The sequence below is a fragment of the Rhodnius prolixus genome, unplaced genomic scaffold (assembly GCF_049639745.1).
Source record: "Rhodnius prolixus isolate KJV_2025 unplaced genomic scaffold, Rpr scaffold_8, whole genome shotgun sequence".
NCBI classification, from domain to species: Eukaryota; Metazoa; Arthropoda; class Insecta; order Hemiptera; family Reduviidae; genus Rhodnius; species Rhodnius prolixus.
Window position 1 is genome coordinate 5,031,814 of NW_027411593.1, and position 1,153,433 is coordinate 6,185,246.

The following is a 1,153,433-nucleotide window of genomic DNA, read 5'->3' on the forward strand; positions in this document are numbered from 1 at the left end:
AATTATAACCAAATAATATTATGAACGAACTGGCCAGCATAAGGGTCTGTGACATCTAATAAATTCTAAAAAATGTGAAGGAAAAGTTAATGCAGCAAAATTACTTAAATTATATCAACTAAGCTTGAATGAAATGTTGGGTACTAGCTGATTTGTGTACCTTTTGGCGCTTAATCAACCCTTATACTTAACTTTTTAAACTGTAAGTTTTTGTTAAGGAGATATTTATAATGTTCGATAAAAATTCTATGTTGTAAAAAAATATCTCATTAGAATTTTGTAAAGATTTAAATAAAAAAGAGAAAGTTGTGTGTTTTCACACTTGAAGTTTAAAAAATGGAAACGTTCTTTAAGAAAAAAAAAAGAGCAAGGAGAAGAAGCAGAAGAATGACAAAGAAAGGAGGAAGCTGAAGTGGAGACAATAAATCGGAACAGATAAATCAGAAAACTCTTGGGAAGTCGTAGCGCCTAGAAATGTTATCACGAAGAACGTTGTACTGTTGCCGATGCTAAATGTATCGTAAAGACTCGACGATGTGACTGTGTAGGAGGAGCTGCTACAGAATCTGGTGAAGAGTGATACCGGCAGATGAACTGTTTTTCTCCTCATTTACCCGCGTACCATTGGGGGTGGATTACCCCTCTCTCTATTCCTTACCGCGTTCTGTCCACATCTTCATGTCCCATAATATTTACTACATTAAACATCAAATGGAAAAAAACCGTTCCCTATCCTAGAAAAGTACTTCAAGAGTTGCCACCTCCTTCTAGATGTCCTGTGATTTCTTTTCCACGCTGTTATTATCGCCCACAATTGTGTACAAACACTGTAATCGAAAAGGTTCACTTTGTCTTAGTGGTCGAATAAAATTTGTCCTGATTCTAATCCTGAATAATTTTTACTTTCCCTTACTAGTGAGAGGGAAGTAGAGTTATGAACCAAGCATCCCTACTTGTATCCCAGTCTAACATCATAAACACCATAATAAATCCTCTAAAACTCATAAGGCGATCTGAGAGGTAATTGATGTGTGGCAACTATTTGAGTTTAGCGAACCTACAGGTAAACTCCAGCTCAGAGGTTCCCAACCTTTTTGGGTCATGCTAAAATATATCGTTTGTCCTTAGACCTAAACATTTCTGTATAGCTATATCCAGTCGCTTAGCTTCCTTTAAGGCTTAAGGCTGAGACGACCCGTTTTTGTCAAGAAAAAGAAAACGTTGCTTTTAACTATTTTTTATAAGGCGCCACGGTAGGCGAGCGGTTAGAGGCAAGACCTGTAAAGCTATGTGGAAGTTATGTATTGTGGTACTGGGTTCGATTCCCCGGTCTAGGCCTTGGAGTTTATTTAATGGTTAATATGAGAAATTTATAGTAAAGTATGTTAGGCGGTTATAGGCTAGACCCACAATGCTAAGATGTATTGTTGGTCTAGTGGGTTCGATTCCCGGTCTAGGCTTTGGATTTTATTTAATGGTTAATATGAGAAATTTATAGTAAAGTATGTTTGCTAGTCGCCTCCGTCCACGACACCTATTAGCTGCCTGAAAACATAGGCGATTACTATAATTTACTATTTCTTATAAGTTTATTTCAGATTACAGTACCAACTTCTACGAATAAATGATGTCTGAACGTTTAAGAATTATAACTAAGGTTAGCACTTCTCGCGGCCTCCTGCATTTGCGCAGGTTTCCATTCTAGTTGTGATTACTGCTTTACAGTATTGAGAATGCGAAGGCTAGCCTATAGGAGTATAAGGCGTACTTTAAATACACTGTCCGATGTACAGGCTATCTTGGAAACGTTGTCATGCACGATGTTGTTCATATTGCAAGCTTTCAGCCATTTCAGCCCACGCCCTCAGCTTTCATTCATTGGATGGTACTTATCCAGGTGGACATCACCACAATCTTTGGCCCATAAAAATGGTACTGAATGTTGGTCTTTTTTTTGTGAACAGATGGACTGCTGTTAATATGATGAAATGGGGGTTGAAGTTGATCACCTGCTCGTGGTGCCCCCTGCATAATCTAAACGATCAACAGTGCACCAACCTGAGTGGATCAGTCCGTCTCAGGAAGTGGAGGTTCTAATTGTATCCTTGACGGTGCACAGGAAGAATGTAGAGGCCAAACAGAGACGTTAGGGGATTGTGGGTCAATCACCCACTAAGAATTTACTTTAGAAGAGACATTGCAAAATAGATAAGGGCAGCACTAATTAAGTATGCAAGAAACTTAATCATTCTAATCGAAAATGGGATGAGTATTTTCAAATTGCACACTGAATTCTAAAGTGAATTCTGACAGCAAGTACCAATCTATCCTTTTTTGCAGGACATTTTAGTACAAGTACACTATTACCGGCCCTTCTCTAATTTCTCGAATTGTTCATCTTTTATTTAACATTACACTTCCGTTTTTATTGTGATAACACAATGTCCTGGGTAAATCAACAGATTACGCTTAAATCTTTTTCATTTAGATGAACCAGTAAACAAAGAAAACGAACGAACAGGACTCAAGTATTTCATAAGATCATTCATTATCAGGAAAATAGATACACATTGGTTTGAAATGTTATGTTTTTAAGAGCTCCGATTTCTTTTCAGCTCAACGCAGAACGCTTTTGATTCTGGGACGAAAGCTTCTTCCGGAAAACCTTTTATTATAGTTAAACTACAGTGAGAGAACTCACTATTGCTGTAAGCTCTATAGTGAGAGGAAGTGGTTTGGCGTTCACACCTGATTCCCACCTTCCGCACTCACTGCTCTATTTCCTGTTAATATTAGTCATGAATATAAATATTACGACATTTTCATCACACATGTAGAACATCGAAAAGATAATCTTAGCTGTCTGACGGCATGCAACAATAAACACCCATGTAGGTGTGACTGACAGAATGACAGACGTCTTGGTGTCAACGAACAGGAGAGAGAGTAAGTCACAACTTTTTTGACACGATCAATACCATCTTACATTAAGGAGAAATGTATAAAGAAGATGTTTGTGTATAAAGTGTTCCGTAGAAACCAAGTTACTTCCTTCCGCTTGCTTTCTGAGTCGTGATATGTGTTCTTAATCGAATCAACTGGATATTTAATAAGATGTTTCAACTTTAGGACTGTTACTTCTTGATGAATATAAATAGACTTTGCTAAATTCTTAGTGAACTAGAATTCTTGGGTAATTTCTCAAAATATATAATTGTCAACTAAACTGCTTTGAAATCAGAAATTAAAAAAAAAAATTAAACTAAAAAAGGTACACAAATCAGCGTGTACCCAACACTTCATTCTTACTTCTGCTCGTAATTTCAGCCATTTAGAAACGAGTCGAAAAAGCTTATATTTTTTATTCAAATAATAAACAAATCATTTAAATAATTTTACTGAATTAACTTTTCATTAATATTGTTTAGAACTTAAATAGACCCTTATGCTGGCCATTTTCACCTTCAAAATATTAGTTCAGTGAAATGTAGCACCGTTTACAATACCTCTTCTCTCTAAAAACGCAAAGAGAATCACACTGCAAATACGTCACAGTTATAATATTTCCCTTGCCACTTCTTCTTCCTGACAAATTTTAAAAAATATAGCTAATAGGTAAACTTTAGTGATTTTTCGTTTGGCCTAAACTATGAGCCCTGATATCTCGATTCCTATTGTACGGAATTCAAAGTATTTTGGTACAATTGTAGACATTAACTATCTCCACAATGGAGAGAAGTATGATGATTGTAGATGCAATAGTACAGAAAATATAGCTAGATAAACCTTAGTGACTTTTCGTTTGGCCTAAACTTTGAGTCCTGATATCTCGATTTCTATTGTACGGAATTAAAAGTATTTTGGTACAATTGTAGACATTAACTATCTACACCATGGAGAAAAGTATGATGATTGTAGATGCAATAGTAGAGGAAATATAGCTAGATAAACTTTAGTGACTTTTCGTTTGGCCTAAACTTTGAGTCCTGATATCTCGATTTCTGTTGTACGGAATTAAAAGTATTTTGGCACAATTATAGACATTAACTATCTCCACAATGGAGAGAAGTATGATGATTGTAGATGCAATAGTACAGAAAATATAGCTAGATAAACCTTAGTGACTTTTCGTTTGGCCTAAACTTTGAGTCCTGATATCTCGATTTCTATTGTACGGAATTAAAAGTATTTTGGTACAATTGTAGACATTAACTATCTCCACAATGGAGAGAAGTATGATGATTGTAGATGCAATAGTACAGAAAATATAGCTAGATAAACCTTAGTGACTTTTCGTTTGGCCTAAACTTTGAGTCCTGATATCTCGATTTCTATTGTACGGAATTAAAAGTATTTTGGTACAATTATAGACATTAACTATCTCCACAATGGAGAGAAGTATGATGATTGTAGATGCAATAGTACAGAAAATATAGCTAGATAAACCTTAGTGACTTTTCGTTTGGCCTAAACTTTGAGTCCTGATATCTCGATTTCTATTGTACGGAATTAAAAGTATTTTGGTACAATTGTAGACATTAACTATCTCCACAATGGAGAGAAGTATGATGATTGTAGATGCAATAGTACAGAAAATATAGCTAGATAAACCTTAGTGACTTTTCGTTTGGCCTAAACTTTGAGTCCTGATATCTCGATTTCTGTTGTACGGAATTAAAAGTATTTTGGCACAATTATAGACATTAACTATCTCCACAATGGAGAGAAGTATGATGATTGTAGATGCAATAGTACAGAAAATATAGCTAGATAAACCTTAGTGACTTTTCGTTTGGCCTAAACTTTGAGTCCTGATATCTCGATTTCTATTGTACGGAATTAAAAGTATTTTGGTACAATTGTAGACATTAACTATCTCCACAATGGAGAGAAGTATGATGATTGTAGATGCAATAGTACAGAAAATATAGCTAGATAAACCTTAGTGACTTTTCGTTTGGCCTAAACTTTGAGTCCTGATATCTCGATTTCTATTGTACGGAATTAAAAGTATTTTGGTACAATTGTAGACATTAACTATCTCCACAATGGAGAGAAGTATGATGATTGTAGATGCAATAGTACAGAAAATATAGCTAGATAAACCTTAGTGACTTTTCGTTTGGCCTAAACTTTGAGTCCTGATATCTCGATTTCTATTGTACGGAATTAAAAGTATTTTGGTACAATTGTAGACATTAACTATCTCCACAATGGAGAGAAGTATGATGATTGTAGATGCAATAGTACAGAAAATATAGCTAGATAAACCTTAGTGACTTTTCGTTTGGCCTAAACTTTGAGTCCTGATATCTCGATTTCTATTGTACGGAATTAAAAGTATTTTGGTACAATTGTAGACATTAACTATCTCCACAATGGAGAGAAGTATGATGATTGTAGATGCAATAGTACAGAAAATATAGCTAGATAAACCTTAGTGACTTTTCGTTTGGCCTAAACTTTGAGTCCTGATATCTCGATTTCTGTTGTACGGAATTAAAAGTATTTTGGCACAATTATAGACATTAACTATCTCCACAATGGAGAGAAGTATGATGATTGTAGATGCAATAGTACAGAAAATATAGCTAGATAAACCTTAGTGACTTTTCGTTTGGCCTAAACTTTGAGTCCTGATATCTCGATTTCTATTGTACGGAATTAAAAGTATTTTGGTACAATTGTAGACATTAACTATCTCCACAATGGAGAGAAGTATGATGATTGTAGATGCAATAGTACAGAAAATATAGCTAGATAAACCTTAGTGACTTTTCGTTTGGCCTAAACTTTGAGTCCTGATATCTCGATTTCTGTTGTACGGAATTAAAAGTATTTTGGCACAATTATAGACATTAACTATCTCCACAATGGAGAGAAGTATGATGATTGTAGATGCAATAGTACAGAAAATATAGCTAGATAAACCTTAGTGACTTTTCGTTTGGCCTAAACTTTGAGTCCTGATATCTCGATTTCTCTTGTACGGAATACAAAGTATTTTGGTACAATTGTAGACATTAACTATCTCCACAATGGAGAGAAGTATGATGATTGTAGATGCAATAGTACAGAAAATATAGCTAGATAAACCTTAGTGACTTTTCGTTTGGCCTAAACTTTGAGCCCTGATATCTCGATTTCTATAGTGGGGAATTCAATGTATTTTAGCACAATTATAGACATTAACTAATAAAAATAATTTGTTGTCTATCATCTATAATTAATAGACTAGAAATAGGCAGCCGACATTAACTTTTATTTTTTATTTCTTTTAAAGTTTTAATACAAAAGAAATGCCGACCATTTTTATTACTTTCTTTTGTGAGGGTTTGAAATTCGATTCGGACCATGGAAAGAAAAAGCGGTTATATTTTGTCGGTCGTCAAAGTTTTGTCTTAGAGGATGTAGAATTATGGTGACAGTTATGTCTGTAAATGGAGGGCTGTCTGTGGCCAGGTTATAACCTACATTTTCTTTCTCAAGGGTCCCGAGGGAGAGAGAGAGATAATTATACCTGGCCTAAAGGGCCGCATCACTCTTCAACTTAATGTCACCATAAACACACATTAACTGTGACAACTTACTAATTATTTTTCACTGTCTTTCCAGCTGTTTTGAAAGAGATGTGCCGATGAAAGATGAGACGGTATAAAATCGTACGTGGCATCATTTAAAAATCTATTAATTATGGGAGTATCTTCTAAGTATCTTCTCGGTATCTTCCCAACTAATAATACTATTAACGTTTCTTTTTTTTGTTGTATCTATTGTTTTAAAAAAAAAATATATATTGGGAAGTTATCGTTTAAACATACCGGAAAATATACTTTTTCGGAAAGTTTAAAAATACTTCGTCACTGGAAAAAAACCGTACTTTGACGTCACCTGCAATGATAGTTATAGTCAGACTGACTGGTAACGTCTTTTATTAACGTCAAAACTATCTTCTTGCTTGCGATTATCCTAGAAAACCAAAAACCAAGGGTTAATCCAGCTAGCAACGTGGTGTAAGTATTGTGGAGTATTCACCAGGAATGGAATAAATGCCTTTTTTAGCAGAACCCATTTCCTGCTTTTTTCTTCAGCCGTTTCACTTTGATTTTAGCAGAACCCATTTCCTGCTTTTTTCTTCAGCCGTTTCACTTTGATTTTAGCAGAACCTATTTCCTGCTTTCTTCAGCTGTTTCACGTTGATTTCAGCAGAACCCATTTCCTGCTTTCTCCAGCCGTTTCACGTTGTTTTATAGAACCATTTTCCTGTCTCTTTACATTATTTTGTAAAACCCTTTCTGTTCGCTTAAACTTTTTTTTTTTAAGTAGAACTTTGCAGTATTTTCTATCCTCTAAAATCGGAAGTAGGTTAGCCACTTCTTGATGGCCGAGAGTAGATCCTAAACAACACAAATAACATACTATACAACACTCACTCTGCTACAGTAGTCAAACTTTAGCTCATCAACACATTTACAGATAGACAACTATATTCTGTGCTCGAAACCAACTCTTAAGGAAATCTAAATAGAACTTGATTTAGCTTTATATCCACTCCTCTCTTCGATCTACAATCTACATGATATGAAAATTTATACTTCCAATCTCCTGTGATACAAAATCCTGCCCGCTTCTAGTGACGAATTCTCTGGTTTTTATAAGTAAGTAAGTAAAGGCTTTACGTCACACTACCAAATTAAGTGTCATAGACGAAGTCGACTAGCAAACATACTTTACTGTCAATTTCTTTTATTAACCATTAAAATAAAATCTAAGGCCTAAGACAGACCGGGGGAATCGAACCCAGTACCACAATACAATATTAGTTTCGCAGGTCTTGCCTCTAACCGATCGGCTACCGTCTCTGGTCTTTAATAAATATTTCATTAAATGACGGCAAAATATTTGACTACGAAGAATATTTTATACATTATGCATAGCCCTTATTATCTCTAATAAGAGGGACATTTAACTGTTTATTAAATCGGCCATCGATTCCTTGTCGATAATTATTTCACAAGAACTTAATCAGCGTTTTTACGCTTTATTCCTACACTAATTTATCGATTTGAAGTGTACATATTATTGGGGTAGGGTTCGTAAATAAATATTCTCTTGGAACATATTTATTCTGAGTATATTATTAACTAAGTATACACATAGAACAAGTAAAGTATTTATTTACATATAGACAATGAATAAATATCATTCAATGGCTAAATATCGTACATTCTCTCATTTTTATTTTTACTTTTTTTAAATATTTTATACACATATATAATGTATCTTGTAAATTAGATTTCAAATTCGTAATTACAATTTAGTTTTACACATTTACAAATTAAAGATTTTTTTATTCCGATTTTTCGTTTATAACAGAATATTTACAATAATACGTCATCTTTATTTATTTACAATTTTTTATTTTGGTAACAATTGGAAAAATATATTGTGCAATCAAACACATCTTGTAAAAATCTATCATATTTTTGTTTTCAACTCTATTTAAATAATAATGGATTGATATCTGATTGATTGGGCTGGTTTTTAGTCTTTAAAAAAAAGTAGAATGAAGAGAAATGAAATATTTTAAAATCAATTGGTGAGCTTTAACAATTTGGTTAATTAAAAAATTAAAGTAATTAAGCTTAACACCCTGAAAAATAATGTTTCTCGCAGTGCGAAACTTAGGTATTCCTGAAAAAGTAAAGCATGAAAAGAAATGAGCTTAAAAGATGCTACAAGGCCGTATAATTGAAGTCCAAAATTGCCTCCAGGAAACAAAAGAAAATCATAACAAAAGAAGAAGCTTCCATTATCTAATTTGGTCAGGATTTAGGCTATAAGATCCATCAAAACCGTAAGGGATCATATTACAATTAGATATACTCCTTCTTACCTATGAATCAGAATTTCAATGGGAATCTGCAATAGTTTAAATAATTTAGAGCAGGGGTCGGCAACCCGCGGCTCGCGAGCCCCGCATGTGGCTCTTTTATCCAAATTTAGTGGCTCTTCAGCCTGCCCAAAATATATTGTATATTTCAATTTTATTGAAACGAAGGTAAATTCCATTTATTAAAGGTATTTTTCAAAAATAATTTTAAATATGATAGGTTCGAAATTGAATAGAATTAAACAATATCAAAATAAAGTACTCGATTTATATTGTAAGACTGCCGCCTTTTCATTCGTTAAGTTATTATTTATTTGTTTATTTACTTGTTGCAATATACAAAAATAAATATATAAAACATTTAAATGTTATTGAATATCATAAAATAATAATTTATGAATACAAATGATCTACAGAGTTTTGTATATTATTATCCTTGCGGCTCTTGGTAAGATTTATTAAAATTATTTAAGGAGAAATGGCTTTCTACTTAAAATAGGTTGCCGACCCCTTGTTTAGAGCGTTAGAAGTTGTTTATGTAAGTTTTTTGGTATTCTATTCCAATTAATTCCTTAGGAATAGCAAAGATTTTGAGGAAGAATAGAATAAGAAGTGTGAAAGAAAAAAAAAAAACTGAAAGTCAAGGATTCCTTACTTTTGGGAAAGAAAAAGGGAAAGAATAGAAAATAAGAAAGGCTTGGAGAACTAGCAACATCAAGGTTCGGGTAAGATTCATAGAAATAGTGAGGACATTTAGTAATTACGAAGTATTTGAGGATTTCCAAGAGAACTTAAACGTCCAACTTCAGTAAAATTCATACGTTTAGTCATTAAATCACGATGAATGTTCTTGCATCGATAAGTTCATATAAAATGGAGTTTTATTTGTGTAAATTTTGATTGCACTATACGTGGGTAAAATATGGCTTAATAATATTTACTTTTTTTAATCACAGACTTCTTCCTGTACATAGAAATAACACGAAAACTTAAATATTTACTTCGGAGCCCTTAAAAATAAATACAAAAATTTTGGAATCAATTGATTGCATTTGTGACTGGCAAAGAAATCATTATGCTAATACCAATTCGGTTTCGATGAATCAAGAGCCAAAATTTCAATTATTGAATTATCTTCTAGGGAATCATTTCCGTTGTAGAAAAACAAATTAATGAGAAGCAAAGGCTCGGATTGGAGCATGCATTAGTTGAAAAGTTCTTTTTGAAAAAAATATATAGACAACTTCTCTTCTTAATACGGCCTCCAGACATCGGATGTTCTTCTGGTTGAAGCCGCCTTCGGTGATGATTTAACTGGTGGACTATGTGGCATGGGTGGACCTATGGGAGCCCTAACTAAAGGTGGATACAGATGTGGATACAGCCAATGCGAAGGAGGCAGTAAAGGTGCCTGCAAGAGTAAGCTGAAGAATGCCGGATGGTGAAGACTTAACGACGGCGGTGGTTGATGATGTAGAGGCGGCAGTTGTGGCGGAGGTGGTGATATTGGTCTTGGAGGCGGTGACGGAGAGGTTGCTGGAGATGCGCTAGCTGACGCTGAAGAAGCTGGTCTACATTGGTCGGCTGTAGTTAGTAGTCCACCTCCGGAAGAACTGCTCGGACTTTTGTCGTCGGTGCCGGGTGCAGGTACCGTGACGGTTATAGGACCTAACGGCTCTCTGCAACCATCTGTAAATAAGTTTCATTTTAATTAACTTTTTTCTGCAAGTTTCTGCAGCATGTCGGAAGTTATAATGAAGTCAGCAATGATGGAAGAGGTTATCAAATCCTGACAAAAAAAGAATAAAGTGTAGACGATAAAAAACGACAAAACGCTTTGGCAATCAATAAATGCTCAAGTTATAAACAAGAGTAATATATCTTAGCCATTGAACAGGAGGAGCATTGTCCGAAAAAAATAAAAAGAAAAACTCACTATTTGGTTGAAGAAGACAAACTGGACAGTGGCCAGACACTGGAAAGGGAAGACTGCTGCAAGATAAATAAATCTGATCTTGTGTCTGAGGAGAGTAATGGCCAGTGTGGGAGTGATAAGATGGGAATATGGTGAGGCGCTAAACAGGAATGGGGTGCCGCCTTGGAGCGGGACACGCGTCAAGCAAACCCTAACATTGTTTCTTTCACGTCACAGGAGATCTTCATCTTTTTTTTAGATAACCGAGAAAAAATAAATAATTTTTTTGTGATGTAACATAATAAAGCATACAACTAAGTGCACAAAAAGAAAAAATTATCACACAGAAGAAGCACATTGTAGATTTCAAACTATCATAGTATGCTTACGTTAAACTTAATAGTAATGATTTGAAAACGGAATGAGAGCAATTCAAGTTGAACTTTATGGCCCAAAGCTCGCGTAAGCAGACAAAGAAATTAGGTTTTGTGAAGGTTTTAACTAAGTAATCGATCGGTCTACAATTTTATGAGAAAGAAGAGCATTGGTCTTTTAGTCTTTTATTTAAAAAAGACTGCGCTGCTACACGCAGTTAGGCTGGAAACATAGTGGAGCGGCGAGCAAAGCGGTGAAAACAAACACTCTCTATAGATAACATAGTTAGCGTTGCTCTATCTTCGCTTTGCTCTCCACTATGCGCGGTCCCATATGTTAACTTGTGTTTGATTTCGCCGCTTTGCTCTTCGCTATCATCGCCGCTTTGCTCGCCGCTCCACTATGTTTCCAGCCTTAGCCGACCTTGAAAGGAGGAAAATTGTTTGTACACACGAAGCAGACACGTCTTCGCTATGTGGATGGAGCACATTTTGGGTAAACATGAAGTTTTTGAAAGAGGCTGTTGATCTTTAACTGCTGTTGAAGAAGATTGGATGTGTGACAATACAATAGTTCTAATAGTTTACCAGCGTATTGGATAAGTTTGGTCTTCACAGCTGCTACCATGAAGAAGGCTACCAATCTCTTGATAAAAACCGGCAGCCTCCAGTAAGCGAAGAAGACTAACAAGAATTGGTACCCCTGTTCAATCTCCTGTTGTATAATAAAGGAATGTCAGCGCTGGATGCGTTTCCTCCACAAATCAGCAAAGACCTTAGAGGAGCATCTAGATTGGCTGAGATATACCACAAGAGGATATCCACATGTACATGATTTTTTTTATATTAATAACAAATCACTAGACAAAAAAAGTAAATTTAACTGATTAAATGGACATACCAGAATTATGTTGAACGCTATTGGAGAGTGCCAACAGTTGGGAATGATGTAGAGGCGGTGGAGGCGGTAAATAAGGGGGATAGCCAGTTCTGGTCCAGCCGCCTTCCCCCAGTTGTTGGGCCAATCCTGCAACACATAACAATTAACTGCAAATTACATTCGGATGTCGTCAGTTATACCAACTTGACTCAGTTATAAGAGATTATAAACATTCACTTCCTTTTGAATGAATCTTATGAATGGTTTCTTCTTTATGTTCGTTATTGTCAGCTGAAATGAAGTTTTTTAATTTGAGATTCGTTTCATAGATTTATTTTATGGTGGGCTACCTGAGACTATGAGAAAACCAATAGAATTATAGTACGAGTATTTGCAATAGATTTTTATCTAGCTGAAATGAGGTACTAGTAAACAAATAGAGAAAAGGTTAGGCGATAAAGTTGCTATAGATAAAAGACGACACTCTTTGGTGTTCGGATTAAGAAGAACAGTGGGTGGGAGAGTTCAGAAAAGGACGAACTTTAGAATAACATTTCACCCGCAGTAACAAGCAAAAAGCTAGGGAGCACTAGATAGAGAGAGACCAATAGTTTCATCAACCTCTTCCGTCATTTGTAAGGAAAGGGGGTTGGTTGTCGCCGAAAAAGTCAGGCCAACTTGGTAAGCGGGTGGTGTAAGTTAAGGGGCGTTTAAGAAAGGGTTGACCTTTCTTTATCTCAGCCAGAAAGAGACGGTAGTGGATGTGTTAATTAGCAGCCAACTGGGATAGAAGGAGTTCTGCATAGTAGAGCTGCCTGTTGTTTGTGTAGGAGACTGATTTTAAAGGGGATGCAGAGAATTATGGGCAGGGTGTTATACGTATTTGTCAGAGAGGAGAATATACAAAACAGAGCAAAAGTACGACCTTAGCTGTACACCAAATACCAAGGGAGCAAGGGACTGACTAGTAAACCTTTAGAACCCTTTCTTCACAAACTGCATCAAGTTTACAAAAGTTGAAACCTCTAACTAGTAGGTCTTTAATTCAAACGGCCATGGTTTGACTTGTAGAGATATTTAGACAATGAAAAAGTAAAAGTAATGCCTATTATTTCAGCCGGGCTTTACGTTCTTGTACCAAATTAGGGGTCGCAATCTTCAATGCAACTCTTCTAGGGAAAATAACCAAAAACCAAATCAGTGAAATCGCTGTTACTCCTATAGCACTCCCAGAAGGGCACCGCCAGGAACAGGCCCTACGTCCAGATTGGTCCTTCTCCCACCCAAAAGCATCAATCCTGTATATTGTAAAACTGGCGGAACCTAAACAGAAACGGGACTTTAAAGAAGTGCTTAACTTTACTCGAGCTTAGAAGAAGTTTCTTTGGAAAACAAAATTCAAGTAAAGGTATCGATGCACAGTATTTAGCGGATATGAACATTTTAAAGCATTTAAAATTTTGAACCATTATTGTTTTAAAAAAATAAGAAGAAGAAATCTGTAAAGAGGCACTTCCGGGCGGCCCATTTTTTCCAGATTTCGGATTTCGGATATAAATTTGATACTTGTTAAAAACTGAATGGATTCTAAGTCCATCTATTACACTGAAATGACAACTTCTCTCGCTCGTTAATCAAACTTTTCCGGAAACATTATTGAACTACGAGCTGTCGGTAATAAACCAAAAATCTTCGTCATAAAGGAAATCGTCGGGGCCGTTTTTTGTGAAAATTTGAAAACATGAAAACAATCGATTCAGTAAGACCAAAAACCATAAGATGGCGGCACCTTAGTGAAATAAATTTTACTGTTCATTATTTGCTGTGACTGAATCATAGTTTCAATAGGATGATAAAATTAATGCCTGTTTCAGTCATTATAAAATTTATTCTGCCGAGCTTTCGACCTAGGGACTAGGTCATCTTCAGGGCTAATTTACAATACAATACTGTTTTACATCATTAGAGGGTTGGTGTGTCTTCTGTCTTTTCTGTTCATGGACATGAAGTCATGGATGTCATGGCACTTTCCTTACATAGCACACAGAAAATCATCACACTTTCGATCTTTCCCAAACACAAAGATACTTAAAATCAGAAACCAACACACAAAAAAGGAAAGTGCTAGAAATGATATACATATCTAAGACAGAAAACAGTTTAAATTTCGAAACAGATACGAACAATTTAAACAACATATACGTAAACTTACTGCAAAATACTTGATAATTGGCAACACTGACTTCCACACAACCAAACACATATTACACACAGACCGATCACATTCAGTCCAGGAACAGACAAGACAGAAGACACACCAATGATGTAAAACAGTATATTGTAAATAGCCCTGAAGATGACCTAGTCTCTAGGTCGAAAGCTCGCGGCAAAATAAAGTTTATAATGACTGAAACTGGCAGTTATTTTTTCATATTGAAATAAATTTTCTCTAATTTTCCGTTTTACAGTTTTGGTGGCTACTTAGACACATAGAAAATTTAAACCAATAAAATACCTACTTTTAATACCAAAATACCACTTTTTGGTATTCGCTGGACCACAAAAACTGATATTTCCGGTAAAAAAAAAATCCACACAGTGTTGACAACTTCCTTTTTTCGATGAAATAAAAGTGTAAAGAAGGAAAAGGGACAGAGATACTTGACAATTGTGGAAGAGTAACAAAGATAGAACTAAACTTTTTTTTACAAAAAATTTAAAGAACTAAAAAAAAATTATTTTTTTTTCTTAAAGAAGGGGGAGGAAATCAAGAGGCGTTTGAGAGGAAATAGGGTGATGTGGAAGGGGCAATAAGAAGCCAATTTTAGGAAAATTGGCAAAGGAAGAATGTAATTAGTTTAGTGTTTGTACTATATAGGGAGCGTTGGGGTGTTTATTGTGTGTGGCGTCATATGGAGGTGCAATAAGAAGGGGCGAGCAAGAGATGCTTTGGAGGCGGCTTGTAAGTGGAGGCGGCATTATGACGTCACAGTGGGTGGGGATGCGGCAGCCCTCATTGGTCGTCCGCAACCCACACCGCACACCCCTTAACCCCTTCTTAACAACCCGCGTTCACCAGCCTAACATCCCCCTCCCTCCCTCTAAACCATCTTTATCTCTCTCCACTTCCCTTTTCTTCTACTCATCCTGAAGCCATTCCCTCTCACCCTACCTTCTCCTTTCTTTTTCCACCCCCCTTCTAACCCTAGTTCCACCAGGACGACCCATCTGTTCCTTCTTGTACACACGATTCTCCTTCAGCCTTTTTCTTCCTTTACTATTTCTTCTTCTTCTACTTCTTCTGCTTCTTCTTCTTCTAGGTTTTAACTTTGGGCGCTCACTATGTGGCTGTACAGTCAGCAACCAAGTATAGAGTTGTTCAATAAGAAAATTTGATTCCGGACGCCCTTATTCTCTTGGCCAGGTTTTGGGATTAGTTCAGGGGTTTTGTGTTACTGAGAATTCTCTTCTCCAGCTGACCCACCTCGGGTTGCTCCCTATATAGCTGGACCTTACACCTAACACTATTACAATCTCCGAACAGCCCTTAGCCCTTCCTTTGACACGTGTTTAAACTGAGTTATCCCTTAGGCTTTTCCACCATATTTCCCAAGTAACCCTCCCTATCTTCTATCTAATCTATTGTGTAATACTACAACTATTTAATTTCTAATCTAATTTAACTCACTCTGTATCGTCTTCAATAGACTGCTCAAGTTGGAAATCAATAACTCTAAGGGCGAATCTTAGCCAGGAAGTAGTTTAATTAGTTCAAACTATTGCCTATAAGTTGTTCACGATTAACACATCGATATCAAGGACTTTAAGCTCAAACTAATCGATAGAATTACCCTAAATGTTAGGTATTTCAAAAAATCGATTAAGTTTGAACTTAGTATTTCGTTTTAATATTATTAATTTTTAACTTTCAGGTTTTAGCCGAAATCATTCAGACTTCAACTACGCTTTTTTACCCGAAATTCCTCAAAAAGATTCGGGGCCGCAGGAAGTCTTTCCCGTTCTTTAACTGGATTTTAAGACACGTCCAACACCTGCCATAATTCTATTCAGTGCAGCCTCTTGACAGGGTTCTCGTACACAGGCCTTCATTCCCTTATTGATCTTCAACACTTTGCACTAACCATTTATTTTATTTTTTGACGGGTACACTTTTTCTGTGACCAAGAAAGAAGATCCTATTGTGCTGGTGCCAGATCTCAGACTACTCGCTCTATCAGAGGTACCCAAAATTAAGAAGTTAGTATTCTTCTAGGGAGACGATTCACCCTTCCAATTTTGATTAACCAGCTCTGCGTTTTTGTTTTTCATTTTTAAAAAAATGTACGATTCGAAGATATCATCAAATAGAGTAGATTTAAGTGGCTAAGGTACTAGCACTTCTTCAGGTATTTAATCGTCCTTGCGGTATAATCCAGCTTAACAACTTATCTCTTATCAATCGTAGATTAACAACTTAAATAGACTTAGTTGTTTTACTTGCACTTGAGTCATAGCTAAAAAGGAGCACCGTTTGGTACATTGTGTTGCAACTAAGCACAGTTTAGAAAGACTCCCATTTCTCCAAGTGGCACAATAGAAGAGCCTAGAATCCGCCTAGAGTTTGAGGGTTGATCGATCTGTTGCACAGAGAAGAGTAAAAGGCTAACCATTTCTGCCGTGCTCGGAGAAGACGAGTGTGAGACGGAGTGACTGAGCGACGTGCAAGTAAGGAGAGGTGGCGGCGGTCAGCCGGCAACTTAAATTGTACTGGTTGGCTTTACAACAGCATCCCCCACAGAGAATGGGGTTCTGTCTGAAATTCTATTTCAGCAAGTAAGCGGACGAAGCGGAGGAGGTTCAGACCGGTAGCTGTTGGTAATTTGTAGCCTAGCGGAAAGGGCTCATTAGTTGCTGTCGGTGGCACGTGGTGCGCCCTGATTACGAACTCTAAAGGAGGAGACACCCTCCTCACTGTACCCTGGGCACCCTCTCCTACTGGGTTCTAACCCACTCACTCAACTAGCACCGCCAACCTATTCACTTCCACACCCTTCTTCACATCCTGGACTGGGCCTTGGTCGACCTAACATAGCACCACCCTCTCTCTCTCTCTCTATTTCGTACACCTACTTTCTATACCTTCAGCTTTTAAAGCTTCGACCCCCCATACTGTCAAAGTTCACACTAGAAGCTTTACCTTTGCAAACTACCTACACTTTCTTCAAACAATTTCTATTCCCCCCACACAGTTAGTAGTACTCTGGTGGTGCCATTGGGGGAGCGACAACCATTTCGGGTTCATGTCAGGACTTGTTTAGGGACTGACTTCATCGTCTTGAGACTTCATAGCCAGTTTACTTGAAATGAGACTACTTATACACATGAATGGCCAGAGAGAAGGTCCTCAAGATTCTTACGAGCAAAGTTTACACAATGGACTTACTTAATGAGGTTTGGGGTTGTTCGCGTTGTTCGCCACCATTTTAGACGCCAAATTCTATTCTTCACCACAAAATTATTCAATAGTTTTGGGATAAAGTTTTTGAATTTACCATAAGTTTTACTTCTATTTTCCTTTCTACTACAACAAATGACGCAAAAAAAAAAGATAAGAATGATGGTCCGTGAATACTGCCAGTCACTAAACAGTGTTCTCTCGTTAAAGACAACATCACCGGAAAGTGAGCTCTAAGAAGTTCCTAGCTAGAGAAAATCACCCATTCCTTGGGATACTAACTCCCACTAAAAAACCTACTCAATTTCCCAGTTTTCAACGACTTCCTACTCTTTGATTCTGGTAACCGGAAGTGTTAAGTACTGAATTTTGGAGATTAAGTTTCCAGTGGAAATGCACGTTTCCGAGTTGGAGCGGATGTTGGAGATACCCGGTTCAAGTCCCGCGAGTAGCTACTTTTTATTTGTTTGAAAAATTGTTAATACTTCCGCACCCGTCTCCGCGACAACCAATTGGTAGTTCAACGTTAAGCCCTGTCTGGAAAAATTGACGATTACTTTACATGTTTTCGAAGACTTTTGAGTAAAAGTATTCCAAAATTTCTTTGTGTTAGGATACGGCATATCTCAAAAACTTGAGACTACGAGGTGTGGCTATTAAATAACGAGACTGTAGCTGTAAAACATTTGATTTCAAATTTATACATATTTAGTTATTATCACCTTCAATATACACCTCTCCCCTATCTCTACAACGCTCCATGCGAATTTACCATTGTTCGAAACCGTGCTGGAAGTCTTATTCTGTGAGCTCCCGTATGACGCGTGCCGCTTTTTATTTCACAGCTTCAACGGACTGAAATCTTGTTCCTTTTAATGCAGATTTGATTTTTGGGGAACAGATCTAAAGTCACATGGGGCCAGGTCAGGCGAATAAAGCGGATGGCCTAAAACTGGGATGTTGTACTTGGCTAGAAACGTCGTCTTGACAGACAATGCAGTGTGAGCTGGCGTGTTGTTTTGATGGAGAGAACCCATGACTTGTTCTTCCACCAATCGGGTCGTTTTTTTCCTTACTCTTTGGTCGTACTATCGCTTCCGGTGACAAGGCTTCTATCAAGGAAGTGTGACATCACTAGAATGATGTTCATCTTCTTTCTGAAATGGCCTAAACGATTTGCACTAAACTTCTTACATTTTCCTCACTAATTAAGGCCTGTCACTTTGGAATTCTTGGACTAGTGTAATATTAAACTGCTTAATACCCGGGATCTTGGCGTCTCTGCGGGTGTACCAGCCTAACAACATCAAGAACATCATTTATATTGGACACCCAAAACATTCACACAATATACGTACACAGGATAAGCAGAGCTAGTAGATGTGCGCAAGCGCTTGGGGTTTAGCAAACCCACAGGCAATCTCGAGCTCACCAACTTACGCACTGTACAGACCATTTTTATTGGACTAAGAGGATCTCAAAATGGATATTTCCGGGTAAAGCTCGTGATCGGAAATCTCATTAGAGAGGGAAGAGACGGAAGAAGGAAAAATAAACAAAACCTGAGCGTACCCAGGTGGCAGAGGGATAAAACGATTCCCTTGGTACCTTATTGATTGTACATTACCCCGTATAAAGTACTTCCAGCTTAAGAATCTTGCTTTTTGAAACAATTCGGGTATAGCGTATGACCAAGACCACCGACTGTTCTTCGCTTGTAGCAAAATTTCTGACTAATTAGAGAGAGTAGCACAAGAGAAAGTGTTTGTTGTGGACGATGGTGTGTAAATTGGTTGCACGTGGTAGAGAAACTGGTTGTCGGGTTAATGAATGTCTGCAGAAGGTTTGGGTAGATGAAGCTTATCGTCCCTCGCTATTGGCAATGTGGAAACGAAGCTTGGGGGGTATTCTCTGACACACTCACCCCCCTCGATAAGCGGATTTGGAGTATAATATCAGTAAAGCGTAAACAATTGTAAGCTTCTTCAATGAATACGGTCTCCCCTCTTAACCATTTCCACTTCTCAACAACTTCTCTTGGAACAAAAACTAATAATTTAGATAAATTATCAATAAAATTTAACCATCTCTTTATGATTGGTCAGAGATAATTAGTGCTAAGTACTTTTCTTAACTTGTGTAGAAAAGATTTTGTTTTGGAATGACTGAAAAAGCGGAAGGCCTGCGGACCCTAAAACGAATTTAAAGATAATTGGCTGATCGGAAGTGACACTGAATAGATTTTCATATAAAGTAAGGTAAAGTCATTGCCTATTTCTTCAGGCAGACTTTTCCTCCAACCATCACAAATTAGGTGCCGTGGACGGAGGCGACTAGCAAACATACTTTACTATAATTTTATTAACCATTAAATAAAATCCAAGGCCCAGAGACCGGGGAAATCGAATCCACTAAACCAACAATACATATTAGTATTGCGGGTCTAGTATCTTGACCGCTCGCCTGCCGTGGCGCCTAGATTTTCGGATATTTAAGCGATATTTTGGAAATTTATTCCAAGTTTTAAGTAAATTGAATTATGCAGGCCTCGTGGTAATAGGAAGTCGTGAGAGTGTTTCACTCTAGAGTTTTATAAGAATATTAGTGAGAAGAATAGCGAACTAAGGCAAGGGTTAAACGAGAGACGGGAGTCTAGGTATAGTTGTATGAACCATGGTATTCATAAATGGTACACGTATAGGAGGACTTAATGATGGACCAAAATTGCCACACATTTCCCTCCCCCCAAACTCAAAACCCCATAACAGCTGGTGGGGGGAGGGAAGGAAATTATGGTGTTGTTTTAACACTAAAGGTTAGAGAACAACGTATGAGTGTCCATCAACTGCAGGAACTTGCTGAATGACATAGTCATAGAGCGAGCTATGTGTAGATAAATAGAAGACGTAGAAGTACTAGGTTCTGTAGATATTATAGTGACGTTTCACTGTTGTGTTATTGTAGCAGACTGGCATACGCACTCTACTACGCGTAGGTCGACTCATTTATTCCCACACTTATCCTAATCCTCTTTCAAGCTAAACCTGTACCCCGTGCACAGCCCTGTGGAATTAACATCCTGCACTACTCCATCCCAGCATCCATTCTGCACCCTTTCCTCCCTTCACAGGTCCCTCCCTACACCGTGCAGACTGACGAAGCTACTGACACCCTCCGATTAATTATTATTCTCCTTAATGGAATTTTAACGACCCACCTTCCCAAAACGTTATCCTGCCCTTACCTTCGGAAACTGAGTGAAACACAAGAAGTACATAAGACGGTAGTGAGAGAGAGAGAGAGAGACAGACAGAGGATTAGCAAAACGCTTTGGAAGTTCGTTTGAAACTAAACAATGTTTTAAATAATAATCACAGGAGGGGACCAGATTTAAACTTGATGCGTTTAAGAGGTGCGCAGTGAACGGTTGTAGCCATATAGAAATCTTATTCTATTACGTAATAATTAATGCGTATTTAAATCTTTCTTTCTACTAAAAAGTTTGCTTCCGATATTTGCATTTCCGCTTTATTGACACGGATGACAGTAACATGATCTCAGAGCTTACCGTAAATTCCATGTTTAAATCGAATTCTATCAGTGAAAAATGTTCCAAACCAAAATTGTGATAGATTTAAGTGCAAATGAAACCCAATGGTGACTGTAAACTATCTGATGGGTCGCACTTCTGGTGCAATGACTCTCTTTCAATCACTAGAATGGTTATACATGTGTTCGCCCAATATACTGGAGGCTTTAGAGCCGGGGTTGTCAAACTGGTGGCCCCCGAGGTAATTTTTTGTGGCCCCACAATGTTCTGAAATTAAATGAAAATAGAAAAAAATTGTTTTGGAAAAAAATATCGCTGAGGGGGCATCAAGGCAATACCGTACACATAATTCCCTCCCTCGTTAAGCCTTTTAGCTACTGAAGGACCATATTGCCAAAGAGTAAGTGTGAAAGAGGGCGCAAGTAAGGAGAGGTGGGGATAAAGGAGCAAGAAACCCAGCACTTCTTAGGTATTCCTGTTACATTCGATATTCAGGGGCCGGGTAAGACACTTGTCCCTTCCCTGGGTGTCTCTCTTTTTAATGGTCCAGTCCAGTGGAGATCTGCGGGCGTGTATAAAACACGCTGACTCAGTTCCGGCGCGACGTTTGGTAGCGATATTTCAGCCACTCTCAAGTGGAATTCCAGAATGATTCGGGTTTTAAAAGACAAAAAAAAAAATGAAGTAGGAATTCCCAAAATATATTCTTACGTTCCCAGGTCTTTGAAGCCAGACATAGCAAAACTCGTACGTTTCGGGTAAAAAAAGAATCTTGCATGAAGCACCAATTGGCCCGTGTTTAACTAAGTTTGACACCTCTACTTTAGAGACTAGGCTGAACTTCACCCCTAAGTACCCAAATAAAGTTTCCTGGCAAAATGATTCATCTAATTAACGTTCTATCTATTTATCTGTTTGTGAGTGTTTACAGAATATTGTGACGTTGAGACACCGATGTTTCCCCCCCCCCGTCTTTAGTTGACGCAACGTCACAATATATTGAAAAACTTGAAAGTCACAGAAAGCACAAACTTGGTATTTCGTTGTTTTTGTCAAGGTTCCAGCCAATGACGGCCTACAGGAAGCGATTTTTCTTTCTCGTATCAGCATTCATTTGGTTTGTTAAAAAAAAGAAAAAAAAAGGGAAATGAACCCTGGATGATTAATCCAGAGAAACTATTAAGGACCATACTGCGAAATAGTAAGAGTAAAAGAGGATAAGATTAAGGGCAGAGAATGATAAAAGGGCAAGAAAGATACTTGGACCCCAAGTAAGGAGAGGTGGGGATAAAGGAGCAAGAAACCCAGCACTTCTTAGGTATTCCTGTTACATTCGATATTCAGGAGCCGGGTAAGACACTTATCCCTTCCATGGGTGTCGTCTCCCTTTTTAAAGAACACCATGCTCACAAAGCAGGGTGACGAGCTTGAATGTAAGGTACGTGCGTGACAGAGAGGGTGCTAGTGGCTAGGGTGGTGGGTCCTCTGATGGTCAGCATGCAAAGTAGGTCACAGAGCACTCTATTAGCATGAGTCTGAACTAACGGGTGTGTGATACCGATATGTAGATCGCTCTGATGGTTCATTACTGACCATTTTACCACTCTGAATTTAAATATCAAACAGTTAAAAATTTAATATTATTTAAATTTAAACAGTAATTTATATTAAATGCTAAGAGAAACGAATCTGCTGTTGAACTTACAATTATTATTTACTCCAAATATTTAAAATGATTGTATATAAACCTAAAGTACTCGGGTTTATTTAAATTTGTATATTTTTTTACTTTTAATCAAAGTGTTATCATCATTAATTTGAAGGGTTTTGAACCGATTTAATTCAGAATACAGATTCTACATCCTTGGTATAAACTCCACTTCCTCTAGCGATAACTTCTGTGGACTCATCTACACCACAATTTAAATTTCATGCGGGGCTTAACGTCTAACTACCAATTAGGTGTCGTGGACGGAGGCGACTAGCAAACATATTTGCTTTACTGTATATTTCTTTTATTAACCATTAAATAAAATCCAAGGCCTAAAGACCAGGAATCGAACCCAGTACCACAATGCATATTAGCTTTGCAGGTCTCGCCTCTAACCGCTCGGCTATAGTGGCGTCTTACAATTTAAATTTAAAAAAAGACAATTTGAAAAAGAAATTGTTAAAGATGAAGTTTTTCCATAAACTTTCTTATAAACACTAGATTTACTTCTTATCACTAATATTTTTAAGGAAGTTTTCGAAGGGGGATTGGGGGTAAGCTTTCCGGTGCTATGTCTGGTGAGGTGAAAATTGATCATGTCTCAAATTCCGGGTTTAAAAAGTATTTATGAGATGGAGAAAGATTTCTTTTTTTGTGTGTGTAAGCAGGAGATGAAGATTAAAATGGTGCTGATAGTTATCAAAAGGATGAAATCCCATCTGGATTTGGAAAGTTGGTTGGCGGGTTTAATATAATTACTGTGATAAAAGGAGGCAATCAGTGTAAGTAAAGAAAGGGTGGAATAAGAATGGCTTCAGAAGCAGATGCAGTGGCTGCGGCAAAACGGGAGATCGCCCAGGATGGTGGGAAGTTATAGGAGTAAGGTGACGTAAGACCGTTTAAACACAATGTAATCCAATTTGGACCTCCTTTTTCTTTGAATACAGACATGATTGCTGGTATTTTTTCCCAAGCTGTAACAACTCTAGTCGGGAGGAACCCTCGTCATACTTCCTGCATTAGGTGCAGGAGAGAGGAAACTTGGTAACAGCGGTGTGTGTCAATGATGAAGACGGAAAGGGAGATATTAGTCCCTTCCTCCCCCGTCCTTTCGTTTTGTGTCTATATCCCTTGCGGGGTTGATGTCGTATTCTGTGCCTTTCGGCAAGTATTAGGGGGAAGTGTTTTCCTTGAGGGAAGAGAAGCCAGGCGAGATGTGGGGAGCAGGGAGGGAGCTAAATTGACAAGGACACGTGAGAGGGTGTGACGACTATAGAGAGTAAGGAGCCCAAGCCCGAGTGTTGTTTCTGTCGGATAGACAAACAGTAGCAGGGTCTCCTGTCATGTTGTTGATGTTGTAACACCTTATTCGATTACCTTGTCGACGTTATCCAATAGCCTGGATATACTGCGCACAATAACTGACAGTGCGAGCACAAGGAACTTAGTTTTAGTTAAACTCGTGCATAATTCAGGGTAACTTCCTGTTTACACCTCTCACACGACTTCCTGTCCTAATTTTAATAATTACAATTAAAATTAAACAATTTTCTTCTAAAATAGTAACGTGTTTCCGGTCCAAGAAAAGCGGAATTATTTCTACTAGATTTGCTATTTCGAAGTATCTGTTTCGAGATACCCTGAGAACTACTTTACTTCTGGAATCCAGGAAACAATACTTTACGTTCTAGAGAACACAAAAGTGCGTTTTCCACCAAATCGCGATTAGTCTGATCTTTTTTGCGATCTAAATCGTGCAAATGATCCTCAACAAAATTGTTGATAAACCAGTTAAGGTTAAAATGGTCTCATCAGATTAGTTTAGCCCAGAGGTAGCCAAAGTGGTATATATAGACACCCAGGGGTCTATTTAACAAAAGTAGGGGTCGATCTGAGCCAGGTTGGTCGAAGGAAAAACAATTTCGAACCCAATATAGCGAATCTTGCAAAAAAAACACCAGGCACACACCCATCTCATTAATTAAGAAGCAATACTGTAGTTACTTTACTTATTATTTAATAAATATTAAGGTATTTAAACTTCAACATTAAGATATATTTCATAAAACTATTGTTACACAATGTAAAATTACTTTAATAAATGTTTAAAATCATAAAATAAATGTACAAACACAGTACCTATTAGATAGTTTTATTTTTAATTAACTGAAAATTACCTTTATGGGGGTCGATGGAGATTTCGAAAAATTATAAAGGGGGGGTCCATTATCGAAAAAAGTTTGGCGACCCCTGGTTTAGACTCTCTTTCAGTCTCTTAGATCACTTAGCATACTCCTCTACTCCGTATCCAGCACAGATATTTGTGGACTTTGCGGCAGTAGGCTCCCTTGTGAAGATGTGAAGATGAGCAGGAAGCATCAAGTTTAGTTAACATTCTGGTGGACTTACAGACAAAATTTTCACCACAATCTCATAACTTAATTTTTCAGGTGGGCCCTAACGTCCAACTACCCAAATTAGGTGTCGTGGACGGAGGCGACTAGCAAACATACTTTACTGTAAATTTCTGTTATTAACCATTAAATAAAAATCCATGGCCAAAGACCGGGAATCGAACCCAGTACCACAATACATATTAGCTTTGCAGGTCTCGCCTCTAACCGCTCGGCTACCGTAGCGTCCATAACTTAATATAATATAGTTAGAGAAAGAAATTAGTTTCATTTTTATTAAATAATTCTTCATTCAAACCGTCAATTCTATCGAGCGGAAAATTCTCAAAATAGATGGCCGACGACTGTACGCATCAAGCCGAATAGAACGAATGAATAACAAAATAAAACTTCCAAATATCCACAAAATACCAATTACGAAATAAAAACAGCATCCCTAGTTACCCTCTGCACTCTCATATGGAACAGATTTTGATAAGAGGAGATAAGCTGCTTACTGCTGTTACCCATAATGCTCTACACCGCTTCTGCACCACCAGTTCATTTCGTTATATCCCTTTTTTTTATCAATTTACCATCAGAGCGGCTTAAATTATTTTGGAAACATAAATCCCTCTTTATATGGAGGATGCATGTACAGTTTCTGCCATATTTATTATTGATAGAATTTGATTGTAATTGATTGATAGATGAATTGATAACCAATTGGCTGAAAAAAAAATCACTGTATTGTTAGTATTTTCATCTTCGATTCCATTATTTGCACCTTCTCATACTCCTGTAAGGGAAACTAAAGCATCACCTCGAATATCTGTCTTTCACCTTATCCTCTTCAAAGAAGCGAACTAGCCAATGCTTCTGGGATACCAGCAACCTCTACAGCATCCTAAAAGGACTGATTTTGCTGTGGCTGGTAGTGGTTATTAGCGTAGGACTGTCGCTAGTTCAAGACTGCGGGTAACTATCAAGATTTATAGTTGTAGGAAAAATGATAGCAGTGAAAATATGTGCTTTTCATCCACGTCACAGGAGCCAAATGGAAAAAAAAACCAATCGTTTCTGATGTCCAAATAGTTAATGGGTCTCAGCTACTAGCAAACCCATGGGCAATCTCTATCTCACATAGCTCTTCATCAGTCATACAATATCATACTCTGAGATGAGACCCATTTTATAGCAGGTGAGATCTCCAGTTTACTCCAGCGGAAGTGAATTCATTCTCAAGTCTTTGTTTTGGCCAATATTTTTCTCTTCCTCCTTAGAATTTCCTGTAGCTCACTCCGGTGAATCGAGAGAGGTGTTAATTTTCGGAGATGAACTTATTTTGGCATGAGTTGAAAAAAAATAAATACAGTTGTACCTCGGTTCTCGACCACAATTCGTTCCGGAAGTGCGGTCAAGCCCCAATTTGGTCGAGAACCAAAAAAATTTATCCCATAAAAAATAATGTAAACTATGTAGTTTATTTCGTTTCTAAGCCCCCAGAAATATTAGGCCGTTTTACTGGCCTAATTTTTATATTTTATGTGAAAACATGTATCTAAACAAGAAATAAGATCTAAAAGTAACGCAAGATATAAAAACAACTCGGCTCATCTCGGGTGTTCCGAGTTCCAAATGTTGGTTCGGATTTCAGGACAATATTTTCTCGAATTTCCTTGGTCGAATATCTATTTGTTCGAAAGTCAAGTCTTTCGAAAACCGAGGTACCACTGTATTTAAAAAATCATTCTATTTAATTATTTATTGAGGCGATTATGACAATCACTGTCAGTCGGAACGATTGCTGGGGCATAGTCTATAACAGGTCATCCACTTCTGCTACCCATTGTCGGCCTCTTTATTTTGAGCCACCCAATCGAGGATTCTCAGGGCCAAAAAAAATGATGAAAAACTTTTTTAAAAGTTCGTGTTATTATCAAAAATAGAAACCTCTTCTCAATTAAACAATAAACGTTTTACTATTTTATTAAAAAACTTTAAATTAAAAAAGTGGTAACTAACCTGATAATTTAAAAGGTAAGGAGTCTACTCGGTGTGGATCCAGTCCTGCTGGAAACGGAAACGGTCTTGGACCAAAATGGAACGGATGGAAAGATTGATGCCCTGAAACAGATATCAATAAACATGTCCTAATTAGCCCACAAACTATAACTGACTGAGTAACTTATAAATTATTAAGATCGAATTTAATTCTATTTTGCTTGCCTATTTAATAGGGTATGAGCTTTATTAAAAAATAGAAATATCTCTGGAAAATGATTTTATTAGAAAAACAAATTTTCCCTAGACTCTAGACAGAAGGCACCTTCTAGTTTTTATTATTTCTTTCAATTTTCAATATTCCATCGAGCCTCATTTATAATGACTCCTTATTTTCGTCCGATTTAGGTTTTTTAATAAATCATCATCAGATTCGTTCTGTAAACAATTCCTTATGGTTAAAGATCTCCCGTAAGATTTTGGCGCCCCTGCAGGTATCCCAGCCCTAACAATACGAACAACACTTAAAAGTGACATCTGAAAGAATCACGCAGGAAGTTGATAGGTTACATACAATCGTTAAGGGTTTAGCAAATCCAAAGACAAAGTCTTTGAGCTCATCACGCACACACTTGACAGATGCTTTCATTCTATGTGAAAACACGGTCTACATATGGAAGCTGTAATAGATCTTTCAGATTGCAGTAGTTGCGGTATTACTTATAATGCTATAAAATGATCAGGTAATGAATTTTATTTCCTTCTTTTAAATCTAGACGACTTTAATTCTGATATTCTACGAGGTGTGGCTATTAAATGACGAGGCTATTGCTGTAAAACATATAATTTTAAATTTATACGTATTTAGTTATTATCACCTTCAATAGACACCATACAACGCTCCTCGCGAATTTACCATTGTTCGAATCAGTGCTGGAAGTCTTTTTCTGTAAGCTCCTGCATGACGCGTGCCGCTTTTTCTTTCACAGCCATCAACGGTTACATATCGATATGTAATAATCAAATAAGTAGTTATCCACCCAACCTAATGTACAATAAATATCGATTGTGAAATTCACCCTAGCGGAATTTGAATTGTGGATATGAATTAATGATTAAAAAAATAAATAATTTATAATAATAATTAAAGATAGTATTAAATACTCACTAGTTTTCGACCTTGGTTCTCTAGGTCCATCTACGGTGACCTTGATTGCCTTGTTGTAGGTGGCGATTTGCGGCGGACAGGAGTTTACTATTATCGATAGTGTAAAACTTTTACCTGTGAACAAGCAAAAGAAATTAGTGAACTATTTGGTTCGCCTATCTACAATTTATAGGCACAATTAGGCTCTTAACGCATTAATAAAATTTGGGGATTTACTATCTCCGTATTGGTTGGTAACTTCCGAATCTTTTCCCCGTGTTGAGTCTGGAAATTCCCTTATCCAAGGGAGTCGTATCGTCATCAATGTTACTTTATCGTGTAAATATATCGGATTCCCTCTGGCGCATCAATATCTGTCATTATCGTCCAGAAAGCATTTTTCAGGGATTTGAATTTGTTACTTGTTTTATTGTTTGACGTGTTTCTAGCGGCAGCAGTAGGTTCCGACAAAAAGGAAGCGGAAATGTGCGCCTAATTTGACCAACCTAAATACTTTTTCATTTCCTGAAATAACCCATTTGACGTCGGCACCAGGCCTAAAACTATAGACTTGACAGAAGAAACTTCTTCCGGACTGCAGTAATGGCGTAAATATTCAGGAGCCAGTAACCATAAAAGACAAGTTTGGATGAAATTCTATGGGGAATAAAGTAACCATTTTTCAAATTATTGGTGCACTATCGATTTATAAATGCATCCACAAACGTTAGCGTTGAAAATGCTAGTACTTTATAATCTTTATTCAACCTCAAATTGTAGGTTCAACTGTGATAGGTTTTTCTTTAAATTAATAACCTTTACCTCATGATGAATTAGGTAGCATCCATTTTACGTCACCATTGAATCTCATTGTTGTCCGCTGAAAGTCATTCTGACTGTGAAATGTGCCAAGAGGGATTCCTTGCTTTTAGAAATCATATAAAACTTGGGCAGTTAAACTGTAACATCATTGTTGCCTGACAATGTTAATGTCTTTATGTAAATTGAGGCTATAAAAATTACAGTTGAAATATTTCCTCCTTAAAAAAAACTGTTTTCATAGTTTCTCTGTTTGAACGATCATTTTGAAGGAAGTGGTTGATATGAGGAGGTGATATCGTTGGAAGTAACATTATTGCAGCGATTATAACTTTTAAACTACAAATAATGCATTAATCAATAAAATTGGATGTCCTGTTATTGGTTATGCCACAAGTGGCAAGTTGAACTAGTATTTTCTGGCATCCAGCCCAATTAGCCAAAGATAGATATGTATGCGTATTATATGGAGATATGTATGAAGTGGGAATCTGCGAATGCATTATTTGTTAGTTATTTACATCTCAAGGTTGTGACCTTCTGGGTCTGTTTATTATTCAACTTTCCGGGCGCCACGGTAATCGAGCTGTTAAGAGACTAGACCCGCAAAGCTAAGATGTATTGCGGTACTAGTCTATATTCCTAATGGTTTATATGAGGAATTTACAGTAAAGTATAGTTAGCTAATCGTCACGATAGACGAGCGGTTAAGAGACTAGACCCGCAGAGCTAAAGATGTATTGCTGGTTTAGTGGGTTCTATTCCAGGTGTCCTAACATAGGTCTTGGATTTTATTTAATGGTTAATATGAGATATTTATAGTAAAGTATGTCAGGCGGTTATAGGCTAGACCCGCAATGCTAAGATGTATTGTTGGTTTAGTGGGTTTTATTCCAGGTGTCCTAACATAGGTCTTGGATTTTATTTAATGGTTAATATGAGATATTTATAGTAAAGTATGTTAGGCGGTTATAGACTAGACCCGCAAAGCTAAGATGATTTGTTGGTTTAGTGGGTTCGATTCCCTGTGTCTAGGCCTTGGATTTGATTTAATGGTTAATATGAGAATTATTTATTAGTAAAGTATGTTTGTTAGTCGCCTCCGTCCGCGACATCTAATTTATTAGGTAGTTGGACGTTAAGCCCCGCCGGAAAAATAGGCGATTACTCACTTACTTACTTATTCAACTTTCCGGATAAGAAGATTCCGGAATCAGACTAGCATTATCTCCAACAGAAATAGCTAATTGCAGACAATAGCGTGTTAAAGAGGAAGACACTTTAAAGTTTAAGAGAGGTGCTGCTAAGATTGCAAAACCACAGACTGCGCAATTACTCTTCTAAGATAACTCGTTTACAGAAAAGTAAGTACCATGTGCATAAAACGTGGAATCGTCACTTCTTGTTTACAGAAGACAGAAGTTTCAAGGTTTACAGAAGAGAGGATATGCTTGAAAAAGAAGAACAACTAAGGAGCTGGACATAGTGGCAGTAGTGAAGACTGAAAGACCGCGTTGGATGAGACATTTTGAGAGATGGAAGAAAAGAGAGGTACCCAAGAAGTTCTCAGAGTAAGAAGGCAGCTGCAGGATATGTAGGGAGAACTGAAGAAATTTTAGATGAGGAGATGCCAAGCCAAAAACCGCGTATGAGGAGACCAGTGCTCCCCTATAGTTTGTAAGAATATTAAGAGAAATGTCAGTTTTATTGATTCAATGACTGTTCGATGAGAAGATCGATATCTCACTATCGATCTGACTCATTACGGCTGAAGACCTTTTTTTTTGGACGTTGAGTTAGGATCAATGGTGAAAGCAGAGTCACCTTTCACACAGCATCTCTGATCATTAACTGATTTTCCAGCCGACCTGACTGTTTGCTCTCGATTATGCTACAGTAAACAGAGAGCAGAATGGTGACGCCAGTCTTGCAATTACTCCCGCCCCCATTCTAGGAGCGGCGGCTATAAGCACCTCCATACTGCCTTCAGTACACAGAGCAGTTCAGCGATGTTTGTGTTCAGTGGCTGATTGTCAACATGAGAGACTCGCCGGTTCCGACTCTTGTCCTACACTCTCGGATTCCCCAGCAGCCGACATTTACATAATTTGGATTAATATTCAAACCCTTTCTTTGTTTTTATTCCTGTTACGTCATAGAGCTACTCTCACTTCCAAGTACTAACTCGAGGGCTTCACTACTATTTGATTAACAAAAAAAAAAGCTTCAAAAAGTCCTACAAACATCGCCCTACCATTTCCTCTATTTCAACTTTAAAACTGTTTTTTTCACCACTTCCTTTTACCGCTGAAAAAAAAGGAGTTTCGTGATCCTGGAAAATTTGCAGAATTGAGTGGTCACCGGAAATACATGTTCTAAGATAAAATGGAAATAATTTTTTTTTTTTTAGCAACTTGCGAGTATGTGGCTGAACCTTGATATCCTGTTTTGGTCCAATTCTGGGACTAAGGTTTAGGCTAGCCCAGGGTTCGGCAACCCGCGGCTCTTTTATCCAAATTTTGTGGCTCTTCAGCCTGTCCAAAATAAATTGTATATTTCCATTTTATTGAAACAAATGAAAATTTCATTTATTAAAGTAAAGATATTTTTTCAAAAAGAATTTTAAATATGATAGGTTTGAAATTTAATAGAATTATATTAAAATACAGTACGTAAAATATATAGGACTGCTGCCATTTTCATTCAAATACAGGTTTAGTTATTATTTGTATTTGTTTATTTAATTTGCAATATGTAAAAATAAGTATATAAAACATTTAAATGTTAATGAATAACATAAAATTCACATTTGTGAATACAAATTATCTACAGAGTCTTTAACATTATCATCCTTGTGGCTCTTAGTAAGATTTATTAACATTATTTAAAGAGGAATGGCTCTCTACTTGAAATAGGTTGCCGACCCCTGGGCTAGCCGGGAAGTAATAGTAGCTTTCCCTTCAAGCTACTATTTTCTTCCTTCAAGTTCGTGACTTTAGAGCTGTCACTAGCTGGAGACTAGTATTTAGGGTTAGGTTTCTAATATAGGGATGGTTGTGGCTAAAATTGAGTGACTTCCCTTTGAGTAAGAAGCCGAGAGAGGGTTTTTATTTTTCTCCCACGAAAAAAGGTTCCAGAATTGTGAAGGAGAGGATTCTACACACCGGTTTTGTCAGGGAGTCGAGCGGAAGGTGCTCCGTAGAATCTATGGTCCTACACGCGATCGACCGTATTGGAGAAGTAGGAAAAATCAGGAATTGTACACTCTCTTCACGGATCCTGATATAGTAAAGGTAATAAAGCTTGGTAGACTGCTGCGATGGGCAGGACATATAGTTAGGATGAGTGAAGATGAGATTCCTAAGAAAATGCTGGAAGGAAACATGCAAGGAGATCCAGGAGGGTAGGTAGACCAAAGCTGCGCTGGGAGGATAGTGTGGCAAAGGATGCTGCATCTATGTTAGGATTCCGAAATTGCAGGACCCAGGCGGGCACGTCTTGAGGAGGCCAAGACTTTGCATGAGTGGTAGCGCCAGTCAAGAAGAAGAGAAGGTTTGTCAGGGAGTCAGTCCAACTCACCTTTGTCGCCAACAAGAGAACCTGTTTTTTGTTCCTGTTGAATTGGCCTCTTTTTACAATGGCGTGAACTTCCGCCTGGAAGCTTCTGTATCCTTTAATTCCATTGAACTGAACGAGAAATCCATAACCCACATAAAGACATATTCTTCATCTCAGCGCTGATTCCAGAGCACTACTTCCTCTTCGTACCCAGAATGGTCATGATGAGTAGATTATTTTTTTGTAATATTACTGCAGAGTACTTATCTAAAAGTGATTAACACTTTAACTTGAAAGAGTATTCTTGATGGTATTCAATCAATTAACATCATTCCCTAATTATGAATAATTAGTGTTTTCCCTAAAAAATAAGTTTTCCCGTTTTAATCCTGTTTAATTGATTGGCTAAGTTTTCGGACCCTTTCTCTAGGGTCCTTTTTTTTTAAACAGCCTAAATCATATCCCCCGTCTTTCGTTTAGAAAAAAAAAAGTGTACAACTTAGGGTGCAATGAAAAGAGTCTGTACGAAGCACACAATCATTAGCATGATAGAGTTCTTTTCAATGAGATAGTGGCCCCTCACCGGCCCCCCCCTGTTCTGGATCAAGACTTACCAAGGGGTTGTGGGGCCCCTTAACTTCTCCATATACTAAGTATCCCCTTTACTTCTTGGGCTAACATGTAATTGCTTGCTGTTACCCTCTTTATCAGTTTCTTTTTTTTACTTCTTCCTTCAACTTCTTTTTCTTCCCCTGTGTATATAAAAAAAAGAAAGGTTCCTCAGGCTAACCAATCCCGACCTTATAGAATGCCCAAGGGAAATAGAGATAGCCGAAGAAATGGATCTACTAAGTCTCCTGCACTCTTTTATACTGTCCATCAAGCCTGACCTTTACTGGGCCTGTTAAGTAAATCGTTTGGCTGTTTTGAATTCAGCAGAGTTCAGCTGTAAATTATTTTCTCCTTCTAAGTTGGTAACCTTCCTCTGTGTTCTGTAAACTTTATTTAGAACGGAAAACCCCTAAGAATTTCTCTTATCCTGATTATTACTATTCCAAATGAAAAATTGTCTGTGAGTATTGAATAGAATTGATAGTTAAATACCCTATCAGTAACAGCGCCACCACCAAATTTGGAAATTTATTTTCATTTATTTCCCTTCACCTCGCCTGGAACCCACATACTCGACTGAAACGACAATACGTGAACAGACGCTACAAGCTACTTACTAGACTACTTGACCGCAGATCCAAACTCGACTTGAATCACAAACTGACAATTTACAAAACACTGTTAAGACCCATATGGACATACGGAGCTGAAGTGTGGGGCTCAACCAAACCCTCGTAACTCCAAACGCACTGCAGACACTACAGTCAAAAATCCTACGGAAAATCCTGAATGCTCCATGCTACATTTCTAACCTTACAATACACACCGACCTTCACATCCCTTTTGTCACTGACCTAATAAAGTCTCGCTACCGCAAATTTCACAGCCTCCTAGCTCTCCATCCCAATCCTCTTGTCCAACAACTCTCCTCTCCTCACCTTCCCGACAATCCTGCTCGTCGTTTGAAGCGGAAGTGGCCTAGAGATCTATTGTGATTAAATCATTGTGAAAGAGTTTCACCAGTGGGTGATTGCTCTAACCATGACATTACGAGTGGACTGCACCAGTAAGATCAAATTTACCTGATGCAACAATTGTTGCAGTTGTAAATATACAAATAAAGTGAAAAAAAAAGAAAAAAAAAATTCATTTATAATAATCTTTAAAATGAAATAAACTTTAAATAAATTATAGAGAGGAACGAAAACACATATATAACTTATAACCTATTTTGTCAGATTTTAGGTCCAACTAATGATCAAGGAGTCTTGAACGGAAGAGGTTTGATGGCTCTCTTAGCTCTTGACTCCAAGGCCTAGATCGGGAATCGAACCCAGAACCACAATCAATCTTAGCGGTTGGCGCTCCATCTTCTAGGCTAACTTGGCGTAGATTTATGATCGTTTCAAATTTCTGAAATAGTTATTGGGCAAAAAAAAGGCGTATTTGATGTCACCAGAGTGTAAAATAAATGCATTAAATGAACCTATGCTTTTTATGCTTTGCCAAGTTGTCCAAGATATGTGATTAGGATCAAATTACCAAGAAGAGTTTCGTTGCAGCGTGCAATATGACTTCTACCTTCTATGAGGACATAGTTTACTATTCATTAAACGCCGTAGTGAGAAGTGGACTAGCCACTTCTTCAGGGATTTGGCCTCCCTGGCGGGTATCCCAGCCTAACAACACCTAGCACCCATAAACATTGACTCAATCCACATAGGGCTCCCAGAAGTTGTTAATATAACTACCTTGCAATCCTGTTGGTTTTCCGATTACGCCGATTGACTGCCTTTAATTACAAAACTTGGAAAACCGAGCATTTTCTGGAAAAATGGTATTTTAGCCAGGTTCCATGGATGGCTGGGGATGAATTGGGTATACTGAATGATTTCACTTCATCTGGTGTATTATCTAAAGCCTTTTTTTTTTTTGTAACACTGTTCCCGGAACATTCATTTTAGGGTACTTGTTAGGAAGGAGGATACTTCTAAGGGAATGGATATGATTTCCTGTAAAGTTCTATTTTAGTAAAAAGTACTGTCGTACCATTTAAATATTATTAAAAAAGTATTGTTTATATAGCTGACATTTCCAGCTAAACTTGACCAGAAGTTTTTCTCTAGGATATCTTGCACTTTGCTCGTTTTTCTCTAAAGTCCAGCTAAAGTCGCGCTTCCGCCTCCAAACCATCTTCGCTGAAAATAATCTGTTATAGGAGCTTGCTCAGTATGTAGTTACCGCTCTTCCTAGTTACATTTTAGATACATACCACCTATCTCTATTTGCTAATCTTTATAAATCGGAGAATGTCACACTTTCCGTACAAATCCATCTTTTCGATCGGGTTAATTTAAGAACCGCTTCTGTAAAGTACAGCATCTTAATTATTCTAAGGCATTAAGGGGAAAAAAGGTAAATTCTACTGTTTAAAGAAACTGGAAAAATTTAAAAGGGAAGAAGTGTACTGAATGGGCGAACTGCTCTGCTTTTGCAAAGAAAGGCATTTTTACGTTGATCTTCTGTGGTAGATGGAGTAGTGATCACAACCTTGGAAAAGGAAAATTGAGCGTTTAGCGGACAGCTTCCTTCAACAGTTAACTCCAGCACAAGCTGGAGCTACTTTTGGAAAATTCCCGTAATCTAGTTGAATTGAAAAAAATCACTGGGCAGCGCAATAACCTTCGAGTTGTTAACTTGCTAGAAAAGTGTATCGAGCGGCGTAATCCAGATAGCAGTGATCAGGAATCAAGTCGCGGCGAATCAGCAGCTCATTATGGTCAAAACGTGTTAAGTATCTCTTGGTTCTTCGACTGAGTTATGGAAGTATCCTGGTAGATATCTGACAAACTATTAATGTACGCACCCAAATAATTAGCTGAAATATAATTTCAGCAGCTTTCAATCATGAATTCCTGGTTTTTAGAAAAACCTAACCGAATACTCATCCGACAAAAAGGTAAAGCAAACCCACAAACCCTGAAATTGACCTAGCTGAACATTTACGAACGATGGAACTGGACTATTACGAGGGGCACTATTTATATTTTGAGCCTAATAAAAAAAAAACAGTAATTTGTCATTGAAAATGACTTTATTGTTTTTCAAAATAATCTCCTTTATGATCTGTACACTTCTGCATGCGTTCGAACCACTTGTCAAAGCATTTTTTCCATTCCGCTTGAGACATCTCCAAAACATGGTTTTTGAATGCATCAACGGCTTCTTCTGCCGACGAAAATCGTTGTCCACGTAATCTATTCTTGACGTTCGGAAACAAAAAAAAAGTCATTTGGTGCCAAATCAGGACTGTACGTGCGGATGACCCATTAATTCGATTTTTTGAGTGCTCAAATAGTCGGAAAGTTAGACACCACCCTGTCTGAACTGACTCTAAATCAGATGAACTTTAACTGAATTATGCAATAAAGTTTGCCGAAAGTATTCTTACAAAAAAAAAATTGACTAAAGGGTTTTAAAATTCAGCTGCTACCATTTCCTTCAAATTCGAAATTTAATTTTATTTATAAAATTTATATAAATAGTTTAAAGTAAAAATCGTTAGAGCAATCGTTCGAAAAAACAGAGTAGCAAAGAAATCCAAACCAACAAGAAATACCATCCCCAAAGAGGCAATTCTGAAAGAAAGGATTGTCCGAAAAAGAGAACGCTCACCTTCCCCAAGTTCCGATTAAGAGGACGAAACAGGAATCGAATTTGAAGAGCAAAGTGATGCCATTTTAGAAATCGATGAAACTGAATGTACAGGATATGGGGAAAGCTACAACAAGACCCGAAAAAAAAAGATTGGTTGGAATGCATAATATGCCGGAAGTGGTTCCACAAAAATTGCTCTTCTTTTGCATACGCTTGCCCAAAATTGTAGTAAAAGCGCATTTAAAAAGAAGAAGAATAAGTAAATATTAAGAAATCATTTATTGTTTCCAGTTTATTTTTACGTTTTACTAGTGCAATTTCATTTACAATATGTGGCCATCTCTCCCAAGTTACCCAACCCGGTGGGGATAGATGGCCAATTGCTAATTTTTTTTTTTGTAAGAATAAAAAAATGTTCCCTTAGCATGTTTTCAGAAATGTTTTCCTTATCTTTTGTTTGAGACCGTATGAGGTTTCCAAAAATAATAATAAATTAAGTCTAGCTCTAACCAAAATTTTGCAGGCACCCTCCAAATAAAATGGTGGCCATCTCACCCTACTTTACCCTATAATTACTTTTAGTTATGTGTTACTTCCGGTTTTCGGGCAATGTTCGATAAATTACCTAAACGTAATATGTATTCAGTTTGAGCTTCTTATAATTTTTGAATTTTGAGATATTTTTCTTTACAGCAGCTCGGGCTATTTTCAAAAATTACTTTTTCGAACTAGTGGGACCTCAAACGAAGTATTTTTTATAACGTAACAAAATTATACAGAAAATACGTCAAGATCTAGCAGAAAGATAAGGTATAAATTAGAAAAACAATAACTTAATCCTTTATATTCGATTATCAAAAGTGATTAAAGGCAGAAATATTTACTAGTAAAATGAAGATTAAACAGAAGTGAAAAAGAGAGTAAAGAATGGATGATGAATTGGTGTCTGAGCGATAATTAAAAATAACAAAAAAGAAGTGCTACAAAAGTACATTAATTATCAAAGAACCATGTAGGTTTTTGCGAGGGGGTTTTTACTAAAGGACAAAAAAAGGGCCGAGGATGCCCATTAAGTTATAACAAGCTCTTTTGGGGGGAAAAACTGCCATTCTTGTTAACTTTGGCGTGTGCTTTTTTTTTTGGGCGTGTGATTTTTTTCACAGACTGGGGAATTGGTAGATTGAGGAATTGGTTCAAGCCTTGTCTCCTCCAATTCACTGTTTAATTTAAATTGGCACTGAAAATGCAACAATAAAACAGACAAAGGAGTTGGATCTAACGTAGTGAAGTGAAATATCGGCTAACAATGGCTTTCATACACACACACGTCAGTCATTTTTGCTTCAAACACCCAATCAAGATATGATTACGTATTTCAGTAACTGAGGGTGCTATGCCCCAAAAACTCTTGGTTCCATCATCATCATTTTTGATTCTTCTAAAATTCATTCATCTTCACACCCTCTAATTCCCTTTCATCCCAATTTCTATGAGACTTCCTGACGGCTACTCCTCTACAAACACAACACTACTTCGTTCTTGTTTTTTTTAGATACACCCCCACTTGTTCAGCTGTTTGTATCTCTGTGATAACATTGTCATTTTATGAACACTTTTTTTTTCAATTTAGAATTGATTATTTTCTAAAATATTTTTTCCAATTTCAAATTTATGTTATGTTTCAAACAATAATGGCAAAAGCAATCGTCTTAGTAACAAAATTACGTACAGAAATATACACGTGAACGTCAAACTGATTGGTCTAAACTCATCTGGTTTTATTAGCTAGTCCATCTAGCAATCCATCAAATAATATTTGTATATTATTTTGATAAAATAAAAAAACCAATTTCCGGTTTTAATGGTACGTCTGTGCTTTTAAAATTTACGTCCTAAAGTATAGTTGGACTTTAGAACAGAATAAGTAAGGAATATCACGGACTTAACTTCCGTTAAGAAGAACAAATTTAGACGAAATCACTAGACTTGTTTTTCTTGGCTAACTTTATTACCTAATTGTGTTTGATCATCACCCTGAGAAACAGAAAATTTCAGATTTAATACGCATTAAATTTCGTTTAAAGTATGGCAGAATAATTTTCTTAATCAGATTGTTTCCGAGACAATTTTTGTAAAAGAATTTAAACCACATGTTTCTCTTTAAGTGATGAAATAATATCTATTCTCTTCCTAGGAGCTTCTTACAGACAACACTGTCCGGTGATGGTCTGTAACGAGAGAACACTGTCCGGAGGCCGGCAGTGCACTGAAAAAAAGCTCCGGGCGCCAATAACCTTAGATGTTGACGCGCCTTAATTCATTAATTAAAAAATATAAAAAAAATCTATGAATTGACTCGGTTATTTATAACTTAAGAAAAGAAATAACTTTTTTTATTACGATTGGAAAAAAAAAAATGGCGGGTGCCCGAGTTGTACGGCGCTTTTCCGGCGGTTTGTTGGGAAATTCGGCCGCAAGTTTTTATTGAGCGAAATAGTGGCAATACATTTGCGATGATGAGATTACTGGTAATCGATTCCAGAGTCGTAATCTTTTTCGTCATCAAGTTGACTTTTATACGTTATTATAAGTCCAACGGCAGCCGAGCGGTTAAGATACTAGACCCGCAAAGCTAAGATGTATTGTTGGTTAGTGGGTTCGATTCTCGGTCTAGACGCTTTGGATTTTATTTAATGTTTAATAAAAGTTTACAGTAAAGTGTTTCAGGCAGTTATAGACTAGACCCGCAATGCTAAGATGTGATGTTGGTTTAGTGGGTTCGATTCCCAATGTATGCCTTGGATTTTATTTAATGGTTAATATGAGAAATTTACAGTAAAGTATGTTAGGCGTTAAGAGACTAGACCCGCAAAGCTAAGATGTATTGTCGGTTAGTGGGTTCGATTCCCGGTCTAGACGCTTTGGATTTTATTTAATGTTTAATATGAGAAATTTACAGTAAAGTATGTTTGCTAGTCGCCTCCGTCCACGACACCCTAATTGGTAGTTGGACGTTAAGCCCCGCCTGAAAAAATAGACGATTATTTTACTTTACTTTTACTTTTTTATCAAGTCCGAACATGTTAATAAAAGGTAATGTGCCTAGAACGTAGTCTTCTTCGAAAATACTGATTTTGGTTGGCCGCTAACTAGACAAGATTTTCTTGAGAATTAGTGTTCGTCCAAGGAAAATGTTTCTGAAAGTGGTAAAACCTGCACCGGGTGTGGAATGATATTTCACAAGAGAAGTCTAAAGCCATATCGTCTAATCGTATTCGTCAGCAGTCGATGAAATAGCAAAAGAGATCTATCTATCATATCGAACCAAAAGATGTTACAAAGCAATGCAGCTGAACCGTTTGATCTCTTTTAACATGATAAAACTGTTACAGTAGCCGAAATTTCCGCTGGAGACAGTTTTTGAATTCTACATTGTTGTTGCATATCGTACAGCCTCCTGCAGTTCTAATCTCTACATTTTACGTTTGTTTTTTGTTTTTTTTTTAAACCTTTTCATGTTCATTCTTTAGTGCGCTTTGTTTATGTTTATATTTTGTATTCATTTACATTCTAAGGGTTAAACGGTGTCAAGAAGAATTTGAGTTAATTGAAATTCCTGATCAAGAAATAGTCTGGAGTCTAAAAACTCCTTGTAACGAATTGGAAAGCGCTTTTCATGGAATTTTTTTTTTTACTATTTACTTTCAAATATTGATCAACATTTTATGCGATACTTTGAAAGAATTAGGCGAGATTATGCGTTTAAATTGACTACCGTGAAAATGTTCAACTGGTCCTTCACCGTTGTCTAGTCGATTCTACCAAAAATTTGGGTCTCGGCACAATGGCAATTATTGTAGATAAAATCTTGCCGACAGGAAGTGCCTTCTTTATTGTAACTAATTATTATAATAGTTTTTTGGGGGGATTTCAGGAAAGCAACTCTCTCGATGTTGTCTCACAGCTGCGAAACTAATCACATTTTTCAACATGTTTATGTACATTTGACGTGCTTATTACATCAGATTTAGAACTTTTGTACCGAAACTTCATTTTTTATAAAGCAGTACTTGGGGAGAGTTAGGGACAGTCACTACTCTAATGTGCCGCCTCTACGTATTGTAACGTTTTATAATTTACTTATTTATAATTTTATCCAACTTTAAATAAGTTCGTATGTTCCCAAATTCGATGGGAATTGCGCCCCTAAAAGTGCGAATTCCATCGCGATTGCTTTATTTTAGTGAAATTTAAGTGAGGAATTAAATAAGAAGCAGAATATAGATACTTAGGGAGAATATAGGTACTAAATTCTTTTTTATGACTAGGAAGGGCTGAGGAACTGGCGCTTAAGGTAATTATAAAATAAGAACTCCTTAAATTACAAACTTACTGATCTATAATTGCCCTTAATTTATAGATGGTTCGTTGAAATAGAGTTCCATCCGGAATAATTCTATCAACTTCCTCCGAATTTTTCCGGAACGAAATAATGCGTTATGTGTTCTAAATTTAACTATCAATTAATCCGAAAGGGAAAATGCAGCAATTTGAAAGGTAAAAATGGCAAGTTAAGTCACATTTCCGGTAAATTTATTTTGACTTAACTTCTTTACCGTTTCGGTAGCGTAATCTTAAGTGAATCAATTAAGACTTTACAGCTTCCGGCTGAATTTTGCTTTACTATATTTCAATTATTACTGAAAAACTTGTTTTCTTATTATATGACGTATTTGAAAATCAATATAATAATTATAATAATCTCATTGCTCTGAAAAATAATTGAGTAATTACTCTGAACTTAATGCGTACTGTGGAAGCTGGGAGTTTATTAAAAAAAGTCAAAAATAGAACTTTTCAAGCTCACTTAGCTGGAGAATATTTTAGTAATTTTTTCACTTTGCTAGCAAGAGGAAGTATTGTTATCGTGCCAAAATTTGTAAATCAGTTTACACCGGAAGTGTACATTTTGATGAAAAAGGTCAAAATTTCTTATCCGGATGTACCTTTTAGCTAAAAGTATTTTTTTTGAGGGGGGGTTAGTTATTTTAGAGATTTTTTTCGAAAAATCCATTTTCTTTTTTACCTTACTACAGGTTGGAAAAGTATTGTTTGTTGGAAGTTTGTTTACATTTTATACAACTAGGAACTATCAACATTGTACAATATTATTCTTTGGAAAGATCTTTTTTTTTGAGAGTGTTCTGTCGTTCGTTCTGAAGTTGAGCTTTCCTCTAAAGTGAAAGTTTAGTGTTGAGCACAAATGGGGAAATAAAAGCTCTCGCAAGTTAGACTGGACAAGGACTTCAACGCATTACTATGAACAGTGAAAACCAATTTTGTTCGAGATTGTTTTCAATGAAAACTTAACTTTAAACTTTTGAGAATAAGGAAAAGTCGAGCGTATGTTTCTTATCGCTCATTTATCAAATACAAAAAAAAATGTATGAACATTTATCTGAGGCACTTTCGGAAGAGGTTGTCTGTTACTCACCACGGCCACTTCTTCCGACGAACCTGAGATCATTAAACTTGGCCACCTGATTCTTCATGATTGCCGTACAGTTCCTCAACTCCGCACAATAATTTTCATCATTACCGGCCCGAACAGTGACCACAGTACCGTCCATCACTTCTCCCAGAGCGACCACTTTAAAGCCGACCGGCAATGTCTTATTAGAACGCCAATGCGTTGGCAGGACGGTGCATACAACATGTGGACTTCCGGTGCGTACTAGTTCACCAGGATGTTCAGCCAGTAGTGATTCAATAGTTCGTTCGGCCAATAGTTCGGCTGTTAGATAGGCGTCCGTGGTTGTTACGGCGGCTGAAGATGGAGGCGGATGGGCTGCAGCGTGGTGACGTGAGGTCATACCTTCCACGTGCATCATGTGCTTCCCTTTCTCAGGGGTGGGGGGCCTTGAATTTTTTTTTTTTTAAGCGCGATTTCGAGTTTATATTCAATAATTATTACAAAAAAAAAAAAAATAGATTAGTTCGTGATAGAGACGGTAGGAGAACGGACCTGGCCACCGTCACATGGCCAAAGAACTGAGGGTAAAAAACGGTTTGTCGTCTGGTGTGGCGTTGTGGCGGGAGTTGGAGGCGGTAGTGGTGGCCCATATGGGCGAGGGGCGAACGGGAGGCCAGTTGTTGGGGGTGGCGTGGCGGTTTGGTTTTTCCCGCCGGCGGCAGAACGAATAGTGGGGGTTGGGCGGGGCCCCGCAACATGTTGTGCCCGGCCACAAGACGGGCCTTTCCGCGCTCCCTTCCATTGCCATAGTCACTCCGCCAACGGCCCATCGAAAGAAGCCGAGAAAAGACGACAAGAGGAGGTGGAGGTGGAGAAGGAGGAGACGCACGCGGCAATGTCTCTAAGAGTAAGTAGAAGGTTATATAAGAGGGCACACGGAGAGCAAAAGAAAAGCCAGGCGAAGAGCAAGCGAGAGAGTGAATATTCCCCGGCACACGCTTGCGCCTTGGCCCTCTGCTTGTCGGCGGAGAGAAAGAGCAGGCCCTAGATAATTAGGTGGAGGTTGCTAGACCACGGCTGAGGCTACGCCAACACCGCAGCGGTCTACCATAATTTCCTTAACCAACAAACCTCTGAATTTACCTCATTTAAATGCTGCTTCTTCAGTCACGCTACCACAATGCTCAACTTTAAACCGCCAATACTCTATCTCTTCGACTACTAATCGATTAACATATCACTTTCCCATATAGGTGTATGTTCCGGTTGTGTATGTCAGACCTTACCGAATCTATTTCAGATATAATTATTGTTCCCATTAAATATCATGATCTTAGCTTCGACGATCAAAATTTTCACGAATTCTCTCGCTCAAAGATCTAGTCATCCTTCTGTTATGGAAGCAGAAGAAGGTTAGTCTTAAAGGATGAAATTACTCCACCGTAGAACATCAGTTTTCTCATCTAATTAAGGTGGGTAATCCATCCTGGAATCCACTCCAATTCTGGATTTGTCCCCAAAAAAACAAAAACCTCATGTATAATAATAATACCTTTTTATTTTCGACCACTTGGAAACTAAAACCTTTTTTATGTCCGAAGGTTTGGTCAAAAAACAATAAAATTTTTGTTTACTTTGCCGAGGATATAAGTGCGTCAAAGCATGGAACTTTATTGGGAAGGAGCGGGTTAGGTAAGGTAGGAAAACTTCATACAGAGTAAATGCTCTGGGATAGGAGATTGGCTGAAAAGGGATATCTAGGTCACGATGTACCTGGTGAACAAAACTGGGATCTCAACATGTAGGGTTCAAAAGGTTTGGTTACGTTACATTAATATTGGGAAAATTTGGCATTATATTTGGAAAAAGGTATTGCAAATTTGTAGTTTGAAGTTAACTCCTGGGGTGAATTAACAACTGGCTGGGGTTGCCCTTTTTGTTGGAGGTGAAATAAGTTCTGATAGACAGAGGAGCAAGAATTATGTCCCATGTCTATTCTAATGGATGTAGGAATGTACACAGCATATTCTTTAGCGACTTTTGCGAAGAATGTCAGAGAATAGTTGACATTGTTTTAGAAAAGCCAAACTTAGAGGTATCGAACTGCAATATTAGTGGTCTGTATAAGAATGTCATGTATTGACTGTTCATAGGAGCTAAGTTCTTAGTTCTTGGAGAACTCATTCTGGGAGACTTTATTCCGCCAGTATTATTTTGACTTCATTCTTTTTCCAAGTCATCCATCCAATCTCAACAGTCCATCTTATATTTCCAACTCCTCAAGTTCCAAATCCTCGATCCATACCCGTAATACTATATCTCGTTCCTCTGATCACTACATTCCCTCACATCGTACTTCATCCTTCGACATATCCTTTTTAATACGCGCTACCTCTCTCTGGAACTCCTTACCTTCATCTATTCTACTCTTTAAATCCCTACTGTTCAATTATCTTCTTTCTATCCAGCTTCCTCCGAAATAATAATTGAATGCATTTATTTCCTTAATTTTAATTCTTATTTTTGTAAATACTTGCTTATTTTTTCTACACAAAAATCTAAAATACAGGCCAAACCATTAGGGTCTCCAATTGTACCTGTATTTATTCTAAGGGTTCAATAGTCCCAGGATAATAAATTTATTTTCTATTCTATATATCTCGGTGCAACCGTCATATTGGACTCAAGCTTCTGCTAACATCCCGGTATCTCGAATGTTCCTACTTCGGTTAAGTTTATAATTCGGTTTGATTCATACTTACATTATTCGTCTGAGTAGCTGAAACATTGTCTGTAGAGGCTCTTTAAATGACTGTATCAGAACTTATCTTCATAAACTAATTTTTACTTCAAGTGTCTTCACTAAAAAGTTTCCAAAATTTATCACTTTCGTTAAAGATCGACTTAACAAACAGAGCAATACTCAGTTAGAACTTGGTGAGCGATAGATGGCTTAATCGCCATCGTTTTGTCTTTTTGGTACCCTGCTACATGCTCTATTGATTTGTACTCATCGTATATAAAACCAGAAAATAAAGGGGTTAAAACTAAATGCCCAGAGAGGAAAGCGTTTGGGGGAAGAGGTAGCTGTTCAATGATGCAGATAGGGAGCGCTACGATTTTGGAGCCGGGCGTGATGTTTGAGCAAGCCCTAAACCCCTTCCATTCTAGAATAAAACACCACCGTGGGATGTGTTAATAGGGACACAAAAACCAGGCCGGTAAAACAAACACTGGCTGGTAACAACCAGAGAAGTTGATAAAAGTAGATGTCAACTGGCAATATTTATCAGCTGAGAGTAGGTTCTCATGTAACCTGGTGGAGAAAGAGCGCGCATTGCTGCAGTCGTTTCTATGTTTTTACATTCGTCCATTTTAATTGCATTATAGAAAAGGAAGTGTAGTGTGTTTTAAAAGTGTCACTGTGTTTGGGTATCAGTGCTCTGTTTGTGTATGGGGGGGGGGGGGCTTGTGATGGTTGGGCTGGCTATACTGTGCATGGAGGCGGCCATAAACTGCCCCCCGTGTGAGTCTGTAGGGTAGTCTGACATTCTCTGTTAAATATATTTACTAGTTGACTTACCGCTCATCAAACTTGGAAAACAGTAGTGTTACCTTTCCCAAATATAACTTCTGGCAGTCAACTTTCGGCTTTACAGGACTCACCGCCCAGCACATTAGTATTAAATAAAGACAATTGGTACAAAGAGGCATTCTTCTCGCCTCTTGATAAATTACAATTGTTAAGTTTTCATCTCTTTACACTTTAGTTCCTGTTACCCTATTAAGGAGGAGAAGTCATTGAATTTTCACCGGGAATATCCTATAGAGTTCCTTGAGCTAAAAAAAAAAAATAGTGTTTTTTTTTTTTACAAAAAGTTCTGAGTAGAGTCTCTCTAAAGTGTCATGTTTGTGTAATTTACGTTCCCAAGTCAAATACTGCTAAGGAGATGAGTAGCTTAAATCAAGTCTCAAGCTAATTCCTCTTCCAGAAATACTTCTTAACCTAATGCAATGTTTACTTTTTTAGATTTTCTCTAAACAGAACAGTGTTTGAGGAGGTTTTAGAATAGGCTTCTTTTAAGAGTTGCATTTCAATGCAATGGACAGTTTAAAAATAGTGGAATTTTGATAAGAATTACATATTACATTAAAAAAATTGAGTTATAACCTTGAGAATAGCAGCGAGAGAAAGTCAGGTGAGTGTTCTTTACATCAGATTTGGTTCCAGTTTACGTTTACTTATTAGTCTAAAGCTTTTTCTTCTAGTACTATTTTTTCAATTCTACCGACGATCCACCCTGTTTATTTATTACGTATTAGATTCAAGGCTCGACGGGATAGCTTGGATTTGAATCATTTTCATTGATCAGTCGTTTCAATAGAGAACTTTTATGCTTATGCTGGCTCTAAATAACTATCTCTTCACTCAGAAGTTTCGTCGAATGTAGTTTGGCCCTAACGTAGATGGCAGATTCCTAGGATTTTTACTAGTTTAGTCTCCATCACCCTTACGTGACAATACTGTTGTTTGAAATTACAAAAAAAAGTATAATTTTATGGTAATGATTGTTTTTTTTAAATAATGCGTTATCTTGCCCTGACTAATAAATTGTCCATAAAATTATAGTAACAAAAAAGTATCATTTCCTAATTATGTTTTTTTTTTTTAATAGTGCGTTTATGTTTGTTGTGATCAATCATTTTATTTTCTACATAAACCATCTTTCTATTAAAAAAATAAAATAGTTAATAATAATTTAACTCATATTCATCTGTAGCTTAATTTTATGTAAATGTCATGGTTGTTAGATCAATAAATAATTAAAACATTCTATTAATGATTCCCTGGTAATGAGATAATTAGAGCAGACATGTGGCAACTCTATTAAATGTGGTAGACCTCATCTTCAATTGGGTTAATTTACAACAGCTAATGATAATTAATACTGTTGTAGATTCAGGAACATCTGACACTAGCTCTCTATTTTCACACCTACTACACTTAGTTACTATATTCTCTTAACTTATTGTATGTTCTGTTCAACTACAGTTTTGAACCACAGAGTCTTTGGAAATGTTCTAAATTTCACACTTTTTCAGATTAAAAAATAAACTGAAATGTGAAAGAAATGAAAGATGATTCCATTTATTGTTTTGACAGATACAATAAATGTTGTGAAATACATGAACTGAAGTGTGATAATTGAACTATGAATGTTTTGGGTAAAATGGAAATAGGAGAGTGTGGTAATATTGGGTGTGTTTGTGTGAGCCGAGACATTGGCGGTGTTAGGGGAGCGGCTAATGAGGAACCCTATATATTATATGAAGTACTGACAAGTTTTGGGGCTATAGGCGCACATGACCTGTCAAGTGTAATTACCATCTCCTCAGTGTACTCTCACAACAGACAAAACTTTACAATGAAATTAATTCCAGCCTGCTTATGTGTTTGTGTGTGTGTGTGTGTAGCAGTTGGTGTAGAGTGCATCCAGCAGCATCTCCTTACTGCTTATATACTGAATGTTATATAAGTGCACCACCATTCTCCACTCTAAAGCATCTTCTTGATCTCTTCTTAGATGGTTTGCAGTGAGGGTGTAATACCCAACTTCTCTTCTCTAGCTTCCCTTGGGAACGCTACTCTCCTTCTCTTTAGCACTCCCATCCAGAGTCTTTACCACCAATTTTAATTATAGCCCTTAATTAAAACCGCTCTAAAAAATTATTACCACATCATTGTTTAATATAAGCGTGGGCGTCGTTGCTTGCTCAGCCATTCATTCTCACGTAATAATGGAAAATGGGAGTTGGGAAAATGAAACAAAACTGGTGTTTAGCAGTCATACGACTTTCTTTCCTCCAAATTTTCAAGGTTCTAAGAAGTTAAAACTTTTTCCCTTCAATTTTGGAACTTCTATTTAATGTTAATTGACTTTAAAAAACTTAACACGTTCACTGCAGTCGCACAATGCTTTTAATCTATTAATGCTATTCAGGTTATAAGACCGTCCATTACAATGAAATAGAATTTTTAAGGAAAAACTGATCCTACTTCTTGTGAAAGTGGTAAAGAAAAATATTTATATTTTTTCTAGAGGTTTGCCCTTACATTAAAGTATGTAACAGTAAAATGTTTGGTGACTTATTGAATGATTTCAAACTTATAATAATATGTCCACGTTATGTAGTAGAAAGGAAACGAATGTTTGACGACATATACAGGTATTTAGATGCACCATTTCGCTACGAAGACATAATATTCTCCAACAACATCTATATGCTTAAATCTATAGCAGAGCTAGCAATGAAATATGAATGTATTTAAAAGTTATAGCCGATTAGAATGAATGGAAGAAAAAGATTAGAGAAGGATTACGTGATTTTAATTTCGGTTAAGCTATAAGGATGGCAGGAATGTAGAGTACTGATCCATCCATTAGCTGTAGTTTATTTAAATAGTTGTATGTAGTAGAGGGAAGAATGTGTGAAGCGAATGTATTTATAAGTAAGAATGGAGAGTGAGTAATATTCTTGTGATAAGCACCTAGACGATGCTGGCTGTATTTCGTTTTTCTTCTTAAAGTAAAAAATAAGAAAAAGAAAAGTATAATAAACGCTTTGCCCTTAGTGAAAATGTTTAAAGAAAAAGCCATAGACCTACAAGTGACTATGATTAAACCAATTTTTAAGAAAATCTTACAGAATTTTTTTTAGAAATAATTTTAGTGGGAGCTGGCAAGGCAAACTTCTTGGAAAATGAATTTGAGAGTATCAAATGCAAAGATTGGGACATGATGCTGCGAATTATTTATTTTTAGGAAGTTTGAGAAAATAGAAAGCGCCCAGCATATTATATTCTTTTTATAAGCAAGTAATACATAAAAATATAAAGGAGAAATATTGATAAGAAGAATGTGATATCCCTTTTATCATTCAGTTGCATTAATCATTCAGCTTGGCCTACAAAAATGATGGTATTGAAATCTCAGATTCGGAACATTTGCTACCAAGTAAAGAGGGAAAAAAGGAGTCGAAGATGTAAAGCTATAGGGCTCCTGAATCTGTACATAATTCATAGCATGAAGAATATATATATATATATATATATATATATATATATATATATATATATATATATATACGGTACAGGTAGGGATGTAAAAGAGAAACATGCTGCTTGTAAAATGCATGGCAAGTCTTTTTATATTCCCCAAAGGGGCCTCCACATTGAGAGCGGCTCGCTGGCTGGTAGAGAGGGCAACTTAATGGTCAAAATATGGCTGGATATGGAAGTGAAAAAAAATGAGGGGGTTCCAGGAGCTGGAGGCGTGCAAAGATGATGGATTTATGTTGCGACGGTCAACACTTCCAAGATTGCTTCCCTTTTTTGTTTTGTTTATATCGCTGGATGTAATTCTGAAAAATACATTTCGGAATAGCTGCCCCTGATGTACTCATAAATATGAATTGGCGAGCCGAATACTCTATTGGTTAGTTGTTTGTCCATAGGTGTGTGTGTAGGACCAAGAAGCTTTGTTATTCTCTTTCTCTTACTGTAACAAACAAGAAGACGTGTCACTCCTTCAACATAATATTAGACCTAAAACGGTACATCACACTGTAACAGAAATTTAGAAAATAATGAATAACCACCTCCCATCCAGGAAATGATCCTTAATTCAATTTTTCTCGAAAACGCTTTAAATAAAAGTTGTGAGAAAGTTTAAGGGAAAATCCTTGGAACCGAGGAAGGATTATAGGGAAGCAAGCTGACGTAGAGCGTAGAAAAAGAAAGTAACAGCCAGCGGAAATAGAGATGATTATTGTGAAAAGTTAATGGACCACGATTACAAGATGACTATTGTGAGAATGCTTTAGGCAAAACACTTGACCAGTAAGAGAGAAGCAAAATCTCTGACGCACGTAAAATGTCGACTAAGGGTAGACAAAAAAAGAAGAAGAAGAAAGCAAAACAATTTGTCTGAACAAACAAGAGGGGTCTAAACGAAGAAAGAACGCCTCCGCCTTTTGCGGGCTGGGATGCTAAAATCTTTTGTCACCGCCGGTAGTAAGTACGAGCAAACATCACTCTTTGGGAAATGGTCGGAAGAACTAACACTGTCCACATAAAATATTTATACGAGGTATTCTGCTCCTTAAATTGTACAGTTGCCTGCCTTGCCTTGGAGTGTGTGTAGTTGCGTTATAAATATTGTAACAGTTTGCATCTGTTGGAACCACAGCTCTAGGATATGTTTTGAAAATGTATAATAAATCTTTTATTATAATATTACTCTTCATAAAATATCATGGCGGAACAAGTATTAAGAAATTCTTTCAGTACAATCTCATAGACCATATTATCTTAACTAAATGCTGTTTTTAGCCTACCTAATTACCACTTCTCTCACACTCATACCCTCATGTTCTCTTGCAGATTTTCATTCGGGATAAATGTTTTGTGATCTTTCGAACAGAAACATTTTTTACCAACTGATCTGTTCTTCATTATCAACGGCGTTTTAGAGAACACCAAAAAGATGTACCCACATAAAAACATTAAAATTGTAATTGATATTTCATTTTCACTAGTCCACCCACGTTGTTGAAGCATTCCGCTAAAAGAACAAAAAGCTCGTGAGTTTTACAAAATAAAATTGCTCACAATTCGTTCTGTGTTCTTTTTTACGTAACTTATTTGTAACGATTTACTGAAACGTTGGTGAGATGAAACAGAATTTGTATTTGAATATATTGATTGACCGCACACCTCAATATTCTCAAAATCGGCAATTTTTATGTGCCTTGTGGGAGATAATTAGTCGCCCACAGTAAATGTTTTGCCTAATTTCTCTACAAAATAATCCTAGGCAGCCGTAATGATGTCGTAAAAAAATAATGTAATTGTTAATTTAATGTACTTTGAAATCGACAATTAGGATCATCAATTATCTCATCAATATTATTATCTCAGCCAATTTTTATATTAGTAATTACATAATAATAATTATTATTACAATTAGTTCCTAATACTCCAGTTTCAACTTAAAACTGTTTCTTTTTCCAATACCAACAATTATTCTAGCGATTTCATTTCGATTTTAAACTCAAGACTTCATTGTTTAACTCTTGAATAACTAAAAATTGCTGCAAATTCTTGTCCAGTGATTTCCTTAGAAAGCCAATTATCTTTTATCGTTGCCACTTTTAGACATTCAATTTGGTATTCTGCATCAAAATTTGTATGTATTGAACGTCCCATTCCGTCGATCATCAGCAAATTCAGTTCTGGAGATAATTCGGCAAATTCATGATTAACGTATCTGTAAAATAAATAATTACGTTTTAAATTTTTATAAAAAAAAAAAAAAAATACTGTTCTCTTATTTACAGAATGATTTATTACTACTTTCTCTTAGCGGAAATGAGCAGAAAAACACGTTTTAGTACGAAAAATAGTTTTGATCAATTGGTCTGTGAATTCACGACTTTACATTGCACTTGCCCCTTCTTAACTTTATGAATTTCTTAAGCTGCAATTATTGCTGTTGCAGTAGTAAAAGAGACATCCTTTTATCCAGATGTAAAATTGAGAAAACGGAACAAGACAAGAGAAAGTCGTGTGATTATTGCACCCTCTGGCACTAAAAGCACTTTTCTAAATATAGAATATAAAATTACCTAAGATCTAAACAAGTCGAACACCTTGAATGTTTCGATATGAAAAGCTGATTGGTTTTGTAAGCATTACCTATTATAGGACAGATCTTAGATATTTCATCTAATATATATTTTACTTCATAAACTGTCACATCATTCAAAACGGGCTCTACATTGACACAAAGTACAACCTAAAAAAGGTTAAAGAATTGTTTGTTTAAATTATTATTATTGTTACAGTTATCAGAAAATACATATTACAATCATAGGACTATCCACATTTTCAATATTAGAACTATAGGTTTATACTCGTACTTACAATTAACACATAATACTTTTTTATAAATTGTGGAAAACAAAAAACAAACATTCCGAACATTACCTTGGTTCCCCTTTTAATCAATTCCCTAGCAAATGGAATTATACCAAGTATGAAATCAAATCCGCAATTATCTGGGAAGATTGCGGCAAATTTATGGGCTGGCTCATTCATCCTCTGCAGCCATAAATCTAAATCATCTTTCGGCCAAGGGCGTCCTAAAACAGAGAATTAAATTAGCCACTTTCTTATTTCTTGGAGACTCCATTAATATCTAGTGCCTAAAGTGGGATAGTTCATGTTATCTCTTCTAAACTAATTTTGAGGTGAAAATTTGTATTTGAGAGCCTCTGTGTAGCCTGACATTCGAGATTATTTCTTCCAGTACTCAAAAAATAGCTCAAAAAACAGTAGTCCATTTTCCAAGAGATTAAAGCAGTGTTTTCTCACCCTAATATAGAAATCATTTTAAGTTATCATAAGTGACAAGCATTTGTTTAAATTCTACATTGATTCAGCCATGATTGATTAATTAAAATAAATTTCTCTAAACTCGCTTCATACCTGAGAGCTTCTTAAGAGCCAATCTAAAATCTAAACTGTTTGCTAAAAATAACAAATTAATCTCTTTGGAGCCCCAATCAAACATATTTCCTGCCAACAGTGATTTCGCAATCTCAGTGTGTCGTTCATTGGTTGGTAAACCATCAAAATATGTTAACCATTTTGGTAGGTAATTCATAGCTGCTTTGATTTCATTTGTTTTGACCTGTTTAAAAAAAGACCGAGAAGAGAATAAGAAAAGAAAAAAGGTAATAATAAAATTATTCTGTGGGTTAGTGCTTAAAGGGTCAAAGTTTTCATTTTGTAGGTTTTTAAAAATCTACTTACAGCTGATTTTAAAGGGCCAAAATCTATTTCTTATTACGACATTACATCATTAATATTAAGGATCGATCAGTCTCACTTAAATGTTATGTAACATTTTACCAATGTATTTACGAGCCCTAGAGAGAGAGAGACAGATTCAAAAGTCTAGATGAAAGAAACGACCATTACACTCTTTAGCCTCAATTTCTTTTATCACCATAAAAATAAAATAAAAATGTTAAATATCCCAACAATCGACAATATTTTAGAAATACTAATTTAATCAAAAGGCATTTGGGGTTCACGGCATCTTAAGGAAGCATAAGCTTAGAAGATCTGAAAAGTTATTTTATAGTATTCCTAAGGAAAATCAAGATGAACGTCATGAAGATAACGGAAAAACAGATGAAGTAAAGAATGAATTTATCTGAAATAATCGCATAATATTTAATAATTGCAGACATGTTAAATAACGAGTACCTTTAAAAGATGCAAACTAATGAGGGATTCAAAAATGTTTTTAGTCAAAAAGGGCATATAAGTTAAGAAAAGTTCAACTGTCTTTTGTAAAGCGTGGTTCAAAAATAAATTAGTTTTCGTTTCTCAACATTCATTTATTACCAGATCATTACGAGACGTTCTAAACCAAGTATTGGTAACTTCCAGATACAATAGCTTAGGCAATATTCTGGCAACGAAAGCATGAATCATTTCTACTTCTTCTTACAAGCCAAAACTATTTAAACCCGTTTTAGCCTAATTTCTGTCAAATCCATATATTAATTAAGTTCATCGTATCCCTACGGTTTAATGCTAGTCTTTTAGAAAGAAAATAGGCCTTTAAACGAATAACATTTTCTCAAATTAAATTACCAAGTTAGTAAGCAAAATAAATCGCGGGGCCCTACTCTAGAGTCAATGTCTATAAAACTTATTGTTAGCCGTATTCCTAAACATAGAAATTTTTAACTTAGACCGTTTTATTGAAATTATTCGATTATGTTAATTACCTTATAACTTGAGTTAAATACACCAAATTCAAGCGACAGTTGGAATATTATATCTTGTATTATACCAAAAGAGAGTGGCCCGTAAGCGCTGAAATTAAAATTATTATTATAACACATTGAATGCCACAGATTAGTACACAACTATTTCGCATTAGTTGTGAGACATAGTAAGCAAGTACTTTCATGATTAAGTTTGAAGAGGTAATTTAAAAAATTTGGCACCAAACTGGAAGTGTAGTTTTCCAATTTTCTTTCAACTTATCAGTTTAAGTCTGCCCAGTTTGGAGCAGAAGGTATTTAAAGTAAGTTTATCGAATTTGCTCTTTCACTCGGTATGGGATTCCCACAGACGTAAAGTTGTTGGGTGTACTTTATAGCATAACTTAAAAACGTACAGAAGGAAGTGCATACGTTTTGTTCCGTTCAAGAACTAAACAGGTCATCAAAGTTTTGGTTAAAATCTACAATTTTAAGAGGAATTACGAATAGATTTCCACAGTTTTTACTTTCTCTTATTCTTAGAGTTCCCGTATAGAAAACTTAACGAGATTCTTTCAATCAGAAGTACCACTATTTCCTATTTCCTCTAAAAGGAGGCCAAAGATTTTTCTTTAAATTTAGTGCTTACACACAAGTAGATCTAAACTATTATTTGAAGCATTTTTTGAAGAACGAAATATTATTAAGGGCCCTTCGAGGGATTTTGTGGGATAATTCAGTGGGGAAAGCAGTTTTTAATTCAGGAGAAGTGGAGAAAGGCTTCCCTTTAAACTGTCATTTCAGTGCCAATGCATGGTAACTGTTACTGATACCAAACTGTTAATGAGTATTAAACATATTCCAGGAATTTCAAAGTTTAAAGAAAATGAGCAGATGCTTGAGATGGTGATAGAAAGTCGGAGTTTGTATCAGATTTATTCAGTTTTCCACGATTTCCCAGTGCTAAATGAAATCACTCCCTTCAAACCAAGATATCTGACATAATTCTAGAAGGAATATGTTTTCTTTCAACTGGTAACTTCCCAAGTCCTGAAAACCTGGCGATATGTGATTGGTTACATTCAATTGGATTTTACATAGATGTTACTTAAGGAACCTCTTATAAAAAAACAAATAATTTTCACTAAAATGAATTCATTATTACTGACACACAACATACTTACTAAGGATGCCTTCCGAGGAAGTTAAGTTTTTCTGTTAACAATTTACTAACAGCTGGATAAATCGTGGCCAACTTTCCAGTTGGATCTTTTTTTACTCTAGATTCAGCAGAAAACTTTACAGTATCTACAACACAATCCACCCAGTAATCCCTAGAAATATAACCAAGACATTTCATTAATATAAATCAAATTTAAATTTTAAAAAAGAAGGAGATAAATATTTGCACAAAAAAGAAAGCATTAATATACTTATAAATATGAAAAAAATAAGTGAATCTTTTATTACCTACCTTATTCTTTTGTTGCCGTATAAATCCTGAAAATAAGGGCGGTAGGGTTGTTTTAAGAGTGGAAATGGTACTAATTTACTGGACACACTGTCTAAAGCTAAATAAGATGTAATAAAGTTCTTTCTCTCGTCTTCATCTCCTTTTATTAATCCAGAACTGATGGAATAATTTTCCCACCAGGAGTTATCGAATCCTAGATTAAATAGATAATGAAATAGACTGCTGATTGGATTAAAACACATTGTGAAGTTGTTATTATTCTGAGCCCTAAGAAAGTACTGCTATGAAAGAGAATGAAATTAAAGTTCTTGTCAACAAACAGTGTCCTCTAGCATTCTGTAACATTAACTTAAAAAAAAGTGAAGTCACAGCTTCCCTAGAACCTCAATTAAATATGTAAATATTCTACGGGAAAAAGTTGCTAAACATAGTGGAGGAGCGTCCAGGGAGAGATTATCCTTGTCTGTCGGATTCCTTGTCAAACTGGCGTTTCTCTAAAGGGAAGGTTGTTTTGGCAAGGAGAGTGGGTTACCTTAACTGCCAGTTCTCCACTTTTTTAAGGTCTTGCCTACAAAATTTGGTCACCTGGGAATGTTGTAGGGAAAAGCGGCCTCCAGATGGTATCATCGAGGGTAAACAATAGATAAAATTTGGTTGAAGTGTGCAGAACAGTTTACCTCGTTAACAAAAGAAAAATGAGAAAGTTAGAGATTAGTTCTTGAAATTGTAAGCCAGTTCCAAAAGATTTTTCTTATTAAGCTGGAATACCGACAGGGGTACCCCTGGAAGTGGCTATTCTAAATACCATTCAGAAAGTTTCCTTAAAGATAATTTCTTGAGGAACTCTTTTAATTGGAAAATCTCTTGATTTTTTTTAGAACTAATAAAAGTAAAATTCAGTCTAATAATAAACATACCTAATGTAGAATTATCTTTTATAAGTGTCCCTATAGAAGTCGAAAGTCCATTATGCCTCATAAAATATACATTAATTTTATTTTCTGAAAACCTTTCGAAATATTTTACAAAAATATCCAAAAAGACATCATTGTTGAAGTATTCTCCTACGATAACCTTTAAAAAATTAAAATAAATATATAAATTTTGATAGTTTAAAATATGTTTATTTTACTTACTTTTTAAATATTTCTTTACCTTATAAATATTATGATTATTCGTTTGCAGTAAAATGAGATCGCACAAATTTTCTAGTAAAGACTGCAATAAGGATACAGCAAGATCCTCTTTATCTGTGATAGTGTTCTCTAGGAAATAATTGTAAGAGTAGCTAAATTATTTGATCATTGAATGAAGATAAGTTGAGTTAAGTAGATTTGTAATATTTAATGTAATATGTAATAAATATTGTAATTCATGCTGTACTTTATAGTTGGTAGCAAGAAATTTATCCTAATATTCTCCCTTAAGGTGATCATATCCGCACAAAATAAATTATTGCTAAAAATGAACGAACCTGTCTGATAAGTGTCCGTGTCTTCCACTCCTAATTCTTGCTTCGAGTCTTTCTTGTTAAATTTACTAGCGATTGCAAAGAATGATTCCAAGGTCTATTTATTTCGTTAAAAATGTGTTAATAACTTTAGGGCATGATTTTAAATATATATATATTTATACACATTACATCTTTTAAGTTTAAGAAAAAATCATTTACCTTTATGCCAAAAGAAACCCTAGCTATTTTTAATAAGAATTCACAATTAAAAGGCGCTTCATATACTTTTTCTGAAGTACACTTGCTGGAAACCTGTAAATTTGGAATTATTTCAGAGGAAATTTAAAAAATTGCGTAAAGTAACTGCCCAATAGGTTTTAAAAAGTTAATTTTTTTAAGTAAGTCAATTAATTGATTTATGTACCTTAATGAAGACGATTTTATAATTGATTATCACCAATAAAAATGGGTATATGTTGCCATCATTCGCTTCTGGGAATGTAAATAACTCGTTACTCTTATATTCAAAAACTTCGTTTAATATATTTTGTAATAAAAAGCAACTGCCTAGAGCAGTAGGAGTAAGCGTTGTATCTGTGAGGAGACTGCAAACAAAAAGTAAAATTATAGCTAGAGGCTAGAATAGTCGTAGCAAATAGCAATATTGTTAGTTACTTTTTCATTTCTTAAATTGTATGTTTGATGTGAAAGAAGTGGTTTCTTTTTTATAACTTATATCTTTCATATCTTAAGGATTAATGTAAGGAACATTGAAATTTTCTGAGCCTGCAGTCATTTACTTGACTTTCACTGCAATTCAAAGAAATTTTTAGGCTGTGTCCTCCAAAAAAACGACCTTCTTCTCGTTTCAAGCACTTGATATCTGTCCACTTCGTCACCTCTAGTATCTTCAGACACTGCTCCAGTTTCTTGGGTCAACTCACTTTCTTTTACTCATCATTTAATTTTTTCAGGCAAGCTGGCCAAGCTAACTAAAATTCTTCTCAAACTAAAGAGTTTCTGATTAATTATCGGACAATTTTTTTATTTTCCTGCTAATCTGCTGGCAGATAAATATATTGACAGGTTTGGGACACATCATTCTAAATAATTAAATTAAGTTGAGTGCCTCAATCCTTCAAAGGCCTGTTTAAAGTCTATGAATCTCTGTACTAAGCTCGTAGTCATAGCACTTCTTAGGGACAAGTCTCATGACGAAAATTTGGTCCGTAGCTTCTGTTATATGTATGGAAGCCACATTTGTGTTCGTTCTTACTTACTTATGAAGTCTTGACATCCAAACATAAACTGATTCTTAACAGAAAAACATAATTCCCACATTTCTCAAAAGTCATTTGTAAATTTAGTGCACCTATAAACACATATTTCCGTCGAAAACTTTATTTTGAAAATTTGATACGACCATATGAGCAACAAAAAATAGATTATTTAACGTAAAAAGTAGAAATACTTTGCTAGAAACATAATAGAAAAGTAGTTTTCTAGATAAGGTTATCTTGATTTTTGATGAGGACTATCACAATGCAAGAAAACCTTCTTGTTATATTCTGGAAAACTAACACCTGATTTGGTTAATGTTTTGATTTTCGTTTTGACAAGAATGTAGTAATTTCACTCAAGCAGTTAAGAGATTGTGCATAAATACGTAGCTTTTCATTCATTTACTACAGGTATTAAATTTATGGCAAAGATAAAGAATAGATAAAAGCATGTTAAGCAAACAAAGAATGGTTCATTACCTTACATGTAGTACTTCTTTAATTTGTTGTATATATTTGTCTAAATTATCTCCATGTACCGTCATTTTAACTTGTTTACATTTTAATTTGTCTTCGGTAATTTTTTTTAAAATTTCATTAATATTGTCTGTTTTACATTTCAGTGTGCTTATTCTTTCTTTGGAAATCAACTGAAAAGTTATTTCATTAGGTTGGGACATTTACAAATGAAAATGACGTTTATTAAGGATTTATTAAAAATTTGGACAGGACATTACTATTTAATAGACAAGAAACGATGATGGAGTAACAACGTCGGTAAAAGATGGTAAAATAGGCTTAAGAGGTTAATCAAAGGATCCTCGCTTGCATAATCTTACTACAGATTTACTGAAACACCGAAGTCGAGGAGCTCTTAAAAGCCAATTTGCTTTTTTTTGTTTACTTCTGAGAAGTGAGTTGTTAGTTTTATTTACTGAAATAACTTCCCTATTCCGTTCTACAGGATTGTATATCACGTACAGAGTGCAGTGAATTTTTCTTTACTTTGTTTAATCCCTATGTAAATCTTAAGCCCAGTTTCTTATATTCCCTTTCTCCATATTACCCTTTAATGAAACCCGTTCGCTCATGCATACATCCCATCTTTTTTTTTCGTTTTTTCCCTTCCAGTTTTTAGTATTTCCCAATTCTGGACCCAAACTTTCAATTCCTTCGGAATCCTTCTTGAAATTCCATTTTCCCGAAAAATGTCTACAAGGTCTACAAATACATAGTTTCTGATTTAAAAATTCTGAAAATTGTGGAAAACTGGGTAGAAATAATGGCGTTTGTAATCAGGATGGCATAGCAACCTACTTTTATCCAATGTAACTTTTGTTCCAAGTACCTTGGCACAGTCTTGGCCACAGAGGTAGCAGAAAATAGAAGAGTACAACACGTATTCTTATGAATCAAAAGGCAATTATATTCGGTAAACAAGAAAAAATAACATGGTTTCAAGCAACAACCTTTTTTCATTGAGGTAAGTTGTAAATTGATACTTACTTGATTAATCGATGCACATAATTAATTAAAATAAGATAACCAGGTCTTAGCGACTTAATTGTACTTACAGGTAAGTTTGAATTCTCGTTAAGTAAATCCAAATGTGACACAGAGTGAATAAAAGATACAGTAGAGCAAGGCCAGGCTAAACAAAGGAAAAACGTTAATCACGCATTAGATAAGAATAACAATTTTAATTATAAAGTTAGTGAAGTATATTAGTTCCTACAACCTACATAAATGAATGGCCAATTGAGATATGTTATTTATACAACCAAACACTGAGAAATTCTCCATATTCTCCATAGTTTAGGTATAGTAATGACGAAAAGGTAGATGTTACATGTAATTTAAATAATAGATTATTTTGTTTTCTTGATAAGATAAGCAGACAAAAAAAAATTAAGTTAATTATGCCTATCCAGACCTTGGAATCATAAATTTGAATTAGAATTGTAATGCATATACGGGACAAGAAGTATTGCTGCGATCTTGTCAAATTTCCTAAATTTTCACAGAAAATATTCTATTTGAGGCCCACTGAATCTCAAAAAAAGTTATTTTTAAAGAATGGTCTACGTTTGAACTACTTACATGCTGTAGTACTTAACTGTCCTACTTTCAAACAAGTAGAGCTGTAATTTTTATTTCAAGTATTTTGGTACGCTTTTCTTTTCAGATTAGATAGTGATTTGGAGCAAGAGGCTTTTTTCCGAAGTATCCTTTTCAGGTGTTAAGAGATCAGTGAGAATCAAATATGATGGAAAAATTCGGAATTTGAAGAAAATATATTAAGAGTTAGAAACTTGAGAATTGTTGTCAACAATTAGTTTTAATAACAAAGGTAAAAGGTATTTGTGTAGAAAATAATTTAAAACTGAACTTGGGCTTAATATGTACCCCAACATATTTTGTTTTTTAAAAAATGTCATATGTTATACTTAAAATTAGTACTGTTTCCTTTACATTTCAACGTAGTATGCGAATATTATTCGTAGTATTGTATCATGAATTTAGTTATAGGTTTCTCCGTTATTGCTTTTTCTACGTGATAATTTGCTATTTTTTTTTTCCATTCTTCTTCCAATATCTATCTATTCTACATCTATTAATTCTTAGTAAATTTAAAAATCATTATTTTCTTCTCTTTATTTTAGCTAGTTAATTGTATAGGTAGTGAAGTTTTGTAAAAGTCATTTTCAAAATTTGAACCGTATTTCGTTCTAGATTGAATGTATTCCTTATAAAATTGAAGACGTTCTCTTATTAATTATTTTCCGAAAATTCCGCTTTTATTTTGGCTTTAGCGTTTAACAGTTTCGCCATCTTGTATTGTATTTTACTAGCGATAGTATTATATTTAAGTATTTCTCAAATTAATTGGTACATCAATTGTATATAGATGTACAATTGTTTCTGATTTTTTGATGTTAATTGTTTCTGCAATAATTAGTGTATGCTGTGGCATAGCTTTCTTCATCTTCTATTATTTCTAAGTCATCTATTATGTACTGATTTCTTTTCTACTCTGCCTTGATTGGAAGGCATTGAATGGAATTATTCTAAGTTGTATCTTTGAGTTTGCACAGTCCACAATGTTTGAACTGAAGCGTCTGTGTCTTAAATGTGTTTTGATTCAGTGTTATGTTCTGAATTTATTTCCACAAAATTGCTGTACTATCTGTTATGAATTTTTCAGCGTTTCTGTCTTGTGGTAAGATTCTGTCTACGTTTTCTGTATTAATTCCACTAATTTATCAGTTTCTTCGTTCGCGAAGTTCTTTGCGAGAGATTACATCCACTTTATTTTCTTGACCTTTCTTGTACATACTTTAATATCATATTCTTTAAGTAAGTTTTAATCTCCAGCGCATTAGCTGACATATTTTTTATTAAAATTTTCAAAATGCTATTGCAATATGCTAAGAGATTGTGCTGTCATCTATACAATCAAACTGGAAACATTTAGTAAAAATAATTTTGAAAAAAAAAATTAGTTCTGGAACAATTTAACATTTAGATGACAAATGTTTCATTGGTTTTGTAAAGATAATTGTTTCACTGTTGACTGTTCTAAGATTAAGACTTAACAGTATTTCTAGATTAACTTAATTCTCATTCAATTAAATGGTAAACATTCGAACATTAAAAACAGAGACAATTTCATTTTTGTAAGAAAAAATCTTTTTCAATTATTTCAAAAATTTCATTTTTTTTCTCTTAGTTTATTCTTGTAACTTATAACTTAGTTTTCAAATGAATTGAAGTAAATAATTGACATGGACTGATTTGAAGATAGCCTTTTTGCAACCTTCTTGGGAAGGTTGACTTGTGAGAGGTATCGAATAGGTGCGGATAATTTTTCACATTTAAATTGAAAATATTAGTTATTTTTAAAAAGTGCAATGTCTAAAAGAAATAATGAAACAGGTGTTATCCATTCTTACGTTAATTTAAGTCATTTAGGTAAATGTTTTATAATTTATAAGAATGTTGTCAATTAGTTATATTTAGTAGAACCTGTACGGACTTGATTTTAATATTCTACATTGTTGATCAACATGAAAGTAATAATAATTGGAACTTATAGATTCTGACGTAAAGAATTTAATACTGGAAAGTGTTAAGGCAATGGACCATGCATATACTCCTTATAGCAACTTTAAAGTAGGCGCCGCTGTTCTATGCGGTTCAGGTAATGGCATTAAGATTTTTCTTTAGTAGAAATATGTAAATTTTAGTTATTTATTAAAACATGGATTTTCAAGAACTTTCAATTGAAAGAATGTGTAACCTTTTTAATCTTCTAAACTCTTCAAGCCCAGATTCAAAAAGTAGGTAATGCAATTTGCAATAGTTGGCAAATCAGAAAAACGTTAAGATACAGGTTTTCAAAGTATCTGCAATCTTTTCTCTTCAGTTGCTAAACATAAACATTCCCCTGTTTAAAGCAAAATACATAATAAGTTATAAAAACATAGATGCTAGTCCCTTCAAAGAATTGTAATAAATACTTGGACTGTATTAATAACAGTTCAAGTGAAGTGAAATAAACTGTTTTAAGAGCTAGTTTTTCAATACGAACTTATACCAGAATGCTGGGTAACCGTTGGTATCTGGTTTTAATCAAGCACCAGTCTTTTAATCCAAACTTAAACTTGAGTTTCACAAAAAAAAGAATCAAAATTTTGTGTTTATTCCAATCGTCATGTGTTTCAAGCAATTGCTAAGAACGTGCTGTAACCAGAAAAATAATATGATACTGAATTATAAAAATATATAAGTTTGAAATTTAGTTGCCTATATTTGGTTTTCTTTTTTTGTACAAACAAGTCATATAAATAGGAAACTTACACTTCTTTAACAATGTTCTTGAAAATAAAATAATTCTTGTGTTTGAATGTTTTGTGAAATTATTAAACGACTTCTCTTATCTAGAAACTTTCTGATTTTAGTGAAAAGTGGGTATTATGTCTTTGTATTTTCAAGGAATAAACATCTTCGGTGTGTTCTTCTGCAAAAGATGTGTAAGCTGTTGTTCTACGAAGTCTTAAGATAACAGTTGATGGTACCAAAAAAAAAGAACGAATAACAGTGATACTTGATGGAAATAGATGATTCTAGAGATAAGGATGAAAGCTAAAATTAGACTACTGTGTAGTAATTATGTATAATTTGATTACATGGAATTGGTAACACCGTTCAAAACCAACTGTAATACTCTGACGATTCGTCCATATTGAGTTTGGTTTACTCTTATGTTACATTTCTAAGTTATGGATCACACCCAATTGTAGGTCGCTTTGAGCTGTACCACTCAAAAACTTGATCGAAATGAAAGGCAAATAATATGTACGATTCGCCAAATAGATGTGATAATGTATATTTCAATTGGTAAAAAATAATTATTATTAAAGATTTTGTCTCTTAGACCACTCTCTTTTATGTGTGTAATGAGCTTCTCCTTTTACTTTAACATAATGGACTTTTTTTTGCAGGTACCATCTATTCTGGTTGTAATGTGGAAAACGCATCATTTGGCCTTTCAATATGTGCTGAAAGGACAACATTAGTGAAAGCGATCAGCTCTGGAGATAAGGATTTCAGAACGATAGCTGTTTGTGCAGAAGGAACAGGTGATCCGGCTACTCCGTGTGGGGCTTGTCGCCAGTTTATCGTAGAGTTTGCCACAAACAGGGACATCATTATATATCTTACAAATCCAAAAATGGATAGAATTAGACAGACGACAATCTATCAACTGTTACCTGATCATTTTGTGTTGAACAGTTGTTAAAAGAAGCTTCTTTTTTTTTTTTTTTTTATCCAATGCACAAGCAATTTTTGTTTTGGCTGAACCTTGAGAAGCCTCAATTTTTCGAATTTTGATTGTTCGATGTGTAAGGCCAGTGGCCATAATCAGTGGTGTGGGTTCTTGGTCATTTATTTATTTGATGTTTGTGGGATTTTTGTCCGAGAGTTAGATATTAGATAAATTTCAGCAAGTCTTTTTTTCTCTTTCCACCATTTTTAAGCAAAAATTATTTTATTCTTCCCGTCTTGTATTGTCTCATAAAAAGGCTATTTATTTGTAAGAAACGTCTCGTTTGATTTTGATGGCATTCTGTTTCTTTATTTGGTGTTAGTGATTGTTATGTTTGAAATAAAAAGCTGGTTTTAAACACTCATATTATTTATTGTCTTTGCTAAAACTTGAAAAATATCCAGAATTGGAATGTTGATAATTTAATTAAGTTTTATTAGATACGAACCCAGCTGATAAATACTCGTTCCTTTGTGCTTGGGTACAACTAAAAATGCAGCCACCATAAGTCGATCGTATCTCTGAGCCCCTGTGGAATTGCTTAATGGATTGGTCCAAAGAAAATAATCTTATTTCACAAGAACAAAAATGGAATTAGAAAATGATGGGGTTGCAGAATTGCTAAACTCACGTTAACATCATCAATTAACAGAATACAAAGAAGCTAAATGAACAAAAAAGGTATTCACTTTATATTTAATTATTTCCTATACCAAAACGTTAAAGCAGTCAAGGCACTCTTTGAATTTAAGCTATTGAAAATTCTCCTGCCATCTGGCACTAAATTTTAAACTCCAGCATACGGATTTCTCAACGCTCAGCCTCATTATTCCAGGGTTGTCTTAAATAACTTTTTCACAAAACTATAGAACAACAATATTCATTCTTTAATAGTACATGTAATTTAAATGCTACGTTAATAGTATGCTTGAAAATAAAGTAAAATTGAAACATTTGAAGTTTGAGAAGACTTGGACATGCTTTTATTACTTAACGAAATAAAAATAAGTGCAAACAATATACTGCCTATTAGTCATTGAAAAAATATAGTATATAGTTGTTTTGTTGCCAACAATATCTATCTCAACGTAGTCAATGAATTTCTTAAAATCTAATCATAAGGGGAGATAATGTGAAGGCCAGTATTTTATCTTAATTGAACTATTAAAGTGAGTACATTTGTACTAATTCATGTTGATTATATTCATAGGTATTCCAAAAAAGAAAGAGTATCCCCCAAGCTTTGTAGCACAAATTACGAGTATATATGTAATGATACAAATTAAATTGGCTTATTTCTTACATTTAATGCAAGGGGAAGAATGATTTCTTGGTTTTGTATTATTAGTTAAGTAATAGATGACACATCTTGAGACTTCTCAAACCTAATATTGAAAAACTTGAGTTGGTCTATAATTCCCAAAATACAAATATATTTATCTATAACTTTTGATAAACAAATAACATTTCTTATAAAAAAGAACTACTGTTTTCCAATGTTTCGATAAAAAGTCACCAAAGTCAAACCTGGAATGGTAAGTCTTAGCACACGCTTTGAGCGAGCGTTTTCTGGAGCTACAAATTAAAAAGAAAATCGTTTCTTCATATTTACAGATTACGATCTATCAGTAGTCTTAGTAGTATTCTTTAAATTATTTAAGTTTATAGACAGAATACTTAATAAAATACCTGTTAGGTGAAAGTGTGATTCTTGAAATATTAATTTACCATATAAACATAATTTAGATTAAATTTGATTGCCATATAGACGTAAATTAGCATTCAAATAATAATAATAATAGATATTTTACCAGCAAAGTTTACGTTATAACTATTTATTGATGGTATTTAACGGAAAGTTCGTTCATGAGTTTTATACTTGTTCAAAGTTCATTTTATTTTTAGCAAACAGTATTTATTGTAATATATTTAATAAACAATTTTGAGGATAAAAATAATGTGTGTATTCATTCATATTCATAAATATAAACTTTATTTATTACTATAAAAAAATGAAGAGTTTCAACACTAATAAATAAAAGTGATTAGTAGTTTGCACAAGTATAAAAGATAATGCAAAGATAAAAAAAAAAAAAAAACTAATTGTTTGTAACATTTCTTTAGATATTGTTTATCTATAAGTACACATGTAGTCCATTGAGAGATTTTAGTCTTACTGAATAGCCCTGATATAGAAACATACAAATGAACTGGAACCATAAACTAGTTTTCTTAAACATGTTCGGTATGTTAGTCTTATAAACTCAAGTTGAGTAATTTTTTTAACTAAAAACATTTCTTTACTATGCCTAACTAAATTCAAATTACTATTTTTAGGTAAAAATTGTTTCAATAAAATTTTATGGAATCGAGTATTGCATACAAGTGTATCGCTTATGGTTTTATGGACCGTAGTATGGGCCCTACTTCTACCTTATAATGTTCCAGAACATCTTATAAATCACAAGATTATGATACATATATGGCCTCTGAGATTTTATTTATTTTGTTTTTGGGCTGCGGTAAGATAAAAACTTATTTTATTTTTCTTTTAAACAAGTAGGATAGACATTTCATTGAAATGATCTTATTTTGGAAGCTGATATACGAGGTCTGATCAGAATGTTAGTTTATTTTATGATTGAAAATATACAGCATATACCCTAGGCGAACCGCCTATTCGAGATATGTTCTCCTTCAGAGTCTTTGGGAGGAAGGACACATCCCATTAACATCTGGTATCCTCCCTGGCTAACTCCCTGCCCACATCGCTAATAAAGTCCTTGTATTCCTTGTTTGCAACGTCATATGAAAATTATTGTAACTTAGAAAAAGATCTATTATTATTATTATTTATTTTATTTATTTATTTTTTTTAATTTTATAGGTAATACAATTTTTTTATTTTGGACTAAATTCTGCAATAGATGTAATAGAAATTTATGGAGAAAATTCACCTTATTATAAATTTAAACAAGCTCTACACAGTGTAGAAAGTTACCTTCTGTTTTCTTTGGTGTTTCCAGTATCATTGGTAATTACTGACTCGCATATTTTGTTTACTGCTATTATTATTTTCATTTATATGTTTAGATTTTTTTGTTAGATCTTAAAATAACGGATTGATATTCAAAGAAATGTCGCTTTATCTGTCGTCTGTTAAATAAAATTTCTGATCATGCATTTGCTTACTTTGGGAGGTCTTTCATTACATATTGTGTTACTAATTATTAATTGTTAACGTCTGTGGCGATTATAATGTCTTTTAAATGAAGCAAATTATAATTGCAGTCATTAGGATGAATCATAGCAGACAAAAAATTAAGTCTAGAGCAGGAAACATAAGTTTTGGACGTACCGTTCCAATAAGTTTCGAAGCACATTCATGGAGGATACAGCCTACGCTTTTTCTCATAAAGAACTCATGAACCTAATTTTCTCACAACCCAAAAAATCGTACGCGTGGTTGTTACCCAAACAACTCGAAAACGTTCAGGTAAAACTCCTCAACTAAAGATTCATAGCTTTGTAACATTTTGGACCCTTCAATTCTGTTCGGCGGACTAGAAAATACTTCCACTTTCCTAGTACTTTTTCTGTTCACATCCATGAGGATAAATTCTAATCAGCTATCCTGGTTCTTTAAATTCATAACAAAGATATGTTCATCAATATCAGGCCTTAGGCAATATAGAGGAGTAAGGCTATTAATTTCCCCATTTTCCAAATTATTTGTGAGACGTAGTCTAGAAATACCATTTCTGAAAGAAGATAGCTCTTCCAAGTTTCTAAGAGTCGTTTACCTTGAACGTTTTCAGGCTATCCTAGCAGGTCTGACAATCTAATATTTATTGGACACCTTTAAATTAAATGTTTCATGATCGTTCGTCCCAAATAACTGTAATCAACCATTCATTTATTGACAATTCCAAGTGATTTCGCTTTTCAGAATATTAAAACTAGAGCAGTCTGAGACTGATAGCAGTAGGTGTCACATCGAATTAGAAAAGATTGCTTTAGCTAGCTACTCTCCCTCACAATTAATGAAGAAATATTCAAATTTTACAGCAAGAATGCGTTCTTTTTTGGTCTTTCTACTTTTGGGACAGAGAACATTTCTATCCAATCGAATTTGATGAATTCATACCATCATTATTCAATCATGTACTGCATACATTTCCTTTTCCATTGTCCGTCGTATACATGTTGATGTCAAATCAAAAAGTACCCTCGCTGCGTGTAACACTACCTGGATTGTTAGTGTTTCAGGCAATATACGCTTATTTGTAAGTATTAAATGAAATTATTCATTCTATTATAAATGTATGTAGTACTTTATTCTTGGATTGGATAAAAAGTTATATTAAGAATAAATAATATTTTCTCTCTTTTTTGTTTTCAGTTTTATTGATTTAAGAATAACCAAAGGAATCTGGGTTTATGTTGTTTTTGATAAAATTGAATTAACAAATGAGATACTATTAAAAATAATTCTTGGTTTGGCATTTACAATGTCTGTTCCATTTCTTTTATTAGGTTACAAATTGAATCGCCTAAAGAATGGTTAGTGTTACAATTATTAATTAAGTGAATAACAATGTATTAATTACTTTGTTGCAAAGTGAGACGCAAATATTATTTGCAAGTGTAATGTAACGTTTTATCACTTACGAAATATTGGCCAGAATTAATTGAATTGATAAATTCCTTGCATGAGAAAATGGTATAACTGGAAAAAAATCACTCGACTAAATGAATTTATATTTACTTATTTAAGAGTTTTTCTCAAAATGTGTCATTTCCACGAATTTCCAAATCGTACTATCTATATTAATACTTAACAGGTGCGCATTAATGATCTTAGATGTTGTCCAGCTTTACTAGGGGGTAAAAAAAATCGAATCATTTAAGAATTACATGATACTAATGTGGCACAATAGGGAGAAACATTTGCTATTTGCCATGCAAATATCGATAGTATACAAATATCTATCGATAGTAATGGGTCAACGCGTTTTTTGAACAGTGCGGTTATTTCATTTTTGAGTTGTGGTAGACAAGATATACAGGTCAAAAAACGTGCTCACCACTCTTTGTACTCGGTGAACCTACCAAAAGACGGATATTTCTTGTGAATATTCAAAATAAAATATAAAAAAAATACGATTAAGCAAAATTGTGTGATAGAGTACTCCGCCAAATTTTGTATAAACTTGTAATTTTATGGAAAGCAACTAACTTCTCTTTGTATTTTATTTACAGTTTTAAAAAAACATCTAGCCACTGTTGTTTTTATTACTTCAAATTAATCATTAATCATGAATTAAATCGTATGAAGAATCCTCATGAATCTTCTTTGTGTTCGAACACATTAGACTGAGGTTAGTAACAATTTACAGACCAAATTTTATCCTTAAACAATTCATGGGAAAAGTTGATTCGAGCACAATTTCTTTATTTTTTTAGAAACGAATTTAAAATAATATTTAACCCAAATTATGTGATAATTATTTGTCTACCTCTTCTTTAATATTAGAAGGAAAAAAACATATCTGTAATAATAAATAATGTAAAAGAAATTAGCTAGTAGAAACGTATTTATGATTTGTAAGATTAGAAGGAAGATATCATACATATTTTTTCTGTACTATTAATTTCATATGAAAATAAAAATTAAAAAAATATGTACGATAGTTACTTTTTTGTTTATTTAAAATTTACAAATTGTGCAGACAGCATCTACTAGATCTAGAAAACAAAATTGTCATTGCTGCAATAATAGTAAAAAAATAAATAGTTTCAGATAAAATAATTTAAAAAATCAAACTAGTTACGTAAAAAAGTGATAATCAAGTGCACTTGTACTCGTCTGTATTGATATCCTTTAAACACAAACAAACATTTGAGTAAAAACAAATACTTTTTTTTTATTGAATAGATATAGATCTTAATTTATTTAATATACTCTCTTTCTAAATTTAAAACGGTGGTCATCATCTCGGTATTAATTTATTAATAACTCCATATAAAATAGTTAAAAATTTGTGTTCTCTGTCACTCCTTGTTAGATAATCGTGTCAAATAATTGTTTTAAAGTTTTTGCAACATTCAGTTATCAAAAATTTGAATTAGGTACTTATTATTTATTTGTTTTTCTTAAAATCCATTAACCCAGTGTAACTTCGGGAACCCCTTTTTTAAACTGTATGTCTTTTGAAAAGTCTATTTTTATTAATTTTGTTTTATATATTCTCAATAACAATTTCACGCAAAAAAGAAACCTACCCTATTGAGAGATTTGTAATTCTTATTGTCCTAAAGTTGAGTAAAGCTCCCGCTTGGAAATTCTGTCTTCAAATGTGGTTATTTAAAAATGAAAGGTATGTGTCATTTCAATAATTAAAACTCTTCAAGTTTCAATGTGTCTATCAAAGTGTGTGAAAAAGCAACTTAGACAGTCCTAACGTTTCGTGGGTGTTTTTTTTTTCTTCTTTAATTGTTATAAACCCGTAGGGGGAAGTGGACTAGCCACTTCTTCAGGGAACTTGGCGTCCCTGCGGGAATCCCAGCCTAACAACACGAACAACACTCTGATACCCATAACATTTTCACAGTACGCATAGAAATACAATACAATTAGGGCCGCTGCACAAGTTCTTGGCTGTATGTTTAGCTTATATAGGGAAACTCAGCATCACACAAGCTCTTTTAATCTTTGGCACTTTGAAACCCTAAGAAAACAACAGCTACCAAACACAGCTTAGCACAAAAAAAACCGATCTCGATTAATCTTTCTAGTAGCCCGAATTAATAAAACAATAATTAAGGTTAAGTTCTTCATCGTCCACTTGGATCAACTAACTATATTAGATGCTGAATTCTTCCTCATACTCTGACAAGATTTAATGAGATGAATTGTTGGTTTCTCCTTCAACTCACAAGCTCAACGAAACGGATTCTAGTATGAGTTCCTTTTGTGAAAGGTCACCTGTCCACAATCCATAAAGTTGCTTGATAGCAAGACTGACCAGCAACCAAACATATGTTAACATTCCACTCACACCAGTACCAGGTTTAGTTTAGTTTATTTATCTCTGATTCTGTGATATTAACCTACTATTTTACTGTTATTTTCAAAAGCTTGATAAAAAATAATATATTCAATATAATTTCTTCAAACTTTACTCGAGCCCTTAATGTTAATATATATTAAGAGAAAAGTAGCAACCGTATCTTTTTATTATTCCATGATACGGTACCTTGGTATAGAAAGAGACGACTAATTTAGTCAACTTATCTACGACCTTATTAGCCGAATCACCCCCACGACCTGACATCAAGTTTTAAAGAATATTCTTGGAAGACTACTTCAGTCATCTGTATAACACCTAAGATGCTACAACTCGTACAAGATCATTGGCCAGCAGATAATTGTTTTTTAGCTAATCATCTTTAAAACACAGAATCCAGTGTCCTTTTCAGACTGAAATGAAACCTATTTCTTCAAGGTAAGTTAACTAAATATGTAAACAAAAACGTAAATATAATAAATTAATATTTGTATTTATTTGATTGACATTTACAACATTAATATAAAAAAAAAGCGTACATGAAAATAGTATTTACATAAACTAACTAAATGTTTCATTTAAAAATTTTAAGCATTAATAAAAAGTTTATTGTATTTGGAAGACTCGAAGACTTATTCTGCCTTGCTTGTTTTAAATAATTTAAAAACATTCAATATTTTGGTGCACCAAGGCTTTACATAAATATTTTCTTAAATTTGCTGGCATGATACCTAAACAGGTAAATGAAATTCCCAGAATTTAGATCAATATTTGAGATTTGTGTATGTACAAAAAAAATAAATGCATTAAAAAAATATATATATCACAGCTTAATTAAAAATATATTTGATGTATTATCAGGAAATGAATAATAATTGTTTTGCAACGATGTACTGGACAAATTGAATGGCTGATTAACAAGGTTGTATACAACTTGATCAAAACCTGGAGGTTTGGTCAATACTTCTGGAGAAGATGTGCTCGTTTTGATTGGGTGATCTATTGCTGGTGGTACTAAGGTAGGCCTAGGATAATAGTTGCTTCCTGGCTGGATGTAAAACATTAAAAAAAAGCGTCATTTTTATTCTAAATTACAAAACAAATTTTTTGTCATGAACAAGTATTAAATTATGGATTACCTCTATTTCTTTCCAATACTGTAAATTTATATCTGGTATTTCCTGGCTTCTACACGATACCCTTTGATTTCTGCAAAAAAAAGTATGCATTAGTTCTTTTTTTATACTTAACAGTCAATCTCGTACTGCGTTTAACAAATGCTATATCCACTAACAATTTCAAAATTTTGGTAAATACTCTTTTGACAAATTTAATATTTTCCTATTGTTAATTTTGTTCAGTTTCAGGATTCTATCATCCCAAGTTGATTCATCACTTGGTTATAGAGAATTTGACTTGCACTCTTTTGTTTCTGTCGTACAATGGTTTTTAGTTATCTCACAGCTGAATCAGCAAGTGTTCATCATTACGACAGAAACGTAAATGATTTTTAAATTCTGATTGCATTAAGAGAACTTCGTATCAGTGTTACTATATAATATTGTTAGAATATCATACTCACGTATGATGATCAGGCATTAACATTGCCAAACGTTGAACTGTTAGAATATTATCCCCTGTATTGCAAAGCAGCCGAGCTAAGGTATACTTTCTTATTTCATTCAATTGCGCTGGAAATGTAAATTTTGAAGGTTCACAGAGATGATAAACACTTATAATTCTTTAAATTTTACAGCAAATAACTGCTTTTCATAAATGTTCAAAATTATTTATAAATTTACTCCTACTTTTGAAATTACATTTATATAGCAGTTTATGCTAACATTCATTTATCAAGTAGAAGGTTAAAACGTTACATTAAAGTGTACTTTTAAAAAAAATAACCTAGTTGTACGTACCTCTAGTAAATGAATTCCGAAATCCACCATTTTCATACCAAAATCGATCACCAATTTTAAGATTTTTAAAGGTTGACGCAATAATACAGGTAAACAATGGACCAATCATACTTCCTGGTGCAGGATCTTCTGAAACACCTGCCGACCACAAGTCAATATCTTCTGGATATCTAGATTTGCAAAGATTTCTTAGTAAGTGTCATAATATAAAAAAAAAAACAATGTAAAAATGAATATTTATTTACCTATAAATATTACGATACAAATTTATTGTAGAATTAGGTAACAGTTTCCATAGTTCATCCCAAGAGTAGACAGTCTCAAGACCACACCAATTTCTGTAGGCTAAATATCCAGGTAGGCCGTGTTCTCTTCCTCTTTGAATGTTAGTGGCTGCTAGATCTCTTCCAGAAGATTGGGATGGTTCTTCGAATAAATGATTTGTTACCTGATAAATTTAAAAGAAAAACACTTTAAATAAGTTAAAAATCATTATATATTTATACCATCTTCAATTAAAATAACAAATAAATTAAACTTCAAAATTTGTGGTTTACAAGGACTTTTTCTAATTCTTTGGTGAGCTATATTATTCAATTCTTTTACAGTTTTCTTTATTTAAATATTTTTTGCAAATTTACTATACAACATAAGGTGGTACAATTCAAGATGAATATATTCTGTATGCATCAACAGTTCCTATTTTTAATTTTTAACTATGATTTTCGGTAACTTTACACAAGCCAAATAGAACTCCAGTATTTTCAAGTATTTGATTGGAACAATTATCATTAAATGTTAGAGATTTCAAAAATCTTTAGATCGTAGGGCTTTCTCCTCTCTTAAATACACGATTCTAAACTACATTTTACCTCTTGCGTAATCGCACTGTCCATCCCTTGGGATAATTGATTAATCATTCCCAGTGTATAAGCATCCATTGTTCCAGGATTGTATAAATCATAAGGCTGTTGCAATACTTCACGTAAGCTTCTTGCACCTGCAAAGCCAAATTAGAGAATATAAGATGATTTTTTTTTAAAGGTTGTTATAAGATTTCCATATTTTAAGGTCAAGTTCAATCACTAAATCAAATTACTAGAAAAAAAAAGCAAGGAAACGGTCGAATCATTGCTGCAGGATTCGTGTTATTCTTACTAATAAACGACAGACACAATAACTACTCAAATCCAACTGGAAACTATTACTAAAAGGCCTACAGATGTGTAAGCACAATTTACAACACAATCATAGGTATTTGTTAGTTTACTTAAAAATCCATTTTTGGTTAACTTAAGAATAAGATTTAATTCGAAAAGCTATTCTGTACTTAAAATTAATATTTAAATATTTGCTATTACCTATAAGATGATGGGATGGACTTCTTTTTTCCATTTTATCTGGTAACAGAGAATGGCCAAATCTGTACGCCGCCATCGCAAAAGCGTAAGGAACCGTAGCGTCGACGTTTGGATTGTAATCGTAAGAAAAACCCTAGAAAGTTATTGGACATGTCAACATTTTCTTTTATTTTTATATGCACACTTTAATTACAGTTTATAGCGAATAACTATAAATAATTCAAAATAATTAATTGGTAAATTGGGTATTACAAACGTTTCTCCCAAAACGTGACTGCAAACTGAGATTATATTTGATAATAACATCTTCACCAAGTAGTTGAGGTAAGAATTCATTATAAGTGATATGCTGTACAATAGCTGCCATTATATTTCTTGTCTCCTACAAGAAATAATTGTATTTTTATAACTAAAATATCTCTCATTTTGATAAGGCACTTTAAAAATTTACTTGGAATGAATACGGTTTTAATACATTTTATTTTGTTCTCAAATTAAGACGATAACAAACTAGTTACTTAATTATAATTGTTTTAAAAACATCAAAAAAGTCAGCATTCTTCATTAGCTCTTCAAGACGGTAAACAACAACAACTAGGCTTTGAGAAGTTGACCGAACTTCTGCAACTGTTTAAAACTAAGGGAAGAGTACTTATATTTAGGCAAGCTGATCATCAGCCTTCTGCTCAGTGCAAATTTGTCTTAAAAATAAGGGCTTATACAGTATACATATATCATTAATTTGAATGTAACAATTATGTTATTAATTATATTTCTACAGGTTCACAAATCATTTTTCACTTTCCTTTTTAATTCATAGCACTGCTTATTTACAAATTTATTGGAATCTTTAAGAGCTTGCGCGGGAGTACATCAAACAAATCGCAGATTGTTTCTATTATTGCTAAGAAGACATTCTCAATGAAAGTTTTTTTACTTGCAAAAAAGTTAGAGGTATTTTGGTTAATAGATTTAAAGTTAGATTAATATTATTCACTTTTAGGTTAATTTTATTAAAAAATATTCAACAAAATTACTTGATATATAATCTCATCGTCCCATTTTTGATTGAGTCTTGTCAATTCTTTAGCAATTCTATTGTGTTCTCTGACAACCAATGTATGCAACACACCTAAACCAAGTTGTTCATTTACACGATTGTCACCTAAAAAATCAGTTTGTAAAAAAATCATAATAAAATTTAAAGTTTTTAATTTTAGTGAACTGAACTAATAAAAGAATTGAACTGAAAAATTTTACCTGCCAAAAAACAAAAGTCATCTGAATTAGCTCTGAAACAGCCATCGTCAGGTTGTACAGTTTTCAATGGTAAGAGTGGCTTCATCCTTTTATCATCAAAAGCAGGATAGGTTTTCAGCAGACCTCCTTGTAAAGTTCTTAATGAATCAGCCACTCTCATATTTGAGCCGTACATGAAACTGGCGTCAATGTAAGATGTTAGTCTATTTGTTTGAACACGGCTACCTGTGAATCATACGAAATAACTACTAAACAGTACTTTACAAATTAATTTTTCATATTTTATATTATAGCTGATAAAATTTTCAATGTTTAGAAAATAAGAGCGCTAAGATTGGATCTTCTGAACCTTACATTCAAGTCATCAAAGTTTACACCAACCTGAACAAAGGAAACTTTATGAATACATTAACACGCCTTACTACATTGTAAAAGCTTCGTGAGTTTCAAGGCTCTTACCCTAAAAATATTTGTATATAGCAGTAAACAATACATTTAATACAATAGATTTGCAAGGAAGTTGTTTGTAAACTAAAATTTCTTGTGATGTCGTCTCAGTTTAATGTAATTTACTTGTTAATTTTACCTATTCTTTATTAGTTTCCTAAAATATTATTATTATATTTTAAATTAAACAAAATATACAATTTCAATAAGTTAGTCCTGTAATAGTTATTTCATTGAAGAGTTCGAGAGAAAAAAGAGGTAAAAACAGTAAATAATAATAAACAGAGTATACTTTAATAAAAAAAAACAAAAAATTAGAGAAAATAAGTTTGAAAGTTCCTGTTACTTAACATGATCTAATTAAAAAGCAATTTTTTTACGATAGTTCCAAAATTTGCCATTAGAGAGCGTAGTTTACTGAATATTAATTATATGAAAATAATTAGTTCATAAAATGACCACCAGGTAACAGCACTTCCTGGACATGCAAATTATAGTTTCAAAATTAACCACTTGAGAGCGTCCTTTACAAGAATATTTCAAAAAAATAGTCCCAGAAAATGCCACCAGACAGCACTCCTAAACCTCTATGTCAACGAAAATAATTCTGTTCAGTACGACTTAAATGATGCTAGGGGGAAGATCGCTTTGTCGCTCGTCACTCCAAATACTTCGTCTAACATTGGAAGTATTTATATACACATGAACACTACATCAAATTAGTATCATTTAAGAGATGACAGCAATAAACTACATCCTATTGCAACATCTCAATCAAACATGATATTGAAAATTGTGAGAAACCATATATAAAATAAAAATAATTCATTCTTTTATGAGATGAAAGCAATAATACTACATTCTAGGGCCAAATCTCTAACATGAAATCATTGAATAATTGTGAGAAACCATACATATAATAAAAGTTTAATCGCCCCACCCTCCCACCCTGCGAATTTTACTTGGCTATATAGCCAGAATGTATTTTTGCACACTCAACAAGGAAAATGCATTTTTTCCTTTTTTCTCAACTGAAAACTATTTCTTTCAGCTCACTTCCGGTATCATTAATTAACACTTACCTAATGCCATCTAACTGCCATAATGACTTATTTAAAAAAAACATTGAGAAAGAGTAATTAAAAGAAACGAAAGAAAATTGAAAACAAATCAACTGTAGTTCATGCTGTCTCTTCCAGGAAGCGTTACAATCACTGTTTGTACTAACATTTTTTCAAAACCTTCTATTTAGGTTTTCCTTTTTATTTCTTCTTATTTTCTTTATTATTTTGAAAGAAGTAAAGTCTTAATTATTTAAGAGATCCAAAATATTTATTATTTTTGTTTTAATTTTAATTTGTTAGTATTAATTAAGTGATTAAAAGGTAAAATAAATATATTAATTCCTTTTTTATTAATTATTTATAAACTTTTTTTTAATAAATTAAAAAATTATATAAAATATTTAAAAACCTATTGAACTAAAAGTTTTATAAAACAAACTTACTAATTTCTTTATATTTCGTAATATTCATATACATACGTATCAAAGTATGAAACTGGCTTGTTTTAACTTTTTCTTATCGATGTGTATTAAGAGTTAAGTTTTGCATCGTGAATCTTAAAATGAATACATGAAAAATAAAAGAATACCTTTTTTAAACTACAGAAATCATTATTATTAGTTTTACTCCTTCAAGGTGTAGTACACCTTACATTCAAGATGCAGTAATTGTTTTAAGTGTGACAGTAGCACAATATTATGGGATTCTAGTGAATTCATAAAATGAATTATTGCTTCAGCCTTCAGTATAGAAAAAGCTTAATGATTTCTCTGCTAGATTATTTGATGTATTTACCTTATAAAGAAATAAAAATCAAATGTCCATTACATACCTTTATTTTCTTTCAAATTGACATTTTCTGTTTCAAATCAATTCTTTTTCAAATATGTGTAGAAATAGGTTCAGTTTAAAAAGAAATAATTCAGTAATTGAAAGAGAGATTTCATTTTACTGAAAATTTAAAGATATAAAAATTGAATGTTTGTATTTGTTCTAAAGCTTCATTTCTTATTTAAAAGTATGGGCTAAATTTAATATTTTTTCATTAAATTGTAGGTTAACAAAATATTGAAACGAGAATCCAAATTAATTACTATTTTTCTTTTCTTGCTTCATTAGATTCATTTAAATGAAAAGAGAGCGATGAACTATTTATATGGAAGTGATTCTAATAGGTAATTCTAGAAACTATTTCTATGAAGTTTTTCCTCGTAAATACGAGTACGTAATTTAACAATCTGGTGGAAGTGGAAGTCACGCCATACACACGTAAGTATGCAAGTAAACATTCTCTACCATGTTCAACTATTTAATAAATCAAAATCAAACTACATTTTATTGAAATTGCATGAAAAAAAGAAGAACATTAATTTGACTGCAAAAAATAAGATATTATCCTACCTCTTCTCAACAGCAAGTGAACTCACATCAAATAAATGTTTAATTTGATTAATTAAATGCTAATAAATTTTAAAGTTAAGAATAGAATTGTAGTAAATTTAGATTATTTGAACTGTTGGCTTTTTTTTAAAGAAAAAGATCTGTGTGCTAGGGAGTAATTTTGAATTGTTCTTGGGCCAATTAATAATGAATTTGAGAAGTTAAGAGTACAATAATTGTTAATGTTATTTATATCAATAAAAAGAGAAAGATGTTCGAATGCTAGAGTAGAGATTTGCATTATTCTTGCTGCAATAACAAAGCAAACAAAAATATTGGGTATAGAAATAATGTAGATGAACTAAAGTTCCAATAAATTTAAACTTTTTTTCATATAAATTTTATAAATAAAATGGTAACAAATTTATAAAATAGACTGTAATGCATCAAATAGGACGATCATTGCAATTGAACTATAAGTGTTAAATTTTAATTATTGGATCCCTTCTTTCTATTTATTTAAATGAAAAAGGATAAACTAATTCTGCAATGGTAAGAGCTGATAATATTGTATTGCTAGAGTTACCACAGTTTAGAAAAATAATCTGAGATTCTTGTTACTGTGACTGCCGGCCTCACTAGCCACATCTATCCTTTCGGATGTTCTTCTAGACGTTCTAGACGTGTATGGTGTGTGTATCAAGGTAGTATCCAGAAGATTAAGAACAGAAAAGGTTTCGATTTATTTATTTATTTTTTTTTTAGTACAAAAGGATTGAAAATAGGCACCATAAAATTTGAACGACAACATATTCAGTTAAACAAAACTTATTTTATAGTAAAATTAGATATAATGAATTTTGAATGGCTAAAAAGAATCAATTTCTAATAAAATAAAAAAATCAATTTCATTGGTTTTATAGTGCATCTCCTTTCATATACCCTGATTGTGATTGCATTACAATTTGTTGGGATACTTACTATTTATAAATTGCACATACTTTCAGACAGTGTTCCAAGATTAGTACAGAAATCTAAAGAAAATCAACATTGTTTTACCAAACAAACAATGCCAATCTCTCTATATATTTTTTCGAGCAAATATGCGAAAAAATAATTAAATAAAAAATAAAAGTTTTTCAAGGAATCTGAATTCAAAAATGACAAATATTATTATTATCATTATTTATTTCATAGCCTTTCATGTGAAAAGGTTGAAATTGGTTTTAGTGTTTTCAGTTTTGTGTTCAAACAGCGAGAAAACTCTAGGGAAGTCTGGGGTTTAAAAGTATATTTGTGAGCTCTCATTATGTACACTAAATATTTTCAATTCAAAGTTATGTGAAGAATATGGTATTTTAATAAAGAAACTTGTAAGAATTAGTTTTAAGTTATTATTTTAATTCAAGCAAAATCATTTTATTGTTTGAGTAATTAAGGTTTTGTGCACACAACAATTTTTCTTCAGAATACCTTTAATATAAAAGTAAGAGTTTACGCGAAAGAGAAATCTGAGAGACAAAAAAAGGTTTTAAGTGTTCTTTTACAGGATATTTAGTAAGTTATTTAACAGACATTAGGTGATGTAACGAGAAAAGCAGTTAAGAAAAGTCGTTAAAAAGTGCCATTGGTGAACACAACGTTGAATCTAATTCTATGATGGAGTGAAGAGTGTTACAGGACGAAGGGATGTATAGCCTGAAGCCCTTCCAACCATAATGTAAATAGTGACCTCTTTCAGAGGCATATTATATATATATATATATGCTGTTATTACTATGAGGTTAATCAAAGAAATTAAACTTACGTTTCTTGAGAACTTCTTTGTACATGCGGGGGGGTTATATCATTGAAAATGTGGTGGATAACATCTTAAGATTTTATCCACTAATGCTAAACAGCTGATTATATCCGTGGTAGCATGCGTGTTTATTGTGTCCCTTTCCGGTTCAGCATCAACAAAACAAGGATTAATCAGTCTGGTGTAGAGGTTTTTGAGTCAGCAAGTGTAGCGCGGACGGAATCATAAAAAGAGGTTGTATAATATATAAACATTTTCTGAAAATCTTATCTCTTTAATATATTACCAGTAAAAACTTAGATTTCAAAATTTTTGATAAAATATAATTCTATTTTCTCTTTTTTTTTTGAGTAGTATCTACAGAAGTAAATATGATACAAAAATCCTAATTTTGAATTCTTAGAAACATAAAGCATTGAATGGTCTTTGATTAATTAAACAAACCGAAAACCAAGGCTACAAACAGACTGTGACTAGCAGAGTTTGCCATTCTGAACAAAACTTATAACTGAGAGGTCCCACCAGAGTGGGCTAGAATGTTGTTGTTGTGTTTGGGGGTGGTATTTACCCGGTTGGAGGTGGCAACTTACCACCAACTACCACCCCCAGACGATACAACTCTCTAAACAAACATCCAGCTCTTGGACGTAACTACAAGCCTGATTAAATGTAAACAACAATCCCTTGGCTGTGGGGCCTGTGTTGTAAACAAACAACTTAGCTGTCCACGAATAGATGAGGATACTGTTGCTACTTTATCGTTCTTTAAAATAGATACACATAAGTATAATTGCATTTACAATTAGATATTGATATTACTATAAAATAAATAATAAATTTATAAAAAAATCAAGAGAAAAGTTGTTACCTGTTAAGTGAATGAACTTTTTTTCTAATATATAAATCATTAATTTACCTAGGGCTTGTACAATAGTTCCTCTTTTTGTTAATTAACAAGAAATACCTTTAAAGGGCTTTTAACCCTTTGTGGAGAAAAAAACTTGAGAAAATCTGAGTCTCACTTGTTTACCAAGTAGCAGGAGATCATAAGCCCATAAGGGTTTTTGTTTGTTGACTCAAGTGTGTAAACACGAATACTTCCTCTCTGGGCAAGTGGAACTTCCCTCGAGCTAAAAAGCTATCTGTAAAGAGCACTTTTGTTTAGAGGATACCACAGACAGTTGTTTACCAGGTGACAGGAGCCTAGCTGGCACCAAGAGGCACATTGTAAACCCAAAAGGAAAAGCTAATAATAGAACTGTTTACATAATAGCTTCTTGTTTGGGCGAGGGGTGACGGGAGTAAACAAAGGGTTTAATAACAATAATTCGGGTTCCTTCTAACTCAACAAACAAAATAAATAATAGGAATGGGATACATTTTTACTCGATTTCCATTCCCAAATACTGGAAAAGGGGGATATATGCCCTGAAAATAGAGGCCTAACCTGTTTACCACAGATCAGGAGCACAGTAACTTTGCAGAGCTATTAAGACAACAAAACTTGTTTACTCAGTAAACAAACCGATAGAGTTGTCCTGTTTACAAAGGTACAGGAGATCATGTAACTTTGGGAGTGTAACCAACAACATGTATACGTAATAGCAGAGCTGGAGAACCAATCCTTGTAACTTATTTTTGTTTATTTTCTCTTTCCACCTTCAACTCTTCAAACTCTTTGCTTAGAAAAATTGACATAAATAAAACAAAAAAATGTAGAAAGAAAGAAACGGAAGAAGAGTAAACAAGAGTTTTTTTTTTAGTCTCACTCTTAAAAGATGCATTTTAAGGAAAAATCCGCCTCGAGTTTGTTTACCAGATACCAGGCGAGTAATTCCATCAAGGAGTTGGTGAATGTTGTTAGAAACTCAAACCCTAATAAACACGATCAATGGTTTTTTAGCACATCTAATGCGCATGGCTTGCTCGCAACGTTTCTTAATACAATAGGGTTTTTAGAAAGAATGATTAACATCAGTAAATAGAATTTAAATAAATATTTAAAAGAATCTCAAAAAATAATAATAATAAACTTCTACAGAAGAAAGAATTAAAAACCAGCTGAGTTAAGTTTGAAGTTCTATCGGCTGTGAGGAAGGCTGTGCATAACCAGCTCCGTGGGTGGGCGGAGAACGCGCTACATTTGAACTTGCCGCAGGATTCAAGGCGCAGGACTAAGTCAATAAAACAATTTAAATTAAAACAATTCTTTTTTTGTGTGTGTTAATTTTCGTCAATTGGTTGTGCCATTAAAAAACAAAAAAACACAAAGAACGTCAAATGTTAATTTAAGCCATTCCTTTGTATGTGAAACCAACCCTATAATAACAGTTTAATGTCTTTGCTAGCCCCAAAGTACACTGGGCAAGCTCTCTTACAGCTCTATTTCAACAAGCAAGGCAGATTATTTACAACAGAATGGATCGTTTTCCTTTGAAAACGTTCCTGGCCATGACAGTCGAAGTCTACAGTTATTTCAGCCCTAATTTTTTTTTTTTTTTTTAAAAAAAAAAAACTTTAATGAGAATTTGAACCCGTTTTTCAAAATTAAAATTATTTAAATCAATAATTGCTGTAAGGAATTTTTGTGTTTTTTACCATTCCTCTTTACTCAATCTGAGGAGAAAAAAAGTAGATATTTAATGTTCAGTTCAAGTATGTAGATAGGTAAAACCGTAAAATAGGTCATCAAAAATGACCATTAGAGGAAATCCGATAACCTCATTTCCCGAGAAACCTAAAATAGTTTACACAATAAAAGTAATTTTCAAAAGCAAAACATATAACTACCAACATTAATATTTCGTTTAAAGAGCTTATTGCTATCTTAATGAGAAAAAATGAATAAAATAAAACCCTGGAAAAAAAATTTAAGAAATTTACAGTTTTACAAATGCCATTCACTTCACAAAAATTAGAAATTTTAGCAAATCATTTGCTACCCGTTATTACTATACAAGTGTAGACCTCTTAAGTACCAAGAAAATAGATACCCAAGTTATCTGGAGGACTTATAGGTCCGTTTCTACAATGAATGGCTAATAAACACAAAAATCACAATTTAAATTACACTTTTATTCTCACGGCTATTCTAAACTTAGCTCAATTCGAAGTATTCTCACGTAAAGAGATCCATATTTTTTTTTTTTCATCGAAAGAGGAAGGGGATGAAAATGGCGCACTACTTCCTCCCCTGGGGTATCCCACGACTCAGGAGGGAAAGACTTCGCTGATACCAACACTACAATCGAGTATTTCTACGGGCACAAACACACTCATGAGTGTACATATAGCCGGCTATGAATAATAATGTAAAGTCAGACATTAGACGGCGGTATAAAAGTGGGCCCGATAATTCCGCTATACGTCACTTTTATGAAGTTGCAGGAAGCGCTAGTATATGGTTAATGTATGTGTTACGTTGTGAGTGAATGTGTGGGAGATGCAGAGTAACCAGCCAACCAAATTCTGGCTCCCATTCTGCCAGCTCGGTATTGCAGCAATCATCTATCATTTTTAAGTCATTTTAACCGTTTACTTGCTTAAGGGTCTCTTCCGCAACACATACTCTATTATTTTTATCTACTAGGATGTGGTTTGTATAATAATGATAATAATAATAATAATAAATACTAAAAATGAAAATTTCTCAAAATATGGGTAGAAGTTTCTGAGCACGAAATGTGATTTTAATAAATGGTTTCTTTACTTTCATTTTTTTCAATTGAATAATTAATCACTAAAACTTCCCCACTGTTCAGCTTAACATTTAGCAAGGATGTAAGCTAAAGTTATCAAGTGACCTCAAGGAACCATAGATTCGGAAGTACATAACTGAAGCCACAATTTGTATCTGATAGATCAAGTTGATCTCGCAAGTCCAAATGTTTATCCGATGACTTTGACTTAAAAATGGAAATGACGTTTTTTTTTTTTTTGTCACAGGAGTGGTACCCAGGGACTTGGTCTTAGATACCAATGAATGATATATTAAAAGTATGAAAGCGAGCAACTTGGAGCCGAGCAGAGTGCTACTCAGGAAGTCTTTCCTGATAACAACTTGAATCAAATCGGGTTTAGCATCCGTGTACTTCAAACACATTCGAATTCCAATTAAGATTCGCCGCTATCGAAATCAACCAAAGCTAAATTAGGAACATGGTGCAAAGCGTTGGAAAATTTACATTTAATAAAAACCAGAGTACCAATACTTCTTTTCTGAGGTGCTTCTAGACAGATACCAGAAATTTAAAAAAAAAAAAATCTCAAAAGACAATCTTAGACTACAATGCAAAAGCTAAAGACAAGTACAGACTTTCATTAGTCGTTACAAACTAAGCAAAAAAGACAAAAGGACCCCGTCCTCACCTTTCTTTGCAAAAACAAAATATTTTTCAGTATTTCTATTTTACACTTATCACTATAAATAAGACTTAAAAAAGAATTTCTTGGAAATAAGAGGAAACAATGAATAACTCACATTACTTAATAAAAGGTTACATTCGAAAACTTAGAGAAAGAAAGAAATAACCTTTAAAAAAAAAGAAAACTAGAATTTAACCACTACTCCTTAATGTTAGCCGAACTGCATGAAATTTATAATACTTTAATAAGCAGCTAAAATCATAGTTTTTCTTTTAAAATACTGAATTCATAGAATACCAAGGTCATGAAGAAGATGCGTCAGGCAAAAATTAATTGAACAGCAATTTATGCTCAGAAATACGGACCTACTGAAAAAATACTTCCAACAATGTTGACATGAATAACAGAAAGAGATGGATGAAATAGAAAGAGAGAGCTGAAAACCCCTCCTTCATACAACTAATGAGCAGTTCAAAATTAGTTTTTTTTTATCTCGCTAAGGGGCATAGGTTGTTATTTTTTTAAAGAGGTAGGTATTAACAAAAAAACTTTGATGTCGGTAAAGCTCTAGGCTGCTAATCTTCTCTTAAGAGTCTGATTAAACTTGCAAAACGACCAACTTAATAAACCTACATAATAAAAGGAAATCGGACGATGGAATGAATAAATATATATAGATAACATTAAGTAAGTACACGGTCTAATACCTAGTAAGTAGTTTTCATTTACAGCAAAATCACTGTTTTGTATTTATTTTCTTTATACTCAAAAGAATAGTTTAAACACAAACTTAAATGGATCGAGTTATGTTCAGGATTTTTATAGCTTATTAAAACATTTAAACAATTTTTAACACAAACTAGATAGATTCGATAAAATAAATTAAATAGTACCTTTAAACAAAACAAGATGTGTTTTTATTATATACACTTCGTGGAATAGAATAAATCTATTTTTCTTTCATAACTATCTCTCCCATTTCAATCTTTTATACTGTAGAACAATGGTGGTTAATTATAAGGTAGGTTATTTATTCGAATGGTTGAACTTTCTCTTATTACGATAATTACAACTTCTGAGAATGCAAAACACATTTTAATCTGGAAAAAATAAAATAAACTTTTAAGAAATTTAATAATGAACCTACTTTTGTTTAAAATAATAAATCTATGTATCATATAACTTTAATAACACTAAACTATTTCATTTAATGAATTTAGGCAATACTTTTATTTAATTCTATTTTAAGATTAATATTTGCAACAAAAAGAAAAAAAAATAGTAATATTACTTGTGGTGAGTTTAGTAGTTCTGCAAGCTGTTAACAGAGTGCACTGCTATTTTCTAAAGCTCAATGGCTCACGTTTATTGCCCTAAATATTTCCAGTTTTACTTGCCAACACTTCTTTTACCAGTTAAATTAATAAAAAATGTATTCAGAATTAGAAGAAAAAAATCTAGAAAATAAATTATTTAATTAGATACAATAATTTATCACATAAATCAATATAAATAAAGGCCATGTAAGAAATTTTACGTATTTATCGGATTAGCTAGAGTGACAATGAATTAGCTTATTTATAAAAGTCGATTATTTTTTTTTATTATTATTAATTTATTCTGATAATTTATGTATTTCATAAAAACAACCAAGTTCAAATTCCACCTCCAATGATTTCTGAGGCAGTCTGATGTTTTAAATCTATACAACTATGCTGTATGGAGTTCCTTATTCTGAAACATTTTCCCTATACAAACTTTTTCCCTTCCTGGTACAGAAGTGCCAACTGGAAGGGACTTTGAATGTTTGGGATGTTCACTACTCCTAGTATTTATCGCAAATAACAGTATTAAAACTGTCCGGTAGGCAGTTGTATAAGGGTTGAACCGTCAAAAAGTATTTATAAATATAAAACTTAGATTTTCAAGTAGAGTTTAACACACTTCAAACCTTATGTCTTTAGCTGAGATTTATTTGTATGGGTATGTCGCATACTTTGCAGGAAATGCATATTTATGAGTCACTCCTAAGTTTTATAGTGCTTTTTCGAGGATCGGCTTCTACGGCTTGTCTTGAAACAGTTGAATCAAAGTATATACCTGATATACAACCATGACCTTGCCTCTCTTTCAAGGATAAAATTTTGAATTGCTTCCCTGAAATTTGTAAACCAATAATTTGCAGCATGTCAAAGCACAAAGCTGGTCATAACTCGATTAAACTCAGGTTACATACTGAAGAGTAATTGTCAAGTAATCATTATAGTGATCAAAGTGCAATAATCAATGCTATTGTGCTACTTATGTTCATAGTTCATTCAACTAAAAAAAACAAAAACCAAGGTCATTATTCATATAAATAAGATGCAAGACAATCACTTATTCATTCTCGTTACCAACTTATATTTTAAATCATTTATCTTGCGCTTAATTGGAACAAGATATTTTGTTGCAATTCCCTACATAAACCACGCTCATATAAAGAATTAATTAAAAAACATCAAAGTTTACCTTCAGATACAAGAATGAGATTGCTGGTGGAAGTCAAGAGCAGACCACACAGATCTGACCTTGTGAGAGAAACTTCCGTTCAGATCTATTTCAGCGACCTTCTGAGATTTATTAATTGTCATTTGAATTCTAAGCGTTCTCTGAAGCTATTAACTGTATTACAAATGTAAAGGTTTTTTTTTTCTTGAGCGCATCTAATGAATACTGTGGACAAGGTAAAATTACAATGGTGGGCCTTTAATAGCAGACTGAGGCCATTATATAATTTCGGATCCCAGGATCCTAAAAATGAGTTTCTGCGGGAAGAAATCGACAAAGAAGAAATAGAGGAGTTTTGGAATTCCGCGTTAGTTAATGGCGCATCGATTTAAAAAAAAAAAATATTCAAGAGACTTACTTTCTATTTCGAATAATTCAACATAAGAATCACGTTTGATTTCGTAGTCGCTTTCTCATTTTTTTTTGGAAATTGGTAGCACAAGCTTGCAAAACCAAACTACGGGTATATCAGTGACATCGGATCAAATCTTGGAAATTCTGAAAGACATGTTACCAAGGTTTGCAGTTTGCCGAATGTCTGCAGCAAAGAATGAATCTTCGTATTCACCTATTCTGAGTGATTTCTATTCTTTAGAAAGAATCTCCTTTTAGGCCTCGAACAAAGATATTCTGTCAAATCTCACCCGTTATTTGGTCCTCCTCTTTCTTTCTGCTACACATTGCAGGGCTATCCTGAATATCCTTCCGTTTTTAATCCTTTAAGCCTGTTCGTTCCTACTTTAGTTTTTATAGCTTCTACAGCCATCGGAAGATTTGTCCTTCATCTTCGTAATTTCTCTTCAGTTTCCACTTCTAAAGTCCTTTCTGTTTTTATTGCACATCTTCAGAAATGCATTTCTGTTAAAAATATATTCAGAAATTCATTAAGTACGTACTTTCACCAATCTCATCATCATCAACAATTACAGTAACGTCAGATCTCTAATACAAACCAGACAGTCTTCATGGTGGTAGAAGAAGTGCAATAAAGTAAAAGAAATCAAAAAAGCTTAGGGTTATTTGTAGAAATAGTTCATATGTGTTACCGTTTAGGTTAAGCATACCCATGGGCAAACTCACACTTACACATTATTCACTTCTGTATTCATGGCACGAACCTGAACCCAAAGGTATAACAATAGAATAGATCTTTTACGCTTTACTGGATTCAGCTTAGAAAGTAGCAATACTTCGTTGAAGTATATTCGAGAATAGGTAAATATAAAAGTCGGTAGTAAGTACATAAGAAAAATATAGCTATAAATATAACTTTCGGTACTGGCCCTTATGGACCTTCTTAGATGATCAATCAAGCGTTGATCTGTGGAAAATCACACCAAACAGGGATAAACGCAGCCATTTCCGTGGTCAATTTTTTTTATAAAAGGTTTTGGATTCAATTTAAACTAGGTAATTCATTGAAATCGGCACTTTCACTTCTACGGAGAAAAAAAGAAAAAATTTCAACTCGCCAAATAAAGCACGTTTTACTAATCTTAAGAGTGCGGAATAAAAAGCACGAAAATAAAAAAAATTAAACAAAAAAGTAAAGTAATTGCTTATTTTTTCAGGCTAAACCAATTCATAAAACAAATATAAAAAATTCAAATGTGGGCTTGAGATAAACTTTCGAAACAATAGAAACAAGGGAAGAAACTAAATTTAAAAGTAAGAAACGAATGGAACTTACGGATGTTAGCAAGAATACACGAAGATTTTCACATATTGACTCTCAGGTCTGTGCTAGTCCAATTTCTATTTAATCATTATTTTAAGTTTGGGAATTGAATAATACATTGAAAAATAGGGGCAAACACATTACCTGGTATTCACAGTATCCTATCCAAGTTTTAAAAAATATTCCTGATTCTGCTATAATAATGCTTCTTCTTTGAATTATAAATTAAATGTGGTAGAACATACATACGTATATTACATTACTAAATCAGAACACCAAAATTTGGGGTAAATCAAATAAATATATGTTTGATCCTTTTTAATTGACTAAACAACATTCTTCCCACTGGAAATAATAAATCTTGATGTATTCATTTCTTGAAATTATTGATAGACGTAAAGATGACGGAGAGGTTTGATTGTACAAGTTTGTACAGTTGTTGTTAATGTAATGTCAGGGGTGCCAACTTTTAATATTAAAGGTATAATTATTATTTAATTCTTAACTATGACTAATTTTTCCCCCGATTTACACATTTAGATTCTAGGTTTTTGAAGTTTCCATGTAAAATGACGTTTTTATGGAACACTGTGCAAGTATATAATTAAATTATTTTAAAATAAAACTGCTAAAAATACAGTCTAATAAACAAATAAGCTGGAGATATGAGTCTGAAAAAGATATCTAATGTGGACACTCACACGATTGCCTCTTCATTCCTCATGCTCATCAGAAAATGAGAAAAACTTACTCAATAAAGGAATAGTCATGTTGTTCACAAAAAAAAAAAAAAAATAAACACCATTTATCTCAAAACCGATACGCTAAGTGAAAACTCAATTTAGCATGATTGCGATACTTCATCTTTGTGAAAGTAATCCTAAAAAATTAAAACAATGAACTACCTAAAAAAAAGGTAACAAAATTAAAAATTAATTTTGTTTCAATCAAAAAAAAAAAAAGAAAAAGGATAAAATTTTGACAATAGAGATTAATCAGTGACATTCCCAGTTTTCTGTTGAAAGGTGAAAGTGTAATGAGTGGTTGGGGGATAGACTTGGGCTGATGCTGGCTTCTAAATCCTTGGCCGGGCTTGTCCAAAAGCATCTTTATTAAAAAAAAACAAAAAAACTTGGGTTTCAAGATTACCGGGGAAGATAAGGGGGGATGAAAACACCAGAGAAGGCGAGGGGACCTTCAGGAAGACACAATGCAAACATTTTCCCAAGGCGACAATAATCAAATTGCGCCCAATCAATGTCGCCTTCTACATTTTTCTTTATTTTTTTTCTTTTCTTTTCTTTATTGCAAACTAAATCAATGTGACTGTTCGTTTCTGCGTTATTGTTGTCGCGGCGATCCTCTCTCTCTCAGTTTTTTTTTTATTTCCCAATAAATTCCTTTCTGTCACAAAGCTAACCTCCATTCTTCTTCGGTCGGAGCCCCTCCGCCCAGTTAAAAGCCCAAGCACTTGAAGTCTGGTCCACAGCCAGTCATTAGTCTCTAGCTGTGCAAACTCCGCGCCCCCTACTACTTCTCTTAAAAATGACAGACGCTCTCTCATTAGTGCACGTGAGTTATAATTAAAAATGAAATCAATTTTGTTCTGTTTTAATTAACACTCCTCGCAGACTCGATTCTGACTCGACCCCACTCTATCTCTCGCTCGACCGTGCACAGATGTTCATCTCAAATCGGCCGTGTTAATCATTCACATCCTTGTAAAGAGAGAAAAAAATATAAGTCCTTCAGAGCTTTGGCTCCAACTGGACAGAGCTTACGCTACATTTTTTTCATGGCACATAATTTGTTCAACTCCCTGACAATTTTTGCTTTAGTTAAACGGGCGGGCTATGAGTCTTTCTGCCACTTGAACTTTCTCTGTCCCTTAATATGAGTAACAATTGTGATTGTTACGCTTCTGCTTTTCGTTTATTTCAATGCCATGACCCACTCTTTGAGCACTGCATTAAATTATCTGTCTGAATTAAATCAGTTTAATAATATATGTAAAATAGAACTAACTTTCTTTCTAGAGCTAGAGTAAAGAGGCCCTCAGAAGTAATCAGCACGTCTTGGCCGGATTATGTGCCAATAAAAACAAAGAAAGAAACGATGCCAAAAATATTTTCAGATAACACATTGCATTCTTAATCCAAATAATACTAAATGCTGTTCGGTGAGTCGTATGATAATGTTTAAGCTACAAAGTACTCTAAATTCTGGACGGATGTTTAGTCCGCAAAAGAAGTAAAAAAAAATATTTGCAACCTTTTTTTGATAAACGCCACAATGAGTGAGCACTATCTAATAGAAAATATCCTGCAATAACAACAATACTTACCAACACAAGTCCCTAAGAGTTGGTCTTTTTAGCCACTGATAAGAAGGCAATAAATTTAAAATTGTACAAACAACATTTAGAAAATAACATAATATTTTTCAATAGGATGAAAAAAATTTCCATTTCAGCCATTTATTTTGCCGAGCTTTCGACCTAGGGACTAGGTCATCTTCAGGGCTAGTTTAGAAAGTAATATTTTTACATTACAGGGTTGGTGTGTCTTCTGTCTTGTCTGTTCATGGACCCCTGAAGATGACCTAGTCCCTAGGTCGAAAGCTCGGCAAAATAAATGGCTGAAATGGCAATTATTTTTTCATACCTATTGAAACTATGAATCAGTCACCAAAAAGAATGAACAATAATATTTTTCATTATTTAGAGTAAAGTTTAACAGAAAGGTTAGTATATTAGGAGAAACAGTTAAAACAACGTGAGAAGATGTAGTCATCCAGTTTGGATGTAATCATGTGTGACCTCACAACCCTCTCCCACACAGCTTGATGCATATTAACAAGTTGAAAACTGGAATACCAATGGCGATGCGGCTCCCGTAGTACGCAATGGCTATGAAGGAAGTTAAGAAAGCCAGCAGCGGTTGACTTAGCTAGGTCAACTTTGGAGCGCACCGCTGCCATATTACACTTTATTGAAACTGGTAGCTCACTGGAGCTGAAAAACAATGGCTCTGACTTTTCTACATGAATGGAGACGCTTCTCCGGCTAAACTTATGGATTTATTCCTGCGATTTTTTTTTTTTGTTCTTTTTCTTTATTCCCAACCGCTGTGCACGTCTATTTCGCTGGCACTCTATTTGGCTGGCATCCCGGTGCGCAGCTTGGAGGTTGAACAATGGTAACGAGCAAATGGAAAACGAGGGAGGCAAGTAGAAGAAGCGAGAAAACGAGCTGTTCTGCAAAATAAATACTCAACTCAGTTATTTGCATGTCGGGAGCCCCCCTCCAGACGCCGCCCTCAGTAATCGTTTATTTATAACCTCAAACTTTTTCCCTCTTTTTTTTTTTAGGGTCTCAGTCGCGCGATTCGCTTTATCGACTGGAATACCCATCTAATTCTAAATATCTCCTTTTTGTGTCTCCCTTTCTGTAAATCTACTTACTGCGCCTCAACACTCATTCTTTACCATTGTTGTTTAGGAGAGGCGGTGGGCTTCTTGGTTTAACCCAGAGAATTTGGTGCCAATTAACAATGCTAATCTTGATTCTTGCCTTCTTTCCATAAAGTCAACTCGCATAAGATTTTCATGGCTAAAAACAAAAAGGTAGTAAGTTCTTAAGACTTCTTTCTTTCTCATAATTTATTTCTTACAAAAAGTAAATCCTTGCTAGCGCAGGAAAGAAAAAAAAAAAAAGAAAACCTCACGGGCGACAGATTTCCTAGCGGTGCTAATTTGGTTTCTTATTGGCCGCCTCATACTGAATGCTTAATGCCCTAGCTGCGCGAATGGATATAGGAGAGCGGCAGCAGCTGAGATATTCAAATGTCTATCGTGAACTGAACAGGAAATTAGCTGCTCTTGGCAAGATCTGCTCAGACTCTTCTGGTACACCTTCTCCAGTCTGGAGTGTTTGTGTGTGGAGGAATGGGTTCCCCAAAGGCAGAAGGCACGCGTCTATATCGTATCAATTGCACGTGCCTTGAGTTCAACTTATCTCTTTAATTTAATACTGAGTTACGGCCTGCCCCTCCCAACTCCCACCCATACTTGGAATATCTTCACTTTAACAGTATCTAACTTTTTTTAATTTTATTTTTTTACTTTCTTCATTGTCTTGTAACATCTATTTAAAATTGATGACTATTCATTCCTTTATTTTTTAAAGCAAATAAAATTCTGTTACTTTTTTTCAATCTTCTTTTATTTGTTTCACCGATTGGGTAGAATCTCTTTTATAAAATCATAGCGTCAATTCATTTTTACTGCACATCCTTGTTTTGTGTTCACATTGTACCGGTATGACTACGTCATGTTGCTTGTTCTTGGATCTTTGCTAAAAGTAATCCATCCTATGTCACCACGTCGTAGAAACCTCGTTGGGAACTTGTAAAATGTTTTCTTAAAAAAAGGAAGAACTCTTTAAATTGGTTTTTGCTGTTCATGTAAGGATAATCAGTTTTGGTTAAAACTTTTTGCACTGTTTACCGCTAATTGGGTTTCCTTCTGCAGGGCCACCTGCTAACCTGCTATCATTATTGTAATAAAGTTATTGCTTACGCTTAAAAATTATTCTTAAAAAAAAAATTATAAAAAAAAAGAAGAATAAAGTAGAACAATAAGAACTTACAGCCACAAATGGGAAGACAAGTCAACGAAACAGTTTCACAACTGAATGAATCTTTGTAAGCAATAGTATGACTCACATAATTATTGTGATTGACGATTTAAGTTCATCTAAAACAATAATGAGCACTAAAAGTTGTAGATGACTATAAAAACTTGTAAATGTAATTCTGTAATATTGAAGGCAAACCAGTAAACAACTTTCGTTTGATTTATTTTTTAAAAGTTAATTCATTTGCATCGATTAGAGATAGGATTGAAGCTATTTATTGGCACTCTTAAATCCTATTCAAAGTAATGACTAGGCAAGAAGTAATTTCATCACAATAGTAGCCAAAGTGCAACGTGAAAAGTCAAGTAAGTTATTTAGAAATATCTTTCACACTCGTTTTCATTGATATAAGTATATATTTTTTTGTTCCTCGTCACTTTCTATAAAAGTATTTGATCGAAATACCATTAACTGGATTTGGAAATTTACGGAGAGATTTTTGTTTTATTCAGGCTTTTGCGTAAAGCCCATCGCCATAGATTAGAGATGGAACACACTATCTTCTCCAACAGGAGAAGGGGGAACACATGTTTAGTCTCTACTCAAGGATAACTACAATTCAATACTACAACGATTTTGCAGTTGATGTCGTCGACTAATTTTTCCTGTCCTTCACGTCACGCCAATACGATATTATAGTTCGTTGAAGATGTAAAAGGAATATTAAATATTACTTCTTTTTTTTTTTTAGCATAAAACTTTCAAATTATTAAATCTTGACTCATATATTCTTAACTCTTTTTTTGATTTTACAACTCGTTAAAATATTTAAGTTCATCATATGTACTACACCTTTTTCCCAGCTTACTCCTTGATTAAGGAAAAGGCAAGTCTGTTTAATAAATTTTGTAGCATCTTAATTTACAAAATACAATTAATATTCAACTTAAAAAAAAAAACCTTATACTTAATATAAAAAATAATATTACTCGCAATCGTTATATAAAAACATGTAAGTCAGATATTATTCACGGATTCCCATGGGATTCGCGCTACAATCAGGGAGGCGTAGCCACTCTTCTATGATTATAAACTTAGGAGCTACGGCATGTGGTCGCTTCAAGCAAAGTGAAGCATTGTAGAGAGATGTTCTCGAAATTGATTGCTACGATTTTCTATTATCTTGATATTGCACTTCAGTTACACCTTCAACTTTATTGAGAAAACCTTTCCCCTTGAATAGCCATACGGCCAGGTGTTTGGTTGATCGTATCTCCAGTGTATTTCACTGTAATGTTAGGATTGACACCCATAGTAAATAGTAATAAGGATTAAATTCCAGATTCTAAAATTGAAGAAAATTGGCAAATGGAATAGATATTTTTGGTTTTTATGGTCCTTCAAGATGGACGTGTACAATGTTGAAGTCAACCACTTTTTGGTACAAAGTGTGAGTAAATTTTACTTCATATAAACTGGGGTAAGAGGAATTCTGGTGAGTGTTTACACCAGATATTCCCCCTCCCGAGTAACCATTAAAAGTATAAAGATTGTGGCGAGAAAGAACAATTCCAAAACCAATCTGACTGCTAAGCAACTTATAATTGTTTCCAACGACTTAATACAAAGACCACCATGGGTTTTAATTGGGTCTCTAGAGAATCCTAACCGCCGAATATATTCCAATACTGTTTTCTGGGTTTCAACTTAACATTAATATTACAAGGGTAATATGGTGGAGATAGTGGGGTTAGTGAGTGAGCAAGAGGAGAAGACAATCTCCATTTCGCTCACTCTTTTACTCATTCACTCGCCGCTAAAGAAAACAATGCTACAAATGGAAGAATGTAAATAGTGTAGAAATTAATTTGCCTGGTTGTTTAGGGAGAAAACCCACCCAGGGCAGCGTAGACGTAGAAGAAGAGGATGGCTGTTTACTTTTGGAAATGAAGTGGTCCCGCTGTTTCTGAACTGCAAGCCAGCAGTACACCCTCCATCGGGAAGGGCAGAGTAAAGTGACACAGCCCTTCTTCTTGGACCAGCTTATTAAACCAACAATATGTTACTGTTCTCAAAACGCTTCGTTATTTTTCTCTTCAGATATTATTGCTGACATTATTTATATATATACATACAAGAAGCACACCTAACTAATGCTTACTTTTCCGAAATTCTTTACTTTTAAAGAAAAACATTTAAAGTATAATTATGACTATTTTTTTTTTGTTTTTAAATTGAAAAAACAAACTTGAGTACTTCTTGTCAAAACACCGAATAACGGTCGAATAAAAGGCTTCGTTCGATAACGTTTCGACAAATATAATGTTATTACATGAAAAAATAAAGTGATAAGAAGAAAGATTATAAATTAAACAAGAGTTACAAAAAAACAAAAAATTAAATTAATGGCAAGATAGTAATAAAAAAAATAATCAAATATTTATATTAAATCATTTTTTTTTTTTAAATAATTTAAGGCGCATCAACATCTGAGGTCATTGCCACCCGGAGCTTTTTTCAGAGCACCGCCGCCCACCGGACAGTGTTCTCTTGTTACAGACAACACCGGACAATGAGCTGTAAGAAGCTCCTAGAAAGATAAAATCAAAGATCAACAAGCTGGATTCGAACCCGGGTTCTCCGCGTGTGAATCCAATACGCTAACCGCATAGCTAATCCCTTCCCTTATTTTTAGACCTAAAAAAAGATATTTCTGACAAAAATGTTGGCATTTATAACAACATTTTATTAAACAGAACCTCAATATTTTTAAAAGAATCTAGTTATAGAGACTTTAATTATTAAAAAATACTGAAAATAAATTAATACATAAAAGGAACTCGTGACAGACGATGGGTTTACTATAAATACGTAGCTTTTTAAAAGTATATTTTTTTGGTTAATTTCTGTATTAATTTGCATAGGTATATAATCTGATTTATACATTATAAATAGTAATCTACATCTGCTGGCTCTGTGTACTTTGCGAGGGTATGGGACCGGTTTTAGACCGCCAACAAGTTCTTAAAAATTGTGGCTGGTCCACTTCTCTCTGTGGGTTCTCATTAACATAAAATACATTATTTCTAACATTAGCTAAGAAATACTGCAATTCGGTTTCAGATCTCACAGTTTCAACCGTAAAACTATATTAAGAAAATCAGAAATGAAACGAAGACGATTCATTTTTACCAAGAATGGCGTGGAGAACAAAACAGTTATTAAAATATGAAATTGAAGACTAATAAGCGCTAATTACTTACCCAATTTACAGCCATATCTGACACCGTTCAATGATCTAGCGAAATGGATGCACCTCTTCTTGTAGGGATGTTGTGAGTAGAACGGGTCATCCTCAGGTATTTCTATTGGCAGACAGTTGGGATGACGTTCAGAGCTGCCGCAACAGTTGACATCTTTACGGGTAACTGGATCTGTAGAAAAATTTCATTTTTTATTAGTTAACATTTGATATGATACAGCTAGAAGTTAGGCTGGAAGGTCACTTGGCCAGTGGTTCTCTCACTTATATTATCGCGCACCCATGGGTACCACAGAGCAGTGTCTGTAACCAATAACTATAATTGTACACGTTGAGTCTTCGCATACTTTCTTGAGAAGCCCAAAAATGATGTTTAACAGCCGTTGTAAAAGTAAGTAAAGTAATTGCCTATTTTTTCAGGCAGGGCTTAACGTCCAACTACCAATTAGGTGTCGTGGCCGTAGGCGACTAGCAAACATACTTTACTGTAAATTTCTTTTATTAACCATTAAATAAAATCCAAGGCCTAAGACCGGGAATCAAACCCAGTCCTACAATACATATTAGCTTCGCAGGTCTCGCCTCTAACCGTTCGTTCGGCTACCGTGGCGTCTCTTAAGAACCGTTGTATTAATGGCATTATACAAAGCTAAATATGTCTAACATGTGAGGAAGTCCACTCCGAAGCAAATTAAGTCCGTTCTGTAAGAATCAATACTTATTAAAGATTTCTCCTAAATAACGATTCACTGAATATATAGAATTGACAGTAAAACTTTAATTAAATAGTATTAAATGAGTTATCATTTGAGTTCAAGCCAGAGGCGGCAATTTACACAAGACCATTATGCGGATGCGGTGTGCAGATTAAGACCCCTAATATTGGGAGCACCAAACACTGTTCTGGATTAAAGCAGAATGTGCCTCCATGGACGGGAGTGCTAAGGCTCTATTGTCTACTACATTATTTCCAGACCCTTCTCTCTGCTGCAACCCTTCTCATGCAACCTTAATATAAGTTATGGATTGAAAGTATATATTTTTTTTTATCGAACATTTAAATTTGTTTCTTTAATTGTTGCCTGTAGTTAGCTAGTAACTTCCGTAGTATCAGTTCCAGATTACTGCTAGCTAATTTCTATAGCAACCTCGTGTTTCTTGAACACGAAACCTTATCATGGATATCACTTAACCTGTTATGTATCTAAAAAATTTCACAAGAATTTCTCTTACAATGCTCAAAGTTCCAAATATTACATCTTCTCCGCAATGTTTAAAATATATTTAATTCTTACCAGATTAAACAGTTTATACAGATTATACATAAATAGCTATTTTCAGGTAAACTAATCCTCAGCTCTTATTAGGGAATGACTTAAAATAATTTTTTTTTTTTTAAATTATTAAATTTAAATCAAAGTTTCACACGGAACTTTTCATGAAGAAAATCCCAAACAAAATTAAAAAAATAATAACCTTAAGCAAAGCGAATTACTTTCGGTAATGAAGCAAATTCTTTAAACTTAGAAATTACAGACACATTACACAATTAACCTTCCCTAATTGTAAATTTGACTTAATCATAAACACGTGAAACCCCTCAAGGAAGTAGATAACAGCAGAAATTAGAATCTTGTTGAAGTATGCAAGTCAGGTTATGTTATCTATCTAACAAATGCCATGTTTGTTTACAAAAATGTTTTCAATAGCCTTAAACATGGATTCTTAAAATATTGTTTAAACTATTTATAACTTCTGAACACAAACAAATGACTAAATTAGGAAATAATTGTTTTACAGTTGCTTAATTGCTTTAAAGCTGAAGCCATCCATTCAGGACATACTAATATCGAACGCAATATTATACGCAAGCATATCGTGTACATCGGAGACCTTCTGTGCGAGAGAACACTACCCTGAGATTGGCAATGCATTATCTCCGTAAGCCAATTATACTAGTTATTACTATGTTAAGTTCAAAGCAAATCTTTGGAGTCATTTTCGAGTGTAGCACTAAAACGAGAAAAAATCTAAAAAGAGAAGTGGTACTCCCGAATTTGAGAGAACTGATCGTAGAGTTAAAGTAGATTCTCCGGGTGAGGTTTAATTAAATTATGTTTCATTTTCCGTCAATTTTTTGTTTTGCTTTGGAAATATTTTGTTTTCCCACAAACAGATCATTTTCTAAGAACCTCTTTCTCTGACCGAGGGGACCTTTTAACGGATATTTCGGGCGACTGCAGTACTTCCACTTACTGATAATAGTAAAAGAAAGTAAAAATATGATGTGAATTAATCCCACGTCGAAGTTAGGACAATATTAAGAGCTGCAGAATACTATTCTTCAACCAACGAGGAGGAACTACTCAACACTCCTTCAATATAAGTTACGTAACATACCAGTTCTGTAACAGATTGAGTTCACACTAATTAAAACTGTCCAGTAGGCCAGTTGTATAAGGAAAGATCACACAAAACTGCGTGAAAAAGCATGTATTTTACTGATGCTAATAAATAAAATTCACCGAAATGGCAATATTCAAGAAATCCGCCACGGGTTTTCTTCAATATCGAAATTTTAGCAAAGCAATGAATTCTTGTTCAACTTATATGTCCGTATTTTAAACAAGAAAGACACTTTAGAGAAGGGAACCCTCCACAACTCTCTTAAAATGCATTTTGCTATGGTGAAAATGTTTCATACAAAAGTTATAGATCTTGATAACTTTTGAGAAAATTACCAAAATTCGCTACTAATTCTGTTGAAACACATTAAAGAAAACCACCATATTAGGGGAAGAATTCAAGATTTTCTTGAAAATGATTCACTTTTTTTCTTTAACACATTAAGGCTTATTACTTTATTCGAAAGTTTACCCTGGAAAAACTCTGGAAACTCTATTTGAAGTATCACTTCAGAACAATTTAATATTTCATCTAAATAATAATATGAAAAAATAACTGCCAATTTCAGTCATATTTTGTTTTTTTATTATGCCGAGCTTTCGACCTAGGGATAGGTCATCTTCAGGGCTGATAGTCAATGTAATGTTTTATACCATTAAAGGTTGGTGTGTCTTCTGTCTTGTCTGCTCATTGACAGACAGTCGAAAGCTTGGCATAATAAAAAAAAAATACAAAATATGACTGAAATTGTCGGTTATTTTTTCATGCTATTGGAAAAATGAATCAGTTACGTAACTTATTTTAACAGGAGTGTTGACTAGTTCCTCGCTGGTTTCAATTCTAAAAAATTTGGGAATTTAGAATTGTAAAATAATGCAATAAGATAAAGTCGTGAGTGTTCACTTCAAATTTTTATTTTGCCTGACAACGAACATTAAAAATAAATTCCCAAACATGCCTAGAATAATGGAACGATTGTAAGTATCATGGGGATTTCTGCAGTTAGTGTGTTGAAGGATAAGGGAAGCGGCGATAAATGGTACACGTCTCTCTTCATTCATTCTAAAACTAGAATGAATGTAAATCTTACCAAATCTGAAAAGCTGATTCGCTGGGATTCGGAATTCCGAATTGAATATTACCGACATATCGGCAAGTTTAGCCAGAGAGATAATGGTAACAGATTTATGGGATGTTTAGGAGGAGAAGAAGAAGGGTTGCGGATAGGATCCAATTATTGGCTATGTCCCAAGGTAGTCACCGGCGTGCAAACTGGATAGGTATGAGGTATAAAAGGGGACGCAGGAAGTTGTCTCTTTGGTAAAACGTTACCTCACAGAATCTCACTCTGTCCAAGTAGACAAATGTGATTCGTCCCCCTGCTTAACTATATATCCTGTCTGCCTCAACTAACCCCCCATAAATAAACACTTACTACATCGTCTCTGCCTATCCCTGTTTCTGCTGACTAGTATTACTGTTAGTTTTCACTAGCCAATCTTCCAATGCCTCCTTCACCTATTATTTTTTCATGCATATTTCTTATTATATATTCCCCTCTTCTAATGACAGTTAGACTTAGCTATCGTGGAATAGGTTGCGTTTACAGCTTTTCAGCTGTACTAAAAACTTCCAACACATGTTTATTTTCTATAATTTTGGTAAGAGAAAGCATGGCAATCGTCGAGAAGTTTTTAAGTGGCACTTTGCTTAAGAAAATGGCTCCAGCGATTTGCTTCGAACTTGCTCTGCTAAGTTCACAACAATTTTTGTTTGTAACACTTTTATAGAAAAAATTAGTTTCTTCTAAAATAAAACTATATTTCTGAATGTTGCGGATTTAATGACTGTCCTTAGACAAAATTCAATGCCAGACACAAATAAGGATTTTTTTTTTAGGAAGGCAACAAACAACCTGTACAAGTGGAGAAGATCCACAATCCTTAAGCACAATATTAAGCCGCGGATACTTCCTGTCATCCTTATTTGCCTACTACAATCCTGGTACAATCATCTTTCTCTCTAAAAAAACAAAACCTTATGTAGAGTGCAAAGTGCGAACTCTGTAAGGAATAAGTAACAAAAAAAGTTGAAGATGAATAATCTATCTAATTAACATTAACCTTTTGTTTCAGCGGTGAGCGTCAAGTCATGATCAACAAGTTGTCCCCAGGATGCGAACATGAACGTAACCAGATGTTGATGTCTGATAGGTTTATGCCCATGTACAGTCGAAGATACCAGCCTTGCCAGAGGTAACGGGTATCCATTTTTACTAACTTTTGGCTCAGATATACCTGAAAAAATAAAATGCATTTATGAGATAAATTCTAGTTTAATACCGTATTACTTACAGTCTATATATAACTGAACCGCCCAGTGGTTCTAATAAATATGTAACTTACTGATTTTAACTATTCCTGCTAAAGAGTCATTAGTTTTATTCGAAATACTGATTGATTGACTGAGTTTTCTGAAGGAGTTGTCCCCCAGTTTTTTTCTGCAGTGCAAATTAATACACCAACCCTTTGGAGATGTATCACTTACTATAATGGACCTGTAGCTAAGGTTGCTAGCAAAAGTGACCAAGGTTGGACATGTGAGGAATTCATGGGAAGAATATAGTATAAGCAATCTCTCTATTTGAGAGATAAGAGGGATTTGGGAAAATTGGAAAGACTGTAACAGCAATTCAGGGACCTTCCAGGTAACCAGGAGATTTATACAAGTTGTATAATGCTTTGAATGCTTCTGGCGTCTGGTGTCAGATTACGCAATTGGTTGAGATCACCCCTTCCTTCAGTTCCTATCTATTTAACGAGTTAAGTTAGTCAACTTAAATAATACTGGTCAGTAACCTTGAAAAAACCTTGAATGACTTCGGGGATTTTTTTTGATGGGAAAAGAAAACTATCCCAGATAATTTGGTTAGATATAAGAAACTGGTGATGTAATCTGAAGATACCTTTCTTCCAAGGGCTAACGCAACCAGTTGAATAGATGGGAATGGAAGATAAGAACTTGAGAGATTGCCCAATCTGTGCCAGAAATATCTAAAACATATTACTAGTACTCGTACATGAAACCGTAGTTAAATTTGATCAAGGTACAGCAATTGAACTTTTCATATTTTACTGACGAAATGAAAGCAAAATAGAGTAAAAAGAGAGACTATGAACTTTGCTAGCTTGCATTCAGCCAAGCAAAGAGAGGGGGATACGGTCGGCGTGGCAAGCAAGCTGGCAGCCAAACTTAACAAAATGTCCCAGCAGCAGCAGCAGCGGCAGTACTATAATTGTCCTCTTAAGACAAACATAACTGTGGCGAGCAACAAGATTGTCCTCGGCTCCATGCTTACTCCAACTTCTTCATAATAGATGGAGAAAGTTCTCCAATAAGCACTACCACTACAACCTCTAGTGGTGTCGGTTCTACCCACCAATATTCTCAAACCACCGTTACACATTTAGAAATGGTCTACTTGAATAATTAAAGAAGAAAGAGGGAAAGCGTTTAACCCCTACCTCCGGGGCTGCTACTTCATACACAACCCCAATCACCTCTTGAAAAGTTTCATTGTGGCTGTACGCTCATTGAAGCCCCGGCTAAAGATGATATTAAATAAAGTACTCTGGAGAGAAGCGGCATTTAGGTTTAAACTAAGACGTAGCGCGATCTACTAATTTACTTAATTGAATTCGTAACAGATTTTATTAGAAATATTAAATAGCTAATGAGAAAACTGAAATTAACTTTAATTAGTTTATTGTGATATGAAACGCCAATCCAAGTTCATTTAGTTCAATTTTAGTTGGAGTACGAGGCAGAAGATAGAATTTTAAATTAAAATGAAATAAGTTTTCAGTTGCAGAGGTTGCTTAAACGTACAATTTTTGATTAAAACAAAACTGGAGTTTTTTGTCTGAAAAAATTAATTTTAGGGATAATTAGGGAGTTCAAGTAATTAGTTCAGGGGTTACTCGGATGGTTCCTTCAGAATGGTAGGCAGGTAGGAGTTCACTGAGCAGTATCTTGGTACTCTAGATTTGTGCATTTCTTTGCTGTATTTCGGATACACCGGTCTGAAACTCAACTGTAGAAGGTACTATACAAGGGATATTATATGTACATGCTGCGCAGAAGATACTAAATTCTTCTGTCTTCATTTCGAAATTCTGATTGCAACGCACCAGGTGACTGGAAGAAATAACTTCTAACAAAGAGAAACACCAAAGGTCCTTGGAATAGAGTCAGACGTGGCTCTACCCCGTTGACCAATAATAATGATAGAAAGGCAGCAGTAAACAGCGGTAAGGGTAAGTGGTGCATGTGTTCGCTCGAGATTTATATAGAATAGAATAAATACTTATTACAATAAATCTGTGGCTTAGTGCAAGAAGTGCCAATGTCAAAAAAAGGATTATGGGTGTACGTCCTCTTTGGTTTACCTGGAGGGGGCGGGGGAATATTGATGCTAAATTTTGACATTGGCACTAGTAAGTTTTAGTAACTCAGTTACTACTTTGAACTTGACTTCGCCACTCCTTGCAAGAAAAAGTTTGATGGCTAATATATCAAAACAGATTTTTTACTCATTTTTACCAAAATCTGTCATTGGAACTTCTTGCACTAAGCCACAGAAATATATACATAGAATAAATAATGAAGTTTAATATTCATTGAATTTTAACCTTCTTATCTAGTGAAGAAAAAGAAAAGTTAGGTGAGGAGGATTGGAATTCAGGGAAAAAAGGAGAGGAAAAACCTGCAGCTAGAGCTTGAGATTTATATATATATATATAAAAAAAATGATGTAGGTACTTAATGGTAATGTACAATATCTAAAAACAATTCTTTTGTTGTACACAGGAGAGCTTATAACGGACATTTTCTACGAAAGCTAGTTATGGCATCTTTGACTCGATCGCAATAACTTGTTCTCGAAGATATTTTTTAAAAAAAAGGCACAATATTTTGCAACGCAGTTACAATTCCGAATAAATTATTAGAGAAGTAAACTCTTGCACGCAGGAATGTCACCTTGGAGAAATGTCACTAGAACAGTCATTAATAAACTATTAGAAGCTGTTTATAAAAAACAATAATAGAAAGTACATGGCAGATGTTGATTTGTACTGAATCTATTTCTGATCCAGTTAAAGCAAGCAGCTGTTTAGAGAAGTAGAGTGGAGTTGATTTCCTGAAGATTCTGTAGAAGAGGTTTCTGTTGGTGGTAGGTAGCTAACCCCTTGGTATTTGACATGTACTTTTCTGCTCAGTAGATCCCTTGCGCCAGAAACTAACACAGCAGAGTTTCGACATTTTGATAGAGTTGTTGGCCAAAGAGGAAAGCGTAAAGAGTGGAAGAGTCCATTATTCAGCGTAATCCGGTCTGATACATGGCCAGTGTAGATATCCCACTAGATGGGTACGACGCCATTGCTACCCTCTCTGATTTAGCACACCTTATTCCTTCGACCCATATTAAAATACTCTTTTCTTACCACTCACCCTCCTGCTACATTGTCTACTTGGAGAGACCAACTTTTTTTCTACCTTTTTTTTTTTCAAACGATCCTGCTGCTTCTCTACCTCTCCATGGCCCTTACCAAACTTAGCGCGAGATCTCTTAGTGTTGGTCGGGAAATTTATTGTCATCACCTCCATATCTCATGGAAATATTCTTTTACTTGAAGACAATATCTCGCTAAGGGGTGAATTCCCACCCTAAGCCATACTCTCACCGCAACCTTCTTCTTGGAAAACTAAAGTAAAAGAGGTCTGCACCTTTTCAACCTGCTGTCAGCTTTCTAAAATTATTTAATATCTAAATCGTGTAAGAACAGGTCTTGATAGAATAAAGCCAAAGTTTATTTAATAACCAACAAAAAGGGTAACCATTATTATACAACAGAGATGACCCAAAATATTTTTCGAGAAAAAGAAACTAGCTCTCTTACCACTTCAGTATTGCGGTCGCCTAGTCTTCGAATTGGAGTATTCACGAGAATTACACGATTTAAGATCTCTCATGTCAAAAATGGGAAGTTTAGAAAAAAGTGTAGAGTTTGAACACACCTACCTCAAAAACGCTAAATCTTGGAAAGCTACAACTTTATATTTTGTTCTTCGAATCCCATGGAACTGACCGTAACTTAGCGATGAACAATTTTAACCGGAATTTAAAGGAACTGATACATGGCCAGTGTAGATATCCCACTAGATGGGTACGACGCCATTGCTACCCTCTCTGATTTAGATGCGTGATGATGTAATCTGAAGATGCCTTTCTTCCTAGGGCTAACGCAACTAGTAGAATAGATGAGAATAGAAGTTAAGAACTCGAGAGATTGCCTAATCTGTGCCAGAATTATCTAAAACATATTACTAGTACATGAAACCATAGTTAAATTTGATCAAGGTACAGCAATTGAACTTTTCATATTTTACTGACGAAATGAAAGCCAAATAGAGTAAAGAGAGAGACTATGAACTTTGCTAATTTTTTATGAACGCATTTTTTTTATTTTTGAGATTTTCCCGAAAACCGCTGCAGCAATTTCCTTTAAACTGAGAGTTTCCACGACTCAACCTAGCCAACTTAACAAACTCCTCTACGCTTCTCTTAATGAACTAATGACTGAAAGTTTCCAAGGTTATTTTGGTACATTTGGCACGCTAATTTACGCGTGCATTTATAGTTAATAGTTTTTCTAAATGAACTACTTATCCTAGGATTTTTGACTCTAATATTATTTGCCTGCTGTTTAAACTGCTTTTTTTACTGATTACCAGTAAAAAGTAAAACAATATCTGGAAAATGATAAGCAAATCTTTTGGACTAACTGGATAATAAATAAATCGGTGGAAATTGGCCAAGATTACAAAAAAAATATCACTTCTTGCATTAAAACAATGCACCTGCCAACTATGGGCATTCAGATAAGAACATCTATCCTATTCAGTAGATTCACTGACGATCTATCTATTCCCAAATCTAAAGAAATTTTTGGCAGGAAGAAGTTTCAATTGAAATGATTAGATTATTTTTGGAATAAGTGTCAAATCACATAATCGTAATATTTATACGACAGAACTGGTAAGCCAATAAAACTTGTTATCAAAGACAAGGTGATGGATTGTGAAAGAGAAGGAGAGAGACAGAGAGAGAGAGAGAGAGGTCAGAAACCAAAATTTTACGTCCAAGATTATGTAACAAAACTATAAAACATCAAAAACACCAGTTTATGTTATTTACGTACATTCATAAAATATGACAACCTTAAAACACACCTATTTTCCCTTTGGGCTCTAAGATAAAGGTTAATCTACACATCTAATCCTTAAGATAAGATTTTATTAGAGTGGAATATTTTTAATAACACCTTAAAAATAACTTAGTTGCTATTTTCAAGTAATCAAGCACAATAAAACATGACAATTTAACAACAGTCTGAAATTTGGTGAACACCTAAAGGCAATCAAATATAGCTTCCATTTAGGTTAAACCTGAATTATTTTTCTAAAAAAGAAAACATTGCTTGAATTTGTCTCTTATAACTTCCCATATTTCAACTTACTAATGCAGCTTTGAAAAAAATCATTTTAACCAACGAAATAATGACGCCAAAAAGTTCAAGAATTATATTAAAAACTACTGCTTTTCGCAGCCCCTTGTTCACTTGGGCAGTCTACCATCTTCTTTTTTGCTGTCAGAAAATTCATTCCTCAAAGACAGGCAAGCGGTTGACTAATTCTTTGCAGAATGATATGGCCAGGTGGAAGATGAAATCAGTCCTTACTGGATTATTATGCTATTTGTAAATGAAAGAGTGAGATCTAGACTTTAATTAAAAACGAATACTTTAATAGAATCTCCACCTTTCTTCGAAAACTCTCGAGTAAAGACGCTTATTGGGATACTATGATTATTCAAAAAGTGATTTTTTTTAAATATTACTCCAAAAACAGTTCAGTATGTACAGCTTCTTGTATTTCTGTAAAGAAAGTGAAAATATTATTTGGATTTCTCCAATGAAATAATCTTTTACGAGGAGTTTTCTCCACAATGAAGCATCTATCTCCTGAACTGCTAAGAACTAAGAACGGTATTCTATGACCATGTCTCAAGACAATACATGGAGTAGTCCGTTAAGAGTAATTTTACTAAAAAAAGAAAAAAAGTCAACAATCTCATCCAGTTAAAATAACCAAGCTTCCCTACGGCCTACAGGCATCCGAAATTCACTTGAACGAGTACAAAACGAGGAGCTCTCTACTAGTTTCATTTGGAAATTTTCCTCAAGGAATATCGTATGGTTCTGGCAAACTGTGAGGCCACCTTGATAAATCCACAAGCATTGATTGTGATATTTCTCAGAAAGATGGTTTTGATTTCAATTTTATACAATTTCGCTGTCATTAAAAGAAGAGTGACGTCACAGCTTTTCTAAAACATAAGTGAAATTAATGCTCCCACAAAACAAATATTCAATTCAAAGTTTTAGCTTAAAATAGGTTATGACCAAGTTCAAATGGAACCATTTTAACCAGGGCAATCAGGAAAACTCGAAGAATTTTTTTTTCAAAAGCCACGTGAGAAAATACAGGTTTTTTTTTAATGTTTCAAAAAATTTAAAAATCTGTTACTACCAGTGAATACTCAGCAAATTTGAAATGAATATAATATTCCCTACAATAAGAGTCATAGAAACAAAATAATTAGAAAAACAAAAAACAAAAATTACAACCCCAGTAAATCTTAAAACCAAAATAGTTGAAACTATTTTTTTTGTCTTTTTCGCCCTACTTTTGATTGGCTCTAGCAAATAGGTGGGCGTTGCTTACTTTTAGCTTTGTATTGATCAACAACCCAATTCTTCTCAGTGTAATGTTTGAATTAAATTGAAAATTTAATAAATGACGTTTCAAATTTGTTAAAATTTATTGATTCTCTTTTACTTCCAAATTAAAAATTCAAATTGAAGACAAAAATTTACAGAAAACAATAAAAATAATAATTATAAAATGTAAAACTCGACATCTGTCAAATGCTTAATGCAAATGTTAAAAAAATAGAAGAAAATTATACAATAAAGCCAATTGATAAACCGAGTAACTGGTTATATAAAAGTATTTGTAAAATTTGAATCATGGATTGTGGTTATTCAAGGTTGTATTTGTTTTCGTCAAAACTAGCTCGCTCTACTAGTTTTTGAAATAATTTTTATTCATTCTTTGTTCTTTCTTTTGATTTTAAAAAATACAGAATTCAACAAAATAGAAAATACATAAAATACGAGCTGATGAAACTGTTGAAAAAGAAACGCAACATAATTGGAATTAATGACGTAAAAACGGAATGAATTGAAGAAAGGTGTTAAAAGGTGTAACATGTTAGGCCGTAGAGCTCCAACGTTGAAGTCACTTGTTGTATAAACAAGTACACAACAAGTTGGTCCAGTCCCAGCATCCAACCTATAAACATCTCTCTCTACTCTTCCAACAATCATCTTTCAACAACTAGTAGTTTTGTTCAAGTAAAAGTAAATAAGACGCGTTCCCTAGGTCAATTTTAATTCTTACTTCCTCTCTTACGATATAAGCGCTGCTTCTTATAAGAGTTCTGCTCAACAAATTCGATTTTTGTATATTCACCATTTCAACAGGTTTTGAGGTGTACGAAAAATTGCAGTTTATGTCAGTATTTAATTTTAGTGAGTGAGAATCTGCCCAGTCTATGGAGTACGTGGACAATATACGAGTAAATTCTAAACTAAAAACCGCAGCAAGAATTTGAGGTTTGCCTAATAGGAATAGATTTAGAATTAGATTTATCTGGGATATGGATGTAAATGTAAATCCACTGCGAGCTGAAAGATGAATTGGGGCTCCGTTAAATTCAAGATTTTAGGTGTAAAGTTTGCTAGAGTTACCGTTTACAGAGCGAGCGAATGCCTTATGGGTTCGCTTATCCAAGCGCATATTTGCAAGCCTTAAGTTCATTGTGTACATGTTGGAGGTGCCTGTATTGAGAAAAGTTTAGGGTTTTATTCTGGAATAACCGCAGGGACGTCAAGCAATTCTTAGTGTTCTCAGTAGCAATTCTGAGGTTAATAGTATTCAAAATTATGTGGTTATTCCTTTTTTTTTACTTACACGGACACTTCCGTAACATATGGACGTAAGCCAAAGAAAATATATTGCTTCGTACTCAAGGAACCGCTGAGCATGTATTTCCAGTGGATATTCAGTTTGGAAAACCTGTCAGAGCTGCTTAATTCCTTCAAATCACGTCCCTTTACAGAGTGAGAGAAATTAAAAAAATTAGTTAAGAGCTATTTTCAGAAAACAATGTGAACAAGTTAAAACAATTCGAAAAGTTGTAAGGAAACGCTGCAACAATGAAAGCATATTGGATCTTGTTTGTTCAAGTATGCGCATAAATCCCAACAAGATGTTCCCCCAAAGAGTGCGGGGCACTGTGCGACCCGGATGGAGAAGAGGGTGAAGAAACCCGATTACAGGCCAAACTAATAGCCATACTTTCTCACTTCTAACCATGAATACAATTAGCGCCCATCTAAGAAAGTGGCTCGGGAGTAAAAATTGCCCCGTCGTTACCCCTTTATTATGTAAAAAAAAAATATTAATATCCTATCTTCCCCCAACAACGAGGCCATCCTCTTTTCTTAATTATCGAATACTAAGACGATATCAGGACCATATTGTAATTACTCAACCTCCCACTTCGGCAATTAAGTAATAAACATTTAGCTACTCCAACATCCCCAGCAGTTTCACTTTTATTACTTACTCTTTACTGAGTAAGTAATTTAGTAATCAAAAAACTTTTATCAGGAAATTGAGACGTCACTTACGTCAGTATCACTGAAAGGATGTGAAATTTTTGTCAACTGAGTAACATGTCTTGAGGTCTGAGTTTTGAAGAATACAAGCACTAAAAATTGGACTAAAAAAGCACGCTATTATTGTAAAATGCTCTAACCAAATTCTGCTAACTGCGTACATACCCAAATTTCTTTACATTCTGCAATAATGTCTCAGTTCTAGCCCCCTTTCCAATTGTGTCTTATTACATATTTTACAGTCATATTGGACAAATAGAAAATACAACAAAACTAAGCATACAGAATTGAAATTTTATTAAAGGTGGACGATTAGAACAAAAGGAATCTTAAGCTAAGTTTAAGTAAATGAACACAGTTGAAAGGTCAAAACAGACAATAAAATTTAAAAACTATTTACCCCCTAGTGGCTTTAAAGGTGTGTTGAGTATCTCTTAAGATAAGATTGGCTGTTTGAGAGCTTTATCAAACCTTTTGTTATTTTATTTTGAACTGTTGTACTTTAAAGATTACGAATTTTTTTAAAAAAAATTGATAAATAGAATGATCAACGGACGAAATGACAAAGAAAAATTAGCAGATAAGATTGTGTCTCAAGAAGAGCAAGGAAGCAAAAAGTAGGATTGAATTTTCTTTGACTTGCAAATCATATTGGTTGCGCGCCTGTTCTTTTTATACTCTGAATTTTGGGAGCTAAGAAGTGAGGCGGCTCTAAGGCAATTCAGATGTAGTTCGAGTGGTTTGCTACCATCATATACTGTTGTGGTACAATCACGTGACTGAAATAGTGTGGCCTACTGCAGTTGCCTTCTTAATTGAGTTTTATTTATATGGTTTTGTTTATTTATTTCAAGTGATTTTTGTGATCAAAACATCAACTATATATTTTCTTTGGTTTTTTGTAAAGACAGTCGTCGGTGTTGCATTTTATGGTTAGGTGTAGCAGTGTGAACTGCTAAAGATGTTTTCTGTTACGCATGTGCCTCTCATGTTGATTCGTTTTGTTTTTTTTTCCAAAGGCTGCGAAATGTGAGCAAGATGTGCGACTTGGATGGAGTTGCACTTTTATAATTTTTTGTATGTTAAGTTGGCCTGTTTATTTTTTGATTCTCGAACGCGCAGTCTTTCTTGGGTAGTAGGTGCCGTGATGAGTATATATCGGTTCCTAAAATATCTGTTTAACGAGATGAATTTTAGGCAAAGGATGGATGTTAGACGGAACATTCAGATGTAAGCCTGAGATGAAGTATAGAACGCCATCATTGTCTTCTATTTAATTCAAAACGAAGCACAGAGAACTCAAAAAGCTCTTGCTCAACACCCAAGTTGCGAAGCAGTTGTAAAAGTGGAGCCCCAGATATGCTTGTCAATAACCATGTTATTGGAAAAATACTTCAAACCTCACATTGAAACATATAAGAGAATGTAAACATAAATTTGTATGCAAATATATTTAAATATTTATTATAGTGCAATATAAGTGCGCAGTACTACTCTCATTCATTTTCTCCTGAATGAAATTTTTAGCATCCAAGAATGTTGCTTTTTTTTCAAGGTGAACTTATGACTACCATGGTCTATTAAATGTTCGACATTTTTATAATTTGAACGCAAATTTACTCTACGATAGAGGAAAAGCAATAAATTAACTGAGCGCAAAGAAGCTCAACGCAAATGAAAGTAGAGCAATTTTAATGAGTTAAAAAAAGGCGGATTTTCAAGTTTTATTATATTTATTATTCTTGGACTGCGCATGTTTACTGAAACTTGTACTTAAAGCTCCGATTATGTAATAGATTTCCTTTAAAAATAATTCCAATTCTGATTGCTCGAACTAATCGCCTTATTCAACAGCCGAAGGAAACGGGAAAATTTGGGCACTTAAAGAAGAACTATCTATGGTTTCAAAAATTCAAGAATAGAGGCACCACCTTGGAAAAGAAAGACTAGTTCACTAACATCTTCAGTGGTAAATTTAGATAATCTGGCCGAAGATGAGGAGTTCTACTTCACCAAAGCAAAGTACCTGTCATTTCTATCATCTGAACTAGGCCTCAATCGGCAATGGTAACACATAAAGCGTTTAGAAAGGGTCTTCACCAACCGATTCCAGCCCAAGCAGCGTGTTGTTTAGACAACCAAGGTCAATTTTTAAGAGGAACCAATCAGCTCAGGGTATTAAGAAAAACAAGATCAGTTAATAAGAATGTGTTTAGTTACCACGTCCTTTATATAACCCTTTTCTTTCTTCTTTGGCTTAAACGGGTAACCATTTCTTCTTGTAAATGTCAAAATTTCCTAAAACTTCAATAATTCATCAATTCAAAGGAAGTTTATAGCTGCAGTTCAAGAATTCTATGAATCTACACCCAAAGAATGGAATCGCAATAGCATCCAGTAGCTCGCCAAAAGATGGATAAGCATAAAACATAACGGGAAAGGTTTTGAGAAGAAACATTAACTTTATTATACACAACATTACAAAAAAAAGAAGTATTATTGAGATTGACATTTGATGCGTCAATTACATGCAAATGCTCGAATATTAAACCCTGTTGGTGATGTAATCTTCGGTTCACGGTTATTTCTGAACCAAAGTTATGTACATATATTCCAGGTGTACACATTAGAGGTGATTTTACTATCAGGAATAGACACAAAATAGATAATTCTTCAAATCTATTTGAAGCAAAAGAATAAAAGCTGTTGGCTTTCCACTCACATCTAAAAGTACAAAATGATGCAAAAAAAAAAGACAGTACCATAAGTTTGGAGAAAAGCCGGAGGGGCTGTTTTTCAGAGAATTCCAGCTAACTTGGAAATCCGTATCGGAACAGAAAGAAAAACTAAATTCGCAGCAACAATATAATCAAGCACTACAAATCCAAAACACTTCCACAAAGAAATTTTCATGAACTAATTTTTTATTAATATATTTTCATTTTGAAAAATGAACTAAAAGAAAACGGTCAGGAATCTGCAAGTATCATCTTTTAAGAGCAGACTGTAGATAGATCTTGAGGTCGCGGCAGTTCGGGCGTTACTATTTCAACTAACATACATTCATACATTTCTGTACCAAAAATTACTAGTGAATTTTCTTAATTTTCCTTTCGTTGTTTTGTTTTTAATATTAAGTTTTTTAAAAGGAAACTAAAATATAAAAAAATATTAAATAAAATTATTTAAGATTGCAACAGAGTTTAATAATTTTATAAGATAAATATGATATTTAAATTGCCATTAAAAATATAAAGTTTTAAAATTAGGAATTAAAAAATTCCATTTAAATTAATTTAAAAATTTTAAATTTTTCTCTAAAAAGAGATAACCATATGGAATTTTTTTTTCTTAAAAAATTAAAAAAAAATTTTTTAAAAAGTTAGATTTGTACTTACGATCAGCATACTCTGGTAAAAGGAGACGTTTGAAGGGTAGAGCGGACGCACCCCAGGAGGCGTTCTCCAGGTTGTTACATGTGGCATCGTGCCGTCTGTAACCCTCCTCTTGGCAGCGCTCTTTGCCGCGCAACGCATGCGCACAATACTTGCCGATCTCAGTGCGTGAAGTGTCCACCGATGTCAGCAGGATATCCGTCTGGGTGACATTCAAATAGAATCTGCGGTCGAAGAAAAAGAAACATATTTTATATAGTAAGAGAATTTGAAGAAGAGTTAAATGTCATTTGTAAAGAAAGGGAAACGAATATTTTTACATTTTTCGAGGTATCCATCGCCCCCTGGGTCCGCTTTTGTAATCCTCTGAGCCCGTAAAAGTGGTTGTTAGAAAATGGTCTAAAGGGACATGAAGGGAGTGTGTGTTTAAACAAAATATCTCAGAAAACCAAAGATTGCAGGATACGGAAACTTTATATTTAAATTCGGCCCAATCTGGGAAACCTAGCATCCAAAATCTCTCAATCGGAAGAAATAGATAACTCAAATTCAACTGATCTACAATGGTTACTGCAGATTTTGCTTTAATGAGGAACAGATTTAGCTCCACAATCTCTAGAAGGACTTAACAAGAGCAAGATTCCTCGAACTGGGCGTTGAACTAATGGGAGGCGATAGCCTTCTTGTGGACACTGAGATCTATCAAGGATATTTTAGTATCCACATTTTTGCCACAATGCTTCTCTAACTACATTCTGTACAAAATCTTTTGCGAACTTAATTTTTTTTTTTTTTTCAATTTAATAAACATCTGCATAATAAAAATAAAATAAACATGCCAGTAACGCAAAATTATTGCTTTAGAAGGTAATTGTATTAAAAACTATTTAAACCAAAAAGCTATCCCCAAATGCTACATATTTTAATTAACAATAACACAAACAAAGCTCAATTATGTACAAATTATGAATAATATTATCTTAGATATTCTATTACTGGACTGTTGGTGTTTACATTATAACGTAGTTTATAACTAGAACTAAATTAATGAGCTAAATACGGAGACAAAAGCCAGTCTATATGGTCTAACTACACAACCAATGAACCATTACATAATAATATCGTTGACTTCTCAATTACTTATCTCCAATTACTGTCTGACGTGGTTTGCTGGTTTGTATTATTTTTGTAACATTAACGGGCTTCAGCTGAAGGCCATTACAATTTTCAAACAATGCTTCTAATTAACAAAAAACATATTTCCTTTCAATTTCTAACTGATTGGGTTTTTAAAATATAAAATAATAATTTTAATAAAAGTTATTCGGGTGGTTATTCAGTTTTTATTTCGAGCAACAATGTATTCGCGGCAGAGAAAGGCAATGTATATTGGAAGCAATCCCCCTTCCCTCAAGAAAGGGGAGAGATTAGTTCAGTGGTAAGCGTATACTATCCTCACTGTTTAGTTACTGAAAGTAACAAATGACCAACTATCCTTAAATATAACAATGTAAAAAAAAAATTATGATTGTTAATAACAATAAGCCCTAAAGATGGCCTAGTCCTAAGGTCGAAAACTTGGCAATAAAATTTTAAAAAAATATGACTGAAATGGGCAATATTCTTTCTTCCTATTGAAATCAGTCACCAAAAATGATCAACAATACTCTATATTTATAAATAAAATTAAATCGCACTAACTCTTACAGTCATTTATGTTGAATAAACTTCGCAGCATTTAGACAAAAGAATGAAAGAAGATGAGAAGAACTAGAATGAAAAAATAAAAAGAAACAGCCTCTGTTTGGTGTTATCTTTATAGAGAACTCTTTCCATTACCGCAGAAGTAAGCTTCTAGCTGCTGAACAAGTTTATTGGGAGCCACTCGCCTTACTGAGGCATTACTTCAGCCTTTTCACTAGCCATTATAGATTGAAAAAAAAAAAAAAAACATGCATAGCATGAGCCTGAGGGCATAGGACAGCCTGTGCGTCCTATGTCAAGAAGACAAGCATAAGATGGTGCGGCACAATTTCTGACAATGTGAAGGGGCTAGTTTTCTGGGTCGAGCGCATTTTGGAGATGAAAAATCCACGCCTTCACAAATTGCCCAGGGAGTCCTTTACTCCTTCCTAAATCTAGTTAAACAGAAGGGAACTGGAAGTAATGCTCTAATGGTAACATTGTAAATAATTGTTAAAATGATACAGCTGGCAGATTCGTACGTGGCACTGTAATAGAACTTATGACAGAGTGTACTTTCTGCCAATGCTCAGAATCTCTAATCTGAATTTTGCTGGGAAAATGATTCAAATAAACGTTACTGATCATGGAGGTACGGGTGCGTTCAAATATTAAAGGAAATCACGCGAAAAAAAATACTGAAAAAACGATTTCCATAAAGAGGCCCTCACTATTTGAAATTAAATTAGATTAAATTAGATAGCATATTTGGATCAGACATAAGCGCTGTGACCCCGACCTTGTTCCAAATGGTTTCAACATGACAAAATGCACCATGCTAAACTCTATTAACTTTATCTTTAATTAATTATCATTGTTGTTAATAAATTAATGCTAATTTTGTAATTAATATCAATGTAGAGTAATTAACAGAAATATAATTTGGTCAGAAGAATGAATACAATTTCAATTGTATGACTCCAAATTATATATAATTTATATTAATAATAGTTAATTTATATAATATATTACCATTTATGATTATTCTTATTTTTATTAATTAATTAATTTCTTTTTACTGTCTCTTACTCTTATTCTTAAAACAAGAAAAAAAAGATATGTTACAATCTTGCAGTTTCTACATTTTTAATTTTCGTTGTACTCGTAATTATCCGTTTTGAAGTCCCGTGATATTTTACTTGAATTTTTCTTTTATACTTTTCTTGAAAAGTTCCTATTATGGCACATCTCAGGGAACAGTTGGGGTATGCTTTCTTGTAAGATAACATTTCAGAATGTTGAGTTATTACCTAATTAATTATGGAAGCTTGTAGAGAATATCTGCGTGGTTTAAAAGAAAACAAAAAATGACTGTGCTAAGTCGCAACAAAAGCACCTCCACACTGGATAACCTTGAAGGGATTTTTTTTTTTCCGTACGATGGGGAACTCACTTAAGTGCCTAACTCACTTAACGTGACAACTTGATATCGAAAACTTAACATGACTGTAGGAGAAAGTAAAAAAATAAGAAATTGTGCAGTTTAAAATTGTTTAAAAAAAAAAAACCTAAGGAGTATAAAAAAAGAGAAAGGATCCTGTCAAGAAAGGGTGACTAAGACTTTTTTTTTTACAGAAGGAAAATAAGTGAGTTATCCAGAGTTTGGTGGAGAAGAGTGAGGCACAGGAACACTGGCGAAGCAAGGAGGTCGGTAATCTCTCTCTATGTGAGTGTCCAGCGAGTAAAGGTAATGTTTTAGGTTTAGGACTATCCCTAAAGCGGAGGGTTGAAGGGCGATAAGGGCTGCTAATGGTTGACCACTAGCTAACCATCACTACCACCACCCCTGTCCTAGCCAGGCAGAGGACTCCCCAGTTTAGAGAGTTGCTGACTTGTGCGCTACCACTCTATCAAGATGCTATGTTACATGATGCTGTGTGCGCTCTCTGCTGGACCCCTGCCATCTGTTAACATCATCTCATTTCTTAACCTCTTATCACCTTTACAACCAACTGCCATTGTTATTAACAACTTTAATATCGTTATAGCAGCATATTACTATTATTTTTAAACTATGCCCTAAATAAAGTATAGAAGCTATTTTTCGTCTTGCTGAACGGTTTCATTGTCGTCTCCAAAGCAAGCGGGAATCCCTAAGGTTTGTGTTGCCAATAATACCCATCACTGATAAAAATCTCATTGAAGGGTGACACCTGGTGGCACCTAAACGAAATATCAAAATTTGTTAAAAACTGGATTTCTCTGGCTGTAAGATAATTGTATTGATCTTTCTGATTGCACACACAAGAACCTTGTGTAGTTTAGAAATTAAAATAGTAGTAACTTAGCACTCTAAAAGAGCTCTCTATGAGGAAGACGTTCACCGCATTAATAGATCTAGTTTCAGTTTGATTTAATAATTATAATAAGGAATAATATTCTTAAGATTCGAAGTTAATCTTTTTTAGCAGAATTTTTCAAGCCAACTTCAATTTTTCAAGTGCCAAGGTCGTTTTTTTTTTTTTAAAATAGTTTTTGAAGTAAACAATTTCTTGCGGTAAACAATATTTACGATTATTAGAAGTAATAAAACAATTCTACTAAAAGACATAAAAGAAATAATTCTTAATTAAAGATAAATAATAATAAAGAAATAACACAATTACGTTAAAACAATGTTAATTAATATCTCGCTTTAATTTACGGAGGCATTTTCAACTTTCTTTTATTTATTTATCTTTTTTTAAATAATCTATTTTCTCTTTTTTTTTTACTATTAACAAATTTTAATTAACCATCGCAAATATAAATCATATTTACATTGTAATTGAAATTCATTTGTTTTACTACAGTGTTTTACAATTTAAAAAGTTTGATTTCCTATTATGGTTTTATCATTAGAATAATCCCAATCTGCCTCTTATTGTCCTTAAACCCTCATAGTCCGGGCACCAAGTTTAGAAAGATTGTTGGGCTAGAGCCTTCTAGTTAATATTTCCAAGCAGTGGGTTTGGCTGTATAGTCATTTTTTTTCTCACGTAACATCTAATTTAAATAATAAATTAACCACTATGCACTTCTATATGTTTAAGTTAAATTACTAGGCATATTCCCTCCTGGTACATGCACATGGATTATAATAAAAACACGTACCAACTTACAACGCCTACAAATTATTATTAAAGGTACTAATCTTTTCATAATCAGGAGACTTGAATTAAAAAACATTTAATTATTCAGAACGTTATCATTAGGTAAAAGTATTCGAAGGTAGAATGTGAACGCAATCTATTGGATGAAAGGTGAGACATGCACACATGCACTGAAATTAGTCAATTATGAGACCATCATAGAATATTAAATATCAGATAACCACTAGTTACGTAACGCTTATGTAAAAAAAGAAAGAAAAAAAGAAGAGTTTCGACTGGACATCTTTAAAACTTTCTCTTACTTCTAGAAATTAAGAAAATATAATTAGTAAGGTATCCCTCTCCCTCCTAGAGCACCATTCCAATGCACTGGAGGGACTTATCTTTGTAACATTAATAACGATTGTTTCTTTACTAACATTTCTGAGTCCGAAGAAAATGTAGAGACTAAAAATTGCGATTTTTGTTTTGTTTTTTTGAAAATGGTTTCATTCGATTGTTCTTTAAAATTTGAATGGAGTCTATGTTTGTACACAAATTATCCATTTTTCCATTAAACTTTATTCAAGTCGCCTTCTAAGTAGGGGTGAATTTAAATGCTTTCTAAAGTACCTACTGTTCCTAGATAGTGTACTATTTTCTCTAACACCAGCATAAATATTCAAGTGCACTTTTTAAAGAAGGTATTTTTGAGATTTTTATCACTTTCTAGGTAATCGTCAAAGGGTTCAGGTGAACTCGGACGTAATATAATTGATTTTTAGTGGTTCCAGGGATCGATGAAATCACGCTTTATCAGTATCTATTACATCAACTTCAATCAATCAATTTTGTTCAAGCAAAAGTTCAAGAAAATTTTAATTAAGTAAATGGAACAAAAAAGAAGACCAATCTGCGTCTACTGGACGAAGTAATACGATAAGATTGGATCTGAACATATAGGGATGAGAAGTTTTTGTTTTTTTTAACCTGAGTAAGGAATATGGAAATGCAATTCTAGAAGCATTGTTTTTCATAAGGAATCCCCCCATGGTGAGGAGTAACATCTGGCCAGATGGCCGGACAATAAGGAAGTGATAAAGTGTTTTTCAGTTCCATGCTTTCTTCTTTATTCTTTGGACAAATCCAATTCCCTACAGTTTTGCTGAATTTACTTATATTCCATCGCCGTCCATTGCTCAACCTTTATAATGTTTTCCCCGAAGCTAATATTTGCTTTTTAATATTAGTTCACTACATTTTATATTCTCAGGTACTTTTTATACATGAATGAACGCTTTGAACTATCCAGGGTGTACTTTAATAACACACTCATGAGTTGCTGACAGTTAAATTAAGATTAACCTTTTGAACTTGATTCTATTTGTTACATCGTGATTTTTGAAGAGTAAAGGCTTTCAGTTCATTTTTCCCTTACACTATCACGAATTAAGAGTAAGAGTACGCCTACTTTTTTAGGCCGGCTTTAAAAATCCAACTACCAAATTAGGTGTCGTGGACTGAGGCAACTAGCAAACATACTTTACAACAAATTTCTCATATTAAATCATTAAATAAAATCCAAGGCCTAAGACCGGGGGAATCGAACCCATAAACCAACAATACATCTTAGCTTTGCTATTATTATTTCCAGTGAAAAACAAAAAAAAAATCTTAAAAATTCTCGACTGGAATACCTCTTTCTCAAGTCACTTAAGTTTTTCCAGATTACCGTAGTAAACATTTTTGCAACTGGCTTTCAAATATTTTAAGTGAATTAAATACATTGTTCAATAATTCCGAGTTCGTTGAAAATTCACAGAATTCTATCTTAAAAGGAAGTCTATGGGAATTAGAGTGAGAGAAAGACGGTGAAAATGTTTTACAACAAATTTTTTCGTCAATATCGTGCTAAAATGATCTAACCTCAAAATTGAAGAGAAATTACAACTTATGCCTATTCACTGAACTAGTAAATAATTTCACTGCAATTTTTTACATTCCCGTCCATTATACTCCGCATTCTAATGATGAACTTTAGAAATTCTAGTTCTGATTAACAATGGTATTTATTTAATTGAACGCAAAAAAAGCAACTAATAATCGTGAGAATGGGTTGCCAAAATTATTCCTTTTGTTTTTTCTTTTATTTAAAAAAAAGTCCTTTTTAGATAAGCGATTTTTTTTTACCTCACCAGAAAACTTCCTAATTTTTCCCACAACAAATACAAAAATATATTAAAAAATAAATATATCCGCATCATTCAAATTAGAAGAGGTGTTGTAATTTAACAATAAATTTTCAAAAACGCTGACATGTGGCACTAACAGTCTAATTGAGAACAGCAGAGTCGTGGTAGTTCCTAGTTTATTGAAAAGTATTTGACCGGAGCTTTTTTCTTTTTTCAGAGTGCATCGCCGGCTTCCGGACAGTGTTCTCTTATTACAGACAACACTGTCCATCATCGGAAGCTCCTAGGAGAAGAAAAACATCTAAGAGCCTGCAATTGAATTCAAATCCTGGATCTCTGGAGCGTGAGAATCCAGGACACTAATCACTTAGCTAAAACTCTCTCTAAAATGAATAAATATTCATATGTTTGACTCGATACGGCTTCAGATAATAAATTTGATAAGATAGCATACTTCCTCTTCAAAAATTTATAAAATTATAATTGACTCTAGTGATATGAATTGGTTTGTTTGAAAGAAATTGCAACCAGTCCTCTAAAAAAAACAAGGTCAGCTGATTGTGAGAACATTTACTGCTATTATTTTTATATATGCATATCTATATATGTATAATATCGACGGTGTGTTAAGGTATGTATGTTTTATCTAAGTAGTTTATTAGACAATGTTTAAACAAAAGAAACTTTCTCCAAATAAATAAAATAATTCTGCATTTCTTTTGTTTATATCCGTGCGAATTTTTACTCTCTTCCTTTATTAATCAACGTAATTTATTTATTTTACTTAGCATATTGTATTTATTAGTATCTTTCTCTTATCGTTCATAAAAAAAGTATGGTGCAAATTTTCGATTTTGACTTTGAACCGGAAATACTCTTTTTAAGTGTGAAAAATTATTTTTTACAAATTCTGTAGGTGTGTCTGTATGAATCCATTTTCAAATGCTCACCCGGGTGTTCGCTAGGGAGGAAAAAATAGGAACCGGCTGTCAGGGATAACTACTTTCAGGAAAAAAAACTCACAACTCCCTCAGAGTCTGGCCTGGTGGCCAGCCTTAGATTTTTCTCTTCCTAGGAGCGCCACTATAACTCCATGTATCGAGAATGGAGGCCGGCAATGCATTTAAAAGGCACTGGGAGCGTATGTTCTAAGTCGTCACCTCGGTTTAATCTAAAACAATCTGGAATGAACAACCAACCACAAGTTTTCCTGACCATAATCTTGGAGATTCTAACCCTACGAGTTTTAAAACCTTTCTTCCCTCCTCTGAACGCCTTAAAAATGTATTTCACACAATTATTCAAATAAAATTTATTGATATACATGTCTACAATGTACCTATAAATGCTAAATTACAGAAGATCAAGCGAAATATTGACGAAAACGTCTCAAAACTGATGCAATGAATTGAAATTTAAAAAGATAGCCTATCAATTCCGTCATCCAAGAAGTGCCCTTAACCAATTTTGCCCAGAACAATTAAATAAAAGTTGTAGATTTACTACAGAACAACACGAGTACAAAGTGCAAAGTAAATCGTTGCAGCCAGCGGACCTTAAAGCGGATACTTCCTCTTAAACCCAGTAAAACATATCTCTGACTTACTTCATCGTGACTCAACTCCATCTTGTTCCGGAATAGGCTTTAAATTTTAATTATAGCTTCTGCTCATTAAAATAATTTAATTATATCCAACAACTTAAAAAGATTAATTAAAAATTAAATTAAAAAACTTTTACTTCCTTAAAATGAAAGATAACTTTTGATTGATTGTAGATTAGGTATTTGTACGATCTGCATAGATAGGTTTTTGGCCCTCTTAGTCAGCAGTTTATTACTCATAAATAGCTTCATCATTGATTTATGCACGCAATATATGGTAGCTTCGTTTTGCGTATTAAATTTATTAACTGGTCAGTGGGTAAAGTAACAGAAGTGAACCGGCTGACCTCAATCTTCGGCAGCAATCAGCTTACATCACTCAGATAAGGAGATAATAATAATAATTAATTAATCATTCGTAAAGGTGTAATTTTAATTTCATAGCTTAATGTTTTCATTTTCTCACGTGATAAGCGCCGATTTTTGAGGGGTTCGACCCTTAGATTTTCCTTTCGCCCTCTTACAGCTAGCTTATTGTTCGGAAATGATGCAACAAAAGAACTCTAACCCTGTCTGAACGCCGGTATAAGAAGGCTCTGGACGTCAATTAAATTTTGATACAACTTTTATAATCTAGTCAAATGATACAGCGCAATTTAAATAAATTAAATTTTCTTATAACTTTTTTTATTTTTTTTAAATCTTTTATCGTAATTTACCACTGCAACAGTTGTTGCAACAAGCAAATATGGTAAAAGAAAAAAGAAATAAAAGAAAATCATGAATGGAGAAGGCACCCAGTGGTGCCACTCCAGTAACGTGCTTTGCTCTCACGATAAGAGAAGATCACGAGGCCATCTTCTCTTCAATCTCCTAATAAGATAGGCGTAATGTGGAGGAAGATAGGTATTCTATGAGAGGGTTAGGATGAGCTGCTGTAGAGGAATGAAATTTGAAGAAACGAGTGTTAGCAAGATCTGTAATGAAAGGGATTTTGAGGTCATTATGGATAGTGACAGTGACGTTAGGTACATAGAACGGAGCGTTTTCGAAGTATTTTTGACTGTAATGCCTGGAGGCGTAGTGAGTTGGAACGCTTAGTCGATCCCATATGACCAAATAGGTCGCAGTAACAGTAGTTCTTACAACTTAAATTTGTTCTACCAAAACAATAGTTTTTTTTATAATAACACATATTTACTAAGGAACAAAAACACTGTAGGAGGGAGCGTGACCTCACAGCTACCACAAAGGCAAATTTTCTTTGAGAACACGTTTCAAATCAAAATGACCCGACAGTTCACGTGGACACCCTTTGGCGGCAGCTTAGAAACTTACAGACAACTCTCTATTACCGCATTTTCGGTGGACTACTGTTCTTCCATCTCGTAATTTTGGAGAAAAAAAAATTAAAGTGAGAATTTAAAATAGATTATGTAACTTGGAGATATGTAATGTTAGCAGAACGGGCGTTTACTACATTACCTACAGCCCACCGTTGTGCGCTTGTGTATGTGTAAGTATGTACAGAATTAAAGCCCTTTGTTAAATGTTTAACAATCTAATTAATGAGCTCCTCTAACAGAGAATGAGCAATGTAAAGGTCCCTCCTCCTCCTGCAGCCTCCCTCAGAACAGATTACTCTTGCCAGAAATGGACGACCAACTGAGCGTGATATGCTGGTGGTATCTTTTACCATCATACGATACCATCTGCTACTTGTCTATATTAAAGAACCTAACTCCCCCACACCCTATCTTAGACTAAACTTTCCATTTTGTTTTTTTTTATTATGACTACTCATCAATTTCTATAATTTTTATCCATTGTTTTCTTCTATTTCTTTCTTTTAATATTCCTTTAAAAAAAGAGCGGAGACTCCCTCGCTTTCCCATTCCCTCAGTTCACCAACCTTTCCTCTATATATTTTTATTCTTTTGTTTCTTTTTCGCTTCAATCTATGATTAATTCTGGGTATAACCAGTTTTGTTTGCTAAAAGGTTACCCTCATTGTTTTAACTTCATAATAGAATTTAAAAATTTATTAAGAAAACTTGATTCATTTTTAATCGCCTTTTTAATGCCGCAAAGTACAGTTTGGTTTCTTTAAAAAAAATTTCATTACCTGAATTTTAAAAAATATGGGTGTGTTTCTCTTTTTGTTCGCTTGTTTGCTTTTTTTTCATTTCTTTCTTAATTACTCTCGCTATCGTTTTTTGATAAAACAGAAATATTAATATTTTTATGATTATTAGTTTTAAAATTTTTTATTTTAAACACCAAGAAGTGGTCAGAATAGGAAAAAAAAACTATGAACTGTCGCATGAAAAGTTAATTTCAAACTATAAATGACCACTTGAAAATCGATAAAAAAATAAAATATATACTCAGTAACATGAAACTTCTGCGCAGTCAATTTTCTTCTGGTTTAAACTTATAATCCTTATTAACATTTATCAAGTGATAAATCCTTCATTACACTGAAATGGCTAAGCCTTAAAGCCTTAAACTTAGGGATTACTCTTCTTTACTTTTACTCCGCATTGTAAGAGAAAGTTAGAAAAAATGAAAGAAAACTCAATTGAATGAAGTCGCATATTTTTGGTCTCGTCCCGCTTTTCTAAACTTAAATCTTAATTCGCATTTTCATTATATCGACTTTCCTTCCTACTTATTAGCGATAATTTTTTTTTATGATTTAAGGCGCGTCAACATCTATGGTTATTGGCGCCCGGAGCTTTTTTCAGTGCACTGCCGGCCTCCGGACAGTGTTCTCTCGTTACAGACAACACTGTCCATCACCGGACAGTGAGCTGTAAGAAGCTCCTAGGAAGAGAAAATCTAAGGGTCAGCAGCTGGATTCGAACCCGGGACCTCCGCGTGGGAGTCCAGTACTATTAGCGATAATGGTCATCATAATTATTATTACGCCCCACTAGATCGTGGTAAGCTCTCACCTCATCTACGATATCAAATATCGCTAATTACGGAATAAATGGAAAAAAAGGAAGCTAAACAATCTGTTACGATCAGGTTTTGAGAGTCCTTGAACACTAACGGCCAGTGTGATCAAAATTGGTAGTAGTATTTTTTAGAGACTAGTAACTATGCAGCGAACTATCACAAGAATATCAAAAATTACAAAAGATACCATTTACATGGATCTTTAAATAGAGGAAGCTAACTAAAAAAGCAACTATTGCTGGTATAAGTTCTTAAAAAATTACCTTTGTGCTAAAATGCGAGTAGTTTCTTGCAAAGCAAGGCCTAAATGTGCAACTGCTTGTTCGTCCTTCACTATGGCTGGACGCCGTAATCCAACTTTACGTTTAGCTCGGAAGAAAGCTGCTTCAATATCATTATACGTGATACAAGACGAAGGAGCTCTGTAAACAAATTATTATAATTTTTTTTTTTAACATTATATACGTGACTATGTAAGATTTTATAGCTTCACATTCGTAGAAATAAGTAATAAAATTATTGCTTAACAGCCAGCAGTTTAGTGACCTTTAACAACCTTTAAGAAGCCAACAAATTACTTATCAACTTAACACAATTACAACTTAACTTTTCTCAATGTTCACAAAGGATAATATATTTTTACCGATTTCGTAAAAACAGGAGCAACAAAAGTCACAAACAAACCCAACTGTTGTTTACATCTACAAACAGTCAAGAGTTAACTTAATTAAAAAATACAAACAGGTATTGGTAGAAGTAAAACTAACTTTGGGAGGTAACTTTAGCTATAAATTTAGAATGACAGTGTCTATTGGAAGAGCCAATAAGGTAAAGATGATTTAATTTATTATTATTATAGATTTATTTATATATTTAATGTCCCTTTTTTTATTATTTGAAAAATGGCTAACTCATATTTCTTTGAAATATGTTTCATATAAACGTTTTTGGATAATCATAAATTTTGACGTCCAAGGGATGGATCTACGCGCCTTACAGCTTTTGGATTGGAGAGCTAGTTACTTACAACCTATAAAGTAACGAGCGAAGTCTTTGCAGACAACTCCTGATGCAAAACTCTCCACTGGAGAATGCAAAATGGATAGGGGTGATATACCTCCTCAATTTCCTAAACTAATCTAATGTTCCTTAATAAGTGAGTAGTAAAACATGTGTGCTTTAAAGTAAAGTTCTTCCAGGGCGACAAAAAATGAAAGCGCATTTCGAACTTCTAGCGAGGAATTCATTCGAAAATCTGATCTTGCCGTACTTCCTCTTGAATGCAATAAAATTTAAAATTCATACGAGTCTCGTGGCACACGTTAAAATTATATAATTGACTGAACAAATTGAAATACTAACACTTTGATGGCCTTCAAACAGTTTTCAATGACAAGTGTTCAGTCAATAAATTCTATTAACTCAGAGGAGAAAAAACATTTTTATCTAAACTCACAATTATCTAAAATATTGTTTAAAAACACTGTTTTTTTTTTTTAACACGAAATAAATTAAACAATTGCCTTGGGCAAGTAAACTAGAAGGGTATTAGGCAACAGTACATCATTTTCAAAATCCATCACACTAACCGGTGTTGGGTCAAGTCCGAGTAAATGTGGTAAGTGGCCGAGAACCCAAGCCGTCTTTATGGCCTTATGCCTATTTTTAGGACACGATAGGTTCAGAAACATCTCTGGAGTGTCCCACGGCACGGTGGGGGACGACTTCTTTGCAGAATGTGAGTGGAACGGAGGAGGAACCCAGTCAGATTTGCTTACAGTCGCAAGATTGACCTTTGGCACTTGGAGACCAGAAGAGATATTACTAGAATTATATCGCTAGGATTGCTAGCAATAGATCTTTAGCTCTCTAGAAGCTTAAGAGATCATACGTCAAAAACGGTTAATAAGTTAAATCCCCTGAACCTCATAAACAGGAGACTTCTTCACCTATTAGAAATTATATTTACGGTCTTTTCCCTGACAATTCTCGAAAGCACATTTCTTAAAGTTGTCTTTAATGTAACCGGAAAAAAAGAAGGTTTTTACTTACATGTTTCCGGTTGCTTGGTAGAGTCGGAGTACACAAGAGTTTTCTTCATCAAGAACACGTGGAACTTCTGCATAAACGTATCGGCCTAGCAACAACGCCAACACCACCACACTGAAACTTAAACACCAAACCACATAAATCATCTCGTAAATATTGTTCAGAAAAAAAGTAATGATGTACTCTTTGGTGTGTGTGTGTATATATAAATGTACCATGTTAAAAAATAAAAAATCTATTGTTCCTTAAACTTAGAATCAGATAAAAAAAAGTACTTATGTATAACTGTCATTTTTTTGTATGGTCAGCATAACTCAAAACATTCCATGAAACTCAAAACTAAGAACTCAAACCCTTGTATAATTAGTGCAATATTCCAACTTAAGTTTCCTAACTAATAAATAAGTTGGATGCTTGGCTGTTGTATTATAATACGAACTGCTAAGTTACAAACAATGGCTGGCTAGAGCAAAAAAAAAAAAATTCCTTTAATCATCGACGTTAAGGACTCCCCTAGACTTAGGAACTTGTTTTTGGTGGTTGGAAGGATACTCAACATGGTTACCCAACTAAACTTCCGACTTGCCGGCCTCCACAAGCCAGTTTCTGAAAAAGGTAGTAATAGATGAAGATCGGCGTTTCCTATACAATGCTCTTTTACTATATTGCAGCCCACAATGTATTAAGGACTGGACCCTGAAGGAAGGCAAGGAATGTCAGAAGAAGGTTGAAAGAGCCTAACGAAAAATGAGTTCAAGCTAGTTTCTGAATGCTGAAGACGCTTCAGGATCGCTTTTCAACTTCTGTAAGATCATGGAGTTTAGGTGAGAAACTGGACCACACTAAAAACTATGTAAGAAGCTATGATTTGACAGTAACTTTTTAATTATGCGTCCAAGGAGGAAGACTTGAGTTATCATCTAAATTGGAAAGAGAATAGCAATGCAGCAAGATCTTTTTCACCTGATCAATCTCGATCAGAAGGCCCAAAAGTCACCTGAGGGCCGCGGAAGAATTTGGAGAGAGTAAACAAATGGAAGCCACAAAGCCACATACGACCTAGTTCCAGACTGGGAATGCTGCACATATTCCCAGCTCTAATTTGGTGGTTTTAGAAGAAATAAACCTTGTCCGAGAAAGCAATCACTAGTCTGAATTACAAAAACTTCTGCTCGGTTAACAACCAAAAAAAAAACAAAACAAAGAATATTATTAAGAATAAATAATTTACCATGTGGGACATACTTTCATTTAAAACAGCTTCCAATCTTAACGAACTTCAGCAAAGCCTGCAAAGAATTAATTTCTACTCCATAAGTCAATATCTTCATTAAAAATTTCACGGAACATTTGAAAAAATAAATAGCTGCTTTTGCAAAACGTTGAGAAACTATAATTTATATGATTTTTTTTGTCGCAATCACCTGCTATTCAAGGCCGATGTATTGCCATGTATATGACAATTATATATTTTCCGTTTTAAAGCCTAAGTGCTCACATATGTACGAGTATGTACATAATATTTTGTAAATACTATTGGTGATGGTCTCAATGGAACTTAAAACATGTATTGCAGCTGAAAACTGAATATCGCGACCCTACATCCTCTAAAGATAAAGTTAAGAAGTCCGTCCATGCTACCTAATTTAGTAATTACGATGTAGAGTACATCTTAAAAAATAGCCATCACTTTTCTTTTTCGTAAAAGAGTAAAACCTTTTAGTAAATGCTCTACACTTTTATGGACTTTAAGAACCATGAGTGGATGAAATATAGTTACAATTTATTCTGTCGCCTTTCTTCAATTAAAGACTACCGAAATGTATTTAACCTTAAGACAAATAGTTTTACTAAAGAGAAGTAGATACTGATCAATTCTAAAGATACATCATTTAAACACACCTATGCTACACTGCTGATGCAACAAAAAGACGATTCATATGTGCACGTATTCTAAACATTATTTCACACTTTATTCTTAGTTATGCTTATACTGGGGCTAGTTCTTATAAACATTCTGATTTAACTAGGCTAATCTAATTCGTCATATACGTAATCGAGTTTGCAATCTAAGATCTACTGTAAGAAAAAAAATACATTTAAACTCCTTCATAAGATGGGAATCTTACGGACCTCGAAGTCTCAATTATTACAAATATCGATTATTTGCCACAACTAAAACGATTTTCGGTAAACTTGGACAGTTCGTTAAATTTGATGTTCTTCAAATTACGAGTAGAATCATCCCTCAAAGGACTTGTTTTTATTAAAAATCTATTCTCTAATTATCATTTCATTTTGATGTAGATCTTTTAAATATATACCCTCTCATTTGCTGCGTAAAAAAATAAAATAAAATAAAAAACGAATCCTTCAGTAACTGGGAGAAACCCCACTAGACGGAAATACTCGTTTCTATGCAACTTTTTTGTTATATAGTTTAAACACGAACGTCTTTTACGTTTTCCCGAAAAATCACCTTTTTTAAAACTGTCAGATATTCATAAATTATCATTTTTTCCTAAACTAAATAAGATGCTCTCTAATAACGATCACGAACACTATACTTGTAGTAACCGGATACACAATGCTTCGAGGCCTGATGACGACATTTCAAGGACATACCTAGAAAAGATGATCTAATTGTATTCTTTTTAAGTTAATGATTATAGATTCAGATTTTAGAGTTCAATGAGAAAAATGTGGGTCATATTCAAAGAAAGGTTGTAGATTGTTCGAATTTGATATTTCAAGATAGGGATGAATGACTCTCTAGGGATTTGTCGAAAGTTCCATTTCAGTAATCCTCAGGATGGTATACCTTCAGGGACGACTGGAGTACTTGAATAATAGACTTCCTTTGACTACTTCCTTTGCGGAGATGTAGTGTTAACAATAATTAAATGCGATGCCAAAATTCTTAATTGGAACCATAACAGCTGGATGGTAGCTTTTTAAAGAACTTGAGATAGTTGATTTTCATGAAGAGGAACATGAACATTGCTCATTCTTCAGCAACAATTTTAAACTAGGATTTTATCGTGTACTAAACTGTTTTAATGATAAGGTCAAAATTCTAATATAAGTTTAAAGATTGAAGAAAATCTACTTAGAAACAGTGAAAATTACTGATTGATTAGTACACATTGGGCATAATTTAAATAGTTTTCTCAATGTTATTTAAAAGTTGTTTAAATCTTTTATTTTTTTACAAGGGCAGCATCACTAATTAGATTTCTATTACAAGGGATCTCACCTTCATCACGAGACATGGCCAGACAGAACTATACAAATTACTTTAGTTCGCCTATACTCCCACGCCAACTACTCAGCGTGCGCTTCATACTGCCACGAAGGACCTTCTCTCATTCATTCAATGAGTCATTTATTTCAAGAGAATCTATGAATTAAACCCCATTGTTGTTAAAAACAGTCACAAATATAAGAAACAAATTCACCTATTTCTATTCTCCAAGTTCTTACCTTTTAATTTTCTGCAAATATTCAATTTTTACTAAAAGTTGGTTGGTTCTAGTACATTCTAGATTCACAGCAATAATACGATAATCGGTGCAATGAATGTCTATTTGATAAGTCTCAAGGTAGTCTCTAATAAAATGTAAAATTACAGCTTTCGACAATTTTTCATGTTTGAACCCCTAAACCTGAAAGTGTGAAAATTTGCCCTAACTGTCTGTGATGAGAGAAAGTAAATTTGAACTTTATTAGTAATCCTAATCAGCAACTTTCTCCCCCAAAAGCGTTTCTTATCGAATTTCCCAAGGAAATTTTTAAAGCAAAGGGTGTACATACGTAGGTATGAAAGCATTCATCTAAATTTCAAGAAAAACCTTTGACATCAGTTTGGAAAACATTTCAAGATCTTTTATTTTTACAATGATAAAGTTGTTCTGAAGGTTTTTTTTTTTTACTGTTACAACAACCTATCGATATAAGGTTACTTTTTAATTGTTTCGGTTTGATTCTCTTGAATTTAATACATTTTGCCCTCATGAGTTTGGGTTCATAAATAATGGCACCAAATTAAAGCTAAAATACAAATATTATTTGGAAATATTCAAACTACTTAAAACAGAAATATTTTCAATTTATTATTGTAAATCATTATTAAAGCAAAAAAAATGTTACCGCATTAAATGTATTAAAAATAATAATTTCTTACTTACCAGAACATCTTGTGGCTAAAACAGATACGCTAAGACACGAAGAAAGAAACCTAGAAGAACTGCGCTGAACATTATTGCTGGTGATGCCCGAAGACCCCTACTTCAGTTGGCTGAAGTTGGTAAAGTTATCTTGGCTGGCGATGAAGAGAATCGATGGCAACATCCCCTACTCTGTGATCCCCACTATAACAGAAAGATCCATTCCCATTGCTCGTCCTTTCTATCATATTACTTTCCCTTCTTCACAGTTTACCCTAAATTCTCCTGACACCTTCTAACTATGCACTTAACATATTCTCCCACCGAACAAACACAAATACACATATTCATGCAATCGAATAATCTTATTTTAATTGCAAATTAGAAATTGCAATAAAATGAAATTATACGATTTGTTATTTATCATAAAGCATATATTTATTGCCGTTATTGCTGGCAACCATCACAACTCACCTTTACTCTTCATTTTCTCTTACGCCTAGTAACAGGAAGTTTTGCGATCGTGTCTAATTTTCATGATAAGGTATTTACCGGAAATAAGTATAAATTGAGAAAACGGATTAACTATATGGTTAGCGTATTGGATTCCCTCGCAGAGATCTCGGGTTCGAATTCAGCTTCAGGCCCTTAGATGTTCTCTTCTTAGGAGCTTCTTACAGCTCACCATCCGGTGATGACAGAATTATTTGTAACGAGACAACACTATGCACTGAAATAAGCACCAGGCGACAATTATCTCGGTTGTTGAAGCGCCCTAAAATAAAAAAATGCATATATAAATTGAAGGACTCGAATAAAAAATAAAGAACTGGTTTGTCTACTCACAAAAATTTGTCTTTCTCCAATATTACAAGTCTAAAGTATTTTCTAATCTAACATTTATATTATTGTAAATGTATTATTATTATATTATAAATTAATATACTGAGCTTGTTTATTTATCTAAGAATTGGTTAGCCTCTCTTAAATTAAAGCTGATAAGTAAACAGAACACGATCTACCACCTAACTGCGCCACCCTCAAATCTGGAATATATCTATCGTTTCCGAAACACCCAGAAACCATTTGCTCTGGAAAACACTAACAAAAAAGGTAGGGCTTATGAAAATGGCTAAGTAGCTTCTATTTTTGAACCCTCCATTCAGAGGGTTTTGACGACATTGTTTAACTTATAACCAGATCAATAACCAGTACGAAAGACGTCTGTATCCCCAAAGTCAACGCCTGAAATTCCTGTTATGAAAGACTAATTGGTGTAGTTTATAGATTTGAATTCAAGAACAGGAAACGACAAACAAATCCTAAGCTTCAATTAAAAATAATAAGTGATAAATAATTAACCTGTTAGAGAAAGAAGTAGTAATGTAAGCGTAAGGACTGGCCTATCCGGAAATGAAACTGTAGAATGAGAACACGCATTCAATAAACTACGAAGAGATCTTCACAAAGAGATTTGTACTAAAAGAAAAAGAAAAAAAAAAAAAAGAATTATCATACTATGTTTTTTTCGTTTTGAGGATGATGAGAGAGGATTCTATAATAAGACCCCCTTAAAAACTAGGACGTTAATGGTAAACAAGAGAAAACAGATATTTTTGATGAAAAATTCTAGCTATTTGAAGCGATCGCAATAATAATTCTTTCTAGGTGTAAAGAAAGAATAGGAAAACGTCAGAATATATACGTATTAACTGAGATCTGACTCTCTTTCAGGCTCTCAACTGATCTCACGTAAAATTAACTCACAATTCAGTACGCATTTACTAATGCGTTAAAGAAATACTTTAGTCAATGAATTCTTTGTAAATTTAAAAGTACGTCAACCCTAGAAACTTCGTTTATATCACCTGTAGTGCAACAATTTTAGTAATTTTTGAAGCCCACAATTTACTACACTAAAATTAACGACTGTTTTCATCCTTTAGAGAGGAAATTTATTTTTTAATTTATATCCTTTTAGGCTGTAATTGTCAATAACAGCTTAACAAAATCTAAAACTTCTCGAATGAAACAAAAATTTTGGTTACTTACTATTTTAAATTACTAGATAAAGCGCGAAAACACTTCTTAAATCTGGACCATGAGCACAAATATCTCAACAAAATGAAATATACCTATACAAAACGACTTCCTTGTAGCATACAACCAAAGTGAGGCAGAAATAAATATATACTCATTAAATAAATTCAATTAAAATACAAGTATGTTAATAAATTTCGCATGGACATAAGTTCTTTTAAACACTGGCTTGGCCACATAATGATATTATTGGATGATATTAACATCCAAAAGCAATATCAGATTCAATTTTTGGGCATCATTGGATGACAGTGAGTATCTGAATTTCTTATGGTATATTTTTAATAATGTTTAAGTATTTAAATATTTACATTTAGACAACCGACTGACATTTACTTAGGTTAATAAAAACCTGACTTTCGATATCTTGATGGTTAACGATTATTTCAAATAACCAATTCTTGATGAATGATAATATGAGCAATCATTGAAACCAACATAATTATGGGAACTTGACTGAGGGAATACCTAAGCACTTCCTGAACAGAAAGAACATTATTAGTAAGTTACTTACATTTTACTGTTGAAGGTCACGCCATTTTTATCAAATCATTTCAATTTTTTTTTGTAAACACTTTCTTTAAAATCATTTTTGTTTTTATTTCCCTGTCCGTTAATTGTTTACTAGATTATCAGTAGAAGATTTAACAATAAAACGGTAAAGTTGACCACCTATTGTAGGTAGATGACATTCACGGAAGATTACAGGAACTACTCGTCTGAAGGGATAGAGAAGTTCTTGATTTTAATTAATGATAGTGACGACACTACTGCAGGCAACCAATGATTATTCGCTTAGCAATTAAAAATTCCCTTGACTTTTATTTTTAACAAATTATTGCATTAGTTCAAATTTCAGATTTGATTTTATACATGCTTTAATACGAGTATATGCTGGGCCAGAAAAGTTTTTTTTGCAAATTGATCAATTTTTTGTTAGTATGTCAGCGCGTCCATGTAGTGTGATCAGCTTCTCTTAAAAAAAAAAAAAAAATACCAGAAGAATGAGATTATTTTGGCCTAGATGTTATTAGGGGTGGGGGACATCATTATCCTATAAGCAGCTAACTGGAAGTGCTCCTCTATATAAAGTGGATTTCTATTTGGTTTAGTTATTTTTTAAATAAGTTTGCTATAATAATAAAGACTCCTCCAATTATTTAAAAAATATTTTACGTTAATCATTTATGACGAGTTTTTAGTAGGGTCGAATAATACTTCTCCTAAGCGACAAATTACTGTTCGATTAGTACATGACTTGTCTAAATTGGTTTAAAAAAGAATGAACATCATACCAGAATATCAAATTTGAAGAAATAATTCGCCAAAATGGACAAGTAAAACGCTGCATACATTAAAGTATTTAATAGACTCGGTACATATGTACCTACATTAAGAAATTTAAAAATTAATTGCACGAAATTACTCTTAAGTGCTTTTAGAAAGGTATACGACTTACATATGTGAACTTTTACCAAGTCTTGTTTACTTTATCTTACTAGGTTAAGTATGTATATTGAAGAAGCATAACGCGGTTGTAGCACTCGCAACATTTTCTGGAAGGGCTCTGGAAGATCTGCTCTTTGAACTCATCTTTCACCGAAAAATGCTCTGCAGTAGAACATTGGTACGACTCTCTATTCTAAGGTGTCACCCTGGAGTAATTTACAGTTTTACAAACTGTATGCTAGTAAAAGGTAAATATTACCAAATTTCTTAGTTTATAAAAATGTAAAAGTTAGAATGTTGACAATTTCAGTAAGTGAATGTCATGAGAGTATTCGCCAGATTGTTAACAATAAAAACACTACATAGTTCCATTTAAACTAGTACTCAACTATATGGAACTATCACTCTGAATGTAACTCTTTTTTTTTGTTGAGCAATCTTCTTTAGTTGCTCTGGTAAAAGGGCTTGTTCGGAAGGTTTCCCGGTACAGTAATCTTGTAGAGGCAATTCTATTAAAATAGTTTCTAAAGCGAACTACTTTGTAGACAAAATTCATAGTTTGAAGAATTTCTAAGTTAGATCTTTGTGTGTTGCAACATAGTGAGTACGGTTTCACGCTAAATTTATATTTAATTCTTCACATTAAGTATATTAAATCTTTATCCAAGAAAGGTAACAAAAACGTTTTACTTCCACAGGAGTATTTTTTTAAATAACTTTATTGAAATATACAATTGCAGGAGTGATTGTTCCTGCAGCAAGTAAATGTAACTGATACAATAACAAGTGAGGAGTTACCACCCATTGGTGACTCTCCAAAGAATCATTGGCCTTCAACGCCAAGTAGGTCAGCATCATCTCACTCGGCGGATGGAGTTGCCTGGAAGTGTCAAAGATGAAAGCTGGTCACTAAGAGAATTAGGATAAGCGAAAAGGCGAACGTGAACTTAATTGTATCGCGTGGTGATAAAACCTTGAATGTAAGGTACTAAGATAGATTGAATAGTTCTGTTAGAAACGTAGTATGAGGGCATTTTTAATACGTCGCAGAATTTTCGGTTGTAGTGTTTGGAGTCGGTAGATATGTAGAATTGGTTGAGCCCACAATTGGAGTCCGTAAGTCCAAATATGTTTCAGTTACATGTTATATATAAGTAATTGTTGTTTAGAAGTCAAATCAGTTTTTGACAGTGATTGTTTATCAAGGAGTCTTGTCAGTAGGTAGTAGCGTTTTTGAGTTCTTGTCGTTTAAGACGTGTATGTTGGTTCCATGTCAAACGTTTGCCCATTATACATACATGTAGTCCTCAGGAATGATTGATTTGTAAAAAATACTAAATACTTTTTTTACGGATTTTGCCTCGTTCGTATTGAGTCTTATTATAAAATTTTGTTTTCAATATAAAAGATGGTTTATTGGATGAGAGGATATTATTAGGGAAGTTATCTATATATAAGGTACTAAAAAATGTCAAAATACAAATCATAAATTAAAATTAATTATATTATCATCTTCCAAGATACTTAATCAAAAGTATAAATAAAATTGATAAGATTTTTTTAAAATTATAATTAATTAAAATAAAATTTACCTTATCTTACTGGTTTACCAATATGTTTGCATTTTCAAGTCTTAATGCTGGCTAAAGTAAATTATGAAATTTTTTGTTAATCTTTCTGTTGATGAACATATTTTAAAATTATTTGTAAGTGAAAAAGATAAGTAGAGGCCTCAAATTTGTGTCTACAGAATCTCAGACTGCTTTTCGGTATAATCTATCTATTGTTGCGATATTCTCGCAGAAATTAGACAAACTTTTTCAGAAACTTGTCGATATTACGTCAACAGCAAAGCTTTGAATAAAATTGGCTGAGTCAGCTAATGAAAAAGAAATTTACATTATTCACTTTGATAGCCTCTTAAAGAGTACGAGCTCATGGAATTGTGGGCATATTAGTGCATTAAGTAGTTCGCTCCAACTTTTATCTAAAAATCAGTTTATAGAGCTGCAACTTCCTTCGTAATGTACAATTAATATTATCTGAAAAATGTTTTTCTTAAATTTGCATGGCTTTGGTGAAGCAAAAGAACCGAAAGTCATGACAAATCATTCAGGTAAATTTACTGTATTTTTTTTTTTTTTACAGGAGCTGTTTGAAATCTTTCATACGAACGGAAATGAAACTTTGAATAATTTTTGTACTGACATCATCATTAGAAGTTTTGGAATTCCCTCTTCGTTTTCAGGTAACTGCCTTTTTAAAAGATACGAATTTCTGATCATAGAAATGATGTTTGGATAAAATGTAACTTTAGGATCAGTTATGGTACGGCCATACGGCGGGAAGAGTGATGGTCTAAAATACTGATAGATTATGAGCTAAGAAAACAAGCGATGCCTTAACAAGTGAAGTGGATAACTCTGGAGTCGGACAGAGCATGGTTGGAACTGATGGGAAGTTCTGGGGGAAAAAAAAAATTCGTTTTGAAAAGAGGCAAAAATAATATTTTCCCCATGTTAAAAGAAGCTCTTATGATCCATTTTTGGAGATAGATAGGCTGCGTTAGGACTTCAAAGCATTACGCAAAAAATGAACTCTTCGGTATTCTAGACAATCGTTTCCATAAAAAGCCTCTTTTCGTCTTTTTGAAAAATCTCAGGCTAATTATGTATTCTTTTATAAATTGTAATGCAATATTGGAAATAAGTAGAACAGTTCCGAGTTTGTATCTGAGAGGTCATCAGATGACTGTTATGATGGACTAGCAAGATTAGAAACAGTAAGACAGCTCATGAAGTTAAAAGGCGCATTATAATAGTCCATTAACGAAAGAAAAGAGATTTAATCAAATTTTATATGTTATAGTGCTTATTAAGTGTACTACATCCATTTGAACATTTTTGTGTTAACAATAAAATATGTTTTAACTAAATCAGGAATTTAGTTTGCCAACAAAATTTAGTAATTCAATAATAATAATAATGCGTTTATTTAAATACTTATTTTACAAAATATAGAAAATTTTATTAACCTCCCAAACACTTGAGCATGGACATATTTAATTTTTTTTTCTTTCTTTTTTTTAACGCCGGGTGTTGTGATCTTTGTTCCATCTTCAACTTAAAATTATCTCATCTAAACTCTTCGTCTTTTACTTCTAATCTGGCTAGAACGGTTTGGTTTGAGCAGAGAGTTAAATGTTTTCGTCTATGTGGCGTTCCAGAAAAATTATATTTTTGCCGACATAGATCTCATTGCAATAGCCTGTACCATTTATCTGCAGAAACAAAGCGATTCTAACAGAGCAAGAAACTTTATCAACTTTTCTTCTAATTTCTTCTTCTTAATATGTCGCTCTTAGACGGTCTGTAACCTTCTTCAATCCATGCGAATCACTGATCCCATCAATGATTACTCAGTCGATAATTTCTGTCTCTTTCTAAAATTAGTAAAATTTTACAAAGCATTAGTTTAGCTTTTATCTTCAGAGAATTTGACATCTACGCTCGTATCAGCCTAACAACTGACCTCAATGACTATCACACATCGTTTCTATGAGAGCAAACTTCTATGTTTTGATGCTTTGACAAATTCATTCATGAAAAGTTACCATTCTGTAGTCAATGAATTAATCTAAATTTCATTAAACATTCTTGACTATAAGCGATCTACAATAATGTACTATTTGCATACTTTTAAACATCGCACTTTAAAAAAATTCCAATGTTCTACTTATCAAACCCCTTCTCCATCGTAAGTGTTTTAGCCATTTTCATTATCAGCTAGTTAAAGCTTATCGGGAATTAAAAGTACTGTATAAGACTGCAATCTTCTGAGAATGAAAACGGAATGTTTTGTATTTCTAATTAATATTTCCAACGCAATTAACTGAAACTCTTATTATTTAATGTACTGATTTTACTCGAGTTTTTCCAGGTTTTCCCGTAAAATTGGGATTTTCATTCAAAATCTTTGCTTGTTTGCAGCTTCCCTTGCAAACTATTCTTCTTAGCCCCCAATCTCTTTCCGTATTTCCTCATTTCTTGCCCAGTCCAATATAGTTTTTCTCATGAATTTTCTCCAGATCTCCAATTTAACCATTCTTACCTTTTACCTTGTTTTCTGGGTGACCATCTAGGTTTTGAAGAGGATTGAACGGTGAAATAATATATTTTCTGTTTAGTTTCTTTGGGGCTAGCTTATTAAAACTTAAAACTGAACGCAACATTGGTTCATCAGGACACAACTTAACTTAGGGCATTTTCCTAACCAGTCCAACCCGCTGTATACGTTATATCGTCGAAATTAATCCTCAATTTTCAGCTCATACATTTCTCCCAGGCTTCCATTTCATTCACTACAGACCCCAGCTTAATATAAAATACTTAACGAATCTCTTATCGTCATTAAAATGACTGTCCATAAGCACTTATCTTACTTCCTGCACCATGCGTTTCTCTTCTTTCTCATTGCATATTCGTGGACGAGTTGACGAAATTACTCTTACATGACTAGACAAACATTGTGTATTAAAAAGTCATAATATTAAACTTATATAGCCTAGATGGCCTAGGAAGATGAGTGATTTCATTCCTAGTGAGAGGAGAAGGAAAGGCAGGCAAACTTGGATGGAGGGAATAACCGAGGGAATGGCCTCTAGAGGCCTTCGGGAAGGGGAGTGGGAGGACAGGAAATCTTGGACTTTGGGCATTGGGGATGTGATTCCTTAGGAATTGTCTTTAACCCCTTAAAAAAAAATTAAACTTATAGATGCAAAAAATTTATTAAAAAAAAAAAAGTTTAATGAGTGCAGTGACTAGTAAAGTAAGCAAGATTGAAGAGTCAAAATTCGAACTTATTTCCACTTGTGCTATTTTAATTATCACACTTAAGGTAACTTATTTTCGTGAGAAAGTATGTATCTTAATCACTTATAATGCTTTCTGTTTTTAATTATTTACCAAAATATATATATATATATATATATATATATATATATATATATATTGATTTGGAAAGATAGACTAATGATCTTTTGATTTTCATAAATAAGACCATCATATTGATTAGAACTTCTTACAATTAACTCAGAACTACATTTCATTAACAATAAACGCAGGGAAATTGTATTTTTCGATTTCTTAATATAATTTCTTATAAATTCATTAATATTTGAATAGAATTCAAATGTGCTGCGACATAATTACTTGCATCACAAATGTTCATTAATATCATTTTTTTTTTAAATATTAAAATCTTAAAGTTTAAAAGTTGACTCCTCATTGCTAGTTCTTATGCAAGAGTTAAGCAGTCTGTTTAGGTTTAATTATGTTACATTTTAATTATTTACTTTTAGTTTTTATTGCATTGTATCCCTGATATATTAAATCTTTGTTTTAATCTAGTCACTTTTTTTAATTAGTAGCTTTTTACGTAATTTATATGAATGTTATTGATGTACCTCCGTAAAAACACTTTATAAAAAAGGATTACTGTAATCTTGGTCCATTAAATGATAATTTGCATGTTTTATGTAAGATGTGCATAAGATTCAGTGAATTAACAGTTAATTAATGTGAACTTTTCAGCATTAATGGTTCAACATTTTCTAATCGTTTTTATAAAGAATTAAAATTTAATAGCAAAATGAATATAGAAATTGGTACTATACTGCGAAATAGGGAATGCCGTGTAAAATGATTTATTAGCGATCTTTTTTGGATATGTAAATTTTTGGAAGGATGCTAGTTGAAATCCAATTTATTTGTCATAACACATTATTTTCTCTAGGTCAACTCAAGTAATGATGTAAAATAGAACTTATAAGAGTATCACAATTAAGAAATATTCAAAGAAATCGATTTTGAGAATTTATTTTGGTTCTAACAATGTACCTTCTTTTTCCGGCCACGGAAAGATTTTTTTTCTTTAGAGTCGGCAACTATTTGTAGAGTTGTTCATACTATTATGTCATTCCCATTCAGTTCTTTGTATAAAATGTTTCTATTCAGAGAAAATAGCTCTCTAGAGAATGTCTTCAACTAAAATTAGTTTTTTTCTCAATAACAAAAGTATTAACACTATTGAAAATCTCTGTTATTTAAATTATTACACATAAGATTACTATTACAACAATAATGGAAATAGAAATGAAATATTGATTGTTTTTTCGTACTAAGACATATTATTTTTGCGAGCTTAAAATTTCTGGCAGTTTTGAAACTAACAATTCGGTTCAGAGCTTTTCATTTGCGATACTGCTCGTGCAGGGCCAAAATCCGTTTCTTTCTAATATATCCTAAGCCTCTATTCTTCAAAGCCTTAAGCTTATGAATGTTCGCTTCTATCTTGTAACACTTTTTCTCGGCTTTCATTAGCAATAATCGCAGGGAAATTGTATTTTTTATTTTCTTAATATATAGTTCACCCAAGTTTAAATAGAATTCAGCCTCCTTCTTCCAATAGTTTCATCTAATAGCTTCTTTCTTCTAGTCTTTATCGTCCAGTCTGTTCAGTTCCCTAGCCGTTTCAATCTTCTTTCTTTTACCTTTCAGCCATCGTACAAATCTTTCACCAGAAGTGCATTGCATTTCCATTTATTTTCTTGAGCTCAAAAATCCTAAGCAGTATCTTCCTCATCGCAATTGTTTTTTGTAAGTAACGAGGTCTTATTAGCGTACATACCTAAAAGTCGGATGACTGTTCTATAAATCTAGAGCTTACTTTAAGTTGAGATGTTCTCTGATTGTAAAATACTTCCATGCGACATTTTCCATTCTTTCTTCAATCTTACTTTCGCTCCTCTCCTTTGTGTAAAGATAGGAACCGAAATATGTAAAACAGTTAACATGTTTTAAGGAATTACTACTATTACTATTTTATCCTTGCACTGAGCCCCACGTATTCTACTGTCATATAGAGAGACCTCTTAATTACAAACTCCTCAGAATATCTTCCTAGCACTTCTGAAGCCAAGTTGTTCAAACACATTAGCATAACTGCAATTTCTTTTTTGTACGCCATTGTTATCAAAATGTTTTGTTTTTGCTTTCGTTTCGTTGCATTTATATTACCATGCTCGACTACTTGTTTGTATGAGCTCAGCTTTAATAGCGAATTAATTTCTATGATAATCCAACAATAACATTTTTAAAAAAACTAATTAGAAATTTTACAATTGTCAAAAATAATCTTGTGCAACATTTACCAGCCAATTTGTTGATAAACGATCTTAAATTTAATTAATTTACGATACCCAATGCAATCGTGTATCTCTCTTTTATACAAAATTTATCCAGTGAAATTACCAATCAATTTAATGTTTCAATGGGGCCAATTTAATGATTTCAATACTTCCTAGCTCGTGCTCATTTTAATCAATTCATTTTATAGAGGGGACCAGAACATTTTGAAACTAACAGTTTAGTTTTTGCTTTTGAAGGGAAAAAATTATTAATTTTAATAATGCACTGCCAATAGAATTAGTAAATGGAGTTATATAGATGATATAATTGCTTTATCTATTTTGCACCATCTCCTAATCTAATGGAATAGTTTCTGCTTGTTAATGAGATGGAAAAGCTCTAAATCCAGTCTGAGGCAATAAAATCCTCACAATTTTTATTTAATTGGTATTAATAGGCTATTGCCTCTTTGTTCATAAAAGTAAAAACCAATTATAGTTTTTATATGACCTTTTAGAATGAATAAATACAAAACATGAATAACCGAAAAACTTGACGTTCCGGAATTCTACCTTTGCAACAGTTTTACAAGTTAGTTATAGTAAAAATTTAAAATACCTCGTCCTATTTTCTTGTTTAGGATAATAGTCAGTAATCCTCAAAAGTTTAATGCAACTTGAAAGCAGCATTGTTTTTACCTCAATTCCTGATTGCAAAAAAAAAAAAATTGTAAATTTCGGACCCTGAAGATCAGTTTTTATTTTTTAAAGCTACTACATAAGAGGAACAGACATAAATTGTTTAAAATATTACAGATGAGAGGCCTCTCTTTTAGAGATCTTTTAATTCATTACACATTAATTTTACTATGTATATCAGAATCGTATTTACAAACATTGCCTGATAATTACAAATGTGTCACCTCTTAAAATCGGTTCAGCAATTTTAAATATTTAAGATTGCTTTAGATTACATTCTTTATAAAATGCAACATATAGGAGAAAGAAGAAATTGCAACATGTTTTATTCATTAAATAAAATTTTATTTACTTGAATAAATAAAATAACAATTTAGCATCAAGCGTAAATTTTTCATTTCTAAATAAAATAAATATAGAAATAGAATATATTAAGTAATAACAGCCCTATACTTGAAAATATTCATGTTCCCTAAATTTTAAGAATTCTGGTTTGTCTAGTTCTTTACTAGCAATAGACACATCACTATTGATAGCAGAAATTAATTCATCCACTGATGGGAAATTCATTTCTGGTCGTAAATAATTTAGTACACAAACCTTCATTAAGGATCCATAAAATTCCCTTTCAAACTTATACAATATGTGTATCTCCATAGTTTTCACAGTGTTTTTATAAAACGGATTCCAACCGACACTCATTACCATTTTATGGACTTCTCCGTTCTCAATTTGTGCCCATCCATAATAAACTCCTGCTTCTAAATTGGTTGGTAGATTTTTCACTACATCTGCTGAATAGTTCGCCGTAGGTATTCCAAGATCCTTAGATCCTCTTCCAAAGCCTCTTGCAACCAAACCACTAACGAAAATTGGCAACGGAGATGTATGCATATTTAAGTAATTTAGTAACTAGAAAAATCTTAGCTGCACTTGAAGTGAAAATGTAGTACAATAGTTAAAAAATCTTACACATATCTTTTTTTAAGTAGAATATTTTGGTTTAAAATTTCCCTGAAAGGCAAGCGAATCACATATTTAAATAAGAATTCATATTTAAAGAATAATACATTCACCAACTCAATAATACTATGCCGTATTAGACTAATACCGTTTACCACAATGCAAATATGAAACTGAAAGCAAAACGCGTGAGCTACTAAACTGGCTTATACTTATACCAGCTGGCCGCTTCTCCCCTCCAGTAGATCTGTTCATTCTGTGACTAACACTAACCTCTGGAGGGAGGTTTCTGAAAATGTATTTTGATTTTGGTTTTTGATAAATTTAAAAAGTTGTTTACATTATTAATAGACCCGGTGTAGTGTTTTTAATTAGTGACATTTTAGTTTAATTAAAATATTGTGAAATGTATTCATAATGTCTGATGAAGTTACATTTATAAGTGTCATACCTGAGGTCTGTTTTAGTTTTAAAATCTGAAGGGAAAAAAATTTCCTTTATTGTTTTTAAAATAGATGGTGGGTTTAATTGTCAGCATTTACTACCAATCTATGCTAAAATACATTCTTAAAAACCACAGATAAGGGGAAAAAAGGCATTTCTTATGGCTACTTGTACGAGCTTCCTTGCGCAAGCTGATTTAGATAAACATTAGACTCGAAAATGGCAAGTTTCTAACTTCATTTATAATACATTCAATTAATAAAGATTTTTTTATTTGTTTTTACTTGCCACATTTTTTTTAGCTTCATTCGAACTTGGTTTGATGATGAATGGTGATTGTTAAGGAAATTAAAAGTATCTATTTATAAATTAATTGCCCAGAAAGAAATGCCATAAATGGACAATGAACCGTGGTTCAAATGTTTAAAATCAGCAATTTCCTCTAAAATGGTCAGTTACTTCAAAAGAGAAGTAAAATTCGAAATTTTAGTATAACATTTAATTTTTAAATAGCGAGTTAATTTAAATTTTAGCACAGTAGTGTTTTGTTTTTTGTTGGAACAATGTTCAGATTTTATAGTAAAAGTAGAATGAAATATTTAAATAACTTGCTGTTATTTACTTTATATTCCTATTGGAAAAAAATTACTTATTTTTATTAAAAGCTGCATTTAATAATTTTGTATTCTTTACAGATATATAGCTATGAGAGTGATACAGATCTTCCAAAATGTGAAGTTACTGCAGCTGCAAGAAGTGCTAAAAGCAAAGCCTGCAAAATTTGTGGCCGAGTTTTATCATCACCCTCTTCATATTATGTTCATCTGAAAAGTCATTCAAGTAATAAACCATATCATTGTGAACATTGCGATGCATCATTTTGCAGAAAGCCATATCTTGAGGCGCATCTACGTTCACATACTGGGGAAAGACCTTTTAAGTGTGAGATTTGTCATAAACACTTTAGTCAAAAAAGTAGTCTAAATACTCACAAAAGAATGCACACTGGAGAACTTCCATACGCGTGTGATGTTTGTGACAAACGATTTGCCGTGAAAAGTTATGTTATTTCTCACAGGTAAGTTACATTTTTTACTTGCAAAAAAATATTAAATACTAGTTCAAAATAGTTTGTAAGATATTACATGTATTATTTTATCTTTAGTGCCATAAAACTTAACACTACAATTTATCTTATTGTTTACTAACCTGAAAAACAAATAGAGAACCGAGAATAATAAATGCAGAACAATACAATGATGTTAGCATTTACGGTGTGAATTGAATTCAGATGCAATGAAAAAAAATCACTTTCGGATTATTAGGAATTAGTCAAAATTGCAAACTAATAATATTATATATGTATTTATATTGACTTTTATGATAGATTTTATTTATTGCTTGTTTTATCCCTGATGGCAGCAAAGAAAATCAGATATATTGTTATGTATATTGGCATATTGGCAAAATACTGTTACTTGCCTTCAATTGCCAAAATAATGTAGAAAACTCTTTTCCCTAGCTCAGGTCTTCTTTTAAGTACCTATCTGTGAGAGGGTCTTTCCTCTAAAGAACATAATGTTCCATCACTCACTATACTTCACTAAATTAATGACTCCCCAATCACTGTAAAGATAAGTGAAAATCCGAAACTGGTCAGAATTAATTAAGAATAACATGCATGCTGTTTTGCTTAAAATTAACCATACTCCATTCTCGTGTTTGAGAAGCACAGATTTCTACAGATTGGAAGCGATATCCTTGTGGCTTTCCCAATTCTTTATGTCACTTCTATTTTGTAGTCCAATAGTGATCTCTGTCACTTTAAGGTCTTGCTTTTTCTCTTTATTTATGAATCAATTTACCTTTTCCTTGGTGTGCCCAGGGAAAAGCATTATAACTTCCATTGTAATGGTTAGCTAGGACCAAAAAACTAAATTATCTTTAAAACAGTATATTAGTTAGACTTTTTCACAAAACCACAAATTTATTTCCCAGCTCCTGAAGAAATAACGTATCTTTTAACAACTGCCACACATAAATTTAATTTATCAGCAGTTGTTAAGCTGTCCAGTTATGTTAGTTTAACAAATATTTTTGATGAGGCATAAAAGTTTCTATTAAGTAAATTAATTCATTTTGAATTAATAATATACTTTTTGTTTGCTTTTTTCGCTTTCAGGTGGTGCCACATTGCAGACAATCCACTGTCATGCGACCAATGCGGTGAAAAATTCACAACAAAAGCCTTGTACTTGTATCATGTCCAATCGCACACATTAATGACTGGTTTTATATGCAGAATTTGTGGGAAATCTTTTAAACGTAGCAGCTATCTTCAGAGGCACAATTTTACTGTGCATAGAAGTTCTTCTTCTGGTAGTAGTCCTCAGACATACTCAAATTTATAGTCATGTGCCGAGTAAGAATTTTGTATTATAAAAATTTGTACACTTTGAATAGAAATTCTAATAAGCGTTTTTATTTTTATTTTTTTTTTTAGGTAAACTACAGCAACTTCAACAACAGCAACTTCAACAACAGCAGCAACAACATCAACAGCAACAGACTCAACAACAACTTACTGTACCACAGTGAAAGATTGTGCGTAAGAAATAACACGTATTTTTTTTCTTTCTTTCTTCCTTTCTTAAATTTATATCTTCTGCGCGTTTATGCTGCTGAGAAAAGAGACTTTTTTTTTATTGTTAAAAAAAATCTAATCATTAGTGTATTGAAAAAGACAGTTCCTAGCGAATATAGTTAGAACATGACATAATATTGACAACTATAATAATATCCCAGCTATTTAGAATTATAACCAGCAAAAAAAAAATACAATTTTTACACGCTTTCGCTAAAAAGTACTTAGTTGCCATTACAGATTATTTTTTCTTTGTAATTTTCGTGACTGATTTTTGAGAAAGTAGCAAGTTCTATTCGTATAATTTTTAACTTATTTTGATCTGACTTCTTTGTTGTTTTTCGCTAAGTTAATGAGCTAATTATTATTATTATTATTTTTAATAATGTTATTATTGTTTCGTTAGTTATTTTATTTATTTTGCTTTACATGTTTCAATTGAGCTTCACGAAAAAAAAAAAATCACCATCTTTAGTTCTTTTTTAAGAAACTTTGTGCACCCTCCTTCAAGTATTAACTGAAAGTGAATGTTTTAAATAACTGAATTTATTAAAGGATTTACTCACTTATTTGCCAATGATAAAAATCTATGAGATTATTATAAATCGTTTTCCTTTTTGGCAACCCTTCTTTTTTCCTTCTTTCTGTTTTCTTTCTCCCGATGAAGTGGTTCTAATGATTTTGGATGCCTTGAACGCTTGAATATTTTGCGGTTATAATTATTATTATTATTTTGCGGATTTCCCAAATAGTGATGTAATATCTCGAATCATTGAAGCAGATTTTTTAACCACTAAATTCTTTGGCGTCGTAGATCCCGTTTTTAATCGATTTATCCCTTGAAGTGTCGCATTTAAAATCTATTCTATGTATATCAGCTCACATTCCTTGTCTGTTTGTAAGAATACCTTTCAATTGGTCACTTTTTTGTCCATGAGACGTTAAACATTCTTAGCATGTCGACATTTCAAGGAACTCAATGCGCTGACAGAGCTTCTGTCTGGTTAACTTCAACTTCCATTCATCGTTTTTTACTGCATTACCAATTCTGTCACCATATTGGTTACTTTTAACCCAGCAATTAAAACAAAAGAAAATAAAAAGATAATCAGTATATCTATCGTTCGGGAAAACGAATTTTTGGCCTTGTCGATAGACAGCCCTTGCTTCTGAGAGGTTTTTATTCCATTCATTGACACATTAACTCGTACTGAAATTAGGCTGTTAGTCTGCAGATGTGTTACTTGTGTAGACAGGTGTCTATGAAGTTAAATGCATAAGTGTTGGCAGCGTAAAGTGCTGTAGAAAGACAGAGCAATGTTTGTTTATTGAAGTGATAGTTAGAAGTCGATGCTCTTGCTGGACAAGACATTATATGAGGTCTGAGCTCTTCTGCAAGATAGGCGACAGATTTCTCCAGAAGGAGTTCAGGAAGCAAAAAGAGAACTATACTGAAGCAAGTGAAGATTTTTCTTGTCAATTATAACTGAAACAGATGTGGTGCGTCATTGGTTTGAGTATAAATAAATAAGGTCAACTTGCTGATGGTGATTTCTTTGTGGGGTAGAAGAAGAAGATATCTAAAAAAACTGAACCTGGAAGGAGTCGGCATGTGAAAATATATTGGAGAGACCGAGGAGACTTCGAGTACCTTCTATCTGATTACGTTGCTTTGTCTTCTAACTTCCAACAAACAAGGATGATTTATCTGTTTGGGAAGTTGCCAGTTTTAGGGCAAGATAAAATCATCCATTTCTCAGATTTCCTAAATTGAAAGTAGTGCTATGAGTCATTCTGCCTGGTAACTGTAGGGAGTTTATGTTTGATCAAGAAAGATCTTAGGGCCTTTGTATCGACGCCTCCCAAGACGAGATGCTGTATGGCGGTGAACCAGAGACTGTCTAGGCAGGAAATTTAAGTTTTTCACACAGCTACCTGTGTAAGGCCTGTGATAGGTGCAGAATAAGTGTTGGAGGTAACAGTGTTTAAGGTTATTCCATGTTAAGGAGTGAAACCCGTAGGAAACCTGAAGAAATAGCTGGTGGATTCCCGCTTCTGAAAGGAAATGGTTATTGTTGCTGATTTGAAAACTTATTCCTTAGCGTTGAAAAAATTGCTATTATAGTCACGATGCTTAATTTGAGAACCATTTTATTCGATTTGTTAATTGAGGTTTATAAGTAGAATATTCTTATAGTACTTTCTTATTACTTGAGTAGTTTGGAGACTTGAGCTAGCAGATCCTAATTTTTCTTTAAAAGGGAAATAAAGTTTTTATTTATAGAAAAATTAAAAAAAATCTAGATGTCAATGGTTGAATCAACTCTTTAATTGCTAATTACTACATAATTTTTTCAAGAGGATGGTTATTGATATTTTTTCGCTTAGTTAATTCTGTAATATTTATGAAACCTTATATCAATTGATTCGATAATATTACGATAGTTAGAATCAAAAAACCTTTCAGTGTGTCTAAAAGAATTAGTAATAAAAGCCTCGTCCATTAAATGGTTGATATAGTCCGTGATTTTTATGCATTTAACAAACAGCCCCCAATCAGTTCCAAATTTTCGTGAATCTAATGTCTAGAATTTGAATTCTTGTAATTGATTATTAATTATTGAGAAGAAAATAAATAGATTTCACATTAGCATACCATTCATAAACGCACAAGAAGTTCTGAATTATTTTTGTTTAAAGGTTGCTTAGAAATTTTGAGCTATAATTTTATTAGTTAAAATCTGAATACATTTTTTTCTTTTAGAGACTAAACAATTTTAATTTAATGGGCATTATTACCTATTAGCATTCAATGGTCAAATATTTTTGAGCGTCAGTAAATATTTGACCTATTTCCACAAACTTTACTGTTTTTAGGTTTGTTAAGCATTTTAAATGTCTACATTCTGATATTAAGACGATTTTAACTTGTAGTTAAAAAATATTTTTAATTCTAAGGGTTGAAAGTTAGCAAAATCTTGAGGATGGAGCTATTTCGCGTTTTAAATAATTATAACTAATTCAAGTTGATTAGTAATGGTGTCAACATATTTTTAATGGCTCTCAATAAATCTCATTATTATTAAAGTACATATTTATATTTCAACCAATTTTTTTATTGCGCCCATTTGTTACAAACGAATTTAATTACTGAGGCAATTCAAAACACATTTTTTTAACACTATCTAAATTTGTCTCCGTTATCAATTTATTTTTCTTCACGGGTAGGAAAATGACAATAACCTCCCTATTAGACAAAGCTTTTAACTTTTGATTGATTCTTTGCCGCTAAAGTTGACGCTCCTGAACAACACTATAAATCATTCGGAGTTTATTCATTTCCATCTTAATAGAAAGAGATTGTTTTTCTTTATGAACATCAGCGTCACTATTGTTGATTTAGAGATGTTTTTGCTCATAAAATATTTATGAATGGCGGTGACCATAATTTATGTAAAATACTTTGAATTGAAGTCCTGTTCTGTTCACATGGATTGTCATTTGAATTTTATATTTTCTTTTTGAGTAAGGCTGTTAAGTTCTACGATCAACCACGCCATAGTCAAACCCTGGATGATTCTTATTAACCAACATTATTATCACCTTTATTTTAAAGAGACGACTAATAATGTTAGTCTGGTAAATCGAATCTGTACTCCTTACACTAAAACTTAGTTCATTCACTTCCCGATCAAGCTCAGTCTGCAAACAGATTAGGTTATTTTTGGCTAGAATCATCACTGTGGCAGCAAATAAGAAGGTTATTTTTATTCGCTGGGAATAGAAAAAGGAAATCTTACGCTTTTTTTTCTTTCTTACCGATTGGCGTAAAACTCCAATTAGTTGAGCATTGAATAATCATTTGCATTCATATCCCTATTATTTTCATATAATTTTGGTAGTTAGCTTACTTTTCCATGCGAAGTTGTACAAATTTATAATAATTTCCAGTATATGAATAAATTTTAGTGTTTTACACAATTTAATAGAAAAATTGTCATCGTTAAACGAAAAATCTAACTTCTCAAAAATATTTAGACTAATCTGAATTGATAAAAAAAAATAATATTTTTTCGTGTAAGGGTTTATTATGCAACTAAACATTTATTCATCTGAATTCATTTTAAGAATGGTTTTAAACCAATCGAATATATACGTTAGTATATCTCTTAACTTAATATCATTATAATAATTTTAAAATAAATTGTATGAATTACAAACACTCGGTATTCTTTAGTTTAGAACTTAAAATATTTTTGTAGATTTTTTTAATTTGTTGAAACAAGAAAGGTAAATGATTACGATAATTTTAACTTATTGTAGAAATAATTTATTTCTGTAGTTGTTTATTTTAATAATCCAAATTTGGAGAATGTAAAAAATTTAAAAAGTGGGCGGTTGCAATGAAGAAAATCTACTATAATAATTGATTTTAATTTCTGTAAATAAAGACATACTGAGTAATATTTCACTTACATGTTATATATACATGATATATAGTAGTTATTTAATAATAATGATGATGTTTAAACAAACAAACAAAAGAATAAGGGAACAGACAAAAATACATGATGGATATTATTGTATTATACTCCCATCAGGATGTCTTATCAAAATACTTTGGTTACTTAAGCTTTTTAAACAGTAAACTGATATACAAATCAACAAATTGTAATTATTTACATCATCATGATTAATAATAGTATACATCTAGTTTTTACAAGAAACACGTATTGTTAATTGTTATTTGATCAGTTAAGAGAAAAAAACAAAAATCGTTAAATTTTCTGATTCCTATAATTTTATGTAAATTTTATTTTATTGAATGAGGAATTTAGTTTATTAGTTAGGTTTAGGTTTTCCTATTTTCGATCATTTTCTTTAACTCATTCAAATTCGTATAGCTCAGAATTTTGATTATTTATTGACTTCTATTTTATTATGTATTATCTACATTACAAGATGTTCATCGTACACAGAGTCTAGCTTTTCACATCTACACTAAAGTCTTGCTAGTTATTTTTAAAAAAGTGTGGGTAGAAATAATATTATCAAGCGCCTGTCTCCTTGTGCCATATTTCTTGTCCTAGTAATTCCACTAATAAATTGTTAAGACAGATTGATTCAACAGATAAGGAGTAGCAGTTTAGAATAAAAATAAAATCATAGATGGATCCTGTTCTTTAGGTAACGCGTCCATAAGAAGCAAATTGTGCCGGCCCTTTCTAGGTCTAGAAGGAGAAACTTCATTTTTTTACATGGTAAGGTCTTATAATTGGTCTTTTTTCTATTATTATTCTCTTCAGGTCTAAATGTGGCAATGATCTCATATCACTAGTGATAGCGATGAATCGGACTGGTATTAAAGGTGGAAACCACTTAGTTCTTAGATTGTGGATTATTACCATCCTATTTGTTAGCTTTTCTCGAAGGGTGTGTTTTAGTGAGTCCACATCCTCTCATTCTTTTTGTTTGTTATTTTTATCGCAAGTCATACATTACCCAAAAGAAGCTGGGTGTATCAGCGAATCAGAGCCCAGCATGGAGGATAATTGCATTTGAGCTCCCTTTTCTGTTCAGTTAACCTTGTGACATTCATCATTCGGCACAGGTTATGTAACATCTGGGATATCAGGTGGTGCTACCCTCCTCTTCTTTGACTCTTCTCCTACCCTTGAACTTGTACAAACACAAAGCATATTATAAACTTTATTTTCCTCTTTTTGACAAGAAAATAAATCACTTTTCCCGTTGGAAAATATTGTAAACTTAGCATGTTTGATAATTTGTTTTATTTTGTTTTAGTTTTCTGAGTATATTTTCTCCTGTTTACTTCATTATTTAGATACGATGCAGGTCATCATCAAGCGTGCCTCATCTCTTTTTGAATTAGAATTCAGAGATTTTTGCACACGTTCAAGAAGTATGGATGTCCTAAAATTCATTTATTGCTTAAATATTTCTTGTTGAAAGACAAGTAAAGTATGATAAAAATTTTACCAACGTCTTGAGATAGAGAGCATACTTTTTGCGACACCTAGATACCTCCATTGTAAAAGCCAACTTCTTGATATTCTGGGAGCTGTTTTGTATGAATTTTTAACGAAAATTTTGACACTGAAAGATATTTGTATAGCTGGATAAACTGTGTAAAGAAAACAATGCACAAAAATGGTCTCAGAATTTTAAAACCGAGGAAAATCATAGTTTTTGATATTCTCTCGTGAACTCAGGCTTTGGGATTCAGAAAAAACTAGACTGAATTTAAAATAGGAGAAATTCTTTCTTTTGTCCGGTATTGTCGGTAATTCGGTATTTCCAAAATTCAGCTTTATGTACTAAAATCTATGGTTACATCCTTGTCGTTTGGGAGCGTTTCCCGGTAATCTTTTCCTTTTCTTTGCTTTTAGATCCTTAAAAACAAACTGTAGGTTAGTGTTCATTTTTTTTTTTAAGGAACTGTTTAGCACCTTCATTCCCGACTACTTATTTTATTTCTTATTAAATGTAATCCTAACAATTAAGGTAATCACTTTCCTTTTAATTCTTCTTATCACTTTATTGTTATAATTCTACGAAGATCCTTGTGAATAATAAAAGTCTGAAAGTTAAATTCTGTAATTATATTATAAATTATTTCTTATCATATAATTATTGCTTATAATTTTATTGTATATACCATTTTATGTACTTCCTTTTTCGTTTTATTACTTGCTAATGAAATTTATGACAAAAATTGTGTTCTCTAACTCCTTTTTATTATTATTTTTTTTTTTTTGATCAGCTCTTAAAAATTGAAACTCTCAAAAACATAGTTGGAGAACAGAAATCCTTAGGTCCATTATTGTATCTGTCATGTAGTTAATATTTTTAATATGTGCAATTCTAAGTTTACAATTTTTCTGATATTTTTGTTTATTTAATTTTATTATTATTATTATTTTAAATGATACGAACCTTTCAATCATGAAATTTGTTAAAAAATCGTGTATTATCTTTTAGTGTCTTTGAGATTTTTTTTTTTTTAAAGATGAACAATTTTATAGTATCACTTAAATTTTGTCTGCTTGTTTTTTTGTTTCCATTTAAGTTTAAAAACTAATATTTAGGAGAAAAATGTTAGATTTATTTTATTTTTATCTCTCCTATCTCTCCTGTGCTGTAGTACAACAAATATCTATTTAAATAAGCCCTAATTTATAGAGATTATTTTTTTTTTCTTTTTAGTTTTTACTTCCAAAATAACTTTGCATGCATTAGAAAATTTGCCTTTCTAATATCTGGTGAGTATCGAAAGAGTAAACATTTGTATTGACAATATTCTCAAAAATAATCGTAATTCATTTATCTCTGGGGTAGGAGAAGCGCGGAATTTCTTAATTATCACATAATATTGCTTTAACAAGTTGCTTTAAATTTCATTATATATGTTATGTATGATTTATTTGGTAAAAAGACATGTGTCGCTTGTTGTTTTATCCACAAGTACGTTTAGTTTCATGTGCTGTTAAGTACTGAGTTTGAATTTCAATTTTATCCTCAGCTTTGTGTTAATTTCATCGTAAAATGGCTCTAGTTCACCTGAACTCCAAAAGTGATTTAGGAAGATATTGGAATAGTTTGTAAAACTGTCTCGAAACCTTCCCAGCATTACAAAATGATCCCTAAGCAAAAAATATTCTTCTTTTAGTTTCATACTTGGCCTTCTTTGTTACTCCCAATAGTAAGTTACAAGAACGGCAGCGGTGATGCATGTCCACGCGCAATATAAGTAACTACAGTCTAAGTAAAGCGGTTATTAAAAAAAAATACCAATTTTGGTGATGAAATAATAAAATGTCTGCCCACATTGCTTCCAAAAATAGATTGTTAGCGAATATAAGGTGAATATAAGAGATAAATAAAATTTTCAATAAAATGATGACAAATATCATTAATTGTGATGTTAAGCTTAAAAAAAAAAAAACACTTAAATCAATTAAAAAGTTGTTTATAGTGAAGATGTTAAACCTGTGTGGATTTGAAACATTTTGAAAAAAGTATAAGAGATTTGGGACTGCAACTGTGATTGCTTGTTTAACCTGTCGGTTATTTGAAGAGCAATCGTCCTGTTCAATTTAAATACCAATAGTAACTTCTTTTCCTTCTTCTTCAGCTACGATATCGCTTGGGGAATAAAAATAAGCGAAGAAGGTAAAGGTCAAATCATGATGATTGTAAACGATTGTATATAAGGGATTAATTAAAATTTTTACAACTTAAAATCCATTTGTGTCTTTAATTTGGAGAGCATGAGTAAAATAAGATCTTTGAAGTAAGAATGATAATTAATGGTAATCTATAATTTGGCAGAGTTAAATGAAAAAAATACGTGAAAGATTTTAACTAATATCTCCTCAAATAATCAAGGTGTTTCTTTTTTCTACCCCAGTGTCTGTATAGATTACTAGTGACGCCCCAGGTAATTACCATTTTTTCAAAATCCTAGACTTTTTACGATACCAAACCAGAATCTGATGATCTCTGTATAAAAAATAATAAGTATATTATACATTAAAAAAATATATTAACAGAATATTTTATAAAATATAATTAGCTAGCAATTTTTTGCTTTTTACAACTGTAATAATATGAGTTTATCAAAGTAGATTTAGGTCAGTATCGTTGTGCATGTGTTCATTAGCAACCAACTTCAATAAAAATTAAAAGAAAGTTATATATTTTATGATATCTTTTCTTTTTGTTAATTTAGCTGTGATGATATTATATCGATATGTGCAAGAAAATTAAAAAAAAAAGTACATCTTTCCAAGAGATTCATATAATCTTACAAAAATAATAATAATATGAGTTTTAAAGTGTGGCAATATAATCTTTTTATTTAAAATATTTATGACAAAAAAAACTTTTTTGTTCTTTATATTTATTTCTATAATAATTAAATTGAAGAATTTCATGTATATATTAAAAAAAAGATTTTTAAGAAATGTTTTTTTTTAATTTTAACCATTTGTACTTTCTCTTAGTGCGGGAATAGATTGGAAATCTTTGGAGGCCAGAAAGTTCATTGTAATAGAGTTTGATGTAATAGACCTGATGTCTTTATTTTTGTTGTTGCTGTTTTTATCCTCACTACATTTGGTATGTTAAAGACTCAACGTATAATGTTCCTTGTAAAATGTATTTCATTTTGCGGAACTATGAAGCTTGAATTACTAATTAAATATTTTAAATAAATGTCCTAAGACTTGGTTTCAGTCAAGAGCGAATCGGTTTGTGTGTGGCTGAAGCTTGGTTACATTGGATTTCAAAAGCATCAGAGAGAAAATGAAGAGAGTCTCCAGGTAAAACGAATTAGACTAGATTTAACGAAGGGTCTACTCTTCCTGAATAGGCAATTTTTTGCGTGTTGATATTTCGTTGGGTGGTTTAAAATTATACAGGGATTAGGCGAAAGGTTGTACTACTACCTTCAAAAATTGCCTAACAAAATTTAGTACCTTCAAACTCTTCTAGATTAAGCCTCTTTTACTAGAATGACTTAATTGGCTTCATTTACTAAGGAGAGCTTCGAGCTGGGTCCCTTAGTTGAGTGATTTAACCTCATTTTTTTTGCATAAGTGATGTGTAATTTACAAAAGAATATTTTATTTCGTAAATCAACCAGTGTTAGTAATGAATTGGATGAATCAAAGGTGCAATGCGTCCTCTTTTTTATTTGAGGAGGAAAGAGGCTAGCAATTCATTCATTTATGAAGATTGAGCGAAAAAATGAAAATCGGCTTTGGCTAATAATTGATTTTTTAGAGTTATTCTAACTGTTACATACTTGAATAATTATGTATAATATGAAGAGAATGAGAAAACTTCTGTAGCCACAGGAAGTTGAAATAATTCAAACAAGGAGTTTTTTTATTTATTATTTTTGTTATAGGATTCAATGTATAAAAGCAGTAGTTTTTCTTGCTAACTTACTAAACGTTGTCGGCCAAATTAAAATTTTACAATAAAAGTGTTTAGTTATTCCTTTTAAGAAAATAATAATCATTACGTTTAATTCTGTTGTAAACTTAGGTTCTTATACATAATCATTGTATTTATTGTAATACGTGCAAAAGGTATGAATAATACACTAATTTAACATGTGTGAGTAATAATAGAAACCTAAAATAAAAAAAAACTTTTTATTAATTGAAAGGCACGTTTTTAATTTTTTTTTTTTTTTGACATAAAAGTCCTGCCATTTAATTACTAAGAAATTAATAAAATTGGTAAATAATCGACAGAATCTATCGAAGTTTTAAATCGATAAATTCCTGTCAGCTGAATATTTTGTCATCAACGCGATCTCCATTCTTATTTTGATCAGTCCATTAATGGTAGTATATATTTGTTTGAAGTTGAGTAAAACACTCAAAAGCAGATATTTTATTACTTTAGGCTTGGATTATTGTTAAATTCCATGTTTCATCCGATTATGGATATTAGGTCAGTGTTTAACCGAATTACTCATTAATATATCCATAAAAAAGATGTTTGATCTGAAATATTTTCATCTGAAAAGCCATTCAAGTAATAGACCATATCACTGCGAACATTGCGATGCTGCCTTTTGCCGAAAGCCGTACCTGGATGTCCATTTGCGGTCGCACACAGGGGAGAGGCCATTTCAGTGCGAGGTCTGTCATAAACACTTTAGTCAGAAAAGTAGTTTAAATACACACAAAAGAATACACACTGGAGAATTGCCATACGCGTGTGACGTTTGTGACAAACGATTTTCTGTGAAAAGTTATCTTGTTTCTCACAGGTAAGTTAATTTTTTATATTGCTGTTATTTAAATATTTAACTTTAAGGATTAACGCTATTTGTTCGTAATATCTGAAGAAGTAATTTTATTCATTGTAAGGCTGCTTGGTGAACTCAAAAGATTTAATAAAGATTAATTTATAGGAGCAAAATAGTTCTTGTAGGTTGGTAAAGAGGCAGCCCATAAATTAATAAAATAAAAAATAGTATAAATTTTGCTGGATTGGTCGAGAAAATCATCTTTCAGGAAAAAGGGAGTGCCTGATAGAAAATTATTTGATGCTCGTTTTTCACATTTTATTAGATAGACAAAGTTTACATTAAATAAGAATTATTTTTTACGACAAAACAGTAGTAAATTTGACGTATGATGGTCAGAGATTATCAGAAAGTTATTATTTAGGTGTTTTAACGTAACAATATAGATTAGATCAGAATATGACGGAGGTCCCTATTCTTTGGAAAGCAAAAAGAGGATTATTACGCCTCCCTATGTAATTATAACCGGGACTGCCAGGAGGTGTGCCATTTATCTAGTCAAGAAGAGAGAGGGCTGGTAGTATGTATTTAAAAAGGGCGCTTTTCCTTATTACTATTAGTTTCAGTGGTTTCTATCTGTTACTAGTGATTGATTTATCAATTAAATAAGAGAATCAGTCAGTTCGTTATAGAAGCAAAAGTCAAATTCTCGACATCAAACTAAATCATCCTCTGACTTATGTATATAAATACAATATATAGTTTTGATAAATTCAATCTCTGAAGATGGAATTGATATTTACTTATCAGGTGAATCCGATAAATCAACTGATAATGATGGGGGGGGGGGGGAGCCGATCGGAAATGGGAAAATATGCTTGCTGGAAGAAATTAACTGTATCCATTTAAAAACTCTTAATAACATAATTATTGTTATTTAATTCAAATGTCCTTTATTTGTGTAACGGCAATGTATTTCCTTTTTTAACAATCACAATTATATAATCCGAAAAGGTTGCATATCCTTATTTGTAGTCAATGACTAGTTTTTACAAAAGTGGAAAGTGAAAAGGGCATCAGCTTTCATAATTTAAATTAAATCAATCCAAATAAAAGTTGTAAAACATTAGAAGAAAAAACAAAATCCTTGTACTGGAAAAAAGTTGTAGTCTAAGCTTAACTCCAGTTGCGAGACAAAAAGAATAAGCAGGCATTTTCAAAGGAAAATTTCTGAAGTTGATAGTTTTATTTATAATTAAGTTCTTGATAAAGAACAATTTGTACAAAATTTATTCTGTTTAACTTGTCACAAACTTCTCACATATTTTATTCAACTTCTTTCAGATGGAGCCATATCGCAGATAATCCATTGTCATGCAAGGAATGTGGTGAAACGTTCACTACAAAATCTTTATATTTGTGCCATGTACAGTCGCATACACTCTTAAATGGTTTTATATGCAGAATTTGTGGAAAATCTTTTAAACGAAGCGGCTACCTCCAGAGGCACTATTACACAGCTCATAGAAATTCCTCTGGTAGTAGTCCACAGCATCTTCTTACTTATTCAAATACAAAGTCTACGACGAGTAAGAATTTTGCTTATGATTATAGTTCTCGTTAATTATCAAAGAAAACAAAATTTAGAGTGAGAGGAAAAAGGATGCTACTAAAAGTTCTCTTCATCTATGTTTTTGTTTATTAGGTTGTTTACAACAACAGCAACAACTACTTCAACATCAACACAATATCCGTCAGTGAGACGTCGTGTATCAATTATATTGGCTTAAGCATATAAATGTCTTTTTGTTAATTGTTTTTATCTTGTACTGCGATTCCAGAGCAAAAAAAAAAACTTACTTTACTCATTAGTGTGTATAAAAAAAGAGGACAGTTCCTAATGAAGAATAGACTTTAAAAAACTGTATTTCTTCCTGGCTGTCAGCAATATTATTTAGCTTTTTCTAGAGACAAACAAATGCCATTTTTTATTTCTTTTTAAAATAGTATACGACTGATTGTTGAGAAATTGGCATTCTCTTTCTTTTAAATCCTTCATTTATATCTACTTTATTTTGTAAATAAATTAAATAATCAATTACAGTTTTATTAATGGCTTATATGATTAGGTTAGTTAATATTTATTTCGCTTTTGCTTCAAAGTGTTCGGATGCTACTACCTGGTTTCTCTAACTGTCGTTTTGAGTAATATTTTTTCAGGTCTTTTAAGTATTTGAGGTTTAATTTCGCAAAGTAGTGATTGGAATGCAATCAGACAGGATTGTTTCAACCGATTTCCTCTTCTTCTTGTCTACACGGGGATTGAATTCACATACTTTGTGACGAGGCTTCTACAAGAGGCGTCTAATTAATTAGGTTGATTGAAAAGAAAGGGTGTGTAAAACTCTTATTCAAAACTCTGAGGTCCTTAATTGTAAAAAACCCTTAATAATTAGTTGCTAGGGACAAAACCTAGTTTGCTTGAAAAGTGAATCGGTTTAACTTCTATTTGAAAATGTAGAAGTGGGTGCTCGCAAGTCTTATGTCTATAAATACTTTTTATAAATGGTGCGTACAGACTACGAAATAAATTGCAAAAGAACTTTGCAAAGGATGAAGGGAAAGTTGGGAATGTTAGCATTATTTATCCAAGGGACATTGGGTCCCTTAATTATATTTAAGCGGAAAGTACACAAAAAATTATCTTTCTTCAATTTAAAAAATCTGATCAATTTATTCATCTGATCACGACTTGATCTTGCCGCAATTTATTTAATTAAATTTCATTGATTTTGGAATTTATATAAAAAAAATAAATTGTTGATTTCAATAGTACATATTTCATTATAATAAAATGATACTTGAAGAAAGCCTGACGTCATTTAGATTTAAGAAGTAGTATTTTAATAAAGTCGAATTGATTGCAGACTTCAATGATGTCTGTTTTAGGCGTCTATAAAGTTTATGATGAATATATGAATGTATATATGTGTGTGTATGTGTTTGTGACGAGTAGTTTGTCTATGGATACACCAAACCCAACTACTATCGGAGATATCAGTACAGAGTTTGGGTTAGCCCACGGGATCAGCATGAAGAAATGACATGTCTCGCCTCTTAAGATTATTCAAGTCTTTGTCTCATCTTAAATTCAAATAAGATTAAAAAAAAAACACATCGTATTGTTTCACTCACTTCACTTAATTTATTTCAGGAAGCAAAAATCTTGAGTCAATCATAATCATGTTGAAGGAAAAAAATTACTTATTCATTCATTCACTTAAAATAGATATTTCTGAAAATGTATTAGATAATTTAAAAAATTACTCAGAAAATTGAATAGTCTGTTTGCTCACAATTATTTATTCTTTTTATTTATTTTTTACTGATAGTTTTTGTTTGGCATGTTCACTTTTTTAATTAACAATTATTCTGTAAATGAAGGTCTCTTTGTTAATTCAACAAAAATGGTCAACATTTTAGCCTTCAATGGAAATCTTGTATTATTTATTTTTTAATGATTTAAGGCGCGTCAACATCTAAGGTTATTGGCGCCCGGATCTTTTTCAGTGCACTGCCGGCCTCCGGACAGTGTTCTCTCGTTACAGACAACACTGTCCATCACCGGACAGTGAGCTGTAAGAAGCTCCTAGGAAGAGAAAATCTAAGGGTCAGCAGCTGGATTCGAACCCGGGACCTCCGGGGAGTTCAGTATGCTAACCTCATAGCTAATAAATCTTGTATTATTTAGAGAATAGTTTTTTTTTTCTTTTTTCTCTACCAACATTGAATAAATATGTTTTCCACTAGTGTAGTGAAACTTGCACCCTGTGAATTCGGAAACTCTCTGTTGTTCACAAAGAATTGCTACTCATTTGAAGCCTTCAGCACTTCTGTGTCCATAATTACTCATTATTATTATAAAGTAATCAACTTTATGTAGATCATGTTCACTTTTGTAAAAGAGACAGGTGATCAGCTATTTCTAATGTGATCAAATTATTAGATCTTTGCTCGAATTTTGTAGAGTTACGTCCCTTTAAAATAAAATTAAAAAAGAGTAGTTTTAAAAAAAATCAATAAAATTAGTAAAAATTTTATATCATCTTTAAAATTAAATTTATTTTTTTATTATATTTAAATTTATCAAGATTGCAATGTACAATTTTAAATTATTTTATTTAATAAGTAAAGTTTTATTTATTGCCAATACAATTCATGTATTGATAATTTTATTTTATTTTTATTTTTTAATTAAACTGAGATTGTCTTAACATAGTACATCTAGGCTAAAGGCTTATGTATTAATCTATAATATAATCGCAGAAAATAAAGAAACATTAATATTCAATTTGTTTAAATTTATGTATTATTGAGAATGTGATGAAATGATAGCACTCCCTGAACTGTAACTTACTCACTTTCTGAGAGGAAACAAAATCAAGGATTAAATAATCCTTGTAATTTGTACTTGGACTCGTTCACTGGTGGTCTAACTCCAAGCATTTAAAATTTCCAGTCATTTGATTGAAGAACATGTACCCTTATTTACAATAAAGGATCGTGTATCTGTAAAAGCTCGATAGGGCCTCTCCGGAGCCAAGCGTCTGTCGTCTCATTGCCACATTACAAACGTCCAGATACTCAAGTCTTTTTTTCCGCTTTCAATTCTCATCACGAGTCTCCCAGCAAGCCTTGAGAATAGCATTATACCTAATATCCTGTTTGGCTGCCTGGCTGAGCGAGGAGATGATGACCCGGGAATTAATTAAGAAGTAAGGATTCAAAGTGGTGAGAAAAACTAAGTAAATATAAAGGGTAATGAAATCAAATCTTTTAATGCAGAAAAAGAAGAAAGAAAATAATTTATGTTTAGTAAGTAAGCAATCATTCCAAAAAAAAAAAGCAAAGTTGAATAATGCTTTGACGAAAGTGTTTTACTTTAATTTAAACTTTCTTTGAACAGATATTGAACTTTCTACAAATTTTCGTTTTGTGTAAAAGTGGACACTATATCTGATTCAGAGGAGCCAAAAACGTACATTTCGGTTAATAAACCCCAAGTCTGTGCGATTTCAATATTCCTCTTTTGAGCGGGTAAAGAAAAATATCGATTTAAATTTGGTGGAAACAATCGATGTTGCAATCGATAATTCCTTAGCTGTATATTTTGTCACCATCTCTGCTTTACCCTTATCTTAATCAGTGGATATATGCAATAACCAAGAATTTCGGTGTGGGTTGAACCGTTCTAGTCTATGTTAATAATTTGTGAAATGGATTACTTGTTTATTTACAAGTTACAACGTATTTTGGATTTTAAGTTTGGGTTTCATCCAATTAATCTTTAGTTTTACCGAAATATATTGATGTTTGAATCGTAACCTATGGGAAATGTATTCCACATCTGTGCACATTATTATCTTATCTACTTAACTTCCTTGCTAGAAAGAGAGATGTGATATGTTAACAATTTTTAATTTTACATCGAAGATAACGAGACCCCTAAATTAGTGATGGGGTTTAACTTTATATTATGTGTTGGTGTATTACCATTCATTTTGCAATTAGTACAATGCCAGCTTCAATTTGGCTCGTCATTAAGTACATTATGCCCACAGTTATCAAATAAAGTTTGGATTGGTTATGCACCTAAAGGAAACAAAGAAGCTGGAACGTACACAGTGGCAAAGAAAATTACTGATCTTAAAACTTGCGTTACAGATTGTTGTAGAGACATTCACTGTAATGTTATTTTTATGTACAATACTACTTGCTACAAGGTATTTTAGTGTGTAATTTGTTAAAATGTATCTTATTTGTGCTCTTAGGAAAGTATATATTGATTTTTTTCAATTTTTCATTTAGATAGAATGTTATAGCAATGATTTATGTGAACCAGTTGAAAGACTTGAACCAAAATTTGGAAATAATGTACGAATGGTCTCAGTGAGGCCCATCCAAATAACACCATCATTTAATTGGGAATTACCGGATATTAATAATAGGTGAGCTAACTTCATTAATATTATTTCTATGTTGTATATTTTCTTTACATATATTACATACATATTTAAAATTTATTTAATAGTATGTATATACTTGTTTAGAATTCATGAGCACAAAATAAACGCTTTAATTTTAGGAATTTGCAGATAGTGTTATTTTTATTTATTTTTCACGGCATTTTTTTATGATAGTTTTAAATCTATTTAGTAAGTTTGGGATCAATTTATTCATTATTTTTCTGTAGACATAAAATAGTTTGACATTTATTTGCAGTGACGATCTTGCCATGGCTGGATCTGAAGTAGAAAACGTCAAAACTTGTGAACTCAACGAAGATTGTAGCATAAATGAAATTTGTCAAATATCATTTGGCGAACCTGGTGTATGTAAATGTCGAGCAGGATATAAACGCAATTCAGATAATTTATGCGAACCCATAAATGGTAAATGTGCAATATTTTTTTTACACATGTGATCCACTTTTTCATTTTTCTTTATCCTTAAATATTATTGATAATTAAAATATTTCTAACGTGCTTTTTATTCTATCTTTACAGTCTCTACAAACATGTTAATGTTTTCAAACGAATATTCAATTGTATAAAGTTTTGAAGGATTATGATCCTTACCACACAAGTCCGTTTCAAAGAAGCAACAATTTAAATTTGTATCTTAATTTGTAAATCTGTTTTAGAAAAAGAAATGATTTAATTAAAAATTAAACGAATTACGATTAGGACCATAATTAAAACTGCCACGTTAATAATTACCTGATAAGATATTAAAAATCAAAACAAATCACGGAACTATTAACCAACCACTGTTATGCAGTAATAAACTAAATTACATTTCTCGCCTCTACTTTAAGGGATTCTAAGAGCACTGCTACGTTACCGGTGGAAATAATAACTGGATGCGATTTTACTTAATGTTTCTTGAGTTTTTCGGAATTCGCAGCTATTTCTTTTTGAAATTATTTCAATTGCACTCTTATGCAATCACTTTTATTTGAAAAATGTTTCGAAAAGAACACTTAATAAAATTATTATATATTTTTTAAATATTGAAAATGGCTGATTAACTTAAAGTGCACTTTTTGTTTTAATTTTTTAGGAAACTCAAGTGGATCGCAGTTGATAACCAACCTACGTCCCAATAATTATTTTTCTACGCAGGCTTCGCTTCCTTCTTTCAGACCTAAGGTTGGTACAAAACCTTAAAAATAATAAATATTTAATAATCCACTTGTGGTTTTGGGGTCTAGCTTTTTCCTAAAATGCCAATCTTTGAGTTAAGTACAGTCTCATCTTCGATGTAATACTAATAAAAATTAAAAGTCAGAAAATTCCAATATAAAAGCAATCTGTTATCGATTTTACTTTTTATTTTAGCGTTTTATCGTTTGTGTGTTTTGTTTTATCCTAGATATGAAATAATTTTTTTTTTGTTTGTTTTACCAGACTTTTAACGTAGGAAGAGGAGATGTTTCAAGCCCTAGTCCTCCTAAAAAAATTCTAGTCGAAGTGATATCGAAACAAATCCGTCTTCCAGACAACGAAGTTGAGCTCATAGCGTCTACTATCCCAGCCGATATTTCTGGTATTAATAAATTCAATCTAAAAACACATTTGCATTGTTATTTTTTAGCGTACTTTGTATTGTTTAAATAAATTATTTGTTGAACGACTTTTTAGAAAAGAAACGTTACAGCTACAAGTGGACTCCTTTGTCACAGCCAGAAGGAAGTAGTGGAACCGTTAGTGAAAATCAAGGAGGTACATTAAAATTGAGTCATTTGACTGAAGGATTATACACTTTTAAAGTAACTGTTTCAGCTCCCGGCGAATTCGGTGAAACTGAAGCGAATGTTACTGTTTTACCACGTAAGATTTTCGATTTTTACATATATTTTTTTATTTTAAAACTAATGACAGCTTAAAATTTATTTATCACACCCTCGATAAATGTTTAGAAAAAAGGGAAAACAAACCTCCTCAAGCAATAGTACTACCTTCTCATCAGATTGTAAAACTACCAAACTCTTTAGCAGTCTTGGACGCATCATCTAGTAAAGATGATGCTGGAATAACTAAGTTTCATTGGGAATTGCAACAGGGTCCACTTGGCTATCAACCAAATCTTTCAGATTCCCAAACTTTACAGTTGAAAGATTTAAAGAAGCCAGGCAATTATTCCTTTAGGTGATTATAAAGTGTTCATATGTTCATAATACTCACATTTTTCTTTCATTACAGTAAAAATTATTTTTTTTATTTTATTTTTTTAATTATAGAATGACGGTGACCGATACCGATGGAGCTACCAATTCAACAGTTGCCAATATAACTGTATCTCAAGTGCCTGATTATCCACCAGAAGCGAACGCTGGTTCTTCTATAGTACTTTATTTACCAAGAAATAATGTTACACTGAATGGAAATTTAAGTTCTGATGATAAAGGCATTGTTTCTTGGGAATGGACTAAAAGCCCTAGTGACAGTGACAAAGCCGTTGATATGCAGGTCAGGATATTAAAAAAAAACAAAAACTACATAGCATTCATGAACTGGTGACAGACTAGCCACTTCTTCAGAGATCTTGAGATCCTTTATTGGCCATGCTGCCCATAACTATAACACATCCCTAACACTTGACCCCTATCTCTGGAGAACCTGGTAATTAACCAGTTATTGAAGGAAAATGTATCCCCAGATATAATTTTCTGTATAGTTTAACTAGAAATAGTCTTTCTGAATATTTAGGGAGGGCTTTGAAAGGGACGGGTTAATGCCCATCAGGCAATGGTGTATCTCTGAAGACGGCTCACACTTCTTGTGATAAAATTTCCTTTAAAATAACTTGTGTTTTACATAGAAATTGTAATGGGCATGAGTGATTGAGAGAGTATGATAATGATTAGTTTACCTGTGGGTACGATAGTTTAAATCAGTTTTGAGTGTGTTGTTTTGTTGTAACACCCGCGAAAATGCCAAGAATCTTGAAGAAATGGATAGTCCACTTCTATAACCTGAACCCATGCAAGTGGAGTTTTTTTTTTATATAGGAAAATATAAGTTAAAATTAAAAATAAAATAAATAACCGATTGATTAATTACAGAATACACATACACCTTATGTCCAGCTGTCACATTTAGAAGAAGGAATGTATACGTTCGTTTTGAAAGTAACCGATGATTCCGGCCAGTCGTCAAGTAGTGATGTCCATGTTTTCGTAAAACCTCCTACGAACAAACCTCCTTCAGGTATTTAGATCTTCAATCTCAACAGGACACAAAACTATGTTATTCATTATGAATACAGTCCCATTGTAAGAATTAATTTTTTTTTTTTTAGCTAATGCTGGTTCAAATATTACAATTGCACTGCCACAAACTTATATTTTACTTAATGGTTCACAGAGTTCAGATGACATTAGTATCGACAAATGGGATTGGGAGTGCGTAAGGTAAAGCTTGTGTGTGGTTTTTACAGCCTGTCAGAATTCTGAATTTCTTAGTAAGTTTGCTCCAATCTTTCCTGTTCATTTCTTTGAGCTTCCGTATCTTATCCCGAACCTGTTCCACTTTTACTAACCCTCTTCGATAAATTCTTTCTTAGGATTATTATTGAAGACATTGCTACACAGAACTTAACACTAATGTATTGATTTTATAAATGTATGTTTAAGAAGTTTTTTATTATTATTATTGTGTATATTTCACTTTAGAAGGAAAAAACAAACTATTGGAATATTAAAGATTTACTTCTTCTTGTGGGTAATATATTTTAAAACGCAAAATAAATAGGGAAGGGTTTACAGTACTAGATTCACTTTTGGAGATTCCGGTTTTGAATCCAGCTGCCGGCCCTTATATTTTTCTTGCTAGAAGCTTTCGGTGTTGGATAGTGTGTCTCTGTTTGCCGAAGGTGCACTAGAAAAGACTCCGGGCAAATGATCGCAGATTTTGACGCCCTTAAATTAAAAAAAAAATAATAATAATAAATACTGCCGCAGTCTGTGGAAGGTTGTAATCAACAAAGTTAGTTGCTTTTTGTGTGTAAAGCCAGACTTTGTGTTTGTTTCAGTGGGCCTAGAAAAGTTGTATTTCTAAACAGTAACACTTCTGTGGCTAATGCTACTGGTTTAACTAAGGGGGAATATCTATTTAAGCTGACCGTTACCGACGGAGATGAGAATTCTGCTTCGGACACTGTTGCTGTAACCGTGACACAGAGTGAGTTAAATACTCAGTATTTTTTGAAAATGATTATAGCAGATTAAAGATATTTCTTCAAATGGGTTGAAAAGCTTTTTCCTAAATGCAATTTCTCCTTAGATATCAACTTTCTTGACATTGCTTCGACTTTTATTAAAATTTATAGAGTTTTTAAATTTGTTATCATATGTTTTAAGATAAAAATCAACGTCCAAAAGCCAACGCTGGTGGAGATCAAACTTTAACACTTCCTGTTGGAGTATTAATTGTAAACGGTTCCCTTTCTACTGATGATCTGGGCATATCTAGATGGCAATGGACAAGAGAGCTAACGAGCCTTGCCATGGGCACAATCATTGATCATTCAGATACTTCACCTGTTCTCATGGTCAGTATTTTTTAATTAAGTTATTTTTTTTTGAAGAGATTTTTCATGAAAATTAAATTTGTGGATTCTCCAAGGAGGTTTTCTTAAATTTTTCCATTGAAGGGAACTAACATTTGTATAAGTTCGAAATTCAAGAATCGAGTAAGAGAAAGTTATGAGAATATTCTCACTAGATTTATTTAAAAATCTGATTCTTTTTAAATAAAAATATAAAACAAAATTACAAGATTCAAGGAAATGTAGATTATCCTCTTTTTTGTTAAGGTAACAAATGTGGTGGCTGGAAAATACGAGTTCAGATTAAGAGTTACTGATGATCAAGGTGAATGGGATGAGGACAAAGTATCGATCATTTTAAAGCAAGGTAAAATAAGAGCGATTATTTGACTATTGATATATGTTGTATGCCTCGTAAACAATTTAAAAGTTAGTAGTCATTTACTTAAACTTCTTTATTTAAATTTGGGTTCCCTGTGTTGGATTGAGGTGAAGAAAAATTTGTTTCTAAAATGTCCGTTAGTTAAAGCTTCAGTGGCAATTTATTCGTTGAAAGTGCAACTTAATCTACGAATTTAGCAAAGCAGTATATATATTTTCTAGAAGAACATATTGTAAAGAAAGGTTTATTTTAAATTGTGTAGTGGGCGGACATAGTAAGGAAATATTGTTTGTATTGTAATCCACAATTTAACATAATCCTGGCCTATTATTTACCATTGTGCAATAGAAGAAATGTTATTAAGTGTTCAATAAATTCAATAATTTTATGTATTGTCCTTTCAGATAGTGAACTTCTGAACCTTGTGGAACTCACGCTAAATATAGATGTTGGTAAACTTACACAAGCTCAACGTGATTCTGTACTTCTGAAATTGGGCATGCTGTTAAGGGATGCTTCACAGCTTGTTGTACGAGACCTAAGATCAGATAATAGTGGTCGAGCTAAGTTAGTTTTCTATGTAACTAGTCCTTCTGGTTCAGTGCCAGGGCCTCAAGTAGTTACCACGTTGAAACATAAGCTAGCACAGGATTCATTTTTACTTCAGATGTCTGTGGTAGATATTAGAACTACAGTCTGTCAAAATAACTGTTCAGGTAATTAGATATTTATTTTATTAAGTAAACCAAAAATCTTTAAAATTATTCACTCATCTTTACAAGTTATCAAGAAAGTTCTCTTACTAGCAAAAACACATAGTCCTCGCTTGAATTATGACAAAATTATTTTTATAAATGGGTAACCATTGTAATTAATTTCAAAACGAAATTTAAATATACATAAAAAATAGAATTAAGTAAAAGAAAAAGCTTTACGTTTTTAAATTTGTTTAAATCATGGTTCTGTTATTATTTAAAGAAGGTTTTATTCTTTTACAGATATAGTTAGATTAGATTACAGAGCCGTGACGTGTATTTCAAATTAATATGTAAATATTGAAACAAAAGTCTTGGTCATAATAAGTTTCTTTTCATTTTCCTAGGACATGGAGTATGTGACCAAGAAACAAGAGTGTGTTACTGTGAATCATTTTGGATGCCTGATTTATTTAAGAAATACATGGGTGACGGTGACTCGAACTGCGGTAAATATTCTAATTTATTTATTTAAAACTGATTTTGAATGCTTAAAAAAATATACAAAAATTGAAGTCCTTTTTAATTGAAGTATGAAATGGAGTATGAATCGTATGCAGAAGCCTGTGATGTAAATCCATTATTACGTAGGTTTGTTTTAGTTTTAAATTCATCGACGTTCACGTTATAAGACCTTCCTTATCTGAAATTTTGAAATATCTTAATTTGTATTTATTCTCCATGAGTAAATGTTGTTACAGAGTAGCACACAGTTGGTGGCAATTTTTGTTAGTGTGTTGACCAGGTAACACAGATCAATGAACCAATTTTAATTAAATTCTAATTTTAAATTAGCCCATACTCTTGTTCAACATGTTGCAGGAGTTCAGATAAAACAGACTTTACAAAATACCTTCATGATATTATCATACTTTTAAAGTATCTAGAATCTGCGAAACTTTTTTTCTCCTGAATATATTTATGCCAACCCCCCCCCCCAAATCTATTGCGATAAAAAGAGACTGAGCAATGATTTTTTGAACGCCATAAAATACAATTTGTTTTTGTTTAATCTACTTAATCAATTGCTTAATTACTAACATTGTTATCATTATTTTAAGGTTGGAGCATTTTATATGTAACTATTGCATTATTAAGTTTGACTGTAATCGTCGGAAGTGCAATATGGGGCCTGGTTTGTCTGTTTTCAAGATTATGCAGGTGGCGACACACATCCAATGATAAAACTAAATATGCCCTTCTTGAGAGTACTGAACAAATACGACGTAAGAGTTTTATTTTTATGCTTTTTTTTTTTAGGTTTTGTGTCGTTAATTTTCATTTTTTTTTTTTCAAATTAATTTAATTAACAAACTAGAATGATATCTTCAGCGTAACGAACTTTAAAATTAAGATTAACTCGATTAATCTTGTTTGAAGTTCTCTTAAAAGAACATTAATCAGCTCCTTAATAGACTTTTAATAAAATGAGTAGATTAATTTGGTCGTAATCAAGGAATTAATCATTATAAATCATTGCAAAACTAATTTAATCATAATTTTAAGATATTCTTTGATAAAAAGCGAAGTTGTATTAGCAATTTTTAAGCAATGAAGATCGTATTAAGGGATTTTTTTTAAAAAAAACTGCTTATTGCAATTACTTCTAAACCTAAATCACAATCATAAGTAAAGTCAATAGGCCTAAAGAAATGTTTTTAGACAGCTTTACGGTCAACTTCATTTGCATTAAGGGGCCATGGAAAGAAGCGGATAATTTTACTAATTCATATATTAATACGTATTTTATAATTTCAGGATTCATTATTATGTATTATGTTCATTTTGCTTCGTGTTTGTATATATTCATGTGCTTAGCTTGACTGCAAATACTGTTCTTTCGTTTCCACAATAAGTCAATCACCTGTAAAAACATTTTTTTTATTTTGTTTATTTAAAAATAAATATGGTAACAAACCTACAATCATTTAATTGCGATAAAAACATTCTTATTATTCTTTAAAACTCATTCAGAAAACATGAACATTATTTTTTTATTTTTTCATATGTTTTCGCAAGGTTTGATCCAGCCTAATATTTAGCATAGTTGCTTTGATTTTTTTGTTTCTCTTCTATTCTTTTTTTTTCAAAATACCCGAGTTTTCATTTTCAGTAAGTGTCGCTTATTCTTCACGGAATTACTTTAATTTTTCTTTTGTCTCTTTTTTGTACTCGTGAACTCAGAATAAAATTATAAATGTATTTAAAGCAAAATAATGAAGTTGTAATTGCAATCAGTTATGTATTTTTTGGTAAGATTTTTATTTATTTTTTTTTTATTTATTGCACTGAAAAATGGCGATAGAGTCAGTCGTTTGTGGAAAGCATGAGACTCCATCTGGAGGTGTCATCGAAAAGTATCTATTCTCATCCATAAATTTGAAATCTTACAGCAGATTTCCAAAATATTCTAACATTTTTCCTCCCCTCCATTGCATAAAAATAAGAAGTAGCCAAGCTTCTTCGCACAAGATGGTTTTTAAAAAATCTAAATGCGGTATTTAGTGTAAATTTACAAAACTTTGTGAAGAGCAACAATGAAATGTGGGCAGATGTTTTTAGTTTCCCGATGTGGGTAAATATTCCAAAGATAACTTCATCTGTATTTGTATGTTAAGTCTATATTTATTAATCCGAAATGGCATTGAAATTAAAGTCACTTTGAAATGGCACTTTCTTAGCCTACATACCTCCCTCTTCAAGAAGGTACTCCATTATTGGATTTTCAGAAAACAAAAACAAAAAATGATTCAAATGTATGATCTAGATGTATATGTTCCACGTCTTATATTCATTTAATCTAGAATTAAGACATAGAATTTTGATATGTTTTATCTTCTCTTTTTTGTTGTGTGGAATTGAGACATGAACTCTTACCAAAAAAAATCATAGCATTTGAAATATAGAGCTATAAAAGTATGTTGTAAATATCTTGAGTGACAAAGTGATAATCGAAGAATTAGAAGAGAGAATAAGAATGCAGAAATAATTAAATACAATAAAGAAAAGAAAACTACTAGTGTAACTTGGTCACTCAATGAGAGGTAAAAAGGGCGAATTATTACAACCGATTATGCAAAGTAGAATACAAAGAAGGCACAGTACTGGCAGAAGACGTCGTTAATGGTTAAGGAATCTTCGAGACTGGTTTCGTGTCGGCATCAAATCTTAATTTCTAGCCGCTGCGGACCAAGTAAAAATAGCCATGATGTTAGTCAACCTCCGGCAACATTGAGTTGAAAAATAAGAAAATTTAATTAAAAGATATTTTAAAAAAAGTTAAAAATTCCCTTGTGAGGTTTATTGAAAACTGCTAATTCTTTTTAAGCTATTTTGATAGCTAAGAGAAGCTCGGACCTCAGGGTGGTGCTCAAAAGAAATACTGAGTTTGAGCTTCCTATAGATTTTTTAGCTAGTGTTTTCGATAATACACAGATACAGACGGTTTTCAAGTTTAGGATCCTCGAAATCACACATATATAATTTTAGCCGTCAAAACATGCTTATTACTTAAATCTGGCTGCTTTTAGATTTTCATATATTATCTGTGAAGGGTTTATCAAGTTTGGATGGAGAATTCGATTTCAGTTGACACTTTCAATTTCACACTCTGCACCAAACTGACTGTTTAAGAAACTTTCTATTAATGTTAATAAATTATGTAAAACGAAACCAATGAAACAAAAAAATTCTCTAAACAGCCAGTCAGTGTGGTGTTTGACTGAAGATTAACTGTAAGAAGTTATCCTACTTGTGTATATTGGTCTCATATTTTCACTTACCTGTACTGTCCAATTAATTATGGCTTCTAATTTTCAAATTATTTAGGTAGCAGGGCGAATTAAGAAAATGGCCTGCTTTCACTGTCGAATTACAACAATTTCAAATTATTGTTACATTAAATTCTGTTGATTGATTTATTGGTCTTATAAAATAGTAATAATTACTTTATTGGTGTTGGATAAGACGGGATTTTTATGGTTCAATTAGTCTTTAAATAAATTTTACAAACACGGTGTGGTTAAAAGTAACTCAAATTTTCTCAAACCATTGAAGATGAGTTATATTGAGTTAAATGAGTTACATTTGGTGAAGAGATACGAGAAAAAAAAAACATATAAAATTACTTGTTTTTAGCAGATGAGAGAAAGAGAAAAAGGTTTCGCAAAAAATCCAGGGCGAATCACGCGCAATCACAAGGTAAGAAGTTGGAAAGTTTAATTTATTGTTCACAAACTTTGAGACAGAAAAACAAAATCATTTTTAGTTTTTTCAAATCGTATGTTTATTTTAATTTTGTGTTTGTTTGTTTTTCAAATTAATAATATTCGATGTTAAGTGTTTAACTGAAAATCTTTTTATTAAACAGAAACTTAAAATATATAAATTTTGAGCACTCTAAATTCTTTTGTTGTGCTTCATTAGTGAAAGCAGGCATCGAAATTTTCTCACTAAAAGCAACGATTTAATTGGTTTAAATGTGTTGCTTCATTAATAATAACATTGCTTTTTTTTTTCCTTTTCAAGATTAGGTACTCTCACTTAACGACGTGAATTAGTCTCAGAATTAATTACTCAATAGTAAAGTAAGTTGGTGAACAGATTGAGCTCCTTCTCGTTTCCTTATAAGATTAAAAGATCATTTGGCTTCGCAACATTACTACATAGAAAGATTTCTGTTTTTTTTTTGTACCTTTTAATTAAAAACACGACTATAACTTCTTCATTTCAGACCTTTCTGTGTCTACCTCTTTGCCCCTTAAAGTGGGTTGATGTTTTTGATTTGTTATACAATGTTAACCAAAAATGTTATTGCTAATGTTTACTTTTATGTTGTAGCTTATGGACCAGAAATACAATTTTGTTATCTAATTAATATTAAAATGTTTAATTAACTCTATGTCAAAACCCATAACGTAATCTTGGACGAGTTTTTGGAAACATTCCACTCATGTACTGTGTCTCCGACTCTATGAGCCGCCAGTTTACGTTTGAGTTGTCACCTGTTATTCTAAGAAGATTAAATCGTCTTAAACTTCCCAACCCTTATGGTAGCTTCGTCGCTGGTTCAAACACTCAGGGTTCTCATCTAAGCTAATTTTGTGTAAATGCTTTTTTTTTTTCTAGCCCGAAAGCATTCTAAATAACTGAGTCTTTCCTCTCTAATTTAAAAAGGAAAGACTCCTATCACTTCCACACAACAGTTGTATCCGGGCGTCCTAATCTTATTTTAATGTGAGCATTAATAAAAATTTGTTTGTCTCCTCAAAAGCTTTTCCACACAAATTTTTCGGCAAGCTATATCTTCTGCTGCCAAGACAAGCTGTATTTTCTTCCCCAAAGATAGTTTTATAGAGAATTATATAAAATATTCATTTCGCCAACCAATGATTATTTGAAACAATACCTTTATTGATAGTCTTTTTTTTAAAGTCGTTAAGTTTAAAATGCATGTTGTCAAGTGAGAAGTACCTAACTCTTAATTAATTAATGTTACTTCAAGCTATCACTGAATGATTTACTTTCGCAATTCTATTTGTCAGAAGCTCTGAATTAGCAATTTACCTGAGCAGCTTGAAATATATTTTGTGCTTTATTTAATCATCCCTGATTATATTATATTAGTTTATTTCCTTTTTCTTTCTTTTTTTTGTGGTGCTTCATTTAATATTTTATTGTACGTTAGCTAAACTGAAATTAGAAAATATGCGTTTTCGTGAAGATATATGCCATCTTAAAAAAGAAAGATGCCTGTTTTAAGATTCTTTAAATTTTCATTTTATTCTGATGGGTAAGCTATAAACTCTCCTAATCTCGCATACTTACTAGCATTTACGTCAAATAAAGCACCATAATTAAGTAAATTATGCGAGCTCATGCAAAATTTAGTTTACACATTTTATTTCTTTTACTGCTGAATGTAACAATAATAGTGTTTCCTAATTTTTAAATCTTCAACGATAAGTTATTCGCTTCTTTGTTTAAATTTTCAATTGTACTCGCATTTTTGAATTAATTTGAATCGAACCTAAAAAAAACTTAATTAAACGTGTAGGAGAAGAAATTTAAACGAACATTAGTGAATTTCAATAATGTCTCTAGAAATGGAATGTATACAATTTTTGGCTGTTTCGAATGCTTTGTTGGTTTCTTAGAAATAATATTTCACTTCGATATTATTAATAATTTATTAATATCTTATTATTATCTTATTTAGAGATAATTTTAATATTCTCACTTAAGTGTGCATTTGACTGAATGTTTTTCTATTGGTGTGTCCTGTACTTATTGGCACTAGTAGCGCAAACTCTTCCTTAGAATTTGTTTAATTTTTGTGAGTGTTTTTTATTAACACTCATGGCCCTATTTATTTTGTTTTCCGTATTTTTTATTATGTGTTTAAAAAGCAATAAATTATTAGATCGTAATTTTTACATGTAACATTATTATTTATTGGCTAGATTTGCATTCTGTCGTGGATTAGCTGCTTCTTCAGGAATCTTGGGCATATTTTCTTCACGGTGTAAGACAGTTTCCTAGGCCTAATTAAGTCTACCTAATTGCTTACCCTTCTCCAATTTTTCGATTTCTCGAAAACCTAAAGCAACCCAGCTTCCTGACTAGACCAAAAATTATTCATTAATTAAAATTATTAAAAGAGATGTTTTGTCTCGTCTTACTCATCTAGGCTCTCTTACTCCTTTGGTCAAGGTCTACACTTCAAAGCTATTGGTTGCGACAGGTATGGTTATATTAGGTGATACTTCTCCCAGATTTTTGTGTTCCTAATTTTCAGAAAACATAAAGCTCTTCATTCTCATCAGGTCCAAGAATATACATCTCCGACTAGGTAAAGATATTTAAGAAAAGCATCCACTTTTAAACATCTTCTTCAGATCAGTTCCTGTGGTATCTGCATGGTACTTGCAGATTCGTTTCTAATACCTTCTCACGACATCTAATTCTCTGCACGTAGTAGTAATCTGTCATCAATGTAACGTAGAAAAAAAAAGTAAATACGAACTTATGGTCTTAGTAAAACTGATGCATCGTTGAACTAAAAAACAAAGCATTCTAAATAGATCAAGTTTACACGATAGAATTGTATTTGTCATTTAACTCTCTTCACATTTGCTAAAATTTTTCTTGTCGCAACCTCTTTTCGTAAAATAATTTTTAATCTTGCTACAACTATTTTTTAACTATTAAATTTGTTTATTTAATTTTTTTTCAGTGCCTATGGATAAAGTAATACTATCGGACAGTGATACAGATTCTGATGTACTCTTTGAAAACAGACATGGTAAAACTAATGGAACAAAAAGTTCACGAAATGGTTATAAATCCGATAGACGAATTAAAACTTGATTGGTACTATTTTGGAATGTTTTAAAATATTGGATAGTTTAAATTTCAAAGATGGAGATTATAAAATTAAACGAACAATGTGGATTAATTCCAAAATTTTCAATTTGTTTTGAACTAGAAAAAAAAAAAAAGTTTTCGAAAGAATAATCGAAAAAAAAAACGAATACATGTTATTTCATTTGTTAATGACAAGCAAACAACTTAAATTTGTGGTCTCTTTCATAAATTTTCTTCTTATTTAGTGTTTTAAATGAGTATACTTCTTTATCGATAAAATTCAAATCCAATTTTTACATAGATTTATGTAAAAAGTAGGATGGATAAACACTATTAGATTAATAATTTGTACATTCCTCCTTTTTTTTATTCATTCCTAATACTTTTCTAATATTAGAAGCTTCACTTTTTGTACTTAAAGGAAAAACTTGAAAAGTTTAACCTGCAACTCTTCTTTGGTGCAAAAAATTGGTGTCTTTTAAAAGGAATATAGTATTGTCTAAAAAATTTATTTATTTTCTAGTCAAATTATTGTTTTATACTTTTTATTTTTGATTTATTAAAAAAAATAATAATACCTAAGTCCCCTTTTTAATGTTAAATTTATGAATGTGATTAAAAATGTATTAAAAATTTGAGTTACCAATATAATTTATTTAAAAAAAAAGGAAATTATTCACGTTCTTAGATTAAAGAATTTTGGTTTCTTATATTATAGATTTACATATAAAATAATTCTATTAAAGCAGTGTATTATAAACTATTATTACAAACAGTATAAAATCTTGAAAGAATATTAAAAAATACAATAACCTTTGCAAAGCAAGTACAATACTATTATTTTCTTTTCGAGTATTTTCTTAATTAGAAATATGCCGACAGTAAGTAAATATTTAAGATACTAAGTGAAATAGCATTGCACAAAAATGTCTCATAATAAAAAGGATGTATTTGAATTTAATTTAAATGCAAAATTTGTATAATGAAGACAAATGAAATTATATGATTATTGATTGAAACAATTTTACAGAAAAAATGTAACAGAACAAAAATATCATGAACAAAAAATATGTGTCAATATATTATAGTTTATTTATCTAAGATTTGTCTTCTTCCTACACACGTGATAAGAAAAATTCCACCTTCTCATCCATACGATACATCTGCGTTTCAGAGCGGTCAAATTCACATGATTGTGTTCGGCAACCGACAAAAACGAAAGATCGTTCTGATGTGTGATTTGCTACTTACAATCTTTAATATCATCAGTTGATTAGCAGTAATAGTTGTAGGTGATAAAAAAGTAAGTGTAAGTGAAACTCTCTTGTTAAATCAAACATCTCTGATCTGAAGATATGTAGATCAAATTCCGTAAATAGACGTTAACACAAAAAATAAATTAAAAAAAAAAAAAAAAACGCGTGCTATGTCGGATAAGATCAATGTCTTATTTATTTAGATCTTATTCTGCACTATTTTTGTTTATGAAGTTTTAGATTCTTCTTTCATTCTCGTCGGCAACTTGTTTAATTTTCCAGATTTCAATTACGCTATTCCAAACTTTACTTTCAAAGCTTTCATTTAAGCATGCTTTTGGATTGTTATGAAGAGAGTAGAATCAAAAATTCCGGATTCAAGAGTTGTGTTCGCCTCCTGATAGGAAGCAACCCTAAATGGGAAAACAAGAAAGAAAAAGAGGTAAATTCATTAAATTAAAACTTTTTTATTCAACTTTCTTGTACAAATTTTTTTTCACATTAATAATTACGTCTGGGTGGCAAAAAGCGTTTATTAAATCTTTAACTGTTACTGTCTTAGTATCTGGAACTTTAAACTCTTTCGGATTTTTACATTTTCTTAAGTTCTTGACAATATTATGCAATGAATCTGTAGGTATTGTGAAATCCTTTAAATACTCGATATTAATCACTTCATTTTTGTTTTCTAACTTCAACTTTTTCACTTTTTCAACACACCATGAAAGTTCATCAATATTTTGATTGATTTTGAAATCTATCAGGTCTCTCTGAAACAATCAATACATCTTTAAAGGTTTTTTTTTTTGTATATAGTGATATGTACATACTCGAATCTTAATACAAAAGAAACCGGACCTCATTTGGATTTAAAATTTTATTAACATCTGTGCCGTCCAGCTCTTTTACTACTGATGAGACGAAAAATTTCACTAAACTTTCATCAACTCTGCTTTCAGTGTCTGACTCCTACTAAAATTTTTAGTTAGTACTTCACGTTAAAACAAATAATAAAAAACATTAAAAACAATAAGTTGCGGCTTATGCTCATTATATACCAGTTTATAAATTAATTACATACCACTGGTATCCATGTATTGACGCTAATTGCAGAAGTAACATTTTCCACATAATGCCACCAATGCTTTGGAACATAGAGTATGTCTCCAGGTTGTAGAATGACGCATCGTGCATTCTTAATGTCTAGAATTGAATTATTAAAAAAGCAACTGTATTGATAAAAATGATCGAGCATTGCTTAATGTAGTGGTGAGCAAAATATGACTTTACGAATACTCCAGCCCAGAAACTAAAATACCGAAGATATGTACCTTTTTTTCTCCCCATGGAAACTTCTCTTTAAGAAGTTCTAGGGAAATTATGAGGTGGGCTTCTCTCTAGGGTGAATTTCGTGTGCTACTGGTTTTACTAACTATATAACTTGGTGAGAGAAATAAAAACCAACAATGAGAAGATGTTAAAACCTTAAGCAAATTGATCAATTCCGATGAGATGGCCTTAAAAATTGTCGAATGGGTGCCCAAGGAAAGAAGAAAGAAGTGAGGGGTAAATCAGAGCTGGAAATGTACGACGATGTGTAAAAGCCAGTGGCTGAAAGGTTAGAAGGAACTAGAATGATGAATGACAGAAAGTACTCTTGTCTGAAAACCTTAAAACAACTATTAGAGAGAGAGAAAAATAGTCCAATGTAAAATATTTAAATCTGATACCTGGGAAGGGATGGCAGGTGCATGCGAAATTGATATCACTGTAAACACTGGATTCCTCGTATGGTACTCTAGTGGGTGATAAACTGTTAGATTCTAGAGGATCAAACAGTAACCACACTTTCCTATGCTAGAAAAAAAAATCATTATCTTCCAAAACTTAATAAAAATAGAATTATTTAAAAATAAATTAAAACTACTGACTTTCCATACAGCTGAGCTACAATATTACACCCGTAGGAATCAAAGTGGCATGGAGTATGTGCACCTTCCGTTCCAATCCATAACGTGGAATCTTCTGCACCCCTTTCTGGAAATCCGACACAGCTCCAGTTGATGTCCTTATGAAATTCACAGTGCAAACAGTAGCTATCTTTATTACATACAATTCCATAAAATTAATACAATAATACAATTACATAAAAAATTAATGGCAGAGAAAGTTTTAATGTCCTAACTTAGATCCTTAAAGGTTGGTCAGAAAGCCTTCCTAATCTTAATCTGTCCTATCCTCCAGCTCTATATGCTTAATTAAACTTGAGTGGGAACTGATTAACAAAGGGATAAGATATTCATATCCGAAAAGCCCTGACAATTCAGAGTCAGTTGATATACTTACACAATTATTAATATAACTTAAAATTCTCGGGATAAATATATAATTTACTTATTCCAAGTTTCAGTTACAACCTTCGTAACAGTATTGAAGCAAATGCATTATTAAAAGTATTAATTCATTTTTCGAGTGACTTCTAATTATCGAGTACTGGCCTTGTTAGGAAGTTAAGAGTAACTTGTTGAATTACATCTGTCTTGAACTTTTACTCTACTGACTAAGAAGCAGCTTTTTTTCTAAGTATATAATTCACGCATCAGGTTTTGTGAAGGAACGATTTTATTTCTTCAACAATCTTCACCAATGCAAATAATAAATGAATGAGAATAATTACCTTAAAAACTTCGCTAAACCATGTTGATAGGTGTTTATAGTCAAAATATAACCATGTATTATCAATTTCGAAAGATTTATTGAAATTTTCAAAAAATTCTGACACTGTCAAAGAACTGGTCTCACAATTTGTTTCCCAGATTGGTTCCTACACAAATAGAAGTGTTTTGTACAACCAATCTACAAAATTAAAAATAAATTACGGGTATCTACTCATGTTTCACTTATTAATAAAACTCACTTCTGAACATTTGTTACAACCTTTCCTAAATGGATATTTGTCATTCGATTCTCCTAAAGTTTTCTTCCATTCTTCAATTGACCAACTTTTACATTCCCAATCAAGTAAATTTGTAAAAACTAATGGCACTTTGGAAGACAAAATTTCATGAGTTTTAAACATTTGTGCGAAGATAACACTTTAAATGAAAATTTTAAAATTCTGGAACAAAAGTAAATTAATAATAATCTTCCCACAATATAGTAATAAAAAATAAATGCTGGAAAAGCCACGAATGGGATGAATGAATTCTTTAATGAAGTAATTAAGAGTTTTGATCAATAACACAAAACATAGCCTTTCATTTCTAAAGAAAAACCCTGAATGTAACCTTAAAAGAACTTAATTGATTTAAATTTTGTAATTTTAGAAAAATTAAAACTGGAATAATTTTTTGAAGAAGTTAATTTTGGTACAAAAAAAATATTAAAAGATCATTTTTCAAAAACTATTTTTACTTCGAGAGAGTCGGAATTCTATTAGTTAATCTGGTTATGCATCCAGTAAAAAGATCAAGTCCCAATTTTATAAAGTAAGCAATGTTAATTTTAAAGTAATACCCTTAATTAAAATGGTAGAAAATTTTAACTATAAATGTTATTTTATAAAAGATCCCCAGATTTTAAACTGAGGAAAATAAGTAAGTTATTAGTTTTAATTCCTTAAATTTTCATTATATATATGTACAAATATATTCCTACGTTCAAGATTTTGGTGCCAGCATTTGGTCTTCGCTTACGTTTTTGGATCGGCATTCGGCCAAAAAATAGAATGATTAACACAAAAATGTGTATATTTCAAAAGAGGAATCTTTTGTATAGCTTAGCAAAATTAAAAGTTTTACTTTATGGCAAATAGGGTATTTTACGGATTATTAGAAGGGGATATAATTGAATGCGAAAGAACCATCTTACATCTAATCTTATCTAATTAATATTAGTATTTGATACCGTAATTCACATCGATCATGAAACGAGAGAAAATGAACGTTTGAAGAAAATTTATAATTGTAACAGAAAATCTTTTGAGTGTCTAATTTTTTTATTTCATATTTTGTAAGCAGAGTCAATAGACTATTTCAAACTGGTGGGAATGATATATATTTCTATTTTCTTTAATTTATCTCAAACATTATTTTTGATTTTTTTCAACATTTTGCTTATAACTGGAAATCGGAAGAAGTAAGAAAATTCCTTTTTATTGGACGAGTTGAAAGCTTTAAAAAAAATAAGTGGATTGTCTTGTTTTTTTAAAAAGACAAAATTAGAGACCAACGTGGTGTAACGGCCTAAATAACGCATAATGCTACTACAAAAAAAAAAAAAAAATTATTTTATCCTGAAAGGCGCACTCTACTTCCGCCGGTCGAAATGAGTGGTCTTGTATGTTCATTGAGCCGCCATTCTCATTCTCTCTTTGGCATCAGTTGCCGGCCTTCCGTTGGATATAATTTTGTGTCATCTTTGCGGTTGAATTACTCGAAAAAAATGAGTTTACCGAGAGTTTATTTTGATATGGAAGCTGATGGGCATAAAGTAGGAAGAATTGTAATGGAGGTAAGCGATTAAAATGTAGATTATAAATTACTCTTTAGTTACAACATGGCTTGATATTGGTTAGTTGTGAACTCGTTGCATGCTCTAAAGGTTACATATATTTCGGTAAAACAGGTTCAAAACATTGGGTTTAAAAGAGTTGTTGTGAAGAAATCTTGTTAAAGTAAAGACGTGAACAATTTTAATCATAAAAGTTAACCCGCACCTATAACGTACATAGGTTATTTTTTTGGGGTAATTCCATTGATAATTTTAATCTTTTGGATTATTGTTAATTATTACAAAAATAGCTTTTTAAAAATAATTTCTAATAAATTTTATTAATTTGTGAATATACGTGCAATTATATCTTGAAACGTTAAAATAGTATCTAGCGCTATTACTTAATTACTTCTCCTTTCCTGTTAGGAAAAGTACCTCACTTGTAAATTGCCAATCATCTTGGATCTTTTATTTTAAGGTTGTTTTTTTTTACAAGGGTAAATGTTTTAAATCAATCCTAATGTAGCTTGCATATTTTTTAATTTCATTTTTAGTTACTCATTAATAAAAAGAATAAAATCCTATTTAATGTGAATCTTAAAAGATTTTTACTTTAGAAATTATTGACGCCAAGTAAATTACAAATATATTCGCGTTGCATATTTTTATTTTCCAACAAAGAAGAAAAATTTTAATGGAAATTAAATTTTCATTTTTCTTGTAATGATTTTTTGTTTTTCTCTTCTTGATAAATTTTCATTTTGCTTTTGGAATTATTTTATTGTTTGCCCTTGAGTTGGTAAAATTATCATCATAAATTTTTTAAGTATAATTGATTTTTTGTATTAATTTTCTTGCCTTTTTTTTCCCCCTTAATTATTTATTCAGTAGAACTATCGACTTACGAGGGGTTATTGTACGTTTTGATAACCCAAATATCGTAGGATATTGTGACTTTTATAAACTGAGCTAAAACAAGGCTGTTAGCCTTGTAACCTAAATTTGTGGACACTGCTTTCAAATTCAAATTATAAGTTATAAGCTAATATTTTACTAGTGTGAGCCATTGTGTAGTATGTAATAGCGTTTGGTGTGAAGTGAGCCTGAATCGTATCAGCGACGGGTAGAATGCACTCAAAATATTTATGTAATTTTATTAAACATATACTTGGCAAAAATTAAACACCGCTCTTTTTGTTTAAATTAGTAATATATTTATTTTACAATTTCTAATAGACTTACGCGCTTTTTCTCATTCAGAATGTTAATAGGTACTTCTCTGATTATACATGAAAATAAATGATGAAAAACTTCTTTTTTTTTTTTTTTGAACTTATGTATTCTCCTGATTACAAGCCATTTTGTACGGTTTATCAGTTCTAATATTATCTTGTTTTTTTTTAATTGAATTTTTACTGACAAATTTATTTTTTCAGTTGCGGAATGACGTTGTACCCCGAACTGCTGAAAACTTCAGAGCATTGTGCACTGGTGAAAAAGGTTTCGGTTACAAAGGCTCAACATTTCACCGAGTAATCCCAAATTTCATGTGCCAAGGTGGTGATTTCACCAAACATAACGGCACTGGCGGCAAGTCTATCTATGGTGTTAAATTTGAGGATGAGAATTTCAATTTAAAACACACTGGACCCGGTTGGTTTTTTTTTATTATTATTATAGAATTTGAATAATTGATTTAAATCTTAGGACATAAAATTCTTTAAAAATTAGCTTTATCACAAATTTTAATTGATCACCCTCCAATGTTATAAAACTAAAAGTTAATTTTTGAAACTCATTGTTGAGAAACTTTCAAATGACGCTTTTTTTTTTTTGGAAATTTCTAAGCACTTATTTTACCAAAAACTTACCATCATTAATATTATACAGACGAGAGGCTCGACAATGTTTAGAACAATTCTTCACTTGATGCCGTCCGATTATCTCACCTATAATTCCTTTTAAATTAGTTTCTTTTTGAATCAGATTAACAGTATCAGATTAGTTTTTGTTCACTATATGGGTATAAGTTATCTAGATTTCTGAATTTTTTGAGACTCGATAGCACAAAGTCTGTATCCTTTACCACAGATTATTTACAGTCTGTGGGTGAGATTAGAAAATGGGTTTACATTTTTCACAATACCATTATTGTTCCTTTATTTAGTGTATTAATTTGCAGGAATATTGTCGATGGCGAACGCTGGACCTAATTCCAATGGCAGCCAGTTCTTCATCACCACTGTTAAGACCAGCTGGCTTGACAATAGACACGTAGTTTTTGGAGCCGTTGTTGAGGGGATGGAGGTAGTGAAAAAGCTTGAGTCATACGGATCTCAGAGCGGCAAGACATCGAAAAACATTGTTGTGGCCGATAGTGGTCAACTCTAAATAATGTGATCCCGAGAGAGTTGAATTTTTCCATTTTATTAAATTGAATTATAAAGAAAAGAAAAGCATTTACTTAGCATAAATTTACTAAAAAATTCAGCATACACAGAATTTAGGAAGATATCTCTTTCTTCAGCTCAATTAATTTTTGTTCTGTTTTTTGTTCTGTTTTGTATCCATTCCAATTTAGCTAACCCTTCTCATGGTAAACATAATTCTATGATTAACCATGTAAGCATTTATATAAAATACATTAAAAACAAATTAATTGTGAATGTTAGAATCAACATTTTTAGTTTAGCATAGCTCTTTTGTTAAAATAATACTTGTATCCAAAATGATAATTAAACATAAATAGAATATGCTGGAATTAATTATGATTTTTAAGTTTGCAGATATTAATTAGCTAAACAAATAAAAAATAATAACAAATATTATAATTGAATATTGATTTCCAATTAAAAATATATATATAATTTTAATATCGATTTATTCGAAATTATTATCTTTCCTTTTTTTGACGTTTGTTTATTTAAATTATTTTTTTGTTTTTTAATTTAAAGAATCCGAAGCATTCATAATGTTAATCATGTTTCCCCTCATCCCATTGTGATATCCCCTCATCTGAATATTGAAGTATATTTTTATTACAGTTACAAGTGATTAACTAGAGAAATATAGGCAAACTAAATAAAGTGACTGAAGAATTTGATGAGATCTAAGAATAGATTTCCTTAACAAAAACTTTCAGCTTAAAAAGTTAAATATAAGAGTTGATGAAATCGGTAAACGGATACACAAGTGTAAGATAAATTCAACGGAAAAATAAAGATCTTGTTTGAAGGCCAAAGCTAAGATGAACATTAAGGGAAGCCGCCTTCGTTTAGAAAATTTAAGGTAAAATACAGCAGAAAAATGTCAAATTGGGTTTCTACTTTTCCTGCCCCTATTATCTAGTTTTAATCAAGTAGGTAAGATGTACACACGGGTTAGCCGTCTATTGGAAAATGTAAAGTACAACGGAAAAAATACCGTATTTAGTGTTCCAGTTGGTCTAGATTTCTATTTCTTTTATCTCAGTTATCTAGCTTTAAGGCCAAGGCTGAAATATACATAAGGGGGAGCCGTCTTTTGGAAAATATAAGTTAAAGGATAACGGAAAAACACCGTATTGGGCTCCAATTTGTCTAGTTTTTACTTCTTTGTTCTTAAGGCTAAACCTAAGGTGCAAATAAAGGGGATCCGTCTTTAAGAAAGTGAGAGGTAAAATGCAACAATCAATCAATCAATATTTATTTATTGTATTCAGCTACAGCTGGTTACAAGAGTAGTGTTTATAATATATGTATGTATGTATTTCAGAGAGAAATAGCAAAAATAATAACATAATTCAGATCCATATCTTTATAGCTCATACTATAACACATTACAAATATTACTCAGTTACTCTTATTTTAAAAGACAAATTTGTGGAGTACATAATAGTAATAATTACCAGTGTCGGTCATTAATTACAAATCATGCCTCATCCATTTATTCATTCACATGCTGGTCTCTTAAAGTGAGTATGCCAGAAAATATGTTATATATTTTATAAACATCTTGTGTACTTTGTCTCGATAAAATTATTCTTATTTTTTCACAGTTAGGACCGGTCAATGGAATGGAAAGTTGCTTATTATTTACATTGTATTTAGGGCACTGCAGTAGTAGATGCACTACATCCTCTGGGGCATCAAGTTCACAAGCAGGGCATTTTCGATCACTGAAAATTACTACGCTATTTTCCTTCATTGAAAATTTCATTATGTGTTTTCCGGCCAGCCTTATTTGAGCAAACAAGCGAATTACCCTAAATGAGAGATCTTTTAATAAAAAATATGGTTGAGGGCCCTCATTCAACATTCCGCTACTATAAAACAGGCTGAGGCCAGACTGCGAGAGAAGTTGCAGGTCATTCTCCCTTAAATGGGATTCTGCCACCTTGACAATTGATAAGATTTTGTTCTTTGTCAAAGACTCCAGACAGTTTAGGTCTATGAGTTGGGAACAACCCGTGATATTAAAGAGCTCCGCGGCCTGAGTTACCCAATTATATTTTACTTCACAATTAGCGCGGTTGTGAATTTCTAATAATTTCTTAAAACATATTTTTGGCAGTCTTGTGTTATCCATCATTTTCAGACGTCTCAACCACAGTAGAACTGCCTTCAGCACATCTCTTGCCATCGAATAATTTCCTGTTTCCAGCCTAACAGCAAAAGCCGGCGTCGAGCGGACAAACCCTAACAGTCTTTTAAAATATGTTGCCTGGACTCTATTTAAATTTTGAATATAGCGCAGACTCCACACCGAGGCGCAGTACATAGTACGCTTCTCACTAAGGATTCATATATTCTAGAGTGAGCTTCCCATGATTGCATTTTACATTTGCACAAAAGTGATAATGTAGAATTTACGGCCATGTTAGTTTTGTTTGTCATATAATTTGATGCCTGCGCGAATAAAGAGGAGCTCGCAAGTGGGATACCAAGATAGACGTACTGATTTACACATTCGATTTCCTGCCCCTCGTACCAAAACTTTCTCCTTACGCGGCGACCAGAGCTTTTACAAACCTTCAAAATGGTAAAATGCAACAAAAAAATTACGAATAGAGAACCAGTTACTCTAGATTTCTACTCGTTTTATCTCTGTTATCTTGGTTTAGGTCCAAAGAGTGAGACTAAATTTCCAAAAATGTAGAAAGTCAGTCCATTGGAAGTGTCACATTTACCGAATAGGTTTTACAGTATTTTTATATTAAGTCAAATATTGCTCTTTCTGAACGACTGTTTGCGGATGTTGCTTTTTTATTCGGAATGTGGAAAATGGTCGAATCTTTCATTCATTCAGTCTTTCATCCTTCGACATTCTTTACAAAGATTTGATAATTTTTAACTTTCCAATTCATTACCGTCTTAGTCATCGTGAACCTCGACCCCTTTAAAAAAATCTTATCTTCTTTTGCGGTTTCCGAATATATTATCGAACCTAGAGTGATAGGCCAGAGGAATTATTGTCTAAGATAGATAGATTGACTGCGGGAGACATGTTCATTAAAGAAACAAAACCGCTATAAATTATACGAAATTATAAATACGAGTTAATAAAGATGAAGTCAGTTATTGTTAAAATGGCTTTGAAGGCTTAGGCCTCTTAGCTTTTGAATCTTACTTCTTGCAGAAAAACTCTATTTTCTGTATCAATTATCTATCCTGATTCAAACAATTTTTCAGGACAGGAAAAAATTCATTCAAAACCCTGCGTAGCCATATTAATTTGAATTGTTTAAATTTGGCTCTATTAGCACACTATCGATATTACGAGTTTATTCTCAATTATTTTTTCGATTATTCTAGGCAGTTCATCATCTACGTTGGATTATAGAAAGGATTTATTTTTAATGTTTAAAATGAAATATGATAAAAGCAGTTGTGTATTTTTTTAAGTAAGTAAATGGCGAATTTTGATTTAGTATGCCAGTAATTTCATTATCAACATGGTTTCATCACTGTGTTATTTATTTTAAGGTTAAAGGTAAACCCACTGCCTGAGCTCGGTATTAGTCTGTGTAGGAACTTTGGTCAGCAATAACCAGATTTAAACACGTATCAAAAAATTTTAATGTATATTTTGTTTTTTCTCTCGATAGTTTTTCTATTTTGGCCGTAGTTAAATTATTTTATTATAGTGAGGGAATCGTTTTCAACGAAATGGAAGCCGTGGTATGTGAAAGTTTTAAGTAGTAATTTTCTTTTAATATTATTTGTTAGTCGTTCAGTTAATTTTTGGTTAATTCGTTTTTAATTAATGATGCTGCACAAAGCGATCTTCTCTTCAAGGCTTTTCATCAATAAGTGTTTAATAAATATTATATAAACTTCTTTTATTTAATTAAGTGATTTCGTAAGAAAATATTCATTATGTGATTGCTGTATGCACTATGTACTAGATCATTCAAGTAATTTTTTACTAGATTTGTTTTTTTTTTAAATAATTTGATTTTTTATTTCTATTTTATTGTAATTTATATTATTTCGTTATTGCAGGAATCTGAATTGTGATTAGTGACAATGAAACCAAAGTGTCAACTCATGTCTTTAATTTCCATATTTTCAAATTGGGTATGTTCATTAAATTATTTTGCTGTTCGAAAAGTGAATTATTTTTGAAACAAAGCAAAGTTAAATATTGTGTTTAAATGGCAGTCTTGTTTTTTGTTTGTTTTTGTTGAAAATAACTAGATTTTTGTTGTGTTTTGTAAATGTGTTATAAAATTATCATTTAAAGTGAACACTGTCATAAACCAATGACACAAAGTGCAAATCTGGAAATACATCAACATTTCGGAAAAAACGTTTGCAACAGCCCATCCAACATGTTTTGTCATTTCTACTGGGTAAGAGTTTATTTATCATTTTATATTTTGTTTACGAAATTTCGCATTTGATAGAATTTAAAAGTGCAACACAACCTAAGTGAAGAATAGTTTTCAACTTAATTATGATTGTTGATACATCGTAGAATTATTACAAAAATATTCTCAAATGGAAGATTTGCTTAAGAGTTATGTTGTAAGTAAGAAAGAAAGGGTGGTAAATGTCTTCGTCATCGAAAATAAACTGGGTTTTCTTTTATTTTTTTAAAGAAATTAGCTGACGTTCGGTTAGCAATTCTATAATTTTTCCTCAATTCGCTGAGCAAGCAGTAGTTTTAATAAGTAATTTTTATTTGGTGAAACTTTTGTTTATCAAAGATAAATTACCTCAAATGAGTTTGAAAGGAATTAGTGTAAACTATTCCTATTTTTGATAGAAACACTGATAGTTGTTTAGGAGTAGAACAAAAGTTTTTTTAATTGTATTATTTATTAATTCATCAGGAGTTCGTTTATCTCTTTCCAGGTTGAATTTCTCGTTAGTTTTATTTGCCTTTTCTGATTACGCAGTAAGTTTTCTTCTTCATTCATCTACTAATTGGAGTTCCAAGATCCAAAACGAATTGTCAGTGAAGCTTGGAGCACCCTGACTCTCCGGGGCTTATTCGCACCCCATTACACTCTAATTATCACCTCATCTCGTAGTTCAATTAGCCCTAGTTCGGCTTTCGTAGTCTACGTAGAAATTATTGCTCGTTCATTTCTTACATTGAAGAATGACTACCTAGGTATTCAACAACGCAACTTTTTTTAAGGTTCTTAAAGAATTGTTGGAAGTGACTTCGGCACCAAGAATTCTAATTGAATCGGACTGTACGTACTGAAGAATAGAAGAAGTTTACTTAGAATCTTCAAATTTCAGCACAGTATTACTGTTTGATACTATTTATTACGCAGAGATAATCGATTATGTTTTCAATGATTTGAATATTCCCAAAAAGTCGATAAAAACAAACTTCTTAGGCTGAGAAAGGCTCAGATTGTGTTGAGAATAGCCTAGAGTCTGATTGGTTTTTCTGAATATCGGAATATTGTGCACCGAATATTGCTTTTCAGCCCATCGGATTATGATCTCCTTAATAATTAATTTTCAGATACTCCTGGCTTAAACCTCTTTTCTTCATTACTTCACTTATAGCTTTTTGATCTCATCTTAGATTTTCGAACCTTTCTTCTATCATCTGGACAGTTCTCTTATAATTTTTTATTTCTCGTTCCTTCTCATGATGTTCTAATCAGTTTTCATATCACCTCGGCCACCCGTTTTGTAATAGATAAAGCAATATTATGTTCCTAGTGCTTTTACCTTCACTGCGGCTAATATAGGTGTGTATTGTTCTACTGTTGCAGATGAGATCTCTCATCCAATTAGCACTCTCTTCAGTCAGATATCTTAGAATCATTATTTACTTTGTACGAGTAATGCAGGAAATTTTATAGGAATTCTCGATTATCTTTAAACATTTTATGTATACAGTAATATCTCTTGGCCAAAAAGGGTTTAAAGGAAATAATTTAATGAAAATGTTTAGTTTCCTGAGTTTCTTTTATTACTATTATTTTGATACATCTTTCAATAAAGTTTATTTTAGGTTTGTTGAGGGAGGAGATACTTTGAATTCACTCTAAAGTGTCATTTGAGTAATAAATTTTACTGCTTAACTAGTTGTACTATATTAAAGTAAAATAAGTTGCTTCGATTTGAGGTTTAAAGGAAGTCGCTAGACCGGAAGTTTCTATTTATTAATACAAATTTAAAAGGAAATTCTGAGAACTAGTTGGATATCAAATTTGTCTCGTATTTTATAATATTGAACCTTTATTGAAGCGAACTAATAGCAAATGAGAATTATGGTAAGAGGAATACGTAGATGAATGTTCACGTCAGACTTTTTATTTAACAAATAGTTTGTAATAAGCCATTGTACTTTTATTTTCAATGCTTCTTACAAAGCAGGAATTATGATTGATCTACCACCTCCTTAGTTAACCTTTCTAAGCTAGAAGTTATTCTTGCCATTGTCCAACAGTAGCTGGTGGCATTGTGATATCATTTATCATTCTTGTTTAAAATCGAAATTAGTACTCCTATGATTCAGCTAGGGCGATAAACTCACTACCATGGCCTGTTTCAATATATATAAATATTCCTAAACCTTATTATCAATTGGACTAATTCTTGCACGCCCTTTAGAAAAATTAATTATTTCTTGACCTTCTTTGACAGGAAAACAATTAAATTATTTGTTCCTTCAGCCCCATTTATTCCCATGGGATTTGAAAGCGGTCATAATCCCTTAACCGAGATTACCAGTTTACTGGTTTTTTTCTCACTTTTTTTTTTTGAAATTTTTTCTATAAATTTCCTTGAATTTTTCCAGACAGATATTCGATTCTGGGTTCTTTTGGGGAAAAAATGTAATTTTTACTTATTCAGCCCATTTACTTGTTTTCTTTAAAATACTTTACCGAAATGGATTATTTATCTAAGAATATTAAAAGCGCATTTTATTTTATAGTTGAATAAATACTTAAAAACAAAAAAGAATTTTTTTTTTGCAAAAGGTTATCTGTGAATGTTTTATAACCTAAAAAAAAAGTAATAACTAACTTAAGTGAGCATTTTTATGGCTCGCCCATTATTTCTAGCCAGATAAAACAAATTTTAAAGCGGAGTTTGTAAAAAGAAAATAAATAAGTAATATTTAATTAATAAATAAATATTATTAAACCTACAAGTTGAACGTCAACACTTTTTCTATTCAGAGACATTTTGATCAAAATCAGACAATTTTTCTTTTCTTTTTTTTAATAAAACACACAAAATGCGGATTTAGAATACCTTGAAACGGTCCCTAAATAGGATACAGATATAGCACATTTAAAAGGAATGTTAAATAAATATCATGTAATGCAATAACGAAACAAGAGGGGAATGAGAATCATTGAGTTGAGATTTCTATTGAAATGGGCCAAAATTCATGCCGGCAAAAGTTCAAACGTAGTACAAAAGTCACATATTTAAGTAATTGAAAGCATGTGCACGTTTCTGGGTCAAATAGAATTTACATGGCAACATGGCCACAAATAATATTATCAAATCGATGTTTTTAGAGTATTGTTGCTGGTTATAAAAGAATGGTCACGCCATTAACTCATTAGACGTGTAATATAAATAATATCCATGTTTGTATGTGTACTGATAATTTTTAAAAATTGTTGAAGTAGTTGGAAAATTAGCTGGAACAAAGAGGTTTTTTATATTCTGATAGAGAAGGCACAGGGTATACTTTCCTATCTTTAATAATAGGAAGAAGTATGGCGATTGCTTGAAATTTTGGATACCCCAGACTGTATTTAGGTGATTCGATTCCTAAGTCAGAAGAAGTTGTTTTTAGTTTATGTGACCAGTCATGTAGCTGAAATAAGGAAAATCACCGCTTTTTCAATCTTCATATTTTAAAACTTTGTTAGAGTACTTCCATGGACCGAAAAGGCTGTTGTGGCAAACGATTTGTTGTCCTTATTATTACGAATGTCTGGCCACCGTGACGACAAAGGTCTTCTTCTTTTTTTTGGGCAAATTCTAATCATAATTTCCAAGCAACTAAACTGATCAATAGGTTGTAATCAGAATTAAGGTATCCCTCGTCTTATGAATCTCTACAGTATAAATAAACATTGCAACTAGCTGCCCCTGAAAGACTGTGACTAGTCATCCTAGATGTGCCAAACTTCGGAAAACCCTGTACACTCTTCCATGCCATCCTCTTTTGTCTTAAAAAGAATGCCATCAGAGACACCAGACACTGGCTTTCCTCCATCTTTCAGGCATCTACGTCCGCGGAATAGTACTATACAAGGATTACCCAAACTGGTTTTATACTACCGAAGGACTGCTGTAAATCGGAACCGCTTCCAGGTCTCTTTACATAGCTTTTGATGATCTTCTCTTTGCGCAATGGTTGGGAACTTGTCACTTCTTGGGTGTTCCGTCAACTTGACGGAAAGTTCCCGATTAAAATTCTTTAACCAACATACCAGAATACCTCTGTATACTTAGTAGTTTCTGGATGCTCACAATGAATGTCCTACCACATTTATTTGAATCTTTTCAAAAAAGATTGATTTTTTTTTTTTATGGTATCATGCTAGAACAATGTATGATTTTATCAGATACATTTTTATCATTAAAATCGATTAACGGAAGTGCTTCCACGCAAAATAGCCATCCGGTTTTTTATTATAATTAGAAGTAACTTTTAGTTGAAACATTTTTTCGCGGAAAATGGCGGGTGTGAGGAATTTTGGGGAGGCATAGGAACCCTAAATTTGTGGCTTTGTGGTGCCGGGGTCCTTTTGTGTGGCGGTTAGTCTTTGATTGCACTTATCTGAATGTAATTTACCTTTTTCTATCTTTTTAGGTTATTTAAGTACAAGAACTTTAGTAAAATACTTAAAGTTAGATTTATTTTAAAATTTTGCCGATAGAATTTTAATCTAGTATAAAATTTCAGCTTATCATAAATTTTGCTAATTTCATTAAAGACCTTGGCATAAATTCTTATTTACCTTTGCCTTCTATTTAATTTACCTTCAAGGTGAATCAATTATTAATAAAAAATGGTTGCAGTTGTAAAGTTTTGTTTATGTTTACAAAGATAAGATAAATGATTAATTTGTAATTACAACAATGAGATCGATTTGTTTTTTTTTTATTTGCTCACGAAAGAACTAAATGAGAGTATTCCATTTTCTGGGCTGATGGACGATCTATGTCAGGAGAGGCCATCCCCGTCTCCTGCGACCTCCATTATCATTACACCTAGCAGCTCCCATGTCCACTCCACCAAGGGGGTCATTCTGTTCCGTTCTCTTTCCGCCTCTCTTGTAACAGTTCTTGTGTTCGTGTCCCGCCAGCTCCATATTGCACGCTATTTTTCATTTATCTAATACATAAACTTTACTTCTCCCTCCCTGACTTCTCTCTAACACAACTCATCCTCCTTTCTACTGTATAACAAGGTTGACCTGCTAATAAATTTGCTTTGGCCGGCAAGGTGTACACACAGATCAGGTCAACTTCATTAATTAAGAGGTAAAACAAAAGTACAGTCCAGTCCATAAAGTTCTTCATTTCTACCCGCCACTTAAATTTCTTTTTCCATCCATGGCTTTCGGCAAGCGTTTTCTTTTAAAGGCTTTCTCCAGTTTCGAGTATGTATCATCCGTTGGGAAATTTTCGAATTTAGGACGTTTGGGGCAAAATAAAAAAAAAAAAATTGTCAAAAGCATACAGGGTATATTTAACGGACCCGTATTTCATTCTATAGATTAGTACTTGAAGGTAGAACAATTGAAATGGTTGTCACGGGTGACATGAATTGATTTTGTTTCCCCCGATTTTATCCCAAAACTTCGAATGTCATAAACATGATATAAATTGAATACTTAGAAAGGAAGAGAAATTTCATTGGTTTATATATTTGACTTCCTCTTTTGCGAGGAAGTTCTGTAGTTTATACCGGAAATTTCTGATTTGAAGTCACCTGAGTTCGAAAGAAAAAATAGTTTTTACATAATTTTGTGTGTATCTATTTCTGTTAGTTAAAAAAATCTCAACTTTGTTCAGTCAGCAAGTATTAGTCTGTGTGATGGAAACCATCAGTGAAGTTGAAATCTTTAGCAAAAATCGACTCTACCTCTGACAATGGATGAAAGCCCGAAACCGGTTAATAGAGATACAGTAAACATGAGTGCTGCTATAAATAAAGTAGGAAAAAAAAAAAAATTTGTCTACCGGAACCTATTATTTGCTTCCACGTTCCCAACCACTACTACACCAATCTCTGTGTTCCTGTATCAGTATTTTTATGCTAATTAGGAGCAATTGCACTGTTTAATTACCTTCCTGGACGCATTTATTGGTGATTAAATGTTGATGAAGGCTAGTTATTTGTTAAGCGTTTGACCTTAGTTTATTTTTAAACTTTCATGATTTCCTGTTAGGCTTGAAGAGGAGGACGTAACCAGGCTCAAACAGGGAATCTAGATGATCTGCGTTTACTTCCAGACTGAAAAAATCTATTGCACCATGTATGTTGCACCATGATTCCGGTTCTTTTGATTGCAGTCATCAGCGGCCTTGAGAATGCAATTCTTTTCTACGCATTTTTTTTTTTTTTTTACACAAACTCTAAAATTTTCACGACACCTCATTAGGGTAAGGAAAATATTGTGGTCATGTTAAACTTATTTAAATTCGAGTTTTCTCATTTTGAGGTTCTTTGAGGTCCCCCCCAAAATGAGCTTATTTCCCCCCAAAATTGGCCTCTAATCCCCACCCCTGTCGCTTTTGCTATTTACATGCATATTTACGAGGGTCGTTTGAAAAGTCCGTGCAAAAATAAAAACTACTTAATTTTTTGGGGTAAACCTTTTTTATTTTTCAACATAGTCTCCTTTTAGGCTTATACACTTCGTCCAACGCTGCTCTAGTTTGTTGATCCCTTCCGAATAATAGGATTTGTCCAAGTCTGAAAAATAGCCATTCGTTTCTGCAATCACCTCCTCGTTTGAATAAAATCTTTTTCCCGCCAGCCATTTCTTCATATTGGGGAACAAAATAGTAGTCCGAGGGAGCCAAGTCTGGAGAATAGGGGGGGATGTGAAACGAGTTGGAACCCTATTTCCATTAATTTTGCGACCACAACTGCTGAGGTGTGAGCTGGTGCGTTGTCGTGATGGAAAAGGACTTTTTTGTGGGCCAATCGTGGGCGTTTTTCCTGCAGCTCGGTTTTCAAATGGTCCAATAACGATGAATAATATGCACCTGTAATAGTTTTACCCTTTTCCAGATAGTCGATCAGGATTATTCCTTGCGAATCCCAAAAGACAGTCTCCATAATCTTTTCGGCCGAAGGAACGGTCTTCGCCTTTCTTGGCGCAGATTCCCCCTTGGTAACCAATTGTTTAGATTGTTCTTTGGTCTCAGGAGTGTAGTGATGTATCCATGTTTCATCCACAGTGAAGGAAAGACGCTTAAAGTCCTGCGGATTCTTCTGGAACAGCTGCAAACCGTCCTTGCAACACTTCACACGATTTCGTTTTTGGTCAAGCGTGAGCAATCGCGGCACCCATCTTGCGGATAGCTTTGTCATGTCCAAATGTTGATGCAAAATATTATGTACCCGTTCATTCGAGATGCCCACAGCACTAGCAATCTCACGCACCTTCACACTCTGTCATCCATCACCATATCATGGATTTTATCAATGATTTCTGGAGTAGTAACCTCAACAGGGCGTCCAGAACGTTCAGCGTCACTTGTGCCCATATGGCCACTCCGAAAATTTTGAAACCTCTTATAAACTGTTCTAATCGAAGGTGCAGAGTCACTATAATGTTTATCAAGCTTCTGTTTAGTCTCCTGAGGCGTTTTGCCTTTCATAAAGTAGTGTTTAATCAACACACGAAATTCTTTTCGTCCATTTTTTGAAAATCACTCGACTTCCTCGATTCAAACGAATGCCAAACACAAAGAAATAGACCGATCTGGCTGAAACTTGGTGTGTGTGTTCTCCCAAGAGATGCTACTAACTAAACATAACCTCGATACGCGCCAGTAGTGCTATGTCTCTGACTTTGCACGGACTTTTCAAACGACCCTCGTATGTGTGTCTTGTAATGCAAAAATTACAAAAATAATAATAAATATAAAGTCGCAGGAAATGAAAATTTGATTTGAAATCAAATCAGTGGTTTTGTCGCCATTCAACTCGACAATAAAATCAGCAAACCGGAAGTACCACTAGACTGAATCGATTTTTACGTTTTTTGAGATTTTCTTGAATTTCCTTTTTCTCTAAAGTGCTATGTCAGTATAATATTTCGACTTCAGATTTTTTTTTTTGTAGAAAATAAACACCTTCCCCTCATTGCAATAATTGTTCTGTTATTTCCGGCAGATAGTGTCTACCAACATACATCATATCCGCAGTAAAAGAATAATGAACAGGGGGATCAGGAGAACTATTACCGGATAATTTCATTACCACATAACAAATTTTTAGTTCGTTTTATTTGTATTTCTATTATTACGTTTTTGTTTGCATTATTTACATAGTGGTCTATTTTTAGGTCAGTTAATTTTTCTCTTTGTCTAATACAATATTGTTTATCTCTTATCGAACCATAATGGCCAACAAATAACGGAAAGCTATCAAATAGAATTTCAAATCAACTAGGTAATTACTACTCTCTAAATACAGACGTACGCCACACAATCTTGGTCTAAGTACTGGTCTGCTTACTGGCGCAGTAGGCTGGCTGTTTGTTGGTATAAATAAGAATAGTGTTAATACAAAAGAGGCATAGATTGGTAGTAATTTACCTGTCCAATTGAGCATTCGTCCTATTTCCGCGCGGTCACCTACATTGACGATTTCCCCATTCGTTTAATCACTCTCCCCCTCTCTGTCCCTCTCAATCAATCAATTTAAGTTCTCTGTTATTTTTTAATTATATTAACTTTTGAAGTTCTCTTAATCAAGTAAACCTTTTTCTTCAAACCTTCAATTTTTGGAACATTTTTAATTCTGCCCAATATTAATACCAAAGATTAGCTGCTGACCCTTAGATTTGGTCTCTTTCCCAGTAGCTTCTTATAGCCCACTATTCGGTGATTCATTCTGTACTGTGTACGAAAGAACATTGTTCACAGGCCGGCCGCAATACACTGAAAAAAAAGCTTCAGGCGCCAATGACCTAAGATTTTCACGCGCCCTAAATTAAAAACAAATAATAATACGTATTATACCAGGCAAGGTGTGACACTGTTATTTTCGTTTTATACGGTAGACTGGAGGGCCACAGGTTTGGGAAGGAAAAAAAAATAACTGTAAAGTAGATTTCAACAGCTGTTAAACGCAACTAAAATTAGTTAAACGCCACTCCTAAAGAATATTTGGCTTGTGTGTATTTCACATCAGATATTAAATGTAAATTTTAAAGTAAAATTAAAAAAAAAAAAAAAATTGTAATCAAAGGACTAAACCAAGAATATGAATAAAAATGTTATTGAATGGTCGCCAAAATTGCCTTTCTAACTGCGAGAATGTAGAATCCTAACACGTAAAATGTTGAAATGATATAAGTCTGAGACTTGCTTTAGTACTTAAGAAATATTGAAAACGAAAAACAGTGAAGACCATAAACTTGATAAAATACGTTCAAATTTCAAACCTTTGTATCCCTATTGCTAATGGTCAGATTTAAATGAACTCTTTACCAAATTGTAGGGAAAAGAAAGACCAATAACTGGTATAAATCCCCATGGCTTTAGTAGCAATAGTTAATATGATATAGAAGGTTAAAATTTCAAAGATTTCAGTTTCGACGTTTTTAAATCGTCGAATTTCAATCCTTTGTATCTCCTTTCATAATGGTCAGTTTTTAATGAACTCTTTACCGAATTGTAGGGAAAAGAAAGGACTATAACTGGTATAAATGCCATGTTTTAGTAACAATATTTAATATGATATAGAAGGTTAAAATTTCGAAGTTTTCAGTTTCGACGTTTTTAAATCGTCGAATTTCAATCCTTTGTATCTCCTTTCATAATGGTCAGTTTTTAATGAACTCTTTACCGAATTGTAGGGAAAAGAAAGGACTATAACTGGTATAAATGCCATGGTTTTAGTAGCAATAGTTAATATGATATAGAAGGTTAAAATTTCGATGTTTTCCGTTTCGACGTTATCAAATCGTCGAATTTCAAACCATTGTATCTCTTTTCGTAATGGTGAGATTTTAAGGAATTCTTTTCTGAATTGTAAGGAAAAAAAAGACCTATAACTGGTATAAATCCTATGGTTTTACTAGCAATAGTTAATATGATATAGAAGGTTAAAATTTCGAAGTTTTCAGTTTGGACGTTTTCAAATCATCGAATTTCAAACTTTTGTATCTCTTTCCATAATGGTCAGTTTTTAATGAATTCTTGACCGAATTATAGGGAAAAGAATGCACTATAGCTGGTATAAATGCCATGGTTTTTGTAGCAATAGTTGTTATGATATAGCAGGTTAAAATTTCGACGTTTTCAGTTTCGACGTTTTTAAATCGTCGAATTTCAATCCTTTGTATCTCCTTTCGTAATGGTGAGATTTTAATGAATTCTTTACTGAATTGTAGGGAAAAGAAAGCACTATAACTGGTATAAATGCCATGGTTTTAGTAGCAATAGTTAATATGATATAGAAGGTTAAAATTTCGATGTTTTCCGTTTCGACGTTATCAAATCGTCGAATTTCAAACCATTGTATCTCTTTTCGTAATGGTGAGATTTTAAGGAATTCTTTTCTGAATTGTAAGGAAAAAAAAGACCTATAACTGGTATAAATCCTATGGTTTTACTAGCAATAGTTAATATGATATAGAAGGTTAAAATTTCGAAGTTTTCAGTTTGGACGTTTTCAAATCATCGAATTTCAAACTTTTGTATCTCTTTCAATAATGGTCAGTTTTTAATGAATTCTTGACCGAATTATAGGGAAAAGAATGCACTATAGCTGGTATAAATGCCATGGTTTTTGTAGCAATAGTTGTTATGATATAGCAGGTTAAAATTTCGACGTTTTCAGTTTCGACGTTTTTAAATCGTCGAATTTCAATCCTTTGTATCTCCTTTCGTAATGGTGAGATTTTAATGAATTCTTTACTGAATTGTAGGGAAAAGAAAGCACTATAACTGGTATAAATGCCATGGTTTTAGTAGCAATAGTTAATATGATATAGAAGGTTAAAATTTCGATGTTTTCCGTTTCGACGTTATCAAATCGTCGAATTTCAAACCATTGTATCTCTTTTCGTAATGGTGAGATTTTAAGGAATTCTTTTCTGAATTGTAAGGAAAAAAAAGACCTATAACTGGTATAAATCCTATGGTTTTACTAGCAATAGTTAATATGATATAGAAGGTTAAAATTTCGAAGTTTTCAGTTTGGACGTTTTCAAATCATCGAATTTCAAACTTTTGTATCTCTTTCCATAATGGTCAGTTTTTAATGAATTCTTGACCGAATTATAGGGAAAAGAATGCACTATAGCTGGTATAAATGCCATGGTTTTTGTAGCAATAGTTGTTATGATATAGCAGGTTAAAATTTCGACGTTTTCAGTTTCACCGTTTTCAAATCGTCGAATTTCAATCGTTTGTATCTCTTTTCGAAATGGTCAGTTTTTAATGAACTCTTTACCAAATTGTTGGGAAAAGAAAGCACTATAACTGGTATAAAAGCCATGGTTTTAGTAGCAATAGTTAATATGATATAGAAGGTTAAAATTTCGAAGTTTTCAGTTTGGACCTTATCAAATCAACGAATTTCAAACCTTTGTATCTCTTTTCGTAATGGTGAGATTTTAATGAATTCTTTACTGAATTGTAGGGAAAAGAAATTACTATAACAGGTATAAATGCTATGGTTTTAGTAGCAATAGTTAATATGATATAGAAGGTTAAAATTTCGAAGTTTTCAGTTTGGACGTTATCAAATCAACGAATTTCAAACCTTTGTATCTCTTTTCGTAATGGTGAGGTTTTAAGGAATTCTTTACTGAATTGTAGGGAAAGGAAAGCACTATAACAAGTATAAATGCCATGGTTTTAGTAGCAATAGTTAATATGATATAGAAGGTTAAAATTTCAAATTTTTCAGTTTCGACGTTTTTAAATCGTTGAATTTCAATCCTTTGTATCTCCTTTCATAATGGTCAGTTTTTAATGAACTCTTTACCGAATTGTAGGGAAAAGAAAGCACTATAACTGGTATAAATGCCATAGTTTTAGTAGTAATAGTTAATATGATATAGAAGGTTAAAATTTAGAAGTTTTCAGTTTGGACGTTATCAGATCGTCGAATTTCAAACCTTTGTATCTCTTTTCGTAATGGTGAGATTTTAATGAATTCTTTACTGAATTGTAGGGAAAAGAAAGCACTATAACTAGTATAAATGACATGGTTTTAGTAGCAATAGTTAATATGAGATAGAAGGTTAAAATTTCGAAGTTTTCAGTTTGGACGTTGTCAAATCGTCGAATTTCAAACCTTTGTATCTTTTTTCGTAATGGTGAGATTTTAATGAAAGCTTTACTGAATCGTAGGGAAAAGAAAGCACTATAACTGGAATAAATGACATGGTTTTAGTAGCAATAGTTAATATGATATAGAAGGTTAAATTTTCGAAGTTTTCAGTTTCAACGTTTTCAAATCGTCGAATTTCAATCGTTTGTATCTCTTTTCGAAATGGTCAGTTTTTAATGAACTCTTTACCAAATTGTTGGGAAAAGAAAGCACTATAACTGGTATAAATGCCATGGTTTTAGTAGCAATAGTTAATATGATATAGAAGGTTAAAATTTTGAAGTTTTCAGTTTGGACGTTATCAAATCAACGAATTTTAAACCTTTGTATCTCTTTTCGTAATGGTGAGATTTTAATGAATTCTTTACTGAATTGTAGGGAAAAGAAATTACTATAACAGGTATAAATGCCATGGTTTTAGTAGCAATAGTTAATATGATATAGAAGGTTAAAATTTCGAAGTTTTCAGTTTGGACGTTATCAAATCAACGAATTTCAAACTTTTGTATCTCTTTTCGTAATGGTGAGATTTTAATGAATTCTTTACTGAATTGTAGGGAAAAGAAATTACTATAACTGGAATAAATGACATGGTTTTAGTAGCAATAGTTAATATGATATAGAAGGTTAAAATTTCGATGTTTTCCGATTCGACGTTATCAAATCGTCGAATTTCAAACCATTGTATCTCTTTTCGTAATGGTGAGGTTTTAAGGAATTCTTTACTGAATTGTAGGGAAAGAAAGGCACTATAACAGGTATAAATGCCATGGTTTTAGTAGCAATAGTTAATATGATATAGAAGGTTAAAATTTCGAAGTTTTCAGTTTGGACGTTATCAAATCAACGAATTTCAAACCTTTGTATCTCTTTTCGTAATGGTGAGATTTTAATGAATTCTTTACTGAATTGTAGGGAAAAGAAATTACTATAACAGGTATAAATGCCATGGTTTTAGTAGCAATAGTTAATATGATATAGAAGGTTGAAATTTTGAAGTTTTCAGTTTGGACGTTATCAAATCAACGAATTTCAAACCTTTGTATCTCTTTTCGTAATGGTGAGATTTTAATGAATTCTTTACTGAATTGTAGGGAAAAGAAATTACTATAACAGGTATAAATGCCATGGTTTTAGTAGCAATAGTTAATATGATATAGAAGGTTAAAATTTCGAAGTTTTCAGTTTGGACGTTATCAAATCAACGAATTTCAAACCTTTGTATCTCTTTTCGTAATGGTGAGGTTTTAAGGAATTCTTTACTGAATTGTAGGGAAAGAAAGGCACTATAACAGGTATAAATGCCATGGTTTTAGTAGCAATAGTTAATATGATATAGAAGGTTAAAATTTCGAAGTTTTCAGTTTGGACGTTATCAAATCAACGAATTTCAAACCTTTGTATCTCTTTTCGTAATGGTGAGATTTTAATGAATTCTTTACTGAATTGTAGGGAAAAGAAATTACTATAACAGGTATAAATGCCATGGTTTTAGTAGCAATAGTTAATATGATATAGAAGGTTGAAATTTTGAAGTTTTCAGTTTGGACGTTATCAAATCAACGAATTTCAAACCTTTGTATCTCTTTTCGTAATGGTGAGATTTTAATGAATTCTTTACTGAATTGTAGGGAAAAGAAATTACTATAACAGGTATAAATCCCATGGTTTTAGTAGCAATAGTTAATATGATATAGAAGGTTAAAATTTCGAAGTTTTCAGTTTGGACGTTATCAAATCAACGAATTTCAAACCATTGTATCTCTTTTCGTAATGGTGAGGTTTTAAGGAATTCTTTACTGAATTGTAGGGAAAGGAAAGCACTATAACAGGTATAAATGCCATGGTTTTAGTAGCAATAGTTAATATGATATAGAAGGTTGAAATTTTGAAGTTTTCAGTTTGGACGTTATCAAATCAACGAATTTCAAACCTTTGTATCTCTTTTCGTAATGGTGAGATTTTAATGAATTCTTTACTGAATTGTAGGGAAAAGAAATTACTATAACAGGTATAAATGCCATGGTTTTAGTAGCAATAGTTAATATGATATAGAAGGTTGAAATTTTGAAGTTTTCAGTTTGGACGTTATCAAATCAACGAATTTCAAACCTTTGTATCTCTTTTCGTAATGGTGAGATTTTAATGAATTCTTTACTGAATTGTAGGGAAAAGAAATTACTATAACAGGTATAAATCCCATGGTTTTAGTAGCAATAGTTAATATGATATAGAAGGTTAAAATTTCGAAGTTTTCAGTTTGGACGTTATCAAATCAACGAATTTCAAACCATTGTATCTCTTTTCGTAATGGTGAGGTTTTAAGGAATTCTTTACTGAATTGTAGGGAAAGAAAGGCACTATAACAGGTATAAATGCCATGGTTTTAGTAGCAATAGTTAATATGATATACAAGGTTAAAATTTCGAAGTTTTCAGTTTGGACGTTATCAAATCAACGAATTTCAAACCTTTGTATCTCTTTTCGTAATGGTGAGGTTTTAAGGAATTCTTTACTGAATTGTAGGGAAAGAAAGGCACTATAACAGGTATAAATGCCATGGTTTTAGTAGCAATAGTTAATATGATATAGAAGGTTAAAATTTCGAAGTTTTCAGTTTGGACGTTATCAAATCAACGAATTTCAAACCTTTGTATCTCTTTTCGTAATGGTGAGATTTTAATGAATTCTTTACTGAATTGTAGGGAAAAGAAATTACTATAACAGGTATAAATGCCATGGTTTTAGTAGCAATAGTTAATATGATATAGAAGGTTGAAATTTTGAAGTTTTCAGTTTGGACGTTATCAAATCAACGAATTTCAAACCTTTGTATCTCTTTTCGTAATGGTGAGATTTTAATGAATTCTTTACTGAATTGTAGGGAAAAGAAATTACTATAACAGGTATAAATGCCATGGTTTTAGTAGCAATAGTTAATATGATATAGAAGGTTAAAATTTCGAAGTTTTCAGTTTGGACGTTATCAAATCAACGAATTTCAAACCATTGTATCTCTTTTCGTAATGGTGAGGTTTTAAGGAATTCTTTACTGAATTGTAGGGAAAGGAAAGCACTATAACAGGTATAAATGCCATGGTTTTAGTAGCAATAGTTAATATGATATAGAAGGTTGAAATTTTGAAGTTTTCAGTTTGGACGTTATCAAATCAACGAATTTCAAACCTTTGTATCTCTTTTCGTAATGGTGAGATTTTAATGAATTCTTTACTGAATTGTAGGGAAAAGAAATTACTATAACAGGTATAAATGCCATGGTTTTAGTAGCAATAGTTAATATGATATAGAAGGTTGAAATTTCGAAGTTTTCAGTTTCGACGTTATCAAATCTCAGAAAGTTTTTTTTGTATCTCTCTTTGTATTTTTTAGATTTCAATGAATTCTTAACCGATTTGTAGTGACAAGTTAGCACTATAACTGGTATAAATTGCATGGGTTTAGCAGCATTAGTTAATGTGATGAAGAAGGTTGAATTTGGCGGGTTTTCGAATTCTTTCAAATTTCAATGAACTTTTATTGTTTAAGTTTTTTTTAAGATGATATTAATGAGATAGAACTTTGAGATTAGCAATAACAGAAAGCCATCTGATTGGTTGCATCAGATTGTTTTCATTTTTTTTTTAATAAAAACATAAACAAAATGATGAAGAAAATTGTAATTGGCCGAAGTCAGCAAACTTGTAACCAACCAGCGGTTCTATATCATTAATTTAAAGAGTTACCTCTTAAATATTTTACCGTCAATACTTCAATTTCCTGCATGGTATTGAACTCGGATTGGTTCATATAATATTAACTAGCAAAATAGATACTTTGTAAGTACTATTTTTAGTATTTATAGCCGGAAATAGTACTCAATCCAAGTCCAGGTAACACGTGAACTATATTATAAATATATAAAGTCCGAAGTATAATCTCAGCTATAAAATATTGATTGATATGTGGGGGACAGTGAACTCTAACGTGTTATTGAAGAAATTATGAACACGCTGACCGTTGTTTCTATTTTTTAATGGATTTTTTTTTAAACATTCTCAATAATTCTACGGCATTCTATTATGGTTTAGGGTTACGTGTGTTTCGCTCACATTCCGAGGTTATTGAAATTAGCGTGACCGGCATTTAGAATTTCAAGAATATATATTTCCGTTTTCCGCGATGTTCTCGGCAAGCACTTTTGATGATTTCTTATTTTTCTTTACTTTATTTAATAATTACCAATGACTATATAAATACAAAGAATAAGCAAATATGCGTGATGTAGATATATGCAGGGTGCGTGAAGAGAAGAAGGAGAGTAGCTACACAGTTAGTCGCATTTTTTAGAGGATATCGATGATGATGATAGTGATTTTTAGACTGGAAGGAAGTCTTTTGGGGCCATTGACGATTCTGTCGGCGAAGAGAATTTTGAGGAATGTCAGATGAAGCGAGAGGCAGTATGAGAGGATTGGAGCATGTAGAAAGAGCAGTATGGAACTTTTGATATTTCCCCTTGCCGAGTTGGTATACGAATGGGGGATGTTGAGGTCGTTGTGAAGAGTAAGGTTAGTCACCGTAGAAAGGAGCGTCAGCTATCTGTCGGAGGAGTTTCGATTGAATGAAATGTCTTGTACAGTCCGTATGTTTGTAGGTTTGGCTGAACTCCAACAGCTCTAGTCCGTAAGTCCACATAGGTTTGAGGATAGTATTATCCTCAATTATTGAGTACTGTGGATCGCAATGTGGAGCTATGTCCAAGTACTTGGCAGAGAACTTCGTTGTGTCGCTAATTTCAAGAAAATTTAAAAGTATTAAGCACTCACATAAAGCGCTGAAACTTCGGTTTCCATTTTTTTTTTCTTTTTTTGCTTTTTTATATTCTCTTACTAGCTGAAGAAAGTTTATCATTTCCGTTTTATTTCCAACTTTAACCGGAAGTATTCGTTTTGAATGGTGAAACGCGAAAATGTGTGTTTTTTTTAATAAATTGTGCGTGTGTATATAAAATTTTCCAAAAACGAAAAGTCGCAGAGAGGGAGATGAAACTATACAACCCAACCGGAAATGATTTCGTAATGGAAATTCTTTTTGTGCTAATTAAGTTCAGAAGTCTATAATGATTTCCTTGGTTATTTAGAGCAGTGTTTTTTAAAAATGTTGATATAAAAAAAAAAGAAGATTTGTTCACCGAGTGTCCGGGTAGAAAGATGGAATTAATATCACCGAGAAATATGCAGAATATTACAATAGAAGTGTGTATTGAAGTGATAGCATTTTGTGTGCCACATAATCGAGAGAGCACAATATTGTGAACGTTATTGTTTGAGATGAATGCTACATCGTAGTTAGTGAGGCTGTTTAGACGACACTTGCCAAGCTAGTGTTTCTGATTAGGTTTGCTGCTATAGTTATGACGTCGAACTTACCTTGCCATTTCCGTCACTCTTCTTCATATCAAGAGGAAATCAAATTCTTGGAGTATTTTAGTGTTGGCTATTTCTACTTGTTCTCATCTTTGTTAGAAGATAGTATTGCAATAGAGCTTCATTTTGAGCTTTAACCCTTTTTTTTTTTAGAAGTGGGGGGGTTTCACCTGAAAATGTGATTTTCCTGTTCTCTTACTAGTGAGAGAAAGACATGCTGCGATCGTGCTAAACTTTCTTTATTCAGTTTTCAACCGTGATATCTCCTGAATTCAAAAAGCGTGCTTTTCTAAGTAAGTAATCAGTGCCGTGAGTATGTCTGTGAAAGCTTAAGCTTTAACATGTCGCGAATAAAGAGCTCCAATATTATATTTCGGTTGCCTATCACCGGAAGTACCCGCTATCAGAATTTTGGTTTTCAAGAATTTTCTCGGCTAAAGATTTCCTTTATAAGAATAATACAGTGGCACCTAATATAGATCTAAAACTTTTATTTAAAACATTTTTTTCGGCAGAAAATTCAGTGAAAATCACATTTGTGTCGTAACGTACCATTTGATTATAATGTATAGTTCTACCACTTATATAACCTTAAACAGAATTAACTCTATTTCTAAAATTCCGATTTTTTTTTTTTTGGCACCATTTTACTGATTAGGTTTTCTCCTTATTTGAGTACGGCGCCCTGAGGCTATTTTCCAAAATACAATACTCCCGGGGGGGGGGGGGCTCCAAACGAAAATTTACCGTGAACATTTGAAATAATAAATTTGATTCTACAAAAATTGAAATAAAATTATCTAAACTAATTGTTATAGCCTAGTTATGTTCAGTGTCATGAAGTAAATAAATTAACCCATTTTTGACTGTTTAATTAACTTGATATTATTTTTTACTTACATAATTACAGTAAATAATCTAATTACTGATAGATAACCATTATAATATAACGACGACAATATCATATCGCAGTTGACAAGAACCAGTCAACTATACATTAATTAACGCAACAGAAATTTACATATGTAAATTTGCCTTTATTGTAACCAATGTTTGCCTTACTTTGGAATTTGGTTAAGAATGTTTTAATTCGTAGCTCATGTTGGTTGAAATAAATTTGTTTCCGGTTAAAATGTTTAAAAAGAATTGATTACTACAGTCGTAGAAAATGGTCAATTTCATAATTTAGGTTCCATCAGAACCTCGTAACTGGTTGCCAGATTTTTACGGAGCATGCGCAGTGAGGTTTTCCAACAGAATTCAAACTGATTTCTAATTTTCATGTTCGCTTGTACTAAGTTGAAATTGAATTGTGTGTTCGATCAGGGTTGTCAGGGAACTGAACCATTGTACCATCAGTTTGGGGGCGTGCGCAGTGAATCTGAATCAAAATTCAAATTGATTCCAAACCAGTACTTGAATCCTGTTCATAAGCACTAAATATCACGAACCTATGATCAAGAATTAATACATTAAAAAAAAAAAATATTTACTAGCCATGATAGTCTACACGCAATACAGAGATGTATTGCGTGTAAGGGTACGTTCACAACGGAGCTGTGAGCATAGATGATAGCGGAGATGATAGCAGTGATGCATCAGCGCTTATAGAATAACCTAGTACATTCTTATGTGAGCGTGCACAACGAAGCTGCGACTAGTGACTCATACTCGCTGCTATAAACGAGCATAGATGATAGAATTGAATTTTTCATTTTTCTGCTAGCTGAACTCCAGTATCGGAGCTTCAAAATGGAGGTAGAAAAATTAATTAGTGCTGTCTTTACTCATTATTTTTGGTTATTATTTTATTATTTACTTTTAAACAATATTTTGTTTTTTAAATCGTGCTTACATTTATTTTTATGTGTATTTATTTGTTTTTCCTCAATATAACCTTACCTCAGAGTTATCACTAGTTTTTCTTCTATAGTTATAGGATTTCCATGACAATTTTTCCTACGTTTACTTAATTTTGACCATATTTTTTCTAAAATTTAGTTAAATGTGGTTGGACCCATCCTCACATATTCAAAAAAACGATCCGGATAATTTCTAAGTTCCTTATATAAATAGTGAAATTCGCCCAAAGTACTTCGTTTTTTATTTATGGGATGTACATGATATTTTCTAAAGCGTTTTTTCTTTAAAATATTCCATTTTGTTGCTGGTGAACATAAAAACTCTTCTTCACTACTCGACATGTTGCATGTATCACAGCTCCGTTGTGCACACTAATCAGCGATTATATTTTACTCTATCAGTTATCATCTCTGCTATCATCTATACTCACAGCTCCGTTGTAAACGTACCCTAAGGCGTTCAAATAGAAGGGCAGTTTTCATTGGTCACATTGTCATGAATTCAGTCATCTGATATGTTGAATTGGATAGAATAAGATCGATTCTTCCCCGTGATCATAAGAACATGTTGTAACATGTCTTAATTTTAGAAATCATGTCTTACATACTATTTAAAGATTTTTTTTTTGTTTTGTTAAAAGATACTTTCAGTTATACTAGCCCTATTTCTGAAGAGAAGCTGCGACATGTGGTGTGTATAAGTTGTGTTAGATTCACCTTAAAGATGGATATTATTTGCAAGTCTTGTGACATCATTCACACCACGATGAAGATGACAAAGCGAATGACCGAGCAAAGAGTGGGGGGGATAATGTTTTGGCATTTAACTTGTGATCTATTTGAGAACAAGTGGATGTTGTCGTGGAGCCAGGAAGCGTTAGTCTCTTGTCAACAATTTTTCAATAAAGATCCCCTAAAGTAGTAATAATTTTCATAAAGTAATTGTTTGAAAATTCATTTTATACTTCTTCCTTGAAAATTCATCCACCAAAATGATGATCCACCTTTTACATTTTTTAAAATCCATTTTTCTGGAAAAAAAGAGAAGATTTTAAGTTGGTTTTAGATCCTGAATAATTTGTGACTTAGATCTAAAGGGTTATATCCTTCCTTGTAGAACTGGAGTGCAATAGCGTTCTCCCTTAATATGTGGAAGGAACCGTCTATAATACCCCCACCAATTCATAGCCTACTCTATCATAGCAATATAAACTATCATAGCAATAGTTGCAGTGAAAGAAAGTTGCGGGACTGTTCAAATTAGTATTTCTAAATCAAATACAAGTCTAAGCCGATAAGAAGTTCCGCTAAGAAGTAAAACCACTTCCGTTTCAGAAAATGTTTGGTTTCCTGTTTCCTTTTCGTAGCGAGGCGAGGGATATGTTATCTTTTACGCAAGTACTTTTTACATTATTTGTGTGTATATAGTATATTATACATAGTTTTAAACAATTGCTAGTTGATCTCACTGATTTTATTAAACCTTAAAAAAACAATGAATAGTGCAATTAGAAAACATTATATTTTATTGCAGAGAATTTTTGTAAAGACATTATATAGGTATGCTCTTTTTTTCTATATAACTTAATTGTGCAAGATATGGTCAATTTGCGGAAGTGTTGTGTTCAGAAATTTGTTAGGCATCCGTTTCTAAATTTATGCTTTACATTTGCATCTTTTTGTCTGCTGGGACAAAACCTTTAGAAACGCCAATTAATTTGGTATCTATGAACCAATCGTATCAATGTAATCAATTAGACTTACTTAGACAGTTCGTTAGCTAATATTGTGAAACATCTTGCTTTTTGGCACAATTAATAGAAACAGTTTCATTAATTACCTATTAATGCCACTAATTATGGTAACAAATTTTATTTAAGAGAAAAAAAGACACAAAAAAAATGATCAGTAAGCAGCATGGCGTTGACGTCATAGTTGCCATAGAAACCAGTTGCTGATGGCAGATGTACAACTCTATTTGCTCACCATGAAGGATGTTTAGATGAAGCCGTATCCATTAATGCAATAGTGTTTAACATTAGCCCTTTAAGTTTTTATTTTGATTAGCGTATCCTGGGATATCATATATTTCTATTTTATGATTCCTTCTTGTGCTTAAAATCCATAAGTTACAATTTATCAAGACTATGAAGTTTAGGGAAAGAATTATTTTTTTTTAAAAAAAAGGGGGCAATATTTGTCTTCGAGGAACTGTGAAAGAATGGAGCAGTGAATCTCTCTCTGGCATCAAGGGAACACGCGATTGGGTTGTTCAGAATGTGTCAACAACCTCTAGCCGAGAGCCTTAAGTGTCTAGGACAAAGACATGGTGCTAAGGAGCATAATATGAACGAATTTCACCTCCCACTAACAAGGGGGAAATTGAAAAATCTAAAATGATGGAGGCAGGAAAATGATTTGAAAGTCCGGAAGAGCAAATCCCCGTACATTTACTCGTAGGGCATTTCTCGGAAAAATTAGGTTGCAGATTCTGTAGGGAGATGATGGAGATTCGAAGCAGTCTTTAGTTTAAAATCTTTCACTCGCTCTGAATCTAGCCAATAAATTAAGATAATTAATATCAACTATGATCTAATATAATCTGATTCATACCCCCCCTCAGTGAGCAATAAAATATTATTTATAGATTGCATAATGAAGTTAATAAAAATAAACTTAAAAGGATAATTAAAAAGTTAATTACTAAAATTATCATAAATATCTTATACATTTTTTCTCATACTCCGATTATTTATTTATCTTAAGATTTAATTTCAACAAAAGTAAACAAAAAATAAATTCAGTAATAAGTCAGGTGACATGGTAGGGCCCACCCAATTGATATCTAAAATTTCACTTTCCACTGTTAAGATATTTTGCCACACACATACACACGTACTACTTGCAAAATCAACATTTTCATACGCAAGAATTTTTCCAAACCGATATTTACGTGTGAAAAATCTGTACCTAAAATTTGACACGAACGAAATGAATCGCTGTTCGACCTTTTTTTAGGTCAATGTGTGGTATTGCTATAAAATATTATTTTTTCAAAACTCACATCCTTTTTTTGAATTGAATTGTAGATGACGTCATGCTTGAGTAGTCATCACTGAAAAAAAAAAATGAAATATATAATGCATAATTTTTAAATTACACTTATTTAATATCAAAAAATTTAATAAAATCTTTGTTGATAAAGATACAATGAAATATACATAAGTATGTAAAAAGACAATTGTCAAAAAAGTTCGCTTGTCCACATTGTGTAGAACCAATATTTTATCTGCCAGCTAATGACATCTATTGGTGCCTTTTGCAACTAATCGAACAGCTGGCCTCGATTTTCGATTTGTGCTGGTCGCATTTCTATTATAACCTTTATGTTTAATTTATTTCTCAATCGTATTTAATTTTTAGAAAATATTTTTTCTTTAGTCGCTGAAAAATAGACCCATTAATGTAATAAATTTCAGTTTTTTAACGTTTTTATTATTATTTTTTTATTTTACACTTACGGAATGGATTGTTCTCGATTTTTTGATATTTTTTCTAAAATTGTTCCTAGAACACATTACATAAGAACAAGAACATTTTTTGAAAAAGCCGTTTTTGCTCATTTTCAGCATCTTTTTTCTCGAAACCTTTTAGATCTGAGTTGTTGCAAAAAAAAATTACAGTTATAAAGGAAGGCTTGCCCAATAATTTAAAGAAAATTTGGGAATTTTATCTTTTATAGAAAAATAGAAAAAAATTGTCAAAGTTGGGTGTTTTTCAACGTTACGCTTTTTCGTGCAGTTTTTGATGGTCAACCCTTATACAACTGTCCTACCGGACAGTTTTAATATACGGAATTTATTCCATGCATTGCTGCAAATTTAAACTGTTTTTTTAAACTATTCGTATATAATAAAAAACTTCAAAGCTTGTTGGGAATAATTATATGGATAAATTAATTTAATTTACTTAAAACATTGCTTATAGAAAAGTGAAAGAATTTAAATGCTATTTGCTAGCAGTGATTGATTGGAGAAGATTGTGCAATATATTAAGTTTGACTAAGGCATTGATTTATAAGAATTTGTTCTATTGATGCCCATTGATTTTTTTTTCTTACTTTCTATCCAAACAATTCCCGTTGTCGTTGACCTCATCGATTTGCTAAAACTATTTGTTACGACAATTGTGTTTTTCACTAGTTACGCAATCATTAATATTTGGTATAATAAATAATATTACTAGAAGCAGTTGTATGAAATATAATTTTGTTTTTATTATATACGTTCTTGTCCAAATATATATTTGTGTCAAATCATCCAGATCATTTTTTTTGGAGATAAATGCATTCACTTACTCTGTGGATGTATCCGGAAAAGAAAATTTTGACTTTTCACGTGGGGGGGAGGACTTTTCACGTTTCAAAAACGTGGAGAAGAAATCTCCCTCTCTACATAGGTTTTTTTTTTTTTTTCAACGGTATCAGTGCTTACACTATTAACCAATCAACAACTAACTGTACGAGGGTCGTTTGAAAAGTCCGTGCAAAGTCAGAGAGATAGCACTACTGGCGCGAATCGAGGTTATGTTTAGTTAGTAGCATCTCTTGGAAGAACACACATCAAGTTTCAGCCAGATCGGTCTATTTCTTTATGTTTGGCATTCGTTTGAATCGAGGAAGTCGAGTGATTTTCAAAAAAATGGACGAAAAAGAATTTCGTGTGTTGATTAAACACTACTTTATGAAAGGCAAAACGCCTGAGGAGACTAAAGAGAAGCTTGATAAACATTATGGTGACTCTGCACCTTCGATTAGAACAGTTTATAAGTGGTTTCAAAATTTTCGGAGTGGCCATATGGGCAGCAAGTGACGCTGAACGTTCTGGACGCCCTGTTGAGGTTACTACTCCAGAAATCATTGATAAAATCCATGATATGGTGATGGATGACAGAAGAGTGGAAGGTGCGTGAGATTGCTAGTGCTGTGGGCATCTCGAATGAACGGGTACATAATATTTTGCATCAACATTTGGGCCATGACAAAGCTATCCGCAAGATGGGTGCCGCGATTGCTCACGCTTGACCAAAAACGAAATCGTGTGAAGTGTTGCAAGGACGGTTTGCAGCTGTTCCAGAAGAATCCACAGGACTTTAAGCGTCTTTCCTTCACTGTGGATGAAACATGGATACATCACTACACTCCTGAGACCAAAGAACAATCTAAACAATGGGTTACCAAGGGGGAATCCGCGCCAAAAAAGGCGAAGACCGTTCCTTCGGCCGGAAAGATTATGGCGACTGTCTTTTGGGATTCGCAAGGAATAATCCTCATCGACTATCTGGAAAAGGGTAAAACTATTACAGGTGCATATTATTCATCGTTATTGGACCGTTTGAAAACCGAGCTGCAAGAAAAACGCCTACGATTGGCCCACAAAAAAGTCCTTTTCCATCACGACAACGCACCAGCTCACACCTCAGCAGTTGTGGTCGCATAATTAATGGAAATAGGGTTCCAACTCGTTTCACATCCCCCCCTATTCTCCAGACTTGGCTCCCTCGGACTACTATTTGTTCCCCAATATGAAGAAATGGCTGGCGGGAAAAAGATTTTATTCAAACGAGGAGGTGATTGCAGAAACGAATGGCTATTTTTCAGACTTGGACAAATCCTATTATTCGGAAGGGATCAACAAACTAGAGCAGCGTTGGACGAAGTGTATAAGCCTAAAAGGAGACTATGTTGAAAAATAAAAAAGGTATACCCCAAAAAATTAAGTAGTTTTTATTTTTGCACGGACTTTTCAAAAGACCCTCGTATGTGTGTTTAGCAATAACTGGCTGATAGGTTTTTAAACATTGTATTGTTTAATAAATTCTACCAAAGAAGAATACACATAGACATTATTTGAGAATATTATCTCCTTAAAATAGAGGGGAACAGTGCAATATCTTGTGATCTCATTAAGAAACTTTTCCCTTTCTTTACTATAATTAGGGCAAACCATAACTACGTGTTCAAAATCCTCCGTTTCATTACATCTCCTACACAGAGGAGAGGCCAATTTACCTATTCTAAACAAATATGACCTACAAATACCATGGTTTGCTCGCATTCTATTTATTATGGTAACAATTCTTTTACCAAAATAACCATCTTTAAACCATACTTTATGGTTAACCTGTGGTACCATTGTTTTATAAAAAGCCCTTATCCGAATTTTCAAATTTACACTGCCATTTTTCCATGATTTTTCTTTTAACCCAGCCCATTTAAATCTGATGGCGGAAGAGGGATCGCTAAGTACTCACCAGAACTACTGGCCTCCTTAGCAAGTAAATCTACTGTTTCATTATTACTAATACCACAGTGAGCTTTGCACCAACCAAACTTAATATTCTTTCCTTGATTTTTCAGATTTAAAAGAGCTTCGGCAATGTTAATTATTAAATGATTGGCTGATGCCAACTTCCAATGATACAGGGCATTTAAGGCGCTTCTACTATCACTAAATATGGTGATATCTGTGGCATCCAAAGTATAAGAGTATACCATAGCCTGATACATACATAGAAGGTTGTACCAGTGAATGGAGATGACTCATAATTGAGTTGTATTACTTAATAAATTAGATTAATTGAATAGTAGGTGACGTCATGCTTGTGTCGTCATCACTGAAAAAAGAAATTAAATATATAATCCTAAATTTTTAAATTTAAATTAATTATTCTCTCATAAATTAATAATGTTGAAAAAAATATATTGTAAATTAATCTTTTTTTTCCTTAATGTAACTTTGATACTAAAGTTATCAATAAATAAAACAGATGTCGAAAGATAATTAAAAAAAACATGTGATGTCATTGGGGGGAAGATTCGTTCATTTGAACGGGTTGGCATAGTGCCGGGTCTAGTTCATTGGGCATGCGTACTTCTTCAAACTTGGTTTATTCCCTTTTCAGTAGGTTAGCAATCCTCCTTTCTTCTGCACTGTGCCCGAGCCCTTTATTTTCAATTTATAATATATATTATATATCTCTGTATTAATCGGAACTGAAGATAAATATAAAAAAACAAAAATAGTTTTTTTCATTTAACATTTTTTTTTTGTTGGATAAAGTAACTTTGTAAGGAAGCGGAAGAGGTAATAAATACTACGTTTAGAAAAATAAAACAAAAAACCAAAATCCGGTATCAAGTGAAGTGTATTTTTCCCGGGTGTTTTCTTTTAAATTTGCGTAATAAATAATTAAAAAATAACTTCGTTTTATAATTTTTAAAAAAAAAAAAAAACTAAAATCTTTGTTTACATCGACAAAAAAGATACTAGCCCTGAACTAACCAGAACACGCCCTTTTAACTATATTTCTTTGTTTTAAGGCACCTAAATATTGCACGCGCTTTCTTTAAACTCCATTCTTTTTATATATATATTTATATACTTTGCATGACCAAATAATTATCTTTTTAACATTTAAAAGTACATTAAAAAACATTCGAATCTAAGGGACCACAAAAATTAATACAAAGATAATAAATAATAAATAAAAAAGTTAAGTTTTATTTGCTGTGTGTGATTTAAAATAATTTTTTGACTGTGATAAAGAATTTATCTTTTGTTTTTTGGTATTAAAAGTTTAAAAATAAATAATTAATAAATTTATTTTAGTAAAATTACAAATAAAAGGCTTTTCTTATGCGTGTTACTTTATGCTTAAGCATTTATTATTAAGAAAAAAAAAAACAATAGTCTTGTTATTAGTATTTTTATAATAAAACGTTTGGGCCTAAATTTATTAATTGAAGTCTGCTTTAAAACAAAACAAAAACAATAATAACAATAAATAATTATAAAGAATAATAAATAAAATAGAAAAAGTTAATTAATTTAAACAAAGAGTGACGTCTTGGTTATTAATTAATTTTTCTCTTGCTAGTTTGACTCTAAAAGTTTTAATATTAATTTTTTAATAAATAAATTATACCTGTTGAATTTGAAACAATTATTTTGCTGTATTATTAAAAAAGATTCTCTCTAATATAACTTATAATAAAAGATAAGAAAATACTTAAAGATAAGAAGTTTTAATATAAATTCAATTTAAAAAAAAAAAAATAAAATAAATATATATAATAAACTCTTTTAACTTCTTGTTACGCTGAGACCCCCATTTATTAAGACGTTCAGACTGTCTCGATATACACAAGATATAGCATTGTTTCGATTTCTAAGCAACAGTCTGGAATGTATTAGCTATGTACCGAGGAGTCTAGCCGATATGCGTTTACAATTAATTGTCGTGGAAACTGGTGAAAAATGGAGACGTGCCCTTTTAAGGTAAGTGTTAATTATTTGTTGTTAGTATCGATAATACTTTTCAATTATTTGGTGATCTCAATTTTGGCGGTGGTGTATTTTTAATTTTTTTTTTTTTTTGTGGTGATAGAATCGATTAAACTGTCTCGATTCATATTTTTATTTTGAACAAAGGCAACTTTTTGCGTAAATTTTTCATTTATAAAGAATAATGAACCCAATTTAAGTTGTCATTATTTAAATAATCTTTAATTTAATAATTTCATGCAGATTATATTGTTAAAAATCTCGTTCTTCGTAAATTTTTGCTTCATTTTGCCTTTTCAATCTCTAGTTCGTTCTTTGTTTGTGCCTTTTATCCTATCCTAATGTTTCTCCAATTTAGCATATTGACGTTAAGTCTGTGTTTAAGAGTGATTAATTTGGTACAAAGGGCAGAATGCTGGATGAGATTTGTAAGCATGGTATGGTGGACAGGTTGGTCCATTCCATTCATGGGAGTCTTGTTGCGCGTCCATGCGTGGGCGTAGCCGCCTATCATTGACTTGGTCGTCGTCTACTGGTGACGTCAACTAGATCGATAGTATCACTCTCGCTGGTTTTTTCTCCGCTCGCCTATCGCCGCGTTATAGCGGTCGATAGAATAATCACGTCAAATTTTTGGACTTTTAACTTTCTTACTTAATGCCGTCTGAGTACATGTACATATATTGAAGGAATGTACGATGAAGGCACGTGGAGGTTTTAAGTGGATAAGTACTAACATATCGTTGGTACTACCAAGGTTACTACTTTCTCAATTTGGGTACCACTCCACCTAAGTAACTTCTACGATCATCAATATAACCACGATTATATCTCAAACTCCGTCTGCGCGAGGTGAAGACGTTTATATTATCCCTCCCAGGCGCCTCTAACCGGAAGGCTCAATCCAGAAATCTTCTATGGATAGCATTTCATATTCTTTTGGCTTTTTTGATTGGCAGTTAGAAAAGACTTAGCCTAGGGCACCTTAAATCAAAATAGTTGCTCACATAAATCGATCCTTGGATTGGAGAGCACCCAGATGAATGGTGTATGTTGTGTGTTTTGAAGGTTGTAGGGTGAAGTAGAGAAATGGTGAATGTATGGTTGAACTGGGTTATTCACAGATATTCACAATGACGTAACTGTTTTTGTATAACAAAAAATAGAAAGTTGTCAAGACATAGATGTATAGATGATGATTTGTGACAAAAGATGACAAACACATCGCTGATAAGCAGTGGCTGTTTATCTACTGTATAGAATTTATTATCGCAGAATTATCTCTGCTCGTTACCGTTTTATGGCTATTTAAATTTCACAATTTTCTGTGGTTAATTAATTTTTATAATTTACTTATCAATTCAAATCGTATTAGCTATATGAGCGCACGTGATCATGCAAAGCAAGTGCGCTTACCTTGGTAATAATTTACTAATAAGTAATTACTTATTCTCTAAAATAAGTTTATAAAATGATCTCGCAGAAGTCGCTTTCGCAATCTTAGGGACAGTGATGATGTTATTTTACGTTTCTTTTATTTATTAGACTATTTGATGCTTTCAAGTATATTTTAGATCAGCTGTTTGCTTGGACACGAGCGGATTATTTATTTCAAAAAAATAAAGTAACTAAAATACGCTTTAAAATAATAAATAAGCTTTGGAATAATCAATTTAATTATTATAAGGAGGCTAGCGATTTATAGTTGTTGAAGTTAGAACTACAAATGACTGAACTAAGTGGCTACGAATCAGGATTACAATTATTAGTATTATGCGGATTGGCTAGATCTTATTCTGTATGGAATACCTTAGAAAAGCCTATCGATTTTCTTCAGTTTTAGGTTAGGTTAGGTTATGTTATTTCTTATTCCTTACTCCTTACTCGATGAACTTGAAAAACAAAAAAAACAAAACAATTTTATAAATTGTTTTAAAGGAGTTCAAATGGATTTTATTATAACTGTATAAACAGTAATCACAATAATAATGATGAAACTATTGGTGACATTTATTGTGTGACAAACAAATGATTAATATCATATCGTGAGTAATCGATAAAGTATGTTCAATTGGATTGTTATTTATATTGATTTTAATTAGTTATTCCTTCACAATATTCACGTTCATCGTATGGAATATTTCTGTATAGTAGCAATAAAAAATTATAATAATAATATATACTTCGGCTATAAATTCAAAATTTTACACTTAAGCGAAATATTAAATTTGAACTTAACACGATTTTTCGTTTTTGAATAGTTACGGCGGAAACATACGAGAGTGAAAGATCGATTTGTAAAACCAATTTTATTCGATTCAGAAGACCTTAAATCGGACACTTCCGGTTAAGTCTCTGAATAGAAAATCTACACGTTTACCTTTTCCTTTGTGTAGTGTAACAGAAAGTAATTTTTGTGTAATATTAAACATCGCATTATAGTAAAACAGTAAATTTGCTGTAAGTTAGCCTAGTAATTATCCACTAATAAGTAAATATTTACTTCAGAAAAACATTTTTGTAAAGTCACTTATCTTAAATCAGCAAAACTTCCCATTATAACCTAAAAATGTCCAGCTCTCACACAGTGAACTTTGTACACTTTATTATTGCGGTATAACAAGATAAGATTTGTGTGTGTGTGTCTGTGTGTGAATTTGTGAGTATTAGTTAAAATTGAAATCATTGAATAAACAAAATAATTCGTCATTTGTGTATATATACTCAAGATGGGGGAATAATTTAAATTCATTTCCTAGAAAACATTTTAGAAAGTCTAAAATTTGTATTGGGAAATTGTCAGTGGCAGTGTAATAGGAAATGCTCATTTAGGAAGGTTATGGCGTCAGAGGAAGAAGATCAGTGCACCATTGAAACTAAGACCAACGGAAGCTGTAAAGGTGCTTAAGGTTAACTTACCACTCGGGAAATACTGTAGACGCTTTTATCAACTTAGAAACGTTATTTATTAGCGACAATGAACATAAGAAAAGATTTATCGATAAGTTAAGGCGAATCTACGTGATTTTTGGGATTAAGCCCAAAAGCTGAGGAATAAGTTGCTCTTCAAAAAGTACTAAAGATGGTCTAAACAGAACAAGCTAGGATCTTGTACCAAAACTCGAGTTTTGGTTAGACTAACTGAATAGTCTGGTGTATTATGGGCGTAAAGATGCACGAACTTAACCAATTAAACGTGGAATTTAGTTTAAAAAAAAAAAAAAAAAAAAAAAAAAAAAAAAAAAAAAAAACCTTCACAGTTGACGACAATGACGTAGTATACACGTGTCGAACGCAGGGCAAAAACAACCAAAAGTTTACAATGGTCGTAATAGTCACTGTGCAAGCGACTTTTTCTGCAATCTCTCTGGGAGGGCTTGAGATTACCACGAGCATTCTGTGCTCTTTCAAAAATCTTGCACCGCTTCACTGCTATGCATTGCCTCTAGTTAACTAGAGATGGGCAAGAGCTTTGCACGAGGAAGAAAAGAGCTTTTTGAATTCTGTGTAAAATGAAATCATGCTCGAACTCGGAGGTCTGAGAACCTCTATCTAAGGTATAAAAACGGGCATTGCACAAGGGTTTGTGAGCTTCTATTTGTGTGCGTAATTCCCCAATCTCTAATGCGGAGATTTTATTTATAATGGCAATTTTATATTTTTCACGACGAGTATATACGTCGAACGCACCGTAACAGAGATTTGGTTTGACGTGGAAAATAAGTAGTTTGGCAGAATATTAAATAAAATCCGACGCCTAGACCGGAAATGGGACATAGGACCGCAATACATCCTCGCCTCGCCCTCCAACCGCATGGCTAGCATGATGTCTTACTTCTTCGTATCCAGAGGAAGCTCAAAAACAGACATTTCCTTCTGAAGAACTCTACGTGATGAACTGTAGTTTCTACTTTCCAGTTAGTTCCCATAATTTATGGGACTCCCACACTTGCCCATGGTTCATTGGGAAAATTGTAGGGCCACAGAATGGTGACGTCACCACTGCACTGCGCTGTGCTTTACATTAAGTTGGGCTTAACTTTTCACCAAAATATATTCGTAAGTAAATAGAAAAGATTTATTTATTTATTTCTGGCAGCTGATATTGTATTCCTTATTTTCCAGATTTTTCTTTAGAACACTTTCTTCAATACTTGGAGTGTTTCCAAATTAAATAAAACTAGGTCATCTGTTAATGGAAACCCACGGCGGACAAAATGAGGGCAATACACGCAATAAAGCGCACAGTTATTTATTTATTAATGAGGGAAGGTGGTGGGGGAGGTGAAGCCCTTTAATGGCGAATGAGCCTTTTTCCCTAACTAAATAGTATGAAAGTCGGTCACTAGCGATAACATGCATTTTAATCATGGAACTTGTGTTGTTTATATTGCTATCTAGCAGGCCTTGGTATTGGCGGCAACGTGCTCTTAGATTGGCGCCGTTCTTTTTTATCGATATCTCTCTCAATCTAAGAATCGATAAGGTGGCAGTTTTTTTTCTTTTAAACTTTTTTAATTTAACTTATTTCGCGTAAAAAAAAAAAAGATAAAGAAAAAGGAAATATGAGAATTATGCAGAGTTTTGGTTGCCACCGGAAGTATCCATTTCAAGTTAACCTGAATACGAAAAAGGATTTTTTTTTACAAATTGTTGCGTATGCTATGTGTACTCAAAAGTTAAGGTGGCACTACTGCACACGACCTAAATCGTCCAGCCGGAACAACCACTTTTTAAAAAAAAAAAAAGTTTAGTTTTTTAAGGTTTTCTCAAAAACGGCAGCGATTTTCTTTAAAGTTCTTGCCCTGATTGCGCATTATATTTCAATTAAGTTTCACTTCTAGGCGAGTGAGTTATTGCCATTCTTTTATAGTCCCATTTTCGATGTAATGTACAAATGTTTTCGTTTTTTTCTAAAAAAATAATAATAATTAGTCTCAGCTATTTAATCCTTCGTAGAGTTTTCCAATACAATCACGATCTCTATGTAAATCCAATTTTAACATTTTCCCCTAACTTCCGCTAAGCGATGCCTTACGTCAATTAGCTTCCGTTTCATTGGTGTCTCAATCATCAAGATGCGGGATGTATGACGTAGAATAGCTATTCTTCCGGTAGATCGCTTTTGAACAAAATGTTATTGCCGTATTCCATGGTACTACTACTTATGCGTCACTTCTACTACTCGATGGAGTTAGACTGCAAATAGTCTGTATAATACGTACAGTCGACTCTCGATAAATCAAAATCCAAGGGACTACAAGAAAAATTCGAATTATCGAGACTTCAAATTATCAAGTAGTTTAATTATCAAGAAGGGGGGAAAAAAATCGAATTATTAAGAGTTTTTATTATGTATATATGTATAATATATTGAAAATACGTATGAGCTTACCTAAGTTGTAGACATATATAGCCTCAAGTAAAAAAGTAAAAATAATGAAAACGTCAAAAAAGAACAAAAAATTACATATGTATTAACATTTCAATAAATAATAATATACAATAATAAATATACATATGTACCTAATTTAAAAAATGAACAGTTTTTTGTTACAATGTGGCTTGACTTAGTCAAGTGGCTTAAAATTGTAGAAAGCGTTGATGGTGGAATATTGAAAGTTTTGGCGATATCTTCTTTTTTTCGAACCATTTTTCACGGCCGCGATAATTTTTTCTTTGTCGGACACAGTAAGGGAGACGTACTTCCCCTTCGTGACAAACTAAGAAAGAGAATTGGAAAGTTAAACTGGGCTGAAACGAAGAAAACATTACGCAGGAAATGAACAATGATCGGAAAATGAGAAGTAAACATTACTAGGGAAAATTCGAATTATAAAGAGGGGAAGCGGCCTCGTTCGAATTATAGAGCCTTCTCTCCCTGTTGTTAAGGGAAAAGGATTTCGAGTTATCAAGCGAATCGAAATACACTGAACTTTTTCGATTTACCGAAGTTAGCAGCTGTAGAGTTTGAATTATCGAAAAATTCGAATTATCGAGAGTCGACTGTAATAATAATAACTAGAGTTGTATGGAAGGGATTAGCTATGCGGTTAGCGTACTGGACTCCCACGCGGAGATCCCGGGTTTGAATCCAGCTGCTGACCCTTAGATTTTCTCTTTTTAGGAGCTTCTTACAATTGGACAGTGTTGTCTGTAACGAGAGAACACTGTCCGGAGGCCGGCAGGGCTCTGAAAGAAAACTGCGGGCGCCAATAACCTTAGATGTTTACGCGCCTTAAATCATTTAAAACAAAAAAATGAGTTAGAGTAAGTAGTACGCGCTCGCGTAAAATTTTTAGATATCGTACGTCATATCCTCTTAGATAAGGCCTTATCAAGTATAGCTAAAATTTTTGCTGTTCTATTAGTTATATACGTTATATCCGATTAGTTATATTTGTGGTGTCAAAATTTACTGATATGTATCTTAAAACAGAAGTAGTTCCTTCTAAAAAAAAAATCAGGGCATCAATAAAATCTTTAAACATATTTGGTTGCTATTTCTAGAAGGCTGTGTAAAAAAAATAAGAAAATTGCAGAGAAATTATGAGGTAAAAAAAGAAAATAATAAATTGCCAATTTTATTCGTTCTATTTTCTATCTTGTTTGCTCTGGATTGCACGGCTGGTGTAATGGCGGAGGCGGGGGGGGGGGGGGTAGTTGCAGTAGGTCACATTGCAAAGGTCGCCATGACGTCATCGTTTTATTGAATCACGCAGCGCTAACCTTTTGCAGTTTTTTGGTTAGCTTACGACGTCACCAAGTCTCTTAGACTTCATTAGTTTGTGAGATAGTTTGAACTTGGCCTATTTCCCGTTTTTTGAAAGTCCCGCTTGTCCTTCCTGTTAATGGAATAAAAAAAAAACAACTTTTTCAAGCTTGGAGTTTTTACTGATTTTTAGTAATTCTTGTTCTATATTCCATGCTCTATAAATCGTAACAGGCCACTTAAATCTACTTACATCCTGCCATGTGTAGCAGACAAATTCAGATGGTAGGAACACTAGAAGGAACTACCTTCACAGAATCCATTGTCCTCGGAAATGCTGCGACCATCTTCTCCGTGGATATACGTATAAAGAGAGAGCTACCTGCTGGATTTTTTATATTTTTGTGAAAAAAACATATTGAGCAGTTAGCTCAGTAAGTAAAGTAATTGCCTATTTTTTTCTGGCGGGGCCTTAACGTCCAACTACCAAATTAGGTGTCGTGGACGGAGGTGACTAGCAAACATACTTTTACTGTAAATTTCTTTTATTAACCATTAAATAAAATTCAAGGCCTAGACCCCGGGAATCGAACCCACTAACCAACAATACACATCTTAGCTTTGCGGGTCTAGTCTCTTAACCGCTCGGCTATAGTGGCGCCAACCTTCTAATTCAGTTAGCTCAATATTTCTTTTGGGCAAAGTTTTGGTTCTAAATGTGCCAGCCCGTACCATTCAAAAAGAAAATTTACTTTCCTTCAGTTTTTTGCGCGATTTTTTTTTTTGGAAATGTACTCCAATATTGTTATTCTTTAATCTTCACTGACAGAAGAACGTCCTACCAATTTTTCTTTGAACAAACTTTCAATTATCTGACAACATTAAAATTTTAAGTAACCCTTATCTAATCTAAAAGTATTCTTAAGTACCAATTCAGAAGAGCAGATCATTTTAAGATTTTATGACTCTTCTAGAGTAGATAAATAAGTTGGTGATATTTAAATATTTAGTCACGAGTTTGAGACATTTCCCCCTCCAGATATAATTTGATATTTGACCTTAGATTGAGTCAGAATGATTTACCAGTAAACTATTCAGTTATCTTTTATTATTTTTTGAAATAGTTATTTTTATTACTTTTTTACGTAATTAGTTGATTATCTAAAATGTTATTGCCTCTGTTAGTGATAAGATATAAGATCCATTATTTTTTCATAAATAACAGTTCAGTCTAGTAGGTTATATAGTTCAGTTTGGCTGTACTTTTAAACAGTTAAACAGTTTTAACTAAGGATTTATATACACTATAAAAATTCAATTTAACCAACCATGCTAATTAAAAATGGTGATTCTTTATTCAACTATAAAAGGTAATTTATTTTATAAAAGTAAAAAAAGTAATTAAGGTGCTGGAAACGAACTGACAGACTGTTGAAATAAAGTAATGGCCCATTTTTTTCAGACGGGTCTTAACCACCAATTAGGTGCCAATAAAGGAGGAACAAGCATTAACAAATTTTTTCTAACGATTAAAAAGTGGGATTCGAACTGGGGAGCCTCGACTTACATATCCACGCCTCTCAACTACCAACTAACACCATCTCTGACTGATAGATAAATTCGCAAATCTATTTCAAAAACAGTAAAAAGAAAAAGTATCTTTAGTGTTCAGCGGAACTTTTCTTTTGGAGCGCCTTTGCGGATATTACCCATGCTTACGAAGAGGAACAGGATGTAATAATGACGATCATTCTCAATGAAAACTACGCGTTTATAAGGCGGTCTCTTTCTTTATTACTCGAGCGCGCTGCTCAAAAAGTATTCTCTCTCTCTCTCTCTCTCTCTCTGCTAGGAGTCTGCTAGATGTTTGGGAGTGACCATTTCGAATACACTGTCCTGGAATAATCATGTCAGTGATATTTCAAACGGTATTTATAAGTCACTGTACCAGCTAAGACTCCACAAAGACTTGCTACCTGTACCGCTCCGTAGACAGCTGGTCAGTACACTGATATTCCCTTATTTGGATTATTGCTGCCTAGTGTATGCTGATTTGACTGCGGAACTCAACTTAAAGCTAAAACGATCACTAAACTCATGTGTCCGTTTTATATTAAATGTGCGAAAAGACGAACATATAACAGCACATTACCATGAGTTGGGGTGGCTTAATGTTGAGTTCCGCAGGAAATATTTTAAGGGCAATTTTCTGTACCAGTTGTTTAGGACGCAGACTCCACGATATCTGTTTGACATGTTTACTGCTAAGGGTGTACTGGACTTACGGACTACAAGGACTGTCCACACCAGACTGTACATACCAACTTACAGGACTGCTACCTATCAGAACTCTTTTTTCGTCACTTCCTGTAGACTGTGGAACGACCTACCAACGGACCTTACGAACAGGAAAACAATTTTTAATTTCAGATTTTTATTTTATGACTATTTATTACAGGAATTTAGGAGGAAATAGTTTATTTATTTATTCTAGCTGTGAAAGTTATTTATAATTTTTTCTTATTAGTTTATATTTATTGTAAATAATTTTTTGCGAACAGCTGTTTGGATTTTATTATTTTAACCGAGAGTTTTTTTGAGTTTATTATGTAAATTTTATTTATTTTTGTTGCCCTTAAGGGACCTGAGTCCCAGGGCACAATAAACGTATCTTTCTTTCTTTCTTTCTTTCTCTCTCTTTATTGTAGACCGCGAAGTCGAAAAATTATTCAAACATTATAAAAAGGAATAATAATACCTGATACAAAAAAATGATGTTAAGCAAACTTAAAAAGAGAAATCTCTTTATTGCTGTTGAGCCAAGACCAATTACGTCAATTTGACGTTTACTTAAGATATGAATATTTTATAGCAGAAAAATTTAAAACGAACGAATAGGCTCGTTCTAAAAACTAAAAAATCAAACTTCATGCAACGCAAAGAGCAAATAAAATCTGCAAGAAGAGTACAGTTTGTTGTAGAACTATCGGTAACTATTTAGATCGTTCTAGTGTTCGTTTCCTCCTCTCTCTCTCACACTCTTCCTGCCATATTTTTTAAAAGATCTGGAAGGAAACTAAAAAAGAAGTCGATTACTTTGCTTTGAAACCTTTTTTTTTTTGTTTTCCAGGAAAAATCGATTTTAGAGAGTGTTCCGGGAAAACTTTGTTTCATCACACTTCCTGTAGAACAGTACCATCCGGTTACAATGAACATATGTAATATTGAAGACAAACAATTTTTTTTCTTTTTAGTTTTTTATAGTTTTAGAGAGAACAATTACACAAATTGTTGCAGTGAAAGTCAGATTAGGATTTACACTTTGTTTTTGATGTCGGTGTTTAGAATTACATCACTGTACTATACAATTTACAATTTTCTCATTAACAAAACTATTGCTTGATTATAGATTATTATTTCGTAGAAGATAGTTTAATAAAATACAATATTTTAGATTGGTGGTTGATAGGTCCGATCAGAAATCAAGGTTGAGGGCACATTATCATATCTAAATATTTATGTTATCTTAAATTAGACAGAAGAGACTATTAATTTCACTATATGTATCAATAACGAAAAGGAATAACTATTAGATATACTGTATGAATCAATAAAAGACCGTCAATAGACTATAAATAGAAATTAGATCTTAAGATTGAGCACATTTTTCTGTAGAACAATAAGATCAATTTCTCACCAAGATTTTGTGTTTACTAAGTAGAGTTATACCTCCTTCAATTCAGTCAGCAAGTGTAATGCGATGAGATGGTAACGTAAGTGAAGTCGAAATCTCTTCCACCTTAATTGACTCTGCTGATGGATGAATGTCCAAAAACTGGATACAGGGTTACAACATACATGCGTGCCACAATGGATAAGATGTTTTACAGAAATATATATATATATATATATATATATATATATATATATTCTTTTATGACAAAATGCTTCCTTCTTGCAAAGATTCCTTCCGTGGTGAGGCATTCTCCTACATCCGGTTCTCATGATCTTAGTTTTTTGATCGCGATGCAGGCTGATTTTCGGAGTACTTAAGTAGATTTTATTTGCAATAATTATACAAATGATGGGTAGAAAAATTGAATAATCATTCTTTTTTAAATTGCACATTCCAAGGTTAATGATTAACCAATTTGACTATTTACTTGATTGCATAAGATGTACTTCTCTTATTTTCCCCTTTCTAGAAAAAATAGCACAAAATAAAATACAAAACTTTTAAAATCATCATATTATTTTATGCTTGTAGTTGATTTGCATACTTAGCTACCTCTGGCGACAAATACTTGTTTTGTAAACATGTAGTAACTTTTCGTATTATAGTTATTTTATACTAATCTCTAACCTTCATTCATTCTTGTAAAAAAAAGCTCTTATATAAGCTTTCTCATTGCTTGTAGTAATTAGCAAACAATTGTTGATGAAGCAATCATACTCAGCAATCAATGCTGATTTATTCAAAGTATCCTTTAGAGAGGGAGGCCTAACCCTAAATTCTTCCTGAGAACTGCATTAAAATGAACAAACAATAAGGCACTTTCCGGTAGAGGATTTCAGTTACAGGTGGACACACAAACACACACAAGTTTGTTTGTTTCGTATTCAGTAGATCTTCCTTAAAAACGGATATTAACTGTAACCTGACTGCAAAACCTTAATTTATACTCATACCTAAAGTTTTTTTTTTTAATTTATTTTGTAATTTACCATCTGTATACATCGTATACAATAAGTAAATATGGAGAGAGTGATGAACTGGTGCGGGAGGAGAGCAGGAGGAGAGAAACTACCCAGCGGTTGCGCTCTCTATAGGAGAGAGGAGAATGTGAGTAGGAGAGAGTGATGAACTGGTGCGGGAGGAGAGCAGGAGGAGAGAAGCTACCCAGCGGTAGCACTCTCTATAGGAGAGAGGAGAATGTGAGGAGGAGAGAGTAATGAACTGGTGCGGGAGGAGAGCAGGAGGAGAGAAACTACCAAGCAGTAGCACTCTCTATAGGAGATAGGGGAATGTGAAGAGGAGAATATGAGGAGGAGAGAGTGATGAACTGGTGCGGGAGGAGAGCAGGAGGAGAGAAGCTACCCAGCGTTAGCACTCTCTATAGGAGAGAGGAGAATGTGAGGAGGAGAGAGTGATGAACTGGTGCGGGAGGAGAGCAGGAGGAGAGAAACTACCCAGCGGTAGCGCTCTCTATATGAGAGAGGAGAATGTGAGGAGGAGAGAGTAATGAACTGGTGCGGGAGGAGAGCAGGAGGAGAGAAACTACCAAGCAGTAGCACTCTCTATAGGAGATAGGGGAATGTGAAGAGGAGAATATGAGGAGGAGAGAGTGATGAACTGGTGCGGGAGGAGAGCAGGAGGAGAGAAGCTACCCAGCGGTAGCGCTCTCTATAGGAGAGAGGAGAATGTGAGGAGGAGAGAGTAATGAACTGGTGCGGGAGGAGAGCAGGAGGAGAGAAACTACCAAGCAGTAGCACTCTCTATAGGAGATAGGGGAATGTGAAGAGGAGAATATGAGGAGGAGAGAGTGATGAACTGGTGCGGGAGGAGAGCAGGAGGAGAGAAGCTACCCAGCGTTAGCACTCTCTATAGGAGAGAGGAGAATGTGAGTAGGAGAGAGTGATGAACTGGTGCGGGAGGAGAGCAGGAGGAGAGAAGCTACCAGCGGTAGCACTCTCTATACGAGAGAGGAGAATGTGAGGAGGAGAGAGAGATGAACTGGTGCGGGAGGAGAGAAGCTACCCAGCGGTAGCACTCTCTATAGGAGAGAGGAGAATACGAGGAGGAGAGAGGAGAATAATAGCGTTTAGTTCTTCAGGCAGTAAGGAAGTCGCGGGGCCACTGTCGATTTAGTCGGCGAGGAGTATTAGGGATGTCAGAGGAAGCGAGAGACAGTACAAGAGGATTAGAGCTAGTCGAGAGAGTAGTGTGGAACTTTTGGTATTTAGTCTTGGCGAGTTGGCCTATGAAGGGAATGTTGAGGTTGTGAAGAGTGAGGTTAGTCACCGTAGAAAGGAGCATCATCTATCTGTCGGAGGAGTTTTGACTGAAATGTCCTGTACTGTCCGTAGGTTTGTAGGTTTGGCTGAACCCCCAACAGCTCTAGTCCGTAAGTCCCACCGTAGGTTTGAGGATAGTGTTGTATATTAAGCGTTTGAGTTTTAAGGGTAATTTGGAGCGTCGTCCCAAGTAGTCTGTAAAGCAGTTTCACACGTTTCGTCATTGCTTGTCTTTTAAGTCTAGTGTGTGGGTTCTACGTAAGTCGTTTGTCTAGCCCAAGGTAGCGCACCAAATCATACCTAAATTTAAATACCTAAAAACTATTGTTAAAGAACTATTTGAACCGGTTATTTATTTATTTTTTTTTTAGCTAAAAGTTTATCAAACATTCTCCTCTAAGTAACTAATCTAGTTATACATCAGTAGAGTTCGCTTTAATAGATTTCTCTCTGCAGATCACAGCATCTTTTCTTTTTTTTTTTTGTTAGTTGTTTGGCTGTTTTGTGTTTATAAATACCTTCTTTGCAGCTGACTGTTGGCCAATCTCCATGATATGCGTAGCTTCTATCTCATTTAGAAACTAGTAAACAGGAAAATTATTTTTCAACCAACTCTTCTACACATTTATGACATCATTACTTCTGTCTAGCTAAATTTGTACGTCCGGTCAAAATAAAATATAGTAATGCTCTTCTTATTTATTTTTATTTGTTTTATTTCCGTCAACTTACATTTTAATTGGTTGTATTTCTATTTCAAACTAATTAATTTTAGTTTTTATAATTATATTTTAAAGATTTGCTTTATGATTACTGCTAATATTTTATTATTGCTATTTTTCATTCAATTGAACAATGTTGTTTTTATTGAACAAACAGACAAACAACATTATGGATGGACTTCAGATAATGTTTGTCAATATTGATGACTTGTGTAATTACTTCTACGTTTTTACGCATGGTTCAAGGTTTAAGGTGGGTTCTTTAAAAAAATATTCTTTGGCAAATATTCATCTTTTGACATTTTAATAATTGCAAACGTCCGGATGACTAACTATTGCCAATTTTTTTACATTTTCAATATTTGAAATATCAATTTTTCGAGGCCCTGTAAGTCGAAAAAGTTTCATTTTTCTGATTGCCCTCTCTCTCACTCTCTCTGCATTTTTCCATCACATCTAGACAAAAAAAAAAAGCAGATGATAAACATTAGTTATTTCGCGTAATTGCCAGTAGATGTTGAAGGTGTTGGTCAAATTCAGTCACCGGAAGAAGTACCTGTTTCTAGTAATGATCCTTTCAATTTTATCATTTTTCTAGAAAACTTAGTTTTTTTTTTGTGGGGGGAGCAGTTCTTTGAGATTTATAAATCCTTACATTGCCAAATAATGTTGGTGTCAAAGGTCGTATTGTGACCTTACAAGGTGTATTGTAACTCCTGGTGGTGCCTGGTGGGTTAAACTGTTTACCTGTACGATGTTCCCTTTCAAAACTAAGTTATCTGAGAAATTTTAGAACCTAAACGGATTTAATGGAGATTAAATCCTCCTCCAACACCAGTTAGCTTTCCCCTGGCATCTTGAATGGTTGAGGAATGCAGACAGGAGGTGTATCCCCCAGACTTCTTTATCTTAGGGAAACGTTCCAATTTTCAGCTTCTTCAGCTGTCTTATCTATTAATCGGCAGTATCCTATAAGGAAACCCTAGTCAGCATGCGAAGCCTATTGTTAGTCACTCCAAGGTACGCCTTAAAACTTTTCTTATTATAGTAATAGTAATTGCGCAGACAGGACTTCGCCTGCCCTAGTCCTAGGGTGATTAGGCGTGGTTCTGCAGATCTCCACTCCTCATTTCGCCTAAGAGGTCAGATTCGAGAGACAGGTACATATTCAGACCAATTTTTAAGACCCTCTCTTTTTCTTTTTTCTTTTTTTGGTATTTCCGGGGATTGAATCTGATGTTTCCGGAGTAAATTTGATTTCGAAAATTACACACGAGCGCAGTCCCACCTCTTTAGATAGAAATAGAAAGATAGATAGCGCTACGAGACGGTGTAAATCTATTCAAGTCAATCTTCAAGCTAGAAATCCCTGCCACCTATAGTTTAGTATAATGTAATTTATTTAGTTACAGAAAGTAAAAGTAAAAATGATTTCATAACTAAAACATCTCCATTAAATTATCTGCAGAGATTAAATGGCACCTTTAGACTTCTAGTTAATTACGTGTAAGACCTAGAGGCGTAGAGGCCGTACGACTTGCTAGAGTGGGAGGATCCGTTACGTAACAGGTGGACAGACTAGTGGATGAGTCGGCACTGAGGAAGTAACGCTGGCTCATTCATTGAGCTCGACCGGACGGCGGACCGACCGCTTCTTATATCGTGATCACACGGATCCACACCTAGCCATCTGTATAAGAATACTTTGCATAAAAGCATAACTTCTAATGCTAAGCGGGGTCTGTTATCTTCGTGAAACAGTATGTGAATTGTCCAGTAAAATGCAACTATTGCTTAACTAAAGACATTTATGTAATGGGCTAATTCCTTAAGAAAGTCTATTGTTTTCGTTCTCGGTATCTTCTAATGGAACTTCTCATAAGATTCGTTTTCATAAAATTGCAACGTAGATTATGTAGCAATTTAAAAAAAATGAAATCCTAAATGGGTATTTGTGGTCGCGAAATTCGTGTATTTTCTCTGAACTCTTCATTTGGTCGACTCCAATTAAAATCTTGATTTCCAACGGCTCTCTAAGTCAGTTGTCCTAAAGAATACCCGAAACAGGGTGTAAAATCAGATGAAAAAACATGATCCCTTATCGCGCTACACCGCAGTTCCTTATTCTGTAAGGGAGACTTCTCTGAAGAGTTATGAGATTGAGGAGTAGTGTTTACTCTGATGTAGAGAAGGTTGATCACAAAAGATCCCTCAGGAAATTGCAGAATTCCATTTATTGCGAACCTTATCGACTTCTTCTTTGGGAATCTCTTACGTCACAAGGGAAGACGCCACACTAAAGACACGAACAGTGACTTATACGGACATCCCTAACGGAGAAAACAATGAATGTTGATACGCTCATAGGGAATATTAAACGTGTGTAAACCCTATGTGTTTGGACAGACAAACTTTTAGCTCATTCTCTCTCTCTCTCTCTCTCTCTCTCTCTCTCTCTCTCTTGAGAGCTAATCTGTGAGCAAACACTGTCACTTAAGGGAGCCACAGCGGATCTTTACGTCCCCGTGCATTTGGCTTTATAGCCTAGCCACGTCATCTCCAAATTTAAATTATATATTTTTTTTTTGAGCTATGAATTTTGAGAATAAATATTCTCGAATGTTTCTAAGGTCCCTCAACCAGCCAAATTTTTCATTTCGAAACACACTTTTCCGTACCTTATTTATTAATTTTTTCCATCCCAGACTGGAGCAGAAAAATTACGCACCAAAACAAGAGTTAAATAACAAAAAAATAAAATAAAGAAAAGGAGTCTGGTTAAAAGTTATGTTTATCTCTTCAAGGCTGCACCACAAGGACAATTATTTTCGTTAAAACAAGTAACTTGTTATTTCAAATGTTGGTATGACTGGAAATTGGCTTTAATTTATTGTTTTGTACATATTTTTGTTTTCCATTTACTTACTTACGTAAGAACTACTTGAGTGAAGTTAAGCTTATACAGGAAATTAGTGTTATAGATCCTCTTTGAATACGTATTAATATTCTGGTGTGAAATACGCCCAGGGTTTTCTCTTACTACAATTTTTACAATTGTAAGAGTGCAAACTCTCTTAAACCAAACTTAAGAATGTTGCCCAGAAGTGTCCAATACTTGGGGTTTATAATTTCCATATTATCCGGCCATTACATTGTTCAAATTGTAAAAAATGCAGAAAATAGGTCCGCAGTGCTGGATAGTAACATATCTATGCTTTTATTCGTCGTAACACGCATATTTATTGTCCACTTACTGGTTTCCGGACTTTCATCAGATAAGTTTAAGAGATTTTAACTTCAGTATGTTCCATCTTGCACTAGTTTTCAAAATCTGTTCAGTTGCAAAAGTTTTCAGAATCAAACTTTTGCCCTTTGTATTATTCAAACATTTCTTTTATTATGAGCTCAATTTATTCACAATATTCAGAGCTTCCGATTAAAGTTCAGAAAATCTGATACCATTATTATCATCTCATTATCAAAACGCAATTATAAAGGCAGTGGAATAAGGCCACCATTGGAGTTACTGATTGTAACCAGCAAATTACCTCTTCTCACGTATGGTTGTATTTTTGCTGTGGAAGAGACATCCGTTAGTTACAGTAAAACTGGTGTTCTTGCCTATATCCCACTTTCAATTAACTCCTATACGATTACTCATAGAAGAAGTCTTGTGAGTAACTTATTATTATTTTAGACGTTGAACGCTGAAATTAGTAGCTGACGAGAAGGGCAGAAACAGTGCTGTTTTTTGCAGCCCTTTAGTTTTGTAGCTTGGTTCGTGTTATTGTTTTAACTGGGCCACAGCGTGAATGTCCCCCACCTCTAATCAAGAGTATAGTCTTTTGTACAGAAGTTTACTTTTTTATTTTCTTCAACGTTCTATTTTCTTCTCTCTTTTATATTTTGTCGTCACGAATGTAGAGTGCGACTGATCGATTTTCTACGATAGTAGAAAGTAACAGCCGGTCAAATCGCGGGAGTGCAGAAAACACATTGGTGAATGTAAGTGAGACAGTGGTTTGGTTAAAAGAGGAAAGAACTAGAGATTAGTCTTCTTGTTTGGCATGCAGATCTAAGGCCGTATCTCAGCACAATCTTCCTCTTCTTCTTCTTCATTAGGTTTCTTCTTTTGGCTACATTTCCAAGCCAGGCTATTTCGGTAGAATATCTTTCTCAGGAATCTCTTTCAGGAGATATTAAAAAAAAAAAATCCATTAATCTGTGTCCGGCACAAAGTAACAGTCTATAATATTCCTTGTTTTATTCGTCTTCTTTATTAAAATCTCTCTGCTCAAAGCGAAAATATTAATTTCTATTAGGAGCCCATAGTGATGTTATTATAAGTTTTATTAAAAATAAGTCGCCAAAATTACCCTTTTTTTACTGAATCAAGTTTTGACATTTTCTCCAAAATAATTCTTACGATTTTCTTTAAAGTTGTTTAACTGATAGCGCCCAGAGAGGCAAGTTTATTAACCTGTCTTTAAACGATTTAAAACAAACTGGTAGGTTCAAGATGTAAGTGTTGAGAGTTAGGGTTATCTATTGGGTAGGTTAGGCCCACTAGTGGTCTAGGTCTAAATGCCTTAGGGCACGCTATAACTCATGGCACTCAAACAAATCTACAACTTTAGTTTGGAACATTTATTCCCGGAAAATTTAAACAATTCTGTAATAGACTTCCCAATACAGTGTCCGTTTTTAGTGCCACATACGGTTGTGTCTATCACCTCTATACATACTGTTATGGATTTTTCAACTTTTTTTAAAGGTTTTGAGTTTGAGGTTAGTAAATTTTATACACAGAGATCTATAATTTTTCTATGAAAGTTCGTTTTGGGCCTGTCAATTGGAAGGTATTGATAAAGTGTTCCCTGTAAAGGTCCAGTATTGGCCGTTATTCAGCTGTGTTTATAATTTTACTAATATATGGTGTAGTTGCAAAAATTATTGGATTTATGAAAACGTAAACCTTAAGATAATCGTCTGAATATTCACTGTAGATGTTGTTTTCTTTTTGTAAATGACGTGTCCGTAATTTTTATACATTGGGTAATAATTATGTGGAACTGTGTCAATGAATGAATGAACTATAGATTCTAGGAGGTGAAAGGGAGCAATCTTAGAATCATTGATGTAGTGCTATGAGTTCATATAGCAAAAGTCTTACGGATGAGTCATGCTACAAAATTATATCTATACACATCATTAATTTATTTATATATAACCAAAACATAACCTACACACATCTACACATTGGGGCGCAAACGTTACGTTACGTAAGCAGCAAAGCCGGTCTTTGAAATTCTTCCAGTGGTTTTGTGTGTTTGTTTCTTTGTGTGATACATAGAGTGGGGTAGTGTTGTTTAGCCTTTCTACCGGTTGCTACGTCACCTGTGGTGGGAGCAAAACTGCCTATGGCTCGATCAGTTGACTTCGCAACCCCTGTTTCGTTCGCCCAGTCAGTTGTTAGAGTATCGTGTCTGTTAGTGAATCTAAAAATCATCACCAGCTGTCTGGTTAAAGTTTGTTTCTAGTTTCGTTTATTTAAACCAATCAACTGTGATACAATATTGTGGCTGTTCGTATAAATTGTAATTCTGTGAAAGAAGAAAAATTGCAATAGTGATTTCGAGTATGTTCACAAGTGTTAAAAGTATACAAAAAAAAAAACTCTTTTCTAGATATGTTTGAATTTAATAAGACATAATTTCATAAATCCGATGACCAACAATGACTGTGCCAGATCAGATAAGCGTGTAAGTTGTAATTACCTTAATTTGATGGAATTATATACAAAAACTTGCTTTTACTGCAAGTTTGCAAAAACCTTGTTTTAGTGATCTACCTGGTAGATCAAAAATAAAAAAATAATAAAGGAAGTCATTGTGAACTAAACACTAGGTTTTACGCCAAAACTTGGTGGTTGGTTAAAGTGCACTGGTAAATATCATCCCCAATTTTAACCTACTAGACTGTTACTCGTAATAACTTTGTTTAATTGTTATACATATTTATGTTGTGTTTTTATTTATTATTATTTCAAATAATAGTAATAAGTAAGGTTTGAACATCCAAGCGAATTTCTTTGACTACAGTTCTCAAGGTTCGTACTTAAAAATTTTCTTCTAATTCCGAATACTTAAATCTACTTCTTATAATATATGTAGTCTGACCGAACTACTGAAAGTAACTTTACACAAAATTCTACCTACTGAACCTCTCCCGGATAAATGACTTATTCATATTGAATTTTTCTAGAAAAATGATTCACCATGTATTTATGGTGAAATCTCTGATTTAGAAAAACATATTTTCGGATCAGAGAGCCTTTATCAGTGAATACTTTCAAATTACAGTGATAGATTTCTAAATTACCAGACCAATTAACCTATCATATTCCAATTGGAATTTGAAAATTTATCTACCTTAAACCATTTTCTTGTAAGTTGTAATTCCCATATTAAACAGTGCTAGAAATCAGTAGGCACTGAAATTGCAGTTTAAAGAGATGCCAGGTCTATAATCTTCATCAAAAAATCCTGCTTAAACTGTATGTTACCCGAAGAAATTTCATAAATGAAAGTACTATTTGTTTTTTATGTCATTATTTGTTAATATTACAGAAAATAATATTTTTTGTATTCACATGCGACTTGACTTTTTTGAAGTTTGTTTAATAAAGAAGTACTTTTGGTTGAATGATTTCAAGCGGTTACTCCATGTACAACATCTAATCGATTATTTACTTCCTCCAGTGGGTGATCCAAATCTCATTCTCTCTCTAGACCGATTTATAAAAAGTACACATAGTTGTGTTTGAATGTTCTAAACAAAACGTTACTTCCGTATAAAGCACATTTTTGAAAATTTACCAAGAGCAGAACATATCCGCTTCCTGCAGCAAGAGAAAACGAAGAGCCAGGAAATTCAAATCTGATATTCCTTTAGGGCAGGCCAATTTCCCTTTCAGTTTTGCAACCGTAGCTAGCACATTATGTAAACAATTTTTCAGTTTCCGTTCATGTTCTCTGGCATTTCTGGAACTATCTTTTTTTCTCTTGTATCCTAGTAATCATGTTACTTTACATGATTCGAGTTAAATTTTGTTATCAACAAAGATCTCCATTAGCTGGAAGATTTTTTCCTCTTATTGCTGCAAAATGAAGCATTCGTACAGGCAAATGTTTGAAACTTAAGTTTTCACACCAAATATGTGCAATTTAGTTTCCAAAATACCTAAAATATTACTTTTTTTGAGGGGGGAGCATAATTTTATGTATGAAGTAAAAAAATTTATGTTGCATGTTGCCTTAGAAGAGAATCAAGTCTGCCCTGGCAAAGTCTCCTTAGCGGTTATATTCTACAAGTTAAAACATTTAGCCGATTGTGAAGTATAAGGTACAGCAAACGTTCATGTAATCTCTCTTTAGCAATTTACATGCAACTTCGATTTTTCAATTACCTTCGTAAATAGGACAAATAGTTTTTATCAGCCTGCGTACTTACTATGGATTACATCATTGTATCTCAGAAATCAATTCAACTGTAATGGAATTTATATGAAAGTTAATGCTTTTTAAATTACATTGGTAACTTTTACTTTTATTTTTTCAATTAATTATTATGGGTTTCCTTTATTCACGGTCTTACTTTACAATCTATTTTTTCTGTAAAAATTAAATAAATGGTCCCAGTATTTCTTGAATTATAATGAGTTTCGTAGAAAATGGGAGAGATCTCTTAACGGTTGGGTGATTATTTGACGTCGTTATCTAATGCACTTAAGAGCTGCGGAGGCTTGCTAAAGCCAAAAGTGAATAGAATGGAACATGGGGGTAGTTGTGCACGATAAGGATTTTTTTTTTTAACTAGTGATATCACCTCCATTCACTTGCGATATCATCTCTGCCCTCAAATGCAAACCAGAGGTTGCAATGTGTGGCTGAATTGTTCTTGGGACATCCGCACCAAGAGTCATTCAGCGTTCTTTACTCGAAAAGGTTGACCTTCAAAGTCCTTTGCAGTCTGTGTTAAGGTCTAGCGTATCTCTAATCTAATTGTGTTTTACCTTGTAATTTTTTTTTTCGGCTTGCTTGTATTTCTAACTAAAGATGGCGATTTACTGTATTGCTAGAGCCCAATGTTCGGAAATACTTTCTCTAGGTTCACACGGTACAAGGTTTCTTTTTGGACAAAATTACCCAGTGTAAGTAAGTGAAAATATGAAGATGTTAAGCTAGGAAAATCTTAGGACTTCATTCCATCAGAATCCCTTTGAAGAAATAGCTAGTGAAGTTATGCTTCATGTAGACATTTTTGACCAAGAAAATCATTTAAACTACAAAATAGAAAAAATGAAAAATAACAACTGTATTTAATAAGCGTGAATATATGTGAAAGAAAACAATTGAAAATAGTACATTATCAACTTTGATAAACAAATACAACAAAAGAGTTCACAATAGAAATAGCTATATTCAAAGTAAAGTGAAATAAAATATGAAGAAAAAAATAGTTGATAACTTCATTTCATCGATAAAGTTGTAAAAACAACTATAGTTAAAAACTTTCCTTACAGAATACTTGAGTGTTTATCTACAAACACTGTTTTAGTTTTCTTTATTTTAATTGTGCCCAAAGTGGGGTAGCATTTTCAGCTTTTTGACGCCTTGCTGTCCAGTCTAATTCCAAAAATCTTGGATCATCGAACAGGTTACAGATGATTAATACGAATTTTTATGTATTATAATGCATTTAATAATTATTGCCAATGTAAACGCATTCAACTATCTTGGCTGTAAGTTAGTGAATGCTAACTGCTTGTATAGTAAGGTTATCACCAGATGTAATGATGCTCCTGCGATCTTCAAGCCCTATAATAACCCTCTCTCCAATTCAAGATATCATCTTTGGATTTCAGAATCTGAAAGGGTTCTAGGGAGAATCTTTTTCCAGCTCCTGATAACTTAGCAGATTAGTTAGGAGCTGCATTGGTGTTCCCTCCTATTTAACGTGTACCAGAACTGCAACAAGCGGAGTACGATCTACTGAGGGAAAGTGTGTTGCTGTTTTTGCGCCAGTTATGTCGCTTCTATTATTCATACCTAATTGCTATCACTCCATCACTACCAGTCCTGTTTGCTGAGCGTCTAACTTTTATATTTGAAATTGTATGTCCGGTGTTAGATGGTGGCACTGCTTATATAATAAACTTATTACCTTTAATTGACAATTTTTTTAAGGGCATATTTTTGTTTTAATTGTGGGATATATGGGTAAAGGCCATCCGTTTACGGTGAACCAGACACATTCTCCTAGTATGGCTAGCCTGCACTACTTAGCTTTAAGGTCTGCTGACCTTTACTTGAATTCCATCAAAGAAAATTTGTCCTTAAATTGTAATTGTTGCAGTCAGGCAAAGGCGTGAGAATATTTCACTCCCGTTTTGGTTTTCTCAGAGAAAGATAGAAAAAATAATTAAATAAGTTTATTTTCCGTTTTTTTATGACGGCATCTTAATGTTAGGAAGGAGACATTCAGACAGGTGTTTCTAATTTGGGTAAATTTGAAGGTCCAGTTTGCGTGAGACTGTGTCAGACTGCGTCCTTGGGTGTTTCAACATGGACTGGTCTCTCATTCCAGATGGCATGACATAATCCTAGTCGGCTTAAACGGTTTTGTTTTTTATTTAATTTTTTTAACCAATGGTTTGAAGATATACAATTATTCCAGAAACATTGTTAATGGCTGTCCTCGTTTTTGTATCACACTCCAACCAATTGCTTTAGTTTAATTTTATTTATGTCTTCAGTCTAAGTGGATCTGCCAGACATACTGTAAACTTGTAATTCTCAATTAGAAGTGACAGATGTTGCCGACTCTCTATCATAAACGTTTACAAATTAATATTGCCTGTACATCTTCTTAATTTCCCCATTTCAGGTTTAAAACACATTTCAAGTTGCCTTAAGATGAAGAACTGAATGGAGGCACCAGATAGGACCTGGTTTCGAGTTGGCTCTTGGAAATAAGCTTAGAGTGAACTAGTTCAGAGATTTTAAACTCAAAAACCTCTTGGAATTCAATCTACATTTTATTTCAGGCTGAAATCCTCGCTTTAAAACCAGCGTTGAGAAAAAAAAAACCTAAAGGAAAAATCATTTTAAGTATTTTTGATCAACCAGGCTGACGGAAAGCATTGGCAGTTTTAACAACTATTTCATTTCTTGCCTTGCAGAGCACAGGAAGTCCTTTGAGCTGCTTTGCTGGTGCAATGATAGATTTGGAAGCCTCTTCTAAGGTGGTTAGGTTGAATGATTAGCCAAGAGCCATCTTACAAATTGTCTGCAGGAGTAGAAGGAAAACGGCTTCTCACTTCTTTCTTGATTGCATGGCAACCGCGAACTAAACTACTATGTTTCATGATATACTTCTTTTTTTTTATTGTTTTTATATAAATAATATTTTGACATTTACAAGATCTCTTTACAACCACAAGTCTAAATAACGAGAACATTATATAACTAGTTGATTCGTATTAAAATCATTTTGGATGTTACATTCCACATTCAAATAGGAAAAATATTGAAGTTCGCCATCTTCTACTTATTTATTTATTTGGACAGCCTGTTATTCACTTGTTTGGTAATTATCTTTACATTCAAGGACAAATTTAAGTGACTATCACTTTGTGCAATCGTTACTCTCAAGAATGTTCATGTTTTTCTGTTAGTGTTGTCTAGAGTTAGTCGCAAGTTTATATCCTTTCCTATCAGCTGTAAAGTCTGATTGGGATTAATTCTATTAGTATGGCATATTTAATTTTTACCTAAGCTTGCCATTAATCTGGACAATAATTGTAGGTATTAGACTTTACCCTGTCTTTTCATTAAAGTAACAAGCTCCTACATGCTTACTTTAATCTGAATTCAGGACTAGCGACTCATAAAAGATGACCTGATATGATTCAAATTTACTAGTGCTCTTAACTTAACTCTTCTTTATGCCTTTGGTTGCCAACGAAATCATTCTTCAGGAATGATTAGCTTGGGTTTGCCTTGTGACCTACAAAACTACAGCATATTCTTTCACTCACATCCTACTGCCCATATCCAGTATTTTTAAGTGCAATAAGTAATATTTTGTGCAAAAACTTTCCTAGAATATGTAAGTGTAAAATCATTAATCACATCTCATAACCAATCAAAACTGAAGATCCTTTAAGAACTAAGAAATTATTTATTTTGCGTTGGCCAAGTTATGGACAACGTTCACCTGTGCTGTGTCAGCCAAGATAATGCACCTGTTGAAAGATATTTGGCGCAAAAATAATGAGATATTGTCTGCAGTTAATTATAATGAATGAGCTATGACATTTGTACTATACTGACTTCTAAGGCTGTATGGCTTTTCACGGTATTTAATGCATCGTTTGGCTGTCATACATTTAGTGTTTGCTTGTCAGGCTTTTAGCAGTTCAAAGAACTAGCCGATGTTGTGAGGCATTCTTCTTCAAGGTTGGTCCTTTATTGTCGTCATGTTTGTTCAAACTTAAGACTCGAATTAGTCATGGATAATAGTACATGCGAGCATGTTAATCAAAAATGTTGGGAAGTGACTCTATACTGTTGGTACACTTCTACCGACTTCCTTAAGTTATGCCATTCTTATATTCAGGACACCAAAAGCAACTTACCGGCACTTTTATGAGGGTATTTCGATAGCATAGTTGTATTAAAGAACCGTTACTGCTTCATATAGTCGGTTTCGTTGTTTCTCATTCTTATATACGTCCAACTAACTGTTTCTGTTTTAAACTTTCATAAATTCCTAAAAGTCACTATTCGTTATGATCGATTACAATTTATTATAAATGGAAGAATGATTATTGCCAATTTCTGTCATAATTATTGCATTTCATTTTTTGCCAAGCTTTCGAACTAAGGACCAGGACATCTCTAGAACTTATACACATTAACAATTGTTATTTGTTTCACAATGTGAGTGTTTGCGTGTGATGTTGGAGCGTCTTTGGTCCTAACTGTTTAGGTACTCTAAGCAGGCCTGAACAGTAAGAAGTTGTAGAAAGTTGAAAAATGGCATTCCATTTTGGTAAGGTTACCAAATATCTCGGATTAGTGTAGTTTTAGACTCTATGTTCTGGCTCCAACAAGGATTCCGTTTTGAATGAAATGTTCCGGATTTTCAGAACGTTTGACCACTATAATTGTTCCTATTATATAAAATTATTCAAATATTTGGTTTTCAATAATCGCACCTATTTCAAATATTGCGCATTCATTTGGTATGCTAATCTTGAATCATCATTTCATTTATAGTTTCTAATTATTATTCAATTCTGTTTGTCTGTTTGTAGCAATTAGTAGTTTATTCAGTTAGTTTATAACAAATGTTTTCTACTGTCCAGGATGGTGCTAGACGCAAAGAGCAGTGTGGGCCATAACGACTACGGTAGTATAGGCGTAGCGGGTGGAGGGGGAGCCGGCGAGGTGAGCTGTCGAGCTGGCGCAGGTGACGGACAAGCCGCTCCAGTGGTCATGACGCAAAACGATTTGTACCAGAGGCAACCATTACTGCCCTCATGGCCGGCCGATAAGGAGGATGGTGGTGAAAGTGGCCAGGCGGTCACCTGTCTTTATGGTGACGAAGAGGAAGAAGAAGATGACGATAGAGAAGGCAATGGTTTGAAAAGAAATCTAGCAAATGGCAATCCAGTTATTGCCATTGATATGCCTAGGCCTGTCAGGGATGATAAATTCCCTAAAGAAAAATGGAAAACATTTATTGGTTAGTTTCCATTTTGTTTTACTTTATTTTAAGTAAGGTGTCTATGAGGTCATTTCATTCGGACAGTGAAACAGGAGGTTCCAAGAAGGCAAAATTAGCCACCTGATAGTTAATAAAGGTAACATGCTCCTTTAATCTCTTCCTTCCGGATTCCATCCTTACAACAAAATTAGGAGTGCTACGATTAAGCTAGAGCATTCTTTTACCTGGCAGGATTCTATGGTGTCCAAATAGCGAACTGACCAAATAGGAGCAGCATACAAACAAAGTATTGAGTACAATACAATCATACAGTTTCAAACGAGCACCCCAGGAATGTAGCTTAGTGTTCGCAAAGAGTTTGAAAACTGCACCACATGCAGCACTTGTCTTATCACTAGAGGCTTTCCTCGATTCTTCCAAGAACAATCCAGATTTAGATAAAACAACTCACCAATATCTATAGCTTTTAACCACCTGGAGAGGTCAATGTTATAAAAAAAAATGCATATTTTTTAGTCCTGCCCTCTCGCTAAACAGTATTAACTTCTAAATCGTTTGAAGAACAATATTTCTGCAATAAATTAATTGTTTTACTGTGTCGCGTTTGCTATCACCAGGTCATCCGCCTAGAACAAGTTTTCAACCTCTGATATACCATCAATATTCGCAACAAATTCGATAGCCTTTCAAACCATTTGTTTGATTTTTTTTCAAAAGAAAAAGTATTTTCTTTAAAATTTGCTGTAATATTTGTAATTTGATTTTAACACTATTTACTGAAAACTTTTTTGTTTTGTCTTTTTCAGCATTCATAATATTAACGGTGAATTTCATTCTTACAACCGCATCTCTTGCGTTAGTACACGAACGCGTTCCAGATAAGGATAAATACCCTCCCCTGCCAGACATTATATTGGACAATATACCTACATATCCCAGTGCACTGGATGTTTCGGAGATAATCATCATGATTTCGACCAATGTAACTTTCCTAGTCATAGTACTGCATAAACACAGGTATTTAGCATAATATTATTAGCTTTATTATGAAAATAGTTGTTTAATGGATTATCAATGGATTCATGTATTGGAATTGAGGTAACTACAGCGAAAGTTACATCAAAATCACCTATGGATTCATTATAAATAGTAATATCTGATTTCTATGGACTTCTCCGAATATTTATGCATTTATAATGCAAGTAAGATGCAGCTCTCTAGTGTGGGGTTTTACTTGTTTGAGCAGAGATGATTCTGAAGAGGGGTTGTAGACATTTAAACATTTTTCCTATTCGGGATTTTTTTTTATGTTGCACAAGTCCAGTTCACCATCTTTGGATACCTTACAAGTTATTGTAAATATATACTTGTTATACACGAGAAGTTATTAATTATTCTGTATAGAGAATGGACATCCGTAGTAAAGAAAGTGTTCCTCAAGTCTAACCTACTGCTCTGGTACGATATAAGAAAATGCATTTTCAGGTATGGCCTGTATCTAGAGATGTATATTATAACGCGATCCTTCTAAAGTTAGACTTAACAGTTTCGAAAAGTTACTGTAATATTCGTAGATCTTGAAAGTCCTTTCGGATGATAATACTCTTACCTTGTAGAGTGCATTTGTGCAAAGTTAAAAGAAATCTTTGAATTTTGGAACAGATTTCGAAAAAAAATTAGGTATCTTGCAAGAACAATGGAAACTAAAATACAATTGTACATCTAGAACTCATTTGATAAAAACGTTTATATGATTAGTTTATCTAATTTGTGGTATGTGTTCATTATTTTCTAGATTTATAGTGTTTCGAAGGGTGTTCCTAATGGTATCAGTTCTCTACTTCATGAGATCTATCACGATGTACGTGACAGTACTGCCAGTGTCCAGTACTACTTATTACTGTTCGCCTAAAGCAAATTCTACCAGTTTTGTTATCGTAGCAAAAAGGGTCTTCCAACTAATGTCAGGCTTTGGACTTTCAATTAATGGCAAACACACATACTGTGGTGACTTCATCTACAGCGGACATACTGTCGTCCTAGTCATGTGTTACCTCATCATTAACGAATGTAAGTACTATCTCTTCCTGTTTCTTATTCTATATGATTGTACATTAGACTAATATAAATGAAATCCTTTAAAAAAAATTAATAATATTGAAGAAATTAAAAATATAATGATGATTATTACATTACAGATTCGCCGAAAAGATTAATAATGCTGCATTGGGGTTCTTTGTTATTATCAACGTTAGGAATTTTATTAGTATTGTTGGCCAGAGGGCACTATACAGTTGATGTGTTAATAGCATACTACGTAACTACCAGAACATTCTGGATATATCATACATTAGCTAATCACAAAAAGTTGAAGGTATGGCTTTTTTAAAAATTATTTCTAGTAATATTTGTATAGAAACTGACTCATGCCTTTCGCAAACAGTTCATTCTCAGGAAGAAAAGTATTGTTTTGATTGAAGACATTAGTCAGTCATTCGCTACCGCAAAAACTTAGCATTAATAAAACATTTTTCTGGGTAAAGTTAAACGAGAGTCCTAACTCATTCTAGGATTTTGTAACCTTTCTTGTTGCATCGACTACATCATTCTATTAAGTTATTGTGTTTAGAAAATTTGTACAGGAAAAACATGATCTTTATTGAAATACTGATTGATACACGCTTACGATTGGATTGGCGTAAGATTAGTTATAAAAGTAGAAATACGTAGTGAAGTCTCAAGTGGGTAGTGGCCGAAACCTCCCATCAATTGTGGGAAATGCAAGGAGTAGTGTTCCAAAGTAATTTTTAATCAGAAACATTGCAAGTATAGTGTATTCCTTGGTAAAGAACGCATCTTTTAATTCATATAGTGTTTTTAGTTTCCCTTAAAGTTTCTATAAGAGAGTATGATGACAAAATACTCGAATCTAAGCACAAATAGTGATCCGAACAGTGTACTAGTTGGATCGCAAGGACTTGGTTAGTTTTAGAACACTGACTCTACCAGTTAGGATTTGATTGAGCGGAATGAGGGGCATGGGGAGCGAAGCCCCTCCATGATTATGTAAGAGTAAAAAGTAAAAGAAAGTGTCAGATTGATCACCTACGCAGCCGAGTATATCTTTAGCTTGTAGACCTCGAGATTAACGAGTCGTGGGATCGATCTAGGCTTCATTGACAGTAGATTTTACCGAAATAGACAGTGATATTATTCTAATCTAATTTATAACAACGAATTATGAAAATAAGCACAATATTTCTATAATTATTTAGATATTGATTTCTTTTCAGCAAGCAACCGCTGACAACACTCTTTCAAGAATCTGGTGGTTCAAGATATTTTGCTATTTTGAAGGCAATGTCGGCGGTCCAATTCCCAGACTATACAATTGGCCTTTACCTTGGCCCAGGAGGTTATTAGCTAAACATCCAAACCGGGATAGTTAGTACATACAATTCTTCTACTGGCTAACCGTCAGTGGGGCACATCCGGATATACCTTCCTCGACCACAGCTGGTACTGTAGATGGTCCATGTCAAAGGCTGCCGCCATCTCACCATATACGGCAGTTATAATTATTATTTGATGAATTTTTAAATAAAAGGACTACTCGGTAATGTAGCGCTAACTAAGTGAGATAGTAGTTTTGTTATTACTATAAAACATCATTTAATTCATAGTTTTCCTCTCTATGATAAAGCAGGCCTTCCTTTAAAAAAAATTAAATTTGTATTGTTTTAAAAAAAATGAATAAAAAATAAAAACGTGCGAAATTAAAAATAGTATATTGTAACATAGTTTTATTAAGAAATTTAAAAAAATATATATAAAATTGAAAATATTTATATAGAAAAATATAACAAATATCTATATTTTGTACATTTTGTTTTGTGGGAGCGGGCGCTAGGTAAAATGATATTAGGTTTGAAAAAATAGTTAAATTTTATTTTTAACATTTTGTGTACATATTGAAGCCATAGTTTTGTGTAATTATCGCTACAGAAAAGGGACAATTTTCTAAGCGTGAAGAAGAAGCATTTCGTATTATTAATATTATTATTAAAACTCACCATTTATACATCTAAAATATATATACATCCATTCATATATATATATATTTATGTATATATGTTGCCGCTAAAGTAAACAGTAGATTTTGTAACCCTAGCAAAAGAGACAAAATAAGGAATTTGTACATACATAATCTGAGAGGTAATGATTTTTTTGTTGTAATCTGTTTTTTAAATTAGATTTGCGCGTGTGTATTTTAGTGAATGAAAACAAAAATGGTGTATAGGCAGTTTTTATTTACGTTTATTCGTGCGCACAAATATATTGTATATATAAATGTATGAAATGGGTAATATAATAATTATGATTGGAAGGAATTTATGTTTTAGAAGAAGGGGAAAAAAATTTATTTACGAAAGGTTTTGTTCCAAAAAGCAGTTTCTAAAATTAGTTGCTGGCTGATGATTTGTAATCAATATCGCGTTTCGTGATTGGTATTGTAGATATCAAGAACTCCTCATTTAGCTTGAATTTCTGTACATCTCAAATGGATGGTAAGCTTGTAACTCGTTTTTTTTGTCTGTTAAATTGACTGTGACGCCGCAGTAGCTAAGCGAATATATTCACGTACAATTATCAATGCTGCGATGAATTGTGAGATATTTAGGGTTCTATTGTTGGTCTTTCGATTTGTTTTTATTTCAATATTGTTTGTTTAGTAAATTAGAAGACTTTTGGTTTTTCAGTATTATAAGTCAGTATATAAGATACTTGTACGTTTCAAAGTATTTTCTTTTATTCACTAATTAGTTTCAGTGGTGTTTCCATTTCTCGCAAGGCAGTCTTCTTTCCAAAAACATTCAAAACCATCGAAGGAATCAATGATGTCAAATCGCCATCTTTCTGCTTTGTTTTAAATTATGGGAACTATAACAAATCGCGCATGGAAACCAGGACTGCGAAATTGTAAGACTTAAGGAGAATCATCAGCTGATTTTTTTTTATCTCGGAAACAGATTTATTAATTGTGGCGGGTGCGTTGTTGTATTGCCGAAATGAAGAATAAATACTTTGCTTCTAGTTAATGCAAGTGTAATATTAGTTATTTTTCAATGTTTTCTGAACGTAGATGTTAACAGTTAAAGTCAAAAGTCATTTTCTGATTTATTGTCTTCGACTTTTGAGTATAACGTAGAGCATCAGGTCATGTTTTCTTAGTTTAAAGTAAATTTTCAATTTGCATCGTAGCTTCCTCCAAAAATCGCTGGGAGTACTGTACCAGCCTTCAGTTTAAGAAACCTCAGCCATCAAGTAGTAATTCTTGAATTTTGAAATTTTGTTTTAAACGCTTCTTTCATGCATTTTTTCTTTGTCTATCATCTCTTGTACAGTTCGAATAAAAATTTAAAAATAAAATAAAATAAGTATTGAAAAAAATATCATATTTGTATGGACGAGCGGTCAAGATAAAACGAAGCATAGCTAATCTTGATACATCTCATCAATTCCAAATTTTTTAAATTAAAGTATGTAAAAGCAGAAGTACGCGACGTACATTGGTTGAATCATCAATTGCAAGGAATCACTAATAGTCTAGGCCAGTGGTCGGCAAAGAGCCAAATATCAACATAATAACGATTCAAATTTCTCTTTTGAGAGCCAAATTTTTTAAATTTAAACTATATAGGTAAGTACATTGTTATTAACTTAATTAGGGTGCTCTTAAGATGGCCTTTGCTAAATACTAGTACTTCCGTATACGTACTTCCTCATAGATTCGCTTGAAGCCTCTTCCTATGTACACTCCACATGCGTCTTGTATACTTGTTTCGTCTATCTTCTTTCGTTCCATCATCTCTATATGTCCAAACCATCTCAACATACCTTTCTCTATCCTCGGCACTAAATATATCTTCTTTCACTCTACAGCCTCCTTAAAATTAACTCATGAAACTACCTAAAGTTTTAAGTCTTTAAACTGTAGGTACGTTAAATAAAACTTGATATCTTACTTAAAACGATATTATTTATTAAATTAAAATTTTAAGTATTTCGTGGCAGAGTCACACTCAAGAGAGCGGTTTGCCGACCACTGGCCTAGGCGTTATTTGAGGAATGACTACAATATGAAATCCGAGGGCAATCAGTCTATTTTTACACTAGTTTTAGAACGTTATGCTTATACTTCGAATTATCACAGTTTCAGCATTAAGGCTTTGTTGGAACGAAACCAAAAAGAAAACAAATCAATTTAAAAAAAAGTTCTGAATGATTAATTTTTTGCTTTTGTATAAGTGAGTATTGTAAGAGTTGGCTGTGATATAATTGGCATTTACCTGTAATATTTTTTTTTTCTTTATTTTTTTATTACAGGGTAATTAACAAAAAAAATGTATGTGTATATCCACTTTTTTTAACATTTGTTAATTTTGAGAAGTCCTCTGTATTATTATTATTTTTTTTTTTTTTAATTTCAATGCTTTTTAATTAAAAATTTATAAAATTCGAATCAATTTATCCAATTTTTGTGTGTTTTATTTAATACATTGCACCCTTTTAGTACTGCAGCTCGTTTGTTCCGGATATACAATATCCTTATCTTTTCAGAATAAGTTAATTTTCTACTTCTATTCTTTACTGCAGCTTTAAAATTGTAAGATGTGTAAACAAAAACTACTTTCTCTATTCTTGAAGTTCTAACTTATATCTTTTTCTCTTCTAATTAGAATTTCAAAAAATCAGACTTAAGTCTTATTAACATTATCCACATTGTAAAACTGCAAGTTACACTGAATAGATTGATTCAATTGAAACTATGCACTTTCTCAATCTCAGGATGAAAATTATTCAGATAAGTTATTGATTTAATTGTGGTAATTCCACTTATGGAATTTTGAAATTTATGATCACAAGTATACCTTCTCTATAGGTAGTATAAATGGCCAGAAGCCGAACGTAATATTAAAATGGTAAGTATAAGAAAGTCAAGTGAAAAGGAAAACAAGGATATTGAAAGTAAAACTTAATACTATTTTAATGAATCCTTTTTTAAAAACATTAAGAGTGGTTGTTAAGAAGGCAGAAATAAATGGAAAATTAACTTAATTTTTTTTAAGATAAGGAAGTTATCGCTGAGTTTGAACGCGAACTCTCCCTCATTTTTTTTAAGGATTTCCATTGTCCATTAATATTCAGATATGCGAGAGGAATTTGAAAATTCATATAGGGAATAAGTAAACATTTTTGGCATTCAATCTTTTTTCTACAATTATTTTATAGATACATATGTTTTGCCACTGTTTTGTGATTATTAATTTAAAAACGTAAGGAAATAATAACATGAATGAAAAGAAATATTTTTGTGATATTTACACCTTCCAATGATCTTTTGTTTAGATAAAAAAAAAATAAAAAAGTGTTCCTTGATTCACCCAATTGAATAAAAAGAAATCAATATGAAATATAGTAAATAGAATTAACTATTAATTTTACTTTTCGAAGATGAAGAAGTTGTATATTGTCTCAATTTTTGAATTTATTTTTTATTTTTTGAAGTAATTCAAAATAAAGGATATTTTTTTTTACATGCGTATTTAGCGGTAACATGTAACAAAGTGCATTTTTTTTTTTCTCCACTAGTTCATAAATTTATATATATAAAACTTAATTTAATTTTTGAAGTAATTGTGTAAATAAAAAAGGGATGTGGAGAAAAAATATTTATAGATTTTTCATGATATGTATTCTAATATTCTAGGTTTATAACACAAAAAAAGCTGTACATGCTTCCTTATAAAAAAAAAAAAAATGCTTTGTAAATTTAAAACAAAACCAAAATTAAATATACCTGTCGATGTTAATCAACTTAAATGCTACGGTTTTAAATATTAGAACTAAATATTTTTTTTATAAACCTCTTTCTTTTCATATATAAGTTTGCATTTCATTTAGTCAAATGAAATTTCTTAAAAGATTATCTTTCAAGTTGAAATTTTGTGTATAAGGCTGAAATTTTGATTTCTATTTATTGTACAGCTAGCAAATAAGGTTTTTATTGTTCAGCAACGTTCAGTCGCTCGGTTAAAATGATATAAAGCTGACAATGTGAACATTCACACGATTTTCTCTTACAAAATTTCTCACCTTCCATCTCTTGTTTGTTGTTTTATTTTAGTTTTTCTACTTGTTTCTGTGTATACTTTACGATTTACTTTCAGTAAGTGTAAACTAAATGTAAACAGTAAACATCCAGCTTCTAAAGTAGATATGTAACAAATGTCAACATTTTAAGAGCAATTCGTGTGAGTTTTCAGAATGAAATTTGTTAGTTTTTGTTAAGAGAATATCTTGTAAACGTGTAGAGTTTTCAGTATTGAACATTCATCGTTGCAAAAAATCGATTTTAATCCACTGACACATTTTTTTCTTCCTCTCTCTCTTTCGCACTGCCTGGCAGAAAATTTCAAAAACAAAAAAAAAAATCGCTAAAAGCTGTTTTTAGTTTTACATGATTTTTGTTTTCAAAAATCAATAATTTTCTTTAAACAACGTACACTATAAAATACGTGTTTTTTTTTATTTGAGACATTTCTTCTGTTTATTATAATCGAGTAACCATTTAGCAAGTGCAGTGCAGGTTATAAACATAAGAGAAATCGATACTCTACACCAAACTGATTAATCTGATAATGTTTGAATGTCCGAAACTCGGTTAGGGTTTATAATAAACATGCGTGCTGCGTCTAAAAAAAAAAAAAAAACAGCTGTATGATCCATCACTAAGGACTTACCACATTTTAAATATAATTTGAAATAATTGGCGATTTTCGTTTTTGACTTGTGTTGATCACACGCTTACCGACAGAAACAGATTTTAAGCACTTACAATTTGTAAGCACTAATTTGAGGGGGTCCTCTAAATCTATATATCCGGCAAAAATCTGCCCGATACAATACTTCCTCATTCTCAGTAAGAGAAATTATTAATTGATGTAAGAGAAAGTGTCATTTGAGTGATTAATACCAGATGTTTTGTTTAGATTGTTTTGAAAGCGTAGCACAATTATATCAAAAAATGTTGGCTACTATTTTCTTTATTTTCGGTAAACCATTGAATTCAGTCTTTCTTTTTTTCTTTTTTCTTTTTTTTGCTAATAGAATTTTTCTTTTAATAAAACATTGTAACAAGTACAAAGAAGAACAAACAAAATTCATAGAACAAAAGAAATACTTCAATGAAGTGAAACAAAAAGAAGAGAAATTAAAAAAGTTTCTGTGATGTATTCCCATAGTAGTTTAGTTTTTTAGAAACGTAAACAAAAATTTTACACTTAATGCCTTCCTTTAATTTAAAAAAATAGCCATTTTTTAAAAATGTACAGGTTTTTTTTTTTTAAGGCATAGATCAAATTATTATGAAATGCCCAAACTCTTCGGGCTATTAAAAATTTTGTTATTATATTCGTAAGAAAATTTGTGTGTATACATTTTTACATAAATGTATTTACCTCCTTGTATTATTATTACGCAGACTATTTGTAATATATTTTTTTAAAAAATAACTTTGTTAAATTCTTCCTTGCCATTTATTAAAAAAAATAAATAAATAAAATAAAGTTAAACAAATTCCATAATTTAATAAAATGTTGAAAAAATGTAGTTTTGTAAAAAAATTCATATCCGATTTAATTGTTTTTAGTTTTTTCTTTTAGATTTTTTAATTAGTATGTCGTAAAAAATCGAAAAACAAAAAATATAGAAAGAAAAGGTAGCGAATGCAGGCAGGGTAGTATTTTTGTTGAATTAAATATTTATTAAATTTTTCTAAATATATATATATTAATTAAAAACAAGAAAGGAATTAATTTAGTAATTTTAAATTGAAATCCTCCCATTAATGTTGAATTGTATTAAATTACGGTTCCTTGAGAGCTTGGAGGCATATATTTTGTTCTAAATTAATTCCATTGTAACAATAAGTAATATTTTAATTCATTGTTTTAAGTGCGAAACATTTGGTAAATTAGAGCAAAACTAATTGCAATTTTTTTTATTTATTTACTCAAGAATATTGAGAAAAGGGTTCCTTTTTCACGGCGTACTGACGAGAGTAACATCTAAAAAAAGTGTGTAAATGTTATTCGTAATTTTTTCCTTTCTTTCTAGATTTGGGTACACTGATGCTTCGTTGAACAAAGCCTTTCGATGTTCACCTTTGTTGCTGAACAACATTCCTAAGACCTCTTCGTGATAGGCCAAATCTCGAGGGTAAGAAGAAAGCAACGTGCTAAGCAAAGAAATGATAAATCTCTCTTTTTCATCTCAATTTTTAATTAGTAGCACCAAAACACTTTTTCATTTATATCTTTAGTTAATTTTCGCAGCAAAACTTGTAAACTCACTGAAGTATTTTATTATCTTTACTTATTAGCATGATACGTCTTATTGTTATCTTGGAGTTCGTTTACAAGCGAATGCAGTCCGTTTTTTTTCTATTACCCTGTCGCCAAACTTCGGCTTCATATATACGATGCATCCTCCTAAGCCAAAGCTACTAATTAATATCCAAGAACTAAATTAAACAAAAGCTTGTTTCTTATTTTAACATTCTTCAGTATTTACTTTTTCTAATCTTTCAACAAACTATATTTTGAAATTACAGTTTTCATTTATCTCAAGCTTTTCAAGCTTCAATTTGCTTTTGTACATCCTTACTAGTTGATTTAACAAGTTGTGCAGAGAAATTTTTACTTTCATTTTCTAAGTTTTTCCACTATTTGTGGAGGAGGTTATTAATACGTTGTTAAGTGGTAAAATAGAAATGGGTTTTTGTTAACAATATCAGTATGACGAGGTATTAAGGTCTGAGAAGTATTTTTGCTCTTAATTTTCTGGTGTTAATGTAATGGTATTAGATTAGAGTAAAAAGAATACTGATTAGCTCATTGATCAAATATACCTATTTAGTTTAGACTTGACTTAATTATCAGTTTTGCTAAGAAAAACCAAACGAAAACTAACGTTTTGGTAAAGCCTGAGGTCTTGTTTTTTTTTGCTTCCAGAACTTGAAAATAGTAAAATAACCCATCTCAAGCAAGTTTTTACAACAAGGTTTATTTGTTTATTAATTTCTCGCCATTTAGCCTGCAATTACTGTAAAATAGTTGTAACAAGTTAGAATCAATAAATACTTGGGCTACTACTTGTGATACTCACCTCCTACCTGTTTCTGGATTGATTATTCTTTAAAATATCTTATAAATGAGATTGGAACCCGTGTATCATATTGTATGTCTGCTTTCCAATTATTAATAATTTCATTTTTGTACTAAGGTCTTCCTGACAGTTTTGAATAAAGCCAGAAACTGATAATAAGAATCATATTATGATTCAGTTCGTTTTGCTGACAATCGTCCGTTGATGCTTTAAAATTAGCTTCATCTTAAGTGGTTGTTTCAGTAAAGCCCTTAACTTCAGCTAAAGGTTGGTGTAGTTTCAGAACTTTGTGTTATTTTTTTGCAGTTCTAAAGTTTTACATCCTCAAGTCTGTTTATTGAGAGATGGAGTTTAGCTTCGTGTCAAATTATTTTAATGTGCAAATGTATTTTACTTTCTATAGGTTGGTATGTAAGTTTCATTTCCAAAAGTTATTGATCAAGATAGGTTTTCCTTTAAAGTTCCATTTCCGGAAGAAACGGTCGGGAGTATCACTTGCATAAGTAAGTAAAATATTTTTTTCCAGTCGAGGCTTAACGTCCAACACCAATTAGGTTTATGAACAGATATCATTTGCATAATAATAAGGTTAAGGTAAATGATAAAATTCATAGTTAAAGAATTCAAGAGAGTTCGAGCTAGGCCATAAATAGGGATTACCTAAAATGCTTATTCATTCTAATTTTTTTTTTATTTATTTTTTTTATGAATAATGAGTTTGGGGAGTTCTGGCAAGATACGAGAGGTCTTTACAAAATAATACTATTTCAGTTAAATTCCAGCTTTCATCGTTCGAAACTACATATTCGTTAGGATTCGGAGGGTGAATTCGTTTTTCCCTTAAAACAGGAAAATTTAAGTGACCAGTGTACAGTTTTTTTATTTCGTTTAAAGTTGCCTTCATCGCCTCTTAAAGACCTCATTAATGTTTTTTTTTTTTTTTTTAAGCAAAGAAAAAATGAAGTATTTTAAACGTTTTTAACTATTCTTTTGTTCAGTTGCTTACCATTAAGCGCTCTTGTAACATTTAAGAACTGGAATGTGCTAAAAGGTCCACCTTTCTCAAAATTCAGATAAAATAAAATAAGCGTCTAAAATTACTTTATTGTAAATTTTATTTATGTAAGTACTTATATGAATTCACTTATTTAAAATTAATGAATGAATTATCTTGAACAAAAATCGGTTTTGATGATGCATCTCACGCTACGGAAAAAATTATTACAATGTGTGAATAGGATAACAACATAGAAATTTGTAATAATTCCATTAAGTTATTTATTATTATTATTATTAATATTTTTAATACATCGTCCTGAAGGATTACTATGCTTTTACAAAATATTATTTGGCTTTTTAGAGATTAATTTGTTTACAAGAACAAATAACTAGAATACAACTTTTTAAAAATATAAATATATGTACTACAAGGTAGTATGCTTCTCTAAAGATGGTTGAATGTTTTTATAGTTAGGTGGTTGATTTTTAAGGAAAATAAATCAAGTTAAAAAAGAAAATAATACTAAATAAATGAAATGTGCCTATATTTTTTTAATAAAGACGAATCTCAGTAAAAAAAAAAAAAAAAAAAAAAAAAAATAGTAACATGCCTATTTTGTAAAGCTTCTGTTCGTGCAAAGTTGTTTGTTTAATAAGCTTAATTTTTGTGTAAATTCTTTCTTCCGTTTATTATTTTTCTGTTTTCAAGTTTATTACAAGTGTTATAATAGTATTATTATTACTATTATTTTGTTTTTGTATAGAACAGCATTATAATATATGTAGTAAAAACAAAAAAAAATATGTTTTTATTATAAGAAAAAGATAAAATAAACAAATATATTTATTTTCCTTTTCTTTTATTATTCTTTAAAATGTGCAAAGTAATTTTATCTTTTATATCAGTTGCTGCTTTAGGGAGTTAACTGCTGTCCGATAATGGCCACTACTTTGATCTAACGGAATAACTCATCCGGAAGCAGCAGTTTGGTGAAGTAAAAGTGTTCTATTCATGGAATTGTTTATTCTTTTAGCGTTCAAAATTTAATCAAACTATTGCAATGAAAGAAGTAATACTCGTATAAGCATAAAATAATTAAACTGGCCACTTCAGAAAATTAACAGAAATACATAATGTCATTCAATGATTTATGCAATTTATCCCAAGTGACAGTTTTAGGTAATTCGACTGGACCAGCTAGAGTTGATGGAGCAGCTATCAGTGTAAGAAAGATAGTTCTTTTTGGAAAGGTGGAGGCTCATTTTTTTCAGGTAGTTATTGAGAACGTGGAGTTAAAAATTCTATAATTTGGTTACTATTATAATATTTGGCAATATCCTAACATCGAACTAGGATGAAACTAGTAATTGTGATCGATCTAGGACCGGAAAATAGCTAGCGAACTTCAGTCTTGACCACTAAAAAATTATTTAAATTTCACAAGGGTCTACTCAATAGTTTACATTAATAGAAGTATATTACTTTATGTAATTATAGTAATACTAAGGATATTAATGTTACTGCATCATTAGTACAAATTGGAACTCGAAATAAAATGAAAATTTAGATTTTATTACTTTTGTTTTCTAGCAAGAGAGTTTACTAATGAATGTAAGCAAGCTTATTGTTTTTATTCGGCATGGTGTTGACATTTTTTTTTTTAAGCTGCTTGAAAAGGGGCCATAAGTAACGAAGTTGTGGCTCTGAATTTTCTTTCAATTAGAACAGAAGAAACTACAGAAAAGAAAGATAGCCTATAATATTCAATAAGTCTCCGACTGATTTATTAAGACCTTTAAAGAAATAGAAATTCAAATTATTTTTACTTTCCTAAGATTGCTGCTCTGTGCAATAGAGAGCACTACTAAAAACCCACAAATGTAATAATGACGTATAATAGAAAAGTCAATGAGTTTTTTAGGGGGACACGAAAGGTTCATCGTAAAGCTTATGATTTCAGTGCATAATTGGATTTCATATTAAAGCTAAGGATTTCAGTGTATAATTGTTTAACTATTATTGAAGGGCGATTTTCTCTAGTTATAGCTACCAAGGTAGCATAATACAAGTATTATATACCGATTTAAGTAGAAGTTATCGAAAGAGTTGCAATATCGATAGATAAAGGTAATGCTAGTAGTTATGCTTTCAGGTTATGTATTTGTTCAGTAGAAGCGGCTTTGCATTAGGCGTTTAGTTAAAGTTGACGAGCTTGTTTTTGTATTTACATTAATTTTGTGCCTAAGTGGACTAAACAAACTTCAAAATGCCGCGTATAATGATTAAAGGAGGTGTTTGGAGAAACACAGAAGTAAGTAAAGTGTAATTAATGTTGTGTATTTTAAAAGTTAGATATGATTATAAATTTTTTTTTTTTTAGGATGAAATACTCAAAGCTGCAGTTATGAAATATGGAAAAAATCAATGGTCTCGTATTGCATCTTTACTACATAGGAAGTCAGCGAAACAGTGTAAAGCTCGTTGGTTTGAATGGCTGGATCCAAGCATTAAGAAAACAGAGTGGAGCAGAGAAGAAGATGAAAAACTGCTTCATTTGGCCAAATTGATGCCTACTCAATGGCGGACCATAGCGCCAATTATTGGAAGAACTGCTGCACAATGTTTAGAAAGATACGAATATCTTTTGTAAGATATTTTTTTTTTACAAAATTATGTTTTAAAGTAAAATAATCGCCTATTTTCTCAGGCGGGGCTTAACGTCCAACTACCAATTAGGTGTCAAATTGTGTTGTATTAAAGACTATATAACTTGTAACGATCGTGAAATTGTCTTTCAGGGATCAAGCTCAGAAGAAAGAGGAAGGAGAAGATGGTGCTGATGATCCTAGAAAATTGAAACCTGGAGAAATAGATCCCAATCCAGAAACCAAACCGGCTCGTCCAGACCCTAAAGATATGGATGAGGATGGTAAACTATTTTAATAATTTTTAATTTTTCCTCCAGTTATAAGAGGATTGGCGATGTTTGTATGAACTTTTTAGAATATGAATACGTGGTTAAGTTGGTAAATACTAGCCATTGGACAAATTATAATTATTTAAAGGAGTCTTGAATAGTGCAGGATCTGAGCTCAAGTAGGGGCTCATGCCTTGTCCTCCTCAAAGAAATGAAACAGACTCTGGAGGTCACCAAAGCTCCCACAATAGAAAATATAACCCAAATATCATCTTTTAGGTATGGTACCAATCATGGTACGTATTTAGGGGCCTAGATCTGTTTAATTTAATGCGATGTATTGTAAAGCCTTTAGGATGCTAATTTGACTTAAAAAAAATTAAATCAGTATATTCGCTTCAAAGTTATCAGTCTTGGTTATCAGTCAGAGTTTTTCGTTATAATGTAGGAAATTCTTTTCTTTTTTTAAAGCTTTTGCTCGCTTCTTCGCTCTAGATATTGATCAACCAAAGCCTCAAAGATAAGCCCGTGGCACAGCCACGGAACCCACTTTGTATTATGGTGACGACTTATACCGTTAATGAAGACATTCTGGGAAATTGTTTGAATATCTTTGAGCAGCACGGATTGAAGTCCCATTTGATATGATTGTGCCAGTAATTAGATATTTTTTCAATTTGTTATAAATAAGTAAAGCTTCTGAAATGAACTAAATATGATGCTGAGAGACTTACGTAGCTTCTTTCATTATTATTTAAGAGCTGGAAATGTTGTCTGAAGCGAGAGCTCGATTAGCCAACACCCAAGGAAAGAAAGCTAAAAGAAAAGCAAGGGAGAAACAGTTGGAAGAAGCTAGGAGACTTGCTGCATTACAGGTATGTAAATATTTATATTTTCATACGAACACAAATAGCATCTATTCAAATTTAGGGTGCAAGTTTTGTCTTTTCCTGTATCCTATAGGTTGTATGGCGCCCCAGTTACGTTTTTCCTTTGTTAGAAAAGACAGGTCTTTTGGTTAATGCTTGCAACTGCCTTACATTTTACAAGAAGGATCTAGAATACACGCTGGGCTGCGATGTGCATTGAGACAAGTTACAAAACTGGAACTAAAATATTCTAGCGATTGTATCTTCTATTTTTTCTTGTAGAGTATTCAGAGATTTTGGGAAATTAGGTGGGAATTAGATAGGTGGGCCAAATTTGGCAGCCTCTTCCCTTTATTTATCCTGTTGGTGTGTTTGTTGGCACAGGTCTAGCTTCAAAGCTAGGATTCATTTGGCCCTTAACTAGGTTTAAGGTGATATCTCTACACAAGGACAGAGACATAACTTCTCTATTGTTAACTTTGTGAACCGGAAGAGGAAACCCAACCCCTATTTATCTCATATTTTATTTTATACGCTTTGTTACCTTCCGGAACAACTTGATGATGTTATTGCACTTTGGTTTTTTCTCTCTTTATATTTTGTTTTGTTCTAGACTCAAATCTACTCAGTAAAATTGATAATAGGTTTTGTTTTTTACTTTCTCTTACTGTACTTGTTTATTTTCAGAAACGCCGGGAGCTTCGGGCAGCTGGAATTGAATTTGCAGCAAAGCAGAAAAGAAAGCGTGGAATTGATTACAACGCTGAAATACCATTTGAAAAGAAACCGGCTTCTGGCTTTTATGATACCAGCAATGAAGTAATCGATCCACATACGCCAAATTTTAGCAGATTAAGACAGCAGAATCTAGATGGAGAACTTAGAAGCGAGAAAGAAGAGGTTTCTGCACTATTTTATTTTATTACTTTGTTTTTGGATTACTTAACGATTTGTATTAATAAAAATGATTTCCTTATGTTTGGCAATAAATCTAGAGGGAAAGGAAAAAAGATAAGCAGAAAATTAAACAACGAAAGGAGAATGATATGCCCTTAGCTATGTTGCAAAATCAAGAACCAGTGAAGAAAAGAAGTAAATTGGTTCTTCCAGCTCCACAAATTTCTGACCAGGTATTATAAATAATATATGAGATGGTTTCTTACAATGTTAAAAATTAATTTAAATCATGAATTGTTCCATTACTGGAGATTCCTCTAAAGGAGTTACATGAATTCTATTGTATACGAGGTGTGGCTATTAAATAACGAGACTGATGCTGCTACAGAAGAACTATGCATGCGCCAAATCATAACGACCTACAGCTGAGCAGTGTAAAGCCTTCTCTTTCGATTGCAGCGTCTCACGTGTTTTTTTAGAGAAATCTGTCTGACCGGAACCGTCGTTTGTGTAAACGTTTTGCCAAAAGCAGGATAAGTTGTTGTTGTAGAATAACGAATTTTACTAACACCAATTTAAAATTCATAATCGTTATAAAATTAAAATATTTTCAGTTGTTACAGTTTCTAAAATGAAATTGTAAATATTCGGAATCTTTGGGTAGCAATAATAATAATAATAAAATACTTGAGTTTATTCAGTCCAAATTATATTTATAAATAACATTAAACCTAATTTACTAAATAAATGCCGTTTGCGAGTTGAGATTGAAGTTATAATTATATTTTTTATTATGAAAGGAATTACAACAAGTAGTAAAACTTGGCCGAGCTAGCTACGCAGCTCGGGAAGCCGTGACAGAAGGTAATGAGTCTGCCGCAGATACACTTCTCAATGATTACGCCCTCGCCACGCCTAATCCTGCAACCACTCCCAGGACTCCAGCACCCACAACGGACAGGATACTCCAGGTAATATAGTGAAAGGCTTCCTGGAAAAAATAATATTATATTTGATTATTTGATAACATCTTATTTTTAAGGAGTTGAAATTGATGCCTCTCAGGAATCAAAATTTTTCAGTATTTCCTGCTGGTCCATTCTTATCATTTAAACTATGTTCCGCTAAACACTTATTCTGTTACAGAACACTTCTTTTTTTCCTTTGGAATTCATTTATGACCAAATCCTCTCATGTCCAACTTTTCAACTACTTCAACTATATCCTTCATTTTTTCCTTTATGTTATTACTATTTGAAACCCTCTTAATTGCTTTAATGTGCAATGTTCTCCAATAATCTTTTGGCCCTCTCAGCAATTCACTCTCTTTTTTTTCTTTGCCACTGCCCATGTCTCACTTGCTTCAAGCAGATTACTTTCTTTCTTCGAAGAAATCCCCCTTTTTTTAAATTGCCCATTTCTCTCCCTAAACTGTCGGTTTAACATCCTCCGCTAGAAGCTATATAGAAATTAAATAATCCTGGACTCAAGGAATTTTGTGGCCTTCTTCAAAGATTAAACTATTGATTCCATAAATATTGTATCACAAGGTATTGTCTTTTGATATTTATTTCAATTTCTATGTTGCTCAAACAATTTCAACAACTCGTCTTCTATTTCTTATTCTAAAAGTATTTTAAACATAAAAAAAAGTGTTTTATAAGTAGTTTTATAAACAAAAGTGTTTTTAAAAGAATACAGTTTATAGTTTTTGGTGATTGAATCATCGATTCAAAAGGAAGAAAAATTATTGCCATTTTCAGTCATGATTTTGTTTTTTAGTTTTTACCTTGTTTTCGACCTAGGGACTTAGTCATCTTCAGGGCTTACAGTATTAATAATTATAATCTTTTAAGTGTGAGTGTTAACTTAAAGGTTGGTTGGTTAGTACTTTTGAGGTACTAAGTAAAATTATGACTGAAAACGGCAATAATCTATCTTCCTACGTATTTGATTAGAGAATCTGCCACAAAGATGAACAGAACTCTACAAAATTACAACTTTAATTATAACTTTATTTCCTCCATAGTTCAATAATTCCATATTTAATTTGTTGTTTATTTTAAATGTAAGGAAGCACAAAATATGATGGCCTTAAGTCATGTGGATACACCCCTTAAAGGTGGCCTAAATACTCCACTTTACAATCCGGATTTCAGTCTCCATCCACAAAAAGAAGATATCACCACTCCTAATACTGTGCTCACAACGCCGTTTTCGAATCGAACTCAGGAAGGTAATTTTGCTGAATACTTCTGTTAATAATTTGAAGTGATTTACAGTTATTGTGTACTAATTTAAAAAAAAAAAAATTGAGTCTAAGTCACCAAGAAAATTAATATTCACTATAAAATAATTATTATGAATCCAACATTTTTGGACATTATTTGATTTTGTATGAGGGTGTGTGGGGGTTCCGTACTTTTATGCTGGTTCGTTAGGCGTTATTACAGGTTGATAAGCCAGGCTCCAGATTGTAACTGTTACATTAAGGATTCAATTTAGCGAGGAATCGGTCCAGAACAAAAAAAGAGTCCAGTACGCTAACCGCACAGCTAATCCCTTTCCTTTTTTATTATTATTATTTTTATTATTATTATTATTTTGAAAATGGGCCCTAGGTTTTTCTATAAACTCTATATATTCATTAGTTACGCACAAATCATAGCTTTTTCTACTGTGATTTATCTACTTAAATTCGTGTTAGGGTAGTTCTTGGGAAGGTTGGCTTCTCAGTAAGGTCACTTTTCAAAATATGTGTGGTAACGAATTGTATTATGATTTTAATAGGATTTGCATCCATTGACAAGAGATTGATTTCTCTTTTTGGTGTAAACAATTTGACTTTAACTTATGTTTCTGTCATCCACGGCACTAAACTAATGAAACAATCTCGGCTGATAGATGGAAATACGGAAACAGTCGAGTAAAATCAGTGACATGTTTTCATCGTTGGAGTAAAAAAGTTTACGATTTAATATTTTATGTTATAATCAAAACAAACTGTTCTAAGAATGAAATCTATTTTGCGTATACAACAAGCTCTTATTTCGTATTAATATGTTGAACATTTAGTTCTAATTAGCATAATTTTCAAGTATATCATTCACTAAACTTCTGTACTCAAAACTAAGGTATTCTGCTCTTTGTATCCCAACATAGATTCTTTTTTTCTAATATTAGAAGCTAATGGTTACTTTTCAGGAAGGACGCCTGGTTTTCAGACTCCTCGAGACGGAAAGCAATCCTTAAACACACCAGTAAGAGACAAACTGAATATCAATCCTGAAGATTCAGTGCCCATAGGAACAGCGGATACACCTGTAGCAAATAATTTTCATAGCCAGGTAATGGATTTTTCATGGCTAATCTGCGCGAATAGAAGGCAGTAATAATAATGATAAAAGAAAATGATTTTTCTCTTTATATCTGAAATATAACGATTTACGATAAATTTTTAAAATCGGATTTTAAGTTGGAAATTGTTTTGAGATCTAATAAAGCGTGAGTGCAAAAAAAAGTAGTATATAGAAAACATGTGAAGATTCTAGTTCAAAAATGAAGATCGTTAAAGCTCCAAAACAAAGTTTTGTTTGTTTATCTCTAGAGAGGATCTGATGTAATAGCGATCAAAATCGCAGAATGATAAGTACTTTACTACATAGATTAGTTCATTTTTCGGCGATTTGCTGGGAAACAGCTCCCAAGGACAGTGTTGGATGTAAGGGGTAACTGTGTTACCCTTTAAAAATAAACGTGTGGATTTATGTTTTACAAAAAATTAATATTAATTAAATGGTTTTTGCAAAAAACAAAATCGAGTTAAAAAAAAATGGTATCTCGGAGTTTCCTTTTTTGTCCATTTTTCCTCGTTTATCTCAAAAACTAATTGAGCTTTTAAAACTAATAAACTGAAACTCGTGCAGGGACTTACAACTTTCTATATTCTATTTTATGAAAATTTATTTAAAGGAGGATTCTCAATTTCAGGGAAACTCTACGGATTTTCCCTCTTTGTATTGTAAATGTAAATTAAATACTAAATAATTGCTGAAAACCCCGGAGAATTTTGTAACTTACAACTGTGAAAGAGTGAGAGGAAGTCTTTTGAGTGTTTCACACCTGATTATATTATTATTTAGTTTTTTTTTATTTAAAACAATTTCCAGCAAATGAAAGAACACTTAAGAACTGGTCTTCGATCGTTGCCTCGGCCAAGAAACGATTATGAAATAGTAGTACCAGAGGAAGATACTGGCACTGGTGCCATTGAAGAGAGTCAAACAGCTGCTGTGGATTCCGCCAGCAAAGTTGAGGATCAAGCCGATGTGGATTCCAGAAATTTGGCTATAATACAGCAGCAAAGTTAGCGAATTTTATTTTTGTAATTTGTTTTTAAACTTTGGTTTTAATATAAAAAAACTTTATTGATTTTTGAAACTGATGTCTTTAGGAGAAAAGGAACTTCGAAGTAGGTCGCAAGTGATACAGAGGAACTTTCCAAGACCTTTAGATATTAACATAGTCTTGAGGCCAGCCAATACTGATCCTCCACTCACGGATCTACAGAAAGTATATATGTTTTCTTCTTTTGTCGAAAGATTTTTCCAAGCTTAAGGAAAAAATATATTAATCCAAATAATTAATTTCTAATGCCCAGGCAGAAGAGCTGATTAAGCAGGAAATGATCACTATGTTACATTATGATGCACTACAAAATGGAGATCCTCCAGCGGCCAATAGGAAAACCCCGTCGAATTTGCAGGCACAACATTTGGCTTATTTAGAACAGCACCCGTATGAAACGTATTCCGAAGAAGAAATAAAAAAAGTAAATATTCTTCTTTTCTTGTTATTAAACAAGACAATTTTACTCTATTTCTTTTTGCACATATATATTTTTTTTTTGCAATAAGCAGATAAACCATATAAAGTACTATCTTCACTATACTTTATTTAGATATAAGTAATTTTAGTTTTTACGCCAGACCTCTTCGTACTTTATTTTTTAAAAACATTTTTAAACATGAAATTAAAAATTTTAAACTTAGAAATGTAAGTCTTTTGCAAATTTAATCTCACATAGTGATTACACAAATTAAATGCAAAAAGTAACAGAATACACATAACCAGAAAGTTCAAATTAACAGTAAACGTAATGAAGTTAGTTTTATCCGGTTTATTGGCTGGCAGTGCTTTATGGAAATTAAAAACCTTGACAAGCTGGTATAAGAAATATAAAAAATAAGTAGGTCTGAATAGGGCTGGCTTATCAGACGAACGCACTAAAAGAAGAAACGCAATATGTGCTATTTCTACATAATAAATATAGTAGTTTATCCACTTATGGCTTTATAATAAGAAAAGTTAAGTATGACATGTAAAAAAACACAGTATGTGACATATTTGTGACATTTAAAAACAAATGTTTGACGATGTTATCTTTCAGCCAATATTTAAGTATTATTTGACTTTCTTCAACTGGGAGATTAAAACCGCCCATGTTGTATTTGCTAATCAACCACGTACTTTTTTAATTATTTTTATCTTGTCTTAGCTTGTAAGTTATACTATAAATTATATTTTAAAACTGTGAGGTAACTTCATAAACAAAAAGCGCAATGAAAAACTGGTAGAAGCGTAATATTTAAAAAAAACATTCAACGTTAACGATTTATATATTAATTTCTTTTTATTTTTAAGGCAAAAGAAGTTCTAAAAGCAGAAATGGAAGTTGTGAAAGTGGGAATGAATCATGGTGAACTTTCTTTAGATACTTTTACTCAAGTTTGGGAGGAGTGTTTGGCGCAGGTAAATATAATAAAATAATAACTAACATAATAGCAGATATTTAACTTACAAGATTTACAATATTGCAAGAGCAAGTGAATTCAAATTTTATTTCTTTATATCCACGTTGAGGCACTTCCTCTTGACATTAACATAAGTCATGTTTCTGTACTTTCTTTTTCCTTTTCTATAACTTTAAATATAATAACAGAGCGGTAACGCATTTGTGGTGTAGAGTAAGCAAATGTCTGTATTCATTATGATATTTGATTTTTTAATCTTGGCAGCGCTGTTGCATAAGTTCATAACTGCTGGAAATGTTTAAAGAATTTACGCCACTTATGTACATACTAAAGAGCAGATTTGGAAGCGCTTAACCCCTTTGCACTTATTCCACCCAAAGACGCGCAGCAACAGACAAGGCAAACCCCAGCAGGCTTAGTTGAACTGTGCGATAACCATTTCCATACTAGCTATTTACTGTTTTTAATATTTTGCCTATAGGATTAATACATTCACTCAGTAAATCTTGTCAAGGAGTATCTGACAAGAAGGGAAAGGTGTGTCCTCTTATAGTTGGAAAACCAATGGCTATTTGCCTCTCCTAAATAGCCCAGGTGTGAACCTGTTGTTCCAGAAAAACAAATGAAATGAAGCAAATTGTTGTATCTTTATTATAAACATCCTTACTACAATGAATTTCCTGACTACTTATTTTCTGACAAATTTCAACTGAACTTTTAGCCTAGTGGTACTTCTTGAATGTAGTTTTACAATAAAAATCTCGGAAATTAAGTTGAAAGAAGCTAATACATGTACATGGTTCAGTTTAAAAAAAAGAAATAATAATAATATAATTCTAGGTGTTATACTTGCCAACTCAAAATAGATATACCAGAGCTAATTTGGCCAGCAAAAAGGATCGTCTTGAGGCTATAGAAAAAAGGTTAGAACAAAATAGACAGCATATGACTAGAGAAGCAAAACGAGCAGCCAAGATGGAGCATAAGATTAAAATTATCACTGGTGGTTATCAGGTATGATTGGAACTATTTAAATATCTAGAACAATGGTTTTCAAAATGTGTTCTTTGAAAGAAACGGTAGTCATAAGAACAATAAATACTTAGATGTATTAAAATGTTCATGTTATACTAAAATGTCTTAAGCAAAAACTAGTACATTGCAGTTTAGAGGAGTATCGGTCATCTAAATCACTTTATGATCGAGGGTGTCACTTGAATAAATATCGCTTTCTAGCAATATTAGGTTTATCAAATTTGTTGCAAGCCGAATGAAAAAAAAATAACAATGAATAAATCAGCATGTAGTGCTGCTAGCCTACATATAGAAAGAAGAAATAATACCGCATTCTTTGGATTGTAATTAAAAATTAGTAAAATTTCCGTCAAAGGATTTCTGTTGAAGGGAATACTCTGCTGTTAAAAAAAATTGTATGATTACACTTAAAATAGATTTTTTTTTTGCTATTAATCAATAAAATTATCAAAGGCTAAAAACTGGAATTTTTTTTAGCGGTATCGTCTGTCACGAGTATAAATTTGTTTACAATGAATCTTTAAATCTAATGACAATAATACAAAAGTAACAGGTTCTTATAACTTGCAACTTGTTTTATTTTCTTCTTGATCACTCTTCAGCACATCAATAGATAGTACATTACATTTTGGTATGTTCCACAAAAAAAAAAGAAGTGAAATCTGTTTCATAAAGATTGAGAACTACTGACCTAGAGTATAACTCTAATATTTATAAAAGCTTCCGAGATAATGTCAAATTAACTACTTTACAGTCAAGAGCGCAAGCTTTAGTAAAACAGCTTCAAGATGTTGTCGATCAGATTGATCAAGCACACATAGAATTATCTACATTTCAAGTTTTAAAACAACAAGAAGAAAGTGCAATTCCCAGAAGAATTGAGGTAAGAGTGTATATTCTAAATTGCATCTAATTCACCCTCTCAATAAACAAACAAAAAAAAAAGTTGCTATTGCAAGATTAATTTAAAAACTTTCTTCAGCATTCCTAGAAATAAGTCGTTTGCGATGAAAAGCCTTATAGGGATAGTTGAATCCTCAAAAAAGAGTTTTTGGTTCGGCGCCTCCTTACAGTAGTGCCAATAACTGGTCAAGTGTGGGACTTTAGTTACCTACCGGAGGTTATCTATGGCTTGACTTCAGTTTGAATCGCGTTGAGTAGGTTCAAATCTGGTGTGAGCGCATCTTTGTTATTTTGAACTTTATTTTAAATTATTGTTGTATTCGTCTGTTGTGAACTATTCAAGTCTGTCTAATTTAACCACCATCCCGTCATCCTTCAGACACATTAGACTTCTCAACCAATTTAAGGTTTGTAATCTGAATAAATTATCTTAGACCAAGTTCTTTTTTTTGTGTTTATATCTATGTTTAATCTATTCTGCCTGAATATCTTAAAAATTTTACAATAGTCTGCCCAAGGCGATTAAAGCAAATATATATGTTTTCTATTTTGTAGAGTATATTTTGACTACATGGGTAAATTTATTTTTACTTCATTTGTCTGACTTGGGCATTAAAACTTTATTTAAAGCCTTTGATTAGATTCCTTATAATTTGGAATAATCTAAGTTTGACTGTCCTAAAATTAAAATTGTTTTTGTCTGAATTATTTTATAATTGCCTTATTGTAAAAGTTCTTTGAAGTTCACTATCCTGAAATTGAACTCCAACATCGGCCCTTTCTCTTTTTAAATTTTTAATAAACTTTTGTTTTTCTTTACTTTCCCACCTAAATTATTGAGGTGTAATTGGTCCCATAATTGTCTAACATCTAACACAATCTCGGGACAATTTAAAATAAAGAGACGGTGAAAGAATAAAAAAAAAAAGTATGAAAACGTATTATGATTGTTGCTAAAGTTGAGTAGTATTAAACAGGTAAAGAAGCAAACTTGGTTTTATCCGACGTAGCACGCGTGTTTATTATTGTAGCATCATTGACCGGTTTCAGACTTTCAATCATCATCATATGTAGATTAATCAGTTTTTCACTTGTGTTTCTGTCTCATTTCACTCGCTTTGATACGATTACATCAAGCTATAAGGTTACAAACTATATTTTTTTCATCGTCTGAATACAATTTTTGCATTTGCCTTTTCTTTTTTTCTCGTTTAATATTCCTTGGAACTTTATCTTCTCAGTAATAAAAAAAATTATTTCACGCGATACAATTCTCACTAAGTCAGCACGATAATAAGGCGCATAGTTGATAATAAAGGGCAACATTGCTTGAGTATGGCAGGAATTTCAGTTCTATCCGCCTTTGTTGACTTTGAATTTGAACACTTGTTTCACTCTTTTTTTTTTTAATTTTTTTGGTGCATCGACTGCCTTGGTCATTAGCTCCTTTATTCTTCTATGTTGAAAAATAGTAATACAATGAATAAATTATGTATACGAACAACTTATTAAGTTCGTTATTTTTATATTTATTTATTCATATTTGAGTAGTAGTTTTTATTTGTCAGTCTTGAGAAATAAATAAATTACCCCTTTTTATTACTGTCCGCTGTAATAAGAAGTAAGAACGGTAATAAATTAAAAAGTAGTACGAAGAAAGTAAAGCTAATTTGCCTTCGCCACAAATATTGTAAACCAGTGGTTTACTTTATTAAGTTTAATTTTAGATACGTTTGCCAATGCACAAGATCTATTGTGCATATTGAAAGAAGTGACAAAACAATAACTTGTTACTGATTGCTTCATTATTATTATTATTATTTCTGCTATAAACATTTTAAAAGTATTTTCATTGCAGGCGATAACAGATGAAGTCAACAGACAGAAAGAAAGAGAAAAATTATTGCAACGAAGATACAGCCAGTTACAAATGATCACACAGATATAATTTAATGTTTGTGTAAATTAAATACTTTATAAAAAATTAAAAACGCAAATATTTCCGAAATTCTATCTATTTGTTCCTCAACTTTGTTGTTTTTTAATTTTTTTTATTTAATGTGAACATAAAATCAACAATCAAGATATGTGTTACAATATTAAAGGAAGAATATTGGGAGTCTGTTCACTTTTGCACAAAACTAGAGGAGATTTTCTCAATTTTCTATTAATTTTGCAATGGTAATTTGGAATGTAGGCTACTTGGTGTGAATGAACAATACTCCTGTCTTAGTTATTAAAAGCATGAAGGAGAACATCGCAGACATATTGCAGATTACTTATCAAAAAAATTTCTAGATCAACCGAATAAATAAAATGTAGTATAAGGCTAAGAAAGCTTCTTTGAAGAAATCCAATCTGGGCCACTTGTAGATCCTATAATGCATTGACTGCAGAATCATTCATTCTTAATTAATTTAATTATATACTTGAAAATTGGTTCATAAATTTCGTAAAGTTTCCATTTTATAAAAATTGAAGTGTTTCTGCTGCGGATAGAAATGTAAGTATTACAAATATGCAAACAGAAAGCCATTCACAAAGCTTGAAAATACCAGCATATTGCATGTTCTATGCTGGTCAAAAGTTTTCCTTTAAAGTTTTCATTAATTTACGCATTTTTTAAATGATTAGAATCGCATATTCATTCATATTTTTTTAGACTATAATTTTTTCGCAGTGAAAATGCAACAATGTCCGTGTTTTAAACTTAAATTCGCGCTCCTCCCTCGTATAAAATACATTTCCAACTTCTCAGTTCTAAAATATTACTCGCACAGAATTTAAAAAAATATATATATTTCCTTTTAACATGCACTAGATTTCAATTATTTTAATTCATAATTTTTACAAATGTTTGACAATTCGTTAATATTTTGGATAACAGAACGTAACCTCCCTTACTCAGCCTGCTCAGTTAGTAAGCGTGCGGCCCGGGGAGAGCATTGAAGTCCAAATCCCTACCCCACTCTGGTACTCTGGTTATTCTACCTCTGAGATGGTTGTAAGACCGAAACCGATAAGGGGTATAATAAAAATACGTCCTACTACGGACAAAATTATAAATATTACGCACTGCGGACGTAACCTCATTTTCATAAGACTAAAAAGTTCTTAAGCCTTTACGAAGATCTATAAAAAGTAAGGTTCGAGAAGTGTTAGTTCTATATCGAAGTGAAGTAACGAAAACCACAAGACAAGATTCTAAGACGAGGAAGATGAGTACGATAATCTTAATTCGCTTGTAGAACGAGTTAGACCTGAACATGACATTGACTATTTGTATTACATTAACAGTATAAATCAACAGATATAGATTTAATAAAAAGGAACCTTATTTAATGATATTAAGTAACCTATGTACGTATTACATACAATTGTTTATGTATTTTTTGGAGAATCGTTTCATGTTTTTGTTATTGTTCTACGTATAATGTAGCCAGTGTAAGAAAAAATAACAAGATTACAGGACTGATAAGAAATCACTAGCTCTGTATTTCGCAGGTAATGGTTTTTTACTATTTCGTAACAAGAATGAGGAGGGTAGTAGTGCCTACAGCAGGAGTAGAATGAGAAGTACTTTCTGGAGCAAGTGTGTGAACAAGACCTTTCCTTTTATAGCGGCTTCATAAGGTATTTTGCTTATCTTTGTCAACTTGCCATTTAATTTTCCCCATTACTTCAGTATCTACCAAGCACTCGATACAGTTCAATTATTTTTTTTTACCCATAATAATTACAAGGTATTACGATCAAGTAAAATGTTATTCTGTTTTCAATAAATGTTTTTACGAATCATCTTCTGTGATGAAAATAAATAATGGAAAATCCAAATTTTGATATTTAGTTTAATGGCCCCTTTTGGCGAAAATCTGTCAATCTAACTACAAATTTACTGAATCAGATTTTTCGTATTTTCTCTTGAACAGAATTTACGATTTCCTGTAAACAAAGTACTTTCATTATATTATTATGGACTAGACTCTGTTATGTGCATATCTAGACTCTAGAGAATGTATTGAAATATTACTCTTGAAAAATTGATAAAACTAAAAAATCTCTGTAATAAATAAAAGACTGTCATAGCAGCTCCTAGTTGACAGAAATCATGGAGTACTTACTACCTTTCCAAATGTCAACGAATTCACTCTCCCCAATCAAAAATCTTTAGGGAAATAGTAAATGCTCTTCGGTTCGCATTGATCTTACCATTCATAATGACCTCAAAATCATTTATCCTCTATCTAGCGAAATCCTTTCTTTGCAAAATTATTGATATGTGCACATCATTGTTTTAGTTTAATTACAGTCAAATTTATTTAATTTTATGAATAATAATTCATCAGTAGTTATAGATATTAAATGCATTTCTTTAGATTTAATGAATTAAATGAAATAATTTTGAACAAAGTTGAATTGAAAAATCGTTTATTTTGGTTGATAAACTTAATAAACTAATGATTTAAATTTATGGCAGAGTGTAACTTGACTAAAACAAATTTAGTACAACGTTAAATTGCAACGAAGGAGTAATTCATGTTAAAATAATTTAATGTTTGACAATGCTACGAATACGTTCTAAAAGATCTAATTGATCTGTTTAAAAGATTTAAACTAAAATTTCAGCATTCATGTTTTATATATTTCTTAAAGTTTTGAAAGATACAAATTTATCTTAAACAAATGGTTGCGTTTTAATTTGCAGTATCATTGAATAGAATGCTTTTTAATTAACGATTAAATCTATAAACTGTTTATTTCATTGAATATTTTCAGATTGAAAACAGCCAATACTGTGAGCCAATGACTGCAAAACTGTCCATTAACCAAAGTGGAAATGAAAAAGACGTTGAGAGAACATCGATCAAATGAGTATGTACAAACAACTTTGTTATGAATCAATTCCTTAAAAAATGTATTATTTAGGTGTAATGTGCATGTTTATGTCACAATCTTATTAATTATATGCATTATTTAGTAGGAGAATAAAAAAAATCTTTTAATTTAAAAAATATATATATTTATTTCATTCCTATTTTTTGTTACATAAACTTAGTATTTGACTTTCTATGATAAGAAATTATACATACATAATTTAATAAAATACAAAAAGAAGTGCTAAAAAACGTTTAAAACTAACGGAGAAAGTTAATGAAACAAAGAAATTTGAGTAAAAACGAAACAAAAACAATTAGGCACAAAAACGATTAATATATAAAACAGAAACTAAAAAGAAAACAAGTAATAAGCCTTTTAATAAGAATTTAGTCTATGAAATTCGTTTGCCCACACTTCACAGAACACTTGCGTCATTCGCTTCCACTCCGTTCTGTCTCTAGCTACCCTAGGCCAGGTCGCTCCACCGCAAATCTTTATCATTTCTCGATCCCAGTCCGTAGTTGGACGTCCTCTTCCTCTTTTCCACATCCTAGGAGTCCACTCTATCAGCATCTTCGCCCACCTTACCTCTCCTCTTATAATGTGACCTGCCCATTTCCACTTCCTTCTCGCCACTCTCTCGATTATGTCTGTCATTTCCGTTATGCTTCTAACCCAAATATTCCTTTTCCGATCCCTCTTTGTTATGCCCAGCATATACCTTTCCATTGCTCGAACAGTTATTCTCAATTTATTCATTGTTCTTGCATCTAAGGTCCAGGCTTCACAGCCATATGTTATTACGGGCAATACCAGTTTTTCCCAAAGCTTAACTTTTAGTTTAACATCCGCTTGGGATTTGAAGAAGTGTTTAAGGCCACACATTTTTTTCCAACCTAGAATGCATCTTCTGGATATTTCAGGAAACTGACCTTCTGAACTTATCTTGTGACCGAGATATACAACATTTTCAACTCTCTTTATCTGGATGTTATCCACAACCAGATCTTCCGGTGGACAGCCAAAAGTGATGAGTTGGGTTTTGGACGGGTTTACAGTCAAACCAATAAGTTTACATTGGTACCTAAGAGAGAATAATGAAGCTAATATTCAACAAAAATAAGGAAACTTTAAGTGCAAAATTGATTGAAAAACGAGTAAGTTCTTAATCTTACATAAAATTGCATGTGCATGGCTGGAACACCTCCAAGTTCACTGGTTTTATCTACTCAATGTTTCTGTGCAATATAAAGTATAAATGATAAATCCCTTTCCCTGCTTTTTACTCTTCATTTTGCTCCCCTTACTCTACAGTCTTTAAGTTTAATTATTTCTTATTTCACAGAAAAATTAAGATGTTTAAAACAATTTTCTCCCCATAGGTATTTGATAAATTATCAGATTATGCCATTAAAATTATGGTACTTTTCCGTTAGCCGGGCGCAAGGGAAAAACAGTTTTGGGTAAAACTGTTTTCTTTACAATTCATTAATATTTGTTTATAGTTGAACTTGTTTTGCTTACTATTAATTAATATTTGTTTATAGTTGAACCTTTTTGACTTTTATTCCGTTGACTTGACTCGCGTTTGGTTCACAATTGGCGGCATTTGCGCCCGGCTAACGGAAAAGTACCAAAATTATATATAAAAGAGATAATATGTTCGGTTTGTCTTATATATGCTCAAGGGAAGTGTGCTAAATTACTTTTGTCCTGGCTTTACATTATGTAATACCAACCTGTAACATAATGTTAATTATGAGTTTGATTATGAAGCTTACTCAGGTTAAATCTCTTTTACAACATTTCAACTTCTATGTGATAAATATATCTTCAAAATTGGTTATTCTGTTACAACGTTAATTGTTTATTTCGAAGTCGTGGGTCCCATATAGTGGACTGTTTTAGAGGCTATGCCTCAACTTCATCTTATGTTTCAATATCAAAATTGCATTACAAAATAAAAGTTATGTGTTTTAAAATGTAGTATGTTTTTTTCTCCATCCAGTGCCTTTGCTCAAGGACCTTTTCTGCCCTTCGCTGGCTACTCTTCATCATGGTCCTTTTCATCCAGCAGCACTCCTACATAAGTTGAGGTAATTCACATCTAATTTCTACATTTCGTTCATGAAACAAATCAGAAAATCTTCGAAGGTACCCTGTTAATTTGTAGAATTCTACTTCAGGTAGTCTTAACTATTATTTATTGCATGTAATTTGAGATAATTCGCAACTATTTCTACATTCCATTAAATAAATCAATGATGAAATCTCCATACTTACCATGTTACATTATGGAACTGATCTTCATATAATCGATATCCATTATTGATTACTTCTAAAGCATTTTAACATCAATTAAACCTTTATTCCGATAAATTAAATATTTTCCTTTGAATCTGAATAAAAAGTTGTTATTTTGTGCAATAGATAGTTTAAATTAGATTTTCCCAGTTAGTTGCAGAATGGTTTAATTTGTTATAAACAGAATTAACTAAGGTTTTGTTTGTAAAATGCTACCGTAATGAATGAAATTCAAATCATTTACTAAGGTTTTAATACTTTCAGCCCTTGGCCGACTCGCAGCCCAGTAGCTGAGACATAATCTAAAATGATTACTTTTGAGGGAATTTCTTTTAACGCTGCAGCACTTCTGTAAATAAGAGGTGATTTCCATCCATGGTCTATTCCTGCAATATCCAAATAAGGAAATCTACCTACCACTCTGTGGTGTTATCTCCCAGGTAATCTTATCCATTAACTTGAGCATTTTTACATGATTAAACCTTTTTGTTCATATATTCCTGTAGAATCGGAATGAGTATAGTAAAGATTCTGTGTTCAAGAAAGTTTTAATTTGATTGGAAAATTGAAAGGTACAAGAACAAAAAATGACGGTGTTTATTTAAAAAATGTTTATTTCACTTAAAAGAGTACAGAAAACTGCTATTTTGAAAATGAATTAAATTCATATAATTACTAACACTCAGTTTTACTTTCTTGCGTTTTCTTTCTAAAAGATTGATCTATTTTTATTTTAACGGATAAAAAATTAACATTGATTTTCAAGGAAGTTGAGTTTGATTTGTAGGGCGATTCAGTAGACGAACAGTCTATCTCATTGTATAATGTTATTTTTCAGAGTTGAAACAGGCGAACTTGGAGTGCTTCCTGCCAAAGAGGTTCATCGAATTAAGCCAAAATGAAAAAGACGTTGGAAAACATCTATCCAATTGCAACTCTCCCAATTATTTTATTACTTAATCAATTATTTGTAAAAAAAATATATTTGAAGTTTGAAAATGTTATGTAAATTTCAATTTTGTTATGTAGGTAATTTTAAGAATCATTACTTAAAAGATGTAATTGAATTTAATGTTTTTGTAATACGAAAGAAAAAAAATGTATAATTGGTAGCAAAATAAAGAATTATCTATAAATTATTAAAAATGTCATTATGTATTTTCTCTTTTCCCGTAGTCTTGTTATTTTCATTATATTTGCAAAGTTACAACTGAAAACAAAGTTAAAAAAAACTAAAAATGATAAGAGGCAAATAAAGTAATGTAAAACTAAAAATTCCGTTTACATTAAACGGAATAATATAAATAAATTAATAGTAGTACGAAAAAATGGCGTCAGAGAGCGTTAAAAAGAAGAAAAAGTAAAAAAAGTTGAAAAAATTGCATCAGTAAGACGTAAAACAAAAAAAAGGAAATTTAGTTCACATACTAGCCACCAGGTTGCAGCACTTACTGGACTTGTTTACTAGGTAAACAAACTTTAGTTTACATATTTGCCACCAGGTAGCAGCACTTACTGGACTTGTATACTATGTAAACAAAATTTAGTTCACATGTTTGCCACCAGGTTAAACTGTTTATATACAACTGTCAAACAAGATGTCTCCTCAGTACGACTACAGAGTCGTACTCGTGAGGAGGGGGCTATGTCGCTCGTCGCTCCAAAAATATGTAATCTAGTCAAAACACCTCTCTCCACATAAACAATCTTGATGATATGTTCTTGGGTTAATAGTTAGGGAGATGTGTTCACCTCGACGGTCGGAAGGCGAATGTTCGCCCCACCCGGCCCGGCCCCCGCGGCGAACTTTCTTATATACCCTCTAGATGGCGTCATATCACCATGACAACGGGCTCCCCCCCTACTATTAGTTCCACCAGCTGTCACTAGATCGCTCGTGCTGTCTCTTTTACCTCTCGTAGCCTTCCTTGCACACTCTCTAGACTTTGGCAGCCATTGTTGTAACCTTGCTAACTTCTTACACACTCTCTAGACTTTGGAAGCCATTGTTGTAACCATGCTATCTTCTTACACACTCTCTAGACTTTGGCAGCCATTGTTGTAACCTTGCTATCTTCTTACACACTCTCTAGACTTTGGCAGCCATTGTAACCTTACTATCTTCTTACACACTCTCTAGACTTTGGCAGCCATTGTAACCTTACTATCTTCTTACACACTCTCTAGACTTTGGCAGCCATTGTAACCTTACTATCTTCTTACACACTCTCTAGACTTCGGCGGCCATTGTTGTAACCTTGCTTAATGCTTCTTACACACTCTCACGACTCTGGCAGCCATTTTTAACCTTTTTTTTATATTTTCTTTTAATTTTTACGCAATTTTTTCATTTTTCATATTACTGAGAGATTAAAAGGGAAAATAAATACAATATTGTTATAGTTAAATCGTTTATTATTTATTAATTATTAATACATTTTTTTACAATAAATTTTTATAAAATCTTTACAATTTAAAATCTTCACCATGCTGGCGACTATCAAAACATATATAGGATCACTTTACACCCACTTTAAACCACATTGGCGACTCACAAGACTTATACAGGACCTTTTTAAACTCACATTTAACCATGTTGGTGACTCTCAAGACTTATACTGGACCTCCTTAAACTGACATTTAACCATGTTGGTGACTCTCAAGACTTATACAGGACCTCCTTTCACTCACATTTAACCATGTAGGTGACTCACAAGACTTACTAAGAACTTCCTTACACACACTTTTAACTAAGTTGGTGACTCGCAAGACTTATATAAAACCACTTTACACCCACTTTTAACCAAGTTGGTGACTCACAAGATTTATAAAGCACCACCTTACAATCATATTTATCTTATTTTTTACCATGTAACTTGTACCCTATTTGTTAATTTTGTCAATATATATATTTTAAAAAATTAGAAATATTTTATCATTCAAAGCGAAAACCTCGAAAAATAAATATGTAAACTTAGCAAAGGTTCCACTTTTTGTTTTTTTGTATTTTTTAAATTCTAAAGGAACAGGTGTGCTTGGAACGTAGAATACTTTTTTGTTTTTTTTGTATATATAGATTGACAAAAGTAAACAAATTAATAAATAGGTTACATGTGAAGCGGTAAAAAAATAAGCTAACAGCGAGTGTAAGATAGTCCTGTATAAGTCTAGTAAGACGCAAACAGGGTTAAATATGAGTGTAAGTTAAACCTATACATATAAGTCTAGTGAGTTTCTAATGTGAATGTAAGATAAACCTGTATATGTTTAGTGAGTCGTCAACATTCTTAAAGGTGTGTGTAAATTGTTCAATATAAGCCTAGTGAGTCGTCAACTTGGTTAAATTTGAATGTAAAATTGTTCTAAACAGGGTGAACCAGTAAGTATTGTCCATAGACCTACTGTGTGTAGTACATCTAAAGTGGAGTTCAATGATGAACAGTGGAAAATATGAAGTTGGCCAATATGTCATTGAACTCCACTTTAGATGTACTACACACAGTAGGTCTATGGACAATACTTACTGGTTCACTCTGTATAGGCCTAGTGAGTCGTCAACATGGTTAAATGTGAGTGTAAAATATCAATTAACACATTAAATGGAAAAATCTTTTTTTGAAGACTTTTTATTCAGCAAAAAAAATTACTCCTTTTTTTAACATGCAATTTTTAATTTTGATAAAAACATGCATATTACATTAATAATTACATACCATTTTTAATAGATTCCTAACCAAATTAAATCCTATATACTAAATATGAGAATATTCACACTGGATTGATGTTTTACGTCTTTTTCACTGGGGCTTCCATTGATGAACAGTTTTGCAGGCAGTACTCTGGAATCACCAATACTTAATCCTGAAAATTAACATTATTTATTGTAATTCAAATAATTTAAATGTATACTGAGTTTTACCTAGTATTAAGCACGAGAAAAACATTATAACAATTATAAATTAAATAAACACCATGATTAATCTAAAGAATTGATTTTTTTTTAAAAAACCTAAATCTTTTATATGTTTGTCACTAATTTAGTCGTGAATCGCGATTACGTTTTACTAAACTCTAAACTTGACTACAATACTGACAATTTTCTTATTATAGAAATGAAATTTGCAAATAACAGCTTAAAATATTAAAAAACAATGCGGTCTGAAAATAGATAGGTAGAAATGAAGTGGTGAAAATAGGTAGAAATTTGACACTAAGGATACGCTACACCGAATAAGTTGCCCCATTAACTAAAGTACGTCACATATGTAAAAGATCGATTAAAAGCCTACACAATCTAATAACTTAAACAAACTTCAAAAATAACATTCATAACTTAGTTTAGTCGATGCACTAATGAGCTACACTAACGAATTCTGAGAATGTTGAGAGCATTCACGAATTTTCGTCACATTACGTAGTGAAATTTTCTTTAAATATAAAACTTTTCCTTAAACATAATAATGAAGAAATTCTTCAATACTATACATCTAAAGTAAGAGCTTCATCAAAACAATAAAATAAAATCGGGAAAAAAGTATTTCGCTAGACAGAGAATAAAAGAATTTGAGGTCATTATGATCAATGCGAACCGTATGAAAATCTTTTTCCTAAAGATTTTTGATTAGGAAGAGCAAATTCGTTGACAATTGGAAAGGTAGTACTACACGATTTCTGTCAGATGTCACAAAGTGCAGATTTTTTGTATCAACAAACATATATTCAATTTTCTTTTGTTAAAAAGTTTAATTTAGTAAAAAATTATTGAATAAAGACTTCAGAAGTTGCATGCGACTGTATTATATTTGATATAGAATTTTTCATTAAAATTAAAACAAACATGATTGAAAATAACTATTTAATAATTATTTTAAGTTTCTCTGTCAGGTTTAAATGTTTTTTAGCAATTCTTTTTGTATTCTATTGATTTATAAGTATATTTTTTGTATTTTATTGATTTATATATATTAAGATATGAAGTCTATGTAAAAACAAAATAGGTATGCAAATAATTTTTTTTTTTCAAATTAAAGATTTTTTTTATTTTCCTGCTAAATTATATTTCTTATTTTTACTTTAACTCAAAAAATCATTTAGCAAGATTGTGACATAAACATGCACATTACACCTAAATAATACATTTTTTAAGGAATTGATTCATAACAAAGTTGTTTGTACATACTCATTTGATTGATGTTTTCTCAACGTCTTTTTCATTTCCACTTTGGTTGATGGACAGTTTTGCAGTTATTGGCTCACAGTATTGGATGTTTTCAATCTGAAAATCATTATTCAATGAAATAAACAGTTTATAGATTTAATCGTTAATTAAAAAGCATTCTATTCAAAGATACTGCAAATTAAAATGCAACCATTTGTTTAAGATAAATTTGTATCGTTCAAAAATTTAAGTAATATATATATAGATAGATAGATAGATAGATAATATATATAAGATCTGAACGCTGAAATTTTAGTTTAAATCTTTTAACCAGATCAATCTTTTAGAACGTATTCGAAGCGTTGTCAAACATTAAATTATTTCAACATGAATTACTCCTTCGTTGCAATTTAACTGTAATACTAAACTTGTTTAAGTCAAGTTACACTCTGCCATAAATTTAAATCATTAGTTTATTAAGTTTATCAACCAAAATAAACGATTTTTCAAATTCAACTTTGTTCAAAATTATTTCATTTAATTCATTAAATCTAAAGAAATGCATTTAATATCTATAACTACTGATGAATTATTATTCATAAAATTAAATAAATGTGACTGTAATTAAACTAAAACAATGATATGCACATAACAATAATTTTGCAAAGAAAGGATTTCGCTAGATAGAGGATAAAAGATTTTGAGGTCATTATGAATGGTAAGATCAATGCGAACCGAAGAGCATTTACTATTTCCCTAAAGATTTTTGATTGGGGAAAGTGAATTCGTTGACATTTGGAAAGGTAGTAAGTACTCCATGATTTCTGTCAACTAGGAGCTGCTATGACAGTCTTTTATTTATTACAGAGAATTTTTAGTTTTATCAATTTTTCAAGAGTAATATTTCAATACATTCTCTAGAGTCTAGATATGCACATAACAACAGTCTAGACCATAATAATATAATGAAAGTACTTTGTTTACAGGAAATCGTAAATTCTGTTCAAGAGAAAATACGAAAAATCAGATTCAGTAAATTTGTAGTTAGATTGACAGATTTTCGCCAAAAGGCACCATCATTAAACTAAATATCAAAATTTGAATTTTCCATTATTGATTTTCATCTCCCACGAAAATTCGTAAAAACATTTATCGAAAACTAATATTTTCGTTGAAAACAAAATAACATTCTACTTGATCGTAATACCTTGTAATTATTATGGGTAAGAAAAAATAATTGAATTGTATCGAGTGCTTGGTGGATATTAAAGTAAAGGTGAAAAATTAAAGAGAAAATTGACAAAGATAAGCAAAATACCTTATGAAGCCGATATAAAAGGAAAGGTCTTGTTCACACACTTGCTCCAGAAAGTACTTCTCATTCTACTCCTGCTGTAGGCACTACTACCCTCTTCATTCTTGTTACGAAATAGTAAAAAACCATTACCTGCGAAATACAGAGCTAGTAACTTCTTATCAGTCCTCTCATCTTGTTATTTTTTCGTACACTGGCTGTATTATACGTAGAACAATAATAACAAAAACATGAAACGATTCTCCAAAAAATACATAAACAATTGTAGGTAATACGTACATAGGTTACTTAATATCATTAAATAAGGTTCCTTTTTATTAAATCTATATCTGTTGATTTAATGACTCCTGTTATACTGTTAATGTAATATATCGTAAGTAGTCAATGACAAGTGCAGGTCTAACTCATTCTACAAGCGAATTAAGCTTATCGTACTCATCTTCCAAGTCTTAGAATCTTGACTTGTGGTTTTCGTTACTTCACTTCGATGTAGAACTAACACTTCTCGAACCTTACTTTTTATAGACCTTCGTAAAGCCTTAAGAACTTTTAAGTCTTATAAAAATAAGGTTACGTCCGCAATGCGTAATAATATTGTAATTTTAGTAGGACGTAGTTTTATTATACCCCTTACCGGTTTCGGTCTTTCAACCATCTCAGTGGTAGAATAACCAGATTAAGATAGGGACTTTCGTTGCTCTCCCCAGGCCGCACGCTTGCTAACTGAGTAGGCTGAATAAGGGAGGTTACGTTATGTTATCCAAAATATTAACGAGTTGCCAAACATTTGTAAAAATTATGAATTAAAATAATTGAAAACTAGTGCATGTTAAAAGGAATTTTTTGTTTTTAATTCTGTGCGAGTAATATTTTAGAACTGAGAAGTTGGAAATGTATTTTATACGAGGGAGGCGCGAGAATTTAAATTTAAAATATCGACATTGTTGCATTTTCACTGCGAAATAATTATGTTCATTTAAATAAAATATGAACGAATTATGAATGAAATATGAGTGCTAAGTAAAATATGTATGAATATGCTATTTTAATCATTTAAAAAATGCGTAAATTAATGAAAACTTTAGACCAGCATAGAACATGCAATATGCTGGTATATTCAAGCTTTGTGAACGGCTTTCTGTTTGCATATTTGTAATACTTACATTTCTATCTGCAGCAGAAACACTTCAGTTTTTATAAAATGGAAACTTTATGAAATTTATGAACTAATTTTTAAGTATATAATTAAATTATTTGAGGATGAACTAGAATACTCATGTTTCCGTATAAGGCAGTTATAAGAACAATGGTAGATTGTAATTCGCTAGGTCAATCTATTTCGAGAAACAAAAAAGAAAAACCATTGGAAAAAGAGGATCTTTTCATATAACTTTACAAAAATGATGCTGCTCCTGGATTTAATATTTAACACTAAAGCCAATGCTAGATTGTACTAATTAGGTCGATCCATTTTGAAACACAAGAAATAAAAACCTATTGAAATAGGAGAAAATTGTTTCCTAATTTCACTGGAAGACTGCTGTATCAGTATTTGATGGTTAATATTATTGCCAATGCTAGATGATACATGTTGGGTATATATATTTTGAAAAACCAGAAGAAAAAAAATATTAGAGAACGTGGACCTTACTTCTAATTTCACCCGAATACTGCTGTTTCAGTATTGATAGTTAATATTAAGTGAAATATGTAAATATAAGGTCAGTCGATTATAAAAAAAATAGAAGTAAAAACCATTGGAAGAAGTAGACCTTTTCACCAAACTGTATAGAAATGATGCTGCTCCTGTGTTTATTAGTTAATATTAAGGCTAATGCTAGAATGTGCATATTGTGCCGATCTATTTTGAAAAACAAGAAGTAAAAACTGTTGGAAAAGGTGGAATATTTCTCCTAATTGCACTAGAATACTTATGTTTCCTTTTCGACAGTTAATTTTAAGACCAAGGTTAGATTATGTAAGCTAGGTCAATCAATTCTGAAAAAGAAGAAAGAAAAACCATTGGAAAAAGTGGATCACCAGTCTTCCTGGGGACTATTTCTCCTATATCCAATGGTATTTACTTCTTGTGTTATGAAATTGATCGACCCAATCTGTACAATCTAGCATTAGCCTTAATTAACTATTAAATACAGGAGCAGCATCATTCATGTAGCATTGGCTTATTATTAACTATTAAATACAGGAGCAGCATCATTCATGTAGCATTGGCTTATTAAGTAAAGTAAAGTAGTAAAGTAATCGCCTATTTTTTCAGGCGGGCTTAACGTCCAACTACCATTTACCAGGTGTCGTGGACGGAGGCGAATAGCAAACGTACTTTACTATTTCTCATTTAACCATTAAATAAAATCCAAGGCCAAGACCGGGAATCGAACCCAGTACCACAATGCATATTAGTTTTGCAGGTCTCGCCTCTTAACCCGCTCGGCTACCGTGGCGCCTCATTGGCTTATTATTAACTATCGAATACAGTAATCGCAGCATCCCAGTGAAATAGGGATAAAAGTTCAATTTTTCCAATTGTTTTCACTTTCTTTTTTTCAAAAATGCTAGACTTTACAATTACAATCTAGCATTGGTCTCAATACTATTAAATAAGCAAAAATTAGACAACAATTTTGACTTTTTCTATAGCTTTTTACCTCTTACTTTTAAAAAAAGATCGTACCTACATGTAAATTTTACCATTGGCCTTAATAGTGACTATCATATAGAAAAAAGGAATGTTCGGGTGAAAGAAGAAGACTATTTCCACTTTTTCCAATGGTTTTTACTTCTTAATTTTCAAAACAGATCGACCCAACAAATACAATTTAGAATTGCCTTTAGTATTAACTATCAAATGCAGAAACAGCAGCATTACAGTGTAATTAAGTGACTATTTCCACTTTTTCCAATGGTTTTAGGTTAAATTAGGAACCTAGAAAAAAAAAAATATATATATATATAATAATTGATTATGTATTCATAAAAATTAAATAAATGTGACTGCAATAAAGCAAAGCATTAATATAAAAGTTTAAATCATTTTTAAAAAAATCTAACCCTTTCTTTCAAAGAAAATGAAATATATTTTCTAAAAACATACTTATTATTTATCAAAAAGATTACTCTGATTGAACAATAAAACAAACAACATGCTACTAATATTCTAATGTTTTGCTTTAAACAGAGTAGAAATAGTTCTGTGATCGAAAAATATAACAGAATTTCAATCAAATTAAAACCTTCTTTCAATTAAATTAAAACTTTTTTTCAGCTTCAAAGATAAAAATTTATATGAAAAATGTTTTAGTTTATGTAGTATTACTCTGAACGTAGTAAATAATAGATAAGAATAATTGAAGTGCAGTTCCACAGTTAGAGAATCTAGTTTAGTTTATTATCAAAATAAAATGTATGCGAATTACCTCATATATTATTATACCTATTCAATCCTAAGTTAACAACAATATTCAATATTGTAAAATTATTAATTATATAGTTTGTATTGTAGCAACAATGCCTCAACGAATAAACGAATTAAACTTGACCAAGAATTGTAATAATTTCTCCTTGAAAAGTAAGTCTTTTTCAAACAATTAAACCATTTCTCATTCAATAACTCATTACACATGGGTTATAATAGCAGAAGACAACACGCCCTATCTGCCTATTTGAGATACTTGACTTAATTGTTGCAAAAAGATCAGTTTTGAAGAAGTAAAAAGACCAATGACATTATTAAAACTTTCCGGTAGGGCAGTTGTATAATTAAAATTCTTTATTCAAACTTCTTCATTCTGAATGTGTAATCTGTGCAGCATACACACTTTTTTTTAAAAAAAACTTAAATGTAAGTTTATGTACCTACCTTCTACATAGTTTGAATTTAGGCAAATCATTGGATAAAATGTCATCAACCCAGCCATTTGTTTGAATTGAACTAGTTCAGAATTACCATTAGAATGTCGAAAGAACGCTGAGAACAAAAATAAAAATATATAAATTATTATTTATACAATTGCTTTTATTGTAATTTACAAATATTTAGTAAAAAAATCAATTTTCAATAAGTTGGAATTGAAAACTACTGGTGTGAACCTTGCAAAATCCAAGGTCCATAATTCTAGGGCGTTATCAACCTTTACATAATTTAAATTTCATGGAGATTACTCCATGTGAATAATTAGTGGAAGTTAAAAATTCTCAAATACATAATCGTAATTAGCAATTTACTTTTACAGTAATAAAGACGACCAAAACATTATTAACTAGTTACGAACTAAATCTACCTACTTATGACCGTTGAAACATTTTTCAACTTTTTAAAATTACATGCGTACACTTAAAATGCATCTACTATCAACTGTCTTGGAAACATGTAAATTTCATGTAATAGTCAAAAGTACATGTTCATGCTACCTAGCGGTAATCAATGGAACTAGTTCCTATGTAATTACATCTTCCTAGTTCAAGCTATTGCCGCTAGATAGCATTGACGACCTACGTCTATTTTTTTTCATTTCTAATTTTTAAAGTAAGAACAGAATGAAGAGAATTTCTAATAAGGTTGCCCAATTTCTTTAATTTAAATATATAGACTTCAATTTCTGATTTATTCTTTGATTTAAATAGAGCAAATACCAAAATAATATTTTAATGCAATAAATTTCACTCTTCACAAGCTACGTATAATGGAACCAACAATTCTTATAAAACTATTTTAATAATATGTATTGGTACAACAAGCGAGGAAAATTCTTAATAAATATCCGTAAGACATGTCGATATTTCACTATTTACAAGTAACGTAACTAAAATTTCCATAAGTAAATCAATAAAAACTTACGATTTTTATAAGTTGAAGATGTGGAGTAAAATGTTGTCAACAAATCTAATGTTGTTCCTCAGCCAAGCTAATCCATTGTATCAATCAATCAACAGTCAAGACTTCAATCTTCAACTTGATAAGAAAGTATTACGATGTTATCCAAACAATCCTAAATTGATTTTAAACTGGAAACACAAGTTTTCAGAGTTCTTGAATTAAGACTGAGAATTCTGGATTAAGTATTCTTATGGATAAGTCTTGCACTGGTTGTAAATTTTCGTGTTTTTTTACGACTTCACTAACTCGATACTAACTAGCACTGTTTTTTGTTTAAATAAGCAGGATATATTAGCGCTCTGCGAATTTACTAGATACATTTTGCACCCTTACAAGAGCCCACATTACGCCTCTTGCAACTCGAAAGTATTAGCCTTAGTATGCGGCAGGTTTCTGATAGGTTCTACAACAGCTGGATACTTTCAAGGACATCTAAATCTTCCTTGTATAATGGAATGGCAATTAGTTGGCATTTAAATTAAGTGAATAACATAAATAAAATAATGAATAATAATCAAATAAAATAAATAAATACATACATAATCAACAAAAATTGAATAATCAATCAGAATAAATTAAAAAAAGTGTCTTTCTTTCAAGATTTGATTTTTTGTTATGGATATTTTTTTTGTAAATAGTAATAATGGATTCTGTTCTGATAGTATTTTTATAAAATTATAGTAATAATGATAATGAATAAAGTTTTTCAAGCGATAGTTATTCTGCTGTATTATTTTTTTAATTTTGTAACCCTCAACTCCTGGCCTGGAGGAAATGTTCTCATGAGGCATATATATAAATGTTTATATAGCCAGATTTCCTCATCTTCAAAGTTAGGGGTTGGTCCAAGATAGCTCTGAAGAGATCGAATAAAACTTTCGATATAGAGTAGTCACCAAAAATAACTGTTTGAATAAGTCATAGGAAATTCCTACATAGGAGATTTCTTCCTTTAAATGCTGCAAATCTCAATTTTTTTAGAAGTAATAATCAAAAGTAGAAACATACAAGGAACAATTACACGTTTACTTTAAAAAAAAAAAAATCACATAAGTTGAATGCTAGTCTACTTTATAGATACTATACTATACAGATACTATATGAAGTGTGACGTTAGTAACGTTAGGCTTGATCAGTTGCAAACCCTAACAAGCTCTTCCTTCCATCATATTGCGCAAGATAATCTAGGTAATTCTGAAAATGAGGGGAAAACTGCTAATTAATAGGAAATAATTTTTGGTTTAGTAACAGTAGTTTTCACTACTTCCTGGATCTAGCTAAAACTGTCAAATTGTAATTCAGATGAACTCTGAATTACTCTGTTCTATAAAAAGCATCACTTCTTAAACGTTTCTCGATCGCGACCCCTTTTTAAAGTAAAAATTTCTTGCCGACCTCTTAATATCCTAACCACCTAATGATTAGGCTATAAGTGTAGGCTCCCCCCTCCCGTGGGGTCGCGACCCATAGTTTAAAAAGATGCACACTGTATTAAAACGTTTAATAAGTTCCTGCACCGGTTTGTTTACCTCGTTTACAGCTCTCCAACAACAATCTTACTAGGCTGTAATATTTGCGGCTATTAGTATACTTACTATTATTATAGTTTATTATACAGTACTATTATTATAGTTTATTATACAGTACTATTATTATAGTTTTAAAGCTATTACGTTGCTGTAAAATAATAAAATGAAATGAATTATTTTTATTTAATAATTATCTTCTATTTACTTATTTCCTGCTCGTTCGAGGAAGTTTTTACAACAAATGAATAAAAGTTTTTGTAAAACTTCGTCTGATTGTTGAAGTTAACATTGAGGATGTTATGGGTCTCACAGGAGAAAGTAAACAGATAAAAGTTAATAATATGGGAGATCAGTCCACTTCTGGGACTTCATTCGTAAGGTTCTCCCAATGTATAGTTGGAACTAGAGAATAAATAGAGAAGTCTAGTTAGTGCAGTACGAATCTTTTCGGATAATCAAGCTGCTGTCTAAGACTTTGAAAACCAGAGTGTTTACCAAACCTATTGAAGGAATATACAAGAAGACTTAATGAACTAGAACTGGAATCAAGAGTAAAGAAAAGGCTAATAAATTGGCGAACGTGGGTTGTTCTCAATCCTTCGTTCATCTACAGCCTAATGTTGTCCATCTATTGGGTTGCCTGAAACTTAGAATAGAATTACAAGAAATGGAGCTAGCTTGAATCTTGAGACAATCGAAAAGTTTTTTGGGTAGTATCTTTACAACAATCAGGAAGTTGCCAAGGCGATATATAAATTGAGAAGCTGAATGCCAAATATACTGCGATCTAAAAGACATAGTGGCTCTGTGTCACTATATGTAAACATTTTTATTGTTTTTAGTGTTCAATGAGTAGTTTGAGGTGAGTGGCGGTGAGCTAGTGTTTGACTGATTTTCTTTAATCAGAGTAAACTCATCATGAACTTGCTGATTGAATCATTTTTTCCAGAAAAAATCAATTAATCAATTAGAAATCAATTAAGGTGGAAGAGAGTCAGAGAATGTGTGGGTGTTGCAGGAGAGAGAGAGAGAGAGATTGAGCGAAAGGTGGGTATACCTTCCTCTCAAGGTTACTTCAATGTGATTTATAGCTTTTAAAACTACAATTTTAGTAAATATAAAATTATTAAGAATTAACAAGTTTCTGAAATTTGAATAATAATGATATATGACAGAACTTGAGAACTGTTGGGACAGGATATCATTATATTGTCAAAAATGACTGATAACGTACGTCAACTTCTTGGGTCATTGGTGTCCGATGCTTTTTTTCCAGCGAACAGCCTTTCTTCTAGACCGTGTTCTCTTGTAAAGACAATACTATCCATCCACGGGTAGTAAGCTGCAAGAAGCACCTAGGAAGACCCTAACAGCCATAACTTATACTGAACTCAGTACCTAACTATGCACTTATAATATTGTGCTTTGTTTTGATAACAAGTTTTAGCTTATCTATAGTTTTTAGAGGAATCTAAAATAGATCATTAATGGTATGTAATGATTAGACATTTTTATTTTGTTAACGATAAAAAGAATATAGATTACAACTGATCTGTGCGCCCAAGAACAAATCACTCGTCAAAAAGAAATCAAACTTATTACGGTCAACAAGAAGAATGAGGTGTAACGCAATTGCTTTAGACGATCTCGACTATTACTATTAGTTTTCTAATGTCCTTCGCAAACAACCTAGTACATAGTGTCAGTGTTCCTGGATTTATCAATACGGAATTAAACAGATCAGTTCACCAACTATCTTTACGGATATAACTCATATTTATTAACAACAACAGTCAATAAACAAACAAGCATGAAAACAGCAGTAACATTCCATGAATTTTAATAGTACCACAATAAGATTGTGGTGTGAAATAGTAGAGATAATAAGAAAATGTAGATATATAATACTTGCATATTATGTTGAGGCGAGATTATCAACAGTTCCTTTTGCCAGTTACAGCAGATCTTGTGATCAGCCAACAGTAAATAATTACCTTCTAAACCTGAGTAAGAGAGAGGAAGTTACGACCACCTTGCGGTCTATCTGTAAAAACCTCCAATTCATTAATCGATTTTACGCGTATTGATGTGGAAATTTCTTTTTACTAAACAAGCAATTTATATTACATATTTTATGCGCTACATTCAAGTCATGTTCTTTACTTTTGAATTCATAACTATACTTAATGGAGGTTTATTATTTAACAAGAGTTTATATTTCCGATGTCTAGTTATAAAATTATAATTTGTTATACAGTTTTTTTAAAAGCTTAGCCACTAAGTTTTTAAATGAACCGGAAATATTATAAACGCGGTTCAACCGTAAAGTATAATAATTCAAAACAGGAGAGTCATCTCCCTACAGTATATTGCACAACAATCTGTATCCTCGTATTCTTATGCAGATTCACAACTAACCGATCTGATACATTAGCACAGAAAAATTAATTAATAGCACTTATGTAACAGGAATTTAGATAGACTTTACTTCAGATTTACGGTTCAACCATTGTTATTAAGAAAAGTTAGCTTAAGACACTATTACCTTGAATATCTACCTACTGTGGCACCCACAAACCCTCCAGTCCTGTTTGATTAGTCTTAGAATAGAGATTAGACTAAAGTATGAACCCTGACACACAAATCACTGCCTCCTATTCAGGCTTACCTCTGTTCACGCCATTTTCAGCTTCGGCCTGTGTTTCTTTAACCTTACAATAAATAGCCGGTAAGAATCTTAAGATCATCCGAATAGCCACCCGACTTTTTGTGGTAATGCCACAGGAAGTTAACCAACTTTTATTGCCTGTTTTCTGATGTTCGCTCTCACTGTACTTGGTGACCTCTTCTTGCACCCATTCTTTGATGATGAAATAGCAAGCACAAAAGCTTGCCTGTTTTAAGGAGCGTTAAATTGGCTGCTATTCGTACATTTACGAATCTGAAGAAAATTCCTCATACGAAAGTACAAATTTACTAAATCAATCTTTTTACTTTTGGAGATTTTTCAAAAATGGCTCCTTCGAGTCCTTCGTTCTCCTAAGTTTCTTACAAACATTCGTGTATGGCTATTCGGTAGAGCAGGCCACCCACTAAAATGTAACTTCACAACTTACTTTAAATTCTTAAGATGTCACTAAGAAATATTTATTTTTTTTGGATCCTACAATTTGAAAATTGTAATAAAAGACATTTGTATATGCTCATTTAAAATTTGTATATGTAAATTTGTTTAATTATTATTAAAAATAAAATGTCAGAAAAATAGATATTGTTTTTTTAACTCACCCTAATTCTTCTGACGGAATACGATGCCGTCAGTAATGAACTAGTTTATTAAATGAAGTATTATCCTTCATAAAACTTTTCCAATGTTATTATTTTAGCAGTTGCATTCTGCAAGAAATTTTGAAGATTGAAGCGGTCTATACCTGCATCACAAAGCGCCTTTGTCAGAGAATCGGCTCTCTAAACCCCCTAAAAGGATAAAATAATATAAAAGAAATTTAGGATAAGTATAATTTCAAAATGGAAATCATGTAGACAACACAATTATTCAGAATTAATTTATAGATAACAAATTTACCAGTGTGATAATCTGAACAGTTTATTTAAAAATAAATATCACCTAAAAATTAATTTCACTCTCCAATAGCTCTTCCAATTTGAATGAGTGTGCCAAATTCTTTAAAACTTGACTTTCTTTGTCTATTCGCTTATCAACTCAAGTAACTCTAAATAGAAATTCTTTTAAAAAAGAATAAACTACTTTCATTTAAATACATTTAAATAAATAATTGTCCAGAATCCAAGGAGAATAATTACTTTTATTTCACTTTTACAAACCTCTTTCTCTAGATGATTCATGTTAAGACAAGTGCCTGTGTGTTGGTGCATGTTTGGACAAAATTGTGTCGTATGCGGACAAAATAACTAAAACAAAAAAAAATCACGATGCTCAAATTAGTATTCTAATTGGTTTACTGCTGGAACTACGTAATTTCGAAGGTTTCTGTCAATCAGATGGGCAACTTCACTATTAAACAGTCTTGCTATTTTCTCTTACTCTTCGAATGAGCAGTTTTTTTATTGATTTATTTCTCCTCTCAGAGAAGTATACGTTTCGAGGAACCCTTATCAGGAAGGGGCATTAAATTGTCTCTGTTCAGCTTCCTGTGCAGGGCTTCAAGAATGAAGCTTTTTTTCTAGAGGATCTAAAGGAGCTCATTGCACTTTGCATTACCACCAATCTCTCCTTCAGAATACCTTAAGAAGCAATTTCTTTAGGAATAGTTTAATTAAATGTTCTAGATCTAATGGTGTTCATTGAGCACAGAAAGTTTAAAGAAAACCTTTGTAGCCAATTTCGAGAAAATACTAAAAAAAACTAAATCGGATCCCAATTGGAACCGTTTTGAAATACCAAATTTGTGAAAACACTTTTCCGGACCAAAAAGGACTTCAAAGCGGATATTTGAGGTTAAAACTCAAAATAAAAAATACGCAAAGATCACAATATTTTTCTTTTTGTACTTTTTTTTGGACTGCCAATTTTGTTTTTAAGAAACCAACTTATTTATTACTCACATTAGTAATCACTAAATTTTCAATCAATATGTATAATAATAAACGTTTTCTGATTTAGATTTTGAATTTTCTAGTAAGAAAAAAAAAAAAAAAATCTCTTTTGTTGTAAAAGACAGTTGTCTTGATCTCAAAATCCGATTTGTTTACAAATACAGTAGACCTAAAAATTTAAAATTTGTCACGACCGCAATTCTACCTCTTACAAGTAGTAAGAGAAAGTTATAGCGTTATAAAAACTAAAAGGAAGGTAAACTATACTTTCCAATGTGTAGGCTGCATCACCTGTGGCAAGTCCCCTCCAGAAGCGTCAGGTGTGTCAAAAAGAGGGGAGTCCAAGAATGAAATTCTCCTATATGGATAGCCTGATGTCAGTGGTCATCGAACGTTTCTTACAGAGCGATCATGCTTGCGGTGGTGAGTACTATAGCATTATCTGTAAATATAATCAAGATTTGAATTGTGTTAACAAGTGACAGTGCAAATTTAAATTTCTTACTTCTTACGAAGAATTTGTATCTACTTTGTAAATAGCGAATCAAAATTATTTAAATAACATTCTTTAACTAAATTGGTGATGAACTAAAGTTTGCCTATGGTTGCAAGTAAATCCACAGTAATGGTTGTGACTAAGAAACCTAAGATTCAAGGAAGGTTTTACTGTGAGTGTCCCAGGGAAGGTAGTGTAAGGGCGCTTCATTTCGTTAGTTGAACGAAAACTGAAGAAGTGGCTAGTCCACTTTTGTTTACAGTAAAGGCACTTTGCTCTTTGAGGAACTTTCTCTAATGATAGAGAAATTGCTCAATTTTGTCTAGTTCCGCTCTCTAATGCGTGTTAGAGTTTACATTCTTCTGTCTGCACCTTATGGAAGGGCTATAAAGCCAAACCTACTGTATCCTGTAAGATCTATACTAGTTCCCTTTGTCGTCGGTCGAAGTGAGAAGGTTGAAGGAAGCGCTGAACAAGTTCCTTCGTAACCTATGTATCCACTAAAATCCTTACGGTGTGTATGTGAACTTTTTCCAAAGAAAAGTCAATTTAAGTGGTTCCAGCATTTGGAAGAGTGTCAGACTTTATGATTAGAAAAAAGTGGATTAGTACTTACTTCAAGAATCTTGGGTATCCCAGCGGGCATTACAGCCTAATAACACACAATACCGAAACTCAAACACTCACTTAATATTTCAAGTGTTACAAGGGCGTATATTGTACCCTGCGATTTCAGCCTATAACCGTCCGATGCCATCTTATCAGCGTTTAGAAAGCGCTAATCACTAAGAACTCCAATGAAAACATTTGAACGCAACACTTTCTTTCACAAGTAAGAAGAAGAAGAGAGAGTAAAAGAACATAACATTTACGCTGTAATAAAAATGATGAATGAAGTGGTCTAGTGCCATTTAACTTTACATGACATAAAAACACTCCATGCATAACCTTTTGAACATAACAGCGATAAATGAACCTAACAGTAACTTTCTTTTAAACACAACGCACTCATTCAATGTTTATGGTACTAACTATGTTTATACATATATAATAAAAAATTATATAAAATAATAAAAATCACTTTCAGTCACTCTCATTTCTTAGCTCCATAAGCTCTTCATTTCTTCATAAGCTCCATTGATTAAGTCACTTTCTTGAAACTCTAATTTCTTTTTTTTTCCGCACGCTTAAGTACTAAACTCTACATATGTGCTCGTCTTCTGGACTCAAGAAATATCAAATTATCTGGCATAAATTCTCGAACTACTTTCTTTTGCAACATACATTAAGTGATCATTCTTTTTTCAACATAAAATACGTACATATATAGTGGGAGTCACGATAACCAAAGGTTAGACATGCATAATGTAGGTTGCGAAAAATACGAAGTAAACTTTAATTTTATCCACATCGAATTTTCTAACAAAAAATATTTCTGAAAGTTTTTTTTAAAATAACTTAATTTTATAAAATGGGTAAGAGATCCGATTTCTTAGGTAATTTCTTCAAGTGCAGAAATGAATATGCAAGGCAAAAGAACAATTTATCGACATAACTTATTTATCATTACTTGTTCGTTATCTTACTTGTACTGTAAAGTTTTGGATGACTCTTCAAAGCGAATATCTACGATTATAGGAACAGGCTATACATTCATTTGCTACTAAGTATTAAAAATTAGTTATAAAAACCAAAAGCTGATTAAGACTAAATCCAAAAGATGAAATGAGACTAAAATTATCGAATATTTTCCATAGAATGAAAAAATGGCTGATGAAGATCGTGATTTTTTTTTTTTTCTAAGTGGGGCGCGCCTGATTAAGTTATTGCACTACTGGGTTACAGAACCAGACTTCAAAATTAAGATATATTGTGTTTCTAGGTATACCCCCTGGTGTTGGCCTAGAATTTTTAGATAAGAATGCTAGCTATATGCATCCGCGTACGAAAACTAGGTAGTTGGATGTAAAAACGGTTTCTTAATAGATAGTTTTCATTTTAATTTTTTAACTGATAAAGTGATTATAAATGAATGATCTTGAATGGAAAGATGACCTCAATGGAATCTGCTGGTTGGGCAGCACCAGCTTTTATTTATCTCACAACGGTAAGCGGTTCAAATCTAAATCGAAACTACAATCAATAAAGGTCCCATCTGAACATTTTGATCAAAATTTCTTACTATAATTTAACACAACTAATTAAAATTGGAGTAAGAGAAATTCTTGACAGTATTATTATCTGTTGTTTTTAAAAATATTTTATTAAATAAAACAATTTTTTTTTTGAAATGCAATTAGGACAAGTTACCAGTTAGCGTTGTACGCTAATTGAATAGTTTCTTTAAACAATATTCAACTTTCGTTTCGAACGTCGAACTTTCCATGAAGTGGTTACAGAATGGTCAATTTCAATCAAGATCGAATTTACAGTTTTTATAAAAGTTCTGTAAAATTGTTGCTAGTCAAACATCCAAATAACTTTTTTAAAGTACCTGATAGATTTAACTGTTTAATGAATAAACCAGGTCACTTTAAGACCCTATTTTGCGTTCTAAATATTGTTTGATCGTGGGTGGAGAGTTTCACAGAAACTGCACTCTTTTGCTGGTTGCGTAGGCGTACAGGTATTTACGTAGTTTTCGTACTTTCCCCTCATCTGGTAAATATGTACTATAAATATCTTAAGAGAAGAATACTAAGAGCTTTGCAATCAACTGTTTAGGTATGGATAGAGATTTTGGGCCAAATCTGACTACCAAACTATAACTTTGATATTTTCTTTGTGTTAAATTTTTGCCAATTAGTTTTCATTCTGAGAAAACTTACAAGTTTTGAGATTTCGTGAATGGGAAAAATTGAGACAGTGTTGTGTGAACCATATATCTCAAATAATTGCATCATCTCGTTTAAAATTTTGGTTGAAATCCGTTTTTCCTTAATTGTGTAGTCAGTAAATTTTTGTTTTTCTGAACCTTGATCACTTTCTTGAGTTTCACACTTACCCAATAAGACTTTGAGGATCTTTGCATAATTCGGCCATCCTCCTTCAATAAAGTATTGCACGATCACTTTAATTTCATCTCCACTGCGGAACTCCATGATGGCGCAGATCTTCCTAACATCTTGGAGCCACCTTAATACTCCTTCACCGGTCTCGTTCTTTATCTATCCTACAGCAGTGCCAAGCAATCAATTAACACAAGATTTATTTATTTTCCATTTTCAGAAAGTTCACTTATATGTTTTCACCACATTTGAAATGCTAGCAGATGAGATTTAAAAAAGAAAAAAAAAAAGAGGTTCACTTTCTTTATTCAAACCATTACTTCTGAGTTCAATGATATCGCTGCATGTTCAATATAATATTACAATAACTGTTTAATACTAGTGTGCTAGAAACTCGACTATTAACACAGAATTGTGAAGAAATAGAAATTTAAAGGAAGAAATTAATTCTCATAACAATGTAACAATTTAAATCAATAAATTTATCAATTTAAATCAATCGATTTTAAATCAATTTAACTAAGTTGCATCCTTTTTAAATGCTAGAAAGTTTATGGAAACTGTCTAGTAAATATTATCTTCTGTATTTTTTTCTTTTTTATGAAGAAGTGGGCCAACTTCTTCAGGGAACTTCTGGCGGCACAATGGGTATCCCAGCCTGACTACACCAACAACACCCTATAAACACTGCAACACTGCAGACGGGTGTAACTTCTTGGATAACGAATACTCACTAACACTAGCTCATCATATTTCTTCCTCATTATCTCCCTATTTTTTACCCATTCATTTATATTTTCCCTTTAAAGATGCCTACAATCGACACTTAAGGGAACCATAAAAGATCTTTTTGCAGGGGAATCGGTTTTAGAGATACTCCCTCTACAATATACATTTACGTGGTGCCCAAATTTAAATTAGAATAATTTAAATATTTGCAGAATGAGTAAGAGGAAATTTTCTAAGATTATTTCAAATTAGAATTTAAAAAGAATGCAGTAATCTTTACCTTCCACACAGAGTCACGCGTGTTATTTAAAATAATTACTTAACATGTTTATGACTCTCAAGAAATAAATTCAACTGCCTAATTTAACCTTCAGTTTTAAGAGTTCTGACCTAACACATGCCAAACATTTCTTTATAAAAATATTTTTATTTAGTTCATTATAACTGTTTAGAATTTTCTGGCAGCACATTGGGTATCCCAAACTAAATACACAAACAACACCCCTATACGTAGGGCCTGCAGAGATAGTTGTCGGGTGTATTTAGTCCCGTCTGTGTTAATAAATGTTGTAGTCTTGACTGCAGTATTGTTAATTACAAAGTTTATTACTATATCATCATTATGTCTTGATGAGTAAGAGGGCCGCGGCGATGAGCGCAGAAGGGTCTGGGCGAGAGCCCGCCTGGAACCGTCGCTGGTGCAGATCTTGGTGGTAGTAGCAAATATGTCTAATCTCAGAGAAAGTAGAGATTAATTGAAAACAAAAATATTTTTGAGAACGCCAGACGAGCGTAGAAATGGTGTTCTCCTCTTACAAATCAGAGCGAACTGGGGTGAATATTTACAATCTATCACATATATTAAATACGTGAAGCCATGAGGGATATCACTTTCTTTTACGAAATCTTTTTGGGTCACCAGGTCTTAGCATGTTCCAGCAGACTGGCACCTACGCGTCCATCTATTATTATTTTGACTACTCTAGTATTTATTATTTTAAAACAAAACTAATTCTTTTCTTTGAGATTATCACATTTCTGTTTCTCTTTTATTACACGAAGCAAATTTATATTTGTTTTTTTTAACTCACCTTTAAAATCTTGTCTACTTTGATTCAATTCTTATAATTAACCATTTCAAATAGTTCTATTATTATCCGTTGTTTTGAACTGAAACATTCCTTTTTCACTCTTGCACCAACCAGGAACAGCGCCTTGAAATGTAACCTAAGATGATTCAGACAATTGCCAAAAATAAATTCGATCCGCTTCGCGAATATCACCTGTAATAGAAAGATAGAAAGCCATAGAACCAAAGTTATGCAAAAGTTTTGGATTGAATTAGTTCAGATTAGGTACGAGGCTATAAACTTACATTTACCGCGACCCATCTATTAAGTTTTGTTTTTCTTATAAGCCCACGAATTGTAAACCGGTTTTTTCTTAATAAGCTTCTAGCTGTCTAGAACATAAACTATTTTGGCCAAGTTGTAAGTAAAATAGTAGTCCCCTAGTTGAACATTAACGACAAAGGGAATCTTATAGGTGGATAGTTTTACGGATTACTTCATCATCCTTTTTGCCTAATTCGAACATTACACTAAAACTTTCTTTTTGTCATGCTTCGAATACTAAAATAACAGAGAAATACTGTACATGTTTGGCGCGCAGAAAAACTGTTACTTTTCTCATGGAAGGTTTCATTTTTTCTGCCTTATTGTTTGACGTAGAGATAACAGCTGGACAAAAAAAATAACTTTTCATTATGTTGCAAAAACGAAAAAAATCGATATAAATATGCAAAAGAGTAGAACCTATTGTTTAAATAATTTAAATCTGATAAATTAATTGACGAATACTATCTGCACATCGATTCACTTTCATTCTAGAAAGGATAATTGAAATTCTCTTTGAAAGAAATAAAATCTCTCTTCACTGAAAACAGCAACTCTTGCCAAAAAAAACAAGTTACTAAGCACAAAAGTTGAATGAATAAAATTCTATTTACTTTTACAATAGAATTACTTTCTCCTCAAATATATGATCTAGAAAATATTTAAATTCAAGGCATATAATAATAAAAGAACTTAATAAAATTCTTCAATGAGTCGAACTTTAGAATTAAAAACAGAATAAACTTCTGTGAATGTTAACAAAATAATAATTAAAATAATTTCAATAAAATAAAATACGAATTTAAAAAAGTACAATGAATTATTTATCAGTAATAATAAATTATTATTGATAAATAGTATTGATAACATCATGGTTTTTAATTTGAAATAAAACATTACGTTTTAAGATCAAGATAAAGTGTGTGTATATAATATATATATATTTTCAGAATTAGTTTAACATATATCAAAGCGTTCTTGAAATCAGATTTCACTTGTTTCTTTCTAGCTGACTAGATAAAAAAGAACGGGTCTGTCGCCGACTTAGAAAGTGAAGAGTTGACACTCGGTATCTTCAGCAAAACATTTTATTGTTTTGCATTAAAAAAAAAAAAAAAAAAAAGTCTAAAAGTATAAGTATTCTTTACGTACTGGCCAAAAGATACAATTTTAATGAGAGGAAATTTCTAATGGTCCAATGATTTAGTACAAAAAATAATGAAAATGAAAATTCCAACACTTTCTCTTACTTCAACGTTCTATAGAAAAAGTTTAATGTGTTATGAGTGAAGATTATACTTTCAGTTCTAGCATGTTATGAAAGAATTTTAAAATGAAAATAAATAAATTATTTATAATTGTTGAGAAATCTCCTATAAGGTACATGATGGTAAAGTACCATGATCAACACGAAGCATATCAGCACAATTTCTACGGAACTTTCTGGAGAAAATGAATTTTCATCAAAAATATTTCCATGCATTTGCCCAAGAATTAGGCCAAGCTATAATAAAAGATCTAGTTCTCAAAGGCCGTCCCTTAAACTATTTCTAGTGCGTGGTTTAAGAGGAGAAGTTCTCTCCCACAAAATGATCAAAATTAATTATTCTGAAAAGATATTTCTAAAATAAGTGCAGATTGTAGAATAACTGATCGGTTACTACCGAAAAGCATAAGGTTCCTGCAGGATATTTTAATGTAACAAGTAATTAAAATTTTTGTAGATGAGATATAGGTGAATAGAACAGGAATTGTTTTCAAGCAGGTTTTACTTCAGTAAAATCATTTGTTTATTGACATCGTACGACATCAGGATGATAAGGGAGCAGATTGAATCATATAGTAGCTTCTAGAATGTGAATAATAAGAAAAGAGAGTGTCGATTCTAAGTAACGTTCACGAAAGTGACTGTTTAAAATCACCACAAACCCATCATACAGATAAATAGCTTCTAGTACGGGAATAAAGCAGAGAATTAGTGCAGGAGAGTGAAATGAACGCTTAAATATGTGGAATACGTTTCAGGATGGGCTAAAAAAAAATCTTGGAAATAAATATGCTAAGAAGGAGAACAAAAACAGGCTTGCAGGAAAAAATTTTATTTATCACAGTTTTTTTGGGCAAAGAAGCTAATGGAGGTTCATTTGGGAAAACGTTCAGAAATTATGAAAGTCCTTGAACTATTCTAATCGCCGCTATGACTATTCAACGTTTATATTTTGCTCAATTATAGAGACCAAACAGTCTATAATTGGACTAAATTTTATAGGTATCAGAACATTGAAAATCGAGAAAATGCAACTCAAAATTGAAAGTAATAGAACTTAGATATTTATATAATATAAAGTTAGAAGCAGTCTACAATAAAAATAAAATGTATGAACAAAGATAGAATTACATAAAAAACATAATAAAATTAGCCTAATGAGAATGTGTCCAAAAAAACGAACTTAAAAAAAAGGATAAGTCAAATTTAATAGATTTTGATAGATATCTTAGTTGCTACTAATGAAATTTTTTTATTGATTGGATCAATTACTTCTTTTACATTTTGTGCTACTTCAACAAAAAAATAAAATAAAAAGGAATGTGTTAAGCAAAGCGGTATTTTGAGCCAGTGAGATCATTTTCAGGTCCATTTTTCCAGCTATCCCTAAATTTGAGATTAAAATGCACTAAATGCAAGTAGGCTGAATCAATTTTTATAAAATCAAAAGGAATACCTAAACGTCACTAATTGGTTTGAATTATTTTTTTTTTTTTGCGCACCAGTTATTTTAACGATGTAATTATTTTGTAATGTATATTCATTAAATGAACTAAACCAAGCAGCATTGTAAATTTAGAAATTTCAGATTAAAACTTTCCCTTTTCTTAAAGAAATGTTTAACTAATAAATCAGCTTAAATGTCATCTGTAAACATTTAAGACAATTATTGGGCGGAAGAAAAAAAACGACCAACTTCAACAATATGAAAACTTACAAAAACAATTAGACCTGCGTGGTTGTACGATTGGGATCCACTGAAATAAATAGGCTCCAAAGAAAAAAACCAAAGGCTTAATTTATAAGCCTACTTTCGGACGTATAAAACGTTAAGAATTAGCTAGGATTTTTATTCAAACCTTACACTGCAACATAACATATAAACAGTGTACATAAAAGAGCCACAATAAATCCATTGGGTCAGAAGTGGCGTACGCCTTTCAAGGCCGCCCTACTAGAATCTAATCTTACATAACATATAAGTACTATTTATAACCGGCACAATCAAATCAAGATAAGAACATGTCAGATTACAATAATCCTAATTTCTAATCCAAGCACACTAAATCACAATAACTAGACAATCCATTGGAAAGTAGCAGTTTTTCCGTCAGCAGCATATTGTCGATCAATAGCATGCTTTGTGGCTCTCTTAAGCACATCCTCTCCAAAAAACTGAAGAATATAAACCTCTGAAATGACCGCTTTGCTGTCAGTGAACAGCACAAACCTCCTTCCAGGTTTTTTTTCTTGGGTATTTTGTAGTGCAACTTGCAAATCTTAATCTTTTCTTTTAGGTAGCTTAATGGGAAATTGATATGACTTTTCAAAAACGTTTTTCTATGATATTTCCTGCCACTAGTACATAATATAGCCTTCTAAGATTTAAAGCAATTAAGCATTTAGTAAACATTTCAAGTTTGAAGGAATCAATTAATTAAAATTGATTAATAATTATTAATTTGCAGTAAGAGAAAGCTTATGAAATTTCACAGCATTTTTGTTTTGACACTTGAGCTTTAAACCAATTTTACTAAAAAAGATTTATAAACAGAAAAAGCGTTTAAAAAAAGTGGGTTAAAGTGCAGCGTAGATCGAGATAAACACGAGATTAACGGTTCATGAAGTGTTTGGAAGTGCACACGACAGACCAGTCGGATCTAATACAAACTTTCTCTTTCTCCTTGACCTTGCTTCAAGGCTGTTCAACTAACATGCACACTTTATATTTATTTACTTTCTTCTTCTTCGTCGTCTTCTTTTGTGTCCAATCTTCTTTCACCCATTATCCTTTGATACGATACACTACCTTTAACTAATTCGTTGGGAAATTATACTTAACTGAAGAAAAAAAAAAAAACATAGAAAGTATGTTCTGTCTAATGTGTTGCTTAGATCTAAATATAACTTAATGAACATAATTATTTACAACAGAATATTTTTTTTATGACGTTCTGCTTTTTTTTTTTTGTTAACCATAATGGTTTCCGAACTCCGTTCGAAGATCATGATGTCTTTTTGAACAATGTGTGTCAGAACGTTGCAGAGAATGAATGTAAACTTACACTTGCAAGGCGCCTTATTAAAATGTTAACATGAAATTGATCATTGATTACAACTGACTTGAGGTTGATGGACTAACAAGAAAAACAATGTATTCAGCCTAAAATTCTCTCTTACTGGTTAGTGAAGGAGAAAAAACTTAGTCTACTTACATATTTCTGAAGTTTTTGCACTGTAAAGACTGGAAAACACCATCGTCTCTAAAATAAAACAGATCCGAAGATAGCAAAAACCTTAAACTACCACAGGATGTACATCCACACTTAATAATGAGTGATAAATTTAAACGTTCACTACTTACACACTGTTTATTTGAAATATATTGTATTTTGTAAAGCAGAAACAGCCCTGTTAAAAGTGTCTTTTATTATTATTATTATTTTTTGCGAGAACCAAGATCTTTCCCCCACTAGTAATTCTAGCGATATGATCTCATCTGGGATCAAAGGTATTATACCTCAAGTTAGCGATTGTAACATGTTCAACCAGGTTGTGGAAGGCCGCTCAAAGCTCCAACAGAAAACGCCTCGAAGTTACTTAGTTCCCCACACTTCCCTGTGGAGATGCTTTCTGAATCTAATGAGCTTTATAAAGAGGCTGTTCGTAGATAAAAATGGATGTCCACAGTTCTGGGTTTAGTCGTGCGTTCTTTAAAGCCATTACTTTTTTCTCCCTCTAAAATTTGAAATATCCTTAAAAAACAATGTACCAGAAAATATTTTTCAAATACAAATCAATAGTCCTGACTTATTTAATTAATTAGTGTGGATTATCTAAACAGAAAATTGAGGAAAACTTTCAAAAATAAATTTTGAATAACATTGCTTTGGAGTCTACTGTGATATGAAATTTCGAATCAGAACTTCCTGCTGATTTTTAGTTTCATTTTCAATTATTTTGACATGTACAGGGGGGAAAAAATCATCAATATTAAATTCTTTGTCAAAAACACGTTATAACTCTTTCCTAAGTTTTTTTTTTAACAGCAAAACTAGAGAAAGCTCTACTAAAAGATATGTATATCTCCCAAATAGGGGCTTTCTGTCATACCAGCTCAGGAAGTGTAGCTTTCCTTAAACGGACAATAGTAGCTCTCAATCACATTTAACTGTCAAACACTTCTTATATCCTATATATTAAAAAACAAACTTCACTTTCTCAAATACAGAAACCGGTTGTATTCGTTTTGAATAAATGCAGTAAGACTAGATTATGTACTCTTACAGCAAAAAAAAAATGAAGGCGGAAGATTCAAGTTTTTTTAATTATTTAATTTTTTGATTAATGATTTTCTACTGAAATATGAAAGTGAGTAAGTAAAAAGATGATCTATATAAATGAAAATGAAATTAATAGAAAGTGTCATTGCCAAATTATGTCTTTTAAAAGCTGCTTACAGAAGTAATGCTGACATTTTCAAGTGCATCAACTCTCCATTTCTTTAGATAAACAAGAGAATGAGTTTCTAATTACCATTTTTTTAAATATATAATTATACTGTATTAAATAATAATTTTAAAATGATTAAAATATTTAGTGCAATATTATTTATTTCTGTGTTTCAGAAACTATTTCTAGTGATTTGTTTGACAAGAGGAAGGGCTTATGAAATCCTTCACAGGGCGAACAAGATACGATTTCCAACTGAGTCTACACCATTAACCCAACAAGTATTTACAGATTTTTTTAAAAAAATTAATCTATGTTTAATTGTCATTTAATGAGGCTGGAGCATCTTCAAGGCCGTCTTGTGACGAAGGTCCCTAATCGGGTGAAAAAAATCTATTTATATTGCTAAGAGCAGGCAATCTTAAAAACTATTTCCAGTTTCATCCTTAGAAATACAGTAGAAATGTGAAATTTTTGCGGTTATTGAATCTTAAAACTTCCGACAGTACAGTTAAAATTGCTTAGGAAAACTAACATGTAAATTCATGATATTGTATTACGAATAGAAGATATGTTCATTTCCTCAAAATTACCGTATATTGTGTAATCTTTTGGGGGAATAATTGCTACTTCTTACCATTAAAGTCTTGAGGAGCTTCCGATCATAGCTCTGCAGCCAAAATACTTAAATAGACCATGTCCCAGATTTTAATTAATTATTTCACCAATTTGAAAAACATAAATTTCTTCAACTTCATTATACCTGGTGAAACGAGAAATTCTATATCAAAACTATCCGGGCAGGACAGTTGTATAAGGGTTGATCGTCAAAAAGTGCACGGAAAAGCGTAACGTTGAAAAACATCCAACTTTGACCATTTTTTTCTCTTTTTCTATAAAAGATAAAATTCCCAAATTTTCTTTGTAATGTAGGGCAAATCCTCCTTTATAACTGTAATTTTTTTGCAACAACATAGATTAAATAGTTATATTACAGCTACTTAAATGAATTATGAACATACAATTTTATGTTTTAATATCTATATTACTTTTCAAATGTAATATCTGATATTAACCGACATGCCGATGCTTTTTTTTTTTTTCTTTTTTTTTATGCAACAAAATTGATTTTACAGATTTATACTGTGGGGCCTCCAAATCTGTATGAGGCAGAAAGTCAAGCAGTACCAATTGTAATTAAAGGAATGAAAAATGTGCCATATGTACTACATCAGGTATATCTTTCAAAATACATTTAATACAGATATGTAATTGGTTTCACCGGAAATGGTCTTAAGCCAAGGATTACAAAAAATGACGGCTGGAGGAAGATTATTCACTCAGGTGAATGGTTATCTCTTTCCCAGTCATAACTGAATTTAGTCTAACTGTGGTATTATTTGTTTACAGGTCCCAATAGCCAATATTCCATATCCTGTGGAGCTCGGAACTAAAGGATTCAACGATGGTATGATGCCATATTATCAACCACTGATCAGAGAAGATGGAGAATTTCATCATACAGTACCACCGCCCATTAGAATTCCAGTGTATACACAAAAAACTGTGACAATCACTAAACCAAAACAACAAATGACCATGCAGAATGTGCAGCACAAATCTCAAAGATATCCAGAAAGGTAATACTTGTAAAAATTTCGAAAGGGAGGGAAAACAAAACAAACAGAAGGCAGCAACCTCGGATTATCAATCAGATTTGGGTCCTATTCCCAAAGCTCTGCAGCCAAAATACTTATAGACCATGTCCCTGAATACAATAGGCAATGATCCTCACCATGATCCTGTACAAGGTCCAGGACTCCATCACTAGACGGCTTGTGATATGATTCTTGTCGTTTGCCTTGTCTATAGAACCTAATGGAATGAACTTCTCTGTCGTTTGTAGGACCTAAGTAACAATCTTCTCTAGCCCGAAAGCTCCATGGTATTACTGGGAGCCTTTTCACAGAAAGCTAAGTTTTCTTCAGATCTGGGCAGCTCTTCTGGTGAGTTAGAGTCCAACTATCCGCACACGTAGGCGGCCTAAGATCTTATAATTTCTTAGACATAGTGCTCTTGCTGACTAAAGATTGCTAAACTTTTTTCAAGTTAAGAATTTTTGGATTATGGAAAAATTATTCCTCAATCAAACTGGACGATTTTCTCCTGCAAAAGTAATTTTACTTCAAAATCAAAATGAAGTAATACCTGGATTAAAAAAACATTTCTTTCAACAAAGGCGTATACCAAAAACAGGTGATGTTAGCTGGAGAATATAAGATTATTATTAATAAATTAGAGTATTCTCAGTTAATAATTGTAACTGCGAATATTCTAAAACTGTTAATGATATAATACTCTTAGAGCCAGCATCATTTGTTTCAATAGGCTACACTCTTTTTTCTTTATTTTATGTTTAATGTTAGACCTAGAATCACTTTAAATGTACGTACACAATGTTGCGTTATACCGCCCAAAAATTGATTGTTTTCTTCAATAAATACACCAATAACTTTAAGATTTCATTTTCTTTCCTTCTTCTCTATTAACTAAGAAATTTAAATCATTCTAATAACTGATAATACCTGTTTTTTAAAATTTCAGAGTGAGAATATCTGCACAGAAGTACACACCGAATCAGCAAATTAAAACAAGACCCGTTTACAGCCCACAGTCTGCACCAAGTCAAGCTCACCCGAACAAAGAGCTGAAACATCACATCCCAACTGTTCCCGTTTATAAATATCCATTGGTTTTACAATCTTCACCACAAAACACTCACTACAGTGAATATCCAGAAAATAATTTCGATGAAGAAATCTACAGAAGGCCAGTCATAAAAAAGGTGCGCATTAATCAGAATTCAGCATCCGTGCCACAGTATAGTGAAGAATACGGAGATTCTGAAGAAAAAGTACCTGAATGGAAATTGAAACCAAACGGTGGAGCAGTACGAGATACTAGTCATGAAAGTAACACACATTATTACAAGAAACAAAAGTTACAACGGCCTGAACAAGAAGATAGTAAGTACTATGATGAAGATACTGACGGCTCTTTTAGTTATGAAGATCAATTTAAAGAGGTGCCACCAAATTTCAACAGATACAACAAACATTACTCGCCTGTAAAGTCAAATGCTGGTGTTCACAACAAACCAAAACATGAATTGAAGAAAACTAGAGAACCAATCCATGAAAATTTAAAACAATATCATTACCAATCTAAGCCAACGTCTGTAGAGTTTTTCAGCTCCAAAGATATAACTGATACATTTCCTTTTATAAGTAAAGAAGAAAATCATAAACATTCTCTTCAATATAACACTCAAAGCACTAAAAAAGCACAAGAATTTACTAGTCCAAAGATAATTAGTGGTTCTGAATGGATTCCAATCAACGCTCCTGAAGGTGCACTACCAGCCAAATCGTACGATATACCTGCTCCTGACTTGTCAAGAGGCCACCCACAATGGTCCAACAGCCAGGAAGTTAGTTTAGAACTTGACGATATATCCACAAGAGATCAAAGACTGGGAAACGTTGTGTATGGAGGTAGGAAACAGCAGCGTACAGGTGTAGTTTCAGCTAGTGTTATGGTAAAACAGTAGAAGAAAATTTTTTTTATTAAAATTCAATTAAAAGCTTTAAACACGCAAAAAAAATTTTGTAAGAAATCATTATAAATTATTTTGTAAATATATATTTCAAATAAATAATTGTAATTTACATTAAATAGTTGAAATGAATGTTAACATAAATTATTTAAAATATTTAAGTAAATGTAAATATAAATAAAACAATTGAGGTAAAATTGATCTCTACGTATTAAAAGATCAATTACATTTTTGTAAATATATAAAAATCACAACCGTTTGTAAGCGTAAACAAATTTAATAAATATAAAATTTCAACGTATCCATTACCTTCTCTAACAATCATTTAACCTCTTTTTTCTGGCTCCACATATTTAAAATCGATATAATCGAATACATCCTTCTCTGATGAAACAGGTAAAGGTTTGCCAGGTACACCTTTAAATAAGAAAAGAAATAATAATAATAATAATTATTAAAATTGAGGCAATTATTATTTTTAGTGTTTCAGGATATAAAGTTGGATATCAAAAATTGTCGTAACGATTATACTTCCATTAACTGCTATAGAAAGGAAAGCAATTACTGCGAACATATCAAATGAAAACAAATACCACATATGGATCTTTGAAAAAAAAATATTGCTCAAGTAAAATCGCTTAATTCTAACAAAGATGCCTGCTCCTAAAACTGTCCTAGTACCGTCTACTAGTTCCATTCATGTACCATGAAGATACTGACAGGAGTGGACCATGATTTAGAACAGGAGTACCTCTCTTATATTCCAATATAAGAGTTAGTTTTTCTAGTTTATTTCATAAACGAGTTCGATTGTAGCTACAGCTAGTGAAAAATTCCAGAGAAACGGGCGTTCATCGATACTGGTTGGCCAGACTCTCTAGATGTATATCAATTTCTTTGTACAATTCAGTATGTGTCAGCTCTCCCAGATAAAAGCATATCTCTTCCATTTCTCTAGAAAATCGGTTCTATATCGCCTTCAGCTCGAAAGCTAATAATAGGGTAAAAATTATGTCTGAAATCTGTTAATATTCGTCCTTATCGTGGATCCTGTGTAGCTCTTCAAGGCTGATTTTGGATGCTGTAACCCATAAATATGTGCCATATTCACGTTTGTGTTCCTAACATAAGCCTTGTAGGCAGTCCCAGAAGATTCTGAGAAGCTCCCCATTTAGAAACTCTAGCTTGACTCTACATTAATATCAATTTACAGGAAACAGCTAATACAACGTTCACACTATTTAATAAGACGCGTTAGTTTTACTGGAATGTTTGCAGAAGTGGGGATGAGAGGCGATATTTCTAGGCTTTGCTAAACTTAAGTTAGTTTCCCAGAGAGAAATCTGTTCAATCTGGGAATTTCTCACAAATAAGTGCAACATAATTCCTCAATAGGAAATTCTAGAGAATTTTAATTCAAGATTATGAAGGGAAGATTCCTCGCTCTAAATATCGAATGTTGCCGGCCGCAAATGATACCAATATATAAATATCTAACTGGAAATAAGAAGACGCATAGAAAGAGGCAAATAGGCAGAACCATATCAAGTTAAACTAAGTCTAAAAATGACGTGAAAAAAGGAATCGTCTAAAATACTGAAGAAGGAAAAAGAAAGTTGTATGAACGGTTGAAATAGCATAAGATATTCAAAGACAACGAAAGCATACGCAAAAGTGATGATTTGAATTCTGCAAAGAGAATATAATAAGTTAAGTAATGGTCGCTCTTTGCTGAAAAATAAAACAGTAAATAAGGTTACCAGTAGATCCTATGGGCCTCAGACAGTATTCATTCAGCGTAAATCCTTGGGTTAATGCATGCGCTCTCATTTCTTTGTTGAACATATCACTGCCAGTAAAATAGAGTACAGCACAATGGTACTGATCATGGGGCGTTAATCGAATATCTAACCTTCTTGCAAGTCTATCTGCCTTACATACACCCTAAAAATATTAACAAAATGTTTTATGCAACAACGAAAAATTAAACACAAACAACATTATTAACATACCATAAATTTGACATCACCCAATGATATAGTATCAGTGATCAAGTTTTTCTGTTCCAAAGCCGAAACTACACTTTTAAGTAATTTTGTTGGACGCTGTTTATCAGTATTTTCTGAGTCAAACCTCGGATGAGTTATCAATACATCAACGTCACCACTCTCAGTTTTGCCTCGCCTAATAGTTGAAAGTAACTGAATATAATTATTACTACTTAAAATAGTTTATAACATTACTCTTTAATTTTTTGCAATTACTTTCCGAAGAGCGTTCCGAACAAGTTAAATACCGTTAAAAAATAACAACCAGCATTTATCTCATATCTATCAGTAATACAAAAATACTTAAACAAACCAATATAAAAGTTTGAAATTTGAATGAATTCGAAACGAAGTTGAAAACGTCCCAAATTTAATGTTAAATATCTAACAACCTATTATTACTAGAACATAGCCACTATTACTGCCTATACAGCTAACTTTTCTCTACATTTTGGTAAAGAAATCATTGAAATATGATAAATACGAAAAGAGATATAAACGTTTCAAATTTTAACCTATTTGAAAACCACGAAAATCAACCTTCAATATCTCGTTAACTACTATCTTTAGAACATTGCTATTTATACCAATTTTGCAGCTATCTTTTCTCTACAATTCGGTAAAGAAATCATTGAATTCCAATAAGTACAAAAAGAGATATAAACGTTTGAAATTTGAATGAATTCGAAAAGATGTTGAAAACGTCCAAAATGTAATCTTAAATATCTAACGACCTATTATTACTAGAACATTGCCACTTTTACTGCCTATACAGCTAACTTTTCTCTACATTTCGGTAAAGAAATCATTGAAATATGATAAATACGAAAAAAGGTATAAACGTTTAAAATTTTAACCTATTTGAAAACCACTTAAATTCAACCTTCAATATCTCTTTAACTATTATGTTTAGAACACTGCTATTTATACCAGTTTTACGAATGTTTTATGAATGTAAAAGTAAATACGAATGTGTGTCACCTATAGCAAATCATAAATAAAAATAACATTTGGATACAACATTCAAGCAGAGAAAACTTGATATGGCTTAAGTACTATCAAATAAATAAATAATTTGAAAATAATAATTACTTCTAATTCACAGCCAAACCGTACATTGAAATCGGTTTCTTGTACTGTCAGTTTTACATGTTTACTCCAAATCTAGAACGCTACGTTTCTTTGGTTCCCTAACTGATAGCTCCAAGGAGATTAATTACAAAAAAAAAAAGCCTTTTTGCAAACTAAATTAATTTAAGTTAAAACAACAAAAAGAATAGCTGAGTTCTTCAATTTCTCTAAATAAGTATAAAACTCTGAATAATTATCTGTGTATTCTGTACCTGTAACTTCCACAAATGGTTATTAAATAATCTTCATCAACTGTACCAATTTCTTTTCGAATTATGTTTTCTATAATTTCAATTTCTTTGCGGGGTATTTTTATCTCAAAATCTTCAAGATATCTAAAAATAAATAAAAAAAAATGTTTAGCGGAAAATTAGTTTACAATAAAAGTTCAAAAAACCTTATTGCATAAATGGTGTAAAATTTCAGTGGTTGATTCTTCACAGAACGCATCCTTCACCGATACGCACTTTCATAAATCATGAGAGCTAGATTAATCAGTTGGTGTAGAGAATTCGACTTCAACTATGTGTCTATCTCAAACCATACTTTCTGACTGAGCGAGGATTACGTGTGTATGAGTTTTATTTACAATGTTTTTGAACAATGAAATATTTTCATAAAAATAGTGAAATAAAATTAATTAAATTGATCAATTAACCTGTTAAAACGGATGAAAGTCTGAAATCGATCAGTAATATAATAACCAAGCGTTCTAAGAGGAATAAATTCAGCTATATTATCCAGCACTACGGACCTAACCACACTTTCTACCGTTCAGAGATTTTCTGGCTAACTCACAAAATTTATGTACTTTATAAAACCTTTCTATAAAAATACACAAAAGTTTTACAAGAAATGTTTAAAACGAAACTCCAAAATTGGCTACCTTTAACATTAACAACAAAACTGTCACTGCTTAAAAAACCAAAATACAGGCCCTAAAGTTGTGTTATGGGTTAAAAACGAAATACGAACACTATACATTAAAAAAGACATACTCATGCTTCCAATAATAATATAATACCCACTTTAGTAAACAATTCAGAAAAATTTCTTTCGTCAATTAAACCTGACGACTTATGCAGCAACCAATTATAAAAATATAAGAACCTTATTTTATCCCTTTTGCATTCGTTTTCTAATTCTGGAATGTTTTATGTTTTCTTTAAAAAAAAAATCTAAAATTGATTATTACTTCAAACCAATTAACTGATGGTGATTCAATTTATCTTTATTATTTTTCAAAACTTCTATAGTCTTTATACCCATTTTCAGTAGTTCCTGGGCTTTGGCTGGTCCAATTCCAGACACTCTTGTTAACTGGTTGACTGCTTGAGTTGTATCATCCTCTCTTATCTGTATTCACATCAAGAATTACAAAAGAAAATAATATTAAAATTCCAATATAATTTAATAATTCAAAAGAATTTAAAATAATAAAATTACCACTTCTAGTTTCCTCAATTTTCCAGTCTGAATGAATTCTTCGATTTTAGCTGCAATTTTAGCTCCAATACCATTCAATTTTTTTGCTTCCTCACCACTTTTTATTCTTACAGGGTGCTCGGCTAAAACCCTAGCAGCTTTTCTGTAAGCATTGTGTTTATGTATATTTCGATTGACATTCTTCTCATAATCTGCTAGCTCTGCAAAATTATTAATACTGCTACATTATGTCAATTCTCTAAATAAGTGCATAACATCCAAATAAATTTAAGGACACTTTACGAACAATCGTAAAGGAAAAAATTTAAAGGAATATGAGATGAAGGGCAAGAAACCTTACCATTTTTTGGTAATGACAGTAGTGCGCAAAAACATTACTTTGCATTTCGAAGCAAAGACTTTATAAATTAATAAATAAATAGCAAAGTAGCTAAAATTTAAATTTAAACATACCGTTTAAGAAATCACAAAAGTCCTGGTTGAGGTTATCATCGCTAGGAGCTTTTCTCTTACCCATATTAATTTTAGTTTACAGCAATTCCATTTCTTCAACGTCTCAAGAATCGTTCCTACCAGTTATCACTAAACTAACTGATAGCCCAGTAAACTATAGACACTACACAACCTTCTCCAGGTGAAAGTATAAGCATTTAACAGTACGTAACACAGTAGGTACACAGGAAGGTTATATTTGTAACCAAGTAGATTCGTTAAAATGGCGGCATTTATTTCTTCGATTTAAATTATTATTAAAATCTCATTTCTTCAAAAGAACTAGGTTGATGGATAAGTTTTAACGTTGAATTTAAAAGAATTTAAGTGAGAGAAAATAAACTAACATAAGAAAAATTGCACATGTATTTTATGGAGAAAATAAAATGAAATTTTATAATAAATTGATTTTCTATCAAAGAATTCCTTATAGAATAGAATAGAATAGAATAGAATATATTTTATTTTGCCTGTACATATGTTTTACATACAATAGACTCGTCATAATAATCACAATAAACTAGTTATAATGAACTTTGAAATGATCCGTCAAACAATGTCTTTGTACAATTTACTTCAGTTCACTCAACTTTGAAGTGAGTAACAGTCCATCTACTTGACAAGAAGTCCTCTATTTTATAAAACATATTATTCAATAAGAAGTCTTTAATAATTTTCTGAAATTCCTTTTTCTCTGTATTTCTTATTGATTGTGGAATTTTGTTGAACATCCTGGCTGCCATCATGCCCGGCACATACATATGTATGTATGTCTTGATTTATAAATATGGCCTGAAAAATAGAAATATTACAAAACAAAAACGGTATTTTGACGAGAGGATGAAATCATGAGAGAACTTTTAGAGCTCGAGGAATTTTCCTTTGGTCGCAGAATGATGACTTAATGAGTGAATAAAAAATAGCATGGGGTAAATAGTTATCCTGCTGATACTGCACTTACCTCTTAAGTCCAAAATTGCCAAATATGGTTTATAGTTTATAAAGTGAGACACCGTAGCTCGCCTCCATGGTGTTTTTAAACTTTTGGTTTTAACACTTACACTGTCTGTCTTCAATTCAATCTTCGTCAGAGCTTTGAAATTTCATACAGTGAATCTAAATGAGCGAGCAATGAGTATTTATGAACGATGACGATAAAAAACCGTTATTTTTTTTTTTTTTTTTTGGCGCATCAACAGCTGAGGTCATTAGCGCCCGGAGCTTTTTCCAGTGCACTGCCGGCCTCCGGACAGTGTTCTCTCGTTACAGACAACACTGTCCATCACCGGACAGTGAGCTGTAAGAAGCTCCTAGGAAGAGAAAATCTAAGGGTCAGCTGCTGGATTCGAACCCGGGACCTCCGCGTGGGAGTCCAGTATGCTAACCTCATAGCTAATCCCTTCCCTAAAAAAAAAAAAAAAACGTTATTATATATAATTACAATTATTTTAAAGTTTTAAAACTATATTACTATCATAACAGAGGTACTCTCAGATTAAGTGAGAATTGTAAGTAGCTGTTGTCTTTTGTCTATTAATATTGTCGCTATATTGCAGGACCATGTCAATTCTTTATTTTTTTTTTCTATACGAATGTTTATTGGACTTTAATTTAAAATGTACCGCAGGGCCGGATCTGAAATCACCATTATTTATTTTTTGTATCATGGATTTTTTTTCCAAGTGATAAAGACTGTATGAAATAAAAGAAAGAAAAGACACACTTCTTTAATAAATAAATGAGGTAATACAAACCATACCAAATGCGACACAGGTACAACTATTTGCCAAAGATTTGTAATAAATATTTAAAAACTTGAAAAGAAATCAGATATTATGTAGGAGTTTAAAGAAAGTGATAGAAAATATCAAGGGTTGAGAAGAGTAAAAGTATAATTTGAAACTGAATGTTTAAATTAAAACAAAGTAATATTGAGTGAGGTGCATAGAGGAAAGGAGATGTATATTCCTTTTTTAAAGATTAAAACACATACGCTATGGGTAGAATGAAAACTTAGCTCTAATCGTAAAATCTCATTACAGAAACCAAAAAGTTTAGATTCTGTATTGAATGAAAAAAACAAAGGGAAACAACTGAGATGCTGAGGGATTAGCGAACTGGATTCCCACACGGAGTTCCCGGGTTCAAATTCCGCTTCTGGCTTTTAGATTCTATCTTCCTAGCTCACTGTCCGGTGATGGACAGTGTTATCTGTAATGGAAGAACAATGTCCGGACCACTAAAAAAAGCTCCGGGAGCTAATGCCCTCAGATGCAAAAACAGAGAGAGAGGCTAATCAGTTCAGTCAACCTTCTGTTTTATTTCGTTCCGCACCAGATTCGTTTAAATTTTAGGAATTGGCAGATCTTGTTTCAGTTTTTGCTATTAATAATGAAATAATTGGGATTTTTACATTTTTCAGTCTTTTTAGGAACTTCCTTGGGCCCAAAATATCGACAGTGGACCTAATCACAATATCCCTTAATATGATATTAAATTTTTTGTGCATAACCACAATATTTTTTTCCTTACTTCTGTTTAATTTGCACATTATTGGTAACTTACAATTTATAAGATATAATATTTTTCCAATCTGAACCTTTTATGCTCCCGAGTGCAGATAAATATCAAGTAAATTTAAATTTGCTAATAAAACTCATACGTAGATTTATATCAATGCAAAGCGTTTTTAGAAGAAAATAAAATGTTAGTTTTTCTTTTTTACCATGGGTTATTTTTCGTGAGCAATTTAAAATAACTGTTTTTTTAAAGCTAACTTTCGGGTATAATCGCCCAATATCGTAGTCTGCCAATTCCCGCTTTTCAAAGTAAAATTGTGCAACCTCAGCAGTTTCATGTTCGTAACGTAACAAGCACCCAGTTGTTTTATAAGTCATAGCAAATTATATATATATCTCATGGTGAGTTTTTATTTACTTCTTAAGTACTTTTGATTTTATACATGCATTCACCAAGTAAGCATTATCGGCAAGCGACGAAAAGCGCTCTTATGCCTCAAATGACAAAATGTTAATGTAGCAAAAATTTGTTCTTTCCAATCATCGATTTGAAATTTTTTAAACACTCAAGTTACAATGATTTGCTATTACCAATTTATCAAGTTTTCCTAATAAATACTTTGTTACAAATTAAATAAATAATTTATAAACAGAATTCTGAAGAGTGGACAATATTCAGAGCGCCTCGTCTTGGAAGTAACACGAATTTTATTCCTCGTAAAATGATTAATAAGGTTAATATTTTATTTTTTTTAATTTTCTATTTTATTGTATTTAATATGATCTGTATGTATAAGCTTTAAAAATTTCGCTCTTGGAACATTTATAATTGTAGAGGTCATTACCGCCTAATCTTCCTTCTACACCTTTTATGAGATTTAGTAAAGCTAATATGGATAAACTATTAGAGTACTATCCGGATAGTAAACCTTGGAATGTTGGGCGACTTATGGGCCAGCTGTGGAGAGAGTTACCAGAAAAAGAGAAGCAACCATATTTCGACGCTTATAAAGCGGCTAAGGTAAGTGCTTAGCAATCATTAATTAAATTATATTTTACAATTTATAATTTGATTCGTCATTGTATTTTAAGCTGACAGTTCGAATAAGCGCACTCATATAGATGTAGACACTCGAGTTAAAATGATTTGCTATAACCAATTTATCAAGCTTAGTTGATCATGCATTATTTAAATAATCTCCAACAGGAATCTAAGAAATACCTTTCTGCCTTTTTATTTTTGTTTGTTTTTTTTGTAGTCGGATTACGATAAGAAGTTGAAGTTATTCCTCACTGCAACGTCAAGAAACTGTTATACAGGTTCGTTTCACTCCAATAAAAATATTCATTACAGATAATTTTTTTTTCCTATTCATTGCTAATTTTTAATAGAAGATCAAGAATCGTATGTTAAAGATGCACCATCCAATGAGTCTAGTACATTTTCTGAAAACGAAGAATTTGGAATTGAACCTGCTGAAGATGAAACAGGTATATGTTGAAATGTTAGTTACGCAGTATTGGATAATATTACTAATTTTAGCCGTTGTAGCACTCATGGTTTTTATATTCCTGACAGGAGTCAACAAATCTGAGAAATAAACTTAGTTGAAGACTACTTTTCATGATGGATGAAAATCCAAAACCGGTCAGGAATATAAAAAAAATCGTACGATGATAGGTGAAAACAGCGGTATTAAGAAGCTTTTATTATTATTATTAGTATATTTAACTTATTATTACTATATTTAACTTAATTCTCAAAAGACAGAAAGAAAAAAGTGCAGTTCTCTTAAAAAATTCAATTTTCTGTTTTTGTTTTTAAACTAATTTCATTATTTCAGATCTTTCAGACGACTCATTTGCGGAAATCCGAAAAGCGCATTCCCGTTATGTCAGAAACAATCTTCTAATGAAAGTTATATTTTCTGATACTAAAGTTTTTAAAGATGAAATTACAAATTTCAACGAGAGATTTGAGAGACTGAAAAAAAGTGGAAATACTCTTGAAGCATATTTGGTATTTAACTTTTTTATTATTATTGAAGATGCTCAGTATTTCTCAATTATTAATTTAGTTGTTAAGTAAATTGTTAAGTGGCATTTTAAGATTTACGTGTGACCTTCTTTCCTAATGAAAGATGAGAAACCTTTGAAAGAAATTAAATGATTCCGAGTGCCTAATTGCCAAAGCGGTCAGAAAAAAAAAGTAGTTTTGGCTGGTTATTTAATCTGCTTGTAGTTCTTGGAAGGGTAAATTGTGCATTTTCGATTAATAAAAATCGTGGCTAGTGCCATGTATTCTTCTGAAAATTGAGAGTCCTAAGAACTTCGCACGAGTTGAAGCGGTTCAAAGGTATGGAACTACTTTGCTTCATCCATTACCAAGGCTTAGTCTATGTTTTCTCACTGGACTTACCATTGTTCATAAGAGTATTTATAAGCCAGTATCTAATGTCATTATTGCAATAATGTTTACTCGGTACATGCTATGAAACCTTTAATTTGACAGTAATGGTACTAAAATTGCAGAAAAAACGTTTGGCTGAAGTCCACAATCTAGAACAGATTCATGAGCAACGTATGAAGGAAATTCAAGAATCTAACGCAAATTTTCAGAAACAATTGAGACAGGTAGTTCAAGTTGTTTTTAATTTTTCTTAATATCCTTTTAAGAGAAAGTATTTTGATGTCGAGTTTTCACCAGGCTCCTTTTGGACGTGCCTGAATCCAAAAAGTGTTTTTTAGAAAATTTGGTATAAGTGTGAGCCAAGAAGTGTAGGGTGCGTACGAAGTTTCTCGCAACCTAGCGCTTAGCCTTTTACGTTGCCTTTTCATTTCTTCATCAAGCCATTTTTGTTAAACTATAAATTATAGTGAAATAGAATTTTAGAGATTACCTAACCCACAAGAAATGCCCTCTGTCGAATTCTTTTGTAAAAATGTTACAAAAAAAAAATAGTTCTACATAATTCACTCAGTTTCTAAAAAACTACTATTTTACACTTTCAGTAAGAAGTCTTTTCTGAAGTTATTTTAATTTTTTTCTCTACTAAGCCTTTAAAAATTAATTCTTTTTGCTTTGATTATATTCATGAAAATTTAGTCGCATTTACTAACATGGAAGAAAGATAATTTAAAACCATTACTTGCAAAAATTATATTTAATATTTATGCTAATTTCATCTTGAATAATAATAAATATAGAGGCATGGTTACCTATTTATTTATGTGAATTTTTACTTTTGAAATCGTCTCTCATTATTTTGGAGTAATACTTTATTTATTTATTTCTTGTTTAGAATATGGTTTATTCAAAACTGATCAATTGGTGCTCTCTTCCTCCAGGAAATAATGCAGAACCTTGAGAGTTTCATGATGTTTAAATTATGTTATTTTATATTGTGATATTATTAACTTTAAAGTTTGGTTTATGCTCTTTAATATTATTAAAGTGAGCTTATGTGTTAATTTCAATATTTCATTAATGGCTTTTATTTTTATAAGCAATTTCATTTTCTCTCTCTTATAATAATATATTATTATTATATATATTATTATTATATATAATATATAATAAATAAAAAAATAATAAAAATGTTTTATTTTTGCAAATAAAGTTAATCTTCTTTCAATAATTGCTATTTTATTTTAAAATCTTATTAAAAGACCTCATGGTTAATTCATAAATGAAGTTCGTGCAGAAGTCAGTGTTCAGATGAAAATGAGTGATCAGATACGCGATACTGCACAGAATTATATTCAAATTTTCATTAAGTGATATCTAAAAACCAGTGAAATTAAGTTCTCCTCGAAAGATTACAATACATTGTTTAAATTTCCGTATAATATGTATCAGTATGTAATGTCTAACCGAAATTCCAAGCAGGACTTCTTCCCTCTCTTAGTTATGAGTTAGGTCCATGAGTGTGAGAGAATGCTGCTGTATCTATGCCTACATCTTAGCTTGTTCCCTTCTTATTTAATTTTGTTAAGTTCCATTGTGCATTCAGTGCAGTTAGACTAGCAAATATAAAATAAATAATTAAATCTGAGATGTATATATAAATATTTATTGCCTCTAACTAAAACATACTATATTGAATTTTACAATTAATTTCATTCGTATAAGATAAGCTATTAAAATTACATAAAAAATTATAAATAATACCAGGATTGGTTGAACAATGGCATTGTATATATGTATATATACTAACTAAGTTCTAGCAACCAATTTACCACATTAAGGCACAGGGAGGTTTTTTTCTTTGTTCTGAAGATACGCAAAGCAAAATTATGTTTTTTTTTTGTTTTTAATTTCAAAAATATGTACAGTATCCCGATGCCTTTTTTTTAATATGCTAAAAATTAATAGCAGTTATGGTAAAAAATAAATAAAAACTATAATACATTTCCCATAAATATACACTGCAGTAAACATTCAAATAACCTTATGAGAATAAACATCATTTTTCTTAATATTGTGTGGAAAAAAAAAAGAAAAAAATAAAAATCTTAAACTCTCACATTATCTTTCTGAACATTTTACGGTATACATATATATAATTTTTTTGTTTTTTAAATTATCCAAAAGGCACTACTTTTATGTATATATATTTTCTTTTTAAAAGTAAAGAAGTTTAAATCGATTAAAGAAGTCGATTAAAAGAAATGAAATAGTTATATGACGATTCTGGACCCAAAAAACCTCCTTTCCAAAAATGATATAAAATTATTTGCGATTATAACAATTATATGCAAAAATTTTGAAGAACTGAGTTAAAAACTGAAATAATTTTTTTAAATATAAATATTGAATAATCTCAATCATAATAATAAAAAAAGAAGTAGTAACTCATAGAAATGAAAAACGTTCGTTTAAATTTAAAATATCCGACTGGGATTTATCAAGTAATTTTGAAAATCGAAATCAATTTTGCAAATTTTTGATAATTATAAGTGTAATGTGGTGCCAATCTAATTAATTTTGAGGATGTGTTCTTCAAAAAAATTTAAAAAACTTCTTTTTTTAATTTTATTTAGCGAAACGTCAAGTCAAGTGCCTTCTTTAGTAGCTTAATTGAATTTATCTGAATATTAGGAATATTAAAAAAAAAAATCGTTTTTCATTCTGCTCATTTCAATATCTACCGGTTTTCCAAATACTCTGGAAAAATAATCTGATATGTTAAAGTTAATCGTCATTAAATTAAAATCTGTCAATAAACAAACAATTCGTAGTTAAAATTACGACAGCTAATTGGATAGATCAGTGTGTTGGGAAAACGTGAAAAGGGCCAGGTTTCAAGCCTTGCCAGCTTTAGGGTAGCTTTGATTTTAACGCCTTCAAATACTTTACTATCAGAGTGTTAGTAATGTTATACTCAACAATGTTCAGATAAGCGATTGCGTTTTTTACCCCTTCTTCATAAAATAAGAAATATTTTATCTCTTTACATTTGTTAGAGCACACATTACTTAATTAACGCCAATAGTGAAGTAATGTAAGACTTTACACAGATGTAGGAGCATAAAAAATGCGTATCTTTTTTTTTTAAAAAAGTTCATTTACCTTAAGTATCCTTATATGGAATATGTATCAACCGATAACTGCTAAATAAGAGAACCACATAGTGAAGATTCTTAAGAAACATGAGCATCTGAGGACTGACTGAATATGAACAACAATAATGGACGTGAAAGTTGAAGAAAACTGGTCTCACTGCATCTTACGTTTACAAAATTACTTCTTAAAACAGCTGAAATCATAATACTTTTATTTCTTCAAAAAAAAAAAAAAAAAAACACTGCTTGGGTGATAGACAAAAACCCAAATAAGCAACTAAAATAGACACTTGAAATTAGATTAAGTTGAACGTTTATTTATGAAAAAAAAAATAAGAAGCTATTTAATTAACTAGATCTTAAGTTATTAACAATAAAATAAATTTGCGCTTAAAGCCTTGATTTACTTACTCATCATGAGTTCACGTAGTTTTCATGAGCATGAGTTAAGTTGAATTTTTAGTTAACAAAGTAGGTGTTTGCTTGTTCATATTGTAACAAAAACTGTAATCCAATAAAAAAATAATGAATTAATTGAATTCTGTTCACTAAATTCACTAAAAAAATTCAGTTAGTATTGTTCTGTTAATTTGGATCATTGATTTTGAACGTAACAAGCTTATTTTCTTGAAATCTGACAGGTACCATGGATTTTACTCTAGTTTACAAGTTTTTTTTTTGTCTAAAAAAGGGAATTTTACTTCAATAAACAATTTCAGTCATTTATGAGAGTTACATAAAAAAAAATTGTCCTTACTCAAACGTTTTATGCTATTGTTTTAAATAATTCCCAAAACGATCTCGTGCACCAGAAACTTTGCCAATCTATGTTGTGGAAGGAGTTTGTTTACGCTTTAGGGAACGGTTATCTCAATCAGCCGAACACCTCCTCCCACTTCTTAAAGTTTCCCCAGAAAGTTTGGGTAGGTTACCAAGTCTTGGGGGTCGATATATCCTCTCTCTGGGCAAAATTGGAGAACGGGGATCTAGGACTAGTTGTGCTAATCTGCAATTTAAAGATCACAAGAATTTTTATAGAAAATCTGGGTAGTTATCAGGTTAGAGCAGTAAAATCCTAACATGGGGTGCCATCTTTACAATATCAAGAAGCATCAGCCATAGTTGCGATTCAAAAAAAGGACCGAATTCACAGTTAGGTGATTAAGAATCCGTAAGAGTGGAATCTAAAGCTTAACTACGCTTTCTTTTACGAATGTCTTTTTAGGATTATAATTTTCAAACAGAACAGTACTAAAGAATTGTTTGTTACATCTAACTGATGCCACAGAAATAAATGCAAGAACTGTACACTATTGAAAAAATGTTTAAAATTATTATTTCAAAAAAATTATTTCTTTTATAATTTTCTCTAGTTACGCTTCAATTTACTCAATCAATAAAAATGAACTAAACACTTAAAGGAGGCGCCATTTAAATAAATCTAAAAAAAAAAAAAACAACAAAATTTAAATATGCATTAAATATTTGAAAAATTTTAGTACAATTTGTTTTTTCAAATCTAGAAAAATATATGTATTTAGTGAAAAAATTTTCCTTGTAATACAAATCTACTTATTATATCCCATATCAATTGATATATTTTTATACATTTTTTTTTTTTTCATATAATATCTGGATAAATGTAAAATCCTTGTATAAAAAACTTCTTATTTACTTTAAATAAAGTACTATCATAAATTTTTTCGAATGTTCTTCAGAGAAAAGATAGATTTATTTCTGGAATATGTTTTCACATACTCTAAAAAAGAAAAGAAAAGTGAAACGTATACTGTGTGGTTGGCTTTCTGGTTTCAAATCATTTGTTTAAAATTATTTAAAGCCAACCATTTAGATATATATATATATATAATTTGTGTGTGTGTGTTTTAAATATTAAATAAGCACATAATTTTATGTTTACATACAATCAAGTTTTTTTTTTTTGTTTCCTAATTGAATAAAATTTTTGCACAATATTATATACATAATTTAAAATCAAAGTTAACATTTATAATTATTTATTTTGGCATTGCTTGTATGTAAATATAAATCTACCATTTTAACTGTACAAACTTTATTTTTTTACATAGAGCACTATGTTTATTTTATTAAGATGATGGCACTTAAGCCCCATTTTTTTAATAATCTATTTTTTTTTCTTTAAATATTTATATAAATTTATTTTATAAATCACACCTCAAAGAAAAGAAAAATTATTAAGAGAATTAAGAATGAAATTTTATGCCATTCTTTGTAAGGGGAAATTAAATTATACGATATTTACAGGTTTTACATGTATATATATAAAATTTCATAATAAAAATTAACCGTACTTTGTTTTTCCAAGCTAGCTAAAAATATCTATTTGGTAGCACATAAGTTGCGCTTAGTCTTCCAACAGTTGCATTCTTCCAAATTTTAGCAATACTTCTATCAAGTATTATTATAAATAAAAAATTTACAACACAATCTTTTATCACAAAAAAAAAAGTGATACTTTTCTTTGTTATATTATGTATAACGATCCAATTTGTTACTTTTAAAAATATTAAAAAATAATACACTTTTATGTCTTTTATAGTTGTTACGCAAATAATAATTAAATGACAAAAAATAAATTTTTATATATACATATAGTTATTCCATATGCCTATATTTATGAGCAGTCATTTGACTTAGTCCTAAAACCGCATACTGACAACTAAGACAGTGGTAATGTGTTTGTTTACCATTATGTACACAAGTGTCTGGTGAGGAACATTGTTGAGATGGTGTAAATTTTTCAAAACCAGCCGCCATTATTGAATCTAATTTTTGATGTTGTCTTCGATGTGCAACCACTTTATTTGTATCCGTGCATACGAATTCACATTTAAGACAATGGAAATGTGAAGCTTTATTCTGTGATGAGCCTGTAAAAAAAAAAAAAAAATATAAAGGACCATTTGTTTTAATGAATAATAATAATAATAAATTTAATACGACATGCATACTTTGAAGAAACTCTCCTGGAATAGCAAAAATATTTTAGGAAATCCTTAGAGTTGGGCGTGAGATTATAAAAATAAAATATGCTACCTACATGTTTGGTTACATGGAAATTCATAACTCACACAAAGAGCTATAAAAATTGTAAAGCTCTCATTAAGCTGTAGTACTGGATGTTTACTAAGCTTTAGACAAAGTACTTCCAAACATAGAAATAGAAATAGAAAAGAAATTTATTATTCTGGGACAATTGTCCCCTAAGAATAAATACAGGTACAAATAGAGGCCTTAATAGTTTGGCCTGTGATTATAGAGAAATTAAACAAATAAATAAATATTTACAAAAGTGAAAATATAATAAGTGAAAATGAAAGTAAAAATAAAATAATAAAACAGCAGAAATTAAGGAAATAAATTAAAACAATTAGAATTTCGGAGGAAGCTGAATAGAAAGGAGATAACTGAATAGACGGGATTTAAAGATGGATAGGGTAGGAGCATGGCGGACAGATGAAGGCAAGGAGTTCCATAGATACATATATACATACATTAGAGTACATGACAATAGTAAATATTTAGAATCTTACCAATGGTCGAAGCATACGAACAATCTGCTCGCCCGCAAGACACATTAGCTCTATACTGCTGGAAATCACCGCCCATTAGAGTATCTAATCTGTAAAAATGTTTTATTTCACTACAAATATTCATAAATAAATTTATTATTACATAGGAGGTACCAGATTGCATGTTCATAGGAAAAGAGGTATTTTATACTCATTTGCCAGTTTGAAGTGAAGGCTTATTTCCCGTTTTCCCTAGAAAGTGGCCATTTTATAATTTTTTAATGCTTGACGACTTTTTTCCAGTTAAAATACATTAACTACAACGAAGTTAAAGCTTAAGCATACTAGAATATACCTTAATAAAGAACTTTCTGTATTATGTTTACATTGGCTATATATAGCACATTATTGGAAAACAATTTTTTTAAATATATTATCTTTGGTTTCCACTTTGTACGTCACCTTAGTTGCGCTAGTTATGTCTTATAATAATATGCAAAATTATACCATCATATTATGCAAAATTTAATACTATTTCGATTGGTGCATAGACTATATTTTTTTTTTTGCCCAAAATGGGGAGTAAAACCGCATTCCTGCGCACAGTTCATCATCCAGGTACTTCCTAAATATTTTGCAAAAAAAATCTTTGACATCATTATAAGTGGCTATACTTACCTTTCATGTCGTGCAGTGTGTTGAACAAATCTGGTTTTATCGCAGAAACTGTAGCCACAATCTTGTCTCATACAATGAAAATGAGTTTGATGTTCTCTGTAACCACAATGACTGTACCTGCAGTCTTCGTTGAATCTGTAAGAGAAAAAAAATAAAATAAAATAATGATGATGAATGATAAAAGCATTAAAAATCAATTAACAAACGTGGAGAAGCAGTTTTTGAATGAAGACTGCATATTGTGTGAGCTTTCAATAATTTGAGCTCCTTGAAACAAAGAGCTTAGCAAGGGAAAGTGACTCAAGCCATTGATAGACCTCCCATCTGAACTGGTGCCTAACTGTACGCAAGATGTGATAGCCAAAGCTATATTTATTGGTATAGAAAACCGGAAGATTAGGCCAATGCAGGTAAGGTCTTGCTAAACGACATTGAGAGGATTTGCTGGAAGAAGGATTGCGGAAAAACACACAGCCAAAGTCAGAAAAATCACACGTGGAAAACATAAGGTGTTCCAAGTTTTGTCAGGAAATAGTTGAAAAGATTTGTGCAATGGCCTCGAAGTTTGAGTGACTCTGGGCTGTGAGAAAGAAATACTTGACCGAACTTGCGTTCTAAAGACAGGGTTTTACCCCTGTTGAAGGGAGCTAGAAATTAGTGAAGTATTATGACAAGATATTAACAACAGATATTAACTATAAACACGTACCTAAATCGTAAATAACCATCCGGCACTGGTTCATCTTTCAACATTCTCATAGACGTTTGGACTCTAGCTTTCTTCGCTTCTGCAGACATGTCTCTTTGTGGTGAGATTGAGCTGAAGAAAAATCACCGGTCATTTTTATTTAATATCACATGTTTGTGTCATGTCAAGCAGTTTTTTAAAAATAATAATAATACTTACTTTCTCGGCAACAATGACTCAGGCGAAGCGTCTCCGCAGAGCATTGAAGCACGTGCAGATTCTAATAAACCATTATTTACTAAAGAGGAATGATGAGGGGCAAAACCAGGTGGTCCGGTGAACATTAAACCTAGTAAATAATAAATACATTCACTTATTATCTTTTTTAGATTAAGGAGAAGATTGATGTATCGAGGAGTTGAAAAAAGTGAATTATATTTATTTACCTGAAGGTGATGTATAAAGGCCGGGCATTCCATGAGGCATAAACGGAATGCCCTGGGAGGTGATCATGGCTAATTGTTGGTTTGCGACTGCAGCAGCCATTGCCGCGCTAAAGCCAGGAAAGTGAGGAGGATGCATCATACTTCCATCTTGGCTTTCCAAGTTTAACGGCAAGATGTTAATACCTAAAGAAATATATAATCATATTACAGAAAATAAATACATTTTTAGTTACTCAGTTTCTTATTAATATATTCTTTGATTGCAGTAAAATTGTAATATGTTTTGAAACATTTGTCTCACATACTTTGAAATAAAACCCTTACTGCAAATGATTTACTGGAATTATTTAATTTATTCTCTCCCAAATAACTCTATTTCACATTCGAAATAAAGTAATTATTTATATATTTTTTGTTATTAACGAATGTAATTCGATGAATCTCTTAACTTGAAAATATCTTTTGGAAAATACCAGATATATCGGCTACGAAATTCCGAATTTTGTACAAGGAAGTATCAGATGTAAGCTAAGTAAGAAATAACATTCCAACAATGGGAGACCATTTTATTTACCATGATGTGGTTGTTGATTGTTCTCTTCGTTATTATTGTTCTCCGTTTTCACCATCACTGGAGGTATTGCTGAAGGACTGTGCTTTGCAATATGTGGTTTTAACCTTTCTACTTCGGAGAAAGCCTAAAAACAATGCCATTTACATATTTATAGTTAAATATTAAACAAATAAATAAATCGATCAAGATTTTTGTGCCAAACAGAAATGTAGCTCAAAGCAAAATAAAGTGCAATAGAGATTTTTGGAATTTTTCATAGACTGTTTATGAATTCTAGGACAGAATCCAACAAAGACGTGTAGTGGTGTTGTGCAGAATATGTTTTGCCTTTCTAAGATTATTATAAATAATGTAATATGGTATACTTTTTTTGTATAATGTATTCTTAAGCAGAATAAGCACACGCTACAAACGCAAAAGCAAAGTTGTTAAGTTGTTAGTAAGCATTAAAATAAAATTAGAAATTATAAAATTAATTTTTTTTTTTTTAAATTATTACTATTATTGTTACTAGTTTTTGTTAAAATCTGGTAAAATGATGTGTTGCTAGTTTTAATTTAGAAAGATGGCATGCTTGACAATCTAAAGTACCTGATTGCATGCATTGCAGTGGTAATGCTCTTTCCTTTTAAGCTTGCAAAATGGTCGACTACAAGTTACCTCTGGGCCGTAGCGTTCATGCCGTTCAATGGACATCCATTCAGGAAACTGTTGTTGCTGCGCATGTGGAGATGCTTCGGTTCCTGGCTCTTTTTTTATTACCTCAGGTTTTACTGTTTCTGTGAAAAACCAATTATGGAAATTTTAATAAAAATCAACACTAAAAACAAAGCATAGCAAAAACAAGAATTAATAGACTATAAAATCATTTTATTTTTATATCACGTTCTTATTTTTTTTAATTTAAATTTTAATTAACACTTTCGCTGCTGAATCTCTTACGACATAATGTTTCTTCCAATTAGTTTGAGGCCATCGTCCTGAATGAATTACCCCCAAATGACTGATATGTTCATTGAATTGATTTTTACTAAGTTTATTCATTCATTACTATTTTTGTTTCTCAAAAACGGCTCAAACGATTACGTTTAAACTTGTTATAATGTTTACACACATACAAACATAAATTTTATTTTATTTAAAACTTAATTTTAGGGTACTAAAGTCAGGACAGAAGGCGAAACAACTTTTAATGTAATTTAAAGCAAATACTAATTGTTAACAAGTTTTCATTATGGTTGATAATATAAAGGTCAGAAAACATGCATAATATGACGGCTGAAGTGAACGAAGTAACATCTAGCAGCGTAAAGAACCCAGCTACATTTTCAATTAATCACGACGTCAATTTCAAAAACTAGCGTTATATTTATCACTTGATCAAATATGATTTTTGAATTACTATTAAATTTAAGCTATATATGAAACCAAAGGATTTCTAGACGCTATTAGCAGCGAAAGTGTTGAATGTTCAAAGATTTGATGTCGGTTACGTCTATAATTTGCTTGAAGGCATAACTTAACAAAAATCTAATACACTTTGTGAAAAATAGTCTCACTAAATAATAGAATATTATTAATAATGAATGCAATCCGTAAAGCCCTGAGGAACTCTACTGAAAATTAAAAGAAATGGAATTTTCTAACTCTTAAGGACTAAAATTAACATTTTTCTAGAAAAACTATACTATTAAGACAAAAAAAAAAGATATTATCAATTCTAAAGAGACTATTCTTCAATAATACGTAAGAATGAATAATAATATGAATAAAAAATAATAAAAATAGAAAATGTTTTGAAGATAGGACCCACCTGTTATGGGAGGCGGGGGAGAAGGGACACCACAGAGCGGGTAGAAAGTACCTGAGGCCCTCACCACTTCAACAATTCAAACAGTTCTCAATCAGCAGCATTCTTTACAATTTTTCTTTTTTAAATAAAAGTTTTTAGTGCACCAAGAAATTATTTTACTAAAAAATTGCACTTATTTACTTTTTTGCACTTATAGTGAAAGAAGTGTGCAAAGTGAATGCAATATACAGGAATACTTATGAATGAATTAAGAGATTGAACATGTCTTTTTTTTTTTCGTAATTGGAAACGTTCTTTCACTTGATTCAGAGTGTGAAACCAATCTACATCAAAACACGGATTGTTACTTACTTTTAACAAAATCTATGGATTTGAATCAATTTATGTACAAAAGTATTTGAAGAAAGGCTTTTATATGCTCAACGTTGCATTTATAAAAAACTAAGTCGCGATCTTTCAAATAGAACTTCTTTAAAAATGGTCCTTTGAAGAAGGCAGGAAACTGAACTAGCAGGATTAGATATATTTCAAATAGAAGTTACATCGAACGAATAAATCACTAAGTAATCTTTCGTGAATTTAATTATACGTTCAATTTTAAATCGTAAGTGTTAATTTTAAGAAATTAAATCTATTCCAAAGATTTAGTGACAATCACAAAATAATATTGTTTTATGACTAGAATTATATTCTCTGGATTGAAGATAAATAATAAATCCATCTACTCTGTCATCCAAAAGCTTCGTTTCCATCTGTTTTCGAATTTAAAAAAAATGCAATAACTAATTTTGTAACTTTAAAATTCATAAAATTTGTAATTGATTGTCCAATTGTTATGATTTTAAATAGAAACATTGAAACTAATAAACATTTAGTTCAACATTTTAACCAACAAATTTTATGATCTTTAGTAACAAAATTATTGAAAATGATTTTGCCACAATCTTTTGGGCGAATTACATAAGCATCCTGTATATTAAACTTAATGATTTACGTGCTTGCTAAATGCATACAATAACAATTTAAAAAAGTATATATATATAAAATTTTTTCGGTACTTACAAACTTTGTTTCAAATATTAACACTAAAACTGAAAACATTTTAACGTAGTTATTGATAATAGTGAATGCTTTTATTTTTCTTAGTCTTGTTGAAATGTCTGTTCTTGTTCAATGTGGTAAAACACCATAGTTTTGGCTATGAAAGAGGAGAGCTGAAAGCCAAATTGTATGCGTTGTTAGGCTGGAATAACCGCAGGGTCGCTAGGATCGCTGAGAAATGAGAAACTAATGGGAATGATAAACTCGTGTATGGCTGGTGTTAGTAATAGTACATTTCTACTATCTTTTAATACTTATAATAATACTGTTCGGAGATACTAATTTCCCTACGAGATTCTGTCATAATTCTTCATATGTTAAATGTTAAATGGAAATCCTTAAATAAAAAAAATTTAAGTCAAGGAAGACAGAATGATCGCTGCTTTAGTAATAGGAAATTGAATTTAAGAAAAAATTCGCGTAAAATGTCAAGATCCAATACACTAACTAATATATAGGGAACTGTGATAGAAAAGACTTAGAAAAACACTTTCATTTTTTGAAAAACAATTCACAACGGATTCCTGTTATGTTTGGAAAGACTAATGTTCAGCTCTGAAGTTGAGCTTTTCACTAAATCGAGATTTTTAGTGAAATAACCAAGAATTCTCGAGTTTAAATTAGTAGACGGTAAACTTATAAAATACTAAATAAGTTTACAAATCTGACCCCTCAATAGCTGTAAATAATTTAATGATATAATTAAATTACAAATCTGGGATACCACAGAAAAACGTTCATCTACTAATCATAAAAAAAAAAATGCTAAACTCCCTTGTGGACATCCAACAATACTAAGAAATTTTCGTAAAAAAACCGAGAGAGTTCTCTGAATTACATTTTTTGGTTAATTAAATCACAGTAAGTATAAAATTTGAAACAAAGTTTGAAAGAAAACGAAATAGAAACCATTTCCTTTTAAATAGTGCAGTGTCTTTTATTTTTGCAATTGGCAAACACTATTTCCACCATGAACCTGCTAAAACAATGAGAAAGTTTACGCTAGCAAAAAACTAGACTTAAACTAAAAGAAAGACTATTGACAAAACTAGTTAATAAATAAATACAAATGTAAAATAATGACTAAAAACAAATCAATTATAATAGTACAAATCAAAAATAAACAATTTTTTTTTTTTGTAAATGTGTATTACAAAAAAAAAAAAATCCGTAACTACATCTGCCTCAAATGCATAGTAGTTCAATTTTATATTCAATTTTACCATTGAATAGTAAAAGAAGCAATTTTATCCTAAAAGAAGCAATTAAGTTTCAATTAAGTTGAAGTTTTGCACTATTTCAAAGTAAATTCTAAAATGGAGGAATATCAAACAACATATTTGGGTTCTCTTTGGTGACTGCAACTTAGCAATCGAAATTCCTCAAGCGATTGCACATTCCGCTAAAAGAATTTTTCACTTGTTTAAGATATTCTCGAAAACGGGTTTTTGGTGCACTAATTGTACACAAGTTCCAAACAAAGTTAACGATTTTAAGGCAAATGTGAAGGGGGGTGCTATCACTTAAATATTATTGCCGAGGATAAAAGGAAAATTCCGAGTTTGCGGAAAATCAAATGAAAATTCATCACTAACAAACGTTGAGGCCTTGCTGTGACCGAAAATTTTACACTAAGATTTTTATTAAAACAATAAAAAAAAAAATTTAAAAAGACAAAAACAAAAAAAAAGAAGATTTTTATGATCTAAAAGAAACAATTTTTTATTCTCTTAAAAATCTTTAAATAGTACAAGTTAACAGAACAGAATTGAATTACACTAACTTTGATGGCAAATGCAAAAATTTCATGCAATCACACTTTCAATTTACTTTGTGCCATATTTACAAAAGTGCTACTCAACGTCCCTGTAGAATAATAACATGCACAATGTAAATAATACTTGAAAAACACTAAAAAAGTGAAAGAAAAATAAATGTTTTTGGATCAAGAGAGAGTATGAGCCATAATATCAATATCCTAAATAATACTCTCTTATTGATTTATTTAGACTAAAAATAAAGATTAAAAAAAAGTTTGTGGATATTTCACCCTCAAACTGAATAACTTGTGATGAGCTTAAGCTTACCTGTGGGTCGGTTTGTATTAGTTGCGGTTGTCACTTCTTCAGGGTATTTGTCATGGTTCGATTGATGTATTAATGGTTCACATTTTATTGTGGTTACTTCTTTTTCATTATTCTCACCTAAAATAGTTTTTTTTTTTAATTTTATCTTTTTTTCAGATTTAAATTAATTAATTTCATAAAATTATTAAATTAAAGGTAAGTAATAACTTAAGGCCAAAAACAAGGGAGAAAACTCGTACGAGTTTATCAAGTTAAAGCTTACCTAATTACATTTTACTTTTTCAATAAACATTTAGACTGAAATTCACACAATACTAAAAGGTTTGAAGAATAGTTGAAATGAGCAACACTTTGAGTTTAGCTTGAAAACAGGACAATGTTCATTCAATTATACTCGCTCATTCAACACTTTTATTGGATCTTTTAGATTCAAAATTGGTGACTGAATCTTTCTTTACCGTTCTAAGAAGTACCTTAGTCTCTTCTTTACGAATCATATCTATAATTTAATGCTATGAATCCCATTATAACATCTACGACGGAATTAAATCACATTTCAAGAAGATACTACTCACTAAGATCTGTTGGCTGCTGAGGAGTTGGAGATCTACGTGACTGATTCTGCGAATGTTGAGACTGATGGGACGAAGGAGACAGCTGTTGTTCATTTACTTCGGCCTGCCGATGTTCCGCTTCATGGATTGCCATATGGGAATATCGTACAAAGGAGTAACCACAGCCAGGTTTGATACAATGGAAATGTCTATTTATTTTATTGCTATAAATAATTAAAAAAAAAAAAATTAAAGTTCAGCTTTATTTTTTTTTTAAAAAAAAACATGATTTAAAAAATGAATGCTTACCTAGCACATGATTCGATCCTACAGTCAACGGAGCGATCGAAAAATAGAAATCCATCAAGAATATCAATGTTGTCATGGAAATCTCTAGCATGTGCTACAAGAAATTCTTCACTGTCTGTAGCGAAAAAACACCTTGGTCGGGAACAGTGAAAGTGTTGTGACTTAACGGAAAAACCGCACAATGGATCTGGACATGGACCGTTGTATGGTTGAAAACCTTGCATCTCCTGGAAATTTGGAAATAATAAAAGAAATGTAGGAAATGAACTAAAAGTTCGTCTCAAATTTGAGTACCTATTATTGACACTTTTCAAAGAAAGGGATCTAAGCTACTTAAGCACCTACTGCTATCCCAAAAGGACAGTTTATGTAAAGGTACTGGTGGGTTGTCAACACATAATTTTTGAATATAATGTTATCAATACTTACCAAAGGATGAGAGGTCGGAGAATGCACCGCTGGTTTGATGTCATTAACTGGTGTGATAGTAATCGGCGACGAAGAAGTAGATGCAGAAGCTGCGGCCGTACTTCCTGCGTCTGAATTTTGTGATACAATAGGTGGTGGTTTAGAAAGTTTAAAACTTGTAAATATAGCTTGTGGGGTGTCAGCCATTCCTCCGCTTGCCTAAATAAATAGGAAATTGAAATAAAAGAACACTAATTTCATTGCTACTATAAAGAATGTAATAAAATTAATGAAATAGTAAAATTGAAGTACTTACATAGTCATTCCAAACCTGGAAAATAAAATAAAAAGTTTGATTAGATTTTAAATTCGAGAGCAAACACATTATTTTCCTTTAAATTCTAATCAATAAGAGAAAAAACACTAACCTCGATAATTCTATTTTTTGGAGGCCTACCACGTTTCCGCCTAAATAAACTGTCTAACGTATTATTATGTTGGGCAGAGATTTCATGTGATCTGAAATGTTCTAACCTTTCACTGGGCATTACAATGTCGGAGCAACCATCCTACAGAATCAAATAAAACAAATTTGTTTTTATTAAAATATAATAATAATAATTAAAACATACTGTTTAATTTATTTTTTTTTTAAAAAAAAACAAGTTATCAGTCACGTACCCAAGTGCAGTGGTAGTGCTTTTCGTTTGGGCAGGTGCCTGGACAATGTGAGGAACTTTCCTGATAGAAATCACTTACACGTTCTTGCGCTTCATGCATACGTGCATGCCCTTCCGCTGTTTCTCGGCATCTACAATAAAAAAAAAAGATAAAACACGAGATATTGACAATCCTTTGTAAATACAAAATAAGATGAAACACTTTCTTTCATATTCACTTTTTGCAAACCTTCCAATTGTCTTTCAGTTGATTTTCGAGTTTTTAAACTGATCTGAATGTACAATAAGATTCTCTAAATGCTAAATGAATGAGTAATTTAGAAATTTAACAAAGATTGAACCAACAGAAGGGAAAACATGTAAACATAACACATTCCTGAAGGAATCTCAAGAAATCTCTCTCAAGAAAAATAGGTTGAAGTGTTTTGGACTTCTCATGAGTGTAGAGACAGGTAAAACTTCAAAGCTTACTATGAAGCCTAAAAATGTTAACAGGTAAAGGGGAAGAGAAAGAGTAAGATCCAATTGAGAAGGCTGCATTACAGCGAAGAGGACTAGAACGGAAATTTAGGAAGAAATACAAGGAGAAGAAGATAAAGAAAAAACAAATTACCAATAACATCGCCAAAGCGAATCCCAAGAACTATTTTCTAAGATCATTTGCGCCCGGAGCATCTTGGGATTAGCTTTTCTTTTCTTTTTCTTCAATTTGAGTGAAAACAATAACTTGGAAAGTTTCAACTTATGAGCGAAGAAAACCTATCATGAACATACACAACTTTCTCTAACAGAAATTTAAATAATTAAATTTATCGAAACTTCAAATTTAAACGGAAAAGGATAGTTGCCTTCAGACAAAAAGTTCATCACAATGACTGTTGAAGAAAACAATGACGTAACTGCTCATCCCAAGAATTTCCAATATCAATCTTTCTTAATAAAGAAAAAGTTGCAAGTCAAAGAGATAGGCTTAGCTTACATTACATCCAATCTCAAATAAAAATCTAAGAAAACTCCAACAATAGTTTACTAAAAAATCTACAAGTGAGGGTACAAAAAGAATTGTGGGTTTTAGAGTGGTTTAATGATTAAAAAACTCTCTAAATTTACTAGTTAAAATCTAATCTAAATTATCATGAAGCAGATACTGATCAAGTAAGTTTTATAAGAAGTACCGAGGAGACTCCATACATACTAAAAAAACTAAAAGACAATAATAAGCAACAATTACCTGAAAGGTAGTTCACAAGAGTATTCCCTGCAATGATAATGTTCCGAGTTTGAAAGTGGACAAGAAATCTGACAAGGCTGTCCGGCCGAATAGCTTGAAATATATCTTGTAAACTCATCGTCACAGTATTCTTGTGAAGATGTTGACTGATCTAGGAAACCAGGTGGTGTAGTAGCTGAAATAAAAAATGGAAATTGTAAAAGATAATTTTCATTGCTCTATGTTATCAATAGAAAAGCAATCTCTAGTTTTACAGACACAAGTGATAAAAGGTTTATCAATCCCAAACCATATGGTGTATGCGTTTCAAATACGAAAAATGCAGCCGGAAGCTTTGAATTTAAGCGACTCAATTCGTCAGAGTTCCTTAAAATAAAAACTAAATACATGTTGATGTTTCTAATTAAAATTTGAAGTTTGCTTTCTAGAAAATGCTCATGTGGCCCAACTTCATAAATGTTCCCATTTTGGTAAATCTTTACAATAGCCCACGGAGGTGTGGCCTAATATCGAAGTGATTCTGATTCGCTGTTACCATATAACCCGCCAAATTCAAATGTAAATATAAAAATATTTATTTTATATTTACATTTAAATCTGGCGGGTTATATGGTAACGCGAATCAGAATCACTTCGAATTATTAATTCAAGATTGAAAATTTTATTTAAAAAATTTTTCGTGGGGGCTGTGCCCCCCAAACCCCCCCTTTTTGTGGGGGCTTTGCCCCCACACCCCCTGATCTGTTTTTTATTTTTATGGGGGGCTTCGCCCCCCACACCCCCCTCACTACCCAACTAATCCACACACAAATCTAATTTGTAATTCAGACGCATGAAAAACAAAAGAAAAGAAGCCTACCTTATTCAATGCAATCCCTATCCTTCTGTTAATACAATTTATTTACTCCCTTAAATAATGCTCTCATTTGATCCCCATGGAAGAATGACTCCTTTTCATACTTAACACACTTCGGACCTACATATCTATTACTAATGAAACCAACACCCATTCAAAATTTTGAAACTTTCATCTCTCCATCTTCACTCAGACTACATGCTTTAAATAAAAGAAAAACTGTAGATTTTAAACGTTCATGTTTTATGAACTTTAAAAAAAAACGCACTTAAAGTTACACACTGGACACTGGCGGGAACTGATAATACGTTGGAAAGGAAGCAGTTACTAAGTGTGAGTGTACTGCGCATGCTCACTAAAAATAAATAGGTAAGAAATTCAAAAAAATTATATACAGCACATTAGCGGGAAGTTGAGAAATTTAAAAAGAATATATTGAACATTGGCGGGAAGTAGTTTAAAAAGTCAACGGTAAGTGTGCTGTACTGCGCATGCGCTTAAAATAAATAGGCCACACCTCCGTGGGCTATTGTAAAGATCAACCTTCATTTTTTCTAGTGAACCTGACACCAAGTAAACAATCATTTCCAACAGTGTATTAAATTTAACAATGAATTTTTAGTAGAATTCTTGTTTTTTGTTGTTTTTTTCCAGAGTTTTATCCACCCAAGTTTTCTACACAAACATGAACAATGACGAAAATATAAACCGTTGAAATATATAAAAACTAGGTAACAATATAACGGAAAAACTTAAGGTATTGTACAGCTTTGGAGATCTAATTATTAAACACTTAATTCGTATGTGTTCCTTATCAACAACACCTAGGTTGTTAGTCCATACTAAATGTGGAGGTTATACTCACTGTTGTCGGACTGCTTTTATTTCTACAATGGTAGAATGAAAATGAATTAATTCATGATCTTGTTGAAGTGAATGGTATTACTTTTATTAAATTTAAGCAATTAGTTTCTTTAAACTATTTTATGTAGTACTGGTTAAATAATAAACTTATAGATCTCTACAAACTCATCTTCGCAAAGAAGTTCAAACAAAAACTTTTTGGAATTATTTTTTCTATACCTACCTGGGGTAATTTTAAACTGAGGTGTGGTTGGAAGTTTGGGACTAACACTACCCTCAGGTCTTGGTGAAGGATTAAAATTTTCATTCATTGCATTTAAGGCAGCTAAAGATGAGGCCTGATGCAGGAGTTGCAGTGATGAACCACCGGGTTGCATTTCGCCATGCTGAAGCTGGACCAAAAAAAAAACAAAAAAAGAGTTAAACACCACCCAAGAGAGGCCCCCAAAAATATACGTATGTCAGATATAAAATATTTTCTTTCTATTTACACATTCATTACTGCCAATATTGACGACTGCTTGTTGGGCCAGCTTGAATTTCCTGTAGGCAATTTCACTATCTTTTCTTTCATGTTTACGTTTATGACTGAGCAGCTGGCCGCTAGAGTGTAGTACATATGAACAGCCATCCCTGACGCAATGGATGTGATTGCAGACTTGCGAGAAACGGCAATTTGGGAAACCGCACGGATCTGGCTTTAGGAACTTTTTAAAACCGTCCCGGGCCAACTGTTCATCTTTTATGTGATAAGTCTTATGTTTCTCTGGAAAAATAAAATAAAAACTAGATTAATATACATTCATAATTATTATTTTTAGTTTGAGAGAAGAGAGGAGGTGAGAAAACCATTATTTAATAAAGGCTAAATAAAGATATTTCTTAAAACGTATTTTTTAAATAATTTCAGTCCAGAAAGAGAGGCTTATGATGGCTGATTTGGATAATTATTAATAAATGAATAAATAATTATAGTTACTAATAATAAACACTCACCCATGTCGGCTTTATTCTTGAAGGTAAACTGGCAGTGGTCCCTACGACAATGAAAATGTGTGGTCCTTTGGCCGAAAAAGGCACAATATGGGGTCCTGCATTCTTCGGTGGCCCGTAATCGTTGGAAGCCCTCTTGTATTATGGCTGAATCTTTTCTATGATAATTTGCATGCATTTGCACATCAGACGTGCTAATATATACTTTATCACAGGTTCCCTGTATACAATGGTAGTGTGTCTGTTTGCGATTATGGCCGCAGTTTGGATACCTATCCGAACAATCATCGCTTGGAGAATATCTCATAAAACCATGCTGTAATGATTCATCCCTTTTCTTATGCCATTTAAAATGTCTTATCATTTCTTCTTTTTTAACAAATACACGTGAATTGCAATCTAAACAATGGAAATGTTCCCTAGAAACAACAAAAATATATATCAACAGGATTATTTGATTTTGTAACAAGTTTAACGCTCTATTATGCGAGCAATTTGTAAAAAAATAGCAAAAAAGTAATCAAATTTTGAAAGAAAGGGTAGAAAAATTTACCTATAATTTAATTCCTTGCAGTACTGATTGCCACACTCAACGGAATTGGCAAATCTCCTTACATATCGGGAATAATCCATTGGCGTAACATTTTTATTTTCACGGCCTGCAGGGCTATTCTGATCTCTTCCTAAAACAACTGAAAATAAAACAAAGTTAGTCATAAATGGTTTTAAATTTAATGTAACATAAAAATTAAAAAAGAAACAGTTCCAGAATGCAATAATATGTATGAATTATGGCAGGAGGTCCCGCATTAACCATTCGCATATACGGTGGCAGCTGGCGGAAAACGCATCGCAAAAATTAATAATCTTAAGTCGGCTTTTATACACTGGATAAATTGTAGGATACACTTCTTTGAGAGAAACAACTAAGAAGCAGGGAGGTTTTGTTAAAGTACCTATTATTAAGAAAGCTGGAAGGTCTCAATTTTTAGGTCGTCAACAGAGATGTTTTAGAATCAATTCGCTTTAAACTATACCTTGAGGGATTCTCAAGAAATGGAACAAAAAAAGTGGAGACAGGTTGAAGATTACAAATTAAAACTACATTAGATCCAATCGAATAGAGCGAACACACAACCAGAAGGCAAAAGCCTTATACGAGCGGAAAAAAGATGGATATCCTACAAGTAAGACGAATTAGAGAAGTGGAAACATTAAGCTGATTACAAGAGCTGAACAATAGAAAACTGTCCTGGAAATTGGAGAGAACTTTGTAAAAACAAAGGCTAAGGAATCAATAAATCTAATAATAAAAAGAACAATTAATGGAAGAAGGAGATCAGCTATGCGGTTAGCATATTGGTTTTCCAATCGGAGGTCCCTGCAGGCCCTTAGATTTTCTCTTCCTAGCAGCTTCTTACAGCTCACTGTCCGGTGATAGACGAGAACACTGTCCGGACGCCGACTGTGCACTGAAAAAAGCTCCGGGCGTCAATAATCACAGATGTTAACGCGCCTTAAATCATACAATAATAATTGTAATAATAATTACTATTATAATAATGGAGGTCCTTAGGCGATAAAACATTGCTATAAAAAAACAGTTTGAAAACATGAGTTTCTTTGGGTTTAAAAAAAACTCTTTAAGATCTTACAACAAGAAAGCTCAACTAAGAAATGTCAACGTACTAAACTATCGGCTTCAGATAAAAGGGCAAAAACACCAAACAGCTAACAAATCATTAAAACCAAAACATTTAATAAATAGATTATGTTGTCTAAGTAATATAAAAGGAATCGTTAAAGAAATTATAGTTGGAAGATTTGAGCAAAAGAATAAATTACGAATTATACATCCCCCTGACGGCGTTAACAGTCTGTAAACTGCTCGCTGGGATAATTTGCATATAGAATGCTAGAATGATTCTTTATAGTTAGTTATCGGACAATGAGAAAGTATTTCTAGTATGCCAAATGATGATTTATCTATCCACTCTGGTGAAAGTTGAAAAATTCTAAATGTATTTTATTTATTTTTAAATAGTTGTTCTTGTATTGTTTAACAATGGTGATTCGCACTTGAATTATAAAGTTTACAAATTTTATTTTCAAATTAAGATGATGAAAAGCTTCAGTTGAATTCTTTACAGATAAATTGTGCACAAGAGATCATACCTGATCTTACTGTCAATTTAAAAATTTAAACTCAGGCAAAAAAAAGTCTCGACAAAAAGATAAATTTCTTAGGTACTTCTAGTTCTCACACAATGGATTGGGCCACAGTAGAAAAGAGAAGTTGATCTCTTCAATTTCTTGAACTCGGGAATAGAAGACGTTTAAGTCATATGACCATTGATTGATTGAATCACTTTCTCAAACGCAACAAGAATGGAGAAAAAAACGGATTACATTATAGGGTTTCATTATATGATATTACGTTTAAAAAAAACCTAAAATTTTCTTCTAAAATCTTGATTGTTTAGTTTGCCATCAAAGTACACATATCCTACTTGTGCTGCTATCTTTACAGGTGCTGTTGTACTTTCTTTTCTTTTGTTAAAATTAAGATCGACAATTGCACAAATTTGATTTTTCAGTAAAACATTTTTTTTTTTTTTTTATAAACTATCTCGGGAAGTTCCAGATAATATGAGAATTTGGTTGTTTAGGAGTACAAGTGCACTGAAATGTTTTCACCCATTAGGTAATTAATACCATTTTTATGAGATGTTCACTTTCAAGTACATACATGATTAAGAAAATTTGTAAATTTAGAAGGGACGGCTCTTTTTGTGGTTTACAAACAAAAAAAGAAGAGATATCTTATGAGTTACCACAATTCCTTTTATTAGAAACCTACACCTTAAAATAAAAACCTGTTTGTTCAGGGCACCCTCACATCTTCTCATTGTCAAATACTGGACCCAGTTTAAACCAGTACAGCGATACATACAGAAATAGTCTTGAGAAATGGTATTACATACGCGCGCGCACACATATTTTTTTGACCAAGATCTAAACGTGCGTTATTATAAATGCAAAGTAGTATATCTAGTAGTTGGGAATGTGTATATATAACATATGAATATGATGATGAGAAGTAAAAGAATTTATTTTGTGTTTTTATATTTTCTTTTTTTTTTTTAGGTGTGGACTTTTTTTTTTTTTTTTAAAGGTATATAGCAAGATTTTTGTCAAGTCATGCTGAATGAGTAGGTATAAATTGTACTAGCTAGATGTTATAACTGGAAAGAGTGGTTATAAGAGGAATGGTTTTAAAAGAGAAGCCTCTTTGATTCGTATTAGGCAAGAGAATGGGCATAAGGATAAGGAACTAAATATAACAAGAGAAACTGAACAAGAGGAGAGAATTTCTAAATCATCGGATTGTGTTATTTCAGGTGGGGTCTCTCCCGTCCCATATACACACAACAAAACTAATATGACATGCACAGACATTAAGCAACAAATATAAAAAAAGGATTTCTTTTTACTCTCCTGTAAGGAAGGCTACGTTTTCATCATTCCCTCTGCACTGTGAGTGAAAAAAAAAAGACGAACCCGGAACTATCACAGACATAACCCTTTTTGTAAAAAAGGGCTGCTAAGAGAACAGTGATGTAAAGCACACAAAAAAATAACACTAAGGGGAAGGTTAAAGTAGAATCATCAGGAAAGAGGGAATGAGACAAACTCAACGGATTTTTTAAATAGAAATTTTTGTGTAGAGCAAAATAAAATTAAATAATAAAAAAAAACAACCTCATGATAAAACCTTACTTAAGCCTTTCCTTTATTTTGTGTAGCTTTATGAAGGGGGGAGCATTTTTTTTTTGTTTGAAAAAGAAAATAAAAAATAAGTGGGGGGGCACCCTTTCAATTTGGCCTCTATCTCGACTATACCACCACAGGAGGTGGAAAGGCTTACAAAATACTTAACAAAACTATAAATACAACCCTTTTTTCCTCGACTAACACAATTCTTTTATCAATATTTTTTAACCCTATTTTTGTACTAACTCTAGCACACCTGGTGGGTTATAAGTTTTTTTTTTTTTTAACAGAATCTCTTGATTGAAATAAATACAATATTCATGCTTCAAAAATGTATTTTACAAAGCAAACAATTACGATGAGAGATTATTCTTACGTAATATTTCTTTGTTGAAATAAATAAATGTGGGATAACTGTATTTATTACAATATACATTCTAAGTGCAAGGTTCTCTAGTAATTGGAGATGTCCGTTACATGAACTAAGCTTGTATATCCTGGGTGTGACAAGAAAAATTTAGTCGTTTTAGGTAGCTCTTAATATGGTTTACACTTTATCCAAAAACCAGAACACGCAAAGTTTGTCGGCAAAAAAATCCAGCAATTGCAATGCCGGTCAAACAGAACAGGTGATGGTTGTTTTACTCCTCTTACTAACACAGAACCCAACCATTTGCAGGCTTAACATAAGGCTAGGTAAGTCAGGGTTAAGGCCCTACTGTGTGACCTAGGTTCTACGCCTTAGGGCTAGCTTCTCGAATAAGTCGGCATGGTCCGACGGTAAGAAATGCATCGTTTGTCTTGACCAGTATAGGTTAGAGTGATTAACTTTTAGACATGCGCTAATCCTAGGTATCTACCTAATTGAGCTGCAGTGTAAGTTTAATTCCGACTATTTAACAAGAACCTACCTAACTAAGTGATGGTTGATCGAATAATTTCATTTGACTTGTGGGTAGCTTATTCATTCTTCTTTTAATCTTGGAAAAATCCTGTTTTCCTGTCAGCCAAACTTAGTCCAGGATATGTGCATGATTGGTGGCTCTGTAGTGAAATGAAGTAATGCTGCCAACGAGACTAATGAAGTATGTTACTGTAAAGGTTATAACCTTTCAGGTTACCACTGCTTTTTTGATTGAAATTTGGCACGTCTTTGCATTGTTTGAATTATAACCGTGTAAACTACGATAGAGTTTCCAGTTATGGCCACACTGTTCGCGCCTCATCCTTAAATTATTTTTTTTGGGGGGTGAGGAGGGCAGGTCAAAATTGCTAAATAGAGAAAACTGGTTTTCGCAGTTCATATTTTTGAATTCAATTCATATTTTCAGCGAATTTACGTGTTAATAAGGAAAAACTGTAGAATATTTCCTTATTACGGCTCATTAGTTTCAAAACTAATAATAGGATGTGCCTTGTTGTGAAGTAAAAGTAACACAGGAAATTAATTCATAAAGGAAAAAACTTTAATATGTAATAACGGATATCTTAAATAGTTACGATTAACTATAATTTAGTTTATGTAGTAAAAAATAGTAATAATAAAAACAAAAAAAAATAAAAAATAAAAATAAGATAATTTGATCAATTATGTTGAAACAAAACTGGCGTATTTATTTATTTGTTACAATTAAAAGTTATTAGCAGGAAATAAAATGATTATTGCTATTTTATTTATGCAAAGCAGTTATTACATTTTTAATAAGGAAATGGTAAAAACTTTTCGAATGATTTATTGGTTTGCTGCTGACACTAAACAAACTCGATAACTTGCATACTTTATTGATCAGTAGTAAATCGATTTTTTTTTTTGGCGGACTTAAAAAAAAACAGAAACTAATTCGATTTGTTGGGTTATAATTGGTAAACATTAAATTGAGGGTAATTTTGAGAGAGGAGATTGATAGACTTCTTCTGAAGTGATTAGAATTAATTGTTACTTAAAAGGTTCTCATTTTTGTGAGTTCGAATTTTTGATAATAGTAAAAGAGAGAATTCTTATTTCAACTTCGCTATTAACAATTCTCCTGTCAGCAATCACAACTGCAACAGCTGGTGTTAATCTAATGAAATATCAAATCTCATAATTCCTCTATAACGGATCCCAAAATAGTTGAGAGACAGACTGACAAACAAAAAAAGGAAGTTAGAAAAAAAGGGGTAATCGTGAGAAAAACAGTTGTTGGAAGGATATTTAGGGTTAAAAGAAAAGATATATCAGTGATCTAAGATAATACAGAGCATCTAGAAATTGTGGGGTTGAATTAAAGGGATAGAAAAAAAGGGCTATTCTCTGTTTGTACAGGTAGCCCTTATTGAAGGGAGTTGTGTATGTTAGTGTGTCGAGGAGGATGCATCTACTCGTGAGCGTATGAAAGGGATTTAACAGGGAAAAAAAGAAATAACCTTCCACACCAAAAAAAAACAACCTATAAGGTTAGCCTTTTCCTAGTTTTTTGTCCAAAAAATGCACCTTAGCTCTTTATTTTCTCCCTTAATATCCCTTTTTTTTTTTTTTTTTTTGGGTAATTTGAACAAAGGAAGTACCTGTCCTCCCTTGTAACAAAGCGTGCAAGTATATATCGGCTATTATGTCACACTGAGATCAAACTGGCATTGTGTTCGGGTCAACCTATACGAAGGGAGGGGTGAAAAGTAAACACATGTGTGTCTGTGTGCGCATAAGGGTTGAACAAAAATCCAAGAATGTGGGAAAAAGGTCGCCCTCTGAGATTCGATCCGGGGGCTTATAAACTACTGTAAAGGTGAGAGGGTAAGCCAAAAACTTATAATATGAACTTTGATACCAAAAAAAAAAAAAAAAGTAAAGAAGGGCATTCAGGGCAAAAACCTTTGTCACTATCTTTTTTTTTGGGGGGGGGGTTCAAGAAAAAGGGGTTACAAGACAAAGATGACACATTTTTCGCGGACTTTTTTCACCGTTTATTAAAAAAGAAGAAAATAGTAGCGTAAAGACCCGGGTGATGCAAGTGTTTTGGCAAGTGTGTGTACGGATAAGGTATTAGGTTACCTCACTGGGGGGAACTTTGTCCTTGCACCTAGAGACAGTACCCTTCTAAGAGCGGAAACAGTAAAGGGTTGTCTGCAAGCGAGTGTAATCTGAGAACTGCATGCTTGAGGGATCTTCCGTCCCGTGTGAGCATCATTCCACAGCCTTTCCGTTCTTATTAGTGATCAAACTTCATTTTCTTCTCTTTTATTATTACTTCTTTTCACACGTTCTAAAAGTTTTATTGGAAAAAAAAAAAAATAATATAAAAATAAAGAACGGTAGCCGAGCGGTTAGAAGCGAGACCCACAAAGCTAAGATGTGCTGTTGGTTAGTGTGTTCGATTTCCGGTCTAAGTGTTGGATTTTATTTAATGGTTAATATGAGAAATAACCAGTAAAGTATGTTTGCAAGTTCGCCTCCGTCCACGACACCTAATTAGGCACTTAGTTGGGAGGCAAAGTACGCCTGGAAAATTGATGCAATTACTTTGCTTTCTTTAAGCGCTACAAACGCACATTATACAACTTTTAAACGAAAGCCTTCAAGCACCACTCTTTCCTAGATCTGTCCTAAACTGAATTTTTCCGGAAAACTGTATAAAATAAAGTAAATTTTGAACGTGTAAATAGTTTCGAACGTTAGAGAAAGCACAGAACATTCACGCCGGAGATCCCTGGTTCGAAAGAACACGGCCCACAGGTCGGAAGTACAATTGTAAAAGCTCCAGATGCAATCACCTCTGATTTTTTAAATAAATAAATAAAAAAATCGATTGTTACGATCAAGAATTATTGATGGAAATTTTTTTAGAAAAAAATATTTTCATTGTGCAAAAACTTCTGATATGTTATTTGGCGCAGCCTAACTTTCCCAGCCAGGGAAAAACTTGGTAACGATAATATTTCATTCTAACATGAAAAACTAACTTTTTCTTTTTCTCTTCTTTTTTTTCCGCTCCTTTTCCGAGGAGATAGGAAAAACATTAAAAAGATTCTTTTAAAGTTTTTATAACTAGTCATTTTTACTTTTCTTCTAAAGCTTCTTTTTTCTTTTTTTACGCGACTTTATCGACTTCGTCAATTTATCTTGAGTGGGTGGGAGTTGTTTCTCCACAAGTTTGCCTTTCTTTGCTTGCTTCTGTGTGACGTTACCACGCTATTTATCAATGGCGGACCTAGATGGGTCTAAACTCTCAAAACCAAGTCTGCTTGATTTCATTCATAAGTATATTACGTAAATGTTTTTAAAAATAATAATTTCTACGTAAACTTTTATTAGTAAAACAAAAAAATCCGAACCATAATGATTTCCTTCTGCAGCCTGAACTTCATTCCCAATCCAGTCTCTCCCCCTTACTCTTGTACAAAATTTTACGTAAAAATTGGAGGAGCTGAGGAATTGAAAGAAGAAACAATGCGTAAAAAGAAATGATGAAAATGGAACAGCCTCAACAACAACTTCACTTGAACACAACATCTGCTTAGGCAGGCCAGAGTGCAAGAACAAAGTGTATGCTTGAAAGAATATTGTATACTTTCAACTAGACCCCATGGGATATCCGAGGAAAATCAAAGATAGAGGGATTGTTTTGAATAAAAAGCTATTTCTTTAAACTCTTGAAATATCGTTTGGAAGTTGAAGATCCAGAACCAAAGAGCTGGCGTCTTGTTATTGGTATTGGTAGTCTAGATAACTTGCCATTCGAGAAGAATAACTCAATTTAGATAGTCTGATTGTTATGTATTGTGGTATTGGGTTCGATTCCCGGTCTAGGCATTGGATTTTATTTAATGGTTAAGAAAAGAAATTTGCAGTAAAGTATAGTTAGCTAATCGCCACGATAGCCGACCGGTTATAGGCTAGACCCGCAAAGCTAAGATGAATTGCGGTACTAGTCTAGACTTCCCAGGAGGTCGGAATGGATTTGCTAGCATTGGTCGGAAGTTGCACAAAAAGTTAGTTAAGTCGGTTCTAACACCTGTATATCGCTGTGGAAACCATTTGCATTAGCTAGTTAGCATGGAAACCAAGGTGGGAGAATTACAGTAGAATAACAGAGCGAGGAAACTACAGTATTGGATGCGGTGCTGGCCAAAGTGTCACACGATACTTCTGATTCAATTTCAGTGATATTAGTCTATGCTCTCACAGAGGAAACTTGGTAACAAAATATAAGATCTTTAGACTCGAACGATTTGGCCCAATAACTGCGCCATATTGCCAAAGCGCTGGAGCGACTTCATTGTTCGTTATACTGAAACCCTGGCTCGTTGTCTGGGCCCAGTGGCATTCTTTCAAGTGCGTCTTTCTTGTCTAAGCACCAACCCCTTTAACTTCTTCCAAGGTCCACTCCACATTCAACGGTTTTTCTCTTCATTGCGCGCTTCTCCTTCACCCTCTTTTCTCTTTCTCAAACATCACAATGACTACTTAAACCTTTTACTTCTTCTTTTTATTTTATTCCGTCCCTTTTCAATTCTCCTAGTTTCTTACACTCTTTTTACTTCAATTCTTAAAAGAATTACACTTTGTGAGAATCTACACGGTATTTTTCTCTCTTTTTAATAATGAGTACTTCATTCTCCTGTGGGACCAGCACCCTTTTATTTATTTTTTTTTTAAAGGAGGGGGCATGAACTTTTTCATGAAGCCTTTACTCGAAATATCATTACAATCATGATTCTTCAAAAAAATAAAAATAATTCCTTCTTCAACCCAATTTTTACATTCTTCTTTCTTATAACGTTCAATATTCTCTTGAGAATCTGGTTGGTGACTCAGCGAATTTGCTACCCAACCAGCAAAAAAAAAAAAATTGTGACTCTCAGTATTTTCAGGCGGGGCTTAACGTCCAACTACCAATTAGGTGCCGTGGACGGAGGCTTCTAACAAGCTTATTTTACAATTAAATTTTTATATTAACCATTAAATAAAATCCAAGGCCTAAGCCCAGGGGAATCGAACCCACTAAACCAACAATTCATCTCAGCTTTGCGGGTCTAGCCTATAACCGCCTAACATACTTTACTATAAATTTCTCATATTAACCATTAAATAAAATCCAAGGCCTAAGACCAGGAATCGAACCCACTAAACCAACAATACATCTTAGCTTTGCGGGTCTAGCCTATAACCCCCTAACATACTTTACTATAAATTTCTCATATTAACCATTAAATAAAATCCAAGGCCTAGAGACCCGAGAATCGAACCCACTAAACCAACAATTCATCTCAGCTTTGCGGGTCTAGCCTATAACCGTCTAACAAACTTTACTGTAAATTTCTCATATTAACCATTAAATAAAATCCAAGGCCTAGAGACCAGAAAATCGAACCCACTAAACCAACAATCAGCTTTGCGGGTCTAGCCTATAACCGCCTAACATACTTCACTGTGAATTTCTCATATTAACCATTAAATAAAATCCAAGGCCTAGAGACCAGAGAATCGAACCCACTAAACCAACAATACATCTCAGCTTTGCGGGTCTAGCCTCTTAACCGCTCGGCTACCCGTGGCGCCTGCAAAGGTGGGTATCTACAACTTGAACTGTGTGTGCGTCAGTAATTAAAAAAATGGAATAATCGTAATATGTTCCAATTCGATGTTTATATCGATACTATCAGGGGACGATTTTGAATAAAATCTGACCATCAGAACTAACCTTTTACTGGAACTCTTTTTAGCGTGTTTTGACGTGTAAAAATTTTTTAAATTTTATTTAATCTTTGTGTAAATAAAAATGCATTTATGTAGATCCATATTAAATAGATATTGAATATATAAGTTAATTTGATTTGCATTACATTTTGCAAAAATACAATTTTTTCTTTTTTATAATAAATTTTGTATTCTAAGGAATTCCTTAATGGAAAGTGGTCTTAAGAAAATACAATAATTGATTATTTTTGTACCTAATAAGGATTACACATTGTGGTCAATGCAGTTTTGAAAAAGAACGTTTCTACCACTACACTGGCTGGCTCCCCAAGTACTTCGACAATAAATATATGAACGGACGTTAATAAACACTGTATGCAAATCGGACAGGTAGTATGGCCAGGTTGAGATGCGTATAAATCGTACGACAGTTCACTCTCTAAGATCTTTCTTCTCACAATACTCAGTGAATCTGTGTTGGTGTATGTAAATAAATAAATACAAAGAAAAAAAACTTTGAAAGGTCGCCCTTTATGTATTACCAAAGCCTGGTCTTATATGCAAATCTGACCACAGAAGCCAGAATCAAACTAGAATTGTGCACAGTATTCATTCAATTTATGACATTGATGTATCAGTACATTTTTAATTGATTTTTGGGAAATCTAGTAAATCAAGTGATTGCCCATCTTCCTATTTCCGATTAGATTAAAATCCTTATCATTTCTTTTCCTTTTATCTTTTTATTTATAATTAGAAATCTGGTTTATCGTAAATTGTGCTGGATCATTCGCTCGTTGAGCAGAATCACTTTCAAGGATTCCCTGAAGATGTTCTAAGATCTGGAAAAAAGTAATTCCCCCCCCCCAAAGTAAACACGCGGGACTAATTAAAGTGGATGCCTTTAGATAGTCAGCCAACTTGTGGTGGAGGGAAAAACCTTTGGTAGGTAGATCTGAGCTAGATAGATTTGGGGCGTTTCTGGTAAAGAGTTTTTTTTTTTTTTTGTAGAAGATCTGGAAATAACAAGCAAGAGGAACGGATTGGGGAGAGCAGGATTCAGGATGGAATGGTAGTAGATTGGAAGTAAGCCTCACTCCTGCAGGACTACTCAGGGCCAATGCCTTCTTCAGAAATCAGCTGTTCGTGGAGAGTGGCCGAGGTTTTCCAAACCCTCCAGGCACACACAGCACAAAAAATTGAATAAACTATTTCCAGCAAAAGAAAAGTTAGGTAATGTACCCTCTCCCGCCATTTTACGCGGAAAAAACCCTTTTACACGAGAAAATGTTCATATTTTCTCTTAAAATAAAAAAAATAACCCACGATTTTATTTTAAAGCCTCTTATCTTTAAGTGAAAATCTTGGCTGCATTTCCTTTCACGAGAAAAGTGCAATTTTCTTTTAATTGCAGCTTTATATAATCGTAACCTCCTTTATTACATTTTAAATGAATGAATTCAAAAATAATGCAAACCTAAATGAACTTTACTTATTGTTAGCTTTGTAATGTTTAATTCATCTTTTTTTTTTTTCTTAATCAATGCCTTAAATGTAAATGAATGTAACAAATTACTTAATTACATCATTGATAAAGTAATTGCCTTTTTATTCGTAGAAAATAAGAAAAAATACTAATTAACAAAACGTTTCTTTTTTAATCTTAGTTAATGTAACAATAGGAAGAGAGAATTGGTTTCCGTGATGCAGTTTACTGGGCTTAGAAGTTTGAATAACTTAGGAGCTTTGTGAATTCAAGTAAAAACGAATAGTGTGAAATTTCACTAATAGATTTGACGTCGAACAGAATTATTAAAAGAGAACAATCCCGCATTGAAACCAGTTTTTCCATTTTCCCTTTGTGTTATGAATTTTTCACTGCGATAGATTGATTTATTACGTATGTATTGATAGCCAGAATGGTGCACAGTTTACAGCGCCTAAATGAATCGAGATGGGTTTCTGTTTATATATACATATTCTGAGGTCCATACACTGGTCCCGTTTGTTGGAAATCTCCCCCTCTCTTATAACAATACCTAAAAAGAAGTGAAAGGGTTGAATGAATATATATTCAACCCAAAAGCTATTATGATTGCTTGGCATGATGGAAGATATGGTAATGTTCAACGATTTAGAATGGTGTGTGATTGGGTGAGGGAAAAGAACCACAATTTGTTTGGATCTAGAAATTTTGAAATATGTTCAATTGAAGCAAAACTATTTCCTTGTGACTATGAGTATCAATATGGTGGATATAAAAAAAAGGGTTAGTCAATGACAAGGGTTAAACACGTGGAGCGGAAGTTAACTACCGGATATCGTCATCCTCAATTGCGCTACGGGGGTCTTTTTTTCCCTCTCCCACTGTTACAAAATAAATATATATATACATTTCTTGTGTATATTTTGAAGTATGAGTGTGTGGGGCTCTCCTCTTCATCTGTGGAGTTTGTAGTAGATTGTCCAAACAAATTGAAAAATTACCAATTGAGTGACTGTATCTAGGAAAACGTTCCGCCATGGATTCCCTAAAGCAATTTAGCCCTCAGTTTATTGCATAAACTCTTGCTATATATGGGTGCGCTGGTCCTTTTACCATTTATTCTTTTTCTCTTTTCTATTCCCCACTTTTATTCCAGTGGAATATACGGAGAGTTCGTCTAGCGGCGAACAGGAGAAGGGAATAAGTGAATAAGCCCTTAGAGGACACCCTTTAATAAATTTAGATTAGTATAAATGGTTGTTGTATTTTGTAGCTTTATTGAACTGAAGTAGAGATTGGTTGATGTCTCATGTTATTTTTCTCTATCTGTACGTATGTATGTATGTGTGACACAGACAAGATTCCTGTTTCTATTAAGAGTGAACTGAACAACTATCGCGCATGTGCACGTATTGTTGTGCCCCATGTTCCTATCTCACGCCAATTCAGCCGTTATACGGAAACGATACCACGTACTCTTTTATAACTCTTCGACAACTATATGGTTCACCCACTTAACTTTAAACAATTTACTAATATTGGTATTAGTATATAAACTGAACCAAACTGTTATTAATAAAGTATAGGATGCTGTGTGTTTATATATATACATCATATAAGTTTAAATATTACTGATTAAAATAAATTTAAGATATCCTGATTTAGGGTGCACATGAATGGGTTCAATAACATCTATTATTGAACCTTGTTTTTTTTTACCCCTAAATTGAAGTCAATAACTTGATGACTAAAATTTAAAATAAAACTTAAATTGACTCACGAGTTGATACTCCTGTTTTTCAATTTAAATAAGCAGCAGCGTAGCATGGTTACTTTATGTGGGTAAGCAGCGATCTCTCCACGATCGTGATTCAAGTTAAACATCTTATAAGGGACTCGCTCTGAATATTGGACCCGTCAGACGTTCTGTCAGATTAGAGCTTTTCTTTAAATGTCACTGGAAATTTACTAATAAGTTTTATTAAAGAAAAATTAGTGGTTTACAATTTTTCTGATTTTCCGTATGACTTAATGAATGACGAAAGACGTGAGATCCTCAGGTAAATTTTCGTTTACAAATTAAAGTCACAATTTCTGTCACCCACAGGTAAGTATTATAATAATTCATTGAGAATAAGTTTCATTTCCTTCCTGACTAAACTCGAACGACCACATGAAAAGGAAATAACACACTAAACTGAAGATACGCATGGCCCAGAACTGACGAGTGAACTTTCTGGCTAGAAAATTTAACAGAGAACTAGAAATGAATAACCCCAATTCCATTCAAAATAGCAAGAGCTTTCTTGTTATTACATAAATTTTCAACTTCTACTTCTGGCCCTAAGTACGAGTATACTCTACGTTGACGGTCTTCAGCGTAGGTATTGTTTGAACAAGAGGTTAGTACACCAAGAAATCAGGAAGAATTGGAAGAACTGTAAGAATGACATACTGTTCTTGAAGAACTCCTGTTCTTCTAGATTCAGGTATTCGACAAAAAAAAAAAAAAAGAACAAAATTCTAAAAGAACAAATGAAATTCAATTCTCTGGAAACGAGAACAAAGCTAGTGAAATTGATTGCGACCAGCTTCTAGCTCATTCGGTTTACGATATCGTACTTGGTCATTATTTTTTTAACCACCTAATTTTACATTGATATGTTGCATATTTCACTCAAAATGACCTTCAAAAATGTTGCAAAATTTAAATATTATTATAATTATTTGTACAAAATATGGTAGATAAAGGTTGTGTTCTGTAATGACGCAATTTGCCAATTCTATGCAACTACTTGCTGTAAAAATGATTGATATGCAAGCGGACAGAAATTCATACTAATTATGGTAAGACATGAGTAACCATTACGCAAATGCAGTTAACATCATACTTGTTTATATTACAAATATATTTTTATTATCATTTATTTATTTATTCATTTTTAAAGAATTCTTCTAATGAAATGAAAGTTCAAAACTAGTTTTGAGCAAGAATACATTCATCATAAAATTGGCTTCGAAATCTTAGAATGTTTACTTGTAGAGTAGTTTTCTGTTTTTCAAATTTTGGCTGCAACAGCTACAACATAAAAGGGCCTAAGGTCCATAATAGTTCGAGGATGATTGTCTAGTTATCTAGCAAAATCGTTAATAAGCACGTTTTCGCTTTTTTTTTATTCTACTAAGTAAAAGAAAAAAAGTAAAGTAATGCCTGTTTTGACAGGCAGGTTTTACATCCAAATTAGGTGTCGTGGACGGAGGCGATTAGCTAACTACACTTTACTGTAAATTTCTTTTATTAACCATTAGGAATATAGACTAGTACCGCAATACAACTTAGCTGTGCGGGTCTAGCCTATAACCGCTCGGCTACCGTGGCGATTAGCTAACTATACTTTACTGTAAATTTCTCATATAAACCATTGGGAATATAGACTAGTATCACAATACATCTTAGCAGTGCGAGTCTAGCCTATAATCGCTCGGCTATCGTGTCGATTAGCTAACTATACTTTACTGTAAATTTCTCATAAATCCATTGGGAATATATATATAGACTAGTACCGCAATACATCTTAGCTGTGCAGGTCTAGCCTACAACCGCTCGGCTATCGTGGCGATTAGCTAGCTATACTTTACTGTAAATTTGTCATATAAACCATTAGGAAAATAGAGTAATACCGCAATACATCTTAGCTGTGCGGGTCTAGCAAATAACCGCTCGGCTATCGTGGCGCCTAAATCAACTTAGTAAGAAAAGATATTGTAATCGTGTAGAATATCAATTTTTTTTTTTTTTAGTTTTCTCCAGAAATCTTTTTGAGGTTCCTGAGTCCCAAAAAAAGTGTATTGTATATATTTGGACAGCTGGGAAGTATCAGTTTACTGTGATAAGATTTTTTCCCCAATTTGTTTTTTGAGATTTACCCGCAAACGGGGCCTAAGATTTAATTTAAACTTAGTACAGTGCTCTTACAAATACATCAATCTAAAACTTTTAATTGAATAATTTTCTTACCCAGAGGTTGGAATAAAGGGCATTCCTGCGAGGAGCAGGAGGAGAAGGTAGGTTTTCCTTTTAATGTGATAAGAATCAAGTATGACACAAACTTAAGTAGTTTGAAGATAATTGATAAGTTCGAACTTCGAAGTTGTGTGTGTGTGTGTGTTCTCACTAGAAACAAAAAAATAATTATAGCGAATGAAAAACAACTTCAAGTTTTCCACGAAGTTAATTTTCTAAAAAAAGAGAGAAAAATTGCGCGACAATTAATTGAAGAAAATAATGTTTGCCGTAAGAGCGGCCATATTTACGTGGGAAAAAATAATTTATGCAGGAAAAATGGGGGAAAAAAAGAAAAAGGAAAGATGATAATGAAAAGAAAATTAATAAAAATAAAACGATAAAAAAAAGGAAGCTCTCAACCATTCCGGGACCATTTCTCCTCGCTAAGGGTGTGAGGGGGAAGAGAGAGAATGATGGAGATATTAAAATAGAAAAGGACGGAATTAGAGGAACGGCGACCTTAATAGTACATTCTTCCCTTTGTACGGCCAGTCTACACTATAATAATTAAATTGAATTAAGAAAAATTTGGTCCAGGGCCAAAGAGCCATCTAACCCATCTTTCTTACTATAAAAATAATAACCAACCTAGCACACTCACACTAGCAAAAAAAGTAGGGTCGCCTACGTCATCAACTCTGGTCTGTTTCTTACTAAAAAATTCATCAAAATTAATAAAAGATTCACCTAATCTCGATTTGTATTTGTTGTCATATTTGAAGAGATGTAGTCATAACGTTATGTCCTGTACATGTTCAATCAGCGCGTTTATACTATCTCCGCATAGTATTGAAGTATTGCAGTAAAGTAGCCCTTTAACGCCGTTCTCATCAAGCAACTTAGGCAATTTGGCGTTTATAAATAATTATTTACCTACTGCTAAATATATTTGTATTTATCATCTTAAATTGAAGATAGACGAACGTTTTTTTCTGTTGCTTTCCCGTTTTTAAGAACAAGTTACATTAAAAGTTCATACTTCTTACCTAAAGTTCCCAGCAGTTACGGCACAGAAAAGCCACCTTTCCTAATTCGACCAACATCAAAACATTAATAGGGACAATGGGATGGAAAAAATAACTGCCAGTTTCAGTCATATTTTCTATTATGCCGCGAGCTTTCGACCTAGGGACTAGGTCCATCTTCAAGGCTGTGGAACAATATTTTACAGTGTGGTAACAATAATTATATTCAAAATGAATATGTATAATGGGAACGTAATTTACAAAATTATTTCCCTAATTTACAATATACTATTTTACAACATTAAGGGGTTATAATAGGCAGTCAGAAATTTGAAAAAATCGATTTTTTTAAAATTTTATTATATTAAAGTATCTCAGGAATGTTGTCCTAAAATTTCAAGTCGATCCGAGCAAAATTGTAAGAGTGAAAGTGTTTACAAGCCCCGACCGTTCGAATTACCATCGCTGAGCACAGAGCGCAACTTGCTACGCGGGAGGCAAGAATCCTACGCAGACAGCAGAAATCGGAAAACTTGGACATTTTGGAAGACATGGAGAACTTATTTTATGGGCCTGGAATCGATGACACTGTGTAAGTTGAAAAAAAAAAATTATCCAGGTTTTATTCGCAAACCTTTAACCGCTGAAAAACTTTAAACGCGTTTTTTCTCAAAACTACGTTTTCAAAGTCGGTGGACCCGATATCTCAAAATCTACTGCACCGATCTTTTTGAAATTTTACGTATTTCTTTTACACATATTAAAATCGTACTTGGACGAAGGATTTTTTTTTTTTTTCCAATGAATAGAACTTGTTTTACAAACATAAAATGGTTAATTTTTTTTTAGTGAAAATCGTGAATCAAACTTTAAAGTTGTCCCAAAAATTAAAAATTCAATTTTTTTCTAAATCCTTCGGTCAAGTACGAGATAAAGTCATCTACTAACGAAATCTTTTCGAAATTTTGATTTCAGATGACCTAGTCTCAAGATATCATGTCCACGATAGGGTTGCATTTTTTTGACGTGTTGCATTAAAATATTCGCCATTAGTAAAATTATTATTAATTTGTAACTGAAAAAATTACAATAAGTTCTTTAAACATGGACTGATATGACGCAAAAGTTCCCGAATAAAAAAGTAAACACGTTTTTCCCCCCCAAAAAAAATTGAAAAAATGACTTTTTTTGGCGCCTCTGACTGTCTATAACCCCTTAAAGGGTTGGTGTGTCTTCTGTCTTGTCTGTTCATGGACTAGACTGGTGAGACTGTCCATGAACAGACAAGACAGAAGACGACACACCAACCCTTTAATGTTGTAAAATATTACATTGTAAATTAGCCCTGAAGATGACCAAGCCCCCTAGGTCGAAAGCTCAAGGCATAATAAAGTTTATCACGACTGATAAACTATGAAACTATGAATCAGTCACCAAAAATAATGAACAATAATTAATAGAGACAAAATTAATTTCATGAAATTTAATGATATTCCAGCATAATCCAAACCATAAATGTTCAACAACATTTGATACTTTAAATTTTCAAAATAATTAACATTTTCTTTTGCCATAAAAGGAAAAAGAATTAATAAATTTGTAACTCGAATAAACAGTGATTTATTTTAGCAAATCGAACCATTTAAATTTAATTTGCATTGGCTAACCCTAAGTACAAATTAATTCAGTAGAATAAATGGTTATTGTCAGGGAGGAGATACGTATTATACGCTGATGACGCGAGGGGGTTTGCCGTAACGCCTGTCAGAGAATTAGGGCCTTGGCCCTAATGCCCTACTAGATCGACTATACGAGTACGTAGAACTTCTCAATGTAGCAGATCAAGCGATTTACTAGCAACAATAGGAACTATGTGTTGTTACATTAGCTGCCTTTCTCTGTATTAGGGCTGTATATTGGCAGTAGGGCTAACAGCGTTTCCCAGGTCCGACCACTACAATTCAATATTTTGGGAAATACTAAAAAAGTTTTTCTAGATTGTAATTGTTTTCTGCATCAATATTGGGCGCAACGGAAAAGTGCATGGATTTAAGGAAAATGCACTAAAAATGGAGTTAGAAATAATATATAAAGTCTAGAACCAGTTTTTTAACGCAGAAGTTTTTTTTAACATGTATCATTTTGTCTAACATTATGCGCAATATTATATTATATTCAGCGTATTTTACCGGAACAAGGACCTTAAAAAGCTTAAAACGAATTTTTTTTCAGAAAAATTTATTGAAATCGATCAAGTTATCGATCTATTTTCAAAGTTTATTGAAAATCTAATTTTTCCAAGTCAGAGGATCTCCAATGAAAATGCAATTTCCAACATTTTGATCCAATCGCAATAGTTATTCTCACACAGCCAGGAACAGGAAGTAATTGTATTTCTTTCTGCACGCGTATTCATTCAGACCATCTGTTTCGATTACTTTTTTTCTTTTAAATTCTAGACGACAAAATAAGACAATACTTAAATCAAGGCTCCTATATAATTAATTAACTCCATTTTCAAAAAACCTACATCAAAGACCCACTCATTAGAAGCTAAGTTTGTTTACTAGAAAACTCGTTGCCTTTTTTTTTATGGATTTATTTATAACCACTTCCTGTCTGAAAAAAAAGAACGTTCATTTTCATTTTCTGGTCAAAAGAAAATTCTAATTATATCATATTTTAATATATTATACACTTTTTAAGAAACCTAACTTCTTAGATCTGAATAACATGACGTTTTCTAGCCTTTTCCGCAGCCATCTTTCCACGCTTACTCTATGCTTGATGAATGTTTTCTTAAAGAAAAATTATACTTGAAAATAAATGAAAAACGCAGTTTATAAAAGAAATAATAAGAGCGCATTATGTGCATGTATATATACACCTTTCTTTCTATTGAAGAAGATAAAACTGTAATTAAAGTGTATGGTATATAAAAGTTCCGCTTCGAATTTTAATATTTATTCAATTTTTTTAAATTAAAGAAGAAGCTGTATGAAAAAAGACTAATGAGTCTACATTATGGTAAAATGGTCTTGTTTTTAAAAAATCTGGCCTCGTCTTACTGCAAAAGAATGAGAACATGCTTATCTAGGCTTTTTTTTTCACAAAAGGTCAACATTTTAGGAGTGCACGTTCCGTTTCTAATGGCGGAGACCAAGAAAACGTGATTAGAAAGAGTGTTCTATGAATAGATAGTGAGACGTCAATGAGAGTTAAAAATTGTGAATTGAAGAATCACAATTGAAAATTGTTTTTGCAACAATCTGAACTCAAAAATTATTACTTGTAGTTCAACGAAGCTCTTCACAGAGAATTCATCCTGATCTGTACAATCTGTAAGCCTGATCAAAAACATTTTTCTGTAAAAAAAAAAAAGGAGGTATAAGCCATTAATGTGAATCTTATTGCAACGTCTGCCGGTAGCATCTGAACGAAATATTGAATTAAAACAGGATTTTATGATTCCTAATAGTTTCCCTTTCCATCAAAATAGTTTGCTAAACTTATGAACTTTCTCTGGCAATTTTTTTTCCCCCCACCAGAATTTTATAGTTTGGGTATCGCTGTTTTAGGTTTTAGGTCATCTACTTGCCCACGGTAGCCGAGCGGTTACAGGCGAGAACTGTAAAGCTAATATCTATTGTGGTACTGGGTTCGATTCTCGGTCTTGGGCCTTGGATTTTATTAAATGGTTAATAAAAGAAATTTACAGTAAAGTATGTTTGCTAGTCGCCTCCGTCCACGACCCCTAATTTGTGATAGTTGGACGTAAAGCCCCGCCTGAAAAAATAGGCAATTACTTTACTTTACTTGCCCAAAGAAGAATCACCTACCTAATATTGACCCAAGAGTTAAGAATAGTCACCAACATTTATTGTACATTCTAACCCAATAACTGTTTTGAAATTTAATATTTTTTATACAAATACCTCTTAACAATAACTTAAAAGTTTTTTTTCTCTTTTTAAACGTCATAGAATTATTATTTTTAATAACCTGCACATAATATTACTTAGTTAAAAGAGCAGTATATCATCATTAATGAGGGTGCTAACAGTAAAATTTACTAAAACCAAATTGTAGGCGACATTTGATTAAAAAAAAATAAGCGTATAAATTTTAAACTATAGATTATTTAACAATATCAAAAGCTTGCTCTGCTCTGAGTATTATATAATACAGATAATTGCGGGATAGAGCGAGGTGCCCGCATTCTTGGATGATGTATCGGTCTACCAGTTAGAACTATTCTCAAACTCTGCCAAAACTTCTACCATTTAATAAATGTTACTTGTCAACTTATAATATAAATTTTGTACATCTAAAAAAAAAAAAAAATTAAAAAAAGTATAGAAATAAACTAAATGCTTTTGAAGGGAATTTATGTTACATTAACTTTCTAATAATAACTCATAGTTTTCTAAATTCCCTTCCTCCCCGCCAAAATTTAAGCGTATCTGCGTGTAATTGGTTTGCCTAAAAATCCAAAAAAAAAAATCTATGAAGCTCTAATAGTGTTTCTGTGAACCACTTCCGGTGACAGTTTTTTTTTTTGAAGCCTCGTGAGAATGATTTCGTGACGCAAAAGAAAACAATTACTGGCGTTTGACTGAATCTTAAGATATAATCATAGTTTCCACAATTGCTGCGAAAAACAAGAACATTAGCCTGGCCAAAAACAGATGATATCCTTAAATACCTACCGTCTCGTGTTATTTTTTTCTTTTTTCTTCGGACAAGAGATTTGACGCCACAAAGGAGTAACCCCCACATGGAAAATTCGGTTGCTTTTTGTGTGGAGTTAACACATAATTAGAGCTTTTCTTTAAGGTGTCGGCCACTCTTTCTTCCATTACGTCCACAGTGACTTTGATCTCAAACATCTTATGGTCCGATTGCCTAAGAACATATTTAACACCTTTTCGATGTTTTTACCTGTGGTTGTAGTTTTTGAATCTGTACGTTGCATTATCATATCCGCTTATTTCTCTACTCGATTGAAAATAAAAGTGCAGACACAAAGCATTGCACCAAATTTGGTTTGGCTACTCCATATTCAAGTTTAATCAATTCTACGAAATACAATTTACACGCCTTGTACGTTCGTTATTCAGTACGTGTACCAACATAACTAAAATAAAATTGCAACAAGAGCGCAATCTACGTGCAATGCTGAGAACTTTTAGTGATTAATGTAGAATTCTAAAACGTTATCATGATCGATTAACCGGAAGTGATTAAAGCCTAAATTCAATCTAAGGAGTTTTGATGATAAATCAGTAATACAAGAATGTTGTATGTGCAGAAAAGTTTCATAAATGCTGTTTTGACGCAAAAGTTATTGATTAAAGTACGAAACTTTTTTTTTTAAAAAAAGTTAATCTTTTTAGACAGGGAAAGATTGATATTTCCTGTGTTATTTTTAATGAGTGTCATTAGCAAGACGAACAAATTTGACTGAGATTAAAAATAAAAAACCAAAAAAATAAAAAAAAAAAGCAAGAAAGATAAAGGAGGGGTATGTTAATTGTTGGGAGGTGGTGCCCCCCCCCTCACGGACAGATGTACAAATCAAGCAAAGTAGTGGAGAACTACTAGCCACCCCTGGTGGTGGGGTCTGCCAGCTGTCAATCCGAGTGTGCGGACCGCCAATGGGCTCTCAGCTACCTACACTCTGGGCGGAGCTTCGCCAAAGCAATCATTGTCATTACACGCTACTCGCTTGCAACTCTATGCTAATACTTGTCGGTGACATATGCCTGACATGGCCGTCTTTTAGTTATAAGAATAAAAAAACAAAAACAAACCTTCAAAGAAATAATCCGAAAGTAAAAAAGTAACGATGCACGATGTACTATTCAACTGTCCACGACGTTAATTAATTATTGACTATATTTTTAACAATTAATCGGAGACTCAAATCAAAAGGAATGATTTTAGGAACTCATCAGCCGACTTAATGTCTAAAAGTTCTTCAGTTGAGGCTAGAATCTTTTTTCATAAAGTTTCTAGTTTTGCGGAGAAAAACGCTTAGTTTCAGTGGAAACTGCGATATTCCTAAGAAACAATCAATTACACAACTGATTCTGGATTTTTTTTTTCTTGAAAATTGCAGTTTTTCCATATTGTTATGCGAGGGAAATTCAAGTTTTAAATTTTTTGTTAAAGTCCCACCTCTGTTGCTCACACCATGTGGGATAAATAGTGGCGAGTTAAACAAATTTTTACGTCCAATAGGATGAAAAATTAATGCCAGTTTCAGTCATTATAAACTTTATTCCATTCTTATTCTTATTTATTCTTGTCCATGAACAGACAAGACAGAAGATACACCAACCCTCTAATGATGTAAAACAGTATATTGTAAATTGGCCCTGAAGATGACCTAGTCCCTAAGGTCGAAAGCTCGGCAGAATAAAGTTTATAATGACTGAAACTGGCATTAATTTTTCATCCTATTGAAACTATGATTCAATCACCAAAAATAATGAACAGTAATTTATGTCTAATCACCAACTTAGAAATCGAGGCGATTCTGATAAACCTTTCTGACTATTACTCAACACGTGGGATAAATAGAGGCGAGTTAAACAAACTTGACGTCCAATCACCAAATTAGAAATCGAGGACTAAGGCGACTAGCAAACATACTTTACTATAAAGTTCTCATATTAACCATTAGATAAATAAAATCTGAAGTCTAGACCAGGAATTGAACCCAGACCCACCATAGCTTTGCGGGCCTCGTCTATAACCGCTCGGCTATTGAGGCGTCTAATGTTTGAGCCCTATGTATAGGTTTTCTGTATAGGTTTTTTCCTAAATATCTTTAAAAGCTTCAAAAAACTGTAAGTGGCAATCACCTGAATAACGTAATTAAAAGACTCGGCCCAAACTTAGAAATAATCCCAAACTGTCATCCTAGCCCTATAAACCGGCCTCCTTCTAATTATTCCATGATACCACCATGGACACAGCATTCAAAGTAGAACTTTGGGTAAGCAGAGGACCAAGAATATTCACGTCTTTAGAATTACTACTCTGGAAATCTTTATAAATTTGAGTTTTCTTCGAAAATACACTTTTAAGCCCCAAAAATGTATTAAATCGCTCTCTCAACTTCTGTAATTGTTGTGAGTAAATGATTATGTGTTTCTCCATGATTGTGGATATACATATGACCATTGCGTTTTGAAATTGTTCACCTAACTTCTGAATATGTTTTAAAATTGTTCTCCTGATCCCTGTATATTATTCTAAAATTGCTCTCCTGATCTCTGTATATGTTTTAAAATTGTTCTCCTGATCTCTGTATATGTTTTGTACCAAAATGTGTGTTCATGTATGCATGTTTGCTTAAAAAACATGTATCAAAAATCTATCCTGTTATCTACGTACATATAATGCTATAATTGCAGCAAAATGTAAATTTTGATGTTACGTTTATGGTTACTGTAATTAGGGTTTGTTAAAGGACAATTATCACCAAAAAAAAATTGCAGAGAAAACATTCAAGGACCAAGAGCTGAGGTTCTTTCTCAAAAAAAATCGATGAATGCTACAATCTCGCTAATATTCTTTAGAATATACTCAAGAACTGAATGCGCAAAATCTGGGTAGGTATATATTGGGTAGTAATGGAAAGTACTAAATATTTTTTTTACCGACGTTTAATTAACAAAAATTATTTTAGACATGTAATAAAACTAACCTATTAATTTAGATTTTTCTTTTTTTTAAAAGTTTATGACTATTGTAAAAATTAAACCAGGCTATTATACAAACAATTGAATATCCACCCGTTATATTTATGTAAATTTGTAACCATTCCCTGTGTTATCTATTACTAGTTATCTACAAAACTACAGAGGGACATAAAATGTTAATTACAAAAGGTTAAGTAATAAAAACAATATAAAAATAAAAAATGCAAACCAGTTTCTACAAATAAAATAATGGAAAGATAAATTTTCTTGAAAGTAAACAGGAAAAAATAACAAATTACCTTTTTTACTTTTATTTAAAATGTTTTTTATCATTAACTGAAACAATAGACACTAATAATCGCTTATTATTCTAGTTTTTACGTATTATTATACTTATCAGCAATATTTATACCCACCGCTAACTATAATTTATCTATGACTGTTTTGACAACCAGAAGGTGGGAAGCTAGAAAATTGGACGTAATATTTTCTTTTTTTTTTTTTTACCAAAAAATAGAGATTCCGTTTACCCCAATTTCCGAAATTCCAGACAAACAAGAAAGGTTTGCCAACAAAAACCACCAAACCAATGGTGAAGTAGTTGGTAAGCCTGATTGGTTGATTTTCTTTTTTAATATAAGCTTTTTTAGTTTTTTTTTTTTTAAAGAAAATCTCTAAAGAAGTTAAAAAGATCTTGAGATTTTTCCGGTTTTGAGCTAGTATTCTCGTATGTATGTACAGTCGAACTTCTCTCTCAATAACCGGACACTGGCGGGGGAAAGCAAAGTGGCCGCTGTTTGGAGGTGGCCGTTAGAAGGAGTGTAGACAAGTTTCATAATGAAAAAATATGGGCTTTTTTTTCTAATTATCCAAAAAATTTATCAAAAAACTATTATTGACTTAATTAATAATTTTTATAATAATCATCACATTTATTCATAACAATAATAATTTATGAACTATTTATGAAATAGAACAAACCTTTCGGCAAGTTCGACGATGGCTCGATTTGATTTTTTGCAAAATCTTACAAACACATTTATTTTCTCTTCTAGAGTTAAACCCACTTTCGTTTGAGAGACATATCGAAAAAATAATATTGTTCGTCCAAAGTTATATTGAAAAATGAGATTAAAAGTGGTACAAGATGTATGGAGCTTATATAGGAAACTTTAGAGAAAAACAGAAAAAAAAACAAAAACTTGAGAGGGGATAATTATTTTGATCACCGCGTCAAACGAACTTTTTTAATAATAAGGTGGTCGTTGGTGGGAGGTGAAACATTTAATCTGTTCCCTGAAAATCAATGTCCGCGGTCGCTATGTTAAGTGACCGTTAGACGGCGGAGGTTCTTTTATATAGAAAGTGTATTTTAGGGGTAAAACGGGGAAATCCAAAAACTGGCCCGTAAATGGAGGTGGCCGCTAGTGACAGTGTCCTTTATGGGAGGCTCGACTGTATATACTTATATATTGCAACCACAAAGTGTTTTTCTTTAAAACCATTTTGTTTTAACCTCAAAATGAGTATTTCCGGTTTTAAAAAAAAATAAATAATCCAATTTGACTCGTTTGCAATTACTTTAATTACTCGTATGGACGCAACTTTAATCTGACATTGTTTACGGACATAATACAACTTCCTCGTTTCCTAGTACTTCCTCTTTTCTCCTAAGGCTGGAAACATAGTGGAGCGGCGCGCAAAGCGGCGATGATAGCGAAGAGCAAAGCGGCAAAAACAAAAACTAGAAATAGATAGAGTTGCTCTATCTTCGCTTTGCTCGCCACTATGCGCGGTCCCATATGTTAACTTGTGTTTGATTTCGCCGCTTCGCTCTTCGCTATCAGCGCCGCTTTGCTCGCCGCTCCACTATGTTTCCAGCCTAAGGAAGCTATAAGAGAATTGAACAATTTAAGGAATATTTCTCTATCAGCTGGTTTTACATCCAACTGGTTATTAAGTTAGAATAGAATTAGCAAACAAATTTACTAGATAATTTTCGTAATATTTTTGCTTTTTAAATACAACAAAAAACTCCGAACTCCAGTTATGTTCGCACGCAATTATTAAGATAAAAAAGTTTGGGTTGTAAAAAAAAAGAAAAAGACAGCAACAGCCAACTAAATAAGTAGAGATGTAGTTAGAACTGGTTTAATATTACTGCCATTCACCTCGTCCATTTTTCGTTGGTTGGTAGTAGAAGAAGTGTACGTACCGGAAACAGAACACAGATTAATCATTTTGTGATTAGAGCCATGACACCGCTTTCTGTGTATACTTTTACCAAAAAATATTTTTTTAAAAATGTTTTTGGTTGTTAAGTAATCTTTCATTTCTTTTTAATTAGATAAAATATAAAATAATGATTTAAAGGTACCAAGTGTTTTTACCCACGTTGAAAAATTGTATGTATTCAGGAAAATATTTTTCTTCTCTTACAATAATAATTGCTGCTTATTTTAATTTTGAATTTTATAAAAAAAAATTTTCGGTTGATACAAGCATTTTAACTGTAAATAAAAATTAAGGCGCCACGATAGCCGAGTGGTTATAAGCTAAACCCGCAAAGCTAAGATGTATTGCGGTACTAGTCTATATTCCCAATGGTTTATATGAGAAATTTACAGTAAAGTATAGTTAGCTAATCGACACGATAGCCCGAGCGATTATAGGCTAGACCCGCACAGCTAAGATGTATTGCGGTACTAGTCTATATTCCCAATGGTTTATATGAGAAATTCACAGTAAAGTATAGTTAGCTAATCGCCACGATAGCCGAGCGGTTATAGGCTAGACCCGCACAGCTAAGATGTATTGCGGTACCAGTCTATATTCCCAATGGTTTATATGAGAAATTTACAGTAAAGTATAGTTAGCTAATCGCCACGATAGCCGAGCGGTTATAGGCTAGACCCGCACAGCTAAGATGTATTGCGGTACTAGTCTATATTCCCAATGGTTTATATGAGAAATTTACAGTAAAGTATAGTTAGCTAATCGCCACGATAGCCGAGCGGTTATAGGCTAGACCCGCACAGCTAAGATGTATTGCGGTACTAGTCTATATTCCCAATGGTTTATATGAGAAATTTACAGTAAAGTATAGTTAGCTAATCGCCACGATAGCCGAGCGGTTATAGGCTAGACCCGCACAGCTAAGATGTATTGCGGTACCAGTCTATATTCCAATGGTTTATTTGAGAAATTTGTTATAAAGTATAGTTAGCTAATCCCCTACGTCCACGGACACCTAATTTGGTTGTTGGACGTAAAACCGGCCTGAAAGAATAGACAATTAATTTAATTTACTTTAAATAAAAATTGATAAGCATCATCATTATTATTTTTTTTTGTAAGCCAACTAACAGCTTGGAAACCCAAGAGGAGCCAGCTTACATTTGAACAGCTTTCTTGGACTGACAAATATTCTAAGACTAGAGAAGAGAGCGCAAGGATTATATTGAGACATAATTTGTCGCAAGATGAGCCGAAAAACTTTGGAGAACTTATTAACAGGAAATCCCTGATGAGTTGGAGCAAAGAGGTGTTGGATGGAGGGCCATGGCAAAGAGAGAGAGAGAGAGATGTTGAAGGTATCGCCGCCAATGAGTAGCGGTAAAATTAACTCAGATAATAATTACGGCGAATTAATAAAATTACTATGAAAGTGTGGGTTAGGTTAGCCGTATTAGCTTATATCCGGTCATAGCCACGCATGTTTTATTGTATCCCCTGACCGGTTTCAAGGTTGCTTTCATCATCAGAGGTGGTTTAATAAGTACGACTATCTTCAGCTAATTCCTGCTTTAATTTATTTTAGGGACGCCTAGATTCCTGAGAGGAATGGCCACTAATTGTGAGTCCCCCTTCTGAATATATATATTTTTTTTTTTAATTTAAAGCGCTGAAGTCCGTCCAGTCAGCGCCTCCGGAAGTGCTATACTTTTCTTCCTGCAAGACGAAGTATTTGCTTTCGAACTTCTATTAAAAAAAGAGAGAGGATTTTTTACAAATTGGTTTACAAAACGGATATTTCTGTTTAAAGCTCAAAATTATCTCTCATTTTGATAAACTTTGATAAAAATAATGTAACGGAAAGAATATATGAGAATATCAAAAGAATTAATAAAAACTAAAACTGTTCAAAAAAATAAGAAATATTTTTAAAAAAGTCCCATTTCATTATAATAAGGTAGACACTGGCTGTGTGACATTGTTAAGATAAATTAAAAAGACATGGAATGATTCATTCATTTAAATATGTCGCTCAGGTTTTTTAGTGCACAACCTGCCGCTAGAGCCGCGCCAAGCGACTTGCCAGCGTAGAAACAGAGCCGTTTGCCACATCTAAAGAAACCAACCGTGACAGAACAGAAAAACTTACAGAAAAAAAAAGAAGCATTTTTAAAAATAACTCATCTTTAGAAATTCTTGATTTATTACATCTTAAAAAAAAAAGAGAAAAAAATATATCTAAATTCCTGTCTACATGTATATTTTGTTAAAGAATATTTAAAATCAGATAACAGAAACGAACAAAGATCTAACATATGTAATGTTAGATACACACGGAACTTTTCTGATTGATTGATAGGAAATAGGAAATATCTCAAAAAATATGGAAAGTTACCGGAAGTAAAAACTTGAAAATCTCGAAAATTTGGTCACGATCGCAGTACTTCCGCATTACAGAAAGAGGCCTGCTATTAATAATAATAATCCCAAAACATCAAATTTGATAATACAATTTTCACCTCTAATCAGAAAGAGTATAACAAATTTTTTACGTACGAGGGTCGTTTGAAAAGTCCGTGCAAAAATAAAAACTACTTAATTTTTTGGGGTAAACCTATTGTATTTTTCAACATAGTCTCCTTTTAGGCTTATACACTTCGTCCAACGCTGCTCTAGTTTGTTGATCCCTTCCGAATAATAGGATTTGTCCAAGTCTGAAAAATAGCCATTCGTTTCTTCAATCACCTCCTCGTTTGAATAAAATCTTTTTCCCGCCAGCCATTTCTTCATATTGGGGAACAAATAGTAGTCCGAAGGAGCCAAGTCTGGAGAATAGGGGGGATGTGAAACGAGTTGGAACCCTATTTCCATTAATTTTGCGACCACAACCTCTGAGGTGTGAGCTGGTGCGTTGTCGTGATGGAAAAGGACTTTTTTGTGGGCCAATCATGGGCGTTTTTCTTGCAGCTCGGTTTTCAAACGGTCCAATAACGATGAATAATGTGCACCTGTAATAGTTTTACCCTTTTCCAGATAGTCGATGAGGATTATTCCTTGCGAATCCCAAAAGACAGTCGCCATAATCATTCCGGCCGAAGGAACGGTCTTCGCCTTTTTTGGCGCAGATTCTCCCTTGGTAACCCATTGTTTAGATTGTTCTTTGGTCTCAGGAGTGTAGTGATGTATCCATGTTCCATCCACAGTGACGAAACGACGCTTAAAGTCCTGCGGATTCTTCTGGAACAGCTGCAAACCTGTCCTTGCAACACTTCACACGATTTCGTTTTTGGTCAAGCGTGAGCAATCGCGGCACCCATCTTGCGGATAGCTTTGTCATGTCCAAATGTTGATGCAAAATATTATGTACCCCTTTCATTCGAGATGCCCACAGCACTAGCAATCTCACGCACCTTCACTCTTCTGCCATCCATCACCATATCATGGATTTTATCAATGATTTCTGGAGTAGTAACCTCAACAGGGCGATCAGAACGTTCAGCGTCACTTGTGCCCATATGGCCACTCCGAAAATTTTTGAAACCACTTATAAACTGTTCTAATCGAAGGTGCAGAGTCACCATAATGTTTATCAAGCTTTTCTTTAGTCTCCTGAGGCGTTTTGCGTTTCATAAAGTAGTGTTTAATCAACACACGAAATTCTTTTTCGTCCATTTTTTTGAAAATCACTCGAGTTCCTCGATTCAAACGAATGCCAAACACAAAGAAATAGACCGATCTGGCTGAAACTTGGTGTGTGTTCTTCCAAGAGATGCTACTAACTAAACATAACCTCGATACGCGCCAGTAGTGCTATCTCTCTGACTTTGCACGGACTTTTCAAACGACCCTCGTAAAAGAGTCCCAATTTTCGAATTATGCAAACTGCGCTGGGACCTTGCAAATGGTAACGGTGATCCAGAACAGAACCCTGGTTGGATTCCAAAAAACCCGGCCAGAATAAAGGAAACCAAGCATTTTACAATAATTGATTTCCGGTACCAAAAGAAAAAGAAGAAGTTAACTCAAGAAATGAGACCATCATAGTGGCCCTGGAGACAACCTTGTTCATTCAGCACAATAAACATTTTAAAATCAATTCAAACAATAGTTACAAAAAAAAAAAAAAAAATGGATTTTTTAATCTTTCAGTATTGATTAATTGATCAGGAAAGGTGGGGAGAAAGGACCGTGAAAATAAGCTGAGTTAAAGGTCCATCAATAAGATAGACGAAGGAGATGAAGGCAGAAGAGAGAAAGAAATGCTTTTTGATGAATACAACGCGCGCAATGCGATGTGTTTTAATTAAATATTGAGAGAAAAGGAATGATGAAGAGCTAACTACAAGACTGGAGGGACTGAAGAAGACAATACTATCTGGGACTCATCAATAGCTCCAACCGTCTTATTATTATCATTATTATTTTGAAAGAATATTTTTTCTATTATTATTAAAGGAACACAATAGCGCGCGAGAATAATATTACCCAATTCATAAAACTTTTCTCTATCTTCTTTTTTCTGTATCCCCTCTTTCTTTATCATGATTGTTATATTGTCTTATTAAGATAATATTGATCAGCATCCAACCTTGGACTATCTTTAAATATGCAATTAGATCGACAATGAATTATAGCTTAGGAATTGTTAATTATGAATCGTAATATAGTGGGAACTATTCTAATGATTTTTAACGGATTTGCCGAGACTAGAAACGAGTTATAAGACGATTATTACTTTCAGGAAGTGATAAAGTAATAAAGTTTTGGTCAAAATTGGTCAAAACAGGAAATGCTTCCTCAAAAATTAGCTTTAATTCTGAAACCGGTTACACCAAGGCTATAGAAATCTTAGCCCAATCAGTTGCACACACTAATAGTTTGTAATCATTTAGTCATGTTTAGGAAATATGATCGCGATCTGCAATAAAACATTATCAACAAAATGATAAGATCAATAAAAAAACATAAGAAAAATAAAATTAAGACCCAGGAAGATATGATAATGCCTATTTTTACAGGCAGGCTTTACGTCCAACTACCAAATTAGGTGTCGTGGACGGAGGCGATTAGCTAACTATACTTTACTGTAAATTTCTCAAATAAACCGTTGGGAATATAGACTAGTACCGCAATACATCTTAGCTGTGCGGGTCTAGCCTATAACCGCTAGGCTACCGTGGCGATTAGCTAACTATACTTTACTGTAAATTTCTCATATAAACCGTTGGGAATATAGACTAGTACCGCAATACATCTTAGTTGTACAGGTCTAGCCTATAACCGCTCGGCTATCGTGGCGATTAGCTAACTATACTTTACTGTAAATTTCTCATATAAACCATTAGGAATATAGACTACAACCGCAATACATCTTAGCTGTGCGGGTCTAGACCTATAACCGCTCAGCTATTGTGGCGCCTAAAGGCCAAAGCATTCTGTGTAGACTCCTTAAAACAATTCTTACACCTTAGTAGCGGTAGAGAAAAAGAAGATTAAGAAGTAGAAAAAAAAAGATGTGCACCAGAAGAAGCTGGATTTAAAACATGGCTGTAAGTAAAGAGAAAGATACTGCGAATACATTTTTTTTTTTTTGAAATAATCATTTAAAGAAGTAGATTGAATAAGCACATTCTGGCACAATACATGGTACTAATCAGAACTCACTTGGTCTCCACTGAGCACCAATAAGATTACAATTTAATTAATCAAAATCAAAGAATGAGGAAATTTACTTTTGATAAATTAATTATCTTTTTTGCTTTTTCTAATTTCTTTTATTCTCTCCCCACCCCAGAGTTCAATTTATTAAGAAGGCAGTGGCAGAATTTTTTTTTTATTTATTTAATTATTTCAGCTTATGAATTCCAATCTGAAGAGAGGGTGGCAAACCTGGGGTGGTCCGGTTGTGTGCATCAAAATGAGAAAGATTGAGTGCATACAAAAAATCATGATTCATCAAGAAGTGGGGAGAGAAACTGAGAGAGAAAATGGAGTCAAACATGACTGAATATTCCCTGATCTTCTTATCAATGAATATTTTTTAATAAAAGGTTTTTCTTTTCTGTGCGCTTCTGGGTTTTAATTTTTTTTTCTACTGGAAGAATGGAGTTCCAGGGTTCTCCTGTCGCTCTCAATGAATCGCTTTATCTCTCTCCTTTTTATTTTTTGGATTCACTCATTCATTGAGCACACAATACTAATTGTACACAATTACCCCACTGTTCCCGTTCCATATTCGATAGAGCAGAGACGCTAAAGGGGTAGCAGAATTATTATTATTTAGGAAGGTTGCAAGCGGGGTTTCTCTTTTCTTTTTTTTGGCGGGAGGGGATTTGGTAGAGTAATATAGTAAATAATATGCACAGCTTTTAGGAGTGAATTTATCCGCCAGCAGGGTGCGCACAGCTGTCCACATATAGAGGGAGTTGTGCGTAATATCCGGTCAAGCGGTGGGTGAGTCACTGGAACACACACACAACCCTTCCGCCCTTCAAAATAATTCTTCCTACATCATTTCACTCCCTTCCTAAAAAAGGAAGACCTAATTGCAATCAAACACGGTTATAGCAAAAAGGCTAAACAGTTACCCCCTTTTTATAACTAAGTCCCTTACTTTTAAGTCCATCAGTAAACCTTTCTTTGTCAGAGGGCTTCATAACTACCACTAAAAACCATCTACATCACATATTATTACATTTTTTTTTTTGACACGACGTCGTCGTCATGAGGTGATCGATTGTTAGAAATAAAAAACTAAAATTAAGCCTCAATAGTGTAGGCAGAACACATTCATATTCTCTCTCTCTGTCTATTTCTCTTTTATCAGTCAACTGCCATACATCAAGCGTTCGCTTCGAGATTAGAAACCTCTTTGCTATATCATGCAATTCATGCATTTGAACAAACAAAAAACTTATATGGCTATTCATAGTTTACTATAGATGTATGCTATGTTAGCTAAGGGACTTATTAAAATGAAGGTTTTAAAACTTTGAAGAATGTTTACAGAGGTTATGAAGATAAGAAAGAGCTGTCAGTGGTCGTTGGCAAGATTATAGATCATAGAGAGGAACCCTAGGGTACTTGTGGATTTAAAAACTCCTAATTTGCATTTGGGTTTACCAGTTAACTAATTCAGTGTGGCCAACTGTATATCTAAAACTTTATCAACTAATAATTACTAATAATAATTTTGAACGTAATAAAGTATAACAATCAAAGCTCCTAGAATCAAAGAATCAAGTCCTAGCAATCTAAAATTCTTCGCTGTTTTCTGTGTCCCCAAAAGAACTACGAGGGTCGTTTGAAAAGTCCGTGCAAAGTCAGAGAGATAGCACTACTGGCGCGTATCGAGGTTATGTTTAGTTAGTAGCATCTCTTGGAAGAACACACACCAAGTTTCAGCCAGATCGGTCTATTTCTTTGTGTTTGGCATTCGTTTGAATCGAGGAAGTCGAGTGATTTTCAAAAAATGGACGAAAAAGAATTTCGTGTGTTGATTAAACACTACTTTATGAAAGGCAAAACGCCTCAGGAGACTAAAGAGAAGCTTGATAAACATTATGGCGACTCTGCACCTTCGATTAGATCAGTTTCGGAGTGGCCATATGGGCACAAGTGACGCTGAACGTTCTGGACGCCCTGTTCAGGTTACTACTCCAGAAATCATTGATAAAATCCATGATATGGTGATGGATGACAGAAGAGTGAAGGTGCGTGAGATTGCTAGTGCTGTGGGCATCTCGAATGAACGGGTACATAATATTTTGCATCAACATTTGGACATGACAAAGCTATCCGCAAGATGGGTGCCGCGATTGCTCACGCTTGACCAAAAACGAAATCGTGTGAAGTGTTGCAAGGACGGTTTGCAGCTGTTCCAGAAGAATCCGCAGGACTTTAAGCGTCGTTTCGTCACTGTGGATGAAACATGGATACATCACTACACTCCTGAGACCAAAGAACAATCTAAACAATGGGTTACCAAGGGGGAATCTGCGCCAAAAAAGGCGAATACCGTTCCTTCGGCCGGAAAGATTATGGCGACTGTCTTTTGGGATTCGCAAGGAATAATCCTCATCGACTATCTGGAAAAGGGTAAAACTATTACAGGTGCATATTATTCATCGTTATTGGACCGTTTGAAAACCGAGCTGCAAGAAAAACGCCCACGATTGGCCCACAAAAAAGTCCTTTTCCATCACGACAACGCACCAGCTCACACCTCAGCAGTTGTGGTCGCAAAATTAATGAAAATAGGGTTCCAACTCGTTTCACATCCCCCCTATTCTCCAGACTTGGCTCCCTCGGACTACTATTTGTTCCCCAATATGAAGAAATGGCTGGCGGGAAAAAGATTTCATTCAAACGAGGAGGTGATTGCAGAAACGAATGGCTATTTTTCAGACTTGGACAAATCCTATTATTCGGAAGGGATCAACAAACTAGAGCAGCGTTGGACGAAGTGTATAAGCCTAAAAGGAGACTATGTTGAAAAATAAAAAAGGTTTACCCCAAAAAATTAAGTAGTTTTTATTTTTGCACGGACTTTTCAAACGACCCTCGTATAATAAAAAATATAGTTTTGTCACAAGACACCCTAAAAACTTTATCTGAAATCAGCATCCTCTCCTAATCTACGGCTACAGCATCTCAAGAGAAAGTAATGGGGACTGAAACTTTGTCTACACTCTTAGATGAATCAGCCACTAAAAACAAGATAAATGTACTTAACAATTAAAGAATTCAGGCAGACTTAATGTGCAAAACTACTTGTTTCGAACGGCGCAAAAAATCGAACCAGTACCGCAATACATCTTAGCATTGCGGGTTTAGCATTGTTAGCAGACAGCTCATTTACACACCTTCAGTTTGAACTGTTTAAGCGTACATTCTATGATATCCTAATACTCAGGAGCTCAATGCAGCGCTAAAACTACCCGTCCATCACACACACACACACGCCCTTGTCGTATTACTTTAACTCAAATTTTAAAGAAAAATAATGTAAAATTGTAAATTACGTTCACGTACGGAAATTATGTGAGAATTTTTCAATAATATCGCCAATTTTTCAATATTTCTGAATATGTAGATATATATATATATATATGTATATATACGTAAAAGTCAACTTTGAGAAGTTAATAATATTTTCATTTTTTAAAAAAATAAATTAATAAGATTAAAACGTAAAATTATATACGCGTATCTATTTTATACCTGTATCAAAAAAATAAGTTGTTTCTCTTGAGCTTAACTACCTTCATCTTTGAGGAGCGATTGGGAATTTCTATTACACTTTGAACACTTCAGGGAGCTGACTGGAGAGAGAGAGAGAGAGAGAGAGAGAGAGAGAGAGAGAGAGAGAGAGGGAGATTCGTGCTGCACCTCTCCAAGACAAAAATCTCCAAGACAGGTTTTTTGTCTTTTTTGTTTTGTTTTTTGTAATTAAAGTATTTTTTGAAGATTTTCTGAAAGAATTTACCAACTCATTTTTTTGTTACTTAATAAAATTGGGTTCTGATGATTATAGTAAATTTATTTCTATTTTTTCTTCGATAATTTTTGCGATTAAATTGAATTGCACTTAAAAGAAAAAGTTAATCACTGCTCAATTTGGTTTTTACGTCATTGATTTTTTTTATTATTTTATAAATCAATAAAACTGGTTTTCTTATGGTTGATTGAGAGTTCATTTTTTTTGTATTTTATTTTTAAAAAGATTGACTCCTTCTAGAAGAACCGTGTTATGGATAATAGTAAATATCTGTGCAACATTTTTATATTTTTTTGACAGCGTTATTTCTTCCTACCAATCGTACCAGAATCTTCAAGGCTATGATTAGACGGCAAAATTCGATCACTCCTTGTGGTGCCCGACGGACAATTTATGCTATGAGTAGGTCAACTGAAACTATGTACGAGGGGGTACCCAAAAATAACCGGAATTGCGTTGCCGCGCATGGAGCTTATGTAGTACGCATTTCTGCCGCTAGACGTGTATAGCGCAATTCTTTGCCAGTTCAGTCCTGCCTGTGTTGTCTGCCTGGCTTGTTCTGTTCAACTGCAGTGATTGTTTTTACCAGCGCTGTTTTGTTCTTTTTTCGTTTTTTATGATGGCAAGTTTAAGTGAACAACGTGCAGCTCTGAAATTTTGTTTTCTACTCGGCAAAAATGCTGCTGAAAGTGTTTTAATGTTGAAAACAGCTTACAAAGATGACGCTATGGGAAAAACTCAAGTATACGAGTGGTTTACTCGGTTTAAAAATGGCGACATGTCGATTGATGACAAACCTCGTTCTGGACGTCCATCAACTGCCCGAATCGACGAAAATGTTGAAAAAATTCGAGAGCTGGTGTTCACAGACCGTCGACAGACAATTGATCAACTGTCAGAGAGTAGTGGGTTATCTTGGAGCTCGGTTCAGCGAATTTTAACGGAAGATTTGGGGATGAAAAGGGTTGCTGCCAAGTTTGTTCCTCGAGTTCTGGCTGACAATCAAAAAGAACATCGAGTTGAAACATGTCGTGCTTTGAAACAACAGCTTGAAACTGATCCAGACTTTCTGTCAAAGGTCATTACTGGTGATGAGTCATGGTGCTATGGTTATGACCCAGAAACAAAGCAACAGTCGAGCCAATGGAAGACGTCATCTTCACCCCGACCAAAAAAATGTCGTCAAGTCAAACATCAAAACAATGCTGATTTGCTTTTTTGATGCCAAAGGCGTAGTCCATTCAGAGTTTGTCCCCCCAGGTCAGACCGTCAATCAAACCTTGTATTTGGAAGTTTTGAAAAGATTGCGCAATAGTGTTCGCCAAAAAAGACCCGATTTGTGGCAAACAGGAGACTGGTTCTTCCACCACGACAATGCACCTGCACACACAGCCATCTCTGTTACACAGTTTTTGGCTAAAAATGGCATGGTTCCGCTGCCCCACGCACCTTACTCACCTGACCTGGCTCCGTGCGACTTTTTCTTATTTCCACGCATGAAAAAGGGCATGAAAGGTCACCGATTTGACAACATTGAAGAGGTCAAGAAAAAAACGAAGAAGGAGCTGTCAGCCATTTCTAAAGATGACTACAAAAAATGTTTCGAACAGTGGAAGCACCGGTGGGACAAATGTATTAGTTGTAATGGAGAGTATTTTGAAGGGGATAAGGTTGTTCTGTAAAAAATTTGTAAATAAATAGCTTTTAAAAAATAATTCCGGTTTTTTTTGGGTACCCCCTCGTACAGCCGGGATTTTGAGAGAATCCTCTATCTTGCTGAGAGGAGAACACAGGAAGTCATTCCACAGAACGTCTAAGGGGCAGATGTTTGGTGGAGGCAAAAGGGGTATAAAGCGCTAGGAAGTGAGATATCCCAGAATGCTGTTTTCCCTCATTTAGCAGCATTTCCGGAGCCCAATCCAAGGCACCATGCTGAAAGAGTGGATGTAATCGCTCTTCCCTAATTAAACTGAGCTTGGCAGGACATTTGATCCTTTTTTTTTTTTTTTAAAAAAAAAGCCCTACGTAAATACAGGGCAATAGAGGAGGACATACCCAGCCTTTACGGGAATGTTCATCCTGATCCCTCCTAGCGGTTCCACGATACTATGCCCGATATACCATCCCTGGGGAATTAGAGGAGAGTTGTTGGCGCCAGGGAGTTGTTAATTAAATCGCCAAAATTTGATACGACTTCAATACTCCCTTTTATAATAGAAATTGAGCGAACAAACAAATGTTTTATGCAAAAGATGCAATTCCGAATGTTTCTTTAATTTACAAAGTTACGATTCTAGAATTCCTTTGAACCCTTGCTTCACCAAAATCTCTCTAATTGCTTTGAAACTTTATTGAGGATTCCCTTAACCGGAAAAGTTAGCCTCTTTGTGTAGTCATTTGAAATTTTCAAGTCTATATCCGGTTTTAAAAGTGGTTTTAAAGTAAAGTAATTGTCTATTTTTTCAGGCGGGCTTTACGTCCAACTACCAAATTAGGTGACGTGGACGGAGACGACTAACAAACATACTTTACTGTAAATTTCCTTTATTAACCATTAAATAAAATCCTAGGATTAGACCAGGAATCGAACCCAGTACCACAATACATATTAGCTCGCAGAGGTCTCGCCTCTAACCGCTCGGCTAACGTGGTTTTACACAATAAAATTAAACAATTTTTTTAGATTTGTTTCGTTAATTAAAGTTAATTATTTCTATTTCACAGGTAACCATGTTCGCAGGTGTGTCTATGTAAACATAATTAATGTGTTTACGATTATAAAACGCGGGAGAACGAGTGAAAAAAGGAGGGAAGAGTGAATGTAAAAACCTGTATCAAATCTGTTCCGAGATAATTAGGCGGAAATTAGATACGGTTTTTGGTAATTTTACCACCAAAATCTCAAGGCCCAATAAACAATTTTTTTTTAAATTTTTTTCTTTTTAGATAGGTTAGGTTCGTTTGTGTGAGCAGCGAGTTAGGTGTCTGTAGGAGAAGAGTGGGGAGGAGAGGGGAGAGAATGAATTCTTGGCAATTTGCTGTAATTTATTCTGAGTGAGAAGAGGTTAATGCGGAACCAATCGACTAGGCGCGCGTCCTGGACCCCGCAGGATCTCTAGGACATTTGTGCCTGGAGATCTTCTGGAATTATATATCCAAACTGTATCTAGTTTATTTCTTATGCTAAACAATCATAGAAATAATATGCTGGAAATTTTAAATTATTATTATTATTATTATTTTAAATATGACTTTTAATTTGGGCAGACAAGCGATAGATAATGGCAATCAATGTAAGGTTTGAGATATGAACTGAGTTGGTGAAGTCTAATTATTACTTTGTGTTATGGTGTCGGACTATAAATTAGTTAGGGTTTTAAGGCGCCACGGTAGCCGAGCGGTTAAGAGACTAGACCCGCAATGCTAAGATGTATTGTTGGTTTAGTGGGTTCGATTCCCCGGTCTAAGGCCTTGGATTTTATTTAATGGTTAATAAAAAAAATTTACAGTAAAGTATAGTTAGGCGTTTTAAGAGACTAGACCCGCAAAGCTAAGATGTATTGCTGGTTTAGTGGGTTCGATTCCCCGGTCTAAGGCCTTGGATTTTATTTAATGGTTAATAAAAAAAATTTACAGTAAAGTATAGTTAGGCGTTTTAAGAGACTAGACCCGCAAAGCTAAGATGTATTGCTGGTTTAGTGGGTTCGATTGCCCGGTCTTAGGCCTTGGATTTTATTTAATGGTTAATAAAAAGAGATTTACAGTAAAGTATGTTTGCTAGTCGCCTTCATCTACGACACCTAATTGAGTAGTTGGACGTAAAGCCCTCTTGAAAAAAATAGACAATTTACTTTTTTTTTATTTAGAGTTTACTCCTGCTTAAATTAATCGCAGTCAGCTTAATAATAAGTCCTTCTTGTCCGCATGTCCCGGACTTTCAGGCAACTAAGGTTGTGAAGCAGAGGATTCCCTTAGAGATTCAAGAAGTAACCTTATCCTGATCATTAAGCTGATCCGTTCCATTAGTAGAAATTATCATTATTTTTTAAGAAATGCTTTCATAATTATGAGTATGCAATCGATTTTTAGGAGTGAATCCTTCAACAAGATAAATTAGTTATAAGATTTACCGGAAGATTTAGTGGGTTCGATTCCCCGGTCTCTAGGCCTTGGATTTTATTTAATGGTTAATAAAAAGAGATTTACAGTAAAGTATGTTAGGCGGTTATAGGCTAGACCCACAATACTAATATGTTTTGTTGGTTTAGTGGGTTCGATTTCCCGGTCTTAGTATTTACTTAACAGAAGATTTACTTAACATTATGTTCAAACTTTCCAAAAATTCGTCAAAATTTTTTTAACCCACTTGAAATATTTTTAAACTTTATTTATTTAAAAAACAAAAAAAAAAAAACATGAAAAAAGTCATCATTGTTGAATGTCCGTAAATCATTATTGATGCTCTTATTGTAAGAACGATCCATCCGCATAATTCACTTTAATGATGCATTTAGATTGTCGAGAGAAAGTGCCTCATAATGACTGAAAACACTTTTGTTGCCTCTTCACAGGCAATCATTCGCTTGAATTGCCTTTTTATACCTATAATATAACTATCCCTTACAGCCTAATAAAGTACAATCGATGAATCGTAATTGTGTTGAATCGAAATACTTAAATGATCAAATCAAGTACAGCGTTTTTTTGCTGTAAAATTAATATTAGGGCCATGAAGTAAGTTATTGTTTATTGTAAAGAAAAAAATTCTTTCGTCGAGTTAAATTCGAAAAACTGTATACAAGCCTGATTTAAATATACAATCCAGAATTTTTGATTTAAGAAATAAATCCAAAATCCTTTAAAACTGATTGCATATTTTTTTTTTTGTAAACTAAAAACTTAAAAGATATATTTTACTCCCTTTAGAACAACTTCCAGACAATAGAAACACTTCTACAGATACACTCAGAAAATAACTTGGAATTTTAATATTGATCTGTGGGATTCTGCGAGTTTAAAAAAAAAAAAAAAAACTAATACATGTATAATAAGGTAAAATATTGATACTGACTGTATTCACCAGTTTTTAGAAGTCGTTCACAAATTTTTTGGGAACAAACATAAATCCTGGGATCTATGACACAAGGGATAATCATTCCTCATTATTCACACACAAAAATATAGAAGATTGGATGTAATAAATCTGGCCAAAGAATATTTATAAAATTTATCTTCCTATATCCACATTCTCAGATATATATTCACCAACAAAAATAAAATGAACAGAAAGTCATTTCAATCAAGTCATTTAATGATTTATTCCAACGAATTAGTTCTGCAATTTAGAGCTCCTCAAAGTTGAGTATTCTGCTCTGGTTTTTTGGTCATTAATTCTTTTAGTGGCTCAAAAATTATTATCGTATTTGGTGATTTATTTGAAAATTTGAGCTGAAAAAAGAAAAAACCGAGAGGTTCATTAATTTGTTCAACCACCAGCTTGATGAACTTTCCAAGTTCGGGGACCAATAAAAAAAAAGAATTCCTTGGAAAGATTTGATTGTGAAGAAGAATGAGTATCGATTTGAAATGAGATTAGATACGTGTGGCAAGTAAAGCTAAAGATAATTATTGAGATAAACAAGTATAAATTCTAATTACTGTTAATTATTTTTGGTGACTGAATCATTGTTTCAATAGGATGAAAAATTAGTGCCAGTTTTCAGTCTTGAAAAATTTTTATTATGCCAAGCTTTCGATCTAGGGACTAGGGTCATCTTCAGGGATAATTTACAATGTACTGTTTTACATCATTACAAGGTTGGTGTTTCTTCTGTCTTGTCTATGAACAGTAGTCCATGAACAGATAAGACAGAAGACACATCAGCCATCTAATGATGTAAAACTATATATTGTAAATTAGCCCTGAAGATGACCTAGTCCCTAGATCGAAAGCTCGGCATAATAAAATTTTTTCATGACTGAAACTGGCATTAATTTTTCATCATATTATAAATTCTAATTAATATAACACTGAACTTACAATCGATCTTCGATTAAAGTTGCTTTAAATCAATTAATAGTTTTTTTTTTTTTTTTTACGGAGAAAGCATGCCTAAATTCAAAAATAACAATGGCAACACTGTTGACAGCAATGAACTAAAAACTAATGTAGAATTATTAAGCTGATAAATCGTCTGGAACTTACGTAGAACCGAGTGGTTTTACAATGTTGTACGTAATTAGTTGTAAATAATTAACTGTACGTAGTTGCAGAGAACTATTTTTTAAAATAAATATGCATGAATATATTTTAGACAGCAATTTTAATTTAAAAGACTGTTTATAATAATAATAATAAAAAAAATAACAGAGATTCTCTTGACAGTATTAATGAAATTTTCAACTACTAACATTAGAATCAATGTAAGATGCGACATGAAAGATCATGAGCAGAATAGTTGACGGTTGAATTAGTAGAGAGAGAGAGAGAGATAAATGTGTAGATAAAGTGCGATACCAGCTGACATATTACACACACACACACACAGACAAGACATGCGCCCGTCAAAAGCTGTAGAGAAAGAGAAACCCCGAGCGATATATATACAGGCGGGAAGGGTGCCAAGTTGGCGCGCTGTGCCGGCGGGAGACAGCTGACACTTACTTACACCTTTAGGCGCCCGTTTTAACGTTGCCCATTATTTCCTATTTATTTGTAATTTAACTGACATCTCTATATTATTGGATGAAAGAAACAAAAAAATTTCTTTAGCAAGTAATTTGCGTCTGAAATGTAGGTAGGTGGGGTCAGGCCAACTGGGTGAACTACAATAATCATTTTAGAATGTCACATTTCATTATGGGCTTAACACTTAACATATTAACACTTTGAATAATGATGACAAAATTGCAATCATTCTCCTGAATCTTATCTTTAGCAACAGGTCTCCTTTACAGATAATATTTTAAAAGAAGATCTGTATTGGAAGAAGGTGCATTTCCGTTTTATTCGCAACATTTATAGAGAGACGGAGAGAGACGAAGGCTTCAAGAGAGAGAGAATCGAAAGAGAAAACCTTTTTTCATTTTAAGGACAGACGTATTACTAATTCCCAAGTACAGTTCAGTCGCTGGCCTCACGTCCTTAGTATGTTGTTCATCAAGAAGAAGACTTAATCCATCTACTGCTAGATAATACTAAGAAATGTACCAATCTGATATAAAAACAATTAAAGCCCAAGCTGATAGAAATAAAGGAAGAAGAAAGTCGAGACATGCAAAGCTAAGATGTATTGTTGGTTTAGTGGGTTCGATTTCTGGTCTTAGGCCTTGGATTTTATTTAATGGTTAATATGAGAAATTTATAGTAAAGTATGTTTAGGCGGTTATAGGCTAGACCCGCAAAACTAAGATGTATTGTTGGTTTAGTGGGTTCGATTTCTGGTCTTAGGCCTTGGATTTTATTTAATGGTTAATAAAAGAAATTTATAGTAAAGTATGTTTAGGCGGTTATAGGCTAGACCCGCAAAACTAAGATGTATTGTTGGTTTAGTGGGTTCGATTTCTGGTCTTAGGCCTTGGATTTTATTTAATGGTTAATATGAGAAATTTATAGTAAAGTATGTTTAGGCGGTTATAGGCTAGACCCGCAAAACTAAGATGTATTGTTGGTTTAGTGGGTTCGATTTCTGGTCTTAGGCCTTGGATTTTATTTAATGGTTAATAAAAGAAATTTATAGTAAAGTATGTTTAGGCGGTTATAGGCTAGACCCGCAAAACTAAGATGTATTGTTGGTTTAGTGGGTTCGATTTCTGGTCTTAGGCCTTGGATTTTATTTAATGGTTAATATGAGAAATTTATAGTAAAGTATGTTTAGGCGGTTATAGGCTAGACCCGCAAAACTAAGATGTATTGTTGGTTTAGTGGGTTCGATTTCTGGTCTTAGGCCTTGGATTTTATTTAATGGTTAATATGAGAAATTTATAGTAAAGTATGTTTAGGCGGTTATAGGCTAGACCCGCAAAACTAAGATGTATTGTTGGTTTAGTGGGTTCGATTTCTGGTCTTAGGCCTTGGATTTTATTTAATGGTTAATAAAAGAAATTTATAGTAAAGTATGTTTAGGCGGTTATAGGCTAGACCCGCAAAACTAAGATGTATTGTTGGTTTAGTGGGTTCGATTTCTGGTCTTAGGCCTTGGATTTTATTTAATGGTTAATATGAGAAATTTATAGTAAAGTATGTTTAGGCGGTTATAGGCTAGACCCGCAAAACTAAGATGTATTGTTGGTTTAGTGGGTTCGATTTCTGGTCTTAGGCCTTGGATTTTATTTAATGGTTAATATGAGAAATTTATAGTAAAGTATGTTTAGGCGGTTATAGGCTAGACCCCGCAAAACTAAGATGTATTGTTGGTTTAGTGGGTTCGATTTCTGGTCTTAGGCCTTGGATTTTATTTAATGGTTAATAAAAGAAATTTATAGTAAAGTATGTTTAGGCGGTTATAGGCTAGACCCGCAAAACTAAGATGTATTGTTGGTTTAGTGGGTTCGATTTCTGGTCTTAGGCCTTGGATTTTATTTAATGGTTAATATGAGAAATTTATAGTAAAGTATGTTAGGCGGTTATAGGCTAGACCCGCAAAACTAAGATGTATTGTTGGTTTAGTGGGTTCGATTCCTGGTCTGAGGCTTTGGATTATATTTAATGGTTAATAAAAGAAATTTATAGTAAAGAATGTTTGCTAGTCGCCTCTGTCCATGACACCTAATTGGTAGTTGGACGTAAAGCCCGCCTGAAAAAGTAGGCAATTACTTTACATTAGAAAGAAGAAAGATGCGAAATAAACTTTACGTGGATGAAAGCTCACGCAGGAGAAAAGAGCAAAGAAAAGAGAGTCAAAGGAAGCTGCGTAGGAGAGTCTACAAATAGCAGAATACCTTCGACTGTAGTTCGATTACGCTTAAGGGTTAAGTGTACAGAAATTAGAGGAAAACTGGGTAAATTGACCGAAAAAAAAAATTACTAAGGAGTTCTTTGAAACAATTGAAAACCTGCAAAAATGCAACCTCAACATTAATCACCTAATCACTTTCGATCAAATGGGCAAGCAAAAATGTCCTTTTAAACAATACAACCCCACTAATTAGGGGGGTACAAGTTGAGAGGGAACCTGTACCGAACTTAGACCGGAAGTTTATTAGCAAGATAATGCACAGTTGAAGCTGTTACAACACACAGCAGTTTCTTAACCTTCCCTAACACATAAACACACATAGTAATCGTAAACATAGTCTGTACGTTAGAGAAGTGCGTACGTGGTGGTAGGAGTTCCTGCAGTGAAAAGAAGATATTCTAGCCCGTGTTCATCCACTTCTACTGGAACAATGCGTTCCAGTTTCCAGGCACAATGGTAAAAATAAAATGCAAAGAACTTAGATTAACGACAGGAAATGCATATCTGTAGAATGAGGTTAATATTGAACGATTCTCCAATTACAGTGTTACCAAAGACGACTATTTTAATTTCAATAATTTCTTTACCAATTTGACATTTTTACTAATTCAAGCATTATTTAAGCCAAGCCTCAAAATTACTTCGTAAATTGTTTTTTCATTTGTGTTTAACTTGAAATAAGTGCATTCAAATGATTCTCCATTTATAAAAAGTTGTTAACAAAACGCGGCACTTTCAGGAACTTCAATGCGTAAGACAGAGATTTAGACGTATTTCCTTGTAATCGGAAGTGAGATAAAATTCATATTATTTAAAGTACATGATCGACAAAAGCAACAATGCGGTGTGTAACATACTGACAAACAAATGTGTGATCGCACTGTATTGGGCAAACATATGTTTTATTATATTATGTACGAGTACGTCTGGAAGCACATTGGATAGATTGTAGATTTACTCTCTCACTTACACATGCACAAACACACAGTGGCGTTATCCCCCCCTAGTTAGTGTGAGTAGTTGGCAATATTGTTATTGTTGATATTTTATTGGTGTGCCACTGACAGTAAATAACAGATGGGAATGAGGTGCGCGTATAGAACAACAGCGGAGAGAAGGGTAATAAAGCTGGTGGAAATGTCATGCGCAAGCGCTCAAAACTGACCGACCAGGCAGTAAAGAAAGTTGCAGGAAAAATTGCACCTGGTACTATAATACGGGAAGAGGGAATGGTTCAGGAATACTGTGCAACAACTCGTATATTCCAGGTTCCATATGAAACGTATGTTACAGAGTGAAATAGGGGTTTTTAGTGGCCAGCTTTGTGGGCAGGAGTTGGTAGTAAGAGAGGGCGTGAGAGGGATAGATGGGAGAGAAACCGTAAATCCAGGATAGGAAGAACTAAAAGCGCTTTTAGATATATGGGGAGTATGATGATGGAGTAGCGGAAGGAAACAAAGTTCCACGGGGAGAAGAGAGAGAGAGAGACACACCGACATACGTCCAGTTTTATATCTTCATATATATAAAATCAAATACGGTGGGAGTTGAATAAAAAAAGGGGTCGGCGACAATATAGGAGACGATAGATCGTAAAGCTAGCCAGCTGCAGAATTGCGAACCATCTGGACGATAAAGGCTACAAAACTGCAGGAACTCTTGCCAAGCGGAAATGGTTTATTAGCATCCTGAGGACTAAATCCTTATTCCTCTCACAAGTTCACATCCGAATTAACAAATAAATATAAGTAATCACGTAAAAAAAAGAAAAAAAGAAAAGAAGCGCTTACTTGTCGTTGTAGACTGAGCGCCAACACTCAGATCTTTAGGCGTACCGCCCGCCGAAGAAGTAGACGGTGTGGAAGATGGAGTTGCTGGTCCAGAGATGGCCGAACCTGGTGTACCTGATTGTCGTTCTTGTATTGCGGTTAGTGCCAATATCGTGGCCATATTCTGCGGTAATACCATCTGTAAAAAAAGAAAAAAAATGAATAATAATATATAGGTTTCGTGACCGTAAATTATTCAATTAAGGATTCAAAATTGGCGAGGAATCGGTCCAAATAAAAAAAACAACTCGTCTTTTTGCCAACGAACGTTTCGACAAATATATTGCCTTCTTCAGGGCGCGTGGCTACGCGGCTTGAGTTACAAAAACTCAGTTTGTCGAAACGTTGGCAAAAAAGACGAGTTGTTGTTTTTATTTGGACCGATTCCCTCGCCAATTTTGAATCCTTAAAAATGATTCAACTTAACTTAGTCGTTTAGTCTAATTAGTTTAGTTATTAAATTAACATTTTAATTATGTAACCAATATTCCAAAATTTTGAGGAAATGGATGACCGAAATTGCTATTTCACTTCCTAGATTCACTAAGTCTTCTTTTTACGGCAAATTTATTTATTTATTTATTCTTTTTGTGGTCCTGTTTGCACATTAACCATTATTGTTTTTACGAGGGCCGGAAAATACCAATATGTTGGTTTTTCTCTTCGACTCAGAAGTTCGTGAAAAGTGTATTTCCGATATAAATTCGAAATCGAAAATTAGACAAGATCTCTTGATACTTCCAATAACTGGTAAAGTAATCGCCTATTTTTTCAGACGGTGCTTAACGTCTAACTACCAAATTAGGTGTCGTGGACGGAGGCGATTAGCAAACATACTTTACTATAAATTTCTCATATTAACCATTAAATAAAATCCAAGGCCTAAACCGGGGGAATCGAACCTACTAAACCAACAATACCTATTAGCATTGCGGGTCTAGTCTCTTAACCGCCTTACTTTACTGTAAATTTCTTTTATTAACCATTAAATAAAATCCAAGGCCTAAAGACCAGGAATCGAACCTACTAAACCAACAATACCTATTAGCATTGCGGGTCTAGTCTCTTAACCGCCTTACTTTACTGTAAATTTCTTTTATTAACCATTAAATAAAATCCAAGGCCTAGACCGGGAATCGAACCTACTAAACCAACAATACATATTAGCATTGCGGGTCTAGCCTATAACCGCCTAACATACTTTACTGTAAATTTCTCATATTAACCATTAAATAAAATCCAAGGCTTCTAGACCGGGAATCGAACTTAGTAAACTAACAATACATCTTAGCTTTCCTCTAACTCGTAGAAAGAGTGAGTCAACAGTTGGTGGGCAATTTAGGGCTGCCCGCTAGCCGAGTATTAATTTGTTTAAAAATTAGGGTATATATTTGTTATTAAACAAAAAACAAATTTAATCTAATTTTAAATATGCCGCCATATTGAAGTACTATTAAACGATTCAATGTAATAATAGAAGAACGTTGTTCTCCATAAATAACTTGAGCAATATGTTCGTTAAACCAATGGGAAAACGAGATTGGAAAAAAAAAACGTAAAAAAATTATACTTGGCCGATGATTAAGTAAGTCATAATCTCATTCGCCTTCACAATAATCACACTAACTGGGGCCGTAATGGTATCCCATTTATTTTTTTAAAAACAACTTTTTTAAAACCATTATAAGAAGGGTTTCTTAAAATATTGGAGAACTTCATTATCTCATTTTGATGTTTTTTGTTTCCAGGTTAAAAAAAATTAAATATATTAAATTATTAAAACTTCCTAAAATTAGACTAACTTCAGTTTGTAACGTTCTACTTACACGATTGGTGTAACGATTTACCTGTTTAAAATTAATCGTTCTAATTAATAATTTGGAGGTTACCAAAATTATTGGAATTTTTTGTCTTCTATAAATATTATTTACAGCACATTAGCACGTTATTGTGTTTATAATCTATATACAGGGTGACCAGAGTTATATATGCTTCACCCACTTTTTTTTTAAACGGCGGGAAATTTCGAAAAAATAAAAAACACGTATTTAATCATTTTTAGTCTAGTTTATTTTCAGTGATTGACCCATTTTTTTGAACCCCTGTATCTCGAGATACAGCACCCAACTTTTGTTTTTCAAATGGAACGTTATATTTTTTGTTGCATATTTTTATAGTTTTTGAGCTCCTAAAAAAAACAAAAAAAAATTTTTTTGAAATCGGTTAGGTTTTCTAAAAGTTATGGAAATTTAAAATATGAAAAACAAATTTCAGTTTACTATCAAAATTACGTTATTTTTTTTTTAAAGAATCTTTTCAAACTGGGCACAACCAACGGATAGGCAAGCCAAAACTCTGGACTCCCACGCTTTGCTTGTAGCAGCACTTATGGTGGCGAAGACAAGATCTAAGCAGGCTAGAGTTATTCGAAGTTCAGGTTATTTTTTCTACAAACGTTTGGTGTAGTGTTTTAGGAAATCAACTAATCGGCCCATACTTCTACAGAGAGAACTTAACCTGGTGCAAGGTATCTAACTTTTTTTAAGACACATTTTGCCAGTTCTGCTTGAAGATGTTCCTCTACAACGTCGGCTAGATATGTATTTTCAACGAGATGGTTGCCCGGCACATAATGCGAGAGTGGTTCGAGGTTACATGGACAGAAATTTCCATGAAAAGTGCTTAGGGACTCATTGTCCCATCGAATGGCCACCTCGATCTCCGGACTTAACCTAAATGGACTATTTTTTTTGTGAGGGTATCTAAAAAATTCCCGTGGCTTCAGTCGTTGATCTGAAACGTCGAATAACTCTAGCCTGCCTAGATCTTGTCTTCGCAACCGTAAGTGCTGCTACAAACAGAGCGTGGGAGTCTAGAGTTTTGGCTTGCCTATCCGTTAATTGTGCCCAGTTTGAACAGCTTCTTTAAAATAACGTAATTTTGATAATAAACTGAAATTTGTTTTTCATATTTTAAATTACCATAACTTTTGAAAAACCTAACCGGTTTCAAATTTTTTTGTTCTGTTTTTTTAAGGAGCCCAAATACTATAAAAATATGCAAAAATAAATATAACGTTCCATTGGAAAAAACAAAGTTGGATGCTGTATCTCGAGATACAGAGGTTTAAAAGAATGGGTCAATCACTGAAAATAAACTAGACTAAAAATGATTAAATACGTGTTTTTTATTTTTTCGAAATTTCCCGCCGTTAAAAAAAAAAGTGGGTGGAGCATGTAACTCTGGTCACCCTGTATATTCAAACTATTTTAAAGGAAGTGACTTAAATCATTTCAAATTTACGAAGAAAAAAAAGTTTAGAGTGAACACTCTCATGACTTCCTTTTTCCCATTATTCTCGTTAATATTTCACAAACTCAAAAAATATTTGATCCCTCCATATTTAATAATAGTTCAGCACAACACACTATGGCAAAGTAAAACCATTAAAATTAGGCTGAACCATGTAATTTTCCCAAAAGCAATACGAAGTTCTAAGGGAAGTCATTGGTTTAAAAAAAAGGAGGTATACTTCCGGTTTTAAGATATGGAACTCTATTTTTAACAATAAATTTATATAATACAAAAGAAATAGGAACGTTCCAAAACAAGAAAATGGAAACTTTTTAGGAAAATCTAATCTCAGAAGTGCCCTTATCGAAATTTTTCAGGAAAAATGATCTAAATAATAGTTATAGATCCTACATAGTATACTATGTTTAAAACTAAAAAAATCGAGAAACTATACTTATTAAAGAATCAAAAGTTCGTACATGTATGAAATTGTATTGTACTCGTATTTGGATTATTATTATTTTTATTATTATTATTAGATATTTATTTTTCTCTTTATTATTTAAGGCGCGTCAACATCTAAGGTTATTGGCGCCCGGGAGCTTTTTTCAGTGCACTGCCCCGGCCTCCGGGGACAGTGTTCTCTCTTTATACGAGTAGACAACACTGTCCATCACCAGACAGTGAGCTGCAAGAAGCTCCTAGGAAGAGAGAGAGAGTAAAAGAGGAAATATCGATTCACTGGAGAATGTTAACAGTTTTTCCAAAGAGATTTTTCCATTTCCATCAAACTTTTATTAGTTTTTATAAGTATAAATAAAATCAAATTAGTAACATGTATAAGATGTTATCTTTTCGCTCTAATTTGATTGCAAAATTTCCGTTTTCTTACCACTGAAGGATCATGCGTAATATAAACTGCTTGTAAAACATATTTACCATGGAAAAGAAGTAAAGTTTTATGCTTGAAACTATAAAGTTTTGCACATTATGCTAAGTAGTAAATGACTTCAATTCAATGACGAACTTGATAAGCACAAGTTTTATTAGCTAACAAGATTATCGTATGTAACTTTTTGTTAAGATTTTATTAAATGAAATTATTACTATTATTATTATTATTATTATTAATATTATTATTATTAATATTATTATTTTTAAGGAGTTCACAACAGTTGAGAATATCCATTCCTTTTCTTTTTCTTTTTGAGTAAAACATTATTTCTAAGTATATACTAAAACATTTGGAACTAGTCTCGAGTACGGAAACAACTTGTCATATAGTCTGACGGACAGCTCATCTGTAAATATCTAATTGGGGAGGCTGTGGAATGCTGTTTTATGAAAAGTGAGTCTCCGATTTAAAAGGGGGAAAAAATATCTATTATTTTCTGTGTTTTTTTTTGACAAGTAAAGCCTCTATCTAATTGATGCTACAAAGAGATGGAATTATTGTAAGGAATTAAAAAAAAAAGTAAAAAATAAATTAATCCATCATTTCCTCTTTGATAGAAATTCCATTAGGAACTTTAAAAACTCTGAGGAAAACACTCTAACGACTTTATCTAGAATGTTCTAACACACACACACACAAACACATATTCTTCAAATTAAGAACGTTTCGAGTCCTATCTGATTCTTGATTCCTTTAGAAAGAATCTACTCACAGCTCCTCTCTCAGAAGGACCAAAGTTGCTGGAGAAAAAAAAATTGTCCAAGTAAAGGTTATAGATTTAAGGGATACTAAGTTACAAAATAAATTGATACGAAAAATTGTTGGTGAGAACGTCTAAAAAAAAAAAAAACGGAAATAACTAGCCAGTAAAGTGGCACTTCCGTTGACCCATTTTATTTTATTTTTCTAAATTAATAGAAATTCAGACCTCTCATTTGACTCTCTAATTATTGCTCTACAGATGGTAATGCAGTACAATAAACAATGACGGCACTTTAGAATTTAAAAGCCGAACTACTCTGAAAATGCCCTTAACCAGTTAAGCGTGTTTGACGTGACTTTGGTCTCAGGAGTGTAGTGATGTATCCATGTTTTATCCACAATGACGAAACGACGCTTAAAGTCCTGCGGATTCTTCTGGAACAGCTGCAAACACTTCACACGATTTCGTTTTTGGTCAAGCGTGAGCAATCGCGGCACCCATCTTGCGGATAGCTTTGTCATGTCCAAATGTTGATGCAAAATATTATGTACCCGTTCATTCGAGATGCCCACAGCACTAGCAATCTCACGCACCTTCACTCTTCTGTCATCCATCACCATATCATGGATTTTATCAATGATTTCTGGAGTAGTAACCTCAAAAGGGCGTCCAGAACGTTCAGCGTCACTTGTGCCCATATGGCCACTCCGAAAATTTTGAAACCACTTATAAACTGTTCTAATCGAAGGTGCAGAGTCACCATAATGTTTATCAAGCTTCTCTTTAGTCTCCTGAGGCGTTTTGCCTTTCATAAAGTAGTGTTTAATCAACACACGAAATTCTTTTTCGTCCATTTTTTGAAAATCACTCGACTTCCTCGATTCAAACGAATGCCAAACACAAAGAAATAGACCGATCTGGCTGAAACTTGGTGTGTGTTCTTCCAAGAGATGCTACTAACTAAACATAACCTCGATACGCGCCAGTGGTGCTATCTCTCTGACTTTGCACGGACTTTTCAAACGACCCTCGTATACACCGTCAAACCAAATCTCTGTTACGGTGCGTTCGACGTGTATACTTGTTGTGTAAAATATAAAATTGCCATTAACTATAAAAACTCGAAATTTTAATAAAATACAATAAGAATACTATTTGGTGGGATGTTTCCTTTATCTTACCAATAGAACTGCCAAGTATTTTATACGGAGGGGGTTGGTGGGAGTCAGCCAAATGATAAGTGGTTGGGTACATGTTTGGTCTCCGCATTAGAGATTGGGGAATTACTTCACACAAATAGAAGCTCTCAACCCCTTGTGCAATGCCCATTTTTTTACCTTTTAGATAGAGATTCAGACCTCCAGTACGAGCATGATTTCATTTTACACAGAATTCAAAGCTCTTTTGTTCCTTGTAAAAGCTCTTACGTCCATAGTTAACTAGGAGCAATGCATATGTGAAGCGGTGCAAGATTTTTGAATGAGCACAGAATGCTCTGGTAATCCTGTAAGCCTCCCCAGAGAGATTGCAGAAAAAGTCGCTTGCACAGTGACTATTACGACGTTGTATACTTTTGGTGGTTTTTGCCCTGCGTTCGTCGTTGTATACAAGTCATTGCCTGATTTTAATTCCGCACACTATGGGGGGGTGGGGTTAAAACTAAATTTAATCAAATTTTTAGTGGAAAAATGGAAAAATAATGCAGATCTACATACATATGCGATTAGTACACAAAATTAAAAGAAAAACGAATAATCGTGAGTTTACGAGAAAATCATATAGAAAAATAAAGAGGAAAAACTTATTCAATAGCGCGGCACTTCCGGTACATCGAATTTGAACAAAGTCTTATTGTGGCTTCCGCTGATAGTATTCAAATTTCAACTTCCTGCGTTTTATTTTCTGAGTGCACACACACATTCATAGATACGGTTACCATTTTGGTTAAAAACCACTTTTCCGTATTCTGGAGTCTTTTAGTCAGAGAACTCAGAATGGATAATCTACACGATTCAATATAATTTCTCTTAATGAAGAGAAAGTGAAAAAAATTTAAGATGTTATTTTCCCTTTACTTAATATTATAATTTAAAGATTTTAGTAACTTATAAATAGATAAAAAAAAATTGCAACTAAAATTTATGTTGCATGACCGAGTCTCATTTAAAGAACAATAACAATTTGTTATAATAACGCATTAACGCATAATGCAATGAGAAAGTTATTATTTCTTTTTTTTTAATTAATATTTCTTAGAAAGTTCGTAATTAATTTTGTAATTACTATATTATCTTGCATTAATTATTCTATTTCTTTAATTATTACGGAGATAAGAGCAGAAAAAATATGATTATTGTAATAATATTATAAGTAAGTTATGGATGAACTATAATAAATCTGGTTATTGTTACTTTTAAATAAATTGGAGCCAAAAAAATCTGGCTGGCGGACACTCACACGACTTTTTTTGGTTACTGCATAAAGTTATAACTCATCTAATGTACTTTAAACTTCAAATCTTTGAGCCATATTAAATTTCTTATCTTACTTTGAACTTTACCCTTTGAAAGTGCCCACCCACTCTCAAAGAAGTGCACTTAATTGAATTTACAGTTTTTTGTACATTTATGTGTCCTGTAAATACTGGTCAAAGTTTAGATAAAATTGTCATAGAAGCCGTTTATGAGGGTTAAAAACTTTAAAATACGGAAAATTCTATTCAGTAACAAGGCACTTCCGAGTACATTACAGGTGGCAGCACTGTACTATGTTTTTGGCACTTTTGTGGATAGCCTAACCATTTCCTGTTACCTAGAAGTACCCTTAATTGAATTTTCTTGGACCAATGAGCAATTAGTTGAACAAAAAATTTAGAGAAAATTGTAGAGAATCTGTTCACTGAAGTGATACTTCCGGCTGGCCCATTTTGACCAAAAGTTTAGAGTGATATCCTGTGTTTTTGCATCCTAGCTCTACAAATCTCCTATTTGAACTGTCGTTTTTGAGTAAAATGGGTCTCACAACCAAAATAACAAGGAGAGACCCATTTTTTAAAACTAATAAATCAATTTACCTGAGAAAATGTTTATAAAATATAAGTGATAAAATTTTTAGCTTTTCTTTTTTTAGAAAAACCTCATTAAAGAACTATTTTAAAGTAAATCGTGAAAAATAAAGTTGCAATTTTCCGGAAATGCACAAGGTAACGAATGATAAATGGTTTAGAAAACAGAAAAACTAACTTTTACTGACTTCTTAAATATTCTTATTCAAACTCAAACAAACCATTAACAATATCCTGAGGAATCGCTAAAAAAAAAGATCATTCGCTAAATGAAGTGAAAAGCGACTGTAAAAGAAAAAAGCTACCTATTACAACAGGTGAAAATACACACCCATTTTCTTTCTATCTTGGTGCAAAGATCAACCAATGATTAAACAGGAGAAGAATTACAGTAGTTACCAAAAGCTATCAAAGCGTGAAATCCTAAATTATACCCAACCAGACTGATTATCATACGAAATTACCAGGTTTGCCAACTCACAACAACACTAAGGATGTCTTATTTAAGTATGAGCACAATTTAAAGTAAATAGTTACAAATAAATTGCGAAAGAAAGTTAGGTTAACATTTTTAAAAAGTGTATTGTATTTCAAATTGATTAAAATGAAGTCCTCAATCTTTCATTTATGTATTTAGATAAATAATTTATTATTATTTTTTTTTTCTATTTCTTACAGCTCATCTCCCTCGCAAAGGAACGGCTTATTGCGGGGTACTGGCTTCGATTCCCGGTCTTAGGCCTTGGATTTTGTTTAATGGTAAATAAAAGAAATTTATAGTAAAGTATGTTAGGCGGTTATAGGCTAGACCCGCAAAGCTAAGATGTATTGTTGGTTAGTGGATTCGATTCCCCGGTCTCTAGGCCTTGGATTTTATTTATTGGTTAATATGAGAAATTTACAGTAAAGTACGTTAGGCGGTAAGAGACTAGACCCTCAATGCTAAGATGTATTGTTGGTTTAGTGGGTTCGATGCCCCCGGTCTAGGCCTTGGATTTTATTTAATGGTTAATATGAGAAATTTACTGTAAAGTATGTTAGGAGGTTGTAGGCTAGACCCGCAAAGCTAGGATGTATTGTTGGTTTAGTGGGTTCGATTCCCGGTCTTTAGCCCCTCCAGTTTTATTTAATATTTAATATGAGAAAATATTAAAGTATGTTTGTTAGTCGTCTTCGTCCACGACGGCTAATATGTTAGAGTTGGACGTAAAGCCTGCCTAAAAATAGGCACTACCTTACCATACTGCTCATTAGGCACCTGACAAGGCAACGACTTAGATGAGTGGCATCCATTTCCTACTCTGGTCATACCCAGTTGTCGATCTGAAGCAGATCACTGTTTCATCTCTAATTTTTTCAGTAAGCAATGCCCAGAAAATCAACCATTTTTTAACAAGTCAATGAGTTGCTACCCAGTGGGTACCCTAAACCCAGCCATTTCGCCTTTCACAAAAAGCGAGGACCAGAATCCGCCTAAGTTAGCCCAATTAGAATGTAGATTAATTTTACTTTGTTCATCATTGGCCATTAGGTATCTTACTAGGTCCTTCGTCATCTCCTGCTTCTACCTGAGTTAATTATAATAGAATTAGCCGTAAGATTAATTTGTGAACATTTAGCTAGAGAGAATGAACATCTTGGAAATGACTTCTTTTTTTTTTTGTACATTTACTCAAGGTAAAGCTGAGCGAGATGGAATGAGCATTAACTCAGGCCAGAACAGAGGCAAAGTGTTGAGCAATTTCACGGGAAAAATGTGGCCAGCTAAATTGATACAGAGTTTAAAGAGAACAAAAAATGAGACTATACAGAAAAGAAGATAAAGATGGGGTAAAAAAGACGAAAAATAAAAGTAATGTTAATAATTGAGCGCAACTTGTAACAGTATAGGAGAGGGCTGGAGCGCGGCGGTAGAAAAACCCTTAGAGCAGAATGTGTACATTAGTTTTTTGGTTAGGTTAATTTGTTTTTGAATGGGCTCATAAGAGGCATGTGTGGGTCGATGATAAAGGCAAGCTCTTTCTCTTTCTCTGCTAAGTCCCAAGAGAGAGAGAGAACATTACGGGTGCCTTCGTCTTTTAATGTACAGTATAATCTTTACATAAGTTGGGAGTTTCACGCTGTAACTATCCTTGTTCCTGAAATGCCCATTTTTCACTTCTCTTCAACAACTAGAGATGGCTCTCTTTAAGAAGAGAAAGAATGCCGTAACTTTCTCTTACAACCATTCTCAAGGTACTAGTAACTGATACGATCTCATTACCTATGTTCCAGCAGCTGACCCTTAGATTTTCTCTTCCTAGGAGCTTCTTACAGCTCACTGTCCGGTGATGGACAGTGTTGTCTGTAACGAGAGAACACTGTCCGGAGGCCGGCAGTGCACTGGAAAAAGCTCCGGGCGCTAATGACCTCAGCTGTTGATGCGCCAAAAAAAAAAAAAAAAAAAAAAAAAAAAAAAAAAAAAAAAAAAAAAAAAAAAAAAAAAAAAAAAAAAAAAAAAATTACCTATGTTTATTGCTACCTGTAAAGTACACACACATCCATACACCAGGAAAAGTGTACAAATACTATCAGAGTAAACTATTAATAGTAGTGCTGCACGAGACCGAGACGAGACTTGAGCAACCGAGACCGAGACCGAGATCGAGACATGATATAAACTGCTCCACAAAAAAAGTGGCGCACTTTGAAAAAAGCGTTTATTTTTTGTTTTATCACATTTTGGGGAAAGATTATTAGTTTTAATTGTTTTCATAAACTGTCAGGGAACAATTAATCGAAACAAGGCCCAAAGTTTCTTGTAAATATAGAAGCAATTCCTCGTTTAATCCCCTTCGGTCTTTTTGTGTAAACAACAACATGAAGGCGCTAATGGCCACAGACGTCGATGCGCCGAAAAAAAAAAAAAAAAACAACATGAACTTTACCTCAACAGTAAATAAATTTATTGACCTCTACAGTTGCGTTTCAACTTTTTTCAAGCTGAAAGCATTGCAAACTCTGAATTACAGCAGAGCAAGTGGCCCGTATTATTGCATTAGTTGAGGATGGACGGAGTCAGCGGTACGCAGCTCGAACGTTAGGGTTGCCTGAGACCACCGTCCGTAGAGCCATCCATTGTTACCAGGAGACAGGCCTCTGCACTCGCAGACAAGGTTCGGGTCGACCAAGAGCCACAGAAGCACTTGATGACCGATTTATCAGAATTCACTGAAATCGTACATCAACTGCTTCTGAAACAGCTCAAACACTGCTTACTGTTCGTGGAGTTTCACTCAGTGCCGAAACCGTATGAAGAAGGTTAGCTGAAATGAATTTACGCTCTAGGAAGCAAGCCACGGGACCATTGCTCACCGTAGACCATCGGAGAGCCCGTCTAGAGTTCGCTAGGGAACACCGCAACAGGTCTGAGAACGATTGGAGAAACGTTCTCACTTCAGACGAGTCCCGTTTTGCTCTCTATGCACCTGATGGGTTTACGTCTACTGGTGCTTGGTCTAATTTGGTGTAATTAATTATTTCTGTCTTCCATGCTTCAGTGATATTTGCTGATTTTTGAGCAAATGGTGCAAAAATATTGATGCAGTCGTCGTCGTCGTCGTCAAAAGGTGAATCATCAGATTCTTTATCTCCACCAACAGCCATAACTAATGGAGCGGGAAGTTTGTTGGGAGGTGTATTTTTTATTTCACGAATCGACTTGTTATAGCAGGCAGATATGTTATTTGGGTCTTTCATTTGGCGCGTTTTTAACATCTTTTTGAAATTATATAAAGATATATAACAGTAATAGTAATATATGATGCATTGAAGTGTAAGTAGTTGTCTTCTTTTACACACATTTTCATTACCAATATATAAATTAAAATAATTATTAGAAAATAATAACATTTTTTGAAAAGATTATTAATAGCAAACCGCTTTTAATACTTAAACAAAAATTCAAAAAACCGAGAACGAGACTTGAGCGACCGAGACCGAGACCGAGATCGAGACTGCATATAGTCTCGCCTCGTCTCGGTCTCGTGCAGCTACCTAGGATAGGGAATCACGAGACCAACTTCGTTTTTGGCATTGCGGTGAATTATCAGGATGGATTTTTAGATAAAAGTGATTGAGCTATTGGATTTGGATTGGCTGGATTGGCTTCAATGGAAATTGTAGGAATTGTGTGTGGATAGTTTCGATGACAAAAGGTGAAGAATAAGGATTCGAAACATAAATTTAAATTCTAAATAAATTTTGCCGTTTAGCGATTTATTTTTCGTACAAAAAAATACTTCGAAGAAATTGTTGCAAAATCACTGTGAGTCACTTCCTCTACACATACCAATTTCCCTTAAAAAAAAAAAATGCTTTTTTCTTTTCTTTGCTACTCTGGTGTCCAAAAAAACACGTCGTTGCCAATGGAAACGCAATTTGCCAAAATCTGACAAGATAATTACGAGACTTCGTAGAACTTCCTTTTGCAAAGAAAGTGATGTAAAAATTCACAGTGATTTCCGGTTTTTCGTAAAATAATGAAAGGTGAAATTTCTCAGTGATATATGATGGCTAACTTAGAGAGAGAGAGTGTGAGGGGGCGAACAATATCGATGAAAAATGAATAATCGTTGCACTTAATCCAAACTAAATTACTCTATTGATAAAGTTATAGTTACGTCATAGTTCACCTTGATTTAGGCAAAAATGACCTTGTTATTTCGTATTAATGGCAGTTTAAAAACGAAATTACAACAAAAATTTTGTGAAAGTCCTTCACACATCACTTTTGTCAATTATAAATGCTATAAAAATGATTATTGAGGATAAAACACAATCTATTAGTGGCACTTTTAAAAATTGGGCGATATATAAAACCAATTTACAATAATTTAATAACTGAAGAATTTAGGTTTTATTTCTAAGTGCCTGTAAAGAGTTATTTATCATTAATCTGATTTGAAAATTTCAATTGACAGAGTGCTTGGAAATAAATAAGCTCTCGGCTTTGGATTTCATGGAGCTTAATAACGTATTCAGCAATTTGAGAAGCCTGGCGAAGTTACAACTCTCCTATCGAGTTAGCCATTAGCTAGAGACATCAGTGCAAACTTGAAACTGTAGAAGAACCTTCTGCAAAAACCGTTTTCCTTTCTGTTTCTTCATTGGAGCCTTCGTAAACTTTACTAGAGATGTTGTTGCAAAGGGAGCTTAGACAATGGCCACAGATCTTGTTGGCATCTTTCAAAATACCCTTTTTTTTTTTTTATTTAACCCATTCCAAACCAGAATCCTGCCTAATCAAAGATTTCAATGGCACAAATGAACAATGGTAGTGCATAAAGTAAGTAAAGTAAAGTAATTGCCTATTTTTTCAGGCGGGGCTTAACGTCCAACTACCAAATTAGGTGTCGTGGACGGAGGCGACTAGCAAACATACTTTACTGTAAATTTCTTTTATTAACCATTAAATAAAATCCAAGGCTTCTAGACCGGGAATCGAACCCACTAAACCAACAATACATCTTAGCTTTGCTGATCTAGTCTATAACCGCCTAACATACTTTACTGTAAATTTCTTTTATTAACCATTAAATATAATCTAAGACCTGGGGACAGGGAATTGAACCCACTAACCAACAATACATCTTAGCTTTGCGGGTCTAGTCTATAACCGCCTAACATACTTTACTGTAAATTTCTTTTATTAACCATTAAATAAAATCCAAGGTCTAGACCAGGGGAATCGAACCCACTAACCAACAATACATCTTAGCTTTGCGGGTCTAGCCTATAACCGCCTAACATACTTTACTGTAAATTTCTTTTATTAACCATTAAACAAAATCCAAGGCCTAAAGACCGGGAATTGAACCCACTAAACCAACAATACATCTTAGCTTTGCTGATCTAGTCTATAACCGCCTAACATACTTTACTGTAAATTTCTTTTATTAACCATTAAATATAATCTAAGACCTGGGGACAGGGAATTGAACCCACTAACCAACAATACATCTTAGCTTTGCTGATCTAGTCTATAACCGCCTAACATACTTTACTGTAAATTTCTTTTATTAACCATTAAATAAAATCCAAGGTCTAGACCAGGGGAATCGAACCCACTAACCAACAATACATCTTAGCTTTGCGGGTCTAGCCTATAACCGCCTAACATACTTTACTGTAAATTTCTTTTATTAACCATTAAACAAAATCCAAGGCCTAAAGACCGGGAATTGAACCCACTAAACCAACAATACATCTTAGCTTTGCTGATCTAGTCTATAACCGCCTAACATACTTTACTGTAAATTTCTTTTATTAACCATTAAATATAATCTAAGACCTGGGGACAGGGAATTGAACCCACTAACCAACAATACATCTTAGCTTTGCTGATCTAGTCTATAACCGCCTAACATACTTTACTGTAAATTTCTTTTATTAACCATTAAATAAAATCCAAGGTCTAGACCAGGGGAATCGAACCCACTAACCAACAATACATCTTAGCTTTGCGGGTCTAGCCTATAACCGCCTAACATACTTTACTGTAAATTTCTTTTATTAACCATTAAACAAAATCCAAGGCCTAAAGACCGGGAATTGAACCCACTAAACCAACAATACATCTTAGCTTTGCGGATCTAGTCTATAACCGCCTAACATACTTTACTGTAAATTTCTTTTATTAACCATTAAACAAAATCCAAGGCCTAAAGACCGGGAATTGAACCCACTAAACCAACAATACATCTTAGCTTTGCGGGTCTAGCCTATAACCGCCTAACATACTTTACTGTAAATTTCTTTTATTAACCATTAAACAAAATCCAAGGCCTAAAGACCGGGAATTGAACCCACTAAACCAACAATACATCTTAGCTTTGCTGATCTAGTCTATAACCGCCTAACATACTTTACTGTAAATTTCTTTTATTAACCATTAAATATAATCTAAGACCTGGGGACAGGGAATTGAACCCACTAACCAACAATACATCTTAGCTTTGCTGATCTAGTCTATAACCGCCTAACATACTTTACTGTAAATTTCTTTTATTAACCATTAAATAAAATCCAAGGTCTAGACCAGGGGAATCGAACCCACTAACCAACAATACATCTTAGCTTTGCGGGTCTAGCCTATAACCGCCTAACATACTTTACTGTAAATTTCTTTTATTAACCATTAAACAAAATCCAAGGCCTAAAGACCGGGAATTGAACACACTAAACCAACAATACATCTTAGCTTTGCGGGTCTAGCCTATAACCGCCTAACATACTTTACTGTAAATTTCTTTTATTAACCATTAAACAAAATCCAAGGCCTAAAGACCGGGAATTGAACCCACTAAACCAACAATACATCTTAGCTTTGCTGATCTAGTCTATAACCGCCTAACATACTTTACTGTAAATTTCTTTTGATTAACCATTAAATATAATCCAAGACCTGGGGACAGGGAATTGAAACCACTAACCAACAATACATCTTAGCTTTGCGGGTCTAGCCTATAACCGCCTAACATACTTTACTGTAAATTTCTTTTATTAACCATTAAACAAAATCCAAGGCCTAAAGACCGGGAATTGAACCCACTAAACCAACAATACATCTTAGCTTTGCTGATCTAGTCTATAACCGCCTAACATACTTTACTGTAAATTTCTTTTGATTAACCATTAAATATAATCCAAGACCTGGGGACAGGGAATTGAAACCACTAACCAACAATACATCTTAGCTTTGCGGGTCTAGCCTATAACCGCCTAACATACTTTACTGTAAATTTCTTTTATTAACCATTAAACAAAATCCAAGGCCTAAAGACCGGGAATTGAACCCACTAAACCAACAATACATCTTAGCTTTGCTGATCTAGTCTATAACCGCCTAACATACTTTACTGTAAATTTCTTTTGATTAACCATTAAATATAATCCAAGACCTGGGGACAGGGAATTGAAACCACTAACCAACAATACATCTTAGCTTTGCGGGTCTAGCCTATAACCGCCTAACATACTTTACTGTAAATTTCTTTTATTAACCATTAAACAAAATCCAAGGCCTAAAGACCGGGAATTGAACCCACTAAACCAACAATACATCTTAGCTTTGCTGATCTAGTCTATAACCGCCTAACATACTTTACTGTAAATTTCTTTTGATTAACCATTAAATATAATCCAAGACCTGGGGACAGGGAATTGAAACCACTAACCAACAATACATCTTAGCTTTGCGGGTCTAGCCTATAACCGCCTAACATACTTTACTGTAAATTTCTTTTATTAACCATTAAACAAAATCCAAGGCCTAAAGACCGGGAATTGAACCCACTAAACCAACAATACATCTTAGCTTTGCTGATCTAGTCTATAACCGCCTAACATACTTTACTGTAAATTTCTTTTGATTAACCATTAAATATAATCCAAGACCTGGGGACAGGGAATTGAAACCACTAACCAACAATACATCTTAGCTTTGCGGGTCTAGCCTATAACCGCCTAACATACTTTACTGTAAATTTCTTTTATTAACCATTAAACAAAATCCAAGGCCTAAAGACCGGGAATTGAACCCACTAAACCAACAATACATCTTAGCTTTGCTGATCTAGTCTATAACCGCCTAACATACTTTACTGTAAATTTCTTTTGATTAACCATTAAATATAATCCAAGACCTGGGGACAGGGAATTGAAACCACTAACCAACAATACATCTTAGCTTTGCGGGTCTAGCCTATAACCGCCTAACATACTTTACTGTAAATTTCTTTTATTAACCATTAAACAAAATCCAAGGCCTAAAGACCGGGAATTGAACCCACTAAACCAACAATACATCTTAGCTTTGCTGATCTAGTCTATAACCGCCTAACATACTTTACTGTAAATTTCTTTTGATTAACCATTAAATATAATCCAAGACCTGGGGACAGGGAATTGAAACCACTAACCAACAATACATCTTAGCTTTGCGGGTCTAGCCTATAACCGCCTAACATACTTTACTGTAAATTTCTTTTATTAACCATTAAACAAAATCCAAGGCCTAAAGACCGGGAATTGAACCCACTAAACCAACAATACATCTTAGCTTTGCTGATCTAGTCTATAACCGCCTAACATACTTTACTGTAAATTTCTTTTGATTAACCATTAAATATAATCCAAGACCTGGGGACAGGGAATTGAAACCACTAACCAACAATACATCTTAGCTTTGCGGGTCTAGCCTATAACCGCCTAACATACTTTACTGTAAATTTCTTTTATTAACCATTAAACAAAATCCAAGGCCTAAAGACCGGGAATTGAACCCACTAAACCAACAATACATCTTAGCTTTGCTGATCTAGTCTATAACCGCCTAACATACTTTACTGTAAATTTCTTTTGATTAACCATTAAATATAATCCAAGACCTGGGGACAGGGAATTGAAACCACTAACCAACAATACATCTTAGCTTTGCGGGTCTAGCCTATAACCGCCTAACATACTTTACTGTAAATTTCTTTTATTAACCATTAAACAAAATCCAAGGCCTAAAGACCGGGAATTGAACCCACTAAACCAACAATACATCTTAGCTTTGCTGATCTAGTCTATAACCGCCTAACATACTTTACTGTAAATTTCTTTTGATTAACCATTAAATATAATCCAAGACCTGGGGACAGGGAATTGAAACCACTAACCAACAATACATCTTAGCTTTGCGGGTCTAGCCTATAACCGCCTAACATACTTTACTGTAAATTTCTTTTATTAACCATTAAACAAAATCCAAGGCCTAAAGACCGGGAATTGAACCCACTAAACCAACAATACATCTTAGCTTTGCTGATCTAGTCTATAACCGCCTAACATACTTTACTGTAAATTTCTTTTGATTAACCATTAAATATAATCCAAGACCTGGGGACAGGGAATTGAAACCACTAACCAACAATACATCTTAGCTTTGCGGGTCTAGCCTATAACCGCCTAACATACTTTACTGTAAATTTCTTTTATTAACCATTAAACAAAATCCAAGGCCTAAAGACCGGGAATTGAACCCACTAAACCAACAATACATCTTAGCTTTGCTGATCTAGTCTATAACCGCCTAACATACTTTACTGTAAATTTCTTTTGATTAACCATTAAATATAATCCAAGACCTGGGGACAGGGAATTGAAACCACTAACCAACAATACATCTTAGCTTTGCGGGTCTAGCCTATAACCGCCTAACATACTTTACTGTAAATTTCTTTTATTAACCATTAAACAAAATCCAAGGCCTAAAGACCGGGAATTGAACCCACTAAACCAACAATACATCTTAGCTTTGCTGATCTAGTCTATAACCGCCTAACATACTTTACTGTAAATTTCTTTTGATTAACCATTAAATATAATCCAAGACCTGGGGACAGGGAATTGAAACCACTAACCAACAATACATCTTAGCTTTGCGGGTCTAGCCTATAACCGCCTAACATACTTTACTGTAAATTTCTTTTATTAACCATTAAACAAAATCCAAGGCCTAAAGACCGGGAATTGAACCCACTAAACCAACAATACATCTTAGCTTTGCGGATCTAGTCTATAACCGCCTAACATACTTTACTGTAAATTTCTTTTATTAACCATTAAACAAAATCCAAGGCCTAAAGACCGGGAATTGAACCCACTAAACCAACAATACATCTTAGCTTTGCGGGTCTAGCCTATAACCGCCTAACATACTTTACTGTAAATTTCTTTTGATTAACCATTAAATATAATCCAAGACCTGGGGACAGGGAATTGAAACCACTAACCAACAATACATCTTAGCTTTGCGGGTCTAGCCTATAACCGCCTAACATACTTTACTGTAAATTTCTTTTATTAACCATTAAACAAAATCCAAGGCCTAAAGACCGGGAATTGAACCCACTAAACCAACAATACATCTTAGCTTTGCTGATCTAGTCTATAACCGCCTAACATACTTTACTGTAAATTTCTTTTGATTAACCATTAAATATAATCCAAGACCTGGGGACAGGGAATTGAAACCACTAACCAACAATACATCTTAGCTTTGCGGGTCTAGCCTATAACCGCCTAACATACTTTACTGTAAATTTCTTTTATTAACCATTAAATAAAATCCAAGGCCTAAAGACCGGGAATTGAACCCACTAAACCAACAATACATCTTAGCTTTGCTGATCTAGTCTATAACCGCCTAACATACTTTACTGTAAATTTCTTTTATTAACCATTAAACAAAATCCAAGGCCTAAAGACCGGGAATTGAACCCACTAAACCAACAATACATCTTAGCTTTGCTGATCTAGTCTATAACCGCCTAACATACTTTACTGTAAATTTCTTTTGATTAACCATTAAATATAATCCAAGACCTGGGGACAGGGAATTGAAACCACTAACCAACAATACATCTTAGCTTTGCGGGTCTAGCCTATAACCGCCTAACATACTTTACTGTAAATTTCTTTTATTAACCATTAAATAAAATCCAAGGCCTAAAGACCGGGAATTGAACCCACTAAACCAACAATACATCTTAGCTTTGCTGATCTAGTCTATAACCGCCTAACATACTTTACTGTAAATTTCTTTTATTAACCATTAAACAAAATCCAAGGCCTAAAGACCGGGAATTGAACCCACTAAACCAACAATACATCTTAGCTTTGCTGATCTAGTCTATAACCGCCTAACATACTTTACTGTAAATTTCTTTTATTAACCATTAAACAAAATCCAAGGCCTAAAGACCGGGAATTGAACCCACTAAACCAACAATACATCTTAGCTTTGCGGATCTAGTCTATAACCGCCTAACATACTTTACTGTAAATTTCTTTTATTAACCATTAAACAAAATCCAAGGCCTAAAGACCGGGAATTGAACCCACTAAACCAACAATACATCTTAGCTTTGCGGGTCTAGCCTATAACCGCCTAACATACTTTACTGTAAATTTCTTTTATTAACCATTAAACAAAATCCAAGGCCTAAAGACCGGGAATTGAACCCACTAAACCAACAATACATCTTAGCTTTGCTGATCTAGTCTATAACCGCCTAACATACTTTACTGTAAATTTCTTTTGATTAACCATTAAATATAATCCAAGACCTGGGGACAGGGAATTGAAACCACTAACCAACAATACATCTTAGCTTTGCGGGTCTAGCCTATAACCGCCTAACATACTTTACTGTAAATTTCTTTTATTAACCATTAAATAAAATCCAAGGCCTAAAGACCGGGAATTGAACCCACTAAACCAACAATACATCTTAGCTTTGCTGATCTAGTCTATAACCGCCTAACATACTTTACTGTAAATTTCTTTTATTAACCATTAAACAAAATCCAAGGCCTAAAGACCGGGAATTGAACCCACTAAACCAACAATACATCTTAGCTTTGCTGATCTAGTCTATAACCGCCTAACATACTTTACTGTAAATTTCTTTTATTAACCATTAAATAAAATCCAAGGTCTAGACCAGGGGAATCGAACCCACTAACCAACAATACATCTTAGCTTTGCGGGTCTAGCCTATAACCGCCTAACATACTTTACTGTAAATTTCTTTTATTAACCATTAAACAAAATCCAAGGCCTAAAGACCGGGAATTGAACCCACTAAACCAACAATACATCTTAGCTTTGCTGATCTAGTCTATAACCGCCTAACATACTTTACTGTAAATTTCTTTTGATTAACCATTAAATAAAATCCAAGGGTTTAAGGCCGGGAATCGAACCCATTACCACAATTACTACCAGTATGATGTTATGAAACATTAATAGCTATTCCGGAAATTTCAAGTACGATACGAAATCGACCGGAAATTCGACTTTACCGAATAGCTATCTACGTTTCCTGTTCCCCTGAGAACGACTTCAAACAATGTTCGTTAAACCCTAAAACAAAACTATTGACACGCATTTTCGTACATAAAAAAGTGTAAAGAGTTTAAAAGTTTTAAGAAATGAATCTGCTAGCGCCAAATTTGCGGACCTCCACGTACCTGTAAAGTGATCTTTACAGATTCCCCTGTTTCCGCCACTCAGCCAATGGGCTACTTGATCACGTTCTCACACACGTACGTGTTCACACCATCAGCGGAAGTATAATTAAGGAATATATCTGCAGCCACTTCAGTAGTTACGATTCTATTCAAGTACATATTATTGAGAATTAAATTGAAGACAAAAATGTTAGCATTTTTTCAATGAACTAATCAAATAGAAATGCGAAGAAAATTGTTACTTCTTTTGCACTTAATTTTGCGGCAAGTAAAAACTTAGTATCTGAATAAAAAAGTACTAAATTGGAATGCCAAGTTGAACTATCATTTTTGAGATATTCTGTTAACACAGTCAGTTTTTTGTTTTTTTTTAAAAGTGATATTCTGAGGACTTTAAAACATGCATTTCCGGTGCCTGACCAGAACTAAGACTAAGTCTGGAGTGTCTGTTTTACTGGGGATAAACAGTCTAGGGGTTACTAGCAGGGAGGTCAAAACCCCCTGAAAATAGGGTTCGTTCCATTTTCACTAGTGAAGGATCACATAATGAGCTACCATGAAGGAAGTTGATATTACCGAATTTCTGCGATAGTAGCGCTGCACGTGATAAGAAACATAAACACGACTCATTCTGTTTACGAGCAAATAGTGTATGAAAAGAAATGTGTATGAAAGATAATAAATAAAGCTAAAGATAAATAAATAAATAAATAATTTGAGCAATAACAATAATAAATATTAATAATACTTAATAACCACTAAACATGATAACATAAGTACATAAGTTTCTTATTTCTTTCTTTTTCTCTTTAAGAATGAAAACAAGTATTTTACAAGAGGAGTGTGAATTCTGGTTTTTATATCTGTTCGTACGTCTGTCTGTAGTTGGGATATAACTCATTAATGAGTTCAAAAGCTGGAACACTGTTTGGTGGGGATGAGTGTTGAGGAAGGGGGGACTGCCCCTCCGCAAGTACTCTTAGTCGACAAGAAGGAGATAGCGCTATCGATAAAGGGGACCCCGGCCAGATGAACTGTGGCTATTCCCCAGACTCTCGTCGCTCTTGCAGCGGCTCCACAGCGCATTCTAGGAGTCACTTATTTCTTAAATTTATTCTAATCCTTAAAATATATGGCCAGCTCCTTTATATTCTATGTCCAAGTTGAAGTTACAGAATTATTACACTGTTACTGAGTGTGGATAAGTCAATTCAAGAAATTTTCTGTGTCTCGGTGATTTATTAGTTTAATTGAAAACTTCCTTTTTAAAGCTTGCACGGCACTCGTTGGATTTCCTGTGGTCTCACTTTATGCATTTACATTTTCTCGAAACATAAAATTACTACAAAAAAAAATGATGGTTGACGTCAATATTACTTGTCCACTGTAATAAAATGAAAATTTATCGAAAAGCCCTTAGTGCTGGATAATATCTTTCGCATATTTTCTGCACTCCTGAGGTTTTGGATTTTCATCCATCATCCAGTGGTTGTTGACTGGGTGAGGGAGATGTTGGTAGTGTGACCATTATTTCGTGGCTATAATACGGCTGGTGTAGAGTTCGCGCTTGTATTTGGTCGGTACTAGAAGAATGGTTTTTTAATCTGCTTTCAACACGTCTAAAAGAGGCTAGAGTAGACCTGGACTTTATGTACATCCTGTCTCTTCTAGTAAGTGTAATACCCAAAGAAATTGAGAGTTTTATTGTTCTCATATCCGTGTGAGAAATTTAAGTTAGAGTGAAGGCTGTTTAATTAAGACAATAATTTGAGTTTGTGTCGTCTTCTTGTTGTACGTAAAAAAAAGAGGGTTTACAATAAAAATGCATGCTATGACGTAGGATAAAATCAAAGATATTCTAAAAAATTATACAGCTGAAACCATGATGTTCACAGCACCCCAGAAACTACACGAAGATTTCAATGTTCTATAAGTAAAAAAAAAAAAAAAAAAAATTCGGACGAAAGCGATAGGCCCAACTTAAATTGTGATCAAGCTCAAATAAAGTATTTCACAGAGAGAGACTTGAACTTTACTCCTCTTCATAAACCAAAAATTCACATGAAGTCACCAGGAAATTGGTTTCAAATAACGCACTTCTGCGCAAACAGTAAATATACAAAGTTAAAAAAAATATATAGGAACAGTTTTCGAATGATAGAAACTCTTTACAAACTAAATATTTTAAAAGAAAAAGATTCTTTTAGTCAGCATCCACAAGTAACAAGTCTTAATATTAACAATTAGATTCAATTAAGGCCGAGTAAGTGGGTTATTTATTAGAGGGAAGTGAAATGCGGGTACCCAGAAGTAATTCCTGAAGTAAATACTCCATAAATAATAAATGAATACAAGTAGTGTATGTAATAGAATGGTAACTGCTGTACTACCATGGTTACCATGCTGAGATTTAATGCTGTAATTGGTTGATTGTTTAGCCAGTTAACTTTTTGTTCGCGTCTGCTAGTTACTAGTATTCATATTAGAAGGAAGTGGTTAACTGGGAAGCCAAAAATAACTTCCCCAAGGTAATTTTTGCTGGAATAATTCAACCAAAATAATTCTTCGTGTAGGTGGGTAATTTCCTTACTTCCTGTTTGTGTGTGCGTCAAAATATTGAGGGAACAGGATATAGACTAAGTTAAAGTACTTTTTGCACATTCTCTTACTCATTTCCACGGGGGAAAACACTTGCGAAATGAGAATTAGGGAAATTTCAAAATCCAATTTTTTGTTGCGAAAATAAGGAATCCGGAGAAGACCACCGGAAGTCCAATTCCATCATAGGATGGTTACAGTTCTTTCACATTCTCGACAAAATAAGTTCCAACTGGTTAGCTCATTGCTTGCACATGTAGAGCTAAAATTTCTATTCAATTCTATAAAAGTGTAATGTTCAGCAGTTCCAATTTAATGAAGGTTGATTAAAAAAAATAAGAACTGCACACTCAAATTACTAGAACTGGTTCTAAATTACAAACATTATCATCAATTAAAATGCAAGCAAAATGATCTCACACTTTATAATAATTTTTTTTTTGTAAAAATGTCTTTAAAAACTATTAATTACTATTAAAGTAAAATATAAAAAAATTAGTCGAGTCAGTAATTTAATTTGTTTCACATGGAAGAATTCATTCACAGAAATGGGAACATTAATTATAATTTACAGTTAATTGTACGACGAGACATTAGGAAAATAGTAGAAAGGCAAAGGAAAATGCAAACAAATTAAATAGAACATTTCGTCATAATATTTTCCAGAAATGAGTTGATACGAGTCACAGAAAAATTAAAAAAAAAAAAAAAATGCTTGTCTCACTGTTACAATCACTAACTGTTCGCTTATATTGCAATTATAATTATTATAACAGGAACTATGAAGAAGACATTACAAAACTAGACGAAACGGTAGAATTATTGTAAATTGTTAAAAAAATGTAATTAACTGCAGTAAATTAGAGATAGTATAGCGTGTTACAATTTTCACTTTAGGTAATTCATTTTTAGATGGGAAAGCCTCGATAGCCGGTTGTTATTTAGAAGGAAGTACGTCGCGTGGAAAAAAAAAAAAACAAAAACGGAAGTAAAACTTTCGTGTTCTGGTGACCAAAAATTATGCACAATTTACTGCAGCTCATATATTTACCAGAATTGCATTCTCTTACCATAAAGTGTGTTATGCTTTGTAATCGGGCGGATTTGTTTTTTACTTTTACAACGGAATTATTTCCGGCTTTCCGGAAGGTCTAGCGGAGCCCCACAATTTTTGTTCCAATATTGGTTGAAATAATAAAGTTTTTTTTGTAAAGTAAGAATTTGTTCTGTATAAGGGTGGAACAAATATATTTAAAAAAGAAAAATAAATAACCTAGGCGGAAAGTTTGGGTGCGTTCAGCAGGAAATAAGAACTCGGAAAAGAAAGACTATGCCCTACCAAGAAGAAGGGTTCAGACCAGCAGCAATACTCGACAGAAGAACAGTCTCAAGCAGTATCGCTGAGACGTTATTCTGGCCCAATGAAAATGATAATTCGATCGTCTTATTTGTAATTGACATCATTCCGTATTACTTTTTTTATCATCTTGCGGTGTGTTTCTGTTAAGAGAAGATACATAGTTCGCCCAAGTTATTTTTTTACGAAGCTTAATGAGTCTTCTTGCTTCAGCATTAGCCTTCTTCATACTCGATGAAATTCGCCCTTGTACAATTTCTTTTAAATGTCTTCTTATTGCTCTTCAACGCTTTCTCACTGCTTTCCTGACATTCTTCAGACCACCAAGGAACCGTAATCCTATGATTAATCTCTTTTATTTCTGGGATTTTTCTGGTTTATAAGTTGGGAAAATTCCTCAAGGTTTCCCTGTAATTCTTGTTCCTTAAGGGAGGACATTTCCGCATATAACTTCCATTTTGCCAGGCTTAATGCGCCATCTCTTCGGCCTCTCTTGGGGCTGGATACTGTTTTCTATATAGGGAAGTGGTCACTTCCATAGCTATCTTCTAGGAGCATTCCATTCCCCAGCCGGGTGACAAGTGAAGCAGATGATATCCTTAAGTCGATTGCCGACATTGTTCCAAAAGATGAGGATAAAAAAAGTGTTACTGCCGTCATTTAAGAGAATTATATTTTCTTCTCCAATTGCATCCAATAATTCTCTTCCTCTGCTCTCAGTAAATTCCGGAGCCCCAAACTATTTGGTGCGCGTTGAATACACTTATACATCCGGTGAAACTCAAAACAGAAAAACTTCCTCTAGAACCAAAGAAAGAACCGTTCTATGATGACACATCCGGTTCAGTTCTTACGATGATTATAATAAATACTATTTAATGTATTTTAAAAAAATACATTGTTCTAACACATTACATTCTTTTATCTTTTTAAACGATAAATAATTGGTATTAATTAAGGATTCATTGATGAAGAATCGTATTATTTAATAATATATGTGCATACATATCGAAGTGACAGCGTATTAACACGCTCACAATATTATAGGATACTATATGTCGGCTAGCTTCGTATTACTAAAGGAAATGATTATGTTTTCATTAAATGTTAATAAGAGATTAGCGTAGGTGACAATGTATTAATTAATTACAGGTTTTTAAGATCGTTATGAGAGAGGAGGCTGTGGCCTGAGATTTTATGTCCGGCGTTTGAGTGGGATCAACACGCAAACACATTTACCACTTCCTGTATCTTCCAAACACACGTCATCACCTACTTTGTCACTCCTTCTGCTTATTTCTGTTTCGAAGTAATTCTTAATTTTTTTTTTTATCATCTTCTAACGTATAGACGAACTGACAGAACATGTATGTATTTAGTACTCAACCACATAACGTTATTTATTTATTTATTTCGGCGCTTTCTTGACCCAATCATCTTCATTTGCAAACAATAGAATTTTGTTTTGTTTTGTTCTTGTTGATTATATCCACTAAACAATTTACCGCGCGTGCGCCATACAAAAATATCTGGGCATAATTCCAACTAATCATGATGCCTACTCACTATCTCTTTCTAACATGCACACCTACCCATTCCATTATAAAGAGCAAAGAACCTCTTGCATCTAAAAAAAAAAAAAGAATCAAATAGATATCTTAAATTAAAATATTTAAATTATTCGAGCGAGGTTTTATAAATGAATTTTTTTTACGACATTAGATTCATTACTATTTAGTCAGCCAATCAATTAGCTTCGAATGATCAAACAAATTAAGTAATTTACACCAATAATAATTAAAACAAAAAATCCCAAACTGATGGCACTGAAGTTGCACAGATACTAAAAATATCTTTCGCCATTCTAGACAAATTTTTGAAGGAATTCTCAAGTGTTTTCCACCATTCTAAAATGTCAACGTCTACTGGTGCTTGGTCTAATTTGGTATAATTAATTATTTCTGTCTTCCATGCTTCGGTGATATTTGCTGATTTTTGAGCAAATGGTGCAAAAATATTGATGCAGTCGTCGTCGTCGTCAAAAGGTGAATCATCAGATTCTTTATCTTCACCAACAGCCATAACTAATGGAGCGGGAAGTTTGTTGGGAGGAGGTGTATTTTTTATTTCACGAATCGACTTGATATAGGAGGCAGATATGTTATTTGGGTCTTTCATATGGCGCGTTTTTAACATCTTTTTGAAATTATATAAAGATATATAACAGTAATAGTAATATATGATGCACTGAAGTGTAAGTAGTTGACTTCTTTTACACACATTTTCATTACCAATATATAAATTAAAATAATTATTAGAAAATAATAACATTTTTTGAAAAGATTATTAATAGCAAACCGCTTTTAATACTTAAACAAAAATTAAAAAAACCGAGACCGAGATCGAGATCGAGACCGAGACCGAGACCGAGACTTGAGCGACCGAGACCGAGATCGAGACTGCATAAAGTCTCGCCTCGTCTCGGTCTCGTGCAGCACTACGGTATACTGATTTTGGCCAAAACCTTATTGGTACAACCTTATGAGGACTTCCGCAACGGAAATATAGAATTTCAATATGCTGAGAGTTGTTGACGCGCCTAAAAATTAAATGATAATGTAATATTTCTTAACATTAACTCATTCGTAGTTTATATTCGGACACACTTGGAGGCAATCTTATCTGATAAATAAAGTAATGCCTGGCCCCACAAGAAACTATACATAATCTTTAGTGTACATAATGTAAAATGGTACAGTACTGAGGCTGTATGCTAACAGATAGGCAGTAAATGTATATAGTTACATACGTATATATATGTATAAAATAAAAATTAAAATAGACCCCGTAGTTGGTCTCATATAGTAACCACTCAACTGTTATCGATCTGGTAATATAATGAGTGTGTGTGTGTGTGTGTGTGTGTGTGTGCGTGTGTGTGAATGCGTGGTGAGGAGAGGAGGTAACTCAAGAGCACTCCTATATAGCTGCACATGCACTCCAGCTATTTCTGAAGCACTTCACTGGAACTCTCACATGTCTGGAAAGTTCTTCTCAATATTATGAATTTAATAATAAAAAAAAATATATATTGTGTAGGTATATGAAACTGTATTAAACGAAATTTCTTCTTATATTTAATATATTTTCTAAAATAATAATATCAATAAGGGAAGGGATTAGCTATGAGGTTAGCATACTGGACTCCCACGCGGAGGTCCCGGGTTCGAATCCAGCAGCTGACCCTTAGATTTTCTCTTCCTAGGAGCTTCTTACAGCTCACTGTCCGGTGATGGACAGTGTTGTCTGTAACGAGAGAACACTGTCCGGAGGCCGGCAGTGCACTGGAAAAAGCTCCGGGCGCTAATGACCAGAGCTGTTGATGCGCAAAAAAAAAAAAAAAATAAAAAAAAAATAATATCAATACAAAAAAAAATTGAGGCATTAAATAAAATCCAAGGCATGGATCGGGGAAATCGAATCCACTAACCAACAATACATCTTAGCTTTGCGGGTCTAGCCTATAACCGCCTAACATACTTTACTATAAATTTCTCATATTAACCATTAAATAAACCAAGGCATAGATCGGGGGCATCGAAACCACTAAACCAACAATACATCTTAGCTTTGCGGGTCTAGCCTATAACCATTTTTAAGACAATATTCACAAACATAGACCGTTTCTTACCATTCTTAGACAAACTAATAATAATAAAAAAAACAAAAAAGAAGTAATAATTTTAAATGAGCATTTCTTGGGCTAAAAACAACGCTCCATTAACGAATATTTTAACCAAAATTGATTTATCACTTAAGACACGTAGCAAGAAATTCCTTTCCTCTGATCAAAACTTCCGTTTCTTTTAAAACAATAACATTATTCTCTAATCAAAAGAATAGGTTTAAATAGGTTAGGAAAGGTTGAAATAGTTTCGTGCAAACAAAAAACTATAATTTACTAAACTATTGCGTTTCGCTTTGAACGTTTTTTTTTTTTTCAATATTTCTCAAAATTGTTGATGTTTTGTAACGTTTAAATTTCACACAGTGAATCTTTCTACAAATCAAAAATGGATCTTAAAACGATTGAGAGAAAAGAAAAGAAAACATTAACATAAGGAGCCATCACGATTGGAAACAAGATGAAAATTATTTGGGAAATCATTTATTTCTTAACTGAATGCATTTTTCAGTACATGCATGTTTTTCCAAAAATATTGGTGCTAACGATCACTTGAAGACAGTATTTAAAATGGAGTATTTTTGGCGAATTATCGTAAGGTTTCAAGAAAATTGTGGCAATGATCCAAAATAAGATATATTATAAGTTGAAAAATGAATAAAATCAAATTTTGCTGCAACTTAGGTGTGCATTTAAGGTGCTACAATCAATCTTAAGAAGGAATGTGGCAATTATAAGAGATGATTGATACAATCAATCTTAAGAAGAAATGAAAAGAGATTATGAATTGATTGTATTGAGAATCACTAGCGAATTAAATGAGGATTTCACAATCATGTTAAGGGACATTTATTGCTAATTATTCCCTACAAACCTACTGGAGCTGTTTCTTTTAAAAAAACAATCCATCAATTTCACAATCAAGTTTATAACAACTAAATAATACAATAAAAAGCACTTACCCTAGGTGGGAAATTAGTTTGACTTGAAGCGGGCGATGATTTCGAAACGTTACATACAATACTGGCGGTTGAGGAAACAGGAACTGTATTCTGACCATTATCTTTGGTCCTGGAGTGGTGGTGGTGGTGGTGGTGGACCAGATGTGGCGGACTTCGCGGGCTGTGCGGAGGCGTTGGAGGCGGATGTTGACCATCGAGTGGGCTCTTTCCATCTACGCAGCCAGGTCGCAAACTTTCCAGAATTTTACCTAAAAAAAAGAACAGAACGGAAATCAAAGTTGAGATTGAAGTATGAAAAAGATCACCAAAGGAAATGTATTGATCTTGTAATTTAATTTCTATTACTTTTCGTCTTAATATAATTCGATGAAAGTACAATTAGTCTAGGCCTTGGAATATTGATTACTCTTATAATTGTGGAACAGTACTCAGTTCTTGAAGAGGTTATACTATTACTAGGGTTACACTCAGCTGACATATTGTAATAGCGGCCATCTTGTCAGTGTTTCCATAAAGTGTGAACCAGTAAGTAATGTCCATAGGCCTATTAGAGGTTTAAAATATTTTCTAACATTTTCCCAAATATTTCAGGGAGATCAGAAGTAAATGCTTAAAGTGCAATTTGTAACCTTTGACTTCCTTATTTTAAGACAATCTACTGTAAAAATTGACTACTGGTCCATCTAAAAGAGTTTTCACTGAATTAAACAACTTGATAAACTAAAACTGTTGAGTGCTCATGAACACGTTTTCTTGTAAAAAACAAACGTAATTTCTCATACGAAGACAAAAAGGAATCCTGGGCAAATGATATACCGTTTGAAAGCCCACATTAGACAAGGAAACTTTTACTAAAAAGTGGGCCAGCACCTAGGTCTAGATAAGGGTCTAATGAGTTTTTCTTCAAAAAATTTTCGATTACTTTCATTTTCCCCAGTATCCAGGAGGAAGATTGAGGCTGTTTGGAGAATGGACTTATGCTTCGAAATGGTGTCAATTTTTTAGAAAAATTATCCGTCTTTCTAATCGTGTCAACAGAATCAGAATTCGGACTAAAACTTTCTGAGTAATAACATTTTTATTGCAAAAAAAAGTAATGATTTTAGAAAAAAAAAATTAAAGTGACGTCACTCAAGAGCAGTGGAAAATATGAAGTTGGCCAACACGTCATTGAACTCCACTTTAGGTGTACTACACACTGTAGGCCTATGGACATTAGTTACTGGTTCACCCTGTATAATATATATTTTTTTGTATATAAGAGGAGCCTCAAAAATGAAGTGAATCATTCTTCAAAAACTTCGATTTATTACTAGTAAAAATGACGCCCATCTTTTTTTTTGGATCAGTATTTTTTTTTTTTTTTTTTTTTTTTTTTTTTTTTTTTTTGGCGCATCAACAGCTGAGGTCATTAGCGCCCGGAGCTTTTTCCAGTGCACTGCCGGCCTCCGGACAGTGTTCTCTCGTTACAGACAACACTGTCCATCACCGGACAGTGAGCTGTAAGAAGCTCCTAGGAAGAGAAAATCTAAGGGTCAGCTGCTGGATTCGAACCCGGGACCTCCGCGTGGGAGTCCAGTATGCTAACCTCATAGCTAATCCCTTCCCTTTTGGATCAGTATTATTTTTTATTCATTACTTGCAAGTGAATAACTAACTCATCTATAAATATCACTCAATTAAAAACTTTTAATAAATCTACAGACCAAAAAATCTTAAATTTATTAACCCAAAATGTCCTCAGCTTTAAGGAGCACGCCACTAACCATTCAGCTTTTAGGCTTAACACCTAAAGTGCCTACTTTTTAAGTTTTTTTTTTTTTAACTTAAGTTTTCTTAATTTAGTAAGAAACCGCTTTCACAAATTTATGTTAATTTCTTATCTTTATTCTAGACTACACTTTTGTTTGTTTGCGAACTTAAATATTTTGTTTTTTGCTGCGCTTAATTTGGAATATATCTTCCAAGCTTAAAGTTTTTTTTTTTTTTTAGAAGTGACTCATGACAACATAACTCTCTAATTTGTAAATCAATTTTTTAACTGTCAGTTTTAGAATTGAATATTTATGTAAAATCTCTTTTTGTAATTAATATTATCGTTGATTTTTAGTAAAAATATATATATATATTTGTTTTGCATTTTTTTTTTATTTTATTTGTTTGCCTAAATGTGAAATCATTGGGAATTTATTATTTTCAAAGAGTTGTTGGCATTTTATCGTTGTTTCACATTTAAAACTGGATGAAGAATTTGGAATATAGGTGTGGCCATTATTTATAGTTTTTTTTGCCTGTTTTCTGTGCTAAATTCTATATCAGGGCTACTAGCTAAAATGTCTGGGGGGCCCCACAAAAAACAAATCAAAAGAATTGTTTAGTCATTTTGATTGTTTGCACGTAAATGTTTTTTTTAAATTTACAATTTTTGAATTCACCTTACGTGCTTGAACAGTTTGCTTAGAAATTTAAAAACATGCTTCAAGATATTTCAAACTGAAACTGCCAGCGAAATAAAACCTAATCTATTAACAACTTAGCACTATATAAATTCTAAAATTTTGTAACCAAAGGGTAATTTCAACAAACCGTTAGTTTTTGCGACGATTTTTTTTCAGCTAAATAATGTGTCTACAACTTTAAGAGTGGGACTGAAAAATGGTCATCCCAGTAGAGAAAATCTAGTGTTAAGGTTTCAGCTCAGAGCTTTACTTCCGTTATCTGTTCGTCTTTATTTTGACCAGTACATTGCTGGAAACGACTTTGAACAGGGATCTTTACTGAAGAACCGGTACTTTATGCTGTTTTTTGGTCACCTATTTTTAACCCACCTGTGGAGCTTTAATTTCCGTAATCATTATGATCATCGCCTTGAGCTTTTCTCCCCCTCCAAAAAAGACCATAACGGCTAGAAGAATCAACAGATTATTGTTTGAGATAAATAAGATTAAGATGCTTATAATTCAAACAAGTTTCTAAGTAGTATTTGTCTTGGACCTTGTTTTAGAGCTTTCTAAATTTCCTGATCTTCACGAGCCCAGTTTGTTTGGAAGTTCTCTCGACATCAGGAACATCTAGAGCATCCTGAAGAAGCTTGTATGTGGATATAATTGCACATAATAGGACGTACAGCTCTATGACCTTTCTAGACCTTTAAATAGATCTTTCTAGACCTTTCTACTCGAGACTACAGCCACCCCAAACGCCCAGGTAATTTAACTAAATTCTCCAGAAAAGTGCGAGTAGTTAGCAATAATCATTCTCCTACAACAGCTCCTAGAAGGTACCTGCAGCTGTTCTGACCCAGATCTTCAGTGAAGTCCTAGGAAGATGCTCCTAGAGAGGTGTTCACTCTGCGAAAACCTGATTACTATCCAGGCTCTTATAGGCGAGAAAGAGAAGGTAACGTTGAGGGCCACACTCTGATGCTGTGAGATGTTTAGATTCAACTGTGTTCAGTATTTTTTTTGCACTTCCTTCAAACCTTATAGTACAAGATTTCTGTTGCTTTCTAATTGTACACTACTGGTTTCTTGTGTGTACTACTGGAACAACTACGTCAGCTATTTGAATGTCGTCAGTTATTATCATTGTTATTAATCTAAATTCACGAAGAATATTCTCAAATTCTGTGAAGATATTATGTATTGTGGTACTGGGTTCGATTCCCGGTCTTAGGCCTCGGATTTTATTTAATGGTTTATATGAGCAATTTACAGTAAAGTATAGTTAGCTAATCGCCACGATAGCCGAGCGGTTATAGGCTAGACTCAAATTCTGTGAAGATATTATGTATTGTGGTACTGGGTTCGATTCCCGGTCTTAGGCCTCGGATTTTATTTAATGGTTTATATGAGCAATTTACAGTAAAGTATAGTTAGCTAATCGCCACGATAGCCGAGCGGTTATAGGCTAGACCCGCAAAGCTAAGATGTATTGCGGTACGAGTCTATATTCCCAAATGGTTTATATGAGAAATTAACAGTAAAGTATAGTTAGCTAATCGCCACGATAGCGGAGCGGCTATAGGCTAGACCCGCACAGCTAAGATGTATTGCGGTACTAGTCTATATTCCCAATGATTTATATGAGAAATTTACAGTAAAGTATAGTTAGCTAATCGCCACGATAGCGGAGCGGTTATAGGCTAGACCCGCACAGCTAAGATGTATTGCGGTACTAGTCTATATTCCCAATGATTTATATGAGAAATTTACAGTAAAGTATAGTTAGCTAATCGCCTCCGTCCGTGACACCAAATTTGATAGTTGGACGTAAATCCTGCCTGAAAAAATAGCCATTTACTTTACTTTTACTTTTTTATTCTCAAATTCATCTTAAAAAATAAATTCCCTCCAATTACACCCTTTCTCACGGGTTTATCTTCTCCTTTAATGTTTACATTCTCAAGTTTCAGCCTGATGCGCCAAAATCTTGACAAGAATAATAAAAAGTAAATAAAAAGAAAAGGTAACGTAACGATATTCTTCAATCTTTTTTTTCCGCCCCTTCCTACTTTAATTCCTCCACATCCAGCGGTTGATCGCATCGTTGAACTCTTGCCGCATCAAGTTAAACTTCCTTAAAAGGTAAAAATGAGAGAGAGTGAAGGAAATCAAACAACCGTAATGCAGGTCCGCTTTTCTTTCTGCTAAATCGACTCTCATTTGGCATCGTTTAACCCTAAAGGTTCACCTCTCTTTTCATTTCTCTGTCTCCCCTTCTTTAGCCAGGGAGATTCCTTATTATTTTATGTTTTTTTTTAAATTGTGAAAAAGAAAAAAAACACATTGATTCTTAAAAAAAATAAAGTTCACGCTGTAACCGAGGGCTTTCTGACGTCCTTACTTCAGGTTCACACACTTCTTCCACAAGTAGTCCTGTATTGGTAGTATAGTTTTTTGAGGGGGTCCAAGAAAAAAAAAGGAAACCACCCCACCCCGTACTGTTGAGGGACCCCAGCTCAGCGGGGGATCTAGGAAGATTTCTCTGCCTGTGAAGAGGATGATAGGTTCGATTGCTGGGGTCCCCCGTCTATTTCACTCAATACTTTTTTTGCTTTTTGTTCCCTCAGCCAGTTGAATTATACCCCCAGTTTTTTACCTACTTTAAGAAAAAGAAAACAACCCAGTACCCCCTTATTACCCCAGTTCCAGTTATTATATTGCGGCGGGAATAGAGATGCCCCATTGTATTATCTCCCTGGTGTACACTGATGCAGCTAGTTTCAACAGTTCATCTCAAGACTTCCCTTTTATGCCTCATCTTCGGGGGTTTCTTTCTTTCTCTTTGTAATCGGCATCAAATTGATCAGTTCATATCTCAATAGAGAAGGACAGGTTAAAAGGCGAATCCAGCCAAGTGCAAGGTGATGCTTGTAATTTCCCTCTTTTTGTACCTTTTTTTCTCGTTTCTCTTTTTGATTCTGTTTTTTTGAACTTCTCTTTTTGCATCTTTTTTCTTGTGCACACTCAGCCTGTCGTCGAGTGTATTCTTCTTCCGTTACGCTTCCCATAACCACTTATCATAACACTGTCTAATATAACTCATAACTGTCCGTTAATTTCCTATACTACCATTGTCCTTTTATCATTTTTTATGGAAACTAAAATATAAAAAATAATAAAACGCTCGGTTTTTTTTTGGTGGAGAGGGAAGAGGGGCAACTAAGTAATGTGGAAACTCTTATTTTTTTAAAAATACTCTCCCTAATTCCTCAAAAAAAAAGAGAGGAAATTGTGATTGTTTCACAAATTTTCGAAATGAAATTCACACCGGAAATACGTATTTTGGAATCGACTGAGTATCGTGTGTGTTTTTTTTTTTAGGATCCAATAGAAAATTAGCGGATTAATCATTGAACGGAAGTACCACTTGACTGAAAGGTTTTTTTTTTTTTTGACGATCACCTAAATACAGTCGACTCTCTCTATAACGGACACTGGCGGGGGAAAGCAAAGTGGCCGCTGTTTGGAGGTGGCCGTTAGAAGGAGTGTAGGCAAGTTTCATTATGAAAAATATGGTTTTTTTTTTTCAAACATCTATTTAAAAATGGTTTATTATTAATAGATTTAAAAACGTTCATAATTGCATAATTATTTAGCTATTTTTTCTTAATTAACCAAAAGCTTTATCAAAAGAACTACATATTATTGACTTAATTAATAATTTTTATAATAATCATCACATTTATTCAGAACTATTTCTGAAATAGAACAAACCTTTCGGCAAGTTGACGATGGCTGGGATTTAGTTTTTGCAAAATCTTCCAACACATTTATTTTCTCTTCTAGAGTTAAACCCACTTTCGTTTGAGAGAGACATATCGGAAAAAATAATATTGTACGTCAAAAGTGATATTGAAAAATGAGATTAAAAGTGGTACAAGATGTATGGAGCTTATATAGGAAACTTTAGGAAAAACCAGGAAAAAAAAAACAGAAAACTTGAGAGGGGATAATTACTTTTATATCACCGCTTCAAACGAACTTTTTTAATAATAAGGTGGTCGTTGGTGGGAGGTGAAACATTTAGTCCGTTCCCTGAAAATCGATTGTCCGCGGTCGCTATGTAGAGTGATCGTTAGACGGAGGTTCTTTTATACAGAAAGTGTATTTTAGTGGTAAAACGGGGAAATCCGGAAAACTGGCCCGTAAATGGAGGTGGCCGCTAGTGAGAGTGGCCCCTTTATGGGAGGCTCCGACTGTATCTACAATTTATTTCAAACTTCTGCCAATAAATTGATCAGTAGTGCTAGATAATATCGATGATCGGATCCTATACTGATTCCGGACACACTCAGCTTAATTTTTAATCGAATAGTATAAAAGGGGGCACCGAAAAACATGATTATTATTATTATTATTTTCTTTTTTCCCAATTCAATGCGCGAACATCCGAGATCCGCTGAAATGATTGGCCTATTTTTTTCCAGAGCAATGTCAGCTTGTGGACAGTGTTCTCTCATTACAGACAGCTCAGCCCATCTTTGTTGGACAGTGAGCTGTAAGAAGCTCTTAGGAAGAGAAAAGAGAGAGAGAGAAAAAAAATTTAAGGGCCAACCGCTGGTTTCGATCTTGTGATCTCCGCTTGGAAACATTATGAACAAATATTGCACATTAATTGTAATTTATTTGCATGCTAAATGTGGCTAAACAATTTAATAATACTTGGATACGTCTTTTTTTTTGGGTTTATTTATCTATTTTTCTTTCGTAAAGGTTTTACTTGATAGAGATCTAATGCCAAAAATGTTTACTGTGACTAACCTTTGAAAAATTACGCAGACTATTTTTTTATTTTGCATAAAAACGAAAACTTTTGGCAGCCTTGATCTCTCGGTCCGCGTAAAATTACAGAACTACTTTTTGTTTTTTTATTTCTACAAAGTATAATATTAAATTTAAAAAAAAAAAAAAATCAAATAAATATGTTTGCTCACTAGTCTGAGAGCAAATTTTTTAAATTAGATTAATAGCCTTTGTATTGTTTTTTTTTTTGAGTAAAGTTGTCCGAGTAAATAATGGAATCTCTTGTTCGCAAAAAACGTTTTGGCATAATGTACCCTATAAATAACTGGTTAATTAATAATTAAAATCCACCCTAAATGATTGGCTTGTATTTTTTGTATTGTTTTATCAAGTTCACAATATCTTATTACATAATTAGCTGCTTAATAGAGGCGGAACAGGAAATAGAAAAAGACGAACGTTTTTTGGAATTGATTTTTTTTTTTTTTTTTGAAGTTTGCGATATTTTTACAGGGGAAACTGGGGTAATTATTCACTTCCGTCAAATCGGGTCAGGTTCAGTGATGACTAAATCAGGCTCCAGTCTAATTTAGTCTCTTTCACGCACCATCTCGCTCAATCTCGCCTCTCTCTCCTACACACTGTCCGTGCGTACGTCTGTTTTCACACAACCAAACACTGTGTCATAACGGAGACGCAATTAAAATAACCCAACAAAAGCCGATGTATAAATCTTCTCTTTTACATTGGTATTTTTTATATATATCTAGTAGCGTGTGCGAGGTAGACAATGTTTTACCTCCATTTGAAATTTATATCACCATTTTATAAAAGTGTAGAGAGTATCGCCGACCAAAGCAACCCAGAAATGATCACTCTTCTAGAATTTTTAAAAGCATCCCATCTCTGCTGGACCACCTTTTTTTTTTTTTTTTTTTTTTTTTTTTTTTAACTTCCCGCTAAGTCAGAGCGTTTGTTTTTCTGTATAAGTATTTTTTTATTTTTTCTGCCGTTATTATTTTAAGTTTTGTTTTTCACATTCTGGCAACAAGCAGCGCTGCAAATGTACCGAGACCTTCCCCACCCCTATGTCTACCCTTTCTAAAGCAGTTGGCACTGCTTCTTGATATTTAATTTCTTTTACTACACCGACTGATTCTTCAAATTCCCAGACTTAAGTTTTTTTTATTTTTGTTTTTTAAAACACTGTTTTGGATATTTTAAACTATTCAGTTCTTAACGTGCATGTGGATACAAAAATCTAGCTTTCCGGAAGTAACGGCTATGATTTTTTTTCCAAAGTTGTGATATCTACAAGGCAGTGTCCTTATAGAATGCATGAGGTTGTTTTTAGCAATAACGATGATCTTAGTGAAAAATAATTAGAAAACTGTTTCAAAGAGATATGTCTTACAATATAAAAAGTAATTGACTATTTTTTTAGGCGGGCTTTACGTCCAACTACCAATTAGTTGTCGGTCGGAGGCGAATAGCAAACATACTTTACTGTAAATTTCTTTTATTAACCATTAAATAAAATCCAAGGCCCAGAGACCGGGAATCGAACCCACTAACCAACAATACATGTATGTCTTACAATATAACAACACTTCTATAACTGGGAACACAAACTGCACCAAATCCAACGTCATTTCCTTTAAAATAAACATCTCTGGAGGAACTATATGATTCTAAATGAATACTAAATACGATGCGATTGAGAGTGTGGTACTGATTTGCGAGATACTAGAGTATGGTACTTACTATAGGAGGAGTAAGAGTTAAGTGTACACAGAAGATACTGATATATCTCACAGGAACATCCAGATTCGAACCAACAGTTGGCTTGATGAGCCGCTATCAACAAAACATCCTTAGAAACTTTAAATAGAACTATGTTACTGCCCAGGCGGTGTATTAAGGGGGCGCGGGGAGAGGACACGGTTCAAATGCTCCTGACCAAAAAAGAAACACCCCCCCCCTCTAGTCTTATATTCGAGAGTAGAAATTGGAGGCTGGATAATCTAGAAAGGGAATTGGTAGAGTGGAGATAATATGAAAAAGAGATGATGATCGCCTGGAGGCGTAATTAATCATCTGACAATCGACTGTGGTGACTGTGAAACGCCCGTCGGCTGGAGACCTGTATACGGAGAGATGACGACGTGATATTGAGACTGGCGCCTGTATGCACTAGAATAGAAGAGGAAGGTGCCAAACAGTGATAGAAGAGGAAGTGGGGGGGTAATTCTGGTCGCGCTGGAGATGATACCAAAGACCACCTTCTTCCATTGTCCAGCGAAGACTATTGACAACGTCTATTGCATAGATTGTCCATCCACTCACTTTACCAAACCATTCTTGCAAACACTTCCGCACATCAAGACCGAGATACTGGTACAATTCTTCCTTTTTTATATATACAAATATAGTTATCCTGGAGAATCGTATTAAAAAAGTGATAAGGGTTTTACTGTAGCACTAAATAATCTTTAAATTTATATTCATCTTTCGCATAAAACTTTCTAAATCTTTGCACACGCTTTATTTTAATGATTTTTTAAATTTTTGTAAAAGTTTACCACCGGAAATAGAGCTGTAAGAAGCTCCTAAGAAAAAAAATCTAAGGGCCCCAGCTGCTGGATTCGAAATCGGGATCTCCACGAGGGATTGATTTCAGTAGGCTGATCTACTTTCTTAAAAAATTAATTTTAAATTTTTCCCAGTTATTCCTCATCTGTTCCATGTCTCACACTAAAAACCTCTACACCAGACTTAAAAGAACGGAACTAAAAAGACGTTATCGACTACTTAAAAGACTCTTAGATGATAGACAAAAACTCTCTCTGGGCAACAAAAGACTGATTTATACTTCAATTTTAAAACCTATCTGGGCTTATCTGGGGTTCAACCAAACACTCCAATCTTCAAAGGATTCAATCTCCTTCCATCTAAAATACTACGAACTATTGTAAACGCTCCATTTTATGTCTCCCAACCTGGACTATACAAACATAACTTTTGTCACCCAAGTAGCTGAAAACACGATACAGAAAACTCCAATTCAGCCTGCAATCTCATACAAAATCCTCTAGCTCCAAAATCTTTCTTCAAGAACTCTTTCCTGATAACCCGGGGAGAAGACGCCTTAAGAGACAGTGCGGCTTCGTGATCTTTCAAGTGAAGAGAGTGGACTAATAGTCCAATATTTGGGAGTGTTACCACTGGAGTAACTTCAACAATCGTTTGCTTCATTTGTTACTCTGTTACCATTGTTATTTATAGCGCTAACGCGCTGATTGTAGCACAAATAAACGCCAAAAAAAAAAAAAAACTCACACTAAAGCCAATTACTTTTGTTTAAGAAATTTTTCCAGGAATAATCAGGGATATCTCCCTTCCCAAAATAGTCCTTCCATTTTCATGAAACTTTTAGTAAAAAAATTGGGATTTTAAAGAAAAAAAGAGGAGAATTGTGGTAAGAGATGGACGGACATGCGACTATTATACCAGCCCCTTCGGTAACTAATAAGTCATCGAATATGTAAAGTATTAGGACCCAAGAAGCAGGACATCAAAAACTATTCAGCATTCAGGAGGCCTAATCACCCGTAACCCAAAACATTTTTATTTCCATTATTAATACGTACAAACAGGAAGTGACACAATTTACGAAGAACTAAGTTAAAGAGGAAGGAGGAAGAGCCGTTGAATGTTTGGGTAAATAAATTGAATAGGATTGGGTGAGAGATATTTTTTAACGTACGTAACTAGGGGGTAAGGATAGTGTCCGGGGAATATATTATTAAGAGTCCCGTGTCAAGTGTGTAGAGAGGGAGACCGACTGACAGACAGACTGCTTGCTGTTCACGTTCCTAGTGTTCAGAATGTACGCGTGCAAACAATAGAGAAAGCGAACACCCTAAAGGCCGGAAGCTGGCTGGACTAGGGCTCTTTATTTTTGCCCTTCTTTTCTCGATTTTTTTGCTCCAGAAATTTGTATTTTAGCATCTTTTTTAGAAAAGTCAACAAAACCCCAGTTAATTTGGGTCATTGAAGTCATTTTTTTTTTGGGTATAAGAAAAAAGATACACTTTAAATGTGACGAATAAGAGAATAAAAAGAAGCAAGAGAATAATCTGGAGCCCCCCCCCAATGTGAATATTTAAAAAACAACATTGTTAGTGATTTATTGAAGTTCTCGAGCAGTTTTTTGTTCCTTGTTTTATTATTATTATTATCGCTGAAGAGGCTCATTTTTGTCGTATGCTCGATAAATTTTAAGATCTATCTACACTTCAACATTCTCTCTTTTAAATTATCACTTATTTATTATATTTTTTCACAAAGTTGTCGACAAAATAAAAAAAAAAATTCCCACCAGTATTTAGTTAATGTGTGATGACAGTTTTGCTCGAATAACTTTACTGTATCTTCTTTTACTTTTAGAAAATCAAAATTAGAATTTGAGGTACGTAAACAAGGTGTTCATTCTCAAAATATGGTGTTCTAAAAATGTATGGTATCTCTAATGTATTTGTACGTTTAAAATGCCACTAGGTTTTAAAATTAATATATTTATCCCAGATAAAACTTAGACAATTCTCAATTCTCACTGTCTCTAAAAGTCAGTTTTTCTTCGTTTTAAATTTAAATAAGTATTTATTCACCTGAAAAATTTAAGGGAGCAGATCCTTGGCTCAAAGCGAAATATTACTACAGATGGGGGAGTTATCGAGTGCTAAGATTGGCGTAGGAAGCAAGTAATCTACCGCATTCCGAAAACAATCTGTGTCACCTACGAGATGTGGCTATTAAATAACGAGACTGATGCTGCTACAGAAGTGAACTATGCATGCGCCAAATCCTAACGACCGATACAGCTGTGCAGCAGCGTAAAACCTTCTCTTTCGATTGCCGGCGTCTCACGTGTTTTTTGTAGAGAAATCTATCTGACCGGAACCTGACGTGTTTGTGTAAGAGGTGTTAGTTTCGTTACTACACATGTTGTAGAGCAACGAATTGTCGTGAAATTTCACATGAAACTGGGTAAAACCGCTACTGAAACTTATCTTTTATTGAAAAGAAGTTTACGGGCGATGAATGTTTATCACGTGCGCAAATTTTTGAATGGTTCAAGCGTTTCCAAGATGGCCGCCGAGAAGACGTCGGAGATGATGACCGCCCGGGTCGCGCCCTTCCACGTCCAAAACGGATGAAAATATCGATAAAAATTAATCAACATTACTACCGGTGAGGTGCTTGCTCAACTCTGGTGAAAGAGTAAGGAAAAAAACGACCCGATTTGTGGAAGAACAAGTCACAGGGTTCTCCATCAAGACAACGCGCCGGCTCACACTGAATTATCTGTCACAAGACGTTTCTAGCCAAGTACAACATCCCAGTTTTAGGCCATCCGCCTTATTCGTCTGACCTGGAACCTCCATGTGACTTTTATCTGTTCCCCAAAATCAAATCTGCATTAAACGGAACACGATTTCAGTCCGTTGAAGCTGTGAAAGAAAAAACGGCAAGCGTCATGCAGGAGCTCACAGAAAAAGACTTCCAGCGTCGGTTTCGAACAATGGTAAATTCGCATGGAGCGTTGTAGGGACAAAGGAGTGGTGTATATTGAAGGTGATAATAACTAGATATGTATAAATTTAAAATAAAATGTTTTAGAGCAATAGTCTCGTTATTTAATAGCCACACATTGTATCTGCAGGAAGTTGAGGTAAAAGAGAAGAGTTATTGGTAGGGGGTGATGGAGAAGAGATTTTGCAGACGAAGGCAGAAGGGAAGTTGACGAAGTGGCTTTCCCAAAAAGAAAACTCTCAAAAAGGGAAAGGACTTCGTCACCAATTTCACATCATTTCCGTCAACTACTCCTCTTTAACATAGGTGCAGCTCTAATTGTCTTTTAGCGTGAATTAGTTGAGCATAGGACAATCAACCATCTGAGAACTTGTCCAAACTTGGCTTTCATGACATGGCAAACTCGCTAACTTACGCAGAAACTATTTGCTATCACGATTTAAACATCTTAATACGAGTACATGGCATGCGAACATCATTGGTGACCATCCTAACGGGCTGGTTCCCGCAAATGGAAACTAGTAATAAATGTGCAGAAGGCACAGGCCAAAACTACTTTTTGGTTTCATGGACTATATTTAATTGTTACTATAAAAAATTAACAATGGTGACTTAAAATGGGTAGATGTGAAACCTTCAAAAATATCTTGGAACTCGACACGAGACTAACCTTGGACACCAGGTTAATCACACTGAAATTAAGACAGTCACAGCAAACTTTCGGACACCTCCAGCCACTTATTAAGCGACGGACATCTCTAAAACCGCTCCAGAATTCTATAAGTTGCCGGTATTATAACTTTGGTTTATACCCTATGCACCAAGTTAGGGCGAAGGATAAATAATAATAATAATAATAATAATAATAAGTCTCTAGATAAAGGCTTCACAGCCTTGAATTTGCGTGAGCCAGGAAATAACGTAGGGCGGTTAGAGAGGGATATGAAGAATGAATGGGGCCAAAAGCAGCTACATGTGCAGGTATTATGCCCTTCTTACTGCAGAAGGAACTGATAGCTTAGCCTCGTGCCAATGGCTCCCAAAAGGCCATCTATTCCCTGAGACGGAAGGGTTCGTAATGGCGATGCAGGACCAGTTGATAGCTACGAAGGCGTACCGAAGATGGGTTCTAGGGGAAAGTCTAGTGCACGATAAATGCAGAATGTGCAACTCCACTTCGGAAAGCATACAGCACATAGTTTCAGGATGTTCAGTACTTGCGCCGAAGGAGTACCTTTTCAGGCAAAATAGTGTGGCTAAAATTATCCATAAATCACTTTGCTCAAAGTTTGGGCTGCTGAAGACAGAAGTGCCATATTATAAATATAACCCGCCGACGCTGCTGCAGAATGCGCACACAAAAGTATATTGGGACACTCAGATAGTAACGGATGATTTCCCTAATAAGGAGTCAGAAATGAAATAATAATAATAATAATAATAATAATAATAATAATAATAATAATAAGGCTCTATATAAAGGCTTCACAGCCTTGAATTTGCGTGAGCCAGGAAACGTAGTGCGGTTAGAGAGGGATATGAAGAATGAATGGGGCCAAAAGCAGCTACATGTGCAGGTATTATGCCCTTCTTACTGCAGAAGGAACTGATAGCTTAGCCTCGTGTCAATGGCTCACAAAAGGCCATCTATTCCCTGAGACGGAAGGGTTCGTAATGGCGATGCAGGACCAGTTGATAGCTACGAAGGCGTACCGAAGATGGGTTCTAGGGGAAAGTCTAGTGCACGATAAATGGAGAATGTGCAACTCCACTTCGGAAAGCATACAGCACATAGTTTCAGGATGTTCAGTACTTGCGTCGAAGGAGTACCTTTTCAGGCAAAATAATGTGGCTAAAATTATCCATAAAGCACTTTGCTCAAAGTTTGGGCTGCTGAAGACAGAAGTGCCATATTATAAATATAACCCGCCGACGCTGCTGCAGAATGCGCACACAAAAGTATATTGGGACACTCAGATAGTAACGGATAGGAGTGTTGTTAACAACAAGCCGGACATACTAGTTATGGATAGGAAGGGTAGAGTGGCACATATCGTCGATATCGCCATACCCAATGATGATAACATGTAGAAAAGTAGGGGCGAAAAGATCCGGAAGTACCAGGACCTTAGTTTCCAACTAAGAGAAATGTACAACCTGGACAAAACGACGATTGCGCCTATAATACTTTCCACGAGTGGCCTCGTGCCCAGAACAACGGTGACTGCTGTCAATGAGTTGGGCCTATCCACTGAACTGGTTGTAGAGGCGCAGAAGGTAGTCCTCTTAGATACGGTCCGTATCGTTCGAAAGTTCCTGAGTGCTGCCCATTAAGCAGATCAATACAGCCAATCGCCGCGTGCAGCCCGTTATTATTTGGATTTAGTTTTTAACTCCGAGAGATAGATTATGTAATTTAGATAAGGGGTTGTGATTTCCCTAATAAGGAGTCAGAAATGAAATAATAATAATAATAATAATAATAATAATAATTTTCTCTTCCTAGGAGCTTCTTACAGCTCACTGTCCGGTGATGGACAGTGTTGTCTGTAACGAGAGAACACTGTCCGGAGGCCGGCAGTGCACTCGAAAAAGCTCCGGGCGCTAATAACCTCAGCTGTTGATGCGCCAAAAAAAAAAAAAAAATAAAAAAAAAAAAATAAAAATAATAATAATAATAATAATAATAATAATAATTAATTATTATTATTATTATTATAATGTAATTTTTCACAATCAAAAAGCTCAAATAAAAGAATTTAAACTTAACTCCTTAAATTTCAACTTGATCGCTCTGCTTAAAAAAGAGCAAGTAAGAGGAAACGAATTAGGAGTATAAAGGAAATGAAGATAAGGAGTAAGACTGGAAGCCAGGATGACTATTAGGAGTGTGGAATACATTAAAATAAGAAATGGGTAGGGTGGGAGGAGAACTAAGAAAGGGCTGTGGAAGAATGGTAAAATGTGTATTGCGGTATTACTGGCGTCCTGGATGAGGAAGGGGCCTATAGATGGACAGGAAGACACGTACTGGAGAGATTGAAGGAGGCCAGCGAGTGTGATCAGAATGGGAAGGAGTGCTCGTATTCCCAATCAGATATACACGTCCGACTGTACTAAATGCCAGAGCGAACTATTATCATGTGCCAAGTCGGTATTTGTAACACCCGTCACGATATACCGGGCCTGCCCCCTCCCCTTCGCCACAAACCTCACAATATGGCCACTGCCCTAAATGACAAAACTATCAAAATATTTTCAAACACTCTACAAGTTTTCTCCATTCTAATTAAAATATAAATCTGGCATTAAAAATAAAAAATAAATAACACGGCGCGTCACCACGATTTAATTTTAATTAATTATTTTGGCCTAAAACCTACTTAACTCCAATATTGTCGTAAATTCACATAGCTTCCGTTTGCGCATATTTTATAGACTTTAATAGATATATATGTCGTTACATGGTAGCCTTATTTTTTCACCTTCTCAATGTTTTGAACTCGTATAACTGTATTGGCGTGGCATGGTTAGAGGCTGAAGATCAATGTGAAGGTTATAGTACCCAGTTGTGGTTACATCACAGGTAACTGTAATAGCAGCTGTTACTGCTGCTTTCTTGATCAAGTTTTTACGTCATTATATAATTGATTTTAGAATCTTTAATTGTGTACACAATCTCTAATTGATTTTCAAATGAGTTCAAATCTCTCTAATGTTATTACCTATATTCTTTTCTCTAAATTCTGTGAAATCTGTCTCCAGTATGATTGTAACGAATTACTGCATTAAAGGTATAGACGTCAGTCTTGTTTTCAAGGAACTGTTCCGCGAGCTGAGCAGGATGGCTACAAATTGTTGATATTGCCCACGATATTAGAGGGGATGCAGCTCACCGGAAATAAAAGAGAGTCTGCCTTCTTTGAGCTTAACCCGCTCTTCGGGAACCAAGCAGGGAAATACCAGGCAGGATCTTCTGCTAGCCTAATAAATACGTTGCTTACAAAAAAGAAGGGAACTGTCATTAATAAATGGATTGTCACGACAATAAGCAGGCGTAAGAGCGAACCACGCGGTGTGTGGATCGTATCTTCAAAGGATCAACAAAAGGTCCTCTCCTCTTTGCGTAGATTGCAATGAGGAGAAGGATTTGAAACATATAATAATGATATGTAGTAGAAAGGAAACGAATGTTTGTCGACTCATACAGGTATTTAGATGCACCCTATCGCTACGAAGACGTAATATTCTCCACCAACATCTATGTGCTTAAATCTGTAGCAGAGCTAGCTCAGAAATATGAATGTATTTAAAAGTTATAGCCGATTAGAATGAATGGAAGAAAATGATTAGAGAAAGATTACGTGATTTTAATTTCGGTTAAGCTATAAGGATGGCAGGAATATAGAGTACTGATCCATCCATTAGTTGTACTTTATGTAAATAGTAGAGGGATGAATGTGTGAAGCGAATGTATTTACGAGGGTCGTTTGAAAAGTCCGTGCAAAGTCAGAGAGATAGCACCACTGGCGCGTATCGAGGTTATGTTTAGTTAGTAGCATCTCTTGGAAGAACACACACCAAGTTTCAGCCAGATCGGTCTATTTCTTTGTGTTTGGCATTCGTTCGAATCGAGGAAGTCGAGTGATTTTCAAAAAATGGACGAAAAAGAATTTCGTGTGTTGATTAAACACTACTTTATGAAAGGCAAAACGCCTCAGGAGACTAAAGAGAAGCTTGATAAACATTATGGTGACTCTGAACCTTCGATTAGAACAGTTTATAAGTGTTTTCAAAATTTTCGGAGTGGCCATATGGGCACAAGTGACGCTGAACGTTCTGGACGCCCTGTTGAGGTTACTACTCCAGAAATCATTGATAAAATCCATGATATGGTGATGGATGACAGAAGAGTGAAGGTGCGTGAGATTGCTAGTGCTGTGGGCATCTCGAATGAACGGGTACATAATATTTTGCATCAACATTTGGACATGACAAAGCTATCCGCAAGATGGGTGCCGCGATTACTCACGCTTGACCAAAAACGAAATCGTGTGAAGTGTTGCAAGGACGGGTTGCAGCTGTTCCAGAAGAATCCGCAGGACTTTAAGCGTCGTTTCGTCACTGTGGATGAAACATGGATACATCACTACACTCCTGAGACCAAAGAACAATCTAAACAATGGGTTACCAAGGGAGAATCTGCGCCAAAAAAGGCGAAGACCGTTCCTTCGGCCGGAAAGATTATGACGACTGTCTTTTGGGATTCGCAAGGAATAATCCTCATCGACTATCTGGAAAAGGGTAAAACTATTACAGGTGCATATTATTCATCGTTATTGGACCGTTTGAAAACCGAGCTGCAAGAAAAACGCCCACGATTGGCCCACAAAAAAGTCCTTTTCCATCACGACAACGCACCAGCTCACACATCAGCAGTTGTGGTCGCAAAATTAATGGAAATAGGGTTCCAACTCGTTTCACATCCCCCCTATTCTCCAGACTTAGCTCCCTCGGACTACTATTTGTTCCCCAATATGAAGAAATGGCTGGCGGGAAAAAGATTTTATTCAAACGAGGAGGTGATTGCAGAAACGAATGGCTATTTTTCAGACTTGGACAAATCCTATTATTCGGAAGGGATCAACAAACTAGAGCAGCGTTGGACGAAGTGTATAAGCCTAAAAGGAGACTATGTTGAAAAATAAAAAAGGTTTACCCCAAAAAATTAAGTAGTTTTTATTTTTGCACGGACTTTTCAAACGACCCTCGTATAAGTAAGAATGGAGAGTGAGTGATATTCTAGTGATAAGCACCTAGACAGCAACTTTTTTTTCGCAAAATCTATAAGATCTGGGTTGTTGCAAAAAAATTACAGTCATAAAGGAGGATTTGCCCTATAATTTAAAGAAAATTTGGGAATTTTATCTTTTTATAGAAAAAGAGAAAAAAATTGTCGAAAGTTGGGTGTTTTTCAACGTTACGCTTTTTGCAACGTGCACTTTTTCACGATAAATCCTTATACAAATGTCCTACCGGACAGTTTTAATTGAGATATTCCGGTCTCAAAGGATTTTAAAACCTTTATTTCCGGCGAATATTCAATATCGAGAAATTGATAGAGCGCCAGACTTCCTATTTAGAGAAAATGGGGGGAGGAAAGAGTCGTTATAAAATTTAAAACTGAGAAAAGAGAATTTCTCTTTGAGCTCATTTTCTCATCGGCAAATTCAAGTTTTTAAGTTATAAAGATGGGCAAGCCAGTGAGCGGGACTTGGCCAACTCTATCGATCATTTAGGACGTCCTCTCTCCTTTTGTCCCCTCTTTATTACTTACAGACCTGCGACATGCCGGCAAGCGTGAAAAATAGTCCCCGAGTGAGTTACACTTTATATATCTTTATTTTTTTCTTTTTACTTTATTTTTTGCGAACAACTTCAGTAGGGATCTGGTTTATGATTTATTACTTCCTCGAGAAAGTGTGTATGTATGTACATAGAAAGTGCTAAGGCGAGTTTAACTCGCTAGGGGAGTGTGTAAAAGAAAAACTTGGCGGACTTAAAGCGCCGAACTTAGCCGAGGGATTCTGAACTTAACCGTTGGAACAGATCTGTAAAAATCAAGAGCCACATGCAAAAAAAGGGAGCTGAACTTCAAACTTATTAGCTCAAGGAAAATATTATAGAACAAATTTGATGTTAGTTATATTACATTCATGAATACAGTCGAGGCTCGGTTATCCGTCATGACCGGGACCGGATATGTGACGGATAGTCGGGTTGTTTGAGTTACAGAAAACTTTAAGTTATCAACGTTACGTTGGCAAAAAGACGAGTTGTTGTTGTTTATTTGGACCCGATTCCTCGCCAATTTTTGAATCCTTAATTTAGTCATACGTACATTCACTTCGGCTTACTTTTACCGCAATGAAAAATATAAATTTAACCTTGCAACTGAAAATGATGAAATGTAGTTGTAATCTCATTTTCTCCAACTTTGGAATTTATTAAGGGAGTGCCGAAGCTATTAATTTCACTTCAATGACACTTCTCAGAAAACATTGAAGCCGTATTTTTCTCCAGAACTGCATTTTCCTCGGAAAAAATATTTCAAAGAAAAGTTATATAGATCAACAGGTCTTGCAACATGGATGCGACGTTCAAAGAAAATTGTTATATCCGTTTTCAAGAACATCGCCAAAAAAAAAGAAGAAGCAATTAAAGTGAGCCACATCCGGTTGGCTGGTTTTGCCCAAAAGCTTGTGTAACCAAATCTCATGGTGGCACTGATTTAAAGTATCCAATTAAATTTTCTGCGATTACCCTTTTTTCCAGTTATGATGGCCACATACGTACAGATGGACAGATTGGACATTCACACAGACAATTTTACAATAAACAATTATAATTTTTTGTAACTTAGCGGATCTCAAATCGGGTATTTCCTGTGTAAAACACAAAAACTGAAAATCAGCACGATTGCAATAAACTCTCGTACTAGCAGTAAAGGAAATAAAGAGCACTTTTAACGGAAGCGTTACTAACCGCCACCTCGATTCCTGCAGGGTTTTACTGGGAAAATGTTCCAAATTAGTGGTTTACTTCCGATTTGTGGATTTTCATCGCTTAAGTTACTGGGGAAATATCAATTATTAACTTCCTGTGAGGTTTTCTATTCAGGCTTGCGTTATTCCTTACAAGCACGAGAGGTACTCTCTAAAAATCATTTTTCTGCATGAAAGCGACTTGAAAAGTGTATTTCTGGTAAAAAAATCGAAGTGATCGAAGTACTTCCTTCTTATCTAGTAGGAGAATGTAAAAACTTATAGCATTTTATCAATTTGTGTATCAGTAATTCACACAGATGTATATATATTACATATATATTTGCGCATGCGTGTTACAACCCTCTTACTTCCTTCACCAAAAAAAAAAAAAAATATATAAAATTCATGATCGATAATACTATAAACCTGAATAATGACAACAATAAAGGACCAAATATTCACCCACGTAGATGATGATGACAAGAATCCCTGATCCCCAGTCTTTAACAAATCGATTATAGTATACTACGATAATCATAACTTTAACCGGAACGCTACATAAATTAATTTACATTGTTATCTCGATTTGAATATTCAACAGACTTTGAAAGGAAGGCGCGTGTAGAAAAAGGGCATCCTTCAGGAACTCAATAAAAACAAAAAAAAATTCATTATTCCGGATTCCCTGAACAGTTCCTGAACTTAAGAAAGATCAGAGTTCATGTCTTTGTATTCAATTCCGTTCATCAATTTAACTGAAAGTCTTTTCTTAGCTGAGGAGGAAAAAATAAAAATTTTCCATTAATGTTTGCTCAGAAAATTGGAGAAAGAATAATTTTCTGGAAATTCTTAGTTTTTTTTTTAAAGAAAAAGAATTGTTAATTAATTCACAAAACAAAGCTTAAGAGGAGAGAGGACTTAATTGAACGACTTCCTCACTAATGCACTCTGGCGAAAGTTTTTTTAATTTCTCCTTAAACCCCGGTAAGTGCGAGTCATATTTAATTTTTACCAACTTTAAAAATTCATATTTCACATTAAAAAGTATTAATACTTTAGAGGGAATCTATCCAGCACATTTTCCAGGATCACATTGTGTGTGGGGGCAATTGTGTGCTTCAAATACAAGTTAAAGAGACCTAGATACGTAAAATCAGAGGACACATTAAGTTCACAAAGGAAATCGTTGGAGCCAATATCGAGAAAACCAAAAAAAAAATTATTCATTACGTAGCACTTCCGGTTTTTAAACTAAAACCTTATCGGTTACGTTCACGTTGATGACAACTAAGTGAAATGGCAGCCTCAAACGGATGTTTGCTTACATTAGTTATTAAAACAACTTGATATACGAAACAAGTACGAGGGTCGTTTGAAAAGTCCGTGCAAAAATAAAAACTACTTAATTTTTTGGGATAAACTTTTTTTATTTTTCAACATAGTCTCCTTTTAGGCTTATACACTTCGTCCAACGCTGCTCTAATTTGTTGATCCCTTCCGAATAATAGGATTTGTCCAAGTCTGAAAAATAGCCATTCGTTTCTGCAATCACCTCCTCGTTTGAATAAAATCTTTTTCCCGCCAGCCATTTCTTCATATTGGGGAACAAGTAGTAGTCCGAGGGAGCCAAGTCTGGAGAATAGGGGGGATGTGAAACGAGTTGGAAACCTATTTCCATTAATTTTGCGACCACAACTGCTGAGGTGTGAGCTGGTGCGTTGTCGTGATGGAAAAGGACTTTTTTGTGGGCCAATCGTGGGCGTTTTTCTTGCAGCTCGGTTTTCAAACGGTCCAATAACGATGAATAATATGCACCTGTAATAGTTTTACCCTTTTCCAGATAGTCGATGAGGATTATTCCTTTCGAATCCCAAAAGACAGTCGCCATAATCTTTCCGGCCGAAGGAACGGTCTTCGCCTTTTTTGGCGCAGATTCCCCCTTGGTAACCCATTGTTTAGATTGTTCTTTGGTCTCAGGAGGGTAGTGATGTGTTTCATCCACAGTGACGAAACGACGCTTAAAGTCCTGCGGATTCTTCTGGAACAGCTGCAAACCTGTCCTTGCAACACTTCACACGATTTCGTTTTTTGGTCAAGCGTGAGCAATCGCGGCACCCATCTTGCGGATAGCTTTTTCATGTCCAAATGTTGATGCAAAATATTATGTACCCGTTCATTCGAGATGCTCACAGCACTAGCAATCTCACGCACCTTCACTCTTCTGTCATCCATAACCATATCATGGATTTTATCAATGATTTCTGGAGTAGTAACCTCAACAGGGCGTCCAGAACGTTCAGCGTCACTTGTGCCCATATGGCCACTCCGAAAATTTTGAAACCACTTATAAACTGTTCTAATCGAAGGTGCAGAGTTACCATAATGTTTATCAAGCTTCTCTTTAGTCTCCTGAGGCGTTTTGCCTTTCATAAAGTAGTGTTTAATCAACACACGAAATTCTTTTTCGTCCATTTTTTGAAAATCACTCGACTTCCTCGATTCAAACGAATGCCAAACACAAAGAAATAGACCGATCTGGCTGAAACTTGGTGTGTGTTCTTCCAAGAGATGCTACTAACTAAACATAACCTCGATACGCGCCAGTGGTGCTATCTCTCTGACTTTGCACGGACTTTTCAAATGACCCTCGTAGTGTGTAAGTTAGGCGTATAACTTGTGATTTGTAATAAGAAAATTTGTACGGGTGGCAAGCTTGTAAAATGTCATTTCCGCTTATCGTACAGATAATCCTCTGAAGATTCCACCTTTACCGCGCCTAGGTCCCTGAAGGTGTGGTCTCCCAAAATGAGAATAGCACAAACCTATTATTAGCTATAATTGTGAATTTTTGAAACTACTTTATAACCCAAATTATCCAGTTCCCCAAAATCATCATTCAATTATTTGAGTTGAAGAAAAAAAAAAAAAAATAAATAAAAAAGAAAAATTAAAATCGCATAGTAGGACACTAACCTGACGAAGAGGTCATCACCATATTTAAAAATCTTAAAGCTAACTAAATACGGGCAACGAGAATGTTTATGGTTACTTGTTTTGTGGTTACAAGTTTCCATAACAGGTTTACTATGTGACCCCAAATAAATAAATTGTATTAAGATTTTATGAAAAAATAATTTTAAAATCTATCAAAAAAATATAAAAATGTTTTCGTTATTTATTATTTATGTATTTAATTTTGAACTAGGTTCTTATTTCCTTTTTTGACCTTTGAACTTGATGATGTTCAAATTTTTTGAAATTTTGATAACAACTTTTACAAGAAGCTCGATTTTTGGGTCGCTTTAAGGTAACAATATGGGTGCTATTCCCCTTTCTAGGGCCAGCAGCTCTCTGCGCAGGCCTTTTACGGTACTCTTCCGTTTATGATATGAGAGACTTTTCTTCTTTTTTTTGGTACGAACACCAGAGGAAATTCTCATTAAAACTTATGGTGAATAAAATATTGGATCTTTTAGGACGCAGTTACTGGCAAACAGGGCTAGCCAGCCCAAATACTTTGAACTAAATGGAAAATTTGTCAAAAGAAAAGTAAAAAAATTATGTGGGTAACTTGTAAGAATCCCTGGGAACTGCTAACTTTGGACATCGCTTTAACGTGCCACTTCATTACATTAATACAGATCAGTCTTGCAATTTTTGTAAATTGAAAGGAAATCAAGTTTCCCTATTTGAGAAAAAGTTGTGTGAATTTTCCAAATTAATTTCTTGAAAAAAGGGCTCGTCCTTTCTACAATTGTAATATTATCATTCTTATTTCTTAATTATTATTTAAGAAGAGTCCAACATCTGACAGGTCATTGCTATCCACTCGGAGCTTTTTTTTTTAGTCTACTACTGGACTTCAGACAGTGTTCTCTCGTTACAGTCATCATCAACGGACCATGAGCTTAAAAAGCTCGTATAAAGAGAAAAATGTAAAAGCTATCAGCTGGATTCGAACCCGGGATCACTGCGTTGGGATCCAATATACGATAATCACTCATCAATCCGTACATGTGAACATAATTTCAGTCAATTAAAAAACTTAAACTTTTACAGTTATTTCTCACACATTAGCCTTTTATCATCAGAAATCTCTATTAGGAATTAATCCTTTTAGAAATTTTATTTACATATAGCTTAATATATATATATATATATATATATATATATATATATATATATATATATATATATATATATATATATATATATATATATATATATATATATATATATATATATATATATATATATATATATATATATATATATATATATAATATTAATCTAAATATGTAAGCGTGTTGTAGACGCAATGGTAAAAGAAAGTAACCGTAAAACAGTTTGTGGAAACCGGTTCCACTTTAGTTATTAATGAATTCGATTTTTTTAGGTTTCTGTTTTTTTTTTTTGTTTTTAAGTTTGCAATTTTTATCTTTAGTGTAATTACTTGGAACGTAGTAATTGCTGGAGCAACAAAAATTACATCAAGTAATGAAATATTTTGGGTAACTTTCTTTTTTCTTTAATTCATGCGTAGTTAGTTAGTTATTAGTTATAGTTTGCTCTAAATCTGGGAATAGTAAAGTTATATTAACATTGATCTTATCGTCCATAGAGAATTACGTATTTCTAGATTCTTATTTTTATTTATTTTTTATTTGTGAAAAACATGATTTTAAAAACAATTTCATTTATAGATCAAGTAAAGTAAAGTAATTGCCTATTTTTTCAGGCGGGGCTTAACGTCCAACTACCCAAAAATTAGGTGTCATGGATGGAAGCGACTAGCAAACCATACTTAACTGTAAATTTCTTCTATTAGCCATTAAATAAAATAAAGCCCAAGACCGGGAATCGAATCCACTAACCAACAATACATCTTAGCTTTGCGGGTCTAGTCTAATACCGCCTAACCTACTTTACTGCAAATTTCTTTTATTAACCATTAAATAAAGTCCAAGGCTTAGAGACCGGGGGAATCGAACCCACTAAACCAACAATACATCTAAGCTTTGCGGGTCTCACCTCTTAACCGCTCGGCTACCGTGGCGCCTAGTTCAAATGAGATTAAATTCGGTTTCAAAAACTAAGTGGCCAACATTAAACTTCTTCTTATGAAGAAGAGCTGCTGAGAATCCATAATTAAATGGATATAAACAAGAAATCTGTATCGAAAAAAAAAGAAGAAAATTCTGTTTTAAAAGAATCTAAAAGATCGTGTATCATAAATTTCTTTAATCAGCTTATTTCTCAAGATAATAGCAACAAGAATACATCATATTTATCGGGACAAGCCACTTGAATTAATCATATGTTTTGTCATAGCACTTCCGGTAGGGTAACTTTTTTTGGTCCCATGGTGGCTCTGCTTTACCAAAAATAACTTCCTGTGATTTTGGACTTTACGACGCACGTACAAATAGGCAGAGAGAGAGATTGACCTATTCTATACAGACTAATTCGTATAAAAAACTATATCGACCTTTTCTATACAGACTAATTCGTATAAAAAACTATATCGATCTTTTCTATATACAGACTAATTCGTATACTAATTCGACTACGTTTTTATTTTTTCGCACAACAGAGTTCCGGATCATAATCGATTAAAACTTAACTAGAAAAAATTAGCCAGAATTTTCTCGTTAACTACGTAAATGAAAGTTTACCATTCACGAACACATCCAAAAGCATGAACAAACATTTCCAGTTTTTAAAATTAAGCTTGACTTTTACAGAAAATAGTGTGAGTTAGTCGATTAAAAAAGAGTTCAGTAAACTAAATACACTTTAATACTTTTTTTTCTCAAAAACTGTTTTTAAATTACCTTACTAGTTTACTATATATAATAGGAGAACATGAACTTTTGCACTATAGAAACTGAAAGGTGAAGAAGACCACTAAATTAAGAACTATCCCAGTGTTAGTGTGTCGGTACGAGGATGCACAATTAAATTCCCATTATATGGAGTTTAGAGGCTCTTAATGAATAAATAATGGTATTAAGCCTGAAGACTTGGAAGAATAAAGCGACCAGAGAGATAGAAAGAGAACGATGGAGAAATAACAGAAGATTGTCCAAGATGTTTAAGGATATGACTGCTTAGCTTTCCTTTCCGAGAGAGAGAGACCCCAAAAAATTGCCTTAAGCGATTGAAGATGGGTGTTTCCGTAGGATACAAAAAAAAAAAAAGAGGACGTGATTGCGCCGAAAGAGCGGCATTTAAGCTCGAAGAACTTAGTTAACCACCTTCATAATTAACTTAGTTCTTTAAGATTTATCTTATACACAAGTATATGTATACACAAAACCACTTGGATCTTTTGTAATCGCGTTTTTTTCTTTTCTTTTCATTTTTTTTTTTTGAAAAGAGATTCAAAAAGCGCATTTTCTTTATTCCCTGTTGAAGTGGTAATGTGAGAATGTATAAAGGTAGGTGTGCAAGTATTCAATTGAATGGAGGAACTCCTTTTATTCAAGAAACTTGAAGAAAGGGTGGGAATTATAAGAATAAAAAAATCGTGGCGAGAGCACAGAGCTAGCTTGTGAAACCCTTCATATTATACTTCATCATTGTTTCAAGACATGTCATGATTAATGATGTTTCAAGGCATAAAAGCGTTAAGAGAAAAAAAAAAAATCTGGAGCTTTACAAGCTTTAAAAAAAGAAATAGAAAAAAAAGCTCCCAACTTATTCAGTATAATGTGTAAAAATAAGGGGCGTCTTTGAGTGATTGTTGTGTGTGTGTGTGTGTATTACTGTCTCTTACGTGAGAATATTGCAATCGAGTCAAATTTTAAATATCGATTTTAATTCTTTACTTTTATCGATTTTAAATTTTAAAAATACCAATAAATATCCATTTTAAGATTACCAGTCTACAAAATATTTGGTATTTGTTTTTTTTGTGAAAATTGTTTGCGAATTCAAAGACATTTAAAGAGGCTTTTTGGATGGTTATTTTAAGAAGATTGCGCCAAATAATGTCGGAGATCGCTTATTTTCGATTAAATGAACATAGTTTTCATTTTCAGGGTCAGAAATTCAATTTAAGAGCATATCAACTTTTCAGGTTGCTGGTTATTATTTTTACTGTGCATTGGCAGGCCTTCGAACAGTGTTCACTCGCTAAGGAGACACTGTCTATGTTCAGGATATTGAGCTAGGGTTGTACACTGTGTACAGGTGAAGAAATCTGAGGACAGCTGGATCACTAAATAAATGATATTATTATTATTTGTTTTAAGCTAAAGGAACCAAAACTGTGATTGCGTATTTCCGTTGTTCATTTCTTTAATACATGAATTTATTATTTTGTAGTTACTTAAAAGAGATTACGCTTACTGAAAAAGGAAAACGCTTATTTCTGATAAATTAAAGAGCGTTTTTAATCCTAAATGAGTGAATTTTGTAAAATCGAATTTCCGCTAATCGATTCACCCCTAAAAAATTTCTTTAGATGCTTATATATCTTAATTGTCTATAGAACTGTAAATTGTCCTGAAGAGGCACGTTACAAAAGATAAACATGGTCACACTTCCGTTCTGAACCCCCCCCCCCCCAAAACAGTGAAAATTGTTTACACGAAAAGAGACTTGCATTAGGTGCAACTTTAAAAGGAAAACTTTAGGAGGATAAAAGAAAAAACAAAAAATGTTGAAGCTACGTAACGAAAAACGCAAAAAAGTAAACTCGCAACAGAAAAGACCCACTTCCGGTCAAACGAAATATCTGTACGTTTTTGGGAAACTTTTGTGAACACAATTCTTTCTAAAAACTTTTTATTTCCGGTTAAAACTTGTATTTCGCAAAATTTCCATTCAACGCGGCGCAGCCCTCTTGATTGATCACAGCGCTATTAATTTCGTTACGATTTTATTATTATTTTAAGTGAATTACGCTTAAGAAAATGTCGAGAATCGCGTAATTTCCGAGCGTTTTTAGTATCACTAATCGTACAAACTGCTAATATTTCTTAAAAATAAAAAAATTCTAAGAATAAAAAAAAACTTACCTGAGGAAAAATTTGCAATAGGTACATTATTGGTGATTGATTCCGCCACTTCCGCAGTATCCAGGCCATATATTTCTAACAGTTCTTTGACCGTATTCTGCGCGTATTCCCTTATATCGGAAGCATCAGTCGGCTGGGGATGATGAGAATGATGATGTAGGAAAGCTTGTTGTAGCAGGTACTTGGGCGTTTCCTGTTGGTTAGCCTTCAACAATGATAAACTACGATTTCCGCAATCACCCGCACCACTACTAACGTCACAATTACTAATATCACCGACGGCACAATCACTGTCCGAACTGGCAGCTGCTTCATCAGAATCACTTTGTTCATCGTGATGTAGATGTTGATGTGCAATTAGAAATTGGTGTCGTAAGTGTTGATGGTGATGTTGTTGTTGCTGTTGTTGTTGTTGTAGGGAATTATCACTTTTTGAACAACTTAAATCAATCGGACTGGCCACATCGTCCAACGGCACCACTTGGGCAACTTGTGCGGTCATTGTCATCGAGATATCACCAAGACGTGCACGCTTTAACTCTGGCGAACAGGAAATTCGGGCCGTTGTGGTGGTTATTGGTGAGATTGTGGCGGCTGTGGCTGTAGTGGATATTGGCTCAGAACTGGACAAATCCAGTGCATAGTCTTCCATCAGTTCATGATGATGATGATGGTGATGATGCTGATGGCGTGGGGCGCTACCACCACCAGAGCCGAACAATGAGTCCTCACAATAGGAGATGTTCCTCGGCTGGAAATTCTTGCGTTTGTTCCTCTTTGTCTGTTGAAAAGAGACTACCGGTCCTGGTTCCAAGTCTGAATCCTCGGAACCGGTGTCCGTTGTGCCTCCGTTCACGCCCAGCCGACTTCCGGCCACGAGGAACATGGACTCTGTCTCTGCCATGTTCACCATGGAAACGCCTGCAACAAAAACAAACCAAAAAATATAGATATACTTCCTGATTTCTAAGCTCTATGATTAAAACCACCTAATACTAAGCTTTAAATAGCACACATTACCTTAAAAACCTACAAACTATTTTCATAAATACACAAAACGCACACACACAGACAAAATTAATCACAGACTAGTTGACAAAAATTGGTAACAAATTCGAACTATAAATTTTTGTGAAAAATTTGAAAAAAAAAACTAGGAAAAAGTCGAAAGGAGATTTTGTATTCCCTCAAAAAAAAAGGATATTGTCTCCTTTACGACTGTGTAGATACACTAATATTCTAGAAAAATTTCGGGGGATGCGAAAACCCCCCGCTACCCCCTTGAAATCTTTTGTGATTTAATACTCTCCCCCTCTCTTTTAGTTCTGTCAGAAACTACCCCATTCTATTGGTTGCGCAAAACTGGGAAGGAGGAGCTCTTTCTTTATTTTTTTCCCCATATATTACTATTTTATATTATCCACTATTTAGGGAGAGGTCTATGTATAGAGATGTGTATATAAAATATTACCCCACTTTTTTTTTTTGTATATATACACTTATATATATATATACACTTTTTTTTTGGTATTGGAGGGGTAAATGCGAGTTGAGCCAGTGATGTCTGTACAGTGGCGCACTCTAGGCTTACTAAGTCAGCCAATTGGAGCCCTGCTCAACGTGTCCCAGTGTGCCACAGGCCTCCGAGATGAACAGTTGTATCAGCTGATCACACTGGTTACTCAAAAGCTACGTGTCTATATTTCAAACTCGCGAGTTTTTTTTTACCCTTAACGATTTATTAAAAACATTAATTCAAATTATTTTTAAAAAAAAGAAGCTGTTACTTTCGTTTACTTTGTGATTTTAAAAAAATTTAGTTGACACACTGATGAGAACCCGGGGAAATACTAGTTTTGGGCTTTGGCTAGGATAAATTACATTCGGATCAAAGTGGATTCTGATTGGTTTTGTACTACCTCAAGCAGCGCTTCGGCACATCCGGAAAGTATAGTTGAATTTTAAAGTTATTAGTTCCGCTTTTAAAAACTACCCGTTTTTCTTCAAATATTTCTGATAAAAATGTTTTAAATAAAAGTGATAGTTTAATTAAACAGACAAATAGCAAGTCTTAAAAAAAAAAAAAGTTTTAGATCAATATGAATGCTGTAAGTCAAAAAAATATTGAACCCATTTTCATGTAGATAGATAAATAAATTAAAAACCCATTTAATAAAGTAGCATTACTTTCAAGGGTTTTCGTCGCTAAGTTACAGTCGGGTACGCTGTCAGGTACTTTATATCCAAATATCAGTTTCCTCTATGTGAGATTTATGTAAAAAAAAGGTAAAGTAATGCCTATTTTTTTCAGGCGGGACTTAACGTCTAACTACCAAATTAGGTGTCGTGGAGGGAGGCGATTAGCAAACATACTTTACTGTAAATTTCTTTTATTAACCATTAAATAAAATCCAAGACTTAGAGATAGAGAATCGAACCCACTAAACCAACAATACACCTTAGCTTTGCGGGTCTAGTCTATAACTGCCTAACATACTTTACTATAAATTTCTCAAATAAACCATTGGGAATATAGACTAGTACCGCAATACATCTTAGCTTTGCGGGTCTAGTCTATAACCGCCTAACATACTTTACTATAAATTTCTCAAATAAACCATTGGGAATATAGACTAGTACCGCAATACATCTTAGCTTTGCGGGTCTAGTCTATAACCGCCTAACATACTTTACTATAAATTTCTCAAATAAACCATTGGGAATATAGACTAGTACCGCAATACATCTTAGCTTTGCGGGTCTAGTCTATAACCGCCTAACATACTTTACTATAAATTTCTTTTATTAACCATTAAATAAAATCCAAGACTTAGGGATAGAGAATCGAACCCACTAAACCAACAATACACCTTAGCTTTGCGGGTCTAATCTATAACTGCCTAACATACTTTACTATAAATTTCTCAAATAAACCATTGGGAATATAGACTAGTACCGCAATACATCTTAGCTTTGCGGGTCTAGTCTATAACCGCCTAACATACTTTACTATAAATTTCTCAAATAAACCATTGGGAATACAGACTAGTACCGCAATACATCTTAGCTTTGCGGGTCTAGTCTATAACCGCCTAACATACTTTACTATAAATTTCTCATATAAACCATTGGGAATATAGACTAGTACCGCAATACATGTTAGCTATGCTGGTCTCGCCTATAACCGCTCGGCTACCGTGGCGCCTCTGAGATTTATGTATATATTTTTTAAAAACATTTTTTTCGAACTCTGGGCACCACAAAACGGATATATATCTCCTGAAAATTTGAACTCAAAATAATCGCTCTATATTCTTTACTTAGTAAGAAAACTTAAAAAAAAAAAATAATATTCAAATAACTTACTTCCGATTAGTGTCAACCAAACGTCAGTTATGGGAGTAATTACAATTTTTCAGCTTGCTTACTTACAAAGAAAAATCTTAGCTTTTCATTTCTAAAAAAAAAAGAATTTCCCGAAGGCTTTAAAGTTCTAATTAAGATGCAAAGAAAAAAGAAAAAAAGTTTTTCACAATCGTTTAATGGGAATTCTATGAAGTTCTAAATAAAGTAGAGCGATAGAAGTTTTTTTAAATTTTATTTTATGCTAGTTTTGAAGTTTTCTTTTCATTTTAAAAGAAGGGAAAAACACAACAGGAAAATTATTCATTAAATGATTAACATAGAAGTTTTTCTTTTTATTTGCATTTTTTTTTTGCTTTATCTTAAATTGTGGAAATTTTCTTAGAAACGTGAAAAAAGTAATTATATAAATTGACTTGTTTTTTCATTTAAAGTCATGTTTCTGAGAAAATCTTTTTTTTATTTATTTATTACTTTTCTTTGTACTTAATTGTTTTCCCCCCCACTTTATTTTTTATTTTCTCGGAGTAAATTTTTTTTTCTTTTTGTGATTATTCATAAAAAAAATAGAGAGAAACGATTGGTGGAAGAAATTATGTTTTTGTATTATAATTGGGCGAGCTAACTGGAACAGAACAATGCCTCTCCCCCTCGCCGCCGGTTGACACTGCGTCCCCTCCTCGTGTTTCTAGGGCCCCCCCCTTCCAGCTAGCAATTCCCCCTTATATGTGGAGATGTGAGTTGTTAAAACAAAAGGTTTTTATGCGTGCGTTTGTGTTTGTGCGTATGTATGCTTCTACTTATTGTTTCTTTCGTATGTTGAGAAAGTTTATACTGATTGGGTAATATTTTATATTTTGTTTCACTTAGTTGGCGCCACTGACTAAAAATTATAGCATTCAAACGTATTTATATGTACGCATATATGGGATGTGCGTATTTCTTATGTTCTCTCTCTTCTTCTTTGGACTCTTTCATTCTCCATCAAGACGTTTACGTCTCTTTTGATGTATTTTTATTCCAAAATTAGTTCTTATTCCATCTCGATTCATTAATTTGGTTGAACTTTGGAAGGCTGTATGCTGTTATATGTTTTGGACAAACCTCGAACTTCTAATACTTCTTAAGTGATAATATACGAGGGTGTGGCTATTAAATAACGAGACTGATGCTGCTACAGAAGAACTCTGCAAGCGTCAAATCCTAACGACCTACAGCTGTGCAGCGTAAAAGCCTTCTCTTTCGATTGCAGCGTATCACATGTCATTGTAATTATTCCCTTAATAGAACATATACTGTTGTTTTTTGTAGTATTGGAAAATAAACATAAACTATTTTACACAGTGTAGTTATGGATAAGTAAAATACTTTTAAACTTATCTTATTGTTAGTGTACCGCCCCAAATTTTGAATATGTTAAAAGGTTGAGAGAATCTCTGGTTCTAAATGATTGGAATGGTTAGAATCTTTGGTATCTCAGTTTGTTTTTCTTTTTTCTTCAGATAGGAAGGGTACATTCAGATCATTGTAGGTATTAAGATTGATTCGAGGATTGCTTAATATTGTACAAAAGAGTTTTGAATTGTATATAGACTGTATGCGGTTAAGATTTGGAACGTTCAATTAAGCTTCACAGTTCGATGCCCTTAAATACGATTAGATTTGAGTATCGATTTTTTGTTTTTTTGGTGATATCCTAGATCTGCTATCTTACAGGAAGACCCCGTCATACTTCCTGCCCTCTCCTCAAAAAAACTTATGCTCAAGGAACCAACCAAAAATCTGCAACTCCAATGCGCAATGTTGAACTTGAGATCTTGGCAAAAGTTGAGAAGTTGATAATTTTTTTAATTTTTAACGAAATAAAAATATCATTAAAGTCACAAACCAATCAAGAACCGCGCATGCGTTCAGTAGTAAGTAATTTGGTTAATAATTGAATAGAACTAATGATTTACTTCTTCTTTTTTTTTTAAATTTATTTTGTAATTTACAATCTGTATACAGTATACAATAAGTACTCGTAAATATGAAGAGTATGATGAACTGGTGCAAGAGGAGAGAAACTACCCAGTGGTAGCACTCTCTAAAGGAGAGAGGAGAATTTGAGGAGGAGAGAATGAGGAGGAGAGAGGAGAGATGGGAGAATAATGATTTAGGTCTTCAGCCTACAAGGAAGTCGCGGGGCCACAGGCGATTCAGTCGGCGAGGAGGATTGTTAGGGATGTCAGAGGAAGCGAGAGACAGTACAAGAGGATTAGAGAGAGAGCTAGTCGAGAGAGCAAGTATGGAATTTTTGGTATTTAGTCTTGGCGAGTTGGTCTATGAAGGGAATGTTGAGGTCGTCATGAAGAGTGAGGTTAGTCAAAGGAGCGTCGATTTACATCAATTAGTTTCATTTTGATTTTAAGCTTACAATTTGATTATCGATCGATACAAATTATAAATATAACAGTAAACTTCTGTAAACGAACTTTAATAGAATCACCATTAAGACGTCATTGTACATGAACAGTAAATCATTATCTTATTATAAGTTATAAATTACATCACGTTTAATAACTCATCATTATTGTAATAAATTTATTATTAATGAAAACTTACAATTATAATTTTCTAAAGAATGAAAATGATTATATCTTTGGATGACAGTAATTATAGAGGAAAGGGCGACAGATGTTCATTGAGAAGAAACCGACAATTTCAAGGAAAAAAAAAACAGCCAGCATAAAAATATTGTGATTTTTAGAAAAAAAAATAAGATAAATAAAATTGTCTGAGAGTTATTGTAATCAAAAAGGAAGTTGAGGAAATGAAAGCACGACGAGGAAAATAGAGCTAATCATAGAAATTAACATTACAAAATACAAACTGTAATTACTTCTAATTTTTTAGACATCTATTATAACAGCTGTGAAAAACAGGGAAAAACTGCCGTGTGTAAAAGCCAGGACCTTTGCACACCACATAACTGGAAAAATTAATTCTAACAAGATAATTATTGTTGTTGTTTTAATAAGTCGAACATTTTCTGCCCTAAATAATCTGTGCACTACATCCGCTTTATTTTCAAAAGATAATATCTCATCACATTTACTGTTTTATTACTGTACGAGGGTCGTTTGAAAAGTCCGTGCAAAGTCAGAGAGATAGCACCACTGGCGCGTATCGAGGTTATGTTTAGTTAGTAGCATCTCTTGGAAGAACACACACCAAGTTTCAGCCAGATCGGTCTATTTCTTTGTGTTTGGCATTCGTTTGAATCGAGGAAGTCGAGTGATTTTCAAAAAACGGACGAAAAAGAATTTCGTGTGTTGATTAAACACTACTTTATGAAAGGCAAAACGCCTCAGGAGACTAAAGAGAAGCTTGATAAACATTATGGTGACTCTGCACCTTCGATTAGAACAGTTTATAGGTGGTTTCAAAATTTTCGGAGTGGCCATATGGGCACAAGTGACGCTGAACGTTCTGGACGCCCTGTTCAGGTTACTACTCCAGAAATCATTGATAAAATCCATGATATGGTGATGGATGACAGAAGAGTGAAGGTGCGTGAGATTGCTACTGCTGTGGGCATCTCGAATGAACGGGTACATAATATTTTGCATCAACATTTGGACATGACAAAGCTATCCGCAAGATGGGTGTGCCGCGATTGCTCACGCTTGACCAAAAACGAAATCGTGTGAAGTGTTGCAAGGACGGTTTGCAGCTGTTCCAGAAGAATCCGCAGGACTTTAAGCGTCGTTTCGTCACTGTGGATGAAACATGGATACATCACTACACTCCTGAGACCAAAGAACAATCTAAACAATGGGTTACCAAGGGGGAATCTGCGCCAAAAAAGGCGAAGACCGTTCCTTCGGCCGGAAAGATTATGGCGACTGTCTTTTGGGATTCGCAAGGAATAATCCTCATCGACTATCTGGAAAAGGGTAAAACTATTACAGGTGCATATTATTCATCGTTATTGGACCGTTTGAAAACCGAGCTGCAAGAAAAACGCCCACGATTGGCCCACCAAAAAAGTCCTTTTCCATCACGACAACGCACCAGCTCACACCTCAGCAGTTGTGGTCGCAAAATTAATGGAAATAGGGTTCCAACTCGTTTCACATCTCCCCTATTCTCCAGACTTGGCTCCCTCGGATTACTATTTGTTCCCCAATATGAAGAAATGGCTGGCGGGAAAAAGATTTTATTCAAACGAAGAGGTGATTGCAGAAACGAATGGCTATTTTTCAGACTTGGACAAATCCTATTATTCGGAAGGGATCAACAAACTAGAGCAGCGTTGGACGAAGTGTAAAGCCTAAAAGGAGACTATGTTGAAAAATAAAAAAGGTTTACCCCAAAAAATTAAGTAGTTTTTATTTTTGCACGGACTTTTCAAATGACCCTCGTATTCCTTATACCGGAAGTCTCAGAGAACATCATTAGAAATAATAAAATTCTAAATAAATCTTTTCAAAATTAACACAAACAGCCTCGCAAAAAACAACAACCTTCTCACAAGATTTGAAAGTTAATCTCAAAGTAAGACGGACGAACCATTTGCTAACAATATTCACCCGGTAAATATAATTTAAACTTTTTGAAATCCTTTTAGGCCATAAATAAATAAATATAATTGACGTATTTTTAAAAATACAAATAAACAATATTTATTTATTTTTATCGTTTATAAAATTAAAATAAATTCAATTTTTATTATAATTTTAGAAATATATCATATGTGGGCTCTCTATAAGTTTTGTTTCAGATTCATTATTTCAATTTTTATATTTACATCGACTGAATTTAAAGTACTAAATTTAAATTTAATAGAAAAAAACAAAACTTATCGTCATAATTCATTAAAATGAGGTATATTTAAATTTATTTTTCATTTTAAAGCGATAGTTAAACAGAAATAGCAATTTAAATAAAATCATAAATAATATATCTTAATTAACTGGCTAGTATCTCTTTCTAACACTGATTGTTTTTCTTTTTAACCAAATTAAATACTGAATGTTCAAAAAATAAGATGTTTGGATAAGTATATAATATATAAGATTCTGTAGATAATTCAAGAATAAGTACGAAAAATATTGATATCGATTTCAAAAAAACCTTGGAAAAATCAGGAAAACTAGTTTTGGTTTTTGGCTCTTTGTGAAATTAGGAAAACTCGGAGGAAAAAAATCGCTTTAATAAAGGCACACTTCAGGCTAATAGATTTCAGCGTTCTTATTATTATTAACCGGAAAGTACGAGTACTTACTATTACTTCCTGTTAAGTAGTATCACAACTGTAGTACCATAACTTCCACTAATGTACCATAACTGTAGAACTACGGCCCGCGGGCCACATGCGGCCCCCTGAGGACATTTATCCGGCTCTCGCCGCACTTCCGGAAGGGGCATCTATTTCATTGGTGGTCAGTGAGAGGAGCCACAATATGTAGCGGTGCCGCAAAGCGCTGCGTCGTTCATGTACAGTACTACTTCCGATGACGTGCGGGATGCACGCCACACGGCTCCGAAAAATAACAGCCAAGAAGTAGGAAGAAAGGCAAAGCACTATAATTAAACCCGGACATTGACCATCTCATTAGCCAAAAACAGGTCCATAATTCCCACAGAAATTTACTTGTTCTTTATTTGAAATATTCTATTTGTTCCCGTTTTGTTTTGTTTTTACTTTAAAATAGTTTTTGTTTTATAGTCTGGGCCCTCCAACGGTCTGAGGGGACAGTGAACCTGGCCCCCTGTGTAAAAAGTTTGGGGACCCCTTGGTCTAGCCACTAGTTCACAGTATTAATAAAAGTCAAATGTGAGATTGAGATTACAAATTTTATGAAAAAAAAAAAAAAAAAAAAAAAAAATCGAGCAAAACGGAAATGCGATTTTACTGAATATAATCTGCCGCAGTTTGTCACCAAAAGGTCCCAAAAAAATTCATTTTAATCTTTCTAAAGTAGACTACAAGTACATCTACAAATTTTAATGAAAACATTTAATACAGAAATTCGATTAAAGGTATTTCTGAGAGAGGGGACGGGGGTGGCTAGATTTATTCTTAAATGATAAAGATTCTAATATAACTAAAAAAAAAAAAAAACTTAAAAGTTCGAAGTTTTGCAGAAAATTTTGTGACATAGAACTTTAGAGATTAGTAGTTAGAAAACGTCATGTGAGTACCCAATGTTTTATGAAGAAAAAATCAATTACAATATTAAGCGCTAATTATGGTTTATTAGACAACGTAAGTGCACACCACCAAACAGGTTGTCACGATGAAATAGAAAAAGGAAAAAAAGAGCCAAGATATCTATGAGGTGGTTAAAAGATACTGGTGAGCAGTATTGAAAAGGTACACGGCCATTAATACTGTTAGTTCAGTCAGGTAAGAGATAATAGTGATGTAATTACAGTAATCAGAACCCCAAGATAATACTGTAGCAGGAGAAGCAGACGAGAAGCTAAGAAATGGTTTGGGAGAAGGAGAGAAAACGAGGTAATCTCCTCAAGTACTGCGGGGATGCAACAGGGGGGGGGCCCCCCAACTGATGCACGAATTTATGAACTGACCGAAACTACCTGATAAAATGCATGTAAATAAAAAAGCACCCGGTTGATTGGGAAATATTAGTGAAGTAGTAAGTCCTGATGAGTGGCCAGAGGGCAAGCGGGGCTCGATGGTGCCGAAGGCATATGTTCAGTCGAGCTACAAAAATCCTCACCAACTTCTCTTAGTCCACATTCTGCATAATCAGTTTTATAACATAATGTCGTATATATTAATATATATTTATTATCTATGGGCTAGTAAATACTAAAAAAAAAAAGTTGATCACCAGAGACCAGAGTTAAGCCCCCCCATAAATTGAGCTATCATCGGGAACGACCCGGCTGGGCACGTCTATTTCCAGACTTTGGTCGTTTCTCTAAACCCTGATTGATTAGGTAATTATAGGTGAGTGTAAGAAAGAGGTCCCCCCCACTTCTGTCCAATTAATAAATCTGAAGCTTTATTTATCTCAGAGTAATCGCTCTGGACCAAATTTCAGGTATTTCTATAAAAAAATCTACCTGATTATGATAATTTATTATAACAAGAAGAAAAAATAAACAAAATCAATCTAAGCATACCTTTGCCAAAATTAATAATAAATAAAAATATTTCTAACAAGGTGTCGATTAATTATTTTGAGATTTATAAAATATCGATTAATCACCACCCATCCAGGGCTTCTTAAATTCTATTATTCTTGATAATTTGATAAATTCTTGTGCGGAGGTGGAGGGAAAAGATCGTATTGTGTAAAGCGCCAGAAAAAAATGAGGCCCAGACAAGAGTAATGATCACCTTAAGCTCTATACCATTTTGAGATCAGGTTTTTTTTTTTAAAAAAATGCAAATCAACTTTTTCCCCAAAACAATGTGGCAGAAAACTCAGCTTAAAGTCAGAGAACCCTTCACAGATGATAGACAGTGTTAACGAGTAACGAGAGTATACTGTCCGGAAACAGGAAGTGAACTGGAAAAAAAGGAGCTCTGGGCACCTCAGATGACCTATGGACTTCAGATGTTTACTCATCTTAAATTAAAAAAAAATTATTTCCTAACATTTTCTCAAATATTTCAGTGAGATCAGAAGTAAATGTTTAAAGTGCAATTTGTGACCTTTGACTTCCTTATTTTAAGACAGTCTACTTTAAAAATTCACTACTGGTCTATCTAAAAGAGTTTTCAAAGAATTAAACAACTAGATAAACTAACACTGTTGAGGTGCTCATGAACACCTTTTCTTGCAAAAACAAACGTAATTTCTCATACGAAGATAAAATGGAATCCTGGGCAAATGATATACCGTTTGAAAGCCCACATTAAACAAGGAAACTTTTCATAAAAAGTGGGCCAGCACCTAGTCCTGATAATGAGAAAGGGTGTAAAAGGGTCTAATGAGTTTTTCTTCAAAAATTTTCAATTACTTTTATTTTTCCAGTATCCAGGAGGAAGATTGAGGCTGCTTGGTGAATAATTTATGCTTCCAAATGGTGTCAATTTTAGAAAATTTATCTGTCTTACTAACCGTGTCTTCGGAATCGAATTCGGACTAAAACTTTCTGAGTAATAACATTTTTATTGCAAAAAAGTAATGATTTTGGGAAAAAACTTTAAAGTGACGTCACTCAAGAACTGTGGAAAACATGAAGTTAGCCACAATACGTCATTGAACTCCACTTTAGATGTACTACACACAGCAGGCCTATGGACATTACTTACTGGTACATCCTGTATATAAATGAATAAGGGAAGGGTTGGCTTAGATACTTGCAGCCTGAACTACTGTTTCAAGAATGCTGCCCTTAAATGCAAAAAATAAAAATTACCTCTTTTGTCGGTCTGAGAGCAATTCGAAACGATGAGGCGGAAACTACATTTTGAAAAAAAAGAAGTTTATTTCGATGCTATCGTAATATTTGCTGTTATTAACATCAATATATGGGAATAATAGAAATAAATAAATAAAAATAAGATTTAACCAAAGATCTATTTTTAGCTAAGAAAAAGTTCTTCACCATCTGAACAACCAACAAAGAGAAATTCTTCAATTTCGTTCTCATTCTAAGAACTAACAAATTAGACCTTCTATATTTAATACACTGGAGAGTATATGATCAAGGAATGCACGTAATGTCAATGATTGTTTGGATAAGGTTGGTATGCACTATTTTTCTTTTGAGCAGTTTAAGGAGAAGTCTCGTGCCTTCAAATGCCGATCGTTTCTTAAAGATCTCCTGCCGACTTTTAACTACTTGTGACATTTATGGGGAAAAAATATTATTATAAATTTGCGTTTAAGTAGAAAATGTTTTAAACCAATAAAAAAGTATGGAAGAATTGTCCATAAATGTAAATTTAAATTTTTCTAAATATTTGGGGCTTTTTCAAGAAATATAATTTTAAACTGTTAAATTCCATTTAACAATATTTAAATTTGGATTATTTTATTAAATAAATATTGTTCAAGTAGATTGGAATACATTATTTTCTATCAATACATTATTATTTCAACTTTAAGGAACGTCTAACCACGGTAGTTTTCCTTTTAGAACCTATTCGTTACTCCTAATATCCCGCAGATATAAATCCGCATCCTAATACCCTCCTTTCGAGCTTTGCTGATGATTTTGTAATCCTGTCTCCTCATTTCGATTCCCTACCGCTTAAGAGCCGCTTAAAAAATATACGCATAAGTATGAAACACTATAATATATGCATAAGTATGAAATATTATAATATTATGCATAAGTATGAAGCACTATAATATATGCATAAGTATGAAACACTATAATATATGCATAAGTATGAAATATTATAATATCATGCATAAGTATGAAACACTATAATATATGCATAAGTATGAAACACTATAAAATATGCAAAAGTATGAAACACTTACTCACAAATTAACTGAACAACGTGGGATCTTTCTAATCCAGGAACATCCTACAAAACAATGTTTCACTAGAGTGGAATAGCATTGGTAAAGAAGAAGTAGCTCAAATTACTCACTTCACTAACATAGAGATGTGCAGTAGATAGATTGTCAAAATAATAGACTAATACATAAATAGGTTACATGTAATTCGGTAAAAAATATATTGAATATGAGTGTAAGATAATGCTATATGAGTCTAGTGAGTCGTTAACATAATTTTAAACTGTCAGATACATTTAACAATATATTATTATTTAAACTTTAACGAACGTCTAACCACGGTAGATTCCCTTTTAGAACCTATTCATTACTCTTAATACCTCGCAGATTCACATCCACATCCTGATACCGCCCTTTCTAGCTTTGTTGATGATTCTGCAATCCTATCTTCTCATACCGATCCTCTACCGCTTAAGAGCTCCTTTTTTTACTCCTTATATCCCGCAAATATATGTCAGCGCAGTCAGATACCATCCTTTCTACCTTTGATGATAATACTGCAATCCTAATCTCCCCATTTCGATCCTTTTATCTCTCCAAGAGCTCATCAAATGCACATCAAACCACTTATAAGTCTGGCTTCACAAATTGGCTCATAAAAAGTAACGTAACCAAATCAAAATTTGTAGTACGTAATGAAAAATTCTATCTCCCCCTGTTGATTCACCAAACTTCTACAAATAACTGTGGACAAAGTATGCTACCTTGGACTGAGCTTGGAAAAAATGGTCCAAATTGAATCACTATACTAGACTGAAAAAACAAGAAACTAAACAAAGCCTACAAATCGATTAAACAATTGTTTGGGTGGGGGCACCATGATCGATAGGATTTTTTTGTGATTGAAATCTGTAAAACAAATAGCCATGATAGATAGCTTATTGGAGGAGTAACAAGTAATACTTGCAAGTAACTTGCAAAGTGTTGCTGACGGAAAACACTTATTAAAGGAGGAATAAAACAGATCCTCTCTATCAGCATTGAGTAACCAAGTCGGTTCAAACAGATAAAAAAGAAGGTTACATACATTAAAGTAGTGTTCACCTTCTTTTAATAAGTGGTAAGTCAATCCAAGATTGGTTCAATTCGACACAAAGTGAAAATTACTGTAATGTATGCATAAAACTAAAACAATTACTCACAAATTAACTGAACAACGTGGGATCTTTCTAGACTAGGAACGTCCTACAAAATGAAGTTCCACAAAAGTCGAATAGTAAAGGTAAAAAAGAAGTGGCTCAAATTACTTACTTCACTAACATGGAGATGTGTAGTAGATAGATTGATAAAATAATGGACTAATACATAAGTAGATTACATGCAATAATAGTCCTATTTAAGTCTAGTGGGTCGCCAACATGGTTAAATATAAGTGTAAGATAGTCCTATTTAAGTCTAATGAGTCGCCGGCATGGTTAAATATGAGTGTAAGATAGTCCTATACAAGTCTAGTGAATCGTTAACATTGTTATATCTGAGTGTAAGATGGTCCTACATATGTTTAACACGGTTAAGTATGAACTGCATTTGTGTTTTCAAAAATTGCCACTAGAGTTCTCCACCGGATAGAGTTTAAAGTAAGCTTACAGCCTATTTAATGGCGGCTTACAAGTCAACAATGTGCTCATTTCTCTTTTACTTATTTCACTATAGAACAATAAAAATTCTCAACTTCTTTGTTTCTGTTAACGATAATTGTGTAAAACATGAAGTATTATTCCAAAAGAAATATTATTTATCGTATTTTTAAAGAAAAATTTTTTTATTGTTTAATTCGAATATTTATCAAATACCTATGGGAGAAATGTAGAAAAAAATTGTTTAAATTAATTATTTCCTTAATTTTTAAGCAGTAGCCAATCACAGTGCAGTACGGTTGCAGACTGTGGGCGGGTCATGCCCACCTCTAGTACGTCACGCCCCACCACTAGTTTAGTCACGCCCGCCCCGACCAATGGAAACCAGTTATGGGTGGATCCAAAGCGCACTAACAATGGTGCTTCAATACCTTTCTAAATCTTTTATTATTTTCTCCCATTTTATTAACTTTTTATTGCAATTTTAGAAATAATATTAATCTTACCTAAATATTGAAAAATAATGCTAACAAATTATTTTTAAAAAAAGTCATTCTCAATTTTTAAGAATTTTTTTATTAAGTTAAGCTCGTTTTCGAATAGTTTTCGCCAATATTCGTCAGTTTCACTTCACTTTCTCATGAAAAGAATCTCGTATGAACACTCACATGACTTTTTCTTACCATAATTTACGAATATAATTGAATTTTCTTGTAACTTAGAATTGCTTACAAAAAAAGAACTAAAAGATCAATTTAATAATAATGTCGATAGAATGCGACACATTCCCTCTGAACCAATCTATTAATGGAGAAAGAATTACAAGCCAAATTGACATTTAAGCTTAAGCTACGCCATTAGATCAGCTTCAAATGAAGCCGTTTGGCAAATTCATAGTAAATTACAGGAAAAGCCTTTCTTCAAAATTGTTTCCGGTGTATTGTTTTTCTTTCTTCTTAGAAGTTTGGTTAGAAATTTAATAATTAAATACTTAGAGGTAGTAAAACTTTAAAATATCTAAAATGGAAGTTTAGAAAACCTTATTTAACGCCTCGAAAAATGAGAGGATAAGATGGTCCTATGTAGTATTCATTACTCTACAGCAACTCATCAAGACAATCAAGATAATTACTATTTCTAATAATAATCACGGATATTAAAATTATTTCTCGGCCCACATCTTGGCAACGATGTAACTATCAAAATTTACTATAAAATATACATTTTTTTCAAAATAAGTAAATAATATCATATAAAGGAAATAAATATATCTTAGCGATGAAGTTATTTTGACTTCATTTAAAGAAAACAGATTAATAACTAAGAATCGTGAAGTAGAGAAGAAACAGTAAAGATATCTTTTTTTAAATTCAAGATAATAGCCGAGAAACATGAACTAAATGCTAGTTATGTCGGAAGAACATTAAAAAAGGCGGAAGCTTTGTAATGCGGGCATTAATTTGTGCACGCTTAGTTCATTAAGTGTAGGATGTTAGCATTGAGACAAACACGAGTGCGTAAGATCTAAGAATACAAGATAAAAGATACAATTCGTTTATTTCAAGAGATTTTTTTGTTTTTATTTTGTTTTTGCAGCAGCAGCAGCATCCAGGCTGCCTGAGTTCAATTTTCTGATTTTATTCAGCGTTTGAGTCGTAAGACTTAAAAGATCTAAATTGGCTCCATTTCAGAACTGGTAAGTGAGCAGGCAGGATTTTTGTGTTTGCGAAAACCAGTGATAAAACGAAATAAGTAAAGTAATTGCTAATTTTTTCAGGCCGGCTTTACGTCCATCTACCAAATTAGGTGTCGTGGACTAGCACATACTTTACTGTAAATTTCTTTTATTAACCATTAAATAAAATCCAAAGCCTAGACCGGGAATCGAACCCACTAACCAACAATACATCTTAGCTTTGCAGGTCTAGCCTATAACCGCTCGGCTATCGTGGCCGCCTAAGCAAAATAAGAATAGAGAATATTAAGGACATTTACGCTACTTAAAAAACCTTAGTCTACAATTTAAACGGTTCCACAAAGCCGCAATCTTGTAGTTCCATCTACTAATCCGATTTGAAAAATTTGTCCAAATTGAATGAATATAGAGAAGCAAGATATATGTGTTTAGTATTATTATGGGGCTGGAATACCGTAAGGGATGATATGTGGTGGGTAATTCATATTTTGAGATGTTAAAAATTTATGAACATCTTATGTGAAAACTAACAAGAATGTCTCCAGATTGTGAATCCGTTTTTAACAAACTCTGAATGGCAAAAAATTTATTGTTCTCATTTATACAGACCCACAAAAAAACAACTAAAGTAAAGTAAAACTAAAGTAAGGTAATCGCCTATTTTTTCAGGCGGGGCTTAACGTCCAACTACCAATTAGGTGAAGTGGACGGAGGCGATTAGCAAACATACTTTACTGTAAATTTCTTTTATTTACCATTAAATAAAATCCAAGGCCTAAGATCGGGAATCGAACCCAGTACCAAAATGCCTATTTAAACAAACAACTATGTCTACGCAATTCATTATATGAATTCGGATGTGCTTCTTGTTAGAATTACCAAATTATTCTATTCCATAGAATTTCCTAATAATCTAATAATGAGAGAATCATAATCTGAATAAAGCTAATAAATTCTTTGGCCAAATTTACATAATGTATATAGTATAGATTTAACAATGGACATGAAATAAAACAGGTGGTTTTTTAAGATAAATCTATAGTGAATATACAAACAAGATAAGAAAGCCGTATAAATACAAGTGAATAGTATAAAGTGGCGCGGGATAATGAAGTAGAACAAAAGCAAGTACAAGCAAAGAGAATCGAACTGATCCAATAAGAAGTACGTACATCGATAGCAAAACCTCAAGACTACGGAGTGGCGGGAGGGGAACCTGTAAACCAGCTACGGACTTCGCAGGACTTCGACCCTTCCGGCCTACACACCGGCCGAAGTATGTGTGCATATAAATGCATGGTTGGTAAATAAACTATTGTAGCTCTTTTTAACTTCTTTCACTAACTGCAAAGGACCTTAGTACTGCAGCTGATAACTAGATCGCCCTCTCTTCCTCTCCTCTGCCTCGGCCGCCTTCTTAAAATATTTTTCCCATTTTTAGTTCAACCACTTCAAGAATGGCCAACTAAAAACATTTACAAGTACGCAGAAATTCCATACAGATTCCTGGCCTGAAAAAGAACAAAGCTCTGAAAGCCGAAACACAACAAATGCTTAGATAACTTGCACTTATTCTATTTCTTCCTTTTTTTAAATATAAATTTCAACTTGATATTCCCCTTTTTTGGGGGGGTCCATCTTCTCCATACTTTTACTGCTCTTTGCGAGCTTGTAATGTCCCTTTTATTACTTGTATTCTCAGTTTTTTTTTTTTTTTAAATTATTTTAAAGTTTAATAAACTAAAAGTTGTTTAAAACGCTATTTACATTTCCCTTAAGTTAAGAGACTAGACACGCAATGCTAAGATGTATTGTTGGTTAGTGGATTTTATTTAATGGTTAATATGAGAAATTTACAGTAAAGTGTATGTTAGGCGGTTATAGACTAGACCCGCAATGCTGAGATGTATTGTCGGTTAGTGGATTCGATTCCCGGTCTTAGGCCTTGGATTTTATTTAATGTTTAATATGAGAAATTTATAGTAAAGAATGTTAGGCGGTAAAGAGACTAGACCCGCAATGCTAAGATGTATTGCTAGTTAGTGGCTTTGATTCCCGGTCTTAGGCCTTGGCTTTTATTTAATGGTTAATAAAAGAAATTTATAGTCAAGTATGTTAGGCGGTTAAGAGACTAGACACGCAATGCTAAGATGTATTGTTGGTTAGTGGATTTTATTTAATGGTTAATAAAAGAAATTTACAGTAAAGTGTATGTTAGGCGGTTATAGGCTAGACCCGCAATGCTGAGATGTATTGTTGGTTTAGTGGATTCGATTCCCGGTCTTAGGCCTTGGATTTTATTTAATGGTTAATAAAAGAAATTTACAGTAAAGTATGTTTGCTAGTCGCCTCCGTCCACGACACTTAATTTGGGTAGTTGGACGTTAAGCCCCGACTGAAAAAAATAGGCGATTACTTTACTTTGATTATGAGGCGCTAAAATAACATCCGACGATCGTTGGACAATTGATAACAATGTTGGTCAAACATGATGGAGATTTTATTCCGATTTTGATTTATAGGACATATTTCTGATATTAGACCATCATCAGTAAGTCATGATTTTTAAAGAGCTACAAGAACTAGAAGATTTAAACTTAGCAGCGACCCTGGGCTTAATTCTTTTAAAACAGCAAAACAACAGAAATCTTACTAAAAGGTGTAGCAGTCAAGGAAAAAACATTCTCTAAAATTCATACATACACACGGACGGACGTACGTACAAATTTGGAATAAATAATAATATATACAATAAATAAATAAATAAAACCTACAAAAAAGTCAATTTACTTAAAAAAAAATATTCGTAAACACTTTTAAGGTAATATATCACATCTTTGGGCTTCACAAAACTTCTGGCCAAGACCTTTTTCACTTGAAAGCCACACCCCACTTCAAAATATTTATTCTCGTAATGATGATCATGCAAGGACATGTTCGACTCTTCTCTCTCTCTCTCTCTCTCTCATAATCACTCATTCCCTCTCACTCACTCACACACACACACATACACACACACTTCCACTCTCTCATTTTACATAAAATATTTAACTAAATATAATAACATTATTTCTATATATACATTTTTTTAAATTTATGATAGCCAATACAAATCTTGTAAATTTATTATTATTACCTATCAGAATTTGACAAACTTACGATTATTTTTCTTTTATAGGTTACTAAATATCAATTGTAAGAATGTAAAAACTAATTTTTCCTTATTTTTTAATTTAATAAAAATATAAAAATAAATAAATAAATAAAAATTAAAAAGAAAACTTTCTTGAAGAATTTTAATTATGTTTTTAAAACTTCATTCAAAGGGAAACTCACTTTGTTAGAAAATACTTTTCTTGTGAAAAGGACGAAAGGGAAAACTGCATATTCTTGGAATAATTATTGTGTAACTACTTGATTTTTGATCTTAAAATAATTTTTGTTTTAAAAAAAAAACTTTTACAGCCTAATCGGATAGTAAAACTGTAAAGTGTATATGCGAGTGATAGCAAGGAACACTTAAAGTATCTGGACAGCAGTTGGAATGCTACCATATCCTCTACGGCCCGTGGAGGCTGTAAGCCACTTGCGAACTAAAAGAGCCACCAATAGTGGGGGTAATGATAAATTACCACACACCGATATCAAGTGCATAATTGCAAAAACAGCACTACAAAAAAAATGGCCAGACAGATTAACAGTAATGGTTATAAAGGGAGATTCTATAAAACTATGTGTAGATCAGTTACCTAGACAACCATGGTTTAACGGGAACTATCACTAATAAATGGGTTATTGCGACAATAAGCAGGCTGAGAGCGAACCACGCGGTGTTCAACAAAAGATCCTCTCCTCTTTGCATTAGTATTGTAGATTGCTGATGAGGAGGAGGATTTCAAACATATAATAATGATATGTCCACGTTATGTGGTAGAAAGGAAACGAATGTTTGACGACTTATACAGGTATTTAGATGCACCATTTCGCTACGAAGACATAATATTCTCCACCAACATCTATGTGCTTAAATCTATAGCAGAGCTAGCAATGAAATATGAATGTATTTAAAAGTTATAGCCGATTAGAATGAATGGAAGAAAATGATTAGAGAAGGATTACGGTGATTTTAATTTCGGTTAAGCTATAAGGGTGGCAGAAGCACAGAGTACTGATCCATCCATTAGTTGTAAGTTTGTATGTAAATAGTAGTATATAGTAGAGGGATGAATGTGTGAAGCGAATGTATTTATAAGTAAGAATGGAGAGTGAGTGATATTCTAGTGATAAGCACCTAGATGCTGGCTGAATGGCGAAAGCCAATGCCAAAAAAAAAAACAACTAAAAGATCTATTATGACTCACAATGGGTGTCATTAGTTTGTGCGTAAAAAAAAAAAAAAATAGATTTAAGTATGTAAGTTTGTAAGATGTCAGTATATCCTGTTGTTAGACTGAGATTCGCCCAGTGACCGGCACTGAATAAGTGGCAGAAAACGTACTTCCTCCGCCTACAGAAAATCTTGAAAACAGTTTTGTAACAACCAAGCGTTTAATCCAAAGATAGAATTTCACTAATATATAAATAGACTGGAACTCTAAGGGCGTAATTATTTCCTTATATTTACATTTACAGTATTTACTTGAAATTACTGCAGCTATTGGTAGATGAAACTGAATTAGAGGCAGCGCTATATCCAGTATGGCATGTCCGTCTGCAGAGAATGTAGCAGAGAGAGACTATTTTCTTGATTGATTGCTTTAAATAGCAGTAATGGGTTCCAGACTGGAATATTATCTCATACGGGAGGCTGTGAATGCCTGTTGGAGCCCATATACATGCGTGCTCTATGTAGTATATATACGTACTAGTCACTAACAAACAAGCTTAATATTGATTATAGCATGTTTTTTTAACTCTTCTATCTTATTTTATTTTATGTATCTATCTTTTATTTCTTTAGGTATTTATTTCCTTTTTGTCCTGAAGTGCCATCTGAGCTCCAAGTACGAATGTATGTATAAAGGCAATTTTCCAATTTGATAACAATCTACATAGTCAAATGATTTGCCCAGAAGACAAACTATCTACACATATAGAATTATGTAGGCGATATTTAATTGTCATTATTTGTTTTTTTTTTTAATAAAATAAAATAATGAATGATTGCGCCATTATAAATTGTCACATTTATCAGTTCATTTATTTATTTATTTATTTTTTGTACCACTTTATTATTGTAGTTCTCCCATTAAAGACCATGTAATTTACCAGCCATAATGAATTGGTTTCCATCCAACTACAAACATTAGTTTAAACTGTTTTATTTCTAACTTTGTGCGCATGCGTAAATTGGTAGAAAATCTGACGCATATAAAAAAAAAAAAAAAACAGTTACAAACTTATTGGTCTAGAGCTAATTTCCAAAAATCTTCAAACTAAACGTATTAATGGTAACCATCTCGTACACTTAAAGAGGGATTGGTACGAGTAATTGTTGCAGTAAATTTTTGGCCAATAAACTTCGGCAGTCATCCTTGCAGTGGGTAGCCTGCGTAGACTTTTGTCACGAAGAAGAGGAACAGTGTTGTGTTCAAAGCGAAAGGGGTTCTATGGTTCTCAGAGTTCAGGCTCTTCAGAGAATATCTTCGGAGTAAAAAACCAAAAAAAAAAATTACTTTGAACTTTTTCTTGGCCTAATGAAACAGACTAGGAGAGGTCGCAGAAATACGTGCCTTTGAGGTAGCTGTGAAAAATTGGTCACAGTTTGAAGACAAGATATCTTAGAGAAGTAACAGTAGACTAGGGGATGTTAGATACTATCGAAAGCTTAGGCTACATCTAGGAAAAAGCTATAAACATAATGCCCACACGAGATTCCTGGAGAGGGGGCCAGAAAGCCTATGCCGTCACGAACCAGTAGTCACTACTTAGAGCCAGTCCTGTCTCTTTAAATAGGCTTACAGCCTGGCGAGGAACTTCTGGCCAAAATTTGAGAGAGAATAAGTTCTTCTGTACTGAATAGCCGAATTTCGTGATTCATACCGGCTTTTCGCACTGACGCAATACGTGAAATGCCGTTCTTCCTCTTTCTGGAAAAAAAGACCTTCTTAGGCTATGCATTTGCAGGCTCCCGTTTGATGTATTCTTTTAGTCTAAAGCGGCCCCGTCAAGAAGCCTTTCGGATCACAAGGTTATAACCTTTCGGTCTTGTTGGAGCAAGCCCTTCCAGTAAACTTTGACATCATCTTTCCATCATCTTTTCTTTAGCATCTATTCTTTTCTTAAGACAACTTTTTTTTTTTTGGATCCAGTTAAAACCTGCGCAGGACGCCTAAGCTATACGCTACATCATCGCGGAATTTCGGACAACAAGAAGTATTGCTATCAAGTCGAGATATCCACAATGAAAACGCAAGTCTACTGAAGAATTCTCTGTGTGTGGTTAAAAATTTATTCATTCATCTGAAATTACGTCAACACCAATCAATTTCTATAAATTGACTTATTAGAAGACTAATTTCACATTTTGTTTAAACTAAAATAATGGATGCAATGTGGAATCTGATTAATTACATCATCTAAACTTAATTACGTACACTGACATTATTTAGAAATTGAAGAGTCACCTTGTTACGAAAAAAGTTTATAACCTATTCGCAAAAAAACAAAAAGAAAAAATAAAAAAAAATAGACAAAAATCATTTATTTTTTTAAAGAATTCCATCACGTATTTAAGTATACGTCGGTTTTGAATAATAAATGATCTTATTTCCCAGAAATATGCTAAACAAATGCGATTAATGTAACACAATGAAAATAGTGGGAAATAATTATAGTTTTAGAATAGTGGAAGCGGCGTTTGGGATAACTTGTCCTTGGCGCAAGATCTGCCTTTTTCTTTTGCTAAATAAAACTAACCTGGGGAATCATTAAAACAGGATTCATTTCGTGAATCTAAAAAAGAGGATCGAACTAAAAAGAAGATCGATTAAAGATGGATTTTTTTTTTTTTTTTTGGAACGACACCGGATACAATTCTTCTTACATCGATTATCTTCGGAAGAAAATAACTTACAGAATAATTTATAAATTATATCATAACTTTCCTTAAGAAGACAAGATAACATTCAAGCTCTGGACCAAAAAACTTTACTAAAGTTACCGTAAACTTTTTATCTTCTTTAGTCAGCTGATAAACTTGGTACTGTCCCAAAGGCTCGGGGTGTTCAGACTACTACAACAGAAAAACCTATCATAAATCTACATCCTGTAATACGAGTAAAACTGGTGTGAACTAAGGTTGAAAGAGAAAAATTCTAAGGGTTACCAGCTACCAGGATTAGAACTCCGGATTTCCAATGCGTGGGAATCCAATACGTTAATCACTAAGCTAATTCCTTTTCTAAAGAATGTTATTTCACAATAACATGCCTCATCAATCACTTGAAACCTGTATAACTTTTGAAAGAAAATGTGGTTAAGTCAACATTGCTGGTTAATATCTTTGAGAAACTATCGTAGTACGAATGTTTTCGGTTCGCACTTTCATCCATTATCAGAGGATAGATTAATCAGAGATTTTGACTTCACATATGTTTCCCGTTCGCACTTCACACGCTGATTTAGCATTACCAAAAGAATGCAGTCTCTCCAGTCCCAAAAATCTCGAAAAAAAACGTCCCCTCCCAGTACCCTGGTATCTAACCATCAAAACTGATCCAGGATATTCCCTACATCAAAGACTCTTACTAGTTCTTTTCCGTTAATAAAAATGCCCATAAATCCCATCGCATATCTTATCACTGGATGGCTACGCCTTCAAGTTCTACCTGACGATGATGCTGTATCATCATATTGACTAATTGTATTAAAACTGTTGTATAAGGGTTGATCGTAAAAAACTGCAGGAAAAAGCGTAACGTTGAAAAACAACACCCAACTTTGACCATTTTTTTCTCTTTTTCTATAAAAGATAAAATTCCCAAATTTTCTTTAAAATAAAGGGCAAGCCCTCCTTTATAACTGTAATTTTTCTGTAACAACCCAGATCTGATAGATTTCGAGAAATACGTTGGCTGAAAATGAGCAAAAAACGGCATTTTCAGAAAATGTTCTTGTTACCTCTTTTTGTAAACAACGTAGCGCCTAAACGCGTGAACCAATTTTCATGAATGAGGTGTCATTTGATTTGGAATTTTATGTAGATGTACCTTTTGGTAGTCTCGACGCTGTACATCGAATGGGAGAGGAGTTAGCCCCATGTGCATTGTACAGGTGTAAATTTTTAAAAAATCCAGAGAAAGAAGAAAATCAGTTTCCCACAAATGCCTACAAAAATGTATAGCCCTAATTTATTGGTCGTTCAAGCTTTTGAGTTCTACAATATCGAATTAATAAAAACTTTTGTTCAATCATTTCGTTATTATTTATTTTTGTACATAAAAAATTTTACTTTAAATATCTCTTAACCCTTGAAAGGGTTCATTTTGAGACTTGACCTACTTTTTTTTTTTTAAAAAAAAAAAAAGAAAAACGATTGAATAATACCGGAAAAGTCAAAAAGAAAAAAAATATCTTGAAAATAAAAGTTTTTCCCCAACAATGGAAAACTCATTTTTATTCTTCTATAGAATAAAAAACTAGTAAAAAGAAAATGTTGAAGCTAAAAAGGCTAAAAAGAAAAAGAGTTCACTTTTCATTGATCTGAAAACATATATCTAAGCCTAGGCGTATTAGCCTCATACCCAAAAACAGTTCAGAAATTCAAATAAATCTTGCCTTTACCCAGTGTGACATATCTAGTCTCTGGTCATTAATATCCCTGTCTGACGTGGGATGACGAGAGCTCGATCGATGTTCACAATCGAGAGCGTACACACACACAGACACACTTGTACATCGCGCAAAGTAAACTTTATGTGAGAGACATACATGATACTTTTTTGGGAGAATTTATTAGTTCATCCTCTCCCTCTTTGTGCCATGATTCTGCTTTAGACTAACTAAATTACAAACTAAAATGGTATTCTTTTAAGAAGCATATATAAACCCTGAAAGGTTTCAGACTTTCATGCATTGTCAGAGGTAGATGAATCAGTTTATTTTTTTTTTTTTGTTGAAAGAGAATTTGCCTTCACCCTTTTCTTCGTCTCATACAACACTTTCTGACTGAGTAAAATTTCTGGGAGGTTACATAGTCTGTGTATGGGTTATTCGAAATGTTAATGTTATCGTTAAACATTTTGGGATTCCTCTAGAGCAGCAACTCTGTTCAAATATTTGGGGACCATTTTGACTGAAAAAAAAAAATGAAATAGAAGAAGATATAAAGGCTAGGATTGCTGCAGGAAAAAGATGTTATTTCTCCCTGCGGGAAACCATCAAAGTCCAAAATGATGTCACGAAGAGCTAAATTGCTAGTTTACAAGACCATTATCCGACCGGTAGTTACCTATGGCTGTGAAGCATGAATATTGGACCAAGAATAATGAGCGTCTTCTAAATATTTTTGGAAAGAAAGATTTTAAGAAGGATGTTTGGTCCCGTAAAAGTAAATAATATTTGGAAGATCAGAACCAACAATGAGCTGCGTGACTTATATGGCGAACCAGATCTGGTTTGTTTCAATAAATGGTTAGAGAATGCCCGAAACAAGAATGCCCCAAAAAAATTGCTATATGGTAATCCAGGGGGCAGAAGAAAAAGAGCACGTCCTCGCTTGACAATGTCGAATACCGACATCAGAAGGCTGGGAGTCAGAAGATGGAGACTCCGTGCTTTGGACAGGTACGAGTGGAATGCTGTACTGAAGGAGGACCGTAGCACCCTATAGTAAGTAAGCAGACATTTTGGGAAAATTAATGAAACTAAGTACTTATTTTGGAACGTTTATATTTCATGTGTGAGAGCGGAAATCAAGTTTATATATCTAAATGGAGTTTCCTGCGAAATGGAGTTCAGATTCAGGCGCCTGAGTGTTTACCATTAGCCCGGTCCTGGTTGGTTTACGATTAGGTCAATCTCCAAGGATATGGGAAACATTTATTTTCAGTTTTTTTTTGGGAGGGCAGACTCTAGTGGAAGTGGAACTGAACGGACAGCGGAAAAAGCTGAAAGTAGCGGTAATGAAGGAAGAAGATATACCCTTGTTTGGCCTGCCTTGGATACAGGCTTTCAGGCTGCACTTAAGAAGTATCTATAAAAAAAAAGTTTCTAACAACGAATTCTTTATTACGTACATACTAATATTGGACGTTTTAGGATAACCCACATACCAATCATATAACCTCCCTCATTCAGTCAGCAAGTGTAGTACGAGACGGTACAGGAAGCGAAGACAAAAATTTCTTACAGCTCAATTTCCGGGGATATGGACAGCGTTACCAAAGAAGCTACGGGTGCTAACCACCTCAGATGTTGACGTGCTTTAAATTGGAACCAAAAATATTCCAACTTCTGCGCAAATTTTATCAAAAGAAATAAGAAAATTTACAGTCTGTGTAAAGTGAGGCGATTGAGGCGATATTTTGAGAGACAAACCTATTCCTCAATTAACAACAAAACCCAATTTTCATTGAGGTGTTAAAATTATCGACCAAAAAAAAGCATCTAATTTTGATGAATACATAAAAGCTACACACCAACATCCACAATCGTCACAGTTGCTATGACAATAAAAAGAAAAAAAAATCAACATAATGACAACAATTTTAAAATATAATTTTCTATTCACCTCATTTTGTAACAACAGTCTTAAAAAAAAAAAAACTAACTTGATCATTATATTCAAATGATGGAAGACCACACCTAGCTTATAGGACAATGGAGTCGTTAGTTCAGTCAGATGAGTTGTCACAGATGAGTTGGGAAAGCAGAAAGTATCAAATAATTGAACTGTTTATCTTTGTGATTTGAAATAATTAAGGACCAACCTGTTGGAAAAGTAAATATATTTGTATCTCTGCTTTCGTTTAAAAAGGATTGAATATTTTTGGATTTAGATAACAAAATTCTCACATGGAACCCACACTCTAGACTTAAAAGACAAAGCAATGACAAAACGTGCGAAACTGCTTTACAGACTTCTTGGACGACGCTCCAAATTACCTATTGAACTCAAACGCTTAATATACAACACTATCCTCAAACCTATGGTGGACTTACGGACTAGAGCTGTTGGGGGTTCAGCCAAACCTACAAACATACGGACAGTACAGGACATTTCAGTCAAAACTCCTCCGACAGATAGCTCTTCACACCGACCTCAACATAATCGGATTGAATATTTTTGATTCTAATTTAAAGCACGTCAACATCTGAGTTGGTTAGCACTCGTAGCTTCTTTGGTAACGCTGTCCATCACCGGAAATTGAGCTGTAAGAAGCTGATTGGAGCAAGATTAATCAGTTTGCTGAAGAGATTTTTGTCTTCGCTTCCTGTACCGTCTCCTACTACACTTGCTGACTGAATGAGGAAGGTTATATGGTTGGTATGTGGGTTATCCTAAAACGTCCAATATTAGTATGTACGTAATAAAGAATTCGTTGTTAGAAACTCTTTTTTTTATAGATACTTCTTAAGAGCAGCCTGAAAGCCTGTATCCAAGGCAGGCCAAACAAGGGAATATCTTCTTCCTTCATTACCGCTACTTTCAGCTTTTTCCGCTGCCCGTTCAGTTCCACTTCCACTAGAGTCTGCCCCCCCAAAAAAAACCTGAAAATAAATGTTTCCCATATCCTTGGAGATTGACCTAATCGTAAACCAACCAGGACCTTTCAACAAAACGTTATCCTTCAGTACGAGGAGGACAATTCTTCCAACAGCCCCAACCATATTCTTGCTTCTTGCTTGCATAGACCAACTCGCCAAGACTAAATACCAAAAATTCCACACTACTCTCTCGACTAGCTCTAATTCCTCTTGTACTGTCTCTCACTTCTTCTGATATCCCTAATACTCCTCGCCGACTGAATCGTCAATGGCCCCGCGACTTCCTTACTGTCTGAAGGCCTAAACGCCATTATTCTCCTATCTCTCCTCTCTCCTCCTCACATTCTCCTCTCTCCTATAGAGAGTGCTACCGCTGGGTAGTTTCTCTCCTCCCGCACCAGTTCATCATACTCTTCATATTTACTTATTGTATACAGCTGTATTCAGATTGTAAATTATAAAATAAATTTAAAAAAAAAAAATAACAAAATTTTGTCCTAAAATTATCAAAATATTAAACATAGGCCGTTTTTATTTTGGGGGGGGTCTTAAATCGCTTAAATTTTGGTTATTAAAACTTCTAAAGATTTCAAATACGTCTCTAGACCGGCCCTGCACGGACCAGTTGATCATTACAATACTTTGACCCTTAACAATTATCAAGTTCTAGGCATTGCTCTGGACAACTAATTGACTCTGGAAAAATGATGGCAAAAAATAAGGTCCCCGTCTAGGAAGCTGATCATCTGATAGATGATCTAGGAAACAGTACATCTAGGACAATTCTTCCACAGCCCCAACCATATTCTTGCTTCCTAAAAAAACCTTCCTGCGCACCCTAGGGCGACATCATAACCCCTTTCTGCAGTGAAATAACCACCTACGATCCTTCTGTTCTCTATTTAAAGGACATGAAAGACTTAAAGGACCATCCTCCTTTAAAGCTCTCCTCTAAGCCTTAAGGTTATTTACTCTTTAAACAAAGCACGTCAGGCTTTTCTTTTACAGAATCAACTTCTAAAAGTTTCGGCTCAATTCCATGTTATATTTCTGCCCCCAAGGTTGGCATCTGTTTTCTGAACTTAACGATGAACAATTATACAACTGAACTAAAATCTGAATTAATGAAATGAAATAATTTGAATCTCAGAGAGAATGGAACATCAAGAACTAATATTACTTTAAGATGATTGAATTATATACTCTTATTTGGTGTCCGACAACAAAGAACTGCGAAAGTGTTGTCGACTCAAAGAAAGATCAAAGCGTTTCTATTTTTAGAGAGATCAAGTTTTTATTGCTAAAAAAATCTTTTAACAGTTTCATATCAGAAATTGTTTACGCCACAAGCTTTAATCAAAAACTTAATAGATGATCACTTGCGTGAAAACAGGCGTCAATTTTTTCACACACTAGAAGGCTGAAATATTTTACCATAACGGAAGTGATTGTTACTGTGTGATTTAAATTTAGACTTGATTTTTAATAATTTTCTAAGAAGTGAATTTTACTTTTCTTTTTTTTAAAGACCAAAGCCGCCCGCAATATACTGGAAAATTGTCTTTTGTAAGTAAAGTACTTAAAGTAAGCCCTTTTAAGAACCCTTTCATAATTTAATTTGCCCTGAAAAACAGCGTAAATAAAATGCAGACATAAATCAAATGTTTTTCTTCTTCAAGAAAAACCTGATTGAAAAAAAAAATCAGGAAACCTTGTTAGTTCCGGTTTATGGTTTTCTAAAACAACTCTCATGCTATACGAGCACCCTCTCGTGTGTTACTTACAAAATTCTAAATATCACTTTTCCGGCCGATAATTAACTTCCGATCAAAATTAATTTTCTTTAAAAATGATATAAAAATAGTGAAACCGGAAAGTCGTGCCAAGGTTTACATCATACTGGGCTTTAATTTTTTTGAAAATATATGTCAATAAAAGTGGGGGTAGGTTAAGTTTCGTCTAATGGCGGATATTGAAATTTAAAAAAAATGCACGTTACTTGTATTAAGACGATGAAAATAGGCGAGAATGGATTCTTATTGGCAAAAAAAAGTCACCGGCTTAATAAGAGACATTGTGATTGGTGGATAGATAGAGAGACAGTGAGAAATATAAATGAGAAAATAAGACAATAAGACGCTGCCAGAACCTTTGCTGAAATGTCAAACAGGAAACGAAACAATTAAGACACTAAAAGAAAGAGCAAAGCAAAGGACCAGAACTCGAATTAAGACAGTGAATAGGATGATTGCTGTAGAGGATATACAAGCATGATTCTTATTGGTTCTTGAATGGTTTAAAAAAAAAAAAAAAAAAAAAAAATCCCCCCTCCTATGACGACCTATCACGCGCCTGAGTCACTTAATTGAGTTTGCTGCTGCAAATTGTGTTTTGAATGCTGTCGCCAATATTAAGTCTTGGCTATAGATTGAGTTGTGTATGTGTGTGTGTGTGTGTGTGTATGTATATGTGAGTGCGAGAGAGACAGTGCGATGGCAGAGCGCCCAATTAGAGTGCAAGAGAACAAACTCAATGTACTAGTAGTAGTACGTAATAAAGGCAATTACCGGCTAAATCCGGCGCCAAATGAACTTCATATGCGTTCGATTATTTTTTTTCGATAAATACGTGTGCATATTTTTCAATTTTTTTTTTTCGATCACACCCAAATATGTAATTTCCTAAAGTAATTAATATTTTAGTCTAAAAAAAAAAAAAAAAAAACTACATTAGATCAACAGAACAGAAAGCTGTGAACAGTATTTGCAGACTATGACGCCATTCTGATAAACGCTCTCCCTTCAAATAGGCTGGGATTACATCAATTAAAAGTTCATGATGACTTTTTATTTTATTTTTTTGCTGAGATTTATTACTGACGACATAGAAATGCGTATTGAAAATAGCTTTTTAAATTTCCGGTATTGGAAATTTAATTAGTTTTATTTCTAATAATTATGATACATAGAGCAAGAAAAAACATTTTACTCAATTTAATGATACACGTGCTCAGGGCAATAAAAACTGGGCCTCCCCCACATTACGGGCCTCCCACAAATATTTCATCGTTCTAGTCCTAAAGAAATTAAGGGCCACAATGTGCTATAGTCGTCCAGGGGTGCGTTCCACTTGGCGACCACAACGACCACGACCACGACCGCGATTTTGGCCGTTCCACTTGCTTGTGAGCGTTGCGATCGAAAACCCAAGTGGAACGGACTGTGGGCGTTTTAACCGTTCATGTAAACATTGCATATGGCGGCCTCGAAAATAAGTTAAAAGCTTGAAGAGGTTGTTTTTTAATTTAAACCCCATTTATAAGCAGTTATAATAAACTTTATTAATTATTGGTAAGTTGACTTATATTAAAAGAATATATATAATTCAATTTTTTATATTACATTTTAGTGGAGTATTTATAAAATTTACGTTTAAATAAAATTAAAATGTCTTTTGTGGCAACAGTTGGATATTTATTAATAATGCTTTAGAAAGTTCTTTATCTAGTTCCGATTAGAGTGGAATGTAATTTTACAAAATCGCAATGATAAAAAGCGAAAACTTAGGCCACGTATTATTAGCTATCAGAGTAATTGATCTTTATTCAAATGAAGAATTTAAAAGTTATTTCAGGTAAATGATTTTGTGTTATTCAGTGATTTAGTATGTAAAGGGATAAGTAATTATTTATTTATTTATTTTTTGGAGACTTTCGAGAAACACATTCTATTATTTACATGAAATAATACTTTCATTTACATGAGATAATTTTTTCGGTCGCCATATTTTGTTTTAAAAATTGCGCCAACTCTGAAAGCCCACTTCGACCCAGCTCTATAGATGGGGCGTTGTGGTCGTTGTGTGGGCGAAAATAATGACGTCATTAGTGACGTTTTCGCCACGACCACAACGACCGCGGTCGCCAAGTGGAACGCCTAAAAGTATGTTTTGGTCGTTGTGGTCGCCAAGTGGAACGCACCCCAGGTACTCTATTCAGCTAAAAAGTCTATATCCATAAAAAAACAAAACAGAACTAAGAATTTAGTGCTAGAAAGCCGGAAAACTGGTCTACGCATTGCCGCTGGAGAGTTGACGCCGAATTTCAATTATAAAAAGAATAAAGTGAGGAAATCGAAGGATTGTTTTCATTGGTAGGACTATGGATTGCGGAATCCTGCAGGTTCAAATCCAGAGCTAGCTAATCTTAGATTTTTTCTTCTCTTTAAAGTCTACCCGCTTATTTTCCGGTAAAATGGGTTATCAGAAAAGATAACCGTGTATAGTTCGGAGGCTGGGAATGATCTAAGAAGGTTCTAACGTTGTAGAGATCGAGTTAATTTTATTATTATTTTTTTTTAAATCAGATCAACTCTTAAAGCCGTACCCAATCTTCAGGTCAGTCTTAAGCCAGTTCAGCGGTGGAATTTAGTTTTAAAAAAAATCCCCCGCACAGTATGCGGAATTAAAATCAGACAATGACAATGTATACACGTCGAACGCAGCAGAGCAAAACAACCAAAAGTTTACAATAGTCGTAATAGTCACTGTGCAAGCGGACTTTTTCTGCAATCTCTCTGGGGTGGCCTACAGATTACCAGAGCATTCTGTGCTCATTCCAAAATCTTGCACCGTTTTACGTATGCATTGCTGTAGTTAACTAGGGACACAAGTTGCTTTTACAAGGAAGAAAAGAGCTTTTTGAATTCTGTGCGAAATGAAAGCATGCTCGGAGACTGAGAACTGAACCTCTATCTAAGGTAAAAACGGGCATTGCACAAGGGTTGAGAGCTTCTATTTGTGTGCGTAATTCCCCAATCTCTAATGTGGAGACCAAACATGTACCAACCACTCATCATTTGGCTGGCTCCCTCCACCTCCCTCCGTATAAAATACTTGGCAGTTCTATTGGTAAGATAAAGAAAACATCCCTCCAAATAATATTCTTATTAAAATTTCGAGTTTTTCACAACGAGTATACACGTCGAATGCACCATAATAGAGATTACTTTATTGGTTAAACAGAAAATTCATTTATTCAAAAGTCGATCTTTGTGTTTACAAAAATTTTTATCTAAAAATCAGAACCAGCTGTTGCAGAGTTATATCTCTCCAAGTCTGAACTTCCGGCTATTTTTATTTTAAAGATATTCAAATTAGAATTCTTTGCTTTATTCTAGTGCAGTATTTATTCATTTCTGTTTTCTTTTTGAGGAAAAATCATTATAAAGACTAATTAAAAAAGGAAAAAAAGGAAGCTATTTATTACTCTATCAATATTGACGAGTTTGTTCCGCTTTCATCTGTACCGCTGCCAGAAGTGTTTATTTCCGTTACATGGAAAAACGACTATTAAGGAAACCGTTTATAAGAAATAGCAAACTAGGTCGTATTAATCAAAACTGATTAAAATATTTAATGGTTCTTCATTAATCTAATTACATACTTGTAGAAAAAATTAAGGAATTAAAATTTAAAAAATCAAATTAGCAACATTATTTTAGTAATTTTTATTAATTTTTTACCCACAACATTAAGGACTATTTTTGTTGAACGTAGTCACAGTGAGTGTTAATAAAGAAGTAGTCAGTTCAGTGTCTTTTGGCCACATTTTGGTAAACAAGATGCTAGTGTATTATATATGAAACCGGATGTTCATTTTATTGCTAGTCATTAAAAAACATCAATAAATTGATTTTTTTGCGCTCGTTTCGATAAATTAATTTGACATCTTCTTCAGGTTTTTATTTTTTTTAATTTAAAATTTAAAAATGATTGACTCAAATTAAAAAAAAAACTAATAACTTCATTCACAAACTCTACACTGCCGATTAATTCCCCCCCCCCATCATTTCATTGATTTCAACTAATTAATTGCTTTTATTACAGCGATAAAAAAAACAGCACCGAGTTTTAATTTTATCAACAGATAATATTACAGAAGGTTGATAATTTTTTCCAGTAATTTTAAGTAGATTAAACGATTGCATTGTTTCCATGATAATTGCATTGTGTGCAAAGTGCACTTTAGTACGATTGTCATGGAAAAACAAGCCATACAGTTGCATAATCAATAGAAGATCATTTAGGAAATTTCACAAATGTTAATGTTATTGAATGCTACACCACCACCATTATAACCACTAATCAGCTGATTCTGTTAGGTTATTCCAACCATATCAGCTGTAAAACAATTTACTGAACATTTAATTGTCAATAATTGACTTACTATATAAAAGAATAAACAATTTTTTATCTTGAAAAATTATCGATTACAATTTGTAAAACATTATCAATTTAAATCAGTAATTTTTCTACAATTCGTCTGAGATTTCGTGAAAATTTTTATACAATGAAGTCCCATTTGTGCAATAATGTTTCTTCCGTAAATATTGGATACATTTAGCCGATATACGAGGGTCGTTTGAAAAGTCCGTGCAAAAATAAAAACTACTTAATTTTTTGGGGTAAACCTTTTTTATTTTTCAACATAGTCTCCTTTTAGGCTTATACACTTCGTCCAACGCTGCTCTAGTTTGTTGATCCCTTCCAAATAATAGGATTTGTCCAAGTCTGAAAAATAGCCATTCGTTTCTGCAATCACCTCCTCGTTTGAATAAAATCTTTTTCCCGCCAGCCATTTCTTCATATTGGGGAACAAATAGTAGTCCGAGGGAGCCAAGTCTGGAGAATAGGGGGGATGTGAAACGAGTTGGAACCCTATTTCCATTAATTTTGCGACCACAACTGCAGAGGTGTGAGCTGGTGCGTTGTCGTGATGGAAAAGGACTTTTTTGTGGGCCTATCGTGGGCGTTTTTCTTGCAGCTCGGTTTTCAAACGGTCCAATAACAATGAGTAATAGGCACCTGTAATAGTTTTACCCTTTTCCAGATAGTCGATGAGGATTATTCCTTGCGAATCCCAAAAGACAGACGCCATAATCTTTCCGGCCGAAGGAACGGTCTTCGCCTTTTTTGGCGCAGATTCCCCCTTGGTAACCCATTGTTTAGATTGTTCTTTGGTCTCAGGAGTGTAGTGATGTATCCATGTTTCATCCACAGTGACGAAACGACGCTTAAAGTCCTGCGGATTCTTCTGGAACAGCTGCAAACCGTCCTTACACGATTTCGTTTTTGGTCAAGCGTGAGCAATCGCGGCACCCAACTTGCTTTGTCATGTCCAAATGTTGATGCAAAATATTATGTACCCGTTCATTCGAGATGCCCACAGCACTAGCAATCTCACGCACCTTCACTCTTCTGTCATCCATCACCATATCATGGATTTTATCAATGATTTCTGGAGTAGTAACCTGAACAGGGCGTCCAGAACGTTCAGCGTCACTTGTGCCCATATGGCCACTCCGAAAATTTTGAAACCACTTATAAACTGTTCTAATCGAAGGTGCAGAGTCACCATAATGTTTATCAAGCTTCTCTTTAGTTTCCTGAGGCGTTTTGCCTTTCATAAAGTAGTGTTTAGTCAATACACGAAATTCTTTTTCGTCCATTTTTTGAAAATCACTCGACTTCCTCGATTCAAACGAATGCCAAACACAAAGAAATAGACCGATCTGGCTGAAACTTGGTGAGTGTTCTTCCAAGAGATGCTACTAACTAAACATAACCTCGATACGCGCCAGTGGTGCTATCTCTCTGACTTTGCACGGACTTTTCAAACGACCCTCGTATGTTCCCGGATAAAATAGCTGGATGAAAGAACACGATGAGCAGGACCTTTAACCTTTACAATGTATCTAGGCAATACAAATACATAAAGTAGCTACGAAAAAAAGCCAATAAATAAATAGAAAAAGAAGAAATAATTTCAGAAAGTGGGGAAGAAAACCATTAAATATTTGTACTAAAGGAATTAGGAGAACGATTTATTTTTGTATTTTTTAAATTCTGAATTTTTGTATTTTTTATAAATCAAAATAATTGCACGCCATTAATAATGGATAAATGGTGTTCCTTCTATTTCTAAAAGAAGATGTATATCTATATTTGAAAGTGAACGCGATGTTGGCCAATCAAACCAATCTTTAAATCTTATTTGTAATTGGTTTTATTCAGAAATACAGGTAAGCTGTTAAGCAATTCATTAGCTGGGACACTGAACTTTTATTTTTTATAAGCTTTTTTTTTTGTAAAGACGGCGATTCATTTTTATAAACTTAAACTCAATAAAATGAGTTAGTCAAATTTATCATACTTAAATTCCTTTTTTTTTTTATAGGCTAATGTTTTTAGGAGAAAGTAAATTTTCTTAAGGTTAGTTTCTGAAGTTTCAGTTTCAGTTTCAGGGTTCCTTTCGCCTGCAAAGGTCCCTGCTCTTGTGATCATTTTTTTTAAAACTAGAATTCTGCCTTAAACCTCTTTCTTTATCTTGGGGCGAATTGCGTAGAGCTTATCGAGAATAGGAATCTTCACATAGAGGAGTAACGCGGCGTTTGAGACAATACAAATGATAGTAAAGGTACCCGATAAGGTTTTCGAGACTTCAATTGTAGGGAATTCCAGGGATTCTAAGATGTGAATTTCCCTCTAAAATAAAGGATGTTCTGTAGCCCTAAGTGACCGATAAACGCTCCAGTTTTCTATTGCAGCATCAAAGAAGAGCATAGTTTTTACATTTATTCTGCCGAGCTTTCGACCTAGGGACTAGGTCATCTTCAGGGCTAGTTTACAAAGTAATATTTTACATTACAGGGTTTGTGTGTCTTCTGTCTTGTCTGTTCATGGACTGAGTAAGGACTGAGTCACACCAATCCTATAATGTAAAATATTACTTTGTAAACTAGCCCTGAAGATGACCTAGTCCCTAGGGGTCGAAAGCTCGGCAGAATAAAAGTATCACGACTGAAATGGCAATTATTTTTTCATCCTATTGAAACTATGAATCAGTCACCAAAAATAATGAACAGCAATAGTTTTTACTGTTGGAATTAATGTTTGCGGTTGTAAGAAGACAAGTCCTCGACCTAGAATTGAAACGGAAGAAAGGGGCCATTAAGAAAAGAGTGAAGTAAGCCCTTTGGTCCAAAAACAAAGGGACTACAAAGGATGAAGACCACGAATCAATTTTAGCTTGCTAATTAATTCTGTACATAAAAATATTAAGACACTTTTCCTATCTAGTGAGGTCCAATGGGACTTACTTTTTTCTGGGTCCTATTTTTTTTTACCTATTCCGGAACACGGGTCTAATATTTGTGAATATAGGAAACATTCACCATCTGGCTGCTGACGGTGACCTCTCCTCCTTAAACAAGTCGTTAGCTTGAATAGCCAATGATGGCATTTCTCTCTATGCCGAAGAAAATTTACAGAGAAACCTAGAATGATCTAAGAAGGGAATCGAATCAGCCGGCAATCTTTCGATAAAGATCAATTCAGCAATTACGCTCGATTAGTCGTCGTAAGTCATGTCTCCCTATACTTTGCTGAATAATGCAATGCACAAATTCAGATTATCCATCTTAATCTACAATTAGTTTCGTTAACTTAGTTTATTAAATTTATAGTAAAGTATAGTTAAGGTGTATTTAGCCTAAATTAGTGTTATGCTACAAGTGCATCATTAATTTTAACGTATCATCTCATTTCTCTAATTCGTCACACAATGTTAATTAGCTAACATGCATTTTCCTGCATTCTTTTCTTTTAAATTTTGTGTTAAATAAAATGCAATGAATAGACAGAATAGGAGGTATGATTAACGATCGTATACTCCTATAATATCTTTTACAAACACGATTCGAATTAAAATGACAGCGGATACCATGTAAATACCATTTTATTTATTTCTTTACATCAAATTAGTTGTTCGCCATCACAGGACGTTAAGTGACGTTAAAGGATAACGCACAAAATTGCAGCCTGACCGGAAGTTGCATTTAATAAAAAAAGAAAAGCAGCTGTACCTAATCGTTACATACTCGAGATAAACTTGCACTAATATTAAGATGAACCTAGAATTGCTGCAGCATCAAATCTAATCATCAATCACATTTTCTGGCTATCTAGATTGTAGTTCCCACCTCCTCCCTTCCACTCTGCGATGAGAATACGATGATAACAATGTGCTAATCATTGTGAACAGTTCACTTTTTAGTTATAGTTTTTTTTTTTTAACGAAAATTAATAGAAGTAGTGTTGCGTAATTTTAATGTATATATATTCTCGTATTGTTGTACATACATATGTATATGCATGCTTGCCTTTTTTGCATGTACAGAACAATATAGTAAATCTTTTATTCCATTCTTAACAAAAACCTTTAATAACAATAGGGTGTAGCGCTACCAATGTAAGAGCTATGTAGATAGTCTAGATATACAAACTAACTCTAAAGGGGCAAGACGGAGATAGCTATATACAGGGCTCTAGGAGGATAGATAGAAACGGAGAGAGAGTTGGTTGTAATAGAGCTGCATACATACTGTGCAACTTATATGTATATATATATTTAGAGAGAGATGAAGAGAGAGCCGAGGTATACTAATGGTAGCTTGTTAATGCTTTCATACACTTTCATGTTATATCATTAATAATATAAATATCGATTCAAACATCGGTACGCTTGGTCGATTCCATACAACTTAAAATGACAGCATGGCACTTATCTTTTTTTTTTACCATGTTTAATTATCGATATAATTTATGATAGTTAAAAAAAGGGGAGCCATTTTTTATTTATTTATTTATTTATTAAAAATGGTTATTACTTATTTAAACAATGGATTTACAATAAATTTGGTGCGCATACTCTCGTGAATTTCTTTTAAAACAGTTTTATTAATTGAATTTTCATGAATTAACATTCAACAAAAAACAAAATAGAAGCGAATCGATTATTGCAACCATTCTCTCCATCGATCTGTATACGACTATACAAACAGTTAGGAAAGTAAATTCAGCTTTGTACAAAACCAAAACCCTAAAAATACATCTCACCAATAAAAAAAGATCAAAGGGATTCCGTTTTTAGCGTATTTCCCCAGAGGGTTGGCTTGTGCCGTCTCCAAACCTGCGTCACTCGTCGTATTTTTCTTTTTTATTTTCACTAACAGTTCCAAGTAGCGTCAATACTTTCAATCTAAGTTCAAAGCGTGTCCGTTGTGCTTTATTCATTACGGCAAAAAATGAAAGATTTACAATACGAGATGTATGTTCTAAATTGTAATTAAGAAAAAGATGGTGGACTAATTATTCAATCAATAAAAAAAAGACAATATTTAGTCTAGAGATTTAAAGTAATGGTACAACTTGCTCATTAGTTTACTTCACCAGTTTTAATTGGCTAAAGTACGAAAAGACCAAAATCCTGTTGCTGACATTAAAAGGAAAGCTCGAAGACTGGCTCCTGAGGAAGAGGAAGACAGTTTTCAGCTAGTATTGACTGCATCAGAGTTAGCTGGAGAAAGATCCAGAAAGATACGTTGGAGATACGGCTTTCTCGGATAGAAAGACAATACTAAAAGCAACCAGTAGGGTATTTAAGCTGGCAGGAGTACGCTTGACGATACAGGGTGAACTAGTAAAATGTCCATAGGCCTACTGTGTGTAGTACGTACATCTAAAGTGGAGTTCAATGACGTATTGGCCAACTTCATAGTTTCCACTGTTCTTGAGTGACGTCAATTTAATTTTTTTTTCTAAAATCATTACTTTTTTTTCCAATAAAAATGTTATTACTCAGAAAGTTTTAGTCCGAATTCGATTCTTGATGACACGGTTAGAAAGACAGATAATTTTTCTAAAAATTGATACCATTTCGAAGCATAAGTTATTCTCCAAACAGCTTCAATCTTCCTCCTGGATAATGGGAAAATAAAAGTAATCGAAAATTTTTGAAGAAAACTCATTAGGCCCTTACGTGATCATTATCAGACCTAGGTGCTGCTGGCCACTTTATAGTAAAAGTTTCCTTGTCTAATGTGAGCTTTCAAACGGTATATCATTTGCCCAGGATTCCATTTTATCTTCGTATGAGAAATTACGTTTGTTTTGTAAGAAAACGTGTTCACAAGCACTGAACAGTGTTGAGTTTGTCAAGTTGTTTAATTCATTGAAAACTCTTTTAGATGGACCAATAGTCAATTTTAAAGGAGGCTGTCTTAAAATAAGGAAGTCAAAGGTTACAAATTGCAATAAAAAATAAATAAATAAAAATAATAATAATAAAAAAATCTAAACTCTCTGAAATATTTGAGAAAATGTTAGGAAATATTTTAAACAAGTATTATTTTTAATGTATCTGTCTTTCTAACCGTGTCATCGGAATCGAATTCGGACTAAAACTTTCTGAGTAATAACATTTTTATTGGAAAAAAAGTAATCATTTTAGGAAAAAAAATTAAAGTGACGTCATTCAAGAGCAGAGGAAAATATGAAGTTGGCCATTACGTCATTGAACTCCACTTTAGATGTACGTACTACACACAGTAGGCCTATGGACAATACTTACTGGTTCACCCTGTATAGCTAAGAGAAGGATGGTTAGTCTCGTTCTGGAAAACCAGAAATTCAGAACAACTTTGGGCAATTTCGAAGCAACTTAGAAACGGGATTATGAAGTAGTGGAGGTTTGAAGGGAGAGAGATAGTAGAGCCTCCTAGATGGAGATAACAGGATATCAGTAAGAGGAAATGAGCTAAAATAGATTGGAACTCCAAGGTACTGCATCTGGGATAAGAAGCACTTATGATGATGAATCGACAAGCTTCTGTGGCTCGTTAATCCAAACCAGAAGTGAGGCACAAAGCCTAATACAATTAAGCTTTCTTTCAACGCTGAGCATAGGATATATTTTACACTTGCCCAGATATTAAATGAGCATCAACGCCAATAGAATATTCCCATGAAATAATGCCTTGAAAAACTGGGTGACGGATCCAGCAACCTTAAGGGCAAATTGTTTTATTGGCTATTGAATTTAGGCTACTTTAGAAACATAATGCGCGCGCATACCCCCGCAAGTACAGATCTTACAGACGAATCACTAGAATTTTTTTCATTTCATAAATAATGCAATAGGTAATAAAAATTTTCCAGTAGACTGTGTACGATCTTATTACAATGGATTATAGCATGTAATAAAATAATAAAAACATAGCAATTAGGCAATAATAATGGTTGTATATATAAACCTATGTGTAATAAACAAAATTGAAAACAGAATAATTCATTAGGAAATTAAAAAAAAAAGAAGAATAAATAATCATCATAATCATCGAAGAATTTCCACAATAACATTGATCATAATAACGCGTCAATTAAAATAAAAAGTACCAATCATCATTTTTAATTTTATTTAATATTTTTATTTTTTAAAAAATCTATATACCTAATATATAGATTTATTATAGATATATTATATAAAAATGAATGTGTGTCTGTTTGTTTGTTTGTACTCGATAGATTCAAAAACCATACATCCAATCGCCGTGAAAATTTGGGAAATTATTAGGTATATCCTCGGGAAGGTTTTTGCAAATTTTTTTTAAAATCAGAGTTGGGGCTCTAGGTGCTCCCGAACAAATATCCCAAAAATATCAAAATAACATTTAATTAGTAATATTTGTTAAAAGTGTAACCATGAAAACCATGAAAAACAGTTTTTTGCAATTATTAATACGAGAATAAATTATACCGAGGATGGTGGAAAATCCATTAAACTAAAAGTACTCAACAATACTATTGACGTTGATAATCGTTGGGTAGTACCATATTCTCCATTACTACTAAAAACGCATAACGCACACATAAATGCTGGGTACTGCAATTCAGTGAAAGCTATAAAATATATTTGCAAATATGTGAACAAAGGAAGCGATATGGCAGTGTTTGGGGTGGAAAATACAACTGCATCTAACGATGAAGTCACCCAATATCAACTGGGACGCTTCATAAGTAGCAATGAGGCCGTATGGCGTATTTTATCATTTTCCATTCATGAGCGATATCCAACGGTTGTTCATTTAGCAGAAAATGGACAACGTGTGTATTTTACATCAGAAAATGTACATGCAAGAGCAATGTCACCACCTCCAACAACATTAACTGAATTTTTCACATTATGTAGAAATGCTACCTTTGCAAGGACACTACTGTACTCTGAAGTAGGGGTAATTTTATTGTTAATTTTCATTTCGATGTATTGTATACATTTGATTATTAATAAATTATGTTTGAGGTATCAAAACTGCCTTTTTGTTAAACACAGCAACGTGTGAACGGGTACAGCTAGTTACATATAAAAACGTACTCTCTTGATTAGAGGAATAACCTGTAAATTTTTTGGTTTTTTCCAAATTTTGCAAACACTAGTTAGTTGGCCCCCCCTTATTAATGGATTTGAAAATGAGGAGAGAGTAGCCAGCGCATCAATTTTTACAAGGGCGGTAATTATTCTATTTGTTCCATTTAATTAAAAAAAATTAAATCACGTTTTTTGTTTTTTAAACTTTTATCCGTATCACTCTTCCACCTATCTTTTACAATATAATTCCTTCACCAGCTGTCAACGTAGTCCGTTACCTTGGGCTTTACCTTGACAGAAGACTTACATGGAACCCTCATACTCTGGCTTAAGAGATCAGAACTCAATAGAAGCTTCCGACAACTAAAAAGAGACTACTCGACAACAGATCAAAACTCACACTGGACCAACAAAAGACTTATTTATGTAAGAATATTAAAGCCAGTTTGGGAGCTTATGGCATCGAACTGTGGAGGTTCAACCAAAACGCTCAAATCTGCAAAGGATCCCCCAGTCCTTGCAATCTAAAATTCTTCGCTCTACAGAAAAACAGCTCCTTTCTACGTCACCAATCCAAACCATTCACACAGTCTTGAACCATTTCCTTTCGTGCAACACAAGTGGCTGAAACACGCTTTAAAGGAAATTCCAACTTAACATTCAATCACATCACAATCCACTTGTACAACATCAATATCTTCCAGAACATTTCCAGACCAACACTTCTAGGACAGTCTTAAAAGACTGAGGTGGCCTCGCGATCGCCTCTCTGATGAAGAGAGTCAGTAGAATGTAGAATGTTATTGGAGAGTTACCGCTGGGTAACTTCTCCACTCTGAAATGTATGAATATTGCTTATTGTTACCCTTTTTGCTTACAACGCAATGCGTTGATTGTAACTAAATCTCGTAAATAATTAAAAAAAAAAAAAATTATCCGCAGACATCGTCTTAGTGTGTAAAAAGTAAGACATGGCGTTTTTATTTAGGGTGGGGGTGGGGGAAATAGTGGTTATCGAAAAAAAATCGCGAAAAATATATAAAAAAATCTGCTCATGATTTTTCATAATTCTGTGCGAACGTTTGGTAAAAAACAATTAGGTTACTATTATAGAATAAATAATATATTTTAATTATATATATATATAAAAAAAATCATCTTCATCAACTTAATAAGAGAAAGTAACCAAGAAAGAAAAGAGAGCAAAGTTAATGAGCCAATGAAATAAAAATATAAAATTCACTGCCTACATGAGTTATTCATATGTTACTGAACAAATAATCAAAAAGTAATTTCATGTTTGTAATACAAAAATAAATAAAAAAAATAAGAAACAGGCTCCATATAAATATAGAATTACAACAAATATTTCAAGGTCTTTCTCAAGCTCATTTTTTTGTAATAATTTATTTCTCAATTTTACGTATAAAATCTGTGTTTTTTTTTTTCTCCACTACAATTGGAAAACAAAAATTGAAATTATAAAAAAAATCATCATTTTATAACCAAAAATAATTACAGTAATTTTTTCTCTCCCTCCTCCCCAAAAATGATCAATTTATAAATAATTTTAATACATTTTATGATGAAAGTGACTCAATATTATAAAATTATACTGCAGTGTGTGTGTCTAAGATATAATTTTATGAATAATGCTTGTTTTTATTTTTAAAAAAATTGCATTTATTTATTATAATTGTTTGAATAATTAAAATTTTAGGTTTTTTTTGTTTAAACATCTTATTTATTTTTTTAGGTGCCACAGTTGTCGAGCGGTTATAGGCAAGACCCGCAAAGCTAAGATGTATTGTTGGTTTAGTGGGTTCGATTCTCCAGGTCTAAACTTTGGATTTTATTTAATGGTTAATATGAGAAATTAATAGTAAAGTATGTTAGGCGGTTATAGGCTAGACCCGCAATGCTAACATGTATTGTTGGTTAGTGGATTCGATTCTCCCGGTCTAAACTTTGGATTTTATTTAATGGTTAATATGAGAAATTAATAGTAAAGTATGTTAGGCGGTTATAGGCTAGACCCGCAATGCTAACATGTATTGTTGGTTAGTGGGTTCGATTCTCCCGGTCTAAACTTTGGATTTTATTTAATGGTTAATATGAGAAATTATAGTAAAGTATGTTAGGCGGTTATAGGCTAGACCCGCAATGCTAACATGTATTGTTGGTTAGTGGGTTCGATTCTCCCGGTCTAAACTTTGGATTTTATTTAATGGTTAATATGAGAAATTATAGTAAAGTATGTTAGGCGGTTATAGGCTAGACCCGCAATGCTAACATGTATTGTTGGTTAGTGGATTCGATTCTCCCGGTCTAAACTTTGGATTTTATTTAATGGTTAATATGAGAAATTAATAGTAAAGTATGTTAGGCGGTTATAGGCTAGACCCGCAAAGCTAAGATGTATTGTTGGTTAGGGGATTCGATTCTCCCGGTCTAAACTTTGGATTTTATTTAATGGTTAATATGAGAAATTAATAGTAATGTATGTTAGGCGGTTATAGGCTAGACCCGCAAAGCTAAGATGTATTGTTGGTTTAGTGGGTTCGATTCCCTGGTCTTAGGCCTTGGATTTTATTTAATGGTTAATAAAATAAATTTACAGTAAAGTATGTTTGCTAGTCGCCTCTGTCCACGACACCTAATTGGTAGTTGGACGTTAAGCCCCGCCTGAAAAAATAGGCGATTACTTTACTTTTTTTAATTAATTTATTTTTTACATAAACAACGACCCTAATCTAGTTTGTAAAACAGTTGCTATAAAACACATTGTTTGTGTGTTGTATTTGATTGGCTGGGATACCCGCAAGGAAGCCAAAGTTACCTGGACTGTAACTGACTGAAGTCCACTATTTCCTAAACTATTCATCTTCAGTGAATACTTTGTAACTAGTAGGTAAGATCTTAGCGCAGTTTACGGTAAATTGTATTTATCTATAAATTTAAGATTTACTGAAAAGGGTGGAGTTACTGGACAATCTCATTTCCAGTAAACTAACAGTGCTCCAGCTGTTCTGATAATATCTTTGATTTTCGTGACAGTAACGTGAGTGTAGGCCAAGAACTCTTCATCAAACTAATTAATCGACCTCAGACATCGGAAGAAAATGATAAAAAAACCGTTCCAGTGATAGAACATAAACATGCTCGCTACCAAGGGGACTTCAACTACACCTGAGTGTTCCGCTTAAGACAAAGAAGGATTCAAAGAAAAGTGAAATCATTGTGCGCACTGTACACAAAAAAATTTTACCAAAAATTTGGAAGAAAATCTAATCAGCAACGTGTAACTTCCGGTTAGCCGACCTCCTCTAAATTCCCCCCCTTTTTTTGGGCAACATATTTACATAAATATGTCTTTACATTGCCCAGAAATAGCACATTAGAGAGATAGCCAACCATTTGACTACGGGCTAGAAGTGGCATCAATGGAATTTTCTCATCAGAACTATTCCCAAGGAAATTACAGCATTCCAGTTCTTGAAAAAAATCAATAACTTATTGAATTACTTTATTAATTGAAGTTTTCAATTTTAATTTTCTTTTGTGTTGTAGACACCATCGCTTCTTCACTCGAGCAAAAACAATACTGCGCTGGAGTATTCCTCGATGTTTTGCAAGCCTTTGACCGAGTCTGGCACGAAGGTCTACTGTGGAAACTAAAACGCATTCTTCCTAGCACTTATTACCTCATACTCAGCTCTTACCTCTCTGACAGATTCTTTCAAGTTCTTCAAGGCACTACTCACTCTTCCATCTATCCCGTCCTTGCTGGTGTGCCACAGGGAAGTGTCTTAGCTCCTCTTCTTTACACAATCTACACTGCCGACTTATCTTCTAACCCTAATACCTCTATTTACACCTTCGCTGATGACACTGCCATTCTTCTCCACACACTCTGACCCTATCCTCGCAGTACGCTCACTACAGTCCCACCCTTCACTCAATAGAACCTTGGTTAGAAAACTGGCGTATAAAAATTAACCCAACTAAGTCTAAATACATAGTCTTCACACTCAAACGTCAAACTCCACAACCTGTCTTCTTACATCGTACACCTATCCCACCAGCCGACCATGTGCGGTACCTTGGAATGTACCTAGACCAGAGACTTACCTGGAACCCCCATACGAGACTTAAACGTACCGAACTAAACAAACGATACAAACTTCTAGCCAGACTACTCGACAAACGACCCAAAACTCTCACTACAGAACAAACGACGACTCTATACACAGCCCTTCTCACACCAATATGGACTTACGGGACTCGAACTTTACCGGAACAGCTAAAAATTCCAACCTCAATAGACTACAAACACTGCAATCCAAAATACTCCGCCGCATACTAGACGCCCCCATTCTATGTTAGCAACCACACACTATACATACAGATCTCCAAATCCCATTCATCTCCGAGAACTTGCCAACTCGCTTCATCCCCCAACCCTTTATCTGCAAATTTGTCTACAACTACGCTACCCTCCAATCCTCGGAAGACGGCTGAGGCGCCGTTGGCCCCGTGACCAACTGGGTGGACTAATGGCGGCCATCACTGGATGACCGTCATTCACGTCTGCCACGCTATTAATATACGCTTATCCCATTTACCTATTGTACCCTGTAGGTACAGGTGTAAATTACATTAAAAGGATAATAAAAAAAAAAAAAAATTTTTAAATGATCCTATTTTATTTGAGAAATTTTTAGCCAATAAGAGAGATTCAACTTGACCATTTTTTTTTTTAAATTAATTTATTTAGGCAGAAAATTGATATATCATTTTATTTATTAAAATAAATAAATAAACAATTTATTGGAAACAGGAGTAATAAATGAAATTTCAGGAATTTAAGGGAAAACAGGAAGTACGTATGTAACCTCACAAAGTTATTAAATGAATGTTCATTTTTGTTTTTTGTTCGGAATTTCCTTTTTAATTTATATAAATTAGAATTTGCGGTATTTTTATTATTTATACAGAAATTATTCTGACATTCATACGTAGACTTTATTATTTATTATTAAATATATATAAAAAACAAAGCTATAAATTGAAAAAAATAATAATTTATTGAATCCAGCTGCTACAAGTATTTATTAATTATTGCCTCTAGCTACAAAGTAAGTATTACTATCATACTCAATTTTCATAATACGAGTTTTCCACCGGAAATGAAGGATTTCTCATGTCCTCTTAGATAATGGTTTTCGAAAACCATCTCAAAAATGGGAAAATCACAATAAAGTTAAAAACTTTATTCAATAGGATGAAAAATTATTGCCAGTTTCAGTCATTACAAAACTTTATTATGCCGCAAGCTTTCGACCTAGGGTGACTAGGTGATCTTCAGGGCTAATTTACAATATACTGTTCATTACATCATTAGAAGGTTGGTGTGTCTCTTCTGTCTTCAGTCCATGAACAGACAAGACAGAAGACACACCAACCCTCTAATGATGTAAAAACAGTATATTGTAAATTAGCCTTGAAGATGACCTAGTCACCCTAGGTCGAAAGCTTGCGGCATAATAAAGTTTTGTAATGACTGAAACTGGCCATAATTTTTTCATCCTATTCAGTCACCAAAAATAATGAAGAGTAAAAACATTATATTTCAAATTTGGTCCCTCCAGTATGGGCTAGTCTATAAAATTTAGCGGGTCGAAAAATGTTCAACCGGATCCATATTAATTTTTTAAAATTTTAAAAAAAGTTTTTAAGAAAAAAAAAATACGATACTTAGGACTGTACATTGGCAAGAGACTCACGTGGAACCCACATACTCGACTGAAACGACAAGACGTGAACAGACGCTACAAGCTACTTAGTAGACTACTTGACCGCAGATCCAAACTCGACGTGAATCACAAACTGACTATTTACAAGACCCTGTTAAGACCCATATGGACATACGGAGCAGAAGTGTGGGGGCTCAACCAAACCCTCGTAACTCCAAACGCCTACAGACATTACAATCTAAAATCCTAAGGAAAATCCTGAATGCTCCATATTACATTTCTAACCTTACCATACACACTGACCTACACATCCCTTTTGTCACTGACCTAATAAAGTCTCGCTACCGCAACTTTCACAGCCTCCTAGCTCTCTCCATCCTAATCCTCTTGTCCAACAACTCTCCTCTCCTCACCTTCCAGACAATCCTCCTCGTCGCTTGAAGCGAAAATGGCCTAGAGATCTGTTGTGATTAAATCATTGTGAAAGAGTCTCACCAGTGGGTGATTGCTCTAACCATGACATTACAAGAGAACTGAACCATTAAGATCAAATTTACTTGATGCAACAATTGTTGCAGTTGTAAATATACAAATAAAGTGAAAAAAAAAAAAATAAGTCTTAGTATGGAAAAATTTTGTCTTAAAAAATACCTATAAGGGGGGGAAAAAAACCAGTTTAAAAAAGTGCGCAGAAAAAGTATTGCGTCGAAATTCGCCTGTTGAAACCTGCAAACAACCACGTTAAAAGATTCCCTGAGGTCCGAAATGTGGGTGAGATATTGTGAGCCTAACTATCGACTTTAGGCCACTTCCGGAACTTAAAAAAAATGAAGTCTTGGATAAAATCAGGCAACCAGAAGTTGACACATCGAATCATTTTTTTTTTTTCTTTTTTTTTTGAGATTTTCTCGTAAACTATCTTACGATTTGAAAATTTTATTAGGTGATGAGAGGGTGGTTGGGGTTCCCCCTAAAGTAGCGTATCATCAAAAATCAATACTTTATGGACGTATCTTCTAGTAACTAGTGAATCTTAAATTTGAATCAAATGAATCGACCGGAAGAGCCACTTTTGACTGATTTAAGTGTGAGTTTCCGTCGGAAATGGGCGCTACAATTTTTCTGCCGATGATTTTGATCTCCTCCTCAAAAGAAAAAAAGAAGTCAACAGCCTGCGTTGAAGTCATTGAAAGCCCTACAACAAACAGTGGTCTTGCAAGTTCTGTCACAGTTACTTCTAGTGATCATTGAACGAACCAAACTATAGTGTAACAAGAGTGTTGAATACAAGATTGATGCTTTGCAATTCAGATTTTGTATAAATCTCTCCTTCAAAAAAGGCGTGTGTGACACCTTCGCCTTTACTACCACATTTAGATATAATGCAAGGCAAAATAGGGATGGGGGGGGACTTGAATTAAATTCAAATGTAGTTTATAAATGGCGTCAGTAGCTCTTCAAGATTTCTGCCTCGGTTACCATTACAAGTCTAAATGCCATGCTTGTAGTGTTGTTCATGTCTGTAGTGCAAGTTGTTTGGCTACGAGTGTGTGACAGAGAGAGAAGTTTAAACTTAATATGTATCTATGTTAGAGTGACAATGACAGCCATATCCTTACATGGTTCCCCCATTACACCACATTCTGTAATTGTACCATTATTTTGTGGCCAACCATACAAAATAGTATTTATTTATACAATTTAAAATAAGACCAATCAAAACCGTTCTGTTTTTATTAGGCTTCAATTAGCTTACTATTAGGCTATATAATTTCTGCCTAAACAACACAAGGCTCACTTAAACCTTGACACTAATTCTATTTGCTTTTCAGGTTGAAAATTAACTTGATGCCAATAAAAATGTTATTATTTGAACTGTCAATATCTTTTTTATGCAGTTGGTTTATTTGGGGTAAGGCTAATTTTGCTATTTACCAACATTCGGGAGATTTGTTACCATTTCCTTGTCAAGAGTAAAGTGTAATAAATAGGATACAGAATTAGCTGCTCTTACACACTAATCTCACTCTCTGTTTCGCCAGAAGAGGAAATAGAACCTATATCACAATACATCTCGAGCTTAGCCATCTTTAACCAGTGACGTACTCAATCTCTGAAGTTGTACAACAACAATCAAATTATTGCCATTAAATACCTAATGTAACACATTTCACTTCTTCTTCTTCTGCAGAGTCTCTCTGAAAGAAACAGCTGTAAAGGCCCCACCCTGAGGTAGAAGAGAACATACTCCCAGAACTAAAGAACTCATTGAAGAAGATGAATCAATAAAAGACCTTTTTTTTTTGGATTAACCTGTACAATGCTATAAAACTGAAAATAAATCAATTCCTTGAAGAGTACCGTTTTTTTCAGCGAAATAGATCAATTCAGCAATTCTTTGAATGAGAAAGATGGACCAACTACTACTGCAGAATTATGAAAACAAGACCTAGAAGATGATGTTGTGGGATATTCTACCTTTTTTTTCTCGATTAATTCATATGTTCCCAAAAAATCGATTATACTGAATCAAATAAATGTTCTAGAACAAAAAAAATTGCCAATTTCTTCTGGGACTAGTACACAATTGAGTAGTGGCGAGGGGGGCACATTTGAACAGGGGGCGCCTTTGAACAGTTTTAATTTCTCGCCAAATATTTAAAACATATATGATTGGTAATTTTCTCCAGAATGTTGTGGTAGACCTGTTGTGTAATTGACAGAGTCTCCCTTCGTTTTCCATTGTTTTGTAAAATCCAGAATTAAGGAATGTTTTAATTTTGTAAGGTGGAAGTAAAATAATTTTTGTTGCAGCTTTGGGAAGTGTATTGTGAAGATTTGTAGAGGGGACAAGGTGTGAAGTATTGTTAGTCCCCATATTAACATTTTGGAATTCGTATTTTTAAATCTAGTATTTACAAACGACTATTAGTACGCAAAAAGTGTTGGATATTATATTTTCTTTTATGGAAGGAGAGGGGGCATCATTTCTACATCCTCAGTTAAAATGTGCCGCCCTACCAACCCCTGCAAGTTTGTGACTTTCTTTTTTTGTTTAATCGCAGAGAAGGGGAAAGTGGTTCGAACCACTGCATTAAGGAGCGCAACAAACCGAATATATTGTTCAAACTTCCTAAATCCATCACTTTTCGGGCACTCTTGATATTTGAACTAGATTTCCAGTGGTTGAAAAGAGAAAGTAATGTATTAATGAGAGAGAAATAACTGATAAAAGCTAGATTCAGAGTAAAGTAATATCATTTCTTTCTATTTTATATTGTGTTCAAAGCTACCCCCCCCAGTGGGGCAGATATTAACATTGGACACAAAATTTTTGAATAAAAAAAATATAGATATGTATGTAAAGTACTAACAACTGTTTATTGATACAGATCTGTTAAGAAGACTTGAAAGTTGTAGTAAACCAAATAAAAAGGTTCAATAATACGATTCTGTGCGCTCTGTAACAGAAAATGTAAATTCTGTTCAAATGTGCCCCATCTTCCTTACTTTAAATACAGTGCTAAATTAAATCACTGCCAAACTACGTATAATCAAATCTAAACTAGCAAAATCTTTGCAGGCTTCTTATTGGATGGTATATTTATGGCTACCCTCTCCTATAGTGTATTCCAATGCATTGTATGCAACTGAATGCACTTACAGTACAAAACTAGGAAAATTAAATAAATCAATATATCGAAATACATTGTGACCCTGAGAATACAGGGAGAATAAATGGTGTTTGATGTAGAAGTTATCTAGTTCGGCCATTAAGCCTACAAGCGATAGTCATAAAAGTATTGGCCATTAAACCAAATAGAAACTGGGACAAATGTCTGATAGTACGTCACCATGACAATGAACATTGCAATGGTCTAGAAAGAGTCGGAAATTGGCCTCCATTTTGTCTAAATCTCTAACTGTCAACTATTTCTATAAGTACGCATGTAGAAGATCCTTTTGTACTAACGATTTTTATACAATTATTTATCTAGCAAACAGTGATATGCAAATAGCACAAGATATACCCTCCAGAAAAGAAAAAAAAAAAAAAGGGAAGGGTTGTGTGTATTAGACAAAGAAGAACCCTTTACAGTTGTCTAATGGCTTATGGGACCCCGGGGAGCGGACGAGGAGCGGCAAATGCCCAAAAGAGAACTTAGTTTGCATCTGAATAGCCCCTTATATACTGGGCTGCTCACAGAAAGGGACTGCAGTCTCTTCCTTCAAAGTCTGGCCTCTCCCTTTATTTCCTATTTTTTTTTTTGTATGTAATTAATATCATTGAATGAAATCACTTTTGAAATTATATTTCATGGGAATGACAGGATCGTGAGTTAGACTACATCTAGGGGATTTTTAGAATTGATGTTGGAAAAAAGGACCATTCATAAGGGGAAACGGAAAAGAAAAGAAAAGGTTTTGAATTTGATAATACCATTGGCCAAATGTTACATATCTTTTGAGTTACTTCCGTTTGGATTTAGGGACTGCTAGGCATAATATATATTTTTTGGTAGCCGTGGTAATAGCAGTACATAATGGATATGTTCGCAAACATTTCACAAACTGTATCTTTTAATGTATTTCCGGTAAAAAAAACTTTAATATCGAAGATACGCATTACTTCCTGTAACTAGTGCTTGGTGAAAGTAACAAACAAGAAGACCCAAACTCATGCTTGGGACTCTTGAAGACGACTAGCCACCCAAAAGAAGTAAGTAAAAAAAAAAAAAAACGAAGAATACGTGGTACTCACGTAGCTAAGGGAGTTGTACTCCATGTACACGACATTCGTGGAGTTAAACTCACCGAGTGCACTCTATGTTTGGAACATATATATACATAAAATATGTTGTATTGTAAATAACACTCATTACCGATCGTGGTTTTAGAGGTCGGGACTTTAATTACCATACAAAGCCACAGATTTACATTTTCACATAGCCAACAGAAATAATCTGGTTGTAATTACTAAAGCTTTTTTGTTTAACAAATAATGTCTTCACTAGATCTTCAATATACGTAATCAATTCCGGAGCTAATTATTATTAACAATTTATATACAAAAAATATTATAAATAAAAGTTGGAAATTAGACAGAGACAGAGAGAGGAGTGAAAGAAATACCACAGAAGACGATCTAATGTAAGAAACAACGTGATTGAACAAGGCTAAGGTGAGTGCAAGCCATTCATCTCTTGAAATAGCGCAGTTATGTAGAAGGCTATGGTCTTTCCTTAATACTTGAATGACGTCACCGGACCAGATGTTATAACAGTAAGGGACCAAGTACACTGCCTTCTTAATATATAATCTTTATAACTAATTCTTAACAGTTTCTTTCCACATGCGGGGTACAGATTCACTAAATATTTAATAAGAATCCTTAGGACTTTTTAGTGAAAAAAGTTTCAAATGCACAAGTTTTCTTTACAATCACTGGACTTTCTTTAAGTACCACTCCCAAAATTCGAGTTTGAATAGAACCATACTTAAGAGGATAGCATTTCTGGGACAGTCTTTAATGAGATAATACTTTTTGAACGATTTAGAGTCTTTGTCAGTTTATAAATTAAAAAAATATTCTTTGGGCCAACATTTTTCGAAATTGGTTTCATCTTCAGGGGTACAAAAATTCAAAATTGAAGAAATTAAGTTCTTTCTTATACTTTTATTTTTAGATTAATTTTTTTTTTTTATCTCGACTTGCGAATTAAGTATGTCTTAGTTTCTCCATGATAGTTTGTAAACAACCAGATGTAGTAGCCCTGAAGTTGTTCTAAATATAGTTCGAAACGTTGGTGTAAATAATTTTTTTTTTTTTCTATTTATAAATTGACCAAGACAAAGTATTTTCTCATCAAAGTACATGGGCCAAGAAACTGCTACTGAGCAAATTGACCAAAACTCAAAATTCCTTAAAGGAATAACAGAACATCCTTACGAAAATTATTTCATAGTTTGTAGATCTGTTCGAATCTTACAAAAAACCCTAAGGAGCCTTGGAGAGTAACTAAAGAGGAACAGGAAGCAAGTTAGATATTTACGATGTTCTTTCTCTTGTTTTGATCACAGGAAAAAGAAAAGGTTACAATTTGTTACAATTCACTGATTTTCTAAACCATACAAGATACATTAATATAAAATAACGCTGCAAGGCATGATCTCTTTACTATTTACACTTGCTTAAGTTTCTGATCTTACAACAATGATATTAGAATATTTATTTATTAATCTCATAAGAACTAATTCCATGATTACAAATAGTAACAGTAAAAAATATTTCATCCAGAACTAAAAACGACCAAAAACTCTACGCTTGACTGGAGACAAAAGATTAGATGAAGTTTAATTTTTAGTTTTAAGTAGAGCGAGCTGCACAAAAAAGGTAACTTTTTTTTTGCGTTTATTTTTGCTACAATCAGCGCGTTCAGCGCTATAAGTAACAATGATAACAGTGAACAGTAGAAGTAAATGAGTGGAGAAGTTACCCCAGTGGTAACACTCCAAAACATTATATGGTTAGTCACTCTCTTCACTTGAGAGGAGATCACGAGGCCACACTGTCTTTTAAGACGTCTTGTCCGGGTTGTCAGGAAGAGTTCTTGAAGAAAGATTTTTGAACTAGAGAATTTAGTATATGAGATTCCAGGCTGAAGTGGAGTTTTCTGTATCGTGTTTTCAGCAACTTGTGCGATAAAAGGAATGGTTAAGGTCACAGTGTGTATAGTCCAGATTGGGAGACATAAAATGGAGCGTTTACTGTGCAGTTTAAAGTATTTTAGATTGAAGAGATTGAATGCTTTCAGAGATTGGAGCGTTTGGGTTGAACCCCACGGCTCTATTCCATACGCCCAGATGGGTTTCAAAATAGAAGTATAAATCAGTCTTTTGTTGGGGTAACTTATAAATTCAAATATGCTTGGAAAAAACTACTACCAATCGCTGCCTAAAGTCAGAGGCGATTATACAAAACTTTTGCGATAAATTTCTGAAACTAGCACAGCCCAAAGCAAGGTAATCGATTTAAAGATCTACAATATTTCTGTAATTTAAAAAATCTGATACACTATTCACAGAAAATGAGAAACAAGTCCGAAGTAAATAAGCACAAGACAAAATAAATAAATAAAAATTATTAAGTAGACAATAAATTCTGTTCCAAAAGTTGATCAATTGCTAATTTATTCCCAAGAATAAAGGACTCATAATGTGTGAAGGGCAGAAGATAAAACGAACAATAAGCTGGAAAGGTTATTGGTTATTTTCTGCCCTATTTCTTTAAATAAAAGTCAACAATTTCCCTTGAATTTACTTAGAGTGTGTTTTATTTATGGTTCTATTTTTTTTGACTTCAGTCACAATTTCTTTTTTGGATTAATGTTTAATTGGCAAGCTGTCGACCGTTTGTACTTTGTCATCTTCAGGGTTTCTTATATTTATATTATCAAATGGAATTTTTTCTTCATTGTGAGGTATTAACGCTACATCAAAGTGAAGAAGGCAAGTTATACTGATAGTCGTCTTCTTGAGGCATCAACTTTGATTGACGATAGAAAAAACTGTCATTTTTCTGGCACAGAATTAAGGAAATAAAAAGAAAAAGGAAAACCTCATTGTGATTGGTCTACACAAACATAAAATACTTTCCAAAAAAATAAACACCTTTACATAACTATTAAAATTTCCCTGATGACATTTCTTAAAGAGCTTTTCAATGAGTTTTCCATTGACACGCAGAAAGTAATGGATAAGGAAAGAAAGAAAATGAAAGTAATATATTAACTTCAATATTTTTGCAAGTCAGATTATCAATTTACATATTTTCTATCTCTGACGTTCCACATTTTAAAAAAAGGAGCTAGAGAGATTCTGATTCGCTAGTTCGTAAATAAAAGTTTATGGCTTTTACTTGTCCTGATACATACCATTAAAAAGAAAAATAAAAGCTGCTTCAATTGTCCAGGAAACTTATATAAAAGTGATAAATCATGTATTTCATTGCTACTTATCAACTCCATAACAAGTACTGAACGGGATTATACTGAAAAACATCCCAATCATCAGCAGCATCTTAATCTAATCTTGCAATTAATTAACAGTTTTCAATTAAGTAGTAAGATTAGAAAGCGGGGACGTTACCTAAGCCCTACGGCACCGCGAAGCCACAAGAGACTTATTGTGCCTTAATTAAGTAATAAGGTTTTTTTTTTTGAAATGATGAGCTACTATCTACTAGTATTTACTATCTCCGGTGAAATCATGATGTAGTTAAAAGACTGCACTGATAAGTAATTGGTAGATCAGGTGGTGGCCTTGTTAAGTAGCCGTAGCTTCATAAACTCTTTGTAACTAACTGGAAAAATGAAGCAGTTCCGATAAGTTGTTCAGCACGATTTTCCCTCTCTCTCCGTCTCTTTTTGACAATGATTCTTACATCGATGTGTGCCTTCTTCAATGGTTAAACTCTTGTTGAGGTTATAGTAGCGTCATGCTTAGAAACATTTCGGAACAGCCAACCTTACAGCTTACATACAGCGCCAGGAATCATGGCTGCTACTTCTTAGTTACTATTATCAGCTTAAGCTCAACTTTTTCCCTGTAAAATTCAAGTTTTCTTATTGGCTAATTTTTTCTTGATCACCTCTTGGCTGTGGCAAAACTCTTGGTATATTCCCTAGGCGTCAGCTTTTGGTATTCCACAATTACTAACAAAGCTTTGTCCAGCTGTCTTGTTGGAGAGTTTCTCGGTCGGTCTAGAACCATCTTTACTCTTTACACGATATGATATAGTAAAGAATTAAAACTTAACTCAATCTCAATGATCATGCGAATTTCTCTTGTAAAAAGAGGAAGTGATTCTCAAGTTTTACCGAACAAATATAATTAATATCTTCAAGTTATAGCCGATACGGACGGAAATCTTCCATCATCAGTATATCTGATGTACGTAGAAGCGACGCCAGGTGTTCCACGAAACGATCATTATTCATGCACACCTGGGCATTAAGTAATCAGTTAATGTTCATTGATTTTTTTTTTAAAGCATTAGTATCATCATAATCAGTACCATGGTACTTTATCTTCATCGTTTCTAACAAAAAATGTCTGTCTGCTCTCTGGCATCAACATCAATAAATCGTTGAAGAACTTTTGAGGCCTTCTCAAAGTAAACTATGTTCTCAATTTAGCGACTTTTCCTCTTGGAAATTTGAAGAAAATGGCTAAAAAAATAGTTGGAAAATTGACTGCAAGCTAGACAAATTAAATTGGACGTTTAGTTGTCTTTAATGTGAATGCATAAGCTGAAGCCAAATTTTATTGTAAATCGGTTAATCAGAATGAGGACCACTTTATCATCACTATTTTTCAGTTAAAAAAAAAAATCTCAAATAAGACCCCCTCCAGATTTTTTTCTTTAAATTTGGAGTGTGTATTGCACAACTGCAGTGTCCAATAAGTTCTATCTGAAACATTTTGAAAATGTGGATAGTTTGGTGTTGCTGGACAATATCTTTGATTGTAACTGGAGCAATATCCATGTTTATTGTATTCCTGATCTATTGCAGACCTTCATCCACCATCAGAGGTAGCTTACTCAGTTTGGTGTAGAGATTTTAACTTAACTTTATTAATTATTTACCAAAAAAGGATATAATGGTCCATTGAAAAGGCGGAGTAACAAACTATTAAAGCGGGCTTTTATAGAAGAGGAGACTGGCTGAATCTTTTAGTATATTTAAGCGAATAAATTAGTTTCCAAAATGGCCACAGGATGTTCTCCAGGTTAGACGGCAGTGTTACCAACTGATATCACAATGGGCAATCCAAAAAAAAAAAGAAAAAACAACAACAGCAAAAGAAAAGCATCGTTAGAGATCTATTTCTTTTTCTATTCATCTCATTCTAGTTATACACACATATAGCGGCCAATGCCAACATTTATAGTTGGTACACCAAATGAAACTAGTTCTACTATATATACATATATATACAAACATACATACATCTGCTGTTCCATTACTACGATTGTCCGAGTTGGGATTTACTTGCATACGGAATTAGGCTATTAATCATTTGAGAATATAAGGGAGCTTCTAGTATATTAAAGCGAAGCCTGCTGCCTCAATGCAAATGAGCCACAGGGAATAAAGTGGAAAGGGGATGAGAGGGAGAGAGAGGGAGAGAGAGAGAGAGAGATGATGATGACGTATGAAGGACTAAGTGGTGAAGGGAGTTTAAGGCCCTCACATTGCGCGATTGCTAACCCTTTGGCCCAAGCAAGTTAAACAATAGAACCAAGCAATGTCGGCTTATATGACTAGTGGAGTATATAACACACATACACACACGCCATAATATATACAAATGTACATATACACTCTCTCATATGACCAAAGGTTTCCAGTAAATGGGCACACAAGCTCAGATTACCATTCTGAAAGCTCCCAGCCTATTGTTAATCTCAACTCGATTGTAAGATCGTATGTGTCGACCAAGTAATGCAAAGTTTTTTTGTTCTTTTTCTAACTTCAACTAAGATCTCTAATTCCAAACAACATATCAACTAACAACCACTTTTTATTTATTATACTATAATATCCTGTTTATAATGAAAATTACAATTATTATATTTCATCGTTTAATCAGAGAAAAATTAAATTATTTTTAGAGAAATAAGAATTTATTAGATTTTTTTAAATTAATTCTTTTAAAGTTAAGTAAAGTAAATGCCTATTTTTTCAGGCGGGCTTTACATCCAGCTACCAATTAGATGTCATGTTTGGAGGCGATTAGCTCATATTAACCATTAAATAAAATCCAAGGCCTAGTCCGGGGGAATCGAACTCACTAAACCAACAATACATCTTAGCATTGCGGGTCTAGTCTCTTAAACGCCTAACACACTTTACTGTAAATTTCTTTTATTAACCATTAAATAAAATTCAAAGCTTAGGTCGGGATAATCGAATCCACTAACCAACAATACACCTAAGCTTTGCGGGTCTAGCGTGAACATATCGAACCCCTCTACTTCAAATTACTATGTATTTGGGATGAAGATGGTTTTGCGAATACAATAAGACATGTACAAACATGTCTATGGAAGCAAACACTCTCTCGACTCCCCCCCCCTAATTCTTATTTATTATCTACACATTCCGTATTTTAAATTGTGTCACTACTCTGAAATAATGTATAAAAAAATTTTTAAGAAGACAGAATTTTTAAGAAAGAACCAACAAAAAAGAAAGATTAAAATATATAAATAAATTCCAGATGAAAGACTAGTATTGTTTGATGGTGTCTCATTGGTCGTTAAAGAACAGTTTAGTTAGATAGATAATGAGAGTTATTCATAGCAAGTTCAGTAAAAATCCCGCCTACCTCACCAGGCTGTACTTCCTAGCGGCTCTCTGGGGGGGGGGGTTCTGATTCTGGGTGATTCTGTCTCAAGATTCTGTTTGTAGGAGTCGGTTTTATAATGGATCTGAGTGTGGATTCAAAAAATAAAATGGAAATAAGAATGATTTTTTATTTTTTCTGTGGCTTAAAAAAAAAAAAGATTTGAAGCAAGCTTCATTTTTTTTTTTTTTAAACATCCGTTTTGAGATGCTTTGAAACCGGAAGTTTTTTTTTTTTTGGTTTCGAAATAAATCAGTCAACCGGAAGTACCGCCATACTTTACTGGTTAGATTTTTAGAAAAAACGGCGGCTACAATTTTTTTCTTTAAATAAAGATAATTGTACGAGTACGTACGACCTAAAATCTAGTTGATAGAAAATTCCACCTTCCGGAAATATCTCTTTAAGACGGAAGTTACTCATGAAAAATTAAAATAAAAAATTTTAATGCATACAGATTTTTGAATTTTATTTTTTTGTTCGTTTCATGGAATCTAATACTTTGTTCTTCCGGTGAAACGCAATTTGGGTAAATTTTTCAAACGATTGCAATTTCTCCTCCTTCCTGCAGGAGTGGAGTGATAGGTGGAAGTAAAAATTCAACGTCAGGCACTTTTTTGATTAATTCTTTTTTCTTATTTTTGGTGTGTGAATGAAATTTTTGTTTAATAAGTAAAATTCTAGAACTAGCTAGAAAACACGTCTACTCCATCTTAGTTTTTGCGAGCTAATCAGATAGCCGTTTTTTTTAACTTAATTTTAGACAAGTTTACGTCATCTTCTTTCTTTTACATTTTTTTTTCCGCTTGAAACTTGACAACTACATCCTGTTTTGTATGTTTATTAGTTTTCATCTTTTTTTAAATAGTATCATTGTGTAAGCTCTCACATTACTTTCGTGCCCGGGAGTGGGGGGAGAAATTAGGGTGAATCAGACGATGTCTAACAAACTGAACTAGATTTTAAACAAGATAATATTTTCGTTCTTTGTCGTCTGTAAACAAACTATAAGATGAAATTCTTAGTTTTTTTTTTAAACTTTCTTCCTTTTTTTGCTGTTTACCTTCTTCTTCCATCAGCTGGTTGATAGGCACATCCGGCTAAGCGGTGATATACCAGACGATAGAGTTCGGTGAGCTAACTGAAGGAGAGAGAGTATGACAGAACGAGGGGTAAATGACTTTTACAGATGACAGATAGACAGACAAACTCAAAAAGCTTTCCCATTAGAACATCAACACTAGAATTGTGTTTGCACAGATGCACAAATATGTGTTACGCTAAACAAATGAATTTTAAAATGGTATGTTCTTTTTTTTTTTTATGGGTCTGCAATTTTGAGATTTCCATTTTTGGGATATTAGACAAAAATAAATTTCAACTAAAAATTATGAAGACGAAAAAGATTCTGGTGCGAACATGACTTCCTGTTTCTACTAGTCTCGAGCAAAATTTTCTATAAACTATTCAATTAATATTATTTCTTGTTTTTTCTTTAAAGTAATTTCCAGTAAGTATTGTAAATTTATGTGTTGGTGACTACTAAGCAAAATTTAAATAAACCGGGGAATCGAACCCACTAAACCAACAATACATCTTAGCTTTGCGGGTCTAGCCTATAACCACCTAACTTACTTTACTGTAAATTTCTCATATTAACCATTAAATAAAATCCAAGGCCTAGACCGGGGGAATCGAACCCACTAAACCAACAATACATCTTAGCATTGCGGGTCTAGCCTATAACCACCTAACATACTTTACTGCAAATTCCTCATATTAACCATTAAATAAAATCCAAGGCCTAGATCGGGGAAATCGAACCCACTAAACCAACAATACATCTTAGCATTGCGGGTCTAACCTATAACCACCTAACATACTTTACTGTAAATTTCTTTTATTAACCATTAAATAAAATCCAAGGCCTAGACCGGGGGATCGAACCCACTAAACCAACAATACATCTTAGCATTGCGGGTGTAGCCTATAACCGCCTAACATACTTTACTGTAAATTTCTCATATTAAACGTTAAATAAAATTCAAGGCCTAGAGACCGGGAATCGAATCCACTAACCAACAATACATCTTAGCATTGCGGGTCTAGCCTATAACCACCTAACATACTTTACTGTAAATTTCTCATATTAAACGTTAAATAAAATTCAAGGCCTAGAGACCGGGAATCGAATCTACTAACCAACAATACATCTTAGCATTGCGGGTCTAGCCTATAACCACCTAACATACTTTACTGTAAATTCCTCATATTAACCATTAAATAAAATCCAAGGCCTAGATCGGGGGAATCGAACCCACTAAACCAACAATACATCTTAGCATTGCGGGTCTAGCCTATAACCACCTAACATACTTTACTGTAAATTTCTTTTATTAACCATTAAATAAAATCCAAGGCCTAGACCGGGGGAATCGAACCCACTAAACCAACAATACATCTTAGCATTGCGGGTGTAGCCTATAACCGCCTAACATACTTTACTGTAAATTTCTCAAATTAAACGTTAAATAAAATTCAAGGCCTAGAGACCGGGAATCGAATCCACTAACCAACAATACATCTTAGCATTGCGGGTCTAGCCTATAACCACCTAACTTACTTTACTGTAAATTTCTCATATTAACCATTAAATAAAATCCAAGGCCTAGACCGGGGGAATCGAACCCACTAAACCAACAATACATCTTAGCATTGCGGGTCTAGCCTATAACCACCTAACATACTTTACTGCAAATTCCTCATATTAACCATTAAATAAAATCCAAGGCCTAGATCGGGGAAATCGAACCCACTAAACCAACAATACATCTTAGCATTGCGGGTCTAACCTATAACCACCTAACATACTTTACTGTAAATTTCTTTTATTAACCATTAAATAAAATCCAAGGCCTAGACCGGGGGATCGAACCCACTAAACCAACAATACATCTTAGCATTGCGGGTGTAGCCTATAACCGCCTAACATACTTTACTGTAAATTTCTCATATTAAACGTTAAATAAAATTCAAGGCCTAGAGACCGGGAATCGAATCCACTAACCAACAATACATCTTAGCATTGCGGGTCTAGCCTATAACCACCTAACATACTTTACTGTAAATTTCTCATATTAAACGTTAAATAAAATTCAAGGCCTAGAGACCGGGAATCGAATCTACTAACCAACAATACATCTTAGCATTGCGGGTCTAGCCTATAACCACCTAACATACTTTACTGTAAATTCCTCATATTAACCATTAAATAAAATCCAAGGCCTAGATCGGGGGAATCGAACCCACTAAACCAACAATACATCTTAGCATTGCGGGTCTAGCCTATAACCACCTAACATACTTTACTGTAAATTTCTTTTATTAACCATTAAATAAAATCCAAGGCCTAGACCGGGGGAATCGAACCCACTAAACCAACAATACATCTTAGCATTGCGGGTGTAGCCTATAACCGCCTAACATACTTTACTGTAAATTTCTCAAATTAAACGTTAAATAAAATTCAAGGCCTAGAGACCGGGAATCGAATCCACTAACCAACAATACATCTTAGCATTGCGGGTCTAGCCTATAACCACCTAACATACTTTACTGTAAATTCCTCATATTAACCATTAAATAAAATCCAAGGCCTAGATCGGGGGAATCGAACCCACTAAACCAACAATACATCTTAGCATTGCGGGTCTAGCCTATAACCGCCTAACATACTTTACTGTAAATTTCTCATATTAAACGTTAAATAAAATTCAAGGCCTAGGACCGGGAGAATCGAACCCACTAACCAACAATACATCTTAGCATTGCGGGTCTAGTCTCTTACCGCCTAACATACTTTATTATAAATTTCTTTTATTAAACGTTAAATAAAATTCAAGGCCTAGAGAGCGGCAATCGAATCCACTAACCAACAATAAATCTCAGCTTTGCAGGTCTAGCCTATAACCTCCTAACATACTTTACTGTAAATTTCTTTTATTAACCATTAAATAAAATCCAAGGCGTAGACCGGGGGAATTGAACCCACTAAACCAACAATACATCTTAGCTTCGCAGCTCTCGCGCCTCTAACCGCTCGGCTACGTGGCGCCTTAAATTAAAAATAATTTGCGCCATTTGCGGGAAAACCTCAAAAATACTACAAAAATCTTGTCGGAAAAAGGTATATTTCCTAGCAGTTTCAAGGACTTATCTTGCTAGGAGAAAAATGTTGGCTCTTATTAGGCCTAGTAATCACAACACGCTAGCAATACCTGGGTGTTAAGCAGAGAAAATGTAAAATGATTCTTGTGGTTTGGGAAGGAGAAGTACTGAGAAAAATTCGGGGCCTTAAATGAGTTAAATGGAGGGTGGAAAGTGGGTAAAAATAAGAAATTGAAACGGCTGTTGAACCGGATATAGTTGCTCATACAAAGAGCGGAAAATTGAGATGGCTGGGTCATGTGGAGAGAGAGAGAGAGGATGTGGGCTCCTGAGGGGAAAAAAAACCCAAAACTTTTGATTGGAGAGCCAGCAGACGCTCTCGGCTTAAGTGACGATCTAGAGAAAGATTTGCGCTGGACGTGTAAAAGAAAAAGATGGCTCATCAAAGCCGGAAGATCTACGAGAACAAGGAAACAACTTCCCCAGGTCCTACTCTACAGAAGTGTCGTAATTGGCGCTTCCGGCCAACATTTTTCTAGAGCATTTTTAATCAACAAAAATATATATATACAAAAAAATATCTGACTAGCAGAACTTGTTCAAAAATATTCATATTTATGAAAATAACTCGTTGAAAAATAAGTTTGTTTTTTTTTAAGTCAAAAAACTGGGTAAGTCAGGGACAAACAGTTTTGCCCGAATAACACAAACTTATTTACACACATACTGACGCGCCATCACCCACACGGTTAATGTTCTCATTCTAACACAAATTAACACGCGTACGCACAACACGAGAGTAATATCAGGCGAAATTAATTTTACAGACACTAATTCTCTAACAAAAATCTTGGTCAGGATTATGTATTTCTATTTATATATTATATAGACTACAAACATTAGTCACAGTCTTGATTTTTTTTAATTTTTAATTTTTTTAAAATCTTTTTCTTTAATATATGCAATTTCTTATCAAATCTTTGCTATTATTATTTAAATCTATCTATAAAGCTTTAGATTCCTTTAAAAAAAACCCATTTTTTTGGTTAAAAAAATTTAATATATATTAATTGAGGCCATTAAGTGCAAGTTACACCAGAATGCAGAAAGATAATCTACTTACATACGTAAGAATAAACTTGATAAATATTTTGTAGGTAGTTATTTTTATTTTTTAAATAAAATTTAAGCTGTGGGAACATACAAGACTATCAATTCCTGCGGATATTATAATTTTATGAATTATCATTAAAATGAAACTCATAACAGAATCCGTAAATTTAATCCTTATTAAACACGAATTGAGTACGTGATCAATTTAGCTTCAAAAAAAACAAAAACAAAAACTAAATCACAGTAAGTACTTTGTTTTCGAACTTAATATTTCTTTTGGGTTCCACCATGCGAGCTGACTGAAAGTCAAGACGGAAGAAATTGGTTTTATTTGAAGTGCAGTAGAAGAAAAAGTTTCAAAACAGTTTAAACAAAAAAAATTAAATTGGCTTCAAAACCTAATAAAATATAGGCCGAGAGTGTCCCTCTCTATTACGACACTTCTTAGAGTAGTACCTGGGAAGTTGTTTCCTTGTTCACGTAGATCTTCCGGCTTTGATACGCCATCTTGTTTTTCACACGAGTCCAACGAAAGTCTTCCTCTAGATGGTCCAAACCACTTAAGCCGAGAGCATCCCTCGTATTACGACACTTCTTAGAGTAGTACCTGGGAAGTTGTTTCCTTGTTCACGTAGATCTTCCGGCTTTGATTCGCCATCTTGTTTTTCACACGAGTCCAACGAAAGTCTTCCTCTAGATGGTCCAAACCACTTAAGCCGAGAGCATCCCTCGTATTACGACACTTCTTAGAGTAGTACCTGGGAAGTTGTTTCCTTGTTCACGTAGATCTTCCGGCTTTGATACGCCATCTTGTTTTTCACACGAGTCCAACGAAAGTCTTCCTCTAGATGGTCCAAACCACTTAAGCCGAGAGCATCCCTCGTATTACGACACTTCTTAGAGTAGTACCTGGGAAGTTGTTTCCTTGTTCACGTAGATCTTCCAACTTTGATTCGCCATCTTGTTTTTTACACGAGTCCAACGAAAGTCTTCCTCTAGATGGTCCAAACCACTTAAGCCGAGAGCATCCCTCGTATTACGACACTTCTTAGAGTAGGACCTGGGAAGTTGTTTCCTAGTTCTCGTAGATCTTCCGGCTTTGATACGCCATCTTGTTTTTCACACGAGTCCAACGAAAGTCTTCCTCTAGATGGTCCAAACCACTTAAGCCGAGAGCATCCCTCGTATTACGACACTTCTTAGAGTAGGACCTGGGAAGTTGTTTCCTAGTTCTCGTAGATCTTCCGACATTGATTCGCCATCTTGTTTTTTACACGAGTCCAACGAAAGTCTTCCTCTAGATGGTCCAAACCACTTAAGCCGAGAGCATCCCTCGTATTACGACACTTCTTAGAGTAGGACCTGGGAAGTTGTTTCCTAGTTCTCGTAGATCTTCCGACATTGATTCGCCATCTTGTTTTTTACACGAGTCCAACGAAAGTCTTCCTCTAGATGGTCCAAACCACTTAAGCCGAGAGCATCCCTCGTATTACGACACTTCTTAGAGTAGTACCTGGGAAGTTGTTTCCTAGTTCTCGTAGATCTTCCGACTTTGATTCGCCATCTTGTTTTTTACACGAGTCCAACGAAAGTCTTCCTCTAGATGGTCCAAACCACTTAAGCCGAGAGCATCCCTCGTATTACGACACTTCTTAGAGTAGGACCTGGGAAGTTGTTTCCTTGTTCACGTAGATCTTCCGACTTTGATTCGCCATCTTGTTTTTTACACGAGTCCAACGAAAGTCTTCCTCTAGATGGTCCAAACCACTTAAGCCGAGAGCATCCCTCGTATTACGACACTTCTTAGAGTAGGACCTGGGAAGTTGTTTCCTAGTTCTCGTAGATCTTCCGACTTTGATTCGCCATCTTGTTTTTTACACGAGTCCAACGAAAGTCTTCCTCTAGATGGTCCAAACCACTTAAGCCGAGAGCATCCCTCGTATTACGACACTTCTTAGAGTAGGACCTGGGAAGTTGTTTCCTTGTTCACGTAGATCTTCCGACTTTGATTCGCCATCTTGTTTTTTACACGAGTCCAACGAAAGTCTTCCTCTAGATGGTCCAAATCACTTAAGCCGAGAGCATCCCTCGTATTACGACACTTCTTAGAGTAGTACCTGGGAAGTTGTTTCCTTGTTCACGTAGATCTTCCGGCTTTGATACGCCATCTTGTTTTTCACACGAGTCCAACGAAAGTCTTCCTCTAGATGGTCCAAACCACTTAAGCCGAGAGCATCCCTCGTATTACGACACTTCTTACAGTAGTACCTGGGAAGTTGTTTCCTTGTTCACGTAGATCTTCCGACTTTGATTCGCCATCTTGTTTTTTACACGAGTCCAACGAAAGTCTTCCTCTAGATGGTCCAAACCACTTAAGCCGAGAGCATCCCTCGTATTACGACACTTCTTAGAGTAGGACCTGGGAAGTTGTTTCCTAGTTCTCGTAGATCTTCCGGCTTTGATACGCCATCTTGTTTTTCACACGAGTCCAACGAAAGTCTTCCTCTAGATGGTCCAAACCACTTAAGCCGAGAGCATCCCTCGTATTACGACACTTCTTAGAGTAGGACCTGGGAAGTTGTTTCCTAGTTCTCGTAGATCTTCCGGCTTTGATACGCCATCTTGTTTTTCACACGAGTCCAACGAAAGTCTTCCTCTAGATGGTCCAAACCACTTAAGCCGAGAGCATCCCTCGTATTACGACACTTCTTAGAGTAGGACCTGGGAAGTTGTTTCCTAGTTCTCGTAGATCTTCCGACATTGATTCGCCATCTTGTTTTTTACACGAGTCCAACGAAAGTCTTCCTCTAGATGGTCCAAACCACTTAAGCCGAGAGCATCCCTCGTATTACGACACTTCTTAGAGTAGGACCTGGGAAGTTGTTTCCTAGTTCTCGTAGATCTTCCGACATTGATTCGCCATCTTGTTTTTTACACGAGTCCAACGAAAGTCTTCCTCTAGATGGTCCAAACCACTTAAGCCGAGAGCATCCCTCGTATTACGACACTTCTTAGAGTAGTACCTGGGAAGTTGTTTCCTAGTTCTCGTAGATCTTCCGACTTTGATTCGCCATCTTGTTTTTTACACGAGTCCAACGAAAGTCTTCCTCTAGATGGTCCAAACCACTTAAGCCGAGAGCATCCCTCGTATTACGACACTTCTTAGAGTAGGACCTGGGAAGTTGTTTCCTTGTTCACGTAGATCTTCCGACTTTGATTCGCCATCTTGTTTTTTACACGAGTCCAACGAAAGTCTTCCTCTAGATGGTCCAAACCACTTAAGCCGAGAGCATCCCTCGTATTACGACACTTCTTAGAGTAGGACCTGGGAAGTTGTTTCCTAGTTCTCGTAGATCTTCCGACTTTGATTCGCCATCTTGTTTTTTACACGAGTCCAACGAAAGTCTTCCTCTAGATGGTCCAAACCACTTAAGCCGAGAGCATCCCTCGTATTACGACACTTCTTAGAGTAGGACCTGGGAAGTTGTTTCCTTGTTCACGTAGATCTTCCGACTTTGATTCGCCATCTTGTTTTTTACACGAGTCCAACGAAAGTCTTCTTCTAGATGGTCCAAATCACTTAAGCCGAGAGCATCCCTCGTATTACGACACTTCTTAGAGTAGTACCTGGGAAGTTGTTTCCTTGTTCACGTAGATCTTCCGGCTTTGATACGCCATCTTGTTTTTCACACGAGTCCAACGAAAGTCTTCCTCTAGATGGTCCAAACCACTTAAGCCGAGAGCATCCCTCGTATTACGACACTTCTTACAGTAGTACCTGGGAAGTTGTTTCCTTGTTCACGTAGATCTTCCGACTTTGATTCGCCATCTTGTTTTTTACACGAGTCCAACGAAAGTCTTCCTCTAGATGGTCCAAACCACTTAAGCCGAGAGCATCCCTCGTATTACGACACTTCTTAGAGTAGGACCTGGGAAGTTGTTTCCTAGTTCTCGTAGATCTTCCGGCTTTGATACGCCATCTTGTTTTTCACACGAGTCCAACGAAAGTCTTCCTCTAGATGGTCCAAACCACTTAAGCCGAGAGCATCCCTCGTATTACGACACTTCTTAGAGTAGGACCTGGGAAGTTGTTTCCTAGTTCTCGTAGATCTTCCGGCTTTGATACGCCATCTTGTTTTTCACACGAGTCCAACGAAAGTCTTCCTCTAGATGGTCCAAACCACTTAAGCCGAGAGCATCCCTCGTATTACGACACTTCTTAGAGTAGGACCTGGGAAGTTGTTTCCTAGTTCTCGTAGATCTTCCGACATTGATTCGCCATCTTGTTTTTTACACGAGTCCAACGAAAAAAGTCTTTCTCTAGATGGTCCAAACCACTTAAGCCGAGAACATCCCTCGTATTACGACACTTCTTAGAGTAGGACCTGGGAAGTTGTTTCCTAGTTCTCGTAGATCTTCCGGCTTTGATACGCCATCTTGTTTTTCACACGAGTCCAACGAAAGTCTTCCTCTAGATGGTCCAAACCACTTAAGCCGAGAGCATCCCTCGTATTACGACACTTCTTAGAGTAGGACCTGGGAAGTTGTTTCCTAGTTCTCGTAGATCTTCCGGCTTTGATTCGCCATCTTGTTTTTCACACGAGTCCAACGAAAAAAGTCTTTCTCTAGATGGTCCAAACCACTTAAGCCGAGAGCATCCCTCGTATTACGACACTTCTTAGAGTAGGACCTGGGAAGTTGTTTCCTAGTTCTCGTAGATCTTCCGACATTGATTCGCCATCTTGTTTTTTACACGAGTCCAACGAAAAAAGTCTTTCTCTAGATGGTCCAAACCACTTAAGCCGAGAGCATCCCTCGTATTACGACACTTCTTAGAGTAGGACCTGGGAAGTTGTTTCCTAGTTCTCGTAGATCTTCCGGCTTTGATACGCCATCTTGTTTTTCACACGAGTCCAACGAAAAAAGTCTTTCTCTAGATGGTCCAAACCACTTAAGCCGAGAGCATCCCTCGTATTACGACACTTCTTAGAGTAGGACCTGGGAAGTTGTTTCCTAGTTCTCGTAGATCTTCCGACATTGATTCGCCATCTTGTTTTTTACACGAGTCCAACGAAAAAAGTCTTTCTCTAGATGGTCCAAACCACTTAAGCCGAGAGCATCCCTCGTATTACGACACTTCTTAGAGTAGGACCTGGGAAGTTGTTTCCTAGTTCTCGTAGATCTTCCGGCTTTGATACGCCATCTTGTTTTTCACACGAGTCCAACGAAAGTCTTCCTCTAGATGGTCCAAACCACTTAAGCCGAGAGCATCCCTCGTATTACGACACTTCTTAGAGTAGGACCTGGGAAGTTGTTTCCTTGTTCACGTAGATCTTCCGACATTGATTCGCCATCTTGTTTTTTACACGAGTCCAACGAAATTCTTCCTCTAGATGGTCCAAACCACTTAAGCCGAGAGCATCCCTCGTATTACGACACTTCTTAGAGTAGGACCTGGGAAGTTGTTTCCTAGTTCTCGTAGATCTTCCGGCTTTGATACACCATCTTGTTTTTCACACGAGTCCAACGAAGGTCTTCCTCTAGATGGTCCAAACCACTTAAGCCGAGAGCATCCCTCGTATTACGACACTTCTTAGAGTAGTACCTGGGAAGTTGTTTCCTTGTTCACGTAGATCTTCCGACATTGATTCGCCATCTTGTTTTTTACACGAGTCCAACGAAAGTCTTCCTCTAGATGGTCCAAACCACTTAAGCCGAGAGCATCCCTCGTATTACGACACTTCTTAGAGTAGGACCTGGGAAGTTGTTTCCTAGTTCTCGTAGATCTTCCGGCTTTGATTCGCCATCTTGTTTTTTACACGAGTCCAACGAAAGTCTTCCTCTAGATGGTCCAAACCACTTAAGCCGAGAGCATCCCTCGTATTACGACACTTCTTAGAGTAGGACCTGGGAAGTTGTTTCCTAGTTCTCGTAGATCTTCCGGCTTTGATACGCCATCTTGTTTTTCACACGAATCCAGAGCAAATCTTTCTCTAGATCGTCTGATAAAAATAATATATTCCTAATGTAGGCTCAATTTCGGTTTATTCCGGGCTTAATTGGAGAACTTACTCTCGACATAGAAATGTTCACAATTAAAATAGCTATTCACAAGCACATGCAAGATATTTTGTTCCGATGATTCATTGCCTATATATCTGTATGGTTAATATGAATGTGTGTCTGTGTGTTTTCGCCTAAAAAAAACAACAAAAAACGGGAAAGAAGAGGGGGGAAAACGACGACTAGAAAGAGACAGAAGAGAAAGGTCCAGCCACTTCAGGAGGCTGAAAAATCTGGTCGCTGCCTTTGACGTCACCACTCTCACTCAGGCCATGGTAATAATTTCCGTTATTGCTTATTCAAAGCGTCAACTATTTTATTATTTAATTGATGGATTACACGAATAATTAGCAACCAATTTACATTTCTTTACAAAAAAAAAAAGGCGTTAATAAAAAATATATAAATATAAAATCGCTGTAGATTAAGCAGACACTTCCGGCCAGCAGATTTCTAAAAAAACTTCGTACTTTGATTATTATTTATTCTTTACCAACTGGATGATAAATTCTGGAATTAAAATTACACTTCAGTGGGATTCCCATCGAATTGAATTTAATCGAATAATCTAATCGAATTTCTGTCTGAAATTAAAAGAAGAAATCTGTAGCGAACAAACTACGTGCGTAGTACTCAGCTGACAGACGTTACAACGGACATTCTAATAACTGACTTTTTTTTTTTGGCTCTAAAACGCACTTCAAGAACGCCGACACAGCTTTCTGCAGCCTTGAAGAGCTTTGGGCCAGATGGGCTTTTACTTGCATCCGTCACTTGTACCCCATACATTTGTTTTTTTTTTTACGTTTATTATTATTTTTTTAAAAGTATTATTTACGGTTTAAGAGAAAAATTTGTTATTCATAAAAATAATTCATTTTTAGGATATTTTAGTTTTAATGTGTTGCTGTATTATGAACTAGCAATTAAAGTAGACTCTGAGAAATCCGGATCGGCCTAGTCCGGACTCTGGGTAGTCCGGATCGATGATCTTGTATTTAAAAAAATATAATTTCTTGCAAATAAATACGACAAAACGTTGATTTGATATAAGGTAATATAATGACGATGAAAATGAAATAACAGACGACGATATTATTAAAATGGTGACAAATGAAGAAACCTTGGAAGAAGGAGTAACCGAGAACCAGGCAAATCTTATCCCACACTCAGAAGGGTTTAAAATGCTAGACGGAGCGCTAGAGTACATTACTCAATAAGGAAGGAATATCCGCAGCCGACATTATGTGTTTGAGAAAGTTGAGGGAATCTGCGGCCAGACAACGAGCTAAAACTGTGAAACAGACCAGCATTAAGGACTTCTTCAAAAGATAAGTTGTAAATAATAATTGTTTTCACTCCTGTGATTTACTATTATGATTCAGTCCGGTGTTTTATTAATTACAGTACAGTACTACTGTACAATACAATACAGAACAGCAGCTTACTGTTAATTATTTCGGAGTGAATATACTGTAACTTATTTCGGAAACTCACACTCTTGTAATGTGTTGTATTTGCACATAAACTTTAACACATACAATATTGTCATAATTGTTTGCCATAAAGACGGAAATCATTAGTCATGCCAACCTCCGGGAAATTCGGATTTTTCGAAATCCGGACCGGCCGCCCGCCACAGAAGTCCGGATTTCTGAGAGTCTACTATAGTTTAAACGTAGGCGTGTAATTTTTATTATTGATGAAATCCTTACGTAAGTACATAAGTGCGTCAGTTGAGATGATCATTCTCGTTAGTATAAATTTATTGACAAAGAACTTTCGGTAATCAAGAAGGCCCAGCTCTCAATGTAGAGAGTAACAAGAAGGTAGTGATTTACAGGAAATAGCAACTAGAATACGCATAAAATAAGTCTAATACTCTCAAATTTACCTTATATGCAGGAAATCTTAGAAAGAGATAGTGTACGCAGGAAAGGGGAGCAAATGTTAGGAATTTATTAGAGTATATAAAGGGGCTTCCGGCTTGCGAGTTGGCCCTTCACGAAAAAAAGTCAATTTTTTGATCCTAATTCTCCAGTTCAATCACAAGGATTAAGGAATTTGTAGGCAGGACCAGTATTAATTGTTATTGTCAAAAGCTGTATTGGTCGTACAAAAACTAATTTTTAAATCCTCACGATATCTTAATGTAAATTTTTTTCACCCAACTAGTCTGTGATCAAAATAATTTAAAAAAATGGCAAAATGCAAACTTAAATAATAATAAATTAAACTAAATTTGTTTTTCTTACCGGCAAATGAATGGAATTCAGATGTCAAAAGGGCCAGTTTTCCTGCTGCTCCTGCCTGTAAACAAAGAATGGAAAAACACTTTGATTTGAATTCGCTTCTACATGATTTTCTATGAAAAATGCTAAAACAACTTAAAGCAATGCGATGAGATTATGGATGGGGGGAAAAGTGAGTAAGTAATTGACATCAACCTGTCCGGGAAATCTGTTACAATTTTTAGCCTTTAAAGGGTTTTCTCCTAAATGCGCTTGTAAGAAAAAACCCCAAAATCAAGGTACATCGAAGCAAATTATTCTCTGATTTAGTGATTTAGTTAGTCGAAATAAATTTGGAAAAACAATGGTTTGAAAAGTAAGATTTATTCAGGAAAAATCATCTAATAAAGAAAAAATGCAGAAAAAAATAAAGAAAAGCAGAAAAAATAACCGCAATAAAGTAGGGCTGTTTTAAAGGTGATTAAGTTGAGCTCTAATTATACGGGTCGCCGAGCTTTTCCAACCAGCCGAATTGGAAATTTTTATATATTTTTCCTCCTAAAAACATTCTCCCACTCTATGTCACGCCTGTTTTCCTTCCAAGTTTGCGCCTATATGAACTCAACTCGGATAATGTACGCTGCAATAACCTTGATCTACTTTTTTTTTTCTCGGAAAAGCTTTACGGTTAAAGAAGAAAATAAGGTATATTTTCCTAATACGCGATATTTGGCAATATTTGTTTTAGAAACATTTTTAAATATGGTTTATATAGGTTTATTTAAGGTATAGTGATGTCATTTGTTTTTTTTATCAGAAGGGGGGCTTGTTGAGGAAGTATTGGAAGGGGGGGTTGACGGAGAGAGAGAGAGGCCGAGGACAAGGTGGAAAGATGGTTGAAGGAAGCACGCGAAAAAGAGAGGAATTACTTGGTGATATTGGACAGGTTGGTACAGGAACTGAGAAGTATGAGGAAAGAAAGCTAGAGGGGATCTCAACAAGCTGGACCAGAGGTCGTCAGGACCCCCAGGGGGTCCAAACAAAAGTAGGGGTCGATCTGAGCCAGGGGTCGAAGGAAAAACCATTTCGACCCAATATAGCGGACCTTGCAAAGAAACACCAGGAGCACACCCATCTCATTAATTAAGAAGCAATACTGTAGTTACTTTACTTATTATTTAATAAATATTAAGGTATTTAAATTTCAACTTTAAGATATTTTTCATAAAACTATTGTTACACAATGTTTTATTTTATTTTTTTTAAATTTTTTATTTGCTATTCACAATCTACAAAGAATAAAATTCGTAATAAGTGAATACGATAAAAGAAGTCTTCCTGACTGGATCAACTTGAGGAGAGAAGCTGCCCACGGGCAACACTCTCGCTGGAGTTTCTTACATTACTGGAGATTGTCACGAGGCCAACAGCGTTTCAATCGTCGTGGAGGACGATCTGGAATCGTTGTGGAGGCGAGATTTAGAACAAGAGGATTGGTACAGAATGGAAGAGAGTCAAAGAATTTTCTATACTTAGATTTAGATTCGTCAGTTATGTATGAGATTTTGAGATCGTTATGGAGGGTAGAGTTAGACACATAAAATGGAGAATTCGTAATCTGTCGGAGAATTTTTGATTGGAAGGACTGTATTCTTTGTGAATTGGAATGTTTGGTTGAACCCCACAGCTCTAGTCCGTAAGTCCAGATCGGTTTAAGTACACTGTTGTATATTAGTCGTTTATGTTCCAGTGGTAGTTTGGATTGTCTGCCAATTAGTCGTAACAGTAATTTGTTTCGTCGGTTGAGTTCTAGTCTTTTCAGTTTAGTGTGCAGATTCCACGTTAGTCTTTTGTCGATGTGCATCCCAAGGTAGCGAACTAAATTAGCAGAAGGAAGAGGAATTGAGTTAAAATTTAAAGTGGGACAAGAATTACGACGCAGAGTAAAAGTTATCTGTTCGCACTTTTGAGTATTGAATTTGACTCTCCACTTTTTGGCCCAGGGTTCAAGTTTGTTTAGATGATATTGTAGATGAGAGGAGGCTGTAGTGGCGTCTGAGTTAGAAGAGAGAATAGCAGTATCGTCAGCGTAAGTGCAGAGCAGTGTGTTTGAGTCAGTTGGTAGGTCAGATGTGTACACAGTATAGAGAAGCGGTCCGAGAATACTTCCTTGAGGTACACCAGACCCCTTGCCAGAGAGTAGTCGGAAGAGGCAGATCCACAACTTATCTTAAAGAAGCGGTCGGTAAGAAATGATAGTTTAATCAAGTAATAAGTTGATGGAAGTTACACAATGTAAAATTACTTTAATAAATGTTTAAAATCATAAAATAAATGTACAAACACACAGTACCTAATAGATAGTATTATTTTTAATTAACTGAAAATTACTTTTATGGGGGGATCGATGGAGATTTTGAAAAATTATTATAGGGGTCCACGATCAAAAAAAGTTTGGCGACCCCTGTGCTAGTCGATACGCGATGATAGTGATGATGTAATAAAACCTTACAGAAACCATTCAGCCTACAACCACCGACTACAAAACTGATATTTCCGGCGGATAAGAAATAATAATCCCATTTGCTCACTAAAACGTAACGTAAATAATAATTGTCTTTAGAACAGAATCACGTATACTGAACAGATTAGCATATTTAATGCATAGAGTGAAATAATTATTTAGTGTAATAAGAAAATGGTTATCTCAATGCTGGTCCATGACGACATTCTTTCAGATTTATAACTCTCAAGAACATATTTTAAAACATGGAGGTTTCATTCTTTAAAAAATTCTTATAGCTCTAATTTAACTCTCGTATTTTTTTTTGTCGGTTTACTTATTTCTCGCTCTCTCTCTCTCTCTCTCTCTCTCTCCACTTGTGATTCAGTTAAAGAACGGAAACTAGTCAATTGAGTGACTGTATACAAAGTTGGATGAAGAGAAGTGGGCACAAACTCTTTCGATTTTAATATAGTTCAACAGCAGAACAGTTTGTGTCATGTTTCGGGATGTTATCATATATAATCTGTGTTACAGAGATTTACCTCCCCCCCCACACATCCCTTTCATTCACTTATTAAATTGATGTAAAGTGAGTTAATTCAATTTTTACAATTTTTTTTTTCTCACTTAATTCAGAATATAAACTAATTGATTCACTCAAGGCAGCCCACATCTTTTAGATTGTGGTAAGCAAGTATTGTTTAGAAAAATGGTTTATTTCCGTATGTCAAATCAAATAACTGTGAGGGGGGAAATGTTTTATTAATTTCTATTCTTTGGTAATGTTTAAAATTTTTTATAAACGTAATTATTGAGTCGTATAGATGCTCTTATTGCCTCAAAGACCTCAGAGTCCCAAATTAGACGAGTAAAACAATGCTTACAGGCCCCCCCCAAAACGTTTACAAATATTTGACTTAAATTATCGCGATCATAATAAACTTTTAAAAATCGATTTACACCGGAAATAGCCACATTTTAAGGATCCCCTTGACTTTGATAAAATTTTCTTTAAACAAAATTATCTGTGCCCCTCCAACTAAATTAATATCAAAACGAAAAATTATAGAAAGATGGGATTTTATATTTCGACTAGATGGAATTTTCTAGATATACCTACAAAAAAATTTTCAATGAGATGAAAAAATTAATGCTAGTTTCAGTCATTATAAAATTTGTTCCGCCGAGCTTTTGACCTAGGGACTAGGTCATCTTCAGGGCTAATTTACAATATACTGTTTTATATCATTAGAGGGTTGGTGTGTCTTCTGTCTTGTCTGTTCACGGACTGAGTATGTTGATCACACACCAACCTTCTAATGATGTGAAATAATACATTGTAAATTAGCCCTGAAGATGACCTAGTCCCTAGGTCGAAAGCTCGGCATAACAAAACATATATCATGACTGAAACTGGCATTAATTTTTTTCATCCTGTTGAAACTATGATTCAGTCACCAAAAAATAATGAACAATAACAAAATTTTCCTCAAATCGATTTACAACTTAATTTAAAAACTTATTTCCCAGGAAAATTAGATTTAGGGTACTTCTGGGAATGGAGATGGAAGTGGCCAGATTTTGAAGTACGTACAATTTCAGGATAATGTCATGTGTTGCGTATTTTATAAAGCAGTATCAAATAATTATTAAAACATTGATTTTGAAAAAAAAATCCTATATCAAAGTACCACTTCGCCGAATTGGATTTCTCATCTTTTTTTTTTTTTGAGATTTCCCCGAAAATAGCTTTCCACCGATTTTCTCTACAACTTGGTAAGCTCATTATACTGATATTAATATCAACAACTATAGAATACGGTTCATCTTTTTTGCTTTTTTTGGTGACTTGTTTTCATTAAACCAATGGGAAAAAAGATTTTAGTGCCAATTTCAAACATAATCCGGTTTAAACTACTCACTTTGAAAGGATGTACGTAAGCATGACGAGAATCCGATATTCTCACCGGATATATTACCCATATTTAATTCCCCATACTAGAAATAGTTGCCTATAGTTTTACCAAAGTACCAAATTAAGTGCCCAGAACATGTGATACTTTAACAGACTTAAAGTTGACTTAATTTTAAAGAATAAAAAAAAAAAAAATCATCCTAAACTTTCCACGTCACTCTTTATTAAATGATTACATAGTCCGTGTTTCTGTTCAAGTCAGCCATGCGTACAATTTTATTGTTATTTCCTTTTCCTTTTTTTCTTTCTTTTAATCGTTATTCTTATTAGTAATATTATTAATAATAGTAATTATAGCCTAAGTATTATTATTGACGTTTAATGAACTATGAACAGAGAACATGTTTTCTATAACTGATCTCTTTGTTCCAATTATTTCTTATTGCATATTTTAAACTTAGCTATCATACCACTTATTTATTGGCTATTAATTACGTAAAGAATGATAGATTTTTGACCAATAGTGTGTGCGTAAATTTACTAATAAAACAAAGTTTAATTTCCCTGGATGGTTAATTGATTTTAAAATGTGGTTAGAGCCCGAGCAGTGCTGGTTATATCGTTGATTTTATCCTATAATCATAACCGATTTCAGACTTCCTTCCCATTATCAGAGGAAGAGTAATTAGTTTGGTGTAATGTTTGTGCATGTGCAGTGCGAGAAGGTGAATTCGAAACCGGTAAGGGACACAATAAGCATGCGTGGTGCTTATCCACGATATTTGATTTTAGTTTTTATTCCCAAGAAACAAATTAATTTGCATTCTTCAAGATCCTGCCTACAAAATACTGGGCTAACATTAGAGCGATATTTTGCGTTACACTGATAGAATCCCAAATTCTGAAGAAAATCGCTTGAACGGAACTGCTATTCAACAGAAACGAGTCCAGGAGTAATTCTCCTGGAGAAAAAAAGGATACACCCATTTTCTGCATCCTTTTTCTATCCCATTTCAGAGCGCATTCCCATTCTGATGATGATTAAATTGCATCATCAATTAATGCTGTTTAAAAAACAAAAAAGAAAAGAATTCACTTTAAGAAAATTAAAAACCTCTTAATTTATAGCCCTATTTGAATTCCATATTTTTATTTGTTAACATTCCTATTTACAAAAAAACAGGTATTTTATTTAAGAACAAAAAATACATTTATCTAATTTGCATCTTCTTGCCATTTTATGGTCTGTTTTAATTATTGTTTTTTATAACTAAAGATAGCGTAAGAATGCCGCCTTTTAAAACATTAATATTTTTTAATTGTAATTTTAGGTTTTTATAACTGAGCACAAAATAATGCAAACACGCCATCATTATTTAGACAATACTACTGCACTTCTACAATCTTCAGTAGCAATGCTCTTCGACTAAGCACTAAATTATACTTCTTGTAAATACTGTACTTCTAATGAACTCTTTCATCTTTCTATGGCCTGTAGTATATTTCAGGCTTAAAACCAGGCAAGTTTAGGCTAACTAAATATACATGTACGTGGCGGCACACGGCAGGCATTTAGTGTAGAGTGTAAGGACACTGTTCTATCTAAGTAAGAATACCTAATTTGATTTTGAAGTCAATCTGTTAGTCAAGACTGAAGAGAATTCCTACTAAATCAGATTTATGGCTCTCCGCCAGCGTGGATGGTACCGAGCAATCCAAAGACGTTTACCGGATGTTAGTGTGTTAGTACTCAGTTCCTTTATTTCGTTTCGACACTGAGTAAGGGACAAGTAAGTACAAGTAACAAAGTTAAGGGTATACATCTAGAGTTTCTATTCAGGTAACTTAGGTAGGAAATACGTTCTATTCTCAATTTAGTTTTTTTTTTTAAGATTAAATTTGTAAAGCCTAAATCACTTTCGAACTCACGAACTTCCGCTTCCCGTTCACCCCACGCCAGCTGATAAGATACCCCAAGTTTTCTTTGTTCCAGTAAGTCACCCTTTTCAGAAAACCAAGGCTATCTGTCGCCTGTAAAGAGGAAACTAATAACCAGCTTCCAGGACGACCAAACACTAAAAAATAATTAAAAAAAATGGGCAAACATCTCTCTCTCTCTGTTCAAAAGTCTAGGTAGGAAAACTGATACTTCTTCCCTAAGTAACAATCTCCAGGAACAGCATTCCAATAGCTCTTTCGAATTACAACTTCCTCAAGACAAAAATCTACATCTCTCTTTCTACCATTGCTCTAATCTATCTCTATCAACTTGTTGCTCTACTACCGTACCGGATTAAGACGACTGAATCCCTGGATTTTCAATTTCTTTTTGCGACGGATCAAAGCTGAAGGCGTTTCGTCAGAAATACAGCGGGAGGAAGGAACCAATGATACTATCTCTTCCCAATTTCTGTCACTAAAAATTGTGAATCTCTAAATAAATTAATGTAAGAAATTTTAACGCTAAAAAAAATCATTAGAAATCGATAGAAAGGATTTACAGGGAAAAAACGATAATGATAATTTTTTTGTGAATTAAAAAAAAATATCTGAACAAATATTAAAAGAGCGTTTTGAAAAGGCGCTGAAAGGTAACACATGCTCGTTTATAACCTCCAGCGATAATTATATTCAAATATTTAGAGAAGATTTACATAAACATATAAGCTAGAATCCCTTTCTAAAAATAATTCGCATTAATGAGTTTAATGCAACTAGTTCCCCCCCCCCCCTAATTATGCAGTTTATAAAAATTCAGGTCTCTCAAAACTTTCTTTCAACTGTATCTTTTCCCTCTCTATTTTTTTTTGCTTTTGCAATACTTTAGATTGTGAAAAAAAAAATAAAAAAAAAATCCGATATCTGTTCTAGGGAATATCTTTGCCGCAAAAGGTGGAGTTTTTAGAGTCTTTAAAAAGCTGAAGGAACAGTTCCTTAGTGCCAGCATATGACTTACAAGACTGGTAAATGGCAGCGGGTTATATATCTATATATATAGAAAAGTAATGTCTATCTTTTCAAATAAGAAAATACGGGTGAACCTCATGTTAATCAATATGTGAAAGTAAAGTAATTGCCTATTTTTTCAGGCGGGCTTTACGTCCAACTACCAATTAGGTAAACGGAGGCGACTAGCAAACATACTTAACTGTAAATTTCTTTTATCCATTAAATAAAATCCAAGGCCTAGACACCGGGAATCGAATCCACTAACCAACAATACATCTAAGCATTGCGGGTCTAGCCTATATCCGCCTAACATACTTTACTATAAATTTCTCAAATTAACAATTAAATGAAACGCAAGGCTTATACTAGTACCGCAATACATCTTAGCTTTGCGGGTCTCGCCTCTAACCGCTCGGCTACCGTGGCGCCTTGTTAATCCATGTATCCGAATGCATATTCAATGCACAAACAGTTATAGCCAAAGAAACATTAACAGTTAAGGTTAATCCACTATTTACCATGTAATAAAATTGATAATCATTGTTAAGCCCTGGATATAACCTAGATCACAAGCTCGGCAAACAAGTGGGATTGAAATTGACCATTACTCTTACTTCGTTGAAGAAATAATTCGCTCCCCCCCCCCCCAAAAAAAGTGACGAATTGACTATATTTAAGTTTCCAGAACTTTTATACTCGGCTAATGTTTTATTTTTTCCCCATAACCGTTTTTATTGCTGTTAACTGTTATGTTAATATTGATGACAAACATTTTTTTCAAATTTATTTTGTTTAAAGCATTTATTATATTATTATAATAATACAAAAAAAATAAAAAACCGGCTCCACGTTACTATGCAATAAAATTATTTACTTTGTTACATTGTTATTTAATAGTACATACGAACATAATTTTAATGTTATGTTTAAATAACGGTGGACAGTTAGAACATTTGCGGTTTTCTTCTTTTTTTTTTGATTCGCTGAGGAGAAATTTTGGATATCCAATCACAAAGTCAGTTTTGAAGTTCACTATTTTCATTAAGAATTGATTGGAATGTACGTAATTTATTAACTATGTATAGCACACGCTGTGAATAGTGTTGTAGACGTATTTAATAATAAAACTTCTAAGTACCTACAATAATTTCGTAATAATAAATCTTGAATAATTCAAATAATTGAAATTAAAAGAAATTTGGATTTTAAGACAAAGCTTTGCAGATAAAAAGTAGAAATGTCTTGAAAACGGCTCTTTCTCTTTGGAGAGGCAGGAGATAAGATGCGTAAGATGAAAAAGGAAGCACCGAATTGGAAAAAATCAATGAGTTCTTTCTCTTTTACGATGTCCTCTAGATACAGGAAATTGGAGCAGATTTTGCCACGTTACGTGGTCCACTGACAGGAAACTAGCAAAGGAGCTAGAAATGAGCAGTTATTGGCCAATGAAAAGAGAGTAGGCAATATTTTCGATAGTGAAAAGCATCACCGGAAATTCTGATAAAAAAATAAACTAGTTAATTAGGTTCTCCCATCAAAGTAGCGTAGAGATTTTTAAAAAACTGGCAGAGCAAAATAGTGTATAGTTCTTCAACAAGAAGTGACAGAGTGTACGCTAGTCGTATTAAGTTTCGAACTGTGTTTTAGCTTGGCGTAACTTTCACTATGTCTTGTCTATATTGAAGTAAAAAAAAGGCACTATCTCTTGTATGCTATCTTCATCCTTCTGTGGAGGATTTGGTTGACTGAAACTCAGCGTCTTCTAAGCGTGAATTGTCCTCAGCGGGTCTGCCAAGATGTAAACCATTTTTTAAATGACAAAAAATAGAAACTAACTGATGCAGGGCGTGCCTTTAGATCTTCGATCGCCTTTTTAGGCGTCCTGATCGAAACCTACACGAAAGCCTTGCAAGGTGAATTAATCTTAGATTATGTTAATTTTAATGAAAACCAATCTGTTAAGTTCAAGAGATGAATGCAATATATACTGTCATGATCAGCAACTTGCTAATAAGAATATGCTTATAATTTCCTTAGCAAATGTCTGACAATATGATCTGTAATCACTAAGATGGAAGGAGTAACTAATAAAAGAATTATAAAGAGAACAAAAAAAAATTAAAAGAAAACAAAATTTGTAGAATAATAGAAGGGAGGAGATTGGTTATTAAGGAAGAACTGAAACATTATAAGTAATAAGTTATAGTGAACCCAGGCGAGTGGCGCCTTATTGATCAGATCGGCCATCTTGGATCAAGATAACTATGAAGTGAAGGCGGCAGGTCCACCGTATGCCCAAGAGAGGTTACCTTTCTTGAAAAAAAACCTCTTTTGTCAAAAGGTACAAAAGTGGGAGATTGGTGATGAAGTGAACTGTATTATATGGATGGAACCACGGACGAACGAGCTGCTCTCCTCCTCCTCCTCCTCCGGAGTAGGTGCTGAAGAAGTAGTAGAAGAGTTGCGAAGAGGTGGAGGCAGTAGACAGAGGGGTGGGGGGGCCAGCAGCCGAGGGGGAGAGATGGCACAGTACAATAGATTATCCTTGATGAATTCGATTTGGTGTTGGTTCTTTTGTCTATATAGTGCTATCTCTGTCTTCCAATCTTTTTCCATCTTTGTCTGTATGGCTGCGGACCTCCGACAGTTCCGACTTATTAAAGGTATATATATATAGTATAAGCGAGTTAGAGTGCGACACCGAGAGTTAGAAGAAGCAGTTAAAAGAAGGAGAGCCTATTGACGGGCCAAACAGACTGGGAGGGGAAGTTTTTAGTCATTAACAATGGCCTTGTGCTTGAATACGAAGCCTTCAGGGGCCTAATCCTGCTGTGATATCCAGCACGAGTTCTTAAAAAACACTGTGCGCCCCCCTACAGGGAATTTCTTAAAACACAAAAAGGAGCAGATAGCAAGAGAGAGAGAGAGAGAGACAAAAAAAATCCTTCGTTTTAAAATTCATAATTTTTACAAGCATCCAAGATAATATTTATAATTTAATACTTTTTTTTGTACTTATTTTTTAAAAAACCAGAATTTTCAATTCTTGCAACGCTTTTATCACAAATACGTAATATATAGAATTAGTAGTGTATTTTACTTTATAGTACATTATAGATGGTATAATACAAAGAAAAATGCACTTTATAACTAAATGGGGATAGCTGAGTGGTTAGCGAATACTTGATTCCAAGGCGCCACGGTAGCCGAGCGGTTATAGGCTAGACCCGCAAAGCTAAGCTGTATTGTTGGTTAGTGGATTCGATTGCCCCGGTCTAGGTCTTGGATTTCATTTAATGGTTAATAAAAGAAATTTCCAGTGAAGTATGTTAGGAGGTTATAGGCTAGACCCGCAAAGCTAAGATGTATTGTTGGTTTAGTGGGTTCGATTCCCCGATCTTAGGCCTTGCAGTTTATTTGATGGTTAATAAAAGAAATTTACAGTAAAGTATGTTTGCTAGTCGTCTCCGACCACGACACCTAATTGTTAGTTGGACGTTAAGCCTCGTCTGAAAAAATAGGCGATTACTTTAGTTTACTTTTTTACTTGATTCCAACGCGGAGATCACGGGTTCGAATCCAGTTACTAGCCCTTTAGATTTTCTGTTCATAGGTAGCCACTTACAGCTCAGTGTCCGGAGATAGTCAGTGCTTTACTTTTATTTCCTCTACTCTCCAAGTCACTCCAAAATTATTGTGGACCAACAAACTCCTCCTCTACAAAGTGGTCATTAGGCCGATGTTGCTCTAAGCCTGCTCCGCCTGGACTTGTAGTAAGCAACATCAAGAAACCTCAGGACAACTCAGAACAAAGACTCGCAACAGACTCTCCACGACGCACTAGAATTGACTCACTCCACGGAGACTACGTCCATTATCCTCGTACACTCTTATATCCAAAATTAACTGTACAAACTCCTTTCCATCCTAGACTTCCATCCTAATCCACTCGGCCACGACATAGCCTCCTACAGATCCTTCTATTCCGTACAGATACTCCTCTAACTCTCTTACACTAGCTGCAGGTTTTTCCTCTCCTTTTTTCCCTGCATTCCAATCCTTCTCACCTAACTTTTCTCTTTCTTCACTTAGTTAAGAAGGTTAAAATGTATAATACATTTATACTTCTGTATTTAATTTATGTATATATTTATAGTAATAAATATTTATTCGTTCATTCACAGCTCACTGTCCGGTTATAGACAGTGCTTTTTGTATCGAGAGAACACTGTACCGGAGGCCGGCAGTGCACTGCAAAAGCTACTTGGTTGTTGACGTACGTTAAATACAAATAAATAAATAATTAAATAATACCAGACAACGCCCAAATACAAATACAGATAATTTCTTAGACCAGTGTGGCGGATAAATAGAGCTTGTTTGACTTCACTAAGTATTTAGGCAGAACCGCCCTCTAACGCCCAGATCTATTACTACTGTGAGGTGAGGTGTCCAGTTTACGGATGTAGAGACGTGAAGAATGGCGGAAATACGTATGTACCAACCAACACGCACTTAAAGTACTTAAGCACTCACACTGTTCCGGTCTTGTCAGCTGCCCCCCCTGTCATTGGAAAACAGCCTAATACTGACCTGAATGTGTCTGTAGCGTAGGTATGTTGCCTGAGCTACCATTTACTGCTGGCCCTGATCTTCACAATAGTTAGTTTGTATGATGGGCATTTCTTGTACAACTCTTGAACGATATCGCTCAACAATTAGCGTACGTTTGTTTGTTATTTGCAGAGGGCCCTAATTATTTACCATTTCTTTATTGTTTTCAATTTCCGTCAAAGAAACATTTCTCTTATTTTTTTTTACTTCCTCTAACTCTAATAAGAGGAAGTAGTGCGATCGTGCAGATTTCCGATTTGAAACATTTTAAGAAATTTGGGCCTACCCAGTGCATAAGGAAAAAAACGGCTTCTTGAGCCCTATCTGAGATCACCTTGTAAAAAAAATTGTTAATTTTCAATATGATAGTCCTCTGACAATTTAAAAGCCCAGATAAGATAATACACCAGATAGGAAACGTTGGGGGACCTTGTAAAGACAGGGGGCGGGGCGCGGGGAACAGGTCTTCTGAATAAGCGATTTTAATTTATCATATTCTTTGAATAATCGCAAACCAAGGTTGCCATAATCTCATTAATTTTCCCAAAAAAACACGCGGGAGTTACAGACCAAAAAAAGAAGAAAAAAAATATTAATCATTTGTGAAATCTGTCGTAATTAACTCCCTCATTAGGTTAGCTCCCAGAATGAATCGACGTTTCTTGTTTCTCTTGAATTTTTTCTTCTCTTAATTTATCCATTCCTTGTTGTTTTTTTGGACAGCTTAGTTCTTTTCCATTTTGTTCACTTACTAATGACTCTATATTAATTCTGTAGATCCGTTCATAATTTGTAGTTTTTCAGCGCCAAATTATTGAGATGGATTTGATGGAATGAGATGAATCATTTTCAATACAGTGGAGTCTCGGTTCTCCGTCATGACTGGGACCGGACACGTGACGGATAGTCGAATAGACGGGGATAATGGAAAAAAACAGGAAAATTTGCAGATTCTTTTGTTTAACGTGTATAAAACTTTGTATTAACTGGTATACATATTTTATACGTTTATACGCTTAAGCCTTAAAGGTCAGCTATCTTTCATTATTCAATTCCTTCTATTGTGTATTAAAATTAATGAATACAATGTCTGCGACATCTAATCGGTTTTGTGGGCGGTTTTGTTTGTGGTAGATCTTTTCAGGAAAAAAACCCACAAACTGTCGAATGATGGACACGAGTATGTTACCTAAAAGACAAAGGAAAACATCTCAAAAGAAAATATCCACACTCTGCGTTGAACGGCTTTTTTTTTTTAATTTTTAAATACTGAGGACAGTGACGGTTAATTGGAATAGACGGATAAAGGGGTGACGGATAACCGAGACTCCACTGTATTTGAAGGATTTAATTAAATTATGTATAATAATTTCCTAATCTGAAGAAGAAAAAAGCTAATTATTAGTCCAAGAAGAGTGGCTTAGTAGTCTTTACGGGTTATCCTGTCAGGGCGCCACGGTAGCCGAGCGATTAGAGGCGAGACCTGCGAAGCTAATATGTATTGTAGTACTAGACCCGCAAAGCTTAGGCGTATTGTTGGTTAGTGGATTCGATTCTCCCGGTCTATACCTTGGATTTTATTTAATGGTTAATATGAGAAATTTATAGTAAAGTATGTTAGACGATTATAGACTAGACCCGCAATGCTAAGATGTATTGTTGGTTAGTGGATTCGATTCCCCCGTCTTAGGTCTTGGATTTTATTTAATGGTTAATATGAGAAATTTATAGTAAAGTATGTTAGGCGGTTATAGGCTAGACCCGCAAAGCTAAGATGTATTGTTGGTTAGTGGATTCGATTCTCCCGGTCTTAGGCCTTGTATTTTATTTAATGGTTAATTTTACAGTAAAGTATGTTTGCTAGTCGCCTCCGTCCTTGACACCTAATTTGGTAGTTGGACGTTAAGTCCCGCCTGAAAAATAGGTAGGCATTACTTAACTTTACAAGACATGCTGAATATCCTTTACCAAAACTAACAGTAGAGTTGCTCGTAACTAAAAACAATCTCCAGAGACTTTACTCTTGTTCTACAATGAACAGACTAAGACAAATAAGACAACTCAAGATATAACTGGCTTTTTAAAAACTAAGATTCAAGGAGATACGAATTTAATTCTTTGCTAAAAAAATCTCCACCTATGCAGAACCCTTGCAAATGTATCTCTTAGTGTTAATATAAACCGGAACCAGCAGTTTCTGATCCACATACAGGAAATGATGAAGGAAACTCACTTTATCTCTCTCACTCCCTCTCTCCCCAAAAAAGAGTTCCGTGAACATATTTTAATGACCTATCCCGTTAGCATTGCTCACAATGATTAAAAATCCGGGAAAAAACCGGAAAGTAAACTTCATATTTTTTGGTTGTATACACGTAATTACTAAATATGTTCGTCTACACGGATCACAAACTTTTTTCTCTCTTTAATTTATGCTTTATCATGTTTGTTAATCATGTCCATTCCTGGTAACATTAATATTAATAATTCCATTAATTTTTCATGAGGCTTACAATTTTTTTTTGACAGCTTTCTTCCTATATGTAAATCTTTAAAAATGAAATTAGGCAAGAAAAGAAATGAACAACTTTTTTGTGTGCATTTCAAGATAAAAAAAAGGTTTGTTTTTTTAAAAGCAAACGTGTTATAATTTTAGAATTATTCAACTCTAAAATTAGTGGCTAAAGTTTTTTACTTTTAGTATCTAGGGACAAAAATTGAAGGTGGTTACATTATCTGTAAATAGAGAGTTCAACCAACCAATAGCAACTATGATTCCTAGCCCAATAGCCACTTAGGCAGCTCAAGGTTTTCTTTTATAAAAGAATCATTTATTTATTCTAACTGAGGAATCATTTCTAAAACTTGGCCTGAAACCTCATCCGACTTTCTGTAAGTACCGATCATCCGTATTCCGTTATAATTCATAAATTTACTTTAAATTCTGAATATTGGAATCGTATTTAATTGTAACCCGCAATGCGACGTGTGGCTTCCCAATGTAATTTCTATTTTCTTGTCTAAGGTGTGTACTAACGCACCAAAGTACCCAGGATGGCCACTATATCATAGGCGGGCTTGTAAATAATCTAGACCAATGAGGAGACGATAGCAGGCAATCTGTTCCTAAACTAAACAACTTTACTCTTTGTTCTACAATGAACAAACTAAGACACATACGAGGGTCGTTTGAAAAGTCCGTGCAAAGTCAGTGAGATAGCACTACTGGCGCGTATCGAGGTTATGTTTAGTTAGTAGCATCTCTTGGAAGAACACACAACAAGTTTCAGCCAGATCGGTCTATTTCTTTGTGTTTGGCATTCGTTTGAATCGAGGAAGTGGAGTGATTTTCAAAAAATGGACGAAAAAGGATTTCGTGTGTTGATTAAACACTACTTTATAAAAGGCAAAACGCCTCAGGAGACTAAAGAGAAGCTTGATAAACATTATGGTGACTCTGCACCTTCGATTAGAACAGTTTATAAGTGGTTTCAAAATTTTCGGAGTGGCCATATGGGCACAAGTGACGCTGAACGTTCTGGACGCCCTGTTGAGGTTACTACTCCAGAAATCATTGATAAAATCCATGATATGGTGATGGATGACAGAAAAGTGAAGGTGCGTGAAATTGCTAGTGCTGTGGGCATCTCGAATGAACGGGTACATAATATTTTGCATCAACATTTGGACATGACAAAGCTATCCGCAAGATGGGTGCCGCGATTGCTCACGCTTGACCAAAAACGAAATCGTGTGAAGTGTTGCAAGGACGGTTTGCAGCTGTTCCAGAAGAATCCGCAGGACTTTAAGCGTCGTTTCGTCACTGTGGATGAAACATGGATACATCACTTCACTCCTGAGACCAAAGAACAATCTAAACAATGGGTTACCAAGGGGGAATCTGCGCCAAAAAAGGCGAAGACCGTTCCTTCGGCCGAAAAGATTATGGCGACTGTCTTTTGGGATTCGCAAGGAATAATCCTCATCGACCATCTGGAAAAGGGTAAAACTATTACAGGTGCATATTATTCATCGTTATTGGACCGTTTGAAAACCGAGCTGCAAGAAAAACGCCCACGATTGGCCCACAAAAAAGTCCTTTTCCATCACGACAACGCACTAGCTCACACCTCAGCAGTTGTGGTCGCAAAATTAATGGAAATAGGGTTCCAACTCGTTTCACATCCCCCCTATTCTCCAGACTTGGCTCCCTCGGACTACTATTTGTTCCCCAATATGAAGAAATGGCTGGCGGGAAAAAGATTTTATTCGAACGAGGAGGTGATTGCAGAAACGAATGGCTATTTTTCAGACTTGGACAAATCCTATTATTCGGAAGGGATCAACAAACTAGAGCAGCGTTGGACGAAGTGTATAAGCCTAAAAGGAGACTATGTTGAAAAATAAAAAAGGTTTACCCCAAAAAATTAAGTAGTTTTTATTTTTGCACGGACTTTTCAAACGACCCTCGTAAGACAACCCAGGATGTAACTGATTTTAAAAAACTAGAATTCAACGATACACGGCGTTAATTCTTCGCTAAAAAATCTCCACCTATGCAGAACCCTTGCAAATGTATCTCTTAGTGATAATCAGCGTTTTTCTTTTTCTTTCATTTTTGTTTTCTTTTTGTGCAAAGACCAATTATTTCACCTGCATGCAAAGACATGCAACATGAATGCAGAGACATGCAGCAGTTATTCTCTTTTAAAGAAGTGAGTGAATGGGACAACGGTAATACTAGGTTGATCTAACTCTGCACCATGTTTTGTCAGCCAATCAGCCTCTTCTTTCACAAAATATCACGTAGAGCACCACTGATGATGCCAAAAGTCCAAGGATCCTGCCAAGGATTTAATAAACTTATGTAGCTAAGACGGACTAAAGTCAAAAAAAATTTTACGCACTTTTTTTTTGAACACAAAAAAAGTTTTCCAGGAAAAATGAAAACACTTCTGGGGAAAAAGAGACCAGCTTTCCACACACACATACATACACACACTATGTGCTGAGGAAAACCTGCGGATGGAACCTAGAAATAGGGAGATTCGCATCTTTTCGGACAGCCAGGCTGCACTGAAGGCTCTCGTATCCTTCAGAATCACCTATTCCCTGGTCTGGGAATGCAGGAAGGCCCTAGAACTACTGGCGCGGCACAACAAAGTTCGGTTGGAATGGGTGCCGGGTCATGTGGGTATTGAAGGGAATGAAAAAGCTGATTATCTGGCCAGGAATGGGGCTAACACTCCTTTCATCGGTCCAGAGCCTGTCCTGGGGATCACCAGGGGTTCGGTTCGCGCGGCTCTCAGAGATTGGATCTGGAGGGAGCACGAAAAGAACTGGGTGATGTGTCCTGGGGTTAAACACAGCAAGACTTTGATGCCTTGGCTGTGTAAGCAAAGATCCAAAGAGACCCTGTGTTTGGGCAGAAATCAGATTACTCTGATTACAGGCCTATTCACGGGGCACGGTAGGTTCAAGAAGCATCTGCGCAAGGTGGGGCTTATCAGCTCGGAGCCGTTGTGCAGATTATGTCAGGAAGAGGAGGAAACGGCCTCTCACCTGTTGTTCGATTGCGTTGCAATCGAAAGTTTGCGCTATGAAACCTTTGGAACGTTGAGGCCGAAGGAGATAGTAGCGCAAAAACAACTAGTAGGGAAAGTCCTTGACCTCTTTAGGAGGGGAGGGTTCGCCTACTAGAACTAAGAAGGGACTGGCACAATAAGTCTTCTGTGGCTGCGGTGCCTTGGGGTATAGGTCCCGTCCCATCTACCATCTAATCTACACACACAAAATAGTGTACTATTTTAGTACAGTGTACAACCCTATGTTTCATATAATATTAAGCAGAGAGGGAAGGGATTAGCTATTGGGTTAGCGTATTGGATTCCCACGCGGAGGTCTCTGGTTCGAATCCAGCTGCTGACCCTTAGATTTTCTCTTCCTAGGAGCTTCTTTCAGCTCACTGTTCGGTGATGGACGGTGTTGTCTGTAACGAGAGAACACTGTCCGGAGGCCGGCAGTGCCCTGAAAAAAGCTCCGGGCGCCAATAACCTTAGATGTTGACGCGCCTTAAATCATTAAAAAAAAAAAATTAAGCAGAGTTTCAATGTGTTTGATGAGGAGGGAGTAGGAGCGGGAGTGTACGGGGCGAAACCGAAATGTAGTTTTTCGGTTAGCCTAGGAAAACTAGCTACAGTTTTTCAGGCTGAGCTAGCTGCAATTAGGTTCTGTGCTACCAAGATTAAAGGGCGAGGAATTATTAACTCTAAGGTCGTAATTTTCTCGGAAGGTCAGGCTGCTCTACGGGCAATTAGTTCCTACCAGGTCAATTCAAGGCTGGTTTGGGACTGTCTGGGTGCCCTGAAGGAAATTAGTGACCAGAATAAGGTATTTCTAGTTTGGGTACCTGGTCATTCAGGACACAAGGGGAACGAAGCGGCAGATTTATTGGCCCGGGAAGGCTCTGCGGGACACTTCGTTGGCCCGGAGCCCTGCTTTGGGGTTTCGAAATGTGTTAAGTCTGCGGCCATCAATGTATGGGTGCAGAGTAGGGCTCAGAAGTGGTGGTTTGCCACCACTGGGCTGAGACAGCTGAAGGAGTTCATCAGCGGCTATTCGCCGAGGCTGACCGCAGAATTAATCCGTCAAGGCCGTGGGGCTATAAGGATAATTGTAGGCCTATTAACGGGCCACTGCAGGCTCAGAAAACACATGCATCGCATGGGCCTGGCAGAAGATAGCCTTTGTAGGTTTTGTCAGGAAGAGGAGGAAACGGGCACTGCACGTGTTGTGTCAGTGTGTGGGGCTCGTATGGCTAAGGATGTTACTTCTCGGGGAGGAAAAACCAAGGCCTGAGAGCTTTACCCAGGAGCCGCTCTCCAGTATTAAGAGTCTGATTAAACGGACGGGTCTGGAGGGTGAGCTCTAAAGCCGGGGAGCCACAATAGATCCATAGGGGTCGCGGTGGCGCAGGCCTTGAGGCCACCCTAATTTAATCTAATCTAATCTAATGTGTTTGAAGAAAACTTTCAATAACCGCATTCCACTGAATGGATTTCTGAGCTTTTCCTCAGAAAAGCTTTTGAGATCTTTCAATTTTCTTGGAAACTTTCTAGCATACATGACGTACTCATTGTTTCAAAAGAAGTAAAATAATTTCAGGGTATTTCTATGGTGACGGATTGTTCAGAAGTTAGGAGGCGATAGTCCAGCCTCTTCCAAAGTTTTTTACTCTTAATTTACGTTATCCCTTTATACCTGAGAGCCATAATGGTGAGAATTCAGTAATTTTGGAGCTATTTTTTTGGTGGGGGGCCCTCCCTCGAGTAATGATATGGATGAAACATATTATATTTCCATAAAGTCTGGTGATGCTTGTGCCAGGTAATAGAAACAATATAACCATTTTTTTTCCTGGGGTTCTAAGTTAAGAGTTTTTTTTTTTATCCCCCCAATATCACGGCAATCAATGAGGCAGAACAGCATCCAGAGAAGAAGAGGCGCTCCCACTTCTCCCACAGGCCTGTTTTACTCCCACCACAAAATCAAAAGGCAATAAATCTCTATTAAAAACAATTTTTCTAATATATTACAACCAAGGCAAACTGTTTTCGACTTTTTAGCCCTAAAAAACTTTTTGGGAGGGCGTCGGCTAACTAGTCGCTCAAAATAAAAGAATTCGAGTCCAGAATGCACGATTTCAACCACAATGAAAAAGAAGGCGCTTAAGATTAACTGACAAAAAAATAATAAGAGAAAGATGAAAAATGGATACCGAGAAAATCGTGTTAATCTGATAGAGAGAGAGGAAAAACCTTCAGGAGTTTATCCGATTAAACGTAAGAGTTTCGAAAACTTGACGTCATAAAAATGTTTCTAAGAGTTATTATCTCTTATGGCATCAAACTGTGGCGGTTCAACCAAACTCTCAAATCTGCAAAGGATCCCCCAGTCCTACCAATCTAAAATTCTTCGCTCTACAGAAAAACAGCTCCTTTCTACGTCACCAATCCAAACCATTCACACACAGTCTTGAACATTCCTTTCGTGCAATACAAGTGGCTAAAAAACCCAGATACAGAAAATTCCATCTTAACATTCAAACACATCACAATCACAGTTGTCTTCTTGTCTCGCAGAGACGTTTTCCTACACTTTCTCGGGAGCCACTGCACTTTCTAGGACGGGTGGGTCTGTGTCGGGATTGGGCACCCTGGCACGCGTATGAATGGGTTGCGTGAATGTAAATAGGTTTAGGATTGTAAATGAGTGAGAGGGAATATAGAGTACAGTAAAAGCTCTTTATTCACGGGGTATATGTTCCATAAATATGCCGCGAATACAGAAACCGTGAATACGGAATGGTAATTTATATGGGATTATAGGGGATACGTTCCTAGGTGACAAAATAAAAAAAAACAAATATATAAAAAAATCAATTTAATTGAAGTTTTTGAACATTTTGATTAATTATCTTAAGGCTTAGGCAATGGTTTGAAGAATTTTGTAATTTTCTCTTGCTTGGCAGTTTTTAAAAGCCTTTGTTTGCAGTCAAAGTTTGAACTTGCCACTACAACTACCATCAGGTTCTTTAAAATGAGCGTAAAGATACTTTGCCTTCTCCCGGACCATTGGACCACTCAGGGGCACCCTTTTTTGATTGCGGTCTTCGATCCATAATGACAACGCCACTTCCATTTTTTCTATTGCTGGATCACGAACAATTGCTTTCATTCTGTGCGTTTACATTCTCAAAATCACCGATCGCGGCGAAGGCGGCTTATGTCAAAGTCCTCGGCGATATCATTTAACAACATACTTTAGGCAAAGTTGTAATACTAAGATCTATTTTACTTTTTTTATTAGTCCATTTGACGGCATTTACAAAGGATATTGGGTTGGATACCTATTGGAATCCTTTTATTATCATAGTGTACTTCCGCGAATATCCGCGAATATAGGAATTGGGTCGCATTTTTTTAATCCGCGAATAGTGAAAACGCGAATGAAGGAAGCGCGAATAAGGAGCTTTTACTGTACTCCACTCAATGTATATATAGGAATATATCTATTAGGAGGAATGTACTTATTAGCATGAAGGTAAACATTAGGGATGTATATATTTATTGGGGTGAATGTAAATATTAGGATGAGTGTATGAGTGTATATATACGAAATTTTGTGTAAATAGGTTATTTTAAAATTTAGGCTAGATCTCTATGGGGTGCGAGGAATATCGAGTACTCCACCCCAACATTAGTTAGCTAGGTTAACAGGAAATACGAGTTAGGGCAACCACTAGGTTAGTTTCGACTAGATTGACTAGGTGTAGATTAGGCTGTGTAGTGAAGTATCTATTCTCCAGTATAGTTTAGGTGCAAAGGACCCTTGACGTTGCGCACCTTACAAAACCAAAAAAACAAAAAAAATCACAATCCACTTGTACAACATCAATATCTTCCAGAACGTTTCCAGACAATACTTCCAGACGTCTTAAAAGACAGTGGCCTCGCGATCTCCTCTCTGATGAAGAGAGTCAGTAGAATTTAGAATGTTTTTGGAGTGTTACCGCTGGGTAACTTCTCCACTCTATGTGTGAATGTTATTTATTGTTATCATTGTTGCTTATAACGCAAAATGCGTTGATTGTAACTAAATAAATGATTTAAAAAAAAGAAGAGTTATTGTATGATATGATCCAGCAAAAGAAGAAAGTAACGAGAATTCGTCTAACCAGGATAGGCGGAAAAAGGAGAACTGCAGAAGAACTAAGGATATAGAAAGCAACTGTAAGTAGATAGAAGCACCGGAAGAACAATGAGATGTGGCTAATTATATTGATCGGAAGCTGTAATAGGAAAAGTGTTTCGAGATTCATTAAATTATTACAGTGGAAAAGGCGCAGACAACAAAAGTTTAATTTTTAAAAGAAATAAAAAATAAAGTAATACATAAAAATTAAGACCGGTTATAAATTATGTCTTTTATTTCTGCTCGCGTAACGAACGACGGTGAAAAAAAATAAATAATAATAAAAAAATGATAAAAAAAAAAAAAATTAAAACAAAATGAACTTGCCCAGCCCGAGGGGTTTGACGATAAATATCAATTGATCACATTTAAACTACCACAGTATTTAAAGTTTACAAAGCATTCGAGTGGAAATAAAAATTGGGGCCAATAAATATACCAAGTTACACGCAACGCAAACCAATGAAATAAAAGAAAAAAATAAAGGTTATCTTTTTGGCTGATAACAGAGGGAAGGTTACATTTTAAGCAGAAGAGAAAAATCTGTGGGGGGGGGGGGAATGAACGTTCAAACGATTGTTGAAACTAGGATTTATAGTGAAAAAAGATGTAGCTGACTTCTACTTTATGTACGATAGAAAAAAAGGTAACAACAAGAACAATTCTTGAAAATGCAATTTTTGCTCATTTTTGGTAACTTTTATTTTTTTCTCAAAATCTGTCAGATGTGGGTTGTTGCAAAAAATTGTAGTTATAAAGGAGGATTTGCCCTATATTTTAAAGAAAATTTGGGAATTTTATCTTTTATAGAAAAAGAGAAAAAAATTGTCAAAGTTGGGTGTTTTTTCAACGTTACGACGTTTTTTACAGTTTTTGGGCGATTAACCCTATTATCCAACTATCCTACCGGACAGTTTTAATTCCCTCAGAGTAAATAAAAAAAAACCAGGAGGATCTTGCAGAAAGAAGCATAATGCCACAGCTCCCCCAGGAACGCCATTAAAATGACTATTCCCTAAAGACATGTTTCGAAGCAGAGTTATTATACCTAAAGTGATAATCCCATCTCCAAATACAAAACCCTTAGGCTGGAAACATAGTGGAGCGGGCGAGCAAAGTGGCGATGATAGCGAAGAGCAAAGCAGTGAAAACAAACACAAGTTAACCGTAGGGGAGCAAAGCGAAGAAGATAGAGCAACGCTATCTTCTATAGAAGTGTTTGTTTTCGCCGCTTTGCTCTTCGCTATCATCGCCGCTTTGCTTGCCGCTCCGCTATGTTTCCAGCCTTAGACAAACCTGCTGTTCCCAGTTTTCATGAATGCTAGAAAGACATGCCCAAAAGCCCCTCCACCTCTCACTACATCAACTTCTAGCTACATCTTCATTTTTTTTGGAAATTATCAAAAATTTGTCTAAGAAAATTATCAAATAAAGTTTATTAACAATAAAATAATTACCAGTAATGCATCGCTAACTGCAAGCCTAGAAGTTGAGCTTAAATTGGTCAGACTCACCTGCAACAGACAAAACAAACAGAATATTAATATTTTGTTTCAGAATGGAGGATAGCTTTTAAGGGGGGGGGGGCTGAAAACTCGCAGGACTTGTATTGATCGGAAGCTGTAATAGGAAAAGTGTTTCGAGATTCATTAAATTATTACAGTGGAAAAGGCGCAGACAACAAAAGTTTAATTTTTAAAAGAAATAAAAAATAAAGTAATACATAAAAATTAAAAGTGTTTGAATCAATTAAAATCAAAAAAAGACAAAAAATTGAATACGTCAGAATAGAAAAGAAAGAATTATTGAATGAAAGGTGTTTTTTTTAACGAAAAAGTGTTTGAATCAATTAAAATCAAAAAAAGACAAAAAATTGAATACGTCAGAATAGAAAAGAAAGAATTATTGAATGAAAGGTGTTTTTTTTAACGAAAAAGTGTTTGAATCAATTAACTACTGCTCACATTAATTAGTGAAAATACGAGTAACGAAAATATGAGTTAAAGAAGAAAATACGATAAGACATACTTAAGAAATGATTGATTCAAAATATCGCCCTACTTTTCCAAACAAATTAGTTATTTTAATTATTTTCAAAGCGTTAATAAAAATTAGAACGACTGAATATTACGCTGAATGAGGTAATTGGTAAGTGGCAAGGAATTTCACAGACTTGTAGAGGTTGGTGGGGGGGATCTAGAATTATTTATACCCCAGATGCTGAAACTGACCTGTTGCAGACAGTGGGCCAGACGCTTGTTTGGCTGACTCATTCCCTACCTTCTCTCTGTGAAATTCAAACTTCCGTTATCGCAAAGTTACCTTGAAATAGCAACGGTTTGCTAGCGTTAAATAATTGGATAGTAGAATAATAATTATTATTTTGTAGAAACTGAATGAAAGGTGTTTTTTTTAACGAAAAAGTGTTTGAATCAATTAAAATCAAAAAAAGACAAAAAATTGAATACGTCAGAATAGAAAAGAAAGAATTATTGAATGAAAGGTGTTTTTTTTAACGAAAAAGTGTTTGAATCAATTAAAATCAAAAAAAGACAAAAAATTGAATACGTCAGAATAGAAAAGAAAGAATTATTGAATGAAAGGTGTTTTTTTTTAACGAAAAAGTGTTTGAATCAATTAAAATCAAAAAAAGACAAAAAATTGAATACGTCAGAATAGAAAAGAAAGATTTATTGAATGAAAGATGTTTTTTTTAACGAAAAAGGGTTTGAATCAATTAAAATAAAAAAAAGACAAAAAATTGAATACGTCAGAATAGAAAAGAAAGAATTATTGAATGAAAGGTGTTTTTTTTAACGAAAAAGTGTTTGAATCAATTAAAATCAAAAAAAGACAAAAAATTGAATACGTCAGAATAGAAAAGAAAGAATTATTGAATGAAAGGTGTTTTTTTTAACGAAAAAGTGTTTGAATCAATTAAAATCAAAAAAAGACAAAAAATTGAATACGTCAGAATAGAAAAGAAAGAATTATTGAATGAAAGGTGTTTTTTTTTAACGAAAAAGTGTTTGAATCAATTAAAATCAAAAAAAGACAAAAAATTGAATACGTCAGAATAGAAAAGAAAGAATTATTGAATGAAAGATTTTTTTTTTAACGAAAAAGTGTTTGAATCAATTAAAATCAAAAAAAGACAAAAAATTGAATACGTCAGAATAGAAAAGAAAGAATTATTGAATGAAAGATGTTTTTTTTTAACGAAAAAGTGTTTGAATCAATTAAAATCAAAAAAAGACAAAAAATTGAATACGTCAGAATAGAAAAGAAAGAATTATTGAATGAAAGTAGGTCAAATATAACTTTAGAAATTGCTTTAGACAAATGAATGAACTACATAGCGAACATTTGTTGCATTCCTTCTAGTAGTATTGTAACAACGTTGAATGAGTTCATTTGCAGCATTCTCCAACTATATTTGAGATGAACATTCCAAATTCTGTGGTAATACCAGTAATTTGAGCTTAAAATAATTTTAGAAGTGATATCTACGCTTTAGAACGGTTGACGTCTGCCATCTGTGGGCAAGGTAGTCAAATTTGGCATGCAGCTACCCATGGCGTCTACAGTTACCGGCAGGATAAGCCGATGGCTTAACGTCCAACTACCAATTAGGTGTTGTGGACGAAGGCGACTAGCCAACATACTTTACTGTAAATTTCTTTTATTAACCTTTAAATAAAATCCAAGGCCTAAAGACCGGGAATCGAACCCAATACCACACAATGCATATTTTTGAAAAAGCCGTTTTTGCTCATTTTCGGCAACTTTTTTCTCGAAAACTATTATATCTGGGTGGTTGCAAAAAAAAAATTACATCTATAAAGGAGGGTTTGCCCTTTATTTTAAAGAAAATTTGGGAATTTTATCTTTTGTAGAAAAAGAGAAAAAAATTGTCTAAGTTGGGTGTTTTTCAACGTTACGCTTTTTCGTGCACTTTTTGTCGATCAACCCTTATACAACTGTCCTACCGGACAGTTTTAATTAGCTTTGCAGGTCTATTATTACCGGCAGGATTACCTGCAGATAAGCCGATTGCTTTTCTTATTGGAGCCCCAATACTAATTAATTATCTCTTGGTGCCCAAAAAAGGCCTTCATTGAGTCAAATAGTATTCTCTAAAAATCAGCCGCCGAGTCTGGTTCTTAGTCAGGTTTCAGAACTTTATCAACGATCGACCCATTGTGAAGCTTCCAAATCTCTTGTCAGAGCAAACACGGTGGAGGAAATCCAGCTCAAGAAACAAGTCCTCGCTATTGTCAAGGTGTATCTAAAAGAGTCATGGGAACTATGCGAGTCATGGGAGTCGCTTTATGGTTACTTAATTTTGGGAAAAGTAATTGAAGCGTGAAAAAGTTTTCGAAGCACAATTTCAATTAATTTTACAGTTCTTTAAAATTTCAAAAGACTTCTAACGTAAAGATTACAGTTTCAAATATGTAGAGAGTAAGTCAAATGTGCCTTTCCAGTCGCGTGCTTACATCAATCAGATTATTAATTTAATCCAAATAGATCCAAATTCCTGAGAAAGGCGCCGTTGCTCTAGATATGAAGTAAAACTACTTAGAGCACTCTAACTTTTAGTAAAATTGGTTGCTGCATTTGGTAATGATTTTTTTTTACTTATTTTGAAATTAGACCAAAGAAAACAAAAAATAGACTGTAATTACTGGCGTAAATTAAACATATTGAGAAATAACACGAATGCAGTTTTAAATTACACGGCTAAAATTACTGGGCTAAAAACTTGGTAGACGGTCAGTTTAATTTACTGCAACCCGCAGGGAGTAATATTTCGCCCGTTATGCGCCTAATATAATTAAAATTTTAATAAAGGGACAATGGAATGAAATAAAAATGGGTAAAGTAATAAATTTCAGGTTGCCTAGGGTTCAAAAAAGAACTATGATAGGCAAAAATAATTACCTGAAACGTATAACCAAGGAATGGTGGCGGGTTGAGCGTCCTTAAACTTTTAAGGAATTTGGGGCATTTTATACTGAATTCTGAGTCCTATCGTTAACCTAAAAGTCTATTGAGCGCCTCTTAGGCAACGAAAGAAGGCGTGAAGGCCAAAAATAGCCCTTCACACATGCAGCCCTGTTTTTCATCCTTAAATCCTGTCAGAACCTGCTCAGTTATTATAGACTAACTAAACCTTCGATTAGGCATAATTCACTTTATGTTATTTAACTTTTAAATTCTATAAAACTGTGGTAGATCAGTTACCTAGACAACCATGGTTTAAGGGAACTGTCACTAATAAATGGGTTGTTTACGACAATAAGCAGGCTGAGAGCGAACCATGCGGTGTGCGGAGATCGTATCTTCACAGGATCAACAAAAGGTCCTCTCTCCTCTTTGCGTAGATTGCAATGAGGAGGAGGATTTCAAACATATAATAATGATATGTCCACGTTATGTAGTAGAAAGGAAACGAATGTTTGACGACATACACAGGTATTTAGATGCACCATTTCGCTACGAAGACATAATATTCTCCACTAACATCTTTGTGCTTAAATCTACAGCAGAGCTAGCAATGAAATATGTATGTATTTAAAAGTTATAGCCGATTAGAATGAATGGAAGAAAATGATTAGAGAAGGATTACGGTGATTTTAATTTAGGTTAAGCTATAAGGATGGCAGGAATATAGAGTACTGATCCATTCATTAGTTGTAAGTTTGTATGTAAATAGTTGTATATAGTAGAGGGATGAATGTGTGAAGCGAATGTATTTATAAGTAAGAATGGAGAGTGAGTGATATTCTAGTGATAAGCACCTAGACGATGCTGGCTGTATGGCGAAAGCCAATGCCAAAAAAAAGCCCCCCCAAAAAACAACTTTTAAATAGGCTTGTTCTTAGCTTAACGGAAATGCCAACGCATTGTTACCAACTATTTATTACGCAAAAATGAAAAAATTCAGTCTTTACCTCACGATGACTCCTGACTGAAATTTCTGAAAGAAACCAAAATATGGGGAAACTGAGTGGAAAGAGAAGGGAAGGGAACTTTTCTTTTCACCTTTTTTGGACATTAAATTATTTCTTTAAAGATGCTGTTAAAATAAAAATAAAAAACTTATATAGTCAGTAAGTGCGTTATAATATTTTATAAAAGTAATAAAAAGTGGCAATTGTTCACAATTAGACTAATTGAGAGCCGAGTGTCCATCGCATTCATTGGCTAGTAAACATGTAACCCAGTAACAATTGGTTAAATCGTGAACACCAAGTTTTTACCAGTATAACTGGTTTTAACTAAATTTGTTTGTCCTCCTTTTCTAGTCAGTTACTCTTGATTCATAAAATAGAAGTTTGTTTGTATGTATGAACATAATGTTCATCAAAGTACGCTAATAGTTTTTTTGTGTAATTTACAGTTGGCACTTTTTTAAGAAACTACTGACACTTCCCTAATTTAGCTCTGAAATTTATTTATTATTTAGATATTAAGGAGGTAAACACTACCGCTATCCAGACCCTCTGGGTTCTTAAAGCAAGCACAAAGACCAACTTCAAGATTGAGTCCAGAATGGATATCCAGACCTGGGCCTCAGTCATCATCTAACAGCCACATTTGTCCGAACAAATCGAACCTTATTGGAATCATCCATGTCAATCTACTCTGACCAAAGATATCCTAAGTCTCCTCCAACCAAAACCCAAGACAACCAACCCGTCATAAAATAGGTGGGTGTTTCCTCTTCCGTATTGCCCGTAATGTGCAGAAAATATTGGGCTTGAGAAAGAGACCCCGCAAAGTAACAAAGATAGATAGATTTTTTTTTTTGCGTTTATTTGTGCTACAATCAGCACGTTGGCGCTATAAGTTACAATGATAACAGAGTAACAAATGAAGCAAACGATTGGAGAAGTTACCCAGTGATAACACTCCAAAATATAAGACAGTTAGTCCACTCTCTTCACTTGAGAGAAGATCACGAGGCCACACTGTCTTTTAAGGCGTCTTGTCCGGGTTATCAGGAGGAGTTCTTGAAGAAAGATTTTGTGCTAGAGGATTTATGTGAGATTAAAGGTTGAAGTGGAGTTTACTGTATCGTGTTTTCAGCGACTTGTATGACAAAAGGAATGTTAAGGTCAGTGTGTTTAGTCCAGGTTGGGAGACATAAAATGGAGCTTTACAATAGTTCGAAGTATTTTAGAGATTGTATCCTTTGGAGATTGGAGCGTTTGGTTGAACCCCACAGCTCTATTCCATTCGCCCGAATGGGTTTCAAAACAGAAGTATATTTCAGTCTTTTGTTGTCCAGAGAGCGTTTTGCTCTATCGTCTAAGAGTCTTATAAGTTTAAGTCGATAGCGACTGTTTAGTTCCAGGTTGGGAGACATAAAATGGAGCTTTACAATAGTTCGAAGTATTTAGATTGAAAGGACTGAATCCTTTGGAGATTTGTGCGTTTAGTTGAACCCCACAGCTTGAATGTATTTAACCCATAAGCCCAGATGGGTTTTGAAATAGTAATATAAATCAGTCTTTTGTTGTCCAGAGAGATAGATAAATTAAAGTTTATTATTAGATATATACTATTGAAATACAGACATGAATTACCAATATACATTTACATTACAAGCTACATTACATATAGCGGACACTTAAGATGGAAAAGATCAAATATGCAGAGAAAAAATGATGGAAAAACCTGCAGTTAGAGGTGAAAGATTAGATTCATTTCAACGCTGAACTGTGGCCAAATATATATATGTATGCACATGTTAGGCACCTCAATAAGATGAATATTTGTTAAGAACGAAACAGCTAAAAGAAACGACATAGAATCTTGAACGGGGAACCAAGCCAGTGAGTGACTCATACCGCGATTCAAAAAAACACGATTCAAGGAAAAAATTTCACCAGTGGGAATTTTTGCCGAACTGTGTTCGGCCGCTGTGATCACTAATCACTGAGAATTTCTTGATTTACATTAAAATGCGGCTCCCCTCCTCAAACAAAAGAAACAGAATTAGGAGCAAGAAATCAAAAAACCAGTCTTTGCTTCCCCAACATACATACAGACCAGGTAAAAAAAGGTACACACATCTGATTACTTATTGTTTCTTTCATCTTTGTCTTAAACGTGGAAACTGCTAGAGGGTGACACTGTACACAGTAATTATTGCAAAGGTTTTTTTTTTAGGCTTAAAAAACCCAAAAAAAACATTTATCTGCTAGAATTGGGTCATTGGTCCATTTCCTCCCAAGAAGAAGAACTGCCCTACAGTTTTATACGTTGTTGGGATAAATCTACCAGAAAGAAATATGTCTTCTAATTTCACAAGTACTTCTGGGGTCCTTATCAGTTTGGGAAGCTGGATTTATGGGGTCAGTGTGTTTGAAATAAAAACATATCTGGCGTGAAAGCGCTCAGACGATTCTTACAGAGATCAAAGTGTAAATTTTTATTAAATTTGAACTATAAACCTTCAATAATAAGTTAGTTTACAAAGAAACAAAAAATAGACAGATGCTGAAATAACATCTCAGTAAAAGGGAAGAGAAGGATAGGCTGAGTGGTTAGCGTGTACTAGATTCCCACGCGGAGGTCCCGGGTTCGAAGCCCCTTAGATTTTCTCTTCCTAGGAGCTTCTTACAGCTCACTGTTCGACAAGAGTCGTTCTGTAACAAGAGGACACAGTCCCAAAGCCGACAGTGCCACTGAAAGAAATTGCGGACGCCAACTTCAGATGTTGAAACATCTTAAATTAAAAAAAGAATCTTAGGAAAACGAAACTAATTACAAAGAATTTCGCTTAAATTAAGGCTGAGCTCCGGAAGTCCGGAAAAGCGGTTCTTACAAGTTAATATCTCTGTCTGTGTATGTACGTAGGCATCGACCGTAACTCAAAAATGCCAAAATGCAGAAAAAAAAAAAAAACAAATTTGATATTCCGCTCATGAGCGGAAGCCACAAATTGATTTTGGTCTAAATTGGGCTACCAGAAGTACCAGTTTACTAAAGAGAATTTTTCCGTATCTTAAAAAACAAAATTCTAAAAAAAAAGAGTTTAAAAGTAAAGTAATGCCTACTTTTGGCAGGCAGACTTTACGTCCAACTACCAAATTAGGTGCCATGGACGGAGGCGATTAGCTAACTATACTTTACTGTAAATTTCTCATATAAACCTTTTGGGAATATAGACTAGTACCGCAATACATCTTAGCTGTGCGGGTCTAGCCTATAACCGCTCGGATATCGTGGACGGAGGCGATTAGCTAACTATACTTTACTGTAAATTTCTCATATAAACCATTTGGGAATATAGACTAGTACCGCAATACATCTTAGCGGGTCTAGCCTAATAACCGCTCGGCTATCGTGGACGGAGGCGATTAGCTAACTATACTTTACTATGAATTTCTCATATAAACCATTGGGAATATAGACTAGTACCGCAATACATCTTAGCTGTGCGGGTCTAGACTATAACCGCTCGGCTATCGTGGCGATTAGCTAACTATACTTTACTGTGAATTTCTCATATAAACCATTGGGAATATAGACTAGTACCGCAATACATCATAGCGGGTCTAGCCTAATAACCGCTCGGCTATCGTGGACGGAGGCGATTAGCTAACTATACTTTACTATGAATTTCTCATATAAACCATTGGGAATATAGACTAGTACCGCAATACATCTTAGCTGTGCGGGTCTAGCCTATAACCACTCGAATTTTTTAGAATTTTTCATAATTTTTTTAACACCTGTTTTTTCCAAAGTTTCCAAGCTATATTGTGTATAACAATTATATATTTAATTAGAAAGAGGAAGTTAAAATATTATAAATCCTATTTCGAATCGTTCTAACCAAGAGGAAGTGAGTTCTAAACGATTTTTCTTTTTATTTAAATAAAAAGAAGGGTGTGCCTGGTATAAAAGGAAGGTAGCGATGACAGCAGACTGTAGTAGTGGGTCAGAAATATCTTGGAGGGATGAGTTTTCCACCTCCACCGCCGCCAACACGGACCATGGTATGACTCCAGAGGGGTGCCTTCAAGGATCAATACAAGGCCTACTGAGAGCCGCGTGCTGTGAGAGAGCGAGAGAGAGAGATTGATAAGGGGAGACGGAGACGGCCTATCCCAACCCTACAACTCTTGAGCGTGTATGATAACGGTGGTCCCTTCTCCTGGCCGCAAAAACCAACCCAGAGTCTCAACATTATTACGTACAAACGTACTTCCGTTCTTATCGTTGAGTTTCACCACTTGTTTTCACGCCTCCGGCTTCCTATCATTTTCTTTAATGCTGTTCCATTTTGTCTATTACTTGATTATACGATTACAATTAATTACAAATTAATTAGCAAATAAAATTGTAAGGAAAAACAATCACGTCGTTAAATCAAGTCTCAATAGTTTTAAATTCTTGTTACTTAAAAGAATAATTTACCTATTGATTACTGCAAGAAAATATAATATGGGCAAGCAGCCATAATGGAAGTAGAAAAAAAAAAAATGGCGTATCTCTAGTCAGTTAATCGATAATTGAAACTGCCTTGATGACTTTACTCACCCCGCGCACTATCAAGGGGGCATTAATCGCCCTGATATTTCCTCCTGACATTTTAGCACAACGCCCTAAAAATAGTCTGTCCATCATAATTGTAGCGTATATATGTATACTGTTGCTTCATTGACATTTCAACTATTTTTAAAACTTCTAGAAAACATATTTAGACGGGAAACAGTTAGCGCACTCTCTTCTATCTTCGTTACCGTGAACGGCTGTGTGTCTGAGTCCCCGAAAAGTTAGCTGGGGTCTGAAGGAGTAACTGAAAGACCTGTTTAAGGGCCTACCTATTGCCCTTAGGGCTTTTTCAGCTAGAGTAGAAGTTTACTTAGAGTCGGGATTCATAAATAAAGGCGACGGCGAAAGATGAAATCTATAACTAGGTATGTGTAATGATGAGCTACAGTTAACTTGTTCTCATGGGCTATTTCTGCAGGCTCTGAAGGAGTAATATGTGAGTAACGCTGATTATTACGTTGTAGTAGATTAATCTGTTTGGTAGGCGCCACGGTAGCCGAGCGGTTATAGGCTAGACCCGCACAGCTGAGATGTATTGCGGTACTAGTCTATATTCCCAATGGTTTATATGAGAAATTTACAGTAAAGTATAGTTAGCTAATCGCCACGATAGCCGAGCGGTTATAGGCTAGACCCGCTAAGATGTATTGCGGTACTAGTCTATATTCCCAATGGTTTATATGAGAAATTTACAGTAAATTATAGTTAGCTAATCGCCACGATAGCCGAGCGGTTATAGGCTAGACCCGCACAGCTGAGATGTATTGCGGTACTAGTCTATATTCCCAATGGTTTATATGAGAAATTTATAGACAAGTATAGTTAGCTAATCGCCACGATAGCCGAGCGGTTATAGGCTAGACCCGCTAAGATGTATTGCGGTACTAGTCTATATTCCCAATGTCTTATATGAGAAATATATAGTAAAGTATAGTTAGCTAATCGCCTCCGTACACTGCTCCTAATTTGGTAATTGGATGTAAAGCCTGGCTGTAAAAATAGGCATTACTTTACTTTTAAACACTTTTTTTTTTCCAGGTAAACTTGGAAGTACTTAAATACATTCTTTTCTAAGAATATTAAAACTAAAAGCAACATGAAACTGATTCGATTTGATTTGATCGTAGAGATAAAATAGCTGCAGCAGTATGGAGCGAAAGATAGAAAAAAGGTTAGACAGGCGATTGGAGGAAGTCGATGAAGATCTCAGAATGTTGTGGGTGCCAGTGGTAACGGTAGGCCTAGGGGCAAGAATGTCTGCAAACTGATCGCTAAGTGGGTGAAGCCCTTACCAAAGAAAAAGAAGGACGAAGCCCTCAATGACAAAAATATATCAATGGCCGTTAATTTTTCAAGTTAAAACGATATAAATTCCCAAACTGAACACCTTAGGTAATAGACCTAAATACATAGCGAAAGAAATATTAATATATTTTGATATATTATCAAGATATATACGTTACAACTAAACCACCTGCTGTGAGAGTATTAATTAATTTAGTTTTATTCATCCCCTCTCCTCCAAAATGAACTAATGAATAAATAAAGTTTTTACTGCTTAAATATATAGCGTGTAAAAGTGTTAAGGATTTGTTCGGTTTTTTATTCTGTGCGTTTTCCCTCTCAACTAAATGACATCATCATAACCTTCAGGTGAGATATTTATGGTTTATTGACGATTTGGTAAAATATAAATTAATTTAATTTTTAATTTTTGGACATCAATCCACACACTTATAAGGAATTCTTGTTTTCGAGAACTGTACGTTTATAAAACCGCACATGGACTTATTAGATGTTTTTGGTGCAAGCACGAAGAATCGAACATCCGCAACATTGCAGTAGAGTATGGGAAAGTAAAAAATAATAACTAAACCACGTCATTTTCATAATTTTAATAATAAAATAAATTTTGTTACTTATTTAAATAAATATCACTTTTAAAATTTTCCAAATTTAAGTTTTTATCTTGAAACAAACATGAAAATTCACTTAAATAAGTGACAAAATGACAGGCACTCTTGTTGGATGATACCACACTGGGTGAGTCACTACTCTCACTTCATTTGACGAAGAGATATTAAAGAGAAAAAAAATTTAATGCATGCGTTTCTTTACCTAACCACTGACTGGCCAAAAAAAAAAATACCACGCAAAGTCCATGCGCTTGGAGTCTTAAAGACTGTACTTAGGATTCAATTAAATCAATTGCAAACGGGGGAACCTGATGAAGTTTGGTGGACTTGTGAGAAAGGGATCTTAGCAATCATTCTAACTTGAACTCGAACCTGCTTTGGCTGTCTCGAAACGTTGCAGTGACGGGATTATCAACGGAGGCTGGAAAGAGTTGGGAGAGGCTCTGGAAGGATTAGGGGATGTCGAAGGTTAAGAGTTTTACAACAGTTATTAATCTAGACCAGCGGTTCCCAACCTGGGGTACGCGAAAGATTGTTTAGAGGTGGCGGAGGATATAAAAATTATACAGATATATTATTAATGAGAAAAAAATTATATAATAAATGATTCCTACAACTTAATTACAAAATTATTATAATAAAACCAATAGTTATTGGTTTGAAATGTTTACCTATTCATAGATGATTTTTTTAATAGGAACATATCGTATGTATATGTTCTTTACAAGACACATTATATTCAGATTGATTTGCTGTTAATTTAAAGTTACAATACGTAAAATCAAGAATACGATTATTTATTTAGGGGTACACACTAAGGAAACAATCAGGTAAAGCGGTACACTGATGACAAAAGATTGGGAACCGCTGATCTAGACACTATAATGGTACTTGCAAAAGAGGAATGGCCTCCGCAATACTATTGGAACGGAAGACTAGCGATGGGAACAGGCGTTACCACTTCCTTAGGTATAGTTTTTTAGGATATTCGGCCAAATAATAAAAAGGAAGATGACGGTCAGTTGAAGGTTAATGAAATTCTCAGACTAAGACCGGCAGACTGATCAAAGAACAATATCTTTTGTCTTTTATTGGCAGTTCACAATAAGTGCCTTTGCAGACTTTGCCTTTTTTTTTTTTTTTTGGCGGCCCTAAAAATAAACAGTTGAATTAATTTGCGACATCGCTGACTAGGTGCCCATTAAGCTTAAGATTTTATTGTGGTACTGGGTTCGATTTCCGGTCTAGGGCTTGGATTTTTCTCGTAATGATTTTTAGCAAAGTATTAAGTTAGCTAGTCGCCTTCTTTCTTGACACCCCTAATTTGGTAGCTGAACGTGAAGCCCAGCCTGACAAAAAAAAAAAAAAAAATAGGCATTACTTTACTTTTACTGTCAGTAAATAATACAGTTTGTCTTTTGTTGCGATTGATATCAGTAAATTTTATTCGAGTATAAGGATTTCCGGTAAATCGTTTGTTGAAAAGAAGTCTAAAACAATGAATTTTCGTAAAGACACAGAAAAGTGATATGATTAAAAAGAAATCATGAAGAAGACTTTTCGGTTAAACGTAAAAACGTTTAGACTTCTACTGGTTAACCTGGAATTTTCCACTCCCAAAACTAGAGGAAACTCATTCGATTTCTCTTCTAACTATCGATTAACTATAAAACTATCGATTGCAGGTTAGAATTCATTCATTATATTTAGTGAATCAAACTTAATCTTACTTTGGAACCTTAAAGAAAAAAGAAAAATAATAATAATAAGTAACTTCTGATCATGTTTAGAACAATTAATAACCTATCAGCTGAGCTTATTAAAAATAAAAATCAAATAAAGTGGTGTACGTGATATTTTTTTCATTTTAATGTGACCAATTAAAATGTGTCAAATGTGCGTCATATTGTGAACAATTAGATCACGAAATGAACGCAACATACATACATCAGTCACGTACTTATCTGTGAAACCAAATTTAACAAATTAAAAAAAAATTAAAAAGTAATATTATGGTTGCTACATAGAAAAATAATTATTTAAAAGTAAAAAAAGGAAAATAAAAAAAATGGCCAGTTTCTCGAAACCGGAAGTGGTTCAACTCGCGACTATTAAAGATCCATCTAAGTGCGTAAAAAAAAAGTTTCTCGAACGATTTGAACAAATATTAACGAAAAAATGAAGCTCCCAAAAAAAATAGTTTAAATTCAAACTTGATCAGTTTAAATTCTGATACCCAAGATTTCGTCTAATTACTGATATATCAAAACAGAAAACTAAATTGTTTAATAACTAAAAAAAAAAAGCCTCTTAATGGTGCAAAATTTAAATTGCGCTAATAAAAAAAATATAATAATTCATTTAAGAACATTTTTTCAAACTTTCACTAGTTCGAAAATAAAAATAAGAAGTTAAATCTTGACCTTTTTTTCGAAATCTTTCATTGAGGTCAATGTTCTTATGTATTTATGTTTTTTTTTGTTAATTTATTTTTTAAATTATACAAATATTTGGTAATGGATTAGAAATTATGGTAATTACCAAGTTCACTTTAATACGTTACAAAACAGGATTTCATTTTATTTTATTTTTTACTATTTATAAAAGGTTATACGAGTGAGGAGGTTATAAAATTGTAATATCGATATTTTATCGATCAAGAATGCAAAAATCAATTCAGAACACAATTGATTTAAAATGAAACTCAAAAAAAAAAGATCGCGAGCTTATAAAAAGTAAACTTTAATTATGAAAAAAAGTTGAGTTGTCCCCACTTTTTCCCCCCGTAATAAAAACTCTAAAATCGTAATTACTGATTTAATTATAATATTAATTTATAGCACATAATTAATATAGCTGACGGAGGAATAGTTTTCAATATTCTAACTTTATCATTTGAAATAAAATATTTGTAATTTTAACTTAAGGTCGATCATGCTTATCTGGCTGAAAAATTAGATTAAATAAGTGTTAGTCAAAATATTGGATTGGAGCCCATGTTTGTATTTGGTAATATGCGCAAATAATAAATATTTAATAAAATGCAAATAATTTTTTTTAAAAAAAATTGCTATTGGTAACCTTGATTAAATTTGCAGGTTTTTTTTCACTCTATATTAATTATTTATTTTTGATCATTTATTATGTAAAGTAAAGTAATTGCCTATTTTTTTCTGACGGGGCTTAACGTCCAACTACCAAATTAGGTGTCGTGGAAGGAGGCGACTAGCAAACATACTTTACGTAAATTTCTATTATTAACCATTAAATAAAATATCCAAGGCATATACCGGGGGAATCGAACCCACTAAACCAACAATACATCTTAGCTTTGCGGGTCTAGCCTGTAAACTCCTAACATGCTTTACTATAAATTTCTCATATTAACCATTAAATAAAATCCAAGGCCTAGACACCGGGGAATTGAACCCCCTAAACCAACAATACATCTTAGCTTTGCGGGTCTAGTCTCTTACCGCCTAACATACTTTACTATAAATTTCTCATATTAACCATTAAATAAAATCCAAGGCCTAGACACCGGGGAATTGAACCCACTAACCAACAATACATCTTAGCTTTGCGGGTCTAGTCTCTTACCGCCTAACATACTTTACTATAAATTTCTCATATTAACCATTAAATAAAATCTATGGCCGGGGAATCGAACCCACTAAACCAACAATACATCTTAGCTTTGCGGGTCTAGTCTCTTAACAGCCTAACATACTTTACTATAAATTTCTCATATTATCCATTAAATAAAATCCAAGGCCTAGACACCGGGGAATTGAACCCCCTAAACCAACAATACATCTTAGCTTTGCGGGTCTTGTCTCTTACCGCCTAACATATCGTACTTTATTGCAAATTTCTTTTAACATTGAAATAAAATCCAAGGCCTAAAGGCCGGGAATCGAACACAGTACCACAATGCATATTAGCTTTGCAGAGATCATTTATTATGTTATAATCAACGCATTCTGTTGCGTTATAAGCAACAATAACAACAATAAACAACTCTCAGAGTGGAGAAGTTACCCAGCTGTAACACCACTCCAGTAAAATTTCACTTTCTATTGACTCCAGTCATCATAAGACTGTCCTAGAAGTGTTGGCCTGGAAATGTTCTGGAAGATAGATGTTTAGGCCAGTGGCTTGTGATAAGATTGAATTTTAAGATGGAATCTATCTGTAACGCGTATTTCAGCCACTTGTGTTGTACGAGAGGAATGTTTTAAGTCTGTGTGAATGGTTTGGATTGGTGACGTAAGTTAGGAACGTCCAACTATAAAGCGAAGAATTTTAGACTGCAAGGACTGGGGATCCTTTGCAGATTTGAGCGTTTGGTTGAACCCCACCTTTAATATACTTACAAAAAGAAGTCTTTTGTTGTCCAGAGTGAGTTTTGATCTGTGGTGTACAATAGTAAGTAGTCTTTTCAGTTGTCGGAAGCGTCTGTAGAGTTCTGTCCTCCTTAAGTTGTGTATGAGGATTCGATGTAAGTCTTTTGTCGAGGTAAAGTCCGAAGTTAGTGGACTACGTTGACTGCAGGTAAAGGAAAAGACAGAGATACTCGTATTAAAATTAAACTAAATATTAATATTGATCGAAATTCAGAGTTACCTTCATAATATTAAGGATGAAAATTTTCCTTTTTGAAAAATACAGGAGTGGGAGAAAGAAACCCTTTATTTATTCGAAATTCCAAGATTCTATTTCGATACATTCGAATGATGATGTTGATTGCTTTAATAGAATGATATGAGTGTGTGAAAATAGAGAAGGAAAAATAAACATCATCAAGACAGTGCAAGCGATCATGCAGATTTCCTAATTTAAGTTTTAACCGGAAGTAATTCCTCTGTTGATGAGCTCATCACCATGGCAAGTTAGCGCAGATGGGCAGCACTCAATGATTTTGTAAAAATAAGGACAGTCTTCCCCCCCTCAAACCACCCAGAAAAAAGCTTGGAGGGGAACAAGGATTTATTTTAAATTCTAGTCGATATGGTACGATGCTAGCAATCGTATATCCTCATTGGCTATTGTCCGAGCACGTAACGCCGTAATACCCCACACTAGATCTATAGCACGCACTCAGCTCTTACAGCCTCCCCAGGCTAGGAAACCTAGGTAAATAGGTAACCTTCCTATTTACATTGTAAACGGTCCAGGTTATTGTAATATCGATCTTGTTAAACTGGGTAAAAAAACAACAAACAAAATTGACTTTGTCTCCACATTTTCAAAAAAATATTTCTTCCTGTTTCGTATCCCCATTATTTTATCAACATAAATTTATGTTTGATCACGTAAGAGAAATATTTATTGTTGCTTTTCCCCTAATTTTAAATCAGCACAATGTGGACATTAACTAGAGATATAGAGCAAACTTAGGAGAGAGAGATCTGAGGCAGTTTCCTTTTAAAATTCAATTCCAGCATTATGTACGGTGCTGCCAATTTTGTGGAGGTATTTAGTGAGATGCTGGAATTCTAAGATCTAAGATTATTTCTCAGCCGGAAATAGTACTTCCCTGAATGGGTTCTTCACTTTTTCTTAAAGATTTTCAAACACAACTAGCCTAGACGATTTCCTGCCACAACTAGCCTAGAGTATTTCCTGCCACAACTAGCCTAGAGTATTTCCTGCCACAACTAGCCTAGAGTATTTCCTGCCACAACTAGCCTAGACGATTTCCTGCCACAACTAGCCTAGACTATTTCCACCCACAACTAGCCTAGACGATTTCCTCCCACAACTAGCCAAAATGATTTTCTAGAAAATTCATTTCAAAATGCGAATTGAAAACAAGATAAAATCATGTGAAAGATTCACATGGCCAAACTTTATTAGAAATTGTCTGGACAAACAGACAAACCTTTCTATTATTATAACCGCCGCTAATACCCAGTAATCGTGTGATTGTTTTGCAGACACGTCAATTACTTTTCCATTACTCGCTCTTTCTTTAATACTAATCTACCTAGAATAGAAAATTTAAGATAAATAAGCTTCATGTTTGAAGAAAACAAACATAAATTTATCTACAATGAGATTATGATTAATAAACAGGATTATGTGTTTAGAGAGAGATAGAAGTGGAGGAGATTGCGTCGTTGTGTATTAGAAGTAATATATATACTTGGAAATGGACCAAGTTATATTATCAGTAGCACAAATAACGTGGCGATACTTGTCCAAAGAGCGCAATCGTCTGCAGATTGTAGCCTTCATTATTCAGTTTATAAAGCATTCTCGGAAATCACACATGCGCAATCGGTCCATATTGCCTGCTGCTAAGTTTTTTATCCTTCTTTCTCTGTATTCTTCTCTTTTATTACTAAAAATATTATATCACCTCTAAGGAATTCTCCTTTAAAAGGAATAAGGGCTGATATTGTTCTACTGAATAATAATTAAACTTAACAAGTCCCCAAACATAAATTAAGTTTATAAAGCAAGTTAGAAGTAAAGCGCCAAAGTATGTTAGGTGAAAATAGGGGGGGGATTTCACTGCTTAAGTGTGCGGAACTTAAGTTTAATATAACTTTAATAAAGCTTAAAGTGAAAGCGCTCCTTATAAAAAAACAAAAACAAAAAATAACTATTTGAATTATAATTTTTAATATTTCAGTGAAAGCTGAAATAAAACAATGAGATAATTGTTCAGTAAATCTGTTACAATTACAATGTGACAATTTACTTTGTAATATGATACCACTTTCACTAAACTTTATTATTACTAGAAATACTAATTAAAGAGTACAAATAATATTTATGCTTAGTTTTAAATTTTTGTCTACATAATTTCGCTAGATTCTATAAAACTATATGGCAGATCAGTTACCTAGACAACCATGGTTTAAGGGGAACTGTCACTAATAAATGGGTTGTTTACGACAATAAGCAGGCTGAGAGCGAACCACGCGATGTGCGGATCGTATCTTCACAGGATCAACAAAAAAGGTTTGCGTAGATTGCAATGAGGAGGAGGATCAAACATGTAATAATGATATGTCCACGTTATGTGGTAGAAAGGGAACAAATGTTTGACTACTTATACAGGTGTTTAGATGCACCATTTCGCTACGAAGACCTAGTATTCTCCACCAACATCTATGTGTTTAAATCTGTAGCAGCGCTAGCAAAGAAATATGAATGTATTTAAAAGTTATAGCCGATTAGAATGAATGGAAGAAAATGATTAGAGAAGGATTACGGTGATTTTAATTTCGGTTAAGCTATAAGGATGGCAGGAATATAGAGTACTGATCCATCCATTAGCTGTAAGTTTGTATGTAAATAGTTGTACGTATATAGAAGAGGGATGAATGTGTGAAGCGAATGTATTTATAAGTAAGAATGGAGAGTGAGTGATATTCTAGTGATAAGCACCTAGACGTTGCTGGCTGTATGGCAAAAGCCAATGCCAAAAAAAAAAAAAAAATAAATATATATTCGCTAGCCATTACTTTATTTTCCAGTTTTAAAAATAATCTACATATGAATTTATGCGGCAAGATAAAAACCCGTCGGCTGATGAGTATAGCAAAATAAAAATGAATACAGAAGAACCCAGAAAACGTCAATAAATGAGGTTAAAAGAAAATCTGGTGGAAAACGATCTCCTTATAAAGAAGGCATAAAAAAATGGTGATGGCGGAAATGAAACTTAAATACGGGGGAGACAAAGAGGAAAAGGATGTACCATTAAAAAATGGAAACTCGTCGAGAGAAAGAAAAAATAATATTCAAGGAATAAGATCAAAAGAATGGCCGGAGAAGTAGAAATTGAGAAGCTGCAGGATAGAGTATGTCCTACAATGACGAGAACATTCCTCTTTAAACGTGAAGATCAAACCATTTTCTACACTTAACCTAAAAAAAATTGAAAGAAAGAACATTGAAGAATAGAAAGGGAAGAAGGCGAAATCGATAGTGAAGGTCTTTGGAATATTTTTATTATGATGTAGAAAAAAAAAATGAAGTTGAACGAAGAACGAACGAAAGAGAAATGAATAACGCCACAAGGATATTCAAGGGCAGCCATTAGAGAAAGCAGGAATGTGAACTTCTTCGTGGAGATCATTATCTGCAGGCTTAAGAGAACAGGAGAAGAACATGTTCGATTTGTAATAAAAAGATCAATTCTTATTGCTTGGTACATAATATTTATTTATTGTATATTTCTCATGTGTTTGTGTACACGTTGACTTGTACATGTTGACTTGTACGAGGGTCGTTTGAAAAGTCCGTGCAAAGACAGAGAGATAGCACCACTGGCGCGTATCGAGGTTATGTTTAGTTAGTAGCATCTCTTGGAAGAACACACACCAAGTTTCAGCCAGATCGGTCTATTTCTTTGTGTTTGGCATTCGTTTGAATCGAGGAAGTCGAGTGATTTTCAAAAAATGGACGAAAAAGAATTTCGTGTGTTGATTAAACACTACTTTATGAAAGGCAAAACGCCTCAGGAGACTAAAGAGAAGCTTGATAAACATTATGGTGACTCTGCACCTTCGATTAGAACAGTTTATAAGTGGTTTCAAAATTTTCGGAGTGGCCATATGGGCACAAGTGACGCTGAACGTTCTCGACGCCCTGTTGAGGTTACTACTCCAGAAATCATTGATAAAATCCATGATATGGTGATGGATGACAGAAAAGTGAAGGTGCGTGAGATTGCTAGTGCTGTGGGCATCTCGAATGAACGGGTACATAATATTTTTCATCAACATTTGGACATGACAAAGCTATCCGCAAGATGGGTGCCGCGATTGCTCACGCTTGACCAAAAACGAAATCGTGTGAAGTGTTGCAAGGACGGTTTGCAGCTGTTCCAGAAGAATCCGCAGGACTTTAAGCGTCGTTTCGTCACTGTGGATGAAACATGGATACATCACTACACTCCTGAGACCAAAGAACAATCTAAACAATGGGTTACCAAGGGGGAATCTGCGCCAAAAAAGGCGAAGACCGTTCCTTCGGCCGGAAAGATTATGGCGACTGTCTTTTGGGATTCGCAAGAAATAATCCTCATCGACTATCTGGAAAAGGGTAAAACTATTACAGGTGCATATTATTCATTGTTATTGGACCGTTTGAAAACCGAGCTGCAAGAAATACGCCCACGATTGGCCCACAAAAAAGTCCTTTTCCATCACGACAACGCACTAGCTCACACCTCAGCAGTTGTGGTCGCAAAATTAATGGAAATAGGGTTCCAACTCGTTTCACATCCCCCTTATTCTCCAGACTTGGCTCCCTCGGACTACTATTTGTTCCCCAATATGAAGAAATGGCTGGCGGGAAAAAGATTTTATTCAAACAAGGAGGTGATTGCAGAAACGAATGGCTATTTTATCAGACTTGGACAAATCCTATTATTCGGAAGTGATCAACAAACTAGAGCAGCGTTGGACGAAGTGTATAAGCCTAAAAGGAGACTATGTTGAAAAATAAAAAAGGTTTACCCCAAAAAATTAAGTAGTTTTTATTTTTGCACGGACTTTTCAAACGACCCTCGTACTTTACAAAACATATTTATGTTGACTTGCAAGAGGTTGCCTAAGTGGAAAGGAGATTGGCCATTAAATAGCAAGCAGGGGGAAAGGAATTAGCCAAGCGGAGTTCCAGGGTTCGAACCCTGTTTACTGGAATTTTCGATTTTCTCCTCCTAGAGCTTATTACCTCCACTCAATGATCAGAATATACGCCTTAAATTTATTTTTAAAAAAAAGAAAAGTGTTTCCTTATTTTATAACTGCAATTTAAGTTCGTTAGCCGTTATTTGATAAAGAGTGGGTAGTTGTAATCGCCAGTTACCAATCGTGAACGGTGGCAGGAAAAATTTTTTAAAAAACAAATAAAAACCAGTCCTACGCTGGCGGATTCGAACTTAAGGATCTCCCACTTTCAAAACCACGCTTTTGACCAATAGACCAACAACAACACCCGGGTCTAGGAGGGAGTAAAAAAGACAAGCTGGACCAGTGAAAGAAGTTTTCTCTGATAGGAACCCTTCGCCCAAAAATCATTTGAAAGATGTAAACAAGCGGAATCCTCTTTGTGCTTCTCTTTTAATAATCTTCTCAAAACTGGATCACTTACCACTGCACTAATTGCGGGCAGGTTAAAGAGAATTATGCGCTGAGATATCTTCGTGGAAGAGCTGTATGTATTAAGGCTGCGTCGTACGAAATTGCATCTACCGTGTTGTAAGTTAATGGTTTATAAGGAATTTATTTTTTTTTTTTTCTCGTCGTCTGCATCGTCTTGGTGCTTATCACTAGGATATTCCATTCTTATTTATAAATACATTCGCTTCACACATTCATCCCTCTATTATATCCAACTATTTACATACAAACTAACAAACTATTGGATGGATCAGTACTCTATATTCCTGCCATCCTTATAGCTTAACCGAAATTAAAATCACCGTAATCCTTCTCTAATCATTTTCTTGCATTCATTCTAATCGGCTATAACTTTTAAATACATTCATATTTCATTGCTAGCTCTGCTACAGATTTAAGCACATAGATGTTGGTGGAGAATATTATGTCTTCGTAGCGAAATGGTGCATCTAAATACCTGTAATCGTTTCTTTTCTACTACATAACGTGGACATATCATTATTACATGTTTGAAATGCTCCTCCTCATTGCAATCTACTCAAAGAGGAGAGGAGGACCTTTTTGTTGATCCTGTGAAGATACGAACCGCAAACAGCGTGGTTCGCTCTCAGAGGAATTTATTTTGGATTCCATTACAAATGATATTCTCAACACAATAATGAGCAACACAATTTGGACGGGCTTTTCATCTTAAATTTAAATTTCCACCATCTTATCCTTAATCAAATTTCCCTGGAAATATCTCAAAGAAAAAGTTTGCAGAACTTAATGCCGTTTTCGAGTGAATCTCAAAAAATTAAAAACATTCTTTAAAGTGATACTTCCGGAAGAAGCATTTCCTTCGCTAAATTACTGTCAGGTCTCATAATTTTTATTTTTATATATTTTATTTTTGAGCTACAGTATTGTGATTTAGAAGACCACAGTGTGGTTACTTCCGGTAAAAGCCCTATATATATAAAATTTGACAGGAACGGAATACTTTCCTGATTGACGATTATTTAATCATATCATTAATCATAACTTCTCAATAATTTTTGTCAATGCGTTCGCGATAAAAGTGTGTTATCAGTGTTTTCTTATCTATAAAGAGAAATAAATACAAATAAAAAGTCAAACGAAATTTTTAAGAGGACGTAATGAAAAAATCTCCCGCAGACTTTTGAAGCGTCCAAATCAGTAAATCTTTTTAAACTGAATCTTCTCTCTATTGGAACGTACCAGCTTCCAAATAATACAGATGCGCGTATTAATGGCTTTGGAGTCTAATTTAATTCAACATCCATCTAACTACCATAAGAATGTATCTATTTACATATGTAAATGTATTCAAATCGATATTACCGTTTTGTGTACACATCTTTTATAACTATGTATATACATGCAGCATCTACTGTTTACTGTTGATAATTTTATTTTATTTGTATTTTTTTACTTCTTTAATAAGAATTTAATGAAAAATAAAAATACCAAGTTCGAAAAAATTGAACAAACGGAAGTGATATTAAATGAAGGTCTCAATTTTTTTTTTTTTTTTAGGTTCTGATGTACCTGTTAAAAATTTTAAAAATATAATTACTAATCGATAGGTCGAAAGCTTGGCAAAAAATCATGACTGAAATCGGCTATTTAAAGAAAGTGTTCGAAACGTTGGACTAATATAAGTTTTATTTTGAAAGGCTATTTTTTTTTAAGTGGTTTGAATGATTGAGTAGATGAAGGCCAAAATTAAACGTGAGAAACTTGACTAAAATAAATTCTCAAATATTTTAAAATAATTATAAATAACTTTTTTCATTTGTAATTAAAATTCATTTAATAGACAAATAAATCCTACTACGGAAATTTGAATACTACCACAAAAATTATCGAAAATTAGATACGATGTGCCCTAATACAACAAATCGAATAAATAGTTCGATCATTTATGTACTGAAAAAATGAGGGCGACAACATGTGGGAAACTACAATTTTTCCAATAATCAGCTGCTGGTATCCGGGCACCATTAGTAGGCAGGAGTAAACATCATTGAACATCACTAAAGGAATTATTAAATAAAATATCTTCATTTAATTTTCAAAGAAATATAAATTTAAAAATAAATATTTAGCAGTAAATTTGAAGAATCGACGACTCAATTACAGTGATCATGAAATTAGAATGTATTATCTTTCATTTCAACTCTAGGAATCCTTGAAGATGCAGGCGATTACAGGATTATAGACAATATCATGGGATAATTTCTTAGATTCAAAACCAAGTTAATCTTTTTCTACTTTAAGATAAGGGCCATTTACCACCATCAAAGTAGAGATTAAAGTAGAATATCTTAGATTATATTTAGGCCGCCTGCTCACTTGGAATTCAAACACCTGACTCAAAAGACAAGACGCTATCAACCACAGTAACATTTACTAGGAAAAAAACTACAATACAACAGACTGATTTAGTCGACAATTACTCGACCTATCTGAACTATAGGGTTCAAACTAAGCCTTCCAAAATTCCCATCGCATCCAGTCATCCCAGTCAAAAGTCCCAGTCACAGACGCTTTATGTCTCCGGCTTTACCATCAATATCTCTTTCGTTTCCGATCTACATCTTCAGCCTTTTCACCTTTGCCATTTCCCAGATATCATCTCATTATCATCTAACCCCTCTTTTTGAAATCCTAGGCGTCACCTGAAGCGCAAGTGGCCTAGAGACGGCCAATACAATAATGTAAATTTCTAGTTAAGGAGTCACTCCAATGGGCGTGTACTTCGTCAAGTGACACATGTGGAGTTACTTTTTACCAGTACGATCTGTTTCACTTATTGTACACTGTACAGTTGTAAATAATTAAATAAAGACAAAATAAAAATCTTAGACGGGCTAACAAAGGTACAGGCATTATTTGTAAGAACTTGTAAATAATAAGAAGAAATTTAAAGTTCAGCTTTTATCTTGGTCCAGTAAATCATGAAGCACATTTCTAGTTAGGCGCCACGGTAGCCGTGCGGTTAAGAGACGAGACCTGCAAAACTAATATGCATTGTGGTACTGGGTTCGACTCCCGGTTCTTTAGGCCTTGAATTTTTTTATTTAATATTTAATAAAAGAAATTTACAGTAAAGTATGTTTGCTAGTCGCCTCCGTCCACGACACCTATTTCGTAGTTGGGCGTAAAGCCCCGCCTGAAAAAATAGGCAATTACATTTCTAATTGTAAAAAAGTTTTCTGAATACTCTTGTCATAAAATATAATGAAGATTATTACAATAGGAAATTGCTGAGAAAAGGCAATACGGAGGCAGAAATGGCCAAAGTGGAGGCGGTTGTGCATTTTCCACCGTCTGTGGTGGCTATTACAATTTTTCATTGTGACTTCCAAAAATTAGGGCTAACTTTGAAGAATCTAAATCATCAAAAAAGCCTTCATTACCATGGGAACAATATGATACACGCGCGCGCTTAGATGAACTTTTAATATATTGTATATTATTTTACAGTTAAATTAAATGTGTTAACAATAATTTAAATAATCAACAATTTAAATTGAACTATACAATTTGTTTAATCGAAACAATAAGAGTAATTGCAGTAAGATGTTAATGATTGGAGGGAATGGATATAGAATTGTACAATAAGAACTTTCTACAATAATGGATAGTCTGACCAATTGATCTCATCAGAACGAACAAAATGAACCGAGTACACTTCTATAATTGTTATATATGTATATTATATACTTGTATGATATATATATAATGCAGTATACAGAATGAAGAAGTTTAGTTTCCTTTATAACTTACACCAACTACCGGATGCAATAACTATTCATTTAATCGGCGAGTATTATCCGCTGGCGGTTGTAGTTAACAACAAAACCATTTCACTTATACAGTGGATATTTTGGAGTTCAAGGAACTATGGCTTAAAAATGGCTTAACACAAATGGGTTAACACATGGGATTCTGTAAGGCCCTGATTGTTGGATAGTAACTATTCTGCTGTGATGGTCGTTTTTTTTTTTAAAGGAGTATCTTAAAGTTTAAAGTCTTTATGGAAAACTGGAAAAATTTTTGAAGTCCCTCTCCCGTTTTTCTAAAAAGAAAACGCACGAAATGTAAGCTTAATTTTCTTTTGGCCGTAAGATCTAATCTTCCAAACTTGGAATGCAGAACTTTTTCTTCTGTGAAGCGCCGAACTTTGAAGCTACAAGACATTAGTTTTTATTTTCAATTACCTCGAGTAAGAGATTTTTTTTATTCTTAATTTGAGCCCTAAATATCCATTTTAAAGGCTTCTTTCTTCTAGATCTAGTTAACACTAGATCCTAGGACCTATTGTAGGACCTGAACCTCATCTAAGGGAGTTAGCAATTCCTGACTATAGTCCTCGCCACCTCCTAATAACCAACCTGATGGAAGATCATCCTCTACATTGGCCATCCATTAAACATGACCCTCATCTTAACGCTGGCTTCCCCCCCCAACCGGTCACCCATACATCACCTTTCTCGGCTAGCCATCAAGGGACGGACATTCGCTACATTGTCCAAGCCGTAGCAGCATTTTTTTTGTCAACAAAAAAAGAGACAGTGTCAAGTTCCGTAGTTGGCCACTTTATTTTCGTTAGAAAAATACAGAATCTGAGTAAATTGTTTCTTAAATCTTTTCTTTAAACAGATCTCAAGCGTTTTGAAAATGATAATAAATTTGGACATCGCCCAAGTTTTGCTGAAGAATACGATTATCGTCGTAACTACCGATAATGTTTCGTCGCTCGCAACGAACACTTAAAATGAAGGAATGATTTTTTTTTAATTTAAATTTTTTGCAACACAAGCATTTATTATTAGTTAAAGTTCATGAGTTCAAAAATATTGAAGTTGCTAATCAACAATTTTATTTACACTTTTCAGCATTTGTTTTTGAAAAAAAAAAACAAACTACCAAATTATTATGTACGATTTATATTGTCTTATAAAGCATAAATCGTTGATAGAACACGGAGGAAAATGACAGCCAAACCGATACAAAATAGAATTTGAAATAATTCATAACAAATAAGGCTAGACATTACGAGGGTCGTTTGAAAAGTCCGTGCAAAGTCAGAGAGATAGCACCACTGGCGCGTATCGAGGTTATGTTTAGTTAGTAGCATCTCTTGGAAGAACACACACCAAGTTTCAGCCAGATCGGTCTATTTCTTTGTGTTTGGCATTCGTTTGAATCGAGGAAGTCGAGTGATTTTTCAAAGAAATGGACGAAAAAGATTTTCGTGTGTTGATTAAACACTACTTTATGAAAGGCAAAACGCCTCAGGAGACTAAAGAGAAGCTAGATAAACATTATGGTGACTCTGGCACCTTCGATTAGAACAGTTTATAAGTGGTTTCAAAATTTTCGGAGTGGCCATATGGGCACAAGTGACGCTGAACGTTCTGGACGCCCTGTTGAGGTTACTACTCCAGAAATCATTGATAAAATCCATGATATGGTGATGGATGACAGAAGAGTGAAGGTGCGTGAGATTGCTAGGTGCTGTGGGCATCTCGAATGAACGGGTACATAATATTTTGCATCAACATTTGGGCCATGACAAAGCTATCCGCAAGATGGGTGCCGCGATTGCTCACGCTTGACCAAAAACGAAATCGTGTAAAGTGTTGCAAGGACGTTTCTGCAGCTGTTCCAGAAGAATCCGCAGGACTTTAAGCGTCGTTTCGTCACCGTGGATAAAACATGGATACATCACTACACTCCTGAGACCAAAGAACAATCTAAACAATGGGTTACCAAGGGGGAATCTGCGCCAAAAAAAGGCGAAGACCGTTCCTTCGGCCGGAAAGATTATGGCGACTGTCTTTTGGGATTCGCAAGGAATAATCCTCATCGACTATCTGGAAAAGGGTAAAACTATTACAGGTGCATATTATTCATCGTTATTGGACCTTTTGAAAACCGAGCTGCAAAAAAAAAACGCCCACGATTGGCCCACAAAAATGTCCTTTTCCATCACGACAACGCACCAGATCACACCTCAGCAGTTGTGGTCGCAAAATTAATGGAAATAGGGTTCCAACTCGTTTCACATCCCCCCCTATTCTCCAGACTTGGCTCCCTCGGACTACTATTTGTTCCCCAATATGAAGAAATGGCTGGCGGGAAAAAGATTTTATTCAAACGAGGAGGTGATTGCAGAAACGAATGGCTATTTTTCAGACTTGGACAAATCCTATTATTCGGAAGGGATCAACAAATTAGAGCAGCGTTGGACGAAGTGTATAAGCCTAAAAGGAGACTATGTTGAAAAATAAAAAAGGTTTACCCCAAAAAATTAAGTAGTTTTTATTTTTGCACGGACTTTTCAAACGACCCTCGTATACTGACTGCGAAGCCCAAATATGTATATTACAGTTGTAATAACATGTAAAAGACTATTTTGTGTAGGTTCGGCAAACCAGCAATTATTTCATGCATTACATTTAGTAGCCCTTTACAATTCACTGTCCCTAAAGTTAATAATAATAATGGATAAATGCTATTACAGTTTTTATTATAACTGGTTTTTATTATATTAATATTCGAAAAACTAAAAGCGAGAGGGGCCCTCATATTTTATTAATAAAAAAGAAATTAAAATCGTGTCATAATAATTATCTTTTTAATATTATCACTTTTTTGTTTATTTTTTAATTATTTTATTACTTCATTAACCACTTGGGAAATCAACCATCTTTATGTAATTTGAACCATTTTTTTTTCCAGTTTAATGAAAATAAAATTAGTTTTTCCGACATATTATAATTTTCTCTTACTCTCCACGTCTTGTAAAGAGTGAATGAATATAATTAAATATGTAACAGGACAATATTGTATTCGTGCATATTTTCAATTTCCATTTTACACGGCAAATATCTGTTCCTGGGTTATGGGATCCCCTGGGAGTGGAAAAGTGTTGTTTTTGTCTCTCTCTCTCTCCAGTTTCCAAGCCCTTGGAAAGAATTGTATGTAACCAGATGAAAGAATATTTAAAAACTAATAATTTATTAGATCCATTCCAGTCTGGCTACCAGAAAGGACATAGTACACAGAGTCTGCTATTGAAGATAACAGATGACATTCGTTTGGCTATAGACAAAAGAATGGTTACTATTCTCGTGCATTTTGACTTTTCAAAGGCCTTTGAATCAGTCAATCATTCCTTATTGCTTCACAAATTAAAACTTTTAAATTTTTCGTATTCTGCTTTGTCGTGGTTTGAGTCATATCTCTGTAGCCGAAAACAGTTAGTGATTGGTAGTAATGGAGAAAGAACTTCGTGGGAGTCAGTCAATTCCGGAGTGCCTCAGGGTTCTGTTTTGGGTCCACTTCTGTTCTGTTTATATGTTAATGATCTATGGAATGTAATGAAAAATTGTAAACATGCGCTTTATGCAGATGATTTGCAAATATATTTACACTGTCTACCGTCAGAATTAGAAGATGGAATAGAAAAAGTCAAGGCGGATGTAGAAGCTATCTATAACTGGACAAAGTGTAATTTTATTTCATTTAATATTTCTAAATCTAAAGCAATGATAATTGGCAGTAACAGATATATAAGTTCTATTAAGCTGGATATAGTACCGAAAATTATTGTAAATGATAGCATTGCAATACCTTATGTAGAGTCTGCTAGATGTTTGGGAGTGACCATTTCGAATACACTGTCCTGGAATAATCATGTCAGTGATATTTCAAACAGTATTTACAAGTCACTGTACCAGCTAAGACTCCACAAAGACTTGCTACCTGTACCGCTCCGTAGACAGCTGGTCAGTACACGGATATTCCCTTATTTAGATTATTGCTGCCTAGTGTATGCTGATTTGACTGCGGAACTCAACTTAAAGCTAAAACGATCACTAAACTCATGTGTCCGTTTTATATTAAATGTGCGAAAAGACGAAAACATAACAGCACATTACCATGAGTTGGGGTGGCTTAATGTTGAAAGTTCCGCAGGAAATATTTTAAGGGCAATTTTCTGTACCAGTTGTTTAGGACGCAGACTCCACGATATCTGTTTGACATGTTTACTGCTAAGGGTGTACTGGACTTACGGACTACAAGGACTGTCCACACCAGGACTGTACATACCAACTTACAGGACTGCTACCTATCAGAATTCTCTTTTCGTCACTGCCTGTAGACTGTAGAACGACCTACCAACGGACCTTACGAACAGGAAAACAATTTTTAATTTCAGATTTTCATTTTATGACTACTTATTACAGGAATTTAGGAGGAAATAGTTTATTTATTTATTTTTATTATTTATTATTTATTCTAGTTGTGAAAGTTATTTATAATTTTTTCTTATTAGTTTATATTTATTGTACCTAAATAATTTTTCGCGAACAGCTGTTTGGATTTTATTTTATATTTATTATTTTAACCGAGAGTTTTTTTGAGTTTATTATGTAAATTTTATTTATTTTTGTTTCCCTTAAGGGACCTGAGTCCCAGGGCACAATAAACGTATCTTTCTTTCTTTCTTTCTCTCTCTCGTAGCGTGTATCTCTGCGTGCATCTCAAAAAATTTTTAAAAACCACACATTGCCCTTAAGATGATCAACAACATTTATTTGGACAATTTTTCCTGCATACTGTAAATTAAATACACTTCTTGGGGATGACAAATCAGCAAATCAGCAGGCTTTCCAATTTAATGAACCATTTAAATATTAAGTACGGACCTCTAAGTTTCAATTAACGAAGAATTGTGGGGCTAAAATGATTTTTTGAGGACATTTCCACAACCGAAAGTACTTTTTTTTACTACTGACATGGATTATTCACTTTTCTGGGACTTCAGTGCTGAAGTCACGCTCAACTTTCAACAGAATCGTTTTATTTTACAGCAGATATCACAATATTGTAGCTAACGATTTTTAGGTTTAATTTCTAAGATACAAGAAATATTTTTTTTTTCATTATCGACTTTAATTTTTACAAAGAAAAGAAAATGAAATTTAATATAAATTATCATTGAAAAGTAAAAATTGGCTATATGCAGGACGATTGCAAGTGTTTTTTGGGATAAATACGTCCTTTAAAACGGACGGAATTGATTTATTAATAAATAAATAATTACGAAAGAACTTTTATAAATATAGAAAGACATAAGAGCCAAAACGTTCACAAAAACGGGAGGTTTGGTTATCATTATTATTATTTTTTTTTATAAGTTCAGTATCTTGGTAAGATTTTATTTCTTTATTTTGTCTATCAAAAAATATTTGATAGACAAAAATCTATACAAAGCAGCTATAATTAAAGGTCGTTTATCATAAACAGGAGTGGCCAAACATATGTAAAATAAATGGTTTTCGAATGAAGAAGGAGTTGAAATGGAGGTAAAATTAATTGAGTTGTGGTAACGCCCGCAGGATTCCTCCTCACCCCTTGCCGCCAATCGACAGTAATTTTATTTTTTCTTATTTAGTCCATTTGAAATGGAGATGAAACAAATGGTCAGAAGATATAGAAAGTTTAATAATTTTTCTTAGATATTATATAATTTCGGGATGGAGGAATTTATTTTCATCCTCCATATTATCACATCTTCCTGTGTAACTATATAACAACCTGGGGAAGCGGTAGGTGAGAAAAAACAAAAATTATTTCAAACAATACTCAACACAAAATAGAGAAACTTGCAGGAAGCTCCCAGAACTATGTAACTGTGGTTACCAAAGGGGAACCGGGAAAAGGATTATTGTAGGTTGAAATCCCAGTGGGATTTTAGTTATTTAGTATAGATAAAACCATACTGGATAGGGTGGACAAAAGAAGGCTGCAGTGGTTTGGACATGTTCTTCGCATGAGCGATACGCGCCTCCTCACAAAAAAAGGCTTTCTGCTAGCAACCTACTGGCAGACAAAGAAGAGGAAGGCCTATGAATAGTTGGCTCGCGCAGGTAAAGGATCTAATGATAGCGCGAGATCTATGCGAAAGCAACGCTCAGAATTGGGAAGGATGGATGCAAAGGCGCAAGGAACCCTGGTTAGGGAAATACTTTGGAAGAAGAAGAAGTATGTTAGGTGGTTATGGGCTAGACCCGCAAAGCTGAGATATATTGCTGGTTTAGTGGCTTCGATTCCAGGTGTAGGTTTTGGATTTTATTTAATGGTTAATATGAGAAATTTATAGTAAAGTATGTTAGGCGATGATTATAGACTAGACCCGCAAAGCTGAGATGTATTGTTGGTTAGTGGCTTCGATTCCAGGTGTAGGTTTTGGATTTTATTTAATGGTTAATATGAGAAATTTATAGTAAAGTATGTTAGGCGATGATTATAGACTAGACCCGCAAAGCTGAGATGTATTGTTGGTTAGTGGCTTCGATTCCAGGTGTAGATTTTGGATTTTTATTTAATATGAGGTATTAGTAAAGTATGATAGTCTATTGCACCTAATTTGGTAGACAGAAGTAAAGCCTAATTGAAGAAAATAGGCAAATAGATAATAGTCTAATTTCTTGTGATTTCGAAATTTTGGGGAACTTATTTAATAATTTTTAATATCAAGTCTAAAAGGGTTCCCTAAAGGGTTCTTGACCTCACCCCAAAGGTCTCTTATTCGAATTTTCTCGGAAATGTTGTAGATCTATGTATGAAAAATTATATGCCAAATTATGCTACGCAGAGAGAACCATTTGGTTAAAGCTCTTTTTTGACTCAGAGGATCTCCAACGAATATCTCCGGTATGAAATTTAACTCAAAATTTCGTCACATTCGCGTCAATAAGTTGTACTTATCTAGTAGGCAATAAGTTGAACCGGAACCGGAAAAAACAGAACATTAATTTTTTTAATGAAAGTAGCCACCACAATGTCAATGACCTTTATTGTAATTTACAAAATTTATATATATATATATATATATATATATATATATATAAACAACGGTGCCCTCCCAATTTTTTTGTTTTATTACATACCCGCATGATCCAGCCATAACTTGAAAAATCATGTGCATATAACAAGATAGGTGGCACATATATAATTTATTTGCAAACTGTATGTAATTTGTATAAATACACATAAAAAAAGAACACCCTCTCACATTAAATATACAAACAATGGGAAATTTATTCCAAACCAACCAATGATTTATGTGTATACTTTAAGGTGACTAGAGTTTTCCTTCTCCCACTTCAACATTTGGGGGGGGGAAGTCGTTTAATTTATTTTTCCACTTTTCCGTAAAAATAATAGCTAATAGTTAACAAATAATTACTAACACTCATGGCAAACTGGAAACCAAATTTAATGGACCTGTGACTCACCTGTAACAGACAAACAAAACAATAAATTAATATTAGTATGTATCAGAAATTGATGTATATTAACATCAACAAAATTCATCCGTCAAAGCGTTTTTTTTTTTTGATTCTGTGAGTGGTTTAAGATATGCATTCATCATCAGAGATTGAATCATCATGGTAGAGAAATCTGGCTTACACTTACAGAACCCAGAACTTCGATCTCTTTGTGTTACACTCACAATGTCACTGACATGGTGACGAAAAAATAAGCAACTGAGATGTAAATGTGACCACCCACCTGAAGCTTTATTTTTTTTTTCCAGCCCATTTCCGGTGTCCGGACAGTGTTCTCTAGTTACACTAAGATTAAGGCCCCCTCAACGATAACTAAAGCTAAGCGGAAGCCAGTTCGAGTATGATTATTTGAAAATATGACTAGGAAAATTCGATTCAGAACAATTTTTTTGGGGGGAATCTAGAAGAGAGACTCATTTTTGAGCTTTCAAGTTACCATGAAGCTGATCCAATTGTGGTAAATATATCAATACAGGGTGAACCAGTAAGTATTGTCCATAGGCCTACAGTGTGTAGTACACCTAAAGTGGAGTTCAATGACGTATTGGCCAACTTCATATTTTCCTCTGTTCTTGAGTGACGTCACTTTAAAGTTTTTTTCTAAAATCATTACTTTTTTCCAATAAAAATGTTATTACTCAGAAAGTTTTTGTTCGAATTCGATTCTAATGACACGGTTAGAAAGACAGATAAATTTTCTAAAAATTGATACCATTTTGAAGCATAAGTTATTTTCCAAACAGCCTCAATCTGTTTTTTTACAAAATAAAAGAAAAATAAAAAATAAATATATAAATAAGTATTTTACGGCATGGATTAAAATCAGTCAGCCGGAAGTAGACATGCTCATCATACAATAAAAATGTTAACGGTTATTAAAACCATAGAAAGAAAAGTAGAAAAGTACTGACAAGAAAAACTGGTGTGAAAAATAAAATACATTAGAAAATTATCAAACATTGCATTTTGATCGAGCAAAATTTTTTCTAGATAAATAAGATTCAAAGCAGAATTCATGTTCTTCAACAATAATTATAATTCTATTACAAAGAATAAAGCGAAATTATTTACCCCCACCCCAAAAATTAACTTTTCAAAATTTTTTTTAGCCAATAAAATAACTTAAAAGTGGCCATATTATGGTGGACTAGCTAAAATTATGTATGCTAAAATTCTTGTCACACGTGCGCACAGCTTATTTACAAGTTTAGGTCATTGAAATCCATTTTACTGGCTAATATTTTGCGTAAATTTATTCTTATTGGTTGGTGTAAACTAACACTTTCCTCGTGAAATATATAGTAAGAGGGAGAGAGATAGAGTGATGGTGAACTGAAGGGGGGGAGGGGTAGAGAAATTAATTTTGCACAACAAACAAGTGCTAATAATTCATTGGCAATTCTAGATACAACGACCTCAATATTAAGTAGAGTTATTTGTAAAAGATTAGCAAATTTTTATCTTTTTGGTATTTGTTTGTTTTGTCTCCAGTTGTGTCGCTCCGGTTGTCCTAGATGCTAGCCAATAACTAGATACGTGAACCTCACAATAATTTGGCAATAACATTAAGTGGAAGAATAAATTTTGCCATTCAACAAAGCCATACCAAATTGGGACAAAAATTTGTAGAAGACAAAAAAAGGCAGAAAATTGCTACATTTTTGCCATTTATTTAAAGCTCAACTAATCTTTAAATAATTTAGAACATCTTTCGAATTAAAAATACCTTGCCCATTTGCTTGACCAATTTTATCTTATCTTTTTTTTAATGATTTCAACCAAAAACAAGATTTGGCCAAAAAATAAAAATAACTTTTAAAAAGCCGCAGCTTTATCAGGGCTAAAAATCTGCCATTTTTTTTTTTTTTTTTTTTAATTAAAACTGGGAGTCAGTCGGTCATCTTGAAATAAAACAAGATCTCTGAAAAATTTGATATTTAAGGAGAAACATCCTCTAAAAGGTGCTTAAAAAATAGAAGACATCCGCTTTCTAAGCAATTACCCTCTGAATTCAAGATTGGATTGTCCCAAGATGGAATAGCTCTTTCTTTTTTCCAACTTAAAAACTAAGCCGGGATTTACTCCGAGCATTTTTTTTTTTTTTTGTTATTAAGTATACTATATTAAGGACTCACTAATTGCAATGAAGGAGGAGGATTTCAAACATACGAATAATGATATGTCCACCGTTATGTAGTAGAAAGGAAACGAATGTTTGACGTCATATACAGGTATGTAGATGCACCATTTCGCTACGAAGACATAATATTCTCCAGCAACATCTATGTTGCTTAAATCTGTAGCAGGGCTAGCAAAGAAATATGAATGTACTTTAAAAGTTATAGCCGATTAGAATGAATGGAAGAAAATGATTAGAGAAGGATTACGGTGATTTTAATTTCGGTTAAGCTATAAGGATGGCAGGAATATAGGAGTACTGATCCATCCATTAGCTGTAAGTTTGTATGTAAATAGTTGTATATAGTAGAGGGATGAATGTGTGAAGCGAATGTATTTATAAGTAAGAATGGAAAGTGAGTGATATTCTAGTGATAAGCACCTAGACGATGGGAAAAAAAAGGATTCAATAAGGAATCGATCCAGAACAAAAACAAAAAAAAAACTCCGTCTTTTTTGCCAACGTTTCGGCAAATTTATTGCCTTCTTCAGGGGGCCTGGACATTACAAATAAAACAAATACAAACTATTTAGAATAATGAACCACAGCACTACAAATACAACATACGAGGGTCGTTTGAAAAGTCCGTGCAAAAATAAAAACTACTTAATTTTTTGGGGTAAACTTTTTTTATTTTTCAACATAGTCTCCTTTTAGGCTTATACACTTCGTCCAACGCTGCTCTAGTTTGTTGATCCCTTCCGAATAATAGGATTTGTCCAAGTCTGAAAAATAGCCATTCGTTTCTGCAATCACCTCCTCGTTTGAATAAAATCTTTTTCCCGCCAGCCATTTCTTCATATTGGGGAACAAATAGTAGTCCGAGGGAGCCAAGTCTGGAGAATAGGGGGGATGTGAAACGAGTTGGAACCCTATTTCCATTAATTTTGCGACCACAACTGCTGAGGTGTGAGCTGGTGCGTTGTCGTGATGGAAAAGGACTTTTTTTGTGGGCCAATCGTGGGCGTTTTACTTGCAGCTCGGTTTTCAAACGGTCCAATAACGATGAATAATATGCACCTGTAATAGTTTTACCCTTTTCCAAATAGTCGATGAGGATTATTCCTTGCGAATCCCAAAAGACAGTCGCCATAATCTTTCCGGCCGAAGGAACGGTCTTCGCCTTTTTTTGGCGCAGATTCCCCCTTGGTAACCCATTGTTTAGATTGTTCTTTGGTCTCAGGAGTGTAGTGATGTATCCATGTTTCATCCACAGTGACGAAACGACGCTTAAAGTCCTGCGGATTCTTCTGGAACAGCTGCAAACCGTCCTTGCAACACTTCACACGATTTCGTTTTTGGTCAAGCGTGAGCAATCGCGGCACCCATCTTGCGGATAGCTTTGTCATGTCCAAATGTTGATGAAAAATATTATGTACCCGTTCATTCGAGATGCCCACAGCACTAGCAATCTCACGCACCTTCACTCTTCTGTCATCCATCACCATATCATGGATTTTATCAATGATTTCTGGAGTAGTAACCTCAACAGGGCGTCCAGAACGTTCAGCGTCACTTGTGCCCATATGGCCACTCCGAAAATTTTGAAACCACTTATAAACTGTTCTAATCGAAGGTGCAGAGTCACCATAATGTTTATCAAGCTTCTGTTTAGTCTCCTGAGGCGTTTTGCCTTTCATAAAGTAGTGTTTAATCAACACACGAAATTCTTTTTCGTCCATTTTTTGAAAATCACTCGACTTCCTCGATTCAAACGAATGCCAAACACAAAGAAATAGACCGATCTGGCTGAAACTTGGTGTGTGTTCTTCCAAGAGATGCTACTAACTAAACATAACCTCGATACGCGCCAGTGGTGCTATCTCTCTGACTTTGCACGGACTTTTCAAACGACCCTCGTATAAATAAGTACATCGTATTAAAACTATAAGAAATGATATAAATTATAAACATAAGAAACATACGAGAGGCTATGCGGATTGGTTGAGTTACAGGAAAACTAAGTAGCCAAGTATGAAACAAATAGACGGCAAAAGTAAAGCAAAGTGGGAGTTGTTTTTTTTGTTCTGGACCGATTCCTCGCTAAATTGAATCCTTAATATAAAATTTGGATTGCTTTTATCAACAAATCACAATAATAAAGACTACATCAAAAAAGATCAATAAAATAATGGTACAATGCATTTGCAAGGTAAATATAATTTCAATTCAAATTCACAATTATTATTATTCACCAAGATAGCTGTCTAAGCATATGCAATGGCGGGTGCTTGAAGAGGGGCGATTAAATCGATAATTCCCGCCCCCCTCATTGGTTCACCACGAAAAAATCTTTTTTCTTTTTCTTTTGTTACGCAATCTTCGCAGCAAAATATCCCCTCCTATTTTTCCCCTTTTATTTATGTTCTCATTTCTTACACAATTTATTCTTTATATATTTTTCCTTTCATCTTCGTCAGGAAATTGGGAGTAATAGTGGACGTGCACTTAAAGGTGAAGTGAATAGTAAGAAAATAGTTATTGCACAAATTAAAAAAAAAGTTTACTTCCGTAATAACGATCGTAGTGAAGAATATAATGCCCTTTCAATAGTAGTTCTTTGGCCAAACTATTTATTACTAAAAAAGATATATCGATTGTAAACTATTATTTGATTACAAACGCAAAACTTGGCACTTTTATTGCCGTTGCAATCAGTTCCAAGTTGCAATCAGAGTTCGCTTCGAGAAAGGATACAAGTTTTACTCAGTTTTCTCGGAAAGTTTTGCTACAAAGAGGATGATGAGGATGGTACAGTGTTGGGCGGATCACTGAAATCTTTTGCTTCTTGCCATTTTTGTATCTAGGATACCGCGTATCTGCTAAATAGAATCTCTGCCAAATATAGAGGATCTCTGGTAATATAGAGGACCCGCTAGGATTATATAGAGAACCGCTGGAAATAAATGGAACCCCTGCAAATATAGAGGGCCCTCGGAAAAGTTAGGAAACACCTAGAAATATAGAGGACCCGATAGAAATATAGAGAACCGTTGGAAATGTAGAGAACCGCTGGAAATAAATGGAACTTCTAGAAATATAGAGGACCTCTGGTACTAAAGAGGATCCCCCTAGAAATATAGAGGACTCCCGGAAAATTTAGAGGACCCCTGGAAATGTAGTGGAGCCCCTAAAAATATAGAGGACCCCTGGAAAGTTAGAGGATCCCCGGAAAATTTAGAGGACTCCTGGAAGTATAGAGGGCCCTTATAGACGTGTAGAGGACCCCCTAGAAATATAGAAGATCCCCGCAAAATATAGAGAACCCCTGGAAGTATAAATAACCCCTGGAAATATAGAAGACCCAGGAAATATAGAGAACCCCTGGAAATATAGATAAACACCGGGAGTATTAATAAACCCTGGCAATAATAGAGGATCCCCGCAAAATATAGAGAACTCCTGGAAAGATAGAGAGCCCCTAGGTATATAGAGGGCCCCCTAGAAATATAGAGAACCCCCGGAAATATAGAGAAACCCCGGAAATATAAATAAACCCTGGCAATAATAGAGGATCCCCGCAAAATATACAGAACTCCTGGAAAGATACCCCTAGGTATATAGAGGGCCCCCCTAGAAATATAGAGAACCCCTGGAAAAATAAAGAACAGTTGGAAATGCAGACAGGATCCCCGGAAAATTTAGTGGTTCCCCCCACTAAAATGCAGAAAGCGGCAATAAAAGTGCCCAAGTTTGGCGTTACACTCTTGAATGCAGAGAATTGCAATATGTCAAATCAGTGTACCTCTGTCAAACTCATGACATCTTAAAACAACCCATGAGCCCCATGAGCATGAAAAGTAAATGAAACATGTTTTTGCAGTTAAATTAATGCTGGACATATCTACGTAATTAAAAATAAATCAAATAAAACGCAAACTTCTGTAATTCTAATTTCAATAACTTCGAATTATGATAGTGATTGTTATAACTTTTAATGGTTGCACAGGAGCCTGTTAAAATAAAATTTATTGTAGTAATAATTTATTTATGTATTTATTGCATTATACTAAAAATTGTTTACTTTTAAAAGAAAAAAAAAAAATAAAGAGTTCAATAATTAACAATAGTCTTCTATAAAATTAACTTCTTTAGCTCTTCGAGTAAATCTTTCAACACACAAGTGAAAAAAAAAAAAAAAAATTAATTGTGGGTTCAGCGAACCTACAGTTTCAACTAAATAATTGTAGATCATTATACAGATCCGGTATCATTTTCTGCGAGTGAATGGTAATTACAATTTTCTTCTTTATGTGGTAAAAATTAATTTAATACACAAATGTAGCAATTCTCTTTTAAGGTGGTCATTAAAAAAATTTTGCGACGCAATAAGAGAATCTCTAATAAATCTAAGATAATGAGAATTAACAGAGGATGAGAAAAATAATAATATGAACGCCTTAAAAGCGCCTTTCTCTTACTCTAATACACTTTCTTGTAACTAGGAATTTTTACTTAAAAAAAAAAAATTGTTAATATAACTAATTATGGCGTGAAATAGTCAAATGACTTTCTTTTATTTTTGGGAACTATTTTGTGCGTAAAAATTGCTTTAAAATATTGTACAGGGTGACCCATTTAAAACGCACCAATCGCTAATAACTTTTTAGGAAAGCGGAAATTCGGGAAAACCCCTTTAAATAAACTATTTTTTGATCTAGTTTTCAAATTTTCTTTTCCCCCCCCGATGCTGGCTATCTTCATTTTTGGCAGAGTCACGGGCCAAAAAAAAATCTGATCGGGGAGGGGGGCTTCATAAGGACTACTGGTTTTTGACAATGATTATGAAAAACTACATTAAAAAAAAAACTGTGGAAAAATTTTCTTGTTTTCATAAAAAGTTATTCGCAGCGATTGGTGCGTTTTAAATGGATCACCAAAGTTATTAGCGATTGGTGGATTAGGTGTCGTGGACGGAGGCGGCTAACAAACATACTTTACTAATAAATAATTCTCATATTAACCATTAAATAAATCCAAGGCCTAAGACCGGGAATCGAACCCACTAAACCAACAATACATCCTAGCTTTGCGGGTCTAGCCTATAACCGCCTAACTATAAATTTCTCATATTAACTATTAAATAAAATCCAAGGCCTAGACCGGGGGAATCGAATCTACTAACCAACAATACATCTTAGCTTTGCGGGTCTCGCCTCTATCCGTTCGGTACCGTGGCGCCTAAGTTTAAAGAATATATTCGATGGTGCCGTTTGTCAGGAAGCTCTATAGAAAAATCGATTCATCGAAGTGGTTGATACCCCCCCCCACTTAAAAACTTAACTGGAAGGAGAACACACTAGTGGTAGAAATGAAATTTATTAGATCTTAAATTTTAATCATTTTTTTAGATTATAATGAATTTTTGGTTCTTCAAATTTGCCTATTACTGGTTAAGTTAGGTTACGAATACAAATTATAACGGGTGGCCATTTTCCTCTCTCAGTGTAAGTTTCTAAAACATGGAATTTTTAGTCTAAAGATTGACCGGAAGGGAGTGACAAAAAAATGCATTTTGTACAAATAAAAGAGAAGATTAGACTTGGGTTTTATTTCAGTCTTATCTAAATATATACATATATAAACTATGTATGTACTTCATTACTTTGTTTTAATTTAATTTTACATTAATACATATATATACGAGTATATGACTGTATATAGTGAGGCGAATAAAAGAATGTTAGTACAGAGTAAATAAATATCTTGAAAATAAAACCATTTACCACAACAGCAGATTGGCTCTCCTAGTTCTGGAGGATAGATAATCCAGCAAACAAGTCTAGAAGTGAGAAGGATGATGTAGATGCGTTTACGAGAGAGAGTGAGAGAGAGAGAGAGAGAGTCTGTGCAATATGGTTTGGTCGGTTGCAAACAACACCCGATGTTGATGCAAAGTCCATAAAGCAAACAACCACTAAGTTTCTTTTACTTATAACTAAGTTTTCTTTTTTTGCTTTTTGTTGCTTTACTTGTTTTACACACATGCAAAAACCGTAACGAGTATACCCGGTCTATAGGTGTTGTAGGAAGACAAGTCTACTTATAGGTCTCTATGTTTTTTGTTGATGTTGTTGTAGTTGTAGTTTGGTTTTAAAAGAGCTAATGAATAAATCTAATCCCGATCGTACAAGTTGAAAATAAAATACCACGAAGGTGGGTGGGGAGAATGGGCGAAAAACACGCAGACGCAAAAGAAAATAAGATAAAACGTAAGCAAGAAGAGAGAGAGAGCGAGAAGGAGGAAGGAGAAGAAAAAAAACAACGTCTGATTTCATCTATGGATGCAAATATCCACTCCTAGTGGTAGAGTGCAATAAAGTCATCTAAGTATTATGTGTTAGTGAGACTGTGACTGCAATATAAAATGCAATACAGGGCGGGTGTGTGTTCACACCACTTCTTTACAACAACAACCCATATACGGGATATCAGATGACTCTCCGGGGTGTAGGTCTAAAAGAAAATATACGTAAAGTAAGAACATACGTAAGGCTGCTTTGAAGAGAATTACAACTTCAAAAAAAAGTTTAATAAATAAACTTAGAAAAAAAAATTGTGAACACGAACGACTATCTCCTACTACAATTATCGATTACTTGATTCGATATGCCCAAAATGCCTAAAACAATTTTTCTCAAAAAATTTACTGTAAAACACAAAAAAAACAAAAAACAATAAACCTCAGTAAGAAGTTTAGAAGAAAATTTCCGTTAGTTATTGGAATTTTGTAGGAACTCAAAATTAAATCAAGACCGCCCTCCCTAAAAAAATAGAGGGAAGAATAGCTAATCCTCTAAAAGGAAAAAAAAAAAATATTTGAAGCAATTGTTAAGAAAACCTATAGAAAAGTGAAAACTTCATTTATTGATAACGTTATTTCCGGTTGAGAAGAGCTATGATCACTAGATTATTGCCAGATTTCCTGGTCAGGGTCCAATCTAAAATATGCAGTTTTTATCTTCCTCTTAGCTCCGGGAAGATATTTTATTGACAAAACGCAGACCACAGTCTCCTTCTGGAGATATCAAATCTTGGAACATCTCCAGTGAATACACGAATTTAGAGATTATTCAAATTTAAATGGATAAATTAAATTAATCGACTAAACCGTTCGAACTCACTACGCCTCCAGACATTACAGTCCAAAAAATACTTCGAAAACTGCTTAACGCTCCGTTCTACAATGTATCTAACCTCACTATCCATAATGATCTCACAAAATCCCTTTCATTACAGATCTTGCTTACACTCGTTTTCTTCAAATTTCATTCCTCTCTACAGCAGCTCATCCTAACCCTCTCATAGAACACCTATCTTCCTCCACATTACGCCAGGTAATCCTCTAAGGAGATTGAAGAGAAGATGGCCTCGTGATCTTCTCTTATCGTGAGAGCAAAGCACGTTACTGGAGTGACACCACTGGGTGCCTTCTCCACTCGTGATTTTCACGTATTTTATTATCAGGTACCACATTTGCTCGTTGCAACAACCGTTGCAGTTGTAAATTCCAAAAAAAGATTTAAAAAAATCTGCCTCGAAAAACTTCCTTCTTGAAAATTCATTTAAAGTTATTTTTCACGAAAATAAAACACTTTTAAGTGAAAGATTTTTCCCCAAATTAGAATCAGGGTGGAAAATTCACCCAGTCTGGCTGGTCAATAAATTTATGAGTGTTGATTTTTTTAAATGATTTAAAGCGCGTCAACATCTCAGGTAATTGGCGCCCGGAGCTTTTTTCAGTGCACAGCCGCAGGCCTCCGGGCAGTGTTCTCTCGTTACAGACAACACTGTCCATTACCGGGACAGTGAGCTGTAAGAAGCTGCCTAGGAAGAGAAAATCTAAGGGTCAGCAGCTGGATTCGAGAACCTGGGACCTCCGCGTGAGAATCCAATACGCTAATCACATACCTTCTCTCAATGAGTATTGATAATAATAAAAAAAATAATAAATCAGTTCTAATAGTAATTTTAACAAGACCTATTTCCGAATACGTAATTTGCAGAGCGACCAATTGACTGAAAACTCTTTAACTGAAGTTCTAAATAATTCAAATGATTTAATTTTTAATTTTACTCCAATTAAAAGAAAATAATTTTTCACTCATTATTTTAATTATTACTTATTTTTAGTTTTTACAGTTTTAAAAAAGCAATTAAAATACATTAATAAAACCATTAAATCCAGACAGAAAATAATTAATTAAAATTAATGAAATAAAAAAAAATCAAAATTAGACTTTGTTTTTTGTTTAAATATTTATAAAAAGCAATTCTAATAGAATTTATTACAGCGATTTTGTAGTTTTTAAAAAATTAATTATTATTGGTAATTGGATAATTAAATTGGTTAATTAGTTCTCTTATTGTTTCTAAAATTCTTTAATATAATTAACCAATTGTGTAATTAAAATTGAATTTTGTTTTTTTCATTAAATAAATTAAGGATTGCTTGTAGAAGGGACTGTTTTAGGATTAGAATTATTAGAGCTCATTAAAGGATTCATTGATAAAGGTAACTCCATTCACAGTGACTTTGTGGGGTTAAATTTTTCTTTTTGTTTTTCCCATCAATGAAATCATTATCTAGTTTATTAATCTTTCATTCATGTCAAGCATCGGTAATGGACATGGATACTTAGATTGTCAAAGTAAAATCTACAAGAGACGAATTGTGCAAATCCAAGCAAACACAAAATAAAGGGAGAACGTTTTTTAATAAACTTGTCAATAAACTGCTGACTGTGCCAAATTGAACTAATAATTTTTTTTTAAATGAACCTATCCAATTAGTGTTCTTTTACAGTATTAATTATTTATTTATTTGAAAAGTTTACAATAAAAATTACAAATTTGTTTTTTTTTTAAATATTTAACTGGTTTGGTAATGTAGGTTAGATAATATTAATATAGAACTGAAATAATGTTAACGTGTTCATTCCTAATTAATAATTAAGGTCAACAAATATTAAAAATTAATGGCTTATTTGCAATATTCCTTATTTATTATGGATTAATTTATTAATCACAAGAGAATTGAATTATTCTTTTAAACAAAAAACTTAGTTAAAGTAATCGTCTAAAATTATTTAGTATATACATATATATTTTAATATTCTTTTAAGAGTTAAGCGAGAAAAAAAACTATTACTGGCGTTAAGCCAAAATGTGAGGCTTAGTTTAAGAGACAGAGTTATCCTAATTGTCATAGTTTTTTTGGAGGCAACAAAGGATTTGATTCGTTCAACGAATTGAGTTGTTAAAATTTACACGATTTGTTCTTGATTTATATAATTTTCATTGTCAATTAATTTTTGAGAAAGGCGCCACGGTAGCCGAGCGGTTATAGGCTAGATCCGCAAAGCTAAGATGTATTGTTGGTTTAGTGGGTTCGATTCCCAATGTAGGCCTTGGATTTTCTTTAATGGTTAATATGAGAAATTTATAGTAAAGTATGTTAGACCCGCAAAGCTAAGATGTATTGTTGGTTAGTGGCTTCGATTCCCTGTGTCTAGGTCTTGGATTTTATTTAATGGCTAATATGAGAAATTTTATAGTAAAGTATGTTAGGCGGTTAAGAGACTAGACCCGCAAAGCTAAGATGTATTGCTGGTTAGAGGCTTCGATTCCCCGGTCTAGGTCTTGGATTTTATTTAATGGTTAATATGAGAAATTTACAGTAAAGTATGTTAGGCGGTTATAGGCTAGACCCGCAAAGCTAAGATGTATTGTTGGTTTAGTGGGTTCGATTCCTGGTGTCTAGGCCTTGGATTTTATTTAATGGTTAATAAGAGAAATTTACAGTAAAGTATGTTAGGCGGTTATAGGCTAGACCCGCAAAGCTAAGATGTATTGTTGGTTTAGTGGGTTCGATTCCTGGTGTCTAGGCCTTGGATTTTATTTAATGGTTAATATGAGAAATTTATAGTCGAGTAAAGTATGTTAGTTAGTCGCCTCCGTCCACGACACCTAATTTGGTAGTTGGTCATAAAGCCACGCCTTAAATTCCGATTGAGGGATGCTCATAAACTCAGAACAGAATATTTTCTAAGCCCCCCCTTAGTATTGACAATACGAATACTCCCTGCTAAACTTAGAAATCGAAAATTTGGCATGATCCGCAATACCTTTCTTTACTTAGTAAAAGCGGGGGAAAAAAATTCTTAGGAGAATTGTATTTCCGGTACTAAATTTACTAGGAAATCAGAATTTTAATCTCAGTTACAAATACAAATTTAAACATATTTTATCCTCTAATTTTTACCCACACCCTATAGAAAAAAGTCCTCCAAAATTTAATAATACCTGAAAATTTAGAAATTTTAAACGAACATTATGGGGGGGGGGGGAGCAGAACTTCCGGTAAATGGTTAATTGATTAAAACCATCAGGTTCAGTTTTTAAACTAAATCGCTAAAAATAAAATCTAAAAGCTTATAAAATTATACTTTTACTTGGAGAAGATGGAAAAAAAAATTGGAATTTAAGGAAAAGTTCGAGGCAGCTTAACAGGAAGGTGTTAACGAACATACATGTGTACGAATGGCGGAACGGATGTAATCAAAGAGCGGCATACATCTACAATTAACCAAACTACTTAACACTATGATGAGTTCTGCGTTATTTTCTGAGAACTCTATCTTGATTTATACATAATATAATAATATAATACTTTATTTACTCTACACTAACTGCCAAGCCTGTTTTGTTAAGAATACTGAATACTGAATAAGGGATTACAGGAAGTCTGTGCCATGGAACAAGACAGCTGATCTTTGGATCTTTGGATTTTTTTAAGAAAAGTTTCAGTAGCACGGGAAATCTACTTAAAAGCACAAAAAATTGTAGCAACACTTCTTAAGCAGACAAAATGTATCAGGAAAATCTTATTTCCCGGTTTATTGGGGTATTTTGTTCACTCTCTTATTCTTACTAGAATCAAGAAAATCAATCCTCTGATAAAGTGGTTTTCTTTTAGGTAGGTTGTATGTGAACAAAAAAAATTCCTATTATCGAAACATTTCCGGTATTTCCATTTTTCTCTTTACAGGATATCCGATTCAGGTATCTTTCTACAAAATAAAAGAGCACTTTTGTCAGAATTGGCTTTTCCACTTTGGCTTTTAAAGATTTTGTGGAAAAATGGTTCATTTTAAATTTGCAGTTCATTTTAGTTTGAAACCTTTTCTTCTGGAAAATACCGGTTAGTTGGACAGGACAGGTTGTTTTCCCCCTCCCCTGAAAATGGACCATTTCAGGAAACAAGAGGTTTAACGTGTTGCTGAAACTTCAATAACCGGAAAATACAGAATGGATTCTTCACTTTTCCTGCCATTTTTTTTTTCTTTAAGGCGCGCAAATATCTAAGGTTATTGGCACACGTCTTTTTCAGTGCACTGCCGGCCTTCGGACAATGTTCTCTCGCTATCCATCTCAAGCTTCAAGGAAGAGAAAAATCGAAGGGCCCTGCAATTGGTATCACTAACCACTAAGTATTAAGTTTACATATATGCCGATCAATAATTTTTATTGGTATCATTTTTCTAGTGAATTAATTTCAAGGCATTCCCAGGACGGTTGAGGTAGATTCTCTCTAACGTGCCATTCTGGTGTAAAGCAAACTTTTATAACCAAGATATCTTAAACATTGCCTATTAATTCGGAGTTTTTTTTAAAAAATATGTATAACTTCGAACCTAGAGATTTGCAGAACAATGAACCATGTTCAAACCAGAAATTTTGGTCACGCCAAAATGAACTAATAAAAATCACTGGTTACAAGTTTTGGTTATAGGTATAAATGAGGTATTATCACTAAATCAAGGCGGGAATTATATTTGGGCCAGCCACAAAAAACTGGCCGACTAAATATAACTCTTAGACAATACAACTTGGAAAAGTAACAAAAAACGCTAGAATTGTTTGCTTGTAGACAAAAATGATCTTATTTCTTTAGTTTATTTATTTTATTCTCGACCAAAGGTTCTTTTTTGTAATTTCCTAAGAAAATTTTTATTAATGTTTTTGCATTATAAATTGTCAATTTAATAAAAATAATTTTATTCAGTTTTAATCTTTACCTACTACCATAAACAATGGTCTACGATTTGAATTCTTAAGGAACTAATATGAAGACGTAATTGTTGTAATTATGAAGACGTAATTAAAAATAATAAATCGAAGTACCCTAAACTACGTAACTAGTTATCTAAGTTAAAGCACCTTAAATAACCAAATAATTAAACAACATGCACTAGTTCTAGTGTTTTCCTTTTAATTAAGAAAATGCGCTTGTATATTACACTTAAATGACCCCCTTAAAGGCAAATCTTAATCCCAGTATTGCTTTAAAAAGATATATATATTTTATTTATTTATTTTTATTTGTTAAGTTACACCAGCGCTAGATCAGTAACAATGACAATAGTTGATACCACTACAAACTCACTAATTGAGGGGAGAAGTTACCCAGTGATAACACTCCCTAAGTCGTCTCCCAGGATTAGCTACTCTCTTCAGAAGAGAGAAAATCGCTTGGCCACTGACGTTTCAATCGTCTGGGAGGATGATCTGGATGGTGATGAGATGATAAGTGGCGGACCAGAGGATTGTAGAATGAGAGTGCAAGTTCTGATGAAAACTTTTATAACGAGTTCGTGCAACCTGGACCTACAAACCAGGAATTCCCAGGTCTGTGTGTGGGATAGTTAGATTTGAAACGTAAAATGGAGCCGTTTAACGATAGTGCGGAGAATTTTAGACTGAAGAGATTGAATTCGTTGAAGATTGGAGCGTTTCGTTGAACCTTTTAGTTTTTTAAATTATGAAATTCAATGTGTGTGCACTACTTTCACGAAGTCTAAAGAGAATATAGTAAGTAGTTGTAAGAAGGCAATTTTCCCGAAAAGACTGGAAAATTGATTGCAGTTTGCGGTAAAAGTTGCACACTTCCGGTTTGTTGTAAAAGCATCGTGCCTGGTTTCCATGGTGATACTGAGTCGAAATATCAAATTTAATCCTTTCTAAAACGAATTTCCGGTTTTTGGGGTTATGCTGATCACACCCAACACTCAGTCGTACCAATTTAGAAATACCATTTTTTTTTCCAGATTCAGTGAACCACAAAATGGATACTTCCGGTGGATAATCAAATTCTAAATTAAGCCAACATTCCATTAATTTCACAAACAAGTTAGCTAGAGAAGTTAGCAATTTAGATTTAGATTTAGATAGATTTAGACGGGCGGGACGGGACCTATACCCCACGGCACCGCAGTCACAAGAGGCTTATTTGTGCCTTCCCTCTAAATCTAGTAGGTGAAACCTCCCCTTCTAAGAAGGTTGAGGGCTTTCTGCGCTATAATCTCCTTTGGTCTCAAAGTCCCAAAGATGTAGTAGCGCAGTCTCTCGATTGCAACGCAATCGAATAACAGGTGAGAGGCCGTTTCCTCCTCTTCCTGGCACAATCTGCACAACGGTTCCGAGCTAATAAGCCCTAATTTGTGCAGGTGCTTTCTGAACCTACCGTGCCCTGTGAATAGGCCCGTAATCAGAGTGATCTGATTTCTGCCCAAGCCCAAAGTCTCTTTGGTTCTATGTTTGCACAGCAAGGGCATAACCCTCTTGCCGTGTTTGACCCCCAGGAAGCATCACCCAGTTCTTTTCGTGTTCTCTCCAGATCCAATCTCTGAGAGCTCCACGAACTGCACCCTGGGTGATCCCCAGGACAGGCTCCGGGCCAATGAAAGGAGTGTAGGCTCCTTTTTTTTTTTTTAGCAATTTAGTACATATGTCTTCTATTTTATCTGTCCGTATCGTTTACTTGATAAAACTTGACCTGCTTCAGATTTACATCCACCATCAGAGATTAGTCAATTTGTTAAATAGTTTTCGCCTTCACTTATATTACCAGCTTGCACTTAAAGTCAGGCAGTTTGTAGTACGAGGTAACGTAAGTGAGGTAGAAATTTCTGCACCACCGTCTCACGCTACAACTTGCTTACTCTCTACACTAAACTTATTAATCCTATCTCTAAAGATGGATGAAAATCCGAAACCAGTCCAGAGATACAATAAACATGCGCACTACGATACTATCCAACACCAAGCGGCCCCCTAAACCACATTTCCAACTTAACAATATTTTAAAATAACTAACTTCATTCCAATAACACCTAGCCTTGTACTTATTGCACCAAGTAATGCATTCCTAATATTCATTTAATTAGATATTAACATACTTCAAATAAATCTCTGACAAACAGAAAAAATGTAAAAAAAACTGCTGAGTTGGATTTAGAAACGATTTTTAACTATTTCTTATATTACTAGTGCTATTTTCCTTATTGCGTACAACCTAATTTTCTGTATTTGAAGAAAATTACATCATTTCTTAACAATTTTAACACAAAAAAAACTCCTAAGTTTAACAAAATTTACCATGAAATTGCTTACTAACTGAAATTAGAACGAAATTCTAAGGATCTGAACACAAGTAAAAAATTAGTTGTTAGATTTAGAAAAAAAGAAAAGAAGATATTTGCATTTTTCTTAAGAATTCAATGACGCAAATTTATTCTTATTCACTTATTATTAATAATTATACACTATAAATAATAATTAGAAAGGAAAAAAATCAAAAAACAAAGTAGCTTCATTGCTTTAAGTGGATAATGTGTTCAATAAAATATAAACAATTTTGGTGTGAAAACGTGGAACGTTTTTCTTTGAAGGCAATTATTAAACGTCTTTAATAATTGAAGTTTTAAAGAAAATCATTAAACGTTTAAATGAACATAACATTTATCTCATTTGAATGCAATAACTGAAAGAGTAACTGGATCATCTCTACTGTTCTTTTAATGAAATAAAAAGCGGTAAATGGTTAAATTTCAGCTTTTACGCCAGCCTTTTTCAGACTTGAATTTACGTAGATTGTTAAATATATGGATAAAAATTTTGTTTATATACTTCAAAATTTTTAACAAAAGTTACTTATGTTTGAAAATTAGGTTAGATAAAAAAAAAAAAAAAATCTAAGGGCTCCAATGAACTCAGATTTTGAGGCTCCTCATATAAATAATAATAATAAATCCCAAGAACCATTTATATAAAGAATAGTGAAGAATAATCAAAGCTGTTTCTGATTTTTAATAAAAATTACAAATATTTGGATCAAAGAAAGCTGAATTGTCTACAATAACAAGAAAAAGAACATAATCTACATTTATTACAAAACGGGTACCCTAAGATAGAAGAACACCTTGGCTATGGGAGGGCTCCTATCACACTCGAAGGAAACGCTAACTTTTCCCATTCAATCTTCACGCATTCAGGATTAATCCTTCACATTAAGGGATTCAATTAGCGAGGAATCGGTCCAGAACAAAGAACAAAAAACAACTCCGTCTTTTGGCCAACGTTTCAATTTTTGGCTACTTAGTTTTTCTGTAACTCAACCAACCCGCATAGCCTCTCGTAAGTTTCTTATTTTTATAATTTATATCATTTCTTATAGTTTTAATACGATGTACTTTTATGTTGTATGTAGTCCTGTGGTTCATTATTCTAGTTTGTATTTCTTTTATTTGTAAATATCCAATAAATTTGCCGAAACGTTGGCCAAAAGTCGAAGTTGTTTTTTTCTGGACCGATTCTTCACTAATTGAATCCTTAAAGTCAAATTTTTACGGCCAAGAAAAGCTAATATAAATACATACTGTTTTATTTTACATTTGTGGGTTGTCAAGAGTAGCTGTCCCGAATAGATGTATTCAGATTGTATTAAGAAGGCGGTTCCACCAAAAAGGGGGTAGAAACGTAGACATCCCGAATTGCCCACTGTTCTCCGCCCACTCCTCATCTCATGAGAGATACCGGGGCTTCAAGAACAATAGATCGGATCTCTTAGACGGTCTAACAGTTTCCGGATAGCAGAACCATAAACTAATAAAGGCGCCACTGTAGCCGAACGGTTAGAGGCGAAACCTGCAAAGCTAAAATGCATTGTGGTACTGGGTTCGATTCCCTGGTCTTAGGCCTTCGATTTTATTTAATGGTTAATAAAAGGAATTTATAGTAAAGTATGTTAGGCGTTAAGAGACTAGACCCGCAAAGCTAAGATGTATTGTTGGTTAGTGGGTTCGATTCCCGGTGTTGTTTACGCCTTGGATTTTATTTAATGGTTAATATGAGAAATTTACAGTAAAGTATGTTAGGCGGTAAGAGACTAGACCCGCAAAGCTAAGTTGTATTGCTGGTTAGTGGATTCGATTCCCCGGTCTAGGCCTTGGATTTTATTTAATGGTTAATATGAGAAATTTATAGTAAAGTATGTTAGGCGGTTATAGGCTAGACCCGCAAAGCTAGGATGTATTGTTGGTTAGTGGGTTCGATTCCCGGTGTCTAGGCCTTGGATTTTATTTAATGTTTAATAAAAGAAATTTACAGTAAGTATGTTTTATAGTCGCCTCCGTCCACGACACCTAATTTGGTAGTTGGACGTTAAGCCCCGCCTGAACAAAATAGGCGATTACTTTAAACTAATAAAGTAGCAACAGGATATTAGGGAACATGGCGACTCAATCGCTACAGTGCACTGGAGTAAACCTAGAAAGTTCTGGTAAAGATTACCAGATGCCACAATCTCCGGGATGGGAAACATTTAACCACCCGAAGACGAGAAATCTTCCTCTGAGAAAGGACCTCTGGGCTCACAAAATGATGAGATGATTCAGCCTAACATTATATTGAAATTTACATTCCTGTGGGCTCGAAATGTAATGATTAAAATAAGATATAATTTTGTAAGAGATTCTGGACCATCTACACCTCTACATCTACAACTAAAAGAAGATCCAAGCATAAAAGCTGTCAGTCCCGTACTGCTATCGGGATATCAGGAGCACATCCCCAGAAATCTGGCATGGCCACTCACAAGACTCTTCTAATTTCCGCTTCGTGAAACCGTGTAATAGTAACACTTCACCGAGATACTGCATCAGAACGAACCCTACCACCCTCAATCCCAAAATGAACATACCGAGCAGAACCCTGGAATCACAATTTTAAGACCTTGTTTTTTCTTACCCCCTCCACCGGTGATTACTCCAATGAATTTGAATAAATAAACTATGATAAAAGCAAAATTCTGATATTCATATATGAGCTAGGTCACGCTTGCCATTATTGTATTTAGAATAGCAAATAAGTATTTTATTCTGTTTTGTATTTTGTGATTCAAAAGGGAATAAATTCTATTCGGGAGTCCTTAATTTCTCTGGAAATATATTCTGCAAAATAAAGTAACTGGAATATTTTGTGTTGTAAAAATGTCTAAAAGTCATTCACATTGATTTTCTAGTTGTTGAAGTGTACAATATCGTATACGATAGTATGGGTTTAAGTCCCGGTGGTCTGAATGTAATTTTACTTAAATTTGAGAAAAACCGTGGGAAAATTCACGTTATTTTCTTTTACTGGTTATTTATTTATTTTTAAATTAAAACTGTCCGGAAGGACAGTTGTATAAGGGTTGATCGTCAAAAAGTGCACAAAAAAGTGTAACGTTGGAAAACACCCAACTTTGACAATTTTTTTCTCTTTTTCTATAAAAGATAAAATTCCCAAATTTTCTTTAAAATATAGGGCAAACCCTCCTTTATAACTGTAAATTTTTTTTTTGCCACAGCATAGATTTAATAGTTTTAGAGAACTACGCTGCTGAAAATGAGCAAAAAACGGCATTTTCTTGTTTGTTTCAAAATGTCCTTGTTCTTCTTCTTGTTACCTTTTTTTTTGTAAACAACGTAGCGCCTAAACGCACCGACCGATTTTCATGAATGAGGTGTCATTCGATTCAAAATTTTATGTAGATGTGTCTTTTAGGAGTCTCGACGCTGTACATCAAATGGGAGAGGAGTTAGCCCCATATATGTGAGGCCCCCTCCAAAATTATTATTTACTAATAACTCTGTAAATCTTAGCCCGATTTTACCGACAAATTGGCAGGATGAGAGGGTTAGGGGGCTCCCCTAAGTACCATTAAAACGACGTTCTGCTCTTACACCTGTTAAGGGAATGTTTTAACAATCATTAAAAATTATCTTTCCGTGAACCTATTTTCTTGAATGAAGTGTTATTTGGTTCATAAATTTGATGTAGATTTGCATTTTTATTATAGGCCTCAACGCTGTGTATTTTTAGTAGAGGAGTTTGCCCCACGCAGGCCTGGCTCTCTCTAAAACTATTATTACTAAATCTTTCTACAACGCTAAATCCGATTTTGCTAAAATTTAGTACAAAAAAGTAAAAAAAGTTGTATTACAAAAAAATAAATATAAATAAATAAAAACTCTTTCCAAATTACGGTAAATTGATAATCGCCAAAAAATGGAACTAAATGGAAAAAAAATGGAAGCTTTCTGCGTCGTTTAGTTTCTAACTGTTTTACTTCCTCTTCCTCTAATAGTAAGAGAAAATAATGACTAGATTTCATCGGAAATATCTCTTTTGTGGTTCTCTGAGTACGAAAAAGTGGTTTTACAAATTGGTCTCTTTCTCTTTCTCTTTGTTTTTTTTTTTTAAAAAATTGTTGAAAACGGAAATTCTATTTTTCGTTTTGATACCACCAAAATCTCTTTCAACCGGAAGAGCCTCTTCTCTTTACTGAATCGATTTTTCGATTTCCTGTAAAAAGGTTCCTATGATTTCCTTTAAATATGAATATATATTGGTTTTAGTGACCGTAAATTATTAAATTAAGGATTCAAAATTGGCCAGGAATCGGTCCAAATAAAAAACAAGCAACAACTCGTCTTTTTTACCAACGTTTCGACTAACATATTGCCTTCTTCAGGGCATTGCTATGCGGGTTGGTTGAGTTACAGAAAAAAACTGTTTTTCCCACTTAGCCACGCCCTGAAGAACGCAATATATTTGTGGAAACGTTGACAAAAAAAGATGAGTTTTTTTTATTTTTTTATTTGGACCAATTCCTCGCCAATTTTAAATTCTTAATTTCCTTTAAACTTATGTAGATCTTGGAACTTTTATTTTGCAACAATTATCTCTCGGATAATTCGATTAAGGATAGATTAAGGGGAAAAAAAGGAAGGTAGTTGTCCGCTAAAGTAAAAATACTTAACCTAAACCCTTTTAAAGTAACTAACTAAATGCTAAATACTAAATAGAACATGAGGGTTCAACATAAGGGCGGTTTACCCTTTTTCTTTTTTTTTTTTTTACTAACCGCAGACCGTGGAGTAACCCACCTACCTCCAAGTACCTTGGGGCACAACATTTTAGGCAGTAAATTATTGGTTAATAATTTTGGGAGGAAAAACTAATTGGGAAATAATGAGGTAATAGAAAGTAAATAATTAATTTGATGAAACTGGAATTAAGTAAACGCCTAACTTGTTAAAGGCTAAGGCCCTTAAGGCCCACTGTAAGGGAGGCGATTTAAATGTTAGACCACCAAAAAGAGAAAAACTGTTTTAAATGATTAATGGCAGAGTAGTTACTTGGTTTTTCCTTTTACTAAGAAATAAGTTCAGTTAAATATTAAGAACTATCTTTGGGTACACTGCGCTTTTCACCAATAATAATAAGTTAAAAGTTTTCCCTTTTTCTGTCCATCAACCCATCACTTTAGAACAAACTCATTTCTTAGTCTTATCCAATCAATATAGAGATGTCTGTTTGTTTACACATAACGCACAGTAATGGCCGTTTTAATATTATTTTTTATGCAAATTATAGAACAAAGGCTGCCATAAAAGTGGTAACATTCAAGTTGTCATGGTTACAAGAGCACCAAAACAATTTACCAATAATGGCTGACAAAAAAACCCTATAATCATTTTTGTAAAAGTTATTAATGTCTATTAAAAAATAAATAGTTTTTTTATTTTGTGTACAGTACTGTTTAATACGTACATTTTTTGCTTTTCTTTATTACGTCAGTTACTAAAAGTTATTTTAATGACGAAATTAGCTGTTGCAAAAAAAAAAAAAACTGAGCGGAATTATAAGTAGTAATTTGAACTGAAAGTAGTTTCCATTCATCTATACACAGAAAAACAATTTTATCTTTAAAGAGCGGAACACTTTCAGAGGCGGCCCGGAAGTAGACGGGACAAGACAGGGCGCCAATAAATCTTGAATCTTTCAAAAATCTTGCCTAAAGAGTCCTTGCGAATTTACTGGAATTTCCCTTTTTTTCTCTTTTTTGGGAAATGACCACAAGTACAAAGCCTAAGAAAACAGAAGGAACCATCCTTCAGTAAGTGAATGAACGAATGCACTTATCATCTCTCTCTTTCCTATACCTGAACTGCATACATACATTGGCGTGCACGCAGTGATTAGTGCAGATCCCTCCTCCCTAACACTAAGTTCTTGCGGTTGGAATGGTATCACCTCTCTCTCCTAGTTCACGAAATCCGTTACAAATCTTAAGTTTTTTTTTTTTGCTCCTCAAATCTCCTCCACCTTCTCCGCGAGATTTACAAAATTTACCACAGATATGTGCGCAAATTGTGTGTCGCCTTTTGTTTTCTTTTATTTTTTTTTAGTACAACAAAAGCAATCAAGTATGATTACTTTTTGCCACATATTATATTATATGACCTTTACCTCTACACTATATAATTTTTTTAAAAAAACCAAAATGCAATAACATTGTAGTTTTATTGCATAAGGAAATGATATTTCGTACGAATTGGATATCCAATATAGGTTTAGTGGCCAAAATAATGATATTAATAAAGTTTACCACAACAATTGTATGTGGCTAAATATTAAAAAATAAAAAATAAAAGAAAATATTTGCCAAAGGAACTTTCAGTTGTGATTACTATATTTCCTTTTCCGTTATTATATTCTATTTAGGAAATAAAATATATGTATATATATTTTTTTAATTTATTTTGAAATTTACAATCTGCATATAGTTGTATACAATAAGTAAATATGGAGAGAGTGATGAACTGGTGCGGGAGGAGAGCAGGAGGAGAGAAACTACCCAGCGGTAGCACTCTCTATAAGAGAGAGGAGAATGTGAGGAGGAGAGAGTGATGAACTGGTGCGGGAGGAGAGCAGGAGGAGAGAAACTACCCAGCAGTAGCACTCTTTATAGGAGAGAGGAGAATGTGAGGAGGAGAGAGTGATGAACTGGTGCGGGAGGAGAGCAGGAAGAGAGAAAGTACCCAGCGGTAGTACTCTCTATAGGAGAGAGGAGAATGTGAGGAGGAGAGAGTGATGAACTGGTGCGGGAGGAGAGCAGGAGGAGAGAAACTACCGAGCGGTAGCACTCTCTATAGGAGAGAGGAGAATGTGAGGAGGAGAGAGTGATGAACTGGTGCGGGAGGAGAGCAGGAGGAGAGAAACTACCCAGCGGTAGCACTCTCTATAGGAGAGAGGAGAATGTGAGGAGGAGAGATAGGAGAATAATGGCGTTTAGGCCTTCAGACTACAAGGAAGTCGCGAGGCCACTGGCGATTCAGTCGGCGAGGTGTATTAGGGATGTCAGAAGAAGTGAAAGACAGTACAAGAGGATTAGGGCTAGTCGAGAGAGTAGAATGGGATTTTTGGTATTTAGTCTTGGCGAGTTGGTCTATGAAGGGAATGTTGAGGTCGTTGTGAAGGGTGAGGTTAGTCACTGATGAAAGGAGCATCATCTATCTGTCGGAGGAGTTTTCACTGAAATGTTCTGTACTGTCTGTATGTTTGTAGGTTTGGCTGAACTCCCACAGCTCTAGTCCCGTAAGTCCACCATAGGTTTGTGGATAGTACTGTATATTAAGCGTTTGAGTTCAATGGGTAATTTGGAGCGTTGTCCAAGAAGTCTGTAAAGCAGTTTTTGCACGTTTCGTCATTGCTTGTCTTTTAAGTCCAAGTGTATGGGTTCCACGTGAGTCGTTTGTCTATGTAGAGCCCAAGGTAGCGAGAATTTAAGAACATAAAATAAAAACCCTATATTTATTTACACTCTTGGAAGCTACAAATTTGTTTACAACTGCTATCAGCTGATTACATTTTTAATATGTCGAAACTAATTACAAGAATAATTTTGCATTTCAAAAATTTTCGAAATTTTCGTGGTACAAAAATTGCAGTGACGTAAGCGACGTTTAACCTACTGAATTTTCCTTTCTGAGATATTTGAGTTTCAGCTAAAAATCGCCCAAAATCGAGGCTGAAGGCTATTTTTTTTTGCCTTTCTCAGTCCACCTCTATCAGTTCTTTATAAAATTTGATTTGTGAGTACCAGCAATCAGACTTGATTTGCAACTCGATTTGCAAAGGAAATCAATTTTTTTGTATTGGTACTTTTCAAAGGAAACTGCATATTTAACCATTTCCTGTTAGCTCTAGAGTTACTTGCTCAGGTTTCCACAAAAAGGAAAAGTATAATTTTAAATTTTTTCACTTTTAAAACTGTAATGAAGCACCAATTCTTTTGCAAATAAGTACAATAAGTACACGAACTGACGCACTTAAGATAAACGAACAGACAGACTTGGAATAAAAAAAATAAAACAAAAATCCAACTTGAAAAGTAATCCTATTTTAAGATGACTAAGAACTCGCTGATAAACATCTAAAATGATAATTTGCTCATGTTCGCGAACTTTTTTATAATAATGGCTTCCATTAAATTTAAATTACTGTAATTTAAAATGCAATAATTTGAAATGCAGTAATTTGGAATGCAATGCTATCTTAATCCGATTTAAATGTAATTAACTTGAAAAATATTCCACTAATTCCGTCTTAAATGAAATACATTTATTTCTTTTCTTAAGCAGAAGGATTTGTGATTAGTGTATTCAGTTTTTTATAATATCCTGTTTGCACCGGAAGTAAACGTTTTCAGTTGTTCGCTGAATACGAAATGGGATTTTGTTTTTTTTTTACAGAATAAAACCTTTATGTATGCGCTAACAATTAATTTTTACGTTAAAAAGGTGGTTAGGTCTGCGTTGCTGGTTAATGGATAATAGAACGAGACCAAAACGTAAGCGAAGTCGATAATGATTCGATACCAAACTGATGGATCTACCTCTGTCGATGAGAACTATCTCTCATGCTGGAATAGACGGAAATTGACGAGCTGATGAAGCAGCGAGAGAAGCAACTTCACTACTGTCAAAGTTAGGCTCGGCGCTAATGACCTTAAAAGGTAATGCGCCCCCTCAAAAAAAGAGAAAGAGTTCAGGTGCTCTAAGAAATGAGTGATATTGAGTTAAAGCTCTAAATAATATCTTCTGTATCAAAAATAAATCGAACGATAACAATCAGATTCATCTATCTCCAGAATACCGCAGCTAACAGTTTATCTTAAGATCTACTTAGTATCACCTGCCTCCTTTAAATCAAGCTATCCGTGCAAATCCCAACAAAGAAACCACCTCTAGATATAGAAAATCGTAAACATGGTAATATCGTAATAATCAGTGGCACAATTGGAAGTACGACTTCCGCTAAATGTAAACCAACCTAAACAGTCAGGTACAGAAAACCTCATAAACCTTTAACGTTCAAAAATGTACCCCAAGATGACTTTAGAACCTTAGGTCGAACGTTTGTCCCAAACAAATTAAAAAAATAAATATATAAAAAATAAAAAGAATTACGACTCAAATTGGAGATAATTATTCTTTTTTTTTTTTTTAAATTAATGAAACAAATTACCCAAAAATTCTGACCAATATAGACCCGCAATGCTAAGATGTATTGTTGGTTAGTGGGTTCGATTCTCGGTCTAGGCCTTGGATTTTATCTAATGGTTAATATGAGAAATTTACAGTAAAGTAAGTTAAGCGGTTAGAGGCTAGACCCGCAATGCTAAGATGTATTGTTGGTTAGTGGATTCGATTCCCGGTCTAGGCCTTGGATTTTATTTAATAGTTAATATGAGAAATTTACAGAAAATTAAGTTAGGCGGTTAGAGGCTAGACCCGCAATGCTAGGATGTATTGTTGGTTAGTGGATTCGATTCCCGGTCTAGGCCTTGGATTTTATCTAATGTTTAATATGAGAAATTTACAGTAAAGTATGTTTGCTAGTCGCCTCAGTCCACGACACCTAATTGGTAGTTGGACGTTAAGCCCCGCCTAAAAAAATAGGCGATTACTTATAGAAAAATCGTCCTTAAAAGTTCGAAAAAAAAAAAGCTTTAGATTACCCCGAAACAAAGGTTTATTCAGTTCTAATAAGCAAACCAAAAACCGTGAAGCTGGCTCAAACCTAAAACAATGCCTATTTGTTAGACCAGAGAACACAATGCCAATGCATTGTTAATTTACTCACTTTGAATTCAGTTAGTTTTTCAAAGAAGTGCGCTACAATAAAGACAATTAATATATAGCAAACATTCTAAGAAAGTCTCCATTATGCAAAAAATTATTCTTATTAATTATTAAAATAATATTAGACAATTAATATTATTTAAACCTACCAATAATATTTTTAATCCTGCACATATATTGTTTTCATTGTAAAACCCACGTTTCAATGAAATATTTATTTATTTATTTTTTTTGAATAAAATAAAAAATAAATAGAAGTATAATACCTATTTGATTATGATAATTATATGCATAAAAATATCTTACCACAAGCATTCCTTTATTCATTATTTATTTATTTATTAAAATAAATAAGTCAGATAATTTATTTACTTCTTTTCTTTGAATGAATGATGTAATAATCTTAAAAAATGTGGACAAATCGTGTCTTTTTTTTTTTTTAAGAATTAAAAGGAAAATTGTCTGTGCGGAAAATCCGGAAGTTTCAACCTTTTTTTTAAAAAATATTTCGTTCGTCCATCATCTACCGGGTTCCGGTAAAATTGCGGCCCATTGGAAATACACTTTTGCCGTCAAAAGATACGAGTTGTTGGCACTTGACAGTCTTTAAGCTAACAAGTTTTGAAGAAACTTTTAAGTAATTTAATCCTTGAAGAATTTAGTAAGAACTAGTCTTTAGAGTTAAAACTAAATTTATCATAATTTTATGAAGGAAATCTTAAAAAAATAAAAATGAAATATTAATTTATTTGGGGGGAAAAAATCCTCGCCCCCCTCATCTTCTGTAAAAAAGAACACTCCAAGGACAATTTTAGTGTTTAAATAAAATGATTTAAGGAGAAATTCTCGTCATTTCATTAATCATCTTAATTCTATTTTTATTTAAATTTATATTTTTTATTATTTAATATTTGATGATTTATTAAATATTATTATTAAAATTATTAATTTCAAAACTAAGTACTTAATACAATAAATAAATAAAATGTTACGATTTTTTTTTTTTTTTTTGAGACGCGGATGCTGAGAACAGGATCGTAATCAGGATTCTGCACAAAAGGAATTAATACAATTGTAAGTAAATCTATTTGTAATATATAAATCAACATAGAAATTAATGAATAAATATATATGAAAAAGTAACGGAAAAAATGTATTTAGAAAACTAAAATATGAGATAAAAAGATCTGGGATTCTTTAATAAGTTGTCTTTAATGTAAGTTAACATTACTCATTTTGAAAATATGGTTTGGTTCACAGAGCTGGATGATATCTTAGATTTCCAGCCATCTTACGCATGTAAGACTCAAAGCTGAATCCATAATCTCGGCGCAAAACGTTTTTAGTGAGCTGGCCAAAAAAACTTAAAAGGAGAAATTTTGATTGGCCATAATAATTTTTGTTATTTAAAAATAAAATACAGTAAGTGCGTAAGATGTTTTTATAATATCAAAATTAAACTATTGCGATGTATGAAGCTGCGAGTGTTTTGATAAAATAGTTCCGCCCTAATTTGGGGCAAATCGCAAGCGTGTTTCAAGTCAGCTGTCGCAACCAGTGGCCAAATTCGTAATATTACCCCAAATTTTTAGATAGTATTAACAGCTTGGAATTACTGCAATGCAAGTTGTAATTGTTATTTTTATCGGTCTGAATTGGAACCATTCACTGGGCCGAAGAGTTAGCTCCGCTGGCTGTAGTTTGCCCATCACTGCTCTACACCAGATTATTTTACTACTGACAATGGTTGGAAGTCCTTAAACGGGCTGTACTACAATAAGCATGCGCTCTACGACAGATAATATCCATGATTTTTCCTGCTTTTCATATGTATTTATTTATTAGTCTCATGTTTACACATAAAATGCCAATTTAAATTGTTTTATGTTCATTCCTTTCAATAGGATGGAAAAATTAATGCCAGTTTCAGTCGATATATTTTTTATTATGCCGCGAGCTTTCGACCTAGGGACTAGGTCACATCTTCAGGGCTAATTTACAATGTACTGTTTTACAACATTAAAGGGTTGGTGTGTCTACTGTCTTGTCTGTTCGCGGACTGGACTGGAGAGACTGTCCGTGAACAGACAAGACAGAAGACACACCAACTAAAACAGTACGAGGGGGTACCCAAAAAAAAAACGGAATTATTTTTTAAAAGCTATTTATTTACAAATTTTTTACAGAACAACCTTATCCCCTTCAAAATACTCTCCATTACAACTAATACATTTGTCACACCGGTGCTTCCACTGTTCGAAACATTTTTTGTAGTCATCTTTAGAAATGGCTGACAGCTCCTTCTTCGTTTTTTTCTTGACCTCTTCAATGTTGTCAAATCGGTGACCTTTCATGCCCTTTTTCATGCGTGGAAATAAGAAAAAGTCGCACGGAGCCAGGTCAGGCGAGTAAGGTGCGTGGGGGCAGCGGAACCATGCCATTTTTAGCCAAAAACTGTGTAACAGAGATGGCTGTGTGTGCAGGTGCATTGTCGTGGTGGAAGAACCAGTCTCCTGTTTGCCACAAATCGGGTCTTTTTTTGGCGAACACTATTGCGCAATCTTTTCAAAACTTCCAAATACAATACTGTAAATTAGCCCTGAAGATGACTTATTTCGTAGGTCGAAAGCTCGCGGCATAATACAAAAATATAACATGCCTGAAACAGGCAGTTATTTTTTATCATCAAATTGAAACTATGATTCAGTCGCCAAAAATAATGAACATTAATTAATTCCTTTTGATACAGATCCTGAAGAAGGCAAGTAAATTTGTTGAAACGTTGGTTTTAAAAAGAAGAAGAAGAAGAAGTTGGCTTTCTCAATGTCCATAAAAAAATAATTCATTAAAAATATTATGGCCGATGATAGAAAGATCGATAATAGTTTGACAAGGGTTTGAGTATTGAGATTTTTTTTCTTCTTTTTTCTGGTAGTGGTGCCCCATCTTTAAACCATTAAAACACTGCGGCGGCCCCGTCGACCCCGAAGCTTCCAAAAGATACTTCTGATTTTACTTTTTCTCTCATATCATTTTTTAAAAATATTATATGATATCTAAAAGGAGCAGCTATATTTTCCAAAATTAAATTGCTGGCCCATCTACTGCCAAATTTCTGTTAGGCAAATAAGATCCTTATTTTCCTTTAAGGAAATAATGGATATGGTTTACAATTCTTCTGAGGGAAAATTAAAATTTAAAAAAAGAAAATTCCAGTTAACATTACTTAAACTTTACATCAGTGGGAAAAAATTGAAATATCTAATAAAATAAATTTCCAAATATTTGCCCAAATTCCCAATATTGATTATAAGCTCAAAGATCGTGTTAAAATTAAGTGAATAATCGTGGAAATAATTAAGCATTAAATGCTTCACACATTTAACTGCTACACCAGAGGAAAAGCTTTTAATGAAAACAACAAACGCCACAAACCCTTCTCTCTCTCTCCCCAGCTCTCTCTATCTATCTCGCTCTCTCCTCCACCTCCACCCACCCCTCCCAACACAGACAAACATTAAATAGAACTGAATGAGAGAAAATTTTCCAGCAAAGAGATGTGCAACAGGTTGTCGTATCAGTTAACATAGTAGACTTTACAATATACACAGCACAAACCAAATAAAGATAAATACTACTAAAAAGCTGTTGTATCTGTTGGCTAGCATTTAACTACATAATCATAATAATTGTATGTGTACGTATGAATTTATAATTGTGGCTTGGCAATCGCTTTTTATTCTATTTATTTTTTTGAATTTATTGTTTCTTTTAATGATTTTTTTAAAACAGGAAGTCCAAATTTATTTAGTTTTAGAGAAAAAAATGCGTCTTGTGGACCCCCACCCTCCAGAATACGAAAATATTGTCTTCAGCTCCTCCAATCGTTCTCTCTCGCTCGCCCACTGACTTGCGTGGGTATATTGGAGTGAATAAAGTAGAGAATAAAACCATAAATCAACGATGGAAATTGGTAACTGGCAATTTTTGGCCGGAAGTATTTTCATTTTTTCAAAGCTTACTTTACTAGGAAAATTATTTTTGGAAAAAACAGATCATCAGGAAAGGAAGTAGTGCCAAAATGCTAAATGTGCTTCTTTGGGTTTTTACATGTTTTTTACGAATCTTTGAGTATATAAACAAAAAAAAAAAATGTAAAAATCGTAATTATTCAAAATGAATACAAATAAATAGCATCATCAGAGGTGTCTCGAAGTTTTACACAACCTAATTTCTGGTATCAAATCTTTAGGTCTAACAAGAATGAAAAATAATTTTTACCGGAAGTATGCCCGGAAAAACTACCCAATAAAACAATTCTGGTTAGCCCACATTATTGGCATTTTTAAATAAAAAACAAAACGGTTAACTTTATTGCTTTACTTAGACCGAAGACTTTCTTGGAACCCCCCCACACTAAACTTAAAAGAACAGAACTAAACAGACGCTATCGACTACTTAAAAGACTCTTAGACGATAGATCAAAACTCTCTCTTGGACAACAAAAGACTGATATTTATACTTCTATTTTGAAACCCATCTGGGCGTATGGAATGAAGCTGTGGGGTTCAAACCAAACGCTCCAATCTCCAAAGGATTCAATCTCTTCAAACTAAAATACTTCGAACTATTGCAACCTGGACTATACACACTGACCTTAACATTCCTTTCAGTCACACAAGTCGTTGAAAATACGATACAGAAAACTCCACTTCAGCCTGCAGTCTCATATAAATCCTCTAGCTCAAAATCTTTCTTCAAGAACTCTTCCTGACAAGCCGGACAAGACGTCTTAAAAGACAGTGCGGCCTCGTGATCTCCTCTCAAGTGAAGAGAGTGGACTAACCATCTAATATTTGGGAGTATTACCACTGGGTAACTTCTCTACTCGTTACCTATCATTTGTTACTCGGTTATCACTGTTACTTATAGCGCTAACGCGCTGTTTGTAGCATAAATAAACGCAAAAAAAAAATCTTGATTGAAAATAAATGATAATTGCAAAAAAAAATTATCGAAAGAATAACACCTAAAATGTCGATATTTTATTACGTGATTTTAAGTTGATTGATTCCTGAATACAGGATATGGCCATTTTTGATTGTTTCTCTTTAGGTTTCGAGCATTGTCCACACAGAGATAAGACCGATCTTTTTCTTTTTTTTTCTTCTGAAATTTTTCGCTTTCTTGACCTTCTTTTGGGTCAAAGCATTTCTGAAGCAGATGGTACCATCCATCTCTGTGAGTAGCTGCCCTTCTTCTGCCTGACGCTCATCTTCAGGGAATCCTGTAGCCGCAGTAAACTTGGCTGCACCCTAGGTCTCTTTCTATCTTCCATCTTTCTTTATAGACTTTTCGAGAGACTCTTTTTTTTTTGGTACATTATGCTGCAAGTATCCCAGCCAGAGCAACCTTCTCAGTTTCATGGTTGCTGCTATGAGCCCATCTCTCTTATCAAGCTGATAATGTTTAGCATTTTTCTTTTGACTAAAAGCTCATCTTAAAAAAACTTTAGTTACTCAACAGTTTAACCTTAGATTATCTAGCTGCAATGAACTTCAAAGTTCCTGAGCCGTACAATACGAAGACATACTTATCATCATTCATGAAAATCGGTTCGCGCTACGTTGTTTACAAAAAAGGTAACAAGAATAAGAAGAAAAAGAAGAAGAAGCAGAACAAGAACATTTTCTGAAAATGCCGTTTTTGCTCATTTTCAGCAACTTTTTTCTCAAAATCTATCAGATCTAGGTTGTTGCAAAAAAAATTACAGTTATAAAGGAGGATTTGCCCTATATTTTAAAGAAAATTTGGGAACTTTATCTTTTATAGAAAAAGAGAAAAAAATTGTCAAAGTTGGGTGTTTTTCAACGTTACGCTTTTTCGTGTAGTTTTTGACGATCAACCCTTTTACAACTGTCCTACCGGACAGTTTTAATAAAGCGTGTCTCTTAGTACTTCCGGGCATATGTTATCTTCGTTTGATTCTGCTTCTAATATCTTGGCCGAAATTGATTTATGAAGAGCCGCTCCTAAATTTTGAATTACCCTCAATTGGTAACTGGTGTTACCTCACGAGCAGATCTCGTCTTGTTCTTCAGGTAATTAACCATATATCTAATTTTTATCGGTGTTATAAAAAAAAATCAAATGCACTACCGGAATCAATTACTCGTAAATTTTGTATTGAAAATTTAGTATAAACTCCATATTTTGAAGAAAATTTTAAGAATTACGGTAAGAGGTTTTTTGAACATAATATATATTTCCTGTTTTTTGTTTTGTTTTTTTTCACGTACCCTGTCTACCTTTATTTATGGTTAGCCATCTTATTGGTATGCGTAAACTTTAACATACGGGTTACTTCCTTTTTTACAATTAGGGAACTCCATATTTATGACCTTTGTATATATGTAAATTTTATTGTTTATTTGCCTTAAACTCGGGAGAAGAGTGGGGAGGAAAAAGGGAATTTTAATTTATTAAAAGAGGGAAATTTACAATTCATTTTCTAGGTTACTAGAACTGTACGTATTGTAGTCGTTTTTCTTTAAAAAAAAAAAAAAACTGTTTTTATTCTTTACTTAAAATTGAGGTAAACAGTTGGTAAAACTGTTTGAAATTAAAAAATAAGTTAGTCTATAGTTTAGGGGTAAATTAACTTCCTTATTTGGGGGGGGGGGGGGTTCTGAAATTTTAATTCTACGATTAAACTGAAAAATAACATCGTTTTGAGTACGTTTTCTGGTAATATTTATTTCAGCCAATAGTATGATACTATTTTTTTTTATATTCAGCATTAATTGACGTAATTTTTTGTAAAATTTCACTCTATTAAATCGTAAAGATTTTTGATTTTACGATTTTACATTTTCCCGTGGAACCCCCCACACTAGACTTAAAAGAACAGAACTAAGCAGATGCTATCGACTATTTAAAAGACTCTTAGACGATAGATCTAAACTCTCTCTGTGGACAACAAAAGACTGACTTATACTTGCTCTTTTGAAACCCATCTGGGCGTATGGAGGAATAGAGCTGTGGGGTTCAACCCAAACGCTCCAATCTCCAAAGGATTCAATCGCTATAATCTAAAATACTTCGAACTATCGTAAACGCTCCATTTTATTTCTCCCAATCTGCACTAAACACACTGACCTTAACATTCCTTTCAGTCATACAAGTCGGTGAAAACACGATACAGAAAACTCCCACTTCAGCCTGCAATCTCATACAAAAATCTTTCTTCAAGAACTCTTTCCTGATAACCCGGGGAGAAGACGCCTTAAGAGACAGTGTGGCCTCGTGTGATCTCCTCTCAACTGAAGAGAGCGACAGGAACTGTCTAATGTTTTGGAGTGTTACCACTGGGAGGTAACTTCTCCACTCATTTTACTTCAACTGTTCACAGTTATCATTCCTACTTATAGCGCCAACGTGCTGATTGTAGCACTATTAAACGCAAAAAATAAAAAATATTTTCTCTGTTTTAGGAAAAAAATATGAAGATTTTTCCAAAAAGGAAGTGAGTCAGTATGTAACTACCGTAATGCAAAAACTACTAAATCGCCGGAAGTTCATTTTTCAATATTTCGCTTAGGAACCAACGAGAGAGAGACGCGCACAATAAGGTTATAGTAAAAAAATAAACGGTAAACCGGAAATAAATTTTAAAATCAATTTTATTTATTTACACCTTCAACGATTTTCTTGCAATGTATTTTAACGATTTTACAAATAAATGCTATATAATTACGTGTATATAGATCTTCAATAATTTTTATTTGTAACATTAACATATGGGAAAATTTTATTCGAGTTAAAAGTATACTAAATACTTTCATTTAAGAGCTCTCTTAGACAGGAAGTCAAAATCAATTAAAAAAAAAATTGATCAGATAATACAAATTTTGATTAAAAGAAAAAATACGGAATCTAAATAAAGAAAATAAAGTAATTTAGACGGACACTCTAATATTATATACATTTTTTTAGGACATTCGTATATTTTTATCTATTTGATAAATGGCACATTTTTTTTATTTTAGTCTGTCCAGTTATTCTCTTTTATATTTTATTAAATAATAATAAGTGAGAAAAAAAAAGAGTATGATAAAAAGTTTTAGCTCACGTAATGAAAAAGTGAAAAAAAGCCGTTCAATTGTTTGTTCGATTTTAAGTGAAATGTTTTTCACCGAGATAAAAATGAAAACAAAAAATGGGAGTGTACATGTATAATATAGAAAAACAAAGTTATATTATATATATTTTTTATTTTATTTTTTCATAATTTAACTTATTAATTTATGAAATTATTATATAAAACATATATTTATATAAATATATAAAAAAAATTATTTCTAAAAATTCTTTCGAACATTTTTAGTTAAAAAAGTAATGTGTTTGGGATCATTAGCCTTATTTATCTGAAATCACGCAATTTTTATCTAATAATTGCGGATTCCCTGGTACTGAAAAGAATCTTATCTTAATATATATTTGTATTGATTATACAAATAATTTACACAAAATAATTTTTTTTGTTTTTTTTTCGGTTCCTTGTCCTAATTTAAAGATTTTTTTTATTTTTATCGTAATTAAATTTTTTGGCACAATATATATATATATTTTATATATATTTATATATATGTACGTATCTTGATAATAAAATATGAATTGAGAAATTCTCTTCTTTTTCTTAAAAAAAATAAATAATATAAAATTCAATTGGCAGACAGACAAAAAGGAAATTTTGGGATAAATGCCGGAAACTGCGCAAAGTTCTGTGTGTGTTCTACTACTAAAAACAACTTCAAAAGAAGGAAACTTCAGTTTGAATTTCTACGAAAAATTTTCAGTAAAACCATTACGGGAGGGAGGGCCCAGTAAATAATTTTGGGTTTACCAATGGTTATTAGGAACGTTTACAATTTTTGAGGAGACAGTCTATTCAAAATTATGTTGGTCCAGAACAAGAAGAAGAAGAAGAAGAAAAAAAAATCTATGCTTCATAGAATTGCCTTCAAAGCTTCGTGATTCTAAACTATCCAGGGCGCCACGGTAGCCGAACGGTTAGAGGTGAAACCTGCAAAGCTAAGATGTATTGCTGGTTAGTGGATTCGATTCCCCGGTCTAGGCCTTGGATTTTATTTAATGGTTAATATGAGAAATTTTTATAGTAAAGTATGTTAGGCGTTAAGAGACTAGACCCGCAAAGCTAAGATGTATTGTTGGTTTAGTGGGTTCGATTCCCCGGTCTAGGCCTTGGATTTTATTTAATGGTTAATATGAGAAATTTACAGTAAAGTATGTTAGGCGTTAAGAGACTAGACCCGCAAAGCTAAGATGTATTGCTGGTTAGTGGATTCGATTCCCCGGTCTAGGCCTTGGATTTTATTTAATGGTTAATATGAGAAATTTACAGTAAAGTATGTTAGGCGTTAAGAGACTAGACCCGCAAAGCTAAGATGTATTGTTGGTTTAGTGGGTTCGATTCCCCGGTCTAGGCCTTGTATTTTTTATTGGTTAATATGAGAAATTTACAGTAAAGTATGTTAGGCGTTAAGAGACTAGACCCGCAAAGCCAAGATGTATTGCTGGTTAGTGGATTCGATTCCCCGGTCTAGGCCTTGGATTTTATTTAATGGTTAATATGAGAAATTTACAGTAAAGTATGTTAGGCGTTAAGAGACTAGACCCGCAAAGCTAAGATGTATTGTTGGTTTAGTGGGTTCGATTCCCGGTGTTGTTTAGGCCTTGGATTTTATTTAATGGTTAATATGAAAAATTTACAGTAAAGTATGTTAGGCGGTTATAGGCTAGACCCGCAAAGCTAGGATGTATTGTTAGTTAGTAGGTTCGATTCCCGGTGTCTAGGCCTTGGATTTTATTTAATGTTTAATAAAAGAAATTTACAGTAAGTATGTTTGCTAGTCGCCTCCGTCCACGACACCTAATTTGGGTAGTTGGACGTTAAGCCCCGCCTGATAAAATAGGCGATTACTTTTTTTTGTTTTTTTACTTTTTTAAACTATCCATTCCTATTTCCTGATTGGCCTTCATCTCAAGAAGTTTCGTCTGAATTCGGTCTGCTTGTTATCTCTTGCATTTCCAGAATTTCGTTTATTTAAAACTGCCCGGTAGGACAGTTGTATTAGGGTTGATCGTTAAAAACTGCATGAAAAAGCGTAACGTTGAAAAACACCTAACTTTGACAATTTTTTTTCTCCTTTTCTATAAAAGATAAAATTCCCAAATTTTCTTTAAATTGTAGGGCAAACCCTCCTCTATGACTGTATTTTTTTTGCAACAACATAGATTAAATAGATTTCAAGAAATACTTTGCTAAAAATGGGCAAAAATTGGTCTTGTTGGCGGTGTTGTTACCTTTTTTTAGCAAACAACGTAGCGCCTAAACGCGTGAACCGATTTTCATGAATGAGATTTTCATTCGATTCAGAATTTTATGTAGATCTGCCTTTTAAGGGGTCTCGACGCTGTACATTGAATGGGAGAGGAGTTATATCTAGGAATCTCTTGTGACGATTCTAACCAGCCTCCACTGAAAAGCTTTCAGCTGTTCATTAAAACGGGGGTCCGTACGGTGGTGTACTTAGTTCATCGAACAGTTAATTCACCTCGTCTTCAACAACGATATTGCCGTCTATAACCCACTTCAAAATTTTTATCTGAGCATCAATCAATAGAGAGGGGGGGAATAAGCGCTCTTTTTCTTAAATTTAAGTTAGAATTTGATAAAACATTTGGTCTTAAAAAGGGGTCCTTTAACAGTGCATCCTTCTACTCCCTATGAAGTGTACTTTGAAAACAAAATCCCTTTTTCGGGTCACAGATGAACACAAAATTAACATAATTCCTTGTTTTTGGTTTTTTTAAGGATCAAAGTTGAACTATGGGCATGTTGTTATGTGTTTTCCTTAAATGAAGTACTAAACCCCATTTAAGGGGGGTTTTTAACACTTAAATAAAAAAGAATAAAAAAAAAAAAAAAATACGAAGCACTAAGTCGTCCATTAATGGAATCTAAGAAACACTTTTGTTTTAAAGTAAAGTCCGTATTTACAAAGCATAGTTTGTTAGTTACCGCCGCAACTTTAAAACAAAGCAAGCAATGGGGGGGGGAAAGCACCAACTTACCGGAGACTCTTCACATACACAGTTTTAACTATAAAACCCCTCTCCTATCATTTTTTTTGTGCACTTCTACGTCATGTGACATATTCAACTTAAGTATTTCACATAAAACTACGTACAAGGTAGAAGCTGATTGAATTCCAACATTCTTAAATACAAAGAGAGTAAGAACAATATATAGATAAACAGCAGCATCCAGGGTTGTGGCTCCATTTCTGTTTCAGCCAATACACGGCTTTCTTTAAAGTTTTTTACACACACTCACACATACACACGCCCCCCCAAAAAAAAGAAAAGTTGTTAATGTTGTTACTATAAAATCTTTAAGGATGATATAAACGTTTGTTAATGTGTAACGCGTGTTTGTATATATATGTGTGTGTGGGTATGTATGTCTGTATGTAAGCGCGCCGCGCTGGTTTTATAAAACCAGCGCTCTCGTTTTTGTAACCGCGCCCGCGCGAACTACATTTCTTAACGTGCCATTGTGCCAACATGCCAACATTACAATAAATAAGACATTATAAAAAAAATAAATAAAATAAAACTACAAACCGCTCACTGTCATATTGTCTCTTTCTTTTTCTCTATTCCTCTCACTTTCACCATCTCTCTCTCTCTCTCTCTTGAGCGCCTTTGAGCTTCAAACTAAATACCAAGCGTGCTTTTCTCTCTCTTTTTTCTTCCGCTCAGTAAGAGAGCTCTAAAAGAATCATTTTTGACCAAACTCGGAAAACATTTAAAAACCACAAATAGAGTTTACTCGGTAGTAAAAACTCACAAATCTCTCCCCCTCCCTCTCAAATCTATGGTATCAAAAAACTGATAACACTCTCATGACCTTCTTCTTCTTTTCTTTTCTTACTGCAGTTCACGTATTTTTTAAACTAAGAAATTTGCGCCAATAAACACAAAACAATCTAAAGTAGAAGATCAAGGAGATTCTTTCAGATCATCGTTCTCTCTCAGTCACTCTCTGTTTCGCGCCTCTCTTTTCTAAGAGGCCATTTCAGCACGTGCACGCTTTCCAGCTTCCGACCAAATATTAAGATCTTTTCATCTTATTTTCAAAAATACTTTAAACAACTTTAAAGAACAAAAAGGAATTAAAAAGGTTCCACGATAAATACCTAAATTTTTGTTAGAAAGTTTATAGACCCAAACCAAAAAAAATCTGGATGGTCACTCCTACGACTTCCGCTCAACGCTAAACCAACCTAAACAGTCAGGAACAGAAAAAACGACAAACCTTTAACCTTTAAAAATGTACCCTAAGATGACTTTAGGACTTTAGGTCAAAAGTTTGTTCCAAAAAAATTAAAATAAATAAATAAAAAATAAAAAGAATTACGACTCAAATTGGAGATAATTTTTCTTTCTTATTTTTTAAATTAATGAAACAAATTACCCAAAAATTCTGACCAATATAGACCCGCAATGCTAAGATGTATTGTTGGTTAGTGGGTTAGATTCTACCGATCTAGGCCTTGGATTTTATTCAATAGTTAATATGAGAAATTTACGGTAAAGTATGTTAGGCGGTAAGAGACTAGACCCGCAAAGCTTAGATGTATTGTGTTGGTTAGTGGGTTAGATTCTACCGATCTAGGCCTTGGATTTTATTCAATAGTTAATATGAGAAATTTACGGTAATGTATGTTAGGCGGTAAGAGACTAGACCCGCAATGCTAAGATGTATTGTTGGATAGTGGGTTCGATTCTCCCGGTCTAAACCTTGGATTTTTATTTAATGGTTAATATGGGAAATTTATAGTAAAGTATGTTAGGCAGTGATAGATTAGACCCGCAATGCTAAGATGTATTGTTGGTTAGTGGGTTAGATTCTACCGATCTAGGCCTTGGATTTTATTCAATAGTTAATATGAGAAATTTACGGTAAAGTATGTTAGGCGGTAAGAGACTAGACCCGCAATGCTAAGATGTATTGTTGGTTAGTGGGTTCGATTCTCCCGGTCTAAACCTTGGATTTTTATTTAATGGTTAATATGGGAAATTTATAGTAAAGTATGTTAGGCGGTAAGAGACTAGACCCGCAAAGCTTAGATGTATTGTTGGTTAGTGGATTTTATTTAATGGTTAATATGGGAAATTTATAGTAAAGTATGTTAGGCGGTAAGAGACTAGACCCGCAAAGCTTAGATGTATTGTTGGTTAGTGGATTTTATTTAATGGTTAATATGGGAAATTTATAGTAAAGTATGTTAGGCAGTTATAGACTAGACCCGCAAAGCTTAGATGTATTGTTGGTTAGTGGATTTTATTTAATGGTTAATATGGGAAATTTATAGTAAAGTATGTTAGGCAGTTATAGACTAGACCCGCAAAGCTTAGATGTATTGTTGGTTAGTGGATTTTATTTAATGGTTAATATGGGAAATTTATAGTAAAGTATGTTAGGCAGTTATAGACTAGACCCGCAAAGCTTAGATGTATTGTTGGTTAGTGGATTCGATTCCCGGTCTTAGATTTAAATATTTTTATACATCCATGAATTTAATTAATATTAGTTATTTTTATTAAATATTTTATTTTTCGATTAGTTTATTCTTTGAAAAAGATGGTAAAATATTTCACAGAAGCATTAAATTTTCCTTTTTTCTACGTCATAGTTATTTTTTTTAATGTAATTTTCTTTTTTAGTAATTAATTAATTATAGTGACAAACAGGGCTTTAATTATCTCAAAATTTTCTGGCACTTTTAGAGCTTATGAATACAGAGCACAGATGCGAATCCAATCACGTGTTTTTTCGCCTAATTGTGGTGTTATGACATTGCTAATTTTGGGTCTTTTTATTTTTTTTTGATCCGGAAGAAGTTGGGTTAATGCTTATTATTCTACAAGTTATGGGTAAGTCTCAGAAGTTTGAATTTTCTTTTTTCTTTTAATTTTAAAATAAATTCTTTCATTATTTTCCTTAAAGTTTTTTCTCTGTTTACTTTGACCATTAACAATATGCAATACCTAAATATAATGTAATTAATTATATCGATTAAACAAACAAGGTTAAATAATTGAAATTGACTTTTTTGTTAAACTGATAAAGAATGAAAAAGTATTTTTTGAAATTTTAATAATTGTTTATTAAAAAATTATAAAGAAATGTCAAAAAATTTATGTTAATAAATAAAAAAAAAAAAGTGCTCACCAAAAAAAATAAATAAATAAAAAATAACAATTTTTGACATCGAAAAATAAAAAAACGTGTGATAAATTATTTGGCAGTAAAAAAAAATAAATAAATAAACAAAAAAATAAATCAGATTCGATAAAATAACTTTGCAAATATCGCAAGGCTTTTTTTTTTTATTTATTTATTTTTTTCTAGACTCTCACTCTGATAAGAAGAGTCGAGACTCTTCTTAAATTAGGCTAAATAATTATTAAGCTTATCGGAGTAGCTAAAAATTTGGTTTGAGGTAGTTTGTGTGTTTAATTCTTCAATTTAAGATAAAATTTTTATATTTATTTATTTATTTTTTTTAATTTTGAGTTTTAGTTCCCAAGAACGCGATTACTAAAATATCTTACGTAAAAATACTTATTCCGCATTACTTTCTCTAGAGATAATTTTTTAAATAACCAAATAATTTTTTTTGAAACCAAGTGAATTATTAATATTATTATCCTCAGACTGTAATAACCAAAAAAATTGAGGTTTTACTGTAAATGGGATAACTAGAACACACTAATCGCCGAACACTTAACAACTAAACGAATTTACTTTACACGATTATTGGAAATAAATGATACACAACGATGGTACTGGTCTTCAAAAAATGATTATTTGAACTACACCTTATTAACCGGTTTTTTGTTTCCCCCTTACAAATGGGAGGCACCCCGCACAATTGCATTGGAAATGAGAATGCAGAGGAGAAAAGCACAGCCACCGCCTTCTCTTAGAAGAAGTGTCCTTAATCGAATTTTTCTGGAATAACGTTTGGGGGGGCGAGGGCAAATATATTCCCGTCATGTTTAAGGGATTCTTTTTTTTTTTGAAACCAAGTTACTATCAGTGTTGCCGTGGTAACACGCGGTCTAAATATTTTTATTTTATTTATTTAGTTTTCTGTAAACTCAATTTCAGTATTTCAAATTCAGTGTGAAAGATGTACATAATTTTTTTCTAAGATATTTCTAACTCTCTAGGATACACTTAAAACAAAGTATTTCCGGTCTAAACATATATTGAAAAATTTGACAATTTACTTAGAGAAAGAGAAAATAAATGGGAGAACAAATTTTTCAGCATAAAATTATGCTGTCTTGATCAGCATAACTTTACGATAGGGGAGGGGGCGGGAAAAGCGGAAAACTGCAGTAAAATTTAAATCTAATATTTATATCCACAAATGTGACCGAAAAAGGACCCGGGGGGGGGGGTTGATACAAAAAAAGAAAAAAATACTCTGATTACATTTTTACAGAATATCGTGATAAGTTTTATCACGTTTTTTGTCAAACTGGTATGTTCGATTAAAACGTTTTTTTTTTTTTACTCTAACGATTTTATTTTTTATGGGTCCCTAAACTCGAATAAACTTCAAAATGATTAAATAATTACGGGAGAATCTAAACACTTATGGGCTTCGAATTTTTTTTTCAATTCTGAATTTAATTGTTTTTTATTTTTATTTTTTTTTTTTTGTGAGCGTTCTAAGGGAAGTTGGGATATTTAAACTTCCGTCCATAGTGACGTATTATTTTTTAGAGGAAGTGTATAATATTAAGTATTTAATTGAAATTGCAGATTTAATTAATAATATCATTTTATGAGAACGTATATTTTTTTTTTCTTTTTTGGGTAGTGAAATGATATCGGAAGTGAATTTATTTATACAAATAAAAATGTACAAATAAATAAATAGAAATATAGTCAAACCTGTTGAGTGTAGAGGCGATTCGGCACTAACCCGAGCTTGTTATCATGGTTGGGGTTCGATCTTCAGGAAGAAGGAGATGTTTTTATTATCACAATAACTAAAGTGTCACCACAGAAAAATTGCCGTTGTCTATTTTCTAGGAATTTAAATAAATTTTTTTTTTTTTGTGAAGGGGTCCTATACACTTTCTTACCGCACCAAGTTTTTTAAATCATAATAATAATTCAGTAACTATAAAACCAAAATAGTATATTTTTGAAACCAAATAAGCAAAAAACCAAAAAACACACACGTTTTCTTTGAGGCAAAAAAAAAAAAAAAAAAATTAAAAACACTGGATGATTTTTTTCACGTTTTTTGTGGATGATGCAGCAGTCATTTATTTTTTTAAGGATGATCACTGGCGATGATACTGGAATTATTGCAGGTATTTTTTGACTTGCAGGTATGTAGCGCGTCCTTATTAGAGAATTTTCCGATTTTTTTTAAATTTTTTAGTGACACCGCACTCTGCGTTCGAATTTTTTTTTTTTTCCCTGGTCTTTTCTGTCCCTTTAAGTTCATATAAAAAAAAGGGCAGTTTTTAATTTTTTTAAAAATTATATATTATTTTTATTAAATTATTTATTAGTCCGAAAAAAAAAAATTAAATTAACTAAAATCAATAACTAAAAGTATAATAACCAAAAAATATGTATATTAATTTTTCACTACGTCGACGGACACTATACCCGACCAAGTTCAACCCATTTCAAGAGAGATACTAACGCTGAAGTTAACCCCTCCAAAACGGACCGAGTCCCCACCCACTGGCCCCCACTATTTCACACTTTAACCGCCCCCACTTTAAATATAGAGAGCCCCCTTGTTTCATTTTTTTTTTTTTATTTATTTATTTATTTATTTTTAAAAAAACATCCTAACTAAAAACTAACCACCACCCGCTAAAAACACGAACACCTAGACGACTCTTGCCACTACGATAAGGCACAAACAGATTCTACTACCACTATCATAACAACATACTCGTACTTCATTTACACGTTCACATTATATATGTATTCGTCACTTTTGAGAATACATGCATACAAACACTATTACTCCAAACTCCGCAATACTGATACTTTATTTATTTTTTTGCCTTAAATTTTCAACTCGTTTTATTTGATATTTTATTGTTTATATTTTTCACAAAAATATTCAATTTTTAATTTCTCTTAACACACTTAATCAAGAGAAGAAATGAGAAATTGGTTTCACCAAGATTAAAGAAAATGGTTAGAGAAGTTTTCAAGAAAAAGGAAAATCAGAAAAACGTTTTAGACATAAAACTCTTCTGTTTGACTTCAAATTTGACGTCTAACAACCTAAATTTGGTGCCGTGGATGGAGGCGATTAGCTAACTATACTTTACTGTAAATTTCTCATATAAACCATTGGGAATTTAGACTAGTTCCGCAATACATCTTAGCTGTGCGGGTCTAGCATATAACCGCTCGGCTATCGTGGCGATTTGCTAACTATACTTTACTGTGAATTTCTCATATAAACCATTGGGAATATAGACTAGTACCGCAATGCGTCTTAGCTGTGCGGGTCTAGCCTATAACCGCTCGGCTATCGTGGCGATTAGCTAACTATACTTTACTGTAAATTTCTCATATAAACCATTGGGAATATAGACTAATACCGCAATACATCTTAGCTGTGCAGGTCTAGCCTATAACCGCTCGGCTATCTTGGCGATTTGCTAACTATACTTTACTGTCAATTTCTCATATAAACCATTGGGAATATAGACTAGTACCGCAATGCGTCTTAGCTGTGCGGGTCTAGCCTATAACCGCTCGGCTATCGTGGCGATTTGCTAACTATACTTTACTGTCAATTTCTCATATAAACCATTGGGAATACAGACTAGTACCGCAATGCGTCTTAGCTGTGCGGGTCTAGCCTATAACCGCTCGGCTATCGAGGCGATTGTAACTATACTTCACTACCAAATTTCTCATATAAACTATTGGGAATATAGACTAGTACCGCAATACATCTAAGGGTACGTTCATAACTGAACTGTGAGTATAGATGATAGCAGAGATGATAACTGATAGAGTAAAATATAATCGCTGATTAGTGTGCACAACGGAGCTGAGATACATGCAACATGTCGAGTAGTGAAGAAGCAACAAAATGGTATATTTTAAAGAAAAAACGCTTTAGAAAATATAACGTACATCCCATAAATAAGAAATGAAGTACTTTGGGTGAATTTCACCATTTATATAAGGAACAGAAATTATCCGGATCTTTTTATTGAATATGTGAGGATGGGTCCACGCACATTCGACTTTATTTTAGAAAAAAGAAGGTCAAAATTAAGAAAACGTTGGAAAAATTGCCACGGAAATCCTATAACCATAGTAGAAAAACTACTGATTACTCTTAGGTAAGTAATGGTTTTATTGAGAAAAAAACCAATACACATAAAAATAAATGTAAGCACGATTTAAAAAACAAAATATTGTTTAAAGTGAATAATAAAACAATAACAAAAAATAATGCCGGTTTTCACCAAATGTCTTGAAAAACAGAAAAACAGCAGTCAAATTTGAAGCTCCGATACTGGAGTTCAGCTAGCAGAAAAATGAAATATTTAATTCTATCAACTATGCTCGTTTATAGCATCGCGTATGAGTCACTAGTCGCAGCTTCGTTGTGCACGCTCACATTCGAATGTATTATGTTTTTCTTTAAGCGCTGATGCATCACTCGTATCATCTCTGCTATCATCTATGCTCACAGCTCCTTTGTGAACGTACCCTTAGCTTTGCGGGTCTAGTCTATAACCGCTCGGCTATCGTGGACGGAGGCGATTAGCTAACTATACTTTACTACAAATTTCTCATATAAACCATTTAGGAATATAGACTAGTACCGCAATACATCTTAGCTGTGCGGGTCTAGACTATAACCGCTCGGCTATTGTGGACGCAGGCTGTTTACGTACATTAGAATATTTAGAGCACGTTTCCAGAGCTTATAAACTGTTGTCTCTCATACACACACACTCTTTTGGGGGAGAGGCAGGAGAGCCTGAAACATGTACTTCCGGCCTTCCAAAAGTAAGAGAAAGCTTTGCCACAAAACAATCTAGCAAACCTAATTTTTTCCCAATTTTAAGACGGTTGTTTTTTCTGTAATTCTCGGAAGATTCGAATTTTCCCACCATCTGTAGAGGAGATTATCAGCTTTTTGTATCCCTTTAATGTTATACGTTATCCACGGATGCAATATTACACGATAAAGAGAGAAGAGTTTGTCATAGTTTAGCACCTTACAACAGCCACTATGCGGCAGATAGATAGATAGATCGTCTCGCGTCTTCTAAAGTCACGGATCTGGGCACCCTGCTGGCAGGTTATTTAGCTTTTCATAGTTTGTATGCAGTGTACTTTAAATTTACAATTGTTTATTAGCAATTCCAAATAAAGGAAATGTTGTATTTAATGATAATAAAAAAAAATAACTAAGGCTTTTCAACATAAAATATAAATTCAATTGTTGAGAACAACATAATATAAGTGGAAATATGTTACTAGACGTAAGCAGAACGACATCTGGTCTGCGGAAATGTGCACTTACATACACACATACTGTGTTTAATATTTCCGCACTTAAAGAGGAGAACAATAGCTGGTCTATTTTACATAAAGGAAAATGACTTGGGAAGATGTTAAGTAGCGTTTACGCTTAACTGAAGCGGTTTGCTCGGTTACAGTCAGCGTTTTAAAACAAGAATTACTATATCATTTTAAATGTTAAATATTTTATTAAGTAATTTATTTACTTGCGGTAGTTTATTTATTATTATTCATCCTTGGGGAAGAGCGAAGGCCCTAAACTATAGATAAGGGCTCCTAAGGGCTCTCGTGGCTATCAGAAAGGAAAATAACGTCAGTAAAACCCTGGACAAATATACAGTTCCGGTTTAGAGACATCATAGCTGACTATACAAATCGGACAACAATTTTAAGAGAAAACTGCCATTACCCAACAACCTGTTCCGGACCAAAGATCATGAAACAATTCTGTTAACAGCTCAAACAGTCAGTCATGAGAAAGAAAGGTCTAGGAATGGTCACCTTAAACCAAAATGTCCAGTTAGGATTCGACCAAGAGTCTAAAAGATGACCATGAATGGACTCAATACGATCTTCTAATTATCTTAGCCTAAACTAATTGGCTTTCTACCGAAAAAACCCACCCATTAGCCTGAATGCTGAAAAGCTGGTACATTCCTGGAAGCCAAACACCTGTCCAAAAACAAGAGTGGCGCCTAATATGAACATGTTCTCGCGGTGAATGAGAAGGTGGCGCAACTATTCCCGAAGGCTAAACGACCAACCAAGGGGACTCTACCATCGTCCCTGCTTTACCACAACCACCACGAAACCTTTCCTCAACTCGTGAACCTGGAGACAGAACTCAAGTGGGCTGATTTACAAATCCTGTGGTACCATTTCATAGAGACTCTGTCTCCTATTTTAAGGCCTAGAATGGTCACACTGGCCCATCCATGCCCAGCTCATGACTTACGGTTTCACCGCATACCCTCCTGGTGTCAGCTTGGGCTTACTACACCATTCCAGGTGAAGATGGTTTTCCGTACACGTCCCCTATTAGTCGAGCCTCTCACGACAGGCAGGGGATACCGTGGGACTATTCTCACCCGGTCTTACACGGAGAACGCCTAATCTGAACAACTTAACCTACCTCCACAATTTCGCCCCCCCCCCCCAAAAAACCTATATGACCTAGACTAGCAGAACATCCGGAGATAGGAGATACTTCCGCCAGTCTTCAGGAACATTTCTACACTAATTTCAACAAAAGAATTTCAGTGTCTTCAGTGCAACAATACAAGAACAGCAACAGACCCACAGACTGCGGAAGACAGCACCTCACCCACCAAAAGACTGTGACAAGTACTCTCAACAATCCCAACCAATCTAGGAACTTCCTCACATATCTAATGAGTAAGTACAACATCGTCGAATAGTCTACCAGTTCTTCAGCCAATTCTGAAAATGAGCTCTTTAAGGTGCTGGACAATTTTTTTTAAGGGATTTTTTCCTTTTAAACAGAGCGAAAAAATGGGCACCTAAAACTTGAAGTATCCACAATTATGACTTCCACGATTCCTTAATATTATTGAGAAATAGACAGGAATCTCTTAAAGCTTTCCGAACCCTAATAAATATTAATTTTTCAGAGGGAAGATAATACAAGAGGATAAATAAAATCAGCTCGGTGATAGTAATGAAATCAATAATAAATACATTTCTAGTAAAATACATAAATAAAGATAAACTAGCGGTGCCAATACATGGCTCATGTATTATGTACAATTTGTAATACTTGGAGGATATACCTGTATCTTGTACATATATATATATAATTTACTTTACTTGTTCTGTCCTACATACGAGGTGCCAGCAAGACAAGCTGGCTCTCCATTTAGCACACCTCACACGCCTAACTGTAATGTTTCTTTCACCAATTATAACTCATACTAACACTCCCTAAACTGTATATACTGGTTTTATGTAAGTATATATATATTGCCTGTATGTTTTTATTATGTATTAAGGATTATGGATAAATAATAATATTTATTGCATTATAGAAATGGTTATAACTAGCTTAAATTATTAAAATTTATTATTATTCGTTTTTTTTAACGAGTATAGATCTCTTATTAAAAAATTCCTAGTTTACGATTTTTTAATGATTTAATATCTTAATACACCTAACTCCAGATTTAAACGGTATTTTTGTTTGCATAGAAAAGAGAGACTTCAAAAAAAACAACATATTATTTACGAGGGACTTTCAATAAATAAACAGAGAACTTTAGTGAAAGCGACGACGATTAATGCAGGGAATTTAAACATTTCTAAGTGTCAGTTGGCAACCTTGCGAAGAGACAGTCAGTCAGCTGTTTCTATTAATATTTACGTGAACATAAACTTTAAGGTGTTAGTTGCACGATGGTGTTTCCGCTCGAAGATAGTGCTTTTGAAGGACAGCGTTCTGTGATTCGATTTTTTTGTTTTTACTATCGGAAAGTGTAGAAGCGTCAGAGATATTCCATCGGATGAACAAACAGTGGCCGTAAAAACGTAAGCGAAATGACATTCAAACACGTGCTAATGTTCCACGCATGTACGAATGTTGTGGTATTGATAAAACACAGCAAGTTCTTCTCAGGTGTCAGAAGAGAAAGAAGAACACTGCAGAACTCTTAAAGATGAAATAAGTCACACCTGGAACTTAGTTAGAGAAGAAGAAGTAGGAACTAGCAGCAAGGTTTAACAACAATCTACAAGGAGTGTCCATGGCCAGATTTTTCTTCTTTTTTTTTTTGGAAGAACAACGCAGCATCTTCAGCCTAAATTAATCAGACACGACTGAAAACCGATTCAAGCCGGTGCTGATGTGGAAATATCGAGGATAACAGAGAAAAAACGTGTGCCTTCTTCCTCAAGACAAAAAAAACTCCACCTCATATGACACAAGTTTTTGACCTTGCACCTTTACAATTTTATCTGTTAGAAGCTTTGCGCAGCATCAAGTTCAACGGCAAGAAAGTGGCAAAGAAAAAAAGTACAAGACTGGCTTCGAGATCAAGAATTCATCGCTGAGCGGAAGAAAGAAGTTGGGACAATGTAAAATGTAAGTTGTGCTGAAGACAGCCTGTGGATTCGTTAAACCCAAATAGTTGTATACGTACTTCATCTACACTCGCAGTACAATGTGTTGGTGTTTCAGTGAAAATTGTTGTCGATTGGGATGCCCTTTGGAACTCCAGAATCCCTGAAGTCCCTCTACGAGGTACTTTTTATTTTGAGGAACCCCTCGATCGATCGATATTGTAATTACAAAGATTTTTGTATTATTTTTGGTATTTTTCATCTTTCAAATACACATTTTAACATTTCTTGAACAAAATTGTTCAAATTCGCCGAATTTTCGCTTAAATTGTTAAAACTGGTTTCTTACACATCTTACAAAATACTGGCTACTTTAACCTATAAACTTTTATTTGTATCCTATTAAAAAAAATTAAAAATTGTTTAAAATAATTAAAAATATAATTATGCTTCACCTGAAAGCATTTGCAACTGAAATCCTGAAGTGCAGAGAGCAGCATCAATAAAATTCAAAGCAGAGGATCTTCGCTTTTACATAGTAAATTTATTTCATTGATCAATAAGCGTGTATTTTTGAAAACCCGATTTACTTTACAAGCGCACTAGTTTAAAAATAAATGAATACATTAGGGGAAAAAAAACACTCCCGATACAATCACTTCCGGAATTTCAACACTTCCGCAGTACCTGTAAAATAAAAATGAATTAATAAAAAACATCTAAATAACTAGGGTATAAGAAAAGTCTGAGCTAGAAACCATTTGAAGCCCTTCCGACATATAACACGAGCCAAAAAAAGAAACTCGAAACCACTCGGTTTGAGCCCTGATTATATAAACATTAGACCGAGGAGAGAAAGAGGTTGATAACCTGAAGTTTCCCAGTTTCGAGCTTAGAGCACAGGAAAAGAGAAGATTTTTTGTTTATATCCTCCATTACTTGGTTCCTCAAGAACCAGATCAAAATGGATGCGGCCCTAGGAAGAAGTGGTTGCCCGGATGTAATCCAATGTTTTAATTTAAAAAGCTTTGTCTAAATAAATCCATTTTTAAATGGAAGTAATTCCTCTGATGAAACGGAAAGAGACGATCAAGGTCTCAATATGTTATGTTAGCAGTGAAGAGTGTACCTCAGATGCCATCAAAGTTGATGATGCTATTCTTGGGCAGAGTTGTTGTTTCCGCCTAAAAATAGGCAGCTGAAGGGTTGACTGGAGCGGTAGGTTTCGAAATCAAGGTAGCTCTAAGTTCTGACGACATTAAAGTTCAGACGATGTTGATGCTTCCCAGTCAAGTTCTGGATTTCATCGCGCTTTGCCCAAGTTGCCTACTAGATAAGTGCAGGCAAGATGAACTAGTCATAGATGAACGGAATTTTCCCAAAGAGCTCCCAGTAAATCATTGATGAATTACTTTTACCCTCAGAAGTAGTGGACCAGTTAACAGAAAGCACCCTGGACTCCTAAACTTATTTTATTGGCGAACTTCGTTCAACGCTAAATTTGTTGAAAAAGAAGAGTCGATCGACTTTAGCTCATCGCAAAATCGCGTAAATTACTGAATTCAGTTTGGCAATTTGATTTTTTAATTATTGATAATTTCTAAATTGAAATTAAGAAAAAGGTTTAAAAGAGAGAGAAATAGAACGGCTCAGACTTTTGTTACACCCTAGTATTAGCCGACTCCATGAACTGTGCTGAAAATAAAAAGGCTTAAAAAAAACATTTCAAGCTGGAAAAAAGCTACATAATTGAACAATTAATTTCTGTGCATAACAATTAAATAATAATCATGCTTAGTAATCATGCAAAAATTGACTGACCTGGTCTGCTTTACTTGGACTTGAAGTTCCGAAGAAGGATATTACGGTGGCCATGTAAATGAATGAAATAATTATAATTCCATTTAATTAAAACACATAATATTTAAATATGGATGGGGTTTACGCCGCGTTTGTCTTTGAGGATAACCGTTCGAAGTACATGTACATAAAAATTATAAAATATATATATATATATAAAAAAAAGAGATGGAATTATAATTATGTACGTGAAGTTTATGTAACCAGATTTTTACATGCTGAAGATACAGGAAGAGGTTTTTCTCTTCCTGGGAGCTTCTACAGATCACAGTACCCGGTGATGGACAGTTGTTCAGACTGTAGCGAGTGAACACTGACCGTAAAGACCGGATGTGCTCGTAGAGAAGGCTCCATGCGTCGATGATCTTATAGATACTGAGGAGCAGCTTAAATTTAGCCACTATCCCGTCAAAAACATGGACCACTACAATTCCTCGCCCTACCTGTGATTTTTGCTGTCGGTTGGGATATGCACCAATCGCTTGCTGAGTACATATCCAACGATGTCTTCTTCGCCTCATCGCACAAGACACTGGACACAGCTTTAAAAAGATTTGTAACGCCAAAAACAAATTTTTTACGGTTTATTTATTTATTTTTTTTAGCGGAATTTGGAATATCCCGAAATTCATTAATTTATGTTTTTTAAAGATATACGCACAAGTTAAAAATCTAATAATTTTTTAAAAATATCAATTCACTTCCGTTCAATCACTCCAGGAATTTTAAAACTTCCGCACAATCTGAAAATAAATAAAAAAAATTAGTTTTTTTTGTATATTAATTTCTTAATAATAATAATAATAATAATGCAAAGGTAAAGTCTATTGAGTAAGTGGTTGATAATGAAGTTACAGAGTTATAGATTTTGGTTGAACCAAAGTTAAACACTAGGGTTTAAAAAAAAGCTGTGTGTTAACCTTATAATATTTATTATATTTGCAAACTTAAAAGTGTTTTCAATACCCAAACAGTCATAACAAAAGAAATATTAATAATTAATCTTCAAGGTTAACACACTAATTATCATGTAAAAAAAATATGTGCAATTGTTAATGAGTAGAAGCTCTAGAGATGAACTAGATCTCAAGCTCAGCAAAGATAATTAAACCAATATGATGCAATTGGATAATTTCTCATCTCTTTTAAGAGAACAAGTCGCGCGATTGGTACTACAACACATTTTTTGGAGTTTGTAATCTGGCAAAAGAAATAAATGCATACAAATAGTGTAGCAATTTTAGGCTATTTCCGTTTATTTTAATGGAGAAATGGTTGGAAACTGTGTATAGACCCCCTAGTAAAATCGATTACAGGCCAATCGAACACACTCTGCATTTATACACATCAAACAAAGTGTCACACAAAGCTAAAACAACTGTGACAAGGAATAATGGGCCTATACAGAGTTCAACTAAGATCGGAGAGGCTGTGTACATTTCCATTGGTTTCTCCTGAGCCACTATCCGGGCAACACTTTGCTTAGCCCTACAAACTTTAGTCATTAAGGATTGGAGATGAGAGAAATCGACTAGGCTGTGGGGATGTTGTAGGCCCTAGTAACAAGCATTTGATATTCAACTGTCCTTAAGTTATTACGACTGGTTAGGGCTTCTCCCCACTACTCAGTTTCATGTCCCATTGCAACTTAACCTTACTATAACAGTAGACTGTAATATTGCTTTGTTGTGGATTAATTGCGAATCCTTTGGCTGTTTGTTAGCCCATAAAAATTTGAATTGTACCAACAAAAGAAAATATGATGAGCTCGAAATGATGCGAGAATTTAGTACTTTAATCTAATTCTTGATCACTGACGCAAAAGAACTTACAAAATGAAAGAAAAACTGAAAGAAGTAAACACATTAAAGCAGTGATCTAGGAGTTTGCCACTAGGAACTGTAGTTCAGTGGCTAGGATGCTGGGATCTCCTTTTTGGACGGTTAGTGCCCAGAAAAAGTGAGGGACTAATTCAATTCCCCGCCTGGGAACAATGTCACCACAATGTAGTGATGGTAAAAAAAAAAAAGAACTAACTTTATATTGTAGTACTGTGTATATTATGTGAGCGTTTGGCGTTTCAGTATTGAGCATTCTTTTATTTGTTTGACTGGGGATGCCTAGAACCCTGCAGAAGTGGCTAGTCCACCTCCCCACTGAGGAGATGGAGAAGGTTAAATTCTGTGAATTAATGTAAATGTGACAATAGGACAACAAAATTTAGCAACACATCTTTCCACTACAACATGTATAGATTAATATAAATAAAATGGAAGACCTATTTCTTTATGCTAAACCAATGACCTGAAGATGGAGGGAAATGTGAAACTGATCATAGTTACATAATAAAAGAAGCATGCTTGTAGAAACATGTTTAATGCCACCTAAGTATAGCAAACAATAGACTAAAATGGAATACCAAGTTAGAGATATCTGCTAATTTTCGTTTTCCGGATATTCTGTGCACAGGAATGTATTCAGAGGGGAGTCTAATCATGTATTTCCGGTGGAAAAACTCAATTTCCCACAAAAGGGCAATATATAAAATCGGAAAACAAATATTTATTGAACATCAGAGGGAGCTCTAGCATTAACTACTAGTTAACAGACGAACAGCTGGCGATTAGCACAGAGTATTAGAAATGGACTACCACCACCAGCTACGGTCACAAACAATTATATGCCCATTTCGAGGCTGGCTAGCAGCAGTGCTGAGTTCATTATAACAAGATGGGTAACAGGGATAATATTAGTGAAGACCATAAGTGCTTAGCAGTAAACATGAACCATAAGTGGTACTTAATCACTTATAATAAAAATAATAATATTATTATTATTAGTCTGGGCTATCTGCCCCCCTTCTTAGGTAATTCCACTCCTCCTTATAGTTAAATATTCATCAACACCGGTGTACTGCCTTCGTTCAGGCACTATAATTCATTTGTTTATAGCGCCAAACGTTTTTTAATTTTCAATAATAAGACTTACTATTGTTTATGATGCACTTTATTCAAAAATCTTCAATAAACATAATTTAGTAAAAAAAGGTAAAATAAACCAGTGGTTCTCAAAATGTGCTCCGCGAATCCCTTAAGTTCCATAGAAAAATGGTAATAGTGAAAATAATCGTTCAAATTCAGTAAAGATTGTTATTCAAAGAAGAAGTAAGTAAAGTAAATGTCTATTTTATTCAGGCGGGATTTACATCTAACTCTACTAAATTAGGTGTCTTGGGCGGAGACGATTAGCTAACTATACTGTAAATTTCCCATATTAACCATTAAATAAAATACTAGGCGTAGATCGGGAATCGAATCCACTAACCAACAATACATCTTAGCATTGCGGGTCTAGTCTATATCCGCCTAACATACTTTACTGTAAATTTCTCATATTAACCATTAAATAAAAATTCAAGGCCTAGAGACCGGGGGAATCGAATCCACTAACCAACAATACATCTTAGCTTTGCGGGTCTAGCCTATAACCGCTCGGTTATCGTGGCGCCTTATACTGTTCATTATAATTTTAGTATATTTTTGTGTATATTTTTAGAGTTTTTAGACTGTCGTCTCTCACTCTCCCTCTCTTTTTACGAGGGAGGGGCGAAGCCAGGATAGCCTGAAACATGTGCTTCCGATCATCCAAAAGCAAGATAAAGCTTTGCCAGTTAGCCGCTTAGCCTATTACCAGTACCACTTAGCTACCTCAGCTTTGCGAGCCTCCCCTCTAACCGCTTGGCTACACAAAGAGCTTGAGGAAAGCGTTGGTCAACTATCTGATTACTTTAAGTTTATCACCAGGGGAGTAGCATTTGAACAAATATCACCAAATTGTGCCAAATTATTTGATTAATTGAAGAGTTCCGAGCTACCGCGGCCCCTCAAGCAGCCCCTACTAATGCAACACGTGCTCACACTCGGTTACTCGTTATTCATTACAGGACCTAGGTAGGTTTCATGTGATTCTTCCAGCTTTCTTAATCTAACACAACTTTCGAAAGAGTCTTAAGATCTAACAAGCCAATGGCCGGCCGCCTGGCTTTGCTGGAGTATCTTTATCCAGTAAATTCCAGGGACAATCTTTTTTGTTTACCAACTGGGCTCCCCCCTCCCCGCCAGAAGGAGAAAGCTAAAACACCAAAAAGAACATTGCCAAATCATCTTTGGCTTGACGGCAAGATCACCACCAAACATTTTTAACGAAGCGTAAAAATTTCTTTTTGTCATACCACTTAGCACAGCTCTAAGGTCGCATTCTTAATGATGTTTATTAATTGACTTTCGGTTACGTACAAAGTGTAGTCGCTTGGCGTCAGTTTGACGTCGCAGTAAGCGTGTCTAGCACATGCTATTCTTTCTCTAACTAATCAAGGAAAGGATGGTGAACAATGAGAACCCCTGAGTCCGAAAAGGTGATTTGTAGAACTAACTCTAATTACCTTCTATTTATTTTCTTTTAAACTTAGCATTTATATCGAATGTTTACAATTAAAAAATTTTGTGGGCGAAATTTTATTTTGGGAATTATGACGGTTAAAATGTCCTTATAAGTTATATCGTAGCAAGAAAAAGTAGTGTGAATCTTCATACAAGTTTTCTTTTTCTCCGCTAACAGCTGGAGAGGAAATTGGTCCGTGCGTGGGTCTGTGACTGTATTAAAGCGCAAGTGCAATGGCCAAACAGGAAGCCAAGACAGATATGATTGCATCTAGACTGTTCTGCTAGATATAAGCAGTTTTTCTACAGACTTGTTACAAACATTAATTAAGTTATGCTGTATTTTTGAGACCAATTTTCAAAGTTAATTTTTGTTTGAGCCGAATTTCAAAACAGAGAACTCAACCACTCGCCCCCTCAGACAGTAATTGCCTTTTCATGTTGTCACATTAATGCAAGACATGGCAAAATGGAGTATGGTAAACATTGCTTGTTTTTGATTCTCCAAATGAGTCTGTCCAGTTAAGAGAAGCCCCTATATCCACCTTCTTGGAGTTAGTCCCATCCTTTCTTCGGCACAATTCAGCTAATGAGCTCTACTTTAGTGGTCTGACCGCTAGTTTTGCGTTCTTCTTTCTATTTAGCCACTCTATTCAAATCTATTCGCCATTGTTTATCTTAAAATGTTCGGTCGATGTTTACAGCCCAACAAGTGAGTCACGTTTTGAAATGATACGATAAAATGTCTTGGGAGGGAAAAATTATTATTTATTATTTAAAAATTATTATTACGAATTCTTTATCTAGACTAGTGGTTCAAATTGTGGGTCGCAGATGGGTTTTTTAGCCATTTCATAATTTAATTTTTCATTAGTTATTTTGTTTTCCTCCAGCTCAAATAGATCATTTTTCCAAAATAATTTACAACTCTTCTTATTTGAAGAGATTATGCATGGTTTTAGGTTAATCAAGTATTTACTGTTCATTATTTTTGGTGACTGATTCATAGTTTCAATAGGATCAAAAAAATAACTGCCAGTCTCAGTCATGATATATTTTTTATTATGCCGCGAGCTTTCGACCTTTAGGGACTAAGCCGTCTTCAGGGCTAATTGACAATGAAATATTTTGCATCATTAGAGATGTAGGACTCAGAATAGGCAAGACAGAAGACACATCAACCTTCTAATGATGTAAAACAGTATATTGTAAATTAGCCCTGAAGATGACCTAGTCCCTAGGTCGAAAGCTCACGGCATAATAAAGTTTACCATGACTGAAAATGGTATTAATTTTTTCATCCTATTAATCAAGTATGTTTTTCACGGATTCATATATCTGGAGCCCCAGTAATAGTGTTAAACATTATTTGGATCGCAAATAGTAGCGCAGTCGACTCTACACAGAAGGCTCCGCCTGAAAATCCCAGGCGAGCATCTTTTCATTTTCACTTCCTTTGAAGTCAGCTGATGATGTAAAGTACTGTGTGCAACGAGAGAGAACATTGTCTAAAGACGGAAATGCATAGAAAAGGCCCGTGTTGGCCGAAGTGATACAAAATTTTTAATTTTTTTATTCTCTCACTATACTAGTGATCGCGTAAATCATTTACAGCGGAAATAACAACTACGTGAAAAGTGGTTTGTCCAGAAAAAAAAAAAACAGTTCTTGGTGTGTGTGTGTGAATCGTTCAGCACAACCTCAAGACTCCAGAAAAAGTCACATTTCAAGAATCATGGAGGCGTTTAGTGCTGCACGAGACCGAGACGAGGCGAGACTTTATGCAGTCTCGATCTCGGTCTCGGTCTCGGTCGCTCAAGTCTCGGTCTCGGTCTCGGTCTCGTCGAGATATCTCGGTCTCGGTCTCGGTTTTTTGAATTTTTGTTTAAGTATTAAAAGCGGTTTGCTATTAATAATCTTTTCAGAAAATGTTATTATTTTCTAATAATTATTTTAATTTATATATTGGTAATGAAAATGTGTGTAAAAGAAGACAACTACTTACACTTCAATGCATCATATGTTACTATTACTGTTATATATCTTTATATAATTTCAAAAAGATGTTAAAAACGCGCCAAATGAAAGACCCAAATAACATATCTGCCTCCTATAACAAGTCGATTCGTGAAATAAAAAATACACCTCCCAACAAACTTCCCGCTCCATTAGTTATGGCTGTTGGTGAAGATAAAGAATCTGATGATTCACCTTTGGCGACGACGACGACTGCATCAATATTTTTGCACCATTTGCCCAAAAATCAGCAAATATCACCGAAGCATTGAAGACAGAAATAATTAATTACACCAAATTAGACCAAGCACCAGTAGACGTTGACATTTTAGAATGGTGGAAAACACTTGAGAATTCCTTCAAAAATTTGTCTAGAATGGCGAAAGATATTTTTAGTATCTGTGCAACTTCAGTGCCATCGGAAAGATTATTTTCGCAAGCTGCGATGATAATGACCAATAGAAGATCTTCTCCAACTTCTGACTCAGTAAAAGCTCTTTTATGCTTGGGCAAAGTGTATCTTAAAAACGAAAATTTGTGGCAATATTTTTTAGGTGCATAGATAGTCTTTTTTTTCAAATTCACTAATTCCAAAATTCTAAAATATAATTCAAATAATATCTAAGTTCAAAGTATTGGATTATTAATAGTGAAATTTATGAAATTGAATGAATGAATGATATGAATAGTGAAATTTAGTGAATTTATGTAAAAATTAGGTAATTCGAAGGGGGCCGCCACGGTAGCCGAGCGGTGCGAGACCTGCGAAGCTAATGTGTATTGTGGTACTGGGTTCGATTCCCGGTCTTAGGCGTTGGATTTTATTTAATGGTTAATATGAGAAATTTACAGTAAAGTATGTTTGCTAGTCGCCTCCGTCCGCGACACCTAATTGGTAGTTGGACGTAAAGCCCCGCCTGAAAAAATAGGCGATTACTTTGCTTACTTTACTTATGTAATTCGAAGTCAAATAGATGTAGTAATATTGAACATATATAATAAAATCGTATCTTTTAATAATTAATTCAATACCCGTAATGATTATTTATTAATAAAGAACACAATTTTATAATTTTGTAGCTAAAAATTAATATTTGAAAAACCGAGACGAGACCGAGATTTCTCGACGAGATATATATCATGTCTCGATCTCGGTCTCGGTCTCGGTTGCTCAAGTCTCGCCTCCGTCTCGGTCTCGGTCTCGGTACCGAGACCGAGACCGAGACCGAGATTTGTCTCGTTTCTCGTGCAGCACTAGTGGCGTTTTTGCACACCACCATTTTTATAGCATGTTCTATAAAAATAACTCCAAATACAATTACAAGTAAACAGCTGTTAGTCAATTAAATTTTATTTAAATAGAAATTGTTATTTATTTTATTTATTTATTTATGAGAATGTATGCACAAATATTGCAGAATTAGTTTATTATTTTCATTGCATCTTATCACAAGGAAATAAAATATTTTCCCTCCCCTTTCCCTCCTCCCATTCATACTCTCTCACTCTCGCTAATACATACAAAGATGGAGAGAGAGAGAGGCAGTGATATTCAAGATGACCATCTTTTTATGTAGAATTCTTTAAAATTTATTTCTTACCATATTTAGTTAAAATATACTTTAATAAATATGGTTAAAAATTCTTTTCAAGCTGTTGGTGTTTTTCCCAAAATGGAAAATCACAATCATTTGAAAAAAAAAAAAAAAAATGGTTTTGGATCCCATTTTTATACTTTTTATCGTTGTATATAACCATAGTCGGCCTGTCGGTTCGGTTTGTAAATAAAACTAGCTGGGTAAGGGTCGCTAGGCAACACTCCGTTCTATGTTCTAAGGTGTGAGGTGAGGTTGAATAAAGAAGTGAACTGAGGGGCCACCCATTTATGGTCATTATGAAGCTCAACTTGTTTTTTTTTTGAGACCATATTTGATGGTTTTTACCATATTTTATGGTTAAGAGTCTTGTAGTGTATTGAAACCTTTTATAAATTAAAATTATCTACTTTTTTTGGTTTAGTCCTTGTATGTACAGGAGTTGTTGCACCTTTAGATTCCATTTTTAATTTCTCTAAGTAAGGAAAGCATTTCGATTAGGTGAACATTTTTCGTCTGTAGCAGAGCATTGCAATGAGGAGGAGGATTTCAAACATATACGAGGGTCGTTTGAAAAGTCCGTGCAAAGTCAGAGAGCTAGCACTACTGGCGCGTATCGAGGTTATGTTTAGTTAGTAGCATCTCTTGGAAGAACACACACCAAGTTTCAGCCAGATCGGTCTATTTCTTTGTGTTTAGCATTCGTTTGAATCGAGAAAGTCAAGTGATTTTCAAATCGTGTGAAGTGTTGCAAGGATGGTTTGCAGCTGTTCCAGAAGAATCCGCAGGGACTTTAAGCGTCGTTTCGTCACTGTGGATGAAACATCACTACACTCCTGAGACCAAAGAACAATCTAAACAATTGGTTACCAAGGGGGGAATCTGCGCCAAAAAAAGGCGAAGACCGTTCCTTCGGCCGGAAAGATTATGGCGACTGTCTTTTGGGAATCGCAAGGAATAATCCTCATCGACTATCTGGAAAATGGTAAAACTATTACAGGTGCATATTATTCATCGTTATTGGACCGTTTGAAAACCGAGCTGCAAGAAAAACGCCCACGATTGGCCCACAAAAAAGTCCTTTTCCATCACGACAACGCACCAGCTCACACCTCAGCAGTTGTGGTCGCAAAATTAATGGAAATAGGGTTCCAACTCGTTTCACATCCCCCCTATTCTCCAGACTTGGCTCCCTCGGACTACTATTTGTTCCCCAATATGAAGAAATGGCTGGCGGGAAAAAGATTTTATTCAAACGAGGAGGTGATTGCAGAAACGAATGGCTATTTTTCAGACTTGGACAAATCCTATTATTCGGAAGGGATCAACAAACTAGAGCAGCGTTGGACGAAGTGTATAAGCCTAAAAGGAGACTATGTTGAAAAATAAAAAAGGTTTACCCCAAAAAAATTAAGTAGTTTTTATTTTTGCACGGACTTTTCAAACGACCCTCGTAATAATTATATGTCCACCGTTATGTAGTAGAAAGGAAACGAATATTTTGGCGACTTATACAGGTATTTAGATGCACCATTTCGCTACGAAGACATAATATTCTCCACCAACATCTATGTGCTTAAATCTGTAGCAGAGCTAGCACAGAAATATGAATGTATTTACAAGTTATAGCCGGATTAGAATGAATGCAAGAAAATGATTAGAGAAGGATTACGTGATTTTAATTTCGGTTAATCTGTAAGGATGGCAGGAATATAGAGTACCGATCCATCCATTAGTTGTAAGTTTGTATGTAAATAGTTGTATACAGGGCGAACCAGTAAGTATTGTCCATAGGCCTTCTGTGTGTAGTACATCTAAAGTGGAGTTCAATGACTTTAAAATTGACTATTGGTCCATCTAAAAGAGCCTTCAATGAATTAAACAACTTGATAAACTAACACTCTTGAGTGCTCGTGAACACGTTTTCTTGCAAAACAAACGTAATTTCTCATACGAAGATTAAAGGAATCCTGGAAAATGAAATACTGTTTGAAAGCCCATTAAATAAAGGAAACTTTTATAAAAAAGTGCCAGCACCTAGGTCTGATAATGATTACATAAGGGCCTATAGAGTTTTCTTAAAAATTTCGATTAATTTTATTTTCCCAGTTTCCGGAGAAAGATTGAGGCTGTTTGGAGAATAACTTATGCTTCAAAATGGTGTCAATTTTTAGGAAATTTATCTGTCTTTCTAACCGTGTCATCAGAATCGAATTCAGACTAAAACTTTTTGAGTAATAACATTTTTCTTGAAAAAAAAAAGTAATGATTTTAGAAAAAAAATTAAAGTGGCGTCACTCAGGAACAGTGGAAAATATAAAGTTGGCCAATACGTCATTGAACTCCACTTTAGATGTACTACACACAGTAGGCCTATGGACAATACTTACTGGTTCACCCTGTATAGTAGAGAAGGGATGAATGTGTGAAGCGAATGTATTTATAAGTAAGAATGGAGAGTGAGTGATATTCTAGTGATAAGCACCTAGACGATGCTGGCTGTATGGCGAAAGCCAATGCAAATTTGATTTACACCGGAAGTATTAGTTTAAAGTAACCGAGGAACAGAAAAAAGTGGTTTTGCAGCACATCGCCTATTTCAAGTTTAGGGTCAAAAACCGAAAAATCCCAGGAAGCCCTTTTGGGCACCCTAAAGAAGGAACCTGTTACTAAAATTCGCCCAAACAGGAAGTAGTAATGAAGGGATTTTGGGGGGGGGGAGAAAAAAATTATTACAGTTCTTGGGATGATTTGAGAGTATAGTTAAACCTGCAAGATTTAATTTCAGTGCAATTACTGTATTAAATATTAAATATTGAAAATTAAAGTGCAAAATAACGTGATTAAAATCCATTTCCGGACAAATCTAATTGACTTTGGATTTTTTTTTTTAACCGGATACTTCGCTAAGGACTGAAATGGTGGTGTGAATACGTTTATTACAGTTGGTATATTCCGTATTGATACTGTTTCCGCTCTTGGTACCACAGTTTTGGCTGAAATGATGCGATTTTTTTTTATGAGGATTTTTCTCTCCAATAGCACCATCGATTTTCTTTAATCTCCCACCACCAATCAATGTTTTCCACCCTTTTTTTAAGAAAATATTTAATCTAGAAAAATTATACAACCCAATTTGAAGAAGTTTTTTTGACTGAACACTTGATAGACAAATTGTTGGAGCGATTTAAAAAAAAAAACGAAAAACAACACTTTTTCGTGATTAAGGAATCTCAAAATTTCTATTTCCGTTTCATAAAAAATGAGTAAGATTACCGGAACTACCTGTTTCTAGTGGCTAGAAATAGTAATAAGATTCCTAATACTTGAGATAGAATATGCCATTATATCGCGTGGTTAAACCACTGTTATTTAAAACACCTGTTGACACAATAACTATAGATTTTTACAGGAAATAGGAACGAAAATGTCCTAGGCTAAACTAAACTATAGGTTAGTTCTGTCATTTAATGTAACTGAATGAAATATGCGTTATATTTTAAGTCCTTATCCTCACATAATGTGAATATATCACGGAATCTGTTGCTATTCGTATATAATGGGGTAACAACAGATTGACTGTTCAGACGTATTATTACACATCGATCTTATTTCATTTATTTACTTATACCGATTATTCCCTGTAATATTAGTCATTTTATTAATCTCCCCTATTTGAAGAAAGAATTGCCAACATGATAAGTGCTCGAAATACGAGTTTTTCTGGAAATAAATATACTTAAGCTCTTGTAGCCTGGAAAAGTGTTTTTTTTTTTAGGTATTGTTAAGGACAAAAAAATCTCCAAGAGGAAAGACACAGAAAGCGGAAACGTCATATTTCCATTAGATCCTCCCGTAAGGAGACCTGACTGTAACTTAGCGACCGGAAGGATCTTTAAGGTACTCTTTAAGAGGGGTAAGAGAAGTAAAAAAAAGAGGAAATAATTTCAAGTAAACTATAACTTAGATTTATGCATTTTCCCTCTCTTTTCATAAACACGTAGAGAGAAAAAGTTTTTTGTTCCTTTATAGTTTTTAGTTTATCATTGTTTACATTTCAGTACGATAGTAAACTCTAGTTGATAGTCTGGAGTTGCAGACAATTTTTAACTGCATGTTAAGGAACAAAATCAGACATGCCTCTATGCATTGTGGAGAAGGGAGAGACAGAGTAGCAGGCCTTCAACACCAAATAGATCGAGTTTGGTGTCGTGGGAGGTTAGTATAGAAGTTAGACAAAACAATTTCACCAGTGCATGAGAATGAATCGATTGGTATACTCGACAAATCAAACAATAACTGGTGCCCTTATTGTTTTTGTTTTTTTTTGCAAATAGTATCGTTTTTAAATAATCATTTCCTGGATTTAATGGCTACATTTTGTCACGAACAATTTCTAGTACAGGATGTGAGTGACTTCTCTCACAAAGGCATTTCATTCAGTAGGTAATTTTCATTCAGTTTCTTTCTATAAAACAATATTCATTTAAGCTTAAAAGTTATATAATCTTGAAAGCATCTTATGCTTACCCGCGTAGTCATGAAATTTGTATAAGATAAAGAGCTAAGCTGATGATGTGGTTACTTATGTTGGATAATATACGTCATAGCGTCATATACGTCATAGTATCACTGACCGGTATTGACTTTTCATCCACCATCAGAGGTAGGCCAAATCAGTTTGGTGCAGAGTTTTAGTTTTCACGCTAAACTTACTGAAAAGTATAGTAAGTATATAGTGCAAAGTGTAGTGCAAAACTCCAACATAAGTGAAGTCAAAAAACTCAACACCAAACTGATTAATTTGTCACGATAGTGTCTCTATTATTCTCCCCCCCCCCACCGTATGTATAGCTTTTGGATTATTGAGTCATACTGGGAAACATATTCTAGAGTCAGGCGTCACTACAGCCGAGCGGTTAAGAGACTAGAAATTTACAGTAAAGTATGTTTGGTGGTTATAGGCTAGACCCGCAAAGCTAAGATGTATTATTGGTTAGTGGATTCGATTCTCCCAATCTAAACCTTGGATTTTATTTAATGGTTAATATGAGAAATTTATAGTAAAGTAAGTTAGGCGGTTATAGGCTAGACCCGCAAAGCTAAGATCTATTGTTGGTTTAGTGGGTTCGATTCTCAGTCAAGGCTTTGGATTTTATTTAATGGTTAATATGAGAAATTTACAGTTAAGTATGTTTGCTACAACACCTAATTAGATAGTTCGACGTAAAGCCCGCCTGAAAAAATGCCTACTACTTTACTTCACTCTAGAATCGAACCCCTGAGGTTGAAACTACTATCCAGAGAAATCGATTATCGTAGCTGCAACTAACTTACGAACAAAAAGGAACTTACTGCCACAATAAATTCGTGGAAAATCTGGCATGAACTTCCTCTTCCCTATTATTTTAAACTTTTATTGGAAAACTTAATTCTTATCACTTTAGAAGGAATCTATCTACCCCCCCCCCCAATGGCCTCTTTTAGAAATGCCCTTAAAGTCAATATTTCGGTAAAAATGTTTCCAACCACTGGAAAATGTTTTAAATAAAATTTTAGTAACCATTTACGAGAAAATCTTAAAATAAGAGAAAATCTGTTCAAAAAGCGGTACTTCCGTTGCTTTCATTTTCATCAAATTTGGTAACCCTGTACAAATTTCGGTCAATTCTTGTCTTGCTGCTCTCAATTTGTTAGGAGCTTTGAATACTGTTTCAGTTCCTTGGTCTCCTGGTCATTCTGGGATTCCGGGTAACGAACTTGCTGATGAAACAGTCAAAGGAAGGAGCTGCGTTGATAACAATGACTCCTCAGCCCATTATCCCTGTATCCTATCGACGTTGTAGAACAGAGGTGGAACAGTGGATTTTGAAAGAACATCGGAAACGGTGGAGATCCCGAACTGACTGCCGCCAGGCTAAGGAAATCCTTGGCCTGTCAAGAACGGATATGGTTGGTTTTAGCAGGTCCCGGATCCGCCAGTTGGTTCAGGTGTTGAGTGGACATGCGAATTTAGCATATCATCTTTTTAAATGTGGCCTAATCCAGTCGCCAAATTGTGCTGGCTGTGGTGAGTCCGATGAAACTGTGAGGCACTTTGTTGAGGTGTGCCCAGTTTATTCTAAAACTAGATTCCTCGTCTTCGGAAGGTCAAATGTCTCCCTACCGGAGATTGTAGCATCTGGTAATCTTAAAGAACTTTCTAGGTTTATTCAGTGCACTGGGCGATTGAGTCGTCAAGCTCCCTAGTGTCCTGTTGCTACTTTGTTAGGTTATTATATTAGTATCTGGTAATTTTTAGCCGGATTTGTTTTTAAACCCCGGTATCTCTCATGAGATGAGGGGTGGGCGGGGAACAATGGGCATCAGGATTGCCTGCGTTCCTTACCCTTTTTTTTTTGGTGGAACCGCCCGTCTTGTACAATCTAATCTAATCTAAACCCTGTACAATAAACAGTAATGGCATGTTAGAGGATAGTCTAATTAGCTCGCTCTGTCTCTCTCTCTCACAGAAGTGCCCTTAAATCGAATTTCCCTTTATAATTAAAAGTTATCGATTCAAAAAAGTTATAGATACAAAGAATTTTTTAACCAAAAACCTCATATTGTCGTATCCTCAGTTGGCACCTAACCGGATATCAGGAGACAGCAAAAGCGGATACTCACGATTACATTCTCTTACTATAGTTAACCTAGAGAATGTAAAAAAATAAATTAAAAAAAACACACACAAAGATATTATCGAGAACGGTTTGATATTCCGCATTTTTAAGGAAACGGTTGACGCGTCGACTATTATATCCAAGTTGATTACACGAGTGTACAAACTGATAACAGGAACAAGTTCTCTTGACGCGTCATTTATTTTTATTTTATTTATATATTTTTACTTTTTATTTATTTATTTTTTTGTGGAAAAATAGAAGGTAATATTATTAAGTGACTACGACAAAAATTGTTTATGATATTTAAATTATGTGATAAAGAGAGACAAATAAAACGAACTCTAGCTCCACCACACAGATAAATCTTTTTCACTCCTTTACTTGTTTTTATACAAAATGCAAATGAATTTAACACACATATATATATAAGATGGTAAAGAAAGGTGGAGAATTGACACCATCTTAACTAACATTCTCACATATTCAATATTTCAATGTAATACATACATATTTATTACATATAAACAAAATATACATAATTTTTCTCTTATATTATTTATTTATATTATTTATTTCATTCTTACGGAACTCTCAATAGAATATATAAATAGGATGATTCAGTACACGTGAATTCAATCGATTTGAGCGACTGGAGGATTATTTCTGTATAGTACGTAAACAGGAAGTTAGTTTAATCGGGCTGATTTTCGATTTACAGGAAATGCCACAGGGTTTTTTTTTTACGAATTGGTTTCTGTGTGTGTGAGTGTGTAATTAAAATGGAAAAGAAAAATTCTTGGCGCCCCTGAGAATAACAAAAGAAAAACTAGTAAAGTAATCCCTATTGTTTTTCTGGTGGGCTTTACGTCCATCTACCCCAATTAGGTATCATGTTTGGAGGCGACTAACAAACATACTTTACTAATAAATAATTCTCATATTAACCATTAAATAAAATCCAAGGCCTAGACACAGGGAAGCGAACCCACTAAACCAACAATACATCTTAGCATTGCGGGTCTAGCCTATAACCACCAAACATACTTTACTATAAATTTCTCATATTAACCATTAAATAAAATCCAAGGTTTAGACCGGGAGAATCGAATCCACTAACCAACAATACATCTTAGCTTTGCGGGTCTAGCCTATAACCACCTAACATACTTTACTATAAATTTCTCATATTAACCATTAAATAAAATCCAAGGTTTAGACCGGGAGAATCGAATCCACTAACCAACAATACATCTTAGCTTTGCGGGTCTAGCCTATAACCACCTAACATATTTTACTATAAATTTCTCATATTAACCATTAAATAAAATCCAAGGTTTAGACCGGGAGAATCGAATCCACTAACCAACAATACATCTTAGCATTGCGGGTCTAGCCTATAACCGCCTAACATACTTTACTATAAATTTCTCATATTACCCATTAAATAAAATCCAAGGTTTAGACCGGGAGAATCGAATCCACTAACCAACAATACATCTTAGCTTTGCGGGTCTAGCCTATAACCACCAAACATACTTTACTATAAATTTCTCATATTAACCATTAAATAAAATCCAAGGTTTAGACCGGGAGAATCGAATCCACTAACCAACAATACATCTTAGCTTTACGGGTCTAGCCTATAGGCTAGGTTATAACCTCCTAACATAGCACCTTTACTGCTAAGCATATCCGTGCCTAAAAACACTTATAACGCGTGCCTTGAAATACCATAAAACGAGCACACATGGTACAGGTAATTGATGACTACAATTGCTTGGGTTTAGCGCACCCGCAGCCAAACTCAAGCTCATCACTCTCTCTCTATCTCAGAACAAGACCATTAGATTGCTTTAGACCTTTAAGTAGTCTTTGCTTTTCAATCAGTAGTGATCTTATCCAAAGCAAAGAGCGACAGAACTACAATTAAAAAAAAATCAGAAACTACTAGATAATTGCCAAATTTAAATTTACTTAAATTAACTGTTTTAAGAAATTATTACAACAAGTACAATTTACCCAATTCTAAGATTTGAAAATGTGTCTTTCAAATTAATTGATAATATTATTAGAGTACTTCATTCTCTCAAATGGTCTACGAAATTTACTGGCTAATGACACCATTATGAATATGTTAATAAAAAAAAAAGAAAATAAGATGGATTATTATTTGAAACGAAGCCAATCTCTTGAGAACGGTTTGGGGCCATTAAATAGTTGGCAGGATATTAATCTATTAAATATATATACATATATGACGTGGCATTCAAACACGTGCTAGTGTGCCACGCATGTACGAATGTTGTGGTATTGATAAAACACAGCAAGTTCTTCTCAGGTGTCAGAAGAGATGGAAGAACATTGCAGAACATTTAAAGATGAAATAAGTCACACCTGGAACTTAGTTGGAGGAGAAGAAGAAGAAGTGGGAACTTCAAGCAGCAAGCTTGTACGATATTTTGTAAGTGTTAGTTGGTAACCTTGCGAAAAGTGGTGATCAGCTGTTCGATTAATAGTTACGTAAACATAACCTTTAAGGTCTTAGTTGCACGATGGCGGGTACGCTCGAAGGAAGTAATTTTGAAGAACACAGCGTTCTGTAGCGCGATTTTACTTTCAGAAAGTGTATAACCACAAGAAATTTTTCTTTCAGATGAACAAACCAATACAGCAGCCAGTTACATGACCCGCGGGACGAGTTTCTAAGCGTGGGTGGGAACAGTTAAAAAACGTAAGCGATCACCACCGCTCCGAGAATGTTTCATAGACCAATTTTCTGTGTGTGTACTTTGTTTTCCAATTTCAGGCACAACCACATCTGAGGTTATTGGCGCCCAGAGCTTTCTTTTCTTTTAGTGCACTCTGCAATTGGACAGTGAACTCTTGTAGTTAATTCTCGAAGCTCTTAGTAAGAGCCAGCCGCTGGATTTGAACCCAAGATCTATAGAAGACGCTAACCACTGAGTTAATCCCTTCCCTCCTTATTGTTTCCAATTTTTTTTTGGTAATTAAACGCAATTCTCCCAAAATTACCAAACAATTATTAAACCTTCTTGTTTGTAACAGTTGTAAAATTACGTTTTAGCCATTTTGTGTATGCTTGAGAACATCTAAAGCTCTTAACATATGATTTTTTTTTAGAAAAATCACGACTTATTATCCATATCCTAAAGCAGTTTAATAGTTCCCGTCACCTTTTTCCAATTAAGACCCGACAACTCCTAGTTTCCTCTCTTATGTTCCCCCCTATTTCGACTATGGTTGCTTAGTGTATGGCGGTCTTTCTGGTGATATTGAAGCTAAGCTCAAGCGCCTCATGAACTGCTTTATAAGATTTATTCTCAGCATTTCCAGAGACACTCGCATTTCGCACTGCTACGATGAGTTGAAATGGCTTTTTCCTGTCTATCGCCGCCAATATTCTTTGGCTTCTTTCCAGTCTCAAAGGCCTTCCTATATTTTTCAACTCCTTAAGTTTAAATCCTCGAACCATTCCCGTAATACCAGATCTTGCTCATCCGATCTCTATATTCCCTCTCACCGCCTTTGACTAATCCTTCCTAATACGTGCTACCACTCTCTAGAACTCCTTACCATCCATCTGTCCGCCATGCTCCTACCCTATCTATCTTTAAATCCCGTCTATTCAGTGATCTCCTTTCTATCCAGCTTCCTCCGAAATTTTAATTGTTTTAATTTATTTCCTTAATTTCTGCTGTTATTTTTATTTTCACTTTTTGTAAATACTTATTTATTTATTTAATTTCTGTATAATCACAGGCCAAACTATTAAGGCCTCTAATTGTACCTGTGTTTATTCTTAGGGGACAATTCTCCCAGAATAATAAATTTCTTTTCTATTCTATTCTATTTCCTGATATTAAGAAAAAATACTAGCTTTACTGCCTGGGCAATATTTTTAGTAGAAAGGGGATGCAAAAATACATAAAAATGACCTATCGCGTGCTCTTCTTTCTCTTTGATGACAAATTAAAAAATTGAAATATGATTAATAAATACCAGATTTTGAAAAATGGCCTAGCACCTTTAATTTTAAAGATAACGAATTGCGGTTTCCGGTTTCTTTCACAACTTTTTATACTCTTTAAAACTGTTTATATGAAAATGAGGGCCAACTGCAAACCCTCACTTTTGGTCGCGCGTCAGCCGCGTATGCGGGCAGAAATCAAAAAATCAAGTCACATATTTTGAAACTAAAGGTGACCGGGTAACAAATTTTTCCTCTACCATTTTTTTAAGCTCAGATCAACCCGTTTAAGCATGAAATGCATTTGAGCCGTCTTAAAATGGATCACCCTGTATATGTACCGTCGGTATAAAAGTGATAAATAATATTTAGGTCTTTATATATTATTTGTAGCTAAAGCCTTGTCTATTTACTATTGTTATATATGTATATTTTTGTAAAAGCATAAACGTTTTTGTACCAAAATGTGTTTTCTCTCTCTCTCTCTCTCTAGCATAGCAAATAACAAAACATTTTAATATTTCATGATCAATTAATGTGCTATGAAAATACATTGTAAATATATTATAATTGAGGAATATAGTAAATAAAAACTAGCATTTTTTTATTGAGTTTTTTTAAAGTAGAATTAATAAGTAAAACACCATTATTGGAGGGGAGATACAGAAGTAGCGGTATCAGGTGAAGAGTGCAGAATAGAGACAATATGGTTTGGAAATACTGAAAAAAGAAGTTAATACTCCTAAATGTTTTAACAGTTTATGGAGCGGTTAACATCTGGACATTTCTCTTTCTGTTGTAACGTATTTTAACCATTTATTATTTTAACATGGAGGACACTAGTTATTATACTTTATATTTTAGTATGTCTTGTCGTGATTTGTTGGAAACCATTTTTTTGTTTTGTTTTGTTTTGTTGGGGTGTAATACGCTATATGAACGGGTTGGTCGCATGGAGTTGAACAGGGTTAGCTACTGAACTACCTCCTTCTATTTTCCCTTGTTGTTGTCAACCAATGCCTTCTAAATTATGCAGAAATATGTAGGAAACAAAACGGCGGCCAGGGAAATGAAGGAGTGGGAGAAAAAAATAAATTGTTATCAGGGGGTTTTTAAGGGGCATTTTATTTTTTTTGGTATTTTTGTGTGTGTACGTTAATAAATAATCTTTTACTGGTTGTACTGAACTGTTGGGAAAATTGGTTACTGTGCCATTAATACTTTATTCTTTAACGACCCATAAAAGGGAATTAACCACTAAATTTCTAGGCGGTTCCACTATCAACACGGTGTTCATAGATATATATATACGGGGGGGCGTTACTAGAGGGCGTGGCCAGCACAAACTATTCTTGAAAATCATTTTTCCTGTATACAGGGTGAACCAGTAAGTAATGTCCATAGATCTACTGTGTGTAGTACATCTAAAGTGGAGTTCAAATGACGTAATGGCCAACTTCATATTTGAGTGACGTCACTTTAATTTTTTTTTTCTAAAATCATTACTTTTTTTTGCAATAAAAATGTTATTACTCAGAAAGTTTTAGTCTGAATTCGAATTCTGATGACACGGTTAGAAAGACAGATAGATTTTCTAAAAAAATTGATAACATTTCGAAGCATAAGTTATTCTTCATCTAAAAGAGTGTTCAATGAATTAAACAACTTGATAACTAACAAACGTGCTCGTGAACACGTTTTCTTGCAAAAACAAACGTAATTTCTCATACGAAGGATAAAATGGAATCCTGGGCAAATGATATACCGTTTGAAAGCTCACATTAGGCAAGGAAACTTTTACTGAAAAGTGCCTGGCACCTAGGTCGGATAATGATCACATAAGGGGCCTAATGAGTTTTCTACAAAAATAGAAGCCCTCAACACAAATATGTAGAAGCTCTCAACCATTGTGCAATGCCCGTTTTTTTTACCTTTTAGATTGAGATTCAGACCTCTCAGTACGAGCATGATTTCATTCTGTGCACAGAATTCAAAGCTCTTGCGTCCCTAGTTAACTAGGAGCAATGCATACGTAAGGATTTTTGAATGAGCACAGAATGCTCTTGGGTAATCTCAAGCCCCCTCCCAGAGAGATTGCAGAAAAAGTCGCTTGCAGTGACTATATTACGACTATTGTAAACTTTTGGTTGTTTTTGCCCTGCGATCAACGCACATCATTGTCTGATTTTAATTCCGCACACTATGTGGGGGGGGGGATTTTTAAAACTAAATTCCACGCTTAACTAAACATTTTTCTCTAATTACCAACTTAGATAATCCAAATTTTGATTTTTCCCCTTCTTTTTTTATCGTCCTCCATATTTGCTTTATCAATTTTTCTAGCCTCCTTCGCCCCCCTCACTAAATTGAATAATAAATTGTTAATTTAAAAGAGTATTCACCAAATTTTTTACTGAGTGATAATAAAAAGAAAAATTAATCAGACGATAGTTTATGGTAAGGTTGAACGGATGGAATCCCCCTTTGGACACTAGTGGCTAAGATGATAGAAGGATTTGCCGCAAGTCATCTTTGTTAATTGCACGATTTCCAGCTTCAACCAGCATCAGTTAGGGCTATCTTCTATCTCATTCTCTGTCTCACACATACTCCCATCTATATTCCCCTTTACAAATATTCTTTTATATTATTACCAGTTGATGTTTAGATTCTTCGTCTTCAAACTCTTTCAAGAATCCTTCTTCACTTCTTCTTCCCTTTATTCTATATTCTTTTTCTTTTTTTTCAACTTACTAACCATCCAGATCAGAAAAACTTTTTGTGGGTAAAAAAAAAGGATAAGCGTTGTACTCTTACTACTCATTATAACGAATGATTTTTTGTTATGCATTAAATCAGGGAATAAGGAGGAATAAAATATTAACTCAATCTGTCTTTCTTTGCTTGTCCAATTCTAGCTTTTTTTTCTTTTTTTCAATTCACTTCAGCTACTTCTCTTTTTTCTTTTAAATTTTTGATTCTTCTTTTTTCTTAGTCACATCAAGGCCAACAGATTTGACTGTGTTCAATTCTTTTTTGTAATCGAGTTTCTTTATTAAGAAACAAATATTTTATGAAATATAACATTTAGTTCGCAGGGAAGGGGTTAGCTCAGTGATTAGCGAGTTCCGGTTTCCTATGGCGGAGCCCCCCGGGGTTTTGAATCCAGACAGTAATGCCTCTTAGGGTGCGTTCCACTAAGCGCTCACAACGATTAAAATATACCTTCACCGCCGTTCCACATGACGACCGTGGTCGTGGCGAAAACGTCACTAATGACGTCATTATTTTCGCTCACGCGAAGCTCACAACGCCCCACCTTAAGGTGTTGGGTCGAAGTGGACGTTCAGAAATTTGGCGCCGTATTTTTAAAAGGAAATATGGCGACCGAAAAAATTATAACATGTAGTAAATGAAAGTATTATCTCATATAAATAATTAAATATGTTTCTCGAAAGTCTAAAAAAATGAAATATTACTAATCCCTTTACACACTAAATCACTGAATAACGACCAATTACACTTTGATAGTTGAATAATACGTGGCCTAAGTTTTCGCTTTTCACTACTGCGATTTTGTAAAATTGCATTCCACTCTTGATCGGAACTAGATGAAGGACTTTCTAAAGCATTATTACGCTGCATTAATAAATATCCTACTGTTGCCACAAAAGACATTTTAATTTTATTTAAACGTAAATTTTATAAATACTTCACGAAAATGTAACTAATATAAAAATTGAATTATGAATATATTTTTAATACAAGTCAACTTTACCAATAATTAATAAAGTTTATTGTAACTTCATATAAACGGGGTTAAAATTAAAAAACAACCTCTTCAAGCTTCTGACTTATTTTAGAGGTCGCCATTTATAATGTTTACATGAACGGTTAAAACGCCCGAATAGTCCATTCCCACTTGAGGTTTTCGATCGCAACGTTCGCAAGCAAGTGGAAAGGGGGGCAGAACCTCGCGTCGTTGTGAACGCTTAGTGGAACGCACCCTTGGATTTTTCTAGTTTTTTTGAAGGAGGAAGGTTTAACGCTCTAGACTGCGAACAGTTCAGGAAGGTAAATTTTTAGAAATTTTTCTACTTCCGCTTTTGGTGTATACTTGAAGATATTCCTCGCTTATATCCGCCCCCTAGTAAAAACAACCAAAACTACATTCGTCCTGCTATTAATTGATGATCTTTAATTCTACCTCCTTTTTTCTAACCAGAAACTAAACCCACTGAGATGTTCGTTCGTTCTCTCATGCGTATCCACCACCCAGCTCCATCAACAACAAAAATTATAATCTGTCAAATCAAATCTATAAATAATAATTTTGAAGAATATCAAAATGGGCGAAGGGCGAGAATAAGAAACCCCCAATGGATATCATTATGAAAGCTTTCAAAAGAGAAAAAGGGTTATGGGAAAGTTGCTAGCGCTTACAAAATATTGAATAATCCGCCCCTTAGTGCGGGTAAGATAGAACCTAACAAGGCCCTTCTTCCTCTATTTCTATTTCTTAGTCCTTTTTCTCTACAGAATGGTTTATTATAGTTTTTACTATAATTTAATTAAAGTGTGCCTTTTTACATAGACACACACAATTAAAAACTCCTTTCCTTCGAATGATCGATATTATATATATAGGTATCGATGGTCCGCGCTTAGAGCGAAAGGGACCGCCCACGAATATTACCAGATAACAATCAGGAATGCTTGGCACGACTGCATCAGCCAAACTGACTCGCTTATTGCTCCTTCCCTTCCCCACGATCACTCTCTCTCGCTTATCCATTCCTGCTCTCTTTCTCTACTCTCGATTTTCATTTCCGTCTAGTTATTTTTATTTTCATTTCATTTTATTTTTTTTTTACGTATAAATTTTTATTAATATTTACCTTTTGATAATTTTTATATACAACATTTATTAAAACTGGTTGGGGCCACTGCGTTCCCTTTAGCGTTTATTTTAATTTTTAATTTTTAATCGAAAAAATGGAGAAGTTTTTAATTTGTAGAAAATATCTAAATAGACGTTATTAATTTTTTTAAAAAAATAATAATATACACAATATTTTGTATATACACAATATTTTGTATATCCACAATATTTTGTATATACACAATATTTTGAAAATTGTGATAAATAAACATTTCAATTTAAAATCACTCACACACGACTTCCTCTTACTACAATTCTCGAGTTTTTCCACAAACAGGAAACTGCCCAAAACGAATTTTCAGTCCCCGCCCCCCCAAAAAAAATAATTCAAATAAAACGTTTTGATACAATAGGATGTTTAGAAGGAAATTTAGGAGGCATTTTTGAGGAAGAAATAAGAAACAAACGAAAATCACAGAAAAGTGAACTATCAATTGAATAATAAAGGCACTTCCGGTAATTCTGCAATTTTCTACGAACTCAGAATTTAATCAAGAGTCATTTAAGCGCGGTTTAGTTCTTTTAACAAGCAGTTATTAGTATGCTTAAATGGTATTTTAGAATGGAGAATAACCATATTCTAGACCTCCAAAGCTAATGTGCATTGTGGTACTGGGTTCGATTCCCGGTCTTGGGCCTTGGATTTTATTTAATGGTTAATATGAGAAATTTACAGTAAAGTATGTTAGACGATCATAGGCTAGACCCGCAATGCTAAGATGTATTGTTGGTTTAGTAGGTTCGATTCCCGGTCTTGGGCCTTGGATTTTATTTAATGGTTAATATGAGAAATTTACAGTAATGTATGTTAGACGATTATAGGCTAGACCCGCAATGCTAAGATGTATTGTTGGTTTAGTAGGTTCGATTCCCGGTCTTGGGCCTTGGATTTTATTTAATGGTTAATATGAGAAATTTACAGTAATGTATGTTAGACGATTATAGGCTAGACCCGCAATGCTAAGATGTATTGTTGGTTTAGTAGGTTCAATTCCCGGTCTTGGGCCTTGGATTTTATTTAATGGTTAATATGAGAAATTTACAGTAAAGTATGTTAGACGATTATAGGCTAGACCCGCAATGCTAAGATGTATTGTTGGTTTAGTGGGTTCGATTCCCGGTCTTGGGCCTTGGATTTTATTTAATGGTTAATATGAGAAATTTATAGTAAAGTATGTTTGCTAGTCGCTTCCGTCCACGTCACCTAATTGGTAGTTGGACGTTAAGTCCCGCCTGAAAAATAGGCAAATAACCATATTCTCTCTCCCAAGAGTCCCTTTAAACGAATTGCCCTTGAAGAATTTCTCAAAATGAAGTAGTGGATGCAAGTGTAAAGATTTTTTTTCATCAAAATTTAAGTCAGTTTTTAGAAAATGTAAAAAATTTATTCTATCGTTTTTAATATACAGGATGTACACGGAGGAGTGGTCGAAACTTCGGGAGGTGATTCTGCAGCTCAAATGCAACAAAAAATATTCTCTTCACTTTGGCCCGATTCTCAATAGTGTCCAAGGTATTTGCATTTTTAACTTTTCTGTCGATATTCGCTTTTTTCGCCATAAAAACGGCCGTAACTTTTCTATCCTTTAACTTTTCTTTTATTAAAAACCAAAAAAATCCATATGATCTTGAAGCTCAATAAATGCGCAACTTTTTCTGAAATTATGTGATTCCTTGATTCATTAACCATTGAGAAAATGCCGTTGAAAATTTTAACAAAAATCATCGAGAACGAAATTTTTAGACATTCAAGTAAAAATTTCATTGTTATAAGAATCGTTTTGAGGCTCTGTACCAAGCAAATGTATAGGAAATTTAATGCTCTTTCGTTTGGAATAAGCAGATTTGTTGTAGGATAAAGGATAGAAAAGTTACGGCCGTTTTTATGGTGGAAAACGCGAATATCGACGGAAAAGTTAAAAATGCAAATATCTTGGACACTATTGAGAATCGGGCCAAAGTGAAGAGAATATTTTTTGTTGCATTTGAGCTGCAGAATCACCTCCCGAAGTTTCGACCACTCCTCCATATACACCCTGTATAGGACACAAAGCGTGTTCATTTAAATTCAAATAGTTCTTCGAGCAAATCTCCTAAAGTCCAAAACTTTTTTTTATTTAGAAGTCAGAGGATTCAGAGCTAAATTAGGTCTAAATCCATAGCTTTAGATTCAGACCTGCGGTAGGAATACTCGTAAGCATTTTCAGGCGTTTTATAATATGGTGTTTTTTTTTAAAAAAACAAGACAGATTTGTTTAGATTTTTAAGGTTCTTACGAACTTTTATAGCTGAAAAAAGGGTCATTTATTTTCTCTTACTTTGCCAAGGAGAAAATCATAATTCTGAAAGATAAAAAAGATACTAGTGGTTCTTTTATTCAAGATATGGGCCAATGAAGATATCCTAATAATTATACGTTACGCTAACATTTTTTAATTTGCAATTATTACGTTACGTCCTTGTATAAAAAAGCATCTTCTGTTACTTCCGGTTCTCTTACAAAAAGTCTTGAGACCCGCTGCAATGAGGAGGGGGGCCCTCCCCATCCCCACAATTGGCGAATTGTCTGCAACACATATGTATGCAACGCAGATGTTTTAGCTTAACGGAAGTTTACTGAAGAAACAATGAGATCTTTTCTTCTTTTTTTTTTAATTAATCTTGGTTGTACGATCTTGTGTACAGATGAAAAGTTTTTAATTTAAATAAATTTTTTGTGAGAGAACATCGTGTGAATGCTCAAAGTTGGGAAAAAAATAAGCTTAAATGAGAGACTCAAATTGGGGGTAAGGAATTCGTCCTTTGCCCAAACCCACTACATCAAAAACTTTGGTTTGATTTGTATTGTAACGGGGGACGTTTGAAGTTAAAAGAAGGACGCTGACTTAGAGAGAGAGGTATGCACCGCCGGGCGGTCTCTGTAGCCGTGTGACGTAACTAAGGGAAGTCTGGGCGATGTCTAGAGCAAGAGGAGTCCAGGTAGTACGGGACTTACCTTCAACTCTGACCCAGTGTCCCACCAAACAGCACTTCGTTCCGTTCACTCACTCTCTCTCTGTCTCTCTCGCTCCCCACTTCCGCTCTATGTCACTCCACAGACCGAAACACTGGCCCAGCGCACCCAGTGTGTGCATCTCTTGTCTGTATACTCATTCACGGGCACACATCTACGCCAACACCTTCTTCGACCGGCCCCCTATATAACCAATACACACACGGCATTGTCCGACTGACCGCCATGACCCTCTCGTTCTTCCACTATTCACTCTCACTATCACTCAGTGTGAGTCACACTATCAAAACTATTCAATAATAAATGAGTGCACATCTACAGTATTTTGTTTGCAATAAAATTAGCACAAGCCTCGTAATTCGTATAATTACTTTTCTCTTATCTCATCCATCAGAGAGCAGCCATTTCCTATTTACACCGGAAATACAAGGTTTTCCAACTCCTCTAAACACGAAAATGGAACAGCTGAACTCAAAAATCAACTCCCACGACATCCTTTCACTATTGTATATTCTCTTGAGACTCCCGAACCTTAAACTCCAATTTCTAGATCTAATTAATGGAAATCTACTCTACAACTGTCTCAAAATTTTGGAGAAAACTTTTTTTCCCCCAGGGAAAATATTTTGCCCCGGAAGAGAGCATTTTGAGTTGGAATTATTTGACACGGAAAACATGTTTTTTAGCCCCAAAAAAAGAGAAATAGAATTTTTGACAATGAGGTTAAATCCGCAATGTTGTGGAATATCACTGATTTTAGTCAACGAGTGTAGCGTAAGACGAAAACATAGTCAACACCTAATGTTTATCCCTGTTGATGGATTAGAGTCAAGGCCAAGGATAAACATGGCTACTACTAAGGATAAAAATCAAAATGGAAAATATAACCCTATTTTAGAGGAAACCGTTTCCGAGAAAATCGAATAATCTCTCAGTAAACCAGCACTTCCGCTTGGGGAGCACTATTTGTGTTCTCATAATCCTAAAGGAAAGGAGTTTCAGTTCCCTGCATTTTTTTTTTTTTGGTAGATATTTTAGAAACACGCATCACTTTTCTTTTTAGAAACCACAGTTTCGAACTCTGGGGACCGCAAAACGGGTACTTCCGGTTGAAAAACTCAATTTCTAAAAATTTCGTATCATGGTAACACATCCCTTTTAAGAGAAAATGGATTAAACTATAAGATCAGCTGTTCAAAGTTTAAAGCAACAAAATTAAACGTCAAACCGCGGAAACTTCATGAAATGAAGTATAATAGTAATTAGTCAAATAGACTTTATAAGATATATACATATACATATAATAGACATTGTTTTATAGGCAGATCTCGTTACAGAGTCAGCCATATTGGCGAACGGCCAAAATCTATTTAACCACTTAGTCTGATCTATAATGCTAATATCAACTACGTCATAAATCTATCATACTATAAATAAATAAATTTTATATATTCATTCTCTATTATTGAATATTAGTCTATGAATTAATAACATTAATCGTGTCTAATTAATTATATGAAAGGAGTCCATTCGTTAGGAGGCCATTTGTGACGTGAATGATCTGATTTGTGGGGACGTTCAAACTTTTAACTTCCGCTCGCTGCAGGAAGGAATGCAATAACATTCTGGTCAAAGTTTCGATATAGAAATTTTACACGGAATATCACCCTTTTTGATGTTTCTTTTTAGTGAAATTGTTGGATTTGTAACATCCTGTAGCTATCCTGTGAAATATTTCTTAGATAAAATTTGATTTTAAGTCTTTTATGGAAGTGGGTTGGGCTTAGGATTTAGAAAAGTAAAGTCCAGGTACAACTTAGGAGTCATGGACGTGGGCGGAAGCACATACTTTAAAATTAACTTCTTTAAAAAAAATACAAAGTAGCTATACGCGGGATTCGAACTCAGAGATCACCCACTTACAAAAAACAAATTTTCGTATCCACAAGACCAATATACGCTGCTGCGTAGACGCTTGGGTATTCACATTAGATTATTTTCTTTTTTATTACAACTAAATTTGGATTTCAAAATTTAGTTGCAACTAAACGTATAAATGTTGACGCTGGACTAAATAGTTTTTGCCGGAAATGCGATATATTTCTCCCGAATAACACGAAAAAAACATATTGCATGGAATAGCAGAGAGGGAGAGCCTAAACTACGTTGTTCCGGTTTGAAACTGTTGAACTGGAAAAATTGGAAAAACCCAAGTCTTGTTTTACGATAGAATTCTAGATTCTTTTTTTATTTCTTTATTTTGTAATTTACCAGCTGTAAACATGTGTACATTGAGTAAATTGAGATATGATATATGATATGAGATATGATGAGAGCAGTATAGTACTGGCGATTCAGTCTGCGAGGTGGATTGTTAGGAATGTCAGAGGAGGCGAGTGACAGTACTAGAGGATTAGAGTAAGTAGAGAGAGCAATATAGTACTGGCGATTCAGTCGGCGAGCAGGATTATTAGGATGTCAGAGGAGGCAAGAAACTGTACTAGAGGATTAGAGCAAGTAGAGAGAGCAGTATTGTACTGGCGATTCAGTCGGCGAGGAGGACTGTTAGGGATGTCAGAGGAGGCAAGAAACTGTACTAGAGGATTAGAGCAAGTAGAGAGAGCAGTATAGTACTGGCGATTCAGTCGGCGAGGAGGATTGTTAGGGATGTCAGAGGAGGCGAGGGACTGCACGAAAAGGATTAGAGCATGTAGAGAGAGTGGTATGGAACTGGTGATAGTTCGTCTTGACGAGTTGTTGTACGAATGGAACGTTGAGATCGTTCTGAAGAGTAAGGTTAGTCACCGTAGAAAGGAGCGTCAACTATCTGTCGGAGGAGTTTTGGCTGAAATGTCCTGTACTGTCCGTACGTTTTTTGGTTTGGCAGAATGTAGACTTCCGGAGATAATTTAAGTTAGTATGTACGTACACCCTAACTGTGGTCAACTTCCTCTTACTAGTGGTCAGAGAAACGAAATATTACTAAAACTGAAACAATTAACTTAAATCATTTTTCTTTTGTTATTATTATTTATTTTTTCCACAAAACATCGCGTATGGCTTCAGAGAAGTTGAGAATGACTTGTAACCAAAAAAAAAAAAAAAAGTTATAGGAGGTGTATGCGTGGGCATTAAATGAAAAATGACTTGGTTAGACGAACACAGTCAGGTTGAGGTCACATGTGTACGTAGTAAGAAGGGAGTTTGAGGATGAGGTTGACGATGAAGAAGTACGGGAAGGGTCCTAGTAGAGGAACACCATCATGGTCGAGATTCGTGGATAACCCAAAAAAGTTAGGGTTGTTGAAGTCCACAACCAATATATGGGAGGTAGCTGGATGGAGTGTGAGATGCTAGAAGAAAGTTAAAAGTTCCCTTGGCTGGACCGTATAATGTTTTCCCAACAGTTCCACGTTATCCCAGAACGTGCAGCTTCCCACAAAAACCAAGTGTCCCATTACCACTCATACAGATCATTAATCACGCGCTAGTGTCGCCTGGACCCTCTTTCAACCGCCCCACAACATTTATATAATTTTTTTTTTTACTTTAACGGCAGCAATTCTTCTTCTGCGATCTTCATTTTTATTTTTCTCTCATCGATTATATCTCATATTTTTGTAACTTTCTTTTACTCCTAAATAAAGGAAAATGTTGCAATGGTGAAATCTTACAGGGAGGAAACATTTCAAGGCCACACGAATTCGATAAAAGAGATAGAGTGTCTGCGTCAAATATAAAAATCAATGATCTCAAAAAGGATTAAAGATAGAATGATTGGCCCAATTTAGTAGGATGGATTAAGAGGGGAAGATTGAGATGGCTAGGGCATTTAGTGAGGATGGAAGATTCCAGATTTCCCAAGAAAAATAATTAATGGGCACTCAGGGGGAGGCGAGAAAAAAAGAGGAAGACCGAGGATTAGGTAGCTGTGGATGATGTAGAAGAAGATATTAGAAATCTGGGAGTAAGGACATGTTGAGAGGAGTGAGGAAAGGTGATAGAGTAGGACAAGGTCCTTCGAGGACCTTAGACCCAGAGGAGAGAGTGAGAGAGAGATGATTGGCCCTCAGAGTTAAGACACTCGGAAACTGTGAATTTTCCCATTTTCTTAAAGCCCGGAGACCAACACATTTGTTCAGTTCAATTTCAACAAGCAGTAAACAAGAGATAGTGATCATAAACTAGGGTTAGACGGCTACCAACGCTAAGATTTCATGTAAAATTAGTCCCTCTACAAATGGTTTGAAGATGTCTTAGTAAATCCAATAACTTGGACGAACCCAAAAATAAAGGTACCCCAATTTTGGGTACCCCTGGACGGGTCGACCTGATGAGTGAATGAAGAAACGGAGATCATGGCAAAGCAGGACAAGGCGCTGTATCCCACTTTATTGGATGTGAACAGAGATCAGCATCAGTGTTCTACTCCAGGAGGAGCGAAAGAGGAATAAGGTGGTCTGCAGGACTGCTTTCTGAAATATGATCTTATAGAAATGAGGCAAATGAAGATCTGACTGGCCAGTTATACGAGAAAAAGTCATGGAGGCTATGGCGTATAAGTCGGTTTGCGCAAAAATTTTCTTTAGGCACCACGGTAGCCGAGCGATTAGAGGCGAAACCTGTAAAGCTAATATGTATTGTGGTACTGGGTTCGATTCCCCGATCTTAGGCCTTGGATTTTATTTAATTGTTAATAAAAGAAATGTTACAGTAAAGTATGTTTGCTAATCGCCTCCGTCCACGACCTGATTAGTAGTTGGACGTTAAGCCCGCCTGAAAAAATAGGCAATGACTTTACTTTTACTTTACTTTACAAACAAGATTTTCTCATTTCATCTGGGTGGACTCTGTAAAAAATCTTGACAACACCAACAGATTCTGTGTTGAAATGGAGAAAACTATCTCTACAAAGGTGTTGTTCAGTGAAGAAATTTAGATTCCTGGATAATTAGGGGAAAAGTATACTCAACCTAGAGCCCTGGGGTTCCCTGACCTGGAGGGCTAAGCTCTACGGCCCATTTCATGTACAGAGGACCACAAAACGTGATCGTTTCCAGTGAGTACTGAAAATCGTAAATCGTCTGCACGATTACAGCAATATGAAATTCACAACCAAAATTAAACGTTAATAATATTCATTAGGTGGCTCAATAGAAAACGTCATCAGCTTAGATGGTAACCAGCTTTTAGACTAAGAATAACAATCATTAAACCGAACGATGAAAAGAAATCCCTGAAGACGATTAAAGCATTCAACCAGGGATAACACCAAAAACAGGAATACCATCCTTTTGAAGGTGAATAGGGGCAATATGGCCATAATTTAATATAATACAGGGCAGATCGTCCATATTTAAATAGAGGGTGGAAAACCGGTCTAACTTGTACAACATTTGGTTCGTTATGCTTAGGCAAGCAGAAAGCAAAATATTGTTCTTTAAAAAAAAAAATCTACGTAGATTAAAAATAAAAAAGAAAGAGAAATGCAGGGAACATTTATTTATGGGATGCGCTTAGCAGTTCCTAAAGGACGCCTTTTCTTCTGCTACAAAAACATCGCACCCTACACCCATTTAACGGATTACTATTGTTACTTATTGTTTCCACCATTTCCGATAGGCAATTACTTGGTTTTTTCAACAAAGAGGAATTATTGCGGGGGGGGGGATTTCCTTCAAATTTCAATTATACAATATTAAAATTTTCTGGATAGTAGGACCGAACATAAAGCTGTAATGGCCCATTAGAGATATGACGCCCATACTCTCGCCGAAATAGGGGCCCTTATGCGACGAATTTTTCCAGGAAAATGTTACCAGCAAATACCTTAAAACGGTCATTTCCGGTAAAAAAAAAGTAACGTAAAAGTAAAGTAATCGCCTATTTTTCAGGCGGGGCTTAACGTCCAACCACCAATTAGGTGTCGTGGACGGAGGCGACTAGCAAACGTACTTTACTATAAATTTCTCATATTAAACAAATAAAATCGAAAGCACACAACGGGAATCGAACCCACTAAACCAACAATACATCTTAGCTTCGTAGGTCTCGCCTCTAACCGCTCGGCTACCGTGGCACCCTCATTTCCGGTATAATGAACTCAAAGTTGGAAAATTGCCCAAGTGCAAACGCCCCCCCTCACTAGTCAAGAGAGAGGGTAATTAGCAAAAATGGAGCGGAAAATTCCCCCCGGATTTCCGTTATTAACGACAATTTACATAATTATAAAGTTCGTCAAATTTAGAATTTGCAGTTAATGGATTGAGAGACTTCAACATTAAACCTGTTCTCTGTCTCCTATACTTTAGCAATGTTTGCTGTAGAAAGAAGATTCACTGGAACAGGCCGTACAGACTCATTTTTTTTTTACTCTGGGGTTATTTCCAGTAAAAATACGAAATCAAAAATTTGACGCGATCACAACACTTCCGGTTTACCTATTAGTGGAGTAAGAGAACTTGAAAATATAATTTTTTTTTTTAATTATTCAATTTTTTTAAACACATAATTCAATTTAAAGGCTAATAAAATGATATTGATTACGTAGTGTTAATAACCATTTTTTATTAATATCGACTTTCACATAAACAATCTTGATTGACTATTATAATTGGTTTTCCCATAAAATTAACATTTAATAAAATGTTTTCATAAATACTTAGTAGATTGAGGTTAATTGATTTGGAGAGGGGCTTCTCTCTTAAGAGGAAAGAAATTATCAACAGGATTAGCATTTATCGAATAAATCGAAGCTAAAACAACCCCCCCACACCCAGTTATACCTGAATTATGGGGCTACCTCACACAAAGAGGCCATCAGTTCTCAATAGCCACGATGCCTACTGTCAGTCGGGTCCCTCTAAACAAGAATTATATAGGCCACATACTTGGCCCGGCCTGTTTTACAATGTAAATTGAGGCTGTTACCCCCCTCAATAAGTGACGATTTCAACATGGACTCTTAACACCTAGTATAGGTGGATAACTTTCTGGTGAATTTTTTCTTACAAATATTAGAACAGAATAGAAATAGAAAAGAAATTTATTATTCTGGGACAATTGTCCCCTAAGAATAAACACAGGTACAATTAGAGGCCTTAATAGTTTGGCCGGTGATTAAACAGAAAATAAATAAATAAATAAGTATTTACAAAAAGTGAAAATAAAAATAACAGCAGAAATTAAGGAAATAAATTAAAACAATTAGAATTTCGGAGGAAGCTGAATAGAAAGTAGATAACTGAATAGACGGGATTTAAAGTTAGATAGGGTAGGAGCATGGCGGACAGATAGTGGCAAGGAGTTCCAGAGAGAGGTAGCACGTAATAGGAAGGACTTGTCAAAGGATGAGGTACGGTGTGAGGGAATATAGAGATCAGATGAGCGAGATCTAGTATTACGGGAATGGATCGAGGATTTTGAACTTAAAGAGGTTCTTTAGCAAGAATACTACAGCAGAACGTTAAATAAAGATAATTGAGTTATGTTGATGCATACTCCAGACAGGTAAATAGACATACCTGTACAAATACATAGAAAACACTCACACCAACTTGTAAAATTTAATTTTTCGACGTCCAGCCTGTATATATTAATTATTTTCATATTAGTGGTACAATGCAGATGATATACTAATTAATTGGTAGAACAAAAAACAGTATTAGGAGAAGCATTTGAAGAATTTGGACAAGCAGCAAAAGGACGACGTCTGGAGATAAACCAGGAGAAGAAGAAGCTCGAGGCTCCCAGAGTCAACGAAAACAACAAGTTCAGATTCTCAATTACAACTTCCTTCATATGCGGACAAAATTCAAATACCTTGGCTCCGTACAGACAGCAAATTGTGACATTACCGCTGAGATAAAAGGCAAGAGTAACTGCAGGGAAACAGAGATGTTTTATATGGCGTCACAAAAAAAAAAGAAAAAGAAAAAGCTTTGCGGCTCAAGAATAAGGTCATTATTATTTATTTATAAAAACTATAAAATATCCCAGGAGTGATGACGGCAAGAAAGTGAAACTTGGACAATGACGCCAAGAAAGTGAAAAATCTGCTTAGAATTTGGGAGAGAAACTTTTGGGAGAGAGCTGAAGATATACATTCTGGTAGTTATTGAACGGTGAATGGTGAAGCCGAGAAAACGAAGAGCTTCAGAGATTATTCAGAGAACCTGTCACAAACAAAGATTTGAGATGGCTCGTCCATGTTAAGATGAAGAAGAAGAAGCGATTACCAAGAAAAGTTTAATTAAGATACCTAGAGGACTTCAGACGTTGAGGTCAGTTCCAGAATAAGGTGGTTAGATGACGCAGAAAGCAATCAGCTGAAGACAGAGGCCAAAAGATGGTGTCAAAGGGTCGAAAATAACGAAAATAAGCACATTAAATAATTATAGTAAAACTAAAAACTTCTAACTTCTAAATAACGTAACATAACCTTCAAATTATCTAAATATGTGGGCATTATTTAACTTGCTCTTTATGCAAATGTAATAATATTTTCAAACAATGACTTTTGATAAATATATTAAATTTCAATGTAATATTTATAATTGCTACCTATTTCGCAACAAAATAGAACATTAAATTTACATTTTAACAGCTGTTTGTTTCGATAGTTTTGTTTTGTTTTTTAAATTCCTCTGCAAGATGGCCGATTTTGAAGTTCCGCCGGATATGCAAGTTTCCAAATTGATTGTATGAGTTAAAAAAAATACGCTCGACTTCCTGTTGCAAGAATTTGTCATAAGAACATGTTGAAATGTTATCGCCTTTCTCCGATTTTAGCCTAAAGATAACAGCCGAAAGATATGATTTGAACAGTGCTTACATTATTCTTGATTACAGTTAACTATATGAACGGAACAATGTCGTTATTCAACATCGTAAAGCCGGAACTAGATTCCACAATAGGACATCGATTTATCTTATTCAAAACCTTCGCTTCGACGTGTTACATAAAAGAAAAACTGACATACAATTTCACTGTTCCCAAGATTCGAACTCAGAATATTTGACCTATATTAATTTTTACCAACATTATAATTTGTAAAACCGTAAATTGTACTAAAATGGTGCTTTAGAGGGAAACCTACCCACCTCTCTCTCTCAGTAGTACCGTTGATCGAATTTTCCTTAAAATATGTTTCAAATAAAAAGTTATATGTTACAAAGTTCGAAAGGAAATCGTTGGAATTATTTTAAAGAAATTTTTTTTAAAAAAAATGAAAACAAAAACATTTCATAAAGTGGAAACTTCCGGTAGAAAGAGATCTTGATGACTCTGGTTAGTGCCAAATATACAGAGTGATCCATTTAAAACGCACCAATCGCTAATAACTTTTTTGGGAAAGCGGAATTCCAGAAAAAAAACCCACGAAGTAAACTATATGTTTTTTTTTGGTCTAGTTTTCAAATTTTCCACCCCCGATGCTGTATCTTTATTTTTGGCGGAGTTACGGACAAAAACCAGATTGGGGTTTCATAAGGACCACTGGTTTTGACAATGATTATAAGAAAACTACATAAAAAACTGTGAAAAATGACGTTAACCCCGTTTCGATATCTCTAATATTTGTTGAGATATTTAAGATCAAAGTTACAATTTTATCTATTCGTGAACGGTTTTCAATATTAATTTTCCACCAGAAATACACCAGTTTTGGGGAGGTCCTCTGACTGCAAAAAATGTTATTTGTGATGCAAAGAACAAAAATAATAATAATTGAAGATTTTAAAACATGTAGTGTAATGTAATGGTTGTGAGTGAATCAGGATAAATTTGTTTTATCATCCAATAAAAGCAACCATCACATCATTTTAATGAACCCTGTATGCAAGACTTCTTGACCTATGATTACGGTAAGAACATCTATCAAGGGGTGGGCGGCTGTTGGTCTAGTGGTCAAGAGCGTGGCTTTGTAAGTGGGAAATCCCCAGTTCGAATCCCGCGTATGACTACACTTTATTAAAAAAAGTATTATGATTTTTTAAGTAATAAAAATGACTGCAAATATTCGAACTGAAAATATTGAATAGAAATTTCGGAAAGATCGATATTATTGTACTTAATAAAGGTAAAAATAAAAAAAAGGTCGACCTATTTTTCCGATTATCGAAATTACAAAAGAATCCCCCCCAATCTCATTAACTTATTGTTTGTCAGGAATGACAATAGAAGTTTGTCTTTTGTATTTTCAACCACCATCAGCTTTTTGTTTTGTTATATCCTACGTCACAGTGTGAAACTCCTCCATTCACTCACTCTCTCTCTCTGTTCAATGTCATAACCAATGGTGGGGGAAGATAACAAGTATACCCCTCCGTAGATTAGGCTACTATCAGGGATATGTTCCTTATAATGCAATATTTCCTTCCTTCCTGCATTTTTTTTCGGTTTTGGGGGAAGTAAATGCATTATTTTTGCAATTAAAAACTATTCTTTCATTTAGGCTGCATCGCAGCTTCACTTCATGTGATTCCATTCTGAGAATGCGATCAAAAAATAATTTAGGCAACATGATCTTCTTTAAGTTATAAAAAAGTACGACAAAAAAGTAAAGTGAAGAAATCGTCTATTTTTTAAGGCGGGCTTAACGTCAACTAACAATTAGGTGCCGTGGACGAGGGCGGAAGCTCATACTTTACTGTAAAAAATCTTTTTTCTATCAAATAAAAAGTAGTCATACGTGGGATCCGAACTGGGGATCTCCCACTTACAAAGCCACACTCATGACGACTAGATCCATACCCGCTCCAGGAACAACAACAATTTGACAGTAATTACTTTAAACTTATGACGGTGAGTCAAGAGAGAGGTTAGGGGCCGGGGTATATCTTGGTAAGGTGAAGGAGAAACTGCAACAGTCTTCCAGGCAGATATTTGAGGCTATTGAGATTCATAAAAGTAAGATCATGGATTCTAGAGTCGTTATTCCCACAGGCATCTAGTCGCCTTTACTCACAAACAAGTTCCATGAAGATAATTCAAGACAGAGAGACTCTCTGGATGAATATTCGAAAGAGTATTCGAACATATTATCTGGATGCAAGGGTGTTGAAGACTAAAGCATAATAGGAAGGCAGCTTATCTGGTTCCCATGGTATCAACAAAATATCTGGACCATTTATGGTAAAGCAAAACGCCTCAGTGCAGCCAACAATGAAGTGAGTGGGCAAAAGAAATCCCTTTTAGACCCAGGATACAGCCAAAATAGTTCATTACATATTAAGCCAATCTGCTAAGTATAACTGCGATAATATTTCCAAAAAGTCAGTGAAAGAGGAACATTCGTAGATTGTAGGTCTCAAGACACGCCACAGCAAACTGAGTAAACATGGATCTGAAAAATTGGATAGCCAAATCGATGATTGCCAAAAAGGAGAAGAAGTAAGTAAAGTAAAGTAAAGTAATCGCCTATTTTTTCAGGCGGGGCTTAACGTCCAACTACCTAAATTAGGTGTCGTGGACGGAGGCGACTAGCAAACATACTTTACTGTAAATTTCTTTTATTAATCATTAAATAAAATCCAAGGCCTAAAGACCGGGAATCGAACCCAGTACCACAATACATCTTAGCATTGCAGGTCTCAAGAAGAAGAAGAAACAGCACCTCTAGTTCAGTTTGAAAGAACGATTTACGCTGAGAATTCCAACATTTTGGAGAAGTACACCTAATGCCATCAAGGGACTCGAGAACCCCAACTCCAAACATGATCCAAAAACAAAAAAAACTGATCTAAAAAGTGCCATTAGACCAAATTGTCGAAGCTTGAAAGTGAAAATGCTTAGTTTCGAGATCAACTATATATTAGTAAAAAAAAAAAATAATAATTTGAACAAAACTGCGATTTGGGATATCGTGTGAGTGCCCACACCAATTTTATTTTATTTTTTTAAAACTTTGTTACCGATCCGCAAAATATTTACAGGAAGTTTAGAGCTTTCTATTTTTGTTCAATAGAGAGGAGGAAGGAAACACAATGTTATCATTAATAAAAATCTGTTGGAACAAGTGAAACGGAAGGTGGTACATACAGGGAATAAGATCGATGATCTTCCGCAAGAATAAGTATTAACCCATGGGTCGTCCTTCAATCAAACTTATGGTTGGATATCACATGGTGAAAGAGAAAAAAACAAGGGAAATCTCTATGAGTTTGATTCTACCTCCAAACCCCCAAGAAAAAAAACTCAACATTATTAAAAAAGAGGGTGACATCTTTTCTATTGCAAGAAGAGGGGGAAAAATATATAGGGAACTGTCTGAAAGAATAAGCTAGCAAAGAACTGGAAGAAGAAGAACTGAGGAGATTGTTTCTTCTATATTTCAGGAAAAAAGGGGACAAAAGTACCAGGTGGTTTTTTTTTTTTACGTAAAGGGGTTGTAGGAAGAGGAACCCTTGTTCGGTTTCTAGAAGGATATACTCTTTAGCCCGCTTGTCCTTTTGTAATAGTTGGGGTCGAGTTACCTGGTCTCCAGGTAGTACAGGTGACATCTATCCTCTATTAATGTGTGTATGTGTGTGTGAGAGAGGAGCTCTTTTTTTCTCTTTGTAAATAACATTTACTCCTTGAACCAACATCACGATTCCCTGTGCGTCACACTGGGCTCTGGAGGGAATCGACCTCAAGCACCTTCCATCTTTTCTAACAAACATCTCTTCCACATTGTTACGTATACAGAAGTAATAACTGAGTCAATATTCAGGGAACTATTCAATAATTTTTTGGGTTTTCTCTTACGTAGCCCAACTATCCTGTGGTAGTTTTTTTTATATTTTTTTCTATTTTTTTGTACAATCCTCATCATTTCTTCTTTTCTAGTTCGTTCGTAACATCTTAAAGGATAGAATAGTTCTTCTTTTTTTTTTTAAACTATCAAAGCTTTTTCTTCGTACTTCACCTTCATGATCTTCCTTTTTAATCCTGTTTCCTTGGAGCTTTGTAAAAGCGGGGGAGAAGCTTCTTTTTTTTATATGTATTCTTCCTTTTTTTAAAAAATCAGTTCTTGTAAAATACGTGTACTTAATAACAATAGAAGGTAAAAGATATTTGAACATTGGATTTATTAACGGGTTCACAATGGAACTGTCTGTTAGGATTTTTGACATAACAGCTTTACAAATAAGATAAATAATAATAATAAAAAAAATGTTAAAGCTTATGTTAAAAAAGTAAGTAAAGGGGGAAAAAAAGGGATAGGTGAATAATCCTTAAATGTTATTAACTGGGTACTGGTTGATTTTGACTGTTTCTTTTTTGTCCTGGGATCATTTTTGCTTTTTTTTTCCCTGGACTAAACTTCTTCGGGATTATTTTATTTTTTCATTATTATTTTATTTCTAGTTTCTCTTATTCTTCTGTAGCAAGAGAAAACGTGGTAATCGTGCGATAAAACGTTACAGTTCTGCATAGTAATGTGAAATAAACATTTTTTGTAAAAGATATCTTGTAAAATTATGATCGGAAGTAGTTTCAAGAAAATATTGTGTAATTAAACTCAAAAACGTTTAGCCATTGAAGTATGCTTATTCTTTTATGAACGATTATATTACACGTTTAATTAAGAAGTATAATTTTGTATGCAAATTTGTAAAATATTTTGTAAATATGACATAAAAATCAAATTCATGCAAATATTGCAAAAAAATGCAATAAAATGAAATTAAATGATTACATACCCATCTTGAACAGCTGCCAGATACTACAGAATCCTTCTCATCAATGGACACTTGACACAAATTAAAAAAAAGAAACGGAAATTACTATTAACGCACTATTTAACTATGAATTTGGTAGGTACATATCCGACTTACTTTGATTTACGCACTAGTTAAAAAAAAAAAATAAATAAATAGTTCATTGATTTTCTTAATGAACCTATGAAATGTGGGGGAGAGGAAAAACACTTCCGGGAAAAATATGCACTCCGCGGAACTGCAGTAATCTGCAACAAGTGGAAAAAGAAAAGAGTAATTAATTTATAATTAAATGAAAAATTTATAACAGCAGTTGTGGAAATGTTATCTGGTTATTTAAAAACAATGAACATTTAGGCAAGGCCTTATAATCAACGGAAATAGGATTTAAGAAAATTAATTTAAGCCCTATACACAAGAGATTAAAAGATAATGTGTGTATCCGGAAATCGAAAATATGCTTTCTTCTTTACGACCAATAATATTCGAAAGAGTCTCAAATAGTTTTCTTTTTTAATTAATCTCCTACTGCTCCTAAAATGACGTATGAAGATGGTGACAAAATTGGAAATTGAATGTATAATCGGAAATACATGTTTCTGTGTTGGTGATGAGATGCTGAGTAAATATGTCGGTTCAAATGAAAATCTATAAAAACTCTGTTAAATGTTTATTTATATTATTTTATTTTTTTTTATTTAAGTCGCGTTAACATCAGAGATTATTGTACACTGCCAGCTGCCGGACAGTGTTTTCTCTTTACAGAGCCACTTTCCATCTTACAGTGAGCTTAAGAAGCTCCTAGGAAGAGGAAAAGCTAAGAGCTGGCAACTGTATTCGATGCCTGTACATTTACCACGAGACTAACCCCGTTCCTTTGCTAAATCTTTGAAAATGAATTTCTTTAAATGTATTTACTGATTACAAGTGAAGAGGAGAAGTAGATAGGGGATGTAGATTACAAGGCACCCCTAATTTCCAAGGCAGAAGAGTCACGAAGAGGTTGAGTACAATCTGGTAAAAAAAAAAGAATTAACCAGGATCAAACATCGCTTCCAAGAAACCAAAGTAGTAATTGTTTTAAAACTCCGGATGGTTAAGAAAAGCGTGCCTTGTAACTAGAAAAATCAGAGACGGAATCAACCAGAAGATGTTGTGAGAACTGATGATGGACCAAATTTTAATGAATTGATGGTATAAAGGTGGAAAAAGCCACTTGTTAGACAACTAGTAAATTGTATCATGAACTAATGCGGAGTCTGGCAGAAGCGTAATGTGAAGACCAAGAATAATTGGTGAACTGAAGCGCCAGAAACAACTCTAAAGGAGCCTTCAACAGCCAGAAATTAAACGAATATTCTTCACTGAGGAAGTCCTCCGCATGCCAGGTGGGGATCTAATCCTCTCAAATTATCTTTTACATCAAGATCGTTGTAGATGATTTAAAATTTAAACTTTATATCGCTCAGATATAAAGTATTATTCCTCGTATTTACGCTTTATTAAAAGAAACGTGCAGTTACATGAACGGCTGGCGTGCAGCTACTATATTCTCAAATTAATTAAGCTAAATTTCAACAGCTTGCCTCTGAAAAAAAAAAACCTAATTTGTGCTGTTATATGCGCTTGTACAAAGTAACAGTCCAATACGTGCCATTAATTAGTAAAAATAAGTAAGGTATATTATGTCTAAGGTTGTAAAACAATTCACTACTGTTAACTGTAATTGGTGTAATCGTGTTGAGTAATAATAGTGTGTGTGTGGATTCCTACACAACTGTAACAAAAAAAATAATCTATATTAAAAACACAAAATAACGCTTTCCAATTTCCTAATTGTCTTTCATAGTGTGAAACTATTTTGATAGTGAATACAATGAAAACAATTACTTCTCTACTAGTTTTGACTGCAAATTAGAATATAATATTAGTGAAAGTCTATTATATTTTGTCAAATGTAAAAACATCAGGTAAAATTGTAAGGAACAATTGTTTTCTGTAAGAACAATGTCCCAGTCAGCAGATACACAATTTTAGAGCCTTAAGCGAGCAAAGAATGGCGTGTAATGTGAGGTTCTCTAGATGAACTAGTTGGTTTTTTTTTCTGCAATTCAGAACTTGAAGACTGATTTTATTCAATGACTACCCGGGCCATAGGAGTGGCTCTTAAAATAAGTGAATACCAATAAGTTGATTTTAAATCTTCCCCAGATCAATTTTGTCCACCTTCTTATGGACCAACAAAAAGCTAAAAATAGCATACAGAGCTCCCAAACTGGGTGTAGAGTACAATAACTCATAAAGGTTCTTTAAAGAATTGGAAGTGACTCCAATATCTTTGCTAAAAAAACATCGCAATCCTGTTATCCATAGAGGCTTTCTTAAAAAAAAAAGAACCTGCATTCTTTAAGAAAACAAAGCATAAAAAGAAGAAGCGCAAGTAGTAAGGAAACACCCAAGCTCAAGCGGTAAGCATAACCAGCAAGAGAACCCTCTACCTTGCAGTTAAGCATGCTCATAAAAAAATAAATAAAATTGTAAATATAATCATAAAAGTATTAAAAATGCAACCATTAAAGAAAATCTTAAAATTTCATGTCCAGAAAATTAAGTAAAAAAAGTGTAAAGATTATCCCCTCCTAAAAAAAGTTATTTAAGGGTTCTCAGGTGACAGTCATGTAGTCTGCATAGTATCCTCCTTCATGACAACTGGCCGCAACGTGAATCTATTCAATAAAATTCACTCTAAAAACAAAACCAGAATTGGAAATGTGAAAAAAAAATTATGTTCTACATGAAGAAAGATTTCAGAATACAGCTATAGATTTGTTGGATTGTTCTTAAAAAAAAAAAAAAACTTGTCTGAACCAATAACGAAGGTAAATGCAATCATAAAACTTAACAAATGTAAAAACATCAGGTAAAATTGTAAGGAACAATTGTAACAATTGTTTTCTGTAAGAACAATGTCCCAGTCAGCAGATACACAATTTTAGAGCCTTAAGCGAGCAAAGAATGGCGTGTAATGTGAGGTTAAGAAAACAAAGCATAGTGAATGAGGTTCTCTAGATGAACTAGTTGGCTTTTTTTCTGCAATTCAGAACTTGAAGACTGATTTTATTCAATGACTACCCGGGCCATAGGAGTGGCTCTTAAAATAAGTGAATACCAATAAGTTGATTTTAAATCTTCCCCAGATCAATTTTGTCCAGCTTCTCATCTTTCTTCTTTTTTTTTCACATTTCCAATTCTGGTTTTGTTTTTAGAGTGAATTTTATTGAATAGATTCACGTTGCGGCCAGTTGTTGTAGATTACCTACTTGCCAAAGTACTTGAAGCACTTTAAAAAGTACTTTTAACAAAATCTATAATTCACTAGCCCTATTGTCAGATGCCATTTAATGGTACTTATTACTTAACATTGAATAAAATATAATCTATTACTTAAATTCAATGTTGTTTCTTGAAATTTTCAAATAAAGTTTGCAGAAAATAATATAAGTAGATATAATTAATCTTATATATTAAGTAGTATAAAACGTTTTCAATTATTTCTTACCTTTTGCCAATGAAAATAGTTATACAAAATGCCTAAAGGATTATGGGTAATTTTCTTTTCAGTTTCCAAATTAATTAGTTGTTATAGAATAAAATGTTAATTTTAATTTCTAATTCATTAATTGCAATAAAATTAACGTTAATTATTAATTATTTATGCCTGTTCAGATGCTTAATGTTTAACAAAGAAAATCTCAGCCAACTAAAAGTTCAGGGCTATTGCCCCAGATGCTGTACCAAGTACAGATTAAGATTTAAATGTATTAACTTTTGAGAACAAATGATTCCAAACTTACATTTACTTTTTTTCCAAATTATTTCATATAAATATCATGTAATAATTAATTACTTAATTAAACTAAAACTGATCTTAAAAACTGAAATCTCTTACCAAATGGATGTATCTAGGTTCCAACTAGAACAATTAAGATCTTCATTTCATTAAGAATTTATCCAATCTATGGAAAAGTTAAAATAAATTTAAACTATATTTACTTACTTTTAAGTAAAATGTATCAATATTATCTTCTAGTAATATTTAAGATAGATTACTTACAAAAAAGGCAGCAGTTCAACTTAAATATGGGGCAATCTAATGGCGATCAATTCTTCTACTTCTGACGTCACCACTTTTATGGAAGGCAGTTGCCCATAAATATGAATTCAAAAAAATAATATTTTTCTTAAAAAGTTATATATTTTTTTAAAAAAAAATACACTAATTAATTAAATAATTAACAAAAACAATTTTTAATGTTCATTTATAAACTTTTTTTTAAGGCAAGTAATTTTTTGATTACTTACAATTAAATAAATTTAATATTTTATTATAAATTACTTATTTAAAAATAAATAATAATATTAATGCAGTCAAAAAACATAACTTTTATATAAAAAATTAAATAATTTTACTAATATACATAACTAATTACGTGGCTCTAAGATCCACTTCCCAGCTACGGCCAGACCAGCTTTCCAGATCCGTTCAAATAAGTTATACGTAAGTACATTTTAAATACATAATTACTACAATAATCTAATATATTTGATAATATTCATAGTGAAAAAACAGCAGTGGACAATAAGCTATAAGATTTCCAATGAAGTATTTCTAAATTCAATTAAATCAGAGTGAAATTCAAAAATAAGTAACTCCTAAAAAAGCAATATGGCTTCTTGTCTTTGCCCTAGATTTATTGAACTTTAAAGATGAATTAAGATTAATCAAGCACAATTTAGTTACGTAGTAATGCCAATTTCTTACAATAAAACTATTATACGACATATTTAGTTTATTACTTTAAAAAATAAAACAAAACAATCTTAGTTTAAATAGTATTTCAACCTTCAGAACTTCATTTTACAAGAACTTGATAAATGTAAGTTATATTATACAAAACTTACTTCTCATATATAGTACATTAACTTCTTATATTCTAAGTATTAACTTCTTCAAGTCTTGATGAAGTTCTCTGCGTTTTGGAAATCTGGATCTTTGATCTGTGCAGACTTTGAAAGTAGCTTTCTTCACTTTTGGGTGATGAATTTCATAAAATTAAGTAACTATTCATTCTTGGTTTTCTTTTGAAGTTCTCTTTTTTTTTCTTTACTGGCATTAATACAAGTTTGCTGTAGCACAGAAAAGAAATCGGGTTGGTTACTTTTATTTGTAAATCACATGCTAAGAGAAGAATAAGAAGTTTAAATACTTATAGTTTGTCACTTGAAATCAGTAAATCAATTCCTTAATCAATAATTGGCTTTGATGCAAATCTTCAGTTTCATGAAATAATACTTCTATTGTACTTGACTTTATTTTAATCTGTACTATATCACAGATATATAAATCTATACCTAAAGCACAGAAAAGAAACGTGGTTGGTTACTTATAAATGTAAGTTACATGCTAAGAGCACTAGAAATTTCAATACTTACCATTTGTAAAATGAAATGAGCAAATCAATCCTTAATCAATAATTGTCTCTAATGCAAATCTTTAGCTTTATAAAATAATACTTCTTGTAAATAATATTCAGCTCTTAATTATTGCAGGTGCATTGTTCTTAAGAGGTTCTGTTGAAATATGTCTTTTGTACTGAAGCTCTTTTTTTGCTGGAGGCCATCAAATCTTAGATTTCCTGAAGCAGTATAAGGTAAAAGCCTGCATGCTTTAAATACACAAAACTTTTTAATGATTTTACAGTGTACTACTGGTAATGATTAATGCAGTAATTTGTAAGAAAGTTTTCTTTGGGGGTTAGGAACAACTTAAATTTTATAATAAACGATAAATACCTGGAACATTGAGCACATGTGATGCATCTCTTAAGTTTTTATAATGCAAATGCGTTATTATAGTTTACTATAATATTTTACTTGCGTCCAAATGAAGCATTACTGATTCTTCTTTGTGTTTCCAAGTTATTTTTTTTCTTGAATTTTGATTTTTAAGTGGAAAAAAACATCATATTTGTTAACTAACATTACTTTTCACTTAACCTAACTAGTTCTTACAAGCATAGTACAGTAAGGTTACAATATGGGAATTGCGAGAAACAAAAATGGTTTCCATTTTTAATCAGTTTACTCCAAGACGCATTTCCAAAGCGAGCCATCTAGGGACATTCTCCATAACTTCTGCTGTACAATCAAGGATCATTACTTGATTTTTTGTTTTTTAAGAAACTTGCGTGAAAAATAAATTAGAACTACATTATCTCCATCATTAATTTATTTAATGAACCATTTCCCATTTATTTATTTAAAACAAACATGGGATTTATAATTATCTACTTAAAAATCTACATTTAAGACCAAAATTTAAAAAGCTTTTTCTGTCTCTAAATTGGTAAAAAAAATAGTGCTTAAAGTTCACATAATGTTTGTACTGGAGTTGGTATAAGTTTTAGGGGATACTGAAGTTCTAGACATTTGGTAGTTTTAAAGACGAGTAAAGGAATTACGAGGGTCGTTTGAAAAGTCCGTGCAAAAATAAAAACTACTTAATTTTTTGGGGTAAACCTTTTTTATTTTTCAACATAGTCTCCTTTTAGGCTTATACACTTCGTCCAACGCTGCTCTAGTTTGTTGATCCCTTCCGAATAATAGGATTTGTCCAAGTCTGAAAAATAGCCATTCGTTTCTGCAATCACCTCCTCGTTTGAATAAAATCTTTTTCCCGCCAGCAATTTCTTCATATTGGGGGAACAAATAGTAGTCCGAGGGAGCCAAGTCTGAAGAATAGGGGGGATGTGAAACGATTTGGAACCCTATTTCCATTAATTTTGCGACCAAAACTGCTGAGGTGTGAGCTGGTGCGTTGTCGTGATGGAAAAGGACTTTTTTGTGGGCCAATCGTGGGCGTTTTTCTTGCAGCTCGGTTTTCAAACGGTCCAATAACGATGAATAATATGCACCTGTAATAGTTTTACCCTTTTCCAGATAGTCGATGAGGATTATTCCTTGCGAATCCCAAAAGACAGTCGCCATAATCTTTCCGGCCGAAGGAACGGTCTTCGCCTTTTTTGGCGCAGATTCCCCCTTGGTAACCCATTGTTTAGATTGTTCTTTGGTCTCAGGAGTGTAGTGATGTATCCATGTTTCATCCACAGTGACGAAACGACGTTTAAAGTCCTGCGGATTCTTCTGGAACAGCTGCAAACCGTCCTTGCAACACTTCACACGATTTGAAAATCAGTCGACTTCCTCGATTCAAACGAATGCCAAACACAAAGAAATAGACCGATCTGGCTGAAACTTGGTGTGTGTTCTTCCAAGAGATGCTACTAACTAAACATAACCTCGATACGCGCCAGTAGTGCTATCTCTCTGACTTTGCACGGACTTTTCAAACGACCCTCGTACAGGGAGAAACTGTTCCAGAATTGTTTTGTCTGTAGCAAACAAAAATTATTGAACAGGGAAGGTTTTTTCACAAGAAATTATTCAATTAATGTTAATTTCCATTATTTTATGTCTATAAAAGCGTAGTATTTAAAATGTTCATTAAGTAATTGAGAACTCCAGACATTGTAGTTGAATGGGTAGTTGTTTTATCCAATCTAATAAGGCTAAAGATATTTTTTTATCTTTATCCACAAAAAATTATTTTTTATTTTCATTTAAATCTAATAATATGGTGAATAAAATCTGGTGAGATCGTACACATAATATTCAAATACCTCTACTTCTGGTTTCAAAAACTAGAGTCATATTTAACTATTTATAATATTAATAGGGATACCTATCTCATCTCTGGGAATAGCCCCCAAAAAATAACAATTTTTAACTGGACAATCCATTATGTGGGAATCTCGAGATTTTCAACAGAACATTTAACTCTCGGTTAACAATTGAGGCTAAAAAAAAAAAATAGGATAACATCCTCAAGAAATACACTAAAATCCAGATAAAAACAGAATTTTATGAATCATCTTCTGGACAATTCCCTTAGGAACAATGCTATGAAGTGTAATAATAATTACCATACTCGCTAATCGTTAAAAAAGTTAATTGATGATTTTTGGGGAATATTGAGATGCGGTCAATAATGAATTCACACACACAAATTTTTGTTTCTTCATAGCAACGTTTCGGTATTATATATATTACCTTCTTCAGGGTATTGTATTTCAACAATTACGTTGATGTAGCTTAAAAATTAAACTCCACAAATTTTACAATAAACCTGAAGAAGGTAATAAGATTCTAATAGAGCGGCCCCTTAAGGCCTACGCCACTGCGAGCCCTTTGGATCTATTGTGGCTGCCCTCACTCTAGAGCTGGCCCTCCAGATCTGTCCTTTTAATCAGACTCTTAATACTGGAGAGCGGCTCTTGGGTAAAGCTCACACAGGCCTTGGTTTTTCCTCCCCGAGAAGTTATTTCCTTAGCCAGACAATTGAAGAAGGTAATACATATTTACCGAAACGTTGCTAGGAAGAAACAAAAATTTGTGTGTGTGAATTCATTATTGACCGCATCTCAATATTCCCCAAAAATCATCAATTAACTTTTTTAACGATTAGCGAGTATGGTAATTATTATTACACTTCATAGCATTGTTCCTAAGGGAATTGTCCAGAAGATGGTTCATAAAATTCAATTTTAATCTGGATATTAGTGTATTTCTTGAGAATGTTATCCTATTTTTCAGCCTCAAGTTTTAACCGAGAGTTAAATGTTCTGTTGAAAATCTCGAGATTTCCACATAATGGATTGTCCAGTTTGTTATTTTTTTGGGGGCTGTTCCCAGAGATGAGATAGGTTTCCCTATTATTAGTTAAATATGACTCTAGTTTTTGGAACCGGAAGTAGTGGTATTTGAATATTGTGTGAACGATCTCACCACATTTTATTCATCATATTATTAGATTTAAATAAAAATACCTTCTGTCTTCTAACATACCTTTTACCTCATTCTTAAGTCTTATCTCTCCGACCGTTTCTTCCAAGTCAAACAAGGTAATTCTTCTTCTTCTCTGATCCTTCCAATACTCGCTGGAGTTCCTCAAGGAAGCATTCTAGCCTCCTTACTTTATATTCTCTATACTGCCGACTTACCAACTCACCCGACTACAATTACTTTCACATTCGCCGACGACACGGCAATTCTTTCACCTCATCTAGATCCTGTAATAGCATGCCGTGCACTCCAATCACATCTCAATCTTCTAGAGCCTTGGCTGCAAAACTGGAGAATCAAAGTGAATGAATTGAAATCTAAATACATAGTATTCACCTTAAACAAGCAAACTCTCCCTCCTCTCTCCTTCCACAATACTTCTATACCAATTTCTAACCAAGTACGGTATCTCGGACTACATCTTGACAAACGACTAACATGGAACCCCCACACGAGACTCAAACGAACTGACCTCAATCTGTGGTATAAAATGTTGAAAAGACTCCTCGACAAACGATCAAAACTGACCCTGACAAACGATCACTATATACCGCTCTACTTGCCCCAATATGGACGTACGGAATACAGCTCTATGGAAGCGCTAAAAAATTGGAACATCAACCGACTTCAGACCTTACAATCTAAAATTCTAAGAACAATAGTTAATGCTCTCTTTTACGTCTCCACTCATACTATACACTCTGTGATATAAATATTCCTCTCATCTCTGAAATAGCCCAATCTCGGATACACAAAACTCCACTCAAATCTACAGTAACTACAACCCTCTGATCCCACAACATGTCTACTACAACACTTCCTTCAAATCCACACAGCGCAGACTGAAGCGGCGGTGGCCACGCGATCATCTCAACATATAACGCCGACCTCCTAGGATGGTAGCTGTATAAGCCTGCCAATCTGGCGAGCTAACAGCTTCCATCACTGGATGGTCGTCGTTCACTCCAATCATGCCCTCGGCGCACATGCATGTGCACGCATCTATATGTACACACATATATACGCGTGCATGTGTATTTGCGCCATCCCTTATCTCTCATCACTTTTGCTTATTGTACTGCATACAGTTGCAAAATAAATAAACAAATTAAATAAAAAAATAAATAAATAAAATAAAAATAAAAAATAAATTTTTGTGGATAAAGACTAAAAAAATATTTTTAGTCTTATTAGATTGGAAGTGGATAGATAAGATCGAAGTTTAATTTATTCCTAATAATTTATTTTTATTTTTATTTTGTAATAAATAATAAATAATAAAAAAGAAATACAAAATGATGTCCATTGAATACAAAATTTTTTGAAAGCCCACGCGTTCTTTCTTCTTTCATGGAATAACTAAATATTACCACGGCTTTCTTCATAATTTTTACTTCTTCCTTTTTTTCCATATTCTTTCTAAATAATTCATACTTTGTTGATCGTATAACAAGGGGAGGGGGGAGAAAGATTTTTATCATTCGTGAGTTTTTTTTTTTTCTTTTTTATTACGTATTAATAAAGCACACAATAGAGGCGAACATTTCGAACTGTATGGTGTTTCTGTACGTGTCTACGTATGGGTAAAAGAGCTAGCCGGACGTTATAGAGTATAGAGGGTAGAGGCACACAGTATGGACAGTATTTTCAAGGAGGCGGGGTGTGGACGAGAGTCCAGAAATGGAGATTTCACTCAGATTGGCATCTTGTTGAAGAAGAAGAAGAATAAGACTACAGTTTCAATAATGTATTCATACCAATAAGAAAATAAGAAGATCGATGATAATTTTCGATGTTATAAGCATTATACTTATATATATATATTTTAAGATCGGACCCTTATTGCGGTGTGATAATGAAATGGAAATAATTGTTTTGATTTTATTTAAATTTTATACATCCTGTACTATACAATATACAGATTGTATTCTATATAAATCGCCATATCTGATTTAAAGATTAATAAAACAGTGTTAGTCTGAATAAAAAAATAATCATAGACCTAAACGTTAGTATTTCTTTTATCTAATCTGAAATCAATAAAATATAGAATATAGTGTAGCAATATTCTGCTGAAATGATAAATGATGTCCAAATAGTTTTGAAGCATACGATAAGAAATGTTCAACGTTTTTTTTATCTTAAGTGTACTCAAGCTCAGAAAATCGCCAAAAATCTTTTTTGATTAAAGTGGCACTACCGGTCCATTAAAATACGAAATTCGAGCAACTCATATTATAATTTATGAGACACATGGGGCCGTAAATTGTACGAAAATGGTACTTTAGACTAGTACCTTTACCTCGAGACCCGCAAAGCTAAGATGTATTGTTGGTTAGTAGGTTCGATTCCCCGGTCTTAGGTTTTGGATTTTATTTAATGGTTAATATGAGGAATTTACAGTAAAGTATGTTTGCTAGTCGCCTCCGTCCACGACACCTTATTTGGTAGTTGGACGTTAAGCCCTGCCTGAAAAAAATAGGCTGTTACTTTACTTTACTTTTTACTAGTTCCTTCTCCGGATTTACTCTTAATAGAATTTTCCCGTATCTAATCTTTAGATCCATTATGTAAAGTGATAGTTCCGGGTGAGCCTTTTGTTTTTTTTTTTCCACAAGAGGAAGTGAAACTCAGCTAAAGGTCAGTACCGGAAACTGCTAGACTACTTACAGATCTGACTTAAACACGATCCAAAAAAATGTTGCCATTTTATGGGAAAAAAATTAATTCAAAAATTGACATCTGCATTTTTTTTTGGTCTGTTTGATGTAATAAGTACGTAATGACGTCACTTTTCTTCACTCTTTGGGGTGACCTGAACACATGTATTTTAATTTTTAAACTTTAAAAGTCGGAACACTTTTTGTAGGGCTTCGAGGAAATATAAAGGTTTTTTTTTAATGCAGTGATCAATCCTGAAGGAATTGATCTAACAAATAACATATAGGCATAAAAATTGTCCCTTGTTCCAAAGAGCCTATTGGTGAAAGCTAAAACATCTGGGGGTATGCTGTAGTGTAGCAGCAGCAGTGCCAGGACTGACACTTGTCCAGCGCCGTCGTCGTGTACACTAAAGACTATTGCTTTCAATATGGTGTTTACTGTCACTCGTGCACATACTCACACACAGACAAGCGCATAACCGGACAATGTGTGTGTCACAGTGGTGATGGCGTGACCAGTAGAATTGTAACCATAAGGATACATATGTATCAAGTGTGTTGTTGTACACATTACAGTGTTGCAAGTGTATATGTAGAGTGGTAGTTGGAGTAGCCTGAGTAGGGTGGGCAGTCGAGGAATGGCGGACAGGACAGGACAGGACAGGCTGTTGCAATGATGGAGATGCCGAGAAAGAAATATGTGCAGATGTTCAATACAATTTTCATTCCACATATTGAATAAATAACTGACGAATTAAATAAACAACAGAACAACGACAGCAGAAGAATGAACAGAGCAAAGAAAGGAGCTGAATTGTCTCCTATTGATTATTTCCTTTTCAGTTCGCCGACCATTTGTCATTAAATATCTCCGAGGGTCGGGGGGAATTAACATTAACATGCTTTCTAATGTACAACTTCGGCTTGAATTTTTATTTAAATATTAAAGTAGTTGCACAGTAGTCGTACTTAAAAACAATCTGAAGCGAACACTGGGGGGGACTTCGATTAGGGTACTTCTGGAAGAGGGGGGATAGTTAGGCTTTGCTCTAACGTACCACTTCGGTGCATTGTACGGTTCTATTACTAAGGAGGGTAAAAAGTATAGCTAAATTATCGTATTAAAAGCAAAAAAAAATACCCCAAACCGGAAAGAACGTCTTTAATGGTTTTCTGGGGGGGGGGATTTCGTTGACAGTTACCCAGCGGGGCTTCCGCTCTAGTCTTCTTCTTCAACAGTAATCCCCTCCTTTCCTTGCCCACAGACCTGGTGCGCTATCTTCGGCTCTAAATTGACAATTTACTAAACATGGACTACGCATACTCCTCATTAAAGACAATGATAAAAATGTACGAAACAGACGATTTGGACGAAGCTTCAAATTGACCATAGGAACTCAAACGATTGGTGTACCCTTATTTTTTAATAAGTCGTTGAAATGACTAAAAATTAATGAAATAGTTCTTTTTAAGCTTTTAATATTATTGGCGGAGGCCAAAAATATAATTTAGATGTAGTTTCATCAATTGAGTGGTTTTATTTTAATAAAAGGCTCCTGACCACCTGTCTTCTTCAACAGCAATCCTCTTCTTTGCCCACTGAGCTGGTGCGAAGCTACCTTGGGCTCTTCGCAAAGAAACTATTAACATGGAATCACCAAACATTAAGACTTTAAAGACAAGCAATGACAGAACGTGCTAAACTGCTTTACAGACTACTTGGACGAAGCTCCACATTACGTACAGAACTCCAACAGGGATAATACTATCCTCAAACCTATGTGGACTTACGGACTAGAGCTGTGAGATTCAGCCAAACCTACAAAAAGTACAGAAGGTACAAACATTTTAGTCAAAACTATTCCAACAGATAGTTGACGCTCATTTCTTAATCTTCAAAAAAGACATCAACATCCCCATTAGTACTACAACTTGCCTAAGACGAAATTTCACGAGCTACATACTTACTTCTCTCTCTCTACTTGCTTTAATCCATTTCTAAGGTCTCTCGCTTCTACAGCCACTCTTTACAGTACACCATGTCGATTTAATCATCAGTGACTCCCTGAGGAGACTTCCTTAAAAACTATAGATTATTAGAGGCGCCACGGTAGCCGAGCAGTTAGAGGCCGAGACCTGTAAAGCTAAGATGTATTGTTGGTTAGTGGATTCGATTCCCCGGTCTTAGGCCTTGGGTTTTATTTAATGGTTAATAAAAGAAGTTTACAGTAAAGTATGTTAGGCGGTATTAGACTAGACCCGCAAAGCTAAGATGTATTGTTGGTTAGTGGATTCGATTCCCGGTCTAGGCCTTGGATTTTATTTAATGGTTAATAAAAGGAATTTTACAGTGAAGTATGTTAGGCGGTAAGAGACTAGACCCGCAAAGCTAAGATGTATTGTTGGTTAGTGGATTCGATTCCCGGTCTAGGCCTTGGATTTTATTTAATGGTTAATAAAAGGAATTTTACAGTGAAGTATGTTTGCCTCCGTCAACGACACCTAATTTAAAGATAACGACCTCAACATCCCATTCGTGCTACAACTTGCACAAGACGTAATATAACTAGTTCCATACTTGCTTTAATCCTTTCGTGCAGTTTCTCGTCTTCTTTGTCAGTCCACCCCTTAAGTTTGTGAGTTGATATCTTGAGAATAATGAGAATTCACATCAGACTTTTTTTGCTATAATATTATAATTAAGTACAGTTCATGTAAGGATGTAATTAAATAGGAAATAGAGGAGAGCCGAAACTAAAGGGTAATACCCCTCTAACATTACCTACTAACTCTTCCGCTTTGATTGAGCTAATCCTTAGGATACCCCAAAAAAAAGAACTCTCCCAAACACAAATTACTGAAGTTATTAGATTAGAGAGATACTGTGGATTGAAACGAAATCCGTGAGAGAATACTGCCGGGGCTACCTCCTGCCATATTGCACTCATACCGGAAGGGCTGTAGTTCTAAGGTCTCTCTTTTGACTACAAAAAAAAAAAAAAAAAAGGTAAACCGAAGAACTTTTCATTAAGAAGATCCCTTCAACCTGCACGCACACCACCAGCATCTTTCCCAGTTGGGGTGAGACATTTTTTTTGTAGAAAAGAAAAAAATTCCTTCAACCCTTTATTTCCTTTATCCTTTTCATTTTTATTAACAATATCTCCCCCTACATTTTATTATTATTTTCTGGCTCTTTGTTAGATTGGTTGGGAGCACAGTATTTAGTAGGAGCTCAGCCAGCTGTACCACCCATTAACATAAAGATGGGTCTTTATCTTCATAAAATTATGATCATTCAAGCTCTCGTATTTCGTTTTTCTTTTTGTAAAGATTGGGATTCTTATTATATTATTTAATACTTTGATCTGTTCTGGATACTATATGAAGCTGTTTACTCCCTAATTCTACATGAGAGCAAGTACTGCATTCGTGTAGATTTTTATCAATTTTTAATTTAAACCGGACCCCGGCGGCGCCATTTACAACAGATTAACGCAACACCTGGCCTATGCTGGACGATGTGTTGATTATAGCGCGAACTAAATGCGGCCCTAGGGGGTAGCTTTTCAAGAACTCGAAGAAGCGGTCTGGAAATCAACGAGGTAAAGACCAAATACATGCGAACCACGAGAGCCCAGTCGTGAGCAGAAGAAGAAATCCAGTTAAGTAATCACAGCTTCCCAACGTGCAGTGATTTTAAATATCTAGGGTCACTTGTTTACAAACAACAATGACATAACCGCAGAAATCAAGGCGAGGAGAATAGCAGCAGGAAACAGATGCCTTTTCGCTATTCAAAAAGGTTTTGAGGTTTAAGTATTTGTCCCGCAAGGCTAAGATAATAGCCTATAAAACAATAATTAGACCCATCGTCACATATGCCAACAAAGAAAGTGAAAAGGTACTCGGGGTTCGGAAAAGAAAAATATTAAGAAAGATATTTGGCCCCTAAGTGCGAGAATGGTGACTGGAAAATCATGAAAGAACCACCTTGAATTGATTGGATTTGGTTGGAGAACCAGAACATAGACGCCCAAATAAAGAAGGGGAGATTAAGATGATTGGGACTTGTGGAGAGGATGCCTGCGGGAAGGGTGCCCTGAAAACTGGAAAAAAGAAAACCCAGGAGGCAGAAGTAGAATTCGAGGGCGCCCTCTACTTAGATCGCTGTGGATGATGTGGAGGAAGATCTTTGTCGGTTTGGAGTGAGAAGATGGCGCCTTAAGGCTGTAGACCGCGAGAAACTTGTTGAGGAGGTCCAGGTCCTGCTTTAGGGACTGCCGAATCAGATAGTAAGTAATTTACACCGGAAGTATCTATTGTTTAGGTATTCCCTGTGGATTTTCACAAAATTTGTAAATATCCAAACGAATATCTCTTACAAGAGGAAGTAAACACGCTAATTTTGCACGTAAATTAGTGACTTAGGCGATAGTAAAAACTATTTTTTTAAAAACCGGAAGTGAACCGTAAACATATACGTTTATATCATGGTGCCCAAGAAAATTAATTCTTTTACTAAGATCTATCCAGCATAACACCTGGACACCTGGTTAGTGTTATTTAAATTTGTAAATCCATTAAAATACCTGGGATACACCACAGTTCGCGCAGCCCTCTCTGAGAATTTTATGGATTATTCTGATGCTACTTCACCCCTAGTGTAGCCCTTCATTTATCATAGTTTCCTGTACTTAGACACCTTCAAACCCTTTTTTTTTTTTATATAATTCTTATTTTATCTTCACTTCATCATACTTTCTTTCCCATCAGAAGTTTTCACCCTTTCACTGTTTTCCTTCATCTTTCTTTCAATATTTTTTTTCTTTTACGTCAGAAAAAAAATTATGAATTAGCCGTTATAATGGAAAGTAATTCTCCCTAACGCACTATTTCTGGTCTCCCTAATCCTTTTCCTTTATTTAGGGGAGTTGCTTACCGTTGCTTTTCGTTATTTGAACCCTTTTTCTATGAAAATCTGTGTAAACAGAAATGTGCTTACAATAAAAGAGCTATAATAAATGGTACATTGTGTTACTTATGTTATGTATAAAAAAAAAAAAAAAATTGATATATACTTCGTCAAAGTTCTCGTAAACAGTAGTTAGTGTTTTGGTGTTAAGTTTTTTTTGATAGAATGGTTCACAGTAATTTGTGAGGTCTTAAATTCTAAGAGAAAGGATGTTTCACACAATGATCAGAGAAAGTATTGATGAGAAAAAAAAAATAATAATTTGTTTTCTAATAAGTTTGGGGGGCCTCCTGATGAAGGGCCACCAATGATATCCGAAATGTTGATCAGCATTCGATTCAGTTAAATATCGATTCTATATCGATTCAACAAAATGGTATTTCGGGTTGGCTGATTTTATCTGAAAAAGAAGCTTATTGTTGCTTTTCAATCTTGGAACCTCGGACTAAATATCAAAATTTGAAATTTCTGTGAATTTTCAATAATTGTAAGTTGCGCATGAACACGAGTAGACAGACAGATAAACAAACGCACATACAGATAGATCATAATAATTTTAACCCTTAAATTTCTTTTGAAAATTATAAAAATTGATGACTTTTTTTGGGCTATAAAGCTTAATGAAACTAAGTCTCAAAACATCACCTTCACTCTTCGTCGCATTACTCTTCCTCCTGTCTTCTATAACCTAACACCTCTACCAGTAGTAAACGTTGCCCGCTTACCTTGGGCTTTACTTAGACCGAAGACTTTCTTGGAAACCCCCACACTAGACTTAAAAGAACAGAACTAAACAGACGCTATTGACTACTTATCGTAAAAGAGACGATAGATCTAAACTCTCTCTGTGGACAACAAAATGGACTGATTTATACTTCTATTTTGAATCCCATCTGGGCGTATGGAATAGAGCTGTGGGGTTCAACCAGACGCTCCAATCTTTGAAAGCATTCAATCTCTTCGATCTAAAATACTTTAAACTGCAGTAAACGCTCCATTTTATGTCTCCCAACCTGGACTATACACACTGACCTTAACCATTCCTTTTTAACACCGAAGTTGCTGAAAACAAGATACAGAAAACTCCACATCAGCCTGCAATCTCGTATAAATCCTCTTGCTCAAAATCTTTCTTCTAGAACTCTTCCTGACAAGCCGGACAAGACGTCTTAAAAGACAGTGTGGCCTCGTGATCTCCTCTCCAGTGAAGAGAGTGGACTAACCATCTAATATTTGGGAGTGTTACCACTGGGTAACTTCTCTACTCGTTACTTATCATTTGTTTCTTGGTTATCACTGTTACTTAAAGCGCTAACGCGCTGATTGTAGCGTAAATAAACGCAAAAAAAACCTTTTTTTATATATGGCAATTTTACCAGCTGTTTGGAATTTAATACTTCCGTTTTGTCCTTTATCCGTTCCAGGACGTAGAACTAAAGTTTTCTTGTGAGACCTGTTTTGACTTCCGTTCTATCCCTTTTTTTATGTCCTTTATAATGTTACATTATTTTTTTTTTATTTAAGATTAAGGCGCGTCAACATCTAAGGTTATTAGCGCCCGGAGCTTTTTCCAGTGCACTGCCGGCCTCCGGACAGTGTTCTCTCGTTACAGACAACACTGTTCATCACCGGACAGTGAGCTGTAAGAAGCTCCTAGGAAGAAAAAATCTAAGGGTCAGCTGCTGGATTCGAACCCGGGACCTCCGCGTGGGAGTCCAGTATGCTAACCTCATAGCTAATCCCTTCCCTACATACATTATTATTATTATTATTTTAAATTTTAATCCTCAAAATCTGTGTCTAGACAGAAAATAAATAAATAAATAAATAAAAAAAATTAAATCAGTAGTCATTATCTGATTCAAATTGTATTAATTAAAAAAAACTGCGTTATTATAGATTCGGGGTGAATCGATTGAAATTATCGATAAAAAGTATTTTATTTCTATTTCTATGGGTTCATCAAATTTAAAATTATTGAAGCAATTCTGTCTGATCACAGAAGATACTTGGTGTATGCTATTTAAAGATTGGTGGCATTTAAAAAAATTGGGCAATCATGTTTCTCTGGCAATGATTTAAATTAATCGAAAAACTTTATCGATAAGAGTATCTGTAAATTATTATCTTTGAAATTAATTTTTAAATTAATTATTATTTTTTATTATTATTATTACGTAATAGGAAGTAACTCGGCAGCCATGTTCTTTAAAGGAAACAATCAAAAAAAGAAAAAAGTGTATGGCGAAACACTTTCAATGCTCATAACTCATTCTCCTTACATTCTGTTTCCTTCCGTTTTATTTCTGTTTTTGTCATCTATTAATCACATGTCTCACACAAAATGTTCTGGAACCTTCGTTCTGGACTCTGTGGGTACTTAAAACCGGAAAACTCGAAATAAAAGAATTTCACTAATTGAAATATTTTCGTAACCAAGTAAGCGTATTTCCGTAACCGAGAAAGTGTGAAAATCCATACATAAGTACTTCCGTTTTTTTTGTTGGAATTTTCGTCAAACTCAGAATTTGGAAAAACTCATTTTATTCTTGTTAATGTTATAGCATTAAAGATGGGACCAAATATTGTATTAATGACGCACTTTAAAGCAAAATCATAAACCTTATCCCCTCCTCCTCTACAAAGTAGTCATTAGGCCCCGATGTTGCTCCTCAGCCTGCTCCGCCTGGAGCCTGGACTTGTAGTAAGAAACTCCAGGACAACACAGAACAAATTTCTGAGACTCGTAATAGACCCTCCACGACGCACAAGAATTGACTCACTCCACGGAGACTGCGTCCACTATCCCTGGTACACTCCTACATCCAAAAACCGACTGCTCAAACTCCTTTCCATCCTAGACTGTCATCCTAATCCACTCTGCCGCGACATAACCTCCTACGATCCTTCTATTTCCTACAGGACACAAAAGAATAAAACAGATACTCCTCTATCTCTCTACACTAGCTTCAGGTTTTTCCTCTCCTTTTTTTTTTCTGCAATCCTATCCTACTCACTTAACCTTTCTCGTTCCTCGCATGTTAAGAAGGTTAAAATGTATTATACATTATACTTCTCTATTTATTTTATGTATATATTATCCAAATCGAGCTAAGATTTACGGAGTTATTAGTAATAATAATTTTGGAGGGAAGGGATTAGCTATGAGGTTAGCATACTGGACTCCCACGCGGAGGTCCCACGTTCGAATCCGGCTGCTGACCCTTAGATTTTTTCTTCCTAGGAGCTTCTTACAGCTCACTGTCCGGTGATGGACAGTGTTGTCTGTAACAAGAGAACACTGTCCGGAGGCCGGCAATGCACTGGAAAAAGCTCCGGGCGCCAATAACCTTAGATGTTGACGCGCCTTAAATCATAAAAAAAAAAAATAATAATAATAATTTTGGAGGGGGACTCACATACATGGGGCTAACTCCTCTCCCATTTGATGTACAGCGTCGAGACCCCCAAAAGGCGCATCTACATAAAATTCCAAATCGAATGACACATCATTCATGAAAATCGGTTCACGCGTTTAGTCGCTACGTTGTTTACAAAAAAGGTAACAACAAGAACAAAACCAATTTTTGAAAATGCCGTTTTTGTTCATTTTCAGCAACTTTTTTTCTCGTAATCTACTAAATCTAGGTTTTGCCAAAAAAAATTACAGTTATAAAGGAGGGTTTGCCCTTTATTTTAAAGAAAATTTGGGAATTTTCTCTTTTGTAGAAAAAGAGAAAAAAATTGTCAAATTTGGGTGTTTTTCAACGTTACGCTTTTTCGTGCAGTTTTTGACGATCAACACTTTATACAACTGTCCTTCCGGACAGTTTTAATTTATAGAATTAAAGATTTATTCATTATTCATTAAACCTTATCCCTTAAGAAGGGCTTTTAATCGAATTACATGAAAGAAAAATTCTAGATCATGAATGAGTAAAACGAGGTTGGAGATAGTTTAATGAAAATCTAAGGAAAAATTATTTGGAAAAATTTTAGAATAAAAAAAAAAATCCCTTTAATGAAGGGCTACTTTTGGTTTTTATCTGCTGACTTTTTTCGGATACAACCAACTTTTCTGATCTAGACGACTTCAAAAACTTTCATTTCCGGTAAAAAGAATAGCGATAATTTGACGTAATTGCCTAAGTACACTGTGAAAGTCTTACAAGTCTGTTAATAAGCTTGTACCACCTCTACACTTCTACTTTTAAAATATAACTTTTGATGTCCACCAATGAGGTGACTTGTTCTTATTATTTTTCTAACAATAATGAATAAACATTTTAGACAGCTGCAGCTAATTGCAGTAGAGTGCACATGTCCTGTTTATTATGAAAATTGTGGTTAAAAATATGTTAACTGACTAAAAAAACTGTACCGCACATTTGTTACACTTTATCTTGCAACTGCTTCTTTTTTCGATAAATCAGTGAATGATGTGCAACAAGTGATGCGATAAGCTCTCGATTGCAACAAATAAACACAAAGCGGAGTGATAATTTTAATTTTTCTACAAAACATTTAGTTTATTTGTGACATTTCTTCGGGAAAAATCATTCATTCATCTACCTCGAAAATACAAGATAGAAAAACAAGTGGTTATTCTTGAGGTTTATTCTAGCCAGTTATGCAATGCTGGCTGATGGGAATAAACAGAATAAAAGGATGAGAAAGAAAGGAGAAGCTAAAAAAAGAGACAAAAAACACAAAACTGTTTTTATTGTGTATAATGAAATTTTATAGAGGTTTTTAATGTGCGTTCTCGCACTACATTCCGTACAGGAGACAGAGAAAAGGGAACAAAATAAGGATTTTACATCTGTTTTACTGCGTCCCAGTACTAAATCCTTGTTTTTATAATTCATTGATAGTTAACCCACGGGGAGGAATTGTGAGATAGCTATCAATGGCTGACACATACACCGGGCAATTCTTCTGGGTGTTTTAGTAAAAAAATATGAGGTTATTTTTTTGGATGAAATTTTATTTACTTATTTTGTTTTTTAAAAGAAATGACGAGTTAATATTCTCAAAGTATTTGCCCGTCTTGTCTTACGGTTATAGATTGTAGGACAATTTTCGGTTGAACAGTCTGTAACTGTCTCTTTCATTTACAAGTAATGAATGCCTAGAACTACAGCTGTTACATTCCGCCTATTTCTCGTAATCGTTGCTTTTCTTGAAGGAAATAAGACTGATCAGAAACAGTAGGGTAATCTTAAAGTTCAACTTAAGATAAGGCTTCAATTCTGACAGATTTTCTTGAAATTTTCTACTGGCTCAATTACAGATGTTCGCAGCACAGTTCTTGGACCGGAATCACTTTGTTATTTTGGGAGACACCCCCTTACTCTGGGGGTGTCAAACTCAATTAAAAACAAGGGGGCGTTTGGTGCAACGTTGGGCAAGATTCACGCGGGCTACATCACATTTACAGATTTTATTAGATAGATATGATTGATTACATCACAACCCAGAATGCTTTAGAAATCTAGACGAACTGGAAGCCAATTCGCTGATTTTCAAAAGTATTTTACTTTTCTTTTTCCAAATGAAGGCTACCCTTTATTTTTATTTTAGTCCTGGCCACAAAAGTAGGTGTCAAAAACAGAAAAAAGTAGACATCTAGACGAACTGGAACACAATTCGATGAATTTCCCTTGTTTTTTACCATCCATTGTCCAAATGAAGGCTACCCTTTATGTTTATTTTAGCCCTGGCCATAAAAGTAGGTGACACAAACAGAAAAAGTGGAACTTTAGACGAACTGGAAGCCAATTCGCTGATTTTCCCTTGTTTTTTACCATCCATTGTCCAAATGAAGGCTACCCTTTATGTTTATTTTAGCCCTGGCCATAAAAGTAGGTGACACAAACAGAAAAAGTAGACATCTAGACGAACTGGAAGCCAATTCGCTGATTTTCACTTGTACTTTACTTTTCTATTTCCAAATGGAGGCTACCCTTAATGTTTATTTTAGCCCTGGCCATAAAAGTAGGTGACAAAAACAGAAAAAGGAGAAATCTAGACGAACTGGAACACATGTTTTTTACCACCCGTTGCCCAAATGAAGGCTACTTTTTATGTTTATTTTAGCCCTGGCCACAAAAGTAGGTGACAGAGAGACAGAAAAAGTAGAGCTCTAGACAAGGGTTGTCAAAAATCATTTAAAAGACTCGCAATTAGGAGCAACAACAGGCACGATTCACACGAGCCTCATTAAATTTACAAATCTGATTTAACAGATATAATCCACAACATCTCAACCCGGAAAGCTCTTTTTAAGAATTCCGCAATAGGGATCAGTTTACATCACGTGACACGGAAGTAGTCAGCGTGTTTATACACGAACGCTGGCCTCCAGAAAAGGCACTGGACCACGTCTGTACTCTTCAGTAGTTAAAGGATTAACGAGGGGAATTCTGTGTGTGTGAATAGTGTTGCCTGGATCCCGCCCTAAGCGCTATTTTCTTTATAACAATTTTCTTATATTTTCATTTTATTTTAGTACACCGTGGGCCTCAAAAAATTACCAACTTGGGCCTACAGTTTGACTCCCCTGCTCTAGAACTTCTTCAATTCTTTCAATATATCCAATTCTGAGGGCTTCCTTTCATAAAAATTGCTTCTTGGGAACAGAAGACCACACTGCTCCTCTGAGAAAAAGCTATTAACTTTTCTGCTACATTCTCCCATTAATTTGGAATCTTAAGAAAGCGCCTTCACCACAAAACACTGTGACCCTGCTCCAAACTCAGGCACTGATCTGGTACCGACAGAGCATATTGCGCTAATACTCACCTTAAAATCTTTAAAGGATACTCACCCCCTGCTATGCGACTAAAACGCTGATCACCATTCCATCACCATGACAACACATTGGTGATCCTTTTTTTTTGCATTAGATGCGTTTTCTCGCCTAAATCACATTTGGGGTAACAGTGTGTGACCTGACGAATAGTTAATGATAATGATTCTGCGAACCGGAAATATAACTTTTCTTAGACTTTTCTCAGACACGTAGATGGGGAAAGTTTTCACTAAAATAAATTTTCCAGGTTAATTCGATCAAGGACATTCTAGGAGAGGATGTAGGTTGGCCTCTTTTAAAAGTTTAAAAGCATGGTCGTACCATGTTCCGCATTCGGAAGTAACACCTCTACCGGAAATACCTTTTTACGAAACGAATACTTTACTCTCTTGAGAATGTTGTTTTTGATTATTCACACCATATATGATTTTTTTTTTTCACACCTTTAACAATAATATGAATAAATCGATATTGTGTTAGACAATTAGTTATTCAATACGTTGATTTTTTTTTTATTTTATTTGAAGAGAATAATGTCAACTCTTACACCCGAACTGAGAACTGGAATTTCAGAGAGAATATGGCAGAGAATAAAAGAGAATTCTATGAATAATAATTTGGTTCTAAACAAAACGTGATGTCTAGTTCATTTAAATATATATGCATTTATTAGTTCTTTGGAATAAAAATAAATATCTCTTTGGTACGCCATATTTCACACTGGATACAGGAGAATTTATCGTGTATGTGTTAATGAGTTTACGTAGGCAGTTCTTAGTGGTTCGCTGTTGATTATTTAGTGCTGTTAATTCGTAATATATGCCAATTGAAATATGGTTTAACAATTCTGGTTTAAAAATCTTAACCATTTTGTCTTTTCTCATGTACAAACAAACGTCTCAGATATCGCAATCTGTTCAGCGTTTGTTTTTATGGGACTATTATTACTGGCTCACCGATTACTCACCTTGTCCTTAGTTTACAGCTATCTGACTGTCGTTACAGGTCCAAATATTCTGCTTAAAACACGAACTACGAGGGTCGTTTGAAAAGTCCGTGCAAAGTCAGAGAGATAGCACTACTGGCGCGTATCGAGGTTATGTTTAGTTAGTAGCATCTCTTGGAAGAACACACACCAAGTTTCAGCCAGATCGGTCTATTTCTTTGTGTTTGGCATTCGTTTGAATCGAGGAAGTCGAGTGATTTTCAAATCGTATGAGGTGTTGCAAGGACGGTTTGCAGCTGTTCCAGAAGAATCCGCAGGACTTTAAGCGTCGTTTCGTCACTGCGGATGAAACATGGATACATCACTACACTCCTGAGACCAAAGAACAATCTAAACAATGGGTTACCAAGGGGGAATCTGCGCCAAAAAAAGGCGAAGACCGTTCCTTCGGCCGGAAAGATTATGGCGACTGTCTTTTGGGATTCGCAAGGAATAATCCTCATCGACTATCTGGAAAAGGGTAAAACTATTACAGGTGCATATTATTCATCGTTATTGGACCGTTTGAAAACCGAGCTGCAAGAAAAACGCCCACGATTGGCCCACAAAAAAGTCCTTTTCCATCACGACAACGCACCAGCTCACACCTCAGCAGTTGTGGTCGCAAAATTAATGGAAATAGGGTTCCAACTCGTTTCACATCCCCCCCTATTCTCCAGACTTGGCTCCCTCGGACTACTATTTGTTCCCCAATATGAAGAAATGGCTGGCGGGAAAAAGATTTTATTCAAACGAGGAGGTGATTGCAGAAACGAATGGCTATTTTTCAGACTTGGACAAATCCTATTATTCGGAAGTGATCAACAAACTAGAGCAGCGTTGGACGAAGTGTATAAGCCTAAAAGGAGACTATGTTGAAAAATAAAAAAGGTTTACCCCAAAAAATTAAGTAGTTTTTATTTTTGCACGGACTTTTCAAACGACCCTCGTAGCTCACCGATTACTCAGCTTGTCCTTAGTTTACAGCTATTTTGCCGTCGTTACAGGTCCAAATATCCTGCTTAATACACGAACTATAGTTTAGGATAGGCTCCCGAGTCGTTTGTCAGACTCAGGATGAACATTTTACTTGTAAAATCTGCTGCAGCGCCTAGGGATATCTAATCCCGTTGGCGATTATCTTATCTAGATCGTCAATATCGTAGATTATTATAGATTAAAATCGCTCCAAATTGTTTGAATTTCTAGTTTGAATAGTTTTCTTTTCTTTCTTTTTTTAGATTGAATCCAGAAGGAATTGTTCAGCTAAATATGCTCTAAATTAAACCATTTTGCTTCGTAGATTTCAAAGGACTCTTGAAGAATCTACATAATGTTTTGGCCGTCTACTAATGTCCCACTTATTTCAGACATTCTCTTAAACATTTGCATCACGTGACACGCTGTGTTTATAAACTTCACCTGAAGTAGTCAGCGTGTTTATACAAGAACGCAGACCTTCACGAATAAAGGTCAGAAAAGGGAATTCTGTGTGAACGGTATTTGCCTGGATCCCGCCCTAAGCGCTATTTTCTTCATAACAATTTTATATATTTTCACTTTACATCGTGGGCCTCAAAAAATTACAAACGTGGGCCTACAGTTTGACACTTCTGCTCTAGAACTTCTTCAATTCTTTCAACGATCCGCACACCGCACATATTATGTCTTCGTAGCGAAATGGTGCATCTAAATACCTGTATAAGTCGTCAAAATATTCGTTTCCTTTCTACTACATAACGGTGGACATATAATTATTATATGTTTGAAATCCTCCTCCTCATTGCAATCTACGCAAAGAGGAGAGAGAGGACCTTTTGTTGACCCTGTGAAGATACGATCTCCGCACACCGCATGGTTCGCTCTAGCCTGCTTATTGTCGTAACAACCCATTTATTAGTGACAGTTCCCTTAAACCATGGTTGTCTAGGTAACTGATCTACCATAGTTTTATAGAATCTTCCTTTATTACCATTACTGTAATCTGTCTGCCATTTTTGTAGTGCTGCTTTTGCAATTATACACTTCAACACGTTGGTGATTCTTTTGAACGGATGAATTATTAAACAATACGAGCGGAAAAAATATATTTTCTAACATGGCGGCTTGCTGGTCAAAGAGTTTGGCAAAAAGTGGAAGGGGTAAAATAACGAGCTACCGGAACCCGTATAGAATGACCTTGACTCGCCAATTACTTGTTGTCTAAAGGGGTTAAATTAAGGGGGGACAGTCGTGAGAGGATTCACACCAGAATGAGTTTTATTAGGATGCATATATATATATAAGAAGGGTACAGTTGGGCAGCAGCAGCAGCAGCATAACTCACGAAGTAGCTTGGCTGGAGGTGTGGTACAACAGGTTACTACTGTCTGGAGAACAACAGGTGCTCGCCCAGTCTGTTAGCTGCTCCTCACCTTAGTCTGTTGTGAATGTATTCCAGTAGACAACTGGTGGTTACCACTTCCCCTAGCACTAATATCTACGTGTACAAAATAGCCAATCTGGAAAAAAGAACCCAGGCATTGTATCACATTTACAGTAAATTGGGAAGCCAATAGTGAGTGGGTACACCATCCTCATTTAGTCATGAATATTTTAGGGCAGTCCCTCCCCCTCTTTGAGCACACCCTTAGTCAACTCCACCCTCAACCAATACTAGCCCCCCCCATAGGGCACCAAGCTCACAATGGTTTGGATTTTCCTCTGTTTATTTCCAGTTCAATGTCTGCACGTCTGTTCACAGCCCTTTTTACAGACGATTACAACTTGTTTTCTACACCAAATTACTTCGTCATTTTAACCTACTTACGTAAACTATTATTACTTCCAAAAAAAAAAAGAAATGTGGCAGACTCCACAGTGCTTGGAACATCGTTAGTATTGAAATGTATTAATATAAACAAAACATTTATTTCGTTAAATATTTTACAAAACAAAAAAAAGATTGTAGCGCCAGCATCTTCTAGGTGCTTATCACTAGAATAACACTCTCCATTCTTACTTATAAATACATTAGCTTCACACATTCATCCCTCTACTATATACAACTATTTACATACAAACTTACAGCTAATGGGTGGATCAGTACTCTGTGCTTCTGCCACCCTTATAGCTTAACCGAAATTAAAATCACCGTAATCCTTCTGTAATCATTTTCTTGCATTCATTCTAATCGGCTATAACTTTTAAATACACTCATATTTCATTGCTAGCTCTGCTATCGACAAGCACATAGATGTTGGTGGAGAATATCATGTCTTCGTAGCAAAATGGTGCATCCAAAGCACCTTTATATGTCGTCAAACATTCGTTTCCTTTCTACTACATAACGTGGACATATCCTAATTATATGTTTGAAATCCTCCTCCTCATTGCAATCTACGCAAAGAGGAGAGGAGAACCTTTTGCCTGCTTATTGTCGCAACAACCAATTTATTAGTGACAGTTCCCTTAAACCAAGGTTGTCTAGGTAACGATGTACACACATGAGGATAGATAGAACCCTAAATTTCCTTTGTTTTATCTGTTTTAACAGCCTTTCTGTATTTGTATCTAACTGCTTGGAAAAGATATATTTTTTGTTATTTCAAAGAAATTAACTGAATCACTTTTTTCATATACGAGGGTCGTTTGAAAAGTCCGTGCAAAGTCAGAGAGATAGTACCACTGGCGCGTATCGAGGTTATGTTTAGTTAGTAGCATCTCTTGGAAGAACACACACCAAGTTTCAGCCAGATCGGTCTATTTCTTTGTGTTTGGCATTCGTTTGAATCGAGGAAGTCGAGTGATTTTCAAAAAATGGACGAAAAAGAATTTCGTGTGTTGATTAAACACTACTTTATGAAAGGCAAAACGCCTCAGGAGCTTGATAAACATTATGGTGACTCTGCACCTTCGATTAGAACAGTTTATAAGTGGTTTCAAAATTTTCGGAGTGGCCATATGGGCACAAGTGACGCTGAACGTTCTGGACGCCCTGTTGAGGTTACTACTCCAGAAATCATTGATAAAATCCATGATATGGTGATGGATGACAGAAGAGTGAAGGTGCGTGAGATTGCTAGTGCTGTGGGCATTTCGAATGAACGGGTACATAATATTTTGCATCAACATTTGGACATGACAAAGCTATCCGCAAGATGGGTGCCGCGATTGCTCACGCTTGACCAAAAACGAAATCGTGTGAAGTGTTGCAAGGACGGTTTGCAGCTGTTCCAGAAGAATCCGCAGGACTTTAAGCGTCGTTTCGTCACTGTGGATGAAACATGGATACATCACTACACTCCTGAGACCAAAGAACAATCTACTCGTAAACAATGGGTTAACAAGGGGGAATCTGCGCCAAAAAAGGCGAAGACCGTTCCTTCGGCCGGAAAGATTATGGCGACTGTCTTTTGGGATTCGCAAGGAATAATCCTCATCGACTATCTGGAAAAGGGTAAAACTATTACAGGTGCATATTATTCATCGTTATTGGACCGTTTGAAAACCGAGCTGCAAGAAAAACGCCCACGATTGGCCCACAAAAAAGTCCTTTTCCATCACGACAACGCACCAGCTCACACCTCAGCAGTTGTGGTCACAAAATTAATGGAAATAGGGTTCCAACTCGTTTCACATCCCCCCTATTCTCCAGACTTGGCTCCCTCGGACTACTATTTGTTCCCCAATATGAAGAAATGGCTGGCGGGAAAAAGATTTTATTCAAACGAGGAGGTGATTGCAGAAAGGAATGGCTATTTTTCAGACTTGGACAAATCCTATTATTCGGAAGGGATCAACAAACTAGAGCAGCGTTGGACGAAGTGTATAAGCCTAAAAGGAGACTATGTTGAAAAATAAAAAAGGTTTACCCCAAAAAATTAAGTAGTTTTTATTTTTGCACGGACTTTTCAAACGACCCTCGTAAAATACATGTTTTCTTACAATCAATTAGCACAATCGATTTGATGGAAAGCTAGCTGTGTCACAAACTGTGGTGAGTCCATTTTTTAAAAAAAACATATCGTCTAATTAGCATGCGCATAACAAATTTTAACTTTTAATAGAAAGCCAAAGTTATTATAGCTAATTTCACTGGTAAGTTACGTCTAAATATTGAAATTTCTGCTTTTTCTCGTCAGAGTTGTTCTCACTTCTTTTGCACATACAAACAAACAAATTTTTGTAAAAAAAAAATTGGGAGGGACGTTGGGTGGGCCTCAAAACAGATATTTCCGGCAAAAAAAACTTTGTATCGATAATTTAGTTCGATTCCAATATTTAATCACGTAAATAATGAAAGGATATATACTCGTTTCCCTTAATAAATTTTGTTTTTAATAAATGTTTATTATTGTGACGTCACCAAAGAGGGCTGTGTGAGACGGACGAACAAATAATGGAATCACGAATTGACTATGTTACCCCCCCCCCTTCTATCGAGCCGGAGTAATTGAAGCACCCAGTTGGGAGCGCTGGAATGAGGAAGGGGAATGAACCTTTAATATTTTGAGGAGAAGAGCCCTCTCTCACACAGGCCCAACATATAGACAGGAATAGAGCTGAAATGATGCTGCAGTTCTCAAATACTAACACACTAACGCACAACTCGTACAAAACAACTCCTACAAAAACACTAACACTAATAATATAATATAGACTGGGCCCTACTTGTCAATTGAATATAATTGGAAACCATCCCAATCTCTGGGAGATTCAACAGCATTGCTCCTCAATATTGTTAAATGATGATTTAGTTATGGATGCTGATTGAGTGTGTGTGTGTGTGTGGTGGGGGAGCAACCGGATAAATGTACGGAATTAATACACGAATAAATGAAGTCTGATTGGTGATAAACTAACATCTAAGGCTAATTGCCGTCTTAGCCTTCTGCACATGCGCAATTCACGAATCCTGTTATATTAAATGATCAGAGCAAGTCTTCGGAGAGGCAAATCAACCTCAGAGAATTTCTCGTGGATATTTTTAGTGGGGGGGGGGGCAAAAAAGAAAAAGGAAAAACATTTTTTTGAATTTTACGTGAACAATCTCCAAAAAAAAAATACATACTTCCTGTATGAAGTAGAACTTGTGAATGATCGTAAAAAACTCAGAAAAATAATAAAAAAAAATGTATGTTAATCTTAGTAATAATAAGACGTGAGATAGAAAGAGCTACGAGGTCTATAAGGACGTTAAAAGTTTTAACAGCTGTATCTGTTTGTATAGCAAAATGTAGCAAAGAGCTATCTGAGTGAGATGATGCTGATGATGGCGGAACTTGTTTAGTACGGTATTATAGTGTGCTAAAGATGAGGCACCCAAGAAACGGCGCAAGAAAGGACAAGATTATGCTAATTTTTATTGGCTGTATACATTAAATTTATAGACTTTCACATTCCAGGGAAAATGTGTCCTGGAGAACAACATATTTAACGTTTTGTGCGCGAATATATCGTTAAAAATTAAATGGTACAAAAAATAAAGGGAATAGTGACAAAAAAAAAGAAAAGAGTGTCATAATAATAATCCGTTGAAAAAAACAACTTTTATTCCACTGTTTTTTTTTTTTTGTACGTGAGTTTGTGTGTACATTTATAGTTGTAGAATTCATTTTTATATGTATATATTTTTTTTATACGCTCAGTTAGTATCTGAGAAGTTGTAGGCGTAACTGTTTAGCATAAAGAGTTCATACGCCACAATTACCTCGTCTCCAATCTGGTTGGTCCAGCGGGGTTATTTGTAGGGGATTGGATAGGGGAATTTATACTTGTCGAATTGCTGTCATTTTTATTTCATTTGGTCGCTTCAGTTGGTAGCCTTGGGCATCGAATAACTCGTATCCGTATAGTAGAATTCAGTTTTCTAGTTCTTCTGAAGTACTAGTCTTCTTCTTCTTCTTCGCGATTAGACTCTCTTGAGTTCAATGTGATCAGCACAAAAACTTTAAGCAGTGAGATTTTATATATTCTATAACGTACATTACCACCATACACTTACATCCATGGGAGAAATAGAGGAAGATGGAAGGAATACGCAACAGAGAATAAATGACCCCGCAAAGAGAAATAAGATAACTCCAGGCAATTACCAAACAATATCCGTTCTGTCCAAAGACTTCTACTACAAAAAAGAAACGCCCCTCCCGCCGAACTAGAAAAATAAAAACCCGCCCCGAACTAATTTACATAAAGGGGCCCTGGGGGTGCTTGCTGCCCCATTCTATCCTCTTTTTTTCTTTCCTCTCACTTTTCTTTAAAAACTTATATATATATATATCTTGAGGCCGCATCTTCTTGTATTTCTTCTTTCTTCATCTTTAAAAGAAAAAAGAATTTTTACCCACCCGCTATTCCTAAACATTCTTCCATTTCTTCAAATCAGCCGTCTTGACCACGCACCAATTATGAAATAGATTTGGTACAAATCAAAACTTAGAATTAAAGAAGGTGGGAGGAAAAAATAAATAAATAAAAATTTAAAACAGAACCGATTGTTAGGATGATAGAGATGGGAGAAGCTGAGCCACTCATCTTTTTTTATATAAATGTTTTCTTGAATCGAGTGTCTTCATAAATAAAGTCGTTTTATGCCTTTAATTAATACCTATCTTTTTCTTTAATAGATAGGGCACACTATAATCTTATTGAAAACAATTATTATTAAAGATAAAGAATCATTTTATTTATTTAAATGGTTATTATTTTTTTTAAAAATATTTTAGTAAATAAAACTTAGTTTAATTAATTTTTTTGCTTTGCCTAAATATTTTTTTTGTCTTGGGGGGGGACAATAAAAATTTCCTCTGCAGAGTTCGTCAATCTTTCATGTTTATCTTTCATGCAATAGCTCCTGCAATGGTTCCTGCAATAGCTTCTGCAAGGGAAGGGATTAGCTATGAGGTTAGCATACTGGACTCCCACGCGGAGGTCCCGGGTTCGAATCCAGCAGCTGACCCTTAGATTTTCTCTTCCTAGGAGCTTCTTACAGCTCACTGTCCGGTGATGGACAGTGTTGTCTGTAACGAGAGAACACTGTCCGGAGGCCGGCAGTGCACTGGAAAAAGCTCCGGGCGCTAATGACCTCAGCTGTTGATGCGCCAAAAAAATAATAAAAAATAATAATAAAATAGCTTCTGCTATGGTTCTTTAAATTTCTCTAATATATAATTATGTTATGTACACATAATTTTATAGTTTTACTTTACTTTCTCAGGGGCGTTTTTGAGGGGATAGGCTTTCCACGTGAAATTGCAATTCAGTGGAAAAAAGGTGTTGTATTTAAAACCAGTTAAGCGTGTTTGAGGTGTATACAAGTCAAATACAAATCTCTGTTACGGTGCGTTCGACGTTTATAAACGTTGTGTAAAATATAAAATTGCCATTAACTATAAAAAAAACTCGAAATTTTAATAAAATACAATAAGAATACTATTTGGTGGGATGTTTCCTTTGTCTTACCAATAGAACTGCGGTGGGAGCCAGGCCAAATGATAAGTGGTTGGTCGATGTTTGGTCTCCGCATTAGAGATTGGGGAATTACTTCACACAAATAGAAGCTCTCAACCCCTTGTGCAATGCCCGTTTTATTACCTTAGATAGAGGTTCAGACCTCACAGTACGAGCATGATTTCATTTTGCACAGAATTCAAAAAGCTCTTTTCTTCTTTGTGCAAAGCTCTTGTGCGTCCCTAGTTAACTAGGAGCAATGCATACTGAAGAAGAGGTGCAAGATTTTTGAATGAGCACAGAATGCTCTGGTAATCTCAAGACCCCCCCCCCCAAGAGAGATTGCAAAAAAAGTCGCTTGCACAGTGACTATTACCGACTATTGTAAACTTTTGGTTGTTTTGCGCCCTTACGTTCGACGTACACGTCATTGTCTGCTTTTAATTCCGCACAATTTTTTTAAAACTAAATTCCACGCTTAACTGGTTAAATTCATAAAATTGAGGTTTTTTTGTTGACTCAAATGAGTTTTGCGGGAAATCTGTGCGTTATATAACCTCCTAAGATAGTGGTAACAGGAAGTCTTGGGGGCGTGATGATAACTATTTTTATGGCCCCACCTCCCCCTTAGATAAGGCTTGAAAATAACCATTGAGGCAGGCCATCGTTTCGAAGATTTATTAAACGAGGGGGGGAGGGAGAAAAAAAACCAAAAACATAAAAATTTGATGCGATAGAATTAGTTTTCAATAAAAAATATTTTTAAAAATCCAGGGCAATTCGTCAATAAAATAAAGGAGTCCCGCCAGGTAATATTCCTTTTTCTCCCCTTTATGAGTTATTAAATTCCACACAAACCGGGAATCCCATTTTTATTTTCTTCTCCTCCCATTTTATGAGAGGTTTCTCCGCAAAAAAAATAAAAATAAATTTTATGACAGGATTTTAAGGTTTTTATATATTTCCAAGTATAGTATATGGTCTTCTGCGGAATATAATCGCAAAAAAAGAACATGTATAAAACTTGGTCGTTAACAATCTATATATATATATTTTTTTATTTTGCGGCAAAATATTAAGGGCACTTTATTGTGTTGTGGGGAGGCAATTCTTTTATTTTATCCATAAATCAATAAAGTGTAATCTGCTATAGAATTCTTTCTACTTTATTGCCTCAGTTTTGGGGGGAGGGGTTAAAAAAATTTCTCATTTTAATTTTTTTGTATAATATTATTATATTTTCGTTCAGTGACCTGTTTGTAGTCGCGCCGACTACAAAGACAGCTCATAAGTGATTCTTATTGGTCTTAAAATCAGATCTAACCAAAGTAGATTTTTGGTTATTAACGTTCAGTTTTAGTGGGGCGAGTGTTGTTGGTCTAGTGGTCAAGAGAAGAGGCTTCGTATGTGGGAGATCCACAGATCGAATCCCGCGTATGACTATTTTTTTTTTTTGTTAAAAAAAAATTGTTTCTAGTAAAGTATTGTTTGCTAGTCGCCCCCCCCCCGTCCACGACGCCTAATTTGGGTAGTTGGACATTAAGCTCCGCCTGAAAAAATAGGCAATTACTTTACTTTACTTAATAGGATGAAAAAATAATTGCCATTTCAGTTGTGATACATTTATTCTGCCGAGCTTTCGACCTAGGGACTAGGTCATCTTCAGGGCTAGTTTTTTTTTTTGGTTTTGTAAGGTGCGCAACCTCAAGGGTCCTTTGCACCTAAACTATACTGGAGAATAGATACTTTACTACACGGCCTAATCTACACCTAGTCAATCTAGTCGAAACTAACATAGTGGTTGGCCTAACTCGTATTTCCTTTTAACCTAGCTAACTAATGTTGGGGTGGAGTATTCGATATTCCTCGCACCCCATAGAGATCTAGCCTAAATTTTAAAATCACCTATTTACACAAAATTTATATACGCACTCATACACTCATCCTAATAAGTACATTCGTCCTAATAAATAAATACGTTCATCCTAATAAATACATACATCCCTAATATTTACATTCATGCTAATAATTACATTCCTCCTAATAGATATATTCCTATACATACATTGAGTGGAGTACTCTATATTCCTCTCACTCATTTACAATCCTAAACCTATTTACATTCACGCAGCCCATTCATACGCGTGCCAGGGTGACAATCCCGACACAGACCCACCCGTCCTAGAAAGCAGTGGCTCTAGAAGACAACAGGGCTAGTTTAACATACAAAGTAATATTTTTACATTACAGGGTACCAATCCTGAAGACACACCAGTGTCTTCTGTCTTGTCTGTTCATCGACTACTGTTCATGGTCTTGAGTCCATGAACATACAAGACTGAAGACACACCAACCATGTAATGTAAAAATATTACTTTGTATGTTAAACTAGCCTTGAAGATGACCTAGTCCCTAGGTGGAAAGCTCGGCAGAATAAATTTTACTCGACTGAAATGGCAATTATTTTTTCATCCTATTGAAACTATGAATCAGTCACCAAAAATAATGAACAACAATTACTTTACTTACCTTAACAATTAGTGTTGGCCAACAGTATTACTTGTTTTATTCATGGAAAGATTGATATGTATAATATGAAAGTTGGGTGAATTAACTTATTCTTTTTTTCCCCTGAGCAATGCGGATCTGTTAACAAATTCACAGGTTAATCCAAAAAAAAAAAAGTCCACAATTCTGTTGTAGAAGCCGGTTAAAAAAAATCACGGAAAAGACATAATATTCAGTTTTAGAGACAATTTATAGTTTTTAGTCTTTTCTTTACTATTGATCCTAGGCGCCACGGTAGCCGAGCGGTTATAGGCTAGACCCGCAAAGCTTAGGTGTATTGTTGGTTAGTGGATTCGATTCGCGATCTATGTTTTGGATTTTATTTAATGGTTAATAAAAGAAATTTACAGTAAAGTAAATATGTTAGGCGGTTAAGAGACTAGACCCGCAAAGCTAAGATGTATTGTTGTTAATTTGGACGAAGCTTCAAATTGACCATAGGAACTCAAACGATTGGTATACACTTAATTTATTAATAAGTCGTTGAAATGTCTAAAAATTAATGAAATAATTCTTTTTAAGTTTTTAATAATATTGGCGGAGGCCAAAAATATAATTTAGATGTAGTTTCATCAATTGAGTGGTTTTATTTTAATAAAAGGCTCCTGACCACCTGTCTTCTTCAACAGCAATCCTCTTCTTTGCCCACTGAGCTGGTGCGAAGCTACCTTGGGCTCTTCGCAAAGAAACTATTAACATGGAATCACCAAACATTAAGACTTTAAAGACAAGCAATGACAGAACGTGCTAAACTGCTTTACAGACTACTTGGACGAAGCTCCACATTACATACAGAACTCCAACAGGGATAATACTATCCTCAAACCTATGTGGACTTACGGACTAGAGCTGTGAGATTCAGCCAAACCTACAAAACGTACAGAAGGTACAAACATTTTAGTCAAAACTATTCCAACAGATAGTTGACGCTCATTTCTTAATCTTCAAAAAAGACATCAACATCCCCATTAGTACTACAACTTGCCTAAGACGAAATTTCACGAGCTACATACTTACTTCTCTCTCTCTACTTGCTTTAATCCATTTCTAAGGTCTCTCGCTTCTACAGCCACTCTTTACAGTAGACCATGTCGATTTAATCATCAGTGACTCCCTGAGGAGACTACCTTAAAAACTAAAGATTATTAGAGGCTCAGAAAATCGCCAAAAATCTTTTTTGATTAAAGTGGCACTACCGGTCCATTAAAATACGAAATTCGAGCAACTCATATTATAATTTATGAGACACATGGGGCCGTAAATTGTACGAAAATGGTACTTTAGACTAGTACCTTTACCTCGAGACCTGCAAAGCTAAGATGTATTGTTGGTTAGTAGGTTCGATTCCCCGGTCTTAGGTTTTGGATTTTATTTAATGGTTAATATGAGGAATTTATAGTAAAGTATGTTAGGCGGTTAAGAGACTAGACCCGCAATGCTAAGATGTATTGTTGGTTAGTGGATTCGATTCCCCGGTCTTAGGCCTTGGGTTTTATTTAATGGTTAATATGAGAAATTTACAGTAAAGTATGTTTGCTAGTCGACTCCGTCCACGTCACCTAATTCAGTAGTTGGACGTTAAGCCCCGCCTGAAAAAAGTTGGCAATTACTTTACTTTTTACTAATGATCCTAATCAAACTTTGGTGGTGGGAAAAGACTAGAAGAACCTGACGCGCTCGTCCAAGAACAAATTGCCTATACCAAAGAAGCAATGTAGAAAATCCAAGATATTGGTTCTCTGTTAACTGGTGTAAGACAAAGAAAAAAAAAGGAAAACCAAAAATCTTTTATTTTTGTTTCTTTTTAATCCTGTTTCTATCCGAACCTGGAGTTTATATATATAAAAAAAGAAAATCTCTCATTGGTTAAATATCTTGAAACACACACGTAAAACATTCCTTTTTTATAAGAAAAGCATTGTTGAACGTAAGAAATTCTATGATCTCTTTCGGCCTTGCCTTGAAGTCAGTCCAGTAAGACTACCAAACATAGGGTTTTTTTTTATTCCAGTTTTTTGGTCACATTCCTCAAGATTTTTGATGGTGACTTCTTGAAAGGGGTATTTTCTCTCTCACTCCTGTTATTTATTTGGAACAAAGCTGCTGGAAGAGAAAGAAAGACGGAAAAATCATTCTTAATTGTAAAAAAATAAAAATAAAAAATCAACTTTAAGGTTACCAGTATTAGGCGGGTGAATTTTTTGGTTAAGGTGAATTAAAAAGGCGCGGGACGCATGCGTACAAAAAGTGAGGGTTTGGGAGAAGGGTTAGCGAGGACGAGAGAATGATGGAGATAAAAAGAAAGAAACAAAAAGTCTAACAGGCGGCAATGAGAAAAGGTAGAGACAGAGACAGAGATGCGCACTTTCAATGTGTGCATTATAAGCCATCTGCTTTTCGAATTGTACACATATCTTGGTTCTTGTTTTTGAATTGCATTCAACAAAAAACAAAAAGAAAAGTGTATTCAAGAAGTGGGTATTTACAATTTCATTTGACATAAAAAGTTTTTTATGCAGTCTTCTAACCTCTATACTGTAATTGCGTCGGACAGTTTTATATTGCATTTAGGTGACATTATTTTTATCTTGAATAGATGTTAGCTACGGGATTTTGTTTTCTTGAAATGTGAGTTCCGTTTCTTTGTTTATATTTCGATTGGTTCCCATCTGATGATCTGACTATCAACTTAGCTCTCTCAAAATCTCTAAACCAGAGGTCGCCAAAGAGATCTATATAATAGACCCACTAGGGGTCTGTTTAACAAAAACTAGGGTTCAATCTGAGCCAGGGGGTCGAAGGAAAAACAATTTCGTACCCAATTTAGCGGAACCTTGCAAAGAAACAACAGGCAAACCCATCTCATTAATTAAGAAGCAATACTGTAGTTACTTTACTTATTCATAATTACTTATTATTTAATAAATAATTTCAACATTAAGTTATCTTTCGCATCGAACTGTGGGGTTCAACCAAACGCTCAAAATCTGCAAAAGATGCAGTCCTTGCAATCTAAAATTCTTCGCTCTATAGTAAACAGCTCCTTTCTACGTCACCAATCCAAACCATTCACACAGACTTGAACATTCCTTTCGTGCAACACAAGTTGCTGAAAACACGTTTCAGAAAATTCCATCTTAATATTCAAACACACCACAATCCACTGGTACAACATCTATCTTCCAGAACATTTCCAGACAATACTTCCAGACGTCTTAAAAGATAGGTGGCCTCGCGATCTCCTCTCTGATGAAGAGAGTCAGTAGAATTTAGAATGTTATTTGAGTGTTACCGCTGGGTAACTTCTCCACTCTGATATGTGTGAATGTTGCTTATTGTTATCATTGTTGCTTATAGAATAGAATAGAATAGAATAGAAAAGAAATTTATTATTCTGGGACAATTGTCCCCTAAGAATAAACACAGGTACAATTAGAGGCCTTAATAGTTTGGCCTGTGATTATACAGAAATTAAATAAATAAATAAGTATTTACAAAAGTGAAAATATAATAAGTGAAAATGAAAGTAAAAATAAAATAATAAAACAGCAGAAATTAAGGAAATAAATTAAAACAATTAGAATTTCGGAGGAAGCTGAATAGAAAGTAGATAACTGAATAGACGGGATTTAAAGATGGATAGGGTAGGAGCATGGCGGACAGATGAAGGCAAGGAGTTCCAGAGAGAGGTAGCACGTATTAGGAAGGACTTGTCAAAGGATGAGGTACGGTGAGAGGGAATATAGAGATCAGATGAGCGAGATCTAGTGTTACGGGAATGGATGGAGGATTTAAACTTAAGGAGTTGAAAAATGCGTTGATGGTAACTAAATAAATGAAAGATATTTTTCATAAAACTATTGGTTACATAATGTAAAATTGCTTTAATAAATGTTTAAAATCATAAAATAAATGTATAAAACACAATATCTAATAGTTTTATTTTAATTAACTGAAAATTACTTTTATGGGGGGGTCTATGGAGATTTCGAAAAATTATACAGGGGGGGGAGTCCATGATCAAAAAAGTTTGGCGACCCATGCTCTTACTTATCTATGTACCTATTTTCTAGACTGCGTTCTATTTTTAGTTAACTTTGGTTTTTCCTTAAATATTATACTTTTCCTTCTTATTTCTATTTTACTAAATTTTCACTACTACAAAAGGGACCTTCAAAGGAAAGCGAGACATTCCAGAATCTCCTTAAATTCTCCTTAAATTCAAGAGAATCTCCTTAAATTTAAAGTTAAGTTTAAGTTAAATTTTTACAACCATACATTCGTTGAAAAAAAAAGAAAACAATTTAAAAGTACTTCCGCTGATAGAATTTTCCTAGAATGACGTTTCTAATGAAAGTTCTAGATCTTATGAGTGGCAGCACTTAGCGCAAGGAAAACTTAGGAACCGTATTTGGGGGGAAATCCCCCCCCCCCCCGAAAAATGGAAAACATGTGACCATAAAGTAATAAAGTATGGAGAAAAAGAATGAAATAAAATAATATGAGTTAACTTATTTATTTATAAATAATTCAACCTAAAATAAACACATAAACATTTTTTTATGTTTTTTATGAAGGGCATATATTTTATGAAACGTCAAAATAATAAATTATATTAAAATTTATGGCTTTAATTAACATCTTTATGAATGAAGTAAAAAAAACAAAAAATTAAATGGTGTTTATTTTCTAATTTTAATTAATCGTATCATTCTTTATTTCCATAAAACTTGGATGTTTTACTAAATAGTACCATATTTTATTTTTTTGTCTTTACTGTGTAGGTCTTTATTGCCTGTAAAGACAGCCCAACGCTTCGGTTCTCCTCTTCTAAAACACACGGGGTTCCTTGCATATTAAGACAGCTTTGAATATAATTACGTATTGTAGAGTTGAAAAAGAAATTCATTGGGCGAAATCCAATGTCCCGGATATGACGGCATCATCATAAATATTTACCTCTTCTCTCTCTCTCACCCACTCTTTGCCTCCTTAATAATTGATTTTCGCAAAATATTAGTGTAGTATTATTATTTTTTGAAAAGGTAAACATTTTTTTTTCTCCTGATATTTGTAAAGAGAAATGATTTCGATCATTTCTTTGATCATCTTGCAATCAATAAAATGTTTTTATCCACAATCATGAAGTGCGGGCGAAAATCAATAAATCAATAAATGCACTAAAAGGAAGGGATAATGCGGACTTGAAACCTCCTACCATCTAGTTCATGAATAATCCTTAAGATCTCACCGATTTACCGATCATCATTGTATCCGGTTAGGCAGTTAAAGGGCAAAACAGTTTCTTCTTTAATCTCATTTCCTGTAAGCGAGAATCTTCGGCTTCCACTACTTCCTATTAATTTATTTTTTACTCTTTACAAAAAACAATTTTTGCGAATCTAATAATCTACACCAGGGGACCCCAAACTTTTTACACAGGGGGCCAGGTTCACTGTCCCCTCAGACCGTTGGAGGGCCCCGACTATAAAACAAACTATTTTAAAGTAAAAAAAAAACAAAACGGGAACAAATAGAATATTTCAAATAAAGAACAAGTAAATTTAAATCAACAAACTGTACCAGTATTTCTGTGGGAATTATGGACCTGCTTTTTGGCTAATGAGATGGTCAATGTCCGGTTCAGTTATAGTGTTTTGCCTTTCTTCCTACTTCTGGCTGTTATTTTACACTGTTTCCGGAGCATCCCGCGTCATCGGAAGTAGTACTGTACATGAGCTACGCAGCACTTTACGACACCGCCACAATATAGTGCTCCTCTCACTGACCACCAATGAAAGAGATGCCCCTTCCGGAAGTGCGGCGAGGGCCGGATAAATGTCCTCAGGGGGCTGCATGTGGCCCGCGGTCCGTAGTTTTGGGGACCCCTGATCTACATCTTCAAAGATACAAAACCTTGCTTTTACTACTACTATTTAGAATACTGACGCACTGGACCAAATCCTGAAGCATCAAATCATCTTTCCAGGATTAAGTGTGGTTCGTGATGCTGGACTTAGTTTGCCGCTTTAAGTATAAACATGCATACAAACAAATAGCACAAACACACGGACAATAACTTCATTAATTCATAGGATCAAGGATAATATCTTCGTGTTTTGAAAGCCAACCCAATTGTGTGTGGCTATCGTGTAGCACAAATCCTATTTGTAACTATGAAATCGTTTGAAATTAATTTTCTATTGTGCTCTCATATACTTTAATATGGAGCACTACTGATAGTATTATGCTACTTGTGTAAGGGAATAACTTTAATTAAAACTGTCCGGTAGGACAGTTGTAAAAGTACAAGGGTTGATCGACAAAAACCGCACGAAAAAGCGTAACGTTGAAAAACACCCAACTTTGACAATTTTTTTCTCCTCTTCTATAAAAGATAAAATTCCCAAATTTTCTTCAAAATATAGGGCAAATCCTCCTTTATAGCTGTAATTTTTTTGTAACAACCTAGATCTGATAGATTTCTAGAAAAAAAAGTTAGCAAAAACTGGGAAAAACGACATTTTCAGAAAATCTTCTTCTTCTTCTTGTTACCTTTTTTTGTAAACAACGTAGCGCCTAAACGCGTGAACCGATTTTCATGAATGAGGTGTCATTCGATTCGGAATTTTATACAGATGTGCCTTTTGGGGGTCTCGATGCTGTACATTGTATGGGAGAGGAGTTAACCTCATGAATGTGAGGCTCCCTTCAAAATTATATTTACTCGTAAAATAACTTAATTATATCACAACAAAAAATCTATTAGCTTAATAAACCCAAATTTTGTTGTTATCTTTGCCAATTTTTTTTTGTTTTTCTACAGAATAAAAAAATGTTAATTATTTCTGTTTTTTGTCTGTTTCAGGTGAGTCTAAACGTACTTAATTACAATACTTTGCAGATTGAAATTATTACTGGTAATTTTAACATTAATTTAATTTAATTTTTTCTTGAAAAACGAATAATAAACCGCCAAACTCTAGCTCACCAATCCATATTTAGTAATTTGGTACATCTATTCAATAAATTTTCTTCAAATTAGGAATTTTTATTTAAATACATATTTTTTATTCCTATTAGTTGTATTATACGAGGTGTGGCTATTAAATAACGAGACTATTGCTGTAAAACATTTTATTTTAAATCTATACTACGAGGGTCGTTTGAAAAGTCCGTGCAAAAATAAAAACTACTTAATTTTTTAGGGTAGACCTTTTTTATTTTTCAACATAGTCTCCTTTTAGGCTTATACACTTCGTCCAACGCTGCTCTAGTTTATTGATCCCTTCCGAATAATAGGATTTGTCCAAGTCTGAAAAATAGTCATTCGTTTCTGCAATCACCTCCTCGTTTGAATAAAATCTTTTTCCCGCCAGCCATTTCTTCATATTGGGGAACAAATAGTAGTCCGTGGGAGCCAAGTCTGGAGAATAGGGGGGATGTGAAACGAGTTGGAACCCTATTTCCATTAATTTTGCGACCACAACTGCTGAGGTGTGAGCTGGTGCGTTGTCGTGATGGAAAAGGACTTTTTTGTGGGCCAATCGTGGGCGTTTTTTTTGCAGCTCGGTTTTCAAACGGTCCAATAACGATGAATAATATGCACCTGTAATAGTTTTACTCTTTTCCAGTCGATGAGGATTATTCCTTGCGAATCCCAAAAGACAGTCGCCATAATCTTTCCGGCCGAAGGAACGGTCTTCGCCTTTTTTGGCGCAGATTCCTCCTTGGTAACCCATTGTTTAGATTGTTCTTTGGTCTCAGGAGTGTAGTGATGTATCCATGTTTCATCCACAGTGACGAAACGACGTTTAAAGTCCTGCGGATTCTTCTGGAACAGCTGTAAACCGTCCTTGCAACACTTCACACGATTTCGTTTTTGGTCAAGCGTGAGCAATCGCGGCACCCATCTTGCGGATAGCTTTGTCATGTCCAAATGTTGATGCAAAATATTATGTACCCATTCATTCGAGATGCCCACAGCACTAGCAATCTCACGCACCTTCACTCTTCTGTCATCCATCACCATATCATGGATTTTATCAATGATTTCTGGAGTAGTAACCTCAACAGGGCGTCCAGAACATTCAGCGTCACTTGTGCCCATATGGCCACTCCGAAAATTTTGAAACCACTTATAAACTGTTCTAATCGAAGGTGCAGAGTCACCATAATGTTTATCAAGCTTCTCTTTAGTCTCCTCAGGCGTTTTGCCTTTCATAAAGTAGTGTTTAATCAACACACGAAATTCTTTTTCGTCCATTTTTTGAAAATCACTCGACTTCCTTGATTCAAACGAATGCCAAACACAAAGAAATAGACCGATCTGGCTGAAACTTGGTGTGTGTTCTTCCAAGAGATGCTACTAACTAAACATAACCTCGATACGCGCCAGTAGTGCTATCTCTCTGACTTTGCACGGACTTTTCAAACGACCCTCTTATTTAGTTATTATCACCTTCAATACACACCCCTCCCCTATCCCTACAACGCTCCATGCGAATTTACCATTGTTCGAAACAGTGCTGGAAGTCTTTTTCTGTCTGAGCTCCTGCATGACGCGTGCCGCTTTTTCATTCACAGCTTCAACCGACTGAAATCGGGTTCCTTTTAATGCAGATTTGACTTTGGGGGAACAGATAAAAGTCACTTGGGGGCCAGGTCCCAGGCGAATAAGGCGGATAGACTAAAACCTACTTGGCTAGAAACGTCTTGACAGACAATGCAGGCGTCAGCCGGCGCGTTGTCTTGATGGAGAACCCCCATGACTTGTTCTTCCACAAATCGGGTCGTTTTTTCCTTACTCTTTCACCAGAGTTGAGCAAGCACCTCACAGTAGTAATGTTGATTAATTATAATCGATATTTTCATCCGTTTTGGACGTGGAAGGGCGACCCGGGACGTCATCATCTCCAACGTCTTCTCAGCCATCTTGGAAACCCTTGAACCACTCAAAAACTCGCCGCACGTGATTCAACATTCATTGCCATAAACTTCTTTTAATAAAAGATAAGTTTCAGTAGTGGTTTACCCAAGTTTTGATGTGAAATTTCACGACAATTCGTTGCTCTACTACATGTGTAGTATCATGTTTTCGGCAAAACGAAACTAACACCTCTTACACAAACGACGGTTCCGGTCAGACAGATTTCTCTACAAACACGTGAGACGCTGCTATCGAATGAGAAGGCTTTACGCTGCACAGCTGTCGGTTGTTAGGATTTGGCGCATGCATAGTTTTTCTGTAGCAGCATCAGTCTCGTTATTTAATAGCCACACCTCGTACAAGTGATTAGGCCGTTCATTGTAATAGCATTTTGGGGGGTGGGGGCAAGCTTAACACCCTACCTATCTTCTCCATTGCACTATTTTAGGAAAAAATCTCTTAAAGAACATCGTTGGGGGTCGTACTAAGGAAAAATCCCCTCAACACAAACGTGGCTCTTTCCATTTAGGCTAATTTTGTGTTCAAACTTATTATCATGGTGGCTATTATTTGAAATATTAAATTTGAACGTGCTGCGAGTTTTTGGGTTTCGAGTAGTTCCGGTGAAAACCGGAAGAAATAAAATTTCCCGAGGAAATAAAAAAAAAAAAAAAAAAAAAATGAGAAAATGTAATGTTCATTCATTAAAAAGCAGAAAATCTGAGAGAATAATTATTGGAATATACAGGCCTAAAAGAGAAATAGAAACTGCTACACTTTGAGACTAATTAGGAAAGAAGATACGAAAGGCAAAATTGTAAAAGGACGCTACACAAAAAGGGGAAGGTGTTAGATGAAACGGGGCAACATCAACACTACCAGGTGTTTAGCGGTCAGGTATACACAGAGAAGAGATGGAGCCCAACGAGAGGAGGAAAAAGATGCGGCAGACACCAACATCGCTCTTAGAGTCTCTCACCGGCCTCGCCGTCCCTCTCCCAGTAATAACTAATAATTATAGAGTATTTTCATTTTTATGTCATGCAGACCCTTTACGCACGTTAAGTACAACAACTTTACACACTATGATCATTATTTGCCTCTTTTAGCCCCAACGCTATTCATTATGGGCAAAAATTACGTATTATATGCACCGGACATATATGGTGCACTAGCACTATGGCCCCCCCCCACTTCGTCCCTCCATTCATGTATCGTGTTATTAATAAAATAAAATTAATAAATACGGGGCTCCCTTAACTCTAGTTAATAATTCTCCTGAACGCTAATTTATTTATTACCCCTCATCTCTACCATATTTATCCTGTAAATAAATTTACGACATTTATGGCTCTCCATTCAAGCTGGGACAAAACATTTTTTTGGGAGAGGGGATTGATGTTTAAATTAGGGACTTTTTTTTCTTTTTTTTTCTAATGCCATACATCATTGGCGCTCGGCCATTAGATGTCTCGCATCCCAATATATTTTCGCTCTTGAAGAGAGCTCGTCAATAGTCGCAGTTAAATGGGCCAGGGCTTCGCACTCAAAAAGATGTTCTCCTGTCATGTGCCCGTTCTCGCAAAGCACACAGTTCGGGTTGTCAACTACCCACTATCTTAAATAAGTGTGCCTGCAGGTAATCGTGTCCAGTGACCAAACGAAAACAGGCCACCGCTACGCTCCGAGGCAGGTTTTTTTGGCAGCACATTGTCCCTCAAAATAGCCCTCATCAAATGTCAGCGATCTCTCGACTTTATCTGCCTAGGCTTCTAATGGTTTTCCTGGATTTTTTTTTCCAATCCAGCTGCTGGCACTTAGATTTTTGCCTTCCTAAAAGCTGCTTACTGCAAAAAAAAAAGAGAGAAGAATCTGATGTGACTCAGAAAAAAAACTTTCTCTTCCTGTAGTTTACGTAACCTAAGCTATTTAGTTTTGGCACTTCCGGCCTGTAAATTTTCTTTAAAGTTTGTATTTTTATTGGCGATATCGTCGTATGTTTAAGTGACATTTTAAAAGGAAGTCCAACCCACCATATCCTGTCCAAAATCACTCTTAATAGTATATCCACTCAGAAAAAAATGTTACAAATATAAATTTTGGCACTAACTGTACGCAATAAGTATAAAGGAAATCTGGGCACAGTTTTTAAGAAAATCTGGAGAATAAACCCGGCCAAGATCGATTCAGTAAAGAAGTAACCAAGTTTTCTCAAAGAGCACTGGGCTAGCGCTAAACTATTTCCGGTGTAAAATCAAATTCGATCGCAGTACTTCCTGTGAGGAAGCAAAAGAGAAAAAAAGCTTAACTTTGTCCTTCTACTTTTATTAATCGTAACAAATTTCAGTAAAGTAATTTGTAAAAAAAAAGGTTGTTGGATAGTTTGTAGCGAAGCATTAATATTACGGTGGTAGGCCAAGGTGTAGGTAAGGTCTACCCAGCTTCCAGTGGTTGTCTATAAGTGGAGACAGAGAGGATTCCCCCGGATCTACACCCCATTACTCAGAACAACCGTCGAGATAGGCCTGTTTAGCCGAACGACATACAGCCTCCTTTCCTCTAGAATTCACTCACCAGAGCTTACAGCATTCTCCAGTCTCCCGAGCATACCTGGTAGTCTGCCGAGCAGAATTCCTTCTCCTCAATACAGGGACCCCCCCCCCACCTACTCTTTTCACACCAGCAGAGAGATATTCTTGAACGCCTGCTCTATCAATGCTCACAGTGTATTCGTAGCACCATATAAGTGCAATCCATTAACTATAATTGTAGTTAAATATGTTTTCTGCTGTAAGCTGGAGATTTTAACTAGATACTACCAATGTTAGACAGTATTTTGTACTTTAGTTTTTATTCTGTCATTAGAAATGCAATGGCTCCAGATTTATTGTTTTGAATTGACTTTAAAAGATTAACCACAAGGCTTCGGCAGTTTTACGTCAGATGAGATGATTAATTGCCATTGAAGAGAGCTAGAAAGTAGCTTAATAATAGGAAAGTGTTTTGCCTGAAGTCATCAGCGGAAGCTAAGAGCTACATGTAAGAAACAAAACATATAGACACCAGAAAGAGTTGAACTGTAAATTGCCAAACCGTAAATAGAGCAAATACCCGTTTTTTTGACGTAAGCCAAATCTTTACATATTACAATTTAGCAGAATCTCCCGAACACAATAACTTCAATTCTCTCCTTGTACCTATCCACACAATTGTTCTCCACCTAATCGATTTTTAGTTGTAAAGCTAATCGACTTCACAAAGGTTCATGAAGTTCCTTTTTATTTTAAGTTCAAATAGTGTAAATAAGTTCTAAGTTAAACAATCTATCGATAGGTTATTCGTAAATTACAAAACCGTTCTTCTGTCACATCATTTTCTACTGATACAATTGTAAATCTGGCTAGAAATCGACTATATCCTACTTGCAGAAATCAATTTTATAGAGAAAAATGATTCAATCGGAAATCTGTGTACTAAGTAAAAGTAGATGTAAGAAAATAACAATAATATTATGTCTTCGTAGCGAAATGGTGCATCTAAATACCTGTATAAGTCGTCAAACATTCGTTTCCTTTCTACTACATAACGTGGACATATCATTATTATATGTTTGAAATCCTCCTCCTCATTGCAATCTACGCAAAAAAGAGAGAGGACCTTTTTTGTTGATCCTGTGAAGATACGATCCACACACCGCGTGGTTCGCTCTCAGCCTGCTTATTGTCGTAACAACCCTTTTATTAGTGACAGTTCCTTTAAAACCAAATAAAAGCCAAAAAAATAACTGGAACTGATGAATTGTTCTAATTACTTCTAAGTCATGAATCTCCAAGAACTGAAGATATCTGGCCCAACGCCCAGGATGCAGGGGGGGTCTCTGACAGAATGGGTAGCTCTAACATCATTCCCAACGATCCCTAGAATATGATCAGTTCAACATGATCTGATAAAGTTCAACTATAAACTTAAAATGCGGTGTAGGATAAAAAGTTTAAGAAACATTATCGAGTGAAATATTAAGATATTTATTGAATGAAAATTTGGTTTGATCCACATGTTGGGTAATATCTTAAAGTAAAAATCCAGGATCTATACCGGGAATTGAACTCAGTGCCATGATGCATCTTAACTTTTTGCGGGCCTCGCCTCTAACAGCTATGGTCGTGTCTAAGTGCAGTATACACTTCACATTTTTTATTTCTCTTTTATAAATCTACCTGACAACTTTCACGGAAATACGAGAGAGGTTGTACATACTCCTTATCTCTCCGCCAAAAGCGTATTATTATTATTTACTGTTAATATCCAATATCTCAGGATGTTACATTGTGGAAACTGCATAACTATGAACAGTTTTGAATTTATCATTTTGTAACAAATCCAAGGTTAAACATGAAGCTGTAATGATTTCACGGTACTACAGGTATACTTCGTCGGTGCTGTATGACTTATAGCAAGAACGAAGGTTGTAAAAATATCAGAAAACAAGGTGTAACCGTCATACGAAGGGGTATGTTGTGCATGTAGGGAGATGTTAGGACGAAGAGTGGATATGGTGCGCATACTGAGGGGCATGGTCGTTTGGATATTGGCGTACACGAGGAGGTTCCTTGGAATGTATTAGTGATGCCTACTTGTATGACCATGAATTGTAATGTACCTCCAGTTCTAGTCTCTGTACGTCTGTCTGTCTATCCGTCTGTCCTTTTACTTGTATTAAGTACTAGCGGAGTATTGGGTATAGTTTTATGAAGACAGGTCATCATCATCGGTGCTCCTCCAGGACCGATTCTACACTTGGCATTTTCCAACAAGCCATCTTGTAATAACTACCTTATCCCATTCTTCGTACTTCTCACATGTAAAAAAACATTTATATCTCATTTCTGTTTCCGAGACATCGTAAACATTTAATGTTTAGTTATTCAAATTTATGTTGTTTCCTATTTTATACTTTTAAAGTTATTTCTTTATCTCTCTCGCACATCTTAACGCTCACATAAGGAAGTATTGTTTTCGTTGAAATGCACGATTTTGTTTTGTTTTTTTACCGGAAGTTATAGTTTGGAGCTGTGCTGTAGTTATTTCGAGGTTTGTTTGTACTTTAATTATTATTTTCGCTAGATGTCGCCAAAGGATGCCTTCAATAAAGTTGTTGTTAATACTAGAAATGGGAAGATAACCTGGAGGACGAACAGGAATTAGGGAAAGCTGTGCGTGTTCTAACCAGATCTTTTTATTCATATTCTCTTTTGGAATTTAAATTCTGTTTTTTTTCCCGCCCAGGTGTGAACTTGTGGAAGAATCAGTCAAATCTCTTTTAAAATATTCAAAAATTAAATGAAAAATAAAAATAAAAAATTACGCATTCCCTTTATTAATGTAAATCTAAACTTATCTATTCAGTAACTACTCAGTAAAAGTCTGAATAACATGAGTATATCCTCCAAGATAAAGGATATTAAAATGTTTTAAATATGCAAGATAACTATCTCGATCTTCTCTTTTTTTTACCTTTCTTCCTTTTTAACATCTGGAGGGGCGAACGATTAAACGTTAAACGTCTCTCTCCCCCCTCTTTTATCCCCTAGCGAACTGCTCGTTATCATGGAACAACGTTCGCAATGCTTTTTTGTGCGCATAATTTTGCCGCTACGTTAGTAAAGTGTTTTAGATTCACAATATGTTCTTCTTTCTTTTTTTTAAATTATCGGAAATCTGATGAAGTCCAACTATAAACTTAAAATAAGTGTAGGAAAAAAAAAGTTCAAGAAATATTATTGAGTGAAGTAAGATGATATTAAGATATTTATTGAATGAAAATTTGGTTTGGTCCGCATGCTGGATAATTTCTTTTTTATTTTAATTTATTTTGTAATTTACAACCTGAATACAATCAGTAAATATGGAGAGAGTGATGAACTGGTGTGGGAGGAGAGCAGGAGGAGAGAAACTACCCAGCGGTAGCACTCTCTATAGGAGAGAGGAGGATGTGGGGAGGAGAATATGAGGAGGTGAGAGTGATGAACTGGTGTGGGAGGAGAGCAGAAGGAGAGAAACTACCCAGCGGTAGCACTCTCTATAGGAGAGAGGAGAATGTGAGGAGGAGAGAGGAGAAATAGGAGAGTATGATGAACTGGTGCAGGAGGAGAGAAACTACCGAGCGGTAGCACTCTCTATAGGAGAGAGGAGGATGTGGGGAAGAGAATATGAGGAGGAGAGAGTGATGAACTGGTGTGGGAGGAGAGCAGGAGGAGAGCAGGAGGAGAGAAACTACCCAGCGGTAGCACTCTCTATAGGAGAGAGGAGAATGTGAGAAGGACAGAGGAGTGATAGGAGGGAGTGATGAACTGGTGCAGGAGGAGAGCAGGAGGAGAAAAACTACCGAGCGGTAGCACTCTCTATAGGAGAGAGGAGGATGTGTGCAGAGAGGAGAGATAGGAGAATAATGGCGTTTAGGCCTTCATACCTCAAGGAAGTCGGCTAGGAGTATTAGGGATGTCAGAGGAAGCGAGAGACAGTACAAGAGGATTAGAGCTAGTCGAGAGAGCAGTATGGAATTTTTGGTATTTAGTCTTGGCGAGTAGGTCTATAAAGGAAATGTTGAGGTCGTCATGAAGAGTGAGGTTAGTCACCGTAGAAAGGAGCGTCAACTAACTGTCGGCAGTAGTTTTGACTGAAATGTCCTGTACTGTCCGTATGTTTTGTAGGTTAGGCTGAACCCCACAGCTCTAGTCCGTAAGTCCCACATAGGTTTGAGAATAGTGTTGTATATTAAGCGTTTGAGTTCTATGGGTAATTTGGTGGGGTTTTAATTTATTAAAGTAAAATCCAAGATCGTAGACCAGGAATCAAACCCAGTACCATGATGCATCTTAACTTTTTGTGGGCCTCGCCTCTAACAACTATGGTCGCGTCTAAGTGTAGTGTACACTTCACAACTCTATTTCTTGAATTAGAATTTGGGTGGCGGGGTGCAGCCATGATTAACTAGAACAAAGTTGAGGAGAATGCTCTTTCTCTTTAAAATTTTAACTCTCTGGCGAATTCTCTTTTCTTGAATTCGTCTCTTTAGCCACTCACTAATACACTCGGTAAAGTTGAATCAATCGAAGGTTATTTCTAGGTCTAGGTGATTGTTCTAGTTTCATATTGTTCTCTAAGTTGATCTAGATTGCCCTGGCAATAGTTTGGGAATGGAGAATATATACAGGGTGTTCAGCATAAGACTACCGTAACTTCGGGAGGTGATTTTGAAAAAAATTAGAAATTTGCTATTTCTTTTGTTTGGGCCACGAAGTGAAATTCTTAATATTATTATTTTGAAACATAAATTAGCTTATTTAAAAGGAAATTTAACCTTCTTTCTAATGAGCTGATTGAAATTGCTGTAGCTTTAATAGTTTAAGAAATACAGGCAACTATTTGCTAAAAAGTAGTACACCTTAAAAAAACATAAAATTGAAAATATCTATAAAACGGAGCCGAATCGAGCCATAGTTTATATGGAATTTTTTGTTGCAAATGATGCCCAGAATCGCCTCCCAAAGTTACGGTAGCCTTATGCTGAACACCCTGTATATATAAAAGATGTTATTAACATTGACTTGGATAGGTGCAAAGTTATTAATAGAAATGATGTGTACAAGTTGGTGGTGCTTGTTATGTACTGGACATAATAATGATTACATGTACGCGTTCTGGGGGGGGGCGGGGGAGAACAGGCGCTCGTGCTATCCCCGCATACCGAACATCCATCAACATTGTACTCTAATAATAATGTATATAAACAAGGAGCTTGAGAGCTGCCTTCTTAAATCCCTATCGTTTCCTCTTGATCGACCGGAAACACGTACCTATAAACTATACAATACGTATTTGCATTCTTTTTTTTTATATTATATATTTTATATTCGATATGTTTAGTAATTCAGTTTGGCTAATCATGACATACCATAGGTCCTCCGCTTCACGGACATTATCATTCTAATCGCTAAACTTTGATTGGCCTAACTCATGCAGCACCACTTTTTTTTCTTCCTTCTCAACATTATATATGGTTCTGAGTGAGTGAGAGAGAGTGAGGGGAGATAGCGCGCGATTGGAAAGGGCGCTAGTGAACGCCCATGGAATATACAAAATCAATTTTACCATTCAATTGGCAGTGAACGCCAGCGCTTCACATCTTAACGGCTTCCGTTCGTTTATTTTTGAAAATTACTTCATCGTTTTTTACTTTCACTCAGGTTTTTACTTTAAAGGATGTATTCTGATCATGTTAAAATTTTGGAATTGAATTGTTTGTCTTTTAACTAGGTTTAGCTCAGGACTTGTTCTGGAAGCTCAACACTTCCGTTCCTACCCATTTACTATCTCATCCTTAGCTATCACCGAATATTAGAAGGTTCTACTATCTCCTCCTACCACCCAATACAGGAGTGTCCAATTGCTTCGTGCCCCCCTCACGTAGATCCTGTAATAGTTATAAGAAACCTTGAATCCCATCTTCGAACCTTGGAGACCAGGCTTCAAGAGATGGAAAAACAATTTAAATGAACAGAAATGTGAAAGCACTTAGACCCCATTGAGCCAAGAAAAATCCAAATAATTCACGTTTTTGAAGGTGATCCACTTGTACAGAGATGTTTTTTTGTTTCTCATATTAACCATTAAATAAAATCCAAGGCCTAAACACCGGGAATCGAACCCACTAAACCAACAATACATCTTAGCTTTGCGGGTCTAGCCTATAACCACCTAACATACTTTACTATAAATTCTTCATATTAAACATTAAATAAAATCCAAGATTTAGACCGGGAGAATCGAATCCACTAACCAACAATACATCTAAGCTTTGCGGGTCTAGCCTATAACCACCTAACATAATTTACTATAAATTTCTCATATTAACCGTTAAATAAAATCCAAGGCCTAGACCAGGGGAATTGAACCCACTAAACCAACAATACATCTTAGCATTGCGGGTCTAGTCTCTTAACCGCTCAGCTACCGTGGCGCCTATAGTTTTTTTTTTAATCTGCAATAAGAACAATTTTATAACCCACGCATTGGACATTAACAAATTACTACGATCCTATAAAAACAATATGTGACTATGCATAGTAAAAAGTTATTTAGTATTAAGAAGGAGCAGCCCAGTAAGGCTTTAGCCGGTGGCCATATGTGGGGTTAATCAAAAGGATAGGGAAAATAGTGAATCAGTTCCAGACCGGAAATAAAAGCTCGCTCTCTCTCTTTAATCTAGTGAATTAAAAGTGGTCCTCAGGGCTCGAAGCAGAGATTTCTGCCCATTGAATCTTCCATCCCATATGGCTTAGTTTATTCTCTTTGTCTTTTTAGTTTATTTTGTTTAGTTAGATGTAGAAACTGTCGTACGTATTGTAAACAAATAATTTTACCCTAGAGTCTAAAATGAACATTTTCACATCATAGAGAATGATATAAAGTGTTTTTTTTTTAAATCGCAGACGTTCAAAATTCTGTCAAAGAAAATAATTTAAATTTATCCGTTCCAGCGCACAAATTTGATTTTCGAATTTTCTTCCATCTTTAGAGGTAGTTTAATTACTTCGGTGTAGAGATTAAGAAGTCACTTGAGATTATGACTCACTAAACGTAAATAAAGTCGAAAATCAAAGATAATATCTGCACTGGGGACCCATTTTCAGGGGGTCCTTATTTCAGATTAGTTGTTCGTTTTGTTTTTAATTAAAATATGCCTACCACAACCTTAGAAAGCTTTATCCTGTGATTAACAGATGTATCCTAGGCCAGGTTACCGGATGTTGGTAAAGCGGGATATACGAGGTGTGTTCAAAAAGTAACGGGAATTTTTAAATTTCGCGGGTTTGGAGAGTCTGATTGTAAAATTTTTTTTTTATTATGTTGGTACACATGCCCCTGAAGTTCGATAAAATTTTCAGTAATATTCATTGTTTACTTCTTAAGTGGCAGCCGTTAAGGTTAGACGTGTTTTTCGAGCTTGGCGATTTTTGTTTGTTAAAAAAAATGGATCAAAGAATTTGTATTAAATTTTGCGTAAAAAATGAAATAAAGTGTGTGAAATGTTAATAAAGGCATATGGTGAGTCTGCTATGAGTAAAACAAGGATTTACGAGTGGTATAAGCGTTTCCAAGATGGCCGCGAAAACGTTGAAGATGACGAACGACCTGGACATCCAAGCACATCAACAACCGATGAAAACGTGAAAAAAGTGAAAGAAATGGTTATGAACGATCGCCGAATCACAATCAGAGAAGTCGCTGATGATGTTGCCATATCAATTGGCTCATGCCATGAAATTTTTTCGGATGTTTTGGGTATGAAACGTGTGGCAGCAAAATTTGTTCCAAAATTGTTGAATTTCGAACAAAAACAGCGGAGAATGGAAGTTGCTCAAGAGTCACTCAATGAAGTCGACAACGATGCGGATCTACTGAAACGTGTTATAACAGGTGACGAAACATGGGTTTACGGATATGATGTCGAAACTAAGGCTCAATCGTCCCAGTGGAGGCATTCTGGATCGCCAAGACCGAAAAAGGCTCGACAAGTGCGGTCAATGTGAAGGTTATGCTCACTGTGTTCTTCGATTTTAATGGCATAGTGCATCATGAATTCTTGCCACAAGGTCAAACAATCAATAAGGAGTACTACCTACAAGTTCAACGCCGTTTGCGTGAAGCAATCCGAAAAAAACGCCCGGATTTGTGGCCAAACAATTCATGGATTTTGCACCACGATAATGCACCTGCTCACACTTCATTGCTTGTTCGTGAATTTTTGGCCAAAAACAAAACTTTAACGATGCCCCAGCCTCCATATTCGCCAGACATGGCTCCATGTGACTTTTTTCTATTTCCAAACATAAAGAGAACATTAAAAGGCCGTCGTTTTACAAGCATAGATGACATTAAAAGCGAATCGCTGAAAGAGCTGAAAGCTATCACAAAGATGGAGTTTCAGAAGTGTTTCGAGGATTGGAAAAAGCGCTGGCACAAGTGTATTGTATGCGAAGGGGACTACTTTGAAGGCGACAATATTAATGTAGATGAATAAATAAATATTTTTTTCAAAAAACGAAAATTCCCGTTACTTTTTGAACACACCTCGTACATTTTCCAAAGCCTTACAAGATTATGGCGATTTCTAGGTTGTCATCTTACTCAAGGGTTATAACTGTCCATAAAGGACCCGAGCCCTCAGCCACTACAGCTCTCCGCCCTATCACTATTTCTTGCCGACGTTCTCCATCTCTGCTGACCAAGGGCCTCTAAATCGTCTTGTACACCGCTCAACCATACTAGTCGAGATCCTACCCCTCGGCCTTTTTCCACCATGGTGTCCATATAGGGCTTAGGATGTCACATGCGAGAAGAAATTGCTGCTCTCATTGACCTAATTGAGTGATACTGGGTGTGAAGATCGCAGGGTAAAAAGTAAAGTAAAGTAATCGCCTATTTTTTCAGGCGGGGCTTAACGTCCAACTACCAAATTAGGTGTCGAGGACGGAGGCGACTAGCGAACATACTTTACTGTGAATTTCTTTTATTTACCATTAAATAAAATCCAAGGCCCTAAGACCGGGAATCGAATCCACTAACCAACAATACATCTTAGCTTTCGGGTCTAGCCTATAACCGCCTAACATACTTTACTATAAATTTCTCATATTAACCATTAAATAAAACCCAAGGCCTAAGACCGGGAATCGAACCCACTAAACCAACAATACATCTTAGCTTTGCGGGTCTAGCCTATAACCGCCTAACATACTTTACTATAAATTTCTCATATTAACCATTAAATAAAATCCAAGGCCTAAGACCGAGAATCGAACCCACTAACCAACAATGCATCTTAGCTTTGCGGGTCTAGCCTATAACCGCCTAACATACTTTACTATAAATTTCTCATATTAACCATTAAATAAAATCCAAGGCCTAAGACCGGGAATCGAATCCACTAACCAACAATACATCTTAGCTTTGCGGGTCTAGCCTCTAAACGCCTAACATACTTTACTGTAAATTTCTCATATAAACCATTGGACTAGTTCCATAGACTAGTACCACAATACATATTAGCTTTGCAGGTCTCGCCTCTTAACCGCTCGGCTACCGTGGCGCCTCAGATCGCAGGGTATTATACTAAAAAAAAATGGAGTTTCTTTTTTTAGACCCAAGGCCATATTTACTCCTCGCCGATAAAAACTTAGGACTTATAATGGAAATCCGAAAACTTAGGAAAATCGGAAGTGAATTCAAGTTAGAAGTAACGAAAGAGCAATTAGAGAAAATCGAATTTTGTTTTTCCAATTATCAAAGTTTTCACTCTGTTTCTAATAACACGAAGGAAGAAATATGGTAGGGTTTTTCCTTCTATTTACGAGGAAAAAGTACATAAAACCGAAAAAACATCTTTTTATTATTATTTTTTTTTTCCTTTTACTATTTACGATGGTAATAAATAAGTATGGTTGGTAAAGGTCGTAAGGTGGGACTGTAAAGATGCACGCGTTTACGGCCCCAAACAATATATTTTACCCATATTTCTTCACCATAAAAATGTATTTTTTTTTCTTTTTTTTACTTGCGCTGGTTGTTCTTACAAAGAGGATATAGAAAATATCTCTCTTGTCGAGAATATATATCGCTGTCGTTGTAATGACCCTCAAGGATATGGACCAGCTATATCGCAAGGCTGCACTGACTGGCCCTTCTATCCACTGTCCTACAAGAGTGTTAAAAAAAACCTTCAGACAGTACTCTCAATCTCATCTTGCTGCCTCACTTGCCCCCCCCAGCCTAGAAATTTCCCTTACTATGGGAAGGGTGCTGGCCAGGGTAAACCCTTAAGAAGAAAACATTGATGTCTTAAGGGTTTGGGTGTAAATAAAATAAAAAAAAGCAGAAGAAAATAACGAAGGAGAAAAAAAGGGAGCACCTTTATCACTTTTTATGCCCTTAAGGGCTCTAAAAAACTTTTATAAGATTATAGTATTATGGAGCTGTCCAGAGAGTGGTTAAAAATCACCTTTTGGTTGCCCTTAAATGTCAGACTGTTGATTTACACTGGTTAGATCTGAGTTCAAGCGATATTCCAGTTAATAACAAATAGAAAACGAATATAACGTTATCTAATATAAAACAATGTTCGGAAAACTTGTATTTTGAACAAATAAATAGGGTAGAAATTTCTTGAGTTAAAGTATTCATTCAAGTTAACGTAGACATAGTCGTGGTTCTAAGGGTCCCACAATGGCTAGCCCTATCCACTTGGACGTTGCCTAGAATGCCGCTGGGGCTAGCCACTTACTACTAGAATTGAATTATTTCCATCTTTTCAGGATTAACATCAAACAGGAATGAGAATTTCAAACTGTCTTATTTTTCTCCTAAAAAAAAAAAAACTTTACGATAGAGTAACTTGGTCTTATTTCTGCAGTAAATAGTAAATCTACGAGTACAGTACTGTTAGCCCAATTAAGGGACTACCTCGTTATAGCTGGGCTTGCCAGCTCTTGTTAGATGTAACGAGAACTCAGAGACGATAGCGCTCAGTTATTTTGTGTGTATATTGGTGCTTTGAAAACCGTACTTCGAAAGACGAATGCCTAGTCGAAAGGCTAAAAGATGGGTGGATAGGAATAGGGTTAATAGGAAGGTATCCATTAGGAAGGACGCGGAAATGAGCAAGAGATCCCTATTTTAGTCGTCACTTACGAACAAGCATAGGATACTAGGGGTATTAATCCGATTGCTTCTGACTTAAAGTCTCTAAGGCAAGATAAAAAGATCATTGATCAAAGTTACGACTTATTGTGGCATTGCAGTCTGTCTTGGACAGCCATAGAAATCAAAATTTATGAAGTAAAGGTTCTTAGGGGAAGTGAACAGATCCACGTGATCACACGTGATGAAAGCTAGCAAAAAGTATTCCGGAAAAGTACCGGATGCCAGTAATTTTGCCTTATCACTAGAATGACAGGAGAGATAGGCTTGCAGATTAAGGAGAAGCAAAGGATGATGTTGGAAAATTCAAACGAAACAAAACTCAGTAAGGTGGCGGGAAATTTCTAGCGGAGAATTTTTTTTCCTGAAAGAGATGGGAGGGGGGGGCTTGTTCCGTCTTCTTGTCGGCACCCATATTTGGAGGCTCACTTAGGAGGCTCTTGGCGGCTTACTGTTCCTTTGTCTTGCGGTGAAATAGCTGCGGAATCAAATATTTAGATAAAAGACCTGTGAATGTTTCACAGGATTCTAATTATTATTTTTACAAACAAAAGTTAAATAAATTACTTCTAATGTTTGTTCTGATAAAATCATAATTTAATTATAATTTAAATTAAAAATATGCATAAGAAATTAATTTTAAAGATAATAACGCTTCTAACGATATTCCCAAACAATGACTAGATATTTTTTTATTATTATTTTCTGTTTCCTTTTAATTCGTTTAATTTTATAACAGACGAGAGACTGATTCGTAGGGGGGGCCTCTGTCTGCCAGAATAATACAATTGTTCTCTATTATATTGTTGTTATAAAAAAAAAATACAAATACAAAGCACAGGGCACATCAGATTAATGGAGTCAGATAGGAAACGTAACTCTCATCTATCGAACGGGATCAAGTTTTGAATAATTTTGTTTTACACAATGCTTTCTATTTGAGGAGATATCTTTTTGGTATCTTGATGGTGGGCTTTTTTTTTATATAAAAAAAAAAAATGATAGAAATTCTTGAATGTTTCTGTTATAATTTGGAAGACAAAAAGGAGGCAATTATATATTTCTATTTTGTGTTCTATAAATGAACGACCTATTTTGCAGACAGATTTGTTGGTATATTTATTTTTTCTGCAACCATGTAGGAATGTTCTCATTACTCAATTAAAATCAGCTGTGTAATGCCCAACTTTACCTCACTAGTGGGGAAAAATTCCCATTAGTGTCACTTTCCTCACTAGTGAGTGGAAAAACTTTATTGTGCTTCCTTGATATAAGAAGTTTTGTTATTAAATATTTTCTGTAAAACTCTAATAAGCTTATTTAAATTTATTTTATCTAAATAATTAAAAAACGAATATTAAAAAAATAAAATAAAAATTGAAAGGAATATAGAAATAAAAATAATATTTTAATAAATAATTAGATATTTTTAATTATAACAGTTAAAAAGGTTATAGTGTTACTTTATAGAAATTTAAAATGGATTCTAGTGATTCCTGTTTAGTTTTTTTTTTTTTTTTTTAGTTAATAACCCTAATGGTTGAAGAAAAAATATAATATTTAACTCGAGTGTAAAGTATTTTCCTCACCCTCGGCAATTTGCACTTGCACTCGCCTCGCACACGCTCGTGCGTGCAAACCCTGCCTCGTGTGAGGAAAAGTACTACTTTCCACACTTGTTAAATAAATAACTATTCTCTTAAGTTCTATTTGAGGAAAAAAGCCTTTTATTTTTTATTTTTTTTATGACTTAAAGCGCGTCAACATCTAAGATTATTGGCGCCCGGAGCTTCTTCCAGTGCACTGCCGGCCTTCGGACAGTGTTCTCTCGTTACAGACAACACTGTCCATCACCGGACAGTGAGCTGTAAGAAGCTCACTAGGAAGAGAAAAAAATCTAAGGGTCAGCAGCTCGAGAACCCGGGACCTCCGCGTGTTGAGTCCAGTCCCTTCATGTCCTATTATTTTTACAACAGAATTAAGCTGTAAAAAACCGGATGTGTTACCATTTTCGGGAAATGCTTTCCCTTTTTTTGCTACGGAAGTGTGACTATCAGAGACATAATTCTCATTCAAAAGTTTGTAAAACCATACTTTATACTTGAACGAGACTTTAGAGGGAAGCTAAACTAGTTTCATTCTCCAGTACTGTACCAATCAAATGCCACGCTAAAATCATCTTACCGAAAGTGGGAGATTACTTAGTTCGATAGTTCGATTTTTTTTTTCTCGAGCATCCCTAAACGATTATCAGTAAACTCAGGTGGTATTAGGTGCATATCGATATGACTGGGTCTTTGTTTTTTTTTTTTTTTGGGAGGGAGAAATCATTCATGCAGCAAATTCCTGTTATTTTTTAGGTCGGTCTCTTGCAGAGATTTGAGGATACTGGGGTATCCCTTCCCCATGAGGCTAGCCTGTCCACTTTGGGCGGTTGCCCAGAATGTTGTTGGGGCAAACCCGTGCTTCAAAAATCTTTTTTAGTAATTGTTTTACTAGGGGCGCGGCTACATGTATCCGAACTAAGAGACCAGGGTACAACTAAAAAATTAGCTTTCGCAGACCAATAAGAAGTATTTGCGCGATCTGGTCCTGGTTCCTTCCATCCTAATGGACCTTCTCAGTCCCAGTTTTTGGTATTCAAGTTTCTACTATGTTTGAAACAGTTTTGGAAAATTCTCTATCTACCACAAGTTTTTTGTAAACTTAAAAAGCTACTTCTTACGAGGCACTATGTGCTGCAGTAGTGTACTTTGATTTTTTTTTTTTTTAATGGAAGTTCTAAGAAAAATGCTGAAATGGCGAAGTGAAAAATGTTTTTGTTATCACTTATGGCAGGAAGTGACCGCCATATCAGTTTCCTGTATTACAGGAACTGTATTAAAAATCGGTTTTTTCATTAAATATTTTATTTATTTATTTTTTTAGGATTTTTCCTCAACCTTGAGGTTTCCTCAGACCAATTTCCCTTCACAGATACACCAATAACTGTAGTGCACTGCAGGAATTATATTTACCCTATTCAATCTATACTATTTCTCCAGTGCAATCTATCCAATCGCGCCTTGCTCGCACATCCCTCGTCCAGCCATTAGCTCTACAGATGCCATTTTGCCACCTGTTCCTAGGCCTGCCTCTTTTCCGCATACCTGGCGGGCTCCATTGCATGACCAGTCTTCGGCATTCTACTTTTTGGGGTATCCTTTAACACGTGGCCGAACCATATCAGTTTTTCTTCTTTTCCATTTCTTCTGTCACTGTTTGCTATGCTTCTCCACCATTTCATCAACATGGACAGTCAGCAAGATAATGCAGAAAAAGATAGAGGCGACTGAAATGGATTTCAGGAGGCATCCCGCGAGAATATCATTAAACTTCACCAAAAAAAGAAGCTTATTATTTTTATTCTTATAAAAGCCCAACCATAAACTCTTCAAAAAACCACCGGCTAAGTCACCACTCATATGTCTTGGAATGAATACTTTAACCCAAGAAATTTCTAACCAATTTATAACAAGTCAAAAAAAAGTAACCACATGATATTTCGAATTTTGGCCCTCGGCTTATTCACTATCACTCTCTCTCTCTCTCTCTCTCTCCGTCAGTCTCTCTCTGTCTCACACACACTTTTAAACTCTTAATTTCTGTCTTATACTAACCAACTCTCACATAGAAAATAACTAAACGAAACGTTTTATAATTTCTTACTTCTACTACGGGCTTCATGAATATTAAAATAGAAGCGTCATATATGACGAATGTTCATGGTAAGGAGGTGGTGGTGAGGAAGTGTGCCTGCCAGATTCGGCTTTAAGGGAGAAAAACTTGTTTCATTTTTTTGATTATACGTGTATATATATTCTTTTTTCTGAAGTGTTTGTTAATAAGATTGAATTCTTGTGTTTCTCCGTTTCTCCCAAACTTACTGTGAAAATACAATTCAATTTATATATATATATACAGGGTGTCCCAAGCTATATGGATAACGACTTTTTCTCGGAAACTAAGATAGCTAGAAAAAAACTAAAAAATACGTGTTCCCTTAGTTTTTTGTTAGGAATCCAAATTTACTTTGTAAATTTTTTTCGGTGCTTCCAGAAGCGAGATACAGGCACCAACTTCATTTTTTCAAATGGGAAGGTGCGGTTTTTATTTCAGAAATAGATTCCTCTATTTTTTTAAAGAAACTTTTACTCGAAAGGTTTTTTTCTGTGAGCGATATTTTAGATGTTAGGAATGAAAACATGATTCTTATAAGAAATTTCAAAATGATAATATTATAACGGTTTTTTGATTGAATAAGAAGAAAAGTACTATTTTATCATAAATTTTACTCCTCATTAATATTACAGATCATGCTCGAAATGGCCTCCACCATTAGAGATGCATAGACATGCACTTTCCTGCCAATTGTCCCTTACTGCCAAAGAAATAGATTCGGCTTTAACCGAGTTACAGGCATCTATTATTCTCTAATTGAAGTAAACTAATTGAAGTATTGTAGTTGAAGTAAACTACATCTATGTTTTTTAGGTCTAGTTTTCAAATTTTTCCATCCCCGATGCCTGTATCTTCATTTTTGGCGAAGTTACGGGCAAAAAAAACCTGAACGGGGGTTTCATAAAGACCACTGGTTTTCATAGGTCAAAAAAGTCTTGCATTCCTGGATCTGGCATTAAAATGATGTGATGATTGCATTTTATTTGATGATAAAACAAATCTATTTATCCTGATTCACCCATAACCATTACATTACACTACATCTTTTAAAATCTTCAATTATTATTATTATTATTTTTTTTTTACTTTGCGTCACAAATAACATATTTTTTGCAGTCAGAGGACCTCCCCAAAACGTGTATTTCTGGTGGAAAATTAATATTGAAAACCGTTCATGAATAGAAAAAATTGTAAATTTGATCTTAAATATCTCGACAAATATTAGGGATATCGAAACGGAGTTAACGGCATTTTTCATAATTTTTTATGTAGTTTTCATAATCATGGCCAAAACCAGTGGTCCTTATGAAACCACGATCAAAGGTTTTGCCCGTAACTCCGCCAAAAATGAAGATATAGCATCGGGATTGGAAAATTTTAAAACTAGACCAAAAAAACAAAAGCATATAGTTTACTTCGTGATAATATTAATATTTGTAATATTTCCTTAATTTAAAGAGAGACAGAACATTTATTTGATTTTATTTATTTATTTATTGGTAAAAACTTCCGTCAAAAAAGATGAAATACCAAAAAAGGTGGCCAACATCCGGGCCTTGAATAAAGCCCACAAAGTAACTTAATTTCGTGTTAAGGTTTTGTTTTTATTTCTGAAGATATTAAAAGTGAAAAAAAAATTTATAATAATGTCTAAACCTTCATCTGGAAGATTTCTTTATTTTTAATTTAATCTTTATTTTTTTTAATGAAAGAAAGCCTATTAACTATTTAATTTAGGCAGTTTTTATGGAAAAAGCGATTACCAAATTTACGATCAGTCTTGATTTAAAACGATTCATTCAATTACACTATGTAGAGTGGGGGAGGGGCCACTTCCTTTAATTTTTTTTCTAAAAGCTGCCACTTCGTGTTCTATTTTTGGAAGCCATAAGTGGCCCTACCCTTCTTCATTCGATCTCACTTCCTCTGCATATCTCCCCTTCCACTTAGACATTCCTTTTTCCTTAAAACCCCAACCCGTCCGCAACCAACTTGTGAGGCACAGCCTCATTCTGTGAGCCTGTAAAGAAAAAAACCTCTGCTTAATGCGTCTTCACTCATAAATATGATATTCATTAAGATCTTTCTCTACTTCAAAAACTCCCGCCCAGTTCTCTGCTCTCTCTCTTCTTGCACCCATCATCCATTTCTTCTTGAAGGTGTCCATTGCCATCATAATATTTATAGATACAACTACCTTTTACGGGATAGTTTTGTGAGTTATAATAGTTGAGCCTTTGAAGTGGTGGTAACTTCTTCTCGTACTATTTATATGACCGTAATATTAACTATATAACTTCCTTGGCCACTCCTCAATCAATTTTCTAACGTGGAAATTTAATTGTTATTGGCCCAACATTATGAGCAACACTCTCGTGTTTGAATCGATAATTGAGAATTATTTATCAGCTTCTTTTTTTCCCCATTTTACGATTATTAATAAATGCCAGTCATAAATTTTGAGATGGAATATTATTGTAATTATTATTTTTTTTGGGGGTAATATTTTTTAATTGAATAATCTCCCGCTGTCACCTAGTATTCATTTAAATCGATTACTAATAATCAATTTCTCTATTTATAGGTTTATTTAATTATTGGTTTATTATTATTGCTTTTATTATGGTTATAAATATAAAGTTTAATTTCAGATATTATACTTTATTAAAAAAGAAACAATTTTTTAAATAAATAATCTATTAATTTTTCAATTTTCTCTTAAGTTTACTATTAAAAGAAGGTGTTACAGCGAGTTACAGATATTTTATTTTGAGTCTTCTCATCGGGATTATCCCCTGAGTTTTTAGCTTCTCTTAGTCCCCAAAAGTGGGGTTTCCTCACAAAGGGTTTACTTCTAGTTACAGGATGTTTACCAGAGATAAATCCTGAAGGCAGTGAATGAATAATCGATTTCTGTAAAGTTATTGATTTTCTTCAACTTTTAAATTGAACACCCCTACACTAGACTTAAAAGAATAGAACTAAACAGACGCTATCGACTACGAGTACTTAAAAGAGTCTTAGACGATAGATAGATCTAAATTCTCTCTGGACAACAAAAGACTAATTTGAAAATACTTGCTACTTTGAAACCCATCTGGGCGTATGGAGGAATAGAGCTGTGGGGTTCAAACCAAACGCTCCAATCTCCAAAGGATTCAATCGCTACAATTTAAAATACTTCGAACTATTGTAAGCGCTCCATTTTATGTCTCCCAACCTGGACTAAACACACTGACCTTAACATTCCTTTTTTCACCCAAGTAGCTGAAAACACGATACCGAAAACTCCACTTCAGCCTGCAATCTCATATAAATCCTCTAGCTAAAAATCTGTTCCTGACAACCCGACAAGACGCCTTAAAAGACAGTGGCCTCGTGATCTCCTCCCAAGTGAAGAGAGTGACTAACCATATAATGTTTTGGAGTGTTACCACTGGGTAACTTCTCCACTCATTTACTTCTACTGTTCACTGTTATCATTGTTACTTATAGCGCTAACGCGCTGATTGGAGCCAAAATAAGCGCCAAAAAAACAAACTTTTAAACTGATTTTTAGTTTTATATTTTTTTTATTCTTGATAAGACACTCTTTCAAAAACAATTCTTGAATCAACTCCGTTTTTTCACTGAGAGCGAACCACGCGGTGTGCGGATCGTATCTACACAGGATCAACAAAAGGTCCTCTCCTCTTTGCGTAGATTGCAATGAGGAGGAGGATTTCAAACATGTAATAATGATATGTCCACGTTATGTGGTAGAAAGGAAACGAATGTTTGACGACATTTACAGGTATTTAGATGCACCATTTCGCTACGAAGACATAATATTCTCCACCAACATCTATGTGCTTAAATCTGTAGCAGAGCTAGCAAAGAAATATGAATGTATTTAAAAGTTATAGCCGATTAGAATGAATGGAAGAAAATGCTTAGAGAAGGATTATGTGATTTTAATTTTGGTTAAGCTATAAGGATGGCAGGAGCACAGAGTGCTGCTCCATCCATTAGCAGTAGTTTATGTAAATAGTTGTACATAGTAGTGGGATGAATGAGTGAAGCGAATGTATTTATAAGTAAGAATGGAGAGTGAGTGATATTCTAGTGATAAGCACCTAGACGATGCTGGCTGTATACCGGAAGCCAATACCAAAAAAGAAGAAAAAAAAAAAAAAACTCCGTTTTTAAACGTGTTTTTAAAAAGAATATACACCTAATTCGATAATTGGACACTAAGTTTTGTTTGGTTATCTAGTCAAATAGGTCCATGTAAAGGAACATGTAGAACTAGAAAAAAATAATAATAGACAATGCGATGATAGAAGATTCCAAGAAATAGCGAATACTGAGCAATCACCAAGCCCGCCTGTTGATACTCTCCTAGGATATTTATTTATATACGAATACCAATCAAGATGGCCGTGGACGATGTTTTTGTAGAAGAACAAGAAGTTAGTGGGCTAGCAGTATAGAAGTTGGCATTAGTAATGTCCAATTACGATCTATCATGACCTGTTGCGCTGCACATTGATTTGAGTTTGCAAGGTAAATAGGCACGAACTCAACCTCTAAGCTGTGGTGAGTGCGCATTAACAAGAGCCCACTGGTGATGGTGGTGATGCTGGTGATGATGACGATGGTGGTGGTGGTGGTTGGTTTAATTAGCCACTGGACTGACAATTACCTAGAAGTTGACCACCCACCTAACTCTAGCGCTGGCAATTCTTATGGCCCTACCACCTTCCTTGGCCGAGAACATTACATTCTTATCAATCTCAGACAATCCTCTGACCCTCCGCGAACTCCGGCTAACAACTACGTGAACACTTTCAAATATCTGTAGGGGGAAGAAAAAAATAAACACCATTATGCAAACTTTTTAAACTGCCAGAATTTTTAACCTGGTTTTTGCTTTCTAAATGCATTTCCAGGAATGAATTTACTTTTTCGGTTTTGAGCTTTAACCACACATGCTTTTTTGAGGCATTTTTGGGGGACAAAAAGCATTAATTTTTTTTTCTTTCTCGAATTGGTCAGCATTTCTATCTGTCTCACTCTTTAATTTTGATTTTTCAATTTCTGCTGTTAACATAGGATCCTTCTGTGTGTTTTTACCATTAATTTCAAACCTGTAAGTTAAAAAAAACGTAAAGCTTGCCTTAAAAAAAATAGGCTTTTTTGTTTTAATTTACTTATAAGTAGGCACCAGGGTAGTCGAGCGGTTAGAGGCGAGACCTGTGAAGCTAATATGTATTGTGGTACTGAGTTCGATTCCCCGATCTTAAGCTTGGATTTTATTTAATGGTTAATAAAAGAAATTTACAGTAAGTATGTTAGGCAGTTATAGGCTAGACCCGCAAAGCTGATATGTATTGTTGGTTTCCCTCGGTCTAGGTCTTGGATTTTATTTAATGGTTAATAAAAGATATTTAATCAGTTTAATACGTACGTTTGATAGTCGCCTACGTCCACGACACCTAATTTGGTAGATGGGCGTTAAGTCCCGCCTGAAAAAATAGGCGATTACTTTACTTTAATTTTTATTCACTTAAAGTTAAGCAAACGTAATTGACTATAAATTTCTCATATTAACCATTAAATAAAATCCAAGGCCAAGACCGGGAATCGAATCCACTAACCAACAATACATCTAAGCATTGCGGGTCTAGCCTGTATCCGCCTAACATACTTTACTATAAATTTCTCATATTAACCATTAAATAAAATCCAAGGCCAAGACCGGGAATCGAACCCACTAAACCAACAATACATCTTAGCATTGCGGGTCTAGCCTGTATCCGCCTAACATACTTTACTATAAATTTCTCATATTAACCAGTAAATAAAATCCAAGGCCTAAGACCGGGAATCGAATCTATATACGTAGATTGTTCGCTAACTTTTTGGTATTACTAGATTCACCGATTCCGGTCAGAAATTAAGTAAAGCTTTTAAATATTAAAAATTGTCGATATAAATAAGAATGAAATGATACTTAAAAAGAAATTTTTATTGAGTAATAATAAATCGATATGTGCTCTAATTTTTTTTTTTAACATATACATTCGATATTGCAGACTAAATGTAATTGACATTCTATGCAGACAAGATATATTTCTTGTGTTTTATTTATGTTTTTAAATTTTCAACAGCACAGTAGAAAGTTCTGTGAATTACAAACATTTAAAGAACACAATACCATTCAGTTATGGGACGCTCCTTGGTAAATATGTGGTTTTGTATGTTGTGAAACGATTTGTTACATCAACTTTCCAAAATATCGATTAGCATTCAATTTAGGAGAAAGAGGTCTTTGCACACCAAAGCATTTGTCATTGATTAAAAAAAGAAAGAAAGAAGTTAAATGAATAAGGCTCTCTTTTTTTTTTTTTTCGTCTTCAGTAACGAACAAGCTGTCAACTTTGGTGGCAATGGCTACTTATTATTTTAGTTTTTATTTATTTTATTTTTTTGATACGTCACAGAATAAATTTCACGTGTAAGTAAACATGTACCGAGCAGATGGTATTTCCAGGACTCCTTCCAAACCAGATCGGCCGGTATTCCTCCTTCTAACCGCTGGCAAAAAAAAAAAAAAAAAGGAAGAAGTATTCATCAATCTTGACAAATTGGCACAATCGTGACAAATTTTCTTAATTTAAGCCTTTTTCCCCCCCCCCCCGGAAAATACCTGCCAAGATTTCAGGTCAACTGTTTCCGCAGGAAAAGAAAAAAAAACAGTTTTTCTGAAAATTTCCATCTATTTCCTCCTTCTTCTTGGCCGGCCATCTCGAACATCCTGGCCTCTATAACTTTCCTTGATAGATAGATAGATAAAAATTTATTTAATAATTGAAAAGTTTAAGACCACCTGTTATTTATATTAATTAATAAGTTTTAATCACTCAAAACCCTAATTATACTTACGGTAGGCATACGTACAATGGAGGTGCTTCAAAAGACGTGTATAAGATTGTAACAGGTGACGAATCATGGATATATGCGTATGAGCCGGAAACTAGACAGCTGTCGACTGTTATGGGTGTTTCAAAATGAACCAAAACCAACAAAAAGTTGTTCGCGCTCGAAGCACTTTGAAACAAATGGTCGCCTGGTTTTTTTTCGGAAAAACCTGGTCATGTGGCAACAGTGCCTTTAGAGCAGCAGTTCTCAACCTGTCAGTCGCGACCCCGACCACTGAGAAGAGCGAGAACCACTGCTTTAGAGGAACGTAGAACCGTCAATTCTGAATGGTACACAACCATTTGTTTGCCGGAAGTCTTTGATGAAATAAGGAAAACAAACAAGCGCCGTCGGATCATTCTTCATCAAGACAATGCCAGCTGTCACACATCTCGTCTAACTTTCCGACTATTTGAGCACTCAAAAAATCGAATTAATGGGTCATTCGCCGTACAGTCCTGATTTGGAACCAAATGACTTCTTTTTATTTCCGAACGTCAAGAATAAATTACGTGGACAACGATTTTCGTCGGCAGAGGAAGCCGTTGATGCATTCAAAAAACCATGTTTTGGAGATGTCTCAAGCGGAATGGGAAAAATGCTTTGACAAGTGGTTCAAACGCATGCAGAAGTGTATAGATCATGAAGGAGAATATTTTGAAAAACAATAGTCATTTTCAATGACAAATTACTGTTCTTTTATTATTAGGCTCAAAATATAAATAGTGCCCCTCGTATATTGAACTGTGTACTTCTGTTAACATATATTAAAGGTTCATTGTTGAAAAACAATGTTAGTTTGTGTTATTTATTCCAAAATATATCGAATATTCTCAAAAAATTGAGGTGGTCCTAAACTTTTGACCGGCAGTGTTCATATGTACATAGGAGTTCCAGTATAAATACTATAACCTCCAGCTAATTACATAAATTGTTACAGAATATAAAAGTAAGTAATGAGGGAAATACAAATGAAAAACCCTCAGCCTCCAAGGAAAGTTTGACTTCAGGGAGTCCCTAACTCTTCTGTGCCTGGGCACCGTGTCCAAACTATAGTCCTCTATTAGTCTGCAGAGGTGGTTGTGACTTGATTCACACTTACTGAAGAAACCAGTAGCGAGGTACTTGATGTACTGTTCTACATAGTCCATGTTGGTGTTAGAGTGTAAGTCTATAATACGCGTATAGCGGGGGGAGGGGGGAAGTTGTCACAAGCCTGAAGAATTTATTTCGTATGATCTGTAGCGGGGCGATGATGGATCGACATGTCGGACTCCAGGAGGGACGCTTTCCTTGATGATTTTTTTAATTTGTGTACTGCAAAGATCTGGCAGTGATCTGGGTTAAACTTCTTTTTAGATTATTTCATTCTAATGTATGGTTTTACGCGAACTGTATAATGTCAATTACCAAGTTGGAAGAAAATTATAAGATTAGTAGCGAAACTGCTTTACAGAATACTTGGACGACGCTCCAAATTACCTATTGAACTCAAACGCTTAATATACAATACTATCCTCAAACCTATGTGGAACTTACGGACTAGAGCTTTGGGGTTCAGCCAAACCTATAAATATACGGACTGTAGAGACATTTCAGTCAAAACTCCTCCGACAGATAGATGATGCTCCTTTCTACGGTGACTAACCTCACTCTTCAAAACGACCTCTCAACATCCCATTCGTACAGCAACTCGCCAAGACTAAATACCAAAAGTTCCATTCTGTTCTCTCTACTTGCTCCAATCTTCTTGTACAGTCTCTCGCCTCCTCTGACATCCCTAATACTCCTCGCCGATTGAATCGCCAATACTATACTGCTCTCTCTATTTGCCCCAATCCTCTCGTACTGCCTCTCGCCTCCTCTGACTTCCCTAACAATACTCGCCGACTGAATCGTCAATGGCCCCGCGACTTCCTTGTAGTCTGAAGACCTAAAGATCATTACATCCTGTACTGTATTAGGACTTAATCATCTCACAGTAAATAGGGAACCTCAAAGTGGTATTTCCGGTGAGATCTGCATTCGCCATATTTCCGCCACTCGGATTTGATCGGAATAATCATCAATTAAATAAATAAAACATTGCATGAGAATTGCAATTCTGTGCCCAAAATGGACAATAGATAGAACTAAATTCCGGATTATATTTATAAAAATGATTTTTCTCAAACAAACAGTATTGATGGAATGGTTTAATTTGAAAGATCAGGGTGGCCATGTTCAACTAACATGGTGGGCAAATGTAGACAGTGGTTCTGAGATCTACTGGGTATCGGTCTTTGATCCGTTTCATTTCTATTATGTCAAAATAGATATAGCGCTCAATAAGTTTGACTGGACTGGACCCCGGGGATTAGACTACTGCCGCTGTGTAGATGTAAACCAGTAGTGATTCTGTGTGTCTGTGTGTGAGTGAGTGAAAGAGAGCAATAGATGAAGGTAACTCTGTCCAGATGTCAGGATGCTGTACACCAGATCTCCTACTACAGACGTCCTCCGTACTCTATCGCCGGCTTCTTCACTTATCGGCCCAACCATTCCAGTTGATCTTCAACAAACACACACTACATATCTTCCGGACATATCTCCTGAGGAATTAGTTATTAAAATGTGAAGTTCACTTTGTGACGTTTATCTCAGCTCCCCACCCGTCTATACTTTAGTCATACAAGAATTCCTATCTATCTAATTTGAAAACCATTTTTATTAATCTGTGAACTATAAAGTCATTTCAATTATTTGTTACATATTTGCCCTCATTGAAAAATGCATTCTTACGTCAACGTATGAGTGAGGATACCAGTTACAGATAAAAATAAATCGTCATATTTTCAGTCTATTCTACAATTACTCCCTCAGAACATTAGTAAAAGTAAACAAAAAAAACTAAAGTAATCGCCGATTTTTCCAGGCGGGGCTTAACGACCAACTACCAATTAGGTGTCGTGGACGGAGGCGACTAGCAAACATGCTTTACTGTAAATTTCTTTTATTAACCTTTAAATAAAATCCAAAGCCTAGGACCGATGGAATCGAACCCACTAACCAACAATACATCTCAGCATTGCGGGTCTAGCCTATAACCGCCTAACATACTTTACTATAAATTTCTCATATTAACCATTAAATAAAATCCAAGGCCTAGGACCGGGGGAATCGAACCCACTAACCAACAATACATCTCAGCATTGCGGGTCTAGCCTATAACCGCCTAACATACTTTACTATAAATTTCTTATATTAACCATTAAATAAAATCCAAGGCCTAGGACCGGGGGAATCGAACCCACTAACCAACAATACATCTCAGCATTGCGGGTCTAGCCTATAACCGCCTAATATACTTTACTATAAATTTCTCATATTAACCATTAAATAAAATCCAAGGTCTAGGCCAGGGGAATCGAACCCACTAAACCAACAATACATCTTAGCTTTGCGGGTCTAGCATATAACCGCCTAATATACTTTACTGTAAATATCTCACATTAACCATTAAATAAAATCCAAGGTCTAGACCGGGGGAATCGAACCCACTAAACCAACAAATACATATTAGCTTCGCAGGTCTCGCCTCTAAACCGCTCGGCTACTGTGCCGCCCCAGAACGTTAGTATTTCTGGTGTATCGGTTATAAAATCACAGGAAATCAATTCAATTGCAATGGCTAGAAAAAAATTAAATAAATAAAAATGAAAGATAAAACGATATTTCTCGAATGAACCAATTAGATTGATCATACTCTGCATTTTAAATGCATAGATAACGAGATTTCCCAAAATAAAACTTTAGAATTGTTCATTATAAATTCGAGGAGCCTCCAAAATTCGATGTAACCCAATATTATTTAAAGAAATAAATAAATTAAAAAAAAAAAATCATTTGAGGTAGAGATTCAATTTTCTTTAATAAACTCAGTTTGACATTTTATTGTGAAATCTATTTTGAATCACCAATTGGTAGTAAATGCCAATTGTTGCATTCTTCAAGCAACAACCTTATCTTGTATTACTCATTCTTAAATCTTTATTTAGCTTATTGAAAATAAAATAAACATCATTTGGCTTGCCATGAATCTGTTTATTACAATATTATAAAAATAAAATCGTCATTTTCTTTTTAAGGTTATGTTTTAGCAAAAATTTGCCATTTGTAATGCTTTGTCCATTTCATGATTCTGTTATTAAAATAATTATTTAGTAATTTCATGATTTTTGTTAACAAAAAGCCAGTATTTTATTTGCGGTGATAAGGGGGCCAACTTAATACGCATGTCTATGGTTAAGGTATCAAAATTTTCTTCCCGGAGTTTTTTCAGTATTCATTTTGTGGTCCTTTGAATCAGAAAAACTGGTTCAAAAAAAAAAAAAATGGTCTGTTTTACAATCTTCTAATCTGGTCTCTTTCATCCAGAACAACTCTTGACTCGCTCCGCCTGGAGCCTTACGACTTGTATTAGCAACATCAACAAACTCCTCAGACTTAGCGACTGACTCTCCCCCGACGCACTAAAATAGACTCATGCCTCGAGACTGCATCCATTATCCCTGGTACCCTTCTATATCCAAAATCAGTCAGCTCAAACTCCTTTCCATCCCTAGACTGTCATTCTAATCCACTCTGCCGCGTCATAGCCTCGTACAGATCCTACTATCTCCCTACAGGCACAAAAGAATTTCAAACTCCTTTCCATCCCTAGACTGTCATCCTAATCCCCTCTGCCGTATTCTAATACTCCTCTAACTTTCTACACTAGCTGCAGGTATTTCCTTTCCATTTTTTCCCTGCATTCCTATCCTGCTCATCTTAACCTTACTAAGATTAGTAGCACTGATGTGAAGGTTAAAAAATGTATTGTGCGTTGTACTTCATTATTTATTTTTTGTGTATATTTATTGAAATAGATATTTATTCTATTCTATTCCCGACTCGCAGACTCAATCGATGGCCCCCCGTATCCATTTAACTACACAACCTCGATCGTTCTATGTTGGCTGACCATATCCGCAGTAACACCTGCTGACTGATGGCTACCAACACTGGTTGCCGCTCACGTTTCCAAGCTGATACATGTGAATGATTTCACTTTTCCACCATTTTCACTTGTTACAATCGTTACAGTAAATCGTTCGAAAATTAATTTTAGAAACATCCCAAGAAAGAAAAAAAGTTTTCTTGTGTGATCTAAGTAGAACGAACTATTTAGGGGAAAAACCTTCACCCATTAATTAGCCCAACTCTCTGGTTTGTGTCCATGGAAATTTGTAGTTTTTCCCGAAGTATATAATTCTCTAAAAATATCAACTAATATACGTATGTGTTTGTTTTCTTTTAAAGTTAATATAAATTTTAACCACAAAGTGCCAAAGCATTTGTCTTCACCTGATAATAATTGGTCCTTAAAAATAACATAGTGTGACCTAAAAAAATAAATAAATAGGAATTACAATACCATATTGTTTACAATAGAAATTGATTTTTATGGCCTTGCTCTACCATATGACAATGACATATTTCGTTTTCAAAACTCAATTCCATTGTAATAGACTTTCACCTTGGCTTGGTCTATCTTAAACAGAACAGAAATTTGATTGTAAATCTTTTTCTTTTTATTTACTTGTTTAAAGTACCATTTGTACTTAATTAATTAAAACGAAAAAATTGTTAGTTGTACCAAGCATAAAATTATCGTTATATTTAAATATTGAATAAGTGCCAACCTTCTGCCTTAAAAAGTGCCTACATCATTAATTAAATTTTTTTTAGTCGCCTAATAATTTTTTTTTTAAAAATACATTCGCCTTCCGTTAGAGGAAGTGCCGTAATCGTGCAGGATTTGTAATTTTGTGTGTTCACCGGAAGTGGCTGCTGTGGAAGCGAGCGAATTTTGGTGGATTCAGGGTGTCTACTGGAACACACGTCCTGTGACAGTTGACTGACAGATCAAATCGTCCTAACTCTTACTTATTTAAAACAGTTTACGATGTTATGGATATTTTACTCGCTCACTCATGGCGAGAGAAGGAAGTTCCAACGACTTGGACTCTTTAGGGGGAGAGAGAGAGGGGGGGGAGAGCTCTATCCACCAATACTCCCCTAGAACTTCCTTTTTATAGAATTTTCCTTCAAAGATAGCTTTAAATAATAATAAATAAAATGTGCACCTCAGAGTTAAGAGGAAATCATTAAAAAAAAGAGGATACATTCAGTCAAAGAGGTGTTTCCGGTACAGGAATTTAGATCGCTAAGTGACTTCCGGGAGATAACCTAGAGATGGGATGGCGAACCTTTTTGAGACGTGGGTCAACTTTGTTCATTTTTTTTTTTAGTACTAGCTCTTGGGGTCACTAATGCCCATTTGCACAAGAGTTAAGTTTTTAAAATTTTAAACTGAATATTTTCAAAACTAGAACATCTTTAAAATTCAGTTGGCTTAACTGGGTAAAAATGGGGACGAAACAAGTGGCTATGGAAGTCGTATCTTTTTATAAAACATAGTAACTGAACAAAACCTTACAAAAGAGTGTGTTTTATCTGAAGAAAAATTCTAAATATGGGTTATTTGCTTTGGGTTGTCGATTTTTTGTTTTTTAACAAACAAAATATGAGTAAAATTATACATTTTATTTAACAGAATTTTGTAAACACTTTTGCTTTATTTCAAATACTACAAAAGCATTTAGTCCGTCATTTTACAGTTTTAGAACTGTAATGATCGAACTAAAAGGTTATAGATAGGCATTTAAATTGCTTTTGTGTCAATGCGTGATTGAAAAAAAAAAATACAGATAGAATATAAAATTATCCACAACAATTAGAAAATCTAAATCAACCCGCGTAAACCAACAAATGGTTGCCTAGCTATTTTGTGGGTTAGTGAAAAAGCTTGCGCGGGTCAGTGTCTGACCCACGGGTCATAGGTTCGTCATCACTGGACTAGGTCAAAAGGAAGAAAACTTATGACTGAAATTGGTAATAATTTTTTTTTTTTTGGGAGGGGGATCAATAATTCAATCATCAAGGATTAAGTTTAGGTAACACGATTGGGATCATGCCAATAATATTTTGGGCAATATCAGCTACCGGAAGTATCGATTTTATTTATTTATTTTTTTGAAACAAATAATATTGAATGAAGCAACGGTACTTAGGTGGCGAGACTGGTGACATATCTTGTAGAGTGAGGACGCGTCTCTCTCTCTCAGTGCAGGAGAGTTTTGTCGAAGTAAATGAGATATCTGTGGGAATGAAAGGGTGCACACAGGAAGGAACTGCGAGGTAGTTACGACGGTGGCTCCCCACCGTCTGGCAAGCAAGGTGGATTAAGTAAAAAGTAACTCTACACCCACCTAACCTAACTAATTTCCCACGCGATCTTCATTTTTTGTTTTTTGTGTTCTTTTTTGATTTTTTGTTTTTTTGAAGGGGGGGGAAAATAAAATAAATAAAAACGGCGCGCGTCAGAATAGAAGCAACATTACCCCCCAAAAACAAGGAACAAATCGAACAGACTTGGGATTTCTTTGTTATGCTCCCTACTCCTCCGCTCTTAAGTTTAGGCGTTTTTTTTGCTCGTATTTTATCCGTTTTTATTCTCTCAGCTTCCCTTCTTCTCCATCTTTACTTGTCTCTCTCTCTCTCTCTCTCTCTCTCTCTCTGCCCAACACGAGTCCCGAACCTCAAAAATATATTAAAAGTCGTGTCTTTGTTAATGGCATCGATTTTAACAATATTTCTAGGATAAAAATTGGTAACATTGATCTACCTTATGTGGATTCTGCTAAGTTTTTGGGAGTTACCTTCAATAGCACCTTAACTTGGCATAATCATGTGGGTGATGTTGTCAATAGAATGAACAAAGCTCTGTATCAACTGAAGTACCATAAAGAAATCTTGCCTGTGTCACTAAGAAAGCAGTTGGTTCAAACACTCATCCTCCCGCATGTAGATTATTGCTGTCTTGTTTATTTGGACCTGACTTCAGAACTGAATACAAGGATACAAAGAGCTCTAAACTCGGGTGTTCGTTTCATTTTTGATGTCAGGAGAGATGAACATATTACTCCTTATTACCATCGTCTGAACTGGCTAAATGTTGAATACAGAAGGCAATATTTTTTAGGTGCCTTTATTTATTTTCTGTTCAAAAATAGAGCACCAGATTATCTGTATTCACTATTTAGTAGCAAAGAACAGTTACACTTGAGGACCACTCGACAAGTGGATACAAAGTTGTACACGCCCACACCTAGGACTGCAACCTATCAAAATTCTTTTTATTTAAAAGCTTGTAGGTTATGGAACTCACTTCCGATTGGTTTGCGTGCAAAGTCTGTCAATACGTTTAAACCTCATTTATACGAACATTTTATCAAAAGTTATCTAAATCAGTGATTTATTATTAAAGTTATTATTATCATTACTATTATTACTTCTTTGTTCCAATTATTATCTTTATTTCGTCATGTTTTCCTCTACTTATTATCACTATCACTATTACTATTATTATTGATATTATTGTTATTAATGTTATTATTATCATTATATAATTATTATATTGTAAGCAGTAGACCTATTCTTTTCTTTTATGTTAACATTTTTATTTATGTATTTATTTGTGTATATATTTAAAACGGAAATGGAATTTTAGTTTTATTTTTTATCTTTTTGTTTTACTCTGTATATATTGTAAATATTAATTTGGCAGCAACTCAGAAGAGAAATTTTAGTTTATTAAATTTATGTATATACTTTTTGTTGTCCTTAAGGGACTAATGTCCCAGGACATTAATAAACGTATTTCTTTCTTTCTTTCTTTCTGCCCAACACGAGTCCCGAACCTCAAAAATATATTAAAAGTCGTGTCTTGTGGAGGAGGCCCTCCCGCATGCTGCAGTCGTTCGGCTCTCTACTGCGCGACCTTCAACAGTCCAATTCTTCGGAGTCCATTAATTTTCAGTGAAGATTTTTGCCCTCTCTGTTTTTGCTTTCTCCATCCTTCGGTTCGGATCCCTTGTTCAATTTTTGTTTTTATTTCAAACTCCATCCACTCCATTCTTCGTTGTCTTTTTCCAATCCAACTTCTTTATCCCCTCCGTCCATCGTTCCATTAGAGATTTCTGTGTTTCTCGTAGTCTTCTACTTCATCATCTTTTTCTAGACTTCCCTTTTTTTTTCCGGTGTCCAGAAATATTGGCCGACTATTCTTCAAAAAAAAAATAAAATGAAAGTTTCTCATTTAATCTTATTCGTTTTAGATTTAATTGTTGATGAAAATGAAAGAAAATTTTTGTGAACTAATCTATTTGGGTGAAAAACAAAGTAAAGAGCCCCTTTTAGTTGAGGAATTTTCTTAGAAAACTTGGAATTTACAATCAACACAATTCTGCTTAATGATATGGTAAGACCGTACATAAAACCCTGGAGTTGCACTTCAGAGATAATCGTTTTCAATTCGCTCTTCCAGATGTGTCCTGATATCCAGAATTTTTCTTGTAAAATGTTTCTAACCAATTTTTTTGTTGGTGTTAATGAGTACTACGGAGTATTTAGGGTGCAAAGAACAATATTTTAAACCGTTTTCGAAGAACAGAAAACCTCAAAAAGTGGTAGGGAAAGGATGAAAAAAATAACTGCCAGTTTCAGTCAGGGTATACGCCGCGAGCTTTCGATCTAGGGTGACTAGGTCAACTTCATGGCTGTGGAACATATTTACAGCGGGGTAACAATAATTATATTAAAATGAATATATATAATGTAACGAAATTTACAAAAATATTTACTTAATTTACAATATACTGTTTTACATTATTAAAGAGTTGGTGTGTCTTCTGTCTTGTCTGTTCATGGACTGAATGTGATCGGTCTGTGTGTGATTGTGTTTGGTTGTAAGTGTTAGAAATGATATACATATCTAAGACTTCTTTTTTTTAATTATTTCGCTTTTCTAAGAAAAACATTTTTAGACTTAGTGAAAATATGATTCCAAAAAAAAAGTTGACGTGATCGCAATGCATAGCAAGAGAAAGAGGACAAAAAATGGCTGGCTATCGATTATGTGAGTCGAATTGTTGGCTATCGATTATGCAAGCTAAATTCCTTTTTTCTGCGTCTTTCTGTAGTTCGCTCGGAGTGGCTCGGTTGGTTTTCTTACTAAGCGTTGAACCAATCTTTATATGAATAGTATTATTGCATTCAGGAAAGGCATTACATAGATGGAGTCAGAGATCCTAGAGGCACTGCCGGCTCTCCTGCGCGGGAGAAGAAAGAATTATTTGGCCCGATATTTCCCTCCTACGCGCTTGCCGCTCAAAGTCTCAGCGGGATTGTTATTTCAGAATATACAACCTTTAATGTTTCAATGGATTGCCTCCTTTGCTTTGAAAAATCATTCGTTTTGTCTCTTCAGCTTCTTCATCTCTTTCTTTTTCTTTCTTATTCTAAACCAACATGGGTCTTTTACCGGCATGTTCAGAGGTATATAGAAACTTTTTAATTTTACCTTTATTACTAATTACGGTGTTTTTTTCAAAACTTTTTTAAATTTATTAATTTGTGTTCCCTTTCATTCAATGTATAATGTATAATGTTTCGTTTGTATAATGTATTGGTTATCTGCAGTTCTATTTCTTAGATTTCGTAGATATAAATTTACATTACACTATTTGCTTTTCTTAATTCTCCAAGAGGGAATGTTATATTGAATTTCCAAAAGTGGTTTTTACGCTAGACTTAGCATCCGCTGGAATGTGTTAGCTTGAACCGTCTATTTTTTGTGTGTGCTTTTGTACGTACGCTGAGCACAATCGTGGCGATCCATAACGGGCGACCCAGCGCGAAGACTCGGCGACCTTTCACCGTGGGGTACCTACCCCAGCTAACCTTTATCACGCCTCATAAGACCTAATTTCTTTTTCAGAAACCTAATAAAGAAAAAGTTCTCCTAATAAAATCTCTAACTGACTTCTCACTAATTATTCCTTGGCTTTTCAGATGAAAATCGGGGGAGGTTTTCCGGATTCTGAACGGGGAAAAAGTTTGCGTGAACACTCACACGACTTTTCCCGATTTTCTTCTTTCTTAAGCTACAAAAAAAAAAATACATTTCCTTCAAATCCTGGCTTTATTCCATTTATAATCTACTGAATTAAGCTCCAGAGGGGTAATTTATGAAGTTATAGTTGTGTTAAGCATATTGCTATTGTTCAATATACAGAGTGATCCATTTAAAACGCACTAATCGCTAATAACTTTTCAGGAAAGTGGAAATCCGGAAAACCCCTTTAAATAAACTAATTGTTTTTTTTTTGTTCTAGTTTTCAAATTACTGCGTATATTCGTAATACTTAATACATCATATTACCTTTTTTAATAAAATGTCAAACGCCGGATTCGAACTGGGGATCTCTCACTTACAAAACCACGCTCTTGACCAACACCCGCACCTCCCTGGCAAAATATTCTTACCCTAATCATAGGTCAAGTTGATGTGATGATTGCTTTTATTTGATGATAAAACAAATTTCTCCTGATTCACCCACATCCATTACATTACACTACATTTTTTAAAATCTTTGCGTCACAAATAACTTTTTCTTTTTTTTTTGCAGCCAGAGGGACCTCCCAAAACGTGTATTTCTGGTGGAAAATTAATATTTTGAAGCCGATCATAAATAAGACGAAATTTTAACTTTGACCTTAAATATCTCGATAAATATAAGAGATATCGAAACTTGGTCATCGTCATTTTTCACAATTTTTTTAATGTAGTTTTTATAATCATTGTCAAAAACCAGTGGTCCTTATGAAACCCCCCCGATCAGGTTGTTTTTGGCCATAGCTCCGCCAAAAATAAAGATACATTATCGGGGCTGGAAAATTTGAAAACGACCCCCCCAAAAAAAAACAGTTTATTAATGGGTTTTTCTCGGATTTCCGCTTTCCTAAAAAGGTTATTAGCGATTGGTGCGTTTTAAATGGATCACCCTGTACATACGCACGCAGGAACACATATATGCTCGATAAGTTAGGCGTTCTATTTATTTATAAGAGTGGGCTGCCTAATAAATTCGATCTCACGGTTATTGCCTGTAAGTGACAATCTTCTTCAATGAGTGATGTATTATATATAAAACGAGAGTGAGAGAGAGAGAGACAGAGAGATATTTTCACATCCCTCCGCTGTTAATTGTTCACATTCATCATCGCTACACGATTTTACTTCCTGTCATTTTTTATTAAATCGCGTCATAGTTGAAGAATTTTATCGTTTTGAATAAAAATAAAGCTTTTACCTCCTTTAATCATTTGTAAAAAAAAAAGGAAATCGATTAAATTTTCTATTTGGAACTTCAAACGGAAATACCCGTTTTGAGGTCAAAAACTATATAATTAGGATTTTACTCAACTGAAAAGCATCGTTTTACTAAATCGATTTTTCAGTTTTCTAATATATGCTCGAAAACGGACTCAAATTTTAAGGAAAATTCATCATTTAAGGGCCCATTTAAGCGGGAAGGATGATGTCAGGACTTAACTCTGTAGAGCAATTTCAGTGGAAAATACGCTGTCCATTGTCGTGCGTAATATTAACAGAGTTTAAATACGGAAGTAAAATTAATATTATGAACTATTTTCGCGTACAGGAAGTGAAACTTTGCAGTTTTGATCGTTTTAATTCTCTAGCGATTTTTATTTCAAAATGATTCCAATGATTTTTCCCAACACTTTGCTTACAGACTCTTCGTAAATGTAGGGATTCATTACCTTTCTTTTGAGGTGGAAAAAAACGTCCCGATTTGTGGAAGAACAAGTCATGGATTCTCTCTATCAAGAGAAAAACGCCGTCTTACACACTGCATTGTCTGTCACAAGACGTTTCTAGCCAAGTACAACATCCCAGTTTTAGGCCACCCGCCTTATTCCGCCTGACCTGGCCCCATGTGACTTTAGATCTGTTCCCCAAAGTCAAATCTGCATTAAAAGCAACACGATTTCAGTCCGTTGAAGCTTTGAAAGAAAAAGCTGCACGCGTCATGCAGGAGCTCACAGAAAAAGACTTCCAGCATGGTTTCGAACAATGGTAAATTCGCATGGAGCGTTATAGAGATAGGGGAGGGGTGTATATTGTAGGTGATAATAACTAAGTATGTTTTAATTTAAAATAAAATGTTTTACAGCATCAGTCTCGTTATGTAATAGCCACGAGCGAAGTGCGACTGAACTGAACTTCTCTTATCCTGGATTGCGTAAATTTCTCTTAGAGAAGGGCTTCATTTTTCTTGGACAGAATATATGTTATGTTGGGTTTTTTAAGTTTTTCGAACTTAGAGTGGCCGGATGTACGTGGGTTCAAACTGTGTCTCAATAAAGCACATTGGAACGTGTTAGGTGGGGCAAGTTCATGGCATTATTATTAATTCGAATCAAAAACTTGTAATATTATATCACATTTTATATAAATTCAGTTACAAAGTTGCATATAAGACAACCGTGCGCTCGTTGGTATGTTGAATGTAAAACAGGTCTGGTATTGGTAATGAGTTGTAGCTATACAAGATGAGAATAGTAGGTTTGCAAAGAGGCAACTTCTGCAGCAGAAGATCGTGACCTGTCAATCGCCAAAACGGGGTTGAAGGACAAACAGACACACTGTTCCTGCCTACACCACATCAATCAATCTAAAACTACGATCGCGAGCGATTGTGGTACTCAGTTCAAAGAGAGTTCAGATCGATTGGTTTTTCCAAGACGATAAATAGAAATGTACTTAAGGGAAAAATGCCATTTTTTTAAAATCGATTTCAGTTTGTTTTTTGATTTTTTTTTTTGGCTTTTCTTTGGCATCGGCTTTCGCCATACAGCATCCAGCATCGTCTAGGTGCTTATCACTAGAACATCACTCACTCTCCATTCTTACCTACAAATACATTCGCTTCACACATTCATCCCTCTACTATATACAGCTATTTACATAAACTACAGCTAATGGATGGATCAGTACTCTATATTCCTGCCATCCTTATAGCTTAACCGAAATTAAAATCATGTAATCCTTCTCTCTTAATATTAATATAATCTTTATTTAGAAATAGACCGCGTAACAAAACATTATAAAGGAGTTTAAACAGAACCATTTGGACCATTTTCTTAAATCGCCCCCGCAAAGAAAAGTGAAAAATCCATACAGTGAAGTGGTGCCTTCGGTTGATTTTTTCATTTTACCGTCCAACGCCTAAGGAGTGCGGAATAAATATAAATTCTTGCTGAGATTCTTCGTTTTTCATCTAGAGTTTACCCACACACGCATATTTTTTTTAAAAAAACACTTTTTGGGGGAGATTTCGGAGTGCTCATTACGTGTACATCCGGGGTGATATTACAATACTTCCTGCCTCTACGAACAGGAGAAAGTAATAAATGCCAAGATGTACGTCCTGTACAGGCGGGTGGGCTAGTAAGTTGGCTCCGTCTGCGCTACCAGACCCTGGGAGTGATCAGTAGATCCAAGATGGCGGTGTAAGGCAAGAGAGAGAATTACGATCTTCTTAGACTAGATCTACGATCTCCCACACTGGACAGCCTACATATTACTTAAATAGTTAACAACTCTGCACGCTACTTGCCTTGTCCAAGCCAGACGAACATTAATTACCCATTCTGTAGTTTAGCTAGACCACACAATGTTTATTCATCCGCGTATAATTCCTGTTGCTGTTTAGAAAAGGTGTTTGTATTAGTAATGCAAAAAACCTTGGACTCCGATTACGATACATCGATGGTACAATAATTCTACAACGCTTTGAGCGAACGAGTGTCTGCTTCGATTCTTCTAGTTAACGAATGAAAAACCTGTTCTTTAATTCGCTCCTTACATCACTCTCTCTCTCTTTCCTTCTATTTCCATTTTTCAGGATCTATCAGGACAAATGTTGAGCACCTTATTTTCTTTCTTTGCTGTCAATCGCTGTCCCTAGCCCGCTTTGACTAGGTAGCGTACTTTGAAGGGGCGCCTGGTATGCCGGATGATCCCTTCTATATTCAGTCATCTATCTTTCCATAAGGGTCTGGGATTGGACTAGAGGAGTAACTATCAAGGATATTATTGTTCCTTAAGTTGCCTTTAAACATCTTCTTCCACACGTTCTGAGGACTTTTTTTTCTTCTTCTTCAGTGGGCATTGGCTTTCGCCATACAGCATCATCTAGGTGCTTACCAACACTTATTCAAATACATTTTCTGAATAAATTACGTTCACCCTAATTACTGTAACTAGAAGCTATGTACAGCTATCGTACACCTACCATTTCTACATCTATTCATATTTACAACATATCCGCATGGGTAGGCTATTATCACTAGAATGTCACTCACTCTCCAATCCTACTTATAAATACATTCGCTTCTCACATTCTTCCCTCTACTATATACAACTATTTACATACAAACTTACAACTAATGGATGGATCAGTACTCTATATTCCTGCCATCCTTATAGCTTAACCGAAATTAAAATCACGTAATCCTTCTCTAATAATTTTCTTCCATTCATTCTAATCGGCTATAACTTTTAAATATACTCATATTTCTTAGTTAGCTCTGCTACAGATTTAAGCATAGATCTTGGTGGAGAATATTATGTCTTCGTAGCGAAATGGTCCTGTATATGTCGTCAAACATTCGTTTCCTTTCTACTACATAACGTGGACATATCATTGACTTCCTTCTTCCAATATCTCAGCCTGAAGGAGAGTGTGAGATTGAGGATTACATCAACTCAGGAAAGGATTTCAATAATGTATTTGTGTGCCTTCTACGTGGAGCACTAGTCCAAAGCGAATATAGGATTTTGGCTCTCTTTTTTGCAGATTACGTAATCGCAGCTTCTCCCTCTAGAAATCTCACGCACATGTTCATTCAGAAATGTTATTTCGTGGATGATATTTCGTGCCATTTATGTGCGTAGAAAAGTACTAAAACATAAAAGTATCAAAGCCTAAACTAAAAAACGTGAACTATATTTAGGGTGAAAAGCTACTTTCGGTAGAGGAATTGCTTCCAAACCGGAAGTGTAGCAACATACTTAGCCTTTCTTAACATAACAAACAAGACATAAGGTCGTACATTTCACCAAAGTGGCACTTTAGACGAATCAAGAGTGAACTCGTTAAAGAAAAGTTGAGAAATAAAAATGTATTTAAAAATAAATTGAACGATACATAAAATTGATGAGTAACAAATTGTGCAATATATAAAATTGTCTTTTAGCCTTTTTATAGAAGATAAATTGGAACCATTACAGAAATTTCGTGGCAGCCAATTATGTTACCTTTGTTTTAAATTTGTTTATGTCAACCCAAAGTTCACTAACGAAATTCCCAATTTAAATATTTCACAATTCGGCGTTTGTGAGTATGTAAAGTTTAGATAAAAGAAAATTTAAAAAAATAATAATGTTTGTAATACGAGTATGTGTAATCTACTTGACGCCACGATAGCCGAGCGGTTATAGGCTAGACCCGCAATGCTAAGATGTATTGCTGGTTTAATGGGTTCGATTCCCCCGGTCTCTCTAAGGTTTTAGGTTTTATTTAATTGTTAATATGAGAAATTTATAGTAAAGTATGTTTGCTAGTCGTCTCCGTCCACGACATCTATTGTAAGGCCCGCCTTAAAAAATAGGCATTACTTTAACTTAATTAGTCTTGTAAGAAAAAGTCGGAAGTATTTCCCTCAATAAATGAAGTAATTTAAGTAAATATTTTGAGTTAAATAAATCATTAAAAATATATAAAATAAAATATAAAAACAAAAAAAATCTTATATTTCCTTTCTGTAAATTGATTGCCGCTATATATATTTTGATATTAAGCTTCCAAGTTCATGAACTTTGACCTAAAAGTTTCACGGTAAACTAGTTGCTTACAGCGATTAATAATCTTAACTTCTACTACCGCTCGTTACCGTGGTAACATTCTCCTTTTAAATCACTCCTTCTTGGTAGATGTTATATAGCTTAGAGTATAAAAGTTTTTATTATATATATTTTTTGCCTAATTACACTATTATTATTATTATTATTATTATTATTATTTTGGTTAATTATATAATTATTTAAACTATAAATATCTAATAGTTTTCATACTATGAGATGCTCTAGGTAAAATTTAATTATCTCCATGCCACAGCTTCTCAAAAAGTGGGGGACAAAGTTCTTTAAGGAGTCTGCGTCATACAAAAGAATAAGTGATTTAAGTATGCGAGCCTGTTTCTGGGCCGCGTTATCAGCACATCATTATCACACATGGAAAAACCGAAGTTCAAATTTTTATAGGCAATGCCTAAAAGATTTTCATTCAATTTAGACATAAAGTTGAACTTGAACACTTAGGTTCAAAACTTTTTCTCAAAGAATATTAAGTTCTGTGATTCTGGGAGCGCTTTGATTTATAACCGTATCATTTTTCTATAGTGAACATGTATAGTATTGAACTCAATACTCTTTTTTAGTACAAATACCATGTTTAAAAATTACGTAAATTGATACTAGAGAAAGTCGTGTTCTAATCGATGTACTGGGTTTGCTGAAAATCGAATTTTTAAAATATTTCCTTCGTAAGGATGATAACAGGAATGATCATGCGTTTTCAATTTTCGGCAGGAAGTTGTCTTGTAGAATTGACGTAATGGCTCCACAATCATTATAATTTACAGACTAAAAACAACCAATTGTTTAAAGGCAAAGTAATTTTTTAGAATTTATATATTTTTTTAATCAATATATTATTAGCCAATCATTATTATCTAACTGAATTTAAAAAAAAAGTATTTTAAAATTTAAACTAATAACAAAACGTTGCGGAATGACGTAATTTTCAACCTATCATGTGCGAATTTTTAGATTAAATTTTATGTAACGGAAATAGGTGAAAAAGAAAATATATATTGAGGTAATAGTTTCTATTAATTCTAACAGGAAATTAGAAAAATAATAATTAGATTATGGGTTGTTTATTATAATGGTAGATGTGCTCATTGAATGTGTTGGCACTTTAATCGTAACCTGCCTATTGGGGTCCAAAAATTATAGACTTAATACGTCATCAGTTTCATTCATAAAACTATGCCTAACTTAACCTCATCGTTGATTGGCGTCAATCATTGATTGTGTTTAGATTTTTTTGGAAGGTGAAGTAGTAGTCACGCTTTCTGAATTACCGCCGAAGAGTTTATCCACGGAAGTTCTGAGGTTTTGACTTCCGGTTGCGAACATGCTTATTTAGCAATAATATTTTTTTGTCTCTCTCTTGAGATACATTTCAGTTTTCCTTTTTCTAAGAAAGTATAGCAATTATGCAACTATTAGATCGCACTCTTTGTTTTTCCACCCCATTTTCCGTAAAAAAAAAAGGCTTCTACGTTTTTTCTTTAAATATTTCTGCGCTAATTATATGTAGTTTTTATTGGACATATTTTTCAGGAAAATTCTATTAAAGGGATTTCCCAGAGCGAGAGAGAGAGGGGAGTTAGGCTTCGTCTTCTCAAGAACCATTGTACATATATTTTACTGTCTTGCCATTAGATAATTTTAAAAAAGATTTAGAACAGGGGTCGCCAAACTTTTTTTCTGATCATGGACCCCCTTTTATAATTTTTCGAAATCTCCATCGACCCCCCTCCCCATAAAAGTAATTTTCAGTTAATTAAAATAAAACTATAATATTAGGTTCTGTAATTTTTGGTGAATATCGAGGTGTGGTCATCAACAAATACAACTAACTTTTTTGCTTTATACCAAAGTGTCGGTAATTTTTACTACCTTTTTCAGGGTATTATAAAAAAGTTTGTGAAGTTTAATTGTACAGCTATATCATCATAACTGTCGTGATGATATAGCTCTACAATTAAACTTCACAAACTTTTTTATAGTAATACCCTGAAAAAGGTAGTAAAAATTACTGACACTTTGGTATAAAGCAAAAAAGTTGTATTTATTGATGACCACACCTCGATATTCACCAAAAATCATCCATCAACAACGGTCGAAAAAACCAAAACCATCATTAGGTACTGTGTTTGTACATTTATTTTATGATTTTAAATATTTATTGAAGTCATTTTACATTGTGTAACAATAGTTTAATGAAAAATATCTTAATGTTGAAATTTAAATACCTTAATATTTATTAAATAAGTAAAGTAACTACAGTATTCCTTCTTAATTAATGAGATGGGTGTGCAATGGTGTTTCTTTGCAAGGTTCTCTATATTGGGTTCGAAATGGTTTTTCCTTCGACCCCTGCTTGTGTTAAATAGACCCCTGGGGGTCTATATAGACCAATTTGGCGACCTCTGCTCTAGAACTTCTTTATTTTTTGCCCCCGCCTCCCACAAAAAAAAGAATCGTTTTTATAGGCAGTTCTTGGTGAGGATCTTTTGAACTAGGCTGTAAGATTCACGACAAACTATAATATTTGCTAACTACAAAAATATGGGTCAAATATTCCAGAGTTTGAAGAATATTAATGTGTTCAAACACTAGAGAATTCTCTAGTAAGATAAAAATCACAAGATTCTGTTTTCTTATTTTTTTAAATTTTATTTTAATGACCAAGACCGGTTTTATTCTGACCATATTTCTGGTAAAAACAAAACAACCAAAACGCAAACGTAGCCCGCCCCCGTGCACCAAACACTTTTTATCCAGAAAGTATAATATTTCTGCCAGGTATTGCCTAAAAAAGGGCTCCGCCAACCACGATTGTGGGGGGGGCCTATAACCTCTGCACCCCCTCCCATCAGTATCTCTGTCACAAGAAAGGTTCCTTCATCACTCTGTCAGACTATATTTTAATTGTAGGTCTTCACTTGCAGATGTGTTTCTTTCTTGATTAATAGTTAGCTTTCTTATTTTGTACTTTCTTGTTCTTTTGTTCTTGGTGCATTCTTTTTTTTTTTTTTTCCTTTCTTTTTAAAACAAAATCATTAATTAAATAATTACACAGAATTTTGTGGTTAAGATGTTCACAATCTGTAGGTCTTCTAGAATTATTGTCTTATACGTAGATTATTCTATTCATATACATGAATTGTAAACAGCAGATGGTGTTGAAAATGATCAATATAACTACATATTTAAGTTGGAAGTTATATAATTATTGTTTAAACAATAATAAAATAAAAGTAATTCCACAATTTTTATTGTTCTCAAAGTCCAAACGTTTGAGTTATAAATCACTTTAGAAGCAATCCAATTTCTTTTCTAACAGCAGAATGTTTCTGGGAAATAATCATAGGAGCCGTTTGCGAGAAAAAATCTTGTAAAGTAATGGGAAATTTAATGTGTGAAGTGGCACTTTTGGTCTACTAAACAGGTGGCAATATGGTTCAGTAAAGAGTGATGGCACTTGAGAGGAAAAACTCTAACCTTTTCTTTATAGCAGAAGTGCCCATTGATAGACAATTTTTTTTTTTTCGTAAAATGTTTCAAATAAAATTTTTTAGATCTAAAAATATAATTTGGAACTCTTCGGACTGGAAATCACCCCCTGGAGCGAATCTAGTAAGGTTGTAGAACAGGGGTGTCAAACTCAATTTAATCACGGGCCAATCGATGCTACAGTCAAGATTCACGTGGGCTACATCATATTTACTAATCTTAATGCCAGTTTCAGTCTTGACAAAACTTTATTATGCCGCAAGCTTTCGACTTAGGGACTAGGTGATCTTCAGGGCTAATTTACAATATACTGTTTTACATCATTAGAGGGTTGGTGTGTCTTCTGTCTGGTCTGTTCATGGACTGAATGGACTGTGAGTACGTAAAGTTTAGTTAAAAGAAAATTTAAAAAATAATAATGTTTGTAATATGTAACCTACTTGACGGCACGATAGCCGAGTGGTTATAGGCAAGGCCCGCAAAGCTTAGATGTATTGTTGGTTGGTGGGTTCCCGGTCTTAGGCCTCGGATTTTATTTAATAGTTAATATGAGAAATTTATAGTAAAGTATGTTAGGCGATAATAGGCTAGACCCGCAATGCTAAGATGTATTTTGGTTTAGTGGGTTCGATTTCCCCGGTCTATGTCTTGGATTTTTTTTAATGGTTAATAAAAGAAATTTACAGTAAAGTATGTTAGGCGGTTAGAGACTAGACCCGCAATGCTAAGATGTATTGTTGGTTTAGTGGGTTCGATTTCCCCGGTCTAGGTCTTGGATTTTATTTAATGGTTAATAAAAGAAATTTATAGAAAAATATGTTAGGCGGTTAGAGACTAGACCCGCAATGCTAAGATGTATTGTTGGTTTAGTTGGTCGATTCCCTGGACTACGCCATGGATTTTATTTAATGGTTAATATGAGAAATTTATAGTAAAGTATGTTTGCTAGTCGCCTCCGTCCACTACACCTAATTGGTAGTTGTACGTTAAGCCTGCCTTAAAAAATAGGCGATACTTTACTTTACTTTACTTTTTACCAACATAAAATGTGTCAAAAATATATTTGCGGTTGTCCAATTACAAAATAAAAAATGAATTCCAAAATCAAGTGTACCACAAAAAATTCTGTAAAGATGTTTCCCATTAAGTCAGGACATGATTTATTGTTGTCTAAATTCTTTTTCTTAAAAAAATGTATAAATAATGGATAATTATGGACAAACTAATAATTCATTATCAAGGCCCTTTTTGCCAATTTCTGTTTTCGCACCACCAACTGGCAACTACTTATAAAGTAAATTTAACAGAAATGTCATAAATTATTGGGTACGGTAATTTGTTTATCAGGCGTCGCCATATTGCGACTCTGGTGAACAAAAACACTCTATGACATTCCTCAAGTTTTGTGACCTTTTCATTTTATGTCTTAGATCTTTTTTTTTGTCTTTAAATTGTGGGGGGGGGGAAGGCTTATAAAGGGAACTCGTGTTACCTTTTTTATTTTTGCCTTGCCTAGAAGGCCGTGGCATTTGGATTCATACATTCACTAAAATATTTATCTAATAGATAACATTTTTCTGTGTTTTTTCCCTCATTTTATTTATTACAAAAAATTAGAAATTCAATTTATTTACGTAATACTCATGAATTTATTCAGGTAGAAATGTTTATTCAATATAATATAAATGCTTGCAAAAATTTAATTTATTGTACGAGTATTGTGAAGAGTAAAGTAAAGGAATCCGTCGTGGATGGAGGCGACTAGCAAACATACTTTATTGTAAATTTCTTTTATTAACCATTAAATAAAATCCAAGGCCTAGACCGGGCAAATCGAACCCACTAAACCAACAATACATCTTAGCTTTGCGGGTCTAGCCTATAACCGCCTAACATACTTTACTATAAATTTCTCATATTAACCATTAAATAATATCCAAGGTTTAGACCGGGAGAATCGAATCCACTAACCAACAATACATCTTAGCTTTGCGGGTCTAGCCTATAACCGCCTAACATACTTTACTATAAATTTCTCATATTAACCATTAAATAAAATCCAAGGCCTAGACCAGGGGAATCGAACCCACTAAACCAACAATACATCTTAGCTTTGCGGGTCTAGCCTATAACCGCCTAACATACTTTACTATAAATTTCTCATATTAACCATTAAATAACATCCAAGGTTTAGACCGGGAGAATCGAATCCACTAACCAACAATACATCTTAGCTTTGCGGGTCTAGCCTATAACCGCCTAACATACTTTACTATAAATTTCTCATATTAACCATTAAATAATAATCCAAGGTCTCTAGACCGGGGGAATCGAACCCACTAAACCAACAATACATCTTAGCTTTGCGGGTCTAGCCTATAACCGCCTAACATACTTTACTATAAATTTCTCATATTAACCATTAAATAATAATCCAAGGTATCTAGACCGGGGGAATCGAACCCACTAAACCAACAATACATCTTAGCTTTGCGGGTCTAGCCTCTTACCGCTCGGCCACCGTGGCGCCTATTGTCATGAGTATAGTCAGTTGTTCGCCAAGCTGAGTCTTGCTCAATAGAAAGAAAGGAAGTAAATATTCTGTTAACAGCTTCTCTTATACCGGATCTGTCGCGAGTGTACCAATTTTCCTACAGGATAGTCCAGGACTTTATACTAGTGGTTCTACATCGGCTTCTCTTCATGCTATGGCGGCGCATGTTTGGTGTATCCATTACGAATTTCTCTTCGTGGCTGATCCATAGCCAGTTGGGTTTCGTTAAAAGATTTTTTTTTCATTGTTCCTTTCTCTTTCATTGTTTTTTCTGGGGGGGCAGCCAGCTGGGTTTTCAGGCAGTGGGTACCTGATACCCCCGTACTCCTTCGGAGTCTGTCTATTTGTTCATTGCTCAGAATGTCTTAAGGAGATAGGCACCCAACCTAGAGCCCACATCTTCCCTTTTTTTCCAGTATTAATGCCTCAACTACTATCGCTTAGAAGACATCAAGGTAATACCGTACACACCATTCCCTCCCACGCTATCTCTTTAGCCAATGAAGACTGAGTATACACGTGGCCCAATACCTTACCTGGAGGCCTGCGGGCGTTTATAAACACCTGACTCAGTTCCGGTGACGTTTGGAAGCGATATTTCTGCCACTCTAAGTGGAATTCCAGAATGTTCCCATTTTAAAAGACAAAAAAAAAAAAAAAGAAGTAGGAATTCCCAAAATATTAGGCTACATGCATTCGTAATGCTGGAGAGCAGCACTTGATGTGTAGCAGGCTTGCAGCCACCTTGATTGCAATTACTTCAGTCCAGAAAATTCGGGCGCCTTCTTCTTAGTGGCATGCTGCCTCTTTAAAAAAAAACTTCCAGGACAACTAAAATCAGCGCTTTCAGCTGTTTCAAGTAGAACTGTAGAAGTAGAGGAACGAAGTTCTGGGGGATCACATTGTACAGTTTTCTTTTACGTAACCAGAGTCGAGCTACTTGAAGTGGTCTTGACCAAGGGGTCAACTACTGTATGCAACTTTTCCAATACCTTAATCTTAATTAAATTTAAAAAAAAATAAAAAGCAAAGGCTCAGACCAGTTTTCGAACCCATAGCCAGCATTAAGCCTTTACAGCCCCATGCCTCTTAAACGCTCGGTTATCGTGGCGCCTTCAATGAAATAATTTAGCCCCAAAATTTTCTTCGTATTATGTTTATTAATTATCTTTCGTAAATATTCAGTCTTTGCTCGATCTAAAAATAAATAAATAAAAAAAATTAAAATTCAAAGATTCAAAGCCAAACTAATTTAACTATGTATGCATATTTGTATAATAAAATAGATATGGTCTTTCAAAATATGAATTAATACTATTAATACAGGTAGAATATTGATTTGCCAGTGAAGAATAATAATTATGGGGCACCCGGAATGGATTTATAGATACGGGAGAGATCTGGGCATGCATATATATATATATATATAGTGAATGTGTAAGGATCCCATTCACAGTATAGTGCGCATGCGTAGGTATTTTTGTATAGCCTTGAGGCATACTGTGCCTTTATAATACGCATAGCTGCAAGAAAGAGAGGTTCATTGTAATAGTATTAGTGAGGCAGTATTTACAATAAAGATTGCCTATCTTGTGTATTGGAAGGCTCCACTGGAGGGGCCTTCCATTGTGGTACTCTATGAACTATAAAAGCCGCTTATGAAAAAAAAAAAAAAAAAAAAAAAAAGCGACGGACAGACAGACTAAATTGAGATTTGCTTATTATTACTTTATTTTTTATTATTTGTGTGTAAGTGAGTGAAGCTGTAAGAGAGAGATCTCTTTTCTCTACTGCATTCAAGACGAACACGTGGGCGTAAATAGTAGGCATTTAGAAAGGTCTAATCCTTCTCTCTTTCTTTTTGTTTTTTTACCCACTCTATTGTCTATACTGGCGCTCCCTAACTTCTTTCTCTAGTAAGATTCCATACATCCTCTATGTCTGATTCTTCTCCGAGGGCAAGGGAATCAAAATCCAAGAAGACAAAGAGCAAGCAAGGTTAGAGTAAACAAGCGCCCAGGCTACAATATAACTGGTGCCAACGGCCCCTTAGCAACCCCAACAGGAATGAACGCCTACGTGTTTACTAGTTCTGGTATAAGAGTAATAGTTTTTAGTTACAACTAACATTTCGTACACATTCAACTCACTAATTAGACTTACAATTATATATATAAAAAAAAGTCTTAAGTCCATGAGTTTTTCAATCAAGCTGGTTTATAGTCAAGTTCATCCTGAAAGTCACGCAAAACTAAATTTTAAACTTTTTTTTGTTTAATGGTGGTAACATTGTTCCCCTTAAAATTTCGTGGATTCCCTTTCGTCCTTCGCTCAAACAGTTTGCAAAATCTACGACTTACTATCTACAGGGCTGTGTCTATAGTCCTTCCAAATGAAGGAATCTTCCCACTTTTTGGCTACCTACTTCCGGTAGTTACGGTGGTTCTTTGTACTCTGTACCCAGTTCTTTGAATCTGGAAATATTATAAAAACACACATAAACAGATGGCCTCGGTTTGAGATTAGATTAAGGCACCACGGTAGCCGAGCGATTATAGGCTAGACCCGCACAGCTAAGATGTATTGCGGTACTAGTCTATATTCCCAATGGTTTATATGAGAAATTCACAGTAAAGTATAGTTAGCTAATCGCCACGATAGCCGAGCGGTTATAGGCTAGACCCGCACAGCTGAGATGTATTGCGATACTAGTCTATATTCCCAATGGTTTATATGAGAAATTTACAGTAAAGTATAGTTAGCTAGTCGCCACGATAGCCGAGCGGTTATAGGCTAGACCCGCACAGCTAAGATGTATTGCGGTATTAGTCTATTTTCCCAATGGTTTATATGAGGAATTTACAGTAAAGTACAGTTAGCTAATCGCCTCCGTCCAAGACACCTAATTTGGTAGTTGGACGTTAAGTCTGCCTGAAAAAATAGGCATTACTAGATTAGATTAGAAACTAGCTACTGGGAATAGGTTATACTTTTAAGAGAAGTTATCAATTCTTGCAATTCATTTGCATATCAAAACATGAAAATGCTCTGTTTTACAAGGATTATTCGTAAGTGATTGTAAATTGATTTATCAGGGATAGTTGTACAAAAAATACATTAATATTTGTGTACAATCTGGAATCAACCAACTGTTTCTCACATTTATTAATGTGGAAACTACGTGAGCATTTATTAAGAAACAAAAAATATATATTTTACATTAGTACTAAAAGGTATTAACAAATAAAGGTCAAATAAAGTTAAAAAGAAAGAGAAACATGACTTGAACAGTGGGAAGAACACATTGGCTGATGTCCAGAGTCACGCAAATATGGGGACTAGATAATGCGTTCTGTTAATGCTATTATAGATAGACTATACATTGATGATTGAGCACTTTTTTTTTAACTATGTAAGCATAGATTGCCCAGCCTTCATTAGAAACGTTCGACGTCTACGCTGAGGGTCTCTTGCCTTGATGATGATATGAGCAAAGAAGTTGATGGGAATAAAAAAAAAAAACCTGAACACTCTTTATGTACATTTGAATGATGAAGCTATGCGCTTTTGGGCTTTTGATTGACATTTAAGAAAGTAATGTTTATTTTTGGTTATGTTTAACAGAAGAACAATGAATTGTTCAGTTCTTTTTGTTTTTTTACTTACTGAACCTCCTCTGACTTATTGTTGAAAAGATTCGATTGGGTTGGTTTTCTTTTTTCGTTTGAAATTAAAGCAGCTTTTTGGAAAACTCCCCTTGAGGGACATGGAGTAGCCACTATTTCCGGGATCTTCTACCGGCCACTACATATTTTTATTGTCACTCATATCTGAAATACGATGGAGGCCATTACTAACGTAAATTAATTAATCCAAAATAAGTAAAGTGTGATGCTTACCTAATTAGTTGGGTACAGATCTTGAAAGCTTGTCTTTTCCTTTTCCAAAGTCAAACGTTTCTACCCATCATCAATGTCACTGAGACCGTAATCCACGTGGAGGATATAGTCTGCCATCTTGGAGTACTGCGACTAACACAAATATTCTTAAGTGGCGGATATTCAAAATAAATTGTTTAAGGTTGAAACAAGCTACTCTTATATTGCCTTCCTTCATTGACTTTCACCAAAAAGAAACAATCAAATGATTTTTGACATTATGTAAAACGAATCACGAGGAATTTCGTTCAGTAAAACGAAGGACAAGGTAAATAGTTTAATTTCCCGATGATGGAAGTAACCTTGCTAGTAATAAAAGTACTCATAAAAGTATCAAAGAGAATTAACTTGGTAGTAATAAATAGCTATAAGAGTACGGAATCAAAGATAATACATAAAGGTGACAACAGATTTGGGTATTTACCCTTTGAAGATCTCGATTTTAGGGTAGACTTGTTCTTGCATGTTGATGAGAACCGAATAGACGTCTTTGGGGGTCTATGGTATGGACACGGTGCACAGACTCAGGACAATTGAGGGCTCCCTGAATTGAAATCTTTCTTATTAGCTGGGGGTTTTTCATTTGTTTTTCCCCTTATTATATACTTACAATTGTTTGTACAGTTTCTGAAACTTATGTCTCCTGGAGGTTTTAGTACTTACACTGGCACTCCAAATATATATATTTTCACTTATTAAATAAATTTTTTATCTATCTTTCTACCTATTGACGTCGTTACATCCAATGTTCTGTTTTCATTCCCCGCGAAGGAGCCAGAAACTTCTTCCGGGCGATAATTTCTTGTATTTCTTGAGAGCAACGTTTACTATCCTTGGCGACATCTATTCCTTTTATTCTTACAGACTTGATATAGATTGAATTCAATTCATTGAAACATCTCTTTTTTCTCTGCTTTCAGGTTTTTTCCAACAGAAGGCAAGGAAGCACCTAGAATTACAGATTAATGATTTTTCCATACGTGAACACTATCGGTGTGACTCTATCCTGAAGATTGGCCTGTAAGGTAAAGTATTTCTCCCAACTTCTCGCACTTTGTTTACAATTTATTAGATTGATTAAGAGGAAGTAAAGTAAGAGTTTGGTCCTGAGAAGTTTTCACTGGACCTGAAACTTATTGTGGCATTAGGAAATGCCATAATTGGGCGCAACCATCAAAAGAATGAGCTCAAAATGTGCACAGCTCTCTAGCCCAAACTTACAGCGACAATACTCAAGAAAGAACAGATAACCATTAGAAAGACAGTAGGCTTTCTATTGAGGCTTTTTAGATTAATGAAACACATACTTTGCTTGGGCTCAACAGAGGCTAGCCTGCGTAGGTTCTGGTCAGAAACTGACCAGGTGCTTCACATGGGTTCGATTACTAGAAGAAGAAAAAGCCATGCCTCCCAACTTTGCACAGAAACGCCTCAAGAGACTCCTAACTAAACAGGTAGATCAAAAAGAAACTGGTAGATGCCACAACCTGATCCAGTGGGTTACTATGTCGTAGGGATTCTAGCCCAACCCTTTGGAATCTAATCTATTCTATTGAGCATTATTTAATTCAATGATATTATTTATGCAAATTAACAAAAAAAAAGAAAAAAGTTTTTTGAGTCAATTCTACCATAAAATCTACGCCACCTTTAAGTGGAGCTTTGATTCTAAATTTAGATAATATTTATACTTTTCAGTTATCATTATGCACCATTATCTACTGTAATTACAAGAGTTTTGCTGGTCAGATAATAGTAATTAATGAATGCATGATAATCTGCATGGAGAGCATAAAAAAAGCATGGAGAACTATGCAGCCATGGAAGACCACAGTGATGAGAACTATTTTCTAACAAGATCCGTGGCTAAAAGTATGGATGATGGCCAGGTAGGAGAGAAGATGATTAAAACAGTATTAGTAGTAGTTTTAGTGCTTCAATCTAGCTCGTGGTCTCTCTCTGACCAAGTGGGATAGACGCGGTCTGTAACCAAAAGAACTTATCTTTTCTTCCACTGAAACTAATTATCAAGTCTTACCCTTTATGGGCGGAACAATAAAAGCGTTAATTACTTAATGCTTTCGTACATTGCACCGTATGAGCTTAAAAAGTGTGCTCCATTATAGGACTTTCATCATGTAAGTTCTCTTCTCTCTCTGTGTGTTTGTGTGGTTAAGTACTTATGAACTTTAAGATGATAAATTAAAAAAAAAGTCCAAGTGTAAAACTTAATTTAACTTAATACGATTATTACAGCAATTATTACAGCAATCCTGACTTACAAAAATTTCTCTTAAATCTAAATTGTAAAAACGTGACTCCTCATAAATGTTAGATAATTGATGTTTCAAGTCTCCGACAAAGATTTTTTTTTCAATTAGATCTACATAATCAAATAAAGTGTTCTCCTGGTTTCAAAACTTCCTTGAATTTGTAGTCATCTTAAATCATAACTATCAGAGTCGGGGAGAATTCTAAAAAAATAAATAAAATTATATATTTTTTTTTTGTTTAATTTTATTTTGTAACTTACAATCTGTATACATTGTAAACGATAAGTAAATATGAAGAGTATGTTGAACTGGTGTGGGAGGAGAGCAGGAGGAGAGAAACTACCCAGCGGTAGCACTCTCTATAGGAGAGAGGGGAATGTGAGGAGGAGAGAGTGATGAACTGGTATGGGAGGAGAGCAGGAGGAGAGAAACTACCCAGCGGTAGCACTCTCTATAGGAGAGAGGGGAATGTGAGGAGGAGAGAGTGATGAACTGGTGTGGGAGGAGAGCAGGAGGAGAGAAACTACCCAGCGGTAGCACTCTCTATAGGTGAGAGGGTAAAGTGAGGAGGAGAGAGTGATGAACTGGTGTGGGAGGAGAGCAGGAGAAGAGAAACTACCCAGCGGTAGCACTCTCTATAGGAGAGAGGGGAATGTGAGAAGGAGAGAGTGATGAACTGGTGCAGGAGGAGAGCAGGTGGAGAGAAACTACCCAGCGGTAGCACTCTCTATAGGAGAGAGGGGAATGTGAGAAGGAGAGAGTGATGAACTGGTGCAGGAGGAGAGCAGGTGGAGAGAAACTACCCAGCGGTAGCACTCTCTATAGGAGAGAGGAGAATGTGAGGAGGAGAGAGTGATGAACTGGTGTGGGAGGAGAGCAGGAGGAGAGAAACTATCCAGCGGTAGCACTCTCTATAGGAGAGAGGAGAGATAGGAGAATAATGACTTCAGACTGCAAGGAAGTCGCGGGGCCACTGGCGATTCAGTCGACAAGAAGTATTAGGGATGTCAGAGGAAGCGAGAGACAGTACAAGAGTGGATTAGAGCTAGTCGAGAGAGTAGTATGGAATTTTTGGTATTTAGTCTTGGCGAGTTGATCTATGAAGGGTATGTTGAGGTCGTCATGAAGAGTGAGGTTAGTCACCGTAGAAAGGAACGTCAGCTATCTGCCGAAGGAGTTTTGACTGAAATGTCTTGTACTGTTCGTATGTTTTGTAGGTTTGGCTGAACCCCACATCTCTAGTCCGTAAGTCCACCATAGGTTTGAGGATAGTATTGTATATTAAGTGTTTGTGTTCAATGGGTAATTTGGAGCGTCGTCCAAGAAGTCTGTAGAGTAGTTTCGCACGTTTTGTCATTGCTTGTCTTTTAAGTCTTGTGTGTGGGTTCCATGTGAGTCGTTTGTCCATGTAGAGCCCAAGGTAGCGCACCAGATCTAGTACAAGAAAATAAATATTTAGAAATGGTTGAACTAAAAAGAAGATTATTTTTATTTCAATCTTACCAAACGGTCCTATCGTGGAAGGCAATTTTATCAGGTGGCCCAGAATGATAAGTGATAAGAATAAAAAAAGGTAAGTGTTTTCTTTTAAAAGTTTTTTCTTCCCTCAATCCAATTTTGGTCCAAACAAATGTAGCTGTACATTAGATAAATAGACAGAGGGCGTATCCGGTTCCCCTGAAAATAATAATTAAACTAAAAATAAAAACAAACTAAAACAAAGCGAGAAGGAGAGCGAGTGATTGAGAGAGAGGACAAGAACCGCTGGAGTGTCCAGTTTCGCAATATTTCCTACTGGGCCGCCGTTAATCTTGCTTTGTCATAGGGCGGAGCCTCACAAAACTACTCGTAAATCTATCGGCACGATTAAACAAAACAAGTATTAATACATTATAAAGTAAAATAAATATTACATGCTGTTGAAAAATTATTAAAAAAGAGTTTTATTTATTTTTATTTAAATGGAGGGGGGCCCTATCCTTGTGATTAGGTTACCTTAATTGGTGACCCCTTAATCTTTGTTCCCCAGTTTCTGATCTCACAATAGGACCAGCGATTGTTCTTTTCCTTTTAATTACTACTATATATAAAACAGTTGATTAGCATCGCTAATTACATGGTGGTTATGAAACATTATAGTCCAAACAAAATTATGTGGGCTTTAAAAGTAGTACTGTCCAGTTGGGGGGGCATACACAATAAATGTATACTAATTAATACTGGTTAAAAAAAGAAAATATGTATATTACAAAGGCGCCACGGTAGCCGAGCGGTTAGAGGCGAGACCGGCAATGCTAAGATGTATTGTTGGTTAGTGGGTTCGATTCCCCGGTCTTAGCCCTTGGATTTTATTTAATGGTTAATATGAGAATTTATTAGTAAAGTTTGTTCGGCGGTTAGAGACTAGACCCGCAATGCTAATATGTATTGTTGGTTACTGGGTTCGATTCCCCGGTCTTAGCCCTTGGATTTTATTTAATGGTTAATATGAGAATTTATTAGTAAAGTTTGTTCGGCGGTTAGAGACTAGACCCGCAATGCTAATATGTATTGTTGGTTAGTGGGTTCGATTCCCCGGTCTTAGGCCTTGGATTTTATTTAATGGTTAATATGAGAAATTTACAGTAAAGTATGTTAGGCGGTTAGAGACTAGACCCGCAAAGCTAAGATGTATTGTTGGTTAGTGGGTTCGATTTCTAGTCTAAACCTTGGATTTTATTTAATGGCTAATAGAAAACATTTACAGTAAAGTATGTTTGCTAGTCACCTCCGTTTACGACACCTAATTGGTAGCCCCGCCTGAAAAAATAGGCGATTACTTTACTTTTAAGTATATTACAATGATTTTCAAATCGTCGAACTGTTGGAGGAATTTGAAGAAAAGCCTAAAAGGAAAGCTCTTTCTTACTACAATTAATATTTTTCCAAATTCACAAAATTTCTTTTATTTCCCCTCAAACTTGTAACCAGAAAAACTAATCGAGCTTTTAGATTTCAGGTTTTTTTTTTCAAATTTGGTTTTTCAGCAACTTCTTTTTAATACTAAATGAAATAATTCAGGTGAGGTAACAGTAAATTGTAGTGAAAAGGCATTTAGGATGAAGCTAAAGACGTTGGATAATGTAAAAATTAAATACGAGTTAAAACTATATTGATATTCCGCCATTTTTGACGGAAAAACAAATAACCTAAAGTAGACTTATTAGATAATTCCAACTGAATGATTACCGCCTGAAATGAATGACGTAATTCAGAAATTAGTGAATAGATTAAGGCTTCCAGCGAAAGATCTTGATGGAATATCTTTCCTTTTTCCTTGTCAGTTTCACCGCAGATCACCTCAATAGCCCCTTCAATGGTAGAGTTCAACTATGGCCCTAGTCTTGGACTAGGTGAGAGGGGAGAATCTGGATTATTGTACGGGCTGCCGATAATATGCCTTCCAAAAACTGTAACATTGCTAAGAAAAATTGTTTCAAATAGAAACATTAAGCCCTTAGTTGTAAACGAAGTTCGAGAGCACAATGGATCTATGGAGGGCCTCAGAGTATATTACCCCCAAATACAAAACAAAAAATTAAATTTTCAATATCAAGCAATTTGGGTGGGGTCCCGGTTGTCGATTTGGTTTACGATTATTTAGCGAGCCTTGTGTATTTTAATTTGAATTTTCATTTGGTACACTCAACGTTACTGTATACATGCCCACCAAATTAAAAAAAACAAAAAACAAAAAATTGTAACCTTCCTACAGCTGTTAAATGAATGCGGCCATTTGCAATTTGTCCCGACTAATTCCGACTAATTGTTCCGACTCATTCTGAAAACAATGATTACTATCAACTGTCAACTGTTCACAAATCAGTCATGAACATAGTGGGGCTTTTATTGGAACTGCTAACCCCCCCAAAAAAAATTGGAAATCCATTTTCGACCCTTTCATTGCGCATGCTCTTACAAATCATACTAGGTTCTTTGATCCATCCTTATTCTACTGCCAATCTCATTCCCTGAAATCTACTTGGTCCAAAGACCGAATGGCTCAGTCCCCAAAATTCCCTGTAAGTACTACTTACGTTCTTTAATATAAGTATATTTTAATTATTATTACATCTACAAGACATCTAAAAGGTCCTAAATTGTAATTCAAACCATAATATTGTTACAAGTCTTTATAATATTTTGACCCAAATTTGACCAGTTGACCATCTAAAAGAATTTCAATTTGGCTAAAACAGATTTAGGCACATTTTTGTTCAATTTAAACCACTTTTTACACATCCACATAATGAAAAACTAAATATTGTTCAGTTTTCGATATATATAATAGTTTTATCTTATAATTAAATTGCAAGGAAACTTATCAAAATCCATGAAGAAACTATATTTCTTTATTTCATGCTGTTTTAACACAACTATTTAATTTTATTATACTAAAAAACATAATTACACATCCTGTTTAAACATAAAGTATCATAATTTTGCTGATACATTTCTATCTATTCGCTAAAGTAAACAAAAAAATTGTCTAATTACATAGATTTGATAACTTCTTTACTATAACAGCATCCTTGTATTTCTTTTTACAGTCAAAACTAAGAAATCAAACACTTGAGTATATGTAATAATGATATTTGTTTAAATTAAAACGTAACATAATGCCCCAATTTTTTTGCTGTAAGTAGAAATATTTTCATACAATGGAGTAAATAAAGCCAATTTAAATTTAAATTGCTTTGAGCTAGCTGAAAATAATTTAAATTTAATTTAACTCAAATGCTGAAAGTTAATATTTACCAAAAATACGGTAAATCAAACATAGCAATTATTTCACTACGTCTGAATTTAAATTACGAGATCTTTTTTTTGTAAATCCTTCAGAAAATAATTAGCATAAAAAATAAAGAAATAATGTAAAAAACTATCAATTACATTAAAATAATTAAGTGAAATACTATAATTCATGTAAATTACTATTGTATATAATTGGTTATGTACATCACTGTTTGGTTGATCAGAATGGCATTGTTAAACGTTCGACCTTCCATTGGCCATTTCCATGTCTTTTAATTATTCAAGTAAATTGAATTTATTCGTAGTAATCAACTTAAAGAAATTAAAGTAATTAATAAAGTGGGCCATAAAATGTAATGCTGATAAAACATTAAATGATTTCAAGTAAGTAATTTAAATGCTAAACTGATGGGCTTTAAGCTTTCTTAAAAAAAGCTAAGTCCGTTCCTATTCTACAGAATATTCAAAAGTTCTTTTAAGTGTTTTACACTTCAGTTCATCTTAAAAAGATAAGTAAATGAAATAATATCAACAGATTTGTTCAATTTCAATCATAAATTTAAGTACATATATTCACAAAATACGAGATTACATTTCTTTATTTCTAATATATTGCACCTTATTGAAAGGTGGTTTCATTCATTCCATTCTACTTGTATTTTAACTTCAGTTTACAAAAAGTATCATTATAATTCGCTTCAAGTATAGAGAATGTCATTTAAATATGAATAATAAGTAATTAGTATATTTTTTACGAATTTGCCTCTAAATTATTAGGCAAATGTTTCTACTTTACTTCATTATAGTATTAATGGATTAAACAACTTAAAACAATGTAGAATCAACGAATCAAACAGCTTATAGATTAGTCATAATGCTAAAAATCTGATTGCTTTATTTAAATTGGACAAAAGAGAGTTACACTTTCATATTCAGACAATATAATCTTTTTGTTTTATTTGAACTGAACAAAAAAGAAAGTTACACTTTCATAGTTAACATTTACTTTAATTATAATTCAAGATTAATGTTACAACAGCTTTTGTTTTCTGCTTTATAAAACTTTTTAAAGAGAGTTACAAAATAATTTTAACAGATTTGTGGAAATTCTGGTGTTAACATTTGTTAAGACTTGAAACTTAAGTACTTCGCCAATTACTTTGGAATAATTATCACATATTCTTTACTGGCTTATAGTATTTAGGGTAAGAAATGTATGATGAGAAAGCACAATACTCTGAATAGCACTTAAAATATTGTTAAAATTATCAACTTATAGCCAATTACGTTAATCTTTTTCACAGATTGTTTAAATGTTTCACAAATCTTGAATTTTACATAACAGTAGAATTGTACAGTTTCTTTTCTTGTTAACATGAGAAATTGTTAAGGTTTGTACGTTAATCTTTTTCACAAATTTAATGTTTCAAGGCACTGAGCTTAACAAAAAAAAAACCCCAACTATTTCCAAATCTTGAATTTTACATAACAATGAAAATTGTACATTTTCTTTTCTTGTTAACATGACATACCAAAACGATTTGCATTTAAAGAGTTTTCAAGTCTTCAAACATTATAAATCAAATCTTAGTTGAAGATAACCTTTACTAACCATATGTAGATTAATAGTCAAAGAATTACGAGAATTATTTTAACATTGTCATTAAGTTATCACACAAGATGAAAAGATTTAAAGATCTGTAATCATAAGAATGTATAGCTTACCTATTAATAAGTTATATTAATGTACGAGTACAATAATTCTAGAACATTGCTGTAGGTTAGAGTTACTTTATAATAGTTTCACTTTGCGTTTACACAGCTTCATTACACAGTCGATTCACAATTTTAATCAATTTTATTGAATGTTTATTGAATTATTGAAAACAAAATAACTATCTATACCTAAAAATATCACTAAACTATCATTAAGATGATTGATTATCTTTGCAACTCAATAATTTTTAACCTTCTGTTCTCTGTTTACCTTAAAACTTATGAAAAATTAAAGAAATTCTGATTACTATTTCTAGGCAGAGCCACCTACACTGTGGCACTTACTTTTGGCATAGATTTCAATTTAAATTTACCTGAATGTAGCTGAATATTATAGAAAAGTACTTAATATAATCAACTTCTATAGTGAACATTTTAAACAGATACGTCAGTTAATAGATGAAGGTTCATTGGTAACTTTGGAAAGGTTAGTGAAATATTGAAATAAATATTCGCCAAAATTTACACTTTTTAAAGCATTATGATTACTTACTTAAAAAGTAATTTTTCCACTAAAACAACTCATAAGTAGCTGTAAAATTTAAGTAATATTTGGTCTATTCCATTTTATTGATACTTTGTTTGAACTGAAATTTTAAAATATTCAACATCTTTTCTTTGTGCCTGAAAATTAAGTTTTATTTCTTATTAACTGATGAAGATACTCTTCCTTTCTCAATCACAGGTTGATGGGCTAAATTTTGCCAGTTCTATTTTCTTTTAATGGAATGCAGGCAAAAATGATAGTTTTTACAAATTTGTTTCATTAAGATTAGTTCAAACTATCTCATTGTGATTAACTAATTGTCTGTCTGATCTTCCCAGCTGGATAGGAAATGTCTGGACTCCAGAATTAGCTTTTCTTTTTTGTTTAAATTAAATATTGTCCCTTAGAAGTGTTCCATGGACCGAAACTAAGTTATAATAATAGTAGGGTTTAGCTGTAAGGTTGGTTGGTTTGGGTGGTTGCAAAAGAAACTATATCACAAAAGAGTTCTTCAGTTTCTTCCCATAGTTTTGCTTGATGCTGAAGGTATTAAATCTGTTTGTAATGGACCAAAACTAGAGAATGTTAGCCGCAATAGAATGGTAGGCAGAATTCATAGATATTCTGATTTATGATTAATTACTCTTTTATATCCGTGTAGGATAAGTGAAGTAATCACTTTTTTTTACAGGTAGTTTGATGTTGCTGTGGATATCCCCCAGCTTAACAACAAAACACAAAACTTATATCGACATCCCCCCCAATCAAAACCCACATTCTAAGCGAATATAGAATCTGCGAGTGTTCAGCGAACCCACAGAAAACATATGTTGCTCAACAACAGCAACTCAATTAAACATTAAACGCTTTTTTTAAACGATTGCTTCCTACATTACGAGCTCGAGATTTATTTGGGAGGTACAATACTTCTTGAACTTAGTGGATCTTGGCTTTAGCCACTGTAATCTACATCTACCTTTTACTCATTACCTGAGCACCTAACTGTAAGGATAATACCCAAAATCCAGCTCCTTGAATCTATCCTTCCTTGGTGGGTATAAACCAAACTAGTTTTCTCCATTCTTGAGCAATTTTCTACATTTTCATTGATACTATTGTGCCATAGATAGCAACTAATTGACCTTCTACTCATATTTTCAGGTGATGCAGCAGTGTTTAAGACTTCGTGATTGTGAACGGTAGTGCTTTTTCTTGATTTTCTTTTTCTTAACATTGAGAAAACTAATTTTTTTTTTAATTAGTGCGTTTTAAAACAGAAATAATTCGGTTATTCCAAATTCCGTCCTTAAGTTAATTCGATAAAGTATTTTTACTTTTAATATTTTTTACAAGCTGTGTCAAGTGTCTAGTGTCTTGGAAGGAGGAGTAGGTATTGACTGAATTGATCCTGATCAACTGCTATAAAAGGTAAGTGCAAAAATTATAGTGGTTTCCTATTTATGAAGAACTTGTAAACTACTAATTCAAGCACATTGAATGAGCTTAAAGGTTTAAATTGAGCTTAAATTTTGATTATAATTCCATCAATATTCACGATAATGGAGTGACACACTGGGTGTCTTCTCCACTCAATATTTGCATATTGTTTTAACATGTACCGCATTTGCTTCTTGCAACAATTGTTGTAGTTGTTAATTTCAATAGAAGATTTACAAAAAAAGTCCATCTTAATATTGAATTCTTCGCCTCTTGAAAGTTATTCAATTCTCTTTGGATTTTTACAAATAATTAAAAATTTAAATGCTTAATTCTTAAAACATAGCATCCTATTTGAAAATTAAGATAGAAACTCTTCTTAAATACTGTTTGTTCCATCTAGCAAGAACTTGATATATTTCTATTTATTAGTACATGTAATTACAATTAATATAAATACATTTATGTAGCTACTATTAAATTAAACAAGTATTAGTTCATGCCAAATTTTTAAGATTGAATCTTTGTTTGAAATATCCGTTTCCGGAGGTCTCTTGAATTTGAAAATGTGATTTTTTTAGGAAATGGTCTGTGTTTAAGTGTAAGCAAAATCCGTAAAGTTCAGATGTGAGCTTTGTATGTACATAGATACTCGCACATTATGCTTTTATTTGAAAGCTTTTCCATAGAAAGTATTATTATTATTAAAGCGAGCTTTTGAAGGTAAATAAGCTGCTCTCTAAAGTGCCTTTCTAGGTACATTGTACGGTTCTAACAGCTTGGTATAATATTTATGTGTACAGCGTTTATATGGCCAAAATTACTAAATCAAACGTTCATAGATTTGTGGAGTTTTCGTTTTTCTGTTAGGTTTCATTTGAACTTTTAAGCTTATTGTCTAGGGCTCTGGGGCCAACGTTTCCCAACCCTTTTTGGCACTTGGTAGTACATCATTATTTGATTTACAAACTTCTTCTTTAGGTTGTTGTTCATTCTTTTTGGTGACTTGATTCATAGTTTCAATAGGATGAAAAAAATAATTGCCATTTCAGTCGTGATACATTTATTCTGCCCTGAGCTTTCGACCTAGGGACTAGGTCATCTTCTGGGCTAGTTTACAAAGTAATATTTTTACATTACAGGGTTGGTGTGTCTCAGTCCATGAACAGACAAAGACAGAAGACACACCAACCCTGTAATGTAAAAATACGAGTATTACTTTGTAAACTAGCCCTGAAGATGACCTAGTCCCTAGGTCGAAAGCTCGGCAGAATAAATGTATCACGACTGAAATGGCAATTATTTTTTCATCCTATTCTCCTTTAGGATTATTATATTTGTACCCCAAATCTTCTAAATTAATTTCTGTTAAGCATTCAACTACCTGTAAGTACCAATTAAATTTAATGTTGCTTGGATAGAGCTTACTCATTACAATCCAGTCTCTTTAAGCAGATTTTTACATAGTTATCATTTAAGTTCTGTCACATGACAATTCTATTAAATTTTCTTTATCTTTTATCTAGATAATGATGTAGCTTTTCCTAAATTTTCTTTATAGAAAGGGGTTTAAAATCCAATTTATCATTTGTGTTTTCGGGGGTTTTGGAAAATACTCCATGAAAGACAATTTTAATCTTGTTATATGTGCTATTTATTATATTTTCTCGTATATCTTGAGACTGACTATCCTTATTACTGTACATATTAACAACTTTACTGTAAAATATTATTAATTAAAATAATTTTTTTGAATTATAGGGAAAAAACGTTTCTATGATATTTTTAAGATTTAAATTTTTTTTTTTGTCTCGCCATTATTGATTATTTTTCGTGTGGTTCCACCAGTGGTTTGCATACCATAGGTTGGGAAAAAGCTGGTCTAGGGCTATAACTTTAGTTTGGAATTTATGTTTATTGATTTCTCTGTGGAGGAGAGGGATTTTAGGGAAACTAGTACGTCACTTATTCTTTAATAGTTTCTTGATATTGTGAATATTTACAATGTTGAAGTTATTTATGTATCGTTGAAATTATCTGCAGTAGAACGGAAGTTTATGTTATCGCTAACCGGTTTTAATCTTTCATTCATCATTAGACATAGACCAATCAGTTTGGCGTTACTTATACTTCCGTTTCGTACTACACTGATCAGTTAGGTTTGTTCTAAATATCAATAAAATTTAAGTTCCCTAAATTGAAACAAGATAAAGCCTTGTGAAGATCAACTCAGACTTGTTATAGTTTATTTTTCTACGACTTGCTTTTTCAACTGGATAAATAATTCTAGAGTCAAAAACGCCCCAAACAGCACAAATATTAATTTAAAAAGAAATATGATTCATTCACCTGTACAATTTATTTTTTCCATCACTTTAAAATAAATTACGTCAAAACAAGAAAGACGTAAATGGATATTTAATTACTGGGCTTGTTAATGGATGTTAAAACTTTAATGACCCTCTCTAGTCTTAAAAGGGGAAGACAAAAAATAAGACCAAAAAAAAAAGGTCTCATTTATTCTCTTATTTATTTATGCGGTACATACCTCAAAGTGAGACCAATTTGATTCAGGTTGTTCTATCTTCAAAACTTTAATTATCTTAGAAACATTATTCTCATTGATTGCTCTTTCATTGATTATTTAATTAGAAGTTCATTAATTAATTTGTGTGAAATATTAGACGGTTTTTAAATTCTTATTACGTGGTAGAGAAAGGAAGTTTTATTTTTTAGTGTTTCACCCACGAAATATGCCGTTTCCGTTGAAAGTGAATTCTGTGCGTACAGGATATTCTGCGACTAATTTAAAAGCATCTCCTCGGCGAGTGTCCATAGCGATAGAAGTATCAATCGTCCCTCCAGGTGATGAAACAATTCATCCAGAGATATTCTGGAAGTTTTTTTTTTTTTTAAGGAGGAGAAGTGGGAGCCGGGAAGTTGTGGATAACTTATCTCTTCCTGTACCAAGATTTTGGGTTAATTGGAGAAGAATTTTGGGGTTATAATGATTCGAGATGATTCGATATTTCAGATCGGTTAAGTCTCAATCTCAAGTTAAGTTTGGTTAGTACAGTAGACTCTCAGAAATCTGGACTTCTGTCCGGTCTAGATTTCCCGGAAGTTGGCATGACTGATGATTTCCGTCTTTATGGCGAACAATTATGACAATACTGTAAGTGTTAACGTTTATGTGCAAATACAACACATACAAGAGTGAGTTTCCGAAATAAGTTACAGTATATACACTCCGAAATAATTAACAGTAAGCTGCTGTTCTGTATTATATTGTACAGTAGTATTGTACTGTAATTAATAAAACATCGGACTGAATAATAATAGTAAATCACAGGAGTGAAAACAATTATTATTTACAACTTATCTTTTGAAGAAGTCTTTAATGCTGGTCTGTTTCACAGTTTTAGCTCGTTGTCTGGCCGCAGATTCCCTCAACTTCCTCAAACACATAATGTCGGCTGCGGATATTCCTTCCTTGTTGAGTAATGTACTCTAGCGCTCCGTCTAGCATTTTAAACCCTTCTAAATGTGGGATAAGATTTGCCTGGTTCTCGGTTACTCCTTCTTCCAAGGTTTCTTCATTTGTCACCATTTTAATAATATCGTCGTCTGTTATTTCATTTTCATCGTCATTATGTTACCTTATATGAAAACAACGTTTTGTCGTTTTTATTTGCAAGAAATTTTATTTTTTTAAATACAAGATCATCGATCCGGACTACCCAGAGTCTAGGACTAGGCCGATCCAGATTTCTCAGAGTCTACTGTAGTAGTTTTGAACGTCTGTTGCGCTTAGTAAGTTTACAACGTTTCTTTAGCTCTTGTCTTATTAATCTTGAGCGCTGATTACGGTGCACAGCTATTTCTTTGTGTAAAAGTCCTAGATATGGGACATCATAGGCCGCAGCATGAAAATCTAGTCCTGATTCTCGTCTATTAACTGAGAGTAACTATTACGTCAGAAAGCAAAAATATTAAATTCTGGCATTAATGGAATAACCTATCTTAATTTCCCATTTTCCAAAAACCTTTTCTTTTGTCTGGAGAGTGGTTTCCAGTGTTTGATTTGAGGAATTAGGAATTCGACTATATTTTGGTTCTCGTTAGCGATGGCCACCCCCAACTATATTTCTCTGCGAAATCCAGCCACTGTAGAGCGCCTTGGGGAAGAGTTGGTAGATTTGCGGAAGGGATTGGCTGGAGCTAGTAAACCCTTTATTTCTATTATTGCTTTATTTCTTCTTTTTGGGGGCTAACCTTTTTATTAATTTAATTAATAATTCATTGATCTGATTGAATGGCCATTTAATTGGAGCTAGCTGCAGATAATTTTTATTATTCTCAAACACGAAACTATTAGTAGATCGGTTAATTAGCTAGTTAATTTAAAAAAAACTAAAATGCTGGACATTTTTAATGCTTTGAGGAGAGGGGTTAAACTTGTTTACACTTGTTTTAATGGCCGTATCAATTAAAGATATTTTTTTTTTTTTTAATTTTAATTATTATTTTACAGCTTTCTTGTCAGTAATAACTTTATTTAAATTTTTTTATTTATATTTACTATAATAAAAATTACAAACCATTAATTTTGTTATGTTATTTTTTTATTAGTTCGTTTTGTTTTTAAGAAAATAATTGATTTACTTAAGTGATAAATTCTTTTATTAAATTTCTTATTTTTTTTGTAATCATTATAAGAATATATTTTATTAAAATCACCATAATTGGCTCTCATTTAAGTTGTAGAATATGTGAGGAAGTTCTATTAATTACATTCCTGTTCCCTGTACAGGAAGTACGTAGTTAAATCTTGGAAAGTGAGTTTAAATAGGAAATGTATATATTATTGTTGGAACCCCCCATACTAGACTTAAAAGAACAGAACTAAACAGACGCTATCGACTACTTAAATCGATCTCCTTCAGTCTAAAATACTTGGAACTATTGTAAACGCTCCATTTTATGTCTCCAATCTGGAACTAAACAGACGCTATCGACTTAAACTTAAAAGATTCTTAGACGATAGATCAAAACTCTCTCTGGACAACAAAAGACTGATTTATACTTCTATTTTGAAACCCATCTGGGCGTATGGAATAGAGCTGTGGGGTTCAACCGAACGCACAAATCTCCAAAGGATTCTATCTCTTCAATCTAAAATACTTCGAACTATTGTAAACGCTCCATTTTATGTCTCCAATCTGGAACTAAACAGACGCTATCGACTTAAACTTAAAAGATTCTTAGACGATAGATCAAAACTCTCTCTGGACAACAAAAGACTGATTTATACTTCTATTTTGAAACCCATCAGGGCGTATGGAATAGAGCTGTGGTGTTCAACCGAACGCTCCAATCTCCGAAAGGATTCAATCTCTTCAATCTAAAATACTTCGAACTATTTCTAAAACGCTCCATTTTGTCTCCCAACCTGGACTATACGAGCGTCGTTTGAAAAGTGCGTGAAAAAATAAAAACTACTTAATTTTTTGGGGTAAACCTTTTTTATTTTTCAACATAGTCTCCTTTTAGGCTTATACACTTCGTCCAACGCTGCTCTAGTTTGTTGATCCCTTCCGAATAATAGGATTTGTCCAAGTCTGAAAAATAGCCATTCGTTTCTGCAATCACCTCCTCGTTTGAATAAAATCTGTTTCCCGCCAGCCATTTCTTCATATTGGGGAACAAATAGTAGTCCGAGGGAGCCAAGTCTGGAGAATAGAGGGGGGATGTGAAACGAGTTGGAACCCTATTTCCATTAATTTTGCGACCACAACTGCTGAGGTGTGAGCTGGTGCGTTGTCGTGATGGAAAAGGACTTTTTTGTGGGCCAACCGTGGGCGTTTTTCTTGCAGCTCGGTTTTCAAACGGTCCAATAACGATGAATAATATGCACCTGTAATAGTTTTACCCTTTTCCAGATAGTCGATGAGGATTATTCCTCGCGAATCCCAAAAGACAGTCGCCATAATCTTTCCGGCCGAAGGAACGGTCTTCGCCTTTTTTTGGCGCAGATTCCCCCTTGGTAACCCATTGTTTAGATTGTTCTTTGGTCTCAGGAGTTTAGTGATGTATCCATGTTTCATCCACAGTGACGAAACGACGCTTAAAGTCCTGCGGATTCTTCTGGAACAGCTGCAAACCGTCCTTGCAACACTTCACACGATTTCGTTTTTGGTCAAGCGTGAGCAATCGCGGCACCCATCTTGCGGATAGCTTTGTCATGTCCAAATGTTGATGCAAAATATTATGTACCCGTTCATTCGAGATGCCCACAGCACTAGCAATCTCACGCACCTTCACTCTTCTGTCATCCATCACCATATCATGGATTTTATCAATGATTTCTGGAGTAGTAACCTCAACAGGGCGTCCAGAACGTCCAGCGCCACTTGTGCCCATATGGCCACTCCGAAAATTTTGAAACCACTTATAAACTGTTCTAATCGAAGATGCAGAGTCACCATAATGTTTATCAAGCTTCTCTTTAGTTTCCTGAGGCGTACACTCTGACCTTAATCATTCCTTTTGTCGCACAAGTCGCTGAAAACACGATACAGAAAACTCCACTTCAGCCTGCAATCTCATACAAAATCCTCTAGCTCAAAATCTTTCATTCAATAACTCTTTCTGATAAACTGGGGACAAGACGTCTTAAAAGACAGTGGCCTCGTGATCTCCTCTCAAGTGAAGAGAGCGACTAATAGCCTAATATTTTGGAGTATTACCACTGGGTAACTTCTCCACTCGTATACTTCTGTTATTAATTGTTACTTTTATCATTGTTACTTATAGCACCAACGCGCTGATTGTAACAAAAATAAACGCCAAAAAAAAAAAAATTATTGTGAGACCCCTCCCCCTGATTTTAGCGGGAAAAACATTTTGCCGGAAGGCTTAAACTTTATAATTTGATTTGGACAAAAACTCTCCAAGGCACCGGACTCCTATACCAATAATGTTTTTGGTAAATTTTCTGCATTACATTATTGCTCTTCCGGTAAAGTCGATTTGGTTTATTTGAAGAAAATGTATTTCTAGGAGTGTGGAGTGTTGGGTGGGGGGTGGAGGTGGTTAGATTTTCGTCTAAAGTGCTATTTCAGTACAATGTACAATTCTATTTGTTGCTGAAATTCATGAGTTTTTATGGGTAGCCCTGCTACGAGAAAGAGGTTTGCCATAGAAGAAGCTTTAGCACTATAGTTCTGTTCACAACTTTAAAGTTGTGCTTCCGGTGGGCAGATTCCCCCCCCTCCAGAATCTAATGTAGCATTATCTTTTAAAGCTAAATGCCCAATTTGAACTTTTTTTTAACCATTTTTCGTCTTTTTGTTTAGTCACAGTAAATTACATGAACACTTTTTTACGATAAAAGACCAAAAAAACGAATAACATCCGCACGATGATTACAATACCTCTTTTTATCATAAAATTAAGAGTGAACCCAAAATCATTACGTCATTAATTAATTTTGTTCAGGAAGTTTACACATTTAAAAAAACAATAAGTAAGAATTATTGGGTCATGCATTTCTCTTGCCAGATTTCTTGACGAAGAAATGACTCATCCTTTTGCAGTATATCTCAAAAATGCTTGGGATTTACTGTTTATTTTTGTTACAGTTCCCCCCAGTTAAGCTGATTTATCTCAGCCTAGCTCCATAATTAATAACATTAATATATAAATCTAATTATGTATTTATAAAGGAGTAGGAAAATAAGGGAATTAGTAATAAAAGCGATGCAGAAAGATCGGGAGAGAGGGATAATAATAAAAACCGATTCGGACCATTGAACAGCCAGACATTGTTCCCGGTCCGGGACAAATATCCCCCTAATACATTACCTACACACTCCTAGTCTCTCTCCTCCATTATATCAAAGTTTATTTCAGAGTTGTTAATTTACATTTTGGGCAACCAGCCTATATTATACACACCATTATATACTATTTATATTTCTCTTGTGTTTCTGTATTTTTTTCTTAATTTATTACAACCTTTTATTAATTACTAGTTCGTAAACTTCTTGGAAACTATCGCTTCACTTTTAAATTTACATTATTATTAATTAGATTATTTAATTAAGAGATGTTTATTATCATTATTTTTTGTTATTTATTTATATAAAAATTATAGTCCTTTTTACAAAAATAGAAATCGTAATATCAAAAAGTGTAAGACTATCCTATATACGTAATCTTTTGTTTCAATTTTTAGAACCTAGAATTCTGGCAGTCTTTGTTATGGTAGTTGTTAGGGAATTATTTTAACAAATAGAACGTTCCGCCGATATGGTTAGATGAATCTGGTAACTGGGCAGGCAAACGTCTTAATTGGTAGCCCCATCTCTTTGTGGCATTTTTGTCGCATTACTTTGTTTATCTATTTTTAATAGACAAGTCTTTGTCCAACTAGAAATATGTTTCTTAAAGCCATTATTCGAATATTTATTTATTAAATAATTTGTGAAGCATAAGCTATAAAATGGGTACAGTATTTACACACACAAAAAAGTAAGAGTAATAATAATAATAATGACAATAATAATATTGTAATAATAATAATAATAATAATAATACAAATGCGGTTAGCATATTGGACTCCCATGCGGAGGTCCCGGGTTCGAATCCAGCTGCTGACCACTTAGATTTTCTCTTCCTAGGAGCTTCTTACAGCTCCGCGCTGTCCGGTGATGGGCAGTGTTGTCTGTAACGAGAAAACATTGTCCGGAGGCCGGCCGTGCACTGAAAAAAAGCTCCGGGCGCTAATAACCTCAGCTGTTGATGCGCTAAAAAAAAATAATAATAAAAAAAAAAAATATAAAAATTAAATAAATAGACAACAAAAACTATTAGTTTAACCATATTATTGAATAATAAACTAGAAAAGAACCTAAATTAAATATTAATTCAATTATTGGCTATAAAAAAATGTTCTAATATAGAAAAAGTAGTTAGCACAGGAGAATTGGAGTGTGTAATGTAAAAAGTAAATTAATCGCCTATTTTTTCAGGCAGGGCTTAACGTCCAAGTACCCAATTAGGTGTCGAGGGACAGAGACGACTAGCAAACATACTTTACTGTAAATTTCTTTTATTAACCATTAAATAAAATCCAAGGCCTAAGACCGGGAATCGAACCCACTAAACCAACAATACATCTTAGCATTGCGGGTCTAGCCTATAACCGCCTAACATACTTTACTGTAAATTTCTTTTATTAACCATTAAATAAAATCCAAGGCCTTAGACCAGGGGAATAGAACCCACTAAACCAACAATACACCTTAGCATTGCGGGTCTAGCCTATAACCGCCTAACATACTTTACTGTAAATTTCTTTTATTAACCATTAAATAAAATCCACCGCCTAAAGACCGGGAATCGAACCCACTAAACCAACAATACATCTCAGCTTTGCGGGTCTGATTGGAGAGAGTCTAACAGTTGTTCGTCCCAAAATTATGGATTCATTATTTTCAAAATTTGGTTTAGGAAAATAACATTGATTCTATCCATCGTAGAACTCATTTTCCAGTTTTCATCCATCATTAGAGGTGTTAATTCATCAGTTTTGGTGTTGAGATTTTTGACTTCCTTTATCTGTGCTTAGTCATGCACAACCATTGACTGTGTGTCTATACTCTGCTGATAAGTGATATTTCCTTCTAAGTTTTGCGATAATCTGTAAAGGCTATTCAGGTTGTTCCTCTTCTACAGTGGCTCCGTTCTCTCGACACGCTCACCATCTTGACGATATCAGTCGCATTGGATTAGACTAAGAAAGGAGAGCCACAGTCGGGAACGCTTCTCATGCTCTCCTCCGTTCTTCTCGCAGCTCCTCCATCGCTTAACTCGCGATTGCCTCGTTCCCGTTAAGCGGTCCATCTACTACACAATTTTCTTGTAGAAATTTACATTTTCCCCTATTTTGAAGGAAAATCTCAGCACAATAATATTAAAATAGCCTGATAAAAGAGACAATCATTTTTGGTTTTTCTATTTTTATAAAAACCTGACGAAATAAAGCAGCTACTAAGACAGATAACATTGTTTGTGTGAGGCTCCATCTTACACAGCATCTCTGAAACACACATCTCTCCCAAAATAGTGTAAAGATGCCAAAATAATAGGGACAAGAAACTACCTGGATTGGGTAGCCCACTACAACACTAAACTAACACAGACAAACGAACAATAGTTCCTGTTCAGTTTACACACACATAGAAATTTCTAGACCGTACACTATAGATTCCTTTAACTTTTTAGATATTTCTTAGAGTGCCAAGTTAATTATTGTACGAGTATAAGAGTGTGATTCGTTGTTCCTACAACATTCTTCTCTCTCTTTTCCAACTTGTCATAATTTAGTGTTGTTCTTCTTCAAGTATTAGGAACAAAAAACAAAAACAAAAACACAATACAAAAGTTTGTCGCTCTGATTTATGAATGCCTTAAATCAATGTAATCACCACGTTACTATTTTTCTGTTTCTGTAAAAGAACTTATTAATAGAAAGATAGTTTATAAATGATGAACAGGTTAAACGGTGTTTTAACACATTGTAAAACTTCTAGTAAGAATTTTTTTTAAAAGTAAATATTAGGTTTTTATAAATTAATGTGTACTTATATTATGTTGCCAATAAGTATGAATTTTGGATTAGAATCAGCAATTTGAGATGTCTTGATATTCTCTGGATATATTCTACCATTTATTCTACCATTTTCTCAAAGTTGAATCTAGATTAGATTAGATTAGACTAGGGCGGCCTCAAGGCCTACGCCACTGCGACCCCTTTGGCTCTATTGTGGCTCCCCTTACTCTAAAGCTCACCCTCCAGACCTGTCCTTTTAATCAGACTCTTAATGCTGGAGAGCGACTCTTGGGTAAAGCTCCACAGGCCTTGGTTTTTTCCTCCCCGAGAAGTAACATCCTTAGCCACACAAGCTCCTCACACTGACACAAAACGTGCAGTGCCGTTTCCTCCTCTTCCTGACAGAACCTGCAAAGGCTATCACCTGCCAGGCCCATGCGATGCATGTGTTTCCTGAGCCTGCAGTGGCCCAGTTAATAGGCCTACAGTCATCCTTTATAGCCCCACGGCCTTGACGGATTAATTCTGCAGTCAGCCTCGGCGAATAGCCTTTAATGTATTTCTTCGCCTGTCTCTGCCACCACTCTTGAGACCTACTGTGCACTCATAAGTTAATGGCCGCAGTCTTCACACACACTTCGAAACCCCAAAACAGGGCTCCGGGCCAACAAAGTGTCTCCGCAGAGCCTTCCCGGGCCAATAAATCAGCCGCTTCGTTTCCCTTATGACCTGAATGACCAGGTACCCAGACCAGAAAGACCTTATTTTGGTCACTAATTATCTTCAGGGCACCCAGACAGTCCCAAACCAGCCTTGAGTTGACCTGGTAGAAACTAATAGCTCGTAGAGCAGCCTGGCTGTCCGAGAAAATTACGACCTTAGAATTAATAATTCCTCGGCCAATAATCTCGGTAGCGCAGAACCTAATTGCAGCTAGCTCAGCCTGAAAAACTGTAGCTAGTTTTCCTAGGCTAACCGAAAACCCATATTTCGGCTTCACCCCGTACACTCCCGCTCCCACACCCTCCTCCATCTTGGAGCCATCAGTGTACCAAGTTGAATCTAATAATGGACTGAGTGATTTTGAGTCACTTCTTCGCCTATCGTCTGATTCAAATACCTATTTTTGTTATGCTAATGTTTGGTTTTGCTCCTTTCTACGTCACCAATCCAAACCATTCACACAAACTTGAACATTCCTTTCGTGCAACGCAAGTTGCTATAAAACACGGCACAGAAAATTCCATCTTAACATTCAAACACATCACAATCCACTTGTACCACATCTATCTCCCAGAACATTTCCAGACAACACTTCCAGACGTCTTAAAAGACAGTGGCCTCACGATCTCCTCTCTGATGAAGAGAGTCAGTAGAATTTAGAATGTTATTGGAGTGTTACCGCTGGGTAACTTCTCAACTCTGATATGTGTGAATGTTGCTTATTGTTATCATTGTTGCTTATAACGCAAAATGCGTTGATTGTAACTAAACAAATGATTAATAAAAAATTATTTTTTGTTTGTTTTAACGCTGATACGTTTTGGAACAAAATAGGGCCTAATACTGAATAACATTCGCTCCACCTACAATTATGAACAAACTTTTTTTAAGGCACGAGGCACCCAGGAAGCGGAAGTGCTTGGTTTATTGCCCAAGTCCTTGGATTGGCCCAAGTTAGATCAAGTTTTGAAAAAATCACTTTGTTCGTGTAAGAGGGACCCCCTAATTTCCGGTGAAAACGAAAACCCCTCCCCCCCCCAGTATCAGCATGATTGCAATCACTAAGAGGGGAACATATTATTAGAGACGAAAGCTTAATTAAGCCGTTTAAGTACACGGCTAAGTAGAGGCTAGTAAACAATTGAAAAGGAATCTCTATTATTTCCGTGAAATAGGTGTGTTCAGATTCAGTGTTAACTACCGATTGTAGTTCCTGTGGGGATCTTAGACGGAGCACATTCTGCTCTAATTAGCTATGTGTTCAAAGAGTGGTAGTGCGTGTTTGTCTGTGAGTGCTGCAGTTCCAGTGAACTAGGATGGAGTGTGATAGGACGGTTTCCTATTCGGCTGTAGTTGTCCAGAGACGCTGCGCATGCACTCACAAGTACTGACGTACACTTGGACGGACAGACGGACAGACACCAACTGGAGAGTCTTCTTGGTCTGAGAAAAACTCGTCACCTCTCTCTCTCTCTCTTACTCCATCTAACTCGTCTTCTTCTACAATCTACTACCTTCATCACAATTCCTCTTCACGCTAACCATTATAGAACAGGAAGACCACTGCAGTAGTTATCGTAGTAGTAGTGAGCACTGTGTGTGTGTGTGTGTGTGGTAGTATGCGCGTGCGTGGCTAGTTGCCGCACGCTTCTAGTGACGTCATCACTGTGGAATGTTCATTCATGTGATCGCGGTAGCCGATGTGGCACTCTGTAGACCGCGTGATAGCAGTCAACGGTCGTTTAGTCGACTTCCTCTCTCCTGCTCGTTCTGTCTCACTCTCCACTTCCTCCTCAATGCCTCTCCGACTAGTTGACATAGGTCCGTTCGCATAATTTCCTTCCTGTTTTGTTTATACCCGTTAGATCGGCCTTCATTCACTTTCTCTTATCTAACTGGAACCATTTTCGATTTCCAGAAAATCGTTGACAATTTCTATTTGCAGTTTTCACTAGTCTGATCGATATTTTGGTGAATAAATAGTAAATCTCAGTTTAAGGAAAATCATCTCCAAATAGTACTTTCGATTGACAACATCGTACAATATACTGAACTAGAAAGATTCATTGTACTGGGTTTGATTCCTAGTCCTAGGTCTCGGATTTTATTTACGGTTTTACATGAGAAATTATTAGTGACGTATGTTTGTTGGTCGCCTTCGCCCGTCACACCTAAATTGGTAGTCGTACGTGAAACCTGCCTGTAAAAGTAGGCATCACTTTTTTTTGCCTTTTTTTTTGGCATTGGCTTTCGCCATACAGCCAGCATCGTCTAGGTGCTTATCACTAGAATATCACTCACTCTCCATTCTTACTTATAAATACATTCACTTCACACATTCATCCCTCTACTATATACAGCTATTTACATACAAACTTACAACTAATGGATGGATCAGCACTCTATATTCCTGCCATCCTTATAGCTTAACCGAAATTAAAATCACGTAATCCCTCTAATCATTTTCTTGCATTCATTCTAATCGACTATAACTTTTAAATACACTAATATTTCATTGCTAGCAATGCTATAGACTTAAGCACAAAGATGTTGCTGGAGAATACTATGTCTTCGTAGCGAAATGGTGCATCTAAATACCTGTATATGTCGTCAAACATTCGTTTCCTTTCTACTACATAACGTGGACATATCATTATTATATGTTTGAAATCCTCCTCCTCATTGCAATCTACGCAAAAAGGAGAGAGGATCTTGTTGTTGATCCTGTGAAGATACGATCCGCACATAGCGCGGTTCGCTCTTAGCCTGCTTATTGTCGCAACAACCCATTTATTAGGCATTACTTACTTTCTAAAATAGGAAATTGGAAATAGGGGAACTTAGCAAAGTTTAAGTATAGAAAATCGAAAGTACTATTTGGAGATGATTTTCCTTAAACTGAGATTTACTATTTATTCACCAAAATATCAATCAGACTAGCGAAACAGTGGGCCATTTCCGTTTAGTTGAATTTGGTGTAGAGTATTTTATCTTGTACTCGTGGGATGAACATAAAAATCAGAACCCAGCTGAAGTCCTGTTCCAGACTCTTCAATCTAAGGACGCTCCTTGTGCTACTCCTAGAAGAAAACCTTACCAGGATTCAATCCAGTCCTTTGCAATGGTTTTCTATTAAAAGTAAAATTAGCTTGAGCGCTTATTTGCTTGAAAACGGAAGCAATATCTTGAGAAGATAAATACTTGATCTGTTCATCGTCCCTTAAAATACTTTAAAAAATTTCCCAATAAATTAATTGTAAATGGGAAAATCAAGCATAATTTTCTTTTAATTGCATTTTTCATGATCTAATTACCAATTCAAATCAACAAAAAAAAAAAAAAAAAAAAGAAGAAGAAGCTACATAACTTTCTACACTTGTCTTAAATACATATTACAGTTCCGGTCAGAAGCTTCCGGAAATGTTGATGTGTTTTTAATTATACGTATAAAAATGTGAAGTAGTGGCTAATTGTTGGAAACGTTAGCCATGTTAATACGGTAGTTATTTTGCTCAATGGCTTTTAATTAATAAAAAATTGGTGATAATTTCATGTTCTTTTAAATTTTCTCTTTCTCTTTCATAAGTAAGAGAAATCATTTCGTAAAATATTTTATCCGGAAATATCTGCTGTATTGAGAGTACTCCGAGATCGAAAAAGTGTCTTTTTTTTATTACAAATTGGCCAATGAGTGTGGTTGTTATATGATCCATATTGGTCTACAACTTTTATATGGTTCCGCCTAAAAAAACACCTGAAAAGTTTTAGTTAAAAGTCAAAACCGGAAGTAATAATTTTATATCAGAGTTTATATCATCCCGGTTGCTAAGTTCAGAGCAAATTTAAGCTTAAATTGTCATTACTCATCAAAGTTTGTTCATGTTTTCTGTAATTTTCTGAAAAGCATTAGTCAAAGGGTTTCATTTGAACTTAAACATATGGCCTTATTCATTTGCGTTCGAAACTTCCTTTTTTTGGCAATGAAGAATCCGGGGAGAAGGGGTCTTGGGAGATCTGTGACCTCACGTTGCATTTAACAGAATTACCTGATTGGAACACGTATTTATGTTTTCACACCAATTTTAAGCCTTAAAGTAATTTAAGTAAAAATAAGTAATAAGTGAAAATTGTGCAACTACTGACGTTTTACCAGAATCAGTTAGTTAATCCTAATTCTAGATGAACTCAAATTAAATTTAGATGCCTTCAAATTAATTAAATAGGTCAAAGTTTACGAGTTATATTAGTCTACTTGGTTGACAGGTATATTGTAGAGGGTTTGACCCTTAGGTGCTAGGGATGGTCCCTCAGAAATACGAGTATCACTTCAGCAGGATTAAAGTCCATTAACTCTAAAACTGTCAAACCTCCTACGCATGAAGTTAAATTTAGGTTGAACATTTCACTTAAACTATTTAATCAAGGTGAATTCAAAAATCACATGATTAGATTTTTTTTAAAGGACATCGTAAATAAAAGGGACTGAAATATTCGCTCTTTGCAGGTAGCACTTACGGTTATCACTTGTAGAGGCTGTAGACTATCCACGTTGGTCTAAGATAGCTGTGGTACCTCAAGATACGTGCTACTAGAGAAACTGCTTTATTAGATATTAGTAGCGGAATGAATTGTAGGGTCTTAGAGTGAAGGCCGATTCGTGAATTATTACCGGGAGTTTAAATTTACCTCCAATCAACAGGAAGTGAAATTTAAAAAAATCTGCTGAGAACAACAATCTCGCGACATACTTGGATAACTATTCACAAAGTTCGAATCCACAAAATTCTTCTTCTAACCACTTAAAGTTTGAATCATACTTAATTTTTATCACTTGTAGATTCCTTACTACCTTCTGCTCCTCTCAGAAGTATCATTTATTAAATTTTTGGGTCATAAAAAAAACGGTTCAAGTCAAAAATTCTGGCACACTTCTGGTCAGAAATTTAGTCCCACAAAAATTTGATTTCTTAGAGTATCCAGATAGATTCAGATTAATGAATCTAAAAATTGAACACCATTTCTAAGACTCTGTACAGATTTCATTATCCTGAGAAACCATTTATATTCCTGGTATCTCCCCCATATATTCATTATCCTGTCTTCATTTCCCTAGTTTTATCCTCCTCGACTCACCTCTTACTAATTTAACTTCTTTCAGAATATCTATTCCCACTTATCTGTCCATCTTTCTCTTCGCTTCATACCCATCATCATCATCATCGTCAACGTACAGCGATCATTAATCATCGTTATATGATGATTACAAGACGGTTCAACATCGTTAGTAGCTTATATTACTTAGCCAGTAACTCTAAGCTCTAGAAAAACCCTCCCTCACCCGCCCCTCCAAAAATATCGTAAACCTAAACGCCCCCCCCCAAAACTAACTTTAAAAAATTCTGAAATTGTTGTTGACATTTTCCAGTGAAAATGGTTTCAATTATTTTCTTTAAAGTTACTGATTTCCTCAGACTGGGTGCTCTACAGTTTGTACTTGGAAAACAGTTTTCTAGCATAATTCCATCCCTCTTGAAGATCAGGAGGAAAACACTTTTCTTTAGAGTACCATTTAATGTTTTTTTTTGGGGGGGTTTAAAGAAAAAAGAAATTTCACTACCAGAAGGAACAACTTACGGGAACAGATTTCCCATATTTTTCACAAGCACCTCCTCTACAAAGTAGTCATTAGGTCCCGATGTTGCTCTACGCCTGTTCCGCCTGGAGTCTGGACTTGTAGTAGGTAACATCAAGAAACTCCAGGACAACACAGAACAAAGACTCTCCATGACGCACTAGAATTGACTCTCACTCCACGGAGACTGCGTCCATTATCCCCCCGGCACACTCCTGCATCCAAAATCGTCTGCTCAAATTCCTTTCCATCCTAGACTGCCAACCTAATCCACTCTGTCGCGACATAGCCTCCTACAGATCCTTCTACAACATACAGACACAGAAGACTAAAACATATCCTACTCTAACTCTCTACACTAGCTGCAGGTATTTCCTCTCCTTTTTTTTCCCTGCAGTCCAATCCTCCTCACCTAACTTTTCTCTTTCTTCACTAGTTTGGAAGGTTTAATTTTAATATACATTATACTTCTCTATTTATTTTATGTACTACAGTGGAGTCTCGGTTATCCGTCACCCTTTTATCCGTCTATTCCAATTAACCGTCACTCTCCTCAGTATTTAATTTAAGGGTTCTAAATTAAGATTATTGACGATCACATCCCCCCCCCCGTTCAACGCAGAGTGTGAATATTTTCTTTTGAGATGTTTTCCTTTGTCTTTTAGGTACATACTCGTGTCCATCATTCGATAGTTTGTGGGTTTTTTTCCCTTAAAAGATCAACCACAAACAAAACCGCCCACAAAACCGATTAGATGTCGCCCGACATTGTATTCATTAATTTTAATACCCAATAGAATGAATTGAATAATGAAAGATAGCTGACCTTTAAGGCTTAAGCGTATAAACGTATAAAATATGTATACCAGTTAATACAAAAGTTTTATACACGTTAAACAAAAGAATCTGGAAATTTTCCAGTTTTTTTCCATTATCCCCGTCTATTCGACTATCCGTCACGTGTCCGGTCCCCGGTCATGACGGATAACCGAGACTCCACTGTATACAGGGTGTCCCAAGCTATATGGATAACGACTTTTTCTCGGAAACTAAGATAGCTAGAAAAAAACTAAAAAATACGTGTTCCCTTAGTTTTTTGTTAGAAATCCAAATTTACTTTGTAAATTTTTTTCGGTGCTTCCAGAAGCGAGATACAGGCACCAACTTCATTTTTTCAAATGGGAAGGTGCGGGTTTTATTTCAGAAATACATTCCTATATTTTTTACAAGAAAAATTTACTTGAACGGTTTTTTTCTGTGAGCGATATTTTAGAAGTTATGAATGAAAACATGATTCTTATAAGAAATGTCAAAATGATAATATTATAACGGTTTTTTGATTGAATAAGAAGAAAAGTACTATTTTATTCTAAATTTTACTCCTCATTAATATTACAGATCATGCTCGAAATGGCCTCCACCATAAGAGATGCATAGGACATGCTCTTTCCTGCCAATTGTCCCTTACTGCCAAAGAAATAGATTCGGCTTTAACCGACTTACAGGCATCTATTATTCTCTGCTTTAGTTCATCTACAGATGCAATTCCGGCTTGATTCTGATGCACCTAGATTTAGAAGTGGCCACTGAATCGCCCCCTGTGTCGATAAACACCACCAGGCATGTAAAGTGATTTTTCGATAGGCAATTTGATGGGCGTATTATATCAACTCGGGGGGCGATTCAGTGATACCTCTCTCACCGGATTTGACACCTATGGACTATTTCCTTTGGGTATCCCTGAAAAACAAGGTGATTATTCATAACTTTTTTCTTTCTTTCCTTATTTCTGCTTACCTAAAAGCATTTCTAAATCTAGGTGCATCAGAATCAAGCCGGAATTGCATCTGTAGATGAACTAAAGCAGAGAATAACAGCTACGTAAGGGGCAATTGGCAGGAAAGTGCATGTCTATGCATCTCTAATGGTGGAAGCCATTTCGAGCATGATCTGTAATATTAATGAGGAGTAAAATTTATAATAAAATAGTACTTTTCTTCTTATTCAATCAAAATACCGTTATAATATTATCATTTTGACATTTCTTATAAGAATCATGTTTTCATTCATAACTTCTAAAATATCGCTCACAGAAAAAAACCGTTCAAGTAAATTTTTCTTTTAAAAAATAGAGGAATGTATTTCTGAAATAAAAACCGCACCTTCCCATTTGAAAAAATGAAGTTGGTGCCTATATCTCGCTTCTGGAGGCACCGAAAAAAATTTACAAATTAAATTTGGATTCCTAACAAAAAACTAAGGGAACACGTATTTTTTAGTTTTTTTCTAGCTATCTTAGTTTCCGAGAAAAAGTCGTTATCCATATAGCTTGGGACACCCTGTATACCTACCTACTTATAGAAATACATATTCATTCAACTCCACATTTTTCTTTGTTTTTGAAAATTATCTGCAGCTTTTTCTAAAACATGGAATTTACATTACATACACATAGTTTACAATAATTTTTATGTATCATTGATTTTATCCGTTAGGAATAACGGATTTTCATCTGTTATTCGACGTATCTTTTTTTTTTTTTTTTTTTTTCTTTTTTGGCGCATCAACATCTGAGGTTATTAGCGCCCGGAGCTTTTTCCAGTGCACTGCCGGCCTCCGGACAGTGTTCTCTTGTTACAGACAACACTGTCCATCACCGGACAGTGAGCTGTAAGAAGCTCCTAGGAAGAGAAAATCTAAGGGTCAGCAGCTGGATTCGAACCCGGGACCTCCGCGTGGGAGTCCAGTATGCTAACCTCATAGCTAATCCCTTCCCTATTCGACGTATCAATCGGAAACTTCAACATTTGTTATTAATTATTATTTCTTGTAAAATTAATATAATTTACGGGAGCCATAAAATAATTACTGGTAAATAATAACCATAGTAATAATAAAAAAAAAGGTTAATTTAAAAAAATATGTAACATATATTATTTGAAGGCTACTTAATTTGTATGATTCTTTTTTTAATGCTAGTTGTAACCCATTTTCAGTTCAACAATATTTTAAAAATCTGTTCTCGTTATTTTTATGGAATAAATCTCGCATAATGAAAGCATATTTTTAAATCTCTATAATATTTCTTTTTTTTTAAGACAAAAACAAAATCGGATTAAGGCAGTTCGTAATAATGTGGATCAAAATGGTCCATAACCTGAACTAAACCGTAACTGGGCCTTAAAAATGTCGCCTTATTATTAATTCAATTTATAAAATAATAATAGTAAAAAAAATAAATTAATAAAGACTGTTGCACTAAATTTTCGAAAACGGCTTTAAGCTCTGGTTGAAGCCGGATTATTCGTCGCGATGGTGTAAACTATTATACGTACATAATTACATTCGTAGAACTATTCAAAATCCAAGGCTGATGCTTGGGCTAAACCTGGCCTCAATCCCACATCTAAGTTCATATGATCCATCATTATATTACATCATCTACAGCTTTGCAAACGATCAGCTGTTGCGGTCACAGTGAATGAACTGTCTTAACCTTGATGAATAAAAAATATAACGGGAACTAAAAAAAAGAAGATGGGATTTCTAGTGTGAAATATTCACATGATTCTCTCTTATTGTGATTTGCGTAATCAGGCTTTTCTCTAGAACTATTTTTTGAGGTGGAAAATTCGCTGAAGTCATTCAATAAATTGGCATTTTCATTGCTTTTCATCAAATATCGAATTTCACTGGCTTAACTAATTCCTGTTTAGATGTACATACTTAATGAGGCCGCTTAATGATGTCATTTAGTGTAAAGCTTAACCCAACCCTTCCCCCAAACCGCATAAGCCGTTTTTTTTTTTTTTGGTGGGAGGGGGAAATATTTCAAGTAAAAGTTCTGGATCTGCATGAAGCTTGCAGTATTTCAACTCTTTAAGTTTAAATACTCGATCCATTCCCGTAATACTAGAGATCTCGCTCCTCTGATCTCTATATTCCCTCACACTGTACCTAATCCTTCCTTATACGTGCTACCTCTCTCTGGAACTCCTTGCCATCATCTGTCCGCCATGCTCCTACCCTATCTATCTTTAAATCCCGTCTATTCAGTGATCTCCTTTCTATCCAGCTTCCTCCGAAATTTTAATTGTTTTAATTTATTTCCTTAATTTCTGCTGTTATTTTTATTTTCACTTTTTGTAAATACTTATTTATTTATTTATTTTCTGTTTAATCACAGGCCAAACTATTAAGGCCTCTAATTGTACCTGTTTTTATTCTTAGGGGACAATTGTCCTAGAATAATAAATTTCTATTTCTATTTCTATTGTTTCAGCCTTTTTCGATTGCCTGAAAATTTCGATAAAGTAAAGGTGACACTTTTATGGTTGGGCAAAAGATTATTAGTAGCTCTCAATTGTGGCATCGAATTAAAACTCGTCTGGTAGGACAATTGTATAGGGGTTGAGTGTCAAAAATGTGCATGAAAAATGCGTAACGTTGAAAAACACCCAACTTTGACAATTTTTTTCCTCTCTTTTTCTATAAAAGATAAAATTCCCAAATTTTCATTATAATATATAGGGTAAATCCACTTTTATAACTGTAATATGTTTGCTATAACACAGATCTAATATATTTCAAGAAAAAAGTTGCTGAAAATGGGCAAAAATGGCATTTTCAGAAAATGTTGTTGTTGTTGTTCTTCTTCTTCTTCTTGTTACCTTTTTTGTAAACAACATAGCGCCTAAACGCGTGAACCGATTTTCATGAATGAAATGTTATTCGATTCGGAATTTTATGTAGATGTGCCTTTTAGGGGTCTCGACGCTGTACATCAAATGAGGGATAGCCTCATGTATATAAGGCCACCTTAAAAATTATTAAAGAATAATTTTCTTTTCATTTTAGATAATTCCGGCGAGAACTCAGAAAATCTGCGCGATCGTAATATCTTCCCCCTCTACTAAGTATCGTAAAAGAAAATCAAAATATCGTAACGAATAATCGAACATCAAAGAAAAAAAAAAAAGAAGAGTTATACCGTCTTGGTTGTCCATAGTGCACATGCTTACTGAGATAATCTGACAGGTAATTTAATTTACAAGTTTGATTTGATGCTCACGCGTAAAAGTAAGAAAAGAGAGAGAGAAAACAGGTTCTGGTCCAGTGAACCGATCTGTGGCAGTCTAAAAAAAATTACGAGTTCAGTTCTCCGTACTGATGGTAGACTGTGGTCCCCAAATAAACTGGTTTTCGACCTTCTCTTTCTAATTGAGCTCTACGCCACTGACCTGCACATCTGTCTTTCTCTATCTCTTTTGAGGCGATCCCTTCTCTCCTGTTTGGCGAAACACTTCGTATGCGCGGGAATGAAAACTATATTTCTCCTGCTCATCATCATTTTACGTGCTTCCATTCATTTTTGGGTTCTTGTTAATGTTTATATATTTTTCCATTATTTTTCTTGTGTTTTGATGAGCAGATGTATGAATAAAGTGCATTGAACTAGAATAAAAGGTGTACCGAATTCTGCCTAGAACTCTCTCGGAACAAACTACTTAATTTGCTGGGGCAACTTTGGATACTTAGCGTACATTATTTGTAATCAGAAAGGGGTTGCCCCAGACCACCGGTTCCCTGGAGAGTCTGGCATTCAGGTGAGCCATCCTCAGAACAACTGAGGAGCTTTCAAAAGTGATGTACATTGCCTCAGAGAGAGGGGTTTTTTTTTTGCCTTAACTGCCCAACCTGATGCTTGCCTGATTACTTACTTGTTGGGGTTGGGGTGTATCGTACTTAGAATTATTTTTGCTTCAATCTAGAAGAGCCTTCTTCAGAATATCTTGCAGAAAAAAAAAAAGAGGAGAGATTGGTTATCCTTAACTATCAACTTCTAGAACTTCTACAGAGTAACCGGTTGAGTTGTTTCATCATCTGAGGGTATAGGGTATAGGGTGTGCCAACACACCTGGTATCTCTAGAGAGCAGTAGATCTATTATTTGGTCTCAGTGCAGAAGATTTGGTTAAAAAAAAACATTCTGACTAGAACGTCTCTCTAAAGAAAGTAGCCAATAGCTCACGATCACTGTTTGCCTCAAATCCACGTGAGGTCCAATCAAATTGGACGATAAACTTAGAATTAAAACTGTCCGACTGTTGATCTCTATCTCTTTTGAGGCGATCCCTTCTCTCCTGTTTGGCGAAACTCTTCGTATGCGCGGGAATGAAAACTATATTTCTCCTGCTCATCATCATTTTACGTGCTTCCATTCATTTTTGGGTTCTTGTTAATGTTTATATATTTTTCCATTATTTTTCTTGTGTTATTATTTCTCTTTCAAAAACTGCACGAAAAAGCGTAACGTTGAAAAACACCCAACTTTGACAATTTTTTTCTCTTTTTCTATAAAAGATAAAATTCCCAATTTTTTTGATTTTTGATTTTGCCTTTTTTTTGGCATTGGCTTTCGCCATACAGCCAGCATCGTCTAGGTGCTTATCATCACTAGAATATCACTCACTCTCCATTCTTACTTATAAATACATTCCCTTCACACATTCATCCCTCTACTATACACAACTATTCACATAAACCTTACAACTAATGGATGGATCAGTACTCCTATATTCCTGCCATCCTTATAGCTTAACCTGAATTAAAATCACCGTAATCCTTCTCTAATCATTTTCTTCCATTCATTCTATAACTTCTCAAAATTTTTTTATAATATAAAGCCAATCCTCCTTTGTAATTGTAATTTTTTTGTAGCAACCCAGATTTAATAGATTTTGAAAAATAAGTTGCTGAATATGAGCAAAAAACTGCATTTTCAGAAAATGTTCTTAGTCTTGCTGTTCTTGTTTTTAAGTAGAAGACGTTTAAACAGAAAGACTCTTATGCAGAGTTGATTTTATTGGGTCGCCTCTTTTCATTGGTCTTTCCAATTGAAATTCTCTATTTTTATTTGAATTAAATCTGGGTTCATCCTTTTTAAGATAAATGTGTGTTCTTCGCATAACTGCAATTAACCTCGTTTTCGAGCAACATTAATCTCAATTTGGATTACTTTTATAGTATATGATCGAATGGTGCAATCTTTTGTTTCTTTTTTTGTTTTTAACATCTTAGTAGTATATTGCATTCGTCTGGGCTATTCTGCATAGATACTCTTGGCAACTGAGAAGATTTTTTTTTTTCTTATAGCAATTTGTCACCAGTGTGCCCAATATTTCACAGATCGTTGCGATGAACCAAATCATTTTTTTGGGAAGGGGATCCACTATCCGGAAGGAAATACATGAGGATATACAGTAATAAATAGGATGAGTAATAGGGGGGGAAAAATACATGCCAAAGATGCCACGGCTGCCTCCAATATGTTACAACTCGGGATATATTATAGTGCAAGTCAAATATTGTACTTACGCGAGAAGAAACGGAGGGGGGATCTTCTTCTATAAACTGAGAGGGGGGCTTATACATTTTTCACAACAGTCTAAGGGCTTTTAAAAGTGTCTAGGCAAAACTGGGTTATTTAACTGTTACTAACATAAAACAGTCTGCTGGGATAATTTTAGTCTTATTGTACTGGAAATGGTTCGTTCTCTTTGTTTAATGTTCGCCATTTTTTTTTTTTTCCAGACTGGAGTCTTTTATATTCCATACTTTTGAGTTAAAGCAGATACAAGCTTTAGAATTGGATAGGAATTCTTTTTAAAACCTTAAAATTTTTTAGAAAGAGAGTAGTTCCTCTTAGAGATTACTAGATAACTTCCTGTCTCAGTTAGTGCCTCAGTAGGGTCAATTATAGCCATTGTTCCTTATAGAAAAAGAAAGAATAGAAAAGAAATTTATTATTCTGGGAGAATTGTCCCCTAAGAATAAATACAGGTACAAATAGAGGCCTTAATAGTTTGGCCTGTGATTATAGAGAAATTAAATAAATAAATAAATATTTACAAAAGTGAAAATGAAAGTAAAAATAAAATAATAAAACAGCAGAAATTAAGGAAATGAATTAAAACAATTAGAATTTCGGAGGAAGCTGAATAGAAAGGAGATAACTGAATAGACGGGATTTAAAGATGGATAGGGTAGGAGCATGGCGGACAGATGAAGGCAAGGAGTTCCATAGAGAGGTAGCACGTATGAGGAAGGACTTGTCAAAGGATGAGGTACGGTGAGAGGGAATATAAAGATCAGATGAGCGAGATCTAGTGTTACGGGAATGGATGGAGGATTTAAACTTAAGGAGTTGAAAAATATAGGAAGGCCTTTGAGACTGGATGACTTGAAAAAGGAAAGAAGCCAAAAAATATTGGCGGCGATAGACAGGAAAAAGCCACTTCAACTCATCGTAGCAGTGCGAAATGCGAGAGTCTCTGGAAATGCTGAAAATAAATCTTATGAAGCAGTTCATGAGGCGCTTAAGCTTAGCTTCAATATCACCAGATAGACCGCCATACACTAAACAACCATAGTCGAAATGGGGGAATATAAGAGAGGAAACTAGGAGTTGCCGGGTCTTAATTGGAAAAAGGTGACGGGAACTATTAAACTGCTTAAGGATATGGATGGAACGGCGAGAGATTTGGGAAACATGGTTTTTCCAGGATAGGTTTTGATCGAAAGTGATACCAAGGTTTTTCACAGAGGGACAATATTTTATTGGGGTATTGTAAAGGAAAAGATTAGGAAGAGGAGCCAATGATTTAAGGAGTGGGTTGGAGCCAATAACTATAGCTTTGGTCTTTTCTACATTCAGGGTAAGCTTATTGTTCGTGGCCCATGCTGAGATGTTATTGAGGTCTTCTTGAAGTTTAAATACAGCTTCAAACAAATCCGACGGGGAAAAGGATATGTAAATCTGAAAATCATCAGCATAGAGGTGATACTGGGAATGAGAGATGGAAAGAGGAAGGTCATTGATGTAAATTGAGAAGAGGGTGGGAGATAGGGAAGAACCTTGAGGTACACCGCGTGACAAAGGAAGAAGTGAAGAAGGATTACTATCGGGAGTGACAACGAATTGGGAACGATTAGACAGGAAGGATTGGAACCAACGGAGGGTGCTATTGGAAAAAGAGAGGGATTGTAGTTTAGATAGCAGGATATGATGGTCAACGGTATCAAAGGCTTTGGAGAAGTCTAGGAGTATAAGGATGGTAAGTTTTTGGTCGTCAATAGCCGTCTGCAAGTCATGGGTAATTTTCAAGAGTGCAGAATGAGTGGAATAAGAAGGACGAAAGCCAGATTGGAGTGGATTAAGGAGATTGTTTTGTTCGAGGTAATTAGAAAGCTGGGATTGCACTAAACGTTCAAAGGGTTTGGAGAAATTTGATAAAATAGAGATGGGACGAAAATCAATAGGAGAGGTGGGATTTGAGATTTTATTTAGAGGACGGACTAGGGCTGTTTTCCAGCAGGATGGGAAAATAGAATTCTGAAGGGAGAAATTATAAATATGGTAAAGGACTGGCAATATCGCTGGGAGGCAGGCTTTAATTAATTTAACAGGAATGTTGTCAGGGCCATAGTCATTTGTACGGGATTTCAGAACTGAGGTTAGGAGATAGTGCTGCTAATGTGTGCAGTGATGGCGAACCTATGACACGCGAGCTCATTTTTGGTGACACGCATCTTCAAAGATAAAAAAAAATTCAATAGGATGAAAAATTAATGCCAGTTTCAGTCATGATAAACTTTATTATGCCGGGAGCTTTCGACCTAGGGGGACTAGGTCATATTCAGGGCTAATTTACAATATACTGTTCATTACATCATTAGAGGGTTGGTGTGTCTTCTGTCTTGTCTGTTCAGGGTCCTTGAACATCTAAAGCTCTTAACATTTGATTTTTCTTAGAAAAATCACTCGGAAAACCCGTCTTATTTCCCGATATTAAGAAAAATACTAGCTTTACTGCCTTGGCAATTTTTTTAGTAGAAAGGGGATGAAAAAATACATAAAAATGACCTATCGCGTGCTCTTCTTTCTCTTTGATAACAAGTTAAAAAATTGAAACATGATTAATAAATACCAGATTTTGGAAATAGCCTAGCACCTTTAACTTCAAAGATATCGAATTGCGATTTCCGGTTTCCTTCATAACTTTTTATACTCTTTAAAACTGTGTATATATGAAAATGGGGGTCAACTGCGAACCCTTTACTTTTTAGACGCGCGTCAGCAGCGTACGCGGGCAGGAATCTAAAATCAAGTCACATTTTCTGAAACTTGAGGTGACGGGCAACAAATTTTTTCTCTACCATTTTTTGGTCACATTAACCGTTTAAGCATGATATGCGTTTGAGCCGTTCTTAAAATGAACACCCTGTATAATGACTAAAACTGACAGTTATTTTTTCATCCTATTGAAACTATGATTCAGTCACCAAAAATAATGAACTGAAATAAAAAAAATTCATAATTCAAATATTTTTCTCTCTCATAACGGCCAGAGTTGGTTATTATCAATACGAGGGTCGTTTGAAAAGTGCGTGCAAAGACAGAGAGATAGCACTACTGACGCGTATCGAGGTTATGTTTAGTTAGTAGCATCTCTTGGAAGAACACACACCAAGTTTCAGCCAGATCGGTCTATTTCTTTGTGTTTGGCATTCGTTTGAATCGAGGAAGTCGAGTGATTTTCAAAAAATGGACGAAAAAGAATTTCGTGTGTTGATTAAACACTACTTTATGAAAAGGCAAAACGCCTCAGGAGACTAAAGAGAAGCTTGATAAACATTATGGTGACTCTGCACCTTCGATTAGAACAGTTTATAAGTGGTTTCAAAATTTTCGGAGTGGCCATATGGGCACAAGTGACGCTGAACGTTCTGGACGCCCTGTTGAGGTTACTACTCCAGAAATCATTGATAAAATCCATGATATGGTGATGGATGACAGAAATCTAAACAATGGGTTACCAAGGGGGAATCTGCGCCAAAAAAGGCGAAGACCGTTCCTTCGGCCGGAAAGATTATGGCGACTGTCTTTTGGGATTCGCAAGGAATAATCCTCATCGACTATCTGGAAAAGGGTAAAACTATTACAGGTGCATATTATTCATCGTTATTGGACCGTTTGAAAACCGAGCTGCAAGAAAAACGCCCACGATTGGCCCACCAAAAAAGTCCTTTTCCATCACGACAACGCACCAGCTCACACCTCAGCAGTTGTGGTCGCAAAATTAATGGAAATAGGGTTCCAACTCGTTTCACATCCCCCCCTATTTTCCAGACTTGGCTCCCTCGGACTACTATTTTGTTCCCCAATATGAAGAAATGGCTGGCGGGAAAAAGATTTTATTCAAACGAGGAAGGTGATTGTAGAAACGAATGGCTATTTTTCAGACTTGCGACAAATCCTATTATTCGGAAGGGATCAACAAACTAGAGCAGCGTTGGACGAAGTGTATAAGCCTAAAAGGAGACTATGTTGAAAAATAAAAAAGGTTTACCCCAAAAAATTAAGTAGTTTTTATTTTTGCACGGACTTTTCAAACGACCCTCGTATCAATGAAATATGTAAAGCAAGTCTCTAAATGTAAATCATTGGTTTTATAATTCTGATTTTTTTGAATTTTAAATGGCATTAAACAAATAATTAACTTAAAATAATTATAAATATTTCTATTTTTTTATTTAGTCTTTACTTTTGTGACGTGCTTTGTGACACGCCACGAAAATTATGTTTCGATTTTTCAAAAATGTTGACACACCGAGCTCAAAAGGTTCGCCGCCATCACTGTAGCTGGTGTAATTTTCAAAATGATTACAAAGATAATAATAATGCACCCATTAAAATTCATTAAAATGCAGCATCTTAAATTATAGAATTGTAAATCCTAAAATGGATAGAAATAAATCAAGAAAGAATAAAGTTGTTGAACGGTACGGAACAGTGAGCGCTCTGTCAACGTCTCCAGATAAAATAGTGGCTGTTTGTATATAAGAAAATTGTCGTACATATATTTTATGTATTAGTGTGTATTTTGAGTAACTAGTTTTTGCGGCATAGTGTGGCCAGTGTGTGGTATATATATATATATTTTGTACACAGGGTGGCGTACGTACGCACCAAAAAAAAACCCGCTTTTTTGTAATGAGCAAGTCTGCGGTCTTCTGGAACCCCTCGAGCGCCATGCGTGGGTGTTTCTAGTTTCTTTGGTTTTGTTCTCTCTCTCTCTCTCTGTCTCTCTTCTTCCTTCTCATTCCTTCTTTTTTGTTATTACCCTTCTTTTAGAAGGAGCCAAAGAATAATCTCCATACCTGAGAGAAGTGGCCTGGAGAGTTAGAAGTCCGCGTCAGGTCAAGCTATATATAGGAGACGAAGGGGGATAGATGCCCCTGCGGGGGATATAACAGGGAGAGAGTAAAAAATAAAAAAAAAAAATGCTTGCCAGACTTTTTAACCTGTCCGTGAACTGCTTTACACATTATTCTTCATATTATAAGATATTAACTTCACCAGGTTACCACAAATATATAAAGCAAGCTGTTCAGCATATTATGGTACATGCAGTCTTGAACTGAATGTCACTTCAAGTAAAAACAAATCTAATCTACCAGATTATCTAATGTACCGGAAAGAAATTATTACTCGGATTTTTAAAATTTTCATTTTTTCCAAAAATGCATTCTAAATTGTCTTTAAAATTTCCTGTTTATTCATTTCCTTTTTTAAACTTACTTATCTACCTTTAAGGGCTTAAAAAATAAGTCCTCCCTAGCCCCCCCCCCCCCAAAAAAAAACTAAAATGGATCCCATATGCTAGAATTAAAAGACAAGCTGTTGACAAAACGTGTCACACTTTTTTTATCGAATTTACTGGAAATCGATTTAAACTATCGACGGAACAATACAATACTGTGACCAAATCTACTTCAACTTATGTGTAGTAGAACAACTATTGGGCTCTGCCTAACATACAGACAAAAAAAACGAAGTAAAGTAAAGTAATCGCCTATTTTTTCAGAAGGGCTTTACGTCCGTCAACCAAATTAGGTGTCGTGGACGAAGGCGACTAGCAAACCTACTTTACTTTTTTAAGTAAATTTCTCATATTAAACATTAAATACGAGTAAAATCCAAGACCTTAGACTGAGAATCGAATCCACTAAGCAACAATACATCTTAGCTTTGCAGGACTCGCCTCTTAACCGCTCGGCTACGTCTAGTGCTGCACGAGACCGAGACGAGGCGAGACTTTATGCAGTCTCGATCTCGGTCTCGGTCTCGGTCGCACAAATCTCGGTCTCGGTCTCGGTCTCGTCGAGATATCTCGGTCTCGGTCTCAGTTTTTTGAATTTTTGTTTAAGTATTAAAAGTGGTTTGCTATTAATAATCTTTTAAAAAAATGTTATTATTTTCTAATAATTATTTTAATTTATATATTGGTAATGAAAATGTGTGTAAAAGAAGACAACTACTTACACTTCAATGCATCATATATTACTATTACTGTTATATATCTTTATATAATTTCTAAAAGATGTTAAAAACGCGCCAAATGAAAGACCCAAATAACATATCTGCCTCCTATAACAAGTCGATTCGTGAAATAAAAAATACACCTCCCAACAAACTTCCCGCTCCATTAGTTATGGCTGTTGGTGAAGATAAAGAATCTGATGATTCACCTTTTGACGACGACGACGACTGCATCAATATTTTTGCACCATCTCGTTTCTCGTGCAGCACTAGCTACGTCTCGCCTTGCCGAGACTGACTGCAGAATTAATCCATCAAGGCCGTGGGGCTATAAGGATAATTTGTAGGCTTATTAACTGGGCCACTGCAGGCTCAGAAAACACATGCATCGCATGGGCCTGGCAGATTGCAGCCTTTGTAGGTTCTGCCAGGAAGCGGAGGAGCAAACGGGCACTGCACGTGTTGTGTCAGTGTGAGGGGCTTGTGTGGCTAAGGGGTGGAAAAAGCAAGGCCTGGTGAGCTTTACCCAGGGAGTCGCTCTCCAGCATTAAGTGTCTTGATTAAAAGGACAGGTCTGGAGGGCGAGCTCTAAAGTCGGGGAGCCACAATAGATCCAAAGAGGTCTCAGTGGCGTAGGCCTTGAGGTCGCCCTAATTTAATCTACTCTATTCTATTCTACGTGGCGCCTTACGGACAAAAAAGATATTTCTATTTAAAAAATACTTTGATAAATAGCAGTGCCCTGTAGTATTTCGCCACAAACCTAAAACTATCCACCGATCTGAACATTTCTTTCGTAAAGTAGTTGAGCCACAAGGAAAACTGCCAGAAATACCATACTCTACACCCTCTCTTAGCTTGTTTCGTCCAGTCTTTCGCCTCTTCTATCCATTCTCTTGAACAATCCAACTGATGCGCCTGGAGAACTCCTTCAAAACTCATCAGCGATTGGGTGTGTCACATCCAGAGAGCTGTAACTGCCCAGCAGGATTCTCTTCTTCTTCCGCTAATCTAGTCTCACAAAACTTCACTCTGTTTGCCTTATTTAAATATTGTCTACTGAACTGAACAGATTGACAACAAAGTCGTATTCAAAAATTTCTTGTTTTTTTTTGTTCGTTTTCCATTAAATGAACTCAAACATAGAAAATGGAGTAGCTCTTTGAAGGAATTATTTAAATCAGTCTCTGTGATAGCAATCAGTGGACATTTTAAAATTATGTACATTCAACTGTGTAATGAGCCATAACCACATCTTTCTAGATTGTAACCAAAGAATTCCAGTGCTTTCTATATATATATACTCCAGACTTTTCGAACTGGAAGCACTTTACTAAGAAAAGAAAAAAACGTTCGTAAATACCGTTTACGGTGACGTCCTGCTGAGAGATAAGAATTTAAACGTTTCTATTAGTGTTTAATCGGTGTCAAAATTAATAACTTGTAATGTGAAGTTTCTACTAGCTACTTAAGCTCCCCTTTGATGAATATTTAATGAGTAGCATAATTTATACAAGCGAGTATTAAATATAGTAGATACACGGGATATACACATACATAATAAAGAAGATGAATTATATACTCGTACATATATATAATCCAGTTTGTATTTATTAATTTATTTAATTTATTGGTACTCTGTAAACGGCTCAGTCTTCTTTAGCTGAACTATTAAGAATTGAGAATATTATTACATGTATATTTAAAAAATACGCTGGATGTTTGTCTTAGTAAATTCGGTTTTTAAATTATTGCAATTTTTAAAAATCTTAATAAAAGATTTTTTTTTGGTATTAAGTCTGCTTTTAAATAAGTATGAGTGGTGGTAAAGATGTTAGTCGTGTGGGAAGAGCAGGAGGAGAGAAACTACCCAGCGATAGCTACAGGATATCGATGACGATTATGATCTTCACACACCTTATAGAAGTTCCGTGACCATTGGCGATTCAGTCGGCGTGGTGGATTGTTAGGGATGTTAGAGGAGGCGAGAGACTGTACGAAAGGATTAGAGCAAGGAGACAGAGCAGTATAGTACTGACGATTCAGTCAGCTAGGAGGATTGTTAGGAATGTCAGTAGAGGCGAATGACTGTGCAACTGGATTAGAGCTAGTTAAGAGAGCAGTATGGAACTGGTGATGAGTTGGTGTACGAATGAGATGTTGAGGTCGCTGTGAAGAGTGAGGTTAGTCACCGTAGAAAGGAGCGTCAACTATGTGCTGGAATAGTTTTGACTGAAATATTCTGTACAGTCCGTATGTTTGTAAGTTTGGCTGGACCCCACAGCTCTAGTCCGTAAGTCCATATTTAGGTTTGAGGATAGTATCATCTTCGTTAGAGTTCTGTACGTAAGTGGAGCTTCGTCCAAGTAGTCTGTAAAGCAGTTAAGCACGTTCTGTCATTGTCTTTTTGCTTTGAAGTCTTATTGTGTGGTGATTCCATGTTAATAGTTTCTTTATGAAGAGCCCAAGGTAGCGTTGCACCAGCTCAGTGGGCAAAGAAGAGGATTGCTGTTGAAGAAGACAGGTGGCCAGGAGCCTTATTAAAATAATAAAATTCAATTAATGAAACTACATCTAAATTATTTTTTGGAGATTTTCTAAGATCCATAATTAAGACATCCTGGTCCTGGGTTCACCTTCCCAGTTGCATCCCTCCATGCAACCAGGCGCGTCCACAGGTTGCGGATAGTGGAACGGCCACCCCAGTAATGGTGGTTAGCTGTGAAATAAGCAGGCTCATGTCTGGCGAATAAGCAGCCGCGGACAAGGGGGTGGACACATCGGAGAGGAGGTGGGGCTGTCTGGTGACGCGGACAGTCCTATCAAATACCTCTAAAACTCAAAGATGATGTGTCTTAGTGGCGAGTTAGCGCCGCCGCTTAAAATAAGCGCTTTGTCGGGGGGGGGGCGCGATGGATTTCCGGAGTTTTGGTCAGCAGCTGCATCCTCTAAGCAGACTATTGCAACATGAAGAGAGAAAAGAAATTCCAAAAGGCTATTATTTAAACAACTTCGGCGAAGAAATCGGAACAAGATGATGCTAGTTCTTCCGGTTTGAAATTTAAAAAGAGGGAAAGCAGAACTGGAAGGACATGTTAAATTGACGCAGTAAGTGCCTTAATTAAAGTAGGAAGGTGGATGGCACTTTTCGACCAAAATCTAAGAAGAGAAATAATCAGAAGCCGAACTTTTTTGTATTAAAGAAAATACTCGTAAAGTTCAGTATTTACAAATAGAAAACGAAAAGGTCTAAAATCCCGTGAGTGTTTGTTTTGGGACTCTTTTTATCCTTTAATGCGGGAGTGTTAAAATCCCGGGAGTGTTTATTTCGGGACTCTCTTTATCCTTTAATGCGGGAGTGTTTGTTTTGGGACTCTTTTTATCCTTTAATGCGGCTGTGTTAAAATCCCTGGAGTGTTTGTTTTGGGACTCTTTTATCCTTTAATGCGGGAGTGGTAATTTCGGGACTCTCTTTATCCTTTAATGCAGGGAGTGTTAAAATCCCGGGAGTGCTTGTTTCGGGACTCTTTTTATCCTTTAATGCAAGAATGTTAGAATCCCAGGTATGTTTGTTTCGGGAGTGTTTTTGTTTTATCTTTTATTACAATAAAAATGATATCTTTTAACCAGTGCGAGTAGAAAAATGAAGTTCGTGTCGTTTCCAAATTTCCGCTTTAGTAAATAATGCGTAATAGTTTTTGATGCGATCTAATCCATTTTTAAAGCTGTGTCCAGTGTCCAGTGATCCAGTGATGGTGCCATGGATGGATGCAACCACCTGCAAACGCGAGGTAAGCAGTTTTGATCAAAAGATCTATTCATAAGTAACACCATTATTGGCTTATGTATATCACAAAAACTATTTACTAATATATGATTTTGCTTTAATTTTTACAGATAGTGCGGAAGTGTTAAAAATCCCCGTCAGTGCGGGAGTGTTAAAATCCCCCGGAAGTGCTTGTTTCGGGAGTGCATCTTTTTTTAATAATACTAAAATGATATCTTTTAACCTGTGCGAGTAAAAAAAGCAAAAAAAAAAAATTACTTCCGGTATTTCCAAAATTTCCGTCACAATTCAATAAAGCGTTAAGTATTTTCTGTTTTCTGCGTAATCATCCTTTTATAAAGCTGTGTTCAGTGTCTTGTGCGATGAGGCGAAGAAGACATCGTTGGATGTGTACTCAGCAAGCGATTGGTACATATCCCAACCGACAGCAAAAATCACAGGTAGGGCGGGGAATTAATTAAGTGGTCCATATTTTGGTTAGGAACTGGGTAGTTCCTAACCTCAGCATCATACTATATCATAGATCTTTCATCTGAAAAAATGAACAATTATAATTCCAATTAATTGGTTTATTTTATTAAATTATATTATTTGTATTTATAATGCACAACTAACCATATTTTTTTACAGGAACCCAAAAATTTATTTTCCTCCTCTATTTTCCTCCTCTATTTTCCTCCTCTATTTTCCTCTTCTATTTTCCTCTTCTATAAATTTAACTTAAATATAACAAAATGATTATTTGAATTTGCTAAAGAACTATTGCGGAAGAAGAAGAATTATAGTTTACTTTATTTTTGCAAACCGCTCCAATTTTGAAAACAATTTGGAATATTTAAATTTATTAATGACGTAAATAGAACGTGTTTTGTTTTGCTTTTTTTTTAAAGAACGGTCATTTTTTTTCATAATTCTAATTTTTGGTTTATAATTTCGTTTTATTATTTTTATTAATTCATTTATTTATCATATATTGTTCTCGTTCATTGTCGCTAGCTACTCCTTTGCCAACTAATTTTGAACTTACAGGTACACTCACCGAAATAAATATTATCAAAAATAGCTTCCATTTTTGAAAGTTATTTTTTGCATGTTCTTGCATGAAAATAATGACACTAGTCATTTTATTATACAAATTGGAATTATAATTATTTTATTTATATGTACCACTTATTAATATCCTTCTTCGGAACTTCTAGTGCCAAGTAGAGGTGAGAAAGGTAAGTCCATTTTTGTAGCTTACGCATGCATTGATGCTAATCTATAAAATCTATTTTTTCCAGCACCACCGATATACTTGTTGTTGTTTCTTGTAGTTCGGCTGTTGAGTACTCGTATGTTGTAGATTGATTCATTCTAGTTTTTTTTAATTCTCCATCGTTTTCTGGTTGGCGAAGGTTCCTGTAGTCATTGAGTTTTCCAGTTTTTCCTGTTGTTTTCTAAGAGTTTTCTTTTTCTTCTGTGTTTTTAGAATATCTTCAGCGTTCTTCTTAGAATAATTTTCTTGTGTTTACTATAAGACAGTTTATTAACGTAATTTTCTTGTTCTCATCTGTTCCTCGTACCTGTTGATAGTATTTATCTTTCTTCTCTTCCCTGTTGAGGGAAATCTTCCGTTAATAAAATACTAGTTCCCCTTTAAATTCGAATCTTTTGTAGAAAATCTCATTTCTTTTCAGACTCGAACTTAACTTGAATAATAGGTTTATTAGGACTGTTTCCAAATGTTTGAGTAAAAGTAATATCGGATTCCGAGTGGTTTACTCCTAATTTAATATTCATTATTCATTTAATCATCATTGGTACCAACCTGTAAACCGTACAGTACCAAAATATTCGTATTTTCTTCTCCAATATTTTTATTTTCATATTCTGCATTTCCATCTTCATTCCATTTTACAACCCATTTCTTCAAATTTTTTATTTATAACCTTCAACACTAATTTTTAATGCATTAATTTGTACTGAGAATTTTCTCGATCTCTGACATTGTTTTATGATTTCTTTTGACCAGTTATAATATTATACATTTAAAAAATTAAATAAAATAACGTAAAAATGGTTTAAGAAACAATTCAGTTCAGAAATGCATCATTCAGATGATAGTTTTGACTGTAACACTAAAGATACTATGGAACATTGACTTACTTTTTTAATATTTCTGTACTATAAACTATAACCGGTAGGGGCATCAAACAGCATCCCCACCTTGGGGCGTCTATTCACCAAACTCCATTACGTGATCTCATTAAAAATTCGGAATTTAAATTAAAATAACTACGAATTTTTTTCGATGAAACTTTTTTTTAAACTTCCCCAATTTTGCTCTTAGTATTTAGAGACTAACTTCCGCTCAGTGCTCATCGTTAACGTCGATGTAGAAACAGGGATAAATATTGACCATAGAGGGAACGATGTTTACTCAGGCAATGCCACGTTGCTACTCGTTATGTACTGTTACATAATTATATATCTATTTGATCTTACTTACCCTGCATAACGTTGGTTATAACAGCTGAAATATCGGCTAACTTCGTCGGACTTCGTATCGGGATCTTGGGTCTATACTCCACCAAATCTTTTCCAAATACGTTTGTATTTCCTGTATTCTTCATTCCTGCCAAATGTCCATTACCCTACCCCAATCGGTTCGGTCCCAAAGCAACTAGTTAGCCCTGAATGGCCGTATTCCTTTCTTCGCGATCTTTGCTAGCCCCCTCTCTCACTTCACTTCACAGGTAATGCATCTCCAAAGAGATTCGCTAGTAAGCCTGTTCCTAAAAAAAAGAGAGAGAGAGCTAAAACTACCTGGAATACGGTATATTGGCAGGAATAAGTTTTTGGGGAGTAAAATTCTGATCTCTACCTCCACGAGGTGCTCCCCGGGCAACTGCTTCAAGAAAAAAGTAGGCTAACAGAGACAGTACCAATAGTCCCAAAGCAACGCCTCTGTGGGTGCTGCCTCAGATCCAGAATGGATCTAGTCCTGTTAGTCCATTCCTAAAGTAGTAGAAAACCACCCGAAGTACATTCTTAACGTGATATATAACCAACCTATTGTGCCACTGCTACTGTTTCTTCTGAGGCCTTCTACTCTCCTCTTTAAGAACACCCACAAAGTCAGCCAACTATCTTGGACACGGTCTTCTTCTTAAACAGTTTCCTCCAGTCTTGCCAGTCTTCATTCATTTAGAAACGCACTGGTAACTGGAGTACTATCTTTCATTACTCTTGTACTTTGTGGCCAAGTCCGCAGTTTTCTTAAGATTTTTCCAAATAGATTGGTTTGATCCACCTTTGCTCCTCTTCTGATCTTTTTCCGCTGCTCTATAGGTTTTCTATATTCGGCTAGACCGCTCATTATGCAAATTTTTACTTTCTATCAAAAAGAAAAGTGAAAAGTAATACTTTTACTGCGGACAGTCTGACTTTCAGACGGGCTTTGCGTCTAACTACCAATTAGGGTGTCATGGACGGAGGCGACTAACAAACATACTTTACTGTAAATTTCTTTCATTAACCATAAAATAAAATCCAAGGCCTAGACCAGGGGAATCGAACACAGTACCACAATACATATTAGCTTCACAGGTCTCGCCTCTAACCGCTCGGGCTATCGTGGCGCTTCAGTCGGACTTAAACATTCACAGTTAATCAAAATCACAGTCTTTAGTAAAGGTTTAAAAGTCACTACTCATAAACTGTTGGGCGTATTCCAATATCAATACATCTTCTTTAGGCAATTGATTATTTCTTTGGCAGTTTCAATTTCACAGACACTTCCTGCACTTCCTAGTTATATTTAGCAAGGACTAGATTATTATCTGTAGCTATCTTTTCCTGAAAGAAGAGAAATGGGAATTTCCGTTGGCGTTATTTTGGCTAGCTGGAGCTGGATTCTTGGAAAGCTTAGTATTTTCCTTTGTATACAGATTAAGCCTATTTTCTGCCTGAGTTCTGTACATTGATTTGTCTGTCGATTAAGATGTTCACTTGGCTCTAATGGTTTGCATCCTACAGCAGCTTTATTATGTCAGTTCATAATCTTAGCTTGATAAGCCTTGCTCTGTGTCATGGTTCGCTGCGCCTTGTGCGTTAATATGTTTTTTTGCGATCCTCCGAGGAAGCTTTTCTATTTCTTGGAGTTGAAAAGTACAGATCGACAGTTGTTCAACAAATCAGTGAGAACCATATCTTATTCCCCCAGTGGAGAAACCTGAAATGAAAAATTGAGCGCGAGTAGTACCAGACATTTTTCTCTTTAAATAGTAATTAAGGGAAGTTATATAAAATAATAAAAAATAAACTAGCGGATGGTAATAATAAGTAATAATGTTTAGAAATAATAGAAAGCCAGTGTTCGCCATTTAAGGTAATAATATCAAGTTAAATGGAGTAAGATTGGGGCCACTCCTCTAAGTTACAACTTTATGATATCATTTCAGTCCAGTTACAATTCCCAAGTAAATAATACTAAAATTACCGCGTCCTCTCCCTGGATCCTGGCCGGCTAAGAACCAGTCACTTCATCATGCTTTACCCTACCCTTCAGTTCATTCATTTATAGACACCATAAAGAAATTTTATATCGTTTATATGTAGAACTATTATTTTTGCATTCACCTGTGTTCTTTTTATTTAAAACGCTAGACTCATAGAGCATTTACTAGGCTTGGAACTGGTCTTTTAGGGAAAGGAAGCGGTTCTACACCTCATTAACCGCAAAAACGGTGAATAAACCATGGTACGGATTCTTCACAGAATTTTTTTTTTAGAGAAAGATGTAATTTTTTAATACTTTAATATTTTACTAATTTTAAAAATGGTTTTAAGGTTTAGGGGTGTTAACAGCTATAGCAAATTTTGTTACTCAAATCGGTAGAAGATTTACACGTTCCTTGAAACTATTGAGCCAATAAGGAGGCATCAATTGAGTATAACTTGAATGCTCCGCATTTGGATCTTTTTTTTTTTGACCAATTAAATGGTCAAATCATTTAGAGTATTCATCAATTAACGCTTTTTAAATTCAAAAAGAATGGCTGAATCCCTTTATTTCCCTTTAGAAAGCCAATAGCCAGTCGATTGGCAGCCCAGACTTGTTTAGAAAAGTTTCATAACAAATTTTGACGAGAGACCTGCTTTGGCCATTCATTACGGTGGCACATTCCTTCTTGGCCTCCTTCAACAGCCTAGTGGTGCGTTGTCTTATTTTATGCACGCTCCAGATGAGATATCCAATCCAGCCATCCTGAGAAAATGATCACTCTTGGTTTTCGTCCTGAGGTATTCTCAGGTAGCCGAGCGGTTAGGGGCGAGACCTGCAAAGCTAATATGCATTGCGGTACTGGGTTCGATTCCCCGGTCTTAGGCCTTGGATTTTATTTAATAGTTAATAAAAGAAATTTACAGTAAAGTATGTTTGCTAGTCGCCTCCGTCAACGACACCTAATTTGGTAGTTGGACGTTAAGCCCCGCCTGAAAAAAATAGACCTGAAAATATTCTCAGCAGCCTAAGAAATGGTTGCATCCTAAGATTTACTCGGTAATGGAAAATGCAATTTAACTCTATCCCAAAGTTTAAGTACGGGTTTCTGATAAGCTCATCACCTGAGCTTACCTCTGCCCAATTCGTCCATTTTGTTTAACCACCCTTAAGCCAGATAAATATGTAAGGTAATAATATCAAGTTAAATGGAGTAAGATTGGGGCCACTCCTCTAAGTTACAATTTTATGATATCATTTCAGTCCAGTTACAATTCTCAAGAAAATAATACTAAAATTACCGCGTTCTCTCTCCGGATCCCGGACGGGAAAATTTATTTCCGGCCAAGACCGGGTAAATTTTATTTAGATATAAGTGCTAGAATTATATTGACTGTGATAGACGAGCGGTTAAGAGGCGAGACCCGCAAAGCTAGGTTGTATTGCGGCATTAGCCTATATTCCCAATGGTTTATATGAGTTTGCAGTAAAGTATAGCTAATCGCCATGATAGACGAGCGGTTATAGGCTAGACCCGCAAAGCTAAGATGTATTGTTGGTTTAGTGGGTTCGACTCCCGATCTTAGGCCTTATATTCTATTTAATAGTTAATATGAGAAATTTATAGTAAAGTATGTTAGGCGGTAAGAGACTAAACCCGCAAAGCTAAGATGTATTGTTGGTTTAGTGGGTTCGACTCCCGATCTTAGGCCTTATATTCTATTTAATAGTTAATATGAGAAATTTATAGTAAAGTATGTTAGGCGGTAAGAGACTAAACCCGCAAAGCTTAGGTGTATTTTTGGTTAGTGGGTTCGATTCCCCTGGTCTAGACCTTGGATTTTATTCAATGGTTAATATTTTATTTAAACCACTTATTAAAACAAAAAAAAATTAGTATTATAAAGAAAAATAAGTAAACCGGTTTGAATTGAATGTGTAACACAGAGGACTGGATCAATTTGAAAGCAACTTCTGTATAGCTCTCTATGCTCACAAGCGCTTAATCATTTTGACTTTAACAGTTTGTGATGTAAATTTCCAAACTGTAAATTAATCTATGATCATGGTGAGTGAGAGGGCGCGAGTGGGCGAGAGGAAGTGAGGTATTTCTCAGCCTCATATTTATCATCATCTGATATTTTTCATCCTTTGCACTATAATTAGTAACCTCCGGTTTACAGTTGTGACTTACTCAGATAGCAATAATTTATTACTACAAGTAGCCAATCATATTTAAGTAATGCAGGTTTAAAAAAAAAAAAAAATTAATTTTACGTTGGTTTTTCTACCAAGATACACCCGATTATTCGATAGTTTTTGGTAACGAGTAATAACCGTTAATTTAAGGTAATTTATCAAAATAACAATGTTTTCAGTAAATCAAAACATTGCTAGTATTATCTACCAATCATATCCTAAAAGTAAAATGAACTCTGGTGTGAAATCTCTCACGTGTTTTTGTTTTTTTCTTCTAGATCCTGACTCACAAAATTTTGCGTCTCCAAATCCTTCATTTGGAGTCAAATATATGTATATATAATTTAATTCCTACCACAGTTTTACTATTTCTAAAACCTTACATTATACTATACCGTAACTTATAGGGAAACCTACCCCGGTCGCTAACCTAGAATGAGAAAAACTCCAAATGTAAACAGTCTGGAATAAAGCAGTATTTATGGAAATAAGAATTTGAACTTGATTTTAGAAAAACATTTAACCTTCTTTAGCTGGTAAACAAGAGTTAGGACCGTACATTACGGTCTCAAGAGGGGGAATCTACCCACTTCCCTTAAAAAAATTTTCTTTTAGATAAAAGTACTAAATTTATATTAACTATATGATAGGACCTTAACAAAAACTTACAGTTTAAAATGTTAAGTATAAGGGTTGATTAAACGCCAAAAGGTACACAAATCAGCAAGTACCCAACATTTCATTAATACTTCATTAATATTTAAGTAATTCTACTGCATTAATTTTCATTAATAAGTTATTTTTTAGAATTTATTAGATGTCACAGACCCTTATGCTGGCCATTTTCGTCTACAAAATATATGTTCAAGTAGCGCTGTAGATTGACTGTAATATCTAGTTATCTATAATAATGAAACTATTAATTACAGGTTAAAAAGAAAAACGTTACAAAAAATAAAAAAAAATTATGAGGCTAAAAAATTCAAAACTTTCTTTTAAAAGAAACTTCACCAACATACATCAATGATTTTCAAAAATCGTCGGTTTAAGTTCATTCTTCGCTTAAAGTAATTGTTATTGTATGAAGTAGTCAAACGTTCATAATAATTATCTGGCTTTATCGCAAGTAACATAGTTTTCTTTAATTACATTCTCAATGTAGGTATTCATCCCACAATGTTGTATATATGTAATATAAAGTAAATAAGATATGCATATTTTTAGGACAGCTAATTATTCCAGTATTTTACTATAAGTAAAATTAGGGGGACTAAATTAAATTACAATCGAGAAATCAATAATAGTTGTTGAATAATCTACTTGTTATAACTGTGTATTATTTGTGCTCTCGAATATTTCGGTAAGACGAATTCAAGACAGTAGCCTACTCTAACTTTGTCTTTTTCTACTTTAACATGCTTGTACATATATGTGATTTATCATAATTATAACAAAAAAAATATTATGAATGAAGTGGCCAGCATAAGGGTCTGTGACATCTAATAAATTCTAAAAAATAACTTATTAATGAAAATTAATGCAGTAGAATTACTTAAATATTAATGAAGTATTAATGAAATGTTGGGTACTTGCTGATTTGTGTACCTTTTGGCGTTTAATCAACCCTTATACTTAACATTTTAAACTGTAAGTTTTTGTTAAGGAGATTTTTGTACCTTTTGGATAGATTTTCCTTTTTGTCCATTTTACAAAGTTACATATCTCCTTTACAGATTTTTTAAAATTTGGAATAAGAAATTCTATAATTATAACCTGATAAGGTGGTAAGTCGGAACCGTAACTACCACTGGAGAGATCTTTTTAAAGAATGATTATAGTTGCGTTCCCCCAAACCATTCTAAATAACTATTTTTTTGAAAAAGCGTTTTGAATAACATAGGAAGGTATTTGTACGTAAATAGCAAAATTAAACTGCGATTTCAGTACTTCCTTTTAAGAGGAGTAAGAAAAATAAACTACGATTGCAGTACTTCTCCCTAAAAGGCAAAGAGGTAAAGATTTTTTAATCGAACGACAATTCATTGATTTAAATCGGTTCACTCATTGATAATTTAAACGATTGCAGTACTTCCTCTTAGTAGGTGCAAGAGCATCAGCAACGTAGAGGAGCTTTAACCACTTATTCGAGCTGAATTTTATCAAAATCGTACTAAGCGTTATAGAAATATTGGTAATAATAGTTTTAGAAAGGGCCTTATTTGGGTGGGGCGAACTTCCCTCCTTATGAGGCACGGCGTCGAGACTGTTAAAGTGCAAATCTGTACAAAATTTCGATTCGAATGACACTTCGGTCGGTTCACGTGTCGATAATTTGAAACGATTGCTATACTTCCCCTTAACAAGTGTAAGAGCTGATCGCCGCTTTAATGTTACGTAGGGGAGCCCTAACCCTATCATCCTACCAAATTTTATCAAAATCGGGCCAAGATTTACAGAGTAATTAGTAATAATAATTTTGGAGAGGGCCTTGCATAAAGGGGGCTAACTCCTCTCCGATTCCATGTATAGGATCGAGACCCCCAAAAGGCACATCTACATAAAATTCCAAATCGAATGACACCTCACTCATGAAAATCGGTTCACGCGTTTAGGCGCTACGTTGTTTACAAAAAAGGTAACAAGAACAAGAAGAACAAGAACAAGAACAAGAACAAGAACAAGAACAAGAACATTTTTTGAAAAAGCCGTTTTTGCTCATTTTCGGCAACTTTTTTCTTGAAACCTATTAAATCTGGGTCGTTACAAAACAAATACAGTGATAAAGGAGGGTTTGCCCTATAATTTAAAGAAAATTTGGGAATTTTATCTTTTATAGAAAAAGAGAAAAAAATTGTCAAAGTTGGGTGTTTTTCAACGTTACGCTTTTTCGTGCAGTTTTTGACGATCAACCCTTATACAACTGTCCTACCGGACAGTTTTAATCCTACCGGACAGTTTTAATGAGCGGTTATAGGCTAGACCCGCAAAGCTAAGATGTTTTGTTGGTTAGTGGATTCGATTCCCGATCTAGGTTTGAATTTTGTTTAATGGATTATATGGAAAATTTATAGTAAAGTGTGTTAGGCGGTTATAGGCTAGACCCGCAAAGCTTAGATGTATTGTTGGTTTAATGGGTTCCATTCCCAGCTCTAGGTTTTGGATTTTATTTAATGGTTAATATGAGAAATTTATAGTAAATTATGTTAAGCGGTTATAGACTAGACCCGCAAAGCTAAGATGTATTGTTGGTTAGTGGATTCGATTCTCATCCTAGGCCTTGGATTTTATTTAATGGTTAATATGAGAATTATTTATTAGTCAAGTATAGTTTGCTAGTCGCCTCCGTCCACGTCTACCTAATTAGGTAAGTAAAACTCGTCTGAAAAAATAGGCAATTACTCTTACATGTCACTGTGCTCACTATCAGAAGTTTAAATACAATCTTATGAATCATTTTGGAGAAAATTCCAGAAATACTGAACAATCTTCATTGAAATTTTCATTTCAAACTTGGAAATACAAATCTCACCATTAGATTCTTATTAATAGGATACAGTTGGCAAGACTGTATAGAATAACTATAGCAATGGGGCTTCAAAGAAAAGCTTAACCATTCCATATGTACATAGTATATAAATGTCCGACTTTTTATAATGCCTGCACTGATATTTTAAAATATAATAACGGGAAAAACATTTAATAATCTTACGTCCAAAAAAAAAATTGATGGGATAAGGGGACAAAATTCATCGGTGCGCCCTTTTGTTTACAATATTTGCGAAGTGTAATAATGAAAAACTATAAAACTATAAACCTAATCTAAAACTAAAAATTAATACCATTTTTCATTAATGAATAAAAGAAACGATTAGATGATAATATAGGGTTTTTTATTTTCGAAAGTAGAGTTACACGGCACGACAAATATTACTAATATAGTATTAATATGGGGGAAATTTACTACGAAGTAATAACTTTAGTAATTGCTTCGAGATAATCTGATATCGTGACTAAAATTTCTTGTATCAAGTTTTGGTACTCGATTCGGTGGTTTTTTTTTTTTTTGTATATACACATATTGGGTGAAAGTATACACAAAAATAAATAGTGTATATATATTGTATATATATTTTTTTAAACCCATAGAAGTTTATATTTAATATAGATTCTTGATTGGTTCTTATATAATAATTGGCGTAGGTAAAATTGCTTGCCCAGTAGACGAAGTAGTAGTAGTAGAGGCAACACATTGAGGCTGTAAGATTGAAGATCTAGGAATGGCCATAGAAATCGTGGAGGAATCTTTACCAGAAAACGCTTTACAATAAGAGAAGAGAAGAACAAGAAAATAGATGAAAGAATTTAAAAGAAGGAAGGAGAAGAAAAAAATGTTTTTTAATTAAACATCTCCATAGAAACCGCCCATAACCAATTTACAACATTTTAATTTCAGCTCTTTTTTATGAAATACGCTCGCCTTCTTTGGTTTTAAAAAAAGAAATAAAAAAAAACAAACCTTACCACCGCTTACTGGATCGAAGGAAGATGTGCCTGTGGGTTCGTAGTTGGGGAGATTTATTCCTTATTACTTGTAACTTTCCTACTTCTTCGCTTGTACATCTCTAATAGCCAATCTGTGATGATTATGATTGGGCACAAAAAAAGGAATAGGAGCATCCCACAGGATAGATTTGCGGCCGTTCAGAAGAGGGCGTACCACAAATAGTATCAACTTCTTTTACTTCTATAAAGGAATTTATTTACTCCCATCATTTCTTTCTTATGAAAAATCGTTGTATAGTAGAATAATTTCTGATTTTGGTCCAGCTCACGATGGTATACAATTAAAACACAAGATTTTTTTGTTTTTTTATCGAGACATCAGAATATTTTGTAGCTAAGTAATTTATTCAGCTTCACTCCAGAGATATCAGATTGCATCTTTTTTTCTCTCTCTCTCCTGTAAATGGACGTTTCCAAATGCTGGATCCTCTTAAATGTTCCAGGATCGGTCGCTGATTATCACAGCAAAAAAAAAAAAAGAAAAAGGACAAAAGCTGCTCTTAATAATCACACGACTTATGAAATTACTTTTTTTTTTAGAAAAACGGAAATTAGTACCGGAAAAAGGTAGTTAGCTTCATTATTATACTTGTTTTCCTTTAACCAGTTAAGCGCTTTAAAGACGTCAAACCAAAATCTCTGTTACGGTGCGTACGACGTGTATACTCGTTGTGAAAAATATAAAATTGCCATTAACTATAAAAACTCGAAATTTTAATAAAAATACAATAAGAATATTATTTGGTGGGATGTTTCCTTTATCTTACCCAATAGAACTGCGGTGGGAGTCAGCCAAATGATAAGCGGTTGGTATATGTTTCGTCTCCGCATTAGAGATTGGGGAATTACGCGCACAAATAGAAGCTCTCAACCCCTTGTGCAATGCCCGGTTTTTTTACCTTAGATAGAGATTCAGACCTCAGTACGAGCATGATTTCATTTTGCGCAGAATTCAAAAAGCTCTTTTCTTCCTTGTAAAAGCTCTTGCGTCTCTAGTTAACTAGAGGCAATAAATAACGTGAAGCGGTGCAAGATTTTTGAATGAGCACAGAATGCTTTGGTAATCTGTAAGCCCCTCCAGAGACTGCAGAAAAAGTCGCTTGCTGCAAGTATTACGACTATTGTAAACTTTTGGTTGTTTTGCCCTGCTTTCGACGTGTATACTACGTCATTGTCTGATTTTAATTCCGTACATTGTGCGGTTTTTTTTTTAAAAACTAAATTCCACGCTTAACAGGTTTAAAGATTTTCTTTAAATTTTATGGGCTTCTTGAACTTTTCTTTTTATTTAAAAATACACATTTTTCCAAGAAAATTCCCTCCTGGACGGAGGGATGGAGAGGCCTCTCTCTTAAGTGCCATTACTGTTTATTGCACTCGCTTACCACCTGTATAATTTTAATAAAAATCAAATATTCAACTGAATTTCCAAAATTTTCATGCAAAATCGGCTGACCAGAAATGCAATTACCGAATAAAATTTTCCAGTATTTTACAAGATTTTTCTCACAAGCAGCTTTTACAATTTTCATTGAAACTTTTCATAGCGATTACAAACACACAAAACATCGACTACCTTTTACTGGAAAAATATTTCCTTGAAAATCGATCCAAGGGTATTTCTCTGAGAGGTGATGGATAGATTCCTTCTAAATAAGAATAAGTAATAAGAATGAGGTGTGACTTAAGCATGCGCAATTAGAAGAAAAATTTAGGAATTAGAATCTTGAGTAAGAGTTCTTCTCACCAGATTCAGGAGTTCTTTGATTCCGGGTAGGTGTTGTTCGTCAGCTAGGCGGTTTGACTCTTAGGGACTCCAAAAATCCGTAAGAGCTTAGTCCTTTTTCTTCCTTACAGAGAATTAACTATCAATCTTTACTATTTTGACCATTATCATAAAAAAAAAATAAGAAATATTAATTTAAAACGGATATTATTTAATAAAATTTAGGTAATCTATAATGAACAGGTTACAATTTATGGAATAAAGAATAAACATGTTAGAGGAATATAAGTAAATGTTGCATATTTATGTGGGATAGATATTAAATGGCCATCTGATTCTAGGATGGAGGGGAATATTTTAAATACGCGGTGGGGTCCCAGCTGTTGGATAATCGCTGAGTCCAAGCTGGTCAGAGCGCACTTTACAAGCTAAAACTCTCCATATAAAGAAACGAAGTAACATGTGAACGAAGACACGAAATTTATGAACGCCCTTCGATTCTATCGTAAATTATTTAGCTTTTTATTTATTTATTTTTTTTTTTTTTTGCCTACTTTCCAGATATTGGATGTGTTTTTATGGTATTAAATATTATAACTTATCATACACATTCATATTTGGTAAAATTGGTATTTCGAAATTATTGGTTTTAATAATTTCGCATTAAATATAAATATTATATAAATTCATTTCGAAAAAATTTTAATTCTGTGCAACCATAACTGCGCCAGCTATATTCTTTGTTTGTTAGGCGCCACAATAGCCGAGCGGTTATAGGCTAGACCCGCAAAGCTAAGATGTATTGCTGGTTAGTGGCTTCGATTCTCGTTCTAGGTTTTGGATTTTATTTAATGTTTAATATGAGAAATTTATAGTAAAGTATGTTAGGCGGTTAAGAGACTAGACCCGCAAAGCTAAGATGTATTGCTGGTTAGTGGCTTCGATTCCCGGTCTAGGTTTTTGGATTTTAATGTTTAATGTGAGAACTTTATAGTAAAGTATGTTTGTTAGTCGCCTCCGTCCATCACACCTAATTTGGCTGTTGGACGTAAAGGCCCTCTGACAAAGTGGACATTTCTTGACTTTCTCATTCTTTGTTTGTCGCAGTTTGTTACTGTCTCCAGCCTCTAAATTATCTTTTAATAATGTTGAAGTAATTCAAATCTTTTTATTTTTTCTAAACGTTCCTTCCAGCTCAAAATAACCTTTACGACATCTTTTTTTTTTTTGTTTATAAACTTGTTGAAGGTTTCTTAAATCCAGGTTAGAAGAGTATACAAAAAAATCTCCAAGTATTGAATAAAAAAAGAGAAAAGGTCTTGAAATGTAATTGTATTTAATAATACCCAGGTGATTTCAATAATAATTCTGTAACCTAGAGTAATATCTAGTCTCTCAGGTGAAATAGATAATGGGGCAAAAAAAGAAATACTAGAATTACAATCTATCCACACTGCCTTAATCTTGTATTTCCTGTATACAAGGTAATTTTGGTTTCTTATTTCAAGCGGTATTATTTATTAGATTTCTTTTGTTTGTAAATGCAATTGTCAACTGAATATGGATAAAATGTACCAAAATGATAAATCTATCTCTGATGGATTAGAAATTCGAAACCTGGTCAAGGATGCCAGTAAACATGTATGCTGCTATTGATGAAATCAAAGATAAACTAGCACTGCATTGCGGACTTAACCACATAATATACATTTTATTTCGATCTGATCAAGTTATTTTTAAGACTCAATTTTTTTTTTCACCGTCATCGATCAAGCCTTTATTGATCATCTCACACTTGCAATATGTCATCAACAACAACAAAAATCCTGCATGTTCTACTTCCGTTTGCGTACGATTAGAGAGAACTGGAAGACCTGTGTTGTGAATGTTAACACTTGTCTTATGTGTAGATAAGTAAAGAACCAATAACAGTGGTGGTATGTACACATAGTGACCGAAAACCTTAATTTCATTTCTATAACTGGGTTTATATGTAAATAAGGATTGGGCGGCTGAATTAAGTAGAGGTTACTTTAAATTACCTTATTGGTACAGTCTGTAATTAAAGTTAATTGTTAGTTGTATTGTTAATAACGGTCAGTTCTTTCATCTTTCCACCTTTCTTACTCTATCTCTGTCTCTCTCTCAGGTACATATAATTATTTCAGAAGGCAAGCTATATCTGTCTCTGTTTTCCCTTTATTATTCGATGTTCACTCATTGGGAGGGATATTGATCCCATGTTTACGTCTCTAGAACATAAAATACAATACTATCCCCTGACATACAAACAGGCGGACGGACACAATCAACAAGGATGATTCATTAATTAAAATCAATATAACCTTAACTACAAAAAAAAATGGTAATGGCTTAGTGCCCAATGTAAACACGGCTGTTTAATGCCGCACGCAAACAGATTCCACCTCTCATTTTGCTCTCTGGAGTACTGGAGGGTGGTAACACTGCTGCTATAGTTCATCAATAAAAGTGATCTTCTTGGAAAATACTTGCAAGGATTATTGAGGGATATTTTGGGCCTTCAAGAGAATGATGGCCTTAATCCAATCTTTGCACTTTTATACCGACTTTGTTGTAATTATCTTGTTCGTAAGGGCGTAAGGGCAACCATTCTCAACAACACAATCAAACCCTGCTGTAGTTTAGTGTAAAAGAAAAGTGGTTCAAATTCACCATGGGTTTCAAAAAATTACTGTTCAAATTGAGGTGTAATAAAGTAGAATAGTGAATTTATCCACAGATAGATTAAGTAAACTATCAGTGAGCATTAAACTATCATTATCCCTACCAATAGTTTGGAGTAGTGCCCATCACTAGTGTCCTCCTACCAATAGTTTATGCGGGTTACCTTTTCTGGTCTCCAAGAGCCCAGCCAGGCCCAGGACAGTGGCTAGGAACGGGAAACATTGTTCCACCTATCAAGGAATTCTGATCCTATCGAGTCCTATGATAAGAGAACTCCAATCTAGATCCAAAGCCATGCAACCTGTTCAGTGTACTGTCCATATGCCATACTTTCTCTAGGATGGTGGTTAGAGTCTAAAGGTCCCTGAAGAAATGATAAGAAACTAATAAAGAATGGGTGACTTAATGTAAAAAGGAAATGCTAATTTTAGTAGCAACACCAGGACAACGCAGAACAAATTTACTCAGACTTAGCGACAAACTCACCTAGACGCACTGAAATTGACTCACTACAAGAGACTGCAGTCACATTATCCCTGGTACACTCCTACATCCAAAAACCGTCTGCTGAAACTCCCCTTCCTTCCCTAGACTGTCATCTTAATCCACTCTGCCACGACATAGCCTCCTACACATCCTTCTATTCCCTACAGGACACAAAACACTGAAACACATACTTCCTCAACTTTCTGTCCTAGATGCAGGTTTTTCCTCTTTTTCCCTGCATTCTGTATCCTTCAAATCTTAAGCTTTCCGCATACCATTGTTATGAAGGTTATAATGTATTGAACATTGGTTTGGCAGTTCATGTCCTGTATTTATGGTACACATTTATAATAAAGATTTATTTATCTATCTTGGAAATGCTAATAAGTGGCAGATATTGAAAAAAATAAACCCTAGATTTCCCATTGCCTCCAGCAGTTGATATCCGATAACCGATTATTCATTCTACATGTATTTTCCTTCAAAATGCAGAACTTCGTTTTCTATCTCTTCGTCTCTCTCTCTCTCTTCTCAGATGTTGATAATATTTTATTTTCTAACACTTCATCACTTTTTTGATAAGTTAATTTTCATTTTAAGTTAATTTATAGCTGGCTTTAGTGTTGTGAACGTGAATTCGGCTCTGTGGGTGATTTAGTTGGCAGCTTCGTCCAGCTGATAGTGAGTAGTGGGGGATAGAGAGTATGCGTGTGAGAGAGATAGAAGATAACCCCTCCACAAACACTCGTTGCAATCCAAAAAAGATGGATTACTCCTAGAACCATTTGGATGCTACTCCATCCTGTCCATAATGACAGGAGCTCCTCCTCCTACTAGTTATCCTGCAGAAAACATCTCACCAGATTGGCACCTTCTGTATGGTTGCAGTCTATTAATTCTGCTTATTATGCTACATCTTTGTATGATATATTTTTTTCTTTTTCTTTTCAATTTTCAAACAAGTAGGAACAGCTTATAGGTTTTTTTATAGGTTCAGTTAAAAAAAAATTGCTTAATGGCGGTTTTGCACAATCCCCAAAGGGGAATTGCTAGCAGTAAATATACTACCTGCAACTGGACAACATAAAGATCACACATTAGGACGGGAAGTAAACGTTTTAATCACCAAGAGAAAAGATATCTGAAATTTTCTCAACAGTAAGATAAGGAGATGGGATGGTCTAATGGATTAAACTGGGATTGTCTGGGATCTTAGGAAAATTAAAACGTCTATTATGGTAACCCTGACGGAAATAGAGATACGTTTCCTTTGAACAGAACAAAGTTCAATGTCTACTGTTGTTTTTTTTGGGCGTATTTGTTTATAGATTGTCGATTATTGCTTCACGAGAGATTGGATCTGTTGTCAAGTAGTCATTTCAAAGTAACGTGATTTTTTGGTGCTTATTTGATCTCTGGTCTATAACCTAATGTCGTAGACGTTATTGGTTGGTAGGATAGAAGTATAATTGTAGAGTATCCGCTGGCGTATCCCTCTTCTGCCATCTTAGATACTTACCAGTTACCATTTCCAAAAATCCGACACGAATCATTTTCTCCGCCTGTCTCTATTTTATGTTCACTTAACAGCATGAATACCATTTCCATGTAACACTTTAGAATTCATCCAAAAATCATCAATAGCCCAGAATACCAATTCTACCAATTAAATAGGTATTCAATTTTGATTGATGATCATTCAAAAAATCGATACGTTAAACTTCCTAATGAATATCTCCTGTTAGATAAGAAATAAAATGACTTGTTATAAATTAAGAAATACACCCTCCCTTTTTAAACGTCCAAAAAATGTTAAAAATTACATTTTTATTCTTCTAGAAATGATCTGTTTTATCTATAAAAGAACCATTTGGGTGAAGCAAAAAGGAAAAAAATGTTGAAGAGAATAAAAAGATTTCTGTTCTCTCTTTTGTTTTTGTTTCGTGTTTTGTGTTTATATGTTGAACTGTCAGAGTGTGGGTGAGCGACACATAGCTTTTTAATGACCCCCAACGGGCTTCTTCTAGCTTCGTTTTTATAGCTTTAAAGTCAGAACTGAAAGCTCTTAACTATAAATGCCGGTGATTTGTTAACAGTCGTAATCGTTATCCGTCTTTCATCTTTTTTAAGTTTTGTCCCTTTCCTCTGTTCAAGTCTCAGTCCGTCCTCTCTCTCTCTTCCTCTCCTTTACTTCCGTCACTATCACTCTTTTGATGCACATACAGACACACACAGACATGCACCAAAGTTTATCGGAGAATAGAAGAGAGGTGCTTTGTTTCTAACTAACTCCGGCAACCCAGGCAACCAGTTGTGTTGTGGAAAAGAAGGACTTGGCTTGTGTGACTTAAATGATTAATCATGACAAGTGGACATCGCGTCTGGGTTTCTCTCAGCTTACTGTATAGATGAAGTACCTAATATATTATTCTCCATATACAGCCTCCATTTTCTACAGCCTTTTAAAATAAACTTGAAAACTTCTATATCAGAATTCTTGAAAGACCAATTGCCCTGGTTCGAGGACAATTAATTCATTCTTCCTCTCTTCTGCTTCGATGCGTGCACTATTATCTTTTCTACCTGTTGATTATGAGCAAAAAAAAAGAAACTAGGTTACGATTAATATCGTGAAATTCGCTTATATTTCAAAGTTCATAAAATCGTTTATTTGCGATTAATTACAACTCCAATATTGAACCTGTGTCATGGTTTTAAAAGAAACCCTCCTTAACCACAACTGATTCTTACTTACCATTTAATTCTGTTTACTCCACTAAGTCAAAACTATTCGTTTAGCCCAAATCAGGATACCGGAAGTACCCCATTTCTTAATCAATTTTTAAGTTTTTTTTTTGCCTCAAAAAATGCCCTTACGATTTTCCTTCAACTTGGAGTTCCGGTTGTACTTGGATCTATAACTTTAATTTGGAAATTTGATTCTATAAAATTCCCGGATAATTTGATTTAGGGGCCTGTCGTGGTAGATGGGCAGTTCCAGTGCCATTACTGTTTATTTCAATAAACTGTCACATGTACAGTTTAATGTAGACTAAATGCGGGACTGAAATTCTATAATTTTGTGATTCTAATACACCTACATTGACATATACTTGCAGTTAAACTCATTTGTAAGAATCCTGATCTGTATAGAGTGCTAGATCCAACCATTTCTCACAGCCGCTCTGTTGTTCTCTCTCGTCTAAATCCCGACAGACCCTTGATGAGTGAGACAAACTGGTCATTTCCCTAAATAATGGTCCTCCATCAATTCAACTTGATAGAGAAAGAGGCAAAGACTGGACAAATACTATACACATCTTCTACTGATTATTATTGATTGCCTAAAATCTTGTATTTATCTAGCGCATCTGTAAAGAAATCTAGAGTTGTGAACCCAATTTTTATTTTTATTTTTTTGGGGTCATTCCCCCCTCATCCTGAATGACATCTATCTATTCCCACTTTGAAGTCCAGTTCCTATGACATCTTTTTTTGTCAAACAAAACAAAAAATCCATGAAACTAGACATCATCATCTCATCTTCACAATCAACCAGTTCCAATCATGGCACTCCCATTCAAATGACAAATATTTATTTTTCCAAGTTGACATCCAGAGGGTTTCCTGTCCGAAAAAAACCATGGAAATGGTAAAGAGACAGTTGGTGGGCCTTTTGTGAGGGCGTGGTTAAATAATTTTGTACATCTTCTGGACATGTTGACTAATAGGATGTTAAGATTGGACGCTTATCTTATTCTGCTCATCAATGCTATAGAGAGAAACTTACTTTTAGAATACCATCATTTATAACAGCATCATTGTTTTTAGAAAAAAAAGCAACATGGGAGAACCAATTTTAGTGTTTAATTACTTAAATCTCTTTCTTCAGAGAGATCATCAACAACAATAAATTTTCAAGAGCATGATTTTCTATCATTTTTTTCTCCCCCCAGAATTCAATTAATCCCCCACTCCAACCAGTTTTCACTATTTTCATCAAACTCTAGGCTAGAAGAAGTAAACAATGGCTTCGACTAAGAAGTCTTCTTCACCGCTTCTGAAGTCCAATAAAGTAAAGTAATCGCCTATTTTTTCAGGCGGGGGCTTAACGTCTAACTACCAAATTAGGTGTCATGGATCAGGAGGCGACTAGCAAACATACTTTACTGTATTCTTTTATTAACCATTAAATAAAATCCATGGCCGGGAAATCGAACCCACTAAACCAACAATACATCTAAGCTTTGCGGGTCTAGTCTCTTAACCGCCTGTACATACTTTACTATAAATTTCTCATATTAACCATTAAATAAAATCCATGGCCGGGGAATCGAACCCACTAACCAACAATACATCTAAGCTTTGCGGGTCTAGTCTCTTACCACTAGGCATCGAGGCGCCTTGAAGCAGAATATTTAGCTACTAAAATTAACACAAAGTAAATTACTTAGTATTAAATACTTAATACGTATTCCAACCAATATTGTGTAGGGAGCGTCTCAACCTTGAGGTTTCTTCAGAGCAATTTCCCTACTACGTAAAAACAAATATACTTCACACATATACCAACAATGTAGTGCACTGCAGGAACCATAGTTACTCTATTCAATCTATACTAGTTCTCCAGTGCACTCTATCCATCGCGTCTTGCTCGCACATCCCTCGTCCAGCCATTAGCTCTACAGATGCCATTTTGCCATCTGTTCCTAGGCTTGCCTCTTTTCCGCATACCTGGAGGGCTCCATTGCATGACTAGTCTTCGGCATTCTACTTTCTGGCATCCTTTAACACGTGGTCGAACCATAACAGCTGCTTCTTTTCCATTTCTGCTGTCACTGTTTGCTATGCTTCTCCACTATTTTTCTTATATCCACATTCCTCCTCCTCTCTCTGGGGGATATTCTCGCAGTAATAGAATCTCGTAGAAAGTATTACATTCACAAACACACACTCAAAAAATATGAATGATATATTATTAAAACTTCTTTTCGAAAAGATGATTACAATTTGAACAAAAAAAAAATATTATTTCCTTTAAAAATGCTAAATAAACCAAAAAATAAATAATAAATAATAAATAAAATACAAAAGTATAAGGAATTGGACCGAATCCAGTTTTTAATATTGGTTTCTAGTTTGAACCGCCCTTGGAAAGAACTGAGAAAGAAGTTGAAAATAAATGCAAACGAATGTCTATCTATTAGACTAATCTTATGGGTATGTTGGGAAGTAAAAGAAAGAAAAAAGAATAAGAAGAAGAAGGGCGTGTAAGCTTGAAGAAGAAAGAAAAGGAAGGACAGAGGGAGGAAAGAGGAGGCTCCGAGAATAGAGAGAAATGATTTATCATTTTCGAGTTTAGAAGTGGTATATAGTGGAGTTTGGGGCGAGAGACAAACTTACGGGCACAAAAAAAAATGGAAAAAAGTGGATCTGTTGTAGTAGTTGCAGGCTCATGGAGGCGTAGGGTGAAACGAAGTTGGAATTGTTGAGAGATCTTTTTCGATGGTTCCTTTCCTACTCTTCTGATCGATTTTGTAGTTGGCCTCCTCAACTTTTCTTAAGATATTCCCCAATATTATGTTACCTTTCCTACTGTTTCCCCCCTCCCCACTCTAGTTCCTTTTTATGCGTCACTCTAAATACCAGCTTCACCATCTTTTTTATTAAAACCTATTTATCGCAATAATTCTTTTGAAACAAATTGATTATGATCTCTAATGACTTTTAATGCAAAAATTTTTTGTTAATCCGCTAATTAATAATCAACCAATAGGAGAGCTCGCGGGGAAGGGATTGGCTCAGTAGCTGGATTCGAACGCGGAGATCCCCTAACTTTCTTATTGATTGATGCTACATTTCCTAAATGTTGCTCCTATACTTCCTGACCATATATTAGAAATTTGTTCTGGATTTGCATCTCTGTGTTGTTCCTGTTAATCTAACTGTCCTTAGTCAGTACAGATTCAAACATGGTCCTTCTATTGCGATCTAGCAGAAGTTAGTAGAAGCACTTGAAGATCTGGTGCTAGCTACCTTGGGCTCTACATAGACAAACGACTCACGTGGAACCCACACACTAGACTTAAAAGACAAAAGCAATGACAAAACGTGCGAAACTACTTTACAGACTTCTTGGGACGACGCTACAAATTACCATATTGAACTCAAACGATTAATATACAGTACTATCCTCAAACCTACAATCTTGGTTCAGCCAAACCTTCAAACATAGGGACTGTACAAGACATTTCAGTCAAAACTCCTCCGACAGATAGCTGACGCTCCTTTCTACGGTGGACTAACCTCACTCTTCACAACGACCTCAACATTCCCTTTATTGACCAACTCGCCTAGACTAAATACCAAAAATTCCATACTACTCTCTCGATTAGCTCTAATCCATCCTCTTGTACAGTCTCTCGCCTCCTCTGACATCCCTAATAATCCTTCTCGCCGACTGAATCGTCAATGGTCCCGCGACTTCCTTGTAGTCTGAAGACCTAAACGTCATTATTCTCCAATCTCTCCTCTCTCCTATAGAGAGTGCTACCGCTGGGTAGTTTCTCTCCTCCTGCTCTTCTCCCGCACCAGTTCATCACTCTCTCCATTGTTAATCAACCAATAAGAGAGCTCGCGGGGAAGGGATTGGCTCAGTAGCTGGATTCGAACGCGGAGATCCCCTAAACACATCCTCATTGATTGTCCTACATTTCCTGAATGTTGCTCCTATACTACCTGAGCGTATATTAGGCATTCGTTCAGGATTTTCATCTCTGTGTGGTTCCTGTTAATCCAACTAACTGTCCTGAGTTTAGTACAGACTCAAACATGGCCCTTCTATTGCGATCTAGAAGCACTTGAATATGCATAGATAATTTTTTCCCCCATTTCTGATTATTATTTTGATGAACCAAAAACAAAACAAAAATTTTTTTGTTGTGGGGGGGGGAAATCGATGATAATATATGTCTAACCACAAAACCCCATCTGACTGGGTGAATAATCTGGAGTATTATGGAGTAAATTACCAGGTTTACAAGAACAGGGCAATTTTAGGAGACTTATGTTCCATAGGGAAGATGGTAATTTAATGGAAACAGGTTGTTTCTTTGTGATAACCCTGAGGGGCCATAAAAATATTGTTGAATAAAAAAAGAAATGGTCGGCCAAAGACGCCTTCTTCTTCATTAGACCTCGGATTCTGTTTCTTTTAAAATATATAGAATTTAGTTAAATTACTTTACAAAGAAAATCATAGCCAAGAGTATTTACATAGCTTAGATTTGATACAGTTTGAAGACAAGAAAACTAAAATGCTTACCAAAATCAAAAATAAGATTCTTCTTTAGTTTGACTTATGATATTAAAAAAAAATTCCCGTTTTTTTCGATTTCTTATTGATTCAATACAAAAACATGTTTTCTATCAATTTGTCTTCTTCTCTTTTTCTGTGCCTCCAAACAATGATCTTAGCCAATCTATTCTGTTTAAAACTTGGTAGTATTTATGAATTATGTAGTAGGCAAAAAAATCTTTGTGATAAGATCGTACTCATCACTAGTTTTTATCATTTTAACCATCTTTCTATTCACCATATTTTTACCTGCCTCATTTCTTATGTCCACTTCAACGCACATTCTTCTTCTATAAAGTCTACTCCTTTTTTTTATTCCTTAACCTTCTATTTATTGACTTTTTTCTTTTCTATTTCTTATAAAAATAAAAATCAAAAAAATTTCTAAAAGTCACGCTGCTGTTAACATTGACTAAAAGTAAAATTTTTCTCCATCTTTTTAATAATTTCAATTTATGGACAAATCTTTTTGTATTTAATACCTTTTCAAGTAAATTGTTAAATTTGGGTGTTTTTCCAACGTTCATGCTTTTCCTTAACAGTTTTAATTGAATTTTAAATTTCCTTATTTTTTTTTTATTTTGTAATTTACAATCTGTATAAATATATACAATAAGTAAATAGGAGGTGAATGAGATGAACTGGAGCGGGAAGAGCAGGAGGAGAGAAGCTACCCAGCGGTAGCACTCTCTATATGGGATAGGGGAATGTGAAGAGGAGATTATGAGTGGGAGAGAGGAGAGATTTAGTTCTTCAGACTGTAAGGAAGTCGCGGGGCCACTGGCGATTCAGCCGTCGAGGAGTATTGTTAGGGATGTCAGAGGAGGCGAGAGACAGTACAAGAGGATTAGAGCAAGTAGTGAGAGCAGTATGGAATTTTTGATATTTAGTCTTAGCGAGTTGGTCTATGAAGGGAATGTTAAGGTCGGTGTGATTAGTCACTGTAGAAAGGAGCGACAGCTGCCTGTCGAAGGAGTTTTGACTGAAATGTTTTGTACTGTCCGTATGTGTAGGTTAGGCTGAACCCCACAGCTCTAGTCCGTAAGTCCACCATAGGTTTGAGGATAGTATTGTATAGTAATCGTTTGAGTTCAGTGGGTAATTTGGAGCGTCGTCCAAGTAGTCTGTAAAGCAGTTTCGCACATTTCGTCATTGCTTGTCTAGTGTGTGGGTTTACACGTTAGTCTTCCTCAATTAATCTTTAACTAAGTGCTGCTTGCCGTGGATTACAAGTTCATCTATTTATCTGCTAATTCTTTACCAAAATGATTCCTTAGACGTGGAATATTCTGTTTGTCCTCTCAGATGAAACACTGATACAGATACAGATCGTAGATACAGATCAGGGTCAATTTTGCAACGTGTAAAAATAGAAACAATTCGTGTAGTTTTATCAGTTCCCTTTGAGATATTCAATAACGAATTATAAAACAAAAAGGCCGTAGTAGATACATAATTTTTAAATTCATTCAATAATTTATTTTTTTGCTTGAATCAAATTTAAGCAGTGAAATACATTTTTGTTTAAGGCCTTATAAAGCGAGCTTTTTCTAAATTTTTTGATGCACATCTCTTGATTTCATTTGAACGTCCCTTATGATTTTGCCTATCACATATGCCTAGGCAATATCTATTTTTAACATGATCCTGGGGCAGCTTTTATGTCATACTTTTCTTCAGAACCGTTTTCTTTTAGTTAAAAACAACTGAGCATTGAAGTCGACCATCTTTTCGTAGAAATACTAAGTTAAGAGAAAATTTAATTACCATTAAGTTACGGAAAGAGAAAGCCATTTGGGCTTAGAAAGAGCAGCATCTTCAGTAGCTATTTCTTACTTGATATAGGCAGAAATATTGCTCTTTCGGCTCATCACACAAAGTAATAAAATGAAGCTAATTTGTATAGCAAATTTAAAAAAAAAAATATATGAATAATCTTAGGCTATAAATATGTAAGTTTAAGATGAATACTTTTGGGTAGAAGAAATGTGGGACTAAAGCGAACTTAATTACATAAATGATAAATACTAACCATTATTATACAAGTGTATAAAAGTACAAAAGTTTAATTTTTTCAACTGCTTTTAAGAAATTATGAGTGGGTGTGGATACATAACTCTTTGTCAGTATAGTGTGTGAGTGTGTGTGTGTGTGTGTGTGTTGTGTAATTAGTAAAGGGTGCGATGGGGGAGTTATCTGGGAGCTGGGAGCTGTGGAGGAGGTATATATGGAAGTTTTTTGTATTATATCCCTGGCAAAGAACCACAATCTTGTTCACTCCTAACTCTACTTAGTTCTTCTCCTTCTGCTGCTTAGTTTGGGGCATTGTCCTAGCGAGTAGTACCTAGCCTAGCCCCCTCCACCCCCCCTAGACTCTGCAGTCACGTGGGGTAATTAATGTCTCAGGAAAACACGAAATCTGAAAACAAAAAAAATGAAATAAAAGAGTTAGAATACCACGTTGGGCGCGGACTTAACCAACTGTGAAAATACTTTACCGCCTTATCCGAGCCAATCATCATATTTGCCGCACGCGGCACTCTGCTATACTTTTGCGGCCAGAAAGAGAAATAATAATAATAATAATAAAAAAAGCGATCGTCACGAATCATCTAAAGTAAAGAGTGGAAAGAATTTATTTTCAGCTTTGATTTGGAATCCACTCTTTGTTTGGGCTAATATCTGAGGGGAGTTGCTGTTGATTTCTCGGCAAGATGTTCCTCCAGCAAAAGATATTAAAATGATGAAAATAATATGGTTGATTTCATCCGTTGCACCAGCATCCATGTTCCGGTTTCAGACTTGAATCCACCATCACAGATAGTTTAATCTGTTAGGGTGTTTAAAGATTTCGACTTCAATTTTATTTCCGCCTCGACTACTGAGCCAGCAAAGTATAGCGCGAGACGATAGCTTGAAAGTTTTCTTAAATTACAGAATTATATAAACAAATCACGCTTATTATCGTATTTATGCTATATAATGCATAAATAAAATAGAATATTAATTATGCATAATTAAATGCAATGAATGTGGATACTTATTACGTTTTCATTCTTTATTAATTATGACGCTATACCTTACAATAAGGATATACTACACATAACTATATGGTTACAATTTCATGGACGCACCGTAACCAATATTGTTTCTATACACTGTTCTTATTGTATTATACTTTAATTTATTATACAAGGTTATAGAGTGTCGTTGGAATTTTAAGTTATTGTAATCCCCTCCTTTTTTTTTACCAAAATAGGAGTGTCACTATTTCTTCATACCTAGTTAAATATGGACACTTTTCTAGTTACTGTACAGACAGACAGACGGAGACTAAATTAGCTTATTATACTTGTATATAATTGTATGACTAGATTTGAAATCAAAACACACTATCTTATTTTCTTTTTTTCAAAATGTTTCTTTAATTGAATATTGATTAGAAGATTTTGTAATTCTAGTCGTAATTGGAGCATGAAATTGCTTTCTTATATATACAGCTTTTAGTTGCAAGTAAAGTAAAGAAATTGCCTATTTTTTCAAGCGAGCTTTACGTCTAACTACCAAATTAGGTGTCATGGACAAGAGGCGACTAGCAAACATACTTTACTGTAAATTTCTTTTATTTACCATTAAATAAAATCCATGGCCGGGGAATCGAACCCACTAAACCAACAATACATCTTAGCTTTGCGGGTCTAGTCTATAACCGCCTAAATACTTTACTGTAAATTTCTCATATTAACCATTAAATAAAATCCAAAGCGATTAGACCGGGGCATCGAGCCCACTAAACCAACAATACATCTTAGCTTCGCAGGTCTCGCCTCTTAACCGCTCGGCTAAAGTGGCGCCTTATAGTTGCAAGAGAAACTATTGTATCCGAGGCAAAAGCAAACGACAGTGATTTTAAAAACTTGCGCTGTTTTCTTGGCTCGCTGAGAGTTAGTTGATGTTTTGTAATTAGGTGGGTTTAGTGCGACTACAGGCAAACTGTAGCTTATTATCACCAAAATTCATTAAAAATCCCCTTTTTTAGGCACGGTTAAGCTGCTTAAAAGGACTTTGGTTGTGCAGGAAGAACTTTATCTCGTAGCCTAGGCAACATTTTGCTATCAAACGGCTCCCTTTTACTTTACATAAATGATAATGTAATACCCTGATTGTAAACCAATCTTGAGACAAATGTTCATGCGTTAAATTCCGTGAGATAACTTTAGATTAAACAAAATAAAATGGCCAATATTGTTGTAGGACTCCCGTTTTAATTATTAAATTAGTAAAAAATTTATTGTTTTAAAAAAATGAAGTAACCAGCAGTTGAAGAGGTTTAGAGAAGGACGTTGCTACTTGAGGAGAGCTTGGCGAGAGATACGATCCAGATGTTTAGATAATATAGTAAAAAATAAAAACAACAAATAGTTCCCAATGGAGGTTTGAGGAATGAAGTGAGGAGAAAGAAGGAACCGAGGGTGAAGTGCTTCAAGAATGAAACAAACCTTGCTTGCTGTGAAGCCAATAGAGAAGCACACGTACTCCACACGCTCTCACAAACACAGAGATATTGAGTTGAATGAATAAAGAATATAGCAGGCCACAGGAAATATCAATGGATGACGTAATTACCAGTAGATAAAGTATCCAATATGTAGGAGCATACATTAACTTTATGAAAATATTAAACAGGAAATAGAAGAAATACTTCGCTTCATATTATGATGATAAACAACGAAGTAAAAAAGAAAAAATAGCTAATAAAGAAAGCCAATGTTTGTAAATCAGTGCACATGACTGTTGGTTTTAAAAAAAAGAGATTTGAGCTGATTATTGTAAAAATTGTTATCTCAAATTGCAGTAGGAGGTAAAAAAAACTAAATATCTGAAAAAGATATCGAACATAGAAAAGTATGGATTGACACAGCGTTTTGTTAAGAGTTGGAACAGCAGAAATGTTACGAAATCGTGTTAAGGCCATTATTGCGATTTTATTCGTTGAATTTTCTATTTTAACATTGAATTTTACATGTTTAGATAGTCCAGGTTGTGTCCACTTCCGGTAGAAAGTGCCACTAACAACCCGGTTAGATTAGGTTTCAAGTTTTGGAGTTAATCCTCTAGAACAGGGATGGCGAATCTTTTTGAGACGTGGGTCAAATTTTGTTCATTTTATTTAGTACTAGCTCTTGGGTCACTAATGCCCATTTGCACAAGAGTTAAGTTTTTAAAATTTTAAACTGAATATTTTCAAAACTAAATATCTTTAAAATTCAGTTGGCTTAACGGAGTAAAACGGGACGAAATAAGTGGCTATAGAAGTCTCTTTTTTATAAACATAACTGAACAAAACCTTACAAAAGTGTGTTTTATCTGAAGAACAATTCTAAATATGGTTATTTGCTTTGGGTTGTCGATTTTTTTTTTTTTTAACAAACAAAATATGAGTAAAATTATACATTTTATTTGATATTTTATAAACACTTTTGCTTTATTTCAAAATACTACAAAAGCATTTGTCGTCATTTGCGTTTTAGAACTGTAATGATCAAACTAAAGGTTATAGATAGCATTAAAATTTGCTTTTGTGTCAATGCGTGATAGAAAAAAAAAACAGATAGAATATAGAATAGAATAAATTATCCACAACAATTAGAAAATCTAAATCAACCCGCGTAAACAAACAAATGGTTGCCTAGTAATTGTGGGTCAGTGTCTGACCCGCGGGTCATAGGTTCGCCATCACTGCTCTAGAACAACTTTAGATCTATGTAGTTCTATTCTTAAACGAAAGACTCTAGTGAAAGAAAATTTAATTGGAGAAGTAAGCACACATCCGGTGGTCCTGATATGTGCTAAAACCTTGAGTACCGGAAGCGAAATTACTATAAAAACGGAACACTAAATTTCAGCGTATATTTTTGAATGACACCACTCAAACTCACTTACATACTGACTGTGAGCTTAAAAAATTAGTTCAGTTATTTCCGGTGGTGAATTTGACACGATATACTTCCTCTTAAAGGAAAAAGGAATAAGAAATAATTAGAAAAATATCAAAAAAATTATCCCGGATCTTTGTTAAATTATTCAAAATCTACCCAAAACATTTTTAGTTATTAATACTCAAGATAATTATTCCATCTAGCTTGATTTAAACAAAGAACCATTTTTTTTATTTTTTTGAACATAAATAAATAATAATAAAAACAAAAAATGAGGTAATCATGACAACGAGCGGGGGGGCGTGCGAGAGAGAGGGCAGAAATTAAGCGGTAAATATCTGTCAATGACAATAGACGCGTCCTCGTTGGCATTATTATTCTTCAGAATACATCATCATGGCGTGCGCCCATTGTGGATTACAATTGTAAATTAGGACTTCCCAAAGTGAAGTATCTGCTAGTCATATTATTGTAATCAGAGAATAGAATTACATGGAAGAAAAAACATAAAAAAAGATAGTACATTATGTGCTCTTAATGAAGTACTGAATAATCTATAGACAATATCATTATCTATAGATACTATTTACTAGCTGCTCCAGATTTTCTAATGAAAGCGTAGTCTGTAGCTAGGTACTAATGGAATATCATACTTTCCGCTTTGCGTAACGGTTTTGGTTATCAAACGTTTTTCCGGTCTGTTTTTTTTGACGTATTGAAGACACACAAAAAAATAATTCGATGAAAAAAAAAAAAATCGATCTAATAAAGTCACCCCGAATCATTAATATTCTTCCAGCATTTGTAAAGGCTTCCCTGGAATTCATACATAAATATGATTTCCCACAAGGCTAAGGTTTCCTTAGGATGCTGCAAAAGGCTGTGTGGGAAAAGTTGGGGATTAAGCCCTAGGATGACGCTCTGGATCTATAAAAGTGTGGTTAGACCCATGGTGTCACACGGGGCGGTGGCGTGGTGGGCAAAAACCTTGCAGGGGGGGAATCCGAGCACTCAGTGATATTCAAAGGCTGGTTTGCCTGAGTGTCACTGGGGCCATGAGGACTTCCCCTACTGCGGCCTTGGAGGTTTTATTAAATTTGCCCCCATTACACATATATATTCAAGGCGTTGCAAAGGCCGTTGTCATTAGGCTTATGACAGGACAAGCCCCCATTACCGTTAGGCATGGAGGAGCGTATCAAGAGTTATATGAGGAGCTGGAGGCCGACCCAATTCTGGGCCTGCCCTCGGACTTTATGACTCCCAAATATAACTTCAACAAGCCTTTCAAAGTCTGTATTGGGGACCGGGAGGCTTGGAAAAGTGGACCCCCAGTTGTGGGAGATTCAATGTGGTACACAGATGGCTCCAAGTTGGAGGAGGGAGTAGGAGCGGGAGTGTACGGGGCGAAACCGAAATGTAGCTTTTCGGTTAGCCTAGGAAAACTAGCTACAGTTTTTCAAGCTGAGCTAGCTGCAATTAGGTTCTGTGCTACCGAGATTAAAGGGCGAAGAATTATTAACTCTAAGGTCGTAATTTTCTCGGATAGTCAGGCTGCTCTACGGGCAATTAGTTCCTACCAGGTCAATTCAAGGCTGGTTTGGGACTGTCTGGGTGCCCTGAAGGAAATTAGCGACCAGAATATGGTCTTTCTAGTTTGGGTACCTGGTCATTCAGGACACAAGGGGAACGAAGTGGCAGATTTATTGGCCCGGGAAGGCTCTGCGGGACACTTCGTTGGCCCGGAGCCCTGCTTTGGGGTTTCGAAATGTGTTAAGTCTGCGGCCATCAATGCATGGGTGCAGAGTAAGGCTCAGGAGTGGTGGCTTGCCACCACTGGGCTGCGACAGGCGAAGGAGTTCATCAGAGGCTACTCGCCGAGGCTGACCGCAGAATTAATCCGTCAAGGCCGTGGGGCTATAAGGATAATTGTAGGCCTATTAACGGGCCACTGCAGGCTCAGAAAGCACATGCATCGCATGGGCCTGGCAGATGATAGCCTTTGTAGGTTCTGTCAGGAAGAGGAAGAAACGGCACTACACGTGTTGTGTCAGTGTGAGGGGCTCGTATGGCTAAGGATGTTACTTCTCGGGGAGGAAAAACCAAGGCCTGAGAGCTTTACCCAGGAGCCACTCTCCAGAATTAAGAGTCTGATTAAACGGACGGGTCTGGAGGGTGAGCTCTAAAGCCGGGGAGCCACAATAGATCCATAGGGGTCGCGGTGGCGTAGGCCTTGAGGCCACCCAAATTTAATCTAATCTAATCTAAAGATTCCCTGCAGAGACTAGTCACTTCTCTTTAGGTGTCCCACATTGGATGTTTAGGGTCATAGGTCACAGTAAGGACGCCAAGCGATTGTACTCCTTCATTCACTTTTCAGGCAGCAGCATTTAGTATGTCGTTACTCTTGGCTTTATCATCCGTTTAATTTCACTTATAAGTCTTCTCTTACACTGGATCAACTAATTTTAGGTGTTCCCTAAAAAAAAAAATCCTTGTTCAAAGTCTGGAGTATAATCTGAGGATATTTTTATGGCATTCTAATATTTTTTCCCGGACATTTCTGTCAATTACCATCCCTAAAATATGTGCTTGACTTGTTACCAAAAGTAGACAGCTTTCATTACAATGGACTACAGATTCTGGGCAACCCATAACTGCACCCAAACTCTTTGTTTGTTAGGCGCCTCGGTAGCCGAGAGGATATTGGCTAGGCCCTCTAAACTAAGATGTATTGTTGGCTTAGTGGGTTCGACTCCCGGTCTAAACCTTGAAATGTATTTAATGGTTAATATGAGAAATTTATAGTAAAGTATGTTAGGCGGTAAGAGACTAGATCCGCAAAGCTAAGGTGTATTGCGGTACTAGTCTATATTCCCAATGGTTTATATGAGAAATTTACAGTAAAGTATAGTTAGCTAATCGCCACGATAGCCGAGCGGTTGTAGGCTAGACCCGCACAGCTAAGATGTATTGCGGTACTAGGCTATATTCCCAATGGTTTATATGAGAAATTCACAGTAAAGTATAGTTATCTAATCACCACGATAGCCGAGCGGTTATAGGCTAGACCAGCACAGCTAAGATGTATTGCGGTGCTAGTCTATATTCCTAATGGTTTATATGAGAAATTTAAAGTAAAGTATAGTTAGCTAATCGCCACGATAGCCGAGCGGTTATAGGCTAGACCCGCACAGCTGAGATGTATTGCGGTACTAGTCTATATTCCCAATGGTTTATATGAGAAATTCACAGTAAAGTATAGTTAGCTAATCGCCTCCGTGCACGGCACCTAATTTGGTAATTGGACATAAAGCCCGCCTAAAAAAATAGGCATTTCTTATTACAAGTAAGTAGGTAAATATGGAAATGATATAGAAAATGAATAATTAAAACTGCGAATATTATTTTAAGAGCCGCCCATAAGATTTCTTTTCCTCGGGAGCTTCTTACAGCTCACTATCCGCTATTGGACAGTATTTTGTGTGCAATGACGGTAATACTGTCTGAAGTCCAGAAGTGGTCTGAAAAAAAAGCTTAGGGTTCAACTGTTGACTCGCTTTAAAGTAATTTAAACTTATATAAAAATGGTCTTGCAATAGATTTTTGTATTCACACTTAACCTGTTCTCATAATCAATTTCTCTCGCACCTTCAGAGGAATCGTTTCAAGTGAAATATTTCAGAATGCCCTTTAGGCTTTTACTTTACCATGAATGTTGCTGTACAACATTATTGTCACTGTACCAATCTACAAATTGACGAATTTAATTTAATTTTTATTTTATAATAATTTTAATAATAATCAATCTTTATCAAAAAAAGAAATGATTAATTAAGCTTTTGTTTATCTTCCCCCGTTTCCGGTGAATAATCTCAACTAAAAAACATTTTTCATAATCCTTTTTTTAAAAAAAAATAAAAAAAATGAGAAGCGTTTATATACTAATAAACAAGTGGTTACAAAAAAATGTTTTTTTTTTTGAATCCGTAAAAAAGGTGGGATGATAAATCACGTACCCGTTTTTTTTTTGTTTTTAGAGGGGGAAGGGGATACGGAAGAGATTGAGCAAATTGAGCGGGAAAAAAAGAGCTGCTTGTTTGCTTTGGGATGAGATTATTAATTAGGATCTGAGAGTTGATGTCATTAATTTCTAAAGCTCTATAAGCGAACAAATTACCAAACTTTCCATCATTCCTGCAATATTCCACTTCCTTCCCGCTTCATTTTAGTGTGTTATATTGGAGTTAGATGGAATGTGGGGAAAAAATATCTGGAGGAAATCCTTCTATTTAAACCAAAAAGCAAAAAAATCAGTAAACATCTTGTGATTTTCGTTTTAATTTATATTACTAATGTGGATTTCCTAAATTAAGGGGAATCTGATTGCGTTAGGAATCATATAAGGGAAGTGGGAACAACGTCTAGGTTACAGGAAGCACAGTGTCAGAATTACATTATCATAATAAATAACGTATATTTTCTTATTTAAAGTAACAAATTCTAAAGTTCAAAAAATAAAAAATATAATTACGTAAACCCCTGTTCAGAGAGTGTTTTCTGCAGAATCTTGTTGAAGTATAATAATTGTAACCATTTACGCATGCAGGCTCGTAGTTGTAGACAAGTTGCTATAACCATGAAGAAGGTACTTTTAACTTTGCCCCACAGCTGGTGTGTTAACTTTCAAACCAAGGTTGTACGTGGGGATTCTGCCTAAGGTCGTCATGACAACCCTAAATAACAACAAATATTGCAATAATTCATTTATTTTTATTTTTTTAAAATAAATAAAAAGAGAACAAAATATATATCTACATGCACACTTTTGGTTTTAGAGTATCTTCATCTGGTTAGTTTTACATCCATTACAAAATAGTGTTGATGGTGAAACTGTGTATGTAACAAATCTTTATCAAATGCCTTTACATTCTCATCCACAACATTTGCTTTTTTTTGTTCTGACCACAATTTATAAATCAGTTTTTCTCCTCTCTAAACCTATTTAAACCGGGTTCACTTATTTCACATTTTGTATTGCGTAAAATATGAACATATAGTAGATAGATCGTGAAAATATTATCTACTCTGTAACTTTGCTTTTTTACTTTTTAATGTCAATATATTGCGCACACAGACCTGCAATTATACTTTGAGGGAGGCGCCACGATAGCCGAGCGGTTATAGGCTAGACCCGCACAGCTAAGATGTATTGCGGTACTAGGCTATATTCCCAATGGTTTATATGAGAAATTCACAGTAGCTAATCGCCACGATAGCCGAGCGGTTATAGGCTAAACCTGCACAGCTAAGATGTATTGCGGTACTAGGCTATATTCCCAATAGTTTATATGAGAAATTCACAGTAAAGTATAGTTAGCTAATCGCCACGATAGCCGAGCGGTTATAGGCTAATCCCGCACAGCTAAGATGTATTGCGGTACTAGTCTATATTCCCAATGGTTTATATGAGAAATTCACAGTAAAGTATAGTTAGCTAATCGCCACAATAGCCGAGCGGTTATAGGCTAGACCAGCACAGCTAAGATGTATTGCGGTACTAGTCTATATTCCCAATGGTTTATATGAGAAATTTACAGTAAAGTATAGTTAGCTAATCGCCACAATAGCCGAGCGGTTATAGGGTAGACCAGCACAGCTAAGATGTATTGCGGTACTAGTCTATATTCCCAATGGTTTATATGAGAAATTTACAGTAAAGTACAGTTAGCTACTCGCCTCCGTCCACGGCACCTAATCTGGTAGTTGGACGTAAAGGCCGCCTGTAAATTAGGCAATTACTTTACTTTTACTTTTTTTACTTTGTGGATAAAATACGGGCGAAACCAAAAAATAAAAAAAAAATTGCACCATTCAGTAGAGTTAAAGCTATCAGCTGAAACATTCACCTCAGATGTAAATGACTTCAATTCAGGGGGTGAATGACAAGAAGTTACGTCATCGTGGTAAATAATACAACCTTTAAAAATCCGAGACTTCGTTTGTAGGAAATCGATGTCCTGCTGTGGAACCTACATCAGGATTGTTGAAGATGATGACGCATCTCCTGGAAAAGCTTACTTCCGCTCAGGCCATTTCCTGGTAGAATCTATAACATCCTTTTTTTTTCTTGAAAAATAATTTTATTAAACGGTTCGTTCTCAAGTTGTGGAAACAGAAGAATTTGATATTATTTTCATTGTCCTTTTTTTCGGGTTGACCAACTGGGTGACTTTAATAGCGTTGATGGAAGAGGATATCTCCTCCTTAGGGGACGTTTTGGGGGCTGACAGTGTGTGTGTGTGTGTGTGTGTGTGTGTGTGTGTGTGTGTGTGTGTGTGTGTGTGTGTGATCAGCAGGGTGCGATTGAGTTTCTAGAATCTCACTCTACCTGGATGTAAGAAGAATCAGAACAGTTTTCAGGCAGTCTTCTTTCCAGAATATGTTAGGATGGTATTTGATGAATTGGCTCAGGGAGTGGTTCCATAAATGTAGCTGGAAGAGTGTTGAGGATGAAGTTTACTCCATTACTTCATTTAACAGGATAGACTTTGATCTCCCGTATTGTGAACCAGGTGGTTTTTAAAGAAATCTATGTGAGTTTGGAGAACCAACAATGGATTGGGTACAACCGTCTGATTAGGGATGTACGATTCTTTTTTCCATGGCTCAGACGGCCCACACCTGTGGTGTAGTATTTTCTTGAAGAACTCCAGCTTAGATTAGGTATATATGTGCTTGAGTTTACCCAAAAAAAGAGCGGGTGTTAAGTAAGAATAGTTGAGGCGCTGGTGAAATGAGGCAACAACAACCTAGCTGAATTGGTGAATAGCGTGGGAACAGGTACCGAACTGAAGTTTCAGCAGGTTTTCATCAATCTGGAGACAAATAATTCAGCAGGCGAGGTATTTCAGTGCTTTACATCCTTGTATCTTTTCTTATTGGTTATCGTTTTCTTAATTAGGTCAATTTTAGAGACCATATCCACAACATACGCACAAATCGTGCGTGGGTGAAACTGTAATCTCATAATTGCCAACTTTCTATTGTGTCGACAATTAAGAGAGAGAAAAACAAACCTGATATTAATTTTTAAACGGGGATTATTACACTTTTTAAAAAAACACATTCAAGACAGCCTAGAACGAATTGCAGGCTAAATGTTCAATGCATACAAACTAGTAGGTATTAGGTGAAGCGATATTGTTACAAACAGAGATATTTCACTGATTACATTAATGTCATATTTACAATAAGGAGTGTCACCTTAAGGAATGTTATTCTATTATAATAAGCCACTCTGATAACCATAATTATTGTATAAATTTTATTGTCTCTTTATTTGTGGAATGTTGTTTTTAGTCTGAGCAGTGTTGCCACTCAGGTTTGAGTTAGAATGAGGAAGTTAGTGGATATTTTGTTTTGCCATCACCTGTAGGGGAAACGTCCTGCGATCGAGACATCCGTTTCGGCATTGTCAAACTCAAAAATACGTGTTTTTTGCAATCTAGTTCAGTGTGTGTGTGTGTATTTATGTCTGTCTTTCTGCTAGTGTGTGGTCAACAAAACTTTCCGAATAGTCATAGAAAGTGTAAATCTGAGTCTTAGTTTAGGTGCTACCATCGGAGCGGAGCATTTAAAGGATTAAAACACAACAAGAATTCATATTTAAATGATAACTGGCTTCCCATTTTACTGTATTTGTTTTGTATCTAGGCGCCACGATAGCGGAGCGGTTATAGGCTAGACCCGCAAAGCTAAGATGTATTGCGGTACTAGTCTAGGCCTTGGATTTTATTTAATGGTTAATATGAGAAATTTACAGTAAAGTATGTATGTATATGTATAGCTAGACCCGCAAAGTTGAGATGTATTGCTGGTTAGTGGGTTCGATTCCCCCGGTTTAGGCCTTGTATTTTATTTAATGGTTAATATGAGAAATTTACAGTAAAGTATGTATGTATATGCATAGCTAGACCCGCAAAGTTGAGATGTATTGCTGGTTAGTGGGTTCGATTCCCCCGGTTTAGGCCTTGTATTTTATTTAATGGTTAATATGAGAAATTTACAGTAAAGTATGTATGTATATGTATAGCTAGACCCGCAAAGTTGAGATGTATTGCTGGTTAGTGGGTTCGATTCCCCCGGTTTAGGCCTTGGATTTTATTTAATGGTTAATATGAGAAATTTACAGTAAAGTAAGTTTGCTAGTCGCCTCCGTCCATGACACCTTATTTGGTAGTTACTTTACTTACTTTACTTAACCACAATTCAAATTAAATGATAACGGACTCCCCATTACACTGAATTTGTTTTGTAGCAGTGATTTTTTAGAAAAGATTACCCTTCCAACGAATTTAAACGATATTGATGTTACATTTTTAGTTGGGGCGGTTGTTGGTCTAGTGATCAAGAACGTGGCTTTATAAGTGGGAGATCCCCAGTTCAAATCTCGCGTATGACTTACTTTTTTATTTGTTAGGAAAAAAATTGTTTACAGTAAAGTATGAGCTTCCGCCTCCCCCCCGTCTACGACACCTAATTGGTAGCTGGACGTTAAGCCCCGCCTGAAAAAAAAAAAATGTCACCTGATTCCTTATTGAAATGGAGATTTTAGAGTCTAGGAGTCTGGATCTTCGTTTGTAAAATGATTCGGTCTGCTTTAAAAATTCTGTAAAATGTTAACATAGGATTTTACTATTGGGATTGTGAATTAATCACCTGGATTTTGCTCATAACAATAAATTAACCAGCTTAATTACTTCTAATTAACTGATATTCATGTCTTAATCAAGGACTAGCTATACCTTTATTTTAATAATTCGAATTAGGCCAATTTTCAAACGCTGCACTACCTCTAACTAAATAATTCCCCCCAAAAAGAACATCTGCGTTATGATCTGATAGTTGGTTACCACAGTTTCCACTACATTTCCTAAATTAATTCCCAGCGCTCTCCTGTAGAACCTTAGTTATTATTATTTTCCTTAATTATCCCCATAGTTAATATCTTACAGCCACAATTAAGTTAGAAAATGGATCCAGTTCTTGGCGAGATAATTCTCTTGTTTCCCAAGTTTAATGCGATTTTTCTTTGTTTTTGTTGTGTGTGTATTTGTGTCTATGTGTGTGTGTCCACTATTTCTTCTCCTAGTTTGTGTAGTTTAGTAACTAGGTTAATTACATCACCGAGCCGGTGAATATATTCAAGCCAATAGTAGATAGCTTAGTACGCACCTGGCTCTCATTAACTGATCCCTTAAACATCAGGACTGCTGGACTTTATTTAGATACGCACTATCCTTCTATTCTTGAGGCTCCCCTGTATGAGAGGGAGATGTTTACTTTTATGATCTATTTTTTGGGGGGGAATCTTGGAAATAAGTTATCCATTACTATTCCAAACATAAATTTTATTCCTTAGGGAGTATTTAAAAAACGAAAGAAATCATTACTATTACCTGGGCTAATTACTAATAGAATCCTGGGCAAAGAAGTGGCGGATTAAAATGAACCCACTGAAATGCCAGCATGCCACGTTTACTCTCCGGCGGGGCTCCTGTCCACCTGTCCTCTTCAACACAGCAATCCTCTTCCTTGTACAGATCTGGTGCTAGCTACCTTGGGCTCTACATAGACAAACGACTCATGTGAAACCCATACACTAGACTTAAAAGACAAGCAATGACAAAACGTGCGATTACAGACTTCTTGGACGACGCTCCAAATTACCCATTGAACTCAAACGCTTAATACACAGTAGTATTCTCAAACCTATGTGGACTTACGGAGTAAGAGCTGTGAGGTTCAGCCAAACCTACAATCATACAGACTGTACAAGACATTTCAATCAAAACTACTGCCGACAGATAGTTGACGCTCATTTCTACGGTGACTAACCTCACTCTTCACAACGACCTCAACATTCCCTTCATAGACCAACTCGCCAAGACTAAATACCAAAAATTCCATACTACTCTCTCGACTAGCTCTAATCCTCTAGTACAGTCTCTCGCCTCCTCTGACGCGCCGACAGAATCGCCAGTGGCCCCGCGACTTCCTCGCAGTCTAAAAAGGCCTAAAAATCATATCCTGTAGAGAGTGCTACCGCTGGGCAGTTTCTATCCTCCTTCCTTTCACGTCTTTATCCATCATTCTCCCTATTTACTTATTGTATACTATATTATACAGATTGTAAATAACGAAACAAATCAAAAAAACTATTACCTACCACACATCCCCGTAGGGGGAAGTGGACTAGCCACTTCTTCAGTGATCTTGGCGTCTCTGCGGGTCTATACCAGCCTAGCAACACGAATAACACTTACTGACAACTTCAAATATCAGACACATAGGACCTACTGCAGTGTGTTTGTTGTACTGCTTGCATTTAGTGAATCTCCCACTAAAATAATGCCCTAGTTTAATGTTCGGAAAACTCATTAGTCAACAGTAAATAATAGAACTTTTAATTAGCAGTGAATTTCGCTGGTTACTACTCTTTTTATGATCTATCAGTCGCTACTCAGTTTTCACGAAGTCCAAGTCTCAATATGAATCGCGAAGTTGGCTCCGGAAGTAAGGAAGTTTCTCCTATAACAAATTATTCTTTTTTAATTTTATTTTCATTTTCGAAACTTCTGCTACAACGGATAAAATAAAAAATAGGTTTGAAAGCTGTGATTCTTTTACTAAAAATTCGTTGCAATCATGGACTCATTATAATTATAAAGATTCCTGAACGATTGCATAATTATTGATATTAAGAAAACAGAATCTAAACAAAAAATAGAATGAGCTGTCGATAGATAGATAACTCTGTATCTTTGGCTACCAAATATGGCCAACTATAAAGAAAGTTAATAAATTCATACATAAAAGCAGCCTGAGTAGTAGTTGTGCTGATCACAAAATACTGTCCATAACTACCAGTGTCTGCAGTTAATTGCTCGGATGCTCCACTGAATGCACAATTAACTTTCCTCTCCAGCACTCTGTGACTCCTCCACTCCTGTCTCCAGGAGTCTATCTTCATCTTCCAGGTTCCAGGTTTCTTCTGATTTTCCTTCTTTTTTTTTTTTTGCTTTCTTGGTTGATGCAGCCAGCTCTCTCCCAAGTTTTGTGGTAAAGCCTAAATCAGAGAAAAAAATATATAAGTATATAATTAGTAGGATGAAAAATTAATGCCAGTTTCAGTCATGTTAAACTTTATTATGCCGAGCTTTCGACCTAGGGACTAGGTCATCTTCAGGGCTAATTTACCATATACTGTTTTACATCATTAGAGGGTTGGTATGTCTTCTGCCTTGTCTGTTTATGGATTGATTGTGATCGGTCTGTGTGTGATATGTGTTAGGTTGTATGTGTTAGAAATGATATACATATCTAAGACGGAAAACAGTCTAAAATTCAAAACTGACACGAACAATTTAAACAATATATACGCAAACTTACCACAAAATACTTGATAATTGGCAACACTGACTTCCTTACAACCAAACTCATATCACACACAGACCGATCACATTCAGTCCATGAACAGAAGACAAGACAGAAGACACACCAACCCTCCAATGATGTAAAACAGTACATTGTAAATTAGCCTTGAAGATGACCTAGTCCCTAGGTCGAAAGCTCGCGGCATAATAAAGTTTATCATGACTGAAACTGGCATTAATTTTTTATCCTATTGAAACTATGATTCTTCTTAGTACACTCCCGTTGGCCCCTTCTTCAGGGCACTTGGTATCTCCGCTGGTATCCCAGTCTAACAACATGAACATGAGCAACATACGTATATTGTTACACTACAATACATTTACACGAACACATAGGGCATAGTCATCTGTACAAGGTGGGGGCTTATTAGCTCTCTCTCGATTGTGTCAGGATGAGGAGGAAACGGCCTCTCATGTTGTTCGATTGCGTTGCAATCGAGTACTTGCAGTGTGAATCCTTTGGCACTTTAAGACCAAAGAAGAGACCAATGAAGGTAGTAGCGCAAAAAGAACTAGTAGGCAAAGTCTTCAATTTCTTTATCAGGGAAGGTATCGTCTACTAGATCCAAAGGGGAAGGCACAATAAGCCTCTTTTGGCTGAGGTGCCGTGGGGCATAGGTAAAGTAATGCCTATTTTTTCAGACGAGCTTTACGTCCAACTACCGAATTAGGTGTCGTGGACGGAGGCGACTAGCAAACAAATCGTACTTTACTGTAAATTTCTTTTATTAACCATTAAATAAAATCCAAGGCCTAAGACCGGGAATCGAACCCAGTACCACAATACTTATTAGCTTTACACCGTGGGGCATAGGTCCCACCCCGATAATCTAATCTAATCTAGTACACTCCCGGCTTCAGGACAGTGTTCTCTCGTTACAGATAACAAACAAACACTTCTAAAGAAGAGACAAAACATTACTGTTATGGGATCCCCTAAGTTCCCATTTTCTGAAAGATCTATTATCCCCAAAGTTTACTTGATCTATTTTTCATAAGTCTTATCCCACTGAGAGGACTTCTTCAACATCTACTAATGATTCGAAGCCAGCAATCAAAGAACTTTCAACACCAAACTGTCTAATGTAGTATTCCAGTTATTCTATCACTGCCATTAGGGGGTTGGGAAATCAGTAACGAGGAAAATCTTGAACAATTTTTCGCATAAATAACTCTACCATCAACTTGGCTTTTCACGAACCCCCTATTATTGTATCTTGTATCCCCTCCCTATCTAGTTTCGAACCAAAAAGTTACTGTTCATTTTAGTTGTCACTTTTCCTAAATTTTGTCTTCATCACTATACCTAATGCATATTTAAAGGTAATTTTATAATTATTAGATTAATATGTAAATTGTTATCATTAACTGGAGTTGTCATTGGCGGATGGACAGATATAAGTATGTATATAGATACGGACGGCTGTTTGATCAGAACATCTGCGCTATAAGGCAATCTTGTTGATGTCTCCTTTACTAATTTGTCCATGTAGATGAACATTCCAGCATCCCTTTATACCTTCCTCTCTCTCCCTCATGCATTACTAGTCTACAGCCACCGGGATCACAGACCGCGATTATAAAAAAAAAACGATCCTGCTGCTACTTCGGGATTCTTCCGGCCGCTGGTAATATCAAACAAGCATCTTCTTCACTAAAAACTGCTCAACACGCGCAAATAAGAAAGAGATATGATGCGGGCAAACAAAAACAGATATACGTCTTTTTAATTTTTTTCTACTTATAATAGTTATAATTGGTTTGGATCACTAATTTCGTTTGTTGAATATCAAATAGATCGGGCTCGACTTACCTATTTTTCTTCAGGTGTTCAACATTTTTAATTTTAATTATTTTTTTAATCTTCACTTATTTATTGTAAAGAATTAATACGTATTTTTTTCGGACAATCAAAGTTCATTTCCTAGTTTCCCTCTCTTACTTCCGTAGTAAGAGGAAGTATTGTGATTGCATCGAATTTCCAAAACTGAGAATATCACCGGATATGCATGTTTTGGAGGTCACCTGTTTATGAAAATCTGTGTTTAGCATGTCAGTGTGTGTGAGGGAGAGAGACGGAGATAGAAGAATATTTCTACAAACGGAAGTTCAAACAGGGTAATCCGTTTTTTACTACTTTTTTTGGTACTGATTTAAAAAATTTTGTGAACGAATTTCTTGAAAGTAAAATTTGGAGACTTTTCCGAGGGGATTTTTTTTTTAAAATAAATTTTCTTCATATTTATATCAGAAAAGTTTTTATTTGAATAAATTTGGGGGAAGGGGTTGGGGGAAATTCATTCTCAGGCATTTTGAGGTGTGTTTAAAATGTTCTTCAACAATTTGATGATTGTAGGTCGTGAGAGTTTTCATGTGTGTTTTGGGAGTTTTTGCCTCGCTCTTGACGAGGAAAAAAACTTATTTAAGCATGGCAGTTTATATGTTCACTTGGGTCTAATTCAGTCATGTTCAGTCGTCTCAGTTTTTTCTGAAGATTTTGGGGGCAATGGGCTTAATTCTAAAATTTCTTTAATACATGGGCTCAATTCTTCGCTTGATTGCCTATATTTCAAGAATCTACGATTCTAGCTAATCATTTTCCTAAAAAAAATCAATAATCAACGGGCCTTTGACTCCCGATTTCGCATTGAATCCCCTTACCTTCATCCTTTCCTTAATTCCCTTCATCTAGAATTGGCTCTTCTCTACAGGCACATTCATAGAAGTTAATCTGTACAATTGAATATAGTTCCGCCCTCGTATTAATCGTCCAAACAGATGTTCACTTAATTTCTATTTGGTAGCCGGAAATAGAACCGCTTTAGGCTAGAGAATGTTGATAATTGAATGAAATCAAATGTGCAGATTAACGAAATGTAAAAAAAAATAATAATTAATAGTTTTTCTCAATTAAACTTTTAAATCGTTGAATTCACATGTTGAATCTTTTTTGTATAGCGGAAGTTACTAGTTGCCGGAAACCAAATCTGGAAGGGAAAAAAAAAAATTTCGTGGTTCGTTTAATCAGGTGCTTTTCTTAATATTCTTTCTAGATATACCGTCTCATATAAATTATAAACAATAAAACAAATAAACGATAAAATATCGAGAAAGTAATAACCATTTTTATATTCAAAATTAAATACAACCTTTAAACGGCTAATTGTGCTTTTTATTCAATTGGTTCTACTTCTACAGTTGGTAAAGTAGTTGTAATCCAGATAGAGAATTCGTTGACGTATCCCAGTCCGGTCGGGCGGTCGGTCTACTGGGATGTTGAAGATTTGTGATGCCGACATTAAGCCCGGGGGCTATACCTCGGACAGAATTTTTTTTTTTTTTTTAAATGAATTATAGCCGTTTCGGATTCAGATAACACTGAAATGCGTGTATATATCCGTTCTAAAAATCTATGGGTTCAAAACTTTTGTGGTCTTTGAAGTTTCTTTTTGTGTTTTTTTAATTTTAATTTTTAATTTTATTTTTTTCTCTCTGTTAGCACCGCTTGCGTCATATCTGTTTGGAGGAATTTAATTGGCTAAATTGGAGTTTTTATACTTTGACAGTTTTATTTATACCTATATATTGAGAGTTGAGTTGATCTTATTTTTTTAAATAAGTACATAAATACAGGAAACAACTGGTTACTAGATTAAAATTACTTTAATTGGTGGTCTCTTGAAGTTCTCTGCTCTAAGTCAGAGAAGTTATTCTTTACGAAACTACAAGACTTGAACAGACGCTACAAGCTACTTACTAGACTACTAGACTACTAGACGCAGATCCAAACTCTCGACTTGAATCACAAACTGACAATCTACAAAGACACTGTTAAGACCCATACGGAAATAAGGAGCAGAAGTGTGGGGTCTTAACCAATCCTTTACAAACTCCAAACGCACTGCAGACACTACAGTCTAAAATCTTAACGGAAAATCCTGAATGCTCCATACTACATTTCTAACCTTACAATATACACTGGACCTTCACCGACCCTTTTGTCTCGCTACCGCCAATTTTACAGCCTCCTAGCTCTCTCCATCCTAATCCTTTTGTCCAACAGCTCTCTGCTCCTCACCTTTTAGACAATCCTCCTCGTCGCTTGTTGAAGCGGAAGTGGCCTAGGGTGTAATATCCACTGAGAAAGCGTTCTATCAATGAGTGATTGCTCTTATATGACGTTCATGAGAACTTAACCAGTTTCATCAAATTTACTTGATGCTACATTTGTTGTAGTTATAAATACTCGTATGTTATAAAGTGGAAAAAAGTTTATAACTTATTTATTATTAGTTTCGAAGTATCATAGGATCGTATCAAACGGCTTCAGACCAACTTTTTAATATATTTAACATAAACTTATGGAATCAAACTTTATACAAAAAGTTATAAAATTATACGTTACCTCTTTTATTGCACAAACAACCAATCAATAATTACTTTAAGCTCTTTATTACTTTATTACATTAATGGCGACTTATTTATTACTACTTCCAAACTAATATCCAAAGCAAACACTATCGTCTTTTTCTTTAACTTCTTAATATTGTTCCCAATATATTAATCAAAAAATAATACAGAAAAGTTTTTTGGATCAATCAAAAATTACATACATATATGTTCGATTAATGAATTCATTCAATCCGATTGAATACAACATGGTAAACAATATTAGGTTTTTTTTTCAGCTTTTTGCATAAATTATGTTAGAAAACTTCTATACAGCCATTACTTTTTCTCACTAGTGTTAAATTTTTAACTGTCCAATAATATAGCTGGTAAACATTGGAAACTTTTTGTTAATAGCTCCATTGTTTTGACTTTAAGTATATATGTGTTTTTTTACTAAGCAAATGTCAGTTCTTACGAAGTTTTACATCGTTTCATATTCTAGTAGATTTAGGTTGTTTGATTTAAAAATTAAAAAGATAAATACCAAAAATTCCATACTACTCTCTCGACTAGCTCTCTCGCTACCTCTGACATCCCTAATACTTCTCGCCGACTGAATCGCCAGTGGCCCCGCGGCTTCCTTCAAAACGCCATTATTCTCCTATCTCTCCTCTCTCCTCGTATTCTCCTTCTCACACTCTGCTCCACACATTCACCTATCTCATACAGAGAGTGCTACCGCTGGGTAGTTTCTCTCTTCCTGCTCTCCTCCAGCACCAGTTCATCACTCTCACCATATTCACTTATTGTATACAATGTAAACAGATTGTAAATTACAAAATAAAAAAAAAAAGAAAAAGTTATTTAATCAGAAATGAGAACGAACTATATAAAGAAGAGGGCTTCAAGTGGTGCTGAAGATTGCATTTTTCTGCATCTAGAATTTTAAGAGTGCATAAATTTAATATTAATGTGCTTCGGTCGTAATTAATTATTTTAGGCATAGACTCCTCCAATGCAGGGTGTTTGCCCTGGTTGAACTGGTCATATTTCTAAAGGAATTGATTCTACCATAATAGTAGGAAATCGTGGTAGGTATACCAATCTAGACTGATTCTGGGGTCAGGCAAGATTTGCTTCTTCACAGACGATCTCTTAAACTCCTGGGCTGCGTTTAAGGAGACATTGGAGTCCCCTTCGCCAGTTACAGTGTGTAGATTTTGTGTAAGATTGGGGTGTTGGATTCATTTGCCTCATCTGAGATAAGATTATTAGCTAATAATATTGTAATTCAAGATAGGATAATAAAAGTGTTATAATTTAGAAGATGACTTACTTGGATGGAAGATTATATGATGATAGAGTTATTTAGTATAATTGAGTACGTGTTTGACTGGGCTGGTTTATTGTGAACAGTACGGAGACACACCTTGGCTTCCACAAATTGTTAATATAATTGTTACCTCTAACAATTGTTCACTTATTGCAAACTGCAGGTTTAGCAGGTTTCCATAATTTTATTCTCTTTTTTTTTTTCAATTTTTTCTTACTAGGTAATGTGATTACGTCATATTTCCTTTTTCGAGTTTTCTGGAGAAATATCCGTTTTGAGGTCCACAGAATCCGGGAAAAGAGGATTTTTGTGTGTGTGTGTGTGTGTGTGTGTGTTTTATGGGCCTGTGTTTTTGAAAAACAATATCTCAAAATGTCTCACTTTATTTTTAAAGGGATTTTTTTACGTTCTTTTTAAGGTTTTCTGGAAAATGTGTCCTATGTTTCCGCTTTGTAACCCGCTCTATTCATGGTGTACTGCAACGTTTATCTAAAAGTTTCCCCCCCCTTCGTCTTACCATATTATGCAATTAGTTCTGAGACCAAATGCGGAGCAACCATATTGGATATAAAGTGGATGAAACTTCATCTAATCTTGTTAGAGCTGAACTGATGCGTTGCCGCTCTGCCTTGGTGTTGAATTGAGTTGTAAAGGTAAAGTAATCACCTATTTTTTCAGGCGGGCTTTACGTCCAATTAGGTGTGTAGTGGACAGAGTGGGAGAATCGAACCCACTAAACCAATAACACATCTTAGCTTTGCGGGTCTAGTCTCTTACCGCCTAACATACATTACTATAAATTTCTCATATTAAACATTAAATAAAATCCAAGGTGTAGACCGGGAGAATCGAACCCACTAAACCAATAACACATCTTAGCTTTGCGGGTCTAGTTTATAACCGCCTAACATACATTACTATAAATTTCTCATATTAAACATTAAATAAAATCCAAGGTTTAAACCGGGAGAATCGAACCCACTAAACCAATAACACATCTTAGCTTTGCGGGTCTAGTTTATAACCGCCTAACATACATTACTATAAATTTCTCATATTAAACATTAAATAAAATCCAAGGTTTAGACCGGGAGAATCGAACCCACTAAACCAATAACACATCTTAGCTTTGCGGGTCTAGTCTCTTAACGCCTAACATACATTACTATAAATTTCTCATATTAAACATTAAATAAAATCCAAGGTTTAGACCGGGAGAATCGAACCCACTAAACCAATAACACATCTTAGCTTTGCGGGTCTAGTCTCTTACCGCCTAACATACATTACTATAAATTTCTCATATTAAACATTAAATAAAATCCAAGGTTTAGACCGGGAGAATCGAACCCACTAAACCAATAACACATCTTAGCTTTGCGGGTCTAGTCTCTTACCGCCTAACATACATTACTATAAATTTCTCATATTAAACATTAAATAAAATCCAAGGTTTAGACCGGGAGAATCGAATCCACTAAACCAATAACACATCTTAGCTTTGCGGGTCTAGTCTCTTACCGCCTAACATACATTACTATAAATTTCTCATATTAAACATTAAATAAAATCCAAGGTTTAGACCAAGAGAATCGAACCCACTAAACCAATAACACATCTTAACATTGCGGGTCTAGCCTATAACCGCCTAACTATACTTTACTGTAAATTTCTTGTATTAACCATTATATAAAATCCAAGGCCTAGACAAGCGGAATCGAACCCACTAAACCAACAATACATCTTAGCTTTGCGGGTCTAGCCTATAACCGCCTAACATACTTTACTATAAATTTCTTTTATTAACCTTTAAAATAAAATCCAAGGCGTAGACTAGTACCGCAATACTTCTTAACATTGCGGGTCTAGCCTATAACCGCCTAACTATACTTTACTGTAAATTTCTTGTATTAACCATTATATAAAATCCAAGGCCTAGACAAGCGGAATCGAACCCACTAAACCAACAATACATCTTAGCTTTGCGGGTCTAGCCTATAACCGCCTAACATACTTTACTATAAATTTCTTTTATTAACCTTTAAAATAAAATCCAAGGCGTAGACTAGTACCGCAATACTTCTTAGCTTTGCGGGTCTAGTCTCTTACCGCCTAACTATACTTTACTGTAAATTTCTTTTATTAATCATTATATAAAATCCAAGGCTTAAACAAGGGGTATCGAACCCACTAAACCAACAATACATCTTAGCTTTGCGGGTCTAGCCTATAACCGCCTAACATACTTTACTATAAGTTTCTTTTATTAACCTTTAAAATAAAATCCAAGGCGTAGACTAGTACCGCAATACATCTTAGCTTTGCGGGTCTAGCCTATAACCGCTCGGCTACCGTGGCGTCTAGAATTGAGTTGTATTCTAAGATGGAAGGACCATAAAGGGCCCACTTATGGGCTTGTAAACTCACTTCACTTAAGGAGGCCCTTAAGGAATCATTTGAGTTGGTCTAGTTTATGTAATGAGCTTATTCTAATGAGAACAGATTGTCTTTGATAAATAAAATATAAATACGAACAGAAAAATGCTATTTTATGTAGTAATGGTTTTCAGAGTTTAATTTATTATGATTTTTGTTTTATTTTGTATACAATCAATCTATCGTTTGGGGAAGAAGCAAGACTGAGTTGATTGGCTGTGACATGTAAAAATGGTATTTGATTTGATTGTAATGGAATGATGGAGTGTAGCGTACAGAATGGGGGGGCTTTCTCTTGTCTGTGTGTGTGTGTGTGTGGAGGCGGCAGGGGGTGGCTTTTACTATTACCGCACTAATGTACACCCAAGAACTGGTAAGGATTTGTCTGTCTGTCTAACAATAGGTGATGCTCTGTACTATAGCCACACTCTAGGCCCAATATGGCCCTTTTTTCACTCCTCTTCCTCGCTCTCTATCCCGCTTTCTCTCAATCTATCACTCTCTCTCTTCTGCTTGATTCTATTCTGCATTTGATTTATAATCCTCTCACTATTAAATGTTGGCTTAAGAACATACCTTTATAAATATTTTTTATTCTATTTTAATTTTTCTATTTTGTAAGTTGAGGTCACTAAAGAATATATTTACATTAATATAAATAATTTAGATTAAACTCATTGCATTATTAATATTAGTATTAAATTTAAATTATTATTACTTAAACAATAAAAAATGATGACGCTTTAAAAATAATAATTAAAGTTTTGTTTTTTTTTGTAATTTAGAATCTGTAAAAATATATACAATAAGTAAATAGGAGGTGAATGAGATGAACTGGTGCGGGAAGAGCAGGAGGAGAGAAGCTATCCAGCGGTAGCACTCTCTACATGAGATAGGGGAATGTGAGGAGGAGAATATGAGTAGGAGAGAGGAGAGATTTAGTTCTTCAGACTGTAAGGAAGTCGCGGGGCCACTGGCTATTCAGTGGGCTAGGAGTATTGTTAGGGATGTCAGAGGAGGCGAGAGACAGTACAAGAGGATTAGAGCAAGTAGAGAGAGCAGTATGGAATTTTTAATATTTCGTCTTAGCGTGTTGCTCTATGAAGGGAATGTTGAGGGTCGTTGAGGAAGAGTGAGGTTAGTGACCGTAGAAAGGAGCGTCAGCTATCTATCGGCAGTAGTTTTGATTGAAATGTTCTTGTACAGTCCGTACGTTTGTAGGTTTAGCTGAACCCCACAGCTCTAGTCCGTAAGTCCACCATAGGTTTGAGGTTACTACTGTATATTAATCGTTTCAGTTCAATGGGTAATTTAGAGCGTCGTCCAAGAAGTCTGTAAAGTAGTTTCGCACGTTTCGTCAATGCTTGTCTTTTAAGTCTAGTGTATGGGTTCCAAGTGTGTCTATGTAGAGCCCAAGGTAGCGCACCAGATCTGTACAAGGAAGAGGATTGCTGTTCAAGAGTTTCAGGTGGACAGGAACCCCGCCTAATTAAAGTAGTTTTTTTTTTTTTTTTTTGCATACAATGCTTGATCAAATATTGTTCCTATACTGCTGAAAGTGTGGTTAGATTCTTAGTGATGTGGGTAATATCGGTGATTTTACCTATCGTAGCATGTTTAGACGCGTTCCTGACCAGTGTAAGACTTACATCCACCATCAGAGGTAGTTTTCAACTTTACTTCATGTTTCCGTCTCTTACTACACCTGCTGAGCCAGTAATATCAACGAGTTGTTCTCGTACTGTCCTAGTGATTAATGAAAAAATATCATTTCCGCCTTCACTCGTTTATTTTCTAAAGCCAGTCCCAGAAGTAGAGCTCAAGAATCTGAAATGTCCATGACTTGATGGGTTTTTTTTAGCGCAATCTCTTTCAAGAACTATCTTTAAAGCTATTTCTGCTATATTAAGCATGCTCCAAGACATCTCTTGAGGGAATACAGCTTATTAGCTGATAACATCTTTGCAGCCAAAAACTTATTGTGGAATATTACAGTTTAAATTGTGATTATCCTCAACTAGTTAAGTGCCTCCATAGTTCTATTCCAGAATCCCCCTAAGTTCTAATTCAAGTCTTCTTTGAACACCCTGCAAGTTTCACGCCTTCACATATTAAGTGCATAAATTCTATGCACCGGTCATAGTGATATTTTTTATTTACATAAAAACATTGATATTAATCAGTTAAATTTGTTTTTCTTGTATTCATTTGAATAATTAGTCACTATTTTACAAATTTTTACAATTAAATTTCATCACAACTAATACATTTACATATAGATTGTGAATCTGCATTCAGTTGATATTCAGTATTTATATGTATATTATGTTTATTCATATGTATTTTGGTTTACAATATATACAAAAATTTATTTATGCATTCTTTCCTCATGATAAATTTTTATTTAGTGAATCATTTATGTGATTTTATCATTTCTAATTTTAATCACGTCATTATATATTGTAAACAAATTGACTAGTTTTAATAGATTTTAGTTTCGTTAAAACTATTAGATGAAAAGAACAACTATAAAGAATGGAAGTTAATAAAGTATAACCCCACTACTTTGGGAGAATTACTTTTTTTTGGGGGGGGGGGGTCTTTGGTGTGTGTAAGATCTTTTGTGGTCCAACTGTGGTGCTCGTATTTTTACTCGTAAATTACAGGTGGAGGATTTTTAACTGCTGTGAAGTGGAACATCAGTTTTTGTTTGATTGTTAATGATCTACTTGAAATTTGGATGAATTTCTCGATATCAGTGTTTGCTGTATCTTTTATTTCAAAAGAATAGTTGATCTACAGCCTCTTACACTTCTCTCTCTTCTCCATGACTTTCACGAGGTAACAGTGGCTCTCTTCCGCTATTTTAATTTTTCTTCGTGGCTTCCCTTGAGATAAAAATAACCTTGAGCGTTTTGCTTGCAGGTTTTATTCTTTCCTAGAAGTAGAAGCAATGGTAACTGAATGGTGACTTGGGATTTATACAGGGTGAACCAGTAAGTAATGTCCATAGGCCTACTGTGTGCAGTACATCTAAAGTGGATTTCAATGACGTATTGGCCAACTTCATATTTTCCACTGTTCTTGAGTGACGTCACTTAATTTTTTTTTTTTCTAAAATCATTACTTTTTTGCAATAAAAATGTTATTACTCAGAAAGTTTTAATCCGAATTCGATTCTGATGACACGGTTAGAGAATCAGATAAATTTTCTAAAAATTGATACCATTTTGAACTATAAGTTATTCTCCAAACAGCCTCAATCTTGCTCCAGATGCTGGAAAAATAAAAGTAATCGAAATTTTTAAGAAAACTCATTAGACCCTTACGTGATCATTAGCAGACCTAGGTGCTGGCACTTTTTATAAACGTTTCCTTGTCTTATGAGCTTTCAAACGGTATATCATTTTCCAGGATTCCTTTTATCTTCGTATGAGAAATTACGTTTGTTTTACAAGAAAACTTGTTCACGAGCACTGTAAGTGTTATTTTATCAAGTTGTTTAATTAATTGAAAACTCTTTTAGATGGACCAATAGTCAATTTTAAAGTAGGCTGTCTTAAAATAAGGAAGTCAAAGGTTACAAATTACGCTTAAAAAGTATAAAAACAAAACAAAAAATCTAAACTCTGAAATATTTGAGAAAATGTTAGGAAATATTTTTCGAATAAGTGCTATTTTTAGTCAATTCTGATGACACGGTTAAAAAGACAGAGAAATTTTCTAAAAATTGACACCATTTCGAAGCATAAGTTATTCTCCAAACAGCCACAATCTTTTATAAAAAGTGCCAGCACCTAGGTCTGATAATGATCACATAAGGGCCTAATGAGTTTTCTTCGAAAATTTCTATTACTTTTATTTTTCCAGAATCCAGGAGGAAGGTTGATTTTAGAAGAAAAATAATTAAGTGACATCACTCAAGAACAGTGGAAAATATGAAGTTGGCCAATACTTCATTGAACTCCACTTTAGAAGTACTACACATAGTAGGGCGTAGTGGACATTACTTATGGTTCACCCAGTATCATGGTACATATCTGTGCTGCGAAAGTGTAAAAGAACTTTAAGCAGTAACTATGAAGTCCCACTCCTTCATAAATCCTACATTTCTTATTTTATTCAACGCGCATCTGTTTTAGGACTTTCAAGCTTATTTCGGTTCAGGAACTATTTGTCTAGTTATCAACGGTATCGCTAGAAGGTTGCTAGGGATTGCGCGGGTGGAAGGTAGTCCTCCTGGGAATGGTTGGCAGCTCTTCAGGATGAACACATTAACTTGTTCTCAAAGAGATCATTTCCCTTCTTTCCTTTTTCCTTTTTATTGCTAAGATTTAGATTTAGATTAGATTTTGAAAAAATGGGACGGGACCCATGCCCCACGCCATCGCAACCACAGGAGACTTATTGTGCCAGCCCCTTTAGGATCTAGTAGATGAAACCTCCCTCCTCCTAAAAAGATTGAGGACTTTCCCTACCAGTTCCTACTGCGCTAGAATCTCCTTTGGTCTCAAAGTTTCGAAGGTTTCATATTACAACGAACAACAGGTGAGAGGCCGTCTCCTCCTCTTCCTGGCCACAGTCTGCACAACGGTTCCGCGAGCTAATAAGTCTCACCTCGTACAGGTTGTTATTTTGCTGAACTATGAACTGTGATCGAAATATTATTACAATTTTTTCTCAATCCAAATATTTGATAATTAATACTGTGTATGGTATGAGATCCATTCTTAATTGTATCTACTTTTCCAAATCAAGTCGTATAATGCATTAAAGTTTAATACTCCATTTTATTGCGCCGCTCTTAGATTTTTTTTTTCTGGTTGCTTCACTCCAATTGGTTGGAAAGATTTCATTTATGGTCTCCAGTTTTATGGTTACGTAAAATTCTTAAACTTTTTCAACTTTTTTTGTCTCTCACCCCTCCTCTCTCTCCCACCCCCTCTTTTAGTTACAGCTTTTCTACATTTTATTCATTTTATATGGATATTTTTTTAAATGATATAAGCCTGAAACGCTAAAAACTAACCATTGTCTTTTTCTTGGAGCAGGGCGCTCACTCATTTTATGATTATTGCCCTCCATCTATCCCTCTATACTGCATTTCAAGATTGTTAAAAGAGTTGCTACATTCCTGTTTCAAATTAAGGCAGTCCCGATTCTAGAATTAACATGTTTTATTGGAGGACCGGCCGCCGCCTTTTAGTGCGAGCCACTCACTGACATCGACTTTAACTATCGATGAGTAAGATTACGAGGGAATTTCTGGAAGATAAAAAAAGCTAACAGAAATAAGATAGATTGGAGGTTTTACTAGAAAAAGACCCATCCAATACCCTTTTTAATTACATCCATCAATTGAAAAACCATTAACAATGGATTGAACTTGAGTTTTGTTGAGAACAGCACTTGAGGGGAAAATGTTGCAATATAAATTGAACGTTTCAATATAAATGTGTGCTTCTCATCAATGGCTACAATATGACTCAGGAGTGTGCTTAATATGTGTAAGTAGCATTACAATCAGCTGACTTGTGGGGTGTCCTTGATTGGTGTTGTTGAATGTATGGGTTTTTCAGTCGTATTCCTATGGACATAAATGGCGTGAAGTATAGTTTCAGATATCGGTAGTTTATGTACCTTTCATATTCTTTGATTGAATTTTTCTAAATGTTGCTGGAACCTGTCTTGTGATTGTACCAATTCTCGTATATAATAATAACAGTTTCAGCCCTGTTCATTTTCGGCACGATTTGGTGATGATCAGAGTTTCTGTAAAAGAAAATTTTGACTTTGTTCAAAGAAAAGCGTCTTGTCATTTTGTCGGACTGAATACGCGAGAGTGTTATTATACCAATCTCAAACTGTGTCAGATGTTAGATGTCAGTTGAAAGGAGGTTCTAATCGCAGAGAAAGCAAATTTTTGTAGGCTTATCACTTATATTTAGGGGTATTTAAACGGGAAAATAGTGTCTCTAAGCGAGCCATTAATTACAAAGAAATTTTTTTTTTTTTTAATTTATTTTGTAATTTACAATCTGTATACATGTTTACAATAAGTAAATATGGAGAGAGTGATGAACTAGTGCGGGAGGAGAGCAGGAGGAGAGAAACTACCCAGCGGTAGCACTCTCTATAGGAGAGAGGAGAATGTGGGGAGGAGAGAGGAGAGATAGGAGAATAATGGCGTTTAGGCCTTCAGACTACAAGGAAGTCGCGGGGCCACTGGCGATTCAGTTGGGATGTCAGAGGAGGCGAGAGACAGTACAAGAGGATTAGAGCTAGTCGAGAGAGTAGTATGGAATTTTTGGTATTTAGTCTTGGCGAGTTGGTCTATGAAGGGAATGTTGAGGTCGTTTTGAAGGGTGAGGTTAGTGACCGTAGAGAGGAGCGTCAGCTATCTGTCGGCAGTAGTTTTGACTGAAATGTCTTGTACTGTCCGTACGTTTGTTGGTTTGGCTGAACACCACAGCTCTAGTCCGTAAGTCCACATAGGTTTGTGGATAGTATTGTATATTAAGCGTTTGAGTTCAATGGGTAATTTGGAGCGTCGTCCCAAGTAGTCTGTAAAGCAGTTTTTGCACGTTTCGTCATTGCTTGTCTTTTAAGTCTACTGTATGGGTTCCACATGAGTCTTTTGCCTATGTAGAGCCCAAGGTAGCGCACCAGATCTGTACTACAAGGAAGAGGATTGCTGTTGAAAAGGACAGGTGGACAGGAGCCTCGCCGGAGAGTAAACGTGGCATGCTGGGCATTTCTGTAGGTTCATTTTAATTCCGCCACTTCTTTGCCCAGGATTCTATTTTATGTAAATGTGTCCTGTAACTTGTATGAAACTGGTGAAGGATGTGTACTTCTGGCTAGTATGGCTGTCTCTTCTGCATATGTACAGAGCAGTGTAGAGGGTTGTACAGGTATGTCTGATGTGTATACTGTGTAGAGAACGGGGCCAAGTATACTCTCCTGCGGCACTTCCGCCCCCGCTGTGGAGAAAGAAGAGATTGCTGAGCCAGTACTAACTTGAAAGAATCTATCTGAAAGATAGGAAACATAGAAACATAGAATCTAAACAACAGCAAGCATATCACAAAAAAGTTGTAATTGTAAATGAAATTTTATAAGTTAGAACTTGCGTAATTGCTGTAAGAACATGACGTATGAGTGTACAGCACCAGAACTTATAGATAATATTGATTGATCTATTGATTGATTGATGCATTGATTAGTTATTATAAAAACTAAATTTCTAAATACGTTGAACCTCCTTTTATTTAAGGACCTTGAAACTCTTGGGGCTATTCAGTGTCAAAAATACTACCAATACTGGCGAGTTTTTCTATCTTATTTATTTGTGAAGGGGGGCGTGGCTTTGTTCGTCTTGAGTAGGTAGACCAAGAAAAAAGTAAAAATTAAACTCAAGGAATTTTGATCGCTCAAAATATTTGAGTGATTATTTTTACTTTCAAAAAAAAAAAAAAAAAAATCCTAAATAACATGAAAAAGTCACACGATACTTCGCACTATTATTACTAAAAACTCCAATCATTAGAGAATCGGTATTATTATTATTTTTTTCTTTGATTTATATCAAATAATTATTTTTTTTTTAATTAGACCTTGAATTTTGAATAATTTTAGTTTTATAAAATGTGCACGTACAAAAGAGCACAGCGTGTGGCTAATATATTTGATTAATTTTTCTATATTGTTTACATGAAGGCCAGCTGGTATTTAATATATTTTACATCATTTCCCTTTTCTTTTCTTTTTTAATGTGAAATTACAAAATAGAAATACAACCAAGAAAAATGTATTCCCAGTAATTGGTAAACTAACAGTTTAATTTATTAACGAAATATACAATCTTATTATACAATATATGACCTCGCACACCCAAAATTATCATTTCTTTCTAAAATTAAGCTTTCGAAAGAATGTTCAATTAAAGAACATGGATTTTCCATTTATTTTTTAAGTACGTGGCATGAAAAACACCATTCCTACGATTCTTTATTTAAGTTTAACTAACTTAAAAGTTCTTAAAATGTAAAATATGTCCAGCAATGCTGACTGGTTTCGAACTTTAAGAGATTAATCAAGTTTTATGCAGAGATTTCGACGCCATTTATGTTTCAATCTAGCACTACACTTGCTGGTTACATAATTTGTAAATCTCTACACCAAACTGATTACTCTATCTCTGATTATGGCTGAAAATCTGAAAAGGGTCATATATACAGTAAACATGTGCGCTACGCTGGATAAACCAGTTAGTTTTTCCATCTGATTTTATTCAAACTTTGTAAAAAGATCACAAACTGTAAAAAGATCACAAACACTTTAATCCACAACTTTTACGATAATAGTTATTTATTTAACAAGTGTGGAAAGTAGTACTTTTCCTCACACGAGGCAGTTTACACTCGAGCAGTAATACTTTACACTCGAGTTAAATATTATATTTTTTCTGCAACCATGTAGGAATGTTCTCATTACTCAATTAAAATCAGCTGTGTACTGCCGAACTTTACCTCACTAGTGGGGAAAAATTCCCATTAGTGTCACTTACCTCACTAGTGAGTGGAAAAACTTTATTGTGCTTCCTTGATATAAGTTTTGTTATTAACATAAATATTTTCTGTAAAACTTTAATAAGCTTATTTAACGTAACTAAATAATTAAAAAACGAATATTAAAAAATAAAAATTGAAAGGAATATAGAAATAAAAATAATACTTTAATAAATAATTAGATATTTTTAATTATAACAGTTAAAAAGGTTATAGTGTTGCCTTATAGAAATTTAAAATGGATTCTAGTGATTCCTGTTTAGTTTTTTTAGTTAATAACCCTAATGGTTGCAGAAAAAATATAATATTTAACTCGAGTAAAAAGTATTTTCCTCACACTCGGCACTTGTGCAAACCCTGCCTCGTGTGAGGAAAAGTACTACTTTCCACACTTGTTAAATAAATAACTATTACCGGAAGTCTGTGTGAGTCCTAACTTTTTGAGAGTGTAGTAGTAAGAGAATGTCGTGTTAGTTTTCTTATCAGATTTTTGTCCGTCTTGAGCTCCAACATTTCGCCTGCATGTGTTCGGGAATAATCTCTCTCGTATTCACTTTCGATCTTTGCTTGATGATTACGCTTCCTGTTTAAATGTCCAATTGATTTTGAAATTATAGAAGTAAGCTATTCATCCGTTTCAAAATGTTTACTAAATAATAAGCTAAAATTTCACACAATTTTAAGTTACTTAAAATATTGCGTTGTCTTAACTTTTTTAGTTAAAAGGAATTCCATCTTTAGTACCGCTAGATACCAAAAAGCTATTAATTTAAATAAAGAAAAGTAGTAGTCTGTGTCTTTCCGGCAAATTTATTTTAATCAAGGATGACTTAAGACGGGAGAAAGAGATGGGGGTTCCCTTAATTGATGAATTGTTCTAGCCTTAGACCCAGTTTTGTTAAGATTGGCAGATCTCTAGCTATTCCGGGTTATAATAGTCCAGACAGTTTTGTTCTATTTGGCGAACAAACGATACCAGGAAGGAAGTTAGAAATCCTAATTTACGTTTTGGTTATAACCAGAATGAAAGGTCGTAAATATTGGTTATAATATGAAGTGAGAACTGATTGGTGCATAAGATGTGAAGGAACGATTTAAAAAAAAAGCTGAACTGGAAGTCATCTAGTCTGATCGTTACTATTTATCATATTAGTTGATTCCCAGGGCAAGTAAGGGATTCGTGATCACTGACTTACTGTCCGTCCGACTCCTTGATTGACTACTTTACTAATGCAGTTCGTAGTTTATTTTTGAGCTTTCCCACAAAGTCCTTTTTTGTTTTTGTTTTTTTTTTATAAAAAGGACTTTGAGGTAGATTTATAACTTTTTAAGTATTCAATCATCATGATAATGGAGAAGATTCCTAGATTAATAATCCAAGCACTGGGTTCATTAATTGTTCATCAAATTGGGGGGAATTCAGTGCCACATTTGTTTCTTAATAATATTACTCAGGTGATAAACCTGTACAATACACTGTAAAGGCACCTTAAAGGTAAGTCTAATCACTCCTCCGTCACCCGGAAATCCCTTTAATCGTATTTTTCTTAGAAAAAAATGTTTTAAACCAAAAATCATAGACGATGAAAGGATTAATTAAAGTACGAGGGTCGTTTGAAAAGTCCGTGCAAAGTCAGGGAGATAGCACTACTGGCGCGTATCGAGGTTATGTTTAGTTAGTAGCATCTCTTGGAAGAACACACACCAAGTTTCAGCCAGATCGGTCTATTTCTTTGTGTTTGGCATTCGTTTGAATCGAGGAAGTCGAGTGATTTTCAAATCGTGTGAAGTGTTGCAAGGACGGTTTGCAGCTGTTCCAGAAGAATCCGCAGGACTTTAAGCGTCGTTTCGTCACTGTGGATGAAACATGGATACATCACTACACTCCTGAGACCAAAGAACAATCTAAACAATGGGCTACCAAGGGGGAATCTGCGCCAAAAAAGGCGAAGACCGTTCCTTCGGCCGGAAAGATTATGGCGACTGTCTTTTGGGATTCGCAAGGAATAATCCTCATCGACTATCTGGAAAAGGGTAAAACTATTACAGGTGCATATTATTCATCGTTATTGGACCGTTTGAAAACCGAGCTGCAAGAAAAACGCCCACGATTGGCCCACAAAAAAGTCCTTTTCCATCACGACAACGCACCAGCTCACACCTCAGCAGTTGTGGTCGCAAAATTAATGGAAATAGGGTTCCAACTCGTTTCACATCCCCCCTATTCTCCAGACTTGGCTCCCTCGGACTACTATTTGTTCCCCAATATGAAGAAATGGCTGGCGGGAAAAAGATTTTATTCAAACGAGGAGGTGATTGCAGAAACGAATGGCTATTTTTCAGACTTGGACAAATCCTATTATTCGGAAGGGATCAACAAACTAGAGCAGCGTTGGACGAAGTGTATAAGCCTAAAAGGAGACTATGTTGAAAAATAAAAAAGGTTTACCCCAAAAAATTAAGTAGTTTTTATTTTTGCACGGACTTTTCAAACGACCCTCGTAATCGGCTGACACCTAACTTCCGGTGTTTGTAACGAGAGTACACTATCCGGTGGCTGGCTCTAGGCACCAATGATCACCTCAGATTTTGACGCGCTTTTTTTTTTTTTTTTTTGTTTTCTTTTTTTGGCGTTGGCTTCCGGCATACAGCCAGCATCGTCTAGGTGCTTATCACTAGAATATCACTTACTCTCCATTCTTACCTACAAATACATTCGCTTCACACATTCATCATTCTACTATATTGACGCGCTTTAAATTAAATTAATTAATTTAAAAGACGGAAGTGTCGTCATTTTACCGAATAAATTTTATGATTCCCTCCAGTATTGTTTTTTTCGCACATTCTATATTTTTTTTCATATTTGCATACATTTCCGTTTTAGACTTAAATCGGTGTAGATGTGTGTTCACTAAAATTTAATAAATTTTGGGGGGAAGATTGTTGTTTACCACATGAATTGCCGGGATAAGCGCTATAATTAGATGTTGAAAGTTTTGATCATTTATTTGGAAATAAAGGCCAGGGAATACTAAGGAGGAATACTAAGGCGAGGGTTAAATCAACGACCCAAACTGATTTGGTAATCACCAAGTTGGTGAAACCAGAATAAGATTTTTGTAATTCAATAAACAATGTCCAAGTTCTTCTGCTGCGACGGGAAACAGTATTTACTGTAAATAAATAAATAAATAAATTTAGAGAAAGAGAGTTGGCGATATAAATGAAAAGAGATGGGGAAAAGAGATGGCCAATCACCATCGATCAAGTGTGCAAAGGAGTTAACCCAAATACAGATGGCCATGATTTTTATCGTTAACGCTAATCTTAAGCCCGCTCTTTCTGTCTTGTTCCTTCCTGTCCAATATTGTCTCTGTCTCTCTCTCTCTCACTCCCCTCTACGTAATGCTCTCCTTTTTTCCAGACAATATTTTTAGCCAAGTCTATTGGCTAATTAAATTGTGCAGTTTTTTTTTTTTTAAGAAATAAAACACCTTTAAACAGTGCCACCATAATTTGGTAACTGATGTTTCGCTCAATATCCAATAAGAAAAAAAAAACAAAAGACACCAAAGAGGTATTTTGTACTAAAATTATGTGTTGCATTTCTTTGTGCTATGCATGTGTGCGTATGTATTTTGTCTACGTCATCATGTTCACATGCGCAAACTCGTTAACTTACCTTAGTTTATTAGCGTCGCTGTAGACGGTTTATTTGTTTTCCTTATTTTAGTTTCTACAAAAACCAACTTCCAATGAGATAGAATTTGAATTAATTGTAAAATAAAAAAGAATTTAGAATAAATTAAAATGAAAACGCCCCTGAATTACATTATATACCCTCATTTATATATCTTACTTCATTTATTTATGATTTTAGTAAATGTCATTTATGTTAAACCTACTTCAAGTTTTCTATCTTTGTTCTCTTTTCTGCATAATTCTGTGTTTTTTGCATCTTGTCTGCTTTTTTTTAATTCACTAATTAAGCCAGCTTTTTTTTTTACAGTTAGATTGTTGGGGGAATTTATTGTATGCAGTTTTTGTTGTTGTTTGTTTCTTCCTAGGGGAATCGTATATCTTGATGGAGGACTTTTTGGGAGTTACACATAATGCAAATGTTTTAATGTGAAAAAAAGGGGTGATTCAACGAATGTGTTCTCGTTCTCTAACGGATATTCTGTCGTTTTAGCTCAGAGTATTTCTTTCTCATTCTGCATTCTCACTCAGGGCTTTAGGATCTAGCTGCTGGTCCTTGGAAGCTACTTTTCATACAGTGTAGTCTATAAAGAGTCTTCTGAAAGTAGAGCAGTTCACTGGAGAAAAAGCCCTGGACGAGCCTTAAAACTGCTGTTATTATTTATTAATACGCAGTGTTGTCCATAGGAATGTTATTCCCATGGGAAACGTCCCATGGGATGGGATGGGACAGCACACATTTGTATTTCCCATGGTAGTCGATACTTGATATTGTAAAATAAACTTAGGCTGAAATTTTCAGTTGCGTAAGTGCAACAAAATAGAATTCATTCATCATCTATGTAACTGCATGGTGCTGTGAGAAGGATTTCGAGTCTAAAGAATAATTCAGGTTTACCTAGAGTTTTTTAAAGGCTCTGTCTAGGTTTTAATATTATAATAGGAATCCCGTGGGATGGGATGGGTTGGGACAGGCATAAATAGCCATGGGATGGGATGGGACAGAAAAATATGTCCCATGGACAAGCCTGTTAATACGGTGAAGTCGATACTTCTCTTCTTGTTTTTTTTACTTTAAATTTGTGGATTCCTTTAAATTAACCAGTTAAGCGTGGAATTTAGTTTTAAAAACACAGTGTGCGGAATTAAAATCAGACAATGATGTGTATATAAAAGTCGAACGCAGGGCAAAACAACCAAAAGTTTACAATAGTCGTAATAGTCACTGTGCAAGCGGACTTTTTCTGCAATCTCTCTGGGGGCTTGAGATTACCAGAGCATTCTGTGCTCATTCCAAAATCTTGCACCGCTTAACGTATGCATTGCTATAGTTAACTAGGGAAGAACATGAGCTTTGCACAAGGAAGAAAAGAGCTTTTTGAATTCTCTGTGCAAAATGAAATCATGATCTGAGACTAAGGTCTGAACCTCTATCTAAGGTAAAATCCGGGCATTGCACAAGGGGTTGAGAGCTTCTATTTGTGTGAGGTAATTCCCCAATGAGGAGACCAAACATGTACCAACCACTTATCATTTGGCTGGCTCTCACCGCAGATCTATTGGGTAAGATAAAGGAAACATCCCCACCAAATAATATTCCTTATTGAATTTTATTAAAATTTCGAGTTTTTTTTGTAGGTAATGGCAGTTTTATATTTTTTCACAAAGAGTATACACGTTGCAGAACGCACCATAACAGAGATTTGGTTTGACGTGTATACACGTTAAACGCGCTTAACTGGTTAAAACTGTTCAATCAACGATTCCCTCATGAATTTTTTTGAATATTGGACACTTTATAAACAATAAGTTCCGTTGTAAAGCTTACTTTTTTGTTTTTTTCAAGTGGCAAGTCGTTTTCTAATTAAACAGGTAAACTTTTGTTGCAATTAACCAATCAATTGATTGAATGAAATTGTTATAGATCTCACAATAATTAACAAAGCTCCTTAATATTCGTATTAAATTGAAAAAAAAATTGTACATTGTTTGTAAGGAATTGTACATTGAGCAAGTGTACCAACTGAAGAAGTAAGTAATTAATGTTCTAATAGGTTGTTTTCTTCGTGCTATTAATTAATAGTGGTATTGTCTCCATCAATTATGATTGTAATTATAGAAAGGCGTCCCTTCCCCTCCGTCTGAACAGTGTCCCCCACCATAGCCACCATTCGGTCGGTTATTAATCATGCATAGTCCAATTTGTGCGCTCCTTGTTCCTCTACTTCTTATTCTTTCTATTTCTTTCATTGGCCTCCTCTCTCTCTCAGTTCTAACTCAATGCTTTCTTCTTTCTTCCACTTAGTAACGAACAATTCCACATTTTTTTGTTGTTCTCTCTTAGCCGTTAATCTAATATTGTATTAACAAAGTTACGACCGATAGAAATGATCTTATCTTAGCTAACTAGACCAAAAATTGTATAACTTCTCTCTTTCTTGTGGTTGTTTGGTTTCTAAAATGTTCTAGGTATGCCTGCTCCAGCTCAACAACCAATAACTACGAAATTATCCAAATTGATTGGATGAAGATGAATTGGATATAACCCGACATGTTGGCCGGAAAGGAAAGGGGGCGCAAAGGAAGTAGAAACAAACGGATTCTTTGAAGTACTCGTAGCTGAGCCTAAAAAAACATCACAAGATTCTGTGGAAAGATTACAAAGTAATCAACTTACAAAATACTGTCAAGAATATTTACAACAGAGTAGATTCAAAGTTCTGTGGGCTTACAAGGTAAAAATCTCAAATCTCTCGCTCCACTTCCATGTTACAAAAAGTAGTTCGATTATTGTGGAGTTTGGTAACTAGGCTGAATGTACTGCTATCCTAAGTTGATGGTTTGAAAGTGTTCCTTGCGCGAATCAGATCTTCTTTAGATGTTATTCCAAAAAGTAAAAAATAGGAAATGGAGAGCTTTTTTGGCTTTTTAGATGATTTAAACTTCTTTAAGTTGAACCAGGTTATTGTTTGGAAAAGTTGATGTTCTATTCGTTCTTAGATTCGTTTCTTGGATTAGCAAGAATTGGTCACCACCCCTAATAAATAGATCTTTGTAGATATTCTACTGAAAAATATGCTGCAGATTCGTTAAGACTACAAACTCCTATGTACTATATAAATTCTATTTACTCAGTATAATCCTTTTTTTTTATTTCATTTATTTAGTTAGAATCAACGCATTTTGCGTTATAAGCAACAATGATAACAATAAATAACATTCACACATATCAGAGTGGAGAAGTTACCCAGCGGTAACACTCCAATAAACATTCTAAATTCTACTGACTCTCTTCATCAGAGAGGAGATCGCGAGGCCACCTATCTTTTAAGACTGTCCTAGAAGTGTTGTCTGGAAACGTTCTGGAAGATAGATGTTGTACAAGTGGATTGTGATGTGTTTGGAATGTTAAGATGGAATTTTCTTTATTGTGTTTTTGCAACTTGTGTGACGAAAGAAATGTTCAAGTCTGTGTGAATGGTTTAATTGGTGACGTAGTATAATCTTGAATACAAAAAAAAAAATAAGAAGCATTATATTGGTCATGAGCCTGACTTAAGAAAGACTAACAGCTGGGTTGCGATGAATATTTATATGGCGGGCTGAAGTGGGTTTGAAAGAAGTCTGTAGGGCACCCAGATGACAGGGTAAAAGGGCATCATATTACCGTGATCTCTTTAAGCCGATCTGGAGTTATTAAAGTACATCTTTTACACATTCAAATATCGATTTCTTGGTTCTTTATTGAAAGTCTATTTAATATATAATAATTTATTCTTTTATTTATTAATTAAGTTTATATATTAAAGTATATTTCTCTGGTTTAATTTTTTTGATTATTACTTTTTGCTTTCGATCTTAAGAGGAAGTAATTTTGTCTTTCTAAAGTTCTTTTTTGTGTTTAACTTCCTGTACCAACAGACGCGTTAACTTTAACATTTGAAGTTCGTCTAATTCCATTTTAAATGTCTCAGGAAATGCGGTATAATTCTTTAGCGGAAATTGAAATCGTATTTAAAAATAGAAAAAAGGACAGCCACAAAATAAAATATACTAAAAAAGAAATGTATGTTAAATAAGGTGTAATATACATGAATAAAAGATAATGTAATGGACAAGTGAGCGGACAGAGGGCACCGAAGTTCACAGGTGTCCGTAATTAGGTCGCCAAACAGGAGAAGTATGAGGAGGCCCATCGTGGGAGCACACTTACCATAAACACCTGCGTCCCCCCCCACCCCCCCAAAAAAACTTCTACCATTAATGCCAACAACTGTGCTCACAATCACCCTAAAAATATATGTCTAGCCGTGAAACTACGCACGTTTGTTTGCCATTCTATGGAATAGGAAATAATGTTAAGAATACAGGTGACTTAATTCAACTCTTATATCTATTATATTTTTTGTTTTTTTTTAGTTCTATGTTCAATGGGATTTTGCCTCTTCTTTTCAAGATGTCCTTAGTTCGGAAATCCGGTATTCACCGGGGCCAAAATTTCAATGGAAATGCGTCAAAAGGGAAATAACTGCTGGATACACACTTCAAATTGAGTCACATTCTGATTAATATCATTCTACTTATAACAAACAGTTAACTACAGTCCCAAAAAATGAATACATAGCTATTTTCAAAATTGTCGTACACAAGCTATAAAAACATTTTTATAACGGAAATAACGGAATAATGTTGCGTTTTCTTATAAAAACCTAAACTTCTTCAACTCCGTAAAACAAAAAAATTTTAGTCGAATTAATTACATAAAATAAAACTACAAAATTATAGTGGAATATAGTAATAACTACACTAAACAATAAAATTATTAACTGTAATAAAAAAAGAAAGACTATCCTTAATTAATAATTACAAGTAACAATAAAATGAGTAAAAGATAATAATATAAATTAAAATAAAGACTATGTTCCGTAATTAGCCTAATGATGGCAAAATAATCAAAATGATACAACTAATTAAGTTTTTAAAACTATTGTCTGTCTTATAATTAAATATTTTATTAAGTTTTGAAAGGGATTCTATTTTTAGTTGTAGGTTTAGTTAGTTTTTATTTAGTGTGTAGTTAGAGCTTGAACTTCTTTTGAATATTAGTGAACCATGGTTTGTGTTACGTCTAGAGATGATGAGCAAAACACTGCTTGAATAGGAAAATCCTCCAGAAGTATTTACGGGAAACTGTTGAAAAAAGGAGATCGATATAGGTATTAGATCGAACCAATTTGGTTGAAGTACCAATAATTGACAGCGAATGATTAGAAAAAGTTTAAAGCACGTAGAAAGCATGGAGTTAGATCCGCTTGCAGAAAATACTCTTTAAGAGAATCCCTGGGGAGCTGGCATTAAGAGTGGAGGCCCCGTTTGAGCTGGCTGGAGGACGATGAAGCTAACCTGTGAAGCAGAGGGTTGTGCTGATCTTACTCTACTGTCCCAAGTACCAGAGTTAGTGGAGGCCCAGGATCTTAAAGGACATAGTGCCCTAGAGTGATATCCTGAACTTTCAAAAAAGAAATTGAACTCTTTTTAAATAATTAATAAAGCATGGTAACCGCATGAAGTTTGTGTTACGTCTAGTGATGATGAGCAAAGCACTGAATGCGCTTGAATAGGAAATTCCTCCAGAAGTACGAGTATTTACGGGCAACTGTTGAAAAAAGGAGATCGATATAGTTATTAGGTCGAACCAATTTGATTGAAGGACCAATATTTGGCAGCGAATGATTAGAAACAAGTTTAAAGCACGTAGAAAGCATGGAATTAGATCCGCTTGCAGAAGAAAATACTCTTCAAGAGAATCCCTGGGGAGCTGGCATTAAGAGAGGCGGCCCCGTTTGAGCTGGCTGGAGGATGATGAAGCTAAACTGTGAAGCAGAGGAGTGTGCTGATCTTACTCTACTGTCCCAAGTACCAGAGTTAGTGGAGGCCCAGGACCCCAAGATCATAAAGAACATTGTGCCCTTGAGTGATATCCTGAACTTCCAAAACATAAAAAAAAGGAAGTAAATTAAATACAAAAAGGGAAAGAAGTGAAATAAAAATTCTTAACATGAGAAATCACCCAATTTCTCTGGAGGCTATCAAATTTACTTTTAACTGATGAAGCAAGAGAAATATTTCCTTATTTCTTTTATTTTTATTGTGTGGAGCAAGCGCTCAGCCCACTAAAAAACATAAGCTATTCAATAACCCAGGTATGACAGTTTGTCGCACTACCTGGTGGCTACTGAACAGATACAAACATAAGATAAAATCAGAAAAGTTGTTGGCGGTCGTCTGTGACTCAGTAGAAGAACCTTTCACATTCCAAAACCCAGTGTTACATTGTGGTGTAGATCTGGTATTTTTATTCATATAATCAATTTTGATGTCAATCTCTGGAAATATTGCTTTAAAAATTTGGGTGTCAGGCTTCTGCGATGTAAAAAGGAAGTTATTGCGTCTGAGATGGTGCTCCGAAAAATATTTCTCTTTGGTCCCACAATATTAGTCCAAATCGATCTACCGAAAGTACCACTTCGATGAATCAGGTTTTTTTTTCCAGAATATTTAAGATAATCTCTAGTTCGGCTTTATGATCTCCTTTCTCTTCTTCTTCTTTCATTGCGCTCCTCAATACGTTTCCGTCAGTTGTCCCTATTTTCAGCAACAACCGCCAACCAATTACGGATTCAGAGGATACTCTTACCATCTTGAGCTACTCCGTCCTCCTGAACCAGGATCTTCTTTAAATAGGTACTAATAATTGCGTACTAATTGTTGGTGTGAGTCATGTTTGTCACCGATATCCCAATTTTGAAGAATATTTAAGAGATGAACATAAAAGACGTGAGAAGATTCTAAACGAATTCTGCGGCTCAGGGAAACTCTTGAAGCTTGTAAAGATCATTCTTAGTCTGTCCCTTTCTAGTAAGAAAACTAAATTTTTAAAGCCAAGTACTGGAGTGATAGTCTGAACGACCGCTTCAGATACAGCATCTTTGAACGGGAAGAAGTTGGTTCATAAACAAGAAGAAGTTGATGTTGATGAAGACGAATGGCCGAAGAACGCTTTAAACATAACAATCATAATTCCCGCAGCATCGCTTTTACACATCATCTTCTTACCATAGCCCTACTCTCACACTGTCTTACCATCCAACGCCAGGGCCAGCGTGCTGTCCTTCTCTATTAACTACCGCATGCATATATGGCCATGGTTGTTCTCTTGTTCTTGTTGTTTATTTTCTTTTAGGCTGACTGAGGCAGGCTGTAAATTTTAATTGGGTTCTTCGAGCCCCTTCTCCCCAGCACTGGATATAATAATAATTAATGCAGGCAAAACGGTTTACGATCTTGCACCGTCTGGCGAAGGAGATTGAAGTCCCTACGGCTGTGCGGGTAAAGTTGGGGTGTATAGAGTTTTTTTTTTCTTAAGATCATGTTTTGTCTGTTAACCTGTGTGGCCAATCCCAAGGTGGCAAAACTAGCCAATCAACATTACACATAATATCATTTATATTTATATATATTGTCTGCACTCTTGTGCATTTATAGTTGCAGAGGCTATTTATTAAAGCATTACTAGTACTATTATCTCAGCATTTATTGTTTGCAGATGGCTTTCGTGTTCATACGCTTAATTTCGCCGAATCAAGTATTCCTTTATTGTTACTCGATGGACTATATTGCACTATATTTTGAAATCAGAAGGAATTCAGGGGAAAAAAAATCTGTTGTAGACATCCACAGGATTTTCTTGTATCGCAGCAGTTGACGTAATTAAATTTTCTTGAATTTTCCAACTTGTACTGAAAAATATCTTTAATACATGAACTAACTTTAAAGTTTCCATCTTTTTTGTTATGCTGATCACCCACAAACGTCTTCTTCATCTTCTTGCTTGGCTCTACAGTCCATGAAAGGCCTTGGACGCCTCAATAATCTTGTGCCATTCATCTCCCTCTTGGGCCGCTCTTCTCCCATCTTCTTACGCCCAATTCTCTCAAATCCTGCTCAACAATGTCCAGCCATCTAACCCGGGGCCTCCCTCTCCTTCTAGCCCGTCCTGGATGTCCAAAAAAGAGTTGGTTATTCTTTCCTCCCCCAATTCGTTCCAAGTGACCTAACCGTCAAATAAGGCCAACTAGGTCCTGATCAACAAGCAGATCTCTGACTTCCCTGTTGGTCCTTATTCTCCATCAGTGCCCTTCCAGGATGGGGCCATATATTCTTCTTAAAATTTCCCCCTAAAAAATCCCTGGCGTCCCTGAGGGTTGCAACCCAGGCTAAACTACATGGAAAACATTTAAACTGATACCTCAAACAACTGAACACAATTACACAGTGGTTTTGGATTTGATGTCCACTGGTTCGTGGAAGACTTCATTTTTGAGGGGGACTTTAACCATTGAGGGAAGAGTGTTGTCTGTAACGAAAGAACACTGTCCAGAGGGTCGATAGTGCACTAGAAAAATGATCTCATATGTTGGTGGGCCCTTAAATTAAATAATATTAATAATAAATTGTGATAAATCTCTAATTTCTGCTACGCTGTTTTCATGTTTAGAGTATAGTTTTAAAAAATCCTAATTTTCTTCTATAACTTGATAGAAGAATCCTTAATATTCTAATCAAGAAGGCTGAAGATTACCACAATAAAGAAAATTAAGAAATAAAAATAAATAGCTTGGTAATAAAGAGAAATAATAAAGGATGGAGATATTAATAGTTCCTAATTTCTCTCTGTGTAGGTACTCTCCTCTGGCTAAATGTGGGTCTAATGAGGTGCTTTATTCTAGGCTGATTCTCTTCTAAGAGATTGAGTGGAGGGGGGGGGAGTGAATTAAAGCTTCATTTTCTCTTGAGTTCTGAACAAAAAGAAAAAAAAAAATTGTGAACGTGTGTGTGTGTGTGTGTGTAATAGTAGAAGCAGAGGGGAAACGTTTAGTAGCGTGGCCAGCACGTGGGTAATGACTGGCCATTTGGGCCACATCTATGAACAACCAGGTAGGGATCCTAACACAGGAAACAAGATTTTGTAAATTCTGTATACACTGATCAGAATTGCTTCTTTTTGTTTTTTACACACGAATATTTTTCCAACTTCTTTAGCCGTGAATTGATGAGGCGTGAGTTACGTATAGTAATTGACAGGAAATGAGGTAAATTAGGGCATTCACTGCTTTTTCTTATATTAAACGATCTTCATTATTTTCCTCAATAAAATCAGAATTTCCCATTTGGATATTAGAATTACTTACTCTTAACATACTTAAGTACAAAGTTCTCATGGTAAAACTTTAAATAAAATCTAAGGCCTAGACCGGGAAACGAACTCAGTACCTTAATACGAAGGCGCCACGATAGCCGAGCGGTTAGAGGCGAGACCTGTAAAGCTAATATGCATTGTGGCACTGGGTTTGATTCCCGATCTTTAGGCCTTGGATTTTATTTAATATTTAATGAAAGAAATTTAAAGTAAAGTATGTTAGGTGGTTATAGGCTAGACCCGCAAAGCTAAGATGTATTGTTGGTTTAGAGGGTTCGATTCCCGGTCTTTAGGCGGTGGATTTTATTTAATGGTTAATAAAAGAAATTTACAGTAAAATATGAAAGATAATAATAGTTATTTATGTAACAAGTGTGGAAAGTAGTACTTTTCCTCACGTGAGGCAGGGTTTGCCCTTATGAACCAAGTGCAAATTGCCGGTGTGAGGAAAATACTTTGCACTTGAGTTAAATATTATATCTTTTCTGCAACCATTAGGGTTATTAACTAAAAAAAAAAACTAAATAGGAATCACTAGAATCCATTTTAAATTTCTATAAGGTAACACTATGACCTTTTTAACTGTTATAATTAAAAATATCTAATTATTTATTAAAGTATTATTTTTATTTCTATATTCCTTTCAATTTTTATTTTATTTTTTAATATTCGTTTTTTAATTATTTAGTTACGTTAAATAAGCTTATTAAAGTTTTACAGAAAATATTTAATAACAAAACTTCTTATTTAAAAGAAGCACAATAAAGTTTTTCCACTCACTATTGAGGAAAGTGACACTAACGGGAATTTTTCCCCACTAGTGAGGTAAAGTTGGGCATTACACAGCTGATTTTAATTGAGTAATGAGAACATTCCTACATGGTTGCAGAAAAAAGAAATTTACAGCAAAGAATGTTAGGCGGTTATAGACTAGACCCGCAAAGCTAAGATGTATTGTTAGTTTAGTGGGTTCGATTCCCCCGGTCTAGGTCTTGGATTTTATTTAATGGTTTATATGAGAAATTTATAGTAAATTATGTTAAGCGGTTATAGACTAGACCCGCAAAGCTTAGATGTATTATTGGTTAGTGGATTCGATTCCCGATCTAGGTTTGAATTTTGTTTAATGGATTATATAGAAAATTTATAGTAAATTATGTTAGGCAGTTATAGGCTAGACCCGCAAAGCTGAGATGTATTGTTGGTTTAGTGGGTTCGATTCCTAATGTATGCCTTGGATTTTATTTAATGTTTAATATAAGAACTTTATATTGTAAAGTATGTTTGCTAGTCGCCTCCGAACACGACACCTAATTTGGTAGTTAGACGTAAAACCCGGCTGAAAAAATAGGTAGTTACCTTACCTTAATACGAGGAAGTAACTAACATAAATCTCGTAAATATTAGCTTTGTTGGTTTCGCCATTAACCGCTCGTCTACCGTGGCGTTTGACTCATGCTGACTGACTTACATTAGCCGTATTCATGGTGAGTATACTTAAAATCTGAAATCAGCACCGAATTAGTTTTGAAATAATTATTAATTTTTATTGTTTCTAACAGCATTATTTTCCTCATTTTTTTTTTAATTATTCAGAAACAAAACAAAAAAGATCAACTTGTAAAGTGTAATTTGATTAATTGTTTAATGTTGATATTCTAATCCAGAAAGCCAGATGTGAGTTTTAGTGCCGTGGATTGTTAATGCTGCCAGTTCCAAGCCATAAACCTGCACTTTACATACAACTCACTCCCCAATATAAACCTAGCTCCGTCACTCGTACTGTCTCACTCCACCATGTACATGGGTAATATATATACCCCCATTTTATATTCAGCTTATTTGAATTCTTAGTTAGTACTTCTCAGGAATACTTGGGGGCCATTTTATTGTTTTATTACTGTAAATAAAATTTTGTTTGACGCAATAACTTTAGAATGGTTTTCACGTGAATAAAAAAATACCAAGGCTAGGGAATATTAGATGTACCGCCCGTATATCCAGACTGTTTGTTCTGATTTAAAATCATTGCCAGATCTAGTTTACTGGTTTATCCCTTTACCAACAAAATGAAAACATTGCACAAGTTAAGGGAAATTCAGTTTTCTCTCATGAGTTCAGTTATTGCCTAAATGATTGCAATGATACTAGCACTAAAGTGTGCACGCCTGTTTAGTAAAAATTCCTAGGTTACAGAAACAATTTTTTAATGGCCATATTAGTTTTCGTGAACGGAGGTGACTAGAAAATGTTCTTTAATGTAAATTTCTCATAAAATCCAAGGGATAATAGAATCCACTAACCAACAATACACCTAAGCTTGGCGGGTCTAGTCTCTTAACCGCCTAACTTACTTTACTGTAAATTTCTCATATTAACATTAAATAAAATCCAAGGCTTAGATAGGGATAATAGAATCCACTAAACCAACAATACTTTTCTATTTCTACATCTTAGCATTGCGGGTCTAGTCTCTAACCGCCTAACTTACTTTAATATAAATTTCTCATATTAACCATTAAATAAAATCCAAGGCTTAGATAGGGATAATAGAACCCACTAAACCAACAATACATCTTAGCATTGCGGGTCTAGTCTCTAACCGCCTAACTTACTTTACTATAAATTTCTCATATTAACCATTAAATAAAATCCAAGGCTTAGATAGGGATAATAGAATCCACTAACCAACAATACAACTAAGCTTTGCCGGTCTAGTCTCTTACCGCTTAGTTATCGTGGCGCCTTCCTTAAGTTTAAAAAAACAGCGTTTTTTCTTTACTTGATTCTTAATTTCGAGTGGCCAAAGCTACGCCATTATTTTACCATCAAGTTATTAATAAATGATTCTTTTATTAAAAGAAAAAAACTCTTTCAATATCTAAAAAGATTTGAATATTTTTTATTCTCGTATCCTCTTTTGCTTCCATTCTCTTCAGGCAGCCAGTCAGATGTTGTTTTATAAGAAAAGTAAGAGTCATGCGGAATACGTTAACTTTTTTTTTTTTGTTTTTTCTTGCTCGTTCTTCCTTTTTTGAATATCTCACCAGGACTAAATAAAGAGGAGTGATCATTAATAATAAGAAATATAATGAATAAATGTTCTCAAGGCTTTTTTTTATGAACTCAGTTCCTCAGGTTTCATAATTTTTTATATTTATTCTTTCCTTTTTTCTCTGAGTATGTAAGTATGTGAGCGGAGGCTTTTTATTTTTTTTTAAAGATGAAGAAGAAACGATGTGCTATGATAAATGATGAATATGGATAAAGGCTTCATCTTTACTCTCTTCTACCTTTTCTATACGACCAAAGAACTCATCCTTGCTATTTATAATTAAGAAAGAGGTGTAATATTTATAAAAAATAAAGTGGGGGAAGGAAGTATTTTTATTTTTTACTTAATCATGCTTTGAAGGGGAAGGAGAACAAATTAGAAGAGAATTTCTCTTCCTCCATTTTCTTTAAAAGAAGCAGGACTTGGGCAGGCATAGGAGGGTGGAGGAGAAGCAGAGTATATTGAAGTGGTACCCCCACCTCTGGGTCAAAGTTAGGCCTGTCTAAGATGAGTACGTTAAACGTTTTTGATATGAGCATATCAAGTAAAACGATGAACATCATCACAACTACAGATCCAATTATAATGAGAATCTACTCTCCTTCACATCTCCATGATTCTCCATCATTATTCTACTTCGTCGAGCGGGGGGGTGAGGGGTGAGAGCAGGACGTGAAGTCCCATCTTAGCCGAGAATAGAAGATTTGAAAGAAGAAGAAGCAGCTTCTTCCCCCTCGACCACTGAAGATCTGGCACATAAAGAAGCTGTATGTTTGCTGAAGATCCATTCCCTGCTTACATACACAACCATCGCCGTACTCCTCAAGTTTCAATTGCCACACATCACGTCAAATATTTATAAAAGAATAAGTTGAAGACGTTGAAGGATAAAAAAAACCAGCTCCGTGAATTTTGTCAAGTCACGATCTATGAATGTTCATTCTTTGTGTTTATTACAACATTATGTGGTCCATTATGTGTGTATGTATTATTTTTGAGTTGGAGAAGGGTTTTTATGCTGGATATTTTTAAGATTTTTTATTTTTTTTAAATTTTTTAACAAAATAAACGCAGACGGTATAGAAACCTCTCTCCTGTCGAGGCGAGTGAACTGATTGGAGCAGTGTTCTGGGATCTCTTGTCTCTCTCTCCCACCTCCCGAACTTCTTCCCTAGATATTCTGTGGACGACTATGCTTTGCTTTCCTCTTGCAAGAAGTTCCAGCGTGCAGGACCAAGTCCTGTAATAGTATTTGTTGCCCGGCTACTCCTAGTTGGGTCCCACGACCAGAAGGTAGATTTTTTGGATTTAACCCACTAAGGCATTTTTGTTCTAAATTTAAGATCTGACATCGCCCAATTTTGTACTGGCTCATTTTCAGCAAGTAGTGGTATTAGCGCATATTGCTTCTGGGATCCTCATATAATTATGAGAGTTCATATATTCATCTTTTCTAATACAGATACAGTAATGCCTACTTTTCCAGGCGGGCTTTACATTCAACTCTACCAAGTTAGGTGTTCGTGGACGGAGGTGGTTAGCTAACTATACTTTACTGTAAATTTCTCATATAAACCATTGGGAATATAGACTAGTACCGCAACACATCTTAGCTGTGCGGGTCTAGCCTATAACCGTTCGTCTACCATGGCGATTAGCTAACTATACTTTACTGTAAATTTCTCATATAAACCATTGGGAATATAGACTAGTACCGCAATACATCTTAGCTGTGCGGATCTAGCCTATAACCGCTCGGTTATTGTGGCGTCTTATTAGAGATAATAAACATCTATTATTCATTCGATCGAGAAAACAGTCGACATTTTATTAAGGACATTGGTTTTTTGGTTTTATCTGTCAACTGTTGTAGAAAAAATTAGTTAAACGGTCTTAATATAAATAAAATATAGAGTATTTTCTAGATGAGCTCTATAGATATAATGTATTGTGAAAACAGGATATGCCGTTTTATTAACAGTTAGTTAGATTCTCCATTATTATTGGGTAGGGCAGGAATAAATACTAGAGTAATGATATGTATGTACAATATGTAGCCACATATTTAGTTGTGCTTATTAATACGTATTATATGTGTTACTACAAATTGTGAGCGTGTGTATGTAAATGTTTTACCCACACTCAGTACACCAGGTGTCATCGCTTATCTTCGTCTAATAGTATTATTTCTTCTTTACATACATCATTCTAGTGAAGTAATTAGTTATGCACTTAGAAATAGAAAAGAATATACCCAGTTTACCATATGTTCAGCTGTATAGCTCATATTCTGATATGGAGCTAGAAAAATTGCGTACCATTTTACATTGTCCGTAGGTAGGGTATTTTGCCGTCTGGTTTAGCTTATATAATAGAATTACAAAACATGGTTTTTTCTTTAGGTAATAGGTAGATATTAAGTTGTAGAATCCTGTAACAGTAAAGCATTTTATTAAAGATGTGGTTTCATAATCATAGCAATATCTACGTTTTACATACTGTACTTTCACGAGTATTGAAAACAGGTTTTAGATTTCGCGGTATCAAATATCCTTTTTGAAGTCGCTTCAGCATATTTTTTTTTTTTACAAATTGTTTTTTTTTGTCTGTATGTACGGTACCGTAAAGTTAAGGTTGAAATTTTATATTTCACTTAGGTCATCACATTACGGTTTTGGTTCCAATATATCATGTGGAAGAATCATTTTACTGATTCGTTCAGGTTTTTTTTTGGAAAATGGCTCCAACGATTCTTTGTAAAATTGGAATGCCTTTTTTTATTTTTTGAGTTGATGCAGATCTATAAATTTTATTTGTAAGTTTCACCCCAGGCGAATTTAATTAAGGGCACTTCCGGGCAAATCGGTGCTTTTTTCTCTTTGTTATTTTCGGTATTATCTTCGAGGGCTTCTAATGCCACAAGTTTCCAAATTATTGGTGAACAAAAAAACGCAGCTCCCATCTTTTTCAACGTTCTTTAATTTCAAAAGATTATTTGCTCTGCAGCCTCTTTTACTTCCTTCTTCCCCCATGGCTTCCTCGAGGTTAACAGTGGCTCTCTTTCACATATTTCTTCTTTTTAACTTCCTTACCTCTTTACTAAATGTTTAGAGGAAGAGATATTGATGCTGGTAGCCGAGCGGTTAGAGGTGAGACCTGTAAAGGCTCTTTAGCCCTTGGATTTTATTTAATGGTTAATAAAAGAAATTTACAGTAAAGTATGTTAGGCGGTTAAGAAACTAGACCCGCAAAGCTAAGATGTATTGTTGGTTTAGTGGGTTCGATTCTCCCGGTCTAAACCTTGGATTTTATTTAATGGTTAATAAAAGAAAACAGTAAAATATGTTAGGCGGTTATAGGCTAGACCCGCAAAGCTAAGATGTATTGTTGGTTTAGTGGTTTCGATTCCCGGTCTTAGGCCTTGGGATTTATTTAATGGTTAATATGAGAAATTTATAGTAAAGTATGTTAGGCGGTTATAGGCTAGACCTGCAAAGCTAAGATGTATTGTTGGTTAGGGGATTCGATTCCCGGTCTTAGGCCTTGGGTTTTATTTAATGGTTAATATGAGAAATTTATAGTAAAGTATGTTAGGCGGTTATAGGCTAGACCCGCAAAGCTAAGATGTATTGTTGGTTTAGTGGGTTCGATTCTCCCGGTCTAAACCTTGGATTTTATTTAATGGTTAATAAAAGAAATTTACAGTAAAATATGTTAGGCGGTTATAGACTAGACCCGCAAAGCTTAGATGTATTGTTGGTTTAGTGGGTTCGATTCCCGGTCTTAGGCCTTGGGTTTTATTTAATGGTTAATATGAGAAATTTATAGTAAAGTATGTTAGGCGGTTATAGGCTAGACCTGCAAAGCTAAGATGTATTGTTGGTTAAAGGATTCGATTCTCGGTCTTAGGCCTTGGATTTTATTTAATGGTTAATAAAAGAAATTTACAGTACAGTATGTTTCCTAGTCGCCTCCGTCCATGTCACCTAATTTGGTAGTTGGACGTTAAGCCCCGCCTGAATTAGTAGGCAATTACTTTACTTTACTTTACTATTGATGCAGGATCTAGAGAACCGATGTGTAGATGTTCTAGAATCAATTTTAGTTCATTTTTAATCATCCTTATTTTACAGTTCTTTGCAAATTTGATGATAGCTTAAAAGACTAAGCATCCGGTACCAAAAAATAGGTATTGGTATGGTTCAATGGTGCCTACATCTATAGATTGATAGTTTGAGAACTGCAATCTAGATTTTTCCTGGAACTAGCTCTTTTCACTTACGTAATTTAAGGTTTTGGCAATACCACTATTAAGCTTTGACAAGTATTATGGCTTCCATAATACCGGAAATCAGGATATTTCCCATTCTTGGTTGTATTCATCAATCTGCCATCAAATTATCAGCACTTCACATCCAATATTATTGAAACTAGTACAAGATATTGGCAATAATATTACCGCCCCTCCTCGGACATTCCGCACCCCCTAATAAATTACCCCCTCGTAAATCGGCGGACCCCCCTCACACGAGCAGTCCAATATGAACGGATATAATAGAAAAGTTTTTTTTCCCCCTTTTAGTGAAATATAAGTTTGGCGTATCTTTTTAAGCTGTGAGTCCTTATTGCTAAGGGCAAAGGACCAACGCTGACCTCAGCTTTATATGCTCAATATACTTTTATTAAAGAATCCTTTGGCTAGCCGGAATGACGTCATTATCACTATTTTCCACTATTAAATACTATAAACATTTTTATTCTTCGTCCTTTTTTTTTTACGTCTTTCGTAATTTTAAAGAAAATGACATGAAAAAGGATAAGCAATTATTTTTTTTATCTATTAGAGAAAATAAACAAAATGGATTCTGGATGAATTCATCAATATCTTCTGTTACTTAGTGCTTTTAAGAGGAAGTAATAAGAAAAAAAAAAGACATTCGAATTCTTAAAATCTGAAATTGCCGTACTGAAAAAGTACTAGAAAATCATCTATTTATTGAGGCGCCACGGTAGCCGAGCGGTTATAGGCTAGACCCGCAATGCTAAGATGTACTGTTGGTTTAGTGGGTTCGATTCCCGCTCTTAGGCCTTGGATTTTATTTAATAGTTAATAAAAGATATTTACAGTAAAGTATCTTTGCTAGTCGTCTCCGTCGACGACACCTAATTTGGTGGTTGGACGTTAAGCCCCTCCTGAAAAAATAGGCGATTACTTTACTTTACTTTTAGAAAATAATCTGATTTATTGATTTCTACAAAGAATTTATTGATTAAAAAAAATTGATATTAAGATAAGAATAAAATGTTGCATAAAAGTTTTTAATTATCTTAGCTTTGGGTAAGATCAAGATTAGGTTCAATAAAAAATATCGATAACCTTCAATAATTGAATATTGTCCATATAATGTGAACATCGAGTTTATTTTAATTTTCTCTTTTAATTAGGCCAAAGAAGATATAATTATGGGTATGACCATTTATTTTTATAGCCTCCTACCTCCCAGCGAACTTTACTTCTTTCTGTCAGTACGTGCATGCGTGCGTACGTACGTACGTGTGTTTGTTTGTGTGTACAGTATGTCGGTTGAAATTTATATAGCCTTGCAGAATGGCCTAAGTCTTGTGGCACCGCCCTGGCAATAATTGACATTAATTAGTTTTTGTTTCTAAGTTACTGCTTTGGTTATGAAGTCAGGGATTTCCGTCTTTTGCTGTCGGGGTCCGACCTTACACAAATTCAACACACTAAGTGGTACATCCGTTTTTATGTTCAACATACAGTGGGGGGGTGGGACAGAGTGGGGATGATGAAGAAGATAACTTTCTCTACAAAATATAAGGAGACACTCCTTCCGTTTGATTTAATTCTATAAGAGAAATTATTGTTTATTATTTAAATGCACTCGGGGAAATCAATAGACCAGGGACCAGTTATTCATGAGATCCGGAGCCAAGGCTAAATTTCGAAGCCTCAAAAACAAAGAAAAAAGAAGTTTCTTCGAAAAAGTGTATCCCTTATCTTTGGAGAACCTCGATTTAGGCTACAAAGACAACAGCAAAAAACACGCTTACTTACTATACAGTTACGATTAAGGTGCTAATCGCCAGTTCAGCGCTTGAGATTTCATCAATATCAAACATCCGTGAGTAACAATCACCATGACTACAATTCCTTTACCCATTATTACTTATTTAACTTTACATTCATTACAGCACTTTAATTGATTTAGCTCCTTCTTAGCGTCAGATCCCATTGTGATTCTTCATTAACTCCTTCATAATCATAGACACCTGGTAGACCTCTTTTTGATTTTTAAATAAGCTGTGTATACAGGAAAAAGATCTATGTACTCGTGTTCTAACTGGCATTTGTTGGAAATAAATGGTTGCCTACTGATTCACTTCTTGAGAGCTCCAGGGGAGTTATCCCGATCTGCCGTGAAAGCCTCGGCGATTACTAAGGATGGAGGGGTATGTAACCTTCCTAGAACCCTCTAACCTTTATTTGGGATGGGGATTTCAGAATATTTAGGAAAATTTATTGAAAGGCAGGGGGTGAGTTTGTAGCATCAAGAGATTGTTATCCATTACTCTTTAGCACCCCGTTTATTTGCCTAAGAACAAAACCTGGATATATTGTTTAATGACCTGGGATGCTGTAGTATGATAGTCACAACGCAGAATTTCCCCGTTAACAATCTATCCATTCTCTTTGCAGACTTTTCAGGAGAAAATTGACTTTAAAAAACTTAGCCTCTAATCACTCACATTCATGCACACTTTATACGATATCTACTATCCACATTCTACAAACTGTTGCACTTAGCGGAGCCACAATAGATGTTTTAGGTGGCAGTGGATCCCCCACTCTATCCCTGAAGTAATCTATATAGAAGGGGGAAACACTGATAACTGAATCGGCAGATCTTCGGATCTCTGGTAATGTATCAATTAGCGTCGTAAAATGCATTGAAATAATATTATAATTTATGTATTTGTATGTTTATAAAACCGTTATCTATCTAACTGTTCTGTCGTATGGTGAAACGATAAATCAAATATTGATTTTTATTTTGTTCTTGCTGAGGGCGAACAAAAATATGTTCATTAGAAATTTGGGACATATGCCTGTAGGAGGAGGAGAAAGGGGATCTGAATATGTCTGTGTGTTACAGTATCTGCATTGTAAATACATGATTACTTGGATATATATTGCAAAGAATACAGGCGCATATATTGTAGAGAACTCTATCAAAATATGTGGGGTGCTATCTGGTGACATCAACACGCACAACTCCATGTGGGTAGTTAACATTATTTCTCGATTATTTCATCCATTTTCTCTTTGTATCTCACTCTTTCCCTCCCTCTCACTCTCTCTCTACGTGAAAGAGAGAGACGATGTCTGTTAGTGAATTTCTCTTTGTTAGTTAAAATGGTAATGTAATTTTAGTGGTAAAAGAAAGTTTACATAGTTGCAGTTGTTGTTCTTATTGAAATAGTTCTCCTAAGTAAGAATAGTTCCGAGTTCTAACTATTCTGATTTCCTGTTTGTTCAGTCATCTCTGTATCTCTCTCTCTCTCTCTTTCTAAAGCATTCCCGGCCTGAGAGATTTTGTTGTTTTTTTTTTCCAGAGTTGAAGACAAATCGTTACTCAAAGAATTTTATTTCTCTTCTCAAGAAGGTACACACCTTCATAATTAAATCAGACTCTGATGGGGGACACACTTTTTCTAAACCGAAACTATCGGGCAACCATTAGTCAAAAATAGAATTATCAAAGGTCCATCAAAATCATAAGTTCAAAACAGGAATATTGGCCACAGTAGCCGAGCGGTTAAGAGACTAGACCCGCAATGCTAAGGTGTATTGTTGGTTTAGTGGGTTCGATTCCCCGGTCTTTGGGCCTTGGATTTTATTTAATGGTTAATATGAGAAATTTATAGTAAAAGTATGTTTGCTAGTCGCCTCCGTCCACGACACCTAATTGGTAGTTAGACATAAAGCCTGCCTGAAAAAATAGGCAATTAAAAAAAACAGGAATATTGGGTTCATGAAGTTTGTTTAGAAAAAGAATTTTGATAGGTTAGTTCCTTGTGAATCTGGGAGTACTTTTGGGTATTATATCAGCCACAATTACCATCAGAGTTTAGCTAACTGTAGCCATCTCTAAACTTAGCATCATACTCACTGTATTGTAAACTTTACAGATGCCTAAATTCTTTGTACAAAAATACACAGACTCCTAGATCTTTTTTAGCTTACAGTACTTTTGACTTATGGCTAAAGACTTTCGATTGCCGATAATTCGTGAGTTAGAAGTGTGAGCATAGCGAGTAACAGAAAACTCGAAAGAATTCAAATACACCTGGTTGTCCAATTAGATTCAAACCTCTCTATGTTGCGTCATCATTCCACTAAAACCCATATAAGTATAACAATTACCAGCATCTATGTTTGCAACATTAAATATAGAATTCCTTAGTATAATACATAAGTACACCTTAATTGTGTGTTTAGTTCATAGGCAGATCATAAATACTTTATTATGCAATTATATTATCATAATTATATATTAATAACTTAATCACACTGATTACATCATTAAGATGTTGATAATTAATCCAATAATTAGATGTTATATATTATTGAATATATAATTTAGTAAATACTACATATATTATCATAAATGCATATAATTATGTTATTAGTTTCATATCTCATAATATGAATAACAAATTATCACATTTAAACGGCACATATTCTGCAAGTACTGGATCAGCTTTTTTCAGGCGAGCTTTACGTCCACCTACCTAATTAGGCGTCGTGGACGAAGGCAGCTAACAAACCTACTTTATTATAAATTTCTCATATTAAACATTAAATAAAATCCAAGGCCCAGACACTGGGGAATCGAATCCACTAAACCAACAATACATCTTAGCTTTGCGGGTCTAGTCTATAATCGCCTAACATACTTCACTATAAATTTCTCATATTAACCATTGGGAATATAGACTAGTACCGCAATACATCTTTCGTCTAGCCTATAACCGCTCGACTACCGTGGGTAACTCCCTATAGATTTATCCAAACTTAAACGCATTTGCCAAACTTTTTAGTTTAAACATTTTTATTGGAAATTGTGCAACTTAAAAAAAATTATAATTATATATATATAAAAAAAAAAAATAATTTAATAAAACTATATTATACATATGCACATCATGTAGTGGTGTAATTGTGCGATTCCACTAAAGGAAGGTTGGCGATCCATTTTTAGATAGATTTGATTGCACAATTATCATATGAACATAAATTATCGCACATTGGTGTGCAAGTGTGCTATTAGCCATGGCTTCGTTAAGCCAAGGACTTCATTCAATTATGTTCCAGTTAATTTTTGTATATTTTAATCAATTTATGTGAAGTGATTTTCAAAGATAATTATTTTATTGATCTACTGCATATGGTAGTCATTGAGATTGGTTCATCGGTCACGATGACATCTAGTCTCAGAGGGGTGAAAGAGGAAGTTAGAATTTTGGGGGGGGGCAGGAACAGAGGATGAATAGATTGCTTCTAAAGTGCCAAATTTTGTATAATGTACGGGCGCGATCTATTGTGTAATTTTTCTAAAAAGGATTGTCGCTAAAATCCATTTAAGAAGAAATTTCCTCATCCAAAAATGCCATGCTACGCCATGAATTGTTTCCCGGAAATGGCTCCTAGCATTTCCTGTAAACTGCGTACATACACACAGATTTATTGCCTTTAATTTTATTATATTTCTATTAAAAAATAAATAAAAATTCGGTTTAGGGGGCCAGTTTTGAACTTGGTTTTAAGCTGGCCTAGTCAAGTTACATTTCACAGTGTAATCAAAGGTTTTACAAACTGTATAATATTGATTACAATGAATTCGAACCTTTAGGCGCAGTAGTAAGTCGTAATTCCAGTTTTCATATTTTTCAAAATCATAACATAAAAATTGTTATCTATATCCCGGTTTTTTCTATAACCAGAGATGTGTTAACAATAAGAAGTCAAAATCATCAGAAGCTAATTGGATTTAGGTCTATTTTGTGAATAGAGCTGCTAGCTTTGGCGGCAGACTGGACAACACAACTCGCTGGAGTTATCCAAAGAGCTTCCAGCACTAAGATAACAAAAGTAAAATGGAGAAACTAGTCTGGAACAATGAACATACAGAGTGTCAGATATTTCTGTTCCGTTTTGTTCTTTAAATACTAGAACTACAGTCAATGTGCTGCTGGGATATTGATGGAGGTTCCCTATTTCCCCACTTAGGACCCTCTATTCTGTGCGTCTACTTGTCCAGCCACTATGGGTACAAGTTAGCTTATAGTTTTTGGATCATCAATAATATTGAATACGCAAGGGGGAAGTACATATTCTTTTTATTTTCTTTGTAATAGAGTGACTCAACTTCTGTGTCAATCATTCTTCAGTACACTCAGTGGTCTAGCAATTAACCTCTGAAACTATTCCTCTTTGTCTAGGTCTAGGTAATTCTAAAATATCTATTCTTTATTAATTACTCTCTCACATATAGGTACCAATACCAATCATTAATATTTCAACAATATATCGTCCATCATCTAGACAAGTTTTAAACTCGTCTTCTTGTTTTCCACCAGATAATTGTTACTGTAGACAATAACATTTTGTTGAGAATTTTGTTTGTTTTTTGCCTTTTTTTTGGCATCGGCTTTCGCCATACAGCATCCAGCATCGTCTAGGTGCTTATCACTAGAATATCATTCACTCTCCATTCTTACTTATAAATACATTCGCTTCACACATTCATCCCTCTACTATAGTATACAACTATTTACATACAAACTTACAACTAATAAATACATTCGCTTCACACATTCATCCCTCTACTATAGTATTCAACTATTTACATACAAACTTACAACTAATAAATACATTCGCTTCACACATTCATCCCTCTACTATAGTAGACAACTATTTACATACAAACTTACAACTAATGAATGGATCAGTACTCTATATTCCTGCCATCCTTATAGCTTAACCTAAATTAAAATCACCGTAATCCTTCTCTAATCATTTTCTTCCATTCATTCTAATTCGGCTATAACTTTTAAATACATTAATATTTCATTGCTAGCTCTGCTACAGATTGAATCACACAGATGTTGGTGGAGAATATTAGGTCTTCGTAGCGAAATGAAGCATCTAAATACCTGTATAAGTCGTCAAACATTCGTTTCCTTTCTACCACATAACGAGGACATATCATTATTATATGTTTGAAATCCTCCTCCTCATTGCAATCTACGCAAAAAGGAGTGGACCTTCTGTTGAGCCTGTGAAGATACGATCCGCACACCGCGTGGTTCGCTCTCAGCCTGCTTATTGTCGCAACAACCCATTTATTAGTGACAGTTCCCTTAAACCATGGTTGTCTAGGTAACTGATCTGCCATAGTTTTATAGAATCTCCCTTTATTACCATTACTGTAATCTGTCTGCCATTTTTGAAGATTATTCGTACGGATGTCTGAGTACTTCTTTTTTTTAGCGCGCTGTTACGAGATTATGTAGCGTAAGAGTAATATAGTCGGCAAGGGAAATGATTGGTCCAATAAAATCAGTACTTCCGGTAAGTGCAATAACAGAATCTTAAACGGATTTTTTAAAAATATTTATTTAAAAAGAATTGCCAGATAAGATTAAATCAGACTATAATTCCGTTTAGGGTAAAAACGCACATGAAGAATGAACAAAAAAAATAAGACTTAATTAAGGACAAGGTAAAATATCATTCGTTATTAGTGGTGATGTCTTAAAATGCAGTCTGGTTTCTTGGAGAATGTGAGTAGAAGACATTATCTTCAGCTGGGGCGGACAGATCGGTGAGAGGGGAGGGGGGTTCCCCAAATCGGACTGCCATTAGTGACAGCGCTAATGTTCCTTCTGGAACACAACTTGGAATTAAATGTTTGCCACTTACAGTTTATAGTCCTTAAACTGCAAGTAACATATATTAGAACGGTGTGAGGAGAGAAGGAGAAGGGAGGAAAGAAAAAAAAAAGGGGGACGTGGAGAGAGAGCAGAAGAAGGAAGAGGATGTAAGGAGACAAAATGTTGGAAGTGCTTGCGACGGAAGTCAAGAGATCGTAAACTCTAGTCGCATCTGAAATTTTATTACTTTTGGAGAAATTATTACCACTTTCTTTTGTTTTTACTCGGATTGATTTGTTTTTATCTTTATCAATAGTCTCAAATTGAAGTGTAGAAAGGAGGAAGGCTTGTCCTGTTTCCATGAATAAAATCCTTGGAGTACGAAGAATCCTAAAGACATGGAAGAGATCTTGAAGAATGTCTGACTTGAGATATGGGTAGATCCACGAACAAGACGAGCTAAATCGTAGCCAGGGGGGTAAAACCCTGCAGTATTTGGTGGTAGGGGAGGAAGTAGTGCCACTTTGGGCTACTACTACTCGAATAGACAATTTCGGGGAAATTGGAAGCTGGGCTTTGATTTTGTAGAAACCACTTTCCGGATTCAGGAAACTCCCAAAAACGAATATATGAGGCCTGTCTAAAAAGTATCCGACCTTTATTTTTCCCTCGCAAAATAAAGACGATAGCACGGCGCCACTGTACTCAGTAAAGGAAGACACCTTCATGCGCATGTGTGAATTTTGTCACCGACTTCCAGCGCCTCAGTTGCTGCCTGTGATGGGTGGGTCGCTGAGTGTGATGCTACACAATGTGTTCGTCGCATTACCGATTCTTTCAAGATGACTGAAACATCAAATCTTGTCAAAAGCTTGGTGATTCTCAAAGCGAAACAATTCGTAAGATTCAACAGGTGTTTGTAGACGAAGCGATGGGTGTAACACAAATTAAGGAGTGGTTCAACCGATTCAAAAATGGCCGCACATCAGCGGAGAGTGACCAGCGTTCTGGCAGGCACCAGACTGTTCGGAGTGCAGTCCTTTGTTGCGATTGTGCGAAATTTGGTGATGGCAGATCGTCGCTTGACCGTGCGGGAGATTGCCCAAGAGGGTTGGAGTTAGTGCAACTTCAAAACGGAGGTCCTTTTGTTCCGGCGACAACTTGGTCACTCTCCGCTGATGGGCGGCTACTTTGAAGCGGTTGAACCACTCCTTAATTTGTGTTACACCCATTGCTTCGTCTCCAAACACCTGCTGAATCTTACGAATTGTTTTGCTATAAAGGTCGGATACTTTTTAGGCAGACCTCGTATCTAGTGAAATCACAGAATGTACAAGAACAATTCTACGTTACAATTCCCTCTCTTAAGACAAAGTAATAACATGAATAACAATAAATGGTTAAAGCTTAAAGCTCCTTAGAATTATTTCTCATTAGCTAAGTTTAATTTTTTTCTGAAGCTTTTGTTAATTGATTATATTTATCAAGATTTCTGACAAATTACTTTAGAAAAAGGAATTGTTCTCCAAGGCTAACTGTTCTATTCAAACTAAATTATCTTCAATAATATTTTGACAACATGTAATAATGAGCCAATTCTCATTAGAGGAAAGAATGTCCTAATTTAGAGGTTAGGTTAGATAATTAGGTATAAAATAATAAATCCTTGAGGTTTGAACCTATTTAGAATATCAACATAATAATAATAATTGCCCCTAAATTGAAATATCTAATAATTTTTACTGGCACAAAATCTCAAAATACTTAACGTTTAAATAGCTTAAACTCTGGAGAAACGCGATGATGACGCATGGCGTGTTCCTTCCTGGAAACTGGAAGGAGTGGAGGTAACATATCAGCGTGAATCAAATAACCCAGTTATCTGCAAGCGTTCACTTTCATCCGCGTGTAAGATTTATCTCTCTCTATGTTTGGTTTTCATTCCTCCGTTAGTCTGTCTATCTTCTGTAGTAAGCTCGAAACTAAGCGCCAACCGCTATTTGTCCAAAATTAGGCATATACCTGTGCCTAATTGGTTTTAAAATTACTTTTAAATGAACTAACCATCCTGGACATAGTAAATAGTTCATCCTGTTGAAAAAGAAAAGGAGCACGGAAATTAGTGATTTTAGCAACAAATTCCACCAATCTTTTGAGAGAAATGTTGCAAATGAAAGATGTAAGAAAGTTTAGGGAAAATCAAATTCACATGGAAAATTTACGCGTGAAAAATCGGAAGGAGCAAATTTGAATTTGAGATTATAAAATTGGAAAATGCCTACGTGTTTGCAAGTTAGTTTTGGAAACTGGAAGGAGTGGAGGTAACATATCAGCGTGAATCAAATAACCCAGTTATCTGCAAGCGTTCACTTTCATCCGCGTGTAAGATTTATCTCTCTCTATGTTTGGTTTTCATTCCTCCGTTAGTCTGTCTATCTTCTGTAGTAAGCTCGAAACTATGCGCCAACCGCTATTTGTCCAAAATTAGGCATATACCTGTTTGCGTTTATTTAAATACAACATATGTCTGCTGAACTTTTGATTGCTTTATTGATTGATAGTAAAATTAAACATTTTGTCCACTATTGGTCAATAAATATAAAGAAGAGCTTTATATTACATTATACACTTTAAGTATATTAATATAAATTAGTCTATTTTTTAAATATTAATTATACTAATAGGAATATTGAATAATTGCATCAATAATAAGACATCATCAATATTAGATCCCATAATGATCTAGAGTCCAATCTTCACAGGAAGTCCTCAAGATAGAATAGAACTCGAGGAAACTACTATATGGCCTCAAAATGTGGGGAAAAAAATTTCACTTTACTTTTGTTTGCGTTTATTTGTGCTACAACCAGCGCGTTGGCGCTATAAGTAACAATGATAGAAGTGAATGGTAGATACAAACTAGTGGAGAATTTACTGTAGTGGTAAAACTCCAAAAAAAATTAGACAGTTCACTAGAGAGGAGATCACGAGGCCACTGTCTCTTAAGGCGTCTTGTCCGGGTTATCAGAAAGAGTTCTTGAAGAAAGATTTTGAGCTAGAGTATTTATAGGAGATTGCAGGTTGAAGTGGAAGTTTCCTATATCGTGTTTTAGCATTACTTAAAAACAAAATAACTAAACACCCCTTTTTTCGATCCTCTTAAATTCAAACTCTTCAGACGTTAGGCGTTCTTGTACGAGGGTCGTTTGAAAAGTCCGTGCAAAGTCAGAGAGATAGCACCACTGATGCGTATCGAGGTTATGTTTAGTTAGTAGCATCTCTTGGAAGAACACACACCAAGTTTCAGCCAGATCGGTCTATTTCTTTGTGTTTGGCATTCGTTTGAATCGAGGAAGTCGAGTGATTTTCAAAAAATGGACGAAAAAGAATTTCGTATGTTGATTGAACACTACTTTATGAAAGGCAAAACGCCTGAGGAGACTAAAGAGAAGCTTGATAAACATTATGGTGACTCTGCACCTTCGATTAGAACAGTTTATAAGTGGTTTCAAAATTTTCGGAGTGGCCATATGGGCACAAGTGACGCTGAACGTTCTGGACGCCCTGTTCAGGTTACTACTCCAGAATGATAAAATCCATGATATGGTGATGGATGACAGAAGAGTGGAAGGTGCGTGAGATTGCTAGTGCTGTGGGCATCTCGAATGAACGGGTACATAATATTTTGCATCAACATTTGGACATGACAAAGCTATCCGCAAGATGGGTGCCGCGATTGCTCACGCTTGACCAAAAACGAAATCGTGTGAAGTGTTGCAAGGACGGTTTGCAGCTGTTCCAGAAGAATCAGCAGGACTTTAAGCGTCGTTTCGTCACTGTGGATGAAACATGGATACATCACTACACTCCTGAGACCAAAGAACAATCTAAACAATGGGTTACCAAGGGGGAATCTGCGCCAAAAAATGCGATTTCGGCCGGAAAGATTATGGCGACTGTCTTTTGGGATTCGCAAGAAATAATCCTCATCGACTATCTGGAAAAGGGTAAAACTATTACAGGTGCATATTATTCATCGTTATTGGACCGTTTGAAAACCGAGCTGCAAGAAAAACGCCCACGATTGGCCCACAAAAAAGTCCTTTTCCATCACGACAACGCACCATCTCACACCTCAGCAGTTGTGGTCGCAAAATTAATGGAAATAGGGTTCCAACTCGTTTCACATCCCCCCTATTCTCCAGACTTGGCTCCCTCGGACTACTATTTGTTCCCCAATATGAAGAAATGGCTGGCGGGAAATAGGTTTTATTCAAACGAGGAGGTGATTGCAGAAACGAATGGCTATTTTTCAGACTTGGACAAATCCTATTATTCGGAAGGGATCAACAAACTAGAGCAGCGTTGGACGAAGTGTATAAGCCTAAAAGGAGACTATGTTGAAAAATAAAAAAGATTTACCCCAAAAAATTAAGTAGTTTTTATTTTTGCACGGACTTTTCAAACGACCCTCGTAGTTCTGTACAATGATCTTGTTACACTCGGCCCTATCTTGAGCATTATCTTCTCCCATCATCATCTCACTCCCATTCTTCTTAATGTGCTCGCCGAGATCTCTTGGTCCAACGTATAAACTGGGATTAATGTTTGCGCGAAATAATGATAAATATCGATATTCGATTTTCTGAACACTAGTCTTTTAAGTGTTTGTTATTTATCTAAATTTAAATACATAAATCATTATTTAATCAAAAAATACATAACCACAGCCTGTTTCATTATTTATTCAATTAAAAAAACTAAATTATTTTCCTTTTATATACTTATAATTTAGTCAGCTTAGATAAATTTTTGAACAAACTTTACGATTATCTACAATCATTCATAGTTTTCTAGATAATTACACGGCTAGTTTTGTGGATTGGTTAGAGAGAATATACGACATGTTTTTTGTTGCCCCATACTTTTTATCAATCTATTAAATAAATAAATAAATAAAATGATAGAAGTTGGAATCGACTACATTCTTACAGTAGATCATAAATAAATATTGTTTTCCGCCGATTATACAATTATTTCTTAGGTCAGTTGGACACGCCCCTCAACTTCAGTTCTATCTTGTGGACTTCCTGTGATGATTGCACTGTCATGGGGCTCTAATATTGATGGTGTCCTATTATTGGATTCTAATATTCAATATTTTTATTACTATTATTATCTAATTTTTTGATAGAAACTTGAAAGTGTGTATTGTAGGAGAAAACTCCTCTATATTTTTATTGGCCAATATTGGAAACGAAGGATCTTAAATTTATATCGCTGATATTTTCTTAAGAATAGCTCTCTGATTCGCTAGCGGGCGTTTTAGTCACATTAAAGGCATCAAAACGCCCAGATAGTTCATCGAGGTTCCCAAGGTCCTAAAGAAGGCATCAAAACGCCTAGATAGTTCATCGGGGTTCCCAAGATCCCATAGAAGGCATCAAAACGCCTAGATAGTTCATCGAGGTTCCCAAGGTCCCAAAGAAGGCATCAAAACGCCTAGATAGTTCATCGGGGTTCCCAAGATCCCATAGAAGGCATCAAAACGCCTAGATAGTTCATCGAGGTTCCCAAGGTCCTAAAGAAGGCATCAAAACGCCCAGATAGTTCATCGAGGTTCCCAAGGTCCCATAGAAGGCATCAAAACGCCTAGATAGTTCATCGGAGTTCCCAAGATCCCATAGAAGGCATCAAAACGCCTAGATAGTTCATCGAGGTTCCCAAGGTCCCAAAGAAGGCATCAAAACCCCTAGATAGTTCATCGAAGTTCCCAAGGTCCTAAAGAAGAAGAAAAGGAACCATTTATAAAAACTTTCCAAGAAATCCACTTCCTTTTTGCTCAAATAAAAAGATACGCATTACAATTAAAACGATGGCTAATATATTCAATGTGTAATTAATTTGTCCGTAGTAATACTTAATGTTTTGGCTGGTACGAATATCCTTTCTTAATTCACCAAAGTTATCTTCTATATAACAGGGCAGGCCCACTTGTTGGTAAGCCCAAACTTCTGTTCAGAATTAATTCACTTCCTTCAGATATATATTGAATATAAAAATTACACGTTATTTCACTTACGGCTATTACAATATGGAGGATGTTTACAATGTCGAAAATAAAAAAAAAATAGAGAGTTCTGTCCTTGTTTTTAAACGGTAACAACTTGAGTCATATTTTACGAGACTTGTATTTTAAGTAGTGTGCTGGAGGAAGTGGTGAGTGGGGTGGTATGGAGTGATGGGAGGGTGTGAGAGAGAGAAATTGACAAAGAGAGCGGTTTGAGCATTTTTCGGCACTTAGGAGGTGATTGTGAGCAGGTCTTCTTCACATTATGCCAGGGAAGAGTCAAAATATCCTGCTGGAACACTTCTAAGACTTTCATTCACTCTACGAGTTACAATTCTAAATGACTAATTTAATTCAAATATTTTGATTTCTAAAAAAAATAAAAATAAAAACATTATTTTGGTTTCCTCAAATCCTCAAAGCACTACTTCCTTTGAAAATTGGCTTTAGTGACCGTAAAAATATTATATTAAGAATTCAAATTGGCAAGCGGTTAAGAGGCGAGACCCGCAAAGCTTAGATGTATTGTTGGTTAGTGGGTTCGATTCCCCTGGTCTAGGCCTTAGATTTTATTTAATGGTTAATATAAGAAATTTACAGTAAAGTATGTTTGCTAGTCGCCTCCGTCCACGACACCTAATTTGGTAGTTGCACGTAAAGTCCGCCTAAAAAATAGGCAATTACTTTACTTACTTACTTACTTACTTTTATTCAAATTGGCAAGGAATCGGTCCAAATTACAGTTTTCTGTAACTCAACTAACCCGCATAGACTTGCCCTGAAGAAGGCAGCAATATATTTGTCGAAACGTTGGCAGAAAGACGAGTTGTATTTTTATTTGGACCGATCCCTCGCTAATTTTTTTTTTTTTTGTCTAAGGGTTCTCCACAAATAGTGGTTCCCTTCAGCCATCGCGAGTAAATGCCTTCTTCGAAGTGACACGATCCTCGGCCTGTTCCTCTGTCAGACCATATCCTGCCATCATCTCCTTCACCTGGTCCCTCCACCACCCACTTTTGGATCTTCCTCTCTTCCACCGGGCCATCCACCTCGCTGTCCATCACCACCTTAGGCAATCTCCTCTCTGGACCCATCCTCCCTTACATATCCTTTACCATGTGAGTACCTTAGTCACTCTCTAATCTCCAGGACGTTTCTCTTTGTCGCGCCTCGAACATCCTGCAGACTCTCCTCCAAAAAACCCATTTCTACTGCTAGGAGTCTCTCGCGCTGTCTTCTGTTCAAGACCCATGTTTCTGCGGTATATTTTGGAGAATCGATGTAAAGATTTGAATCCTTAATATAAATAGGAAAAAAAAATCATTCGAAAAATTTAGCGTTCCTCATGGGGAAAATAGAGCGATGAAATTTGTTCAAAACGTCCTGCAGCTCTCTGGTCTATTTCAAGAAGCTTGTATCTTAAGTGGTGTTGAAGTTGGGTGCGCATATGTGACAAGATAGAAGAAGTTAAGGAATAAGTAAGAAGTTTGTGAATATTTTGTAGAGACTTGAGAAGAGGGGGCTTGGACGTGGTACCCAAGTGACCAATCGATTTGTTCACTCCTACTGAAAGGCTCCACTGAAAGAGAGGAAAGAGTAGAAGAAATGAAAGATCTTCCAGAGTGTACCCACTCGCCGGCACTAAGGAGGACATTTTATAAAGTTGGTGAACTAGAAACGTGGTAGAACAATTCGTACCCAAAGTAAATGGAAAGATCCTAGAAGATGCAGAAGAAGAAGAAGAAGAATCACCCAAAAAAAGAAAGAAAGACGAAGATGGAAAGAGTAAGATCGGCCTGGCCATTAATATCCTGACCGCAGGCTCCACCAGAAAACTAAGGGGAGAAATAATGTTTAAAAAACTTGAGAGGTCCTTGTTTAGAAATCTCAGAAAGGAACGAATTAGTATTCGCCCCTGAGGGCTCCAACAAATTTATTATTACAAAATATTATTTTCATTCCATTATTATCTCTGTCCTTTTTCCACTAAATCTACCATCTTTTTTTTTTTCCTTTTTCTGTCTCTGGTTCATTCGAAACTCCATCCTCTACCTTGACTAGAACGAAACAAAAAATAATAATAACAATAATAAAACAACTAAACTAAATGTAAAAAGGAAGAAGAGAGAAACAAAACGAAACAAAAAGGAAATAATCGTATATTCCTTAAGGATGGAAATATGCAAAGTGGACGGGACCTCTCCCGCCCACGCAAGGTGCACAGCTTATCTAGTTTGGGGAGCTTCGCTGAAGGATTGTTACAAGCTAATAACTTATAAGTTATACATTCTCTTTCCTTACTGCCTCACTTGGTATGGCTCTTTACTTTTACTTTGTACAAGTACACAAAACTGAAATCAGGGTAACAATGGGTGCCATACAGTTTCCGGAAACGTTTTAATTACGTAAACTACACCGTGGTGATGCGGTAGAAAGCAAACATAAATAAATAGAAGTGTAATTTTTATCAATAATATTCTCATGAAGGGGGTTTGGATTGTTAGTTTGAGATAGTTTGGGTTGAGTGTGAGATTACGTAGTACGAGCAGAACAGTGGTGATGGTAGAGGAGGAGGTATTCATCAGTGTTGGGGGGGGGGGGCTATGATGATGAACTTGGTGTGATTATGATTGATCATCATTGGAGTAGAAGTGGCACCGACTTATACACAATCAGAATACATCAATCAAAGCCTAGAGAGAGAGACCAGTCAACTTATACTCTGTACAATGTTTAATTAAAGAGAAGCCACTCAAGCCAGCTTGGTTACTCTGAAAGATGATGCGACGTCTTCGGAGTGTGATCGAACAAATCTTATTGCCTTCTTCGTAGACGCTCCCACTCTCTTTATATCTTTACCTCTAATCGGATTCTCTCTCTCTCTCTCTCTCCTCCCTATTCAACCATTTATTTCCTTTTATGTCTTTCCTTTCAGATCGACAACCTTTTTTTTTTTTTTAAATCGACTACAGTCCATCTAAATCAAATTAAGTGTGTCTCAAAAATATGTCTATTTCAAGGTTCTATTCAAAGTAGATCTGCCGTTTAGAACTCCCCAAATTTGCTCCTGCAGAGTTTCTCCCTTCCTATATCCCGGCCAATAGCTTTGTTTTCCTTTGTCGTGAAGTTCCTTGCTATTGTTAGCTTTCCCCATCTCAGTTATCGAATTATGAGAAAATTTGATTTTGGAGTGCAGAGCAGGTAATAGTAAAACCACTTTTCTTTTCTTTTAGGGCTTAGGGAATCTAAATTCCGAAAAAAAAAATAATTCTACGTAAACTCAAAAGAACTGACCGGTCTTGGTTGGTAGCCCTTGCAGAATACCACTCCTCATAGACCAGTGCTCGAACTCCGATACAGGAATAGCCTTCAGCATTATCGTCATGCAACACCCAATTTTTCAAAGTTTTCCAAGAACCTCTCGGTAAAAATGTTGATTGGCCGTATAAATATTGAGAAATTCTTGAAAAACTTCGAAAAAGTGGGTGTTGCATGACGATAATGCTCCTTGTCACACAGCAATTTCAATAAACCAGAGTTTTTGGCCAGTAAAAACATTCCTGTGGCTCCTCAGCCTCCTTATTCACCTGACTTGAGTCCTTGTGACTTTTTTCTCTTCCCGAAGGTTGAAAAATCACCTCAAGGGAACTCATTTTGGGACAGTCGAAAACATTCAAACGGTTGTAACCGACCAGCTGAAGGCTATTCCAGTATCGAAGTTCGAGCACTGCTATGTGGAGTGGAAGAAACGTCTCCAGCGCTGTGTGGCTTCAGAAGGAAGTTATTTTGAAGGTGACAATATAGAATTGTAATTCTTTTTGAATAACAAAATTTTAAAAAATCAGTCTCATTACTTAATTTACCGACCTCGGATATCACAGAGATAAGAAAAGAAATAACCTTCTTAAACAGAGCAAATAAATTAAAGAAGAAAGCCCAAAAGAAAATACACAATCTACAGCATGAAAAACCAAAGCTGAAGCTAATTATCAAATAAATAGAATGCATAAGAATAGAAAGAGCGCCACGATAGCCGAGCGGTTATAGGCTAGACCCGCAAAGCTAAGATGTATTGTTGGTTTAGTGGATTCGATTCCCTGGTCTAGGCCTTGGATTTTATTTAATGGTTAATAAAAGAAATTTACAGTAAAGTATGTTTGCTAGTCGCCTCCGTCCAAGATACCGAATTGGTAGTTGGACGTTAAGCCCCGCCTGAAAAAATAGGCGATTACTTTACTTTACTTTTTTTTACTTACATAAGAATAAAAATTCAACCAGTTAGATTCCTTTTTAAAATCAATTTAGTGATCATGTGTCTTATATAAAAATACTTTTCATTGGAAGAATACAAAAAATTACTACAGATAATTATAAGAATAAACCAATTTCATCTGCAACAAATAATACGTAATAATAAAACAAGTCTAAATAAAAGCGAAGATTTCACTTGCAACATTTGAGTAGAATGCAAGTACGTGCTGAGAATGGAGATAATCTTTAAGTGCACTTTTCAGTGCGTCTGCTGCACTTATTGTAAGGACAATAAGAGAGATGAAGTGAAACAGAATTGAAGCAGAAAAAAACAAAATAAATTTTTAAAATCTAAAAAAAGAAGAAGAAGCAAACTAAAGCAAAACAAAGTAAAAATCAGGTGAAATTATTATAAAAAGGTAGACGAAGACTATTTGAGGCGGTACTAAAAACGGAGAATAATAAGACCGAGATGTGCATTGCCATAGTTAGTAATGAATCTTTTGCACTGCACCAAATTAAGTTAACCAGTAAGACTACTGAGATGTGCTCTAGATTAGACACATGTTTTGCTAATGAAACTGGTCTTATTTGTAAGTTGAAGAATTTCTTTTTTTATTTATTTATTTATTTTTTTATTTATTTATTTATTTTTGTAGATGATAGTGAGAGGTACAAATTGGCTATATTGGTAAGGATATAAGAAATGAAATTGGCCATGACGCAGAAGAGGTTGATGACCTTTTGGCATGCACCCCGTTTTGCATTTGATAGAAACGAAGTAGGTGCTCTAAAAAAATAAAGATAGATCGTAATCCACTTAAGAACCCGATATAGAACATGTTTAAACTTGTAGAAGCCGTTTTTTTGGAAGGGGAATCTCATTTAAACCAAAAATTGAATTGGCACTTCCGGTAGGGTGATTTTTTTGAGTTATGCTGAACACAGACTCATATAAACACACTCACACACAAAATATAGAGTTAAAAAGCACTTTTTTTTGGAGGCCCAGGCCAGGATTCGTTAAAACGGAAACTCGATATCCTAAAATTGGACTCAATCCCAATACTTCCTGTAGCCCAGTACAGTGGGGAAGAGCGGATGGTTTATTTACAAATCCTTACTAAAATCCTGTAATTTATGAACTGATGTTCCCCTAAGAGCGATTACTGCAATTTTTAGCGACTTAATACTTCCCCTTTTTGCGGTAGGAAATTATAAATTTTCTTGGTCCTTGACTGAGGGTAGACTTCCGCAATACTAAGCAGCCTTAATGACTTCTTTATCTAAAATATTCTGTATTTCTATGTTTTTACCCTTAATCCGAAGACAAGTTATTGTTTTACAAGGCTACATTCAAAAATTTTTATTCCATCAGTAGACCCAACTACAAAAGAAAAACCTTCCACCGGAAGTAGTTGTTTTTAAATTTTCGGAGATTTTTCTCTCAAAAGTGGCTCTAATATCTTTGTTATTTTTATAAATCTATCCAGCCCACTTGAGGAAGATAAAGTCTTTGATGAGGCTTTTTTCTCTAAAGTACCTTCACAGTATAATGTACTTCCTGTCTCATCTATTATTAAAAAAGAGCATCTGTCGCTGAAATTACGAAGTTTGAAGAAAACTTCTCATTCCGGAAGTAACACTTTACTAAATGCATTTCTCTTTTCAGAGAGATTTTTTTTAGTTTTGTTTCTTCCGTTTACAAATGGCTTTTAAAAGTTTTTCTTAACTTTGTATTCAAATTAGTGAAAACTTAGATCTATAATAGTTCATGGAAACTCTGTTCTGGGAGTGAGGGGGGATTGGAGAAGAATTTGGGAAGAATCTTCTTTTTTTAGTGTCATTTCCTGTAATGAACGTTTTTTACCAACTACGTTGTTACTAATTAAGTAACAATTAAATATGTTATGTAAAAAAAATATGTAAATTGCATATCAGTCCTAGTATTAACCATTAAATACACTCTGAAGGCGTTAAGACCGGTAATCGAACCCAGTTCAATACTTGACATTGCGGGGTTTGCCTCCGTGGCTAGTGTGGCCAATTAGGGTGTTTACGTAATTAAATTAGATGCTTGTCAATTTCTTCCGTCTTTTTGGTGAAACATTGCAATAATTACTCCAGCACTTACTTTAACACATTGCAAGAATTACTCTAGCACTTACTTTTTTACACATTGCAATAATTACTCTAAGATAAGATAAGATTCTAATAGGGCGGCCCTTAAGGCCTACGCCACTGCGACCCCCCGCCCTTTGGATCTATTGTGGTTCTTCAACTTTAGAGCTCACCCTCCAGACCCGTCCGTTTAATCAGACTCTTAATTCTGGAGAGCGACTCTTGGGTAAAGCTTACAGGCCTTGGTTCTTCCTCCCCGAGAAGTAACATCCTTAGCCAGACCAGCCCCTCTCACTGACAAAACACGTGCAGTGCCGTTTCCTCCTCTTCCTGATAGAACCATTAAAGGCTATCATCTGCCAGGCCCATGCGATGCAAGGGTTTTCTGAGCCTGCAGTGGCCCAGTTAATAAGCCTACAAATTATCCTTATAGCCCCACGCGGCCTTGACGGATTAAATCTGCAGTCAGCTTTGCCGAATAACCCTTGATGAACTCCTTCGCTTGTCTGTGCCCTGTGGTGGCAAGCCACCACTTCTGAGACCTATTCTGCACCCATAGTTTAATGGCCGCAGTCTTAAGACACTTGGAGACCCCAAACTCTAGCTACTTACTTTTACACATTGCAATAATTACTCTAGCATTTACTTTTACACATTGCAATAATTACTCTAGCATTTACTTTTACACATTGCAATAATTACTCTTTCCTGGAGTAAGTGATAGTTGAACTTGATATCGATAAAAAATATAAAAGGGTGATGCCCCCCTAGGTAGCCACTTCTTGCTAACTGGGGACCAAACTTGCCCCTCTCCACCACTTCCCTACAACAGAGAAACAAATAAACCTGCCGTCGTAATTTTTCTAACAGAAACAAGTAGAAGTAGAAGATATAGAAAATTATAACAGGTGGTCGATGATAGTATACGATTAGTGTGGAGAGAGACAGAGTGAGAGGGCACCAAAATAATGAGATCAAATTGGAAGTAAGTATAGGTATGTGGCGCAGTCCGGACTTCGAACCCCAGCCAGTAGTACACTGGCTGCCTTCGACCACCCCCTGCTCTCGCCGTCTTTCTCTTCAGCTTTATCTAAATCGTGTTCTAAGGCCTTAAAAAAACAGGAAACCAAACGACTGTATATTTTCTACCTCACTTCCTTCTTGGTTACCAATAATACAAGAAAACCAAAAAAAATAAAATAAAAAAAAGCACGGCCTTCTACAACAAAACCTATAACTATGGTTTTCTAGACGCGTAATTGGATCGATCTCATACTCTCGTATTCCTGTAATTTTTATCCAATTTTTTTTTTTGTTTATTCCAGCCACTGCCTTCCAGATTTAGTAGTAGTTCCTTTAATATAATTTTACGTGTTGTTTTCCTTCACCAAAACTTGAAACAAAAAAATACCAATACTATACAGGGTGAAACAGTAAATATAGTCCATAGGCCCACTGTGTGTGTAGTACATCTTAAGTGGAGTACAATGACGTATTGGCCAACTTCATATTTTCCACAGTTCTTAAGTGACGTCAATTACTTTTTTTTCTAAAATCATTACTTTTTTTTCAAGAAAAATGTAAATTACTCAGAAAGTTTTAGTCTGAATTCGATTCTAATGACACGGTTAGAAAGGCAGATAAATTTTCTAAAAAATTGACACCATTTTGAAGCATAAGTTATTCTCCAAACAGCCTCTGGTCCATCTAAAAGAGTGTTCAAAGAATTAAACAACTTGATAAACTAACAACTCTTGAGTGCTCGTGAACACGTTTTCTTGTAAAAACAAACGTAATTTCTCATACGAAGATAAAATGGAATCCTGGGCAAATGATATACCGTTTGAAAGCCCACATTAAACAAGGAAACTTTTATAAAAAGTGGGCCAGCACCTAGGTCTGATAATGATCACGTAAGGGCCTAATGAGTTTTCTTCAAAAATTTCCGATTACTTTTATTTTCCCAGTATCCAGGAGGAAGATTGAAGCTGTTTGGTGAATAACTTATGCTTCGAAATGGTGTCAATTTTTAGAAAATTTATCTGCCTTTCTAACCGTGTCACCAGAATCGAATTCGGACTAAAAGTTTCTGAGTAATAACATTTTTATTGCAAAAAAAAGTAATGATTTTAGAAAAAAAAAAATTAAAGTGACGTCACTCAAGAACAGTGGAAAATATGAAGTTGGCCAATACGTCATTGAACTCCACTTTAGATGTACTACACACAGTAGGCCTATGGACAATACTTACTGGTTCACCCTGTATAGAATAGGTAAATCTGGTATGTTATCTGAATTCCAATATACGTATTAAAATGATTCTTGGAGGGCGGCCATTCTTAACTGAAGATCCCGATGGAAAGAAAATCAAAACGTGTTATTAAAAACTAGTCCCGGAAGTGAATCTACGGCAGGCACAACATTAGTTACAGGAATATAAGTGACAGATATTCCCTTTTAATACGAACGGACACATTGTTAGCCTGCAGCCATTCTACGTTCTAATAGAACTTTCGTAGAACGAAAGACAAGAAAATAAGAAGTAAGAACTGAAGAATTAGTTCATATGTATGGTAATCATATTTACCTCCTCTCCTTCCCCCCAATGGGATCTTACATTCCAAACAGTAACATGAACAAGTTATTAGCTTTCTACCATCTTAAATGCATTTTCTCTAATTGGAAACTAAAATATATTAAATAATGGTAAATTAGAAATGGTGTAAATTTAGTTACAGTCAAAACAACAAAAACAAAATGGTCGGTCTTGTTAATGATAAAGTTAGCCTAAGAAATAAAATAAACATACCTAGCTGGATCCCAAGCTCTGGATGGAACTGGAGGGCACACGACGCTTTACTTACTGCAGTTCTCCCAGGTTTCAAACTTGCACACAAATACCTCAAACTTCCGAGTTAGTTAAACCGTACATTACAATGATTCCCGTGGGAAAAACCATTCCCTTTTCTCAGGAACTGCACTGAAATATATTTTCCTAAAAACAAATAATTGAAATATAAAGTAAAGGACTACGTGGTTGTAGTTTTGTAAAGCCGTTTTAGGAGGGGAAAAAATCTTAAAAAAGTTTAGTGACGCGGCATTTAGCATTTAGTGACGTGGTACTTCTGGTTAATTTATTTTCTAAACACTTGTCATTTCCGCAAACATTTAATCCTTAATATTATATATATATAGAGATGTGGAACCCGTATCCGGTGGAAGAATGTTCTAACAACTTTGTCAGGGATTATGACATCCCTGCGCGCTATCCTGTTTAAACAGCACTTACCCTGACACCCCTAACATTTAAATAAAAAACCCAAGGGCTATGATGGTCTAACTACTCGTATTTGGATTTAATGTACTCACTGCCAAATCCTGGTTTACTCAGCAAAATGCCAAAATCATGCGATCCGTGAAGAAGTATGGTTAGCAGGCGGAAGACTGCGTCAGGACAGAACTTCCAATCGCCTCTAGAAGTGTATAGCCATTCCCTTGACTAATATGGGTAGATTTGGATGGTGGGATTTTTAACCAGGGAGTATGGTTATTCCTAACTGCTATCCTCCCGTTCTACCTTGGTCTTCCCTAAAGAATCTCGTAGTTACCAACTGTTTTCAGTTCTCCAATTCTCCTGTTTCAGGAGATCACACTACCTAAAATCCTCTGTTCCTTAAGTTGAGCTTCTTTTATTACATCTAACATTATTGTTCATTGTTTTAGGTGACTGATGCAATAATTCACAAGGGAACTTGATATAGAAGCAAACAAGAAACTCACCGCTGAAAAAGACCTAAAATTGCTAATCAATTGTAAAAACAATATTTACCCTAATAGTATAAGCAACAAGTGTAAAAACATTAATAACAGCAAACAATACAATAAATTATTTCACATATTCTACTACGACAAAACAAGCAAACAGTTACTGTGTATCCTTTACAGTTACAGGTACGCCAACTTACTAAAAAACATCTTCTGACAATTTGGCAACACTGACCGCTTCACAAATCACGCTATATAAAACCGATCAAACTCAGTCCCATAAGCAGGACAGGACAGTAGGCATACCAACTTTAGAAAGACAATGTAAAAATATTTTTTATCAATAATGTAAATAATTTTGTTGGGTCTATTTTTGTTTTTTAATATCAAATTGATGTACATAATAATTATGTTACTGTAAAATATGTTCTACAGCCCACATGATGATGTAGTCCTGATGTCGAAAGCTTGGCGAAATAATAAAAAAAATTATGACTGAATTTGGCATTATATTCTTTCTTCCTTCTCCAGCATCCCAGCCATCCAACAGGATAGGGAGGGATGTGCGAGTGATAAGGAAGTGGTTAGCTCTCATCGCTCTTCGCAGGACTTCCTTTACAGACCTAGGTGAATTGTTAAAAATCATTCTGTGATCTAGGCCACCACAGCGTACGGGCACAATAAACCGGTTTTATCAAATTGCAGATTGTGGAGATAGTTACAGCTCCTCCTGGTTAATCTTCCCCTGAGGAAATTTTAGTTAAATTTCATAATTCCGGAAAAATTTGTGAAGTTATTTTTCATTAGGTGTAGTTGTGTCATCATAATCTGATTAACTAGCCCAGGCTATTGTGTCGCGGAAGTCCCGAATTAAGAAATACTGAAATACGGTTACTCTGAAAGATCCGAACAGCAGATAAAAAAAAAAGAAAAAGTATCTCCAACAAGAAGATAGAAGCTAAAATCAAATTATTCTTATTCAATTAATTTCATAAATCATTTGGAATATTTTAAAACCAATAATTTTGAAATAGTATCTCCACAATGAATTTATAATTGGATATTAAATCTCTCCAATAACCAATTACATTTCTTTGTAATTAATCACTTGTTAATAAAATAATAATAAAAAGAAAAGAATGAACTACATAATCAAGAAGTTGAAGAATAAATACAATGTCTCTAATTAAAGGCTACAACAAAATGGATGGCTTTAGAATTGGTTGGTTACAGCCTATAATTTTAGTAAGTCCGTAATTCTGATTTATTCATACTTCAGCAAAAATTTGGACGAAATATATTAATTTTGTAATTAAATCCAATTTTACATCAAAATTTTAGGTTTAGAGTTCAGAAAAAAGAATAATTCCACAAAAATTATTGCTTTTAAGATAACGCAGGCGCGTTGTCTTGATGGAGAGAACCCCGTGACTTGTTCTTCCAAAAAATCGGGTCGTTTTTTCCTTACTCTTTCACTAGAGTTGAGCAATTACGGTAGTAATTTTGATTAATTATAATCGATATTTTCATCCGTTTTAAACGTGAAAGGGCGACCCGGGCGGTCATCATCTCCGGACGTCTTCTCGGCCATCTTGGAAAAACGCTTGAACCACTCAAAAAACTTGCGCACGTGATGCAACATTCATCGCCATAAACTTCTTTTAATAAAAGATAAGTTTCAGTAATGGGTTTCACCAAGTTTCATGTGAAATTTCACGACAATTCGTTGCCCTACTAGGGCAACATTGTCCTAGTACACATTGATACATGTGTAGTATCATGTTTTCGGCAAAACGAAACTAACACCTCTTACACAAACACGTCAGGTTCCGATCAGACAGATTTCTCTACAAAAACACGTGAGACGCTGCAATCGAAAGAGGAAGGCTTTACGCTGCACAGCGTATCGGTCGTTAGGATTTGGTGCATGCATAGTTCTTATGTACGTAAGTAGCATCAGTCTCGTTATTTAATAGCCACTCCTCGTATTTAGTTTTGACTATATTATTTATTCTAAATTTATTCGATTGTATAGTTGGTGGTTATTTTAAATAACATTATTAATTTACGTAAGTTCTTGTTTTGTATTTTAATTTTTCACGGGCTATTTAATTTGACTATATTATTATAATAGATCTACTCTATAGAGTAGAGTGAGTTGACAACAGACAGACATATATTATGTATACACATAGAAATAACGACAAAATAACAAACCAAGATCAGACGAGGAAATTGTACTTCTGGCAATATAAACGTGTGCGTATATTTTATTGTCCAGACAAAAGGAAGTCGGCTATTACACACAAGGCTGAGCCTATTTCTGTCAGTCAAAACACCAGAGTGGCTAATAGTGGTGCCTCAGGGGGGGTTTTTAAATGTGAACGAAAATTCCATTAACTTTACACACAGTATGACTTCTTGTTTAATAATATTATCTTTAAACCTTAATGTGTTTTTTTTAAAAAAATTGCATTTTAGTTGTGATTATTATTTAATTTTTGAATTAATTGTCATTAAAATTTGTGACCACTTTTTTTACTCTAAAAATTAGTAATAAATATAATAATAATTGTCCTAATTACATTTACATTTATGTACAGTGGTAAAAAAATGTATTCATACACTAAGTTTTCTTACTTTATCTACTGAACTTTTGTTTCTAGGATGACTATTTCTTCAGCACTGAAATCGAAGATGGTAACAATGAATTTAATGCTCTCATTTTCTTTTATAAACATAAAGAATTGATTAAAAAGCAGAAAAATAATTTATTGTATGCAAAATAAGTATTCATACACTCAGAAGAAGACAGAAGACATTCAAGCAACAGAAGTTGTTTCCGGGCATTGTAAAGCAGCCATTCCTTCGTTTTTTGAGCAGTATGTTTGGGATCGTTATCCTGTTGAAAGAAGTATGCGCTTTTCCGATGAGCACGCCAACTCTCAGAAAGCCTCGCGTTAACTTCAGGGACCCTTATTACGCCACAGACTATCAGGAATCTATGCCAAGGAGGATTCAGGCAATAACAAATGCAAAGGGATTGCTTACAAAATATTAGGTATTTAGTTTTGCGTTAATTATAACATTCAGACTGAGTGTATGAATACTTATTTTGCATACAATAAATTATTTTTCTGCTTTTTAATCAATTCTTTATGTTTATAAAAGAAAATGAGAGCATTAAATTCATTGTTACCATCTTCGATTTCAGTGCTGAAGAACTAGTCATCTTTAGAAACAAAAGTTCAGCAGATAAAGTAAAATAACTTAGTGTATGAATACTTTTTTTGACCACTGTACATAAACATCACAAAATCAAAAAAAATCACCTACAAAAGAAAATGTCTAAAATATATACTACTATGCATTTTATATTTTAACTGAAGACACACCTCTTGGTCTTTCTTGGACCGTCAGAGTGGAGTCCTGTTACGATAACTCAATAAATACTCTGATGAAAACAACAGTAAAGAAGCAAAATACAAATAAATAATACAAAACTGAAATTAAAGAAAAACAAAACAAGTTCCGACTTAAACATATAGAGAAAAAATAGAAGTCTTTGTTCAAAGAAGACCAATCTATAGACATTATTTGAAATTATACTAAGTCCTAAGTTGATAAGCATGCTTACAATATTTTATTAAACATTTCCAATCTTTCAAAGTACTCCAAAGTATCTCACTAGTTGCTAGAAAATATTAAAGCAGTCCTTTCTTATTTCGCCCAATGCTGGACAGCCAGCTAAAAAGTGAAAGAAGTCCTCGTTTTCAATGTAGTCACACACATCTCACACTTGGTACTATCAGCCTTAAAATGTTTATAGTTCAGATGCAACAAGTCTCCTCTACATTTAAAGATCCAACTAATACTAACTAATGACAATAATGGAATCATCTGAGTAGTGATTATTTAATTTAAATTTTAGTTCTCTGTATAGTGGAAAACTATTACAGTTTTGATAATAGTAATGATAATATTATTCTTTAAAGTCTTCTAAAATACGCATTCTGATATTTAGTAATAAATATAATTATGGTACCATTAACAATTTCTCCTTAAAATTGTAAGAGAAATAAGTAATTTTTAGTTTATTTAGTTTCTCATGCATTTTCCTCTCTCTTTCTCTCAGGAAAGAGCATCCCGTAGGGGGAAGTGGACTAGCCACTTCTTCAGGGATCTTGGCGTCCCTGCGGGTATCCCAGCCTAACAACTCCTTAGTCTGACAGCAACATACTCACTACTTGGATAATACGAGATTCCCGTTAAATAGAAATTACCTTTGAAAAAAACAAAACCTATATGGAGCTGTTACAATTACATCTTAGAGATGATTATGAAATGTCCTTCTAAGAAGATGAATATATTAATCTGATTCATAATACAAAATTACAATTGAAATCGAATATATAATTTTATTCAAACCATTTGGAAACACACCTCTCTTATAGTCACCTCAGAAGACACGCCTTAGTTGGCCCCATTTTTATTTTTTTCATTTTAAATTCTTTTCTTAATTTTTTTTTTAATTCTTTCTAAATAAACAATTCACCAGAGGACAAAGGCTAAGTGTGGGAGAATTCTAGGGAATAGATATTTGTTATTCTTAAAACATTTTAAGAATTATAATAAATCGTTGGTGTATATCGTATATTCAGGATGTAATTAGACTTTTGTAAAAAAATAGTGGAAATCCTCTCCTAACTGTAGATATGGGAATGCGCTAGCCAATCAGAGCGTAGCTTCTAAGACAAACCTTTTTATTCGCTGCAGCAACTAAGCATCCCAAAGTTATCTAGATTATTTATCTAATTTGTTTTGTGTTCTTCTACGGTGAAGATAAACTCTGGAAGTGAAAAATTTTTGTTTTAGATTTTCCCTCAGTTGGATTCAGAAAATTCCTAAGCTGATGGTATTTTGAAGCTCAGCGGTTTAATGGGGGCGTGGCTATCAGAAAGGATAATCGCCTCCAGATCCTGATAAGTTCATTCGAAGATTAACTTGAATACATCTTCCAATAGTTGTGAAATTCTGTTCTAAATGATGTTAAGGTGGACTCAGAATTTGTGGTAGGATCACTCCAGTCTCAGATTGCTTAACACCAATTGGCAGTAATTTTCCTCATTTGCCATTATTAGAGCAAATGATCATTAATAGTTTTGGCAGCATCCAAAAGACCGATGAGGGCTACTAGTAGATTATAAGTGGAACGGCTGGAACTGTGTCTTCATAAAACAAAAACTAAAAAGAAACATTTTAAATATTCATTTTAATTTAATGAAAGGTGGTCCAGATGAGAGTAGACATCATTTACCTGTTAAATATATTTATAGTGGTTCGATGGTAATTTGTTAATGAGCCACTTTGGATTTGTAAGACAAACAGACAAATTTCTGTCCGGGCTAGGCCCTCTCTCTCATTCATTCTATCTGTGGTCCGCCGGATTCCAGCCGCCGTACAGACTGCAGTCTCCATCCCCACTCACCCTGGAATAATGCGGCCAGTCACCAAGCAAGCTGTTACTTACACACGCTCAACATGCTAATCAATCATTCCGTTAGGAAACATGCGATAAATGTGATGAATGGGCCTGAAACATGAATTAGTTTCACTTGCCTGACATGTGTGCTGCCAATCGTAGGCTATGTAAAAAAGCAAAACAAAAAAGAAATGTTCAAAATAAGCCTGAAGTCTTGATTTCCGGTTTCTGTTTTTTTTTTTTTTTAGCTTAATTCTTACTTCTACTTTTTCGCAAGTAAGAGAGATTTTTTTAACGGAAGTCCACATTTTGAGTGCTTAAAGAAATAATATGGTTTTCACAAAATGGAGTGTGTTCCGCCTTAACTCGAAAATTAAAAGTCGGCTATTAAGAAATCGATGTACAGTCGAACCTCTACAATAACGGACACTGGCGGGGGAAAGCAAAGTGGCCGCTGTTTGGAGGTGGCCGTTAGAAGGAGGTAGGCAAGTTTCATAATGAAAAAATATGGTTTATTTTTCCAAACATCTATTTAAAAATTGTTTATTATTAATAGATTTAAAAAACGTACATAATTGCATAATTATTGCAGCTATATGATATGCATCAAAGTTTTTCTTAATTATCCAAAAAATTTATCAAAAAACTACATATTATTGACCTTAATTAATAATTTTTATAATAATCATCACATTTATTCATAACAATAATAATTTATGGTAAAATTATCATCATACTATCATCAATTATTAGAAAAATAGAACAAACCTTTCGGCAATTTGTCGATGACTCGATTTGGTTTTTGCAAAATCTTCCAACACACATTTATTTTCTCTTCTAGAGTTAAACCCACTTTCGTTTGGGAGACATATCGGAAAAAATAATATTGTTCGTCCAAAGTAATATTGAAAAATGAGATTAAAATGGTACAAGATGTATGGAGCTTATATAGGAAACTTTAGGAAAAACCAGGAAAAAAAAACAGAAAACTTGAGAGGGGATAATTACTTTTATATCACCGCTTCAAACGAACTTTTTTAATAATAAGGTGGTCGTTGGTGGGAGGTGAAACATATAATCCGTTCCCTGAAAATCAATGTCCGCGGTCGCTATGTAGAGTGACCGTTAGACGGAGGACGAAGTGTATTGGGGTAAAACGGAGAAATCCAAAAACTGGTCCGTAAATGGAGGTGGTCGCTAGTGAGAGTGCCCTTTATGGGAGGTTCGACTGTATCTATCAAAATTCTTCAGGATTTTTTTCAATCGACTCTTAAGTTCGACTTTACAGAATAATGTTACAATTATTAAGAGGCGGATGTTCTAAGGGTTTTTTTTAGGAATAAATGATAAATTTTATTGTTTAAATGTTAAATCTAAGACTGAAGGCTTGTTTTAAACTCGATCTACAGGTTTAACTATCTGACTACCAGATTATCTCATTCAATAAAAGAATTTACTGTTTCTTCATTATCAAGATTTAACAGGAGTGCACAGGAGAACCGGAAATGAGAGAGAACAAAAAAATCTCTAGAGTTGACTAGAAATGAGGATCAAAACAATAAGTAATAATTGTATTGAATGACCTTTTAAAAAAATAATAAAAAGAAAAAGAAGTATTCTATTCGCCAGAGGGAGCTTCACAACTTCTCCAGCGATCTATCGAATCTCTCCGCAGGGTGGTCAAAAGATTGTTCCTCACGCACGATTAGATTAAGATCTATATAACCTCAGATTTTATTATTATTTCTTTTTAATGTAATTTTAACGGTGGAGGCAGAAAGAACAATATTCTTCCTGTTCTAAACCCAGACAAGCGCACAAAAACATTCTCTATGTGGGCGTAAAAAAAATAAGGAATGCTGGAGAAAGAGGTGGAAGGAGGAGGAGGAGAAGAAGAAGAACGATAGAAATCTTGAAGCAGGGATTACATGATTACAATGTGCAGATGTGTCATGAAGTAGAAATATGCTCCTGGAGATGGTCACAGGAAGCTTCTTTAACCGACGAGTTGGACTGACTCTTTCTTCTGGAATTTCCCCGTAGGAAGAAGTAGGATTAGCCACTTCTTCAGGGAGCTTGGCGTCCCTGCGGGTATCCCAGCCTAACAACACTTACACTAACACTCCAAGCACACATATACAGACAAAAAATATGTCTTTTACAGATAGTTGAACAGATTCATTTGTCACATCATAAGCTGTTAAAAATCGTTCACAAAAGTATTCATGTATACATACTTCTCCGCCCGGTGTTCATCTACTTCTCCGATACATGGGCCATTACCAAATCTTATGAGATTTGCAGTAAAAGAAGCGGTCCGGATTGAAGAAGTGTTTATTAAGGAAAAGGCAAAGGATAGATCCTCAGGAGCGACAGACTAGGTGGTAAGAATGGTCTTTTTTTCCACTGATGGATTATTTTTAGAAATAAATAATATGGGAGTAGATGGAACATTTTCTCCTAGAGGTAGCTGCTATGGGCTTATCTAAGATGCAAAAACGATGCTCAGCAATGGAAATTGGGAGTCTGCTGCAATGGAATTGATGGGATGGACCTGCAATGGTTAGCCTTCTACGAGTACTTCAACTTCGGATCAAATGATGAACACGAGAGATGAGATAAAATTTCTACATCCATTTCGATTTAGCAAATCCATATTTTCTATGTTTTAATTATATGCGGCTGCTAATTACTGATACTAAAAAAAACTGGTTGTGAAAAATGCATGTCCAATGCACAATGCAATTTCTTAGCCAAGTTAGTGTTACTTCTTCCATTCCGCCTTGCTAAAATCATGTCCCAAATACCCTCTAGGGCGGTGCTAATTTGAACAGTTAGTACATTAGTTTGCATTAATATAGCAACCCGATCTATTTGGGCAGCACCCTTTGTTTTGTTTTACAATCGATTCTCTCTCTCTCTCTCTTCTTATTATATTTTTAAACTAATTAGAAAAAACAATATTCCCCTGTCAAAATAACATTTGTAGATTCCACTTTTTTTGTTCTTTGACAATCACAGCTTGCTGGGTATTTAAATGAAATTAGTTACATTAGTTTACTGGGAATTTAGTGTTGCAAATGAGTTACAACTCACAAGCGACTTGTTTTAATTATTTAAATAGACTGTTTTTCTAGGTAAAGTGAACAAATGCAATTCTTGACTATATAGAAAAAACAAGTTTGCCTATAAAGTATAAAAAAGAATGATGCAAACTAAATAACTTAAGAATTAATTAGAATCAGGTAGCTGAGACTAAATACACCTCTAGCTTTTCCCCATTTCTCCATTAGTTCAATTGCAAGTTCTAATATAATACAGGGGATAGAATACCGGTTTAGAAAAAGGAATATATGTGTATTCCAGGAGGAGAAATAATCTGGAGCGTCTACTTCCAAGACAATCGGCCTTACAGTCTTACAGTCTGTATAAATTAATTATGTAGATGAACTTCTGTATAATCAGAAATTAGTAATCTTTTCTTTTATGGAAGTAAGATCCGTTTTGTTCTTTTTCTCTCTCGATTTTTACCAATATTTCCGGTCTTTTCTGTTCATGAAAGAACGTACATTGTACCGGAAGTTGTAAGAACTATAGAAACGTTCTTCGTCTCGGCCAAACTAAATGTCCTATTTATTATAATGTAACAGTTGTATTTAAAATATGTATTCATTTAATTAGATGTTTGCATATATAAATTTCTTATTGTAGGGAACTTATTAATAATTTATTATCCTAGATTAAGGTATACAAAATACTAGATTATAAGTACAGTTCCTGTTTTTCTGTTTACAAATTAATAAATGGAAAAACTAGTGTGAACACGCACTTCCTTTTATCGTAATTAACGCAAATTAGTTTTGATTTTTCTAACTAAAGGAAGTTATACGAAGAAAGTAGAAAGTAATGCAATCTTGTTAAAGTTATTATGTTAAATACGTTTATAAAATTCGCTGTATAAAGCAGGGGTCCCCCAAACTACGGCCCCCTGAGGACATTTATCCGGCCCTCGCCGCACTTTCGGAAGGGGCATTTCTTTCATCATTGTTGGTCAGTGAGAGGAGCACTATATTGTGGCTGTGCCGCAAAGCGCTGCGTCGCTCATGTACAGTACTCCTTCCAATGACCCTGATGCACGCCTTACGGCTCCGAAAACAGTGCGTAAAATAACAGCCAGAAGTAGGAATAAAGGCAAAGCACTATAACTAAACCCGGACATTGGACCATCTCATTAGCCAAAAAGCAGGCCCATAATTCCCACAGAAATACTAGGGCAGTTTGTTGATTTAAATTTACTTGTTCTTTATCTGGAATATCCTATTTGTTCCCGTTTTGTTTTTTTTTACTTTAAAATAGTTTGTTTTATAGTCTGGGCCCTCCAACGGTCTGAGGGGACAGTGAACTGTGGCCCCCTGTGTAAAAAGTTTGGGGATCCCTGGTACAGGGTGACCCAGTGAAAATGACCACATTTCTTTTTTGAATAGCTCTGGTGGTAACACTGCTACAGGGACGAACGAGCGCTCTATGGTTAGTAGAGACCTGGGAGATTTCTGTTATCAACATTTTAGTAATCATGGAACGTTACCCTGCAAAAGAACGAGCATTTTGTGTAGAAGCGTATTTTCGAGATAAATCGGTTGTGAAAGTTCATAGAGCGTTTCGTAAACAGTTCAAAGTTTACGAAAATCTACGCGAAAATCGATCCTCAGGTGGGTTGAAAACTTCCGTGAAAGTGGTAAGACGATTGATAAGATTCATCCAGGTGCCAAAAGAACAGTTCGTACACCGGAAAACATCGGAAAAGTTTGCCAAGCAATAAAAATTAGTCTAACTCGTTCGTTCCGCTCGCCGTCATGCAGCTTCTTTAAAGTTATCAAAGGAATCTGTGCGTCGAATTCTAACCTCAGACTTGAACCACCATCCATATAAGTTGATGATCACTCAAGAGTTGAAAGAAACTGATTACCGACAGAGATTACTTTTCGCCGAAAACACGTTAAAGAAATTGGACGATGGTGAGATTGATTTAAATAATCTTTTAATAAGCGATGAAGCTCATTTCGAACTCTCTGGATCGGTAAATAAACAAAACTTTCGGTACTGGGCAAGTGGTAATCCCCAATTCATTCCAGAAAAACCATTACATAGCCAACGATTTACAGTATGGGCCGGTGTAGCGTCGTGGGGAATTATCGGACCGTATTTTTTCGACGGTACCGTCAATGGAGAGAGGTACAGGGAGATGTTAAACTCGTTCCTCAACCCCCCCAACTCCGCCGCAAACGTCGTTTGAATCGAACCTGGTTCCTCCAGCAAGACGGGGGCAACTTGTCACACCGCCGTTCTTACACTTGCGTTGTTGAAAGAAACGTTTGGAATTCGTTTATTGTCACGTTCTTCAGATTTCGCTTGGCCGCCTCGCTCGCCAGATTTGATGGTTCCAGATTTTTTTTCTGAGGGGGTATTTGAAAAGTCGTGTTTATGAAACCAAGCCCCGTGATCTAGAGGATTTAAAATCGAGGATTAGAGCCGAATTCGCAAAAATTTCGGCTTCCATGCTGAAGAAAGTATTCAAAAACTTCGTTAAACGATTGGAAGAATGTAAAGCCCAGAACGGTCACCATTTGAAGGATGTAATATTCCATAAATAATCTCCCATGTTTCTACTTTTCTAAGATTTTTTTGTTACTTTTATATCTATAATACTTTTGTTGTTATTAAAGAAATAAATGTGGTCATTTTCATTGGGTCACCCTTTATAAAGAATATTCAATTGTTTGAACCATAAGAATCTAATATCGTTATTATTATTATTTTTTTTTATCCAAGTTAATTAGGAAGATTTGACAATTATAGAATTTGCCTAAGAAATTTTCACAACCAATTTTGTAATTCTTCAATACGTAGTAGCCATACACTACACAGAAAATGGCGAATCAATAATTCACTTGACTTTATAATAAAGATCATAAAAAGCCAATCAATAGAAGATTTTTTTTCGCTTAATTTCGCTTTCATTAAATAAAGTACAAAATACTTTTCGTATTGAAAACGCACGTGCTACGACTGCTGTCAAACGAACTAGACTGATCTCTGGGAGCGAAATTTATAAACAATTAGCCATTATCCGAATGCTTGAACATTATCTTGGGCTATTCATTTTCAACTTCTGTGAGAAAATTCAAATAATTATTGAGATAATAATGATGGCAGAACTTCTTCCGGTTACAATAATTTATCTTATTTATTTTTTTTTGTATCCGGCCCCCCCTCACTCTAGTCTTGAATTGCTTCTCAACTTTGCAAAGCGACAAATTCGTTATGTTCTCATTTTTTTTGTTTCTCACTTTTGTTTTTGTCTGTTTTGTTCAGCCGCTTTGTTAGTACGCATTATTATTTATGTTTATTTTCCTTTATACAAAAACCCAAATGAATATACGACATTACTCTAACCACTTTTCAAATTTACTTTGCCATTTTTATTTAAGAATAAGATGTAAAACTGTGTGCCATATTCTGCTTACATTGCAAATGGTGATTGATGATTTGGGATTTGACAAAATAACAAACAAGCTTTTTCAACATTAGCTTTATTAACTGTTTCCCCTACCACATCGACTTTCTTTCCGAAATATCACCACCGCGCACCTGCGGGCTTATATTCATATGGTAAATTCGTTCTCATTATAATTCACGCGAAAAGGAAATGAACGTCTTTTGTTTTTTCAAAGAAATCATTTGAAACATGCTCACATCTGGCAGTTACGTTAAATTATTTCTTTTTAGAAGTATTTATTTTATTTTGATCTATCTGCTTCTTCCTCTGTCTTCTCACTTTAGTTGACAAATACAACATTTATTGTGAAACAACAATCATACCCACAGCTCAGGATAATTCAAGACAACAAGCAGCATATGTGTAGATCAGTGATTCCCAAAGTGGTCTATATCGACCCCTAGGGGTCTATGACAACCTGCAAGGGGTCTACGTCAGCGAAAAAAAATTTGGGGGTCCATGAAATGAAAATGGGGGTCCACGATAGTGGATCTCAACACATACACTGATAGTACCTATTTACTTACATCATACTATCTTATAATATCAAAACATATTCAGCGCTGTTACCAATCTCCTAACGAAAAAAAGAAACAGACTGGACATCATTAGCCGAGGAGATTTAAGATTAACCCTTACAAAATTGACGCCAAATGTTGATAATTTATTATTAAAGCATCAGGTTCATCCTTCTCACTAAAAATATTGACTTATTGCTTATGTTATTTTATTTATAGTTTATTTTATGTTTGTTTAATGTTACGTATATTTTACATAACAGATACAAAATTTTATTTTGAGTAGTTTTAATTTAAATTCAATTAATAAATGTATAAATTAACATGTGTTTTTACTTTAAGTTTTAAACACTAAACTTCACTACAGTTAGAAATTTACAGGAAATCAATATCAGGTAAGTAGGGGGTCTACCCAACACGGAAAAACATGGCAAGGGGTCTACGACACAAAAAAGTTTGGGGAACTCTGGTGTAGATGGTACAATGAATCAAACGAGTATATAAAACGCAGATATCGCCACGGTATGTAAACCCTTTTTTTCACCAGTAAACATAAACTTATAATACAAACAGGAGCAAAGTGATGGAAACCTAATATTACAAAAGAAGAAGAATTTAGTTTTAAGAAATTAAAAGTGATTAGATCGATCTGGTGGCTTCACTCTAATCCTAGACCATCATTAATTAGCACACCAATTTAAACAGATACATTATCAGTATCCAGGGATTTGAAGCGGGATATATTTTGTAAGAAAATAGATTTTGGAGATCCAACCAAAAGAGATTTTATACATTACTTAATGATTAATAAGATGTTGGAAAATGGGATATATAAGTATTAGGGAAAAGTAAAATATTAGGGAAAACGGGCGCCGCATTTCATTGGTCGGCGGCGACGATAACGTGCGGGGGAAGGAGCACGTTATTCTTTTTTTGTTTTAAAATTTAATTTTGTGTGGGGGGAATTTCTAATGATGAATAGGATATAAATATTTTAAGATGGGGTTTATATGTGTGGGGAAAAGAGCATATTTGGGATTTTTTGATCCTGGCGGCCAGTTGAAGGGATATTATATATAATTTTATAATGAATGGGCTATTTGATGATGGATAAATATGTTTGGGTTTTTTAATAACTTTCACCCAGGTAATTTATGTTATTAATTATTAACTATACTAGAATTTATTAACTATTTGTTTATAGACATATCTTAGCTTTGTGGTGTGTGTGTGAGCACTGTAATGAGGTAGTAGTGATGGGAATGTAATTATGTGTGTGTATTGTGAATAAAAAAATTATATATAACTGATTGCAGTTTAACATCTGTTGATGTTTCTTCAGCTTCAGTCCTGGAGAATAGCTAACTAGTCTCTCACAAGATACTAGGTTATCTCCTAGGAGCGTTTTATGTATTGAAGCACGCCTTGTGAATTCTAAAATGAGTTACTCCCCCAAGTAGATGGACAAGTCAATTTGTTTTTTTCTTGTTCAATTATTTATTTACTTAAATTAACATTTTTTTTTTCTTTTATCATAACTTCATTCAGTAGTTCCAGTTATTTTATTTCATTTAAGTCTGTTTAAGTGCGGCGACTACGTAATCGATTTTTTTTTTTTAATGGATAATCTATCGATTGTTCAATTAGAAATGGAAACAGGAGTTGCCTGAGTACAGGTAGCTGTGAGGTGACGCAATTGTAGATGAAATGTCGTTGGAGATAAATTAAGTGGCTGGCTTTAACGTCAATTACTTAAATCTGGTGGCTTGGACAGTGGCTATTGGCGAACACTTTAACATCGATTTCTTAAATTAATTATTAAATAAAATCCAAAAGCCTAGGCCCTGGAATCGAACCCAGAACCACAATACGTCTTAGCTCTAACCACTTGGCTGCAATTATGACTTCCAGATTAGTGTAGAAGCAGGTAGGGGGGGGAATGGAAAAAGTATTCAGAGAGTGGTTTAGGACGTGTAATTTGACAGGGACGACAAAATGTGGGTGGAACACTTGTACGATTGTAACCCTCACTAGTGAAGGTTTTCAGAGGTGCAGATTGTAGTCTTCAAAAATTTGAGTCTTAAGTTTAAACTTTTTTCAGCTAAACCTTATTCTGGTTTGAACCAAAGATTTTTTGACATTTTTCATTCCTTCAAAAAAAAATGTTCATTTTGAGCTGAAAAATTGCCCTAATATTCTAGATGTTTGACTAGAAATCACATATTTTGCCTTTTATTCAATAATTTGGTGACCGTATGCTGCGGCACCAGAGGATCCAACTTCTGGTAACGCTTTTCAACTATTTTTGGATCGTGTTCTAATATTATTCTAACATAAATAAATATTTATTAATTTTGAAATTAGTCCTTTTGAATAGGTCACCACGATAGCCGAGCGGTTAGAAGCGTGGCCCGCAAAGCTTAGATGTATTGCTGGTTAGTGGGTTCGATTCCTTCGGTCTAAGCCTTGTATTTTTATTTAATGGTTAATTTGAAAAATTAACAGTAATGTATAGTTAGCTAGTCGCCTCTGTTCATGACATCTAAAATACTCCTTCCAACTTTACTCATGCAAAATTAATAAAAGATCTTAGCACAATAGTTTTATTAAGAGCCGCTACATAAAATAAAGATATCCATCTAATATTTATTCATATAAGCTTAGAGCAGCAGTAAGTATTATGGATGGTATGGTCAGCCATTAAAACTAACTAGCATTTAAACTTTACAACTAACGGTGTGACTAATGTATATTTGAGTCTGAAATTATTATTGTATATTATAAAACCAGGATTTTGTCACATGACCTCATTTTAATTTATATATTTTTTCTTTATTACCTGTTTTGTAAAAAAAAAATATATAATAATAATAAATAAATAAAAAGTAAAATAAAATATATAAGTTATATAAAAACAAGAAATAATTTTTTTATTTATTTTCTCTACATTTATGTATTCCACTTTTATTACATTTATTATATTTGCTACATAAAACTTAGTTTAGTACTTTCTAGTTAATTTTTATTGCTTACATTTACTGGATTGGTGAAAGAATATTAAGTGAGTGCTCCAGATTTGCTGAAAACCAGTCGAATGATGTAGCTGATCAGTTTACAGCAATATCAGTTACTTATAATCACTTTCATGAGATTACTATTGTACTTATACAGGACTATAATTACTTTCTAGGGGCGGGTGGGTGTTGGTCTAGTGGTCAACAGCGTGTCTATGTGTGTGGGAGATCCCCAGTTCGAATCCCGCGTATGGCTACTTTTTTACTGTTATAAAAAAAAATTGTTTCTAGTAAAGTATGAACCTCCCGCCCCGTTCCACGACACCTAATTGGTAGTTGGTCGTTAAGTCTTGCCTGAAAAAAAATATGCGATTACTTTCTATTACTATAGTGAGAATATCAAATCAAATCGATCAGATTATATCGATTCAGTGAAATGATGCTTGAGGTATTTTCCTCGCTGATTATGTTGGGCGATTTTGATTTTCCACGATTTTACACTTCTGAGTGGCAGAGGATACACACAGAAAAGTATATTTCAGATAATAACTCCCAATCGATAATCTCGCTTCTTTATTAAATTCTTCCAAAATCATTTAAACAAAACGATAACTTAATCAACTTCGTCAAATTTTCTTAAATTTCAATTTCTGGACTAGCGTAGATAAAAAAAAGAAAAAGTAAAGTAATGCCTATTTTTTTCAGGCAGGCTTTACATCCAACTACCAAAATAGGTGTCGCGGACGGAGGCGATTATTATTCTTTACTGTAAATTTCTCATATAAACCATTGGGAATATAGACTAGTACCGCAATACATCTTAGCTGTGCGGGTCTAGCCTATAACCCCTCGGCTACCGTGGCGATTAGCTAACTATACTTTACTGTAAATTTCTCTTATAAACCATTGGGAATATAGACTAGTACCGCAATACATCTTAGCTTTGCGGGTCCAGCCTATAACCGCTCGGCTATCGTGGCGATTAGCTTACTATACTTTGCTGTAAATTTCTCATATAAATCATTGGGAATATAGACTAGTACCGCAATACATCTTAGCTGTGCTGGTCTAGACTATAACCGCTCAGCTAATGTGGCGATTAGCTAACTATACTTTACTGTAAATTTCTCTTATAAACCATTGGGAATATAGACTAGTACCGCAATACATCTTAGCTTTGCGGGTCCAGCCTATAACCGCTCGGCTATCGTGGCGATTAGCTTACTATACTTTGCTGTAAATTTCTCATATAAATCATTGGGAATATAGACTAGTACCGCAATACATCTTAGCTGTGCTGGTCTAGACTATAACCGCTCAGCTAATGTGGCGATTAGCTAACTATACTATAAATTTCTCATATTAACCATTTGATAATGTAGACTAGTAATATTTCTTTGCTTTGAGGTCCTCACCTCTAACTGCTCGGCTACCGTAGCGCCTTATTAGAATTTTATTATATAAAATTATTATTAAATTTACAATTTTCTGTGAAGTGACTTTCAATTGCCCAGTTAACATACACTGAAAGATCGCCTACAAATTCTTGAATAATTATTCAAATAGAAGTCATAAACCTACAATCATACACTGCATACAAAGATTTTAGAAAATCGTAGGAGCGATTTTGGTAAAAATTTAAATGAAATGTGATACTTGCTGGTTTGTGTTCTTTTTGTAGTTTTTTTCCAAACCCTTATACTTAACTTTTTATACTGTATGATTTTGTTCACGAGATAATACTAAAAATGCTTATATAGTATAATGAATATTCATGTATGTATTTTACATTTTTTTATTTTTTTTAAAAATAACATACATAAAATGATTTTTATGTACGTGTATGTTTTTATTATGTTATTGCTTTAGCGGTTTCAAATGATTAGTTTTGCTTCACAGTATGTAGAGGTTTTCTGTTAGTGATCTTCAAATGCACTAACATATTGCTGTCGCACCGTTGTTCTTCACCAAGAATCAAAGAAAGATACAGAAAAATAAACTTGTGGAAAAAAACGAAGAAGAAGAAGAAATCCCAGCCAATAGTTGAAGACTACAAGGACATTGAGGAAGAATGATACAAGGAGAGGGGTACTGGAAATAATAACAGATAAAACAGAACGTGAGTATCTCCTTGGACCGCAGAATCCTATCTCATCTTTCTTTCTATGTGCTTATGTGTATGTTTTCTCCCTTGTGTTCACAATATAATCAAACATATACACACTCTATCATGTATAAAAGGACTCATCTAGGTACCGTGAGACAATAGCAAAACTGTGGAACTGAAATATGTTATTCTTACGTACACAAAAACACTAACATAACTTTATTGTGTTGGAATATTTTCTATCTTTTTGTCTTTTTGTTTTTTTTTTGTTTTTTGTCCATATTGTTCCGTCTTAAAATCACCAGTTTGTACAAGTATGCTCTGTAATCTGTTCTTACGACACATTGTCAACCAACATATCACAACTAAATGTATATTTTTCTATTCACAACACTTGAGTGTATGTTTCCAATTATTTTTTAGCCTCCTTTATTTCTGCCTTTAGTTCACCTTATTGTTCTTCTTACTAACTTATAAATCAATAAAGGGTTTTAGTTAAAAAAAGAAAAATATAAACTAAATGGCTGGCTTTAACATCAATCACTTAAACCTGGTGGCTTGGACAGAGGCTATTGGCGAACACTTTACCATCAATTTCTTAAATTAATCATTAAATAAAATCCAAAAGCCTAGGCTGTGGAATCGAACCCAGAACCACAATACGTCTTAGATTAGATTAGACTAGGGCGGCCTCAAGGCCTACGCCACTGCGTCCCTTTTGAATCTATTGTGGCTCTCCTCACTCTAGAACTCGCCCTTACAGACACTGTCCGTTTAATCATACTCTTAAATCTGTGAGAACGACTCCTGGGTAAAGCTCTCTGGCCTTGGTTTTTCCTATCCGAGAATTAACATCCTTAGCCGCACGAGCCCCTCGCACTGACACAACACGTGCAGTGCCGTTTCCTCCTCTTCTTGACAGAACCTGCAAAGGCTATCTATCATCTGCCAGGCCCATGCAATGCATGTGCTTCCTGAGCCTGCAGTGGCCCAGCTAATAGGCCTACAATCATCCTTATAGCAGCCCCACGTGGCCTTGACGGATTAATTCTGCAGTCAGCCTCGGCAAATAGCCTTTAATGAACTGCTTCGCCTGTCTCTGCCTAGTTAGTGGTGGCAAGCCACCAATCTTGAGACCTACTCTGCACCCATAAGTTAATGAGCGCAGATTTCACACACTTCGGAACCACAAAACAAAGCTTGACTTTGAACATATAAACACATAAAACTTTACAGAAAACATTCTCTGGATAAGGGTTTTTTTTAATTGGCTAATTTCATTGCGTTAACATTGTGGGAACCTTTCTTGTAGTTTGAGTCGATTTTTGTGATTTTCAATGTATAATTCTCTGTTTGCATGATGCTGGAAAAGCTCTCCTCTTTTGGATGGCGGTGACGTTATAGGTACCCTTGGTATTTAAGTTTCTCTGTCGTTCTAAGGGATCAGTGTTCTTTCTTTACTCGTACTTAATAAGACTCTTCTCCCACTATTCAATAAGTGAGTTGTGGTCGTTTCCAGTGAAATGCAGCCAGCTGGATTCGAACTTCCACCCGTGTTCCAGCGAATGGCTACACTCTCTTGAGCCCAGATTCTTTCAAATCAAGAATCCTCGACAATTCAACCAAACATATCACGCATATATTTTATTATTATATCCTTGTATTGTTCAATAGCATCACTGACAGGTTCCGGTCTTCCATACATCACAATCTAGGTTAATCAGTTAGTGCAGATATTTCGACTTCACTTCCTGCTGCGAGTGTACTGCTGCGAGACGGAAATAAAATTCAAATCGAAATCTTGAGGCACTAAGCTGAGTTAACCTTCACTGTGATGATGGGCTGAATGTTCAAAATAATCGATCAGGGATTCGATAAATATGGGCGATAATATCGAAAGCACTGCGGTTCATTACCATATTTTCAATTAAAGTTATGGATGACTATAAATAAACGCTTTAGATTGTTTTCCGGTTAAGAAGATGGACTTTAAACAGTCTCGCAAATCGCTTTCTCTCAATCTTGACTCAATCAATTTCACTTTAAAGCTTTCTTAAGCATGTTTACTGCATCACTTCTAATCGTCGGTAATAATATACATTTCATGATTATTAGAAAATAAATTATTAAGTTCAAAGTTATTAGACCAGATAATAAATAATAATAATAATAAGATTTAGTTTTTATATAATTATTTATAAAAATAGTTTAGTTAAGCGTAGTTAGTTCATTCATAGAAAACGCTGAGTTAACCATCATTACTTGAAGGTAGTAATTTTCTATCCACTAATGAGCCATAATTGAAGTTAGAAACTACGGACCAGTCTCGGTGCTTCACAACACAGTAAACTACTTCACAGTGTGAATACGCAAGACAATGTTTCATTCACACCTAACTTACGATTTAATTAGTTTTAGTGCTGTAAGTTTATTCCAAAAAATAAGATTAAATTTCTCCAGTCAAACATCTTTCTTCTTCTTCTTCAAACTGTTTGGAAAGCTTTATTTCGTGATCTCTAGTAATCAGGATAATCTAGATCGAATTACTTACTTCACTAACATGGAGATGTGTAGTAGATAGACCAACAAAATAATAGACTAATTCATAAATATAACACATTTATTGCGGTAAAAAAATGAGTTAAATACGAGTGTAAAATAGCCCTATATGTCTGTGAGTCGTGAACATGGTTAAATGTGAGTGTAAGATAGTTCTATATAAGTCTAGTGAGTCGTGGACATGGTTAAATATGAGTGTAAGATAGTTCTATATAAGTCTAGTGAGTCGTAAAGATGGTTTAATATGAGTGTAAGATAGTCCTATATAAGTCTAGTGAGTCGTGAACATGGTTAATATGAGTGTAAGATAGTTCTATATAAGTCTAGTGAGCCGTCAACATGGTTAATATGAGTGTAAGATAGTCCTATATAAGTCTAGTGAGTCGTGAACATGGTTAATATGAGTGTAAGATAGTCCAATATAAGTCTAGTGAGTCGTGAACGTGGTTAATATGAGTGTAAGATAGTCCTATATAAGTCTAGTGAGTCGTGAACATGGTTAAATATGAGTGTAGATATCCTGTATAAGTCTAGTGAGTCGTCAACATTGTTAAATTTGAATGTAAGATGGTCCTACATAAATTTAACACGGTTAAGTGTGAACTGCATTTGTGTTTACAGAAATTGCCACTAGAGTTCTCCACCGGATGGAGTTTAAAGTAAGCTTACTGCCTATTTAATGGCGGCTCACAAGCCTACATTGTGCTCATTTCTCTTTTGTCTATTTCACTATAGAATAATAAAAATTCTCAACTTTTTTGTTTCTGTTAACAATAATTGTGTAAAACATTAAGTATTATCCCAAAAGAAATATTATTTATCGTATTTTTAAAGAAAATTTTGTTTCTTGCTTAAATCGAAAGTTTATCAAATACCTATGGGAGAAATGTTGAAAAAAACATTTTAAATTAATTATTTCCTTAATTTTAAAGCAGTAGCCAATCACAGTGCAGTATGGTTGCAGACTGTGGGCGGGTCACGCCCCACCACTAGTGTAGTCACGCCCCTTCCAATAGAAACCAGTTATGGGTGGATCCAGTGAGTACTAACAATGGTGCTTCAATACCTTTCTAAATCTTTTATTTTCTCACCTTTTATTAACTTTCTTTTGTTATTTTAGAAATAATATTAATCTTAAGTAGATATTAGAAATAATGCTAACAATTTATTTAAAAAAAAAAATCATTCTTAATTTTCAAGAAATTTTTCATGAGTTAAGATAGTTTTCGCCAGTTTCACTTCACTTTCTCATGAAAAGAATCTGGTATGAACACTCACATGACTTTTTCTTACCATAATTTACGAATATAATTGAATTTTCTTGTAACTTAGAATTGCATAACAGAAAGAAAAAAGGATATCAGATTAATAATAATGTCGATAGAATGCGACACGTTCCCTCAGAACCAAACTATTAATTAAGAAACAATTACAAGTCAAATTGACATTTAAGCTTAAGCTACGCCATTAGATCAGCTTCAAATGAATCCGTTTGGAAAATTCATAGTAAATTACAGGAAAAGTCTTTCTATAAAATTGCACTTCAGGGGTATTAATTTCCTTTCTTCTCGGAAGTTTGGTTAGAAATTTAATAATGAAATATCTAGAGGTAGGAAAACCTTAAAATATCTTAAGGGAAGTGGAGAAAACCTTATTTAACCCCTCCTAAAATGAGTGTACGTATAAGATGGTAGGTCTAGCGAGTCGCCAATGCGGTTAAGTGTTAGGGTGGATCTATCTTGGTTTAGTGAGTAGTATGCTTGTGAAGTCCAAGTCTGAAAAACTTAATCGAAAAGTTTTTGTTGGCTATACTGAGAAAGATGGCCACGCCAAAACGTGATCCGAAGGTGGAAAATTTGGCGCGATCAAGATGAAGTTAAATTAATGAACTAAATCATTTCAATTGACATTAAATTAAAAATTTAGTTGATTAAAAAAGAAAAAAGCAGTTCTAATAAGTGTCAGAATTATATGTTAATAAAATTCTCCTAAGTTCAGTTTAACGAACGTTTTTTTTTCGCTCCATAATAATCAAAATAGGTGTTGTAAGTTGAGCAGTAAATGTCGAATTAATAAATAAACGTAATTTGATAAGTATCAGTGTCAAGTTAGACTGAGTCGAACTAAACAGTGACTGGCTCGTTAAGACTAGCAGACTTGTCTGTCGCTTAGCGGCATAACGACAATCTAAACGACCTTCATCTACGAGATAACAAAATAATGTTTCACAAATCGCTAAAATATCTTAATAAATATTGTTACTTTAACGCTGCACACTTTTATTTTTATGTATTTATTTATTTTTTTATTTATTTATTTGCTAAACACAGCTTAAGCCATTTATACATTCTACGACACCAGTATACAGGGTGACCAGAGTTATATGCTCCACCCACTTTTTTTTTAACGGCGGGAAATTTCGAAAAAATAAAAAACACGTATTTAATCATTTTTAGTCTAGTTTATTTTCAGTGATTGACCCATTTTTCTAAACCCTTGTATCTCGAGATACAGCATCCAACTTTTGTTTTTCAAATGGAACGTTATATTTTTTGTTGAATATTTTTGTAGTATTTGATCTCCTAAAAACAACAAAAATTTTTTTGAAATCGGTTAGGTTTTTCAAAAGTTATGGTAATTTAAAATATGAAAATCAAATTTCAGTTTACTGTCAAAATTACGTTATTTTTTTTAAAGAATCTATTCAAACTGGGCACAACCAACGGATAGGCAAGCCAAAACTCTGGACTCCCACGCTTTGCTTGTAGCAGCATTTATCGTGGCCCATACTTCTACAGAGAGAACTTAACTGGTGAAAGGTATCCAACTTTTTTTTCAGAGACATTTTGCCAGTTCTTCTTGAAGATGTTTATCTACAACGTCGGATAGATAAGTATTTTCAACAAGATGGTTGCTTGGCACATAATGCGAGAGTGGTTCGAGATTACCTGGACAGAAATTTCCATGAAAAGTGCTTAGGGACTCATTGTCCCATCCAATGGCCACCTCGATCTCCGGACTTGACGCAAGTGGACTATATTTTGTGGGGATACCTAAAAAAATAAACTGTAAATTATCCTTAATCCCGTGGCTTCAGTCGATGATCTGAAACGTCGAACTACTCTAGCCTGCCTAGATCTTGACTTCGCTACCATAAGTGCTGCTACAAGCAAAGCGTGGGAGTCCAGAGTTTTGGCTTGCCTATCCGTTGGTTGTGCCCAGTTTGAACAGATTCTTTAAAAAAAATAACGTAATTTTGACAGTAAACTGAAATTTGTTTTTCATATTTTAAATTATCATAACTTTTGAAAAACCTAACCGATTTCAAAAAATTTTTTTTTTAGGAGCACAAATACTATAAAAATATGCAACAAAAAATATAACGTTCCTTTTGAAAAACAAAAGTTGGATGCTGTATCTCGAGATACAGGGGTTTAAAAAAATGGGTCAATCACTGAAAATAAACTAGACTAAAAATGATTAAATACGTGTTTTTTATTTTTTCGATATTTCCCGCCGTTAAAAAAAAAAGTGGGTGGAGCATATAACTTTGGTCACCCTGTATATGTATACTCGTACACGGAAACAGTATTTGATGGTGTAAACTTTACTACTGATAATTATGATTGATTCCGTTTTAAATGTAGTAACTTTTGGTGCATCCTTTAGTTAAACTAATTTCCTGTTCCGGGAATCGATGAAAGCTTTTCCCGTTTACGAAACTTCCTCATACAAATAGGAGGGGAAATTATCAATAAAAAAAAAAGTAAAGTAATTGCCTATTTTTTCAGGCGTGCTTTACGTCCAACTACCAATTAGGTGTCGTGGGCGGAGGCGACTAGCAAACATACTTTACTATAAATTCCTCATAATAACCATTAAATAAAATCCAAGGCCTAAGACCGGGAATCGAACCCACTAAACCAACAATACATCTAAGCTTTGCGGGTCTAGCCTACGTATAACTCCTACTTCACTATCAACATACATACTTTACTATAAACTCAAATTAACAATTAAATGAAACGCAAGGCCTATACTAGTACCGCAATACATCTTAGCTTTGCAGGTCTCGTCTCTAACCGCTCGGCTACCGTGGCGCCTAGGAAATTATCAATAAAAATAATACTAAAAGTGACGTAATAATGGTTTAAACTTTGACAGGTCTATATATTATAATATAATATACTCGTATATTTTGGCGAATTCATAAACCAGCCATAACATAAAATAAAATAAAAATCTTGTATAGAGAATTTTTGTTGAAAAATTAGTGAAACAATAATGATGGAGACGAGTATGACGCGCAGGTGTGTATCGGAATACGGACCGTGGCTAATCACACGGGCCAGGAAATAGGAATGGGATGTTAGCCGTTAAGTTTGTCGCCGTCCGAGCTTTGTGCCTTGGAAAGTCGCGCACACCTCCTCAACAATCTCCAAGATCTTACCATATTATTACTGACGGCATCAATTGCCGTCCGTCCGTAGACATGGGGATAATTTACGAAAATCTGAGACCGGCGCTAGTTTCATTGTCGCCCACTCCGCTTCTCCCTTCACTTATCATCCATCTTCGTGTCTTCCTTTTCTTTCTTTTTTTGTATTTCCTGTTCTCGCTTTTACAAAGTGTCAACGCTTTGCCCAAATAATGATCATTGAAACCTGTCATTTACTCAACCTTTACAGATAATAGATTTGCTTTTTTTTTGGACATTTTTATTTTTTAAAATATTTTTACCTCCCACATCACACATATATCGCCATCATACTTTTCACTTCGGCATGCAACATTATCATCTGGGATGGTTTGCAGAAAGGTACACATGAAGAAATCCAGAGAAATCCAAAAAAAACTCTTCATTGAAATTTCATTTTTAACGTTTCCACAATCTCTTACTCCACTTCTAAGAAGATTTGGGGTTTTTACTGGAAATCTTCGTTTCTCATACCCCTCAAGTACAAGAATACAAAATGGTCTCAGATTGCCAGACTCCATCTTTCTTTCTGTGTAAATGTGAGTAAATATTTGGATTATGGTAAATCTATACATGGCATCGTTCAAAGCCACCTTTGCGGCTATGATATCTGGTTCATACACTTGGCTGAACGAAGTCGGAACTGAGGAGGATAATGCTAGTACAAGACATTGCTCCTTTAACCAGTTCAGCGGTATAATTTAGTTTAAAAAAAAAAAAATCCACAGTGTGCGGAATTAAAATCAGACAATGACGTGTATATACACGTCGAACGCAAGGCAAAAACAACCAAAAGTTTACAATAGTCGTAATAGTCACTGCAAGCGACTTTTTCTGCAATCTCTTGGGGCTTACAGATTACAGAGCATTCTGTGCACATTCAAAAATCTTGCACCGCTTCACGTATGCATTGCTCCAGTTAACTAGAGACGCAAGAGCTTTTACAAGGAAGAGAAGAGCTTTGAATTCTGTGCAAAATGAAATCATGCTCGTACTGAGAGGTCTGAATCTCTATCTAAGGTAAAAAAACGGGCATTGCACAAGGGGTTGAGAGCTTCTATTTGTGTGAGGTAATTCCCCAATCTCTAATGCGGAGACCAAACATGTACCAACCACTCATCATTTGGCTGATTCCCTCCACCCACTTCCGTATAAAATACTTGGCAGTTCTATTGGTAAGATAAACATCCCACCAAATAATATTCTTATTGTATTTTATTAAAATTTCGAGTTTTTATGGTTAATGGCAATTTTATAATTTTCACAAGATTATACGTACACGTCAAACACACTTAACAGATTAAGCAGACATCTTCATAAAGAGGGACCACCAATATAGGAAACCGGATATCCGTTCCATCTCTCCTTTCCGCACTCGTAAATATTAGCCCTTTTTCTTAAGCATCACTTCCCTCAACTAGGCCGTCTCATTCTCTAAATGAATCTACAAAGAAAGTACAATTTTATCCCCCACAATCTAAAAGTTTTGTAAACGCCCTCAATTTGTTCAGTATTGTGAGACTTGATGAATAAAAGTGCCTGAAATAGAACGATACTGGCCGGGAGACCTTTAAGCACCACATCTTTCTGCTTACTCATATTATCTTCGCTGCACCAATCACAGTAGCGCATTTTTCCACTGTTTCCCTGGCCCAGTTGTGTGTCAGAACACAAAGGGCGCTTTCGTGCGTAAATAAGTACGGACTTTTCAAGCCCATTGTGCAGCTCAGTAAGCTTATTGTCAAGTAGGTTTTTCCAATGTTTATAAAAAAATAAAATTTAAGAAAATTTTAAACAAAACTCTGACGCTTAAATATTTCCCTTACAAACGTTTTCACTTGCTGAAATGTTGCAACTATCGATGGCTAATATTTTTTGTATATAATAATATTGATACGATTCGATTTGTCACAATCGAGTTGTATCGAGTCGTCACAATCATCTCCGTTGACTAGCAATTATCGATTCATCAATATCTGAAATCTGATTAGCATTATTTTTTTTTTTTACTAAAAAATGTGTCATAATAAAAGTTATTGAATGATAATGGAATGACGCACGACATAAGAATGAAATTTCTCTTCCTCAAAAAAGTTAAATAAAGTAATACCTATTTTTTTTAGACGGGCTTTACGTCCAATTAGGTGTCGTGGACGGAGGCAACTAGTAAACATACTTTACTGTAAATTTCTTTTATTAACCATTAAATAAAATCCATGGCATACATTGGGAATCGAACCCACTAAACCAACAATACATATCAGCTTTGTGGGTCTAGTCTCTTAACCGCTCGGCTATAGTGGCGGCTTTCTCTTCCTCAAATAAAAGAAAATATTATAAACAATTTTTTTAATTATAAGTCTCCACCGGAAGTCTTCTCTGTGTAGGTATCAAAGTGTCTGGTAGTATTTATCTACCATAAATACCACGAAAACTTCAGAAAGTTCAAATTTGAAATATTTGGATTAGAAGATTCCACGGGGACTCAACAAGTAAGCTTATGGACAAAATTTGACCAACCAAAAACGTTAATTAAATTGATTTTTCGTTTTTTTTTTTTTTTTTGAGAATTTTATTAAAATCCCCCAAATTTCCTGTTTGCCAATTTAGTGAGAGTTAGTCAAACAAGGCGAAAAAAATGGTTTGTGAAAACGTATGCCCATTTGAAGGTGGTAAAATGATGGAACTAAGAGCATATTGTGTGGAGATGGACGTGAAAAGTAGAGCGAACTGGCTGTGGGCCAGAATTGTCACAGACCTGTGTGTGCATGCACGCTCGGCTTCCCTCTCCTAAAAGCCATGCCACTGCTGACTGACTGACAAAATGCATATCCAGACTCCGCCGTACCCTACCATCAACACTTTCCCCACCCAGCGGACCAAGAAGGGGAGGCAATCACCCCTCTAGAACGCCAGTCACCTCATTCAACTTATTACCACATACAAACTATTAAAATAATAATAAAAAGCACGCTGTACGAGAGCACAGAATTCTAAACGCTTGACATCTGCCAAACTCGTTTCCTTGAATCAATAATTAACCATCGCTGATTGGATACATTACTGTATGGTGGGGTGTGCCATTTTTTTAAATTTATTTTTACATTCTCTTTCAAAGTACACTTCTACTTTTAATGATCTTAAATGTAATTCTTGTCAACGTAGTGAAATTTCCACGTTAAACATTTAAACTACCAAATCGTTTATCGCTTCAATGCTATAACTGATTCTCATTATACCTTGCAAATAATACTGACTCCATTAACTCTTTAATAAAAACTTACAGTTTAAAATGTTAAGTATAAGGGTTGATTAAACGCCAAAAGGTACACAAATCAGCAAGAACCCAACATTTCATTAATACTTCATTCATATCATTTAAGAAATTTTACTGCATTAACTTTTCATTGATATTTTTAGAATATATTAGATGTCACAGACCCTTATGCTGGCCACTTCATTTATAATAATTTTTTTGTGAGAATAATAATAAAATGTATATTTCTTCATCATAACTAAATAGAAGCTTATTTTAACTCTATTCCACATTATTTTTCTGATTTATCTCTATTATGCCCTTTATTCTGTGTAATCACATACATATGTACATTAAAATAAAATAAAAAGTTGAGTGTAGTTCTGATTACTATTTAAATTTGAATCACGAAGTTAGAACAAAATTTGAATCTTCAATTCGTCTAACAGAGTATTTGAGAGCACAAATAACACACAGTTAATAACAAGTAAATTATTCATTTCTCAGTTGTAATTTAATGCAGTCCCTTTAATTGAGTAATTGCTGTAAAATACTTTAATAATTAACTGTCCTAAATATGTGCAAATTTTATATATTTTATATTCCATATATACATATAAGATTGTGGGAAGAACACCTAGATTAAGAATGTAGTTGAAGAAAACTTTATTGTTTAATATTAACCCAGATTAATTATTACCTATTATTTTTAACCCTTGAATACATAAAGTAACAATCACTTTAATCGAAGAATTAACTTAAACCGACGATTTTTATTTAAAAACTAAATAAATAAAATAAACATAACGTTTTTCTTTTCAACCTGTGATTAATAGTTTGATTATTACAGATTAATAGATATTACAGTCAATCTAAGTGAAATGGTGCGTTACTTGAACAGATATTTTGTAGATGAAAATGGCCAGCATAAGGGTCTGTGACATCTAATAAATTCTAAAAAATATTAATGAAAATTAATGCAGTAAAATTACTTAAATAATATCAATGAAGTATTAATGAAATGTTGGGTACTTGCTGATTTGTGTACCTTTTGGCGTTTAATCAGCCCTTTAAACATTTTAAACTGTAAGTATTTGTTAAAGAGATTTTTGTACCTTTTGGATAGATTTCCCTTTTTGCTTTACAGATTTTCTTAACATTTGGAATTAGCAATAGTTTCATTACAACCTGATATGGTGTTAAGTCACACCCGTAACTACCACTGGAGAGGTCTTTTAAATGAACGGTCCCAAAAGAATCCGCAACAACTTTTCTTCGGTAAACGTTTCAATTAAAATTGGAAGGTATTTGTGAGTAAATAACAAAATATATCAAATTGGTCGTAGTTATTGATTATTAAGGCGGGCCTTACTTAAGTGGTGCAAACTCCGTTTCTAATGTTGAAAACTCGAGATCCACAAAAGCTTTATTCTCATAAAATATCGAATCGAATGACAATTCGACGATTGACGTAAATCAGTTCACGCGTCGATAATTTAAACGATTGCAATACTTCCTCTTAGTAGGTGTAAGAGCATAGTAGCACTTTAGAGTCACGTATGGAAGCTTTTACCACTTCTTCGTGCTAAACTTTATCAAACCGGACTAAGCGTTATAGAAATATTGGTAATAATAGTTTTAGAAAGGGCCTTACTTGCGTGGGGCAAACGCCCCTTCTTAAGTGGCACAGCACCGAGACTTAAATGAAAATCTGTACAAAATTTCGCTTCGAATGATATTTCATTCATGAAAATCGGTTCACGCCTCGATAATTTGAAACGATTGCTGTACTTCCCCATAACAGGTATAAGAGCAGATCTTCGCTTTAATGTTACGTAGAGGAGTCCTAACCCTTTCATCCTACCAATTTTTATGTAAATCGGGCAAAGATTTGCAGAGTAATTAGTAATAATAATTTTGAAGGGGGCCTTATATACATGGGGCTAACTCCTCTCTCATTCGATGTACAGAGTCGAGACCCCCAAAAGGCACATCTACATAAAATTCCGAATCGAATGACACCTCATTCATGAAAATCGGTTAGCGCGTTTAGGCGCTACGTTGTTTACAAAAAAGGTAACAGGAAGAAGAAGAACAAGAACAATTTATGAAAATGCCGGTTTTGCTCATTTTCAGCAACTTTTTTCTCGAAATCTATTAGATCTGTGTTGTTGCAAAACATTACAGTCATTAAGGAGGATTTTCCCCATATTTTAAAGAAAATTTGAGAATTTTATCTTTTATAGAAAAAGAGAAAAAAATTGTCAAAGTTGGGTGTTTTTCAACGTTACGCTTTTTCGTGCAGTTTTTGATGATCAACCCTTATACAACTGTCCTATCGGACAGTTTTAATGACGTGGAAGTAGATCGAACTGGCTGTGGCCAGAATTGTCACAGACCAGTGTGTACTTGCACGTTTTCCCGTCGGTTTTTGTCGTATTAATAACAAAACAGCAGTGAAAAAAACGCTCGTACAACTGCGGCCTAAAAACTGGAATCTGCGAGAAAATTCACTCGTTAATGTAATTTTCTCTTTCAGTAATTCCAACTTACGCATTTTCTTAAAGATAGAAATATATCAGTAAGATTTATTCAGAGGAAATTGCACTTCCTGGCTAAGATTTATGAATTGGACTAAATGTTGGTATCAAGCACTTCTTCCCTTTTTGAATTTTCCTCTTTTATTAAATCCGATCTTCAGATCTCTTTCTCTCCCCCTAAAATAATAATAATAATAATAATAAAATAATTCAATAATTCAGTGAAATATTGGAGACAAAAAAGCTAAAAATAGGTTTATATTAAGCACATAGAAATAATTTGTATTAATTTGTAAAGAAAATGATTGTTACACGTCTCTTAATAAATCATTGTTTCTTGTGCAGCTAAAAATTTAAAAAATTTTACAGCTCCTCTTCAATGGGGGGCACCCAAAAAATTCGAATTTTATTTTGGCATTTTTCCGTACCATAGTGGGCTTAGTACAATTGCTTGGTATTTTACCAACATTCTTTGGTTATTTTTTGACTTATTTTTCTCTTTTTTTTTCGTACCCAATAATGTACTTAATCTAAAAGAGTTTTAATTGAAAAGGCAGTGCAGGTTATAGTAACCTTATCTTTTCCAGTTAGTCTGCTTGAACACCACGTGCTTACACATTCTGGGTTCTGCAACTTCCGTACGAGAAAATCCAGCTTGCCTTACACCACAACCAGTTTCCACAACGAGTTTATTGGATACTTGGAAAACCTGAAACTGTAAGTGATTTAATATATTTTTCTTTTACTTCTTAAATTCACTTTTTTATTGTTGTTTTTCCTCGAACCACCCAATTATCGTTTTCATCTCGTTTATTTCCACTCCTACGTAGAACTACAGTTAACTTAACAGATAACTCTTCTCCATCAAATTTCATTGATTATATTCAAGGTCAAACAAATATTGATATCTAATGTATGTACTTCTAAAGCCTATAGATTACATTGAGTTCTATCTAAATGTTGAGATCAGTCAGCATTAATATTAGCGAAGTAGTAGAGTTCTTTTCTCTATTTGTTAATACTTTAAGTATTGACCTTCATTCTGTCTCTAATATTTTCTGTGGAAAGATTATTTCTTGCCAGCATTACTCAACTAAATAGTTATCATTAAGTTTCTAAATCTCAGTTCTTAAGGTATGGTTGTATTCTGGTTCTCCAAATATCTAAAGTAACTTTTGAAAAAATTTGTTATTTTCTCGTAATTGGCAAATTTAATGCCTTCTTTTTTTTATCCATTTTGCGATTTGCTTTTTATATTCATAAACCACCGACTGTAGAAAAGTAATAAACAGTGTAATTCATTAGAATGTTTCGAATTCTTTTAATTATAACCTTCTACGTAGGGTATTACATTTTTTGCACTATTTTACTTCAAAATCACTATGTTTAGAATAGTTTATTTATTGTGTAACGGTGCCTTGCATGATCCTTTTGCTACAGAGTGAAATAAAACTAGTGATTGATTATTCATAATATGTCTGTGGGTGATAACACTTAGCATTGACCATCTGCAAGTTCTATTAGTTCTTTCCAATAACTATTATTTATTTGAAATCTTTCCAAATGTTGGTATTGAATCCTAGTGCCCTGTTATCCCCCAATACTAGAAACAAAAGCGAGAACTAAGTCGGTTTTAAGCACCTGAGACATTTTTTGCTCGGCTCCCTTATCGTGTTTTAAAACCCAATAATTTGCTGAACACCTAAAAATATGATAATTGAAGTGAATTCATTAAGAAGCACAGAAAGTGTAACACTTTTCTCTAATTTTATTTTGGCATTTTTCCGTACCATAGTGGGCTTAGTACAATTGCTTGGTATTTTATCAACATTCTTGGGTTATTTTTTGACTTATTTTTCTTTTTTTTTCGTACCCAATAATGTACTTAATCTAAAAGAGTTTTAATTGAAAAGGCAGTGCAGGTTATAGTAACCTTATCTTTTCCAGTTAGTCTGCTTGAACACCACGTGCTTATACGTTCTCCTTTCTGCAACTTCCGTACGAGAAAATCCAACCTGCCTTACACCACAACCAGTTTCCACGAGTTTATTGGATACTTGGAAAACCTATGACTGTGAGTGATTTAATTTATTTTTCCTTTACTTCTTAAATTCACTTTTTTGTTGTTGATTCCTAGTGCACTGTTGTCCCCTAATACTAAAAACAAAACCGAGCACTAAGTCGGTTTTAAGCACCTGAGACATTTTTGTACTCGGCTCCCTTATCGCGTTTTAAAACCAAATAATTTGCTGAGCATTTTAAATGAACACTAAGAATATGATGATTGAAGTGAATTCATTAAGAAGCATAGAAAGTGTAACATTTTTGTGTGCGTTTCAACAGGTTTGGTTATTGTCTTTTTCTTACTATTTCCCCCTTAAAATCTTGTATTTCTTTCAAGTAATTAACATTGTAAGACTTACACATTTGGAAAGACCGTGTAAATCATAACTTAATGGTCTTAATGCTGTGTAAAGTGGCAAGATTTACAATTAGTGCTCTCCGAGTTGTCAGTCTTACTGTGGGAATATTCTACCCTAGCTTTTTTTGTCATTTCTTCTTTTTCTGTTTTGTCTGTATGTTTGTTCTTTAGCATATTGGGAAGTAGAGCTATAATGTGCAAGTAAATTTGTTCCAATATTATTTGTGTAAGTGTATTGGTCAATTTTTAGATTGATTACTTCCTTAACAAGTCTTACTGAATTGATACACATTTTTTAAAACAACTTATCAGAAATTTAGTTTTTAAGATCCAGAAAGTATGCAAAAGTTAGCTTTTTCCGAATAATAAAGATTTTAAGCTAGTTAATACGTTTCTTAGGAAAACGTTTTGAAAACAGAACTTCATCACTAAAAATGAAATAAAATTGCCAATTTCACTAATAATGTTTTATTTATTTATTACCGTGCATTCGATCATCTAGACAACAGATGATGAATTTTTACATTCATAACATTCAAGGTTGGTTTGTCTTCCGCCCTTACTGTTTAGGTACTCATCTGGTCGGTTTTGAAACGTTCTACTTTGAGTCAAGTCAGTACTCCTAATTCTCAGAAAGATGATTTTAGTCATTTTTAACTATTTCTAATTGCGATGTGTTTTGTAATAAGTTGGAATATATATTACACAGATTCTTTCTACATTATTGAACTTTAGACTATTTTCTGTCTTCGGTATGTAATTTATATTTCTAGTACATTCCTTTTTTGGGCGTAATTTAAATTTAGCAATTCGTTCCAATTTGAAACCTTTATATCTCATTTCGTACTGATCGGATTTCAATGATTTCTTTTCTGAATTGTAGACAAAAGAGAGCTGTATAACTGGTATGAATTACACTGTTCTAGTCCCAATAGTTCTTGTGGTGTGAAAGGGTTAAATTTGAAGGTTTTCATATTCGTTCAAAACTTCAAACTCTTATATCTCTTTTCCTATTTATAAGATTTTAACGAATCCTTTAGCAAAATGTAGAAGAAAGTTTGGTGTATAACTGATATAAGGGGCATTTTTCTGATTATGATATTAAGCTAGATATAGAAGGTTTAATATTCCATTTTTTGGTCTAAGTTAGGCAATTCGTTCCAATTTGAAACGTTTATATCTCATTTCGTACTGATCGGATTTCAATAATTTCTTTAAGGAATCGTAGACAAAAGAGAGATGATTAACTGCCATGAATTACACTCTTCTAGTCCCAATAGTTTTTGTGGTGTGGAAGGTTATAATTTGATGGTTTTCATATTAGTTCAAAACTTCAAACTCTTATATCTCTTTTCCTATTTATCAGATTTTAACGAATTCTTTAGCAAAATGTAGAAGAAAGATAGCTGTATAACTGATATAAAGGGCATTTTTCTGATTATGATATTAAGCTAGATATAGAAGCTTTAATATTCCATTTTTTGGTCTAAGTTAGGCAATTCGTTCCAATTTGAAACGTTTATATCTCTTTTCGTACTGATCGGATTTCAACGATTTCTTAACCGAATCGTAGACAAAAGAGAGCTGAATAACTGGTATGAATTACACGGTTCTAGTACCAATGGTTCTTGTGGTGTGGAAGGTTAAAATTTGATGGTTTTCATATTCGTTCAAAACTTCAAACTCTTATATCTCTTATACTATTTATCAGATTTTAACGAATCCTTTAGCAAAATGTAGAAGAAAGATAGCTGTATAACTGATATAAAGGGCATTTTTCTGATTATGATATTAAGCAAGATATAGAAGGATTAATATTCCATTTTTTGGTCTAAGTTAAGCAATTCGTTCCTATTTGAAACATTTATATCTTTTTCGTACTGATCGGATTTCAATCATTTTTTTTCCGAATTGTAGACAAAAGAGAGCTGATTAACTGGTATGAATTACACTATTCTAGTCCCAATAGTTTTTCTGGTGTGGAAGGTTAAAATTTGAAGGTTTTCATATTCGTTCAAAACTTCATACTCTTATATCTCTTTTCCCATTTATCAGATTTTAACGAATCCTTTAGCAAAATGTAGAAGAATGTTCGGTGTTCAACTGATATAAGAGGCATTTTTCTGATTATGATATTAAGCTAGATATAGAAGGTTTAATATTCCATGTTTTTGGTCTAAGTTTAGCAATTGATTCCAATTTGAAACGTTTATATCTCATTTCGTACTGATCGGATTTCAATGATTTCTTTTCTGAATTGTAGACAAAATAGAGCTGTATAACTGGTATGAATTACACTGTTCTAGTCCCAATAGTTTTTGTGGTGTGGAAGGTTAAAATTTGATGGTTTTCATATTCGTTCAAAACTTCAAACTCTTATATCTCTTTTCCTATTTATCAGATTTTAACGAATCCTTTAGCAAAATGTAGAAGAATGTTCGGTGTTCAACTGATATAAGGGGCATTTTTCTGATTATGATATTAAGCTAGATATAGAAGGTTTAATATTCCATGTTTTTGGTCTAAGTTTAGCAATTGATTCCAATTTGAAACGTTTATATCTCATTTCGTACTGATCGGATTTCAATGATTTCTTTTCTGAATTGTAGACAATAGAGAGGTGATTAACTGGCATGAATTACACTGTTCTAGTCCCAATAGTTTTTGTGGTGTGGAAGGTTAAAATTTGAAGGTTTTCATATTCGTTCAAAATTTCATACTCTAATATCTCTTTTCCCATTTATCAGATTTTAACGAATCCTTTAGCAAAATGTAGAATAATGTTAGGTGTTCAACTGATATATGGGGTATTTTTCAGATTATGATATTAAGCTAGATATAGAAGGTTTAATATTCCATGTTTTTGGTCTAAGTTCAGCAATTGATTCCAATTTGAAACGTTTATATCTCATTTCGTACTGATCGGATTTCAATGATTTCTTTTCTGAATTGTAGACAATAGAGAGGTGATTAACTGGCATGAATTACACTGTTCTAGTCCCAATAGTTTTTGTGGTGTGGAAGGTTAAAATTTGAAGGTTTTCATATTCGTTCAAAATTTCATACTCTAATATCTCTTTTCCCATTTATCAGATTTTAACGAATCCTTTAGCAAAATGTAGAATAATGTTAGGTGTTCAACTGATATAAGGGGTATTTTTCAGATTATGATATTAAGCTAGATATAGAAGGTTTAATATTCCATGTTTTTGGTCTAAGTTCAGCAATTGATTCCAATTTGAAACGTTTATATCTCATTTCGTACTGATCGGATTTCAATGATTTCTTTTCTGAATTGTAGACAAAATAGAGCTGTATAACTGGTATGAATTACACTGTTCTAGTCCCAATAGTTTTTTTTGGTGTGGAAGGTTAAAATTTGAAGGTTTTCATATTCGTTCAAAACTTCAAACTCTTTTATCTCTTTTCCCATTTATCAGATTTTAACGAATCCTTTAGCAAAATGTAGAAGAATGTTAGGTGTATAACCTGATATAAAGGGCATTTTTCTGATTATGATATTAAGCTAGATATAGAAGGTTTAATATTCCATGTTTTTGGTCTATGTTTAGCAATTGATTCCAATTTGAAACGTTTATATCTTTTTTCGTACTGATTAGATTTCAATGCATTTTTTTCCGAATTGTAGACAAAAGAGAGCTGATTAACTGGTATGAATTACACTGTTCTAGTCCCAATAGTTTTTATGGTGTGGAAGGTTAAAATTTGATGGTTTTCATATTCGTTCAAAACTTGAAACTCTTATATCTCTTTTGCTATTTATCAGATTTTAACGAATCCTTTAGCAAAATGTAGAAGAATGTTAGGTGTTCAACTGATATAAAGGGCTTTTTTCTGATTATGATATTAAGCTAGATATAGAAGGTTTAATATTCCATTTTTTGGTCTAAGTTTAGCAATTGATTCCAATTTGAAACGTTTATATCTCATTTCGTACTGATCGGATTTCAATGATTTCTTTACCGAATCGTAGACAAAAGAAAACTGATTAACTGGTATGAATTACACTGTTCTAGTCCCAATAGTTTTTATGGTGTGGAAGGTTAAAATTTGAAGGTTTTCATATTCGTTCAAAACTTCAAACTCTTTTATCTCTTTTCCCATTTATCAGATTTTAACGAATCCTTTAGCAAAATGTAGAAGAATGTTAGGTGTTCAACTGATATAAGAGGCATTTTTCTGATTATGATATTAAGCTAGATATAGAAGGTTTAATATTCCATTTTTTGGTCTAAGTTTAGCAATTCGTTCCAATTTGAAACGTTTATATCTCATTTCGTACTGATCGGATTTCAATGATTTCTTTTCTGAATTGTAGACAAAAGAGAGCTGAATAACTGGTATGAATTACACGGTTCTAGTACCAATGGTTCTTGTGGTGTGGAAGGTTAAAATTTGATGGTTTTCATATTCGTTCAAAACTTCAAACTATTATATCTCTTATCCTATTTATCAGATTTTAACGAATCCTTTAGCAAAATGTAGAAGAAAGATAGCTGTATAACTGATATAAAGGGCATTTTTCTGATTATGATATTAAGCAAGATATAGAAGGATTAATATTCCATTTTTTGGTCTAAGTTAAGCAATTCGTTCCTATTTGAAACATTTATATCTTTTTCGTACTGATCGGATTTCAATCATTTTTTTTCCGAATTGTAGACAAAAGAGAGCTGATTAACTGGTATGAATTACACTATTCTAGTCCCAATAGTTTTTCTGGTGTGGAAGGTTAAAATTTGAAGGTTTTCATATTCGTTCAAAACTTCATACTCTTATATCTCTTTTCCCATTTATCAGATTTTAACGAATCCTTTAGCAAAATGTAGAAGAATGTTCGGTGTTCAACTGATATAAGAGGCATTTTTCTGATTATGATATTAAGCTAGATATAGAAGGTTTAATATTCCATGTTTTTGGTCTAAGTTTAGCAATTGATTCCAATTTGAAACGTTTATATCTCATTTCGTACTGATCGGATTTCAATGATTTCTTTTCTGAATTGTAGACAAAATAGAGCTGTATAACTGGTATGAATTACACTGTTCTAGTCCCAATAGTTTTTGTGGTGTGGAAGGTTAAAATTTGATGGTTTTCATATTCGTTCAAAACTTCAAACTCTTATATCTCTTTTCCTATTTATCAGATTTTAACGAATCCTTTAGCAAAATGTAGAAGAATGTTCGGTGTTCAACTGATATAAGGGGCATTTTTCAGATTATGATATTAAGCTAGATATAGAAGGTTTAATATTCCATGTTTTTGGTCTAAGTTTAGCAATTGATTCCAATTTGAAACGTTTATATCTCATTTCGTACTGATCGGATTTCAATGATTTCTTTTCTGAATTGTAGACAAAATAGAGCTGTATAACTGGTATGAATTACACTGTTCTAGTCCCAATAGTTTTTGTGGTGTGGAAGGTTAAAATTTGATGGTTTTCATATTCGTTCAAAACTTCAAACTCTTATATCTCTTTTCCTATTTATCAGATTTTAACGAATCCTTTAGCAAAATGTAGAAGAATGTTAGGTGTATAACTGATATAAGAGGCATTTTTCTGATTATGATATTAAGCTAGATATAGAAGGTTTAATATTCCATGTTTTTGGTCTAAGTTTAGCAATTGATTCCAATTTGAAACGTTTATATCTCATTTCGTACTGATCGGATTTCAATGATTTCTTTTCTGAATTGTAGACAATAGAGAGGTGATTAACTGGCATGAATTACACTGTTCTAGTCCCAATAGTTTTTGTGGTGTGGAAGGTTAAAATTTGAAGGTTTTCATATTCGTTCAAAATTTCATACTCTAATATCTCTTTTCCCATTTATCAGATTTTAACGAATCCTTTAGCAAAATGTAGAATAATGTTAGGTGTATAACTGATATAAAGGGCATTTTTCTAACTATGATATTAAGCTAGATATAGAAGGTTTAATATTCCATGTTTTTGGTCTAAGTTAGGCAATTCGTTCCAATTTGAAACGTTTATATCTTTTTTCGTACTGATCGGATTAAAATGATTTCTTTACCGAATCGTAGACAAAAGAAAACTGATTAACTGGTATGAATTACACTGTTCTAGTCCCAATAGTTTTTATGGTGTGGAAGGTTAAAATTTGAAGGTTTTCATATTCGTTCAAAACTTCAAACTCTTTTATCTCTTTTCCCATTTATCAGATTTTAACGAATCCTTTAGCAAAATGTAGAATAATGTTAGGTGTATAACTGATATAAAGGGCATTTTTCTAACTATGATATTAAGCTAGATATAGAAGGTTTAATATTCCATTTTTTGGTCTAAGTTAGGCAATTCGTTCCAATTTGAAACGTTTATATCTTTTTTCGTACTGATCGGATTTCAATGATTTTTTTTCCGAATTGTAGACAAAAGAGAGCTGATTAAGTGGTATGAATTACACTGTTCTAGTCCTAATAGTTTTTGTGGTGTGGAAGGTTAAAATTTGATGGTTTTTCATATTCGTTCAAAACTTCAAACTCTTATATCTCTTTTCCCATTTATCAGATTTTAACGAATCCTTTAGCAAAATGTAGAAGAATGTTAGGTGTTCAACTGATATAAGAGGCATTTTTCTGATTATGATATTAAGCTAGATATAGAAGGTTTAATATTCCATTTTTTGGTCTAAGTTTAGCAATTGATTCCAATTTGAAACGTTTATATCTTTTTTCGTACTAATTAGATTTCAATGATTTTTTTTCCGAATTGTAGACAAAAGAGAGCTGATTAAGTGGTATGAATTACACTGTTCTAGTCCTAATAGTTTTTGTGGTGTGGAAGGTTAAAATTTGATGGTTTTTCATATTCGTTCAAAACTTCAAACTCTTATATCTCTTTTCCCATTTATCAGATTTTAACGAATCCTTTAGCAAAATGTAGAAGAATGTTAGGTGTTCAACTGATATAAGAGGCATTTTTCTGATTATGATATTAAGCTAGATATAGAAGGTTTAATATTCCATGTTTTTGGTCTAAGTTTAGCAATTGATTCCAATTTGAAACGTTTATATCATTTTTCGTACTAATTAGATTTCAATGATTTTTTTTCCGAATTGTAGACAAAATAGAGCTGTATAACTGGTATGAATTACACTGTTCTAGTCCCAATAGTTTTTGTGGTGTGGAAGGTTAAAATTTGATGGTTTTCATATTCGTTCAAAACTTCAAACTCTTATATCTCTTTTCCTATTTATCAGATTTTAACGAATCCTTTAGCAAAATGTAGAAGAAAGTTAGGTGTATAACTGATATAAGAGGCATTTTTCTGATTATGATATTAAGCTAGATATAGAAGGTTTAATATTCCATGTTTTTGGTCTAAGTTTAGCAATTGATTCCAATTTGAAACGTTTATATCTCATTTCGTACTGATCGGATTTCAATGATTTCTTTTCTGAATTGTAGACAAAATAGAGCTGTATAACTGGTATGAATTACACTGTTCTAGTCCCAATAGTTTTTGTGGTGTGGAAGGTTAAAATTTGATGGTTTTCATATTCGTTCAAAACTTCAAACTCTTATATCTCTTTTCCTATTTATCAGATTTTAACGAATCCTTTAGCAAAATGTAGAAGAATGTTAGGTGTATAACTGATATAAGAGGCATTTTTCTGATTATGATATTAAGCTAGATATAGAAGGTTTAATATTCCATGTTTTTGGTCTAAGTTTAGCAATTGATTCCAATTTGAAACGTTTATATCTCATTTCGTACTGATCGGATTTCAATGATTTCTTTTCTGAATTGTAGACAATAGAGAGGTGATTAACTGGCATGAATTACACTGTTCTAGTCCCAATAGTTTTTGTGGTGTGGAAGGTTAAAATTTGAAGGTTTTCATATTCGTTCAAAATTTCATACTCTAATATCTCTTTTCCCATTTATCAGATTTTAACGAATCCTTTAGCAAAATGTAGAATAATGTTAGGTGTTCAACTGATATAAGGGGTATTTTTCAGATTATGGTATTAAGCTAGATATAGAAGGTTCAATATTCCATGTTTTTGGTCTAAGTTCAGCAATTGATTCCAATTTGAAACGTTTATATCTCATTTCGTACTGATCGGATTTCAATGATTTCTTTTCTGAATTGTAGACAATAGAGAGGTGATTAACTGGCATGAATTACACTGTTCTAGTCCCAATAGTTTTTGTGGTGTGGAAGGTTAAAATTTGAAGGTTTTCATATTCGTTCAAAATTTCATACTCTAATATCTCTTTTCCCATTTATCAGATTTTAACGAATCCTTTAGCAAAATGTAGAATAATGTTAGGTGTATAACTGATATAAAGGGCATTTTTCTAACTATGATATTAAGCTAGATATAGAAGGTTTAATATTCCATTTTTTGGTCTAAGTTAGGCAATTCGTTCCAATTTGAAACGTTTATATCTTTTTTCGTACTGATCGGATTTCAATGATTTCTTTACCGAATCGTAGACAAAAGAAAACTGATTAACTGGTATGAATTACACTGTTCTAGTCCCAATAGTTTTTATGGTGTGGAAGGTTAAAATTTGAAGGTTTTCATATTCGTTCAAAACTTCAAACTCTTATATCTCTTTTCCTATTTATCAGATTTTAACGAATCCTTTAGCAAAATGTAGAATAATGTTAGGTGTTCAACTGATATAAGGGGTATTTTTCAGATTATGATATTAAGCTAGATATAGAAGGTTTAATATTCCATGTTTTTGGTCTAAGTTTAGTAATTGATTCCAATTTGAAACGTTTATATCTCATTTCGTACTGATCGGATTTCAATGATTTCTTTTCTGAATTGTAGACAATAGAGAGGTGATTAACTGGCATGAATTACACTGTTCTAGTCCCAATAGTTTTTGTGGTGTGGAAGGTTAAAATTTGAAGGTTTTCATATTCGTTCAAAATTTCATACTCTAATATCTCTTTTCCCATTTATCAGATTTTAACGAATCCTTTAGCAAAATGTAGAATAATGTTAGGTGTATAACTGATATAAAGGGCATTTTTCTAACTATGATATTAAGCTAGATATAGAAGGTTTAATATTCCATGTTTTTGGTCTAAGTTTAGCAATTGATTCCAATTTGAAACGTTTATATCTTTTTTCGTACTGATTAGATTTCAATGCTTTTTTTTCCGAATTGTAGACAAAAGAAAACTGATTAACTGGTATGAATTACACTGTTCTAGTCCCAATAGTTTTTATGGTGTGGAAGGTTAAAATTTGAAGGTTTTCATATTCGTTCAAAACTTCAAACTCTTTTATCTCTTTTCCCATTTATCAGATTTTAACGAATCCTTTAGCAAAATGTAGAAGAATGTTAGGTGTTCAACTGATATAAGAGGCATTTTTCTGATTATGATATTAAGCTAGATATAGAAGGTTTAATATTCCATTTTTTGGTCTAAGTTTAGCAATTGATTCCAATTTGAAACGTTTATATCTTTTTTCGTACTAATTAGATTTCAATGATTTTTTTTCCGAATTGTAGACAAAAGAGAGCTGATTAAGTGGTATGAATTACACTGTTCTAGTCCTAATAGTTTTTGTGGTGTGGAAGGTTAAAATTTGATGGTTTTTCATATTCGTTCAAAACTTCAAACTCTTATATCTCTTTTCCCATTTATCAGATTTTAACGAATCCTTTAGCAAAATGTAGAAGAATGTTAGGTGTTCAACTGATATAAGAGGCATTTTTCTGATTATGATATTAAGCTAGATATAGAAGGTTTAATATTCCATGTTTTTGGTCTAAGTTTAGCAATTGATTCCAATTTGAAACGTTTATATCTTTTTTCGTACTAATTAGATTTCAATGATTTTTTTTCCGAATTGTAGACAAAATAGAGCTGTATAACTGGTATGAATTACACTGTTCTAGTCCCAATAGTTTTTGTGGTGTGGAAGGTTAAAATTTGATGGTTTTCATATTCGTTCAAAACTTCAAACTCTTATATCTCTTTTCCTATTTATCAGATTTTAACGAATCCTTTAGCAAAATGTAGAAGAATGTTAGGTGTATAACTGATATAAGAGGCATTTTTCTGATTATGATATTAAGCTAGATATAGAAGGTTTAATATTCCATGTTTTTGGTCTAAGTTTAGCAATTGATTCCAATTTGAAACGTTTATATCTCATTTCGTACTGATCGGATTTCAATGATTTCTTTTCTGAATTGTAGACAAAATAGTGCTGTATAACTGGTATGAATTACACTGTTCTAGTCCCAATAGTTTTTGTGGTGTGGAAGGTTAAAATTTGATGGTTTTCATATTCGTTCAAAACTTCAAACTCTTATATCTCTTTTCCTATTTATCAGATTTTAACGAATCCTTTAGCAAAATGTAGAAGAATGTTAGGTGTATAACTGATATAAGAGGCATTTTTCTGATTATGATATTAAGCTAGATATAGAAGGTTTAATATTCCATGTTTTTGGTCTAAGTTTAGCAATTGATTCCAATTTGAAACGTTTATATCTCATTTCGTACTGATCGGATTTCAATGATTTCTTTTCTGAATTGTAGACAATAGAGAGGTGATTAACTGGCATGAATTACACTGTTCTAGTCCCAATAGTTTTTGTGGTGTGGAAGGTTAAAATTTGAAGGTTTTCATATTCATTCAAAATTTCATACTCTAATATCTCTTTTCCCATTTATCAGATTTTAACGAATCCTTTAGCAAAATGTAGAATAATGTTAGGTGTTCAACTGATATAAGGGGTATTTTTCAGATTATGATATTAAGCTAGATATAGAAGGTTCAATATTCCATGTTTTTGGTCTAAGTTCAGCAATTGATTCCAATTTGAAACGTTTATATCTCATTTCGTACTGATCGGATTTCAATGATTTCTTTTCTGAATTGTAGACAATAGAGAGATGATTAACTGGCATGAATTACACTGTTCTAGTCCCAATAGTTTTTGTGGTGTGGAAGGTTAAAATTTGAAGGTTTTCATATTCGTTCAAAATTTCATACTCTAATATCTCTTTTCCCATTTATCAGATTTTAACGAATCCTTTAGCAAAATGTAGAATAATGTTAGGTGTATAACTGATATAAAGGGCATTTTTCTAACTATGATATTAAGCTAGATATAGAAGGTTTAATATTCCATTTTTTGGTCTAAGTTAGGCAATTCGTTCCAATTTGAAACGTTTATATCTTTTTTCGTACTGATCGGATTTCAATGATTTCTTTACCGAATCGTAGACAAAAGAAAACTGATTAACTGGTATGAATTACACTGTTCTAGTCCCAATAGTTTTTATGGTGTGGAAGGTTAAAATTTGAAGGTTTTCATATTCGTTCAAAACTTCAAACTCTTTTATCTCTTTTCCCATTTATCAGATTTTAACGAATCCTTTAGCAAAATGTAGAAGAATGTTAGGTGTTCAACTGATATAAGAGGCATTTTTCTGATTATGATATTAAGCTAGATATAGAAGGTTTAATATTCCATTTTTTGGTCTAAGTTTAGCAATTGATTCCAATTTGAAACGTTTATATCTCATTTCGTACTGATCGGATTTCAATGATTTCTTTTCTGAATTGTAGACAATAGAGAGGTGATTAACTGGCATGAATTACACTGTTCTAGTCCCAATAGTTTTTGTGGTGTGGAAGGTTAAAATTTGAAGGTTTTCATATTCGTTCAAAATTTCATACTCTAATATCTCTTTTCCCATTTATCAGATTTTAACGAATCCTTTAGCAAAATGTAGAATAATGTTAGGTGTATAACTGATATAAAGGGCATTTTTCTAACTATGATATTAAGCTAGATATAGAAGGTTTAATATTCCATGTTTTTGGTCTAAGTTTAGCAATTGATTCCAATTTGAAACGTTTATATCTTTTTTCGTACTGATTAGATTTCAATGCTTTTTTTTCCGAATTGTAGACAAAAGTGAGCTGATTAACTGGTATGAATTACACTGTTCTAGTCCCGATAGTTTTTGTGGTGTGGAAGGTTAAAATTTGATGGTTTTCATATTCGTTCAAAACTTCAAACTCTTATATCTCTTTTCCTATTTATCAGATTTTAACGAATCCTTTAGCAAAATGTAGAAGAAAGTTAGGTGTATAACTGATATAAAGGGCATTTTTCTAACTATGATATTAAGCTAGATATAGAAGGTTTAATATTCCATTTTTTGGTCTAAGTTTAGCAATTGATTCCAATTTGAAACGTTTATATCTTTTTTCGTACTAATTAGATTTCAATGATTTTTTTTCCGAATTGTAGACAAAAGAGAGCTGATTAACTGGTATGAATTACACTGTTCTAGTCCTAATAGTTTTTGTGGTGTGGAAGGTTAAAATTTGATGGTTTTTCATATTCGTTCAAAACTTCAAACTCTTATATCTCTTTTCCTATTTATCAGATTTTAACGAATCCTTTAGCAAAATGTAGAAGAAAGTTAGGTGTATAACTGATATAAGAGGCATTTTTCTGATTATGATATTAAGCTAGATATAGAAGGTTTAATATTCCATTTTTTGGTCTAAGTTTAGCAATTGATTCCAATTTGAAACGTTTATATCTTTTTTCGTACTAATTAGATTTCAATGATTTTTTTTCCGAATTGTAGACAAAAGAGAGCTGATTAACTGGTATGAATTACACTGTTCTACTCCTAATAGTTTTTGTGGTGTGGAAGGTTAAAATTTGATGGTTTTTCATATTCGTTCAAAACTTCAAACTCTTATATCTCTTTTCCTATTTATCAGATTTTAACGAATCCTTTAGCAAAATGTAGAAGAAAGTTAGGTGTATAACTGATATAAAGGGCATTTTTCTAACTATGATATTAAGCTAGATATAGAAGGTTTAATATTCCATTTTTTGGTCTAAGTTTAGCAATTGATTCCAATTTGAAACGTTTATATCTTTTTTCGTACTAATTAGATTTCAATGATTTTTTTTCCGAATTGTAGACAAAAGAGAGCTGATTAACTGGTATGAATTACACTGTTCTAGTCCTAATAGTTTTTGTGGTGTGGAAGGTTAAAATTTGATGGTTTTTCATATTCGTTCAAAACTTCAAACTCTTATATCTCTTTTCCTATTTATCAGATTTTAACGAATCCTTTAGCAAAATGTAGAAGAAAGTTAGGTGTATAACTGATATAAGAGGCATTTTTCTGATTATGATATTAAGCTAGATATAGAAGGTTTAATATTCCATTTTTTGGTCTAAGTTTAGCAATTGATTCCAATTTGAAACGTTTATATCTTTTTTCGTACTAATTAGATTTCAATGATTTTTTTTCCGAATTGTAGACAAAAGAGAGCTGATTAACTGGTATGAATTACACTGTTCTACTCCTAATAGTTTTTGTGGTGTGGAAGGTTAAAATTTGATGGTTTTTCATATTCGTTCAAAACTTCAAACTCTTATATCTCTTTTCCTATTTATCAGATTTTAACGAATCCTTTAGCAAAATGTAGAAGAAAGTTAGGTGTATAACTGATATAAAGGGCATTTTTCTAACTATGATATTAAGCTAGATATAGAAGGTTTAATATTCCATTTTTTGGTCTAAGTTTAGCAATTGATTCCAATTTGAAACGTTTATATCTTTTTTCGTACTAATTAGATTTCAATGATTTTTTTTCCGAATTGTAGACAAAAGAGAGCTGATTAACTGGTATGAATTACACTGTTCTAGTCCTAATAGTTTTTGTGGTGTGGAAGGTTAAAATTTGAAGGTTTTCATATTCGTTCAAAACTTCAAACTCTTATATCTCTTTTCCTATTTATCAGATTTTAACGAATCCTTTAGCAAAATGTAGAAGAAAGTTAGGTGTATAACTGATATAAGAGGCATTTTTCTGATTATGATATTAAGCTAGATATAGAAGGTTTAATATTCCATTTTTTGGTCTAAGTTTAGCAATTCGTTCCAATTTGAAACGTTTATATCTCATTTCGTACTGATCGGATTTCAATGATTTCTTTTCTGAATTGTAGACAAAAGAGAGCTGAATAACTGGTATGAATTACACGGTTCTAGTACCAATGGTTCTTGTGGTGTGGAAGGTTAAAATTTGATGGTTTTCATATTCGTTCAAAACTTCAAACTATTATATCTCTTATCCTATTTATCAGATTTTAACGAATCCTTTAGCAAAATGTAGAAGAAAGATAGCTGTATAACTGATATAAAGGGCATTTTTCTGATTATGATATTAAGCAAGATATAGAAGGATTAATATTCCATTTTTTGGTCTAAGTTAAGCAATTCGTTCCTATTTGAAACATTTATATCTTTTTCGTACTGATCGGATTTCAATCATTTTTTTTCCGAATTGTAGACAAAAGAGAGCTGATTAACTGGTATGAATTACACTATTCTAGTCCCAATAGTTTTTCTGGTGTGGAAGGTTAAAATTTGAAGGTTTTCATATTCGTTCAAAACTTCATACTCTTATATCTCTTTTCCCATTTATCAGATTTTAACGAATCCTTTAGCAAAATGTAGAAGAATGTTCGGTGTTCAACTGATATAAGAGGCATTTTTCTGATTATGATATTAAGCTAGATATAGAAGGTTTAATATTCCATGTTTTTGGTCTAAGTTTAGCAATTGATTCCAATTTGAAACGTTTATATCTCATTTCGTACTGATCGGATTTCAATGATTTCTTTTCTGAATTGTAGACAAAATAGAGCTGTATAACTGGTATGAATTACACTGTTCTAGTCCCAATAGTTTTTGTGGTGTGGAAGGTTAAAATTTGATGGTTTTCATATTCGTTCAAAACTTCAAACTCTTATATCTCTTTTCCTATTTATCAGATTTTAACGAATCCTTTAGCAAAATGTAGAAGAATGTTCGGTGTTCAACTGATATAAGGGGCATTTTTCAGATTATGATATTAAGCTAGATATAGAAGGTTTAATATTCCATGTTTTTGGTCTAAGTTTAGCAATTGATTCCAATTTGAAACGTTTATATCTCATTTCGTACTGATCGGATTTCAATGATTTCTTTTCTGAATTGTAGACAAAATAGAGCTGTATAACTGGTATGAATTACACTGTTCTAGTCCCAATAGTTTTTGTGGTGTGGAAGGTTAAAATTTGATGGTTTTCATATTCGTTCAAAACTTCAAACTCTTATATCTCTTTTCCTATTTATCAGATTTTAACGAATCCTTTAGCAAAATGTAGAAGAATGTTAGGTGTATAACTGATATAAGAGGCATTTTTCTGATTATGATATTAAGCTAGATATAGAAGGTTTAATATTCCATGTTTTTGGTCTAAGTTTAGCAATTGATTCCAATTTGAAACGTTTATATCTCATTTCGTACTGATCGGATTTCAATGATTTCTTTTCTGAATTGTAGACAATAGAGAGGTGATTAACTGGCATGAATTACACTGTTCTAGTCCCAATAGTTTTTGTGGTGTGGAAGGTTAAAATTTGAAGGTTTTCATATTCGTTCAAAATTTCATACTCTAATATCTCTTTTCCCATTTATCAGATTTTAACGAATCCTTTAGCAAAATGTAGAATAATGTTAGGTGTATAACTGATATAAAGGGCATTTTTCTAACTATGATATTAAGCTAGATATAGAAGGTTTAATATTCCATGTTTTTGGTCTAAGTTAGGCAATTCGTTCCAATTTGAAACGTTTATATCTTTTTTCGTACTGATCGGATTAAAATGATTTCTTTACCGAATCGTAGACAAAAGAAAACTGATTAACTGGTATGAATTACACTGTTCTAGTCCCAATAGTTTTTATGGTGTGGAAGGTTAAAATTTGAAGGTTTTCATATTCGTTCAAAACTTCAAACTCTTTTATCTCTTTTCCCATTTATCAGATTTTAACGAATCCTTTAGCAAAATGAAGAATAATGTTAGGTGTATAACTGATATAAAGGGCATTTTTCTAACTATGATATTAAGCTAGATATAGAAGGTTTAATATTCCATTTTTTGGTCTAAGTTAGGCAATTCGTTCCAATTTGAAACGTTTATATCTTTTTTCGTACTGATCGGATTTCAATGATTTCTTTACCGAATCGTAGACAAAAGAAAACTGATTAACTGGTATGAATTACACTGTTCTAGTCCCAATAGTTTTTATGGTGTGGAAGGTTAAAATTTGAAGGTTTTCATATTCGTTCAAAACTTCAAACTCTTTTATCTCTTTTCCCATTTATCAGATTTTAACGAATCCTTTAGCAAAATGTAGAAGAATGTTAGGTGTTCAACTGATATAAGAGGCATTTTTCTGATTATGATATTAAGCTAGATATAGAAGGTTTAATATTCCATTTTTTGGTCTAAGTTTAGCAATTGATTCCAATTTGAAACGTTTATATCTTTTTTCGTACTAATTAGATTTCAATGATTTTTTTTCCGAATTGTAGACAAAAGAGAGCTGATTAAGTGGTATGAATTACACTGTTCTAGTCCTAATAGTTTTTGTGGTGTGGAAGGTTAAAATTTGATGGTTTTTCATATTCGTTCAAAACTTCAAACTCTTATATCTCTTTTCCCATTTATCAGATTTTAAGGAATCCTTTAGCAAAATGTAGAAGAATGTTAGGTGTTCAACTGATATAAGAGGCATTTTTCTGATTATGATATTAAGCTAGATATAGAAGGTTTAATATTCCATGTTTTTGGTCTAAGTTTAGCAATTGATTCCAATTTGAAACGTTTATATCTTTTTTCGTACTAATTAGATTTCAATGATTTTTTTTCCGAATTGTAGACAAAATAGAGCTGTATAACTGGTATGAATTACACTGTTCTAGTCCCAATAGTTTTTGTGGTGTGGAAGGTTAAAATTTGATGGTTTTCATATTCGTTCAAAACTTCAAACTCTTATATCTCTTTTCCTATTTATCAGATTTTAACGAATCCTTTAGCAAAATGTAGAAGAAAGTTAGGTGTATAACTGATATAAGAGGCATTTTTCTGATTATGATATTAAGCTAGATATAGAAGGTTTAATATTCCATGTTTTTGGTCTAAGTTTAGCAATTGATTCCAATTTGAAACGTTTATATCTCATTTCGTACTGATCGGATTTCAATGATTTCTTTTCTGAATTGTAGACAAAATAGAGCTGTATAACTGGTATGAATTACACTGTTCTAGTCCCAATAGTTTTTGTGGTGTGGAAGGTTAAAATTTGATGGTTTTCATATTCGTTCAAAACTTCAAACTCTTATATCTCTTTTCCTATTTATCAGATTTTAACGAATCCTTTAGCAAAATGTAGAAGAATGTTAGGTGTATAACTGATATAAGAGGCATTTTTCTGATTATGATATTAAGCTAGATATAGAAGGTTTAATATTCCATGTTTTTGGTCTAAGTTTAGCAATTGATTCCAATTTGAAACGTTTATATCTCATTTCGTACTGATCGGATTTCAATGATTTCTTTTCTGAATTGTAGACAATAGAGAGGTGATTAACTGGCATGAATTACACTGTTCTAGTCCCAATAGTTTTTGTGGTGTGGAAGGTTAAAATTTGAAGGTTTTCATATTCGTTCAAAATTTCATACTCTAATATCTCTTTTCCCATTTATCAGATTTTAACGAATCCTTTAGTAAAATGTAGAATAATGTTAGGTGTTCAACTGATATAAGGGGTATTTTTCAGATTATGATATTAAGCTAGATATAGAAGGTTCAATATTCCATGTTTTTGGTCTAAGTTCAGCAATTGATTCCAATTTGAAACGTTTATATCTCATTTCGTACTGATCGGATTTCAATGATTTCTTTTCTGAATTGTAGACAATAGAGAGGTGATTAACTGGCATGAATTACACTGTTCTAGTCCCAATAGTTTTTGTGGTGTGGAAGGTTAAAATTTGAAGGTTTTCATATTCGTTCAAAATTTCATACTCTAATATCTCTTTTCCCATTTATCAGATTTTAACGAATCCTTTAGCAAAATGTAGAATAATGTTAGGTGTATAACTGATATAAAGGGCATTTTTCTAACTATGATATTAAGCTAGATATAGAAGGTTTAATATTCCATTTTTTGGTCTAAGTTAGGCAATTCGTTCCAATTTGAAACGTTTATATCTTTTTTCGTACTGATCGGATTTCAATGATTTCTTTTCTGAATTGTAGACAATAGAGAGGTGATTAACTGGCATGAATTACACTGTTCTAGTCCCAATAGTTTTTTGGTGTGGAAGGTTAAAATTTGAAGGTTTTCATATTCGTTCAAAATTTCATACTCTAATATCTCTTTTCCCATTTATCAGATTTTAACGAATCCTTTAGCAAAATGTAGAATAATGTTAGGTGTATAACTGATATAAAGGGCATTTTTCTAACTATGATATTAAGCTAGATATAGAAGGTTTAATATTCCATGTTTTTGGTCTAAGTTTAGCAATTGATTCCAATTTGAAACGTTTATATCTTTTTTCGTACTGATTAGATTTCAATGCTTTTTTTTCCGAATTGTAGACAAAAGTGAGCTGATTAACTGGTATGAATTACACTGTTCTAGTCCCGATAGTTTTTGTGGTGTGGAAGGTTAAAATTTGAAGGTTTTCATATTCGTTCAAAACTTCAAACTCTTTTATCTCTTTTCCCATTTATCAGATTTTAACGAATCCTTTAGCAAAATGTAGAATAATGTTAGGTGTATAACTGATATAAAGGGCATTTTTCTAACTATGATATTAAGCTAGATATAGAAGGTTTAATATTCCATTTTTTGGTCTAAGTTAGGCAATTCGTTCCAATTTGAAACGTTTATATCTTTTTTCGTACTGATCGGATTTCAATGATTTCTTTACCGAATCGTAGACAAAAGAAAACTGATTAACTGGTATGAATTACACTGTTCTAGTCCCAATAGTTTTTATGGTGTGGAAGGTTAAAATTTGAAGGTTTTCATATTCGTTCAAAACTTCAAACTCTTTTATCTCTTTTCCCATTTATCAGATTTTAACGAATCCTTTAGCAAAATGTAGAAGAATGTTAGGTGTTCAACTGATATAAGAGGCATTTTTCTGATTATGATATTAAGCTAGATATAGAAGGTTTAATATTCCATTTTTTGGTCTAAGTTTAGCAATTGATTCCAATTTGAAACGTTTATATCTTTTTTCGTACTAATTAGATTTCAATGATTTTTTTTCCGAATTGTAGACAAAAGAGAGCTGATTAAGTGGTATGAATTACACTGTTCTAGTCCTAATAGTTTTTGTGGTGTGGAAGGTTAAAATTTGATGGTTTTTCATATTCGTTCAAAACTTCAAACTCTTATATCTCTTTTCCCATTTATCAGATTTTAACGAATCCTTTAGCAAAATGTAGAAGAATGTTAGGTGTTCAACTGATATAAGAGGCATTTTTCTGATTATGATATTAAGCTAGATATAGAAGGTTTAATATTCCATGTTTTTGGTCTAAGTTTAGCAATTGATTCCAATTTGAAACGTTTATATCTTTTTTCGTACTAATTAGATTTCAATGATTTTTTTTCCGAATTGTAGACAAAATAGAGCTGTATAACTGGTATGAATTACACTGTTCTAGTCCCAATAGTTTTTGTGGTGTGGAAGGTTAAAATTTGATGGTTTTCATATTCGTTCAAAACTTCAAACTCTTATATCTCTTTTCCTATTTATCAGATTTTAACGAATCCTTTAGCAAAATGTAGAAGAATGTTAGGTGTATAACTGATATAAGAGGCATTTTTCTGATTATGATATTAAGCTAGATATAGAAGGTTTAATATTCCATGTTTTTGGTCTAAGTTTAGCAATTGATTCCAATTTGAAACGTTTATATCTCATTTCGTACTGATCGGATTTCAATGATTTCTTTTCTGAATTGTAGACAAAATAGTGCTGTATAACTGGTATGAATTACACTGTTCTAGTCCCAATAGTTTTTGTGGTGTGGAAGGTTAAAATTTGATGGTTTTCATATTCGTTCAAAACTTCAAACTCTTATATCTCTTTTCCTATTTATCAGATTTTAACGAATCCTTTACCAAAATGTAGAAGAATGTTAGGTGTATAACTGATATAAGAGGCATTTTTCTGATTATGATATTAAGCTAGATATAGAAGGTTTAATATTCCATGTTTTTGGTCTAAGTTTAGCAATTGATTCCAATTTGAAACGTTTATATCTCATTTCGTACTGATCGGATTTCAATGATTTCTTTTCTGAATTGTAGACAATAGAGAGGTGATTAACTGGCATGAATTACACTGTTCTAGTCCCAATAGTTTTTGTGGTGTGGAAGGTTAAAATTTGAAGGTTTTCATATTCATTCAAAATTTCATACTCTAATATCTCTTTTCCCATTTATCAGATTTTAACGAATCCTTTAGCAAAATGTAGAATAATGTTAGGTGTTCAACTGATATAAGGGGTATTTTTCAGATTATGATATTAAGCTAGATATAGAAGGTTCAATATTCCATGTTTTTGGTCTAAGTTCAGCAATTGATTCCAATTTGAAACGTTTATATCTCATTTCGTACTGATCGGATTTCAATGATTTCTTTTCTGAATTGTAGACAATAGAGAGGTGATTAACTGGCATGAATTACACTGTTCTAGTCCCAATAGTTTTTGTGGTGTGGAAGGTTAAAATTTGAAGGTTTTCATATTCGTTCAAAATTTCATACTCTAATATCTCTTTTCCCATTTATCAGATTTTAACGAATCCTTTAGCAAAATGTAGAATAATGTTAGGTGTATAACTGATATAAAGGGCATTTTTCTAACTATGATATTAAGCTAGATATAGAAGGTTTAATATTCCATTTTTTGGTCTAAGTTAGGCAATTCGTTCCAATTTGAAACGTTTATATCTTTTTTCGTACTGATCGGATTTCAATGATTTCTTTTCTGAATTGTAGACAAAATAGAGCTGTATAACTGGTATGAATTACACTGTTCTAGTCCCAATAGTTTTTATGGTGTGGAAGGTTAAAATTTGAAGGTTTTCATATTCGTTCAAAACTTCAAACTCTTATATCTCTTTTCCTATTTATCAGATTTTAACGAATCCTTTAGCAAAGTGTAGAAGAAAGTTAGGTGTATAAATGATATAAGAGGCATTTTTCTGATTATGATATTAAGCTAGATATAGAAGGTTTAATATTCCATGTTTTTGGTCTAAGTTTAGCAATTGATTCCAATTTGAAACGTTTATATCTCATTTCGTACTGATCGGATTTCAATGATTTCTTTTCTGAATTGTAGACAAAATAGAGCTGTATAACTGGTATGAATTACACTGTTCTAGTCCCAATAGTTTTTTTTGGTGTGGAAGGTTAAAATTTGATGGTTTTCATATTCGTTCAAAACTTCAAACTCTTATATCTCTTTTCCTATTTATCAGATTTTAACGAATCCTTTAGCAAAATGTAGAAGAAAGTTAGGTGTATAACTGATATAAAGGGCATTTTCCTAACTATGATATTAAGCTAGATATAGAAGGTTTAATATTCCATTTTTTGGTCTAAGTTAGGCAATTCGTTCCAGTTTGAAACGTTTATATCTTTTTTCGTACTGATCGGATTTCAATGATTTCTTTACCGAATCGTAGACAAAAGAAAACTGATTAACTGGTATGAATTACACTGTTCTAGTCCCAATAGTTTTTATGGTGTGGAAGGTTAAAATTTGAAGGTTTTCATATTCGTTCAAAACTTCAAACTCTTATATCTCTTTTCCCATTTATCAGATTTTAACGAATCCTTTAGCAAAATGTAGAATAATGTTAGGTGTTCAACTGATATAAGGGGTATTTTTCAGATTATGATATTAAGCTAGATATAGAAGGTTTAATATTCCATGTTTTTGGTCTAAGTTCAGCAATTGATTCCAATTTGAAACGTTTATATCTCATTTCGTACTGATCGGATTTCAATGATTTCTTTTCTGAATTGTAGACAATAGGGAGGTGATTAACTGGCATGAATTACACTGTTCTAGTCCCAATAGTTTTTGTGGTGTGGAAGGTTAAAATTTGAAGGTTTTCATATTCGTTCAAAATTTCATACTCTAATATCTCTTTTCCCATTTATCAGATTTTAACGAATCCTTTAGCAAAATGTAGAATAATGTTAGGTGTATAACTGATATAAAGGGCATTTTTCTAACTATGATATTAAGCTAGATATAGAAGGTTTAATATTCCATGTTTTTGGTCTAAGTTTAGCAATTGATTCCAATTTGAAACGTTTATATCTTTTTTCGTACTGATTAGATTTCAATGCTTTTTTTTCCGAATTGTAGACAAAAGTGAGCTGATTAACTGGTATGAATTACACTGTTCTAGTCCCGATAGTTTTTGTGGTGTGGAAGGTTAAAATTTGATGGTTTTCATATTCGTTCAAAACTTCAAACTCTTATATCTCTTTTCCTATTTATCAGATTTTAACGAATCCTTTAGCAAAATGTAGAAGAAAGTTAGGTGTATAACTGATATAAAGGGCATTTTTCTAACTATGATATTAAGCTAGATATAGAAGGTTTAATATTCCATTTTTTGGTCTAAGTTTAGCAATTGATTCCAATTTGAAACGTTTATATCTCATTTCGTACTGATCGGATTTCAATGATTTCTTTTCTGAATTGTAGACAATAGAGAGGTGATTAACTGGCATGAATTACACTGTTCTAGTCCCAATAGTTTTTGTGGTGTGGAAGGTTGAAATTTGAAGGTTTTCATATTCGTTCAAAATTTCATACTCTAATATCTCTTTTCCCATTTATCAGATTTTAACGTATCCTTTAGCAAAATGTAGAATAATGTTAGGTGTTCAACTGATATAAGGGGTATTTTTCAGATTATGATATTAAGCTAGATATAGAAGGTTTAATATTCCATGTTTTTGGTCTAAGTTTAGCAATTGATTCCAATTTGAAACGTTTATATCTCATTTCGTACTGATCGGATTTCAATGATTTCTTTTCTGAATTGTAGACAAAATAGAGCTGTATAACTGGTATGAATTACACTGTTCTAGTCCCAATAGTTTTTGTGGTGTGGAAGGTTAAAATTTGATGGTTTTCATATTCGTTCAAAACTTCAAACTCTTATATCTCTTTTCCTATTTATCAGATTTTAACGAATCCTTTAGCAAAATGTAGAAGAAAGTTAGGTGTATAACTGATATAAAGGGCATTTTTCTAACTATGATATTAAGCTAGATATAGAAGGTTTAATATTCCATTTTTTGGTCTAAGTTTAGCAATTGATTCCAATTTGAAACGTTTATATCTTTTTTCGTACTAATTAGATTTCAATGATTTTTTTTCCGAATTGTAGACAAAAGAGAGCTGATTAACTGGTATGAATTACACTGTTCTAGTCCTAATAGTTTTTGTGGTGTGGAAGGTTAAAATTTGATGGTTTTTCATATTCGTTCAAAACTTCAAACTCTTATATCTCTTTTCCTATTTATCAGATTTTAACGAATCCTTTAGCAAAATGTAGAAGAAAGTTAGGTGTATAACTGATATAAGAGGCATTTTTCTGATTATGATATTAAGCTAGATATAGAAGGTTTAATATTCCATGTTTTTGGTCTAAGTTTAGCAATTGATTCCAATTTGAAACGTTTATATCTCATTTCGTACTGATCGGATTTCAATGATTTCTTTTCTGAATTGTAGACAATAGAGAGGTGATTAACTGGCATGAATTACACTGTTCTAGTCCCAATAGTTTTTGTGGTGTGGAAGGTTAAAATTTGAAGGTTTTCATATTCGTTCAAAATTTCATACTCTAATATCTCTTTTCCCATTTATCAGATTTTAACGAATCCTTTAGCAAAATGTAGAATAATGTTAGGTGTTCAACTGATATAAGGGGTATTTTTCAGATTATGATATTAAGCTAGATATAGAAGGTTTAATATTCCATGTTTTTGGTCTAAGTTCAGCAATTGATTCCAATTTGAAACGTTTATATCTCATTTCGTACTGATCGGATTTCAATGATTTCTTTTCTGAATTGTAGACAAAATAGAGCTGTATAACTGGTATGAATTACACTGTTCTAGTCCCAATAGTTTTTTTTGGTGTGGAAGGTTAAAATTTGAAGGTTTTCATATTCGTTCAAAACTTCAAACTCTTTTATCTCTTTTCCCATTTATCAGATTTTAACGAATCCTTTAGCAAAATGTAGAAGAATGTTAGGTGTTCAACTGATATAAGAGGCATTTTTCTGATTATGATATTAAGCTAGATATAGAAGGTTTAATATTCCATGTTTTTGGTCTAAGTTTAGCAATTGATTCCAATTTGAAACGTTTATATCTCATTTCGTACTGATCGGATTTCAATTATTTCTTTTCTGAATTGTAGACAAAATAGAGCTGTATAACTGGTATGAATTACACTGTTCTAGTCCCAATAGTTTTTGTGGTGTGGAAGGTTAAAATTTGATGGTTTTCATATTCGTTCAAAACTTCAAACTCTTATATCTCTTTTCCTATTTATCAGATTTTAACGAATCCTTTAGCAAAATGTAGAAGAAAGTTAGGTGTATAACTGATATAAGAGGCATTTTTCTGATTATGATATTAAGCTAGATATAGAAGGTTTAATATTCCATGTTTTTGGTCTAAGTATAGCAATTGATTCCAATTTGAAACGTTTATATCTCATTTCGTACTGATCGGATTTCAATGATTTCTTTTCTGAATTGTAGACAATAGAGAGGTGATTAACTGGCATGAATTACACTGTTCTAGTCCCAATAGTTTTTGTGGTGTGGAAGGTTAAAATTTGATGGTTTTCATATTCGTTCAAAACTTCAAACTCTTATATCTCTTTTCCTATTTATCAGATTTTAACGAATCCTTTAGCAAAATGTAGAAGAAAGTTAGGTGTTCAACTGATATAAGGGGTATTTTTCAGATTATGATATTAAGCTAGATATAGAAGGTTTAATATTCCATTTTTTGGTCAAAGTTAGACAATTCGTTCCAATTTGAAACGTTTATATCTTTTTTCGTACTGATCGGATTTCAATGATTTCTTTACCGAATCGTAGACAAAAGAAAACTGATTAACTGGTATGAATTACACTGTTCTAGTCCCAATAGTTTTTATGGTGTGGAAGGTTAAAATTTGAAGGTTTTCATATTCGTTCAAAACTTCAAACTCTTATATCCCTTTTCCTATTTATCAGATTTTAACGAATCCTTTAGCAAAATGTAGAAGAAAGTTAGGTGTATAACTGATATAAGAGGCATTTTTCTGATTATGATATTAAGCTAGATATAGAAGGTTTAATATTCCATGTTTTTGGTCTAAGTTTAGCAATTGATTCCAATTTGAAACGTTTATATCTCATTTCGTACTGATCGGATTTCAATGATTTCTTTTCTGAATTGTAGACAAAATAGAGCTGTATAACTGGTATGAATTACACTGTTCTAGTCCCAATAGTTTTTGTGGTGTGGAAGGTTAAAATTTGATGGTTTTTCATATTCGTTCAAAACTTCAAACTCTTATATCTCTTTTCCTATTTATCAGATTTTAACGAATCCTTTAGCAAAATGTAGAAGAAAGTTAGGTGTATAACTGATATAAGAGGCATTTTTCTGATTATGATATTAAGCTAGATATAGAAGGTTTAATATTCCATGTTTTTGGTCTAAGTTTAGCAATTGATTCCAATTTGAAACGTTTATATCTCATTTCGTACTGATCGGATTTCAATAATTTCTTTTCTGAATTGTAGACAAAATAGAGCTGTATAACTGGTATGAATTACACTGTTCTAGTCCCAATAGTTTTTGTGGTGTGGAAGGTTAAAATTTGATGGTTTTCATATTCGTTCAAAACTTCAAACTCTTATATCTCTTTTCCTATTTATCAGATTTTAACGAATCCTTTAGCAAAATGTAGAAGAAAGTTAGGTGTATAACTGATATAAAGGGCATTTTTCTAACTATGATATTAAGCTAGATATAGAAGGTTTAATATTCCATTTTTTGGTCTAAGTTTAGCAATTGATTCCAATTTGAAACGTTTATATCTTTTTTCGTACTAATTAGATTTCAATGATTTTTTTTCCGAATTGTAGACAAAAGAGAGCTGATTAACTGGTATGAATTACACTGTTCTACTCCTAATAGTTTTTGTGGTGTGGAAGGTTAAAATTTGATGGTTTTTCATATTCGTTCAAAACTTCAAACTCTTATATCTCTTTTCCTATTTATCAGATTTTAACGAATCCTTTAGCAAAATGTAGAAGAAAGTTAGGTGTATAACTGATATAAGAGGCATTTTTCTGATTATGATATTAAGCTAGATATAGAAGGTTTAATATTCCATTTTTTGGTCTAAGTTTAGCAATTGATTCCAATTTGAAACGTTTATATCTTTTTTCGTACTAATTAGATTTCAATGATTTTTTTTCCGAATTGTAGACAAAAGAGAGCTGATTAACTGGTATGAATTACACTGTTCTAGTCCTAATAGTTTTTGTGGTGTGGAAGGTTAAAATTTGATGGTTTTTCATATTCGTTCAAAACTTCAAACTCTTATATCTCTTTTCCTATTTATCAGATTTTAACGAATCCTTTAGCAAAATGTAGAAGAAAGTTAGGTGTATAACTGATATAAGAGGCATTTTTCTGATTATGATATTAAGCTAGATATAGAAGGTTTAATATTCCATGTTTTTGGTCTAAGTTTAGCAATTGATTCCAATTTGAAACGTTTATATCTAATTTCGTACTGATCGGATTTCAATGATTTCTTTTCTGAATTGTAGACAATAGAGAGTTGATTAACTGGCATGAATTACACTGTTCTAGTCCCAATAGTTTTTGTGGTGTGGAAGGTTAAAATTTGAAGGTTTTCATATCCGTTCAAAATTTCATACTCTAATATCTCTTTTCCCATTTATCAGATTTTAACGTATCCTTTAGCAAAATGTAGAATAATGTTAGGTGTTCAACTGATATAAGGGGTATTTTTCAGATTATGATATTAAGCTAGATATAGAAGGTTTAATATTCCATGTTTTTGGTCTAAGTTTAGCAATTGATTCCAATTTGAAACGTTTATATCTCATTTCGTACTGATCAGATTTCAATGATTTCTTTTCTGAATTGTAGACAAAATAGAGCTGTATAACTGGTATGAATTACACTGTTCTAGTCCCAATAGTTTTTGTGGTGTGGAAGGTTAAAATTTGATGGTTTTCATATTCGTTCATAACTTCAAACTCTTATATCTCTTTTCCTATTTATCAGATTTTAACGAATCCTTTAGCAAAATGTAGAAGAAAGTTAGGTGTATAACTGATATAAAGGGCATTTTTCTGATTATGATATTAAGCTAGATATAGAAGGTTTAATATTCCATGTTTTTGGTCTAAGTTTAGCAATTGATTCCAATTTGAAACGTTTATATCTCATTTCGTACTGATCGGATTTCAATGATTTCTTTTCTGAATTGTAGACAGAATAGAGCTGTATAACTGGTATGAATTACACTGTTCTAGTCCCAATAGTTTTTGTGGTGTGGAAGGTTAAAATTTGATGGTTTTTCATATTCGTTCAAAACTTCAAACTCTTATATCTCTTTTCCTATTTATCAGATTTTAACGAATCCTTTAGCAAAATGTAGAAGAAAGTTAGGTGTATAACTGATATAAGAGGCATTTTTCTGATTATGATATTAAGCTAGATATAGAAGGTTTAATATTCCATGTTTTTGGTCTAAGTTTAGCAATTGATTCCAATTTGAAACGTTTATATCTCATTTCGTACTGATCGGATTTCAATGATTTCTTTTCTGAATTGTAGACAATAGAGAGGTGATTAACTGGCATGAATTACACTGTTCTAGTCCCAATAGTTTTTGTGGTGTGGAAGGTTAAAATTTGAAGGTTTTCATATTCGTTCAAAATTTCATACTCTAATATCTCTTTTCCCATTTATCAGATTTTAACGAATCCTTTAGCAAAATGTAGAATAATGTTAGGTGTTCAACTGATATAAGGGGTATTTTTCAGATTATGATATTAAGCTAGATATAGAAGGTTTAATATTCCATGTTTTTGGTCTAAGTTCAGCAATTGATTCCAATTTGAAACGTTTATATCTCATTTCGTACTGATCGGATTTCAATGATTTCTTTTCTGAATTGTAGACAATAGAGAGGTGATTAACTGGCATGAATTACACTGTTCTAGTCCCAATAGTTTTTGTGGTGTGGAAGGTTAAAATTTGAAGGTTTTCATATTCGTTCAAAATTTCATACTCTAATATCTCTTTTCCCATTTATCAGATTTTAACGAATCCTTTAGCAAAATGTAGAATAATGTTAGGTGTTCAACTGATATAAGGGGTATTTTTCAGATTATGATATTAAGCTAGATATAGAAGGTTTAATATTCCATGTTTTTGGTCTAAGTTCAGCAATTGATTCCAATTTGAAACGTTTATATCTCATTTCGTACTGATCGGATTTCAATGATTTCTTTTCTGAATTGTAGACAAAATAGAGCTGTATAACTGGTATGAATTACACTGTTCTAGTCCCAATAGTTTTTTTTGGTGTGGAAGGTTAAAATTTGAAGGTTTTCATATTCGTTCAAAATTTCATACTCTAATATCTCTTTTCCCATTTATCAGATTTTAACGAATCCTTTAGCAAAATGTAGAAGAATGTTAGGTGTATAACCTGATATAAAGGGCATTTTTCTGATTATGATATTAAGCTAGATATAGAAGGTTTAATATTCCATGTTTTTGGTCTATGTTTAGCAATTGATTCCAATTTGAAACGTTTATATCTTTTTTCGTACTGATTAGATTTCAATGCATTTTTTTCCGAATTGTAGACAAAAGAGAGCTGATTAACTGGTATGAATTACACTGTTCTAGTCCCAATAGTTTTTATGGTGTGGAAGGTTAAAATTTGATGGTTTTCATATTCGTTCAAAACTTGAAACTCTTATATCTCTTTTGCTATTTATCAGATTTTAACGAATCCTTTAGCAAAATGTAGAAGAATGTTAGGTGTTCAACTGATATAAAGGGCTTTTTTCTGATTATGATATTAAGCTAGATATAGAAGGTTTAATATTCCATTTTTTGGTCTATGTTTAGCAATTGATTCCAATTTGAAACGTTTATATCTCATTTCGTACTGATCGGATTTCAATGATTTCTTTACCGAATCGTAGACAAAATAGAGCTGAATAACTGGTATGAATTACACTGTTCTAGTACCTATGGTTCTTGTGGTATGGAAGGTTAAAATTTGTAGGTGATAAAGTTTTGGGGTTTGGCGTTTTTTTAATATTTTGAATGGCTCTAATTTCCATTTAAATAATATTATACGTACTGCCTTCATTTCTCAAGAGTTTGAAACTTAAATTTTTTTATAAAAATAAATAAATGAATAAATAAATAAAACTTTCGTAATCAGGGCTACCACGAACCGTGAATATCCGGTGTATACGTAAATTCGGAAAACTGTTAATTTTGAAACTTCCTTATTAAATAAATCTACTTTATATTATTATATTTTTGGAAACAGTAATGGCAAAATGAATTAATGCGTCTTGAATAAATATTAGTTCCGTTTAGGAAGTGGTCATCACTAATTATTTTCTTAAAATATATTTCTGTAGTTTATCTGATCTATTTATGCAAATGTTAAATGTATTTATGTAATTTATAGGATATATTCCTGTAGTTTTTTTTTTTTTTGTACTTTTTGGACAAAGTGTTTATGTAGATTAGATTGTTCATCACCTTCTAAAACATGCACTCAGTTAGTCGCATTAAATCATGCAGACAAAACATATTCACACGCACATTCATGACACATACATTCATTTATAGAAGTTTATGTTCACATTTTACGTTGTAGCATGTTTATTATTATTTCTTAAGTGAAATTGATGAATTGATATGTATGAATCTTTTGGGCGAAACGATTCTCTAAGTTCCTATCAGTATAAATTTCTTTTAAGTTTTTCAATTTTAGCAAAGTATTACTCTAATATGTATAACGTAAGGAATAACGTTGCCCAGTAGAGGATATGTCACTTTAGAGACAAAAGTGACTTCTGTCATAACTCTTAAATGGTATTTTCTTTGAAAAAAGTTTCATAAGTTTGAAGCCCTTTGTACCAGATCTTAAATATTAATTAATCTTGGTTAATAATAAATAATACAGTATTCTTTATTACATTCTTAATCAAGGTATTATTCTCACAATGTTGTATAATATTGAATAATAATAATAAACCTTTATTTGTTATACAAAATATACATACATAAATCATAAATTATAATATAAGGAAATATTGCATGGCTAATAGCCGTCTGCAGGGTATAATATTGAATATAAAATAGATAAAAATATGCATATTTTTAGGGCAGCTAATTAATAAAGTATTTTACTGCAAGTACTCAATTAAAGGGTCTGCTTTACATCACAATTAAGAATGAACAATTATTCTTGAATAATTTATTTGTTATTAACTGTGAACAATTTTGGTGCCCTCTTTTAACTCTGTGATTTAAATTTTAACAGTAATCGACTCTAAATTTGGCTTTTTCTATTTTCTATGTGATTACTCAGAATAAAGGGCATAATGTAGATAAATCAGAAGAATAATTTGGAATAGAGTTAAAATAATGGGCCTATTTATTTATGAAGATAATGATGTAAAGTACATTTTATGATTATTGCAACAACAACAAATTATGAGTGAACTGGCCAGTATAAGAGTCTGTGAAATCTAATAAATTCTAAAAAAAATATTAATGTAAAGTTAATGCAGTAGAATTACTTAAATGGTATCAAATGAAGTATGAATGAAATGTTGTGTGCTTGCTGATTTGTGTACCTTTTGGCGTTTAATCAACTTTTATACTTTTTAAAACTGCAAGTTTTTAGTTAAGGAGATAGTTAGAATAAAAAGTAAAGTATTGCTTATTTCAGGCAGGCTTTACTTCTCATTACCCAATTAGATGTAGTAGTTGAAAGCGACTAATAAACTTACTTTACTTTAAGGTTCTCATATTAAACATTAAATAAAATCTATATTAATACATTGGGAATCGAATCCACTAACCAACAATACATCTAAGCTTTGCGGGTCTAGCCTATAATCGCCTAACATACTTTACTGTAAATTTCCCATATTAACCATTAAATAAAATCCAAGGCCTAAACCGGGGGAATCGAACCTACTAAACCAACAATACCTATTAGCATTGCGGGTCTAGTCTCTTAACCGCCTTACTTTACTGTAAATTTCCCATATTAACCATTAAATAAAATCCAAGTCCTAGACCGGGGAATCGAACCCACTAAACCAACAATACATCTTAGCTTTGCGGGTCTAGCCTATAACCGGCTAACATACTTTACTGTAAATTTCTTTTATTAACCATTAAATAAAATCCAAGGCCTAGAGACCGGGAATCGAACCCACTAAACCAACAATACATCTTAGCTTTGCGGGTCTAGCCTATAACCGCTCGGTTATCGTGGCGCCTTAATTAGAATATTATAATATATAATTACAAATGTACATTTTTTTAAAGAAACAAAACGTGACTATACCATCAGGTAGTGTTGAAAACAGCCACGTCTAGACGTTTCTAGAGATAATTACTTACCGTACTCTCCTAGAACTTTTAAAAACAAAGAACTCGGGCTGCATTTTATTTAGTTCTAGTGCCAGTTGTATTTACAAAAACAAAAAAAATGTTGCTTGTTACATCTGGGATATGGTTTTTAACATGCGTAAAAATCGTAATCCTTCCCCAACATCCAGGAGGATGATCAGTACACCATCTGGCGAGCGAGAAGGGTTAGCTTGATCAAGCCGGAAGTACATACACCACGACCCTTCCTTCCTCTAAACAAAAAAAAAAATACCCCTTTACTATAGCGTTCGTTGCTCTTTACGAACACCTACTCATGTTCAACCTCCTCTCTTATCCCATACACTAGTTCTGGTTACGCTACTAGCACTTCTAGTATTATTCTCCTGTTAGTATTCAATCTTCTATATCGCTTGGTTAGAGAGAGAGAGAGAGACCATACCCGCATGTGTCTCTTTTAAATCAGTACCCACCACAGATGACATGTCTGCTAGCTTGGCGTGTCTATCCCTTTCATACGAAAATATTACAGATTGCTTGTGTCAGCATCTTGAGGTGTACTCCACCATTACATTCAGTAAATATATTTTTTAGTTAATTGCAAGCCCCCAGGATGGTAGGAGCTAGCAAGGGGGCAATATTTTTCCCAGCTAAGAAGTAAGTGCTGTTTTGATATAAGTAAAGGGGCGCGATGTAACTAAGAATAAATCTCCTCAAATGGTTATGTCAGCCATATTTTAGTTATATTACTTTTTTAACTCTCTGACAAAAATTTTTTTCTTTATAAGATATGATTTCTGTCGCTGCGAGGAAATGCCCTGTAAGGATTTGTCCTTTGTGGCATTACAATCAACAAAGTTCGAGTTTTAAGTAAGTCGCCGGAATTATGGGTGTCGACCTTAGCAGATAAACGGAAATATGATTGATTTTATGATCTTATTCGCTTTATCCGGCTTTTCCCACCCCCAGATCGATTTTCACGCCTTCATCCATCTTCAGAACTAAAGTAATCAGTTTGGTGTAAAGATTTCGATTTAACTTTTCTTTTCTGTCTTACACTAAGACAGAAATCTTAACATCAAACTGTAAACTTTACTCTACCTCTGAAAAATGTTCATCCGTTAGTGGCTCGTCTAAGACCCGTAGGCGGAAGTGGACTAGCCACTTCTTCAGGGATCTTGATCAATCTGTTTTCATCCTCTTTGTTCCTACCATTATCTTGGTTTCAAAAATAATAAAAAAATAAAGACTCTTCAGAAAATAATCGTCCAGAAAATTCACCAGAAAAAGTAATTGAAAAAAAATAGATGGTGGTTATTAGTTTTGTTCTTTAAATTAACTTAAAATAAACTATAAAACTGAACGAAACAAAATCTCAAAACATTACTTTCACTTTTCGACGCATCACTCTTCCTCCTGTCTTATACAATTTAATTCCATTACCAGCAGTCAATGTGGTCCGCTATCTTGGGCTTTACCGTGACAGAAGACTTACACGGAACCCTCATACTCGACTTAAGGAGAACAGAACTCAACAGACGCTTCCGACAACTGAAAAGACTACTCGACAACAGATCAAAACTCACTCTGGACAACAAAAGACTTATTTATGTAAGTATATTAAAACCAGTCTGGGCTTATGGGATCGAACCAAACGCTCAAAACCTCCAAAGTATCTCCAGTCCTTGCAGTCCAAAATTCTTCGCTTTACAATAAACAGCTCCTTTCTACGTCATCAATCAAACCCTTCCCACAGACTTACAACATTCTTTTAGTGAAACACCAGAGGCTGAAATACGCGTTACAGATAGATTCCATCTTAACATTCAATCTTATCACAAGCCACTGGCCTAAACATCTATCTTCCAGAACATTTCCAGGCCAACACTTCTAGGACAGTCTTATGATGACTGGAGTCAATAGAAAGTAAAATTTTATTGGAGTGGTGTTACCGCTGGGTAACCTCTCCACTCTGAGAGTTGTTTATTGTTGTTATTGTTGCTTATAACGCAACAGAATGCGTTGATTGTGACTAAATAAACGATCAAAAAACAGAAACAAAAGAAACTTTAATATTGGAAACGACTTTAATAAATTAATATTTTTTAACAAATGAAATAATTGAAAATATAAAAATTAATTAACCAATTTTTTGGGGTTAATTACACAGCATTTGATGGAGTTGCCCAGGGCGCGAGGAATATCCTCGGACTGTGTAACTGGATGGCGGCCGCTAGAGATACGAGACGACTGGCGGAAGCATATTGAGGAGGCCACATCACTGGGTTATAGAGCCAGGAAAGAAGAAGAAGAAGAAGAAGACACAGCATTTAAACGGTGAACTTAAAAATAATTTTAAACTTTAAAACGTCTATAATAAATTATTTTATTTAACAAATGAAATAATTGAAAATATAAAAATTAATTAACCAATTTTTTTGTTAATTACACAGCATTTAAATGGTGAACTTAAAAATAACTTTAAACTTTTAAATTTAAAACGACTTTAATAAATTATTTTATTTAACAAATGAAATAATTGAAAATATAAAAATTAATTAACCAATTTTTTTGTTAATTACACAGCATTTAAATGGTGAACTTACAAAAAACTTTAAACTTTTAAATTTAAAACGACTTTAATAAATTATTTTATTTAACAAATGAAATAATTGAAAATATAAAAATTAATTAACCAATTTTTTTGTTAATTACACAGCATTTAAATGGTGAACTTAAAAATAACTTTAAACTTTTAAATTTAAAACGACTTTAATAAATTATTTTTTTTTAACAAATGAAAAATTAATTAACCAATTTTTTTGTTTGTTAATTACACAGCATTTAAATGGAGCATTTATAAATTTAAATTCAAAAAACATAAAAGAAAATTAATTTTTATTTAATCAATTTAACCCAAAAACGTTTGAAAATTATATCCATAATTTAGACGCTTGAATGTTTTTTTCTTAAAATAAAGTGGATCGTTTAAATGTAAAACATGCCCTTAAATCTTAGAAACCAATTTCTTATATTTCCTTTGTCTAAACATACGGGATACTGGTTTATTTATTTATTTATTTATTTATTATTTTTTCTTTATTTCTTCGGTCTCCACCCTTTTAAATTATTTGTTTATTTCTAATCAATTTCTGTTCAGATGTGCGCCCTCTCTTCCCCCGCACGCTCTATCTCTCTCTCTCTCAGTATTATCATAAAAGCCTTCAGGCAGATTTCTTCTACTTTTTTATTTTTTGTTCTATTTTGTCTTGTTATTCTGGAACCAAACCCGGGCCGACCTTCTTTTAATAAAAGAAATTCAATAAATTTCAATTCTTCCTCATTTTCTTTTCCTTTTTCTTGTTCCAATATCAGTTGAAACTCGGCCTTCTACTACTTACTTCATTTCCCCCATTCTAGGCTCGTCTTTCGCATTTCTTAATTTCCCTGCCGGCAAGATTTCTTATAAAGACGGTTATATCAAATTTTAATTCGCTATTTCATGATATTTTATATTTTAATATTATCTTTCATTTTTAAAGAATTATTTTAATTTTTTTTTCTTTTGTTTTCATTTAGTACTAGTTTATCTACGTCTTACCACAATCTTAGGCTTCCAGAGTGGCGGATATTGGTGTAGTAGTTATGAAGCATGGCTTTCTAAGTGGAAGATTCTCAGTCCGAATTCTGAGAGTAGTTTTTGTTTTGTTAAAAAAAAAATGTTAATAGAAAGCAATGTGTTTGTACCACCCTTGTCTCCGCGACATCTAATTGGTAGTTGGACGTTAAATCCCCGCCTGAAAAAAAAAAAAAAATAGGAACTTACTTTACTTATATTAGGCGCCACGGTAGCCGAGCGGTTTAAGAGGCGAGACCTGCAAAGCTAATATGCATTGTGGTACTGGGTTCGATTCCCCGGTCTTAGGCTTTGGATTTTATTTAATGGTTAAATGAGGTAAAGTACGTTTGCTAGTCGCCTCCGTCTGCGACACCTAATTGGTAGTTAGACGTTAAGCCCCGCCTGAAAAAATAGGCGATTACTTTACTACTTTACTTTACTTTTACTTATATTACTTATTTTTACAGAATTCCGGAGCGCTTCCTGATGACTCAAATGTCTCATCCAGTCTCCTGTAAGTTATATGAGCCCTTGATTCGAGCCAGGTTTGGATCACGAATGAAATACTACATGGGATGGATGATATACTATAGGGAACTGGTAAGCCCCCACATCTTCTTTTTTTTTTTACTTAATAATATAAGACATCAAAGAAAATGTTCATCAATTGATTGAGCTTTGCTGTTGATGTTGTCATTTTGTGGTCCACCAATAAAGAATTACCAACAGCATCATTTCAGAGAGTTGTAGAAGATGTTATAGTTTTAGAAAAATCTGTTTCTTTTTGTTTTTTTTTATCTTGGATCGGTTTTCTGAGAATAATGTTTCCTGTTTCCGGTTATAGAGGAAGAGAAAACAACTGATCCTGGAGTGAGATGGTATAAAAAGGAAAAGGATTGTTTAGAGTACTTGGAATTAAGGATTCAAAATTGGCGAGGAATCGGTCCAAGTAAAAAACAACAACTCGTCTTTTTTTTGCCAATTTGGATATTACAAATACAAAAATAAAAAACAATATCCAGTAATATATCCAGGCCCTGAAGAAGAAGATAATATATTTGTCGAAACGTTGGCAAAAAAAGACGAGTTGTTGTTTTTTATTTGGACCGATTCCTCGCCAATTTTGAATCCTTAATTGAATAGATTAAGGTCGCGAAATCTATATATTCTTACTTGGAATGTAAAAAAGATTCTAGGATATCAAAGAAATAGTAGAATGATCTTGTTTGTGGGGCTAGAACTATAAGACTCTGATTGAAGAGCCTGAAAATTAAGAAGATTAGTAACCGGAAAGGAATGGTAAAAAGTGATTCTAGAAGAAGACGCGGCCTGCGAGTCTTTTACAAATAAGAACAGCTATAAAGAGTCGAACAGATTTGCAGCGATTACTCTGAATCTTTGCCTATTTGTGCGTACATATATGAATATGTATCGTGTTTCGGTACAAAGAATTTTAAAAGGCGGAAAAGATGCTGAAGCTTAAAACTGGGTATTTCCGTTTTAATACTATTTCGTTTCGTCCTGGAAAATAACTCTTAATTGAAAACCATATCTTTCACAATTTACTTGAATTATTTTCCTTTAAATTATTAATTTTTCTTTGGAGGAGAATCCTGGAGAATATTTGTGGGAGAAAGGGTGCTTCAAATTTTGGAAAAAGGACAAAAAGGATGCTAACCAAAGAGATGCTGGATAGGGGTATATCTTGCTCGCTATTCTGTGTAGATGCGCTCTCCGCTTCCAATGAACGTTGTGCTTCCGCCACTGACGCTAACAGTACTCAATGGTAAACGAACAAAGAACCAGACCGAATTAAGTATGTTTCTAAGATAAGTTTTCATCAAAGTTGGGTCTAGTTTTTTTTTTAAGTTATTTATTTATTTTTTATTTTTTTTTATTTTTTGGTATAATCGTTTTCCATCTTGTTGAAATTATAACGGAAATAAAAACTCTCCTATAATTGGCCCCCCAAAAAATGACTATTAACATTATCGTTTCCTCTTCAGATCATTATCGCTGTATTACATCTGTACAGGCTGATTAAGCTCATAGAACTTAGGCTATCCCCCATAGAACCCTTAATAAAAATTATTCTCCATTATATGCCAGATTTATAGTTAGTTCTATCCAATAACCATTAAAATCAGGCCATTAAAATTTATTCGGAGCTTTATTTTTACGTAATTTATTATCTTTAATAGTTCTTTTCTTTTAAGTTATTAAAGAAATTATTATTGAAAAAGTGATTATAGGTCCTGTAGTGCTGGATAATATCTTTAATTTTATCGGTCTTGGCACGCATTTTTATTGTACTCTCAACCTGTTTCAGTTATTCATTCATCGTCAGAGGTAGATTACTAAGTTTGGGGCAGAAATTTATGTTCCCGTCTCGCGCTATAAGGTAGGTTACATGTGTATCATTAAAAATTAATTAAATTAAAAACTAAAGATGTTAATGAACCGTAAAACATATTTTTTTTTTTAATAATGTAATAACATCAATGTGTACCTAGTACTCGTTCAAGGGTTCTGTACATTTAGTTGCATGTGCATCGTACGCCCTTCTTGTAAGACGCAACTTCCGCTTCGGAACCCTTAAACAATTAATTAATTAATTTTTATTTAATTATTTTTACAAAAAGTGTAGGGTATAGAGGGGGGTACATTTTGTACAGAATTTACATTTTCTGTTACAGAGTGCACAGAATCTGTATTATTTAACCTTTTTATTTTTGATTTCTACAACTTTTAAGTATCTGAACAGAGATCTATATCAATAAACAGTTGGTACTTTACATACATAACTATATATTCTTTTTAATTTAACAGTTTTGTGTCAAATGTTAATATCTGCCCCCACTGGTCGGGGTAGCTTTGAACACAATATAAAATAGAAAGAGATGATATTACTTTACTCTGAATCTGCCTTCTATCGGTTATTTCTCTCACTACTACAATACTGAACCTCTGAAATCTAGTTAAAAAAATCAAGAATGACTTAGTTCGTGATGTTGTACCCGAAGTGGTGATGGGTTTAGGAAAATTAGGAACAAAATATTCGGTTTGTTGTGCTTCTTAATGTAGTAGGTTCGGATCACTTTCTCCTTCTCTGCGAATAAACCAACAAAATAGTCACAAACTTGCAGAGGTCGGTAGGGCGGCACATTTTAACTGGTGATGTAGAAATGGGGCCCCCTCTACTTCCATAAAAGAGAAATATAATATCCAACACTTTTTGCAAGCTTTTAGACTTTTTGTAAATACTAGATTTCAAAAATACGAATTCCAAATGGTAATATGGACTAACAATAAGTTAAGTAAAGTAATCACCTATTTTCCCGGTGGGGCTTAACCTCCAACTACCAATTAGGAGTCGTAGACGGAGGCGACTAGCAAACATACTTTACTGTAAATTTCTTTTATTAACCATTAAATAAAACCCAAGGCCTAAGACCGGGAATCGAAGCCACTAACCAACAATACATCTTAGCTTTGCGGGTCTAGTCTCTTGCCGCCTAACATACTTTACTGTAAATTTCTCATATTAACCATTAAATAAAATGCAAGGCCTGAGACCGGGAATCGAATCTAGTATTACAATGCATATTAGCTTCGCAGGTCTAGTCTCTTACCGCCTAACACACTACTATAAAGTTTTCATATTAACCATTAAATAAAATCCAAAAACCTAGACCGGGAATCGAATCCACTAAACCAACAATACATCTTAGCTTTGCAAGTCTCGCCTCTAACCGCTCGACCGTGGCGCCTGACTAACAATACTTCACACCTTGTCCCCACTACAATCTTCACAATACACTTCCCAAAGCTGCAACAAAAAATTATTTTACTTCCACCTTACAAAATTAAAACATTCCTCCAATTCTAGACTTTACAAAACAATGGAAAACGAAGCGGAAACTCGTGCCAATTATACAACAGGTCTACCACAACATTCTGGAGAATACCAATCATAAATGTTTTAAATATTTGGCGAGAAAATCTCCTTTCCCCTACTACCAATTTTTGGTTGTTGTGAGTTCATTAAAAAAGTCTCGAAAGATTTTACCAACTTTATGGGAACTTTTTTGACCCCTAGATTTATGGTGGGCATGCAACAGAAGCATTTTTTGGTAGCCCTCCTCCCAGAGTAGGACGTATTCAGTGGCTTGCATAAACTATTCCCTCTTTTTTCCCTAATTTACTTGAAATTGACTACTACATGCATTACTGGAGACCATAATAAATGGAGCGTAAAATGTTGCTAGTATTCATATGAATTGTTATAAAAAGTACTAAGGGTTCAAAAAAACTATATGCAAAAGATAGGGGTAGGACAATACCTAGAAAGGGTGAATGAGTTTAATTCTCTTTTTCTCCTATTTAATCATTTAGATCAATAGTGACTGCATTGTTGGCTGAACTTTGTTCATTATTATTTTGTAATTCATGGTGGTGATAATTGAAGTGAGGAACATGTGCAAAGCTTTGGCTCTGTGTGACGTAATAATACGTCATTGCTAGTGGTAGGGGGAGATTCATGTTATAGCCTGCACCCTTCACCAAAATACAATTTAATTTGAATGTGAATTGAAATGGTAAAAAAGGAAAAAAAGTTTGTCCTGATGGGTATCCTTAACCATTTCTTCTCAAAATGTGATCTAAACAATAATCGTGGATGCATAACGTTTTTGCTTTTCAAGTATCACGCAACGAAATCCCTCACCCGAATCCATATAAAGCTTACTTTGGGATGAAAGTCAGACGAAACTGGTCAGAATAAAATCCAAGGTACGTTTTAAAATCAAAGCATGTTCATCGTGTGGCCAGGGCCGGATTTTCCTGTAGGCTAACTAGGCTTCAGCCTAGGGCCTCAAGATCCAAGAGGAGCCTACATTCAAATTGTTAGCAAAATTAAAATTACACTATTCTAAAAACAGAGAACACTAAAGCACTGTTTTAGTGATGTATTTTTATTATCTGTCATGTAATTAACAAACTCAAAAAATGGGAGGTGAAAGGGCCTCCTCATAAGTGGAATAGCCTTAGGGCCTCTTTTCATCTAAATCCGGCCTTGCGTGTGGCCCTACTTATAGAAGCCTAACTCCTCTCCCATTCGATGTACAGCGTCGAGACCCCCAAAAAAAGTACATCTACATGAAATACTGAATCGAATGATACCTCATTCATGAAAATCGACTCGCGCGTTTAAGCGCTACGTTGTTTACAAAAAGGTAACAACAAGAACATTTTTCTGAAAATGCCGGTTTTTGGTCCATTTTCAGCTATGTATTTTTCTCAAAATCTATTAGAACTGGGTTGTTACAAAAAAAAAAAATTACAGTTATAAAGGAGGGTTTGCCCTATATTATAAAGAAAATTTGGGAATTTTATCTTTTGTAGAAAAAGAGAAAAAAATTGTCAAAGTTGGGTGTTTTTTAAACGTTACACTTTTTCGTGTAGTTTTTGACGATCAACCCTTATACAACTGTCCTGCCGGACAGTTTTAACACAACTTCAACTACGGGACCCTTAAACAAGAACTAGGTTTCATTAATTTTTATTTCATTATATTTTTTACAAAAATTGTCAAAGATAGACGCATATCGTTTTGAAAAGAGATTCATACAGAAGATCTAAGATACGAATGGACCCTTAAAAATATAACAAAGTGAGCTTTAGGAGCTTATAGTGAACTTTATATTCTTATTGTTTATTTATCGGAACTCACTTGTTTAAATTGAGTGTTCTCATTGGTTGAAAAAAAAAAAGTAGGAAGAAGTTAATTATAGTTCAATAGAAAGTAATTAAAGTAGATCTTTGTCTGTATGCCTGTATAATATGTTTTGTATACAATAAATAGTAAAGTATCTATGAAACAATTAGACTATGTGAGCTCGTCATAGGGAAGCGACTCTGATGACCCCGCAATCTCTCCCCTGTTCAGGGGGGACAACGTTTCTTCATTGTTCCACAATTACTGATTTCCTTCCATTTATATTTGAGTTAATTTCCGGATAAAGAGGGAGACAGAGGACTTTTTTTTTTATTTTTAAAGGGAGTGCCCCACAAAATAGTTGGGTTTTGTTTATTATTATCGTAGACAAGTCAAAGGGCCCAGAAAGGTGTGGGTGAATTTATGTTTCTAAAAAGTTTGGTGAGGATGTCGGTCTGTGAGTGCGTTCACATATAGAGAAAGAGACAAATTGAGCTTATCACAGAGGTTCTCTTTTTTTTTTATAAAATCAGCCACTCGTGACACCCCATCCTATACTTTTCACTGATATTACCTTTTCTATTCCTTGTTTACTATGCCATATTTAATGCACGTAGTTTAGTTACCTGGGTGCTTTTACACAGTCCACTGATTTCCAACGTTTAGTCAGTGTAATCACATAAAAGTCGAGTACGTATAAAGTTTACTGGGCTGTGATAAGGGGGCAGGGGGTGGCAGAGAACAAGTTACATTTAGAGAGCTGATCGTCTGCCGTAAGGTGACCCAATGAACTCTCTTCTATTTTATTACTTTCAATTTTTTTTGTTTTTAATTTCTTTTACCGCATTTTATTCTCTCCTGTATCTTAAACAAATCTAAAGCTACAGACTTTCAAGTTCTTTGAAATTGAAGAGCTTGGTGCAAAAAGGAGTTATCTACATTTTTTTCAGAAAATGTGTTTAGTGGTGCCCCCTATTGTATGTTCAATTCTACATCTTTTGGTGCATAAACGAGTCTTGCTTATTACTTATTCTCTAACCTAGAGGTTAGATTTGGAGCAAAAATGAGAGTTTTCTACTTGCAGATAACTTTCTTTTGCTCCAAACAGAAAAGATGACGCCATCAATCAAACAAAAATTTTTATTAGCTTTATTTAATGTTTATATTAGGTAGATTATTATTATTATTATTTTTTTTTTTTATGATTTAAGGCGCGTCAACATCTAAGGTTATTGGCGCCCGGAGCTTTTTTCAGTGCACTGCCAGCCTCCGGACAGTGTTCTCTCGTTACAGACAACACTGTCCATCACCGGACAGTGAGCTGTAAGAAGCTCCTAGGAAGAGAAAATCTAAGGGTCAGCTGCTGGATTCGAACCCGGGACCTCCGCGTGGGAGTCCAGTATGCTAACCTCATAGCTAATCCCTTCCCTTGGTAGATATTATTATTTTTCTTTTTGACAGGCATAATAATATATCTAACATTCGCTTCGACAAGACACAAAAAGCCACTTAAAAGCTCAAAAACAAGAAATCTGTTGATTATAAAGTACTTAATATTTATTCAAGTTTTACTGAAAATTAGTGATTTTGGTGCAAAAAAAAAAAAGAAGAGTTTTAGCTGCAAAATAACTTTTGTTTATAGCAAACTTTAAAAAAATGTGCTAGAAAGTTCAAATTGGAGCCCCAAATGACCCCATCACAATATATTAACCTAATCCTTACAGCAGACACAAAAAATAAGGAATACATCTTAAAGCATATTTAGTTTTTTTGTCTCTACTAAAAATTAAAAAAAAAAAAAAAAAAAAAACTGTAGATAACTCCTTTTTGTGCACCAAGCTCTTCAATTTTTCTTTGAAAGCTCGTGTGCGGGGGGGCTGATCAGAAATCCCTGATGAGTAATAAAAGCCCCTCCAAAGTCCAGGTAGACCACACAAGTTCTACAAGTATGAGGAGAAAATCCACAATTTTGTAAGGCTGAACAGTTTACGAAGCACGAATTGTTCGCAATTCCTTCATGGGCCAAATTCGATTCCCTAATATAATTCTCCGTCGTTTTTTTTCTTAAATATGTCGGGAAAATTTCTGATTTTATTTATTTATTTATTTTCAAAATGTATTTAAATATAATTTAATTTTTGCATCTCCTTTCTCTTATTAATAAATGTTTCGTTAAATTAATTCAAAAACTGACACACTAACAAAACTTTAATTTCATCCGTTTTGAATTGCAAAAAAGTATCTATTTCATTAACAGTATTAAATTAATTATTAGAATGAGCAAAATATTTAAAAATTTAGTGATACAGTATGGAACAGCAGACACATGTTTTATTAATCTCTTAAGATTTGTGATTAGATATTAAAAACAGTTACATAATTTGGTTGCATCTTTATTAAAGTTTAAGTGCAACCATAGCTTAAAGATTATCTTAAATGTTATTAGAGTAGAAATAAATAATTAATTGCAGCTTGTTCTTTCTTTTTTTCTTTAATTATATGTTAAAGTAATCTACAAGCATTCTAATTGGTCTAGGTTATTGCCAATTTCTTATTTCACTAATTGCCTACTAATAAGCTAAAAACAGGTGAACAGATTTCTTTGTTATGAGCCATTGATTTGATTTAAAGGTCCTGTCTTGAAATTATAGATTATTTTTTTATTGGAATAGAAATAGAAATACTTGAACTTGGACTTCTTACTAAGATTAAGATTCTAATAGGGCCTACGCTGTTGCGACCTCCCTTTGGATCTATTGTGGCTCCCCTCACTCTAGAGCTCGCCCTCCAGACCCTGTCCGTTTAATCAGACTCTTAATTCTGGAGAGCGCTCTCTTGAGTAAAGCTCACACAGGCCTTGGTTTTTTTCCCCTCCTCGAGAAGCAACATCTTTACTTACTAGCAATATGCAGATTTTTTGGCCCAAAAGGATTTCCTTAGCGATCTCCTACGGAGTTGGGTTTCTCTCTAAGTTGCAGAATTCTTATCTGTACTTCCGTCAGCCAATAACCCGTCTTTATCTATACCTTAGATCTCGATGGCCATCAGCACTCCGTCTTGGTAATGATGATCTCAAAATCCCTTTCGTTATAAGACCTTGGTAAAACTCGTTTCTTAAAATTTCATTCCTCTACCGCAGCTCATCCTGATCCTCTAATCGAACCCCTACCTTCTTCCAAATTACCAGGCAATCCTTCGAGGAGATTGAAGAGAAGATGGCCTCTCGTGAGGAGAGCAGTATAGTAATATTCACGTTAATGGAGTGCCTTCACCGATCATATTCACGGTATTAACCGAACGTACCAGCAGTTTGACTTCCGTTGTCTTCAGTACGTACTCCTTCATACTCTTCATTGTCCCGATGATTGTCAATCACATTTGCGATTCCTTAACCAGTATTATTCGTCTACCTTCCCTAAACCTGCCATCTACTTCCTGTTCAAAAAAGAGATCAATCCTTTTCCACTAATGATTTCGAACGTTTAAACTGATACTCTCTTGTACTGTTCCTGTGTTCTACTTCTAAGATGACTCCATTCGATTTGGACCATGCTCTTTCTTTTCTACTCTGTAGCCTTCCATCAAATTCCTCACCAAATAGCTCTCATTAACTCGTAACTCTGCAATAGTTACCCTGATCAGTAGTTATCAGTTAAACTAAGAGTAGATATCGTTTATCTTCGCAAAAACCCATTCGACCAAACTTCTTCTTTATCTCCTGGGAAAGCATAGTTGGAAGAAAATTTAGGCGAAATGCAGCTTCTACAGGATGTAGTATAGAGAGCTGGAAAAGTTTTGAGGCTGAAATCTCCTTATTGTGATTCTAGTTTTCAAAATTCTAGTGACCAATCACACAATAAAGAAACAAACGAAAAATACTGATTTTGTTCGTAATGGCACACATGTTTTTGTATACACTCTATCCGGAATTCAGGCTTTCATCTATCACCAGAGGTTGCTTCAGTTTGGTGAAGAGAATTCAACTTCAATATAAGTTTTTCCGTCTTACACTTCACTTTGCTGATTAATTAGAAACTTTTTGGCAGATTGTTGTTACTCTCCTGCAAAATTTTGCTGATCATTCGAGATCCTGCAAAAAAAAGGACAAAATCATATTTATAAAGAAGGCAATAACTGAAGATAATAACTGGGTTCCCCCCCCCCCAAAAAAAAAGCGCGCGCATTGTTTCTTTTTTCTCTGGTTTTCCTTCTTCCTCAGCTGATTCTCAACAACTTTCCGCTCTAACCTTTCAGTGGACCCTCCCAACATGAGATATGTCCAAAAGAAAAACGCAAAATCGAGGACTAAAAGAGAAAGTAGACAAATAAAAAGAATAGAACAAAAATAGAAGATGATAAAATAATATATAATATAAACAAACAATTACTAAGAAATAGAACAACTAGGAGACAAAACAACTTAAGGGGGGTTCTATTTAAAAAATAATTCCTTCGCTTATTATTTTTTTTTTTTTGCGAGCCTCAGATCGTGGACGTTATTGTCGAGTCTGCGTAATTCCTAAGGAGAAAGAAATGCTAAGTTTCAACATTATAGTGACCTAAGGAGGATTATAAACATCTGTTTTGCTCCACAACAATCAGACCAGATATAGTCAAGCAGGTTTCTTTTTTTTAGTTTGGTTATCAAATTCCCAACCTGGTCTACTAACTTGTAACTTGCAAATGAGTCATTTCATCTGCTGGAATAGCTCCCAGTTATTACAATTTTTTTTCCAGCTAATTATAAACATTCTACTGTTTAGCTAATAGCGCTGATTAACGTAATTTTCTTTCTCCCCAATTCTCTTACTTCTAATAATTGGGAATATTGTGATCGTTTTTGAAGTGTATTTTTCACTGGAAATTGAATTTATTTTATCGAAAAGTGTTTTCTAAATAATTTAATAGAGTTTCCTTAATACATGTGATGTAAAAAAAGTAAAGTAATTGCTTATATTTTCAGGCGGGCTTTACAAACATACTTTACTATAAAAATTTCTCATATTAACTATCAAATAAAATCTAAGGCTTAAGATCGGGGGAATCGAACCCACTAAACCAACAATACATCTTAGCTTTGCGGGTCTAGACTATATCCACCAAACATACTTTACTATAAATTTCTCATATTAAACATTAAATAAAATCCAAGGCCTAAGACCGGGGAATCGAACCCACTAAACCAACAATATATCTTAGCTTTGCGGGTCTAGCCTATAACCGCCTAACATTCTTTACTTTAAAGTTCTCATATTAAACATTAAATAAAATCCAAGGCCTAAGACCGGGGAATCGAACCCACTAAACCAACAATACATCTTAGCATTGCGGGTCTAGCCTATAACCGCCTAACATTCTTTACTTTAAAGTTCTCATATTAAACATTAAATAAAATCCAAGGCCTAGACCAGGGAAATCGAATCCACTAACCAACAATACATCTTAGCATTGCGGGTCTAGACTATATCCGCCAAACATACTTTACTATAAATTTCTCATATTAAACATTAAATAAAATCCAAGGCCTAGACCAGGGAAATCGAATCCACTAACCAACAATACATCTTAGCATTGCGGGTCTATCCTATAACCGCCTAACATTCTTTACTTTAAAGTTCTCATATTAAACATTAAATAAAATCCAAGGCCTAAGACCGGGGAATCGAACCCACTAAACCAACAATACATCTTAGCTTTGCGGGTCTAGCCTATAACCGCCTAACATACTTTACCATTAAATACTTTACAATATTAACCATTAAATAAAATCCAAAGCATACATCGGGAATCGAACCCACTAAACCAACAATACATCTTAGCTTTGCGGGGTTTATCCTCTTAACCGCTTAACGGCTATCGTGGCGACTCACTTGTGATGTCATTTGAATATTTTTTTTTGTAGAATTTGGTACTATCATGCGCAAGAAGACAGATTTGGCTGCTCATCCATTTTGTTCTTGGGGGAGCATCCTGATTTTCTAAAAAACCTAATTTTTTTAACGCCTAGAATTTCACTTAACGTAATTTTCACTAAATGGGTGGATAACGGTAGGCAAAGAAAACAAAACAAAACCTTATCGTACAGGACTACGGCACGTGGCCCCACCCTTTGATAAGAGTATTTCTTGTCCAGAGGTTTTGCAATTGGGTTGTAATTGGCTTAGTAGCCCTACTTTTGGGATAAAGCACCACCACCTCAGTGAAGAAGAAGGGCTGAATAGACCGGTTTTACAACACACTTCACACATATCCCTCTTTATTTCACAGTTGACAGGCCGATGGGGTACTTGGTGCTTTATACCTTTTTTGGTAAGATACGAAAATGGTAAACCGGCCCTTATAACTAAGGTTACAAAGAACTTCAGCTTTTGGTTACCTAAGGCTGGGTACTTAAACAAGACTCCTGTCACAATTGCTTAACCAGTTTCTGTCACAACTGTTATCCGTTTTATTGGATTAACCCCCTCCACCCCTGCTGTTCGCTATAAAAGGAGAGGGGAAAAAAACTTGAAGAAGATCTTTGTACGAGAAAATTCCTGTTTTTTTCGAAACAACTGCGTGGAAAAAAAATGTAGGGTATTAAGGGGTAACTAGGGAAGACGTTGGCCTTTCCGGTAAACTGCCATTTCAAAACTGTCTTGGAAGGAAAAGTATGAAAGTAAATGAACCAGCTGTTAGCTTTCACATGGCTTTATTATTCAACAGATTAAAAATACATTGTTCCATGTCTCACAAAATATTACATATAACTGACATGTTTTGCATATTAATTTTTATAAAGACACACTAGAATGGTCTACTTAATATAATGATCACAAACTAAATTTCTAAATTTAATATTAATTGCTGTAATAAAACACTCCCTTACTTGATTCATTACCTCTTAATTATTTCAATTTAAACACTTTACTATTTGAGCCGATCGACTGCACAAATCGATTAACTAAACTTTTGGAAATATCGTAAAGTTAAGTGACACAAAGCATTTGGTTCAATCATAGCTTTTTTTTTTATATGCTTGTAACCCCAAATAATAAAGATTAACACCATTAAACGACAAAAAAAAATTTGGGGGGGCCATTGAATAATAAATAATTTATTTCAAAAGCCATTTTGATTAACTCAGTGTCCTGATTCTAAAATCGTTACAATAATTCAACTCAAATTCACTGATAACGGTACATTTATTTGAATTTATATTATACGTAAGCGGATTTGTTTTTTTAAAGAAACACTACATTATTTCCAGGCATTTCTCCATATTTTTTGGTTTTATGGAGTTAATCGAGTGGTGCAGTGAACCGCCAATCAATAGGAGAAGTTTTTACTTACAATAAATACATAATACATGCATAATACAATTGAATGTATTTACAATGCAAATAAATTATTCATGCACAATCTATAGCTAACCGCTCCCTCCTGTAGGTTGATGGAACTTTCAGGCTAATCTGAACTCTTCTTCAGTATACTTGGGCCTCTATTACCAGTTAATGAAAGGTACAACTAACATTTACTAATCATTTGTCTTTCTTATCTTTGAAAATAGTGTAATTGACATGTAAGTAAATAGCTTGCAAAGAACGGGAGTCTAAGTAATACGTATTTCCTTGTGTGTGAAGTTGAGAAAGAAGTTTTCTGTTAGTTTGGTCTTGGGTGTGTAGATGGGTTGAAGTCGAACTTGTGCGTTCTTAGTTTATAGCTCTGGTTGAGGTTGATGTCGATGAGTATAGCCACGAAAAGGAGATATAAGTAGCTGTTAATCCATAAACAGGAGCGGAATATTAGTGATTTGATTAGGGAGGCTGAAGGACTGAACTAGAATAAAAGATACTATTACTGACTTAGAGTTTAAGGGCTAGTATTAACACTAACTCAGGGAACGATAACTAACTGGGCTAAACTAAATATAAACTATTTCTAAAAGAATTGGCTGAACTGAATGTCGAGTAGAGTAAGGTCGTGAAGAGAGTGTAAAAATGAATCCTCAGTGAGTGAATGCAATGTCCTGGAAGCGATTGCTTCTGTTCTTCTGAACCTACCTATCCATACTAAAAGAGTTGGCTGAACACTGAATGGCGAGTAGAGTAAGGTCGTGAAGAGAGTGGTAAGAATGAATCCTCAGCGAGTGAATGCAATGCCCTGAATGCGATTGTTTCTGTTCTTCTGAAACTAGCTAACCATACTAAAAGAATTGGCTGAACACTGAATGGCGAGTAGAGTAAGGTCGTGAACAGAGCGGTAAGAATGAATCCTCAGCGAGTGAATGCAATGCCCTGAATGCGATTGTTTCTGTTCTTCTGAAACTAGCTAACCATACTAAAAGAATTGGCTGAACACTGAATGACGTGTAGAGTAAGGTCATGAAGAGAGTGGTAAGAATGAATCCTCAGCGAGTGAATGCAATGCCCTGAATGCGATTGTTTCTGTTCTTCTGAAACTAGCTAACCATACTAAAAGAATTGGCTGAACACTGAATGGCGAGTAGAGTAAGGTCGTGAACAGAGTGGTAAGAATGAATCCTCAGTGAGTGAATGCAATGCCCTGAATGCGATTGTCCCTAGTCTAGCGCCCTGATTCTAGGGCAGCTCCTACTGTTCTGAGCCCTACCTGGTGGTTTTAACCCTTTTATACCTTTCACCAGCCACTTTACCATCAACTTTTCAAGTCTTTATTGAAACAAAATCAAATTTAAATTGAAACAAACAAATATGAAATATGAGTTTGAGAGATGAGTTATTCCAGCTTATATTTGTCATAATATTTTACCACAAAAATGTATATTTATTAGATTTGTGTCTGAGTTTATATTATTATTAACAAAGCGGGTGGCATGTGTGTGCAAAAATGCTAATCATTTGACATCATGGTAGAGAACAATAGACTGTTATTGTATATTGTGTTCTTCTAGTGGAGCGGGGGCAGTGAATCATGGGGGTGATAGTGTATGCGCTGATGTCTCTAAAATACTAATTTATTTTTTGTGTTTTATGTTGACATAAACCTCTCGTTGGGATAAATATTGCTTAAAAAAATAAATGAAAATAAAAATTGATACTAAAAAACACAAAGCCATCTTCTTGGTGTAGAAGAAGAAGTACTTGCATGAGAATATGGGGACTATGATGTCATTGTTGCAAGAGGAATATGTGGTAATGTTGGCAATATTAAATGAAACGGATGCACTCAAGTTTACGTCATTCACTAAATAATTTTCTGTCTTAAATAGACTTTAAGATTCCTTCGTTTTTTGGGGGGGATTAACTTACTTCTTTTTAAGCGGCGGTTACCTGCAGACTCTGTTCGAGTAGAAAAACACAAATTTTCACACCTCAAGCCCTCCCTCCACACTTTTAAGTCTTAATTTCGCAGAAGAGACTGGAGCATATTTACTAATTTTTGGGTGCGCCACGAATAGACGTTTGCGGCTAACTTAGATTGGCTAAGAGTGGACAGATGGTATCTACGAGGGTCGTTTGAAAAGTCCGTGCAAAGTCAGAGAGATAGCACCACTGGCGCGTATCGAGGTTATGTTTAGTTAGTAGCATCTCTTGGAAGAACACACACCAAGTTTCAGCCAGATCGGTCTATTTCTTTGTGTTTGGCATTCGTTTGAATCGAGGAAGTCGAGTGATTTTCAAAAAATGGACGAAAAACAATTTCGTGTGTTGATTAAACACTACTTTATGAAAGGCAAAACGCCTCAGGAGACTAAAGAGAAGCTTGATGAACATTATGGTGACTCTGCACCTTCGATTAGAACAGTTTATAAGTGGTTTCAAAATTTTCGGAGTGGCCATATGGGCACAAGTGACTCTGAACGTTCTGGACGCCCTGTTGAGGTTACTACTCCAGAAATCATTGATAAAATCCATGATATGGTGATGGATGACAGAAGAGTGAAGGTGCGTGAGATTGCTAGTGCTGTGGGCATCTCGAATGAACGGGTACATAATATTTTGCAATAACATTTGGACATGACAAAGCTATCCGCAAGATGGGTGTCGCGATTGCTCACGCTTGACCAAAAACGAAATCGTGTGAAGTGTTGCAAGGACGGTTTGCAGCTGTTCCAGAAGAATCCGCAGGACTTTAAGCGTCGTTTCGTCACTGTGGATGGAACATGGATACATCACTACACTCCAGAGACCAAAGAACAATCTAAACAATGGGGTTACCAAGGGGGAATCTGCGCCAAAAAAGGCGAAGACCGTTTCTTCGGCCGGAAAGATTATGGCGACTGTCTTTTGGGATTCGCAAGGAATAATCCTCATCGACTATCTGGAAAAGGGTAAAACTATTACAGGTGCATATTATTCATCGTTATTGGACCGTTTGAAAACCGAGCTGCAAGAAAAACGCCCACGATTGGCCCACCAAAAAAGTCCTTTTCCATCACGACAACGCACCAGCTCACACCTCAGCAGTTGTGGTCGCAAAATTAATGGAAATAGGGTTCCAACTCGTTTCACATCCCCCCTATTCTCCAGACTTGGCTCCCTCGGACTACTATTTGTTCCCCAATATGAAGAAATGGCTGGCGGGAAAAAGATTTTATTCAAACGAGGAGGTGATTGCAGAAACGAATGGCTATTTTTCAGACTTGGACAAATCCTATTATTCGGAAGGGATCAACAAACTAGAGCAGCGTTGGACGAAGTGTATAAGCCTAAAAGGAGACTATGTTGAAAAATAAAAAAGGTTTACCCCAAAAAAATTAAGTAGTTTTTATTTTTGCACGGACTTTTCAAACGACCCTCGTATAACATGATTACAAAAACTTAAAAAAAAAAAACGATATCAAAGATCAGTAAGCCATTTCATCGATATATCGACCAAACCTTTCTGCAATAAATTATAAAATTAATTCTATATTATCAATGTTGACCTATCGTGGGAACTATATTAAATACATTTATTTATATTCATACGTTGTTATATTTTATATTGGATATAACGTAAACTGCTCCGGCCCTACTCTAATTGACAGTTTATTTGAATTTGTTCATTTGAACTCTAAATAAAGGCTATTTTCTAATTGGCTATTTGGGATAGAGTAAAATTCCAAAATTTGAGAGTAACCGGAACTTAAGGTCATTATTAAAAAATAAGTTCTAATAAAAATTTAAAGAACGGGCTTTGTGGATAAGCTTTCACCTAAGCCACCGAGAAAAGTCGCTGATTTTCCACCAATAATCCATCTTCAAACCAATCTTCAAGAAACTTCCAGAATGTAACTGGGTCTCGGAAGTCTTCAATTAGGTTTTTAAAACCAGTTTACTCGTCTTACAGAACACCAAAGGAGTTTCCGTCCGTGGCTTTTTCTAAATCTTTATTTTTCTCCCTTTTATATGTTAAAAGAAACTGGAAAGAAGTTGTCTGTGTCAGTAGAGTAATATCGTGAAGAGAGTGGTAAGAATGAATCCTCAGCGAGTGAATGCAATGCCCTGAATACGATTGCTTCTGTTCTTCTGAACCTATTTAACCATACTTAAAGAATTGGCTGAACACTGAATGGCGAGTAGAGTAAGGTCGTGAACAGAGCGGTAAGAATGAATCCTCAGCGAGTGAATGCAATGCCCTGAATGCGATTGTTTCTGTTCTTCTGAAACTAGCTAACCATACTTAAAGGATTGGCTGAACACTGAATGGCGAGTAGAGTAAGGTCGTGAACAGAGCGGTAAGAATGAATCCTCAGCGAGTGAATGCAATGCCCTGAATGCGATTGTTTCTGTTCTTCTGAAACTAGCTAACCATACTAAAAGAATTGACTGAACACTGAATGACGTGTAGAGTAAGGTCATGAAGAGAGTGGTAAGAATGAATCCTCAGTGAGTGAATGCAATGCCCTGAATGCGATTGTCCCTAGTCTAGCGTCCTGATTCTAGGGCAGCTCCTACTGTTCTGAGCCCTACCTGGTGGTTTTAACCCTTTTATACCTTTCACCAGCCACTTTACCATCAACTTTTCAATTAGGTAGCAGTGGCGGAAGCTATCTTTATTTTAAGCTATATTTATTAATAATCTTATTTGATTGACACGTCCTGCTGAAGAATTATTGGTTTCGAATCGTTTTCAGGATGGAAATCGTTTCCAAATACTTGTTTGGACTCCATTCTTCTTCTTCTTGGTTCTCTTTCCTCCATGCTATCTGTTCTGGACCACCCTGTCTCCATCTTTTCCTCAGATCTTCCTCTTCCAACGTAAACGTAGACTTCCTCGTTTTCCACTTTTTCTTCAGTGTCATTCTTTTGACCTCATGCACCATTAGTTTTCCTTCTCTTAATGGGTCACAAACTTTTCTGAGGACCAATTTCCTATTCCAAATGTCCCAACTGTTTTTCATCATATAAAGTTAAGGTCTCACTTCTCCTGATAACTATCGTCCTTAAAATTAGTTTTATGCACTACTAACTTGGCCTTTCTCGAACTTTAAAAGTTAACAATTTGATCCATTTTGCCCCCCAACAAAAAAGCGAATCAGAAATATCTTTCTAAAAATTGTTTTTAAACTTAAAATAAAGCCAACAACATAATTCTAATAGCCATTAGGCTATTTTAAGACAAACAGAGGAATTAAAACTAAAGTTTAATTAAACTCTAATTTAACTGAATATAGTATTTCATTTCCGGTGGAATCTTTCTTTATAAATTAAAGATTTAGAACCTAGCTTCGTTCCAGTAAATCGAATCATTTCATTTGGTCCCATCATAAGGCTCTTAACAAGCGAAAAAGCGCCGACATTTTAGATTTTACAGCAAATTAATCGCTAGATACTGTTTAGGATTTTTTTTCATAAATAAATAATTTATGTATTTCCTCACGAACTGAGCCTAAAACTTTATAAGCGATAATTATCGGTTAGCTAATCGATAAGTGACCATCAATTAATAATTTATTACCCAAAATTACCGCATTTTCTTCTTCCTTTATCTTTGTTTTGCTTATTTAGTTTCTTTTCCGTGTATATTAAAAAAGTTTGCAAGACCAGTCTAGAATTTTTTAAGCTCATGAATTTTTAAGTAACTGCTTGCCACTTATTTAATTTATTAATTTTACATATTTATCAAAAATGTATTAACGTGATTTTTTTTATTTTTTTTTAAATGTGAGATTATAAAATTTAATCGATAAATATAAAGAGCTGATTACCACTTTTAGACTGTGCCTAAATTAATTTATTGTATTAATTATTTTGAACAGGATCATTCGTTCACTTTGCACACAAGTGAGAAAAAAGGCTCAACGTGATTGTTCAAGACAAAGAAAAATTGCTTACGACTAGGTTTTGCAAAAGACCAATTTCAATAATAACTCAGGTTCAAAACAACACGAATACAGTTCTAAACAGTGGCGCAGCTGGGGAGAGGAAACTGGGACTAACATTACATCAGAAAATCGTAAGTAACGATACTCATGATGATTCACGGCACAGAGATCATTTTGAGTCTAACTAATTTGAAACTCTTTTCAAACTACGGTTAGTGAATGATTGCAGAATATGCTTTATTTCAATTATTATTTGCCTAATTTTGATTTTATTGAAGAATTATGACGGAATAGAACAGTTAAGTTAAAAATTTCATTAATTTTTGTGGTAAAAATTTTTATTGCATAAATTGATTCTTTATGAAATACCTACGGAGGAAAAAATAGTGAAAAAATTCTAAAGTATTGTTTTAATGGAAATATTAAGCATTAAAAATCCTAATGGCGGATCGAAGAAGGGTCTAGTAGGCGTGTTCACTAGCCAATAGAATTGTAGGTAGGTGGGGGAATACCAGTTTCAATTACACGCCCACATACCACTTTCTACGTTCCGCCATTATGACTTTTGAGGCCAAAAATTGATATCAAAAATGTACTCTAGAATTTTTTCACTATTTTTTCCCCCATAGGTATTTAATAAAGAATGATTTTATGCAAAAATAAAAATAAATTATTTTTATAGTTTATTTTACGTTTCACCATCAACTACGGTTAGTGAATGATTGCAGAATATGCTTTATTTCAATTATTATTTGCCTAATTTTGATTTTATTGAAGAATTATGACGGAATAGAACAGTTAAGTTAAAAATTTCATTAATTTTTGTGGTAAAAATTTTTATTGCATAAATTGATTCTTTATGAAATACCTACGGAGGAAAAAATAGTGAAAAAATTCTAAACTATTGTTTTAATAGAAAAATTAAGCATTAAAAATCCTAATGGCGGATCGAACAGGGGTCTTGTGGGCGTGTACACTGGCCAATAGAATTGTAGGTAGGTGGGGGAATACCAGTTTCAATTACACGCCCACATACCACTTTCTACGTTCCACCATTATGACTTTTGAGGCCAAAAATTCATATCAAAAATGTACTCTAGAATTTTTTCACTATTTTTTCCCCCATAGGTATTTAATAAAGAATGATTTTATGCAAAAATAAAAATAAATTATTTTTATAGTTTATTTTACGTTTCACCATCAACTACGGTTAGTGAATGATTGCAGAATATGCTTTATTTCAATTATTATTTGCCTAATTTTGATTTTATTGAAGAATTATGACGGAATAGAACAGTTAAGTTAAAAATTTCATTAATTTTTGTGGTAATAATTTTTATTGCATAAGTTGATTCTTTATGAAATACCTACGGAGGAAAAAATAGTAAAAAAATTCTAAACTATTGTTTTAATAGAAAAATTAAGCATTAAAAATCCTAATGGCGGATCGAACAGGGGTCTTGTGGGCGTGTACACTGGCCAATAGAATTGTAGGTAGGTGGGGGAATACCAGTTTCAATTACACGCCCACATACCACTTCTACGTTCCACCATTATGACTTTTTAGGCCAAATATTCGTACGAAAAATGTACTCCAGAATTTTTTCACTATTTTTTCCCTCATAGGTATTTATTAAAGAATGATTTTATGCAAAAATAAAAATAAATTATTTTTATAGTTTATTTTACGTTTCACCATCAACTACGGTTAGTGAATGATTGCAGAATATGTTTTGTTTCAAATATGATGTGTCTAATTTTGATTTGATTGAAGAATTTTGTCGGAATAAAACAGTTAAGTTAAAAAAAACATAAATTTTTGTGGTAATAATTTTTATTGCATAAGTTGATTCTTTATGAAATACCTACGGAGGAAAAAATAGTAAAAAAATTCTAAACTATTGTTTTAATAGAAAAATTAAGCATTAAAAATCCTAATGGCGGATCGAACAGGGGTCTTGTGGGCGTGTACACTGGCCAATAGAATTGTAGGTGGGTGGGGGAATACCAGTTTCAATTACACGCCCACATACCACTTCTACGTTCCACCATTATGACTTTTTAGGCCAAATATTCGTACGAAAAATGTACTCTAGAATTTTTTCACTATTTTTTCCCTCATAGGTATTTAGTAAAGAATGATTTTATGCAAAAATATAAATACTTTATTTTGATAATTTATTTTACCTTTCATCATTAACTACGGTTAGTGAATGATTGCAGAATATGTTTTGTTTCAAATATGATGTGTCTAATTTTGATTTGATTGAAGAATTTTGTCGGAATAAAACAGTTAAGTTAAAAAAAACATAAATTTTTGTGGTAATAATTTTTATTGCATAAGTTGATTCTTTATGAAATACCTACGGAGGAAAAAATAGTGAAAAAATTCTAAACTATTGTTTTAATAGAAAAATTAAGCATTAAAAATCCTAATGGCGGATCGAACAGGGGTCTTGTGGGCGTGTACACTGGCCAATAGAATTGTAGGTAGGTGGGGGAATACCAGTTTCAATTACACGCCCACATACCACTTCTACGTTCCACCATTATGACTTTTTAGGCCAAATATTCGTACGAAAAATGTACTCTAGAATTTTTTCACTATTTTTTCCCTCATAGGTATTTAGTAAAGAATGATTTTATGCAAAAATATAAATACTTTATTTTGATAATTTATTTTACCTTTCATCATTAACTACGGTTAGTGAATGATTGCAGAATATGTTATATTTTGATTATGATGTGCCTAATTTTGATTTGATTGAAGAATTTTGTTGGAATAAAACAGTTAAGTTAAAAATTTCATTAATTTTTACTGGTCTAGTTCTTAATGAGCTTGCGTACAAATTGATCCTCCATAAATATACCAGATAGCCCATTTGGCTGTCTTGCTTAAAGTCACAGCAATTTCCTAACAATCAAAACCTTGAGGTTTTGATTTTGATTGCATCAAACAGCCTAACGAATTCAATTACGTGAATGAGGTTGGTGCCTATGTGCAATTTCAGGTGTAATTATAATTTGGATCGATCTCAATACTTATTTGAAGTGATAACTTTTACTTATGTTAAGTGGCTAAACATTGATTTCAGAAATTGCAATTTTTAGATTTGCAGGAAGCCTTTTCGGGTCTAAAATTTACTCTAAATTAGATCAAATATCCATTAAGGTTTTTTTCTCGAAAGAAATTAAAATTCTTTTTGCCGGGACCCCTGTCCATTATTTCCCTCCATTATTTGAATATCCATTATCCCAGGCAAGTGACCATGCGAGCGGAACAAATACGCTGTACTCTTTATACGTAATATTCCCACAAATACGATGACCTTTAGGGAAACAAGGAATGAACTATGAAAATGGAAATAGTAAATATAGAAAAAGAAATAAAATATGGGGATCTAACATTGGTATAAGACTATTATAGATCGCCCCTTTGCGCCTGTATTATATACAGACATTAGACAGTAGTTGTTGCACATTGCTTGCATCCGGTTTGACTAGAATTATTAGTCGAGGTGATGGGGGGGGGGAAGACGAGTTAAGTCATTGTTATTGAAGTGAAGTTTTTACCTTACTTACCTTCGAAGCCATGTTTAAGGGAATGAAAGGACATGTTTTTTAGGGTTTTTTTTGTTTACATTATTTTATTTCTATCTGAACGAGTTTTCTTTGTGTCTATGAGTCAAAGGATTCAATATTCTGTCCTACCTAAAGAGTCAAGGTCAACTATATTGTAATAACGTGCAAATTTTTAATGGAACTCCCAAGGTGTGTTTGGTTGGTCTTGTTTACTCTTGTACCAGTAAGACTAGTTTTTCTTTAAAAAAAAGAAAAAAAGAAGAGGTTTAAGAGGGGTTATCTATAATGGAAAGGCGGTAAAGGTAAGCAAACATTAAATATTGCCCTATGCCAGATCAATGCTACCTTTATAATTAAGGCAAAGGGCCGCACTCGTGGGGGGAATTGTCTCAGGAAATAGCCTCAACATTACGTCACCTCTGCTGGAACCACAAAATTTTACATGGTTATTAACAAATATTTAGTAGTTCCCACGTCCTCCCTCGCCAGTTCGCAGCTAAAAAAAAGACAATCCGGCTTTCTTCTTGTTGTTTCTTTTAATCGTTAAATATTCAGAGATGTAGACGCCACGATAGCCGAGCGGTTAGAGGCGAGACCCGCAAAGCTAATATGTATTGTTGGTTTTGTGGATTCGATTCCCCCGGTCTACGCTTTGGATATTATTTAATGGTTAATAAAAAGAAATTTACAGTAAAGTATGTTTGCTAGTCGCCCCCGTCCACGACACATAATTTGAGTAGTTGGATGTAAAGCCCGCCTGAAAAAAATAGGCAATTACTTTACTTTACTTTTCTTTTCAGAGATGTGAGGGATTGGCCCACAGCCCCCTAGCGCAGTGCTGCCTCCTTTGGGACACCTGACGGTAGATGAGGCAGTGAGTAAGTAATTAACTAATATAATGATACAAATTTATGCAGCGTTTTCTGTATAAATTTTTTTGTGTTCCTGTAAATGTTCGCTATTTGGACTTAAACCATTTTTTCTTCTAGTTCTGTGATAAATATTTTTTATTATATTCCTTTGCTAAGCAATAAAACTAATTGTGCCTGGTTAATTCATCCATGCAGTAACATCTAACAGAGGTAATTAGGTGAAATTAATTCCTTTATTAATTAAAACAGCAATCATAAACTACTTCTTATTCCACTCCGTGCGCTTTAAATTTTTTTTTTTAAACTTAATTATAGAGGAAATTTGTTCAACGTCTTTGCTAAATCTGAATTACTCAATTCTGAACAACTATCTTCATGTTCAAAGCAAGATTTTTGATTTTTGAAAAGTGTGACGGAATCGATAACGATGAAGATGCGTAGATTTTCTGCCAAAATTTGATCTTCAAAATGCTGCCCTCAAAATAACAACTTATTGTATATTAAATTAGTATAGTATTCATAAGTTATAATTACAACTTGTCCCAAAAATATAAAAGTTAGACCCAGCTAGATTTATTAACTACAGTTTACGTTATACATCTTGTCATCTGGTAATGATAAAAAAGTATAAGATGACCATATTTCCAAATATATGATATTAAGTTAGGAAGTAGTAAAAATCTAGGAATTAATATCCATCTGTTTGTCTATCCAACGTATCAATTATCTGGAGATGGTTTAGCCGGGTTCCCCTGGGGACATATGTTCCAGAAAAAAAAGAAGTCATTTATTTAGTTGAATCTCTGTTTGTACATATGTTCTTTTTGAATCATTTTCTAACCTAGTTATTAAAATCACCTTTGTGGGTTTGTTACTTTTTTTAATATAATAAGAACAGATTGACTTGTTTTGAATAGAGGTAACAATATCATCTTTGGTCGTAGTTATGTGACAGAAATCTTTGTTAGTCTCTTAAGAAAAGCCAATACTAGAATACTGATAATGGATGGAATAGATAAGTTTCAGAATAAACCATGGACGGATAGAAACTTTGTTTTTCGACGGATAAAATCGAAAGTTTTAGTTTTAGAAAAGCCAATACTAGAATCCTGATAATGGATGGAATCGATAGGTTTCAGAATAAACCATGGACGGATAGAATCTGGTTACGACGATCAAAGTAGTATTAGTAAGTAAGTAAGTATTAAAATCAAAATTTTAAACACCTTAAAGTTTAGTTTGGATTGGTATTTGTTGTTAGATGGGATCATTATACAGAAATCGAGATTGGGTCCAAGGTGCTTGATAGTACCTTTGATTTTATCAATTGTAGCACCCATTTGACCCCATTTTGGATTTTCATTCATAAGTCTAGTTGATTCAACTTTGACTTCCACTCATGTTTCTACCACCAACTACAAATTGCGGACTAAAATTGATTATAATTTGTGTTTGGTGCGAGCGAGAATCAAAATTTGTTCACATCAGAACTTAATTCGGTCTTTTATTGGTAATTTCCGGAACATAAATGTATATTATACATTTCTAATCAGATAAAAACAAATTTTATTTCATCAAAATGGAAGGTAACTTGTGTTAGTAGTCTAATATGGGGTATAAGAAGACGAAGTTAATGATGTACTCGCGTGCCTATTTATTTCTACTGAAACGTTTAAAAAAACCAAAATTAAAATAATAATAAACAATCCTTTCCAAAACTGGGCAGTAAAAAATTTGTATACATGTAGTGAAGGTCTTCTAAAGTGACACAAACAAATAGTTGTGTAGGAATAGAAATTATTAATTTGACTACTTACCGTCCGGACAGACACACGGGTATGTCTGTCTTAAGAAAGAAATACTAGCTGTGATGTACACACGCACGAACATGTTTTCGAAGGGTAGAAGGGAGGAGTTGATCCCTGTGTCAGTGTTAGTGTAGAAAAATCTGTACATGGAAGGGGGGGAAGGAACAGATATCCGTTTTTATGCAGATTAACTATAAAAATCTGGAAGAAGGATATTAGTTATACAGATGATATTATGTTATTTACTGTGACGCTGGGGGATACATCACACAACGTGTATAAAGTCGCGCCCAATCTCATAACTAGGAATATATTTTTGTGCATAACGCTCTAAAATCTCTGTTCGAGTTTATTTTTCATACTGTGGGTGGGGTGTTCCGTTTTGTAAGTCTGTCTGGCGCCCTTGTGTTTGAAGAAGGATGAAGTGGCGTACAACTTAAAGGAAACCATTTTGGCATAGAACTATCACCTAGCCTAGAAGATCAAGAGGCTTGTCGAAGCCGTACTTGTCTTCCCAAGAATTGGAAGAACTACAGAATCTGGAGTATAATTCCTAATAACAGTTCTCGAGGTTCTAATTTATAAAATTAAAAGAAATAAAATAAAAACAGTAATGCCTATATTTTCAAGCGGGCTTTACGTCCAACTACCACAATTAGGTTACTTGGACGGAGGCAAACATATTTTACTACTAAATTCTCATAGTAACCATTAAATAAGGTCCAAAGGTATCCAACACAGAACCGCAATACTTCATAGCTTTTGCGAACCTCGCCTCTAACTGTTCAGCCGCCATGGCTACTGAAACTTTCGAATAGACTTACCATCTAAAGGTGGATTTTAAGGAGAGAAACACGTACGTCTTGCTTCCCAAACTTTATACTTTATACTTTTGTATAAAAGACAACTTTTTAGTAGAAACTCAAGCTTTGAAGAAAACCAAAGTAAGCAATGGACTTACACAGCAGATTTTAAGCTTAAATTTTGAGACTTTTAGACGAAAGATCAAAACTCTCTCTGGTCAACAAAAGACTGATATTTATACTTCTATTTTGAAACCCATCTGGGCGTTTGAAACCCATCTGGGCGTATGGATTAGAGCTGTGGGGTTCATCCAAACGCTACACTCTAAAATACTTCGAACTATTGTAAACGCTCCATTTTATGTCTCCAACCTGGACTATACACACTGACCTTAACATTCCTTTATCGCACAAGTCGCTGAAAACAAGATACAGAAAACTCCACTTCAACCTGCAATCTTTTATAAATCCTCTAGCTCAAAATCTTTCTTCTAGAACTCTTCCTGATAACCCGGACAAGACGCCTTAAAAGACAGTGGCCTCGTGATTTCCTCTCAAGAGAGCGACTAACAGTCTAATGTTTTGGAGTGTTACCACTGGAGGTAACTTCTCCACTCGTTACCTTATCGTTTGTTACTCTGTTATCATTGTTACTTATAGCGCCAAAGCGCTGATTGTAACATAAATAAACGCCATAAAAAAAAAAAATTGAGAAAAGATAGCCAAAAACATGTTGGATAATTCAAGATGTGAAGAGAAATATATTCTTAGAGTAGTGGGTGCGGGGTTAACAAAAGATTTTTTTATTCCTATATCCGAGGACGGGACAATCGTCTTTCATTTGCGGCTACGTCTATTTAATTATCTATTTCTGTATTTAGCCGTTTGATTAATTATTTATTCTTGAAACTTTATTATTAATTATTTACTGTCATCATTGTTGGCGTCCTGTTTCCGCTTAATAACTTTTGTAGATCCCGCCAGTCCTCCTGCAGACCCCGTTTTCCTTTTTAATCATCACTATTGTCTGAACGGGATCATTAAGTTTTGTGTTCTTGTTATTTTTTTTTGTTCCTGCAAATTAAAAGTAAAAATTCCAAACATAAAATTTAAAAATAAGTAATTTTCAATGTATGTACAGTTCTTACATTTACTTATTATGGAAAGAAGAATATCGACGTATCTAAAGTATTATAATTCTTCTTGTTTAGGCGATGCAGAACCAGTACGGTTCTGGTCTGATCACTCCTGATTTCCCGATCTACAGTCATCATATCATTACGAAAATTTCAACAAAGAAAGAAAATAAGCCTCAAATATGAACTCCTACGATGCGTTATTTTAGGTTATATTGGGAGTAAAACAATTCATATCCTAAACTTAATCTAGCATAACTCCCTCCACTTTAATCCGATCATCATAAACACTTGCTCTAATGTAGACAATAACAGTCTTCATATACGACTAAAACATTTAACTCCAACGATGTTCTAGTTCCGGAGACAGTAGAAGCTAAAAATTTTATAGTTTTAACGTCTAAACTTGACGTTCAATATCCCACTCCACATTCATCAGATGATTATGAAAACATGAACAAATTTAGACAATATCAGTCTCTGTGAGAGACTAAAATATAAACTGCAACGATCTATTAGTTTAGGTAGATATTAATAGCAAAACTTTTCACACACCAAGGTCCTTAATTTAACCTTTAATATCTTGCTCTACATTAGTCATATTATTATGAAAATTAGTTTATATGTAGACAACTTCAGGCACTGTACAAAACTAAAATATTAACATTAACGATGTTTTAGTTTCGGAGATAATAGAAGCTAAACTTTAAATAGTTTGAACCACTTTCTATAAATTTAATATTCGCAATGATTTTTTCAGGGTACATTGTGTACTTGACAGTGTTGTCTCGTTACAGACTGTCATGTCCATTACCGAACAAATGAGCTGTAAAAAGCTCTTAGAAGGAAAAACTGTAAGGGCAGCAGTTGGATTAACGCGTTGAAATCCAGTATTCGCTAACCAATGCTACAATTCTCTGTATTTATTTGGAATAACAGCATAATGTGTAAACAGTAACTTTACTGTTTACACATTATAATTGTTATATTTAAACCTGAAGTTTTTTTAAGGGCATAATTTCATCTTTCCACTCGCCTGAACTATCATATTTTTGTGTTGTATTAATAAAAAAGAGTTGTTGATAGTATTAAATATAAAATAGTAGTTTTAATTTGTTGTACAGGTCAACATTTCCTTAGTAAATAGACGTTCTGTGGGCTAAAAAAATGTTAATTTCTTTTTATGTGTGGGGCCACCCAAAAATTTCCATTATTAAAATATAATTTTAATATTTTCGTTTTCTACGCAATCTTTTATTTTTTTTGTATTTTATTAATACTTCTTGGACATTTCTAGACCATTTTTGTTTTTCATAAAGAATAATTAATTTTAAACAGCTGAAATTGCGAAGGCAGTGCAGGTTATACATTGTAACCTTATCACTATTAGCCACTTGCTAGAACAGCACGTGCTCTCTTAATTTGAAATTCTTTTCTCTTGTTTTCGTTCGATTTCAGTTTTTTTATTTTAAATACTGATTATCTGAAACTACTTTACTTATCGTATATTATAATTTATCAGAATAGAACAAGAATATATTCTAGTTTTTCTCATATAATTTACTATCATCGGTCAAAATGATTTAAGAAGCTAATCTTTTTAATTGAGATGAAATTTCTCACAATGTGTTTTCTGCATTACCTATACAAGAAAATTTAGTGTGTCTTACATCAGAATCAGTTTCCATGAACTCGTTTATGGACAATTGGAAAACCTGTACCCGCAGGTGATACAATGTATTTTCCTTTTACTTCTTCCTTTAGTGCTTTCTTTTTTACTTCTCTAACCATCTGTATTATCGATTTCATCTTTATGTTTTCTATGTGGAACTAAATTTCTTCACAAGTAAACTCCAACAAATTTCATTTATCAATCAATTACTGATATCTATAAAGAAGTATAGAAATTATCTATACTTCTACACATTATCAGCCTTTATTCAAGTTCGGGTAAGTGTTGAGATTAGTCAGACTTTATTTTTTAAAAATTGCAGAATTAAAGTGAATTCTTTTTTCTATTTTTATTCTGTATCTAATGATACTTAATAGTCTTGATATCACCATCATTCTTTCTCTGATACTTTTTCTGTGGAAGTTGATTTCCTCTTGCCAGAAGTATTCACTCATTAAAACGGATAAAATCTGCTTCACATTCATTTCTGTCTGTATTTCTATTATTTCAAACATCTGCATGATTTCTTTTCATACAATCCTTCAAATCAAAAACTCTGAACCCTGTTCTTTGGGTTAAAAACTTGAGGAGTGCCCCTGCTAAAAAGGTGAGCAACAATTCAATTATAAGTCCAACTAGTTTAGCGGCATATTTTCTATCAGGTACTGGTGGTTGTTGCCGATGAATTTTCCATGATTATTGGTTTTATATTTTTTGAAATTTCAACACAGTGTGGTTCGTACAGTCGGTTGGCATTTTCATCTAATCATCTCTTTTAGCTTTCTTAAAGAGAATAAAATATATCGTCTCAAATTTATTAAATTTCCGAAAAATAATGTTTTTTTTAATCACCAAAATAATGTTTTTGCATCTGTTTATTAGGTTGAAACCTCTATAAGATAGTGATTTCTTTTTATTTTTTGTGCAGACTAGTGGTGATGCTGCAGCAGAAGAAAGTGCTGTGAAAAAGGATGATGAAATGAAGCAGTTTCATTTACTACCGTAATCACATTGTTTGGCTAAAAGTAAGTATGTTTTAAGTCACTTAAATCATAGATACATTGCATTTATTTTTTTTTTGCCTTGAGAAAATGTACTCTAAGAACTCAAAAATTGTCTCAGTTTCTAAGTGTTCTTTTTTCTAATTCCATTGCTTCAGCAATTTACTGTTTTCCTTATTATTTTATTTAATTCGTTGTAGCATGTTTTTTTTTGTTTTTTGTTTTTGACGGGTTTCGGTTTATCATTGCTATCAGTGGGTAATCCTCTATGTTAGCCTGATGAATCAGTCTCTTAATGATGGATAAAATTCCATCAAAACTTCTTTCCAGTTTAAGATCTTTAAAGTAAACTTCAATACTTTTATTAAGAAATTTTTGTTTTCCCAAATAAAAAAGAAATTTTAGAAAGTTTTCGGGGATTTTAGAATTTTAATGGAATCTGTAATCATTAAAAGTTCAATATTTTAGGGAGTTGTAGCCTGGATTGATGATTTATTATTGTACTGTATTTTTCGTTGGAGACACTAGCATTTAGAAGAAAATTGTGTCTAGAACATGAATCGTTTAAATTGAAGTAAAAGTAATTTGAACGTTTAATGCCAAATTTTTCATATTTTATAAAATTTTAATGATAGTTTTGGTTTTCGACAGTTGTTAATTGATGATTTTGAGGGAATATTGAGGTATGTTCAATAAATTCACTCACAAAATTTTTGTTTCTTCATAGCAACGTTTCGGTAAATATATTACCTTCTTCTGGGTATTGTAATTCAACAGTTATGATGATCTAGCTTTACATTAAACTCTACACATTTTACTACACCCTGAAGAAGGTCATATATTTATCAAAATGGCGGTATAATAAAGAAAATTTGCTTGTGAATTTATTGGCCGCACCTCAAAATTCCCCTAAATCATTAAAATTTTAATATTAGTAAAAAAAAAATAATAATAATTTTTGCTTTATCAGCTAAGAGAGATTTCTTTGTCGTGAAGCCTACATTCTTTAGCTTCTTTATTTGAAGTGACGTAATGAACAGTCACCTTTATATCAATTGCATCATCATTCCTTGGCAATTGTCTTTAATAAAAACAAAAAACTTCCATGTTCTGTGCAGTAATTATCCATTATTTTAATCTTACATTATTGAACTCGGGCACCAAACTAAGAAATGACAAATTGTAAAACTGGAATGTGTTTATTAACTGTTTTGTTCTGTTTATTAAAAGAACAACTATTGTGTGTGTGTTTTTTTTAAATAAAACATTAGGGGTCCCCTTATTTAACATTATATAAACTATTGTTAACTGTGTAGTTATAACTTTTTGTGTTATATGTCTATCAACCTCAGCCCTATTGTGTCAACTATCTCGCTTATATTATTGTATTGTGTTCGACACAACTTCCACTTTGTTGTTATCAATAGAGACCTATTCTGATTGTTTTAAATAATGTATTTTAGAATTTCTAGGCTGTAGACAATTAACTTTACAAGGTAAAATGACTTGTAATGATTTTTATGAAACAGATAATCGAACATTAGGCTAAAGCGTTGGTTTTTATGGTTTTTAGACGGGAATGTTGAAACAGCCTATTTTAATGTTTTAATGATTCCCACCATTAACGAGCAAGTCAATAAGCACAGTAAAAGTATCATTTTAGTTTCGGTACGTGAATATATGAAATTGTGTTACATGTATTTGTGATGAGCTAGAGTCTGCCTTTGATTTGCTAAACAAATAATACTGGGTTGAGATAGTTTGCTTTGCCAGCCTCAATGAAATCTTTAGGTTTTACGAACTTATTATCATTACAAGTTCATAATCCAGGAAAACATGTTCTTAAATATTTGATTAAACAAACAAATATTCACATATTGTAAATGAGATCCATGAATTCTACTTGTGAAGTAATCATGAACTAAATTGTTTTATTCATTTTCACAATTCACTCAATCCGTTTATAGAAATCTTTCAATTCATTCTCTTTTCAAAACAAATATTAAAAAAAAATTACCATACATCAAAGTTATTTGAATTGTTTATCAAATGTTTGTATTAGATTCTTATTTAGAAATCACTTTTAATAATATCAATTCTAATAAAACGGCTCTTGTTTACAATAGAATCATTTGAATCTTATCTCAACCAGTTTGTTGGACTTTAAAGATGCCAATACTAAAAATTCTTACAAACTCATTCCACTTTATTTCATTCTATTTTTTTATTTGATCTTCTTTCATATATGTTTTGTATTTCATCATACATGACTATGAATTCGGGTCCATGAATTTCGATCATTATTTGCTTATAGAATTATTATTATTATTATTAGTTTATTTTTGTACTATATTTAAAAAATGTTTAGATCAAGATATTTCTTGCGTTTTAAGTTAGGTGTCATCTTACATAAGATAAAATCAGTTCGATGAGATCAATGTCATTATGATCATTGTTTTTAAATTAAGAAATAAAATGTATATTAGATAGCTTAATGGGTCATTTGCCTTTACCTAACTTTGATTAAAAAAAGTTTTTTTTCAAGACAAAAATCCATTTATTATTTTTCATGCTTAAAGCCCCATACAAAGAAATTGTTTTTCACTTTAAAAAAGGCTTAATTAATCTAATTGAAAAATAGAAAATGTATTTTGTGGAATCAACCAGAACTACACTCTCAAAAGCAGGTGTATCACTTCCCGTATTTTTATCCTGACCGAAAAAGATTTTGATTCGAGTACAATAGCTGGATGAAGATTCATAGAGTTTATAAAACTTTATACCGATACGTGTTCATTTGCTGCCAATAAGTTGTATATAACTTACTCGACTTTTGTGTTTTATTAGCGATTCATCAAGAGATACTTGCATTATTTGGTGTGTAAAAGTAACAGAATCTATTGTTCAGATAATCTACATTATTTCTAATCTTCCTAATTGTATCATCCTTAGGCTGGAAACATAGTGGAGCGGCGCGCAAAGCGGCGATGATAGCGAAGAGAAAAGCGGCAAAAACAAAAACTACAAATAGATAGAGTTGCTCTATCTTCGCTTTGCTCGCCACTATGCGCGGTCCCATATGTTTACTTGTGTTTGATTTCGCTGCTTTGCTCCTCGCTATCATCGCCGCTTTGCTCGCCGCTCCACTATGTTTCCAGCCTTACTTAGTTTTTCATTATCTGTAAATTGCAGAAAAGTAGAAATATCGATAAACCTTTTTCTTTTTTCCTTTATTTTGATTTTTTAATATTTTTTGGCACATCGACTGCCGAAGTCATTAGCGCCAATAACCTTGCGATAAACCTAACACTTGGCATTATGTTTGGAAAAAAGTAGGGTACTTTAATCTCTCTTTTTGGCCAATACTTTGCCAACTTTGAATGTGACATCAAGATACATAAAGCTATATATGCTTTTATTTCGTCATTATTTACAGGAAATCTGAGGTACTGCAGGATTTCTCAATGTAATGTAAGAATGTTTACTTCTAAATTGCATGTTGTTTTTTAAAATAATGTTAGACTAGGGTTTTTTTTTAAATTTATGTTTATTTATTCACACAATTTTTTTAAAAATGTATATTTATTCAATTTATTGTAAAAAGGTTACCAGCATGGTTAAATATAAGTTTAAGGTAGTCCTATATAGGTCTTGAGAGTCACCAGCATGGTTAAATGTAAGTTTAAGGTAGTCCTATATAGGTCTAGTGAGTGACCAGCATGGTTAAATATAAGTTTAAGGTAGTCCTATATAGGTCTAGTGAGTGACCAGCTATTTTAATTACATTAATTATCTTATTTTTCAGATTAAATACCTCTTGCCCTGGGGTTCAGCAGGATTTCAGGATCTAATGTAAGAATTTTTTACTTAAAAGTTGTATTTGTAAAGTAATGTTAAAATTCATTTATTTATAAAATAATCTGTTTATACTGTTTGTAAAAATTTATATAAATTTGTTGTAAAAAAATGTAAATAATTTTAAAAAAATAAATAAGTTTATAATTGATAATAATATTGTCTTTACTTTTCCTTGCAATTTCTTAATTATTAAAAAATTTAAAAAAAAATTGTCTTGAGAGTGTGTACGTGGAAGGTAAAATAATAATATAAAAATTGGCCGCTAAAGTCGAGAGAGTGTATAAGAGCATGGTAAAATAATAATAGGGAAAATGGTCCCTAAAGTCTAGAGAGTGTGTAAGAGGATGGTAAAATAATAATAGGGCGAATGGCCGCACAAAGTCTAGAGAGTCATAAGCATGTTTAAATATAAGTGTAAATTGGTTAAGTCTTAGAGAGTGGTAAGAGGAAGGTAAAATAATAAGAGGGAAAATGGCTGCCAAAGTCTAGAGAGTGGAAGGTAAAATAATAAGAGGGAAAATTGCTGCCAAAGTCTAGAGAGTGGTAAGAGGTACGAAAAATAATAAGAGGGATATTGGTTGCCAAAGTCTAGAGAGTGGTAAGTGGAAGGTAAAACAGTAATAGCGATAATGGCCGCCAGAGTCTAGAGAGTGGTAAGGTAAAATAATAATAGGGAAAATGGTTGCCAGAGTCTAGAGAGTGTGAGAGCAAGGTTAAAATATGATAGCGCGTGACATCTAGTGACAGCTGTTAGAACTAATATAGCCGTTGCTATGGAGATATGACGCGGCCAGAGGGTATATAAGAAAGTTCGCCGCGCGGGCCGGGCCGGGTGGGGAGAACATTTGCCTTCCGACCGTCGAAGCGACAACATCTCCATAACCACAACATGACACTTTTTCAAGAGTTTTTGAGGAAGAAGTATGGGTTGACAAGATTTATTTGGAATAATTTGGAGTGACGAGCGACAATACCCCCCTGCATCAAGCAGTACGACTTGTGTCGTACTGACGACCATTTTTTTTTGTTCACGTATATATAGAGAGGTACCATATGATATGAGCGTCTTATCACCATGGTGACAGTCCGCCCATTAGTTCAGTTAACTCCTCCCACTAGATGGCTAGCACCGCCCTTTTTTCACCTTGCATTTAGACTCTCTAGACTTTTGCTGGCATTTTCAATTTTATTTTTTTACGTACCTCTTACACACACTCTCTAGACCTTTATGGGACCAATTTACTTATATTTAACCATGCTGGTGACTCTCTAGACCTACATAGGACTAACTTTCATGTATATTTAACCATGCTGGTGACTCTCTAGACCTATATAGGAGTAACTTATTCTTATATTTAACCATATTGGTGACTCTCAGACCTACCTGGGACTGTATTTCACTTATATTTAACCATGCTGGTGACTCTCAAGACCAATTATAGGACTACCTTAAACTTATATTTAACCAATCTGGTGTCTCTCTAGACCTTTATAGGAGTAACTTATTCTTATATTTAACCATGTTGGTGACTTTCTAGACCTATAATAGGAGTAACTTAATATTTAATCATGATGGTGACTCTCTAGACCTATATAGGAGTATCTTATTCTTATATTTAATCATATTGGTGACCCATAAGACCTACTTAGCTACGTTTTTTGAATTTAGAATTTTTTTTCAAATATTTTTGTTTAATTAAAAATCATAAATACAAAGTTCATGCATAAAGGGGTAATAATAAAAGACTATTTTTGAAATAATACGTTTTTTATTTCATTATATTATCAATCATACAATATCTTTTTTATATGAAATATACAACTTTGATGTACAATTTTTTACACTTAATACTAATAATGTAATCACTTCTTATAATAATTTAATACATTTTTCAATAAATGATTCATAACAAAAGCAATTTTTATTTTGTAATTATATCTTAAATAAAGCTAGAGCGACAATATGGTAGTAGCAACAGGCACCTTGCAGACAAGAATTGTTTTTTAGACCTCCTATACCAGAATGTGCTCCTGGTACAATTAAATGTACAATGTACTCTATTGTACCTTAATTCTGCAAAAATTTATTTTCATTAATTATTATTATATAACACAACTATATTATTTCTTAAAAATTATATAATGTAAAATAAATAAAATACAAGAAATGTAAAAAACTTAGTAATGGTTCCAAAATTGACTACCAGATAAAATTTAAATTTACTAATTACTAGCTTTTCTACACAACCTTTGCGCTTAGTTTTTCAAAGAGAAAAATTTTGTACCAAACTATGGGTGACAAACATTTACGAATGTAAGAAATGTATTACAAATTGGAATGATAATTATCTCTTCTGTTTTGCAGATTAATATTTACGATGTAAGTAAATAATTATAAGTACATTATATAAAGAAAAATAAAACAGAAGAGCAAATTGTCCAATTACAATGAATAAAACAAAAGGTTTTATATTTTTGTTTTAATTATTACACGTCCATTTTAGACCATGAAAAATCAATTAAAAATGATAGATTGTGCCCATTCACTTGCAACCTAACTGGCTAAGCTTGTTTACAAAAAATAAAAAAAATACATACACACCAACCTACGACTTCTCTGAAAATTAACACATATATATCCCACATTATATACATAAAAAAGCCACATACAATTCTAAAAAAATAAATGCACATACAATTACACATATAATATACTTCTTACAGTTAATGAATACAATAGCAATAAATTTACTAAGGGCACAATCTACATTATACATAAATAACACAATATAATGCGTACATAAATTATATAATATTCACTGGTTAGTGCGTTTGTTCTTATTTTTCACACTATGTACCTTTCCTACTTCTTTGAATTAAATTAATGTCATCTTTTAAGCTAAATAAAAAATATAATTATAAAAATTCATTTTCCATTTTAGTTAAGATAATTAGCACCGATTGTTCGTACATAAGTATGACAGGAAAACGTATTCTTTTTAGTCCGTTAATGTACTAAATGTTCTTATTTATCACTTCCGTTAATCTATTTAAAATAAATATTATATAGGTTCAAATACAGGATGATGTATTTAACAGGATGATGATAAAAGAGTTTAAAAGAAGACTTGAAGTTTAATTGAAATTTACTTAACTTCTAAGTTTGCATAAAGTCCGGATCTGGTTTTTTTCAACCTAGATTCGACTTAGGTTGTCGTTATTTTTTTCATTTGGAGTAAAAGGGTCCAAAGAAACATACTTTTTCGTTACATATGAATAATAAATCACAATAGTTAATATAGACCACCATCTTAGGTGGTCGTCGAGCATCTTATTTGCCTAAAGATGTATTTTACTTGGGCATTATTATATTTATTTTCTATCTCTTTTTTTTTTTTTTAAAGAAAAATCATTATTTAACGATAATTTAGTATCCCGGAAATAGTTTAACAAAATTTCATTCTATTAAACTTCAGAAACACAATCTATACAAATGGACTAGTTGTTTTAAACCAATTTTTAATATTGAGATTGGAGTTTGAGGTTTTAGAAAAGTCTGATTGAAGTTGCTTACTGGGAATTCGAAAGCTTTTAGCATAAACTTTTTTTTTATATAAGAAAAATTTAACTAAGCGATGTATGAATGATAAACCACAAGATCAAATTATTGAACCGCATCACCATGAACGTATAATGCACATTACATTGGATATTTGCATTATTATTATTTAAAAACAAAAAATAATAATACATGAAATATAAACTAAAACAAAATATAGTAAGAAGAAATATCAATATTGAAAAGATTAAAACAATATTCATTTTTTAGTATTAACCTTTTTACAGCAATGTTATCTGCATATTCTATCCTTCAATTCACATTGAAAAAAAGAAATTCTTAATTCTTAATTGTGCGAGTGGAACATTAAAATAAAATGAAAACAATAATTTATTGAAAGTCAAGTCTGACGTAAATGGTACTAAATAACAAAATAAAATCCAAGTAAACTATTAAAAAACATTACAAGTCTTTACTGTGAGAGAAAATTATAAACATGAAGGAAACAAATACACAGTGTGCTACAGTGAGATGAAGGAAAAAGACGTGATTAAGTGTAGAAGGATAATTTAGAGACATTTACCTCATGGTTCTTAAAGGAGTGTTGCTGGGCGTAGGTTAGACCAATGTTTTAAAGGTAAGGTAAAACCTGGATGATTAAGTTATGATGAACTGAGGAGGAAGCGACACACAACTAAATGTTTGGAACTGCCAATAGTTTACCTTGGTTTGAAACGTTTAGCTTCAAATTATTTCAATCCAAGTTGGGTGTCAATCAGTTGAAGTGTTCCCAAGATTTGTAGGGCTCTGCAGACAAGTAAAACAAAGGAAATGATGAATAAATCTAGAACATAAAGTTGGTGATTTCAGTGTCAATTACTCAACAGGGATAAAAAGGGTGACATAGTATAGAAAGATAAAGAAGGTATGAGTTCGATCAGGGGCGATTTTTTTTTTTCAAAATTCTGTCACTTTCCTAGCTAAAGAACTGGATTGTTTTTAAAGAATAAACAGCGATGCTCAAGACAAAAGAATCGAAAGTTGAAGAACAGCAGGAGTATGAGATCCATCGCAGATCTATGGGTTAAGTGTATTTTTAGTGAGCAGATATGTATAGAAATGTAATGGGTGGTAAACACGCAGGTTCAACAGCCTTCTTCAGATCACGACGTGACATCCTCCACCTCACTTCCTCCTCGATTAATATTCCATTCGGTAGGTAACTCAACCTGCCAGTAAGTAATATTGCCTACTAAATTACAAAAAGGTTCGCTTTTCTCATACCTTCCTCTTTATCTTTCGTCAACTTTTTCAAGAAGTTATCTTTTTTCTTAAATTTTGATTTCAGACAATCAAGTTGGTTTTGTTAAGTTTCAGATTTTTTAATTTTTCCTAACTGCACTTTAGAAAACTTAATAAATACCTTTAGAAAAATGGGCTACTAAGATGCTTAAGCTGGATGTATGAAGGCTTCGCTAATGAATAAGCAGTATTCTCAAGGACTGGTTGGTTCAGAATATATCTTGTACTGTAAAATAGAAAATAATGAGTAAAATTGAATTATCTAAGGTTAATAATAGCTATAAAATAAATGGGTAAAAATTAAAATACCATACACGAAGACAGACAGAGACAATCAAGTAGCAAGACTCCAAATAGAGCAAATAAAGTGGCCAGTACTCAAAAATAAATAAATTACTGGCTATGGAATAATGAATGATAAGTGAACATTTAAGACAAATAAAAAAACATGAATTACTAACCTGTAGTACACGGTTACTATAATTAACAATCATGCAGATCGTTCACATTAAAAAGCTGCCCTAAGCAACAGAAAAACCCAAATGTCCGTGATGGGTGGAAAATGCTGAAGAGTAATAGAAAAATTAATTAACACTAAATTGCCTTAATGCGGTGTTAAATGGCAAATTAAAAAGAAGTAACTGGGCCTGTTGAATGGGCCAACAAGTTGTAAAAATAGGCAAAGTTTGATAACTTGGCAGAAAATACGATCTAATGAAATTGTAATGCGCACAAAATATAGATAAAGACTACTGAAGAAATTACATCCTTAAATTAGATAATAGGTAAGTTAATCCGAGTCCATTGAACTTCATATATTATTGCTTCAGCTTGAATTTAAGTTTGGTTGATAAACACTAGCAGTATATTCATTCGAACTTTCACAAGAGAATAAAACCAGACGGGTTTAACATAGCAAGAATATAAGATTCTCAATTGAATGATAAAGAGGCTTTAACAACCTGTGTATAACCTTCTTGCTATAATTTATCGATCTTCTTATGTCAACTTAACCATAGATTATTAATTTGATTTCCAGTAAAAAAAAAAAAAACCTTCAATTGAGAATAATATGAATAAAATGACACTGAAATTAATAATTTGAAAAGTAATGAAGCATTTACCTTAACCAGTTAAAAATCACACAAAATGAACCAAGAACCACTGTTCAGCTTCTTCTCCTCAAAACGTCCTAATTTCTAACGATTATTCATCCATGATTCCATAATTTTATATCATACGAATCACATCAGACTAAACCTTTAGAGTACAAATATTCTAAGTCCTAAACTTGTAAGAGCTTCAATAACACTGTGAAACAAATAATACTGATTTGAAATTAGTTTTTGGTTTTTGAATGAACGACAGCTCCACACATAATTCAAAAGAATTGGTAGTTCTTTCGTTGCCCAACCATTTGAATAGAAACAACCTGTAATTATCTAAACGATAAAAACCAGTAGAACCAAGTCTGAAAATTGTGGTTATCATAAATGTTTATGACAATCTAGTGTACTTGATTTCATATTATCGATAAATATTGATTGATAAATACATGTTTAAATTCACATAAATAATACCTTACCTATTATTTATTAATTTATTGCTTGCTCTGTACATTATGTGCATCTTGGAGAAGCGAAAGCTCTCTGAATATCTAACTAACCAAGTTAGTAACCAAAAAAAATAAATAAAAGGTACATCGCAAAATGTGTCAAGAGAGTAAAGGTGGTTTAATGATTTACGGCAATACTCGACTGGCCAAGACCATGTAATGCTACTGCCTGTATAGCAGCTTCACAGGCCAAGTAAGTATAGGCAGTTTAGAATTATGCATGCGATAGACGGCTGAGTTAGGAAAAACTTACCGCGGCATTCATATTTAATTTCAACACATATCTGGGAGTTACTTCAGCGAATTTATTCAATATATTCTAGAATGACCACTTTTAACGATTAACTAAAAGAGGGACGGGCAACTATAAAACCAGCTTAAACAATAATTCGCACGATGGATTTTTACAACATATGTATGTAATTAAACAGAAACTTTTTTAGGAAGTTCAAAGGTTCCTAATCAATCAAAACTAAGTACTTATTTCCACATAGTATCATTCTTGCTTATTCATAGTATCATTCTTGTACTTATTCAGGAACTTTTTTTTTTATCATGAACATATTAGCTATCATTTTTTATTATTTATTTATTTTTAAAGTGATGCATGCATGTCTTACAGTTTGGCGTAATCTCCACGAAAGGTTTCACTCCTTTAACCTTCTAGAGATTTCCAGTGCTGAGTAACATCCCAGCTGTCTCGCCTCAGGTGATGGAGTTATGGCCGCCATAGAGCTGTGTTTGCCAATGCTATTATATTATTCTGTTACAATATTTTGTCAGATATATTATAACTTAGGATGTTTTTATAAAATAAATGATTATAGAAAAGTGAAAACACAATTTTTTTTTTCCTTTATTTCATTCTTTTTTGTTTTTTTTTTACAAAAAGAACAAACACATAAAACTGATTCAGAGCTCAAATATGTAGCAAAATATATGATTTTTTTTTTAAATTGTAGTTTTTCTTTCATTTCTTTTGGTTCATTATTTGGGACCTGTAACACAAATGTTTACAAAAATTATATTTAAAGGTTTAAAATGGTTGACTTCAAAGATAAAACTACAAATTACAATATGGATAAACGTTTTACAAAATCGATTGAGATTATTAGAAATTATCTAGTATCATGCCGCAAAATAAATAAAGCAGCTATTGCTGTACTCACAAAAATTTATGTTACGTAAGGTTTCTTTTTTTCGAAAATGACTCGAATTTCTTTAAACATCGATATAAGTTATAAACACGAAGATCTGTAAGTTTTATTTAAATAATTGGTCTTTAAAAAATAGTTTTGCAATGGGTTTTGTCTTCCCTCTAAGATGTCATTTCTGGTTTTACGAACTAGAATTAATTGCTTTAAAATTCGGAGTGGAAGAAAATGCGTAAGAAGAATGAAAACCTTAGTGAGGAAGTTGCACAGAAGTGTTCTCACCAGATATTTGTTCTGAACTCTGGTTTGTTAGGTGTAGGTACCTGTTTATAGGAAAACTTTCGGCACAGATGATAGCCTTGCCTTGGCAGCATTGTCTTGGAAACAGGATCCTCCCATGTCTTGATCTGATCTAATGTTAGATGATTACTCCGTAGAAAGAAGTGGACTAGCCACTTTTTAAAGCATTTTGAAGAATCTAGGAATAACAAGAATTTGGGTTTATCAAACCCGCATGCAAACTATTACACATAAAATGCTACAAATTTTTAGCACTTAACCAGCTCTCATGCATACTGACACTTTATAGAGGAGAGCTACAACAGCCTTTCCCTTAGAGTTGAGAAGTTGAGAAGCCTTGCGCTACTGTTCAAAACTTTGCTTTGGCGGCTTCATATCTGGCTGCTTTAAAATAAAAGATCTACAGTAAATTATGAAATCTCTCTGCTTCATCCGAGATTCTTAATTTGTCAGTCAACGCAAAGCCCGATTGAAAAAATAGTCATTTTAGCTCATCATCACACACCTTACACCTTACAAACGATAAATTTTTCTCAAAAACCCAAACACACTAACACATTATGAAGCCACAATAGAACTTTTGAGATCGCCTTGAATTTGGCGTAGAGAAATCCTCCCTTCATAACGATGTAGATTATAAAGATAACTAAATATTTAGTAAAAATAAAATTTATCAATGTAAATTATCAGTGACTTTACTTGAAAATACAGAAAATTATCAACTATATGTTTGCTGACTGAGCGTCAATATTGCCGAAAGTTTGATCTATAATACTTTCCGTTACTAAGCAGAATCAATTATTCATTTCAGCGCTAAGAATGGCTATATCATGATACTAAAAGAACCACGAAGGAAAATTGATACAAAAGGCCGACAGTAGTACAATTGAAAGTAAATGTTGCAATTTTTCTAAAGAGAGTATTATTTTCTTAACAGTTCAAAGGTATTCGGGAGTAAAAAAGTTTTCAGCAAAGTAAAACCCTTTTGAATGCTTAGCATTGATTTTTTTTTGTTATTTCTTCATAAATCATTGCATATTTTCTTTTTACTGAAGAAAAACTAATCACAAATAATAATTTATAACACTATTTCCGCATTATGATATAACATTATGGGATGCTTGAAAGCCAAAACGAATGCTTTCCAGAGAAAACGCATAATATAAAATTTGAATGATTGCGATAGTTTTTTCGCCTAGTATAAGAAAGTAAGAATCCCTAAATTGCAAGTAATTAATTATTCTATATGTACAATTGAATTTAACAAAAAAAAAGAACATTACGTACAGATATTAAAACAAGAAAGCTGAAAAACAAGAAAGCTGAGTCTGCAAAACCATTGTGTTTGTCGCACGAGCTGAAGTTTACATAGTCATTAAAATATTTAACGTAGTACAGTTTATTGTCACATTCCTGGAACTCTCATACACTATCATAATAAAAACCAAGCTCCACAAAATGATAATATATAAAAGAGACACATTTGAATTTTAATAGGGCAGCCATTAAAACAAAGGCGTGGCTATACAAAAAACAATAAATATAAATTAATATTTTAAATAAATGAAATTTACCATTTTGAAATTTTCAATTTCAGCCTTAATTATAGTCTACCTTGTAATAGGGTGACATCACAAGTGTGTGGGGTCCTATTTTTACTCATGCAACACAAAGGACTATGACTACAAATCTCACCGCTCTTGTGGTAGAAACTGGGCTTTAATTTTCACCAGAAATTTGTGAGTTTGGATCTTCTTGTATATGGGTTTGTTAAAAAAAAATAAAATAACACTTGTTTCAAACCACTGAAATAATTGAAAATTATTCTTATTTCTTTTTTGAAAAAATCCTTTCTTCAACTTGAAGATGGCTGGGAACAGATGATCACAAGAAAAGAGGACTTGAATTGTAGGTAAGATAAAGAGACAATTCAAAATAGAATCCAAACAGAGAAGAAATATGAAGAAAAGTTTTAATTGATAGGCTGACATTGAACGACATCTATTGGGCTGGCTGGCATGAGTCTACAGCATTATTGTGGTTTTGTAAGGCTAGTCTTAGTTAACTAGTTCTTTGTTAAGCAACGAATCTCCATTATGGTGACCTGTCTTTGTAGATATCTCTTTCAATATATATATACACATCTCAGTTAGACTCAGTGGTCAGTTCCTAGGCTATAACTTTATGTCAAAGTCTGATTGTAACAACCTCCTGCAACTCAGGACTAGTATACGCAGAATTTATCTCTTGAAACAGTATTTTCAACGCACTACTAAATAATACATTCCAACTGTAAGATTTAAATTTTGTATTTTAACTAGAACTAGAAGGACGCATATCCCTGTATAACTGGAATACTTTTCAGTAGGCTTTGTACATAAATATGATTTTTCTAATGTCATGAAGAACTACATTCACTTTGTAAACATAATTTTAATTCCCTGCTGAATTATTACTTCTAAAGAAAAGAATGCATTCATAAAACCAAGAGCAGTAAGTAAAATGGTAGAAATACGCTCAGGTGTTTTCTGAACCTAACGGTTTCTTAAGTAGCTCTCTCAATCGGATGTTTTTTTCCATATTTGCAAGAACACCGACTAAGGATATATCTACTCAAAAAAGACAGCCAATTTTTTTTTTTTTCCTGAGTATTATCCATAACTGACCGTGACATTACAAAAACTAATAATATATCTGATGTGCTCCTTTCTCGAGTTGTTGAATTACTCGTTGTAAAAAGATGTTAACACACCTGAGTTAAAAAAAAAAGTCTTCACATTGTGCAATTCTCATCAAAATCAAAATTTTAGATACACATTTTACAAACCAAATATGTAGAACCAAAAACCATGCACTAAAATCAAAATGGCATTAACACCTTAATCGAATTTTCGAAATGTTAACCACCAAAAAGTAAAATATGTGTACACAATTTAAAGAAAATTGTTTGGAGCTATTTTGGAAAAACAAAAACCTCAAAAAAAGTAAAAATTCTACTCAGTAAAATGGAACTTACGGATTAGAGATTCCGATCTCAAGGATGCAGTTAGAAACCCTGGCTAGGGCTCAATCTAGACAAAGTTTTATCCTCCTGCGTTTTTTTTTGTCCACTCTTTCACACTCAGAAGACATCAAATTAACTTTACTGACGAAAGTTATGTTCTACAGTCTAACCCAGCTGGTACAATTCTCGAGCTTCTCATCACTGCAATAAAATATTAAATACTGATTACTTTATTATCCATAGAGATAACGATTTGTTGTTAGAAATGTATGCGATAAAAATTATTCCAGTTTTCTAATAGAAATACACAGCAATTATTAATTGTTTTTATTGTGTACAGGAATTATTATTATTTTAGAAATAAAATACTACGCCTAATAATAGAATATAAAGTGAAATATTTAATATTCTAAAGCCACAAGCCCGCTTCATGCGGGTACTTGTTACTCTTTACCGCGATACTAATTCAATTCCTTTAAAGAGAAACAAATCCATATATGAAATTAAATAACTGTTAATATTGGCTTGAATTTTGTTTATTCATATGTGAGTATTTATTTATAATCTCTCTGAATGAACTTAAAAAGTTCATTAAGCTCATAAAAAGTAATGCTCATTAAGATTGACCACATTCTTAAAGACAAATAAAAAAATGCATACCAAATCTTTACTAAAATATAGTTCTTTCAATAATTGATAAATCGTGGGATCCTTTTTAGACTTAACTTGAAGTTCAAATTTCAATCGCTAGTTATTTAGAAAAATTGTAATAACTATTTTGTGAACCATTGCAGTATGCTTCAATCATGGCAACAAAATAATGTAAATATGGTTCGGTACTAAGTGCGGGATAACATCCATTATTTTTACCAATCAAAGCATGTTTATGATATCCCAGACCTATATCGGACTGTCATTAATCGATAGATAGATTGGAGAGAGAGATTAATCCGTTTGGTGTAGAGATTTCGACTTCATTTACGTTACCGTCTCACAATAAAAATAAATTACATCGTCGGCTTCTTTGGTGCTTTGGCAACTATGGATTACTAGTGTAACTAACCATTGTACCCAAATTCCCTCTGAAATTGGTGCCACCGTCTTGGATGATTTATTTTTGTTTACCAAACTTCAGGACACGTATGATCCTTTTTTTATTTCACAAAATTTTCAGAAAACTAGATCCATTTAAGTATATAGCCAATTCAATGAAAACACTAAGCATAAAGTAACAATAATCTGACTTTGATAATAACTCAATTTGGTTTTCACTATAGTACTTGTTCAATACATTAACAACTTTACACAGAGACAAAAACATATTTACACCCATACAAACACAAACACAAATAACGAGGAGCGACCAAACAGGTAAATAAAAATGTTTAATAATTTAATTCAAATTATGACGTAAAATGGCTACCCTATTATATTATATATGCATGTGAACCATAGCATAATACACCTTATTGCCCATCGTGATATCATATTCTTACATTTTATTATATATTTTGAAAAAAAGATTTTAAAAAAAATGAAGGAGAAATAAAAATGATAATGAAATAAACAGGTTCCACTGAATTAATAAGACCGCCTATTGCCACGATTTCCAACTCCCCTTAAAAATAATATCATTGGAAATTATTACGATATATATTTCTTTGGAACAATGTTTTGGAATTCTCGAAATTTTAAATGTCACACTTCTTTTATTTAAATAAACCTACCTATATGACTTCAAGCAACTTATCAGATCGTGCTAGCAGCAATGAAGTCCTTTATTAAGAACACAGGGGAGGGGGCAAAAACCGATCACCAACATCTCCTTATTTGTTCCTTCTCTGAACTCTAAACGTCTGGAGAAGACTTGAAGGTATGTAGGGAAAAAGGAAGAGAGCGTAAAGCGCTGGGGAGAATTATATCTCCAGATTATCGCTCCTCCTTCTTCTTGGCACTTCATTATCCCAATCCTGGGAAGGGGATATGTCCCTCCCTCCCAATAAGGGAATTTGGATTAGGGTCTAGCGCTAGGAATTGTTATCAAATTTTGCCGGCTTTCCGAACCTTGAAATTTTCTTAAGAGTCTGGACGGTTATCAAGGGTATAAGGGTATGTGATTCCTTAGAACTCTCCAAACTTTTTAATTTGGAACCAAATTTTGGAATAATTTGGAAGAGATTTGAGAAGGCAAGGGTATATGTGACTCCAAGGGAGTTATACCTGAGTGCGGACCTCACTCTCTTACTTACAACTTACCCCGGATAGCTTGATTTGGGGAAACCACTCTTACGAAAATATGGAGAGCGTTTTGGGCTTGGCGAGTGTGGAGAGTTCCTACACTTCCTGGATAGTTATCTTGTGTTAGAGGGGAATTTACCGTAAGTAAATGGGAGCTCCCCCATTTATTAATATTTAGGAAGTCAGCACCTGGGAGTAGTTATCCCCCTTACCATCGGCTCCCATTTCTTTTCCCTGTTCTTCTCTCGCTCGCTCTCTCTCCCACCCCAAACACTCATACCCAGACAGACAATACTACATTGTGTCTTCTGTACATAGCTCTGCTATCCTCACTATACAGCAGAACATATATTTTCCACAACTCTTGGCAACAAAACACCTTTACATTATTTTTGAATATAAGTTTGTTATCGAAAGTATGTGCAACTAACCGCATCCTTTGTTTGAAGCACACTCGATTCTTATCTATAACTCTTCTGCTTCTGTTCTTTTTTCCACCCTCAAATCCTCCTTAGAACCTCCAGCTCATAACTTTTAACTAAAACATATATAATATAATCAATTTTTTCCAAATTTACAACATATTTTTACACCAAGTAAAATAAAAAATGTAATAATTTATATTATTATTATATTTTACATTTGCATTAAACATGTAAATTAGTATTAATGTTAAAATTGAATATAAGAAAATATTTCCGGCGTAATTCTGAACTTATGACACTCTGGGAACGCATTGTCACATTATTATAAGTAATATATTATATAGAAAAAAGGGGCACTAGTCACATGAACATGATATTACTTTTCTTTTTTATTTCTTTCATTTTTAATTCTATTTCACAATATTCCTCTTCGCACAGGGTCAAATAAAATATTATTCATTAAATTTAATTTATTAATTTAATATTTATTAAATATAATTAACCTTAAACACGGCATTACTCTGTATTTTTTTAGAACATTGTAAATACTCCGTATTATGTGGTAATTTATTTAATGTAAAGGTACAATAATGATTCAATTAATATTCTTTTTGTTATATATACAATATATTTCAATTGACTTTTCTAAGCAATTATTCACTCACCCAGATAGAGGACCTGAACCAGGAGATCTTGTTGCAAGATTGCCAAAAGAATGAGGAAGAAATATCTGCTGTCAAAGCTGATCTCTAATAATAATAATAATAATATTGTCTTTATTTTGGATAATATTTACATATATCAGGATATAATAGAAAAGCGACTGACAGTTCTCTTGGTCTTTTGACCGTCAGAGGGTTGCTGTGTTTTGCTGCATATACAATAAATAAATAAATAAAGATCTTATTTATATAAAGGAGTAACTTTAAAATGTTTAAATTAAATTTCATCTTAATGTATTAGCAATTTCATCTTAAGATTGGAAAGCAAAGTAGAAGAGAGAAAAGAAAAAAAATTTAAATAAAATTAAAATAAACTAGCACAGAATAAAATGTAATAAAATAAAACAAAAAATTAAATCTTTATCTTGGGCGCCAATAAGACATTAATAGGTTTGGATTAATAATTAAATTCTTGGATTAAAGTGTATCTATAACACCAAGCTTGCTTACAGTAAGACACCAAACTGGGCCATCTGTTTTCATTGGTTAGCAGGTCTATAAATTCATCGCAATTCAATTCATATTTCTTAAAATGTACATGTCTCAGACCTTTTAAAATAGGGCACACACAGACAAAATAAAAAACATCCTCACATCTCTGTAAATTACACAAGGAGCATAATTTAATATCATTATTAAATCTATAATTATTTAAGTACAATAGTTCCCCTCTACACTTAATAACCCAACTGATAGCCACTGAATCTAAATTACCATACACAGGTATTCTGCCACAACATAATACACTTTTATACAATTTGTGGTAACAGCATTTTTGTGCGTTCAACCTATACTAAGTAATTTTTCTTTTACTTTTTCTGTGATTGCATTAACGCTATAGTTTTTACTTAGTAATTGTTCTAAGGGAACGTCATAATTTTTGCAGAATTTTTCCCAGTCCTTAAACAAATAAATCTTTTTTCGTGTAATTTCGTTAATTACTATATGAGGATATCTTTCACCTGGCAAGTCAATACATCTACGTACATAGTTAATGTGTAGCCTAATAGTGTACAAATAGGTGGGCATCAGATTGGTTTCTAAGTATACAATGTAATCGGGGGCATTAACAGGCAATTTGAAAACTTTTTTAATAAAATATTTTAATAGAACCTCAATCTTATCGTATGGTGTTAAACCCCATATCTGGGCTCCATAACAAATCATTGCCCTCGATACAGCATTGTATACCTGAATCTTAGCGCTAAATGGTATGTTTTTATTCAAAATAATACTGTTGAATGAATTAAGAGCAAATTTTGCAAAGCTGATCTCTATCACCAAATCAAACAAGAATTTCGGGTACTGAGGAGGCTGTAGGTCGGTCAAATTGGGCGACTATTAACTATTTACATTGGCTGTAATTTCTGGGTGTCCAGCCCAATTCTGCCCATGAAGTAGCTTTCATTCTGCAGCCTAGACAGTCTAAAGAAATCCGATCCAAATTTTGCTTTTGGCGAAGGCATCGCTCATTCCTTTCCCGTTTCTCTCTTGGACTCTTGCTCTCCGTTCTGGATTTCCTGCTCAACCAGCCGCACTGAAGGCGTCTTCCTAAACTGAATTTCATATCATCATAGGTTTCTTCAATTACTTCCTAGTTCGCTTCACGATCAGATAGACCCCTCCCCATGCTGTGTTCATAATTCTGCCACTCAACTTTTTTCAACTATCAATCTGATTCAGTAAGGTTACTTTGTCTGGGACCAATACTCCAATGATTATGTGAAAACACGCAAAAATATCGACTTATTCGTAGAAATTACACTTTCCTTACGACTATTTACAAATTCTTCACAAATTTAGAAGAAAATACTCTAATTTTACAAATTTTAAATTCGAGATTTTGATCGAATTATTTAATTTGATTAATAAAATTATAACAAACATAATAATAATAAAAACAACTAATGAATATAAAAGAATGGTATTATTTTTTTATCTCAGCAGTGGGGTGCCAAGATATTTCTTAAACGACCTTTTATTCCTGATCTATTTCTGCTAGATCTAACTATTTAACTAGATTGCACCCTACGAACTACGCAAGCATTCCCCAGCTAACGTTTAAAGGCGACATTTCTGAATGTCAACCAGCTGCGCAATTGAATACTTTCAATGAAGTTAAAAATACAATAACGTTGTTTATCCGAACGGGTTAATAACCGACTTTTGTAAGTTTTATTGGTTATTTTCATTTCTATTATTAGTAGAAATATTTTATAGCTTTCAGATTTTGTATATTATTTACTTTCTTTCATTCACTTATTAATGCAGATAAATGTCACTTCGGAACATCCAATTTTTTCAAATTTGAAATGTTGTTGACATATTAGTTATATATGGATGGTAAATACATACATTACATTAACGTTGGGCTTTAGAAGAAACTCCCTCTCCCAGATGTGCCATTAATCGAATTTTAACCAGAGAAATGTTGTAATAAAAGAATTATTTATGTGCAATAAGCATACCTAGTTTAAAGAGTATCGATGGCTGTTTTCCAAGTACTCTCCAGAAACTACGATTACTACTCGTATAACATCGATTACTGGTAAACTGACTGAACATTCCGGACAGCTGACACTTGTCCAAAAGCTTATCGCCAAGTTTGTGGTTACCTAAACAGAATGAGAAAACAAAATGAAAGTTCTCGTAATTATGCTGACCATACACTAACAATTAAGAAATAGTTTTTTTTTTTTTTTTAGGACTTAAAAACGGATACTTCCAATGAAAATACGATATCAAAAATGTTGACAAGACCGCAAACCTTCATTATTTCTCTCGTGATGTAAGAGAATATAAAAATTGATCAATATTAATCGTTACTAAATGGATGCTAAGACGAGTGGTTAGAGGTGAGACCCACAAAGCTAAGATTATTGTAATGCTAAGTTCGATTCCCGGTCTAGGCCTTAAATTTTCATTAATGTTTATTATGAGAACATTATAGCTAAGTACGTTTGCTAGTCGCCTCCGTTAATGATATCAAATTAGGTAGTTGGACGTAAATCATGCTTGAAAAAAATAAGTATTATTTTACTTTTTTTAAAATTGTTTTAACGATGTTTTTGTAACGATTTTTAATGATATTTAACGATCAATGCGTTGGTAACAAGTACAAGAATTTAAAAGTATATGATTCAGAACAATACCTAGAATGTCTATTGTTTGTATTTAGAAGTCTTTATAGCTACCTTGTAAGGTTCTGTACGATGCTAGCATTCGTTTTAGCTAATCTAGCACCGCCTGTTGAGTATTGTTGAAAAAATGATCAATTGTAATGATCTAGCACAAGACTTAGCTAATCTTTCTTTTTTTTTAAAGGGAACAGGGGGATGAGTTTTGTGAATTAAATTGAGGTTGAAAATATTTCCAGTCGTCAGCAGATACATACCATGGAACTAGCAATGGCCCAATCATGTGTAGTAATAATTATGTTTTTGTTTACGAGTGAAAGATCCGATGATGGGACGTTAGAATCACGTCTTGTACAAGTAATTAAACTACGCTCAGAACGTGCGTAGTTGGTCTTAATGCTAACCATTAGTTTTTATATTTCTAGACAAAAGTTTAGAAACTGAAAACCAATATTTCATGGATAAAGCAATACACATTCAAACTTTTTTTTTCTGTAATTAATAAAATGTATATATATCTATTATATTCACAAAAATTTGTAGTGAACACCCACACGTTTCCTATCAACTATTCTGAAGCATCTAACTTACAATTTACTTCAAACTCGGAACAATATTTGAACCATAATTAAGGCCTACCAACCATATTCAATGCGGAACTATTGTACTAGGCACTTACACAGTACAATACACTGAAATATGACCGGGCATTGAACCCTACCACAAGCCCTCGTGAAGAACAGCCCTAAAATGAACTTTTTGTAGAAAAATTATAAAATTAAAAGTTATAAATCTACATGTATATCATTATATACTCACACGGAGTTTTTCCGAAAAGCCTAGCAGTTATTTTCAAGGAAATGCAACAAACCATTGAGCAATAGGTACATCTAGCTGAGGAGTTTATTCCAGACTCGTAATTAGTAACAAATTTAGCAACGACACATTGAGTTAGGACAGTGCATTTTAGAAAATGGTATTCTAGAGAGACTCTACTATTCTCTTTTCCAAGTAATACCTTTAAACTTATTAGGAATAAAGTTTCTCATAAAAGTTAGTTATTGGTCTATTCGATTTATACCAGAAAGGCAATATTGAATTTATTTCAACTCTTAAAAAACGTGTCAATGATATGGAATCATGAATCATTCTATTGAAATACAACAACTGTGCTACATCGATCTCGATTTCTTTCTCTATATACCCTAAAACGAGAACTATTTCTTCGCGATATTCTATGAGCTCATCACCTGACCTTTCAGTGAACCTGATTGGTCTCTACGAGATCTATAACTTCTATGCAGAGTAACTTGCAACGATAGCAATTTCAACGATCATCGTTTTTGCTGCATTTAACTGTTAAATTGGTGAAAAAGCTGTTACCTAAGTTTCAATCGCACTTTTAAATACACCTGCAACTGCATCAGATAGATACTTCTCTTGCAAATTGCTATCCGTTCTACTTCAGCACTAAAAAATAAAACTTATGAGGCACCAGCATTTCTATTGAAAAATTTACATGGAAAAAGACATGCAAAAAAAATTAAACTACTATTTCAAAAATACATAAAATTACGAATGATTTGAAAATGAATGATAGAAAACAGAATCCCCGTAATAAATGAAATATGAAACTGGAAGAAGTTCATATTTAGTCCCCACTTAAAGCAAGAGGAATAAGGATTTATTAAAGAAGTTGATATGTGACGAAGGAATTAAAATAATTACTAAAATTTTAAAAATGCAAGCAGTAGTAGTTAAAAATGGGAGTGATGATCCGGATAATAATAAAAAAAGAATTATAGTAATTAGTGTGTCCAAACAAAATAAAAACAATAATATTTACCAAGGATTATGATTTACTTCAAGCATTACGAATTTATACACGTTAACAAAAACTAACAGTTGAAAAAGATATGCACGAGGGTTGACTAAACGATTCACTCTTGATGGAGAATTCAATTCAAAAGTGCATGAGTATAAAGGGAAAGACTATCTAGGTAAATACAGCCTCGGCAAAAGGAATGAAGAAGGTCTGAGAGAGACATTAGATGAATTTACTAAAAGGAACAATTAATGAATAATTTCATACCACGGACATGGATTTACGGTTGTTCATGAAACGGAACCAGTACTCAAAGTCATTACGAGATTTTTCAGCAAGCTGTGCAGGAATAAATGTAATGTCAGATCTGATGGGAAAGCCCCAAGTAATGGGTGGAATAACGTAATGAAGAGATTAAAGCTGGTGGCTGAACTGTGAAATTTTTAATAATAGCTTGATATATGAGAAAATTCCTGAAGAGTGGATGTAATTAAAGTTGATATTGATTCAAGAAAGGGGACAGGTTAGATATACGGAACAATCGACCTATAAACTTACCCTTTTCTTTGTACAATTTATTTATGTCAGTTATCAATAAAAGAATTGAATAGAACTTACAACCGGATGCATTAATCAATCAAACTGGGCTCAAGAATTTCTGCTCACTAAAGCAATACTTCTGGTTGAAGGATTTAGATCTCTTGAAAGAGTCCAATTTAAATTTAAAGTTTCAGCGTCTTGAGAATTCAGGTTTTTGAGCTATTTTTTGCAGACACACACTCCATTTTTGAAAATCCTTCTGACTCTGGCGACCTCAAAACATCATAGAGACGAAAACGGTAATTGGGTGGTTTGAAAATATAATGAAAAAGAAGAAGTGGATTAAACAAGCAAAATGTAAATGGATTAAACCACTTACCAGTTTTCCAAGTTTCCAGCAAACATGTGTGGGAAATTGTCATAGTTTTTGGTCACTGAATTTTCTTGCTTGGACATTTCAGAAAAAACAATATGAGAAATTTGAACTGAATTAGAAAGAAGAAAAGCTTCTAAAATAATTTTGACCGTTGGTTAAAACTTGACAGAAATTGAAATTTGGAGAACATATAATATTTTCCTTTTCTATTCAAATGAACTATTATTAACGATTAGTAAATCTGTTACATATGTTCACTGACCAAATGAAATGAAATTTCTTTGAAACAAGAGAAAAGATATTGGAGTAGGTCTACTACACGTGCTAGAACGTGGTGATATGGCTGATTAACTGATAACCTGCATTTAACCTGCAAAGTTTTCAAAATTCATGCTCTTTTAGATTTTACGCATTTTTGAAAAGAAATTGCTGAAATGACTAAGGGATATGGACAGAAGAAGGAAAATTTTGTGAACACTCCATGATAAAGAAAAATACCAGAATCAAATTATAGATTTTGGGGTGCCCCTCACAGAGAACGGCTATAAAAATGTTGAACTATTTTTTTTTTTCCAGAGCATCGACAACTTGGTCATTAGCGCCGACGAAACGTTATAACTGAGAAAAATTAAACACGGGAGGGCGCGAGGAGTTGGATAGTAGAATGGTTTTCTTGAGTGAGAACCGAACAAGGCAGCAAATGTCTAATGTTGAATGAGAAAGTTTCTAGATGATGAGATATCGGAAGGAGTATAGATAAAACTCAGAAACTGAGACTGACACGAATGAGTCATTAAAAAAAAAAGAAAAAAATAAGCGAGAATCATTTAAGGTAAGTTGAAACCACAGTTTATACCCTTTCAATGTTTTTGTCTTTAATTCGAGAGATAACGAATGGTTTTAAAAACAAATTCTTTTCAACTGAAACTTATTAGATCAACAAATAATGTTAAATCGGGTGGTAAATCCAGCTAAATATAAGCTGGATTATTTTGTTTGCATTGGACCATGAAGAAACGCGATTGAATGACGAATGCTGTGGATGGAGCGTTTACCGAGATATTAGATAATGAGAGCTCCAAATCCGCGTCAGATAAAGATGAATAAACAAATTTAATGATGCCAAAGGGAGGATGTGGTAACCACTGTGAAATTACCACCAAAAACAATTGGACAAGAGTTGATTAGCTGACTTATTAACAATTAATAAAAAGTTAAAACAAGTTTTATGAACTAAATTGAATGTTCTAAAATATGTAAAATTTAATCTCTTCTGACAAACATGTTGCCAGTTCATAGGTCGAGAAAGATCAGTAAAAAGTAAGTCATCACATTTTTTTTTGAAAATGTTTTCTTAAAGGGAACTTTACTGCTTTAATTAATGTAGTGGAAATTGAAAATGTTCTTAAAACTATAGCTGTGGATAAATTAGGAGGGTGTAAATTTGATTACACTCCTCCCTGAATTGAAATTAGGAACAAGGAATCAATGGAAAATGAGGATGAACAAGGAAATTTAAGACAAGGACATTTAATTTTCTATAGTAATTTAATTTTAAACTCAGTTTCAGAGTTGGTAACATGTTTTATCCATTTTCTGATCTAGTGAAAGTTTAATAGTACTAGGCTAGTAAGACTAAAATTTAGACAAGCTGTTGATGTCACACATTTAATATTTAGTACGATGATTGACACGATAAGTCTAATCATAGAATAAAGTGTTTCTCGCGGATTGCAGCCATCATTGACGTAGATCAATTTAGTCTTCTATATTTAAATGTGTTTAAGTTTAGTATGCGGGTCAAATATTCTTGGATCTGAAAGCACTAAAGCATACTTAACCTTATCAATCTAAATATGACGGCACTTGAAACAGGCAATACCATTCATCATGTATTTGGAGACGAATCTTATATCTTAAAGTGCGTAGAAATGATTTAAGCGTCCCTTCGGGGCAACCCAACTTATCAACACAAACAATGCTGATTATTGACATGCCAAACATTTACACGATACACATATGGCCTGCACACACTGGAGGTATTTATGTTTAATTTAATTTGATTTTCTAGAAACAAATTTACTTGTGCTTAACACTGCAAAATTGCAAAGAACTTCTTTACTAGACACTACAAACCTAAGCGTGTGCATAAAGCTAGCATCTCCAACTATCTCGATTCTGGGCGACTGTTAGTTCCGTACTTTTGGCAGATTTTCTATTTAGTCAGCACATCGTCTTAACACCTCAATTTCGGTCGCCCAACTAGTCATCTGACTTCCAGGCTCCATCTCAGACACATTACCTGTCCGTTTCAGCATTGCAACATTCACATAGATTTATTACTTTTAATTTAATCATTTTGACGAAAAATCTTCGTTTTAGAGTAGTTTTCGGGAAAAGCTCGTGAAAGGCTTCGTTGTAAGCTTATATTGTAGCGTTTGAACTGAAGAGTTAAATATGATTTAAAGTTCCTTGTAGTGTTAATTTCATTTGCGGTAAAGATTATTTTATTATAATTATTCCAGAATATTCTGTGGATACAAACTTTGTCTTTTATATTTGAATTTATTTTTATTTTTATATTTTAGATGCCCGTACCAGGAGAAATTTGTAACTGGAAACTTTTAGAGGCAAATATAGAGGGAATAGAAGCCTTAAAAGAGTATTTTGCGCGTCTTTCAAAACTGCACTTCAGTGATGGTATATCTATTCATTGAGAAAAACATTGGATAAAGTGCATGGAGTCCTAAAAAAGGACTAGGATTTTGAGTTGAAAAACCACATTTTTCACAGCTATGTCAAAAACCTTTCTGCTTGCCTTCGTTCTGAAAACAGATGTTTGTTTGTATTTAACAAATTGTACATTAAACATTGTATATTTTTTAAAGATAAGTTTTAAATAAATTTCTATTTAATTGTTTTTATTTTATTTTTGCCTTACTGTTCTGAGAACGTGACAAGTTAACTTTCTCTGCAGATCTAAGTAGACTGGAGCTTAACTCTAAGACAGGATGTGTGACACATTATCTTACTCAGCAGTTCTAACATTCGATATTTTTTGTTCTGTTTTTTTCTCCAGTATACGTGTATGTAAAGCCTCACCGAGTGGGCGAAATAATCATTATTATAGTTAACTGCGGATAAATTCTTGCTGCCGAGTTGTTTTGTTCACAAATTTAGATATAAGCTCGGCACTTATGTTTGTTTGCTTCTTATTATATATCATTTTATTTTTATTCTTACATTTTTCACTTTACTGATGAGAGAAATAGCAGAAAACGTTTTAATTTGATAATTTGGCAAAGAGCCACAAGTGAAACTCGATGAACCATTTGACAGAATTGTTTTTTAAGGATTCCTTGAAAACGGCTCTTACGATTTTCATTAAACATAGTAAATTTATTTTATATAAGCAGATCTATAACTTTTATTGAAAACAATTTTCCCGGAAAATTCGATTAAGGAAACTTCTTGGGAAAAAATAAATTTGGGAAGATTCCGTGAAATGGTGGCGTTTTCCCTGTAAAGGTAGATTTTCTGTAGTGCACACTAATGTATAGCTTAAATCGAGTTGGAAGAAAATTAGACAATCATTACATTGAGCATGCAGTTACTGGAAAGCATCGAGGCTTTTCTGGAAAGTCCCAGTATAGAATACATACATTCTTTTTTCTTTTTTTAAAAAAGAAAAATCCGTTTTAGAACACTTTCCGAAGATAAAACAATGGTTATCTTCCTTAAAACTGTTAAATTTCAAAGTAATGTACAATCACAAACTGAATAGTTTGTAATGCCTATTTTATCAAACGGGCTTTGCCCTACCCAACTATCAAATAAGACCTCGTCGGAGGCGTCCATATTTTACAATAAATTTTACTCATGAAAAGAAAACAATAAATAAATAGCCTAGTAGACCAGGAATCGAATCTCTAGCATCACAATACTTCTTAACTTTACAGGCCTCACCTATAAACCGCTCTGCTAAGGCGGTGGCGCTTTATAAACGGTTAAATATAACTCAAACGTTTGGAGTTTTAAGAAACTTTGTCAGTGGTAGTAAGCGAGAATTGTGTGAATGTCCACATCACATTTTTAGAGTCAGTTTCTGGTTTTAATTTAAGCTTAAATAGAAGAGATGTCAGCATCTGGATTGCTCAAGTCTGTTATCAGCCATCTGGTTCAGAACTGGGCGTTGTATTATTGATTTTTATTGAACAATAAGTTAGGCTAATAATTTTTTTTCATTGTCTGAATAACTAAAGAAAAGGTTTAAAGCATTATTTAATGTTAAAAAATTAGGTTAGGGAATAAGTTCCACAATACAATTAGAATTAGTATAATACTGATCGAATAGGATTTAAAATTATTTGGACCCTTTTTTTCTTTTTTTAAAGGTACTAGTATTCAACATTTTTTTTTTTAAATTAGCATAACAATGTGTTTTATTCTTGAATATATACAGGAATATATATTATTATTATATATTTTTACAGTTGATATGACCCCTTCTTTGGCCGCAAAGCATTCTAGATGTTTAGTTTGTCATATGTTGGTATTTGTGCGGAGTGTGTAAAAAGGGTGAACTTGGTTTTTAGTGAATGAGATGCAGAGATGGTAAGTAACCCTTGACAACGATGCTGTTGACAAGCCTCTTCATCACTATTTTATCCCTCTCTCTCTCTTTCTCTCTCTCCCAATCTCACTTTAATTCATATTAGGCCGTTCACTGGTGGAAGAGAGTGAGGAGAGTCACGATAGAGGGAGATTTCTATTCTGATGCAAAACAGCTTTTGTACGATGTCACTGGCTTATATAGAAATACAGCAAAAAAAAAAAGAAGAGAGAAGTTACTTTGTATTTCTCAGGCCTAAATACTCTGATATATTACTGTGAATTAATCCACATCACCAGCAGATCACGCAATTCCTCCTAATGGACTCTCCTTGGTTTTTTTTTTTTTTACAGGATAAAACTTTATCCTACCTCACTCCAATGAAAAAAAATTTACTTCCTTTTTAGTCTTACTGGGATATGTAGGATATGTTAATTGTCTTCGTAAGTTAGTATGACGCGAGTTAAAGTTCCTTGTCAACTATAACCCAGTATAGTATAGTTGAATTCTTCTCTGTATAATATTTAGCATAATTTTATGTAAATATATATATAAAAAAAGAAATGTTACATATGACTAAATCGACTGGTGTATTATGGATTCACATTTCCTTCCTACAGTCATCTGATGCTTTTCGTTTGCCAAGAAATCGCTGAATATATCATTTCTTGTCACCTTCCACACGTTTAACTGATTATTGGTGGCAGTACCTTCATCCTTCGTAACATTGATTTTAGGGCTATTCATCTTTATTATTTTTTTCTTAGTAGAAGGCAAAAGAGAGTACTGCGATTCTATCGAAACTACTGATTATTTACCCGAAATTCACCTTTATTTTAGAATTTTGCTTCATTTTTATTACGTATAACTCAGATGTTCTAGACTGCGACTTTTATTAGATCTACTTTGAATGCACTCACATTTGCTCTAATTTGTACAGTATTATCTAGATAAGGTCTTTTTGTCCATGAAATCTGTGCGCTCGGTTACAACCTTAGTGCAAACTAAAAAAAACCATTAGGGTTCAAACCAGAAAGAGCTTACAGACGATCTAAACTAGAAAAGCACATTTATAGAGTAATGATGAGATTGGCGAATAACTTTTGCGGTAATAATTGTAATAAGAAAAAAAAGTCGTGTAAGTTAAAGTACCTTTGAAGAATAATAAAATAAAGAAAAAAAAATAAACAAACAAAATTATTATTTATTGTAAAGTGACCGCAAAAGGGGGATATCCAGTACGATTCCAGTACAAGCGTGAAGGAATTTGGTGGACAAGCTAAGAAGACAGATAAAGAAAGAAATAAATAAATGGACCGGTTTTCAGCCGGCAGGGAGCAGCATTTGCCGCGCCGTCACTAGACAATCTCTCATTCACTCCCGCTCTAATTCTCGCGCGCTTTCAGTCCGATATAAATACAGCCGCGAGCGCTTTATTGGGATCTGCAAATCTATATGGTAATGATGATGATGATGATGGTGATGCTGGTTTTGAAAAGACCACTACTACACATGTCTAATATCGATTCTACACACCGCGATTCATCCTTTCTCTTTTTTGATTCATCGTTCTCCCCTACATTCACTTTTTGCCTGTGCATTTCTTCATATAGTCTACACTGTTCTTCATTGGATGGACTCAAGTATTTTAGATACAAGAAAAATAGTTTGTTATCTCATAAATGAGTACCGAAGGAATCTCTTTTTTAATAGTTTTCTCATTTCTCACTTCTATCGACTTCTCCTTTTCCCTGCATTCATACATACCTGCATCTAAAAATATTGTAGCTTCCAAGTAGCTACTGAAGCGAGTGTCCAGTAGCTTATTTAACACTTGATTTTAGTTTACTACAGTCTGATCAACATAGGACGAGCCTAGTTGAACTTATTGCTACCAATTAAGAACATTTCTTGGCTTGAAAAGAAACCGGCATACTTACACGATTTTTCCTTTCCTAAAGTTATAACTTAAGGTCGAGCTTAAGCGGATTTTCATGGCAAAGCTTTAATTAACATGATTAACAAAAGTTTTTAAATTAAGTAATTCGTTATCACTATAAAAAAAGTAATTCGGGGAGTTTGGATTGGTAATTATTTATGGGTTGTTCGCCAACTAATTTTTGACGGCGTTCCTGACAATATTTAATAAGCTACCGATATTTACTGTATCGTTCCTGATGTTGTAATGAGAGTATTGAAACAACACATTTAGAAAACACCTAATCGATAGAAAGTGGACAATACGTCTATTGAATCCAAACTTTTTTTTACCCACTACAGTCTGTCTCCCCGCTTTACCTGGGAGCTTCCTGGAGAGCTTTTGTAGTTTTCTAGGTATTGAAGGGGAATACACCCCACAGGTGGAGCTTTCTTCTGAATCTTTAGGGCGGGTAATGGTGGTGAAGAGTAAGTTGCCCCCAGAACTTCTATCTCCAGCTTTAGCTTTTCCATCTAGAACTTGGCTGGAGTACCTGGATTCAGGGTATCATCCCTTGAGTGGTGTTGTAGGATGAGTGGTCTCATCTGGCACCAGTGGGGAACACACAACAGACAAAAACAAAACAAAAAGGGCGTAAATATTTTTTTGTTTTAGCCTGTCTTTGAAAAAACTAACAGGTACTGAAGCAAAGTTTGTAAAGGATTAAGTAAAAAGTCTGATCCTACCTTTTCATTAGTGAGTGATTCCTGTTTCTGCTTTCTCTTGAAGATGATCCTCTTTTCTTTTTTTTTTTGGCGCGGTCTAAGACTGATGCCACGTATGTTTCAACAATTAGCGGATTAAAGGAATATGTGACAGCTGCCACCCAAGAAAGAGTACGGCACAATTTGCATCATGAGAAAGCTTTGGGTAAGATTGGTGCAAAAATAACGTTTAAATGCAGATCAAAAGCAAATGGATAAAAGAATTTCGCTGCAATGTTTTACACAACTGTTTTATAAAGAATTCAACCTAATTATTTTTTGCTCCTATATATTATTGCGTATTAGACTGGGTCTATCACAGCACGCCAGAGTCAAGTCATCAAAGAAATAGGTAAAAGCCGCCGGCTGGCATTTCCCACATTACGGCAATAAATAACTATTTTCAACTATGTATAAATAATAATTATTAAAAAAAAAAAAAATCTATATTCCTGAACAGACAGGATCTTAGATCAATAAATAAACTGGTTGAAATTCAGTAATTAAATAAATTAAAGAGGTGCCCCTGGTTTTTGTCTTTAGATATTAAAACTAAACCCTTTCGACTCTACTTTTGATTGAATTATTGTCACATTATTGAACTGTTAGAGAGAGAAAAGATCCACTATTTAGAATCTGATTAAAAACAAATATTTATGGGTTTACAAAATTTAATAATAATAGGGTTGTTGGTGGAAAAATTCTTTTAAAAAAATAAATAAATAAACTTGGCACCTCTATTTATTATACAGGTAAGAATGGACTTTTCTATTTTTTGTTTTTTTTTTAATAAAACGGTACCTATTCTGATCTCACCAACTTAAAATAATTACAGGATTCAAACTTTAAAACCTTGAGCATAACTTGTAAACACATTTCTTACAGATTATCCACTTTTCTTGATAGATTTGGTTTCCTCCTTCACCATAATCATTTCTTCTTTGCTCGTTCTTCAGATCAACAGATCAGCTCTTTAAATTAATTAAAAAATAAATAAATAGACAAATCGTTTTCTTTAAAAGAAGTAGAAGGTGAAGACAAAAATTAAAACAACCTTAAACCAATCTAATATTTATCTATAATTATTTTTTGATGCTTATTTTCTTTCTGGGTTAAAATGAAAAAGACTCTCACGTCTAAATAAATTTCTGTTTAAAGTTAATTGTGTAAAGTTCTATTAATTGAGTAGTATACTTAACTTCTACTTCCAGGTTTTTTTGTAATTTCGTTTGTTTTTTTTACTGTAATTTACCAATTTTTTGTATTAAATAATTTCACGCTTTAGATGATTATTCTATTCTATCAAAATAATCTGTAAGACTGTATCATAATTAAGTTAAGCTGTTAATCACTTTAATAAAAAAAAAACAAAAAAAAAAAACAAGCAAGTGTACTTAATTTAGCAGTACTAGATATTTTTTAAGTTAACAAATTCTTTTAAGAAGCCTGTTGGTTATTAAGTGCCACTAAGATTTTTGAGATTAGCTCTCCATGAACAATTCTATTTTGAGTAAATGATTTTTTGAGCCTTCAGGTACATTCTGTGGATTGTTTATGAGCAAGTATGCTGACTGGTACCCGTGGGACCGTTGCTCCTCATGAGCAGTTAAACTGTTCCTCCTGCGGGATGATAACTAAATATTTTTGTTTTTGACAATTTTTTTTGTTTTGTTTTTTGTTTTTAGTGGATAACACATTTTAGGGCATGTGGGGATTTGTTCTTTGCAATTTTGGAGAAAACAAATCACCTTGGAAACGCAAGCTGGGTTACCCTCACAGTTCGCTCAGTTCACTCAAGAGAGATGATAGAAATGGATACAGGTAATCAATGGGTCAACCCTTTCTTTTAACCTTACAACCAAAATACCACCCTTACTATAGCCGGACCATTCACTCAACTTCTTGTTCTTCAATGCCAACTAAAATATGCCTATACCTGGAATTATTCATGAGAATTTCCAAGCCCGCGCGATTCATCAGCTTTTTCTTCATTCAAAGCATTTCCCCCCCTTGTTAGCTCATGCCTAAAAGGTTTTATAGCCATTGGTTCTTTCTGCCAGTCTGTCTGTCTGTCCATTTGTTCTCCTTTATTCAACTTTTTGCTTATCCAATTTTATTTTATATTCAATCATTTTTTTTTTGTTTTTGTTTTGTTTCATTATTTGGACGTAAACAGTATAAAGAGAATTTTATGGGAAAGACAAAAAAAGGAGCTATGCTTTGTTTCCAGCTATTAAAATCTCTGGCTACTGTTTGCGTTAACTTGTCCCGATAATTTTGTCTCTTTTTTTGTTCGTTCTTTAATTAGCGTCTTGATGGAGTTATGTCTTGTCCAAGACAGGGCCGTTAACCCCAGAAGGATCCCATCAAAGTCCTAAATCACTACCGGTCTTTCTCTACCCCATCCATCCTAAAGTAGGGGGGGGGGAAAAGCAAACGAAATTGATATCTATGGTTATCCAAATACGGTACAAGGAAACATAAAACTGTAAACTTTGTGAGACAATTCGAAACTTATTTAATTAAGTAGAAAATAAATTTTGATAACTTAAATGAGATATTTTTTTTTTCTCCGTTTTGTGACATCTCATTAAAAATAAGAATCTCTCTTCGTTTAGTGCTTAGTTTATTCTTTATCTTTTTGAAGTTAAACATCCCATTTAATAATTTGGTCACGTGTTTCTTACATTTAACCGTGTGAAATCTCACGGGAGTTCATTTAATTGTATTCATTCTAAATCGAGAAATTTTTATCGAATAAAAGGGGCGAGAACTTGGAAATTGTCTTAAAAGATCTTTAAGAATTTGTGACACATTCCACAGTTGTGAATCCAGAAATATTTAAAAGAAGAGCTACTGGAAATCACGCATAGATATTCCAGGCTAAACATTTTTGGTATTTTTACTCACACAGAGAAAAGAAAAACATGAGAATAGACTAATTAGACGGCTTCAAAGGTAGCTTTTTAACCCGTTTGGTCTGTAACACATTTCCAGTACCGCAAGGTAATAATTCCAAAGCTATAGTCAAGATTTAAGTGAACATCTTTCATCCTCTGACAGTCTGCAAATCATATAGAATTGCCCCACCCATTATGTGCCGCCCTGTGCAGGATATCTCGTGAACGGTTAAGCAGAAAGATGTGAGATCGTAGGAGAGCAGAATCTGAGACTAGCTGCTGGAACATTTTTTTGAGGCTCTAGATGAGTACAATCGCCTAGTCTTCGCTGAAAGATATATGACCCCTTAAACTTTAAAATTTAAATGACAGATATTTCAGATGAGAAACTAAATCCTTCTATCCGCAGTTTCAAAAATAAAATAAAACAAAAACAAAGAAAGAAATTTTAGCCTGAAATAAATGGCTACCTAAACCATTAACAAATTTAATGGTAAAAACTCCCAATGAATGTAATTGTTAAGACGTCATCGAGAGAAAGTAGTTGAAGGAAATAAATAGTGTAGACGTTATTTGATGTCATCAAAGACAGATAAGTTTTGTAAAGTGACAAATGACATCCAACATCAGTATTACTTGAATTAATTGAGTCATTTAATTGACTTTAAAAATTCCATTGGCCTGTCAACGATTGCAATAGAAATCCAATCAGATGGGTGTCCACGATGCATGTACACCATTGCCTTTGTGAATATAAATACTTCTAAGCCTAGTTTGGATTTGTCAGGCTACTATTGCTGTTACAAACTGCAATCTAAGTGGCTATTGATGAGTGATAATGATTCTAAAGTACAAAACGTTTTTTTCTTTTTTTTTTAAACGATTTAAAACATTAGAATTATTGCCTCTATTTCTGTCCTTATTTCTTTCTTTCTTCTTTTTACTTCGAACAGTCTCTTTCATCAATTGGATACAATCATCATTTTCTTAATTACTCTACTATGTCTGTTTTGCCTCGTGTCCACTAAAAACATCTAATTGAAAAAGATAAATCTCTAGTAAAGTACACATTTTCCATACTTAATTGCTGTTTTTAAAAAGTATAAAATACTTAATTTACTGCAGTATTGCGTTTACAATTCATTACTTCTCTGAATTATTTCTTACAAGAGCTTTTATTGTTGATACTTTTATTCTATTAAAGTAAAATAGATTCTGTCTCAATTGTTTTATTAAAAAATAAATAAAATGAAACTTGTTTCTTAAAAGATAGATTTTATTTCTAATGTTCAGTTTAGTATGTATGTTCATTTACTGTTTTCTTTTTATTTTGAGTTCTAATTAGTTAGAAGTAAGGTGTCACGATAGCCGAGTGGTTAGAAGCGAGGCCCGCTAAACTAAGTAAAAGTTATTTAGAGCTAGTGCTGCTGGGTTCGATTCCCGCTCCTATCAGCCGATTTTAGTTAATATTTTGCATAATAAATTTATAGTAATGTGTGCTTGTTTGACGCCTCTCCGTACGCGAAACCTAATTTGGTAGTTGGACGTATAAAGTCCACCTAAAAAAAAAAGTAGGCATTACTATGAATAGATATTTTCAGTGAACCTTTAAGTATCACATGACTAAAAGTAACATGTTAACCTCTAAACGGCTCGACAACCGTGACGCTTATAAAGATCAGTAACATTTTTGTGAATTATGTTTTTTTAGGAACTATGTAATTTTAGTAAGCAATAAATACATTTTAAAAATTCTGAGTTAGTAAGGTTGCAAATCCTATGGTAGTGTTATTATAAATAACAAGATTTTTTTTTGATTGCTTAATATAACCCATTACGATCATTATTATTATTTACACAATTTTATTCTATCATTTTCTTTTTAGTCATTGCGTGGGAAAAAGCTGCTGTCAAGAAGTAAAAAGCGCTAGGCAGTTGAGTCTGCGCACATATGTCTTCCCAGCGCAGTATGTTTTGCTTTTCTACAATTCAGCTGCTTCTTTGAGTACATTAGTATGAAACATTGTATCTGCGCTCAATGTGGCCTCTTTATATATATATATAGTTAGAATATAAGGTATTAAAAAAACGGCAACTGGTTAACTTCGTTGTGGCAATGAAGGGGTAATATTACGCAAAGGCAATATGACTCGGTTACTTTTTTACAAACCTAATCAGATGTTTCCTGTACATACATGCTTTGTAGTGAGACCACTTGCCCATCTGTCGCATTTACACCAACTTTATGTACACACACAGGGTAATATACCGGTTCCTCTGCTAGCTAGATCGATACCTTTAGTACTTACGCGTATTACTTTTTATTTTACACCTGGATACATTTTTTTTTTATTTTTTTTTTGGTAACAAAAAACTATTATTGACACAAAAATAATAGTTAATAATAAAATTGACATTCATAAAAATTGTTTGACTTCAATTTTTCTGTATCCTCCGGAAAAAAAAATGTTTTACGGCCACCTAACCCACAGAGGAAGTGAATTAATCACTTCTTCACAGAAATCTTGTAGTCAATGCGGGTATCCCAGCCTGACTGAGAAGCTAACATCTCTCGAACTCCTAGCACCTCACAATATATTACATCAAAACTATCAGAGATAGTTGATGTGTGCTTCCAATTTTAGTAGGACAAAATCTACAGGCAAATCACAGCTCATTGCAAATCCGAGTGTTTGTCGCCCAAGGCCACAGCCGTCCTCGTTGAAGGAAGTATTTTTAATAGAATAACACGACTGACTTTTGCACAATCCCAAAGATAACATAGTCTTGAACCATCGAGTACTCCAATTCTGTTTAGATAATGAACCAGCAGATAATTATGACCCGTGCTCCAGCCAAGAAAAGACCGCTTTTCATTTCCTAACCTTGCTAGAAAACCCACAGGAAAATCTGGATAGCGGCTAAAACTCAGAGCAAAATTAATTGAGTATTAATTTAAATAATGCTCACAATTAAAAGATCATTACAATGTATGTAATTCTTTAGCATAAAAAAAAACATAAAAAAAAAGTTTAATTTTTATAAAATTATAGTTATCATTATGTCAATGAAACAAAACATAATCTAATCAATGGTTATACTACTTTATAAATAATCATTCAATTGGACAGCATTCAATAGACATCCTAAGAAGTAATTATTCCAGTTCATTCAAGTGGGCAAGCTGATTCAAGAGGGCTGTTCTGAAGAGTTCTGACTAGTAAACCAGTTCGCAAATCATTGTTAGATATGCGGGCTGCGTACTTTGTACACTAAGTATAGCTTTGTCTTGGGAGTTTATATATATATGTGTATTTTTAAGTAAAGAAAGCATTAATTAATTATTATAATGTATTCCATGATAATAGATTGAACATTCAAGAACTTTTAATTTATTTTATATGTACCTTTAATTCAGGACTTTACAGGGACATAATTTGTACAGGAAATAGTTTGTCTCTTTAGGAAAAAAATCCGATTGTAACTTCCCGTTTGTCTTTACTTTAAAATTAACAAAAAAAAATAGTTCAGGATTCGGGCTGGAACGTAGATAGTAGAATTTAGCTCGGAACAGGCAAGAAAACTTTCTGGTGATCCTCCAACCAACCCGGAAATGTCCAGTTATCACTTCCGAAACTTTTTGAGGGAGTAATTGGTTAAAAGTCCAAATTTGAAGAAAACTTTGACAGTAGTAGTTAGTGAAAGAAGTAAGCTTAAATTTAACCCAATGCATAGAATAAATTAACTATAAAAAAAAAGCTTCATTTTATGGCAGGAATTAATTACACAGAAGCAGCGGTGAAATAATTCACATAGTTCATACCAAGAATAATTTACAGTAGTATGAAAAAGTAGAAAGTTTGAGAAAATTCCTCTTTCAAAGTATTGCAGAAAATAGAGTTAATGTGTTCTCACTGTTCCACCGCCTAAATGTTTAATGTTCCCTAATTTCCCTTTAGTAAGTGAGGATGAATGATAATTTATGCACCACATTTCAGTGTAATCAACATAATACCAACAGATTATCCAGAATCTGTGTGAAATCGCAGTTAGTTTACTATGTCGTCTGCAACTAATGACTTTGTCCTAGCTAGTTAATAATTTGCCAGTTACTTTGTGTGTTTGTCACTGTCGCTAACAGATTGCAACACTATCAACCATATTTTCAGCAATTTTTTGTTTTGGTAGTTTTTTATTTTCTTAACTTCCAAATTTAATTTTTTTTCTAAATTTTAGTTATATGTTCAAAAAAAAAATTGTAGTTGCTTAAAATGTAGCTTGAAAGTTTGGATTTTTTAATTCTATTTTCAAGATACAGAATCTTGTGAAAACTGTCAAGAACTGAAACAATTAGTTGGCTACTAAATGAGGGTGAAAAACGAACCAGCGGTCTGATTGCCTTGAAGCTCATCTTTAAACAATCTAGGGAAGTTATTGGGAATTTTGCTACAGGTAGGGCCTTTCAGGAAGGGATATTTGATAGCTTAGAATGGAGCATTTACTGTTTCTCACATCTTTGGCGGTGAATCTGGTCACTTAAAAGCAATCGTTGGGAGTAAATTGAGCTAAGCTCGATCCCAAAATTCTGTTTCAAGTAATCCTACGACCAAGCAAGACTTACATGAGTCAAGTACAGGGTCATTTAGAACGAGTAGCCATTCCTGATTAATGCAGCCTTAGGGCACGTTTACAACGGAGCAGAGATGATAACTGATAGAGTAAAATATAATCGCTGATTAGTGTGCACAACGGAGCTGTGATACATGCAACTGTCGAGTAGTGAAGAAGAGTTTTTATGTTCACCAGCAACAAAATGGAATATTTTAAAGAAAAAACGCTTTAGAAAATATCATGTACATACCATAAATAAAAAACGAAGTACTTTGGGTGAATTTCACTATTTATATAAGGAACTTAGAAATTATCCGGATCGTTTTTTTGAATATGTGAGGATGGGTCCACCCACATTCGACTATATTTTAGAAAAAATAAGGTCAAAATTAAGAAAACTTTGGAAAAATTGTCATGGAAATCCTATAACCATAGAAGAAAAACTAGTGATTACTCTTAGGTAATTATTTTATTGAAAAAAAAAAAAAACAAATAAATACACATGAAAATAAATGTAAGCACGATTTAAAAAACAAAATATTGTTTAAAAGTAAATAATAAAATAATAACCAAAAATAATGAGTAAAGACAGCACTAAATAATTTTTCTACGTCCATTTTGAAGCTCCGATACTGGAGCTCAGCTAGCAGAAAAATGAAAAATTCAATTCTATCATCTATGCTCGTTTATAGCAGCGAGTATGAGTCACTAGTCGAAGCTTCGTTGTGCACGCTCACATAAGAATGTACTAGGTTATTCTATAAGCGCTGATGCATCACTGCTATCATCTCCGCTATCATCTATGCTCACAGCTCCGTTGTGAACGTACCCTTAGGAGAGTATGAATTTCTCCAGATAGATGGAACTTTTAATTATTTCTTTACTTTTTATACCGTCGTTCCGTTGAGATAAGGAACCTTATTAAACATGGTTTTAAGACATCCATGCTGGATACTACGGATCCATCTAAAGCATCTTTACTTCTATTCCCAGTTTGAATGCGCAACGAAGATTGTCTGTTCTGAAGTACTTCCAGAATGCCTTTTTTACTAATCAAGACGGATAGGCTTAGTTTAATACCTATCACGTGCAACATTTTTAAATAACCGTTGAATCACCTGAACCCAAACAAAGTCTACATATGTATTTACAAATGGCGATTAGGGGGAGTACTCGGTGAAATTCCAGGCCATTAATTGTATGCATTTATTTATATCTAACAATATAATGGGCACATTACGATGTGCATATTTTAGAAGATAGAAACCATTCATCATGGGTTTTACAGCTTTCAATAGTCGTTATCTCATAGCTCTTGTTGACAAACGTACACCGGTTCGATTATTTTTGCATTGTTATGGAAATTAGTGAATATCTAGTTAAGTAGTATTTGGGGAAATCGATATATCATGGCGCATTTATTCATCATTGGGATGCACATACTATTCTCGTACTCGTAATGTAGGACAGATAATTTCTTGAGGGCTCAATTAGGGCGATTTGTATTACCTAAAGGATTTGTGATGATTTGCTAACAAGGTACATTCTACTCGACCTGCATTGTAAGAAGGGCTTGCGGAACATTTTATGAACCCGGGTTCTCCGGAAATGAAGCACGCTAAACCAATGAGGTAATCCCTTTTCTATTTTTAATTTTTAACGGAGTAAACTGGCAAAACATTTTTTTTAATTCAAAAGTTAGTGGCTATTTAAAGAAATAAAATAAAAAGATATAAACTAAAAAAAAAAAAAGGGTTGACGATAAAACCTAGGACAATATTCAGCCCTCCCCTAACCGGAAAAGGGAGCTTAACGTACCCTTTATTTGCTAAAAAAAAGTTTGCTTGAAAAGTTCCATTAAAAAAATAAAAAAGAAAAGAACGAGACTCTATTTTAACAACCAAACATGATGGTGAATATTATTATTATATTTTTATGAATAAATTATCCATAATTTCAATATAAAATATTGTTAGGTTTTGAAATAAATACGAGTGTGCACGTTACCAAGGGGCTTTTTTGGTGACTGCACGCAGTCAACACAGCATAACCGAGAGCTGGGTGAGCTGCTGTGCGCTTAGCCTTAATATAAAAGTGGGTTATACTATTTCATATGCAAATTATACGTATTCTGTATTAATATCCATTCCCTTTAATGTCAGATGGCCCATAAAGTAATTCATTATTATATATACGTATATATGTTTTGGAACAAGGGCTATAATAACCCTTAGTTTACTATTTCAGTCATAGAGAGCAGGCTGCCACCGTCGGTATACTTCTTTTTAACTTTATTTCGATATTTTGTTAGGTTATAGATTTTTTTTTTGGTTTACCCTATTATTATCTTCATGTTTCTGTTTTCTGTAAAGTTTTTTTCACACTATTTATTACGTTATATAGTTTTATATATTATTATAGTTTTTGTACACTATTTATTTATATAGTTTATGAAATCGAATACTGCTTGTTATTGTTTTTTGTTTTTGTTAACTATTCGGTTTTTCTAGTAATTTGTTTTATTTTATTTTTTTTAAAAAAAAAGGATATGAACCCACACAATTTTTTCTCTCTTTTACGTTTCACTTCCTCTCTCTTTAATCTCAGACAGGTCAACATCTGAGATCCTCTTTTAGTGCGGCGCAACCGATCCCCCGGACAGTGTTGCAACTCTCCGGTAAGTTAACTGTAACAGAATCGACAGTTCATCTGGAATTCGGGATCTTCACGTAGAAATCCAGTTCGCTGACGTATTTTCTCAAATATAAATTTCATTACACCGAAATGACAATCTAGGGGAGCCATTCTTTGAGTACCAAGAATTTTATTGAACAAAATATTCAAATAAAGACAGTGAATCACAGGAAGTAGTTGAGAAACAACTCTTAGAAAAGTGAAAAGAAAATTTCATTGAAATGGTATTTCTTTTTAGAAGTAATTCCTTCAATTTCAAAAATTTAAAACCTCTTTTAAAATATACAACACATAATACCGTGCATTTTACCGAATTGGTACTTTAGAGAGAATCCCGCAAAGCCCTTTTCTCCCAGAAGGAGAACTATCGTGATAAAAGGTAACAAATTTCATGGAAGTAAAGTTTAATATCTTTTGCAAATTCCCCCTTCTCCCTAATCTCTTGGAATAATTATAATTAACAAAACATTTCGCTCCCTCTACGCTGGTTCAGAAACATGGAGGTTCCCACCTCCTTTATTAATAAAAGTTTTGGCAGGGTGATGGCGGAATTTCGAAAACAACAAGCCTTAAGCCAGGTGGGTGTAGTAGGCTGGCGACAATGCGGGATGCTAATACCTGTATGATGCAGGTGGTATAGTCAAGGACGTGTACAATACTAAAATGTAGATAACCTCCAAAAAAAGGAATACAAAAAAAAAATAGTGAATTAAAAATTAGGACCACATTTTGTACATGCTTCTATAAAAATGTATTTCCGGTACTGTATGAATTGTTCGACGTTCCAGGACGGTTTTTAATTTATTATGAAGTCTCCTTCAAGTTGACTTTTTACCAAATTTTAGTTGGACAAGGAAGTGGCCCTTTGCAACAACAGGCATCCTGGAGGACCAGGTTTTTGCGTTACTTACCAGTAGGTGAGCCGTTTCCACCAGTAAGGAAGTAGGAAATACGATATTGATTGGATAAAAAGACAGTTACAACAACTTACCGTAACCCCTTTCAACATCTCTTGCAACAAAAGATGCTGAGGGCTGAAGTCTGTCACCCTGAATTTCAGAAGCTAATAGAATATTAAATTTATCATGTTCAGGAGCTTGTTGAGGTAACCCAGAATTGGAGGGGAGATTGGGGGTACAAGCTAAGTCCTTTCAAGGAACCCTCACATTCTTTGTGTATACTCTTTTCCCTGTTTCTCTTCCAGGAACATTCCCCCCCTTTGAACACATTTAGCGCAATCAAAGGAATAAAAAAAAGAAGCTCCTGAACAGTATTCAGTTTCATTCCTTCAATGACCTTTGTGAAATCGCTTACTTAAAAGCAATGAACTCACAAATAAAATAATTAGTAGACATGGCAGAAGATACCAGGACTGCATTTATTTAAAAGTAAGACGACCTCCAACGATTAGCACGCGCAAGATGAGGTCTAAAACATTTCAAACATCTTGTCCTGGCTCACCTCATCTTACCGTATCCGTTTAACCAAGTTTAAAACAGAAAACTGTTGCAAGATTCGTCAACCGCAGATTGTTAGGCACAAAAGCAAAAAATATTCTCGAGCTTGCAAAAAAAATATCCAGCAGTATTAGAAAGATTAACTTGCTGGACAGTTCAAACTGTCCTGTTTTGGAACAATCCTTCACATGTGGTTTGCCTGGAAATTCCTCTTTAGCTACAAGTTTCTATTGTTCTTCCCAGATAATGAGATAAATAATTTAACGGCATCGCTTTTTTACAATTATGCACCGATATTTTTTTTTTATCTAATAAGAAAATGCAACGATTCGTTGACAAGTTTGCATGGCCAAAAATCGTGTAGCTCAACTATTATGCCATGTTTCATTATGTTAAACAAGTGGCGAGACCTTGCGTGCATTGTAGGTACTTAGTTTATTGAGTTAAAAGAAAATCATTGTAAAAAAACATTTTTTTATTCTAAAACTGTTGAGAGCTTCGAAGATGGAACCAGAAGCAAATAATAAATGTGAACTTTCGTGGATTTTTCCCGATCGAGTAACGCTGACTGAAATTCGAAACTTGTATTTGTTGCCAAAAAAATTCAAAAATTGAAAATCAGTAAGACTAAAACTATTTTCTCTATCTGAGAAATTAAAAAGGAAAAAGGAATTTGAGAGTAACAGGCGTAGACAATTAGCTGTCATAGTTACAAAGATTATTAACGTAAATATTAAGAAAAAGAAGGAACGATGTGTGACTGGCAAATAATTAAGTTCTAGCCAGTCAGGAGGATGGCATGCTAGTCAAAACATGATTATTACAAGATGGAAGCTGGCCGAGAGGACTGTCAATATATATTTTTAAAACGACAAACTTTTTCACAGACGACAATTTCACGGTCAATTTAAATGCTTGTAGTCAGTCGGTTCATCAACAGAGTTGTCTCATTTCAGCCTCAGTAGTAGTGGACCATTAGCACAGCAGAGATGGACGTTCTAATGGAATTTATGTTTGTTTGTATTCAAGGACGTACACAAGTGTAATAAAATATTTGTAAAATGTAATAAATAAATAAAAGATGATGGGAAAAAGCTAGCACCAAAAGCTCACAATTACTTAGAATTACATCTTCTAACTTCAAATTTGTATTTAGTACGAGGGTAGTTTGAAAAGTCCGTGCAAAAATAAAAACTACTTAATTTTTTGGGGGGTAAACCTTTCTTATTTTTCAACATAGTCTCCTTTTAGGCTTATACACTTCGTCCAACGCTGCTCTAGTTTGTTGATCCCTTCCGAATAATAGGATTTGTCCAAGTCTGAAAAATAGCCATTCGTTTCTGCAATCACCCTCCTCGTTTGAATAAAATCTTTTTCCCGCCAGCCATTTCTTCATATTGGGGAACAAATAGTAGTCCGAGGGAGCCAAGTCTGGAGAATAGGGGGGGATGTGAAACGAGTTGGAACCCTATTTCCATTAATTTTGCGACCACAACTGCTGAGGTGTGAGCTGGTGCGTTGTCGTGATGGAAAAGGACTTTTTTGGTGGGCCAATCGTGGGCGTTTTTCTTGCAGCTCGGTTTTCAAATGGTCCAATAACGATAAATAATATTCACCTGTAATAGTTTTACCCTTTTCCAGATAGTCGATGAGGATTATCCCTTGCGAATCCCAAAAGACAGTCGCCATAATCTTTCCGGCTGAAGGAACGGTCTTCGCCTTTTTTTGGCGCAGATTCCCCCTTGGTAACCCATTGTTTAGATTGTTCTTTGGTCTCAGGAGTGTAGTGATGTATCCATGTTTCATCCACAGTGACGAAACGACGCTTGAAGTCCTGCGGATTCTTCTGGAACAGCTGCAAACCGTCCTTGCAACACTTCACACGATTTCGAAAATTTGAAAATCACTCGACTTCCTCGATTCAAACGAATGCCAAACACAAAGAAATAGACCGATCTGGCTGAAACTTGGTGTGTGTTCTTCCAAGAGTTGCTACTAACTAAACATAACCTCGATATGCGACAGTGGTGCTATCTCTCTGACTTTGCACGGACTTTTCAAACGACCCTCGTAGATTAACATGTAAATAGGTTGGCGTTCACCAACAGTTTTCAGCAAGTATCTGATACTTGAACTTGTAAGGGTAGAAGGGAGGAGAGAAATAAAATGAAAATCATAAAAATATATGCATAAAGTCCCTTTGGAATAAATGTATGAAATAAGAAGCGCCACGGTAGCCGAGCGGTTAGGGGCGAGACCAGTAAAGCTAATATGTATTGTTGGTTAGTGGGTTCGATCCCCGGTCTTGGGCCTTGGATTTTATTTAATGGTTAATAAAAAGAAATTTACAGGGAAGAATGTTTGCTAGTCGCCTCTGTCCACGACACCTGATTTGGTAGTTGGACCTAAAGCTCTCCTGAAAAAATAGGCAATTACTTTACTTTCTGTATGAAATAAAAATTAAGAGCAATGCCAGCCAGCTTAATACTTCAAACAAAATATAAGAATTTACTATAAGAAGAATTCATGAAACAAATAAACTAAGAATATCTCACAAAAAATAAATTAAAGACCCTAAAAGAAGAAGACCAATGAAGAAACCTAAAAATTAATTAAAAACCATATTAGTAATGATAATAACAAAAATTAGGGTATTATACATTAAACTTCTGTATTTATTTAAAACATATTATATTTATAGAAATAAATATTTATTCATTCATTCAACAAAAAATTAGGAATAAACTAAAAACTAACTAAATAAACAAGAACTAACCAAATAAGATGTTTACTTCTAATTTGATCTCGTTTTGCACAACATTGTCACGGATTTCAAGGGAAGAAATAGAATGTGCGTGGTATGACGGATGAATTCAAAGATTTCGTAGAATATTAGTAGGAAATACAGTTAAAGATATTGTCGAGATGGTGTAAAATTCTTCCACTTATAAAAACTGATAAAACAGCGGCATCTTGACATCATTTAGTGCGCTGCATTTTCTGCACTCCTGCAGTTCTCAGCAAAATTTATAAAGTTCCCAAAAAAATTACTGTATTTCTGTTTCCGTTTTGGGTTAACAAGTACATCAATGAACCCTGGGTTAGATTTTGGAACCTTTACTACCTTACTCCATTTCGTGAGACTTGCGCATACTTACAGATGTTGCTAGCGATGGAATACCCTATAATACTTCATCCAGGGAGGATGTAGGCCTTAATAAGTTCTTACCAATACCACCTCCTCCTATGTGATCCTATAAAAGCTCTTCAGCTTTGGCTGTGTATGATCCTCTTCTGCGTGTTTCTTTAATACAGATTATTTTGGCGCTTTACAAGGTTTTTGGAAGTCCATTGGATGTTTTTTCAGTTAGGTGAATGTAGGAAACGCATCAGTTGACAGAAAATAAATGATTTCACACCTAATTTTTGTATTTATTAATAAAAAAAAAAGAAAGAACAATGAAGCACAAAAGATCATTGTTTCTTATCAGAAAATTTTTTTTTTTTCCCCCCTTAAAGAATAGAAAAAACCGTGTTGTCCCATTCAAACTCACTCTTTGAGCCAAATAGGAAAAGGTGTAGGCCAGCGTCCTCCAATTTGTTTCGGTTCTAATAACACAATCTTTCAGTCGCTACCAGAAGCGAAACAAAACGGAAGTGTGTTTAGTGTTTTCATTTCATTCTTGGTGTGTTTGGCAAGTCAGACCGTGGCGACAGAGTTGCGAAGTTGGCGCCACCATCGGCTCGGCGCCCCCCAGGCGCTAACTATTCCATCAGGAGAAAAAAAAAAAAAAAATTGGAAAAAGAAAACTTTATACAATTCACACACAGACAGACAGACACACACACTGTCCAAAGAACTAGGAGCTCCACAACTAGGGGGCTCTCGTACTCCTTCTAATCAACTTATTACCAGCCACAATGGTCGCCACATCACGGCTAGTTAAATATCAATAATACCTTTTTGGTAAAGGAGGCCGGAGGCATCACTAGCTTCCGTCTCCTAATTTATTTCACTCTTTCATTTTCTGGCTGCCATTTTGTTTCGTCATCCTAACCTTTATTTAAAATCTTAAACGAAACACTGGTAACTGAACTTCTTTTACACTTAATAGGAACGCTATTAAGCGATTACAGTCTTGAAGAGAAAATTATTAATATGTTTGGGATATTTTTATAGTCTATTGTACATTAGTGGCTCTAGGTTGCGGCCAAAAATTTGAGGATACGTGGAGGAAGATACTCTATGATCTACTCACCCTTTCTGTTGGCGTGTGTTGGTCTAGTGGTCAAGAGCGTGGCTTCGTATGTGGGAGATCACCAGATCGAATCCCGCGTATGACTACTTTTTATTTGTTAGAAAAAAAAATTATTTATAGTAAAGTATGCGCTTCCGCCGTCCCCGTCCACGACACCTAATTGGTAGTATAAAAGGCTATTCAAAATAGACCAAAATAAAGAAACTAGGTAGTAAAAGAATGCTGATTAGATGAATAATAGCGATTGGGTTGAGCGAGCGAATGTTCCATAACAGAGTTGGGGGATTCTTGCTCGCAGTTAACAATATTATTATGTACTCGTATTATAGTTAGGTGTTTTGGTTTTATTTCATAGCTGGCGAACAGTGTCCTGTTCTGATTTACTACATTAAGTCTAGACTTCAATTACACGGTACATATGAGCAAATACCATCGCCCACTACTTTATTGTACTCTGTAAGTCCCCAATGGTTTACTTACTTGACTGACGTTGCCACATTATCATTACCAAAGCCCCTATAAGTTATTTCTGTTTTTTGTTCATTCCTTTTTTTTTTCTTTTTTTTGTAAATTTTATGCTAAGTTTTTATTACTAGATTTTACAGCATCTGAGTTATTTATCTAGAAAAAAAAAACATTATTACTTTGAAGTTGTGACTGTGGTGTAGCAAAGATACACTCACACAAAAAAATAATTAATCTGAGATAACTGAGAAGTTGCTGTTTCTTTCTAAATTTCTACATCCAAAAGAAGCCGACCTAATGTGTATAATATACCCTCCTCCTAATAATACAATGTTAGAAACAGAAATTAAGGAAATCGCAGCAGAACTGGGAAAGATTCTGTATTTTTTCCTTTTTTTGAATCTCTACAACTAAAACTAGCCAACCTAATGTGTATAACATACACCGGCCATTAAAGTACAATGTTAGAAACAGAAATTAAGGAAATTCCAGCAAAACTGTTGAAGATTTTGCACTTTTCTCTGTTTTCTAAACTACAGCATCCAAAAATAGCCGACCTAATGGATATAATATACGGTTGGCATTAAAGTACAATGTTAGAAACAGAAATTAAGGAAATTCCAGCAAAACTGTTGAAGATTTTGCACTTTTCTCTGTTTTCTAAACTACTGCATCCAAAAATAGCCGACCTAATGGATATAATATACGGTTGGCATTAAAGTACAATGTTAGAAACAGAAATTAAGGAAATTCCAGCAAAAGTAATGAAGATTTTGTACTTTTCTCTGTTTTCTAAACTACTGCATCCAAAAGTAGCCGACCTAATGGATATAATATACGGTTGGCATTAAAGTACAATGTTAGAAACAGAAATTAAGGAAATTCCAGCAAAACTCTTGAAGATTTTGCACTTTTCTCTGTTTTCTAAACTACTGCATCCAAAAATAGCCGACCTAATGGATATAATATACGGTTGGCATTAAAGTACAATGTTAGAAACAGAAATTAAGGAAATTCCAGCAAAAGTAATGAAGATTTTGTACTTTTCTCTGTTTTCTAAACTACTGCATCCAAAAGTAGCCGACCTAATGGATATAATATACGGTTGGCATTAAAGTACAATGTTAGAAACAGAAATTAAGGAAATTCCAGCAAAACTCTTGAAGATTTTGCACTTTTCTCTGTTTTCTAAACTACTGCATCCAAAAATAGCCGACCTAATGGATATAATATACGGTTGGCATTAAAGTACAATGTTAGAAACAGAAATTAAGGAAATTCCAGCAAAAGTAATGAAGATTTTGTACTTTTCTCTGTTTTCTAAACTACTGCATCCAAAAGTAGCCGACCTAATGGATATAATATACACTTGGCACTAAAGTACAATGTTAGAAACAGAAATTAAGGAAATTCCAGCAAAAGTAATGAAGATTTTGTACTTTTCTCTGTTTTCTAAACTACTGCATCCAAAAGTAGCCGATCTAAAGTGTATAATATACCCTCTTCCTAATAATAAAATGTAAGAAACAGATGTTAAGGAAATTCCAGCAAAACTAAAAAAGATTTCGTATTATTCCCTTTTTTCTGTAACTGTAAAACTAAAAATAGCCGACCTAATGTGTACAATACATACTTGGCATTAAAGTGCAATGTTATAAACAGAAATTATGGAAATTCCAGAACAACTAATGAAGATATATAATTTTTACCTGTTTTCTGAATCTGTACAACTAAAAATAGCCTACCTAATGTGTACAATATACGCTTGGCACTAAAGTACAATGTTAGAAACAGAAATTAAGGAAATTCCAGCAAAAGTAATGAAGATTTTGTACTTTTCTCTGTTTTCTAAACTACTGCATCCAAAAGTAGCCGATCTAAAGTGTATAATATACCCTCTTCCTAATAATAAAATGTAAGAAACAGATGTTAAGGAAATTCCAGCAAAACTAAAAAAGATTTCGTATTATTCCCTTTTTTCTGTAACTGTAAAACTAAAAATAGCCGACCTAATGTGTACAATACATACTTGGCATTAAAGTGCAATGTTATAAACAGAAATTATGGAAATTCCAGAACAACTAATGAAGATATATAATTTTTACCTGTTTTCTGAATCTGTACAACTAAAAATAGCCTACCTAATGTGTACAATATACGCTTGGCACTAAAGTACAATGTTAGAAACAGAAATTAAGGAAATTCCAGCAAAAGTAATGAAGATTTTGTACTTTTCTCTGTTTTCTAAACTACTGCATCCAAAAGTAGCCGATCTAAAGTGTATAATATACCCTCTTCCTAATAATAAAATGTAAGAAACAGATGTTAAGGAAATTCCAGCAAAACTAAAAAAGATTTCGTATTATTCCATTTTTTCTGTATCTGTAAAACTAAAAATAGCCGACCTAATGTGTACAATACATACTTGGCATTAAAGTGCAATGTTATAAACAGAAATTATGGAAATTCCAGAACAACTAATGAAGATATATAATTTTTACCTGTTTTCTGAATCTGTACAACTAAAAATAGCCTACCTAATGTGTACAATATACGCTTGGCATTAAAGTACAATGTTAGAAACAGAAATTAAGGAAATCCCAACAAAAGTAATTGTAATTTTCTATTTTTCCCTATTTTCTGAATCTTTACAACTAAAAATAGCCGACCTAATGTGTACAATATACGCTTGCCATTAAAGTACAATGTTAGAAACAGAAATTATGGAAATTCCAGAAAGACTAATGAAGATTTTCTATTTTTCCCTATTTTCTGAATCTGTACAACTAAAAATAGCCTACCTAATGTGTACAATATACGCTTGCCATTAAAGTACAATGTTAGAAACAGAAATTATGGAAATTCCAGAAAGACTAATGAAGATTTTATATTTTTCCTAATTTTCTGAATCTGTACAACTAAAAATAGCCGACCTAATGTGTACAATATACGCTTGCCATTAAAGTACAATGTTAGAAACAGAAATTATGGAAATTCCAGAAAGACTAATGAAGATTTTCTATTTTTCCCTATTTTCTGAATCTGTACAACTAAAAATAGCCTACCTAATGTGTACAATATACGCTTGGCATTAAAGTACAATGTTAGAAACAGAAATTAAGGAAATTCCAGAAAAACTAAAGAAGATTTCGTACTTTTCTCTGTTTTCTAAACTACTGCATCCAAAAGTAGCCGATCTAAAGTGTATAATATATACTCGTTCCAATAATACAATGTTATAAACAGAAATTATGGAAATTCCAGCAAAACTAAAGAAGATTTCGTACTTTTCTCTGTTTTCTAAACTACTGCATCCAAAAGTAGCCGATCTAAAGTGTATAATATATACTCGTTCCAATAATACAATGTTATAAACAGAAATTATGGAAATTCCAGCAAAACTAAAGAAGATTTCGTACTTTTCTCTGTTTTCTAAAATACTGCATCCAAAAATAGCCGACCTAAAGTGTATAATATACACTCGTTCCAATAATACAATGTTATAAACAGAAATTATGGAAATTCCAGCAAAACTAAAGAAGATTTTGTACATTACTGAGACTAGCGTCAGCACAGTGTGAATAAATGATTCTAGGAAAATGATCAATGAGACTTATTCTAGACAAGGACAAAAAATAGATTGAAAAATGCGGAGATTTTTGATTACTTACAAATAGTTTGAGATAAATTACCACCTAGATTTTAAAACCTTCTCTGTAGAATAAAGAATGCTATCAATTCTAAAAATTATACAAGCACAGAAAGAAGGTTTTGCTATAAAAGAATTTACTACCCGTAAGAAGTAATTTATAATTCTACTCAGAAATTGCCGGAAATATGAGAGACGGAAGTGAATAACATTGCTTGTAAAGAGATTGAATGAGCAATAAGTAGAAGCGCCGAAACATCACGTAAATATGAATGGGGATATAACAGGGACATTGAATACGCTGCATGCTATTATTTAAAATGCAAGAAGGGTCCATCGACCAACAGCTACATTCCCACTTCCATATCTTAGGTAAAGTTCCACATCGTAGAGGATGTAAAACTGTTAATTGAATCTCGGCCTGGATTCTTTTTATACCAGTCTACCTTCCAATCATAACAATAAATTGTGAGGCAATATCCTTAACTGGCCTTGCACCGGATGTTTTGTTTTTTCCAAAAAAAGAAGTCTTTTAGATTATGTCGCGAACTGTATTCTTAAAACCATTGTTATCGATAAGGATTCAATTTGTTCAAGTGGATGATATTTAGTTCTTTAATTTGCACATTCGTTTGCTTCAGTTGGTCTAATTTGTTACAACTCTCCCTCTAGTGTAGTGTGTAGCTGTACGTGTGATTGATGTTGATGAGTATAGTCACAGAATAGAAATTTAAACAGCTATTAATACATTAAGACGAAGTGGAAATCGAGGTTTGAATAAGATGGCTAAAGAGCAGAATGGAATAAAACAAAGGACAAGCAGTAACGCTAACATTGCCAGAAACGTAGATTACAATAACCAAAAATAAACTATTACTAAAAAAATTGGTTAAACTGAATGACTGAGTAGAGTAACATCGTGAAGAGAGTGTAAGTACAGCATCTGAGTTATTTATCTAGAAAAAAATATTATTACTTTGAAGTTGTGACAACGATGTAGCAAAGATACACTCGAAAAAGAATTAATCTGAGATAACTGAGAAGTTGCTGTTTCTTTCTGAAACTCTATATATCCAAAAGTAGCCGACCTAAAGTGTATTATATACCCTAATCCTAATAATAAAATGTAAGAAACAGATGTTAAGGAAATTCCAGCAAAACTAAAAAAGATTTCGTATTATTCCCTGTTTTCTGTATCTGTAAAACTAAAAATAGCAGACCTAATGTGTACAATATATACTTGGCATTAAAGTACAATGTTATAAACAGAAATTATGGAAATTCCAGAAAAACTAATGAAGATTTTCTATTTTTCCGTATTTTCTGAATCTGTACAACTAAAAATAGCCGACCTAATGTGTACAATATACGCTTGGCATTAAAGTACAATGTTAGAAACAGAAATTAAGGAAATCCCAGCAAAAGTAATGGTGATTTTCTATTTTTCCCCATTTTCTGAATCTGTACAACTAAAAATAGCCTACCTAATGTGTACAAACATACTTGGCATTAAAGCACAAGGTTAGAAACACAAATGAATACTCACTTAGTGAATGCAATGCCCTGAATGCGATTGCTTCTGTTCTTCTGGCTTTAACCATTCTAAAAGAATTGGCTGATCACTGAATGACGAGTAGAGTAAGATCGTGAAGAGAGTGTAAGGATGATTCCTTAGCGAGTGAATGCATTGCTCTGGATGAAATTGAGTGTCCCGAGCGGTGGTCTGGCGTCCTTACACACTCTGATGCTAGTTTAACAGTAAAAATATATCTAGTTAGATTTAACTGATCATGCATTGTTGCTTCCATTAATGCCTTGTTCTCTTGAAGAACTAAACGACAGCGGTGTTTAAATCAGAACATAACTATAAAAACGGAAGTTTGAATATATATGAATGAATGTAGTGTTGTTGCACGGATGTGAGAAAAAAAGAATCTCATCCGTGATATTTTAGGAACTCGTTAGATCACTAAAAGACGAAATTATCTTCTAGGATAAATCAATGAATCTTAAGATTGAGCTACTTAGTATTATTTTAAGACTCTTCAAATTCGAATAAAGTTAATTCTAACAAATCACCAAATAAAACAAACTAAAGAACCAACGCTCTCTAGGCCACATCACACAGCATCACAAACATTTTAAGTACAATGAAATCTTAATACAAAATTAGATGACCTATTAATGGTTTAGTTACTTAAAATAAAATAAGAGTTCTTGAAATGTCTCAGATTGCAACCGAGTTCAACATAAAATCTTAAAAATAGCCGGCTCTGCATTGTACTGTTTTATTCATGGTAATTATTGCCTTTCTTAGAAACAATGTAAATGCATGCAGTTTTCAAAATTGAATACAATCAATCTTGCCTTTACAAGACAAAGTTCTCTGTTCTCGTTGACAAAGAGGTTCTATACTGTTTGGAAGGTTTTAAAATATGGCATACTAATGCACAAAATTTAAAGTTTACGCGGTCAACCTTGTCACTATTTTTATAGTACCAAGCGTAAGGTTTGTTTTACAGTTACTAACAAATAATAATAGTTAAGCTAACTTCCGTTTCGTTTTTCAGACCGAAATGTAGTGTAAAAGAATCTGGGCGCTTTTGATCACGAATGTTTAATTTAATTGCCATGAGCTTTCATGGCGTGCAGAATCATTTCCGTTAGACCGTTCAAAATAAATACTTTAATGACAATTGGATGAAATCATGACAAACTTTATTATGCCGAGCTTTCGACCTAGGGACTAGGTCATCTTCAGGGCCAATTTACAAAGTTTTACACCATTGGTTGTTGTGTCATCTGTCTTGTCTGTTCATAGACTGAATGTCTATGAACAGACAAGACAGAAGCACACCAAAAAAATATAAAATGTAAAAAATTGTAAACTTTCAGTTCCAAAAATATTCAGTCACCAAAAATAATGGACTTTAATGACGTTAAGACATTCTAGTTTAACCATTTCAACGAAATGATGTCTTTAAAAAGCCAAATAAAGAAACTTATTCGCCAGATTTAAGGTCTACAAAACATTACAATAGACTAAAAAAATGGAATAATAGAGAGAACTTACGACGGAAATACGTAAATGTATAATCGGATTGACACTAGAGTCTGCTTTTATATTAAAGAAAAAAAACTATGCAGTACTCATGCAACATGCAATTAAATTCACATCAGTGAATTTACTCATAATAGAATATTGCACAGACTTACCTTTACTATTTGCCAAAAATAATGCACTATCCAGACAGGCTTGAAACCTTAGTGGTAAATGATTTCAAATTGTTTGTAGTTGCCTACACCAATCATCCTTATCGTTGGGTTCAATAGATAGTTGATGCTTGGCTCATACCAGACCTTACATTTTGAGAAGAAATTGACTACCTTAATTGGTCATCTGACTGCTTGAGATGTTAGACGAGATTTATGGTTTCTGGAATCATTTACTATTTGCCCGCATTGGTATTATCCCGCATGAACTACTTGCTGTTAGAAAGCAATACGCCATATTGACATGACAAAATGGCGAACCCTGTACACCTGATTCACTTCTGAGTAGATTTGGATTATTCTTTCTTTTAAAAATCTGACCAATCTACCTAATTTCCTTTTTTCCATAAATATAAATAAGAAAAACCTACTGCTTTTAAGTAGGTATTTTTTTTTTTTTTTTTTAATTTATTGCATAATCTGACAATTTATTAAATACCTACGGAGGAAAAATAAGTAAAAAAAAATCTAAACTATATTTTTCTACGAAATAATTAGTGTTAAACAATTAACTAATCACTATCAGCAATAGTGGAGGCGTAAAATGTGGGCGGATGGATTGACTAATCAAAAGCCAGTACTTTCATGGCGAGGCCACGCCCACAGTCACGCTATCTCCTCCCATCGGATTGTAATGGCTGCTAGTTGAAATGTGGAAGCTTTTTTAATAGTTCAATAATAGTTTATTTAGTTTTTTATCTATTTTCTGAAAATTTTCCAAATGATTTTCGTTAAATATTCTACACGTTTTTTGATTACTGTGGAAAATGACGAAAAACCAACTATTTTAAAGTGATTAACACTTTTAGTTTTAAGAAAAATCGTGAATTTAGAATTACTTGAAGTATTGCAGTAAGGGAAATTGGAATGAAAGACTGAGCACTTAGTTCACTGTTTATCGCCAGAATCACTTCAAGTTTTTATACCGGCGTTTTACGCGTATTATTCCAGAAAAACAGTTTTATTATTATTATTAAAACAGTCATTAGTCATAAATCTGTAAGGTATTGTTTAAATCAGGGGTCTTCAACCTCTCTATATTTTTAGGAACCCTTCGAGCTCATGGGTCTTTCTTGAAGGAACCTCATTTTTAAGTAGCAGATAAAATTGTTTATCAAAGCTTTCTTTCTACTCAAATTCGCAAAATTCTTGTATCTTTATTTAGTCTTAATACAAACATCTTAATAAGACAATTGAATAGTGAGGTAGCGAATCAGGTTTTATTTTTATTTATTTTATAGAATAAATAATAAGGTGATCACTTGCGGAACCCTTGTCAACTTTCTAGGGAACCGTAGGGTCCCACGGAACCCAGGTTTAAGACCCCTGGTCTAAATTGTTTTATAATTGTTATTTTTGATATTATAATAAATGATTTTACCGGAAATAGACTATTTAAAGGGCATTGAAGGGCAGAGTAGTACAATCCTTCATCAACCATCGAGTACTAATTCTGTTCTACTGACTAAAAGATTGTACAACACTTGGATTAAAGGCATGGCCACTATGATCAAAGATAAAGTCAACTCTTAGTTGGATAGCTACGTTAATTTTTTTAAAAATTTGCCCGAAACCTAGGAACTATTTATTTTCAATACATATTTTCAATTATTACCTCATCAATAACAAATCTTCATCTTAGTTCTGCCATCTTCCTGCAAGCTGTATCAAAATTTAAGCGGTCCCCTTGTAGAATAATGAAAGAGAAAAGACTACCAATACTAGAGAGAGAGAGAGATGCTAATGGCCAATAACAGATGCAAAAAAAAAAAAGAAAAAAGAAGTCCTGAATGAAGAAGCTGTGGAATGCAATCAGCCGATGAAGGAACGAAGATCATACATAATAATTGCAGGGTACAGTTTAGTGAATGGAGCTGGCCGTTAGCTAGCCACTGGGCCTCCCCCATTCACTAAAACCTCTCTCTGCCAGCCCAAGGTTGGTTGCAAACACTATAGTATTTACCGCATACTCATGTAACATATCTACCTGTTCCAAAAAATACAGGTAGATGCATACTTGGGGCTTAAAATCTTCTTGTAAAGCACTTTCTATTTCACATCGTAGACGGTCCCCCAAATTACTAGATATCTTTTATTATTGTTACCTATTATTTACTTCCTGTATACCTCTGGCGATCTCTGGTGAAGATTTCCGTTTTTTGAATTAAGTTTTGTGCTCAATATTTTGAGTTTAAAATAAAGCGGTAAGTCTGTGTGAACTTAAATTATTATTAAATTTCAAATTTAATACTTCGATTAGGTACCATCTAAAAGCAAATCAACCAGGCTGGCTCACTCAACATTAAAGGAAGTTGTTGTTGAGATCTTATTAAGAGAATTATTGTATCGATTTTATTTAATGTTGGCGTGATGATTGTATCCGGTGTGTGTAGTTTTTTAAAACTTTTATTTCAAATCTTTTGCTACGAAAAATCCCTTTTTAACATAGTTCGAGATTGCTGCGATAGATGGAAATAAGGAAAACAAGATCTCATCGATCTAGAAGATATTTTTACCGGTAAAGAGATTTTTCTTTCAAGCTAGGGAAAAATTTTTAACAACATATTTAATGCTCAACAGATATAACGCAGATGCTATAATAAATCCACTTTCTTGGGTAAAATGGCTCTTTAAAAGGTAGAAGGTGGCACCATATTTAACCCTTATAATATCATTAAGGAGGTGATAGCATCGTACATTACATAAAATGACACTTTAAACCCTTTTAAGTACTTTCCTTCGCCAGGAAATGTTCTCTTAATCGAATTGACCTAGAATAATGTTTTAAATAAAAGTTATAAACACTGTATAGTAAGTGTAATCAATAAAGGAAATATTTTAAGAAAATTGTTTGAAACCATATTTTCTGAGATCATTTTCATAAAGTAGGGAAATCTATGCAGGAAAATGGATACTTCCGGTATTGATCGCTACAGTTTTTTCGGTAAGGCACAAAGTCTGGATAATATCGTCGTAGTGCGCATGCTTATTATATCCTGATCGATTTCACACTTTTATCCATCATTAGAAGGTAGATTTCGACTTCAGCTATGTTACCACTAATCAAAATTACTTTTATGTAATTATATGTACTTTTACATTCGACTCAATCGTACCTTGCATGTTTTCACAGCCAAGAAAAAATTACGATATAAAAATGGTAACATTTTTAAAAATTGTTAGAAGTAGATTTTTTAGATTTTGAAAAGACGGGGCGGGACCCTATCCCCACGGCACTGCAGCCACACGAGGCTTATTGTGCCTTTTGTTAGAAGTAAGTGAACATTTAATAAGACTGGGTTTTTTTTTCTAAAAAGAAATTAATGTTGAGCACTGTAATGACTGAATGACAGAAATGAAATAAGAGTGTAGATCGTCAGTGAGCGAAATAAGAAACATCTGCGGGCCACACTACGAGCTCTCCTTGCATTTGGATCTTATCCAAAAGAAACAGTATTCTCCAGGTGGTCGATTATATTATGGAATATCTAAATGGATATTAAAAAAAAAAAAAAAAACAAACATCCATTTTTATAAGAATATCCGCTGGAGAAAATAAGAGCGCGTAAGTCAAGGTACTTGCAGCGGATGTTAGTTCGTTAAAAAAATAAAATTAAAATAAAAAGAAACCTAAATCTTGGTTGTCTGATCGATTGTTTAATCTTGCTTAAGAAAATTATGACAGAAGCGGATATTGTCAAGATCATGAGAGATAGATTGATCAGTTTCGGTAGAGTAATTTGTCTTTAACTTGGTAATTATGACGTACACTGCACTTGCTGGATGTTAAGTCCGAATCCGGTCAGAGATGCAATAAAAAATGCGTTCTACAATCAGCTTCAGATCTAATCACATTTTAAATAAATTGAGTAAAATTGGCCAATTTAAAGAGCAAAAGCGATTAAGAATGGTGACGAAGTAGGGCTGGTGATATAATGGAAAGTCGAAGCGTAGTCAAAGAATTTCGAAGCAGAATGTGACGGATCTTAATGAAGTAAAAAGTAAAGTAAAGTAATAGCCTATTTTTTCAGGCGGGGCTTAACGTCCAACTACCAATGTCTTCGTGGTACTGTAAATTTCTTTTATTAACCATTAAATAAAATATGCAAGGCCTAAGACCGGGAATCGAATCCACTAAACCAACAATACATCTTAGCTTTGCGGGTCTAGCCTATAACCGCCTAACTTACTTTACTGTAAATTTCTTTCATTAACCATTAAATAAAATATGCAAGGCCTAAGACCGGGAATCGAATCCACTAAACCAACAATACATCTTAGCTTTGCGGGTCTAGCCTATAACCGCCTAACTTACTTTACTGTAAATTTCTTTCATTAACCATTAAATAAAATATGCAAGGCCTAAGACCGGGAATCGAATCCACTAAACCAACAATACATCTTAACTTTGCGGGTCTAGCCTATAACCGCCTAACTTTACTGTAAATTTCTTTCATTAACCATTAAATAAAATATGCAAGGCCTAGACCGGGAATCGAATCCACTAAACCAACAATACATCTTAGCGTTGCGGATCCAGCCTCTTAACCGCTCGGCAACCGTGGCGCCTACTCTTAATGAAGTGGGTTCGAAGTAAAGCTAAAACTTGTTCCGCCGCTGGGTTTGAAAGCTAACTGCTCGGGCGCTCGGCAACCGTGGCGCCTACTCTTAATGAAGTGGGTTCGTAGTAAAGCTAAAGCTTATTCCGCCGCTAGGCTTGAAGTAGAAGCTTTTTAAGATAACGTCTTCAGAAGATTGCCTAATTTTTCAGGCGGGCTTTACATCTAACTACCAAATTAGGTGTCGTGGACGGAGGCGACTAGCAAACAAACTTTACTGTAATTTTTTTTCATTAACCATTAAATAAAATCCAAGGCCTAAGACCGGTAATCGAACCCAATACCACAATACATAATTAGTTTTACAGGTCTCATCTCTAACCGCTCGGTAACCGTGGCGCCTACTCTTAATGAAGTGGATTCGTAGTAAAGCTAAAGCTTGTTCAGCCGCTGGGTTTGAAGTAGAATCTTTTTAAGATAACGGCTTCAGAAGCCAACTTTAAGCGGTGCACAAAACAGGAAGTGAAGAAATGATACTGGATGTGCATTGCAGCAAGATAATCTTTGAGGAAAAACAAAAAACATGTATAATCTTCTTCTTTTTTGGGAGGGGGCAGAACGTTTGTGTTGAGTTAAAAGACATTGTTGTTCACTAGACATTCGACTTGGAGCTTGGCTAATAAAATTGGCCTGATCTGGGAATTGGAAGGGAGTTGAATTGAATAGTTTTTTTGAAGAATCTAAGCGGATGATTGGCGGAGTGATACTAATAATAATCAAAAGGAAGATTAGAAGACAGGCTTATTTATCAGATTTGGTGCAGAAAATATTTCTAATATTTACCAAGTCGCATATTACTCACAAGAAGGCTAGATTATAAGATAAGTGTAGCATTTCTATTGCATTCAACAAAGTAGAATGAGATAATAATGGCCATAGTAGAACATAGCTTTTGATAAAGATGTAGAATTTCTATAAATTACTTGGGGAATAACGTGCAAGACTGGGGTGTACATAAATCGCCAACATAAGGCACACCCCAGTTAGCTTAACAAACTGTCATCAGGTAATGTGCTAATGGAGGGAGGGGGAACCCCTAGGCCACCAGCGCTATTAGAGTATTCTATGTCCAGTTGCACATAGACACATGTATATATATAAACATATAGACACATTATATAAACCTGTGTTAATAATGTATTCCACACAGACATATACACAGTCTCTTTCACCAGGTCATTCTCTATATCTTTGTTAGTTATGTACATAACTTTATGCTTTAACTAGCTTTGTTCAGGATTCTGGAACGTATTAACTAACTATGAGCTTACTTACGCAAGCTTAACTTCTTGTACATTAGTATAAATGCTTGGAGAGTAAAAGAAACATTTATTGAAAATCTGTTAACACTTTCTCATAAAAAATCAATCATAAGGAGAAATTCCTACGATCGAACCGGATATCCTGATCTCAATTTTTATGTTTTATGTTAAATTTTATTCTACGGTGACTTCAGACCTCTCACCCTTCACACCGACCTCAACATTCCCTTCATAGACCAACTCGCTAAGACTAAATACCAAAAATTCCTTACTGCTCTCTCCACTTGCTCCAATCCTCTTACACTGTCTCTCGCTTCCTCTGACATCCCTAATACTCCTCGCCGACTGAATCGCCAGTGGCCCCGCGACTTCCTTACAGTCTGAAGAACTAAATCTCTCCTCTCTCCCACTCATATTCTCCTCTTCACATTCCCCTATCTCATCTAGAGAGTGCTACCACTGGCTAACTTCTCTCCTCCTGCTCTTCCCGCACCAGTTCATCTCATTCACCTCCTATTTACTTATTGTATGTATTAATACAGATTGTAAATTACAAAATAAATATATAATGTTAAATTTTCACGTGTCAACAAACAATAACTAGACAAAAACAAATGTTTCCCAAAATATGCCATAGTACAAATTATCGTAAATTCCAGTTCTTTACCAAGAATTATGGATCAATTCTACCCTCTGACTTTGATTTATTCAACTCAAACATGTTCGAACTGAAACGTTTTTTTAAATGACTGATTTTACAATTATTAGTCACAAAGAAAGGCCCAGACGCTATCGACTACTTAAAAGACTACTTAGACGATAGATCAAAACTCTCTCTGGACAACAAAAGACTGATTTATACTTCTATTTTGAAACCCAACTGGGCGTATGGAATAGAGCTGTGTGGGATTCGAATAGACTTACCCTCAGAAGGTAGATCTTAAGGAGGGCTGCACGATTGACTTGCTTCCCATACCCTATACCTTATACTTTTGTATAAAAGACAACTTTTTAGTAGAAACTCAAGCTTTGAAGGAAACCAAAGTAAGCAATGGACTTACACAGCAGATTTTAAGCTTAAATTTAGAAACTTTAGACGAAAGATCAAAACTCTCTCTGGTCAACAAAAAGACTAATTTAAACTACTATTTTGAAACCCATCTGGGCGTATGGAGCAGAGCTGTGGGCTTCAACCAAACGCTCCAATCTCCAAAGGATTCAATCGCTACAATCTAAAATACTTCGAACTATTGTACACGCTCCATTTTCAGGTCTCCATCCTGGACTATACACACAGACCTTAATCATTCCTTTTGTCACCCAAGTTGCTGAAAACACGATACAGAAAACTCCATTTCAGTCTGCAATCTCATATAAATCCTCTAGCTCAAAATCGTTTCTTCAAGAACTCTTCCTGGTAACCCCGCCTTAAGAGACAGTGTGGCCTCGTGATCTCCTCTCAAGTGAAGAGAGTGACTAACAGTCTAATGTTTTGGGAGTGTTACCACTGCAGTAACTTCTCCACTCGTTTGCTTCATTTGTTACTCTGTTATCACTGTTACTTATAGCGCCAACGGGCTGATTGTAGAACAAATAAACGGAAGTCACTAAGAGAAATTACATTGCCCCCACTTCTTTGTTTGATGTTGAGGGTTTTTAACTGCGAAACGTTGGTTGTATGTACTAATCAGTGGCCCTGATAAATATGTTTAATGCAGTCAATTATATCTGTCGTAGCGCGCATGTTTTTTGTCGAATTTTCATCTTTCAACGGTTGTACTACCAGATTCTGTCCTATACTTGCACAACAATCTCCTCATATGAAGTCACAATGGACCTTTTAAAAGACATTTTCTCCTCATAAATTGATCTTCAAATATTTTGGAGGTAATTCCCAGTTTGATGGAAAACGCTTTAATTAACATTTCAGTACCAGCTCAAGGAGAAACTCAGATGGCCAGTTTTAATGATTCCAAGAACATTATGGCTACCTAAAATGCTATAAATTTGTCCCCCGAAGCTCATTTGTGGACATACTCCCATAGTTTGTGCAAGATAACAAGGTGCAGTTCTGCACTATTTGGCCCAGAGGGTATCCTGCACTATCCAAAGGGGGCATGGTCTCGTATTACCCAGATTGTTACCCAGGCTGAAGCCTGGACGCACTATTGTTCTTTCTCTCGTTATAATCTCCTACGGTAAGATGTAGCGCTATATGCAAATGCTACCCTGCCAGCCAACCTCTATTTATTGGAGCATTGTTGTATTAACAATGGATAGTGTACATATTATCTGGAGAATCCAGCGCCTGTTCCTCCTCTTCTCGGATATTTAATATCTGGAACTCTTTTTAGTTTTCCATTATATTCTAGATCATTAGAGTATAAAACTACAAACAGACAAACCAGTTACCATCAGCTTTAAGGAAACTATCGCGATCAAATGAAAGCTCATTCTAGCTTCAAGCTCTTCCAAGCTTTTTTCTAGAGTCTATAAACAAATGTAAAATCACTGATTTCACTTAGAGACTCATGATGAGCAAATTTAAGGGTAAAGCTGCTTAAAGTTGTCTATCTTTTCCAAGCATACTCACACCTTTACAATCTATAAACAAACTCTAGATACTTTAAGGAAGCCACGATCTTAGAAGGAAATGGATTTAATGAACTCTCACTTCCGGAACATTTAAATTTAACAGGAAATAAGAGCGATGACTCTAAACTCTCTCACTCTCTCTCTCTCTACACCCCCATAATTGTCTGTTTGAATATCTAAACGGAAGTGTTCTCTATATAGTTCCGTTTTTTGAAACTTTGTCTTGTATTTCCTACCCTATCAATATTCTGGATCTTTTCTACTGAAATAAGGAAGTAGTTACCAATTTTCTTGAAAGTGGGAAGATTTGTTCAGCATTGTTTTCCTTATTTTCTTTATTGTTTTACACTTTAGTAAATTTTCTTTTTCTGATTGTCCTTGCACTAGAGTTAACGATAGTGTAGGAGACGAATTAAGTACCACAGAGGATTTCGTATTATATTGTTTCCATTCTGAATAGGTTGGTAGTTCCGTTCAGTTTTAATAGCAAGTTTATACAGAGACTTTTTTTTTTTTGGAACACTTGTTTGCTGGAGAACTCTGATCTTGTCGATTGAAACGTTAATACAAGAAGTTCATGGATTTCCCATGGAACCTGGAATTAGCTAAATTTGCCACGACACACCTTAAAAAACAGAAAAATAAAAATCACAACTTCTTCACACTTACAATAGAGTTTAATATGTAAAAGAATGCGTTAATAGTCTATTGATGTTAATAATATTGTTTTCAAAGAAAGATTCCGGATGTTTTTAAAGGTTAACAAGAATAGAACAATATTGAATGCTGTAAACAATAGAATTTAATTAAGGTGCCGTCTAGATTTGGTTATTCATAAAGAGTTTGCTTCTATTAACAATAATAAAGCTATTTGAATTATTTAAAGCATATTTTCTTGAAGTAATTAGATCGGATTCAAGATATTCAAATTGTGTATTGCTAACAATACTATCTATTCCTTGATTTCATTTTATTTCTAGTTTTATTTGATCTATGATTCTGTATTTTTGGTTTAGAACAGTACCAATAAATTACTGTCATGTTTTTGGATGAATTATTGGCAGTCATTTTGTTTAATTGCAGTTTACTCCTTCTTAATTCTTTAGTGTTTGGAATTCTTGAATTATATTCTAAACAATTTCTATTATTGTTTATTTTATTAATCTGATTCCTCGGTTTATCTTTAACGCTAAGTTTGCTGTTATCAGTCGAAAGTAACTTTCTATTTCCTATTTGTTGCAGTTCGCTTGAGCCCTAAGGGCTAACCATTGATTTAGTTCTTCAAAACGTTCATCCACTAATGGATGGATGTCTTTGCGACCTCCCAAAATAAATCATTCTTGTCAATATTTCTGGAACAAATCCAGAACTCAAATACTATTACCCTAGTTTTACTTAAAAAAAGAAACTTCTCCAGAATTGGGCCACATCATTTCTCATGTTTTTCTTGATCTTCTAGATTCTCAAAGTAAAGAGGATACTTTCCACAAAAATAAGGAACAGGGAAAATTCTTTTTAATTCTTTTGGAGAGAGAGAGAGAGCTGAACCCAAAATTAGTTATGGAATTTTTAAAAGTGGTCTTTTTTTTTTTCCTGGATACTATTGGACTGCAAGGATTGTGATCGCTAAGAGTTTTAGAATGCTTGTAGGGAGCATTGCGCTGGACGGACGGTGTTGCTGGTGATACTAGGAATAGAATAGATTGAATTAGGGCGGCCTCAAGGCCTACACCATTGGATCTATTGTGGCTCCCCGACTTTAGAGCTTGCCCTCCAGACCCGTCCGTTTAATCAGACTCTTAATTCTGGTTTTTCCTCCCCGAGAAGTAACATCCTTAGCCATACAAGCCCCTCACACTGACACAATACGGTGCAGTGCCGTTTCCTCTTCCTCTTCCTGGCAGAACCTACAGAGGCTATCATCTGCCAGGCCCTATGCGATGCATGTGTTTTCTGAGCCTGCAGTGGCCCAGTTAATAAGCCTACAATTATCCTTATAGCCCCGCGCGAGCCTTGACGGATTAATTGTGCAGTCAGCCTCCAGGCGAATAGCCTCTAATGAACTCCTTCGCCTGTCTCTGCCCAGTAGTGGCGAGCCACCACTCCTGAGACCTACTCTGCACCCAAAAATTAATGGCCGCAGTCTTAAGACACTTTGCTGGTGATGCAAAGGTTGATGTTAAATATCACCAACTGGAGAGCGGCAGCACAGAGCAGGACTCAGCATTGAGTTGTAGCGCCATTGGATGATGATGATGATGATGTAGGGATCCCAAATCTTGCATTCAAGGTCCAAAAGGGTTGTAAAGTATAATAAGTGTTGTAGAGGAGTATTTTGATTTTTTTTTTAAGTGGAAGTTTCGAGCGTCTAATCAGGAAGCCTGGAAGAATTTTTGTACCATTTGTTAAGTTCAAGTCTTTTAAAATTTGTGCGTGGACTTCATGTAAGTCCTTTATCAATTCACGAACAAAAAATTTGTAATTTCACTCATCCATTTCCATTAATTGAATTAAACTTACAGAAATCAAGAGATAAAAAACAAGAACACATTTAACAAAAAATGAAAATAATATCAGGCAGGTGGGGCAAAAATAAGATGAAGTAAAATAACATAGTTTTTTCCCAATAATTCTGGTGCTATGAATTTACCTGTAGCACAATTGTATAGATTACCAAAGCGCGTATTAGTAATATTAGGTCTACAGTTGATATGGGGCTAAGTGAACCCACACAGCGTAGAAAGTAATTCCTGTAGGATGTGGCTGTAATGACCAACAAGATCCTTCAATCCATGGATATAATTCTGGAATTTATTTTCACTCATATTGGTGTAAAATTATAGCTCTCTGCAATCCTGGTAATATCAGGGGAGGGAATTTATATTACTTTTTCGTTCATGTAAAAACAAGTTGGAACTTGTTCTTTTTTTGTTTTTTTTTGTTTATTCTGGTTAGTCGCGGAATTCTATTTTATTATTAATTATTACTTTTTTGGAATATAAATTGTAGATACTTCTCTAGCCAACCAGAACCAATAACTGGCCAAGTAGCTCCTCCTTAACCACTGAAATAGTTATTTACATAATCAGCTGTTTGTAATAGAAATATCAATATACTAACTGAAGTACACATACATCGCCCATTCTGTTAAATCTCAATAAAAGACAATCCAGTCAAAAATTCCATCTTTGCTGGAACTTTTCGACGGTGTGTGTTTGGTGCAGCCCTTTATGTACAAATTCTGGCCCTTCTAAACGTTATACACCCGCTGTTCTAAACCATCCTTAATAGTGAATTAAAATCACCAATATTTGTGCTTTGAAATGAGCGCAGAAAAATTATGCAATTAGTGGGTAGATTATTATTAACTTTTCTAGTTCTATAAATAGACTGAAGCAATTTCATGACCGTATACTATAATGTATATAAATATTTATATGGCTTATCGTTAATATTTATTTATATGGCGTGGTGATATAATACAGGGGGTTTTTACAGCAATAACACCATGCAGTTAGTAGAGGAGGCCATATGCATTTCTTTACAGACAAGAGAATGCCAATAAAATCCAAACTAATTATACTTTAGAAGGTGTTATAGTTAGCTGGGGATGGTGTAGAAACATTAGGGAGGCTGTTTTTGTTTTTCTTTTTTGGACGTACCTGAGTTAGTTAGCTGATGAAGCAGAGGATGCGGTTGCAATTGTAGGTGCGAGTAAGAAATGGTTGCGGGTGGAAATGAAAATCTAATAAAACTGAACAGCTGTTGTTATTAATATTGTAAATCTAATAAAGAAAAATTATTACATTCCGACTATTTATTAGCTCACTAAACCATAACCCAATTCACACCCTAGAACAGAGCATCTTTTTTTTGCCTCTAACGAATCGCCACCTTGTTGTAACAGGTTCAAAGCTCATGATATATCGATAAACCGTGCCCTTTTTTATTTTATTTGTACAGAATCCTTTTAAGGGCACATCTTACTTGGTGGACGTTTACTACTGAACAATGCGAGGTAAATTATTATATGATCAAACTACAATTTTAAAAGTCTTTTCTTAAACTACCTTTAGATTGATTTTTAATTTATAATCTTTGAAAGCCTTGAAAGAAACTGGATTAGGCTTGAAACAAGTGCACATCCGTGCAGATGCATGTAATATGGAGAAGCTAGTAGAATTCTAGGATAGTAGGAATTTGCTGGAACTTCTCAATGGCGATGAGAAAGATAAGATATGAAGCAGTCAATCAACTTGTAGTCGAAGACAAGACGTTAATGGGTGGAACTATCCCAGGTTTAGAGTCCTCCGTAACGCCACAGTTCAATGCGTATCGCTTTGCGGTCACAAAATCGCATTTATTGCCCGATTTTGGGTTTACAATCTGTATCCTAAGAATCAAAAGCATACTTGGATCTATCGTACCCAAAGAAAACTCAAAAAATTTCCACCATAAATCATTATTTTGTGACTGTACTGCGGAACACTTTTGTCAGAATACAAAAGTTCAGGCAGGCGGAAAAAGTATATTGTCACTTGCCAGTCAAACTGGAGTCTAATTTTTTTTCGATTTGTTAATCGAGGATGTTGCATCTTAAAGACAGAGTGTTCTTTTTTTTATTAACTTCAACTTGAACAATCTATAAATGTGATCACTAGATTAGAAAATATAATGATGATTCTAAATATTTTAAAAACTAGAGGTCTTCTATTTATACAACAACCTACCTAGATGATGTTTCGCATTTATCCAGTTTCAAATTTTTGCGATCAAAACATAGTCATGCACATTATAGTAAACCAACTAGAAGGAGTAGAAGATAAGGAAGGCTGTAGCTATACAGAATGTTGAGCTCAAGTTAATTAGTAAGAAATATATAACTGATACAGTCGGTGAACATGTTGGTGCAAATGCAGAAGGGACTTGGCTAGATTTATTGTTGCACAAGAAGTCACTAAACTGCACTTTGCTGACTCACATCTATTGCTCTCTCTCTCTCACTCTCTCTCTCTCAATCCTCTATCAGCATCCTAGACTTAGACCATTCGCGAACGTTCAACGTGAAGTAAGTGAAACCAATAGAAATTAGACAACCCATTACGCACTCATGGTCTACTTTTTTTACTTTCTTTTGTAACCTGAAAATATTGTGATCCAATCTAGTTTTCAGCAGAAAATGTGCGCTAGAAAATCGATAGACAACCAAGAATATCAAGACAATCAAGAGAGTCTATGGTCGTCCGATCTATACGCATAAATCATATACGTATAGTTCAAACATGTTATAACAGAGTTCACCACCTAAGATTTTTTAAACCAATTAAGATGGATATCTAAAGATAATTTTCAGTTTTTTATTTTTTGTTCTTTTTGTTCCCTCTCCATTAATGAAGTTTTGTTTATAAAACTAGTTTCTTCTCTTTGTTTTGTGGCTTCTTTCTTCTTAAACCTTTGTATAAGATAAAAAAAAATCAATTAATTTTTTTTAAAAGAATATTTCTTTATTCTTTTATTAAGTCTCTTCTTCTCAATATTGTTATTCAGTTTGTTCAGAATTCTTCCTGATATTCATAATTTGTATTTCGTCGTAGTCGAAAAACCAATATCTGATATTTGCACTTTTTGCAGATTTCAACATTTTTGACTATTATGACTAGTTTTACTAACCAAATTTTCGTTTAAAAAGACTTGCTATGTGACTCTAAGCATTATACGGTGAACTGTGGTCGCTAAATATGCTAAGTGCATCAGCCAGAATATTTTCAGAATAAAAACTAAGAAAACTAACCGTAATCAAATAAGATTACGGAGCATCTAACCACCAATTTTCAGTCTATCAGAGCTGTTGATCTCACTGTGAATGATATCACGAGGATTTTTATAAATAGGTATTACAGTGGAAATGTGCTTCAAACTTTGCCTGTCCACTTGATTGTATAAAATACTTCCACAAGGAAGGCGTCTTCCTCGAGAGTATCTTGAACCTTCAACGGTCCATTGGCCGTTCTAAGTTCAATCAGTTACAGGAACTTAAATCGTTTATTGACCCTGACTACCACTGACCTGATACGAGGGTCGTTTGAAAAGTCCGTGCAAAGTCACGAGAGATAGCACCTCTGGCGCGTATCGAGGTTATGTTTAGTTAATAGCATCTCTTGGAAGAACACACACCAAGTTTCAGCCAGATCGGTCTATTTCTTTGTGTTTGGCATTCATTTGAATCGAGGAAGTCGAGTGATTTTCAAAAAATGGACGAAAATGAATTTCGTGTGTTGATTAAACACTACTTTATGAAAGGCAAAAACGCCTCAGGAGACTAAAGAGAAGCTTGATAAACATTATGGTGACTCTGCACCTTCGATTAGAACAGTTTATAAGTGGTTTCAAAATTTTCGGAGTGGCCATATGGGCACAAGTGACGCTGAACGTTCTGGACGCCCTGTTGAGGTTACTACTCCAGAAATCATTGATAAAATCCATGATATGGTGATGGATGACACAAGAGTGAAGGTGCGTGAGATTGCTAGTGCTGTGGGCATCTCGAATGAACGGGTACATAATATTTTGCATCAACATTTGGACATGACAAAGCTATCCGCAAGATGGGTGCCGCGATTGCTCACGCTTAACCAAAAACGAAATCGTGTGAAGTGTTGCAAGGACGGTTTGCAGCTAGCTGTTCCAGAAGAATCCGCAGGACTTTAAATGACTGTGGATGAAACATGGATACATCACTACACTCCTGAGACCAAAGAACAATCTAAACAATGGGTTACCAAGGGGGAATCTGCGCCAAAAAAGGCGAAGACCGTTCCTACGGCCGGAAAGATTATGGCGACTGTCTTTTGGGATTCGCAAGGAATAATCCTCATCGACTATCTGGAAAAGGGTAAAACTATTACAGGTGCATATTATTCATCGTTATTGTACCGTTTGAAAACCGAGCTGCAAGAAAAACGCCCACGATTGGCCCACAAAAAAGTCCTTTTCCATCACGACAACGCACCAGTTCACACCTCAGCAGTTGTGGTCGCAAAATTAATGGAAATAGGGTTCCAACTCGTTTTACATCCCCCCTATTCTCCAGACTTGGCTCCCTCGGACTACTATTTGTTCCCCAATATGAAGAAATGGCTGGCGGGAAAAAGATTTTATTCAAACGAGGAGGTGATTGCAGAAACGTTTTTCAGACTTGGACAAATCCTATTATTCGGAAGGGATCAACAAACTAGAGCAGCGTTGGACGAAGTGTATAAGCCTAAAAGGAGACTATGTTGAAAAATAAAAAAGGTTTACCCCAAAAAATTAAGTAGTTTTTATTTTTGCACGGACTTTTCAAACGACCCTCGTATGATCATTAATGAACATATAATAAGTACTAAGTGATAATTATTATGACATAATAGTAAGTATAATCATACAGATAAGTCTGATTAATGCCAGTTTTTTCTTGTGTTCATTCAACAATAATAAAATATTAATGTAAATTAGACATGTTATTTTCACTAATACCTGCTATGTGCCAACAATTGACAATTTATAAGCTGCTATGTGCACAAATTACTCTAATTTGGGAATAATTAATAAATTATTACATTTGAATACCTAAAAATCAAATAAAATAACATTTAACATATATATATATCTTCAATTTAAATTAGTTTTCAAAAATCTGCTTCATACAGAAATTTTACAGGAGAACGTTTTTTATTCAATATCTCAAAGTTATACTTTTTGCAGATAGCAGATATTGGTTTGACAACGAGGATTTGTTTTCTAATGTGATTGAACGTTCACAGGATTTGCTCTTCTGCAGTAGTTACAGAATCCTCTTACTATATCTAACCACAATATTGTTTATACAGTGCAAACAGCATCTCTTGTATATTTTAGAATGTTCGTGAGCGTGAGGTGATTAGCTATGAGTTTTGTCTGTGGTTCGCTAAAAATCAATCACTTACACAAATATGAAACATATTTTATGAGTAAGTGTGTTGCGGATGTCAATTTTTTTTTTTTTGTTAGGCTGGGGGACAACCGGAAGGGACGTCATTGATCTCTGAAGAAGTGGCTAGCCAACTTCCTCTTCACGCATAGAATATTACGGTTTCAAAAGGGGCCACTGAAGAAGACGTACGTATATCCAAGTAAAATGAGTAGTGACTTATGACTGAAATTGGCAAATAATCTTATTTCCTAGAAATACAGCTACGTGCTGTAGCCTAACGAACAATTTAGTGACATCAAGAAGTTTACTGCAAAAAAGATTCACAGAAAAGAAATAAGACTAATTTCAAGAATTTGATGCTTGAAGTTATTCACTGGTAATCATACGCCCTTTAAAAGAACATCAAGTGAACTTCAAAGAAGTTATAACTTAATTTAAAATGAATATTTCAAAACTTGAACAAATAAAATAGCTTATGTTTACAAGCCGGAACATAATTAATATTTTCTTAGATATTAATTATCTAATTAATATTAATTATCATACTGTCCCAAAAATTAATTAAGCTTCAAAAAATATATGTATATGTGAAAATTATTAATTTTTATTCTGATGAGTGTACAAATGAGTGATCTTTGTTTGTGGGACTGTAATTTGGGTCTTCTGTGGGTCTACTGTGCTCAGTCTAGTGTGAAACTGTAAAACAGACAACAGACAGAGATTCTCCTACTAGACTCACTAGTCTAGCTGACAAAACGATTCAGCTGTCTAATTAGCTGAAGGCTTTGGCTAGCCAAGAAAGATGTTAAGCTTAAACAAACTCAAAATCTCTGTAGTAGACTTAAGAGATAAGTTATTCTTAGACTGACTGAGATATGAATTTTGTTTGCATCAATTATTTTACTTTTGTTTTTCTGGTCAAAGTTTATAAGCTTCAGGTTGAAAATATGCGATGAGTGCTTGAAATTTACCTTAATTGGATTAATAATAATAATAATAAGTAAATTAATAATAATAAGCAATAATAATAATACAATGTTAGAAACAAAAATTATGAAAATTCCAGCAAAACTAATGAAGATTTTGTATTTTTTCTAAATCTTTACATCAAAAACGAGCCGACCTAATGTGTATAGTATACACTTGGCATTAAAGTACATTGTTGCAACAGAAGTTAAGGAAATCACAGAAAAACTAATGAAGATTTTCTATTTTTTCCTTATTTTTTGAACTACTGGAACCAAAAGAAGCCGACCTAATCTGTATAATATACCCTCGTCCTAACAATACAATGTTGGAAACAGAAATTAAGGAAATTCCAGTAAAACTAATGAAGATTTTGTACTTTTCTCTGCTTTCTGAACTACTGGATCCAAAAATAGCCGACCTAATCTGTATAATGTACGCTCGTCCAAATAATGCAATGTTGGAAACAGAAATTATGGAAATTCCAGCAAAACTAATGAAGATTTTGTACTTTTCTCTGCTTTCTGAACTACTGGATCCAAAAATAGCCGACCTAATCTGTAAAATGTAAGCTCGTCCTAATAATACAATGTTAGAAACAGAAATTATGGAAATTCCAGCAAAACCAATGAAGATTTTGTATTATACTTCTTTTCTAACCTCTAATTGCGAGACTAGGCCGGCCCTATTGTGTATACATTGTGTACACACTGACTTAATGCCTGTTTCTTATTATTGTATCATTTTATTGTAATACATGCTTGTCCAAATTCTCTCTCTATTGCTGTAAGAAGTTCGACCGGGCTTATTTATGAAAGAACTTTAAATGTCAATGAGAGTAAAGGAAATAAGATATTTACAAAAAAAAAAAAGAGAAGTTTTTCGTGACTTTTAACCATTGATTTCCAGTGACGCGTACTCGAGATTCCAAGAGTATTTTTGGGCCATCTTATAAGATGCCTAAACAATGATTTATACATGCTCATTATCTTTCATTGTGAGGTTAAATCCTAATTTGATTGGGCTAATAGTTGATTATTTTGCATTATAGCCAATAATTTTTGAGGTATTTTATGCTTGAGATGCACTACAAATCATTAACTTTAAAAGAAAAAACACATTTCCGGCCAAAAAACATCTCAAGCATTTTTTACTTCCGGTGAACAAGGCTGTATCGAATGTTTGGTACGAAAATTTTTCATAGCTATTTGCTCACGTTGTTGTTAGATTTCACAGCACAGAAATTTAGTTCATCCGGTATCTAAAATCTGAAAAACACGTGGTCTCAATTAGAATTAAACACATTCACACATGGCGATGATGCGGTACCGACATATTTATGTAACATGTATTTATATATATAAGAGTATGTACGTGGACGGTTAATTAGCGGCTTTCATTCTCTTTTGAATGCATTTATATTTATAAAGCTTGGGTAATACCAAAAATATACCAACGACTCGTTCGTTCTTTTAAGTATCAATTTAAGAGATATAATTAGTGTTTAATTTTCATCTCATTTTTTTGTTCATCTTTTAAATTAAGCTAAAATAACAGGTGTGAAACATTAATTTGTTCTTAAGCTCAATCTGACCGTACGTCTTTTTTATTTTTTTACAAAGCTCTTCGAGATTATTTCCTCTAAGATTGTAACCGGAGAAGCTGCAAACAGTTTTTTTATTTCCTGTTTATAATCATTATTTTGCGGCCATGCCATCTTTGACAACAAGAAATCATCCATTGATGGTGATGATAGGTCAATAATGACTTGACTTTATAAAAACGAATCTACAAAGATTGACGTACATTTAACTTTGTTCCGAGTGGGTTTTATCTAATTTTTTCCCGTCTAAATTCTCATGACCACCTAAACGTTAACAATTTTTTTTGTTTTAATTTATTGTATATATTTACAATCTGTATAAATATATACAATAAATAAATTAGAAGGTGGATGAGATATATTGGTACATGATGAGCAGGAGGAGAGAAACTATACCCAGTGGTAGCACTCTCGACAGGAACCCGATTATGATGGAGATGGTCTTTAGACCTCAAGGAGGCAGTCTGCGAGTAGGATTGTTAGGAATGTCAAAGGAGGCGAGAGACTGTATGAGGTGTGGCTATTAAATAACGAGACTGATGCTGCTACAAAAGAACTATGCATGCGCCAAATCCTAACGACCCGACAGCTGTGCAGCGTAAAGCCTTCTCTTTCGATTGCAGTGTCTCAAGTGCTTGTATAGAAATCAGTCTGACCGGAACCGTCCGTTTGTGTAAGAGATGTTAGTTTCGTTTTGCCGAAAACGTGTAGTAGAGCAACGAATTTTCGTGGAATTTCACATCAAAACTTGGTGGAACCGCTACTGAAACTTATCTTTTATTGAAAGAAGTTTATGGCGATGAATGTTAATCACGTGCGCGAGTTTTTGAGTGGTTCAAGCGTTTCCAAGATGGCCGAGATGACCGCCCGGGTCGTCCTTCCACGTCCAAAACGGATGAAAATATCGAAAATCAACATTACTACCATAAGGTGCTTGCTCAACTCCGTGAAAGAGTAAGGAAAAAAACGATTTGTGGAAGAACAAGTCATGGGTTCTCTCCATCAAGACAACGCGCTAGCTCACACTGCATTGTCTGTCAAGACATTTCTAGAGCCAAGTACAACATCCCAGTTTTAGGCCATCCGCCTTAATCGCCTGACCTGGCCCCATATGACTTTTATCTGTTCCCCAAAGTCAAATCTGCATTAAAAGGAACACGATTTCAGTCCGTTGAAGCTGCGAAAGAAAAAGCGGCACGCTTCATGCAAGGAGCTCACAGAATAAGACTTCCAGCACTGTTTCGAACAATGGTAAATTCGCATGGAGCGTTGTAGGGATAGCGGATAGGGTGTATATTGAAGGTGATAATAACTAAATATGTATAAATTTAAAATAAAATGTTTTACAGCAATAGTCTCCTTATTTAATAGCCACAATTCGTATTGGTGCGTGATGAGCAGGAGGAAAGAAACTATCCAGTGGTAGCACTCTCGACAAGAACCTGATAATGATGGAGATGGTCTTCAGACCTCAAGTAGGTCGCGGAGCCATTGACGATTCAGTCTGCGAGGAGAATTGTTAGGAATGTCAGAGCAGGCGAGAGACTGTACAAGAGGATTAGAGCAAGTAGAGAGGACAGTATAGAATTTACAAAAATTTAAATTTGTCATTTATACACGTAATAATCTCAGCTAGAAGAATCCCCCTGATTTGTCACAGCTGATTTTTCTGATTTTTTATTCCGGACAACTCAAATCTCGCACAAAACTTTCAAACTAATTGTAAATGCAAGCTTGAATAAACTTTTAATTTTAATAGAAAAATCAAAACAGGAAATAGTTATCCATGGGTAAGAGATGAAGCCATATGGTGTGCTAGTGATGAAGAAGATCACGATAAGATTGGAGTGTTGAAGGGGTTCAAGGGGGACTCCCACTTGTCGAGAGGGTGGATAACAAACCTTCTACTGGAATAAGATTACTAACTGTACCTAGTAGGCGTACAGCCCGGACATTCCCACGAGATTTCCAGACATCCTATTCTACATTTCCTCAAAACATGACAATCCCCTTGTCTCGGTTAAAGTGTAACATCACTAGGAGGGTTAGTTTCCTTCCCTTTTTTTTGGTACAAAGATTAATTTTTTTCTCCTACTTTTATTTTTATGTTATTTTAAACGAAACCCAAAAAGACGAAGTCTATCCCCTACATGATGGGTACCTTTAAAAGTAGTTACCCATTATGTAACGGGACTTTTTTAGTAAATTAAATGTAGTCCTGGATTGTCTACATCTAAGGTAGACGTACCTTTTTTCCAGTGTTCTGTCCGCCTCTGGACAGAGTTCTCTCTCTTTACTGACAACACTGTCCATCGCCGAACAGTGAGCTCGAAAAAAGAAAGAAAATTTAAGGTCCAGCAGCTGGACTCGAAATTTAAGCACTGGAATCTAGTCCACGCTGATCACTCAGCTAATTCCTTCAGAATGTAAAGATGGAGTGTTATAAAAACTTCTAATAAATCAAATTTAACTTCAGATAGGAAGGCAGTATTCAGGTTACTGTGGATGTACGAAGGATTTTGGATTATTGGAACGGGATATGGTTAAAGTTAGAACGTTTGGATGTGTAAAGTACATGTTTGTTTTTGTAATGAAAATCTAGAATCTATTGACCACTAGTCGACTTAATTCTGTATGGTGAATGTTGGCGCCACGGTAGCCGAGCGGTTATAGGCTAGACCCGCAAAGCTAAGATGTATTGTTGGTTTAGTGGGTTCGATTCCTCAGTCTAGGCCTTGGATTTTATTTGATGGTTAATATGGGAAATTAATAGTAAAGTATGTTAGGCGGTTATAGGCTAGACCTGCAAAGCTTTTGATGTATTGTTGGTTTAGTGGATTCGATTCCTCAGTCTAGGCCTTGGATTTTATTTAATGGTTAATATGAGAAATTAATAGTAAAGATGTTAGGCGGTTATAGGCTAGACCCGCAAAGCTAAGATGTATTGTTGGTTTAGTGGGTTCGATTCCTCAGTCTAGGCCTTGGATTTTATTTAATGGTTAATATGGGAAATTAATAGTAAAGTATGTTAGGCGGTTATAGGCTAGACCTGCAAAGCTAGGATGTATTGTTGGTTTAGTGGGTTCGATTCCTCAGTCTAGGCCTTGGATTTTATTTAATGGTTAATATGGGAAATTAATAGTAAAGATGTTAGGCGGTTATAGGCTAGACCCGCAAAGCTAAGATGTATTGTTGGTTTAGTGGAATCGATTCCCTGGTCTAGGCCTTGGATTTTATTTAATGGTTAATATGAGAAATTAATAGTAAAGATGTTAGGCGGTTATAGGCTAGACCCGCAAAGCTAAGATGTATTGTTGGTTTAGTGGGTTCGATTCCTCAGTCTAGGCCTTGGATTTTATTTAATGGTTAATATGGGAAATTAATAGTAAAGTATGTTAGGCGGTTATAGACTAGACCTGCAAAGCTAGGATGTATTGTTGGTTTAGTGGGTTCGATTCCTCAGTCTAGGCCTTGGATTTTATTTAATGGTTAATATGGGAAATTAATAGTAAAGTATGTTTGTTAGTCACCTCCGTACAAGACGCCAAATTTGGTAGTTGGACGTAAAGCCTGCCTGAAAAAATAGGCATTTACTTTACTTTAAAGCGAATATTCTTTACAATTATCTCATTACCTTTAAGTCGAACTACTAAATATCGTAAAATTTAAAATGATTGATAAAAAATGATAAACTAGAATAAACGAATAATTTGTTCATTATAAAAACATTAAAAACTTAAAGAGGGGAGAATAAATGAAGCTCTGCCTAGAACTGAGCTTCATGATCGGAGATCTTATTTCATACGTCATTGCAAAGCTTGCGTTTAGTAACTGGTTGACAGCTACCCTCCATTTTTTTTTGTATATCTATCTTTGATTGATGATTACCATGCATACTTGTAACCAAAGTGCGGGTCCATTTTATGTAGGACTAGTTGTGGAAGGGCGGCCGAAGAATGAGGTTCGTATATGAGCACAACTGTTGTCCATAATCTGTGATAGGCGCATTGGGTTTATTAGAACAGAGATGGGGGTGGTGGAAGTTGATAGAACAAGGAAATCCAAATATAACGATGTGGGAGATGTAAGGCAGTAGATAAGAATTTGGATGTGGAAGCGAGATTAAAAAATGAAATAAGGAATTCTATGGTGGAGGATGAGGAAGGGTTGAAGGGAAGTCACGCTATCAGGACGATTGCCAGATGTGCAATACCCCTTTTAGGTGGGCTCTTGCAAGGGATGTACTCTCCTCCTCGCCATGGGTCCCCCAGGCTGACTGTATAGTCGGGTATATCCCCACCACGTTGTACTTTACTTCCAGCCGAGATCTTCTACATCTCGGTTTACCGATATAGTGGCCCTTTTTTTTTAAAAAGCAAGTTTCTGTTATTTCTCCTCCCTTCGCCCCACAATCTACAACCTTTTTTAAGCGACACTAACTCCTACATTACTTTGTACACCTGACTTCATGTCTCAAGACCCTTTATATATATATATCAGTCAGTAACTTCCTCACACAACTAAGCTTTAATAATTACGTCAGTGAAACAAAAAAAAACGCCAACACTACTTTAAAACCCCCCGTTTTGTTTGGTCCATTACCATGCTACTAATACCGCAGTTCCTTTTCATAAAACACCATGACAACAGCGTTTAACGCTTAAAAAATCTTAAAAAGATTAAACCACATTCAAGGGGGTGAAATATTCACACGCCTTACAACTAGCGCAAGGTGAAAACGTCTCACGGCTTTGCTAGGAGATAACTTAGCTATTAATACAATATTATAGCTTTTTGTTCACAATAATCTACATCACCTAATCTATGGAATGCCTAATCTTTATAAAGTTTTTTTAAAAATTGATGTGCAGAGTGCCAATCGTTGAAATGGATTAATTGAAATACTGGATCCAAAAATAGCCGACCTAATGGGTATAATATACGCTTGGCAATAAAGTACAGTGTTAGAAACAGAAATTAAGGAAATCCCAGCAAAACTAATGAAGATTTTCTATTTTTCCCTATTTTCTGAATCTGTACAACTAAAAATAGCTTACCAAATGTGTACAATACACACTTGGCATTAAAGTACAGTGTTAGAAACAGAGATTATGGAAAGTCCAGCAAAACTAATGAAGATTTGGTATTTTTCGCTTTTTTCTAAATCTCTACTTACAAAACCAGCGGACCTTATATGAATAACATACGCTTGGCTTTAAATTACAATGTTAGAAACAGAAATTAAGGAAATCACAGAAAAACTAAAGAAGATTTGGTATCTTTTCCTATTTCCTGAACTACTGGACCAAAAAGTAGCCGACCTAATGTGTATAAAATACGCTTGGCATTAAAGTACAATGTTAGAAACAGAAATTATGGAAATTCCATCAAAACTAATGATGATTTAGTATTTTTCCCATTAAAATTTATCCCTTAGGTTACCTCCTCAAAACCTTCTTTTCAATTTGACTTGCACGTCAGTCAATCTGCCCGTTACAGACAATAGAGCCAAAAAAAGTGACAACTTCTGGGCCTCGATGTTACGCTAAAGGATGATGTGTATTTCTGTGGGTTGGGGGGGGGACATTAATAAATAATCTATGGAATATATTAGTAGACAAGAGCATCCTGAGCATCCACCTATATCCTGTAAAATTAACATTTGATCTACTGATTGTAACTAACTAGTTTCCTAGTTCTTTCAACTAAACTTGTGTTTATCTTTAAAGTATTAGAACTGGCGGCATTACTTCCTTTGTTCGCCATAATAGAAGTCTCCCAAACTATTCAGATATATACGAGTACACAACCAATCGGCATACAAGGATGCAGCAAAAAGCCTAGTTTAATCTATAGAGAGTACTTGTAATGCATTTTCTTCTTCTAGGTCTAGGATATAGTTGGCCGCCCGACCTGACCGGGACACCGTCCTGCTTCCTCTTATACATCTCTTATCTGCCCAAGCTTGCATTAAACATATTTGAAAACAAATAGTTTTGTGCGCATGTATACTACAAAGTACTCCGACTGATAGTAAATTATGTGAACACAACTAGGAGTTGATGCAATTCTAAACATTTTTCTCCTTTCTCTAATCTTTTACTGCATTCCTTTCTGATCGCACGTTATTAGCAACTATTTAAACCATTCTTCTGAGCAACCAAGATACCGGCAAGACTTCCATTAGCTCAGTGATAAATTATATTAATCAAACTCGTAGAATACTCAAGATTTATTTTGTTGTCTCTTTCTCTTACTGTTCTAGACAAAAGAGAAATCATATCGTCAATCAAAATTCAATCATATCCAAAGAGAAATCATATCGTCAATCAAAAGTCAATCATATCCAAAGAGAAATCATATCGTCAATCAAAAGTCAATCATATCCAAAGAGAAATCATATCTTCAATCAAAAGTCAATCATATCCAAAGAGAAATCATATCGTCAATCAAAAATCAATCATATCCAAAAAGAAATCATATCGTCAATCAAAAATCAATCATATCCAAAGTGAAATCATATATCGTAGAGAAATTAATATCCTGTTTCTACCGGAAGTATTTATTTTGAGTTACCCTAAGTCCCCCCCCCCCAAAAAAAAGAGCTTTTTACAAATTGCTCTATTTATATGTGGCCAGCATAACAAAATAAGTAAATAAATAAAACCAATTATACAAAGTTCAAATTTTAAATTTAGTTTAAGTGGCGACGCAGTCGGACCGCTTACGGCGAGATTGCTAACTCCTTGGTCCTTTTTGTTTCAAGGGAATTTCCTGGTCGTTGAGTAAGTTATAAGAAGAATATGTTTTATTAGTGAATTGAGTATTGGTCTGTTGTATTTTTTTAGTAACTTGGTATTTAGCGTGCCTAAGTTAAAGATGTTCTCTTCGACAAAACAAAAACAAATCATTTAAAAATGTTAAGTATATATTGTAACGGTCAAATTATATAATTTTTTTATTTTCTGAACATAAGCACTCATTGCATTCACGGTCTTTGAAGATTGTCAAAACTATCTCAAAAATTTTTTACTTAAAAGAATAAACATTTCTTTGGACCTCGTTGATACACGTTGATATGTATTTTATTTATTTATTTTTTGTCTTTGTACAGTGTTTCACCAAAAAACAAAAAATTCCAGTCAGTAGACGCTGGAGAAAGAGAGAGAGAGAGAGAGCGAGTGGGAGAGAGGAAAAAAAAGGCTAAAATTGCAAGCAAATTTAAGGTTGTACGAAAAGTTTCTGTTCTCCAGATATGGTGTTGTGCAGACTGTCCAAACATTCCTGTTCGCTAGAGTACTGGAACTCTTGAAACAGGAGGGCGAGAGTCACACACGGCGTGCGTCCAGTTGCCTTCTAAAAGAAAAGAATTCATCGAAATACTTTGGACACTTCTTCTACTTCCAGAATGGTCTTTGGCTCTCCAGACAGAAGAGACTGTTTTGCTTCCAACGGCAATTCCAAACGTGAAATGAGAGAGTAGAAAAGAAAAGACAAAACAAAAAAGACAAACGGACAAACAAAGAAATATCAGCAAAGAGAAACTTGATTTTGTCCAATGTGAAAAAGAATAAACGTTTGATGGAGGGAAAAATGCCGAACAATTTTTTGAAAGAGACCTACCGCACAAATTCCAAATATGTTATTTTATTTTATTTTTTTAAATAATTATAAAGAGAAAATGACCAATCCAGGCTTTCCAAAAATGAAAAACAAGTCTGTGAACAAAGATTACAAAAAAAAAAAAAAAGCCTGAAATTAAGTAAATCGATTGAGTAAATCGACACATTCGGTTTACCGACTTTCGTTCAAGACCTGTCATATACACAGAGAGACCAATTTTGTCTCCTTTGTTCTTTGATCCCACTCGTAGGTCCTCAAAACCTAAGAAAACAATAAATGAAAATCTGTTCGATGCTTCATTGTCCTAGGCTCCAAAGATGAGTCAGCCCATAATCTTTATGTCTTTCTTTAACCATCTTTTAGTAAAGTAATTGCCTATTTTTTTCAGGCGGGGCTTGACGTCCAACTACCAAAATTAGGTATCGTGGAAGGAGGCGACTAGCAAACATACTGTAAATTTCTTTTATTAACCATTAAATAAAATCCCAAGGCCAAAGACAGGGGAATAGAAGCCAGTACCACAATGCATATTAGCTTTGCAGGTCTCGCCTCTAACCGCTCGGCTACCGTGCCGTCTTAACCATCTTATAATTCAGTATATGAATGCTGCTTTGATAAGAAAATCATGGATCAATTATGTGATGTACGTATAAACGAAAAATGAACGTTTAAATAAATCTAAGTCTAACGTTTTTCACAACCCTTCTGTAAATTGTGCAGTTGTCTACTTCTTGTACGTCTTGAGACTTTGAGGTTGCCATTTCATTTACTTTTTCGGTTGATATTGGACACAGATGAGGCAACCATATTGTTGTTTTGGAATGAACAACAACTTAAATTTAAATACTTTGTTACTGACGCCAAACTGTCTGTTCAATAAGGAAATTCGATTGTCTATTTTGGAAGCCTTCACATCCTATTTTACAATGAATTTTTTTTTTTCGTTTCTTTTTCATGTGCTGATAAGCAGGAAAACGGAAATTAGTTTTAAAAGAATTATTATGTTATTTGTTATGACGGAGATGTGAGCTTTAATTGAAATAGAAAGATTTACCGGATGCTTTAATAGAATTTCCGTCTTTCATCGCTAACAAAAGTAATAATATTTTTGAAGATTATTGAACAGGAAATTTGCCAGTCATTTCCGTAAAGAGATTCGTATGTAATTTTTATCAGGAAATTGAAACATGTTGTTTAGCTTTATTTTTATTTTATGGCATCCAAAAAAAACGTGTTCTCCTGATCTTTATTTTATATGTCCCTGATGCAGGTAACTCCCATTTTTCCGTGGAGTTAGCAAGATTACTTGGATATGAAATTTAAAATTCACTCTACACGCAGATAAAGTAACACTAATCCCCTCGCAACAAGCTGAAGTCACTATAATTCTTCCTCTACTCTGAAGTTTTATGAAAAATTTTGCTGGAATGTTCGCTCGCTTGGCGTAAAGGGATCTTAAAAAACAAAACACTCGTTCTTAGAACGTTAATCCGTGATCGGTCGGCCCTAGACTTTGCTAGTGTATTTTTATTTGATGATATTGTCTTTTTCCCCTATTTCTAAATCTCTACTTCCAAAAAAAGCCGACCTAATGTGTATAATATACGCTTGGCATTAAAGTACAATGTTAGAAACAGAAATTATGGAAATTCCAGCAAAACTAATGAAGATTTTGTATTTTTCGCTTTTTTCTAAATCTCTACTTCCAAAAAAAGCCGACCTAATGTGTATAATATACGCTTGGCATTAAAGTACAATGTTAGAAACAGAAATTAAGGAAATTCCAGCAAAAGTAATGGAGATTTTGTACCTTTATCTGTTTTCTGAACTACTGGATCCAAAACCAGCCAAGCTAATGTGTATTTTTTGTTAACAACAGCTTCAACTATTATTATTTGAAATTTGTCCCCCCACTTTTCTTGGGGGGGCGCTAATTCTAATGCCAATTAAAGAAACCTTTATTACTTAATAGTAAAGGGTCAATCCCCAGTGATTAGCTTTCAAGATTCCCACTTGGAGAATCGAATCCAGCAGCTGGGCCTCAAAATTTTCTTTTACGAGCTTCTTACAGCTCACTGTCTGGTGTTGGAAAGTATTGTCTGTGTCCGAGAGAACACTGGAGATTAAGTAAGAAACATGTAAGCCAAATCTCAGGTCTCTGAGATGAGTTATTTGAGAAAGGTTGAAGACTTAAAAGTGACAGAATGTAAACGACCTATCTTGAAGTGCAACCAATGGAAGGTATGATAGAAGAGTGCTTCATGAATCTACTTTTGGACGGTAACAGTGAAGTATGAAGAATAGTCTGATGAGCAGAGAGAATGAGAGACTGGAGGGCGTAAGTGCATTGAAAAAAGGCTCCGAGTGCCAACGATCTCATCGTTTAGCACGAGTTAAATAAATTATACATTTTTATTTCCGTTGAAACAGGTAAAGTAATGGAATCATGTTAAAAAAAATTTCAAACCTAATTTTTTCAACTGGTATATCCATTCTGAAGAACCTTGAGCATGTAAAAGTGGGTTTTTAGGCCTGAGTATGCTCAGAAAATGAAATATTGAGTAACAGCCCAAACTTGATACTTCCATTGGACCATTTCAATTGTTTTTATATGTTCCGGAAGGCAGTTTTAATCGAACTTCTTTAAAATTGATACCCACTTCGCTTTCATGAAAGTCTACAAATTCTTTTGGACTAAACTTTCTCCCTGGAGAATTCGATTAAGGGTGAGGTTGTGTGTAACGCTTCCCCTCTCGGTAGGCTAAAGAATGTTTTCTTCGAAAATGGCTTTGCAGTGAAATTTTGATTTTAAGTAGGGTTATGTCAAAGGATTGGGACTAGGCTGAACAGAAATATATTCTTTTAGAGTAAATGGTGAGTACGAAAGAGCATGCGTAGTAAGGCTAAAAGAATACTGTTACAACATACTAAACGAACACAAAATACAGTTGTTCTTGTTCTAGGCTCTAATCCGTTTGTTGTAAACGTAGCTTCTAACAAGGAGTAACAGAAAGATAAAAAAGAAATAGACTTCTTAACATTAGCAGATCATTATCAGCAAAAAAAAAATATTACCTCAAAGATATTTAGAATTAAAACGTGCTAACATTAATCTCTGAGGAATATGAAAACAATAATAGGAGCACGTTAGATGGGCTGTTGTTGACAAGCTGTAAACAGTGTGATCAGTGGCGGCCAATCCAAAAGGACATGTGATCTAAAGAACAGCTGCACTGCAAAGAAAAAAAACTACGTAGTCATTCTCAGTATTCTTTCTTGTTGACATGATCGTAAAACGCTTAACTAGTAATATCTGTCAGCTGAGTATTTGCCAAGTTACTACAGATTTACTAAAAATGAAGGTGACACACCAAAAAGAAATCGTGAAAAGTGATTGTTGAAAATAAAAAAGAAGAGATTCTAAAATGTAGAAGCTAAAGAATGATACATGGCTGAATTGTGTGGGTGTGGATGCAGTCTTGTGAGGGAATCTAAAACGTATCTATTGACAAGAGACCTATTTTAGTGTGACCAAAAGCTTGAAAGCCACTATAATGGTCTAAAATAATACAAGACGATGTCTTAAAAAGATCTTTCCATCTGACCTGAAAGCTCACACAATAAATGTTTGACTTTTTCTTTTTTGGTATTTTTTTTGTAGAATATGCACACCGTTTTCTGTTCCGTATCCTTAAAAACATTTCATCTTCTATTTATTTGTGGCTGAAATAAATCAGCCAGATTTTAAGGCGGTTTATTCTATTATTATTATTATTTTTTTTTTTTTTAATTTACAATCTGTAAAAATATAGCCAGTAAAAATCTACTTAGGCATGGCTTACGGAGAAGGGAAACTTACCTGAGATAATACTCTTGCTGGATTCCAGAGTTTGTTTAGTTTCGGAATAGGGGACACAAGGCTGGCAGTAACCCATCCAACGTGGAGGTTTGTTTGGGTTTTTGTAAGTAATGATTAGAAAAACAGAAAGGATCAGAGAGTTGTGGAATTTTTGGAGGTTTGGATTTTGTAAAAAAATGGTACTTGTATCCTACTCCGAAACTAAACAAAACTATGAAATCCAGGAAGAGTATTACCTCAGGTAATAGTTTCCATTAGCTGTAAGTTTGTATGTAAATAGTTGTACATAGTAGAGGGATGAAGGAGTGAAGCGAATGTGTTTATAAGTAAGAATGGAGAGTGAGTGATATTCTAGTGATAAGCACCTAGACGATGCTGGCTGCATACCGCAAGCCAATGCCAAAAATAAGGCAAAAAAAAGTTTCTTTTCTCCATAAGACAAGCCAAACTAGATTGGAGGTTTAGATTTTGCATAAGTCGTTAATTGTGCAAACAAGACCCACAAGCACAATAAATCAATCAATAAATTTTGCATGGTAGAGATTTAGCTACTTAATACAGAGTAGCTAAGATCTGACGAAGAAGAATTTTAAAATTTGGAACGTTCGATTTAAATCCCACAACAGTTCAAAAATTCCTTAAGTCCATATCAGTGTCTTTGTGTGTTCTTAGGTTCAGTGCTGGTAAAAAACACACTTTCAGACAAGTTGACACATAGAGAGCTGTGACTTCTTCTTGAAAGTATGAGTCCAAAAAAAATGGTACTTAGTAAGCAGTGAACTTACAAGAGATATTTCAGTAAGTAATCGCCTACTTTTTACATTAACGTTCAACTGCCAATTAGGTGTCGTGGACGGAGGCGGCCAACAAACATACTTTACTGTAAATTTCTTTTATTAACCATTAAATAAAATCCAAGGCCTAGAGACCGGGAATCGAACCCACTAAACCAACAATACATCTTAGCATTGCGGGTCTAGTCTTTAACCGCCAAACATACTTTACTATAAACTCATATTAACCATTAAATAAAATCCACTAACCAACAATACATCTAAGCTTTGCGGGTCTAGCCTATAACCGCCTAACATATTTCTCATATTAACCATTAAATAAAATCTAAGACCTAAAGACCGAGGAATCGAACCCACTAAACCAACAATACATCTTAGCATTGCGGGTCTAGCCTATAATCGCCTAACATACTTTACTATAAACTCATATTAACCATTAAATAAAATCCACTAACCAACAATACATCTAAGCTTTGCGGGTCTAACATACTTTACTGTAAATTTCTTTTATTAACCATTAAATAAAATCCAAGACCTAAAGACCGGGGAATCGAACCCAGTACCACAATGCATATTAACTTTGCAAAAGATATTTCAGTAATTTGAATCGGGAGATGGTAGTATTTTTCAAAATGGGTTTCGAAATAATGCGTGCTTCTTTTTTTTTTTTGGAAATTCATAGTTTAAAGTCAATGAATAAGTTAGAACTTTGATAAGAGTCGTATGAGTGTTCATTCCGAAATTCACTTCTTTCCGAAAGATTCAAAACTTACTTTTTTTTTTAAAGCAAAGATAAGTTTTTGGAAGATTTTTCAGATAATTTTTAGGTAAAAATATTAAAACAAATTTTTTTTTTATAATACTTTTTCTTTTTCAAGAATAAAATAAAAAAAAGGAAATGTTAACGCTTTTAAGAAATGTCTAAGGAAGTGGTTTTTAGTGGGCTGTTAAGTGGCAGCTGCATCTCATCATAATAAAAGCCATATAAAGAAGCTTCCTTCATGGGCAATCACACAAAAGCTCGTCTCCTCTCTCTGTCTTTCTCTTTCGCCTTTTAATATCTCTTCACTGCTCTTTCATATCATTATTTATTTATATTATCCATTTTTATTAAGAGAATTACACATAAAAATATCATAATAATACCATAATTAAATATAACATCGCGTTAAGATGATAAATGAATGTTATTCATTTTAAAAATGAATGTAAAAAACAAACGCATTTTCATTATCTTGATAGTTAATAATTTACTATAAAATAGTTAAGTTATTTAGTAGATGGATGGGCCACGGTAGCCGAGCTTCTTTATTTTATTCCGCTTCTTGTGCTTACAGTTACCAATAAGACAGAAGAATGTATCAATGCCTACAATTAAAAGCCACAATAGAATATTTATTTGTTTATGTTGCCAAGCTTCTACCATTAGAAATCTCCACAATTTACATCTTTTTTAAATCACCCTCAAGATAGTCTGTTAAAGCCTCGAATTGAAGTCCAAAAAAGTTCTTATTAAACAATTCCAGATTTTTATGGAGTAAAAAAAAAAAAAAACTTTAAATATTGTAACAAATATTAAAATCAGATATCATTTAGATTCAACTCTTCACACGAAAACGTCTTAATATTTTCTATTGTAAACCAGAATTTCTAGTTTGTTTCTTTTAAAAAAGGAGTGTTTGTTTTTCAATTCATTTTTTAGGATTCTTATTCTATATTAACTTATTCAATGTACACTTTTTTTTTTTGGGTTGCATGAAATACGAAATTTTAAATAAATAAATTGATCAAATGAAATAAATAATGTTTTTTATAGGAGGCGAGTCCACCACAGGTAGAGGTAACCAGTTATTTATTTTTTTCCCCCCTAAATTTATTTATTTATTCCTCTTGCTGGAAAAATATTTGAAAAAATGGATTAATAAATTCCATTTTAATTTTATTCCCTACTTTGAAATAGATGTTAAATTTTAGATGTTATATTTTCCATGATAATAAATATTTTTTAGCTTAAATACTCCAAATTATACAATATATAGTAATTCTAAAATTTCTAAGACAGGTTCTTTTCAAGAATTGTTATTGGAAATATTTTCGATTAGGTTTTCACAAAAAATAAAATATCTGTTTTGGGTTTTGATGAGATGAAACTGGTGTGTTTGTGTGTTTTCCTTTCAAAATATCTCAATAACAAACAAATAACAGAAAGCTAAAAACCTTATAATTTGATTGGTTCTCATCAACTTAACGATCGAATTACTTTATTAGATTTTATCGAAAATTTGTGCCAATAATTTTCTTTAAATTTTTCTATAATTATTTTACCCATAATGATCCCTATTTTATTTTTATTTTTTTTTCTGGACAAATTGATTTAGAGGAAGACTGTATGATGAGGTTTGGTAGCTTTTCTAGTAAAGTCCCATTTTTATTATAAAGTAAAGTAATTGCCTATTTTTTCAGGCGGGGCTTAACGTCCAACTACCAAATTAGGTGTCGTGGACGGAGGCGAATTAGTGTCCGATATTATCCATTGGGAATATAGGCTAGTACCGCAATCTCAGCTGTGCGGATCTAGCATATAACGCTCGGCTATCGTGGCGATTAGCTAACTATACTTTACTGTAAATTTCTCATATAAACCATTGGAAATATAGACTAGTACCGCAATACATCTTAGCTGTGCGGGTCTAGCCTATAACCGCTCGGCTATCGAGGCGATTAGCTAACTACACTTTACTGTAAATTTCTCATATTAAATAATTTGGGAATATAGACTAGTAACGCAATACATCTCAGCTTTGCGGGTCTAGCCTATAACCGCTCGGCTATCGTGGCGATTAGCTAACTATACTTTACTGTAAATTTCTCATATAAACCATTGGAAATATAGACTAGTACCGCAATACATCTTAGCTGTGCGGGTCTAGCCTATAACCGCTCGGCTATCGTGGCGATTATCTAACTACACTTTACTGTAAATTTCTCATATTAAATAATTTGGGAATATAGACTAGTACCGCAATACATCTTAGCTTTGCGGGTCTAGCCTATAACCGCTCGGCTATCGAGGCGATTAGCTAACTACACTTTACTGTAAATTTCTCATATTAAATAATTTGGGAATATAGACTAGTAACGCAATACATCTCAGCTTTGCGGGTCTAGCCTATAACCGCTCGGCTATCGTGGCGATTATCTAACTACACTTTACTGTAAATTTCTCACATAAACCATTGGGAATATAGACTAGTAACGCAATACATCTTAGCTGTGCGGGTCTAGCCTATAACCGCTCGGCTATCGAGGCGATTAGCTAACTACACTTTACTGTAAATTTCTCATATTAAATAATTTGGGAATATAGACTAGTAACGCAATACATCTTAGCTTTGCAGGTCTAGCCTATAACCGCTCGGCTATCGTGGCGATTAGCTAACTATACTTTACTGTAAATTTCTTTTATAAATCATTGGGAATATAGACTAGTACCGCAATACATCATAGCTGTGCGGGTCTAGCCTATAACCGCTCGGTTATCGTGGCGATTAGCTAACGATACTTTACTGTAAATTTCTTTTATAAATCATTGGGAATATAGACTAGTACCGCAATACATCATAGCTGTGCGGGTCTAGCCTATAACCGCTCGGTTATCGTGGCGATTATCTAACTACACTTTACTGTAAATTTCTCATATTAAATAATTTGGGAATATAGACTAGTACCGCAATACATCTTAGCTTTGCGGGTCTAGCCTATAACCGCTCGGCTATCGTGGCGATTAGCTAACGATACTTTACTGTAAATTTCTTTTATAAATCATTGGGAATATAGACTAGTACCGCAATACATCATAGCTGTGCGGGTCTAGCCTATAACCGCTCGGTTATCGTGGCGATTAGCTAACGATACTTTACTGTAAATTTCTTTTATAAATCATTGGGAAAATAGACTAGTACCGCAATACATCATAGCTGTGCGGGTCTAGCCTATAACCGCTCGGCTATCGAGGCGATTAGCTAACTTTACTTTACTATTAATTTCTTTTATTAACCATTATATTGTATTATATTATTGGGAATCGAACCCAGTACCACAATACGTATTAGCTTCGCAGGTCTCGCCTCTAACCGCTCGGCTATCGCGTGGCGCCTCCATTTTTATTATAATGAATTCACATTATGTAGGAGCCATAAATGTGTAAGAAAATTCCTTTATCCTTTATGAGACATTTTACAATCATTTTCCAATTGAAGATTTTATTGGTAATTGGATGTTTTTTGTTTTTTTTTATTGAAAATTCAGTATGTACCAATCAAAATTCTTACTTTAAAAGAAAGAATGCACAAGATAAAATGTTAGGGAAGAGATTAGTTCAGAGGTCTGGCGTGAACCAGGTTCGTATCCCTGCTGGGCCTTCAGATTTTCTGTTTTTCCAGGAGCTTCTTACAGCTCACTGTTCGGTGTTGGACAGCGTTGTCTGTAACGGAAAGGATACAGTCCGGAGACCGGCATACACTGGAAACAAACGGAAGTAAAAGTCGCATAACTGTTTAGATCAAATTTTTCTTTCACTTTTAATTCTACTCAGAAAGTTCATTCAATTAACAATATTTTTCCACGTCTGTTATAATAATAACAATAATAAACAAAAAAGAATTGAAAAGAAGTTAGTTTCTCATAACTAACTTTGAGAAAAAGTCATACCGTTCATAACGGACAATCTGTTAAAAGTTGTCAAGTACATAAGATCGATTAAAGTGTACACTTCATTCTTCCTTAAAAGAGAAAAAACTTTTTCCTTAATTCGATTTGACGGCGCGAAGAATTGATGAATTTTTCTAGCTTTGTATATAATATTAAATGAAAGTAAAAAAAGTCTACAAAATACAGAGTGTTAATGACTGTTTTTAAAGATTTACTAACAAAAGAGGGGGTAGCGGCACACTATTTGAACTGTTGTTTGGTTAAAAAAAACAGAAATCTAACAATTCCCATTGTAGTCACTTTCTTAAATGATGCAGGGGTTATATTTTTTTCATCTACTTTTTTTTTTTTTAAGAAAAATGATGTTTTGAATGGTTTAAGAGAGAAGGTGGTAGACCAAAGTTTGGGCGTTATATTTCCCTGTTTTGGTAGAATGGGTTAATTTTCACAGGGTTCACTTATTTTTTTTATCAAGGCCACGCTTGGCCCTCTCTGTGTCCCCTCCACCATTGCACATTGCAACAACATTCATCATTTCTCAGCATCTTCCATCGTCTCCCTTCAAAAAAAAAAACTTCAAACTGCCTGAGCAATACCAATCACTTAGAAACTTGGCAAACAAGAGGGGAAGTAAGTATTCCACCTTATTCTTTATACTTTTTGATCATTAAGTTGTTCCACAAGAGTAAAGCAGAGAAACAGTTGTAACCCTATACTTACTACCTGGCTTTGTCAACTTAATTCCATTAAATGTAGCTGGGTATTTTTTTGGGGAATTTTGCACACACCTTATCACCCTTTGTTTTTCTGCTTAAAATTCTTCTTTTTTGGGGAGACCGACAAAAAATCCATCCAGCAGCTAGGAACCACTAAGAGCAAACTGTCCGGAGATGGAAATGTTTTCTACAACGAGAGTACGTTGCGTGGAAAAATTTACAAGAAAAACCAAAACACAACATTTAATGTGATCATTTTAACAAATACATGAATTGTACATTGGTTTTGAATACGAATTTAAATTGAGCAGAATTTTTGTTTAATATAATTAATCTCAAAAAATAAAATAAAATAAAGTAAAACTTCAAATTCCCTGGCCTCCCATTTAGGCAGGGCCGGATTTTCCTATAGGCTAACTAGGATACAGCCTAGTGCCTCAAGATCCAAGAGGGGCCTACTTCAAATTGTTTGCAAAATTAAATTTACACTATTCTAAAAACTTAACGTATTATATATTACCATTTAACGTATTGATATATACGAGGGTCGTTTGAAAAGTCCGTGCAAAGTCAGAGAGATAGCACCACTGGCGCGTATCGAGGTTATGTTTAGTTAGTAGCATCTCTTGGAAGAACACACACACCAAGTTTCAGCCAGATCGGTCTATTTCTTTGTGTTTGGCATTCGTTTGAATCGAGGAAGTCGAGTGATTTTCAAAAAATGGACGAAAAAGAATTTCGTGTATTGATTAAACACTACTTTATGAAAGGCAAAACGCCTCAGGAGACTAAAGAGAAGCTTGATAAACATTATGGTGACTGTGCACCTTCGATTAGAACAGTTTATAAGTGGTTTCAAAATTTTCGGAGTGGCCATATGGGCACAAGTGACGCTGAACGTTCTGGACGCCCTGTTGAGGTTACTACTCCAGAAATCATTGATAAAATCCATTATATGGTGATGGATGACAGAAGAGTGAAGGTGCGTGAGATTGCTAGTGCTGTGGGCGTCTCGAATGAACGGGTACATAATATTTTGCATCAACATTTGGACATGACAAAGCTATCCGCAAGATGGGTGCCGCAATTGCTCACGCTTGACCAAAAAACGAAATCGTGTGAAGTGTTGCAAGGACGGCTTGCAGCTGTTCCAGAAGAATCCGCAGGACTTTAAGCGTCGTTTCGTCACTGTGGATGAAACATGGATACATCACTACACTCCTGAGACCAAAGAACAATCTAAACAATGGGTTACCAAGGGGGAATCTGCGCCAAAAAAGGGCGAAGACCGTTCCTTCGGCCGGAAAGATTATGGCGACTGTCTTTTGGGATTCGCAAGGAATAATCCTCATCGACTATCTGGAAAAGGGTAAAACTATTACAGGTGCATATTATTCATCGTTATTGGACCGTTTAAAAACCGAGCTGCAAGAAAAACGCCCACGATTGGCCCACAAAAAAGTCCTTTTCCATCACGACAACGCACCAGTTCACACCTCAGCAGTTGTGGTCGCAAAATTAATGGAAATAGGGTTCCAACTCGTTTTACATCCCCCCTATTCTCCAGACTTGGCTCCCTCGGACTACTATTTGTTCCCCAATATGAAGAAATGGCTGGCGGGAAAAATATTTTATTCAAACGAGAAGGTGATTGCAGAAACGAATGGCTATTTTTCAGACTTGGACAAATCCTATTATTCGGAAGGGATCAACAAACTAGAGCAGCGTTGGACGAAGTGTATAAGCCTAAAAGGAGACTATGTTGAAAAATAAAAAAGGTTTACCCCAAAAAATTAAGTAGTTTTTATTTTTGCACGGACTTTTCAAACGATCCTCGTATATATATTACTGTAGCGATGTATTTTATTATTTCTCATGTAATTTACTGACTTAAAAATGGGAGGTGAAAGGGCCTCATAAGTGGAATAGCCTAGGGCCTCTTTTCATCTAAATCCGGCCCTGCATTTAGGAATTAATAGTTTCCATTGATTTGTAATTCTTCAGGATAAATAAGGACTAAGTTTTCCAAACAGAGATAGCCAAAAGTTTAAATATTTTAGAGGTGTTCTTGCTACCTGAAGAGTCATGGTTACTATAAAAGAGAGCTATGCCTGGAAATGAGAATCAAATTAACCAGCATTCTGAATGCAGATAGTGGGATTAAATACTGCAACTGAAATGTTACTCTTCGGATTGACCAAGAGTCCTTAATCTTTATCAATAAATTTATGTAAGTGTTCTCATAAAAAATAAATCCTTCTGTAATGTTGATAGAAATGATACTAAACTGATAGCAGTTCTTGCACCAATCGCTGATAAAATTTTGTTTCTAAAGAATCTTGAGTTTTGGTCAGTTTTAAATGAAAGAAATCTTTCCACCGTTTCAAATGATCTAGTTCTTGTTCAGGGATCTTGCTCCATACCGTACACGCAGAAGGTTATTAGCTAAAAAAACCCTGAAATAGTACAAATATGTTGGATTACAAAGATCTATTATTTCTATCTGATCAAAACTCTAGATTCCTCAGAAACAAAAATAATTATACTTGGTATTAAATATTATTTTAAATTATATGTCTATTTCTTTTTTAAATCCCTGCAATGAAGTAAACACATAGACATCATTGATGCCCCTTTGAAGAAGTCTCAAGTAATGCATTTATTGTAAAGTACTTCGCCACAAAAATATTACAATGCAATTAATGTTTGTTATTGTTTGAAATTTTATTTTATGATTTAAGGTGCGTTAACATCTGAGGTTATTGGCACCCGGAGCTTTATTTTACAGTGCTCTGCCGGCCTCCGGACCAATGTTTTCTCGTAACAGTGTCCATCACCGGGACATTGAGCTGTAAAGAAACTCTGGTCCCCCCTTCAGATTGCATAAATCTTTTGCCTCTTCCCACTGTTGAAAATCTATACTAGTAAAAAGTAAAGTAATCGCCTATTTTTTCAGGCGGGGCTTAACGTCCAATTAGGTGTAGTGGACAGAGGCGACTATCAAACATACTTTACTGTAATTTTCTTTTATTAACCATTAAATAAAATCCAAGGCCTAAGACCGGGGAATCGAATCCACTAACCAACAATACATATTAGCTTTGCGGGTTTAGCCTATAACGAACTAACATACTTTACTGTAAATTTCTTTTATTAACCATTAAATAATATCCAAGGCCTAAGACCGGGGAATCGAATCCACTAACCAACGATACATCTTAGCTTTGCGGGTCTAGCCTATAACGAACTAACATACTTTACTGTAAATTTCTTTTATTAACCATTAAATAAAATCCAAGGCCTAAGACCGGGAATCGAATCCACTAAACCAACAATTCATAGTAGCTTTGCGGGTCTAGCCTATAACCGCCAAACACACTTTACTGTAAATTTCTCATATTAAGCATTAAATAAAATCCAAGGCCTAAGACCGGGGGAATCGAACCCACTAAACCAACAATACATATTAGCTTTGCGGTTTTAGCCTATAACGAACTAACATACTTTACTGTAAATTTCTTTTATTAACCATTAAATAAAATACAAGGCCTAAGACCGGGGAATCGAATCCACTAACCAACAATACATCTTAGCTTTGCGGGTCCAGCCTATAACCGCTCCGTTACCGTGGCGCCTACTATACTAGTATTTAAAGAATAACTTTCAATTTGGTTAAAAAATTTGGGTTTACGGAGAGCAGTAAGAGAAAACTAGGCCTCTAGTGACGTGCAGCAGTGCGTATCATTAACGCGTGCCCAATAAATAATAGAGATATGCCCTGGTTGTCAAAAACCAGAGAACATGTCCACCTGGATAGTTAAATCATAACTTAAAGCCTCCCATATCTTTGATCTTTTTTGCTTTCAAAAAAAAACATTTTTATTTTTATATTTTTCGATCCATGAATGAAATTGCAAGTCACTAAGTTCTATTTAACTGGAAAAAATAGAAGAAAGAAGTTCTGTTAGTGTGTGTTAAAAGTAATCATATTCCAATAACAACACGCATACATGTCAGTACCTAAACTTCTCATTGTGGAGGTTTGGAATATTAAAGGGTCGGTCCCGAGGTAAACCTGGCTTACTGGTAGAGCCGGCAGATGGCCTTTGTAAAAAAAAAAAAAAAAAGACGACCCGATACAAACTGACTTCAGCATATATACTACTATGGCTTATTATAAGAGAGAGACCAACTTGTAAATGTAACACACGCGAACAAGAATAAAGCATTAACATTTAGAAGGTCATAGGTTGTAAATACTTCCCAACACACTCATACTAACATACATTCACGTATTTACCATCTCTTTCCCAGTGCCATTCTTTCCTCCACAAAACAGATCGACTTGAAACCATGTGGAAAATGTCCAAAATAAGATCTCTCTACAAACAGACTCGCATACCTTCAGGTAGACAAATATCATGGTAAAAGAATATAAATGCTATTAACTCTTTTTTTTTAATTTTTTTTTTTTTTTGTATTTTTAGTCCACATGCTTCTAAATACTAAAATATGATTGAAAACTTATGTTTGTCGGTAAATTTCTGTACAAAAAAAATAGAAACATTATTTTTAGATTATGTAAAACGTTTGGAACTCTTTACATCTATCGATAACATACGTATTCTATTTTTTAGTAGAAAATTTAATGGATTTGTCTGTCTCTATGAAGAGATAGAGATGTCAAAATATTTTTTGTTAAAAGATGTATGTCGTCTTTAGCAGTGTCTGCCAAAAAGTTTAATGTTTCACTTTTAATGCTCGGCTGTAAAAAAAAAAACAAAAAAACCTATCATCGAAATGCTATAATTCTAAATATTTTTAAATGTATTAAAGATAAGAAAACTCCACTTTGATCTTAGCCAAAAGGCCGAGAAGCGATGCCAGGGAAAGATGGTTCTATAATGGTAAAAGAATAGAAACCGTTAACACATATAAATATCTTGGAATACACCTAACCTCTCGCTTATCGTTTAATTTTCATCTGAATGAGAAAATCTCCGTTGCCAAGATTGGAATTAACAAAGGATGGGCTCCGTTCACCTGTCGGAATGATGTTCCATTGAATGCAAAATTCCAATTCTTCGAATCCATATCTAAAGCTATAGTGTGTTATGGATCACAAATATGGGGCTATCAAAGCTTTGATAACCTGGAGAAATTTCAAAGATTCTTTATTAAAAAAGTTTTCTCTCTACCTCCCTCTACTCCGAACTATCTACTCCATATAGAAACTTCCGCAGATCCTCTTGTCTTATCTACATTAAAACTTCACTTCAGATACATCACTCAGATTTTATCTCTGCCAGACTTCCGCTACCCTCGTATAGTCGCACTTGAATTAATTAAAAAGAAAGCTGCGTTCCTCAATCACTGGTATTCAATTGCTGCAAGGTACTCGGTTGAAGTCGATTTTTCGTTAGGCAAAATGGAAACTTGGCCTAAACAGCACTCTGATATAATAAACAAAATGAAAGCCTTTTTTCGTGTAAAGTCTCTGAAAAGAGCAAGAGGTACTGAACGGTTTTTATTATTCAGAACGCTGATGGACATTAAGCCTCAATTTGGTCAAATCACTAGTGATGAGTACGTAAACATAAAGTTTGACGACTTGAAGTGGTTGGTTAGACTTAGAGGGGAATTATTGGCATTGAACAAGGTCCCTTGGATTATGAAGGATCCAGAGACTGAGATTTGTCCTTTGTGCTCGCAGGGTCCTGAGGATCTTTTCCATTTTCTTATTACCTGTCCTACATTAGCCAATCTCCGTACAGAATATCTTGGGTCCAATATATCACCACACCAAATTGTGAATCTTCTCTGTTCAGTAAACTGTCTAAAAGTTATTTATTTTGCTAAAAAAGCGCGTTGTTATAGAAATAAACAATTCACCTCCACTTAAATTATATTAACCATGATTATTATTTATGTATTATATTTAATTACTTTTTACGGGATATGTTTCATAATATTGTGTAATTTTATTTTACTTTATTTTATTTTGTTTTATTTATTTATTTTAGTTATTTATTTATTTTTTATTTTTTTCTCATTATTTAAAAGTATATTATTTAATTTAATCATGCGGCAGCTCCAGCAGACGGCTTGTAGCCATGCTATTTCTGTATTGTATGTAATAGTGTTATTTTATGTTTTTACTGAATAAAGAATTATATATATATATAAGATAAGAAAACTCTCCCTCCTCTCTTATTCCACAACTCTTATATACCAATTACTAGCCAAGTACGATATCTCGGATTACATTAGTGCTGCACGAGAAACGAGACCGAGACGAGACTTGAGCAACCGTGACCGAGATCGAGACATGATATATACGAGTATCTCGTCGAGAAATCTCGGTCTCGTCTCGGTTTTTCAAATATTAATTTTTAGCCACAAAATTATAAAATTGTGCTCTTTATTAATAAATAATCATTACGGGTATTGAATTAATTATTAAAAGATACGATTTTATTATATATGTTCAATATTACTACATCTATTTGACTTCGAATTACATAAGTAAAGTAATGCCTATTTTTTCAGGCGGGGCTTTACGTCCAACTACCAATTAGGCGTCGCGGACGGAGGCGACTAGCAAACATACTTTACTGTAAATTTCTTCTACTAACCATTAAATAAAATCCAAGACCTAAGACCGGGAATCGAACCCAGTACCACAATACATACGAGGGTCGTTTGAAAAAACCGTGCAAAAATAAAAACTACTTAATTTTTGGGGGCAAACCTTTTTTATTTTTCAACATAAGTCTCCTTTTAGGCTTATACACTTCGTCCAATGCTGCTCTAGTTTGTTGATCCCTTCCGAATAATAAGATTTGTCCAAGTCTGAAAAATAGCCATTTGTTTCTGCAATGCAATGCACATTAGCTTCGCAGGTCTCGCACCGCTCGGCTACCGTAGCGCCCCCTTCGAATTACCTAATTTTTACATAAATTCACTAAATTTACTATTCATATCATTCATTCATAAAATTTCATAAATTTCACTATTAATAATCGAATACTTTGAACTTAGATATTATTTGAATTATATTTTAGAATTTTAGAATTAGTGAATTTGAAAAAAAAAGACTATCTATGCATCTAAAAAATATTGCCACAAATTTTCGTTTTTAAGATACTCTTTGCCCAAGCATTGATTCATAAAAGAGCATTTACTGAGTCAGAAGTTAAAGAAGATCTTCTATTGGTCATTATCATCGCAGCTTGCGAAAATAATCTTTCCGATGGCACTGAAGTTGCACAGATACTAAAAATATCTTTCGCCATTCTAGACAAATTTTTGAAGGAATTCTCAAGTGTTTTCCACCATTCTAAAATGTCAACGTCTACTGGTGCTTGGTCTAATTTGGTATAATTAATTATTTCTGTCTTCCATGCTTCGGTGATATTTGCTGATTTTTGAGCAAATGGTGCAAAAATATTGATGCAGTCGTCGTCGTCGTCAAAAGGTGAATCATCAGATTCTTTATCTTCACCAACAGCCATAACTAATGGAGCGGGAAGTTTGTTGGGAGGTGTATTTTTTATTTCACGAATCGACTTGTCATAGCAGGCAGATATGTTATTTGGGTCTTTCATTTGGCGCGTTTTTAACATCTTTTTGAAATTATATAAAGATATATAACAGTAATAGTAATATGTGATGCATTGAAGTGTAAGTAGTTGTCTTCTTTTACACACATTTTCATTACCAATATATAAATTAAAATAATTATTAGAAAATCAAAACATTTTTTGAAAAGATTATTAATAGCAAACCACTTTTAATACTTAAACAAAAATTCAAAAAAACCGAGACCGAGACCAAGATCGAGACTGCACAAAGTCTCGCCTCGTCTCGGTCTCGTGCAGCACTAGATTACATCTTGACAAACGACTAACTTGGAACCCCCACACGAGACTGAAACGAACTGACCTCAATCTGAGGTATAAAATGTTGAAAAGACTACTCGACAGACGATCAAAACTGACTCTGACAAACAAACGAACACTATATACCGCTCTACTTGCCCCAATATGGACATACGGAATACATTTCTACGGAAGCGCTAAAAAATTTAACATCAACCGACTTCAAAACCTTAGAATCTAAAATTCTAAGAACAATAGTTAACGCTTCCTTCTACGTCTCCAATCATACTATACACTCTGATCTAAATATTCCTCTTCTCCGAAATAGCCATGATCTCAATACACAAAACTCCACCGAAATCTAGACACAATCATTACAACCCTCTGATCCCACAACATGTCTACTAAAACACTTCCTTCAAATCCACTGAAGCGGCGGTGGCCACGCGATCATCTCATCATTTAACGCCGACCTCCTAGGATGGTTGCTGCGTAAGCTTGCCAATCTGGTGAACTAACGGCTTCCATCACTGGATGGTCGTAGTTCACTCCACTCATGTCTCTAGGTGCAGATGCATGTGCGCGTATATGTATGGATATATGCGTGCATGTGTATTTGTGCTATCCTTATCATTCATCTCTTTTGCTTGTTGCATCTATTACAGTTACAAAATAAATAAATAAATAAATAAAATAATACAAAATACAAAATATCTAGGTATTTAAATATATTAAAATTTTTGAATATCCAGTGAATTGGTATAGTTTAGCATTTATTCTGCCTCAGTTACATTGACCTGGAATTCGCTTTTTATGTTAAAAAAAAAAGAAAAAAAAGAAAAACCTACACACAGAGAAAAATGAATTTTTCTCGCAAAAAAGTTTTTTCTCTCCCTACAATTTTCCAAGATAAGAGCAATCCATCATCCAGTTTAGCCAGGAGTTGTCCTTTCATCCAGACAGAGAGGGTTAAACTCCCTCAGGATGTTCAGGGAGAGGATACAAGGGACTAGCAGTAGTTACTGTTTTTTTTTTTAGGAGGTTTGCCCTGTACGAAAGTATTCCCTACCAAGGGCCTTTATTTTTTTTTCTGGTATTATTATTTATTTGGGTCCTAAAACCAGGGAAAAAACGTGCTGGCTTCCAGAGAGATATATGTATCTCCTCCAGGCCCAATTCTCAATCCTATGAAAAGTGGCCCGTGTAGAAGAAGAAAAGTGTCGATTACATTTTTACAAGTATCCTGTTGGAGTGGCTGTAGTAGCAATATTATTGATGGTGTAACCAGGCTCATCTCCAAGCCTATCCCTTCACCCCTCTCAAACATCTAACCCCGCTTCGGTAGCCTCATTTTTCCGTTCTCCCCCCCCATAATGTTAAAAAGTGACTTTTTTTTAACTTTTTTTTTTTTTTTTCTATTCAAGTTTGATTGATTGATGAACGACCGTCCAAAGTCTTTATACCCTCGGAGGACCACTCAAAATACTGGGGAAAATTCTCGCCCTTGCCCTCCTCGCCTAGAGTATAAAAAATAATGGATATATATATATATATATATATGTATGATAAAAAGTCTTACAGAACCGGTGTTTGTAGAATGATTAATCATAACCCAGCTCACTCGGGTGAAAGTAAGGCTAGGGTTAGACGCAGTGGGAAACCTTAACTAATAAGTAACGGACTTAAACGTATTTTTATCTAAAATAATAAAAATAACCCAGGTGATTAAAAACTTACGATTTTGATCTTAAGAAAAGAGTCGAGGAGTTTGTTAAAATATTACCGGAAAATGTGAGGAAAATTTTGTCCTTCAATTTTTAGTGTTCACAGGGAAAACCCAGTTTAAAAAAAAAAACGAGAACGATGTTTAACGAGAAGTTTAAGATTTACTTCTATTTTTTTAAACCATTTTCCAGGAAAATTCTATTTAGGGTATTTCAGGGAAATGGAAAACCCCTGAACTGTTAGTTCTCCTTGTAAGTTGTAGGTGATGTGAGTGTGGTTGTAAATAATTCAATCCAGTTTACTAACAGAAGCATCTTTGTAGCCCCATAGAATGGAATCGTGGGGCTCCTGGAATGGCGAGGCAATTAGCAGACCCAGGGACGCTACTGATTTCGCCAAAATTAACAAAAATGCTGGTCCTTGATACATTTATTTATTTTTTCCTTTTTATTTGCTACCTGTATAAAAAATAAACCAGGCAAAATGTGAATGGAACAAGTATAATACAGGATACGAAAGCTGCCCGGAATAGCCGACGCCCACCACAACCAATACGGACACAGGAAGTGGGAAATCAGCCAGTGCTAGACACTCTCGGGAATTTTTAGTGGCTGGATAGATCTAGGGTTAGGAGATCATGAGGCCAACGTCGTTTTAGACGTTGTTGGGAGATTACCAGATCAGGATGGGCTGATGAGGAAAGAGTTTTTGAGCTGTTGAATTGGGATGGCAGGATAGGCTTCTGTGTGGAAATTGAGGAATCGTGACAAAGGGGGGGATATTTAGGTCTTTGTGAAGGATGTTGTTAAGGACATTATAGGGAGCATTAACAATACGGCGCAGGACTTTTGATTGGAAGGATTTGGATGCGGGGAGATATTGGAAGGTTTAGTTGAGCCCCACCTCTCTGATCCGTAAGTCCAGTTGGGTTGAAGTAACGTCTTAGTTTGTTGGGTGTGCTTAGATTAGATTTAGATCCAATCATGCTTCTTAGTTTGCCCGTACCTTTTGTTTAGCTCTAGTCTTTTGAGTCTCGTTTGGATATTCCACGTGAGCTTACACTTATAATACGCCAAGGCATAAAATGTAAATAAAAAAAAGTGCATTTAAAAATGTAGTAGGCATGGAATTAATATGCAATCTAACGGACCCAAAACCGGTGCATAAATATGACAGACGTACGGCCATTTTTACTATATTCTGTTAAGTCAATTTTATTCTTGTACTATGTGGGTGGGGCCCCGCTGGTTGTTTTTATCCATTAATATCCAACAAATTAACAAGATATGGTTGTAAAATATCCCAGTTTTGTTATACTAGACTTCATGTCACTCTATAATTAGAAGATATACTTCTTGGGCGACAAGAAGACTCAAGGAAGAAGGATTACTTAAGAGATGACTTATTACTGAAACAGTGCAGAATGGCTTGTTAGGACATTTTTTTAAAGATTTATTTATTTTTGTTTTTTTTTTTTCAAAGATATGTCAGATAAATAACCTTCATTTACAAAATATTATCGTACATAGTTATTTATTTTTATTTTTATTTTTAAATAATATATACTTTAAAGCTTTATTAAATAGTGTTTTAGCGCACGTTAAGTGTTGCCCATCATCTAGGGGTTATTTATTACAGAAAACAATCTCCTCTTCTGCTTCTGTAACAAGCTAGAATTATGGATTCACCACTGATATTTATGATTGACAGGTTTGTCTCCTCCCAAAATCAAAGTAATATCTATTTACAAAATATTTAAGGTATATTTCGACCCAAAAAAGATGCCTCAGGGATTTTCTCTTTAAAAAAAATAAATAAATAAATTAAATTTAATATTTTTAAGGAAGCCTTTTTTTAAAAAAGTAAATTTTTATTATTAAAACGGATGTACCTAATTAAATCTACTTTTTTTTAATAATTACGTTATACTTTACATTATTCATTACATTTACTTGTAACATTATAATCCTTGTAATTTATAGTTCTAATAAGAATATTAATTACTTCTATAGTTGTTATTTATAGCTTCTAAATTTTATGTTGACGTTAAATATCTCTTCCAACATTTTAATAGAATTGTATAAGAGTGGCGCGCGCATTTGTAACAGAACAACAAAGTGATAATGGGGTTTAAAACGTTAGAAATATCGCTAGGGACCAGTAATAAGCACCATATTTTTCGCACAAATTATGCGCAAAGAACACTAGTAGAGGATCTAGTTTTGTGGGAAGAGGCTATTTGGAATTAGTACTCTGTTTCGGGATGTTAACGTAGATTTTTATTCGTCAGTTTCTTTATATTATATTTTTTATTTGCTTAATACTTACAATTTTTGTATAATAGTAATCCAACTTAATGCAAATGTAGTAAAGTATTTTTTTTTCAAACAAACCTTTTTGCTAAACATTGAATAAAATCCAAGACCTAGAGACCAGGAATCGAACCTACTAACCAACAATACATATTAGCTTTGCAGGTCTCTTCTCTAACCCGCTCGGCTACTGCGGCGCCTTAACGCAAATACATATTTTTTATTAATTATAACATTTACATGTTTTTCATAATATTCACACTTTTTACATCGGTAGTTGGACGTTAAGCCCTGCCTGAATTTATATCAAATACTTTATTTCTCTTCTTATATCAAAGTAATGTGTATAATTACTGCATAATATGTTCCATAGCCCCTGAAGATGACCAGGTGCAGGTCGAAAGCTCGACAAAAAAAATCAAGACTGAAGTTGGCATTAAGCTTTCTTTCTTTTAAGCATTGTAAGTTACAAGAAAAGTCTGTTGTTACTCAAAAACTTGTTGATTAAAGCCTGTTACTTTTTAAAAACTCTTAAGTGAGAGTGAGTGAGTAAAATGTAAAAGTAAAAATAAAAATGTATCTCATTTAAATATTCCTTCTTCTATCTGAATTTTCAGTAAGGAGGACAGCAAATTCAGTAAAGCCATTACTAATCTGCCGGAACTAAACGAAACGTTACTAGATCCTTCCACTTGCCTCTTCATCCTGCCAGTTCGGCCCAGTACAACACACTCATCTTCCACTCCCCCTTCCCCCTCAACTTCACATTCGTTATTTTGATCTCTAAGTATATGTTAAAATATTAAGAGATAAGCAGCACATGTTTAAAGTCGCATCTTTATCCTTACAGTTCTTGCAACAAAATCCAGTCCTACACAGCGTAGATATACGATGTACTCTTTGCCTTCCGCTTGCCCTGCAGCGAAATGTGCGCATATTTAGTAATTCTTATGCAAATTATAGGCTGTAATAGTGCATTACGCTAGTACGCTTCAACCATCTCTTCCGGTCTCTTTAACAACATACAAGTTTTGAAAATTTCCAAAGTTGGCCTTCTTACTTCCTTTGCAACATTACTTCCTTCTTACTTTCTTTCCTAAAAATACCGTCAGTTTCTTTTCTTTTTTTATGATTTATATTCTGTATTGAGATAGAACAAAATGAAATGTAGTTTTAGTTGGCACGGTTTTAAGAAAACTTTCCCTGCTGCTATTGTTATTACCAAGATTTACGTAGGTTTACTTCTTCTCCACTTATCACTAGCAATGATTACAATCGTGCAGATTTATCGATCCAAATCGATTTATCCCCAATTACTATACAAAGTTAGGTCCTCAGGATTCAAAAGAATTCAACGATTGCCTTCTTGAATGGTTCTTTGTGAAGTTTCTAACTAGATAGTTTTAAAACTTCGTTGTCTAGGAGACTTTGATGGGCGAACTTTGAGCCGCAAGGATGATAGTGTAAAAAGTTGTAGTAGATCATTTGTATTCACAAATTATTATTTTATGATATTCAGTAACGTTTAAATGTTTTATTTATTTCTGTACCTCGGAGGGAAAAGGCACCATGTCCATTTTTTTCGATTTTCAGATTTTGGCATCATTTTACAAATTTTTTGTTGCTCTTTCTACAGGTGTAAAGCACTATGTCCTATGTTTACTATTAAGCGATTTATGTATTTTTAAAAAGCGCTATGATACTTCATTGCTTAAGGGTAAAAGGCACTACATGGACATAAATTTTTTCACAATGGAGATGAAAGTAAAATATTTTAAAATATGGGAGGTTAAGTGGCCATACCAACTGTAATAATTACGGTGAGAAGTACAGGAAAGAGTATAACCGGAAAAGTGGAACAAAAAATGAATTTGGAAAAATATCTTCATTTGGCTCCCCTGTAAAATTCACTTTTTGTGACATGGTGCCTTTTCCCTCCGAGGTACAGAATTATTTTCACATATTGCAAAGTAAATTAACAAATAAATAATAACTAAACCTGTGTTTGAATGAAAATGGCGGCAGTCCTATATATTACGTGCTGTATTTTAATATAATTCTATACAATTTCAAACCAAATCTCAATTTAAAATTCTTTTTGAAAAAATATCTTAACTTTAATAAATGAAATTTTCATTTGTTTCGATAAAATTGAAATATACAATACGTATATTTTAGACAGGCTGAAGAGCCACAAAATTTGGTTAAAAGAGCCGCATGCGGCTCGCGAGCCGTGGGTTGCCGACCCCTGGCCTAGGTGATTTCACCGATTTAAAAACAAAGAGTGTAGTAAATATCTTTAGCTACCTATTTTTGTGCTGTCAAGATACGTTATTCTGGCAAGTATTTGCAAGTCTCAACTTGTCCAACAACTGTCCAGAACGTTTCCTACAAATATATATTCTCTTACAGGAATCACTTTTAATGTTACAAGTCACACGATTCCATTCACAAAATATGATTTTTTTTTTGTGATGATCGTTTAAATGATGGTCCATTCACTGTACTACGAGTATTTGCCAGCTTTTCAATACACTTTAAAACAAAGTATGTCTAAAGATCTGTTACTTTTGGATCCTCTGAACCATTTTAAAAAGGGCCAACTTCAAAGATGGTCCCTTAAAGCATTATCTTCGATTTGCTGTAAGTCGAACTATGGCCTGTTAATGATGGTGATTCTGCGGCAATGATTTTAGGGAAGAGGTTTCAGCGTTTGGAAAGTGTTTAAGACTTAGAGCATTGTCTAGTCCATTTCTATTATTCATAGTGTACAACAACTTCTGTTGTATCATCAAGTGTAGCCATTTGGCTTGGGCTATTCAAAGTGGAAGTTGTATTCTTTTGCATCTAATTGATGAATCAATCTCTGATAATGAATACAAATCCAAAACTGGACAAGAATAGAGGGGGAATCTTGTGCTACGACAGATAAAAATCAACATTAATTTAAATTAATTCTAAGAAACTTAAAACATTATTGTTTTTATTTCGAAATTTCTGTTGGGAGTACAAAATGTAAAAAAATTAGACCAAGATTATAATTCATTAAAGGCATCTTCTTGTTATGGTGTCTTCTTATTTGAAGAATCCTAAACCACTTCGTGTCAACAATAGGAACATTAATAAACAATAAACTAATGGAACTACTTGGCATTCACCAATATTAGTTAGGATATGCCTGAGCGTACCGCATGTAGTCTTTCTCTCTAAAAAGCGCTGTAGTCTTTTTATACCTTATATTTTTTATTTTTATGATTAATGATCTTAAATTTCTTCATTTCTTTATTTCTATAACGGGAGGGGGGCCTTATTCAAATTATTATTTTTAAGATATTTTTTTATTTTCTTTAAGGTGTGGCTAGCTATCGATTGAAGTTTTTTTTTAAATATAACTTTATTGTTGACTGGCTCAGATAGAGGTCACCTTAGGTTGTACATTTTTCTTTCTTTGTTCATCAATAAAATCAATCAATCAATTGCTACACAAGTTGAGGTAAGAATTTTTGGAAGGATTATTTTTCTGTTAATGAATTATTATGAGGTCATTAGCCGCCACAATAGGCTTTCTGGGTGGCGGTGGTTTTCTAGCCAATCCTCGGGGGGGGGGGGATCTAATCCTTTATGTCCGTGTATAATTGATCTGGACATTAAAGGGGTTAAAGAATATAGAATATAAAGGCTTCGTGACCGTAAATTATTAAACTAAGGATTCAAAGGTTGGCGAGGAATCGGTCAAATAATAAAACAAGACAGTCTTTTTGCCAATGTTTCCACAAATATATTGTCTTCTTCAGGGCGTAGCTATGCAAACAGTTTTAATAAATGCTTCAAGGTTTTCTTTTAATCTTTGTGAACCAATTTTATAGATGTAGATCTGTACAAATCTTTGATTTTATCCGTGGTAGCACATTTTCTCGCAATACTAGATCTCTGATCCTCTGATCTCTATATTCCCTCACATCGTACTTCATCCTTTGACAAATCCTTCCTAATTCGCGCTACCTCTCTCTCTGGAACTCCTTACCATCATCTGTCCGCCATGCTCCTACCCTTTCCATCTCTAAATCGCTTCTGTTCAATTGTCTCCTTTCTACTCAGCTTCCTCCGAAATAATAATTGAATGCATTTATTTCACTAAGGATTCAAAGATTGGCGAGGAATCGGTCAAATAATAAAACAAGACAGTCTTTTTGCCAACGTTTCCACAAATATATTGTCTTCTTCAGGGCGTAGCTATGTGGGTTGTTTGAGTTACAGAAAAAAAACACGTATAGCCACGCCCTGAAGAAGACAATATATTTGTCGAAACGTTGACAAAAAGACGAGTTGTTTATTTTTTTATTTGACCGATTCCTGGCCAATCTTGAATCCTTAGATTAAGGAATATTAAGAACTTCTTTTTTTTTTAAATGGCCGCTTTTTCGAAGACTGTTGAGAATTAAAGTGTAATTATGATTTATTTTGCCGGAAAACCCTGCTCAAACTGGTGAACTCAATTTTGTATGAATTCTTTTGAACCATTTTCTTAAAAAAACATTATTAAATAAAGAAGCATCCAATCCTTTCAATCAGAAGTCCTCCGCTGTATTATTAATGCTTCCTTAATATCCCTTTTTTTATTTTATGATTTAAGGCGCGTCAACATCTAAGGTTATTGGCGCCCGGAGCTTTTTTCAGTGCACTGCCGGCCTCCGGACAGTGTTCTCTCATTACAGACAACACTGTCCATCACCGGACAGTGAGCTGTAAGAAGCTCCTAGGAAGAGAAAATCTAAGGGTCAGCTGCTGGATTCGAACCCGGGACCTCCGCGTGGGAGTCCAGTATGCTAACCCCATAGCTAATCCCTTCCCTAATATCCCTTTTATCACCATATCTATCCATTCACGATTCCTCAATTTCACACATAAGCCTATCTTGCCATCCCTAGTTCAACAGCTCGAACTCTTTCCCCATTAGCCCATCCTCATAATCCACCACGACGTCTAAAACTACGTTTACCTCGTGATCTCCGATACTAGATAATTCCATTCACTTTATTCCCAAGAGTGTCTGCACTCTTTGATTTCTCTATTCCTGTGTCCCTACGGTATAACTTAAACTTTATTTGCTTTGTCTTCTGTTGGTGTTGCAATATTCGAGCTTCCATTCGTTATATAAACATCTGGTTGCTGATCTTGGAGAGGGTCACTACATATCCGATACTAACAGTTTCGGTCTTATGAAGGTCATTTTCAAGCTAAGAGGGCAGCTAGTTAACTTAAATTATAATGTAATGCGTTCGGAGGAACAGTGGTCATGTACCCTCTGTAACTTAGGAGAACGTGAGGACATGTGCCATTATTTAGGGAAATGCCCTGTTTTACAGGAATATAGAATTAGGTGGCTGGGGAAGAAGGCACTAAGCCAGGCAGAAATTATTAATTTACTGAATAGTGGAAATTGGACAGAGTTGTTTTGCTTTTATGTTTCGGCTTATAAGTACAGGATGTTCCTTATAAGTGAATACAATACGTAGGATTTTGTTTTTTAATTCATAATATTATGTACATATGGCCGCTCGCTTTACAACAGGACTTGTTTACTTCTGCTTTGTTTTACTTTAGCAAGTAAGTTATTTTATTTTATTTTTTTTTTCTCAAGTTTTAAGATGAACTCTAGGCTGACGGTATACAACCATGCCTAGCAATAGCTATTAGTTTATTGTTTATATGTAATTTTCTCTTTTTGTAAAATGTGTAATAAAGCTTTCTATTCTATTCTATTCTTCTGTTGGTGTCTAGGAAAAAAAAGAAAAAAATTGACTACACAAGCATAATATTTATGTGAGGTTTCCCCAAATTTCCTTTTTTTTTTTTTGGTGGGGCTTTTCTTTTGGAAGTGTAACGTTGAAAATCTTCACGATCGTAATATTTCCCTTTAGAAAAAGTAAAAGATATACACAGAGAAAAACGTTACATCTTAACCCCTCTATTAGAATCACATTTTACGGCCGGGAAACAGAAGGCAATACATCTAACATATGATAGAATGTTCCCAATTCGTTTTACTTATTTCTTAATTAATTATACCATCTGGTAAATATTCGGCAATGCTACAAACCGGATGTAAGCACCATTTTTCTTTCTTTTTGTTTTTTTAAAAAATAATTTCTGTTTGTTTCACACATTCAGCCAAACAGAATCTGTTCTCAGCATTAAATCACTGTTTCATAATGAAATAAGACTATCCCCTTTCCCTCTTCTATATTCAATGATAATTAGACTTTGCTGATTTTATTCATGTGGCATGTTTTATCATCAATTTTACTGATGATACTTTTTTTTTCTCTCTCACTTTAATTATCGCCCCCTCCTTGAATTTTTTGTTTTGTTTCAATGCAAGCACATACTTGCTCGATTACATCATGTTTGAAAAAGCAACTGAAATAGAATAGTTTAATTAGATCATATCTATTTTTAATTTTTTCTTTCTACCAATTAGAGAAAGCAATGCTTATAATCACATTTTCCGTCTTCACCGAATTCTTCATTTTCTCGAAAATGATTCCAATTATTATTATTTTATTTATTTTTATTTTTTGTAAACTTCGTACGTACATTAATAAACCAGTGTTTCAACCTTTGGCTTGCGTACCACTTGGTAGTACATCATGCTAAATTGTACCACTTCATAAAAATGATTGTATTTCGTATTATTTGTTATTCTGATTATACATTAAAGTAATATTCGCCTACTTTTAATAAGTGGCAAGTAAATCCAAGGTTGGTTCGATGTAACATAATGTGAGATCTACTGTAATGTATGCATAAAACTAAAACAATTACTCACAAATTAACTGAACAACGTGGGATCTTTCTAGACTAGGAACGTCCTCCAAAACGATGTTCCACCATAGTAGAATAGCAATGGTAAAGAAGAAGTAGCTCAAATTACTCACTTCACTAACAAGGAGATGTGTAATATATAGACAAAATAATAGACTAATACATAAATAGGTTATATATAATGATAGTCTAATTTAAGTCTAATGAGTCGCCAGCATGGTTAAATTTGAGTGTAAGATAGTCCTATATAAGTCTAGTGAGTCGTCAGCACGGTTAAATGTGAGTATAAGATATCCGGAATAAGTCTAGTGAGTCGTCAACATGGTTGAATATGAGTATAAGATTGTAATATATACCTAAGTCTAAAATGGTTAAATGTGAATGTAGATACTGCATATATGTTTACAGAAATTGTCGCTAGAGTTCTCCACCTGATGGAGTATAAAGTAAGGTTACAGCCTATTTAATGGCGGCTTACAAGTCAACAATGTGCTCATTTCTCTTTTACTTATTTCACGATTAAACAAAACAAATTCTCAACTTTTTTGTTTCTGTTAACGATAATTGTGTAAAACATGAAGTATTATCCCAAAAGAAATATTATTTATCGTATTTTTACAGGGAATTTTTTCTCTTGCTTAAATCGAAAGTTTATCTAATACCTATGGGAAAAATGTTGGAAAGAACATTTTAAATTAATTATTTCAATGAAATTATTAAGTTTAAAGTAGTGGCCAATCACAGTGCAGTACGGTTGCAGACTGTGGGCGTGTCATGCCCACCTCTAGTACGTCACGCCCACCTCTAGTGTAATCACGCCCCGTCCATTTCTTTCTTAAAACTTGCACTACCGGTAAATTGATTTTCTTTCTTTTTGGAAGTTTGGTTAGAAATTTGATATCAAATACTTAAAAGGTTGTAAAGCCTTAAAATATTTAAAATGGATATTTAGAAAACCTTATTTAGCTCCTCCTAAATAAATAAAGTTGCTTGGAATAAACGATTGTTATAAATGTAACATTCCTACTTGTACTACAGTGTGTAAACAAAGTTTAAAAAAATAAATCGATTCTCGATATAATCGCTAGCTTACTGTAAACATATTCCATAATGTGATCGGCTAATTCTCTTCAAAATTTTGAACTCCAGTTAACTTTTAACTCGTTTTAATATTATATTTTATAGATGTTATGGCCGTACATTTGACTGGAATGGCACTTAGAAGAATGTTACATTTATTTATCTCACTCTCTCTCATTTTAAAGAGTCCTTTTATGAATTCCTCTTCGGAAAATGTTCCAACTAAATGTCTATATAATGCAACTAGTACGCCTAATGTTCAGGGAAAGTGAAAGAGTGATTTCTAGGAAAAAAATCCCATAAAACCGGGATAACAATCGATTCAGTGAAGAGGCTTTTCCGGTTGGCTAATTTCAATCCAAATTAAATCTAATATTTGAATAAAAACTAAGCTAAATTTTAAATTAGATAATGCATTTTTCGTTTTGGGGGTATTTTGACCACACGCACACCTACAAATTTGTAAAAAAAAAAAAAAAAAAAAACCACTGGTTTGGGCCCTGGAGATCTCAAAGCGGATCCTTCCTGTGTCGATATCGAAAATTCGATTCGATCGCTTCCGCTTTCCTTATCATTAGTAAGAGATAGTAAAATTTTTGATTTTGTTTCTATCTTAGTTTAGTGAGTACGTATGCTTGTGAAGTCTAAGTCTAGAACAAAAGGTTTTTGTTAGAGATACTGAGAAAGGTTTTGGTCTCGCCAAAACGTGGTCCCGGAACCATTATTTGAAAAGTAATATAGTGAATGATTAAATCAATTTGATTAACGATTGAAATTAAATTAATTCGGGGGAGTTAAAATTATAGTTCAATTAAATTTGTATTTTTAATCAGTGCCCATCTCTGTCTATAAGTATTTACAGTTTTGTTCATTGGGGCGCATTCTAGCGTTGAAAATGATTACTTATTAGTTTCTCACTGGCGGCAGCACTTGTCAGCTACGCTCGCTCAACTTATTTAAGATTCTCATTCCCATAAATTAATTTATTATTTATGAATTAATTTATTCTCAAATCTAGGAGTTTTATATATTTTATTTATAATGAGAGTGCTCTACTCTTTTTCGCATAAAATTAAATGTCTTTTCCCAAAATATTTATTATAATAGTTGACTAAAAGTATTAATTATATCCATTTAATGCTCAATAATATCCTTAAATACAATTTAATATATAATACATTTATTCTCATAGCATTTCTTGGCGATTAACCGTTATACAGTCATACGAGGGTCGTTTGAAAAGTCCGTGCAAAGTCAGAGAGATAGCACTACTGACGCGTATCGAGGTTATGTTTAGTTAGTAGCATCTCTTGGAAGAACACACACCAAGTTTCAGCCAGATCGGTCTATTTCTTTGTGTTTGGCATTCGTTTTATTCCAGGAAGTCGAGTGATTTTCAAAAAATGGACGAAAAAGAATTTCGTGTGTTGATTAAACACTACTTTATGAAAGGCAAAACGCCTCAGGAGACTAAAGAGAAGCTTGATAAACATTATGGTGACTCTGCACCTTCGATTAGAACAGTTTATAAGTGGTTTCAAAATTTTCGGAGTGGCCATATGGGCACAAGTGACGCTGAACGTTCTGGACGCCCTGTTGAGGTTACTACTCCAGAAATCATTGATAAAATCCATGATATGGTGATGGATGACAGAAGAGTGAAGGTGCGTGAGATTGCTAGTGCTGTGGGCATCTCGAATGAACGGGTACATAATATTTTGCATTAACATTTGGACATGACAAAGCTATCCGCAAGATGGGTGTGCCGCGATTACTCACGCTTGACCAAAAACGAAATCGTGTGAAGTGTAGCAAGGACGGTTTGCAGCTGTTCCAGAAGAATCCGCAGTACTTTAAGCGTCGTTTCGTCACTGTGGATGAAACATGGATACATCACTACACTCCTGAGACCAAAGAACAATCTAAACAATGGGTTACCAAGGGGGGAATCTGCGCCAAAAAAGGCGAAGACCGTTCCTTCGGCCGGAAAGATTATGGCGACTGTCTTTTGGGATTCGCAAGGAATAATCCTCATCGACTATCTGGAAAAGGGTAAAACTATTACACGTGCATATTATTCATCGTTATTGGACCGTTTGAAAACCGAGCTGCAAGAAAAACGCCCACGATTGGCCCACCAAAAAAGTCCTTTTCCATCACACCTCAGCAGTTGTGGTCGCAAAATTAATGGAAATAGGATTCCAACTCGTTTCACATCCCCCTATTCTCCAGACTTGGCTTCCTCGTATTAACAGAGAACTTTATTACTATTATATCATACATTTCCAAATTGGTTCTTTTAATTTATTTATTTCTTTTCTTTTCATACTAAATACAATTTCTTCTTTTATTACCATTTATAACTTAATAATATAATGATTTATTTATAACTATTTAATATTTGATAATACTCTTTAATATGTTATATTCATTTTTAATACTAAATACGCCGGTAATAAATTTAGTGTTCGGACCAATCTTTCTGAGAAAATTGGCGATTATTTTTATTTATTGCAGTGATAATATTTGAAAGTATTCACTAAATTATTGTAAAAAATAAGAGGAAAGATATTTCCAATTTTTTACTTAAAGCAGCGTTAGAAGTGCTCACTCTATAGGCTGTACTACAAAGCTTAGAATGTTTAGTTGTAGCGGAAAAAACTAGAATGCGTAAGTTCCCATTCTAAAACTCTAGCTTAGAAAAAGTACAATGGGATTAAGTCCTATTTTCGAAACTAAGTTTTACAATAAAAATAAATGGTATGAATTTAAAGGTTCCCGTGTAAATTCTATTTTAAATAATAAAAGGTAACGAAAACGTATTTATAAAATCTATTGAAACAATGAGCCGATTTAAGTCTGGCAATAATTTTTGAACGAGAACTTTAATGCTTGATTGATTTTATTGCTAAATTTCTACGCTCACAGTTGTAACATTTTTTTTTTTGCAATTTCCTGCTGAGATAATTCAATACCTGGTAAGTTCAAGATATCCTAGAACAGCAGGCATTCCTAATGTTAGGATAATCACCTGGCGGCCTCTCTCCTTCCATGAAATAGAGTATCCTCCTCCACCATTTACGTATTCTTAATCTCACCTTAGGTAAGAAAAAACAGCTAACACAATGGGGAAAATCTGGTGCCAGTGTCACCCTTCCTTCTGCCTGGATTTGGCTGAGCTAAGTATGTCATGTGGCTCCCTAAATCCAATTGGATGTACACATTATCTACTTATGGGCTCTATGGATTTTGTGTCATTGTTAGCGGTGACAGTATTGGGTGCTATATGTGTTGTTAAGCTGCGTTACCCGCAGGGACACTAAGATCCCTGAAGAAGTAGCTAGTCCACTTAACCGAATAACGAATTGGGTTCCAGTTCGTATAGATTTCTACTTGTTTTGTCACTGTTATCTAGTTTTAAGACCAAAGCTAAAGCAAAAACAAAGGGTAGCCCTCTTTTGGAATGTGTAAGGTAAATTACAACGAAAACATATCAAAATGGGTTCCACTTCGACTAGATTTCTACTTGTTTTTTCTCTGTTTATCTAGTTTTAATAGCGGTATATAGTAGAATGATGAATGTGTGAAGCGAATGTATTTATAAGTAAGAATGGAGAGTGAGTGATATTCTAGTGACAAAAGAATGGCCTATCCAGGTGTACATGGGTATAGTAGGGTAAATATGTACTGATGTAGAAATAGTTGTGCATGTGTAGTCGTACATAGCTTCTAGTTGCTGGCTGTATGGCGAAAGCCAATGCCAAAAAAAAATAAAAAAAAAATCTAGTTTTAAGGCCAAAGCTAAAGTATTTAAACACGATGGCCTTATTTTGGAAAGTAGAAGGTAAATTACAACGGAAAAACACCGACTTGGGTTCCAGTTCGTCCAGATTTCCACTTGTTTTGTCTCTGTTATCTAGTTTTAAGGCCAAAGCTAAAATATCTAAACTGGGTGGCCTTATTTTGGAAAGTGTAAGGTAAATTACAACGGAAAAGTATCGAATTGGGTCTCAGTTCGTCCAAATTTCTACTTGTTTTGTCCCAGTTTTCTAGTTTTAAGGCCAAAGCTAAAATATTTAAACTGGGTGGCCTTCTTTTGGAAAGTAGAAGGTAAATTACAACGGAAAAACACCGAATTGGGTTCCAGTTCGTCCAGATTTCCACTTGTTTTGTCCCAGTTATCTAGTTTTAAGGCCAAAGCTAAAATATTTAAACTGGGTGGCCTTCTTTTGGAAAGTAGAAGGTAAATTACAACGGAAAAACACCGAATTGGGTTCCAGTTCGTCCAGATTTCCACTTGTTTTGTCCCAGTTATCTAGTTTTAAGGCCAAAGCTAAAATATTTAAACTGGGTGGCCTTCTTTTGGAAAGTAGAAGGTAAATTACAACGGAAAAACACCGAATTGGGTTCCAGTTCGTCCAGATTTCCACTTGTTTTGTCACTGTTATCTGGTTTTAAGACCAAAGCCAAAACAAACACAAAGGGTAGCCCTTTTTTGGTATGTGTAAGTTAAATTAGAACAGAAAAATCACCGAATTGACTTCCAGTTCGTCTAGATTTCTACTTTTGTGGCCAGGGCTAAAATAAACATAAAGGGTAGCCTTCATTTGGAAAATGGGTGGTATAATTCAAGAGAAAACTCTGAATTGTCTTCCAGTTCGTCTAGATTTCTAAAGCATTCTGGGTTGTGATGTTATGAATCATACCTACTATCTAATCAACTTCGTAAATGTGATGTTGCCCGCGTGTATCTTGCCTGTTGCTTCTAATGGTCTGTATTTTAGTGGAGTCTGACTCCCCTATTCTAGGAGACAGATGATAGAGGTTATGCTTCTGTTTAAAAGTATCATTTAAGTATATTTGCGGCCTTATTACCGCAAGTTTCATGTTGATACGAACTAAAAATTTAAAAAAAGTATCAATTGAGGTAGTTTTTTAAAATATTTTTTTACTTTTAACGACTTATTCATAAAAAAAAAAAAACCCTCTGCCGCAATAGATTCCCTGGGTTGTGGAGGTCTGTCTAGGCTTGCTGGCCCACCCCCGTCGAATCTATATTTGAAGATACAACGTATATTTCATCGATTTTGGTAAAAGAAACTCAGGTGGATGATTGCTTTAGTTTAATGATTATGAAATTATTGATTATTTGAGAAATCCTTTAGTTGTAACAAATCAGTAAGGCATTTTTTTGAGAGAGGGTCACAGATTCAATGAGTTAAGAAATATTGTCTTAATTACAGAAAGGTGACTTGATACTGGCGCTGGGTCGGAGTTAGATCTAAGTCTGTCTTTATTTTAGTGAAATCTTGCCCGGGTTTAATAAACAGGATGTTTGAGGCGGCGAAAGAAGGGAAGGAAACTCGGCTAACAAGTTGAACGGATTAGGGAGGATGAGAGTTATCAATCGAGTTAGTTAAAGCACAACTACATTGACACTCCCCGCCGATCTACAAGAATTACTCGTACTTTATAGAGAAACAAGTTTCATGAATGAAACAGAGTCGAAGCAGAGTCCCACTCTGGTGGCAAACACTAAAACTGTCACACATCCTGACGGAAGTGTGCACACGGCAACATGTGCAGCATTTAGAGTAACTTTAGCAGGGCCTAAACTAAATTAGTTCCATCTATATCTAGTACAGAACTTGACAACTTCGACTAACTGATAATTCTACTACCATGGCGACTGTATTGTGCATCCAAAACCTCTTTGGTGCCAATAACTTTCTCTTTTTGCAATTATTACAAGAACAAAGCGCAAATCATCTTCGAACTACGCATAACTACAATAGCGCAGGTAATGCGAAGAGATAATCTAATGCCTGAACGTTAAACTTCCAAATAAAATTAATAATTTAAAACAAATTCAATTAACAAAGTGTCTAACCGTTGAGGAGCACAAGTTAAGTTTCTATTGAAAAGGATTGAGTACAGTTAAGCACCATTTCGTACAGCGTACTTTCAGAATTTACGATTATGCTAAACTAAAGTTTACTTCAGAATAAACCAGGAAAAAAGTTAACGTAAACCATGGTCCGATTTTTTTAACCGTTTTCATTATAGCGATCATGTTACAAAACGTTTTTGAAATGGTCACGAAAAAAAGATCTTAACCAGTTAAACCAGTGGAATTTAGTTTTAAAAAAACTCCCCACAGTGTGCGGAATTAAAATCAGACAATGACGTGTATATACACGTCGAACGCAGGGCAAAACAACCAAAAGTTTACAATAGTCATAATAGTCACTGCAAGCGACTTTTTCTGCAATTTCTGGGGCTTGAGATTACAGACATTCTATGCATTTCAAAATCTAGCACAGCTTCACGTATGCATTGCCTAGTTAACTATGGACGTAAGAGCTTTTACAAGGAAGAAAAGAGCTTTGAATTCTGTGCAAAATGAAATCATGCTCGTACTGGAGGTCTGAATCTCTATCTAAGGTAAAAAACGGGCATTGCACAAGGTTTGAGAGCTTCTATTTGTGTGAGGTAATTCCCCAATCTCTAATGCGGAGACCAAACATGTACCAACCAATTATCATTTGGCTGGCTCCCTCCACCCCCCTCCGTATAAAATACTTGACAGTTCTATTGGTAAGATAAAGGAAACATCCCCACCAAATAATATTCTTATTGTATTTTATTAAAATTTCGAGTTTTTAAAGTTAATGGCAATTTTATATTTTTCACAACGTGTATACACGTCAAACGCGCTTAACTGGTTAACTCCAAGGAAGTAGAGCTGTAGCAAATTTAATTACACCAAACGAAATTATAGTTTGTGTTAGTTTAAAATCAGAGTGATCGAATGGAGACAAATTCAACTAAGTGTCTAACCGTTGGGGAGCACAAGTTGAAGTTTCCATTGGAAAAAAAAGAGTATAGTTAAGCACCACTTTGCTCTGGGTACAGAGATACTTGGATAGGAACTGTCAGGGAAGCCTAAGTCCACGTTAGACTTAGGTCAGGGGTCGGCAACCCGCGGCTCGCGAGCCGCATGCGGCTCTTTTATCCAAATTGTGTGGCTCTTCAGCCTGCCCTAAATACTCGTATATTGTATAGTTTAATTTTATTGAAACAAATGAAAATTCCGTTTATTAAAGATATTTTTTCAAAAATAATTTTAAATGTGATAGGTTCGAAATTGAATAGAATTATACAACATTAAAATAAAGTACTTGTTTATATATTGTAATACTGCCGCCCTTTCATTCGTTTAGTTATTATTTATTTGTTTATTTACTTTGCAACTTGTAAAAATAACATATAAAACATTTAAATGTTATTGAATATCATAAAATAATAATTTGTGAATACAAATGATCTACAGAGTTTGTTTACACTATCATCCTTGCGGCTCTTGGTAAGATTTATTAAAATTATTTAAGGAGAAATGGCTCTCTACTTAAAATAGGTTGCCGACCCCTGGACTTAGGTAATCGGAAGAGTACTACATTTAAAGTAAGATAAAGATGTCATTTTGTCTATTTTATTATAAGAGATGCTACTATTTTATAATTGCTTCAAATTTCCCAACTTTATTTTTAGCTGATAGATCTCTTTTTCATAAGTTAAGCATTTTTTTTTTTTTCTTTCTAACTATGTAGGAGCCATCTTCTATGGACTTCTTACAGTGGAGAAATAGATTGCAACCTCATTGTTCATCCTGATCTATTTGGCGGATCAGGCTCACAGCTGCGGTGAAGTTAACTTGCCCTAGGTTTTATAAAACCCAAAAATCATACTCCTACCTCCTGGTTTTTTAGACTTGAGAGTTTTATGAATGGGTTTTTCACTTTTTTTTTTTTGTATAGTTTTACTAGAAAATGAGTCTGACAATTACATAGAATATTTATTCTAAGTATGGAAGACAATACTTCCTTCTAAGTAATTCTTAATTACGAGAATTAAGAGAAGTTAATCAAATAATAATAAAAACTTAACCGTTTTAAATAAGCTTTTTTTCCCCATTTTTGATGAATACATGAAAAATTAGAATTAATTAATGAAAAGAGAGAAGCTTTTAATTATAAAGTTTTTAAATTAGGTTAGCATTGTCCCTTGTATAAAATGTATGAAGGGCAGAAATGCCGATGAAGGTGTTATACAGGACATGGAACCTTTAACTAAATTACTTTACCTAAAAAGTTTACCAAAAACTTTTTCTTCTTTGCTTCCTTTATTTCCATTTTGTCTCTCTCTTTCTCTCGAAATTCTAAACTCCTGGGTTATTTCTCCCAATTAAGATATCCAACCAACCCTCGTATAAAAAATGGGATGGTAAAATAAAAGCAATTGGGCTTTTTATTCCCGTAATCACTCCCCCATCTACTCCAAGATTGTAGTTCGCAACCATTTGTAAAATTTCTACTTCATTTGCAACAGAAAGCCTACAATTTTTTTTTTTTTTTCAAGTTGTTTCAAAAGATTCAAATGAGAATTAATTCTTGAATTATATTCACATTTTTTTCAATTTTCCAGTAACTTTGAAAACTGTTTTTCCTTTTAATACTCTCTCTCTCTCATTCTTCTTTCATTAGAAAAAGAAGGTAATGTATTCATGATGAATTTCGATTTTTAAGATTTGACCTAAAATATCTTTTGTGGTCCTATGAATACGGAAAAGTGAAAAACAGGTGCTGTAAGTTCAAATTTTGTGATATGTGCTTCAAGGTTTTCTTTTAATCTTTGTGAACCAATTTTATAAATGTAGATCTGTACACATCTTTGATTTTATCCCTTGTAGCACATTTTCTCGTAATACTAGATCTCTGATCCTCTGATCTCTATATTCCCTCACACCGTACTTCATCCTTTGACAAATCTTTCTCCTAATTCGCGCTACCTCTCTCTGGAACTCCTTACCATCATCTGTCCGCCATGCTCCTACCTTTTCCACCATCAAATCCCTTCTGTTCAATTATCTCCTTTCTACCCAGCTTCCTCCGAAATAATAATTGAATGCGTTTATTTCACTAAGGATTCAAGATTGGCTAGGGAATCGGTCCAAATAAAAAACAACTCATCTTTTTACCCAACGTTTCGACAAATATATTGTCTTCTTCAGGGCGCGTGGCTATGCGGGTTGGTCGAGTTACAGAAACACGAGTTATTGAAGACAATATATTTGTCGAAACGTTGGCAAAAAGACGAGTTGTTCTTTATTTGGACCGATTCCCCTCGACAATCTTGAATCCTTAGATTAATAATTTACGGTCACGAAGCCTATATATTCATATTTGCATTTATTTCCTTAATTTTAATTCTTACCTTTGTCAATATAAATATCAAGCCAAACCAATAGGGCCTCCAAACTGTACATGTATTTATTCTAAGGGGACCAATAGTCCCAGGATAATAAATTTATTTTCTTTCTTTCTTTCATATTTATTGTGTCTGACCGGTTTCGTACTTTTGAAAATAATATTATAGATATCCGCACTGCGAACCTAATAATTTTACAGGATAATTGAACTCAAGAGTATTTTCTGGGATAGGCTAGTTAAGGTGCCACTTTTCAGTATTGTTCTTTCTAGTTTTGTATGATGTTAATAAGGTTGATTTTTCTCTTCCCTAGCTTCTTACAGCTGGCTGTCCGTTACCGGTTGTTTGTGATATCCGGAAGCCGGCAGTGCACTAAAAAAAAGAAGCTCCCCGGGCGCCAACGACCTCAGATGTTGATGCGCCTTAAATTAAAAAGAAAGAAGGCGGTGGAGATGATTATAGGATTAGACGCAGCAGCCTAAAATGTTTTCCCCAAATTTCCCAATTTGAAGAAAAAATCGACGGTCTGGGATTAATCAGCTGAAAATGAATTAGATTAATGCGTATATTTTTTTTTTCAGCATAAAGACAGAATCCGTTCTTTATTAATGTGAACGATAAATGACAGTGTATAGGTCATGGAGTTCCTTATCCTAAAATTAGTTAGCTAAGTATGTGTTACACGATAGAAATAAGAGATAATGTTAAGGCTATTGTTAGCTTGGAAAGTTTGGGAAGGACATTGTTATTTACATGGACTTTAAGCATAGCTTACATACTATATAGTATATTGTATGTAGTAAACTCAAGCTTTGTTTAGTTTGGAAACTTTTAGAAGCTGCAGTACAGGAAAGTAGTCTTACCAACATGACAGGGATAAAGACTGTGTTTATATGTACAAAAGGATGATAAAAGGAGCTAACACGTCCTTTATACAGACAGAGAGAGATATATGTGTTCCAACCATAATCTCCGTCCATTTTGTTCTTATTTTCTTTCTTCTTTGTTTTTTTCTTTTATTTTAGCCCTAATATCCCCCTCACTTTTCACAAATTTATTTAGTTTATTTATTTTATTTTCTGTTCTCCAAATGTTAAAATGTAAAGCATCAAACTGCAATGTCACCTTAAAAGGGAAATTTACTCTAACTGTTCCCCGAGGACTTCTTAAATGTATTAAAACTTAATAAAAATGAAAGCGATTAGAAGATGACGGAAACAATGAAAGAATTTATTCACAATAAAAAGAATTTCCGGATATACTGACAATTGAAGAAAACAATTCGTGCTGTGATAAGGTAACTTCCTGTTCACTAATTGATTCAAAATTAGGCGTTATACTACTACAATTGCACTGTTTGACCCACGAAATATTTCTTGTGTAGGTGAAAAATTTAATTACTAAAATAATGATTTCTTTAAACATGAAGTATTATTACCTGTGCAAATCCAGATGTAATTTCTGCTAAAAATAATAACTTAGAATTAATCCATAATTATGAGCAGGGCCGGATTTAGATGAAAAGAGGCCCTAGGCTATTTCCACATGAGAGATAATAAAATACATCACTACTGTGACACATATCAATATGTTAAATGAAACATGTTGTTATTGGTACTTTTTTTAGAATAGTGTAATTTTAATTTTGCTAACAATTTGAATGTAGGCCCCTCTTGATCTTGAGGCCCTAGGCTGAAGCCTAGTGAGCCTATAGGAAAATCCGGCCCTGATTATGAGTGCTACAAAATAAGTATTTAAATAAAAGCAACATTCTCTTATAAGTTATAAGTTATAAGAGAAGAAGAGAAAATTTAAAAGGAAATACCAAATAAAACTTGAAAAAAATTATGTTCAAACCAAAACGGCGGTAAGTACCTTTGAAGATTTACTGTCTGGAATATAAAGAATTATTCTTGGATAAACTGAACTCGATTTAAAACTTTCAATATAAAAGTCTACTTTTTATTTAGTAGTATTTCTTAAAATAGAATAATAAAATTGTACATACAAAATGAAAGAAAGAAGTTAGAAGGCAAATTTGAAATTCTAAGTAGATTTATTGGTACACCATTTAATTTATGGCGCGCCATTACCTGAAGTCTTAGGTACCCCGGTGCTTTTTCTGGTGCATTGCTGGGCTCCGGACAGTATTCTCTCGTTACCGGATAATACTTTTCACCCCCGGACTGTGTGAGCTGTAAGAAACTTCTAGGAAGAGAAACAATCGATGGAGCAGCAGCTGCATTCGAACCCAGGATATTTGCGTGTAGATTGTGTTTTCATTACTAAATTTGTAAGAAGAATGTTTCAGATATGAGCGCATCAGCCTTACTATAGGTTTACTTATTATAGATGCTTTAAGATGAAATTGTCTAGGATATGAGATCACTCAGCCAAAGTTGTTTTAGAAGTCGAGGTGGATTATCAGGGTGGATTATAGAGCAAAGAGTTCGAGCTATTGAAATTGGATTGACTGGATAGGTTTCAATGGAAATTGTAGGCATTTTGGGTGGTTAGATTCGGTGACAAAGGGGGGATATTTAGATCAAGAAAGGGTGGAGGTTAGAGACATAGTAGGGAGCATTAACAATACGGCGGAGGACTTTTGATTGAGAGGATTGCATACGGGAGATATTGGTGGATTTAGTTGAGCTCTGTATGTCCAGATGGGTTTAAATTAAGTCCTGTAGTGGGTTAGTTTGTTAAGGTGTGCTTAGTTTAGATTTAGGTCCGATCATACGTCTTAGTTTGCCTGTACCTTTTGTTTAGTTGTTGTCTTTTGGGATTCGTATGTAAGTTACTTGTAAGCCAACTGCCCTAGTAGAAACCAAGGTAGCGCACTACGTCGAGGTAGGGATGGGATAGTTAAGTAGGAACGTATCTAGGCATTGGTATTCGTTCTTTTAAATAATTTTGTTACCAATATTTTGATCAATTACAGTATATTACGTATGCAAAGCTATTTAGGTTCTTCAGGACACGAAAAGGACAAGATAGAACGACTGTCAAGAAATAGTGGATGAAGATTACTCAACTATTCATGAACTATAATTACAGGAAAGTCTGTGCCAATACTATAACATATTTAATGTACAATTATAATAATAACCAAGCTATATTGCAAGTTGGTTACATATGTACATAATATATAAATTCTCGTTACTCATACAGCTAGGCGGTACAGTATAACATTTTTTTATTAGACGGTAGAAAGACATGATTATGCATGAATGAATAAATTCTTGTAAAATGAATAATTTAGTTCAGCACTTTGCTTAACATTATGCAAAAATATATTTTCTATTTCAGCTATATGACTGATAAAATCAGAGAAATGCATCATGGATGAATTATAATCGTTGACTAAAAATTCCATTATTTTATCACAGTTCAAATTCACTGTTTTCTTGGTATACAGTTAAGATAAGATAAGATTCTAATAGGGCACCTCTTAAGGCCTACGCCACTGCGACCCTTTGGATCTATTGTGGCTCCCCTACTCTAGAGCTTGCCCTCCAGACCCGTCCGTTCAATCATACTGTTAATTCTGGAGAGCGACTCTTGGGTAAAGCTCCTCAGGCCTTGGCTTTTCCTCCCCGAGAAGTAACATCCTTAGCCAGACAAAGCCCCTCGCACTCACAGAACTCAGAGTGCAGTGCCGTTTCCTACAAAGGCCATGCGATGCATGTGTTGTCTGAGCCTGCAGCGGCCTACAATTTTCCTTGTAGCCCCACGGCCTTGACGGATTAATTCTGCAGTCAATGGTCTTCCAGTTACTAGAGTATGTAAATAATGCAATTTCTAGATTTTCTTTTAAATCATCAAACGGCATTGATAACGCCCCCCCCCCCCGTCGATGATACATATGTGATAATTTGAAATTAAGCACCGCTTGAAAAAATATGTGAATACTTCCATTTTATATTAACTTTTTATTAAATAAGAATATAACAGCAACAATCATTTAGTTTCATATTATTTAATTTAAAATATCAATAATAAACAGATATTATAAGGTTATTATTAAGTAAGGATATTATAAGGGTTTAATGAAAACCTTATTAAAACTCTATTTAGACTGAATTTGGCTTTAAATTATAGTAAAGTAATCGCCTATTTTTCAGGCGGGATTTACGTCCAACTACCAATTAGGTGTCATGGATGGAGGCGACTAGCAAACATACTTTACTGAATTTCTTTTATTAACCTTTAAATAAAATCCAAGGCCTAAAACCGGGATCGAACCCAGTACCACAATACATATTACCTTTGCAGGTCTCGCCTCTAACCGCTCGGCTACCGTCCAAGAGGCTTTGTCCTTGAAGGTCGGAGAGCTCCAAGCCAGATAGGAAATCAATCGGAATTAATCTATTCATATTAAATAATAACTATTGTAATTTAACTAAATGGGAATGTACATGACACCAATTATAGTAATCACTACCTATAGATTTTTTTTTATAAATCAAATACTGTTACGTATGTACCTAAATAATACATAACTTGTTTGACGTATCACAGTCTAGGTTAGTAAATAGCAAAGTAACAATGCAGCGCATACGCTCTTTACTTCAGCACTACGATAGATATTCAGATGAAGTTGCAGAGAAATTCCTCATGGATGAATTTTATCATTTACTGAAATTCTCATTATTTTATCCCAATCTAAAATCACCTCTTGCAGCTGGCATACATTTATTGCAGTTCATAATTTATGTTGTTGTTCTGTCCTTTCACATTGCAATTTTCACGGTTACAATAATTAAAGCTGAACCCAGTGAATTCTTGATTTCCATTAATACAGCCCATTTTGGTTTTATAATGCTATTGTTTCTTACTTTTATATTCATGTCCAACAGAGTAAGATACAAAATTTGTTTTTTTGCTAAAATGTTGGGCGAAGGAGTGTTTACATATGAAGATGAAGAAGAAATCGATGAAGAGGTAAAAGTGAAGCAGAAATATTTATCGATCTTAAAGAAATTGAAAATCATTTTACCTTCAATGAATATAGTAGCTGGATTTTTCGTTGTAGTGATTGGACCTTGGATTGATTCGAAACATAGCCCAGATAATTTAACCCAAACGGATTCTGGGATTAATATAGCACTGCCAATTCCATCATGGTATCCGTTTGAAACAAACTGTGGAATGAACTTTTACATAGCTTTTCTAGGGCAATTTCTCAGTGCTTGCGTGATTATTGTAATACTGGCATCGGCCAGCTGTAGTTATTTCACTTGTACTCTGTATAATATTATCCAACTGGAACGGCTCATCATTTCTGTTCAGAATCTGGAAAAACGTGCTATTTTGCTGTACAAAAAGAAAGTGCCCCACGCTGCCGTAAATCAATTAGTAAAAGATATTCTTTATGAAAATGTGGAATTCATAAAATGTTTGGAGTATTGTTTGCGACAGAATATCAAACACCATCAACTGATTTTAAGGTTAGTTTCATTTTATAATAATCTACTTATTATATCACAGTTTATTAAACACAAAAATTAACTTTGACTTTTCTACATTAATTATTAATCCCTTCAGTTATTACTTAGCGAAGTTATCGTTTCCTAAAAGATCTTTTTTGTAACGAAGAAAATACGGACGTCCCAAATTTCTCATAAACCTTCATTCTAACATTTATTTTCTTTTCTGAATTCAGAAAATATATTTATAATTTGATAGTGGGGGATGAGTTTGGGATGATTTAGTCCAAAGAGGCATTTACATATATTTCTCTATCATAAGCGACGAACAAAATAGATAGAAATTCGGGCCAGCAAAAATGAATAACCTAGGTAACAGAGCTACGATAGAACACTGATCAAATCCCTTCGAAAAAAAAAACTCTACAGACCCAGCTTTCGTATAAAGCAGAATCCTACAGGATAAAAAAACGAATGCTCGTGTCTAATAGTTAGTTACGTAATTAAAGGGTTGAAAGTTTCATTTAGGCATAATGTACCCAGGGTCCCTAACCTGGGCTATACTTCTTTTTTTCCCCAAAGTATTAGGGTGAAGGGACCAGTAATTGACTGCTTAAGAAAAAATTCGTGTTTAAGATAGAAATAACTTCCGTTATTTTGGCTCCAGGTGTAGGTTATAAAATTGTACCGCTCCAGTAGGATGTATTTTATTTTATTAATATTTTAAAAGCAGTAAATTCGATCTTTATGTCAACCAAAAATGATTTTTTTTGGAAGTATGTCAATGACCCAGTAATTGACATACCGAATTTTCGGTGGAACCAGTGTTTGACATGGGGTGGGACCAGTAATTGACATACAAATATATTCATGAAACGACATAAGGTATGCATTCAAAATCACTTTTAAATCTAAATAAATCACTTAAATCACTTTTTCAATTGGATTTATAACAAAAATTAGTCTTATTCATAATTAATTACAATCAGTTTTTAAATGGGCAAACCAAAATAATCTAATATTTTTTCAACTTTACCCTTTTTTATGCAGTTTTTGACGATCAACCCTTACACAACTGTCCTACCGGACAATTTTAATTAAGTCCAAACCAAGACAGGTAATTTGAAGAACAGCCCTTACTTTCAATAGTACCAAGGAGATATTAGCTAAAATGCTTGTTAGATCGTACACAATGTCTGTCGGCTCGCTTTTATCTCTTTCTCTCAACTCTTCCGCTCTCTTATCCTTTCAAGTTTCCGCTAAATATTTTGTTACTTAAACCTTTTTTTGGGAACTTTTTTGGTTCTTACTTTACCAAACTACCCTCTCTACTTCCGATTAGACTATGTGGTCACATCCTTGTTTCATTCATTCCGCCTATAACGCTGCTACCGATGGCATCTACGCGTCTTTGGGTTCGAGTTGTTGGTGCTTTCTAGTGAACCAAATTTCTCCTACGCTTCCCTTCTTTTGGAGCGCTTCGTTAATATTTTCCACAATCTGTGCTGCCAGTGTCATTTGCTTCGAAACCAAACTATCTGAATGTAATTCATTCTTACTTTCTGCATCTATTCAGTATTTTATTGTTTATTATTACTGAGTTACCTCTTGGGCACATGTATATACATTGTGTGCACGTTCATCGCGTCCCGCCACAGGTTGTAAGCATTTGCACTTATAACAGCTAGATGAAAAAACAACTAGATTAAAAAATATATATCTGTTATTGACTCTTTTACTTGGAAAGGATAGGTATTAAAATACACATCCCTACAAATACAAATTCACATAACTAGGTAACCAATTGACAAAAATATGTGTTATTAAAATAGGCACACCATAAAAGAAAAAATGAATGAAAAAACAAAATATTCTTTCGGAATACATAGGAAATGAACATCATAATATATCTTATGTAATTGATAATTAGCCACTTGAAATCACAAGCCATTTGAAAACCTCACACATCAACGGTTTTATTAAATTGGTAACGTTCTCCATAAAGTAGTAAAGGGCGATCCAACCTTCACGACTTTGGGAATTAAAAATGATTTTCATACCGATTTCATTTTTTTTTAATACAGTTTAGCCTATTTAGCCTATGGGATGCTATATATTCGTCTTCGGTCAACATGTCAATTGGTAAATACAATAGATCTTACCATCTTTTTTATGTTATTAATGTGTAACATCACAAAGTCACCAACTCTCCACGTATGTTTGATTTCGCACCTGGTACTTCTCTTGAGGGAGCTTCATTTTTCCCCTGGCTGTTTTATTTGATGGAATTCTATGGTTCAGCCATTTCCTCCCTTTCTTCTTTGGCATGTGGCAAGGACCCAAAACTGAGGGAGAATGAGAGATTTTCCAACTCCGATAAGTGGGCGTCGTTTTTATAAATCACGTAGGCCTCGGAAGCTGTTCGGCGATCACGATTATTCCAGTTTGTTGTTCATACATTGTTGTTCTCTACATAATAATCATTCTGCATGCCCTCTTGAAATAAGGCGTACATTTGCTAATGCATTAATTTAAACATATTTTGTTGGAAGTTTTACTATTTATTTTATGTTGCCGATTTTTATCAATGATTTTATTTTACAATGTATTGAATTTTTAATTATAATAAAATTTACCAACCTATCTTATCATTTTCCCAGGAAGTCAATCACTAGTCTCAAACAAAAAAGCTGCAGGACTAGTAATTGACATACATGTCAATTACTGGGCTAATTGCCGTTTCAAGGACCAGTGATTGACAGCCCCATTTTAATCCTCAATGCTTCTTATAATTAAAAAAAAAAACTACATAAATGAAATCTACAAGTAATACTAATTATAACAGAACATTGATAACCACACGAATATACGAACAAATAAACGAAAAATAAGAAAAAATTCTTATCAATCCTCCTTAGCAACGGCTTGTTTTTTCCTTGATTTTGAACTTTTAACATAAATAACCTTCCACTGATACCAAGGAACATTCCAATAATTAATATTTTTCTGGAACTGCTGCCCAAAGGCTTCTCAATAACGAAATTGAAAGAATCACCACTAAAAACGGCTCATATCCCTTATAATACCAGTTTATTTCTGGTATGTCAATTACTGGTGCCCAGTCAATTACTGGTCCCTTCACCCTATGTTGGAACAGAAATAATCCCAATTCTTAGTGGATCTCGAAGTTAGTGATGTTCCTTGCCTTTTTAAGAGATTTTTGACAGTTTAAGGTTATCTTATCGAAGACTGTGATAGTCATCTGTACAATATTCTTCTACGAAATTAACGGGCATTTTGTACAGCTGTACTAGGTTAAATATATAGGCCATTAACTTATTTTGAATCGAATATTTAAAGGTAATTTAAAAATATTAAAATGCAGCTTCTTCCAGCCGAAGTGAAATTTAATCATCTTTAATACATCCTGTCGCTTAATTAAAAACCTCAGGCTATGGCAAGGAGATTCGGATTTAAACTGCAACCCTCTCTGAAAATAGAATTTATTTTCGAATTAAATAGTAGCGATATGGCTATTAAGTTATAATTATATTATACATTATTATAATTGAGACTGTTAGGGCCGAGCAATAATTAAACAACTTCCTTAATCACTGAAACGTGTTCATTGTTTTTTGGATAACATTTTAATTTTTAAGTTTTTTTATCAAAAATATAATTTATTTTTAGGCTTAACAGATTAGTAAATATATTGGCAAGAGGATCCGTTTTAGCGATCTTTTTATGCAGGAGATATAATTTTTGGGAATGTCCGCTCTAGAGGTTACAGTTGTACGTATCTTTTCTGTTTATAAATAATAAAATTCTACACTTCCAAGAAGATAAGACCTGTTGGGCATTTCTTACAAAATTCAAATCAGCCTAATAAGGTTTTTAAAAGTCAGAATATGATCATAAATGCAGATGCTGCAACACATTGGGTATGCATGCTTTACGAATTACTTGCCCGCAAGATGTTCATACATTTCTCATACCATTTTTCGCCTGGGATGTATCAAAATAAGAATTATTGTAGGATATATATTATTTGTAGAAAATAGGGTCAGCAGATGTGCCACGAATAAGTGTTACTTTTTTGTTAAATTATTTTTTTTTATATAAATTCGATGTATTACGAATATTTCATATTTTAACTATTTATGGAGGGTAATAATAGGGCTACTGTTATAATTTAACTAAATTGGAATGTATTTAGGGCCAATTATAATAATCACAATACATCGATTTTTTTCTACTCAAATCCTTTTACATATGTACATAAATAATTTGTTAGAAGCATCTCAGTCTAGGTTAGTAAATAGCGAGGTAATCATGCAGAGAATACGCTCTTTAATTCAGCACTTCGACAGATATTCAGATGAAGTTGCAGAGAAATGCATCATAGATGAATATAACCATTTACTAAAAGTTTCATTATTTTATCCAAGTCTGAAATCACCTCTTGCAGCAGGAATCCATTTATTGCAGTTTGTAATTTATGTAGTTACATTGATCTTTCACTTAGCAATTATAGCTATTACAGTTATTAAATCGCAACCCCAAGATTTCTTAATTGTCATTCATACCGTACATTTTGGCTTTATTATGTTTCTCTTCTTATCTTTTATCTTCATGACAAACTCAGTAAGATATGAATTGTGTATAAGTCACAAAATAATAGGCCAGGGTGTATATACGTACGAAGATGAGGAAGTAAGCGATGAAGAGTCGAACATGAAGCGGAAATACGAAGCTATAAAAAGAAAACTTAAACTGATACTGCCCTCTATGAACTTAGTTGCCGGACTTTTCGTCGTAGTGATTGGTCCTTGGGTTGATTCTATACTTGCTTCAGGTAACTTGAAAACCTTCACTGATTCTGGAATTAACTTGGCATTGCCGGTTCCAATATGGCATCCGCTTGACACACATGACAGTTTGAACTTTTACATAGCATTCTATGGTGAATGCATTTGTGCTCATATTGTTATTGTAATCCTGGCATCGGCCAGCTGTTGTTACTTCACTTGCACTTTGCATGTTATCATACAATTGGAACGGCTCATCATGTCTGTTAGGAATCTGGAGAAACGGGCTATTTCCATGTATAGAAGGAGAGTGCCTACTTCCGAAAATCAGTTAAAAAAAGATATTCTTTATGAAAATGCAGCCTACATGGAATGTCTAGAATTTTGTTTCCGCCAGAATATTCAACATCATCTGCAGATTTTAAGGTTGGTCTTTCAATTTTATATCAATCAAATTCATATTATTATTTTATCAGTAGTTTCTAAACTGACATGTCGTAAGCTAAGCTGGGCAACTTTGAGGTAAAATTATTTCTAAGCGAATAATAGGATTGTGTAATTGATGGATTCCCTCTCGCAGCAACATTGCTACACTGGTTATAATAGCGTCCATTATAGCCGAGCCAGAATTAAAAAGATTCCTTAATTGTTGTTATGTATTCATGTTTACTGGGTATGATTTCCATTTTTATTTAAAGTGGTTTATATCAATTTTTTTTTTGCGCAGGTTTAACAGATTAGTAAATATTTTGACAAGAGGACCCGTTTTCGCTACCTTTTTTGCAGGAGGTGTAATTTTGGGAATGTCCGCTCTAGTGATTACACTTGTATGTATCTTTTCTGTTTAAAAATAATAAAATTTAATTACTTCCAAAAACATAAATTCCAGTAAACTTGCTTCCTAGGGGAATGAAAAACCAGGCATTTTGTTGGGTACCCTTTCTGTGGCTATGACAGAACTTGCGAACATTACGGCTATATGCAAAGCTGGACAGACTATCACAGATTTGGTAAGCAACTAGACGTTGTGGACTTATGATTTAATTATTGTTAAAATAAATCTTAACAATACTCTCTTAATTCCTGCATACTAATTAACGAATCTCCTTATAATTAAACTTGGCAAAGTACACTTCCTTCAACTAGAAACACACTCAGTAATAATCAAAGCAATTTATCTGACAGACCGAGCTAATTTTTGTTAATTGTATGCTTTAACAGAACGAAGATTTACACTTGATGTTCTACAGTGTACCATGGCAACGATTTTCAAAGTCTTTGAAATCATCCTTGTACATTGTCCAAGAGATGACTTGCCGAGATATGATTGTGAACGGAATGTTTAACTTCACTGCCAACATGGAGACCTATGGATCTGTAAGATTCTAAAGTTGCCTTTATATCACTGAGATCATAAAATTCAATTCGATCACTATTACTTATTCTTAATATAAAACAATACTAACAGAGACATTCAAGGGTTATTTTATTTAAGTAATCAATATTTAGCCCGTCTGTTGAATGGGTTAATTAATGCACTTTTTAATTTTGTTGCAGATTTTGAACACAGCATACTCTTGCTTCAGTCTTTTAATTGCATTTAAGAGCGCTGATTAGCTTCCGAAGCTATTGAAGTTGTAGTAGATGTAGCGCCTAATAAGGGAAAAAAGTTCATAAAATAATTACTATACAATAAAATAAAACTTTTAGGCATTAGCTAGCTTCTAGGCTATTAGACTGAGCCTAGCAGGCAACTGTGTCGTTTCTTCAATAATGTAGATTGTAGATAGTAGATTTCAAAGTACTGGCTTTGCGAAATTTAAACAAGCACGCTCACGCAAGGAAGAGAAATTAATGGTAATTTAGCTCATAATGTGCATTTGGGGACGCAGAAGATTAAGGAAAATTTTGGCCTTAAATGCAGAAGATTCACTTGGTCCTAATATAGACCTTAGTGTGCTTTTTTTTTAAAGAACTCACATCAGCCTTATAAGGTTTTTTAAAAGCCAGAATGTGAATCATAGATGCTGTAACACATTGGGTATGCATACTTTACGAATTTATTATTCTCCATTCTAGAATGTGATGTTTCTTTCAAAGAAAACATGTTATCACCAATGTGGTACTTTTTGTCATCTCAGATTTCCTACTGCCAAAGTGTCTGGAGCACTCAATCTCTAGATTGTATTTAAGATTCCTCAAGGGCCCTTCTTTTACCAATCGTGGCCTCTTTGTTATAATTGGATAGCTTCATAGTGCCGTAAACTCTTGGAGTAACAATTCTATCATCGTTACTTCTTTTTCACAGATAATTTGAGCATTTTCTACGCCTGCTTTGAGCAGACTCACTATGAGCTCAATTGGTTTAGATTAGCATGCCACCATGATAGTTGAAGTACCGCAGAGCTAACATATGTTGTATGTTGTGGTCTGGGAATCGATTCTAGATTTTGGCCGTGGATTTTATTTATTGTGTTAAATCTGGATCCATCCTGAACACCGAATTGTTGGAGACGTCTTCAAAAATATATGCATAATTATTTTTTTTTTTTAAGAGTAAAATAGAATGTAGTATGACAATTTTATTTTAAAAATATGTTTTTTTCGTATCACTTATTAATAATCATTTCAACTGAATCAATATGATAGAGTCAATATGTAGCTTTCACAACTACGAGTAAGTTGTCTGCTTGTTGAGGAGGGGCTCAAAAACTCAGGTTTATAAGTCAGTAGCATCTTAGTAGTTGCGGAGAAATGTGTTTCCTCCTTTAGTTAGGAGTCTATCAGAGAATAAAGAGTATGTAAAGTTATCTAAATAATTCATTAAATAGTTGTATTGTTTTTCCAATTAAATATAAAGCTATGTTTTCTAGTAAATATAGAACTCTAGTTTTATAAAGAATTTTAATCATGCCTTTATAACTCTTGCCAACAAAGAAATAAATAATTAGTCAGGAACATCAAAAAAGAATTGATGGATGGTCCTTAATTAGGTAAGTTGTTGCCTTGTTTTATTCTTTGATTTTGTTAATTTAAATGAATTTAGTTTTTCATTAATATACAGGGTGACCAAAGTTATTTGCTCCACCCACTTTTTTTTTTATCGGCGGGAAATTTCGAAAAAATAAAAAACACGTATTTAATCATTTTTGGTCTAGTTTATTTTCAGTGATTGGCCCATTTTTTTAAACCCCTGTATCTCGAGATACAGGCGTGCAGCCCCAATCCAATCCTTCAATCGATCTCTATCCCTTGCCATCCTGGGTTATATGGGTGGGCTAGAATGGACCAGAGATTCTGCGGAGTTCCAAAACTGAGTTCATCAAGCTTTACCCTGTTGCACGACTTTAGAAACCTATTGAAGTCGCAGACCTGCAATTAGTACCACAACATCTTTTTACATCGCTTGGTCAATCTCTGTAGCTAAGTACTAGGGAGTCTACTTAGGTTCCACTATTCATATACTGTGATGATAGTGCATTCGACTCTAATTGCAGCTGATTTGCTACATCTAAATTGCGTCGTATTTATTAACCAATTGCAATAATCGCTATTTATCTATTATTTTAGTCAATTAAATCCTGGTACAAGCGCACATTAATAACTTGTCTGGCATAGCACAATTTAGGTCATTAAATAGTGAATTGCATATAACTTCTCTGCAGCAACATTAAGATGAAGTGCATTGATCCTTCATATGGTAATTTTTACAGACATAATAATTAAATCCGAGCCAGAATGTTCTCTGATAATTTACATTACCTACATTTATATTATTACCATTCTAAGTTTTTTATTTTGATGTAAATCTCCATAGATATTAATGAACTTTGTCACTCAAAATGATGGGGTTTTGTACGTATGTACTACCAAAAGGAAATTTATGATAAAAAAGGGAATCATGGAAATAGAATGTATTCAAAGAAAAACTGAAGATCATTTTCCCAGTTTGGTAGACTTGTCTTCTGAATGATAAGAGCTTGGATTGATTAGGCCATTTTTTTTTTTTTTACAGCCGATTTGGAAATCTACACTGAGGAAGAATTTATCAAAGCTTCGCCGGTTCCAAGATGGTATCCAACTAAAATACTTCGTGGATTCAACGCTTTCATAGACAGCCTTCTTTGGACAATTTATCTGAGCACATGTAAGTACTCTTTCTGCAATAACGTGTGATTTAGAGTACATTTTCATTAAATTTAAAATATATATTTAAAAGATTATTGCGTTTAATATTATACCTCAATTGCTGCGATCAAAACTAATTGCATTAAGAAATGAATCTAATTGATATAAAGGCTTAAATTGCAATATAGTGGAAAGCTGATTTAAGGGATTAGATGCAATTATTGTTGTACATTGCACATTGCAACTTACCATGCATTCAGTAACACTACCACTATCGCATTGCTTAGTTTATAGTCAATCTTATTGTATTAAATAGATTTATTGTAAATCCAGCTATCAGATCTGATTTAGCCAACCTATAATTTCGCATCTAAATTCTATGGGACTACATTACATTTCCTATCCAATTTGTGCATGAACAGAAATGAAATTGTGTCTTGCACTGGATGGATTCGAGGATCTGTGCTGATGAGAGGACGGAATTCCGCTGGGAAGCCTTCCAAAGAGTGATAAGCCAACTTAAACTGTGACTTTTTCTTTTTTTAATTGGAGGCTTTAAGGGCTTATTCTCAATTTTGGTTAATTGATAAGAAAATGGAGTTCTTGGTAAACTAAATTAACTTGCTGCTAGCTTGGTCGAAGAAACGGAGGCTACTAGGAAACAATGAGGGTAAATGACTAGAAAAGAAAGACACTTCATCGCTCTGAATTTCATGGGGACTAAATGAACCCATGGATCTTAAATCTTAAGATCTATTTAATCTAATCGATCTTAAAATCAATACTCCACAAGCTTATTTTGAGGACTGTTTGTCGTTTACTGTTGGTCTGTTTACCAATAATCAATTCGCTTATGGAAAACTCTTTAAATTTTCTAAACATCATATAATAAACCACTGATTAAAATTTCAGCAACCGTATCTGGTGAAGAGGCTAATTTCTCTGCCAATTGCCAGGTATTCCCAGTGAGCTAACCCTGAGTTGAATAGCGTTTGTGTCTTACAGTAAGTGAGTAGATTGTATTTACTCAGTGCACTGTTCTCTCGTTATAGACAACACTGTCCATCACCGGACAGAGAACTATAAAAAGCTCCTTAAGAAAGAAAGTCTATGGGGCCAGCTGCTGGATACGAATTCGGGATCTCCGCGTTGGAATGCAGTATACACTAACCTAATCCCTTCACTACGTGAAATATTGACTTCTATTTAGTTGTTTCTTACGACACAATCCCCGCCCACAGGGTTCATCTTTGGATTCATAAAAAGATTCCAATTTCATTCAAAACAAACAACAGTCGGTGAAATATCAAATTTGACAAATTGATACAATTGCAAAACGCATTAGAAAATTTCTAGTTTGAATAACTATCATAACTTAATATGTAAACTTTATCTCGTGTAGTAATTATATATTTTGTTTAAATGACATATTTCGTCCTTTTAGTGTGCAACGCTAAAAATGATAGCTATTGATATATAAAAAACAGTATTTTGGTAAAGTTGTAATTTTAGAATTACAACTTTACCAAAATACTGTTAACAGCTGTTTAATTGAACACCTATTACATCAGATATTAACAACGTACCTGTTAAACAACAGGTGACTCTCTACATTAATAAATAATTGTTTTTACACTTTGAACAATAAATTATTCGTGGTGTACTTGATTTGTATTATATACCAGCAAATAAGGCTGAATTACTAATGTGTAAGGTGCATTTATTATAAGATTTATTGATTATATATTTTGAATTTTTTTTCAATAAAATATACATTTTGTTGGCTCAGTCATATTTGGCGAGCATGTCTGCTTACTTCATGCAACGAATACGCTCTCTGTTGCAGCATTACAATAGATATTCAGATGAAGTTACGGAAAAGTTAATCATTAAGGAATATTACCATTTTCTAAAATTGTCACTATTTTATCCAAGTTTAAAATCACCAATTACAGCTGGCATCCATTTATTGCAATTTATTATTTACGTTGTTGTGTTAGGCATACAAAATGTGCTTGGTATTATATCAATTATCAAATCTAATCCGGAAGATTTTTTACTTGTTATGAATATAGGCCAATTCGGTCTTCTTTCAACGCTACTTATGTTGATTATCATCATGTTCAACGCTACAAGATATGAGTTCTGTATGTCGCACAAAATGATAGGCGATGGTGTCTATACTTACGAAGGAGAGGAGGTGCCAAGCGATGATTATTTGCTAATGACGATGAAGTACAAATCTATAAAAAGAAAACTTATGATCACACACCTATGCATCAATTTGAGTGTAGCACCAGTTATTCTTTTGATAAAACCTTGGATGGATGAGAAATATGGCTCAGAGAACTTAAGAACTTATACAAACTCTGGATTTAATACAATTCTCCCGCTTGCAGGATGGTATCCCTTTGACACGCACCAAGGACTGTACTTTTATTTAGCTCTTTTAGAGCAAGCTTTTTGTGGTTATATAATAATAATAATAGTGGCATCGTTTGTAAGTTATTACTTTACTTCAACCATACAAATCATAATTCAGTTAGAACGACTCATCTTGTCCATTAAAAATTTGAATGAAAGGGCTATTTCGTTGTACAAAAAAACAGTGCTTACCGCTTCCACGGACAACTTTAGAGGATGTAAAATTTTTGAAGATGATCCAGTATTCATGGAATGTCTGAAATTTTGTTTCCGACAGAATATCCAACATCATCAACAAATTTTGAGGTTTGGATTTATTAATTATTATTTAACCTTTGTAAATTGCACTACCTAGAAGAACTAAGAATTATTAAGACTACTTGACCGCAGATCCAAACTCGACTTGAATCACAAACTGACAATTTACAAGACACTGTTAAGACCCATATGGACACACAGAGCAGAAGTGTGGGGCTCAGCCAAACCCTCTAACTCCAAACGCCTGCAGACACTATAATCCTACGGAAAATCCTGAATGCTCCATACTACATTTCTAATCTTACCATACACACTGGACCTTCACATCCCTTTCGTCACTCATTACTACCGCGAGATTTCACAGCCTCCTAGCTCTCTCCATCCTAATCCTCTTGTCCAACAACTCTCCTCTCCTCACCTTCCCGACAGTCCTGCTCGTCGTTTGAAGCGGAAGTGGCCTAAAGATCTATTGTAATTAAATGATTGTGAAAGAGTTTTCATAGAGTGGGTGATTGCTCTAACCATGACATTACAAGTGAACTGAACCACTAAGATCAAATTTACTTGATGCAACAATTGTTGCAGTTGTAAATATACAAATAAGATGAAAAAAGAAAAGAAAAAAGAATTACAGTTTTGAAATTTTCAGTTGGCTTTCATTAATCTTATTACTAAAGACTTTCACTTAAGTGGGTCCTTATCCACCCAAAACGGCTGAAAACCCCTTTTTATCTCTTATCCACTCTTGGCCACCTCTCACATCCAATCTTCATTTTGGTTAACTCCACACCAGCAAGTCTAATACTGTATACTGTGGTTATCGACGCATTCTCCAATGTTCTTCGAACGTAGTACACGATATCCACGTGGTATCTAATCTCAGATTTGCTCTTGAAGATGTTTGCTGATCGGGATCATGTATTAAAGCCCAATAAAACATTATCTGTTCTTCACACTCCTGATCTTTTGGGTTTAATTTTGAAGAACAAGCAGGGCCAAAATGTTTTTTCAGGACTCAGTTTTAATTTTAAATTTATGATTTGCAGATTAATAAGATTGGTCAATACTGTATGGAAAGTACCACTGTTCTCATCATTTCTAGCTGAAGGCATTGTTTTGGGAATATCAGCGATGGTAGTGATCTTTGTGAGTAAAAAACTGGAGATATTTTCATTTCTTTTGTTTCTTAAGAACGTTAATTAATATTTCAAATATATTTCTGTAAACCATTTCAATGGCTGTAAAATACTGTTCACAGGGAGCTGAAAGGCCAGGAGTAGCGTTGGGCACCCTTTCGATTGCTGTTGCTGAACTTGTAAATATCACCACTGTCTGTAAGCTAGCGCAGACCATCACTGATTTAGTAAGTGCAAGAGTTGACTTGAGTCCCTCTCTGCTTTATTCTGTCACTTGCAACAGAGTGACATGCATCTAAATGTACACATTTCTTTACAACTTAGAAATTCTATTTAATCAAATATTTCTAAATATATTTCAAAACTCGTAACCCAAATTAATTGAAAAGTTGAGACAGTTCTAGGAACACCGCTCCAACTCTGGAATTCACCAAGATCTAGGATAATCCCAGAGGAGTAGGATTTACTTATTCTGGTTTAATTTAAATATCTGCTCAGACTATATTCACACTTCACTCTTTTGATTGCGTTCAAGAGCGATTAAGTTGCAGCCTTAGCAAAAATTATAACTTCTCCTTCTTAAAATTTGATGTTATCGGTCATCTTAAAGGTGACCTATTACCATAACGAAATTATATTTATAACCTTTGTTACGTTTTTATTATTGAAGTGACCACGGCTGTGCTTACAAGAATGAGTCGTAACGATATTAGCGCAACGCTGTGGAGAACTAAAGTCCTAATAGTCTCCTAATAAATAATTACAGTTGCTGTATCCATAAACTACGGTTATACTACATGGAACAGACAATTTGAGAAATGGGAAATCATTCCATACTTTTTTGATTAACTTTATTAATATTATGAAATGTATGTTGCTTAAACAGAATGAAAAGCTACACTTAATAACGTATGATATTCCTTGGTATCAATTTTCAAGAAATTTACAACGTTCCGTGTGCATTGTCCAAGAGATGACTTGCCAGGAATTATGCTTGGAAGGATTGTTCAACACGAAAGCCAACATGGAAACTTATTCAAAGGTCAGTACAACAGGTAAATAATTATTTCAGTCATTTAAACAAAATAACTTTTTAAAAAGTGCAAAATGCCACTAATTTTATCATAACTTTCAAAAAAAGAATTCAAAGCTGATTATTATTGCCATCTTATTTATTGATATATTTGTTGCAGACGTTGAACGCAGCCTATTCATTCTTCACTCTTTTGCATTCAAGATCGCTTAAGAAGCAGTCTTATCAGAAAGGATAACTTCATTATTCAGGACACCAGTTTCATTATTGTAGTTTAAACTACTAAACTGTAATTGAATTTCCTTCTAGAAATTAAAAAAATCAGCACAAACATAGACACACACAAAAAAAAAAGCTTGAAGAGTTGTTGATAGGTACGACTATGGGTTTAGCGAACCCAAAGACCATATCCAGCTCATTATCACAGACCCACTAATCCACAACTACACTATGAGATTCATTCTGCAACAAATACCTGTCTAATCTGCGTTCTACTAACTTTATTATGATGCAGTTCAATTCAGAACTGAGCTGACAAAACTTATTAATAATTAGGCTTGTAACCGCCTCAGTGAAGTTCAGAGGTCTAAGCTGTAGTGTTCACTTATTGGATTATAGAGAAATTATAGATAGATTGAAAGTAATATCTACAAAGAAAAGAGAAAGAGTTTATAGCTGGGCAATTGCAAGAGATTTAAAGCAACCTGGACAGAATAAGAGAAATGAACGTTCATTATGCCCTGGGTCATTTTTTGGTTCTTCAAGAACAACCAAAGAAATGCGAACTAAATATAACCAAAACTATAATCTCTCGTAAAACAAAAAAAATAAGTATTTACCTATAATTAAAAAATAAAACAAAATGATTTGTCATCACCTGTTTGATTCAAATTTCTTTTTCGGAAAACTTTTGTATGCGAAAAATTTATTATGTACATAAAATGGCAATAAAGGCTACAAATATTTATTTATTGCACTACAAATATATTAAAATGTATTTACTTTATTCTTTTATGTCGTTTTCTGAGCAAAAGCTACTTTTAAAACCCAAATAATTATAGTAAGAGACCTAGAAGTTTATAATCTAAAACGTTTTTGATTAGATAATGAACTTTTTTCTGGGACATTAATTTTGTTTAAGCTGGGATTTTGTTTTGTTTTGAAAACTGGATTCTATATTTATAAACAAGAAATCTGGAAGCGCCAAAAAACCAAAGAAAATTTAGTTTAAAAACCACAAATCAAAATGAATTAATGTAGAAACACATGTTACACTTACAGCTTATCGAACTACGAGGGTCGTTTGAAAAGTCCGTGCAAAAATAAAAACTACTTAATTTTTTGGGGTAAACCTTTTTTATTTTTCAACATAGTCTCCTTTTAGGCTTATACACTTCGTCCAACGCTGCTCTAGTTTGTTGATCCCTTCCGAATAATAGGATTTGTCCAAGTCTGAAAAATAGCCATTCGTTTCTGCAATCACCTCCTCGTTTGAATAAAATCTTTTTCCAGCCAGCCATTTCTTCATATTGGGGAACAAATAGTAGTCCGAGGGAGCTAAGTCTGGAGAATAGGGGGGATGTGAAACGAGTTGGAACCCTATTTCCATTAATTTTGCGACCACAACTGTTGAGGTGTGAGCTGGTGCGTTGTCGTGATGGAAAAGGACTTTTTTGTGGGCCAATCGTGGGCGTTTTTCTTGCAGCTCGGTTTTCAAAAGGTCCAATAACGATGAATAATATGCACGTGTAATAGTTTTACCCTTTTCCAGATAGTCGATGAGGATTATTCCTTGCGAATCCCAAAAGACAGTCGCCATAATCTTTCCAGCCGAAGGAACGGTCTTCGCCTTTTTTGGCGCAGATTCCCCCTTGGTAACCCATTGTTTAGATTGTTCTTTGGTCTCAAGAGTGTAGTGATGTATCCATGTTTCATGCACAGTGACGAAACGACGCTTAAAGTCCTGCGGATTCTTCTGGAACAGCTGCAAACCGTCCTTGCAACACTTCACACGATTTCGTTTTTGGTCAAGCGTGAGCAATTGCGGCACCCATCTTGCGGATAGCTTTGTCATGTCCAAATGTTGATGCAAAATATTATGTACCCATTCATTCGAGATGCCCACAGCACTAGCAATCTCACGCACCTTCACTCTTCTGTCATCCATCACCATATTATGGATTTTATCAATGATTTCTGGAGTAGTAACCTCAACAGGGCGTCCAGAACGTTCAGCGTCACTTGTGCCCATATAGCCACTCCGAAAATTTTGAAACCACTTATAAACTGTTCTAATCGAAGGTGCAGAGTCACCATAATGTTTATCAAGCTTCTCTTTAGTCTCCTGAGGCGTTTTGCCTTTCATAAAGTAGTGTTTAATCAACACACGAAATTCTTTTACGTCCATTTTTTGAAAATCACTCGACTTCCTCGATTCAAACGAATGCCAAACACAAAGAAATAGACCGATCTGGCTGAAACTTGGTGTGTGTTCTTCCAAGAGATGCTACTACCTAAACAAAACCTCGTTACGCGCCAGTGGTGCTATCTCTCTGACTTTGCACGGACTTTTCAAACGACCCTCGTAAGTCGGTGAAACAACAGACTTTTTTTCTTTTTTTCTAAATAACATTTTAATGAGAAATGAGATTTGATGCTTTGACGCAATTAAAAAACAGAAAAAAGCTAACGCAGGGTTGGCTCTAGAAATGAAAAAAATAAAACTAAAAAATTTGATTGAAAACAGCAAAGTTAGTAGTTAAGTTGAGCTAGAATGTCGAATAACTTAAAAACCTTTTCTCTTTCAGAGTACCTCAGAACGGATATTAAAAACATATACATATATATATCAAAATCTGCAGTACTTGCAATTAAGACAGAACAGAGAATGGAAGAATTGGAAATTCTGATACTTGAAAAGCGAATGCACTAAGCACCCGAGATTGCAGTTAAGTATGAGATTCTGCTCCCTGCAGAACACACAATTTGCTATGTAGTTGTAAAGTCCTTCCTGAAGAAACAGAGGATTACTTACTACAGGGTATTGAAATAGATATTGTAATTACTTCTATTCTATTGATGGGTCATGAATAATCAACGAACAGTGGCATTGTGATTTATATTATTCTGATGATAATTTGAAACTGATTTAAATTAAGAGCAATAGTCTGAGAACGCTAACAAAAAAAACTGCAAAGATAATACCCCACATGTTTTGTTCATTTTTATTTTTATTTATTTTTTTTTGGGGGGGGGGCTATCTGCTATCTGGGGATTCGTGTCCTCCACTGGTGAGAGAAGTCCAAGAGGCAAAGGGTTAGCTAGCAGTTAGGAATAACCGCTCCCTAAAGACCAACACACACCACTCCAATGCCGGGAGTGCTGATCAGTATTCCAAAGACGACGCCCTAAATTATTAAGAAGGTTCTTTGAAGGCCTACACCCCTTGTCGCAACCCTGGTACTCACCCAAGCTCTAAATTTTCATAACTTAGTGCGGGGGGGGGATTACAGCAGGATGCTGTAACGTTGTGGGTTCTGTCCTAGCTTACTTGCCTATTGTATCGATAGCATGTTACTTTGCATGTAACTTGCCTCTGTACAATAGCATGTTATCTATTGTTACCACTAAAAAATAGGATGTGCTATTGAATTTAATTTGATCTGAGTGATTGTAATTTGAGAGACTTTCAGTTTCCGTTTTATTTCTAGAATTTCCACTCATTAGTAAGAACGTAATAAAAATGGTAAGTTGGAGAATTCTTGGTTTAAGATCTGTGCTAAGGAAGAAACAAAGGTTTGAAATTTCAACCACTTGCAAAACCACCAAAATCTTCTATTAACCTTCTATATCTCATTAACTATTGCCACTGAAACAATGCGATTTATACTAGTTATAGAGGAAAGTTTTCTCTACAATTTGGTAAAGAATTTATTGAAATCTGAACATTACGAAGAGTGTTATAAAGGTTTGAAATTTGATTTATTTGAAACCAATCTGAAAACATGCAAAATTGAACCTTCTATATCTTATTTACTATTACGAGTAGTACTAAAACATTAAAATTTCTACCAGCTACCTTTTCCCAACTAATTAGAAAAGTATTCATTTAAATCTGGAGAATACGAAGAAAAATTACAATGGTTTGTAATTTTAACGAATTTGAAAACCTTTAAAATTTAACCTCCTCTATCTCATTAACTTATCTCCCAAACAAAAACTTACTGTTTTAAAAAAGTTAAGCATTAGGGTTGATTAACCCTTATACTCTTAAATTTGGAGTTCTTTTTAATAAATGCTTTTAGTTGCGGTCTCTAAAGAATCCGCAAAAATAATTTTTTTGACGGATCGCTAAGGCCTAAATCATGGACAAATTTAAATTGTTTTTGTAGAGTATACAGGGTGAACCAGTAAGTATTGTCAATAGGCCTACTGCGTATAGTACATCTAAAGTGGAGTTCAATGACGTATTGGCCAACTTCATATTTTCCTCTGTTCTTGAGTGTCGTCACTTTAAAGTTTTTTTCTAAAATCTTTACTTTTTTCCAATAAAAATGTTATTACTCAGAAAGTTTTAGTCCGAATTCGATTCTGATGACACGGTTAGAAAGACAGATAAATTTCCTAAACATTGACACCATTTTGAAGCATAAATTATTCTCCAAACTGCCTTAATCTTCCACCGGAACCTAGGAAAATAAAAGTAATCGAAATTTTTGAAGAAAACTCATTAGGCTCTTATGTGATCATTTTCAGACCTAGGTGCTGGCACTTTTTACAAAAGTTTCCTTGTCTAATGGACTTTCAAACGGTATATCATTTTCCAGTATTCCTTAGAGATGTTAGAAAATATTTTAAACAAGTGCTATTTTTATAATCGAAGGCTAATTTGCTTAGTTTCAAAATCTAACATTTTGTCAAATATTTCAGTTTAGATTTTTTTTTATGAGCAATAAGTAACCTTAGACTACCTTATTATAAGACAAACTACTTTAAAAATTGACTACTGGTCCATCCACAAGAGTTTAATGAATTAAACCACACAATACAATATCACTGCTGTATGCTCGTGAACACGTTTTCTTGCAAAACAAACGCAATTTCTCATACGAAGATAAAAGGAATCCTGGAAAATGATATATCGTTTGAAAGCCTATTAGACAAGAAAACTTTTGTAAAAAGTGCCAGCACCTAGGTCTGAAAATGATCACTAATAAGAGCCTAATGAGTTTTCTTCAAAAATTTCGATTACTTTTATTTTCCTAGGTTCCGGTGGAAGATTAAGGCAGTTTGGAGAATAATTTATGCTTCAAAATGGTGTCAATGTTTAGGAAATTTATCTGTCTTTCTAACCATGTCATCAGAATTGAATTCGGACTAAAACTTTATGAGTAATAACATTTTTATTGGAAAAAAGTAATGATTTTAGAAAAAAACTTTAAAGTGACGTCACTCAAGAACAGAGGAAAATATGAAGTTGGCCAATACGTCATTGAACTCCACTTTAGATGTACTACACGCAGTAGGCCTATTGACAATACTTACTGGTTCACCCTGTATAGTTCATCGTTTTTTGGTGACTGATTTATGTAAGCAGATAGGATAGAAGACACACCATCCTTACAAAAAATAATGTTAAAAAAATATTATAATTGTCAATAACATAAAACCCTGAAGATGACCTAGTCCTTTGGTCAAAAGCTCGGCAAAAATAAACAATTCATGACTGATATTGGCAAGATGATTTTGGTGGGCTTATTTTGTTCAAAGTAATTTCGGGAATCCCAAAATGTGTATTTCTAGTATGAAAAAATCTTAAACGAAAATCCGCACTCTTTTATAACATTATTTATGAGCGATAAAAGAAAGGAAATAATAGAATAAATTAAAAGGATTTGAATCAGTGATTGCCTTTTATTTTGTAACCAACCGTTAGAAGGATCACGCGAGTTAAATTGGCCATATCTTCGCTACAAACGCCTTCTCGCCTCTGTGCAAGTCGTAAAGGCAAACTATGCTGTTATATTGCTAAGGTTAAGTGAATATCGCTGTTAAAAAACTTGTTCCAAAGGCTTCTGAGTAAAACTGTGATGCAGACAACCTTAGAGTGGGGGAATTCCTTCTTTCTTTCTTCCACGTGTTATTGAATTAAGACACTTGCAACCTTTTATTCCCGAGGGAATCGTAAAGATTTCAGATATACCTTACTGCTACATAACAAATGCCTTTTTCTTCTTCTAGTATTCTTTATATCTTTTTATTAAGCATTCTGTTTTGTTTCATTACGAAAGTGTTGATAAATTTTTCATGAAGATCCAGTCCAGGAGAAGTCTCTAATTGAGCTTTCAAAAAAAAAAAAAAAGAAAAGCTGTTGAGAAAACTTTCTCGATTTTCAAGATAATTTCATTTTGTTTATTCCCAAAAATTCATTTAATAAATTATTTGATTATGGCACATCTTTTCTTCCCAATTAGCGTCACCAATCTGTTCGCGTAATTGTTGCTAATCTCAAAGCTAAAACCTTGAAGACACTGTATGAAGATGATAGTAAACTAGAGTTTGTAAATGGGTTACGATAAAACGCAAAGCTTTACACATATCGCCCATCTATTGATTCTGTATCATTGTTAGCTATGTCCTGAATAGAGTGTTGTATGTGTTGTTAGGCTGGGATACCCGCAGGGACGGTCAAGATCCCTGAAGAAGTGGCTAGTCCACTTCCTCCTACGGGAGAAAAATGTTTTAACTCACCGTTTTTATTGTAAAAATGGGAGTTTCTTACACTTCATTGACCGGGGGTTAGACCGTGTTGCCTCTAACGAGAGAACACTGCCCGGAGGCCGGCAGATCACTGAAACAAGCTCCAGGGAGGGGGGAATTGCAAAATGATAATGAATAAATGGCAGGATGCCCAAGCATTGTGATTTTTTTTTCTTTTTAACCCAGATCATTAGTATAAAGTTATTAGGGCATAAAATTATAGTTTTATACATAATAATGTATAACGAGCCATAATGGGATACTAAAGGGCTTTTAATAGTCAATCTTTGGGGAGTTTAGTATAAAGTTTATAGTGAACCATTTCTGAGAGAGAGAGTGGGGGTATTTAAAGTCTACTTGGTGAGATTTCTATGCACCAGCTGGCCGGAGGTCTTTTCATGGTTTTTGTCCTAATTATCTTCCCTCTAGTTTCCATGAAGATTTAGCAGAATTTTTAAAAATTGCTTTGGTAGTTTTAAAGTAAATTTTTCTCTTGATTTTCTTTACCGTCTCATTCATTTCTAGAAAGAGTATAGCAATCGTAGGAAATGTTTTGATGCAGAGTTAGCACTGAAATAGAAACGTTGAGGTCAGCTGAGTCTAAGAAAAGTGATTTTGGAAATTGGCGTACGCTGGTACTCAAGTTTAAAAATAAAAAAAGAAATCTTATCTTTCATTTTGCCAACCACTATGGGACTTACCGCAACACTTTTTTGCTCCAGATTACGTCAAAAAGAAAGGTACTAACGACTTCCACTGTACGAATTGTACAAATGCCCTGCATGCAACTTAGAACAATCTTTCCAGTAAAATTGGATTCAGAGTTGGATTGGCAGTAACATCGCGTTCTGGAGGTTGCTTGGGACTTTCGCCAGGGATTGCTTGCTAATTCAAGAGTATCCTACCTAATATATATTTTCTAATCCTCCAATCTTATCTGATGTGTCCTTGAGGGAAATCCTTTTTCTTCCTTTTTAAACGCCAATTGGTTAGTTTAAAGCATTTTTTTTTTTCTTTAAGTAGAATGAAAAATTGTGTATACTTTATATAATGCTCAACAACGTACAATTATACGTAACATAGTCTAACGTCTGATCTATTCTGCAGTGCGAATTCTTATTGACTATGACTTAAATATGGAGATTGCACTGTCCTGCAATCGTCCACCTTTAATTGAGAGAAGAATAATGAAGGGCCATCATTGATTTAGTTCCCGATTGCCCTTAACCCCTAGCAAACAATTTTTTTCTCTCTTAAAACTTGGTCTTCTTCTCACTGTAGACTGCATCTGTTCTCTTTCTCCAAGATCTCTTCATTAAGTGACGCTAATTAACACTTACCATTAATGAACGCAAGTAAGTTGAAAATCTATCATTAAATAATATTTTATTAATAAAACTGGCCAAGTGTAAGGAAGCCTTTTTCAACTAGTTCCTCTTTAATTAAAAATTCCAGATAACAAGATGCAGATGAATTGTAGTTATAATTGGATCTTTTCAAGTTGTTGCTGAAAGTTCTCATAGTTTTCAATTAATTATAATCATATAAACATAAACTAAAAATCACCTGGTTAACTTTCTTTCCTTTTATAGTATTAATTTTATTAATAAAATTGGAAAGATGCAGCCTCCTGAGTAGTTGATAGAAGCAAGCCAATAATACACACAAGAAAAAAGTTACTGTCTGTTAATGTTGAAGTGAATTTCTTTTAGAGTTTACGGTATGAGCTTCGTAAATCCTAATTTAGGATCATTATCCAAGCGCAGGTGTTGTCTAGACCCTCTCCTCGAATACGAACAGAACTGCAATAAATACTTGGGTAAGTAAGTATTTAATTGAAAAATACTTAACTTTTCCTTTAAAATAATAGTACACCCTAATAAAATGTACATATTTTCCAGTTGTAAGATTTTGTTTTACAATTTAAATGTAAACATGAATGAGAGAAGTTGTCAATTGATTGTCTTCTTTGTTGCTGGAACAATTGTAAATTTTTTTTATTCAATGGAGAAATAGGATATTAAAGAAAGGTGGTCCTAACTTGTTATTGTCTTTTGGGAGGTTTACAGTGATTCCTAGTGACGTAAACATTAAGGGTAGCCTCCATTTGGAAATAGAAAAGTAAAGTACAAGTGAAAATCAGCGAATTGGCTTCCAGTTCGACTAGATTTCTACTTTTTCTGTCTCCACACTTACATTTATGGCCAGGACTAAAATAAACATAAAGGGTAGACTACATCTGGAAATAGAAAAGTAAAGTACAAGTGAAAATCAGCGAATTGGCTTCCAGTTCGTCTAGATCAGGGGTGGCCAACCCAAAGAATCTTGTTAGCCACTTTGGGAATTCTTTATAAGCTTGCGGGCCGCTTATAAAATTATTTGCAAATCTATTCGAGGGGACCCACTACTACAAAACCTTTTTCAGTGAAAATTCAAAATAGAATTCATTATTTTTATTGTTTTAATTACATACTTTATATAATAATGGCAATTATAAGATAATTGAATAATATTTACTGTCCATTTCTATAAATATGTATAAAAACAATAAGCTGTATTAGATTTATCAAATTATTAACTAAATTATTACACAAAATACAAAAAATGTTTTTGTAAAACTCTGATGAATCTTGTGGGCCATTAAATTATTCAAGGCGGGCCGCGTGGTACGGCCGCTCCTGTTCTAAGATAATATTTTGAACTTATAAACTTGGTATGAAAATACTTTCCACCTGGTTTAAATTTACCATCACCACAGTTAATGAGATAAAGTTTGCTCGTTTCCTTGCTTTAAATAAACTGGCTGTGTGAAATTAAAGTTTTCCATCCAGTTAATAGCAAACTGTGGTGATTTTTTTTTGGGGGGGGGTTTACCATTTTTTGGGAAAAACATTCTTATGTTATTTAGTAAAAGAAAATAACTACATAGGTGTTGAGGGGAATATTTGCCATACTGCACAAAAAATTGCAATGTTGTAAAACACTCAAATTTGACAATTTTTTACTCTTTTTCTATGAACGTTATAATTCCCAAATTTGCTTCAAATTAAAGGGCATACCTTCGTCTATAAATGTTATTTTTTGCAACAACACAGGTCAAATAGATTTTGAGAAAACCAAAGCCGAAAATGGGTAAAAAAGA

The 1,153,433-nt window shown here is 34.1% G+C and overlaps 20 protein-coding genes and 6 long non-coding RNA genes across 114 annotated transcripts; 15 read left to right on the top strand and 11 right to left on the bottom strand.

Annotated features, from left to right (window-relative positions):
• Window positions 1–8,117: 8,117 nt before the first annotated feature.
• Window positions 8,118–43,031, bottom strand: LOC141450742 (uncharacterized). Its single transcript, XM_074121473.1, has 5 exons — window positions 42,463–43,031; window positions 28,344–28,457; window positions 27,197–27,298; window positions 12,084–12,209; window positions 8,118–10,582 (listed from the first exon to the last, which is right to left on the bottom strand). Exons 1-5 carry the CDS (start codon window positions 42,857–42,859, stop codon window positions 10,146–10,148), a joined length of 1,176 nt encoding a protein of 391 aa, XP_073977574.1. The 5' UTR covers window positions 42,860–43,031; the 3' UTR covers window positions 8,118–10,145.
• An 8,347-nt stretch (window positions 43,032–51,378) lies between these two features.
• On the bottom strand, window positions 51,379–66,196 carry LOC141450744 (4'-phosphopantetheine phosphatase-like). 10 transcript variants are annotated; one of them, XM_074121484.1, is made up of 17 exons: window positions 64,771–64,787; window positions 63,084–63,235; window positions 62,793–62,939; window positions 60,067–60,143; window positions 58,973–59,142; window positions 57,637–57,817; window positions 57,432–57,524; window positions 57,234–57,327; window positions 56,915–57,024; window positions 56,677–56,833; window positions 55,760–55,952; window positions 55,470–55,619; window positions 54,307–54,394; window positions 52,991–53,195; window positions 52,490–52,644; window positions 52,129–52,298; window positions 51,379–51,770 (listed from the first exon to the last, which is right to left on the bottom strand). In XM_074121484.1, the coding sequence occupies exons 5-17, from the start codon at window positions 59,035–59,037 to the stop codon at window positions 51,563–51,565; spliced, it is 1,869 nt and encodes a 622-aa protein (XP_073977585.1). In that variant the 5' UTR covers window positions 59,038–59,142; window positions 60,067–60,143; window positions 62,793–62,939; window positions 63,084–63,235; window positions 64,771–64,787; the 3' UTR covers window positions 51,379–51,562. The 10 variants fall into 10 exon arrangements, with proteins under 10 accessions (XP_073977585.1, XP_073977581.1, XP_073977584.1 ...); XM_074121480.1 differs by lacking the exons at window positions 62,793–62,939; window positions 63,084–63,235 and adding an exon at window positions 66,012–66,196 and having other exon boundaries at window positions 64,771–64,851; XM_074121483.1 differs by lacking the exon at window positions 64,771–64,787 and adding an exon at window positions 66,012–66,193 and having other exon boundaries at window positions 62,793–63,235.
• Window positions 62,289–64,686, top strand: LOC141450747 (cytidine deaminase-like). Its single transcript, XM_074121491.1, has 3 exons — window positions 62,289–62,464; window positions 62,589–62,693; window positions 63,997–64,686. The coding sequence occupies exons 1-3, from the start codon at window positions 62,404–62,406 to the stop codon at window positions 64,293–64,295; spliced, it is 465 nt and encodes a 154-aa protein (XP_073977592.1). The 5' UTR covers window positions 62,289–62,403; the 3' UTR covers window positions 64,296–64,686.
• Window positions 64,828–73,503, top strand: LOC141450746 (androgen-dependent TFPI-regulating protein-like). Of its 12 annotated transcripts, none has more exons than XR_012456279.1 (12): window positions 64,828–65,003; window positions 66,447–66,567; window positions 66,660–66,844; window positions 67,210–67,356; window positions 68,391–68,608; window positions 68,725–68,885; window positions 69,585–69,703; window positions 70,120–71,830; window positions 71,985–72,131; window positions 72,254–72,411; window positions 72,754–72,891; window positions 73,401–73,503. XR_012456279.1 is itself a non-coding variant. In XM_074121490.1 (7 exons), exons 2-7 carry the CDS (start codon window positions 66,528–66,530, stop codon window positions 69,629–69,631), a joined length of 798 nt encoding a protein of 265 aa, XP_073977591.1. In that variant the 5' UTR covers window positions 64,828–65,003; window positions 66,447–66,527; the 3' UTR covers window positions 69,632–70,006. The 12 variants fall into 12 exon arrangements, 1 of the variants encoding a protein (XP_073977591.1); XR_012456282.1 differs by having other exon boundaries at window positions 70,120–70,792; window positions 71,635–71,830; window positions 72,754–73,503; XR_012456283.1 differs by having other exon boundaries at window positions 70,120–70,702; window positions 71,635–71,830; window positions 72,754–73,503.
• Window positions 71,867–145,544, bottom strand: LOC141450743 (salivary peroxidase/catechol oxidase-like). Of its 5 annotated transcripts, none has more exons than XM_074121476.1 (18): window positions 145,406–145,544; window positions 132,047–132,347; window positions 131,594–131,776; window positions 127,410–127,526; window positions 125,621–125,779; window positions 113,788–114,008; window positions 101,645–101,818; window positions 97,117–97,287; window positions 75,933–76,157; window positions 75,710–75,837; window positions 74,929–75,054; window positions 74,673–74,805; window positions 74,184–74,311; window positions 73,557–73,759; window positions 73,312–73,481; window positions 72,975–73,083; window positions 72,532–72,601; window positions 71,867–72,440 (listed from the first exon to the last, which is right to left on the bottom strand). In XM_074121476.1, the coding sequence occupies exons 3-18, from the start codon at window positions 131,599–131,601 to the stop codon at window positions 72,216–72,218; spliced, it is 2,367 nt and encodes a 788-aa protein (XP_073977577.1). In that variant the 5' UTR covers window positions 131,602–131,776; window positions 132,047–132,347; window positions 145,406–145,544; the 3' UTR covers window positions 71,867–72,215. The 5 variants fall into 5 exon arrangements, 4 of the variants coding, with proteins under 4 accessions (XP_073977577.1, XP_073977578.1, XP_073977576.1 ...); XM_074121477.1 differs by lacking the exon at window positions 145,406–145,544 and adding an exon at window positions 142,927–143,175; XM_074121475.1 differs by lacking the exon at window positions 145,406–145,544 and adding an exon at window positions 134,187–134,739.
• Window positions 91,205–96,473, top strand: LOC141450749 (uncharacterized). The gene is made up of 3 exons (XR_012456289.1): window positions 91,205–91,396; window positions 95,196–95,303; window positions 95,738–96,473. It is a non-coding gene; the product is annotated as an uncharacterized lncRNA (long non-coding RNA).
• Window positions 143,330–144,214, bottom strand: Rfk (Riboflavin kinase). Its single transcript, XM_074121492.1, has one exon. The coding sequence runs from the start codon at window positions 143,898–143,900 to the stop codon at window positions 143,454–143,456; it is 447 nt and encodes a 148-aa protein (XP_073977593.1). The 5' UTR covers window positions 143,901–144,214; the 3' UTR covers window positions 143,330–143,453.
• LOC141451516 (uncharacterized) lies at window positions 144,242–162,197 on the top strand. Its single transcript, XM_074122954.1, has 8 exons — window positions 144,242–144,635; window positions 144,716–144,863; window positions 145,109–145,491; window positions 146,596–146,792; window positions 146,917–147,008; window positions 157,515–157,867; window positions 159,191–159,435; window positions 159,552–162,197. The coding sequence occupies exons 2-8, from the start codon at window positions 144,810–144,812 to the stop codon at window positions 159,605–159,607; spliced, it is 1,380 nt and encodes a 459-aa protein (XP_073979055.1). The 5' UTR covers window positions 144,242–144,635; window positions 144,716–144,809; the 3' UTR covers window positions 159,608–162,197.
• Window positions 162,198–163,021: 824 nt separating this feature from the next.
• On the top strand, window positions 163,022–178,060 carry LOC141450750 (dyslexia-associated protein KIAA0319-like protein). 3 transcript variants are annotated; one of them, XM_074121494.1, is made up of 18 exons: window positions 163,022–163,629; window positions 163,715–163,854; window positions 164,129–164,298; window positions 164,969–165,057; window positions 165,316–165,454; window positions 165,550–165,738; window positions 165,828–166,056; window positions 166,149–166,377; window positions 166,974–167,118; window positions 167,210–167,321; window positions 167,942–168,090; window positions 168,270–168,460; window positions 168,725–168,824; window positions 169,244–169,555; window positions 169,942–170,043; window positions 170,656–170,820; window positions 173,732–173,794; window positions 176,829–178,060. In XM_074121494.1, the coding sequence occupies exons 1-18, from the start codon at window positions 163,363–163,365 to the stop codon at window positions 176,960–176,962; spliced, it is 2,925 nt and encodes a 974-aa protein (XP_073977595.1). In that variant the 5' UTR covers window positions 163,022–163,362; the 3' UTR covers window positions 176,963–178,060. The 3 variants fall into 3 exon arrangements, with proteins under 3 accessions (XP_073977595.1, XP_073977596.1, XP_073977597.1); XM_074121495.1 differs by having other exon boundaries at window positions 173,735–173,794; XM_074121496.1 differs by lacking the exon at window positions 173,732–173,794 and having other exon boundaries at window positions 163,023–163,629.
• Window positions 178,061–178,662: 602 nt separating this feature from the next.
• HSPBAP1 (HSPB1 associated protein 1) lies at window positions 178,663–181,653 on the bottom strand. 3 transcript variants are annotated; one of them, XM_074121508.1, is made up of 7 exons: window positions 181,133–181,652; window positions 180,893–181,039; window positions 180,147–180,283; window positions 179,946–180,067; window positions 179,297–179,418; window positions 179,074–179,184; window positions 178,663–178,985 (listed from the first exon to the last, which is right to left on the bottom strand). In XM_074121508.1, the coding sequence occupies exons 1-7, from the start codon at window positions 181,292–181,294 to the stop codon at window positions 178,683–178,685; spliced, it is 1,104 nt and encodes a 367-aa protein (XP_073977609.1). In that variant the 5' UTR covers window positions 181,295–181,652; the 3' UTR covers window positions 178,663–178,682. The 3 variants fall into 3 exon arrangements, with proteins under 3 accessions (XP_073977609.1, XP_073977610.1, XP_073977611.1); XM_074121509.1 differs by lacking the exon at window positions 178,663–178,985 and having other exon boundaries at window positions 179,111–179,206; window positions 181,133–181,653; XM_074121510.1 differs by lacking the exon at window positions 178,663–178,985 and having other exon boundaries at window positions 179,111–179,187; window positions 181,133–181,651.
• An 885-nt stretch (window positions 181,654–182,538) lies between these two features.
• On the top strand, window positions 182,539–185,588 carry LOC141450755 (peptidyl-prolyl cis-trans isomerase-like). Its single transcript, XM_074121512.1, has 3 exons — window positions 182,539–182,727; window positions 184,146–184,362; window positions 184,892–185,588. Exons 1-3 carry the CDS (start codon window positions 182,542–182,544, stop codon window positions 185,098–185,100), a joined length of 612 nt encoding a protein of 203 aa, XP_073977613.1. The 5' UTR covers window positions 182,539–182,541; the 3' UTR covers window positions 185,101–185,588.
• Window positions 185,589–188,668: 3,080 nt separating this feature from the next.
• On the top strand, window positions 188,669–255,767 carry LOC141450752 (phosphatidylcholine:ceramide cholinephosphotransferase 2-like). Of its 9 annotated transcripts, none has more exons than XM_074121505.1 (7): window positions 188,669–188,867; window positions 189,192–189,266; window positions 243,239–243,618; window positions 244,407–244,617; window positions 245,396–245,670; window positions 245,799–245,974; window positions 246,894–255,767. In XM_074121505.1, exons 3-7 carry the CDS (start codon window positions 243,240–243,242, stop codon window positions 247,047–247,049), a joined length of 1,197 nt encoding a protein of 398 aa, XP_073977606.1. In that variant the 5' UTR covers window positions 188,669–188,867; window positions 189,192–189,266; window position 243,239; the 3' UTR covers window positions 247,050–255,767. The 9 variants fall into 9 exon arrangements, with proteins under 9 accessions (XP_073977606.1, XP_073977605.1, XP_073977601.1 ...); XM_074121504.1 differs by having other exon boundaries at window positions 188,670–188,867; window positions 189,192–189,541; XM_074121498.1 differs by lacking the exons at window positions 188,669–188,867; window positions 189,192–189,266 and adding exons at window positions 225,292–225,438; window positions 227,199–227,286.
• LOC141450757 (uncharacterized) lies at window positions 211,760–222,823 on the bottom strand. The gene is made up of 3 exons (XR_012456291.1): window positions 222,752–222,823; window positions 219,166–219,248; window positions 211,760–212,126 (listed from the first exon to the last, which is right to left on the bottom strand). It is a non-coding gene; the product is annotated as an uncharacterized lncRNA (long non-coding RNA).
• A 2,188-nt stretch (window positions 255,768–257,955) lies between the features above and the next one.
• Cdc5 (cell division cycle protein 21) lies at window positions 257,956–270,271 on the top strand. The gene is made up of 16 exons (XM_074121497.1): window positions 257,956–258,140; window positions 258,210–258,475; window positions 258,628–258,758; window positions 259,506–259,621; window positions 260,303–260,515; window positions 260,611–260,745; window positions 261,313–261,483; window positions 262,586–262,748; window positions 263,717–263,859; window positions 264,682–264,877; window positions 264,966–265,084; window positions 265,173–265,343; window positions 266,216–266,323; window positions 267,166–267,339; window positions 268,115–268,243; window positions 270,122–270,271. The coding sequence occupies exons 1-16, from the start codon at window positions 258,096–258,098 to the stop codon at window positions 270,209–270,211; spliced, it is 2,370 nt and encodes a 789-aa protein (XP_073977598.1). The 5' UTR covers window positions 257,956–258,095; the 3' UTR covers window positions 270,212–270,271.
• Window positions 270,272–271,212: 941 nt separating this feature from the next.
• LOC141450756 (uncharacterized) lies at window positions 271,213–276,591 on the top strand. Its single transcript, XR_012456290.1, has 5 exons — window positions 271,213–271,896; window positions 273,040–273,135; window positions 274,065–275,237; window positions 275,710–275,885; window positions 276,284–276,591. It is a non-coding gene; the product is annotated as an uncharacterized lncRNA (long non-coding RNA).
• Window positions 276,592–277,658: 1,067 nt separating this feature from the next.
• LOC141450762 (uncharacterized) lies at window positions 277,659–299,892 on the bottom strand. Of its 11 annotated transcripts, none has more exons than XR_012456293.1 (11): window positions 298,528–299,276; window positions 298,244–298,435; window positions 292,188–293,361; window positions 291,630–291,818; window positions 290,254–290,385; window positions 289,576–289,696; window positions 286,774–288,006; window positions 285,796–285,903; window positions 281,922–282,115; window positions 280,625–280,720; window positions 277,659–279,306 (listed from the first exon to the last, which is right to left on the bottom strand). It is a non-coding gene; the product is annotated as an uncharacterized lncRNA (long non-coding RNA). The 11 variants fall into 11 exon arrangements; XR_012456295.1 differs by lacking the exon at window positions 277,659–279,306 and adding an exon at window positions 296,420–296,587 and having other exon boundaries at window positions 280,461–280,720; window positions 298,528–299,890; XR_012456300.1 differs by lacking the exon at window positions 277,659–279,306 and having other exon boundaries at window positions 280,462–280,720; window positions 292,188–292,274; window positions 293,187–293,361; window positions 298,528–299,266.
• On the top strand, window positions 293,225–307,875 carry LOC141450759 (uncharacterized). The gene is made up of 5 exons (XM_074121526.1): window positions 293,225–293,342; window positions 304,442–304,546; window positions 305,402–305,500; window positions 305,676–305,905; window positions 306,870–307,875. The coding sequence occupies exons 1-5, from the start codon at window positions 293,331–293,333 to the stop codon at window positions 307,873–307,875; spliced, it is 1,452 nt and encodes a 483-aa protein (XP_073977627.1). The 5' UTR covers window positions 293,225–293,330.
• A 311-nt stretch (window positions 307,876–308,186) lies between these two features.
• On the bottom strand, window positions 308,187–313,207 carry LOC141450760 (DNA polymerase beta-like). The gene is made up of 7 exons (XM_074121527.1): window positions 312,960–313,207; window positions 312,507–312,706; window positions 312,256–312,416; window positions 311,273–311,395; window positions 309,894–310,065; window positions 309,642–309,825; window positions 308,187–308,298 (listed from the first exon to the last, which is right to left on the bottom strand). The coding sequence occupies exons 1-7, from the start codon at window positions 313,021–313,023 to the stop codon at window positions 308,207–308,209; spliced, it is 996 nt and encodes a 331-aa protein (XP_073977628.1). The 5' UTR covers window positions 313,024–313,207; the 3' UTR covers window positions 308,187–308,206.
• Window positions 313,208–315,648: 2,441 nt separating this feature from the next.
• Window positions 315,649–319,059, top strand: LOC141450761 (SWI/SNF-related matrix-associated actin-dependent regulator of chromatin subfamily E member 1-like). 2 transcript variants are annotated; one of them, XM_074121530.1, is made up of 8 exons: window positions 315,649–315,919; window positions 316,171–316,251; window positions 316,353–316,538; window positions 316,777–316,837; window positions 316,913–317,008; window positions 317,362–317,537; window positions 318,050–318,151; window positions 318,820–319,059. In XM_074121530.1, the coding sequence occupies exons 1-8, from the start codon at window positions 315,917–315,919 to the stop codon at window positions 318,883–318,885; spliced, it is 771 nt and encodes a 256-aa protein (XP_073977631.1). In that variant the 5' UTR covers window positions 315,649–315,916; the 3' UTR covers window positions 318,886–319,059. The 2 variants fall into 2 exon arrangements, with proteins under 2 accessions (XP_073977631.1, XP_073977629.1); XM_074121528.1 differs by having other exon boundaries at window positions 315,659–315,919; window positions 316,910–317,008; window positions 318,820–319,058.
• A 70-nt stretch (window positions 319,060–319,129) lies between these two features.
• LOC141450758 (zinc finger protein castor homolog 1-like) lies at window positions 319,130–615,121 on the bottom strand. 12 transcript variants are annotated; one of them, XM_074121524.1, is made up of 29 exons: window positions 614,362–615,121; window positions 516,082–516,136; window positions 443,211–444,131; window positions 414,798–415,045; window positions 385,079–385,256; window positions 338,472–338,610; window positions 337,922–338,337; window positions 337,417–337,691; window positions 337,149–337,317; window positions 335,206–335,380; window positions 333,976–334,105; window positions 333,723–333,863; window positions 333,611–333,625; window positions 333,316–333,513; window positions 332,887–333,113; window positions 332,599–332,801; window positions 332,024–332,140; window positions 328,836–328,901; window positions 327,614–327,801; window positions 327,023–327,146; window positions 326,449–326,631; window positions 326,222–326,351; window positions 326,024–326,134; window positions 325,315–325,449; window positions 324,658–324,746; window positions 323,812–323,994; window positions 321,494–321,586; window positions 321,090–321,276; window positions 319,131–319,540 (listed from the first exon to the last, which is right to left on the bottom strand). In XM_074121524.1, exons 3-27 carry the CDS (start codon window positions 444,121–444,123, stop codon window positions 321,570–321,572), a joined length of 4,770 nt encoding a protein of 1,589 aa, XP_073977625.1. In that variant the 5' UTR covers window positions 444,124–444,131; window positions 516,082–516,136; window positions 614,362–615,121; the 3' UTR covers window positions 319,131–319,540; window positions 321,090–321,276; window positions 321,494–321,569. The 12 variants fall into 12 exon arrangements, with proteins under 12 accessions (XP_073977626.1, XP_073977625.1, XP_073977617.1 ...); XM_074121516.1 differs by having other exon boundaries at window positions 319,131–319,301; window positions 319,392–319,540; window positions 321,090–322,523; XM_074121517.1 differs by having other exon boundaries at window positions 319,133–319,263; window positions 319,392–319,540; window positions 321,090–322,523.
• LOC141450763 (uncharacterized) lies at window positions 336,356–337,722 on the top strand. Its single transcript, XR_012456303.1, has 3 exons — window positions 336,356–336,818; window positions 337,247–337,381; window positions 337,522–337,722. It is a non-coding gene; the product is annotated as an uncharacterized lncRNA (long non-coding RNA).
• Window positions 615,122–668,418: 53,297 nt separating the features above from the next.
• On the bottom strand, window positions 668,419–669,409 carry LOC141451563 (uncharacterized). Of its 2 annotated transcripts, none has more exons than XR_012456889.1 (4): window positions 669,151–669,409; window positions 668,791–669,023; window positions 668,565–668,709; window positions 668,419–668,484 (listed from the first exon to the last, which is right to left on the bottom strand). It is a non-coding gene; the product is annotated as an uncharacterized lncRNA (long non-coding RNA). The 2 variants fall into 2 exon arrangements; XR_012456888.1 differs by having other exon boundaries at window positions 668,791–668,993; window positions 669,151–669,408.
• Window positions 669,410–923,233: 253,824 nt separating this feature from the next.
• Window positions 923,234–1,007,993, top strand: LOC141450764 (uncharacterized). 12 transcript variants are annotated; one of them, XM_074121536.1, is made up of 11 exons: window positions 923,238–923,469; window positions 936,877–937,006; window positions 938,237–938,363; window positions 972,564–972,730; window positions 974,480–974,612; window positions 975,619–975,828; window positions 992,933–993,129; window positions 997,381–997,458; window positions 1,003,800–1,003,896; window positions 1,007,309–1,007,343; window positions 1,007,678–1,007,976. In XM_074121536.1, the coding sequence occupies exons 3-6, from the start codon at window positions 938,358–938,360 to the stop codon at window positions 975,706–975,708; spliced, it is 396 nt and encodes a 131-aa protein (XP_073977637.1). In that variant the 5' UTR covers window positions 923,238–923,469; window positions 936,877–937,006; window positions 938,237–938,357; the 3' UTR covers window positions 975,709–975,828; window positions 992,933–993,129; window positions 997,381–997,458; window positions 1,003,800–1,003,896; window positions 1,007,309–1,007,343; window positions 1,007,678–1,007,976. The 12 variants fall into 12 exon arrangements, 10 of the variants coding, with proteins under 10 accessions (XP_073977642.1, XP_073977640.1, XP_073977641.1 ...); XM_074121532.1 differs by lacking the exon at window positions 1,007,309–1,007,343 and adding an exon at window positions 976,342–976,413 and having other exon boundaries at window positions 1,007,678–1,007,940; XM_074121534.1 differs by lacking the exon at window positions 1,007,309–1,007,343 and adding an exon at window positions 976,342–976,413 and having other exon boundaries at window positions 975,619–975,798; window positions 1,007,678–1,007,939.
• A 1,486-nt stretch (window positions 1,007,994–1,009,479) lies between these two features.
• On the bottom strand, window positions 1,009,480–1,028,280 carry LOC141450765 (uncharacterized). Of its 12 annotated transcripts, none has more exons than XM_074121544.1 (9): window positions 1,027,931–1,028,280; window positions 1,024,518–1,024,664; window positions 1,021,993–1,022,076; window positions 1,021,334–1,021,440; window positions 1,018,677–1,018,865; window positions 1,014,827–1,015,204; window positions 1,012,713–1,012,817; window positions 1,012,013–1,012,096; window positions 1,009,480–1,009,804 (listed from the first exon to the last, which is right to left on the bottom strand). In XM_074121544.1, exons 1-4 carry the CDS (start codon window positions 1,027,971–1,027,973, stop codon window positions 1,021,403–1,021,405), a joined length of 312 nt encoding a protein of 103 aa, XP_073977645.1. In that variant the 5' UTR covers window positions 1,027,974–1,028,280; the 3' UTR covers window positions 1,009,480–1,009,804; window positions 1,012,013–1,012,096; window positions 1,012,713–1,012,817; window positions 1,014,827–1,015,204; window positions 1,018,677–1,018,865; window positions 1,021,334–1,021,402. The 12 variants fall into 12 exon arrangements, 4 of the variants coding, with proteins under 4 accessions (XP_073977645.1, XP_073977644.1, XP_073977647.1 ...); XM_074121543.1 differs by having other exon boundaries at window positions 1,011,873–1,012,096; XM_074121546.1 differs by lacking the exon at window positions 1,021,993–1,022,076 and having other exon boundaries at window positions 1,011,873–1,012,096; window positions 1,027,931–1,028,271.
• A 100,568-nt stretch (window positions 1,028,281–1,128,848) lies between these two features.
• On the top strand, window positions 1,128,849–1,136,923 carry LOC141450767 (odorant receptor 46a-like). Of its 3 annotated transcripts, XM_074121550.1 has the most exons (7): window positions 1,129,627–1,129,766; window positions 1,133,436–1,133,537; window positions 1,134,824–1,134,979; window positions 1,135,281–1,135,380; window positions 1,135,459–1,135,563; window positions 1,135,775–1,135,930; window positions 1,136,111–1,136,923. In XM_074121550.1, exons 3-7 carry the CDS (start codon window positions 1,134,849–1,134,851, stop codon window positions 1,136,168–1,136,170), a joined length of 552 nt encoding a protein of 183 aa, XP_073977651.1. In that variant the 5' UTR covers window positions 1,129,627–1,129,766; window positions 1,133,436–1,133,537; window positions 1,134,824–1,134,848; the 3' UTR covers window positions 1,136,171–1,136,923. The 3 variants fall into 3 exon arrangements, with proteins under 3 accessions (XP_073977650.1, XP_073977651.1, XP_073977649.1); XM_074121549.1 differs by lacking the exons at window positions 1,133,436–1,133,537; window positions 1,134,824–1,134,979 and having other exon boundaries at window positions 1,128,849–1,129,766; XM_074121548.1 differs by lacking the exons at window positions 1,129,627–1,129,766; window positions 1,133,436–1,133,537 and having other exon boundaries at window positions 1,133,943–1,134,979.
• Window positions 1,136,924–1,137,062: 139 nt separating this feature from the next.
• On the top strand, window positions 1,137,063–1,144,236 carry LOC141450768 (uncharacterized). Of its 6 annotated transcripts, none has more exons than XM_074121557.1 (6): window positions 1,137,063–1,137,546; window positions 1,138,569–1,138,700; window positions 1,142,410–1,142,509; window positions 1,142,622–1,142,726; window positions 1,143,386–1,143,541; window positions 1,143,693–1,144,236. In XM_074121557.1, exons 3-6 carry the CDS (start codon window positions 1,142,495–1,142,497, stop codon window positions 1,143,768–1,143,770), a joined length of 354 nt encoding a protein of 117 aa, XP_073977658.1. In that variant the 5' UTR covers window positions 1,137,063–1,137,546; window positions 1,138,569–1,138,700; window positions 1,142,410–1,142,494; the 3' UTR covers window positions 1,143,771–1,144,236. The 6 variants fall into 6 exon arrangements, with proteins under 6 accessions (XP_073977658.1, XP_073977657.1, XP_073977656.1 ...); XM_074121556.1 differs by lacking the exon at window positions 1,137,063–1,137,546 and adding an exon at window positions 1,140,528–1,141,411 and having other exon boundaries at window positions 1,138,335–1,138,700; XM_074121555.1 differs by lacking the exons at window positions 1,137,063–1,137,546; window positions 1,138,569–1,138,700 and adding an exon at window positions 1,140,361–1,141,411 and having other exon boundaries at window positions 1,143,439–1,143,554.
• The last annotated feature ends 9,197 nt before the right edge of the window (window positions 1,144,237–1,153,433 follow it).

Bases quoted from the DNA above. Each gene is read 5' to 3' on its own strand.
- LOC141450750 (XM_074121494.1), top strand. From the start codon at position 163,363: ATGGGGTTTAACTTTATATTATGTGTTGGTGTATTACCATTCATTTTG. The intron at 165,455-165,549 runs GTATTAATAAAT...ACGACTTTTTAG, and splicing joins TATCCCAGCCGATATTTCTG to AAAAGAAACGTTACAGCTAC. The intron at 169,556-169,941 runs GTAATTAGATAT...TCATTTTCCTAG, and splicing joins CTGTCAAAATAACTGTTCAG to GACATGGAGTATGTGACCAA.
- LOC141450752 (XM_074121498.1), top strand. From the start codon at position 225,411: ATGGTGATTCTTTATTCAACTATAAAAG. The intron at 243,619-244,406 runs GTTAGTTTCCAT...TGTCTTTTTCAG, and splicing joins AAAATGGAAAACATTTATTG to CATTCATAATATTAACGGTG. The intron at 245,671-245,798 runs GTAAGTACTATC...ATTACATTACAG, and splicing joins TTACCTCATCATTAACGAAT to ATTCGCCGAAAAGATTAATA.
- LOC141450767 (XM_074121548.1), top strand. From the start codon at position 1,133,952: ATGTATTTAGGGCCAATTATAATAATCACAATACATCGATTTTTTTCT. The intron at 1,135,564-1,135,774 runs GTAAGCAACTAG...ATGCTTTAACAG, and splicing joins GACAGACTATCACAGATTTG to AACGAAGATTTACACTTGAT. The intron at 1,135,931-1,136,110 runs GTAAGATTCTAA...ATTTTGTTGCAG, and splicing joins ACATGGAGACCTATGGATCT to ATTTTGAACACAGCATACTC.
- Cdc5 (XM_074121497.1), top strand. From the start codon at position 258,096: ATGCCGCGTATAATGATTAAAGGAGGTGTTTGGAGAAACACAGAA. The intron at 260,746-261,312 runs GTATTATAAATA...TTATTATGAAAG, and splicing joins CTCCACAAATTTCTGACCAG to GAATTACAACAAGTAGTAAA. The intron at 265,344-266,215 runs GTAAATATTCTT...TTTATTTTTAAG, and splicing joins CCGAAGAAGAAATAAAAAAA to GCAAAAGAAGTTCTAAAAGC.
- LOC141450743 (XM_074121478.1), bottom strand. The intron at 75,055-75,709 runs GTAATTTTGTTG...TATTTCTTGTAG, and splicing joins ACGATGAGATTATATATCAA to GAGACAAGAAATATAATGGC. The intron at 72,602-72,974 runs GTGAGTATGATA...TTTTTTTTGCAG, and splicing joins TTAATGCCTGATCATCATAC to AAATCAAAGGGTATCGTGTA.
- LOC141451516 (XM_074122954.1), top strand. From the start codon at position 144,810: ATGGACAATGAACCGTGGTTCAAATGTTTAAAATCAGCAATTTCCTCT. The intron at 144,864-145,108 runs GTCAGTTACTTC...TATTCTTTACAG, and splicing joins CAGCAATTTCCTCTAAAATG to ATATATAGCTATGAGAGTGA. The intron at 145,492-146,595 runs GTAAGTTACATT...TTTCGCTTTCAG, and splicing joins AGTTATGTTATTTCTCACAG to GTGGTGCCACATTGCAGACA.
- LOC141450759 (XM_074121526.1), top strand. The intron at 305,501-305,675 runs GTATATCTTTCA...ATTTGTTTACAG, and splicing joins TGCCATATGTACTACATCAG to GTCCCAATAGCCAATATTCC. The intron at 305,906-306,869 runs GTAATACTTGTA...TTAAAATTTCAG, and splicing joins TCTCAAAGATATCCAGAAAG to AGTGAGAATATCTGCACAGA.
- LOC141450761 (XM_074121528.1), top strand. The intron at 316,252-316,352 runs GTTAATATTTTA...TTATAATTGTAG, and splicing joins CTCGTAAAATGATTAATAAG to AGGTCATTACCGCCTAATCT. The intron at 317,009-317,361 runs GTATATGTTGAA...TCATTATTTCAG, and splicing joins ACCTGCTGAAGATGAAACAG to ATCTTTCAGACGACTCATTT.
- HSPBAP1 (XM_074121508.1), bottom strand. From the start codon at position 181,294: ATGTTTAAAACTCATGAAATTTTGTCTTCCAAAGTGCCATTAGTTTTT. The intron at 180,284-180,892 runs GTAATTATTCTC...GAATTTCATAAG, and splicing joins GGTTTAGCGAAGTTTTTAAG to GACATCAACTGGAGCTGTGT. The intron at 180,068-180,146 runs GTCAGTAGTTTT...TTTCTAGCATAG, and splicing joins GTAGCTCAGCTGTATGGAAA to GAAAGTGTGGTTACTGTTTG.
- LOC141450742 (XM_074121473.1), bottom strand. From the start codon at position 42,859: ATGATGCACGTGGAAGGTATGACCTCACGTCACCACGCTGCAGCCCAT. The intron at 28,458-42,462 runs GTGAGTAACAGA...GCTTGTTCACAG, and splicing joins CGTCGGAAGAAGTGGCCGTG to GTAAAAGTTTTACACTATCG. The intron at 10,583-12,083 runs GTATGTCCATTT...ACTTATTTACAG, and splicing joins TAGCGTTCAACATAATTCTG to ATGGTTGCAGAGAGCCGTTA.
- LOC141450755 (XM_074121512.1), top strand. From the start codon at position 182,542: ATGAGTGGTCTTGTATGTTCATTGAGCCGCCATTCTCATTCTCTCTTT. The intron at 182,728-184,145 runs GTAAGCGATTAA...TTATTTTTTCAG, and splicing joins TAGGAAGAATTGTAATGGAG to TTGCGGAATGACGTTGTACC. The intron at 184,363-184,891 runs GTTGGTTTTTTT...ATTAATTTGCAG, and splicing joins TTTAAAACACACTGGACCCG to GAATATTGTCGATGGCGAAC.
- LOC141450764 (XM_074121536.1), top strand. The intron at 972,731-974,479 runs GTGAACTTAAAA...TTATTTTTACAG, and splicing joins GAAGACACAGCATTTAAACG to AATTCCGGAGCGCTTCCTGA. The intron at 974,613-975,618 runs GTAAGCCCCCAC...TTTTCTTTGGAG, and splicing joins TGATATACTATAGGGAACTG to GAGAATCCTGGAGAATATTT.
- LOC141450746 (XM_074121490.1), top strand. From the start codon at position 66,528: ATGAACTGGAACCATAAACTAGTTTTCTTAAACATGTTCG. The intron at 68,609-68,724 runs GTAAGTATTAAA...TTTTGTTTTCAG, and splicing joins CAGGCAATATACGCTTATTT to TTTTATTGATTTAAGAATAA. The intron at 68,886-69,584 runs GTTAGTGTTACA...TTTTATTTACAG, and splicing joins ATTGAATCGCCTAAAGAATG to TTTTAAAAAAACATCTAGCC.
- LOC141450768 (XM_074121551.1), top strand. From the start codon at position 1,140,486: ATGTCTGCTTACTTCATGCAACGAATACGCTCTCTGTTGCAGCATTAC. The intron at 1,141,412-1,142,409 runs GTTTGGATTTAT...TATGATTTGCAG, and splicing joins CATCATCAACAAATTTTGAG to ATTAATAAGATTGGTCAATA. The intron at 1,142,510-1,142,621 runs GTGAGTAAAAAA...TACTGTTCACAG, and splicing joins CAGCGATGGTAGTGATCTTT to GGAGCTGAAAGGCCAGGAGT.
- LOC141450760 (XM_074121527.1), bottom strand. From the start codon at position 313,023: ATGGGTAAGAGAAAAGCTCCTAGCGATGATAACCTCAACCAGGACTTT. The intron at 312,417-312,506 runs GTAATTTTATTA...ATGTGAATACAG, and splicing joins AATTGAGGAAACTAGAAGTG to ATAAGAGAGGATGATACAAC. The intron at 309,826-309,893 runs GTATGTTAATAA...TAATATTTTTAG, and splicing joins TGGGTGATGTCAAATTTATG to GGTGTATGTAAGGCAGATAG.
- Rfk (XM_074121492.1), bottom strand. From the start codon at position 143,900: ATGCATACATCTCCGTTGCCAATTTTCGTTAGTGGTTTGGTTGCAAGA.
- LOC141450758 (XM_074121513.1), bottom strand. From the start codon at position 444,123: ATGGTGAACATGGCAGAGACAGAGTCCATGTTCCTCGTGGCCGGAAGT. The intron at 337,692-337,921 runs GTGAGTGTTTAT...TTATTTTTCCAG, and splicing joins CAAGAATAAAGCCGACATGG to AGAAACATAAGACTTATCAC. The intron at 326,632-327,022 runs GTAAATAAAATG...ATATTTCTTTAG, and splicing joins CAATCAACAACCACATCATG to GTATTAACATCTTGCCGTTA.
- LOC141450747 (XM_074121491.1), top strand. From the start codon at position 62,404: ATGTCTAAAAGAAATAATGAAACAGGTGTTATCCATTCTTACGTTAAT. The intron at 62,465-62,588 runs GTAAATGTTTTA...TGGAACTTATAG, and splicing joins CGTTAATTTAAGTCATTTAG to ATTCTGACGTAAAGAATTTA. The intron at 62,694-63,996 runs GTAATGGCATTA...TTTTTTTTGCAG, and splicing joins CGCTGTTCTATGCGGTTCAG to GTACCATCTATTCTGGTTGT.
- LOC141450765 (XM_074121544.1), bottom strand. From the start codon at position 1,027,973: ATGACAATTTCCCACACATGTTTGCTGGAAACTTGGAAAACTG. The intron at 1,024,665-1,027,930 runs GTAAGTGGTTTA...CATTCTGTTTAG, and splicing joins GCTGGAAACTTGGAAAACTG to GTAACCACAAACTTGGCGAT. The intron at 1,022,077-1,024,517 runs GTATGCTTATTG...TATTATTATTAG, and splicing joins ATCGATACTCTTTAAACTAG to AGATCAGCTTTGACAGCAGA.
- LOC141450744 (XM_074121479.1), bottom strand. From the start codon at position 60,304: ATGGAGAATATGGAGAATTTCTCAGTGTTTGGTTGTATAAATAACATA. The intron at 59,143-60,066 runs GTAAGTACAATT...ATAACTTTTCAG, and splicing joins ACGAGAATTCAAACTTACCT to TTGATTTCCAAAGAAAGAAT. The intron at 52,299-52,489 runs GTAATGTTCGGA...AACCTTTTTTAG, and splicing joins TGATTAAAAGGGGAACCAAG to GTTGTACTTTGTGTCAATGT.